This window comes from Lissotriton helveticus, chromosome 1_1 (genome assembly GCF_964261635.1).
Source record: "Lissotriton helveticus chromosome 1_1, aLisHel1.1, whole genome shotgun sequence".
Lineage (NCBI taxonomy): Eukaryota > Metazoa > Chordata > Amphibia > Caudata > Salamandridae > Lissotriton > Lissotriton helveticus.
The window spans coordinates 761,992,284-763,145,716 of NC_136057.1; the positions used below are offsets into that span (position 1 = coordinate 761,992,284).

Below are 1,153,433 nucleotides of genomic sequence, written 5' to 3' on the forward strand. Positions count from 1 at the left end.
CAGACACTCCTGCTGGTATTTTTAGCTTTTCTAAGAGTTTTATTTTATGACACTGCTGGCACTGGCCTATTCTGCGCACAGGAACGCCACATTTTAATTGGGAAAGGCAAGAAAGGCCCTGATTCGGAGGCCTGAGCTCAGTGTTCTGTCCTTCCCGCCCTGGTCCAACGCGGTAGCTAGTACAGTTGCGCGGAGGGCGGGGTAGTTAGAGCCAGGCACTTCCGCTTACGGCGGTTAGCGCTCTAGTTTGCAGGACGAGACCGGGCGTAAAGGTCACATGCTTCAGCAGTTGCGCAGCAGACAGGTGCAGTGGGCGCGCAGCCGGCACGCCAAAGGCTAGCCCGACTGCGCCTGTCCGCGGCCTTTGACTTAAGGAGGCAGTACGATCTCAGCATCTGACAATCATATCTTAAAGGGGTTTTTAGTGTACTGACCACCGGGATCAGGGGCGCGGTTTACTTCAAGTGTGATCGATTGCTTAATACAGGCAGCCCTCAGGTATGAGAGTTTTTTACTCCAGAGAGATTTGAATCTCCACTTCGATGAGGCCTATAATGCTGAGGTACAAGAGATTTGTCAGGAATTAGCAGTACTACAAATAACCTTAAAATCAGAGCTGCCTACACACTGCCATGGCCATCTACTTGACCTGATTTTTGCAAATTGAGAGACGCTGATAATCGAACCCCCGATACCCGTGGTCTGGTCTGATCATCATCTGATCTCTTTTAAGGTGGCGGTACCGGTAGCTAACATACAGGGGAAGGTGGAAATCAAGGAGAGATGAAGGAGGTGGGCAGGCTTCTCCTCAGAGATGTTCAACAAGGCTCTTGGCCAGGGTGGGCCTCCGGGTGATCTTGAGATAGAGTCAGATTTTGAGGCTCTAAATAGACGCATTACAAAGGCACTTGATAGCACTGCACCATGGTCGAGCAAAGGACCAAGGAGACAAACAAAATCTGCCCCTTGGTTCTGGGCCGAACTTCGGAAGGAGAAGGCGGCATGCAAGCGCTTTGAGAGATGCTGGAGGAGAGGTTTTTTAGTGATAAGACAGGACCGAATATAAAAACAGCCTTATGGGATACCATGCCCTAATTAGAAAGACTCGAGCGTCCTATTATAGAGGGAGGATAGAGGGAGCACATAACTCGGTGAAAGAGCTGTTCTCCGTCTTTAAAGAAATATCTGACCTATCCAGCACTGTAGCACCGTTGACAGGGTCTGAGGAATCCTGTAATCGGGTGGCAGAGTACTTTGGGGATAAGGTAGAGAGGATTTACTCCTCCTTCCCGGATGCGGCCAGAGAAGGATGCATGGTAGAGGAGGCTCCTATCAACTTGAAGGGGACGGAGTGTCTAATGACCTCCAGTGTCCTTCCTCGGGACTCTTTAGGCATAATAGCTGCTAAAATCAAATTGGGTTCTCCTAAAGATCGTGCATCGCCTAAAGTATTGAAAGGTAGTGTGGAGATCCTAGAGCCTTACATCAGACACCTATTAGAGCTACCATTTAGCTCAGGAAAGGTGCCAAAAACTTGGAAGGAGCCCGTGGTGCTCCCCTTGAAAAAAAAGCCTAATGTCAGCATGGAGCAATTAGACAACCTGCGCTCTATCTCGCTTCTACCTTACTTCGCTAAGATCGCGGAGAAGGTTGTTAATATCAGCTAACAGCCCATATTGATGCTCATAAGCTGCTCCATCACACCCAATCAAGCTTCCGTGCACTCCATTCGACAGAGTTAGCGCTGTCCCTGTCTACAGAGACCTTACGGAAATTTATGGACGAGGGTCAGACGGCGGCCCTAATTCTTTTGGATTTAAGTGCCGCATTTGACACTGTAGCTCACCACACGTTACTGCAGTGTCTAAAAAGGGGAGGAGTGGTGGGAAAAGCGTGGGAATGGCTGGAGTCCTTTCTGCAAGATCGCAGTTTTCAAGTGGCACAGGGACCATATCGGTCCAAAGACATCAGCTTGAAACAGGGGGTGCCACAAGGGTCCAGTCTCAGCCCAACTCTTTTTAATCTTTATGTAGCACCTGTGACGGAGATCACGGAACAATTCGGGGTGGAAGTTGTGTCCTATGCAGACGACACTTAACTGGCTGTGGCTTTGACACAACCAGAGGAGAAGGCAGGCAGCAATTTCACTATTTGTCTGCAGGAACTGGCGGTTTGGATGGTGAACAATTGCCTCAAAATAAATGGAAACAAAACTGAGGTACTGATTGTTGGGAAGGCTCCATCGGTGTGGACTTGGGCTTGGTGGCCTCAAGTGCTGGGCCCTCTATTCTCAGCTAGCAAACAAGTTAGGAATTTGGGGGTATGGCTCGATACTAAGATCTCTTTTGAGAACCACACAAGACGAGGGGCAGGCACATGTTTTGGCATTATGAGGGGTCTCAGGAAGACACTGGACCTATTGCCAATGACAGCCAGAAAAACAATGGTCCATGCTTTGGTAACATCAAGGCTGGACTATGGGAATGTCCTTTATTTGGGAGCAAATGTTAAGTGTATTCAGAGGCTGCAGCGTATACAGAATGCGGCGGCACGCTTGGTTCTGATGCTGCCTAAGAGAGCCTCTTCTAAGAGGGCGCTGAAAACACTACACTGGCTTCCGATCAGGGAACGGGTGTTGTTTAAAGCCTTATGTGTTAGTCACCGAATCGCACAGGGGAAAGGGCACATCTATCTCCATAACCTGCTAACCCTATACAAGCCAACCCGACAACTGAGATCTAGCGGGATGGGGCAGGTCAAGGTCCCAAAGTTCAGAAAAGCGAGGATGGGAGGGCGCTCCTTTCGCATTCTGGCAGCTCGACACTGGAACAGACTCCCTCCGAGACTCCGGCTGGGGACGTCAGATTTGGCGTTCCGCAAAGAGCTGAAAACTTACCTCTTTCCCAAAGAGTAGGCCTGGGCTAGGTAGCGGGCAGGTGCAATCAAATTTTAGTACTGAGGTGCTCTTGTTAAAGCCGTATTGCAGCGCGGGGACACACTAGCCTAGTGTAACCAGGCGCTTTATAAATTCAGTTATTATTATTATTATTAACTTCCTATCACTGGTGTAAATGTTTATATAATTCTGACTTCCAATGAAGTTGCCACCAATCCAATGTCATGTGATGTAACACCTGCAATATCTATAAACTTAGGGAACTGATACCTATCACCTCCCCTTGCATTGCAGAGTTCATGAAACTCATTTGGATTTGTCAGTTTGATATGGGTATAAAAGACGATGACTTTAGTTCATAATTTACTTTTCACTTATTGAGATGTTATGCAACTTCCAAATGAGCAAACTTATGAATGGAATATTACTTTTATCACATGCACTGTACAAATGTATGATTTTAATAAAGAAATCTAAGTTCAAAGTTTAAAACAACATTTATTTTTTTATACAAAATGTGTTGCACTTTTACAGAAGTGAGCCTGTATGTGTTCCCTTACATGCACAATGCATTTAGCATCTACAGTTACATAGGATTATATTAACTCTGGTTGTCACCAATATATTTTTCAAAATCTCCTTGTGCTTTGTAGTTTATCACATGTCTTTTGTTGTTGAATTAATCAGGTCTTGTTAAATAAAGAATGGCACAATAAAAAGCTTTAATAGCAGTATTGAATGGTGCTTTTTCAATTCCACATTGTGCTTTACTGACAATTGCTATAGGATGTAAAATGGTTTGCTGTATTGACACAAGCTCTGTAAATCTGCAGTACAATTGTTCACTATATCAATTCACAGCAAAATAAACATTTCTAGGTAGATGCCTTTACAACACCACACAATCCATTGTCCATTGTACATCTTAAACAGTACAACATAAGCTTTTTTTTCCTTTCTTGGTTTATACCACATATAATCATATAGCATCTACATTTTAGGTGTATTTACAAATTCAACAAAATATCTACATATAAAAAGGTAACTTAAAATCAAACTTGATGCAAGTTATGAACAACCAATTTATTGGCAAATGAAATCGAGCATTCCTTCAACCATAGGCTGTTATATCACTTCATATATGGAGGCAAATATTGTGTGTGGAAACGTAGATATATAAGTATCTGCTCTATTTTAATTTATGTTTGTTTACTTTTAATCCATGGAAAAATTTGTCAGAATATCTAATGGTGAAGAAATTTAGATTAGCAAAGTTAGCAACAGCTATGAATGGTTGTTTATTTTCAAAGAAGGCTACAGCGTTGAGTGTTCACTTGAAGGCATATCAGCCACTGTGGCAGATGATCTTTCTTGCAAACACAGTTGAAACTATGCTTCTGTAGCTTGCATGCTCCTGGAGTGCTGAAATATAACCAGCCATTTCAATGTATAAACGGCATAAGGCAATGACAGCATTTTATATCCTGTCTATAAAGCTTTTTATTTATAGATTTACCTAAGTTTTATACCATAATACAAGTCAATACAAAAATGTACAATTTACTCCTATTTTTGCAGCACTGTGTTTCCATAGCTTTTCTACCTTTTCAACAAGTTTTTTGGCAAAGGCTCCAGCCCACCAATCAAAGTTCACTGTACCAACTGTTTTTAACAGTGCAGTACACCATGGAATGCATATTGTAGAAAGGCACTGAATATTCTTTGCCCATTGTTGAATGGAATTGGTGTCTGTTGGTAATTTAGTACAATGGTGACACAATTCCAAAAACACACTGTGATACATGTAGTTGTATGTATTTTTAGCAACACAATGTAAATACAGTGTAGAAATGGAGCACTGTAGTGCAGTAATACTTGATGAAGTCAGAACGCTTTGAAATGAAAGGAGCAAAGAGCAAATAACTATCTCTGTAAGCCTCAGCAAATGCAATTGTATCATATTTAAATTATTCAGCAATTATATACATACATGTCCTAAAACTCTTGCAAAAGGACATATGATAACTATACATTGAAGTCACCGATTTCAAAACAATGTCCACAAAGACATTGAGATCTATATACTGTAATACAACTATTATAATACTCTGACAAGGAAAACGCACTTAATATCCAGGAACTCAGCTGTGGACTCTGTGACAACATATCAAACCATACCTTTAGAACCTACAGATGTGTGTACATGAAATATTTAGCATTTTTCATGCATTATCTTTTTAAAGACATGTAGTAGTTTTAGATGATACATTTCGATGACTAATTCTTTCCTTTAAAAAGCAGAGAGGCCTAAATCCACAACATCCAGTACATTTGTGGTGTTCACTCTTGAAACAATGTTATTTCCATACAACCCAGTAACCTCACACATTTTAACATTATGAATGTATTGATCTGAGTCTGTCTCCAGCAGGTTCTGGGTACCAGCAGAGAGATGTACAAGTGCTTTGAACATAACGGAGAATGGCATTGGATGTAAGCTAATAGATCACACAAAAGAATTCATGGCGTTAACAGGAGAAGGTGCTTCTGAGCTTTCATTTCCTTCAACAGGTTCTTTCTCTTTTTTACCACTATATTGTCCAATAAAGGAGCCATCCTCATTGAATTGGCCATTGACGCCTTCTCCGTAGTCAACTAAGCTATCATCACTGTCCTCTTTTTTCACAGTCCTGTCTGATGGTGTCCGGCTTCCCTTCTTTAGTGGTTTATGGTCCTCTGCATCACTGCAAATGTAAAAAAACACAGATATACAACTGCATAAACAGCAATTCACTATAAATACAATCCTTTCAGCTTACCACTAAAACATGCGGATGAAACCATCATTTGTTCATTCATTTTACAGCCCACAAAAATAAAAGCTACAGTAAAAGCTCCAAATGGAGACAACATATGTTATGCCGTTAATGTGAAAATAGTGTGAAGTAATGATAAAAATGCCTTTGCAACTTAAGCAGCATGTTTTTCATCATGCGTGGGTGTAATACTCGTGAATCTGTTTCTGACATTTTCTTAAATGTCACACTTGAAAAAAATTATGGCTAGTTCTAGATAATACAATTATGTTTATAGCATTAGTATTCATTTATGGTCTGTTCTTGATTCTTTGAAGATGCAGCCCACTATTACAATGGTTAAATGTAGACAATGGATGGATTTGTTTTAATGGAATCTGGTTTCATTCATTAAAAGACAGTCAAATTTTAATTTGGAAGAGTCCTATTTAGAAGGAAAGGTTTTCAGCATGCCTGACCTTTCTAGCGATCTACAAACTCCATTTAAAGAATGAGGAAGTATCAAATGTAAATCAGCAAAACAAAACACATTGTTAAGACCCACATATATGCCCATTGCTAATAGGCTGTAGATTTCAATTTATGCAAAGAAGCCTCTATAAAATGTATTGCCTAAAAGATGGTGTCAAAGGTTTTTGAAGTAAATGCAAACAAAAAATTATCAATGAGCCAAACAAAGGTATGCATTGCGTCCTTTCACTGGTTAGCTTTTTCCTCCTGTTAATAATATGTATATGGAACTTTTATTGTTCAAACTGGAATAAAAATACGTAAAATGTTAAGTAGGAAAATAAAGATAAATATTTATACAAAGCAAAAAGCAGTGCGATGCACATTTGAGGACACCAAAAATGTTTAATTTGGTAGTTTGTCTTCACCAGAGAATTACTGTTGTAAAATGTAAGCCCACTTGTCTATAGGATTTTCTATCTGTAACCAAGTACCTATCATTGGTATTTACAAAAGAAATTTGAGAATGGAGCTCGACACTTAGGGGTTCAAAATTTAGATTGGGAGATAATGTCAAACAAGAGGGCTTTGAATCGCAATATATTCTGTAGCGGTTTGTGCTTTTATGTTGCATATCTTGGGCAGTTAGTATTTGCTAATGTGATTTGTATCCTGTCCAAACTGTGATAGATGTGGACTATTACAGTTGCTCCACTCTGAAACTGCACACTGTGGATTTCTTTGTCACAGGGACTAGAGAATAAAAATGGAGCTATAGTAGAACGCATGGCTAAATGCAGATAAATACTTTATAAAGGCTTAGCTACAGAATTTAAAAGGATTTTATTTCCACTAATTCTAGTGCAAAGTATTTTGGTAAGTTAATAAGTAGTTGTCTTTAAAAATGCAGAGTATATAATCAGGCACGGCCCGTGTAGGGCGTTACACCGGGCGGTGATGTCAGGTGGGGGAGGGGCAGGGTGGGGGGTTGTAAAATGCAGGATATGGACGATTTCAGGTAAGTACCGGAAAAAATAAATGAAACGAATTTCGTTCCGTGCGCTGCATCGCCAAAAGTGATGCAGCGTGCGCAGCAAAATTCGTTTTTTTTTCCGGTACTTACCTGAAATCATCCATATCCCGCATTTTACAACCCCCATCCCTGCCCCTCCCCCGCCTGACATCACCGCCCGGTGTAACGCCCTATACGGGCCGTGCCTGTATATAATGTCTGACACAAATCAAGTTTGGAAACATCTGACTGCTGTTAAAATGTTTAATGCTACGACAACGAAAAAATTAACGCTATATGAGCTGCATTAAAGTGTCTGTACGATTTGCCAACCTAATGCAATTAACTAAATCACCTCCAATTAAATTGTATGTACAGTCATCCGTAACTATTAACCCCATTGTCAGAGGCATATCATGCTTCCGTCATTGTTTGACTACACACAAAGATTCACTGATGTTAAAGAAAAATTCCTTAAAGAATACTATCTGGAATTTCTACCACTGAATGAATGTGAAGATTTTTATCGAATTTATTTAAACTGAGGTTTCGGTTGAAAAAAACATAGTTTGCTATGTATTCCAAATCGTATTTGAATTAAAGTTCGCATTAACCTCGCACACAAAGGTGGCAACTTTTCTAAGCTAGGACAAAAACACCTGTCAGAATCAACACATTCAAGGGCAACACTGCACCTTTCCAAACAAAGATGAAATACAGTTAGTCTGATTGGCATTATTTAATGTGACACGGTATGGCTATTGGCATCGCTCATACATGGGTTCTAAGAGAAATGTATTGTTTGTAATAAGATATTATCTATTTTGCTATTTTAAAGGTTGCTACTATTCACCTGCTGTTCTTTTTCATTCCATATTTTTCAGTAAATCTTTCACTGGAAGGGGGTCTTATACAATGCCTTGTGCTGAAGCATCAGGTAATGCCATTCTGACTAAAATATAATGTTTAACTTTAGCTGGAGCTTGCTCTATTTGATCATGCAGAGTGAAACGTTTTATGCACACAGTTTGGCATCCGTACAGATCCCATAGTTTAAATGCCTGTGTCTTGATTTCTGCTCTAAAATATTGTTTATTAGAACATTTGAATGTTGAGATCTCCTTTGAAAACAATGGAGTGTTCTGGGCTTCTAATGGTTGCTGTGTACAAAGGCCTCAGGGAGCCCAAGGGGATTTAAATCCGCTCAGGCTCCATGAGGCCTTTGTTTTATTTGTTAGAACATTCTGCCCTCTAGTGGGTGAATGTTCTAATAGCCTTATAGCCCTCCGTAGCTGGGCTATACAGGCATTAAAGTCCAGCTCCCTTGTTAAAGGCCCTTGAACGCTAGAGGGCGCCTTTAATGGCCAGTATATCCCACTACGGTGGCCTATAAGGCTATATTATAAAACTGGAATGTTGGGAGCTCCATTGCAGATAAGGGAGTTGCTCAGTGCTAATAATGGCTGGTATAACCCCACTGCTCTACCATTACAATGTTTGTCTTTCTGTTTCTCCCTTTTTAATTTAGAGCCTTCTACCTTCTTTAGTGAGGGAATTGTTCTAATAGCCTTCTAGCCCTTCTGCCTTGGGCTACACTGGTTGTTAAAGGCCCTCTACCTCATTATAGGCCCTTGTCTGCTGCCCGGGCCTAAAACTCTAGTTCTGGGCCTTTAAAAACCAGTATAACCCTCAGCAGTGCAATGTTTGAATCCCCACACACCTCAGGACTGAGTTACTTGAAACAATCAAATTATCTTTATTATTAATTGAATACATGGACTGCTAATGCTGCCCTCATGTGCATTTACAATCTTTGAAAGAATATATTGAATATTGTGAAAAGAAACATATTTTGGTTCCTCGAACTGATATCATTAACAATATATATTTCACTCAATATTATACATGCAAAGGTATATCTAGAAACATGCCATACAGCACAAGCAGCAGTGAATTGAGATACCTATATTCAAGCTCTGTTTGTACAACTCAAACAGCAATGAATAAAGTAAAGGATTCCTTAACACCCTACTTTAATGTCATAACAGTGTTTTCATCAGGCCAGCTATGAAACACTTGAAAGCAGCATGAGCTATTCCCTACTAGTGTTTTACACATACAACATCTTTGTCTTTCTGGTAGTCGGAAAGACAAATGTGCAATGTGAACATTAAGTTCCTTTCCTTGCAGCTTTGGTCTATATGTTCAGATAGTCTATGAAGTACAATGGTACTCACACATTGCACTTTCCCCTACTTCATCAATTGTGCGCTGCTCTGTTTGGATAGAGCTGCTACATTCACCATGTCGTTACCACATTCACCGCATTTGTGGTTGTTGGTCATTGACGCTGCTGCTGGTGTCAGTGGCCTTTTAGATTCTCTGTTGAAATGGAGGTGGGGAGGGCGATTGCAGCCCTTCAGTCTGTCATCATTCCTTGGCTGTGGATTGCCTGGCTGCCAGCCCCTTGTGCCAATTGCTGACAGCTACTATTGCAACTGCCGTTGGATGTTCTGAACAGCATAGAATCTCAGGCACGCAGCAGGTGGTGGCTGTATGTTGTGCATAAGCCATGAGCTTGTAAATCAGCAAGCAAGCAGAGAGAGTAAAGAGCAGCACCAGCCAACTGGATTTATCTGGCACCAGGAAAAGACCATCAAAGCGCCTAAGCCCTACGCAGCAGGAGGCTTGTGGGAGATCTCGAATGCTCATGGTATTGGAAAGTGGATTTGGACTACTCGCGAACATCTCCAGTGGCTCTGGTACTGATAATATTTTGGCCACAATAGGACGTGAGCTACAGCGCGTCAGGGCGGTATGCCATATTGTGTGCTGGGGTCTGTGAATCACAGTGTACAGAGGCAACTTGGCGCCAATCTAGCTCAGTTACTACTTCGTCATTGTGACATCTATCCTTTCCTGCTTTTAACTTCCAGTTGACTTCAGCTTTCTTGTAATCCCCCTAATCCACGCTGAGCTAATAACCATTATTTAAACTACCTGTCTAAAAAATACAGAGCAATAACAACTCAACAAGGCTGTGACTTGGCTCCACTTCTATTCTCCTTGCATATGGCCGATTTGCAAAACTTCCTGAACCAATATCAAGCATTAGCCCCAAAACTGGGAATGCATAGGATCTCACATTTGGCATATGCAGATGGCTTAGTGATACTTTCTCAAACACAGAACAGATTACACCATCTTTACGGGCAATTAAACAAGTTCAGTTTCAAGAATGGATTAACAACTAATCACTCCAAAACCAAAATAATGATGTTTGGAAAGTAAACAAGATAGCCTGGGAACTTGGCTGGGCCATTATTGAAACTGTTAACCAATACAATTATCTCGGGCCTTGATTGACAGTAGGCTATCATGGTCAAGTATTTACACAATTAGGAAGTCAAACTCTATCGTCATCACTAAATCAATCATGAGATTCACCAAAGCATTTGGTGGTAGAGCTTTAGACTACTATCTAAAAGCCTTAGGAAAGAAACTCATTCCATTTCTACTTTGTGCTTCACCCGTTCGAATGGGAAGACGGTTCTCAAACTTGAGAAATTCTGTATGCAGAGTATCCATCAATTTTTACATCTCCAATCTGCCGCCCTTCATTGCGCCATCAGGCTGGAGATGAATTTAAAATTACTCTCTTCACTCAATACTGGAGCTACTATAAATTATTTGCGTGGCTGTGTAAACGCAGCTCCCGCCTCCCTAAAATCCTTAATTCATTTGAACTTGTGATATGGAACTGAATATTTTTTGTTTTCAAGGTCATTAAAGTATAACATTTATGAGAGTTTGAGAATTTAATTTAACTGAGTTGATCTGTACGAAAGAGTGTTGTTAGTAAGACCGTAACTCATGTTCAAAAGAAGAAAGATATAATCTTGCCAAAAAAATGCAAGTACATGGATCTGGTTTGCAAATCTTATTTACTGTTTCACCAGGATTATATCAATTTTAACTTGAAAGATGTGATAAAAAGGAAGTATTGAAGATTCTGATTGCTATATATATCCCTAAACATCATGGCGTCAGTCTCTGCAAGGAAAGAAGTCATGTTGACTCTGTGGCTATAATGAGGAAACCCTTAACCATCTATTATGCATATGCAAGACACATCTGCGTGTATGGAGATGCTATCTGCGGACCCTTTTCTAGGACGCTAATATGAGATCAATCTCAGAAGAAGGTAAATACTGTTTCAATTTTACAAATCTTGATTGCATTATCAAGTTATTGAAATTGTTTGATTAAACTGAAAATGTTAAGTAATCATATTTAAATATGTTTAACTAATGCAGCTTTATAATCCTGTTTTAAAAGTTCACTCTGGAATTCTCTTTCGGCTGCTGTCTCCCCCTTATTTGGATTAAAGTTTTGAATTAAAGTTTTGTCTTGAGGAACACAAGGGTGAAGTGGCAATAATAAAAACACGCTCTTCTAGAAACTGTACTAAGCCTACTCGCAATCAGGATTTAGTAGCATTATCTGGGAACAAAGCTTCTCCAGATGAGTCTATATCACATCTATCACTATGTTTAGCCAAGGTGGCTCAGATGGACCCCCACCAGATATGCACCTGCAGGGTAGGATACATATGGAAGGAAACAAGGGTGCAACTTTAAAGTCCATGGACAGGTTTAAACTCTGGTACAAGCAGCAATTGGTCCAAGAATGTTTAAAGAAGGTAGACAGAATAGACAAACGCATTGCTGTGTAATATCACTTCAGGCCACACCATAGGAACCCCGGGGAGACTTCCATGATACACAAATGTGAGCTGGGAGTTCCCAATAAAAATCAATGTGTAATAACTACTGTAGCACAAATAGTGATACTTCATGCTAACATCAACATAGGAGATTGTATTATCCCTGATGCCCTTGATTCCCCTGCAAATTCTCCTGGAAACTCAGGGAATCTGGACTCAGACTCTGTTTATGGGTATGATGGTTTAAGATATGGAGGCATTCTAGGATCAGACCAAACTGAAAAGTCAGCTAATTCTTTGATGATTCATTACCCTTGTATCAATTGGAAACTTTACAGCACTTAAGGGGTTATGAATCAATCCATTCTATTGTTAAATAATGTGGAAGTAAATAATAAATCTGCATTCATAAACAGGATAAACACATAGTCTAAATATCTGACACGTGAGTGTACTCCCCCACCTATCCAGTATTAGCCACAATGGCGGCTATTAGTAACACCCTGTAGCAAATGTCACAAATACTACCAAATCAATCAGCATTATTATCAGAACAGGTGTCACTACTAAATCAAATTAATACTAAGTTAACTTTGATTAAAATTAATGCAATTCAGATATCTGCAATTAAACACGACCTTAATGATCTGGTATCTGCTTCAACTTCTAGATGATATAGTAGACCTACTGCAGTTACTCCCTCTGACGATCCAGAATCTAATAACATGCACATCCTCTTCATTCAACTACACCAACCATAGGAATCTCAGTCAAGACATTAGCAGGGACTGAATGCAACCATGAAAACTTTGTCCCATATGTAAGCAAGCATTGAATGAAGAAATTTAAAGACTTAAGAAACACACATGTATGACTAAGGATACCGCAAAACAAAACTATGAAACTACATTTGACAATTATTCTATTTTCAGGAACCCAACATCTAATACTGCTTCACATTCTTCTATGTCACCAACTTTACCATCGCCTGTTAAAAACATAGATGTTGCAATTTCGACGGATATTCCAGTTTCTACCTTAATCATCTCTAATGCCATATAAACTAAAAGCAACAGTCTCTAAAGGAGCAGATGAAAAGGTAGAAGTCTCTCTCTCATCACTTCAGTCAGTGGATTCAGTAGTATTAAAAATACATAATGGATGGGGTCACTGTAATAGCAATAACCCTAGCAATTCCCCACCCAGTCTCAGAAGGCGCAATCAATTTAAATCAGATCCACCAAGAGGTCAAACAGGCAGGTAGTACGTTTTTCCCTAACACAACTGGTGCCTAGAGCAACACCGATTTACGGACTCATAACAATATGGCAATTCAAAGTTTAGAGTGTCCTTAGCATGTAGATGTGATGCAAGGGCCTACCTTGGAAGAGTCATGCAATACATGGAATTTCCCTCTACCTCCGTTCATAAGAGCCAGTGTGATTTAGCTCCAAATAACTCTAAAGGAAATATATTGGAATACAAAAGTTGATGGGCTATTCAAACTATGGGTTATCCGATACCAAGCTTTGATATCCCTTTATTATTTTGCTACTTTTAATAATAAAGAAAAAGTCCCAAAAAAGTTAACCAAACTTTCAATATTTCCAAAAATGTACTAAATGTTAGCCAAAAGAATGTATTTGTGAGATTAATTAAAATCATAACAAATGAACATTTGTACTTTAAGTAAATTACAGTTGTACTGAGTATACCATATTGACACCAGTTGAATGAACAATAAAGGTAAATAAAAAATGTGTTAATATCCCAAAAAACATTGTGCTAAGGTGCCAATTCCCACTTAAAACCAGGATTTAAGATACATGTACACACTGCGTGAAATATATAAATATCCATAACATTCTATGGCTAAAAACACATTTCATAATATGCTCCAAAATATGGCTAAGGTAATTCAGTGGAGGATCATTAAAAAGGGTGTGATAATCATGTGCAGCAGCATTCATTAATCATATATGCTTCCCTCCTTACAATCTTGAGCATGGATTCTGTTTGTTACTTTTTACAGTTCTCCGATAACAACCTCAAAATATTTAAGCACTCTACAGATTAGCTGTACACCTTGACCCAGCACACAAGATTTAGTCACCTTCTTAATCGTTCCAAATTCCTTTCTTAAATATAAGGAAAAGAGCAGCACACCATTATCTGTTGTTAGGACATTACTTTATTGCTGAGGCACGATCAATGTGTTTCAGCTCCAGCAAGCCTTGTTCACCTCCTTAACAGTATGTGCTCCCAATTGTAAAAAAAACAGGACCTTAATAGTTTAATCCTAAGCACAAATACAAGGGAACACACAAACAAAATATGAGAAAATGTTTAACACCTGTAGCTACAACCTCTATAACACTTACAGGGCATTGCACTTTGTGAATTCCAGCTCACTTGTAATATGAGAAGTTGCAATCTACATTGCATGAATTTTATACATATCACTTGTCTCAAATTAATCTGACATAAATCTCAGCCTTAAACAAGTTGAATGTGGGCAACAGCAAGATGATTTCTTTTAGCTTTGAAAATTCCTCCATGTTCTCCACAAATGTCATACTTAGAGTGGACTCTTTGACTATTATATTGAGGAAGATATAACCCAGAATGCTGATCCAATCTTCAGTGTGACCCAAACCATCTATAATCCTAGTAAGGTTCTTAGTGCCTTTTCTGTTTTGTATGTTTCAGTTAGTACAAAGCTCCTTTCATAGCACATTCTTGAGTGTGCCTGCTGCACTTACCTAGTGCCTGACTAGATAGCCATGAAAATAGTAACAGTGAAACAATTTGAGAGAGAGAAGGGGATGTTTGTCTGTCTTCTCTATTCTGATTATTTCAAAACATAATAAATGAACCCACTGCCAACTCAATGTTAGGTGTTTTCAGTCTCTTAAACCTTCTGAAAAAAAGGAACCCTTAAGTTTTTAAAAGAACTCTCACTCACCAAACTAGTTGGTGACATGCTTCATCATTGGGTTGCCACCCTGGGTGCCAAATGACCCCAGGGTGTCCTTTACACCAGATTTACTGTAGAGCTGGTTCTTTGGAGGTGCGTGAGCTGGGGAATTTGGAGGTGCATGAAGTGCAAGTGATTTAAAATTGTCTAATGATCTACCACCTGATCTTGAGCTATATTTAACTATGACTTTGGGCAAGTTTAAAAATGTGGGGAATCTTTTTTGGGTCCTCAATGGGCCTTTTATATCCTGTGATGTGTGGTCAACAAGTATCAGTAATTTACGATATGTCCAAAAGGCTCAATACGGCTTTCAACAGGACACAAAAAAAATGTGCGATGTGCAAACACCCTATTCCTTACAGTGTAGAAATGCAGGCGTCTCATCCTTTCAAATTCCTATGTTGTCTCCTCTGGCCCCGTAACTCAATGGGAGTATTTGCTATTCCATGTTAAATACTTCCTTTTTGCAGCATCACAGCATGTGAGGGACGTGCTCAGCAAGAAATTTATTGGTCTTCCCACGGAATGTCCTGTTTCTTCTTCTAATTTGTTCTGTACAATGCCCAGAACATTCCATAGCAGCATTCCATTCACCATCTACGGGACGTGCTATCCTCCCTTCTTACTGGCTGCCTTTCCCTGGAGGAAGGAGTTCTATCGGCTAACTAGGGCAGCTTGTTCTCTTTTCCTATTTGTTGAACCACCGTACCCCAGAAGGCAAAGTTCTGTGATGTTAGTAGTTGCTTATAGTAGGGAATCCTTCAGATTGGTTCCTACTCATTCTACATAATGGCCCAGTCTTTCAGATTGGGTTTTGTAACCTTTATTATTAGCGCTACAGGATGAACGTTTATGAACATATCTGCATTACATTGCATTGCATCGACTACTTTACAGCACTACATGATGTATGTTTAAAAGCAAATACCTTGGCTGAAACATTTATTCTTGATATTGCTTAAGTTGAATTACAGGACTGTCAGCCACTGCCAACTCAATGTTAGGTGTTTTCAGTCTCTTAAACCTTCTGAAAAAAAGGAACCCTTAAGTTTTTAAAAGAACTCTCACTCACCAAACTAGTTGGTGATATGCTTCATCATTGGGTTGCCACCCTGGGTGCCACATGACCCCAGGGTGTGCTTTGACACCAGATTTACTGCAGAGCTGGTTCTTTGGAGGTGCGTGAGCTGGTGAATTTGGAGGTGCATGAAGTGCAAGTGATTTAAAATTGTCTGATGGTCTACCACCTGATCTGGAGCTATATTTAACTGTGACTTTGGGCAAGTTTAAAAATGTGGGGAATCTTTTTGGGACCTCAATGGGCCTTTTATATCCTTTGATGTGTGGTCAACAAGTATCAGTAATTTACGATATGCCCAAAAGGCTCAATATGGCTTTCATCAGGACACAAAAAAAATTGCCATGTGCAAACACCCTATTCCTTACAGTCTAAAAATGCTCCCCCCTTTAGCAACATTTACTTTGTCAAGGCGTCTCATCCTTTCAAATTCCTATGTTGTCTCTTCTGGCCTGTAATTCAATGTGAGTATTTGATTTTCCATGTTAAATACTTCCTTTTTGCAGCATCACAGCATGTGAGGGACCTGCTCAGCAATAAATTAATTGGTCTTCCCACGGAATGTCCTGTTTCTTCTTCTAATTCGTTCTGTACGATGCCCAGAACATTCCATAGCAGCATTCCATTCACCATCTACGGGACGTGCTATCCTCCCTTCTCATTGGCTGCCTTTCCCTGGAGGAAGGAGTTCTATCAGCTAACTAGGGCGGCTTGCTCTCTTTTCCTATTTGTTGAACCACCGTACCCCGGAAGGCAAAGTTCTGCGATGTTATTAGTTGCTTATAGTAGGGAATCCTTCAGATTGGTTCCTACTCTTTCTACATAATGGCCCAGTCTTTCAGATTCGGTTTTGTAACCTTCATTATTAGCGCTTCAGAATGAACGTTTATGAACATATCTGCATTACATTGCTTTGCATTGACTCCTTTACAGCACTACATGATGTATGTTTAAAAACAAATACCTTGGCTGAAACATTTATTCTTGATATTGCTTTAGTTGAATTACAGGACTTTCGCCACTGTGATTAACGTTGGTATACTATATTTGGTCAGGGTTATATGAAACTATTGCATGTATTCCCATAATGAAATGCTTGTTGAAATAATGCAGTGGGCAGCCACTCGCTTGGTGCCAGTGGTAAGGGCCCTCCCTCCAAGTTATGGTCAACCCTGGGTCATTAAGGGACAAGATAATGTTTATACATGTGAGTGGTGGTACTAGACCCCCCTCCTGTGGGATGGGTGAGAATGTTTACGCAATGTCATCAAGAAGTATCTCCATTAGCTTATGTATATTTGTAAATTACTGTATAGTATTGAACAGAGTGTGGTTAATAAATGTACTTTTTCCTTTTTTAACAGAAAAAGCAAAGACTGGACAATCCTTTATTGAGTGTTATTATTATGTATCTGTGAATGGTGATTACTCGCCTACACCACCTCCCTTAGACTGCTCTGCAACTCTACCCTATGAGAGTCAAGCGCTACAATGGGGTGTTTGGTTCCCAGTGGAGGACAAATGTAGACCCATTACTTGTGCAGGCCACATAAATAATGCCTAGTTTTCCCACAACTAGGAACAAAAACATACCAGAAACCAACTGATCGGAACGCACTACTAGAATTTGACTGTTTCCATCCAACACAACTGAGGGAAAATCTGCCACATGGGCATATTTTAAGCCTAAGAAGGAATTGCACAAAGAAATCGGATAACAAGGTTCAGGTGCATGCTGTCAAAGAAAAATTAAGACAAAGAAAATATCCATAGAACATAATAAAAGAAGATTAAGCGTAAGTAAACATTATTTTTCAGCTAATTAAAACTTAGAATTTATCACAATATAATTGCCAAATAAAACATCATCACTAAATAAATTCATGAAATGCGCCTTCAATCAATTTGAACTCCCAAGATTTACTTCATTTGGCCTCAAGTAAAAAATCGTTAACCTAAGTCATGTGTTCTGTAAAACTGATCCACAACTGTAGACCACCAACTATGAAATAAATGTGTTACATGCCTTTAATAACTCACCTATTTCATTTTTTAAATATCTTATGACGAAAGTAAAAAAACAACCTGGTTTAGCATAGTTAATCATACGCAACTATAATGTTCATGGTTCGGAATAAAACCTTTAAAATTCATACTAATTAAGACCACTTCATATCATAATTTTTTCCTTATTTTCCCTTTTTCCTAAATCAATTTAAATAGACCACCTGTGCACTACTTATGCCACTGACAATAACAATTACAGCTCATTCTTGGACGCAGAAATAGACATGAATTTCAGGACTTTTTCCACAAAATATCAAATTGTCTGCTTGGAGACAGGCTTGCTGACATGTTCGTATAGTATTTCTAATAAAAAACTGTCACAACAGCCTTTTTTGCTCTGCCATTAAGGCTGGGCATCAACAGATAATATGATAACATAATAAAGAAGACATACAAACAAGAAGAAAACCAGAATGGGGAAGCCCTACTGGATCCAACAACCAGGAAAGACGCAACGATCCCACAAACCTGCGTACCAACATATAACACAATTTCAAACCGGATGAAGAAAATAATAATTAACATTGGAAAATACTACAAACGGAAAAGCTGAAATTGGAAAAAACATTATTCTCTTTTAAAACAAGCTTTTTCAATGTAATTGGTCTCGCCTTCTGGGACCTTATAAGTCTTTAGCGATGCAGCACATTATTGCACATTACTGCAACAAGGCTGGTTTTCTTCATGCTTGCCAACCCCTATCAAGGACTATTAATGACTTGCAGCAGCTTGCAGCAGCGTTCCTCCAACAAGCAGAAGAAAAACCTTAGTCCTGTGTGCTGTCTTAGGGCAAAAGTGCGCAGCCCATCAGCAGCAGCTTGCAGCAGCTCCCCAGCTCCTCTGTCCTGTCTTAGGGCAAAGGTTTTCTTTATTTACTTTCAGTTTTCGAGTTTAAAGTTAAGGGCCAGGCATTTTTTTTAACTCAATGGCGGTTTCTATATTAATAAAAATAAAAAATAAAAGAGGAGAGCAGAATTTTTTTAAAGTGCTACTAGCGAGGAAGATTAAGTATGATTGTGCAAGGGATGAGCAGCACCTGGTGTCAGTGAGTGGAAAAATGCCTACAGCACCTGGTATTCCCAGGCGGTCTCCCATCCACGTACTAACCAGGCCCGACACTGCTTAGCTTCCGAGATCGTACGAAATCGGGCGCATTCAGGGTGGTATGGCCGTAGGCATCGGGGATGCTAGTTCAGGCCTCTTGTGCTGACGCAGACCGCGTGTCGTCACTAGGCTACCCTCAAGTACCTTTGCACATTTCCCTTTAACATCTTCCCTCCATTTCAAACTTCCTGCACATAGCCAAGCACAGCCCTGTCTTGCACTTTCTTATTTTACACTTTGGCACATGCTAGGACCTCCCTTCTTTAGGGATCGGCACTAGCCGCAACAGACAAGCAGCGTGGCATTTTTAACAAGCGCCTAGCTTTGCTTCGCACTGGCCTCTTGGCACTTGCTTCGTACTGGCCTCTAAGGCACACTGCTCGGGACACTTCTCTATGTGCCGGGGGTTGCAGAGACTACCGCTCAGCAGCTGATGCTCACACGCCCTCCTGCTCCCGCCGGAACTCTGGGGAGGGAAGTTCTTTTACGAATCGGTGCTGAGAACGCAGCCCGCCTGCTCAGCACTGTAATCGCGGGAAACCACGAGGAATGGCAGAGCTCCAAAACTGCCACAACAGTCCAGCTTCAGCGGCTCTCCTGGCTCGGTGTCCCTGCTCCGCGCCTCCCGGTGGGTGAGCAGGGCTAGCGGTGGCGCCTGTTATCTGTCCAGGGTGAAGTATCTGAAGTATCCCAGTGCCTATGCACGTTCCGGTGACGACTCAACACGAAGTATATAGTGTCATTAACTGCTGGGGTTTGTCCAGTACCTGCATGCGCGGTGTGGTGGATCCATGTACGTTTGCCGGTGTGAAACGTTGCTTGGAGCCCTAAATGCGCCCACAGTGCTGACAAAGATATTGGCCATGCCTGGGGCTCTAACAGCACAGCCTTGATTCAAGCCTTTGTATGAAAGCAGAATATATTGCACCGTCACCATCTCTTAAATGGGCATGGCTTGAGAAAGAGCCATAGCAGGAATAAGCATGCATTGGCTAAATGTGATAAGCTCGCTGGAGGGTCCAGCACGTATTGAACTAGTGGATGCCTGCTGTTTTGCCCCAAAAGGGCTTATGCCAGGTTTCCAGGTCTGCAAACATATAATATACTGCCAACGTGACTAAAAGCTTTCTCTCTCCGGAGTATTTGAATCGTTTCATCCCAACAGGTAGAGTCTCAAGAGGCGATTCTTGATATGCAAGTTCAACAACAGAATCTTGCAGCATGTGCCTTAGGGTGCATGCGCATTACACATTTGTTGGTCCTGCGAAAGCCATGTTGACTCTTATGGGCACATGGTAAGTGGCTGAAACATGCTGACCACACAACAAGGGATATAAAAGGACCATTAAAATCCAAAAAAATCCCCCACGTTTTTTTAACTAGCCCAAGGTCACCACTAAATACAGCTCCAGATCATATGGTAGACCTTGAGACAATTTTAAATCACTTGCACTTCACGTACCTCCAAAATCCCCAGCTCTGCAGTAAATCTGGCATCAAAGCACACCCTGGGAGCATTTGGCACCCAGGGTGGGAATCCAGTGATGAACCACGTCACTAACTAGTTTGGTGAGTGAGGGCTCTTTTAAAATACCCTAAGGAATCCTTCTTTCAGATGGATGAAGAGACTGAAAACAACCAACGCTGAGTTGGTAGTGGGTTCGTTCTTTATGTTTTGACATGAAAATTGTAACTCATCTGTATTATATTTTGGCACTCAATAAACAAATCTCTGTGCTTAAGCAACATTACTAAAGCTAATTCAAAATCTAACTTTATTTGGCAGGAGAAAATTTACTGTTCGGCTGAGTATTGAGAATCTTGAGCAGTATTCCATGTAGAGGACTTCTCCTTTTCTTTTTTTATTACTTCTGAGATTCAAGGATTTATTTAGAGTTTGGCTCATAGGGTACTCCACTGCAAACATGGCGGATGTCCCTTCCACTGTATTACATTATTATCAATGGCACTCGTAATACAGCAGAAATGTCACATTTATGATGGAGTCTGTGTCTGCCAAACTCTAATTGGGGCTCAAAGTTTGAACGTAGTTAAGTTCTATAAGTGAAACCTCCAACGCAAAAGAAGCAAAGGATGTGTTTTGTCCAAGCTAACCACAGACACTTCTTCCATTGATCTTCATAAATTCAGAGAAACTAGTCCCTTATCACTAAAACATTTATTGAGCACATTGCACTCTATTCCAATATCATTCTTCATGTATTATGGTTGGTGAATTTTGACAACTTTCTGTATTCCATCTACTTTATTTTAAAGCAGTCCTGTTATTTTTGTATCTCTGTGCTATTGTATTGTGGCATTTGATTATGTGGAGTCCTTTAATCAGTTTTTAGGAGACACTTTTGCTCAGCCTGCTAGTCTCAATGTGAACTGGGAATCCTAAGAGAAATTGTTAGTCTCTTAGTTAGTAGTTTATCTTAGCCTAAGTGTGGTGGGCAGTGCTTAATTTGAGCCAGTGTTTTCTGGTGCTCTAGTGACAGCCCACCACATGGTGGCGCTGTCTGTTTAATATTGAAATTAGCACAACAACCGTACTGATGAAATCAAAAGGTATTGAAAATAAATAATATCAGCCTCTCACACCTTTGTTATAGGTGTGTGTGGCCTAAAATAATCTGAATTGTCACACTGTTAGGAGTGTGATGGTTAGGTGTTAGGTTGGTACTGTCATTGACGGCACTGGCAGGGGCAAAGCGTGGTGCAGGCTGAGGTGGAATTCCGAGAAAGTCCCTGGCCTAATCTTTTTACAAATCAAGCGCTGGTGGTGGGAGGCCTGGGCAAGGGTTAAAGCACTGTATATGAAAATAAGTCAACCCAGTAAGTCAATATCTTTTCTAAACTTCTCACTTGTGTCTTTAGTTTTATTGAAATTAATATGCCTTTTGGTTGCTTGACAAAGTGTAACATGCCTCTACCATGCCTATACAGTATGTTAGCAGTTATTCAAACTAAAAATATTTTTCAACATATTCTTTATTATTTTGTTCTAAATGTGCAAATGGTTAACTTTTATTTATTCAGAATCGTTACCGATGATTAGAAGCACACACAAGAACGAAAATATGAGGTAAGCTTTGAGTTCCAATAACTACTGACAACAAATAAATGTCTTGTTGATCAGAGCTGGTTCTGGGAATTGCAAAGCGTGAGGGTTTAATGCATGTTACAGTGATGACTACTGTAACATGGAAGAAGATTAGCTTCTTGCAAACTCAAATTGAAAATGGAATTTGTATGTATGATTTGCATTTGCTAAGTGGGATACAAATTATAGATCATAAAAATGGAAGCTTTGACTGCCTCTCAAATTGTGATCTTTATGCATGCTAGAAAAATCACACAGAGGGCATATTTTGTCACCATTTTGATTTAATTCAAACGTGACAGATTTGAATTTGAGATTCTTGTATGGCAATGGAAATTGAATTGATAGTATTGGAGTGATAAAAATGATGAGGTCAATATATAGGTGTATGAGATATTCTGCTGTAGTGCAGATAATAGTATAAGGCACTGTGTTACCCAGGAACCTTCCAGCTGCAAGAAAGTAGAATTTATTGACCTTGACTTTGATATGTGTCCTTAGTTCTGAATGCAATCGTTTTCTGTTACACAGATAACTGGCCGTGTCAAAACAGATTCCTTCTTTCTATTGTACACACTGCAATGGAAGATTCAAAACACACACTTTCAAAGTTCAGCAAACACTTCATAAAATTTATTGTTAAAACAATACAGAAAACAGTGGTTTCATTACAAGTCTCAGAGATTGTGCAAATAAGAATGTATGTACTATAACCCCTTCCAAATGTCCTATTATGTTAGTCTGATGTGAAATAGTGCAGTGGTCATCAAACTGAGCATCTTTAGGAGTTGTATTACAACCATGAAGGTCACTGATGATGGCACTATATTCCCACAACGGTCACAATATTACATAGTGGCAAAATAGAGCAAGCACGTGAGACAAGCTCAGTAGAAGCAGTTGTTGCCATTTTGATGGTGGAAACGTTCCAATGGAGAGTCAGGCTATTTGCTGTGAATAAAGGGCTCTTAACATGTCGGAATTGTTGGGATGGGGAAGAAGCAAAACAGTCCTGCAGGGACTTTCACGTGGCATGACCTAACCAGCGTGTGAGTGATTAAAATTCAGGACAGTCACCATCCAAAGCATGCATGTCTTATTAGTCATGAATTATAATGTATAGACTTTATTTTTTCTACAAAACAGTTGCTTAAGCTATTGCAGAGACTGAGATGCAAATGCAAAACTTGCAAAGGCAATTGGACGTATAATGTCCTTTATAATCTTAGCTAGTTCCTACCAAAGGCATAAGGCTTCTAAAGTTCATTATACATACATTTGTTTCTTCTTTTACCTAAAGAGGAGTTTGTATTGAATGTCTAAGGACTGATTTTTGTATTTCTTAGAATATGTTTATATCCCCTCAAGGTCATCTAATATAGTCTTCCTTAGATCCACTTTCAAAGCTGCCCTATTCTCTTTAGCTGAATATTGTGTTAATTGATGAGTTTTACAAATTTATTTTTATAATAGTTCCAACAGAGGTTCCATAAACTTTTTGGTCAGCTAACTTTCACAAATCAGTCCACTACATTTAATCATGTAAATCTTCTATGGACAAGTTTTTTTGCATTCCTCCACAGCTATTGTTTCTGGCATCTGGTAGTGTAATCAATGAGCAAACTGGTGAATTATCTGGCAAAATGAATGCTGGGACTTCTGACTCTTGGACCATAGGTTCTGTGAAATATCCATGTATGTAGCTTATGAGGATACAAGAGTTGGGGCCTGGTGTAGAGTTTAGCGGATGGGTATGCCATCTCAAACGTGACAGATATCCTGACTGCCCTACTACAAGTGCATTATATCCTATGGCACTTGTAATAAGGCGGCTAGGATATCTGGCAGGTTGTGATGAATTAATTCGTCCACCAAATTTTAAATGTGGCTCTTGGTCAAAGTTCAATGAGATTGTGTAGATTTATGTAATGGCACTAGGCATAATCAAAACATACTTTAAAATCAATACAGAGAGTAAGACCTTTGTAATTTATTGTTAATGGCATCATAACAGCAAACAGGTCTTCAATTAACAGAACCGCAGACTTTGATGTTATAAATGAACAAATTAGGTATTTTGATGAGGTGGAGGTAAGCGGATATGGTACGCAGTTCCTTGGAGAGAGAAGAAGAGGAAGAGGCTTGGTCGGTCCAACACCCTAACCCTCTGGTGGAGGCAGGGTGTCTCCACTTTGGGATTTGGAGCCTTCACATGGAGCCCTGGGTGTCATGCTTCATCATAGGACATGCTCCTTGTCAAGCCGGCGCTGCAATGCCTGACGGGCACCCTATGAGGGGATCTTTTCATCCCAAGCTTTTGGGTGCAGTCTGGGTATAGGGCCTCGTAGTGTAGATGTGGGTGCAAGGTGTGCAGGGAATTGTGCAAAAAGAGCTAAAATGAGGCACAGTGGTACTAAAAATCCAATTTATTCAGCGAGCCCATTGGTCTCAATTAAAATCAGAAAAGGTGTGCCACCACTGAGATTATGGAAAGTGGTGGCGACGGAATGGTGGTCGACATGTTTCTTGCCTAATGTGTCTTGAGGATCACGTGGCAATTCATCAGGACCAAGTTAATACTATTTACGCAGTGGTTGGATCCAGTATTAGTGTCAGATGTGAATCAAGCACTTAAAGCAACCTAACAATGAGGTACCGTATTGGTAGACCATCCCAATTTGGAGGGCTTACTAGCTCCTTCGAGGAACAGGCGGAGGGTATGTTAACACTATTAACGTCAGTACAGCCATGGCTGCCTTGCCATAACATAAGACCTACTCATTACTCGGCCAGCTCGAGAGATATGGTGGGGATGCCATAACGTAGGTAAGTGCTAACATTTTAAATGAAATGATGAGGTCTATGGACGTGGAGGTGCTATTTAAAGTTTCAATGAACCCACAGAAATAGCCAGCCGCTTTTTTCTATGATTATCAAAGATATTTTCATATCTGAAAGATTTAAGAGTCACAGCAAAACCAAGTCTCAATTAGATCTAGCAGATCTAGACTGTTCATCTCTAGCAAATAAAAAAATAATGTGCCTATATTTAAATCATATCAAGAACTGAATAACAGAACTTTTCCTGGAAGGGGATATTACAAAATAACTTGATTGATTAATCCAAATGAAGAGCTAAGGAGAAGCAAAACTCACAGAACCAGAGCAAAGAATATTTAGGACAAAGTCCTTCATGAGTGTTATTAGGCAAGCATGTCTCACAAGGCAATGAGTTTAAATTAGGTTTATGGCGCGGATGCAGCAGGAAGTGACATTATTTTCAAAGAGGAATGCTTCCCACTGACTATGTCCATGTTGGCCACTGTCTTTTGATTTATCTAAGCACTCAATTCCACTGATACAAATACGCAATGGAATTATGGGAATTTGAACAGAGTGCAAAAAGCAATGTCATACAGTTGTTCTGAAACAGTAGTGTTATGTGAGATGTCGAGTTAAAAATATATATACTTCTGCTTCTTTTGAGACGCAGCAAGACTGCTGGGATCCGTTGAACGTTAGTCTTACTCATCCACAACACCATCTTATATTAGGCTGGTAAAAAATAAATAGGTTTGTTTTCCGACATGCCAAGAGGCACTTCATAACTAACACGTTGGTCTCTGGGACTGGTCAAGGACCAGTCACATGGAAGATCAATAAATAAGGAACATTTAAATGATGATTTGTGAGATAAAAGAGTACACGATTGTTGCAAATCAGATTGAGATGGTGGTAGAGTAAAATAATTTATTGAATTAAAATGTTGTTTTTATTAAGACATTTGAATAAATATTTTTATATTATAATGTGTGTAACTATATGTCACCCTAATGATTGCAGGTGATTTGTAGCATCCATATGTTACTTGAGTGATGTTCATATTTCATTTCACCATAAGAGGTTCATTCAACGATGGAATTTGCAAGTAGCATAGGAAACGTACCCCAGGTGCTATTTTTCTGGTTTCATGCCGATGCTGTTGGATTTATATTTATTTAAAAAGGTCTCTAGATAATATTTACAGCAACAGTAGAGCTACATTTTGTGTGTACTATATCCATTGTGCAATATGTGTATTATGTGTTTGCTTCTAGTGGTTGTTGAATTTTAGCAAAACTAGAACATCACTGGAATCTAGTAAGTCAAAAATGACACACATAGCAAGCATGTTCATGCTGTTTTGCCAGGCATGTGTGTACAATTTACTTTTTGGATTCTGTTGTCCTGCCACTGGATGCGAAAACATTCGAAGTAAGGAGCTGTGGAATATAAGGTAAGCAAACTCCTCAATTTGAGGTTTTAAAGAGGTATGCCACACAAGACAATTGGAACAGCTCAAATGTACATGGTTCCAGTGCATGATGTGAAGGAGGAAATTGCTGATGATCTTCTACATCAGTGTTTCCCAAACTGTGGTCCGCGGACCCCCAGGGGTCCGTGACACATTCCCAGGGGGTCCGTAGGCAACAGTTTTAAAAGCACAGAAACGTTTCTTGTATAATTAGCAGCTTTCCAGCAACAATAAAAGTGTCAAGAGAATGCCAGTGATTAATGTACCTGCTGGAGAGCGAGGAGAGTTTTGTTCAGTGGCAGCTTTGATTTAACTAATGTAGCACAGAGGGTTAATGTGCCTACTGCAAAGAACGTGTAACATGCATCTTAAAAAGCAGTATTTTATGTGCCTAGGTTTGTGGTTACTGCTTTTGTCACAGAGTTTCTTTTGTTACTGTGCACTTCATATGTGACAATCGTAATCTAGCAGAGGGACCTATAAACTGTCATCAAATAGCTGCTTGCAAACTGCATGGTACCAGTTAGTAACTTATATTTTGTCCCAGTTATTCATTACCCTGATGCTGCTAAAATGATATATTTGGGTGGAAATACATTTTTAATGTTAAAGTTAATGCTAGCCACTGTTATGTTCTGAATCCTGAATTTGTGCTTTTCCAGACCAAGCACTCTTTAAACATTTTATATACACACTGATTTACATGTATGATTCAATGTCTCCATATGTGTGTGATGTAAAAGTGCTCTGACATCCTACAATGATATGAGAGATGCTATAAAACAAATGAAATACATGTGACAGTGGGGCTATTACTTCAATATAAAATACTAAGGGCCAGATGTACGATCTGTTTTTATATGCGCGAACGGGTTCGCGAACCCGTTTGCGCATGCAAAAACCTATTGGGCCATGTACATAGCCTATTTCGCGAGTCACAATTTGTTTGCGACTTTCAAATAGGTTTTGCAACTTGCTATTTGGAAGGGGCATTCCCTTCCAAATAGCGAGTCTCAAAACCATGTACAAATGTTTTGCGGTCGCAAAACAGTCACAATTACCACCTACTTCAAGTAGATGGTAATGCATTCACAAATGGGAAGGGGTCCCCAGGGGGCCCCTTCCCCATTGCAAATGCATGCAAAATAATTTTTTACGGGCAGGCAGTGGCCCCAGCGACCTCTGTCCTGCCCTTAGAAAATGAAACGAAAACGTTTCATTTTCTTTTTTTTTTAAATGCATGGTAAACAGGCTGCATTTTTTTCAAAAAAACTGCTTTATTTAAAAGCAGTCCGAGACATGGTGGCCTGCAGAGCCCAGCAGGCCACCATCTCTGGGAGGGCAGGCATTCCCAATGGGCTCGCAAATTGCGAGAGGCTCCTTAATATTAATGAACCTCGTAATTTGCGACCCCATTGGGAATCCCAAACAGTGTTAAACACACTGTTGTACATTTCATTTAGCGACTCGCAATTTGCCACTCGCAATGTGTCGCCAATTGCGAGGCACTAAATGAAATGGTCGTACATCTGGCCCCAAAACCCTTAGTACTTTGAGTATTTGTTTTGTGAGCACACGTGTGTATTTTTTCGAATTATTGTTTTAATGTTTGAAATTTAACTCATACAAATTGCTTGGGGTCCCCGGCTTCCAGTGGTGACTCAATGGGGGTCCTCAGGAGTCAAAAGTTTGGGAACCACTGTTCTACATCATGCTGTTCCTGCTTCCTAATGAGAAGTGTAAATAGCCTTTAAATACGCTTTTACTAATAAGAGGTGATATACGTTTTTTTAAAATAAGAGTTTCAGACAGCTGGAGCCTGTCTGTTCCTGCAACTGTCAAGCACTGCTTTATTTTATATTAAGCAGTAAGATGTTGTAGGAGGCCACTTTCCTCACTGTACACAATGCAAGATATATTGGCTCTGTTGTGTCATCAACAGCTCAACTGCAAAACTTTGTAACAGCTGAATGATGTCAAAGGAAACTAAGAAGAGATCATTCTGTTTTAGTAATGATGGAGAAACCCCGTTGTTCAGTGGTGATCAATTTGTGATATTTTCTTTAAATAATTTAATACAAAGGATGACCCAATAGGCTTAGGGAATCTATATTTTCTTACTCCTTCACATTTTGTATTATTTTCAGAAAGTTGTGAAGAAATACAAATGATTCTGAGGTATATTTGTTGCCAGGGATCAACATGCGCAATAAATAACGTGTTTAAGGAATCCTCTCGAGAACATTTGGAACCTCTGTTGCTGTGCTCCAGAATTGCCTTATGTCAATGTTTCATTGATAAATCCTACACGTACAAAACATGCAGCAAAGCCTTCAACATAGAAAAAATGGGAAGCATTCACCCTGGAAGACATCATCTAAAAATGTGATTTTATGTTATTACAAACCATCAGCATTTGTTATTAAAACAATGACTTTGAGCCTAGTTTATAATACTGAATACCTGAATGAGCTTAGTACCATGTGACAGTTTGACTTCTAAATGATCATGCCTTCTTGATTTTTTGTGATTTGTGAGAGTTGTGGTTATTGTGTCACTTATGTGTTTTCCTCATCCATAATACATATTTGTAAAATAGATCATATTCATATGTAAGTTTAGAAAACCCTATTTTTGTTAGTTTTCCCTCTAAGAGCAAATAGGTTTTACAAATTCTTATATTATACAATCACTGTAAGAAGAAAACAGAAAGAGCTGGTGTTATAATGTTCTCACCTGTATTCACCAAAAGTTCCATCATCTTCCTTCATGGGCTGAATTTCTGGATCTGCATGTGCATCTTCCTTTTCTTTCACTACGAAAAAGAAACCTAATTTAAAATAAACCCTCTCTTTTCCATGACCTCACATATCTGGGTCCTGAATATTCTCTACAAGACGATTCATTACTACCACCAGAGCCCACTGATGATCCTACAGGGCAGATCTACATGCATATGCATTCCACCGACAGATATTGATCATCATTAGTGGACTTTGTTGGTAACAAAATTACACAAAATCCCAAAAATCCAAGAATGGGAACTGGGTATATGCAATCTTAAAGTTCTATCAGAAAATAGTGCCAAAAGGTGCAAAGATTCAACTGCACAATTAGTCACACTAGACCGGACAGGGGTATTTACCAGTTTGAAGATTTACCTTCTTAGTTAGTCTCTGAATGGAAGTTAAAAATCCTCAGTGGGACAAGGCAGCACGCTGCGGAGAAGGGTTCCTGGGGGACAGATTGTCACTGTTAAAAGACATCCTGGTGAAACTGGTTGGTGGGAAACCTCAGAGAGGGAGAAATTCAAAATTCTAAATTCTCACCCAAGGAAGGCCTCTCATGAGTCGGATACTTTTGGTGCCTTCGGCCAAAGAAGATTTCTATGTTCAGACTTAGTCACTTTTATGACTGGCACTAAACTGTGGGTGGTAGTGCCTCCGGACTACTCCCTAATAAGTAGGGAAAAAGTTCCCAGGGTTAACCCTATCCACATTTGCAGCAGTTCACATCGCAGAACCTTACTTTTCCTGTGAAGAGCTTCTGTGCTCACCCTAGAGATGTAGCCAGGGAAATTAGAAACCCCTCCTTTGTGGTAATTCAAAACCAGGTGGGGTAGCAGCACCAATCCCACCGGGATTTGTGCCTGGCTTACTAGAGGGAAAAAGTAGAGGGTAGGCACAGGTGTTAACTACAACTACGTGTGACAAGGTAGGTCACTTTGAGGTTAATTAAGTTCCTGGGCAGTGCCCAGATGGTCATCCTGTCAAAGGAACAGAACACCTCGATACACCCAAGGCCTTTGTCTTGTCTCAGCTCTGGAAGCAAGTTCATACCTGATCAAAGGAGCGATTCAGCTTCTGAATGATAGTTGGGCACTCACACAAATTAGTTTCCAGAGGCTTTAGGTAGGTAAAAGGTGACTGGTAAAAAGTATCCTATGTGAAATATCTATTACAAATCTAACTTTACGAATGACTTGGGCTCGTAATACATACTTTATAGGGCTCAAGAATTAACTGCGTATCTGTTTCCTAAGAAGATATAACCTTATTTAACTTTAATTAAGCTAACCATCTACAGTGAAAATAGTGCTTGATGCCTTTTCATTGTATGGACATATTTAACATTAAGCGTATTTATTTCCTACTTTAAATACCATACACCCTACCTTATGGATATTTAAGGTTTAGTTATGGGTAACTTATTATTAATATTAAAGAAGAGGCTTGGAACATTTACTTAACAGAACCTGGGTATACTTTGTATAATCTACAAGGGATTTAAAGGTAAAGTAAATATGCCAATTATAGGTGTAGCCAATTCCTACATGTTGTAAGGGTCACAGCACTTGCACTGGGGACTGCTAGCAAAGCTCAAGTACACAGAGTCAAAAAAGAAACAGTTGCATCAGTCAAAAAAATGGGGGTGATCGTGCACAAAGAGGCATTGCCCTACAAAAAGAATTCTGATATTTTGGGTTTTTAATTGTAAAGTTATAATGTACAGAAAAGGCATTCAGAGCTAAATACAAAAAATATAGACTACAGTGAGGGACTTCAAGCATTTCAAATGGTTTAATTAATCGGGGTCCACATTAAAGAAAACTACAAGAGTGTGTTTCGTCAACAGTATATATACAAACTTATCATTGTGCTTATGTTTCAGAAATGTAGAGTTGATTTTTAAGCAATATTTGCATACTTATTAATAATTTGCATTTCCTATCCAACCTCTTACCCCTGGATTTTATTGCAATGTCTTATCAAAATGTAATGTTATATTTGGCTCCCATTGAGAACCATCAGCTTGCATAGCTAGAACTGAAATCTGATTATATAGAAATGTGATGTAGAAATAGTGGGGAAAACATGTTTTCCCCACTATTGCTATATCAGAAGGTCTTGGGAGAGACCTGAATATAAAAACCCAATTGCAGCTGGTAGTCTCACCCACCTTCTCCTCCTCTCATGGGGTTCCAAAAACCCAAAGAAGGCTGGAGAACGTAAGTGGTACACTGCTTGCACCAATTGCTAGCTGTCACCCACAATAACAGCGATTTTAAATGTGTGTTGACCTAGTAGCACAGTGCAAGTCACTGCTCCAGGGAGAGCAGAATGTGGGTACTCGGGGAAGTGAAGGCGCAGAAGTGTGATGGGAATATATATTTATGTTTTGGTGTGGGAGGGGTAGATTTGAGCGGATCATGTGGCTGCATGGCAGGAATCCATTTGTTTTGCGTTTGGGTGGGTAATGCAGGTGTTTCAGGGCTGGATTGCTGGACACCAGGACTTGAGGTATTAAAGGGAGAGTAATGATTATGGTAGTTTGGGTGGGTGGCAGGATACCAGGCCATTTCATTTATCATATGGCAGTGGAGGGAAAGGTAATGCAAAGGGTGGTGGTGGGCCTAGTACTGCAGGTAATTTTTCATATTTGTGGGAGGGAAGGTTAGCACAAAGCATTTTGGGGGCAGCAGGTGGGCTACGTCTCCCCCCATTAGTCCTCTACTACTGTACTACTCTTCTTATCAGGGGATGAAAGTGTGGAGGGCGCATATATGAAAGTAAATTGTAGACGGGGTAATTGTGGATAAAGGGAATGTTTTACCCGGGGGTCCTGAGTGATATCAGAGACAACTTGAGCTTCATTCTCATTGCCAACATAATTTCACTCAGAACCCCACAGTAAAAAATATCCCCATTCTCTACAGTTACCCAGCTGTAGTACAATAAATGCAGGACTAAATCTGCTATTATAGATAAGTCGGTATTTTAATGAGACTCAAAAAGACAATTGTTCAAATATTTACTCTCCAAATATTCGCTTTGCGGTATTTAAAACAGATGCAGCCTTTTTAAATTAAATTTCCCAAACCAAGACTTTAAACCAATAGTTTTTGTTCACAAGTTTAGTTCTGCTCCAAGCTCTGGCAAACGGTCAATTATATTCCAAGGGCTGTGACCTTTGTGGTATTTGTCTTAGCACAGATTTCCCTCTTGTCGCATTCTCAATATCAGAAAGCAAGCCCACAAATGTATTCAAGAATATTATTATCTCAGATGAAACAACGTTTAATTTTGTTGCGTTCTTTCGTTTAGAATACATTCTGAGACTTGTGGTCCACAGGGTATTTTCCGATATATATTTGTTTATATTATCATTGCACGGTGTATCATCAGTGACATTATATTAATATTAGATACTGATTGGAACTTTTTAGTTTATTTCAGCGACTTTAACATATTCCATCAGATGCTATGGGATAGGTGCTATAATCTCCCACATAAGTGTTTTTATATATTTATTAGTTTCTTGTTTAATTAAGCAAGAACAAGCCATGAATGCATGCGAGCACCGTGCAGTTTGAAAGAGTATACCTAAAACACACTAAAATGAGAAACACAAAAATTCAGCATACACCTAATCCATGGCAACCGATAAACACAACTGGCAGCCACTGTCCTTTTAACAATCAAAAATCTGCCCATAGAAAGACACCCAAAACCAAATTTTAAGATGCTTTCTGAAAAGCAGAAAATCGTGTAACAGGAGGTAAGATTAGAGTTCCACAAATGTGTTTTTAAAAAATGGGAGACAAGACATTTCCTCTGCGGTTTGCTGCATGCTGCAGACTCTCAAGTGTGTGTAGAGTACCACACAACCGCATCCGCAAGTCCACACCATACTGTACCGGGGCATTTATCACAAATCGGCATCTGAGCTGCGTACAAATACAGACAATGCTACAATTTGTCACAACCTTTCTTAGTTGCAGTTTTGCCTTGATTCTGAGTAAAACAATTATATTGGTTGCACTTTAATGTGACAAGTGGAATATTCGATTTCTTAACAAGAATGATGTCCAATATGGGTTATCTTCTATATCTTAAACCACCAGTCAAAGCTATACCCCTATCATTTGTTTATTAGTGTTTTTCCCTCTTAACCTATTTCTGATTCAGATGCAACAATGAGGTTAAAAACCTTATGAACTTTCTAGGGTCTTTGTGATTCCATTTTGCCAATGTTATACCATGACTGCTATCTCCAGACTCTCTGCTATCTAGCCCTGGACTGGCTGACGTCATTTTTGACCAATAGGACTCAGCAGGTTTGGATGCCACCACATGCATCTCAGCCCAGGATGCTCTCCACGGGAGTACCGCAGGGGTCTACACTCAGCCCCCTGCTGTTTAATGTTTATCTGACCCCTTTGATTTATTTGGCGGAACATTTTGGGGCAAAAATGATGGCCTACGCCGACGACACCCAACTTTTGTTTACCTGGCCAGGTGACAATCTGGATACGTCGGCTGTTCATGATTGCCTCTCTTCTGTCTTCCGTTGGCTCGCACTAGCTCAATTAAAGTGTAGCGAGGACAAATCGGAGGTCCTTTTTTATGGAACCTTCCCCGGTAACTTCAGAGATCTTCTATGGCCACATGACATTCCCTGTCCTAAATCTATGGGTGGCCCAGCTAAGAACTTGGGGGTGTGGTTCGGAGATAATTTAAAGTTCGACGACCACATCAAAAAACTCACAGGCGTCTGTTTTGGAACCCTCAAAGCCCTGCGTAGATTTTTTCCCCTACTGCCAAGAGATGCCAAAGAGACAGTGTCGCGGGCCCTTATTCTCTCTAGGCTGGATTACGCGAATGCCCTATTTACCGGTATACCATCTTATTTGATCAAACGGCTTCAGGTGGTTCAGAACGCGGTAGCTAGACTCCTGTTTAATATCCCTAGGAGGTCTAGCGTCCGCTCCCACCTGCGTAGTCTCCATTGGCTTCCGGTGGCACAGCGAATCCTTTTTAAAGCGCTGGTTCTCTCGTTCAGAGCGACGCATGAGCTCGGACCAGACTACTTGAGGAAACGTTTTGCTCTTTATGTTCCCAACCGCTGCCTCAGATCTGCCAACCAATGTAGAATGGTGCTGCCTAGATTTAAGTTTGCCAGGTTGGGTGGTCAATCTCTATCTGTTTTGGTAGCTAGAGCCTGGAATGCTCTTCCTCTCCACCTCCGCATAATGCAGAATATAGTCCACTTCAAGAAAGGCCTAAAAACCCATCTGTTTAACCTAATTATCTAAACGCTCCCATCGCCCTCCTCTTTGCTCCTCGCACATTCACCCCTCGCGCCAGGATACTCGTGAGTAATAGAGCGCGCTACAAAATATTCAATAACAATAACAATAACGACTGGGCAGATAGCTCATCAAAACCCTTGGCGTCCTTTCTCAACATCTCACTAACAAAGGGATCCTCACATTACTTCTGAAACATGTCTGAGCAATTACTGCATCGTCCCCTGCGTCAACAATTTAATTCATCCAACAAATATGTTTAAGAAGTTGTAATTTCTCCAAATCAATCCAAGTGCAGGTAGTGTGCCAACAGTGTATCTACTCAAAACGCCAATCAAATGAGAAGGCATTCTGCCAATTACTGCTTCTCAACATTATGTTGGCAGCTTGATCACTACCAGAAAGTGAAATAGGCTACAATTCCACACGAGGCAGTTCATGTTCGCAATTGAAGTCTCAAAATCTCTTAGACTCTCTAGGATGCCTAGGAAGGTATGCCCACCTAATAATTGTTATATTGTATGGTCTTTATGCTAGTGACTACTCAGCCACCTAATTACGTTGCTTTCTGTCCTCCTCCTCTAGATAGCACAGTGGATCATCCAAATACATGTGGTAAACCATGTTCTGCACTTTTAGGATGCGAGTCAGAAGTGTCAAGTAGGCTTGAAGAGGACAGATTAACGAGCTGCTGCTTCAAGGATGCTACTGCTGTTGGTGGAACTGGCTATAGACATAGAAGTGCCGTATTTAATTTGGTGAGTTCTTTAGGGTTGAGAGCAACTTCCTTTTATTTAGATATTCTGGACTTTGGTAAAACCTATTTAGCATCAGGAAAGCTATCATGTATTAGATCCACCACTCAACTGGTATCCAAGAAAGCTGTCCGAGTCCTTCTCTAATGTAACTCAATCTAGGAAGCTCTAAAACATGTCACATTGCATTTTGTTAAGCTTTTGAGAGTTGTCAAAGATTTGTTTTATTAGTCAAATGTACAAACTATAATCATATTCACGCCTGTGTTGTTTGTGCATCCAACAGCCACAAATCTATATGTTGATGGAATAATGAATTAGTTCATCTTCAGTATGTTGAAGAGAGCACTCCTGCAGACGTGTGGGGAGCTCAGCTATTATATTCTCAGTCAATTTGTAAGGCGTTTCAGCCCTACTTTAATCTGCTCTATATGGTATCCTGTAGGAAAATGCCTCTTTTTGTATGAACACCACCCTTTTGTATGGATTGATGCTGCTGTTTTTTTGACTCCATGCTCTGGGGCTCTGCTAACCAGCCACGTGCATGCGCTCTGACCCCCCTAAAACATGTTGAAGCTGCTTATTCTCCGACTTGCCATATTTAACTTACCAAAAAGTCCTAGTATATGACACAAAGTGTGCCCAGGGCCTGTAACTTACTTATGGGCTAAAGCATCCATTGTGGAACCCACTACAGTGAAATTGCAAACATGACTGCAGGCCTGCTATTGTGGGCAGTTTGAAACTGAACATTTCAGTTTGGTCATTGTAACCCCTTTGCAGAGCCATAAATCTTCATTTTATATATTAATATGTCTCCCCTAAGTGAGCCATATTACCCATATGGAAGGGTGCATGATAATTTAAAGCAGAACATTTAAATATTCAATGTTAAACATATCCTTACAGTGAAATAAAACCCAAAAGCTTTGTTCACTGTAGCAGAGCTTGCTGTTCCATAAGGAAAACATTCAGCTACATTATTCCATTTAATAATGCAAATTTCGGTCAGGAAACCCCTAGAAATAGAACTCAAAGACTATCATTAACAGTATTCAAATTTCAATTTAGCAGTAAAATCCATATATACTAACTATTAAGGAAAAGGTACTTTTAGAAGGTTACTTGTTCCCTGACAAAGGCACCTGGAGGCCATTTGCATAAGGTTTCAACTGTCACCTGGCAGCTGAATAGCCCCCTTGAAGAGGTGTGACACTGCTCCCAGAGCAGTACATAAACCTCTGGGTGTGGCAAGATGTTTCTCCTCTAGCAGGATTACCATCTGGGCTAGGACCATGAACTTTGATTAACTTCAAAGAGGACAACCATGCCATAGGGCAATGTTAACTGACACTTGGACAGGGCCCTTCTTTGCTTCCCCATTCAGGTAAGCACCAATTCTAGTGGAAAAGAAGCTGCCTCCAGAACTGGTTTGAAGAGACTACAGATGAGTAATTGTCCAATTCTCTGACCACATCAATGGGGTGGGCACAAAGGCTCTTCCCAAATGGAGATTGGTACTGCCATGTTGGATTCAGGAAGAGAGGTGCAGTGTGGGATCGTTTACTGTCAAGCAATAGGAACTGCTCCAGAAGTGGGTAGGACTACCCCCTGGAACTATTTGAATATTGTTCAGGGAGGGGGCATGAACATAACTCACCCAGAAGCTTGCTCCTGGCAAAACTACTGTGGCATAGCAAGGGTCAGTTGGCTGACCTCCTGTTAAGTTACAGGGCTACACACATATGTAAGAAGCCCCTTTTTCTGAAGAGCCCAGATGAACAATTCCAACTGGACTTGTCCTTCACCCTCCTGGTGGCTTCTGCTGGAGTGAGTCATGATCCCCAAAGTGATGTTCCTGAGGTCTTGGTACCCTTGGCTTGTCAAAGTGTACTCCTCCTAAGCTTCTTAAAAACCTGAAACTTAGAAACCTTTGGCTGCTAAGACTTCTGTAGGATGAGGACAAACCTGCCAAGTCAATCTGATGAATGTAAGTTGCTGTTAGGCCAGAGATTCAGGTTGTTCCTGCTCTGAGCTTTTGCACAGTAGCAAATCCATATCAATGGGATGTCGCGGTGAGGCTATCTGGCCTCCTGGAGCCCTGTTGGGCTACAGCTTACAATCTTGCCCACTTGAGGAATCTAGGCCCCCTCAAAAGTGATTACATTCGAACATGGAAATCTACACCGGGCTAAGGCGCCAAAAGTGTCTGAGCGGATGAACATTCCTTGGGCACACATTTTCTACCACTTTGAGCTTTCCCGTCCCAGTCAACTGCTTTGTCAGGACCGCATCTGACAGCTATTCAGCCTTGTGAAGCCTTTCTAGGCCACAGCCTCCTGCCTACCCCATTCAGTATTTTTGACTTCCATTTCAGAGACTAAGTCCAAAGATAGAACTTCAAGCTCGGTCAAACAAGGTTTTGGTATCTGCCTCGCACTGCATCGTGGTCAGTCTTAAATCATGCCTGGGTACCAGTTACGCAAAAACCGATGACCGAGGTAGGAGCTTAATGCTTTTTGGTGCTATTTTTATTTACAACTTCAAAAATTCATAACTCAGGTTCACCTTAATGGGGTTTTGTTATTTGGCTATCATTTTGTTCAGTTATTATCGATTTTTATAAATTAGAGTGGGGGTTTTATTGTGTTGTGTTTTTGACTTTTTAACTGTTTTGGTACTTCTAAATTCTTTACCCATTTTCTTAAATTTAGTCTGCTCGGTGCCATATCTACCAGGGGTTGAGTTCAGATTAAAATTATTAGAAATTTTACTGGACCTAACAGGAATAGTGCCCTTTTACTTGAGGTGGACTACCAGGCACCCCAACTAAGGAACAATCAATTTGGGACCAGCCACAACAAAAGCAGTTGCACTGATCAAAATTACAGTACTGATGAAGATTTTGAACAGTTGAATAAAGAAATCCTTCTGCATTACACACTGGCTGAGACATTTGAGGAATAACATACCTGGATACTTCCCTCCTTTATTTCTTTTGATAAAGCAGACTATCAGCAGTATCAAGATAAGAAGTGCGACTGCACACATCAGACCGATAAACCATCCTTGAGTAGCAATGTCAACCTGCCGACTTGCCATTGCTGGAGGATAAAAAGGAAACATGAATTAACATTTCAATTATTCATAGCAGACATCAAAAGAGTTATCAACCCTAAAGCCCTGATTACCAGTTGGGCGGTTAAATCTGACCCATGCATAAGCCTCTGTTTACACACAGTTGGAATTACGAGTTGTTAGGTATTTAACTAATCCGATAATCATCGTATGCATTAAATATCTTGCCAAATTGTTAAATTTCAGCAGTTCAAACCTACTAAAATGTAATGGAGAAAACCATACAGTATTTACTGTAACTTGGCACATTAAATGCCACAATCCTCAAATTCTATCCCAACAACAACTCGTAAAAGGTGTAGTTCAACTCTTAAAATGTGTAGTTATTGCACTCAATAAATAAAGCACCCTGTGGTATCATTATTTATTATGTGCTATAAATATCACCTATTCTTGTAATAAGGGCCTACGTGTTAACTAGTTGACAAAGTTTGTTTTTTAACAACCATATTGTGACAGAACATCTGATGCACTGCTCGGTGAGCATCCGTATACAAACCCAAAGCTTTTGTTCTGATTTGATAAAAAGAAAACAGATGTTATTCTGTGGCCCTACAATTGTATAAGTCACAAAATGAAAAATGACCACAGGATGGTAGTGCAACCCATGTGTAAAGTTGCCCTTGTGTATAATGAAAAATGCTTTTGTAGTGTCACACCAACCCTTGTGTTTCTCATCACTACTCACTCATGAGGTTGTGGATAACTGTAGTTTTTTTTGCTGTTTATTATAAGGGTGTTAAGTCGGACTGGGACAGAAAATAGGCACTAAAATAAAAGTGACCCCCATTATTGAATTACAAAGCTAAAAAAGTTGCCCACGGTTGCAAATTGGGGCAGATACACTGTATGAGTGTTTTGCAAGGTATGAAAGACTGCATGGATTTGAGTTTGCAGCAAGCTATATTTGGTTTAATATCGGGAAATCAACAGTAAAAACTGACTCAGCAGAGATTAAAACAGGCCCACATGTGTTCCAAAAAACCGGCCTATACATTGCCTTGTCAGTCCAGCCCATTGGGCACTGCCAGCTCGACCCTGCCAGTCAATAAGGCTCACTTCACACGTTTGTTTGCAACTTGGAAATATAATTTTGTGTGGATACTGCAATATATAAAAGGTTGGTTCAAATGTACAATGCGTTTAGTTCCACACGTTTCCAATAGTTACAAAGTGAGTTTCCTAGTATACTAGCCAATTAATGTGCTGTTACAATGACTGGAAGTAGCCAAGGATAAATGCGCAACGCTTTGTGGAGAACAGTACATCGTGTTTTCCATGTACTCCTTGAGGCAAGACAGAATTATATACAAATCCCGACCACTTTCCTTAAACATGACCGGCTTTTTTTCACAATTTTTGAAGCGCATGGTTGAGCCCATCTGCCCATTACATGGCCTTTTTAGTAGAAATGTGTGCAGATAGTTTGTAACTATTTCACTATTTATGTGCTCTGCTGTGAAGCTGGTGTTACAAAAATGTGCTAAAAAACTGACTTCTTTCTGTCATATTTGCAAGTACATGTGAATTCTGCTTGGCTATAAAAATGCTAGTCTTTGGTTTTAAAACTGCCATCTTCTAGTCAAAACCTTATAAATATGGACAACTAAAACATATACTTCACCTCTGTCAACCAGAATTCCAATAGTGTAAGCAGGACAACTGAAATTCTGGGCAGTGGAGTGGCAAATAAGCAGAGGGATTGATTAAATGATGTGGCTAGAGAAGACAAACTATGCAGTAATTATGATAGACCTGTTTTTATTGAAAAACAGCTCTGCGGACAAGTATAGTACATTTGATCTTTATTATGCATATACCTCACTATGAGGTACTTTCATATGGAACTATAAAAACTAATGTAAACTAAGACTCAGTACTTCCATTTTCTCAGTTATATAGTTCTGCTACATGTCATACTAGTATCATTGTTCTAGCATATGTCTTTTTGCAATTCCAGCATCACATCCTTTCAATGTTGAATTGTAATTATTGTATACTCCTTGATGCTAATTGTAGTCCAGATGCTTGTGTGGCCCCTTTTGTAATACAGATAGCGCTGGCACACACACAAAGCGAGAGCTATCATTAGAGGGTGTTCCCTCATTTGCATGGGGATGTGGCCCTGTGCAAATCAGGTAATCACTTTGCCTTTGCGCCTGTGGCCTATTACAGAAGTGGGAGCAGAGGCAAACATTCCTTAAGAAGGCACACTGAAAGTGCACCACAAAAAAGTTGTGTACTTTCAGTGCACCTTGTAAATGCAGCTCTCTAAAGGGATGAAAGGGGGTCCCATGGATTCCCCCATACATCCCCTTGTAGGTCGGTGCAGCCACTCACTGCACCCGCCTGCAAAGGGATTTCTAATCTCTTTTAAAGTTCAGGTGGGTTGCCGCCTGCACAGAGAAACATGGAGCAACTGTTACAGAGTTGCTCTGGATTTCTCTTGAGTGCGATGCCCTGGGGGTATTGCAAGTTCTCGGCTATCCTGAGAGTAGTGCAGTCTTCCTGATAGTATGCACTTTCCATGTTTGCATCCGGCACACCTGCTTTAAGGTGCCCCATTGTGCAAGCATGGCAAGTGCAACCTATCTGTTATATCTTTCTTTATCATCTTTATTTCCACAAGAATGTCATAAAAGAATCTGTTATATGGCCCTTGGCTTTTAAGCTGTGGTGCATTTCAAACACCACCTCTCCTGCTGCAGGCATCCTATCTGCCTAACCACCATAGGCAGGTTGCAAGGCAACTTTATTTCGATACACTTCCACCTCTGCTGGTGTTCATTTGAATGTATCTTGCTCCTGACTGTTTTGATAGCGATAATAGGAACGGGTAATTCAGCAATATAATAAGATGTGATTTATGAACATTTAGCATCCTGCTGTAAGACATGCAATTTAATATTCATGCAAACAAATTGTGCAAAAACATGTAGAAGTGCAAGAGTTATAGGAAAGCATAGCCCAGTCTCACTCACCCCCTTAACAACACAGCCTTTAAAGCAACAGATAAATCTCACAATTTAGTGTGAATTTCACACATGATTTCGCAATTACTCCACATAAATCGAACTTTCTCTATGCCTGGATATATTTAAATTCATTTGAACGCAGCAGCTGCTAATAAAGTGAAAACCAATGACATTAAATGCAGCTTTGATGCCTAAATGCGAGAAACTACAAATTAGAAGGCGATTGTGTAGGAATGTTTTTATATGCAAATACAGTTTAATGCACTTCGTAATCGCTCGTGCAGGTCCTGGCTTTTACAATTTGCTGTGTAGACGCGTAGGATAAAATTATAGCTGTACATTTTTAATCAGAGCCACCAAGTCATTATCGTAAAACCCCAGTCCCATTCATTAGGGCCCTAATGCAGCTTTTCATTGTAGAACACGTATGTGGTAGTTTACAAAGTGACAAACTTTTATTGATGACTAATAACTAGTCATTTATGAATCAGTGGTGTTTATGTTCCATCAAATCACCTTAGAAATACAAGCAAAAGTTACAGTTTTTACAGTCAGATGGGAAATTATAACTACTAGATGGGCACAATATCCACCCGACTTCAGTCTGCACTGAAGCAGGAACACTGTTAACATGTCTGCATGGAACAGAAGTGATTGTGTGCATACTAATATTTTGTGACAGATTTACATTTCTATAGGAATTCTTTAAACAAATAAAAGAGACGGTAAGATTATAATTTATTTGAAGACTGTGCTTGTAATTTGCAGCGTGGTATTGCAGACATATAGGCGAAAAACAGAAAAAAGTTTGCCCCGCACGGATGCGTTGTTGGAATCAAATTGAGCTTAGAATCTGAAGAAACCAAGAATGATTTAGTCCTATGCCCTCTCGCGGGCAGTCTGCTTCAATATTACTAAAGAAAAGAGCTTAGCGTAAAGTTAAGAGACAGGGTGCTGAATGTGAAGCACGACATACGTGGGCAGAGAAAGAGTGCTTTAAAGAGGATCTGGAGATGCTCTAAATAGCTGCAGCATTGGGAAACTACTAGGCCAAAGTCAGACTCACCTGGCATGGAATGCCCACCTACCTCTGCGAATCGCAACACAAACAGTAGTATACAATAAACAAGACCACATGGTCTCCTCTTTAGAGCTCTGCTCCCCAGCTATTGAGCTTGAATGCATCTGCCTATCATTGGGAAGGCGACTGACTGACCGACTGAGTTATTTATTAAGCGCACTATTGCCGAGGCGTGTTGGCGCTGAGGGAGGATAAGGAGTGGCTGCACCTGAACTAGGATTTTATGAAAAGCCATGTTTTTAATGCCTTTCTGAACAGGATCTTGTTGCCTTGCAAGCATAGCTCTGTAGGGAGGGAGTTCCATCGCTTTGCCACTTGAAATGAAAAACCCTTGCCTCTCCATCGGGCTCTTCTTATCTTAGGGAGGCAGACCAGCCCCAGACTACCAGACCTTAATGCGCGGGTCGGTACATACCGCGGAAAAAGAGATTTGATATCCACTGCACCTCCTCCATATACAGCTTTGTGGACTAGGCATAACGCCTTAAAGTCCACTCGTCTTCGGACTGGGAGCCAATGTAGCTGCCTTATGCCACTCGACGTCAGGTGATGTTTAGGGACATCCAACAGTATTCTTACGGCAGCATTCTGCAATAACTGAAGTTTGGAAAGCTATCTTTCCCCAGCTCCAACATACAGCGCATTGCAATAGTCAATTCGCAATAGAACCAAGGCTCCTACTACCATTTTTCTTAAAGAAAAAGGTATAAACTGCAGTATTTTTCGCAGAACCTTAACCATAAAAAAGCAGGCAGAGGTAACTTGATTGATTTGTGAGGTAAGTGTTAAGTCCTTGTCAATCAGAAAACCTAGATTCTTTGCCTTTGGCACAGGGATGGGACAGGTGCCAGCTTCTGGGGCCACCATAGGTGATTTCAGATTGAGGGTTTTTGGCCAAATTCTACTACCTCAGTTTTCTCTGTATTGAGCTTTAGAAAGTTTGTATTCATCCAGCCCATCACACTAGTGAGGCAATTTCGAAACCGTTATGCAGTAGCTTCGACACTCTGTGTAAGTGATACCACTAACTGGGTGTCATCTGCATACGATACTAGTGTTAAACCTTGATCTTTTATCAATTTGGCCAGTGGGGTGACATACAGATTGAACAATGTGGGGGATAATGCTGATCCTTGAGGGACTCCGCATGGGAGAAAGAATTCTCCGGTCTGAATTCCGTCCCAGTAGATTTGTTGTACCCTGGAGCCCAGGAAGGACATGAGCAATGTTAAGGCTGTATCCTTGACACCAACGGCTCTAAGCGGCTGCACTAGGCCCACATGATTTACGGTGTCAAAAGTGGCAGTTAAATCAAGTAGGATTAAAACAGCTCTACCACCTTCATCCATGACCTTATGAATCTCCTCAGTTGCCATTATCAGAGCAGATTATGTAGAGTGTTGTGACCTGGAATCTTGCTGAGAGGAGTCCAGGATATTGTTAGAATCCACGTACTCCATCAGCTCCTGTTTCATGGCTTTCTCTAATATTTTTGAAGGCGAGAGCCATAACTGAGTTTTTACACCACATACATTCCACCAACCAAATATTAAAATGCTGAAAAAAACGTTTTGCCATCATTGTTTTTAAGTGTTAAGCTAAAGATGGCATTGTATAGGATTTACTAGTCAATGCATAAATATATTCTTCCTGCTATTAAGCCTATACAATACGATTCATCACTCTTTTCCAATGTCTACCAAAGCAAAGTTTTACTTCAGGCGGTAGTGACATTTTTGGGTCTGGGTTACAGACAGTATAATCTGTCTATTGAAGACCACTAGTTTCCAATTCAACACATACACTTAGAGTGGACTTTTAATCGGTGCCTTGTTCATGCTTGGTTGCTGTTGCTGTCTATCTCAGGTCTCTTCTCTAATGCTTAAACATTTATGTGTGTAACAGGAATCTATTTAATGCAGGTGCATTTAGAATGATATCTTCATAATTCTTTACAATTTATACATGTATTATGGAGCTGCTTTTCTTGTGTGTGTAGAAATGTGCATATATTCTGTAACCCTCAAACGGGCCATTGTGAGTGAAGTTGCATGCACAGCAGGATGTAAGGGGCAGTTTCACCCAACCCACTGGGGGAACACTGTATTTTAATTTTGGCGTACCATGGCATTCACTGGGATAACACACGGAAGGGAACATCAAGTACCAGCAGGCCTTTTGGCACACGCCCACCAGGGCGGGACTTGAGACGCTTATCAAAGGCTCCCTCTGACTGCCGTTGTTTTTGCCTTCATTCTGCCCGTGATCAAGAGCACAGGAGTGCTCGAAACGCATCGGGCTTTGCATTGTGGAGTGAGAATTGTCTTTTCAACTGACTGTGTTTCCTCGCATTAAAGGCAGTTCACCGTCTGTTTAGTGGCGTCTCCTCATTAGGCCAAATGAATTATTTCATGTTTTGCGGCCTGGCCTAGGTCGCGGAGACGCCCTGCCGTATGTGGTGCAGACCGGGCGCTTTGAAGATTCGAAGCACTGAGGAACAGACGGGCCATTGTGAGTGAAGCTGCATGCACAGCAGGATGTAAGGGGCAGTTTCACCCGACCCACTGGGAGAAATCTGTATTTTAATTTTGGTGTACCACGGCATCCACTGGGATAACACACGGAAGGGAACATCAAGTACCAGTAGGCCTTTTGGCACACGCCCACCAGGGCGGGACTTGAGACACTTATCTAAGGCTCCCTCTGACTGCCGTTGTTTTTGCCTTCATTCCGCCCGTGATCAAGAGCACAGGAGTGCTCCAAAGGCGTTGGGCTTTGCATTGTGGAGTGAGAATTGTCTTTTCAACTCACTGTGTTTCTTCGCATTAAAGGCCGTTCACCGTCTGTTTAGTGGTGTCTCCTCATTAGGCCAAATGAATTGTTGGATTTTCTGTAACCCTGTGCACTACTAAATTGACTAGAATGGGCCTCGAGAATCAGTTGTGTCCATGCTCACGTTTAGAGTTTAACTCGTAATTTGTATTTAACCTTCAATGTAGAATGTGTGTATTTGTATTTTGTTTCCACTACATGTATGGAGAAAGAAAGCCTCATTAGTTAGCATAGAGGGTTTTATTTTCTTAAGATAGCAAGGTATGAGAAGATAAAGTTGGAAAGCAGAAGCACAGTAACAAGCAAGGAAGCAAGTTCTCATGGAAAAGGAGAGGAATGACCAAGGACGAACAAAGTTGTAACTTATCAATGTAGGAAAGGTGGTGAAAGAATCCAGTTGTACTCAAGCTATGGAAATTCACTGGCAAATATCACGTGGAATTGTCTACTCTGACTGCAATCAATATTTTATGCTGAACAAAGTGAGGGACAGAAGAGTCATCTTAGGTTTTCAAAGGGAGCAATAAATGCTTCTGCTTGTGTGGCTTTATGCTACTTGACCCATGGTTGGAGTGCCTTCTATTGAAGACTCCGACATCTTTCTGATTTCACCCTTACCGAATGCTTCTTAGCTTAGGGTTGCCCCTTTTAAGGTTGTGTAGGGAGAGATAGCTTGCTCATGCTAACTTTGAAAAATCATCTGATGCAATTTAATCCTCAGTTCATTTTCCTGATTGCTTGCATCATCATGGAGCTAGTCTTCTACATTGTATTATATAGGGTAAATCTCTTCAGGAGATTTTGTCTTATCTTGGTCTTTCTGTAATTTTATATGATTATGTTGAAATCGATTTATGTTGATTTGTTTCTAAATTTATTTAAATTAAACCCTACTGAACTCAGATTAAGTTGTCAAGTACACTAAAATTAGATGTTAACAAGTGATTGTTTTCTCCCTTACCTTTCGTGCTTCTAGAAAGGTCACCCCTCTGTAGATAACTGTTTGACTAGACCCAAGCTTCAACAGCCTCTCACATGAAACAGAAACACCACATTTGTTTGGCTTAGCCTTATATGAAAAGGCTTCCTACATTGACAGAGATACCCATATTTGTACGGAATCTTTAAGTTTATCATGACTATTCTTGTGATGGACAGATGCTCTTGATGTTAGCTATACTCCTCAATGTGCCACCGACAGCTGTTTGCCCTCCCACTTCTCTTCCTATGTCAGGTCACAATGCTGGTAGCATGAGGGTTCCCAGAGGTGTAAGGGAGCTCTCATAATCCCCCTTCCAGCAGCAAAGTCTTACTCTCTCACTCAGCAGCTGCCTTTCTGGTGCCTGTCGACTGCTCTACTTATCTGCTGCCCCAATACCAGGAGGGCCTCACTGTGCTTTAGCAGTATCTGCACTTGATCTGACAGAATATATAGTACAGCCAGTATAATGATGTGCCTGGTCCTAAAGCTGTAAGTAAACATAGAACAAGGGAACCCTGTAAGTCATAAAGGACCAAGGATGAGCAGTATGTTATTAGAGACAGTGGTCTCTATAAAGGAAACATAAAGGCTTACACACAGAGCTACATCGAAGCTGTGTAGGTCTATATCCAAATGGAAAAAACATTCTTTATTTAAACATTCAATAAACACGGACAACATTTAGTATAATGCAGTGTGCAGACAGTGACGGGGTTTGGAAATCTACAGATTTCAAGACCTCAGACATTTGTTTTCAAAGTGACTTTCAGTGATACACTGTTTACAGCAGTCAAAATGAGGAGAACATCTAATGCTCCACATCAAGCATAAGCAGAGGTTTTCGACGACGTTTTGATCCCCAACAGCGGTTGGGGGATCATTATCAGGACAGAAAAATCTGAATGCCTGAGAGGGAGCTGCCAATTCAAGATGTGGACCGTAAGGCCGGAGGGGTAGTGGATCAATATCCTACCCTTTGCGTCCTGGTGCAGTGATAAAAGGAATCATATTTAAAGCAGGATCAGAGGGGTTAGGGATTAATAACTCCCTGGTGAAGTCCTGCTGACATGGCTCGAATTCAAGCAGAAAATGAGGAGAATCCGCAGAGTGCTTGAGATTCGTCAGGATAGGAGCCGGTAATCCGGGAGCTGGAATCCAGGAGCGGAATCCAGCTATAGCAAGAGCTATGACTGCCTCAAAGAGAACCAGTGCACATTTTTAAAGAGTCCATGTCTTTTCTGTGGCAAGAGTTTTGAGGCTGGTGAGCACAGATAGGAGCTGCAACCCTGAACCTGATAGCCTTCAGTTTTTCCACATAAGCAAATACCCATGTTCCACCTTAGATATGCTTAAACTGATTGAAATTACACTTCAGATTAAATGTATGTAAGGGCAAGGAGGTGGGCCTTAATCAATAGGGGAAACTGGGATTTTCCTAGTGAATCTGATTTCATGCTATGCCCTAAACCAGACTCAACCGCACATTGGCTTCATATGTGGAATTGCTAACGGGAAGGTGCATCGATTAAGAGCTTTGTCTCATTTCTATTCTATTAAATTAACTTGATTACAATAGGACTATAGAATACTCTTTTGCAATGATTACGCACTCCTAACAACAGGAATAACATGTTTGCTTAAGAGTGACAAATGTTCTCCAATAGGAAAAATACATTTAACCGATTCTTCGAGGAGCATGAACGGAAAGGCTGACACATTTAGAAAGCTCCCACTAAACAACCAATTAAACATTTTAATGAAATATAAGATCATAAATAGCAAACTTGAAGAATTCAACACTAGATTTAAACAACCATCTCCCCAAAAAGCAAAACAGCCACATTATGCAAATTAAGTAAGACATGATCAAGCTGTAGTTCCTACAGTGAATCATATCAGCCAGCAAGTAGACAAGAGAATAAAAGATTGGGCACCGCATTTCAACATTTTGTGCTATTCTACGTACACTTGACAAGGTAGATAGCATTGACAATACATGATATGTTATGTTAGTAGTTAGTTATCTTTTTGTTTACTAAATAGTCATTTAAAATTGACCTGCTGATCAGTGTATTTAATGAATCTTGTATCTTCCAACAAAAATCCATAATGGCAGTCCTGCCTATCTCATCACTATTATAAGTAACCTAGTAATCTCAGGTAATTATACCATCTTTTCCTACCTGCATAATAGACATGCATCATACCTTATCACTGCCATCAATCTACTTACTATACAGGCTGCAGTCAAAATATCAAAGTCTGCCTATTTTCAGGGCTTAGTTGCAAAATGCCATTTTGCATTGGCTCTCACAGCACTATGCTAACCCACAGCTGAAAAAAAATAAAACATGGCTGCTTAAGGGAGGAATTAGAAGCAGCTGTAGGCACATTGGGGAAAGGTTATTTCAATCCTAATGAGATTTTGAGAAGCATAAGCCCTTGAAAAGGAATGTTGTCTGTACTTTCCTGAAGGAGAGGAGTTTTGCCAGTTTTTAGATTATCTGGGAGGGGGGTATGGCTTTCAATCAAATGTTGATATAAAAATACCAGACAAACTGGAAATGAACGAGTTGGCAAAGACGACAGTATCATTTTCGGGACAAATGGAATATACATCACTCTATTAGAACGTTGCTAAGAATGTCTACAATTGAAGCACATAGGAAGGGAGAGTGGCATCCAATTGCAAATTCTATTTTAGCAGTTGTTAAGTAAGTCAACAACGAGACACTTTTGGGTAAAGAAAATTATGTAAAAACCAAAAGCATGTTTTTAAAAAACGTGAGTTTTATATCAAAACAAGAGGGATTTTCTCAATTGATAGGAGGGCACACAGCATTAAAGAACTGATTAAATATGTATGTTTCATAAAGTTGGATCAGATACATAAAATGCATCAGAAAATCAATTTGCTGTAAGAGATCAAAGTGAGCAAAAATTAAAGGAATCTCTGAGGGGTTTCTCAGATTTAAAAGTGAGGTGAAAGCTACGGCTCCATGTTTGTGACAAGTTTGAAACAATCCATACTGGAGTATTAATACCTATGACAAATGCTAACAACACATGTACAAGAGACAAACAACCAACATATCAGATTACACAAGGCATATACTGAAAAACTAAAAGCATCTTTGGTGAAGGTTCTACTGTATATTGTCCAGAAACAAAGAAGACTCACTTTCTAGATCCTAGTTTCCACGTTCATAGTTCTTATCCACCGAGCACTCTGGAATGTAATCTATGCAGCACATTTGGAGTTATACAGTCAGACTTTCCAATTGTTCCCTTACTTCCTATGCCCTCACATCTGTACTCAGTCTTCTTGAAGAAAGTAAAGCAAAATCTAAGGAAATTGACATACAGACTGAGGGTGATTGAAACTTTAGATTTTTGTTTTAAATGCTAAACATTTTAGCAAAATTAGGCTTATTATGTGATATATATTGCACCAATATCTGCATTAACTTTTCTCGGTGATGGCAGACCTTGCACATAATAAGTCACACAAGACAAAGACAGGAGATTAGTTCATCGAGAAAATGTCTAGATTGAAGAGAAAATGCCTTTTGGTGAGAGATTGTTTCATTGAACCAGTCTTGTAAGGGCAAAATTCACCCAAACTTTTGCTTTACCAGAAGTAGTTAATATATTTCATGTATTGAGAAAGTTGCAAATTATGCAAGATTATGCCAGTGTAACAAAGATTACACAGTAGACTACTACAGAGTAATAACTTCCTTTTATAGTGTAGTGGTAACAGGAAATATAGAACATTGGACTCAGTTTTCTAACCATTTTAGAAAGTAGTCTTTGAAAAACCTGAGAAGAATTACAGAAGCATAACTTAATTAAATACATATCGGGTGGCTCAATTAAGAAATGATTAGTAGATCTCAATATGTTAAAATGTTCAAACATGAGATGCAGAGAGAGAACATTGTGCTACTATCATTATTTTAAGAGAAGGAATCAACATTGAGTGAAGATAAGTTTCTAAAATGAGTCTTTGAGTAAGAGTTTGGGAATATAGAATAATCATAACTCAGTTCTCATATCTGTTGGTGACATGTCAGCATTCAAGGAACATCAGTACCTAAATACCACTCTTGAAAAAAACCTCTAACACAGAACACTTGTTGGCTAAGTGTATTTCATGAATGATATATATGAATTCACTGAAAAGTAGGGAGGAAACATTGGAAAAAGCTGTTAACAAATGTAGAAGGACTGTATCTTTGAAGGCAAGAGCCTAGGTTCCCAACTTCATTAGAAAAACTGGCAGTTCAATGAGCTTTAATATAGCTGATGAGGAGACTTAGTGAGGGTAATTTCAGTTTCATATCCATTCATCCCATTGCCTATGGGCTGACTCCAGTGAGAAACCTGTTTTAGTAGTGTGGAAGCCTGCTGACTGCAACTGCATTGAAATCAAAGGATAATTTTCCCCTGATGAGTGAAGTCAATAAAATAAAGTTTTCCTGTTCTACTGCAGGAAACTAAAAGCTTTCTGTCTAATGCAATAAAATAACAGCTTCCTGTTCTACTGCAGTGAGCAGAACACTGTTCAGGTACTAGGTGCTGTTATAAGCTCTAATACGGAAGCGTCTCTAACAGGGTTCTTTCTGAAACAAAGTGATTTCTCAGCATTGGAAAACGAGTTTTATTCCATGCATCACATTTTGAAAGTGAAGTTGTGTATAATCATTGCTTACTGTATGTCAAATCTTTGAGCATGTCTCACTATTGTTTTGGAAGGAAGAATACGCCAGCGAAGGAACACCAAGGTCACAACATGCTACTTCAATCCTCATGCATTGACTTGACTCTCGGATACACAGTCATGCAGTCAGTTACAGCCAATTACATTTCAAAGGAGTTGTCCATCCTGATGCTGTTGCTGACATGTAATAATGCCTTGTGTGGTACTCCTGACAATTCATATCCTCTGACATTCCGCAATAGGGAAGGCACATGAATGGTGCATGATTATTAATCTATGTCATAAGACTGTAATTATGAAATGTGATCAACTGTGTAATTCAAGACATGAGACGCACACTACACTGCAGGCATGGCAACCCCCACCTACTATTTAAGGTTTATTCCATTTAGCAGCAATCTTGAATACTAATTCCCCATACTTGACTCAAAAAGGCTACAGTAATCTATTGTTTCCATGTATTAATAATAAGTATATTTTATTGTGCAAGTTTGCTGCTTGTCTCCCAGTATAATTTCCCTTTAGTATGTGCTTATTTTATTTTTTCCTGTTGTACGTAAGCAAAGAAGTGTACACAGGAGAAATAAAAGACGTAAGTAAAAAATGAGAGAAATTGGTCTGACACTCACTCCTACTTGCTCTAACAAAAACGTATTAATATTAAAGAGCAATTGTTAAAGTCACTCTAGTACCAGTAGACACAAGCAATGGTCTGCAAATTTGGGCAACAGAATGTACAACTCCATGCTAACATCGAACGTGCCTGTGGACACAAGCAACAAGCAATCATCTCACTAAGAAAAGAAACCAATAATAAAGGTACAACACGGTTTCAATTGCATGCTTTCAACATGCTTGCACACAGTACTTCTCAGAGTGAGGCAGAAGTGAACATACTACATAGTGGTGCCTCACCTGGACCTGTCTGAAACATTTCCTCTGAACTCACACAATCAGAGAGACCCTCAGCACCAATGCGGACTTTATATGCGGCTCCGGGTGTCAAACCCTTTAACACAAAGAAGCTCCAAGTTTCATTTACACATTCTTTTTTCCAATCTTCTTTACCTGAAAAGAATTTTAGGAAAACAACACATTGGAGTAGTCCATGCTTAAATTCATCACCCAAGATGACCAAACCCTTAGCAATTCTACATTACTATAAAGGAAACTAGTTTTGCTTCCAGGACAGTTTGGCCTTCGTACCACATGCAACAACCCTTTTCGGTGACACATGCATAGCTCATTAGAGTGAATGCCAAGAAATTGTAAATACACTTCTAAATATCAATAACCTCGAATCAATGAGATCAAAGCTTGTTTTATTATTTTTCTTTTTCATTTAGCTTTACTTTAATTGTGATCCTTGTGCTGTAATCCTAGTACAAAAACTGTACAAATTGAAATCATGCAGAAAATTTTAAAGTGAAAGTAGTCTTTCATCTCTCATGAAATGATTCAAATGAAATTATTCATTGGGTTGGATATTTCTAAATCTATCAGCGGCTTTTGAACCGATGAGTATAAGTGCAAAAAGTAATCAACTTCTTGGTCAATAAACTATGTAATCCGATTTTAAAGTAGAAGGACAAATTAGATATTCTAGATGAAATCTGGCTCAACTTTCTCATTCAAGGCAATGCAAGAAAAGAAAAATATTATTTTCCAAGCACATTGTGGAACACAAAGAGACAGACCTGATAGTTTATGAACACATCACCAGAGAATAGTTTATGACCACACGCGATGAAATACACTATGGAACACACAATATCATGCACAAGGTAGCCGAATGTTCATGGTTCCAAGCACAATAAAACGAAATACAAGTTGTGCTAAAATATATTTACAGTGAATGTGATCTGCACCAGATTACATTGAAAAAAGTATTTTGTAGTAAGATTGCAAATAACTGAACAACTTCTTACTGAATGCTTCACCAGATTCAACATATTCAACAAATAACTTCGTGGTGGGACCCTCATATTCCCAAATGACTGTTGCGTACGTCGCAGCCGCAGTAACATTCCTGATCCTTGGATAAACTGGGCAGACTGAATACATAACAGAGAAACAGAAACAGGTTCATTTGTGTCTCTAAGTACTCTGATGAACATAATCTTATTTGCCGAATAAGTGCCTGGCAGCTCACACCTTTCCTTAGAACATTTGTAACATGGCTATCCTACTGCAAGACAATCATGCCAAGAAACAAGCGTTGTGGTGCCAAAGGTCTTGCACAGACATAGACTGAATGACTACAAGCTATGATATTTGAAACTGAAGTAGGAGTATGCATTAATCGATGTAATAAACAATGACTTTTTAACAAGTTGTATAATGAGAAAAAATGACAACAGTACCCTTGGAGAATGTTGAATGGACAGATGAAGTTGCAAAAAGAGTTTCTGAATACCCTGCAACACCAGAAAGAGGAAAGATAACAGAGAAGAAAGACAGGGTATCATTTCAAAGAGTGAAAGTGGTTGAATTGAATTTATACCATCAAGATCATGCAAAATTGTGGTCTTTTTGACAGCAATGATGAAGAAGTGAAGGTGAAGTAAAGCGGTGGATTCATGCACTTGAATACACGGCAGGATTGGTGTGTTTCTTTAAGGAGAATAGCATCTAAACAACAGCACTTGTTTCCGTAGGAGGATTCTGGATCTCTATTCAGATCATGTTGGAATATTACAGAATTGTCTATATACTGGAAACATACAATTTGATAATAATAATAAACTGTTTATGTTCAACCCCACTTGTTCAGCATCCTATGTATACATTTATGTGTGCAGGAGATACAACTCCCCATATAAATGTACCCAAGTTATTTGTTTGTCTGTACCCACTGTGCGTCATCCACTAAGAATTTATTTTGCCATCTTTTGTCAGTCTTTGGTGCATTTGTTGAACTGGACGAAACTTATATTGTAATCACTCTGTTAATATTAGTGATTCCTTGCCTGCCCTGGACTGCGAGAGAAAGAGCATGTTATTGAGTGATCTTTCAATATTTTTACTTTCATTTGAAACAACTTTGGGCACCAGCCAACTGCTAAACGGTCCCTGGTGCCAGTTCTCTGAAACCTAAACTTGGAAACAAATTGACTAACCCCAGTTGACTTGTCCACCCTTAAGTAAGACCACAGTATAAGGGATTGGAAAAGGAAGCAGTGGTATAATATTTAGCTGCTACATGTCTGCTACAGGATAGTAGGTCTTCAGGGCTGCTATTACAGTTCTGAAATGCTGAAAAGCTACACCTGGCAAAACAGAAACAATTTTAACATGTATTACAGTTGATATGTTAGATTAACTAAGTTACCTATAAGAAGAACCCTGATTACCCCAAGATCTAGGTGCAAAATGTCCAAAGGTAAGCCATGCCTACCATTTGGATTAGTATCTCCTTGCAGTGAAAGGATACAAAAAGATTATTTTTCACTGCATTGGCCATTATAGCCTTTTCCGAAGGTGAAAATCTACTAAGGAAAAAGAGTTCACAGAAGTCAGGCTTGGAAAAAGTTATAGTGACCAGCCATTCACTGTTTTAATATATACCCAAACTCTAATGTGGTGAACATAGATTTTTTGTAATATATATTACAAATATGATTTCATAAAAACAACAGCTTTATCTCGGCTAAGAGTTTATATTTATGTTTTGTGAAGCGCATGGCTACCCGAAGGCTACCCCGCGCTGGTGATTACTGTGCTAAGAGTAGGTCCTCTAGTACATTAACGGGGAAATAGCCATTAACTTTCTTACTGATGAAAGTTCATTTCCCAGTGCTCTGAGACTGGTTGGAAGATTGTTCCACAACTTCGGTACTACGTGTGCAAACGATCTTTCTCCCTATCCCATCCTTTTTACCCTGGTGGGACTGAGGAAATGAAGATCTGAGAATCTCAGGTGTCTAGTTGCAACATAAGTGGTTACCAACTCTCTAAGCTTTACTGGGCCCTAGTTATTTATGGCCCTTTGAGCAATACAGAGGATTCAAACGTAATCCTTGCCTCAATTGGGAGCCAATGCAGCTGTCTGAGTTTGCACATTAATTCTGCCATGGTGGGCTTTCTATTCTCTCTTATTGCAACAGTGAGCTGTGTGATGAGGTGTAATAAACGTTTTCTGGGAGAATAGCATGGTAGGTCTGTGCCTGCTAGCAGAATGGAAGGGGAAATTCATCGCTGGCTACTTATATAGGAAAATGAGAGAGGGGAATGGAAGATAACATCAGCGAATCTTGACAAAACAATGCGGGAAACTTTAGAGTAGCATGTCTATAATAAACGCTGCTATCCTGTCAGGGGCTTTGGAATTTGCTCTGCTCACAACAAACTGACCTCTGCGGCCTGCAAGGGAGGGGTTTGCTTCAGAATAGGATAGAATTGGTTTTGAGCAGAATACCCCTCATCTGATTAGGACAACCCCGGGAGAAAATTCAGAGCTTCACAAATGAGCTGAGAAGTTTAAAGACCCACACAGACGTTTTTTATCATAATTTACCAGAGAGGAGAAACCGGAAGTGCTGAAAGAGTAGGATAGTTTGGGTAGGGAATTGTCTTTTAGATTAGACCAATGTTGTCACAATCTACCGAAAGGTTACCCTATAAATGTTTTCCAAACACCAGCTTATCAGAACACACATGAATTTGGAAGAAACCAAAAGAAGAAGTAGTCCTCTGATTGCTGTCTGCCTAGAGGAGTGAGGGAATCCTGCTGCTCTTTTTACTCTTGCTTAGAAGGTATTCTGTTATAGACAGAAACAGAGACAGAAAAAGCTGAAGAAGGAGTACCTCTAGGAACAAACCAATTGACCAGTCAGAAATGGACTGGATTTTTCTGGAGCCCTTCCTGGATGGGGAGGTTCTTTGCACACTGCTAACCTGTAGGCTGGGCCCTATAAGCCTTGCTAAATGGGCGATTATCGGCCAATTTAGGAGCCTATGCATAGTACTCAAAGCAATTACAAACAATGGAGTGACCCAAGCATAGTCCGAAGGACCTGTATATTAATTGATACAAATAAACAGTGGTCCGATTGGAGAGAGGCGAACACAACAAAGACGGGTGAAACAATCACCCGTTCGCCTCCCCAATTAGTACACAAAGCAGCCCATGGGCATAAACCGAGTTATTGTTCCACAGTTTACCATCCAAACTAGACAGCCGAAGCCTGAGATAACTAGTCATCACAGGACCAGCTGCTATAGGGCTAGGTACAAATGACCTAGGGAGGGAGCTCCATGCCATGGGCTCCTCATTTTGGACTGCCATTCCCACCATATCAGATTGGGGGGGTGATGTAGTCACATTCTGCAGAGGAGTGTGCTCCCCTTTTGTGCATAACATATGTCTAGAGTCATCCTTGACATTAGGGCACAAGTCGGGGGTACATGCAGGTACACTGTATCCACCCACTCCTTTCAGAGGGTGGACACCATCCCCCCTTCCAAGAAGTCGGACCCACAGAAATTTGCTGAACGAGTCCCAGAGTAATTTTCAGACACCGGGACGTGTTCAGCAGCACCTGCACGCTGTCTACTTTCGATTCCAAGCAGCAACGTGCAGGCAGCGAGGGAGCTTTTTTTAGCACTTCCAGCTGGGACAAAGTTAAGGGGCCTTCAGGCCTACTTTTTTTTTAAATATCCTAACTGGAGGTGGCCTGGAACTTCACACTTAAATGTAAATGCCACGGAGGGGAAACAAAGGCACACAGCTTGTTATCTCTTAACAAGTACTTAGGAGAGGCAGCTTTTGCCTTTGTTTTGTCCCTGTATATAATAGATGCATGCACCGTAAGAATGTCAGGTGTGTTTGTCTGTCCCGGTATTTACACAAATAACACTTTCAATAGCACTGTTTTATTTCTTTTATAGTGCTATGCAATCCAATGCAGGGTGTCAGAGCTCTTTATGTAACATAAACATTATACATTGACAATAAATCATGCACATTTGTAAATCATTGTACAAGATGAGTTACACAAGACAGTGAGAGTTACAAGGTGTAGGAGTCACATGTCCTTTATACTTCACTATGGTCTTTTACAAGGAATACAATTTATAAACTGCAGGTAACAAAAGGATCTCTGTTTTAAAAGCCGTAACCCACTTTACTATCTACATAAAAAAAATCTGTCATCAGCGTGTTAGATGATGTGCTTCGCAGGAGACACATTTACCTTCTCTACTACTTCAAATCTGGGACTTCACAAAACACAGATCTCTCCAGCAAGCGCGTTAACTACTAGAAATATCTCACCCTTATTAGGATTCCCTGAGATTTACTGGGCACCGTCACAGCAGATGCCTTAACCCAATCAAATATTTTAAAATGTAGACTTTGCAACCAATTAAGCATAATATCTAAAACCATGCTTCTCCTTGTTGCCAATTTCTTTGTGGCAGGGGTTAAAAAAATAAATGTATTAGTTGAGGCCCAAATTTTGCGTCAGGATTGCACCACTTTTTTGGTACAACCCCAACGCCAAATCTCATTTGTTAAATCTCATAATGTGCTTAAATGTACTCATGATATACTTGATAAACATATGTGTGAGCTCTTAATATCCAATGTCGCTTCTTGTGATGTCACTTCCAGTGAGGCAACATCCTGTGATGTGACGTGCAAGGTCACGCATCGTGACATCATGCGCTGTGATGGCACGGCACGTGTCATGATTTCCCTTGGATACTGCCTAACCTGGTTAGTCCCCCCACTTCTGTTTTTTAGGACGTCTGCCCTGACTGATGCTCTCTCCTTTTGAGAATCTGCATCCATAAATTAGGCCTCAAATCTCGTGACCTTATCCTGCACACCATGCACCCATGACAGGTCTCTTTCCTGTCGACCAGCAGCTACCACTGATCTTACATTTCCTCAAATAAGATTTGTTCATGACTACACGTGGTGCTTGTGCAGGATATCGTCACAATGGCAGCATGGAACAGTGGCACAGCTTCTCCCCATCTGAAGTGGACTATCTGTTACATTTCACAACTGTGCTTTGGTGCCCTGAGCAAACTACTTCGATTGACCTCTATAGAGGTGTACGATGATGCACTTGATGTATGCATGTGGATTTAACTATACAGTATTTCTATAGCGCGTACCCAGCCAAGGGCAGCTGTCCCGGTCAGCGACAACATGACGTCAACGAGTGATAGGAGAGGTAGAGGGGTTGTGCTGTGGACGCTTAATGCATTGTTGTGATACATAACAGTTGTGGTATAAAACAATGAAAACAATAAACATGGCGGGTGCAGGCATTTCGTATACAGATTTTACTGTCTGATCATCAATGTGTTACAGGTAGTTGAACATTTACATTTACTATACTTTCGAGCACTTGCAAACTAGCGTATTTTGCAATATATTTACCATATTAGAATGAATAAACGGTCTCGAAATCTTTGGAAAACATTTGTACACGTTTAGAAAGAAAATATTATGCCACTAGGTGGCAGCACTACCTAAGAATTCTAAATTGATCTACTTGCTTTTTACATGAAAATTAATAGAAAATACCACAAAGCATACTTCCGCCGCTCGGTCTAATTTGCAAGACAAAGCCCAAATCTGCCCCAAAAAAAATGCGTGAAATTTTTCAATTTTTTTTCACGTTACTTTGGAAATATTAGAGCAAATCTTCCGAAACGGTGGTGAATTAACGGGGCCATCCAGTGAATGATGGACCACACGCGCGCGACGCCCATAGTGTTTTAAGATATTAACGCTTGAATCGACCTTTGCATGTGCAATTGAGATACCATTCTAAAAGAGAAACATGTTCTAGGTATATAGAAATGGGATAAATAGGCCGTAAAATCAGACCATATTAATATGCTTACGTCAAAAGACTGCCATCGTGCTCCCAGGATGGAAAAATGTGTGCTGTGCATCATATGGACGACTAAGATCTGATAAATGGCCGCCAAATTGCAGACAAATTTAGACATACGAATCGTCCAGCATATCTCCTGCGTGAGCGTCACTCGTAGTGGAGAGGTGTGGCGCCGCGGCCAGGGCGACTGACGCTGGAATCTGGGGATCAGGGTTCGATCCCCGGCTCTGGCGGCAGGTTAGCCCAGCACCATGCGACTCTGGGCAATAGCTTGCTTAATCTTCCCGACGGCCCCCCAGCGCCTAGAGACCCTAACGGGTGATTGTGCGCTATACAAATGTGGATTATTATTATTATTCAATGCAAAGAGACAATGCAGCATCTCTACCTAACTCCTGGGCAAACACGTCCCTACAGAACTATGTATCATCATGGTATTACTAATAACTACACCAATGGTTGTTCTAACCCACACTCGGGCCCAGACTATCACATATGCATATTAGCTCCTAGTATTTCCTGACCTTTGGCAACAGAGCTCAGCATTGCCAACCCTTAAACTCGGGTTAAGTAGGCAAGCATTCGGTGTACTCAGGAAGGGCCTCTTGGAAATTCAAACCAGTTGTTCACTCTCCTCGGACAGAGAAAGCGCTGAAATAACTTCAAGGAACTTTGCATCGATGACACCTCTAAATAAAGGGCTTGGCGTGCCAATGACTATATAGACTTCTTTAAAGTAACAGTAATCTCAAAAGACAATTCAAGTGGTAGACTATCAACAACCAGTGGAGGAATTCTTGCGTGATACACCTAGAAATAATCCTCCCCCAAATGTCTTAGACTTGTGCTCCGCTCACAAATTCCAGGCTACTTATTAACAATCTACAGTTTGTCAATATACAAAGAAACAGATAAAACTATGAGGGCACTGCATTGCACATGTGGGTTCTATGTTTACAATCTCATATACAATTTTGGTATCTTAGATCCAGAAAAAATGACTTTCTGCTGGAATAAAGAGTTTCACTTAGAGAGAAATCCATCTTAAGGTTCATCAGAATGTATTTAAAAAATATTTTGCATTGTTCATTTAATGTGCCATTCTATGGCTCTAAGAGGCAGATATACAAGGACTGGCGCATCCCTGCATATCAGCAGGGATGCGCCAGGTAAGATGCATCAAGTAGGTTACCCTTGCGCCAACACAGATGCGCCGCATTTACAGATGTGTGACGCAGCTGATGGCGCAAGGGCGGCGCATTGCTGGAATCGTGTCGCACACAACTCCAGCAATGCTCAGGGGCTGCCCATACACATGCTGTGTCACGCCTTAAGCCTGCTTCAAGCAGGCACAGGGTTTTGACGCAGGGGCTTCAGAAAAGTGACTCCGTGAAATCTTGTAGATTTCACTGCGTCACTATTCCGAGGCTTTTTCTGACGAAACGCCCACCCTGCATACATTAAACCTGACGCAGGTTTAATGTGGGGCAGGGCTTTACAAAGTGACGCATCTCCCTAGATGCATCACGTTGTAAATCTGTCACAGCATGGCGCTAGTTTTACGCCGCTCCTGCGTCACAGAAGTGACGCAACGGCGGTGCAAAAGTGGCGCACAGGGCTTGTAAATCTGCCCCTCAGTGTTTGGTGGTACTGGATGTTTGTTCATGTCTGGACAAGTTTATGTTTTTCTGATTAGCAACATTCAGGTCAAAACAGGTGCTTAGAGATGCTTTGACCTAATCTAGATGGCTCTCTCCACCTGAAGCTGGGACCCTCTGTCCTGACTGCGTCCCTTGCCCCATGTCGTCTAAATGTGCCGAGCTGTGAGGAAAGTTCATTCTCATTGTTGACAATGCTGTGTGTCATTCCAATAATTCTCGAGTACAGAAGTCATGCACAGGTTCATTTTAGCTTTACCTGCACATACGTCAGGTGGGAGATAATCAGCTTAAAGTACTACACGTAGTTAGAGACAAACCAAAAGACAGCGGTTGGTGCTAAATACGAAGGCATGCAGCAAACGACGTGCTGTAAAGTCATGAGACAGGTTAGACATGCTGAAGACAAAAGTTAAAGGTTATTCGCAAAACAGAAAACAAAATAGTAAATTAACAGCTTGTTTATGTATTTTACGAGTTTTGTGTTACAACTGTACATATTTTGGTTCATGGTTAATTAAAACGCAGAATCTCTTTCTAATAGTACTAGGTTTACTCGCACTCGAACTTCACCACTTAATTAGAGAATAACTTGTGTGAACCAGACACAAGTTATTTATGCACCTAAGCATATTACTGTTAACATTTACAAAAAGAACTACAAAGTCTTCATTTTGTTTAATTGAGCATGTGGATTTCCTTGCCAGGGTGATATAACAATATTTATTATAGCATTAAATACATCGGAACATCGCAGTGCTGTCTGCCACCAGTCACGTGAAAAATCAATGTCACGTGTTGAGTGGAAGCAGGCTAGAACCTCTATTTTTCCTCTTGCGTGTAACGCTGCGCACAGCAGATCAATTAAAGCTCCGGGGTACAGTTTGGGAACTGCTAGACACAAATCACACACCATCGTCGTTCGTAGTGTACTCAAGAAGAAGAGGGCTTGCAGAGCAGTTGGCACACATGCAACACAGCATTTCAGAATACCATGCATGATCTGGAGAGTTGTGACACATTCTATTGCACAAGGTAAATAACCTGTAACTCCCCTCACCTCAAGAAGCTCCCCTGGCTCCCCATCCACAGAGATGTCAATTCAAGATGCTAACCCATGCCTACAAAGCCCTCCACAATCAAGGACCAGCATACATCAACCACTGCCTGAGCTTCCACCAACCCTCCAGACACCTGCACTCCAATTCCCTCTACCTCGCTCACACCCCTGCATCTGCAGAAGCAGCAGTGGAGGGCGCTGCTTCTCCTACCTCGCCGCAAAGCCATGGAACAGCCTCCCCTTCCACCTCCCAACCTCACCCTCTCTTCACGAATTTACGAAGGGACTCAAGACCTGGCTGTTTCAACCGATTCCACCCGAGCAGCAGGGCTCTCAGCTCCTGGATACTCTTGTGGGTCATTAGGAGCGCTATATAAATCCTGTTTGATAGACTAATTGACCCAACGTCATTAAAATTGTAAGAATACATATTTACACAGACTATCGTTTAAACTCAATCAAGAATAATAAGTGACATAAACTTAAAGGCAGGGAAATGGCATGTCACCTACACTCCCCCTACATTTAAAGCATGTGACTGCTGCACAATGGTGGGAAGAGGCAAGGAGCGACAGCTCTGTGGATCCGGGTTCTGACTCCTGCCTCACCCCTAAGCCAAGTCAGTGCTTCGAGTAACCATGCTTTGTAGCGCCACATTTACCACATAACATAACTCTTAATAAATGGCCAGAGAACACGTCTGAAGGATGACGTACTTGCAATTGTGCAACACTTTGTTGCATCATCACAGAGTCCTGTGTGATGTTACTGCCCTCTGACGCAACTTAGTACAACCTTATATTAAATGCTTTTTGGCAGGTTATCTGTTACAATACCAGAACTCAGGGGACTCTAAGGTTTTCTGTGGCAGCCACAATTGTGCATCTGGTAATGGTACAGAATACAATGCGGTATGCATTTAAAAATGCGTACTTTATGTGCCACCCTTCCACAACCCAAATGATTTATTTCTCACATTTGTCTAACCGTTTTATCATACACTCTGGACTAAATTACGCTACACCCTATAGTAAACAGTTTTAGCAATTAAGGCGTGGTAGGGAAAGAACCATGATGTCATGGCAGCATCATGTTGGACAACATTGTAACTATTATTTGATTATTGCGAATAATGTAATGTCGAGGCTGTACTGTGGCCAAGCAGACACCAGGATACATAACACTTTCTTATTACAAGTCAGTAAAAACATGGCGGTGCTTCTTCGAACTCTTTGTACATACCAGTCTTACCTTCATCCATCAATGTCATTGCTTCCTCTGTGATTTGATTTCCTGGTCCCATAGAAGTGTGTGCATAAAAGTAAAATTTGTATCGCGTGCTGTAAGTTAAATTTCTTAGCACCAGGTTGGTCTCGTTGGCCGGAATTCGGATCACTACTTGCGGGCCTAACTCATGTGTGCTGTTAACTGTTTTGGGAAAGAAACAGACTTGGTTATTGAATTCAAAATCTTACACTCGTTTATTCTATCAAGACCTACCAAAACTCTCATTTTGATAACAACTATCCACCGACCTAAAAGTGGCTGTGACTCAGATCTGTGGTGTTTAACCTAACATCAGAAAATGTAATCTTTCCTCTTATTGACCCCACCGAACACATATACTTGAGTTAAACACCAAAACTTTGAAAGAGGATTAGAATGAAACAAATAAACTGAAATATATGATTCATAATTATGTTTAACTTTTGCACTATACGCTGTGAAAACCCATAAAATGTTGGAGAATATGTTACAGTATTGCTACATCAGTACTAACAACAGCTCAGGTCTGTCTTGTAGGTGATCCATCTACGAATCATTATTTCATGTTGCAACAAATGCGGCCATTGTTTGTGGGTGCGGCGTGGGGTATTCACACAAGATTTAATTTAGATTCCCATTTTATTCCCCTGATCCTCAGAGTTTAGAGACCCACTGATATTTTTTGCACGGAGTCTCTGTAATGACAGTTATTATCATACCTCTGGATATAAGCAACAGGATTCCTTCAACTGATTACCAAAGGAGTTTTTTTGCCTATCTTAGCTGGAAGATAGATCAGTGAGTCAACACCCATGACCATAAGAAGTGGTCTGAAGGTCACAAGTTCAAATCTCAGCAGGGCAGACTCTGCCATCCATCCTTCTGAGGTTGGTAAAGTGAGTACCATAAGCTGGATAACAACAAGTTTGTTATTTTAGTGCTTAGAAATGACAGAAAAGCGTCATGAAACACCATAAGAACTAAGCTCCAAGCAGAAAGCACCGAGACCTGATGATAGCAGACACCCAGTTTAGGCATAGAAGAAACAGACTATAGAAAACAATTTTGTCACATTTCGAACTTCTTTGGAAGATAGAATCCTGAGAAAAAAGTTTATAATCTGAATCTACTGTGAAAAATGTGCAAATGCTTTCTACTTTTATTTGATGCATTCTACTATTCTACTGGGTTTTACTTGCTTTCATTACAGATCTAAATCATTTGAAAGGAGTTCAGGAAGATGGTGGTAGGCCTGGGTTTATACCTTGATTTAATGAGCTACAGATGCTGAGCAATATGTGTATACATACATAGGCGGAAGCGATTTTGGAAGGGTTTGAGTAGCCATTACACACTAAGAGCTTTAAATGCAGAAATGATGAAGAACTTACATGGCAACAGTTACAGGGGTTTAGATGTACTCAAAGGCGGTTAATCTCTACAAAGAGCCTCTTGGTCAAATGCTACACGTAAAGGGAATCCTAAAACATCAATAGGTTGGTAAAACATTGCTATGTTTGCAAATATTAAATCCATCTGATGCTACGACCTTGAAATATTTATTTGATGAGTTCCTTCTCCTTGATATGAAACTTAGTAAAAAGTGAATTTGTACTACTGTAATCAGTGGAAATGCCCGCTCCAGTTCAAACACAGCCTTTACACCTTAGCATCACTTCTAATGCGTTCCAATTTGGAAATTGCTTGACATCACTATCGGCCAAAACTTCTTAATGGTTTCTCACATAGAGAAACTTGCAAAACATGATTCAATCCATCTATTCCTACTTAAGAACCTAAAACCACAAATCCCTCATACTGACGTCACAACATCAATGCAGACTCTAGTTCTCTCTCATATTGACTGCCCAACTTTCAGGTCTTCTGAAAACCTCTCTGGTGCACTGCACATCCATTATCTAAGCCTCAGCTTCTGAATCAGAACACACAACCCCCAAAACTCAAAGAAATGTACAGGCTCCCCCTTGAAGCCAGATTTGACTTTTTGATGGCTTGATCACTCATAAAGCACCACATCCTGGTCTCCCAAACTACTTGAAACAAGCATTTGCAATGCAATAGGTCTCACATTTAGTTGAGTTTGAGCTATTGGCATTGTAAATGACGATGCATTTTATGTATGATTTGGTTTTTAAAAAATAAATAGAAAGGCATTGTCATTTACAATGCCAATAGCTTAAACTTGCGTAAAGGCAAGACCTATTGCATTGCAAATGCTTTAGACATATGCCCTGGTGCCATTGAATGTGCCTTGGTGCTGGCCAGGATAAAGACCGCGCATTTCACTGGAGCTCGCAAGATCCCTGATCTGGCTATATAATACCTGCCAGTTCTGGATCCCGAGGGATCCCCTGTATTTTGAGCACTACTTGCAGTTACGTACGTGCTATGCCCCCGAGCAATTTATAAGGAGGAGTTCATGATTAGTACACAATAATGTGACCAGATTTTGATTTAAAAAAATGGACTTTACATTAACATAGAAGTAGGACTACATCGACTGAGGGACACCGAAGGACTTAATTGACAGCGCTACAATGTAGAGTTGAAGTTTTTTCATGACTGAGCAGTGTTTATAACTAAGCCTCCCGCTTTTGAATTTTTTCTGATTCTTTCATTTAGATACAGACAGAAATAATATTTTGACCTATCTGTATTTATTTTTAAAAATGGAAGAATACAGGAGGTAGGTCTTCCTTCGAGTCACTGTCTTGGCTGTCTGCCATAACTGTGATGCCAATAGCTATGCAAATTGAAATCACGGGGAGTTTAAAATGCGAGTCTCCCTAAATAGATGCAGATGTGCACATTTCCATCGTAATGCTAATATTATAACGAATGCGTTCATGTATTACACATGGCTGCTTTTGCCGATAAAATCCCAAGAGACGTCTAAGTGTTAATACACATTTATCGGTTAAATAAATGTGGAAATATACTGAACAGAGGTATATTTTGTCAGAGGACGCTAAAATAAAAATGGATCCGTGCCTAAAAGAAAAAGCAGATAATAAATACATATAAATATAGACGGAATTGATCAAAAATAAACGCCATAAAAACATAAACCTTATTTATAACCTAAGTCTGTGTTTACCCAGGGTCACAGCACTGCACATCAAGGTAAGCCTGGTCCCCTCTGACGTTCTCTGCACGTGCGGTCAACCAGCATGGCGTGAGGTCTGGTTGGTTGGTGAGGAGAGGAGCAACAGCTTCATTCATGTCATCGGGGACAACTAAATGGATACCAGAGCAGGTGGGTGGCAGATGCATAAGCTGTCAGTATGCGAACATGCGGGGGCAGTTCGTCTCTCCGAGGCCCTCGAAGTCAGAGCTGTTTTGCATCAAAGGTTCTGGGTTTGGACACAAAAGCAGACTTAAATGCAAGTTTGGCTACCTACAATCAGCTGTGTTCTTGTCTCCGCCCCTCAGTTGTTTCTGGGGAGTGTAAAACAAATGAGATTTCCCAGTGGAGTGCACCAGTTTATTACAGCATCAAGATCAACAACCGCTGAAAGACAAGCGCGGCCCCGCGGCGGCAAAAGTTAAAGCCCATCTACAGCGTTTACCTTGCGGGAGCGAGCAGCGGCGGGCGCAATAATTGCAAACAGATGGCGCTGCTGCTTGCTCCCACAAGGTAAACGCTGTACATGCACGAGGAATCATTAGAAACAGTGCAATACATGCACGAGTTTCCAATAAAGTACGGAGTGATTCCAAGAGGTTACTCCAAGGCAGCGCTTCCAGGCTGTGTAGGTGAAACCTGAAAAAAGCTATGGAGCGCAGACCAATACTAGAAGTAAATCCAGCTTTCTACTGGAGATTCCAAAAACAAAAAGACAAAGACACTGAAACAGGCGTTTTCATGACTAGCCACAAAAATTTAGAATCAACTTCCAGAAAACATGCGTAATCCCCCATCTGCTCTGATTTTAAAAGGATCTAAAATCAAACTTGTTCAAATTAACCCTAGCAACATAGATACTGCCATATCTGTAAATATTGTTACTGTACCTGAACTCCCTCAACAACCATCGTTTAAGTAATTTCTATATGTTTCTAATGAAGGTCTATTATCCTTTTGGCTAGATCCGTTCTATATAAATATTGAAACACTCTATGGTTAGGTGTGTGCTACTAAGATAGTCCACAGTCATAAAAGAGCAGTGTCATATTTTAAGAGATGTCCGTGCTTCAAAAGGAGTAAAATAACATAAAATAGAGCACGGTTTGTGTGGGTGGTGATAGATACCAGGGTGGTGGAACTGTGAAACAATTAGTACAATGGCAGTCACCATATGGAATCTGTAAAATACATACATGTAAAAAGACAGACGATTTAAGACAGGTAAAATATATTTCTTGAAAAGTAACAGTGCTGTAGCAGATGTAGCCAGTGCGTGACATACATTCATAAGCACATTTCGTTTTTCCAAAAGTCCAAAATATGCTTGCAATAATTGTCACTGAGTAACTTGTTCCCATCATCATGTCCTTCAATTAAACAATCATACACCAAAGGGACATGATGCGTGAGTTAGAGCATCAGTAGGAAAACATCCACACTTCTGTCACACTGACAGACAGCAACACTTGTAGTTCTTTAAAACTGGGTCATTATTAGCTCATTAAGTGCCAAAGGATCATGGCTTAATGAATATAGTGCTGTATTTCACCCAACGTGCTGTTTAAACTTCTTTGGTGCAGAAAAGCTAATGTGTTTTGAGATTGGGTGGGTTTGGTCACCAAGGATGAGAAGTCACTCCACATGCCCCTAACCATAGTGCTAGATTTCCGAAAATGAAATCCACTTTAATCTACGTCAAATAGAATTAGATGTGGATGAAAGCAAGTCATGTCTGCCCTTTGTAGATAGTACGGTGGAAAGAGCAGTACAGCTCAGGGGCAGTAATTTGTAGAAGCGAACTCTTTACTCCACTTCTTGTAGGCTGATTTGCAAACTATGGCTATAGCGACCTCAGTCCTGTGTGACCTGCGATCCATAGCAGATGAGAATCACTAGCGTGCACTTATGTTATTATGTTTATTAGTGACATTTACACTGTCTTCCATCTGAAGTGCAGGCAGAGAGTCCTTGATCGTCATGCTCTGGCGCTGGAGTGAACTGGTCCTCCCTGGTGGAGAGACTTCAGATGATTCAGCTGGGTAAGTTCTCCTCAATGTCCGCACCAGTGGCATGGAGAGGTCAATCTTGACACGTCCTTAGCTCATCTTTTATTTAATCCATCCCTCCCCTCTCTGGTTTATCTGCTGCATGGACAAAGTTTTTCCTTTTGTGTGCAGTCAGATGGAATAGACATAATTTTGAATAAGAGTGAGGTGGGTGTCTGCTCCTTGTCACTACCCTTGGCACTGGATGAAGTATGCTGGTGGATGAATGTGAAATGGTTAACACTAAGCACAACAAAATCTGAGATTCGCAGCATCGGAAATGTGTCAAACCTGTAGGCTTCCAGTTTTTTGCCCCATGTATGGAACTTTGTCCTTTGCGTGCAGATGTTGTCATAAATCTCTGGGCCCTAATGGACTCACTCCACCCAAAATTGTGGAGCTGTTGAACACTTGCATCTTTCACCTTAGAATGCAACAGCACAACCTTTCTTTTTTACCATTCCTCGACGGCTCATGGTTGTGAAAAACCTTTGCATCAGGGCCGGACTGGCTATTGGGCATTTTGGCATGCTGCCGAGCTGGGGGCTGATTTCATTGATGGGGACTTGTGTGTGCTGAACGAAATTCATTTTGCTTTGTTTTTTTCGAAGCACACGCAGGCCTCCATCAACAAAATTATCCCCACCGCAGTGACATCAGCCCCCAGCTCGGCAGCATGCCAAAACGCCCGGTAGCCAGTCCGGCCCTGCTTTGCATTCTGGTTATTTAGATCTTCCTAAAAAAAGTTATTTGGAGGCTTCAATGTATTCAAAATACGATAGCAAGTATCGTTGGCTAGCAACAATTTAATCTAGTTTGTGTCATTATTAGAGAGCTGCACTGGCTTCTGGTGCCGAAATGGACCTCCGTGAAATCTGCTTGCATTTCGCATTACATTTTGTATGCTGCCTCTCCCTCTCTTTGTCCTAGCAACATTTTCTTCATCGAGGTTGCTACTCAAGTTAGGTGTTCAAATTAGGCTGTTAATATTAGGTGGTCTATATTAGGTGCATGAATTACACTAAACTTTAGAACTCTGTGTTCTGTATCTAATGAATACATTTGCTCAAATTAAGAAACAACATGACTAGTCAACATTTAGCCTGTTAGCATTTTTCCTTGTAGTGGCAATAGACCACTACTCTGATAGTTTGCACTTTATAAGTGTCCTTTAATTAGATAGACAAGTTTACATGCAGCAGCTGGATCGGCTTCATTAGAGCTTGAGTAGTCCATATTTATGCCGGTAAATTCTTTCTAAAAATTGCATTCAGCTTCTTTCAAAGTATTCAATAGTAGCAGTGTTTTATTTGTATTTTCACAGTACTGGATTGAATAACATAGCTGAATCACAATGGTGTTAATACATTGAGACATACATCTGCTAGTCAATACAATTTAATGGTATGAGGAGTTTATATCTTTGTCCCTTTATAAGGTAGATGAACTCTTACATATTTCAGGTAACGATTAGGGATTTATTTAAAGGGCTAAGTAATTTCTGATGCTGTGGAAAACACTTTTTCCTGCTGAATTAGGAATGACAGATTCCTGGTATCCGCGTTCCTGATATCCCACCATTCCTAAACCATCCCTAAGTTTTTAGAGGCCCACATGGAAGTGCCGCAAATACAGTAGTATTTCTGCATCCTGGAATTACTTATAACTATAGCATTGGGAATTCCCGGTTTGGTAATACTGAAGCAATATCCCCAGCCTCCTTAACCGCATGCGTGCGGCCGCTATTTTCGCGCTGTGCGGCTTTTTGCGAAAAGCCGCGTTACATGACGAGCTGATTAGGGCCTTAATCAATACAAGAGATTGCAGGACATTGGGCCAAAATACACACCAAGTTCTTGAAGGGCTAGTGAAAGGCCATGGGATTGGCCTGTCCGGACGGGGGGAAATATTGACAAACATATCTACAATAAAGCCATTGATATATGCTTTGTTTCACGTTATCGATAGACGAGGTGGTGTAAAACATAACTTGTGTTGCTAGGAGTATAGATTTGTAGTTGACCCTCAATCAACAGTTTTATACTAAGTAAAATGTATTTCCTTCTCTGAACAACGGACAAACCCCTATTGGCTTAGTTTTCACACATGAGGTAAAATTGCAGCACTCAGTGAAAAGGGACACTGGACAGAAGGTGCAGACATTTTCGGTCAAGAAGGAGTAAGCGTCCTACTGTCTGGCTTTACTACTTTATAATGCATGGATGGTGTCAGAAGCCGCTCCTTTCAGAGAGGCGCGTGCGCACAAATCAAATTTCAAAGAGATCTAAGGAGCATGACATCTTCACTGAGAGCATATGATGTATAAGGAACTAGAAGGCTGAACTTTCGGCACTGCTGGTAAAAGCATACAAGTGACAGGAGTAACTGTGAACCCAATGGTGAACTCTGCAGGTAACTGCATTGCAGCGTTTATATGGCTGCAATCAGGATTACTCCCTCCACCAATGAAGAAAATATTGGAGAGCGCTGGTAAATATATGAGTTTTTGTTTACAATATTCCCACATGCGCACCACTCGTAATGAAGTACTTGAAACAGACAGCTAAAACTATAGTTTAGTCCTGCCATCCACCATTGAAGTAACTCTCCTGTGAATGGTCTATCCAAAAGATCTGTTTTTCCAAGCACCAATGTCTTTTTGCACTGTTAGCTTGCCCTGGGGCCAAATGTTCTCTTTGAAATGTACTGAGGATTTTGGTTTGTGCGATTCTTGAAAAACTCAACTATTGCAACACAGAGAATTTTCTACATTTCATTCATTATATTTTTTTATTATTACCACAAAATCTGCTAGTGATGCATGGAGTAGAATATATTCCATACATTTTTACTTGACTAAACTTGAGTAAGCTTTACAGTATTTCAAATGCTGTTAAGATTTTTTTTTTAACTTACTTGGTTGATACTTCAAAGTGTATTCGGTCAGGATGCCGTTGGGAGGGACAGGTGGACCCCATTCCAGTGTCAGCGAGTCAAGCATTGGGTCAGTAATCCTCAAGTATGATGGCTTATTTGGAACTTGACAGAAGAAACAATTGACATGGTTACATTTCTTTCTACCCCGGGACCTATTCCCACAATAATGAATCATATGTAATAGGTCTGACGAGCATGGCTTTAAATACTTTGCAACAAATGGAAAGAGGCAGAGAGGGAAAGAACGAGGGAGAGAAAGAGATTGAGAGAGAAAGTGACAGAATGATACAGAGAAAAAAGAGCTGTTGCATCTGTCGCTGGTAAAGGCGCTAGCTCACTGGAAAATATAGGTTTCTTCCATTCTCATTTTTCTCTCTTTCTACTCCCCCTCTCTTTATCTTTCTTTCTCCGTCTCTTTCTCGCTCTCTCTGCTGTCCACTTTTCGCTGTGGACTCTTGATTTTATGTTGGTATTAATTAGCCTATCTAACAAATCCTTCAATTTTTTCAATATCCGAAGTAGTCAACGATTCCCACCTATTCCCTATATATCAGCAGCAAATATACATCACAGCATGTCCTGCCGGAATTTCAACATAATCACCAAAAAGAATTTACACTGACCGTATTGCCATCTCTAATCTGAGTAAATTTATACTGCACTGCCTTTGTTTGGAGAGTCGTTGTCATCTCAAATGTCTTTGCTCTCATCTACCCAAATTGGGAAAACATTTACTATCTGTGTGAGCCTTGCAGGTGGTGCTCTTCATTAACCCATATGTAAAATGTTAGATGACCCCTTCGCTTTCAGAATTCCAGTCTCTTCTATGATCACTAAACAAAACATTGGCAATATAGTACACTATTGGAATGTTGGGAGCTCCACTGAAAACAATAGAGTGCTGTGGGCTTCTAATGGCTGGTAGAAGCCCGGAACTCCAACATTCCAGTGTTGTCCTTCACAGCTGTTGCTGTGAACAAACGGCCTCATGGAGCCTGGGGGGATTTCAGTCTGTTTGGGCTCTGTGAGGCCTTTAATTTATCGGTCCTCTAGGGGTGGAATGTTGTATAGCCTTATAGCCTTCCTTAACTGGTATATTCCGGCATTAAAGGCCCGCTCCATTGTTAAAGGCTCTCGCCTTTGGCTCAGGCCTTTAGTGCTGAAGTGTGCCTTTAATGGGAGATTTAGCTCGCTACAGTGGGCAATAAGGCTGTATTAGAACATTGGAATGTTGGGACCTCTATTAAAGACATGGCTGGTAAAAGCCCAAAGCTCCAACATTCAAATGTTGGTCATTCACAGCTATTGTTGTGAACAAAAGCCTCATGGAGCCCGAGGGGATTTAAATATCTTCGGGCCCTGTAAGGCCTTTGTTTAATTTGTTAGAACATTCTGCTCTCTAGTGGCGGAATGTTCTAAAAGCCTTATAGCCTGCCGTAGCTGGACTATACCGGCCATTAACAGTCTGCTCCCTTTTTAAAGGCCTTCAGCTGGGACCTTTAATGCTGGTGCGGGCCTTTAATGGCAGGTATTGCACCCTACTGCAGTCTATAAGGCTATATTTGAACATAACATCACATAATAATAACAATCCATAGTGTAGCACAAAAACACATCCCATACTAGCAGAAAATAGCATTTGTTTCATGAGATTAAGGGTAGCCCTGCTCGTCTTTCTAGCATAAGCCTAGTCTCATGAAATTAGGTTGAGGCTGGAAATGGAGACATTATGTATTGCTGACTTGATAGGAAATGTAGATGTTTTCTGTCATTGATCTAAATCTTTGACCACAATCATTCAATCCCTTTAAAACAAATGCTACTCAGCACAAGGTTTTAGACAAATCATAATGGAGGATAGAAGAAGCTAGTAAAAACACAAGAAAGGAAGTATTGAGAGAAGGTATTTTTTATGATATGATTCTAAAATTGAGGATGGCGGCCCCAATGCTCCTAATAGAAAACGCACATTGTTCCACTTGAGTGCAAATTACACCTCTACAATCGCCTCAATATAGTTTCATTCAAACAAGGGCCACAGAAGGACTGAGCTTTTTGAGGCATTACAAATATATAGGTAATCATTTTGAAATAAGTGTTATCTTATCACTGGAAATAGTGTGAGTTGAGCTCTTGATAAAGAACATGTTGCTAACAAGAAGGTCTCTGCAAAATGGCCTAACAATGTTCAGTGTTCCTGCTGGCAGACACTCACCACATGCATGTTATAAGTATCTCATTTGTGAATTTATCTTCGAAATAGCCATGCTCTAAACTGCCTGTCTGATCTGAGGGACCATGTTGTTGGCACGATAAGGAAGGACAGGACCTCCTTTGGAGGATTAATCCCTTCTTGTAATATGGGGAGGTCGGTGGAGTGGCAACGTAATAGAATGGCTTTCCTGATTCTGTTACTAAAGAATCTTATTTCGCCTTCTGTCTGTCTGGGATCTTCTGTGCTGTCCTTACATAATTTCCAAACAAAGATGATTCAAGCATACTTTAAATTTTACTTTAAAATGTGATTTAAAATTGAATACCTCCTTCAGGAGTCTGAAAAAACTCATCGCGGCTTGCAGGTCCCTCTCCTTTGCCGTTTACAACTCTAACGTTAAGTGCGTAGTCGCTAAATGGCTCAAGTCCGGGCAGCATTCCATGGGTTCTGTTCCCTTTGAAAGTCAAGATTTTTTTCTCCATATGCCGTTTACTTCGTTTTGATAAATTGTGAACTTTCCAGTAATAGATCTGTAATTCAGAAGACAAAATTAGTAATGCCTGAGTAGAAAACTGTGTACTTCTTTCTCGATGCTCAGATTTTTTTTTTCACATTTCTAAGGTATTTGACAGAAAACATTACATAATTTTTATATTTACTGTGCATTTTTTCATATCTGCATGACACTTGAAATAGAGGCACAGAAAGGACCACTCACAATAAATCAGGAGTAGAAACAAAATGGATCCAGCCATTGGAATATTTTGTTCAATTCAATTAAAAAAATCTTTATTTGGCCAATCATGGCAATAAAAAACAAGAGAAACATCAAAACTACAGTAAAACATGCAAAAAAAGCAATCATGATATACGTAGGGTAAAATCATACATAGAATGGTAAATTGTGTTAAGCAACAATAGCAATAATGTGGAAAAATGGCCTAAGTTAATTTCTCAGCAAATAGCAGCAATCATATAAAGTGCACAGTGAGAAGACAGGGGTGTATATAAAGAATTTCTAAACCAGAATCTAATACGTCTGATTAAATAGCCAATAAAACACTAAGAGGAAAGAGCAGCATACATACACTTCAAAATACACTTAGATTGTAAGGCAAATCTTTATTGTCGTACGAAACCTTTATTTTGGAAGTGACCTCCTTTATTAACGAGTTTTTTCAACTTAATCATTCTAAGGACATATCTGTTTATAATAACTGGTAAGCTTCTAAAACTTCCTTTAGGGCCTTTACTATTGCTTATTTGGCTAAAAAGAAAATAATGTTTCATTCCAAATACATTTCAGCTCTTCAACACATTAAAGCTCTTTAACATTCTTATTTCTCTTCCAAATACTCCTCTATTTTGCAGGAACTAATTAAAGCTAAGTCTGCTTTTAATAAACTTGCTACTGTTGAAGTATCCAACATCCTACTTAAAATCAAGAAAAAAGTGTCATGGAGGTCATAATAAAGCAAGCCAAATGTTGGCCAATTATTTAAAAATTAAATCAGAACAGAAAAACATTGTCCTATTTGTGATGAATTTACCAATACAATGTTATCTTCTGACCCTGATATCATTAACGCCTTTCAAGTTTATTATGAATCAGTATATACTGAGGAAACACGTCCCTCTGAATGTGATATTCAAACTTTTTTCATGGCCTTCCTAATCCTCTTTCCATTCCTGACATTTTCAATGCTCTTGAAAAAGACATAGCTCTTCAGGAGATCATTGATTCTATTAAATGTTTGAACAAGCCCAGGTCCAGAGGGTTTTTATATTGAACCTGATCTATTTAGAGCCTTCCAGGAGTCCATTTTGCGGGAGGGGCTAATGCTGATTAATAACTCTCTTCAGTCAGCAGCCGTCCCCAAATCCTGGAAACATGCCAAGGTAGTTCCCCTCCTAAAGAAGCCAACGCTAGACCCCGCTAGGCCGGAGAGCTACCGACCGATTTCCCTACTTCCATATCTTGCTAAGATCATGGAAGCTCATGTGAACTCCATTCTGACCACTCATCTGGAATCCAATGGAATTCTGGATGAGTCTCAGAATGGTTTCCGTGCCAAACACAGTACGGAATCGGCTCTACTGTCGGTCACGGAACATCTAAGGGAGGTGCAGGACCAGAGGGAGACCTCTTTTGTGATTCTGCTGGACTTGAGTGCGGCCTTTGACACGGTCTCCCACAGGATCTTGTTAGAGCGACTGTGGGAGATCGGAGTCAGAGGGAGTGCCTTGGACTGGTTCGCGTCTTTTCTATCAGACCGTTCCTTCCAGGTGCATGCCCCGCCGTTCTCGTCCAGTAGGCACTCTGTGGAGTGTGGGGTCCCGCAGGGCTCTGCGCTCAGCCCCACATTGTTTAATGTGTATGTCCGCCCCCTGGCAGTGTTGGCACGAGATCGTGAAATTAGGCTAGTATCGTATGCTGACGATACTCAGCTTGTTTTCACTATCTCTAAGGACATTGAGCTAGACCAAATCAAATTCCAGGAAGACATCTTGGCCATCTCTAACTGGCTGTCCCAGAACTGTCTCCAGTTAAACTCCTCCAAAACAGAGGTACTTGTCATAGGCAAGGAAACCCAGAGTTGGAACCATCATTGGTGGCCCTCCATATTAGGACCTCCACCTATTCCTAAGGAGGTAGTAAAAAATCTGGGTGTGATGTTGGACAGCTCGCTCTCTTTAGAGTCACATGCCAAAAAAGTGGCGGGCACCTGCTATGGCCGCGTGCGTGCTCTTAAACCCATTATTGGCTTCTTCGAGCCTCCCACTCGTCAGGTCATAGTCCAGGCGGTAGTCTTATTCCATCTAGACTACTGCAATGTTCTCATGCTGGGCTCTAACCTGACAATGATTAATAGACTACAGAGAGCTCAGAATGCGGCTGCCCGTACTCTGTTTGCCTTGCCTAAAACCTACCATATCTCCCCGATTCTTAGACGCTTGCACTGGTTGCCTATAAAACAACGCATCCAATTTAAAACTCTATGCATTACTCACAGAATCATGTATGGCTCCGGTCCACGAATTCTGCACGGACTTTGTACCCTCTATGCCCCCACGTGCACTCTCCGCTCAGTGGATCTATCCCTTGCTGGAACAATCAAAATCTGGAGAAGTAGAGCCGGTGGCCGCTCTTTCAGGTACCTAGCCCCGAAGCTATGGAATTCGATCCCCCTAAAAGCTCGGGCCACCACGAATCACATGCTTTTCAGAAAACAGATTAAAACTTGGCTGTTCTCCTCTATCTAGTTTTTTCTCACTGGCCGCGTTCTTGCACTTCTTGTTAAGTCCATAAGCGCTGGGACGCCCGGTTACTGGGGTAGCCATGCGCTATACAAGCAAAATTAACATAACATAACATAACTCATATCCTCTTTTTCCTCTTTTCTTGCTCCTAAAAAACTTGAACTTTTGAATTCTTTTTTATTTAATTCTAAAGCTAATGGCTACTTTTTAGACGCCCTTATTGTTCTTTTTCCTAAACCAGATAAGGATCCTACCCTCTGTAAAAATTATCGTCCAATTTCATTTAATTAACTATGATTGTAAAATGTTTGCTAAAATGTTAGCCTCTCGGTTGGAAGATGTTATACCCCTTCTTGTTAAACCTGACCAAGCTGGTTTTATTGAGGGCAGACTTGCTTCCGATAATGCTAGGATGTTCTCCTTTTGGGAAAACATACCCCTCTCCTCTTGCTGCCCTATCCCTTGATGCTGAAAAACTTGTGAGTATATAAATTGGCAATTTATGTTTAATTCTCTCCATTGGTTTGGGTTTGTCCAAAATTTATTTTCATTCATCAAATTACTATCCTCTGGACTACGGACCTGTGTTTTTGTTAATGGGTGTTCCTCTCCTTATTTTAATTTACATAGGTGTACTAGACTAGACAAGGTTGTTCCCTTTCACCCTCTTATTTCTGGTTCTAAACATAACTGTCTTGAAATTAAACTTTCAGCTTATGCTGATGGTATCCTGGTTTATATGTCTAATTCCCTTGCCTCCTTGCATCCCTTTTTGCAAGAAATTGATTTGTATTCTAATGTTTCTGGTTACATGTCACATTTTTCTAAAATCGGGATTTTACCCTTAAATTCCTCATGCTACCCCTATATGTGTCATAGCACAAATTTACGGTGCCCCTCTAAGATTAAATATTTGGGTGTCTGATTTTACCCCACTATTACTACAAATCTTTTTCACAATTTTACTGTGCTAAAACTTAAAGTTCAAAACGTACTCTCAACCTGGTCCCCTCTTCACTTATCCTGGTGGGCAGATTAGAGACCATTAAAATGACGATTGTACCACATGTTCTTTTTATACTCCCAGATTCCGTGCAGGACTCATAGCCGTGGCAAATTGGATGCGAACCAATTGTCTGCAGTTAAATGCTAAAAAACTGAGGTCCTGATTTTAGGAAAGCAGGCGGAGCTTTGGGGAGACCAGTGGTGGCCTCCAGAATTGGGGGTGACTCCCATCCCAGCTGCCGAAGTTAAGAACTTGGGGGTCTGGCTGGATCCTACACTCTCCTTTACCAGCCATACGAAGAAGGTCTCAGCTACATGCTATGGCATTCTGCGTGGGCTGAGACCGGTCCTCAAATTCTTCGACCCCCCTACTCGGCAACTGGTGGTCCAAGCCTCCATTCTTTCTCGGCTGGACTATGGGAGTGCGCTGCTGCTCGGAGTGAATCAGGCGGAGGCTACTAGACTGCAAAGGGTGCAGAATGCTGCGGCGCGTGCTATCGTGGGCCTCCCTAGACAGTGTTCTGGCTCTGCAATTCTGACCTCGCTCCACTGGCTGCCGGTCAGACAGAGAATTAAATTTAAAGCTCTCTGCCTGACATTTAAAATCTTGAAGCTCTATTCTCCCCCAGCCCTTGCTAAGCTCGTTTCCTCCTATGTTCCTACGCGGTCTCTTAGATCAGAATCTCTCCATCTGGCGGTTGGTACACGGTTTAGACTAAGTAGGATGGGAGGTCGCTCCTTTCGAGTATTAGGGGCTGGATTATGGAATTCTCTTCCTGTCCATATCCGAGCCTTGAACAGCCTTACTTCCTTCAGGCGCGCCATAAAAACCTTCTTGTTCCCCACTGCTGACTGAGTTCTCTTCCTTTCCCAGTATCGACTTGTTGTGTTGTGGTACTTGATCAGGCGCCGGGACGCCCCTTGGCTGGGGCAGCTGCGCGCCATATAAATACTACTAACATAACATAACATAACATAACATACTTTATATGTTAACCTTTAAAATCCCTAATTAATATGTCTCCCAAATTAACTTTATTTGCACCAATTTTTTCTGGAACAATAAACCTGTTGATATTGCCCTATCTAGATTAATTTGTCCAAAGAATGAGGGTGGTGTACGTTTCCCTAATTTTAAGTTGTATCACACTGCTTTTTTAATTAGACAATTTTATGCTTTGACTAAGGACTATTATGACTCACCGATACCATAATTTGTTACTTTTGAGCGATCTACATGATTTTTCATTTTTATGATATTGTTTAATGTCCCAACATTTTCTGCATACAATATTTACCCAAAGTTCTGATTTCTAATAATCTTTTCTTGCTTTTTCTAATATGTGGGATAATAAATTAATTGTGATTCGCCATAAATCATTTTACTCCAAACACTGGAAAGAAAAGGGTATCTTATTTGTCCACCATTTGGTTTCCCAAATACCATTATACCTTTTGCTCAATTATAAGAATGCTATGACTTATCTAACTCAAGTTTACAACAGTACAACCAATTATTATGTGTAATCCAATCCTTTTTATTCAATAATAACTTTACTCCTGATTTCCCTCTGTTCACTCCCCTGACAGCATTATATAATATTACTTTTAATTCCAACCCCTAAAGCATCCCTAATTTATAGATTTTTATCCTACTCTATTACTGCGAGACTTAAATCCTCTATTGAATCATTATGGGAGAGGGATCTTTCAATGTCGCTCTCTGTTCATCAGTGGGATAAACAATGCCGTACATACGGTATCGCTGCAGCCGCTGCGTGAAGTGTGGGAGAGGGATGCAGGCCGAGCGTTTCGAGATAAAGAGTGGGAGCGTGTTCTTAAATTCCCTAAGAAAGTTTCGAGGAACCCAAAGTTTAAATTCATTCAACTTATGATCCTACACCGCGCATACCTCACGCCTCACCGAATACATGTAATGTTCCCCGCCACGCCAGACTCCTGCCCTCGGTGTGGAATGCGAGGTTGATACACATGCTATGGGATTGCCCGAAATTGGGATATTTTTGGGCTACAATACACGCCGCAATACACAGAGTGTCCCCCAACAGACAATACGACACCATACCCTCTAGCTTGTTGGGCCTGGGACCCACTGAACGTAAGAAAAGCGTGGCCAAGAGGTTTATTGACCTCGCACTGCTAATGGCCAAGCGTACTATTACCATGAGGTGGAAGTCGAACAGGCCACCTGACCCAGATGTGTGGAAAGCGGAAGTAGTGAGGTGGGGTAAGGCCGAAGGTATGACATTACAGACTGAAGAGAGGAAAGGCTTGAGAAGGGTGCCTATATCACTTGAATGGAACACTATAATGATATCCTTTGAAATGGCGGATGTGGACACTACCACTGGGAGCTCGTGTGTGGATGACTGAGGGGTAGAATGCCTTGGGAATACTTCTTACTTTGACTTCCTAGTACACCCGAATGACAAGGGATAGTTGCCCATGCGCAGACACAGGTACACTAAATAGGATAACATTAAGCCAAAGCTGGCTTATGTCTTATAGGGCCCTAAAGAGAATTGTGACAGTGATTTGGAGAAACTAGGAGAAAGAGCCAGAGTTTATCACCATGTGTAGATGACGTATTATGCCTTTATAGAAGTGCCTGGGAGGGATGTTGGGTGGGGGAAGTTGGGCGGGAGGAGATGGGGGTTGTGTAAAAGTATAAAAATAAGAAAAGGAAATTTGAGCCTATGCAGTACGGATACCATGTACCGCTGAAGCATATGCTACATGAAACTGAATTGTACTGTAATGTATGAGACATGTAATCCTGCAAATACATTTTTTTTTTTTAAAACAATGCCGTACATTTTTCAATACTTCCAAAGCTGCAAATATTACTCAATCTTTATTTTTTTCATATATCTTAGGGGTGTTATTACTCCCTCTTTTATCCATAAAATTGATTCCTCTGCCTCTTCTTTATGTTGCTCATGTCTTTCTTCCAATGGTAATTTAACTCACCTACAAAACTACAGTCCCAGAGTGTTTGATTATTGGAAAATCTATTTGGTCAAACTGTTTAAGAATATTTTCATGTAATGTTCCATTATCTATACAAATGTCACCAGATTTTACTAATCTTTCTTCAAAGTCCGTATTGTTTGATCTTTCCATCGCACTTGCATTTACAGCTATTCTTATCTTTTTGAAAAACAATTCTAAAATATGTATATAAACATGGTGGAATCTTATTTGTGATAAGCATAGAATATCTACTATCTCTTCATCTTCACTTTCTCCAAAACATAAATCTGATTTATTCTGGTTACCTTTTACTACTTTACAATTCTCACACTCTACTTAAATCTAGATCCTATGGCCCTTTTGTATTTATTTTCGTATTTATTTTTCTCTCTGCTCTCTCTTCTCCTCTTTTCTATCTTTTGTAGAAAAAAACAAAAAAACAAAAAAACGAGAAACGATATATATTGAAGAAATTGTACATGTCTGTTTAAGATATTCCACTATTTGACTATTTCTTAATTTCTTAATTAAATTTTTTAAGGTTATTGCCAATCTAAATATTTATTCAGCATTGTATATAGCTAATTGTTATATTCTTTCTGACGGTTGTATTATTTACTATTCTAAATCTCCATAAAAAGTTTTCATATGAAAGATGATAAGGTACAATACAATCAGTGAATTTTAAATGAAAAACACGGTGAGAGTGATTACCCCTCCATAGATTTTCTCGCTTTGACAGTGGCCTTAAGAATAGAGCTCACCTTTAAACAAACAGTGGGGGTGTTTAGCAGCTGTAGATGGTACAGGTCTTCATTAAACCGATGGTGACCCAATGTGTTTAAAAGAGGTCTGAGGAAGTGCCCCCGTTGGTAACTAAAATAGTCGCACAAAAACATAAGATTTAACAGCGACTGCTCGGCAATACCATTGCAGGGGAATGGGGAGACTGAGCCCCTTGAAAAATAGGTGTGTCTGCCCAAAACACAAAAGCCTCCAGACTAATCCAGCTCTAAAACGGAAAACGAGGAACCCCTCCCAGTGTGTACGTTCCAGAGAAATGTAGAAAACTGGCTCAACAGTGCCAAAAAATCCTGTAGATGGTCCGCACAGTACCTATCGTTAACTCAGTTTGCAGCATTCTTTCTTCACTGAACTGAAGACAACTGTTTGACTTGCAATTTATCTTCCCTCTTAATGCTCAAAGGGGGCATAAATTAAACATCCAAACCCAATGCTTGTAATGTTTTAGAAATATAACTCAGCCACGGAATGGTGCATACCTTGTCCAGGCTGAGACAATCATTATTGATGTCTCCACAAAGGCTTGCTTAGGGTTTAACCCAGACACTAATCCACAACAACACTGGTGCCAAATGCACCCTATCCTCAATATATTGCTGGTGTAGCTCTGCATGAAAATGTAGCTTCAGGCGGTGGAGGAAGATGGGACAACCTCTGGCATGTACGATTTTCCTCAAGTTGGAGAGGGGAGCTATTGAAACAACCCCACATTCCTACCTCATACCTGGCTGCAGGACACACTGGGCATTGAACACATTTAGAAAGGGTGAAATGGTCCCTTTCCCCATGGATCTGGGGAGATTAAAAAGTGTTACCACAGATCTACCGAGCTGAAGGCAGGAACTAGTTAGCTAGGAATGTCAGGATCCAGAATAGCTAAAAATGACTCTCAGATAGCTAAAATCGCTTACTATACACAAAGGCTGGCCCTCACTAAGAAACCTAAAGGTGTTTTATTTTCAAGTCAACAATACTTTATCGGTTATTTAAAACCATGTTAAGTTTCGAGTGCATAAATAGCAGCAAAAACCATGTAAAATCAGAGACAATATTTGACCACATATCCTATTAAAAAATCCATTCATAGAAATAAACATTTTTATTTTGCCAGGCCATGATCTTAGATTTCACATAATTAGCGATGAGCTTGAGATTGTTCATAAAGCAGACAAAGTGGTCCACAAGCATCTGCAAAACATTTGGGGTTCTTGCCAGTAGGACCGCATTATCTGCATGGAGCAAAGCTGCACCCGATTGCCAGCAATTCTAGGATTTTCTACCTGGGTAACGGTCAAATGGGGACAAAGGCCAGTTATGCAACAAAAAAAAAGTAGAGGGGTCAAAATACAGCCTTGCTGCACTCTTCACCAGAGACAGAATTCTGGGGACATTTCCCCGCTTGTACTCAGGTGCACTTTGGCTGTTAAGCCAGTATTCAAGCTATGGAGAAAATGTGCCTGGGGTAACTCCACACCCAGGTCCAACAACATTGGCCATAACTTTGACTTGTTCATGGAGTCAAATGCTGTAGAAAGATCCATAAAGGCAAGGCATAAAGGGCAGCATTTAACAAATACATATTTATTTACTACAAAACTCAAATTCAGACTCTGCTCTGCCGTGGCCAGACCAGAACAGAACCCACATTGTACGGCGGAAACAATACTATTCTGCCCATATGGCTAAGTGATTATAAATCACTCCACCTACAAATTTAACTGAACTATCCATAAGGGTGATAGGCCTGTAGCACTTCAGGGGTCATACAATCTCCCATTTCAAATATAGGTACAACAGAAGATAGACTCCAAGAGCTTGGGACACGCGTTTTCAAGGAGGAATTACAAACATTTGTAATCAAGGGGCCCCCTAGGTCAATATAACAGTTTATAAACTCCATTTGGATCCCATCTGGGTCTGGTGCTTTCCCCTCTAAATTCTGGCGTATAGCCAGTTTTTCTACAGCCAAAGTTGCAGTGAGAGGCAATGAATTGTTTAGCCTGGTTTGTAGACATTTAGTCACTGCTGCATTCTCCTCTTGATGGTAACTGACGAAAAAATGTGTAACTCAGTCAAACCTAAAAATATTGCATTGCCGCAAGGGACCTTCAGGAACAATCCTAAGCCTGATTCCCTTAACTGTGTCCCAAAAAAATCTTAGTATCATTCCTCATTGCTGTTAATTCCAATACTTCCCAGTCCTTCTCATGTCAGGCCTCCTTCCTAAATTTGAGAGTGGTCTTATATACTAAGTGAGCAGACTGAACCTCAGTTTGCATTCTCAAGATGGCAAACATTGCCTGCCTCAGTTTCCAGTTTGCAGTAGAGCAACCCTCATTAAATCATCGTGGGTCCTCCTTTTCAGCCGCTAATGGTTTAAGAAGGAACTGTTTGATGGCCCTGGTCAGACTGTCATAACACTTTGAAATAACGTCTCCAGAAACTTCTGCCAAGCAATTTAAAAATAGCTCCTCATGCTGATTCAATAGTATAGCCAGTGCACCTGTTGGATCTTTAAGCTGCCAGATGAGCTAAAGACCATCAGTGGAGAGTTGTGTTGGAAAAATAGCATTAGCCGGGGATTTAAGCCTCCCCAAAGGCAAATGCTCTAAAGTAAGTAGGGAGTTATGATTCCCCCACTCGATCTGCATGACCTCCTGTCTAATAAACCTATGGAAGAGTTTCCTGGTAACAAACATGTAGTCAATAATTGAAACCCGACTGTGTCCTCTAAAGGTTGGTAACCATCGCTTCTCCCATCCAAAGGTATCGACTAAATTACCTAAATCGTGTTCAGCTAGATTTCTGGTAAATTCGTCCCCCAAATTGCCACTAAGTTCCCTCTCCGAAAACCCTCCCTCCTTTGGATTGACAACCAACTTGGCATTAAAACCTCCACATACAGATAGAGAGGTCACGAATTTGAACCACCCTCAGAAATTAGCAATTTGGAGAGAAAATTAAACAACTGCACGGAATGAACACATACAGGATCAATAAAATCGTTATAAAATGTTTAAATTCGGTGGGAACCCGAAGTGAGCTTCTTGATTGCTGGCCCCACTAAGATCGAATGCTGGAGCCAAAGAGGATTCTAGATTGAGAACTTTGAGGGGCCAACAGATGGTTATTTCTGGGCATGATGAAACAAGGATTTGTAGCAAAATCCTAATCGAACAAAAGTAATGTTACTCCTCGGGGCAGAATGCATACAAGATTCAAACAATAGCTGATGAACTAGAAATAAAAACCTAAAGCTCATGACTTTAGAGTTGTGTACATAATGTGGCTATGAAAGGCCATTGCAACAGGGTCACATTCTAGAGTGCACTAAACATTCTAATGGAACAAAGTGAGTACTCATTTCTAAGGCAATCCGAACTCCACAGCATCAACAGAGCACAAGTGACAGCAAGACATTGAACTACCCGCACCCATCTGGTATGACTGACAAAACACAGGTGAATAACTTGAGAAGGAAGCACTTCGATTTGTCCATCATCTTGAAGGATTCATGGGGACTCAGATACATTCATTTCCAGGGAGATGTGACTTGGTTATCATACTGTAGTCGAATACTTTACTTTGACTTTTCCCCAGTGGGGTAACAAAGGTCCCCTGACTGAGATCCAGTCCCCCACCCCCCCAGCGCACTAACTTGGCTTGAGAGCTCCCGAGTAAGTCTGGAAGATGGGCCCTCCATGCATTTTGCAGGGGGCCCTCTCAAGTTTTGTTACACTGCTTATAAATGTATGTGTGTATAAATAAAACTCTTGTCCAGTGCTTAATTTGAGCAATGGTTGGAGGTGGAGCCCACCAGCACTCATTTTTGGTGACTGGCACTTATTTTTCTCTAACAGATTTTGATCAAAAGCATGAGAGAGTAAAAACATAAAAAGAGGGAAAAAAGAAGGGAAAGAAAAATGGAAAAACATTGACAAAGGGAGAAAACATGGAGAAAAAGAATCTGAATGAGCTTGATAAAGGGGGAGGAAGTGTACAGAGGTGGATTAAAGAGGCATCGCGTGGAATCAAGACTGGGCCACCTGATATTCGTGGTGCCAGCCGTTGCCTTCTGAGAAAACCTCTGGTCACTGCACTTGCTATTTTACAAATTAAGCTCTGCCTAACGCCTACTTCACGGATGCCCGCCTTGCTTCCACGGAACAGCGACTGCCTGCAATTTATTCTTTTACAACATTTGTATTTGCAGCAGGGCAACAGTGCCTTTTTAAATCAGAAACCGTTTATAGCTAGATTGTTTCAAAAATGCTGTATAGGTTACATATTTATCCCTTGTGCAGAAACTGTGTCAGAAAACATAACGTTTGTACGTTTTAGAACAATTGTATCTGCCTCAAGCTTGCTAAATTCTATGATTCTTTAGCTGGCGCCCTTAATTTTACTCTGCTTGGCAGTTTTTAGACTTGTTATTTTTGTAACCAAGATAAATTATTCACGCATTATAATTCACTCTAAATACATAGAATGCAGTTTTAATTTAAATGAATAATAAATAGGAAAATACATGCAGATGGCTCATGAAAATGTGAGCACTGTGCGTGTACAGTCTTTCCAGAAAAGCCAGGTGCAATTTGTTTCATTTAACCGCATTTTTTAATACAAAATAGTTGTAATTTAAAATGCTAATCTAAAAAAAGACAATGGTGACTAACGATGCATTTCTGGTAGGATACATTAGCATTCTGCGATGGTTGTATCATGTCTGCCTTTCTGGGGTTTATGAGTGGATAATTGTGAGGAAAGCATTGTGGAAAGCTATTATTACTTAAAGCAACGAACATCGCCATTCACTCTAAATGTGAATTATCAGAGATTGTGTGATTTTATAAATAAAACAAAGTCCATTAAATGTAATATAGAGTGGCAGAACAGACCAGAAACCTATCCCTTTTGAAGGTCGATACAATCTGGGAGGTTTGACACTTACATACATTAAAATGTAGATCTTCTCTATCATATAGACATGACTTTTTCAAGATGCAGTCGAAACCTCAATTTGCCGATAACCTTGATCCAAAAGATCCTGCCCTTACCCCACTTCAGCCACAATGTGGTGCAGACACCTTCTTGGTGATGGCACAGCTGGACTACAGTAATATGGTACATACATTCCCCTTATAAAACACATTTGTTGACAAAATATAACAAATCCAGAATTGTGTACCTAGGCTGTGCTTGGATCTCTGAAAGCATCAAAACACTTCAACAATGATGGAAGAAAAGTTAATCAAGTCTAAAAGTCTCTGAATGGCACATAAAGCATATAGAAGAAAAGATCAGGGTATATATGCGAAATTTAGACTCTCATTTTGTTCCAACCAGGAATCTACAAAAAGGTAAATTACATCACCAGATCATTGCAAAAGAATGCAAGAGACTAACACGTGGAGGTAGATCCTTAGGAATTGAAGGTCCACAGTTGTTTATATTCTTTTAAACCCAACCCTCAGGACAGAACCTGATGATTTGTGCTGCAAGAAACTTCTAAAAACTAAGTTACTCAGGGGACCTGTGATTACACCCCAGAAATGGTGGTAGAAAGTGAGGAAATATAAGTCAGGGGATGACTCTCATTTAAAATTCTGTGTACAAATCTCTGAAACAAAAAAATATTAATATGCATTACTGTAGAAAAAGCTAGACTAAATAAATAATCTACATTAAGGCAAGGCACTAAAGGTGAGCCTTTTTTTATTTTTGGGTGGAGCCGTTATCAAAGAGGTCAAAGTACATTTTTACTATATTCAACATGGGTGGATGACTGTGACCACAAAGACTGTAGAGAAGGACAGCTAAACGTCAACATCTATTGTAGGAAAGTGCCTTTCCATAGTTTGACCTAAATATCTCTACCTGGCCCCTCCCAGATGTCCAAAGGGCCACAGGTGAACCAGGGAAATGCTACCTCTCTCCCTAATTCCATGGAGAAATAAAATCTCAATTAAAGAAAACTTCTTTCACACAGTAGGATTATAAAAATCCAAGAATTTTTTTTTTCTCTTTATTGGAAACTGCAGTTTCAAATAATTACAGAACACAACAAATTGAGTGCTCTGCTGCGCTAACTTTGTGCTGAGGATAACAACAACATATTATTCCTTTGTTTAAGCAGTTCTTTTGCGAAAATAGCACATAATGAATCTTTTTGACCTTTGTCCCCTTTCATGATAGAATCACACTTGAATTGCTTAACTTGTAGTAGAAATATTTCTTTAATACTGTCAGGTTTATCTATTTAGACATAGTTCATTCCCTATAGACCTTACAGTGGTTTGGCATCGGTCTTTGCCTCAGATGCCTTATTCCTTTTAGGATCTCTGCTAGCTTTTTGCTGTGTTTTTTCCTGTTCCTATAGGGTAGCAATCCTAGTGTGGGGACGCTCCAGCTGGAGTAATCTGAGCGCTTTAAAAAACTGCTAATGTAACTTAACATATTAGATTGTATGTACATTTTGCTTGTCAATATTATTAAACGTGTGCATTATTGTAGCTCTTCAAAGACAATTATGCACATATCAGGGACCAGAGTATAATACCAGGCATAGGAGGTAGTAATGTCTCTGGTTTACTTGCAGATCTGGTACCTTGACATTAAGATTCAAGCTTCTGTATTTGACTGAGATGTGTCATCCATTAGAAGACTTTTTTCCTCAGTGCTACTGACGTTTTGAAACAGGAACATTTGGAAAAACCTAGCTTATTCAGTTCAATGTGCTGTCTGAAGCATGTGGTTAAATCCATCGTATGTTAATCAGTATAGGTAATACTATTATTGTTCAAATTGTACACCACAATTGTAATTGTCCATTGTATCGCTCATAGTATTGGATTAAAAGAACTCTTCAGTAAAACGTTTTAAATTTGTCTTTAGAGATTACAAATTTTATTAACTGCCATTCAATGCAGCCAAGTTATGTTAGGTACTACATTGAAACTGCTATAAAGGTCAAGAAATTATTAGCTTATGTTTTTTTATTTACATTTTTATTTTTTATTTTGCTACGTCATCTGTTTCACCCCTCACATGGGTGAGTCCTTCAGTGACTCGGTTGATATTATGACTCTAGAACACTGGCTCATCTCTCCTAATGAACTTGTGTCTTGCCCACCTTTACTGATGAGGGAGTCAAAATTCCTTATTAGTGTTAAATAGCTCTGGTTTACAACCGTTCCTCCTCTCATGCATCAAACTAGGCAAATGCAATTCCTGCTACAATATTAGCCATGGTGAACAGTGGCACAGGCAGCGGTCTCACCCATTCCCACAGGCATGCTTTCCTTGCTGTAATGTAGTCTGTCTTCTAAAGACAGCGGATGCCACATGCAAGAGGCACGAGGATCAGAATGTTCAGAAGACTAATGGACCTGCTTCAAACCTTCAGGGAGCATGCATTTCCACGCTGGCTTAGCTCCTATACTGGGGAATTAAGTGTGCTGCATCGGAGCCCTAATAGGTATTTATCATCGTTCGAAGAACCGCACTTATCAGCAGAATAATTGCTCTGGGGAGGCCAGTGACCAGAATTGTGATTCGGTAGTGGGCCTTTCAGAGTCATTTCTTGGCGCATTAACAGCGCTCAGCGGAGACCAATGGATTGAATTTTCAAGAAGGGAATGGCTCAGATAGGACTGTTGAAAACTCTTGATATCAAACCTGAAAAAAAGGTTATAGTGTTCAATCTCAATACATTGTCATTAAAAGGAAACCCTTAAAACATACAGGAGCCAGAAGCATGTTTTCCAGCAAACTTGACTTATGCCTGTGGGGTCATGCTGCATGTTAATGTCTACCAAAACACTAGTACTGGAGTTTCAGGCGAAGACAACAAACACCACACAGGGAATAGTATGTAACGTCTTATTTTATCAATTTATGACCAAAACACTATTTCAAGCAATGCACTTATCTGGCATGTGAATGTTTTTCTGTGACTTACTCTGTATCCTTGAAGGTGCCCTCGTACGCTTGACTGTGCAACCGGTTCCCAGTGGACTTTCACTAATGTAGTATTTACAACATCCACGTGCACTTTGCTTGGAGCCACCATTGGTACTGAGTGGAAAAAGCACAAGAACTTTCATTATTCTTCCAATTGGTTTGATTCTTATACAACTTCACTAAGCTACGTTTGTGAAAAAAACTTCATATACAATGTCGTAACTCTTCATTCACAAAATCTTCAGTTTTCGCAATTTAGAAGTGCAGAAGGTTTCCGACCAACATCGTAATTAGGCCCTTAGCTGTAGTCTAGAACCTTCAATGATGGTTATTACACGTAATCCTTTCTTCTCACTCAGGAGATTCTGCTTCAAAATAGTTGGGTGTTCAAAATTCTGGGCTATTTTCATAAAGATGGCTGAAGGTCCCCTATCGCTGAATTAACTGCAGCACTATATATTGGTAATTTAGCATTGGTGAGACAAGATGTAGAGGGGGACCTGACAGAGTTTTTCCAATTATCAGTGGATTGCTCTAGAGCTATATTCCTGGCATTTCTTTTTTATTTATCTTCTAGATGGAAAGAATACTTTTTCTTACAAAACAAAACACAAAATCTGATACTCTTATGCAATGTCAAAATTTCAAATGTGATGTTTGGAAATGAGGTGGTGTTATTGGCCACCAGAGTTAAATCGTTATCACTGCTAGGGAATTACTCAAAGCAGTGGTGTTGGAACAGTGTTCAGAGTGAAGATGCTGACATCAGTGTTACATCAATGAAGTCATGGGGATTGTGAAAAAAGTACTATATAAAGCGCATGTGTAGAAAATGAGCCACGTCTATTCAACAGGAGTATGGTGGGGGTTGTAGGATATGTTAGGTGGTGCATTTTGAAACACATTGTCCCAAATATATGTGTAAAGCATGAAGTGGTAGGGCACTGCAAAGTACAGAGAGCACATTTTTCATTAACATATCGTCTTGAAATAACCATTCAATTCCCATCAGAATACTGCTTTAACGTTAAACGTATATTACGCACAAACTATAACTTGTGAAAATTTAATTTGTGTGTATTTATCACACCAGTACAGTGTTTCCGTGGGTTTGTTCCTATTAAAATCTTTGCAATCCATTGCAAATCAGATTTAGAAAAAATATGCCTTATTTGTTCTTTACATGCTGCTAATATATTATGGGAGCATTTCTAAAATTAGAAACGCCCCTGAAACCTATGGTTTTTTCAGTGAATTTTTAAGGTTTTTTAAATGCTAATTCCTAACTATAACGTGCCTTAAACCTATGGTTTTTTCAGTGAATTTCAAAGGTTTTTTAAATGATAGTTTCTAACTATGCCCACAGAGGTAGGACATGTGAAGAAAGAAGAAAAAACGCACAAAAAGAAAAAAAAGAAATGCAGAAAGGAGCAACAGAAATCCTCAAAGATGAAGAAAATTGCAGGAAGAAGCAAGATGTGCAGAAAGAACAAACAGAGGAGCGGAAAGAAGCCTTGTTGCAAAATCATCCTGTACCCTCAACTTTTTCAGACGGGTACTGGTGGGAACTGAGTCTGACTAACCAGTACTAGAGCCAGTGATATGTGAAAAGACACTTAGAATACCGTGAAACACCTACATACACTAGGGAACACTATGCGTTGGGGTCTCCCTGTGATTAGCATGACCTCCTCTGTAAGCCCCTAGCATATAATAGGAAAGGGGGATTAAAACAACCTCTTAAAACGCGCCTCAGGGCGTGTTAGCACACGTCACCTCAGGCCTCGTCCCCTCCCTTCCCCACTGTGTAAACACGCCCTGTGGGCGTTTTAAGTTGAGATATTAAGTCCCCTTAAATCCTAAGGGTTCCTAGGGTCCAACAAGCCCACTAGGTACCTCCAGTAAGCGGCACATAGCTGCGTTGCAGAGAGGTGTAAAAAGGGGCACAGCCTAGACCACCTCTCTGCAACGCAGCACAGTGGTGCTTACTGGAAGCACCTGGTGGGCTTGTTAGCCCCCCGGAGCACTCAGGATTGAAATGGAATTATTTCCCCAATTTAAAACTCGCCACAGGACGAGTTTGCACACGTCACCGCAGGCCCGTCCCCTCCGTTCTCCACTAAGTAAACACGTCCTGTGGGCATTTTAACTTGGGAGATTAAGTTCATTTGAATCCTGAGGGTCCCTAGGGTCCAACTAGCCCACAAGGTAACTCATGTAAGTGCCACTGCGCTGCATTGCAGAGAGATGTGAAAAGGGGCACAGCATAGACCACCCCTCTGCGACGCAGCGTAGTGGCGCTTACTGGAAGCCCCTGGTGGACTAGTTGGCCCCCAGGGTCCCTCAGGATTGAAGGGGAATTGTTTCCCCAACTTAAAATGCGCCACAGGGCGTGTTTACAAACGTCACCTCAGGCCCCGTCCCCTCCCTTCACCACTGTGTAAACGATCCCTGTGAACGTTCTAAGTTGAGAGATTAAGTCCCCTTGAATCCTACGGGTCCCTAGGGTCAAACTAGCCCACTAGGTACCTCTAGTAAGCACCACAGAGCTGCGTTGCAGAAAGGTGTAAAAGGGGGCGTGGCCTCTGGAAACCTGTCTGCAACGCACCTCCCTGGCGCATAATGAAGATACCTCTTTGGCTAGTTGGCCCTCAGGGACCCTCAGTATTGAAAGAGAATTAATTCCCCAACTTCAACTCGCCACAGGGTACATTTGCACAATGGTGAAGGAAGGGGGAGCGTCCTGAGGTGACATGTCTGCAAACACTCCCCGTGTTGCTTTTTAAGTTGGAGAATGAATTCCTCCTCGATCCTGAGAGTCCCTGGGAGCCAAGTAGCCCGCCAGGTACCTCCAGTATGCGCCAGAGAGCTGCATTGCAGAGAGGTATTCAGAGGCCACGCCCCTTTTACAACACTCTGCAACCCAGCTCTGTGGCGCTTACTGGAGGTACTTGGTGGGCTAGTTGGCCTCCAGGGACCACCAGGATTGAAGAGGAATTAATTCCCCAACTTATACCATGCCACAGGGTGTGTTTGCACACATGTCAACTCAGGCCCAGCCCCCTCTCTTCACCACTGTGCAAACACACCCCGTGGCGCGTTTTAAGTTAGGGATTAACTCCCCTTGAATACTTAAGATCCCTGGGGTGCAACTAACCCACCAGCTACCTCCACTAAGCACCACAGAGGGCGTTGCAGAGAGGTGCAAAAAGGTGCGTGGCCTCAGAACACCTCTCTGCAACCCAGCCCCCTGGCGTATACTGAATATTCCTGGTGGGCTAGTTGGCCCCCAGGAATCCCCAGTATTCAAGGGGAATTAGTTCCCCATCTTTAAAAGCACGAGGGGGCCCGTTTGCAGAGTGCTGAAAGGAGGGGGCGTGGCCTCCGGCGCGATGCCGGTCTTATTTTTTAAGGTCGGGGGCTGTGTAGCCCCCCTTCTTTTTTTAATTTTTTGGCCCTGGGGACCCCATCCCCCAGGGCCTGCCCCCTAATTTTTTTCATAAAATAAAAAAAAATGGAAGTGGGCTGCATGGCCCCCCTCCAGAGGCTTTAATCTGTCCCGGGGACCCCATCCCCCGGGGCATGGCTTATTTTTTTTTTCATTCTTTTGCAGGGGAGCTGCGTTGCCCCCCTCCTCAGGCCACTTATGGCCACGGGGATCCCATCCCCCGGGGCTGGCCTTTCAATTTTTGTAATGTTTAAATTTTGGGGCCCCCTCCCGGGCACTTGTAGCCACAGGGACCCCATCCCCTGGGGCTGGCGCTCTCCGTTGGGGACCGAGGGGGGTCCCCAATCCCCCCATGGGGAGCCGGGAGCCGGAATTGCTTTTCCACATGGGGAGCTGCTAAGATGCAGCTCCCCGTGTGGAAAAGCAATTTGGTTTGCATTTTGAAAGAGAGAGCAGGTTTCCCGAAACGCGTTATGCCTTAAGAAGTACTGATTGATTTTACCTGCACACTGCCCGCTGAGTCCCTCGTTGTCTCCTGTTGGAGGCGACCTTTCTTTGATATTTTTTGCGAGGCCACAGCGCAATGGAGGTGACCCGCCCTTACGAGCCAAGCACCAGTGTGGCACAACAGAGGAGAATTGCGGTAGCGATGTTGTGCTTGGAGCGCTGCGAGCCACGGGAGGGTGAATATCGGGCCTTGACGGGACCGCGATCCTGCGGTGAAGCCCGGAGTATTGCCACGGTGCTTCCCCTTTTCACCCACTACGGAGGCTGCAGAAGGCGTTGGGCATTGAGGGACATTTTCATCCAGCCCCAAGAGGGAAATCTTTCTGAGTCCTGGCAGCCTGTTGAGACATCCCACAACAAGGGATGCTGGTATTTGCAGTCCACCATCTTTCCACCAATGAGGAGGGGTTATACTACATTCAAAAAGGGACTGTCAAAATGAGTCAGGAGGGGAGCACAGGCATCTGAAGAGGGACGAATCCCGAAATGCGTCATGCCTTAAGAAATACTGAGCGATTTTACCTGCACACTGCCCGCTGAGTCCCTCGTTGTCTTCTGTTGGAGGCGACGTTTCTTTGATATTTTTTGCGAGGCCACAGCGCAATGGAGGTGACCCGCCCTTACGAGCCAAGCACCACTGTGGCACAACGGAGGAGAATTGCGGTAGCGATGGTGTGCTTGGAGCGCTGCGAGCCACGGGAGGGTGAATATCGGGCCTTGACGGGACCACGATCCCGCGGTGAAGCCCGGAGTATTGCCACGGTGCTTCCCCTTTTCACCCACTGCGGAGGCTGCAGTAGGCGTTGGGCAGTGAGGGACATTTTCATCCAGCCCCAAGAGGGAAATCTTTCCGAGTCCTGGCAGCCTGTTCAGACATCCCACCACAAGGGATGCTGGTATTTGCAGTCCACCATCTTTCCACCAATGAGGAGGGGGTATACTACATTCAAAAAGGGACTGTCAAAAGGAGTCAGGAGGGGAGCACAGGCGTCTGAAGAGGGACGAATCCTGAAACGCATCATGCCTTAAGAAGTACTGAGTGATTTTACCTGCACACTGCCCGCTGAGTCCCTCGTTGTCTTCTGTTGGAGGCGACGTTTCTTTGATATAATATATATATATATATATATATATATATATATATATATATATATATATATATATATATATATATATTCGGTATGTAGACGTCTTCCAACAAAGGAACAGCTCGCAAAGTAGACGATGCCAGACCCATAGATAGTGCAAAATATTTTTATTTAGAAACCCAACACCAGTCCGCCATATATATATAGCGTTTATACTTACCTGTAAAATACATATATTTTCAAACTTAACTTTAATCACACATATGCCTTAATAACACATATGCCTTTACCAATCATGCTATTACAATGAAATTCGTTGTAAAGGCATGTGTTGTAAAGGCATATGCATGGTAAAAGTTTGCTATGTAATGGTAACGCATGGTAACAGCTCTTGCATTGCTACAACCGCGTTGTAATGGCATGTGTTGTGCTGTCATTTATTCTGAAAGAGACCTTCCTAGAAAGCTCCTCAGGTGGATACTAAACAGCACTCATGACATACACTGTAAACAGCCAGCAATCAGAAATGGTCTAAAGAAAGAGCCCAGAAGCAGGCATGTGTTACCTGAAGGATCCACTGGTGAAATGCAGCTCTATTTAATGCTCTTTACTGTTCACCTGGAAACAAAGAAGGGGCACCCTGCAGGCATGCTCTGGCTACAGGTAGCCAGGACCCCAAAGTCACAAATATGTGTGCAGATCCAAAAAGGATCAAGACAAAATGAGATATACCAACATGCAAGTAAATCATCAATGATACATGGGGGCCCGAGGTGTTTTCAAATAACATTTAACTGCATGTCACTAAGTAATTTGTAGCGTCGGCCAGAATTCAAACTATGATTTTAGGGCAACTGAAGAGCATCACGCAGCATGCATGGACTTTAGAGGGCCTGGATAAATGCTTTCTATCGCCCACCTAGGAGTGTTAGAAGAGCAGCCAACAGCATGCTCTCATTACTGGTACCCAGGAGTGTCAGAGGAGCAACCTATACATTGCACTGATTACTAGTACTCAGGAGTGCCAGAGGAGAAACCTATACATTGCACTGAGAATTAGTACTCAGGAGTGCTAGAGGAGAAACCTATACATTGCACTGATTACTAGTACTCAGGCGTGTCAGAGGAGCAACCTATACATTGCACTGATTACTAGTACTCAGGAGTGCCAGAGGAGAAACCTATACATTGCACTGATTACTAGTACTCAGGAGTGCTAGAGGAGAAACCTGCAGTGTGCACTGCTTACTGGCAGCCAGGATAAATGCTTTACAGGATCTGCCCAGGAGCGACAGAAGAGCAGCTCAACAGAATGTACTGGGCACAGGCAGGCTTTCTACATCCTGTGTAGAGGTCATCTAAGAGCCACAAAAGTATGTTATGTTATGTTATGTTACTTTGGTTTATATAGCGCCAACTCACCAACAGGTCTCAAGGTGCTCCAGACCAAAGAAAACACACCGTATTCTTACTCACAGAAAAGATAAAAGCAAAATACAGGTTAACCTGTATATCCAAAAGCCTCCCTAAACAAGATCGTTTTCAACTGTTTTCTGAAGCAAAGAAGATTTGACTCCTTGCGCAAGGAAACTGGTAACTTGTTCCATAACAGTGGAGTAAGTATGGAAAAGGACCTTCCACCTTTTGTGGCCATATTAAAGCGGGGACAAGTCAACAGCAGGGCGTCGGATGATCTTAAGGTTCGTTTCGGGTTGTAAGGCATTAAACGATCCTTAATATAAACAGGGGCTTGCCCATGGATTGCCTTATGTGCAATACACAGGCTCTTGAATTCTACCCTCTGCTTCATAGGAAGCCAATGAAGCTTAGACAGTAAGGGGGATGCATGTGATCTTCTCGGAAGTTTGAAGATTAGACGTGCAGCGTCGTTGAAAACAACCTGCAGTCTACTGATCAAATTCTTTGGTAGACCTAAATAAAGGACATTGCCATAGTCCAGTTTTGATAATATGGTGGCCGAAACCACCGTCCGAAGCATAGATTCGGATAAAAGGGGGACTAGTCTGCGCAATTGCCTAATTAGGCCAGTACAGGTACCTACGACAGTAGAAATCTGGGTAACCATCGACAAATCCTTGTCAATTTTTATACCCAGACTTTTCACATTGGCCACTGGTGTTGGGGTGGGCCCAAGTTCTTTTGGCCAAAACAAGTCTCCCCATGGTGAAATGCCAGTTGACACCACCAAAACCTCCGTCTTCTCGGGATTAATTTTCAGCAGATTGTCACTCATCCAGCTGACTGTATACCTAAGGACCTCCTGTATATGTAGCTGTGCTGCTTTAGAGTTCTCAATGCTAAAAAGCAGTTGGGTGTCGTCTGCGTAATTAAACACCCGACAACCCATCTGCGCTAAGGACTCAAGAAGGGGTTGCAGGTAGAGATTAAAAAGTAACGGTGATAGCGCGGATCCCTGCGGAACCCCACAGTTCATCCTGCCCAACTCAGAAATCTCCTCTCCCAATTGAATCCTCTGCTGCCTCCCTGTCAAAAAGGACTCTAGCCATTTGTAGGCTGTGTCCTTTATTCCAAAACTCGCCAGTCTGTCCAAGAGCAGATCATGGCTGACAGTGTCGAATGCCGCCGACAGATCTAAAAGTATCAGGGCACTCGGTTTCCTACTGTCAGCATGTCCCTGAGCTCATCCAACACCGAGAGCATCACCAACTCGGTGCTGTGATGTGCCCGAAAGCCTGCTTGGCGTCCCTGGAGAAGATTGTGTGATTCCAGGAAAGCAGACATCGACTGTAGCACATGCTGTTCCAAAATTTTGGACATAAACGGCAGCTGAGAGATTGGTCGATAATTTTTCAGATTTGTTGGTTCAGCTCCCGGTTTTTTCAGCAAGGGTCGTACCCGAGCTTCTTTAAGCCTTATTGGGAGATAGCCCATCTGTAGTGAGCTATTTAAAAAGGAGACAATATAGTCTGACAGTACAACTCAAGGGCATTCTTTGGTGTACAACAGTTGTAGTAAAGGATGTATATGTTTCACCCATGAGCAACAGAGGAGTAGCTAATAGACATGTGCGGGAGACAGCCCGCCTTGGCAAGTTCTCTGCAATCCAAACTAGGAGGCACATGCGTCCAGTGCCTGGATAGTACCCAACAAGTTTAGTCTGTTAGGAAGCTGGTGGCAGCATCTGGGTTAGAGCTGGCAGAGAGGTGATGCTGTGGAAGGAACATTATGAGTATTTCAGATGAAATAAAGAGAAGGGGCTAAGTTGTGGATTTATGTGAGAAGGAGGTCAAGGAACAAGGGTCAATGCCTTCATCCCTTTCCAGACTTTAACAAGACACACAGGGAAGATGTGACTGGAAGATGCCTCTCACTCCTCTTCCACCACTACACACCCAGACGCTGCAATCGAAGACAACTTTGATCACTCACGCACAACATCAATTACATTACACAAGGATGACACATGAAATTAAATAAATAGACATCTTTGAAATACATGCATGGAAGTGTCCCTGCCTCTTGAACTGGCAAATTGTGTCTTCATGTACCACTCTGGTCTACTGCACCCACACTCATTTTAAGTCACTGCTCAGAGGCACATTTATTCTACAGTAGCTGAACTCGTATTGCATGTCTCTCTTACAAGAAATACCGCGCAGTGGTCAATGAAGCAGAGGCAAAGGCATAAATGAGCTACATGCTCACTGTAATAAAGAATTATGCCAAGCAGAAAGGTAATTTCAAAACGTGGAAGACAGTAGCCCTCGAGGACTGTTTGTAAAATTGGCCCTTTGGAGCCCCCTCGATGTCAGTGATGCATCTCCAGATTCTAATTTGCAAAGCCCGGATCTCCAGGTCTTCAAGGCAGTGCTTTGCATGGGTATAGTCAAGAAAGCGTGGCCTGCCACAGCGCTCTAGCAAAGTGATGAACCGCAGAAGGTGCCCGCAGTGGGGCCATGATCTCTGCCAGGGCACAGAATGAACCTGTGTCTCTTCTGCGCACCTCTGTCCAGGTGTTGTCGTACTCTGCTGCATTTCTGTCCTCTCTGGTGCCAATCAGAGAAAGAGCAGAAACCTCCACATCCATTGCCGCATATACCACAGGATTTTTCCTTCTGTATAAGCTTTTTTAAACTTGTGTGGTTCAGTTATACAAATCTCATCTAGAGAGAGAGCAATCGTAGTTTTCAGCTGTGAATTTCGGCAAAGTAAATCTGTCCAGAGCACTAGAGACTGTTAGCAAGGAACCTGACATGTTGGAAGCATTTCAATATTATCAAATCAGAAAGGGTTTCTGCATCTGAGGTCACGCTCGTTTTTCCTGGATGGAAGTGGAAGCTGAGAGCGAGTTGAGTTATATATATATATATATATATATATATATATATATATATATATATATATATATATATATATATATATATATATATATATATATATATACATATACTTTGATTGGCGTTCCCAATGTCTTAGTTTTGTGTTTTTCAAAAGCGGACAGACCCCTTTAGCTTTCCTGTTCTTTGAACATCAGCTTCTGAATGTTAAACCAATATTTGCAAAGACGCTCATTCTTTTGATAAGGTGCTTTGAATAGAGAAAATCATCGGATGAGAGTACTGCAACAACAGTTCTCATGAAAATGTAAACACAAATATAAACTCAATCATTGTTTACAAAAAATATATATATATAAAATATATATTTGCAAACAAATTAATTAAACATTGGCCCAAATAAAATACTCTTGTGTAGGTTGTTTTGCCCCACTATTCTCCCCCTATGCGTGGACAGCAACAATTTAAAAAACTTTGAAAGCTTATTGTCTATTTAGCTAATGAGTTCCCACCAAACCTAGACAATTTGTAGAGCTATCCTGTTAAGGAGAATGTATACCCGCCAGCTTTATCCTTAAAAGTCGATAGTCTGAAGTTTCAAAAAAGGGATTGTTATGTTTACACAAGACGCATGATACATGTAAAAGTTGAATATATTATGGCGTCTTGTGAAAGAAATGGGGTTCTAGAGTGTGTATAAATGCATAGTACTAGCGTGGACATTAGCATTATCCAATAATGTTGCTGGTTATTTGTGACTGATTTATAAACAAGGCCTTTGTCATGATACTCGGGCACTAGTTTGTTACATGTTACCATTTTTGTGTTAGTACTTGAAGCAATAAGCCATTCTTACAGTCTTCTCCAGAATGTCCAATGATCACTTCAGGATTAGGACCGGGGCCAAGTTCATTCACAGCCTGGACTTTGATCTCATAGGGAACAAAGGTCGGCGTGCCGGACATGATATACTTGGAAACGTTTGCAACAGTGACCGATGTCCACTCATCATCAAAATCTTTCTGCCGCCAGCTGACTTTGTACCGGAGGCCAGGACCATTGGACAGGAATCCTGTCAGAGGCTGCCAAGAAAAGTCAAAAGTTATATTTATGACAAACAAATATAAGCACAGAAGCATCACGGAGAAAAAATGTCAACGAAATATTTAGCATGTAAACACATGAAACAGAACACAAAACAAGCTAACTTTGCTTATTTCTATTTTGTGGTTTTGACTAACTTTCTACAATTCATGTTCATTCAATGGGCCTGATTCACAAAGGTACACTTGCGTAAGTTTATTCTTTTTCTGTATTCAATACCAAATAATTTAATAGTAACTTTACCACTGCGGGGACTCGGCAGCTGGGTGGAGAGTTCCCCACATAAAAAGATTGGGATGGCCTTTTTTTTACTATTAAATCATGTGTTTGCTAATACTGAAAAAGAGTAAGCTTACGCTTACACAAAACTGTAACTTTACCTTTCTGAGTCAGGCAAGAAGTATGACATTAGAACAGAAATTTACTTCAGAGGTACCTACAGCTTGATGACCGCCATTATAAAAAAGAGCTTTCTGACGAATTATAATATGCATGTTGAGGAACATAAAAGAAAACATTGTATTCAACAAATCTGTGTATGACTATGAAAATACAATTCATAACTTCGTGTAAACTGTGAAGCTAAATAATTGATGATGGCAGTGAACACTGCAGAAGTATGAAAAGAACTACAAAAGATCTAGAGATATGAAGGAGTTATTAACTAAGATGACTGTCACATTCAAAATAATATGACTAATCGAAGATATAAACATTAAATGGGTCATGGCTGGTTTAACAATAAATGTGTAGTTGTAGAAAAAGGGAAGTGAAACAATCAGTGTGTAAGCATAATGTCCTTCACTACAAGTGTGGTTGCAATCATGATTCAGCCTGTACCACAGAAATTACAAGCCAAATCGGGATTCGGACTACTGAGAGGAAAACACATTTCCCCTGTTTCCAAAAGGCCAACCATTTTGTCAGGTTAATCCTAGTAATATTTCTGTGTGAAAGATAGATCGAAATGGGGAATTACCTAGGGAATTAGTTGCAGTAATCCTGAACTTTGCAATAATTACCTCCTCATCTTCTTCTTAACCTCGCCCCTTTCCTTACTAATGGAGTGATTGAGCCCCTTCACTCCCTTATCACCCTTGTAAAGTTGTCTTCTCTTTTTATGAAAAAAAGAGTCACAAGCCTCCTTTTCCTTCAACTCTGTTTAGGTCGAGCCTAGGCAGTGTGCATGCGCTGTCTGCAAGGCCTGGTGTAAGCAGCATACGGAGTGTAATCCCGCCTGCAGCTAAACATTGGTTAACACCTCCATCGCTCTTCTTTCCTAGCTCCATATTGGTTCATGCTCCAAATACATCATTTCTGTTGTATCGCAAGGAGCACTGGCCAACTACAGTTTTTTTACGCTTTAAGTGCTTACGTGTTTCTTTTAGGGACTACTTCATTTGTTTTGAGCTAGTCAGATTCTATCACCAAGGCACCTAGGACGGCGCCTGGTTTTATTTTTTTTTATCATTGTAGCACCTTCTTCATGGGCCGCCATGCACATAACATAAATATGCATGGGCGCAATGCTTTATATTTTAGCACAGCGCCCTCTTTTATGTTTAAAAAGCAATAGCTTTAAGTCTTGCAAATGCGAGATCTATTACATTGCAAATATTTGTTCTTTTTCGTGCCTTCTCTTATAGGTTTTATTGAGGTGTTGAGGAGGTCCCTAACATGAGAAACATAAAAGGTATGGCAATTTATTTATTTCTTTATGATTACTATCAGCTGTTGCAAGGCCACATGTTGGAAAGTGGATCATTAGTAGTGGTAAATATGCATCTACCACTGGCAATAATGTCCCTAACTCAATATAGGGCTCAGAACAGGTCTCCAGAAATTAACCTTTGTTAGCTTGGCTGCCAGCAGGCAGGCTTACCTTCAAAGACAGGTATGTAAAGCATTTAAAAACACCAATTCAGTAAATAATTACGACACAACACAACAAAAATCCAACACCAATTTATAACAATAGGAAATATTTTTATCTTCAAAATGACAACAAAACATAAAAAATCCATGTAGTGAATTTTTACAGCTTTAGCACTCTAAAGCACATAGAAACCTATGGCCCCTATTGGGACATCTGGTCGTACTAGACAGGACAACATCAAAGTTTCAGGCCGACCGCAATGAAGCCCGGCGCGGGTACCCCTCGCAGTAGGTCTCAAAGTTTTTACCTTTCTACCTTTCCAACAGCACCACATTAATTTTTGCGGCAACGTTGTTGTTTGGGTGTGTTTGTGGCTGCTGGTGAACCACTTTCCAGCTTTTGTGGTTGCCAAGGTATTGTAGTATTGGTGGCCTTCCCTGAGGTAACTTTGTGGAAGTTACTCTCAGGTAAGAGCAGCGGTACAGGGTTTGCAACTTCTGCATTCTCCTCTGCCACTTTTTTAGCAGTGGCTGCTTCTGAAAGCAGTTTTTGCCGTTTGGGAGTATTTTGGCTGCTGAGTCACTGCAGCCCTGCTTCTGTGGTTGCTGGGGCACCCTTACTTCCCACGTGCCATGTTTGCTATGGCCATTTCTTTAAAACGTTCTCTTCTGAGAACACCTGAGGTGCTCGGATGCTTTATTTCTATTGCCACGTGTGCAAGCCAGTTTTCCTGGCCCGCCTTTCCTGCAGCCGAGTTGGGAGGTTTCCTGTATTGTAAAAGGGACTACCTCTGTGTTCAGGGGTAGTTGATCAGTCTCCCAGGATACCACGCAATTGTAGCTGGTAATACAGAAGGGGATGTATAATTATATAAACAAAGTATGTTAGCAGGATCCTACTTATAGCCTTTCTTGCACAGTCAGGCCACTGGATTCTAGTAGGGTTTTTGTATTAAACATTGACCTGATGTTAAACCTTCATTAAGAAAACTGTGCAGTGCTTCTGCATTTCATTGCCTGTTCCTGTTTAAAGTTACAAAGGCTCCTGCTCTCTACCTTTTCTTTTTATTTTCTCCTGAGGTGTCCCTGCCTGAATTCAGCCTGATTTTTGTTCAGGCATTAAGTTGTCCTCCCTCTCAGGACCCCTGGGATACTCACAGGGACGTCAGTTAGGGGTTACGGGGGGTTGCAGCTGCGACCCCTGGCTTGCACCATGAGACCCCTGGTACTTCCTTTGCAACCCATGGCCTCAGAGGTGGCAAACTCAGTGACAGGAACACAGGGGCTCGGTTGGGATTCCACTTTCCTTACTTTCTGCTGCTTTGCACTACAGTAATAGTGAATAATATATTATACACAGATTAAGAAGCAGCCAATGGATTTGTGGTTGCACCGCCTGGTGAAGTCACAAATGTTTTTTGTTAAATATTACAGAAAACGTTACCTGCCTCAAAGGTTCGCTGCTTATGGACCATGCAAAGAAATAATACACATATGAATAGAGAGGCAACAAAATTTGAACAGAGTATTCAAAGAATGGTTCTTGGGCCTTCAACCTTGAAGTTGAATCTTGCTTTATTGTTTCAATTCATACAAGTGCAGCCACAGCGTTTCACCTTCAAAAAGGCTTCATCAGGGCTAAGAGGTACCAGAAGGGTTTTACCGCAGAGAGTCTATTAAGCTGTACCTCTGATTGTTACAAAGTCATACAGACAAAGTCCTTTAACGTTGACTAACCACACCTTATGTCCCGGTATTAAAATAAGTAAATGCATAGCGAGTTTTCGTGGCTCAATCTAAAGGCGTTGGCAGGTTTGCCTCATCAAGTTGCCTCAGTGAAACCTCCATAATAGGAGGGTTGGGCGCACAAAGCAGGACGTATAATGGCACGGAGACCCCCTTTCATCTGCACCTCGTTTGTCCTGCCACCCGGACTTTTAATAGTAAAAGATGAACGAGTCTACGTAGCAGGACGAACAAGGTACAGCTCAATAGGCTCTCGGTGGTGAAACACTTCTGGTACCTCTTAGCCCTGATTAAGCCTTTTTGAAGGTAAAACGCGTTGACTGCAATTGTATTAAATTGAAACAATAAAGTAAGATTCAACTTCAAGATTGAAGGCCCAAGAACCATTCTTTCTATACTCTGTTCAAATTTTGCCGACTCTATATTCATGTGTGAATAATATATTATTCACTTTTACTGTAATAAAAAATAAAGTACAGTTAGCTGGAATATGACTCTCCCTATAGCTGAGATAAGCAAAACATGATTTTAAATGTATATTGTGTGCATGCTAGCAGGTGAGAGTGTATGTATGTGTGAGACAGTGTGTGAATGTATGTGTGTGTGTGTATGTGTTAGCATGGTTGTGGGAGTGAAAGTAAACATCAAATGGCATGTGATGTTGTGATCACTACCCCATGCATTTTGATGAATTGACATCCATGGATATATGTAGCTGCCTCTTTATCCGTTTGCTAGGATCACCATGGGAAGCACTCACAAAAGACACGGCACGTCTCTTCTGATAAACGCCTTCATAATGTCGTGGAGATGATCATGGTCCCTCTATGTCTGAGGCGCTTCTTCCGAAATTATCAGATGTCTACAACAGACAGCATGACAAGATCGCCTTATCTATTTCTCAGAAATCTCCAGAGGACTCATTTTTTGTTAGTGTCTCACCCCTCATCTGTTTCGTCTTGGGCTTTCCCTGATTATGATGAGGAGTAGGTTGTTTGTCCCACAGATTCTACTTCCAGATGGAAATATATTCTGAAAGAAGACTTGGAACCTGTCATCTTGTAGTATGGTCTAAGGACTGCTTTGCACGCATTTTATGTTAGCATGGCTTGTTAGAAGTTTAAATGCCATTTTACCTTGTGCTGCTTTTGCACACGACACTACATAGCTGTTTTTGTAAGTTAGCCTTCACGAATTTCTACACATGAGAAAAGGTTTTGTTTTCGACATCTCTAGACTTACATTGTGCCCTTAGTCTGCACATTGAGTGCTGAAGCTGTCAAGGTTATCAAAACAGGTTATCTGTTTTGTGACATGTTCGAGTAACGCTTTCTAGACACAACAATTTGGCAGCTGTGAGCCAACTACGATTCTGGCGTCCTTATTATCATACACTTGCCATGATTTCAGACACTTGGAAGATTTTCAGTTTCCAGGGATGCAGAGAGCTTTGGCTGATCCTCTTACTGAGCGGAAAGGTAATGGGGTCCTCCAAGCAAGCTTAAGAAACTTTCTTTAGTTTATAATACATAGTTCCTATATAGGGAGGGTGTTGAACTAGGCACTATAGGACCTGTTTTCACCATCATTGTAATATGATTTCTCCTTTTGTATTTTATGGCATTGTAACCATGCTGACCATATCATTTCTAATCATATGTCTGCTTATGTAGGCTAAGATACTGCATATGAGAACACTATAAATCTTTTAACATTACTGTGTCTCTTATTTACTCCTGTTGTGGACTGGTATGAGAGTATAACGAAAGAGTGTTCTCACTTCGCACCATTCCTGAGTTCGTACTAAGTTGCATGTTCTAGGTTGTCTAATCATTGGTTACTTTGCTATAGGACGAAGAGCTAATGTGACACTGATGCCAGCTGGTTGGGGTTTTTCTAGGTACTGAGGTGAGTTTCTTGTACACCACAATTCACTGATGTCCTAGGTCTCTGTGCACAGTTCTGTGTTTGAGCAGGATCCTTGCAACAATCTCCTACCTGTCATCTAATCTCCAACTTCCCAGGATGTAGATCAACCCTATACGAGTAGAGTCTGGTCAAGTGATTCCAATGACCTTCAGTCCGTAAGGTGGCAGTAATTCCTGATATCCAGAATCTTTTGAAATGTGAATGGAGAGTTCTGGAAAGGGGTTGGTACCTACTTAGGACTCTTGCACAGGAAGAGACTGAGTTGCCACAAGTTCTAAAACTTGACCCTCTCTTCTCGAATCTGACTGGGATACCTTTTTTACTTACTGAAAATGTCACCTTGGCTAATCCTGTAGATAAGAAGGTAGAGGGGGCTCTTAGAAGGGCTCATGCAAGTCTCAGCCTCTGTTTACAATCTGAAATGTATGCGTTGTACACTTCCCCGGTCATTAGGTAATGATTTCCAATCTCTCTCCTCAGCAATCCAAGAAGGTGAGGATTGTTCAAAGTTATTGGGCTGCATGTAAGTCCAGGCAAAGACCCTTTCGGACCTCTATTTGTGACAACTGAATAGTCCAAACAGTGCCACAAAGTTTTAAGTGTTTAAAGAGTCTCATTTTTTCCAGACCCAGCGGCCTCGGAGCTGGTTAAGAAAAGGGCCCCAATTGCCTCCTTGCAAGAGAAAGGGGCCCTAATCAAGGTTCCTTCTCAGGAGAGGGCTTTATTTGCTACTCCTGGGGAGTCTTGGTCACGTAAGTCATCGGCGACTTTCGTATGATAGTAGACCTTTGTTTCCTGAACCAGTACATATGGATTATTAGCTTCAAAACAAAATAAAATGCACAGCAGGTGATTCTTTTGGTCTCTCCAGGTTTTTGTTTAAAGAAAGATCGATGTCCATGGATGGGGTTTCTCAGAAGCTCCTCAGATTTGCGGTTGGCCCACGCCACTGGCAGTTCTGAGTACTTTCCTTTGGCCTTAAGTCTTCTCCTCTGATTTTTGGGCACTATTCTGTGAAGCTCGAAGAAGTTCCTCAGCCCACAATAGATTGTAGAGAATGGATGTTATCTCACTAGACTGTATGTTTCCTAGTTACTTTAGGATGAAGAGTGAAAGGCACAGAGTGCATGTTTATGTGTACCCTTAATGAATGATTGTGCCCAATGTTACAGGGGGACTTTGGTGTTTCTCGTTTCACATTTTCCTCTGCAAGTTTTGTTCATGTGATCCTTAATGGAAGGATGAGTTAGGGTTTTTGTTGAGCCCATAATTAAAATCAAGGCACCATGACTGGCGCATTAAATAAGGGTTGAGCATCTACAGGACTGGTGCATCTATTCCACTACACATTCTATCATGTCTATGTTTATAGCTAGGTGCAGTGGAATTTCTGGTTCCCTATTCAGAGTGAGATCTTTATTCGAAATTCAGTATTCTAGTGACTCTATTGAGTCTTTATAGTTTCAGCTGCAATATGTCTGGCGTTCCATCAATTTAGCACTGATTAGACCTATATGGATTGGGCAAAGGTAGCACAATGGTGTGAGCAGCCCATTTGCATCTGGACAATTTCCATTTTAAGGTTTTGAACACAGGTAACGGCTATTTTTTTTTTTTTTACAAAGGCAATAGTTTTTCCTGTCATCTAAAGGCTAACTATGAGGTAGCAGTTCTGGTCTATCTTCATCTTTTATTAACATAATAAAGTGCAATAGTTATACTTTATTTCATGCTTTGAACTAAATTATTAAACATTTCACCCTTTATGTTAATCTCTCTTTGTTATGTGCAAGTGTGAATGGGCATAGCGACAGGTGTAGATGGCCACATATCCTTAGCAACACCTTGTACAATACTCTGTTTTTGTGTGATCTGGATAAAGCGGGAACCTTGAGTGGATTGAATATTCGTAAAAACCACTTCCCACTCTTACTAACAGCTTTATATTTATTAAATATGTAGTCAAATGTATTAAACATTACGTGTTTAATACTTTGAAATACTTTTTAATTCTTTTAAATAAAAGTTGAAGTATATTTTTCATTTAGGATCATTATCAACTATATATATATATATTTTTTTTAATTATCAAAATAAAATACATATAGATAATATTTTAGTTCCCTGCCTCCATTATTTTCTAGGTGAGTGAGATCTAGTTACTGCTAGTGGCATTGTGTAGTGCTTGACTTGCTCCAAGGCTAAGCTGGATTACATTTACACCTGTTTTAACACCTTTAGGGCTGAAGTAACGTTAGAAGTACTGTTTGTGAATAGCAATGGTATTACAACATTTTTCGTGTATGTTTATATTGCCCCTAAATACCTACCAGTTAGTAGTAAGGATTTCCAATTTTCCAGCCTCTACCCACTGTCCCTCTCGTAATTACTACTGAAAAGTACATCTATGTGTCTGGAGATCTTCACCACCATGGCGTTGCTCTCTGCTTCGAAAAGATAAGAGATGCAGAGGCAGAGGGCTCCGGGCAAAGGTTTGTAAATAAAAGTTTTAGTTCTGTTATGTTATGTTATATTAGTAGTGTTTTGTAAAGAGCTCATTCACCGGATAGGCTTCTTGCCGCTCGATCTAGGAAATGCCAGAGAGATGGATAGTTCAATTGTAAGCCTGACAGTACAATCAGGTTTTAAGCAGCTTTCTGAATTTAAGTAGGTCAGTAGTGGTAAACACACATTACAACGCATTTTTTACAACGCACTACCATTACAACGGAACTTTTACAACGCAAATACCATTACCACGCATTTATTTACAACGCATGTTTTTACAACGCAGGTACTTTTACAACGCATACCATTACAACGTAAGTATTGGTAAGTATATAATTATATTTAAAATGTTATATGTTAGGTTTTTTTTAAAGGGGTATTTTTAGGGTTTAGGGTCAGTTTTGGGTTTTTGGGTAAAGGGGTATTTTTAGGGTTTAGGGTCAGTTTTGGGTTTTTGGGTAAAGGGGTATTTTTAGGGTTCAGGGTCAGTTTTAGGTTTTTGGGTAAAGGGGTATTTTTAGGGTTCAGGGTCAGTTTTGGGTTTTTGGGTAATGGGGTATTTTTAGGGTTCAGGGTCAGTTTTGGGTTTTTGGGTAAAGGGGTATTTTTAGGGTTCAGGGTCAGTTTTCAGTTTTTGGGTAAAGGGGTATTTTTAGGGTTCAGGGTCAGTTTTCAGTTTTTGGGTAAAGGGGTATTTTTAGGGTTCAGGGTCAGTTTTCAGTTTTTTGGTAAAGGGGTATTTTTAGGGTTCAGGGTAAGTTTTCAGTTTTTGGGTAAAGGGGTATTTTTAGGGTTTAGGGTCAGTTTTGGGTTTTTGGGTAAAGGGGTATTTTTAGGGTTCAGGGTCAGTTTTGGGTTTTTGGGTAAAGGGTTATTTTTAGGGTTCAGGGTCAGTTTTCAGTTTTTGGGTAAAGGGTTATTTTTAGGGTTCAGGGTCAGTTTTCAGTTTTTGGGTAAAGGGTTATTTTTAGGGTTCAGGGTCAGTTTTCAGTTTTTGGGTAAAGGGGTATTTTTAGGGTTCAGGGTCAGTTTTCAGTTTTTGGGTAAAGGGGTATTTTTAGGGTTTAGGGTCAGTTTTCAGTTTTTGGGTAAAGGGGTATTTTTAGGGTTTAGGGTCAGTTTTGGGTTTTTGGGTAAAGGGGTATTTTTAGGGTTCAGGGTCAGTTTTGGGTTTTTGGGTAAAGGGGTATTTTTAGGGTTCAGGGTCAGTTTTGGGTTTTTGGGTAAAGGGGTACAGGGTAAAAATAAAATAAAATTAAATTTAAATTAAATTAATTAAATGAAATTAAATTAAATTAAATTAAATTAAATACAATTACATTACATTATATTAATTTTAAATAATATACAATTAAAAAAAATATATATACTTACCAATACTTACGTTGTAATGGTATGCGTTGTAAAGGTACCTGCGTTGTAAAAAAATGCGTTGTAAATACATGCGTGGTAATAGTATTGGCGTTGTAAAAGTCCCGTTGTAACGGTATGCGTTGTAAAAACATGCGTTTTAACGTCATATATCCGTCAGTAGTAGACCTAATTTTCAGAGGGATGGAATTCCATAGCTTAGGGGTCAGGGTAGCAATCCTGGCACCTCCTTGTTGCTTTAAGTGGGGATTGATAGTAGCTGAAGGTGAACTGATTGAAGATTTGTGAGTGGGTGTATCTAGAAGTAAGACTATTTATGAATCCAGGGCCCTGACCATGCAGTGACTTGAATACTAAGCAACAAATCTTAAAAGCACAGCGTTGGGGCATAGGAAGCCAGTGCAATTCCCTCAAAAGGGAGGAAGCATGATGCCAGCTAGGTTGTCGTTATATAAGTCTGGCTGCCTGGTTCTGGACTATCTGCAGCCGTTTCATAAGACCAGCTGGTAATCCAAGGTCAATTGCATTAGAATAGTCAAGCCGCGAAAGAACCATGGCCATTACAACCTGTACCAGCACGGCTTGGGTCAGCAGTCTGCTTATCTTTCTGATTTTACGTAGCTGGTGAGCACACGAAGATATAACAGAACCCACTTGCCCTTTTAGGGACTAGGGAAGTACTACTCTAGTACTACATTAAGTGTTACACAATTCAGTTTTTGAATAGGCCCGTTGTTTAGAGTTTCCCTTTATACAGAAAAGTGGTCAACACTCATTCAAATTAACATTTCCTCCTCTGGAATAAGAATCTTTTTCAAATAGTATATATAAAAATAAAGTTAATTGATAATTTACCTAGAATAATATTATTATGTGAGGTGCAATGTGTAATATGGCAATCATTGAGTTTATAAAGTTGGTCCTCTATTACACATGACATGAATGTTTTATTTTTAGATAACATGTAGTCAGCCAAATAGTGGATAACTCAAACTGGTGTGAAGTCACTGTCCCACAGAAGCATAGTGCATCAATAACAGTCAAGTACTACAATATAAAGAAAAGTCACACATATTGCTCTAACGTAGATGATTTCTGTGAATAAACTGAAAGCAAGAAAAGCCTGTGGGCAATAGTTTATACAGTGTCCCATGTGTACAAAGGGCGACCATTTTTTGTTCCCCTGGGGCTCCTTATAATTACAGAAGGGGTCTCAAATGCTTGCATGTCCCCTACTGCAATATGGATCATTTTAAAGCTACATGTGTGCCGGTATGATCCCATGAAGGCCTTCTTTTGTTTCCATGGGAGGTTGCCCCATGCAAATGAGGAAATCCTTTGCCTTTGTACCCTCACCATATTGTAGATGAGGGTGCAGAGGCAAAGAGGTCATCAGAAGGTGAACAGACTGTTCACCAGCTGGAGGTTGAGAACATTCTACGCACCCCACAAGGACGTCCTTTAGACGGGGGTCTCAGTGACACAAAAAATCCCCTCCTGCAGGAAGGTACAGTCACTAAACCTGCCATCACAAGGATCCATATTCCCACTTTGAAAGTGAGACTGGATAACTACAGACAGTGAAAGGCAGACCGAGGACTTAAAATAACCAGTAAGTCTTTCACTAAAATGCCAAACAGCACATTTGCTGTGATAGGGTGCACTGTCCAGGTCTTAGCCTAGTGCAGCATATCTGTATTTCAACCCCTCAAGACATCATTAAGCAAGGAAATATCTTAGAAGATGCAGTGGATTGGGGTGGCAATATTTTGGGTGGCTGAATACATAGAGATACCGATTCTTCGAATATATTTGAGTAGCAGTAATGTGTGTACAATTGTGTATGTGTGGTTTGCAGCAAAATAGTTTATCTGTACAAACATAGGTAAATGACAAGGTAATCCCCTGTTATGAAGTTGCACAGCATACAATAGCAACATTTATTCCAGGCTCTGTTAGTTTCACTTGACCTTTTTTTCAAAGTTACTGTATATGACAAACTGAAAATAATATTTTTGACTGTGGAGTAAAATGAAATCATAAGTGAACTGTGAACATGTAACGTTTAACCCATTCCGTGCGTTTGTCAGTCAACGGCCGTCGCAAGCACTACCTCTGTAGTGCTGCGCACGTCCGTTGGCCGACACGGCCCCGCCCACTCCACTAAACTGCCGCACCGCAGCGGAATTGCTGCCGCGGCTAAGCGGTTAAAGGAACCCATAAAACATTGTGATCAATGAATCCTTAAGGTGCAGGGTTCTCAAAATATAGCCCTGCTTGCCTCCTGCCCCTGCTTGTCTCCTGGACAACAATCACCACATCATGACCCTTCCTTTAGAAGATACATTTATTTTGAAAGGGCCTCAAATCTTTCCCCCCTAGAAACTATATTCTCAGTGGTTGCATGCTGCATGGATGCTTCTATATCATGAAGAGAATGTCAAAAGTATTGCTGGCTGTTCACAATAATGCAACTCCTGCATACTTTCATGACTGTGGGGAACATACCATAAAATATTCCCTTCACAACACAAACCCCTGCTTGCGCAGTTGTTCTAAGTTACTCTATGAAATCTGACAGTTAGGTCTTACCCCTGATAATTTTGCCAAGTCAAGCTTGCCAAAATGTACGGGGAGGAAAAGAATGGTAAATACCTGTAAAAGCAGATTTTTGTGTGGTAGGCACAGAAATCTCAATTTTATGCCCTATTTTCATACGGAAACTCATGCCTGCCATTTTTATTCTATAAAATAAATTATGATTGTGATACCGTGTTATCTTTTTGTTATTGGATGGGATAGATAATGCACCCATAACAAAGGAATCGTTAACATGGCCTTAATATCATGTGGGTAGCTACTGCATTTGGGCTTGGACTTGCCTGGCACCCAGGAAAATCTACCAAACCTAGACATTTATGAAAACTAGACACCCAAAGAAGGTCAGGGATGTGTGACTTGTGTGAATACCACTACGTGTTAATACTCAGAATGCCCTGTAGACGTCAAACTTTGACTAGAATCACAGACTTTACTCACATTCCAGAGAGAGAAAGACTTACAATCTGTAGGGATAGACAAAATCCCAACCGCCAAACGTTCCCACATCTTCTAAGAACAACATTACCCCATCTGAGTAGTTGGACATATTGTCCTCAACAAGAATTGCCCCAAAATGCGAAACAAGAAAACATCAAGATGTTAGCTTATACATTGACCCATTCTGTTGATGTAGGTAGCTGAGGAATCTGAGCCCAAACTTGACTGACACCCAGGGAAACCCAAACACCTAGGTAGTCTATGGTGGTGTGACATGAATGTTTAGCACTACATTTTCTTATCAATGAGGCATCGCAAACATTAAACTTTGGCCACAACCACAGATTTTCCTCAATGTTCTGTGAATGAAAGTTCCAGAATCTGTAGGGATCTACAAAATTCCTACCACCCTGCATCCCAACAGCATCCCAGTTGTGAGGCTGACACTATCGCTGGCAACAGGTAAGGGTTCAAAACCAACAAGGAAGCATCAAGAATTTACCTTCCAAATTGATTCACTCTGGTTATGTGGGTAGCTGCAGTATTTGGGCCTGAACTTGGCTGTCGCTCAGGGAGCCTACCAAGCCTAGGCCTTACTGAATCCTAGATATCTAGGTGAGTCCAGGGTGGTGTGATTGCATGGATTCCACTATGCAATCTAACACAGAATGACCAGCACACTTCAAACATTGGCTAGAATCACAGATTCTGGAACGTGCAGGGATTCACAACATTCCTACTACCGAGGGTTCTCTCCACAGAGGGGCAGAAAGACTGTCAGGACATAAGAGGTGGGGAAATGGACAGCCTCCACCATATTTAAAAAGATATCCTTGGCATCCAATGGACTTTCTGCTGTGGGGGCTGATTGGGGTACAGACCGATGGGACCTTTAATAGTGGGGATCATGCCAAATGCCTGGAGGGACACTCCTACCTCATTCCTCTTTATAAATGTAATCCTCAGTGTTGTATAGTAGGCTTTTTGCCCCCTTCCTCCAGGGAGTGGGGGCAGACATACTGCTGCGGCAATTGGTAGGTGGAGACACAGCCCACAGCCTGAGCAAACCACCCCAATTTAATTTGTTTAAAAATAAATACAGTTCCTCATGGCTAGTGGCCGTTTTGCCCCAATGTGAGGACAGATGCGGGGTAGTGTCCTAAATCGGCTCCTAAGTGGTGCAGAAAGACTGTTTATTTAGCGGTGGGAGTCTGGCCTAATGCAAGGGCAGGCTTTCCGCACTCCATTCTTTGTTTTGTAAACAAATCCCTGGTGTCTAGTGAGTTTTCGTATACCCCTAGTAACCCCCAATATGTTCCCTGGAGGTACATAAAGTCTGTTGGGGCATCGGCTGAGAGGGCATTCCCCAATACCAAGGTGGTCCATGGCCATCACATTATAAAAAAGATATATATATACATTTGTTGGTGGCTAGTGGGCATTTTACTCCTCAATAGTTAGAGCAGATTGGCGGCAAGCCCAATCATTTAGCCTTCTGATAATTGTAGTTTTACTGAATTATATGCAAGGATCTGGTAAACACTTCTAACATTAACCTTGTTTCTCTGCAAGTATAGGGAAGTTCAAAAGCTACAATACTAGAGATGAAATGGGGAAAATAAACATTTCCTTACCTCCCAGGTAATGACCAAATTATCAGGTTCTGATCCAACCCCTTTGACACCGGATGGATTTTTATCTGGTTCTAAAATGGAAATATCATCAACATTAATGGAATTACATTTAGAATAGCAAATACTAAGTGGGATATAAACTTCACGTATTCTCACAGTGGTGGGCTCTCAGGGAAAGTTCGAACTACCCTTACTTACGATAAAAACTGTATTTGACCTACTGGGCACTTGTAATGCCCATGAGAAGTAAGTCAGTGATAAGATTGCAATTTAACGACATATGAAAACAAATTTTATGTCACCAAACATCACATCTGTCACTATTACACTTGTCACTCATTTTCCAATGTCCTTTGGTGAAGTGTTGGTTTTTATATCCAATTTTATTAGACTTGATTTACTTTTGAGTATTTATATAAATGTCATTGTGAATTGCTATACCCACTAAAATGTGATGGTAGTGGGGTTGTTTATGTCAAAAATAAACAGGCAATGCATAAACAGTAGCAAGACTGGTCAGATTTGTTCTGATCTTCTAGGTCTTTGAATCAATGATGCCTAGCCTCAGCATGATCTACTTCCCATGCACTGAGTGGTACAGTAAGTGTGTGTCCCAGTGGAGCTCAATTAGAACAGACCAATCAGTACATTGTATTAATCAATAGTATCTAATCAAAGTCAGACACCACCATATAGTCTTTCCAACAATGGATGTGCTTTAATTGCATCATAGTATTTGAATTCATCAATTTATAAAGTGCAAAACAAATCCTAAGTGGATATATTCTGTAAGAAACAGGTGCACAGAGGAGTGAGATGATAGGTGCATGGGGAGGATTGTGGAAAAGGACAGTGGCGCGTACATATATACATCAATAAAATAATTGCAAACTATTCTGACAGTATTACTGTCCAATCATTAAATGGCAAGTCATAACACAGTTATAAACATTCCCTGCTGTATATGTCTGACAAAAATATAAACAGAAGTGTTGAAGTTTCGACACCAAAACGGAACAGTCAGTTTCGCGCATTGTGGGCGGGATCTTCATCAGGACAAAGGTCAGGGTAGGGGAGTGGGCACCAGTAGAAACATCTATATTGCTTCAGGCTGTAATTGAGAAAGTCTGGGCTTGTAGGCTCTCAGACTTCTTAGAGATGATCGAAGTACTAAAAAAGGAAAAGGGCCCAGGTTGATGAGTAACCTGTGTCTTCTGGCTGTTGGCAATAATGGTGAACAGCTAACCATGCATTGAGCAGCAGGAAGTATAGAAGAAATATGAGGGTGTGATCAATCAGCATAAACCAATGATTGAATGTCAATAAGTGTTAAGTGCACCAATAACACTACTGAACATGTGTCAAGTGAGACTGGTATGCCATGCAGTATCGTTAAGGGATTCCTGGTGTGCCTCCGAAGAAGGCCCGTTCATGGCAATGCTTATTGCATATTACTAGCTGGTTGGTCCTATTGGTGCTGTACAATAATCCCCACAATATCCTGTGCGAAATGATATAGTATGCATGATAGATGTTATTATCTAACTCAATGCCATCTATTCATCACCCTTAGAAGGATAAAGACTGAGCACTGCAAGACTTTGCATCTATCGCTTACCAGCTCCTGTGCACTCAGTAATGTTACTGTGATTGCTATTTAGCTAAAACTGTTCAACCTAATGAATCATGAAGCTAAATTCCCTTCAGTTAAAGAGTAGATTCCCGGTTTATACCATAAAACACGTATAGCTAATCAAACCTGGTAGAAGGTCGGCCTATAGAACACAGATAAAGAAATCTATAGAATAACAGTATCTGCTAGAACACAGATGTTTTTACATACCTGCTGATTTTGTAACATATGTTTCTGATAGTTCACTGGCTTGACTTCTTCCAATCTCATTAACAGCGATGACGCGGAAACTGTAGCTGACGAATGGGGACAATTTTAATACAGCTGTTGTCTGGGTTCCTGGGACTTCAGTCTGGTAATGCCAAATACCAGGTTCATGTAAACCATCTTCATACTCAATGATAAAACCTACCAAAGATATTATGTTTGGTACAATTTAATGGCTGGAAACTCTGACAGCTCCACAGACGGTTTACATTACAATGAGAGAAATAGAAATTATACAATCAGCTATAATTATTTGTAGGCATCAAAAAGCTTAATTGAAATTAAGTTTATAGTTAATGGATAGGTGTCCGTTGCAAACATGTAATTTATCAATTTAGCTGCAGGAAACAAAACAAGACAGCTGTTTTCCTTTCTGGATCTCATTCACCCTCATGTTTTGAGATAGATGGACGTTCAAGAGAGAGAATTAGCTTCCCCCAGTCACCTGTTAGTATTCGCAGATCGTGCACCCGGGCTCCTATTTGCTTTCCCAGGCTTCCTTCAATTTTGAGTACAGAGCACAGAGACAGGTATCAGCTGTTCTTGACCGCCATCATCTTTTTTAAGCTGAGTACGAAGGAGGCCCTGAACAGCGAAAAAATGTACCAGTAAGTTGTTTGCAAAATCTGGATGGAAGAAGCTGTCAGTTGTCCAGAGTCTCAGTCTCCATCCAAAAGAAGGAGGGTGTTGGGCTGTTTATGTACAGCATGCATGAGTTGGTAGAGTTTTGTGAAGAGAGAGACATCGCAGTGAATGAGTCAGACACCCAGTCCAAGCTTAGGGATAACTTAATCCAATGGCAGAAGGAGGACTGGGAACGTGAGCGCAGTGAGGAAGAGAGGGCCCGGGCTGCACGCCATGAGGGTGGTGGGTCTGAGGGGAGCCCTGAAGAGTCTGAAGAGGAGGAAGAGGATGACAGTGCATGGACGTCAGTAGACAGTGAAGACCCCATAGATAGGGAGTCCCTTGATGGGTCCAGTGTCCGGTGCAGCACCCCATCCCTTTCCTGTCCCCAGAGGAGGGGGTAGATAGGAGGGAAGAAAGGGAGCACCAGTGGCTTTGGAGAAGCTCAGGTTAGAGCATGCCAAGGAGATAGCGCAGCTGGGTGTGCAGGAGAAAATAGCTCTGGAGGGTAGATTATCCCCTGAGCGCAGTTATAGTTTTCTGGATTCCCCAGGGAGGCTTGAGTCCAGTAGTGGCAGCAATATAGAGTTCAGTGCAGGAAGTTCCATTCCCAGTTCCCAAAGAATAGTACCTTGTTCCCGAGAGGACCTCTACAGGTTGAAGTTCAGGGGCAGTAGGACACTGCCTCACCAGGATTGGGGGGATTTTGCGGATGATTGTCGTGATACACTGCTTGATTTGATAGAGGTTCATGAGGAACCTGATTTTGATGCACTGCTTAACCTAGTTATCAGAGAGCACATGCTCAATTGTTTTGTGCCGGAGTTGCGCCAACGCCTGTTGAGGTGTGACTACTTTTGACCTTGGGACATTGCAAAGGAAGCAGACCGCTGGGAAAGTGCCAGAGGTTCTGAAGAGTCATTGGTGAGTGATCTCAAAAGTAGTGGTTCAGGTATCTTCCAGCCCACAGTGGTGGAAGAGGTTCAGAGTAGCCCAGCTAGGTCCCAGTGTAGCGAGAGGGGTGTAGGGGCTCACGTCTTGTCTCAGTGGAGTAGGAGGGAGTGTGGGACTGAGGGTTCCCAGGTGCCCGAAACCCAGTCTCGGAACTTGGATGGTTTCTTAAAGGAACACCAGGTTGGGGGCCTAGGCTGTCATGTTAGCCCATTTGAGGAGGATCTCCTAGTGTCTAGAGAACCTGGAGCGTCTGTAAATAGTGCTCCCGTAGTTCTAGTGTCCGGCAGTGCCACTCCAGTTGGGAGGGCACAGAAGTCCGAAGTGAGGAGTGAATGGGGGATGGGTTCCCCAGTGGAAGAACCAGTGGGTCAGGGACTAGCCAGTTGGGCTACGTTCCCTTGGAGTGACCATGGTGACACCACTTCTGTTCTGGGGGATCTTCGCGCACTGTCAGATGGACAGTGGACGGGAGATCTGCGCCAGACAGACATTCACACAACATATGAGTCATGTGTTAGCCTCAGGGGGATGGTGTGTGAGTCCCCAGAAGTCCTGGAGTGCCAGGCAAGTATTCCGCCAAAGGTTTTAGACCAGAGGTTGGGAGTCCAGGTTCATGATCTGCCTGACCTAGAGGGAAGGACGTCTGTAACCAGTGTCCTGACCGGTTCATCTTCCAGGGGTACCACTCCAGTTGGGAGGGTGCAGAACTCTGGTAGGGGGTGTAGAGGGTGGGAGAGCCTGCCTCTGACCCCGGTGCAACCTGAGGGGTTAAACCCTAGGTTGGGAGACTGGTGTTCTAAGGGTACCTCTCAAAGGAAGAGGAACCCTAGAAGGAGAGGTAGAGGGAGGAGAGCCTCCCCGGTGACTTTTGGTCCGCCTGAGGGTGTAGACCCTAGGCTTGAGAATCAGTGGCAGTCTAGCCCTGTCCTGCAGAGAGGAAGAGTGGAGAATGGCTACTATGTGCAAGGGGTTACTACCCGCGGGCCTGCGAATTGGCAAGGACCAGTGGCACCTGGGTGGCCCAGGTCCTGGTCCTGGCCGTGGACAGCTTGGGAGTACCAGTGGGGTCGCCCAGTTGTTCCAGACAGTGTTTTTAGAAGGAACCACATGGGTTCACCGTGGCCTAGAACCGAAGGGTGTCCCAGCAGTTGCGGGCCCGCGTCCGTGTTCTATCGCCCAAAGCAGGGAAGCCCATCACGGTGGTGATTGGTCTGCCCTGCGTTTTGCCTGGAAGGGGGTTGTGTTGGACTTGGCCCTTCTGGCAGGTTCACCCATAAACTTTTTGCTTTTAGAAGTGACTTGGTGTTGGTTGTTTTTGGCTTCTGCGCACTTTTACTGTGACCCAGTGTAAAGTGCGCGCTCTCTCTGAGTGCATGTTGTGAGATTGGCCTACCCTCCCATAGGAATGCATGGGGAATATGTGTGTCCATGGTAGTTCCTGATGCGTGGGGAGTGCAGGCTCGAGTTTGGTATGTGCGGACTTGTGAGATTAAATGCTGCACGATGATGTGTGCGGCTTTAATGTGTCTAGTGTGGAAGTGCCACTTCCTGAAGTTGGCATGTCTGTCTAGTAAATGTGAATTCCCTGTCTGGCTTGCGATTGGCTGAGACTGGCTGGTGTGCCTGGCTCTATGAGTCAGGATGGGTCTTCCCCGGTGGTGAGTGGAAAGATCTGCATATTAATGTGAGGGAGGGGTGCACCTGGGACCTGAATAGGGCTGGGCTGTCCCCTCACAATGCTGACAATGACTGATGACCCTAGCCTGACTAGTGAATAGGAAGAGTGGCTGAGCACAACAGAGTGCTCCAGAACTAGCTGCGACTGGTTTTTAACTTCACCCTGAAGCCTAAACAAAGGGATTTGGTGTATAAAAGAGGGGCGGTGACCCCATGTAAATGTTCTTTCCCTGGATCCTATCTTGAGGGGGGGCCTGCTGCTGCTGGGCGCCAGGAGGAACGCCACTGGGACAGCCTCCCTGCCTGGAGGGCCCTGTGAGCTGGACCCTGGGCACCAGCCTTTGCCCCCCCTGCCTACCTTCCTAAAGGACTTGCCCTGGACTTGGGTCTTTGGTTCCTGTAGCGCCTGGGGGCGCTGTGCTGATTTCCCTGGGTGGCCCTGAAAGAGAGAATCTCCTGTTGAGGGATTCCCCCATGAGGGTAGTTGTTTGCAACGCGGGTGCCTACCCCGCCTATTTGCCACTTTTGGGCTCCTTGATTTTCGCGGGTGCCTATGTAAGTCGGGCAGGGCATAACATACCCTTTGCCAGGTGTCATGAGGCTGGCAGTAAATACCCACCTTCAGGCAAGGCACATGGCAAAAAATACAGCCTCAACATTGGACAAGACGGGGGATGTGGCACAACATACCTTTCAATTTATGTACAATTTAAGAGGGTGGGGGGGTTGACAAAACCCTGGACCCTTGGGCAGGGCAGAGACCACAAATTACACTTCACTCTTGGGTAAAGCAAGGGAGCTATCACAGATGAGCCTTAAATCCAGCCATGGGCAAGTGTGAAAGGGAGCTGAAGAACCGGGTTATTTAATACCCAGCGGCGCCAGGGGCACGGCCAAAGTCTTCGGGTTCCACCTGTCTTAGAATACAGAGACACGGAAACTTCTTGGTGGCGTCAAAGATCACATTTATTGGCTGCAGCCAGTAACAGAAGTCCTAGAAATCATCACGGTATGAGTTCTCAGGAGACTGCTCAATTTTACACAGCAAGTCATCCCTTTTTATGCCAAAAATCACATTCCAGACAAATACCTAACATTTACAAACTGTCCAATCACATGTATCCACACCAGAGGTATCGCATGACGGTAAAACACACTTTTCAGTTGCCCAGCCCATGATCAATCATCGGTCAAGCCCAACATTCTTCTTTAGACAGGTCGAACGAACCCATAATAAAAAAGGCCACAACCCAATCATAAATAGACCATAAAGAAAGGAGCAGAAACAGGTGAGAGTAGGATAAGGCATATTTGTGTGCAATAAAACTTTATGATTTCCTGTGCTCTGATCCTTAATCTTGATCAGCTAAAGGGCAGGAACTGGTTTAACAAGGTAAGCTTCAGGCAACAGGGTCAGTTCACTCAGGTCAAACAGGAGTCAGCACGAACTGGAGCTAAGGTGTACATAGTTCAGCCACAGTCATCGGCCTATGTGAGGGCAACCACAAAATGGCTGCCATACACAAAATGGAACCCAAGGGTTCAGAACGAAATCCCTAAATACGTAGTGAATCCATCGGTCTAATGTGATGAAAACACTCATACTTGCCGCACTAACTAGTTACGGTTCGCTAATACCAAATTCGTAACGAAACCATGACCTTTATGAAACGGGTTCAGGATTCACAGAACCTCAGAGCATTACAACATGGTTGCCTAACTATATACTATAACTAAATATGTCATATTTCACCAGTTGACATAATAAAGGAAATGCTTTATTGAACCCTTTTTATCAGGCTTGGTGACTTCTCCCACAGAAACAAATTAAAAAAAAATGGAGAAATTAAGTTTGGTATGGACGTCAATATTGGCTAGAAAACAAAAACCTAAAAACATGTGAAATTCTAAAGTTCAGTTGTTAATGTAACCATAATACTACCATACACGTTTTACAACTCCAGATATTTCCCACATAAAACACCACACAACATAACTCTAGAATACCACTAATCAGATCAGTAATAATTACACTTAGAACCCCACTTTTAAAAAGAAAAGAAATGTGGAACGTCATCATACAATAACTAAAGTGCACTCACACAGTAGCATGTAAGGAACATTGTTTAAAGTAGCATTACAACACCTTATTATAACACAAAACCAAATGTTTAAGTCTTTAAAAAAAGAAAATGAAATGTTCAAGCCCTCAATGTCAGACACTTTTATAGTAATACAAACATTTAACACCAACACATACATACATACATGCAGACTCTTTTTATTTTTACATCTCATTGCCACAGTTCACCCATGATGGAAGGGGTGGTACTTAAGGGTGCAGTAGTACTTTAGATTTTGAATTTTGCATCTTTTTAGGTTTTGTGTTGTAGCAGTATTGGTGTTAACTATAACAGCTCCGTTCTTTAATTTTTCCACTGAATTAAAGCTTGAACTTCGCATTACTCTTTGAACTTAGAAGAACATGATATTTTGAAATGCGGCAAAGATTAACACATTATTCTTAGAGTTATTTGGTTCATGGATTGTCCTGAAACAACCATAGATAATTTCTAATAGTTTTCATTGGAGGCAGTGGGCAGATTTCATTTACAGCCTGACATAGTACATTAATTCTACCAAAGAATTATATTTTGACAGACCCCTTGGATTGTAGTCGAACATGTAAGACACCACTTTATTTATTCTATTTAGCAGATAAATACACACTTGTAATTGGGCTGTTGTTGTCGGCTCCAGGTATCCATGAAAGCTGCACACTTCTTTCTTCATGTCCTGTCAACTCTAAGTCAAAAGGCTGGTTTGGACGATCTGCAAGTGACACATACATATAGTAAACAAATAATTAAACATTCAAGTAGATTGCACCATAAAATAAGGCACCTTTGCATATTTTTCTGCAAAACAAAATCTGAAGCATAGTAAGAAAAAAAAATACAATAAGTCTTATGAATATTGTACAGTTTGAATGTGCATGCAAATAAAAAATGAATGCATAGTATGATAATGCAGGGAATTCACTGCATCCATGCATATGTCAATGAAAATGAAGCTTCCATAATTCATGAAAAAGGAAATTATAAAGTGTTGTTTACCTCTACAAAAGTGTATTACTAAGGATCTTGAGTGACTAACTAACTCAAACTTAGCTTCCTATAAGAAATCAAAAACATAGTGGAAACATGCTGAAACTGTTTCAGAATTCAATGGGTATAAGGCAATTGGAGTCTGATTTCTTTGTTCCACATTACTGTAGAGCGTGATGGCATGGTATATTCTGTTCCAAGTATTTTCTAAAACTATAGAGTCATACATGCGTTTTGTAACTAGGGAACCTTACATACTTGCTTAAAGTATTTTGAGATGTCCTTAATGAATTAGGAATTATGTTGTGTACGAACAACGAGCTAAAAGACATTTACCAAGATTGACCATAAGATCAGTATTTTTGAAAAAAGTAATTACAGGAAAATGTCAGTGCCCAAGAAGATGTGCTTAGATCAATTAAGCAAACAACTGAATGAGAGTTGTGTGTGCCTTTCTGACCAACTCTAATAGCTTTATTATAGAATTTGTGAAAGCATGTTTCACTTTTGTTTATAATGAGACTACTGTAAATTCTCAGAACACAATGGTGGCCGTTTTATCACTCCTTAAACATCACAGTAGTTTATTAAAAACAACTGCTTTATGATAAGTGAAATGAATCCTTTACATGGTTGTGGCATGTTGCGGAAAATGTACAAAAGCTGCATGTGAATTTTCAACATGTTTTGAAACTGTGCTTTTTGGACGGTATAACTTAGTATTAGGTGATGTTGCAGAAAAGGAATACTGAACTAAAAGTGTGAACACTCTTCAATGAAAGTTTGCAAATTAGTTCTTAGGTGAAAATTACTGAGAATGACTAAATAATAAGCTATGGGATATAAGTAATCATATTATTAGAGAAATACTATGTGTATACTATTTCACTTACTAGCAGTTTATTATGGAAAACTTGCAAATCTTATGTAATCTCATGTTCCAAGATGCTGATTCTGGGATTTCAAAATACAAAACTCCAGTTCATAATAAGATTTTAAGCAGGATCATTTGTTCCTATCCTGTCCCTGGTTATTATGCATTTATTTTACTGACCAATTCATTATTGATGGTCATGCATGGAAAAACGTGATGTGCCTCATACCAGTGCAATCTGGGTTTTTATATGGAAACATGTGCTAAAAAATAAATTCGATCGACTTCAATTAAAATGGTTGGTTAAAAAAACATAGCAGTGGCCCGTTACACATTATTAGATGAAGAGAATTTTGTGACGTTTTCCCTCATACTTGTGCTATTGAAAAGCGAATTATAAAATTGGGTTTCTATTTCAGGTAGGACTCTTTTGTAAGATTTTATTAATTTATGAGGTTAGGGCTGTGAAAATGTTATTTTTTTATTATTATTTTTTTTATAGGGCGTTGCAATGCATGTCATCAAGTAACAACTGTAAGAATTACTAGCAGTGTAAAATGAAGTCCTGAATATGAATTCAGTGATTTTATAAAACTGTATTCTTCAAAAGAAAATTCCTTTTTAAAAGAATGTCCTGAAGAAGGTTGTTGATGAAACATAATTCACAAACCATTTTATTAATGTTTTTATTTGTAAAGTTTTACTGTTATAAAACTGATTTTTATTGTAGCATTTATAATGCTGCAACCTAGGTGATAACAGGTATTGTCTTTGTATAAATGTTAAGGTGTTGGATGAACGAGATACAAATGTTGGAGGGAAAATTTAAATAGAGAAATGATACTATAGTAGTATGTGTAACACACTTCAAATGTGGCTATTATGGATGAATACATATGGCATCCATGTTAATTCCAAACTTGCTGTATGATATAAAGTGACAATATGAAACCTCCTTCAATGTGAAATAATTTGTTTCAAACTAAAGTATTACTTTAGTAAGGGGTAAATAGAGTTTTCTAGTGTTTAGTATGTAACCCCTACCCATAACTGTAATTCGGGGTTAGCATTGCAATATTGTGTGATGTTTCCTTTGTCCTGTGTGTCCCTTAAATAATAAGCATAGTGGTCAGATTGGAAAATTTTGAACCAAAAAATGTCTTCAAAGATGAAATTCCTGGATGACCGTGGAATAAACTGAAACAGTTTACGTCAAATAAATTGGAGCAAAATGGCAAAATCTCTACAGCATAGGCAAAAATAAATATAACAAGCAAAAGACACACTGTATAGCTGCTCTGAAAAAAAAGAAGAGATGCTGCAAACTTTAATTGGTGAAAGTTACAAATGCACAGAGCAAACACACAAGTAGGCTTGGCAATTGTTTACCGTAAACCATAGGTGGAGTTGGGGTAGGAGCTGGAAAGGATATGAACACGAAGCATTTAGTAAATGTTAGTAGACAATTTAAATAGTGAATTATGATTAGACATGTTAAGTGATTATACTTGTTTCAGGCAACAGATAAAGTTAAAGTAGCTCCACCACTGCAGAGTATAGCTATTCATTCTCATCCTGCTCTCCCAAATAAATAAATATGGAAATTAGTACTGACTACACTAAATTCACACTATTTTTGACTATATGCATCTCTGAAAATGTCAGTGTTTGTAAATATTGCCTTTCCAGTCCTCCTAGAGCTGCATGTGGTACTCGACACTTCCAATGTCTGAAGCAAGGGAACTGGGATCTTGATGAGACACTATCTGCCTGCAGAAATGAGATATTTTCAAGTTTTTGTTGTACTAAAACTTGAGACCCACGGTCCACTAGACACATTAAGCCAAAGAGTTAGGATAATGATTGTTAAATGTATTATACTCAGTGGTCAAACATACTGTGACTGTAATTATCCAAAAAGTGTCCTAGGTGGTATAGGTGATGAGATGATTACACTCTCCCTAATCCCACCAATTTACTTCTTCAGACTAAAAATTATCTTGGACTATTATGATGATGTAATAAGCCTTTGGTCAGGGCATGGATGCTAGCAAAGATAACTTGAAAATGTATCTCCTTCCAAACATTAGTCAGAACCATATGTCATCACAGAATATTTTGCATTTATTGGCAGCAGCAAACATTGAATATATTGTATTTGTTATCAAAAAGATGTTGATTCTGATTTGCATTACCTTCCTGTAATGTTTCCCTACCACTAACTGCTTATGGATATCTCGGGAACCCAATACTTGCCCGAGATCTTTACATTGAGACTTCTCACTATATAATTTGCATTAAGAAGTAGTCTAAAATGTTGCTTACTATCATCTTTTGTTCACACAGGTATTACTTTATCCTGATTATGAGGAAAAGTATGAGCTACACAATGCTAAAGTTATGTATGGAAGTGCTAGATTTGCACAATTCACTTTTTTGTTAGTACATGAAATTTCGCAAATTTACATGAAATGGAAAGCTGTTATTTCGCACAATATATGAAATGTGTCAGTGTCATTTTATGACCTTAGGACACTCTTTGCATAAAAAGTGCAGTAAAAGTCAGCAAGAACAACAGTTGCCAGTGTTCTGTTGTTCCCACTCAGTCGCGGTGAGAAAGTGAATAGCAAATTTTGATAGCAAATGGTGCATACTTGTGTGAAGGGGCGTTAAAGTGTATTCGGGAATTTCACTTACTAGGTGCAACTCGAAATTTCCCACATTACTCAAATTATGCTAGGGTAATTAAAATATTGCCCAGGCCTAAAGTTATGCTGCTTTCATATTCACAATAAAGTGAGGGACATTTCTATAGTTGTTGAGGAGGGCATCAAAATAGCCATTTTGATGAAACAGAATGAATAGTTTAAAATATTCTAAAGTCACAGTTTTGCTCATTTATTTGTTGAAATGATTACAGAGAAAATGCCCTCAGAGTTCCTTTGTATACATATGCATTTCACATACAGGCCGAAGTATTCTTTTTTCGTGTTATTTCTGATGGCTTAATGGATCAGCCTTCTGGAAAACGGGCTTTATGTGTTTTAAAAAAACGGCAAAATCTGCTTATATGTTTTACATGCAAGAAGCAGTTATATGTTATGTTACTTTATTTCTTTTATAGCGCACCGCAACTCCAAAGGAGCATCCCGGACCTTTGGCAAAGAAAGGAACAGCAAAGAAAGCAACCACACAACAGATAAAAGAAATAAAAGGACTATTTCCTAAAAAGCCATGTCTTCAAGTCCTTTCTAAAAGCAAGAAGACAGGAGGCCGATCTCAGGGACAATGGTAGTTCGTTCCATGCCTTAGGTGTCAAATAGCGGAAAGATCGACCTCCCAAACGTGCACGACGAATTGCAGGGACAGTCAGCAAAGACAGACCCGATGATCTGAGAGTCCTGCTTGGCACATACCGGGAAAATCGTTTCCCAAGATATTTGGGGCCAATACCATGTATGGCCTTAAAGGCCACAGTCAGGCATTTAAAAAGGACTCGCTTGGAGATAGGTAGCCAATGAAGGGTGTTCAATAAGGCCGTGGCGCCAGCTCTCCTCGGGAGTCCAAAGATGGCACGGGCTGCCGAGTTTTGGACCACTTGCAAACGGGTCATGAGATATTTCGGTAGACCCAAAAAAAGAGCGTTTGCGTAGTCCAGTCGCGACCCGATTAGTGCCTGAACGACTGTCTTCCTGTGGTTGAGTGATAGTAGAGGAAGAAATTTCCTCAGCATCCGTAAGATGCCGAAGCATTTCCCAACAATGGACGAGATGTGAGGTCCAAAGGATAAGTCACAATCTACTATCACTCCCAAATTCTTGGCCTTGACAGCAACCTTATCAGGAGGAAACATATCCTGTGGCCACCAGGATTTCCAGTCTTGTTCCGGTGCGCAACCGAAAAAGAGCAACTCTGACTTATTTCTCTATACTATGGCCATCATTACGAGCTGAAAGGTATCCAAGTGAGTTAATTGGATACCATTACCATGTGAAAAATCGGACCATGGGTCCATTGATTATGACTTTCTTGTGGGTATCAAATTTACTATATGGATGTTAACCATATGCAAATCTTGGGTAAAAATCCCATGGGCTAAAACATGTAATCAAACTGAGCAAACTTTCCACATAAGACTGTGCTGTAATTTCATTTCACCTAACTTTTAATCAAGGCCTAAGTTCATTTAATTCACATTGCCAAAATTGCTTTAGAAATGATTTGTTTTTAAACTTGCTGCAAAGAATAGATGAGAAAAATGTTGTATCAATCCCCTTGATGGCCAAGGAAGATAAAGATTTGCTTCAATCTCAGTACTATATTTAAACATATACATTCATGAAGAAGCACAGAGGGTCTTAGTGTCAAGCCTCTACTGGGACTATTCTGTTTGAATGTCATTTACACTCTGTTTCCGTACATGACAGCATTTCGCTTACAGCATGGAGCAAGGATTCAGCCCACTTCACCATTTAACTCTTTTGTTCTGTGAGTGATGCCATTTTGTATAATCGCATGTGCATATCCACCTCAAACTGAGTGTGCTTCAGTGCCAGAGCTGGTGAGCCAGTCCTTTAGTTTTCCATTTTCTTCTTTTAGAGCTTCCTTATCAAGTATTTTTTTTTTAAAGTATACTACCATACCACAGACAGTGCTAATGGTCTGCTCACTTGCTTCTCGTTTAAGCAGCAGTGCGCTGCATCCCACGCACCCACTGCTTCTAAACCAGGCAGACATCTTGGAGCGGTATAGCCCAGAGTGTATCAATGTTTTTTGTTTTGTTTTTGATAACAGACTTTATTGGGTCTTACAAATTAAGTAATAGCAAATAATTGTATATGTATATTGCATAAAAGGCACCATTACATAATGCTTGATGATAACACACATTGCAGTTACATTCGTCACAGTATGCAGGTATAAGTCACCATTAGGTACGGCAGTAACATGACTTTGCAGATAACATGTCTGTTCATTGTTAATCGACCCTGTTGTGAACAATGAATACAATCCCTCCTCCATCCATCTGATGGGTGCAGCATTTAATCACGGAATTGAGAAAAGACCTGTTCTAACATTATAATTCACTTCCAGGCGTTTTGCGTGGATATACATTAGTAAACATTGTTTTACAATTCCAAGCTAGCCAATGCATTGCTTCTACACATGACAGACATGTTGGAACTGTATATCATACTTTGGTGTTATACATACTGTCAGCTAAAGTCCATGCAGGAGGGGCTGTGTGCAAAACGAAGTACAATATTAACAAGGCTACATACCAAGAACGCATCAAGCTATGAATATATGAAACCCTGCTTTTAAAGCTCTCTTGCTCAGTTGCAGAAACAATGAACACATTAATAAACATTCTACCTTGCCCTTTTTAAAACATATGCTTCCATCTTTTTAAAGCCATTTTAATAAATATATATATTTTTCAAATACCTGAAGTGTCTACACATTTTAGTACACTTTCTATCTTTCGTCATTTCTGAGGTTCACACAGAAAAGCAAAGAGTGATTACAGAAACTCGAACAAACATATTTCCAAACATGTGCATAAATACTTACCAACAACTGTAAGCACCGCACTGGCAGAGACAGCATCTAGGGTTGTGTTTGCTATGCATGTATAGGTCCCTTCGTCATCCTCTGTTACATTCATGATTGTCAAGTGGTTCTTTCCCACAATAAACCTATCAATAAATGTGAAGTAAACCCAAATGGCTCAGCAATACCAACATACAATGTAATTGTCCAAAGCACACATTTACTGTAAATCATGCTTTGCACATTAAGAAGATAGAGCACACTCATTAGATGCGTCTTAGTGACATATTTGCAAGCTCTATGTTCATATTAAAAAATGCATATTCGAAACAGGCCTAAAGATTTATATCAAAAGATATCCACCCCCAAAAATCTCAGAGGTTTGTATGTGAGAGGAGGGATAGATGTATGCACAGAAATCAGTAGTTATTCAAGGTATGGTGTGAAAATGTTTTCCATGGCATAGCAAGGCTATTAGGGCCCTAAACCAAGCAAGGAAAATTCTTCTACCCTTGGCTAGGCAGTAAAGGGCAGCCATAAATGGGTTGCTGGGCTCTGATGTCAAGGTGAATTCACTTATGGTTCTCGTGAAGAACTTGTAGTACTTGGAGCAACAGGGTCGAAACGTTGTGTTGGGACTGTCATCTGACTGTGAAATACCAAATACACCACAACGTAGTCACAAACCATGTGGCACCACACTTTCTGCATCACACTTACAAACACTCTTACTGATTTATGTAGTGCTCATTAATATTTGTATACGTGTATGTGTTTGTGAAGTTTGATATCTCTGCCACTGTGCAAAGCCAGCATAACTAGGTTTCCTTATACGTTGGTGCTAAGCATTGCTAGCCCTTAATTATGCGGATTGTTCTGATAAGTGATCCCACTGTAACCAATTTTATTTATATATTATTAAATACATATGTTCAACTGGGATAGCTCTGGTCTACTTAGGCTTTTCTAGAAGAATGTCATGTGACATTTTAAAATAAATGCTAGAGTTCACAAAAGGGTCATGTATGTTAGTTCAAAACGTGCAGAGTCAGAAGATTTACACAGAAGAAGTGGAGATTCCTGGAGTGGCACTGGGGGTGCACAGGTTACAGTGTGTTCTTACGTGGTGGGTGTGTTGGGCAGTTCAAAGATGATATGCAAGACGTCGAATTGAATTGAATTGTGGCAGCTGAACGACAATATAAAATGCTGTGCTAGGTTCATATATTTGTGCATTGCTTATGAACATATTATATTTTATTACATACTAAAAATCATATTGCATCAAACAGTCAGAATGCACAGAATGCCTGATGCACAATAACAAAATGGCCGTTAGAAAGAGCGAATTTCCGTCAAGCTATTGAAAATAGAGGAAGCCCAATATACCGTATTAATGGGGACAATGATGCTAAGTTTACAAATTCACATAGTTCAATGTTCAAAATCCACATTTTCACACGAGTATTGCCTAACTAGGGTAGTCATGACTTATTAGAATACAGATTCCATGTTACAATCATTTTACAAAGGAATATAACTGATGCGATACTGACCAAGTCAGCATATATTACATTTAAGCTCACTGCATTCATTTCACCACTTGTATTTGAATTTGGTTAAAACGCCTTTATTTATCATTTCTAGTAATGAAGAAAATTGCATGACACGAACAAAAACATACTGGTGCGCTGTAAGTTATGAGTTATTTCATATCATTACTGAGGGCAGGGAGTTTATTTGACACAACTGTGTCTCGTGAGCCCTGCTCCCTCCCAACCTGAACAATGATAATAATTAGTATAGCGCGCTTGGCATATTTGCATAGGATTTGTGTGGGCCCATCTCGAAACCTTAAACATGCACATAATTGGGCTGAGATACAAAAGAAAACAAAGTTCTGTACGGCGAGATATGGACCCGTGAAATAGCCCTAGAGACACAATGTGACGTGGAGAAACTGGAAATTAGACACATACCTCTCATCAGCTGGTAGCTCGTTGTTGTCCTTAAGCCATAGCACTGTCGGAGTTAATGTGGGATCATGCTTAACTTTGCACTCAAATACAACTCTGTCAAATCTTTGAATGACTCTGTACTCTGGTTGCTTGATAATCATTGTTGGATCTGAAATGTGAATTGTTCAGTTGACACCATTAGATATCTTTGTATAACTAAAACACTGCAAGAAGAATCAGCTTAAAATTGATAGTAAAGAAAGCTGAGGGGAAAGCTGTGAAGAACTGGCTTAGATTGGGCTCATCAGGACACTATGGTATAACAAACATCTTTCTCACACCGCCCCTCAGTCTGTGGGGAAGCCGGTGACTGGATGGGTCTGTAACTGCTGCTATGTTTCCAGCCACTGTCTCAGTCTCCACTCCCCGAGGCTGATTTCCTTGCTGACACACACATTGGTAGTCATTTTTGCTCAGGTTATCAGTGACATAAAACAAGGTAAATGGGATATGCCCACATGTGCCACTAAGCCACACTAGGCTAACCTGGCATAGTTGTAAAGTACATGGAGAATGTGAACCGAGGCTGGAGCAGACCTGGATCAAGCTGAGGGGGGAGGGGGGGGGAGCTAAGGCGTTGCAAAATAGCGGTGCTCTTGGATAAAACATCCATTCCACAGGAATAGTTGGTAAAGTTGTGCAGTCCTAAAAAACCTATGAGCCAAAGCTTTTTTTACAAAAATGAAAAAGGGAGTCACTTCAGCCATTCCCAGCATGTGAATGGGGCTTTTCATTTCATTCCTTCTTGTATAATATATAGAATTACCTAGCACAAAGAGAAACAGATATTGGATAAGAATAGAGGATCTAAAGAAAGATCCTCACAAACAAACATGAGCTATCACTTGTTTCTGCCTCTTTTTAATGTAGATATCCTGAAACCCACATGAACTCCCTCGGAATCATCAAACAACCAACCACAAACCTCAGATGAAAGCACCTAAAAAGCACTCCACTGAAGTCAAGGTCAGTTCCAATGAAGATTTTACAAAAATAATTGCTCTAATAAAAGTGATGGTAAGGGGAAACTTTGTTCTATGCTATACTCTAGTGGAAAAGTAACTATAAATATATATTTGTGTGTATATATATATATATATATATATATATATGAAGAGTTGACATTGTTCAGATGCCCTTCCTCTCAGATCGGAGCTCGTAAGAGGGCGTCACCGCTACATATTACACCAGAAAAAACACTCAACGTTCCTGCAGTGAGAAAACGAACCCATCAACCGGTACTTGGGTCAACATCTTTTATTTGCAAAGACACATGACGCGTTTCGACCTGCTGCTCATCAGTCTAAATCATATGTGAATGAAAAGCAATCAGGTGTTTGCCTTTTAAACATGCAGCGCATAAACACTGTGAAGAGACTTTGGTCAAAATAAAGTCTGCCTAATAATTGTTAACTTCGCATTGTTCCAACATAAATATCTTTGTGCTCCATCAAAGTTTTTTAATTCACATTCTTTGATGATATTGAATCCAGAAGTATCCCCATCCTCTTGGCATTCAGCAAATTGTAATTACTTGGTGTTTCACATAAATTTCCATGGACCACGATGTCCATAATGCATTGTGTTTCCTGGACCCGTTCAATTAATCAAATCGTGCAGTGTCATTTATATTACAGAGTCTTGTACCTACAAAGTATTGTTCAAATACATGACTCGTCATGCCTCATAGAATTCAATACACTATAAACTATAAAACAAAATAACACACTCATTGGATGGATCATCAGTGATGTCATCAGTGATATCATCATTGATTTCATTTGAGATGCCATCAGTGATATCATAAATGATGCCATGAGTGATGTAATATGTGAGGTCATGAGCAGTGCATAACGGAGGTATAAGCTATAACTGGTGAATTTCTGTGTTTATTTTAGTTCAAGGTTTTTTTCTTTAAACAAAAACAGATCTTTTTATCACATCTAACTTAATTTAATCTTTGTTTTGTTTCTTACTAGGCCCTTGGAACCCCATCCACCAGGGTACCTTAAAAGAAAATTAAGGTAGAGGAGGCTGCATGGACCCCTTCTCCAAGCCTTTTATGGCACTTGGGATCCCATTCCTCAAATTCAATTTTCCAAATTAAAGGGGAGGAATGCCATGCAGCCCCCTCCCTTAGCATTCTTAGGCCCTGGACACCCCATCCCCAAGGACCACTACTATAATGAAAGGGTGGGAGCTACGAGGACCCATTCCCCGGGCCTTTTCAGTCCCCAGGGACCTCATTTGCCAGGGCATGCATCATTGAAGGTGGGTGCCCTGGTGCCCACCCACCCAGGGCACACACCATACATTCATTTGGCTTTGCTCCTGCCTTCAAGGAGCAGTTACTAATGCTGCTATGAGCAAAACAAAAAATATGCGCCCATGGAAACTAGGTCCTATATAACTACCTACTGGCGAGCACCAATAGGTTATTTATATATATATTCACTGAAAAAACCATAGGTTACAGGGACGTTCTAGTTAGGCTCATATTTCACATGCACAAACTAAAGAAATTTAGCAGTTATAGTTAAGTGAGCTAACTATAACTTACACCCCTGCAATGCACTGCTTATGACCTCACATATTACATCACTCATGACATGGTCAGTTACATCACTGATGACTTCTCTGATGACATCGTCCACAGAACCACTCACGCACCCACTGACATAACCACACAACCACTTACACATCCACTCACACACCCATACAACCACTCACACACCCATACATCCACTTAACCACCCACTTACAGTCCCATTCAACCACTCTCACAACCACTCACAAACCCATACAACTACTCACACACCCACACAGCTACTCAGACATCTACTCACACATCAATATAACCACTCACACACCTATACATCCCTATATATATCCAATTGATCACTGGCTGTATGCTCAAAGTCCCAGCATCTGTGTGTACTAAATACCATTCAGCCCCACCCTCATGGGACTTCATGCAACTACACAAAGCCCCATAAAGCACCCACTTTGGAAACGTTACAGACTACCTGACCCAGAAAGCACTGTTGCATGAAGGCCCTGAGCCCCGCATCATTTAACCTTTGCGTCTCCCCATTGGCTAAACTTGCCTGCTCCTTTGGTTTGAAGACAGTGTCTCTTATGCTGATGACACTCAGATTATTGTGTCAATCTCTAAAGACTCTCAGGGCATTGAACACAACTTCAATATCTATATGAAGGCTGTTGCACTTTGGATGGACAGGAACTACCTTACGCTGAATGGAGAGAAGACTGCGATACTTATTTTTGGCGGCCAACCTCAATCTGGAATGGTAACTGGTGGCTGGATATGTTGGACAACCCACCAATCCCTGTGAACAATGCAAACGATCTAGGTGACCTCTCACTGGATCACCAGGTTAACCACACATTCTCAACGTGTTTCTGGATCATTAAAAAATGCTTAGGAAGATATTTCCTTTTCTAGCCTTTCTAGCTCATAAGCATATTGCTCTTGTTTTGGTGTCTCCAAGGATAGATTACTGAAATGCAATCTACCTTGAGACTAACAAGTTAACCTTAGCAAAGCTGAAACTTGTGCAGAATGCACAGGTGCAACTTATGCTGGACATCCCTAAGTGGCAGTCTGTTTCAAAAGGACACTGGCTACCAGTAGAGAAACGTGTATGGTTTAAGTTTATATGTACGGTGCACTAAGCTCTCTACACAGTAAGATAAGTAGATATTAAAACCATGTTTAAATGGTATGTGTCTCCAGAACTCTATGCTTCGGCACATCAAAATTGGGTGCCTGAGCCTAGAATTCGGAGGAAGACATGGGGAGGCAGATCCTTCTCAGTTGCAGCGGCAAGGCTCTGGAACACTATCTTTTGTATTTTACTAGTCTTCTGCATTTGGTGCTATACTACACCGCCTTGATGCCCATGGGCCTTTGTGCGCTTTTTAAATCCTGGAGAATTTTATATATATTGTCCACCAAACTGTCCTAAATTCGAAATGCGCTCTTTGCACAGCTGGTGCGCGTGTTGATGCAGGACAAGCCTTGTGATTATTTATTTCACCAAAAACGCCAAAAATAACACGCGGACTCTCACAGATCTCAGATTAACGATTTATTTCGTTTGTAGCAGTGCCATTATCCCCCTTCACCAACGGGTGAAGGGGGATAATGGCACTGCTACAAACAAAATAAATCGTTAATTTGAGATCTGTGAGAGTCCGTGTGTTATTTTTGGCGTTTATGGTGAAAGATATATATATATATATATATATATATATATATATATATATATATATATATATATATATATATATATATATCCAAGCTTCCAACTTCTTGTTTACAAAAGAAGAAACAGCACTCTCGGGAGGAGGATCAAATCAAGAGTTTTATTAGACCCTCTGAGCACCAGAGGTTCCCTACTCCATTGAGTTGTGTTGATGATTGGATCATTGGGAATCCTCGGAAAATTGTGAGGTTTTAGAAAGAATTTTAAAGATTTTTGTTTTGGTGAAGGTTTTATGATTTACACTGTGTGGGTTTTGTATAAATAAGTCTGGAGAAGTAGAGGTCATAGGTTATGCCCATCCAGGGCGAAATAATGGATACAATATAGGCACAATCACCCATACAGGGTATAATAATGGGAAAATAATTTTATACATTGTGTAATTTATAAAAAGCCCATATAGGGCGTAATGAAAGAAGTGTATTGTGACAAGGTTCAATGTTGGAAATATGTTGAAAACCATTCCAACATGTCGCGCTATAAATGTATCAGTCTTGTTTCTACTTCCATGACAAATTAACACGTGAGAGGTATTTAAAAAAGTAAAAAAATGGCGCGCCACTGTACTATTGACAAAGGCAGTAGCCGAAACGCGTCTGGTGCTCAGAGGGTCTAATAAAACTCTTGATCCTCCTCCCGAGAGTGCTGTTTCTTCTTTTATAAACAAGAAGTTGGAAGCTTGGATAGATTGCGGGGCACGCCCTCCGCGAACAAGCACCCGTGCTGGAGTGCATGGTTTGGCGTGAGAAGGAAGCAGAAATTTAAAACGCCATGCACCGCCGCTGCCACTGACCAAAAAGCAAAGGGAATAAACGGACTCAGTGAGAAGCCCGCAGCCCTACACTACGAATGGCAGAGGCGCACGAGGGAGTATGAGAAGGAGTGAAGGTGGGAGAAATACGCCACATTCCGCTTAAAGGAAGATTTATAACGACATCGGCAAACCATGTACAGCGATACAGACCGCCAGGAGGCGGCTGTAAATGCCTTTAAAAAACGCACGCAAACGAGTGAAACAAAGAGAAAACAAGAGGAACCAAAAGGATCCACTTTGACGTCAAAATATAGCAGATTGGAAAGGCTATTTGAACGAGAGATCAGGAAGTGGTGGGAAGCCACCTCCTTACAGAATTATGTTTAGGTGAAAAGGGTACCAAGGGGACTGCGAATTTACACGGTCCCAGCTTACGAAAATCCAGACCCCCAACTATTAGAGGAATGGTCAGAGTACACAGCGGATTTTTGCCAAGGGCTACTAAAATTACTGATAAAATTCGCATGGAGTGACCATGGGAAAGCACGGAATGAAATAACCGAGCTGGAAAAAGAAATAGAGAGTATGGGCGAGGATAAAAAGAAACTTGACGAGTTGAAAAATACCATGACAAAAAGACTCAAAGCATACGAAGACAAAATAAGAAAACGGAAACAGGAAAATTTCGAACGCGCCGAACGAGACTATGAGGCTGGGAGAGTACTAACGTTTGCAAAACGGTATGATGCACAGGTGAAAGCCATGACGTCTAAAACAAACAAAGCCGCCATGGAGAGAAGAGAGGAATCGGATGAAACTACAGAATCCGAAGTCCCTGAGAATGAGGAGGCGAGGAGGGATGTAGATGCGGTGGGGAGAACAGAAACACGGAAACTCCCTTTTCGGGACGAGTTCCAAATACTAAGACAGATGCGACAACAAGGAGGCAGGGGCAATCCCCCAGACAGACAAAAAAGCGCCCCACAAGGAGGGGCGGGGAATGGCGGAAGAAGCAATTACTCACCGCCAACGACACGCAGTGCCAGGAGCAACAAAAGACGGTAGGAGAAGAAAACAATCAAGATAACAACCTGACTATTGTGAAACCTCAGTCAGCGTGTCTTAACGAGAGAAGAAGAACAGGTTCTCAATTGGGACTCTCTTTCTGTCCTTCGAAACCTTTGGAATACACACAAACGAAAATAGACCTTTATAAATTCTCAAGAAAATTGAAACTTCAGAAATTTTACAAATTACGCCCCAAAAAAGGAGGAAAACAACCGAACAAAGATGGTGCACAAGGAATACTAGTGAAGGATTTACCCGCCTTAAAGGCTATGCAAGAACTCAGAATAGAGGGAGCAAGCCAACTGGAGAATTTGTCCCAAACAGAAATAACACAGAAAGGCGGTGAGACGAATTTTAAACCAGCATCAACGTTTGTACCACAAATGCTCAGTGATAACATAGACTTATTTGTAGAATCCGTTTCGAAAGATCTAAGAAAATTGAAAAAGAAGGGGCATACGAACAAACAATGGAATCTAACACCTAAACATTGGCAGGCAATAAAAAATCTACAAAGTGATAAAAAACTGATTGTGAAACCTTCTGATAAAGGAGGCAACGTTGTCCTGCAAACCTATGAGACTTACAATAAGGAGGCTATAAGACAATTACATGATACTAAGTGTTACCTAAAAGTGGGGAGAAAAGAATATCAAAATAGCATTATGGAATGTCACGAAATGCTAAGGAAATGGTATGGCAAAGGAATACTCGAAACAGAAGAGTATTTATATTTGAGACGTTTGAATCCAACAACACCATGCTTTTATCACCTACCCAAGGTACACAAGAACGTGGGGGCACATGCATCATTCTTACATTTTGCATTTCTTAATTTGCGAAAATTACAGATTCGCAAATTAAGAATTGCAAAATGCTATGCATCAATTTTTTCGGTATTTATGTGTGATTCGGTAAAAATCGCAATTTTTACCGAATTGCAAATAAATACCGAATTCCTAACTGCTTGTTCGCAAATCCCATTGATTCCTATGGGCCGAAAGGCCCATAGGAATCAAGTGGAAGGCATTTACGAATTTGCAATTTGTTGATGCATTCCAAGGGTGCGGGGGGGTCCAAAGGACGCCCCCCCTGCACCCCTGAAATTTATTTGAAAGTGCATGTTTCAAACACACATGTCCTAAGGACATGTGTGTCTGTAACATGACAGTGTAAAAAATGCATTTTTTTGCATTTTGAAAGAATTAACACGAGGGTCAACCTCGTGTTAATTTGCACTTCCAATTTCAAAATTCGCATTTTTTTTAAAATTGATGCGATGCATTTAAGGAATCGCACAAATGCGATTCCTTAACTGCATTTGCATTTTTAAGAAATGCAAAAAATGCGAATATTGAAATAGAGTTTGATGCATTCCAAAAACGTATTTAGGAAGTGCAAACGGCCGAATTTACCGATTCGCACCGTTTGCACTTCCTAAATAGGTTGATGCATGTGGGCCAAAATGAGACCACCAGGACGACCAATTGTAAGTGCTCAGGGCAGCCTTTTGGAACATTTATCAATTTACATTGATTATTTTCTGATTGACTATGTGAAGATTCTGCGAAGTTATATAAGGGACACTAAAGACCTATTATGCAAGCTAGAACAGCTAACGCCTAGAGAAGGAGATCTATTAATAGTGATGGACATCACGAGCCTTTACACAAGTATAGGTCATGAGGATGGGATGAAGGCAATAGAAGATGTCCTATCAACTAGAGAGGCAAACTTCGCAGAACACAATGTTATGCTTTTAGAATTTTTGAACTTCAGCCTGAGCAATAACATCTTTCTATATCAGGATCAGTATTACAAACAACTAGTTGGGGTGGCAATGGGCACGAGTTATTCCCCCAGTTTCGCAAATATCTTTGTGGAATGGTGGGAGGAAAATGTGGCATGGAACACGTGCCTTGCAGATTGGACCCAACATATACTGACCTGGTATAGATATATAGACGATCTGCTAATTGTATGGCGAGGATCAGAAAGTAAAGCTATAGAGTATATTGACAAATTAAACACCAACACACACAATTTACATTTCACAGCGGAAATAAGTAGTCACAAAGTAAATTTCCTCGATCTAGAGATTAGAATAGAACAAAGGAAAATACAAACACAACTATTCAGAAAACCAACAGCTGGTAACTCAATCCTACACTCTAGCAGCAGTCATCCATCAAAGTTAATCCATAGTATTCCTTATGGGGAACTATTACGTATTAAACGTAACTGTACAACAGAGGAAGATTATAATAAAAATGCTAAAGAAAGTGTAGAAAGATTTAGAGTACGAGGCTATGGAGAAAAGTGTCTGGAAGAAGCACAGAAGAAAGTGAAAAACATCTCACGACCAGAGATGCTGAGAAACAAGGAAAAGGATACAGAAAAAGAGAGCAAGTGCAGATTCATTACTACCTTTTCAGAAGGGGCGGGAGAGTTGAGGAAAGTTCTGAGAAAAAACTGGAAACTTTTAACAACAGATCCAGTGATAGGAAAGGACATCCCAAGCCAACCGATGGTAACATATAGAAGGGCGAGAGCGCTAAAAAATACCTTGACGAGTAGTTACCTAACACGCCCGGCAATACAACCATTTGGGGATCCAAAACCAGGATTTTACCCATGTGGGCGATGTAAAGCCTGCAAACACAGCAAGAAGGTACTGGCTTATGAAGTGAGAGGGAAACAGAGAAAAATCAAAAGGTTTTTAACATGTTCTACCCCATATACAGTTTACTGCCTTGTATGCCCATGCGGACTGCGCTATATAGGAAGCACAGTAAATCCCACCAAGATGCGTATCCTAGAGCATCTCAGGGCAATTACAAACTGCGATCCCTCATACCCAGTAGCTAGGCAATACAAGCAAGAACATAAGAGCAATAGTGACCAACTGGCATATTTTGCACTGGATCATGTACCAGCTAGTGCACGAGGAGGTGACAGATTATTAAAACTAAGGAGGCTAGAATCCAGACACATAATAGACATAGGGACCAAGGTACCAGGAGGTCTGAATAGTCACGAGGAAATGACAGTACACCTGGGGTAGGGGGCTGCCTACTCCATTGAGTTGTGTTGATGATTGGATCATTGGGAATCCTCGGAAAGTTGTGAGGTTTTAGAAAGAATTTTAAAGATTTTTGTTTTGGTGAAGGTTTTATGATTTACACTGTGTGGGTTTTGTATAAATAAGTCTGGAGAAGTAGAGGTCATAGGTTATGCCCATCCAGGGCGAAATAATGGATAAAATATAAGCGCAATCACCCATACAGGGTATAATAATGGGAAAATAATTTTATACATTGTGTAATTTATAAAAAGCCCATACAGGGCGTAATGAAAGAAGTGTATTGTGACAAGGTTCAATGTTGGAAATATGTTGAAAACCATTCCAACATGTCGCGCTATAAATGTATCAGTCTTGTTTCTACTTCCATGACAAATTAACACGTGAGAGGTATTTAAAAAAGTTAAAAAAATGGCGCGCCAATGTACTATTGACAAAGGCAGTAGCCGAAACGCATCTGGTGCTCAGAGGGTCTAATAAAACTCTTGATCCTCCTCCCGAGAGTGCTGTTTCTTCTTTTATAAACAAGAAGTTGGAATGGAAGCTTGGATAGATTGCGGGGTACGCCCTCCGCGAACAAGCACCCGTGCTGGAGTGCATGGTTTGGCGTGAGAAGGAAGCAGAAATATATATATATATATATATATATATGAATACAGCAAAGTTTTCTTCAAAGGAAGACGCCGCACACCACCTCAGTTGTAAGATTTAGTTGTTTATTTCATGTAGGTTCCCCACCTACGCGTTTCAGACAGATACACTGTCCTTGATCACGGTTACAAAAAGTTTTTGTAACCGTGATCAAGGACAGTGTATCTGTCTGAAACGCGTAGGTGGGGAACCTACATGAAATAAACAACTAAATCTTACAACTGAGGTGGTGTGCGGCGTCTTCCTTTGAAGAAAACTTTGCTGTATTCACAAATTTGCGAGGGTGTCCTGAACCTCGCCGCCTGCACCAGCTTTTTGCCGCTCCTCTCATATTGGGACGTTTGCTGAATAAATATATATATATATATATATATATATATATATATATATATATATATATATATATATTCACCACAGCGTTGAGACCACAGTAATCCTCCTTGCCCCACAAACAATGGACACGGACCAATATGTACTGCAAATTAGTTTATTCCAAGTATGTTGCCATAACGTTTCGGCTCATCCGAGCCTTGCTCACATGACAATGTACCACTGTTATGATCGCAATTTAAAGTGCCAGTGCATGATTAAGACGATCACATGAGAGGCATGCTCATAGACATTACAAAAAAATCTTGTCCTACATTGTAGTTCTTCATTGCAATAAATGTGCAAAAATGACATCGCATATGCTCGGCATAACAATCCATGTAATATAACAATTAATCAATCAAAAATTAAAATTCATTAATTAATATATATATATATATATATATTTATATATATATATACATATATATATATATATATATATTTACTTTAAATATGGTAATTTAGCAGGGATTGTCCATCTGCTGGCTTTATACTAACTCCTTTGACTTGGAGGTGTCCAATAGGGTTAATAGGATCTGCTCCCATTTATTCCCAGGGCCCTCCTAAAGTCTCTCTTTCTAGTCCCAACAAGGGGAAGACCAGTTCTTTACTCTGGAAGAAGGATGAGAGAGACCTCATCTAAACAGGCAACTTATATAAGGAAAATGAGAGGAAAAACAAGGCACCCACCTTGGATTTAGGGCTTTTAAGAACTTTTACAGTAAATTGTAAAAGTCCTCCAAAGGGAAGTGGACATAGGCTATGGAAGTAGACATGACTGAGTGGGAACATTTTTCCAATTACTGGCTAGTGAGGAGTCCAAGACTGGCACTCACCGCCACAGAACCTTTGTGGAATGGGAAAACTACTTATAAAGAAGAAGACACTGCAGAAAGAAAGACGGCTCACAGACTGCTAAGTCCTGCTAGAACATTGTGACTGGAACTAGTTTCTAATGGTCCGGTGGATGAGCTTGTCAGCATGCTCTAAGGACACAAAAAGATAAAGAATGCCTCACTCCAAGAAGACTCAGATGAACACAGAGGACTGGCCCAGTAGAGACATAGTGCTTGATTTAGAGTTTAGCGGATGGCTTACTCCATCACAAATGTGGTGGATATCACGTCCCTAGTATTACAAGTTCCAGTGGATATAATTTCCAGCAGATGGAGGAAAAGGGATCATAGACATGTCTCCGCCTCTGGAGGGCCAACACAAGGTTCTGAGGTTCTGTGGCTTGCTCAGGGAGGGTGCACCCTCGGTGTTTAAGAGGTTCCCACCCCCTGGGTCCAGTACCAAGTTATCCAGGCACACAGAACCCTGCCTGGCTACAACTTCGAGTTTTGCCCCACTAAAGAGTTTTGAGAAATATTTTTACTTAAGGCCTGATTTAGAGATTGGTGGATGGAATACTCAGTCACAAATGTGCCAGATATCCCCTCCACCAAATTACAAGTCCCACAGGATATAATGCACATGTAATGTGACAGACAGACATCCGTCATGTTTGTGATGTAGTATCCCATTAGTCAACATTTAAATCAAACCCATCATGTGAAGGAAAAATATTGGAGGCAAATCTGTTCCAGGAGCAGAGCGACTTTTCAGCTCCAAAATGCTGTTCTGTCCCAGTTAGAGCATTGGCACCACAATCAATGGCTTCATTGGGAGTTTGACAGTGATATATCGGACTTAGAGGGAACCTCAATGGGTTCAACTTAGGATCTTGTCCCACTGGAAGACTTTGAATTCCAAAAAGTAAACAAAGATTTGTTCGAAATGTCCTGCAGTCAAACGTAGATCCTGTCAACTGTGAAGAGAAACTTATATTGGTGCTGTATTTAGGCAAGATACTTTCTGCTTTTTATAAATTCATTTTTCTGGTTCGAATAATCTGGGTTTAATCATGTTGTCCTTCTGCTTCTTAAAGTTTTCTTTAGTTTTAAGTTTGTTTGGGGCATATACGTTGTTGCTTTATTAACTTTGAAGTTGTTGGTACTTGTTAAAATTAACATGCATTTCTCTGGAGATTGTCTATTGCTATGCCATAGCTACTGGAGGTTGAACAGAGATTCTGTTGGAACTTTGCTTTGGTCTAGCCAGATTAAGCTTGAAAATGCTCATACCAAATTTAAAACCCAATTACAGATGGTGCCATTACCTCACACGAAAGCAATGGAAATGTGGAAAGGAATCTACTTATACATGTGCCCATGGAGGAACGGAACAATACTTGTGATGAATACAGCCAGACTTTTACCTAAAATAAATGTAACATTAGGTAACAATAGGGTGACCCTGTGTTCCTCAGAATCTGAGGATCAGTATAAATTTAAAGCATAGACAGAGAGAGAGGGTGGGTACACCGAGATGTAGTATGTGTGCACAGAATATATGGAAACATTTAAATAGGCCAGCACACTGACCACTGTATTACTACTTACCTTTAACTTCCAGGGTAACAATGTTCTGTGCTACACCCAATGTATTTGTTGCTATACATGTATATGTTCCACTGCTGTCTTTTTGTGCCACGGGTACTTCCAGCGTTCCATTTTCATGCATAACGTAAGGATCTCCAGCAATGTTGTTTCCTTGGGCGCCTTTAAACCTGAACACGGTACAACGGTGCAATTTTAAAACAAAATAGAAAATTAGCAAAATATATCTTGGCCTCCATATGTCATTCCTCAAGAGTACTTCAAACAAACATGTCTCCAATTTGTGAAGTTAATGTTCTTGTAATAGGAAAGCTACAGTGGTGGCCACACAAATGTGATACATTTTCAAAGAATGCAGCCCACGTGATTTCACACTGAGTGCCATTCACTACAGCAGATTGAGACACTCTAAGGCTAAATATGTGAGATCATATTCCTATTCAAATTTGCTTCTCTGCTGAGTGGTAAAGGGTAACAATCTGGACCAATTGGGACTGTTTTATGTTGAAGGGTGATGTAAAACAGCGATCACTCTCTTTCATAGCATAGTCTATGAAGGCCATTCTTTTGCTTTTACTTAGTAAATAGAAAGTGCTGTCTCTCTGTATATTTGATAAAGATTCTCAGTCTTAGGCCAGTATATCTTTAAAAGGATCTTAAGAATGACTCTGTCCACGGTTCACGTCCAAGGCTGAAAATAGTTGGGTGAAGTCACGTTGCGTGAATGCGCTGCTCTAAACATCAATTGGTTTCAACGGACAAATAAGAGCTATCATTTGCTATTGACTTTCAGAACGAATTGTCTTTCTTTAAATTGCTGTCATAACACAAAGTACAGTCATTGTCTAGAGTGCATACTGCCGTTGCAAAAAGATTCAAAAAGTGACCACTTTCGTGCATTTAGCTCACGCTTCCAGAGACAGTTAGCATTGCACTTACCACATTTCTAACCATTGCCATTAATACGTCCATACAAAAATATTATAAAAGTGTTACTATACTAGCACACAGGTTTCCTTGTTTTGGAGGGTTGAAAATACAACGTTCACCCTTGTCATATTCTCAATCCCATACCAGACTCCTGATATTAAGTAGGTGTTGCCTTCTCATACTCATAATAGAAGCACAGCAATTCTCACCAGCCTGTTGCCTGTAGTACAGAACCAGATCTGCTCTGCTAATGTTTTCTGTGCCACTGGGCCAATCTGTAGAAGTTCCAATGCAAGCTGCAACACAGGCCACGCGAGTAGAATGGGGGACTCCCCCAGCTATGACTGTAAAAACACAGTATTGACCGCGTCCTGCATTTTCTGCACAAATTCCCATCAACAGAATTTTGATAGTCAGGGTGTTAGGAAGATGCAAACTGTAGGCCAAAGAGTTGGCACAATGGGAGTAGTGTGGATTTGTTTCACCAAGCAGTTCCCGTTCAGCCAGATACCAGTTTTCCTACCCAAAAATCCCAGTTGCTCCGTGTCGGCCTGCCTTAACTCAGACTCCAAGAGGAGGATGGAAAGATAATATATCTGGATTGGGTATTTGGGGTGACACGTGTCCTAAACAGAGGAGTATCTTTTCCATACATTGCTAGAATGCCTTTGATACTGAAGGACCCACAACTGTAAAACCTCTTATGTGAGGAGTACTCCTCACAAGGCTTGCTATGGGGCTGAAAAGTTCAGTTTGGAGTTTCGCAGAGGGCAGCACTTATGTGGCACAAAAGATGAATTCATTAAAGTAGAAACAATAAACAATACACATAATATAACAAATTTGTTTTACTACATATTTCGAAACCTACTTACAAAATATTACATAGTTTGAAAAAGAGCTTTATCCCTAGAATATTTTTGGGTGATCCAGATGCTATATATAAATATATATAGGACGTTGATGAATCATGAAGAAACTATGTACAAATGTAGGAACTCTACCTCTAACGTAGAGGGAGTTGTCAGCACCCAATATATAAAGGGCAACAATGAGAAAATATACTTTTTTGTAAATTAATTTCATGTCACTATTTCGCCATATTCTTTCCGCGAACTCCTCCATGTACACCTTTTCATGCAGGGCGGTAGCCTGCACTCCAAGAAGTCACGGCAAGCCTTGTAAGGAGTCAGCACAGTGAACCCCATGGACCTGTATGAATAATTCTACCTCCACCTCCCTGTGAAATGTTTGACTACAACATTTAATGGATCCCTCCTAGTTCTTTGTGTAGAAGCTCCTCTTCAATGAGGCTTAATGTCAGCCAGCAGCCTAGTCATAAATACAGATATGCCTGAATTTGCTGGAAAGAGCTTGGCACAGACATCCGAGGCAGAAATAAAGGGGGGGGGGTCTGAAAAAGGACTAAGGAGAACTCCAGCCTTGAGCTACGGAGAGAATAAGCCCCACAATGTAGGGCCCCAGAGACGTATCAGCACCCTTCTCCATACAAAACCTTACTCACTGCTTCAAGGATTGATGCAGTTACATTTCCCTGTACCACTAAACACATTCTCTCAGGAACATCCTTTGACACTACTTCACATAGAGCGAGTGCATGAACCTTGGATATGCTCCCCAGGGGCTGCATCATGATGGGCTTTTCTGGTGCAGTGCAGAGCTGGGTGCCTGTTTTATGTGCCTGCAGGGCGTAAACAGATCCAGGCCAGGGAGTAAAGAGTGGAAAAGCAGGGCAAAATAAGCTGGTGGAGGATGCGTACCGACCTTCACTGACCGGCCTGCTCGCTTATATCATGCTTAACAATGAGTCAGGAGGAATGTGTGTGCAATTACCACCAGTATGATATGTCCTACTAACTAAAAAGGCTTTAGTGTGCCAGCTATCTCCTCCAGCCTGACTCATGCGGTACCAAGAAACACCACACCTATTCCTTCTCCCACTCTGTCACTGTAGTGAATGTCAGGCAGCTACATCAGACTGCTGCGTGTGAGACCCGAACAGCACTTGCTGAGGCTCTGCTGAGTTTTAGTGTAACCTTGACCAGAGTGAACCTACGCAGACATGAGCATCGGCCAGTGCAGGTATAAAGAGATGCAAAATGCAGGGTGTGGCTGCAAGGCAGTGAGCCACAGAGAAGAAGGGGATCAGGCTCGGAAAGAAAAGAGGGACTGGTCGTTCCAGAGTCTCAGGTGCAGATAACACCCTCAAATCACCCAGTGGTGTGAATTGTATGAAATTAAACATATCGAGGCGTGAGTAAATGTTCATTTCCCCCCGACCCTATACACGAAGATGAGAGATACAATACGAGGTAACCACAGAGCCACTTTTGCAGAAAAAACAGCTGTAGTCCATCTTTCAATTCTCCTCCGGTGTCACAGTCCCCCGGGTTGAAGGCCAACACTGTGGCACTTTCCAATGACCTGTGCTGCTCGCCACTACATCATGATATTGTTTGAGGAAAGAATAAGAGGAATGAAAATAGGTCTTAGACATGTTTGAAGAACAAACACTTCATATCGCTAAGAAAAGAACGGCCCGTCACAGATAACTCCACAATAAATAAGAGAACTGGAACTGTGTTATTAACAAATAGAAAATCGTGTCATCCAAACCAAAGAAGGGACGGATTATAGCTCAGATACTACTAAGAGTGAAATCTAAGGTGCAAGACTAGGGGTGACCTTTAGTTTCTGCGTGAACTTTCAGTGATGTGGGCAGTAACCTTTGTCTATCTCCTTATAAACCCGAGACTTAATTGATATCTCCCCTCCTGACGTCTTGACGTCTCCCCCCGCCCAACTGCTGATTACATCTGAAACCTCCTTCGCATGTGTAATCTTCTTCCCTACTAAAAATGTAGGCACGTTCGGCTTGGTTTAAAAACTGGTGCACATGCTCACATTAACTTCTACTGAAAACAATCACGGTAGGGTTTGCACAAACGCCAAGGCACAGAGACTGTTGCAAACGTCTGACTACACTAGGAAAGGACAACTGCTGCTCTGATACAGCACACTAACAGTAAAGCAGTGCAAACTGGCAGGGGGCTCATAACAAGACCCTTACCAGGGGTGTCTATGAAAAAGGAGTGATCGCTTCAAGTATACACCTGTGTACTGTTAACCGTGTGCCTGTGCATTATAATGTATTGATTCATGCTGGAAGAGACTCCTGATCAAGTAAAAGTGTCAGCATTGTACTTTTATTTCCCTGTGGTTTCATACTTAATGTTCTGAGTCACTTTGCTAGCTGTTGCATGTTAGCATGGTGCAGATTACTGACTTCGTTGAGTGGTTCATGATATATAACATGCAATGGTGATGCCAATATGTCTGGTTCATAAATGAAAGAGCCCGTCAAACACTGATAAATTAGGCATTCTTGCCTGCACTCTTGCACCCCTGTCATCCACCCGCTGACTCATTCTTGTATTCACCCACTTAAACAATCACAATAAAACACACACGAAAACTAAATACCGTATTCATGCTGGGCATATATTTGCAATCGCAAATAAAATAAACACATAAATGAAACTAAACATTGCAGCAGGTGGCCATCTACCAATGGTATTGCCCATAGTGTATTGTTGTTTTAAAGATTCAACATGCCCTCCAGGTTTACACCAACATGTTGGTCATCTGGAAATAGTAAACCAATTATAAAGTATGGACCATCCATTCCTTGACAGTCACCTGTTTTAGAGGCAGTGATCACATGTGTAATGTTGTGATGCATTCTAGTAGTTGGGAGTGGGCGGAGCTAGGGGGCCAGAGGAAGAGGAGGAGCGGCGACAGGAAAGGGGCAGTTAGAGTAGGGACAGGGACGAGTGAGGAGTAAGATAATAAAGCTCCTTGAAACATAAAGTAAGTGTCTGTCAATATTGCAAGCACAACACTACAAAATGGTATGTGGAGCACTGCAGATAAAATGAGCTACAAACAGGCTGCCTGTTGAGCCATTGTATGTTCTAGAAAATGTGATTAACAGAGAAAAAAGAAATGAAAGGGGACCTATTAAAAGAGAAAATGGAAAACTAAAGTACTGTCCCACCAGCCTTGGTATTGAAGCACACTCCGTTTCATTCAGATGTGCACATGAGATCATACAAATGCTATCACTCACAGGTCACGAGAACCAATGGCTGAATTGGGCCGACCCAATGGCCCATTGTGTAGGCTGACAGGATAAAAACTGAGTTTAAACTACACTCATAGAGGCTAATTGCAGAACGGCTTCTTTAGGTATTTATATGTGTGTGTATTTTTGTAATGATTTTAAGATAACAAGATTTTGGCAGACAACAACAGAGTCTGTCTGGGCTTCAAAAGAGATTCTAGCAAGAATTATTACAGTGCAAATCTTTTACACCTAAAGTTTGTAAACGTGGTTAATCAGTGCCAACTCCTTACTACAAAGATAATCTGTGAGATTTCAGGTAACAAAATACATGTCTGCAGGATTTAACAGTGTAATATTAATCCACCCTCAAAAGCCAATTGGCTTTAACATACACACTTAATTATAAGTAAGTCATGCCTAATACTTTTGCTGTCACTTGTCCTAATAAACAGATCAACCATTGGCATTTGTAATAACTTTTAACAATGCCTTTATCCTTTATAACCTGAAATGTCATTAAGCAAAGTACTTGTCTACAGCCTGTAACACAGTGTGATAGCAATCCACTGTTAAAAGTCTATAAACTTTAACAAATACATTTCACAATAAATAAGCCAGGCCTACTGCACTCAACAGAACTTTTCATGATAAACAGATCAGACATATGGCACTGGTCATAAGTTTTCACAGTGTACCAATTAGGTATTTGGCATTTATTATGTGATTGTCGCCATAACCAACTCAGGCATACTGTAGTGAGTGTAAATGTTACACAAGGCAATCATCAGGTATAAAATGATAAAATTACAAATGTATACAGATTTACAAGAGGTCTTAAACCAAAAAAAAAAGTATCTCAATGCACATTTTTCATTCCCACGTTTTGTCAGATGGGGTAACGAACCAACAACAAAACCTCTCTTCAGGCTTTAATACAGATTAATAACTATCATCTTTAAATGCCTATTGACATGCTTTTCACAATACATATGTCAGGCCTACTGCCTTAATCATAATTGCCTATACTAAGAATATCAGGCCTACATCCTTTATCATTGTCTTGCCACCAGAAACAACACAGTCCGAAACAAGCACTCTTTCTAAGTGGATGCACATAATATCTTCCCAATCAAATGTACTCCAGGAAACCAATGTGTAGGAGAAGCCTAAGTCCCTTTCAGGGATACTTTTGAAACATATTTTACTTTTGCTCTCATAAGGTCAAGCAACAGCTGAACAGGCATGCTGGACCTAAAAATCATACAATTGCTGGAGTCCACATTCAAGCTGAGAATTTTAAGTTGTTATTATTTTTTTATTTAAATAGCATGTGTTAATCACTTCTCACCTATTGAAATTCCTGAGAGATGGGTTTAATTCAAACAATCAGATCACATAACATGTCCTCGTTCAAGTAAAGCAGAAGAGGTTACATGTGACAAATCACATTTCACAGATGCAGATTATTTCCTCTTGCTAGATTGCTAAGTGAATATAAACCTTCTTCTCAGAACTGCCCTTGTCTGGATTTCTAGCAGAAAATAAATGGCTGTCTACAGGGAATAGATATTACTGGGACTGATGTTGCTCAAGCTTTAAAGTTAATACTCCATAACAATTTGCTATCCATTTTATTCAATGAGAGTCAGGTAAGGAGACAGGTAAACACTAGCAATGCCCCCTGTGTGTTTGATGATTGTGCACCATTTTCAAATGTGTAAGGAACATGTATGCTTCTGGAGGATAACAAATAGGTATTTTAATGTTATTTCCTATAGATTTGTAAATATTTTTATATGGAAAGTACAATGTGAGATGCCTATTGACAACAGCGAAACCCCAGGAAGTTGTATCTGACCCCACTTTCCTGGTTGATCTTTTTTACCTGGTGGGAGCTCAGTTACGTTATGTGTAGGCTTTTCTGTTTTAAGTTTTTATTTGTTGAAGATAGATTTCAGTGGGTTTTTTTCTCAGTGTTTTCCAAACTTTTTGAAACTGGGGTCTATCAGTTTATATTACTGCCTAATCCCCAAAATACACAAAAATTATGACTTCCCAGATTTTTACAGAACATGTTTTGCAGTGATTGTTAGAACATACATATTTAATTGAAAGGATAGGTATTGCATTATATGTTGTGCCTTCCCCCTGGCATGTGTCTTATAAACCTATGGTACATTGTGCTACGCACAGAAGTCTTTGTATTGCAGTCTCACTCACACTGACTCACTCACATCTCGCTACCTCTCGTACTCGCTGTCTCCAACCTCGGTCTGGTTTATATGACTGCTAGTGGATAAACAAATTCATGCACAGTTGGGGAGGCGCCATTCACCTACTCCTTATTAAATATTATGACATTTCAAGGGTGGTCAACCCTGCCATTCTCATAGTGTGTTGTAGCACAACATCAGATTAATATGTAGATCGGTAGTTTACAACAGCTGAAACTTGATGCAGCCAGCATGCTCGATAATACTTTTCTGCTCTCTTTTCTTGACTCTATGAAAGTAGTGCTACTGTTGCTGAATGGTGATTCATAGCTGCACTAGGTTACATGGCACTCTTTATGTGAGGTTGATGTTTTAATCAACATCAAATTGTATTCTGGGACCTAACTGTTTGCATTTAACATTCTAAGAATAGGCTCAACCCCCTACCTGTAAAGTGAAGCATTAAATGAAGATGTCACAAAAGACAATGAGACACTTTGCAACTATGAATGTTTGTGGATATCCTCTTTTGGTATGTGGAAGGTCTTGTCATACTAATATTTGACGGCTGAATGGTCAAATATAATTGTAATGTGCCCAGATTCTCGGCAATGCATAATTTAATTTGATCAGGCATGAAAACTAACTTCTAAACCCTGCACCATTATTCCACGCAAACAAAACCAGAAGAAACAAAAGAAAACTGAAACAAAATTTTTGTGACATCCATAAACAACAAAATGAAAGCAGGTTCATCTTATACCAGGCTTTTTTTGCCACAACCTTGTATAAAAAAGTCACACTCAGAAGGACTCTTCAAGAAGAAATAAAAAAATAACACGTTCCCTATCACTTTATTTTCCTTGAATGTTATTTTGGTTTGTGAACATGTATGTGTCTATTGGAGTCAATATATTCAATCCGATCGGGTCTACTTCTTTTTGGTGGAGTTTTATCAGTTATTTTAGGTACAAAGCAAAAAGAGAGACTTATGAGGTGTACATCCACCAATAAAGTGGCCCCTTTGTGCTTTTCTTCTGAGACATAGGTGTATGCAACTCAGGCTTTACCATACATGGTTATCCATAGGGGTGTCTGTGACCAGGCCATGTCTGGCATAGTAAGAGTGGTGTTGGGTAATATTTTGAGTTTGACCTGTAGTCGGCATCAGACTCTAATTGTGTTTGCTCTTAAGTAAGTATGATGGAAGAGTTTGTTCCTAATAGCTCATCCTATGGAGGAATCTACAACTTTACCAAATGCAAATCTGCGAGTGGAATCTCACAGTGGAGATACATTTGATAAAATCACCATAAATAAACATCAGTCTGGCTTGCATTTTCACATACATTCCAGCCCTACTGGCTTAGCCAACGCTGACAGGAATGCTTATTTTGTGTTTCAGCAGCAGTCCACTAACAGCAGAGAGGGTGCTGTGCACACTGAATCTTATCTGTGGCATAGTCATTGAAAATTTTTGATAGGAACACAAAATTGTAAAGAAACCCATTAGAGGAAAGGTGTTTTCGCATCCCTGCCAATTTATATGTTTTCTTCAAAGTAGACTGAAGTGTCTTGCAGTGAAAAAGAAATAACAGAAATGGATTGATGTTTATATACAATGCATATACAGGTTAACGAATTGAATGTGACAAAAAGAGTGAGGATAAAGTGTAATTTCCAGATGTAAATAATCCCTTATGCATTCCAATGGAAGCACTTCTTAGGAGGTAGAAGGAGGAACACAAACAGCCAAAGGCATGGCATCCAGACTAAAATACTACTCTGAGCTCATCCAAAATGCGATTGGCTATGTCTCAATGAAATGGCCAGTGGATTCCCCGAAGCAGCCAGGGTCGCACTACAGCCTGCTGCCTCCTTTACTTTTTTCTAAAGCGTCATTTAGAGAAATGTAAGGTTTAGTTTAGGCAGAGAATGGTGGGTGACTCTTTTAATGAAAAACAACTCCACAGCTGTCTTTGGATATTACCCTTTCCTTACTACTACATATGACTGCCTTATTACCAACTTGTTGGAATACATGGCCAAGCAGAGAACGTTGAACCAAGGAAAGGATTCCTGTTGTTCTTAAAGCTAACTTAAAGTATGAAGCACTGTCTCTTTCAGAGTTCATACCTGATGGACTCCTTAAGGCAGCAAAGAAACTTTAAACAACTCATCTATGTTTCTGTAATCAGTATAATCCAGTATTGATTCCAGGCTCCAGGGGGGTTGGGCATGGGAACCTATTGTTCTTGGCAGAAAAGACCAAATACAGCAAACAAGCAGATTGGTTTATGAAAGATTCTTAAGAACTTATAAGCAGGCAAACAGCAGTTTCAGTTCTGAAGAGGACCTCGAAAATTTAAAAACGCACTACACTTATTTAAGAATAAGTTCAATGTTTTTGAATACCTGATTTCAGGATAGTAGACCGGCATACAGTGAATCACGTCTTAGCATATAGTCTTAGCATATATATTAGAAGAAATATGTTGTATTGGCCTGCAGTCTTCACCAGAAATTAAATGCCTAATTGCAGATTGTAAACACATGAGTTTACATATCTTGATGTCCCAACTGAGGGGAGATTGTGGGGAAAGAGGCAGGCAAACAACGGTTGTGATTTACTGCTGTCGAGAATGGCCTGCCCAGCTAAATAATGTAAAATATATCCTACTTTAATATTGCTATTTACAGTGTGCTTTTTAATATCTTTCAGTCATCACAAAAACAGAGACCTGTATGGAGAGAGCATATAGGCTATGTTGGGAGTTTAAAGTGATTTGGAGCCTCCATAAGCAAGGGATGCCTTTGCAGATCTGAGGACAAAAACATGTTTGCATGATGCATAAAAGAGTACAATGATAAAGAGTGGCCATTGCAGGGTTGATGTTTGGTAGTGGTTTGTAAATGATAAAAAGCGCAACTAGAGGTTGGAGATGCCAGCACCACCTGACTGGCCACCATTGTTGACTCTGAGGAGGAAAATGGCGAGTACAGAGTGTGAGGCAGAGTAGTAGTTTGAGATAACACCTTTGGGGAAACAACCATCACAATGTAGTCACTACAAAGCACTACCTTTACAACGCAGCTATGACAACCCAACTGCCTTTACATTCCATGCTATTACAACGCCTACCATTACAACGCATGCCATCACAACGCATTATAAGGTAATTAATGTAGTTTTTTGTTTTGTTTTAGGGTGGGTATGGTTTTGGGATACATGTGAATAGTATTTTTAACCCCTACACTACCCAACACTTACCCTACTGTTGCACTCACTGGAGTGGGAATAGTAATTTTTACCACTACACTATCCAACACTTACCCCGCTGTTGCCCTAAAAGTATTATGCGTTATAATGATATGGGTTTTAATGGTATGCGTTGTAATGGTAGTTTTTAAAAATGCGTTGTAATGGCATGCATTGTAAAATCATGCAATATAATGGTAGTTGCGATGTAAAACCGCATTGTAAAGTCATGCGTTGTAATTGTTTGCGTTGTAACGTCATATATACCATCTGTGCAACCATGTTCAGAAATACAACCCTCACATTGCAAATAATTTACAGATTTGGCACTAGCACGTGTGAGACACTTTGAAATAAAATTCAAATCAGGAATAAATATACTAGATGAATAACATTGGTTGTGACTATCTACTATCATCTATCTTTACAGAGTTCTGCTACTGGAAGCACCCCTCTCTCCCCAAGACAGCAAGGTGCAACACCGTTGCATGGTAGGTGCAGAAATCCAGGCCAGCACATGCCACCCAACAAGGCTGTGACAAGCTTCAGTGGAGATCATCTCAGGCGGGGCGTCTTTCGACTTTCAATCATATGCAGCATGGGAAAAGCGGCCGGTGGAGAAGGGTGGGGGCAATCCTGTGACGGGCGTTTGTGAATAAAAAGAACAGCCCAGTGGAGGAAGGGGGGGGGGAGTAACCGGGCAACGTGATGGCTCCACTGGTTGCTCCTGGGTTCAAACAGCGTCCTGGCAGATGAAACGAGGGGAGGGGCAGTGGCAGCAGTATGACAATTCCGCTGAACACTCGTGGGTGTGAAAATCACCCTGGCAGATGAAGTAGCAGAAACACCCAGAAGAATAAACCATCCCACAATGAAAAAAACGAACAAAAAGGTACTACTTGTTTATTTCCATCACTGCTTCAAGCTCTTAGGTGCAGAAAATTCTACACATCCGCACAATGCCGGGCAAAATCCAAAGGCTGCAGAGGAATGCCTCAAAGCCTCTTTCTGTATGTTTATACTGTGCTATGTGTAGTGGAGACATCAGGGTCTTTCCAGACAGCTAAACCTCTCTGTAACATAACCACAAGAATTGCAGAAGGGCTGAAAAATAAGAACAAACATGCTGAATTAAACCTTACCTAAATAGCATTTCAGGCTCCTTAAAAGCCGTTATAGAAGCTTTAATTTTATCTCATAAAAAGTGTCATGGGCACAAGAAAGATGTCAAAAGTCAAAACAGGTTATCCACTGGAGTCACAAAGATTATTTGAACCTCTAGCAAAATAAAATCTTTTCCAAAGTCTACATATAAGCAACTGGCATATTGTTCTTTCTGTAGGCAGGGGCGGCTCTAGGCTCATGGTGGCCCTGGGCAGGGAGCATAGGTAGGGGGCCCCAGAAGAGGGGCCAGTGAAGAGGGAGGAGTCAGGGTGTTTGGAAGTGGAACAGAGCCGGAGTCCGCCAAATCCCTGCCAGGGGCCGCCACGCAAATATGTATCCATCCTCAGAGGATTATTATATTAAGGATATATATTGGCGTGGTGGCCCCTGGGAATTGGTGGCCCTGTGCAGGTGCACAGCTTGCAGATGCCTAAGGCTGCCCCTGCTTTAGGGACCACTGTCCTGGATGGATGGGTGTTATTGTTAACCACGTGCTAGGGACACCTCTCTTCGTACTATTTGTAACCACTTTGTTCCCAAAGGAACCACAGGCACAACAACTAGGCTGGGTATCTAAGTCCTTAAGAGACTGGGTCTGGATTATTAGGGTGGTTGAATTTAGACACAATTGTGTATGTGTGTAATATGTAATACTAGGGTGTTTCCCTGAGTGAAAATTTAATGTGAGGTATTCCCTTGTCTACTGTAGGGACGCGAGACACTATCTCAATCTATTGTTGAAACAGTTTCTAAAATTATAAGACATATGGCCTTGTGCAGCACATGCAGCCATAGAGCTCATCAAGTTTCACAGTTTCTGGAAGATATTTTCTGCGCGGTCCAAGTCTACATTGAACTAAAGTGATGCGGATCGAGTAAGCGTAAGAAATGCAGGAATGACGTAGCATAGTAGAAGCACAATAATCAGTATTGCCACAAGATTGCGCTCTCGCTGTAAAAAATGCACACACCATCTAAAATGGATATTCATTTCTAATGCAAATGTCAAATTTAAATACTGAGACATCAAATTATCATCCCCTGTAAAAAGACTGCCTAGTTCACTATTTAAAGTCTTTTTCAACTGGTGTAGTATTTCTTATTTTACTGCTGATTTTAAGTTTTGTAAAAAATGTTTTGCACCTCTACCCTAACTTAATATCATGGGATAGAGTTGTCAAAACGTTATTTTAATATTCATGATGAACCTTCGGCCGTTAAAGGCCATGTAGCTTTTCACTGGTACACAGATGAGTTAACATAACTCGAATCAATCAAGGTAAGACGGTGGGAATTTATGTAAAGGAAAGTTATAAAAGAGGAAACAGAAGAGGGCAAATACTTTCTTTTTACCTCTCACAATTTAAAACCAAACAGTAACAGAGATACATTTAAACATAAGGAAATACTGGTGTTAAACTACTTTAGGTCCACAGACACTATTTTAAACAATACATATGTACTATACCATGTAATAGTTGGTTTAGGCGAGCCGAAGTATTTACAATCCAGCAAAGCCGGACTGTTTGCAATGACCTGGTACACCATGCGGGGAGCAGTAAGAATCCGGGGCGGCTCCGCTAAATAGAAAAAACAAAGAACCGTTGCTTAACATCTAGCATGTTCAAAACTCTATTGTTTCTTAATTTGATTAAAACTTGGTTGAAGTATATCTACAGGACCATGGAGGGAAGAATCAACAGAAAGAAATTAAGTTAACTTCAAAGGGAAATACATCATTCGGGGAGAAAATATGCCATAGATCTCACCTAAAACATTCACAAAGGCATTGGCTAACAAATATCCAAATTCATTGGAGGCGTTGCACTGGAAAACAGCACTAGATTGCTCCTGTATGTTTGTAAACATAATTGTATCCCCATCTACACTCCGACTGGGATCTGCAGGTGCAACTGAAAATGTAAAATTGAAAAAATTATTAATGGTATTTGAACATAATCATATCTACAAATGCAAAATAAATTTGTTTTCAACACTACTTGACTTTATGCCAGTGAATACAATCTCTGGTGAATATAATCTTCTACCTGACCAGCAATGCACTAGTAGGGAGACCTTTTTCTGTAACTTCTACAATTCCAGAATGTGTTTTGATGAATTGCTCTGGGGGTCCAATATTATACCTGGTGCCAACCTTTGTGTGTGGGGACTCCCTGTCCTATCCCCACGTCTGGTTCTAAACTGCCTGGGGTGACAAAAGACATGGCGGGTCTGGTGTCCACGTCCTTTGTGCATACAGGAGGCAAAGCCTTTTGAAGAGTAAGTGGGGCTGAGAAGAGCTCCTCCTAATTATCCTGCCAGGATGGCCCATACTGCCCACACCTAATCCCCCTTAGTGTCACTGTCAGAAAGGAATACACAAATCCCAAACACAAAGCCATTCATGGTCATGTCACTCAGCATATTGGCAGAAGGCATAAATGGTTGGGGCAAAAAAATACCAACTTTCTAATCAATCAATTAATCAGGACACTTCTAAAGCGCACTACATTCCCGTGAGGGTCTCAAGGCGTTGGGGGGAGGGTGCTGCTACTGATCCAAGAACCAGGTCTTGAGGAGTCTTCTGAAGGCCTAGAGGTCTTGGGTCTGCCGTAGGTTGGTGGGGAGGGTGTTCCAGGTCTTGGCGGCGAGGTGGGCGAAGGATCTGCCACCGGCGGTCGTTCTTCGGATGCGAGGGACTCTGGAGAGGGCAGTGCTGACGGAGCGGAGGTGGCGAGATGGGGTGTAGAAGTTGAGTCGTCTGTTGAGGTATGCTGGGCCGGTGTTGTGCAGAGCTTTGTGTGCATGGATGAGGAGCTTGAAGGTTATCCTCTTGCTGATGGGGAGCCAGTGCAGGTTTCTCAGGTGGGGTGTGATGTGACTGCGGTGGGGGATGTCGGGGATCAGATGTGCCGAGGCGTTCAGGATGCGTTGCAGTCGTCTGAGGAGTTTGGCCGATGTTCCTGCGTAGAGGGCGTTTCCATAGTCCAATCTGCTGGTGACGAGGGCCTGGGTGACTGTTTTTCTAGTTTCAATGGGGATCCATTTGAAGAGCAAGAGGAGGGTGTTGAAGCAGGATGAGGAGACGGCATTGACCTGCTTAGTCATGGAGATGGTGGAGTCGAGGATGGTCCCTAGGTTGCGTGCGAGGTCGGTGGGTGTTGGAGCTGTTCCCAGTGCGTTCGGCCACCAGAAGTCGTCCCAGGCCGAAGGGGTGGGTCCGAGGATGAGGACCTCCGTCTTGTCTGATTTCAGTTTCAGCCGGCTGTTCTTCATCCATTCGGCGGCAGCCTTCATTCCTTCGTGGCGGTTGGTCTTTGCGGTGGGAGGGTCTTTGGTGAGGGAGAGGATCTGCTGGGTGTCGTCGGCATAGGAGATGATGTTGAGGTCGTGCTATCTGGCGACGTGGGCGAGGGGTGCCATGTAAATGTTGAAAAACGTTGGGCTGAGGGAAGAGCCTGGGGTACGCCGCAGATGATCTCGGTGGCTTAAGAGTGGAAGGGGGGGAGGCGGATGCTCTGAGTTCTGCCAGGGAGGAAGGAGGTGGTCCAGTCCAGGGTCTTCTCTTGGATCCCGGCGTCGTGGAGGCGTGTTCGTAGTGTGTGGTGGCAGACCTTGTTGAAGGCGGCTGACAGGTCCAAGAAGATGAGGGCCGCTGTTTCTCCGTTGTCAAGCAGGGTCCTGATGCAATCGGTGGCGGCAATGAGGGCGGTTTCGGTGCTGTGATTGCTGCGGATCCCGGACTGGGATGGGTCCAGGATGCCGTTTTCCTCGAGGTAACGGGTCAGTTGTTTGTTGACGATTTTCTTGGTGATCTTCGCCACGAACGGAAGCAGGGAGATGGGTGGGAAGTTTTTCAGGTCCTTGGGGTCCGCCTTGGGTTTCTTGAGTAAGGCGTTGATTTCGGCGTGCTTCCAGCTTTCCGGGAAGGTTGCTGTCTTGAAGGAGATGTTGATTATTTTCCGGAGTTGAGGTGCGATGGCTGTGCCGACCCTGTTGAAGATGTGGTGAGGGCATGGGTCTAGCGGGGATTCAGAGAGGATGGTGTTCATGATCTCGCTGGTGTCTTTGTCGCTGATCTTGGTCCAGGAGAGCAGGCGGTTGGTGCGGGTGGTGGACGTGGGGGCGGTAGGTGTTGGGGGCATCGCGTGTTGAAGCTGTCGTGGATGTCGGCGATCTTGCGGTGGAAGAAGGTGGCCAGTGAGTCGCACAGGTCTTGTGAACGCAGGATGTCGTTATTGTTGGAGCTGGGGTTGGAGAGTGCCTTCACGATGTTGAAGAGCTTTTTGCTGTTGTGTACGTAACTGCCCTCTTGGCAGTTCTGATGAGTTGATGGTGTCTGTGAGTGGCGTTCTTGAGGGCTGCGCGGCTGTCCGGAGTACGTTTGCGGAGCCAGTTCTTATTCAATTTTCGGCATGTTTGTTTGGAGGCTTGGAGGTCTTCGGTGAACCAGGTAGCCTTCTTGCTGGTGTGGCTGTTGGAGGGTGCCTTGAGTGGGGCGAGGTTGTCGCCGCAGTTATTGATCCATTGACTGAAGATGCGGGCGGCGGTGTCTGGATCGGTGGGCTCAGCGGGTAGGCTCCGGGCGAGGGTGGTGGTTAGCTGGTCTTTGGTGACCTTGCGCCAGCGGCGTCGAGGCATCTGTTGGGTACGGTGGTGCCTAGTGGGCTTCCTGAAGGTGAAGTGGATGCAGTGGTGGTCGGTCCAGTGGGGTTCCATGGTGTGGGTGAAGGCGACGTGGGGGCTTGCTGTGAAGATGGGGTCAAGCGTGTGGCCGGCGGCGTGGGTGGGTGTTGTCACGAGCTGTCTGAGTCCGAGGTTGGCTAGGTTGTCGATCAGGGTGGTGGAGTTGATGTCGTTGTTGTTCTCGAGGTGGAAGTTCAGGTCCCCGAGGAGGATGTAGTCCGTGGAGGCGAGGGCGTGTGTGCTGATGAGGTCGGCGATGGAGTCGCTGAACTGTGGTCGTGGTTCGGGGGGGTCTTTAGACAAGGGTTCCTCTGAGGGTAGTGTTCGTGTCGGTGTAATTCTGGAAGTGCATGTGTTCAGCAGTGCTGAGGGTGTCATCTGTGTTGGTCGAGACTCTGAGGGTGTTCCTGTGGACGATGGCGATTCCTCCTCCAGTGCCTTTGGTGCGGTCCTTGCGGGTGATCTTGTAGCCTTCCGGGATGGCTATGGCGATGTCAGGTGCCAAGGAGGGGTTCAGCCAGGTCTCTGTCAGGAAGGCGATGTCTGGGGAGGTAGAGTCGAGGAGGTCCCAGAGTTTGACGGTGTGTTTGCAGGTAGATCGCGTGTTGAGGAGGATGCATCTGAGGTAGTTGGCTTCTTTTGTTGGTGGTTTGGTGGGCCGAATGCTGGTGAAGCAGCACGTCCGGCAGGTGAAGGGTCCGTGGGTGCACTTCAGGGTGGCTTGGTAGCATGTGTGTTCTCGTCTGGGGTTGAGTACGTGGAGGGTGCTGGCATCATAGCGGAGTCGGGCAATGTGGGGGCCAGGGGTTCTGGCGCTGGGCGCAGTCCTGGCCCGGACGGCGCAGACGGGCTTGCCTTCAGCATGCCCGTGGCACGCCCACTGCCCACGTCCGCTGCGCACCTCCGCTGCGTGGCCGCCATATATGGGGTTGGTGGGGGGGAGGAGCAGCTGGGAGCCGGGGAGGCCAATGGAGGGCAACGGGGGCGGGGCCACAGGTGACGCAGCGGCGGGAGCTGGGGACGGGAGGGGGTGGCGAGGGAGTACAGAAGGCAAGAAGGGGGGGCAGTGGGGGCCAAAACGGGGTCAGCTGAGGGCACAATAGCAGTAAGAGTCCAAATGACGACTACAGCAAAAATAACGAGAAGCAATAGCACAGAGAAAAAGCAGAAATGAAAGAGACCAGGTGACGAGTACAGCAAAAATAACGAGAAGCAATAGCACGGAGCAAAAGGAGAAATGAAAGAGACCAGGTGACGGGTACAGCAAAAATAGCGAGAAGCAATAGCACAGAGCAAAAGCAGAAATGAAAGACCAAATGACGAGCAGGTCCTACAGCGGGTCTCGAACCCTGGCAACAGCGGCAGAGGCAGGCTGGGAGCACTGGCGCGATCAGGTGGAGCTGCGCGGGGAGTGGAGCAACCTGCTTGGAGGCAGGGTTAGGTCCCGCAGGGAGTGGAGGAACCTGCCTGGAGGCAGGGTTAGGTTAGGTTAGGTTCTAAAAATATTTATGTAAAAATGGGTGACACAATATACCCTTGTGGGCTTGGGTGAATACGTTTCGGGTAATAATGCCTACAAGCGATGTGTTTAGACGTATATTTAGGTAAAGATCTCTGATTACTCACTAGACGTCTAATCCTGACATCAAGACGCCAATTTAAGGCACAATTGTCTACATTATTTAAAGAAGATAAATAAATCAATGAAACCGGGTGCATTTCTTAATTCATTATATTTCACTCATAGAAAGATGATTTCTTTAGGGGGTCTGAATAAAAAGGTACTTCAACAGCATTGATAACAGAACTGAAAAAATCTTTAACAGCTAAGCTTTGCTAGTTATCAATGCACGAAAATCCGCTTCCAATAGTATACAGTTTGGAGACTGTCCTAGACATAGGAACAAAATCTCACAGACAACCTTAACAAACTAAAAGGAAAATGAGTTAGGGCATCGACATTTCGGTCTCTTCTGAGGCAAGTCTAAGAGACCATCATCAGGACAAGATGCTTCATGTGAAGATCCAAGACCTCTTGAGACAAGAGTCAAATCAAGTCTAAAGAGGGAAATCTAGCAGTTAAGTAGCGGAATATTTACGCTGGGTGATTGTGGCGTCTTGCAGCAAAACCTCCTCACTCCAGGCAGGTCTTCTTCTGTGACGGGCAGAAAAATGTTGGCATCAACTGCTGTAATGGGGTGGTGAATTCTAAGACGTTTTTGACACCCCTTTTAGGATGCTCCAGAGATTGGAGCAACTGGTTTTAGTCCTACACTGTGCAATACAATTAATAAAGGATATACCCAGAGGCAGTTTTAATCTTTTTAAACTTGGGTCCTTTCATTCACCAGGACCTATATTATTCTGAGCTCCCTTTCCCAATGAAGGTTGTTTTGGGTTAAGGTTGAGACCATCAGGTTAGTATCATCTTAACCTGGCAGGGAAGACTGGCCAATGATGATGCATCTATGAAATAGGGGGAGAAGGAGGAATAAGAGACTAGGTCGTCCTCCGAAGTCTTAGTACATGCGTAGGAGTCCAAATTATTGGATTCCGAGACCTAGCTCAGGTGTAGGAAACTGAACTAGTAGATCAGTGTAACCTTACAAGAAAGAAACATTTCTTTCTAGTGTCCCCTCACTCACCGGGGTTGCCCCACGGTGACATGCTTCATCATTGGGGCCATCCCAGTTCTCTACGAAAAGGGGCGTGCTACGACTCACGAACTACGCAGGAGCACTTACAAATGAAAGACTGTGGTGCGAAAAAGGTGGTGGAGTGGATGTGGGTGAATTAAAAATACCGTGCTTAGTGGGCCTCAACAAATTTATTATGCTCCTAGGCAGGTATATTAAAAGTGGGGTGAATATCACTGTAGACCAACCTTTAATGAGGATAGGTTCAGTGAAAATGAAATGGTCAACATGTTTCATGCTACCCCTAGCATTTCTTCAGGACCATGCCGGGACCAGCCCTGCATTTGCCACTCCTATGTCCCCGGTTAGGGAGTAATACATTAAGATAATACACTTATTAAAGGCATGCATTCACAATGGAGATACATACGTTTGTAACGAATTTCGATGTTAGTATTGTGCTAAAAAATACTTCATGGTCTCTCAGGGGGATCGATTCCACCTATTGGACTCACTGTTCCGAAATGGTGAAAGTGCTCGGTAATACCTAATAGTCGCCTCCGCGGGAAGATGCGGTCCCGGACGGTGCACTCGGGCACCGCAGAAGGACGACAGGTCCAAGGAGGATCCAGACCGGCAATTCCGATCTTTTTCTCTGCCAAGTGACCCAAGGAGGCTTTACAGACCACTAGCCTGTTAAAGCAAGAGGGAATTCCCCTCTAACATATAACGCACCTTAGGGAGTGCGACACATTTATAAATAAACAACACAATCACCTTAATTTAGTATTTTATTATTTACTTGCACCTTTTTCACATACTCTATGGTCCTGAGGAAAGCCAGTGTCAAAGGCCTGGCTGAAACATGCAGACCACACAGGAAGCAGGAGGTCATAATCCGCACTCCAGCACGTCCGACTGCCTTTTAGTTGCTAACAGGGGCCCAGTGATTAAAGTTTATCTATTTACCCTCGGGTTCTGGGACCCACTGTATAGCTTTTAAACCTTCACTTACTCACTCATCACACCGCACACTCAGCAATTATACCAGCTCCGCAGTATTTCTGGCGTTGAAGCACACCCGGGACACATTCGGTGTCACTGTGGTGGGCCCGATGATGAAGCATGCCACCAACTAGGTTGGTGGGTGAGGGCTTCATGAACAAACCAAATGGTTTACTAGCACACGTACCTAATTGAGTCTTCCTCTCACTACCTAGCTAGTCCTTATTGATATCTACATATAATCCTGGGGATCCGGACTAGCTTACCTAGTCCTCTCTCTCTCCTTTGATTTGGCGTATATATAATTTAAACAGGCAGTTAATGAAGAACCAAAATGGAAGCACCCGCATCAATACAGGTGAAAAATTGTGAGGTCCAGCAATTACTACACAATCTCCAATCCAGCCTCAACACGATTGATAAAAAAACGGACACTTTAAGCACTAGAATGGATACTATTGCCACTAAGATAGATAAACATGAAGGCTGCATCACAGAAGTGGAACTCGCATATCAGCAGTGGAAGACACACAGCAGGCCGAAAATGAGAAACTGCTACACATGGACCAAGTCTTGAAAATAATTAAAGCTAAAAATAAAGACCTAGAAGCCAGGTCAAGGTGCAATAACTTGCACATATTAGGAGTGGCTGAGTCGACAAATACTACACTGTTTCCTACTCATCCTTTGCAAGGGGAGTATCCATCCACATCAAACGTGGAACACCATTCAATCCTGTTCACACGCTAGCTGACTCTGAAGGGAGATTATTAATTCTGGGGGGGGGTTGCTGGGACTGCAGCCCTTGATACTAGTGAACACATACAGCCCCACTACGGATAACCCTGACTTCTAAAATACACTCTTGGGACATATTCAAACAGACAACACTGGTCCAGTAATATGAGGCAGGGATTTTAACACAACAATGGACCCACAACAATATAGATAGCACTATTTAGCTAGATGACATATTAACTCTGCAACGGTTCCTAAAAACATTTTAGTTGAAGGTCAGTTGAATGATATCTGGTGACAAAGAAATCTGGGCCTCCAACAAGGCACATATTACTTAGGGACACACCATGTTGTAAAGGCTGGACTTCTGGCTTGTCTCAAACGATGTTAGTACGTTGACAGAGGAGATGATGCACTTTGCCCGACATTATCTGGTCACTCGCCAGTATTGCTCCAATTCCAGCCTCCGTGGCACCCCTGGTACACCCAGATATGGCATCTCTCACCTAGGATACTTCTGGAGCAAATGTTGTGTGAGGATATCCACACAATGATTGGGCATTATTTCCTGGTAAATGTGGGGTCAGTGCACACATGCACCCCTATGGCAGACTTTTAAGGCAGTGTTGAGGGGTGAATGCAGCTTGAAGCAACACAGAGTACTTTAAACACTGCATGTTTACCTAACAAAATTGGAATCTGAAATCAAACAGCTAGACGGTAGGGTTATTAGCGCTGAAGCCCAGGAAGTCAGGGAAGACTTACATAAAAAGGTCCCAAAACATAACAAGACTGCAGAGAGAAGCTAACTGTTGTGGTTCCGTCCACTCAGCCCATGCACCGCAGGAACAAAGTGAAGTATGCACCAATCCCCTCTTCCTGCCCATATGACACCTCACAGACACACACAACTATAAGGATGCCAATGAACCTGAAAAGAGGGTGGTATTAAGGTGACACCAAGTCTTCCACCCTTGTTGTAGATAAAAAGACACTGCTCCCATCTCCTCGCCTCCGCACCTATGTACACAGACAGAAGGGAATACAATTCACCAAAAGCATGATAATCAAAGTACTCCCTGACCCCCACTAGCAATGAACATGTCCTGCCACCACAATCACCACAGCCAGCTTACCTATGGAAAATGCAGGCTTTGCCTCGATGAGACACCGGACAGCAGCTGATATTGAGTCCAATTCAACTCCAGGGACTCAGTAAAAAGACTTGAAATATTGTATTGTGTCACCCATTCAAAAGACGATAATATAAGGGGAAAAAGGAAAAAATGCCCGTAAAAGCAGGAGCACACCAGAAAAAACCCCTTTAGAAGTGGTTTATGTAAGGGCAGATGAACGAACCCCAGCCAAGGAAAAGGATAAATAATCGGCTCTCGGCACTCGCGGAATGACCCGAAAAAGGGTCACTTCCGCATAAGGAGGTGGTGCGGTACAAAATAGAGGACACGTCACGAAGCCGAAGCCCCGCGATGACTCACGTGACCTCCGGATTCACCGCAAGCACAACAACCCACTCCCGAGTGCGGAGGTCGTTAGGAGCCCCTAACCGAATTGACCTCCGGCAACGAGTGCCGAAAAACGGACTGGGACAACGGAACAAGGGACAAGGGAAAACTCCCTAACTAACTAAGAGGGGCAAAAAGCAAGAAGGGAAGGGGAGGAAAACGGGACTAAGAAAAGGGGCAAAAATACTCCAAGGGGAGTCACTAAATCCAGTCCTCACGAGCCCGTGAGGACAACTTGCCAAACAGCCAAGGAGTAAGCAAATTCTGCACACAACAGCCAGGAACCAGGAACCTACACAGGAAGCAATTACTAGCAGGGAAATAAAGGTAGGACAGGCTTTTAACCACTTCCTAGACAATCATGTGATGGCAGGCCATGAACACCAAAAAAGGACTACCCCGGCCCCGCATCCTAACACTAACTACCTGGTTGATTATGCTAGAGCACGAATATACTGTGAGTGAAAGGGACATGGGAAAGCATTAGCCACTGCTGTAAGAAATCCATGGGCTGCTTCTGCAGTGACTCAAATGCACAACTTGGCAGACGGGCTACGATAAGCTCTCAATGACGATGAAGGGTTTTCATGGACTACTTAATGGCACTGTACACTTCCCACAAGCACTATGCCCCAAGTAGGATAGCAACATACTTTGATAATGTCACACTGGCCTGGCTAAGTGACACCCAGAGACAATTCCTGGCATGCCACAAAACGTTGGGAGAAATCACTGAGGCTATTTAAGAACTGTCAAAAAATTAAAGCTCCATGCTCCGATGGCCTCCCTGGTAAAATATATCAAATGTACATTGATCTGTTAGCACCTTCACTACACTCAGTTTATGAGGAAGCCATGGAGAAGGATGAACTATTCCACTCAATGCACGAAGCCATAATTATAACTTGCTTAAACCTAATATACCTGATACTGACTGCAAATCTTATAGAGTGCTGTCGCTGATAATGTGCAACACAAAATACTAGCTTAAATGCTCACAAACCGCCTTTTACCCTTGCTACCACACCTGGCCCTTCTCAGCCAGTCAGGATTTGAGCTGAGAAGATAAACCAAGCATAACCTGGGAACACTGTTTTCCCTATGTTGCCAAAAAGTTACAGAAACAGATGCTGCTGCAATTTTCCTTGATGCTACTACAGCATTTGATTCCCTTGAATGGGATTCTTACTGACAACCCTAGTATGTATGGGACTACCCTGCTCCGTCCTACAACTGATTAAAGTACTTTGTACTAAACCAATAGTGAGACTATACTTGAATGGACAAGTTTTTGGTGCGTATTATGAGTAACATGGGCACCCGACAGGGCTGTCCATTGTCATCCATACTTATTAGGTCTCGCTGAGCCAGCGCATGCGCTGTCCTGCAAGAAATTTAGTGAGTGGCTTTTAAAAGTGCCACCACAGGCTTTTCCTGGCCTCAAGCTTGCGTGCACGTGCACGTGCACGTGCGCAGCCGCCATGTGGGTTTCTGTCAAGGCTCATTAAGCCTTGCGTGTCTCTCTCCGTGCTCCAATTCCCTACCACTCCCCCACCACAGATCACATCACTCTGCTGGCCTCCACTCCCCCTGCCTCTCTACAATAAAATGTTCGCTCGAGCAGAACCGGCTTAGGAAGCAAAACTTGAATAAAAATTTGACAGGAACTAGGCACAACAGGCAAATGTGCGCTCCTTCATAAGAAGCCAGCTCTATCACAATCACCAAAGACAATACAATACCCCTTTGGCACACATTAATACACCAGGCCTCGGCAGAGGGTGGGTCTCTCCGATCTTCCAATTACTTTAAAATACTGCCTTCATCTTACAGCTATGTTTTCTGAACATGTTTCATTAAGGTCCTCCAAAAGAAATAGGCAGGACCCTACAGACAAAATGAATTGCATAGTGCATGAATTATTACTGGTGTGGACCATGCCTCCCTCTCTCTCGCTCACTCTCACTCACTTCATCACCACCTCAATTGGACCTGAAAAAAATCTGTGTGTGCCTACAGAAAGGCTCTAACCATGAACTAACAGCCTTTGCCTATTATAGAAATAATTAATTAATTAATAATGGGAAGCATAGTACTTCTATTTAGTCCTGTACAACAACTTCACTAAAACACATTTTTACAGTAAAAGATCTCTTATTAGAGTTAAGTAAAAAGCGTTAGCTATGAAATTGTGCACCATGTTTTCAGATTCTCATAGAGACATTGGAAAGCATATAAAAACTGCACATGACCACCTGAACGAATAATTCTCACTGGTAAATACATGCTGGGTTCGTGTATGCATTTTCCATGTCAGTATCACTCTCGGAATGGTGGTGTGAATTTTTTTCTTTTAAAGCGTACTCCGTGTTTATTTGTATTCAGAGCGCTGATACGCAATGCTGTATGAGTGGAGGTGGGCATTTAAGATGACCTCAGAGGACTGTAACAGAGTGCTGGTTTTGGCGTTCCAAACAACTGAAAGGTTCAGAGTTGCACATTATTGACACTGCAGAACCAAATCGAGCCCGGCGTTGCTAATCACCTGACATTTGTCACTTGGGGCTTCAAAATACCAGGAAATTCACAGAGAGGAAATGTGGGCCCGATATTCAATAACACAGCTTTGACAGCATTAACAGTGCAGCATTTACAGAGCATTAACAGTGCTCATCCACACCTCAATCTTCGAGAGAATGTTTAGTGATTCCCAGGATTTACCAATTGCATTGGGAGCGTCCATATCTGTAGTACACACTAACTGTCCCTTTAAGAGGGATTTAAAGACTGAGATATTAGGTCAAGACTTAGTGGGTTCAATCATTCTACTATTCTGCCCACTGTGCTTAATTTGTAAAAAAACAAAAACAGTTGCAGAATCTTTTTCTATGAGCTGGTCGACCAAGCTATAAATAACGTCAAGTTATATTCTGTTAGCTCCACTTATCCCAAATTGTGTTTCTGTCTGGGTTCCTTAGGTCCCACTGTGGCAAGACTAATGTTAACAGGCATTGGCATAGCCAATAGGTCTCGCTTTTGGGACCTTATAAGTATTTAGTTATGCAGCATAATATCCTTGGTGCAACACCATCAACTGTTGCATGGCTAAACACTTATAAGGTCCCGAAGGCGAGACCTATTGGCTATGCCAATGCTTGTTGCTATAGTGTTGTCACTCCTTGAAAATACCCTTCACCAAAAATCTAGCTAATACTCTCTGAGATTTGGTAACAGACCTCTATTGATCTCGCTATACAAAAATGATATAACTTTGTATGAAAGGAATCCACAATAATGACTCCCTCTACTTCTAAGAAAATTCCTCCACTTAGGAGAGTGGTCAGGTCTTTCCATCAATTGGGAGAAGTCAATTATACTTCCCCTTACACCTTGCACAGGCAAATTTGAGCTGGAGTATCCGCTAACTTACACGTACTGTCCCATTAAACATTTGGGCATATAGATTAGTCTAGAAAATGAGGAAATCCGACTACTAAATTTTGGAAGAGCCATTTCTAAGCTGGATGACAAATAACTGGTTGGCTAAAATTGCCTCTATCGCGGGACGAATTGGCTTATTAAAAATGGTAGTACTGCTGAGGTCCTCTTCTACTTTGTAAATATACCCATCACACTGGCCAACCACTTTTATAAAACTCTCACCTCATTAATAGTTCACCTCACTTCGAGGGGCAAACAACCACAAACAGCCTGGGCCACCCTAACACTGCCATATGATAGAGGATGATTTGCTATACCAGATATGGACATTTATTTATGTAATGCTCAAGCTCACTATTACTGGCTAAAAACCCCTAAATACTTGGCCCACATTGCCGCTGAAATGGATGCAGCTTACACAACACCTCTGAACATAATATTATGGAAACAAATAAATCACCACACGAGTGAGAGAAACACAGTGCAGAATGCATGCATAGGATAAAAAAAGGAAAAAGACAACCTTCCCTCTCCTCTATTCCCCATCTGCCCCTTTCATTGTTTAGTGTAACAATGGAACCCAAAGAGTGTACCCAACTTTGCTAGCTTAATGTAATAAAATGGGGATACCTCTACAAAGATAAACAATTTATTGCAATGGATACATTTGCCTCACAACATCCTACGCTATAGGAATATTATCCACTCAATAGACTTAAAATAACTAGTAAGAAACTCACCCCAGAATTTCCAGACTAACCCGATTAATCTGGCCCACTTGCGCTGTTAGCTGCTGCCAACAGTCCGAAAAAACAAATTTCATCAATATATAGTGCTATACAGAAATCCCGTCCTAGGAGCTCATGCCCTGCTAGATCTGCTGGGAAAAAGACCTGAACCAACAGATATCGGCAGAGGTGTGGGTGTAATGTTGTGCGCATATGGGAAAAATCCTCCCGGGTAGCAGACTGCACCTAATACATTTCCGATGTCTCCACCGTCTCTACTATACTCTTTTAAATTACACAATTGGCACCTGAGGGACACAACCAACTGCAAAAGTTGTGGGAGGCAGACTTTATTCACCGTGCGTGACAATTTTTGATGATCCACAATTTCTGGACTCAGACCATGCGCTCTTTGCAGGATATGATTGGAACTAGGATTCAACCGTCCTCACTCATCGTATTATTGGGATGGGTTTAGAGAATTCCCCACACAGACTTCAAATTTGGAGCTCTTGCCTTAACAATGGCTAAGAGATTAGTGGCTAAACATTGTGGCAGCGGAAGAGCTCTGACTAAAGAACTCATGGATGCAAGAACTCAGGTATTGCAGTGAGCAGACGGAACTATATAACACGTTGATGCCTAAGCCTTCTAGGCCACGTGACATGTGGATACTATTTCAGAACATTTTGATTACATCCAGAAATAAATCTGTATACTAAACAACTAAGTGAGGTTAGAGTGGGAGAAGTGTGGCTCACTGGTTAGAGGAGGTAGACCTGGAAGCAGAGGTCAGCCCGGGACCAGGGTTCAATTCCCGGCTCGGCGGGGTCTTGAGTCCTAAAAGGTCCATGGACTCGACAATTCTCGCTCCGGTGCCTACTCGATTCACGGGTTCACACTCTGCGACTCTGGGCAATAGCTTGCTTAATCTCCACAACGGCCCCTCGCGGCGGGATGCCTGGCTTTCACCTTGCGGATACCCTGCCGGGGTTATCTCACAGGGGAATACCAGGACGGGTTCCCTAAGCAAGCGCTTAGAAACCGCTTGGTGATTTGCGCTATATAAATTCCTGTACATTTACATTTACATTTACATAAGTGACCACAGATAATGTCAATATTGATTCGACTCATACTGGGGAGTGGGGTAATGCTAATCCTTGTGCTATTCAGTAGCAAGTACAATGAAGTGGTTGGGACGATTTGTTGTAATGCTACTGCCTATCTGTATTGTGCTGAACCGTATCGATGATGTATTTTGTAGCACTGTTAAGTAAATCAAAATTCTAATAAAAAATATATATGTATATCAGTTCTGTGCTTAAGACTCTCATCTGATAGCACCACTGAGCATAAGCACAGACGCTCATCACTGAAGCTGGGATGTCAAAGTTCTTAAATATGGGCCTCCAGAAGCAGAGATCATCTATATCACCAATCGCAATAGGTTAGCGCAAGTACAATAACGGCCTACAGCAGTTCTGAGAATTGTGTGACTTGCATGAATGCCACTCTGTTTTTGTACCCAGAATGCCATGCAAACCTCAACGTTTGACTAAACAAACACACTTCTTATAAAATTGTGTGACTGAAAGTTCTAAATTTGTAGGTTTAACAAAATTCCAATTAACCAGTGTTCCACCCTTTCCTTCAATAAAAATGGAGCCCACTTGTATGGCTGGGCCTATCACACATGACATGATAGACCCCAAAGCACAATGTTTAGACATCACATTTTCACCACGGAAATTGATCCATTTTGGTGATGTGATTAGTGGCTGTATTTTTGCTTGGTCAACACCCTAGTAAACCTTCTAAACCTAGACATTTCTGAAAACTAGACACTTGTGAGAGTCTAGACTGGTGTGACTTGGGTGGATCCTATGATGATTTCACCTACAATGGCCAGCTACACTCCAACCTTGACAAAACTCAGAATTTTCCTCTAATTTTTTTTAATGGAAAGTTCCAGATTCTGTGGCGATCCACACAACTTCCTACTATCCAGCATTCCAATAATTATCCTCATAAAATGGATCTACACTTGTGTCACTGGGCCTATCACCCACAGCAGGAATAGCGGGAAATGTGGAGATATGAAGTCAATGTGGTCTCCTTCACATGGTCCCTTATTTAGTCCGTTACTGACACAGGCAGTAGGATCTAATGACAGTTGATGCAGTGCAGGAAGTGTAGTGATCAGATAATTAGGCAATGCAGTGAGGGTTTAGCTTCAGATGTAATGTATTTTTGAAGGAAAATCTGAGCCAACAATACAAGTATCAAAACCATTTCCAATGCAGATAAGTCTGGGTCTGATAATATGGGGAAAAATAGCAGACATCATTGTTTCTAGTAGCAATTCTGGAGTCTGGAGATGAAAGGATGCTAAGACAATATTTTAAATAGGGAAGATATTTGTTACTCATATTACTCATACTCATATTAACGCTACATCTTCCCATAACATTAGAGGGTGAATATTATAATGTGGAGCGGAAAACATGTTCATATACTGATTAAACTCCTATCTTGCCCATTAATGTCGCAAACGTAATCAGTGCCTTTATCTTTTTTATGTTTTTCATTTTTATGTTGCAAAAGGATTGACAGAGATTCTTCATTTCTATGACAGGGTTTTTCCTTAGCAGGTCTCTAGTCATTATTCTGACTTACATTTTATTGGGACTCCATTTGTGGACCAGGTAATTGTAGGTTTTGGAATTCCATCAGCTCTACATATAAGTGTCCCAGTATCGCCAGGTGACAGTACAAGATTTCGTGGTGCTGTTAACCAATACGGTGCCGCTATACATTAGAAATGGAAAACAATCAAAATATATATTATGAGAATATATTCAAACCACACCAGAACAGCATTTAGAAATACAATGAATCAAATATTTGTGGATGTTATGTTATACATTTCATAATTTATTCTGTGTGAAAATGGAGCAGCCCACTATGTGAAACACAGTCTAGAGTACAGAAGAGTCAATTAAGGAGGGTATAATTATTGATTTTCCATGAGGATGAGGAATATTTTCCATTAATTTAAGACAAATGTATAGGTTTATTACCCAATTTATTTACAACAATGGCCTTTCATTGCCATGATGATATCTACTGTCAGATGACTTTGGCAAAACAGGATGCAGGATGAGGTATTCATCGCAGACATGTCTACTTCCCTATGTAGTAGGTTAACCAACATTTATACATACTCATACCAGTATCAGCAATAGCAATAAAAACTCATCTGATTGGACTCTGAATTGGAAGCAGCTGTTAATGTCCACAACTATCAGGGTTGGCGCTGTAGATTAACACATTTATCTTAATGCAGCAGACGGTTTGACTTTTGGCACTTCACATTAGTATACTAAAGTTGTACCACCACTCTCTAAGGAGAAGTGGTGAGCATTACCACGAAGAGCTTCTGCTGCTTTCTTTCCCTTGTTTCACAGTAAATTCTACTGCTGAAATGAGAAATGTAAATGCCTCCTGCAGAAAGTGCCCACATGATGGCTTCCTCAAACCGCTGATATGAAGAAATCCATCAATTTTGTTTCTTTCGCCGTTTCTGCTGTTTATTCGAACTTCTGGATTTTTTTTACTCTGCAGTGGGCTGAAGTGTTCAGAGCAGTCCCTCCCAAAAGTGTTCTGTGTTATTTTTGGGTCCTCACAGTTTTTCTCCTCCTTTAGCCTATCCTGACCCTGCAAGGGTACTGGGCTGAGAGTCATTTTAAATTATTATTAACTTACACCTTAGAGATCAGTACTATTAGTATAGGGAAAACTGTCCTAGGGCAGGGGTAAGTTATCCCTTTCAGCAGCTTGAATAGTCTTGAGACAATATGCCAGTCTTTGCTGCATGTCTATTATAGAAAATGTTACGTTACTTAATAATTCCATTCAATCAATCATTCAGATTTGTAGGCGTAACACCCCAAGTGGTATCTGGGCACTGAGGATGCTGTGTCTCAGTCGAACAGCCATGTGTTGAGTCTCTTTCTGAAGTTCGAAAGGTAGGGTGTTGTTCAGAGGTGCTGGGGCAGGCCGTTCCAAGTATTGGCGGCAATGTAGGAGAAGGAACGGCCCCCACTACGGCTGCAATGGGAAATAGCATTTAGAGCGCTGTTGTTAAAACACAGGTAGGTAACAACGCGGTCGTTACAATGACTGCGTTATCACACATGGCTTTACATCGCAAGCCATTTCTACGACTTGCGCTAGGTGGTATGCAACACCAGTGAATGCGTTGGATTTTAAGTCCAACACATTCCCTGGAGTAGGAATAGTAATTTATACTATTCCTAAATCCAGCGTGCCATCTAGTGCAAGTCGTAAAAACGAATTGCGATGTAAAGAAACGCGTTGTAACAACGCGGTCATGGCAACAACCGCGTTCTAACCTACTGCGTGGTATTTGCTGGCGTAGTAACGTCATACATTCCGCTGCAACAAATGTGGGGGGTGGGCGAATGAGGAGGAACGCAAGAGGGTTGATGGAAATTCAGTTGATGGTTGATGTAGGATGGTCCTTGATTGTGGAGGGATTTGCAGGCATGTGTGAGGATCTTGAACTGACATTTCTTCTGCATGGGGAGCCAGTGGGGTTGGGGGTGATGTGGGATTGTTTGGGAAGGTCCAAGATGAGTTTGTCTGTCGTGTTCTGTATGGTCTGAAGTTATCTGAGGAGCCGGGTGGAGATGCCAGAATGAAGGGTGTTGCCATAGTCGAGGCGACTGGTAACGGACTGACTTTCTGGTGTTGATTGGGACCCATCTGAAGATTCTGGGGAGCATAATAGAGTGTGGAATCAGGAGAAGGAGGCGAATGCATTGACTTGTTATTTTATGGTCAGTTGACTGTTGAGGATGATCCCTATGATGCATGCATGATCTGTAGGTGTGGGGGTTGATCCAAGTTTAACTGGCCACCAGCTGTGGTCCCGGGCAGAGGTGTTGTTCTTGTAGATCAGTACTTATGTCTTGGAGTTCAGTCTGAGACAGTTTCTCATCCAGTTGGCTACGCTGGTCATGGCACTGGAGAAGTCGGTTTTGGCGTTGGTGGGGTCATCAAGAAGCGAGAGGATGAGTTGAGTGTCGTCTGCGTAGGAGATTATATTGAGGCTGTGGTCATGATGTCTTTTGCAAGGCGAGTCATGTAGGTGTTGAATAGGGTGGTGGGGCTGAGTGATGATCCTTGGGGTACGTCGCTGATGATACCCTTTGGTGCGGAGGTGAAGGGAGGCAGCCGGATTCTCTGACTGCGTCCTGTAAGGAAGGAGGTGATCCACTTGAGGTCATCTTGCTGTATGCCAATGTTGTAGAACCTGTTGATGAGGGTGTTGTGGGAGACGGTGTTGAATGCTGCAGAGAGGCCGAGGAGGATAAGGGCAACAGTTTCTCTGCGGTCCAGGAGAGTTCTGATGTCGTCTGTGGCAGCAAACAGTATGGTCCCAATGCTGTGGTCGGCATTGAATTGTGAGGTGTCCAGTAGGTGGTTTTGTTTCAGGAAAACGTAAGATGTTGGTTGATGGCTTTTTCAAGAACTTTGGCTGAAGCGGCGAGCATGTAGATCAGTCGGTCGGTGGAGAGTTTCTTGAGGAGGGTCTGACTTCCGTGTGTTTCCATCTGTCTGGAAAGGTTGCTGTGTTGCTAGAGGTGTTGAGGGTGCTAGTGAGTTCTGTGTTGGTTGTGTTCATTGCTGAGATTGAAGTGGTGGTGGGGGCTGGGGTCCTTGGGTGCCCCAAAGTGGATGGAAGACATGATGGCTGTGGTGGTCTGGGTAGTAAGTGGAGACCAGTTGGAGACCATTTGGCTTGAGTTTGCTGGTCGGTTGAGGCTGTTGAGGCTGAGGGTGGTAGGTTGGGGGTTGAAATTTTTGTAAATGGTGGCAATCTTGCTGTGGGAGTAGTCTGAGAGGGTGTCTCGGAGTTCTTGAGAGGGGTGGATGGGGTTTTCTATGGCTGTAAGGGTAGAGAATTTCTTGACTATAGTGCAAGGGTGCCTGTGTTGGCACTATGCAGCTAAATTTAACGCCAACACAGGGGGAAACGCAGGGCTGCACCATACTCTTGTGAATGTGGTGCAGCCCTCTGTTTCTAAAGTGACGGACCGTGTTGTTAGACTTCTTGGCTAAACGACGTACTTTGCCACTTTCTTTGTGAATATGCCCCCTAGACTAAAACGGATCAAACCATTTTGTCAAAGTCTGGGAGTTAGGCACTTTTGGGAAGCACTGAGGATATGTAACACAGATGCTACTCCTTTCGTCGTAGATGCTGTGTCTACATTTCTTCAAGTATCTTGATCTATAAGAATGAATTTGCTTAAAACTTTGAATGCTCTGCACCCTTTGCACTAATGTTTGCACAAGTAATATCCATTTTTCTTATTTTCGTTACATGATGGCCTGTCCAGGCAGTATTTTAATAATGTTTTACTAATTTCAACATACTCTGTTCGAAAGGTTGTATTTTATCTCAGTATGTAAATCTGTTGTTTATGTGTGCAGTGTTGATGGATTTCTAAGTATCCGAAGTAACAATAAATTAAATGAGATTTAAATGAAGTAAAAGTAGGATTGTTGGAATAGGAACATTTTTCACTGGGTTTTTACCATTCAATAAAGGTATGCCTTATTCCTTTACAACCCACGTGTTGGCCCCCTGGCCTCACTTTACTTCAGGCTTTGCTTGGAACAACAGAAGGAAGAGGACTCTCCTTGTATGTTTTCAAAATGATTTCTACTATCTTCCCGGGGTGCATTAGAAGAATATGTTCATCCATTCAAGTTAGATCGAACAGGAATTTGTCAGTTCGATCATTCGACTCAACATAAACACGTGGCAGTAAAAAGCCTTCTTTGCCTAGTCAGAGATTTCCCATAAGATAGTCACCATGACAAATCCAAGCAATAGGTTTGACATCTTCAAGCTGGAGTTCCTGATCATGATGGTATGGACTCCATTTGGGTTCGAACCATGAGTGACATGGAATGCATGCAGTTTGACCAGTAGGGTTAGCAATATTGCCTAAGAACTTGGATCACCATGACCTTGAGCCACCCACACCTTGGATTTGGCACTGCCTCAATGTCAATATATGATGGTACAACCCATTGAAATGTAATTAAAATTAAAAGTCATTGCAGGTTGGTAGTAAAAACCAAACCTTGAACCCTAAAAAATGAGACTTAGAGCATACACTGTTTCTAGATCCTTTTAAAACCTTTTTTTGAACATTCAGCTCTTGAAGCTGCATTTACATTTTTGCGACTTTTTAAATTATTCCATTGCAATCTTTTGTCTAACTACATTTGTACCTTTTTAAGTTAACTTCAGTGCAGACGTTTGTTTCAGGCCTTTATCTTTTGACTCCATTATCTGGTTGTATTTCTATACATGTTGTGCTTATGTTATATTGAACAACTCATCCAATGTCATTGGATACAGCCTTGCTGTTCTAGCTCACCGACCTGTAGTTAGGACTGAGAAACACAGCTGATTCCTCAGATTTGACATGGAAGGATGTAACATTTCCTGCAGGCTGCTATTCCAACATATACAACTGCATCTCCAATTTAGCAGCATTTTTCAAGGCAATCTAATCTCCACCTAATTTGGTTTGGCTGCTAGCTTGTTGTCAGCGATATATTGTTTATAAAGTTATGATGGTACGATAGCAGTATCATTGTATTATGTGTGACGTAAGTGACCTGCACTGACTTTCGGAAGAGAAGCAAATTGCATTCAGGGCTCTCCGCATTGTTCATAAAGTCCTTTACTCAGCAAGCCCAGCATATATTAAAGCCATGTTCCAATGTTATTTATCAGCTAGAAATCTCTACTGTGCAGCGCGAAATCAGGTAAATGTTCCCAGTGTCCGTAGGAAGAAATGGGGAGGCAGAGCCTTCTCAGTTACGGCGGCAAGACTCTGGAACAGTCTGCCCCTGTATCATTAGTGAATAAAGCTACATCTCCCTTTTAGAAAGGTGCTGAAAACATGTAGTTATACTTAACAAGGCATAGGAGAACTGGGAATAATTTTTTCCTTCTTTCTGTTCCTGCCGAGTGGCCTAGAAAGACTATAGCCACTAGACGCCTACGGGCATTTGCTGCACTTGAGGAATCCCGGTCATATCATATCATTTCATGATTAGAGGTCCAAGAGATTGCAGTGTATATGGAAAACAAATAATTGAGATGAATTGTACTAGGCTAAGATATAGAATACCTTTGCACCAACTTCACAGGAAAGATATGCACATATTTACTGCACTTCACCCTCAAAAATGATATCAAATTTAGATTAGCTCCTCCACTGGAGGACCACAGTGGGTTGTTTACTCACAGCCCAGTCCAGCCCAGTCTACTATGAGATTATCAGGTGGCAGCTGCCCATCTGTATTGAATCAGAAATCAAATTCCTTGTTCTAGACTTGTCTTGGACTTAGAGAAGTTCATAGTCCTAGAACAAAGCACTTTCACAATTCAACAATTACCCCTGAAAAATAAAATGGAGATAGATATCATGCACATATCTCCCATAGTTTCACGGAAGTTTCCTGTTTAGAAAATGCAATTGCGAAATATCTTCTGGCACTAAACTATTGTTGGTTTAAACAGTGTGTGGTGTGCTTATTAGATTTTTCAATGGGTATTTGTGGGTCTTGGTCTGCCTTTGAGTGCACCTGGCGCCTCTATGACAGAGGAAAAAGTATAGGTAGGGTTGTGCGATGATTTACAGAACCCTCAGCTAACCCACCAACCAATCTAACAAGCCACTAATAGGTGGCTAGCCTCCAGCTGTAGCTGAAGCTTCTTTCAGCCAGTCAGGTCTTTTCCCATCTGAACTACATTTGCCTAACAGGCAGAAATTATGCAAAACCAAACAGTTGTGTAACTGAATTCATATTGTACCTGTAGATAGTGTTGTCTGATTAATTCATGTCTCTGGTTTGCTTCTATTCCTGTCCTGGGCTGCCTTTTAAAAAACTGCTACAGACTTCGCGAGGAGTTGTCCTGTTTGCTTTCGGTTGAATAAAGTGGACAAACTGTCTTGTATACAATGTATGGTCATAGCAAACAAATTGACTAGAAAAGTTGAGTGCCAATGACATAGAACGACTTGGTACAACTGCTTCTGGATTATCAGTTTATCCCTTATATCTCCAGCATCATACAACACCCTGCCACCCCTATCTAATAACCAGAATGAAAGGATTCTATACAACTACCACAAAAAGCCCATTGCAGTGCACAGGTGCTGTATTTCATGAAGCATTTGGTTCAGGTTGTGTGAGATGTAGTAAGGGTTGCTGGTAGAGGAGATGCTAGATGAAAAGGAGGATTCATAGTGCTGGAGATTGAGTTTAGCCAGATGAGAGGAAGAGGGTAGCTGCTGCAAAAAGATGGGTAGTAAAAAGAGACTGTACAGTGACATCAGAGGGAGACAGGCCGAAGATGTATTATATATACTCTTTTATGTGATGCACGTAGGCACTAGCTCAGGATAGAGAAATTCAAAACTCTTGTGGTCACAAAGCTTTCATTTTGCATAATAACAGGCTTAGTGACTGCAATAGAGTAGTTTGAAATGTATAAATTTTACTTTGCAATTTGGGGAAAGTGTTTCCGAAGCACCAAGTAGCTTTTGCAGCCCCTTGCAAAATGCAAATAGGAGGCACGAAAGATGTGTTCCCCTCCTCTTCGTGAATGGAAAGGAATGTATCAGTGCTTCATGGCCGCAAACCATTGATCTGTTACTGACCCCCGAGTTGTGTGGTCATAAGTTTACAAAGGGTAAACAGTTCCAGGAGGGGCACTTTCGCCTTTGGGAATCATTGTGGGCAGCCTTGGGTAGAACAGTGTTTTCCAGGGGCCACTAGATGCTCCTCCCGATGTCTTACCTGAATGAAAGCATTTTATTTTCAAACAGCACATGTCCCTTAGACACACGCTGCATTAAAAAATATATTTTTCTTTAAAGAATGCAAACACTTTTTAGGCTTTTTGAGGGTCACAGAAAGTTTCTTCCTAATTAATATTGATTAGGTAGGAGTTTTTGTGGGCTACAAATTCATAATTTGCAATGGGATTGCTTTGGGCATCAGTCACAGAGTTAAAAAAAAAAGTCCAGGTTGCAATGAACCCTGCAGTAGCAAACAGACTAGCGACATCACAGTTTAACAGGAGATAAACATGCGTACACATTTGGAGTAACACAAACGTTTTAGGGCAAAGTGGACATCCGAATAAGAAAACAATGTATTTTAGCCTTGCGTAAGAACTGGGTTGCAAATGTGACCTGATGATATTCTACCATTATATGTTTAAAACAAGCCAATTAAAACAAATTGTACCTTTAACAACGACAGTAAAAATGTGATGTGTGGATCCCAGGGAATTCTTTGCTGTGCACTTGTAATTTCCTGCGTCTGCCTGCGAGGCATCAATTATTTTGAGCGTTTTGCCAAAATTTTCGTAGAATGTCCTTTTGTTGGGCAATTCTCCAGCTTCTTTACTCCAGAGGATCTCTGGGGTCGGTCTATAAACATAAGAAAATACACGGCTGAATTACACGAACGATAACCAAAGAAAATATCAAAAAGATGAAATGCTGCACAAATTGATCTCGTGCGAGCACAAAGAAGACTCTAATGAGCCAGCTGCACGTTGTGTTTGCTGCAGGCATTTACTAACTAAAAGTCTGTCTCTAGCAGATGACAGTTCCTTTTAGAGTATTACCCTTTTTTAAAAAAAAAGAATTAAGCAGCTCATGTAAAAATGCTCACTACAGTGCCACAGAAATGTACTTCACAAAACCGATGAATTATATTATATGCCCCAATATGAAGGGCTAAACTTCCACTTGGATGTAATCAATGCACTAAATTAATTCCTAAGTCTAGGGTATCGGATTCCACTGGATGCTATAATTCAACGCCAGAGCACCTGCAACCAGGGCCGTAGGATATAAAATGGAACACAATTGTTTGTACGGGGAAGGTAAATTGTGGCATTGTTCAGACTGTATCACCTGCACCCATCGCAAAGAATACACCTACAGTGTTTCATGCTGCTGTCTAAAGGTGGCAGTCACATGATTGTAATAACATTTTAATAGGATTCCCAAAGGGTTCCTTTGGCGCCCAACACTTAAGTCAAGGGGCCAGAAGATACACGGTTATGGCTCGTTTAATTTTCAAAGTGCTTCAGGTCCGCAAACCCAACCAAAAATCTCCAACCAATCAGACTTGAATATTTCTCAAATGTTGGGCCTGTGGAAAGTTTGCAAACACAAATCCAAAGACCTCCACGAATTAACAGTCCAGATATCTCTTTAGTTTTACTCTTTCCAGCCCACCAAATTTGTTTTATGCTAATTTCTTGAAAAATACTGGACAGATTTTTGGTATGTCAACCTGTAAATTTAGAGTTGTACTTTATTGCTTTTAACTGGGAGACTGGCCCCTGCAGCCTGTAGCTAGAGGTTTCTCAATTCCATTTAGAGTCTCAGGTTTTTAACAATGAGCAAAAAAATCCCAGTAACTCACAATCCCTCCGCTATGCACTCCAAAAGGAGCACTTGCTTCCTCAGCACCGTTCTTTCTCTGCTGGTACGCGGTGGTGTTAAGAGAGTTGGGCGTCTTTCTCCTGCTGGACTATCTGTAAAAAAAGCACAGAAATATTTGTTAAGCAATTGTTATATTCACCCCACAACCCTCCATTTTTTAAAAAGAAGTAAAAGAAAAATGATCCTAAAAAGATGTAATGCTGATGGTTCTATTTGAAATGTAGAAAAATCTATATATCAATGAAGGCATGCAGAGAAAGTATTCCAAGTTGTACTGTGCTACTGTACCCAAGCTATTGTCAGAACACTTCTATCTCTGTAAGGTATCAGAACTTCATCAGCGGTGTAATGCAAGCCCCTGCAGCCCCTGTAGCGCAGGGGGCCCGCAGCCCTTCGCGGGCCCCCTAACGCTTGAGGGGTCCACCATTCAGTCCAAAACCAATTGATATCTTTGAGATAGCGATACTTAGGGACTGCTCATCACATTCTGCAGAAGTGCCCCATCATTTTGCATTACGCCACTGAATTTCATTCATGATATATCACATCTATAATGACAAACCTATTTGCCAATCAAAACTAGTAGAAGAGTAGAATGGAGAGGACTGGGACTCAAAGCTATGTTTCCAATGGACATCAAGTCAGTCAATTTGTAGAGACACATGGAAGTTCTTGAAGTCACTTGTAACATATCAAAACATTTTGGAATGATGAACGACTTTCAATTCTTTCTATGTTCCAGCTTAAGGGATTTTATTTTCATGTTCATAATAACATAAGCACCCGAGAGCAGAGTGTTAATGTTAAAGTTCGATCTTCATGTTCTAGAGGGAGCTTTGTACTCGTTGATTTCTAAATAAAAGAGCAAGCCAACTTATTTATGCATCAGTTCAATACATTCAAGTTGGTATCTTGACTAAGATGTGATCAAAATGGTAAATTAGGCATGTATCTGAATTTAATTTAGTCCCACTTTCCTCCACTACTTTTATTCTTCAACTTAGATTCCACAAAACTGGTACACCACAAGTCTATGAAGTCCTGATGCAACAGAAATGAGAGCCAGTATAAGAGCTATCCTGTGTAGGTTCTCAATGTTTATACTGCCATCCACAACCATCATTAGTGAATCAAGTGTACCCCTTTCTTCCTTCATGTGTGTTAGTGAAGGTGCTGACTTGGGAAGCAAGCTGTCTGCTTCCTTATTTTTATCAGTGTCATGGGGAATATTTCCATAACCTGACCTTCATTAGAGTCAAAACTGAGTAAGGCCTTTAGCCACCGATAGTACTGGAATCAAGACTGAGGTCGAGGAATAAAGTCTTATACGTAATGACTGGCTGAGTTTCGTAATCTCATATTGCACCCTAAGCCTGTTGAGGGCTGACACTGGTTCAGGTTCAGATACGAGGCATGGGAGTTGGATCCAGTAGAGTCAGAATCTGCGCTGGCACAGAAAGGACTTGATATACCCAGGTCAACTGAAGCCTGAATGCACACCAGAAGGAGCTGGGAGTATCTGAGTCGCCACATGACCTTCTTGAAGGCTGCTGTTTATATTGATTAATGATTGCCCGGGGAATTTGGAGTTTGGGACCAGTTGCATGCCAAAATCAGAATCCAAAGACATTTGTGGGGTATGATCTTTCGATTGATGTCCTTGTGCCTTCTCACTTGGGTTGAGCCTCACTTAGCTTTCGGGCTCTTTTGGCTAATTTTCTATTTCAGCTTACTGGAAAACTTTGAGAGGGAACAGAACTTCGCATTGACCTGCCTCCTGAAAGAGATTGTGAGTGGCCTCATGCTTACGAATGGTAGCTGGACTTCCAACCACAACCTACTCTTCTGTTTGGCAATGTAAAGTTTTGTCTCCTGTTTCCAGATTGGCTTCAGGTGCATAAAGGGACACTAATAGCACAATTTCAAGTTGTGACTGGAGGCCCAGTACTAGAGACACATGTCATGTGGGTCGGTGACCAAAAACTGCTTCCAGCAGTCTTAGCATTTCTTGAATATGGTCATAATTGGGGGAGACACCTTCCTGATACAATGTAGAAGAAATCTGGAAGTCATCAGAAGATTTAAAGTTGAGACCACAACTACAGATCCAAACTGAAGGTCATGGAAAAAAAGGAACTGACTTCAGCGAGCAGGGTGGATCTTAGATGCATCTCAGCTCCATAGCTTCAATGGCAGTAGACTGCAGAGCCAGATGGCACCACCTATTGGCATGCAGTAGCAAGGCTGTAAAATTCTACAGATCAACCCTGGCTCCTAGGGATAGCCGAAGTGTGAGGAATCCGAAGTTAGTATACATCAGAAAGATACAATGTGCCCAAAATGTAATTCAGGCATGTTCTTGTTGCTACTAACTCAGTCTAGCACCTGGTCTACAACTTATCTCAAATACCGAGCTCCTCTTGACTTAAATCTATTTATTTGTCTCTACAGTAAGCTACACCATGTATATCAACCCAATGAGAAACATATCTAAACAAACGACACTAGTTTGCATTGGTATTAGATCGTGGTCCCACTACTACAACTACTATTGATTGCATTTATAAAACATGCTCAACTGCACCTGAATTTCTGAAAAACCTTTCCTTCAAATTCTGCTTAAAAACAGAGAGAGCATTGCTAGATCCAAGGGAAGGGAATGCATAAGGCATATTTTGATCCTGTTTAAAAGGGGCATGAACCTACACATGCTTTTGATTTGCACTTGCAATAGAGTATGTAGGACCATAGAGAATGGAATACTAAGTTAGATACAATGATGAAGTTTCCTGCATATAGATAAAAGCTAGGTCGTTTAGTCTATGTTGTATTCAATCTTCTGGTATTTCCACAGCTCAGATGGACCACTGCATTCTTTATTAATTGCAATTCATGAATCATAAATGTTTCTGATCCTGCATGCATCATACTGCAGCAGTCTATGCATGAACAGCTAGCAATTGCTTAGAAAAAGGCTTTATTTGTTCTGGGTGAAAGAAGAGTGGTGTCCATCAGTTTATGACAGTGAAAAAATAACTTTTAAACACCACCCTAAATAAGAGCTTATGCTAAATAAAGGCACTCACAATGTTTCAAGTTCTTCACTTCTCCAAGGTCAGAAGCAATTGATCCAATACGTAGAATGGCTGCCAACTGTCACTAGCCTTCCGTCCTTATTGAAAAAGGTTACTTTAGTGTTACCATCATGTATGTCAACCAGCTAGAAACTTCTGATCATAGAGAACTAACAGGGCAGCAGTGTAACCAAAAAGATATTGTATTCTTAATAAAATGTGAATATTATAAGAATAGGATTCTTTACCAACTTCTGATCATAGAGAACTAACAGGGCAGCAGTGTAACCAAAAAGATATTGTATTCTTAATAAAATGTGAATATTATAAGAATAGGATTCTTTACCAGTCATGTCTAAAGTATGTCCAGTAGAGCCTGGTCAATGTCTGATTTTCACGACAATCAATAACTATGTAGGTGAATTCCCTTTAGATTCACAGAATGTATATTCATCATACAGCTATGCTGTATATATGGTCCCATTATTGACCTGCATTGTGCATTCTTCATTGATGCTATCATAAAGTGACCCAATAATGGCGCTCGGAGAAGTAGCTTACTGAAAAGTCACTCCATTAGTATCTTGTTATTCTGTGTAAAAGGCCATATTGAGGTCCAATAACACCAAGAGGAGAACTTGGCCCTCATCCTTCCATTAAAGAGCTTTCTGATAAAATCTAGCTACAGAGATGAGAAAGGGATTTAAATAATAGATTTACTGAATTGATCAGTTGAGCAAACTTGCTATTTTTCATGATCTACTACTCATGTATTAATCATTTATGAAGAGAATTTATGTAGACATAGTGCTGTGCTTCTAACCATTTCACATAGCCGAGTATTTTAGTAATTAGCTCTTAAAGGAATATACCACTCTACCCTGTGCTGCATATGTAACGGTGGGAAGGGCGATGGGATATCTCTGGGATAGGTTGCACATGTCCAGACTGCACAGGCTGTCAAGTCAGACGTTTGACACTTGTACTTCTATGTTATGAAGAATTACCCTTTGCTGAGACAAGAGCAATCCTGTTCAACTTTACTGAGATTTGCGAGTGTTGACAATGGTTATTTCATAAACTTCTACCGGAGTCAAAATGGAGATACATAAATGTGCACCCAGAAGTTTACACCCTCATCTATGTGCAGATTTACAAATGCCCCACACAATTTACAATGGTGTTTAAATATAATACATAGAAACCTAGGGCAGTCACAGGCTTTCAATCATACTACTGGAAAATGTGTGTGAATTCAAAGTGTGACTAGGCATTTCTGCATGTGCAAGTGCACTCTTTGTAAAACTATCGTGATTGTGCATGGAGGCATGGCATCACATTAAGAAATACAACTGTGCAATAATGTTCTTTTCTTTTTGTTATATTCATAGAAAAATATTTTTCTACAACAAGGAATTTACGTGTTTTACCCCACCACCAATTTCAGGGCGTTCTTCTGAGACAGTTCAAAAACAGAAAAAGGATTTACTTCTGATTTTAACAACAGACCTTGACCTGTAAGTTGAGCTTCCCAACTCTAAAGAGGAGTTTACTCATGTGCAGTATTAAGCCTATTATGACTAAGTCATTTTCCTATATTTTTCCTGTACAAAATTACAATGTACTGAAGCAAAAGGCAATTGTTAACACAAACTATTATTTTGAAATACTAGTTTCTACATTTCACATGTAGCATCGCCTATTAAATAATCCTAGACTTTGGGGTCTGACACCTGACTGCAGAAAGCGGAAGAGAGAAATTAAAAGTGTAGTCAAAGAAATTGAAATCTTATGTTATCATTTACAAATATTCACTTTTCTCTTAATGTTTGTAGACCATGACATGACTCTATTATATAGTAAAAGAGTGATCACTTGAAAGAACTCCAGAAAAAGAGGTAATGGAATTAAACACAGACAAAGGTTGATTGGGAAGCATAATTTAGAATAATTTGCATTCTCCAGCTAAAATAACAATTTCACTACAAATTCTAAGAGGTTTTTAACAGTACTTGATTGATTTCCATTTACTTACTATTTAGGCAACATTTAGAGCTCTATAAAACTAATTTCTGAGGAATATCTTTAGATATCTGCACATGCCATGGGGCACCAAATGACAGCCTTCGTACCTGAAAGATACATTGCCTCACAACAGTAGCAAAGTTATACATTCTTGCACCCTTGAAAAGGGTAGTTAATACTAGTGTGGATGATGCCAGCATTTCGAAGCATAGAGAGTTACTATTGAAGAATGTTAAGCAGCAATGAGACGGATGAAGTTAGTGGACTACGTTCTAGTGTTAAGGGGAATGTTGTTAGGGATCACCGCAACTCACCACCAAAAAACTCAGTGTCACTCAAATTAGCTGCAATTGTTTCATTCAATGCATCCACTGAAATAAACAGAATATTGTGAAGGTTGTGCAACACAAAGTAAGGAAAATTATTCAATATTTTTAAATTATAACAACCACACTAATAACACTCCAGAAGTGCCATTATTGTTTCAAATTTCAATTTTGTTTCAGTAACCATGAAAGTGGATTCATGTATAAGACAGAACTATTTCGGTCCACTGTGCTTTATTGTCATTGAATAGATAAGACATTTTATCATCCTTAAAATCACAGGAATATTCTAGAATGTATTCTGACTTTTGTTATTACACAATGTAATGGATATTGCTTCCTATCTTGCTTAATTCAACCTACTCAAATTATTTCACTATCTTCCTCCACTAACCCCACACCTGCTAACGCAAATGAATTATGGAACCACAATAAAACCTTGTTGGATCCACTTAATGTTATTTTAATATTGGTTTCACTATTTAAACATAACAGAAAATGAAGGTGGCTTTTGGCCTGACATAAGTTTATACTAATAGTAGAAATCAGTAGCAATATACATTTTTTAATGCATTTCTGGAATACTCCTATCATAACAATTCTGTATAACACATCAAACAGCATCATTTTAGGTACATTGCACGTTGTGATTAATTAATGTTGATTTCAAGTATGTCCCACACTCCCACTCGTAAACATGTGCTGAACAGTGTTCGAATCTTCAAAACCCTTTTTCCCATTATCTGCTAGAGAAGATTTGAAATGCCAATATTTTAAAGCAAAGAAATGCATAGAAATCTGTTGTATCACCCAATATGGAAGCAATTAGCAAAGGCACCCTTACTTTACAATAGTTATATTGTTCCCAACTGAAATGATGCTGAATATATATGTGCATCTTTTTATATAGCTCATAGGAGAAGAATCACTACGGCGCTGTTACATGAGTACTGCATTGATCTTAAAAACCAGCACTATTGCATTAAGTTGACCTAAGGTAAAGGAAAGAAACCACAAAACAATGTATACCTACTTGATAACACTTTAACAGCAATGGGCTGTTTTTGTTGTATGGTCTGTGTATGATTAAATCTCGCAAAGCAAATGTAGTCATCACGGGTGTCACCGGGCTGTACATTCGAAAAATAAAGATCGCCATTTAGGCCTTGAGAAACTCTCTCATTCTGGGATAACCTTTGGAAAGCTAAATTACAAAATCAGAGAAAAAAACATTCACAAGGTGAGAGGGCATAACATATATATAGATGTGTCATTAGATATATCATTCCCAGCATGACCAATCACCCACAGGTAATGACAGTATTTCATTTTGAGTCTCATGCAACCAGCTCACAAGGTTAACTTTCCTTCTGCAATGGTGTTGTAAAATCTGTTTCGCAATGTGGGCCCCCCAACTCCATTATGTACTAAGTGGTTCTCTACACTGACTTCTTATTTCTATGTTCTGTAATAGTTATGACCAATCCTGCACATTTCAGATCCTTTGCTGATAAGCTGGTAAGATGGCATATTTGACCACTGAAGTTTGCTTGTTCTACTCATTTACTTTCTCTTCTAGATACCCCTCTTCTCAAATTATATATGCAATTTATTTAGGAATAGTGTTGGAATATAAATGAACATGTGTGCTACTCATTGCAACATGTTAATTAAATCTGCTAGAATACATTCATGTTCTTTATGACTGACTTTTGTTTTCCAGTGATTGCTTTGATATAATGAATAAGCTTTCATTAAAGCTAACAATATCACTTCTGGCTTATTACTTTTTAACAATAGATACGTTTCACAGAATGTAAATAAGCGAAAGGCTTTGAGGGCATTACTGCTACTTTTCTATTCTGAAAATGTTCAACAATGTTCAGATACAATATTTGAACTAAGCATAAAGTGTCATGAAATAGAGAGGAACTTTGTACCAGATACAGGTGATAGAAATTACAAAATATAACATCACTTTTATCTTTACTTTTTTAGTGAATTTCTAGTAAGGTCTTAGCATACCTAACTATATTGCCACTTTAAGTTTAGTTTCGGTCAATATTTGGGTTTTTAATCAAATTCGACCTCTGGCCGTGTGGGTGGCCAATTCCCCACAGGTAGTGTGGGGTTGTTTGCAGTGCCAACCCCCCTTGGGAAAGCCCAACCCCTTGCAGGTGGCATGGACTTGGCTGCAAGGCATGACCTCTGGCTATGCCCTGCGCCCTAATTGGCCGGTGGGTGCCCAACTCCCCATGGGTAGCATGGGGTTGGTTGCAGGGCCTGGTCTGGGGCTAGACCTATGCCCAACCCCAACAGTTGTGCCCAGTCCCCTATAGGTGGCATGCTGTTGGCTGCATGGCACAACCACCGGGGGAAGCCAAGCCCAAGCCACACTCACCCTTCAGAAGTGCCGGTGAAGGTTGAACACAGTCCAAACCCCCACCATGCACGGCTGTTGACCGTGCACAGTGGAAGCTTGGCCTCAGGCCTCAGTCCTATGCTTAACCTGCAAGCAGCCAACACCATGGACCCCACCTCAAAGTTTTCCCATTATTTATTGTTTTTTAAATTGGAGTAATGAGATACTCATGGGGTATCACCAGAAAAGCTACAGCAACATGGTATTGCAGGACAATGTAAGCTTCAATTATTGAAGCTTGTGCTATCCCTGCAGTGCCATAGGGGGCCATTGTACTGTGGTATTCGAGAGGGCCGCAGTAAGTGCTGTGGTAGGATTTTGGTACTCTCAGCACAATTTTTAGGGGCTTCCTCTGGGTCCCACCCAGAAGTGCCCGGTGGTCATGGTTTCCCTACCCTAGCCCCTTATATGTTTTATTAAACTGAAGATGACCGACAGGGAAAAAAGCTCTCTCGGCAAATGAGCTCATTCTATTTTTTAATTTATGGTATTGCAGGAGTCTCCACGGGACCAACCATCCAGATATACCAATGTTATTAATCCTTCCAAGCCTACCTCACACACCTTCTTAATCACACATTTTTCAAAAACAGCTGAACAGATTTACACTAAATCAGGACAAGCACACTTTCTGAGTAATGTTTTATCTTTCTGCCAAATTTGGTGCAATTACTTCAGGCTTTATTTCTATATTGCTATACAATTTTGGGAACCCCCTTTTCTCTCATTCAGCTTGACAGATCACCACAAAATGCTTCAGGAAGTAGCTGAGGTGGAGGACCCAGACCATGTATTGCACCTCTGAGCACAATAGAAGGCCTGCCCAAAGGGCTCCAAAACCAGCGGGATGGGGTGTGAGGCTTGGCTGAAGACCACAGGCGTAGATGGATGGGAGAGGATACAGGGCAAACCAAATTGTTTTTGGTTTGCCCAAAAACAATGGGCTGGAAAGAGCAGAACATACCTGATGATCCTGTCCTATCAACAGAGCTCACTTCTCAGGACAAAGCATAAGGTGTATGCGTTTTGGGTCTAGATTAAAAGGGTGAAGGATATAAGTGAAGGCCACACCCTATGTTAGGAATTTCTATATCACTCATTGCTCTAAAAAAAAAAACAGTTGCATTAGGAAAAGTAAGGTCAGTAGATTGCCTTTACTTGTGAAATATTCACTAATCATTCATAAGAAGACACATCATTGGACAAGAAATAGACAGGCATGGAAACTATAGAAAACTGGGAAGTTGAAACTAGGAAGGACTCGTTGTAGCTGGGGCAAAGAGATCTTAATACTTCTGAATCATAAGGGCCGAATACACTCGTACAACTATCACTTCCAGGGCTGAAGTGGCTGCATCAGTTAAAAAAGGGCCATTCAGATAGTGTCAAGTGCTTTGCACCAGCAAATAATGAGCCTACTGCTTTCAGACCAGTGTGCACCCTTTTGGACCTGCACTGCACTTCGCTGCTTTTTCCATTCCTCAGTTACCCCAGGAGTTCGGTCCCATTTGAAGAACATCCTCCGCAGATAATACACAACTCATATTCTCCCTCTCAGACAAGACCCACAACACAAGAAACATGTATGCATAACCAGATTCACTAACTGGATGAAAGCATACTGTCTCAAACTCAACACCAACAAGACAAAAGTAGTGATCTTCTGAATACCTTGCAATGGGATTCCAACTGGAGGTCGTCTGAACTCTGACCAACACCCAAAACCAGGACACACGCCAAAAACTTCTGAATCATCATCAACAGCAAACCGAACATGACAGCACCAAGTCAATGGGGTTACTGCATTTGCTTCCCTGATTTGCTTCAAATGTCTCCCAAGCAATACCAGAAAAACCTCCACTCACACCCTAGTAACAAGTATGTTGGACAACAGAACATCTTTACGCCGAGCAACTCACAAGAAGACTGTAAACCATCCAGAACTTGGCAGTCAGACTCATCCTCAACCTCCCACACAGAATTCAGATCACATCACATCTCAAGGACCTCCACTGGTACTTAGACCGGATGGAAGATTGCTGTCGTAGGGATAAATAGCAGACCATCTTCACCCTGATAAACAATGACCAATCTGTTGTTCTGATATCCTGCATCCAGAGCCCAACTGGCAAAGACAAAGACTGTACCCCATGGGCTCTCAAGTAATGAATGTGATGTGTGTATCACATAACAAATTATAATTAATCTCATAAATGAAGTGGGTCAACATTCCTATGCCTCCGAGCAACAGGCACTGTATGAAGGGACTGGTTTTCATTCTGATTTTCATGCAGGTCCCCTAGAGCCTACATTGCCAAAGCCTATTATGCCAAACACTGCTCCTCTTTACCCTATCTTCACTGTATGGCTGTGCTCAAAAGTTGTGCTCAAAATGACAGAACTAAGACCTTGGCTTTCAGCTATGCACAGTAGTTACCCCTCAATGACCTAACACTCTTGTACAGTATTTGACCAGTCCACATTGGGCCCACAGCAAACTGGGCCTGGGCTTGAGATTTACCTTTCATGTCCAGGGCACATATGCAAAAGAGAGTAGCTCTCAACCATGACCCGCACCAAGTCCACCTCTCCAAGTATAAAAATATGAAACTTGAATTGAAGAATTTGATCTCTGTGCAGATACCACATTAAGATTAATATATCTAGATATATTTTCTGCAGTTTGTCCTGAAAATTGATATGAGAATTAATATGGAGAAATCCCGTTTGTGACCCCCTGTAACTTTGCTCTCCTGCATCACTTAATCGACAAAAAACTTTCAAGGAATGACCAAAAGAGAATTCCATTTTTCTTAATTGTATTAAGATGCCTTAGGGCACAAAAAAAAATGTTTTTCTACATCAGGCATTCCAGCACCAGGGCCTATATACGCATTATTTGGGCTGTCTACATTTTTACTGAGATTGAGAAATATATTGAAATCTCCATCCAATGTCCATAGGAATTTAAGACGACAGCGATCGGTAAGAAAAGCCCCCCCGTATAATTTTCTATGTCTGCTGAAAAACTAGCATTATAGGAAATAATTGTACTTTACAATACACTAGTTATTTTTGTACTATGATTAATAATGTAATTTCACGAGTCGTTCAGAAAATTCATGTGGTTCATCAATAATTCGATAAACAATAAAATCATAAAGATATGTAAATGCTGGATTATATGCTATTATTCTCTGTTTCTCACTAGCATGCCTTGGTCTATTTCAGTACTTTGGATTCATTGTGCACTGTCCTCTTCCTTGCAACACCAATCGTTTTATTTGATTATGTGCGTGATAGCACTGAACTGATGTAATAAATACCTGAACCATAGGTCACAACCCCGAGATTATCTGATGTAAGTTCCACGGTATGCTTTGTGCTAATGCTAATTAAAGATTTTAAACTCTATGTTTTAGCAGGTTTATTAAAGATTGTATCACACCTGATTTGATGGTCATAAAGTGATAGGATCTTTAATACATAAAGCAAAACCAACCCTAACAGAGTTTTTTATTAACAAGTGAAAGCTCTTCCGAAATACAGTTCCACAAGGAGGACATACCATTTATTCTGGATAATTAAGAATTCATACATATTTAGAATTCTAAGGTCGCAGGAATTGCAGTGCCCTTAAAGTTTTGAAGCTGATTGTTTACAATGCATACTTAAACAGATGGTTATTGGATAACTGCGTTGGAGTTTTGTTAAAAGGCTAAATTATTTGATTAGCACTACATAATTTCACAATGTATGCATACAACACAGATGTACATTTTCAAGTGGAATGCTAGTGCTGTGATACTAAAATAGATAGAATAATATTACTACTGCTTCCCAAAGCATCATGGAAACCATTTCTGGATTCCATTAGGTCAGTTCCCAATTCAAGATTGAGGCAGTGGTTTGCTAATGCAACTTCCTGTTCAGGAAATATATAGGGATGGGTTTCTTCTTTTCCTGTGCCTTGCAACCCTTATCGCTCCTGCTGGTGTATTTCTGTGCTCCTGTTGATTCTTCACCCTTGCTGGTGTTTTTCCTCGCTCCAGTTGATTCTTTGCTCCTGCTAGTGTGATTCTTCACTCCTGATGGTGCCTGCTCTTCTGCTAGTTCCTTGTTCCTGACTGGTTCTTCTTCCCTGTTGGTGTCTTCCCTCTCGTCTGTGTTCCTGGTGGAACTTCTGGGTCTAGTTCCTGTCATCTGGGCTCGATATCTCAAGTCTTCATCATCTGTAGCTTTATCATCGTCTCCAGAGGTGTTTTCCCTTCAGGGTTTTTCCTCTTAAGGCTTCTTCTGGAAGGCACTATCTGCTTAGACACTAAACAAGCAGGCATCATCATGGCTACCAGAAGTGGTCGCCCATATCTCTGGCAGACAATAATGGCTAAGATTTGTACTTGAAGATCATCATGTCATCCAAAGTCTCAGGCCAGAAGCTCCTTAAATGAATATTTACCAAAACACATAAAGTTACTTGGGGAAAAAAAACAACTTTAGCTGCTGGATAAACTGAGAAGGTTTAGCACATAGGGGCATAGGTGGAGCATACTGCAAGCGTGCTTCAGTTACTGAAAAGGAAGTGTCAATGAATGAAACTGTTGTAGTTCTAAGCATAATTGAAGGAAGTAAATCATTAAATCTTAAGTTAGGGTAGGCATTATGCAGGTGAATTTGGAAGCCATGAAATAAGGGAACTCTTGGTGCAAAGAGTGAAATAAAGCCTTTATGGCTTTAAATGACTCTTTGGTGTACGGGGAGCCAATGCAATTGTTTCAAAACTGGAGTAATATATTGGCACCTAGATACATTACATACTAGCCGTGAGGCTGCAATTTAAACTAGACGTTGAGGATGTAGTGATTTTGTGCAAACAGCAAAGCAAGTACCATTCCAGTAATTAATTTGAGACTGAATAAGAGTGTTTATCACTGTTGATTTGTGACAACCGTCTATTACAAATGTTTTTAATTGAGAGAAGCAATTTTCTTTATATGAGGATTAAGTGATTGGTTAGAACCTAGAAAGATCCCAAACTTAACTACAATATATGAGATAAATAGAGGAGAATCCATTATGAGTGGCAAAATGAGCGCACTAAAAGTCACTGCTCCTTAAGACACAATGACAGGTTCAGTATTAGAAGAATTCAATCTAAAAACAATCTGTGCTATCCACCAGCGGGGGCAGGCCAGAATGGAAGTCGGGCTGTATTCAAAGACAAAGATCAGTTAGGTGTCATCTATATACATATAAAAATGTACCCAGTCTTAGATAACAGTTGGGTCAAAGGATGCATATCATAACAATAGAACCCTGAGGGGACACTACAATTGAGACCTCTAGGCTTGTACTCACAGGGTGGAGTTACTACAATTTTGTACCAGTCAGAGAGTGTGAAATTCCTATTTCTTCAAGCTTGTAATTAAAGCTGGATGGATTATAGTGGTGAATGCAGTTGACAGGCCCGATACAAGGGGTGCTGCCTCCCCATTGTCCGCAGGTTGAAGGATATCATTAACCACCAATACACCTATACCTCAATACTCCTGGCTAGTTGAAAACTGGCTTGATTAGGTTCTAGAAGAGCATATGATTGCCATTGTTGCAATTGGTTGAACACAAATTGTTCCATCAATTTTGACCAATAAGGGAGAAGATATATTGATGATCTGCTCCAGGTGTTTAAGAGTGGCTTCGCCTTAGCCATTTTCCACACAACAGGAAAAACACTTTAATGTTAGTGACTGGTTAAAAAGTCTACATAACTCTCCAATTCAGCAAAGACTGTGGCCAGGCCAAGATCAAGAGGAGAACCAGATTGTCTTCATTGTCGAATAATAGTAAAGAGATCATCATTTGTGATACAAACTGTAGAAACTTAGCCCTATATTTTACCTGTCACATCAACTTTTCTTTCATTTTGTTTGTTTCACTGTACCTCTGAACGGACCTAATTATGCCCCACATAGAGATCATATACAGTACATACCCCAAATACTTCAAGCTACCTACCAAAACCTATCCTTCCCAATGTTAGGTACCATTCCTGCAGCAATGATCCCCCGTTTGAAAGCTACATATTCTACAGATGTGATCTCAAAAACTGGGCATCCAACTTGCCTGAGACCATCCCAAAGCTTTTTTCACACCATGAAATGTACCAACTTGCCTGAGACCATCCCAAAGCTTTTTTCACACCATGAAATGTACCAACTTGCCTGAGACCATCCCAAAGCTTTTTTCACACCATTAAATGTACCAACTTGCCTGAGACTATCCCAAAGCTTTTTTCACACCATGAAATGTATCAATGGTGAAGGTGTATAACCCTAATGCTTCCTGAGCAACTACAGCCATTCAGTAAGCACGGTGGTGTGGGTTTCTATAAGCCTATGGTAGTTGTTCATAATGCATATAGAGATGTATTAATTTTATTAGGGTTTTTGCAAAAACACTACTGTCACTAGCAAGTGGTCATAAAGAGTTTTGAGATATTGGGACATATAAGTAGGAGCGATATAGTGCATTTGCACAATGCTGGTAGTGGAAAGTCTGCCATTCCACTGGCAGAGAGGGAGTATACTGGCAGGGATCCATGGTTGAATTTGTACCAAATTAATTACAAAGCCTTGAAGAAGAGCAAACGTAACAAGGATTCTGAGTGAAGAAGGCAACACCAATCTTCGATGTCTGACCAAGGAGCGTATAGGATCAAATTTCGGAGGACTGTACACATGGTATAGAATATATGGAATTATGGATAATACAAATACACTTGTATCTTTACATTCAAAAATAAAAATACATACATACATACATTGCACCTAAAATGTAATGTTGGTCAGAGATTTATCTAACTAATTTAAAAATTAAATCATACAATTATATGCTATAGTTAAAAAACATAGATGTTAATGCAGGTCCGAGGGGGCAAACCCATGGAAATATTTAGGATATCCATGGTCGAAAAAATTTCATACTATGAATACAAAAAGAAAACTATTAGGGCCTCATCACGAGTACTCTGATTACTTCTGAAGTGTAGCAATCCCTGTTACTGTAAGTATCAATTTTGTGTTTTTATCACACTGGTGGATTCTAGGGGCTGAAGAAAACAACATCCCAGGGATACGTTTCGGCCGATAAATCTTATCAATATTTAGCATGGGAAAAGTACCGGGGCACACACATTTTAGTGCTGCAAGTCACTAAATCTGCATGTTTTGCCCCAATTTGGGGGCAAAAGTCGTAATAGGATATAATTGTCACATACAATATATCCCATACATTTCAGTGTGAGCTTCTATCATGCGCTGTAGTTATGAGAAATAAAACCGAGCCGCTTGTAATGAGACTTTTTGGTTATACTAAAAAACGAGCATGGATCCAGACATCCTAACCTATATTGGAGACCCCAGTCTAAAGGTATATTTTTGATGACAAAGGTGACTGACATAATTGATTGCTACTTGTCTGCATCTGAACTGTTTCTAGCATTACAAGTATGACAAAATGTGTCTATAATGCACACTTAAAATATTGCATACTGTTTTTAATTTTTTTATGGGTATATGCAACGGTTTCTTGTGCCAAATGCCATCACTATCAGCAGAAAATAATTGCTGATAATGTATACTCAGACATCCAATCCTTAGCACCAGGACATTCCATTTCAGGGGAGCAGAGCACTTTTGTTTACATTCATTCATTCCTTTAGAAGGAAGCCAGGTCAGCTGAAATGGCTTATTGGTGCTTGGTACTGGTAAACAGACATTTGGAATGCATATGGGTCTGAGTTAGGGAGGGTTGTGATGGGAGAGTGTTTGTTTTCAATTGTGTTTGCGATCATTTGCAGATGTCCTTGGTTTTGTGCCTCAGGAGGTCATTCACTTTGATGCACATCTGTTGGAAACGCACCATCCTAGGAAGTGAACCTAAGGGTGCTTGATGGGACATATCCATTTGAACCAAGTGCCTGTGTTGGTTGTTCCCTCTGGATATTTTACTGTGCAATCCTAAGAAAATGTGAATGTGTTTGGAAGTGATGCCTTTCACCACCCTGCAAGATGTTTTTTAAAAATTTTATTTAGCTTTCATAATGGTTGTCCTGAAATTGTTAACCGAAGTTATCTTAATGTGAATTAGCTAAATCAAGATGGTTTCACACAATAGATGCTGCAAAAGAATTCAGACCGTACACTAAGCAGAAAAGGTAAGTTTATAGCTAAGATAGTGGACCAGCTAGGGTAGTTTTGAGTTTCAAACTGCTATAAAATGGTAATATTCACACCCAGCCGAACTCATAGTTATCCAATCCCATTTGGAGGTGGAGACATCACTGGGTTTCTGTCAGTAAAATCTGAGCCTATGTGTCAAGATTCTTGCGCTTTCGCTAGGGAACATGTCAACCGAAGGCAGATTAGATAAGCCTGCCTTATGCAAGCCAGGAACTGTGGCCTCTTAGTGAGTAAAGGAATGTCAGTATTCAGAAAGCATGCAATATAGCATGAAAGTGGTTGAATATCTAGTTTTTTTACAAGCTGAATCAAGTTTAAGAATAGTATTGGTCTAAATCTTATGAGATCACATAGAACCGTGAAATTTAATTAATAAGAGTAAATCTTGGGGGCCGTTGTAGATCCCAGACTATTTAATGGGACTGCACACATGGTGCAAGTGTTTGTTACTAAGATTGCTGAAGGGGAGCTGTAGCCTGTATTAGAAGAGAGACGTTTTGAGCACAGTTAAAGAAGATTCCAGAATGTGGTAAGATTGCCTTTTGAAGACTTCTAGGGTGGCACTTTAAGAGGATTGCTGAATGGGTGTCTCTAAAGGTATTAAACTACTAAGCTACAAATAACTTTTAGTAAGGTGTCAGTGGCGCAGCTAAAGATTTCTTAGATAAATGTCTGAATATTGTTATCATTGCAAGGATATTTGTAAAAAGAATCACATTCTTTTGAATACCGCTGAGTGGAACTGAGCAGCAACTTTATGTGCTGGTATATTTTCAAAAGTTGTGAGGAATAATCTTGGTAATTTTGAATTCTACAACAACAAAAAAGGCAACAGTATTTGAAGAAAAGATCTAAAATTCAGGAAAATGTTATCTTGAAAGAAACTTGAAATCACTGATGTAATCTCACCTAGAGTAGACAGTAAGTGTGGGTTATTTTATAATGAGTGACGCCACGTTAATAATATGATCAAAGCGACAACAGTAGTCTAGAAGGGTATCCCTATCACTTTACATTTTTTCAGAGGTTTCACTGTGAAATAACAGTAGGAGAATCTTGTACAGTAGAGAGAATGCACACTGTTAAAACTCTAAGATAAAGGTTTTTCCTTTCAGGTAACAAATTATACTACTTTGTATTAAAGTTTTGGATGCAGGTCCCATTGAAGAGCCTATCACTGAAAATCCTTCTTCACCTTGTGTTCTAGATCTCCCTCCTCTAGTACCCTCCCTACATCCTTCCCATCATTTAGCCACACAAACTCTGGAGTACTTCACACTGCAGAGTCAGTGCTGCTTAAAGGTGGGCTTTGAAAAGTACTGTTCCTGAGAACTGACAGTGCTGCTGGATGTAAACCCTTGAGCTGAAAGTTCATCGACCGCTGGAATTCTGGGTCAGAATGGCAGTTCCTCTGCCCTATTAAGGGCAAGGCATACATCACTGTTTCTTCTGCACTAGGGCCGCCATGCGAGTATTAGCAGTCGAACAAAGGAACGTTTTTAAATGCCTCTTACATGAAGGGGACAAACCGCCCACGCATTGGTGACATTTGGCTTTTTGACTTGCAGCAGCAGAACGGTATTTGAGGTTTGTGCTGCAAAGTAGCAGAGAATGCCCAATGAGCTACTTTAACACTCATCATGCAACAATAATGAAAGTGCATCCACAGCACCGGCAGATGCACTTTCATTACAAGAAGATGGGAATTTCAAAATAGGCTAGGGATTCTCCACCAGAGGGTGGAAGTCAGGCCCTCTCCCGACCTGTGGATAGGCTGCTTACTTAAAATTGGCTCCTTAACTCAAAAGACCTTCAATTGCATAGAACTTAAACCACGTCATTTTAATATTCTTTACATTTCATCAGGTGCTTCTATTTTTATGAATGGGGATGCTTATAGAGTGGTTCATGCCTGGCACATATCAAATTATTCCTCCATTTGGCAGTTGGGTAATAAATCAGCCTTCACTCCATCTTCCACTACTTGAGGCCCATTAACTGTGCGTTCCTGCCAACCAGGGTTTAGCAGGCCAACAGACTTAGCATGCAAAACCTTTTGAATCTGACACACAAACTATCTTCCTGTAATTTATTTAAGATTTAATCTATGTGGTCTCTATATTTTTATAGTACTAAGCCTTTTGTGAGAATGGAAACATGTCTCCATGAGGCTCGAGCAACATCTCATTATCTAGAAGGACTATTCAGTATGAATGAAGTGATGCAGGTGAGGCAAAAGTGCCTTAATACTATTTAGAACATTGGAATGTTGCGCACTCCATTGAAGACAATGGAGCGCTCTGGGCTTCTAATCGATCGTAGAAGCCAGGTGCTCCAACCTTCCAGTGTTTGTTCACAGCTGTTGGTGTGAACAAAGGCCTCTTGGAGCCAGAGGGGATTTAAACCTCCTCGGGCTCCAAAACACCTTTGTTTCTACAAATTAGAACATTCTGCCCTCTAGGGGCAGAATGTTCTAATAGTCTCAGATAGTTCTAATAGTCTCAGAGCCATCTGTAGCAGGCTCTACTGGCCATTAAAGGCCTGCTCCCTTGTTTAAAGCTGGCCTTTAATGGCCGATTGAGCCCGCTAAATTGGGCTCTAAGGCATAGGTAAGTCAACTGTTGAAGTGTCCAACATGCACATTTTGGAATGAGCACATTTTTATTAGGTCATGTTCCCACAAACTTCAGTGCATACCCATCAGACCGGCACAAATTTCTATTAAGTAATGTGTATGGGACACATACACTAAAATTTCCGGGATTTTTTGTGAAATTGGAAAGATAGAACCTCAGACCATGAATGTGGGATGTGGTTCTGGACTACTCTCTTCCCTCATACCAGGAATTCTAAGATGCATAGGCAGGGATCCCTTATGTAACCCCTTTACAAGGTTCTTCAAGCTTCCAACATGGATGGGTGAAGTCAGTTACTCTAGCTCCCTCAAAGGCAGAGGACCCTAGATGCCCTCACAGAGTAGCCACTGAGACTGCCATATTGTGAGGTGGTGCAAGAAACTCCACTGTCCAGCATTACCTTATTACAGTGAGACTTGTGTAACAGTCTTAATGATTACTAGTTTAATACAACACGCTATGGTGCTGTGCAGTGGTAAAATGTCCAGGAAAACCATCTAAATCCCTTTTATGTATTGGGCATTAATTACTTCTTGACTTACATAACAACGTTAACTATTTTTGATGGGATTTTAATCGGTAAGTATGTAGCTAAGTCAAAGCAGGATCATGATTGTCAGTCTTACATTGGAGTGCATACAAGAACTTAACATAATCTTTTAAAAGTCAAATAATTCAGAAGACCTTACAAATGAATACTCACAATTATCCATCCAGAATATGATTGGAGGTGGTAATCCAACTGGTGGTCGGCACGGTAAGATAAGTGATGCACCATCTTGTATTATTATTGGCTCTAGTTTCTCTTTAGTCCACAAAGGAGATCCTATTTTAGATATTGAGCAAAATGAATAGTTAAATAGTTAGTTAGTAACTCATTATTATGAATTAACAATCAGAGATGTTCAACCGTTATTTACCAACCCAGGATCATTATTTTGCTTGTGGTGAGAGAGATAATGTTTGTTCTGATCGGGGGAAGGGAGGGAGGGGAGGGAAGGGTAGTTTGGGTTTAGCAGATTATATAAGTTCCATATATGACAGTTGAACGCTGTACTTGAGAGATATCCGGAGAACTGTCCGACGTGATGAAAGTTAATTTGAAAGAAATGCTACCATAAGTTAAAGTTTAAAGAAAAAGGAAAAGACTGATACAATGTGTAATGATTGAATGTAATGTGAAATAACTGCTTCAGTCACGAATAAAGAGTTTTAAAAAAAAAAAATGTTTGTTCTGATCCCGGGTTTGTTCACTGTTGTAGGTCGGGTATTTTCCACATTTACAGAGTAGCTATGAAGTCTGTTTTACTGTTCTATAACCCAAAATGTACAGAAAATCTCTTTGTATGACATGTGAGGAGTGGAACTGTTTAACCATGACTGTTTTGTCTGTACAGCTCTTTTCGTACCACTCCTACAACCTACCTTATTCACCTTAATTTGTAATTTAGTATTTCTAACTCATCGTCTCTGTATATACTTTTTGCTTACTGCTACTTGTTGTCATCTCGTAGGTTTCTTTTATTATCTCTAAAACAGTGCAGTTGCTTGTGTCCCTAACATTTGCTTAGTGCTTCTCGAGTCAGCTATCATCTAAAAGAGTTTATCTCCCTGGATCAACTTTCTAAAACTGGATGATGGTTTTAAAATGTCCAATTACAATTTAATATAGTGTAATTGTAAATTTATATTTAATAATCGTATAAACAAGTTTCTTACTGGTAATACTTCCACCAAACTGTATTCTTAAATGCTTATTTAGAGGATATGCATTACCCTGCTTTCGTAATAAATACAACAACGTAATAGTAGTAGTGAGTGCATTTAGCAATCCTGAGTTTCATTTTGCTTTCTGAATGATGGACTTATAATATTTTTGTCTTTACATTGACAATATATTTATGCTTATACACAGATATGTTTAAAGTTACTGCTAATTGAAATGGAGGATGAAGCAGAATGTCCTTGCTCCAGGGTTGTATGTCGGTATATTGAGATACAAAATATCGATCTGCAATATTGACTCCAGAATATTAACTACCATATATCATCATAGTAAGAATGTATAGGTAAGTGTTGATTTACTATTTCTAGTTCACATCCACTTTGTTTGAGACTACATATAACTTCAAGGCAAGTACCTGTGACGTTAAGAATAGTAAATTCACTCTTACCATCTATACGTATCTTGGCCGTACAGTGGTAGTCAACGTTTTGCAGTCTATTTTGTTGAAGGTCGAGATTAAAAACTCAATATTGACGTAAAACACCAACTCCAATCTGTACAGGTATGGTACAGGAAAAATATATCTGGGTAATGTAGAAAATCAGTGCTCACAGTGTGACAACTAAGAGAGAGCCATGTAAAAATAATTTCCTGGACAACAGCATGAAGCCGCTAGAATCTCTTAATATTGTTCAATGATTTTTAGTGTGCTTTTGTGAGAGACATTACAGTGATTATTAGGAGTAGATAATCACTCCAGATAATCGTGTTATTGTTAACTATAATACAACCTATATTATGAAGAGTGATACTTCATTTATTCCCTTTGCATTCTAACTTTCCTCAGTAGAGTCTGTTGACAGGAACTACATTTAGTGAATGTTAGATCAAGAGAGTTGATAGTATTCAAAGTCATCAAAACCAAATTTGGCACCAGCCAGTATAGCAGGTATCATCACTGTGTCAATGTTTACCAAAATATATAAATTGTTGCAATGTTTTTTTACACTACCCATGAATTCGGTATTTGGGTAAATCAAACAAAGTACGGAACTGGATTAGGAAAAATATTTGTGGTCATCATTTTGATGGAATAGATGGGAAAAGGTGCATTCATGCAGCCCGGACATTGGTGACATATAGTTACCTTCTAACAAGATCTCTTTGATGATTAAAAAGATGTCTTTTACCAAAGAAAGAAAAAAGAGAATAATTAAACAGAAAGTTTCATGGAATAACATAAATTAAGTGGACATCTTAATTATTCCCGCCTAACAGCATATGCCTCTCAGGGAAAAAATCCTTCTATAACTATTTTTCATATGGTGCAATTAAAACAAAATTGAACTAGAACCAAATGAAGACTACACCTGCCTAGCCCCTCTGACAGGAGTCCTTACTTTTTCAAACTTTCTAATGCAGTCACATTGTTGCTGCTGATATAAATCTGGAAGATGAAAACTACAGCAATCCACTGAAGGCAATTATAAATGGTTATGCTTCAAAAATATATAAGACCGGCTGGAGGAGTCCAGTTCTGCATTTGAGCCTAGTGACTACTATGAGTTTCTTCTCACTTGAGTGAAGAATTTTAGGTACCTTGTCCAAATATAGTGCACTTCAACTGAATCGACGCCTAAGACGCGTCATAGGAGGCAACATTCTGAGTAGCACTTACTGGATTGACGAATCACGATATTGTTTGAAACTGCTGTGCCACGTTCATTTCTGGCAATGCACTGGTATTCGCCTTCATACGCTTCTGCTTTGCTGCCATTCATAATGTTAATTACAATAGTTCCAGAGTTGGGCTTCATAGTTACGAGAGGGTCCTTGTCTATATCGAAATGTGTCCCATTTCGTGTCCAAGAAAAGCTACCAAAAAAGGAAAAAAATTGTAGAATTAGGAGCACTAAGCAAACATGCAAAACGTGGTCCACTCTTTGGAATTGGATTGATCCACCTGCATAATTATATTTAGGTTTGATTCACAATCATTTTAAACACAAACAGAGGCACTGCAGAAAATTAGGTGCTCTCATTACCTACAACTGACTGCGCTAGCATATGCTTGTCTTAAGATCATTATTAATATGTCTGTAAAAATGTTTATTCAAATGAGTCCAGAAGTTCACAATAACTCATGTTCCGTTTGTCTGTTCAGTTCTAACCCAAGGCCTTCAAACCTTGGAACCCAACCCCTGTAGGCTTACTCTGATATTTAGAGTGATTGCCGAATTGTATGCAATACATACAGAAAGTTAGGAGTTCTCTTGGAAATCTATCACTTTCTTGGATTTCCGGGAATATTCTAAATCATGAAGTGTACCAGGTGAAAAAGCCACAAGAATAAATCATGGGAAAAAGTTGTAATTGTACAATAAACCCTTGCATTATGTCCATAGGGAAAAATGTGTTCCTGTAGAGCACGGGTACTCATAGTACGGCCCGCGGGCCGCCAGACGCCCGGCAAGCCTTCCTTGACAGCCCGCTGACCTTGCAGACATATGACCTGTGTTTTAAAAAAAAAAATTAAATAGTGTTAGCAAACATTTGCAGCAGCCCGACTCTGAGATACTCTGCTCTGTGGGGGCCGGCCGATTCCAGGGATAGTCAGAGTGGAGATGCAGGGGCACTAAGAGGTGATTACAACAAAGCTTTATTAACATGTAAATGGTCTTTTAAAGACCTGTGAAGTACTCAGGTGCGGCTGTGTGAAGCTGTCTCAGCCCGGGCTGAGGGCTGACACACACACACACACACACACGGGGTGAGATGACAGAGGGTGACAGAGGGAGGGAGAGGAAGATGGAGGGAGAGGTAGGGAGGGAGACAGAGGTTGACAGAGGGTGACAGAGGGAGGGTGACAGAGGGAGGGAGACAGAGGGAGGGAGAGGAAGGGAGACAGAGAGAGGGAGGCAGAGAGGGAGGGAGACAGATGGAGATGGAGGGAGGGAGAGGGAAAAGACAGAGAGAGGGATACAGAGAGAGGAAGTCAGGGGGAGGGAAACAGAGGGAGGGAGACAGAGGAAGGCAGGGAGAGGGAGAGTAGGTGACAGAGGGTGACATAGGGAGGGAAAGGAAGGGAGACAGAGAGAGGCAGTCGGGGAGGGAGACAGTGGGAGGGGGAGAGTGGGTGACAGAGGGAGGGAAAGGAAGGGAGAAAGAGAGGGAGGCAGAGAGGAAGGCAGAGAGGGAGGGAGAGGGAGGCAGAGAGAGAGGGAGATGGAGAGAGACAGAGGGAGGGAGACAGAGGGAGGGAGAGGGAGGGAGACTGGGGGAGGGAGACTGAGGGAGGGAGACTGAGGGAGGGAGAGAGACAGAGGTGACAGTGAGAGGGAGATAGAGAGAGGCAGTCAAGGGGAGACAGAGGGAGGGAGCAGAGGGAGGGAGACAGAGGGAGGGAGACAGAGGGAGGCAGAGGGTGACAGAGGGAGGGAGAGGAAGGGAGACAGAGAGAGGGAGGCAGAGAGGGAGGCAGATATGAAGGGAGGGAAAGGGGGTAGGGAGGGAGAGGGAGACAGGGGAAGGGAGAGGGAGAGAGACAGGGAGAGAGACAGAGGGAGGGAGAGAGAGTGAGAGACAGAGTGGGAGACAGAGAGGGATGCAGACAGAGGGAGGCAGACAGAGGGAGGCAGAGGGAGATAGAAGGAGACAGAGGGAGACAGAGGGAGGGAGTCAGAGGGGGACGGAGATAGAGGGAGACAGAGAGACAAGGGGGACAGAGGGAGACAGACAGAGGGAGGAGGGCTACAGAGGGAGGAGGGTGACAGAGGAGGGAGGGAGACAGAGGGAGGGAGACAGAGGGAGGGAGACAGAGAGGGAGGGAGACAGAGAGGGAGGGAGACAGAGGGAGGGAGACAGAGGGCGACAGACAGAGGGCGACAGACAGAGGGAGACAGAAAGAGGGAGCCAGACTGAGGGAGAGCGAGGAGAGAGAGGGAGGGAGGGAGGGAGACAGAGCGAGGGAGGGATAGGGAGACAGAGAGAGGGAGGGAGAAAGAGAGAAAGATCTATATATATATATATATATGTGTGTGTATGTATGTATGTCAGGTCTGGTGGCTCAATGGACGAAGGCGTCTGCTGCAGGGACCTGTGTTCAACCTCATGGTCACAAATTTTTCTTTTGCTTTAGCCCCGCCCCCTTCCCCTCTGACCCCACCCCACCGGTGCAGCCCTCGGCCGCAAACCCAATGTACATATTGCCCCCGAGAGAAAGTTTGCGAGTACCCATGCTGTAGAGAGACCACTTACTCTAGGCCATTACTAAATAATAATTTATCTCTTTCTAACTCATAAAAAGACAGTTATTACTACATTTCACCAGAGAAAATATCTAATTTGTTTCCAGATGTATCAACTGTGAAAAAGTGCCTGCAAGAAGTATGTATTTGCGGGTATTCAGCTTCTGGTGCCGGGTGTTCCTGCCTGAAACAACCCCCACACTAGCAGTACATTTATGACAGAGGACATTAGTAATAATACAAATAATAACGTTTTCAATATAGCATTTATTACTGCACTTCGGTGGCTTCCCCACTGGTAAATAACAGGTGTTATTATTACCTGGTATCATTAATTTAATGACCCTAGAAGGACGGACGGCTGGATTAGTTTTGACAATATTCAAAACTATGTCAGCAGTGGGTGTTAACTCAGGGAACCAGTGGTACAAAATCAATATGCCAAGGAAGGTGTGATTCAGGCCCCAAATATCTTAAATATCTCAATGTGAATGGCCACCTTTGTGATTATTTGAATTGCTGTTATGTTACTTCATATTTAAACAGCTCCATACATTTGGAAGAAAACATCAGCTGGTTGGTTATTCATCAATAAACCCACTAAATTATCTTTTAGGATGTGGCCAGCATCAGCCTGATTCACAGAATATAATCAGCTACAACCCCGCTAAACTGCACGCTTACATTAAAGGTGGAGGGCACCGCTGGGTAGCCGGGCACTGCACAAGAACTCAATATAATAATAATAATAAAGGGACTGTCGGTGGGCTTCTGGTGACTGGACTGGACTGGAAGGTGAGAACCAGCACAACTGGCCACTGATTTTTTTAATTTAATGGCAGGGTAAAATATACACACGGATTGAACCCCACAATTCCTTAATAACCCTGCCTGATAATCAGATCAATCGTCATCACAAATATTGTCAAAACAACATTATGAATGTAATTTTCTGCCTTGGCGAACGAGACATTTACACTTCAGAAGGTGTGCAATTTCCGCTAATACCAGTCAGACTATATTGTGTGTGATGTACAAATATTAGTTTGGACTTCTTGCTCTATGGCAATCAGTATTATCAGAAACACAAAAATAAAGTACAGACGTGATAAAATAGGGAAATGCAAAGAATAAAAACAGAAAGTTGGATAAAAAGCAAGGCGAGATAGCTGCTGCTGTTCCGTTCCAGTTCTGTTGAGTCCATGCAGGTTTTGGTGTTATGAAATGGGCGTCACTCAGGGCTAGCTCGGGAAATACTTGCAAGCTCTATATTATTGGTTGGTGTGGAGGGTTTTTCAGCCAGGTTTGAGATTAATCGCCTCTCATCGCGGACTGTTGGTTTCTGTGCCTCCTATCGATCACTGATGAGGTTGCAACAACCTCAAGTTTTAAATTAAGATCTCTTACGAATGTCACTTCCTGTAGCATCATGCCGGGTGTGTCAAAGGTTAAAGGAAGTCACTTCAGCCACTATTATGATTTTGGTAAAAAAAAAGTGATTTTCGGGGAGAATCGTGTATGCTTACAGTAATACCAGTGATGTGAATTAGGGACCATTGATTAAAGTTTAACATTGGCTTTGACCAAGGACATGCATTCTTGAACACAAACAATACCAATACTGACCTCGGGGGAGGCTTGCCCTTGGCTTCACACTGAATCACGATATTCTCTCTCGGATCCACGACATGATACTTTGGCGACTGGTGCGTAATGGTCGGAGGCTGCGGCACTTCATTGTGGAACATATTGAACAAACAAATATAGTCTTAAAATGCATGCGTATGCTATTGTCAATTTATCATTCCTGAGGTCAACACTTTTCTCAGTAAAAAAAACACAGGAAGGGTTCAACTCAGCTCTAAAATGACAAGACGGTCTTTTTGCCAGTAGTTTTAATAAATATGACAAAAGTATATTTACATTTTTTAAACAAGATTTACAAATATATTAAAGAAATCGTCTATAATAGTAACAAGTAGGGTCGTGGCTTACAAGATATTTCAAGGTAATGTACACATTTATGCCACACATACATTAGAACTACATTTACTGAGCTATTCAATCACTTAAATACACCAGAACACTTTTAGAAAAAAGGAAAAAAAGATTGTAACATTAGGAAAAACACTTCAATTTAACCAAGAACATGGCAAAAGCAAGCTGAAGGCATGAATGTCTATGGAGATGTGGTGGTGTTGATATGACCCCCTCAACCAGATAAAATCGGATAAAAGATCACTTTGCACAAACAGGAATGTGATCCCCAATCATGAACCTTCTGAAAGTAAGTCTAAGGACTCACACCACAACCATAAAATGACCTATAAGAAGTAAAAGTTTGAGTCTGTGATGCAAGCTTCAGGCGGTGTAACCCAGATCCCCTTAGAATTATGTCAACTAATGCCACTAAAGACAACATGCAGCCTCAAAGAAACCTAGGTATTCAATGGGACCTTTTAGTGTGATTCTTGGCCATATATTCACCTCCAAAAACGTGTTGTGCGCTAATTTGAGTGGATAACAATTTGTCCATATTATTTTTCCAAAATTCTTCATTTATTTCTTCCCACATTTAGAGGCCGATTATGATGGCGGACGGACCGGAGTCCGTCCGCCACCATAGAGGAGGAGGGACTGTCCGCAGGGGCAGCGGCGGTCCCTCCGTGCTAATTAGGATGTGACCGCCACGCTGGCGGTCACATCCTGTATCTTTATCATTGCGGCGGGTGCTGCTTGAAGCAGCACCCGCCGCAATGATAAAAATGTATGTTGTGCATTTGCATGCACAAAGCGGCAGGCACCTCGCGGTGCCTGCCGCTTTGTGCAGGCAAATGCAGGGGGGTACCATAGGTACCCCCCATGTGCACCCCCCCTTCACCCCTGGGGGCCCGCAACGGGCCCCCAAACACAAATCCGTATGCCTTTACACGGCGGGAATGCCGCCGTGTAAAGGCATCTTTCTGCAGGAATCCTAATATGGCTGGCGGTGTCTGATAGACACCGCCAGCCATGTTGAAGCTTTTCCGCCGCGGACGGAAGGCGTCCGTGGCGGAAAAGCTGCGGACTGAAAAACGATCCCCCAGCCATCCTAATCTGGCGGGGGTCTTTTTCAGTCCGCAGCGGTTTTCCCGCATCCTCCGGGCCGGCGGTGGCTTCCGCCGGCCCGGAGGATGCGGGAAATCCGCAATCGTAATCAGGCCCTATGTTCCGGCTCCATTCCTAGTATTTTTTCTTTTAGTTTATAATGATATTGCTACATCTCTGCATGATGATATTTAAATCTCAGAACTTGTGAATTGAAGGCATCTGGTATGTTGTGAGGACTACAACACAGCACAGCATCAACAATACGGAGGTAGAGGCAAAAAGAAAGGGGGAAACCACGCCAAGGATGTCAGGTCTAACCACTTATATATCAAATTATATATCAAATTATATGTTAGATCATATGTTTAAAACTCGTTTCTTTCCAGGATTTTCAAGCATCATGATGGCTGACTTTTTATCCTATTGTTAAGAATAGATGGTTGTGCAGATTATGGCTAGGAGCAACAGTATCTCCAGGCCTCCTGGTAAAACACTGATCGATGATCCTACATCTTGAAAATTGGGCCTACATCCAAACCATCTATTATATGTATTTATAGCACGCAACCTAAACTAGTCCTAAAGTATCACCCCATGCAAACCCAATCTCTCAATCGGTTTTCTTAACATCCTTTCTAGAGTGAGAAAGCCATAGCTGCACACCTCTATGTCATCACACATTTCATTTTTCCGAGGTAGGCTTTATTTTAGTTCAGGACACTACTATCAACTCTAAATCGTACAAATCGTATAAAATAATATTTCTGACGGTTTCTTTCATGTGTAGGGATCCACCAATAACACAAGGAGATGATGGACGGAGCGCTGAAACATTTCAGACACTTACCCACAGTCACAGATCTGGGTTGAATGCATCATCATTCTTTAGCTCACTTGGCCACCTCAGTTCAGACCCAGCTATATGCAAATCAGTCTTGACCCTGTGCCTCATGGGAACAGTCCAGTCCTAAGTCCAAGCCAGGTCTCAGCACCCCGTCCATCATCTCCTTGTGTTTGTTTTGTTCACCCAAAGTTGGCAGGGTATGCCCAGACGTGGGTCCCTTGCTCACTTTGCCACTGGTTTCAAGCTGCCCTGGCTGATGAAAGGTGTTACCCCCGAAACCGGTCCCAGAATCCTTGTTCACAGTTCAGGGAAGACCTGGCTTGGCAGTTCGGGCTGGACTGTTCCCATCAGGCACGGGGTCAAGACTGATTTGCATATAGCTGGCTCTGAACTGAGGTGGCGAAGTGAGCTAAGGAACGATGATGGATTCAACCCAGATCTGTGACTGGGGGTGAGTGCCTGAAAAGTTTCAGTGCTCCATCCATCATCCCCATGTGTTTGCGACATTACTTTCAGCACTTCAATCAAGAGGTGAATGAGTGTAAGTACTACGGACCCACTTCAAGTGAGCCAGAAGGAAGCACTAATGATTATTAATAAAAATGTGCACAAAAAGTACAATCGAATTAAGATATGTTTAGACTATACTTTTGCATAATCGAACAGTATGTTATGGTGGCAGCAGGTGAGTATTTAAGTAGCTCATTGCTTAAGCAGCCATCCGTTTTACAAGTGGTTGTGTGTGGTGTGTCTGGAGATTAACAGATAAATACACACAATGCCCTCACAGAAGCACTTGTATGGGAAGGCTGACAGTGCTTAATGTGTGCAGGTAGTTGCAAGTGGTGAAGACCAGGACATATTTCCCATCATCAGTCTTTGACCCAGAGCAAGATACAGAAAGGCTGAAAGGGGAAACAATAGGAAAACTCTGACAAAGGGCAAAAGCAATGACAGGAAAGAACCTGCAAGATTAAGGTAAAGTGGCAGGAAGCATAGGAAGGTGGAAGAAAGAGACATTAGCAAAATTCAAAACTGGTCAATTTTAGCACTGGCGAATCAAGATTTTTACACCACGGCAGTGGAGACCTTAAAAACACTGAGGATCTGCACTCGTTAAAGTACGCTTTGGATAGACAGCATCCTATCCTGAATCTTTTCCCTCTCTGCTAGTCTGCTTAGCATGTGAGATGCCAACATAGGGGTTCATTACCATGTTGGTCGGAAATCAAAGCATTCCGACTGACTAGGTGTCGGAATGGTTTCTGACCAAATCAGATTCATGAGTCCAACCGACCGATTACGATGTTTCCGAACATCGTTATGTCGGACTCCCATTGATTTCAATGTGAGCCTGTGTTCTGACCGACACAGAGGCTCCCATTGAAGAAAGGGAAGGCTGCGGAAAACCTTTCACCCTGTGACGGGCACCACATGGTGCCTGCCACACAGTGCACGGTTGGAAAGAGGGGAACCATGGGTACCCCCATAGGTCCCAATGAGAGGCCCCTGGGTAAAGGGGGGCCTGATACGGGCCCCCGAAGTCAGTTTCTGACAGTCGAACCATGTTGGAAAAAGAGATTTGGAATGGCTGTCCAAATCAGACATCGTAATGCACTTGGTTTCTCCAAATACCGTTTGGTGACGAGTCAGAAAATCCGAACGGTGTCCGACCTTTGTTGTTTCCGAGTCGGTCGGAAACAAGGGTTCCAACACAGATTCGGACTAACTGAATACCGTTTGCAGCCTTTCCGACCGACATCGTAATGAGGCCCATAGTGTCAAAGTTCCTCTTGGTTTTCAGACGTATGTGTAATTGTTGCTGTTGAGTGTATGCTTGCCTAAAAGTATGTACACACTGAAATTTTATCAGCATGAATTCTCTGTAGACTGGTTCAGCAACAACTCTTTGCCAACCAGCAATAGTCATTTAAAAACATTCTGCACTCAAGCTAGTTAATACATTCAGACTAGTAAATATTTTTCGATTAATCTTATCATACGTTTCATTTCACAGTATAGAAACATTGCAGGGAGCATTTATGTAGCAGCAACTAGCAATTGTATTGGGTTGCATGATGTAAACAGTGCATTGGTAAAATCGTACAGAATATTGCATGCAGTGTTGCGATTAATGTAATCTCTATTTAAAAATGTTTGTAAATCTATTTTTTAACACCACCCGTATTCTGTTTGCCACCACTAGGTTGAAAAAAAGGAAAACAAAAATAATCTGACCCACACTGCATGCAATAGGGTATAGCCACAGCAAACACACGTGTGTAATAGTAAAAGCCACTCCCACAGCACTTGGATGCTTAGCATAAGCACAGCAACGAAACAGCATAACACAGCAAAAGCCTGGGCTTTACTGACTGCTTGGAACAGACAGAAACTTACGTTCTTCTAGAAGTTTTGCTATTTATCCCCACCAGAATCCGCATGAGAACGGGTAGATAAAGATTAAAGAAAATCACTTGTTAGCAAGAAGAAAGCCGGAAGCAAAGATATCAGGTAAATTTGTCTCATGAATATACATGTAACATTGACCTAAAAAAGACACAACTCATGGGAAGCGAGCGATTGAGTGGGAGTGCATTGAAGTAATCGAATGCATTGCCTGCGTGCTGAGGCGCACATCCATCCATCCATCCTCCATGAGAGGACTGGAACAACAAAAGAACGGCTTGAGGGCAAAATGGCTCTCACAAAGGGGAGCCTCGGATTCTATGGCAGGCATTGCATTGGACAAGCAATTACTTTGGGTTCGAATAAGCGAGAATTACAATTAATCATCATTTGCATGTGCATTTTGTCCATGATCTTATTACAAATAAAGCCCCTTTATACATACTCCACAGTCATTACAGAAGCCAGAGAGGACAAGGGTTCTGAACTCATCATGTATTTAAATGTTTACCATGCAGCATATGCCTCGCATCCAGTCTTCTCCTATGTCTAAAGCTCTTGGAGGCAAAGGTACAGTTGTTACTATATATTTGTGGTTCATTGTGGCAAATTGCAATCCAGTGTTAACCTTTCTCCTATACCGATGACACTCCCTACACACGGTTTAATTTAAGATATTGCTTTGCCTTTGGACAAAATGCTAAACACAACATTTGTCAAGTGGTGTAATGATGTATTTAAAATTATTCAAATATTTCACATTCTGTGTTGCTTTGTCAGATTATATTCTAAAATGTATTTTTCTTCTTGTTAGGAAATGTTACCTTCAGTGTTTATTACTGCCCTTTGGCTAACAAACTGTGTTGTAGTTATAGTCTGTAAATGATTGAATTTTGTTATATGAAATGTAAAAAAGGGAACTTAATATTTTAACAACAACAAATAGGTTTTGAGAGTTTAACTACTAAATTACATCTCATGCTAACATGATCTACTAAGCTGTGATTTCAAACATCTGGAAAAAGATTAAATCATAGGCATTTCCTCTGCCTTAATGGGGTAAAAACATTTTACTGCCTAGGCCCACCCATACATTACAATAGTAAATGGGAAGGTTTTTTTCGGAAGGTTAGTATACCTATCAAAGTAAAAATACAGATTGAGGTAATATAATACAAGTACAATGGTGACTTCTTGAGGAAATATACATAGTAGATTCAGGAACATCAACCATCAGATGTAATAGTTTTCGCACACTGTAGAGAGTGGTAAATATTCAGCTTGCTCTATAAATGAACTTCTTTGCTAAATCATGACACAGTTCAAGGAGATTATGTTGAAGGCCTGAAAATTTCAGAGAAGGGCAGAGCACTCATGTAAGGATTAACATAAGACTCTGAGTGAGAGTAAGGATCAAGAGAAACAGTAAGAGTAGGGGCTAGCGTGAGGGTGAAAATTAGGTTAAAAGGGCGATTTAATGTTAGGGTTAGGATGAGGTGTAAGAACAGAGCCATAAGTAACATTAAGGTTAGCCTAGGATCAAGGAAAGAGATAGCATTAGAGTTAAGGCCGTTGTAGAGATTTAGTTAAAGATTACATACAGAGAATAGGTTTAAGCATGAGAAAACATGAGCGTAAGAATACAAAAAGGAAGATGTAAGGTTAAACATAATCAGTAAGGAAAAAGTGATGGTTCACGTATGGGACGAGAATGAAGGGGTACAGGAGGTCTCTTGCTGTTGTAAAAAAGAAAAAATATTCAGAAAAAAATATGGATGTCCTGAAATTAATGGTCTGAGTTTTTTTGTAATAAATTACGGGATAGAAACCTAGCCTTGGAGAGATATTACACACCACTCAGTGTTTTTGCATGCTGACTGATTTGCATCCTCGCCTTTATTTTGTGCACCAACTGATGTGGTAACCTGATGCAGCATTAAATGCCGATTACATGAGGTCAAAAAAAGTCATGCTTCAGAATGTCTATTTGTGACTTTTGGCGAATGTCTTTAATGCCAGAACGGAGGCATGAGAGGAACAGCTAACTTCTATCCCTTCATTTGCATTCATTTATCACCTAAATATTTTATTAAAGTAAACCCGGCCTTTTAAGAGGTAGGCGATGTTTTCACAAATAATGCTGCCATTCAGAGAATGTAATTAGAGCAGTGGGCAGAGGTCTCCTGGACCAGTATATGCTGCCCCAATGCAGAAAGCAACAATTTACAAGAAACAGAGTCCACTTTGCAATTGTGTTACCACCCTCTTTGGGTCATGATAAAAGATCAATGGTTATGATCACAAATCATTCTTATACTGTATATTGATTCGCAATGAAGTGGTGGATGCCAAAAACAAGTCCCCTGTCCATACAAATAAATACGTGTGTCAAAGTGTAATCTGGGAGTGAGGAAGCCATTTCTGACTAACTAAAATGTTTTGCATCTGCAAAATAGTTTTGTACATCTGGCCCTCTGTGATCAATCCCCAAGAGAATAATGATTAATAATCACAAGAAAATGAGGTGAGACCTTAAATATGTAGGTTTTTCTATCAAGTATTATCTTTTTATGGATAAACAATTCAATTAAATGGTTAAAACATACAATTGCTATTTGGAAACTGGCTAAAAGTATCTTCCTGTTCTTTACACATCGCAAAATATATCCCTATTGAGGTTGTCATGTTTAGCTATATAAACCACAGTGTGATATATATATATATATATATATATATATGAACTGATATGTGTAAATTTAATAGGCCACAGCAAGTACAGTATAAAGTGATTAGAGCTAGATTGACAATGAAAAGGAATGAGCATAGTCCTCTGGCACTCCACAGCTTACACTGGTGTCCTGAGCAACTGACAGTGGATATTATATATATATATATATATTTATTTATTTATATATATATATATATATATATAGGGCCTGGCACTCTGAAAGGTGGCAAAATCCAATTTTAATGAGGCAATACCGGAACGTGTTTCGGCTGGTAGCCCAGCCTTTGTCAAACTGGGCTGCCAGCCGAAACGTGTACCTGTTGTTCCAGTGTTACCTTAATAAAATTGAATTTAGCCACTTTAACAGAGTGCCGGCCACCCCCTCCTTTATTTAGAGTGCGGATATATATATGGCCCCAGCACAATGTGATGTTGGTGAACATGATACATTTTTGCTTGCATAATAACATATTTATGTTTGATAAGACCTACTACCAGCAGACGTGAGGTGTGGCGATGGGGGCCAGCTTCTCTCCCAACTATGCCGGTTTATTCATGGGCTGGTGGGAGGAGCTGGTCCTCCATGGCACTCACAAGCACTATATGGACAAAAATGTAAAAATATTTTACCAATACATTTATGATTTGTTCATTGTGTGGGAGGGCTTGGAAAGTGAAGCCATGGTCTTCATATCGGACATAAATAAAAATGACATCAATTTAAGCTTCACAGCTGTCATGAGTGATACTAGTATCAATTTTTTGGATGTGAAAGTATACTCCAATGCAAATAAACTAGAGACACAGGTATACAGAAAGCAAACAGCTGGAAATTCAGTTCACCACTCCACTAGTTTTCACCCCAGACACCTAATTCAAAGTATCCCATATGGAGAGAAGCTACGTTTGAAGAGAATTTATAGTAACACGTCTGACCTGTTCAATGCCCAACTAGAAAGTAAGAGAAGATTTTTATCCAGAGGGAACCCTAAACGAACTATTGAGGCAGCAATTTGCAAAACCCAGTCCCTAGACAGGGAGCAGCTCCTGATTATTAAAAAGAGAAGAGCAGAACCAACAGCTCTAATCAAAGGCCTAATGAACTAAGACTTATCATAGCTTTCAGTGCCCAGGAGAAAGCCAACAAAAAAATAATACAACTCCCCTGGCCTGCTTATTGGGACAGATCTATCCCCCAGACCAAACCAAACTTACAGGAGGGCCCCGTAATAATAGCCTGGTCTCTAGTAGCCCACATACAATAGAAACAGTTAAATGGTGGGCACAACCACATAGGTTCACAAAGTGTAGGAATTGTAAGTCCTGTAAATATGGCATAAACAAAAAAACCTATTCCACTGCTTTCAGTGACAAGGGAACTGACATAAAAAAAAACGCTTCACTGTAAAACAGAATATGCCGTTTACATCTTGGAGTGTTCCTGCAAGCTCAAATATGTAGGGAGTATAAAACTCCCAGTTAACAAAAGTATCTTGCAACATATTAGAGCTATAAATAACTGTGATCCCACCAACCCTGTTGCCAGAAATTTTCGGGTAGTACATGATAACAACTTGAAAGACTTCTCCTACTATGTAATAGACTCCATGCCCATTTCCAAAAGGGAGCCGATAGGGAGGGACAGCTCAGAAAACTAGAGACCAGATTCATTTTGAATTTAGACTGTAAGACCCCTGGGGGCCAGACAATACAGTAGACCTTTATACTTGCTTAAACTAAGATATACACTTCTCTGAATCATTTTACCCCCGCTGGCACAGTCTTACCATTTAAATTGCGACCTCGTGTATTTCAAAAGAACATTGGTAATTTTAACTTTAGAGGTATAAACTGCAACAAATTAAAGGGAACACAATAATGGGAGCCATTATGGCACAGTAATGAAGGAGGCTGCTGCCCAACCTTAACTATAAACCATCATGTTTTTTTAATATAAATTGCAGGTTATTGGTAAATTATGTATCTTGAGGCACTATGGTGCACTTCGGGTTTGTTTAAAAAAAAAATAGAAAGAATAAGGAAAAATAATGTTTATTTATTTGCACTTGCACTTTACAAAAAATAATTTAATAAGCGACAGATCCAAAAAACGATTAAGAACGAACTAGGGGATGAGCAAACTGCTGCATATATGCAGGGATTTTTTGCAATTTGATGTTCTTATTAAATGCCTTTATACATGAGCATTGGGTGATAAACAAATTAAACAATCCAAGGTTATTCTACAAAACAAATGCATGGCATGGTTCACGGACTTACCCGTGTTACACCTGGACAGAAATCGATGTGTTTTTTTAAAAACATACATGTTTTTCCATCATTTGGAATAATTATATATTTATATATTAATTTGCAATATTTGTATGGATAACATGTATTTATTGAACTGTTTTTACCTAATGGGTTTTAGCTTTGCCTGTGTATCACACTCAATAATGTATATTTATTACTGCTGAAGTATTTAACTATCAACTTAGGCACTCTATGCCAAATGGGTCTTTTATGTCTATTACCTTTCACCATTCACAGTTAACGTAATGCACTTTAAAAAGGTCAAAGGAACATAGCAGCGTTGTCATGTGATCAAGGCCTGGCTGGACCGAAACGCGTTATGGCTGACATTAAAGCATCTTAAAGCACTTACTCTGTGGTCAGCTTCTGCTTGCTGAAAGAATTCAAAGTGTTGAGCCGCTTTTGGAGATATATATATATATATACACATACACCGGGTAGTTATAGTTAGGTCAGCTGTTCCAGAAGAAAAAAGGTTTTGGGTTGCTAATACCTTTGGCCCCGTTTGAAGTATCTCCACAAAACATTTCAAAAAGGTGCTATGTTTTGACTAGTTTGTACATGCAATGTTATGGGGTGATCCGTCAAGCGGGAGCAAAGAAAAGAATTTTTAAAATGCAAAATCCCCTTGCATTTTTATAGACTCTTTATTGAAGAGGGAACAGTCAATGTATCTAGTAATAATCTTATAGTGAGAATTCAAAACAGTTCATGAAGTCTTGAACCATATACAAGGAGGGAGCCATAATGTGATTTTCAAAAAGAGTGCCTTTATTTGTATTTAATCAACATTTCGCACTTCCGGCCAGCTCAACCAACGTTACATTCTGTGAAGGACTTCATCAGAGTTTGCAAAAATATGTGTGGTAATCAGGAATAGGCTAATCCTCAAGTGACTCAAAATGATTAGTATTTCCCTAGTAGGATCTGCAGAGTAACGCCGTAAAGCGTTTTATTGCGCTGATACAGGGTAGAAGTCTCTCACATTTTAAATCACTGGAGGACTAGCTTATTCCTGATTACCTCACATAGTAAGATCATTCCAACATACATTGAGTGTTGCCTCTTCAATATTGCTTTGTTTATGTTTAGCAGTTCCCGAATAGTGGAACTGCCAGGGATGGAGCACTACTGTTTGCTAATATGCCAACTAGCACCAGTGCGGTTGTCCTAGGGCCAACACTGTTCCGTTCTTTTGGGTTTGTTTTTCTTTATGAAGGGCTACAGCAAAAACTGCTGAATGGAATTACACCAATGTTGGTATAAAGCTAGATCTAGGTACACAGATTGTGCTTCTTGTGATTTGGTGTAAATCCATTCAGTATTTTTTGCGACATTAAGGTTAAAATATAATTGTATATCTGGACGTTTAGGTCTGCAAGACGTTCGAGTGACAATCACAGGAGTGCCAATTTACAAATAGAGTGTTCTGATTTTCACAAGGAGCTTTATTTACTTTGGACCATTACTGATTGACTCAGAGCTTTTACAGGACTCAGCGACTTAGGGGCACATGCATCAAACTTTTTACTGGTTGCAAACACCGATTCTAAGGATCAGCCTGTTTGCGACTGGTAAAAAGCCATTTCTGATGCTAGGTAATCGCAATTTTTGCGATTACCTATTTTGCAAATGCATTTAGGGAGTCGCAATTTGTAATTCCCGAAATTTTATGCAAGAAGCATTTTCAAAATGCGACTATGCATTAAGGAATCGCAAATTAGCCTAAATTTAAAGTTGATGTTAATTTGCAAATCCTTAGAAAAATGCACCAAATTGCATTTTTTCAAGTGCCATGTGGCACATACACATGCCCTTAGGCCCTGTGTGTGTGCCACATGTGCACACTTACCTGTTTTGGGGGTGCATCAGGGGGAGGCCTTAGTCCCCCTACCACCCTAGCAATTGCATATGCAATTTGTGATTACCTCTTTGGTAATCGCAAATTACGAATGTTTTCCCATTCATTCCTATGGGCTTCTAGGCCCATAGGAATGAATGGCAGCGCATTCCCTAATAGCTAATCGTAATTTGTGATTCGCTATTAGGGAATGTGTAGGAATCGCTATTCTTTTTGAGATTCCTACATGCATAAGGAATTCCAACTCCTAAATAGCAATTCCTTAAAAATGTATATTAAGGAATCACAATTCCTTATCTTGATGCATCCACCCCCAATCCCATATATTTAATAATCCATTAAAGTCCACATGACCCCCCTCGAGAGTTATTAAAGGCCCCAGGGAGCCCAACTTATGCCCAAAATTTTAACATAAGGGGAGGGGAGCAGCGTGGCACCCGAGGCCATGACAGGCCCTCGGAAGCCCACCCAGGGTGCCAGAATTAGTGTATATGGGAGGGGGCCATGTACCCCACTCCCTGATCTATGATAGTCCCTATGGAGCCCACACCCAAGCTGAAATATTTCAAAATGGGGATGAGGGCCACGCTCCCCTCTTCCCCGGGTCTCTAAAGGACTCAGGGACCCCATGCCTGGGGCCAATGTTACTGAAAAAGGGGAAGGGAATATGCAGCCCCCCTCCCTGATGCCATGACAGGACCTTGGAAGCCCATCCCAGATGCTAGAATTAGTGTCCCAGAGCCATCAGAGGCCCTGAGTAGCCCACCCCCTGGGCCAACATTTCTGAAAATGGGGAGGGGGACTTGCGGCCTGCCTCCCTGAGCCATGACAGGCCCTGGGGAGCTCATCCTGTCTTTGAAAATGTGGAGGGGGACATGCGGACAACTCCCCAAACCTCTAAAGGCCATTGAGGAGCCCACCTCTGGGTCCACAATTACTGGAAATAGGCATGGTATGTGGCCCCTCTCCCTGAACCATTAATGACCCCATACCTCGAGCTGCCTTACATGCTATGTGCCATGGAGTAAACCCCCAGGACATAGAGGTTGTGTGGCCCGCACTGGCGTGGGCAGGAAAACCTGTGCTTGCTCCCGCTTGGCCGGATTTTTTTTAAATCCTCCGCCAAGCGGGAGAAAAAACACAAAGTGTGCTCCTAGCTGGTAGGAGCTTTAAAAATGCTCCCACCAGCTGGGAGCAGATTTTTATCTGTTTCCCTGCTCTCAATGAAGCGGGCAGGGAAACAGATAAAATTAATACTCCCACCCCCAAGGAGAAGCATTAGTAGCTGCTCCCTGCAGATGGGAGCAATGCCAGCCCCTGCTGCATGAGGGGAGACGGCTGAGGCCACAAGGGCCCTGGGTGGGAACCAGGTCACCCACCTTTAATAATGTGGGCCCGGGACGTGGAATCTCAGGGGACGGAAAGGGCTTGGGGAGGGGGGCGAAGAGGTGTAGTGGTCCTTGGGGGGGCCCACGGCCCCTTTCTTCTTTAATTGTAGTAGTGGTTATGGGGGATGGGTTCCCCAATCCAAATAAGGCACCGGGAGCGGGCGGAATCGGCCTCCTCCACATTTCAGAAAAAATGCCTTGTGAGATGGGGTCCCTAGGACCTAATAAGGCTCGGGGAGGGGGCTGTGTGCACTTATTTGCATCTTGCGCTCTCATAATTGTGCAGATCGCAGAGTGACCTAACATACAGTTTTTATTCAGCTGTTGCCTCGATACCACCTTCTCTCTACAACAAAAGCTGAGAGAAAGTGGGTATGAAGAAGGTAAGCAGATCCAACTGAAATAGAATTCGGTACTATGTTCAAAGAAGTACAATTAAATTCCTAGAAGTGTACTACTTCTATTAAAGACTGCAAAGTGCTCCTTGAGAGCCTTAGTGCGATTGATGACCACCTCACAACCCACGTAAAAACACTTTTTACTATAAAACTCTTCCACTGAGGACTAGTGTAAAACCACTCTAGGAGGACAATACCTTTCTTTCTTGTTACCATGTTTATGATCTAGACTGTTTATTCGTCCATGTTTGTCGTGCCAGCTGATGCCCATTTACATATCAGGCTTTGAAGCAGATTAGATTTTTTTGCCAGGGGCAACGCACATCTGCCCAACACATATTGCATTCAATTTTAAATTACACAGTTTGATAGATTCTTTATATTTACATCTGCCCTCCTTGTCCTTAAACAAACCCATTTGATGATTTTATGGATAATGTATTCCCGATGAAAGTGGAGATGAGGAGGAAAAATAGCTGCAAATTGCTCGACACTGGGGGCAAATCCTACACAACTCACACGGGGATAAATGTGGGCTTACCTAAAATAGTTTCAAAGTAGAATATATTTTTTATAATAATATTTCCCACAAAAACAAGAATGCCAGAGATAGCATGCATCTGCTTAACGTGTAGGTAAACCCACGCTTCCCACACTCAGAGTTGTGCAGGACTTTGTCTCAATGTCCAGTCACTGCAGGCCCTCGGAGGCAGCCTGACTGTCCTGAAGATTTATTACATGATTTCCACTCACCCACATAAACCTTGAGGGGCACCAGCCAATATAACAGGTCAAGGTTCATGGCAGTACAAACATGATAGCCCAAAATAATTCGAGAAAAAAGAGGCCCAGATTAGAGAATAAACTTCAATATTTCATAAATAGTCGTCAAATGCAACAGAAAAATAACACAAATAGAGAAAAAACAATCAGCTACAAAAATACCATTGTGATAGCTACAGAATGAAGATCAAAGCATGTTGATTGCCACTGGTCAGACGTCCCTAGAGATTTATACGTGGCTGATTATATTGAGCCCTGGGTCCTGACTCCAGGCACGTAGCTACCATTGATGCAGCAGGTGCAGTGGCACTGGGGCCCTGAGCGGGCCAGTGAACCCTGGTAAGTGCTGTACTTTACTACCCAAGTAGCAAAGGGGGCATTTTCCTTGCTTGCACAATTGTCCAAGGCATTCTTGCTACACTAGTGCCAGACACTCCTAGCGGTGACATCACATTATTTTAGAAACCCTGGCTCTGTATTTTTATAAGTTAGTGACAAACCATGCATCGATCTTAAGTTACTACCATCAATGCAGGTACTATTTTTTAAATAAATGTTTTTGTCCTCCAAAGTCCTAGAGTGTAACTCTTCTCCACTGTCCCTAAACAACATTATGGACTTCTCAATGGCCTGCATGATGAACACTGAAGGTATGGAGTGTCTGATAGGCCCCTCTCCCTCAAATCGTCTGCAACGAGCTTACTCAAGTAATTCATCCTTTTCCAATTCTTTTAGTAACATATTTCACTTTTTCTTTCACCCAAGATGGTCTTTGTCAGGACTTCTGACTGCTAACCATCCTGAACAGGGACAACCAAGATACTCTCCAACAGTCAGCAGTACCCACTCAGGTGGGATATACCCCGCGTGGCAGTATGTACAAGAGGCATATGATACTTAAATCTACAGATGGATATGAGTTCATTTCAGCCGGTGCTCACATTTTCTCAGGCTTTGTAGACGTTTATACTTCTTGTGTTAGTTACCATGCAGTCAATCAAAAATGCACAAAGGATTCCTCGCTACAGCAGTGGTTCGGGCGCTGAGAACACTGCCATTGAAGTTGCTTTTAGCGTAAAATTAGCAGTAATGGGTACATCTCACCTGCAAAAGAAAACGATTTAACAAAGCACATGAATGTCACACAGCAATACTTACGGTCAAGTGGCACTTCCAGTGCATTAATCACTTGGCAAAGGAGGAGAATCAAGGGACCACCTGAAAGGCACGCTCGCCTCCTCTTCAGCATCATCTGAGGTCCTGCGAGCTGACCGGCAGCTGCGAAACGCAAGCCCAATCTGCCTCTCCTCTGGCTTCAAGATGATGTGCTGCAAAGAGGTGGTCTTCGGCTAGCTAGAAGGAACAGATATCTTAATTTTAATGTGGTTGTTAAATCTCTGAGTAGAGTTATTTAGTACTTGGTTCACAATAATACTGGCCATCACATTCAAAACATCAACTACATAATGAGGTCAGAACTTGACCCAATACCGGATCACAGTTTGCCTTTTCGACTGTTCTGATGATGGTGATGACCATGATAACTGCACCGTTTAGGGTGAGAATCACGCTCTGTGTTCAGGTTCCCTTTCTGCGTGTACACTACAGCGATGTAACAATACGCTTGAGGGGAAGCCTGTTCAGTCTAAACTCTTTGGATAGTGGTGAGATGGGGGAGTCTGGGCGCCCCATACCTTTTTCATGACCCCTGCCGTTTTGTATTACCTCGCTGATGATGCATAGAGGACAAGTGAGAGGCTTCCCTGGCTGCAGCCTATATCTTACTCTACTCTTTCCTAGAAAAGCCACCACACAGGGGGCCCCTTTAAAGAAAAGGCACCAGCTAAAAGTTGCACCATGTCTATCATGTTAAATGGGACACAAAGGGAATTCCCGCATTTTAACCCTTTCCAATGCCTTTGCAGCATTTGGTGATTGACAAATGTGTGTGAGAATTCCTTAGCAGACTTCTCTAAGTCACTCTCACCTGGTATTCACCGAAAAACATTCCGAGATTTCAAACATGTCGGAATACACATATCCTCTCTCTCCAGGGAAGTAAATGTTTTCAGCATTGCTCTCTCTCCCTCTCTTGTTACTTGATCCCTGCATTTACATGTAACCGCTCCAGAGAGTGGGATTAACAGATGAATGGTAATGCCACCTGGGCCACAGATGCCAGGCTAGGGGGGTGCTACTCAGTCAGACGCAGCCACTGGAGCGCAAGGGACATCACCTGCCATTCATCCCACGCTAGGTCTCAGGATTATTTAACAGGACTCCGCAGACAGGTTAGGTCCTCAGTACATAAAATATACCACCGCGTTAGGGCCCAAATCAATGCGGAAACGAACCAGTGCACTTGGTTCAATTTGTAGCTAGCACAACAAGCAAAGCCCTTTATCCCTTAGAGAGGGAAAAATAAATGCGATTTGATGCAACCTACTTTCACTAAACAACATTAATCAATGCAACAGGCTATCCATTTCTGCATGACCTTTATAGACACAGTGCTGTATCATATCATGCACGGCTGTCGACACAACATCACTGATGAATGAGGACCAATATATGTTGTGACACAAATCCAGGCACCAGGGGAGCGTTTCAGCGGCACACCAGACAGGTCAATGGATGATGTGTCGATATGGTACAAATGAACTGCGGAACAGGATGGAATTGATCGAAGCGGTCTCTTTACGATCGCACACATCCTATCTCTGCACTAGCCACAGCTGGACGTGGCATCTTGTTTCCCAGTCGGTGTCTGCAAACAAAGCAAGGGGTTCACAGCTCTCAGGGTAACCTGTGTGAGTACCCGTGAAGATGGCTGGTGTCCACTTTCCTCAGGACCCAGCCAGATTATCACTGTGCCTCCTGCTGGCCTGTTATCTTGTGGGTTTGTGTGGGTCAGAATCAATGGAACTTGTTACAGGCCAGTAACCGTGATCATGGGCGATTCTCATCAAAGAACCTTACCCAGTTGACAGTTGTGTGTATACAATATATATATATCACCTTTTTACTCGCATAAGGTGAAAGATTCCCTGACCTCAGATTGCATATGTTGTCTCAAAAGTTGTCAAAAGATCCTAAAAAGCATAGCCTGGTATAAAACAGTGTATTTATTGTTCTATCCCCTTTTCAAGCGCACTCTCAGCCCTAGCTACCTTGCAGGACATGAGTAAGGAACCTGTCCACTTTCGGCATTGTCAACACAAATAAACATAAAAATGTGCCTGGGGTTGAAATCTTCTGTGTGATTTGTAAGCACATGGGTTTTAAAACCGTAGGTAAAGGCTTTCCTAAACATGTTTTACTTCATAAGACCTGGGGCCTCATTATGAGTCTGACGGTCCACGGACTACCATACTCGCAGGGGCGTGGTTGAGGCAGTCTTCCAATCGCCATATTCTGAGCAGGGTAGTCGGGCCGCCCTGGGACCCCCCGCAACCGCCAGGGACCAGAGATCCAGGGCAGTGGTGCGGTGGTCTTGCGGCCACAATATGCTTGGTGATCCCGCCATGAAAACCGTGGTGGAGAGGAAACAAGGAGGCCCTAGAGGACCCCCTGTTGCCTCGGGCCAAGAGGTGCATGCAGGGGGGCACATGTTGTGCCCCCTGTGTGCCTGTACCCCAGTACCTGCACGGCACTGACCACAGCAGTCCATGCCATGCAGGTACGGATTTTGACATTTCCATTGCGGTGCCTATTTTCTAGGCACCACTGTGGGAACGCCAAAGAACACTCTGCCAGACAGGAGAGAACTCCTAATCTGGTGGGAGGTTCAACCATGGGTTTGACGGTGATGGAGTGGGGCGAACCCACACCGCCAAACTCGCAATGAATACCTAAGTGCAAAACCATGTAAATGTAGGTGTGCATTTATAAACAGGGGTTCATCATGTCAATGCTTTGTGAGGACATGGATTGCTACAGTTTTCAGGTAGGGTCTTAGTATTCACATTTTGTTTGTGTCAACACCTAGTGCAGTAATATTACAAATGACAAACGGAAACACACGAGAGAGAAAACATAGGATAGAGAATAACCTGATTACCATATCAACTTTCCACAAAAGGAAAGTCAGTTTCAAGTCTGGGGTTTGCATTCTGAAGTATGTAAAGACCTAAACTTAATTAAGGGAGAGGAGTTGGCCTAACGGCTAGGACGCTCGACCTCGGGCGCTCGACCTCGGACCTGGAGACCTGGGTTCGAGTCTCGGTAACGACGCCAAAACCTCCAGTGATTCTGGGCAAATCACTTAATCTCCCCATGCCTAAAATGAATGTGTGTCTGTCCTCATGTAACGTAACTGGTGCTATGTAAAGCGCTCTGATACCCGATTCGGTTTGGGTCTAGTTCGCGCAATATAAAACTCTGCAACAAAAAAAAGGGGGAATTAAAGGGGAAAACATCATTTATTTATGACTGTTTTTAACATGCATTAGCAAATCTAATAGGTCTTGACTCTAAAATGTCACGGCAACGGCTTTGCCAATGTTTTTGCAATTGCATGTGAGTATGGGGTGGTGTAGCAATATGCAGAATTCCAATGGGAATTTTGCAATAGGTTTAAGAGTGAAGGGAACACATTTCAAGATGGCTTCCAGCATCACAAGGCAGGTGCGTTCATGTGTCATGACGCATGCAATGTGCTGCTGCATGTGTATGTATCGTGATGCTAACAGCCATTTTGAATTAACCATTTTAACATGGCAGAGGCCCATGTTGGATCAATAAATTTAAATATTTAAAAAAAGAACACAAGAGATTACGAGCAGGAAAACAATCAAGAAAACATATGCACTCCCTTGTAGTGCTTAGAGAAAAAGAAAGAAAAAGGAGTTCTCTGACTGCAAACAAGGTCAGCAATAGAAATACACTAGACAATCAATCAGAAGAATGTGTGACCAAAATGCTGCTGGGTGGGACAATCACATGAATAGGGACTAATGTAATCAAACCAAGAGGAGGGTAAGGAGATAAAACAACATCCAATCATGAGCAAGGCCCTCTATACAAACAGTGGTCTAGCCAACAGACACTTAACTGTCTGTAGCCAAGACCTAAAAATGGCAGATGAAGAAAGGGTGCTTATAGCTGCAATGTCTAACAAACTACTACTGAGATGAATGCCATATGAAATGTACGCAGTAGAGCATTACAAGGGAAACGTGCGGGCATGTTCAAATCTGAAAGGGGAAATAAGCATCTGGGATGAACAGCCACCTGAACACCTGAGCAAGAGAATGTTATGTTTTGCTTTTGGTTAAAATGTCTGTTACATTCTAAATGTAGGAATTCACTTAAGTAACTGGGCAGTCGGGAAGTCGCTGTGTCATTTATGTGACAGTTAAAGCCAACAGGAATAATAGTAAATGTTTCAAAGTACACATATTCGGTAGGCAAGACTTTGGTCTTGGAAATGCCTGTGGTATTAGGAGTACTCAGAAGCCGGCTGTTCCCCCTGGTATCTTTCTCACAACCACATTTTAAAGAAGCCGAGAGTATGGCAGGCATGTACAAAAATGTAATTTCAAGAACTTGCATTTAGTATTGTTTTGCTTATAGCAAATTCGCTTTGAATATTGTTAATGTGGACTGCTTGAAACTCCAATGGATAAGCAGGGCTGGACTTTGGGTTAACAGGGACCCAGACAGACAAAAAATTCTCAGCAGAGCTGCTATTGAGTTACTGAAGAAACAACGCTGCTAGAGGCTTAAGCAGGGCGCTTATACAATTTTTGGAACTATGATTACCTGTTAGCAGAGCTGGTGTGTTTGAGTGCCTCTCAGCAGAGTTTCTATGCATAATACCTGCACTTTACAGTAGCAAAGCTATACTCTTTACTGGACAGTCCCTGCTAAAAGCAATAGAAACATGGTCAGGAATTGGGTTATTAATTTAGGAGGAGAGGACCCCTACCACCTTAATTAACACACTCTTGTTAGTCCTAAACACAGTTCATATAGAATCCCTTTGTAACCCTTGGTACCTATGGTAAAAGCTGCAGATAATCCCCGTAGAAGTGTGTCAAATTCAAGCATGAGCAATAAATTTAAAGTTAAAAACCACGGGGGGCGTGGCTTGAACGCCGTACAAGATGGCGGACTGATCTCGGAGCTCCGTCAGCCGTCCACCGGACCCGGCGATTTTCTCCGCGTTTCCTGAGCAAATGCGAGCGCTGTCGCTGGAATCCGCCGCCGGAACATGAGGTGAGCAGGGGGAACTAATCTGCTCTCCTCGCATCCGGCGGTGTCAGATTATAACATCTGTGACGCGCTTCACTCGTCAGCGGCCGCCATTTTCGCCAGTCTAGGTGCGCAACGCTCCTTTCTTCAGAACGCCGCTTTTTCAATGCCACATATGCAACGCGGATGTTACAAGCACTGGACTCTTGCTCTTCTTACCTCCTCTTCACCACTTTACCACCTCATTTGTAAAGTGTATTTAATAGCTCTGTGACAGAAAACGATGAGGTATTTTCTTATCTCATTACTAAACGCTAGTTCCTCATGTATGTGAACATCCTTTCTACAATATTCTGTCACATTGCTCTACATTAACTCTGCAGTTACGTCATCGCTTCAATATGTGCTTTCCTTGACATGAGGTGATATTTTTCCTATATAATCTTCCTGATTTCTTTGAAAAGGCAGTATAAAATTTTGTGGACGGACATTGTGCTTATTCTCTGCACTCCTACACAAGTTGTGGTCTTAATACACTTCTTTTTCCCGTTATTTATGGGGAAGCCTCGACAACTCAACCCTACAGCCCCCAAAGCTACACCACAGCTTTCCTCAGACTCTGACTCTGCGTCTCACGCCATGGATGATTCTGTTCCTGTCAAACCGTCCACAGCTCAAGGCGCAATTCCTAAATCGAATACACCTAATAAGCCTCTTCAACCTGCTTCAATCAAACGTCTGAAAAAAGACCCTCCATCTCCGGATTCCTCGGCGCATTCTGCGTCGATGGATCTTATTCTGGAGGAGCTTCGTGCACTCAAACCCTTCATGGCTGAAACGACTAAAACTTTACAATTCCTTCACGACAAATGGTCTACTCTGGAATCAAGGGTTTTACTGGTGGAACAATCTACAGAATCTCTTCAATCCTCCTGTGCAAAAATTACACACTTGGAAAAGGATATTTCTCTCTTGAAACGGCAGTCGGAAGAGTTGGAAAATCGTAACAGAAGGAATAACCTTCGCCTTTATAATCTTCCGGAACTTACAGAAGGATCCGATCCGACAGCTTTCTTCCAAACATTTTTGCCAAAAATTTTGGACCTTCCTTCTTCCACCTCTCTTAATATTCAACGTGCGCACCGTCTTGGCCCTAAAGTCTCCACCAAGCCCAGAGGAGTCATCATGCTGTTCCTCCAATACACCGATCTTCTCCAAGTATTATCAGCAGCAAAGTCTAAAAAACAAATTATGTGGGAGGGCCGCAGGCTATACCTATCTCAGGACGTTGCTAAAGTCACAGCTGATCGTCGAAAGCAATTCCTTGATTTAAGACCGCGTTTGAGAGATCTTGGCGCTCGTTATGGACTGCTTCATCCATGCCTCTTCAAGGTGACCTACAAGGACAGAACAACCACTTTCGAAGATCCACTCGTCCTGGAGGAATTTCTTCGTCGTCATGAAACTGTTAACATGGACACTGCAAGACCTGTTTAACCATCTTTGTTTTATCTTGCTCTCTAGACTTGTCTCCCTCACAGTCCCTTGTCGTCTCTTGTTTCTAATGTTTATATTTTACTGAATACCTCCTATATTTCTACATCCTACCCTCGTTGTTCCATTTCTCTGGTACTCTTCTTCTTTTATTCTTCATATGTTCGCCTAATGTTCTTTCCAATTTTTATCTCTCCACAGATCCCAACCTTATGTCTCTCCATCCCGGTGTATCCGTGCTTCCATTCATTTGTTCCTTCGCTGGTTCCTACGGTGTTCGACGATGTGAGTTTCCGTTGTTGATGTCGTCCTCTTCTGGCGTCGTCATCCCTCAACTCTCTTGATTTATTTGTTGTTAGTTACGATGTTGCTTCTCTCTGTCCTCCTCATCGCTATCTCTTTTCTATCACTTCTTTCTTCCCTTTCCGTACTCAATTCTTTCTCTTTTATTCCTTTACTTTATCATCTATATTCTCACTTGCTCTTTTTCTCTTATATCTCATATTTTTCGCATTTTTACTCTACCTTACTTCACATTTTCGCTTATCTCTTACTATATCTTACCTCATATCATTTTACTAATCTTATAAATTCCGAGTAGTTACTTGGAATGTTAAAGGGTTAAATAACCCCATTAAGCGTCAGCGCGTCCTCACCCACTTGGCTCGGCTCAAGGCCGATGTAGCTCTAATACAAGAATCCCACCTTTCTGATGCAGAAGCTACTAAACTTAAAAGATGCTGGGTAGGACATGTTTTCCACTCTCCTGCTTTAGGTAAGAAAAATGGTACTGTTATTTGATGTCATAAGAAGTTAAATGTTTCTGTTGTAACTCAAGAAAATGATGATAGTGGCCGTTGGGTTATTACTAAGCTCCTTATTGATAAAATACCTATTGTTATCTTTAATGTTTACGCTCCTACAGGTGTTGATAATTTGTTTTGGCCTGCTATTTCTGATAAATTAGTTACTCTTAATGAACAATATGTTATTTTCGGTGGTGATTGCAACCAAGTCCTAGACCCTTTCCTTGATAGAAATTCCAAAGTTAAATTTATCCCTTCCAAGATGCACTCTCAATTTAGTACCTCGATTCAAAACTATGCTCTAGTTGACATTTGGAGATTATGTAACCCTGACCTTAAAGAATACACGTTTTATTCCCCCACCCATCATTCTCAATCTCGTATAGATTATTTGTTTCTCAGTAAATCCCTAGCACAACTAGTCACTCATTCAGAAATAGGTTCCATTCTAATTTCAGACCATGCCCCCGTTTTTGTTGATATTGACCTTATTCCCTTCTCCCCTAATTCGGGACGTTGGAGATTCAATAATTCTCTACTTTTGGACCCTATTTTCACCACTAAATTTATAGAGTTTGCCTCTGAATTTTTTACACTAAATCACCTCCCTGAGTCTTCCTTTGTCAATGTTTGGGACTCTTTCAAAGCAGCCGCTAGAGGATTTATCATTAATTTTGTCTCTCAAAAGAAAAAACAGTCGATTCTCAAGTCAACTCAAATTTTGGATAAAATAAAGAAACTAGAATATACATATTATAAATCTACCTCTGAATCTTCACTTCGTGAACTCATCTCTGCCAAAATTGAATTTAATAGGTTTACTACTAACGCAGCTTCCAACTCTCTTCTTAAATGTAACTCCCGCTATTATGGAGGTCAAAACAAAATGGGCAAACTTCTAGCTAACTACCTAAAAATACGCAAAGAAAGAACAAAGATTGAGTCCTTGCTGGATTCAGCCGGTGTTTCTCTGTTCAAAGACAAAGATATATTAGCTCAGTTTGTCTCATTTTACAAAAATTTATACACTCCTGAGTCTAGCCCTGATCCTGATGACCTTTTATCATATTTCCAAGATATCCCCTCCCCTCAATCTTCTCATGTAGATTTTCAATCCTTGGATCTGGACATTTCCCCCTCTGAAATCTCACATGCGGTTTCCATTCTCCGTAAAGGCAAAGCCCCAGGACCAGACGGTTTTACTATTGAGTTTTACAATCACTTCTCCTCCATTCTCCTCCCTAAGCTTTTACTATTATTTCAGTCCTTTGTCCAATCTGGATCGTCTCAGGGATCTTTTCAGGAAGCGTTAATTTGTCTCATACCCAAGCCAGATAAAGATCATACGTTATGTAAAAATTATCGCCCAATCTCTCTGGTAAACACTGATTATAAAATTTTCGCCAAAATTATAGCCCTTAGACTCGACCCTCTACTACCAGAACTTATCGGCCCGGAACAATCCGGTTTCGTTAAAGGTCGCTTGTCGTCCGATAATTCTCGTGTTTTCTTTAACATTTTAAGTAAAGCGTCCTCTCTTCCATCTCCTCTAGCTGCCATTTCTCTCGATGCCGAAAAGGCCTTTGATAGAATAGGATGGGATTTTATGTTTCAAGCTCTTCGTTGGTTTGGCTTTCCACCTAAATTCATTTCTCTCATTTCTTTACTTTATTCCAGCCCCCATGCCTCCATCTTTGCCAACGGTATCACTTCTGATTATTTTCCTCTTCGAAGAGGAGTCCGTCAAGGATGCCCTCTATCTCCTCTTTTATTTATCCTAGCTTTAGAGCCCTTCTTAACTAAAATTAGACGAGATGAGCACATTTCTGGTTTTCAATTTGGCCCCCAACAACAGATTAAGTTATCGGTCTACGCGGATGATATTTTATTTTACTGCTCCGACCCTCAAACAACTCTACCTTCCTTCCTCAATCAAGTATCTGCTTTCTCTATCGTATCTGGATATAAACTAAATACGGACAAATGTGAAATACTCCCCCTGAACCCATTATGCCTCAAACATCTATTTGACACCTCTGGTTTCTCCTGGCAACCTTCTAAGATTAAATATTTGGGTGTCTGGTTCGCCCCTCGCCTTTCGGATACCCTCAAATTTAACTTTGATTCTCTTTCTACTAAGATCACCACTTCTACCACACGTTGGAATCCTCTCTTTCTTTCTTGGTGGGGACGATTGGACTCCATAAAAATGATGCTGGCGCCTTTGGTTTTATACACCATTTCTATGACTCCTATTCATATCCCAAATCATTATTTCAAGTCCATAGATTCTATTTTGCTGAAATTTTTATGGAAAGGAAAAAGATCTCGAATAGCTCTTTCTGTTTTGAAGAGAGACAAATCTATGGGCGGGGTCAAATTCCCCAATTTTAAAGCATATCATAATGCCTTTTCTTTAAAACAAGCTCTACGCTGGATCGCTTCAGATCTTCCGTATTATCCTCCACTATGGCTTACGCTAGAATCATCCTTCCTCCATCCCTATGACTTCAGTGAAGTTCTTTCCTTTTCCTCTAATGTCTCCTCTCTTCGGTCCCCTATAATTTCCCGCACTCGCTCCCTTCTTCAGCCCTACTTATTATCTTCTTATCCTTCTACTTCTTCTCTTCACACTCAACCTATTTGGCATAACAAACATCTTCAAATTCGCAATCGCTCTCTCTATTGGAAATCTTGGCACTCTCGTGGTTTAAAATGGGTTTCTCAACTTCTTTCTGATGCTGATCCTCTCCCCTTTCACCTTCTTCGAGAACGATTTTCGCTACCTTCCTCTTCTCGTAAACAATATTTATCGCTGATTCCTTCCCTTCTCCATTATCTCTCCGATCTTCCCTCTACCAATTCTATTCCTATACCTCATCTTTCCATCTCTAATGCCCTTGATCAATCTCCCTCTGCTTCTTTTCTATATAACACTCTACAATCGTCGACTGAACGCTCTAAATCTAAGGTTGAGCTGGCTTGGGAAGAAGACTTGTCTCAAGAATGGCTCCCTATTTTTTGGGATAAGATTTGGTCTAAAATTCACAAAACATCTAGAGCTGCTAATACTACCCAAACCTTATTTTTTATTTACAACCGTACATTATACACTCCCTCTATTTTGTCATCTTTCTCATCAGACACTCCCTCCACCTGTTGGTCATGTTCTTGTCCTATAGCTGATTTGAAACACATGCTCTTTGAATGCCCTCCCATTCTCCATTTCTGGCATTTAGTTTGGTCTCAATTCCAAAAACTTTTCAATATCACTCATCCCTTTTCCATCCTTCATATTTTTCTAGGTTCCCTTTCCCCTGATCTTCCTGGCTCTCACTTTAAACTCAAACTACTGGACCTCCTGATTGCCATAGCCTTTCATCATATTACAACACATTGGAAACAGGCTAATGATGTTTCTTTCACTGCATGGTGGAACGCAGTGTGTTTTAATCATCGTCTAGACACAAATTTTGTATCCCCTATTTCCCTAGCAATTCAACGTGACCTACTATGGCTCCCCCTTACCGAATACCTATCCCAGATCTCCAGACCACCCCCCAGCTCTACAGTGCGCAATGTCGAAGTTCAAAAACCACCATGAATGTTTAGTCTTAATATATATGAATTTATCGATGCACATTATGTTTTTCTTATTGTTATTTCTACGATTTTTACTTCTAATGATTTTCCCTTCTCCTCAATATTCTTGCATCTCTTCAATATATATTGTTCTCTTTACGTTATTTTTCATGACTAATTCCACTATAATGTAAGAGAAAAAGTTGTGTTTTTATAACTCATGATTGTTTCTTCCTGTACTGCTTTGCTATTCTCATTCCTTAATAAACTTCAAACTTAAAAAAAAAAAAAAAAAAAGTTAAAAACCACAACAAAATACAATTCGTAAATCAAGTTAGGGAAAAAAGACAAGTTTAATGAGCAAAAAAACGCCAAGTTCTTCGAAATAGGATATGGGGCACGTTTTAAGGTAAAAGCTTGCAGTTGATCAGGACATAGATATAATTTCAGATGACTATGATGGAGCGGAGAGTGGAAACCCTAAGCGCATCTTCCAGTCAAAAGTTTTACGTTTGAACTTAGCCTCTGAAATAGAATTCAAAATCCTTCAGAGGGATAAGGTCCAAAAACTGAGACCAGCAAGGATCCCTCAGATTCGGGTATGTCGTCAATGAGCTCCTGCTGAAGCTGTTGGTTCTAATGCCAAAGGTTCAGAATGGGACATAACTGGATTAAGTAGCTCCAGATGTTGCTTTGCAGGTTGAAGAGAGATCTGTAACATCACCCTGGTTCAAGATTTTCCTTCAGACTTAGTCATCTTTTCTTTCAATTTCTCCAGTGGGTCAAATATAGAAGATGTAGCTAGGCAGGGCTCCACAAGGCCAAATCTCTACCTGCAAAGTCTAACGGAACCCATTTCCAGCGTAGCAATAAACGTCCAGTGTGACAAACCTAGTTTTCTTGCCCGCCTTGGGTACTACCTTCCTGTGCAAGCCTCCGAAGAATGTCACAGTCCTTGGGAAGGGAAAAAATTATTGGGTGCCTCTTTTCACCAACTTCTGTTCAGTCCTTCAAATCCTTCTGCCTCAGGGCAGGCTTTTGTGCATCAAACATCTCTCCAGACAGGTCTCGTGCAGGGCCCACTCTTCTGTGGTCAGCTGGGCTATCTTATAGTGAAGAGTTTTTCCAGCTGTTTGTGTCCCTGAAACAGGTGAACAGGAGGACAACCAGTTGACCCTAGCAGAGCAATTGAAGTCTTTGAGTGAATCCTCTTCTTTCAGTAAGAATCAGAAGTCTTCTTTGCTCCAACAGGGTCTTCTTTTTCAGGTGGGGTCTTCCCAGGTCCAGGAATGATCTGAGGAGATAGTGGAGAGATGCCAGACATATATTGTGCACTAGCCAGTAATTGGAGAATTTACCTTACCTAATTCTACCTACCATCTTTTTCTATGTCCAATTCCTTTTGCTAGCTTCCTCTTTAGCCTACTGTACAGTTACCCAGAATCCCTAATTACGAAATGTCAGAACCTTTCTGCTACCAGGTAGGCCGCTCTCTTCAGCTCAGTAGCAATTTTCCTATTTATGAGCTCTCCTCTTACAGGGTCCAAACTGGTTCCCACTGTAAATGGAGCCTGGGCGGGCTCAGAGTGCCCTGTAGGAGATGCACTGCTGGGTGGAAGAACCAGCTTCAGGCCAGTTCTGGCTCAGGCAACTTAAAGTGTATTTTTACATAGTTTCTTCTTCACTAAAGTGTTCCAAAATCTGATTTTACCATTAAGTCAGATTTTGAAAATTAAGTGAAAAATAACTTTAAATGACTTTTCTAGCATTTACCTAGGAAAAGATGGGATTTTTTTCTCACACCTTGGCCTGCCATATAGAAAATGTAGCTGAACCTACACAGTGAAAATATATTTTTAGGCCTTCAGTCACTGTGAGAACACAGTGTATATTTAAAAGTTTTTAAATACACAGAGTGGCACTTTGTTATGTATTGCTCACCCTGTTGTGTGGGCTTACAATGTATAATTTATGGGGGAATAATTAATATATAAAATAGGTTTTCTGACATGACAATCGTACTTTTCCTTGCCATGTGTTCCTGCAGTCCCTTTAAACTGCAGCCCAGCCTGAGCACATCAGTGTTTCTGGCAGCCATATTTTCACATCATATATATGGGTGTACATCCTCCAACACTTATATGACACTTAACTTTCATGTCATTGGTGCATGTTCTGCATCATCTATTCTCTAATATGATCTTTCATAAAATGCCAATTGGGTGCAAACTATTTTACTAATAGGATTAACTGAACAGTGCAACACCCTCATAGCTGGGCTGTTATGTTTCTAATAGTGCGGCAATGATTGATGTTTGCACTCTCAGCAAAGAGACAATTTTGGAAAGAGTGTAGACTCTCATACTGTACAATCTTGAGTAGGTTTGATTGTAAAATGAACTGAGTAAAAAGGTGAGATGGTGATTAGCAGTGGGCCATGGTTAATAGTGTTTGTCAGACTCATGTCAGAAGGCTCCAAACACTTCGCAGAGGCAGTATCGAAGCAAGTCCCAATCGCCCTCTCTCAAGTGTCCCCGCTACTGAGAGCAAGAACACCCGATGAAGGGAAAAGGGGAAGTGGAAGAAAGAAGAGACACCTTGAATTTCTGTGACCACCTGCTCGGCTGTTTGACTTCTTATTGCGTCAGCCGTCTCGTTTCAGGTAGGGCCTAATGCACAGAGGGGAGGAAAGAAATAAACATACAACCCACCTTATCAGGAAATCACTTTATAAAATAAATGAAACTTATTCTACCAGTGACTTTCAAGGGAATTGCTACTCTTCTGTGTTTTGTAGATACTTGCTGAAGCCTTCACTATCTGTAAGATAAGGTACTAGTTACTACTTTAACTTTCTGTAGAATCTCTAGAACTACTTTCACGATCTGCTCAGTAATACCTGAAAGGCCTCGCGCAATTGCTTCATGTGGGGGTTCTGACTGGATGCAGGTACTGTTCTCTGCAGTTGAAACGCAGTCTAATATTAGGATCAAGTTCTTTTGGCCAATGGACTCCTTAGCGCGCAAAAAGGATACAAGGAAGGAAAAAAGGGGAGGAAAAGATAGGGCAAGCGCAAGGAGGAATAGGAAGGCCAATTCGCTGCTTTTAAACTCAATACTGCAGTCTTACTGTCTTTTCCTTGAAGGCTGAAGCTGGTGCTGAATTCGAACCGGTGACGCAGAGAAAATCTTCTTCCTCTGTCCTCTGAAAAATTCCGCTTCTGGTTGCTGCTTACTGACGCTAATTGTCTCTCCAAGGCCAACCCCTGTGGTGCTGACTTTCTCCTCTGAACTACTATGACGGACTTCCTCAGGGAATTTGCTCCCTTACTATTTGCGGACTAAGATATAAGACACTCACTGTCTCTTTAGCTGACTATGAACGAATTTCGGAATTCCAGGCCCCTGACGAGAAAGTTCAATACGGAGCCTCGGAACCCGCCTGCTTCCTCAGAAACGAACTCGTTGAAGTGCGCAGTTTGTAACGCTCGGTCTTCCCTTGCACACTAGACCGGTTACTCTGGAGAGAGCGCACTGAATGTCCCATGCGTCGGCCATCTTAGGTGAAGTACTAGCTATATAATGTACATGCTATTAATTACAATATTTACAACAGATTGAACACAGTCTTTTTACACTGAAATTGGAAACCAAACATTTACCAGGTTTGGTTTGATCTTGACACAGGACTTAACTCTAACAGGTGGAATACAAGTTGCCGCAATCTGAAGATTCCTGACAGTACCCCCTCTCAACGACCGATTTATCGGTCCAGGCTTGAGTGGTTTTCTTGCATGAAATCTCTTGATTAGTTGTGGAGCATGAACATGAGATTCTGGTTCCCAGGATCTTTCTTCTGGACCATAACCCCGCCAGTCCACCAAATAATGAAGCCTTCCTCTCTTGAATTTAGAATCTAAAATGTCTTTAACTTCATACTCTGAATGGCCTTGAATCTTTAAAGGTCCTGGAGGTTTACTTAATCTCATTTGAGGCTTAGTCTTTTTCAACAAGGACACATGAAAGACGGGATGAATGCCTATCTTAGCTGGTAGTTTTAATTTTACAGTCACTGGACCCAAAACCCTCTCCACTGGATAAGGACCTACAAACCTAGGTTGGAACTTCCTATTCCCTTTTAAATGAAGATTCTTAGTAGAAAGCCAAACCTGATCTCCCTCCTGATACTGTGGAGCAGCCTGTCTATGCTTATCTGCGTATCTCTTATAGGATGTCTTAGCTTTTATTAGATTTTGTGTAGCAGACTTATGTAAAGCGTGAATATCAGTCATCAAATTCTTTACTGCTGGGACCTTCAAATCTTCTTGGGTGACAAAAGGATTAGGGTGACGGCCAAAATTCAAGAAAAATGGAGAATAACCAGTGGAGGCACTCTTAGCATTGTTACAGGCAAACTCTGCCATCCACAGCCAATCTGACCAATCCCCTCCCCGGTCTATAAGAAACAATCGGAGGTATTGTTCTAATTCTTGATTGATTCTTTCCGTCTGACCGTCAGACTCAGGATGATAACTAGTTGACAGCCTACTCTCAATTGCAACCAACAGTTTTGTACAGAGTTCCCCAGGGGAGAATCAAGAAAAAACTTTTTTTCTTTTTTTCTCAGCCTCTCTTTTCTCTCACTCAAATAAAAAATGGGGGTTTAGTGCATGAGTGTAGACCCTCTTCAGAATGTAAGGATACCTCACACAGGCTCACGGCAGGACCACAACTGTTGTCCCAGCCGATGACCGTCCAGCGTCATCATTGGTATCCTGCTCCTACGGCAGGCTGGCGGTGCAATGCCCGTCGGGCAGCGAGTGAAGCTGCACTTTAGCGGAGATCTTCTATTCCGAGGCCAACGGGTGTGTGGGTGTGAGGGGCCTATAAGGAGTGCAATAGTGAGCGTAGTGGGGTGTTCTTAAAAAAAGTCAGTGGAGTCCTAAGTGGAGAAAGTTTTAATGGTCCGGCTCACTGCTTTATTAAAAAAGGTTAAGGGGAATTAAGGAGTGGAGAACAATGAGACCAAACCTTTATTCAACCCTTATTGTGACAACGGTCAACGTGTTTCACGCCCTAAGGGCGATTCATCAGGACCTAGTGCTCATATGATTGCTAGCGTCCCCCGGTTTGGGAGGACACTGGTATACGACCTGTGTTTTGTCGTTCTCAAATGATTCCTTCAGAGGGACCTCCCGTTAGGAGACCTCTTTCAAGCCTCACGAGCTGTCCAGGTGGGGCCAGCACCGATAAGGGATTACCTTAAGAGTCGGCGGTGGCAGGCTTCTCTACACCTACCCCTCCCACTGGAACTCTGGTACTGGACAGCCGGCGCTGGCTGTCCAGTACCAGAGTTCCAGTGGGAGGGGTAGGTGTAGAGAAGCCTGCCACCGCCGACTCTTAAGGTAATCCCTTATCGGTGCTGGCCCCACCTGGACAGCTCGTGAGGCTTGAAAGAGGTCTCCTAACGGGAGGTCCCTCTGAAGGAATCATTTGAGAACGACAAAACACAGGTCGTATACCAGTGTCCTCCCAAACCGGGGGACGCTAGCAATCATATGAGCACTAGGTCCTGATGAATCGCCCTTAGGGCGTGAAACATGTTGACCGTTGTCACAATAAGGGTTGAATAAAGGTTTGGTCTCATTGTTCTCCACTCCTTAATTCCCCTTAACCTTTTTTAATAAAGCAGTGAGCCTGACCATTAAAACTTTCTCCACTTAGGACTCCACTGACTTTTTTTAAGAACACCCCACTACGCTCACTATTGCACTCCTTATAGGCCCCTCACACCCACACACCCGTTGGCCTCGGAATAGAAGATCTCCGCTAAAGTGCAGCTTCACTCGCTGCCCGACGGGCATTGCACCGCCAGCCTGCCGTAGGAGCAGGATACCAATGATGACGCTGGACGGTCATCGGCTGGGACAACAGTTGTGGTCCTGCCGTGAGCCTGTGTGAGGTATCCTTACATTCTGAAGAGGGTCTACACTCATGCACTAAACCCCCATTTTTTATTTGAGTGAGAGAAAAGAGAGGCTGAGAAAAAAAGAAAAAAAGTTTTTTCTTGATTCTCCCCTGGGGAACTCTGTACAAAACTGTTGGTTGCTGCTGTTCAGGACGAGTACATTGGACCCCCCCCACAAATCGTCCACCCCTCTTCCCCCTGTTTGATATCAGCCTACTCTCAATTCCCAAACCCTTTAGGTAAGCCTGCCAGAAGTGAGAGATAAATTGAGATCCACGGTCAGACACCACAATCTTAGGAACCCCATGCAGCCTGACTATTCTTTCACTGAAAACTCGAGCTAACTCTGGAGCAGTAGGGGAGCCAGTCAAAGGAATAAAATGACTCATCTTAGTGAAGGTATCCACGATAACCAAAATGGTATCGTATCCCCGACTCACAGGCAGATCTACGATGAGATCCATAGAGATGGTATGCCAGGGATGAGGAGGGATGGGAAGAGGTTGCAACAATCCCTGTGGAGTCTGCCGACTAGGTTTACTACGTGCACATAACTCGCAAGACTGCACATATTGTTTGACATGAGCGGACAACCCAGGCCACCAGAAATATCGTTGCACCAAGTCCAAGGTCTTCGAAATCCCTTTATGCCCAGCTAATGGGTGATCATGACAACTTTGTAACGCCTTCTGCTGGAGATCTGACGTGGGAAGATATAATGTTTCTTTAAAATAAGGCAATTGCTGATGGCATCGTCTGTCACTTCCTAACGAGACCCACTCCTGAATTTCTTCTGGAGTCAAACTTTTCCGGACCTCTTCTTGAAAGTTATCTAAAGAGAGAGTACAAATAATCTTAGCTTCTGGAATGATGGATTGAGGTTCCACTGGATGTTCTGATTCCTCTGTATTCAAACGGGACAAAGCATCTGCCTTCCCATTCTTGGGACCTGGACGATACGTAATTACAAAATCAAAATCTGCAAAGTAAAGAGACCAGCGAAGTTGTCGTGGTGTCAAGGTCTTTGCCGTCTTGAGAAATTGAAGATTCTTATGATCTGAGAAAACTGTAACCGTGTGTTTGGCTCCCAACAAATAATGCCTCCAATCTTCAAAAGCATCCTTCACCGCCAATAACTCTTTTTCGGTAATGGTGTAGTTTAGCTCTGCCGGGTTCAATTTTCTGGAACGATAAGCCACCGGGTGAAGTTGTCCAGTACTCCGATGCCGTTGCGAAAGAACTCCTCCAATGGCTTGATCAGAAGCATCAGCTTCAACAAAAAAAGGTTCAGCAGGATCAGCATGTTGCAAAATAGGAGCTGACACAAATTTCTTCTTCAATTCTTGAAATGCTTCTTCTGCCGCAGAGGTCCATTCAAACTTGACTCCTTTCTTCAACAACCGCGTGATAGGAGCAAGTAGCTGAGAAAATCCTTGAATAAATCGTCTGTAAAAATTTGCGAATCCTAAAAATCTCTGAATCTCTTTGATGTTATGTGGAGTAGGCCAATTTTCCACGGCTTGAACCTTCCCAGGATCCATAGTTATTCCCTGAGAAGAGATGACAAATCCCAAAAACTCCACTTGATTCACATGAAAAACGCATTTCTCCAGTTTCACGAACAAATGATGAGCTCGGAGCCTTTCCAAAACCAATCGAACATGTTTAGGATGATCCTGCAAATTTGGGGAGTAGATGAGAATATCATCCAAATAGATGATGGCGATGTTATCAATCAAATCACTCATGATGTCATTTATGAAATGTTGAAAAACGGCAGGAGCATTACACAGCCCAAAAGGCATCACACAATATTCAAAAAGACCGAATTTTGTGCGGAAGGCCGTCTTCCATTCATGTCCCTCCTTCATTCGTATGAGGTGATAAGCACCACGCAGATCAAGCTTAGTAAATACTTGGGCCTCTTTAATTTGATCCAGTAAGACAGAAATCAAGGGTAATGGATACCTATTCTTGATAGTCACTTGGTTCAGAGCACGGTAGTCAATACATGTTCTCAAACTTCCTTCTTGCTTCTTTGGAATGAAAAACAAAGGGGAAGAGACTGGGGACTGCGAAGGTCTGATAAATCCATTAGCAAGGTATTTGTCCAAATACTCCTTGAGGTGTTCATTCTCTGCTTCTGTTAATGCATAAATTCTACTGCAAGGAAGGACGGCACCAGGTACTAAATCTATAGTACAATCATATGAACGATGAGGAGGCAAACTTTCCGCTTCTTGTTCACTGAAGACTGCTTCCAAATCTCGATATTCCCTGGGAATTTCTCCAGACGTAATGACTCCAATTGACTGGCCTCCGAAAGAAAGTAGGGATGCCTGTGAAGGTTCTTCTTGAGCATCTTGTGGACCATAACAGTGTTCCGAGCAAAATTTAGATTGCATACTGACTGTTCTGTTCTCCCAGTCGATTGTAGGATTGTGAGTGGTTAACCATGGCAACCCTAAAATTAATTGAAATTGGGGTGCGTCAATTAAATTCAATTGCAAAATCTCCCAGTGTCCATCGGATTGAATTAGCGTTAATTCTTCTGCGTGACTGGTGATGGGACCTGAAGTCAAATTTGTTCCGTCCACTGCCCGAACAGGTTCTAATCTTTCTTTACGAATAGCTCGGATTCCCATTCTTTGAGCATATTTAATGTCGCAGAAATTGCCCGTAGCTCCTGAATCCAACATAATGGCCACTCCGGGGAACTGAAATTCACGAAACTTCAAGGTCATATGAAGGATTACATGAGGCGTCATGGATTGTAGAGTATTCAAAATCTGATGAGGTTCTGGAGCCGATTTATCCACCTTCACCACCAGAGCGACCCCGCCTACTGATGGCTCATCTCGTTTCCCTTAAACGGAGTCTTGGGTCTCTTAGGGCATTCCTTCACAAAATGACCTGAGCCACCGCAATATAAACATAATTTTTTCTGACGTCTCTGATCTTTTTCTTCTTTACTCAAAGGTCCTCTGGTTGCCCCAATCTGCATCGGTTCTACATCAGAACTACTTCCAGATCCTTTCTCAGATCGAGACCGATCAAATCGAGGAAAACTGCCCCTCCAGTCCTTCCTTTTCTCACCCTTACGCTCGGAATTGCGAAAATCCAATTCTAATACCAAATCGACCAACGCAGAAAGTTCCGTTGGACGATTAGGTACTTGAGCTAATGTGTCCTTGATTTCGTCTCGTAATCCTCTGTAAAATAAGGCTGCTCTCTTCTCTTCAGGCCAATTGGTCTCCAAAATGAGTTTATTGAATTGAGTGAGATACGTGATTAAATCTTTTGTGCCCTGGCGCAACTCCAACAACTCATTATCTGTGGCCTGGGAAATCCTTCTCCTGTCAAAAATTCTAAGGAATTCACCTTTAAACTTATCAAAATCGCAAAGAAGGGGATCGTCTTCACTAATCAAAGGCATAGCCCAATTTGCAGCATCCCCACCTAAATATGAAAGAATAAAGGCCACCCGTGACTGGGCATCAGGGAAGAGTGTAGGACGACACATAAAATGTAGGGAACATTGAGTTAGGAAAAGTTGGGCCTTTTGTGGATCTCCTGTAAACCTTTCTGGGGCTGCTAGTGGAATTAACGGAGAGACTGAATGAATGACCTGTGCTACAGACTTAGGATCAGAAATGGAACTACTACTAGTACTTGGAGCTGGTGTCACTTGGACGGGATTCCCCATAGCCAACCCCTCAACCTTTTGAGTCAACACTCTAGTCTCCTGGCGAGATGCTACCAGTTCTAGTTTCAAATTTTTATTTTCCTCACGAACTGCTACAATCTCTCTTTGGATGTCTCCTAATATCTCCCCCAGGGCCTTCAAATTCATTCCCTCAACCATACTGCCCGGGCGAAGTAAATTACGTGGGCACTTCAAACTGTCAGACTCATGTCAGAAGGCTCCAAACACTTCGCAGAGGCAGTATCGAAGCAAGTCCCAATCGCCCTCTCTCAAGTGTCCCCGCTACTGAGAGCAAGAACACCCGATGAAGGGAAAAGGGGAAGTGGAAGAAAGAAGAGACACCTTGAATTTCTGTGACCACCTGCTCGGCTGTTTGACTTCTTATTGCGTCAGCCGTCTCGTTTCAGGTAGGGCCTAATGCACAGAGGGGAGGAAAGAAATAAACATACAACCCACCTTATCAGGAAATCACTTTATAAAATAAATGAAACTTATCCTACCAGTGACTTTCAAGGGAATTGCTACTCTTCTGTGTTTTGTAGATACTTGCTGAAGCCTTCACTATCTGTAAGATAAGGTACTAGTTACTACTTTAACTTTCTGTAGAATCTCTAGAACTACTTTCACGATCTGCTCAGTAATACCTGAAAGGCCTCGCGCAATTGCTTCATGTGGGGGTTCTGACTGGATGCAGGTACTGTTCTCTGCAGTTGAAACGCAGTCTAATATTAGGATCAAGTTCTTTTGGCCAATGGACTCCTTAGCGCGCAAAAAGGATACAAGGAAGGAAAAAAGGGGAGGAAAAGATAGGGCAAGCGCAAGGAGGAATAGGAAGGCCAATTCGCTGCTTTTAAACTCAATACTGCAGTCTTACTGTCTTTTCCTTGAAGGCTGAAGCTGGTGCTGAATTCGAACCGGTGACGCAGAGAAAATCTTCTTCCTCTGTCCTCTGAAAAATTCCGCTTCTGGTTGCTGCTTACTGACGCTAATTGTCTCTCCAAGGCCAACCCCTGTGGTGCTGACTTTCTCCTCTGAACTACTATGACGGACTTCCTCAGGGAATTTGCTCCCTTACTATTTGCGGACTAAGATATAAGACACTCACTGTCTCTTTAGCTGACTATGAACGAATTTCGGAATTCCAGGCCCCTGACGAGAAAGTTCAATACGGAGCCTCGGAACCCGCCTGCTTCCTCAGAAACGAACTCGTTGAAGTGCGCAGTTTGTAACGCTCGGTCTTCCCTTGCACACTAGACCGGTTACTCTGGAGAGAGCGCACTGAATGTCCCATGCGTCGGCCATCTTAGGTGAAGTACTAGCTATATAATGTACATGCTATTAATTACAATATTTACAACAGATTGAACACAGTCTTTTTACACTGAAATTGGAAACCAAACATTTACCAGGTTTGGTTTGATCTTGACACAGGACTTAACTCTAACAGGTGGAATACAAGTTGCCGCAATCTGAAGATTCCTGACAGTGTTAAACACTGCTTAAAGATCTAATAGTACCAGCAGACATGTATGTCCATCATCGTTGTTTTTTATGATATTATAAAGAATATGTACGGATGCTATCTTAGTGCAATGTTTCGGTCTGAAACTAAATTGAAGTTTGCTCAGGATGTTGTTATTCCATATATGGTTCACATGTTGATTAGCGACAACTTTTTCAATAATTTATGTTTGCAATGGTAGCTTGGTAATATTCTAAAACTTCGAGGTAATTTGGGTTAAGGACTGCCTTTTTGAGCTGGGGGTATATTTGGCCAGGCTTCAGTGCTGCTGAGAAGACGATTTCTTCTTGTGAGGAATTGATTATTTTGAAGAAAAAGAGAAGTTATCCTCGGAGCAGGATTTGATTGCCGAATATCATTGGGTCCTTTGAGTAAGTGAAATGGTTAGTGGATAAGATAGTCTTGATTAGTAAGTTTATATCCAGGGAAAGGAACGTTGACCATTGCTCCGATCTCAATGTTATTTACAGAAACATTCATTGAAATGTCTGTTCACTGCAGCCCACCCATTCCCGAAGACTGCTCAAGCAAACATTATGCAAAAGCAAAGCAACATAATAAAATATGTAGTCGCTTGACTAACTTGTCCATATTGTTCTACCTTCTAACAACCTTGGCTATTACAGCATAATGGAATGGAGAGGGGTTGAGGAGGATTATGAGAAGGGTGATCATTGCAGACAACAGAGAAGCAAAAGGAAACAAAAGCATTTCTCTCTGGTGGTTGATGTATGAGAGAAACTGTTGTGTCTGCAGCTCTGAGTGTCCCTATTTGCATGTCTCCTCGGGCTGCCATCCAGCTCACTCATGCCTAAGGCTTACAGAGGCCATGAGACATTAGCTTAGATAATGTTGACCTTATGTATTATTTATTTGTTATTACAAATATTCATTTTGCATGGACCTAGCCACCTGGGAAATTAAGGTCTTAAAAAGGGAAGAGAAAATGGGACCATTATTCTTTCATCTGCAGGTGTTTTTTGAAATGGTGAATTTGTAGACCCTTTCTGAAGACTAGGAAGTGTGAATTCTATCTGTGTTCTTCTGGGAGGAGGTATTAGGTACTGGCAGTGCTGCAAGAACATGCCTTGCTGAAAGTTCTGGACATTTATATGGACTTTTGGACTTCCATTTGGAGGCAGGATTTGTCTCTGAAGAAATCTATTGGGAAATGTCAGTAAATAATTCAATGCATTCAAGAGACGTTACTGTCCTTGTTTGATCAATAAGTTCATAAATATGCTTCTCCTTACCGTTTTGTGAAAGAGTACGTTTATATGCTAGAGTTCTCAAGGAAAGAAGAAAATATATATTACAGCATAAAAGGGGTAACATAGAATTGAAGTCAGGAGGAAGTAATACATATGTTACAGATTGTGTGTACTTAAAAAATGTATTTGGTTTTACACAGCGAGCAAGATATGTCCTGAACTGTGTTGGTATAATTTGAAATGGCATACTATGTTGAATGGTAAATTGATGGTGCAGAATAACGGGAGTTTGTAAAAATGTAAGGAGTAATATTATATTTTAAGTATATAATTAATTAAATTATCAATAGGGCTTTCAGAAATATTCAGAGTTCATATACTCTATAGGCTATTTTAGTCCAGAATTGAAGCGTTTTAAAAACATCCCAATGAAGGAAATCAAACTTTCAAATAACTTATTTTACTGTAATGCATTAACCAGAGAATGTTGCTTCAGATGCACTTTGTGGTTAGTTCAAGAATCCGCTTGAGTATTTAGAAAGAATGCTCTGTTCAATGATTTAAACGGTATATTTTGCTAAAAACCTGCACAAACACTGCGTTTTCCAATCTGTACTCAGGCTCCGAAATAATGTGAACAGTGCAAAAATGTAATGTACAGCCATATCTCCTACTGCATTACGGGTCACGCACTGTATATTGGCACTTGACTCATTTGTATTGATCTGGAGGAACCATTTAATGAAAAGCTAGTAAACAAGGTTCACTTCTTTCCGGTAATGAACAGGTTTAGGATGCTCCTGACTCTGTTTACCTGCCTATAATAAATGGACATTCTGTAGGACACAGCAATATTTTTGTCTTGGTGAACTGTCTGGGGATGGGGAGCATTAAGGCTACCAACCTCTTCAAATTATCATGTGACACCCCCCTTCAGATTATCATGTTATTTTTATCTCTTAGCTACATAATTCTTTGACAATTCAACCCTGATTCTCCTTTCTTCTTGTCCTAAAAAAATATTTTTCATATACAAAATAAGAATATAAGGCACACTAGTCCTTGACACGAGGTGTGTTTTTTGGGTTGCATTGCATCAAAAAGTTACAATATATGATTGCATTTTAGAAAAGAATAAAAAAAGGGATGAAAGAAACAGTTATTGGAAACAGAAGAGGATATATATATATATATATATATATATATATATATATATATATATATATATATAGTATATATATATATATATTATATATATATAATATCTATATACACACACATACATATATATTTATTTATTTTTCTTTTTTTATTTTTCTTGGGGACTACCCAGATATCTCTGGGTTTTTTTGCAAAATGTATGTGCCACTCAAGCTATTGTTCTGAGATATATCTCGAAACAATACACTTTCAGGCATAGAGTGCTGCATACATTTAGAGTGTTGGGTGTTGCATACACCTAAACCTGGGAACTACCCAGAGTTCTCTGCTTCTTTTTGCATTATTTATGCGGCAAACTATGCCTGAAAGTGTTGGGTGTTGCATACACCCAAACTTGTGAACTACCCAGAGTTCTCTGCTTCTTTTTGCATTATTTATGCGGCACTCTATGCCTGAAAGGTTTTTTGTGATTCCTGAAATGATAACCATACTGAAAACCTTTATCTAGATTTTAGCCAATGACTTACCTACCTCTAACGTAACCTAACCCTTGTCCCTGACTTTATCCTAACCATAACCCTGCCCCTAATCTTGATGCTAACTCTCATCCTTAGCCTCATTTATCACAATACTGACACTAGCCATGACTATAATTCTCACTGTAATCTAACCTGTACCCTAACATTGTACCTAACATTGACCTTAATCTATCTCTAAACCCAACACGAGTCTATCAATAATGTTTGGTTGACTCCAACGTTTACCCATAGCCCGCTTTTGCCCCTAACCATGCCCCTTAACAAGGGTCAGAATAGCCTACAGGGCAATCAGGCAGTGCCAGAAAAGCTGATATGACAGGTCAGTGTGTGTGTTTGTGCTGGTTTTTGGCTGGGGGGGGGGGGGGGGGGGGGGTTCGCTGATATTACCAATAACATTGACTTGTGCAAGGACAAATGCACGTAGTCTCCCATACCAAGCAAAACAGCTATACAGCATGTCTTTACAAATTCAAAAATGTCCCAATTTGCAAATGTGTACCAATTTTTTAGATATGTGATTCGATAATCTTAACCCGTATATTATTTCCCTGAAACCTTTTGGGAGGGAAGAATTGGATGAAATGACAGGACACCTAAGGGCCAAGTAGAAATATGTACAATCATATATACTTCAATAAAAGTACACTTCGCCTAAAATGAGGCAAAGATGAGAGGGAAATGATGGCTCAGTCTGTCAATGCACGTGTAGCTTAGTCCACCAATGACCTTGTGAATGTAATGTTGAACAAACAAGCGTTCATTGGACACATTTATTGGTGAGAGAATTCATTAGATTCATGCACTAATAAAAGTGCATTGAGTAAATGGACCGCACATTGTACACGTTGGTAACAACGATCAGTGTGTTAATAATGTACTGCTGGATAGCCCAGGAAATTAATGCATTCACACATTTTCACTATGATTTAATATATGCGTGGATAAGTGGATGGTTGAAATATGACGCTGGTACTATAGATTGTTGTGCCAGCACAGCGATTGTAGTGCACTGGTAAAGTAGTGGTGTGTAGTAATTGACTTGTGAGACAGCTCAGTTGAGTACAGTGCAGAATAAATTCTGTGTCGGATTAGACACAGCAAAGAGAAGTGAGTGAGTTCGTGCAGGGGTGAAACAATACAATAGGTTCTTAAACAGCTCAGTGCATTGGTGCCGAGCTCAGTGCATTGGTGCCGATGTGACATCGCACTGAGAATGAATGTACTGGTGAGAAAGCACACAGGGTTGATGAACTGCTTGCATTCACGGTGGGAGACCCTTCAAACTGCAGGAGCGTGGCAGAGAGGTCTGCAGAGATGTCATTCAACCCGAAAACTGCAGAGCCGCACTCTGTACAGCAGGCAGAGGCAGCGCCCGAGCATCCAGCGGGCTTGCGTCAAACACGGCTTTATGTTGGTATAAACAGACAGAATGACAGACAGAATGAGAACGATATGGAGAAAGAGAGCGGGGAGGCGGTGGTGAGAGGCACTGAGAGATATGTAGAATGATGAACAAGGGATCCATTCGAGACAGATGTGATTTGTTCTGATCATTGGAGACAAGAATGCCAATAATCCCCACTCCGATGCAATGCATACATTCTCTATGCACAACACCACTACTGTATTCGTAGCACACCTTTCTCTAATAGAAAAAAAAATGAAATTTATACACATGAAGTAATCCCTGCTCCTTTAAAAACACATCTGCCTGTTTTGGTCTAACAAGTAATGCATGGAAATAGTTACACAAAAAACGCAAGGCATCATTTTGACAGAATGTCAACATGGAGCTTACCTCATTATGCAGCGCGATGGAGAAATCCTTTTTGGACGAGGGGAGCCGCTTTCATCTACTGTGCTGAGAGCAGCATTTCTGCCTTTGTTGCGCATCACTCAGTGCGAACTGACAATGCGCCCTGCACAATGCAATGTAAGCCACTCTCCCAGCCTCTAAACAAATGTGCTTATGTGACTGCGTGCACTCTGCCAGGCTAATTACTCTGGCGCTGGCCCATCAGCAGACAGCGTGATCGATCGGATCTCAGCCCGACGTTCTGCCGGAGGAAGGCAGAAACTTCTATCGCTGAGCATCATCAACAGCACAGCCTCGGCTCTGAGATTCTGGCCACTGTCATTGTGCTAAAATGGGTTTACTTGGAAAGCAATGTTGCAAAATAATATTGGGCACTGTAATCGAGAACACTCCTAACTACTAAACCTTCTAATTATAAACAACATTATTCATTAGGGTCATAGTTTCTGGAGACCCATGTGTGATAAAAGTTCCATAAATATTTAGATTGCATGAGAATACAATGCAGCACTCATTTCTGGTGGACACAATGTGACTCCCTAATCCAATGACCTATTGTGCAATCACAATCTGGCCCTATGGCGAGTTGGAGGTGTGGGCAGTAAGCAGAGATGGTACAATCACATTGTCAGTCCTGCCCTCCAAGTGCACAAAAGTAGGGGGCATAGCCCGGTGATCAACTATACATTGGTCTCCCTGATGCACCTGGGCTTGGTGAGAAGGACCTGCTAAAGTCAGCGGGCCCGCCCTCCTGTAACACCAAAAGGTGCTGCATCCAAAAGGCATGGGCCTTGCAAGGTTTGTACATTTCAATGCATAGCTGTACCTTCCCACCCCTACCAGTTCAGAATAGCCATAGAAATGGGTCTTTTTAAAGAATCCTAATATTACTAACATGTCAGTCACAAAGTAACACCCCACGCTCTTCCTCAAGGTGGGAGTGGAACGTGTGTTCCTGCTTGAGACTAGATGCAGCATTCTGCAAGATCCTTTCCTATGGGAGGGCACTGGACCAAGCTTTATTGGAATTCACTCAGGGTTCAAATGCCAGCATCACATTGGGGAGCAACAAGCTTCACCTCAGCACTAATGGCAGATGCCATGTCTGCTGCTCTGCGTATGCCCCAACAGCAGCTTGGCCTACCAACTGCAATGAAGTTACTGAAGCCCAGTACATGATGACAGAGAATGTATTACCAGGTACATTTAATATATTCAGCCTGGAAGGTTTATCTCTTTTTAATGCTGTAAATTATTTAGTGTTTTAAGCAGAAGAATTAAAATACTGCTCATGTTCAAAGTCCCATTTCACCATTACCGTATACCACATTTGTTTTAAACCACATTCAAGGAAGAGGGAGAAGATGTCGCTTGCAAATTGTGAATGCGGAATCCCTACTTTTGAGATTCAATGATACAAAACAAAGGTCTGGAAAATGTCATGAAATAAACCGTGTAAAATTACTCACTAGAAGGTAGATTACAGTCAGAGCTGCATTTAAGGGAAAGGTTATTGCTTTCATAGAGATATATGTATGTATGTTTATGATATTTGTGTAGCAAGGGAGTGCTGCACAGACTAGTCAAATGCATGGATACAGTCAAGAAGTGATGGAGAACTCAGCAAGGTTTTTGGAGCAGAACATCTGCACATACATAGCCATGGACTACGCTCTCCATGCTGCCTTTCCCACCTTTCCTAATAGAGTATTGGGCTGCAAATGAGTCTTGCTATTAGTAGGAGCATATTTGTTAATGGCCGTAGCACACAGGCGATATACAAAAATCTTCGTTTAATCACTCAGAATATCTACTACTCTAAAACAGCTATTTTTTCCTTCTTGCCAGTTAAGACTCATTCATCAAAAAAGGCACTTATAAATGATTTCTGTCCTCAAGCCCTATCGGCAGAGTGGGTGAGGGATGTATGCAGGCAGGGATAACTCGATAAATATACACTTTAACTTATAGCTCCACATAGATGCTCTTCGATATTACCTGAGCTCACCTACTTCATACTGTTTTCTATGCATCACCAGAAGAAAGGTTGTGCACCAGTCTATAGTGACAAATGCCCAAAACAGGATAATTAATTATGTTATTTCCCCTCTTAGCATGAAGTCTTGGTGCTACCACCATTTCCGTGAAAGAAGAGGAAGCTGTACTTTCCAATGTAGAGAGAATTTGGTCCTTAACCAGAATGACATGTAGAAGTCATGGGGATCTTGCAGCCAGGGCTCACCCAGGGACGTCAAAATCATCAAAACATCATAGATTCTTCTAGGAGTGCAAATGCGGTGAGTCTGCAGTCCTTCAGTACCAACCTGTGCACCACTGGCACTTTCAGTCCGCTCCATTTTCTGCCAAGAGGAAAACAATAGCTTCCTTGTCACTTTTGGACTCAGGCTAGCAACCTCCTGATTTTCACCACTTTCCATGAATCATTCACATAGGCCCTTTGATAATGGAGACATTGGAGTTAGGAGGCACAGTTCAACCCTAACACTAAATCTATACTTCCAAATTGTAACTGTTGAACTAGTGGGTCTAGTAGGTGCCCTCGACCCCGTTGTGTCCCCACCTTAGTGTTACAGATAGATGCTGCCGAGGTTTAACTCATCCTGGAGCATTCTTTTGAGTACTAGCCAAACTCCACGACCATTAATTCCACAACACTGAACACTGGATGTGAGGTCGGTTTGCTCTGTTACCTCATCTCCCATGGATTGTCTAAACCCGGTATGGTCAGACATAGAGTACCGCATGCCCAATAGCCCCAGTAACTCCCGACTTGAGTATCTTGACATTGGATTCTAGCCCTTTTGCACATGGATAACATCACAGTTTTTTGGTTGGAATTCCTTGTTCATTCGGGACAGTAGGGTTTTAAGTGACGGTTTCAGACGATTCTAGACCATATGGGCTCCAACCAACTGAGCTGTGTCTCTTTGAACCCAGAGTTACAGAGTGCTGCTGAGAAACTTGGACGAAGATAAGCAAACTCAATACATTGCTGCTTTTATGCCTGGCAACCTTGCCCGCTGTCTGCGGATTCTGAAAAGAGTCCATTCTAAAAGACTCAAGACCCTAGTGTTCCTGATATTAGGTGTGGACACCCAAGGGGTTCTCCTTGAGTACATTTTGCCATAGGCCCCGGGTTATTTAAGATGTGTTATCTTGTCAGGAGTATCATTGCGTTTGAGGTTACATACCTGAATCAGATTGTTCTTGGATCCTCTGTGTTATGTAGTGATTTACTTCACCTACTCTTCCTTACTGCATAATAACATGTAATAACAGACCTATTATTTTCAATAACTTGCTATGTAGTAGAGCTTTCACAGGAAGATCACCAACCCTGCTTTTCTCTGAACAGGATGCACTAATAGAAAAATTAAAAACAAAAAGAGGACTAGCATACTGAACCACACTAGTATCCAAAATGCTGATAAATATTTTCAAAAAATGGTAATGTTCCTAAAATATAACAATAAAAGCGTTCTACATCCAGTTCAATTAAGATATATATATACATATTATTTTTTTTAAGCGTCTCATATTGATCTAAGTAATGCATTGAGAAAATCCTGCAGGTAATGAGGTAGTGAGGCATCTTTTCCGCTGAGTGGTCTAGTATTCCTGGCTTCATAAAACGTTCACTAAACACGTCTCCTGAGGAAGACACTAGCACTAACATGTACTGTGAAACGTGTAAAGACCGACACTGCTGGCACATCTATTTGGAATTCGACTGTGAAAAGGAGTCCTATGTTTTGTGCTGGTGCTTCAACATGATAATACCTATACTTTGTAACACATTTTTGCAGGAATATGTTCCTGGACCTGTACTCTCCTAAAATAACCTGCCTTTAGATCTCATTATGAGAAATGGAAGCAATATGTTAGCTACCTCTGAATCCACTGTGGTAAACATGGACAAAGAACATTTTTAATGCACTTATTCCTCCTCTTAATGCATCAATTTCGATTCAATTAGAACAATTGGGTACGTCATGCTTTCAGTTTCAGCTCTATTTAGAAAACCTGAGTTCGTTCAATGATAACCATAAGGGAGAGATCATTTCAAGTTTACTGTAATGAAGATGCTCTGCAAATTGTAAAATGCCAATTACCACAATCTGCCGGCATAGATCTACATTCACAAGTCATTAAATGGAAGCCCCAGGGTAAATGCAATACTCATTAATGTATTAACAGATAGCCGAGATGCTTTGCTGACTTTATATTATAAATTCCCAGGAGTAGGTAAATTCCAAATAAGCTAACATTATTTCAGCAAAAAGAAAAGTGTTCCTTTACCAAAACTAGCAGCCAGGTGTACAGAGTATGCTTTCTGCATTTCGGTGTCAAAATTCAGGACAAGGTCTTCCTCATAAAGCATACAAAAATTGACAGTGTGACAATGGGCGTGTTTTTAAGGTATTTCATCAGCAACAATCGCACGCCATGCTCTCACAGAATAAGAGATTTGTGAATGGAAGGAGCACATACCAGGAAGATTTTACTTGCCTCTTGGCTGAGGAAGAGGTGGCTGCTGGGGCATGTACAACATGGGTGACGTTTGTTGGTGGTTGCTAACCTATAGTTTGCTTAGGCACCATTAAGCCTAAATGTTTACAGTGACAGATTTTTGCACACTTGAAGAAATGTGTGAAAGATAGTCTTAGAGGGTACATGATGGGGGTTATTTACTAAGGGTTGTGCAGGTGTTTGTGTGGTGCTCTGAAAATTTACACTGTGCCTTCAGGCTTTTATAATGGTAAGTAGATTGACACAAATATTATGTTGCCTTGCACCATTTTGCATTCCATCAGTGTTAGGCCAGACATTCTTGGGGTGGTGTACCCACAAACTGTATGCCTTCACTACTCCTGTTTTGCTGAATTCATATTTGTTGGAATTACAACTCTGTGTCCTTTACCACTGCTAACCAATACTAAAGTGCTTGTTTTCTCTTGTTCAAACATGGCAAAATTGGCTTACACCTAATTGGCTCATTTAATTCACTTGTAAGTACTAGTAAATGGTACTAGATGTGCCCAGGGCTTGTAACTTAGATGCTACTAGTGAGCCTGCAGCACTCATTGTGCCACCCACTAAAGTAGCATTTTAAAAGATGTCTCAGGCCTGCAACTGCAACCGGTAGTGCAGTTTTAAACTGCCTTTACATGGCAAAGTAAACTTTTTTCCAGATTGAAACATTTCTTTTTAGGTTTTGTATGCAAGGCAAGCAAAATCTATTGTAAATTTAAAAAAAACGAAAAAAGGGCTTCAGCCCGCCCATTATTTACCTATACTTAACATTGGTTTAGTCAGACATCAATCTCTTTTCCTTGCTTCTGATTGGTCAGCATCTTGTTTGCTTTCTCTTTACCTGTCTACCTGCCCAGCTTTGCCTGTCCATGCTGTGGTATGGAGCTTAGCCCAAGTACAGCTTCTGATCACTGCCCAGTGACTAGCAGCCAATGTCCTTCCACTAGCTACACACTCTGAAGTTACTTTTTTTTTATTTGCCATCTAGCACTCCAAAGATTGCATCAGCTATTGGTGGCTTGGCCAATGCTTGTCATTTTATTGTTTCAATACATGTTTACAACAGGTCTCGTGCCATACACAATGACACAACATTGACTTCTCACCTCCTGTTTGTCACAAGTGGTGTATAATGAGTGCCTGTAACCTTGTTATTTAGTAAACAGAGGATGTGGCATAGCAGCTGGAGCGGCTGACTTTGAAGCCTGGAAAACTGGGGTTGACTCTCTGAGGGAGGCTCAACATCCCGTAATTCTGGGCAAATCACTTAATCTCTCCATGCCTAAAAAATTTATAATTAATCTGTCTGTTATATAACTGGTGCTCATGTACAGCCTTCAGAGTTTTCTCTATGTAAAACTGCAAAAATAAAAGCCTTCCAAGAATAGACTGCAGTGGAATGAGGCTTATACATCAGCCACTAACAAAAGGGTTCAAATATCAGAAACGTTTAAAACAATCCCCACAGCTCTTTAAAATAGTCTTGTGTTGGTATAATCCATTTACCTGTGCATCAGTTCTCATGTAGGCTATACAATGTTAGTAAGGGTCTGTTCACTAAGGTGCTTCGGAGGCTGTCCTGGAGCGGACGCGTCTTATCGGGCTCCTGGGGTTTTTTAATCATCGATCTTCTTTTTAAGATTTGTGCACGAGGAAAACAATTTCCCTCGTCACACTGCTTTCAGCCTGGCACAGTTTACCTTGGCAGCGACACAGCACTATCTCTACCGGGGTTAGAAACCCATAAGGCTTTCTCCATTATCTCAAGCTATTGACTTATTGATTACATACACAGATGAAGCTATTGATTTATTGATTACATACACAGACGCACTGTAGACGTAAAACAACAATTTCAGCACATTTTGCATTTTAGAGCAAGATCTTTTTTCAGCTGGCAGTACAACCTGGTTCTTGCTCCAAGTATTACAAGACCCAGTGGCATTAGGCTGCTTTAGTTCACTGGGTGGTCTATCCACATGAATCGAATTTTCTTTTATTTTCGCTGTGCTGAGTACAGTTGTCATTTTTAGGGTTTACAGAGACAAAGCATTCAGGTAGGACAGCACAGATACAGTCCAAATGCACGTTTAGAACAGAACATTCGTATCTCTCTTCCCCTCCCACTCTCTAGCCACATTTATTTGCTTTGCCGCTCTATCCCTCCCTTCACCGTCCTTGCTGCTTTGTCTTTCCTCCCATATCTCTTCATCCCGTTCCCTCCCTCTTCTGCTTTATGACTTATCTCCTCCTCTTCCTTTATCACCTCTTTCCCCCTAGCATAACAAGCTAGGCTTGGGTAAAATTGTAATTATGCCGAAGTAATCAGAGCAAAATTACTGAAAAAATACGCGATTATGCCAGCTTGAGCAATTAACAGTTCTTTGGGTGCAATGAACTAAGAGAGACAGAGCAACTGCAGGCTACTGCTGTTCGTGTCCTGTAGCATTTAGTGCTATTTTCTTAGCATAAAATGCATCCTTAGACCCATTCTGGATGCGAGGGTGCATTTGGACTAAGAAAGTAGCACTAAATGTTGGATTACACTTCTCACATAATTACACATTATTAGAAGTAATTTTGTGGTAATTACGCTAGAGAGAATTATCCCAGTTATGCCTACCCCAACAGAGATTTAGGTTTTGACATTTTAAATTCATTTTGTATGGTGATTCCCAAAGTCCAGAAGGCTAGAAGTGAAGGCCACTACTTTGCCTATCATGCTTTGAAACCTTTGACCTCCTTGCCAATTAGGATGCACAAGACTGAAAATGAACAAAGTTTCAGTAAGATGTTGAAATCCTGACTATTTGTCTAACTCTGGTGGAGCTAGGGTCTGAACTGTTGTCTCAGTGTTGGGGGAGGCCCTTAGGGTAGCCATGCACTATACAAATGCCTAAAATAGAATAGAACTCAGTGTTCTTTGGAGACCTCCTGCAGTTTCTCCTTGAATCCCAGTTTTTAACCTCCATGTTTCAACTGTTTACCTTTTATATATGGTAGTGTGAGAAATTCTTGCTCTGCCTGCACTGTGTGTTATATCAAAGGATAGCAGTTTTTAGTCAGCTAGGAATATGCCTCCTAAATGGTGCATAGGATGTTTAATTTGAGCTTCGCCTCTACTGGAAACAACTGTAGTGCTTTTTGGGCCAGTTTAATATGTTCCAGTCTCTGAACATTTAAGCTTAGCTGCGAGCCCGATTCTGAACCCCAAAAATGATTTAAAGACTTTTTTAAAGGACGTCTGTGTATATTATGTTGAGGAAATCCAACCGACCCATCATCAAGTCTCATCAGCTTTATGCAGTATGTATTTGCAGGAGAGATAGGCCTTCCCTCAATAGTGACCGTGGCAAGTTGAATATTTTGACCCCATCTTTAATTCGAGGTTTGAAGAATAATTCTGTGGCAAAGATGATGTTCAGTTTATATTTGATGTGCTGGATTTAGAGTAAGGCTCAATGTTTTGTGGTCATAAGAAGGGCAGAGTTCCATCCTTGGTACCCATCACTGACAACCTGTCTGTTTTAACAGTGTTTAGACAGAGGAAGAGTTCCTAACTGTGATTAAGGCAATCAGTAATGTTGTATTTGTTCCTTGAACCCTTTTCCAATCATATGTAAATCTGTTTATTATCTATATACATTTGTAATTTGAGATTAGGATTCTCAATAGCCTCCACCAATAGACACAGTAATTTAATGAGCAAAAGCAGAGACAGAGATGATACGTGTGATACGACACAAAAGACATTATCTATGGATAACTCTGTTGACCCTATTCAAATTTGTTCCCTGCAATCATGGAAGGATTACTTAATCAACTATATGTTCCTAGGAACCTAAGCCTTTCCATTACCACACTGATTAGCAATTTAGTCCTTATATTTTTAGCTTTAAGGTTATGCTTTTAGTTTCAACGTGGCATTAACACATGGCAAAATAAACCTTTTGCCACGCCTAAGCCTTCCTTTTGAATACATATAAGTCATCTTTAGGGTAGGCCCTGAACAGTCACAGGGCATGGTACAGTGTATGTAAAAAATTGGACATGTACTTTTAGCCCTGCTGATAAAAAATTCATAAACTCCATTTTCACTACTGCAAGGCCTGCCTCTCCCTTGGATAACATTGCGTTAACTTAGTACATTTAATTACATTTAATAAGTGATAACTTCAAAATTAGGAGCAGTTAGGAATATCGAGTTTGGTGTCTATAGAATTGTAATTTAAAACCATCTTAAATGGCAAAGTTGGATTTTTTCATAATTCAGAAAATGTCAATTTTGGCATTTTCTTGCCCCAATCATTTGTTGTCTGCTATCTGTATCCTGGGTCACATGACTAGTGGTAGCTGACAGTTGGTCTTCATGTATTTCTCCCAAACAGTGAGACAAAGAAGTGTAGATGTTGGCAGGATGGGCCATCTCTGACCTGATGAGGGGGAGGAGCTGTCATTTACCACACTTGCACATCAGATAGCTCTGACTGAGCACATTCACAAAGGGTTTGGCACTAGTCAATTGTGATTCCCGACAATCTTGGGCAAGGGCATGGAGCCAGAAAATTCCAAGCACCTCTGGAGGTGGAAACCTTCAGAACCCTCATCTAATTCAAAGTGGGCACCCGGTATAAATACTGTACCCTCAGACCCAACCCTTCAGTGCACCTCTAGAACTATTGAAGACTCTGAAGGACTGCTGTGCTGCTCTGCAAGAATGACTGTGTTAGAAGCCAGAGTCCCAGTCCCGCACTACTGTTACCAAGTGCAAGGGCCGGGGCTCCCCACTCAACATAAGGCCAAGTAAGGACACCGTTTGAGATAGCCCTGCTCACCCCCTTAGTAGCTTGGCACGAGCAGCCAGGCCTATCTCCAAAGCACAAGTGTTCTGCATGTTCAACCACGCCCACAGCAACCCCCTGGTGACACCACAAAAGGACTCCACACAAGTTTGATAAAAACGAGTATAAGCTTTATACAAAAAGATTTATGATCAGACCACACAATACATAAGCCAACACAGAATAAAGGGTAATATTCGTTTCGGCTGGCTGGTAAGTTCAAATCCCAACCACCGCTTTCAAAATGCTACGCTGGTCGCAATGCTAGAAGCACACACGTTTCAATGCACAAAGAAGAGTGCACTGCATAATGATACAATCTTGTGCTGGGCAAAGGAGAAATAATACCATGTGTAAAGATACACCCCGGTACCTGCAATGGGAGAAATAATGCAATGCTTACCGCTACATTCATGTACTGCGCAATTAAGGAATAATGCAATGCGTCACACCCCAATCACATACTTTGCAAGGAAGAAATAATGCAATGCGGGCCGCTACAATCCTGTACTTGGAAAGGGAGAAATAATGCAATGTGTAGCGCTACTATTGTGTACTTCGATATGCAATAATAATGTCAGGCATTATAAGACAGTCCAGCAGTTCGTTAGCAGCAATATTGGCAATGTGTATTATGACAATCAGCCTCTTCGATAACAGTTGCCCCCCACACATTTCAACGACGACACAGAGTGCAGCTTCTTACTCTGGCCCCTGTACTGCCACTCCTTTCATCAGTACGGGCCCCACTCGGAGCCGAGATCAAAGGCTCACGTCATCAGAAGGACTGAGAGGCCGAGAGAATGTCCATCCGAGCCCGCACCCTGCCCAGGTAGTAATCCACGTTACCTGGGGCGCGACCCCACTCTCCTCTCCTCCTTCCATGACTGGGCCTTCCATGCAGAACTCTCTCAACGGGCCTCAGTGGCTCGGCCTGGCAGCTCAGCTCCTCTGGGGCTGCCGGTCCGGGCCTTGACTGTTAGGAAGGTCTTAGGCAGCCACAGGGCACACATACCCCACACCACGGAGATTACTTTTACTCCCGGTGCACGTTCACCACTGCATCCTCCGGGTCTCTTCTGGAACGAATCCAGACACACAACGCTGATGGGACTCCACGTCGACTCCGAGTGCAGGCTCACCAGGCACTCCTTCCTGCAGTCTCAGTTGGCACCAAGACATGCACAACGCGCTGCAGATACTCGCTTCCTTCCTTTGCACATGATGATCAGCCGATCACCTCGACAGTCCCAGGTTCCACCAAAGCATGCACACTGCTTCACTGAGGCTTACTCCAACTCCGGTGCCCCGATATCCAGGCGCTCTTCATGAACGCCTTCGTCTGCACCATGACACGCTCACCGTGTCTGAGCCTCACTTCTCCTCCGGTGCACTTGATGACCAGGCGCTCTTCACCAACACCTTTCTTGCACCCCGACACGCATCCTGCGCATCCGAGTCTCACTCCACTTCCGATGCACACATTGGTCAGGCGCTCCTCACCAATGCCTCCTGTGCGTCACGACAGGCACCCTGCACGTTTGAAACTCACTCTACCTCCGGTGCACACGCCGACCAGGCTCTCCTCACCAGCTCCTGCAGTGCACCACAACACGCACCCTGTGCGTCAGAGTCTCACATCAGCTTCGGTGCACACGCTGACCAGGCGCTCTTCACTAATGGCTGCGGTGCACCACGACACGCACCCAGCGCGTCCGAGACTCACTTCACCTGCGATGCTCAAGTTGGCCAGACGCTCTTCAACTATGCTTCCTGTGCACCACGACACTCACCCAGCACGTCCGAGTCTCACTCCTCCTTCGTGTGTCCAAGATCACAGGGCACACCTTCGGAGGGTCTCAAGCTGCCACAACATGTGCCCACCACATCGCTTGAAACTTCTTCAGAAACTTATGTTCCTGTGTTTCCAAACAGGGAGCCAGCTCACCTCGGGACCTTGGGGTTACAAGACACAGCACAAAAGTACAGTTTCTCCCTTGGTTAGAACAGCAAACTGCAGGCCAGCCCCAGATCATGAAGCAAGGATTGGTCTTTCCCCAGCAGTCTCTTCAGTTGCTCCTTCCTTAGCAGAAGATCCTCTTGACCAGGAAATGGAGCCAAGCCTTTTCAGTCTCAATCCATTTCTGTTTCATTCCCAAGTTCATGGGTGTCAGCTCTCATAGTTATACCCCTTAATGTTTTGGAAGTTTGTTGTGCTCAGGGTACCTGACCCCTCCCTAAATCAGTTCTGGGTTCCTCTATCCCAGTGTCACCTTTCTCCCTTTGATACTGGGGGTCTGGATCCTTAATCACTCAGCAGGAGATGGGTGAATTGGTTTATAGCACCAACCCAGGCCTTTTCCCCTCCTGGGCGTTTCCTCCCCCTACTCTCCAGTTGCAGGGCAGCCTGGTGCCATCTCAACCCCTCCCTGGGTCAAGACCTCTTCCAGCTCCTCTCACCTCTCAGATCCAGTCAGTCAATCCACATTCAACAGAGACACACAGAAATGCTTAAAGCACAAAACTCAGCCACTTTATAAAAGAGTGGTTTCTGAACTCACAGTGACAAAATCACTTTCATAGAAAGATGTGTTATGACACTGTGAGTCCATAAATACTAAACTTCACCTCTCTATTATAAATGTCCAGGAAACTAGGCTACCAAAACACAATACCCAGCCTCCCCCATTCTGTCCAATGGGCTGAATGGACTTTCAGCAGTGAAAAACGAAATGGAGTGTTATTCACTGTCAGGCCATAACACATACCTTAGTTTATGTCCTGCCTTTTACTTACACTGCACCCTGCCCAGGGGGTACCCAATGTGTATGAAAAAGGGGAAGTAAGTCCTGACAAGTGGTTACACTTGTCAGGACAACATGCTAACTTAGCAAACTGTGAGCAGGCCCTACACTGCAGGCCTGAGTTCCCTTCTCCACGAGCCTTTGCATTTACTAGCCCTGGCACACACAGTGCACATCACTAGGGACTTTACTGTTAGGGCGAACATACCAATCATGGCCAACCATTTACCATTACACTTTACATAGGGAACACTTGTACTTTGGCACTGATCAGCAGTGGCAAAGTACCCAACGCATGTAAATTGGCAACTCTTGGCTGTGCAACACATCTCCATGCAGCACATTGCATCACCATGGCAGCTCCTCTGAACAGTTGCTGCGTGACACATCTCCCCAAATGGACCTCACATCACCACTGCAGCTCCTCAGAGCTGCCGAACAATGCATCTCCATGCATGGACCTCGCATTGCCCTGCAGTTCCTCAGAACCAAGCTGTGCAATGCATCTCCTCACAAAGACCATACATCACCTCTGCTGCCGGACACATCCTTGATGCTCGACAACTAGGATTTAGGGTCCTTTTGTTCAGCTGGCCTAAATTGGCTCCTGTAGCTGGCACACACTCCCTAGTAGTCTGCCTGAACCTTGACTTTATCCCAGTAGGGCACGACTAAATAACCACAGTTGGAGCATTGTGCTTCCAGGCACTATTTTTACTTATTACTTCCAAATTCTATATCTTCTATTCTACTGATTGGATTTTAGTAATTGTGTCTCAAATAATGTACTTACTTTTACTCTATTTATCAAAAATGGTGTGGGGTTATACTTCTGTGTTGTATTTTCAGTTTATTACTGTTTGAAATGATGTATAAATACTTTCCACACTGCCTCTAAGTTAAGCCTGACTGCTTTTGTGGCAAGCTACCAGAGGGGTAAACACAGGTTAATTTGGGGTTTGCTTGTGTTTCACCCTGACAGAGATTGGGGTTGCTGCTGGAGTAGGATTTCACTCCTCCTCTCAACCAGTTACCAGATTTCCTACACACAGGAAAACCAAAGACTCTTACACATCTGGTGTCCCAGGCACCAGACTGAAAAAAGGTACATATTCTTATGAAGCATACACAATATGCAATTGAGAAAATATTATTTTCTCATAGCCCATAGACTAGCCCCTCTCAAAGCTAACTGTGGCATAATGGAAGCTCTTTTACAGAATACACACCCAGCCAAGAGTTGCTTGAATGTTGCCTCAAAATGGCATTAAAAACATCTTGGAGAATGAACATATCCAGATGTAAACTACCCGTGGAAAGCTAACCCTACTGAGATTTGTAATAGAGTGAATTATTAATTGGTGTGGATGGTAGTCTACCACAAGCATTACAATCTCTAATCTTTTGGGTCTAGTCAAAGGTTTCGATAACTTAAATGTGAACCCACCCCTGGTAGCTATGTCACAAAGCAGACAGGCACAACTTTAAGAGGACATGTAAAGCATTTAGAAAAATCAAAATAATAAAATAAAAAAATCTGAGAAACAATACAATAATAATACCACTTCAATTCCCAAAACTAAAGAAAGATTTAATAAGCAAAATGACACCACAATGACAATAATCCAACAAAGAGAGCTATGGTTTAAAAAAAATGGAAGTAGAAAAAGCAGTAAGAAAAATAAAGTGCATGATGTTATATCAATGGTCCCCGCAGACTGGGAGCAAGTTGCAATTACAGGCCCACTGCGATGGAGTCCAGATCGGATATGCCAAGTGGATGTCCCAGTTAAAGTCTGGGAGTCAATAAAAGTCCCACATTAGAAAGGGAGTTTGTAACTTTCTGGGAGAAAAACAATGCAATTTCTTCTACGTCCCAGTGCAGAACTGGTCTTTGTCTCTTTTTGAAAAGAAATATCCTTCCCATTTGGGTCGTCACTGAAACTGTAGCCATCACTATAGAAATACAGGCTGGGTACCTGAAACAACTTGTTCCCGCTGGCGCTCTGGCGATTTCCAGCTGAAACCTTACTAAGTCCCAATGCAGAATGGGATTACTTTGCTTTTCAGAGGTGTTGAAATAGCTGAGTGTGATGATGTTGAAGTCCAGTCCAATGCTGTGGGACCTACTGGTCAGATAAGTTTTCGAAAGTTTCCAAACTTTCTTCCGGCACCCAACCAACCACATGAGTTCACTTCTAAGGCCACCAGGGCCTCAGGCTAGGCACACAGAGACTCTCAAGCTATCAGGCAGGGGCCAACTTCAGGGTCCAATCGCTGCAGGTTAGCTGGGCACTTCACGACTAAGGCCTCTTATAGCTTGTTGTGCCCCTGTAGCATACAGGAGGTAAGTCAACTAACAATTGGAGTCCGATTTTGCGTCCTGGGTAAAAGTGGGAGCAGGTCAGCTCACACAACTCATTATGTTCTTCCAAAGGTCCATGAAATGTTCGGAAGATGGTGACTTGGGGTATTACATTTATATCTGGCACCCGCTAGTGGGTGAGGTTGACTTCTTGCTCTTCCCTAACCAATGTAGTAAAAGTTGCCAAGAACAATTATACACATTGTTGCAGCAGTTTGTTTGCCAACTGTAACCAATCCCACAGTGTGCCTTTTCCCCAAAATCTACGATGGAGAAACTCTTCTACTCTAGCCTAGAGCCAGTGAGCCCATCCAGAGATATGGTCAGGCTAATGAGCAGTCCCCTCCCGTGTTTAATTCCAAATTGGTTCTGGGAGTAGCTTTCCTCGCCATGGGTATGATGACAGGTAGACTAGTGTAGAAATGCTAGGCCTCTCCAGGTGTTTCCTAACATTTACTTGTGACAAGGCAGGCCCTTTTGAAGTTAATTAGGTTCCTGGGACTCACACCAACTAGTCTTCGTGCAAGGGGAAGAAAAACACCTCCCCACTCTCATGCTATTGTCCTTGCTCCGGGAGCAGTTTTCTGACCTTATTAAGGTCAAGCACTTTATTGAGAATACTGGATCACTCATGTATATTAAAGCTTTAGGCAGCGAAAAGGTAACTTTCTACACCTTTTTGTCTCCAAAATACATACTAAAAATCCAGTGATCACCATTGAATTGACCCTCTGGCAGACAAGACCTTGGGTCATGCGTTTTCCACCTCTAAATAAGGGGCTCCCATCAGACAACCCCTAAATTAGGGCTCACGTTGATTAACTGATTACCTTTATTCTGTTATAAGCATACAATCATAAAAGAGCAAACAAATATTAAAAGCATAGAAGTTTGGTAATTACCTAAAAAAGTCAAATAAAAACCGCGCTATATGATCATACACTTGTGAATATATCATCTACCACTTATGCGGCTGAAAGGAAGTCGGTGTTCCGGGTAAATACAGTGCTAGAGTACAACACAAACAAAAAATATAAAAAAGAAACTTGAAGAATAAAATTCACAACCTACATAATTGTCTATCTAGTGCAAATTCGTCGTCATCATATAGGAATCAATATATACTCAGGCATAAAAAAGGACTAAACACCAATAGATTTATGCCAGCGTAAAGCATTTTTTAGAAATGCTCCCACAGAATAACATATAGGAGTGTCAAGTAGCATGTGAAGAAAATAAAGAGTAGGCTTATGTTGATAAAATCTGAGTTTTTTAAATTGGTACCAAGCAATTGTGTCTAAATGGTTGGTAAAATTTGCAAAAAAAAATAAGAAATGAGCCAATGTTTGGGGGAGGATTCATGGCACGAACAAAGCAAACTAGATTCTGAATTAAATTAGCCTATAGGGAAACAGGAATAGTCCTCATGCGAAATGTAGTCAAGAGTGCTCTTTTTCAAACATTATTCAAAGACAAGGGAACCCAAAGGCAATATGGTAGGCACCTTGGGTGTATTGAATGTTATTAAAAGACAAGGTTCCCTAGACAATCAAATTTAAAGAACAACTAGTCCACATATGCTAAATGTTACATTTTGAGTATGGTCTGCCCGCATATGTTTTTAAATGTGAATTTCTTTCTCTCCCTTTTTTCCCCTTGCATTTTTCTTCCCATTATGTAATATACAAACATGTACCTTAATGTTTGCACACAGGCATGTTTAATTTTACTGTCCTGAGGATGATCCCATGATTCTCTTGTAAGGGATCGAAACATCGTCGACACCACTTGTACCATATGTTTCTAAATGTTTTGGATCTCAATTCGCAATGGTACTCTCTTGTAAATTAAGTCTGGAAAGCAATACTGAACACAGACTTTATGTTCTTGCCTGAATTTTTTCCCTCCCTTTCTTCCTTTTTTCCCCCTCACCTGTGTATGTTTTTGAGTTGAATGCAGGTTGCGTCCCACTTGTATGTGTTGGTTATTGTTTCGCTAAAATATCCATTGCTGAATAAATACTGTCCGGCTGGACAAAGAACATAGTGCCTATTTAGCATATGTTGACTAGTTGTTCCTTAAATTTGATTGTCTAGGGACCCTTGTCTTTAATAACTTTCCCAGAGGCTCAGCACTATCCTGGCTGGAGAGCTTCCTTTCCGGGAGGTCGCAATCTATTAGCCTGGGCCCCTACCGCTCCACCTCGAGGGTGCTCACGAAGGGGGTGCCACAGGGCTCATGCCTTAGCCCTACATTGTTTAATGTATATGTGGCCCCCCTTGCTGAGATTGTGCGGAAGTATGGGTTCACACCGGTCTCCTACGCTGATGACACCCAGCTCCTCTACCCTTTCAGCTCCCTTGGCCCTAAAGTCAAGGAAAACTTTGCTGAGGGTATGAGGGCAGGGTCACATTGGATGGCCGCAAATTGCCTCCAATGTAATGTTGCAAAAACAGAGGTTATGTTCTTCGGCAAAGCAAGTCTTCTGTGGTCTCCAGACTGGTGGCCGCTGGATTTGGGTCCAGTTCCAACATCAAAGCCACACGTTAAAAATCTAGGGGTAAAAATCGACCAAAAACGGACCCTTAAGGAACATACCAACCACATTGCAGGACTGTGCTTCCATACCATTGGCCTTCTAAGACGAGTCTTCCCGTATCTCCCTGACATCTACAGGAGGACACTCGTACAGGCCCTGGTTACCAGCCGTCTGGACTACTGCAACGGCCTGCTGACATTAGCAAACGCAGATGCAGTAGGCCGTTTGCAGGTAGTCCAGAATACTGCGGCTAGACTGGTCATGAGTGCACCGGCTAGGACTCCCTCTAAGCCCTTGTTGGATGAACTGCATTGGCTCCCTATACGGCAGCGCATCAGTTTTAAGATATGCTGTACGGTCCACAAGTGCTTATATGGGGATAGTCCTAAATATCTTTCTCAATCATTGGAGCTGTATCAACCTAGCCGGTCACTCCGCTCAAGCAACCAAGCTCTTCTGAAACCCCCTGCAACAAAAAAAGCCAGACAAGGAGACCGAACATTCTCCTCAGTCGGCCCTGCCTTATGGAATAAGCTTCCAACAGATTTGAGAATGACCACCAACCATCTCTCCTTTAGAAAAACATTAAAAACTTTCCTCTTCCGGGAAGCATTCCAGCTCCATTAATCTCTCTCACTGACTCTGCTAAATGTTCAGGGCTGGCAAAGCGGCAAAGCGCGGAGATACCCTTACGGGATTGATTCCGGCGCGATATAAGAAATTAAATAAAAAATAAAAATAAAATATTATTCACGTAGGAGAGCCACGGTTCTGCATCCATGACAGTTTGAAGAGAGAATAGATCAATCAGGTTAGGCTTCATTAGCACCCTAGCCTCTCTGTTGGCAGCTACTCACCTAAAATAGAGTTCCTTCACCATGCCGGCCCCTCCACTTAAGATGGTAAGAGATGAAGTGAATAAATCTGACCTTCATAGAGCTTCCATTGTTTTCTTTATATAGTTCAGCCACGGGATTCAGAGACCAAAGTCGCATGCAAGTCAATGGGTTGTAACTTTTTGATTAATGTTGCTTACTGGTTGTTCCATAATGATATCCAGAGGAGGAGTGGGTCTCGCCCCACATAATCATTAATGTAGGTGAGGCCAAACTCCTCTTAGAGAAAGTGATAAGGACTGCTTGAACCTAGTCCTAACAGGTGCCTGCAGAAAAGTTTCTTCTCTATACCAGCCCCATATGTTAACACAGGTAGGCATTTCAGCTTGCAAATTTCCAGTAGGGGCAATATAGGTTTCTTGACGCCTTTTGATAACCCACCAAACCAAGGCCCAATGGCAAGGTTAAAGCAAAGGCTGGGAATAGAGAGATAGGGCAAAAAGCAGTTTTGGAAGTCAAAGGTCACCCCTTAGGTAAGAAAATGCATTAGTCCCTCGAGCTGTTTTTGCCCTGAACATAGATTGGCCTTATTTTACAGCTCTGTGAACCATACACCATACAATGGGTTTTAGTTGTATTTATTTTGAGGTTCAAATTATCCATAAAAAGCCGAATTCCACCACAGAATTATAAAAAGTAATAGGAAAAGAGTTAAACCTATTTCGAAGAACAATCTATAGTATTTGGATTCCAAGATGGTTGCAAGCAATCAAGGTTACCTTAAACAACTTGGAGACTTGGATCATAGTAGCCAGGCCCCGCCAGCTCTGCCCCCAACAGAGCGAAAGACTAGAATAAGAAATGCCTTACAACCATCCCAAACAATGTCCCCCATATACCATGTTTCCTGCAGCATCACAATATCAAAGTTTGTCATATATTTAATATGCCTATAGCTGCAGGAGCTCAAAGGAAATCTGCTTATGGGCGATTGTGTCTGGGTTATGGATAACCGCAGCAGTGCTTTCTGCTTCTACAGGAGAGGCACAATATTTGGGCAGTCAGTCAATATCATCTAGACCCATTAGGGTACTGATCTTGTTGAGTGTAGAGATACAAGGGCAGGAAGTGGGTTCAGGATACTATGGGAGCAAACCGTTCCTGACGACCCATGTACCAGAAAAATGTTGATAAAAGTAGGCCAGTGGCCAGTTTGCAATGCACTTATTCTGAAGGTCCCAGTAAGCATGCTGAGCACTATGAAAGCTCAACCAGCCAGCTTGGGTCGAATTTCTGCAGTTTATAACCACACAGCCCCCTCTAAAATGTTTACTTGATGGCCCAATCAACTCTTCTGACAAAGATGATATATTTGTATTCCAAACAATTAACATCAGAGTTCTTAGTTAGCCTGTGGCACACCTTGTTCTAAGATCGTCATGGGGTTCCTCCCAACCTGGAGCAAACATGGAACATTAGTTAATACTAATACACTACTACGGCACTCAGGAGGAAGGTTAACATGTGGGTAGTTGATACCACTCTCTCGTAAAGACGGCCTTCCTTGTTTGGGTATAGGGTCGAAATTCCTGTTTAAGGTCCATACAATGATGTTCCTCATCCCCATTGGATAAGATTTCCCCAGTGAGATAAGGGCTGAGGTAGCCACTGTAATGGCTGCCAAGCCCTTTATGTGAACCCTTTCAGAGTCTTCCACTATGGGGACAATATTTATAGTACTGTCATCACCTCCGCTGCCCTAGTAATCACAGAGCTGAACTTTTGCGGTGATTACAGTTAGATAGCATTTAGTTCGCATGCTCCAGACTTGCAATTGTCTCTGCTAAAAGAGTAACACAAGTATGAAGCAAATTTTTTATCTTTTTTTCCACATGGTCTAGATGCAAAACTGATTCTGGATGACTGCAAGCATGGGCAGCTTGATTTTTGGCTTTGTCTCTGCCCAAATTCCCCTTGGCCACTGTCTTGTGATGCATACCCTTACTCTGTCACTACCTCTTTGCAGACATAACTCCGATGCCAGTATGTGTGGAATCACAGTCGGATACATCCTGGAAAGAGGTCTCATGTTAACATTCCCCTCTACTAGTGCAGAATGGTTGCTATTGAATCACTTAGGGTGCCTGGATAATGGAGAGGAGAAATAACAGATGGGGCTGCTAAAATATTGCCTCATCTTGGTCCAGAGAAAACCACAAATGATAAAGGACTTTTATATTGCCTCTTTTGAAAAACTCTAACTTTGATTCCTCTGATACCAACAATTATCACTCTATAGCTAGGCTGCATTCCCAGCTAAACTGGTAGAAAAAGCTATGAATGAACAGTTAACACCTTTTATTGAACAAAACAACCTTCTAGACGCATCTCAATTCGGGTTCCGCAGTGGACATGGCACTGAGACTGCACTTATAGCTGCCACTCTGGGTAGTGGTGGAAGAGCTGCCATGGTTTTACTTGACTGTCATTTTTGATACGGTTGACCACATTCGTGTAGTTGACTGACCAAGTGCACTGGGTGCGAAGGGTCAGGCGATTCCTCTATTTAAATCATTCCTGACTTCTAGAGTTCAGTCAGTAACTCTAGAAGGATACACCTCGGAATCCTATGTCTTACCATGTGGTGTTCCCCAGGGTTCATCTTTGAGTCCATCCTTATTCAATGTTTACGTCACCCTCTTGGCAGTACTCATTAGATCGTTTGGGTTGTTGTTGGTATCATATGCAGATGACACCCAGATCGTGGTGTCCCTCTCCAATTCTAATCATAATATCGACAAACATTTTGGTAATTGTATATCAGCAGTGAGTGACTGGATGGGCAACACCTGCCTCAAGCTAAATTCGGCTAAAACAGAGGTGATGCTGTTCGGCCATAATATATCCTTTTGCACCCCTTCATGATGACCTGACGATATGGGGGTTCTCCCCACACCTAAGAATAAAGGCAAGAACTCAGTAGTTTTGCGGGAAAATGGACTAATTTATTAATTCTAGGTTAATGCAGTAACCTCTTCCTCCTTTTTCAGCTTAAAAGCCTTGAAGTAAATCAGATAACTGATTCCTCATACCTTTTGAAAACAGTAGTCACTGCACTGGTTTTCTCATGTATTGACTACTGCAATGCCTTTATCTTACCCTTCGAGTCAAAATTAAAACTCGTACAAAACTCTGCAGCTAGAATGCTTCTTAACCTGCCCAAATTCCATTCTGGTGCCCCAGCCCTTAATAAACTTCAATGGCTCCCAGTGAAAAAGCAAGTTGCTGTCAAATCTCTCTGTATTGCCTATAAAGCCTTGGCCGGAACTGGTCCTGAGCACTCCCAACAGATCCATCCGGAAAGGTGTTGCACCTCGACACCGATTGACCACCTGGGGTGGTAAAGGCTTTGTGAAAAACACTGAACTCATCTGGAAAGAACTTCCTCAGATTTTAAAATAGCACCCACTCTTCTCATCCTTGGAAACAAAAATACTAGGCTGTATAGTAAATAGTACTTCCATGATCAGACATTGGTCGCCAATGTTCTGCATATCCTCTTGCTTCAGATCAGCGCCAAGACACCTCCGGGCAAAAGAGCGCTTTATTAAACCCAGAATCAAATCAAATCTTTTAGCCAAATCAATTTCCTTCAAGATGACCTCAACTGCCCTGGCCAAAAAAAAGGTGTCCAGTGTAGAGCATTCTGGCACAGTTTGTATGTTACACTTTTCTCCGTCCAACATTTTCTGCTTAACCATGATAAAATTATCACAAAGGGACCTTTCCAACAGAAAACAAATGACAGTACCTTTAAAGAGGGCTTCTGTACTTCAGTCCGTGCCTTCAGGTTTTTAGGCAATTTTAGGCTTCAGTCAAGAGTGTTGGCCCATCCCAGCCTCCTCTGGTTAAAGACAGGCCCACTCTAGGCCAGGTCTTTGCCCGGGTTACGCCCGGGTGTGTTCCGTCTGCATCCCATGCTGCAGGAATGAACAGTGTGCTAAAAGGCACTCATAGGCACTACTCCTCCTTCACAAAATATGGGCTTGTGGGTAATGAAGTTATGGGTGCCCAGACAAAATAATTTGAAAATTCCCATTTGAACTGAATTGCTTCAATAGTGGCTCACGTTGCCCAATTTCTTGACCACGAAGCTACACCAAAAACAACAACATGAAATGTAAATTATGTGTTTGTATTTCATTTGTTAATAATTTCTATCTTGTCTCATTTTTCAACATAATTTTTGGTTAGCCAAACAAATGTTATTAAAAAGTGGGAAACATCCTTTACAACGCAACTTTTACCACGCAGTGCCTTTACGACACAACTATTACAACGCAAACCATTACAACGCATTGCGCTGGGGGGCGCTCTAGGATAGGGAATAGATTTAATTTACTATCCAACACCTTCCCTACTATCCACGGGGACTGGAGTTGGAATAGTAAATTAAACTATTCACTATCCAGCACCCCTCAACAATATGCGTTGTAATGGCTTGCGTTGTAAAAGTTGCGATGTAAAGGCATGCGTGGTAAAAGCATGCGTTGTAATGTCATACATCCTTAAAAGGTTCTGGGTCCCCAGCCCAAAGCAGCAGTAGCAAACAGCAAAGCACAGAGTCTCACGCTGCTAGAGTGAATATCAATCAATCAATGAGGGGTTTATAGAGCGTGGCTACTTACCTCTGAGGGTCTCAAGACGCTGAGGGGGTTGCTTATCTATCTGGGTGCAGGGGTTCAGTTGAAGAGCCAGGTCTTGAGATCCTTCCTGAATTGGGTCAGTGACTGGGATTGCCTGAGGTGGAGAGGCAAGGTGTTCCAGGTCTTAGCGGCGAGGTAGGTAGCGTGCTAAATAGCACTCCGGGGTACTCCTCCTCTATCCCCTTCTTCACACAACGTGGGATTGTGGACAATAAAGTCCTGGGTGCCCAGCCCACAGCAGCATCAGCAAACAGCAAAGCATAGCGTCCCGCACTGTGGGAGTGAACAGCGTGCTAAATAGTGCTTGGGGGCACTACTCCTTTCCCTCCTTCACACAGCATGGGCTTGGGGGTAATGAAGTCCTTGGTGCCAAGCCCACAGCACCAGCATCAAACAGCAAAGAATGGCTTCCCGCTCAACGGGAGTGAATAGTGTGCTAAATAGTGCTCAGGGACACTACTCCTGCATGCCCTTCTTCATGGCTTGTGGGTGGAGCAGCGTAATTTTGGCTCCACCCTTACAAGTCATAAATACACATATATCTATGGGATCACTGAAATTATATCGACTACCAAAATATCGAGTACCTAAAATATCGAGGAAAAAATATCGATGGACATAATATCGAGTTCCTATCTTTACAAAGGTAAGTACAAAAATATCGAGTTTAAAATATCGAGTATTAAAAATATAGACTGTCAAAATATCGGTTTTTTTATGTCTTTAAAATATTTTGAAAAGTATTATAATAATAAATATATTTAATATAAACATTATTAAAATTATTAAAGAAATGTAACATTATTAAATATTTAATGTAACTTTAAAAAAATATAAAAAATATAATACATATATATATATAAATACATATTTATATGCCTTTAAATTAAATTAGAACTAATATATTAATAAATATATTTAATATAAACATTATTAACATTATTAAATACATGTAACATTATTAAATAATTAATGTAACTTTAAAAAATATATATAAAAAAATTAATACATATATATATAAATACATATTAATTAATATAACATATATAATAAATTTACTGTAGCATAGCAAAAGGTTTAAATTTAATGTAACCACTCCAGTGGGTGCTAAATTAGGGAGATCGTTGGATAGCGTAGGGGTAAAAATTACTATTCCCACTCCAGTGGGTGCAAGAGTAGGGAAAGCGTTGGATAGCGTAGGGGTAAAAATTACTATTCCCACTCCAGTGGGTGCAACAGTAGGGAAAGCGTTGGACAGCGTAGGGGTAAAAAATACTATTCCCACTCCAGTGGGTGCAAGAGTAGGGAAAGCGTTGGGTAGCGTAGGGGTAAAAATTACTATTCCCACTCCAGTGGGTGCAAGAGTAGGGAAAGCGTTGGATAGCGTAGGGGTAAAAATGACTATTCCCACTCCAGTGGGTGCAACAGTAGGGAAAGCGTTGGACAGCGTAGGGGTAAAAATTACTATTCCCACTCCAGTGGGTGCAAGAGTAGGGAAAGCGTTGGATAGCGTAGGGGTAAAAATTACTATTCCCACTCCAGTGGGTGCAACAGTAGGGAAAGCGTTGGATAGCGTAGGGGTAAAAATTACTATTCCCACTCCAGTGGGTGCAACAGTAGGGAAAGCGCTGGATAGCGTAGGGGTAAAAATTACTATTCCCACTCCAGTGGGTGCAACAGTAGGGAAAGCGCTGGATAGCGTAGGGGTTAAAATTACTATTCCCACTCCAAAGAGTGCAACAGTAGGGAAAGCACTGGATAGCGTAGGGGTAAAAATTACTATTCCCACTCCAGTGGGTGCAACAGTAGTGAAAGCGCTGGATAGCGTAGGGGTAAAAATTACTATTCCCACTCCAGTGGGTGCAACAGTAGGGAAAGTGCTGGATAGCGTAGGGGTTAAAATTACTATTCCCACTCCAAAGAGTGCAACAGTAGGGAAAGCACTGGATAGCGTAGGGGTAAAAATTACTATTCCCACTCCAGTGGGTGCAACAGTAGGGAAAGCGCTGGATAGCGAAGGGGTAAAAATTACTATTCCCACTCCAGTGGATGCAACGGTAGGGAAAGCGTTGGATAGCGTAGGGGTAAAAATTACTATTCCCACTCCAGTGGGTGCAACAGTAGGGAAAGCGTTGGATAGCGTAAGGTTAAAAATTACTATTCCCACTCCAGTGGGTGCAACAGTAGGGAAAGTAAATACTTCATATATATATATAATTAATAGAAATATAAATAGCAATTAAAATTAATTACCAATACCAATTAATTTGTATTACCAATTATATTTTATTTAATTAACAATTAATAATTAATTAACAGTTATAATTAATTTACATATTTAATTAATTATAATTAAATTACTTCCCACCCTATTCCCCTAAAAACCCACAACCCACTACAGAAAATTATTTACTAAAAATTAATTTTTAATCAATTATTCAATTATAATTAATTACCAATTATATTTTATTTAATTAGCAATTATTAATTATTTAACAATTATAATTAATTTACATAATTAATTATTTTTAATTAAATTACCTCCCACCCTATTCCCCTATAAACCCACAACCCGCTATAGAAAATAATGCACTAAAAATTATTTATTTATCAATTATTCTATTATAATTAATTACCAATTAGATTTTAATTAATTAACATTTATTAATCAATTAACAATTAAAATTACATTACATGATTAATTAATTATAATTAAATTACTTCCCACCCTATTCCCCTATAAACCCACAACCCGCTACAGATTTATATTACACAATTATTAAAAAATATTAAAAACTTACCTTATTTTCTATCTAGTCGATATTATGTCTAGTCTATATTTTTGAATCAATATTTTGGCTATTATTATCGATATTACTCAATATTTTTGTAGTCTATATTATGTCTGGTCGATATTTTGGCTAGTCTATATTTTTTACTCGATATTTTGTCCAAACGATATTTTGGAATCGATATTATGTCTGTTTACCATATCTATGCACTTAGCACTACTTTTTTTGTGTCCTTAAGTTATTAATGTAAAAGTGTTGCACTTGAACTCAGTACTGAAGTGCATTTACTGTAGCACTAGGAATCAAATATACTGTGTGCCTTAACATTATTAAACGACATATATACTTATAGATTCAATAAAAACTATCCTCACTCTGTAAAAATTTATTTACTTTGGAAACAAGAATGATACAAATAAACGTAAGCACTAATGTTTTTGCATTGGTATTCATAACATAGGGACTGATTATGATGGCCGTGGGACCTCCACCGTCAGCCTGTCAGTGGCGGTCCCAATGCTATCGGACCATGTAAGACCGCCTGCCACATAAGGATGGCGGGGGGATGTCGGGGGCAGAAAGACCGTCCCACAATAATCCGACAGTCTCCGGTCTGTAATGCCTACAATGGTGGTGGTACCTGGTGCAGCACAGCTGTAGGCATTACAATGTCAGTTTCCATCGGCCGTTTCATGGCAGTTAATCCGCCACAAGAAGGTTGGCGGAAAGTTACCTTGTGGGCCCCTGGCGGGCCCCCCTTCCACCCTGGGCCTCCAGTATGTGCCATGGTGCGGTCCCTGCACCGTGAGGCAGGCACCGCATGGTGCCCACCACATACTACAGGGGTATGCAGAATGTGTATTTTTTGTACTGAGGCATGTGCTGCATCGTGATTCCAATGACGGGAGCGCTGAAAGATAGTCGGGTGGTCCTGTTTCCGAAGGGATGGCGGTCAGACAAAAGTCCGACTGCCATCCTAATGGGGCCCATAGTTCTTAGTCACACTTTTAATTCATGCATTCAAAGTTATTTCATATATTTACTGAAATGTAACATGGATCTAGTTCCAAAATCTAGGGTTCTAACATTTCTTATTCATTTGTAAGTTGTATGAGCACACGCATATTAAATGTGCACCATTGAGTTAACATGTTAAGTTTCCATGATTAGGCCTGTATTTCTTTCTGCATAAAGTACTGTTTTCCATTTTCTGCTAGTGTGACTTTATCTTTGCAGGTATGTTCACATGGTGTTAGTTGGAGAATAGATGAAACTCTGTACTAGCAATAAATAGTCTCAGAGGAAAACCTTGACAAAGAACATGGAGAGCCAGAGCTCTAATTGTAGTAATGTATCAAAGTATCACAGGCTCAGGAAGATTACAGATGGGAAATTGCGTTCTCGAGGTTGTCTATCATTCAAATAGAAAACTCTTAGACATCCGAGAAATGAAATGGACAAGCTGCTAACCGAAGTCTATGAAGTGAGATATTTTCATCTGACAGACAGACCTGCTGGAGCAAGGCCTGGGAGCTTTCTGATTGCAGTGTCATTTGTGTCCATCACACGTCTAGAGTTTCAAACATCTTCTAAACGGAGTGTTTGGCTTTGCAGCACTGTCCAGCTGCAAGAAATTCTTGCTCATTAGCACAATTTCAAGCACGATAAAATATTCTTAGGAAATAAAGTTGATATACCACAAATTACTAGATATTTCAGGGTACATGATATGTACATGTTCTGCCTTAGGGGCAGCCTCAACCGAACCAGGAAGACTCTATGAGAGGTGTTATTAATGTTTGTTTGATCTTTGCGTGTCCTTTAGTTACATTCGCACCATAGAAACGACATCCTCTTTATTGAGATAGTTAAAATCATACACACAATTATTAAGGAGAAAAGGTCTGGTTTTCGTTTAGCCTTCCCTGGGATGACTGCAGAGCACCTATTTAGTCTTACAAATAGAAAGCATAGTACAATGCACCAGACATCCTTTCCAAGCTCACTTCTGAAGTGTCGGAGGTTCCAGGGAGTTCATCCTCACCTATTCAGTAGTTAGTCACTGCTGGCTTCCTGGTGTGCAGTTTGCTGCCCAGGATCTACAGCCTGTTCTTTAATGTTGTAGGTTGAGAGGCCCACATAATTTTGCGACATGGTGGAAGGTCAGTTCATGGGGCAGGCTACACTCTGGGATACAAGGTATTTTAATACAACTCTTGGTTAGGTCGTGAAATTCACACACTTTTGACTTGGTGGTAGGGGGCGGCACACTTTATATGTCACACTTAGATTACGGCGTATGATGCTGCATGGGGAACACACTTTCTTTTAAGGATTATAATCACACCCATAGGAACTATGTGCCCGTTAAAAACAACTACAGATCTTTAAGATACTGAAAAGGAGTTTGGTGTTTTTAAAACAGTATTTTTGATGAACTGACCTCTCCAATTCAACTTTCTAAAGTACCTGAAGGACAACAAGGACTCGCTCGCTGTGAACCGGTGGTACTCGGGAAGTATTCTATATTATAAAGCAGCAAATACTCACTAAATCTTTCTCAGGAGGCCCCCACAGAATGTATTTGCGTCAGACCTGCATTTTTCAGCATTCCTTAATTTTACACTGAGAGAAAAGCTCCCGGTTAACATGCACCTTAAATGTGCACCCTAATGTAGATGGACCCGACTTGACAGCACACACTCCTGCCCTTCCACACACAGACAACCAAATGGCGCATATTGCTCTCTCCCATACTCTCCTCACCGGCGCTTTTCTCATCTCCTTGTTTAGTGCTCTGATGCCACTTAGGTGTTTCTTTCTGATGAGCCAAACTATTTTTTGAACTCTAGAGGAATTTAGCAATCCTGATGTTTCAATGCCTGTTGTCCCAGAATCTGATGGCATCGATGAAGAAGGCTAGCGACTAGGTTTGTATTTTTTTTCATTTCTTGAATTTCAGTCTGCCAGTGTCTTGGTTTTTTGTGTGGCACTGGCCCGCACAAATGTTCAGTGTTTTCTCCAGGTGACCTGATCAATGTTTTCTGACTGCCTTGTATGTGATACAACGGGTCTTGTAGATGATACAGGCCAGTGGGGCAGCCAGTGAAGTTCCTCCACAATGAAGTGTGGTGTAATAATAACGCTATTGTGGATAGCTCATGGACAGTTTTGCTGCCTATTGCCTCAGACTGTGCAAAAATGCAGAATAAAGTAGTGCTTGCCACTGGACATTGCTTATGGGGTACCCTGTAACTATAAAAAACATAGATGTCTTTACAAAACTTTCCAAGAAACCGTGAAATTGATTTTGGTCTTATTGCACCCATAAATTTACGACTTTTTCAAACGATACATTCGTGTAAAAAAGGGACGCATATTTGATTACGCTCAGAGGTAAAATGATTGCTAGTGTGCTGTACCCGAAATCTGAGATGTTCACACAAAAATCTCCACAAAGGAGAGTGGGGTGAAGACTACACCTTGTGGCAGCAGGCACAGTTGGATGAAAGTTTTTTTACAGCATTTGCACCAGGCAGAAATCCCCAGTATTTTTGCATCGGTATTGAATCTCTTTCCTTCAGCTGTACAACCAGCGGAAAGGAACTCTAAGGACTTACACATAGGCATGGCGGGCAACGTCTGGAGAGAAGCAATGGTTAGGATTCGACTCAGCATACTCTGTACTTGACCTTTTTGCAGTAAGGCATGTAGAACAAATTCAGAAAGGGATAGACCGGTATATATAGAGCTGGAAATGGGATGGAAACACACACTGGACAACATAGCACATCGGAAGCAAAGTATCAGAGAATAAATACCTACTGTAGGATGAAACAATACTCTAGGAAAGACAGAACACGTGCAATATGGCTAAGAAAGGGGCAGGGACCGGAGAACAGAGCCAAATAATATAGTGACATTGTCTTGAATAATATTTAAAGAAAAATAATGGGGACAGTTGGAAATAGATTCATATTGAGATGATATTCTGATATTTTGATTTGATTGACATAAAAGTTAATATTTTGTCGGATCATCACTGAGATGGAAATGAATGCTTATTTTAACTGGCTGGTTTTGTTGGGATGATTTGATAATGAGTATTCTTATGCGCGTGTGTGTGTGGCACCTGCGTTACCAAAACAGGTGTTTGTAAATATTTCTAATACTAACCTATTTAGTCAATCAGAGTCTGTAAACAAGTGCCTGGCAAACAACCTGAAACAAAGCAATGCAGACAAGACTATTTCCTCTAAAAAATTCAGATCTTTACTCAAGATACAATAATAACTTCACTGCACAAAAATAAATTCAATGGGGCCTCAGTGTAGTCCTTCCTTCCCACACTAAAATCGAAAACATCATTTTTCATTAAGATCTATAAGTGTATTTTGGAGCCATCTCATGGGCCAAGAATGTAGCGGAGAGGCTGCCCACCCCATAAACTGCATGACTGTATGGCCATGTCTTTGGCCAACACAGACAGAAATACCCTAATCTGGATATCTAATCAGGGTGCTGTCCAGCTGAATTAGTGAAAGGTTTCTTCCTGAAGAAATTATGACTGTACTCATTGACTGGTAGCATTTTGCGAATTTGGCGGACCAGACTGAACAGAGGACTGGACTTTGCAGGTCTTGACTGGGTAATTGAGAGGTGGATGCCCAACATGCTATGGCTTTTGTAGTAGCCTTGACAGCCACTGAATGGACTACTAAAGTAAAGTAGAGATGTGTAAAAACTGCAAGAGAGGCTGAAAGGCTCCTGGACGGAAGACCTAACCTGATTATCAGAGGATCTTGCTGTCACAGAGCAGAAGAGTTGAGGGTCGGCGAGAGAGGGAACGGGCTGTGCTGACATCTTGACGCTGAGCTTGAGGGAGTCTAGCCCTTGTAGTACGTTAAAGAGAAGCCTGGAAGAAGCTCAAAAGCTGCCTTAGAGGTGCCAAAGAACTGCCACGGCCAAATTCCCAACCTACTTTCCAATGTCACTTTACCCACTGGGGGAGGTAAGCAGAGGAGACACCCTCTTGCTGTTGAAACTTAAGCTGAATACTGCCCTGGTGAAAGCCCCATCCTATCCCCCTGCAAGTATCTCTCCTGTCTGGAAAAACCCACCAACGCTTCTGCAAGTCCTCTACTCCACACTAATGGCAAACACGCCCAGAAGGGTGCTCCATACAGAAAGAGAATCAACAAAGATAGCTGACGGTGTGCTCATTTTTGGGGAATGCTAATATCAAAACACCAATATTTCATGTTTGAACTGTATTAGTGTTAAATTTAGGAGCCAAATCAGGTATCAAATAATAATAAAAATTGAGCAGAGGTCCTTAGTTATTGCAACACAAGACGTCACAACAGAAGAAATCGATAATCTAATGGCAAAGACTATGGGGGATTCAGCAGACAACTCTATCACTTCCAATAGAAATGTATCAGAGTCTGCATCCAGTTCTATTTCCTTGAACCAATCGATAGCATAAACAATGACTACACACGCACATGGGCAAACAGAAAAGCACAGCAGACTAGCCATTCAAGCCAACCTACATCCAATCATCCTTGCAAGATGCACTTCCGGTTCCATACAGAAAGTAAAGACAGAACAAGTGGTGTTGGGGTGGGGGGGGGGGGGCAGCAGCAATTTAATCCAGTCAGTCACAATCGCTATGTGAGCAAATGCAGCAGTTTACTCCAGCTAATTAGTCCAATAACAGCCACTGTTAAACTCCCCTAATCAAAGCAGGAATCCAGTACGGATGAGGTAGCATGCCCAATAATTTAGAAGACCAGGTTGGGGAAGTCAGGGCAAGTAAACCTACTGAAATCACAGATAGATCTGGACAGAGGAAATAAAAGGGGCAGCACAGCATAAGCCTTTTCCTGACACAATACAGAAGGCAAAACTGCAGTTCACAGAACTTTATGTACAACCTGGAGAACTCTGCCACCCTTCAACCACCAAACACAATAATCTAGAGAAAAAAAGGTACCATGTGTTTGAAGTTATCAAAGGCATAATCCATTGTTTAACAACAGCAACAAAGAAGACTGAGAGACTTCCGAAGGCAATAAGGAGATAAGTGCTTATATAGATGGAGAAAACTTTGGCATGAGGAACAGACATCAAACCACTGGGTCCCATGTAGAATGGAGGCCTTATAACTGTAGACATGACTAGCAAATGTCAGAATAGGCTGAAGTACAAACAGATAATACAGTACCCATCTCTGTCCAACTTGCCTCAAAAAGGTCTCTGTTGAAGCTTCAACATGAAGAAACATGAAAGAATGTCAGAAGTTATTTTCAGCTAATATGGGCTTCCAAATGGCACTCGCACAAATCTAACACCAAATGCTTGATTCATCCACCAGGTAACAAAACTATAAGAATAACTCAATGAAAACAAAACAGTAGTATCTCAACCCAACATGCAAGCAGATAGAATGAATGGAAGACATGCAACAACAAAAATCAATGATTTGGAGAATAGATTGAAGGAATAACATACAGGTATTCAGCATAAAAGAAGGAGCTGAAAAGTCGGAGCAAAAATGCTTAGTGAGAAAGTTACCCACTAATACAATTTACAAGCTGAAAAAAGATAATTTGAGAGGAAAAGCCAGACGGGATACTTTTAATGATTCCACAAGATCTACACCACATTAGACTTATTATTATTATCATTCAAGACTTAGCACTAAGAGATACATTATATTTCATGGCAACATCTAAGATTATGGCATTGCAAAGAGATAACATTTTCTTTCAATCTGACTTCTTCTGTGGTTCCATGGGAAAACACTGGTGAGGAAAAAACTTAACAAGTTCAAGGCAGTACAGGTTCAAGTAATTCTACAAAAACTAGTCAGAATAAAAATAACATACAAAGCCCAAATGACGTACTGCCTTACTAAAAAAAGATACAGAAACCTAACTGTAGAGGATCGCAAAAAAAAGAAAAGAGGGTTGTGGGGGGCTGAGCATCTGTACAAAATAAGACATTCATTAGAAGTACTTCTTTACAACAACAACGGTCCCAAGAATTGGGAATAGGTTTTCAATAAATATAGACTCAATAGTTACTATACTCAGAGGACATGTCCAGCTGGACAAAGGTCTAATATTTACTTAGTAAACAATAAACATGGAATTTCAACAAAACAATACATAAAATGGGACATAAGCCTATATTTATTGAAAACCTATTCCCCATTCTAGGGACCGTTATTGTTGTAAAGAATTGATTCCCATGGTCCCTGGTCGACCTTCTTTGGGTTCCCTTGTTGTCCTAAAACATTAATTAGAAGTACAGCACACAAGTGGAGAAATCTCACCACAGTTCATTGATGTTTCAATACTGTCAATTTAGTTAGTAATTAAAATATGCAGCAAATATTTAGGAAATCTATATGAAAGGGATCAATCAGTTTAACCTCTCTGTTAACAGCCTAAAAAGTGACTGCAAATTCAGTTTTAAGGAAATAAAAGCCGGGAAACGCAGCCAAAAAGTGTCTGACATCTTTTTTATTTATTTTCTCCCCTTTTCTTATGTTGGTCTGAAGTATGGAAACAGCTAGCCTTACAGATCGTAAGGGTCATCAAAAGCTTTCGGATTGAGGCCTGTGGAGGGCAATACTATGAGGGTGAAGGTGGTAAAGAATGGCAAGGGAGGAGATGTGACAGGGTAATAAAACACAAAACTATGTTGACTGGCATCTCATTAAGATTTATAACTAGGTTAAAATACAACTTTCATTTTTAAATACCAGCAGAAGGAGACAGATTAAGACGAGGAAAGTGACCTGAAATGTATCATAAACAAGTCTGCCTCTCGATTTTCCCAAATGAAGAACGTGCTAAAGGCTTCCAGACACAAGTTAATGATTTTGTTTGCAAAATAATTAATGCTCAGCTTATTATTATGATATGGGAGACAAAGAAACATACATTAGAGGGGGTTCTCGAACATTTGACATCTTGGTTACTAAAGCGGTATAAGAACAAGAGTATATAAAGGCTATCACAGCAAAGAGCTTTGGCGCTTAACAAGCGAAATAAATAATTCACAGAATAAAAGATCAGATAACAGGCAGCCAGAAAAGCTAAAGTTATTTCCCTAATCATAAGATTTGAAACCAACATATTTGAAACTATCAAAACTCTGGTATGCTTCTCCCAGTCACGATTGAGGTACAAGTAATCAATAGAAATAATATAAGATCTATTCAAAATAGAAAGTGTGCAGCCTGTATTCAAACTAGTGAGATTACAGAGATATACAGGCAATATTATATGAATTTATGTAACTAAACACCAAATGACACTTTAACAGACAAAAAATCAATACAAAACTGAGTAGCTGTGACCTCTCAACACCATCCACATCCCAAACTCATCTCATTAAGGAAATACCAACAGAAGATGTAATAATAGCCATAATGAGCCTCGCATCTTCCAAAGCCTCTGGGCATGATATGTTCCCAGTAAATATTGGACAAAGGTCAATGCTCACACTCATTGTAAACTTTGGCCATCTCATTAAAAAAAACATGGAATGTGAAACATATTACCCTATTTCTCTATTACATGCAGATTTTAAAGTCTACACTAAAATCATTCACAGATAGACTATCTAGGGACATACCACATTGGCACCAAAATAGGATCATTAAAGAATGTAACTCAACATCCCACACTAACCTGGCAACATGTTTGTTAAATATGACTACTAAGTAGATCAGCTGTACTTGTGGTATTAGAAGCAGAAAAAGCCTTCGATCAAACCTTTTGGCAGTGTTTATGTGAGAGACTGTGGTGAATGAACATTGGCACAAATGTTATTAGGAAGGGTCAATCTGCCTGGAGGGGTTAATCTGTCTATAAGGATCCCTGTGCAAAAGTATTAGTTAACAGCACACTTTGTGCTTGTAACGCAGTAAGGAGAGTGACATCTCGTGGATGCCCACTATCTCCCTTACTTTTCACACCATATATATGGCTGCCTTTATAAGAAAACTAGCTTCTGAAATAACATCAATAAAAGGCTCTTTTCATTAAACAAATATTACAGTATATTCTAATAATGTGGCATGATACACGGTTGAGGATAGCTATCTAATCAACTGTAAAATCGGCTACTGTATTTGGCTAAGAAGTTGTATGCAAACTGCATGAAGCCAAAATGCACATATTATTCAGTGGACAAACTTCAGAGGAACAGAGTTGTGAAGAAGAATAGGTAACACTAACCAATAACCCATAATGTATGGGATTCCCCAACACACTGTAGAATTACATTTTTTTTCTGATCAAAAGGTGGAATCAATTACCAGTATCTCTTCCAGGGAGAATTAACAATATTAGAATGGCAGTGCTACCCAAATATCTATACTTATTTCAGACTCTTTTTCCCATTAAAATTAATTTATGAATTACATGTCGTGGTCTCCGCCTTTATCTGTCAAAATAAAAAAATGAAGATTACAAAATGCTACAAAGCCCATACCAAAGTGTTAGTGGGACTTTGGCACTGATACTGTTGGGCTGTGATGGACAGAAAGATACACCAGCTTTCAGAAAATGTTGTGACAACTCCATTCTTTTTTTATTTCTTTCTACCAACTGGACAACATTATATCCCATTTAAATTTGGTAAGGAGAAATAATTTATACAGGTGAAACTGAAGACTTGTATGTACCATTTTATCAAGTATAAGATTTTTTTTATTCCACTTTTGCAACCTTCAAGTATCCCATGAGCACATTCAGACAACTCATGATTTTTGCATAATTAAGTCTGTAATATAGGAATAAAACCCCACACCTGGTCTATCAGTGACTTTCTTAATAACCAAAGGTTCAAACCATTTGAACAAGTTAAGCAAGAGTTAGATATCCCAAATGCCTCATGTGAAAAAGTGTATTAGTTTGGGGTGGATGGTAGTCCACCACAAGTAACAATGGCACTATCATTGTTATGGCCAGAAATAATTTCAGTAATTTAAAACGGAGTTCAACCCTGGTAGCTATGGCACAGAGCATAAATCCTCAACTTGACAAAATGTGTAAAGCATTTAAATGTACCAAAACAGTGAAAACACAATAGAATAAAAATCCCACTCTATTTAGAGGGTATTTTAATTAACAAAATGAGACAAACATTATAAAAATCCAACAATGGGAACTAGAGATATGATTTTTTTTAGATTTAGATCAAAATAGCACCAAAAAACACAGAGTGCAAACTGAGAACAACTGGCAGTTGCAGATTGGGACTAGAGTATTATTTAGGGGGGGCCGACTATGATAGAATGTGGTTCTGATACCGAGATCAGTTTTACCTTCAGACATAGCCTTAAGGTAATGGAAGTCATAAATGCTCAGCAGAGCAAGGTTGAGAAGGGTTACATGAGGCCAAATAGCCATCAGACAAAGGTACTACTTCATAGCTACGTTTTATAATACATCACCGGGTGAAAGAGCTTATGACCTATCTAGGTGGTCAAATAATTGACTCACATGAGTTGGAGCCCCTCGGCATGAGGTATATATTCAACAGGCGATATTAGAAATGCACTTTATATGAACACCTACATGTCTGAAATTCTTACAATTTCGAACTATTTATGATATCTATATCAGTCAAGCCAAAATTGAGGAAGGCAGGACCTGAACGGTGAACATGTTCCTAACGCATAAATACAGCATCTCTATTGGTCCCGAATTTTTTAGATTTCCTAACTCTATGACTTAGGGCATCTACCAACCAGATCATAAGGTCATTGTTTTTCAGTACATATAGGCACCCCATAACACTATAAACATTTGCTGTCGCATTCACCCTACTAGCAAAACACTGGAAACACAAGTCGTCATCTTAATTTCGCGAGTGGGACAACTTCAACGACGACTGTACACTTGACATCTGTATTGAGCAATCCAGAGCTGGTATGAGGAAAACCCAGAAAATCGTGCAAAGTTTAAAAAACCAACAATATTCTGTTACAGTAAAAAGGTTGCATTCAGTTTAAAGAGAGGGTCTGATACTGGAGATAGCTAGAACGTTCATTGCGTGATGAAACGTATCTATATAAGCACGTATACATATGTCCTTTTTAAATCTCTATTTTTCTGCATAAACCCCTTCTTATTTTTTTTATTTTTTTGCTATCTCTCGTTTTTCCTAGGGCATGTAATTTATTCTTGTCATTGATCTTTTCATGATTTTGTATTTTCCCACTTTAAGATATCAACTGTAAAAAAAAGAAATAAAAATGAATTTGATGTCAATCAGCAACAGTTCAATTTCATTACACAGCATTATGTGTTCTCCCCGAATCCATATACATAGAACAATCCTTTTTGTCAAACTTGGCATCTGCTGGAGACAGTAAAAAAAAAAAATCACAATCCATTAATTTCATCTTCCCCAGACAAGCGGATAGTCTGAGCGCCGAACTGTGTGACCTAATTTGATCAACTCCTTCCCATTGTCTGTTGCCACACTGAGTCCTTTCTGCCTAATCGCTGGATACAACAAGTACTTAAAATGCGAAATACAGCGACGCATTAATTTAGAGTCCCATGCTAACGCCAGGGGTTAATACGCAGATGCAGTGATAACATTGCCACACAGCATAAACCCTGGATTTAGTGTTTAACGCAAACAAATGAGAAATAACTTTCAGTTACGCTGCAACTGCAAGTTATTACATATTTATTTACTTTTGTTTCCCACATCCTTTTGCCACCAGAAACAGTCCGTCGCAGAAGGCGTTATTTTAATACATTTAAATGTGTATGAATTCTAGAAAAGTGTGGCAATCTGAGCACCGTGCTCTAAATGAGCATGCATCTGCCAGCGTGCTGTAGTCCATAGAAGAAAGGGTGCATTTTTTGCTTGTCTTGTTTACGCAGCTGTTCCACTCTCTAGACATACCCAGGCGAATCTTCTTAAATCTCATAGTCCGCAGAGTAAGGTACACTAGGTGCCTTTTGAGACGCAGAGCATGTGCACCAGCCAGCCACTCAAAACTAGTGAGTCAAGGGCGCTGGACACATTCCTCTTCCATGCTCATGACGGCTCCCGGCCCTCATGAGTCACGGTGGCCGTGTGCTGATGACGGCCGGGAGCCGTCATGACCACGCCCGCGATAGGAATGTTCAGCACTGCGGCGTAATTCGTGCTGAAGCGATGAGGTTAAAAAGGTAAAGACCAAATGTAAATGTATGAATCTGAATATTAAGAACATGTGGGGGAAGTACATTAAATGTCAGCTTTACTGAAGACACGTATTTGTGAACGCTGAGGGGCTTCTTATAAGGGGTTGTAGTTGACACTCTGGTGCCCTATCTTAGCAGTGCCAGCCATGAGCTAAGTTGACATCCTTCTTAGAGCTCCAACCCAGCAATTGCTCCAAGTGAGTCACAAGTCGCAGTCACACGTAAAACACTATAATTTAATTTACTTAATATGTCACGGTGATTATGCAGCGAAGTATAAGATAGAATTTAGGCTAAAATAAAGCCACAGCCTGAACCAAGAAAGGCTAGAAACTTCAAATAAATACCTTTATGGCCTAGACTAGAGCTTTGGAAATGTTGGTTCCAAAGATCACAGTGCAGATATTGCCACTGGTCATGTATGAACACCAGCTACCTGGAGCAGATAAGGCCCCAGGACAGGGCCATATGCACTAGGGGTTAGCAGAAAGAGATGATTTGTTCCCTGGTCTCAGGAAGACAATGACATTTTTAGGGCATATCTACAGTCAGCTTTAGTTGTCTGGGGATAAAATATTACTTTATGTTAAAAATCCCAAAAAATTAAACAAAAAACAAATGTTAAAGTGACGTTATAGTTAGGTGAAAATGCTAGTTTAAAAGTAAGGGTTTCATCTAAAAAAAACTAACTGAAATTCAACAGTTATAGTTATTTCAAGTAACTATAACTTGCGCTATCCTCACCAACACTGCTTATGACCTCCAATATTAAAACACTCATGACTGTTTTGTGACATGTCTATCACTGGAGGGTAACTGTTCCTAATAAAGTAGCTTGCCCATTTGTCTGGCTAAAATGTAGGTGAAAGGAGACCTGACTCCTTTATGGGTTAATGGTTGGATATGAAGAGAAGAGGGGGGAATTCCTCCTGATTAGAGAAGTGCCCTCACACACCCATAAGAGTGTCATGCTTCATCATTGGGCATTGCTCCTCCTCATGGGGGTGGCGCTGCTGTCCCCCACAGGCCCCGCAAGAGAGCTCTTTGGCGGAGATCTTTTCAGAGGAACGCCGCTGTGGTGAGTGTGGGTGTGTGGGTGTGTGGGGAATGGTGTGGGTGACTTAAAAATATCGTACTGGTACCCAAAGGGAATTTTATTCTGGGGTCCATGCGATATGGTTAAAATAAGGCAAATAGGGGTATTCGTGACTTGGTTGTCAGAGTTAGGAGTATTTTCTTCTGTAAATCTCAGTACAATTGGTTATAATATACAAACAGGTTGTTAAGTGGTGAAAATGGTAATTTCAGGTTGACATGTTTCATGTCTATTGTGGTCACTAATGGATCCAATGGCGATTCTTCAGGACCGTGCAAATATTAAAAAGAGACAAATAATGGTACAGCAACACTAAATACTCCCTGTAGTTATAACCAGATTTGAGTGTGTGGTCAAGGCGGCTCTGCACCTATACGAAATCGACCACCTTACTATCAGTATCCAACCTGAGAAAAGAAGAAATAGGCACAATGTATTGGTCTGAATAAGTGTTGTTAATCCTGTAACAATAGTTCTAAACACTGTAAATACGAAGATAAGACATGCCTGAACAAACATGGCATACATGCCAGAATCCAGCTTTAAGGTGATAGACACACTGCGCATCTGTGCACATATGTAACGTAATGGCAACAAGTGGATCAAACACATCAGAGCACACAAGGTGTAGACATGTCTGAAAAAGCATGGCTTTCAAGCCGTGGTCTGGCTGTGAAGTAATAAATACACTGCTCATCTGAGTGCAATCGTGACAAAAAGGCAGCGAATCCATGAAACACATGATAACATACAACACAGAAATATATATGCACTGCCCCAAAAAATTGTTCAGGGAAACCTCAACAGCGAGGGAAGCGGCTCAAGAGGTTACCTAGAGATGACATATTGGGAATGAAATGCTAGCCACAAATGCTCCTAAAAATGGAGTCTAAACTCTAATGGTGCAGACAACAGATGGAAAATACTCACATTTACCTCTTCGAATGACAGAACTGGTACCTGCACTCAGCCGCTCGCTCGCCGGTGGGAAGGCAGTCGGCGGCACTTGTTTTAAATATGTGCGGCCCGCCCCCTCGTTATCATCTCACTACGGAATGACGTAGGGGCATAGAGCGGTGCTCGTATTTTGCGAGTGGTATTTTCGGGCACCATGTTGGCAGTAGGGTGGCAGGGGGTAAGAACTACATGTATATGGTGCATGTCTCTATGGGGATGTCTGTTTTTCGCGAGAGGTTTATATGAGCGCCATGTTGGAAGTAGGGTGGGAGAGGGAGAGCACCACAAGTGTGTGGTGTACGTCTCTTGGGGAGGCATTTTTTCAGAGGCCAGGTTGGGAATGGGGAGACAAAGAAGCATCATCCTGGGGCCACAGGGCCAGATGTGAGTACTGCCTAAGTCAAAACGCATTGGGTAGAACAAGGTAAATAGTCTGTGCTAGGGAGGAAGGGGCCATAGTATTATGCTGCTCTGGGTGTCAGAAGGTGTAAAGGACTTGATTACACAATATGTCACTGTGGGTCATACTATGAATGACCAGACACGGTGGCTTCATAGCATAAGTGGTGTATGTGGGGACAACCCTCAAAGAGATAGGGAAAGGTCTTGGTGGGAGACGGGTAGCAAAAATGATGATGAGTTTGGGGACAGTCCCTTGTAATCTGTCAGAAATCCATCTAGAGTGGGCGATACTGGACAGAAACCAAAAAGAAGTCAGTATGGTCGCGTTGTTAAGAGTGGTAATGGACCGTGTCACTGCCATGGATACAAAGTATCCTAGAGGGTAGTTGCTGGAAATGTCCCTTTTTGCAGGGTTATCCCCAAACTTTTTGCTTCTTCCTCCCTTGTTTTTCCTGACCTGTGGTTGTTGGCAATAGGACTCTGGGCACTTTACCACTGCTGATCAGTGCTAAAGTGCATATGCTCTCTGTATAAATTGTTATTAGGATTGGTTATCCGTGATTGGCAGATTTGTTTCATCAATAGGTCCCTAGTAAAGTACACTGAGTGTGCCAGGGCTGGTGATTCAAATGCTACTAGTGGGCCTGCAGCACTGGTTGTGCCACCCACATGAGTAGCCCTAAAATGGTCTGCCGTCGCAGTGCCTGTGTGCAGTTGCTAACTGCCATACTGACTTGGCCAGTGTCCCCACTGGCCAGGCCTAACCCTTCCCTTTCTATGCACATTGGACATCCCTCTGGAAGGCCCCAGATACTCCCTTGGGCACGTTGCAGTGTATGTGAAAGGTAGAGCATGTACTAGTGTGGGTGACATGCTCTGATAGTGAAATACTGCCAATTTCTGGTTTTTTTTCACTATTGAAAGGCTATCCTGCCCATAGGCTAGAATGGGGAATGCTGTGTATAATGTTTCCCTGCATATCTTCCCATAGGAGCAAGATAGGAAATTGAAGTCTGGTATCCCTGAACTCAGAATTTAATAACTCATTTTTTAAGAAGGAGGGTTTTCAAATCCTGTGTTTGAAAACAGCACGTTTAGAAAGTGGATGTTTTCTTGTCTGACCTTTCTGTGTGCCTCTACCTGTTTGTGAATTGACTGTCTGGTTTGTGAGTGACAGGGGCTGGGGTGGCTCCAGGAGGCTGGGTGAGTCAGCACTAGGCTGAAACGCTCCATCCGCACTTAGGAGCTGATCAAGAGAAAAGAAGCCAAAGAACTTCATTTCCGACGCCGTCGATGCCGCCTCTGTGACGCCGCGCCCTGCACCAAGGCCGAGAGCCGCTTGAGAAGTCAACGACTCAGCGCCTGCCCTGCTCCGCAGCTCTGACGCCCTATGACATCCGCAGATGCCGGCAGTGATCGGCCGTGATCTACACCAGCGCCTCGTATCGACTCCGGGTCCTTGCTGGAGGCCAACCTCCCATTATCGTGACGCCGAAAACCACAGAGGGTGAAGCAAGAAGCTCACTGACGTCGCATCGACACCGAGGCCGACGCCGCTCATCGATGCCGTCGCATCCTGAAGATCTACACATCATACCTGTGCATCACCTGTGCATCGGACCCAGCACAAACACTCGACGCCGCTCTCCACCTACAGACTGTACTCAACGCCACTCAACGCCCCAAGATCTCAGGAGTGCTGCACCTCTTCTTTTTCGTCGCTGCAGCTGTTTTTGTAACTCTTACTACAGATACAGGTACTTTGGGCAACATGTGACGCCTCTCTGGATTATTTTGGTACAAGTTCTGGAACTCTTTTTAAAATTATGTATTCTTAAACTGTGCATGTGGGATTTTTGTCATTTTGGTCTTGGGTAGTTTAGATAAAAATACTTTCTTTTTCTAAACTGGTGTGGAGTCCATTTGTGGTGTTTTCACTGTGTTACTGTGAGTGTTGGTACAAATACTTTACACATTGCCTTTGATAAGCCTGTCTGCTCGAGCCAAGCTACCAAGTGGCTGAGCAGGTGTTAGCCAAAGAGTGTATCCCCCCTTACCCTGACTAGAAGCAAGGGTCCCTATTTGGACATTGGTACCTACCTCTGCCAACTTGAGACCCCCAGATCTAACAGTAGTATAACAGTTGTGTTGTCTGATAAGACAGTCATTTAGCTAATGAATTCGGCTGGGGATGTCATCATTAAGTCCCTCAGTATTGGACCGTAAATGGAACACCCAGTGTTGTTCCTGAGTGAATAGGGTTCTCTCAGGCCAGTTTGGATTAGAATCGATGATTGTCCATCGTAAATTGTCCGGTGTATGGTGTGCCTCAAGAAATCTGGTGTTAGTTTTCTTGCAGCAGATCATGCTTTTATGCTTGCTGATCCGTACCTTAACAGGTCTTGTGGTCATACCTACGTAACAGAGGTTGCAAGGACATGTGATTAGATAGACACTGTTTTTTGTATTGCAGTTAGTGTGTTGTTTCTGTTGCCAAGGCCTCTGTGATCCCAGATCCATTCTTTTTGTTGCTGTAGTTAGGTGACACACAGAACAGGATCCACAGGGGAAATGACCCACAACTGGTGGTAAGGCCCAAAGAGTGGGTGGTCTTGTTTGTTGGGTACATGGGCGGGTATGCACCAATAAGTCCTTCATGTTTTGTGTGCGTTTGAATACAACTAAAGGGGTAGGTCCGGGAGTGAAGTTACCCATGTTAAGGATAGCCCAATGTTTCGTGATGACCTTCTATATTCTATTGGAGGAGGGAGTGAACGTTGTGACACGCATTAGGGTGTCAGTGGGGGTTCTCTCCCTACTCTCCAACAAGCTCTCCCTTAGATTATTTTTCACTCTCATGTAGGCCTTTGTATCACTCTGTGTGGGTAGTGGCATCCACTAAGTTGGATCTCAGAGTGGAGGCCTGCCTTTCGTATTCAGTGATGTTATTACAGTTCCGGCGAAAACGGAGGAACTTGCCAACTAGGAGGCTATCCCTAAGGGATTTGGGATGGTGGCTATCATAGAGCAGAAGACTGTTTCTGTCTGTTGGTTTCCTATAATTTGTGGTGAATAGGCTACCGTCTTGGGGCGAGATCAACAGATCGAGAAAAGGTATAGAGCTCTGTGACCTGGTGTTGGTGAACTTCAGAAAAGGGTCCAAGGTGTTAACCCAATCGCAGAATGATACACATGTTTCTGAGTCACCACTCCAAAACACTAAGATGTTGTCAATGTAACAACGCCTTAGGAGTATGTTGTTGCGATATGGGTTTTCTCGTGTTCAATATACTTGCTTTCAAATGCGTCCGTGTAGATACAGGCCAAGCCTGGAGCAAAGGTGCTTCCCAAGCTGGTACCTTGTACCTGATGGTAGAGTTGGTCTTGAAAAGCAAAGAAAGTCTCTTTTAGGGCTATAGACGCACATTCGACAATGAAGGTAATTGGGGTCTTGAATGGCTATGGGTCCTCCTGGTGAAGGATGGTCTCCAGGACTTCAAGGGTGGTGTCCTGGAGGATGTTAGTGTACAGGGCTTCGATGTCCAACGTCACCAGGATATCGATCTTTTCAGGTGTCAGAAATGACTGTATCAAATTGAGGACATCAGTCATATCTCTGAGATGTATGGGGGTCTTCATTATGATGGGTCTCAGAAAGAAGTCGCATAATTTGCTAAGGGGTTCGAGGAGTGACTCAATACACGAGACAATCAGAGAGCCTGGAGGGGGGTTGACTCCTTTATGAATTTTAGGAAGGGTGTAGAAATATGGAATCAGGGGTTCATCACTATTCAGGAATTCTGTCTCTTGTGTGGTGATCTAGCCATCTGTCACAGCCTCTAGAGACAAGTCTTGTGATCTTGATGGTTAAGCTCTCTGTAGGGTCATTCTCAATGGGAAGGTAGTGTCGGGTGTTGGCCAATTGTCATCGGCATTTGTCGTTCTAGGTGGTAACATCCTGGATGACAATGGCGCCGCCTTTATCGGCAGGTTTAATCACAATAGTCGCGTTGTCTGTAATCCCCTTGAGCAGGTTCCTCTCCAATTTGGACATGCTGTTGAATTATTTGTTACCATTCATTGATGAAACCTCTTTAAAGATAGCCTATTCGAAGGTGAGTATCTCATGTGGAGTCATTGCTTAAGGAGGCATGATCTGTGACTTCTTCCGTAATTCTGGGCCTTCTCCCGGGGTGTAGGGTTTTAGCCTGAAAGTAAGCCCGTAATCTGATCTTACGGAAAAATTGGTGCAGTTTCTGATGGAGACAGAACGTGTCTTCTCGCAGAGTAGGGACAAATCCTAGGCCCTTTTCCGAAAGGGTGGTTTCCATTTCATAAAGTGGATCGGAGGAGAGGTTCACTACTAGTGGTTTTGACCCATTGTCTAGCTCCTCAATGTCATCTGGGCATCTGGCTCTTGTCAGTCAATGCACATTCTTCTTCGCGCCTCTTCTTCTTCTGCTTCCTCTGCCCCTTCCTCTGTTGAAAAAAGGGGGGTTTGGAAATTTTTAGTACATTGGGAATTGTTGTTGATGGCCGGGGGTATGTTCCACATTGGTGGTGGTCCCAACCATTGCCTAGGAAACATGTTTGGCTGGTACACTGCTTATGACCTCACATATTAAAACACTCATGACCTGTTTTCTGACATCACTGATTTTACTGATGACAACTAAACTGGCATCATTAATGGGAAGACTGTGTTGGGCCTCTGCGGGAGTATAGTTATTTAATTCTTATTTGAGGTCATTCTTTCCACTTCTTGTGTTCGTCCATCCCCTATGCCAGATTTTCTTTACCATCCATTTGACTGAATGACTTGCACCCTTCCATGGCCCTTCCACCAGACAACTACTTCTTTTTTTTCAGCCCTCCTTCAGAGTGCATGTTTTTTTTGTGCTTTCTCACCTGTGCAGTTTCACCCCACATCACTGCCTGCAAGCTCTCATGTTGATTTCCACAAGCTTGTTCGTTGCTTCCACTGGCCCTAACCCATGATACAGTAAATCCATTGCTCCCCCCTCCCTCCTCCTCCTCCTTCTGTTTCTCCTGCTGCTTAGGCATGTTTACCTTTGATTTTGCCCCTGCTTGTTCCACCGTAGCTCCCCCACCAATGTCTATCCCTTTTTTTTTTAAGGGAATGGCAGATGCAAGTTACTGCTGAGCTGCTCCTTTCTAAATAGTGTCTTTTTGTGCACACTTTATACTTTAATGTACCGCTCCAATATGGGCATCTCCCATCTTAGAATGGTAAAAAAAAGATGGCTGCAACTTCATCACTATGAATGAATCAATGAAATAGCACTTCTAAAGTGCGTAGCTACCCGGAGGCATCCCAGGGCTGAGTCAGTTCATAGAGGCAGAAGGGAGCACCTAGGAAAAAAAACTTGTCTTTAGCTGTTAGCGGAAGGCCAAATGATTGTGTTCCTTCCGCAAGAGCAGAGGGAGCAAGTTCCACAGTCCGGCAGCATTGTAAGAAAAAAGCCGCCCACCACTTCTGGCCTTTTGATCCTGGGAACGGATCACTGAAACAATATCGATGACACAAATATAGAACTACCTAAACATCGAGTAAAAAGTATAGAATACAAAAATATCGACTTCCTATCTCCAAACAGGTAAGTACAAAAATATTGAATCAAAAATATCGTTGTAAAAAATATAGATAGTCAAAATATCGAATTTTTTCAAATGCTTTAAAGTAATTTAAAATTAATGAAATAATAAATATAATTAACTTAAACATACTTAAAATACTTAAATAACCTTAACATTAATAAATATTTAATGCAAGTTAAAAAAAACATACAAATTGATGTATTAATACATATATATATATATATGAACGTAATATTAATAAAAAATATACAATATTTTTACCTTAGGATAGCGGAAAGGGTAAAATTTACTATTACCACTCCAGTAAGTGCAACAGTAGAGAAAACGTTGGATAGCGTAGGGGTAAAAATTACTATTCCCACTCCAGAGAGTGCAACAGTAGGGAAAGCGTTGGATAGCGTAGGGGTAAAAATTACTATTCCCACTCCAGAGAGTGCAACAGTAGGGAAAGCGTTGGATAGCGTAGGGGTAAAAATTACTATTCCCACTCCAGAGAGTGTAACAGTAGGGAAAGCGTTGGATAGCGGGAGGGTAAAAAGTTACTATTCCCACTCCAGTGAGTACAACAGTAGAGAAAGCGTTGGATATCGTAGGGGTAAAAATTACTATTCCCACTCCAGACAGTGCAACCGTAGGGAAAGCGTTGGATGGTGTAGGGGTACAAATTACTATTCCAACTCCAGAGAGTACAACAGTAGATAAAGCGTTGGATAGCGTAGGGGAAAAAATTACTATTCCCACTCCAGAGAGTGCAACAGTAGAGAAAGCGTAGGATAGATTAGGGGTAAAAATTACTATTCCCACTCCAGTGAGTGCAACAGTAGGGAAAGTCAATACTTCATATATTAATTTAAAAAAATTAAATATTAATACCAATTAAAAATTAATTAAAAATAATTACAAATTTAATATAATATAATTATTAATCAAATAAAAATACAAATACAATTTATTTATTAATAATCATTACCTAATAATACAAATGAATTACCAATTTAATTAAATAATTAGCAAATTAAAAATATTTAACAATTAATTAAAAATAAATACCAATAAATACATTAAAAAAATAATTAATAACAATTAAATTACTTCCTACCCTATTCCCCTATAAACCCACAACCCGCTACAGTAAATAAATTAATAAAATTAACATAATTATCAATTAATCAATTAATAAAAATTAATTACCAATTATAATTTAATTAATTACCAATTAAAAATTCTTTTACAATTAATTCAAGATAAATACCAATAAATAAATTAAAACATTTAATCAATTATAATTAAATGACTTCCCACCCTATTCCCCTATAAACCCACAACCCGCTACAGGAAAAAATTAAATTAAATTAACATAATTATCAATTAATCAATTAATAAAAATTCACTACCAATTATAATTTAATTAATTACCAATTAAAAATAATTAACTATTAATTCAAGATAAATACAAATAAATAAATTAAAACATGTAATCAATTATAATGAAATTACTTCCCACCCTATTCCCATATAAACCCACAACCCGCTACAGAATTAAACTACGCAAAAATTAAATACCATAAAATTCATTACTTAAAATAAATATACACTTTTCACACATATACTCACATAAAAAACACTTTAAAAAATTTGATATTATTAAAAAATCGATATATTTAACATCTATATTATATACTTCGATATTTATGTAAATTGATATTAACTTACTTACCTCAAATTCGATATTTTTGTTGTCTATATTCTGTCCATTCGATATTTTGTCCATTACATTCGATATTTTTGTTGTCTATAGTCTGTCCATTTGTTATTCTTTCCATTCTATATTTTTAACTCGATATTAATGTCATTCTATATTTGTTATTCGATATTTTGACTGTATACCCCTGGGAACAACTTCTAGAAAAAGCGCATCTGAACGCAGTTGCCTATTAACCCGATAGGGCCGGACCAAGGAGAGATTAATTGGAGGACCATTCCCTCCAAGTGACCTGTGAGCAATGCACAGGGCCTTGAAGCGGATTCTCTCCTGAATAGGAAGCCAGTGGGGAGGCCGTAAAGCTGGCCTCGCAGAGTGACGACACCGGATCCCCATGAGCATTCTTGCTGCACAGTTATGCACAATCTGAAGTTTTATGATTGCAGAGCTAGGCGCGCCTAAATATAAGGCGTTTCTATAGTTAATCCGAGACAAAATGAGTGCCTGAATCATCAGCTTTCTAGCCAGGAAGGGAAGAAGGGAGAGCACTTTACAGAGCATCCCGTGGACGCCGTAACAAGAGGCTGCAACAAACCCGACCTGAACTTTAAAACTGAGGTCCTGGTCCAGCCAGACTCCCAGATTCATTATCTCTGTCTTTGGAACAGGGGCCGGGCCCATACAGACTGGCCACATAGTGCATGCTTTAAAATTGATAGGATCTCCAAGAACCATAAGCTCAGTCTTGTCGCCATTCATTTTCAAATGCGACAGGTTCATCCACTTGGCGACTTCCTCGAGGCAGGGGCGAAGACCCATAGACATCTGGTCGGATGATTGAGTGCCACAACCAATTGAGTGCATCAGCATATGTGACTATGTAAACTCCAAAAGGAAGCACATATCTGCCAGTGGAGCCATGTAAGCATTAAAAAGAGTGGGGCTGACGGACGATCCCTGAGGAACTCCACAATGAAGAGGCAGAACTTTTGAGATAGCCTCACCCTCAAACACCTGGAAAGATCTTTCCTCCAAGAAAGACTGCAGCCACAATAAGGCTGTACCAGTTACCCCCAGACCTCTATGTCGGTGAACCAAGATTTTGTGGTTAACCCTATCGAAAGCTGCGCTCAAGTCTAAGAGAATCACAGCAGAGGATCCTCCTGCATCAAGGCTCTTTCTGGAATCCTCGAATACTGATTATAACACAGTTTCTGTGCCTTGGCGCAGTCGAAAGCCAGTTTGAGAAGAGTGGAATAAATTATGAGATTCCAGGTAAGTAGAGAGTGTGAGGTTAACATATTTCTCCGCTATCTTGCTGATCCCCGGAAGAAGCGAGATGGGACGATAGTTGCTCAAGGAGCCTGGATCCAAATTAGGTTTCTTCAGGAGAGATTGTACCATAGCCCTTTCCCTGGGGAGGGACAATACCCCTGGAGAGCGAGGCATTGATCATGTCAATTATGGTTGGGGCAACTATATTAGCTACATGCTTCAGAATATTGGGTGGAGCCAGATCCCTTGGCGATCCACTCTTAACCAGTGTTGAAATAGCCTGGAATGATTCCTGGTTAATAGGAGGAAAGACCTCTAAAGAATGTCCCAAATCCAGCAGACCTATATCCTCCTGATGGAGATTGGAGTAGTTATCAACCGGGGGGAAGGAGGAGTATATGGATTGGATTTTATGATAAAAATAGTCTGCGTGTTCATTGCAGCGATGGCCTGACAAATCCGGAAAGTCTCGAGGGAGGGGGGCTTTAAGTAATTTTTTTGCAATGCAAAAGGTTTCCTGTGGAGAGTTGGAAGCCGGGGAAATCCTCTTCTCATAGTACAAAGCCTGAGCCCTTTTGATTTCTGCCTTATAGGTTCTAACTCCCTCCCTATAATCCAATTTCTTGCTGGGGGAGACATCTTTCCTCCATGCTCTTTCAAATTTTTACAATTCTCCTTTCATCGGAATCAGCTTTTTCGGAAGGACACGGTCGAGAGTGTCCTCTATCCAGCTACTGAAACTTTCATTGGTGACAGCTGGATTGATATTCAGGGTTGGCTTTGACCTTTCCAGTTTCCGGACCCACTTGTCTAAGGGGAGTTTAGTCCAGAGACGGGACAAATCTCGCATAGGTCGGGTATGGAGTCTCATACTTATAGGGTTCCATGAGAACGGAATCAAGGAGTGGTCAGACCAGGGTAGGGGAATGGGCTCTTTCCCAGATATATCCTCCCAATTGGAAAATATAGGGTCAAGGTGGTGTCCTTTAACGTGAGTCGTGGGCAGAACCTCCTGAGTGAGCCGATATCCTGCAAGATCCTGGGACAGTACTGGGCTAGGGAGGTGGGGACATCAAAATGCATATTAAAATCCCCTAACAGAGTAAGATTAGCAGCAGTACTGGCAAGGTTTGCAGCTGCTTCCAATAGTGAATTGCAGTATTGGCCATTAGGTCGGGGCGGACGGTAGATAAAAAGACCTGAAAGGGAGAGGGTGGAGGTGAACCCAATTGAAAAATGGAGGTTCTCACAGTCTTCTACCAGACTGCCGAACAAGCGGCATAGACGACGAGGCATATTCATCATCGTACTGGGGTGTCTTTTTGGGGGAGGTAAGTTTTTTATACACGTATGTACGCACATACCCACACACATACACATCACGAACATATATAAATGTAGTCAAGGCATTTCCTAGAGTCATTGTGAAGGAACCCCCGGAAGAAAACTCTCTCGGGTGAAAACTAACAAAGAAGACCCAGGCCTCCACTGTTTGCGTTTCTGTATTAGTTTCCATCCTTCTGCAGAAAATCGAAAGACCTTAAGTTGTGCAGAGACTGCACAGGCGTGCAATATTAGAATAATAAACGGAACCACTTGATATAAGGATTGAACAAATAGTTAAACTTTAGAATAAAAATACGGATTAAACAAAAATGTGAGATTCTGAGTTAGTTCATTTTACCTATTAATAATAGCTACATCAGTCTGGCCGGAGGAATTCGCGTCAACAAAATGAAACCCTGGTTAAAGTTCAAACAATGGAAGCTCTCGTGGTGTGACAGCTGGCGTCAACGTGAAAGCTTGAAGATCCTCTTTGAGTGACGTCCGCAGTGAGTGCTTCGACAGCAGCAAGAAGCAGCGGTTCCTTGGTCGTCAAATCCCGGATCGCTGTGTCGCTTTCCAGATTAGAATCCACATGGGAGGGCGAGGCCGCACAATCGCATCTCGAAATTGGCACTCGCTGCTGTGGCGCCACAAGCTGAGGTTCAAAGTTAAGGGGAGGGGTGCACGTGAGCTGGAGGTAATCAGCAAGAAATAGGAACGGGGGTGACTCGGCAGTCGCAGAGACCCCCTCGGACAACTTCAAATGATCCTACCTAAGAGGTTTACTGGGTAATCACTGTGACCAAGAGGTGTCCTCCTCCCCCGACCCGCAGGACACCGGGAGCAGTGTGAGCACGTCCACTTGAAAGCATTCTCATGTCTGAAAAATAGCACCAGGCTCACAGACTTCTGCTCGGCTCCTCCGAAAGATTCCGGCTCAGCGAACAGAGCCTTACTATTCGTGCCTTAGGTTTGTCAGTGTTTTAGTGAAGGAAGATCCCCAACATTTTTTCTAAAGTCTGGTATCCAGCAAATCGAGGAATAACAGTGCACAGTGATGCAGCTGTAGCACTTTTTCAGAGTTTGAGTCAACAAAAATAACAATAATTGTCTTGAGTTCACTTCGGTGTATCGAAAACACAGGCAACATCTGCGTCTCTAGAAATAAGTTCTATCAATAAAGGCCAATATTGCATGTTTTCCCCTCTCAGATCTATGAAATAAATATAAGTATTTTAGTAAATAAAGCGACAGCTGCAGTGCCTAATTTAACATTTTTAAAAATAAGTACAGAGAGAGGTCCAAAGATTTTCTTAGACCCTCTAAGCACGAGCCACCAAACCGCACCAACGCAGAATAATGCTGTGCCTTGATTGCACCTCAGACCTTTTCTTCCACCAGGCTACACTTCCCATTCCCTTATCTCACTCTAGCAGGTGCTTTCTCCCTTTGCTGATTATTTCTTATCTTTTTCTTCCTCGTTCTCTTCTCCCTTTTGTGTTTTTTTTCCTGTTGTTTTGAGTCGAAGTCTGTTGATGAAAAATAAGTCCTAGCCTCCCACAAAATAGAGTTGGGGCCCACCACCTAAACCACTTGCATAAATTAAGGACTGGCCTGCTGCTTAGCACTCTGTTTATGTTTCTCTTGCGTAATGTCAGTGCACGTGCTTTCTCTGAGTTATAACAGGTCCAGTAGCTTTGAGCATTCTCAATTTTAGAATATCACGAACATCTGCCTAAAATTATTACATTTGCCAAGTTTGACAAACACCAAATTGTATAAATCTTTAGTGAATTTTCGTGAATCGATTTGCCCAGAACTCAAACGCTAAAGGAAATACTTGTAGTGCTAAATGTGAGAAGTTGGCCTGGTATATGATGTTCACTATTCTAGTGAGCACCCTGCACCAGTCCAAACAACCCTTATGGTGATGGTTGTAAAGTCAACCTTATAGACCAGCTATCCTAGTGGTAGCATGGACAAAAGCAGTCTTAGGCTAAACTCAAGAGGGCATGTGAAGCCAGCTGTTTTACCATATGCAATCCTTTTAATAACAAATGAAAGGACACCACACAGGTTATATATTCAAAATATATATGTATTTATTTCTAAAACAATACTCTGTACTCTTTATGAGAACAGAAGCACAAGCGCATAACAAGTTACTTAATATAACATACAAAAGTTGCACAAATAAGGATAGGCCCTGGTGGCCCGCTAAACCATATACTAAAATAGTGGTATAAGAACCATGTCACGAACAATGGTAAGGCCTAGGGCCTTGGGAATCGCTGGGGCTACACTGGACTAACAGTTGTTAGGGAGCAGGAGGCCCACGGGATGCGTGTGCAGTGTCTAATTGCGCACGCGTGCACACATAGAAGTCAATGGGTGCGTAAAGTTACAAAGTTAAAGAATTAGGAGTCTTCCGACTGGACTAGAAGCTAACCACTTGAAACTAGGACACTAGGAGAGTTAATCTTTACAGGAGCACGACAGTACTCGCGTTACCTCACCTACAGGAAGCGGGTGCATAGGTGTCAAAGTGTGTCGGGTTTCGTCGTGGAGTTCTAAGGAGCCTTGGAGAAAAGATGCTGCAGGCGACCAGGAGAGAAGAGTCCGGTTGGATCCAAGGGTAGATCGAGGATGAAGAGTACCTGAAAGCAGAGGGGACAGAGTCTGGGTCACTAGCCAGTGACCAGGAAGGAACCAGGAAGGAACCGGGCGATGTCGGGAAGCAATCATGTGATGTCGTGAAGCTTTTCTCTGCAGCCACGGGGACCAGGAGGTGTCGACGGCGACCAGGAGCTGGATACGGACTGTCCCACAAAGGCTCTCGCTGTTGGCGGTGTCGGATCTCGATTCGGAGTCAACAGGCCTTGGCAAATGCAACCCACGCAGGAATCGAAGATGGCTTCTTACTCAGGCGGATGTATGTTGTTACAACGCATGCTTTTACAATGCATGCCATTACGACGCAACTTTTACGACGCAAGTCATTACAACGCATTGGGTTGGCGGGCGCTGGATAGTGAATAGTTTAATTTACTATTCCAACTCCAGTCCCCATGGATAGTAGGGAAGGTGTTGGATAGTAATTAAACTATTCCCTTACCTAGCGCGCCCTCCAGTGCAATGCGTTGTAATAACTGCGTTGTAAAAGTTGCGTCAAAATGGTAGTGCGTTGTAAAAGTTGCGTTGTAAAGGATGTTTCCCACTCAGGCCAGCAAAGACTGAGGGGCTTCTCCTTCGCAGGGAAGCAAGGGCCAGCCTAGAGCAACCAGACCAGCAGTGTAGATTTTCGGTGCAGTTGGTGCTCGGGCTGGGGCTTCTCAATCCCCAATGCACAACATCGAGGGTGCCTCAGAAGTTGCACGGAAAGCAATTCGCTGGCTTTCCAAGATGGCCGGTCCCACATCTCTCGTCGCCTCCACGGGTCTCAGCTTTGCTGTGGCTGTGGATCGGGCTGTTGGATGTCTGGAAGTCCGGGTCTTGTCAGGCTCTGTGTTCGAGCTCCGGCGGGAGCAATGACAGAGCAAACCGTTGAGCGCTTGATGGTGCCTGCTTGCACAGGATGGTCACTCCTTGACCATAAGGGAGATTCTTTAGTCTTCTACGTCGATTAGGATGTCGAAGGTCCAGCGTTTCGTATCAGAGTTTCAGTCAGGATATATCTAAAGTCTAAGGACACAGCTCCTACCTGTATACCAAATCTAGGGGCTGGATTACCTGCTAGGTCCCTCCTATAGGTGGGACCCAGTAAGGGGGTGGTTACACCTCTTTTCCTTTGTCCAGTTTCACACCAGAGCTGGGGCTGGAGTGCCCCAACACCGGTTTAAACTGGCCTATGCATGGGACAACTTGTGTGCCCCAGGCAGTGTCTCATTTCATTCAACCCTCCCTGCACCAATACACTATAGCCTGTCTGGGGTGGTGCTAGCACCTCCCTGTGACAGGAAACCTATTGTCCAGGCCTCCCTCACTGGAAGGACTCCCAGCAGCAGGAGGTCAGACTTGTGTCTGTGGCAGCAGCATCCATTTTGTGATGCTGAGGCTCTGGTTAACTTTAACCGAGACGAGTTGCCAGCCCCCTTATAGGCGGTCATCACCGGAACTCGCCACCAGCTGCTCCGCACCCTGACCAGGTGCTGCGAGCGTGAGGGGTAGGTGTCCTCACCATCCCAGCGCACGGACTGAGGTATATCCATCAGACAGCGCTGGCCTCACGGGAGCATACTGCGAGGCCTGGTTACTCCTCCTTAGGGTCGCCTAACTAGAGCAGGATCCCAGGCCCTCTCTTTACCAGACCCAGTGAGGTTGTATGTTCTCATTACCCTGTGTTTGAACTTTCTTACCACTTCTTTTTCACGTGTAGTACTTTGTTTTGGTCCTGACGAATCGCCAGATGGCGAGAAACATGTTGACCACACTAGGGGGTTGAGTTAGAGTCTGAACCTCACTACAGTCTCCAGCTCCCCTCTCACCCCCTTTTAATCAGGGAAGCAGCCACGCCAATAAAACCTATTGTGGACTATTTACCCCTTTTTAATACTCACTCACCTTGCACTGACTACACTATCTCCTATTGACTCACACACACCATCGGCAAGGAACAAAAGAACTCCGTCAAAAGGGTGCCTTTCGGCACCCCGTCAGACATTGCAGCGCCGGTCTGACGAGGAGCAGTGAGCCGATGATGACACTGGACACCCTACAGTCAGGGTGTGTTCCACACCTAACGCTCTGGGTGTGTGAGGCTCTCTAGTTCCGACAGAGGAACCCCCCAGTTCCTTGACTGGATTTCCTTTTCACCTTCCCACAACCCGTTTCCCTGGGGAACTTTGTATCCTTCTGTGTGCTCTTAACTTTAACCGGGAGTAATGGAAGTAACATGTATTTTCTCTCTAGAACGGTGGAATGCTACCCCCGTCATCAGAACTGGCGAGGGTGTAGTATTCCAAAGCGTATGACACCTTACATGACATGTTTTAATAAAGCCAAACCAAAGTTAGCAATAACCGCGAGGATATAATGCACTTAAGAGTATATGGTATGGCTAGATCATAGAGCAGCTATAAGGACATGGTACGAAAGCTGCAGACAGGCTCAGCTCATGCTAGAGCCTCATCTCACATAAAACCAAGCACTCTGCCTTCAGGATTGTTAAGGCCCTCCATAGGAGTGACTTATAGGTGTATATGTGTCTATATATGAGGGTAGGTATAGGAATACTACACCTAAGCAAAGGGTGATTACACCACCTTGCCCCAGCTGAGTGATCAGCCAGTTGTGTCAGGTTGGATGGCCAGCCAGGGGTGGCATAATGCATGCTGCAGCCCCTGGTAGGCCTTGGGTGCACCTATGCCCTGGGTACCTATAGTACACTGTACAGGGACTCATAAGAGTGACCCAAATCCCAATTGGTGATGTACTTAAAGTACATGGTGTGAAATTTAGAGAGAGAACAGCAGGGATGTGGGTCTGATTAGCAGGCCCACAGCCAAATTAAGTCAAAAACCAGTAAAGCAAAAAGCAAAAAAATGGGGTGACCATAGGAAAGCAGACCCTACTCTCCTACACTAAAGTCATAGCAAATGGTTAATTTAGAGCAGAATCGAAAAGCTGGAAATGCTGTGTAAAAGATATGCATTAAATACCAGGAAATTCTTTTTTGGCCACAAATCTTATATTCCAGTCAAGACTCCTGTCAGTGAGGCAGTTAGTTAAAAGTTGAGATAATATTTAAAAAAAAAAAACTGACCACCTTCCTTGCTTGAAGAAAAAATAGAAGTTCAAGGTGTAAGGTTTGAAACGATGTGCAGTGGCCTGCAGATGTATACAGAATATATTAAATTCCTCTTACGCCAGGGACCAAATTGAAGCCAGGTACTGGGCACAGTACTCTGCAAATATCTGAATATGTAGAATCACATAAGTATAAGGATAAGCCATATTCCAACTGCGACAAGATATCAGCATTTACCATGGTCGTCTTTGCATCCACAAGAAGAAAAGGTGACTCTACTCAACATATTAAGATTGAAGCAGGACGCAGTCACAATCCAATATTGGAAAAAAGCCGGTTTCATTTCATTTTAATCTTTTATTCTGAGCAGATGTGAATGTTCCTACAAGAAAATATTTCAGTGGGAAATTCCACTGCAATCCTTTTTTGAAAGATACTTCTGAAGCACATAAAATTGCAAAAGTCCACAAAATTCAAAACTGCTGCTGAGGTATGTGAAATTCATTACAGATGGATTATTCTTAGAACATGCCTGTTTCTATAAAATGGCGATACATGGAGGGTTCATTCCACTACTCTTTCCCTCTGTTCCTTGAAGTCAACCTTTCAAAGGCTTGCTTCAACAATATGAATTTCAAGAACTTTTAAAAGTGAGGCAAGCTCCAGTTTGTCACTAGCTTTTGGTTTAGCTCGTTCCATAGTTTGAACTTTAGACTCCAAAGGACCTGCCAACATGTTTTGTCACTTACATGTTTGTTGGAAGTTCTTATACAAGTTTGATGATTTAAGGACTACACTGTGTATTCCATTGTATTCCTTCTTTTCTTGGTATGCTGGGCCTAATTCCAATCAGCATTGGGTTAGGATGCAGACTACTTTGAAGATCATTTATGGCACTCTTTGAAGCCAATAGAGGGTTTAACAGTGATTTTTAACAACCAAACCTTTCACATGCAGGCTCAGTGTGGACAATTTATGTTCTACTCATATTACATAAATTCGTTTTTCTAAGAAACGGGTATGGATGATATATATATTTATGAAAAGTATGTTTGACATTCCAGAACATAACAGCAGAATCAGGGGGGACCCTGAATCTAGAGTATAAGCCAAAATATATAACATGAGTAAAATAGCAGAAATTAAATGTATCATCTGTAAAAAAGAATTTGAGTTCCTTACAGCATCTAATACCCATGTTCCAGTTATCTGTGGGGTCCTGAAGACACATATAAACACACTTGATCCACCGTTGCGTCCTATTGTATCCATGATAGGCGCAGCCACTGAACCACTGTCTAAATATATTGACGTGTTTCTCAAACCCATAGTGAGTCATCTATCTTCATATAGCAAGGATACAGGCCATCTAATCTCTAAAATGGAAGGGGATCCATTGAATGACAAAAGAGAAATACTTGTGACTATGGACATTGATGCCCTCTACACCAACGTGTCTGAGATAGCCTATTAAGGACAGAAGATCATCATAATCCTGAGTTTAAAACACAATGTCTGGAGATTGTCCTCAACGAAAATTTCTTTGAATTTGATGGTGTGCTGTATATGCAAACAAAAGGAGTTAGCATGGGAACAGCCTGTGCCCAAAGTATAGCCAATCTTCATATGGGGAATTTTGAGACATTATTCATCTACAACGAGATTGCTCCTTTCTTTGAAAACATACTATTGTAGTATCATTTTATAGATGATATCTTTTTTATCTGGTAGGGAGAAAAGGAAGATCTCAATCAGTCTTTTCAATGGATCAACTTATGCAACCTCAAATTTACCCCAAAAATGACCATGGGAATGGTGGAATTCCTGGATATCTGGATTGAACATGAAAATCAACAACTTACAGTATCTCTTTAGACTAAATCTACTGCAAAGAATAACCTTCTTTTTTACTGATGCTTCCATCCACGCTGCCAAAAACAAGGGATCCCCTTTAGCCAATTTCCATGGCTTTGTAGGAATTGTACGTGCCTCATGGAGTTTATAAAACATGCAGAAATACTCAAACATAAATTGTTGGCTAGGGGCTTCCCCAAAAGATTAGTCTGTGACTGCTTCAAAATGGCCTAATATTTCAATACACACACCATGTTTGAGGCCAGGGAGAAACAGGTGGAGAATAAACTGGTCTGTGTTATACGCCATTCAAACCTTGACCAGAAAAATTAGGCAGGCAGTTAACTCTCAATGGCATTTATTAAACATCAATGAGGATGAACTCAAGCTACCTAAACCAATATTTGCAGTAATGCGGAACTGGATCCTGAGGAATCTGTTAGTAAAAGTTAGATTTAAGACCCATGACCAAATTTTCCAAAAAACCTGTCACCGGCTCCAGCCCAGTTAAGGGCTACCATAGATGTGGCACCTGTCAGGCATGCGACAATGCCATTGAAGCAGACCAAGTGAAAGTTGGCAAACTGCAGGACCTCAAATGTAGTTTATCTCATTCTATGCCCATGTGGCTGTGGTTACGTGGAAGAAACAGGGAGTGAAATAATTCCGAGAATAACACACAAGTCTAATATTCATAATCAGAAGACATCAGCACCCGTAATTCAGCACTGGCTTGATCAGGGGCATACAGATAAGGAACTTAGATGGACATCACACCCTCCCAAGATCTCTGCGACAAGCTCAGCACCTTCTTCCACCAGAAGATCATGACCCTTTACGACAATTTCAACGAACCAACGAGTGTCTTCCCCCTTACGACCACTACCTCCACCATGCCAACCATCACCACATGTGCCCCCGCCTCCGTCGAACTCATCACCACCACTATGAAGAACACTCACTCAGGAGCCCCCATGGGCCCCTGCCCCTCACACATCTTCTACAGAGCCTCCACGGCCATCGCTCCAGAACTAGCCCTCACTGTCAACTCCTCCCTGGCATCGGGCACCTGCCCCATGGACTGGAAACGCACAGAAGTGAAGCCCCTCCTCAAAAAACCCTTGGCCGACCGTACTGACCTAAAGAACTACTGACCCATCTCCCTCCTCCCCTTCGCTGCCTTCGCTGCCAAAGTAACTGAAAAGCTTGTTAATGCCCAGCTGACTACTTTCATCGAGGACAACGGCATCCTGGACACATCCTAATCTAGCTTCCGTAGAAGCCTCCGCACCGAGACAGCCCTGATCGCCGCCACCGACGACATCCGCATGCTGCTCGACCAGGACCACACCGTGGCCCTCATCCTCCTGGACCTCTCCGCTGTCTTCGACACCATCTCACACCGCACACTGACCACCAGACTCTACAATGCAGGGATCCAGGGATACGCCCTCAACTGGATCCGCTTCTTCCTCTCCCACCGAACATAGAGAGTCAGGCTCCCCTTTTCTCTCCGAACCCACCAACATCATCTGCGGAGTTCCCCAAGGTACCTCTCTGAGCCCTACCCTGTTCAAGATCTACATGGTCCCCATCGCCACCATCATCAGACAGCACGGATTCAGCATCGTGTCCTACGTTGACGTCACCCAACTCATCCTCTCCCTCACCAGTAACCCAGAAGACAGCAGACTCAGCTTTCAGGAAGGATTGAGGAACGTGGTCAGCTGGATGAAGGACCCCGCCCCTAACCATGGAGCAACTTATGGTGGCCTCCCACACTCGGCCAACTGCCTACCCCTACGGACCATGCCCGGAACCTCGGCATAATCTTGGACTCCTCTTCCAAGAATCGCCAAATTACGCTATCTCATCCACCTGTTTTCAACTGCCTCCATATCCTGCATAAGACGTTCAAGTGAATCCCCCCTGACTGCAGAAAGACCGTCACATAAGCACTCATCACCAGCAGGCTCGACTACGGCAACGCCCTCTAAGCAGGAATCAACAAATTTATACTTCGCAAACGCCAAACCATACAAAACACGGCCACTAGTTCCCCGTCGAGAAGAGAGTCACCTACAAGCTACTCAGGCACGCCTACAAATCTCTCAACAACATCGGACCCAAGTACCTCAACAGCAGAATGAGCTTCCATGCACCCAATAGGAACCTCCGTTCAGCCGACCTCGCCCTGGCAGAAATCCCCCTCGTCCGCCGAAGCAGATCCGGAGGGAAAGCATTCTTCTACACCGCAGCCACAGCATGGAACGCTCTCTCAGTAGAAATAAGACGCTCCCCAACCCTGCACTCCTTCAGACGGGCTCTAAAGACCTGGCTCTTCGACTGACCGGTGCTGCTCTACCTTTCCCCTCAGCACCTTGAGACCAACTCCTGATTGATTGACTGTAATGGAAAGAATTGTGTCTTTGAGGAGGATAGATGACAAGAAGTGTCGCAAAAACAAGAGAGGTGTTCTGGATCTTTCTATTGGACACACAAAAGAAAGGACACCTTGGGAAAATGTACTGTAGGATGACAGTGGCTGTTTTCATTATAGGATTTATTCCATATTGCTCCCTTCATTGGAAGAGAATTCTTATCTACTCTGATCTAGGACTGCATGCCTATGTTCAGAGAGAGCCCCACTAGATCTTTAGTCTGGCGTTTTTCCTCTTTGAGCCCCCATTTGAATCGGGCTGTTATACACTACTTTTTCTGGACGGTGGCTGATTATCTATACATTTATCCATCTAGTCTCCTTTTGCATATCCTTTTTATGAGTTTTCTCAGTTCCTTGGGATTTTATCCATGCTGATTTTGATACTCTCTCCAGCTCCCGGATTGAGAAGGATTGTCGAATTTTATGTAACAAAAGAGAAGACATCAGGGGTAGACTGGCTGCTTTTTTTAATTGTCGATAGCCACTTTTTTGTGTATATATAACTGGCCCACATTCTTGTTCCACCTTCCTAAGATGGCGGTGTTATTGCAGTGCTTTTTTAGTGATCCTTGATCGATACGTGTCTGCAACATTGTCGCTTCAGCCTATTAAGGAGACTGCAGGGTAAACTCGGGTCATGTGAGCCAAACTAGACATGGGACTTCTCGGCCTCCATCGAAGCCTAGCCTGTTCCGCGCCCCGCCCATTTTGTGATAAGCGAGACTGCCAGGATTGGCGTCGCCATGGCTGACCGAGGGAGAAATCGGCTCACTCGAGCCATGAACTGAGGGAGGATTTCAAATACCCACGCTACTTTTTGATCAAGATTCCACATAGGTAAGCAGAATTTACTATGATCTAAACGTTAAGCCTCTTGCCTCCCTGCTTCTGTGTTGCCACTTTGGCTAGACATGGTGCATCATGTAGGACGCTATTTACTATGCCCCATTGTGACAAAGTTTGGGAATTAACGAAGCCTGCGAAACTGGATAAGAGTGGCCTATATCATCCATTGAGTAACTATAAGCATGTTCTGATCTTACTTTCACAAGCATAAGTCGCATTATGGGCATGAGTCTCATATTTAGCATTGCCTCCTTTAACGTAACATACTGGTGAATTTTGGCCCACAGCATTAGCTTTCCAGATACATTTATGACTATGGTGTAATTGGTACCATTTCTGGATTCTAGATTCAATTTCATACTTTCATTGGGATATTCAAAACACTCCTGGACCATGGCCATTTAACCTCCAATGGACTTGGGATAAACAAATCAAGATACAGTACCCTCTCTTGAGGTTGGGCCCAGAGTGACAGCTGTTATATGCTCAGCTTTTTGTATGTTCGAGCTGTTTTTCTCATTCCTTTATGTCTATCCTATTGTCTTGTTTAGAACCAGGACAGTCATATGCTGCTCATTATATATGGGCTGTGACCGTAGAATCAGTGTCTCCTTCTACTGATACCCTTGTTCGGAATAGAGACATGAGTATTAGGCACTATACTCTTTATGTCTCTTTCAGTTCTATTTCTTCACACATTGCGGTACCGGGGTCTGTTTTTCTTGTGTGTGGTGTTTGGACCTGGGTAGCTCTTTACGAAATGGCCTCTACAAGACTCTTGTTTGAGAGGCTATCCCTCACAGTTAACTAACCTGAGCACCACATCACGGTCCTTATGGGTTGTCATTGTCGTATCTCATGTGCATTCTATTGAGCACACCTATTGGCTTTCAAATTTTTCTGGCGAATCAAGTACACTCTCCCACCTATGAAACATGTAAATGTTGTTAGCTGGTTATGGACAAAGCCAATAATTATATCATCGTCATCTCTCTCTCTCTCTCTATATATATATATATATATATATATATATATATATATATATATATATATATATATATTCACTGAAAAAACCATAGGTTTCAGGAGTTATATAGTTAGGAATTAGTTTTTAAAAAACCTTTGAAATTCACTCAAAAAACTATACGTTTTAGTGGTGTTATAGTTAGCTGGACATTTTACTCATACAAAACCAATGAAATTGCTCCTATATAGTTAGTTGTACTAACTATATTTCGCGCACCCGCAATCCACTGCTGATGATGTCACATATTAGATCATTCATGACATGGTCAGTGACATCACTGATGACATCTCAAATGACATCACTGATGACATCACTGATGACATCATCCAGTGAATGTGGTTTGCTTCGTTATTTAAATATGCATTATATATATAGCAATTTACATTGAAGAATGAGTGGATATATATAAATAAATATTTGGATGGAGGATTTTGTAGCAGTGTAATTGACTGTTTACTTGACCAATTTATAATGTCTCACTAAATATAGTGGATAGTGACTAAACTGTGTGAATATCTGTATCACTTTGTCAGTTGTTGTGTAAACTGATTCTACAGTTGGTTACTAGCTATGTGAAAGTCTATATTAGTTATTGATTAGTTAACTGAGTATTTGTATGGGAGTGTGAAAGTGTGTGTGGTTCGGTGGGGGATGTGTGACTGTCCAAAGATGTGTGAATAGTTGATTCAGTAGATATATGAAGTTAAAACTACATGTTCTAACAGTTTGGGTGAGGGAATCTCTTTATGGGTGTGGTGATGAGCAAATATATTTCTCAAAGGTACAGGTCCAACAAACTAGAAAAATAAAAGGCAGTGTATGTGTCAGTTGTTGTATATAAATAAGTATACATAAGACACAATGATTGTGTGAGTGACTGTATGGATAACTGTATACTTGTAATAATGATTTTATAATTCACTAAGTATGACTTACTATCTAAATGAATAGAAGAAGTGGTGTTTGTATAAGTGTTTTGCTAAATAAATATGTAAGTATGATCCATTGTTTGCATAAGTGAGTAGGATGACTTCATATGTGAATAGGATGCGTGCTGTTGTTTAATGTCGATATAGATGTATAAGTATTTTTGATAGTGTTCTATTGTTCATTGACAGCATGTATGAGTGAATCCATAGGTAAGTGATTAGATGTGGGTATACATCTATGAATCACTGAGTGGATTTTTAGATATTTGTATTGCTGTGGCAATGGATTTAAATATGATACTCTGTATTTTACAAACAGTGATGAAAAATTGTAATAGTGTATGAAAAGGTGTATGTGATTGTCACGTGGATGATGTCATCAGTGATGTCATCAGTGATGTCATTTGAGATGTCATCAGTGATGTCACTGACCATGTCATGAATGATCTAATATGTGACATCATCAGCAGTGGATTGCGGGTGCGCGAAATATAGTTAGTACAACTAACTATATAGGAGCAATTTCATTGGTTTTGTATGAGTAAAATGTCCAGCTAACTAGAACAACACTAAAACGTATAGTTTTTTTGAGTGAATTTCAAAGGTTTTTTAAAAACGAATTCCTAACTATATAACTCCTGAAACCTATGGTTTTTTCTGTGAATTTCAAAGGTTTTTTTAAATGCTAATTCCTAACTACATAAGGCCTGAAACCTATGGTTCTTTCAGTGAATTTCAAAGGTTTTTTAAATGCTGATTCCTAACTATATAAGGCCTGAAACCTATGGTTTTTTCAGTGAATTTCAAAGGTTTTTTAAATGCTAATTTCTAACTATATAAGGCCTGAAACCTATGGTTTTTTTCAGTGAATTTCAAAGGTTTTTTAAATGCTAATTCCTAACTATATAAGGCCTGAAACCTATGGTTTTTTCAGTGTTTTAAAAAAAAAAATTGATTGGTTAACTGGCTTATTAAGTGTATCTTAGTGAATACATATATTAGCGAGTAATGTTTAAATATTTAAATATATGCATGAGTGATGTAATATGTGACGTCATCAGCAGTGCATTGCAGACGTGCAAGTTATAGTGAGTCCAACTAACTATAACGTGGGAATTTCAATGGTTTTATGCGAGTAAAATTTCCAGCTAACTATAACTGGTGTGAAACCTATGGTTTTTTCAGTGAATTTCAAAGGTTTTTTAAATGCTAATTCCTAACTATAACTGGTGTGTAACCTATGGTTTTTTCAGTGAATATATATATATATATAAAATTTCTATGGCAAAATGAAACCCTTCATTTTGTTCCTTTTCAAATTAAATGTATTAAGTGTTACCACTTTATTCCAATCAAGATGACTTCAGGTGTGCCATACTTTTGTCATAAGTAAGACTGTTAGCGTTCTAGTTGTTCTTTAGAACACTCTGGGACATTCTGTCATTGGGCTATAGTTGGGCTACATCTGGCTGATATTTGGGCTACATTTGGGCTCTTTTGTCTCTGGTGGCCATCTTGGGAGACTGCATATCAGAATTTTTTTAATAAAATATAAGAGGATTTGAGAAGTCACTCAAAATGTGCCCTAATTTTTCTTTCTTCAGCACTAATCATAATTTCTATGGCAAAATGAACCCCCTCATTTTGTTCCTTTGCAAATTAAATGTTTTAAGTGTTAACACTTTATTCCAATCAAGATGACTTCAGGTGTGCCATACTTTTGTCATAAGTAAGACTGTTAGCGCTCTAGTTGTTCTTTAGAACACTCTGGGACATTCTGTTATTGGGCTATAGTTGGGCTACATCTGGCTGACATTTGGGCTACATTTGTTTTTTTTGTCTCTGGTGGCCATCTTTGGGCTACATTGGGCTACATTGGGCTACATTTGGGCTCTAACATATATATATATAGCCCAATGTAGCCCAATATATATTTTTTCAAAGTTAATTTTCGTAAAAACCACGGGAGCACATATCTGGAGACATAGCAAAGGTACATCGGGCTACCAGTCCCTACAATTTTGCCAAGTTTGGTGAAAAACCATTCAGCCGTCCGGGCTAAAAGTGAGTCCAACCGCCCTATGGAAATTAACATGGGGAAAACACGTTTTGGGACCCCCTTTTATCTCAGCCCCCGCTTGACGAAGCCTCCCCAAACTTTCAGGGAAGGAGCGGAGAACCGCGAGGCAAAGTTAAGGAAGATTTCAGGAAGATTCCTCAACCGGCGGCAAAGTTATTCCCAATAGAATGTTGCGATTTCCCTATGGAAAACAATCCTAACTATATATACCTACTGGCTATCGCCAGTAGGTAATATATATATATATATATATATTCATACACAAAAGGTTGCCCTTGAGGAGCCGCCGCATACAGAGGGGTTACAGCGCAAATCGCCACAGGTAGCTCCGTTGACAGCATGCCCCACAGCTCTCCATGATGCCATACGCGTTTCGAGCGTGTTTACCGCTCTTGTTCACTGGCTGACAATGACGAAGGAAGCAGGCTCATTGAAACCAATTAATTTATTTGGATAACGAGTCCCGCCCATGTGGGCGTTTTACAGGCATTCTGGTCGTGGTAGTCCCAAAATAATGCCATGACTCCCGGTTTCTTACAAAACAAGTGTGCTGCTGCCTTTCGTCATTAAAATATAACTGTCCTTGTTAGGTGAGGAGCGATGATTGCACCACTGTCCACAGCGCCAATATCTGCCTGTGGCTGAGGCCCCCTCTGTTCCAAAAAGAGTCCATGAATCACAGCTCTCAGGATCCGCAAACAGCGGCAGGGCAGCTCCGCGACCGAGCCAGCCGCTCATAAATTCATACACAAAAGGTTGCCCTTGAGGAGCCGCCGCATACAGAGGGGTTACAGCGCAAATCGCCACAGGTAGCTCCGTTGACAGCATGCCCCACAGCTCTCCATGATGCCATACGTGTTTCGAGCGTGTTTACCACTCTTGTTCACTGGCTGACAATGACGAAGGAAGCAGGCTCATTGAAACCAATTAATTTATTTGGATAACGAGTCCCGCCCATGTGGGCGTTTTACAGGCATTCTGGTCGTGATAGTCCCAAAATAATGCCATGACTCCCGGTTTCTTACGAAACAAGTGTGCTGCTGCCTTTCGTCATTAAAATATAACTGTCCTCGTTAGGTGAGGAGCGATGATTGCACCACTGTCCACAGCGCCAATATCTGCCTGTGGCTGAGGCCCCCTCTGTTCCAAAAAAGAGTCCATGAATCACAGCTCTCAGGATCCGCAAAAAGCGGCAGGGCAGCTCCGCGACCGAGCCAGCCGCTCATAAATTCATACACAAAAGGTTGCCCTTGAGGAGCCGCCGCATACAGAGGGGTTACAGCGCAAATCGCCACAGGTAGCTCCGTTGACAGCATGCCCCACAGCTCTCCATGATGCCATACGTGTTTCGAGCGTGTTTACCGCTCTTGTTCACTGGCTGACAATGACGAAGGAAGCAGGCTCATTGAAACCAATTAATTTATTTGGATAACGAGTCCCGCCCATGTGGGCGTTTTACAGGCATTCTGGTCGTGATAGTCCCAAAATAATGCCATGACTCCCGGTTTCTTACGAAACAAGTGTGCTGCTGCCTTTCGTCATTAAAATATAACTGTCCTCGTTAGGTGAGGAGCGATGATTGCACCACTGTCCACAGCGCCAATATCTGCCTGTGGCTGAGGCCCCCTCTGTTCCAAAAAAGAGTCCATGAATCACAGCTCTCAGGATCCGCAAAAAGCGGCAGGGCAGCTCCGCGACCGAGCCAGCCGCTCATAAATTCATACACAAAAGATTGCCCTTGAGGAGCCGCCGCATACAGAGGGGTTACAGCGCAAATCGCCACAGGTAGCTCCGTTGACAGCATGCCCTACAGCTCTCCATGATGCCATACGCGTTTCGAGCATGTTTACCGCTCTTGTTCACTGGCTGACAATGACGAAGGAAGCAGGCTCATTGAAACCAATTAATTTATTTGGATAACGAGTCCCGCCCATGTGGGCGTTTTACAGGCATTCTGGTCGTGGTAGTCCCAAAATAATGCCATGACTCCCGGTTTCTTACAAAACAAGTGTGCTGCTGCCTTTCGACATTAAAATATAACTGTCCTGGTTAGGTGAGGAGCGATGATTGCACCACTGTCCACAGCGCCAATATCTGCCTGTGGCTGAGGCCCCCTCTGTTCCAAAAAGAGTCCATGAATCACAGCTCTCAGGATCCGCTGGCTTTCCTTTTAAACCTGCTGAGCACGGCGCTGAATATGCTAATTAAGCCTGCCTGAATGAAAAACAACCTACTAAGGTAATAATATGAACTAAAAAGGTGAAAAAAACGTTGAATTACTATCTGACTCTCGCACTGAGAACTAAATGTCCCATCATGCACCATAATGCCTTGAACTGTGCCATACATCATTGGAGGGAGGTGCAAGAATGAAATAAAACCGGAAATGGTATGCGAGACTCAGATATTTTTCATTCACAGCCCCAGGCCCCAGAAGAAGAGGTTTCTACCTTGAAACGCGTTGGGCAAAAACAAAAAATTATGTGAAGTAAGGAAGGAGGCTGCATCACACATGAGCGCCGTCGAGTGTTCTCCCAAGCTGCAAGGCCTTTGGTTACAATATTTTATACGGTGCCTGACCGTGGGGAGATGCACCATCGTTAGCTGGCAGAGACAAGGAAAGCCAGCTAAGTGAGGCTTCAGGATTAAACCTTTTAAACCTGCTGAGCACGGCGCTGAATATGCTACTTAAGCCTGCCTGAATGAAAAACAACCTACTAAGGTAATAATATGAACTAAAAAGGTGAAAAAAACATTGAATTACCATCTGACTCTCGCACTGAGAACTAAATGTCCCATCATGCACCATAATGCCTTGAACTGTGCCATACATCATTGGAGGGAGGTGCAAGAATGAAATAAAACCGGAAATGGTATGCGAGACTCAGATGTTTTTTCATTCACAGCCCCAGGCCCCAGAAGAAGAGGTTTCTACCTTGAAACGCATTGGGCAAAAACGAAAAATTATGTGAAGTAAGGAAGGAGGCTGCATCACACATGAGCGCCGTCGAGTGTTCTCCCAAGCTGCAAGGCCTTTGGTTACAATATTTTATACGGTGCCTGACCGTGGGGAGATGCACCATCGTTAGCTGGCAGAGACAAGGAAAGCCAGCTAAGTGAGGCTTCAGGATTAAACCTTTTAAACCTGCTGAGCACGGCGCTGAATATGCTAATTAAGCCTGCCTGAATGAAAAACAACCTACTAAGGTAATAATATGAACTAAAAAGGTGAAAAAAACATTGAATTACTATCTGACTCTCGCACTGAGAACTAAATGTCCCATCATGCACCATAATGCCTTGAACTGTGCCATACATCATTGGAGGGAGGTGCAAGAATGAAATAAAACCGGAAATGGTATGCGAGACTCAGATGTTTTTTCATTCACAGCCCCAGGCCCCAGAAGAAGAGGTTTCTACCTTGAAACGCGTTGGGAAAAAACGAAAAATATTGTGAAGTAAGGAAGGAGGCTGCATCACACATGAGCGCCGTCGAGTGTTCTCCCAAGCTGCAAGGCCTTTGGTTACAATATTTTATACGGTGCCTGACCGTGGGGAGATGCACCATTGTTAGCTGGCAGAGACAAGGAAAGCCAGCTAAGTGAGGCTTCAGGATTAAACCTTTTAAACCTGCTGAGCACGGCGCTGAATATGCTAATTAAGCCTGCCTGAATGAAAAACAACCTACTAAGGTAATAATATGAACTAAAAAGGTGAAAAAAACATTGAATTACTATCTGACTCTCGCACTGAGAACTAAATGTCCCATCATGCACCATAATCCCTTGAACTGTGCTATACATCATTGGAGGGAGGTGCAAGAATGAAATAAAACCGGAAATGGTATGCGAGACTCAGATGTTTTTTCATTCACAGCCCCAGGCCCCAGAAGAAGAGGTTTCTACCTTGAAACGCGTTGGGCAAAAACGAAAAATTATGTGAAGTAAGGAAGGAGGCTGCATCACACATGAGCGCCGTCGAGTGTTCTCCCAAGCCGCAAGGCCTTTGGTTACAATATTTTATACGGTGCCTGACCGTGGGGAGATGCACCATCGTTAGCTGGCAGAGACAAGGAAAGCCAGCTAAGTGAGGCTTCAGGATTAAACCTTTTAAACCTGCAGAGCACGGCGCTGAATATGCTAATTAAGCCTGCCTGAATGAAAAACAACCTACTAAGGTAATAATATGAACTAAAAAGGTGAAAAAAACATTGAATTACTATCTGACTCTCGCACTGAGAACTAAATGTCCCATCATGCACCATAATGCCTTGAACTGTGCCATACATCATTGGAGGGAGGTGCAAGAATGAAATAAAACCGGAAATGGTATGCGAGACTCAGATGTTTTTCCATTCACAGCCCCAGGCCCCAGAAGAAGAGGTTTCTACCTTGAAACGCGTTGGGAAAAAACGAAAAATTATGTGAAGTAAGGAAGGAGGCTGCATCACACATGAGCGCCGTCGAGTGTTCTCCCAAGTTCAAGGCCTTTGGTTACAATATTTTATACGGTGCCTGACCGTGGGGAGATGCACCATCGTTAGCTGGCAGAGACAAGGAAAGCCAGCTAAGTGAGGCTTCAGGATTAAACCTTTTAAACCTGCTGAGCACGGCGCTGAATATGCTAATCAAGCCTGCCTGAATGAAAAACAACCTACTAAGGTAATAATATGAACTAAAAAGGTGAAAAAAACATTGAATTACTATCTGACTCTCGCACTGAGAACTAAATGTCCCATCATGCACCATAATGCCTTGAACTGTGCCATACATCATTGGAGGGAGGTGCAAGAATGAAATAAAACCGGAAATGGTATGCGAGACTCAGATGTTTTTTCATTCACAGCCCCAGGCCCCAGAAGAAGAGGTTTCTACCTTGAAACGCGTTGGGCAAAAACGAAAAATTATGTGAAGTAAGGAAGGAGGCTGCATCACACATGAGCGCCGTCGAGTGTTCTACCAAGCTGCAAGGCCTTTGGTTAAAATATTTTATACGGTGCCTGACCGTGGGGAGATGCACCATCGTTAGCTGGCAGAGACAAGGAAAGCCAGCTAAGTGAGACTTCAGGATTAAACCTTTTAAACCTGCTGAGCACGGCGCTGAATATGCTAATTAAGCCTGCCTGAATGAAAAACAACCTACTAAGGTAATAATATGAACTAAAAAGGTGAAAAAACCATTGAATTACTATCTGACTCTCGCACTGAGAACTAAATGTCCCATCATGCACCATAATGCCTTGAACTGTGCCATACATCATTGGAGGGAGGTGCAAGAATGAAATAAAACCGGAAATGGTATGCGAGACTCAGATGTTTTTTCATTCACAGCCCCAGGCCCCAGAAGAAGAGGTTTCTACCTTGAAACGCGTTGGGCAAAAACGAAAAATTATGTGAAGTAAGGAAGGAGGCTGCATCACACATGAGCGCCGTTGAGTGTTCTCCCAAGCTGCAAGGCCTTTGGTTACAATATTTTATACGGTGCCTTACCGTGGGGAGATGCACCATCGTTAGCTGGCAGAGACAAGGAAAGCCAGCTAAGTGAGGCTTCAGGATTAAACCTTTTAAACCTGCTGAGCACGGCGCTGAATATGCTAATTAAGCCTGCCTGAATGAAAAACAACCTACTAAGGTAATAATATGAACTAAAAAGGTGAAAAAAACATTGAAATACTATCTGACTCTCGCACTGAGAACTAAATGTCCCATCATGCACCATAATGCCTTGAACTGTGCCATACATCATTGGAGGGAGGTGCAAGAATGAAATAAAACCGGAAATGGTATGCGAGACTCAGATGTTTTTTCATTCACAGCCCCAGGCCCCAGAAGAAGAGGTTTCTACCTTGAAACGCGTTGGGCAAAAACGAAAAATTATGTGAAGTAAGGAAGGAGGCTGCATCACACATGAGCGCCGTCGAGTGTTCTCCCAAGCTGCAAGGCCTTTGGTTACAATATATATATATATATATGTTTTGATCCTTAGGATCTTTTGTTGGGACCTGCAACTCTTTTTCTCCCACCCCCCCCCCATCTTTTCTACGCCACATCAAGTTATGGAATATTACATCTGAGTGCCCAGAGGGAGATGTGGCCACTTCTGTGTCATCATCGAAACGCGGGCTGGCGCATGAGTGAACAGAAATATCAAAACCATAACATTGGACATTGTTTATACTTTATTTTTTTTTTCAAACGAATATATAAAACTGAATGCTTTATCTATATGATTGGATTTATGTTTTGCATCACAAGAGCGATTAAAATGTTCCTCAACGCATTAATTGAATACAAACTTTCTAAATGAAGAGAGCTCTATGTGATTGATCCTTCTGCAATGTGTCTATTCCTGTGCTCTTTGTAAAGATGTATCTATATTTAATGCATGTTAGTGGGAAAAGTCTGTATGTGGTATGTGTGACGTGTGTAGGTGAGACTGAGCAGATTGAGTGTATGTAGGGGATGGAAAAAGCAAAAACTATACTTCTTGCAATTTATTGGAGTGCAGTTTTATAAGTTTTGATAATATGTGCATTTAATTTGTTGATACCCACTGTGATTTATTTTGTATTAAATATTGCAAATTCTTGAAACTAAATTAAGAACGTGGTAGCTTATCATTCAAGGCATGTTGAAAATCTAGGCTCGATCCGCATGGTGAGTTGTCCACTAGTTATTGCGAGTTATTCTGCTTATTTTGATCAGAGGCAGGTTCTTTACTTTTTTGCTTTCTTTTTTTTGCTTTTTGTATGGATTATATCGGATAACGCACTGGGAAGCTATTGGGATAAGAAACCTCCAACTTCATGCAAAAAGTGCCTAAGCCCCAGCACAGGTAAACTGTTGTTTTACCTGCACTAAACACTTACTTCTCTGAAGATTCCAGAAAGCCCTAATCGCCCTTACTGGTAATTAGCACGTTATACAAATCGACATAAACATAACACAACAAATATGGTAGTTCGGGCAGGACTGTTCCCACAAGGAACAGGGTCAAGACTGATTTGCATATGGCTGGGTCCAAACTGGGGAGGTGTGGTGAGCAAAAAAATTATGGATTTAACCCATATCCTTGTGACAGGGGGTGAATATTCGCATTGCCCAGCATTCCGTCCATCAATTATTTCTTTTGCATATGGCGCCCTAAGTCGGAAGAGTATGCCCAGTATGCCTGTGATCACTACACCACTAGATTCAGGCTAGCCTGGCTGATAAAGGGTAATGCCCTGAAACTGGTCCCAAGATGCTTGTTTCCGGTCCAGGGAGGACCTGCCTTGACAGTTCGGGCTGGACTGTTCCCACAAGGAAAAGGGTCAAGGGACTGATGTGCATATGGCCGGGTCCAAAACTGGGATGGTGTGTTGATGCAAAAGAATGATGCATTTAACCCAGATCCTTGTGACTGGGGTTGAATGTTTGCATTGTCCAGCATTCCGTCCATCAATTGTTTTGTTTGCATATGTCACCGTAAGTGGGAAGGGTATGCCCAGACGGGCGTCCCGTGCTCACTACACCCCTGGATTCAAACTAGCCTGGCTGATGAAGGGTGATGCCCTGTAACCGGTCCCAGGATGCTTGTTTCCGGTCCAGGGAAGACCTGGCTTGGCAATACGGGCTGTGGAACAGGGTCAAGACTGATTTGCATATGGCTGGGTCCAAACTGGGGTGGTGTGGTGAGTAAAAGAATGATGGATTTAGCCCAGAGCCTTGTGACTGGAGTGAATGTTTGCATTGTCTAGCATACCGTCCATCAATTGTTTTTTTTGCGTATGTGAACAAAGGCATCAAAACCAAAATTAAAGTAAAGAAACAAATAGGTTATAATTCCCAAACAAGTTTAGCCACAAAGGCACAATGTAATGATTAAACAAGCATTGGCATAGCCAGTAGATCTAGCTTTCGAGACCTTGTAAGTGTTTCACCAGAGCGATTGGCTTTGCCAATGTCTTTAAGCTATGTTGTAGAGCAGCGTGGCTGCTGTGCAGTATGCTGGAAAGGTATTTTTAAAAAGTGTTATAAACATTTTTGTTAACTTATATATAAGCAAGAAGACATTATGTACAACTGAACGACTTTATTAAAAAAGAATTAACATAAAAAATGCCTTCTACTGGTTCTTTAGGTCTCGCCAACGCAGCGCGCATGCTCTGCATAGGAAAAAGACCTTTACCAATTGAGTCGGTTTTGAGGCCAAAAACGTGCACTTGTTACATTGCTTTTAATGGCAATGTGTGCACGTTTGGCGATTCCCTTGCGGGAGCGAGCAGCGGCGTCATATGTTATCAATTATCACCCCTTGCTGATCGCTCCCACAAGGGAATCGCGCAGGTCCCCCTCCTCTCTCCCCTCCCCCTGCTGCCGCGCGAGGTGCGTGCGCTTGTGCTTGTTTCAATTGTCGACGTTTTTTACTTTTTTTAGACCTGACACATTAAGAGATGAGACAAACTACTGGGTCTACTATGGTCAACGGTTACACTACACCTGTAACGATGCATGTAATGGTTTGCACAGTTCTGCTTGTATGGGGCCCGCCTACCCAAGAACTAACAAAGTACAGGTGTTTACAAACAAGAAGTGCCCACTTATGAGACCACCAGTATTCTTCTGAGATGGGGGAATTCTACATTGCATTCAGCGTGGGTGACTTCAGTTGGACAGCCGACCAGTCTCTGCACGTATCGGCTGACTCCTTGACTGTGCTGTTGTAATTCGCCTGTCTCGAGAGGGCTGCTTTACGTTCCGTACAATGTCGGATCACAGGCGCACGCGTACACCCTCACAGGTACTTGTGAAGCCTTTGAGGTTTTTATTTAAGTGTTCTATTGTCTTATCACTGTCTTGTTGCACTTCATGTAATGTTGCCAGTATTCAGAGACGTGGAAACATCTCTTGAACCCTGATGCAAGCTCAGCTGGATTTTTCCAAGTTTTCCACAAACCTATTGGCACTGTCAGCCTTCTAGTAGGTGTCCCACTTTAGAAAGTAGTCACTCTTACATACTTTCACGACTGCTCTAAAGGGAATATGATGCAGGTAACAGAAGGTTGAAGTGACATACTGGTATTTGATCACAATGTTGGTTAGGAATTAAGCGACCCCCGGTGTGTCAGTGCAGACCACATGCAAAGAGCGTCCTTGTGAGCCTGCTCACACGGGAGGGGGAGGGGGCATTGAGTGCATGTCTCACGTGCACGGTGGTGACTGACCAGGCTGCGGAGTGGTGGTAACCGCTTCTTTTCGTCCCTCTCTCGCAGACCGTGTGTGTGAAGGACGTTGCCCCCAATCTGCAGAGCTGTGAGCTGCTCCAGGACAGCAGCAACACCTTCCACTGCAAGGCCGAGGTCTTCCTGTCGCTCGACTCTTCGGACTGCGTCAGCGCCTGAGGGCCCCGCCGCGAGGGATCCGCCATGACGGGGGAGCCTTCACCCTGTCAGGACAAAGAAGGGACCCAAACTACCTCCCCCAAAAAATGATAACACTCCAGCCGCTGGCGCAGCAGCCTGGGCTCCGCGTGGCCCAGAGCCGTGCACCAGAGAGACTGTACGTCGCTTTTCTCCACCACCCAGCTCTTAGTTAGCAGGCATTGTACTTTCATTGTATAGAAAATAATATGTCATGAATAAAATCAGCCTTACACCAGCTGCTAAGTTTCCTACGCTCCTTGTGTTCGGAAGGCGGGAGAACTTTCAGGGATTAGATACAGATTGCAACCAGACATAATCCTGCTAACACAACATTGCATTTTAAAGGAATAAAAAACATTTAATACTATCTGTAGAAAAATACAAACTCTTTTTATCCTATGCACAAAGCAATAGCAAATGTTGTCAGACATTAAATCTTTTCACAATTTATAAGGAACTTAACATATTCAATAAACTTTCATTGCATGAAATATTTGTTCGTTATACAATCTGACTGATGGTACTCAGACCCATCTCACTAACAAGCATTTGTATAGCCAATAGGTCTCGCCTTTGGGACCTTATAAGTATTTAATTATGCAGCACAATATCCTTGGTGCAACATCAACTGTTGAAAGCTAATCACTTATAAGGTCCCAAAGGCGAGACCTATTGGCTATGCCAATGTTTGTTTGTCCTTGCAATGGTGGGAACTTCTTCCTGCCTGTTCTAAAGCTTGTTTCTCTTGGCTTTGAAACTTGACCACAATTGTCTGAAGCTGGCCACACACATCACCTGCTTGTGCCAGTGTGGAGGGCTACAGACAAACGTCACTTTTACATGTTTGTGGCTGAGTCCGTCATGGCTCTGCAAGGAGCTGTCTGTCCATTGTCGGTGCTGAAGGACTATTTTAGAAACACGTGTGCTGGGGCAGCGGATTACGTTAAACACCTCCAGGGCTCCCAGCAGAACCCCCAACAGTGTCAGGAAGGCCCAGAGATCTCTAATGTGCTTTAATGACCTGCGTTTTAATATACTGGCGGAGAGGCAGCTGAAAGGCTGAAAGGTGCATTCAATGTCAGACTTAAAAATACTGGCACAAAGGAACGAAAACAGGGAGTTCATCGTGTAACGAATATTCTACACCCCAAATCTGACCAGACGAGACTGTGCCCGCGGAGAATCATCAACAGAAATGAACTCAAAGATCTGCACACATTTTCATGCCCAATTAAACTGTTTTATTTCTAGAATAACTCAGCCTTAAAAATAATAACAAAAACAGAAAACGTAGTACACTAGTAATAAATTGGGCAGTAAAATAATTTAAAAAAATGTAAATGTCTTTGATATTCTGAGTGTGGGAATTTGTTTCTACTAAAACGCATCAACCGCCAGAAAGGTCCAAAATAAATAATTTAATTTGCATTAGTTTCGGCAAGCGCTCCATGTTCCTATTTGGAATGTTTATATACATTAAATCACATAAAGGTCCCAATTTCCCAAGTCTTGGCAGAGAAGGTTAGGTTCATCAACTTTCTGCTTTTTATTTATTATATATTTAATTTGTTTTACCATTTGGTGAGACCTCTTCCCTGTTAGTGCAATGTTCCGAAGCCTCTGAGGAAGAACGAGGGCATTTGTCCTCGCCGCAAAATGGGGCCAAACTTTGCTAATGTTGTTCCCTGTTCCCAGACTTATTCAGAAACATCGAGGCGTTCGAAGTCTTGGCGCATGTCAAGTTTTCAAGAAAATATCTAAGATTGGGTCACTTTCTGACCACAAAAAAAGTATTTTGTTCTGTTAAAAAGATGCATCCCTGAGCTAGGAAAAAGTCAATATTTCATTCCCTAAATAAAAAAAAAAGTTGAGCTGTTGCCTAATACACCCTTAAAGGCATCAATGCTGCACTGCAGGCGGAGTAAAAAGCGCAGAAACTTCACAGAAGGAAAGCAGGTTGTATCACTGTTCCCCCTTCCGCGCCACAGTTCTGAAGGTTTCTATGCCCAAGCCTCAGTTCTGTCCCACTGCTTGGAACAGCAACCAGCCCTGGCAAACAGCTGCTGGACCAGCCGTGGAATGGGGAGTGGCACCGGGAATCCAGCGGAGCTTCAAGGTCCAGTACCTGGTGCAATTTCAAGCAATTTAACCAGAATATTATCTTTAATATATTACCTGACAAACAAATTAAAGTAATCTTAATCTGTAATTTGATGTTGGGTAAAATAATCCATGTAATATTCTTCATTTATCTAATATATTGTGCAGTAATGAGTAGTCATATGTCAACTAAAAGAGCATAAAACAAGATATGTGATCTTGTTCTAAAACGAGATGGAGTTTGTACCGCCACAGATCTTATCCTACATGTCTTTGTATGACTTGATTGACAGCTACACCTGCTCTATAAGGTATATGAGCATAATTGTAATTACACTGTAATTACACTTTTGCTGATGCGTGACAGGCGCTTTCCTTGGTGACCACTAGCTCTACATGTTTTGTCTGTGAAGATAACTTTCAGTGCTGCTATACTGTCCTGTTTTAGTAAAACTTGAGTAAATATAAATTACACAAAAGCCAAAACAATTGGCTACGGCAGTTCATGTTTTTAATTTGATTTTATAACTGTGGAATCGGCTCTTCTTGCTTCTGGCTCTGGGGCACAGACTTCCAGCCTGCCCTGAGGCCAATCCTGAAGCTGCTCACACAAAAGAGCAGCTTCAGGATTGGCCTGAGCTTCGGCAACTTGCACTCCCAGGCAAGCTGGGAGCCTGTGCCTGCTCTCTCCAGCCCCAGGAACAGCAGCTGAGGCTGGAGAGAGCTTCACTGCGCATGAGGGGTTTGGCCGGCCTGACAAACACCTCTTGCACAAAGAAGGGAGTGCCCACCACTCCCCCACCAGCAGTGTCATCCCCAGGACCCGCCCCCAAGACTAGTCAGATTCCTGGGGACGTGTCCAGGAGATTAAAATAAAACTATAATCAAAAGGATTTAAGACCCGTTTGATTATCGTTTTATTTACTGGTGGGAGGGGTTGCTCCTCCACTCTTATGACTGCTTGTACGCAGATGCTTCTTGCTGCATTAGGAAAACACAACTTTAAAACCTAGCAGTGACCAAAGGGGAAAGGCAAACAGATTTTTCATTATTTAAAAGCCAAGCATTCAGCTCACCTCTGAAAGAGAATGCTTTCTTTTAGACACCTCAAAGAGAGTGTTCCACAGTTTGACTGCTGCTGTGGAGATAGCAGGGTCTTCCTAAGTGATAGTTGTATTCTCAGTGGTGGCAATCAATAATTGGTTTGCCAACCTAGTGGAGCCTGATGGTTGATTGAAAGAAAAATTACTGTACAGAAAGGAGGGTGATTTGAGGTATGAGGCTTTATGCAAAAATGTTTGGGCCTTAAAGGCTACCTAAAATCGTATGTGAATCGTGTGTAGAGATTGTAATACTGGGGACATATGCAGTCTTCTGGCAGTTTTTGTGAGCACCTGTGCCATAGTATTCTGTGAAAGGTGCAGTCAACATGAGATTTTGTCTGGAGGTTCAAGGTAAAGAAATTAGACTAGTCAAGATGTTCACTACTGGCGCATGCAAAGAGGGACCAATAAGGGGAGACGCTTATTAAGGGTGGGTCTTAGCTTTTTTAGCAACACTTTGGACTATCCTATTCATTTAACCTCTAAAGCAGAAAATACAAAAAAATCAAAGAATGAATCGCCATTTCTTCACCATTTAAAATGTCTAATCCCCAACTTCAAAAGTATGCCAATGTATTCTTAACTGCATCCGTCAGCTAAAATGGCATGTATAGTTGCAGTAATGTTGACTGTCACACTAATGTCAAGCAATTTAATGTTGTGGCAAGTAAGTAAATATGGGAAAGACTGCAAAGGGCAACAGAAAGTTAACAGTATATAAGTTCCGCTGAGCATACCGTCATTAACAGCTGTAATTAAGGGTGACTTCCTTCTGTGACTGTCAGAAATCTTTCAGAGACCTGGCTATAAAAAAATCATAATCTTGATTTTTTTTTACAACAGCTTAATAAAGTTAAAAGTAGTTGATCTCCAGTGAAAATCTGCATAGCTGTTTAGTAACTTAAATCGTGATTGTTTGTCTAAGCCCCTGCATCAATGTCTGGGAGAGAGATGCAGATAATTGCTACCGTTATTGTTACTGTTAATATTACTTCACATTTGTAGTTTCAAATCTTGGCATGCAGGTGTACTGTGAATCATTGATTGTGAACTAAATGAGAAGCTTTTGGTGTTGTGTATGAGGCTCAAAGACGTTTGGAATTGTGTATATAGATGCTACAACTAAGAATACTGATGTAAATAAGAGGTTGCGAAGGACAGAGGCAATCACATGATCAGCTGTTTTAACTTTGAGTTGATCAAGCATCCCAGGAAGGGGAAAACTCATTTCTTTAATTGGATGGGGACCCTGGTAATCATGAGCTAGATGAGCATGAGCAAGGTGCGAATCACCAGGAATAACATGCAATGGCCTCTGATGTAGGTCAACTATGACTATGTAGCAGCATTAGTTCAGTAGTATCCAGTTGATAAAAAAGGTCATAGTACCTCACAGGAATGGAGTGGGCTCTGGACCAAAAGAGGGGCAATTACATCCTTAGTCAGTAGCATTCATGCATCTCCATGGCAGGCAGCAGCCCGGACTCATTACTTGAAAGAAGATATTTATCAAGGACTGATGTGAAGAATGTTCTTTCTTTCTGTATTTAACGGACATTTGGTCCAGAGTGCTTTCTTGCTGAGTAAGGGATCCTTTTGAGCTTGCAGTGTTTCTCAATAACACCACAATCCGGCAATTGCAGTAATGCAATTAATAATAATGATGTTACTGCAGATTCATCGGTTTCAGCATTTGTATTATCAATTGTTTAACTGAATATACAACCAAACACATCGCACACAATTACAAACTCTTTACAAGACAACAAAATTCTTATGACTTAATAATGTAAAATTTAAAGTACTAATTGAGTAATCTTAGCAAGTAAAGTGAGGACTCTGAATACTAGAAATAATAAATACCTAATCATGCCTCAAATTCAACTAAAGAGCAATACACTTTTTTGAATTTACCACCACAGTCTCATAAAAACAATGTTAAATGTATTCACCTTTAGTGCTTTAATGGTTTCAAACTTTTGTTATAATAAAGAATGAGCTCGCACGATGAGGTCTTTCTTGATTGACTCTGATTTTTATTATCTTACAGAGTCATTTATTTAGCCTACTGTGTGTATTCAAATGTAACGGTCTTCAAGTTGCAATCTTAATAGCAGAGAAATACAGGGTGACAAGAACTATGCAAGATGCAATTAAATATAAATTGGGACAAAAAAAACTCAAAGTAAACTAGGAAGCGAGATTAGACTGACACACCAATGACCAAGAAATGTAGAGGTTCAGAAGTATACATCATCACAGACAGAGCCACTTGAAGAAACAAGCCACAATTAAAATGCCAGATACCCCGACATAGAAATCAAAACAACAGACAGCCTCAATCTCTTAAAACACTAAAAACTAAACTAATTGAGAGGAAAAAATATACATTGAAAGGATATAGATTAATTCTACAATCCACAAGAAGAGAGAAATAACATTGGCACTACCATAGGCTTCACTGTCGCCAGTTACAACAATCTCACTGATAAATTACCAGCATTTTAAATACAGAAAACCACACGCATAGAGCCAAATTTCAGTATATATTTATCAGGAGAAGCAAACATAAATATTCCATTATGTGCCTGAAGCATCAGTAACATGTATCATTGTTGACGGTGTCTTGAAACACTGCAAGTAATGCAGTGTAGATAAATAAAAAAGGTCACGCCCTCTTGAAGTCAATCCGTAATGAGGCTGTATAGGGAACCAATGTCTATGACTTCTAGCATAGTTTTGTGGGAAACATCCTTTACAACGCAACTTTTACCACGCAGTGCCTTTATGACGCAACTTTTACAACGCAAACCATTACAATGCATTGCGCTGGGGGGCGCTCTAGGATAGGGAATACGTTTAATTTACTGTCCAACACCTTCCCTAGTGTCCACGGGGACTGGAGTTGGAATAGTAAATTAAACTATTCACTATCCAGCACCACAAAGCGCTATGCGTTGTAAGGGTATGCGATGTAAAAAACGCGTTGTAAAGGCATGCGATGTAAAAGTATGCGTTGTAACGTCATACATCCTAGTTTTGTTGTCTAAAACTTGCCCTTGTTGATCACTTTGATGCATCGTGTCCATGCATCTCGGGGACGTTTGAGCTACCTCAAGTGCATATTGCACTAGTGGACTCTTAAGCATTGTGAATAGTGCTCCATTTCCCATATTAAACAGTTAAAGCAAAATGTTATGCACTTTACAATAATTAAACCAAGGTCCCAGACTTATGCACTATCAAAAGTTTGAAATCAGTTCACACTCCATGAACGAATAATACAAGGCAACAATGGAAAAGCAGTACAAATAAGGAAACAACAAGAATTGCAATTAGCAATTGTTGCAAAATTGTAAAGCAATATTAGAGTTACGGTTGAGAACATCAATCTCCCCAATAAAATGTGCAATTCTGTATAAAAGACAATTGCTAAGATTTTTAAGCCTTGAAGTTCATGAACATCTAAAACAACATAAATCAATGCACGACTCAATGGCAACTACAATATCAAATGTTCCCGCAAAGTAAATGTCTTGGAGTTTGAGTTTGATGATAGTTAGAACACCAGTGATGGATGCTTAATTTTGTCAGCTTATGTCAAAAGCTTTGGAACAGACAGGCTTCAGATATGACTGATCACAAATGGCACTAAAAATGGCTAGCTGGGTAGCTAACCTGATACTGGATTGCCATCCTCAGCAACGTCAAGGGAGTGATAGAGAAATGGATAAAATGAGAAAAGTTGATCCTCTGAGAGTTGTGCTCACCAGCCTGATCCACTGTCTTCTCAGCTGCACTTGCTCACTGTATATCACAAGCAGACCATCTCCCCCATGTGCCAAGTATGATGGGCTTTGGAGATGTTCATGAATATCTGATGATGGTGACATGAGTTATCACCAGACTGCCTCCATTGTATGGACAGGGGCAGCACAACAGAGAGTTTCTTCAACAATGCAGGAATCTTTGGGCTGGTGTGGTGATGTGTGTCTGGAATGCTTCTCTGTCATGGAACCCCAGTACCTTTGGGATTCCAGGACGGACAGTTATCTCTGGGCCCCTGTCAGGATAGATGTATTACTATGTTGTTGCCACCAATAAATCCTTCTACCTACTGAAGATGTTTAAATGTCTACTTCAGTAATTTGGCGACGAGGGGGCAACCCTAAAGAAGCGTCTTCTCTTCATCTAAGGACAAGAAAGACAAGAAAATCAAGATCAATAACTCAAAAGGTCACGGAGGCGTGAAAACAGGGGCCAGAAAATCGGTGATGTTTTAAACTTGTGCCGCTGTTGTCGAGTATTTGAGAAGTGCGCTTTGAGGTGAGATCTCTTATTTTGTCTATTTATCGCTTTTACCGACCCAAACAAATTTATTTGAAAAGGTCTGGTCTGCGCGGGACCTCACGCATGAGCTCTGTGACACGAGGTAAAGTCGTAGGACACGAGTCCTGCTGCAAGTGGCAGAAGCCGGTGAAGCGAGGCTGCGCGAGGCAGAAACTGAGACAGAGGCCGGTGAAATGAGTCACGCTGTTAAACAATGATGCTGTGTTAAAAGACGTTGTACAAATGGTCACTTCTGGTTGTCCAAAAGAAAGAAGTTTACCTGATACGTTACAAGCATTCTGGATAGTATCTGATGAATTATCATTAGAGAGAGGTAAGCTAATGCGTGCTGATAAATTAATTCCTCCCATTTGTTTTCACAAACGCATGGTTGAGTTGGCACATTCGAGCCATTTAGGTTCCACCTCCACCAAAAGAAAAAAAGAGAAAAATGTGGGTGGCCTAAAATGGAGCATGAAATAGACACTTATGTACACGATTGTGAAAAGTGTAAAGTCAGTTTGAAAACTGAAGGGGTGGTTGAATCTCCTACTACTTGTCCAGGAAGAGCATGGCAACGTTTAGGAGTTTATTTTGTAGGACCTTATCATATTCTTCCTAACTATATGAGATACTTCATTGTTATGATTGACCACTTGTCTAGATGGGTAGAGGTTAAAGGTGAAATGGAACCTACCACAAAAAATGTAATTAACTTCTTTCAAGATGTGTTTGAAAGGGAAATAATAATGGATAACGGTGTTCAATTTACTTCTCTCAAAATTACGTTTTTTTTCAGAAAAGTGTAACATCAAACATATTAACCCCTCCCATGCTCATGGCATGCTCAGCTCGTCATGAGCCACGGTGGCAGTGTGCTCATGACGAGCTGAGTGGTCAGAATGCTCGCACGCGGGGCTAATTCCCCTGCTGTGCTGAATGTTCTGAAGAAACGGGTGTGGCCGTGACAAGCTCAGCTCGTCATGAGCACACAGCCACCGTGGCTCATGACGAGCTGAGCTCGTCATGAGCACCGGGGCGCTGTGCGCGCCCCCCCGCCCCCCAGCACAACGGGGGTATTAGCCCCGCAGGCAAGGGGTTAAAACACCATTATATAATCTCCAAAGCAATGGTAAAGTAGAACGTTTCAACAGAATTTTAGTTGAATGTATAAAATCTACACTGAGATGTAACATGAATATTGAAATGGCATTAAATGAATTGATTTGGAGCTATAGAATAACTCCTCACAGTTTTACAACTAAAACTCAATTTGAAATTATGTGAGGCAGAAAAGCAACAACTGACTTATGTCCTTTTTGGATGACCAAAACTTTTAACAAAGATCTGAATGTGAATGAAACATGGAGTAAAGCAAAATCTAACTCTGATTTCTCTAGTGCAAAAAGAGTAAATATTGACAACAACAAAATTAACAGATTGAAAATAGGTGACTGGGTTCGTGTCAAGAATCCAATTCTTGTTGAGAAAGGTTTTTCAAAATTCAAAGATCCATTACAAATTTCTGAACTCAGGAAAAATGCTGCTAAACTTTCTGATGGCAATTGGTGGAATGTTTCTCGCCTGGCACTTGATCCCAGTGTTTTTAAGGATGTCAAAGAACAAAACACTTACAACCAACCATTCAAACAAGTTGATGAGGGAGATTCACATGGAACTTTAAGAAGGAGTGTTCGCACTAAGTTTATACCAAGCAAGTGGCAAGATTTTATTTGTGATTAGTTTCTCTTTCTCCTTTGAGGAGAAGGAAAGTATATTCTGCCTCACGTTTACACTGTTATTTGTTTATCATTGTTTTGTATTGCTTTATCTCTAGATGTTTTCTAGTTATATGTTCTTTATTGTTTCTTTATTTAATTTGTTCTTTATTTGGAAAAAGGGAGACGTGTGGTGATGTGTGTCTAGAATGCTGCTCTGTCATGGAACCTCAGTACCTTTGGGATTCCAGGACGGACAGTTATCTCTGGGCCCCTGTTCGGATTGACTCATTACTATGTTGTTGCCACCAATGAATCCTTCTGCCTACTGAAGATGTTTAAGTGTCTACTTAAGCTGGCTAGGGGGATTCATGCAGGGATAGTCGGGACCAGTAGAGCAACAGGTAAGAAGAGATTCAACAGGGCCACAGGTTTAGTCCCAGTCAGAAAGAAGTGAATAGCCTGCTGGACACACTTTTGGAGTTATTCTTCTACAAAGGGTGTCCATGCATGTCCTAAGTCTAAAAGATGGTCAGTAAGTTACTGAACAGCTCCAGTTTATATTCCTAAAGCGGGACAGTTGGGCAGATACCTACTGCCAATCACAGTTCAGTGCACTTTTAGTGATCCAGCCTATCAGGCTGGGTCACGGTTTTGCTCCCCAGAGAAGAATCTGGGACAGGAGGCCCCTCTGGTAATGTGCCAGGGGTCTCTTGAACCATCCTGTGACTCCTCAGTTGGGAAACCTTTTCTAATCACTCATGAGAGGTAAAAACAAAAGGGAACAGAGGCCCATGAAATAAGAGACTGTTTGTGGGCACACTTACCCCCCCCCATCTAGCAAACTTTATTGTAAAATACAAGTTCACATGCAGCTATGGGTAAGTTTAAACAAAAGTGCATCAGTAAAATTCTTAAAGCCATTTGTTTTACTTCCTTTGTTCCAATGTTCATGATTTGGGAAGTCTTCATGTGCATTACATTTACTCTAGCCATACACAAAATCCAGACAGGCCTCCATCAGCACCGAGTCTCTGGAGTTAACGTTACACAGGGAGACCAGATGGCTAATTCCCTGGGTTCACCCAGGCACCTCAAAAAGTTCAAAACAACAGCCACCAATAGGAACTGAGTCCAAGGGGAAAGAGGCTAAACCCTTAGGACTAAGAGAAGGAGACAAAAGGCAAGCACCAATCTACAGTTCATGGGCCTTTTGAGATCATCCAACACAAAATGGTGACAAAAAGCAAATATCACAGGGAGGAAATGGTGAGGGCATCAGCTGCAACGTTTAGTAGGGACTGTTATCCTGAAATAAACCATTTAATTACCAGTTCCTAGAAATATTTTCTTTTTTTAACTTCTATCTGGCAATCCCAACAGCCAACATTATTTTTGGTGAAGCGCATAGAACATGTAAATTCCGTAGTTAGCTTCTTTCACTCATTTCAAGTGTTTTAGTAGGGGTTCAATGAAAATATATTTCTAAATACTGCTCAGGCTATGGTGCCTCTGCCACTGCACAATGTCTGATCCTTTGAAAATGTAGGTAAGATTATTAATTATGTTTATGACATGCTAACAACCATCACTACAATTCCTAATTTCGTGCTGCCAACAGGGTAATGTAAGACTTTAGAGACTGGGTTTAAATCCCAAGTAGAGAATAATTACTCCTGAATCACCATGTAACTATCTCTGGCTTAGTTTGTAAATGCTGGATTTTTTCACATACCAATTAATTTGCCACATACCAGACCATAGTGATCATTAGGTAGTACTTGTATCATTAAAAGATCCCGGCTCTGTAGACAGTGAAGCTGTAGGTTTAACTGTCTTCTCCTGATATAGTGAATTGATTGCACTTGGTGACATCCTGGCAAACAAGGAAACAGAGGCTGGAATCTTTCATGAAGGAAAAGAAGAAGGGGATAATGTGTATCCAACAAAAAACAAAACAATATCCTCTGACATAAAAGTAAAACGAAGAAAGCCTGTGCATGTCTTGTGGAGTGAGGATTAGAGGTTCACTATTGCCTGTTCAGTTCCATATGACGTTGTAGATTTAAAGACATGACGCCTACACTCATGCACAAAAGAATTGGCCTAAAAAGACAAGGAAAATTAATCAGAGGCTGGCGAAAAATGACAGAATACTAGGTTTAAAGAAACCAGGTATTGCTTCTGTAACTTCTGCTACTGACCTTGCCTCTTAATCTTGCTTTTGATGATTATGTTTTTAAGGTCTGTGATCCCTATTGGTGATGCCCAACATCCACTAATGGTATTTATATTCTAAGCAGGGTGGCCAGCACAGATAAGAGCACTGGGGAAGGTGGGCATGGCAGGGGGGACCTCAACAGAGGATAGGTAAAATTAAATAAAACAAATTTAAAAAAACACTTACCTTGTGCTCGCCACATCGCTGACTCGGCCAGTTTAAACAAGCATGGGAAATTCATAGGCATAGAAAGCACTGCCAATAAACATCTTAAGTCCATATTGTAGGCAGACAACAGGGACTTGACTTGATTACTTGTACAATAGATTTCGTATAACATACAGGATATAGACATTTGCTAATCATGGGACAGAAGAAGGGATATGGGATTAGAAAACCCTGGCCTGCGTACTTGGCAACTTTGACATACAGATTTGAATATGTCTCTGCGGTCCTAAAGACGTAAACAAAATTGCATCCAAAATAACTTCTAAGCATTCTCAACTTGTCGGCTGAAAGATTACGAGGCATATTTTTATTTCCACCCTAAACTGTACAAAGTGAGTCTCTTTCTAATAAGACAAGGTGGGATGCCTACTCTTCATAGCGTGACCAGTGAATTGGGTCATGTATGCAGGAATTCAAGATTCTAAAATGGAAAAAGTGAACTGAAGATAGCAGAGATCACAGCAGAAACGGGCCATAAATTACCACAAAGGTGTGTCTAAAGACTGCATGGCAGGAATAACGCTTTAATACAACAGCAACCTAGAAGTAATAAAGCAACCAACGACGTTGAAAGGACTCAGAAACACTATTACTGTAATTTAAACATATATGTTCATCTGTTGACAAGGGCTCAGAGGCTTTAACATAAATAACATTACAGTAACTTCGGCGGTTTTCTCGCAGTACCTTCATGATGTAATGTACCTACTTATCTATAGGTATTTCTGCAACTGTCTTCTTTTTACTAAAAATATGTGACGTGTACCCAGTATATACCTAAAGTGGAAATGTGGCCTATGTGCCTCTTGCTATCAACAGATTGGTACATTCAGTTTCCTATGCCCGAGTGTCAGAAATTAGTAACACGCATAACGTCTAATCGCCCTTTGTAGTCCTGTCGTCATTTTTCGATGAGCAGAACAAATGCGTTTTCCTTTTTTTGTCAGAATTTGGGACCTTTGGGGTTGCCGTATACAAAGCGAACTGCAGTGAGCTTTATGAAGATTTTGAGAGCAGAATAAATAGAACTCAACTGCTTTTGTTCTGGAAAACAAAATGCCCAGACTCATTCACTTCCTTCCAAAAAGCATGCCTTTTGTGATTCCCTTCTAAGCCTGCCTCCTACTTTCAAGGCGTGAGGCTGGCATGGCCTTTACTCCCACGAGCAGGCTTTGTGAATGAGCAGAATATATAAATGAATCATTCAAAAACAAATTTAAAGAGAACGCAGCCTCTTGCAAAGTTGAAATCAGCAGGTTTTTACTAGCTGCTGTTTTCTGCTTCTTTCTTTATTGCACAGATGGCAATCTCAAACATTCGCTTTCAAAAAGAACGCTTTTGGGGACTCTCTTTTTTACTTTGACAACTTTATGTTCTAGACTGGGCTACATTCCTCTGAATTGTAGTATTAAAAAATGACAGGAACCACAGAATGAGGCCTTTGGGTATGTTGTTTTTAATAACCCGCTGATAGTAAGTGTTAGTGTTGACAGCAGGAGCTTGAGTCTTGCCACATTAAGGGCACTTACTGGAGACTCATTCCTCATCTGCCACTCTTTGAGAGGGCTAAATACATTATTAATGTACCAAACATGGTATTAGTTCATGGTATTTCTAAGTGACCCTAGTGAAACTGCAGCATTTGCCCATTCAATGGCCTACACATCATTTTCTTACACATTACAGGCAAGGAGCCTGAGGCACAATCTGACACAGGCCGCCCACAGTTGAATTGCCTGGGCAATTCTTCCAGACCACGTTTTTTTCATTTGAAAGGAAGAGGAAATTGCTTGCTTTTTACCAACAAGGTAGCTGAACATGTGAATCCACTCTCTTCTGCCCGGCACCAGTCCTATGAGTTTTGAATGAAAGAGGTGATATATTTCAGACAAATATTTTCAATCTAAAATGTAAGTATGCCAACACACACCTTGGAAAGTTGTGTTATGTTATGTATCCGTTGTCAGTTTGCCTTTTGGTTAACATATTCAAATTAGCTTTTGAAAATCTTCAGATCCTTGAAAAGACTTCTCCATCAATGGCCTAATGAATGAACTTATCCCGAACTACCATCTCCATGTCCATCTCCCAAACTCTTCTAAATGACTACAACATTTTTGGAAATATATGGGAACATCCACGCTGAAATAAAAACATGTAGTAGAGGTTAAAACTTTCTATATCATAATAATCTAAAAAACATGCTGAGAAATAAACATTACATCCGCAGACAGAAAAGAAAAATGGAATCACAATGACCTCATGATACTGTAGTCCTTCTACGCAACTAGCAGACAGCTCATCTTATCAGCCAAAGCAAAGCACTATACTAACACAATCAATTAAACCACCAACAGAAATGGAACGCTTTTCAAGACAATCAAGCACTGCATCAAGCTCCTGTCTGACCCACATATCCCACACTCCACAAGGCAAGTGTAATGCCATCAACCTCTTCTTCAGTGAGAATAAAGAAGATCCAACAGGAGAATCCCATAATGGTCATCCTTCAAAGTCCTGCCTCTCACAGATTTCGCCAGCATATTCAACTCCCTTACAGCCACTTCCTATTAAGATGAGGTTTATTCTCCTCCCTCATCATAACTCTCTCCGGGGAAGTCCCCCCACACCTACTCACAATTCTCAATGCCCCTCGCTCAAAGCATCGTCCAAGAAACTCTCAATGCATGGCAGATACTCCCACTCCAAAAAAAAAAAATATCAGACCCTGAAGAACCCACCAATTACAGACCCAGCACTCACCTACTCTTCATTGGCAAGATCATTGAAAAAGTAGCCTACTCCAAGATCACATCAACTTCAAGATCACAACAGTGCTAACTATCTTCTGCATAGCAATCAATCTAGCTTCAGACCACACTGTAATATGACGACTGCTATCTTACAAGACGCCCTTCGTACCACAGATAAAGATGATCCCTGTCTCTGGTCAAGGCTGCACTTCTACACTGCCTCCTACACAGTCGGCCATTTTACATTCATACACATCGTGGAGTCTGAAATGGGATTCACGGGCAATGTCCTCCACTGGTTTTCCTCCTACCTTTCATATCAACAATAGTTTGTTTACATGGGTTCTTCCAGGTCCTGAGAGATCCCCCATCACTGCAGATTTTCCTGAATGGATTCTATACTGTCTCCTGTCATCTTCAACGTCTACATGGAGTTGCTTGGGGCTCTACCCACAGATACCAGCATTCTTATGTACCAATATGCCGATGACACACAATTTAACATGAAAATATCTTTTTCTCCAGGCTTATAATACCTTAAGCACTTTCTACACCTCATCCAGATCTAGATGTGAAGCGCCTACCTGAGGCACAACCCGTCCAAGACAGAATTTGTGTTATTTGTCCAGGACAACAAGCAAGGAATACCACAGACCGCGCTCCATGACATGAACCTTGACTGCTTCAAACTCCAAAATTCACTGAAAGCCAAGTCACTTATATTCACCTCGAATACCAACCACGCCCTCAAGGAACACATTGGCAAAAAAAGACGGCCTGGTACCAGCTCTATTTTCTAATGAAAATGAAGACATTCCTTCTGGAAAGTGACATCTGAACAGCTGTTCAAGCCCTCACGTCTCTTGCATCTGGATGTTGGTAATACCCTGCGTTTTGGCCTCTTAGCCTCTACGCTGGTACCGCTTAAGGGCAAACTACTAGCCACAGCATGATGGAAGAAATATGATCACATCACCGCCATTCTGATGGAACTCCATTGTTCTCCTCACCGGCGTGTACATCTTCAAAATAAGCTGCATCGTTTAAAAAGCAATCAGGACTAGTACCCACTTGTTATCTTGCAAACAAGCTCACCATCTTCACTAGCTTTTGTAACACCCACAGATAGGCCACCACTAGACTGGAAACTAAGAAGTGTAAAAAAACAAATAAAAACAAGGTAGCAAGCCTTCTTCATTTATGCACCAAGGAACTGGAACAACATCCTCGGATCCATAAGGACCTACACAAAGCTACTTCAATTTGGAAAGTGAATTTTTATTTGGGGTGGATGCTGGTCCAGCACAAGTAGTAAGGCAAGTATCTTATTAGGTCCAGTTAACAGTTTCAGTAACTTAAACCTAAGCTGAACCCCTGGTAGGCATGGCACAGAGTGGACAGGCTTAACTCAGAGAATATGTGCAGAGCATTTAGAAGTACCAAAACAGTTAAAATGTCAAACAAGCAAAAAAATAAAAACGCCATTTCAATTTATAAAAACAGAGAATAATTTATTAAACATCATGACACCAAAATGACAAAAACCCAATAAGGGGAATCAGAAATATGATTTTTTTTTAAAAAATGTTTTAAATGAAAATAGTGCCAACTGGTTGTGGTAGACTGGGACTTCAGGCAGTCTTAGATGGAGCGCGGGTCAGATACTCCAACAAGATTCGACCTTGTTGGATGTTTTAACTTGGAACTGATTTTTTCTGGAAGTCAAAATTCTTCAGTGGGGCAAGGCAGCAGGCAATATCAGAGAAGGGCTTCATGAAGTTGGGCAGGCATTTGATGATGTCCCAGTGAAGCCACTGGCTTTACAGGAAAAAGCTCAGGGTGGAAAGATTTGAATTTCCTCTCATCCTAGCACAGTTCCCCCATTGCGTTTAAAAGGCTCCCTTGAGTCAACGATCTGACGAGCTCACCTGGGATGCACCTATGTGCCAGTGAAGTGGTATTGTGACCTGTGAAGATTTGGACAACATTTCAGCAACCCCAGATGATGTTTCTCTGCTCTCTACTACTTTTGCTCTGTGCTGATGAAAGGCCAAACCCAGAAACACGTATCTAGAGATAACCGCACTACCTGCACCAAAAAACGACAGCACCTTTGAAGTAAACCTACTGCATTCACAGAGCAGAAGCAGAGCAATACATTGCAGTTCTTAATAACATTGTTTACAGCACTGAAGTGGCATTTTTCGACCAGCTAGTGTATGTTGAAAATATTCATTTACTTACAAGGCTCTTTAGAAACCCAACAGCTGGAAATGTATTATTACATTCCAAGAGTCAGCACCTGTGTAGCCTTGTGAATAGCTTCCCATACGGGGAACTCTTGTGTAGTAAACACAATTGTTCCACGTCTCAAGGTTACGAGCAAGCAGAGCGTAATGCCATTAGTAAATTTGAAAGGAGGGGGGTACTCTAAGAAAATTCTGAAAACGGCAGCTAGCAAGGTCTGAGAGGTGAGCAGAACAAACGTACTGATTGCTAAATCAAGAGAAATGAAACAGGCGTCCATGACAAGGTTGATTCTTAATTTCTAGGCTGAGACTAGGGAGATTAGCCAAGTAGTGAGAAGGCATTGTGATATTTTGCAGCCTGATCCTACCATTTGCTCTACATTACCTCCAGTACCTAGTATAACACACAGAAGAAGCACCTCACTGAATGATCTTGTGGTGCACAGTTATTTTATGGAAAAGGCACCGGAAAAGCCCAAGGTGACAGGTTTCTATCCGCATTCTAGATGCAGTGCATGATGGAACAGTAGGAAGATCAAATAATATGATGTGCCAGGAACTACAAAATCGAAAAAGATCACAACGTTCTTAAATTGTAACTCAAACTTTGTGGTATATTGCCTGGTGTGCCCGTGAGAAAAAGTCCATAGGAAGCACGGTGCGCCCGGCTAAAAAAGAGAGTACTGGAGCACACCAGGGCAATAACAAACAAAGAAGAGTCTTACCCTGTAGCAAATCATTTTGCCACGAACATAGGAGCTATAGTAGTCTCCTGTGCCTCTTATGTGTGGATCAGGTACCATGAAAAGCGAAAGGGGGAGATAGAGTGCGGAATCTGAGAAGTCTTGAATCACGATATAGAGAACCCGTACTCCAGAACTGTGTACCCACATTGGTTGAGTTAATGTAACTAATTATCAGTACTGTCATTCCATTTGCACTATGTAAGTTATTAGCTCTGTGTGCATCTAGCACATAGTCACTTTAGTGAAGCAATGGCTCTTTTTATATTGGCTGGTAGTACAAAATTATAGCCCAAATTAGGGCATTATAGAGGCTCAATTATAGGCTGGATGGAACTGAAATGGAGAAAAAGGAGTGGAGTTTAGAACATAAATTGCACAGTAAATCCATTTTGGATTGATCAAAGGACGATATATAATATTAATTTCATCTGATTCTACCACTTTGAATTGAAAGACAGAAACGATTTCAATGTCTTTAAATATGTCTATATTTTATCTGATTAATTGTTTTTGTTAACGTAGACAATGTGATATAATATTACATACTTATGTTCCTATTTATTGTATATTAATTGATTGTTGTGTTTTTATCAATTGTGGATATATTACTACAAAAGTGTCTAGAGTTATACACATAAAAGTGCAAATGGTGAAACGAGAAGCACAATCTCAAATATACGATTAGTGGTATTTGAAGTCCTTCACAATGGCTGCCATGTGAATAGGAATCCAACCAATGTAAAGCATAAGTCAATTTTCTGTTTTCATAGTGCTGCTGCCTACCAGTGAGACAATGTATGTATTTAACATGTAAGTTGTGGGATTGTAATTGACATTGACCAAGGCCAGTGGGCTGGAACCCGTCTATAAATTGTTGGTGATGGTTGGGCCATTCGAAATAAAATATACAAAACACAAGCTTGGAGTGTGCAGCATTCCTGTTTAAGGCTGAAATTTCACTCATACAAAACCAGAGAAATTCAGCGATTATAGTCACCTGAGTTAACTATAACGAGCGCCACCACAATGCACTGTTTATGACCTCACATATTACATCACTCGTGACATGGTCAGTGACATCACCAATGACATCACTAATGACATCAGTGATTACATCATTCACATATTCTCTGACACACCCACTCAAACCTGTATAGAATCTTTTAAACACCCACTGACACACACACACAACCATTTGAAAACCCACTGACAGAGCCATACCAGTACTTACACAGCCACTCACTCATTCATAGCTCTTCACACATATTCACTTGCTCACACACACTCCGACTCTTACACCCTCTCAGTCACCAATACAGCCATTGACATATCCACTCATATACACATACAGATACTCACACACTGAGTGAGTCACCCATAGAACTTCTCACACACCTACACTCCCCCATACAGGTAGGTACTAACCCAAACAGTTACATACACATACACGTACTTGCTCATACAAGTAGTAACACATACCAATTCACCTATACAGCTACTGATAAAAGCATTCACTTATCCATTTAGCTACTCTCACATTCACTCACTAATGCACACAGTCACTCATATACCCAGTCACTCAGCTATACTGCCTTTCACATACACAGTTACTGACCCATACTGACACAAGCACTCAATCGCCGACACAGCCATACAGACACTCACTCACCCATACAGCTTCTCACACATGCACTCACTACCCTATAAATGCACTGATTCACCCACTCACTCATCCATACAGGCAGTCACACACCTCCTCATCCACACACACAGACACCCAGACAACCATAGAGATAGTCAAACAATCAATCACCCATAAGGCCATTCACATACCAACTAACACACTAATACACCCACTTAGACATCAACTGACAGATCCATTCACGCAACCAGTCACTCATCAATACATTCACCGAGACACCTAATCACTTACTTAGACAGTCAGTTATGCACCCACTCAGTTATCCATCCAAACAGCCACTCATACACCCACTGATTCACCTATACACCTAGGTATATATATTTAACACTCATAAACTTTTAAAAACATTGATAGTCACTGGATGATATAGTCTCTGATTGCAGCAATTAAATAATTTTCACTGAGTGGTGAAAAGGCCATTACAGAAACATACCAAAACTTTGGGCCTGATTCACAAAGAGTTTGTTGTGACACATTCTTGGAGTAACCCTGAGTTACTCCGGAATTCCAAGAGTAATAATTCAGGAGTAAGTCAGTAGACCTTAAGATTAAGTCACAAGTGCACACAGCAATGTTTTTATCAATTGAGTCCTAGGAATATTTGTAAACTATTGAAAAGACTTATTCCTGTGTACTTTCTAAATGTAACATCAACATAAATGCGATATCATACCTGGGTTTGGGGTGTTGGATAAGTGGTGAACTCGGAAAAAATGGAACATGACTAAAGCATGCAAAATTCCAAGCCAATGCATCTTTATACATGATTATTTGTGCATATGGCAACCTTCTTGGACTATTACAGATATCATGTGGTAACTTCTGAAAAAACTCACAATTATTTTATTTAAAGACTGCACTAAAAAAGAATAATTCTATATCATTAATCTATGCAACGAATATTAGAAAATCAGTGTACACTAAAAATATTAAGTATAGATAAATTAGTATCCAGGTCCCTAATCTGTCAATTATAATTTCACAGTCTTTGTTCAACAAAAGGATTTTGACTGGGCATGGCCTGAGTACGCTAATGTACTGTGCGATGCAGGACAAATATATAGAGTGGGCGAATCTTGTCTTTTGTGTAGATGGAAAGATTGAGATTTTAAAGTGCATAAAATAAAGAAACCACCATAACAGTTTTTCTTCCCTGTAAACAAAACACTCCTCTGAAATTCACCATGTAGATTGCTATGTATTTTATAGACAAAAAAGCCGTGGAGGTTTGCGCCCCACCCTCATTACAGACTTAAGTAGCAAGCATTCTACTTGTAAATATAATGGATCTAAAAATACCGCGGTGTAGCTGCAGCTGAAATCTATTTTGCCTTTTTTAATCCCCACTTCGGTCCTTTGAGCAATAGTGAAAGAAGAAATATACTTAGCCGAATTAAGCCAAAACATTGTTTAAAGGAGTAAAAAGGAAAAGTTTCTTAGAACACATACTACAGCATATTATTGGATGAAAGGGAGCAGACCTCCTTTTAGAACATGCTTAACTTTCAGGGACGTGACTAAACAAAGGAAATGCATGCTAATGTAAATAAGAAATGTTGCACAACGCTTTACCTATGGCATCAGAGTTTATTAAATTTTTAGTTATGTTACAGCAAAAACACACCAACGAATATGAGAATAAAAGTCTAAGAAAACATTAAAAAGAAGGCAAAATATGGAATAAGTATTACCCAGTGTGAAATGGTGACCGACCGTATGGTGATAGGGCAGTATAATCTGGAATTTTAACACATGCGGATCAATGTACACTCACCGGGGTGCGTAAGGCATGTAAAGCTATAGTACGCATGAATTGGCATCAATGCTAAGAAAGTCCACTGGGATGTTTGATGAGGTTCAGCAGTCATCTCACAGACAGTTGCTTGTCTGACTCTCCATTCAGAATCTGTAAGTGGTCTTTATGTGAAACACAGGGGCATTTACCAACCATGAGAAGGCCCATTGACCCTGGAAGCCTGCCCTCAATTAACCCCGGAGAGCTAGTGTCATGATGACCAAATGTATCTTTCCCAGGGTTAAAAGAAATTCTCCAGTTTTTCAACATTTTCATAAATAGCCATTCTGTGTTGTGTCTGTGTCAATATTTACACAGACAACCGTCTGTGCTGGCAAATTGTACCAGCTGCCACACAAACACCCCTTTTTATTCTATCACTTTATATCAACATCTATGAAGATACACTTGAAAGAAATGCGACTTTGGGTGCACATTCTACCCAGCCAACACTTCTATACTTACCCTATGAATCGACATCTCCACAGGCATTCCTGTACTACCATCTTCACAGACAAGCCTTACGTCTAACACTTCAGGATGAAAATCTTCATATGACTTGCTTATGTGCTGTGTCAACATAGACGGCCATTGACTAATTGTGGCCTTTACCATAACCTTCACTGAACATCCTTTTGTGGTATCAACGTATGCTAAATAATCTTACTTTAAAGCAATTCCTTATAAATATATTCATAAACAACTGTTTTGTGGAGTATTTTTGTACTAGCCTAAACACAGATAATCCTCCTGTGTTGAAAATCTGTATGAACCTAGATAACCTCTCTTTATTGACATTGAGATTAAGCAACTGGTCTGTACTACCATTTACATTATTATGCTATACCAACAATTTGGTAGTGTTGTTTTCTATCACCATGCACAAAGACCTGCCTGCCTTATGTACTACGATTTTGTGTCAAACTGTTAAAAATAACTTGCTGGAGAATTCCCTTTTAGGGTGAATATGGCGGGGGTCCTGTTGAGAGTCTTGGGATGGAGCTTAACTCTCTTCTCCATGACAGCCCTGCTGGGCCTGTTGGAAGACCTTACAGGATCAAGGTACAGCACATAGTGTAGAAACCATAGGGCAGTCATAGCAAAGAGAGACATTGAGTGATGCTGGAGCGCCCAGCAGCCACTGGATATTGAAGAAAGAAGATAGGAGAACTGGGTAAAAGCACAATTCTGTACACACCCGTTTACAATGCAATGGGTCATCCTGGGAAACATGACAACTTTCGAGGGCAAATTATGTCCCTTTTCAACTTTAGCAATGCTACCTAGTTAAGAGATACCAAAGATTGGTATGAGGCTGTCAACTGAGGTTTCAGGGGATGCTAACAGGGGGCTATGTGGAATTAGAATGGTATCTGCACTCTCTGTCTTAGGGTACATTTGACCATCTATATGCTCCTTATGGACATTCATTGCTGGTAGAGAGACTGTATTTTTTCAAATGCCAACAAACTTGGTTCTGAAAAGCCATTACAAAGCGGGGCTCATGTGCAGTGATTATCTACCAACAGCTCCATCTTCATAGACAATCCTTCCAGAAATGTAACTGGATCACCCCTACACAGATGAGTACAGTGATGCTCTGTCAACATCTGCACAGACAGCCACCCATAACTGTGATTTAGAATGATCCTTTCCCGCCAGTGAATATGCATTCACATTATTTATAAAAGGATACGCATTCTTGATTCTTCTTGCCTAAGGACATTTTGTTCTAGCATAAACCTCTCTTTGTGCGAAGAAATTCTTCGACCTTTGCACAGGACGGGCTCCTCCCCAGTGGCGCACGAGCGACCTTTAAGATGAGCAGTCCAGCATCTCTAACTTATGCATTGTATGGTAAACTGAAAGCTCAATACAAACAAATTAAAACTGAAAGCTGTCAATAGCACGACTGGGGAGATAAGCACCGAGAGAACTTCTGGGAGCCAGCATTTCTGAAGAAGTGTAGCATAATATTTCTAAAATTCAGATAAACAGCCAGTCTTCTCTCTCATGACCTAGTTAAACAGGCACAGAAACATGCAGATTCCAACATCCAGGCATAATGTGATCCCTGTAAACGTATTTGTTAATGTTGCTTAAACAGAGTAAATTACGTATAATGTCTCTTGGAAGTTCAAAAGTAAATAACATTTCTCAAAAATCTGTTTCAGATAGTAATGCCTAGAGCCAGATAACAAAACATTTTTGACAGGTGCTATTTGATGTCCTTGTTAGTAGGAAAGGTAATGCTTGGTGCAAACACCGTTTTACATGTAGGTTTCTGGCGGTGGTAATTTGTGACAAGACTTTGCTCATTCTCAATTTGTTGTTGTGGTGATGTGTTTTGTGTTTTTTTTTTGTGCTATCTGCTTTTCTGCTGCATTATCGAACTGTGATGTTGCATTGTACTGTGGTTCTTGTGTTGCATTCATGTGTTAACTGTTTTGTTATTGTATTGTATTGTAATTGCATTTATATAGAGCTTACTACCCCTGACGAGGCATCTAAGCGCCTTTTCGGCGAGTAGCACGCTACTCCGGAACCCACAGAGGATTAGTGTTGAATTAGTATAGTGAAACATGCAAGTACATTTTAAGTGGTGAATAGGTTAGTCAATTGTTTGGATTTGGAATGATAGCAGAAGGATAGAGGAGGACTAAGGTTTTTATGTATACAGCGCTTGTTGACAAACACTAAATTACCACTCCCAGTGCTCACTTTGCAAAACAGCCCCAAGCCTTCCTCAACACTAGAGAATCTAATTCTTGGCTACTAAATATTAACTCTATCTTGGATCGAGCACAGACAACCAACAGACCTGGCTTACAGTTAACTTTGTTACATGAATTGTTAGAAATGTAGATAAAGTTAGTGAAACATAATAATATTTTTCTGTACATTTTGATGGCATACACAATATGGGGATAAAATGGTAGCGAGCTCCTATGAAAAACTTCTAAAACACACACATAGAGCACTTGTGTGTGAGTGTGTGTGTACATATATATATGTATATATGTATGTATATAGGTACACACACACACACAAGTGCTCTTTTGTGCCTTGTTTAAACATGGAAAGTTTTGGGATGACTTGTCAAGTGGGGGCTGAGGAAAAAGGGGGGGTCCCAAAAAACCTTTTCCCCATTCGTTTTACCAAAGGGATTTTAAGCACCGCTACAGCCTAAAATGCTGTACAGATTTACACCAAATGTGGCATAAAGCTAGAGCCATCTCCAGAGAGAGTACTTATTAAGCTGGTAATGAAAAAAGAACGTAGTCTATATAGGTAAGTGGAGTCTCCACAGATCCCGACAGATCTCAAACTGAGATCTGATTTTCCTGCCACCACCTCAACCAGGAACTAGTGCTAACCATCTTAGGACTCAGTTCCCGAAAAAAAAAGAGACAGGCGAGCAAGGTAGGAATACCATGAACCCATAGGCCTGGTAGTGGGGGCCAAAGGCTGTGCAAAGATGCACGAGTTATAGGGTCTCAAGATAACTCTAACTATAAGTGGTGAATTTGTAGTGGTTTTTAGAGTTTAAAACTGAACATTTCACTTAACTATAACGTTACTTTAACCAGGGAGGGGGGTGGGTGCGTTGTGTTTGTGTGTGTTTTATAAAAAAAATTCTTTGGAGCTAGTTGCAAGTGCTACTGAATGTCAAGCATGTCAAATACTATGGTGGCCTGTTCTTGATTCCACCTCATGCTCCTTTCTTCCATCACCCTACGCTTCCAGTCTCGCAGAATTGTTTTTATCCCTGCTTTTTTTCGTCCGTTATCAATTCAGTTCCTCCTCCTTCAGATTCCTTCTCCCTATCCTGCCTCACTCTCTGTCAAAGCCTGACGATGGAAAGTGAGTGTAGGTCTCCAAAAATGCACCACCTGCAAACACCTTCACACATTAATGGATTTACAGCCGAGTCTACACGCATCCAGTAGCCAGTTTCCTTTGAATGCCCTTTATTTGGGGTTATCTGCCCTGATTTACAAACAAAAGCCACAATGTAACCTTGTTTGCAATTGCTGCAGGTTTTACACGCATCCATCGAGTACAGTGTATTTCAGAAGAAAATAGAGACGTTGTTGTAACATCATAAAGTAGCGTTATCTTCTGCTTTTTTGTTTTTTTTTCTGTCTGCGCATTGCACAGGAGCTGGTGCCAGTCTCACTACCCACTCCATGACAGCTGGAAGACAGGAGTCGCCTTTCCTAACAGACCGAGTACAGTTCTTTGACGGCACTTGAGATTTCCACACTAGATTTTTCCCGGCATAAATCATGTATTGTCTCCCAGACGGTTTGGCTTCTCGGAAGCCTTTGTGGGCTGGAAGCAGGATTACATCTCCGCTCTGCGGCGGTCAGACGCGAGGGGCAGTCAAAAAAGATAGAATGTAAATCAAAGCAAAGCTGAGACCATGCAAGAGGCTTTTTAAAACGGGGGTGGCGTCTCAATGATTCCCAGCCCAGGGCTTCATTTATTAAGAAATGTAAGTGCAGGGGTCCAAAGCAAGGGAGTGGTCGGAAAAATTAACTACCCCTCACTTTGAACCATGTCCAAAATAGCTCTCAGCAAGTAGATGAGTAAAGTGAACTCGAGCTAGCAGACGAGTCAAGCGAACCCTGTAATTGGTTTAAGATTGCTCTCAAGCGGAAATTTTGACATTCTTAAATTCCTTCCTTCCTTCTCTCTATCCTTCTAGGAGTCTTTCATCTTTCTTTCTCTCCATCCTTCTTTCAGTCTTTTTCCATCTTCCATCAAACTTTGTTTCTCTTTTCCACGTCTTTTGTATTTTTCCATATTTCTATCTTTTATCTATTCTTTCTTCTCTCCATCTTTCTTAGTGTTTTCCTTCCTTTCTTTTGATCTATCATCCATCCGTCTTTCATCCATTCTTCTTTCTCTCCTCCACTCACCTAAAGACCCATCATTCTTTCTTTCCATTCAGAACGCTATCTTTCCTCTTCATCCATCCTTTTCTCAATTGAACTATAATCCATCCTTCTCTCTATCCACCCTTTTTTCCATCGATCCCTTCACCCTCGTTCCCATTCTGCATTCACTGCATCCATTTCCCCATCCATCCCCCTCATCCTTCTCTCCAGACATCATTTCATCCAAGCTGCTAAAGTGAAAAGTGAAGGGTTCACCCCTTCGCAGTGGTGCGAATCCCGCCGTGGTGCGGAGGGAGGGGGGGGGTTGGGTGGCGCTGCAGTGCTCATGGCGGCTCCTGGCCGTCATAAATCACGGTGGGCGTGTGCTTATGACGGCCGGGAGCCGTCCGAACTCCGCCCACTGATTAATTCTCCCGCACAGGCAGGGAATTAACAGCGCGTGGGCGTTGTGGCAATGTTCGAACGGCTCCTGGCCGTGAGGAGCACACGCATACCGTGGCTCATGACGGCCGGGAGCCGTCATGAGCACCAAAGAGGTTAATGATGCCCCTGGCCCATCATTTTTCTTAGGAGTCTGCAGCCAGTGTTGCTGAACACTGGGTTTGCAAAAGAAGACTGCCTATTCTTGCTTCCATCTCAGCTTCTTACAGCACTTCCTGTCTCTTTTTCTCACTCTTCCGGGTTTTTTTCATCTCTGCTTTCTCTCTTGTTCATTTTTTCTGGATTTCTCTTTCTCCTCCTTTCAATCCCTGTTGCCTTTCTCCTTCTGTGGGGCGTACTCTAGTGAAGAAAAATAACTCCAGTCCTCAAAGATCAGTGGCAGGGTCTGCAACCTACTGCTACTTGCACAATTTAAGCTCTGCCCCAACCTAAGTTTATTTATACTAGTTATTTGTATGTTGCTTGTCATTAATTTCCGTATTTTGCTACCACATTTAACTGTACATTAACATAAAACATTTCCTAGTATGAATGCTGAATCTTACACCTGTTGCCACTAGAAACACAACACTCCCAAAAAATTCCCATGTAATCACATGCAGTCTCTATCTTTAGTGTCCCTTCATCGTGAGTCATCTTTGGAAAGTTATTGGGTAATATTGACCCCTCATGTGAATAACAGGTGCACGCACACTTCTACGCAAATGACACCAGTGCTGCGTATCTGGTGTGCTTATGCACATTACGACTTTGGAAAGTAAGTATTAGGGAAAACCTAAATAAATTGTTTGCACCTATTTTCTCTATTTTAGTATCCCTCTAAACCAATGTTTTGCAGGGGCAATTAACTATGCATGGAAATATCGGAGTGCAATTTGTGATCAATTCATAATGGGACAAGTGCTTAAAGAGATGCAAATGTTATTTGTAAACATGTGAGCATATATTTTCACATCTAAAAGACCATATTAATCAGGGGTGGGCGAAATGTTTTATTCCATCCATAGAATTGGTAGAATTTTGCAACTCCATGTCTCTCTTGTAATGCGGAGCTCCGGCCAAATTCTGCCAATCGCCGCATGGCAAAATTCTTTTCCTGTGAGGCTCCAGAAAATGCAAGCTGGACAGCGTGAGCAAGAGTTAGCATTCCCCAGCATGATCTTCTAACGAGGGCTGTCACCAGCTAATAGAGGGCTGCTTCGAGTAGATTTCTGTCGCTCGAGTAGATTTTCTACTCGAGCAGCACCAAAATCAACTTGAATGACCCCGCGCTCTTGCATGATGCCACACCTGCTGATTTTTCAGTGCTGCTCACGCTACAGGTGCTAAATTTCAGCGAGTTTTTGTTTAGTTCCGTGTCATTTAGCAAAACAGAGTGAAATTCCCCAAGTTCCACCCACCCCTAATATTGATCTAAGAGATCTGTTCAGTCCCTGGGCCCTTCCAGTGTCCCCCATCAACGGAGTCAAGAAACCATTTTAGAATCCACTGTTAATAGACTGAGCCAGCAAAGAATGTCGCACAAGCAGACGTACAATAAGTTGGCGTTCGTGACTTTTGGATTCCTGACACACTGGCATGACATAGAGCTGTAAAGCCAATGGCCTTCATCATCCTGTTGAGTATTGCAGCGCCCTGAATCTTTCAAATTTGATAACACGGCCCGGTAAGATTCACACATTTTGCAGAAACTTGAAAGCAGTGGCCGCAGCATCCCTGAATTTCAATTTTACTGCTATAAGCCTAGTTCAGTAATTTGACGACAACTAAAGGTGACATGTTCAAATTCACAATCTTGCTTTTGCCTTCATGCCTGAATGTACTACCAGCTATGTGGCACAAATGATTCATCATGGTATTACTACAACACGGATCTGACATGGCATGTTGCGCTTGTCATGAAATCACATCTTCTCTAAAATGCGGCGCGCTGATTAGAAAAAAGAAGCTCCTACCTTTGTGAAATTTCCAGCAGAGAACTGCTTTTTTCCCCCTCTATCGTTGCAGTCCTTTATTCCGTGAGTCTTGTTGTCATAACTGTTTCAGGTAAGCTAAACAAAAGGATAAAGATGGTCACTCAAAAGAAGCTCTCCAGGAAGAAATAGCGAGAATGTTTTATATCATCTTCACACAGGCATTTAGTATGCAATCCAACATGCTGTGAGAAATGGTCAATTGTAGCTAAAAAGGAAAATATGTGTCAGGGTCACTTATGCTTCAGCAGACTTGTGCAGTCGAAATCCATGCAGATTGGCGTAAACAGCACAGAGTATGCAGGATTTGTATTCACAAATGGGACCTGGCCACTTATGCAACCGTTTGAGCAATGCATCTCTGGCCCATAACAAAGGAGGCAGTAACTGTGGTTGATGTCTGGCCACGCAATAATTATAAACATGGTCATTAAAGGTGCATATCGATCATTTTCAAACAAAGCCAGTCTTTTTTTCAGTCCTTGTTGCTGGGGCCGTGCAAGCCGCTCTTTAGTGTGGTCAATGTACACGACTGACGCAGTTCTGTGCGTGCTTTCACTTGCGCCCCATCGACCTTACCACCAAGTGAGTGACAGGGAGCTGCGATGATAAGCATTAACATACACCAAAGTGTGAAATTGAGGCATTTTTGCAGGTGTAGCCCACTCCCACGGCCATTCTCTGTGTTTACGCAGATAACAATTTGTGCACGTTTTGGGAAGCACCCACTGCCTTTGAGAAATCATTGATATTTGGCCAAAATACTTATATGTAACATTCTAAATTCTGCAGCAACCTAGTCAGTGCTTAATATGTAAATATATAAATGCCGGTCCAAAAATATTCCTGAGTTGGTGGTGTGAGCTGGACGGCAAGCTAACATTACCTGCAGCAAAAAAATGCCATCCTTCCCAGAGCATCCAACAACCTCGGCATCCTGCTCCCCTGATCGTTAGAGAGAGAGACATAGTCTTACTTTTCTTTTCCATGTGGTACATGTAAATAAATGATGGGCTGTCAATACCCTGAAACGGTGAAAGATCACTTTATTGGCTGTCCTTTTTCTATTTCCGTTGGTAATAAAAGAGGGACTAATCTGCCATTTTCTCTGTTTGACCCTAAGCTCAAATTGACTACTGAGGGTTTATCCACAAACTTTGTTTTGTATTATGTTTAGTAGTACTACAATCATATGACTAATGTGCTACAATGTACTACAAAATGCCTTTCAGTATCCTACAAGCGGAGGTGTATGCTTTGCCTCTGCTATCTTTTATGTTCAGGGATTGCCACCCCGATTGCAGAGATCTCTGCACATGCAGGTATATGTTTTAGTGAATATGGAAGGGACAGGGAGAGTGGTGGAAATTGGGGAACACTTTCTGCTAAATGGGAGGGAGTTGGGATTCAGCCCTGGGTGATGGGACGTGGAAGGTGCCCAGGGATTCTGGTGAGGGAAGGTGCAATGTGCTGGTGGTTACTCACTGTGACTTTCACTAATAAACTAGTCACTTACCTCTACAAATGCTATCCTCAGTTCCTTTAATTTTTAGAACAGATCACAAACCCTTAGTTGATTTGTTCAGTTTGAAGGATGGTGTCAAGGCTACACCCAGGATCACTAAATGGCCGCATCGCCTTCAAGAATATAACTACAAAATTGAGTATATCCTGGGTAGATAGAATGTAATTGCAGATTTTTTTTTTATCTAGAATGACTTTGGATATTTAGGATAAGAAAATTGTAAAAGATGAGAAGGTTTGCATGGCTGAGCAAATCACCAAACAATGGAGCTCTGAAAGAGAGTGAATGGAGACATGAGTTACAAAATGATGCCCTGCTCAGGTAAGTCATGTCTTGTGTTGTGCAAGGTTGGCCCAACTCCAAGAAGTTAGGCATGGATTTTGCACTATATGCTCAGCCCTTGGAGTCACTCTAGAGTCCTGGGTTCATTGATACAGGTCCAGTCTTTCTCACCCAGGCAAGAGGACGGCAGGTCTGCACAGCAGGACAGCAGTCCCTCACAGCAGCAGTCCAGCAGAGCAGCAGTCCTTTTGGCAGCACAGCAGTACTTCTTCCTGGCACAGTCCGCAGGTCCAGAAGTGTCCTGAAGACGTGGGGTTTTAGGTCCAAAACTTATACCTGGTGCCCACTTTAAAGTGGAGGAAGCTTCTAGAGGTTTCCACTCCCCTGAGATGTCAGGCATACCCTTCCTTCCTGTCACCACGTTATCTGGCATCACAAAAGACTAGTGAGGTTAATTTTAAGGGCAATAATTACTTTTTTGAAACACATGAGGCTGTGTGGGACTGGGTTGAGGATAGAAAAACTCTGAAATGCCCTACTGATTGACCTGGGCTAACTTTCCATGCGGTATTAAGGTACGCATGACCCGGGAGGAACAGTACACAACAACAACAGGGGAAGGTGCAGGGGGCTTATCTCAGCACAGTAATAGCAAGGAGGCGAGCAATTCTGGGGAACACAACCCTGGGGAGGATGTTGCGCCCGCAATGAAAGAAGACTCTGGTCAGTGAACTCAGTGCACTGTACCAGATCGAATCAGTTCGCTCTTAAGGTCACTACTTTCTACATACTGTCACCTTTCCACAGTATCCAGAATCCAGTGTTCACTGGATTGGAGAGGAAGTATTTGAGTGGGATCAAGGCCATGGTAATGCAGAAGTTCTCCTTGGCTATACCCCTATGTACATCTCAGCTTAAACTTAAATATTTTATGCGGGAGAAACTTGCTTCATAGGAGGAAGGATGGGGGATTTGGGGGGTTTCATGGCCTTTTGAAAGGTTATGTTTTAGTTTGGTGGTTCACTTGGTTTCATGACATCGCTGCCGGCTTTTTTTTGGAATGCTGTAGACGTGCAGAGTGGAGTACAGCACTTCAGTTGAAACCTAATGGGTGAATAGATGGTAACAAGAGGATCCTACTATAGGGCCTCCACATAATAGAGCTGTGGTGGAGTGTAACTATATGCTCTCTGTCTCGTGTTTTGCTCAAAGGTCAGTTATGCGCAGTTTGGGCTCCCCAAATATCATGATGCACAATGTAACTCCTGGGAAGTACTATATTTTTTCTTGTGATAGATTAAACAATAAAATGAAGTCAGAGACAGTGATATAATATGTTTAAAAGTATGCTCCCAAAACCCTCAGGAGACCCATCTTTTGAGCACTAAATGCAAAGTTTGGGCTGGCAGGAGTGCACAGGAGTGTATCATTCGTGATTTATTAGTTCTCCTGGGTCTGGCCTTGGGCACCCTTGCCTATATTTCTGTTGTTCTGACTCCACACAGGGCTGACAATCATGGGCGGTAACTTCAACTTGATGATGAACCCACAGCTTGACGTGCATACTTCAGCCTCCTGCGGCAGACCAAGGACCCACTCTGAGAGGGTGCTACCAGAGAGCACTCTGATATCCCAGTTAATGTACTACTCTGGTTCCACATGATGAGAACACCATGGCAAATCTAACGTTTAGCCTCAGAAACTTCGGCCACTGGCGCCAAGAAAGAGCATTATCAGGGGATTCCTGCTTAGAACCAGAAAAGTTATAAAATGATCTATGTGGGCTTCAGATTCTTAAACTTCCAAGATCCATAACACCTAACATCCACTGTCACACTTCATCTCTCCAGCAGCTTACACAGTACGTCTGACCTTTGTCTAATTGTCATTCCCAGATTTTGCATTGCCTCCAAGGTAGACATATGGTTCACTGCCCAAATAGTAAAAACTTGGGATGCTCTATTTGTGAAACTTTGTCTGACCCCAATATAGTGTTATTTTGGTGTGTTTCAAAGAAGCACATGTTCATGCACTCGTAAATAGTCTCTCAAGTACTAGACACTGCATAACAGTAAATGTGCTTTCATTCACTCTGTCGCTCCATTGTTCTTTGTCAATCTCTGATTGTCTTACAATTTCTTCTGTGACCCCTTAAATTAAATTATGAGATATCACAATTTCTTTCAGCCTGATTGGGATATATTAAACCACTCATCTATTTGCACTAAATAAAGCCACACACCCCTTTAATATTTATGTTTTCCAAATCAAATTTTCTGTCTTTTAAAGCTCTCCCAGCATGACAACATACTCGTGCTATTTTATTTCAAGGTAGGCACGCTTACATTCTATGATAATTCCCAAGATGTCCAAATAGCCAGCGGTCTGAGGGAGCATTAGACCACTACACATTTTAAACAGACTCAGCAAATCCATGATTACAGACACAGCTGCCACCAAGAAGTCCGTGGCCAATAGGGTAAAGGGAATCAAAGGTTTGAAAAGGACAACGTGAGCACCAAAATACAATTATTCCGCTCTGCTACATGACACCCTTCCCCCTTCCTCTATTCATCTCATTTGGTTCAACTCCTTTCTCCTTTTCCTCTGTCTTCACCTTTGACTCATGTTCATTTCCTCAGTCCACACCACGGTTGTGGCTGTCTTATTTACATTATTGATTATCCGTGCAAGTTCTCATGGATTGCTGGATTCATGTTCTTGCCTCTGGTCCAGGTTTGCATAGGGCTCTCAGCAGGTCTCACGTGCAGGGGTCCCCCTTTAGTCCTGTGTCTGTCGAGACCTTGAGTGGGTATACAATCACCCAGGCATGCTCTCGAGTTCTGAATACTTCAATCTGAGTGCAGGGTTTTAGTAATAATCAGTTAATGCCCATCAAATGTAAAAGATCCAGAGGTGTCAGTTTTATCTCTTTTATCTCCATTTTAGCAAGCAACATTTCCTTGCCGTTCGATCAGAAAGAAGAGGGTATTAACATTGGCTGAAAATAAACGCACTGAGGTAGGGAGGCGAGACGTGGACCAAGAGATGTTTGCTGTTTGTCTCGGTTCTGCTCTTTAAAAGGGTCATTTAATGAGCATGCCTTTTAAAAACGTGACAACACCCTTCATGGTATAAGGAAAATAATTTGAAATCAGCCTAAATGCTACAACTATTATACCTAATCCATACTGCAAAACGTCATGTATGAACGTGCAACTGGTTGCACCTTCTTGCTTATTTATATTCAAGCCACATTCATGGATACAACTAGGCTGTGTTAGTATATAGTTGAAATACTGCTCCTTTCAGAGAATAACAACCCGAAAGCTTTGTATATCAGCATTCTCTGCTCACGGTATCATTTAATAATCCCCCGTTTTCATCGCTGATACATATCCTGTGCCGTGGAAAGGCAGCTAACACGTCAATAGCCAGCGGGAAACACTGAAACAATAAAGCAATGATGTGCTGACAGAGGGCAATTGAATGCGGCCACAGAGCAAACACAGTAGAAAGTCAGAGGGAATGTGAAACGCTCTTGGTGTCTTTTGTGCAGCCCGTGCGTGCTAACTGTTATCATCGGTGCACGAACTGGGCTCTGACTGAGCTGAACAATATCACCACACTATAAACCCAATTCACATCAAGGATGGACAAAGTGAACCCGTATGCCCAAGAAGGTTGGAATGGTTGGAGAACCTTGTCCATCCTCAAGAAATGTGGAGTTCCATCACAGTTCTACTTTATCCAATCTCAAAGCAAAAAGTCCCCCATATTGGGATGGGGCATCAGGATGAAGGGAATTGAGTGTTGCTGCTTTCACTGTGGCCTCCCTACCTATTAGTGGAAAGAGGAAAACAAAAAGGCTATGCAACAGATGTAATCATCCCCTAGACTATTTAGCCAATGTGCTCTCCTCTTTCCATTGGGGAAGACAGGAAAATTGTGTGGTTATGTCCAACAGGCATTCCTGATCATTACTATATATGCCCAATTAGCGCGTTCTCAAATGTGTCTAATATGATACACTGGAGAATGTCAAATTAGTTCTTCCACTGAATGGGGTGCTATACAGACTGGGGACACCATTCAAATTGCAAGGTCTATTTGAAATTGTGATTTCTTCTAAGCCCATTTTATTGCGTGGCAACTTAAACATTTTAAATGAATACTAACATGTGGCATAAGCATTGTGTCCTAAATATCATTAAAAAGAATATCACCCCAATGAAGTTATTCACAGAAACTTACACTCAATCCAATAATTGTTTCTAAATTATATTTAGGAAACTATGGCCTTGATAACAAGTTGGTCAAATCCCGGGGTAAATTATTGGAATTTCGAGTTGGTGAAATTCCAATCATTTGCTCAGGAATAATTAGTGGGTGCATAAAATGTCTCATTCTTTGTTACATTTTAGCAGGTTAAGCCTGCTGGAATTTAATTGGGGAAAGTGTGGTAAGCACCAAAATTCACATGTTATTCCCCAGAAACTCGTAATAGGTCATGTTTAACACACCTGATCAATAACGTACCTTAAGATATTATCTGTTGCATTAAAAGCACCTGGATTCTGAAAAAAGGCCTATATTTATTTATGACGATATTTCGATGTATAATATTCTGACATTCCAGCTAAGTGAAGCATGAATGAATTTGCAACAAACAGTTCTGAATTTGTAAAAAAAAAAAATAAGTGCCTAGGCCCAAAGTTTTACTCAGAAACCTGTGGCCGGCATTATCGAAGATCAGGGTGCTGAATTCTAAGTCTGCATAGTCTTTTTTCACTCAATCGGGAGTTTCTATAGTAAGACTACTCCCTGTGAGGGTCTCAAGGAGCTGGGGTGGGCTGCTGATCCCTCCGGGTGCCAGTGCTTGATTTGAAAAATATTAAGTGCCAGGGCTCTGACCAGGAGGCCACTGCAGCTTTCACCCCCCATCACTCCTGTAATCGCTGGCAAAACAACTACTAACCATCTGTCTTGCATATAAATGCGACAGTTCAGATTATTCTAGGTCCGAAAAGCTAAAGGAATGGCTGGGGTGGCAGGTATTAGCAATTTTTTTAATGTATATTGTTTTCATAAACAACTGTTCTACTGCTCATCTCTAAATTACATGAGCAATGCCACCTTGTGGCAGACTGCCCTAAAGTGGTGTTGAAAATTAGATTGTGGTGCCGAGCACCGGAAACCAAATAGATGCCAGTGCTCAGCACCGGAAAGCGCTAGCTCAAATTAAGCACTGCCGGGCGTGGAGGTTCAGTCGAAGTGCCAGGCTTCCACCTCATGCCTTTTAATCCACTGATCGACACTTCCTGCTGCTTTAGCTCACACTTGCAGGCTCCTTTTCATCCTTGCGTTTACTCTTTATGACTGTTTTTACATCTTTCTCTTCCTCCTTCTTTCCCTCTTTTGTATTTTTCTTTCTCTTGTCTACATCAGAGTCTTTAGAGGAAAAATAAGTGTTGGTCACCAAAATGTGTACTGATGGGCCCCACTTGCAACCACCAGCTCAAATTAAGTACTTCTTGTATAGAAAACTGATTACTCTGCACTGTCTATAAAGTCTACTATCCCATCCAATAAACAGTGGCTAAACTTGCACTCTCTAAGTCAGTCAGATACTGAGATAAACAAAAAGAGACAGAGATAAAGGACGTGTTAATAAAGAAAATGGTTACAAGAGAATGTAAGATCAAATATGTTGTGTGTAGGTTTTTTTTAATTCACAAATGAGCAGGATAGGGAGACAATTATTGATTATATTTCCTGATAACTTGCTATTCAGCAAAGCAATGGAAACACCAGTGGCGTAACATAGGCACCCGTGGCACAGTACCCTGGCCTGAGAGCTCTTGGTTGAGTCCAGGAGGTGGGCCTCCATGTACCTTGTAGGGGGGTGCCCTCAAGTTTCGTTACACCACTCAGAAACACACAAATATTGCTTATGTTCAGGTATAAAGAGAGCATGCAAGAGCGACATTCTAAGAAGGGAGGGTGGGACAGTGGCTAAGAGCTATTAGAGAGAGAGAGATAGAGGAGGGAGAGGAGGAACAAAGAGAAAAGAAAGGAGATAAAGAAGGAGAAGAACAATAATAAAAGAGAAAAAGAAAGTCATTAGAAGAGTGAAAATGTAAATGAGGAGGAGAGGGGGTGAGAAAGAGGGAGCGAAAAAGAAAGATGAACAAAATAGGAGAAAACTAAGCACAAGAGTAGCAACGAGTGTGTGTAATAGAGAAGAAGAGAGATTGGTGGCATGGAGGGTGTAGAAAGTTGTGTAACCAATTACAGCAACAATAAAGTTAAAAGAGAAAATAATTGCAGCATTGTTTATGCGATTATCATTTTGGAACTGGCAATTTATAGGAAACAGGAATAAAATACGTTAGACTTCCTGAAAAATTTATATTCTGCAGTAAGTAGAAGCTGGGAGGAAAGATAATACTATCCCGAGGAATTCAGCTATGGTCTGCCCCAGACTGTCAAAGAGGCACATTAATCATCAATTAGTTAAGGCGACATGAAAGAACACTTCTGGGATGTACATTCCTTGTACATAATCACCCAATGTCATACAGTGCTGTGACATTAGGCACACAAAAGGCTAACCCATTCCTCTGCCCCTGCTCTGATTCATAGGAGTAAACATTACACACAGGACTCAATGTCACTAATGAGATTAGTTCCAGTTCTTACTTTCCTGAGCTCGACTACCTCTCAGGAACCACGGATTGGCCTGGCCCTGGACTCTGGCACGAGATCAGCCGGGCTCATCAATATTCCAGCCCTCTAATGTGCCAGCAGAGGCGCTGAAACTAATGGGGATGTTATAACCCCAGACAGCAGGTTTTGGGATTCCTTCACGCCCATCAGAGACCTACGAAAAGACACAGTTAAGTGCCCAAATTTCAAGAAAATTGAGTATGAATTATCCAACTGTCCAATTTTCCATAAGCAAACAGGAGGATTCTTTAGCAGGAGAGGAGAGAGTTAGGGCCTGATGTAGATTCTGGGGAGGGATACTCCGTCACAACGTGATGGATTTTCCGTCCACTCTATTATAAGTGCATTACATTATATGGCACTTGTAATAAGGCGGGCGGGATGTGTAATCCGTTCCCACACTATAAATAAGGCCCTCCGTTCAGGATGAGAGAATGAAGTTTGTGCATACTTTACGGTCAGAATGTTTAGAAGGGTCTGTACCAACTCTGTGTATTTTTCATGTTATTACCGCATGTGGACCACACATATGCCATTTTCCAGGCTTCTTGACACTAAGAAAAACAGAGAAACGACCGCAGAAACAGATTTCCTGAAGGTGTGCAAATACTCCAGTATCCAGTAAATATTGACAGAGTACTTCAAGGTAAAGCTGCTATAAATCGAGAAGGCATGCAGCATTGCATTGACATGGAAAAAGGTGATCCTTGCAGTTGACAAAGTAAAGGCCACCAACTCTGTGCAAGAGAAGTTGGCCCACGCATAAGGCCTCAAACTAGACAGGCTATTTGTATATTTCAAAAGAGGCAAATTTTCTGATTAGAGCCTATGTGAAAATGTCAAGTTTGAAAATACCTACTCCATAATTCAAAGGTGAAAGAATCAGGCTTGGGACGACGCAACGCAGAGCCCAGAATAGCTCACACTTTTAGACAGAGGACACTGGTGCATGGCTGACGAATGAGTCTTTTTACCTAACTGCAGTCTTGGAATTCACACTTTCAAATATTGTGCCACCACATGGCTCAATCGTTTTGTATCCTTCTTCCTCTATTATGCATTCTGTCTGTTTTCTACATCAGGTTCCTTTGCCAAAAACAACCGCCTCCTTTATTTCAATCAAGTATCCACTGCCCCAGTTCTTGTGATTCACTTCTGCCCTCATCTTTGTTATCTTCTGCCCCGAAAGCCCACAGTCCACAGTGCCAGGGCAGTAGTACTAACACATGTGGGAACATAGAAAACGTTTGGTAACAACAATACATACAGTGTTACTGGTTTACCGAAGTGTCTGTTGGCTTCCTCCACTTGGAGAAAATGTATGCAAAAAAAAATGTATAGACTAAATGCCAAAATATAAACAGGTCATGCAAGAAAGGAACACGTGATTATGCCAAAGAAAAAATCAGCTAAATTCTGCATTAACGTATTAATGAGATGAATCATTTAGCAGGGGCTGCTCCTCCGTAATGGCTGAGGAGCGTCGCACCACTTGTCAGAGTCAGTAACAGAAAAATAAAATGATAATAAAACAATATTATTTTATTTTTCAGTGACTGGCTCTGACATCCGTGCAAGGTGAGGCGGGACGGGTCATGACAGGCAGGTGGAGGGAACTTAGAAGTGCACATGTATGTTTGGCCAGCTGTCCTATGCCGGCCAAACATACATGCACACTTCTATTTCTCCACCCAGCTGTGTTCAGAGCAAGGATGGAGAAAAGTCGCAGTCTACACAGCAATGTCTGAGCGGCAGGGCAGGCTGCTCAGACCAATCCTGGCACTGCTCTCCCATCAGGAGAGCACTGCCAAGATTGGCTGAGCAGCCTCTGCCTTTTAAGAGATTGTTGGGAGAGCTCTGCGGTGGCCGTCGGAGGCTGTGGAGAAAGATAAGTTAAAAATATATATATTTTCTCCAGTGGGGCAGCAGACAAGGGTATACAATATGCAAGGCGGGATTGCCGCAGTCCACCAAGCATATTACGAGTTTCCCCACCGCCAGCCTTTTCATGGCAGTGCGCCCACCATGAAAACGCTGCTGGTGGTAAAACAAAGGGGGTCCTTCAGGGCCCCCATGCCCCCGCCACAATGAGGATGCATTTAGGGGAGCACATGTGCCCCCCTGTTTGCATGCAGCCCAAGTTCCAGCACAACATGGACTTCACAGTCCATGTCATGCTTGAACTTGTTTTGGTGTCCCATTGTGGTGCCCGTTTTCAGTGCACCGCGATGGAAACAGCAAAAGAAAAGCCTGCCAGACACAAGTTGAACTCGTAATCTGGCGAGTGGACCATGCACAGCTTTGCCGGTACTGTGTTGACACTAAGTAGAAATTTTTTATTATGCTTCCAAATAAAGCATTTTTTCGCTACATATTTTGTCTGAATTAATTCACAGCAAAAATGTATGTTGCAGTCTCTTTCACCATAAAAAAGTATTTCTCTTCCTCTTTAGTTATTTCTTTTGAAAACGGTATGAAAATAGAGTCTTCTTCCAAATTCTTCACTATTTTTTTCTTCTTCATTTGTTGATCAACTGGTTGTGCATTTAGAGCAAAATGTGGCATACAAAATTCGGTCAAGCTTAAGAATTACCCTAGTTTATCCTTGTTTGGTTAATGTATAAAATGTATGGAAACCATCAATTCACTTTTACACTTGGGAAACTTAACTCTGACCCAGAGAGTCTTCTTCTGTCTCTGTCTTCTTCTCTATCCACTTCTAGAAGTACTATAATGCCCAGGAAGGATTTCATTCCATCATTTTTCTTATGCAAAATACATTGGTCATTGGAATACTGCTGTAGCCAAGGCAAGACCAACAAAGGCATATTTGTACTTAAAGTTACCAAAATGTCTAATAAAAGGTGTTAGCATCAGAACTGTTTCTGAAGTGGACTTTGATGATAACAAATTGGCCAATCACACTGAACACAAAGGCTGCTTTATTTGGAACAATAGTTTGTTAGCCTTCAACAAAGGCAATCTATGCAACCATTATTTAAACACCTAAGGTTCATGCATAAACTAACCTTGGCACAGGATTTCCTGTTAAATCACAAAAGAAAGCATCCATCAGCATGATTGTATTTTTCGGATTAGTCCCTTTTTCATGCCTCTCTAGCTCTTCTTCAACTTCCTTCCGTGCAGATTTTTTAACATCCCGCGGTTTACTGTGTCACAATTTATACCATTCAAACAGTCCTCCTCCATACATTTCACACTGCCCTTAAATCCACTACAATTAGGATTACAGAAATGTAACACTCATGACATTTCTTCCAGTCCAGAGCAACCCCCCCACATTTCCAGAAATTGGTCACATAGCTACAACTCTCATAATGATAACACCTTAAATTTTCAACCCTATTTGGCTTATACTTAGCATGATTGATTACAAGTTTCCTCTTCTGGTTCTTTCTCTTTCATGTCAATTTTACTTATTATCTATTCTATTTCACAGTTCATTTTTAATTTATTTTCTGCCTGCTATTAATCACCCCGATGCTTCAGCTCTGAGTGTGACCGCCATTGACTCCTATAAAGTTGGATTAAAATGAATGAATCAATGTTCTGGTACAGCCACTCTATATAAATGCGATATAATTGGATCTGTAATAGAAATCTGTATAATTCCCCTGATTTGCTTTTGGGTAGTTACCTAAAATTTTGGGGAAATGATGTGAAATTATGCTTACTTACGAAAAATGCACATCTGTGAAATAGGACTATATTTTTGTGTGAAATGCATCCACACATTGGGTTTTGATGCAAGGACACATTTGGTGCTAAAAAATAGCATGAAAACCACAACTGCCACAAACAGCTGCTGTTCCTGTTCCATTTGTTTGTGTTTTATTCTTGCGCTCCCACAATATAATTTTAGAGGGAACTGCGCCATATTTGCACAATATGGCGTAATGGTGTAGTTTCAGTAATTTTGCCGTAAAAGCATAACATGCTAGTGTAATTTAAATTTTGCCTAGACCTAATCAATAATAATCTTTTACTGTAGGAATGATAACTAAAACTGACAGAAGAATATATTAAACTAAACAAATACTCATCTTTTCTATCATCCGTGCACTACCTTCTGTCAATAGAGTTAAATCTGTCAATGGAAATGTTCATTCAAAGTTGGAATAGGAGATTTACATACAACTCTACTCTCCTCGTCCATATTGAAAACGCTTTCTGTAAATATGCTGCCTTTTGGACCTAGAGAATACAGCAATATAGTGCTCTCCTGCTCTGCAGAGAGACTTCTACCAAGTGCTGGGTATTTCAGACAGTTCCCCCACTCCTTCCTTTTGAGTGCTGCCAATACAAGCTTCGCTTGACACAGCCGCAGAAAAAGCAACGGTGGTGCGAAGTTTAAGACTTGAGAACACATTGTGCTCAACAGAACCGTAAAAAGACTTTCTCATCATTTTTCAAATAAATAACTTTCATTAGCAGGTACAAGCACACAGTTATTCAGAACCCGTAGCTACCGTCTGTAGAAACCATAAAGAAAGGAATCCTGCAAACACTGGTCTCTTGGACCTAGTGGAAGACAAACATACTGCCCATAAGAAGGAAGAGGTTCCACTAATGGAGTCTGCTGCCCATTTAGCATTTCCTACTGACATAAGATGATTTTCCATTACTGCTCAACTTGTAAATATGTTCTGAGACCTTGACTCCATTGTTGTATTTCGGAACGTTTCTCTAAAGCCACAGGTGCTGTGGACGAAAGTTCCATAATTATGAATGTTGCAAATATATGTGCTGTTAGAACTGACAGCCTGAGGGTGGTCTTTCCCCAACTTTTTGCCAGCCTCCCTCCATTTTTAAGGTTTTACCTGCACATTGCTTGTGCTGTGCTTGTGAAATCTCTTGTTTTTAATCTATCTTAAAAGAAGGCTCTTATCAGTTCACATAGCCGAATTACTGTGTTCATTTGCTTTTGTGTGGAACTTTTTTTTTGTTAACTTCCCCAGGCTGCACACATTTACGATAATTCTACTAAAGCTGTTCACACTGTTTAAGCCCCATTCACTGTCAAGATAAGATCTCTTTACAAGGAAAAGGCAGACAGCTTCTAACAGTATGCTGGAATGCTTGCTTTTTAATACTTAGTAGCGTAAAGCGGATGCTTTAGCCTTAGAATGTTTGTTGCATTTCAGATTAATCTATTTGGTCATTATGATCAAATTCTAAATGTTGTAATAAACATTGCACGTTAAAAATAAAGCAAATATACAAGAGCTATGCTATATTTTACTACTAAACAGGCAGCCACAAGTGCAGTTACCTTGCAGACAACAGGGTCATGATTTGAATGGTGCAGCAGGTGGAGTACCACCGGGCCCAAAAGTTGTCAGAACTCCGCTAAATACCTAATATTGCTATATTTGACTACTAAACAGGCAGTCACAATTGCAGATACCTTGCAGTTAGAAGGGGCTTGATTTAAATAGCGCAGTGGGTGCAGTGGCACTGGGGCCAAAATCTCTAGGGACTCCACTAAACATCAAATATTGCTATATTTAACTACTGAATAAGAAGTCACAAGTGCAGTTACATTGCAGGAACTAGGGTCATGATTTAGATGGTGCAGCAGGTGTAGGGCCACTGGGGCCCAAAGCTCTGGGAACCCCTTGAAACACTAAATATTGCAATATTTTACTACTAACCAGGTATTAACAAGTGCAGTTGTCTTACAGGCAATAGGGTCATGATTTGAATGGTGCAGTTGGTGTCAAAAGTTGTCATAACTCCTCTAAACACCAAATATTAGGCGATGTAGTAGAGTAGGCACCTTTTTTCACACATTGTGGGACTGTCCCATGCTGCAGCGATACTGGCGCAAGATAATACAGGTGATGTCTGAGGTGTTGGGGCAGGCGGTCCCACTAGATGCCCGATGGCACATATTATGTGTGGCAGGGGAAACCACATGGCCGAAATATATAAAACTGTGGCTAATGATAGCAGATATAGTAGCAACAAGGAATATAGCTAGGGGATGGGGGCGGTGCAACCCCCAAGGGTCAGGGAATGGGAAATAGGCCTTGGCTGGTGCTGTGCATATGACAAAGTGGTCTATAAAAGCCGTGGATGCCCTGGGAACTGGGGTAAAGTATGGGGTAGGTGGGTGGAATAAAGAGGGATTTGAAATGTTATAATGATGTAATGGACAGAAGGCTTTGCTAAGAGGAGTAGCTATGTACAAGCTAAATATTCTAAAGGCCTTGAGACCCTGATGATTTTGATTACCTGAAGAGAACCTAGTGATACATAAGGGATGAATCCATCATTAAGACTGAGCATGAGATTAGGTGTTTTGCATATCTATGACGTGTTGCTGAGCATCCGTTTGCTTGTTAAAAAAATAATTAAAAAATAAATAACACCAAATATTGATCTTTTACTACTAAACAGGCAGTCACAAATGCACTTATCTTGCAGGTACTAGTGGCATGATTTGAATGGTGCAGCAGGTGCAGTGGCACTGGGCCCAAAAGCTGTCAGAACTCCTCTAAACACATTATATTGCTATTACATCAATTAATTCAATTATTTCCCTCTTTCATTTTATTTTCAAAATGTAGCTATTATTTAACCCCACCATACCACTAGTAAAAGCACAATATATTGCCTTTTTGTACAACTACTCAGCAATCTGCAACATACAACAAAAACAGCTTATTATTCATCACATAGGCTAAACTTAATGCATTTACCAATGCTTGTCTGTACTAGTTTTTTGCTCTCTTTAGGAATCTGTCCAATTTACCAGTGTTAACCAGTGATAAAGTGCATGTGCTCTCTCCCAAAAACATTTATCTGCTCTTATTCCTCTGTGCGCTTTGCAGCCTGTCTCCAATGCACGTCTGGTCTGGGTGATAGTTACATTTTGTTCATTCCCTCCAGACAGCGACAAGCACAGGAAGGCTAGATGTGACTGAGTACCCATCTATATTCATCTGCATTCTGATGGCCCATCCTGGGCAGCAAGTTAGGAAGGGGCTCACACTTACACTTCAAAAGGTAGTGGCCTGACCCCACACAAAGGAATAATTACTTCCCACAGATAGCCTGGCAGACAGTACTGGGATGAATGGGATACTGGGGCACTTAGGAGGCGTAATATAAAGTCACCCACACTTCAAAGACATATTTGAGTATATATACTGGGTCTCTGACCCCAGCAAATCAGACACTTCTGGACCTACACCTGTTCTCTGTCAGAACGACTGCTCGGCTGTTCAAAGTACTCAACTGGACTGCTAATCTGGAAGGCCTGCATTTTTATTTGTTGCCCTTCTGCCTGCTGTTCGCTAACTCTGCTGAAGGAGAGCTGGACTCGGCCTTTTTCAAAGTGATCTCCAAGGGCTTGTTAGCTAACCATCTGTTGCTTGAGACTGAGAGAAATCAAAGTCTCAACCCCTTGCTCCTGTGCCTGGCTCACTGGAAGTGGACCAGGTACATACAACATGGATTTCAACGCATCTCCTGTCTGCATGTAGCAGAACCGGCACATTGACCCAGTTGTGGGAGTAAAAGCGGCACATCGCTTCAGAACCAGCATTTTGCCTCCAGAGACTGCAGCATCGGACACATTATCGCAGCCGTAGCTTGGTGAGATCAGCACACTCCGTTGACTGCGTGGTGACCCGTCTTTGGAACTGACGCATCACCCTCTCTGCATGGGAAAGATTTATGCATCTCGCTGCTTGCAACCAGGAAAGGGACTTTATTCACCAGGGCCTGAATGGGTCTGTAGCCTGCCGATGCTCCATCGCGGTCAGCCTGAACTTTGTCTACGCCATGGTCCAGTGTGACCTACAGTAACCTTTTTTACGTCTAAATGCTTCTAAGTGCTTTACTGCATTTATTTATTTTAAATGTAATATTCCAAATTCTACAAAATGGATTTTTGTCATTTTGTCTTGTTTTATTTATAATGTCATACTTTATTATTGTAAATTGTCATGGAGTCTTTTTGTGGTCTTTTCACTGTTTTACTGTATGAGTCATTGCACAAATACTTTACACATTACCTTCTAAGTTAAGCCTGCATGCTCTGTGCCAAGCTACCAGAGGGTGAGCACAGGATAATTTAGGTTGCACTGTGACTAGGATTATGGTCCTTTTTGGGGCAGGGTGCATACCTCTGCAAACTAGAGACCCAATTTCTAACATCCGTGGCAGCGATGGGAAAAGTCTTACGTTTGTGCAGTGCTTAGCAGTTATTTGCTGCACATTACCATTCACATCAAAGACCATTTTGAATGTTCCTTCATTTTTACCTTTTTTGCCTCTTTGATCTATCCTACACATGTCTCTGTATGGTTCTGCAAGTGGAGCCATGGAGCTGGAGCTAGCCAAGCTGGAGGATTATGTGTTAACCAGTTGGAAAGCTTCTGCAAAGCTTCTGCAAAGAGATGGGTTCCTGCCTGAGGAGCCCCCAAAAAGTGGAGCTTTAAATGGCACTGAGGGCCTGGGAAGAAGCCCACTCTAAGGAGAATGATGGATTGGGAGAGTCTGAGAATGGCTCTTTTTCCCACCTGTATTTCTGCTCCCTGCGAGAGCAGGAAACAGTGTCTCTTCCCAGAGCCTATCTCCAGAGGAACTGGCTGAGAGGCGGGAGGAGGGGGAATTCAAACTGCAGTTGGCAAAATTAAAGATATAAGTGAGGCAAGGAAGGCTGAGGCTAAAAGAGCATAAACTGAGAAGAAACTCTTATTGGCTCATGAACTGAGTCTAACTGAGCTGGAGATCAAAGCCAGACAGTCTGCCTCCAGCAATGATTGTGGCAGCATACATACAGTAACTGATGAAGACAGGAAGGTTCTTATACGCAAAGACTTGGTGCCCAGTTATGTGGTGGATGATGACATTGATAAGTGGTTTTCTGCTTAAGAAGTTGACCTGAACGTACACAGGATTCCTGACGAGCACTGGGGTGTAGGTCTGTGGAAATAAATGCCTACACTGAGGAGGGACACACTTCTAACCTTAGAGGTTGGGGGCCAAAACAGGTACACTACCTTAAAAGCCATTTTAATTGCTGTAGGAAAGTGCCCATTCTTTGCATGGTTACCCCGCATTTTTGCCTGACATCTGATTCAAGCCGACTTGATGTGCCCTGGGTCCCTGCCAATCTGGTTCCCAGAGCCTGTGTTCTTTCCCAAAATTGTACCTTTGTATCCACAACTTGCACACCCCTGTCTACAGACCTTGTAAAAGGTACCAAGGGTACCTAGGGCACTGTGATCAAGGAAGGCCTCTGAGAGTTGCAGCACCCATTGTGCCACCTCTAGAAGCCCCGCACCTTAACCTATATACCCTACTTGTTTTGGTGCAGAGAAAAGTGAAGAGTCGACAAGACACACACCCCTGCGCATGCCTGCAATCCACTACCTAAGGTCTAGGTAAGTCACCCCTATAGCAGGGTGCACTAGTCCTAAGGTGAGGGTACAGAGGCATGAAACCTGTACCCCTACAGTGCCTTAATCCATCAGTAGATATTGTAAGTGTAGTAAAGCCATAAAGATTATATGGTCTGGGAGTTGGTCACTACAAACTCCACAGTTCCATAATGTCTTTACTAAAAACTGGGAGGTTTGGTAGCAAACATTTCAGCACAATAACTCAACACTGATGCCAGTGTGAGATTTAATGTAAAATACACTCAGAGGCCATTTTAGAGATGCCCCCTGAAATCTGACCAGCCCTGGTGTTGTTCCTGAATGGCTGCCTGCCATTGCCACCACCAGATGCTATCCCTTCCTTTGCTGTCCACAGCAACTGACTGGTTCTGACCCCCACTTGAACAGGGGAGAGTGGGCGGAAAATTCAAGTTAGGAAGAGAGGTGTGCCCACCGTTGCTAACCCCACCCATCAGGTAAGGAAAGCGAGGTGAAGCACACATCTTAGTCACCTCCATCTTGAAAATTAAGGGACTCAGCCAATTAGGAAGAGGCTTATGCACCCTCACACTGGAGGGTGGCATAATAGGAGGAATACAGAACCTACACACCTTTTTAATGCCCATAAATTTAGTAATTAGGGGAGACCCCAAACCTTGCCTCCTCAGATTCAAGGAAGAAAGAAGAAGGACCGAAGAGCCGTGCTGACAACGGAAGAAACCGAGGACACCAACTGACATGGCCCCAGCCCTACCAGTCTGTCCCAAGAACAATCTTTCTAAAGCAAAGAAACCGGGTTGTCGCGCACCAGCAGATGCCCAGAGCATGGAGGACATGCCCTGCAATCCACTAACAGACTCTGTCCCCTGTGAGCTTCGGATTTGCTCAAACCAAAGACTAACCATCAGAGTCCGGACTCCGCAATGCTACACCACTCTGTACCCAGCCACCACAGCCTGAGGACGAGTGGCCCATACTCCATAGAGGTCCCAGCCTTTACTTGACGGATCTTCTTAACCACAACCAAAAGTGGCAAGACAACTGCTCCCTTGACTGAAGCGGTCTAGGAAGTCTGGCCGTGCCTGTCTGACTGACACCGACCGATCGCAGCCTAAGGAAACTGATGTCTAACACACCTCAGACCTTGATGCCTTCCTGGCCTTGGGTGGCCCAACCGACAGGGTCTAAGCATCCTCCCAGATCTCCAGTCACCTTCCCAGTCGTTGGTCACCTTCAAGAAGTCCTCCCAACTGAGCCTGCAGCTTTCCGAAACAGACGGTCTCCACAGAGAAGCTCTGGAAGCACTGCATCTGCTTTACCTCCTGCGCCGGGCTGCATCGGTGCCGCTGGCAGTGCAGTTCTTGTGTTAGTTGTTGTCCCCTGCAGTGCCGACTGTGACCTTGGCAGCTTTGCTCCCACACTAAAGTGACCTGCTTGCCAGCAGACCCCACCCAAAGGCCCCCTTAGCCTGTTGGCTAATGTTGGGCCCCGGTACTCTGCACCCGGCCACCCTCGTGCCGCTGGTTGTGTAACTAGAGTATCCACTTGGACCTTGGGGAACCTTGGTCCTACCCCCAAAACTTCAACCTCGTAAGTCCAATACTTACCTCCAAGTTTTTCCTCCCATAGGGTCTCATAGAATGAGATTTTGGATATAGAAAGTGTTCTATGTAGAACTGCTAATGTATGGGGGAAAGTGAGCACTATTGTAGCGTAATCCGAAAGTAATCAAAGTGTATTTACTGCGTAAAGCCAAGTATTCTGAAAAATGATATCAACCTGTAACTGTTACAATTACAAGAACAACTTCATTTCCTTGAACAGTCGAGCATTTGAAAGTATATATTACCGACTTGTACAAAGTCCTGCTTGGTTCTATAAATAAACCATAAGTATACCTTTTCTTATACTTACCTAATTTGTCAGGATTCTGTCTCTGAGTGTGTGACGTCAGCCTTGATTGAATAAATACAATAAATGCCTAACACACCCTCCTGATAAGCATAACTGCTCAACCACACTACCACAAATAGAGCTGTTAGTGATTATCTGATTTTGCCACTGCTATTTATTTATTTATTTATTTGCTTATATAGCGCAGGAATTCGACCCCGAAGGGGTATCTCCACACTTGTGTTCTTACCAGAGGCCAAGACCAAATCATGAATAATGCAGGGTTTAAGCTGTCGAAAACAGGAATGTCTTTAAGGATTTCCTAAAGGCTGGATGGTTGGTGTTTTGCCTAAGGGTAAGGGGCAGAGTGTTCCACAAAGTAGGGCCCCTTTAGGACAATGCTCGACCACCCTGCCTTTCCCTTGTGCTACGGGGAACCTGGAGCAACAATTGGTTCCTAGAACGCAAGGAACGACCTGGCTCATAAAGTGTGAATTTTTCAGTCAGGTATTTAGGGCCTATGCTATACAGACATTTATGAATTACGCAGCATACTTTGAAATTAACCCGCTGGCGGATAGGTAGCCAGTGAAGTTTGTCCAAAAGAGGATGAGAAGGGGATCTGGCTGGGGCATTAAGGACCAGTCTAGCTGCCATGTTCTGGGCTACCTGTAATCTGCCAAGCTGCTCTTCATTGGCCGATATAAGAAGCCCATTACAGTAATCTAATCTGCTGATTACAAGCGTTTGAACCAAGGTTTTCCTATGGCTGTCTGCCAGATACGGGAACACACGCCTCAGGAGTCCAATGACCCTAAGACAGGATCCCGTTACCTGAATATTATGGTCTTTTAGTAGCAGTGCCTGGTCAAGCCGTACCCCTAAGTTCTTTACTACCTGCTTAGGGCAGGGAGCTGATCCTAAGTCCAACGGCCACCATTCAGGTGACCAGAGGAGGGGGGCCTCCCCAAAAAGCATGACCTCCGTCTTGCCCACATTACATTGTAGACAATTAGAGGCCATCCAGTTGGAGACTGCTCGCATACCCGCAGCAAAAGCATTTTTAACTGCTAGCGTAAGAGCCTTGAAAGGAAACAGAAGCTGGGTGTCGTCAGCGTATGACACTGGCGTGAACCCATATTCTCTCACAATGTCAGCCAAGGGGGCCACATACACATTGAAAAGTGTGGGGCTCAAGCATGAGCCCTGAGGAACCCCCTTGGTGCGCTCCCTAAAGGTGGAATAGTGGGAGCCCAATCTGACACTTTGTGAGCGGCCTGAGAGAAAACTCTCAAGCCAGGACAGAGCAGATCCGCCTATCCCCACCCTTTGCAGACGACCGAGAAGAATATCATGTGACACAGTGTCAAAGGCAGCGGATAAATCCAACAGCACCAGAATCATAGAACCCCCCTATCCTGTGCCATCCTGATGGTATCGGTCACGGAGAGAAGGGCTGATTCGGTGCTGTGATTAGGTCTGAACCCAGATTGTGAATGGTCCAGACCACCCGCTGCCTCGATGAAATTAGACAGGTGGGTGTTCACATGCTTCTCGGTCATCTTGCTAAGGTAGGGTAAAAGGGAGATAGGACGGAGATTGGAAAGGTCTGACCATGGCAACACTGCATTCTTCCGAATAGGGTTCACTATCGCTTTTTTCCATTCTCAGGCACCTGCCCTTCCTTAAGGGAAAGGTTAATGACAGTTTGGATACCTGGTAAGAGTAAATTACCTAAAAGAGCAATCATTTTGGCTGGCATAAGATCCGTTGGGGACCCTGTCTTAATTTGGCTGTACAAGGACATTACATCTGATAGGCTGACTTCTGGAAACATAGAGAGTCGAGTACTTTCACACATGGGTGGCAAAAGAGGCGGGCTATGAGCATTGCTCCTGGAATTAGCGGCCTTTGTAATTTTTTCATATATTAACTCTATCTTATTCTCAAAGAACAGAGAGATATCATCACACAAAGCTTGGGAGAAGTCATCAGGGCTTTCACAGGCCGCAGGTTTTACAAAAGATTGTAAGATTTTGTAAAGTTCTCTGGAAGAGTTGCCAGCTTCAATCAACTGTAAAGTAAGACAATTCTTCCTGGCCAATTTTATGTTTTTATGATAAATGGCCAAAGCCTCTGAGTACGACTTCCTGCTGTGTAATGTGTGTGATTTCCTCCAATTTTTTTCAAGCTTTCTACACCCCTGCTTCTCCACTCTGAGCTCTTCAGTGTACCACACCTCTTGTTTGGATCTAGGGTACTGTTTGTGTAGTTTCAAGGGCGCTAGTAGATCAACCTAAAAGTGTCTTGTTGAACTTAGTGAGGCCAATCTCTACATTATCATTCCCTAGAATAATGGGTTCCTTCCATACCTTCTGTAGCCCATCTAGTGTCACTTTATGCCACTGTCTTCGCCAAACTGCTGGGAGAGATTTTTGGTGTGGCAGATGGAGGCCTAGAAGGGCAAATTCGACCATAGAATGGTCAGACCAACTTACTTGAGTTGGAGGTTGGCATTTTATTTTAGGGCAGTTGGTAAAAATTAAATCCAGTGTATGCCCACCTATATGTGTTGGACCACTATTCTGAATTTCTAGTCCTAATATAGAGAGATCGGAAAGCAAGGATATTGTATCTGGATGACTAGGGAGATCTGCATGAATGTTAATGTCTCCAAGCAGGATAAAATCTTCCTTGGCTTTGAGGTATGGAGCTAAGAAGTCCATTAAGGAGAGCGAAAAGCCCGCACTCGGTCCCGGGGGGTGATAGACTAATGCTCCCTCCCAGTGTGTTTTCGAGGTGGAGCTGATCTTAAAGATCATGACCTCCATCATGGAACAGCTTCTCTGATCCAATAGGGAGACCTTCAAACCCTCTTTATAAACCACAGCGATGCCGCCACCGGTTTTAATGGGGCGATCTAATTTAAGAACCTTATATCCAATAGGAACCCCCAGAGTAATGGTGGGCACTGTATGAGGCTTCAACCAGGTTTCCGTAAGAAAACAAATATCTGGTGTAGCTGAGTTTACCAGGTCCCATAATTCCTGGTGGTGTTTAGGTAGGGAGCAAATGTTTAAAAGGAAACTTGTTAGCCCAATTTGAGGTGAGGATTCTCCGATGTTACTAGAAGTAGGGAGATTAGATAATAATTTCGAAGAGCATGGCCCTTTAGGTGCTGGGGTGTAGCTACCAGTGGGGGGATAAGTGAGGGATGCCTGATAGCGGCAATTAATACAGGAGACAGGGCCTTCAGGGGATGGCCAGGAGTCTCGCATACAGTCTGCTAACATAACTGGTTGTAGATCTTTCAATACCTGGGCTGAATAGCGGGTGATACTATTTCCATTGAAGTCCAAGGACTTAGGAATATAGGCCATGGCCCCTAGCCCCGTTCGGTCGCGGACGGGCGCAGACGGGATTCTCTTCGGCTTGTCTTAGGCGCGTCCTTAGGCGAACCCCTGCGCGCGGTCGCTGTGTGCTCAAGCCGAAGGTAGGGCTAAATAGCCCTTTCTGAGGGAAGACTAGAGCGCTAACCGCTGATACAAGCGGAAGTGACTGGCTCTTACCTGTCCGCCCTCCGCTCAACTGCTCTAATTGCCGAGTCGGACCGGGGCGGGCAGGCTGTATTATCGAGCGCAGCCTTCCCTGTGCAACAATGGACCCCTGTTATCCCCCGTAGCACATAGCTATATCTCTGTGGATCCACTGGACTCTGTGCACGCTATACCTTATTTTGGTATAGTATATGCAGAGCCAGCTTCCTACAATTGCCAGATTTGGGCTGACTGCCGAGAAGTATCGCCAAAGATTCAAGGAAAGACAGAGGCTCCTTAATCAGTCCTGGGTAGATTTGTTGATTACTCAACTAAGGAACTGAATGGTTGGGTGAGGGGCAGCAAAGTAAATTATTATGTTGGGGTTTACAATTTGATCATGAGAGAGCACATGCTCAGTATTTGCTTTACAGAGTTGCACCAGCACCTAACAACTGTACACTGACTTACCCAAAAGGCTTGCTGAGGAGGCGGGCCTCTGGTCTAGCACCAGTGTCCAAAAAGGTATCTGGGGAAGGTAGGAGGGAACACCTACAAAGGTGGTCAGGGTTCCCAACAGAAGCATGAGGGTTGAGAAAATATAAATATAATGAGTTCTCTAAACGCCCCCAAAATAATTCCCAAGGGAGTAATGGTAACCAGTCCCAATCTCAACCAAATAAGAGGGGGTTCTTTGACCATAAGACAGGGAGGTTTGTACCCCATGTACAGAGTGCTACAAGTATGGTCACTCTAAGGGTAACTCCAAATGTCTCAAGAGGGCACAGCCCTTATTGGTGGGCAGACTCCTGGGTTGGCGAGCATAGCACTTGGGAAGGAGGCAGTCCCAGCTAGTTTAGGGGAACAAAGAAAGGTCACCCTGGGTTCCATGGGTGATATAGAGAAATGGTACAAAAACATGCCTGAAAATACTGCCGAGTATAGGCAGCAAGTCACCATTAATGGTCAACAGGTGGAGGCTCTTTGTCACACAGGACCCAGCGTGACAAATATCAAGTGTCAGCTGGTGTCAGCAGAGTAGGTCCTGCCGAACATATTCCACCAAGTCATAGTCGCCGACAATCGTGAGAGCCATCTACTGGCGGCACTGGATCCCTCTGAGTGGAGGCGGGGGGTTCTGAGGTACTCTGAAAGTTCCAATGAGCCCTGCCATGCCTGTAGACTGTCTGTTAGGCAAAGACCTGGAGCACACTACCTGAAGGGAGCTCAGGCCTGACTTGGAGATGATGGGGGTTGGCTGGGTGGGTCTACATGACCACACAAGCAATGGCTGCCAGACAAAGGAGTCAATGGAATATGAAGCCTGGAAGAATGGCGAAGACAGATGCCAAGGAAAGGGGGAACGGGCACAGGAAACTGGTCTCTGACGTTTTCACAGTAGAGGTTGAGAGGGTCCCTGAGGAGAAGGCCCCCAAGCCAACTGAGAAAGACATTGTCGAACTAGGTGATCTGCCTGAACTCACCAGCTTTCAGGCTGAGGGGGGCCACCAGGGAGGAATTCCGCCAAGCACAGAAGGATTGTCCCATTCTTGAGGGCCTGAGGCACCAGGCCCCAGCCCATGCAGTAGGGGAAACCTCTGCGGATCACCTAATCTACGGGGAGAACAATCTCCTTTTCAGTGAGCCTAAGATTCCTGGTGTTGGGGCAGCCCGTGTGTTGGTGGCCTACCAATGCTACCAGACCTTCCTTCTGGGCCTAGCTAATAACATTCACCTAGCACAACATTTGGGGCATGACAAGACCTTTGCCAGGCTTGTCTCCCCTTTGTATTGGTCCCGAAGGAAGACCGACTCAGATGCAATCTGCAGGTTCTGTAACTTCTGTTGCACCTGCCAGACCAATAGGAAGGCAGGGGAAAAGCACAAAGCTCCCCTGATCTCATTACTCATTGTTCGCACCCCTTTTGAAAGGATGGGAATCGCCATCATTGGAACATTGGATCCCAAGACCACCATGGCCAACAGCTTTGTCCTGGTCTTGGTGGACCATGCTACCAGGCACCCAGAGGCAATCCCTCTGTGGACAGTGACTTCACCCATGGTGGCGTGAACTCTGATGGGGATTTTTACACATGTTGGGTTCCCCAATTAGGTAGTGTCTGACAGATACACATGAAGTACATGTGGAAAGAGTGTGGTGCAACATACAAGTTCACCACACCCTATCTCCCTCAATCCAATGATCTTGTTGAGAGATTCAACAAGAATTTGAAGGGCATGATCATGGGCCTGCCTGAGCCCATGAGGCGTAAGTGGGACGTCCTCTTGCCATGCCTTCTCTCAAGATACATGGAGGTGCCACAGAAAGGAGCAGGCTTCTGACCCTTTCAACTCCTCTATGGACACCCTGTTAGGAGATCTCTTAGCCTGGTCATGGAGGGGTGGGCAGAGGCGTAGCTAGAGCTTGTGGTGCCTTGGGGCCATCCCTCAAATTGCCGCCCATGGCATCCACAGTCTTGTGATCGTGTGAAGTTAAGTCTCTGACTCGAATTTTTAATCTCACCTCACTGTCGAAATATGGGCACAAATATTTCTCACATGTATTATTGGACTGCTAGTTTTACATTGGTCTATTAACTAGTGCAAGTAAGTGTTAACTATCTGAACTCGCAGTTGTACAGAGCTGCTGACAGCACCCTGGGGCCACTTGCTTAATTATTACTGGTGTGATATTTTCAGCCTGCCTGATTGTGACCGATATGTGTCTCTCACAGGCTCTCCCGAGGCTTTCCCAGCAATCATGCTATCACGCACATGCTCATTGCTGGCGGGCAAAGTCTGTGAGTCAGCTGACTCTAATAAATTTTTTATGGTATAGCCCTGAGGCAATTGAGATTTGTGTTAGGGCCTCTCACACACTGGTGTAGTCTGGGCCCAGGTCCCATGTGGGACAGAGAGAGCAGCATGGAGTTTAGTGATTCTTCTCTCCTGGTTTATTATTTGGGCATTTGGGCTCTTTCCAAAAAGCTGCAATGCCACATGTTCACAGACAGGAACTCTCATCAGCGTGCTTTGTGACTGCCACTCGAGACAGACTACTTTTGCTGCTACCTGCGTGTATCTGGATCTGAAGGTGGGGTGTTGGATTTAGGGGTCTTAAAACACTTGCTATGCTGCAGGCTTTAAACAGCAATGCAGGGTGGACTGAATGCACGACTGAAGACCAAGCCGCTTCTGTGCCATGGGCAGAAAAATACATGTCAATCTTTGCCTGAAGTGTCGTCTGGTGTATTGACACTTGGTGTGTAACTTGTCACTCGCTGTGTGACACTAAAGATATTTATGCCAGGACATCAGGGCAGGCTCTGGTGATGATCATGCCACTACAACTCTGAATGATTCATGTGCACCCAGCAATACCCCCTCTACGTTGGTGGGGTCCAGTAAAGATCTGTGTTCTCTACTAAACTGTCTTGTATTGTCAGTGGCTCTTATTGCACAGCTTCGCCCCAGTGGTTCAACAGCCTAACCGCAGGTCCTTGCTCTTTTTGGTGTTAATTGTTAGTGTTGTCCATCGCTGTCATTTTAATTATAGTCAGCTGCAGCAGGCGTTTGCAGCAGTTTTAGATCTTCTAAGAGTTTCTCGTTGCACAAATGGGTCTAATTTCTGATATGTATGTTTCCTCATTTTCATTGATTGATTTTTGGTTGCAAGAAAGTGACAAATGTCACTCATAACCACACTGAAATTATGAACATGTCACACATACCAATCTGAAACCTTCAGCTATGGATGGTATGTGTCATGATGTAATTTGCTGACTGCCTAACTTGGTTAGTCCCCCCACTTCTTTTTATGGGACCAGTCCTGCCAAGTATCACGCAGTAGGCGTTAGACTAATGCAGTTCAGTGTGGTGCTCTGCATCACAGCACTGAAATGCAATTTTACGTACCATGCATGTCTCAGCTGTCACTGTCACAAACAGTAGCGCACCACTGCAAACAGTGTGGCAGGTGGCAGTGCGCCTCTGTGGCCAGCGTGGGCTGCTACAGAGTCCCATAGGCTTGGGATGCTCCCAGAAGCTGAGAAGGCTCACAGTCAGATACAATTTGTGTCTATTGTTGATCAATTTCCCGTGGCTGTTTGTAAGTCAGACAGCCTGACGTCATGGCCCAGTCAGTGGTAGGGCCCAATTAGCTACTACAGAGACAGCCTGTCGGCCTGCCCCAGTCAGGTTGTGCAACACACTTTGTGGCCCTAACGCAGCGAGTGAAAGTGACATCACGTCCTGCTGCAGAAGTGTGCGAGCAGGGCAGTTAGCTGACTGCTGAGTGCTTGGCGGCATTAATCATGATCCTCGGGGGCCCGGGGCTGGCTTGCACCTGGCCTTCCCCAACCAGACCACCTGCACCGAGGAGCTTAATACTATCTATAATGGCCACCCGCACCTGACCTGGCTGACTGGACCGCCAGCACTGTGGGGCGTAATAATATCTACAATGGCCTGCAGCCGGCAGCAAATTGTCAAAGTCTGGTGGCTGGGAGAGTGACAGGCACGGGAGTCACGACAAGTCAGGTCCGGTTTTGCAGCGGCAGAAATAGATGACAGAAAGCAGAAATTTCCAGGGGGGGGGGGGTCGGGGGAGGGGTCACTGGCTTAAACGGCCAGCTAGAGTTGCCTTGTTGTCGCCAATGACCCAGTCACATTGCCCAGCCTGGCTCAGGCTGAAAGAACAGAAAGAGTAAGTAAAAATAACAACAAGCCACTTCAAGTTGTCAGTGAGTGTCACAATGTGAAACTCAATCAAATTAAGTTAATCTCTAGAACGTATAAAATGGGTGTAATTGCTGGTATTTATATTTCTCTTGACTTCGTTGCTTTATTTTACTGAAGAGAAAGTTTCACTCACAGTCATTGAAATGTCACTCCTAACAACACTGAAGTAATGAAAATGTCACACATAGGAATCTGAAAACTTGGCAGCTATGTAGGACTTGTCTTGTGCCCACTGCCCTGCCACTCACCAAAGATCCTTTCCTCCCCTCGTATCTCTTACCGTCCTCAGGCTCCAATACTCCAGGGTCTCTACCATAGGGGTGGTTGGTTCTGCCGCACCCTGCAGCAAATCGGCCAGCCACTGCCCCAGACTCAACTCCTCACGTCACAAGAGCGCGTGGTGGTGGAGGTGGAGGGCGTGCCGCGTCATTGCTGCGTTACTTGCCAGCGCGAGGGCTGGCCAAACATTATGCCCAGGACCGTCATTGGTAGCGCTTTCATGCGCTACAAGATTGACGGCCCTGGGATGGGACCCACAGCCACAAATGCGGTAGGGCGCACACCGCACCACCACCACTATGTGGTGTGGTGCGGTGCGCTGCAGGCAGCATTTTCAAGCGCAGGTGCGCGTCAGTGGCGGCCCATTGGGGCATCCTTTATAATTTATTTGGGGACACTGACACTACTGTAGTGACTGACAGTAGAGTCAGTGAGTGTCCAAATAAATGATAAAGCCTGCCGCAACAGGCCACCAGTGCCGTGCGGCCGCCGCCCACAAAATAGTGCCGCCTGGGGCGGACCGCAGCTACGCCACTGGGGTTGGGAGAAGGCTCCCATGAACCTTCCCCCAGAATGTGCTCAGCTACATGCTGGCCCTCCGCAACCAGATGTATCGCTTCTGGAAGAACGGCGAAGAGTAACCTAGAGGTGATGAAACTCTGGTATGACCAGAAGTCCATGCTGGTGGAGTTTCATCCTGGCACAAACGTATGGGTCATTGAGCCAGTAGAGCCCAGAGCTCTCCAGGACTGCTGGACTGGCTCATATGAAGTTAAGGAGCATATTGGGGAGGTCACCTACTTGGTGGGCCTTCGGACCCCTAGAAACCCTGTATGGGTGCTCCATGTCAACAGGTTGAAGCCTTACTTTGAGAGGTCTGAAGTGAACATGCTCCTTGTGACAGATAAGTGTGTGGAAGAGAGGAGTGAACCTCTACCCGACCTTCTCACTGCACAGGAACACGACGCGTCAGAGGAGGGTTTCAACTTCTCTGCCACACTTACCACAGAACAGCAAGGTGACTTATATGTTTTTGGAACAGTTCCCTTAACTCTCTTCAATCATCCCTGGGCTCACACATCTGCATGTCGATGGTATCTACACAGAAGACGGCTCCCCTGTAAAGATCAAAATATATAGGTTGTCAGACAGGGTGAGAGCATACATCAAGGTGGAAGTCTGCTGGCCTTAGAGGATAACTGTCCCAGGTCCAGCACAGAGGTGCTGGTACCAAAGGCTGTACCACCGGGAACCAAACCAGAACTGCACAGACTACAGAGGACTCAACTTAGTCACCAGAATTTATGCAATCCCCATCCCCAGAGATGATGAGCTCATTGACAGCTTGGGCGCTGCCAAATTCCTCAGTACTTTTGATTTGGCATCAGGGCACTGGCAGATCGCGTTGACTGAGGGGGCAACGGAGAGGTTAGCATTCTCCAACCCAAAATATCATTACCAATTCCGGGGGATGCCTTTTGGATTAAGGAATGCCCCTGCTACCTTTCAACGGTTGCTTAACAGGGTCCTGGCTGGTAAGGAGGCTTTCTGTACAATTTACTTAGATGATATTGCTGGCTATGGTTCCAGTTTGGAGGAAAACCTGGTTCAGGCCCTGCAACAGCCAGGCCTGAAAATCAAGGCCAGCAAGTGCTAGATTGGGCAGGGTTCAGTGGTGTATTTGGGATGTCCGGTATGTAGAACAAGGTGAAGTCCTTCCAGGCCAAGATTGAAACCATCATGGCCTGGGACCCACCTAACACCCAAACAGAAGAGTCTTTCTAGGCCTCACAGGCTATTACTGAGGATTTGTTAAGTGCTCTGGCACCGCTGTTGCCCCCTTTAATGACCTCATATCCAAGAAGCAGCGCAGATTTGTGATCTGGACAGAGGCTTGACAGAAAGCCTTTAAGTCTCTAAAGAAAGCCAAAAAACCAACTACAAATTCACTGAAAAAAACAAAGGTTATAGTTGTGCTATAGTTAGCTATAGAATGATACTTTGCATTTTTTTAATATAGAAATTCAGAGAAAAAAACAAAAGTTAAAAGGACATCATAGTGAGGTAAAAATGTCAGTTAAAGCATACCATTTTAAGCAAACAAAATCACTGAAGGCTCTCAGTTTCCTCTCAAATGCACCAGTAATAGTTATCTTAAATACCTATAACACTGACTACTTATAACCTGCCATATTACATCACTAATGACATGCTCTGTAACATCTTTGATAAAATCACTGCAACATCTGAAATTACATTAATGATGACAACACTGTGCATGGTGGGGAAGCGAGTTATAGTTACTTTAGGGAAATAGTTATAGTTAATTGAGATAACTAGAACTGGTGAATTTGAGTGGGTTTGTTAATTTAAAATGGTATGTTTTAACTGACATTTTCGCCTAACCATTAAGTCCCTTTACCCTTACTTTTTTCAATGAATATATATATTTGTATTCCTTTTTCATTTTTATTTTTTTTATTTTTTATTATGGGGACCTCTCAACCCACCCCTTATTTTCAATTACACTCAACACACTTTACCTCTACCCCTGCCTACCCCTAAAGGCTAAAATTACACTTACCACCCTATATCCCCACAAACAACTAAACCCTACAATTATCTTTACCACCCTATACCCTGATCTACCTCTACTTCCTAAAATTACCCGTATCATCCTATACTCCTACCCACCCCAGACCCTAGCTTATACATATTTTTTCAATATATATATATATATATATATATATATATATACAGAGCTCCGCGTAACAAACAGGTGACGACGCTGTGTTCTGGTCAACGAGAATTTTATTGAATTCTTGTTGGCCAGAACATGGCGTTGTCACCCGTTTGTTACGAGGAGCTCTGCATATTTCACGGACCTTGCTGGGGTGGTCCGCCCACAACGATGCACCCTCTGTTCAGGAGTGCGGTGGCAGTTACCCGAGCCACGAGGAAGAATATATATATTATATATTATATATATATATATATATATATATATATATATATATATATATATATCCGCTCAGCAGTCCCTCCCCGCAATTCCGGGAATTAGGTAGCAGCACTCCGGGGTAAAGTCACAGTTAGGTTTTATTAATCAAAACGCGCTTTCGGCACTCGGCCTTCGTCAGTGTTCAATGTAACGGTGCCGTGCAAGGTCTCAAATGCTTTACAATCAACACGTGATATTTCCTAGACACAAAGATAGGACCCGAAAGTAAACATGGTCGCCATCTTAGAATGGGTAAAATCAATTCAATGTTGCTTACCGCTCTCTATTACCAGCAGTGTACAGCAACACATACACAAATAAATCAATAATGAAGCATATAAAGAGTCAAAATTCATCACTCAATATCTGCCATTGACATAATGCCCACAAATGGGCTATATACATTCGATGTTCATTACACACCCCATTCGCATCCAATGAAATCACGCCTAAGATGGGCTATACAAAGTTCTAAGTGTAAATAAAATAACGTGTTAAAAAGCATTCCATCAAGGCAATACATTATTAGCGCAGAAAAACAAATTGAAGCAATTACAGGACAACCAAGCAATATTTACAACTGTACAGATAAGCCCTATTTCTGCTTTTTCAAATCAGATGGACTGCCAAGTCCTCATGTACATTCAATCCTGTTGGCATCTTACTTTGTAGGTCGATAATATAGCGCGACTCTAGTCGTCTAAGTTTATGTAACCTGTCACCTCCTCTTACATGGGCAGAGACGGAATCCAGACAAAAGTACGTCAACAGGTCCCTGTTGCGTTTATGTTCTTTATCAAAATGTCTGGCCACAGGGTAATTCACGTCTGCATTTTGTATTGCCCTCTGATGCTCTAAAATCCTTAGTTTGACAGGATTCGTTGTACTGCCAACATACCTTCTGCCACAAGGACATGTTAGACAGTACACGACATAGGGTGTAGAACAGGTGAGGAATTTTCCTATTTTTTTAGGTTGTTTAACCCCGGGTACAGTGTACTGTGTCACGCGCCTACTGCCTTTGCAGGCCTTGCATTTCCCACATGGGAAAAACCCTTTCAAAGGTTCTGACTTGGATTTGGATGCAGTGCCTTCATGATGACTATGCACTAGATAGTCCTTAAGTGCTCGTGCCTTTCTAAAAGTTACTAGAGGGTAAGATGGTAAGTCTTGCTTAATTATGTTATCAGTGAGCAAAATGCTCCAATGCTTCCGCATGATGCGTTTTAATTCAGAGGCATTGCGTGAAAAGGTGGTGATCATTCTAAACGTACCCCCACCAGACTTGGTACTCCCAGCGTTTACAATTTTTTCTTTTTTTAGTAGTTCGCTACGGTCCAGGTCACAAACTTTCTTCATGGCCTGTGTGAGTACTCCCTCTTTGTAGCCTCTAGTCCTGAATCTCTGGATGCTACTCTTGGCTGCCCTTTTGAAATCTTGTTCCTTTGTGTTGTTTCTTCGTATCCTTAATAGTTCCCCGTAGGGTATACTATTCACTAGGCTTTTTGGGTGACTGCTGGTCGCGTACAAAGTCGAGTTCCCAGCAGTCTCCTTACGATAAAGCTTCGTGTGTAGTCTGCCTCCCTCCACAAAGACTGTCAAGTCCAAGTAGTTGACCTCAGTTTGGCTACAAGTCCCGGAGAACTTCAGGTTGTTACTGTTGTCATTGAGCACCGCAATATAATCTTTCGCTAAATCGACAGACCCCCTTATGATAATAAAGAGGTCGTCAATGTAGCGGTGCCAACATTTGACGAGTTCATTCCACTTCCTATTGACTGGAGACCAGGCCACCTGCTCCTCCCACCACCCCACGAATAAATTCGCGAAGCTGGGGGCGGAGCAGGTACCCATCGCCACGCCAGTGAGCTGTTTATATAAATCCTGGCCAAAGAGGAAAATGTTGTTGTTTAGGCAGAAACCTAGGAAATCAAGTAACATTTTATTGTGTTCAAAGAATTTGACCGGTCGTGTTTCCAGGAACCAAGAGATGGCCAAAAGACCCTCCTCGTGCCCTATGCACGTGTATAGGCTGGTGATATCTATCACCAACATTGTGTCTCCATCATTCCAGCATACATCTTCAATTAGATTCAAAAAGTGCTTGGTGTCCTTCAAATACGATCTCAGCCCCATAACATGGGTTGAAAGGAAAGAGTCAACATAAATAGATAAGTGTTCTGTCAGACTGCCCTGAGAGGCCACAATTGGCCTGCCAGGGGGATTCAATGGGTCCTTGTGGATTTTGGGTAAATAATAAAATGTCGGGGTAACTGGGTTGGGGCATCTCAAGAATAGATTTTCATCACTGTTCAGCATACCCTTATTGTACCACCTTAAGATCATATCGTGGTAGTCGATAATGCTGGTGTTGTATACCGATATACTCACTTTTGTGTAAGTGCTTTGGTCATTTAATTGGCGTAAGGCCTCCTGCTCATATTGTACCTTAGTGAGTAAAACGATGTTCCCCCCCTTATCCTCGGATAAGGGGGGGAACATCGTTTTACTCACTAAGGTACAATATGAGCAGGAGGCCTTACGCCAATTAAATGACCAAAGCACTTACACAAAAGTGAGTATATCGGTATACAACACCAGCATTATCGACTACCACGATATGATCTTAAGGTGGTACAATAAGGGTATACAAAAGTGAGTATATCGGTGGCGTGGCGATGGGTACCTGCTCCGCCCCCAGCTTCGCGAATTTATTCGTGGGGTGGTGGGAGGAGCAGGTGGCCTGGTCTCCAGTCAATAGTAAGTGGAATGAACTCGTCAAATGTTGGCACCGCTACATTGACGACCTCTTTATTATCATAAGGGGGTCTGTCGATTTAGCGAAAGATTATATTGCGGTGCTCAATGACAACAGTAACAACCTGAAGTTCTCCGGGACTTGTAGCCAAACTGAGGTCAACTACTTGGACTTGACAGTCTTTGTGGAGGGAGGCAGACTACACACGAAGCTTTATCGTAAGGAGACTGCTGGGAACTCGACTTTGTACGCGACCAGCAGTCACCCAAAAAGCCTAGTGAATAGTATACCCTACGGGGAACTATTAAGGATACGAAGAAACAACACAAAGGAACAAGATTTCAAAAGGGCAGCCAAGAGTAGCATCCAGAGATTCAGGACTAGAGGCTACAAAGAGGGAGTACTCACACAGGCCATGAAGAAAGTTTGTGACCTGGACCGTAGCGAACTACTAAAAAAAGAAAAAATTGTAAACGCTGGGAGTACCAAGTCTGGTGGGGGTACGTTTAGAATGATCACCACCTTTTCACGCAATGCCTCTGAATTAAAACGCATCATGCGGAAGCATTGGAGCATTTTGCTCACTGATAACATAATTAAGCAAGACTTACCATCTTACCCTCTAGTAACTTTTAGAAAGGCACGAGCACTTAAGGACTATCTAGTGCATAGTCATCATGAAGGCACTGCATCCAAATCCAAGTCAGAACCTTTGAAAGGGTTTTTCCCATGTGGGAAATGCAAGGCCTGCAAAGGCAGTAGGCGCGTGACACAGTACACTGTACCCGGGGTTAAACAACCTAAAAAAATAGGAAAATTCCTCACCTGTTCTACACCCTATGTCGTGTACTGTCTAACATGTCCTTGTGGCAGAAGGTATGTTGGCAGTACAACGAATCCTGTCAAACTAAGGATTTTAGAGCATCAGAGGGCAATACAAAATGCAGACGTGAATTACCCTGTGGCCAGACGTTTTGATAAAGAACATAAACGCAGCAGGGACCTGTTGACGTACTTTTGTCTGGATTCCGTCTCTGCCCATGTAAGAGGAGGTGACAGGTTACATAAACTTAGACGACTAGAGTCGCGCTATATTATCGACCTACAAAGTAAGATGCCAACAGGATTGAATGTACATGAGGACTTGGCAGTCCATCTGATTTGAAAAAGCAGAAATAGGGCTTATCTGTACAGTTGTAAATATTGCTTGGTTGTCCTGTAATTGCTTCAATTTGTTTTTCTGCGCTAATAATGTATTGCCTTGATGGAATGCTTTTTAACACGTTATTTTATTTACACTTAGAACTTTGTATAGCCCATCTTAGGCGTGATTTCATTGGATGCGAATGGGGTGTGTAATGAACATCGAATGTATATAGCCCATTTGTGGGCATTATGTCAATGGCAGATATTGAGTGATGAATTTTGACTCTTTATATGCTTCATTATTGATTTATTTGTGTATGTGTTGCTGTACACTGCTGGTAATAGAGAGCGGTAAGCAACATTGAATTGATTTTACCCATTCTAAGATGGCGACCATGTTTACTTTCGGGTCCTATCTTTGTGTCTAGGAAATATCACGTGTTGATTGTAAAGCATTTGAGACCTTGCACGGCACCGTTACATTGAACACTGACGAAGGCCGAGTGCCGAAAGCGCGTTTTGATTAATAAAACCTAACTGTGACTTTACCCCGGAGTGCTGCTACCTAATTCCCGGAATTGCGGGGAGGGACTGCTGAGCGGATATTATGGTCGGGTGCACCCCCGACGAGCAGGCACCAGCCGGAGAGTGCGTCGGGCAGGTGCAAGTGGAGCTTTGATATATATATATATATATATATATATATAGAGAGAGAGAGAGAGAGAGAGAGAGAGAGAGAGAGAGAGTTACCTTAAATATACTTCATTTGCGTGATACAGAAAGGCATGCGTGGTTAAGGATGCATGTTAAAGACTTTGCGTGGTACAAAGTAGCGGCGCCTGGAGGGAGTGCTGCTGGGTGGTGACGCAGGGTGGGGTTGGGGCAGGGTGGGGGGTAGTAAACTCTGGATTATGGCCTAACGAAGGTAAGTATACAAATAAATAAATAAAACAAATTTTGTTGCGCGTACTGCATCGCCAAATAGGATGCTGCGCGCGCAACGAAATCTGTTTTATTTATTTATATGTTTACTTACCTCTAATCGGCCGTAATCCGTAGTTTACTACCCCCGCCCCCACCCTGTCCATCCCCCGCCCTGCGTCACCACCCGGCAGCACTCCCTCCTGGAGCCGCTACTGGTGGTACATACTGTGTGGTAAAGGCTGTACTTTGTTACCCTTTTACTGCTGCCAACGGAACACTTGGATATCCTCTTCGGGTTTTAGCACAGTTGATAAAATAGGATACATAAATTAACCTCAAGCACACGTTCATTGCAAACATTCTAGTAGAGGTACACCATGCAGTCTAGAACCTATTAGGGGGCAGGACGCAGTGTATGCTCATCTTATTTTCAGCAAAAGCTATAATCATGTTTTCTTACAACATATTCATAACCCACTGTTTTGGAAAGCAAACATACCCAGATTGATGCATGGCATCGAGGCCACACCCCAAGTAATCCCCACCATTGTAATGGAAAAGAGGCTCGTGTAGTGGAGCAGAGCTTAACATTGTTCTGAGAAAGGTTAACAAATGTCAAAATGATATTTTGAATATTTGGAAATTGCATACTCCTTTTTTTAAAATATCCATGTACATTGGTTGCCCTGGCCCTTATATCGAGGGCCACATGGGGATACCTTTATGGGCAATTACAGGTTTTGCCATTGCTACACATAGGGAGAAAAAAAAACAATTCTACTTTGAATCATATTTCCCCTTTTTCAATTAATGTGAAAATAGAGTTTGCTGAGCAGTGGCATTATTGACATCCAAGACCAGCTCTCAAAAAAGGTTCCTCTAGATTGGAAAAACATCCACAGACATTTGAGCAATGAAGTAGAAAGCAGACATATTTCAGCTCATTTATTTTCTGTTCCTAGGGCTAAAATCAACTCAATTAAAATTGTTTATTGTAAAATTGCCTTATACAAGACTTTAGGCAGACAATAAAGGCGATGAGCAGAAAAAATTAGCACAGTGTCCGTCTACTGCATCACTACCGTCTGATGCTACCACTTTGCTTTTTCCAGTCTTCAAGAGCCCCAGGAGGGGCAGTCATACATTTTACTGGCGAAAATGCATAAATATCAGTAAGAGCTATGGGCAAAAACGCAAGCATCTCATGCACTGATTACAGATTTTGGAAGCTTCAACTGAGCGGCCAGGGAAATTCATTGTAAATGAGATGATCACACAAAGTTATAACTTTGTACATTGCCAAAAACATTTGCCACTTCATTTGTCGCATTCATCTGCTCATTTAAGATATGCCCACGTGCTCCAGCGCTAATTGGTGCTAAAAGTGTGGGAATGGGAAAATTAACCAAAGTATTCAATTTTCAAACGTGTTGGAGTAAGGTAAGTGATTCTATGTAAAAGTACATTCGGTGTAGTGAAATGTTATAGTTGTAACAATAACTAGCAATCCGTAATATTCATATCCCGTGGCATGTGAAAAATAGATGAATAGCCCTTATTACCAGCTCAGAAATGTGGGTGTGGGCGTAAAGGGTGAGAAGTCAGAATCAGAAAATCTGGCTGGTAGCCCTCCATCAAAATATGGGCTTTTTAGTTATTTTCTATGGAACGGGGAATATCATGCAGACCTGGAAAGAGTGAGTCCATTTTTATGTTTTCCCCAGTCCTGAAGCATAACAAGCCCAAATCCACATCCTCTACCAGGGGCTTTGTATTGACACGTGGCCTGGTGGTGTGGACGCTGGTGGGTGAGGGCCAGGAGTAGAGCAGGATTAAAGGGAGGAGTTGAGGGGAGCTGTAGGAGAAGGGTGGGTGAGGGTCAGGCACAGTAGCTGCCCGCAGACCCAGCAGCTCCTCTACCAGGTCCAGGTCCGGTGTTTACAGGCTTTTTATTAATTGGCCAGTTATTTTTGGGTGCGGTAGTCCCGGGCCTGGTGACATCAGAAAACATGTAATTGCCCATTATGGAAACCCCATGTGGACCTCGATGTAAGGGCCTGGGCCATCAATGTACACAGATATTCACACAATCATCATATGATGGTAAAGGGCGTAAAAATCAACCTTTCCATCAATGATGTTTCAGGTTTTCATCCTTTCCAATATTTGCTGGCATTTGCAGTTTAAATTCATCTTTGGAAAGTGTTTCTGTGCATTGTGCGATAAAAAGTTCATTGCACCGAGGAATAATTTTCCCTCTGATCGATCCCAGACAAGATGGAAAATGTATATAGACAGTACTAAGCATTGTTTACCTTTTGTAGTTTTTATTTGGACACTCCACATGTATGCAGGATGTGTCTCTTCATTTTAGCTATTGCAGCATAATTGGTGGCAAAAGTCAAGTATAAAATGTTGCAACCTTTAAGAAAGGCCTGTCCGGTGCTTTTGTGGCGCATGTTGAAAAAGCTTCTGAGGGCGGGCACTATTTAATAAACCACAAAACATTCAATTATTAAAAATATCGGCTGATGTTCGTCCCCAAAGTTCAACAGCCCTACCCTCATGGTGGCTCTGCTCCAAGAAGCTGCAATGTTTCCATAGATATTCAATAAAGTTGCAAAAAAAATTGCAACTTTGCACTCATCTGGCGATGAGGAGTTCACATATGTATAAGAGCTCAACGTACACAGATATTGAGAACACTTGCAAGTCACAATCCCCTTTACACACAGTCAGTGCTTGCATGCAACTGACCTTCCTTTCTCGTACAGAACGTGCACAGCCACAGAGAAAGAAGCCACTGAGGTTAGCTCACAATTGTGAAGCTATGACCAACCCAGACCCACAACATCGAATCTTTACTCAAAAGCAATAACTTTACAATGATCAGAAGCAAGCTAAAACCTTTCAAACCAAATCCTTATAGTATTGTGCATCCTATCCTGTTTCTATATTGCCTGCCAATGACATTAGCAATATTTCAGGCTATATGAGGTTTATTAGCTAAGGTGAAGACGTTGGAATCAAGAGGGCCAGGCTATATCTAGACTTGTCACTTTACCAACCCTGTGATCCTTGGCAAAAGTTACATAGGCTCCTAGTTCCTAGATTCTCATGTCAAAAATGGAGCATGCACAGAAACGAGTATTTTCTAGATATATGTTGTACACTAAAATTAATATGTTCTCAATCACAATAATGCTTGTAGTTAATGTGAACTGGTCAATTAGTCCAATAAATAAGCCAAAATCCCTCAGAAAATCGGTTCTGTAAGTACACCAAACTATAAACACTTCTGCATTGGCAGGGAAAGCAAAGCTCAGTATTTAGTAGCAAATATGTCTCAATTTGTCATTCAAACACGTCAAATAAATGCACATCAACAAAGACAACACGTTTAAAAACGCATCCAGGGTTGTACGTTCAAAAGCGGCCCCAATACTGGTCGAGACAAACCACATATGAGCATCTGTGTGAATTATCGAAGAGATGAGCAAAGTCCATGTACACAGCTCCAGCAGAGCACAAGCACAGATGTCCACGCACAGCCAATGGGCACACCCTAAACTTTCAGTCGATGGTTTCAGATTAAAAGGCTTTTATTAATCCTGCTGCTGTTCTGTTCCTTTACAACCGTTAAGTGCTGCTCCGTGCAGCTATGGAGGGGGGGGGGGGGGGGGGTCACAGAGGGAGGGGGGAGCACAGGCTGGGGCTTCAGCAGCACATCACTGCTCAGAGTGGGGCAGGCAAACAGTCAGCACCAGGGGTTGGTGACATTGTGACTTCTTGCATCCCCTTTTCTAAACATATTATCATTATTGATTAATTTCGGGTACGTTTTCTTCTTTGCACAACATAGGAAAGTCTCCTACTCAAGAAAGCTGAAAATCCAGGGAGACAAAGATTTTCAATTGCACAAAAACAGTTCTGTGAAAAAATAAAACAAATTAACATGCTTTTGTGTCGCAATACGGCTGCAGGTATCAAATCTGTTTGTACGTGGCCACACGTTCGTTCATTCTTAGAATGAAAGCAACTCATGCACCGGCTCAAAACTAGAAACAACTTCTGTAGCGCTTGTCGCCGGAGCTTTGCAGCCCCGTAAATAACAGGAGTGGTTACTGTCCAGTTCAATTGCAATCATGTAAGGCTGTGAGAGGGCAAGATAAGACCGACACTCTGACGCACAGCACAGCGGCTCGCGCTCCACTCTGAAGCCCCTCGCGCTCCGAGCAGGTGCGCACATGCGTGTGCACGCACCAGTTCCACCTCACCGTAACGAAGGCAAGAGCTCAGTACTCTCCACACACTGTAAACACGCTTTCCACTCACAATGACGCATTTAAATGCGTTTTGTAATGAGTAGGTTTTGTTCATATAAGTACGTCATCCTAGTTCTACCATCATCTTAATAAATATTGAAACGGCTTTAAACTTTGGTGCGCAGTTCTACTGAGGCGGATATAACATTGTTATAATAACAATGAGACCAAGAAAACACCGTTAGCTCACCTCCCTCAGACGCTGCAGCAAGGATACCTTGCAGAAGATGTTTTTCCGGTCCTCGGGAAGGTAACAAAAAGTGGGAGGCTGCCAGGGAGACCGGCGTGTAATCCTGCCGTCAAAACGGTCTGCTGCTCAGCCGCGCTGCTCCCTGGCTCTGCGCGATAACATGTCGAAAAGGGTTTGTTTGCAGCAGCCAATCACAGGCACGCTGGACCTCCCAGGCGTCAGGATGTGATCAGCACGGGCTTTGTGCCCTTACAAAGGGGTTAAACATTCCCCCGCACATGTCTGTGGAGTGTGGACGCGGCGCAGCCTGCTTAGCTGCTGCAACCTCTCCTCCTAGCAAACGGCTCATCTCTAAAATAAACAATATTTGAAAATTCCAAATTATCCTTAGAACGGAATATATTTTCTGGGGCGCATACGGCAAAACCCCGAAACAAATTAAACTGACAGGGAATTATCCGCCAGCCTATTCTATATAGCTCTTTCCCTCAAGCAAAATGACTCCGCGGCGTGACCTGGTTTTCTCAATTAATCGCCCTGCTTTCGTTTTTCGCCACACTGTCTCTGATGGAAATTGCAAGCTAACGTCCAAGCCCTCAGCTAAACGTGCCTGGAAATCCCATAGGAAAACAGTGTTTTCATTTATTATTTTAGAACACTTTCAATAGACCAGAATTACTTTCTGCGGTTTGCAAAACAAGCATAGAGAACATTTGCACCAACATGAATTATTAGTTCAAGCTTGCACCATACTGTAATACAATACATTGTAAACCAATAATGCTTTTCAAAATCCATCGTATTTTGTAAACCCCTTACTAACAAATCTTAATGTACCAGAATTACCAGTTTTTGAAAGAAAATCAGAAAACAAGTTTCAGTGTGATAAGAGGAAAGCTGCATTTTACATCCTGAGTCGAGGCAGGCTGAATGCTCAGAGGCCACTGGAAATAAAACATGTTTGACCGACCAGCCAGTGTTCTGGGGGAGGGCACAGAGAATACAATACGCACCATAAAGATGAATGCGTTCTCCCACACAGTACATCCACAGGGGGGGCACTTCATGTGATGGCGGGAAGGAGTGCTTCCCAGTTCCCAAAGAGTGCCAAGGCAGGTCAGGACACACTTAGAGACAAAAGAAACCAGTTCTTGATGGAAACAAGAGCTTCATGTGTGCATTCCAGTACTGCTGATAAAACACTGTAAAGAAGAATGCGATTTTTTTCATCAAGTCACTGTTTACCTTGTCAATCCTCTTTTTCTGAGACAGCTGCTTCAGAGCGCGGGCTGGGGAGATGCAGTCAGACCAATGAGGGCCTTGCGACAAACCCCTACCGGGGGCAGAACCGAAAGTGGGCAGCAGCTGAGTCTGGGAAAACACTGGGCACAGATCTGTCAACTTGGTTTGAAGTGACCAGTCAGCAAGGGTCACCCCTGGTGCCCCACAGGCTTATAAGGGCATGGGGCCCCATAGGAGAACATGTTGGCTAAAACTTGGTCAGTCAGGGACATTCCGGAAAAAAAGTAGACAAGGAGGCCTATCTGGGGTGGGTCACTGACACCCTTTGCAGAACCCCGTGCAGCAAATTTGTGGTGTCAACGCTGGGGTTGGTACCCAAGAAGGAGCCCGGTCAGTTTAGACTCATTCACCACCTGTCACAGCCAGCCAGGTAGTCGGTCAATGACAGCTATTTGGTATCCTATGCCACCATAGATGATGTCTTAGATCCGATCAGGACAAGTGGGAAAGGGTCCATGCTATCTAAGGCTGACATCGAATTGGCATTCCACTTGCTACCTGTGCACCCAGAAAGCTACCATTTGCTAGGTTTCAAACTGTGGGAAGAGTAATACCACAATAGGTGCCTGCCGATGGGATGTGCAATCTCCTCTGCATACTTCAAGGTCTTTTGCAGAATAGGCCCAGGGGGAACGTCACTCAGCTGAGGGATAGTTTTATTACCTGTATGACTTTTTGTTCATAGGCAAACCAGACTCTGATGAGTGTGTGGGTTTGTTGGGGCAGTTTGTGGCTTTGGCTGAAAAGCTAGGGGTGCCCCATTATAGGAAAAGACAGAAGGCCCTACAACACAACTGTCCTTCCTGGGAATTGAGTTAGGCACCATGCAAGGCCAGTGCAAACAGCCATCAACAAAGGTGGAGGACCTGAAACACACAATAAGGGTGGTGCTAGGGAAGAAGAAAGCTACGCTAGGTGAAATTCAACAGCTTCTAGGCAAGCTTAACTTCGCCAACCGGGGGATACCAGCAGGGTGGCTGTTTGCCAGGTGAGTGGCATGGTTAACAAGAGAGCTGACAAAGAGGCACCACAGGGTCAGACTGACACAGGGGTAAAGGAGGATCTGCTGCAATGAGCAGCTTTGCTAGCCATTTACAATGGGGCCCTGATCTGCAGGTACCCTGGATGACGTCAGAGCATCTGAAACGGTTTACTGATGCAGCTGGGAGTGACAGTTTTGGGCGGTCTTAGGCCTGGCATGGGCAGCAGCCCACTGGATGGCAAATTGGCATGAGAAAGGGATCGCCAAGAAGTTGACGGTACTAGAACTTTTCCCAATCATTGGCACCTTTTCTATATGGTAAGAAAGTCTCACCAACAAGCAGATTACATTATGGGTAGACAATCACGCGGTGGTTCAAGCTTTGAATTTATGGACAGTGCATTGCCCAATAGTGTTCCACTTGCTGAGGCATTTGGTAGGCTCCCAGCTTTGGGTGAATATTGCGGTCTGGGCCAGGCATATTCCCTCCATTGAAAATGCGGTAGCTGACGTAGTGTCTCTTTTTCAGTGGCAGAGATTCAGGGAGTTGGTGCCGCACGCGTACCTCGATGGGGCAGTGATACCACAAGAACTGTGGAACCTAGTAGACCTGACCTAAGCATGCTGGTGAACAGTGCACTAGGTCCCAAGACAGAGACCGTGTACCGTAAGTGCTTGGAGACTTTTAAGGCTATAACCAGTGCCAGTGGTGGCTGGTGAGATTTGAAAGTGGTGGCGCATAAAAAACTGTTCCGCAGTTGAAAAAGCAAGCAGTCATTACTATTTGTGTATATATGTTGCAAACTTGGCCCAATGAAGTTGGAGTGGAGCACTCTTAAAGAGCACCAGTTAAATTACACAAATTCGGAGTCCTTTTTAGGCATGAAGAGATTAATGATTTGTCGAGAATTACAGGATGTTCAGCCAACGCTGGGACTTGACCACAGGTCCTCAGTTACAAAAGTTGGCGCAACAGCACATTATCAAAAAGAAATGTAAACACTTTTCTCTCACCCTCCTTTCAAGAGAAAATATATGTTTACTGTGCTGACCCTTAAGCTAGGTTTCCAAACTCTGTGTTTATATCCAAGCACTGTTCAAGAGCCGAACAGACCTGCGCAGTTCTTCATTCTTTGTGAGATTATCCGCTCAGAAGACTCTCCTTTCCACTGACCTGCACTGCCAATCCCAATTCTGCTCTTTAAAATAAAGAGCGCAAAGTTCTTTCAACAGTGTATGGGAACAGCCTCGGGATTGGCCTGGGCAGGGCACCTCACCGCTCCTTCAGAGAATGGGGGCTGCCATCACTGTGCACCTGGCTCTCTAATACAGAGCCTATTCAGAGACTTCAAAGTGCCCATGTCTATTTGGCGAAGTCCAAGTACTTGCCCAGCCTGACATGCGAAGTGATAGGGACTTACAGCAGTCCCTATCACTCTCTTGAGCTGTGTGAGCAGGAAGGAAATATTTCCTGTTCCACTTGATGGCAAAGTTGCAGTGCTGATTTGGCCTGAATAAATATGGGTTAATTAATGTTGGTATTTGAAAGTGTTTGTTCAGGTCTCAGGTGGCAGGGCAATGCTCAAGATCTCCTGAAGTGGAACTGCCGCTGGCTGGTGCCCGAGTAATTGGCAAAGTGTGCAATAGGGACGTGGAGAAATGTATACTGTGGGCCTTTTCCAAAAACAAAATTAGATCTTAGGGGCAAAACCAGATTAGCGTGTTTTCTTACTATGCAAAATTAGGGGCATCCGCTACCCAGCCTGTACTTTTTACTGTAGGGCAGCCGTGAAGGGTGTGGGGTGCCTCCAACCAAGACAACAGGACAGGAGACGCCCCATATGTTTCAGCTCCTCACAAAAGGTGTTCAAGGAGCTTCAATGAATCTGCACACATAGGCATAAACTACTGCTGTTTTGAGCGGTTTTCTCCCTTGCATTCTTTGGGGCACACAGGGTCAGTGAACTGGTGCCCCCGGCCAGATTCAACACAGGGTCGGCCTGCTTAAGAAGGAGTGACCTGCACATGGAGGACAGCGCCATGACCATAAATTTAGGTAGATCAAAAACAGACCAAGAGGGTAGAGGCAAGCACACATGCCTGTATTGCCTAGGCAGAAAATGCTGCGTCGTTTGCTGCATGCACGATTACTGCAAGAACCCAGCCCAGGCAGAGCAGCCATTTTTTTCTGCCATGAGGACAACTCACACCTTAGCGGCTTTCAATTAAAAGATGGTTTTAGAATGGCCATCAGCACAGTAGGGCTTCCACTGAAAACATTCGCGCCACATTCCTTTCACATAGGAGCTGCAGTCAGAGGCCTGGATGCAGACCGCATCAAACAGATAAGCCGGTGGGCATTGGGGGCCTTTCAGGGCTATATCCAACCTAACTTAATCTAAGTTTTCTATCACAACAGATTCCCTCAGTTAGGCACCCAGGTTGTGGATCCTGGGATACTTTTTTGTCACCAGGGCACAGTAGTGGGTGGTTGCGCGAAGGAATAATCAAGGAATGTAGCTGCTCACCACAAAGGTCTCATGGATTGGCAAACCGGGATTGCGGTGGGAACACCTGCTGCCTACTGCTCAAGAAACAATAAAGCATGGAGGGAAGCCTGACACATTAGTGGTGCATCTAGGAGGGAATGACTTGTCCGAACTGCGTAGTAGGGATTTAATCAGGACCGTGATAGTGCGGCTGGCAGCTGTTGCCAGACTCATCAGACCAGCAGAGCTAGTATGGTCTGATATCATACAACGAGTCGTATGGAGGGGAGCTTTGGATAACGTAGTGGTAGAAAGGTCAAGAAAGAAATTGAATTTCACCATGTCTAGGGTGTGCAAGGCTAACGGGTTTGGTTTCGGGAGACATGGCCTCATAACCTTAGAACGCAAGGATACTACAAACCAGACGGGGTAAACTTGTCGTACATGGGTATGTGCCTGTTCCTCCTCAACATTGGGGGGGGGGGGATTCTCGAGTTACTAGGCTTCAGCTAGAAACAATCAGGAGGCATGTAGGTGGGGGAGCTGCCTCAGGTCATTAAACCACAGACAGCATGGTGGGGACAGCACAAAACGAGAGTAGAAGGAGAGCAATAGCCAAAGGTGGAGCCGCTCAAGTGGTTGCTCTTGAGATGCCTTTTGTCAGGGTATGGGGAGCAGGCTATGGGTCAGCATTGTGTCAGCAGATGGAAGACACCACACTTGCAGCCCGTGTCAGGCACGAGGGCCACCCTCAGCACTTGGCAGCAAAGTGTAGCCTAGAGGCCACAGAGTGGGGTGCTAGACCCTTGCTGAGAAGGCGCATTTACTTAGGACATTGTCGCAGGGTCCTGTTATGGACCAAGGACTGGACGTGAGCTACAGACAATTTGGGCAATGAGGCGTTATGCTTGGTTAAACCTGAACTGTGTGTTTTGTTAATTCAATATGTGAATAAAGAGAAGCTGTGGCCATTTTGCATCATCAAAGGCTTGTTTAATCTGTTACCTCAAGGGAAGGTGGGCTGCATGTATCGGCCAGGGAGCTCAAGGACACTCGCCCTTCTGGGAGGGGTTTGCATCTCAGCATAACTGAATCAAAACACGCCGCCTCCTGCTGATTTGTCGCTGGCTAGAACTATGCGCCCGATTCATAAGCACTGCAAATGAGTGTATATTACACTTGGAAATTCAGGAGTAAATCACGTCTTTGGCAGGAGTAAGGCAAAAATAACCACAGAAAAGGCACTGAACATAAAGCTCAATATGAGATGAGTTCACCCGCATGGGCTAGGCCACCCACTGCCAAATACTAATTTCTGAAACGAAAATACTAAATTGTCTCCATGATGGAGCATAAATGGCCATCATCCAAATTTCTATCTATTTTGTCTGCCTTGTAAGCCATTGGCCACTGCAATGATGTTTCCAGTTCTAGGCAAAAGGTCACCATTGTATGTGGCTGCAACCATACCTTTCTGTTGTATTATATTTTCTTTACTCTGACATAATTAAAAAAACACACAATGCGAGTACACTCATAGATAAAAACCACTAGCCTCATTTAGGCTTTGGAGGACTGGTGGAGACACCACCTCCAACCAATGGCAGCTGCTGTCAATGAAAACTTTTGCGGCAGCACCGGGGAAAATAAGGAAAGAAAAAGAAAAGAGCACTTACCTGCAGCTGCCGGCTGCTGCCGGTTGACGCCTCAGTGCTCTTCTGCTCCTGGGCTGGTGGGCACTGCAAAGACTCCCATACTCCCCTACGCCAATCCAGACGCTCCTCTTATGCTTGTAATACCATTACCAAGCAGGAGAGAAGCGCCGGGATTGGTCTGAGCAGGCTGATTTGGTGCTCGCTCAGGGAGCTGGTGCTTGTTTTCCACTCAGCTGTGCAACACAGCTTGGGTTGGAGAAATCTAAGTGAGCATGTTGGTTTAGCCATCCTAAGAGTGCCAGCCAATCCGACATGTACACTTGCAGTGCTCACCACTCCTCTTCCCTGCTGCTGTCCATCAGGATGGTCCTGCCCTGCCCCACGACTCAGTGAAAAATACTATTATGATAACATTGTTTTATTCTTATTATTTTCCCCTTCATTAAATCTGCTAGCTCTCAGCAGAGGGGCGACACTTCTCCGACCTAATGGAAGAGCCGCCACTGCCTCCCCCACCTCAACTGTTGCTGTCCCACTATACTTAAACTTATCCATGGTGTCATTCAGGACAAAAATAGGCCCAGGCACCAAAATAAAAGTGGTCAATTTACAGAACCACATAAATAAAAATGTGGCCCACATTTGCAAATCAGGCCAGTTTTGAACTTATAAAGACATGCTGTTTGGGTATTTTGCAGAGACTGCATGTATTTGTGTTAGCTGTAGACAAACTTTGTTTTAATATCAGCTAAATTACCAGTAAAAACTGGGCTAACTGGCCATAAAACAGGCCCACAAATGACTAAAATACTGTCCCACACACTGATCTGTGAGACCGGCCCATCTGTCATTAATTGCCCAGTAGGCCAGTCCGGCCCTGGTGTCATCAAGCATTTTTCACCAACCTGCTCCCAGTGCCATAACAGTCAGAGACTGCCATCCAGATGGGAATACATGTTGGACATAGGGTCAGAAGGCCTGCTCTAAATAGTTGGGCAACCAACACAATGTCAGCAGACCACTGAGTGCTGGTCAGTGCTTCTAAAAGCAGAGAGAGCTGTGCCTCAGCTGTTGTAAACTCAGCCCTTAATCCTGCCTCGATATGATATTGGAATAACTAAGAGGTCAGCCCATGAGCACAGGCCAAATTATGGTGGATGCCTTATTACCACCACCCTCTAAATGAGGCTGTACCTCTAGCACTCATTAGATGTAATAATATTGACGGTAACAGCTAAATTTGACAATGACAACCATATTTCCATGCTTAGAAATCGTTATGGCAAACAACAGACTTTGAGAGAAAACGATGATATCAAGAAGGATAAGCAGCAATAATGTTATCAATGGGGAGTACCAAGAGTAATTCATTATCGAGATTGATCAGATGTGTTTTAATATAATGAGTGTATAAATAAGAATTATCCATATTGATTGCATCATGCGTGCTTAGAAACAATTACCATATCAAGCATCCTATGACATAAGTGTATGAGAAGGATTTAGAAAAATTACCAAAGGGGGCAGGGTTGGCAAAAACTACCATCAGACAATATTAACAACATTGACCAAGAAAACCATTACTACCACACACCTCCACAAAAACATACACTCAGTTACATATCTTCACATTCACAGACCTCCACCATCACTAATATCCCGAGTTGCTGATTAAGACCATGTGCACTCTCTCTCTTCAGGCACATACTCCTCTCACACTCACAAGCGCACACAAAAAGGCCCGAACATACACATAAATATAATCCTCAAACAGACAGCACCTAAAACTCAGACACCTCACACAAATAACCTCACACACAAACAGAATGTCAGACATATGTATGTACAGATTTTTTTCTCTCTCTCTCACATACATACACTCATATGCAGACATCCCAAACACACAAAATCCATTGCATGTACTACCCCCAATCAGACTCCGCCCTCACGTAAGAATCCATCCACCTACATGCATGCAGATACACAAACCCTATCTCACTCACACATATTCATGCATCCAACACACACACTTAGATTCTTCACGTACAAATGAATGCCGCAAACCAACCAATTCAATACACAGGCAAAAAAACATAGCTACTGCCACCACTTTCTCCACTTCCCCTTAACACCAGCAAAGATGTATGCTCACAGTTGCACTGTCTTCTGAAAGTAGGCAAACAACCATCTGTCTTTAGCTCCAGTTCGTTGACTGACTGCTCATGAAAAGGGGAAGGCAGAACAGAGGTTAAAAAAGCTCCAGAGGTAAGTTCTATTCCTAGCTTCTCAAAGGTGTAGAGAGGTATGTACTGGCACACTAGACTAGTGGTGGGGGAATTCTGGGTATCAAGGAGTGTGGCAAACGAGCCAGAAATTTCAAGAAGTGAGTAAGTGGCTTATGTGTTATTGCTGAGGAATGGGGGTTAGTGAAGAGGGTTGAACTTTGATGCACAGGAATGAAGGCTAAAATGGGACTGAAATTGAAAGGAAAAGAACAAGGGGCGGGATATAGCCACACGCCTTGCAGCAGCACAGTCCGATGATCAAGGCTTCCACTGAAAGTACAGAAGCGCAGTCTTGGAAATCATAACACTAACAGTAGTCCTGACACATTAACTAGAGACCCTGTGCTGCTTTCTGATGCTTTAATGCTTATAAAACAACCAGGACCAATGAGGAAACAACAAATGGACAATAATGCTGTAGTGTCAGCGGAGGAGAGGGCACAGAACCTCTTATGTTAAGGCAGACTAATTCTAACTGCCAATACTAGCCTATGTTACAGCCTTTACATTTATTCCCTGTCACTGACCCAGGGATTGCAGAAAGAGAAACTGGAAGCCATGGAATTATCTCAGGCAATGGGATTATGATGTATACAGATGAGAGAAAATGTATGCTTATTGTTGCCAGCAACCACCTGAAGGGGTGTAGCGACCACTCAGCTGTTGAGAGAAACTCTAATGAAACATACAGATGTTGTAGTAGGCGTGTGATGGGGAACAATTTACATGGGTTCATAATATACTTAGTGGTTTTTTATTTATCCCAGTCCATCACTGGTTGGTAGGACAGCAGGAGCATTTGGTTTGGAATGGGTTTATACAAAGTATTATCCAGGTCGTTTTTGGAGCTGATGAGGAGTGTGTGCCAGCAGATGTCGAAGACCCGCTGCTCTAGGGTGAGGAGGTGGGATGGGGAGTATTGTGTCAGATCTTCCTAAGTCTCGTGTTTGAGGGTGACAAGGGTTAGATCTGTTCTATATTGTATTGGCCAATGATGTTTACAGTGCATAATCATGCGTTTGACGTAGGTACTTCAGCATGCCTCCAGCATGAAATAAGCCATTGGAATATTGCCAATCCTAATTCCTTTTACAGGTCTTCAGAAGCTCCACTGTTGCAAAATTGCAGACATGGCATGAAATGGTCCCCAGCTTTTCTGAATTGGGTAGAATGTACTTCTTAAATATATTAAAATACGGTTTGGCAAAGCCAATAGGTCCTGAAATGGTATGCTAAAAAGCACAATGCTTGTGCAAATGCTGTTTACCACTGTAAAAAAACAACAAAGCTTGCATAGGAGTTTCTTTACATTTTATTGACCGATTAGGATTGCAGGTGTCACTTAGATTGGTCATTAACCCCTTGCGTGCTTATGACGAGCTCAGCTCATCATGAGGCACAGTGGAGCTGTGCCTCATGACGAGCTGAGCTCGTCATAACGGCCGCGGACGGCCCATGCAGGGCTAATTCCCCGCCTGTGCGGGCGTTCTACGGGAGTGGGCGGAGTCGTGACGAGCTCAGCTCGTCATGAGCACAGCTCCACTGTGCAGCATGATGAGCTGGGCTCGTCACGAGCAAGGGACCACTCCCCCCCCTCCCACACCGCGGGCGAATTAGCCCCGCGTGGAAGGGGTTAAAAAAATACATTTAAAGTGAACAAACGCACTTCTGTTGAGGGCAGGCAAGGCACTTTTGCTGCCTGGCCCTTCCCTCACAAACAATGTAGTAACAAAAAATAACCATGGTGGTGGACAAGAAATGGAGAGGAAGAAAACACAGAAACAGGTAATGAGCATTAAAAATGAATCTGGGGAAGGAGAGAACAACGGGGGAGGGGGAGAGGGAAGAAGCACACGGTGCATGGGCAGTATCACACCAGAGAGGAGAGTTCAACATATAATGCACGGTGGTGAGTGAAAAATCAAAATAGAAATAGAGATCTGCAAAACACATACATTCTGGTGGAGTGCTTAACCAAAAATAAAAAATGTACTCCGAAAGCGAGAAGTGGAACGACGCAAGTCAGCCAGTCATGAGGATGGTAAATAGGCTGTGCCGGGGAGGGGGGGCAATCACAAGGTGGTCAATGACAGCCATTGAATTGAATAAGAAGCAAGGAAAAACTAGTAAGTTCGTAGTAAGCCTAAGATAGGTCTTTTGGAACTAGCCTGCTTGTGCTGTCGGTCGGCATGACCTAAAAAGGCCAAGAACATTTCCTAACATAATAAACTCTTCCAAATTTATTGTTTTGCCTGTACCTCTGTGTGTTAACAGAAAAAGACCTTGTTGTAACTTTCATTTAAGGAACTCAATTTCTAACTACTAGGATCACCCTGGTTCTTCAAATAAGCAGTGTGTGCTATTCCTAGTGCAAAAGTAATACTTGGCCCTAAGGTGCTGGGGACAGTTCTGTGTGGCAACAACCAATTATTTGTTCCCTTTTAGAAGTCAGTAAACATTCGGTAGGTTTGGCCTTACATAATTTTTCAAATCACAGTAGTAGAATTTACGTGACATAAAAAGCATTGTCAAAACCAACTGTTCTGCCTTGGCAAGCTGTCCTGACAGTTACATTTATCTGTATTGAAAAATATGCTGTAAAAACATTAATATAACATTCTGCTGCCTAAAAGTGACAGCTATGTGCTTGAAATACAAATTGTTTTAATAGTAGTTTAACAATAACATATAAATCACATATAAATTTAATGGAATAGAACAAATGCTCTTTAGCAGGCAGGTGTTTTAGAGTGGTACAGAAACTCTTTCTTAGTTTTAATGCCCATCACAGGAACATGTCATTCTTACTGGAAAAAAACAAAAGACACTGTAACCTGAAGACATACTTTAAAAACATGTAAGAAAGGCACAAAAAATTAAAGAATGAGTAGTAAAAAAAGAGTTTGCAAAGTATTGGCCCATAACTGAATTACGCTTTTCCCTTGGTTGATCTGCACGAGTGATCGGACAAAATGCCATCACTCACAGTGGAGGAGAGCCAATCACCGAAACGGGCGGACCCTGTGCCGCATGATGTCTGAGGAGGTGGGAGGAAAACAAAATGTGAATGACAGCAAAGCAGACCAATGGATGAAGAGAGTGGAGCTAAAGTTCCTATATTGCATATTTTTGCTTCATGACTTTTTTTATTACATGAGTCTGATACATCAAGAAGCTGCCTCTGGGCCAGAAAGGCTCTGGTATGAATTATTGTACATAGGTGTAAATGAAACATTACCGAACCGTCTACAGGTTATGCAAAATCAAGCTGCTGGGCTCCCTATTGTCGCACCTCTGTTTGCGGAGTCCATCCTCGAACTGGCTTCCTATTCGGGCCAGATTCGTTGTTTCCTCTCTGCAAACCTGCACAGTTACTACCCCCTACACAACCTTAGCGCAGATCAACTCGACCCTTTACAGCTCCAGGCTTTCCCTGATCCTCAGCGGAGGGTCCTGTTTTGTCAGGGGCTCGAATAGTCGTCGCGCATAAAATTGACATATTCTCATCTCCATTTCAGAAAACTATTTTTTTCTTGCCTGACTGCACATTTACGTCTTGTTGTGCCAAGAGACCCAGGGGTGTGAAAGTGCTTTATACTTGTATTTAACATAAGGGCACGATGAGTTCTCTTCACACCAGGCACTGATTATGAGTGATTTGATAACTCTAACAGGGCCGGTAACAAAATCCGGGGCAACTCGACACTGAAGAAACGATCTCCTTGGTAATTCCTCATTCCACGGGGGATTTTTAGGGTCCAGCTCAGAATCCCTGTTGATTCTGTTACACCAGCGTTAATAATACACCCAGTATTGCTAACTCCTGTGTTGCAGATTTAACAACCCCTCATCTGGGACACCTGTAATGAGATATTTTACAACAGCTAATTCAGTCAGTATTCATTGGTGCCTTAAATTGCTCTCACTTAATTGTAAAATAATTATACATTGTATTCTGTGGTTGAGGCCTTACTATGCCTCAAGCTAGTTTTTAACCCTCAGTTAAAGACTGAAATAAACGGTTGTGCCATTCATTCTACTATATCTTTCATTTCGTGGGGTCCAATGTTTGAGGAGGGTAATCCAAAAATCTCGTGAACATCTGTTAGCTCTAAAGGCTGCTGGCAGCAATTGTTGGATGTGCGCCTTTAACTCTCATGCGGAGGTTCCAGGGACCGGCTCAGAATATAGTGTTTCTTTTGAAAAGCACATCCCGCATGTAAGATAATCTCTGTCAAAGCATATTGTCTGTGAGGAACAATGGCCGCATTCACATGACCCCTTAAACTTTAACAAAGTAGAGTCGTCATTCTGGTATTGTAAGCGTCTTACTAGCTACAGCCCATGCCGTGGTTACCAGGGATGAAAGATTGACCACAGGCAAGCGAGCGAGCGATAGATTAGATAGATAGATAGATTAGATAGATAGATTAGATAGATAGATTAGATAGATAGATAGATTAGATAGATAGATAGATAGATAGATAGATAGATAGATAGATAGATAGATAGATAGATAGATAGATAGATAGATAGATAGATAGATAGATAGATAGATAGATAGATAGATAGATAGATAGATAGATAGATAGATAGATAGATAGATAGATAGATAGATAGATAAGCAGTGGATGGAGGGAAATACAGAAGACACACAGACAGACGGCAAAAAGTCAAACAGCAGACAAGCAGTGGACGGACGGGCGGGCGGATAGATTAGATAGATAGATAGATAGATAGATAGATAGATAGATAGATAGATAGATAGATAGATAGATAGATAGATAGATAGATAGATAGATAGATAGATAGATAGATAGATAGATAGATAGATAGATAGATAGATAGATAGATAGATAGATAGATAGATAGATACCCAGTGGATGGAGGGAAAGACAGAAGACACACAGACAGACAGGCAAAAAGTCAAACAGCAGACAAGCAGTGGATGGATGGACGGACGGACAGACAGACAGACAGACAGGCAGGCAGGCAGGCAGGCAGGCAGGCAGACAGACAGGCAGGCAGACAGACAGACAGGCAAACAGCAAACAGTGGACGGACGGAAAGACAGACACGTGATAGACAGACAGACACGTGATAGACACGTGAAAGACAGACAGACAGATAGATAGGACAGCTACACTGCTTACGCAGGCATACAAAGAAGCAGCTAAAATCAAATCTACGAGTACTTAAAAATGCTCTAAAACGTCACCGTAGCACATGGAGAGGTTTGTATTGGGTGTGTGACATGAATCTATATTTATCACAGGTCAGGCCAGTGTGGAGCGGGTCTTCTAGGACACGCCTCAGGCCCACAGCGGGAGACACCAGAACATAGATAACAGCTTGGCCTAAAAGCACAGAGGCTACTTACAGTTTTGTTAGGCACAATGTTATTGTTCGCGACTTGAAAGCTGAATGAGGAAGAGACAGTTCTGATTATGCAGACTGATTGACCAGACCTAATCAGAATTATTTCTGCACACTGCCTCACTACAGCTCTCGGCCTATTAAGAACTAAAGGCTTCTCGCGGCCCCTTCCTCCCCCCGCCCCCGCGGCGATCAGCTACGTCTGGAACAGTAGCTGCTCAGCAGGCATCTCAAAACAACAGAAAACGAGGCCTAAACTTAACGGACATGTCAGAGCCCCGCGGTCCAATGTGTCACCTCAGCTCTCATAATAAAGCACGCTCCTAGCGGCGCTGCGGCCCGACCACGGGATCCTTTGAAGTGATTCGTTCACCTGACGGTGCCGAGGTGACCCCGTGTTTTGTCACCTCAGTTCTGGCGCAGAGCCTGTGGTGTTCCCAACTCCAGCCAGCACTGGAAGAAGTTTAGGCGTGAAATCAGACGCCCGTGATACACGACTGGCCCCGTCTACAGCGTGATTTCTCGCTGTACCTTTCAAAGGCGCACACCTATACCCAGGGGCGCAACTAGACCCACATTTAGGGGGGTGGGGGACTAACACCCCTCAATCCTGGGGTGGTGGGGTGTTGTGGAACAGAGCCACCTTCAGAACTAGAATGAAAATCACTTGTAGAAGCTCCTTTCACTCTTGTGGCACTCTGCAAAACAAGGGTGGAATTTTTCACGGCAATATTTGGACAATGATGGACCAAGGACCACTAACAATGGTGTGAGTTATACATTCTTTACCGAGGGTAAGAGTTTTCCTGAAGGAGCTGTAAACAAATGGATGAAAAATGCTGCATTTTATACACATGGGGCCAGCAGACTGAACAGGATTTGAAATGTGAGGTTCTTGGGTCGGGGACAATCATTGGTGCATTCTTAAATACACTGAGTAAGTTGCTTTCGTTTCAACCTTCAAATACTACTTTTATAAGATATTTAGGCATCTACCCCACAAGAACATTTAGGAAAAACGATAGCAAATAATGCAGTACACACATTTCCTTCAAGTATTGTTTTGATCACACTGCATTTGGCAGCAGAGAATACCTTTCAGTTGTTTGCACAATAGGATGTTAGGAGCAAGACCACTGACTCATTGTCAGTGAAATTGCTCTCCCACCCTCGCAGCTCCACCATTAAGTGAGGTGCCCCTGCACTCTTGAGTGTTGGTGATCGAGGCCCTCCTCCACCCGCAGGTTTCCCTGCGCCTCATCCCTGGTGGTCCAGTGGACCTCTGTCTCCTTTCTTTCTTTCTGCTCCTTCACTCCTTTTTCTCCCCTTTCTATCTTTCACCTTTCTGCACCTCTGCTCTTTTGCGCCTTATTTCTGCCCATTTCCCTTTCTCTCCCTCTGCTCCTTCACTCGTTTTTTTTCCCTTTCTATCTTTCACCTTTCTGCACCTCTGCTCTTTTGTGCCTTATTTTTGCCCATTTTCCCTTTCTCTCCCTCTGCTCCTTCACCCGTTTTCACTCGTTTTTTTACCCTTTCTATCTTTCTCCTTTCTGCTCTTTTCTGCATCTCTGCTCTTTTGTGCCTTATTTCTGCTTATTCTCCCTTTTTTCTTTATCCCTTCTTTCCTCCCTTTACCTTTCCCCGCCGCTGCTGCCCCCGCGGCCCCTCCCCCCCCAGCACGACCGGCCCAATCCAGCTCCCCTCCCCGCTCCCGCCTCCCAGCTGTCCAGCCCTCCCCGACCCCTACTTAATGGCGGCCACTGCGGGGACAGGCGAGCAAGACCACTGACTCATTGTCAGTGAAATTGCTCTCCCACCCTCGCAGCTCCACCATTAAGTGAGGTGCCCCTGCCCCTGCACCCTTGAGTGTTGGTGATCGAGGCCCTCCTCCACCCGCAGGTTTTCCTGCGCCTCATCCCTGGTGGTCCAGTGGACCTCTGTCTCCTTTCTTTCTTTCTGCTCCCTCACTCCTTTTTCTCCCCTTTCTATCTTTCACCTTTCTGCACCTCTGCTCTTTTGCGCCTTATTTCTGCCCATTTCCCTTTCTCTCCCTCTGCTCCTTCACTCGTTTTTTTTCCCTTTCTATCTTTCACCTTTCTGCACCTCTGCTCTTTTGTGCCTTATTTTTGCCCATTTTCCCTTTCTCTCCCTCTGCTCCTTCACCCGTTTTCACTCGTTTTTTTACCCTTTCTATCTTTCTCCTTTCTGCTCTTTTCTGCATCTCTGCTCTTTTGGGCCTTATTTCTGCTTATTCTCCCTTTTTTCTTTATCCCTTCTTTCCTCCCTTTACCTTTCCCCGCCGCTGCTGCCCCGCGGCCCCTCCCCCCCCAGCACGACCGGCCCAATCCAGCTCCCCTCCCCGCTCCCGCCTCCCAACTGTCCAGCCCTCCCTGACCCCTACTTAACCGCGGCCACTGCGCGGCCGCGCAGCGGCCGCGGGCTGCGGGCGCGCCGCTGGTGCACCGAAGGTGCGTCAAAGGCAAGCACGTCTGCGCTCGTCTGCGACCCGTCCGCGACCAGCACCAGGAACCCTGGACCTCCGCCCGCCAACGCTACGACCCAGCAGCACTCCACGCACTCAACCCAGGCTGCAACAACAACTGCAAGCTAGCATCACCAGCCGACACCCATGGACCCTTCAGCTGTCACCACTGCCGGCACACCTGCAGCACCGCCAAGAACACGGATCCAGCACAACCCGCCCACAAGAACACAACCGAACCGAAGACCCTGCAATGCATCCTCCTCAACGTCCGATCCCTCCACAAACACGCCACAGAAATCTGGGACCTCCTCGACAGCACAACCCCAGACGTAGCATTCTTCACCGAAACCTGGACCAACACCACCTCGGGACCGGACATCGCCATCGCCATCCCCCAAGGATACAAGATCTCCAGGAAGGACCGCCCCATCCACCCAGGAGGAGGAATCGCCATCATCCACAAATCCAGCCTCCGCCTGAGCACACTCTCTGACGAGTCCACAGAACTGATGGAACACCTTCACTTCAAGATACTGGCCAGCCCCACCGCCGCCCTCCGAGGAACCCTCATCTACCGACCTCCTGGACCCCGCGGACCCTTCGCCAACTCCATTACGGACATTATCTCCCTTCAGGCCATCGCATCCACCAACTACACCCTGCTGGGAGACCTCAACTTCCACCTCGACAATCAACTGGACCCCAACACCACATCCCTCCTGGACAACCTCCACAACATTGGACTCCGCCAGATCGTGACCGAGCCCACGCACTCAGCAGGACACACCCTCGACCCCCTCTTCACTACAGGAAACTCCATCACCTTCAGCCACACCACCGAACTCCCATGGACCGACCATCGTTGCGTCCACTTCACCTTCAGAACACCCACCATCCACAGACACCAGCACCTGCTTCCACAAAGAAACTGGACCAAAATCACCGATGACCAGCTCACCTCCTCACTCAACAACTCCACCCCAACCATCGCGGAAAACGACGACCCCAACACCGCAGCCCGAACCCTGCATAGATGGATCTCGGACAGCACCAACACCATAGCCCCCCTCAAGAAAAACAACAATACCCGTGCCAAGAAAGCCAGATGGTTTACCACCGAACTTCGAGAGTCCAGGCGCACATGCCGCCGCCTCGAAAAGGCCTGGAGAAACACCAAATCCACAGAAGCCCACAACAACTTCAGAGCCGCCACCAACGCCCACCATCAACTCATCAGAGAAACGAGGAAAAAAGCGATTGAAGACAGAATCTCCACCCACGCACACAACAGCAAAGAACTCTTCAGCATCATCAAGGAGTTCGCCCAACCCACCAGCGAGTCTACCGACATCCCTCCCTCACAAGACCTCTGCGACAAACTCAGCATCTTTTTCCACCACAAAATCAAGAGCATCTACGACAACTTCGACGAAGACAACCAACACACTGAACCCTCACCAACCACCCCCGACACCCGGAAACCAGCGATTGATGACTGGACAGCACTCACCACCAAAGACACACTGAAGACAATGAAGTCAATCCACTCAGGGGCCCCCACGGACCCCTGCCCCCACCACATCTTCAACAGAGCCGCCAACACCATCGCACCCATGCTCCGCCAAACCATCAACCGCTCCCTGGCGACCGCCTCATTCCCCGACGACTGGAAACACGCCGAGGTCAACCCCCTCCTAAAGAAACCCTCAGCGGACCCCACCGACCTCAAAAACTACAGACCCATCTCCCTGCTCCCGTTCCCAGCGAAAGTCATCGAGAAAGCCATCAACAGCCAACTCGCCACATTCATTGAAGAACACAACATCCTCGACTCCTCCCAATCCGGCTTCAGAAAAAACCACAGTACGGAAACTGCCCTCCTCGCCGCAACAGACGACATCCGCACCTTACTGGACAAAGGAGAAACAGTAGCCCTCATCCTCCTCGACCTATCAGCGGCGTTCGACACAGTCTCCCACCGCACCCTAATACGCAGACTCTACGATGCAGGAATCCAGGACAAGGCCCTCGACTGGATCTGCTCCTTCCTCTCCAGCAGGACGCAGCGGGTCAGACTCCCCCCTTTCCTCTCGGACCCCACACCTATCACCTGCGGAGTCCCCCAGGGCTCCTCCCTCAGCCCGACGCTCTTCAACGTCTACATGGCTCCACTTGCCCCCATCGTCAGAACCTACGGACTCAACATCGTGTCATATGCAGACGACACCCAGCTCATCCTCTCCCTATCCAACGAGCCCAACACTGCCAGACGCAACTTTCGAGAAGGCATGGAAGCCGTCGCCAAATGGATGAAAAACAGCTGCCTACAACTAAACACCAACAAAACAGAAGTACTCATCATGGGCCCAAACCCCGACGCCTGGAGTGACACCTGGTGGCCCACCGCCCTCGGAAACCCGCCAACCCCCACAGACCACGCACGCAACCTGGGAATCATCCTGGACTCCGAGCTCAAAATGGACCGCCAGATCAACTCTGTCTCATCTTCCTGCTTCCACACCCTCCGCCTCCTTCGTAAGACCTTCAAATGGATCCCCCTCGAACACCGAAAGACAGTCACTCACGCCCTGGTCACCAGCAGACTCGACTACGGCAACGCACTCTACGCCGGAATAAACAAAAACCTCATCCGCAAGCTACAGAACATCCAGAACGCCGCCGCAAGACTGGTCCTCAACCTGCCAAAACACTGCCACATCTCCCAGCACCTGCGCACACTCCACTGGCTCCCCGTCGAGGCAAGAATCACCTTTAAGATGCTCACCCACGCACACAAGGCCCTCCACGGCACCGGACCAGCATACCTGAACAGCCGACTCAAATTCCACGCACCCCAAAGGACCCTACGATCAGCCCAGCTTTCCTACGCTGTGGTCCCCCGCACCAGAAAGACCAGATCGGGAGGCCGCTCCTTCTCCTTCCTCGCGGCCAAAGCATGGAACGCCCTTCCGCTCCACCTCAGACAGACAACATCGCTCCCCATCTTCGCAAGAAACCTCAAAACCTGGCTCTTCGAGAGACCCCCTCCTTGATGGAATGGAACCTGCACCCCCCAACACCCCCCACCCCTAGCGCCTTGAGACCCTTACGGGTGAGTAGTCGCGCTTTAACAAACTCCTGATTGATTGATTGATGTTATTACAGGAGAAATCTCTCTTTCTGTCAAGAGGAAGGATGCTTCATGTCCATGCTCTATAACACACAGACTGCTGAATCCGTGCTCTATGGTGCTACACGAAGACCCTTATATCGATCTCCCATCGAATATTCATGGTTTTCACTTGCTTGGTCACTAACCCTCATTTGGAATTTTTTTGTACTAGTAACAAAAGAATCAGATATTGACCAAATGTAAATATCCTTGCGTCCTCATAGCACACATTGAAATTGTTCAGAGGCAACCAGTAGCAGAAGCTGCTACAATTGGCTCACCATTTGATACCCACTGCACTGGCATTGCTACTACTGATTTCAAGGTTAGTAATGGAATTGGCAGGATAGGATCGTAAACACAGCTCTAAAAGTCAGGATTTCTTTCTTTATATACACACATTGTTGTCTCCAGCTAGCCTTTGGGTAGTGAATAGGAGGGTTAAAATGGTTATGGGTGGATCATGCAGTCATTCGTATGATGAAATCGATGGTCAAATAGTGTGTGGTGTCACTTCTGGTCAAACAGGGAGACAGGGAAATTTAATCAGCACCATGGTTTTCTGAGGCACTCAAACTAGAAAAACAAAACTGGAGAAGACAGGAAAGGCACTGGCGGGACCAATACAATAAAAGAGAATGTCTGGTGTTACAGACGTTTCTATCCAAATATAAAACCCTCATCAGTAAGGAAAAGAGTAAGTACAATCAGCAAATTGATGGAGCCAAAAACTCTACTAAAGAGCTCTTTCAAGTGACATCCAAGCTCTCCTCTCTACCCAGCAACACAATGAGTTATCATTCTCAAGCCTTCTGTGATACATTAGCTTCTACCTTTCAGGACAAGGTGGAACAAATCTATTCTAATTTTAAAGACCCCTCCCATAATGTCACTCCTGCAGCCGGTCACCAGATTCAAGTTTTCCTTCTTTCTCTGAATTCATCCCGGTCACTAGAGATCAGATTATCACCATGACTACATTCCTGAATTTTGGCTCCCCCCAGGACCCATGTCCTCTGTCGGTTCTCAAACTGGTCCCAGAAATCATAAGCATCATTCTTTCACCCAGCTTTAACGCTATGCTTAACATTGGGATTTTCCTGGTTATCTGGAAAAAGGCCTCAGTTTTTCCTCCTTAAGAAACATAATTTTGATCAAACAGATCCAAATAGCCACCAGCCAATCTCCTGCATCCCTTTTCCAGCCTAGATCTTAGAGAAGGTGATGAGAACTGAGCTAACCAAATATCTCCAGGATAAGCAACTTCTCAATGAATCTCAGGTCGGCCTCTGATTAGGGCACAGAACAGAAACAGCCTTGATCAAAGCCACAGAGGAAATCAAAACAGTTCTAGATAGTAGGGACAGGGGGCAGTGGTGCTCATTCTTCTTGATCTGTCAGCGGCATTTGACACCATCGTCCACATGGTATTGATTAGCTGCCTAAGCTCTTTGTGTATTAAAGGGAAAGCCCTAACACTGATCACATCCTTCTTTTATGGAAGACTACAATGCGTGGCCTTGGGCCGTTATGAATCCTCTCCCATCTCACTTTCTTGTGGAGTACCACAGGGCCCCTCTATCAGCCCCACACTAATTAATATATATGTTACAGAACTGGCCAATCTTATCAGATCCTTTGGTCTTTCTCTGACATCTTATGCGGTTGATACCCAGATCGTTCTGACAGCCTTCAGACATTGCAACAATATGGCTCCCCAACTCCATGATTGCATGCTAGCAATTAGATCTTGGATGAGCACACACTGCCTAAAACTGAACTCTGGTAAGACAGAGGTAATCCTGTTTGGAAACATCTCTCCAAATTGGTCCCCAGTCTGGTGGCTGGTAAAGCTTGGCTCTCTGCCATCACCAGTGACCAAAAGCTAAAAACCTTGCTGTGATTATTGATGAAGAACTTAACTTTGGGCGCAGGTCAACACCATCATTTCCTCCAGTTTATATTTACTTAAATCCCTAAAGAAAATCTTGCCTTTTATCCCAGCCCAGACCAAAAAGACAGTAACTACCACCTTAATCTTATCAAAGTTAGACTACTGCAATGGCCTCTACCTGAACATGCAGGAAAAACATATCAATAAACTTCAGACGGTGCAGAACGCGGAGGCCAGACTTATCCTAGGCATCCCCAAGTTCCGCTCAGTGGCCAAGGATAATAAAAACAACCTTCATTGGCTTCCCATAAGAAGTTGGATTCAATTCAAGGCCCTATGCATCACCTAGAAGGCGCTTCTCAATATAGGACCACAGTTCCTTAGTCAGTCGTTGAAATGGTTCTCTCCCAACAGACTCCTTCGCTCTTCTGGGGCCAATCTTCTGATGCTTCCCAGAATCCAAAAGACTAATTGAAGGGTAGAAGCTTCATCAAAGGATCAGGATAGCCAGCGCCAAGACACCTTTTGGTATTCGTGCACTTAATAAATTGCTAAAAAATAACATAACAAATGGTGTGATGTCACTTCCACACATGTTGACAGATAGAACACAGTGAGTCTAACTTGGTCCATTTTCTTAGTATCCCTGCCCATCACATTTGGCATTCCTCAAGATTCGTTGTGTTTCTCCTTTTCTTTAATGTATATTTAACGTCTTTGATAGGACTCATTAACCCCAAGGGTTTCATTAAACTTCCCATGTTGATAACTTTGAATTTAATTTTTGAGTCAATGGCCCAAGTGTAAATATAATAAAATTGTATCAAGTGACACAATGGAGTTTTTTGTGTGTTCTTAACATATACATTCCTCTTCACTCTGTGTACAAATGTCAGCTGTTTTGGGAGTCCCACCAAACACAAGGACAGTGTTAATTAATTAATTTCTGTTTGGAACTAAGGCTTGAGTCATATTCCCAAAACACTTCACTTCCAATTGAGAGGACTCATGTGGGATGGGGTGGAGACATGACAGTGATTTGTATAGATTTATGGCAACAAACTTTATGGATGTTCCAAATAAATCAGCTGGAGCCTGACCAAAGCTCTGCTTTTCAATTCATTTTCGCACTGAAAGAGGGGCAAATTATGATGGATAAAAACCCAGGATGACTATTGGTAGACTGGATGGTACACAGTCAAGGTGTTAAAAACAGCCATCGGCCAAAGACAGAAGGTCTCAGAGTGAGAAATAAGAGGAGCAGAAGCTCTCTGGTGGTAGCAGATGGTAGGTGCTCTACAATCAGTACAAGGAGTGGAACTAGATACCAGAAGACGTAAAAGACTTGGAAGTCACTGCAGTCCCCAATTTATAAGGAAGTCAACTGACCAATACTCCAGCAGCAAGCAAACACTTAGAACCACACCGTCACAATGAACTCCATAAAGACTCAACAATGTCTCAGGTACAATTACAGTAACACTAAAAACAAAATGCATCAGGAAGACTATAAAAGTAAGATGATGAAAATTTGGTGTCAGCAAACAGGTTGGCACAGAGACCCCACAAAGGTGGTGCAGTCTGGTAAGATGTTGCCCCTGGATTGCCAAACACGTACTGAGGATCAGCTGCTCCAGGTGGATTAGCAGGTGGTGCTTCCAGAGATGCTGAAGATGTAGGGCCCCACAATACAGCTAGGATTTGGGCTTATGAGGAAGGTGTATGTTGAGGCGTCACCTGTACATCGCATAATACCGCTACCAAGCCCTGATTCTGAGGCAAAATATGCCTCTAGCAATATTCCAGCAGCCAGATGTGGGATAGTGTAGCATAAAGGTCTCCAACTTTTTCTCCAGTGAGAGCTACTTCTGATCAATGAAAAGCATTTTGAGCTACAACCTAATGTGGATTAGATAAGGGTCTGTAAAGGACGCGCAATTAAGACCTCTCCCCTTTTAGAGTACTCAGTCCTGATTTAATTGGCACAGGGCACCAATGCTGTACGAGCAGTCTCTGGAAAATTGACCTGCGAGTAAAACAGTTTTGTCCTTTTGTTCTTATTTATTTGTGGCCTCTCTCGTGCAATACATTGGATGGCACTGCTCTGATTATGTAAACTAGGACCCAAAGGACTCCACTTATCTAACTATCCGTGCTGAAGCACATTGGTTGTTGAGCTGAAAAACAGCCAGGTTTAAGGAGTAAGAATTACTGGTGGCAGGGACAGTATAAGTTTTATAAGCATGGGCGTTATAGGCCCTACGGTAAAATGCCCAAGTGCTACCCTGTACACTTACAACTAAAGCACAATTTTTTTTAACATATACTTTTCAATTTTAACTAGGACCATTAAATGTCATACACTTTTAATGATTAATGCTAATGATAGAAGCAATAAAGGATGTAAAGGAGGGATGGGTGGTGTGCAGGAATGTAAGGAGAGGAAGGAATGAAAGAAGGAGAGGAAAGAAGGAATGAAAGAAATCATAAGGTAACGAAATAAATAAAATGCAAAGTGAAGAAAAAAACAAATTTGCTAAAAGAAAGAAAGAAGCAAAGAAAAAAGTGAAAGTGAGACTTAAGCAAAAAAGATACATAGGAAAGAAAGAAAAAAGAGAAGGATTGAAGGAGAGAATTAAAGACAGAACCATAGAAACAAATAAGGAAAAGTGCAGAAGAGACAGAAAGGAGACCAATAAAGGAGTAGCTAGAAATAACGAAAGAAAGGAAATGAAGGAGAAAGAAAACCGGGACACAAAGAAAAAAGAAAAAAAATGAAAGAAAGGGGCACAAAGGGACACAAAAGGAAGGAAGGGATAGAAAGAGGAAGAAAGAATGAAAATGTAGGCAAAGAAAGAATACATAAACACATCAAAGAGTATGCTAGGAAGTATTTATATATTTTCAGGCTTTTGTACCAGGCAGCAGCAGACATTGTTGTTTTAACTAGAGGGTGTGCTGCATGCTGCTCCTGCGCTGTGCCTTTTGGAAGCCCCATCTAATCGGCTGCAGGTTTTTAAAAGTTTCTCATTGGAGGGAGAGCAGACGCATACTCCTGAACTCCACTGACAAGCAACCTCCTTCAAGACAGCCTGAGAGCTAATGGTGCAGAGATATCCGTCACTGAAATCTCTTTACAGAGGAGACAGGATATAAATTTGGAAATAACATCATTTTCCAAGGACTGCCTATGCAAACCTGCTCCAGGTGCTCCTTTGTATGTGGATTCCATGCAGAATTTCTGTATTTCAGAAAGTAGTATCTCTACACTTGGAAGTAGATGTAAACCTCTGAGTGTAGATTTACTACTATCATTGTGAATCGGCCTCAATGTTGCATGCACATGCACTTTTCTAGACAAACATGGGAAGCATTCATACTCTACTGTGTGATACATGATTGCACTTGATCACTGTCATTCAGGAAACACAAGTTTTCAAGAAGCGTGAAAGGATGCAATAGGTATAGACTTCAACACTTTAAACATATATTGCAAGCGTACTTAAATACATCATTACAACTACTAAATCATTAATTCTGACTGCCTACCATTAATTCACAGCCCAATCGTGCATTATTCTTTTCTAGTGCTATTCATTTTTTGGTTAAATGAAATCACCTTCTATTTATGGTACTTTAGGGACTTTTTTCGGTGTTTTAGTAAATGGCCATTGGAGCCATACCTATATTGAAATATTTCTGTTTTTATTTAATGAATATATACTTTTTAGTTACTTAAACAATGTGGACATTGGGGGGCATTCGGCCCCCCGGTTCGGACCCCGATGATAAAGCCTAACACCAACCAGGTTGGTGTGTGAGGGTCTTTTAAACACCCAATGGGTCTCAACTCATGCCACAAACAGTGACAACAAGTATTCACATACACATAGTGGGCTCGTCCACATTGTTTAAGTATCAGCGTATGATAAATCTGGTAAAGTTCCCTTGGCTGCTGAGGGTTGCCCGGCTGCTCACGAGCGCTTGTCAAATCACCTCGCCACTCTCCGCGCATGTGAAGTGATGTGATGAGTGCGCCAATAGAAAAAAAAATCAGTTTTGTTGTAGAGTGCGGAGTTTATCAATAACTCCACATTCTCTGCAGCACGTGGAGTTGCAGACTTCAGTAAATTCCATGACTGGAGCGCAATTTTACACCCAGGCCTAATAGAAACACAATGAATGCAAACTTCCAGTCAAATATTGCAATGTAAAATTTGTAGAAACAAAAACATGTAGAGAAAATTAGCTCACATGTATTGTTTTTCTTATTGTTTACTAGAAAGCACTGTAGTTTCTAAACACTAGAAACAGCAGGTGTTACTAATACATATCTCCTCATCTCTTGTTCTATTGGACCTCCATGCAGCATTCAATACTGTTTCTAATTGTAGAATGTTGCTAAGATTGCAGGAGGTAGACAGGGGTGCCCACTTCTTAAGACAGGGGTGCCCACTGTCTCCACTTCTTTTTAATCTCTATATTGAACCACTCGCATGCCTCCTGAGAAGTCATACGCAAATATCGCCTTTTAAACATCAAAACTGGGTAAAAAAAAATCGCACTATATGCAGATGATCTGATGGTGTTCACAGATAACTTCCAAAATTCTAAAGAGGCAATAGAAGATACAATACTAGATTTTGCTAAAGTGTCAGGTTACTTAACAAACCAAACAAAAACGGAAGCCATGAGTTGGAACTCACATCCTATTACTCCATATAATAGGGATAAAATAAAATATCTAGGAATTAATCTTGTTAAAGAACTGGAGAAAGTCCCCCAACTAAATTTGGACAGAGTCCTTAAAGACTCAAGGAGACTACTCAAAGTATGGAATGGGCTACCATTGACTTTCCTGGGAAAATCCAACATTATAAAAATGCTAATTTTACCGAAATTCACATACCTATTCAACACCATACCGTTAGAATTCAAGAAAAACGAGCTAAAGAAAATCCAAGGGGAAATACCCAGTTTTATATGGTCATCCAAGAGCATAAGAATCTCTGGGAATAAACTAAGGAGGAAAAAAGAACATGGAGGTATTGCCAGCCCAGATCTATTCGAATATTACAGGGCTTTTCAATTTAAAAACATGAGACCTCTATTAGGAAAATACACTTCCTATCCGGTCTTTCTACAGAATATGACAGGCAAACTTGATCACCTCCTGTTTAAATTTGGCCACCCAAAATTTTTCAAAAAAATAAAACTAAAGCTTATACTCAATGCTGTAAAATGATGGTACCAAATTAGGAACACAGTAAAGATACCATACTACAGCTCCTCGGCTCCGATTTGGAACTCTCCAGGCACACCAGATTGTTTTAACGACTCCCTGGTCACACCACTAAAAACTGCAAAAATTGAATACTGGGGACAACTGCTGGTAGAGAATTGTATAATTACATGGGACCAAATATCCTTAAATACAAACTATTCTCTATCAAAATTTAAATACTACCAGTTGACCAGCTGGGCTAAATCCCTAACAGAAACAAAAACAGGCAATGAAGATCTAGAGAGGGAAATGATCAAACCCACACCAATAAAAAAAGAAATATCCAGTTGGTATTGGGCTTTCATAACGGCCGGCGAAGAAGAGTGCACGGTCCCTGAAACAATATGGAAGAAGGAAATGCCGGGAATCGACTTACAACTTATTTGGCAAAAATCTTTAGAAAATTGTTGGTCTACAATAAAACCAACAAACCTGAAAAGAAATCACTTGTTCACAGTCCACAGGTCATACTGGACTCCAAAAAAATTATCAAAATTCAAAGGAGCAACTACAAAATCGTGTCCAAAGTGTGGAATGGAGAAAGCAGATGATATACACATGTTTCAAAAATGTCCCTCACTCTCCTCCTTCTGGCAGGAAGCTGGTAAGACGATTAACATGGTACTGGGAACCCAAATCCAAGTAAGTACTATTTTAATTATTTTCGGGATTCATCTTACTAATGATATAGGATTGAGAAAACTGTCCAAAAAACAGGAAAAACTCTTGTTTATGTTAATATTGCTAGCTAGGAGAGAGATCTGCTTAAATTGGATCAAATCAATCCCTCCCACACATACAAATTGGCTAAATTCTATTATAAAAACTAACAAACTAGACAGGAAAGGGAAAGCAAGTAAGAAATTAGAATTCTGGGCAATATGGGAACATTACATCCAAACAACTAACTAACACCCTCAGCATGGTCTCCGAATCCAAAATCCAATGATTAAAGCGATAACAATAATTCGAGCGGAAATCATTCCCGCCGAGTAGCCGAGTAGGCTAGCTCCTCGATTACCGAAACAGAATTATTGGAAATGACAAAGGAAAAGGAGAAACCTGTTTGGAAAGGAAACCCAAAGGGATACTCCACAACCAGATAAGGATTATGGGGCAGTGATGGTACAAAACGTTGAAACAAAGGTCTCACGAAACTCCTTATACATAAGCTTCGCAAAATGAGGATTAAAAAAAAAAAAAAAATGATTGCAGGAAGTAGGAATTCGTTGGATGGCATGATCATGGTTCAAGCACTATTTAACCGACTGCAATAATAATATTACTTTTGAAGCTTATAAATAGCATAGCATGAAATTGGATAGAAAGGTGCCTCAGGGCTCATGTCCGAGCCCCATGCTTTTCTACATATATAGGGGGGGCCAACCTTGCCAAACGGTTGGTGTTTCTTCCTCTGTCATATGCTGATGACAGGCAGCTGATACGTACTCATTTACTCCTTTTAGTTGAAAGTCCTTTCTAAGACACATTTCACACACAAATTCCAGGAGCGCCAGGATATATATGAAGCAAAAGTTACCACTCTGTTCATATTTCATAATAGAACGACAATTTCATTGATTGCTAGTAAAACTACGATATACCGATAATAATGTGTTAAGAAGGATATGCACGCCTGAAGCTTTTACAATAATCATCAAAGTTCCGTCCCCACAACACACCTTCCATCCTCATAACACATCTAAAGTGTTGGCCGGTGTGGGCGCTTCTCACAGGTCTGGGCGTTCGCGTCCCTCGAGTGACGGAAGCACTGGTTAGACCACAGAACCTTCCATTTCCTCTGGCATCAATTAAAATGCGGTGTGCCACAGAGATCCAGCCTCTCACCCCTGAGAGCGCGTGACTTACTTCATGACACACCTGGGAGGACTTTATTACAAATGCTGCTGGTTACTTTAGCAGATGGCAAAACCACTCAGCAGGGCCCCCGCGTCTCAGACAGTGCAATCAAAGCAAACAAGGCACTTGCACAACAGAACTGTGGCATGGACACTGCACAATACACCTCACATTAGTTTTCAAGGAAGGGGTGAGACTGTTTGCAAAGCCTGCTTTGCAATGTCTGAATACAGAGTTCTGCATCATTAAAGCAGCAATAATCCTGTTTTCTTATATAGTTTTCAAGCGAAATTATCCCCAAAGAGGTAACAAAAACTGTGCCTAAAATGTAAAGGAAAATAACTAGCACCGACAAAGGCAATAGGTTTGACTTGTGTGCAATGCATGCACACGTCCAGACAGCCGCACATCACGAACTCCGGCATTGACACAGATGAAACGTAAGTGGAAACATTGCTTACACAACATTCCCTCCGGACATCTGCACACACTTTTGGCCAAGCCGCCCACGCACAAAGACCAGCAGACAATGGGGATCCGTGCACTCAGATCTAGAGACACTCATGAGCACAGACAGACAACCTGACGAACAGTCAGACAGACAGAGACCAAAAGACGGGTTATGTTCTATCGCTCGCATCTCAAAGCACTCTGTGCTGCTCTACGGCAGTATGAAATCGCTAGATGTGTAAGACAGTGTATCTCTCTGCGGCCTTTCAGCTTGGATCACAGAGTACAAATACCACATACATTCGTAAAATAAAAATCGCTTGAGGGATAGTTCTGCCGTTTAAGGCCTGAGACTGAAAGATCAGTATAACATTTCATTTTCCCTAATTTTTCTGAAAATGTTCTGAAGTGTTCACTTTTCTTCTAAAAGGGGAGAAGGGAAGGCAGGCAACGGGCTGATTTTGCTGTTTAGTGTTAATGTCCAACAGGTCGAAGTGCATCAGTGGCCTCGGCGGTTTATTTGCTGCTGGATTGAGTTTTAAAGGTCGCCTTCTCCGCATCCAGCGCTATCATGACTGCCTGCTCGTTGCTGTTTGCTGTGTGGTTGATCAGGTGGCACAGTAGCCTTGTGTTGTCCTGCGACAGTCTGTTCTTTATGTATCCCACTTGTGAGGGATGGATGATGCTCGGCAGGATCCTGTTTAGTCTGTTTGCTAAGACTTTTGCATAGACCTTGCAGTCGACGTTTATCAGCGATATTGGTCTGTAAAAAAAAAAAAAAAAAAAAAAAAAGGTAGCAAGTCCGATGCTCTTCATTGTTGTGTTGTTCATTTCAAACCTTCTCCATGAGAAACGCTAACAGTCCATTGAGAAAATTCTTCTTGAGTTTTGCTCAATACATTTAGACATTAGAATATATTTTCTTTACAACAAGAGACTCAATCACGACGGAGATCCCATTGGTCTGTTCATGACTGTATGGAGTTTCCCGAACTTTGAAGAACTTCCTCGAGTGCACACTCACACAGAGATCACTCCGAAGCTAGTGAAGAAGAAATAAACAGAGGCCGCTTCACTGCAGAGGAACGTTGACATTTTAGAAACAATGAAAATAATGTGTGTGTTCAAACTGAAGTGAAAGACTGGGCAGCAGCAGACTTGAACATCACCAACAGGTTGCAATTGTGGCCTCCGGCGGTGATTTTCCCAGGTGACGTTTATCATGCCTTCCTTTGGGATCACTGAGTCAGTCAGGGAGCACACTGCAAAAAAGGAGGCCAAACTCTGCTGCTAAAAATATCTCTCGACTCTACACTGTCCACAGGGACAGTCTGAGAAGAGAATGAATGGTCAATGGAAAAAAATCCTTCATCGCAGGCCCTGCAGCTTAACTAAAGTAAGTGCTCTTCGATAAAGAAATAGGCTTCCTTTCCACGGCTACTAGAGAGTTCTTTATCACTCACTCCTGTCACAAAGACATGTTTGCTATCTTCCTTTTAAAAGTCTAGAGTTTCTAATTTGTATGACTGGGAGCTAAAGCCTCTGCCCGTGCACACACAAAAGTTTCCACTCTGCAAGGTGGGCACTGCCTTGTAAAGACTCCAAAATCAGTACGCTAACTCAAGGCGTGAAAGTGAAGTTAATTTGAAGTGAGAAAGTATTAAGCATTCTTTTTACCATATGATCATTCATACAGCTGTGGCTGCTCCGCTAAGTCGGAGTAGCGCCACCTCACTAATTTTGAGCAGTGTCAAAAAGGGAAAAATAAAATGATGACACAATGTTATTATCATTTCATTTCTCTGTGCTGAAGCCAGTTTTGGGGCGGGTGGGGCTTGGCTGTCTTCACAGGCAGCAGAGGGAGGATTGGTGGGCACTCTTTAGTGCGCATGACAGTTTGGCCGGCCGTCTTGGGAAGGCCAAACAGTCATGCGCAATTAGCATGTTCTCCTCCCGGCTGTATTGCACAGCCTTGTGGAGAACATGCACATGCTCCCAACCCCTGTCTGAGTGCCGAACCATGGCGCTCAGGCTAATCACATAGCTGCTGTCATAATGGTGACAGCAGCGTTGTGATTGGCTTAGGGGGGTCTCTGTGCTTCTGGGAGTCATATGGAAGAGAAGCTAAGGAGAGACGACAGAGGAGAGACAGCGCTGTGAAGAAGTAAGTGTATTATATATTTTTTCAACCCCAGCCGCCACTGCATTCATAGCCACATGTATGTGCCTTCAAAGGGGGATATTGTACTGCAGTACACAAAATAGTGATGGATGGAATGCTTGAATTGATCTCAGACAATGGTAACTACTCAGGGCCGCATCTCAAGCTATCATTATTTTGCAAACCGTGCCACTTCATTTTGAACCCAGCCATATGCAGTCAAGACCCTGCTCCAATAGGAACAGTCCAGCCCGAACTGCCAGGCCAGGTCTTCTCTGAACCAGAACAAAGGGGAACGTCAACACAAATCAAACAACTCTGTCCCTGCACACTCTAAAGCAGGTTTTTTTTTCTTCATGTCAGAGATTTCATAATTGCTCTATGCTCTATGTGAGCCACAGCTATTTTAAAACCTTTTGGCATAAGAGACACCTCTTCTTGGTCTAGATAAGGTGTCCCACAAGTTTCCTGTAATATGCCTGATATCGTCAGAGCTGCATGGATTACTAAAATATAAAGTCTTAACAACTCCATTTGGTTATGCCATAACCTTTCAAGGTTGAGTGTTGCAAGTTAGCTCTAGGGACTGGCCCAATATACATTTTAGACTACAAGCCTCTGACAACACTTGAGGGCTGATTCACTAAATCATTTCTGGGTATGGGTATTAGTACTACAGGAGTACTCTTTTACATATGCTTACACATCTTTGTGAATGGGCAGAGAACGTGGAACCCGTTATTAGTTAAAGTGTACACAAAGCATAGTCTTTTCTATTGATACTAATTTCAAATGAATATTCCCATTTTATTCTCCTTTTAGATGCTTGGTGGCCAAGACAGAAAAGCGTGTAAGAATAAGTGCAAGAGTACTCATGTAATATTGCCTGCCATACTCATAAATGATTTTGACAATCAACACTAGAGTTTTTAAAGAAAAGAACAAAAAATAATAAGCATTGCAACCTTTATTATGACAATGAAGACATGATATGGGTTAGAATATTAAAGTAATAAATCTTCAAACTTGTTTTTTTTTCTTTATAAATATTGGAATGGTTAGCTGGCTCAGATGATATTTTACTATCGCTGATAAATAATAATCAAAATACTATTAGTATTCTTATTTTTAGCCAAGTCTTTGATGGCCAGTTTAAAATGTAAGCAGATTTCTGAACTTTCACTTGTCTGCAGCTCCCTTTAAACCATGCCTGAAAGTTAAACACTGGCTGGGGAAAGTAAAGTAAAGTAAAGTCCACATTTGTAAAGCGCACAATCACCCGTAAGGGTCTCTAGGCGCTGGGGGCCGTCGGGAAGATTAAGCGAGCTATTGCCCAGAGTCACATGGTGCTGGGCTAACCTGCCACCGGAGCCGGGGATCGAACCGTGGTTCCCAGATTCCAGCGTCCGTCGCCCTGGCCGCGGCGCCACACCTCTCCCACTATCTCATATCTTTCTACACACCTAGAGATGGAATACTAAAAGTGTCTTGGAAGTACAATAGATGTATGCTAGTGTATCAGTGCTCCCATCAGTGCTCCCAGGCAACTTTGGGATTACAGAAGGGCATAGAATGGTTTGTGAAGTCCTTTTGAAACATCAATTGTGTGAACACAAAGTAAGCACACAAACAACGGCTATGGGCTTTCTCTCATTTGAACGCAGGCATGGTGCCATGAAAGTGAGGCAATCCATGTGCATGTATACAAATTACTTAATATTTAAACCTGTGCAGGTGTAAAAGCACCCCAGAAGGATAAGCTGAATGTGTGCTACATGGATAGTGGTCCTAGAGACCTTCAGGGAATCAGAACAGCCCATCATTAGGAGGACGGTTGAGGGGCGTTGGTCACGGACCTCCTTCCACCGGCCCCCTTCCACTGGGTTCCATGCACAGACATTACCAGAGTAGTCAGAACCTCACTGTGAAACAACACCCGCTACATGAGTCACCGACGAGGGCCCAATAGACAGCAAGATGGGTGGGGGAAGCAGTCTGTACCTGCAGATACCATTGAGGAGGGTTCCCAGCTTCCCTCAAGGGCACACAAGGGCAATGTGCACAGAAATACAGAGCAGTAGCACCACGCTTTGGTGCTTTTGTTTTTTCAATGAATGCACAAACTTTAACTTATTATTAGAGGTCACAGCCAGGGGTGTAGCTGCAGGGGTGTTACACCCCTTAACAGATTCTGATGTAAATAGTTGGGTGCAAGTGCTTTAAGTGTCATATGGTGAGCAGCCGCAGTCGGTAGTGGGAGTACCTGCCGGGCGGTGACGTGGGGAGGAGGAGGGGCAGAGTGGGGGATAGTAAACTATGGATTACAGAGGTTTACAGGTAATTAAACATATAAATAAATAAAACGAATTCCGTTGCGCGCACTGCATAGCATTTGGGGATGCAGTGCACGCGACGAATTTGTTTTATTTATTTATAGGCTTACTTACCTGTAAACCTCTGTAATCCATAGATTACTACCCCCCACCCTGCCCCTCCTCCCCACAGCACCGCCAGGCAGGTACTCCCACTACCGACCGCGGCGGATGGTGAGGTGTTTGTCAGATTTCACTTGTAATTCTAACATACACACCAACACAAATACACACACACATTTGTCTGTTTTAAAGGTCTTAAAAATTGTTATTTTTTTACAAAATATTGAGTTTTAATTATCTCTCACAATCCACACTCCTCTCCCTTTCTACTGACCCTTAAGCCCGCTCCTGCCCTGTTTCTCAAAATATTTATTTTAACCATCTCTATTGTTGGGCGATCTGAAGCTCACATCCTCCAATCTTACCTGACCCAGCTACGCCCCTGGGGACAGCCATGTCTGTGCTGGGCACACCCAGGGTTGCGTGTGCCAGTGTAAACTGAGGTCATGCAACACGATTCTAAAAGCGCTTTCAAGCCAAACTAATGCCAGTTAATCCAGCTCATGAGGCTCCAAACAGCTGCATCTGCCGTGCACTAATTCTCAGCAGAGAACTTGGTCAGGATAGCACCAACCTCCGGGTCCACACAGCCATACGCAAACTCTTCATTAGGAGGACAAGATGAAAGGTGAAGCAGTCTTCTCACTTTCCCAGCAAGATTAAAATGTCGCTGCCTCGTTAGCAACTGTGCTCAGATCCTTCCTAATGCTAAACAAAACAAGCCCCATCCAGAGGCTCTGATATTAGGGGGCGGCCGGCAGGCAGCATCCCCAGATTACCTAGTCAGTCAGTAAGGACCAAATCGCCGACTCACACACGAGTCAACTGGATCACCCATACGCTGGTGTAAATTCCCATTCACTGAGAATTATCTACACTAATTTTACTCTTAAAACATTCCAATTCTTTGCCAGTGTACACCACTCTATTCTATATTTTCCGTTGTTGTGTTAGGCTATGTTAAGTTACTACATCACACATTTATCTGCATTCTGCGTGAAGTACAGTTGGAACATTCAGCCGACTAATTCTATCTAGAGCACATTGCCAAATAAAATGTCTCCATCACACCAATATTTCGAGTCGCATTACTCCATTGCACAGAATTCAGAAGGGACTGATTTTCCTGCTCAACACGCTGCAGTAGCGTTAGATTTACCCAACACACAGCATTTTTGATGGCCCTATGATTCCCGCCATTGTATTTTCTGTGTGTTTTGAATCATATTAACCCATCATGACTGATCCTTACTTTCCCTGGCATTATGTTTGTGGGAACCATTTCATCTGCTTTGGCTCATAGTTTCAGGTAGTCACAATTTGACCTGTTAAAGACACATCTTCTTGCAATACAATCGAGGCTTTCAAGTGGTCAAATGTTTCTGATGGGAATGTAAGTATTTATGTATTTTCAGCGGAAAAATGCATACAGGACACTGTGGTTGACACTTGTGTAATGGACAAGAGGTTTATGAGTTTCCAATCACTTTCCAGCCTTGAAAAGCAACACAAGCTTGGCTCTTTCCCAGTTACACTCTAACCACTTTCTAGTGGTTTATTTTAAGTCCTGAGCTGTCGTTTACACAGAGAATGTGCCCAGCATGAACGGAACTTCGTCACCACACTATATGTATACCAAATTATACTGCATATTGAGAAATATATATCTTTTAAAAAATAACCATCGTGCCCAATTTTAACAAAAATGCTAGAAACTTTTCTTCCATCATTTTCCTGCTTATCGAGTTTGCCTCGTGCTGTACTCACTTGTTTTGCAGCATTAGAAGTTGCCAACACCCCCCCACCTCCACATTTAGTGAGCAGACCACTCGCCAGTCCCCCCGGCCCCACTCCGAAAATGACCCCAGCGCCACTGACTCGGTCCTTCTGTTTGTTCGCTGAGAGCACAGCTGAGCTCCATTTCGTAAATCCACGTTCGGGAAGAGGATTATATCTCTCCTCAGTCAGTACAAAACTTTGTAGGTGACTTCCCTTGAAATGGCCACCCTGCTTCCATCCTGCAGCTGGTGACAGAGGGCGGACAGCCGAAAGTAGGGTACGTCCTGCAGACGGGCATCTTTCCAGCCTGGGGCGGAGTGGATGATACCGCTCCCGAGGCTGCTTGGCAACTAGACACAGTTTGATCAAATGCAGTATCTTGCAGAAAGGCTGCTCGAGTCCCCGCTGCATTGTTTTCGGCAGGACGCGGTGGACCCCGGTAATGGAGGGGCTGCACGAGCAGCATCGGCCCTGAGACATCCTGAGGATGTCACATTGGCAGCAGGCCCACGATGGGCTTAGCATTGCGTCTCGCGCCTGCATTAGGCCACAGTTTATTTTTATTCACCCCCGGGGACCATTAGTAAGAACAGTTTATGCAAAGAGCATCACCCCAATCTTTAAGGCAGCAAATTATGATTGCCTGCTAATGGGAGAGTTCTATTTTTATAGGAAAAACATAAGATCGGGGGCTCCGAGGTCAGGAGAGAATGAAGTGGTACATTAGTCGTGCAGCTGTGAGGGGTGAGCGCTAGATTTCTCCAAGATTATACTCTTAAAACAGAGAACGAAGAAATACAGCCCCATGGCCGTTGCAGCGATAAAATCAACGGAGGAAAAAAGAGCCTATGTGAGTGCAGTTTGTTAAAATACTGATTATTTATTTTTTGTTGTGTTTGATGTTTTTGTCATTGTCAATCAAATAGTTGCAAAATAAAAAATTACATACCAGTTCTGCATATTGATAACGTGTCCATTATGTTTCTTTATGAGCTGTCAGGGGTCTGATTACACAACCATGTGAATTTAATCCAATTACTATGTCACTGTCTTGTTTGCTACAGGAGAGCCAGGGAACAATCACTGTCCTTATTGCAGTTTTCAAAAACGTCAATTCTTACACCAATGTGTCTTTAACATTCAATCTGGTTTAATATGATGTTAAAAGTGGGTTCAGCCTCAACTCTGAGGCAGATTTAATCCTCTGAGTCTCAGCTAATGAAATACGTGGCCATATGCGTCACTTTTTAGGAAGCCTCTTAACTCAGCATGCTCTCCAAAGCATATCATTTTTCAGCTTTGTGTTGCTACTTTTTGTCTTGTGTTGACTCATGGTTTGTGGTGTAGTTCCTACTAATCTGTCAGATCTGGGCATTTGTTTGGACAACATAAACTAGGGACTTGGTGCCAAGACTGATTACGGACACACCAGCAGGATATGTTGGCCTATCAGCTAGCTCACTTTGCCACTGTAAGCCCCACTAATCTACTGTAGTGAGGGCCGGGCCTTGTTTGTGCACATTCCTATGTTAGCATAAGCTTATTAGAAGTTTAAACGCCATTTTACCTTTTGCTTCTTTTGCACACAACACTAAATATAACTGTTGTTGTAAGTTAGGCTGAGTGAATTATTTCACAGGAGAAGGGCTTGTTTTCGCCATCCCTAGACTTACATCGCGACCCTAGTCTGTACAGTGAGTGCTAAAGCCTCCAAGGTTATCATAACAAGGTAGCTGTTGTTCGGGCTGATCGGCTCACGTTTTAGACATAACATACATGCAGCTGCAGTCTACTGAGTTTCTGGCGCCTTTAATATTGCACTGTAGGCATGATTTTGGGCAATTGGTAGAATTCCGTTTTCCAGAGAGTGAGAGAGAGAGGTTTTGCAGATCCTGATGTGATTCACTCCTGCTGATCTTGGAGGTATGAGATCCCCCACCCTAGCCTAAGAGACCTTCTATATTTTATAAAACATGGTTCCTAGCTAGGGAGGGTGATACACTCGGCACTATAAGACCTGTTTTCACCATCATTGTAATATGATTTCTTCTTTTGTGTTTTATGGAGTTGTAACAATGCTGAACATATTATTTCTAATAATATGTCTGCTTATGTTAGCAAAGATACTGCATCTTAAAGCACGTTGTTAAAATAAACATTTAAACTTTCCCGTGTCTCTTTTTACTCCTGTTGTGGACTGGTATGAGAATAACAAACAAAAGAGTGTTCTTGATTCCCACCATTCCTGAGTATAATCTAAGTCGCATGTTCTGGGTTGTCTAATCATTGGTTCATTTGCTATAGGACGAAGAGCTAATGTGACACTGATGCTAGTCGGTTAGGGTTTCTAGGTACTGAGGTGAGTTTTTTGGTCCACCACAATTACCTGAGGCCCTAGGTCTTTGTGCACAGTTCTGTGTCTGAGCAGAATCACTGCAACACTACCAGAGAGTGAATTGTTTCTGGCAACCAATAACCATGACAAACCTGACCCCTCAGGGATTGTGGAAACAGTACAGGACCTTTCACTCAATCAATCGTGCTCACTTATTCTCAGAGAAGTATACAGTGAATACACTATGGGACGTTTTCAATAACTGTATTGAGTCAACGTTATTCTTGTATAAAATAAGTGTGCTGCAATGATTAATAGACAGAAGCAGATAAATGTGATTACAAGAACCAAAAGTGTAAATAGTAGATATAGTTCTACCATGGTGCTAAAACAATGTATATATGCAGACATATAAAACAAGGAAGTAATCTAGGGTACTACTACAATGAGAACCATACTCTAAGTGTACCTAGTATGTGTGTGTAGAGACAAGAATCCCCAAAGGGACAATCCAACCTCATAACCTGATGGGATAGAATGAAGGACCTCGTCTTGGTCACAAGCTGGACACCCCTCACGAGATGTCAGACTGCCTTGTGGTGAGTTTTCAGCATGCAAGGACGCTCAGTGTCAGCGGAAGTGCCTCCTCTGCTAATCCATCGGGATTCTCATCTTTTATAATAGAAAGCAGCCTTGAAATGTGCATATAGATTAGTGATGTTATGGCTATGTAGATAGCCCTGTCCCCCCGTGGATGGAGATAGAGATGACATTTGTACATAGTGAGAAACGAGGCCTTGTACATGATGTTCAGGGCGATGTGATAATGTTGTGCGAAGCTGGATGTATAAACAAGTTTAGTTTCAGGGAAACTAATCCACCATTGTCAAACTAGCAAATGTGTGCAAAAGGTCACAGCTGAAATGTTACTGTGAGGCCAATGTAAGAAATAGGCTGCATGGGCCTAGCCCGGGAATATAATAGGCCAATGTATGTAATCATTAAAACTCCTTCTAGTAACTGTTTGCAAGTAAAAGGACTTTGCCATCATGACTTTCCCCATTGATGCCTCACAGATATCCAGACAACCTCTATTTTAGATGGCCCACAAATTCAAATCCAGGATTTCAGAAATGTTTACAAAATTGCTTTCTCATCTTTTTCCTACCCTGGGCATAATTACATTGTGAGCTAAGGATCTTTCATTAGAGCACCTACACTAGGTTCGTAATCTATTTGTGACAAATATGGACATTTACCAGGGCAAAATATGAATTATAATTGATAATGAGACTTATTCAGATTTTCACTATTATGTTGTGCACCCAAAAGGAATTAATGTGCCATTTTCTACTTCACTGCTAGCTGGCCTTGCCCCACACACTGAAAAAGGTCTTTCAACATAAAATTTGAATTTTGAGACGTCTTATAAAAGTGATCACAGATCTGCCTATCTTCTACAATGAATGATCCATGTTCACATTCTTACATTCACCCTATAATGGACAGACACATTTGCCTACCTGAAATCAAATGGCGGCAATTGATTGTGAGTTTGCTTAAAGCTGACTAGTTACCATTGCCCATCAAATACCCCAACTACTCTGCACCTCATATTTTGGGATTCTTTATCCATCTATCATCAAATACGGACGCTAGTTCCTTTGTGTACATCAAAGGAGTAAAATGATGAACATCAGGTGAAGTATTTCATGACAATGTATGCTACCAGAGAGTGAAAGTAAAATCTACGCCCACAAATCAAGCACATTCAGAAAGTTCTCAGTAGCGAAGCCTTGCAAGGATTTCTGACTTCAACAACGCATGTTTCAGTCCTTAAAGGGCTGCACAGCCGAGTAGTATTCCAGATATCAGATGTTCTACTCATGAAAGGTAGGACATTTTGCGACTTGAAATTGGCAGGGAGATATCGCGGGGGATGGGTCTGGGGACAGCATGAGGACCGGAGTATTGACAGATGAGCTTTTGCTCCTTGGAAGGCATGCAAGAGGAGGTCTTGCCACAGAGACCATGTTAGGGGTAGTGCAGAGACAACAAATATGCAGGGAATGAAGCAAAGGGGAAGTATTTGATGTGTAAGGGGTGTGAACCCTCATGCAGGATGGACACCATGTTCCACCTGCCCCCGCCTCTTGCAGGATTTCATGGACATTGAGCTCCTGCTGCTGAGAAGCGCTGCTGAAGATGCCCCTTGTTTTGTCCCAAAACTTTGGAAGCTTCACTAAAGCCAAAGCTGGTAGCATTTTTAGGAAATCCATCATAATGCTAGTCGCATTATATGTTTAAGGGATCGGCCAGTAAGAGGAAGCAACATGACAATTACACAATCTTACATCATTAACAGTTATCATTACCAACCATTCCGGTCCTGGAATGTCGCTATCTTTGATGATGATGGGTTGAGTTGTAAAAACATATTGTGACGTAATTCATTAGAAGACACCTGTAACACTGTACACAGATATAGTACATATCACTGTCCCTGAAGCCGCTTCGGCCTTCCTTTTTCAAATAAAGCGAGGAACCAAATGGAGGTAAGTTGTAACACCCTTCCTGTGGTTTTACCATCTATTGGCATAAAATCATGCAAGACCCTGTTTGAGAAAGAGCATCAACCAGAATGTATACTTATCTTAAAAGGGGGCCCAGTAATACTTTGCAAAACGAGACAGCATCAAGCCCCCTTTTACTCAGCGTCATGCTAATTTCTGTCAGTGAATAATTGGGAATTTACACCTAATAGCGAAAAAAAGTGGATCCCATTTCTTTTTACCCGGTGTCTCGGATTCAGAGAATAAACCCAAACAAACAAGTATTGAAAGCAAGCAGACAAGTGAAAACAAGACAACCCTTTTGTAACAGGAGGATAGGCAATACATACATACAGGGCAACCAAAAGGGGTAAGAGAGACACATTGAAGACCCACTACAGATAGGCATGAAAGGTCTCACAATTTCCTAGTGCCAGTAGAACAGAATACGGACTACTAACAGCAACTACAAAGCTGTCAACAAATAGGACCTAAGAGACCAAGTAGAAAGACACGACGACGAAGGAAGAGTCAGAGGTTGCCAATTAGAGAAACCAACAGCCAACCTCTGAATAAAAATGCATACATATATAATGAGAGGTAATAAGATATAAATACCAAACATATATAGGAAATCACAGGAAATTAATGAGGAAGACTGAAGCAATTGAAGGTTCAAGAAAGAGTAACGGCCATGAGAATGGGTCAAAGGACAAAAACAGAAGTACACGAACGGAAAGAAAGGGGGAGTACAGCAGAGACAAAAAAACACGGAAGAGGCATTTAAAGATCAATTGTGTTAAACAAATGCAACCTGGGGTGCTAAGGATTCCAGATTAGAATATGAAGGACACTGTGGATTGAAGTAGCAAGGACAATATAAACCGTCACCCTAAGGAAAATGATGGCTCGATGACTAAGCGCCCTGCAGACTCAAAAGAAAAGGTGTGGTATGGTGGGGCACACCGGCCCCCACCCGGTAGCCGTTAGCCGTTAGCGCTGTTGGGGCGTGCCCCCATCACGTCACCATGATGCGGCGCGCGCACCTCAGCGTAGATTGGATCCCGGGTCCCGGAGTGACCCGGAAGTGATTGAATCACTTCCGGGTCAACATGGAACAAAGGCCAGGCCGGTTAGATCCGGCCTGGCCAAAGAGGGCTTAAAAGGCCGTGGAGTGCGGGAGTTTGCCTCTTTGACTCCACGCGCCGCAGCCTGCCCCTCCAGCCTCTAGGAGGCTGTAATTCTTTTTTCGTTTTTTTTTTCGCCCTTTGCAGGTCTTCGGGGGGCTACAGCATCGAACAAGTCGGTCGAGCTTAGGCTTTCACGACGGAGCAAGCGAACTTCACTGCGGGCGCTCTCTGGGCTGGGACTTACGGAGGCACAAAGAGAAAGGGACCAGCGGTGCCACTTCAGTCTCGCTAGGAGGCTGTTCTTAAATTTTGTTCTTGTTTTTACAGGACGAAGGGAACGAGTTTGGAGGACCGAGCCTGAGGTGCGGTGTTGGTGGTGGTGAAGGACTCGCAATCGGCAGAGGGAGCAGTGGTTAAAGACTCGCAATCGGCGGAGGGAGCAGCCATGACCGGCGTGGCAAACAGGGCGGCGAGAGGGAACCTGTTCGTATCAGGGAGAGCTCCGGATCACGGGACGGATCGCGGCTCACAAGGGCACTCCCGCACGCAGCTGCAATTTGAATTACAAAAGTTAAGTAGGGGAAGCAAATCAGCTGTTCTGGCTGGGCGAGCGCTCTGTTGTAGCTCAGCTGGTTGAGAATGAAGCGACCGTGTCACGGGCTGCCGCATTGTGTTTTGCATGCTTGCGTGATCATCGGACCGGACAGGTCTCACAATGCTGGTAGGTCGGTGTGGGCGGCGGTGCCCCCATACTGGTTGAGGCGCATGGAGTGGGTCAAACAAAGTTAGGGGGTCTTAGGCGGTAGTTCAGTGGAATGTGCTCCCCATAACAGTATAGCAGGTCAAGGATTCGAATCTTCCTCAGTGGACAGGCCCTACTGGGCATGCTTCCAGCTCTGAAAAATAATTTACTGTGACCCAGCGTGTTGTTGCAGCGCAGGTGACGTACTCTGTTTAAAACACAGACAGACAGGAAGGGGGGTGCGCTGTATAACTTTAAACTAATGGCGCTTCATACGGAGCATAAGCAGTCTGGCGTAGGGTGGGTGATAGCACGCAAAAGCATGGCATAGGCTGGTGCAGGTTACAAGGAACACTGCCATAACATGGGCACAGTAAGGGTTGAAACCTATGCTACATATTATGTATGGCATCCCCATCTGTTCAATCGCCAATTTGTAATGCACAACAGCCCACTCAAACTACTTTGGGTGACTACATTTTTAATAAAAACAAGTTCGGTGGGGTGCAAGAATAATAAGTAGGGTTCCCCTCTTTTCCGGTGACATTAGGACAATATGTTTAGTAAAAAAATGTCCTAGGAGAGGCTACATCGGTTCCACTCCTTTCTTTGCTAGTGGCAGAATCGGTTGTTTATTACGATTAGCATGGTCTGCAAAGTACACAGTTATCAGTTTCAGGATCGTGACACCCGGCAGTATAAAGCAAGTTATGCCATGTGATGTGGGCAGGTCTTTGTTTAATTCTCCGCTAAATTTAACCGCCCATGGCAATGGCGCAGGTATGCCTTCAACCGTTGGGGTTGCTACGCGCTGCGGTAGCAGACATGTTTTATTAAGGGGTTGATTACCTGTTGAAGTGTGCAGCTCGGATCAGCATTTCCTCCTTCAGGGTCACAACATTTTGCCACATACAGAAAGTATATCATGGGGTAGGGGCGGGGGTTCTGGGTAACACACCCACAATAGTGAACAGTTCCTGACGGTGTCTCCTCGCTGATGATTAGCAGAGCAGCACAGGCTTTCACCCTGCAGGGATCGCTATACTTTGCCCGACAAGCACTTTAGGAGCATGTATTTGGGGTGAGGGAAGGGTCTGGCATGCTCCCACAGGGTGTAAACGCTCCGCAGTAGGTAACATGGTTAGGGTCCAGGGTGTTTTACGAGCATGTTTTCACTTGTGTGCACAAGCCCGGCTCGGGTTCGATTACTGCACAGGGTAGCTCAGCCGTGTTTTACAGGGGTTGTGTGGTATCTATGGTTTGTAGTGTTAAGCCTTCTTTCCTCTCCACTTGTCTCTAATGCCTAGAATGTTTATTGAGTTCTAGACTGGAGGTTCTATCTCTTGGCAGTTGCTGACTGACTCCTGTTTATAGCTGACGTGCTTTGTGTTTGCTGTGAAGGATCTTCAATAAAGAACCTTTAATCTACACTAGCATTCTCTCCGCTTTTCATTGAAGACTGGATGTAACATTTGGCGACGTTTGGGATTTTTCCTTCACCTTCCCAGCATTCGTCGAAGCACTGGGAGAACTCTTCATCTATTGGACTGCGTTTGGACTGCGTTTGAACTTTATCTTGGAGAAGCACACTTCCGCCACTCAAGGTCGTATAAATTTTTTTTTTTATAAGCTCCTACCTGTCCAGCGCTGCTTAAAATACGTTGCGCATTTCAGTTTCCCGAGCGAGCTACCGCTCGAGCGCTTCAAAGACTCTGCGTTCTGCTGCTCGAGCGATTCACGGCTCGAGCGTCCATCAGAACGTACCCATCTGAGTCTTCCGTCCCTCGTCTCTTCCTCCCAGTCAGCTGACGTCACAACCATCAATACAAACCACGAAGGAGTGACGCTCTGCACGTATGATACTTACTACGTGCCTCCATCTTGGTAAAGTTCACGCTCCTAACCAATTGGCATGCGCAATCAGTTTCTTACACTCGTTCTGTCAAAACGTGTCATCGCATAAAGAATATTGTCATTGACAACGACTTTCATCATTTTTACCACGTTTTTGCCGGATTATTCACTGCGCTGTTCTGGACTCCAGACAATTTAATCGCCTTCAGGTTTGGACGTGATTCATTCTCAAAATCTCAACGTTATTACAGCACATCTATTGAATTCCACTCGATGATGTGCACATCTTACAAACTAAATTTTCCAAAAATTAATTAAGAGAGACAAATAACTTTGTGTTGTTTTTACAATTGACTTTCATTTTATTATTGTTTACACAGTATTCAAATATGTCACAAAGTATTGTCACTCCTCCTTATTTCCTTACTGATCCTGGTGTACCTAAGACCAAATGGAAGCAATGGTTCAAAGGCTTTGGTAGTTATATTATTGCTTTAGATGGTCAAAAATTTGAACCAGACAGGAAATTAGCATTGTTATATAACAGTCTTGGAGCTGAAGGTCAATGCATATTTGATCATTTACCTGTTTCTCCCCAACCTCATGAAACTGATTGGGATGTTTTTCAAGAAGCAGTTTCCAGACTAGCTAAATATTTTATTGATGAGACCAGTGTAGTTGTTGAACGTCACAAGTTTTATACCAGGCATCAGTTTGAATTTGAGTCAATTGACACTTTCTTGACTGAACTTAGAGTTTTGATCGCTACGTGCGAATTTGATGGCAACATTGATTCTTACCTCAGAGATCAAATAATTGTCAATTGTTATAATAAAAAGGTCCAAGAGAGATTATTATGTTGCAGAGATCCATCTCTCAAAGAAACTCTTGAACTTGCTAGAGGAATTGAGAGATCTGTCTCTTCTCAAAGAGTTTTGAACAAAAATAAAAGTGAAACATTGGCTGAAACTGTCAATGCTTTAAGCATTAAACCAAAATCTTTTCAATTTAAACACAAAGACTCCAGAGAGCCTAGGAAAAATTTTGCGTGTTTCAGATGTGGTTCTTCTTCACATCTAGCCAATTCTAAAAGTTGTCCAGCTCTTAGTAAAACTTGTCTCAATTGTAAACGGACTGGTCATTTCACCAGAGCGTGTAACAGAAATCCTATAAAAGTCAATACGATTGAAAATGTTGAGTATTCTGAACCTGAAAGTATATGTACAGTTGTTCCCTCCAATAAGATTGTTTTATATATTGATGCTGAATTGGATGATGGTGGTCCTATCTGCAATATCACCATTGGTGATATTGTTATTCAGGTGACAGTGGATTCTGGATCTCCAATCACCTTTGTTACTGACATTTTATTTAATTTGCATTGGAAATCTTCCCAACTATTTCCTCCTGATATTCACACCATTTCATTTGGTGGTCATTCCATTGACATGTTGGGATTTTTCAATGACACCATTAAATTTGAAGACAGGTGCATTGCTACTAAAATATACATAGCTAAAAATGGTTACAACATATTAGGATGGAAAGATCAGGGCAAATTCGGCATGGTTCTCAGACCAGGCACTTCTTGTCCGATCTCTCTGGTTGATGTTTGTTCTTCCACTAATCTTACCTTACATCAACTTCTTGCCAAACATAGTGCCCTCTTCAAGGACAAGCTGGGTCTTGTTCATGACTTTGAACATCGTATTATCCTCAAAAAAGAAGCCATTCCTGTTATCCATAAAGTAAGGAATGTCCCTTTATCTGTCAGGTCTCAACTCAAGTTACACTTAGAACAGCTTTGTCTTGATAAAGTTATTGAACCTATAAATTCATCAGAATGGATTGCCCCCATTGTTATCGCGAAGAAAAAGGGTAGCAAAGACATAAGATTATGCATTGATTTGAGATCATTAAATTATAATATTTTAATTGATTGCTTTCCCCTTCCCAAGATCCAAGACATGTTAGCTCAACTTGGTGATTCTAAAGTTTTTTCATGTTTGGACTTAAGATCTGCATATCACCAAGTTGAACTATGTGAAGATTCCCGGGACTTAACATCTTTTAATACACCTTTTGGTCCCTACAGGTTCTTACGCATGCCTTTTGGGCTTGCGTCCGCTGCCTCAGTCTTCCAGAAGCTTATGTACAAAATGTTTGGTAATTGTAGCAATGTGTTAGCATACCAGGATGACATTTTGATTTATTCTAAATGTGATGATGATCATCTGAAGAAGCTTTCTGAAGTCTTGAACATTCTTGAAACCAATGGGTTCACTGTAAAAAAAGAGAAATGTAAGTTTATGGTTAACAGCATCGATTACCTTGGTCATCACATTTCCAGCAGTGGCATTTCTCCTAAACACGATCTTATTAAAGCCATTGTAGATAGTCCTAGTCCGGAGAACAAAGACCAGCTTAGGTCTTTCCTCGGTCTATGTGAGTATTATTCGAGATTTGTGGATTGTTTTGCTTTACAAACAGAACCTTTAAGGAAAATACTCAGGAAAGGTGAAAAGTTCATGTGGGATGATTCTCTCAACAAAACTTTTGTGTACCTAAAGAAACTCATTGTACAAGCCCCCTCCCTTCATTCTTTTAGAGATGACATTCAATCAGTAGTCACGGTGGATGCAAGCGGCATCGGTTTAGGGGCTGTTTTGTCTCAATTAATTGATGGTGTGGAACAAACTGTTGGTTTTGCTTCCAGGTCCCTTTCTCCTGCAGAACGCAGATATAGCACCATTGAGAGGGAGGCTCTGGCTTGTCTTTGGGCTACCAAGCATTTCGAAACTTATCTTTGGGGTCGAAGATTTATTTTGGTAACTGACCATAAACCTTTGGTTTTCCTTTTGTCAAACAAAGATCACAATAGTCTCAGTCCTCGCTTAGTTAGATTACTTTCAAGGATGTATGAATTTAACTTTTCTATTACACATATCCCTGGAGGTAAAAATACTCGCGCTGACTTCCTTTCTAGGTGTCCCCTTAGAGATTCTGAAGGTTCTTTTTTCCCTTGGTGTGGACTCTGAGTGTGTTGTGGGATTAGTTGATGGTTTGTTGTTTTCTGAGAGTATTATCAGTAAGGATGAGTGGTTGGATTGTGTTAAATTGGACAAGGTCCAAGACATGGTCAAGGTTCATATATTCAAAGGCTGGCCCGATGAAAGGAATCTTGATCCTGGGTTGCGGCTGTTTTCTAAAGTCAAAGATGAACTTACTGTAGAAGATGACTTTTTGATGAGAGGTTCATTGCTAATTCCTCCTAACAAACTCAAAGTGAAATTGTTGAACTTAGCTCATCTTGGTCATTTAGGGATCACTGGCACCAAGAAAAGATTAAGACTATACTACTGGTGGCCAAATTTAGATGTCGATGTGGAAAATTTTGTTGGTAGATGTTCTTGTTGTTTTGAAGCTGACAAATCTCTCAAACTACGGAATACTCCTCTTAATCCTGTTCCTTATCCTCAAAGCCCCTGGGAGAAACTAGGTATTGACTTTATTGGTCCCATGTATAATTTGAAGCCTCAATTAAGATATGCCTTAGTCCTTGTGGATTATTTTTCCAAGTGGGTTGAGTGCAGGTTCATGTCTGATCCCTCCACTGTCGGTGTTATTGATTTTTTGGATGACCTTTTTCATAGGGAAGGGATTCCCAAATATCTAGTTTCTGACAATGGTGTCCAATTCAAGTCCCATGTCACTCAAAAATTTCTATCTAATCTTGACATCAAACATTTGACTGTTGCCCTGTACAGCCCTCAAGGGAACGGTATGGTTGAAAGGGTCAACAAGATGTTAAAGGACACCATCCAATTGGCTTGCATGCAGAATTTGGATGTTGCAAAAGCTGTCAAAGAAAGGTTGTGGAGTTATCATAATACGCCTCATTCCACAACTGGTGTTAACCCTTTTGTTTTGTTAAAGAAACGTTTTGGTTCTTCCAAACTTAGTCCCCTCTGTGTCCTTGACAAAACAAAAGTTGATGGTAAGTTACCCAATGTTGATCAGGTTCGTGATAAAGTTGTTTCTAAGCAAAACAAAATGAAAGTTACTTATGATGATAAATTTAAAACCATAATTGTTCCTTTCAAGGTGGGTGACTCTGTCAAAGTCAAAAGACCTTTGAAAAACAGGAGTCAGACTTCTAAGTTTTATCCTGCATCAAAAATTATCGGAGTTTCTAAGAATGCTGTGCTACTTTCTAATGGGAAATGGTGGAGCAAAAGAAATGTAGTGGTGGTCAATCCTCCTATCTTCAAGGATTGCAGGAGCTTGAAGGACAGCAACTTTTCGGTCTGCTTATCTCCAGATTTGCAGCCCTCCACATCTTCATCTCAGGGAGATTGTTCCCTTACTTCTGAAGCTGATGGTTTGGAACGTACTGGTCCTGCTTCCTTACGGTCGGACCTATGTTCGCCTCCTGATGTCACTGATGAAGTATGTGTCTTTAACGAAGTACCTGATTATTCTGCCTCTGCATCAAATGTCATGCCTGATTGTTCTGCTTCTGTTCCAAAAGTCATTTCTGCTCAAATGAATCTTCCACCTGTTCCCAGGCGGAGTACTCGCAACACCTGTGCTCCTGCTTATCTTAAGGACTTTTATCGTTAATGTTTTTAGTTATCTTTCTGTTTTTGTTTTGGGGAAGGGAGATGTGTGGTATCTATGGTTTGTAGTGTTAAGCCTTCTTTCCTCTCCACTTGTCTCTAATGCCTAGAATGTTTATTGAGTTCTAGACTGGAGGTTCTATCTCTTGGCAGTTGCTGACTGACTCCTGTTTATAGCTGACGTGCTTTGTGTTTGCTGTGAAGGATCTTCAATAAAGAACCTTTAATCTACACTAGCCTTCTCTCCGCTTTTCATTGAAGACTGGATGTAACAGGTTGATACACCATGACATATGAAACAAGTTATTATCATGGGTTTTGTAGGCAGACGTCTGTACATGCATTCACATACCTGCAGCGGAGGGAGTAAGGAAAAGGTCACAACAATATATTCACACATTAACAAAGGCCTCTGGAAAAAGGAATCTGGGCAATGTGAAATTTAATTTCTAATTATGTCCAGAGATTATCTTTGACGAGAGGAGTGCCTTTTATCTGCCTTCAACAGAAGACACAGTCGGAACACATAACATTGGAAATAAGTTGCACCACCCCAGAGTCAAAGTTAAGGAAAGGACATGGATGCCTCAACATGTGCACTGGGCTAGGAACAGTTTATAGAGTTCGGGGGAATGTGCGCGAAGTACCTGCAATTTATAAAGCGCCTAATGAGGAAGGGAGGACAGTAGGTAGTAACCAACCACCCTGACTCGTGTGGATCTGTACCTGAACTTAGGGCTCCATATCCTTCTCATGTTATAGGATGTAGAGCTATGGCCAGAGCTACCGATTCTTGGAACAAGAAAGATGGTAACAATATTCGCAAGGGCTCAACTGGCATTATTTTGGGCAATTATGCCACCCATCCACGCTGTGCTCGGCGGTGGTACTCTAATTTCTCGGGTACACACAGAGTGGAAATCTGTGGACGGTACCGTGGGAAGATAGACCACAAGAGCAGTGGGAGTGTAGGGGTGTTTGTGATAAAGACGTGCTGGGAGGTTTGTGACTTGAGGGGGGGAGGGCATCAGCTGGAATGGGTCTTGTTCGGGCATTTATACCTTTCCACTTTCAATGCTGTCTGATGGCGCGTGTACGGCAGTAATCAATTCACACCTTTCAGTTTGTAGTATTCCTATACTGATTTTAAGCCAGGAACACAGCACAATGACCATGGCATAATCTGGCAGGGATTCAGTGTCATGCTCCCGTCATCCAGTTCACGCATTCCCACAAGCGCTAGGGGGAGTAGCTCCGAGGCAGAATATCGTTCCTTTGCCCTTTGGGGGTCACATGCTCAGCCAACGCAAGGGTTTGAGTCCCATCACTGATGGTAAGTGTCAGAAGGGCGTGGTTGTGGGTAAAGGGCTTCAATACCTGCTGGACAAGTGTTTATAAACAACCTAATCAATGCAGAATTAGCCTCCAATGTACATTATACCAGTGAAATAGTATCTCACATGTGTGAGCACCCCAGACAGGGCTCGTACTAATGCGTCCACTACTGAACCGTATTCGTGTATAGTAATCTTGATGTCTTCCCGGTGGGCCCATCCTTTCCCGGTGGATTATCGCTCTTCATTTCTCTAATAAGCAGGTCACGGGAGATGCGGTTGAGAGGCAAATAATAGGAATTGCTAAAGGGGGCTAAATTTGATAAATCAGAGCGTCTCTGTAATGCCAGTGACTTTCCATCAGCGGTATTGTAAACAGACAGCCCCGTTCTGCTTGCGGGCACAGGTCTCAAAGTTTCATGACCTTTTTGTGGCGCTGTGATGAACAATATTCCCAGGAGTACCTCCTAGGGAAGTTGTTTTCCCCTTAAATGTAGCCCTTTACTCTTTGGTTCTAGCGGTCTGCAAACAATGGGACTAGCATGTGAAATGTTTTTTCTGTTTGGCCAAAAAATGCCATGAGCATTGATTCGTATGTGTTTGTGTATTTAACTATGGCAGGGATACGAATGACGACTGGGAGACACATCAAGAGGACGGCATGATGCCTGCAGGAAGTGGGAACAGAGGTTCCGGGACCGACACAGCCAGCAGAAACAACACAGGTGGTGTGTGCACTGGAAGAAGCACCAAGGACCCAGTCGGCATGGAGAAAATTCTGCAGCCCACGTGCTACGTTGGGGAAATATAGCTCAATGGTAAGCCTTGAGCCTCCAGTGGGAAGGAATCTTACAGGACAATGGTTCAACCCTTGTGATGCTGGCATGTTGTCCTCAGATGGCAAATGTCCAGATATTGCTAACAAAATTTAGTGGCAGATATCGAAACACTGCTGTAAATAGAGTTTGTCAGCAGGGGGTACTTAAGTGTGCTGTCAATAGAATTTGTCGTCTGCAGGGGGTACTTAAGAGTCCACTGCGAACAAGGGAACATGGGTGGGGGGCTGGTATAGCTAGGGATACATCAGGAAACATAGTTCATGGGTAAGTCAGAGTACTCATGTGTGCTGTCAATAGAATTTGTCGTCAGCGAGGGGTACTTCAGAGCCTGCTGCGAACCAGGGTACATATGTGGGGTCTGGTATGGATAAGATACACCAAGAAATATAGCTCAAGAGTAAGTCTGGTGTTTCTAGGCACAAGTTCCTCGCAGGACAGGAGTCGTCCCCCTATTATGCTGTCATATTGTCCTAAAGGTGGCAAAGGTCCAGATACTGCTTGTAACAGAATTCAGTGGCAAATATTCTTAGACTGAGATTAATAGAATTTGTCATCAGCAAAGGGTACTTCAGAGTCCCCAGTTACCCGGGGTACATGTCCTGCCACCAGAACCAAACTCAGGGGTCGCATATGTCGGCAGCACTCCGGCGGCTTACGGAAAGTGTATGCCATTAGGCAGAATGTTTGGGGATGCAGGTGCCATCAGCAGTCCTCTGCGATCCAGAGGACAGGTCTAGCCAGCAAGGCAAATTAAGTGGGCCAATTACAGCTTCTGCACCTCGACAGCTGGTGGAACGGGTACCTGCCATATGACAGTATCTTACTGCACTCGTGCACGCAAGTGCCATTAGCAGTCCCCTGCGACCCAGAGGATAGGTCTTGCCAGCGTGCCCGATACGGAAGACAGGCCTGGCTAACAGGGTGGGGAGAGGATGTGGTTCATTGGCTACACTGCCAACTTTGGTGCTGGAAACAAAGGTTTTGAGCCTCGGGGTCGCGTCCTCATCCTGTGATTCTGGGCAAATCCCTTAATCTCACTGTGCCTGGATCTGTAATGTAAATACGGTGCTCATGTAAAGCGCTTCAATACTTTTAAAAGAAATCCCAGAGGAGGGGTCTTGCCAGTGGGGTCCCTGACAGAGACAGCACCTTGGCAGCTTGTGGATCGGGTCTCCATTGTCAGGTAGTTTTTTGCATTTCACTTGGGTGTGCAGGTGCCATATGCAGGGGTGAGACACTGCACAGCTCTGCAATACTTTCAGGCAGCAGACATTCCAGAGCTTCCAATACGAGGAAGCGAGTTTGTGAGGCCAATGGGCCTCTGGAAACAAATACCTAGTGACAAAGATGGGGAGGCTAGCTAGGGCTGGATATTTACAGACTATAGCCCAGAGGTGCATCGGGGGGGGGGGGGTTGTGCTTCTTAAAAGACGGCGTCCTTTAGTCCGCAATGGGGGATGAAACCATCGCAGGGAATCTTCTTGCCTAGTTAGTGGCGTATAGGGACAAGGCATGACCTCCCAGTGGGTTGGTAGGGCCTGATAGTCGGGCTACAAAAAATATGATGTTTAGGTTTATGAATTTTAAGAATAGGGCATGACCTTTCAGTGTAGGAGGGTAGCGGGGCCATATAGTCGGTCAACTACGCTGGCCTGTGGCGGTAAGGTCATGATTGGTGAGCAGTAATTTAAGGTCCTTAGGGGGCGGCGCCATTCTGGAATGGGGTCGCCCAAACGGAGGGACAAGTGGTCTCTCCTAGAACTCCAGGGGCAGCTACAGCCTGTTGGCTACATGGGTGCGGGGGAGGGGAGAGTCACGCTTTCGCTAGGCTGGTTGACCACCCAGCGGGTGCACAATGACGCCAGTAACGGCACAGAGATGCAAGGGCCCCCTTTTAATGGAGTTAATAGGGCGTACGGGGGTAACCGAGGGGCGGAAGTACCCTCACGGTAAGCGGGCCCTCTGCGCATGTGCACTTCGACAGAAGGGTGTGGTTAATCGGGCGTATGGGGGTAACCGGGGGGAGAAGTACCCTCACGGTAAACGGGCCCTATGCGTATGCGCACTCCTTCAGGAGGGCGTGGTTTAGGGATAAGAATCTGACACCAGTTATTGACCTTGCAGTAGGCCCAAATAGGTACGCAGAAAATAAATATTTTATAATGTGATTGATATGTTAGTTTCCGATAGGAAATACCTTGTACTAGAAGTATGTTAAGGTTAGCCCTCTGATATCTGTATATATCAATTGTAACGTTTTCTGCGTAATTGTGTAAATATTGTTTATTTAATTTTTTTATTTATTTTGTATGTTTTAATAAATACGTCCGGGGGTTCGTAAGACCCGCTGCCTTCCAAAGAAATCCCTCTCATGTCCTGGTTATTAATGTTTGTTAACAGAAGTGGGGGAGTCCTCCGGCAGTCCCTGACCATACGGCCGGCTGCTGGTAACAGGACGATTAGACACAAGAGAAGGCTGGAAAATGAAAGTGTACAGATTGCAACAGCCTCTTCTGGCTGAAGTACTCTAGAAGAGATAAAGACATGGAAGGATAACAGAGGGCCTGGCGTGGCTTCAGCCACTGGAGGTACAAAGCCACAGGCCCCTGAATGAGAAGCACAGGCAACATAGATCTGCTAAAGAAGCACCGCACACAGGAAGCTGCATCCGGAGCATAGAAAACGTGAAGCTGCAAAAGGAGCACTGAAGACCGGAAGCAGGGAGAGTACGAGCAAGCACAATGAAGACCCAAAGCAGGGACAGTACGAGCTAACACACGGAAGACTGGAAGCAGGGAGAGCATGAGCTAGTACACTGAAAACGGGAAACAGGGAGAGCATGAGCTAGCAAACTGAAGACTAGAAGCAGGGAGAGTATGAGCTAGCACATGGAAGGCTGGAAGCAGGGTGAGTGTGAGCTAGCACAATGAAGATTGGAAGCAGGGAGAGTACGAGCTAACACACGGAAGACTGGAAGCAGGGAGAGCATGAGCTAGCACACTGAAGACTGGAAGCAGTGAGAGTACGAGCTAACACACAGAAGACTGGAAGCAGGGAGAGCATGAGCTAGCACACTAAAGACTGGAAGCAGTGAGAGTATGAGCTAGCAAACTGAAGACTAGAAGCAGGGAGAGCATGAGCTAGCAAACTGAAGACTAGAAGCAGGGAGAGTATGAGCTAGCACATGGAAGGCCAGAAGCAGGGTGAGTGTGAGCTAGCACACTGAAGACTGGAAGCAGGGAGAGTACGAGCTAACACACGGAAGACTGGAAGCAGGGAGAGCATGAGCTAGCACACTGAAGACTGGAAGCAGTGAGAGTATGAGCTAGCACATGGAAGGCCGGAAGCAGGGCGAGTCTGAGCTAGCACACTGTGGACTGGAAGCAGGAAGAGCATCAGCTAGCACACTGAAGACCGGAAACAGGGTGAGCATGAGCTAGCAAACTGAAGACTGGAAGCAGGGAGAGTATTAGCTAGCACACGGAAGGCCGGAAGAAGGGTGAGCTAGCACACTGAAGACTGGCAGCAGGGAGAGTACGAGCTAGCACACGGAAGACTGGAAGCAGGGAGAGCATGAGCTAGCACACTTAAGACCGGAAACAGGGAGAGCATGAGCTAGCAAACTGAAGACTGGAAGCAGGGAGAGTATGAGCTAGCACATGGAAGGCCGGAAGCAGGGTGAGTGTGAGCTAGCACATGGAAGGCCAGAAGCAGGGAGAGTATGAGCTAGCACACTGAAGACCGGAAGCAGGTAGAGTATGACCTAGCAAACTGAATACTGGAAGGAGGGAGAGTATGAGCTAGCACACTGAAGACTGGAAGGAGGGAGTGTATGAGCTAGCACACTGAAGACCAGAAGCAGGTAGAGTATGAGCTAGCACACGGAATACCGGAAACAGGGAGAGCATGAGCTAGCACACTGAAGACCGGAAGCAGGGAGAGTATGAGCTAGCACACTGAAGACCAGAATCAGGGAGAGCATGAGCTAGCACACTGAAGACCGGAAGCACGGAGAGTATGAGCTAGCACATAGAATACTGGAAGCAGGGAGAGTATCAGCTAGCACACTGAAGACTGGAAGCTTCAACACGGCCCAATGAAAACAGAGGAAAACAACTGGTGGGATCAGGAACATGGAGCCAGTACAGTTTACACCGCATTTTGTGGCACCTCTTCTTACATGGTGGTGATCCTACCTCTTTTTCTCTCTGGCTACTTTATTAATTGAATTGGCTGGTATGGCTTCTGGCGATTGGTCTTCAGGAGATGTGGCATCCGAGCCAGGCATCATTAGCAGATGTAGCCTCCAGCGAGGGTGTCCATGGCAGAGGCAGCCTCCAGGCCACAGCGAACCTTCCACTTCAGTGGCAACAGGTCCCTCATGGTTGTATGGCATGCTGCTGATAGTAGTAGGCCAAGCATGCTTACTGTAGAAGTGCCCATTGGCAAGGAGTTATGCATTTGCAATTCCTCACGCAGTTTTAACTAAAACTGCACTTAAAGAGATTGGAACATTGCTAGTAGCTTTCATTGATCCCAGTGCTACTCCCACTCAATAATCATCTCCACTATATCTATTTATTGTCCAAGGACCTGGAAACGGTATAAGGTGGTTTGCTTTCAAATGCAAATTGCTGGCTGCAGAATAGACTCCGGCTTTGTGCATGATGATGCTCTCACTAGAGGTAATGATGATGCTGACACCAAGAAGAGGTATGCAGAAAATGGACACAATGACATGCGAAGGCTCTACACCTGGTTATCATCTTGAAATACCAACAGGAACAGACAAGATGACAGGATTCTGTGTCTACGTCTCCTTACTTTGTAGGCAATATACTTCCATTGTCTGAGGTGAGGTAAAGCCATTCTTCTGCCATGCTAAACCAGGAGTCAACCAAAATGGATCCTTCTAGTCCCAGTGAAAATATTCACATTGCACACAGTCTCACTGTTATGTATGCACCACACACGCCCATATACACCCTCAACATAGAGTTAATGTTAGCGCAAGAGTCTGGGTGCTACACTGAAGCAGAATCTTTGAGTGTGGACAATAGGCCACATTCCTTTCCAACACAGTAAAAGGGCATGAGTGACGGTCTTTCTGATGTTGGTTGGGATCCATCTGAACATTCTGTGGGGCATGCAAAGTGTGTGGAAGCAGGAGAAGGCCACTGCATTGACTTGTTATTTCATGGTCAGTTGGCTGTCGAGCATGATGCCAAGGTTGCGTGCATGGTTGGTCGGTGTGGGCGTCGGTCTGAGTTCTGCAGGTCACCAGCTGTGGTCCCATCCGGAGGTGTTCTTTCTAAAGATCAGTACTTCAGTTTTGTCGGAGTTCAGTTGGAAGCAGTTGTCTCTCATCCATTTGGCTACGTTGGTCATGGCATTGCAGGAGGTGGTTTTGGCATTGGAGGGGTCCTCGGTGAGAAAGAGGATTAGTTGAGTGTTGTCTGTATAGAAGACTATGTTGAGTCTGTGGGATCTGACGACGTCTGCGACAGGGGGTCATGCAGATGTTGAACAGGGTGAGGCTGAAGGAGGATATTTTGGGCACGCCGCATATGATGTCTTTGGGTGCAGAGGTGAAGGGAGGCAGTCAGATGCTCTGCATGCATCCTGTAAGAAATGAGGCGATCCACTTGCGGGTGTCCTGCTGTTGCCTATGTAGTAGAGTCCATTGATGAGGATGTCAAGGAGAATCAGGGCCATGGTTTCTCCATGGTAGAGGAGAGTTCTGCTGTCACCTGTGGAGGCAATCAGTGCGGTCTCAGTGCTGTGGTTGGCACAGAATCCTGATTGAGAAGCATCCAGTAGGTGGTTTTGTTCCAGGACATGGACAGTAATCCCATGTCATTGAAAAGAGGATAACCTTGGTGCGCCACTTCAGGTCTAAGAACAATTTCTTGACCTTTCCATTATCAGAGCAGACCTAGTCCTCAGTACATACACATACATACACTAGATTAACATATTAGCCACACCATTAAAAATCTGAAAACAAGATTCACATACAGTTGGGTCACTCAGAGCATGCCAAGCCATGTCTTCCCTGGACCGGAATCAAGCATCCTAGGATCGTTTTCTGGCTATCAGCTGTCTTCAGCCCCTTATAGCTTGACTTCAGTGGCTTAGTGAGCATGGGACCCATGTCTGGGCATACCCTTCCCACATAGGGTGAACAGCAAAATACACAAGATGATGGACGGAATGTTGCACAATGGCAAAACATTCACCCCCAGTCACAGATCTGGGTTTAATCCATCATTATTTTTCTCACCAAGCCACCCCAGTTCAGACATGGCCATACGCAAATCAATCTTGACCGGAATCAAGCATTCTAGGACCGGTCCTAGGATGCTTCATTCCGGTCCAGGAAAGCCATGGCTTGGTAGTTCGGGCTGGACTGTTCCCATGAGGCACAGGGTCAAGACTGATTTGCATATGGCCATGTCTGAACTGGAGTGGCTTGGTGAGCAAAATAACGATGGATTAAACCCAGATCTGTGACTGGAGGTGAATGTTTTGCCATTGTGCAACATTCCGTCCATCATCTTGTGTATTTTGCTGTTCACCCTATGTGGGAAGGGTATGCCCAGACATGGGTCCCGTGCTCACTAAGCCACTGAAGTCAAGCTATAAGGGGCTGAAGACAGCTGATAGCCAGAAAACGATCCTAGGATGCTTGATTCCGGTCCAGGGAAGACATGGCTTGGCAGTTCTGGCTAGACTGTTCCCATGAGGCACAGGGTCAGACTGATTTGCATATGGCCATGTCTGAACGGGGGTGGCTTGGCGAGCAAAATAACAATGGATTAAACCCAGACCTGTGACTGGGGGTGAATGTTTTGCCATTGTGCAACATTCCGTCCATCATCTTGTGTGTTTTGATCTTATAGGCTGACGCAGTATTAAAATTGCTTTAGTCATGCGTTTAGGAAGTCTACTGATTTGTACGACAATTTGCAGATGAGGCCCATGAATGTTAGGAAAGTCCTGCAAAAGTGCTTTCAACAGCGATTTCAGTTTTTTGATTGGACCACCTAAGGTGGGCTCCATTCCCTTGAAGTAGTAGTCGACAGCTGTTTGTCTTGCTGTATGAGCCATTTATGCTTGCTGGCCAGGTTTAGTGGCGACAACATGGAAAATGCACATAGAAATCACCTAATGCCACTCTCCACATCCGGAAAGTTAGATTGGCAAAAACACATGAAGAACAAAGTGTTTGCTTTAGAAGGTTGACAAATACAAAAGGCATTCACTTGCGGCTCTGGCCTTTGTGCATGGCTGAGTAGACTGGAATGGGTTAGTGTAGTTTGACAAAAATGAATGGTACACACTGGTGACAGTGGACTGGCAGATACAGTGACTTACAGCAGCAGTGAGGACTCGGCGGTATGCCTGACATTTGTCAACTGGAGCAACCCGCAAGTGCCATCTATAGGTGGCTGGCCAGGTTTGTAAATGTAGATGATAAAGTATTTCCCTCCATTCTACGTCTAGCTGACTGGATCGGTATATTGTCAAATGAGGACAGCGGAGGCTTGACTTTCTAGTCTATGTTTACTTAGTTGGTAAATGGCATAAGTGACACAGGCATATACATATTTGAGTGTACACACATATCACAGCTGCTTTCACTTTCAGTTCCAATCAATGTTGCGAAACATGCAGACGTAGTCTGAGGGCAAGGGGGGAAAAATAGCCCCTGCCATAAAACATTATACTCAAATAAAGTGCTAGAAACACTCAAGAGTTGATGAACTTAAAAACTATCAGAGGTTCTTTTGCCTCTGCATTGTTCTAATTTTGCAAATTTCATTTGGGCATTTAGATTTTTACCAAAGCTCCTTTACAGATGTTTTCTTTAAACAATTAACAAGCAGTATCCATGTTTCCAGTGAAATCCCTTCCTATGCTTTTGTGCAGAGATTGGCAAAGATAATAACATTGTTTAACAGATAGTGGCATGTACTGCAATCCCTTGACAAGTGATGTAAAGGAACATTTTCCCAGACATGCTACAAACAGACCAAGAAGCTTTTAGACTGGAATGGGAATGGGAGCCAGGGAATGAATTTCTATCTATAGAGAAATTACCCATTCTGCTTCTAAACACCTTTTCAACCATGTTTTCATGTCACTGAGCTATGTTCTGACAGGGCATGCCAAGGGACAAGAGCACACTAGCACAATGTAGCAAATCTGTCTTTTCTGCTTGGTCATCACAGACTTTCCATCTTTTCTGGACCCTATTTTTCTGGCTTCAGGACACTGTGCACTTTACCATTGCTAAACAGTAGTAAAATGTGTGTGTCTTCTCTAAAACCTGCACTGAACATTGGAATCCCTATTTGGCATATTTAACTTCTCTGTAAGTCTACTGTAAATCGTGTCTAATGTGCCCTTAAGCTGCACACATTATGAGTGGAATGCTGAACAAATCAAGCCTTTCACCCTCAATCAAGAGATCTGGGTTAAATCCATTGTTCTGTTGCTCACCAAGCTACCCCAGTTTGGACCCAGCCATATGAAAACCAATCTTGACCCTGGTCCTCATGGGACCAGTCCAGCCTGAACTGCCAAGCCAGGTCCTTCCTGGACCGGAAACAAGCATCCTAGGGCCAGTTTTGGGATGTCACCCCTCAAAAGCCAGGCTAGCTTTAATCCAGTGGTACAACGAGCAAAGAACCCGCATTTGGGCATACACATCCCACTTAGTGAGAAAAACATTGTGCAAACAAACTATGGATGAAATACTTAACAAGTCAAACATTAACCCCCAGTAAAGAGATCTCACTTAAATCCATCGTTGTTTTGCTCATCATGTCACCCTCGTTTTGACACAGACATATGCAAATCAGTTTTGTCCCTGCTCCTCATGGGAACAGTCCAGCGCGAACTGCCAAGCTAGGTCCTCCCTGGATCAGAAACAAGCATCCTGGGACCGGTTTCGGGGTTTCACCCGATATCAGCCAGGCTAGCCAGAACCAGTCTCCAGTTACATTGACCATTTCCTTGCTCCCCTGGTTCAAGACCTAAGTTCATACCTGCGGGACACCACAGACCTTCAAAAACTAGAAGGGATCTCATGGCAGCCAAATTTTAAACTGGTCACCATGGACGTGATTTCCTTAAATACTAACATCAAACACTCAATAGGAATCCAAGCATGCAAATATTTGTTAGGAAAAAGGAATATCCAGTATCAATATCATAACAACATGTTAATCGAAATGATTAAACTCTGCTTGCACAACAACATATTTTTGTTTAACAAACACATTTTCAAACAAACGAAAGGTTGTGCCATGGGCTTTTCTTTTTTCCCTAATTATGCCAACTTAGTAATGGGATTGCTTGAACAAAAAATAGCATGGGCACCTGAGCATAATTATTTTATGTAGAAAATGATTGTATGGCTCCGATTCATAGACGATCTCCTAAACATATGGGATGGCACGGAGACAGACTGTGCAACATACTTTGAAAAACTCAACAACACCGACGTTAAGCTGAAATTCACCAATGAGATCAGTTCCAAGAAAGTGGCATTGTTGGATACTAGCATGTATGTAGAAAATAATTTGTTACAAACAACTCTACACAGAAAGAAAACGGCAACCAATGCCATTCTTCATGGTGAAAGCTTTCATAAAGAAACCCTAAAGTGGAGCATCCCATATAGGGAATTTTTAAGATTAAAGAGAAATTGTTCCTCAGACACAGAATTCACTAAACACAGTGAAGCTGAGCAACTGCGATTTCAAAGAAGACAATACCCCAAAAAAGTTATTGAGAACTGTTAGACCTGACATCATTGGCGTGTGTCTCCCTTCCATTTTTGACGGATTGCCTCCTGTGTTTTGACATATTGTTTGCTGGTTGTATGTTTTGGGGCCTGTGCCACTGCTAATCAGTGCCACAGTGCAAGTGCTCCCTATGTTAAATTGATATACTGATTGGATTCCATGATTGGCTTATTTGATCTACTGTCAGCCCCTAGTACAGTGCACCATGTGTGCCCAGGGCTTGTAGAGCAAATGCTGCTGGTGGCCTTGCAGCACTGGTTGTGCCACCCACAGAAGCAGCTTGTAAAGTGTGTCTCAAGCCTGCCATTGCAAGGCCTGTGGGTAGTCTGTGACTACCATGTCGACTTGGCCAAGTGCACCCACTTGCCAGTCCCTACACCTTCCCTTTGCTTCATATTAGACACCCCTATGGTAGGCCCAAGGGCAAGGTGCTTTGTAAGTATAAGGTAGGACATGCTCTGATGTGTGTAGCATGTCCTAGTAGTGAATGACAGCCATTGTCGTGTTTCACTATTGAAGGCTACCTGTTCTCATAGACTAGAATGGCAGTGAAGATTGTTACATCCCTACAATCCTAACTGACTCAGGGAACATGGTAGAAATTCGAGTTTAGTATGCCTGAACTCAGAATAATAAAATACATCTTTTAGTAAAGTTTATGTTAATATTCTGTGTTTGCAAATACCACTTTTTACAAAGTAGTTATTTGCTTGCCTAACCATTTGAGCCCGCCTCTGCTGACTTGTGCATTCCTTGTCTGGGTTTGTGTGTGACAGGGCTGGGGAAATTCCAGGAGACAGTCTGGGACAGCCCAGTGGTGATTAAAGAGATTTACTTTCAGATGGGAGGGGGAGAGTGTACCTGGGACCTGAATAGGGCTGGGCCTTCCCTCCACAATGCTGGCTCCACCCCCTGTGGCTTGTCTGATGTCTCTGCCCTGCACAGTGAAAGGAAGAGAAGAGTCATGTAAACACAGTGCTCAGGAACTGGTTTAAACTAGGCAGAGGCCTCTCTGCCTTCAGAGAACAAAGGATTTTTTTGGCATAAATATTGGAACCCAGTCCCACAGACTTTAGATCACTTCTGGAACAAGAAACCTTTCTGCCAAGGAGAAGAACCAAGGAAGCTGCAGGAGTTTGGACTGCCCCTCTGCCAGTGTGCTGTGTGCTGGGTTGGCCTGCAGTGGTTGCTTCATTGCCAAGGGAAAGGCGAAGGAACTTTGTAGGGACTCATCTACAGAATATTCTCCAAGGGATTGAACTGAGCTTGCCTCCTGCTGAAGTCTCAGGGCCAAAAGACTTCACCTCCAGCTCCCTCCTGAATTTCCTTGCTGGGAATTCTGACTCCAGTCACTTGCGTGCCGCTGGGAGCTGGAAGCGCGATGCATCGAGAAGAAGCGTGTCGCGGCCGCAGCTGAAATCATCGCAACGCCGGAGAAGCGAGAGTTCGTTGCATCTCCCTGGAAGCGTGTGTTCATCGAAGCTGTCTGCTGTCGCATCACCGGAGAAGCGCGACGCATCGAGAGAGCTGTCATCGCATCACCAGAGAACCGCATCGCAGGGCCTGTCGCGGCTCCAAAGTACAGAGTCGTCGCAAGGCTGCCAGGGCGTCATCGCATCGCCGCATCAAGGGCGCCATCTTCTCGCATCGCAACTGGATCTTCGGCATCGCATCAAGGCGCCATCTTGCGCACCGCAACAGGTCAAGAATCTATGCATCACCTCCGCACCGGTAAGGCTCACGACGAGTCCCCTACTCTGCGCAAGCATTGAGAAAGGACGCAACCATTCTCCCGGGTCACGGAACCGACACATCTCCCCTTTTGCGAGCCTTTTGTTCACTTTGCGTGCCGCATCCAAGAACTTTATTGAGAACTTTGTCGCATTTACCATCAACTTGAATTAAGAGACTTTCATCATCTTTTAAGTAACCTTTAGTATAGTATTGTGGATTTTTGTCGCTTGTGGTCTTGTGTTTAAGTCTATATAAAGAATACTTATTTTTATAAAACCTGTGTTGTGTCCATCTGTAGTGTTATCACTGTATTACTGTGCATATTCACAAATGCTTAACACACTGCCTCTGAGATAAGCCTGTCTGCTCGTGCCAAGCTACCAGGGGGGGGAGCAGGGGTTATTAAGGAGAGTAATCCCCTTGTCCTGACTTAGAAGTAAGGGTCCCTATTTGGACAAAGGTGATAACCATTGCCAACTAGAGACCCCCAGATCTAACAAGAACAGTCTGCAGAAAGTGGCAAAACAAAACTGCAGTGAAATCTTGAAAACCCCAAAGAAATCAAAAACAAATGAAGAGAACGATCCCCAGAAAATAAGGGGAATAACAACATATAGTGCTGAAACCAAGAATCTTATGAAAATATTAAAAAAGCACTTGGGAATTTTACAATTTTATCCTGTGTTATCTGGAATAATAGGTGACCACCCCAACATTACATACAAACAAGCCACAAATATAGGGGATACATTAACACACAGTCACTTTAAGGAGTCACAAGTGTCGACATAGATGAAAAGGGAAGGATTCTGGCCATGCAAACAATGCAAGGCATGTAAGATTGTGATACAACGACAGGATATTGATATCAAGAAGGGAACAAAGTAGAATATCCAGCAACACATCACCTGCAGGAGTAAATTTGTCGTTTATATTATGGAATGTCCCTGCGAACTAAAATATATCGTCAGCACGACTTGTGAAGTTTGGAAAAGAATCTTAGAACACATACGAGCGACAAAAAACAACGACCGCTCGAATGCCATAGCCAAACATATGGAAATGACCCATAACAGTAAATGGGAGGACTTGAGATTCTACGCCATTGAACAAGTTCCACAATCAGAAAGAGGTGGAAACCGGGAAAGGCTCCTGCTACAAAAAGAATCAAAGCATATAGTAACATTCAGGACTCTGAATCTGAGAGGTCTTAACCAGGACGAACAGCTTTATGTACATCTATACTACTATTATAAAGAGAGAACTGTGTCCTTTGAGCCAGGTAAACTCGGAAAGTACACCACCAATCAAAACACCCAAGACATCTTTGAAAACCTCAGGGCAAGCAGATTGACATAGGCTATTAAAAATAAAAAATATACGTTGTTTAAAAAATTTCGAAATAAAAATAAAGTAGTCCCTTGCAAGTACCGCCGGCCGCGACGTCTGCGTGATGACATCATTTGCGTTTGCGCTCCCTGGCAACACGTCCTGAAATGGCGCTGAAGATCGCGACCTGCTGGGAGGACTGCCGCGGCCCTGCTTGCTGCTAGGCGCCTGGAGCGGGACCGGCGGCTGAGGTAAGGATCAGGCTCTCCGGGATACGGGCGGGAGGGGGCCGGGCGGGGCCAGGGCAGGAGGGGGCCGGGCTGGGCCGGGGCAGGAGGGGGCAGGAGGGGACGGGAGGGGCCTGGGGGCAGGAGTGCATGCAAGCCTCAAATGCTGCCCCCAGCCCCTTTCTGCCCCAAGCAACGCTGGGGCGGGCTGCTAGTTTATGATATAAATCATTAAAGAAGTCATAGCAAACCTTCGCAAATAATGTCATATCTCATCCTCAGTATCTTGAAAAAATGGCAAAAAATGCTCACTGGAGTGCAAAACATAAAAGGATGAGGAGACTAATCTCAATAAAATGATAAGGCAGACTTATGAAAGAGCCAAATAACAGTCAACCAAAAGATAAAAAGAGAAGAAGCGTATGACATGATCCAAAAGCAAAACCAGAAGTTACTGAAAATGTTCCTAAAATTTTTTGTTATAACCATAAAAAGAAGCGAAAGTAAAATTGGATTATCAAATGAAGAGTTAAATTTGACCTTCATTCCGCATGAAAGAGTATCCACCAATTGATATTCCAAATCTTGTATCAAAAAGAAACACCATCCTAATGAACTCCCTAGAGAGACTTAAAAGGACTTATTAAATTGATCACAACCAATATGGTTATAAAAGTTATTTGCCTCATAAAAAAGAAAGCAATTTGTTTTTTAAAAATCACAGTACAAGGGCACTTACAATCCATTCACCTTCTTTTTATATAAAGCACTATGCACTTTAAAAATTGATACTACACGTACCACAATGCATTGTGAAAATAACAGAAAGTAATGGTGGGTCATGGAAATAAATAATGCCTCTAACGATTGTAACATCATCCCGTGATCAAGGTCCGAGTAGGGGGACCGAAACGAGTTCGGCATGGCAGAATCTTGTTTGCTTGAATAAACCACCATAAAAACTGAAATACGAGCGTGTGCGACCGTTATTGCCAACATTTGAAAACTGTTTTATATTTACATGCGTGGCCCTGCTGGAGGGTAAAGCACCGCCCCTGAAAGGAGCGCCAGTGTCCACATTGAGGGCAGCAACTTGGAATTTATATATATATATCTATATATATATATATATAAAGCAGTGCATATTTATTCAAGTCACATATGTGACAACAATATATTTCTGCCAGTTTCACCACTGTGCCCTGGCTAGGCTGCAGTTTATTAAATGCATTGCAGTAAATGCATGGCAGAGACAAGTATCGACAATGCAATAGGTCTAGATTAAAAGCAATCGTATATGATAATATGAAGCATTACTAGTAAATAGCATGTGAATGGATATGTATTTGTGTGGAAGCAAAGAACTACAGACTTATGTTGGAGCAGGTTAAGAGGTCAAATGACAGTTGTACTATAAAGCCACACCTAAAAATCTGTGTAGATGAATAACTGCAAAAACAACAGTTGATGGACAGAATGCAGAACAATGTCATACATTCACCCCAGTACAGAGATCTGGGCCTAAATCCATCATATTTTTGCTCACCATGCCATTCCAGTTTGAACCCAGCCATATGCAAATCAGTCTTGACCCTGTGCCCCATGGGAACAGTCCAGCCCGAACTGCCAAGCCAGGTCCTCCCTGGACTGGAAACAAGCCTCCAAGGACCGGTTTCGGGCTTTCAGCCCTCATCGGCCTAGATAGCTTGATTCCAGTGGCATGGAGAGCGTGGGACTAAATAACTGCCCTCATTCCATCAGTGCTGCTGACCGAGAAAAATAACATAATGTATCTAGTCATCTAAGACACTTTAATAGCATTACAATGACCTGTGTGTGTTTCTGAAAGTTCAACCTCAGGCATCTGGATAATAAACAAAATGATCACAGCTGTGTGGAGGGCAGGCACTTTTTTGTGGAAGCAATCAAAACATATAATCCTGGCTCCCAAAATGTGGGCCGAGACAAAGACCCTCTCCTGCTGATCCTCACAGAATTGTCTGGCAATAGCTGTGATGTCACACCAGAATATTTAAAATTGCATGTGCTATGTGGTTTTAAAAATCTGACTTAATGATGATTCGATAATTTAAGTACAACTGTACATTTGTAAAAATGTAGTGCAGTCTGCCTGAGCCAGAACTGGCTTAAACAAATTCTGCCACTCATCACACCTCCACACCTGGAATATACATCCCTGGCTGAGATAGGTAACATCAATGGCTCAGTAAAAATGACCTGTCCAAGCTCAGGAAAGGCCAAAGGGTGTTATCTGCTGACCACTTAGCTGGGAGTAGCTATTTGAGATTGGACAGGACCAGTTTGCAGAAAAAGGGTCAGCTTTAGCACCACCTCTTTAGACTGGAATATTCCAAGAATGGCCTCTCCTATTCATTCCCAGGACCCTCAAAGACAGACAGTCCCTAGTCACTGAAGGAGATAAAAACAGTTTTGCGACCTATCACACCACTATGGCTGGAAGAATTAGGAACCATGGCTTAGGGAACAATGACCTTCCTCGAAGTCCAGGAAAGGCCAAAGGGAGTTAACTCCTGACCACGTAGCACGGAGTAGAGAGGAACACTTGGGAGATCAAAAAGCAGCTTTAGCAGCACTTCTTTTTTTTTTTTTTCACAACAACTTTTTATTTTTATTTGAGGTAAAGCAGAGCAAAAAGGCGTGGTTCTCCACAATCAGGAGAGCGCCACCAAACATTGCAGCATAGTGTACACACATCATAAGAGAACCAAGGAAAAGAAGAAGAAGTCAAAGTAAGGATCCCTCTCCCCTACCCCTGTCCCCCCCAACACCCAACACCCCCATCACCCACCCCTTATCCCACCCTAACCCCATGCACGTGCAGTAGACACTCAGTAACATTGGTCGTAAGGCATGACACAGCAAGGAGGCACCAGGCACCATTGTCTACAACTCTTCCTCTTGCACCTCCGGGGGATCAAGAAGCAGCCCCCTGTACTCCGCCCATCTCTTCCAGATCTTAAAATGCTTATTGGGACAGCCCCTCGCCTCAAACACAGGTCGTTCCAATCCCATATAAAAATCTAAGCCGGCCTTCCATGCACACAGGGGGGGGGCCCGGACACTCTTCCACGCCCTGGCTAGGTCCCGCTTACCCACTATTAAGCCCAGCAACAACAAGTGGCGCTTGTAGATGTTCCCACCCACGCCCTCGAGTACATGGAGTAGGCCCAACCGATGGGTGCGTGGGAGGTCCCACCCCAAAACCTCAGACAAACAGTTCCATACGCCCCTCCAGAATCCAATCAATCTAGGGCATGACCACACTGTATGCAGCAGCGTACCCACCGTCGCGCCACACCGCAAACAATCCGACGAGCCAATTAGTCCAGCCTTCCAGAGCCTCTCTCGTGTATAATAAGCCCTATGGAGATACTTGAATTGAATGAGGCGAAGCCTCATCGCTATCGCGGTTCCACGTGGGGACTCCAGGGCTTCCCTCCAGTCGTCTTCGTCTAGGGGGCCTACGTCAGCCTCCCATGCGGCTTTCAAAGGCAGTAGGGTGGAGGAGCAGTGGGTCACCAACGTTTGATAAATACGAGAGATTTTCTTGTCACCCAGGTCCCCCATGAATATCTTAGCTTCGATGGGGCTAAACTCAGGGAGCGAGTCAAGGTCCGCGATACTGGGTGTAAGTGCATGTCGGAGTTGCAAGTAACGGAAGAACTGGGTCTGGGGCATTTCGAACTCAGCACTAAGGTCCTGGAAGGACTTAAGAGTAGTCCCGGACATGACCTGTCCCAATGTCGATATCCCAACAGCATCCCAGCCGTCGAACCCAGAGAGAGTCATCAGGCTGGGGAGTTGACCGTTATGCCACAACGGTGTCTCAGCAGTTAGCCTGCCCCACCAACCCATACGACGTAACGCCTGCCGCCACACCGTGAAGACCACCCTCGTGACGCATGGCAATATTCGCCGCAGCCGAGCCGAGTAGAGCACCGTGTGCAAGGTATGGTCGCCCATCAATGAGCGCTCCAGGGCGTAGGCCGGGTCCCCTCTATCACCATACCACCATTCATTAAGTACGAGCAACTGTGAAGCCTGATAATATGACATCAGATCTGGGGTGGCTAAACCTCCACAATACGTGGAGAGGAAGCACGTCTTCAGGGCAACTCTGACTGCGCCCCCGGCCCACAGATAGTGACACAGGGCGGAATTAACTTGCCGAAACCACTGGGGAGGGATGGGGTGAGGGTAGTTCTGCAACTGATACAATAGACGGGGAAGAGCCACCATCTTAAATATCGCCGATTTGCCAAAAATGGTTAATGGCATCCGGGACCAAGTTTTAAGATCGTTTTGAACTTTGCCCCATACAGGCACAATATTACGTTCCCACGTAACACTGGCGGATTCAGATAGGAACACCCCCAAATACTTCAGACCATCAGTTGCCTGCCGTAAGCCTGACGCCCAGAGGCCCACCTCCGCCCTGCCTCCCAGCACCCAGAGGGTAGACTTGCCTACACTCAAGCTGAGACCCGAGACCTCTCCGAAAATCCTCATCATCTCCAACACTCGGGGCCCCGAGCGGTCCAAGTCAGTAAGAAAGAAGAGGACGTCGTCCGCATATAAGGCAATTCTATCGATAAGGGTTTCAGACCAAACAAAACCCCGCAGCTGTGCATCTATGCGAACCCACGACGCTAGCGGCTCCATGACCAGCGCAAACAAGTACGGGGACAACGGGCACCCCTGACGGGTCCCCCGTCCGATGGGAAACATCCCCGACGTGGCCCCAGCGACTCTAACGGACGCCGTGACATCTGTATAAAGCAGTGAGATGTACGACAGAAGCACCGGGCCCAGATTAAGGCGGGAGAGGAGCGCGAAAAGGTACGTCCAACTGACGGAATCGAACGCCTTATGTATGCCTGCCAATAATAAAGCCGCCTCCTCTCCCAGGACCCCCATCGCGTCCACCGCCGCCTGCGCGCGCCTAATGTTGTGCCGCGTCGCCCGGTGGGGCATAAAGCCTGCCTGGTCTGGGTGGACCAAGTCCACCATATAGGGAAGTAAACGATTCGCTATCGCCTTGGCTAGAATCTTGGCTTCTATATTTAGTAACGATATGGGGCGATACGAGTCATGTCGGTCAGGGGGTCTACCAGGTTTTTGAAAAACAACAATTTCGGCGTGGCACCAGTCAGGCGGCAGTCCGCCCCGCTCTCGTGCCGCCTCTAGAGCAGCCCGGTAATGGGTCCCGAGGAGAAGCTGGAACTTCTTAAAAAATTCACACGGGTAGCCATTCGGGCCCGGAGTTTTACCGACATTCAGTTGACCCAGCGCCTCCCCTAGTTCCTCCGCCGTAAGCGGAGCATCTAGGTCCCGTCTAGCCTCGTCGGAAACCGCCCGAGGGGGCAAGTCGTCGATAAATTTAGCTACGTCTTCAGCGCTGAGACTATCTTGTGGGGCATATTGTGACCTAAAATAATCGGCGAAGCTCGCTGCAAGATCAGCCGGTTCCGTCATCGTCACCCCGTCCTCACCAGTGAGGCCCGGCAGCTCGATCGGCTGGAGACGCTGCTGACACAACCTATGGAGCATGGTACCGGACTTGTCTCCCCACTGGTATATCCTGCTCCGCGTGGCGAGCCACGCCTGTTTAGCCTCGTCCATTAGGAGAGTGGCATAGGACGGCTGCGCCTGGAGAAGCAGCCGCACCGCTACCTCGTCCCCTCCACCCCGACTCCGCTGCTCTAGCTCCTCTACAAGTTTGGCAGCCGTAGTGGTCGACTCCCGACGAGCACGGCGGGCTTCAGCGCACCAAGCAATATCCACCCCCCTTATAGTAGGTTTCATGGCTTCCCAGACTACCACTACATCCATATCCTCTACTAGGTTCTCACGCCAATAGTGCGCAACAGCTTCCCGCAGGTGTTGGACATAAGAGGGCTGTTGGAGATGCCACGAGGACATCCTCCACCGGAAAGGTTGTTTCTTCGTCAGAAGGTCTATTGTGACCGAGACAGGGGAGTGGTCCGAGAGGCCCCTTGGAAGCATCGCCGCACTGCGCACTCTACTCAGACAGACGGCAGGCATAAACACATAATCCAGCCTCGAGAACGAGCCATGCACTGCAGAGACATATGTGTATTCTCGCGCTGTCGGATGCAAATGCCGCCACACATCCATCCATCCCAATCCCTCAGCCATAGCCTGCAACCGGGTTGGGGAACTCGCAGAAGGACCAGCAAGCATTCCCTGCCGCCTCTGACGGTCTACATGCACATCCATTACCTCATTCCAATCGCCGCCAATCACCGCCAAGGACTCCGGAATATCATCCCACACCGCAAACAGCCTCTCGGATAGGGCCCACTGCAGAGGGGGGGGGCATACACACTACCCAACACTACTGGCTCCCCGCCCACCATGCCCTTGATGAATATAAAACGGCCTTGTGGGTCCGCCCACTGCTTCTCGTGAACGTATGCAACTCTACGATGCACCAGTATAGCAACACCCCTAGATCCCCTGACAAAACCGGCATGAAAGACCTGATGATATCCAAATCTCTGTAGGCTAAGAACCTTAGAGCCCATCATGTGAGTTTCTTGGAGCAGGAGTACATCAGCAGCCTCCCTTTTTCCCCACCGCAGGACCGCTCCCCTTTTAATTACATCCAGCATCCCCCTGACATTCCATGTGATTATCCGAAGGGACTCCCGGGGGAGTCCGCGAGGCGAGTCAACCATAGTCAATTGAAGTCCAACATGACGGCCCCCGGTGCCATCGCCACTCCCCATGTACTCTTTCCATGTCTTCAAAATACAGCACGTGCATTCCCCCACCCCTCCCGTCCCCGACCCACCCAACAACAACAGACCCCTCAGTCCCACAGCCCCAAACGGTCCCCAGCCCCAACTCAGCGGCCACAACCCTGACCACCCGCAACCCGCCTCCCCCCACCCCATACCTCAATGAACCATGAAGTACCTGTCGCGGCATGGGCGGTCTCGAGACCAGAACAGAGGGCCCGGGCCCACCCATACCAATGGATCCCAACATCCCCGAACAAGGAACCGTAAAGTCACCCCCCCTCCCTCAGTGTCCCTCTCTCTAATTGGAGAGTGGTAGCCCCTATCACATAGTCCCCGAACCCCCACCCCACAACTCCATCCACGTTCAGGAGACAGAAGCAGTACTGCCCCAGGGCAGCAGCACAGCCAGGCAAGCAATAGGGCTCAGGCAGCCCGATGAGTCCCACCAGAATTCACAGCATCAATAGTAGAATAGGGGAGCCAAGGCCCCGGAGATCTCAATGATCCGTGCCAGAGTGTTCCGAATCTTCGGTTCTACCACTGTTCTGAGTGCCATCTACCGAGGCCGCACGCCTACGCGAGTTGGAGCGTTTGTTCCGACCATTCTTCATCGTCCGGTGTCGCTGTGCCCGTGGTGATCCCTCAGGAGAGCCTGGATTGAGTCCTGGTTGAGAATTAGGTCTGATCCGCACCGTTTCATCCGTCCATTTGAACAGGTCCTCCGGCGTATCGAAGAACAGTGTCTGTGATTGGAAGATCACCCTCAGGCGCGCCGGGTACAGCAGGGAGTATTGGAGCTTAAGGCCTCTCAACTTTGCCTTGGCAGCTAGGAAGGAATGACGCTGTTGTTGCACAAGTTTAGTGTAATCAGGAAAAATCATGATCTTACTGTTTTCGTACAGGAGGGCTTCCTTGGCTCTAGCTTCCCTCAGTATGGCGTCCCTGTCGTGATAATTCAGCAGTCTAGCGATCACCGCCCTAGGCCGCTCGCCCTCAGGTGGTCTTTGCGTCAAGGCTCGGTGCGCTCTTTCAATAATGAAGCAGGCAGATAGCGTCCCCGGGGGCATCCAGGACTCCAGCCATTGTGCGAGGAATTGTTCCATGTTGCCCTTGCCACAGCGCTCCGGAAAGCCAATAAAGCGGAGGTTATTGCGGCGTGCCCGCCCTTCGGCATCTTCCACACGGAGCGCAGTGGTCCGTTGCGCAGATTCCATCGCCGCCATTTTCTTTTTAAGGGTAGTCACATCTTCTTCCACCACCGATACCCTGGATTCGGTCTCGGTGATACGCGCCACGGCATTTCTCAGGTCCTGGCGCAACAGGGTCACATCCGCGCCAACTGCCCCTATCTTGGCGTCCAGCATGTCTCTCGACTGGGTGATGGCCGCCATGAGGGCTGCATTGTCCGGCCCCCCTCCAGGCGGAGCGCCCCCCGACGGTCCAGGGCCCCCCCCGGGCCCCGTAAATTTATCGATGGTCACTTGCTTGGTGGAGCCACCGCCTCCTCTGGTCATGACTGCCGAGATTATGAGGGCCCCCAAGATGTAGCCGAATGGGTGGGAGTCTGACCGCCCCCGTTGGAGCCTATCCAATATAGTGGGAGGGGGGAGGGGGGAAAGCAATGTCCAGACGCTGGCCCCCCGGTGGGTCCTGGAGGGGCCGTTCTGGTATGGCCCAATGTCTAGTCCAGAGCGGGACAGGCCTCAATGACCGCAAATGAGCAGGGTCTCACACGACCAGCAACCCCCCCCTTGAAGGGTAGATAGGCCAAGAGTGTCTCGCGCCACAGCGCCTGTGTCTCCTCCGGTCCGGGGGGGGCATGGGGAGGGCCACTACTCACTGTTGTTGCCAGCCGCCCCGCCGGTCATCTGTGTCCCGGGCCATTCACCGCCGGGCAGGATCACCAGGGCGTCCGATCCCCTCCAAGTCCGCAGGCCCCAGGTGGACGCGGGGCCGCGAAAATCCAGGTCCCGGCTGCGCCCAGGTCTCCAGGCCGTCTCGGCCGCCTCCTATCCTCTGCTGCCCCCGGGTCTCCTCACGAAGCAGCTGGGCGAGGAGATCCGCGCAAGTCTTCTGCGCCCTCGATGCCCCGGATTGCCAATCGTCGCGGCCGCCACCAGGCCAAGCGGCGCACTGCACGGCTCCCCGGCCGGGGAGCTCCAAAATTGAGGCCCCGGCTGCTCCACAGCCCCCTAGGCCGCACCACTCGCCTCGCTGCCCAGGCTGGTTCCGGAACGCAGGACCCCCGCTGAGTGTACCGGAGGGTCCGCGGCACTCCTGGCCACAATCGCCCTGCTTTGGTGTGGGTATTTGGGGTCAGGGACCAGGATAAACTGTCGGATTAATGGCGGGCAGGCGGGAGCTCTAGTAAGCTGCGACCGCCATCTCCGCTTGCGTAGCCACGCCCCCAGCAGCACTTCTTTTGACTTGGAGAAGCCAGTGAGGTATTCTCCTATTCGTTTAAAGGTATGAAGGAAAGCCAGTTTTAACCCTGTCAAGCACACAAGTGGCCAGGAAGCTGAAGACAGGCCAACCTGGTGGCAGCTGGGTCCAGACATGTAGAAACAGGGGACTCTGGGTCAGGTAAAAGAGGGTATGCTGCAAAAGGAGGAAGGGGAACTGTGAGAAAAGAGTTAGGATTGGATAGTAGTTTTTCCCCAAGCACTGGCTCGGGCACAGAACAAATCTTGCAGCTCAACCACCACTTCCATAGAACATTCCTTGACCAGGGAAGACTCCATATGATGACGAAGGACCTGCTGGAAGAAGAATCCTCACTTCTGACTCCTTCTGAAAGAATAGGTCTCACACAAGGAGGAGTCCTGAATCCTACTGGCACCCATGGACTGAAACTGCTCTACATAGGGCAAGTGATTGGCCTATTGTTTAGCTGCTTCAGGGACACAAAAAGCAGAACTCCTGGCTACAATAGGTCCCAGCTGAAATAAGAGGACTAGACCCTGGAGGAGATCTGGCTGAGGAGCTAATGGCTGCAGGACTGAGTAAAAGAAATTTCCTAGCACTTGGAAGTTACGTATGATGGTAAAATATCAGTTAAGGACAACCTGCTTGGTGTATCTAAGCTCTGCTCCATCGTGTTCGGCCTAGAATTGTGCCTAGTTCTTTGTCCATCACAAACAGCTGTTTTTCTTTAGTGCTTGACATTTTCTAGATGAAAACTGCAATAATTCATATCTCCTGTTCAATTAACCTATTTTGAGGATCATGGTGACTATTTGCTCATTACATTTTTTTCTATTTTTCTAACTTGATTTGGGAACTTTATTGTGTTGTGTTCTTTACATTAAAATTGTTGGTGCGTCTCTGGGGATTGCCTACTGCTTGTGCCATAGTTACTAAGGGTAAGCAAAGATTCTCTCAGAGTTTTGCTTTAGCCTACACATGATGAGCTTATTGAGTTGGTCATTAATAACCCCATTTCAGACACACATACAAGTGTAGACTGTAGAAAATATTGCTAGCAGAGGAATTCTCCTTATCCACAGTAAATGTGGCTGATAACTCTGCACCCAAAAAACCCTAAGCATTGAAAGGACACCCAAGCACAGCATAGAGGCCTTCTTCATAATATGTGCATGAGACCAATTGCTTGGTTATTAATAAGGGGTGGGGGAATGTATCGGGTAGTCACACGCATTTGGCTCGTAGTTTAAACTGTTATATGTTGTCACAAATTATGTATCACCATCTATGATTGTTAATGCTAACACAACAGATTAAACATAGAATTATTGTAAGAATGAACAATGATTATAATGCTCAACGCCTGCACTGGAATCCCACCAAAGAAAGCACAGGTGTTAGTTAGTATGGTTCAATAACAGAATTGCAATGTTTGCTACTAAACCTGCTGTTGCTCATTATAGAGACACAGAAATATATCCCAAAAAAAGAAGGGACAGGGGAGTAGCTCCTTACTACACCTAAGTGGATTATATTGTTGTTCTGTGACTGAGTATTGATGAGGCCTGTGAAGTAGAAGACGATGGGTGGTGGCTGCAAGTAAAGAATGCAGGACACGTCACAACCCCCATTTGCCAATACAGAAAATGAAAGTGGCAATCTGTATCAAATAGAGGGGAATCTAGCCTGGGGCCTATTACTACTATTATTATTCAAGGCTATTCATATCCATAAATTCAGTAGGCATAGCATGCTTACAACACTGTGACCAGTTTCAATTTCATGGATAGCCTCACATTTGGCACCAGATAGCAATAATATATATGTATATATATATCGATATATTTGAAAGGCAACAACCTAGGCAACTAATGTCTAGAACACTTTAATGGTGAATTAAATAATTCACCATTAAAGTGTTCTAGACATTAGTTGCCTAGGTTGTTGCCTTTCAAATGTATTAATTTCCCTGACCTAGGAACTATAAGATCCATATACTCAGGGGGTCCTTGTTAAATACACGTCTATATATATCGATATGACATGAAGATAATGGAATATTCAGCTACCACAACAAGAATACATCTTGAGTACACATTTAAGCTTTAAACTGTATTTGGTATAACTAAAACTTAATTCGAAGCTGCAACCACAAAAAAACAATTCATTATAACGTGTAAAACTGGAAAGTGGAATTTAGCAATCATAACTTGAAGGAGGATGTTTGTATATATGCATGTATTTTATGTGTGTATTATTTAACTATACAAGTCTGGCAAGACAGCTAAAGCTGTCTCTATCGCAGACGTAGAATGGCAGCTGAAGGCAAAGTTAGGAGGTGACTACAGAAACAATAGAGACAAAAGGTTACGGTATTAATAATACTAATAATAAAGAGTTTTTTAAGTGCATAGAGCGAGGATCAGGTCCCTAGCAAGAGCACCAAGAGACAGAGCAACCAGTGAAATGATTTAAAAAGCCAGGTTTTTACATTCTTTACACGAGAGGAAGTTCTAAGCACAGAAAAGAGGTAGCTGCAATGACAGGAAAGAGACTGATGAATGTATATTCAGACACAACTGCTCCCAGAAATGAGACTATAGAAACAGATATTTAACTCGCAGTGGAAAAGGTGCTGCAAACACAATATAGAACTGTGTGAATGCAAAATAGCTATGAGCATACAGGCACAGTTGAGAGGTCACTACTGGCATTGTGGAGGGCTTGCAGAGATAACTACGAAGAAAAACCTTCTATAGACACTAGCAAAAGTGCTGGTGGCATTGTATGTCAAAACAATACATAGACAATTAGAAAACAGAGATGTGGTGGTTACACAAGACGAACCCCTAGTAGACATACTTATTGTTGTTGGGCAAAATGTCTCAGTTGAGAACGATTTGAACAAATGTCATTGAGTTGTTTAAAGCGACCTAACATATAATATATACTTCTCTACGAGCTCTAATACTAGTGAAATACATGAGTTAGGGGTTGCTTTAATTCACTCCAGGTTGCCTTGAATGGTATTTTACCAATCGAAAGCTGTGCCTGGAGTGGGAAAAGGCTTTTATCATTTTTCAGCTCTGTATGGGTGGTACTAACTAAATCTTATGCTTAAAAACCTTGCTGTAAAAATGACAAAAGGCTTTGCCACTTTCTAGCTCAGTGCGGATGGAACTGTGCTCATTCTATGCTAAAAAACCTTGCTAGAAACACAGACATTGATGTGAGCAGATTAGTGGTATTACAGGGTGCTGCATATAAAGGAGCTGCTCTCCACCTAAACTTGGAAACTACCCAGAGCTCTTTCCTTGCTTTTTTGCTTAATTATTTGCAACATTTGACACCTGATGGGTTAATTGTTAGAAACGTTGTCAACCTGTCCAATTAGTGACCCACACTCTAGTCAGGGTATGTGGACTACACACTAATTTCACCTGTGCTCATTCTCTGGTAGCTTGGCTCAGAGCAGTCAGACTAAACTAGAGGCAATTTGTAAATTATTTGTACACACACACACACATGCACACACGTGTGCATGTGCACGCACACAAATGTGCACATGCGCACACACACACACACACACACACACACTGTGAAAACACCACACCCAGTTAGAAAAAAGGCCAATATTTATCTGAGTAAAACAAGACCAAAATGACAAAAAGCAACCATACACAAGTCAAGATATTAATTTTTCAATATTAACCCCTTCCGTGCTGCCGTCGGCCATTGGCCGCCGGCAGCAGCACTACCTCACCAGTGCTGCCGTCGGCCAATGGCCGACGCGGCCCCGTCTGTTTTTTGGAACTGCTGCACTGCCGCGAAATCGCAGCTGCGGCAAACGGGTTAAATACAATTATAGTGCTTGGAAATGCATCCGGTTGGTGCTATCATGACATGCTTGACTGAGTCGAATCCACAAGCCCGGGCCAACCTCAATGGAGCAGGGGCTGGCTATGGAGTCATATAGACTCTGGTTTCTGTACATTGAAAACATTGACAAATAAAGATGTTGCAAGGTGACGAGGAGATAAAGCATCGCTGAGGCCGATGCAGCATCAGTTCCTTACTGCTAAGCAGGTTGTTGGCACTGAGGACGGTGCGTTGCACAATGGAGGTGAGGCATCACTGATACAAGTGAGGCATTGGTTCCTGGAGGCGGTGGAGGGCGATGGATAAGGGGGGTTTTAGGAGTTGATTTTATAACACACTGTGTAAATGTTTTGCATCAAGGGACAAGAGAAATTGTGTTGATAGTGTATGTTCACATTGAGTGAAATAACAAATGGTGGTTTTAATTTAATTTTGTATTTTCCCCTGACGAAGGGCTATCGAGCCCGAAATGCATTGTGTTTAATGCAAAGATGACTATTGAGGATGAATGATATATTCCATATGTGCTGGAGAAAAAGGCGTGGATAGGCATATCTTTAGCATTTGAAGCTACAGGAAATAATGAAGCCTTGCATGTGGATTGACAAAGTCATGAATAAACGTTTCAGAGAAAGATGTGGTAAAACTGAATAAAATGGATGGTTAAAATTCTAAATGGAGTCTGTTGAGTGTAATATCGCTGCAGATTCAACATTTTAATTCAAGGCTTGCATTAAACCTTTCCAAGTCTGTAGATATGAACCCTAGGAGGCAGCTCCATTTCTGAATCATGGTCACTCCCATTTTTATATCATTGTTCACTCATTTGCAAAGAAGTGACAATCTACTGTGCATGTAATGTGTCGGTAGCGAATGTAGCGTGTTATCAAAAGGGAACACCGGCCCTGCAATAATGTCCTGTTTCCTCTATGGAAGGAGTCATAGATAGCTCATTGTGGCCTTCCATTCCAACTTTGAAGGCAGATTTCAACAAGCTAAGCAGGCTCAAAGCATTTTTGTTTCAAAAAGCACTAACACCTGCTCGGGAAACTTTTGAATTACAATTTGCAAGGACATCAAGTGAGATAGAGACCATGTTGAAATCAAACCTCCTATTACATTTTGGCAAATTGGTACACCATATTTTTAATACGCCCGGCTTTGGACATTTTTTTAAAAAAGTTGTCTGTTCTAGCTTAGTCAGTTCATTCCAAACCACCTTTGGAATAAGACCGGCTTTTATCTATTCTCTTGTCTCCAGCATGATCGGAGGAGTCCAGCTGCTCTTATTCCACATTTGCGGCATTTTGGTCCTATTTTTATTCCTTCTTAATGGATGTTCCATTTGCAAGCCCACTGGAGCTGCCAACGCTTCATTTGTGTTGCAAGCGCATTCTACAATTCTTAGTAATCCACATGCTACGGGATCTGGACCTTGATTGGTCATTATCATTCTGACCTGCCTGGTTTACCACTGCGCAGCCTGTGTTTCACTACCTCTGGTGAATAGGCACTGGATATTTGCCTGGCTCTGCCGACACCGGCTCCTGTTGACATAGACCTGTTGAATCCATTATCAACCCACTATTAAAGATGTGCCTTGGGCCTACAGCTTCTTCAGAGATGAGTGCAATGGTACATAGAATACTGAATTCTGGCTCTAATATCATGGATGATAGATGCCCAACTGTTTTCTCAGCATCGGCTGAGACTGAGCATCATGTCTATTCTCTGAAACTTGTGAAGTGAGCTTTGAACCTATCATCGTCTGCGGAGAGGGAATCTGTTCTTGATTCACCTCCTTTGGAATTTGCGAGTAACACTGAGGCTACCTCTGACACTTTTTAAATTCTGCAAATATATTTCAGAAATTGACTTAATAAGTGACTTCTTTTCGCATTTATATGCATTCTTTTTTAAATGAAGCTTTGAGTCTGCTTATCTTATGTCTTTTAGTATTTACTAATTCATCGTAATATTATTGCCCAGACCGAAGGGAGGCTGTCATGAGTCCCCTACATAGGCCCTCTGTAGTTTTTTAGGTCTCGCCTGTCGATGCGCATGCGCATCGAGCAAGCGAGACTATAGGGGCTCATCCACTCTTTATCCAACTTGCAAGGAATCGTGGCGATTCCTTGCAGTGCCCGTGACTTTTAAGCTCAATGCGCATGCGCATTGAGCTTAAAAGCGCGTGCACATGCCCCCAGCCGCCTGCCTTGCCTACTCTCCCGCCCCCTCACTTCTTGATTGCACGGCCGCTAGGCCGTGCCTCCCCTACTCTCCTCCTCCTACTCTGTCTGTTCCCGCACTCCTCCCACACCCCCGCTCCGCCCCCTCCCCTGCCTGCCATGTCGCGTTGCATTTCTCCTCCCCCCTCCCCCCAGCCGCCTGCCTTGCCTACTCTCCCGCTCGCCGTCTGTTCGATAGCCATTGTTTTGTATTTCCTATTTGACATTTTTTTTTTCAGCCATGCAAATCGTTAGCATTCCCTTATCTGTTACAAATATAAGTGTTACTGTAATTGAATTTGCTTATGTCACGTCTTATTTCCGTCACGTCCTCGAAGCATAGTCAGAGATAGAGGCGCACTCGGACGTGCAAGCATACTCAGACATAGAAGCAGAGTCAGAGATAGAAGCACACTCAGACGTGCAAGCATACTCAGACATAGAAGCATACCGCGTGCACATGCCCCCAGCCGCCTGCCTTGCCTACTCTCCCGCCCCCTCACTTCTTGATTGCACGGCCGCTAGGCCGTGCCTCCCCTACTCTCCTCCTCCTACTCTGTCTGTTCCCGCACTCCTCCCACACCCCCGCTCCGCCCCCTCCCCTGCCTGCCATGTCGCGTCGCATTTCTCCTCCCCCCTCCCCCCAGCCGCCTGCCTTGCCTACTCTCCCGCTCGCCGTCTGTTCGATAGCCATTGTTTTGTATTTCCTATTTGACATTTTTTTTTTCAGCCATGCAAATCGTTAGCATTCCCTTATCTGTTACAAATATAAGTGTTACTGTAATTGAATTTGCTTATGTCACGTCTTATTTCCGTCACGTCCTCGGAAGGCTGAAGATGGGAGGGAGCCAACATTTTTGGTGTGATTTCTGGTCTCTTCATTTGCAAGGCAGCTCGGCTGGTTTAAGGCCGCCTGCAGAGATCTGTGTGAGGCTTATGGGTCACAGCTTGCATTATTATCAGGGAGACTTTCACCACCATAAGGCTCAAGCTGATGTTGTGAATGCTGTGGGTGAGGCAGCCTGTTAGTAATACGTGCGCACAAGAAGTTTTCAGTGGGCATTTATCAGAAGTTGAAGTGAGCAGGGATTAACAGGATCTGTGTTCCACTGCTTTTGATTTTACTGTCAAATTTTCAGAGTTCTGGTTCTCTCAGTTTTCGAGTTAAAAGCATAAATCTTTTTAACTTACAAAACAGTTCACGTGAACACTAGCACTCGCTTGCCATTTGCTCCCGCCCGCCTCCGAGAGCTTCACTTGAAAGGCATCCAGTCCCCCGCCCCCTGCTTCACACTTTTCACGGCCGCCAGGCCCTGTCTCGCATTTCTCATCCCCGCCCTAATTATCTACCCCTGCTGTTGCTGCCCACGGCCTCCCCACAGCAATGCCAAGAGCTTGTTTTTGCCAGCCGCTTTCCTTTCGGACGATGCTTTTTAGGTCGTCGTTGTCGTCGTTGTTGATTTTTTTTTACTTGTTGAAAGCGACCCGTTATTCTTTTGGGCAGGTGATTGTTTGCGGGCCACTGGTTGATGTTTCACACTAAGCCTTCTTTGAATGTCACATTATAAATTTCCCATTGCACCTGGAGTGTGCATAGTTCATTCAGTGGGGACCTTTAGTGCAGAGTGCAAGTCGGTAGCATTGGCTACAAAAAATAAAAATGCAAAAGATTTACAACAAAAAACCCATAAACAATTCTAAATGCACTAACTCTAATGCTGCGAGACCTATTGCATTTCCAATGCTTGTTTCTTAAGTTAGCCTAATTACACATAGAATAGTCAACTTTTTCTTTGCACATGTTAGGCACACACTTATTTTTGTGCTACACTAATATTTTCGAAATAAGCATATGTTTTATTATTCTTTTCTTCTGCTGGGTTTCAGTCTGTACATCGTGCAAGGACAGATAACATTGTCCCTGTTTTTCTCTGTGTTCAGATACTAGGAACTAGACATAACAAAGAAATCCATCTTCTGTTTTTCGAACAGAGAAAGTCTTGTCATATAGAGCGCAAGGAGGCATGGAAAGTGGAAAGAAAAGGTCAGGAGACGAATGAACTACAAGCCTGAAATGTAGACCAACTGATAATGTCTCTCAGGTATGGGGTCTGACACTATCCCAGAGATCTTTAGTATAATATTACATTTACCTAGTAAGGGTAGGTTTAGGCTAATTTGTCATATACTTTGACATGGCTTTTCATTGCGTACAGTTTATTAATTGTGCTAATGACATTATTGACTTGTTGTATGTCTCCTAATTGTAGCACAGTTTTTGCACGATAGAGTGCATTAATTCCAATAAATATTGTAAGCTTTCTACATATCTAATTGTGGACGTGTGAGAGTGAGAGAACGAAAGGTGATGACCTGTTACCGTGACTCGAGAGAATTAAGAGACTCTCTGGAAGGTTAGGAGGGCAGGTAAAGCTCTCTGAGTTAGTCTGGATTTTGGACAATAGGTACTGTTGTGGTAACGTGAATGAGTCCCTAAATGCTGACGTCCTATGATCCCAGGCATAGTTCTGTTTCTGAGCAGAATCCCTGCAACATTAACATTACATTAATCTTTATTTCAGTAAATCTCTAGACTTTTTTTCACATAAAGTAATATTTTATTACCATATGAAAAGCCAAACCCCTCCTCCCCCCGAGCAGGCAGCCAGCCCCGTGCTGCATTGGATCTCCAGCTGAAATTAAATTAAATTAAATTAAATTAAATGCAGTATTTATAAAGCGCTGACTGCCACTCCGAAAGGAGCAGCCTGGCGCTGGTATGAGTTGAGAAGAAGTTCTGATGATCTTAAAGGAAAGAGAGACAGAGTTCATCTGAAGATCCAAAAATCCAAGTTTTTAGAGGTTTCCTATATTGTGTTTCGATTTTAACGTTCTCAGATGCATTGGCAATAGGTTCCACGCTCCGGTACCTAATACGGCCATTGTTTTTGCTCCCCTTGTTTTGCATCTAAAATTGGGAGGTTTAAGAAGGTTGGCTAATGTGGACCTGAGGGATCTGATTGTGACGTAGGGGTGAATCTAGATGAGAGGTATTTTGGCCCCTAAAGGTGATTAGGCTCTAAAGGTGATTAGGAGAACCTTAAAGAGTATTCTCTTATGTAGCTGCAGATACGAAGGACCATCATGGTAGTTTTAATCCCAAACGAGCCGCTGCATGTTGGACTACTTGGAGTCTTTTTAATGTTTGTTTATTGGCTCCTGCCAGGAGGCTGTTGCAGTAGACTAGTAGCGAGAGGATCAAGGTGATTTCTACTGATATCCTTGCTGCGAGTGGAAGTAGATTGAAAAAAAATTAAATGATTTTAAAAGGCTGAAGCAGGTCCCTGCTACCGTCACTGCATGTGGTTGGAAGGTGAGGGCGGAGTCGATCTGTCCTCCTAGCTTTCTTGCAACCTTCACTGTGTCAGGCGGAGGTGATGTACCCTCTGGCCACCACTCATCTGGCAAGAATGAGATCTCATTTCCTATTGGTAAGATCTCAGTTTTATCGGTGTTGCACCTAAGGTGGTTGTCCTTCATCCACTGGATGACCCTGGTTAGGCCTCTTTTGAAGTTGAGTTCGGCTTCCGTGGAGTTGTGGTCTAGGGATAAAATCATTTGGGTATCATCTGCATAGGAAGTAACTTCAATCCCAATTGATGCTATCAGCGAGATAAGTGGGGTCATATAAATGTTGAATAACAGTGGGCTTAGCGAAGAGCCCTGTGGCACTCCTGTTATGGTACGCTGAACAGATAGAAAGGTTCCAAGTGACACAGTTTGTCTACGCTTGGAGACGAAGGATTTTAGCCATTTCAATGCGGTGTTCGAGATACCGCTGGAATCGAGCCTTGACAGGAGAATACTGTGTGATTTAGTATTGAATGCGACTGAAAGGTCGAGTAGGATCAACACAGCCTTCCTGCTGCTGTCAGCTATCATTTTTAGAGTATCCGTAATTTCCAGGAGTGCAGAATCAGGAGAGTATTTCGGGTGGAAACCGGATTGTTGAGGATGGAGGATGTTGGCGTCCTCAATGAATTTAATTAGTTCTTTCTGAACACATTTTCTGTAATTTTTCCCAATAGGGGAAGCAGTGATATGGGGCGACATTTGGCTTCTTTTTCACAGGTTTTACTATCGCTAACTTCCAATCATCTGGCACTGTACCTAAGCTTAAGGAGGAGTTAACAATCTGGTTTATTATTTGGTTACCCCTGTCTACAATTTGGTGGAGAATCACGGGGGGACAGGCATCCAGGGGAGTGTGCGGACTGGGGCTGGCCTTGGCCCTGATTCCAACCCATTAACGCAGCCTACCTACCCAATCCACTTTAGCCCTTGGGGACCCATCACCTGGGGCCTTTTTTTTTTAATTAGGGGGGGAGCGAGGTGCACAGCCCCTCTCCCCGAACTAGTACTGACCCTGGTGCCTTGCAAGGCTTGGGAAGGGGTTTGTGTGACACGCTTCTCTTATTTATGGATTTTGGCCACATAGATGGAGTCCACAGGCCGATTAAGGTGCATGGAACACGTTTTTTTTCATGAAATTTCGCCCCTAGGGATGTGATACCTGGGCTAATTAAGGCTCAGGAAGGGGGCACTCACCAACTCCCCTTATTTTACACATTGACCCTGGTCCCCATGGCCTCACAGAGACTCTGGGAGGGAACCACATGCGCCCTGAAATAAATACATTGTACCTCCTCCCAGACTCTAGCCCACCCCGGGGCAATGTTTTAAGAGCAGCTTTTTTAAAATTGTATTCAAATTTGCAGATCCTCTGAGAATTCTTGGCAAAGTTTTTTTTAAAAAGCACGTTAAAAAACAAATTTGGGGACACCACCACCAGGTCTAAGGGTATTTTTTTAAACCTTTTTTTCTAGGAATTGGTACTGAGTTCCAAGTCCTAAGATGGCTGCCGCCACATCCATGTTGAAATTATGGTAGCCAATCAGAACTCACCATGAGATCTGTCGATCTGCAGATCCTTCAAAGCAGGTTATATGCAAATCTTTTAAACATTAACTGCTCAAAAACTACTGAACAGATTTACATCAAATCACAAAAAAACCACTCCTTCTGACCAGGATCTAGCTTCCCACCAGCCGTTTGGGCTGTAGCCGTGTCTAACGTTCCTATGGAAAAATGAATAGGAAAATACGTTATGAGACCTCCCGTTTTTCTCAGCCCCTGCATGATGAATCATGACAAAACTTGACATGAAGGAGCTGAGGTGATAAAAAAAAACTTAGCAGCACCAAAGATAAAAGCAAATCAATAAACGCATTTACTATGGACACACAATATTAACTATAACTACCGACTGGGTAGTTTTTTTCTAGGACTTGGTACTCTGAGTCCTAAGTCCTAAGATGGCTGCAACCACATCCTTGTTGAAATTATTGCAGCTAATCAGAACTCACCATGAGAACTATCAGCCCGCAGATTCTCCACAGTGAGGTATATGCAAACCTTTTGAACATTAATTGCTCCAAAACTACTGAACAGATTTACTCCAAATCACAAAACAACACACTATCTAGACCAGGATCCAGCTTACTGCCAAATTTGTTGTAAAAACGTTAGCCATTTGGGCTGTAGCAGTGTCTAAAGTTCTTATGAAGAAATTAGTGGGGAAAATGCATTATGAGACCTCCCCTTTTTCTCAGCCGGTGCCTGATGAATCATGCCAAAACTTGCCAAGAAGGAGCTGAGGTGATAAAAATCTTCTTTTGGAAAGGTTAGCAAAGATTCGTCAACCAGCACCAAAGATACAAGCAAACCAGTAAATGCATTTCCTATGGAAATGTAATATTTACTATAGCTACCCAGAGGTGCCTTAGCCAGATGAACATTCGCAAATGGGCCGATTTGCAGAATCAGGCCATTTGTGAAAGCAAAAAGGCATTTTTAAAAGTACAAAACCTAATTTACCAGTTACTTAATTGCAATTTGGGATTGTGAATCAGTGTTTGGAAGTGGCGAGTTTAGGGTGACCATTCCAAATAGTGATTTGTATTGCTGTGTACAAATGTTTTGCGACCGAAATGCGGTGGCAAAACATGCACATTTTTTACACCAACTCGAAGCTGGTGGTAAGCCATTCCCAATAGGGAACGGGTCCCTGTAGGGCCCCTTCTCATTTGAGAAGGAAAAAAATATATTTTTGAAGAGCAGGAAGTGGTCCCACAGACCACTGCCTACTCTTAAAAAATGAAACAGAAAACTTTTCATTTTTTAAACGCATCCAGTTTTTCTTTCAGGAAAACAGGCTGCATTTCAATAAAAAAAGATTGCTTTATTTAAAAAAAGTCCAAGACATGGTGGTCTGCTGACCCCAGCAGGTCACCATCCCGTGATTTTTTGCGATTCCCAATGGGTCGCAAACTGAGACCTACCTTATTAATATTCAAGAGGTAGGTCTATTCGCGACCCACCAGGAATCGCAGAATTTGTAAAACACACTTTTGTACATTAGTGTTTCAATTACCAAATAACAATTCACAAAAATTCGCAATTTGGTAATCGAAAACACTAAGCTTTGTGCATCTAGCCACATGTGCATTGTTCAACCACGTAGCTCCATAATTCTGCAATCCAACATTCTATCTCTTAACACCAATCACAAATTCCATGAAATAAGACCTTTATAAGAAAAATATGACAAAAACTAAAAAGTACTGACTTTTCTCAATCAAAACAAAACTATAAATATATGTGTGTGTAAAGTTTCTCTTAAAAAGAAAACCGAGATTTTAAGATAGGAGCTACTCATAACCACACCCATCAAACTTCATAGTAATTAAAGCTGGAGTCCATTCAAGAATCTGAGAACAAATAACATAATTTACATATCCCTCGGACACAGTGATATAAATTTCTTTAGAGGTCATCCTCTGGTTACAGGCAAGTTCAGTTGAGGTCTCACACCAAAAGTGTCTTAACTCAAGAGTCCTGTTACCACCTCTGACGCAATGTCTGAATAACAGAAGCAGATAAAGACAGCCTTAACACAATGAAGCAAGAAATCATGAAACAGTTAATGCCGAAAAAATAGAAGTTCTTAATATATTTCAATATTTTTTGTAGACTATTATTTAATGATAGGTTTTTAGGTGCTGGTTTATAAAACCAAACCGAACATATTTTGCTTTCTGAAATGAAAGTGAAGAAATGACCTCCAATAGCTAACAGAAATAAATCCCCAGGTCAAGATGAATGTCACATAACAGTTCTTCGGGCACTAGCTCATGGGTTCCTTTTTTTGGAACGTGGGTAACCGACTATGTTCCTGCCCTATGAACCCTGTGGTTTCTCCTTCCCACATAGAGGTGGGGGAACTGCTCGACTTCCACCAGTGAAGCCTCGTCTCTCTAGTAGGAAAGAAGTGCATAATACTCCCCAGGGTGGAGCCAAAGTCCATTCTCTGACTATTTTAACCCCTTGGGGTTAAAAGAGCTCAGCTCGTCATGAGCTACGGCGCTCCGGTGCTCATGACGAGCTCAGCTCGTCATGACCGCGCCCGTCCCGTGGAACGCTCGCACGCTGGGCTGATTCCCCTGCTGTGCTGAACGTTCCATGGGAACGGGTGTGACCATGACGAGCTCAGCTCGTCATGAGCACCGGAGCGCCGTAGCTCATGACGAGCTGACCTCGTCATGAGCACCGGGGCGCTGTATGCGCCCCCACACCCCCCCGCACAGCGGTGGAATGTGCCCCGCAGACAAGGGGTTAAAGCATCAACAACAATAGGTCATGTATGTTATGTTATGTTAAGGCCGTACTTTTAGAGCGCACGGCTACCCAAAGGGGTGTCCCGGCGCTTTGGCAAAGAGACCTGAAACCTGAAAACACAAAGGCAGCAGCACCACAGTCGCAGTGATTACGCGGAAAAGAGCATGGTCTTCAGCTCTTTCCTAAAAGCCAGGAGACTCTTGGCTTTGCGTAGGGAGAGAGGGAGCTCGTTCCAACAGCGAGCTGCCACAAATTGAAAGGACCGTTCTCCCATCCGGACACGTTTGGCCGTGGGCACCTCCAATTTAGCCAAATCGGCAGATCGCAACACCCTCCGCGGCACATAGAAAGCGATCCGCTTTCTAATGTAATTAGGACCGATAGAATGAAGGGCTTTGAAGGCCAGCGTAAGAATTTTAAACCTGATTCTTTTAGAAATAGGCAACCAATGCAACCTATTCAGAAGCAGTTGGGCGCTGGCTCTCCTAGGCAGGCCGAAGATGGCTCTGGCCGCCGAATTTTGGACAATTTGCAGTCTGGCTAGGAGATACCTAGGCAGACCCGCAAAAAGCGCATTAGCGTAATCTAACCTAGATCCCACTAGCGCCTGGACTACTGTCTTCCGGTATTGTAGGGAGAGCAAAGGAAGAAACTTCCTCAACATCTTGAGGATGCCAAAACATTTCCCGGATATCCCCATAATGTGGGGGCGGAAGGAGAGATCATCATCAAACACCACTCCCAGATTTTTCACTTGGTAAGATGATTTCTCAGGGGGGAACATATCCTTGGGCCACCAGGACTTCCAGCCCGGGTCAGGGGCACACCCCTACACTGTCAAGCCAGACATAAAAAGGAGGACGAAGCCCAGTTTCTGTTCCATTTTGGAAAATTGACAGGTGCATTTATTGAGGATGCAGAGGCATGTTACTGCAGTAAGAACTTTTACAAATAGGCGGGACAGGACACTAATGAATCTTTTCTGCAGGAACTTGTGGCAGGAACTGCGTACGTATGCCAAGTTTACCATGTTCTGTAGGTCCAGTCCAAGCACCTGTTTTGGTCTCACATTCTCCGGCCCTTCATAACGCTCTGTTCTGAATAAATTGGTGATTACAAAAAGCATGCAGTATTTGTAGTAAAGCTTTTATTGTTCCATAGGTAAACTATGCGTGTCCGTTTCTTTCACGCAAGGTGATTTGACATGAAACTTGATAAAGGTTACAAATTCAATTGCACTGAGCCGCCGATCCCTGCTTCCTTTTTCCTTTGTTGTGCGGCTCTTCTCTGCTTTAACAACTTCCACCATTCTCTCGCCTTAATTTCCTGTCATGACTCACTGGGTGTCTTTCCAAAATAAGAAGAATGGAATGGAAGACTAAAGTAACTTGAAACCACTCATTGCCACCTAGCTGCAGTTCTAATATTGGATAAGAGAAACACTCTGCCAATGGGGCAGAAAGGCCACCTAACTATAAGCACAAACTTCTAAAAAATAAAGTGTCAAAAAAGGGATTTGCCTAAATCACGATTATTACCGATATCTCTCAGTTAGGGATTAGGAAAACATCTCACTCTGCCATCTGTGAACAAAATGACATTCAGATTTTCCACAACTCCAGGTCTTTTAAAGTTTATGATACTTATGTAAACAAAACCTGTGCTCTAGTTCAAATGACATTTTCCTCTTGATAGCAATATTGGCAACATTCATTCGCCTAGCTTCTTTCCTAAATTAAATAGCATACCTTCCTTTCTTCCAAACTGTTTCTGGTTGGCTGCAGCAAATGGCTTTTTGTTGCTGTTTCACAGGGAGAAAAGAAACCAACATGTTTCTGTGCAGGATTCCAAAACTATTATTTTGTATTTTTTCAGCTCGATATGCAAACAGGCTGTGACAGGTTTTGGTTCATTAAACAGTGAAACCAAAATTATTTTCATGATCATAAGAAATGTCATCTGAATGGTTGGACATGGCCAATTTTGCAGGGTTATCCCCAAACGTATTGCCTCCGTCCTATTTTTCTGACCCTCTTTTTGTTGGCTTTAGGACCCTTGGAACTTTACCACTGCTAAACAGTGTTAAAGTGCATATGCTCTCTCCTCTAAACCATGGTGTGTTTGGTTCCCATGATTGGCACATTTGATTTGCAAACAAGTCCCTAGTACAGTGCACTACATGTGCCTAGGGCCTATACATCAAATGAAACTAGTGGGCCTGCAGCACTGATGGTGCCACCCACATGATTAGCCCTTCAGACCTTTCTCAGGCCTCCCACTGCAGAGCCTGTCTGTGCAGTTTGAAACTGCCATGTCCACCTGGCAAGTTCACCTACTTGCCAGGCCCAAACCTTCCCTTTAATTACATGTAAGGCACCCTTAAGGTAGGCCCAAGGTAGCCCCATGGACAAGGTGTGTTGTATTTAAAATGTAGGACATGTGTTTTAACTGTTATATGTCCTGGTAGTGAAAAACTGCTAAATTTGTTTTTCACTACAGCAAGGCCTATCTCTCCCATAGGTTAGAATTGGAGATGCCTAGCAACATCTTACAAGTGTATATTCCAATTTGGAGCAGATAGCAAATTTGAGTTTGATGTCTGAGGTCAACAATTTAAAACACATCTTTTATTGCAGTTGGTTTTTAAATTGCAGGTCTGAAAATGCCACTTTTAGAAATTTGCCATTTTCTTAGTTTAACCATCCTGTGCCACTGCCTGTCCCTAGAATACATGTCTGGGTTGGATGACAGTTCGGCTTTGTTGATTCACTCTAGACAGTCACACCCAGAGGGAGTTGCGGTGTGCCCTGGATATCCTAATGGCCCCTCACCAGGCTGATGGGTCTTCCCGAGCTAGAGTGTTGGGAAGAGTTGACACCTGCACCTGAATATGACTGTGCCTTTCCCCACACAACCAGCTGCATACCCCACCCCCCATAGTGTGCGGGAGCCAGGGCTAGTAATGGTAAGGTCTTGTGCACTACAAAGACCTTTCTTTGAAGTCTCCCTACTTTAAAGGCTATGCTGGGTACGAGTACTGGACGCCTGACAACATAAACTCGGAACACTTATGGACTGAGGACATTCTGCCAGGAAGAAGAGCTGTTGTGCTTGCAGAAGGGACTGCCGCTTTGCTGCGTGCTTTGCTGTGTTGGCCCACTGCCTGCTGTTTCTTTCGGAATCTATAAACAAGTCAAACAACCATATTATCCAGCATTTACAGAATGCCAATCAGTGATTCTGGAAGCCTAAGCCAAAGGGCGTTGCCATAGTAAAGACATGGTAGAATTTTAGTACCAGTCATTATAGCATGATTCTCGAGGGGAAAGACAGGTTGTGTCTCCCACAAAAACAGACACAGTTGTAGGAAAGAGGCTGACTACATGTTATGAACCTGGGCTTTGAAGGACAGATCTTTATCAAATAGTACACCAGCTTTTATTCTTTATGATTGAGAAGGCAAGAAGTCTAGATGTTCTGGCCAGAGCCTGTTCGACCACCAGGAGAGTTCCTCCTATAATCTAGATCTTGGTGTTTTCGCTGCTCATTTTTGGATAGTGCATGGAATTCTGACTGCAAATGATGGGAAGATGATTGAGTCTCTAGACAGGTGGTCAAAATTCAGAAAAAGCTATGCATCATCTATATAAGAGCGAGCCTTATAATCAACTGAATAAGTGATATCCCAGGTTAAGTAAAATGGAGGAGACTACTGAGCCCTACAAGATTCCAGAGGAGGAAGTTCAGCAGAGCAAAAAGGGTCATACTGCCTGCATTCACTCACTAAGGAAAGAGCTACACTATTCAATTGCAGGACGTATCAATCCAGGTACACTGCAATGTCTGATGAGCTTAGCACGACTGACCATATGAAACGCTGTGGTTAGATCCAGTAGCAGATGACTTGGCTTGCTCACCCTTACCCCTTGATGTCCGTACCTGATCCAGTGTGGCCAAGAGGACCAACTCTCTGTCATACTTTGAGCAATACATTCTTGGAACCAGGCAAGAAGCTTGTAAAAATTGAGAAATTGGAAACAACGTTTAACCTAATGTTTTTCAAGTATCTTGGAGATGGAAGGCTTGGGTGATTAGGGCGTGTATCTCTTCATGTCAAGCCAAGTTTCTCAATCAGAGATATAATCCCTTTCTTTAAGACCTCTGAAACCCGTTGTAACAGGCCATCAGAACAGATCACAACATAAGCAAAGAATGTGCCTATGATTTTATTAGGCACCTGGTAATATATCTTACAAAGGTTTGTCTGCAAAAAAGAAGGGAAGTGATGAACTAAGAAAAGTAATCATGTCTGACGGGCAGCCTGAAGCTACATCACTCCCTTCTTTAGTCCCCGCGCTCTGTGTTTCTTTTTAGGCCAGTTTTTCCTCTGTATGCCCCTGTTAGGTAAAGCAGACCCTCGGGAAAACAAAAGAGTATCTGATTATAATAGTAGAAACTCACTACTATTCACTGGCAAAGGCAAGCTTTTTGTAGCATGCTTGAGTGACTTCCTCGGGCTTACCCTTTCCCAAGTGCACAATAGTAGAGGTCTCTGGGCCCTCACTTAACTCATCTCTGTTGCTCCTGTTATCCCATCTTCGTGACCCTATTGCCACTTAGACATCATGCACCACAACACCTGCCTTGGTCTCCTGAGCCGTAGCGGTCTGGACCTCAATGTCCTCTTCCTTGGGGTTGCCGGGTGTGAACAGGAATGCAGGAAACGAAGCTCTTTCTCCTCTTTCATGGCACTACAATACCTCTGTGTCTTCAGCACACCAGTCAGGTCCGTGAATTTCCCTTAAGCTTCTTCTCCTTGCTTCGTGCATGGCTCCAGGTCTCCGCTACTTTTCTTCTATGTAGTCTTGGTGTCCTCTATCCTGTTGTAGGCCTCCATCTTCACTTTATTGCCTGAAGGGGCCGGGCCTCCTGGCCTTGCGCAGGTGAGCGTGTCTGATGGACTATGCTGTGCTGGCGTAGAATGGCGGCAGTCTTGGAATTCTCAGCATTCCACCCCCCGGCCCGTCGACATCAGGCTTTGAGGAAGCCTGGGAAATAATTCTTGGCCATGGCCAATTCTTCCTTCTTGGAGCAACTTTAGTATGGAAGGGTGGGCACTGGCAAGCTCTAATAATCAGCACGGAGCCTAAATGAATGTATTAGATATGATGATCGCTATCCTCACAGATGCAGCCATTCCATGGCCGTCTCACTCTCAGTTTCTGCAGCCTGACGACAGGAACTTTAGCCTATTGCTTCCATGATTTATGAGAGCATGCGACCAGTTGCAGCTTTCATAAACTCTATTGTGCATCAGCAGCGGCCTTTCCGGAAAAAAAACGATATAAATAAATCATAAAAAATTACCAACCAATAACTTTGATTTTCCCTTCATGTCCCATCATGCTGTACACTAAATGGGAAAATGAACATTATTCCGGGGGAAAGAAGGTGGCGTGTTTTTAGGTGAGGAAGGACTGTAAATGCCTGGATTGACAACATCCAGCTCCCTTAGTTTGCAGTATATGTTGGTGTTTGTAGCCCAGACCTAATCTCTGAGCAGAAGGGCACATCCCAGCAGAACACGTGTTCCTGCAAACTTCCACATGCAAGTAACCCAAGCCCCTGGTTTAGCTTTTAAACCCTGGTAGCTTTTGTGAACACGATTTGGTTGGTGTGACCTTGACTTCCACTTCAAAGAAACACGCTGGGACAAATTCCACTGCTAGCAGGGAGTGGGCAACCAGCAACAATGTAACACTGCGTGCTCTGTGCTCCTGGCGGTCTGACTCCTTTTAAATTAGACGTGGAGACTCCTTGAACCCCGGCGGATAAGAAACGCGCGCTCCGGAGCTTGTTTTGATGTTTTAGGCCTAGATAACAACGCTGTGAAGCCTATCCTTGACTTTTTGGATGTGCACAAAAATACACCGCCTATATTTAGGCGTCTTTGTTTATAAAGATACTGTAACATGGCTCGGGTAATCACTCAGGATTATATCAGATTAATGAAGCATTACTAAAGAAATGTTTCGGTCTGTAATTGTCAGCGCTCATCTTAAACATAACAAACATTAAGTGGCAAACTACATATGCAAGAAAACTAACGCATACTGTAGTGCTAAAGAAAAAATACAGACACCACGTATCACAACGTGTTGCCACTCCCTGACTTTTTAGGTCGGACTCAATTACTGTTGTTTGCTGACCTACTGTTACCAATTATTCAACATGTACTTACAGTAGGCTTTGATGTAATCTCACAAGAGTATTAACCTCACACCTCATGCTATTAGAAGGTCTTTTTTTTGTCATTCCACATCCTACGAAGCGTTTGCATTGCACTTCACAAGAGAATACTTTACATCTCAAAAGTAAACTAAATCATCACAAATTAAATTCATAAATCCGTTATATACAGAGAGCAATAATATTCTTTCACAGCAGAAGGCTTCTTTTTAATGTTTTCAGCCAGTACTCAAAATGAAAAGCAGACTATTGGCTTTGTGAACATTGGTTAGTTTTGGATGTAATGTGAAAAATATTCAGAGCACTTGATAGATAAGCCCTTATGGATAAGGATATGTTTGGAGGGAGGTACGAACGATACATCGCTGGCTATTAATTACGTGGAAAGTTTCATTACGACGAATGGTGAATAAGAGCATTAATGGAAGAAAATCGTGTCTGTATATCACACAATGTAGAGCATACTAGACCACACTACTATCATTTATTATTGACACACTAATATTACATTATAAGTTTATATTTGAATAATAACTAATAATAGTAATTAAGAACTAATAATCAGATTAATTATTAGTTAATAAGCATTAAATACGTTTGTCTTTTTATTTGTGATTTTAGGGGTTCAGGAACACTGGGCTCCTTCAAAAGTGGTTTCCACACTTATTGTGCTATAAAGAGAAGTCACATGGACCACCACCTCTCTTTAAAGGTGCCTGGATATATGTCTGGTTAACGGTCACATATCGAACTGTAAGGAAGATGAGGATCAGATCAATGGCTCTCTTTATTCCTTGATATGGACTCCTTTGTGCTGCTGTCTGGAGTGGGGTTACTGGGTACGGTCACGTTCACTCACCATTTATGGAGGTATTTGTTTCACATCATTATTTTGAAGGAGAGTTCTGAAAATGTGGCCTTGGTGGACAGCAGCTCATTGCAAGAGATGGATGTCCCTTGTGTGATGGAAGAGGAGAATCAAACCGTTTGTTCCCACTCACTGGCCTCCAATGGCTGGCACACGGTAGGAATCTTCATAGTATCATAAGCACAGTATTAATGTGTCATGTATTAGGGGAGAATTTCGGCTGTACAAAAAGTAATACATCTATCGAGGGCTTCGTAAAGCATGGGATACCACTGGACATCTCTAGGGTCGGGATTTGCATCCTTTGAACAATCCCTTTGTAAAATCTGGATTAATATGTTTCGGTTTCTAGGGTGGTGCACAGTCCTTGATAAGTGCAAGTAAAAATAGGTTTCGTTACGCAATCATACCCTACTTAGTTTACACATTTTTTTATTATTTCAACTACATATAAGTAGGTTGTTTTCTTGCACACTCTAGACTAATATTGTCTTCATGTCGTAGAATAGCATTTTCTGAAGAGTAGCTTGTTTGGGTACATGAGGCCTGGACTAAAATGGAGAACCGTATGGTGGAAATCCCATATTTTAACAGTGATGCAGTGTGGTCACCTGAAGGCTAATAGGAGGTTGCATTCAAGAGAATGTTACGGAAGCTGGCTCAGCTAGGGGGTGGCTTCTATGTAGCACCTGATTGCGGATTGTTCGACTGGATGATGAGACTGCAATATTGGGAGAATATAGCTGCTAAATTAGTTGCCTGAAGGCAGGAAGAAAAAAGCTGGGTGGAAAATCAGATGCTGGTAGGAGAAGGTGTAACTGACAGTACCAGGCTCGCTATAGCTCACGAGACATGATTTTTGAGAGGTAGGTTCTAAAGTAAATGTATATTAGGTGGACTTAATACAGTTTCTGGCACCATGCAAAAGATCGAGTTCACAATTCAGATACTGCATAATAAGGTTGAGCACAGCAGGAATGGGACAAAGGCTTTTGTGATCCCAGAATAAGACTTGTAATCAGGAAGATGTGGAGGCACTAGGGATATGAGTGCATAATCTGTGTACCATCATTCAAAGGACAGATGATCATTTCCCTGGAAGGACAGCAAGGTCTCACAGAGTGAGATAAATGGCACCGACAATTATATGTGAAAAGAAAAATCCACTAATGGGGTATGTCACATAAAGTGCCCTTATTTACCATCAACTTCCATGGTAGGGGCAGTGATACGAGATGCACCCACAGCGTATGTAGTAAAAGGTGGAACAAAGACTTGTATTCAAATTATCCCTGTTTATGTTGCAGAAATCACACCAGTTGAGTTTCACCAACTGGTAGAAGGTTTAAAAGTAATGATCATGAGCCTCAAGAAAAGGTAAGGTAACAATTAATCTCAAATGTCCGAAGAACCGTTCTAAAGCTTTCAGCATGTCAGGGGGTGCACATGATGTTTAAACCCGTATAGATAAATTCATGAATTAAATGTTTGAGTTAGATCAAGATGAAGCAACAACGGATGTTGTAATGTTGCGAAAGACATGTTGCCGTTTTTCTTTTTTGATTGATTGAATTTAAAACTTGGAATTAAAACAAGGGTCCTTGGCCTTTATGACAAGAGTTTCAAGTCTAAATTGTTTTTATTTTTTATATATACAACAATTCATTTCATAACTGAAGACCTCATAACTTGTCTTCTGTGAAATATTGTACTATGGTTCAAGGCAATCTCAATACAAATTATAGTGTATGTAATATTGACTTGAACCTGCAGTTTTAGCCTAGTACATGCACTACATTTGAAGATTTTAGTTTCTGTGCTCCAATGTCACAGAAAGCCACAGTCTACAGAATAATTCTACTTTTCAGATATTCCATTCAGTTGTCTTTCTTACCACAGAGTGAATTATTTTGCCGATTAAACAATCATTCACCCGGGAATCCTCGAAGGCGAAGAAAATTGGTTGTATTCCTATTGTTATTCAAAACATACTAATGAAACAGTTTTTTATCACATTCATTATTCTGCTGTGACAGCCGCGCTGCAAGTTACACTTGGAAATAGAGGTTTTTAATATATCAATATGGATCAGGAGCTGTGTTTCAAACCAATGACAAAATCAGTCATAATTCAGAACTGATAGGGAAGCTGTGTATGTGCTTCTAAACCCCGCGAATATCCCAAATAAACTCCAGAAATACGCGGAAATCCGTTGTAGTGTCACCAAAATGTTTGCCATTTTCGTTACTGGAATAAAACAAGGCAGGCGCAACTTGTTCCTGCTGATAATGCTTTTGGTACATTATCACATTTTTGTGAAATGTTACTGCCCCAGATTCAGCATCAGAAATAAATGCCTCCTGCTGATGCTATTCTATTTTCCAGAGCTAAATATGATGCCACACACCAAATTCCTCAATTTAGCAAAGCAGTCTGGCAGACAAAAAGAAAGGGAGCTGGTTACCGAAACAGAACCATGGACAATGAATGTGGCATGTGGAAAGTTACTGAGGCTGGTTACCCTGAATATTCATAAGTAAGGTGCTAAGTATTTCAAAACAGTATTGCTTTTTTCAATAGTCTCTGAATTCTCTCTTTAATTCTTTCAGTTTTAGACAGAATGTTACTGATTGTTAGAGATTATGGTCAATGCTGTTTTTTTTGTGCTAAGCAGTTCAAGTTTAGAAAGACTTTGAACTGCACACATCAGAGAGGCTTTCCAAAGGGCCAGCGCTTTAGAAGCTGTTGTCAGAGTAGATGGGTAAATATCATATCAACAATGATGCTTCTGACAGAGGTGTTGCCATGGAATCCTTCTAAAAGCTCATCTCAGATTCTCGCACTGGTTACCATGGAGTTTGCAATGGCAGAGGTGACAAGGACAAATGCACAGTTTTCGGATTTACAATCTCTGGTGGAAATTGACTTTACAGCCCCCAAGTTAAACACTGCAGAAGTTTAATATATTCAAAAGACCGGCTCCTGGGTAGACTCTGAGACAAACGTTGCCTGAAACTGCAATACATAATATTTTGTAACTGGAACAAGTTGTATTGCCCTTTACCCACTGAAATAAATTCTAGGTGAAGTTTAGAGATATAACTAGGTCCAGGATGCCGCTATCCAAATTTTATTTTTAATCATCATTTTGATCCCTTTGTCCTCTTGTATTAACCTGTTGCGTTCAATCATTCTTCGAGCGAAATTGGTTTGTAATAATCTGCAATACGTAGTTATCTTCTGAATCAAAATTGCGTTGAGATCTTTAACACAGTTTGAAGATGGAACAGTAGGTTTGCAGCAGCTTTTACACCAAAAGTACAAATATAATTAAAAAATAGACATACACAAAATGATTATAAATTCTGTCAAAATGAACTAACCAAATGTAAGAGTTAAATATATTTTTTCCCTGAGGTCTGTGTTTAAGAGAGAAAGAGAATGAGAGTGTGGGAGCTCCAGAGAGTGATGATAATAATGGAGAGTTGGTATGTCTCAGATTGGAATAATAATGCACTCAAGACACTTTAGGGGTCTAATATGCAGTCAGTCACAAAGCCCTCTTATATCCAAGACCTGGAAATACAAGTTTATACACACCCAAGCTCGCCAATAGAACAGCACTCCTGGAACCAAAGCGGTTCCAGTGGCTCAGTGTGGAGCACATGCCATCACTAGAGCTGCAAAGCCCTGAACACAACCTGAAGATTGGGGAGATGATGAGGCGTGCACCAGCTCCTGTTGGGTAAGCCGCGGGAGTCAGCGTTCAATTGAGGTAAAGGGGCCTGACACCTCTCCGGCTGAGGGGGACTGTTCCACGGAAGGGTAGGTTTGGGGAAAGAAAGGAAATATCCTGAGGATCCAATGCATTTTTGTGATCTGGAACCATAACTGCCTAGAAAAAAAATTGCTGCCATGTACAAGGAGACATGGAGCTACTAGCAGGGGCGGGACTTAGTCGGTGAGAGTCGGTGGGGGGGTTGGAAGTAAAATTCCTCAACTAAAAAACAGTGAGCTGCAGGATAAATGGATGAGAAGACAATGGTTCAAGAAGGACAGCTCCCATGAAGAGCAGGGTTAGTGCTAATTTTCATTGCGCGGGCATCTGGTTCTAATTTGGAGTTTGGCAGATGGGTACTCCATTCCAATCCCAACGGATTAGCTGTCTGCCAAACTCAATGTCCACATGCCCAATTTTAAGTTGGGTGGAACTCTATTTTTACACCGGTGTAATACCATTTATTCTACAAAATCGAGGTAAAGCTTCATCTGATAGCCCAACAGATCGATAGTGTCAGAAGTAAGCCATTCAACCAGCCACCTTTAGAGTGCAGAGTCAGAGGTTTTTTTTTTAAAAGTTTTTTTTTTTAATTCTGTTACCGCAAGGTATATCCTGAGGGACAGTACAAAAAATGACCTCCACACCTTGAGAGAAGACTCCCATGGATTGGGGGTAGAGGGGGTCTTAATATTTTTTTTCTCAAAAAACAACCTCCCTCTTTGGGAGTTTGTTTTTGAAAAAAACAAAACTCTGGACAAGTTTGATGGCTCCTGCCACCATATAGAGATGGTCACGGTGTTCGTGGACATCTCTAAATTTAACTGGCAGAGTTTGTAACGTCTGTACTCTGTCTGCCAAACCCTAAATCAGGCTCATTGTCTAGAGTGGCCTAGTGGGTGAAAAATTATTGTTTAGTATACTACCCTCGGGGACTGCCATTGGTTAGACTATTTGCAAGCATTCATCCCATCTCCTTTTGGGTGTTCGATTGCCAGTAGCATGCCTAGAAACCTGAGACGGGTGTAGCTTTCCATTCTACTACTACCAATGTATGTGAATTCTAAAAAGCAGAGCATTTACATCCATTCGAGGAGTACTTCTATGAGTGCACATTTGCTACATTTTCGGTAATCTGGCCACCATATATATTTAAGCCCAGAGACAAAAAATGAACAACACAAAACCCCTTAGTGAAAACCAGGATGATGAGAAAAACCAACACAGACATAGCATACCCAACTCAAGGCCCTAGAACTAACTACCAAGAATAGATTTATTTGTGAAGGTGGTGTCACACACCAACTACCTCCCCTGAATCTATGCCCCTGGCTACTAGGGTAGGCGATCACCTTTGCCTCCTATATAAAGCTCTCAGTATGGACAGGCAGCACAATAGGTTGAAGCAGCAGACATTTCCACAGACTGATGCCTTCAACATTCTTTTTGCAGAAGGGATAGCTCCTAGACACTGACTGGATTCCTGAATATTTTTCTTATGGAAGAAAGGGCTTTTGAGAGAAAATAACCCCACTGTGTGTTAGAGGGAGAAACATTTTTGTTGGGAGGATTTAAGGAACTTGGAAGATATGATTAAATATCTGCCAATAGACTGAATTAATTAATTAATTAATTAAATAATAATGAATAAAAAGAGTAATTGTATGGAACTTCATCACAGCCCTATTGTCCGTTCATTACGAAGTAAAATTAAAGAACAGAGAGAGAGAGAGCATGCATGAGATAGAGAGAGGGCGATGAAAGAGAGTGTGAGTGTTCCTGTGTATGAGTTAGAAAGGGGTGTGAAAGAGGGAGAGAAAGAAGAACAGCGGGTGACAAAGATAGTGAATAAAGCAGACAGGGCTATAGTGGGAGCTAGTGAGTGAGCTAAATAGAGAGAGAGAGAGAGAGAAATGAAGAAAGAGAAAGCTTTACTGAGAACACACAGGTTTTCAGTCAGTCAGTAGAAATGTATATTCAACTTTGTGTAACTCTACATTTCTGAAAGAGTTGGAGATCAGTACCATTGCTTGGCAATGATTTCCTTCTTCAGTCACTGTTGAATCACATGACTGACAAGGCTCCTGGGGTGGAGGTTGCTAAACAAAAACTGAATATTGTACAAAAGTTTTTCAACTACCCTCTCTAAGCAAAATGGTCTACAAGGCACAATAACACAGAAAACCCTTAATTCTTGCTTAGGAATCTCAACATTTTATGTGAACAGAAATACATGATGTCATGTTACTGTAACAAAACTATAAGCTGTGTTGTTGACGACGTGGATGTAATCATGATTGCACAAAGTAACTGCTGCGTTGCCACTAAAACTTCCTTCGTCGTCACAATACAACGCAGAGCAGTGCATACAGCGCAGAGCAGAGAATACAACGCAGAGAAGTCTATAATACCTAACAATTAGCCACACAAAGACTCAATAGTGGTGCAATATAACTGTGGACCATGGGAAATAGTGTTAAAGGCGAAATACAAATGTAGGAACTTAAACTAGCAGGATATAAAAGAGAAATGTTACTTTCTTGTTGAGAGATGTGCTTCAGCTCCCACACTACAAAGTGGAGGATTATATATACACTTAAAATAGATTCAATAAGGAAATCCTCTGCCCTTGTTTAGTAGCTTTGCCTGAGGTTTAAAGCAATACTCAGAAAAAATATGTGAGATGTTGTTTAAAAATAAACCAAACAATACATTCAAATAAAATAAAGAACAATACTGTCCATGTTAGGAATAAATAAAAGTAGAAAATGTAAAACCAAAAATAAACCAAACATGGAGAAAATTGGACAAGGGTTGATAACTATATGAAGGAAAGTGAAACAATGTGACATATGTAGTCGATGGAGAAAGTCATTTCAGACTTAACTCATGAGAGCCTGCACTTGAATGTAATGTGGGGTTGAGGGCTGCAACAGCTGGCAACAGGTGCCCGTCAAGCCCACAATTCGCTGAGCTCTCCTCAGACATGAGTTTATCTAACACAAGGGCAGTGTATGTGATTCTTTAAACCCTTAAATGTCCAGCTCAAAGGCTTCACAACAACCAACACGTTGAACCATGATGCAATTCTAAGCAAGGCAAGGTGAAAGCAGCTGCTCCCGTTTTCAAATGTCAGAAGGCCAGGTTCTGCTGTGGGGGTAGGCGCCAATCAGGGGAGGCTATAGCCTGATGTGGGTCGCATTTTGAGTTGGTGTCCAGTTTGATGCAGACGAAGTTTCATTTTTGAAGATTCACAAAGAATAGCAGTATTTTTTTTTAATATATATATATAAAACCCAGTTGGCATTATTGAACTCAATACTACTTTTAAAAGCTACCACTGGTCAGCAGTTTCCGCTGGTTCCAGTTTCAAAGTTACATCTCAACACCAGGCTTCTAAGAGCAACTTCAGTAGCATGAATGTTTCATAGCAGATTTAGCCAAAAAGTCCTTGTAATTTAAGGCAGGACATTAGCTTCGCCAGTTTTTGGAAATAAATCTTGGAACCAGAGTTTCAAGTCAGAGGGAGGAGCAGCTCTTTCGAAGTTCCTCTGACAGAAATGAATCCTGCTTCATTTCTTCCAAGTTGGTTCTGATATGCCAGTGTGCCCAATATGGCTTTTAAGTGGACCATCATGATACTGGTTGGGCATCCAATTCAAATCCCTATAAGGATCCCACATTCTATATTCCCAATTTTATTTGCAGGTGCTGTAGTTCCTGTTCAGAAATTAAGCCTAGCTGTATACAAATCTTGATATAATTGGTAGTAGTTAATACAGAAAAAAGTCTTGTGTTCAAGCAGTTAGCACGTCAACTAGCTGTTCTGCTATGTTAATGTGCATGTTTGCTTTCTACTTAATAGATCTGAGCATCCTAAAGATACAGAAGATTAGCCTCCACCCATGCCCATGGCAGTAAGATACTACCCTTTATCATTGTAACCCTTTCCAGATGATATCAGTGACTGAAATTGTTTGAAACATTAATGTGGCATATGAACCACGGCCAATGGCTGATAATTGCCTGCAAACCTAAGGACATTTCCAGCACTTCCCTTCAGTCCACATGGCCACTCCTCAGCTGGTCAGAGTGGCATCTGTAGTGGAGGTAAGTCGAGCTGAGGACGTTTATATAGATTATTCAGATAAGCAGGTCTCTAGATATTTTTCAACGTTTTACTAGCCAAAGGATAACATTTCACTTGTAAAGTCGGGAACTTTTGCAAACATAGGCAATGTTTAACCAGAACAGCACCATTAATTTGGCTAATTCCCGCCGTAGAACGTCTTACTCATGACGTGTGGGACATGCAGTGACTGAAACAGTTCGGTGAGGTATGGCAAGGTAAGGGATGCTGCAGGGGGTATACCTGGTGTGGGGGAGCTCAGAGAAAGGGACTTTGGGCCGTGTTTAGAGTTTGGTGGAGTGGGATATCGGCTACAGTGAGGCAGATAATAACAGCAGCAATATTTAGAGTACCATCGGCACCACAGCACTTTTAATGTTGATAGTTGACTAACTTGACAAGTTGGCGCACCTCTACTAAATACATGCAAGCCAAAGAAACAAAGCAAGAATCATGAAAAAAGACCAGTCTTTACAGTGACATTCAGTCGTTTGGGAGAGGGTTACAGTCCAGAACCACTAGCAGAGTGCACTGTAGGACTACAGTAGACTATGGGTCCTAAGGCAGATAATTAAAACCAAGCTCTGTGCAAACAACAATTGGATTCGCAGAAAATGAATTTTTAAGCAGGAATGAAGAGGCTGAACCATGAATGCAATGACTGAGGAGACACAGACATTTGAACTCGCCCAATGTTTAACACAGAGCCAAATTGTCCTTGCTTTGACAGGCCGTAGAATGCTTTCAGTCCTTTGGCCACCCTCACATTTTGAAATACAAGTAATGCAGAATGTATTTACTGAGACACAAAACAAAGAGTTCACAAAGTCCAGTGTTGGGAGACACTAGCACTCCAATCACTGCGGCCCTTTGAGTTGGTGAGGGGTCGTGAATTAACTTACTACTGAAGCATGTAAGAAAGATGTTGTTCGCATTGCTTAATGAGTGTTTAAATCAACCGAGGGTCTTTCACTGACACACAAGGTTGCAAAAAAGTGAGTAAACAAATGTGAAAGTGTATATTAAATGATCTGTGAGGTTTTAATGACTGTGGGTGACTAAAGAAATAATTTCAGTTTTATCACTACTATTAGGCAGAAACCTACCGTTGACCAGCCACTTTCTGACGTCTCACGAAATGACCCCCTTTTAAATTACAACCCCTATTGCTGAATGATGCATATAGTTGGAGGAACAAAGTCTTTATCCGTGATCTATGCTATATGATATTGTCAGTGACATCTGGGAAGATGGCATCCATAACATGCGAGAGTCAGAAATCTGATTTATGGACATCCAACAGATTATGAGTGAGGCAGCAGCTGGGAGATTAACGGTGATTAATAGCCCTGTGAATTTGCACATGATGCTCAGCTGTGTCAGTTACAGGTTGCTTTGATTGTACAAGAGCGTCTAGATGCATTTTGCAGGGAACCCGGTACCTGAACTTGTTGCAGGGACCCATTAAGAATGTTTTTCATTTTTATTGTGACAATAGACACAATCTATCCCAGGGCGGCATCGTAAAGGCATCCGGTCTGCCTACCTATCTTTAGCAATGCTATAAAGCCATTTAGAGAAACAAGTTTAAATGCACGGCATGCCAACATGTGATGTATTATATGATGAAAATGCCACATTTGAAAAACCATGCAGTTTAGCAGTATTCATCATACATTTCTTACTGGGGACCAAATTATCCTTGAGTAATCAGGCTTTATTGTCACATAAAAATTGTGAACAAGAAATAGTAACAGGGCTCTGGCAGAAGGGATATCATATAATTGCTCACTAAATCGCATTAGTACTCGACTCAGTTTAGTACTTTCGATTTGGAGTGTGTTACACTTCAAAATGCTCTTTGATCATTTCGGTTGCCTCTTACCCATAAGCTACCTAGCACTTTGCTTGAGACCATTTAATTGTACATTAAACAAAAAGAATCCAATTTCTTTGTAGTCGTTTATTGAATGTCAGGGTTCAAATATCCAGATGTCTCTTACAAAGATGCACAAACACTTTAATTGCTTATTCATAAGCCATTCTAACATTCAGTTAGAGATTTTTTTTTCCATCAATGGTACCGCGCGTTACCCAGTGGTATTTTGCAACTTGTTTATCCAGAAAACATTGATTCATGAGCTGAAAGGGTCGTGACAGATAATAAAATATTATGTGCGATTGGTCGAAACAAGAGGAGGACTATTCGAGAGTATTTCCCCAAATCAGATGCAATATTTGTCCTTTATTACGCACTGAGGTGAATTGTATCTAGTCCACATAGAACATGAATTCAACTCTGCCGTCAAACTTTAGTTTTTTTTCGAAGATGACTCTTAAAAGTACAAATTAATACTCCAATATACCCATAAGTAGCACCCAATTTGTTTGTGGAAGAGTTTGTTAGGAACTCTACTACTTCGTGCTCAAACACGTCTGTCAAAATCATTTGCCATGTGGATTATGACTGTTTTCAGGCTGATCGGGGGAGTATGTGAGTTGTGATATGGGGAGTAGCAAAAATAAAAATATAGCTGCTTTGAACCCATATCCTAGGATAGAGGTCTTTCTTGATTGTAACTCCGCCACTGAAACCATCATTATATTTGTCAATGGCGATCACGTAGCTGTGAGGCACTAGTGTGTCGTTTATGGGCTCCAAATTGGTATGCAGTCAATAGTTTATCAATCAATTGATTGTTTTTTTAATTTATAATGCGCAATGTATTTTGCTCTAGGTTTGATCTGTGATTAAAACCTGCATTTCTTGGCTATATACCATCACATAGAGAACATTACTGCATCCACCTTTTAGAGATTATTTAAGAGTACTTTCAATCTAGGATCTTTTAAAATACCAGTTGTGTGTGGCAGCTTTAGCAGTAGGGTCCAGTAAATAGCAGTGGCAGCTCATCCAGAAAGGCAGAGGAGCGTTGTCCCACTGCTGCAAAGCAGTGAAAGAAAGAACAAATACAATGATAATAACTTGTGGTTATTATTATTGTATCTATTCCTGCTGTGTAGCTTTGCGGGACGGGCGGGGCTACACTCTTCTCAGAGCAGGGGAGGAGTTGTTTGCCCACTCCTAAGTTTATATGACTGTTTGGCAGGCCCTCGCGGGCCGTACAAACAGTCATGCACACTTTGCATGTTCTCCATGCAGACTGCATTACAGCCTGCGTGGAGAACATGCACAGGCCCCCATTCCCTGGCTGAGCGCTGAACCACGATGCTCAGACCAATCACAAAGCTATGTTGCAGAGCAGTGATTGGCTTAGGGGAAGGAGCCTGGCTGCTTTCTGTTCCGACCCTGGAGAGGAGAGTCTGAGACGACGTACGAGAAAGTGGGAGAGCAGCGAGGAGGTAATTTTTTTTTTTTACATCCCCACACACTCCACCACACCCGACCCGAGCCAGCCACTGCTGGTAAATAGATCCAGTTATTTTACATAATTTTGGCTTTACAGGGCGAAAATGAAGCTGGAAATATGGAATTTAGCCCAACATGCTGAGAGGATCAGTAATATGAGAATATTCAGACTTAAAATCGAAGTTTCATAATATCAGAATTGACCTTTATAATTTAATAAATAATCTGGCATTTTCCATCACTGTACCATGAGAACTTAAGTTGGAAGATCCTCTCTACCATGACAACTAAGGCTGGGAGGGCCTCTTGCGATATTATTTTAGGAATCTCAAATGATCACCCTTCAACAGAGGAATACATTGTTGATGCAACAAAAAACGATGAGCAAGATGTAGCAATCAAGGTTGCAGTGAAGGCATGTAAGGGATAACTAAAACATTCTATTAACCATATGTTTGTGGGTATGTTTGTGGTCTGGGGTTCAGAAAAAGTAGACAAATATGAGCAGCTACTGCACAATATATTAATTTGTCCTCAAATTTAAGACATCTTGTGGGAAATTGGGTTGTTGGTCAACTAGAGTGTGAGCCCTGGACAAGCATCAACCACAAATGAACATTTGCTCAATCCCCATGTGGCTTGGCACAGAGCAGCCATGCTTAGCTTCAAGGCAATTTGTAAAGTATTTGTGCAACCCTTCAAATAGTAGCACAGTGAAAACATGCGACAATAGGATCCCACAACAGTGTTATACCTGCTGAACAGAGTACCTTTTAAATCTTGGTTTATGGAGTTGTGCATGGATCTGCATCGAAGATGCATCATGCAGCTGAAGCAATGCATCGCTTCTGGATAGTGATGAGGCAGCGGTGTAAGGTCCTGTAGGCCGTTGTCGAGGATCCCATTGACGAAGGCTTGTGATGGAAGTCTAAAGTCTGGAATGTGTTGCAGCCATGCATCCATTCTGAGGAGTTGCAAGGCTACGATGCAGAATCAGTCATCATCGTCAAGGCTGCAATAGATGAGCAATGCAAGTGTCTGTGCTGAGGATGTGTCACGCAGCTGCTGCTTCGAAGGTGTGGAGGCTGTGGCGGTGCTGTGAGTCTTAGAGACGGGTCCAATCCACGCAGAATTGGTGATGCACCTGTTGTGCTCGGTGTTGAGCCACGCAGCAGAGCAGATGCATTGGTTCTGCTAATCCACAGAGGATGGTTAAACACCTTAAACCTACTGCCAAGGGTCCAGGACTGGAGTGGAACAACTTGCTAGGGTAGCCTCAAAGAGGGCAGAGTCCAGTGTAGGTGCAAGGTTATTTGAAGCCTGTTATGTCCCTGAGGCTAGAGATCAGAAGGCCAGCCAACCAGTACTTGGAGTCACTCTGGGTTCTGGGTAAAGCTGGGAGAAATATTCAGTTCCACCCAAGAAAATTGGCAGAATGTTCGCAGGTGTAACTCAGAGTTCCGGCCAAATTTCGCCAATCACCTAATGGTAGAATTATTTTTTGCGTGCTGCTCCAGAAAGGTATGTCGGCAAGCACAAGCAAGATTTGGCATCCCCTAGAATGCCTCTGGTCGCTAGGTGGACACCTGGCCAGATTTTTCCAATGTGGGGGGTAGCAACCATTTGCAATCAGAAGGCTGCTGCTTGAGTAGAAAATGTACTTGAGCGGTAAAAAAATCAACTTTAGTTAGTGTGCCCTGTGGTGCACCGCCTGGTTCCCTGTCCTGGCTCCAGGCTAACTACAGACAGTATGCAGCCCTTTGTGTGGAGGCAGGACACAGCCTATTCTGGTGTAAGTGGTTCTGTGCCCAGCTCCTCCCTCTCATCCTGCCATTGATGGCCCATCCAGGCACAACTAAGCGCCCTTTTGTGTGTGGCTGTCTAGCAAGAACGCACAAAGTCCAACTGTCGGCTACACCCAGTCAGGTGGCCAGACACAGGCTACAGGCAGTAAATGGATAAGGCAGGAAAATGCTTACTTTCTAATATGCGGCATTTTCAGAATGGTAATTTAAAATCTGACTTTACCATAAATTAGGATTTTAAATTGTGATCCCAGAGACAACAAACATGAGCTGGTCCTTTCTTCCCATTTGAAAAGGACACACATATAATGTAATAAAGCAACTCCACTGTTATCCTATGGGAGATAGCAGTAGTGAAAAAAATGAATTTAAGAGCTTTTCACTATTAGGACATGTACAACTTAAAAGTATATGTCCTACATTTTATTAAATACATTGCACCCTGACCTCTGGGCTGTCCAGGGCCTACCCTAGGGGTGATGTATAGGTCAGTCTAAAACAGCAATCACAGGCCCCTCAATGGTAGACCTGAGATATGTTTAAAGGGCTACTTCAGTGAGTTGCACCGCCAGTGCTGCAGGTTCACTAGTAGAATCTAATTTATGGGTCCTAGGTACATGAAGTACCACTTTATAAGGGACTTATAAGTAAATTTAATATGCCAATTGGGGATAAGCCAATATTAACATGTTTAGAGGAGGGAGCACAAGCAATTTAGAACTGGTTAGCAGTGACAAAGTTGGCAGAATCCTAATTCCAGCAAAAACGATATCATAACAAATGGAGGAGGAAGGCAAAAAGTTGGGGGGGTGGGAGACCAACCTAAGGCTGACAGGTCTAACACATCTATTTCTTAAGACTGATATGTGAGAAGAGAATGTATGGAGAGGAGACCCGAGCAGATTAAGGTTGAGGAGAAAAAAGGAGACTAACATTATGAAAGCAAGTGTAAATGTAGTCTACATTCTTTGCTTGATAAATTGGGATTTACATATTCTGAAGCAAAAATCCATGTAAGCACAGAACGAGACAAACATGTGATGGCTTTATTGATAATAAGTTTTATTTTTCAATAGCTCTTCTTACTACACTTCTGCCATTTCTAAGCACTCTATATAAAATAGGTTATTAAATAATGTATTGGTATTCTATTTGCCATTCTCAAAAAGATGGAATTCTGAGTCAGCCTTGCTCGCACTTAATCTCGTGACTTGCCATAAACCACTTTCACAAGAGTGTTCAACTGAGACATCCTGCTGGACGACTAAGTTGTTTAAATAATGGTTACCTTACGCCCTGACAATAGATCAACTGGTATAAACCAAAAGTATTTTTGTGAAAGAAAACATGGTGCAATAAATACTGAAGCGATAGAGAAGGACGTGTGAAAACTGGTGCTGAAACAAAAATATGTATCTTAATGAAGAGCATGTAGAATAGGAGAGTAAAAATAGACGCCCCTCCATTGGGGAAATCATATAATCTCCCAGTAGAACTACTCAATGGTGAGCTGTAGTATTTAACAGGAAAGAACATTTGTCTCTTTACTCAGTAACACCGTACAAATTCAGGATAATTGTGATGTGTTAGGAGGATGACCTTCAATAGGGGGTCATTAGAGCGCTCCTCAGAGAATCTCATAGCGGCCCCTAGGACTGCTCTCTTCAAGTCTGCTTTTCCCCCTCATACCGGCAATGAGCAGAGACAGGCCATTACAGACATTAATGTGCAGCTAGAATATCAGATGTAGGTATTATGGGCGGAATTAAACTCTCATCATCATGACAACCAAATGATCGGATTATGGTTTGTGTCAAGGAAGAAATGGCAGCTGACAGCTTCTCACTTTATAGTCTTTCACGCTTGCTCAGGTATGTTTATTTGATGTCCCTCTCCAGTATTTGGAACAGGCCCCTGTACTACATGTTATTTGAGATGTTTTCAGTGCAAGTGTAGAACACGGGAGCCTTCAACTGATGTATCATAGTAACCTTTTCAACTTGAGAGCACAATGAAAAAAGACAATGACGTAGGACACACGATTCTTTAATACTTCCATATTCTTTATGGGAGATGCTGTCCCATCCAGAGTCACGTGAGGGGGTGATGGTCACTTCCTATCACATTACTGACTGAGCCTCAATAGGATAGTAGCAACTTCTGTGTGTGAGGGGGGCTAACATGGGCAAATAAGGAGGAGGAATCAAAATCCATGCTTCAACCCTAGCCACCAGAGTATTTCTTGAAGGAAACTAACCAAAGCTAAACAATCAATGCAGCAAAGAGATAGTGGTGCAAAGCAAACAATTGTGTCTTTAAGAAATGGCTTTGGAAAAAGGGAGCATTTGGAAGATCCACTCTGCCACTCAGCCACTCAATGTCCATCTTCCTGCTCCTGCTCTTGCTCTCTCGATTTTATTAACAGAGCATTGGTAAAAGCACCACATCAGGACCTCGTGCGTATCCAACAAGTATACCAGAAAGCGGAGGGCATGCAGTCGGTTTTCGAGATCCAGTCCACAACTGTGTACCAGGGTTGCCAGATTACATCTTTTTCACATCTCCCGCCTTAGTCCAGGCAGGTAGTTTTTTTCCGTAGATGAGATGTACTGGATTGGTTTACTCGACATAGAGCCCTTTAGCATAAGTTTAGTATTTTAATATCTATTAGTAACAATTATACTTTGTCTTTAGAGGCTATTCCAAGGTTTTACTAATGAACACATCTAATATTCCTTCACTATCTTGCTGTTTGGCGTCAGGGCGCCCCTTGCCAGTGTCCGTGTCAGTGCTGGTGGATCATTCTATTCTACTTCTACCTTTATGGAGAGCTCAGAGTTTTGATTTTAATGTAATTACTATTATGTGTAGTAAATTATACCAAAGCATATGCAACCGATGATATTTCTTTAAATTGTAAAATGTTTTATCTCTTATGCCCACACAAACCAAATAGATCACCACGTGTTTCCGGTCTCCATTCTGAAGGATTTACACCTGGTTGTGAATAATACTTTATGATCTATGTGGGAGGCTAGGGGTGTGAATTAATGCCCTTGCGTTATCTAGTTATGGTTCACTGCAAGAACAACCTATGACTGCGTATTTATTTATAGACTCGCAACAGTGTCAGTTTTTGGTGTTCTCCCGTGGGATATTGTATTCTGTTGACATGTGTTATCAAAGCAGGTTAAGAATGAATGACCTATTTTTTCTTTGGCTTAACAATTTACTACGTTCACCCATTATGTTTATGAAAAAGGCTGCTTTACATCATTCCATGGTAACTAGTTTTTCGGCACATATATTTTTCAAACCTGTTTGTAGACATTAATCTTTTGCATAATGTTTTTATTGCATCGGCCGGACGTCCAGTAATGCTTCAACCCTTACCAGTGTAACAAAAGGGAGTTTAAACACAAGTATATTATTGATAAAATAGTTCCACAATGTAAAAGTAATCTTGTATCTCTTGACAAGCTTAGTTGGCAGCACATATTGCATGTACAAGGTATAGTTGGGGCTCACTTTTTTGTTGTTTTTAAAATTCCATTCCTCTCATGACTCGTTTTTTTGTATTAGATTTCCTTTCGATATCCAGTTCTTCAAGACGAGTTTTCTGCTTCGGAGATACGTTTTAGACACTTTACACGCGTGTTTGTTTGAATGCCCGTACCTGCCTGACCTTACTGTCACTGCTCCAGCCCGTGTCTACCTCGGGCCGCTGCCACCAATGAATGGCTTCATGGGGGACCTGGTGCAGGGAGGTCTGTGCCACGGTCCTATGTGCGAGAAAGAGCTCCACCGTCGCGTTACGAGGCCATGATTTAAACATACAAAGAGTTTCAAAGACGGAATGAGGTCACACAAGAGATGCTATTTTCTTGAACAATATTCGTGTTATAATTTTGCATGGGAAGTCATTGTATAATATATGCATGCCTAAGAGAATATGATAAATAGGAGGTGCATTCCGTCAGCAAAATGACTATCGCCCTCCCTTCTGGAGGAAAGCCACAGTAGCTGAGCTGGGTCTTCATTGAAGGTAGAAAGGACAGAAATGGTCTGTACCTTTGGGAGGGCAGACAGGGAAGCACAGCAGAACCCTTCGTGCTGTCAATAAGGCAGTCTAAGTGTGTATCGTAGCAGATCAGTGCCTGAGAGATGTCACCTGCTCATCCACCTGTGTCTTGGGACCACTGTACCGCACCCACCAGTGGGCGTCGACCTCCATCATTTAACGATGAGCTGCAGAATTCTGTTTGGCGAGTTCTGAACAGTTTTAATATTTTGTAACTAGGTACTAACGTGCTATGGCCTCATTGTGGAATACAAGTAAGTGTTGTGCATTCATAGATGTGTAACCTAGTGTTATGTCACAATACTTTTGCTGCCTGTGTGATGCATGGCACAGAGAAGGCGGCCGGTGGATATTACAGTTTCATGGAAGTAGGTCTCTCAGGTGTGAGCGTTGAGAAGGCCTTCTGAGAACTATTACCAGATATCCTCACCACGTTCAAAACTTGTATTCAGGCTGAGGAAAATGTGACCCATTGAAGAATGGGAAAAACTGGTTTATGGCATTGATAATTTTCCCTCCCAGTCTCCTTATCAAATGCCAGTGCCAGCATCCTGTTATCAGCCATATCGTACAAGTTTCATCATCCTGCTCATAACAGTGATGCACCACAATGCATTTCACTTTCACAATTCTCATGTTGATGTGAATAACAGAGTGAAGGATCCCTTTCACAGGCAATCCCTGGACTGTTAGCAGGCCAATAAAATGTCATTCGAGGTACAGCGTAAAATGCCGCTATATTGTTAAGTGTCCTTTCCATGAAGAGAATGGTAGCTGTGGATGCTGACCCTATAGTCTTCCCAAGGACCGATTAATGCAAGATCTGTGTGCAGAATGGAGGAAAACCTCATTGTATAATAAAGACTGTACGCATCAATGGTTCTGGAAATCCTGACAGTTCCATAATCCTCCTTTACCAGAAGCACTTTGGCAAGAAGACAAACCACCACAATACAATGCTGAACTGTGCTATGAATTTCTGTACCAAGATCACTGCACAGCTGTTTGTAATGCATTCAGCACCCAGCTTCCCATGACACTGGGTCTCTCTCAGGTACAACTAACGAGTACATACGTTGGATATTTCTGCAAACATATATCTTTTGTTATGTGTCATGGCATTGACTGACCAATCAAAGTACAAAGCACACGAGATTTCCACAATGGGGAACAGCCAGTTACCTCTCCACTCTATCTTTACCTAACTTTACACCCTCAGCAACATCTGTTGCTGTGCTCTGTCCGTGTTGTCATGATGAATCACATTAGAGCCCTCATAGGCGACAGCATTTATCCTGTTGACTGGGTCCTTTGTCAGCCTCTTAGGTCTTTGTTCTGAATGATCTTGGAGTTATCTTCAGAATGGTGAAGTGGATGATGACCTAAAGTGGCGGTTGCAGCAACAGGAATTCGTGCTTATACCTTAGAAAGTGCTGGTCTCATTTTGCCCAAAGCATAAGTTTAAAATATGCTTTTGAGATCAATGATAAAGATTAATTGGTGATTATGTAATGTGAATTTTGATATGCTAGCCAAGAACCGTCTGCTGTACCAATGACTCTCAATGGACCCGTTTTTATGAAGTGGAACATTGTCTTTAGCAAGTGGAAACTCTGATAACGCGCTCTGGATGAAAGACCAAGCACAGGACCAAAACCACTTTGGTATCAGAGAGAAATGATCTACCCTTGCCTCTCTCGGTCATGATAGTTTTCTGGGACATCACTGATTGTGCGTTGATGTTTTGTCACCTCTTACATCTTCCAGGGACTGTCCTTCAGTTTAGCTTTCCATTTTGGAAAGCTATAGCAGTTAGCAAGCATTTACTCTATCTTACAGGCCGCCGTTCACATGTATTACATTGCTTCTAGCATGTGTTCATGTGCACAGTGGTCTCCACTGGGATCATTTTATTGACTACTCCCTAAATGAGCCTAAATGAGCCTGAGTCAATAGTTATAAACTCTGAGAAACAAATGGAAACGAAATATTAGTCGGTCCTTTTGAGAACTGGATTCCACGCAGGACAACTGATAATGCAATTTGGTTAGACCTAAACATATAGGCACAACCTATAGCTAAAGCCGGAACATATTATTTTTGTCTCTGAATGCCCCACTGGTTGTGTCTGCTCTTATTTACTGTAGCACCACAACATTCCACAACTTTATCTTATTATAACTTCATAAAATATAACCTCAGATATCATTTTATAGCATAGTTCATATAATCCAGCAAACTACTGAAAATATTCAACCCTCCTCTACAATCTAGACTGCCTTCTCTGAAATTATGAGTCAGATCGTGATTACCCTAAGTGTCCTTAACGCATTGTAGAGCTGTGGAACTACAAATCTACAGAAATGTCCTCTCCCATTAAGCTTTGATACATATGGTCAGAAGACATGACTATGAGAAAAATTATCTCCTAAAAAGTAAGTGATTTAGTTTTGGGGTTTTTTAATACGTTACTCTTAAGGCAGACTTTCTCAAGAAATTCCAAAACACCCCAGGCGTCCAATGTTTAGTTTTTAATCCTTGGAATTAAGGAAGGGCCCTCACAGGGCAGTGCAGAATATTGTTTGAATTGAGTACACTCTCCTGTGGACAAAACATAATTTTCACCAATCTCCCTGACATACATTATAGTCTGCTTATTATGTGTATGGTGGGAGGCTGCCTGGCATATCTGCCAAAGGCTTATTTTCACCACAGCCATAGTAGACAAATGTGAGAAACTACATTATTTATTTGGGAGACAGTATTCCATCACATTGTCTTCTTTCCAGAATGGAGATAAGTCCGAACCCCAATGGCCTAGATGCCTTCATCATTAATTAACCAACTGACCTCTCCAAGAACCCGGCAAAGAAATACAAACATCGCTTACTCAAAGCGAGACCTGAAACTTGAATCTCTGACCACTATTTCTGCACCAACATAGGTTCTGTGGTTAACAACCTCATCTTCTATACTAGAAAGTGGGCCTGCTGGTGGGTTGTGCTCTACACCATGCTTCGAATAACTGGATAAAAAAAAACGCACATGGCCTCAAACTAGCAACGTCCCCTTCCTCCTTTCTCAAAGCCACCACAACTATCACCCTTTACAATAATGATATCATCCTAATCCAAGGCTCTAACATAAATCTAGCAAAGATAGCGAATATTTACCCAACTCTCAGGAAAGTGGTCTACGGTGACTCCCCTGACCCCATTTCAACCATCATGTTCCCACCAGACCTGAATACTACTCTTCCTTTAACATCATTGAGTACCCCACTCTCCCTTAACCCCTCACCTCCTTCTACTGAGTCCATAGCCTCCATGTCCCCAGTCGGATTACCTCAACTCACTAGAATACCCCCTTTAACTGTTAGGAGTACCCCACTCTCCCTACACCCCACACCTCAGCTAGATAAGCACATAGCCACTGTGTCCCAAGTCGGATCCCATCATCTCATTGTGTCACCTCCTCAACTGGATGACAAATCTATGGCCTCTATCTCCTCTCTGACTGTCAGCTCAACACACGATGACTTCCGAGTGGTGATACTTCCCCAAGTCATACAGTCCTCCCATGTAACAGACACTATACCTCTCACCAACCCTATAACTCTGCCTCATACTAGACTCGAGTCGGGACATCAATCCCCCTCATAAGCCCCAATGGCCTCATCTTCCTCACCTTCTGTCAGCTTACCACTTGTTGACTATAGAGCGGAGTTGCTCCCTTGAGTCCCAATGGCCTCAATATCTTCTCCTACTGTCAATTCGACACAGGAAGACTCTAGAGCCGAGCTGTTCCCTCTAGTTGTACAGTCCTCTCTTATTTCAGATGATGTCCCCCTCCCCTACCCTATAACACTGCCTCACACTAGACTTGAGTCTGGACTTCGATCGCCCCCACTAGACCTATAGGCCCTCCCCAAGGTTCCCCGTTGTCGATTGTTCCCCCACTCCTGCCTCCCCTCACCCAACACTCTGGCCTGACTACGCGCCTTGATGATATATCTCTACAGCTACATCTTCTCTCCTATGAACTACATGAGCTGAAAGCCCTTTCAACTGATCGCTTGCCTATGATCATTTCTCTCCTCTCTTCTGCAAACGGGCCTAGAGAGGCTTCTAAGACTACTGATCACATGATACAGCGTTTAGTTCCCTCCACCCCCCAAATCTATCCCACTACTCAACGCCAATGCCTGTCATAGGGGATCTGAGTCCCAACCTCCACTGGACTCTCACAACGCTAACACAACCCTTTCATACTTACCCTACTACCCAACGCCTGTCACTATGGAGCTGAGTTCCATCCTTCGACTACTGATCCACATGACTCTCACAACTCTAGCGTGACCTTGTCAGAACCTAACCTAGATCCTCCAAGACAAATTCTTTCCATCCCTTCTATCCTGTGCAGAGAACCCCGTCACAATTTTAGTTGCAGTAACAACCTCACCTGCGTGAACATTAACCAGTCTTCTCCCCCCCAAATACATCCCATCTAAAATGTATATTACTTGACTGCAGGTCAGCCACTAAACAAGCCACCATTAACTTCGACCTCATCCAACATAATGATTTAGACATTATCATCCTCGCTAAAACCTGGCTAAATCCAGCTTCCACTCCTATATTAGGCCTCCTAGTACCCCCTACTCATCACATCATATGGCTCGACAGAGCTCTGAAACTGGGTGGGGGACTAGCATGTATTCACAGAAACACACTTTCGGTTTCCCAATCAGACTCCTCGACGCCTACCTCCTGTGAATACCTCTGTCTCACTATATCAAGTATAAACCTACCGGTTTGCCAATTTCACACCTTTTACCACCTCCCGGGTGGCAATCTCTCTTTCACTGAGCAACTAATGGAAATCATCTCTAGTGATGTCGATTCAGCGGTGTCACAAATCTTCCTTGGCGATTTCAGCCTTCATTGGTCTAACCCCAACGACACCGGTGCATCCTGTAATAAATCTTTCTTAATTGATCAAGATCTGATTCAGCACTGTGTCCAACCAACTCATAACAAAGGAGAAATGTTAGACCTTGTTATTTCTAAAGAGCAGTCTATCGCCATAGATTCCATCACCCCTTGTGACTAGTCCGACCACCATTGCATCCTTTATATCAACAGGGAGGTATTGATGAGAAAGGCTCAACCACTAAAATCTAAGATCTGGAAAAGGGACATAAGAGCTATAAACTCTGACGAACTAGCTGCCCACTGCAAATCTGCCCTCTCCTTCCAAGCTAATATAGTAGACGTACGATCACTCACCAACGCCTACAATTCAACCAATCACCAACATCATGGAGAATATTGCTCCACTCCAACAAAAAAATGCCTCAACAAAAATATCCAAGCCTTGGTATAATTTATTATTTACTTATTTATTTATGCGTTTTTACATAGCGCGGACTTTACCCGAAGGTGTCAGAGCGCTTCACAATAAGAACAGAACTGAAACATGAGAACATTACAAGTGAACAAATTACAAAAGCAAACGTTACATTACATGAGGCAAAAGTAACAATCGTGAGCAAACAAAATACAAGAGGTAGCAAACGGTGCATTACAGGAGGAAAAAGTGACATGTGTGCAGGTTACAAAAGCGTACAAAGTACAAGTAGAGGTATAATACTGCAATCAATGGAGGACACTCAAACACAAGAACAAACGTTACGTAGGCAATGGTGGCACTTGTGCAAGTATCGAAAGCAAACAAAATGTAAGAGGTAGCAAACAGTGTGTTACAAGAGAAAAGTGACGTGTGCATGTTACAAAAGAGTACCAAACACAGGTAAAAGGGTAATACTGCAATAAATGGCAGACTCTCAAACCACAAGAACACACTGGGAAGGCACTTCCATAGTCATAGAGAATAGAACTTTTCTATACTAAAAGGTCTTCCTTCAGATAATAGAGAGGGCATGAATTAACTTTGGAAGTGTCTTTGAAGGAGGAGAATTTTGAGGTCAGTTTTGAAGGCCTGGGAGGAGGTGGTGGTCCGGAGCTGAGGCGAAAGTGAGTTCCAGATTCTCACTGCGTTGCCTGAAAAGGATTGGGCCATCAATCTTTCCTTCTTGAAAGTGGGAGGTTCAAGCAGTAGATTTTCCGCATTTCGTGATGGTCTAGAGCCTCCAGAGAGTTTCAGTTTATTCACCAAGTAGCGAGGAGAGGAGGAGTGCAAGGCTTTGTGAACGGTCATGGCAAGTCAATCCCTCCTTGGACCAACTAAAACTCCTTAGAAAAGCCAGGAGCCGATACAACAAACAAATCAAGAGTGCTAAGTCGACTTACTTCAGACACCAACTGGATCAAGCAGCAAACCATCCCAAGAAACTCTTCGAATTGGTCAAACAACAATCAGTCGTTGGGTCTAACCAATCTGATCATGGCGGCAACCCACCCTCCTGTGATGATCTTGCCGCCTTCTTTGCAGAGAAATCAAGAATCATCTCCATTGACCTCGCCTCTAGGAAGGCTCTACTACCTTCTCCCATTGCTGCCTCATCCATTGACTCCTCTGTTAGGTGTAAATCGACCCCCTTGAAACCCAAGAACAATGCAGCATGGGGCACCTTTACCACTTTTAGTGAATATGATATCTGACAAATCTGATCTTAATAATTTCCACCCCATATCCAACATCTCCACTTTAGTGAAACTACTAGAAAAATGTGTGCAATCCCAACTCTGTGCCCACATCTATCAACTCTAAACCAGCATCAATCGGGCTTTAGGAAGTGGCACAGCACCGAATCTGCTCTCGCTCACGTTTTTGATGACATTTCAATTATGCTCAACCGAAATGAATCCTGCCTCTTGTACCTCCTCAACTTTTCCTCCTCATTTGACACGGTGAATCATGACAACCTCCTATCCATCCTGCAAAATAGAATGGGTTTTTCTGATCAGGTGTTACTATGGTTCTCATCCTTCCTTCATCACAGAACTCAAAGAGTCAAGGCAAACCACTCTCGCTCACAGCCCTCTCCCATACTCATGGGGGTCCCCCAAACATCCGCTCTATCTCCTATCCTCTTCATACTTTTCGTGGAACCTCTTGCACATTCTCTAAATTCCTTGAACATTTTCTTCCACATGTATGCAGACAACACGCAATTATATCTGAAAATCTCATCCCCAGAAAACATCATCTCACTCAATACTACCCTAATGTTTACTCAAAACTGGCTAACAGAGAATCATCTACTGCTCAACATCTCAAAAACGGAATCCCTGCTCATCTCCCCTCCAAATCTCATCCCCAAGCTAGACCTCTGGCTGAGTCACCTCACTGCTTTCAACTGTACGCCTCTCATCGTAGACGCAGCCAAGTCTCTCGGAATCACTATGGACAAGCACCTGAACATGAAAGGTCATATCAGCAATTCATGCAAAGGAGCTAACCACTTGATGAGATCTCTCAGAAATATCAAACCTTTCCTTCCTCTAAATGATTTCAAGCAAGTGGTCCAAGCGCTTGTCCTGCTGAGGTTAGACTATGGCAGTGCTACACTCTGTGGCCTTCCCAAATACGCTCTGGCTCCACTAAGGGCTGCACTTAACTTGGCTGCTAGACTGGTTACTGATACCAAGCGAAAAGATCATATATCCCCAGTCCTAAAATCCCTCAATTGGTTGCCCTTCGAAGCATGAATTCAATTAAAGATTGCTGTTCTTACACAGAAAGCCCTTCACCTTAATACTCCTACGTACCTTGCAAAAAAACTTAAACTATCCTGTGGCGTAAGAGCTTCAAGAAGTGCCTCTACTCTCCCCCTGAAACCACTAATCCTTAAGAAAAAGAGGAGTTGTCACCGAGCTTTCTCCGGAGCTGCCCCTAAGATTTGGAACTCTCTCCCATCGGAAGTTTACAGAATCTCCTCATTTACGGCGTTCAAAGTGGAAGCTAAAAGATTCCTAATGAACAAATTTATTCCCTAATAGGGTTAGACTCACAGGCCCGTTGACATTGCACCTGCTGACTTTGTTCTTACTTTTGATACAGCTCCCCCTTGTACACTGTGTTTCACCCTGCCTACCCGCCTACACTTGTTTGTATTACCATCCTAGTTGTATTTTGCACTGTATTTTCTTTCTCTCCCTTACTCTTATGATATTGTTAAAGATATTGCTTTTGTCCTTCCTCCCATCATATTGTGAAGCGCTCTGTTATCCCTCGGGATCTTGTTCGTGCTATAAAAAACTTTATAAATAAATAGGTCACAACATAATCAATAATAAAGTTTTGCTTAACCTCCGATAGCAATGTCACATGCAGGACTTTTTTTTACAGAGAAATGTGTGACGGATATAAACAACATTAAACCCATGAAAAGTCAATAGCCAAACCACTACAAAAAAAAAAAAACATTGAATATGCAGTGGAGATCGAGTTACTCTTATTGGTTGCACCTGACAAATGTTTTACCGTGGTTGTGACATACAAAATCTTCTGTAGGATGAAGTTAGACAGGTGAATTTGCTGCGCTATAGAATGGTTCCTTATGAGTTTTGATTCAGAAGGTACAATCAAGAGGACTCGTTTAGCCACACTATACAGACATACCCTAAGAGTCAGGCATTTTGGGATCTGATAATGACCATCTGCAGAGAGTTAGCAGTGTTACCTGTGTTCCTGTGCCCCAGATCTCAAGGTGATGGTTCTACAGATTTGGGATGACCAAATCATGTGGGATGTTACCACAGAAAGACATAGCTAGACTATGGGCCAGTCAGGAAGCACCCAGGGTGAGCTAGGATTGAAGCTTGGCTCCAGATCGCGTGCTCTACTTTAGTGGGCATGTCTTAAGAAATGTGAAAAATGTGGGAGTAGTGGAAGCAGTGTTAAGGATTGAATTAGACTGTAAGCGATGTATGTTAAACACTAGTCACACATGTATAATGACTGTCTTTGGAACTGCTCTCTAAATCCATGTAATATTTTCCATGTGCATTATGTATTTGATCAAACTACATTCTGCAAACGGATGACATATGTTGTAACCGATTTAATTGCCCAATGATGACCAATACTTTTTTCCATTAATATTTTCTATCAACACAGGATGCTGAAGTTGGTGAGGGTCCTGTCAAAGCCAGGCTCCCACTGAAACTGTACCGTTTTGGCACTAAAAGCTGCAAACAGAACAAAGCTGGAGTCTGTAGTCTCCAAGGCCACTTTGTCACTGGGATGACATTTCTGCTTTGTCCCATCCCCAAGACCTACGTTCTAACTTAATATCCTTTTTTGTTCTCAGGAATATTCAGCGGGGAAGGCATGAGACTGTAGCTGATCAGGGCTCCATGGGCTGGATACTTTTTTTTTAGCGTATTCCAATAGCTCAGACTTTGTTAGAAAAAGTGCTGGGTGGGACAAACTCTCAGTTTGTGGCTTTCTAGGTTACTTCTTTCTCAGGGAACATTGATGTCTTGATACCTTGTCCCCATCCTCAAAGGCACAGTGGCAGCTCCTCTGTTTTGGCGGAGGAGCGTCACACCACTGCTTTTGAGCAGTACAAAGTAAAGGAAATATAAAATGCTTCCTTTGCGGGCGGGGCTGCTCTTCTCTCAGAGCAGGGCAGGGGAGAAGTGGTTTGCCCACTCCTAAGTGGCAATGTCTGTTTGGTCCGCCCGCTCAGGCTGCCGAAAATAGTCAGGAGCACTTTCCGTGTTCTCGATGCAGGCTGCATTACAGCCTGCTTGGAGAACATGCCTAGTCCCCATTACCTGGGTGAGCGTCGAACTGGGACGCTCAAAACCAATCACAATGCTGCATTGCAGTGTTGCAATTGGTCAGGGGAGCCTGGGTGCCTACCAATCACAACACTGCATTGCAGCATTGTGATTGGTCAGAGAAGCCTGGCTGTTCTTCCTGGCTTCCTATCCAACAAGGAGAGCAGGAGCAGAGACGCAGGACTCAGCGGCAAGGTAAGTAGATATATATAAAAAAATAATTGCGTAACCCCGCAAACCCTCTTACTCCCCACCCCCTCCCCCTAGCACCCGTCGTCCATCTCCCGCGAGTCATGCCGGCCGCCACTGCAAAGGCCAAGAAATGTCAAAGTCCCACTTAGTTCAAGTAGCTGGAAAAGTCGCTCCCCGTCTCTTCCACAGCTCCTAGTCCTCCAGGGAAGGCTCTTACAGTTGAGTAGTGCTTGATATGTCTCAGTGTTCTTCACCCGCAAGTCCGGACAAAATCTGTATTCTTCTGAGACTTTAAAAGTTCCAGGTGTGTTCTGAGGAGCTGATGGAGTGTTCACATGTATTCCGTACATTCACCAGTGATTGATGACATTCTTGCTCCAATGTCTGTAGAATTCCTGCCACTCAGCCAGCCTACTTTGGCAAGCGTTCCTCTTCTTCTGCTTGCAAATTATCCCAAAAGCCTTTCCTCAAGATTGCTGGACCCAGGCACCAGTGTTCACAGCTTGTAATCTACCCCCACATGAGACCCCAGGGAAATCAGGATCCGCATAGTCAGATTGTGCTGGAGCCAATGTTCCCCCTCAACTAAGAGAAGATATGCAGTTCTGAGAGGGGTCCCTTTTTCGAAATCTTTTTCATACTAGCTCCTTCCTGACAGAGATTATTCCTTAGCTTTGGTCTTTTATTTGACCATCTATTTCTATCTGCTCCTAACTGCCACGTTCCAAGTTAAGCAATGACCCCCTCCTAGCCTTCCTGCTCTAAGAAGCATTCCTACTGCATTCCTACTGTCTACTCTCAGAAAGGCTTTTCACATCCCATCAACCATGACTATAATTGGGAGGAAGGTCCAGCAAAACACATTAAATTACAGTAAAGTTGTGGAGTTTTGCCCAGGTCATTCACAGGCATCAAAGAACACAAGCTGACAGATAGGTGGCTATGCATATGCTGGAGCGGGAATCAGTGCACACATTTAATATATCATGGTCCACCATAAAACAAGCTAATTCCTGATTTGTTTAATAATCAGCTTCTGATCGCATGAAACGCTGTTTTAGAGAAGAAAGCAATGCATCATATGAATGATCATCACAGTCATTAGTCTAGTTTTAGCCAATAGTGAGTTGGTATATGTTTAAAAGGTTTTAATCTTTTAGTAGATCATCTTTATTACAAATCACAAGTTACATTCAAATTAATCTCAATAATCAATATATGACAGAAATATAGAATCAATATTGGTTAATCAAACCATATAATCAATGCATTAAAGCATGTTCTAGAAAGGAAAGAATCCTTATTTTAAGAATGAGGTGAAAATGGAGTTAGTCAGAACCCATAAAGAGTTCTGGTCCAAGAGAGTGAGAGAAAAGCCTAAAGCTTCAGAGTTTAAATCAGCTCAAATAGATCAAAATATCAAACTACAACTTCCCATAAAGAGAGGTTTGAGAAACTCAGTAGAGTCTCAAAGCAATATTAAATAAAGTCTGGGTTTGGAAAGTGGGTAAAATGAAGTGTTGAAAAGTGTGGTCAAAAGAAAGTGTTAACCTACTCTAGGAACACACACTATTATAGTCATCTTATTTTGCGAAGTTTTTGAAACATGTTGCTCTTCTCGTCTCCCAACAGCCAATCAGCATCTGATGCTCTCCTGGGTACGGAATCACTCCTCATCCTCTCACACGACTACAATAGTCCTCCGACAGAAATGTTACGTTTGCAACAAAATTATAACAACTATGTCTCATGTGGTGTTTGCCTCATTCAGGATTACCTTCCTACATATACACTACATTCTTAACCCAATATCTAGTTTCTAAACAATAGTCCATGTAGAAGTCGAAACATCTGTACTAATGATAAAGAAAACAATATACAGAATCACCATTAATGGGGGAAACAAATAGGTTAGAAAGTCAAGTTCACATCTTAAACGCCTTGTGAAGACGTTTGCTTAATACCCTCTCGTTTCCCTCGTAGGCGCAACAGTGCCATTTTAAGAGTTGCCTGGCTCTGAGTAGGTTGGGCACCATATTTTAGCAGGGTTTACATCCTTTTTATTATTTTTTTTATTATTTGGTTTTCACACATTTTATTTAACTACTGTTCTTTATTGCCAGGCTTGGGGGATTGCTGCACCCAGATTTCTTGATTTTATTTTCCCCACCTGTTTCCCATTTGGATCACGCTCTAGCAACAGACTTTGGCCACACCCCATTGGACAACCCCCATCACTTGGTGGGCTATTTCATGATTCAGTGTGTCCACGCCACTCGCGCTTCAAAGGCAAGCCATCTGCGCTCGTCAGTGGCTGGACTGCGTCCTGCACCTCGAACCCTGGCCTTTTACGTAAGTACTCCAGGGAGTCTTTACTTTATTTTAAAAACTAGAGTATGCATACAGTGTGCAATCACTTTAGTCTGAGCCTCCTGCAGGGGAGGCTGCAAGGCTATGATACTAGCCAGTTCACCTTTCATCTTGATAAAATTGTTGCTAGAACACCTCCTTTAATACTCTCTCAAAAACTAAGTTGAACTTTATTGAATTCTCGCTCAATGATTAAGCACAAATATGAGCTCTTTGAATATTTTGACTCTTACAGCCCCAATATATCTTTCCTTACGAAAACCTCGGCCAATAAATCAGCTGCCCCTGACTTAGCTGCTGCATTACCGGCCAGCTATTTAATTAACAAACTGAATAGAGAAGAGAAACCTGTTGGTGGGTTAAAACTAATCTATAAGGATTCCTTGGAGATTTCCTGCCACCCGGTAAGGATTACTGACTATGAAGCCCTTAGTTTAAGCAGTAAAGTAAATCACAATGCCATGTTTCATGGACTTTTGGTCTGCAAACCCCCAGGTCCAAGAATTAAGTTTTTCGACGCCCTCATTGACTTCCTTGAAGAGGGTGTGCATTTCAACAATCGTACCGTGCTAGGAGATTTCAATTTCCAATTTATATGATTTAAAAAACATTGATTCAAAAACACTAATTGTAATCTTTTGGGCTTCACATTTTTACACCAGGTGAATGCACCAACGCACAGTGCAGGGCATATAAAAATGGCATTTTTATGAACTGCACTGACCTACATTTAATAGACATTTTTCCGTTCCTGTGATCAGACCACATGGCAGTGCAGTTTAGTATTAATCCTAATCTCTCTAAAGCTATAGCTGCCCTAACAAGTCAGTCCAAATTGGTTAGGCCCTGGAGTAAAGTCAATAGAAGGGAGCTAGTAAGGAACCTAGAGGTTTCTCAAACCACTTTCTCCGATGACACTAGCATGCCAGCTTCCAGTTATGCTGATTAGATTCAGGATGCAGCAAATAAACTGGCCCGTTTAAGAAGGTTACTAACCATAGATCTTCTCCTTTAGCCCCTTGGTACTCCCCAAAGCTTAGGGACTTAAGAGTTGTTGCCAACAAGAAAGGGTCTGGAGGAGTAATTATGCCTCTGATGAAAAAAGGAAATATAAACTACTGATTCAAGATTACAAAAACGTAATAATCGCAGAGAAAACCAGGTTCTTCAGAAAACATTGTCTCCTACAAATTCATCTTGTGAACTGTTTCAAACAGTACCGTTTAACCACACCCCCTGCTGCAGCCGAACTATTACACACACAACAATTGTGCAACAATATAGCTAATTTTTATTGAAATTAAGTAGAGGCAGTGGTGAATTCAACCTGTGCGAGGTTACCGAATAATCATCTCAAGGGGCCTCTCTGTTAGACCCCAGCATCCCAGCTCGTTGCAAGTTTCCCAACATCCCAACAGAATGCATGATTGAGTGGATACGCTTAACTAAGTCCAGAGCCCCAACATACCCTTGCCCAGCTAAGGTGTTGCAGGAGATAGCTGAATTCATTACGCCCCCACTAGCTCTTTAGCATAACAATGTATTGAAGTCTGGTTGTTTTCTCACAGAATGGAAAAAGGCCTCCATTCTGCCTTTACTGAAAATTCCTACCCTAAATTCTTCAGAGGAAAAGAACTACCGGCCAATTGCTCGGCTCCTTATGTTTGCTAAAGTTTTAAGAAGACACTTAAACATATCTCTCTCTGAATTTTTTGACCATAATGGCATCCTGGATAGAGCCCAGTTCGGTTTTAGGAAAGCTCATACTACTGAAACTGCGCTGGTAGCAGTCACTGAGAAAATTACAGACATAATGGACAAAAACGGCAAAGCTGCAGTGGTCCTTTTTGGTTTATCCGCAGCCTTTGACACAGTGAGTCACGTGTTATTGAAGCACGGGCAAACCGAGATCGGTATTCAAGGCACAGCTCTTAAGCTGCTCTGCCCCTTTCTAGGTGGAAGGGAGCAAACAGTTAATATGGGAGAGTTCCGATCCATGCCATTCCGCCTACCTCACCATGTGGCATCCCGCAAGGGTCCTCATTAGGTTCCATGTTATTTAATATATATGTGGCTCCCCTTTGAATTTGAATAGATCGCATGGCTTCTCCATTGTTTCTTACGCTGACGATACCCAAATTGTGGCATCTATGGACAACAACTTAGACTAGGCGGCCTTCCTATTGTGTGCATGAGTGCAATAGTGAACTGGATGAGTTTTCACCAGTGGTTAATTTGCAAAAATATTCGTGCTTGGGCTCTTGTCAGGAGGCTGCTTGCACTAGCTCAATTTTCCTGTTAGTGCCACCTAAAACATAACCAACTACTAACCAAGAAAGTGGGGAAAAGATGTGGTGTAATTGCCAGAACTGCTGACTTTGGCGCTGGGTAACTAGGTTAGAGTCTCCAGGTCGGCTCAACATTCTGTGATTCCAAGCAAATCACTTAATCTCCCCATACCTACCATGAAATAATGTGTCCTTTGCTGGTGCTCATGAAAAGCGGTGGTGTTGATGATTAAGTGCCAGTGCTAAGTACTGGAAACCACTGACTCAAATTAAGCACTGGTTCCCACTATCTTGAACTAAATTCTGAGAAGATTGAGTTGCCCCTCTTTGGAAGAGATACCTCCTTTTGAAATGATGCTTGGTGGCAGCAGGTCCTTGGTTCTCTCACATACCAGTATAAAAAACTAGGAACTTGGGAATCATTATTGACTACAATCTCTCTTTTAGAGATCAGACCAACCAACGCACTTCCTCATGTTTCCTTGTTTTAAAAGTCTTAAGGAAAATCCTTCCCTTTTTACCTTCTGACCTACAGAAAACAGTGGTCACTTCTCTTGCATTATCAAAGTTGAACTACTGTAATGCCCTTTATGCTGGTGCCCAGCAGGGCATTTAAAGAAATAACTCAAAAGATTGCAAATGCTGCAGTAAGACTTCTCAAAAATATCAAGAAATTTGAACCAGTCTCTAAGGCCATGGAATAAATACACTGGTCCCCCATAAAAAAGAGTAGCTTTTAAATGCACTTTGTATAAGACCCAACATGCTCAGTCACTCTAGACCTGCTTTTCTTAAAAATAAAATCTCCTGGCACGCCACAAACAAATTGCTGCACCCAACCACAGCTAGGAAAGTGTATGTGTCTTTAATTCACAGAGCCTCTTGGGACGGAAGAAGCTTCTCTAATGTCACTTCTCGTCTTTGGAATCAGATGCCATGGCATCTGAGGAATCATTCCAATTTCCTTATTTTCATAAAATTGCTAAAAACCTGTCTGTTTACTTTTCCCTGGTGAATTCGACTTTAGGCAGACTTTGGGCAGCTCTTTCCTTCAAGCAAATGGCAGGGCCGAGACAACCACGGGCAGACTCTGCGCTTTACAAAACCTACATCAAATCTAACTCTGCACTTCAATGTATGAATTCTTCATTACCCCATGAAACGACAAATAGTCATATATAACAGTGGTCTTTGTGCAAGTAGAAACTTTCTGCTGAAATATGTGAGAATATATAAGCAACTAGTTAGTTATATAACAAAACATGTTCATGGAGATGTCAAACTTTATGTGTATTTTCAGTTTTTTCTATTCATGCTTGTTTTTTTCAAGCAGTATTACTTTAGTTATTTTGAGGCCTAGTATGAGTAAGTGGGACAGCTTACAGTTTTATGTATCTTAATCACATTATTTTCATCAAAGCTTGCATAATAAATCTGCACGTTTAATTAAAACCAGTGTTATTTTCTTGTTAATTTTAAAATCTCTTCCCCATATACAATTCTGTGCACTAGAGGCCACTTGGTGTTGTTAATCAGGATAGGACTTTAAGGCATATAAGGGAATAATGTGCAAATGGGAACATAGGCTAATAAGCAGCAGAGGCACAGAGTAAGGTGCCACTTGTCAGCACAAGGTGGTGTGCATCAGGGGATATTTAAGTGGTGTTTCCCAGTAGAGCAATGGCTGCTCTGCCGCGCAGGAGCAACACAAAATGTGCCTAATGGGACCACTGGGTGCTGGGTGAGTACTTCAGGAGGTTACGTGGATCAGGAAAGCACTTGGTGTTGTGATTTAGGGTGGCACAGATTCAGGGCACAAGTCCTAAAAAAAGAAGTAATTGGACTAACCTAGTTAGGCAGTATGTAGTTGATATCACGGTGTGTGACATCACAGTGCATAATATCGCACGTGGCATCACAGGAATTGCCATCACAGGAATTGACACCACGGAAGTGGCATCACAAGAAGTGACATCAGATCTTAAACCCTCACATATATGTTAAACAGGTCTATCATGAGTACATTTGAGCACATTTTGAGTATTTATGCAAACCCTCCGGATTTAGGTAGAAGATTCACACTTTTGTAAGCTACATATTAAAACAATGTTGCCTTTTGTCAGCGTTAAGCTTCCTTTTCCCAAGGATGGAACAAACAAACTCAACCACCAGCCTACTCAACCAGGCATAATATTCCATATGAAGCATATTTCCATGTAAATGTGATTGCTTTAGCTGCCTGAACTGTCCAGAGGTGGAACCACTCTTCTATGCAAAGTATTCTTACTCAGTCGTACCCACCGGCATTCATTTTAGGAGATTGGGGCTCATTTTTCACCAACAGACCATGACCCAAAGCAAGAGAGAAAAAATACAGTAGGGAGAGAGATCAGGAAATGATGAAGGCAGGAAAGGGGATGAAAAAATAACTTGTAAGAATAAGCAATTATAGGGTAGCAAAAGAAAAATGTTATGGCAATTTTGTATATAGCAACAGGACCCAAAGAAAAGGTTCGGTGCTCTGCATTTATATTTTTACAAATTACACACTACTCCCAAAATGTCACCTCCACATTTAGCAGCAGATATCTCTCACTGGGCTGAATTGCACCAAGTGAATGTAGAACACCTGTGTGCTGCCCATGACCTCCATATGACAGGTGGGGGCTGCAGCAATGATTAAGGGCTGTCATCTCTGTGAATTGCTCTATTGAGAAGAGGGCCATCGCACAGTGCAATGCTGTGACCCGAAGGGGACATTTTCCTCTGTGCGCTGTCACAAACTCCGTATGCCAGGAGGGGCCGTGGTGAAATGAGAGGGCTGTTGCCCTGGAGCAGTGTGCAGCTTTGAAAAAGTAGCAAACCATAACTCAGGGAGGAAGAGCAATTATTCAACTACCCAACAATCCAGCAGGACCTAAGACTCGACGCCGGATTCAGGGAAGGGTACTACACCGGGGGAGGAGCGCGTGGATGCCGACTGCCACTACCGTAGCATCGTCTTTCTCTCACCACCGGACCTCATACGCGAGACAAGGCACTCCAACACTCCAATCCCGCAAAAGCGGGTAAGACTGCATACTTGACCACTAATACTGGGCTTGCTCTGACTGAAACACTACAGCACGGAGGCACTTTGACTTTCTCAAAGTCATCATGGAGCTTCTAAGACTTGCACTCACTATTAGGGCCTAGCTGAAATGCCACCTCTTATAAATAGGGAATAACCTTTAACCTTTTACCATGAATTGGCACTCTAGAGTTGATCCAGGGAAAGCTAGTGTACCTACCTTTGGAAGACTGTGTATATTTATTTATACACATGAACGGATGTACAGGAACATATGTAAAACCCATCTGACACGTAGTAACGCAAGGCAGCTCAATGGGCTGTCTTGCACATTTTTTTGTTAGGCTTTTTTCCCAAAGCCACGCAAAAACTATCCAATGAGGCTATTTCCTCTTTGTATGGGTACTGCAAAATGCATCTATGCAAAGAGGAAATAACGAAGAGAAATGGATATATTTTTCTTTGTTACAGAAGCCTCAAGTAGATTTACCAGTTTGCTGCAAACCTATGTTTACAAGTCTTTGTAAATATGGGTTTGCATCAGAAATCATGGGTGGATGCCCAGGAATGTCCCAGCACCACCTATATAACGCCTACCTGATGTAGGGTAACACAAGTCAGGGCAATGTGCTGCCTTGCATTATGTTTTTTTTTTTACAAACCCACACAAACGGGATCTGTTTAGTACTGTAAATCCCAAAATAGATTTTATGGCAGGGTTGTTCCAGAAAAGTTACTCAACCCTGATGCAAAATCTTGGCCTTAACTTATACATTTCTTTTGTTAACTCTAAGAAATCATGGATGCACTACTCATGCCTGACCATTAAAAACCTGGGCACACTATATAAGTCAAAGAAGGTTCTTTTCTGCCTTTCTATGCAATTCACCTTTTATAAGGGGCATGTATATATTTTTGAATAGACATTAGAGATCATTTAAATTATGGGAGAGGTTGCATTTCGGACATAGGCTCTGCTTGACATATGCCTAGGCTATTTCCTATTGTCAAGCCAACAGAGATAGAATATAGTTTAGGCCTGGGCATAATTTCAATTACACTGGAGTTATTTTTTGAATTCCGTGTTACTGTTTGATGTGGAATTACCTATAATTACTCAATTACTACACAAGGGTGCATTTTGCCCTACGAAAATAGTGCTAAATGTTGGAAGTAAGTAGGAGAAAATTCTACTCCAGGGGCACATTTAGTGAGTGCTAGTAGCCTTTTCTGTTGTATTTCGCGCTATTTCTTAGTGCAAAATGAATCCTCAAATCCATTTTGAATGCAAAGAAGCATTTTTGCACTAAGAAATAGCGCTAAATGTAGAAGTACTCTTGTGTAATTCAAGCACAATCATGCTAAATTTCTAGTTCATTCTGTGTCAATGCGCTATACTGAATTACTCCAGTTATGCAAAATTCATAATGTAGTTCACTTTATAGGCCTGAGTACAGTACAGCTATTTACAACAAGGGGTGGTGAGGGACAGAGTCTCTGAATTAAGCAGAATACTCTCACCCAGTCAAGAGATCAGGGCTAGATCCAACACCGTTTTTTAGCTCATTGCACCATCCCAGTTTCAGAACCTGGCTGTATGCAAATTAGTCTGTTCCTGTCCCAGTGCATGATGGGAACAAGGCAGACCAGACTACAAAAGCCAATTCTTACACTGGGAAGGAAACAAGCTTCCGGGGACGGGTTTCTGGCATTACAGCCGTCTTCGGCCCGGCTTGCTTGAATCCTGATGGTGCAATGAGCAAGGGACTCATGTCTGAGTATACCCTTCCACGCTTAGGGTGGACAAAATTATTTACAACAAGGGGTGGTGAGGGACAGAGTTTCTGAATTAAGCAGAATACTCTCACCCAGTCAAGAGATCAGGGCTAGATCCAACACCGTTTTTTAGCTCATTGCACCATCCCAGTTTCAGAACCTGGCTGTATGCAAATTAGTCTGTTCCTGTCCCTGTGCATGATGGGAACAGGGCAGACCAGACTACAAAAGCCAATTCTTACACTGGGAAGGAAACAAGCTTCCGGGGACCGGTTTCTGGCATTACAGCCGTCTTCGGCCCGGCTTGCTTGAATCCTGATGGTGCAATGAGCAAGGGACTCATGTCTGAGTATACCCTTCCACGCTTAGGGTGGACAAAATTATTTACAACAAGGGGTGGTGAGGGACAGAGTCTCTGAATTAAGCAGAATACTCTCACCCAGTCAAGAGATCAGGGCTAGATCCAACACCGTTTTTTAGCTCATTGCACCATCCCAGTTTCAGAACCTGGCTGTATGCAAATTAGTCTGTTCCTGTCCCAGTGCATGATGGGAACAGGGCAGACCAGACTACAAAAGCCAATTCTTACACTGGGAAGGAAACAAGCTTCCGGGGACCGGTTTCTGGCATTACAGCCGTCTTCGGCCCGGCTTGCTTGAATCCTGATGGTGCAATAGGCAAGGGACTCATGTCTGAGTATACCCTTCCACGCTTAGGGTGGACAAAATTATTTACAACAAGGGGTGGTGAGGGACAGAGTCTCTGAATTAAGCAGAATACTCTCACCCAGTCAAGAGATCAGGGCTAGATCCAACACCGTTTTTTAGCTCATTGCACCATCCCAGTTTCAGAACCTGGCTGTATGCAAATTAGTCTGTTCCTGTCCCAGTGCATGATGGGAACAGGGCCACCAGACTACAAAAGCCAATTCTTACACTGGGAAGGAAACAAGCTTCCGGGGACCGGTTTCTGGCATTACAGCCGTCTTCGGCCCGGCTTGCTTGAATCCTGATGGTGCAATGAGCAAGGGACTCATGTCTGAGTATACCCTTCCACGCTTAGGGTGGACAAAATTATTTACAACAAGGGGTGGTGAGGGACAAAGTCTCTGAATTAAGCAGAATACTCTCACCCAGTCAAGAGATCAGGGCTAGATCCAACACCGTTTTTTAGCTCATTGCACCATCCCAGTTTCAGAACCTGGCTGTATGCAAATTAGTCTGTTCCTGTCCCAGTGCATGATGGGAACAGGGCAGACCAGACTACAAAAGCCAATTCTTACACTGGGAAGGAAACAAGCTTCATCAGGATTCAAGCAAGCCGGGCCGAAGATGGCTGAAATGCCAGAAACCGGTCCCCGGAAGCTTGTTTCCTTCCCAGTGTAAGAATTGGCTTTTGTAGTCTGGTCTGCCCTCTTCCCATGATGCACTGGGCCAGGGACAGACTAATTTGCATACAGCCAGGTTCTGAAACTGGGATGGTGCAATGAGCTAAAAAACGGTGTTGGATCTAGCCCTGATCTCTTGACTGGGTGAGAGTATTCTGCTTAATTCAGAGACTCTGTCCATCACCACCCCTTGTTGTAAATATTTTTGTCCACCCTAAGCGTGGAAGGGTATACTCAGATGTGAGTCCCTTGCTCATTGCACCATCAGGATTCAAGCAAGCCGGGCCGAAGACGGCTGAAATGCCAGAAACCGGTCCCCGGAAGCTTGTTTCCTTCCCAGTGTAAGAATTGGCTTTTGTAGTCTGGTCTGCCCTGTTCCCATGATGCACTGGGCCAGGGACAGACTAATTTGCATACAGCCAGGTTCTGAAACTGGGATGGTGCAATGAGCTAAAAAACGGTGTTGGATCTAGCCCTGATCTCTTGACTGGGTGAGAGTATTCTGCTTAATTCAGAGACTCTGTCCATCACCACCCCTTGTTGTAAATATTTTTGTCCACCCTAAGCGTGGAAGGGTATACTCAGATGTGAGTCCCTTGCTCATTGCACCATCAGGATTCAAGCAAGCCGGGCTGAAGACGGCTGAAATGCCAGAAACCGGTCCCCGGAAGCTTGTTTCCTTCCCAGTGTAAGAATTGGCTTTTGTAGTCTGGTCTGCCCTGTTCCCATGATGCACTGGGCCAGGGACAGACTAATTTGCATACAGCCAGGTTCTGAAACTGGGATGGTGCAATGAGCTAAAAAACGGTGTTGGATCTAGCCCTGATCTCCTGACTGGGTGAGAGTATTCTGCTTAATTCAGAGACTCTGTCCATCACCACCCCTTGTTGTAAATATTTTTGTCCACCCTAAGCGTGGAAGGGTATACTCAGATGTGAGTCCCTTGCTCATTGCACCATCAGGATTCAAGCAAGCCGGGCCGAAGACGGCTGAAATGCCAGAAACCGGTCCCCGGAAGCTTGTTTCCTTCCCAGTGTAAGAATTGGCTTTTGTAGTCTGGTCTGCCCTGTTCCCATGATGCACTGGGCCAGGGACAGACTAATTTGCATACAGCCAGGTTCTGAAACTGGGATGGTGCAATGAGCTAAAAAACGGTGTTGGATCTAGCCCTGATCTCTTGACTGGGTGAGAGTATTCTGCTTAATTCGGAGACTCTGTCCATCACCACATCTTGTTGTAAATATTTTTGTCCACCCTAAGCGTGGAAGGGTATACTCAGATGTGAGTCCCTTGCTCATTGCACCATCAGGATTCAAGCAAGCCGGGCCGAAGACGGCTGAAATGCCAGAAACCGGTCCCCGGAAGCTTGTTTCCTTCCCAGTGTAAGAATTGGCTTTTGTAGTCTGGTCTGCCCTGTTCCCATGATGCACTGGGCCAGGGACAGACTAATTTGCATACAGCCAGGTTCTGAAACTGGGATGGTGCAATGAGCTAAAAAACGGTGTTGGATCTAGCCCTGATCTCTTGACTGGGTGAGAGTATTCTGCTTAATTCAGAGACTCTGTCCATCACCACCCCTTGTTGTAAATATTTTTGTCCACCCTAAGCGTGGAAGGGTATACTCAGATGTGAGTCCCTTGCTCATTGCACCATCAGGATTCAAGCAAGCCGGGCCGAAGACGGCTGAAATGCCAGAAACCGGTCCCCGGAAGCTTGTTTCCTTCCCAGTGTAAGAATTGGCTTTTGTAGTCTGGTCTGCCCTGTTCCCATGATGCACTGGGCCAGGGACAGACTAATTTGCATACAGCCAGGTTCTGAAACTGGGATGGTGCAATGAGCTAAAAAACGGTGTTGGATCTAGCCCTGATCTCTTGACTGGGTGAGAGTATTCTGCTTAATTCAGAGACTCTGTCCATCACCACCCCTTGTTGTAAATATTTTTGTCCACCCTAAGCGTGGAAGGGTATACTCAGATGTGAGTCCCTTGCTCATTGCACCATCAGGATTAAGGCAAGCCGGGCCGAAGACGGCTGAAATGCCAGAAACCGGTCCCCGGAAGCTTGTTTCCTTCCCAGTGTAAGAATTGGCTTTTGTAGTCTGGTCTGCCCTGTTCCCATGATGCACTGGGCCAGGGACAGACTAATTTGCATACAGCCAGTTTCTGAAACTGGGATGGTGCAATGAGCTAAAAAACGGTGTTGGATCTAGCCCTGATCTCTTGACTGGGTGAGAGTATTCTGCTTAATTCAGAGACTCTGTCCATCACCACCCCTTGTTGTAAATATTTTTGTCCACCCTAAGCGTGGAAGGGTATACTCAGATGTGAGTCCCTTGCTCATTGCACCATCAGGATTCAAGCAAGCCGGGCCGAAGACGGCTGAAATGCCAGAAACCGGTCCCCGGAAGCTGGTTTCCTACCCAGTGCAAGAATTGGCTTTTGTAGTCTGGTCTGCCCTGTTCCCATGATGCACTGGGCCAGGGACAGACTAATTTGCATACAGCCAGGTTCTGAAACTGGGATGGTGCAATGAGCTAAAAAACGGTGTTGGATCTAGCCCTGATCTCTTGACTGGGTGAGAGTATTCTGCTTAATTCAGAGACTCTGTCCATCACCACCCCTTGTTGTAAATATTTTTGTCCACCCTAAGCGTGGAAGGGTATACTCAGATGTGAGTCCCTTGCTCATTGCACCATCAGGATTCAAGCAAGCCGGGCCGAAGACGGCTGAAATGCCAGAAACCGGTCCCCGGAAGCTTGTTTCCTTCCCAGTGTAAGAATTGGCTTTTGTAGTCTGGTCTGCCCTGTTCCCATGATGCACTGGGCCAGGGACAGACTAATTTGCATACAGCCAGGTTCTGAAACTGGGATGGTGCAATGAGCTAAAAAACGGTGTTGGATCTAGCCCTGATCTCTTGACTGGGTGAGAGTACTCTGCTTAATTCAGAGACTCTGTCCATCACCACCCCTTGTTGTAAATATTTTTGTCCACCCTAAGCGTGGAAGGGTATACTCAGATGTGAGTCCCTTGCTCATTGCACCATCAGGATTCAAGCAAGCCGGGCCGAAGACGGCTGAAATGCCAGAAACTGGTCCCCGGAAGCTTGTTTCCTTCCCAGTGTAAGAATTGGCTTTTGTAGTCTGGTCTGCCCTGTTCCCATGATGCACTGGGCCAGGGACAGACTAATTTGCATACAGCCAGGTTCTGAAACTGGGATGGTGCAATGAGCTAAAAAACGGTGTTGGATGTAGCCCTGATCTCTTGACTGGGTGAGAGTATTCTGCTTAATTCAGAGACTCTGTCCATCACCACCCCTTGTTGTAAATGAGTACAGTACAGCTGCATGCATTTAAGCAACATAAAATCCAGTATATGCTTGCTTTGGTTGTTCTATAGAAACAACATTTCCACTTTGCTATCATTGCAAGTTCACTTCAGACAGTTTTCTGAGTGCTTTCAATAGCATTGAAAATGAATTATTGCCAGAAGAAACTGGGGTGCACAGAAAAGAGCCACACGTTTTTAGGTCTTGGCTAGCGTAGGCTGCGCACATGCGCAGTCTCGCTGGCGAGAATTAATGACTCTTAGTAGCGAGGGTAAACCCCGCCCCTCTTCTCCATTGGCTGGCCTCCTAAAGGGCGGCCAGCCAATGGAGAAGAGTTCTCAGTGACGTCATTCTCTCGCTCTAAGCCCCGTCTTTTTCGGATTGGGGGGCGTGTTTTTTTAGTTTCTTTCTCTCCTCTTTCCATTGGCTGGAATGTAAACAACAAGTCAAAAACAATAAGGGTGGGCGGCCAGCTACGCTCCGTGCATTTTGCGTAGCGGGCATAGCCAGGCGGCACTACGCGCGCTCCGCAGACGGAGCGTAGCCGGCCGCCACCCGCCTCCCTCCCGCCCTCCCTAAATACAGCAATAAAAGTATAAAAAGCTATTAAAAACACTTACCTTGTCTGCCGCGTCCCCGGGGCTCCCTCTCGCCGTCCCGCGATTCTCGCCGCCATTTCGGGTCCTAATGCGCATGCGCGGGCGGCCGCGCATGCGCATTTCTCATGAGGAATGCGCATGCGTGGCCGCCCGCGCATGCGCATTAGTATCCGGGTCGGTGGCGGCGCGAATCGCGGGACGGCGAGAGGGAGCCCCGGGGACGTGGCAGACAAGGTAAGTGTTTTTAATAGCTTTTTATACTTCTATTGATGTATTTAGGGAGGGCGGGAGGGAGGCGGGCGGCGCGGAGTGGGGCTACGCGGAGTGCGCGGGTGGGCGTAGTTGTGTGCCCACTTCGCGTAGCTCCGCGGAGCCCCACTCCGCACACTACGCCCAGGGTTAAAAAACAAGCCCGTTGTTTACATTCCAGCCAATGGAGAAGAGGGGAGAAAGAAAAACACGCCCCCCCAGTCTGCAAAGGATGGGGCTTAGAGAAACTTCCATCTATATCTGCTACCTCGCTGTAACACATGCCCACTTGCAATTTTCTCCTCATGTAACAGTACTGTTCCTATTGTGAAGCGCTCTGACATCTGTCACTATTTTAAATAAAGATATACATAACCACACGTTTTTAACCACAGTGCGTAAATGTTCTCCTACTGCCTCGCCCGCGCTAGGTTTATGGGAGATGGGCAGGATAGTGGCTGATTAAATTCTAAAATGGCAAAAAAGCATTACAGAGGCGCGATGCAAACAGCCCAGAGCAATGACCGAGGGAGCTGCTCCTCCTGCAGGACACCAAGCAGTGCCCCTTCCTTCAATGGCTGCATGGAAACCGGGCTCTAGGATGGGAGCGTGTGGGATGGGGGTATAGGAGGAGGTACTTTACGACTAAAGCAGTGAGGGGGATAGAGAGAAGGGGGAGGGGCGGCGAGGAGACAAACAGCATACTGCATACGGTAAATTGTTGGGGGGGCACCGCCGTCGGGCAGTTTATTTATTTTATGCTATGCATTTTTATATAGCGCGGTCTTTACCCGAAGGTGTCAGAGCGCTTCACAAAAAGCAATGGCACAGTATGAGAGAAGGGCAGGGACCAGTTTGCCTCTTTTATTAATGTACAGCTCACTAAGGAGAACAGGGGGCATTCCAGCAACACAAGACTAGAAGAGGCATCCTTGAGGTAAACAAACTCTTCCAAAGTCAATTTGGCGGAAATGTGAGCAGACCGAGCCCAAGGAGGGGTACAGGGGCTTCACAGGTGACGTTAAGAAACACCGGGATCGGAGGGCAAAGCAAAGTATTCACCATTTGCCGCCAATAGAAACGCAATTGTTGTGTTTGAGGCTATAGATTCAACTGGCATGCAGTACTTTTGTGTGCATGCAAGAAATGTAAACTTAAAACCATTATTACAAGTATTATTGCAGCATTCCATATTATTCTGCCATATATTTAATGCCTTTCCTGTAAATAAAAAGAGAAACGGAGAGTTTTATAACATGCACATTACAGCAGCGGGTGGCTCGGAAGGCTGTGCTGCACACAGATAGCACCCCCTATGAGTCGCAGATGTCTTGAAGGTGCACCCCAGGTACTGTAAGGGGATATTGGCATGTCCGTGTCTGATCAAAAAGCAGGAAAATGCAAACAGATGATTGATGCGAAGGAGGTATGTTATCTCGGCTGGGCCGCTGCTCCCCTGCTGTCCCCCACCAGTATCACCAGAAAGGGGGCAAGGGTGACTGCGGTCTGCCTGAGCAAGGATTCAGGGGGCCCTGGGACAAACATATTTTGGAGGCCTTATTCGGAACAGCTTTGAATTTATGACTCTTCAGTTTTTAATGCCCTCTTTGGCCAGGTCACTGACAGTGCACAGCAAACTCAATACCCTTGACATGTTATCATCTTTTTAAATGTTTGACCATAAAGGTGATTCCTATCGTCTAAGTATAAAGAGGCCAAAATGGGGGAGGGGGGAGCGTTGGGTGGACGTGATGGACGCCCCGCCGTGCGTATTACTGGTGCTCTCCCTTGTGTGCTACACACACCCCTCTGCGCGCATTACTAGTGGGCTCCCCTATATTCTTGTGGTGAATTCCCGCCTGTCCCAGATGTGCTGCTCGGTGGCGTGTCCCGCCGCCACACTACTGTACTGGATGGATGTAGGTCCACCCCTAAGCAGATGTGCTGCTTGCGTCAGAGCCTCAGCTGTGCCGCGTCCCGGGGAGCCTCTATGTGTGTGTGTGTGGCTCTGTGTGTGTGTGTGTGTGTATGTGTGTGTGTAGTGGCTCTGTGCGTGTGTGTTTGTGTTTGTGTGTGTCTGTGTGTGTGTGTGTGTGTGTGTGTATGTGGCTGTGTGTGTGTGTGTGTGTGTGTGTGTGTGGCTCTGTGTGTGTGTGTGGCTCTGTGTGTGTGTGTGGCTCTGTGTGTGTGTGTGTGGTTCTGTGTGTGTGTGTGGTTCTGTGTGTGTGTGGCTCTGTGTGTGTGTGGCTCTGTGTGTGTGTGTGTGGCTCTGTGTGTGTGTGGCGGTGTGTGTGGCTGTGTGTGTTTGTGGCTGTGTGTGTGGCTCTCTGTGTGTGTGTGTGGGTGCAAATGCAATAGGTCTCGCATTTGCGAGAGATTAAGCTATTGGCATTGTAAATGACAATGCCATTTATTTATCTGTTTTCAAAACCAACACATACATAAAAATGTTGTCATTTACAATGCCAATAGCTCTACCTTTTGCAAAGGCGAGACCGTTGCATTGTAAATGCTTGTTATTTATGATGCTGAAAATGTCACATCTTTCCATTTCTTGCTTTTAAAGGGAATCATTTTATTAGCTGTCCTTGTATAGCTATACGCATCTCCTAATGAGACCTGAGAAATATAAGATATTGATGGCTGATCTTAGTCAGAAAGATGCAGTGTTATTCAGAGGCTGCCACAGAAACATGGTGCCACAAATCGGTTATGTGTGAAAACATAATTAATTTTTCTAATGCACCATCAAAGAATAGAGCAGCTGTCATGTTAGTATGGGGAAACAGCTACACTCCACACGTCGTGAATGAAACCAGCACTCCAATTACAATTCCTCCAACTCCACTGAATACATCAATGCCTAATCTGATATTCTTACATCTTTGAGAGTTTTGGCATGAATGACTGCTGCAAGGGCATTCATAAGTTAATGACAAGAAAAATTAGTGATAAGAAGACTCGAACTACATGCTAATAGGTTGAGAAATATTGTGCTAATGTTGTGTCTTTGCAGACTGGACTCTTGTCTGTTTGCAAGGCAGGTATCAATTATCTGTATGCACGTAAGAGTGTTTCTAAAGAGCAACCTTTTTCATAAGGCAATAGAACACCATACAAGAAAAAGTGATCGAGGGAAACAGTAGAGTAGGCGCAAGTGCAATGGAGAGGGAATTCTCTTCATATGAAATCTGTGTGAAGTGTAAAACATATGCTAAAGCATGCACCAGTATCTGCTCTCGATTTAACTCAAGTGGACGTATCATGGAGCCGGGACGTCATTAGGTTTTTAATTAGGTTTTTGGGAAATCGTCTACTTTGATCTGAAGTGCATTTAAAGTAACCCTGGGTGAGGTACTACGCTACACTCACGTAGGTTGCAAAGTTTGTGCTACTTTGCACTACGCGAATTGCACCTATCACAGTGGAAACACGTGTAGCGGTCATTTTTTGCTTGCTCGCGGTCCTCAACATCAAGTTGGCGACCACGAGCAAGCAAAATTACATCCCGGCGAGACTTTTTGCTTGTTCTTTATCAGCAACATCAAGTTGGCGATCGCGAGCATGGAAAATAAACCTCCCGGCGAGATTCTTAACGCGGGGAGGTCAGGTTTCTCATTGCGAGTGGTCGCGTATGCTCACAACCGCTCGCGATGAGAAACTACCAGTCCGCGTTGAGAAAGCTGCCGCTCGAGTAGATATGTACTCGAGCGGCAGAAAATGACCGCTTGCACTGTGCAAGATGCGGTTTGCACTGATTGCACAGTGCAGACACGCATCCGGCACTGTGCAATCAGTGCGACCAACATTTTGCACAGTGCACTACGCAGTTAGCGTAGCTCGCGTAGTGCGAAGTGCACTTCGCTTAGCTATGCGTAGCACTACTACACGAACTATGCCCAGGGTTAATTTAAAGGATGACCAAAGCGGATATAAAACTTCAATTATCGGCTTGCTTACTTTGGCACTTGAATAACAGGTGAAAAATTACCATTTTTCAGTTTTATTAGTGAAAATTTTTCAGTTTAGTTCATCGATTTAAATGTTGGAAGTCGTTATTTTTAAAAGCTTTATCAGTCCGTCCTGAAACATCCTTTTTAGCATTTGGTGATATTTATTTCAAAACATGGACGATATCCGTAGAAGCACAGAGGGTTTTAAAGATGCACTTATGTAGTGGTGTGCTTAAGTGCTTCTTACAGAGGCGCTGGGCAGCTCGAAGGAGAAGCGTGCATCACTTCAAGCCTTCTTCAGGGCAAACCTTTGCAAGAACAGCTCCAAGTTACCACCAGTTCCTCAGGTATAAGCGTGTTATCCTCAGTGATGTAACAAAACTTGAGGGAACCCTCTGCAAAGTACATATAGCCTTCCCCCTTTCTCTGGACCCAATCTGGAGCTCTCAGCCACGGTCCGTGCACAGTGCGAGTGGGGGCCCACTGGAGCTCAGGGCCCACCGAACCGCAGGGGCTACTGTTACGCCACTGGTTATGTCTTGCATTTTACCCGGCATTTATAAAAGTGGTGCTATTGTTCTTGCACCATGAACCAGTTTAAGGGATCACACATTTGGGTGCAGCAAATACACATGCTGCTTCAGCAGGCAAAGGATGTCTTTACTATAATGATTACATTAACTCAATTAACGAGACATGTGGACAATGACTAATGAAGGCAGCACTCACATTGTGTGGAAGCGTTACATACTATTATTAACTATTATTACTATTTCTTAGTATTCCCTTTTGTAGTAACTATTGTTGCAAATCGCAAGCAGTCTATAAAGCATACATATCTTGTTTCTTGTGGTCATAGTGATAATTACGTTCTTATAGCACTGCAGCAAACTTATTCACTCTACTCATCCTCCCTATCATATTACAAACGGTAATCAGCGTTTATGTATTTAATGTGCATGCGCCTACAGTATCGCCAATGAGCGTGCTTGATCACATGAGCGTCTAGTAGGAAGCAGTGTGAAGGCAGAAACGTGTCTATGGTTGCTGGGCCTGCTACATAGTAGGGCCACACCCAAAAACCTTGTCAGGACTAACAGTGGGGCTCCCATCAGTGTGTTGCACCAGTACTGGAACAAAGATGGAAAATACAAGGCAAAATGAGCAAGGGTCGTGTCATTAATTACAAAAAGTGTTAAGGATTAATTAATTAGTTTATAGTTTTTTATATCTGTTGAATATTGTATTAAAAATGCATGAAAAAGAAAAATAATAGCAAGAAACTGAACATCAATGAAATGGAACACAGCTAGTTAGGTTTACTGGACACCAAAGTCCTAGTAAAGGAGCATGACATGACATGCCTTCTCTGCACAGTTCAGCATCACTGAACTGTTGATATTGGTTTTGGTGAGGGAACATGAACTTACAAAGAGGGCCAGTTGAAAACGTAAATGTTCTATATCTCAGATTTTTATTTTATGCATACATGTATTTTCCAGGTTGTGTCATGCAGATAAGTCCTTAGAAACAGTATAGATTCCCAAAGTAATGAATAAATATCCAGACGCTTGAATCCTTTCATCGTTACGTTTATCAAAACAAGGTCAATAAATTAAGAATAGCAAATGCTTTTATAAACAGCATGGCTCTGCGAATAGCAGCCTCACTTATCCAGAGAATCTATCGACATTGGAAGGATGAAAAGCAGAGTCAGAACTGTAGGGAAAAAAACCTGTAACGTGTGGTGTATGGTCAGCTATCAAAGGTCAGTAATTATTCCCCTCAGCTCTTACACAAGTGATTTTACCATAAAATATGAGATTGGAACATACAAATCTCATAAAAGTTCTTCTTGGCAGATGGTTAATTTTCCATGGTTAGACAGTATTATCAGCTGAAATATAGCACTGAATATTCTCCCTCCATTCTGCAAAACATGAAGATGTGGAAAGTGCGTTGGTGAAACTCAAGCTCCCTGTGCAGATGTAGTGTATGCAAATTCATTGAATGCCTTCAAGTCATCACCTGAAATGTGTCTCTCAAGGGTGTGATTCCAAATCACTTTAGCACAGTAGGTGTGTTTGGTCCCATTTAAACTCATGTTGGTAGATATTTAGTCTGTATTTTATGTGCAAGGGGCTGAAACAGCACCTATCTTGCTTCGCGAATGCTTCACAGCAGTGCCTTTTATGCTGCTTTCCATTTGCTTAAACAGCCTTTGAGCACTACAAAATTTAAATTGTCTTTTTGCTCCTCCAGAACAAAATATTGTGAAAAATTGCCTTGTGCCAGAAAGCACTCATCAAGATGAAATGTCAGTTCTTCCTGCTTGTTTTTGATTGTTTCTAGCTCACTGTGACACCTTGCTTCATACAGCACTCACTTCTGTTTCTAGGTAAACGCAGAGCAGCACCACAATGTATTGTGAATTGTGCTGCATCCAGTTTTATAGCTGTCTGTTCTGTATACTTTATGCTATGATACATGCACTTCTTTAGTGCTCAACTCCCACAGCAAGAAAGTTTATGTTTTTCGGGGTAGCACAAAAAAATGTTCCCTTGTTTTCCTACAACAATATAGTGGTAGGCAGAGAATCCCCAAGTACTGTCCCAGCAAAGAGTAAGCCCATGCTCCTTTCGTGGCTTTGAGCAAGGCTGGTACAAGGGATGCATAATTCCATTGATTTGTTGTTTCATCCAAGTAATGTAACCAATTACTCATAGGTAAGTGCTTCAATCTAACCTGCAAATATGAGTTATGTAACACCTATGGAATGGATAGAAATAGTTATCCTGGGGTGTTATAGCTGTGGTAACCACAGGCATGCGGGTCTATAGAGGTCTCAACATCAATTTGGGCGGCCAGCGTCTTTACTGAGAACATTCTGCTGAATATGTGGAATTTCAGTTCATGGAGATTGAAATAATAATGCGTGTGGTTGGCATGAAATATTGATGCTTGCGGGATAAATGAAATGAATATGGTAGCAACTGAGAGTGAGCTAAATAATTAATTTCTGCCTGTTAGCAACTGACTGCATAAAAGCCGTTCCCGCCATGAATTGCTTTGTTGTTCTACACGCACAGGTACATGTCAAAGACTGTATCTGCTGCTCGTTTAGAATTCGAAGTCACTGACTGGCAGGAAGTCCTTGAACAGGTCCTCCAGGGAAGCAGGTTGCTCATTACATGTCTCATTGTTCTGCAATTGAAGGAGACTTACGGTCCCACCGTCTGTTCTCAATAATAATGAAGTTGAAGGAAAGACTAAATTGAAGTCAATGCCACTCTCAGCGATAGCTACAATGAGATGCCTATGCCGAGGCACATGGAAGCATACCCCACGGATGGCAAATGAGACCACAAACTCGATGTCGCCATTCATTTTGTTCAATCTCTACAAGGCACTGATGCACATAAGCATTGCCGCGCCGGCCCAACAAGAGGCACGCCCAGATGATGAAGCAAGACACCTCTCAGGTGTGTGAGGGCACTTACTCCAATTGGAGGATATTCCACTGACCTGATAGATTTTCCTCCTCCTAGGAACTGCACACCCTTGCATCTTAATTATTGACGAAGAGAGCACATGTGCTGGACCTAACCAATAGCTCCTGGTACCTCTTGTTTGAATGATCTATACAAAAATTAACCATAGTCAATAATAGATGATGAATCTAGCCTATCAACCAGGACTGCATGTTATATTGAACAGAATTAATTAAAGGAGAGGCTTTATAAAGGTTTACTTTACAACACTGCACAACTTGGAAATTGCAAATTTTAACCATAATACATCAGGCTTTCTCAACTTGGAAGTCTCCAGAAGCAAACTTCTACATATGTGGAGAGAGAGAGCTGTTAAGCAGATTTCTAAACATGAACCACATGTTCCTTTAGTAAACCCAGACTTTGAGATATCGAATGACAGATATGTAAGAAAACAGAAAATTATCATTTAATAACCTGCCCATATACTTTTGCTGTAAAATTATACTGCTAACACACATGCATGGATTCACCCACCCACACATCCACTTTTATTCCATCTGCAAAGCAAAAATCTGGAAACACGCATTCAGGGTACATATTCATTCCAACGTGAAGAGAATTAGTCACACTAATCTTGCTATTGCCAGCGGAAGTGGCAGAGCTAATTGCTCATGTAGCATGTCAAAAATGTCCTCCTAAAGGCTTCTTACATCAACGGAGAAAAGCACTGAGGCAAAGCAAGCGCCAACGCTAATAGAAACTACTAGCATCAATGACGATGCTGTGTAAAGCAGGCGGAGGGATGCCAGCAGATGTCAGAGGGCGGCTACCATGTGCTAATCATGCAAACAGATTGTCTGTTGGGTAAAGAGAGGACGCAGCTTCCTCGGAAGGAAACGCAGAGGCCCCGAAAGCCACTGTGACTTTTTTATGCAAGATTAAAATGGTCTCTTGTAGATCAGGGCAAGCTCCAAAGAGTTTGTAATAAAGGGCGAAGGGATTACAAGCATTCACAAGTGACTGAAAAACAGGGTTACAGTGTTTGAGTAAAAAGAATACAGTGCCAAAACGTCTAAAGTCCAATGTAAAAGAAGCAAGTGGACAATATTAGGAGGTCAGTGAAGGTTTTCTTCTTTGGACAGTGACCAGTGATGGAGCGTACAAGTTAGGAAACTGTTGCCTAATAGTATGATTTTAACAAAATGTGCAAAATAGAAAGATGACGAAAACATGAGATCTTTTACTGCATCGTACAAGCATGCAGAAATGTTCTGAAAAATAAAAACGTAAAAAATAAAGAATGAAGAGAAATAGTTATATGCTCACAAAATGTAGACACGTGTTTAAGAAATAAAATGTGGTTGAATGAAATATAATGAAAAGAAAGCTTACATAGTAAGTCAAAATGAAATACAATTAAAAAGTTTAGTTTAAAGATGCTTAACAATAAAAGATTTTTTTCTACATTACATTGAATATTTGAAAATGAGAATTAATAACAAAGATGAGGTATATTAATATGTTCGAAAAATAAAACGTGTGAAGTGTTTCTTTTAGTAGTGTCTAATATTGACATGTAACCTTTGAAGAAAAGAAGAATGAGTGAAATTACTAAGAGAACTGTATTATTTATGTTAATGCTTGTTTATATTCAATTTTAATGTGCTAATGGTTTTAAAATGTTTTCATGTAGGCTTGAAATGCTTCTTTTTCCTCATTTAGAAAGGCAGAAGTAGCTGAAGTAGTCATTTTAGATGCTTTGAGAACTTTCCAGAGTGTCCATTTCATGCTTATGAACAATTGGTCCTTTACACATACAGCAACACGTCTGACAGAAATGTATCAATACAATTGCAAACCCAGAGATAGCTTCTGGTAACAGACAGTCAGCAAACACAATGGATTTTTCTTACTTCTGAGGAAAGGATGCTAATTATAAAGTTGTTAAAATTGATGATTTGACAAAAGGATTACTTAAAGTTTCCGCATTTCTTAGTGAGGTATTGGTTACACCATGAGCAGCCCACTGTGGCCAACCAATAGAAACCATAACATATGACTGAACTGATACTTTATGGGTGTAAACTGAGAACTTCTGGAAGTATAATTGTCCCTATGGAAGAGAAGTCGAGGCGAACTACCATTTTCAATTTCCTTGCCTGGCATGCTGTCGGACTGAACTTGGATTTCCTATCCATATCACATTTTGAACTGAATCTTCCGAACTGACTCAACTTGCACCTTACAGGTTGGTAAAGTGTGTAGGTATAACTCCTCGACTAGAGAGTTAAGGACTCAATCCTGTGGCTCCTTACCATTCTTCACTGCATATTTGGTTTGTATAACCTAAATGCTGAACTTAATATTTGCCATGTTCTTTCTCTCACTTATTCCCTAGGTAATCAGCATATATTTTATTCACCGGTATTGAATGTAGTGTGTCTACTTGTACTAAATGATTTCTATGACTAAAACATTACATGTGATTTGTGTTTGTTGACCATTCAAAATGAGGTTTAGATAAATTATATACGTGAGTAATATTATCAATTTGAGTCATTCATGGTGTGACATTTCTAGTCGTTAGTTTATCTATGTGGGTTGAAGGTATAATAGTTTATGTGTCTACATGAATTTGGCATCTTCTTTTTCCCAGGTCCTCAAAAGAATTTGCCCCATGTTCTCTTAATATCCAAGTCCCTGTTAGCTCACATAAAAGATTCATCGGAGGATCTATGGTTTGTAAGTGTATTAAAGTTAATGGGCCCAGTGAGAAAATAGGTTGAGTATTACGTGATAAAAGTAAAAATATGTGTATAAAAATTGTTACCCTTCACACTGCATCACCAGTCAGCTGTGTACTATCCTGTACCGAGCTAAGCAGGTGTCAATATTTTTGGCACCTTCTATTTGTGTGATGCTTCTTCACGACACTCTGTTTACAGCTGAAAATAACACTTTCAGGGAAGCGATGCTTAGATTGGGCATAAAAAAAGGTTGCAAAGCCCTGCAACCAATCGTCCTTTAGATCCCTTCAGTATAAGGGAAGTGAGCGCAATTAGTACAAAGTGATAAATGCAGATGACACAAAGATAGCAGGGGTGAAAAGAGTTTCCAGTTTCTTCAAAACCTTCAAAGTAGCTTCTCTCACATGTTCATATTCGGGGGCTGAGATCATGGCATTCTCTGGCCACAGAAACAATGGCTCAGTTTAATGTTAATGTTACTGGGTTTTTGATAGAGCGCACAGCTACCCGAAGGCATCCCCTGTGCTAGCTCCCAGTACCAGAGCATGGCCGGCCTAATGGGAAAAAAGTCAAGTCTTCAAGGCCTTCCTGAATGGCAGGAGACTAGAGGAGAATGACGGAAAGAAGTAACTCTTTCCTTGTTTTGACAGTGCCCAGGATGAGACTTCGGCCTCCCCTGTTATTTTTTTTTAAGAATCTTGTGTCTGTCAGGAGGTTTGCCATGGAGGATCGGAGAGTTCTGCTAGGAAGATACTAGGCCAGTTTTTGTCTGAGGAAAGCAGGGCCAGAATTTTGGGAAGCCTTATAGGCTATACAGAGTGCTTTGTATTTAAATCACTGTGTGACTGTGAGCCAATGGAGGTCCACGATCACCGGATTGATGGGACTGAATGTAGGGGTTCCAGAAGGAAGTCTGGCAGCCGCATTCTGAAGAACTTGAAGCCTATGAAGATGTTGCTGCTGCATGTTCATGTACAGACTGTTATAGTAGTCTAGTCTTACAGAATAAGCGAGGACAATGCAGTTTTTCAGGCATCTAATGGTTTGAAATGCAAGATTTTTTTTAACATTCGTAGAAAGGCATACCGTGACTTATTACTTGCCATCTCCTTGTGTTTGCTTTATTCGACCTAAGTTGGCTGGGTATGCCCAGACGTGGGTCCCTTGGTCACTTTGCCACTGGATTCAAGACAGTCTGGCTGATGGGGCTGTTAGCCCGAAGCCAGGCCCAGGATGCCTATTTCCGGTCAACGGAAGACATGACTTCGCAGTTTAGGCTGGACTGTTCCCATCAGGCACGGGGTCAAGACTGATTTGAATATAGCTGTGTCTGAACTGGGGTGGTGGAGCGAGCTAAAGAGCGATGATGGATTCAACCCAGATCTGTGTCTAAAAAGTTTCAGCGCTCTGTGCATCATCCCCTTGTGTTTGCTCAGCTACAGAGCAAACACGCTGGCACAGAAAATACGACAGGCTCGCATTTTGTGTCCCGAGTAAAACATTTAAAAAGCACAGGTGGCACAATCAAGCATAAACTGCTTTGGGAAGAAATAGTTCAGTTACGACAAGGACTACAAAACACTCATATTATACATACGCTGAGTCATCAACGTGATGTCGTTCACATTGAAGAAAATTCGTTGGCTGAAGAAGCTGCGAAGGCAGCTGTGCAAACAACTTCCGTAGCTGCAATCACTCATTCAAAAACGAAAATAGACGGCGAAATAATGCCAGCTGTCAATGTTTCAAGCAAAGACAGTGGAAAAACATTACCTAAAGGGTTTCCACTCAAATACTCATATATAAATGATGCGAACAATGTTCCGTTTACTCAAATCCCTGGAGTGGGGGATAGGGTAATTCCAACCATGGAACATAGATTAGGATTAATCCCAGCAGCACATATAGGGCTTGCCTATGCACATGCAGGTGTTTCCGCCACAGTGTCATTATTAAAACAGAGATACTGGTAGCCACGCATGAGGAAACAGACCATAAACTACGTCTTGGAATGTGAAATATGCCAAAAGATGAAAGTCTCTACTGTGAAACGTCCTGTGCAGATGCCCTTGTTAATCTCAGATAAACCATTAGCTTGCGTTTACCTGAATCACTGCGGTCCCTTACAGGGGGATGGTAACTATAAATATATCATGGTCGCAGTGGATTTGTGTTCAAGTTTCATTTGGATGTGGCCTCGGCGCAAGGCTGACGCTTGAACTGTTATAAAAGATTTGCTAGTCTTTATCGGCACATACGCAGTTGGCAAGCTACATTCGGACCAGGATCCTGCATTTAGCTCTCGAGCTTACAAGGAGGCCATGGCCAGTTTGGGTGTTGCATTGCGGTACTCTAGTCCATTCCACCCTGAGGGAAATTCGGTTGTGGAGAGAAAAAACCGGGACATAAAGCAATCTATATCATCTAGGGTATTAGGCTCGGGTGATGGGTGGGTCAAACATCTAATAAGTGTCCAACGTAGTCTTAACAATCTGCCAAGAAGTTCTCTAGGGGGAATCACTCCATATGAAGTCCTTTTTGGGACCAGAATGTTAGTAGCGGACCTAGATTGTCAGACTTCAGTGGTAGACCAAAAACAATTTGATATCAAAGATCGTTTGGCTGTTTTACAGGACTTAAATGAACTAAGAAAAAAACAAAGTAACGTGTTCTTGGAGCCAACCACCACTGAAGAAAAACCGACCGTCCCAGCAAGGCCTGTCTGGATTCTTAAACTTGGGGACCTATTCAGAGAGAAGATCACGGACAAGAAGGAATTTGGGCCTTCTTACAGACAACCAGTACCTGTCCTAGCAATCCACGGATCAAGAACAGTATTACTACCACCCCTTGCTGGTAAAAAGGAGAACAGGTTTGTGTCCATCGACCTGGTCAAACTACATCATGTGGCCGGTCATAAGCAGTAGGCCAAGTGGACTCCGCCAATGTAGCAGACGCCCTAATCTAGCTACTATCAAAGAGGTTCAAACTGAGAGACTCATCACCTTTGAGGAATCTGCAGTGAAAGGAAACGAAGGACTATGCAACAAAGCTATGGAACTTGTACCTCTTGAGACCCAAATAACAGTTCGTCGAGAAACACCTGTCTACAATGAAGTAACAAGTGATCAAGGGGTTCCAGCCATTTCAACGAATCCTGATGCAATCCCAACAATTCACAGAACTGCCTCTGGCTATTTCATTAACTTTGATACGTTTTCTGAGGATCCCAGCGAACCAACAACGACGCCAGCAAAAAGAACTTTCAAAGAACAAGCAACAGACCTTTTTCATCACCTGGAAAGGACTTATCTGGTTTCACCACGGATTGAACTTTGCATTGTGTTGGGTGTGCTTTTTCTTTTAATTTGGTTGACTCTGGTAATAACTGGGAATGCTGATAAATGGAAGGAAGTTATGTCAAAATGGACACAGCAAGTAAGAACATCAACTTACTACTCAAGCCACACAAATCATCTCATCGTGAAAAAAAAAGACTTGTCATCAGTGAACATCACAGCCGTTCCTATACCTGCGGGTATAGCTTGGGATAGACTTGACTATGACATTTTTGGCCCGCGGAGCTGTTGAAGGTTCCACACCAATTCAAGATTGCATTATGTGACTTTGTTTCATCTAGTACTTTTTCTGATGATTGGGACTTCAAGACTGTAAATAATATGATGTCGGACTTAGAAATGTCTGCAGTATTCACTAATCATGAATATTTAGAAGGTTCATCAGACTTTGAACAAATGTACTGTTATAATCACTATGATCATAATTTCTTGCACAAATCTGCAAATCCTAGAAATGTATTAATGTATAACCAATGGGGACATTGTCCAACGCCACCAAAGGGTAGCTCAAAAACATTTACTAGAACATTTCCATATTTTTCAGGATTCAATGTATCCAATGCTGAATCATTTTACTTTAGAAATGTAAACAAAACAGGCATGAAAAGTATGTTGACTAATACCAAACAAATTTATTCTGCAGCCTTTTATGCTCAATTGTCTAAACTAGGTTTCGCTTTTGGAAAGACAACATTGACACGAAAACTGTCTGGGGCACAAAAGATTGGCAGGTACAGGGGACAGAAGCTATGTTTAGAGCCTGTATCATCCCTGAGAAAGTTATATTTTTGAATGACACTGTCCAACAAATGTCTTGCCTTGGGTTAGCCAAGATCAAGGACATGAACAATCCGTCCATACCTACACCTACACCTGATAGTAACACTTCAGAGGGGGATATCGATGTACACACTATTTTGCATCACAACAGAACAGATCCAGATTGGAATAAATGGTTGATCTGACCCACAGACACAAACAACTGTCAAGATAAATTCCTGAACAAAACACAAGGTTTCACATTCACTAGGCCAGACCCAAGATATGTTCAAAGACAGCATCAAGGAATAGTAACAACATACAGTGTAAGGAAACTGTGCCTTGAATGGTTACATATATCTACACTCAAGGATGTAGAACAACACTTATCTTTACTTAAAGATGGCGCTGATCTTAGGGAATTCTTGCTAGGACCAAGAACACCGCGTCATAAACGTTTAATATATGCCGGTATCTATGCTGCTTATAATGAAGCATGGAAGATTACGCAAGCAGATACTGCAGAAAGAATACGAAAAATTGATTGTATTAATTTGGAGAAATCTCTCTCTGTGGTTGACAATGGGTTAATGACTATGTCATCCAAGATATATTCTTTGGACAGCATAGTGTCTTCTGCCATAGACATAATGGAACAGGACTTGGTCATGTTGCAACATGGTCAGTCACAATTACGTTCTATCATGCTATTAGGCTTCGACGTTGCAAAACCTTCATTCAGGCTAAGTGCCTTGGCCTTTAATCAATACTGCGTCACTGTTTTCAGAATTCAATCTCACTGATATACAGATCAAATTGGCACAAAGGGGAGCAGACTATACGGTGCTGAGCATTGAAAAACTGGAAATATTACCATTTACAGTCGCTAAAAAGCCAGCTACTGAATGGATTTTATATGGAACAATCATTCTGCCTGTTACAATTTTCCATTTTCAGTATTGCCTAAAACATATACCAGCAGGCACATATGAAAGGTTGGGTAAAGAATACATCAAGACATCCCGGGAATTACCATACACACACAGATGTTGGAGTGAGGGAAGAGAAGTGTTTCATAGTGGTAAAAACTGTGAAAACGCACTAAGTGGTTCTCTCCTTCGTCAGGGTATAAACTTACATGGGGCCTGCGATGATTCATCTAACAATTTATCCTGTCAGCTGCAAGGTTCACCAGCTGCAGTGATTGATCCAATTTTTGGACAACTTTCCAATGGAAGTTACCTCATGTTGAACGATCACAGCTGCTGTGGCATGTTGCCAGGCATACCATATCTAGTAACTGTGTCAGCCACGGTCACTTGCTGTATGCAAGTATTGTTTCCAAAGATCAAGACAGACTGGGAGTCGCCTTTCTGGACTTCACTGAACATCTCTTCTATACGAATTGATACTTTAAGCAGAATGAAAGCCATTCTTTTTTTTAAAACTGTGCCACGGACCTTGGCCAAAGAGACCTATTATCTACAAGTTTCAAGGACTTCTGCTGAGATACATGCCCTATTAACTACAAACTGCCCTGTACATTTCTCAGAAATGTTAAATCGTACCTTAAACATGTCTGACACGAGTGGTTTTGTTCATGTATTTCAGACCGTATTTTCTGGATTGTTAGCACCTTTTGAAGCAGTCCTAGGAATATTTCCAAACTTCGTGCACTCAGAGTTTGGCGGACTGCCTCTAATTTTGGGACCCGCTGCAGGGAAACAATTTTTGCTCTTACTGCTGCGATATGGCAAGCCAATTCACCAGCGACACCCAGTTCTCCATGGAGACAACTCTACTGGCGATGAAGTGTCGTGAGCGCATCGTCCACATTTTGGGATTGACTAATTTACGAGAATTAAATACCACATGGTTTCTGTCATTCAGACCAATTTGGCAAGATTGCATAGAAGAATGTGTGCTAGACATCTGTCTAGCACTCCCATCAGTCATGCCAACGGATGTTGATACTTTGTTTGAACCAGTAACGGCCCTACAAATTCTGATGAAGGCCTTCATTGAGATCTCACAGACACAAAATGCTGACAGTGAGGTACGAGACGAAACAGGTGCACAGGTACCATCCACTACGAACATTGCTAATGCGCCCAATGCTGATGGCGATGCTTCACATCTATGTGCAGTTAATCTTCTAAACGAGGTAATCCAACTTTCACCTACAATGGTAGACAACTGTTTTACGCACTTACAAGATTTGATGTTTTCCCCAAACAAAAACACTGACTTTTGATTTGGCACACCGTGTTCTGAGAGACTTTGAATTCTACCGTCATTTTTCAAAAACAAAGTTCTGACTTTGGGACTCTTTTTCCTATGATTAAATTTTTTTTCAAAATTTGTATTTTTTCCTTTTTGGTAAAAGTAATCTGCTTATAGTAGAACTATTCATAGAGAACACGAATTCTTTGAAAAATTTCCAGAAGACAATATATGACCTTTTCCACATACACAAACAGTTTTATGTATTCTGAAATGAAATGGTTTCTCCCCTTTTTTTCTGTATTTACGAGCCATTTCATAAAAGTATATTTTCATGATTCATTCATTTGGCATCGAAATTTCAACATATATGCTTAGAATGAAACATTGCTTTAAATGCGTACAGCACAAATGCATCTTTTATGTGTACAACCATTTCAAATGCATTTTTATGTGTGTTTGGGTGGGTTTTAACACTTCATTTTTAGATATGTTTTACGTGTTTAGAACTTAGTAATGTCGTACATAAGAAAGTCGAGTGGGTGTTGTATCGCGTTTTAGATTCCTAATGAATTTTCCTGATTCATGCCCTTATATAGGTAGAATCCAGGTTGCCCTTATATAGGCATAGAAATCAAGCCCTTATTTAGGCATAGCCCATGCTACCCAAATACAGGCATGGATACTTCTATCTGTTCATCAACGTCACAACGATTTCTTGGAAAACCAGACTCTTAAGCAGAAGGGACTTCCCCTAGCCTGGATATTGATTTCTCCAAGAAACTCATTATTATGCATAAACAACTATTCCTTACGGGTTCATCCATGACATTCATATGCCCGACTTTACGTCAAAGCTGGCATTCCTAAACACCTTCAAGGTATAAATATACCTTCACTTGCTATAGCAAAGCATGGTGTGGTTCGGTGCAGTTCGACTACCTACTTGCCCGACTCAGCTCGCTACAGCAAGTGCCGAAGGAAACCGACTCTCCAGTTGACGCGCTGACAAGAAGCTGACATCCTCTTGCCGAGAATCCAGCTCCAGTGTTTCTGACTCCCATTGCGGGGTGTTGGGAAATTGAGTCCCGAGACAGAGATACCAACCTCTTTCATTCTAAGGTATGTAGCTGATTAGAACCTGAAGAAACCTTTGGCAATTCTTGGCAGAACTAAAACTTATGCTTTGCAGCACTTACTTCTTCTCTGGTACTAGACTTAGGTTAGGTACATTGGGGTAGGCGTATTTGAAAAGCACCAGTTGAGTATTTTAGCCTATGTTATGTATGTATGTATTTTTATATGTCATAGTACGAGACAATGCCATTACAGTATTACTTTATAATACTATTCTTGCTGTACGCATTATACTTTGCATTCTGTCTAACAATTGTAGCAATTCACCTCTCTTGCATGAGAAAGAAGACTGTTCAATAAATCTTTTTATTGAAAACGCCCGTCTCACTATTTCTCTGCAACTGTGTAGAAACGAAGCATGCACGATTGACTGAGTGAACTAGTTATCTATTGTGTCCACGACTCTTTAGATATTTGTTCCAGTCCTAGGGAAACAAAGTTGTCATTTTTATGCGGTTGTCAGAAACTAATCCCTTCTTGTGAATTTGAGAAAGTTTCTAGTGACCTCTGAGCTAGCTGGCACTCACAATTAAGTTTAGTATATTTGATAGAGACATAATGATCTCAGTCCTATGTCACATCTATACGATATATTATTCCAATGCGCAGAGCCTATTGGGAATATAGAAACACCACTACAATGCAATTCAATGAAGATCTCTGAAGCCCAAACATTTTTGTCAACCTCCTGTATGAGATATTTATTTGCTGAGCGTTTTATTTAAGATGTGCCAAGAAACATGTTCTATTCCTGAAATGGCCATAACAACACATTAGGAAGGGATCACATAGTGTGTGAGTGAGTAGTGCTAATTGAAGGTTTGTCTATGGTAAGGTTTTGGGTTAATCTGTATCTTAAAATGTAAAAATGCTGAGGAGGTGGTATGGTGCCACTTTTCTAAGTTAGCAAATGGTTTTCCGTAGAATGTTAATAAAATGTGTTGCATTTGGCTGGAAACCTACCCTAGTTTGTTGATATATGTAAACGAGCTATATAACACAAAAGAATAAAATAACAGCACATACAAATAATATAACACTGCCAGACAACACAACATAAGAAAAACATAACATGATATAACACACAACAACCACAACAAAATGCAACACCAAAAGACAGTTAAAGAACATAACTACAAATTAACACATCACAGCTCAGAAACAGTAGCACAACAAAATGCAACAGAACACAAAATTTGAAACAGCAGTGCAACACAAGCCAACTCGACACAAAAAAATAATAGGTTCTGAGAGTAATGGTTCAGGGGTTGCTGCAGAACCCCCACAATAACAATGTATGAGTTCAAAATATGGATGAGCAATTAAGATGCCTTTCCTTTAAATTTGGATTATATCTTGTCACATTTGCTGTCTGTTCACAAGCAGAGGTTAAATGTTAGGCTATATCTACTAACAAATTGTTGCTTACTCTTTTAACATGGAGAATGGTGTTTCATTTTCTTTTTTCTGATTTCAAATTGAGAGGACTTTATAAACTGAACTAAATGGCAATCCTGAAGCGGTACAGGGAGTGTAAAAGGAAAGGCTGTAGGATATCATTTTCTTTCTAACACAAAACAAAATGTAAATGTCTATAAATAAACTCTACCAATATTTCAAATTTTATCAGCACTTGAGAAAGCACAAACGAAGCACATTTTTGGTAATTCTGAAGTATGATGGAAACAAATATTTTAATACAATCAAAAAAAGTCAAGGCACTTTACTTGGTGATGTGAAGGTGATAGATATTCACTGAAACCACACACATTATGTATCGTTTGTATCTAATATAGTTTTAGCAGTAAAACTGCACCTCTGCACATTTAGTAACCATTTCAATGGAAAATGTGCTGCATGCAAATGATGGTGCACTATCACATCATGATATAGGAATATATATGCAACAGTGTGGTTCAAAGTGCACAACTGCCAACATGCCACCCCCTTCCTACTCTTGTGCTTAATGACCATGGCTCAATTGCTACACTTGTCCTCTGTTTGACACTTGGATTTATCAAATCCCTGTGATTTATGTGATGTAACATTCATGGCAGCACCCTTTGGAAATGGTTCTACCACAGCAACACAAAAAGAGGCTACAAGAAAACACATTACAACAACACAAAACATTTTTTTCACAATACAACACAGCAACATGATAACTCATCAAAATGAAAACACACGACAACAAAAACACAACACAATAACAAAATAAAACAGCAATGCACCACAACAATACAACACATTACCACATACAAATGGCAGAAACAATCACAACAGCCCTGTGGTATTTTTTGTTATTGTATCTTGTTGGATTGTTCTATGTTGGCATGTTATTCCTCTGTGTTCTTTTGCAATGAAATTTTGTTTATGTGTTGCGTCATTTATTTAATTTTTGTTGTTGTTTTGTGGTTGTTGTATTGGTGTGATGTTTTATTTTTCTGATGTGTCCTTGCCTTTTGATTGATGTATTCTGTTAGTATGTTGTTCTATTTTGTTGATTGCTGTAAAATTGTGCAGTTATGTTGATGCAGCCCATTACGTTTAATAGTGATGTAAAGGAGGCGATTCAGCATTGCCCCAGCCGTATTAAACCTGTATAGACCGCTGCTGAGGGCTATAAGGGTTGTTAAAAGCCCTGGGCCAGACTTATAGGCCCGAGCCACAGCCGAGGCCCTATAAAGAGGGAGAGGGCATTTAACAAACGGTACAGCTTGAAGCAGAAAGGCTATAAGGCTATTAGAACATTCCACCCAATAAGGGTAGAATGTTTTAAATTAAAAAAAGGGAGAAACAGCAAGACAAACATTGGAACGTTGGAGCAGATGGTTTTAACCAGCCATTATTAGCCCTGAGCCACTTAAGTGTCTTCAGTGGAGCTCACAACTTTCCAGGGCTCTAATTTACATTACATTGCTGATTAGCAATAATATGTCACGCACATACAAATAACGTTCAGTGACTACAAATATACTATATACCTCATTCTGATGATATGCAAGTTAACCGATGTGAGGGTGCATGGTAAATTAGCTGGTTATGTACATACAGCAGCATTTTTTTTGTCGGAAATTAGAATATTACATTCAACCTGAAATGGTAAAATCCCTACAGGAAGATGAGCTAATACGATCTGCAATTGTACATGTGATATCGGAGGCATCAAAGCAATAGAACCACAGTCTTCTCCTTAAAGAGGACAATGGATTTATCAAATTGTTCCTACCTATAGTAAGCCAAATATAGACTACTCTCGAGCACAAATCTGAAAGTATGCAAGAGTCTCAGGAATCTTCACTGCTAATGATTTAACACAGTGTAATTTGTGATTTAAGTCAGAGTACCTTGGTGTGTGCAATGTGCACACGAGCATAATTGCACTAACAGTAGAAAACGTTTCTAGAGAGCAGTTGTGCTCAAGGTGCTTGATTACAGGATGTGTGATCCCCTCGGGGGAATAATTATGCCCAATGTGCATGTCTGCAAAACGTGAAAACTGCTAGTTTGCCCTTACACACCCTTGCACAACACTGATCATGTGAAAGCAGTGGCAGGGCACATCTTCGCTCAGACAATGTGTGCTGCAACGCTCCTTTCCTCTTTGCATACAGTTCAAAAGTCCCTGTGTGGAGGTTCAGACCCAATCAGCTAGACCCAGTCGATAATGCCTTGAAAAAGCTAATACTCATATTTATACCTGACTTTGGAACTTGAAGGCATCCAAATTGTCCTTGGGAGTCTTTTAATTTCCATCCAAATATTACCCTGAAACCCAATATTTACAGAGTAGTGAAAACGTTGCTGTCTATGGCGCTGATACCCATTTATTTGGTATGGGAATCCATTTAGCCAGACATACCTAAACTATCAACGTTGGTTTCATAAGTTCCTAAATGCCCTGTTTTCCACTTCCAACAGCTTTTCAGTTACAGAGATGGGGAAAGTGTGCAGTATGCTTTGACCCCATCGCCTGCTGCCCCTCAGCAAATGTAATGCCTCTCCTGAAGGAGCTCATATCATTTACTACTGTCATAGTTTGTGATTTAATAGTCAACAGACGTGCTGTTCTAACTAATTACCCAGAAGAAATCATGTTGGTGATCAGCAACACAAGAGAGTCAAAATAAGCAGCAAAGCAACAAGAACCCTTAATGTCTGCAAAGTTAGCTTGGTAAGTGTCCACTGACTCTTTAGGGTGTAGACCTGACAAATACATGCTTCAAATGCAGTGATTGGGGCCCAACAACTGATTTGTGTTCTGTGTGTCACACGTTCTCGTCTAAAATTCTTGTGAGCAGATTACAAATAATGTGAACCTTTACATACGAGTAGTGATCAGGGGCGCCATTAACTCTCCACTCTAGCGGCTTGAGTGTGTGGTAGGTGCCACTGGCCAGATTTGATTAAAAGGAATTGTTTAACTTTTTATTATAACTTTTAACTTTGATCAGAGACTGCTAGCCTGGGAACAGTAGTTCATAAATACCACTCTTAGAGGATGGGGAGAAGAGAGGAAGAGAAGGCAGGACCAGAGAAGGATGAGTGGAAGAATGGATTAGGAAATGGATAGAGAGGTGGATGGATGCAGATATTCTGGATAATCAGAAGATGAAAGATGGATGGAGAGAAGGATGGGGGGACGATGAGAAATGAAGAGAAGGGTGGGTGGAAGGAGAGAAGAGTGAATGGATGGATAGAAAGTTAGCGGATGAAGAGACTGACAGGTGGAAGGATTTAAGAAAGATGGATGGATGAGTTGTTTGGATGGATGTTTGGATGGGTGGCTATAAGAAGGAAGGGCAGAAGCAAGTATGTATAGAAGGATGGATAAAAAGAAAATTATAGAAATATGGATGGAGAGTAGGAAGGACGCAGCGGGTCAGACTCCCCCCTTTCCTCTCGGACCCCACACCTACCACCTGCGGAGTCCCCCAGGGCTCCTCCCTCAGCCCGACGCTCTTCAACGTCTACATGGCTCCACTTGCCCCCATCATCCGAACCTACGGACTCAACATCGTGTCATACGCAGACGACACCCAGCTCATCCTCTCCCTATCCAACGAGCCCAACACCGCCAGACGCAACTTTCGAGAAGGCATGGAAGCCGTCGCCAAATGGATGAAAAACAGCTGCCTACAACTAAACACCAACAAAACAGAAGTACTCATCATGGGCCCAAACCCCGACGCCTGGAGCGACACCTAGTGGCCCAGCACCCTCGGAAACCCGCCAACCCCCACAGACCACGCACGCAACCTGGGAATCATCCTGGACTCCGAGCTCAAAATGGACCGCCAGATCAACTCTGTCTCATCTTCCTGCTTCCACACCCTTCGCCTCCTTCGTAAGACCTTCAAATGGACTCCCCAAGAACACCGAAAGACAGTCACTCACGCCCTGGTCACCAGCAGACTCGACTACGACAACGCACTCTACGCCGGAATAAACAAAAACCTCATCCGCAAGCTACAGAACATCCAGAACGCCGCCGCAAGACTGGTCCTCAACCTGCCAAAACACTGCCACATCTCCCAGCACCTGCGCACACTCCACTGGCTCCCCGTCGAGGCGAGAATCACCTTTAAGATGCTCACCCACGCACACAAGGCCCTCCACGGCACCGGACCAGCATACCTGAACAGCTGACTCAAATTCCACGCACCCCAAAGGACCCTACGATCAGCCCAGCTCTCCTACGCCGTGGTCCCCCGCACCAGAAAGACCAGATCGGGAGGCCGCTCCTTCTCCTTCCTCGCTGCCAAAGCATGGAACGCCCTTCCGCTCCACCTCAGACAGACAACATCGCTCCCCATCTTCGCAAGAAACCTCAAAACCTGGCTCTTCGACAGACCCCCTCCTTGATGGAATGGAACCTGCACCCCCCCCACCCCTTACGGGTGAGTAGTCGCGCTTTAACAAACCCCTGATTGATTGCTTGATTGAAGAATAGATGGATGGAAAAAGGATATTCAAAAAGAAGGCTGAATGATCGATGGAAAAAGGTCAAAAGAAAGATCGAGAAAAGGAAGGAAGGATAGAAAGACAGAAAAAAGACGGAACTAAGGATCGCACGGAGGAATGGAAAGAAGGAAAAACTACTGAATAAATGCTAGAAGTCAGGTAGTACATTTAGGAATTCTCCTAAGTGGTGTCCTCCCTTATATGTCTGCAGCCTCTCTCACCTCACTTCCTTCTTGAGATTTGGGATAAGGTTCAGAGTGGGGAGAGTTTTATTTTATGACCTACTTCCCAGTTAGTGCTATATCCATGCACAGAATCAAAATATCAAACAGCTGGCTGCAGAACATTTGAGCTCTTTTATAACCCAGTAGAGCCAGGAAAGATTGGTATAAAGAGAGTATCTCTACTTGACAGCATCTTAAGAAAGCCAGCCTCCCACAGTCTTCTGGATTTAGTAAGTGTCTCAGATGACATACGGATAAGTTAATAAACGACTCAAAATATGTTTTTAAAAAAAGCTCAGTTGACAACAATCAGTCCTCTAACCTGAAGACTAGAAGCCATTTCAGTGACTGAGACCCGCTACTTCCGCCCAACATAGATCCAACAGTGATATCTGGAGGCCACTAAAGTGGATTCTTCTTCTCATCAAAAATCAAACTGCGAATCGAGCCTCTTCATGTTATGTGGATGCTGGAGGATATGGTGGCCATCCCTTCACATCTGTCTGCATAGATCTGTGCACCCGCCATCTGGGCAAAATATGTGGTAGATAAGTAATGGTCTGATTTTCATGTTATTCCATCAGAAGAGAGAGCTGTTTTTAGCCATAAGTTTATAAGGAACTAAAAAGCAAAATATTTAAGTAAAATGGCTGACCTTCGCAAAAATACAAACATTTTAATTGTAGTCACTTCCCATTCTTGTTTAGTCTCAGCTATGAGTCAAGACAGTGTTAGAATTCTAACAATTCTTGCCTGGGTGGAAGGTAATCTAGTGGTAACTTGTCTCCTGCAAAAAAATACAGAAAACTAGATTTGTGAATGTGTTTGACGATCAAAAGTCTAAAGGCAGGACAGTTCATGACATTTCAACACCATCGGTAGGAGTACATACCTCAGTTCTAGGTGTGGCAATGCCTACAGATGGCCCCCTACACCTCCAGCCAAGGCTGATGAATCTGTCAACGTGTGGGTTGCTTCGCAGTAGAAGTGAGACCTGTCACAAGAACAGTAGTAAACAATCATGAGTCGCTTTGCAGTGCGAAGGTCCTTGCAGCTAGAGCAGTTGAGGCAAAACACCATTATTATCGACAGTTTGTCACAACCACTTAAAGAAATACAAAAATATGAACATTAGCAAGTGCAGGTGCAAATATATTAACTATTTATAATAAATACCTCGAATAATGCTATGATATGAAAGCATGAGTGATATTTCACAACAACTGATGTGGAACAGAGATCTCGTACGCTTAGACCTGAGAGGTGTCAGTATTATTTAAAAAAAAGAAAATCTGCATCTGCGCCTCATAATGACACCACCGCCTGTGAGGAGGAACGTCAGACTAAGCATCCATCACAATAAAGCCTATGAGGAAAAAAGAAGGAGTAAATGTGGGAAAGAAGGAGTAAATGTGGGAGCAGGCACCGGTTCACACTGACTTTGCATCGCCGCATAAACGCCCAAGTCTCAAGGGAAGCTGAGCCACCTGCACTCAGCAGATTGTCTGGCCCTAATTAATAATCACAAATACATGAGCTGGCTCATTAAATCTTTGTTTTAATCCATTATCCATAGCTGGAAAAGTGGCGATAAAATGCATCATTTAAACACCATTAGAGCAGAAAAGGAGAGCAGGTACAATGTTGCAAGTGTTTATGAAACGGAGAAGATAGCGCTGTGTTCACATATATTCCGAAAGAGCCGGCCGGATTGGGAACTCAAAGCAGCTCTGGCCAGTTTTGTCAGACCATCGCCGTAGGGTGCGTAGCGAGCGCAGCAAGTGAGCCTGACCACTGCAAACAGGGATGTTGGGGGAAAAAAAATCAAAAATGGGGCATTCTAGAGCACATTTTCATTATATATTCAATTCTATCAGCTTTTGGAGCACAGGCAAATGATAACCCTACATTGAACTAGGATGCAACAATTGTGTTGGGGCCCTTAAATGATTCCCTCACAATCACCCTCCAACAGTGCCCCTCATCTCTCAGTAGCCCTGCTCAAATGTATTTCATTTGTTTTACAGCACTTCTCATACCAGTGTAGGGAGTCAGATCACTTTACATCACACACACACATACAGAGACAATGAATCATATGTGTGTAAATGAGTGTTTCGAAAATGTTAAATAAGGAAAAAGGGAATCCAAGGTGTAGGATTTACATGTCATCCATACAGGTGGACATTTTTTAATAATACTTGGTCTGGAGAAGCACAAACTCAGGGTTCAAAATATAACACAGTGTTTGGATTTAGTAATAAGAATGATCTGTTACCCAAACAAACCCATTTCAGCAACATTAGGATAATAAAAGACTGGGGAGAAAACATAACTTTCGAACCTGCCCTTGCAGTTTGCATGCAGCTCTTTGATTGCAGTTCATAGCTCACTGTGCTGGATTTTTTACGATTGTAAGTTAGGAACTGCAAGTAACAAAAAGGATTTGTGTGACAAAAGCAGTAACCCACTGAGCTATGCACATTCAAAAACATTGTTCAAAAACAATTCTGTGATCTGTATGGTACCCGTTCGTTGCAGCAGGTATATTAACCCTCTGCACTACATTACATGAGTCAAAACTATTAATCAACAAAACTCTGATCTCTCTCCAGCAGGAAGTTAAACTACCAGAGATATCACTCTTGACACTTTTATTGTTGCCTGAACACTGCTGGGTATACAAGGAACTCTGCAGTGAGAGTGAAAAGCGAGTCATTGTGCTGGACAGTGCTGCTAATTGTGTTACTTGGGGTCGATAATGCAGCACTGCTCCAAAATGGGCTCCCAGTAACAAAACCAGCCTCCCACCCATCCAGCCTCCCAGGAAAATGCCCAGTGCCAGGTACAACCAGTCCGCCTTGCTAAAGAACTTTTTTTTTTTTATAAAGCGTTTTACCTTTTGCAGTTACCTTTCTAATTTGAGACAAAGACGGTTTGTCTCTTTGGAAATATTATTACAGCATAAAGAAAATGCAACAACTGCCTCAAACATGCAATTCACATTCAAATTCAGTTCAGTGGCTGAAAGAAATGCCTGCAGCTTCGAAATCTAATTTTCAGCCGAAGGCGAAAAACCTTTTTATTTTTGAGCGTTCCATGAATCACATTTGACAGCCTAAAATTACCTTGTTGGTAGATCACTGAAAATTGTCTTCTAATGACAAAAACACTGCAATTAGATGGGGTTATGTAAGCTCTACTTTGGAATGTAGACCAATGTAAGTGAATGTACACCAGTGGCATTGAATCTATGTGTTGTGTATGAAAAAACAAGGGACACCATATTCACACGGAACCAGGGTACATTGCAGTTTATCAGACAACAACGGTTCCTGTGGACAGTCAACAAATGGTACTTAATATATAATAGCACAATCACAATAATCGAAGGTAAAGAGATGTCTGAAAGAGAAAAGACATGTAACACAAATGTTGTATGAAAAAATGCTGTTTTATATTATGTAATCACATTATTTTAAATCCAGTTAATGGTGTTCCAAGTGATTGTGAAACCTATATTTCAAGATGGTGACTCTTTGTGACATAAAAACAAGGTTTCATAATTTTTTTTACAAAAGCGACCATTAAATCAATACATAATATGTGCTTGCAGCCTACTAATACAGTAATAGTGGCTGACAAATGGTTCACTTCTCTTAGTGGACAACGTTTCGACCCACTTAACCATGTGGGGTCTCATCAGGACATAGCATTGAAGGGGCACCTGGGGATGACTGTCAGCTAATGTGGTGTGCACTCTGTGGGGGTGAAAAGGAAGAACAGTACTCGCATAGGGCCACCTATAGTGGGGAAGGTACTGACAGTTAGGAAGGCTCAAGGTTGAAAGCCTTAATAATTTCAAAAGGGGTGATAAGCTGCTGTCAGGAATTTCCTTGGTAAAGGGCTGAACTCTAAATTAGCCTCAAAAGAAAATAACAAAATCGGTCTTTTGGTTACCCGGTAATGGAATGAAAGAAGCCGCCAAGGTCAGCTGTGGTAATTAATCACGCTCGCCTTGTGGAGAGAACTGCACCTCTCTGTCTCTCCTTGTGCAATGAAAAAATATTTGTGTGATATGTCTTTTCTCTTTCAGACATCTCTTTGCCTTCAATTATTGTGATTGTGCTATTATATAATAAGTATCATTTGTTGATTGTCCACAGGAACTGTTGTCCTCTGTTAAAAGTGAATCTATGTGTGGCACATAAGTAGTAAATATACCACTGTGCTCTGCAAGTGAAAGTGCTCTTGCCACCACTGCCTGAGGAAGTTACTACTGAATAGACACATATAAAGATAGCTCAGGGATCGTACGGGCACACACTGTATGGCAAACTTATATGAGGTTTGTGACAAGCCATAATGACAGCATGAAGTTGGACCAAGTGGAGAAGCATGTGTCCTTGAGCTTCAACACTCCAAAGAGACGTTCCATGTTTCATGCTCCTGTAGATTTTCCTGACAGTATATGATCAAATCTGAGAAAAACAAAGATGATATATACACACAGTGTGCAGAGGTTTGTTTTGACACTTGTCATTAATGTTGGTGAATATATAATGGGCAGTGATAACAACAGAAATAGTCCCAAAGTGATGGTAGTCTAAGGCACATATGGGGGTTCACAGAACTGAAAGGGTTCTAAGCTATTCTTTATTTAAGCAAAGTGAACGTCAGTGGGTGACACATATTGAAGCAGTATATACCAATATATTGGTATAACTATAGAAAAATGTGTGCTATAGGACACTGCCAACCGTATTGACCAATATGTACCATTACAATGGTATCAGTGTGTACCAGTAAACCTGTGACAGTACTGAGCACTATGCAAGGGTTTTGGTACTATGTAGACACATAATAGTACTGAAGGAACAGTATACTCATAACAGCAAGAGTCCATATGGACAAGTAGGGCCACAAATTATCATGTATACTAGTTTCAGTGTGTTCCAGTTATCCATTACCTATAAATACAGATATATTCCAGTAGGCGCCACTGTACTGCAGATATCTATCCATAATTCATGATAGATACATACTAGTACAAGCATGCTGCTACAGATAGATCTATAGTAGCACACACTCGTCCAGACTGTTACCATTATAGAGAGATATATCTATAATTCTTGATATATATATATATATATGTATTTGTATTTGTAGAAACTAGTATATTCCTCAGGGCTTAATTTGTATAAGAACAAGTGCCAGGGCTCTCCTCAAGAGTCCACTGCAGCTTGCACCACACATTGCCCCATCATGCTACCAATGATAGTAACAACACCGCTACTGAACATCACACTCCTACGAGTGTGACAATTCGGACTATTTCGGGCCTCCAAAGCTATAAGAATGGTTTGGGCGGCAAGTAATTGTCATTTTAATTTATATTGAATTAATAATTACCTGTTGTTGTTGTCATCCCTAAATTGGCCAGACAGCGACACCTTGTGCCAGACTTTAACAAGCGCCAGTGTTGACAATTAGGTGCCGAGCACCGGAACCCACAGCCTCAGATTAAGCACTAGTGTACATATACTAGCACCAGTATAGAACAGGATGAAGCAGTATGCTTGTGGTGGTATGTGTAGGAGAGTAGGATCGGCTTCCTATGGTTACCCCCACTTTTTGCTGTTTTTCACTGATTTTTCGACTTTAGTCTGGCTGTGGCCCTGCTAATCAGGACCACAGCCTAGCTGTTCTCTCTCTAAATTGATTCCATGTACATTAGGTACATACCAGATTCGTTACTGAGTTACCTTATGAGTCCCTAGTATATGGTACCTTAGGTACCAAGGGCATAGGTACCCCAGAGGCCTACCAGGGGCTGAAGCAGGTATTATACCATCCCTGTGAAGCCTTCCAAAATTGCACCACAGGTCTGCACTTGCAGCCTGGGTAAGGTGGTGTAAGCACCCCTTACTGGAATATAATATACCTATATCCATCATTTAAAACAGACACATATTAACCTATAAGTCAATCCTATGGCAGGCCTTGACAATCCTGGAGGCAGAGTGCTTGGTTTTATGTGAGAGGGTGCCCTAGCATGAGCTGAGCCCCTCTGCAGCTTTCGGAATACCTTCCTTATAGCTGTTCTGTGATATGGCCATACCACAAGTGCATTATAATCCTTGCGGTTAATGCTAACCTTGGTTTGGCTTTATCTAAACATGTCATGTTTGGTATCAAACACTTTGGAATACTACCCCCTCCCACCAGTTCTGGTGGCGGGGGTAGCATTCCACCCTTCTAGAGGGAGAAGACATATACACACTGGGATACCCGGCAATATTTTTAAAGAGCCTCAGCATCACAAAATGGATGCTGCTGCCACAGACACAAGTCTGACCTCCTGCTGCTGGATGAAACTCCGGCAGAGGAGGCCTGCACAATAGGTTTCCTGTCACCTCCCCAGACAGGCTTTAGTGTATTGGGCAGGCTGAGTTGCATTCAGGGAATGCTTTTCAGACACTGCCTGGGGCACACAAGGTGCTCCATGCATTTCCCAGTTCAAACTGGTTGCTGGGGCACTCAGCCCCAGCTCTGGCGCGAAACTGGACAAAGGGGAAGGGGTGTAACCGCCCCCTCCCCAAGTCCTCCCATAGGTGGGACCCTAGAGTTAGTTCAACCCCTAAACTTAGTATAAGTATAGGAACCCAGTCACTAGGACTTTAGATTACCCTGGACGGAACTCTGAAGACAAAATCTTGGACCTTCGACATTCCATATCGACTGGAAGACGGAAGAAATCTCCCCTGGGGTCAAGGAGTGACCTCCCTGTTCAAACAGGAACCAAAGAGCATCTTGCCGGTCTGAATTTTCGAGGCTCCCACCGGATCCCGTAAAACCTGTGACACAGGACATGGACTTCCAGACATCTTTGAGGCCGAAACGAGATCCCAGCAAAGCTGAGACCTGCAGCCGACACGAGAGACGTGGGACCGGAACTCCTGTACATCCTGCAATTTTGCAACTGCACCTACTTCCTGAAGTTTCCCAAAACTGTGCATTGGGCTATTTGTTGCCCTTGCCCCGAGCACCTTTTGCACCGAAGCTGAGAGGCCTACACTCCACGAGTGTTCCGTGGGCCCGCTTTCTTCACCGCAGCTTGATGCTCCTGAGCAATCCCTAGTCCGTTGGCTATTGGGTCCACACGAAGGACAATCCTTTGTTTCTTGAGCTTTCCTGATTGTTCTAGACGTGCTCTGACTTCCCTCCAAAGGGTGAGTGCCCCAGATCTTGCTGGTCTGCACCAAAGCCAAGGCTTGTTGGGTCCAATCTGGATACCGACGCTGCAGCACTCGACATCCTTTTTGGGACAGCTTGTATCCAGGTCCTGGTCATCATTGATGCCTCCTGGACCTCGTGGCTGAAGAGTCAAGCTTCACCTACTTCACCTTAAAGCACCCGACATCGGCTGGCATCTTCTTGTTGTCATCCTGGTAACTGGCTAGTGACCCAGACTCTGTCCCCTCTGCTTTCAGGTTCTTCTGATCTCTGATCCACCCTTGGATCCATCCAGACATTTTGCTCCTGGTCGCCTGCAGCACTTCTTTGCAGTCTCCATAGGAATCGACGGCGAAAACCGACATGAAAAGACACCTATGTACCCAACTTCACTGGAAGACTTCGTGGAAGAGGTGTGGCGCCGCGGCTAGGGCGACTGACTCCAGAATCTGGGGATCACGGTTCAATCCCCAGCAGCAGATTAGCCCAGCACCATGTGACTCTGGGCAATAGCTTGCTTAATCTTCCCGACGGCCCACAGCGCCTAGAGACCCTTACGGGTGATTGTGCGCTTTACAAATGTGGATTATTATTATTATTATTCACTGGGTGAGGTTGCACGAGTACTTCGGTGCTCCCGTGGGTCTTGACTCTTGAAGTGTCCAGTACTGAAGGGGTTCCCTCGCATTCCACTCCTAAGTGTCCTAAATCTTTAACTTTGTAACTTAAACTTTCCTCATAGAAGTCTATGGTGATTCGCGGCTGTGTTTAGACACTGCACGCGTCCCCCGTGGGTCTCCTGCGTCCCTACCTTGGGTGGTTCCTGAGTGCCCCAGCGGTTCTACAGGCCCTAGGCCTCACTTCTATCCCTCACGTGGTTCTTATACCACTATTTTAGTATATGGTTTGTGAGACCCCTAGAGCAAAACGTATACTGTGCTATTTACTGTGTGCTATTTAAGCTCTTGTGTTGTACTTTGACCTCTAGCCTCATAAGGGGACTAGAGGGGTTGTGTTTAGAATAAATACATATATTTTATATATATACCTTGTGTGGTGTACTTTCATTTGATCATTTAAGAGATTATAGACTGGTAAAACAAGCTGCTTTACATTCCTTAAAGACTTAGCCTGAAGGCTGCTCTCCAAAGCTACCACTAGGATAGCTTTCTATAAAGGTTGTCTTAAACCTACCATCAATAAGGGTCGTTTGGACTGGTGCAAGGTGCTCACTAGAATAGTGGACATCATATGCCAGGCCAACTTCTCACATTGTATGAACCAATATGAATCAGTATTTGTGAGAAGTTGGCCTGGCATATGCTATCCACTATCCTAGTGGGCACCTTGCACCAGTCCAAACAACCCTTATTGATGGTAGGTTTAAAGACAACCTATATAGAAAGCTATCCTAGTGGAACATTTGAAACTATTACTGGTTAGGTAAGTGTGTACTTGTCTTCTCCCTCTAGAAGGGAAGAATTCTACCCCCGCCGCCAGAACTGGTGGGTGAGGGGTAGGTTTCCTAAGTGTTTGACACCAAACACAACATGTGTCCATGCAGCCATTCCAAAGTTAGCATTGACCGCGAGGTTATAATGCACTTAAGAGTATAGGGTCTGGCTGCATCACAGAACAGCTACAGAGGAGTGATTCCGAAAGCTGCAAAGGGGTCCTGCTCATGTATGGGCACCCTCTCACACAAAACCAAGCACTCTGCCTTCAGGATTGATAAGGCCTGCCATAGGAGTGACTTATAGATTTATATGTGTCAGTGATTAAGGTAGATATAGGTAACCTATATCTTAGTAAGGGGTGCATGCACCACCTTACCCAGGCTGCAGTAGCAGACCTGTGGTGCCATTTTGGAAGGCTTCCCAGGGGTGGCATAATACATGCTTCAGCCCCTGGTAGGCCTCTGGGGTACCTATGCCCTTAGTACCTAAGGTACCATATACTAGGGACTCACAAGGGTAACCCAGTAAGCAATCTGGAGTGTACCTAAAGTACATGCAATCAATTTAAAGAGGAAATCAGATAGGCTGGGGCCCTGATTAGCAGAGATCCCAGCCAAACTAAGTCAAAAACCATCAAAACACCAGGAAAAAAGTGGGAACAACCATGCAGTAAGATTCCACCTTCCTACAGTATTTACCATTGGGTACTAGTAAACCAGTGCCAGTAATGGCCCTTGTACAATACTATAGGCCAACATTTATCAGGATACTGATAGACGTATACATCATTATGTGCTAACAAACATGGACCAACATTTATCAGGACCCGATACAAGCGAGCACTGTTATGTGCCAACAGAAACTAGTACTTGAACATATTGGAAAACACATAACCATATGAATCTCTATACTGGTACAAGTATTTACCAGTATGCGCCAATAAATGCATTACCAGTATTTAAGCACCAATATGTACCTTGAAATTTAACACCTTCCTCTCATAAACTTTAAATAGATTTAAACTTATCAGTCCTATACTGCTCTTACTAAACTTTACCTCAACAAATGAAAAACACATTGTGTAGGAAAGTGGGCATGTGAACTGGAAGAGCACACACCCCATGTCCACCAGCAGCTGCCCATGCTCTGAGTGCAGGTGAAAGTGGCTAGCAGCTCTCACCGTGTGGTGTTTGATCGCATTTTCCCTGCTTTTACTTCTGCATTCATCTAATACAGCTTTGGATGGAAAGAACATTAGCTGAGATAATGTCAGTAATCAATCTCTTGAGTTTTTTGACATGTTATGCAGGTTCTGGGTCATTTATTTCTCTTTTCATGGTATGTATACGTTTGTGAGAGGAGAAAAGCCCCAGGCAGATTCTAAATTTTACATGCTGATGATGGGGAAGCGTTACATGCTTTAATACCATGTTAGACCTAGCATCCGAGGCGTAGTTTTCCCATAACATTTTGCCTTCATACCTCCTGTTTTTGCTGACCTCATTTTTGCTGGCCTTAGGACTCCCCGCACTATATCACTGCAAACCAGTGCTAAAGTGCTTGAGATATCTCCTTAAAACATGGCATCATTGGCTTATACCAGCTGTTCCGCGCTACTACGTGAGCGCCTAGCGTGCGGGTAGGTTCGCAAGCTTTGGGCTGCAACTAGGAGAGGTTATTATACCTTTACTGTGCTGCCCCACGGGAACAGACTGCGAGGCCCTTTAGGGATTCCTTTAGGGTCAACCCTCTACCGCAGAACCACTAGACCTGCACCCTTACAGACCCAGAGAGGTTGTATTGATTCTTTTTATCTTTACTTTTTATCTTCACTTTTGGTTTTTCACCGTGTAGTACTGTTCACTTGAGGTCCTGAGGAATTGAAGAATTAAGCAAGAAACATGTCGACCTGATCAGAGGGTTGAGGTAGTTCCACTGTGCCCCTTACAGCCTCTATCCCCCTCCCACCTTTTAACCAAGGGAATCAGTCACGCGAATAAAAGTCCTTGTGAATTGATTCACCTTTTTTATCATCACTATCCCCACATGACTACACCCCCATTTCCCCCTCACACGCACACAACCATTGGCTTGAACAAAAGAACTCTGACAAAGAGCGCCTTTAAGGCGCCCGTCAGACATTGCAGCGCCAGTCTGACGAGGAGCAAGAGGCCAATGATGAAGCTTGACATCTAGCTCGCTGGGTGTGTGAGGCTTCTCAGTTACAACAAGGGAGCCTGCTGCTCCCTGCCTCCACTCTCTTAGTCATTATTTACACACTCCTTCCCTCTCTAAAACGTTCTCGGGGAACTTTGTACCTTTTGTATTTCATCATTGGCTTATACCCAATTAGCATATTTAATTTACTAGTAAGTCCCTAGTTAAGTGGCACTATATGTGCCCAGAGCCTGTAAATTAAATGATACTAGTGGGTCTGCAAAAAGAATAATTGATGGACGTAATGCTGAACAATGTCAAACACTCACCCTCGGTAAGAGATCTGGGCCTAAATCCATAGTTCTTTTGTTCACCAAGTTATTCCAGTTTGGACCCAGCCATATGCAAATTAGTCTTGACACTGCTCCCTATGGGAACAGTCCAGCCTGAATTTCCAAGCCAGGTACTCCCTGGACCGGAAGCAAGCATCCAAGGCCTTGATTCAGGGTATCACTCCCTCATCAGCCAAGACAGCCTGAATCCAGTGGCATGGCGATCACAGGACCCACATCTGTGTGTGCAATTTTAAACTGTCATTTTGACTTGGCCAAATAAACCTTTCACCTTCTTTTAATTCATATAAGTTAACCCTGTGGTAGGCCCTGAACAGCCCAGAGGGCTGTGTGCACTGTGTTTAAAAAGTAGAACATGTACTTTAAAGCAAACTGGCACCAGTATCTATAAACTTATTTGTACTGTATTTAAGAAGTAGGACATGTACTTTTAAGTTTTACATGTCATAGTAGTGGAAAACTCATATTTGGTTTTCACTACTGCAAGGTTCATCTCTCCCATAGGATAACACTGGAGTTGCCTTAGCACATTTTATAAGTATAATTTCCAAATGGGAAGCGATGGACAGTTCCTGTTTGGTGTCTCTATAATCACATTTTAAAATACTAACATATGGCAAAGTCAGATTTTATATTGCAATTCTGAAAATGCAACATTTAGAAAGTTGGCGTTTTGTTGCCTGAGCCATTTGATGACTGAAGCCTGTCTTTGGGTCACATGACTGGGCGTAGCTGACAGGTGGGCTTTGTGTATTCCTCCTGAATAGCCACACACAATGGGGAGCTTAGCTGTTACTGAATGGGCCATCACTGGCAGGATAGCAGGGAGATGCTGGGCATTCACACTTGAATAGGTTGTGTCCTGCCTCCACACAAAGGGCTGCACACCCGCTGTAGTTAGTCTGGAGCAAGGGTGGAAGATGCAGGGCATCTGTGCACTTCAAAGGCCTGACTCTAGAAGCTTCGCCTTACTTTAATGGCACAATTGTGAATACATACTGGACCTCAGACACCACTATTTCGGTACACTTCTGACCTGTGAATACTCTGCCAGGAATGACTGTTGTGCTGCTATAATTACTGCCACTCTTCTGGACTGCTGCTCTAAAGGAACTGCTGCCTTGCTGTGCTGACCAGATGCCCTCTTGCCTGGGGAAGAAGAACCGTACCTGCGACTCAATTGAACCCAGGACCCCAGAGTGACTCCAAGGGCTAGTCTGCTGGCCTCCTGATCTAAGCCTCAATGAAATAAAAGGCTCACCAACCAGGACTGGACCCAGCTGCAGCGAGATCCTGGCACCCCAAGTGGTGGCCCTCAGGTCTTGGACCTTTGGTGTGACTCAGCACGCTCAAATCAAGCTTTTGAGCTCTTGTGGACCGTAAACATGACAGTTTGCACCAGGACCATGCCATTTGCACCGGAAATCAATGCAAGCCACCAGAGCCTGACTCTTCAAATAGCAGCTTCGGTTGCTTGTCGGTGACCGCCACCAGCCCGCCCATGTTGCTCTTCACGCCACGCCGACAACCACCCGCGATGCTCTCCTTGCTCCCCACCACGTTCTACAACACAAGCGGGATTCTTGGCACAAAACTTGAGAAGGTAAACCTTCAGCTGGGCTAATCTGGGACTGTATCTGACCCGCGCTCTACCATGGACAGCCTGAACTTTTGACTCTGACCAAGTCCAGCGTGACCAGATTGCCGCAGTTGGTGCTTTATACTTTGAGGAGTTACATTCACTTTTCACTTTACTCTATGTTTGAGGTGCTACACAAATACTTTACACATTGCCTCTAAGTTAAGCCTGACATGCTCAATCCCAAGCTACTAGGGGGTTGAGCACAGGTTACATTGGGGGTTTGCTTGTGCCTTACCCTGACAAGGATTGTGGATGCTGCTTGACTACGGCTCATACTCCAGTCAAGCAGTAGCCCAATTTCTCACACAGTACTCCCCAACAAACTCAACTTCAAATTGGAATGTACAGTCACACTGATAAAATACTAGTTTCAATAACAGTTTTTTGGGGTAATTTTACCACCCCTAAGTGGTGCCCCTCAGGTCCTGGACCTTTGGTGTAACTCAGCACGCTCAAATCAAGCTTTTGAGCTAATCGTGAAAGCGATATTCCCGTTCGTACCGGGACCCTGCCATTCTCACCTCTGTAATACCATGGAATGCGGCTTATATCAGATGCTGCCACAATCCACTTGCCACTCCTGATAGCCACCCAAGAATGCTACATCATGTCTCTGCCCTTACTACAGCCATAACTTGTCAACTGCATCAGACCACAGTCCTATGCTTCTGCACTCCATCACTCAAACGGAAGCTCCCTGAAGAGAGAGAGCTGGTGGCACGAGTGCTACACCAAACTGTTTTGCCCCTGTGAGAGAAGGCCTTTTCTATTTACTCCAAGAACATTCAACCATCTAGAGGCACATTCAGTCTGTTTGTGAAAAAGGTGCACAACCCGACCATCTAGAAGAAAGAGAAGGGAGAGACCGGCCTTTTCACACTGGTGAACATGAAGACCATTCCTGCACAGTAGGGATAAAGAATCTTGAAGAAGCTTTTGATCATGCCATAACACTACCACAATACCGAACTCATACTACTGACTCTGAGTGCAACCAGAAATCTATGACAGTCAGATCATCGATGTGCTGCAACAATGACTTGGGGAAGTCCCAGCGGGAGAACCAAAAGTAAGCCACACACCCACCCCTACAAAGTCTCTACTGCTAGCGTCATAGCATAACCGTCGAGACACCATTCGGGCAGCCTTGCAAATAACGAAAACCACCCAAGAATCACCAATTACTTGCACAAGTTGAAAACATTCAGCACCAGCAGCCCAGATTCACTGGAATATGAAGCACACCTGGTTACCGGTAAACTAACTGGAATAACCTCAGCAAAGCTGTGGGTGAGCCATCGATGATCATCAGCATGTTTAACCAACTAGCAACATCATCCTGCCAGTTCCTTTAAAAGTGCTTCACAAATACCACCCATAGGGTGTCTTACACTCTGACTGGAGTCAGACATCATCAGACAAGAGTCCAAGAAGTAAAAATGGCATTCTGCAGCGACAACAGATGAGTGACTACCTGCTCACTCCATCCGTATTCTGATCTTGTCTTCAGCATGCCTTGGCAATGACCCAATTGCCACTAAATGTCTCATGAGCGACTAGGCAGTGGCTCATCAGTGGCTTTGCAGCAACCCACGCCTGGCACACATGGTAACCTAACACAACCAAAAACGAGGTTAGAGGAGCACTCAAAATGTAATCTACAAATGAATGTTTAAACCTAACTCATCAAAGGGTGCATCACCACGGTATTGTGTTGGCTACACAATGGTGAAAGGCAATAATTAAGTAGAAAAAACCTACTTGTGGTGAGCACAGTTCCTACTGGGAAAGGACTTCCTTTTCCAACAATCTAGAGACAACTACTCATAACTTAATTCAAACAATGATGACCAAATTGAAAATTCACTTTCTAGTATTTAATTCTCATACATGAAAAAAATATGTAAGACATAGATGCATTGTTACATTGTGATCATGTATCCTATGTATACATCTGTTCTAACTGCTAGGCAAAGAATTAAGTTTGTCCAAATCGCTATTTACATGTAACAAAAGCTTTTTGAATAACCACAATACAGTAGTAGAGTTTGATTCTGTCTGGAGTTATTTTCTGAAGACACAATGCCCAATGCATTTCGGGACCAAAAGGTACCCTTCTTCAGGGGCGAAATCCTTATGTCTTAATGTGATGCACCGTGGGTAAACTCCTAATGAGATGCAACTGGCGTCAGCTAAACTGGTCTGGACAAAATGGACCCCCGAATATTCGTTCTCTGAAACACTCGTCGTTGCTTCAAAGCAATAGTCCAACTCTTACACAGATGTCAAAATTGCGTGAGGATATTTCTATCTGGACTGGATTTGACTAAATCTAAAACTATATCATGTGGTTCCAAAAGACGAAGTCTATCGTTACTTTATGATGATGAAAAAAGAAATTCTTGCGCACAACTGCGCGGTTGTCTGTGGAGATGTCCTTTGTGTGATCGTTAAACTATCGGTAATGTATCCTGAGTCTTCCGTCTCAAATCGCATACGAGGGTATTTCAAGTCAGATCTCCGCAACTCGGTTATAAACTACTCCTATGAACACCAGTCCTTCTGCAAGTTTTCAAGTGAAGATAGAAATATCCTCACGCAATTTTGACATCTGTGTAAGAGTTGGACTATTGCTTTGAAGCAACGACGAGTGTTTCAGAGAACGAATATTCGGGGGTCCATTTTGTCCAGACCAGTTTAGCTGACGCCAGTTGCATCTCATTAGGAGTTTACCCACGGTGCATCACATTAAGACATAAGGATTTCGCCCCTGAAGAAGGGTACCTTTTGGTCCCAAAATGCATTGGGCATCGTGTCTTCAGAAAATATCTCCAGACAGAATCAAACTCTACTACTGTATTGTGGTTATTCAAAAAGTTTTTGTTACATGTAAATAGCGATTTGGACAAACTTAATTCTTTGCCTAGCAGTTAGAACAGATGTATACAAAGGATACATGATCACAATGTAACAATGCATCTATGTCTTAATTTTTTTTTTCATGTATGAGAATTAAATACTAGAAAGTGAATTTTCAATTTGGTCAACTTAATTATAACCTAACACAATCACCCACAATCCCATTGGCCACAAGCCTACAGAGCCTTCACATGCAAGATATGAACTGCTCAACCGAAGGATTCTAGTGTCAGAGGTGGCTAAGAGGAAGACATCAGAAGTTCATCAACAGTATTCCACATCCCTGTAAGAGATGTCTTTGAAGAGACAAGCAAAAAAAACTAAAACAACCTTCACAATGGGCTCCACATGACTCCAGCAACAGATGCACAAATTAAATGTTTGACAGTAACAATGAACTATCACTAGCATCAGCAAAGTGGACCAAGTCTGTAGTCTCTGGACGTGAGACACCAGAGATGCTATCAGAAGATCCCGGACTTCTCAGCATCAGTGTTTGTGTCCTTACCAACATCTTGTTCAAATAACTTTAATCGGTTTAAAACAAGTTAAAACTGGAAATGTCAATAAATACAGTTCACCACTCTAAAAACATAGTATTCCTTAGTTCAACTGCACCACTTGAAAAGGATGTATGACAGTACGACGCGTACCGTTACAACGTGTCCCTTTACCACGCAGTTTTAACAACGCAAGTCGTTACAACGACTTGCATTGTGGGGCACTGATAGTGAATAGTTTAATTTACTATTCCAACACCAGTCCCCGTGGATAGTAGGGAAGGTGTTGGATAGTAAATTAAACTATCCCCTATCCTAGAGCGCCCTCCAGCGAAAGTCGTTGTAACGACTTTCGTTGTTAAAGCTGCGTCGTAACGCAACCGCGTTGTAGCGGTTGCGTTGTAAAGGATGTTCCCCCTTGAAAAACAAGCAATAGTAAAACAAATATTAGGATTGTTTAATATCTGCAGAAACAATAATGTTGGTCTGACTTGTTTAAAGTTCTTACCCACCAATATGAGTTGCAAAAGACACCTACACAAATGTCTGTAGAGGAAAAATCAAAACAAAATGCAAAGTATCCTGTAAGGGCAGATCACATTAACAGGGGCACACTTAATTCGGTGAGTGTTGGACATATGAAGTAAGAAATAGTGTTCAATTCATGTGGTGGTCTGTAGCATACCATATGACCTAACAAATGGTTTCAGCAAGGCAAAAGTTTCTCGTTCATCTCTCTTTTATGACAAAGGTGTTTTTGACCCAGACTTTATCTGCTTTTACTATACCATCAGTACTATAAAACAGATCAGGATGAAAAAGCTTATGAAAGCCAGCCATCACATGTCTGATCCAGGGTATTCGAGAAACATGATTGAGTTCCAAACAATCCTTACTGACCATCCAGTTAACTTTTAGCTCCGGGACATGGACCACGGGAAATGTCCGAGCCAGATGGTCTTCTGGTTGAAGATTTTCAAGCATACTCAGCTTCCCTATTTCCTAGGTTGTTGGAAACCCTCTGTGAGGAGGCACCAGTCCACATGCAAGAAGCCTGACTAAACATGCTCCCAAAGCCTGGCTGGGACCAGGCTGACCCTTGTTTATACCGACCACTGTGCATGCTTAAAGTGGACATTAAAATACTTGCGAAAGAGCTCGCTTTGAGTTTTGGCCGTGTGGTCACCCACCTGTGACCAATGTGGCTTTATGCCAGGGAAAGGTACTAATATGAACTTACAGTGGCTCTCCCATATAATGCATGAACCCCAGGACATGGGGGAGCTAGTGGCATGGGTCACCTTGGCTATTAAGAAGGTCTTTGATACCTTGTCCTGGGATTTCCTCTGGAAAGTGTTGCGCCGGATGGGCCTGGGTCTGGGATTCCTGTCATGGGTATGCCTTTTATACGTAGCTCCCAGTGTATGGGTGCGTCCTGGACAGGTGGGTGCTGGCATGTTAAATATTGAAAGGTGTACCAGGTAGGGCTGCCTGCTGTCCCTGCTCCTCTCTGCGCTCATCATGGAGCCACTGACAATAAATCTGAAGGCTGAGCTTATGCACTGTGGTGTACGAGTGGAAGCCGTGACCCATGTTGTGTCAATGTATGGCGATGACACTCTGGTGTACTTAACTGACCCGTAGAGTGCGGTACCTTGCGTCCTGTGACTTATGGCTGATTTCAGGAGGGAGTTGGGCCTTCATTTCAACCATCACAAGACTGTATTTTTCCTACTGGCATCTTGGCTGGAATTGATGCGTCTGGCTTTCCTACAGATGGGTCTACCCTGAAAGACTGGCCAGTTCTGATACTTGGGCATGCAGATAACGCGCAAATAAAACCAACAATATGAGTCAAATGTGAGGAGGATGATGGATTACCTCACTGCCTCTATGTACCCTACTGTTGAAGGTAATAGGTGGAGTAACACTGAGTAAGATGGTTCTGTTGTCCTGGTGCCTCTACACCATGCATAATTTGTTCTGCGTGCAGCCACTGCCCTTGTTTCCGCAGCTGGATGGGTTGTTGGTTTCCTTGGTGTGGGCGGGGAGGAGGAGGAGGAGGAGGGTCCGTCTCGTGGCCTTAAAATTGGACATTGCCAAGGGCAGTTTGGGCCTTCCAGACCATCAGCTATACTATTTAGCAGGCATGTTCCAGTATGCTGCTCTGTGGTGCGAGGACAGTCCCAATTGGGAAAATATGCTATTGGACGATTCAGTCACCATGGACGACCTCCACAGACTACTCAAGCATGGCCGTGGACTCCTGGCTGGCACTCCCTCTATTATCCCTCACGTTGCTCAAGCAAGGTAGAGGGCTGTGACTCTTATAAGGCGAGCACCCTATGCTATGCTTCTCTGTATCTGGTGGCTGCGCCCAAATCCTCCACGTATGTGGTTTCATGAATGTCTCAGGATTGGTGGAGGGTGGTTGTCAGTGGGCAGGGGATCTAGTTCTGAATGACACTTTCATGTCCCTGGAGGAGGTTGGGATCCACTTTTTGAAAGGACCGGGGCAACTTCTGCACTATGCAAGCATGCCCTGTACATCCTGGGAACTGTGAGGGTCCTTTCCGGATGAACCTAGTGAATGGCCCATTTTTGCAGGTGATGATGGACCCCGGTTCCACCAGGGGTCTCGCCTCCCGCCTAGATTCTGCCCTCAAGAATGATAGGCAGACAGATGTAACGTCTATGCCAGACAATTGGGATGGGGATCTGTAGGATGGAGGCATACTCTGGCACAGGCGCAGGAGGTGGCGAGCAATGCCAGGTTTAAGTTGACACAATTTTACTACTTGCATAGCGCATACCTGACTCTGCAGTGTCTGCATAGGGTTTACCCAATGCACTCTGATGAGTACTTGGGGTGTGGAGAGTCTCCAGTTGTGTTTGACCATGTTACGTGGGCCTGGAGGGTGGTGCGGCCCTTTTGGGAGGAGGTATTGCAGGAGGTGTGAAGAGTGATGGCAGTGAAAGCTGAGTTACACTATGACACTGTCTATTGCGACTTGCCCCTTCCACTAGGAAACGTCTTTGATATGTGTATAGTGAGCATTTACATGCTTTACATGTAAATAAACAGATTCTTTTTTTTCTTTAAATTAGCTCTGGTTTTAGCCATACTGACAACCATAACAACCGTCTCAGCTGAATAATATATGAGACGTAATCTTCCCCCAGGTCCTCGTGAATTATGAACATTGCCATACTTTGAGGGTGCAAGAGTAAGCATTTATATAATAGATACTCTACAATATGTGGGTCATTGGAATTACCATACACCAACAAGTCACTACCATACACAGCTATGAAAACACACTTTACATTCTAGATTTCCATCATAGCTGTCACTCCTTAACCCCCCAGTGTCATAGCAAAATCGAACACTGAGGTGAAAATTCTAGAAAAAAAAATTCTCTGATGTCTAACCAAAGGCAACTAGTTTAGGGATGTGTCAAATAGGATACCTAGATATGGGTGGCCCCCGGTGATAAACACTACCCTCAACCCAATGGGTCCGACTTTTAGTAGATCTAGGATCTATTACCATAGTGTGTGACTTTTTTAAGTTAGTATGCACATCCGACCTGTTCATGTAATTGATAAAGTTATCTATTAGCAGTTGTAGTCCCTGTGCTGTTCTTGAGGCATCATCTGCATAGAAGTGGACTGGCTCAGGTCGTCCACCTATGGTGGGCATATCACATTCCACCACCTATCAAGACCTGCTCCAATTTATTAACATATAATATAAACAAGAAGGGGGCCAGGATGCAACCCTGTCTGACCCTCCCTCTTTAACAGAAAGTGCTTAGAACATTCACCTGTCTCCCAATATCTTACAGAGGCTGATAAATTGGTGTATAGGTCCCCCAGAAAGAGAACAATGTTGTTACCTTTTCCATTTCCAGCATGAGGGACCACAACTTGTCCCTATTTACCCTGTTGAAAGCAGAGATTAGGTCCATAAAAGATAAATGTATTGCTGCTTCTTTTGCCATAATGTATTTTTTGGGCCGAAGGTACACATTTACATATTTTTCCACCATCCCTCCACCACTTTGGAACCTTTACTGTTTCTCTGACAAAACTCGGTGTTCCCAAGAATTCAGCATTTGAAGGCTTGCACTCCCTACTATGCTTACAACTGAGTTTATGAGACAAATGGGGGGATAGCAATGAGGATATTCCTGAGACCCCTTTTTAAAGACCAGAATAATATATGAGTTACCCCACTCTGCCAGCAGTTTGCATCTGATGGCCGCATTGATGTAGTTAGTAACAATTGAAGCCTATAAATGAGTGTCGGACATTTAAACAAGTAAGTGGAACCCGCATCCGGACCATGGGCTTTATTTTTAGAGAACCTATCTATTGCATTGCACACCTCCCCCAATGTAAAACTAATGTATAATTGCAAGAAGGTGGTGTTACGGGAGAGCCGTCATGTTCAGAAGTGTCTTTGCTAGGAGCTTCATAGAAAGCTTTGAAGCGTCTAACCCAAACATTTGGCAAACTGTGCTGTGATGCAGAGAGCCTGAATCAGGCTTAAAAATGGCTGTTTAACTATTTCCCAAAACCTATAGTTATCACTACTTCGGCTTGCCACAAAAAGATCTTCGCAAACCTCCTCCCTAAATAAGCTTTTCCTTTGATTCATGGCCAACTTGTAGGTGGTCTGGCATAATCATATTTTTACCTGATCCTTGGGAATCTCTCTTGCCCGCAGTCTTAAGATCTCAATTGGCCTTCGAACAAGAATGATCAAACCACCTGTGTGGTACAGAAAGTGATGTCCCCTTAGAGGTTAATAAAGTCCCAACTTACTCGCTAATCTCCTTAAAGGCACTGACTATGTTGCCATCTACCTGGCTGTCATCAAAGCAAAACATTACTGCATCAAAACAAATATCAATCAACTTTGTGTGGAAGGTTTCGGGTAGATGTTTTTCCATTTAAGTCTGCGTCTCTAATCACTAGTAATCGCCAAATCTCTAATCGGATACACCACAAATGCCAATTTATATGCATAGAAAATAAAGCAGTCAGTGGATTGCGGTCACTTCAGGAGTCCCAGAGACTTCATCCTTTAAAAGTTGAGAGACCAAGGCAGTAGACACCAATATAAAGTCATTAACTGGAAACGTCCCCCTGCCTGAAAATGTAGGTGTGCTCCATTTGATAGGAGGGTCAATGTCAGCTTCTTATGGTAATATTAAATTACTGATAATCATTTTCATCAATTTTCCCTGAGCAGAATGAATGAAATGAGTTAAGGTGCAGGTAGAAACTAAGTTCAAACCATTATCTAAGTCATGACAGTTGTGACAGATGTGTATATTAAGATCACCCTGCAGAATTACAAGAGTATGGCGCTCATTCGTGTTATTATTACTTTCCAACAATCCGTTTACACAATTACCATGGTCTGCAGTGTATTTTAAGCTGTTTGCATTATAAAAGTTAACAATTAAAAGTCAATGTCATTTGGGAAAAGTCAGACAAACTGCAGCTAAATTGGGCAACCCAGTATTTATCTGTTTGGGTATTAAGGCCGAGACTTGAAAAAAAGTTTCCCTTAGATCTATCAAAAGATGAGCTAATTACTGGAAGTGAAAAACTGCAATTGTGATCCAAAAATAAACTGTTGCTGACCTCCCAAGTTTCTTATAGGTATGTTGTATTATATAAAGTACTGTACCCAAATTGAAGTTGCACATATAAGAGCAATAACAAACAAGGATTTCTCATATGTCATGGCAAAACACATTTGGAGAGGCCATGGAGGGAATCTGAACAACTTTTCTTTCTTCGGTATCGAGCATATCCCTTGGAGAATTAGAGGAGGGGATCATGAACTCACTTTGAGAAAAGCTGATTCCAAATGGAGTATAACAGTGTGGACTGAGATCCCATGGGGTCTTAACACGAATGCTGAGCTGCATACATACTCGTGATCCAGTCGACTTTGTTTTAGGTTCTCCTTTTCCATAATTTTATCTGAACAGAATCCCTTTCTTTGATGAGGCAACAATCCAGGGAAAGGGAATCATTTGGGCAGTCATTAAGAATTAGTTGGATAACAGTGATTGAACCTTTGTCATGTATTGGTCGTATGGTGAGTAATTTTTTGAATCATGATTAATTTGTTGTGGCCGAGTTGTTTGCAATTATGACTAGCAACTAGTGAGCGTGGCCACATCCGTAGATAATTTATCGAGATTGGGAATGTGTGCTTTGACCACGCATTAATGATTTTGTTCGACACCAATATCCCAGGTTGCAATAGGATATGAGAGCATTTTACACTAGCACTTTAAGGTCCAGAGGTGGACAATTAAATAGAATCTGGTAAACTTGTCCCATGTGGATTGCATATATCCTGAAGGATAGCATTCTGAACTTGCACTTTAAGGTCCAGAAGTGGACAACTACAAGCGTACAATCATGCCCCATATTTCAGAATTGTAGTAATCCCTGTGGTTTGCACATATATTTGTGGACAGTACTTTGCACTAATACTTCATTATTCTTTTGATAGGATCTTTAGATGTTTAACAATATAAGTATTGGCCCTTTATATTTATTAGAACATCTCAAGTAAAGCAGTGGCATTTTATATTTATTAGAACATCTTAGATATTTTCCATAAGAAATTCGGTTGTTATTGATCTTTCCACAGAATTGGTCAGAAGACTGTAGATGATTGAATATGGTGCGTTATGTAGAACAGAAAAGGATCTATATAAAATGGTAATATATGACACCACTGGATACAGTAGTGGAAACAGGTACTTTACCTGGACTTTGAAAACGTTATCTTGTTGCTAGTCACAGAGAAAACCTTTTACTTTCACTCAATAGAGGAATAATCATATGTTCTACGGGTCAACACAGTAAAAATATATGTGAAATGTTCCTTACATTTCTTTTAAATGGGTGATGAGGGACTAGTGAAGACATTTATATGACACTTGGCACTTTGGACTCTATGACCCGGATGAAGGCCTCTGGCCGAAACGCGTAGGTCTGTTTACCCCCATGTACGTGCACTTTACTGTTTGCAATGAAAAAAAATTAAGAAAAGCAAAATTACAAATGTAGGATAACTACCTGCCTGTCTGGTGCCGTCTTTCTGTGTCTGCCCTCTTGTACCGTGGATGTGATCGAGGAGGGAAAAATTAAAATCTGTGTATCATATATATTATATATATTTATTTTTTTAAGTCAACCACCTATGATTTCTTTTGATTGTGCTGCCGATTGTTCTTCAGAGGATGTTATTGATGCCAAATGGGAGTAACTGGAAAGAAAATATTTGGAAAAGAGCATTTTCTATTTTGGTAAGACTCTCATTAACCCCTTCGACGCTCATGACGAGCTGGGCTCGTCATGCAGTAGCCTCCTGCTACGCTCATGACGAGCCCAGCTCGTCATGTAAAGTGCATCTGCTGCTTTTCCAGCACAGGGGAAAAATCCCCATAGCGTTCAAGGTGTTAAATGCAGAAAAAGATTTAGCGACAAGGGATTCTAGTTTTCTAATTATGGTCTCGAGGTCTTTGTCTGCCACATCGCCTCTGCCTTGGCCCCCGTATCACTGATCTATCTCGGGGCCCTCCATTTCCTTATTTTTGTACCCACATTGGAGGGTACACTGAACCCCTAAGGTTGGGAATGCTAAACAATTGCCTCTACAGTATAAGTAGTATTTATTAATGATGTGGTTGTGCCAGAATCAGTAGGATTAGTTGCAAGTAGAGACATAGGTCTCACAAAGTTACCATTCTTGGGGGCACTTGGGCCGCTTCTGCCTAAACCAATGTCCACTTCCACTATTATGATCTCAGTGGTAATAGTGCACATTGCAGATGTCAAAAATGACATTATGCTACAGTCCTTAACTATGCGCTTCTGATTACTCTGCGGAGGTGAACTTTTGCTCTTACCCATCTTAGTTTGTTTATAAAGCATAACCACGAGGGATGGCCTGTCGCAGGCACTTTAATGGACATTTTAGTGCATGAGCCCCTCCTCTTCCTGGACTCTGGTAAGTTGTGTTGTGGGCAAGAGAGTCCACACACCTCTACACACCAGAGTCAGCGTTCCACGCTGAGGGAGATCGCAGGCACTTTAGTGTGTGACGTTCTGCAGGAGCCCCTCCTCCTGTACTCATGGAAAGGTGTGTTGTGGGCAAAACAGCTCCATTTACCTCCAGTGCTCCTGACTCTGTGACGTTACTTCACTAACACATTGCCTAGGACCCATGACATCACAGCACCATTGCGCAGAACCTTGTGTGCATCGATACAGGACATTAAAAGTTAGCTGTGTTGCACAAAAATTTATGGGATGTCCAGCATTCGAAGTAAAAGCAAGATTCTATACATACAAAAAACTGCAGAAGTCAAAGCCACTATACAGACCTCCTCACACTCCCTGTAGAAACATAGGCCAGCATCACCGACATGTACATGCCAGGGTGCTAGTCATGGGTAGCTCCTGCCTTCATTGTTAACCTACATGCAGATTTCAGATGTGAGACAGACACAGCCCCCCAGCAGCAGATTGAGAGGACTAGTCTGCCTAAAGGAAGGTGATCAGGAAACAGAGGCAAAATCTATAACAAGCTTCTCGTGTTTTACCAACAACTTTAGGAAGTGGTTGCAGAAGATGTATTATGAAATTCAATTCAAAAATCTTTATTCGATTCAAAGAATCATCAAAGCATTTCTTAAAATATTTTTTACACACATAACACGTCATTTCCACAGGTATGTCATTAAGAACTATCCTCGTCAATGTGTAAAATGCAGTATAATATACAGATTGAGGTTTTCAATTTATTTTAGTTCTAAAAATTATTTGTCCGTTTATAATATTTGTAGGGAAATACATATAAAGTGCAAGTGCATACTCAATTGACCCTTGCCGACAATACGCAAGTGTTAAAAATGATGCCAAAATAATTCATTGATGTCAGTATAACACATTCTTAGTAAAACTAATCTGCTTAAATTAAGTCAAACCACTCATAATATATATTTAGATATGAATAGTACGGGGCGTGGCTTGCGTGCCATCGAGACAGGATGGCTTCTCCGTGAGCTCCGCTGTGGACAATCAGCGCGGATGCCGTGAGAGCCTCTTTTGCCGTTTTTTGAACGGCTGTCTGGGCTGCAGTGTCGGCGGAAGGTGCGTGGACCAAGAGGATGCAGCTCTACATGCGGCGGACCGGCAAATATATGCTCCGGTAATTTCAACCTCTCCCGTAACACGGGCGGCCGCCATTTTGTATGCCGAGCTCACGCATGCGATTCTGCACCAATTCTAACACGCTGCTTCGCTTCATGAACACTATCTAACTCTGAAGGTGACGCCTGGCCATACTGTTCTCTTTTTCTGCAAGTCTCCTGAAGCTTTCTGCCACATGCCTCTTACCTCTCTGCTCTTACTGCCCTACATTTGATCTCCGTGAGGAAATCCGGCCGCCATTTTAAAATTGCCGATTTTGAAGTGCTCTCTTTTCCTCCTTTACTGATGTTTCTCCTCAGTCGCATCTTATGTGGAGGTCATGCCTGACAATATTTTTTGCTTGTGCGCAGCTCTCTTGTTGTTCCTATGCTCTGACCCATTGCTCCTGCATTGGTAATGTCCTACCTTTCTTCTGTGAGGATCCAACGGCCGCCATTTTAGCCATATTGGATTTGGATTTGGAATATCGTCTCCCCTCTTCTTGCTTTTTCATTGCGCAAAGAACGTTAAAGTGATAACGCTTCCACATTGTATTACAACATATCTGTGCTGGCTTTTGCGGATGTTTCCTATATGTTTTGTGGTTTTTTACAGTATAGCAGGTCTTTTTGCCATTCTCACCAATGTGAGTGACTAAGCTCTTAGTGACGTGCATTCCTTTGCCTGCTCTTTTTTGTTGCCGCATCTCACCACTTTTGTATGCCTCTATTACTACTTGAACATCTCTGAGCCAGTGTAGTTTCCTCACCTACATAGGTTCCTGCTGTTCTCTGTAGTGCTCTCCTTTTTCCTATTTTCTGTGGAGCGCTCTTTGCAGGGTTTCATCATCATGGCGAATGACTCTATTCCTCCAAAATTCTCACAGACTGGAACCAAAACCTAAGAGGCCTAAGAACGACCCACCTTCTCCCATCAAGTCATCCTCTAACCCTGTCTTGGATACTATCCTTGAGGAAGTGCGCGGCCTCCAACCTTTCATGATTGCCACTAATGCGAAGCTTCAGCAGATTGAGGAGCGCTGGGTTATCATGGAAGGCAAGGTTTCAAGTCTGGAACAGCTTGTGAGCGATATTCAAGACGCCTCATCTAAAATCCCATTATTGGAGCAGGAGATCCACAAGCTAAAACTCCACACAGAGGATTTGGAAAATCGCAATCGTAGGAACAATCTACGCGTTTATGGTGTTCCGGAAAATGTGGAAGGTTCTGACATGGTGTCTTTCATACGGAAATCTCTACAGGAACTCTTGGATCTTCAACCAACGTTACATCCTCTAAATATACAGAGAGCCCATCGTCTTGGTCGTATTAATTCCAACTCTACCAAACCTCGTGGCATCATTCTGCTTTTCCTGGAATTTACAGAGTTAATGTCTGTTCTAAAGGCTGCCAGGATTAAACGACGTCTCCAATGGTCTGGGCATAACATTTTTATCTCGCAAGATCTTTCATCTGCTACGAATGCCCGACGCAAAGAATTTTTGAATCTTCGTCCTCTAATGAGACAACTAAACATTCAATATGGAATCCTACATCCATGTTTTTGCAAGATCACACATAATGGCCGTACCAGATCCTTTGATGACCCGCAGAAGCTCCATGCTTATCTTCAGAGTGTTTCTCCTTCCAATAGTGACACTAATATATAATGTCGTTCCTCTTTTGTATTCTTCGCTGTAACTCTTCTTACTTTCTTTTTTTACCTCTTTTGATCCTTTCCTTTATCTTGCTCCTCTTCTTGAGGTTTTGCTCTCACCCTCCTATTTCTGTTTGTTCTGTATTTATCCTTTTTTTTGGTAGCTCATGGGGTATGTCCTTTCTCTGGTGTATCCTCGCCTTGAATGTTTTGGTCGCTCTCTTTTTCTCCGATCAGGCCTTTGTGCCTTGATCTGTCTACTCTTTTTCTTTTTTTACTTGTCTCTTTTTCCTTTTCCTTCCTCTTCTTTTTTCCTCCTTTTTTTCATTGTCTAGAGGCACGAGACAAGGTTGTCCCCTTTCCCCCTTATTATTCATTCTCTGTCTTGAGCCTTTTTTAGAATGCATTCGCTCTAATCCTAATATTACTGGCCTTAAACTTTCTTCTACTGAAACTAAACTCTCTGCTTATGCAGATGATGTCCTGATATACATGTCCAATCCTGAATCTTGCCTCCCACACTTTTTGAATGAGGTGCGTTTGTATTCCTCTATATCTGGCTATAAACTAAATTGATCTAAAACGGAAGTTCTGCCCCTCAATTCGATCTGTTTCCAGTATATGTTTAACAATACGGATTTTACATGGTGTCCTTCCAAAATCAAATATCTGGGTATATGGTTTTCTTCATCCTTAACGAACACCCTTAAATTAACTTGTGACTCACTTATTAAGAAAATTCAATCCCTTCTTCAAATTTGGTCCCCTTTATTCCTTTCTTGGTGGGGTAGACTTGATACAATTAAAATGATGATTACTCCACATGTTCTTTATACTGTTTCCATGCTCCCTTTTAAAATTCCCAAATCCTATTTTTCACGTATTAATACTATTTGTACTAAATTTTTGTGGAACAACAAACACCCTCGAATTGCATTGCACAAGTTAATTCGACCTAAACCTGATGGTGGCGTTCGATTTCCTGATTTTAAAACATACCACTCTGCGTTTTTGATTAAACAGTCCTTTTCCTTGGCTTATGACTTCACAGATAACCCTGCACCTAAATGGGTTCTCCTGGAGCGCTCCCTTTTGAAAGACTTCTCATTCCAACATACTGTTTTCATGTCAAATTGTTCTTTTCTATCCAAATATCCCATTTTGAAATATTCCCAATTATTATTACATACTGTTTTCTCTTCTACTTTATCTCCTCTTCAATGTTTTTTATCCTCTATTGTGTGGTACAACAATTTCCTTAGCTATAAAGGCAAATCATTTTACTTTAAACACTGGAAGGAGAAGGATATTTGCTTTGTACATCAGTTTTTTGACGGTTCAGCTCTCCTTTCCTTTTCAGTTATGCAGAATTTATTCCATTTGACTTTATCGTTTCTTACTGAACATACCATTATAACGTCTGCCATTCAGTCACATTTGTCTTTCCTCTCCCTACCTGATGCTTTTCCTTCTTTCATCCCTACCACTCCATTATATTCCTTATTTTCTACTCAACAACCAAAAGCTGCCCTTGTTTATTCAATTTTGTTATCTAATGTTTCAAAACGTTTTAAATCAAATGTTGAGACTGCTTGGGAGACTGACCTTGATGTCTCCCTGCCTGTTGTGTTGTGGGATCGTATATGGTCCAAACTTTTTAAAGTATCTATTGCTGCACGTATTACTCAATCTTTATTCTTTATTTATCATAGAGTTGTTCTTACCCCGGTTAGTATCCATAAGTTTTCCCAAACTTCCTCATCCTTATGTTGGTCATGCTCCAAGGCAACTGGGACTCTTAAACATCAATTATATGAATGTTCATGTGTTTTATCATTTTGGAATGAAGTATGGAATATCTGCATGCCAATGTTTTCTTGTTCCGCCCCATTATCCTTATTGAATGTTTTTTTAGGTACCTTATCCGATGATATCACTATTTTATCTTCTTCTGCTAAGTTATTGGACCGGTTTATTGCTATTGCATTTAAAGTTATTTTATTGCGTTGGAAAGATAATTCTAAGCTCTCTATACATACCTGGTGGAATTTTATTTGTGATGAACACAGAATTTCTATCGCATCTTCCACCTCTGTCCCCCTGAAAATTAAATCTGATCTACTTTGGCTTCCTTTCTCCACTTATCTTTCTTCCAAATCTCCCACTTCATTTCTTGCTACTAGTCCCACGTAGTATATTTCTATCTTCTCTTTCTTTTATTCTTTTCCTTCTTTCTTTCCTTTTCTCTTTCCCTTTTCTTTTCCCTTCCCTTTACCTATCCTCTCTCTCTTTTTCCCTCTTACTTATGCATTTCTTTATGATTCCACATGTCTTGTTATACTTATGCTTATGTACTTTTTCCCAATATTTACGACATGTCTTTTGTATTATCTTTCAAATGATAAATAAAAATGTCCTAAACAAAAAAAAAAGATATGAATAGTACAAAAATACAGAAATCAGGCCTAAACCTATAATTTAAAATGTTTGCCCTCTCTTTTGCCGTCTTTAATTAGTGGCCAATAAAAATCTGCTGACGCCAAATACAATGAGTTGTGAGTTATCTGTTTTTAGCATTCGCAACATCTCATTGCATTTCCTACCATTCAAACTTCTACCTAGCAGTTTTATCCATTTTCTTCTAGCCACAACATACGCTGGGCAAAAAAACAGAAACGTGTGCAATATCCTCCTTTACTCTCAATTGACAGAGATTGCACTTAGGATCCCTATCCTTAGATTGTGGCATGGCCCATTTGGATGTAAATGCATTTATCTGGAGTATTTCATATCTAAATTTCAGATATGTCTTTGCTAGTTGGGGTTCGATTTCATCCACAATTGGCTCAAAGCCAATAGTCGTTTAGAACAATAAGAATTGTGTAGTAAGCCTTCCTGATGTGATTATGAAATTCTATCAGTAACATGATTCGGCATCACTTCCGTGGCAAAAGTCAAAGCAAGCTTCAGGTCAGATGGCTGGCTTGACCAAACAACCCCGACCCCAACGCTCTAGCATCCATTTAGATATTCAACTGATTATGTACCATTGTATCTGATAAGTAAAACTAGTGATAACGAAAACACTAGAACGCACCATATATAAAGCCACCAAACTTAAAACAATATATTGCAATTTGCACAGTCTATAGAGAAGAAGAAAGCAGGAATGGAAAGTCACTAGCCGGAAGAATGACAGGAAATAATATCAGCACACTCGGTTGTCCCAAATGTAATGATCAAACCAGAGATATACTTTATAGCAACGCAATATAACCAAAACAAAACGACCTCGAAAAACACCTGGCAAGTGAGTTCAGCAGAGTAGAGCGCATAAACTTAAGGGTAACTGGCAGATGCATCAAAGTTATGTTTTGCGAGTCCTTAATAGCGAATTTTAAGGAATCGCTATTAAAGACTAGCAAAACGGGATGCATGTAGGAATCGCAATGTTAATAGCGATTCCTACAGATTCCTTATTAGCGATTCAGTAATAGTTAATCGCTAATAAGGAATGGCTTACCCATTCCTTCCTAAAGGCCCATAGGAATGAATGGGAAAGTCATGCCTTATTAGCGATTAGCTATTACCGAATCGCTAATGTTCCGCTATTTCAAGGGTGTCAGGGTGTCCAAGAGACACCCTGTTGTACCCCTGAAATGGACCTGTGCACCAATGTTACACACACACATGCCCTAAGAGCATGTGTGTACACAACATGTAACTTTGAAAAATGCACAAAAGTGAATTTTTCAAAGTTTTAGCAAATTACCACGAAGTTCAACTTCATGGTAATTTGCTCCCCCTATTAGCGAATTCGCTATTTTTTGGGGTTTCATGCATTGCATTTAAGGAATCTCATTTTGGGATTCCTTAAATGCAAGAGCAATTTAAGGAATCGTTATTTAGAGATTCCTTAAATTGCGATTTCTGCATTTGGGATGATGCATCCCAAATGCAAAAATACCGGGAGCAAACGGCCAGATTCTGAGAATCTTGCCGTTTGCTCCCGGTATTTTCTTTGATGCATCTGCCTGTAAGTGCTTTACAAAATGTTATTATAAGCCATTGAAGTGCAAGTAGCACATTTTAAACACTTGAGGGCCAGATGTAGGTAGCCCAATACCGGTCGGAAACGGCCAAAAATACCGTTTCCGATCGGTATTGGGCTATGGAGATGTAGGGGCTTAAAAAACATACAGATTCGGTAATTTTACCGAATCGGTAATTTTACCGAATCGGTAAAATTACAGAATCGGTAAATTTACCGAATCTGTAAATTTTACAGATTCGGTAAAATTACCAACCGGTAAAATTACCGAATCTGTATTTAAGATGTAGATAGCACTTTGAACAGTGCTACAGGCCTTTCAGGATTCTGTATTTACCATGTAATACAATTGCATGGTAAATAACGAATCCCTGTGTACATGCACATCTGTGCATGTACACCTGTGCCATGTGGCACACAGACATGCCCTAAGGGCATGTCTGTGTGCCACATGGCGCACAAGCCAGTTACAGGGGTGCAACAGGGTGTCAAAGTGACACCCTGTCCCCCTTTGCAATTTGGTATTTTTACCGATTCGGTAAATACCGAATCAGTATTTGCTATTGAATCCTATGGGCTTCAAGGCCCATAGGATTCAATAGCAAATACCGATTCGGTATTTACCGAATCGGTAAATACCGAATCTTACTGATTCGGTAAAAATGACTGAATATTTACCTACATCTTATTTACCGATTCATAAATACCGAATCGGTAAAATTCGGTATTTATGAATCTGTAAATAAGATTTACCTACATCTAGCCCTGGGTCCCCCAAATAAAAATGAATTGACCACCATTCACATTTCTTTTTTCATCCAGTTAGCAGCAAACATCCTAAAACCAACAGATCTTGTACTAAAGTGACCATTATTGAAACGACGACATATATAAGGTTTTCTCTCATGGGATGAAGTGATATTAATAGGCAACACTGGTTTGGAAAAATAGCATCATTTATGACTTCCTTCTCTCAATGTAATTGTGCACATGCATAACATTCCGTCACCCGTGGCTAAGTCCATAAATTACTTAAACTCCTGAAAGTGTTATTAAACTGTAACATTACCTAAGGCAGTACAGGACTCTGACACCAGTGCACATGGCGAGTACAGCAAGAGAGTCACATTCAGCAGAAGCAGTTTAACACGACCCAAAGAGCACATATTTCACCCATGAAACAGAAAAGTGGATCCGAGTATGTGAACTACAAAAGCAAAACATCCTTATGGAAATATGTTCATACCAAGGGCCATACTACCACGCTGTTGGATACTTGTACAAACAAGATACCTCTCATCCTCATATCCTTGACACTAGTTCTTGGCCAGCCACCTCACAAGCCCCAAGCCATGGGCGCAATTTGTAAATGCAAACACGAAATAACTTGGCTGAGCCAAGTTCAGGTTCAGAAGAATGCTGGCAGAGACAAGAGAGCAGCTGGACTCCTGTAGAGGAAACACTGTGAGCTGCCATATCTCATCATTCAGCAATACTTGGGTCATGTAAAACCACCAGGTAGGAGATGCCAAGGAGGGAAATGCAGTCATCTGGTCGCCACGTGAAGCTTACTTACTACGAGGCTATTTGGGACAAGGAAGATCTCCCAGGTATAGATTAGGGGTGACAGAAAGAAAGGGGTCCCCGATCAAAGAGTTGGATGAATTATGTAGCATAAAATACTGTTCATGTCGCTATTTAAGCACATTGTTAAAATCGGATTATAGTTAAAATGGTTCACTATATACCACAAAAAAATTATTTTCTTATTAGGTATAGTATACAAGGGACCTATGAAATTTTTAAAGAGACCCTTCGGTCTGGAGGGCGTTGAGTTAATATTTCTCCACAGACAAAAAAATGGAGCAGGTACGGACATATGAAAGGAATCATTTTCTCTGATGAGAGGCAAGAACCATGAAAAAAGTATGTAAGGAGATTTCCTGCATTGGCTAATCAAGTACTTGACTCTTAAATTTAACAAAATGTGATTAAAATTATTGAACTGGATTTACCATAATGCCTTGGAAGGACATGTGTGACATGTTCGGTGTGTGAACGACACCTTTGAAAGTTTTCCAAGTATAACTGGTGCAAAATCATTTCCAAGTATGGCCAATTCTCTAGTATTGTAAAACACCAATAATATTCTTATAGAGATGATAAAAATAGTAACCACCCAATGAATATTGGAACATTTGGATAAGGTCACAGAAAACCAAAAGTTTCTGGACAATGTTCCAAAATATCCTGGTCAGAACATTGAAATTCCTGAAGAACTGATTGTTTGATTTCTTCAAACATGATGGGGTGAGTGGCAAGAAACATTGGGTGGGGATGGGGTTGGGTGGGAGATGATGGTGGCTGTCCCGGGGCAAGCAATGACAATGAGGTGGGGGAAGGAACAACAAGCAAGAAAGGTAGGGGCAATGACGCAGGAGGGGGCATGGTGCTGGCAAACACAAAGGTCAAGCAATGGCACAATAGGGTTGAGGGGTAAGCAACAACAGAGCATGCAATGATGGTGGCAAGCAACAACGGGCAAGCAGTGACAAGGGATTCAGGGGAACAGGCAAGAACAACGGCAAGAAGAAAAAAATGCATCTCAATCTCAGCTTAAGCAGGGGAATGACACTATTTAAAAAGAAGCAATCAGTACTTGGTCCATGCTCCACAAAAAGGAGAAACGAACAAAGAGACAGTGAAAGCGGCAGGGCTGGAAAGCCTTGTATTTGACCAGGCATTCTGCCAGGGGCTGGAGCTCTTGGAGTCCAGTGTTGAAGTCCCAGTGCTGCTCCTGATGTCTCTGTCACTCTCCATAGTTCCCCAATGTTAATTGCAGCAGGCAACTTGAGACTTTAAAGACAGCTATATGGGGGAGAGGGAATGTAGAGACAAACTGATCGTAGATGGAGGAGAGAAGCAGAGAGAGACTAGATGGATGAAAAGAGGGAGATAAATTGAAGAGACGAGGGGGAGAGGGTGGCTTTTGAGCATTTTTTCCAGGACAGCTTTTGGTTCACCAGTTAGGCACTGGAAACTGGCACTCATTGATTAATCATGAACCATTAAGTAAGAGTGACAAAGGACGAATGATAAGAAATGGGCAGACTCCAAGCTCTTTTTAGTTAACAAAATGCCTCGCAAGGCACACCACTATCTCAGGCAAGACCTTAACCCGTTTACCGCGGCAGACATTCCGCCGAGGTGCGGGCGTTCTAATGGGTGGGCGGGGCTGCGTCTGCCAACGGAGGGAGGGAGGGAGTGCTCCCGTCGGCCCAGAACGGGTTAAAAGCGCTTGCAGTGAATCCAATTGACCAGTAAAGAAGGGCACAAGCCTTAAGGAAAAAACACACAATCTTGAAACCATCTCCATTTTCAATTAAAATGCACATGCCTAAGAAATGTGTTCTTTGACCATATACTGTGTTCCGCTGCTGTTTGACTAGGAACGTCCTATAGAAATATAATATACATAAATACATCAGAGATAATTCAGATTAGAAAGCATCAAACATTTCAGTCTCCCATTCTTGAACAAATGGGACGTCTGAGTTTGTAAAGATCTAACAAATTACCAATCTCATGAGCACCAGAAGCACAGTTTTTAGTTGGTAACTATATATGTAGGTGACCACTTTTGAGTATGGAAAATGGACTAAAACCAAAGTTATGCCCTTAGGGTTTTCAAATGCCATGTCAGGTGGTGTGTCTTTTTTAAAGTCTTGCTCTGGAGACATGATGTATCTTTTCTGAGTGGCTTGTAGTACACCCCTCACTTGTCATTTGTTCCTGTGTGTGCCTTTTAGATTAAGCATTTGAGACCTCTTGTATAGACTTTAGTATATACTTAAAGGGCCGGACTGGCTACCGGGCAGTTAGGAATGCTGCCGAGCTGCTGTCTGATTTTACTGCAGTGGGGGCTGATTTCGTCCATGGAGACCTGCGTGTGCTGCGAAATACTGAAAGCAAAACGAATTTCGTTTAGCTCACGCAGGTCCCCATTAACGAAATCACCCCCCAGCTCAGCAGCATTCCTATCTGCCCGGTAGCCAGTCCGGCCCTGTATACTTATATGTGTATGTACTTTGTGGGCTCTGGAGACCCGCCCTAGGACTTGTCCGCTTAGGGACTTTTTTTTCTGTTCAACTGCCTCTATTTAACTGTCGATAGCAAACGACCCATAGAGATCGGTAAAATACCAGAATTGCTTTCTCCTGAGGGACTTTCTATTTTTATTTTTTTTTAAACATTTTTATTGGCATTTTGCATCATAATAACATACATCAAGCCTGTCAATGTCGAGCTATACACCCATCCCCCCTTATCCATTTTTCCCTTTTTTTGATCAAGAACAAAGTCCACAGAGTCCAATGGTGGGACTTTCTATTTTTAATTTTTCTGGCAACTGCCTCTATTTAACTTTCTTGATAGAAAACGACCAGCACAAGTCAGTAAAATACCAGAATCACTTTAGCATTCTCTAGATTCCAGTCCATAGAAAGTGTCTTCCATGAGCACTCATAGACAATAATATTTTTTTCAAATCTTGTATTTTCAGTGATATGACCACCGAAGACCCTGATTTTTAATTAAAAACAGAGCTTTGGACTATACCATTTCCCGCTGAAAGGCAATATTTCTCTCCATGTGTTCCCATAGGCATGTCACGCAGTTTGGTGCTTACTTTCCCTCCATGTTAAAGAACATGTTTCAGCACCCAGGCTAATGTGCTACATAGCTAAATACATATAGGCCCCCAAAGGCGAGACCGATTGCATTGCAAATGCTTGTTAAAATTCCTTGCCTTTCTGTGGCTAATTGCTCACATTTGTCCCTCCTTCTCGTGGGTGGTTCTTACCGCTGGCAACTGGGCCTGTTACTTATATTATTGCTTGTTTGCTTATTTCTCTTTGTTTCCTTACACTCCTTGCACTCCTTTTTCAGTCTGCTTTGGTTCGCTTTTTTGGTAGGGACGATGGAGAGACTCCAACCCGGTGTCCCTGTTCCAAAGTCAGCCGCTACACATGTTAATCAACATCCTCTCTGCTGCTTTTCTTTCTAAATGCCTCCTCTGGAAACTGGAGTGCTTTCGTAGGCACAGGGACAAACGACTCGCTTACTCGAATCCGGTTCCCAAGTGATCAAATGAAATGATGGATGCGTAATCAAAATATCTTGATATTTTTTCTATTTGGTTTTACATTGGCAAAGTTGATTGGTTGCTGGTTAATTTTTTCCACTCTTCTGGTTTTTAACTTGTTCATATTTTATTTTACATCTGTGTCCCAAGATCTTGTTCTAGACCAAGCCTCCCTCCACCCTGGTTAGACGCACTTTTGGTTACTGTATTGCCCTGGCGTGGCAACGGATACTGTTCCCCACCCCCAAACACACCCAAGCACAATACTACCCTCCCTTCATACAAATTATGCAATCCGAATATTAGCTTTGTGCTCCTTCGGACTATTCCCGGATGACAGGGGAATCATGAGCCCAGTTTACATAAAATTTCAAAGTTTATCCTAGAGCCTCAAGTATGCCTACCCCTTACCCCAGCAACCCGTTCTGTCAGCACCCTACTCTAATGTATATTTCACCAGTTAAAGCAAGAATCTTAAACTCCTCCAGCCCTTAAAACAAATTTAATCTACATTTCAAGTGGGGCTTCTGAGAGTTCTTGATGTTGTCAGATAATGGCAATTTCCAATATGGAGAAACTGGATGTTTACAGGACCACAAAGTGCAGTGAACTTGGGGAGCAGGGATTCAAAGTGTGGTGTTGTGCTGAGGTGCGTCTTTCATTACTGCAGCAGGAGCAGTGGGAGCAGGGCTTATATACCTGAGAAACCCACTAACCGTTCATTATGCTGTATCTTATAATTCATATAGCAGCCAGAAGGGTTGTGGGGTGGGGCATTTTCTTCCTCATGCACTGGCTTGCTAGCCACCTCTAACTGTGTGTCTAAAACTTAGCACACTTTATAATGCCTCTGAACTAACGGTCAGCCACTTATATCTGTCGGGAGCCTGACTGGATGCTCAAAGTAGAGCAGAACCTCCCGCCTCTAGGCGCTACCACCAAGTGTTACGTTCCGGTGGCAATTCTATTCCTCACAGTTTTTTGTCCTCTGAGAAGGATGAGGTGGAATAGTGTTAACACAGTTACTTTTAGCGCTGTGAATCTGTGCTTGTGTCCGTGAGTGCTATGTTACTGCCGAGACAAGCTTGCATCTGAAAAGAGTTTTGCTCCCGTGTTTTACTCAGTAGTGGCCCTTGGTGGGAGTGCTGCTGGGTGCTGATGTGGGGCGGGGGAGGAGCAGTGTGGGTGTGGTAGTAATCTATGGATTACGGCCTATTAGAGCTAAGTAAACATGAAAATAAATTAAACGAATTTTGTTGCGCGCGCTGGATCGCCAAATGCGAGACCGATTGCATTGCAAATGCTTGTCCTATTAAGTGATTAGCAAATATAAGTGATTATATTGTATGCTGTGCTCTTTTAAGGCACAGGCATTCCTTTTTTGGCATTTATTGGCAAGACCGTACTCACCGTGAACTGCACAGTCTTGACTGGTTTTGCTTTTTTCATGCTATTTCGCTCTAAGTGTGTTTTATCATTCAAGTAGAGCTGTGGGTGACAAAGTGCAATGAAGGTGTGTAGTATGTCTTCTGTTTAACAATAATGAAGCACGAGGGTGATACGTTATGTCTCCATTTCACTCCGGTGTGGTTTATTAAATATGTATTAAAAATATATATATTCATAAGAGATGTCCACGCTTGTAACAGCACGCAACATATCCGCCAACAAGTAAGGTATTTTCATCCTTTGGGCACAGATGTGGTCGGTTGTCTGTAGAAGAATGCTTAATGGGAATTCACATCTATGTGCATTCTCAAGTGCCTTTTCCTGGAATCCTGGATAAACACCGTCTCTTTTCTTTTCCTACATGTAACTTTCACAATGCCACCATTGTCCTTCAATTGCTTCTCTCTTCTGAATCAATTTCTTGCCTGGGGTGGTCTGCTGTAATTGTGGTCATTAGCTGAAAAAACAAAACTAACTCTGCCCTGCCGCTTGCCTTTGCAATTGTTGTTGCAACAGATTATCGAGTTTAGCTGCTCTGAAACTCATAAAACACAACCACAACACAAACATAACCACAACACACATACTGGTGACAGGAAAGTGACTCTTGCTCGACTACTTTGCTTGGAAGGTGTGTAGGGCAGTGCTCCGTCACCCGATGCCAGGCTCAGCACAGACAGTAAGGAATGCTGGAGTTCTGCATTTGAACATGAAGCTTACACCACACAGGAACCTACGAGACTGACTCTGAACGCCCTATAATGTCCCTTTTCGGCGTTGTACTGAGAGTCAGGCTGCCTAGATTCCTATTTCACCCCCTTCATTTGACCCCTCTAGATGGGTCACATGATCGATGTCTCCTCTCATTGGTTTCAAACGCACGAGCATACTTGTGCAGCCAGTGGCGGCTGGTGACTTTTGAAAGTGGTGCGGCGTAAAATGATAATCATACTGCACCGTAGCTACCACGTCCCCCAACTCTTTGCCCTAACAATCCAACACACCCATGTACCCCAACTGCAGCTCCCTGCTCCAATCTTCCCCCTTTTCCAATACATTCATCACCCCAGCTCCCCTCTACCCGGTACATTCTACCTGGCCTGTAGTCAGTCCCACGACGTTCCCCTGCACCCGAGTCCCCAATGCTTCACTGTGTGTTTTTTTTTTTATCCCTTTCGGTGCACAAAGTCGTTATACCTAGCAGCGCGCAGGTGCGTGTTGCACTGGGGGATGCCCCCTTCAGCCTGAGTGTGCTCATGTCTAGTGCCTACCGGCCTGCGGGCACCTCAGGGCGATGGCTCACTATCCGACTGGGTGGATGAGTGACCGGAGTGCGGGCAGTCAGAAGATAACTTAAGATATTGAATTTTCAGCTTGGGAATGGGGATGCAAAGCGCAGCGCTGCCGCTTAGGAGAAAAAACGGGGCGCTGGTCAGGTCTGTGACCGAATCAGGGAGGGTGCAGGGCTGGAGAGACACTCGTGAGAAGGGGGGTGCGCACTCGCAGTCCTTCAGGAAGAAGGACCGTCAGGAGAGAAGAGGGTGCGAATGCATGGGGGAAACTGAGAATTCAATGCAGGTCTCTTAATGAGACCGATTGCTTTTCTACAGGTTTAACGGTAACCTTCCTTCCCGATGCCCCGCAGTTAAAAGGCTGTGTGCAGTAAAAAGTAAGAAAATATTTTAGCTATTAATTATTCATCCAAGGTTCAGGACAATCCCCAGTTGGCAGCATAGGCACAATTTCAAATAAATATCTAGCCAACACTCAATACACTGCAGACTTCTAGCCTAGCGAAAAGCAACAGACATGCAGGTTGTTACGTAGGTAGTGTTTTCAAGTAGGCACACTACTCAGCAAATTCCCAACCTAAAGCGCAGGAACGAAACTGTTTGCAAGATTTCCTGTCCCATCTAGCATAGATGGACAAGATACAGAGATTAAAGGCCAGCTCTTGTAAACCGTTCAAAAAACATTTCTAAAGACTCGGATAAGCAAAAAAAACTAGAAACAAATCTTAATACCAACTCTGCATATTAACCCTATACACGTTAACAGTCCCTTCCAGACTTAAATCTAGCCAGGATGGGCGTTTGGGAAAAGGAGGAGCTGGGCAGATAAATCTGCAACCTTCTAAGTGTAAAAATCACTCAGTCTTCGGGCCCTGAAGTGAAACCAGTTTTAGTGCAGACCTCAACATTGCCCAGTGCTACAAGTGCTACAAGTTGCCTTTTTAAGATTGGAAAAATCCTTTGAACTCAATGATAACCAGTCCAGCACCCGGCCTCACCATCACAAACAACCAGAGAAATCTAGTCTCCCTATTTCAATACTTCAAAACCAACCCAGGCCCAACGCTGTTACGCCAAACCTAAATATCCACCTCATGCAGAGCACGCAGTCAGGATGTTCACTTACAAATTCCTAAAGCCGCTTTTAGGTAAAGCTGCTTGGAACCAGAAGAAACTTAAGAGTGAAAAAACTTACGTGGACGCGAAACCACCAGGCGGTCCGGATCGTCCATAGTAGGCACAGTCAGCACACAAGACACACACAACGACGACGAACTGGTCACGCTTCTTCGTGACTCTCTCAGACTCATACTTAGTTCCACTTTCACTTTACTTGTTGTTATGTTCTGGCAGCAGTGCGCCACGCGCGGTGACGTCCCGACAGCGTAGGAAATGGCCAATCACCTCGACATGGCTGGATATAGCCATATGGTGATTGACCATACAGTGCGGCCCCTCAGCAGAGCAGAGCAGCCAACACCCACGCACGGCACCATCCTGCTGCAGCAGCCAATCCTGGCGCAGCGTTAACAGCAACACTGCGCCAGGATTGGCTACGAGGAGGATACTAACTGCCCATTATGAGACCGGGGCCCGGGTCCATGCCTGAAAGTGCCTGTTCTCTGAGTGCTATAGGGGGAGGAGGGAAGGTCTACCCCACTGTACGCATGCGCGGGCCAGTCTAAATGTTGACTACTCCTGGATTCCACATGCACATTGCGCAGTCTACTAGTACTCCGCTATTCTGCTCTGCCTGTCACTCTCTGCTGCAGCCCCGCCCCCCCACGGCCCACTTCCTATGCGATGCCCGATTCTGTCGGGCTTGTCCCGGGGCCGGTAGCGCGCAGTGCGCTCAGATTTATTTTTAATCATCAGATTTATTTTAAAACCCTTTAAATGAATGTGACAGTGCTGGCAGACAGTGCGGTCGTCCATGGCTAGTGGGGCGACGCCCCCAATGGACGCACCGCCACTGTGTGCAGCTAAGCAGACTTTAAGTGCACAATAACAAGTATTTCCTGATTCTAAGAGTAGGATTGGTTGATTTTTTACTGCGTAATTACACTTACAAATATGGAAACACTGCGAGTATGGTGGAAGTGATGCTGTCACAGGTTCGGTTGGAGAATGTGGGCATTTCAGGGAAGGTGGCCTTGCAAATTGCAGTTAACACTCACACACTAGTAAGTGTGCGTGATCCATTTGCAGGTTTCACAGCCTCGAAACTCATGAACATGTACTCCTGTAAAAAGCAGGAGTAAATGCATTTTCAAAGAGGAGGATGCACCTCATACATAATGTGTGTGTAGGGAAAGGATTTTCTTCAAAGATAAAAAATATTTTCTATGTGAAAAAAAATTACATATACGAATGAACATATGTATAATTTAGACAGGCAAAGGTTTTCATGTGGTGGAAACTTCATAGGCATACACGTTGTGCAATGAGTGTTTCGGGTAGCTAACAATTTAATTGCTTCTGGGATTTTTTTCGGAACCCCTAAAAGGTGGAAATCTCTAAAACAGGAGGAGCCTTACCGGAACGGATTCCCGACCAATTTAACATAAAAACATACACCAAAGAACTAAAACTTGCATAAGACTTTTTATACAATAAAAAGGTTACATGAACATAGGTCAAACATCAAAACAAATTAGCACCATGATCCAAGAACAGTTGTTTACCTTATACGAAACTGTTACCTCTTATTGTAACAAGAGCTTTCTTAGTCATAAGTGTGGACAGTCACACAAAGGGAGTCTGTATCTGACCCTGAAAACCGTAAAAGTTCTGTGTCACAACAAACAGAGGAGTAAGACTTCTTTCCAAGAGGTACCTTGCTTTTCATGCAACCCACAAATGTTTCATCGCTGCCGGCATTTCCGTCTTGTGTTTTCCCTTTTTCTACTATTGCTATTTCTTCTAAAGATATGTATCGATTTCAACGTGAAAGTATTTAGTGATTCTACAGTTTCTTCCTTCAGGGCTGGGTCGTTTACACCATGTCCTTCCGAGTCCATGGCTACATGTTTTAGTGAGCTCCAGGTTCTTACAAAGTCACACTTAGAGGCCTGATTCACAAACTCACTTAGACTTATAACTATAACTTACATTAGTAAAGGCCTTGATTTAGGATTGCAGATTGACTTTTGCAACTCATAAGAACTGCAATAAGGAAACCTTTCAATTATTGTAGGTTCTTCTGTCCAGGCAGGACTGGATGGAGGACATTTTCCTGAAATTGAACGGGCTAAAAATCCTAACCAAAACTATTAACGTTACAAACATACTTCCTCCACTACTACTCGGTGATATAATTTATGAAAATACAATCACTAGAAACACAGGGCCTTGCTAGGAGTTTGGTGGAGTTGAAGCCCAACTGTAAAGCATCTAGCGGTGGGTGCACAACTTTTCTGACAGCACAGCCTTAGTAGGCTTCATCATGAGAAGCCCTGGGGCAGGTGGGCGTCCACCGCATGGCCATAGAATCAATGTCCGAGACAGCCTGCTCAATTTAGGGCAAGCCTTCCAACTCATAAGTTTCTTTCCGAAATTGCCAGGAGGCACCTGGCGAACAAGGAATTAAAAACCATCACAGGGGGGAAAAAAGACCCAGGACTTCAGGGCACTCATGTGCTAGTGTTTCAGAAAAACATTCTCTTTATTTTTTCATTTTTTTAAAGTAATTACACCATGATATGGTGGCCCAATGGCATTACAGTTTATAAAAAATTGCTCCCAATCTGTCAACAAAGCAGTTTTGCTAAAATGATCCCTGCCAAACTGGCAGTGATCTCTAGATGTGTTGAGACAAGAAGAGGCACACGCCTCTGCTGCAGCAACAGGTTTCACACCAAGTCTTAGAGCTGGATTCCTTCACTTTAGATAAGCAGACCAACAAAGTGGCAATATCATGTAATTTATGGATCTGTACATTCATAAATAACACTCCATTCATCTCTGCTCGAAACAGGAAATGTATTTCCTTATCAGCAGTCATCTGGAGTATCACAACTTTGTCTATGTTGACTTGATCTGTAATTACATTTACCAGGAGAAACAAATGCATATCACCATCAGGTGTCCTGTGGCAAAACTAATTACAAGCAAACATTTTGAATCATTTCAATTCAGCATGTGTTTTTGCAAGGAGGCATAGACAAGTCTTAAAATCTGCCCTTTCCAAAATGGTGGTGTATGGAAACCAATCCGAGAACCCCAATCCAAGATGACCGAAAAGTTTTTCCTGAGATGTCATTTCCTGGTTAAATCGTATTAAAATGCATTTAGAAGTGATTAAAGCATCACAACACATTTGTTTAGTTATTTTTGATTATGTTCATTGCCATTTGCTACATTTTTATCACTAATTTTTCATCCTTTGAAGTAGGAGACTGCTAGATTTTTTTTTTTTTTTTTGCTTGGCTCATTCTCCTTTCTGTTGTCAGGGGGAGGTTGGTCCTTGCATTTTTCGAAATAATAATCTCATGTACAATCACGAGCTACAAGATTGTCAAGTAGATTTCCTCCTACTTTACAACCCTCTTAAGGCCACACTTAAAACATCATATGGCATGGTGGTCTCTGAAAGGTATCACCCTTCCTTTACGCCAGGGTTCTCCACAGTTAGTCCCAGAGGGCCAGATTTTTAGCATATTCCTTTTTAGATAAATTTAATTATCTTAAAAATGTGGCCAAGACTGACTTTGGAGAACCCTGCGTTAGGCAATCGAGAATGTAATTCAACAGACTTTCAGGTATTCACATAAAATGAATGTTGAAGGTGACTGCTAGTTCTATCTCTTTATTTGTATTCATGATCAGGAGGTTATTAAATGCCACAGACAACATGTGACTTGACTGAAAATACCAACCTGCACACAATCATGTATCATCAACACTTTGAGGTTCAGATAGTTGTCCACAAAATGGCTACGAGAAGAATGCTGGGTACAGCATGTGCCTCTATTGCGGTGCGTTGGAGTGGCTTTGGGTCATCACCGTTTCCGCACTACAGTGCCATTGGTGGACGTCAATGAAAAACCACACAGTGACTGGGAGCTACAAATGATGTACTCACTCACATTCACAGATTGATGGAAAGAACAAGCAAACAATGTCTCCTCTATTTCCTATTTAGATAACACAACACTATAATCAAGGATGACCCACCTGCAGTGTGAGTGACTATTGAAATGGCGATAACCATAGATACATATGCCTAGATGTAACTTAGAACTGGGCCGTAGGTTGCAGTATTCTACAATAAATCTGCCATCCCCCTGATCGTGGGCTTCTGAAACAAGCCATACTAATGGGGTGAGGTGTTTAAGCACATGCAGAATGGCTGCAAGATTATCAGTGGGAGGCGCTTATGCTACAAATGCCGAGCTGCATATACAAATAAATGGACCAACAATCATCTTCTTCCTGATGATGAAGGGCATTCCTTGGTAATTCTCCTGAGCTGGGTGTCTTGTTTGGGACACCAGCACCAAAGGAATTTATGTCTTGCCCGGACACATATGAACATTTTGCTAACTGTGCTGAGCACAGCAATGTTGAGCAGATTGGAAGGTCCTGGATACTGGTGTTGCAGGGATATTAAAATTAGATTCCCATTCTGCTGGAACAGATCTGTTGTTCTCTACTGTAGAGCATTGGTTTTCTTTTCAGCCTGGCTTCTGTCAGGTGCACATTCACCCTGGGTATCTTAGCGCTGAATGACAGACCTTTATTACCACCTTTCGCAGAGGTTCCCACTTTATCGATCTCTGGAAGATGAAAGGCTGAGTGGGCCATGCAAAGATTCTAATCTGTGACCCTAAAATCAAACCCAGATCGCTCCAGTGGATGCAACAGCCCATTGCACCACCACATGTGTCATATGTGCTTCATCCATGTTGAATACACATGATGTGCCATCTATCTTTCAGGATTTCCGGTAGCAGAGGTCCAATTTATTTATCACCTGAACATCTTTTTACTAATAGATTTTTGGGAAATGTTACGTTCAGTATAGGCTAGTGATAAGTTATTTATTCTTCGAAAAAGAAATGAAATTCCATGCCTATTCCATACACACCGTTCTTAACACAAACATTCTTAAATGCAGTGATGCCAGCTCTTCATTGTGTGACATGTAGTTTTTGTATCACACCGCATTCACTGCAGCACGGTGTTAATACCATTAATCTTCTGCCATTGCTTTGGCCTCGTTTTCTAGGGCTCCTGAATGCATGCCATCGCACCACAATGGCACAATCGCGTTCTGCATCCTGGCACTCATGCCATAGGGACCCCCATGAGTGAACACTCTAGGTACGCCTTGCTTTCTTTCTCTCAGTCAGCCCAAAACCCGGACTTCCTTAACGCCTTCTCCGTGAAGTGACTTGGGGACAGTCACTCTTAGGAAATATATTCGAAATTTAAGAATTAAAAAATGCAGCAGAGTCAATTGAAGGAAATAGAGCTTCGACCACATTGAAGTCCAGTTTCACCCATCATTGCCCACGGCCTGCAGCCTTCATTCACACACTCTGCATCTAAACACTGGTGCACAATTGCGTCCCCGAGAATATCTTAGTGAACAAGACAAGACGGTGCACGGCTCATCCCCGAGGTACTAATGCTCCCAACTGCAATGTAATTCTAACAACACACACACGACTGTAAGGTCCAGACCCAAGGCCACTGTCAAACAGAAATGTATTGGCTGGGTACGTGGATCAATGGAATTTCCATCTCTTGCGAGGCAATTATTTTCTGAGTGACATTACTTTATCGAATTCATCTCCATCTTCTACAAAAATGCTGCTGTTTATTTTGAAAATGAGCTGTTATTATGATCTATTTCCGTGCTTCACTTGGAAGCCATCACAAAGCATTTGCTTCTTGGAAAGGTTCCTCCTTTCAATATATTTTAACGCTCCGGATGTTTTCTTTTAAAAGCCGATCATATTGATCAAATACTATTAGCCAGAGCAACAAACAACATCTCCAAGGGCCTACCTTAGCAAAAGAGCTTACCTCAGCAGGAGCAAATGGGCTTAACGCTTCCTCGGCCTGCCTAGGCTGCTGAGCCCTGCAAACAATTTTCCTGAGAGCATCAGGATAGGATCTGAGGGAAGGAAGAGATTCGGAGAAATACCGCACATGGCCATCTCTCAAATGTGTACTAAACCCTCAGGTTCACCCTAACCTCATGTAGAGTTACTTAATCCAACAATAAGGCAACATATTGTGCCTCCAACACTGACGTGTTCAAAAAAGATTTACCACCTGGACAACACAAATGTAAGTTACTGTACTTACTGAGGTAACCTCAAACTTTGAGGTTAACCATTTCACTTGGTTCTGATGAAAGCCTTAGACCCATTAGGGCTGCATATGGCTGAAACATGTCGACCGGGCCTTATCACCAGCTGTGTAAGATTAATAATTCGTCCTTACACCATGATCTTTTCTTTTAACCTTATCCCCCATCCATTTCTATCTATTTTCTAATAAAAGCTTTCTCTGGGATTGGAGATAATATTAGTATACTCACATGTCAACACTGTCTTCATATGGGCAGTTCACAGGAAGGAGGATGGTTTTTCACATGGCGAACAGGACACTCAAGTGAAAGAGACCCCATAATGATAATATCCACGACATCCCTCCGGAGGAGAGAACATTCCACGTTAGGGTTGATATTTGGACAAGGGTCTTCAAGAAAGTCCTCTATGAACCTGTGGAGCACTAAACATTGCAGTTGAACTTTTTTTGATGATTGGAGAAGATCTGAGTAGGCCATGCCCTGTCTGTCGGGTGAGTCCTTCTTTGCTAAGAAGCAGCATCATTCTTACCTCTAACCAGCAGTACATGGGAAGGTTTTACTGTGCTCTCGTCTGTAGCCTGGCCTTGTGTCAAATCCACCATACTGAAAGTGGAACCGTAAAAAGCATATCTGATCCTATGTCCAACATTTAATATATATACAAACACCTTTATCATCACCAGGTGGGCTTCCACAGCTGCTTGACTGAAATGTTTCGAAGCAGTATTACGAATATGTATTTTAGACACCTATAACATGCCGTTTTCAGTGCCAGTCACGCAAAATGACAAACGGCGATTCCTAATTTAGTTTGGAAAACCTGTAAACAGTTATGGACTTGCACATGCACTCATAAACATTATTTGGATATGGTTACATTGTTTGTCTTTTAAATAATTTCTGAGTATGTGCCCCAAGGATTCAACCTATTGCTTTTCAGTGACAGGCCTAACTATCAAGACTCCTCGCCGACACTGTAGAATGCCAAATTATTCTTAGTAGGCTATTTTATTGAAAGAGTAAATATGCATTTGGATCACTTGTGAATAGATGAAGCAGTATAATCTTACCCACACTTAAAAGTGAATATGAATCAACCTAGAAACCTAGACTGACAACCAACAACCATTCTGCAGCACCCAAGAATCCTAGGATAGGCATAAAACGATTCTTAATTTGTATCTCGTACAGGGTGATAGATATTTTCCCAAAATGTATTTTCAATAAGCAATTTGGACAAAATAGATCATATCTGCTAACATGTCTGAGATGCCTATCTTAATACCAGCACTTCAGAAATATAAGAAATTGTATTCCAGAATCAGCTTAAGTGAATTAATGCGTATCCATACACCTGAACATCTACTTTCTTATCAGTTGCATGTACATAGCATATTTAAAAAGTGCATTAGCAGACAGATGGCATCCTACACCACCAGCTGTGTTGCCTGCAAGGACTTTGAAATCTATGTTGGCCTACGTGGGAAGTGGGTTGGTGTTGCGAGTGATAACCAGAGTGGTGCTCTTGTCTTGTCATCTACCACTGCACTTAAGCCAGTGGTGGAGTGAAGAGGAGTGCAGGGAAGAAATATTGAACTTTATATTATTATAATGCCAGGATGGAGGGTGTGAGTTGTTGGGGTGGTCCATGTGCATAGTGGTTGGGTGTCATGATTGATGAATAGTGGATTGCTCTTCTCATGTTGCTGCGATCATGTAATTGCACGTATGCATGCCTACCATCCATGTTGAGAACAGGTTAAGGTTCCTGCATGGGTGTGGTCCCAAATCTGTCTTTGGTTAAACATTTGGTTTGGAGTCGATAAATATGCCTATGAAAATCTCAGCTTCATTCACATAAAATGTTTTCAACGAGTATGTAATGTTATTGTATACAAGTTATATTATGTTATAGAATATATATTGTCAGTTATGTACATCACATAATCAAGATATGTGACCAATATAATTGAATTATGGTTTCTACCAAACAAAAAAGGTTTCCTATTTGGTAAATACCATGCAATCTGACAAACATCCTAATTTTAGGAATCAATACATACCAGACATGCTAATTTTTTAAGGGATTTCTGTCCACCAAAGTGAGGCAAAAGGCACACAATCACTGAAATCTGTGGATAAACCATTTCAAGATTCTTATACCCCAGCCTTCCGCTTGTCTCTGTTCCCTCTCTTTCTGTATTATTCTCTCTATCTCACACCCTCTGTCTCTCTTTTTTTAATTTTCTGTCTGTGTGTCTGTCTGTCTCCGTGTCTGTCTGTCTCTCTCCCACCCAGCACGTTCTCTCTCTGACTGCAAGTTTGATAAAGTGAATGCATTCTTATCAACTCTTACTATTTCTGGGACCAGATAGATGTCAAAATCGAAGGAGTACAAGCATCGTGGGGTACCCGACTTACACGCACGAATGTCATGTTCATATTGTTCCAACATGATAAGGGAAAACTCGAGCTGGTCACAAGCCCTTGTCTTACTGATAGCCCCCGTCCTCCTCTCTATACTCAATGTCACATGGTTAGACTTCAAGTCAGAAACAATTTGAAGAACCTCGGCATCAAAACAGTAAGATAGCTTATTACACAAATCTAAGGTAGAAAAAAACAGCTCTGCACAAGTCGCAGGGTGAAGGAAGTTCCTGACAATTTTAAACAATTTTCAAGGACTGTTAGCAGCTGTGGATGCCTTTTTGCTCATCGCAGATGGGCGCTCATTACCTCCGTTTAGCACCAGGCAGAGGTGTCACTCCATTTGTCTCTCGGGCCGGCCCATTAATGTCTGCACATACTGAGCGGGGGCAGGGGGCCTGAGTAGAAGTGGCCTCACTTGTTTCACCAGTCTAAACTAACGCGTGCATTTTTTTACCCCCCCCCCTAACGTTTTTTTTATAAGATTACACCAACGCAGTGATATGAGGAGTGTTTATGCAAATGTGGGCCGATTTTTTTTTGTGTGTGTGCCCGGGCCGATTTTCATTCCCAATCCAACCCTGTTTATCCTCCAGATCCTCTCCAGTTTCTTGCAGTGCTTTGCCTCTTCCCCTGATGCAGCTGAGAAGCAGGGTGCGGAGGGACTACATCTCAGATTTGTAGATGTTTAGTGGGCCACCTTATTCACCATATCCTGTAGCCATGTGTCGGTGGATTCAACATCTTTCACAGTGTCTCCACTGAGTGCAGGAACTGAACTGTCCAATTAGTGCTCCATCTCAGAAGGCTCAACTTTCTTCTTAAAAGTTGGGATACTTGTCTTTGTAAAAAATGTACGTGTTAAATCCATCTTCTTCAGCTACATTATATGAGGAAGTCTCAATGTGTGCTCCTTAAACACGACTTTAAAGGTGGTTGAATAATAGGTACCAAACTATTTTATAGCTATAGTGTAACAGCAAAAAAGACGGGCTCCCAATAACTGCCAGTGAATATAGTAAGTTATTTTAAAAATGTGTATCCCATTAAATCTAATTTGCTTGCTTCTCACATAGTTACCTCTACTGGGACGGCTATAACGAGGACTTCTCCCAAATATGCGTTGAATTATTAAGATAAAAATTGTTTTCAGATTGGAATGTGAATTATTTATGTAGCAATGCTTTGATAAAACAAGCTAGAAACAGTCAAAGTCCGTTCTGTGCACCCCCTCAAAGGATCAAATTACAGTCAGGCCTTGGAGGCAGCCAGGATTATCACCTTGTAGAATTCTGCATCTGTGAAAGTAGGTCAAAGCAAACCAGCGGTGATCTGAATGTGTGGAAATACATACTGAATGTAGTGAGTGGAGCGTTCAATAGCACTTGCTTCAAACTGATTACATGTCTTTTTAAAAACTTTATAATTTGCTTCTGTACACTTAATAAAATGGCACCGCGCTTTTCTTTTGGGGATGTTTCTAACAAAACGCCAGCACGTTCTTCCATTGAACACCATTATCGGGACAGACATCTGTTGACATCATTGTCCCGGACAGAAAGAGCTGAAAACTGCTGATGGCGGGGATTGCGGTCCAAGGCCAGGTCTGCTCTCTGTAGGAAAGCCTGCCTCAGCGGTTTCCGGTTCCAGGCCCTTTTAAAGCCGAGCAGCGCGGGGGCGACATGGGCACACAAAAGGTCAAAGTGTTCTGCTGATGGTGATGAAAGGGCCGATGAAGAGGAGGTGGGCATGAAAGTCTATTAAAATGCTACATCTGAGCCATTCACCCGCCACTGCAGGTTCCCAAACACAGAGCCTTTCTTGCCTCTCGGCGTCTGATGTGCGCGGAGGCTTCTCTGAGACCAGGGTACCCCCTTGCTTTATGGGCCGGACGCTCCATTGTATGCGCGCTTGCACTGATTTAGTGCCAACAACTATGTATGGGGCAAAACATGGCCGACATGAAGGGCGGGGCAGTTATAGTCGCCATGGCTTTCAAGAAGAGGGACATATTTCAACAAACACCCCTAGGACAATGAGCGTCTGTCCTGCTCCTATAAAGCAGCGGTCACAGAAGCAAGTGACCCCCATATATCCAGGAAGTGATCAGCAGGGAAGCCTTTGATATTGGCCGCTTTTTGTGCACGTGAGTCACGTGATGTGCAAGTAGGAAACTTATGGCCCAAGTGGCTTTAGAACAGTGACATGGCTATCAGATCACTTGAAAAGAAGCCGTCTCTGCGCATAGGACCACCCGCGGCCTCTTGTATATCACGCGGAAGTCCACTTTCACGCAAGGAACGCTGTGCACTGCACGTGAGGGGCACGAGAACTGCTACAACTTTTGGAAGACTGGTACATTTATTTGGGTCACGGTTGTAGTGAAACAAGTGCTAAGCCGCATATTAGCAGTCAGGTGCAATTCAGCCAAAGACGTTGAGCAAATCTCTCCAGGGTGTCAGCCAACACGTTCACTTTATGTGTCAGTAGGAAATGCGATTCCACAACAAGCACAAACAACCCTTTTATAAACTGGGGGATTCAGTTACTTGAAACCTTCCCTGAACACAAGCAATATTGTCAAAGAGTCAACTCTACAAATAAACAGGTCTCTGATGTGGATACAAAGGCTGCTTAGCAGACACTCTTGCTTGAATGTTAAGTACCCCACTCAAAAAGCAGGCACTGGCAACACTAAGGCACTGTGCCGTGTGGCAGACATCCAGCACACCCCGCTGACTGCAAAAACAAATCCAACAAAGTCAGAACACTCCCGCCCAAAATGTGAGGTGCTTTTAGAAATGTATAAACCACAGCTGTTATATATGTAGCGAGAGTTTAGGGGCCTTTATAACTGTAACGCAAACACATGAATGGATGCCTGTTGATGCACTAATGAAGGACTAGGCTTACACTGCTGACAGTGACAGTATGGATGGCACAACAGATCTCCATGACTTCAGGGGAATTTTAACTCCCATAACACTGTAAAGTGTGAATTCGCCACTTGGAGCTGAATATATATATATATATTTATTGTTATCCGAGTCATTGGTACTCATTTATTTTAAATGCAGACGGATGCAAGGCTGAGTAGACCTGCTGGGATGTGAAGGTGTGGCACAGACTCTGGAAGTAGATGTTAGTACACTGATCCACCAGACGTGTCACAGAAGTTCCTGGTAAGAACCTAGAAGGAGTGTTCAGTAACCTGTGTGCTGCCTGCAGATACAGGTGTCCTCAATCTGAGTGTTGCCTCAGCCTTCATCTATTTAGTGTCTGCATATGGCTATATGATGAGGACCCCTTGTAGCCATAAGACACAAGCCTCAGTTCCTTTATAAGAAGGCCAAATACACCACTTGCATCACAACGAAAATAAAACAACTCAAACAACAACAGCAAAACTGAAATCACAACATTGAAAGATGTAAAATAAACAATCCTCTTAACTAAGAATTGAAAGATTGAAAATCTCCCGTTACTCTTCGCCCCTGTATTTCCTGACCCCTTCCTTACCTGTACAGTAGCATTTTCTTGCCCCAAAGCCAATGAATATGCTGCCACACCTACCAAATGTATCCATTTTGGTGCCCTATGCCCAAATACAAAGAATGAAGCGATACCAAAGATGGCATGGTGAGCAAAAAAACAATGGATTTGGCCCAGAGCTCTGTTCTGGGTGAATGTATGACATTGTTCTGCATTCTGTCCATCAACTGTTGTTCTTGCATTTGTCACCCCGAGTGGGACGGGTATGCTCAGACGTGAGTCCCGTGCTCTCCATGCCACTGGAATCAAGCTATCCTGGCTGATGAGGGCTGAAAGCTCGAAACCGGTCCTAGGATGCTTGTTTCCAGTCAAGGGAGGACCTGGCTTGGCAGTTCGGGCTGGGCTGTTCCCATGGGGCACAGAGTCAAGACTGATTTGCATATGGCTAGCTTCAAACTGAAATGGCATTTCTGGTAGAGTCTTGGTCAGGCCGCGCGCCACTAATGGAAGCACAGGCGTGTCAGCATCAGGTAGGCGTGGCGAGGCAGGACAGTGGTGGGCGTGTGGGCGTGCGTGAGCTGCTTGAGAGCCGGAGGTGTGCACAGAGGGCGGAGAGCCGGGGGACCCGCGGAGGTCGTGATACCCAAGGCCGCTGATGGTCGGAGGCAGGAAACAGAGGAAACGGAGGTAGAGCAGGCGTTTATCGGTGAGTCAGCCGACGGCAACACACAGTGCGCTCGAGCCTGTGCTGAGGGTACGGGGTGCGGGCTGTGTGTTGCGGGTTGAGAGGCGGGTTGAGAGGCCTGCTGCCTCCCTTCTTGTCGTTCCGCCCCAGTTAACCCCCCCACAGCAGTACACTACCGCAAGTTGCCTGCTCCCTCCTATCGCCTCTAGCGCTGCTTAAGTGCTGCAAGTGCTGCAAGTGCCGCTAGTGCTGCTGCTTAAGTGCTGCTTAAGTGCTGCTCTCTCGCGGTCCTCTTGTTGTTCTCTGGTCCTCCTGCTCTGGTTGCTACCTTGCTACCTCGCTAAGTCCGGCTCCCACTGGCTCCCACTGGCTCGCGTGCCGCGCTCTCCCTGTGGACCTTGCTCGCCAGCCAGCCCAGCTGTCGGGCCGTCGCCTCCAACTCTGGGGCTGCTCCCCCTGCCCTTCATACCTTGCGCCCCACCCAGGCCCAGTTCGGCGGCGGCCAGCTCCGCTGCCCCCTCTGCCCATCCTGTGAGTCAGCCTGGTCGTGCCACTTAATTGTGCGATCGTTGGTTGACTCCGGATAGGGCGTGAGGGGAGCGGTGTGTGAGGGCCGCTGCGGGTCAGTGCTTTGGGTGGGGGAGGTATTGCTGAGCGGGGGGGTGCCTTCATACCTAGCACTAGCATTGGTACCCACAGTGGCACGGGTGGGCTATAAGATACTGAACCCTCCAGCTTGCCAAGCGACTTCGCCTACTACCCTGTTAATCAGCCTACTGGGGACTGGACGATCTAAAACTAAAAACTCTATCCCCTGGCAGTGCTCTGTGCCACGCATTCGGAACCCGGAATTCGAAATTTGGAACCAGGCACTCCTTTCAACCAGGAACCATGAGATCAGGGAAAGTAAGGAAGGCCGCAGCAGTCCCTAAACGGAGAAGACCCAAACAGCCTGTTTTGGCAGAGGAACCCCACCCGGACAGTCAAAAAACGCCTAGAACCCCGCAAGAAACAGCAAAAGCGACAAAACCACCATCGACCGATGGTACAGACCTATACAAAGACAGCACCACGGATAGGCCAAAAGTCTTAAAATCCTCGACCCTGTTGAATTATTTTAAAAAAGACCAATCAACCAGCACCTCATCCCTTCAGAGGCAGTCCCAACCTTCGGAGGGAAGGAGGCCTGGAGCCCGGTCCGAGCCAGCTGAATTAAGCGCACCCTTCCAGCATTCGTCTCCCTCCCAACCTTGGTCTTTTGAAAGCAAAAAGATGGTCCAACCCCCTGGAGTCTATATCTTTGGATCCTCACCCAGCGCTCAGTCCAGGGATTATGGGGGAGATGTAACTCTTAACCATAACCATAACCTTAACATAAATTGTCAAGCCCAGTCGTCACTGGGTCAGCTGTCTATGCCCTCCGTGGTGGACACAGAAGTATTAGGCCACTTGGTACCCCAGCTGGCGGGCCCACAACCTGCCTCGACCCTACACAGCCATCGGAACCCCAACAATCACACACCAATCAAAATTTGGTGCTGCCAATGCCTCCCTCAAAGACCTTTCCCAGTCAACTAACCTACGTGCAAATCCACGGCCAAAGCACCAATGAATGCATGAATAATATTCAATCGCCGGTCAACTTGCAAAATATAACAAGCCTAACGGAGCAGACAGCCGCACAACCCTCCAAGCATATTTCACTACTCTCACCTGGAGCCATTATGTTATCACCACAAAAACAGTTAAAAACGACCGACCCAAGTGAGCAGCTTCTAGCAGATTTGTCAATCTTTTTCAAGAATACCAAAAATTCTCCCAATTCAACCCCAAACTCAGCGCTTAATAAAAACCCTCACAAAGAAGAGTATGTAGCAAGCAGTGTCTGGCCACAACTTCTTCAGACTTTCGAACATACAGTCACCGCTTTAAATTACCATTCAGAAAAACTGGAGGTCCAGGTTGACCTTTTAAACACTTTAGCACTTTTTACGTCTGGGATCGACAACAAACTCGATAAATTAAATAACTTAATATTAGGGGCGCAAGCATCCTCGAAGCTTGTTCAATCAGTTTGTTGTTGCTCCCCAATCATCGATTCTCTCTCTTCACTTCCAGAACTTCTATCTAGCATCATAAAGGAAGTCAAATGCACGAAGGGAGGCAATTCATCCACAAACCTTAGCCAGCATCATCAAAATCAGCCTGCACCGCTCCCACACCCTGAAAACTCTAGGTCCACCATAAACGAAGAAACAGAGTTACCGGATGGAACAGTCCCATGCACAACCCAACACAAAGGGCAGGGGATTAACGGGCAATCAGAATCCTTACCAACAAGTGTCAAACCGAAGATCGAAAAAGGCGGGGCTTCGTGCGGGCACCCAATCAATCCGGCCCATTTAGCCACAGTGATTCAGAAAAGGGGGTGGTGATGAACAGAGTGCCTGAATTAAGCAGACCACTCTTACCCAGTCCAAAGATCAGGGCTTGATCCATCACCGTTTTTTAGCTCACTGCACCATCCCAGCTCAGAACTTGGCTATATGCAAATTAGTCTGTTCCTGTCCCAGTGCATGATGGGAACAGGGCAAACCAAACTACCAAGCCAATTCTTGTACTGGGAAGGAAACAAGCTTCCGGGGACCGGTTTCTGCCATTTCAGGCGTCGTCGGCCCGGCTTGCTTGAATCCTGATGGTGCAATGAGCAAGGGACTCACATCTGAGTATACCCTTCCACGCTTATGGTGGACAAAATGATTCAGAAAAGGGGGTGGTGATGAACAGAGTGCCTGAATTAAGCAGACCACTCTTACCCAGTCCAAAGATCAGGGCTTGATCCATCACCGTTTTTTAGCTCACTGCACCATCCCAGCTCAGAACTTGGCTATATGCATATTAGTCTGTTCCTGTCCCAGTGCATGATGGGAACAGGGCAAACCAAACTGCCAAGCCAATTCTTGTACTGGGAAGGAAACAAGCTTCCGGGGACCGGTTTCTGCCATTTCAGGCGTCGTCGGCCCGGCTTGCTTGAATCCTGATGGTGCAATGAGCAAGGGACTCACATCTGAGTATACCCTTCCAAGCTTATGGTGGACAAAATGATTCAGAAAAGGGGGTGGTGATGAACAGAGTGCCTGAATTAAGCAGACCACTCTTACCCAGTCCAAAGATCAGGGCTTGATCCATCACCGTTTTTTAGCTCACTGCACCATCCCAGCTCAGAACTTGGCTATATGCAAATTAGTCTGTTCCTGTCCCAGTGCATGATGGGGTCAGGGCAAACCAAACTACCAAGCCAATTCTTGTACTGGGAAGGAAACAAGCTTCCGGGGACCGGTTTCTGCCATTTCAGGCGTCGTCGGCCCGGCTTGCTTGAATCCTGATGGTGCAATGAGCAAGGGACTCACATCTGAGTATACCCTTCCACGCTTATGGTGGACAAAATGATTCAGAAAAGGGGGTGGTGATGAACAGAGTGCCTGAATTAAGCAGACCACTCTTACCCAGTCCAAAGATCAGGGCTTGATCCATCACCGTTTTTTAGCTCACTGCACCATCCCAGCTCAGAACTTGGCTATATGCAAATTAGTCTGTTCCTGTCCCAGTGCATGATGGGAACAGGGCAAACCAAACTACCAAGCCAATTCTTGTACTGGGAAGGAAACAAGCTTCCGGGGACCGGTTTTTGCCATTTCAGGCGTCGTCGGCCCGGCTTGCTTGAATCCTGATGGTGCAATGAGCAAAGGACTCACATCTGAGTATACCCTTCCACGCTTATGGTGGACAAAATGATTCAGAAACTCTGTTCATCACCACCCCCTTTTCTGAATCGTTTTTGGCCACTATAGGTGTGGCAGGGTATACTCAGACATGAGTCCCTTGCTCACTGCTCCATCAGGATTCAAGCAAGCCGGGCCGACGAGGCTGAAATGCCAGAAACCGGTCCCCGGTAGCTTGTATCCTTTCTGGTGAAGAATTGGCTTGGTAGTTTGGTCTGCCCTGTTCCCATGATGCACTGGGCCAGGGACAGACTAATTTGCATATAGCCAGGTTCTGAGCTGGGATGGGGCAGTGAGCTAAATAACGGTGATGGATCAAGCCCTGATCTTTGGACTGGGTAAGAGTGGTCTGCTTAATTCAGACACTCTGTTCATCACCACCCCCTTTTCTGAATCGTTTTTGGCCACTATAGGTGTGGCAGGGTATACTCAGACATGAGTCCCTTGCTCACTGCTCCATCAGGATTCAAGCAAGCCGGGCCGACGAGGCTGAAATGCCAGAAACCGGTCCCCGGTAGCTTGTATCCTTTATGGTGAAGAATTGGCTTGGTAGTTTGGTCTGCCCTGTTCCCATGATGCACTGGGCCAGGGACAGACTAATTTGCATATAGCCAGGTTCTGAGCTGAGATGGGGCAGTGAGCTAAATAAGGGTGATGGATCAAGCCCTGATCTTTGGACTGGGTAAGAGTGGTCTGCTTAATTCAGACACTCTGTTCATCACCACCCCCTTTTCTGAATCGTTTTTGGCCACTATAGGTGTGGCAGGGTATACTCAGACATGAGTCCCTTGCTCACTGCTCCATCAGGATTCAAGCAAGCCGGGCCGACGAGGCTGAAATGCCAGAAACCGGTCCCCGGTAGCTTGTATCCTTTCTGGTGAAGAATTGGCTTGGTAGTTTGGTCTGCCCTGTTCCCATGATGCACTGGGCCAGGGACAGACTAATTTGCATATAGCCAGGTTCTGAGCTGGGATGGGGCAGTGAGCTAAATAACGGTGATGGATCAAGCCCTGATCTTTGGACTGGGTAAGAGTGGTCTGCTTAATTCAGACACTCTGTTCATCACCACCCCCTTTTCTGAATCGTTTTTGGCCACTATAGGTGTGGCAGGGTATACTCAGACATGAGTCCCTTGCTCACTGCTCCATCAGGATTCAAGCAAGCCGGGCCGACGAGGCTGAAATGCCAGAAACCGGTCCCCGGTAGCTTGTATCCTTTATGGTGAAGAATTGGCTTGGTAGTTTGGTCTGCCCTGTTCCCATGATGCACTGGGCCAGGGACAGACTAATTTGCATATAGCCAGGTTCTGAGCTGGGATGGGGCAGTGAGCTAAATAACGGTGATGGATCAAGCCCTGATCTTTGGACTGGGTAAGAGTGGTCTGCTTAATACAGACACTCTGTTCATCACCACCCCCTTTTCTGAACCATTTAGCCACAGGGCCGAAGAATAGTCCAGGTTGTTTGAATGGGTCTACACGGGAAGAAGTATCAGTCCCCCCACCACCGCACAGCAAGAGAGAGCGCAAACGCCTAAGAAAAAATAGAAATAAAACCAGGGCCCCCACCCACACTGCACATCGGCAGTTTTTCCCTATCTTTGAGAAAATGTCAAACAACAGGACCCCAAGTGAGTCGGGTGCCTCGTCACCCCCGACGAATCGTCAAAAAGAAATGACTGGGCCCGCCACCGAACAGGGCATGGCGCGTGCCCCTGCTCCAAGCAAACCAGCTACGGAGATAGTAATAGATGAGCATAGTACAGCCACAGAAACCTTAAGGTTGAAAATCAACAAAACCAACGAGGCTAAGCCAATGAGGCTGATGACCAAACAAGAAAAAACCAACCAACCGCTGGCCCCAACCCCTGCCGGAGTGGATAATGCCACATCACGAATGACCTACAAAAAAACAATTCACAACGATCATGTGAAGCAGCCTAGTTCTGCACAACAACCATGGAGGACCCCCTATCGGCAGACTGGCCCGAAGCACGAAATAGATGTAGGGCAGCATCCCAATGAAATAATCACGTCTGAGCACGTGACAAAAAACGACACGCCACACTACCAGCTCCTGCTGGCCCCGGAATACAAATCAAAGGGCCGCCAAGATATTCTCAATAGATCAAATATATTAAAACTAGTGGTAGGCATCCCGGGGCTTGAAGGGCTGACCTCGGAGGACATTGATTCCATAGAGTTCCTCCCCCCCAGAGGCACTAAACCATCCGAGGTAACCTTGGTGTCATTTAAGATGGCCAGATGGGTGGGAGCCTTTCTGGAACACAAGTGCACACTGCGAAATTGGGGTATCAGAGTCTACCCATACTCCACCCCTGGCTATCCCACCTCCTTGCTTCCTCAATCGCCGTCGCTGCAGCAAGGCACCAGCACTGGACAGGCTGCAAAAGTTAGACCATATTCGATTTTAAAAAATGCATCTGGGCCACTAGTTCATTGTAAGACTTTGCAAACAGAGGTCCACGAGGTCGATCCTAGTCAGGGTTGGTGGTGGCTTCCAGGCATCTTGTCATCCAAAGGCACAGAATGAATCCCAGTGGCAGGGCACCCGCCCACGACAAACAAACCTCTGGGCGCACCAACACGGCCCGTAGTCTTTCCCATCATAGATGAACGTCATGGATATGCTACATTCTCAATGTGCTCCTGGAACATCAGTGGGTTTCACCAAAAAATCGAGAACCAGGAAACTTCATCTTTCCTATGCGAGCACACAGCAATAGCCCTGCAGGAAACCTGGGCAACTGATGGCCACCCTATCATTGGATTTATCGAATTCTGGAACCCAGCTCTTAGGGATAGCCCCTATGGTCACGCAAAAGGTGGCCTATCAATCTACATATCCACCAACCTAAAAGGTACAATTAAACAACTACCCATTAAAGAAGATTGGGTACTAGGGGTCAAAATCGATCGGTGGCGACATCTGCGTTCCCTAATCTTTTTAAATGTGTACATCAATCCAAACTCTCGCACCAAAAAAGTCCATCTGGCCCGCCTAATAGAAATTATGAGTAACATTGTGGTTGAGCATCCAAATTCTGACTGCATCGCCACGGGGGACTTCAACACCTACCTATTTCAGGGAATAACAGCAGAAACCAATGAGCACCTTCTTTTCAACATCATAGAGGCCGTAACCCAAACCAGACCACCTAACCAAGCGTACAGTCAACTGGGAGAACTCTGTGTGTCGAGACTCTACAGTGCAGGCTTCCTGGTAATGAACGGCAGGTCCGCAGGCGATACTCCGCCAAATTGGTCTTGGTCAAATGGCAGCAAACATTCCCATCTAGACTATACTATCTGCAACGCTGACCTGCTTCATTACCTAGACACTTTTAGCATCCTCCCACGCACCGAAAGCGACCACAGACCCGAGGTCATCTCCCTCAATACAAGGCCAGAGTTTCACAAACCAGCGCCCCTAACTTGCAAGGGAACATATACTGAAAATCTAAAGCGACTGAAGTGGAGCGAAGACATCAGCCCTGAAATTCTACAAGTGAGTATGGATTTTATAAAAGGCGGCAAAAATGTTGACGCCTCACCGACCGTTACATGGACGAGGCTCTGTTCCCATCTGACCAGCAGTTTTTCATCTAAAACGCAGGGGCACAGCCGAACTCAGTCTTGTAAGTTTAAAGTGTCCTTAAATACAAAATCGCTTAAAAAGGCAAGAAACAACGCGCTACGGCTACTCATTAAATCCCCTGGGAATAGAGAGATCCTAAAAACTTAAAACAGAACCCAAAAGGCCTTTAGGATGGCGATCACTGAAGACAAGCGGACCCACGAAAATCAATTTTGGTGAAAACTGGTGTGGGAGAGCAAGAGAAAAAACTCAAGGAGATTCTGGGCCTTAATCAACAACTCAAATTTGAGTTCCTCGAGCCTGGGATCTGCAAACATTGAAGAAGCAGAACGGGTTAATTACCTTACGGATCACTTCAAGTCTCAAGTCCAACCAGACCCCGCAGGACATGGACTGCAAGGAGAAACGGGCACGGGTCTCGGCCCCTCAGGGTGCACTCCTACCGCGCCAAAACATCTGTCTGACGAGACTTACCAGGTGACCGAAGACAGGGTTATCATTGCAGTGACAAAGGCCAGACAAGACGAAGCTCCAGGGCCTAATGGCATACCACAAAAACTCTTCAAATCAGACACAACCTTTTGGTCCGGACTGTTAACAAACCTTTTTAACTACGCACTGAGAACTGCAACAATCCCAGACTCATGGCAGGGTGCAATAATACACCCCATTTACAAATCCGGTTCGCATGCTGTCCCTAATAATTACAGACTTATAGCCCTCCTAGATATTGAGGCAAAACACTACGCAGGGCTCATCTTGGAGGACCTGAGGCATTGGGTAAAATATCATAACCGGGTGCCAATGAACCAAACCGGGTTCACTGCCAACTCGGGGACCATGACCAATTTACTAGCGGTGTCTTCCATTGTCGACAAAGCCCTATCTACATCTAGGTTTGTGTTTTGTTGCTTTGTCGACTTCAAAGCCGCCTGCGATAGGGTCCCCAGGGAGGCCCTTTGGGAAAAGCTGAGGAAGTGGGGAATCCCAGACAAATTATTGAATGCAATCATCGAACTGCACACACGCACCTGGGTTCGAGTAAAGTTAAGGAACGGCACGCATCTCTTGTGAAAAATTTCAACAACCAGAGGCGTTCAGCAGGGATGCGTGCTGGCCCCTCTCCTTTTCAACCTATTCCTGGCCGACCTATCCAGCACCGTGGATGACATTAACAGTCACCCGCCAAAGGTAGGGGGTACGGCATTAAGTAATCTCTTATATGCCGATGACCTGGTGCTGTTCAGCCTCACAAGGGTGGGGTTGCAAAGGCTCCTTGACACACTGCTGCAATACACGATTAAGAACAAACTAGAAGTAAACATGAAGAAAACCCAGGTAGTTCCGTTTGGGAAGAAGCGATATGTCGGAGGCGGATGGTCACTTAATAACAATGGCCTCGTCACTGGCAAGTCGTATAAATATCTGGGGTTCATCTAGATTCTAGGGGCAACCTTAAAAAACAGAGCAACGAGATCGCAGTCAAGGCAACGACGCTCGCGGTGTCATTGACTAAGCTCTCGAAAAATCTGTCAGGTCCCATTCTGTCACCCCTTCTGGAAGTCTTGAAAGCGAAAACATGTCGTATGGCATAGGGATATTTAAGGGCAAATTGAACACCGTTCTAAACCAGCACACGACCAAAATTTATAAAAAGGTCCTTCGGTTGCCATACTCTGCTTCCCCCCCACAGATTAGACTTGAGATGGGGTTACTGAACTATGATGCCTCCAGTATTGGGGTATTTCTTAACCTTTGCCACAAACTAAGACAATCTAAACCAGGCACACTAGAGTCCCTAGTCTGGCTAGAAATAAGTGCGAAAAATCCAGGAGGAACATTTGGCCGTCTTTTTAAGGACTACATTCAACAAATGTCAGCAGACGGTCTCTGGGCCCTTAACCCCAGTAAGTCAGCGTTCAAGCTTGCAATTAAAAAATGTGTAAGAACGCTACCACTTACTAGTGACAAAGCACTGTTTGCAAAACGAAGTCACGCATGGGCAGTTATTAATTCTTATAATCGCCTAACCCCTGCCTCCTACCTCTCCTGCCCTTACACATTGTATCTAAAACGTAGTTTCACAGCAATTAGAATGGGCGATTGGCGATTTTTGCAAAACCTGGCGTCGTACGGAGGAGGATACAACATGTAGAGGGTGCGGCGAAGCAGCAGAAACGCTACTGCACATGGTCAGCATCTGTCCAGCATTTGATTTTCAACGTAGGTTTAAGTTGAGGGGGGAATGGAATCGGCTGGGTGTTCGGTCCTGCAGGCAAGCTATCATTGCGGCTTTGAACCCAGACAACACAGACCTAAACATAAGGCTGACAAACTTGATCCAGCAGGCATATCGCAATTTTAAACAAAAGTGACCAGCTACAGCTTTCCCCTAACCTTTTTTTAAATTAATCAACGTTCTTAAAACAAATAATCTCAAACCATCAGGTAATCAGAGACAAGAACAGCTAAATAGCTTTTTAGGACCATGGTTTGTTTTATGTAATCACAGATCAGGGGATCAGTTTTAATAATATTTGTAATTAAGAGACCAAGGAAGATGATTATGAATGCATCTGTTGTGTATTTGACTGTCTGTATTGTTTTTAATACTTGTAAACAACATGAATCTGGAATTTCTCTTTTAAAGATATTTGTTTATATCTAAATAAAGATTATTTTACTTACTTACTTGTGAAATGGCATACAAAGAATGAGCATAAAGGGTACTTCATCAATCTATTCAGTGACCCACGGGTCTGCCCAGCTTCGGCCACGCCACATTCGTGATGCAGGGTGCTGAACAAGTACCATCAAGCACCTGCCACAAAAGTCAGTGATATTGATAAGAGTGCAGTGAAATTCTGGAAATTGTAGGGGTACATTATATTCACGAATAGTCCGTACCCGCATATATTCTTATTTGTGTTAATTTTAGTTAGTAAATTGTGTTGTAATAACCAATGGTAAATGAAGTGTTAGAATGAGTAGTGCCATTTAAGACAGTAAAATGGCATTTAGAGGGAATTATGCAATTCTCGATGTTCATTGTATATGCCTAAAAAAGTAGCTCATGTGTAATGTAATTCAGTAGATTTAAACGTGATCTAAAATCGGCTCTATTCTCTCTCCGTCTCTTTTCAACCGCTTTATGGAACCCCTCACCCTCATTCTTAAGCAGGCGGAAATCAAGTATCACCTTTACGCTGATGACACTCAACTTTATCATAAGATTCAACCCCGCTCTGACGTGCTACACCTCAATGACGCCTTGACTAAGATTCAATCCTGGTTCCACTACAACCACCTCAAACTCAACCCAAAAAAACCTGAAGTCATTCTTTTCTCCCCTAAAAACAGCTCGCTCCCCATCCAATCCTGGATCTTAGACCTTACAGCTCTCAACTGCTCTCTCACCATATCCAATTCAGTTAAATCCCTCGGACTTAACATTGACCAGAACCTTTCTCTTATCTCCCACATAAAAAAACTCGGGCAAAAGCGCTCTCTTCACTCTCTCTCACCTCAAGAAACTAAAACCCTTCATTCCTGCTGATGACTTTAGATCAGCTGTCCAATCACTGGTCCTATCTAAAATCGACTATGGTAACCCCATTGTCTCTGGAACACCTAAAGTCCACTTAGCCCCAATCAAAAGTTTCTAAACCTCGCTGCTAGGCCCATTACCGACCTCAAACGGTTCGATCACATCTCCCCTACCCGTAAAGCCCTCAATTGGCTTCCCATTGAAGGTAGATCTACCTATAAGGCTGCCTGCATTACGCACAAAGCCCTGCATCAACACACCTGCTGTACCGCGCAGATAAACTCCTCAAAGAGGGCTACTCTCGAACACTGAGGAGCTCAAACATACTCGTTCTTGTCCCTCCTCTGTTAAACAAGAAATCCACTCATTCACGCTCCTTCTCCGGAAATGCACCTATCATCTGGAATGCACTCTCTAAAGAACTTCGTTGCAACCCCTCCTACTTCAGCTTCAAAAAAGAACTCAAACTATACCTTCTCGGCAAATTCTGGGGTCCTTAACCCTTTCTCTGGGCTCATATCCCAACCTGGTTTCCTATTGTTTAGGATCCCCCCCTTCTGATCTCCCGACACCCTTTGTCCACCCCCTTTTTCACTTTTTTCTTTTCCTCTCCCTCTATCTCACTAATCCCTTTCATAGGCTGATACACTTAATTTTTCCTTACCCCCCACAGCCTCTCACCATTCTTACATCCTGCTCTCCTCTTCTCTATCCCCCCTTCTCCACAACAACCTCTCTTCTCTTGACTTGCTGTTGAATATCGCAATTTGTTGTAACTAGAACGTGTAAATTGAGCTGTTACCTATAGTTTTAATGGGACTTGACTGCTACCTCATTTTATTTTTTTGCTATTTTTATATCTACTCATGTGACCCTTGTAAAGCCCTCTGATACCCTTGGGTCCAGCCAGCGCTATATAAAACCTTTAAAATAAAATTAAAATAAATAAATAAACGTGCACCATATTAAAGTCTGCACACGTAGAGATGATCAATTGTGCCTTAAACATGATGAAATGTAGTGCTTGCAGATGCAACGTTTATAAATGCATGTTTGATTTGATATCAAAGGCCTAGATGGAGTATTTGCTCTTTCGTGCTATGAAAGGCCTATTCATATTTATTATCACCTTCAGCGCGGCACGAATTTTCGCGCTGTGCTGAAGGTTCTAAAAAACGGGTGTGGTCATGACAGAACGGTTCCGTCATCAGCACAGCTCAACCGACGCTGATGACGGAACCGTTCTGTCATAAGCATCGAAGGGGTTAAGTTACATGGTTTGTGTAGGCCAGAAATGCATTTTCCCTGGTCAAGCTCTCATTTGGAGGCAGTCAGTGAAATTCATGCGTGTGCAAGGTTGTTCTGTTCTCATGATTCTGTTGCAGGTGTAGGGACACCATTCTTGTTAGTTAGACTAACGCCTTTTGTTTTAGGAGTTAGACATGGAGGAGACCTGTTACAAAGTATTCAGGAATGCTGATAATTGGGAGACGATATTCTTTCTTGCTGAAGAAGCCTGACACCCAAGGACACACCAACCGTTGCTGGATTGAGTACATGTTTTGGTGGAAAATTACCTACAAGAGGTGCCTGGTCAGAGGAGGTGTTTCAGGGGCGTGGTCTATCAATTGTGCATTTTGTATTAGGGACAGTGCCTCGAGGGATGAGCTATGTGGGTGTCATCGAACCCTTACAGCCCCAGCAAGGGAGATGCGTAGCGGCTGCACGTGTTTTTCTACATATTAACTCTGAAGAAAACCAAGAGCCAGGAAACATTCTGTTCCCGGTTTTAAAGCATTGTCTCTGCAAAACTGCCAAGCATTTGAAGACCCTGCACGGATATCACCTCCGTCACTGTACAGCAGACGCTAGCATCTGCCCTGTCTCATCCACTATTGCCAGCCCTTCTCTCTCCCGCTTCCCTCACACTGAGTACCCGACTGGGTCCAGTGTGAGTATCCTTACCTTTATTCTTCTGCACTTGACCGGTGTTTTCACTCCATTCACGTGGCTGTGCATACAATTTATCTTTTGTTTAAGATGTCCCTATATCATTAGGGCCTGAAGAGACCCTGTATTTATGGAAGGGTCAAAACGCCGTAGACAGTAAAAGAAATGAATCATTATCCCAACATTGACTATTGTTTACAGTGTTGTAGAAAATTGTTGAAAGCTTGAAAATGGTAGTTTCTTCAAAGTAATAGAAAACATACTACAATTGTCACTAGATGCCACTTAATTTCCCTTTCTTTAGTTCCAATTTTGCACTGGGGACACAAAGCAACATTTGTTATGTATATTTGAAACTTGTCTGAATATTTATTATAAACTACAAATACACAACTACAGTGTACTCGGCTACTTTTTGTCTGATATCCACTTGACCCTTGTACATTGCCATTGTGCATTCTTATTACCTGTATTACACACTATTGTCTCCACAAGAACCACTGTTTCTTGCTATACCGAGGGATGAGCTAGCAGAGAGCCGTTAAAGGGGCAGAAGGAAGGGGCCGATTCTTAGAAGGGAGACTTAGAACGAACTCTTTAGTTTTGGCTACTGACCCTTATAATGTGAGTGTACTTCTTAGGAAGTCTTCATGAGGTGACACCTTTTCTTGATCTTGCCTGGGAAATGCTAAGTTAGGATGCCGCGTTGCTGATAGTGTAGGGATAGATTAACGGATTTCTTTTACAGCCACTAATGAAGACTAATATAGATGTTGGGGCAGTTATTGCTGGTTTAGTATTTTTGGAGTTGTTCATTCTTTTTATGCTGCACCGGATTAGACTGATTCGTAGGATGAACTTTGTATTAGTGCCTATGTATTTTTAGAACCTAATCATGAGGTGTTTGTATGTTCAGTTATTTTTGGCTTTGTAATAAAAACCCTAAATTTGGATTCGGAATCAGTGATCCTTTCAGAGTTTTACTTAATTGGTCCATTTTTTCTCCCCTTTACACTTTTCATTAGGTAATAAAGGTCCAGTCGACTGAGGATTCTCAGTAAACTTTTATGGTGGAATCTGGCTGCATCAGTTGGTAGAGAGAGGATGGTTACCTATGTAGTAAGGGTAGAAGTAGAGAAGGTTAGTCATTGAGTCCCCATAGAGCCCAAGTGATGGTCATCCAGTGGATTGTGATTGGAGGATGACAGCGTTTGATGGAAACTGATGGAGAGTGGCGGAGGAACCAGCTGTTCGTGGTAGAGTGAGTATGAACAGGGATGTGTGTCTTTTAGATTGTGGTGTTGTTTTGATTGTGTGATGTCTTGCAGAGTTGGAATGAGAGTTGAGTGATTGTGGTTTCGGGCCGAACGCATGTGGTCAATGAGATTTGATCTATTGATATCCCAGGATAAGAGCTTGTAGTGTAGAAGACACCCAGGAGTTGAAATTGTCTGACCAATGATTGTGGGAGTCGTGAGACGTCGTTGACTGACACACAGTTGATAGGGAAATGTGTGCGTGAGTGCGTAAGTAATCGATGCAGGTAGTGGGTTACTGCATGTGGAACATTGAGTGATTGGATCCTATTGATTAAGTAGATGACTGTCTGGCCGTTCATGGGCAGATAGTCTGAGGCAGTTGTCCGGCCATATCGTGGACAGGCGGTCGCCAGAGTTGAGGTCAACAATTACGTGAGACTGTCCGTTCGTTTCGTGGACAAACAGTCAGAGAAGCGACTGCTCGGTCGTTTGGTGGACAAACAGTTATTTCATTGTATGAGTGAGACGCGTGAGTGTGCGAGAGACTAATTGTAAAGGAGGGGAATTGCTGCATGAGGAGGAAGTGTCATGGCAGTGAGTGCAGCGCTGCGATAGGTTGGTTGGTGTGAAGCCGCGCTGGTTTTGGTGGATTGTCATCAGGAAGCAGAACAAAAACAATTAAAGAAAAAAGGTTGATTTCATCATGAAATGTTTTAAAGTTTTACGAGATATGTGTAGAGGAGATAGAAGAGTGGTTACTCGAGGAGGAGAAGAAGCTCCACCCAAGGATACCCCAAACCATTACATGGCTATAAATGTGGAATTGCATACTATAATTTGGCTAGAAAATTGGCATAAAATGACTGAAAAAGAGGGAGAGTTGGCTTTTCCACATTATGGCACTTTCAGGTTAGAAGTGTTGTACCAAGCGAAAACAGTGATGTCTTCATTACGACAATTACCCAGACCAACACAGTTTGAGGCGCTGCATGAATGGATGAGAGCAGCACATGACAGGAAAAGAGACCTTAGCCAGGAAATGGTGAAAAAGTTGATCAGGGCATTTCGAGATGTGCGATTGGATGCATTGGAGAAGAGATGGAGGGTGGAAACTATTGAAGGGGATAGACTATTCCCGTTGATGGTAAAAGTGGGAGATACCCCGAGGAAGTGTGGTGAGGAAGACAATAGTGACGCAGATGACAGCTTGTTAGATAGATTACTATAAGAACGACCACCTCCAAATAATCTAGATTCAGTAGAGGGAAAGGCAGCAGCAACAGATTTAATTGGGGAATTGCAGACTCAACCTAGTGTGAAAGTAGTGGGAAGAATCTCAACAGGAATGGAAGTGATGGGAATACAGACACCAGCAAGTACCGAAGCTAACCGAGTTACAGTTGCTGCAAGGCTACCGGATGCTCTTACAGTGTCGGTTACCATTGGCCCCATAGTGTCAGTATATAACCCAGATCAGGCAGGAAATGGAAGTCTAGCATGATCAGTAGCAGGAGAGGGGACTGGTTCTGGAGGGAATGGCATAGTGAGTGGAATAGGTCACCTTCCGAGATCCATAGAATGAAGTACGCCATTGCCAGACACTGCGGACTCCTCTAGAGGACAGGTAGATGTAAGAACGGGGAGACCAAGGTGGGAACCACCAGTGACAGGCCCTAAGGATAGGATGACAGGAGACTGGTATAACAGGAATTCAGGAGGCCGACCACTCCTAGGGAATATAGTGGAAGGGAACCGATGTGGAGATCAGAGCAGTGAGAATGGAGAGTCGAGTGATTCATCAAGTCGAGGAACCCTAAAAGCCACTATAAGAGCAAATATGTTGAATGTGAGGAGGTTAAAAGCTGAGGTAGATGAGATAATTAGCGGGAACATGCCTTTGGAAAGAGTGGAGCTTTATGAACCAGACGAGTTGCTATTTGTAGCAAAGGATGTAACTCACATGGCAAGGTCAGCACATGAAAGACTGACAGACCTGGCAAGAAGATATGAGGTGGATCTTTCCAAAACAAAGATGTTGCAGGGAAGTTACATATTGCAGTACTGTGATCAGGAACTGGAAGAGAAGAGAGTACTAGGGTTGAAAACTTATATTTGAGAATTGATTGTAGGGATACGTGCATGGAGCATGCTTGACAAGTGGGAGGAAAGATGGTCCAAAAAGAAGAGCACCAAAAAGAGCATAGGAGAGACACTGCTTCCAGGAGGGAGTATAATAGGAGTGGAGAATAACCCTTTGCGAGAGGTACAAAACCTAAGGTATGTGCATGTGCCTTGGAGTAGAGGTGATTTGGCAGCATTTACGAACAAATATCCTTGGCTGAGGGAGAAGCCTGTCGAGTGGTACAAGCAGGTTTGTTAAAGTCTCAAAGGTGTTGTGGGTTGAACTGAACACATTGTTTGACATCGTAGACACCAAAACAGGGATGGTCGTGGCAACACTGAAAAAGACCACTGCGTGTCACCTTTGTCACAAGATCGGGCATTGGAAGCGAGAGTGTAGATTGAATCCAGTGAACAAGGTGCAACAACAGGAAGAGATGGTGCAGGTATCTGAGGCCGTCATTACAGTGACAAGACCATTATCCATGCAAGGGGGGACATTTTGCCAGCTGGTGCAAGTTCCGCAACCTCAGAGAATTCCACAGGGAAATCGAACGTACCAACAGATGCCCCTTTTCGAGGAGTGTGACGAGTATAGCTCAGACCCGTTGAAATGATGGTGCCTGAGGGGGGAGGAAGACTGCACTCTTGGGGCAGCCTTAGAAGTAGACCAGAGGGGACCGTTTGTAGAGGCAGATGTTGACAGTCATCCCACCACCTTTTTGGTTGATACTGGTGCTACCCGTTCTACTGTAAGATCTACAGTAGCTTCCAACCTACCCCTCTCGAGACAATCAATCCAAGTAGTAGGAGTGACAAATAAGAAGATGACTAACCCATTGACCGAGCCGATTCCTGTGAGAATAGGAACTTATCGAGATCGACACTAGTTTGTGGTGTGCGACTCAAGTCAAGCCTGTTTGCTAGGATGTGATCTTTGTGCAAGCTGAATTGTACCATCTATTGCAAGACATACTTGCCGTGGAGAATGTTACTCTGAAAAGGTGTTCTGTTTTATATCCTGCCACACTGATGCCATTGCCAAATGTAGATGACGAAGATTGTGAATACCATAACTGTCTTGATGTGACTGAACTTTGCACTAAACTGAGACCTGACATTGTTGATGAATCTCTGTCTGACCCTGATTACATTTTCTTTGTCGATGGTTCATGTTTAAGAGACAATGTTGGTCATTTGAGAGCAGCGTTTGCTGTATGTGCCATTACTGGAGTGGTTGAAGCTGCTTGCTTAGAAGGAGTTTCCTCTGCACAAGTGGCCAAAATCATTGCCTTGACTCGCGCATGTTTGGCAGCTGATCAGATCCAAATCACCATCTACACCGACAGCCAGTATGGGTTTGATGTGGTTCATGATTTCGGACAGCTATGGTCGCAGAGGGGTTTCCTGACATCGTCTGGATCTCCCATCAGTCATGGAGAATATGTGAGACAACTGTTGGAAGAGTTGCAACGTCCCAGGGAAATAGCAGTGGTAAATACACGTTTTTGAGCTGAACAAGGGTTTATATTTACTGGAGATTACATTGGAGAGAGCCAAGAGAGAACCGAGCTCAGCATGATGTTAGCCATGGCAGACATTGCTTGTTTAGTATTTTTGGAGTTGCTCATTCTTTTTATGCTGCACCGGATTAGACTGATTTGTAGGATGAACTTTGTATTAGTGCCTATGTATTTTTAGAACCTCATGAGTTGCTTGTATATTCAGTTATTTTTGGCTTTGTAATAAAACCCCTAAATTTGAATTCGGAGTCAGTGATCCTTTCCGAGTTTTACTTAATTGGTCCCGGCTAGATTGTCAGGAATGCAATATTTCTCAAAGAAAAACCAAAGGTGGTGATGGACGGAGCGTTGACAATACAAACACTCACCCCCAGTCAACTGATCTGGGTTTAATCCATCACCGTTCTTTAGCTCACTCCGCCACCCCAGTTCAGACATGGCCATATGCAATATTTCTCCCCTTTACATATTTCAGGAGGTAATAAAGGTCCAGTCGACCGAGGATTCTTAGTAAACTTTTATAGTGGAATCCGGCGGCATCAATATCAACTCCAAAATGTAAAACACAGCACAGAGCTTTGCTACACAATACTTTGACACTGATGGCAGTAGGGAGTTTAAAGCATTGTTTGTAGTGTTTTTTTTTTATAAATGGGTTTATTTTGCTTGTATTGATCCAACTGCCAAAACTCAATTGCTTTTAGGCGCTGGAGTGTGAAATAAGTATATATAGTGAAAGAAGTAAACTTGATTAGTTCCAAACAGTTTAGATTACATTGGCCGTGTCCACTCAGCATTCATGAGTATATGTGATGATGGCTCAAGCTTGATGTTGCAGTTGTTGACAACATGTCCATCCATGGCCATGGCTCGATTATTGAAGTTGCAGTGGCCACGTCTAGTCGGAACCATACGGCGACCAAGGGAGAGGAAGGATTCACTGAGTTAGTACAGATATTTTTTAGATTTGGTTCTAAACTGCATCAATGATTGGCTTTGGCAGATAAACCTTTGGCAGGTGGATTCATGGTTGAGGGTCTGTCTCTGAGAGTAACAGTACCCCTGTTTCTGGTTCTGGTAGAAACTACAAGGCACCCTTCTATTGAATGTATGTTGGCTGTAGGGATAGAATGACCCATCTTTACCTGTTGTTATTCGGATTCTGTACCTTTGTACATGTGGCAGAGATTGCGAAATGTGAGTCTGTCTTTTATTGGAAGCCAAGTAGGACTTCAGAGAAGGGCTGCTCCCGAGTCACTACTTTTATTCCCCAAATCAGTCTTCCTGTAGTATTTTACCTCATCTGTAAACTTTTGATTTGGTGTGATGGTAATCTGTGTACAAAGCATTACTATTGTCTATGGTGGAGTTGACCATTGATTATTTACTATGAGGAAATGTTAAGTATGACTGGACATTTTTTATGCCCCCGAAATTCACAAAATGTATGAATTTCAAATTTGAATTTTGTGAAATTTTCCAAGTTTCACAGGTATGAAATTTCACATAATTTTTGCCGACTCAAGCAGAAAATGTCTTGTAGCAGATGTTTTCTCCTTGAACCTGTCTCCTGCCAGTTTCTCACATGACGTCTGAACATAAGGTATGTCTGTGTATTCAATTTTAATGCAAGATACGGGCAAATTAGCTTTGTGTACTTTTACTTGATTTTTACAAAATGTCATGAAAAATGAAATTTGACACATTCCTAGTGTTGAGGGGGGAGGAAAAGTAGGGTTTTTCTCAAGAGTTTGGTTTTGGTGGAAGGATGCTTTGTCTTCTGCTTACACTTGTGAATTCACGCAGAGACCTACACACCTTAGCGCTCCTAGGATTAGTCCTTTGATTCGAATCGCAACACACTCTCCAGAGGTCATAATACTAATCAACCAGGGAACCCCTAAACAGATATACGGGGAATTTTGAAGGAACTAAATTAGTGAACTAAGGAAGCCAATATTTTTAATCAAGTTTCTCTTAGAATCGAATAATGTAGGCAACACACCACTCTTGCATCAATATTTTCCATGCACCTTTTCTTCTTTTGTTCCTGATGAACATTTTATTTTGATGGGACACTGGGCCCTACTTCTGCATCTCCCACCATTTACTACTCTGATTTTTTGATTACGTGAGGATGCTTCTCCCTCTCCCCCATAAAGGGGAACATTCCAAATATTTTTAAAGATCAGTTATTTAAAACGTGAGCCTGGGGTGGTGGTAGCACACGGATCTAGTAAAGCACCTGTCCTGTGCACAGGTGAGAGCTTATTGGTGCTCGAGGAGAAAATCGATGTAATACTATTAGAAGTGCAAACACAAGCTTTTAGGAACTTACAAAAGCAGAAAATGTCAGACGACAGTCTGAGAGTGTAAGAAAGAGTAACATGAAAAAACCTCCAAAAGGTGGATCTGAATACAGAGAAATGTCTGCTGCACAATCTGCCCCACTCAAAAGTCTGTAATGCGTAAAAACACTACCTCGAAATTGTAGGGGTCGGATGATACAGGCATTTGTTAATGAAACAGAGAGTATTAAAGACTACTCTCTCGTTGGATGGGAAACCAACAAAGCTGTCTGAGCAGATATTTGGAATGGCTCTATCTGAGGGCACAGGGGCATGACCCTGATGTGACGAATAAGAAACCAGGGATATAAAAAAGAAAGGGAATAGTAGAACCTGCAGAGCATCAGATAGTGACTCCTCAGTATAGGCCCAGGGAAGGATATGACGCAGTCTTGTGATAGAGCTAAAGGCTGAAAGTGGCGGGGTTTTGCATGGAAATGCTGGTCCATATTTTGTCAATTTTAGCAGAAAAAAGAAGCTGACGATTTTCAAAGCTCTTGGTTAGGTGTAATTCAAGGCTCCAATGAAGGAGGATCAACTTTATCATTACTGTTCGAAAAATTCAGTTCTTGTTCAACATTCAATTTTTGTAGGCAAGAGCAACAAACATTTTCTCAGCCCGGTTTTGACTGTTAGGATATAGCAAGGGTGTTCTGATAGAGGGAACACAAATGCAGTCTCCAGATACATTCATCTTGGCATCCGGCCAACTTTGAAGGGCAGCAGAACAGAACTGAACCAGGGCTCTGGATTTGGAGAATCGTTTTGGTTTTATGCTCTTAGGAGGGTGGTGGCATCATTTAACTCCTCAGTCCATCTGTCACATCTAATTCCAGCTAAGAGCACATAGGGGAAATCAGGCTTGAATGAAGCACTGATTGGAGGCAGCAACACTACGCTTTCACCAGCATAAGATACTTCTTTTTGGTAAGAGTGAGATAACTATAATTAAGGGTGGTAGCAAAGCTGAAGAAAAAGCGGCCAATCTAAGTGTCTTGCAGGGTGGCCACCCTTTCAATTAGATATTTAGATAAAAACTTAGAGCAGAAAATATGCCAGTCTTCTTTGTGGGCTCTGTGGCCATTTGAACCAGAACAAAAGATAACACAAATCTTGATGGTGGAAGCAGAATCATAAAACAGAATAAAATCGAGGTGTCCTGTGGTGACATCATCCTTTTACATTCCACAATGAAACTATAGGTCCATTGATAAACACAGAAATATCACTGTGATCCCATCCTTAGGAGACAGAGGAAAGTAAGGGATACAGGAATTTCAGCAGAGAGAACGGAATGGAATAGTAGTGTCTTAAAGAAGTGTTGATGGAGAAGTGGGCTCTGGTATCAACCCCCAACCTCTTTTGTTAATGGGTCTATTTAACCTTCTGACCGTTAATTCAAGATGACTGATTTCTGAAATAATGACTACTGAGCTTAGATTGAGGTAAGTCTCAGAAAACAGTACATTTTTTCCTACTAAGGTTTATTTCATTTTGTATAGGCAATATTTTACAAAAATATATTTTCTCTATGTTCATCTTGAGCAGCAGGACAAGCATTTGGAATTCGGGAAGTGAGGTGATGGTCTGGAGTTGTGTGGGGAGGCTGTTCCAGATATTTGCTGGGATGTGGGAGAAGGAACGTCCTCCACTTTGCTTCGATAGATGCGGGGAGCATGGGCAAGTGAGAGGGAGGTGGAGCGTAGTCTTTGATGGTTGGTGGAAGTTCAGGCAGTGGTTAATGTAGGCGGGTCCTTGGTTGTGTAGAGCCCTGTGTGATTGGGTAAGCAGCTCGAACTGGCATCTCTTCTGTCCAGGGAGCCAGTGGAGTTGCCTGAGGTGGGGTGTGATGTGGGTTCATCAGGGAAGGCAGAGGATGAGTCTGGCCCATGTTTTCCCAGTTATTTCCAATGGTCTTTCCACCCTTTGTGTAAAACTACTAAGCTTGCCATTACTGCACTAGACAGGTGGCAACCCCACTAATCGTCAGTTATGTTTGCCCTTATTTCCTCAAGCAAGGACTGCAGTTAATGCTTTGATGAATTACTGCTAGTATCCAGTATTCTGAATCCATTCTGCCCCATTACAGTCATTACTACTCAAGGGGAGTCTTCATTATCAAGACAAGCAGCCTGTTGACCTACATATTTCACTAAGTTGAGCAAACATAAATAGCCTTCCCTTCTCCAGTCACTTCCTCTTTGGTCTAACTAAGCAGATGCCCTTGTGGTTCTGGCAATTAATTGTGCTAGGCATTATGATCAGGGCCTACAGGACAGAGCCTGAGGCTTCATCTCTAAAGAAAGGTAAGTGACTAATGAGGAGTTCCTGAAAGGCGGCGGGGAAGCATGCTGGGCCACTGAAGCTCAGTGAGTGCAGGCCACCCCACAACAGAAGGAAACAGTGGGTAGATAGCACAGTGTCCAAGCAGCTCTGCGTCGTGTGTCTGTTCCCCAGCGCATGTGAAGAATCTGGTGAATAAGTCAAAGGCTAAACATCAGGAAGCAGAAAAGTCAGAGTGATGGAAGACTAAAGAGGACTATGCAAAATAAGGGGACACCCTCTGCACAAAAACTTCTGAGGTCAGGGAGAAGAGGGGAAAGCAACAATCCCATCAGAGAAAGCTCCCACGTGACCTATATTTCTTTTATCTGATTGAAAATGAATTCCACATGTGCTGAAATAGATTTAGGCAATAACAAATTTCAAGAACATAGATATAAATCTTCACATCATTTATGATTTTTTTTGTTTTATCAAAACTATTTTTATAATTTCTTTGACATATAAAATCCATTTCATCAACATATACGCACAAATTTGCAGTATAATGACATGACATTTTCATGTGTCAACATCTTGAACCCCTGGGTAGAGAGACAAAATAAGAGGAGAAACTGCTGTTCAGATCCTGCTTTATGCAGTTGCTCTGAATGGTCGTGGAGACTTAAAACAATTTTCTGCCTCCCACCATCCAGATATATGTCTTATTGAATGTGGTATTAGTGGTATGAGTGTAGTTGAGGAGGTATGTATGTGAGATAGTTTGATTGAATGGTTTCTCCACCTATTTTGTCTCTCTACCCGGGGGTTTAAGATGTTGACACATGAAAATGTCATGTCATTATACTGCAAATTTGTGTGTATATGTTGATGAAATGGATTTTATATGTAAAAAGTAAAGGAAATTAAAACAAATATTTTTGATAAAACAAAGAAAATTAATAAATGATGTGAAGATTTATAAATATGTCTATGTTCTTGAAATTTGTTATTGCCTAAATCTATTTCAGCCCATGTGGAATTAATTTTCAATCAGATAAAAGAAATATGGGAGCTTTCTCTGATAAGACTAAAGAGGACTTCCTGTAGAATAAGCCGCTGCATACTGATCAGAAAGGTCACAAGTTTAAGTTTAAGGGGAAATGCATACATAAACAGGGAATGATGGCGATCCTGAATTACGTCCACAGGAATCTGGGGTTTACCAGGTCAGAGACAGTGCTTGTAACTAGCCAGAACCTTTTCTCCCAATACCATAATTCCTACCTGGCTCTTCCTTTACTTTATGCAGTACCAACCTTATCTAGGCGGTGGTGTGTAGAGGTGGGTGAATCAAGGTCCTACCATATATACATTAAGGGTGTACTCAGTGGTTTTCAAGTGTGTTTGAACGAACGACTATGGAATTGGAGGATGTGGTTATATCCGATGTGGTGGACACAAAGTTTGGATTGTGCCTTCAAGTAGGTACATGCATATATGAATTTTGCAACGACAGGAGGAACATATTCCACATAACAGTGATACCTTTTTTTTTCTTCACTTAAACTAGTCTGGCTTCCCCTCATTTCTATTTTCAGATTGAATTTAATTGCACTGCTGTATGAATGTATCTCCTCTCTTCGAAAGAGAAATTGGGCCTTGGCATAATACCGTCAAACGAGCAGCTGAGAGACTTTTAAAAGGTCCCCTTCTACACCAATTCAGAGCAACATTGTCCTGCAAAAATATTGACTCAGGATACACACTACACCTATATCACAAATGGAAGTACTTAGAAGTAAGTACAGATTTACAATTCTTAACTCCACATCTGTGTATTTTAACTATATAACTTTGGGGTACGTAGGTGTGACGTTAAGAATAGTACATCTATTCCATCCATTGTGTACTTACCTTGAGGATACAGTGGTAGTCGATACCCTGAACTGAATAGTTTTTTTACCTGCTGGCGTGACATACAACAGAGTGAGCTATTTGAACATACTTTGTAATTGGGATGTCGCAGAAGCTGAATATGAAAAGCTTGCATCATTTAAGGGTAAGACATCATCAAAAACAGTTTTCATGATGGTGTTTTTTCTCCTTTCCTAGTATGACTGATGAGTAACACTTTTGTTCTGACACAGACATTGCCTCTAAAGGGCTTAACACTTCTTAGAATTTTTCAAATGACAATGTCATGATGATCTTTTTCTTTGTACTAGCACCAGGTTTCTGCTGTGCAACTCGATTTTAATGGAACGAATATAATCTGACAGCTGAAAACATTTCTTAAAATGAAATCTGTTTGCTGCACGCATTTTTCTGCTTGGACTCACAGATATCTTTCCAGGGGCCTAAAAGTATGATATTGTCTCTCTGGGAGAAAACGTATCTTGGAAGCAATTTTTAACTTAGAAAAATAATAGGCTAATAGGGACAGATGCCTCAAAGGGTTTTGCCCATTCTGTGTCTATGGGAAAATGTGTTCATGCATATGGCCCTTAGTCCCTTAAATGCAGACTGTGGCTACAAATTTCTTGCTGAGAAGATACCTCTTAGAATCAGCAAGTATACAAAGAGGCGATAATTCTAGCTGCTGAATCTGAAACATTGGTGTCCCTCACTGTAATTATGTATTCCACCTCCTGATCCTTCCACACTTCTGGGCTAGAGGCATTTACTAAAGGTATGCAAGGAGAGGGCTGTTGTGTAAATTATCAAACAGAATGTTTATTTTCTACTGCACCAGTCCAAGAATTTTTTTTCACATTTTACATCAATCAATCAATCAGGGGCCTTGTAGAGTACGGCAAGTCGCCCATAAGGGTCTCAAGGCGCTGGGGGAGGGTAGATGCTAGACAGACTGGGTAGAGGATCATTCAAAGAGCCAGGTCTTGAGGTCCTTCCTAAATTAGGTCAGTGACGCTGATTGCCTGAGATGCAGGGGCTTGGTGGAGAGGTAGGAGAACGATCTTCCTCCCATTACCGTCTTTTGGATCCTGGGGATGGAAGAAAGGGATAGTTGGGAGGATAGGAGTTGTCTAGTGGGTACGTGGAAGGTGAGGAGGGGGTTCAGGTACGCGGGTCCTTTGTTGTTTAGGGCCTGTAGGCGTGAGTGAGGAGCTTAACATTGAAGTTCTGTGCTATTTTATTTTGTTCAAACACACCCCTTTAACATGGGTTTCAAAATTGGTACTTTGTGCTTTGTGTAATAAATTATATTCTGTTACCTCAGTGGGAAGGTGATTGGACACAGACAGCTTCATTATTTTACTCCTCAACTTATATACGAACAGCAGAAATTTCCAGTTCATGAATAGGTTCTTTACCAAACATTCAGTGATGCAGAGGCGCCATTTAGGGCCCCTCTGCCCCTGTCACCACTAACACCCCTCAACCCTTCAGCCAGCTTCGCCCCTGGTCTTTGTATGTTTGTTTAATGCTTGATTTTAAACCATAATTAGGGCTCTGGCTTTATGGTTAATTAGCTTTTTGAAAACTACATGTGTATTTTAAATACTCAGTTTTGTATCATTTTGTATTGAGTTTGCGCACCCCTCCTCCTTTGGTAAATGTCTTCGCCCGTGGGAGATGGTGGTCTCCGGGGCAATTTAAAAGTAAGGAGGGGGGTCTCCTATTTTACAGGCAGGCCCCAAAGAGGTGGCGGTTCCCAGGGGCCCCCCTCCATGGTTTTACATTCACCCGGCCCCAGGAAGTGGTAGACTCCTGGGTCTATATCAATAATGGGCAGGGGGGACAAATGCGTACTCCTCCCCATAATACATATCAAAATAAGCCTCCAGGACCTGGCCCACCCAGGGACTCAAATTCAAACCAGCACGGGAGACTGTAATTGTATTTATTTTTTGCTGAGATATGCGAATATTGGTAATTGTCACTGTGAACATTTAAAAAAAAATGCTTTTTGGCCCAGGCGAGGTCTCGGGGGGGACCCCATTACCAGGCCTAGGAGTCAGGGTATCACAACCCTGCCTCCTTCCCTTTTTATTTGTTTTATGTATGAAACTCGGCTGAGTCTAAGTCCCAAAATGGCAGCCAACACGTCCTGGTTGAAGTGTTGGCAGCCAATCAGATCTCAGCATGAGCTCTGTTGGATTCGCGAAGGGTCTGCTCCTCTAGATATCTATGTTTGTTTTCTTTAATAACTGCAAAACTACTCAACGGATTTACACTAAATCACAAAAAAGGCTCTTTCTGGAACAAGAGATACCTCCCAGCCAAATTTGGTGTAATTCCGTCCAGCAGTTCTGGTTGTAGTCGTGTCTAAAATCTCTATGGGAATTAACATGGAAAATGCCCTTTTTTAGACCACCCCTTGTTCTTGGACCCCACTTGACAGATCACACCGAAACTTTCCATGCACAACCAAAAACAGGAGGTCACTTTTTTGGGGAGCATTTCTTGAAGAAAATGCTTTTCCAATGGAAACTAGCTGCTAACTATAACTACCGACCGCTAATGGGTAAAAAATTATATATATATAAAATTAACTTATCTGGAAACATTAGCAATGCAGCACAATCATCTACAAAGCTACAACTATGAAGAATCCTTTTTGAAGACACCTTATCCCTTGTTTAAGACTTTGTGCAGTAACAATCTGCACAGCCACTGGTCTGCTGGTCTGACAGCCATAGGTGACAGAATTGATACTCTCAAATGAAGATTAATTTTCTTTTTTCTGCATTTCTAAATAAATAGTTTTCTTTTACATATAGGGTGGTAAATGAATGGAAACACCTTTCAGTAGGAGCTGTGGGTATACACACGGACATGCACAGAAGAGTAAATCATGGTGTTAGAGCAAAGGCAAACCTGAGAGCAGGATGAGCCTATTAAACTGTAGCATTCAGGCAAGTTGGCAGGTGGGCAGGTCAGATCCAACCGAAGGCCTTGATCTGTTGTCATTACAGAAGAACCTCCTTATTTGTATTAACTCTGTGATAAAGGCAGCTTCATATGCAAATCAGGTATATCACTCTCAAGGGCATGTAATGCACATTGCCCTATTGAGACCATATCTTTTTAGCAGTATTCATTTTTGGATGGATAGATGGATGATGAGTGCAGAAGTTGCAATGAATGACAAGGAGGCCCATGGTTGAAGGAGCCCACTGCATGATAATTATGGCTCTTTTACCAGCGAACAGGGGAACAGAGGTCCCATTTTCCTTCCTTGCATTAGGGCGCATACTACTAGCACCTTTATTATGCAATCGGGAAAATAGAAGACATTTTCCAGGTAATGCAAAGTTTAAAATAACATTAAATAATTGATGACATAGAAAGCAAGGATAGAACAAAAGAATTGTGACTAAAAAAGGACGAGAGCAACATATACATCCAGGACAAAGCAGTAAATTCAGTCTCAGCAAGTGTGGTTCATTAACACTAAACTCAGAGATTGTGTTTGATTGAGATTAAATCACCTGTTTGCTCAAATCTTGGTGAACATTCACAGAGCACTGAAAATACATTGGAAGGTCTGGAAAGCATTTTGAAAAATCTGGAGTTCCAGAAGTTGCTAAGTATTCACCCTGGTCATCAAAAAATCATTCTATGATATGCCTGTTATAATTTCATTTCATGCATCTTGGGTGGATTCATTTGTAATACATATTTAATATTCCTACTTACATCTTTATTTATGAGTATGCACAGTATTTCTCCTACAGAGTGCTCTTCTACGCATTCTTCTATGCCTTTCTGAATTGGGCCCGAAAGATCCGACTCCCTATTAGTAAAACTGCAAAGAGGGAACAGCCCTTTTGTTTTTGTACTCACTGAACATGAATATTCCCTGAAAATTCCGACTTCATTCCCATTTCAGATGTTTGATATGAAGAATGTTGTAATATGAAGAGTTTGGTTTGGGTTTGTAAACAAAAAAATAAAAATGGCATGTTTGCTTACAGGATGCATTGCAGTATTTATTTCTCGAAGATACTGCTTTGATGTGCTTTATGTTTTATGGATGAAGCAAATGTTGACTGCTACAGTAGGCGCATGTTGTTAGAAACCAGTCTTTAATTTATCACTCTGCACATCTTTTGAATTATATACTTATAGCGCTTCTTAGTGGTAAAATAGCTTAAGAGCTGCTAATGCGTTTCTGCATAAAGTGTAGTCCATCATCTCCGCTAAGTGTGCGTCATCATCTCATCTAAGTACATCCCCTAGGTGTATTTTACTCTCTTTCGGCTCCGATTGATGTAAGTTATTTGGGGCAGGGAACTTCCTTCCACTTAAGAGTCTTTATGCGCTGGGATAATGATGCATTCCTGCATTAACCTGTCTGCTATGTCTTTGTCAGGAAGGCACAGAACTAAAGTAGTAATGCACAGGCTTTTACTTAAAAAAACGCATTATTAGGACATAAAGAACTTTAAACGAACAAACATGCTAATGGAAATATCTTAAGAAATGAAGCCATGTGACCATTAAAAGAGATGAGAACCTCGAACTTCCATGGTGTAACTAACTGTAATCCCTTGGTCCAGTGAATGTATCATGATCCTGAGGGAATGGAAGAATCCCCTCTTTATTTGATGGTATGAGATTACTTCACACACAAATTTCCTAACACTCAAAGTTGTATGCCTATTGTGTTCGCATCTACCTTACCTCGTACCTATTTTTTATTTTGCCAAGCTGGGTTAAGTTATCTTCTAATTGTGTGGGGCCCACAGGAAATATATACATGTCCTGCAGTTTCATATTTAAAGGAAAGGCAGGCTGGATGCAATATGGAATTATTACATTTCACTTCTCTGGCACAAAGACGGATGCTGTTCTTGAAGCAGGATCTCTTACACTTTTTCATCTAAATTTCTTTGGAAACGCACCACTTTTTCATGCTTGTACAATTCTAAGAGTTGAAATATTTTCAAATGTAAAACTTTATAACACTTTCTCAGTGTATGAAATGACAAATTATGAGTTACACACCTACAGTTCATAGGGGAGTTGCACGCTGTGACAATCCTTCGCTTCTGTCTGCACCAGTGCCTATAAAACAATGTCTTCAGTCCTTTGATTCACAGCAACATCGTCTAGAGGATTCAACTAATTTCAATGAATCCAATCTATCCAAACTATCAGCTTCTCAACCAAGAAATATTTAAAGTAGTTTTGCACTCATTAAACTCCCACATCAAGGACTTGGCAAACTGAGATCCATTCTTTAATAAAAAATTAATTTTGTCGTACCCCTCCTCTACCTGAAGGGCCAAACCTCTTTCAAAACCCTGGTTGAGGATTTAGTTAAATGTGTAGACAAAATGGTCCACCTGACATCCTCTTACTAACTGAATTTCTAATCCATACACAATACCCTATGCAAGCGAGCATAAGATCCAGCATTATAAAATGATTTTCAAATATACACCGGTTCCTAGGGTGGGGAACTTTCGGCGCCATCTTAGAGTGGTGTGCACTTTCAGTGGGCGCCATTTGCGAGCGGTCTAGCGCTCCGGATGACCAGAGGGACGCTTATTTAAAGCTCCCTTTACCGCGTAGCCTTCGCTGTGCCTGAGTCGTGCCAGAGTCCTGCCCGTCTGCGCCCGTCAGCGCTAAGGAAGCGCAGGTCGCGGCAGGACTCTGGGACACGACACCATGACTCTGCCTATTATTAGGTATCAAAGAGATGATCTGCTGGCCATCTGGGATCGGATTATACATTGTGGTCTCCCGCCTGTGGACCCGTTATGTGGCCATTATCGTTGTAGTTGTGGCTGTTGGACATTAGACACCCCTTCCCTTATTAGATCGTTGGAGTTTCCATCTCCACATAAAAGAAAGGCAGGACTGCGTGATTTGAACATCTGGAGTCTAAATGTCAGATCACTGGTAAAGCACTATCAGGAGATATATGATCTTCTCACAGATGACTCTCCTGATGTGCTTTTCTTGACCGAAACCTGGCTGCAGGATTCGGATTCTTCTATTCTTAATTTGGCCTTCCCTCCTGACTACTCCATCTTCACCCTTAATCGTGTCACTAGGGGGGGGAATTGCCATGTCCATTAAGCGGTGCTATCCGTGTGAGTGGAAGGCCGTTAAACTCCCTGGATGTGAAAGTGCTCTTTTTAAAATCTCGTTCAGCCATCACTTTACCTGCTAATTTATCGCCCTCCGGGTTGCGATTCTGCTCTCAGGGCTGCTCTCCCGGATGTTATTAGCACGGAGGCACTAGGATGTGCTAACTTCAATGTTATCGGAGACCTTAATCTTTATCTTGACTGCCCATCCTCGCCCTCTATTAGAAGCTTTTTGGCTGATCTAGAGGCCTTGCAGCTCTCCCAGCTTCTCACCTCTCCCACTCATAGCGATGGTCACATACTTGACCCTTTTTTTATGAACTTAGAGGGAGCCAGGGCTCTTTGTCCTACCCAGATGGTTTGGACAGACCATATGTTGGTGAAAATGATATGCCCCATGTCTGAACCTCCTTTTATACCTCGAGACAGATTAGTTCTCAGACGACACTGGAATAAACTAAGACTGGAGGATTTTTACCAACTGTTGGGGGAGGCATCACCAGGCACTTTCACTGATGTTGCCCGCGGATATGATTCCTTTTGTGAGTGGATCTCCCGTGCCCTTGATTCCCTGATCCCCTTGGTATGGTCCAAATGCCGTCTGAAAGAGCCTAGCCCATGGTATGATAGTGCTTTAGCGTCCCTCAAAAGAGCCTGTAGACAGGCTGAGAGATTATGGAGGAAATCGTTCGATCCTGAATTGAAGGCTTGCTACCTTGCTAAAACTAAAATCTACCATAGGGCGGTGTGTAGAACACGAGCAGCCTTTTATGCCCATGAGTTTCAGACCAGTTCGAACCCTTCGAAACTCATTTTCAAGGTGCTAAAGGATCTGATGGCTAAGAGGACAGCGGCGGCGGAAATCTGTTCGGACTCCCATTGTGAGGGTCTGGCCTCCTTTTTCCGCGAGAAAGTACAAGCCATCTATCGTACCTTCTCGACGGGCTCTCCTATTCCAGAGCGGGTGAGCTGCATTTTAGGAGGCAGTGAGTGTCTTACTTTCCTGCCCTCCCTATCTATGGAGGCCTTCGACTCTCTTAGCCTCAAAATCAAGTCAGGATCTCCTGCAGACCCGTTGAAACCGGCTCTTTAATCAATCTGTCTCTTTCTTCTGGGGTAGTTCCCATCAGACGGAAGCAGGCTGTAGTCACACCTATTTTGAAGAAGGCTACCCTTGACCCCCTTAAACCTGAGAACTACCGCCCTATCTCCTTGGGCTACGAAAGTCGCTGAGGCCCATGTGAACGCCATTCTTGCAGACCATCTAACTAGGGCTAACATTCTTGACCCTACTCAGAATGGGTTCCGTGCGGGCCATAGTACGGAGACGGCCCTACTTTCCATGGCCGAACATCTGCGTTCTGTGCTTGATGCGGGTCGGACGGCGGCACTACTGTTATTAGATCTTAGTGCCGCGTTCGACACGGTCTCGCACAGGATCTTGCTTCAGCGACTTATGGAAGTGGGTGTTACGGGCTCCGCCCTATGCTGGTTTCGATCTTTTCTTGCTGATAGATCATTCCAGGTTGCGATTCCGCCCGGTAGGTCTAAATCTTATCCGTTAGATCTGGGGGTCCCTCAAGGCTCATCGTTGAGTCCCACTCTATTTAATCTTTACGTGAGGCCGCTGGCTGCGGTCGTCAAGCAATGGGGCTTGACGATGGTTTCATATGCAGATGACACGCAGCTGGCGGTCATGTTGAGTGGGGACTCAGACATGGAGGCTCCCAGATTTCGGGACGGTTTATGGGTAGTGGCTAACTGGATGAATTCCAACTGTCTCCAGTTAAATACCAAGAAGACTGAGATTATGGTGGTTGGCAAGCAGGCGGCACTGTGGGGTGACAAGTGGTGGCCTTCTGAACTAGATGTGACCCCCTCTCCAGCATCGGAGATAAAAAATCTAGGGGTTTGGCTTGACCCGACCCTCGGCTTCATCTGTCATACCAAGAAGGTGGCGGCTTCTTGCTATGGCATTATTAGAGGACTTAGGCCTATCCTTAAATTCTTGGATGCATCCACCCGGCAACTGGTGGTTCAAGCATCAGTGCTGTCTCGGCTGGATTATGCCAGCTCGCTGCTGGCTGGGGTTAATCAGTCAGAACTCACCCGGCTGCAGCGAGTTCAAAATGCTGCAGCCAGAGTGGTGATAGGTCTGCCAAGGCGATGCTCGGTTTCCAAATCTTTGCACTCTCTCCATTGGCTCCCCGTACACCAGAGGATCAAATTCAAGGTTCTCTGCCTTGCTTTTAAAATCCTCAAGGGGAGATCTCCCCAAATTTTGGAGAATCTGCTGACACCGTATGTTCCTCTGCGAACCCTCAGATCCTTGGGTCAGAATCTGGCAGTGGTTCCGCGTTTCAGACTAAGTAGAGCTGGTGGCTGCTCATTTCGAGTGCTAGCGGCAAATTGGTGGAATTCTCTTCCTCCCCATATCCGGGCTATTGCTGACCTTCTTCAGTTTAGACGGGCCATCAAGACCATTTTATTTGTTTAGCTCTCATGCTGTGTCCTATGGCCGTCTTGATTTTCTTTGGTGTTGTGTTGTGTCTGCCTTGTCAAAGCGCCAGGACGCCCCTTCGCTGGGGCAGCTGTGCGCGGTATAAGTAAAATTAACATAACATAACATAACACTTCAGTGGATGTCTGGGAGCTGGTTTAGGAGGACTCTGGAGCTGATGTATTTTCCCTGACATGGGCTTCAGTAGACAGGTTGCATATGTATTCTAAATGACTGCAAGTACTGAGGTGACATTTTTGCAGTCATGTCACAGTGGCTCAATTATTTCTCCATCATTATGATATTAGGACTTTGGATATCTTCAATGATTTACTTTTTGTGCTATGCTTTTTCCTTTTCTGGATGTTGCCTGACACCGGAAAGACGGACCAGCACTGGATCTTACACTACGGAGGAATAACATGATGGACATTTATTTTACCAACTCAAATGATACATTCTACCCCTTCCTCCAGTAATCCCAATGAGTGTGGTTTCAATTTAACTGCAATAGTTTCTTCTCAGATATTTGAAGCCTAATGTTTGTTGCAGCTGATTTCCAACTAGCGACTTTGACAATATTTGATATGTTTTCGTCTGCACTGGATGCCAAAAGTTTGCTCTATACAACTGTTGACATATTCATTTTATGCTACATGTCATCTAACCTTTTAGCAGTGAATAACTAAAAATGCAACCCATATGGGATGTCACATCTACGTGATAGTTTTCTGGCCCAGATGGACTCAGGAATGAAAAAGAAAGAACATGGGTGCAGCCTCTGAAAAGCACTGCTTGAGTACAATCCGTGAACATGGGAACACTTCAGCTGAGGGGCAGCTGGCATGTCTCGAGGGTGGTGAGGCGGGGCACATTAGAAAAGAAAAAATAATATACACTTACCATTTCGATGAGTGCGACGTCCTGGTTGAACCTTCTCTCCTTGAGGCAGGCAGGATGCAGACTCCGGACTCCCAAGCCAATCCTGGTGCTGCTCTCATGCAGCATGAGAGTGGTGCTATGATTGGTGGGAGTGTCCTCTATCAGCGCTCAAAAGCACACTTGACGCCTTTGCTTTCTCTAACCCAGTTATCTTAAGACAGCTAGGTCAGAGAGGTTTAAAATGCACATGTCTGTCTGGCCGTCGCAAAACGGCCGACCAAAGAGACGTGCACGTTCAAAACTCAGGAGCACAAACTTCCCAGCTGCCACTCACCAGCACTGGCCCTGCCCCATCCTGACACCCAGTTCAGGACGGGTCAGCGGCGAAAAATAAAATGGTAATAAATAAATGTTATTACCATTTTATTTTTCAGCTCTGGCCCGGGGGGTTTGTTTGTGATGCAACGTTTCTCCTCCGCTCAAATGGAATAGCCACCCCTGCTTCAGCTCTCATCTGACAAGGAGCCTGTGTCCCGTTAGTCATGTGTGGCTACATGCGCCAAGGAGCTGTGAGTGTCCGCATGCACCCATAAAGGAATTATAAATATTCAACTACCAAAATGCGTGCTGCTATACCAACTGATGCACCACTGACCAATTGCTGGCCTATCTCCAACCTCACCTCGTCTAAGGTAAATTAAACTAATTAGTTAATACATGCCTTAAAATGACTCATAAAATAACTATTTTGGGGATCTGCAAGGGTCGGTCTCAGTTAGGATGAGACACATCTCACATTAATCTCAAATCCTGGATCTTCTCATGGCAGACGTTTGTCCAGTGCCCCGTGGAAACAGCAGTTTACCATAGCACCTACAGATGGACTTTTCCTGCATAGCATAATCTATAGGTCAAGTTATCTATTTAACCATCAACTACAGTCTAAGCTGTGCTCAGATATGCTTCTGAACACCACCCAATTTTGTTTCGAAATGACCACGGGCACAATATTCCCCCTGACAAGTGTACGGATACATTTTAGGAAGGGTCATTTTGTAATCTTCAAACTCCCTGCCTCGTTCCAGTTTTTCAAAAAATCAGCAAGAACGCCCTCTAAGAATGCACTACGAGTGCCTTCTATTTCCCTGCCACAGCCATATCAGAGCCATAGAAACACTTATCTACCCTGATACTTTTAAATAGCTGCATAAGACCCCGGCTGGTCTTTATCAGAGCCCAGCAGACCAGCTCTTCTTTTTATGCTGGTGGCAAGGAACTGTAATTCTTGCAGGTCGCATGAATAGTTTTAATAGACTTGATAGATGTCTGGGAACACTGACACATCAAAACAACACAAATGTCATTAAACCAGTTTAAGATTAACACCTCAAAAAGAAGTTTACAAATCTTTTAATCTCATACACTACGCTTTGCAAAGTGTAATGCAAAATCTGATTTAATTTAAACCTCATTCAATAGGCAGAAGCATCACAATGTGGCCAAACAGTGGCTTCATCTTTGAACCACAAGAGAATATGGAAGTTATTGTTTCAACAGCTCAGATACGTGCCAGTCTTTCCTCTTTGGTCCACTCTCCACTCTTTTTGTTAAGAATATATCAAAGAAAAAGCAGTACCTACTGTAGAGACATATGAAAAACCACATGACCCCCAGTAAGGTAACTGACAGGCTCCAAGTGACTTACTGTGCTACACAGTGCATTCCATTAGATCGAATTATCCTTCCAATCGAGCAGGTTTCCATATATTACTTTCATATTTCTTATACTAGTTCAACACTAATCCTTTATGGGTTCCGGAGTAGCGTGCTACTTGCTAAAAAAGAGCCTCAATACCCAATTAGCTCTATATGAATACAAACCTTTTTCCCTCTTCAATCCCTCCGCTATCTATCAGGGGTAGTAAGCGCTATATAAATACAATTACAATACAATACAATATATACACCCAATAACCACTTCCAATCTGCCAGCCATATATTATCCCAAAAGACATCAGGTTAGGCTGGAGGTGTCGTCGCTGCTGGACATAAACTATGGTGCCCATTAAAAGAGTGCTGTGAAAGATGGAGAGCCAGTTCACATTATTTTAGGACTAAATAACTTCCTCTTCTCTCGGAAGAGCAAAATACGATGGGCTTTCCCCCTGGTTGCCCACTGCACTCGAAAGTGTGCTCCCACTTCACAAGGTGAGCCATTTCACTGATGGTTTATGAGGATGTTGGTTCTGACTCCGATAGATTACTGAAGCTAAGAGGCTCAAGTCAGAAACAAGCAGTGAAAGTCGGTTTCAACATAAAAAGTTGTCAGAGTTCCATTAGCCCCAGGTAGATCGAAGGACTATATTCAAAATACTGCATATGGACTACAAAACAGAACTGAAAAGGGTCAGAAACCCTGCACAAGCTTGCCCCCCACAACCTAAACTCAGGCTCAGAAAAATGTATGCCTCAAAGCAGGTTTAACTGAAGGAAGCACAGCTTTAGGAAAATGGAAGCACTGGGCTTGCGACACTGAGATAACGTGTACCCACTTTTAAAGACAAAATAAACCTAGCAACCTTGAGAAAGCTCAAAAACATACCTCCTCGTCTTGTCATTCTCCTGCCAGCAAGTCAGTTCTAGGTAGAACTGTTGCCATACATGATAGCACAGGGTTCCTACAAGTATGATCCATTATGTGACATGTTACCCACCAGTCATAAAACATGGAGTTCTGCCTTCCTGACTAGCTATGTTGGGCAGCCAGTCTCCATCAAACGACAACACCATGTGCTGTTTTACATTCAGACTCTATACTGCAGTACAAAGAAGCAATATGGACCAAGCTTGCACTCCATAAAACTAAAATATATAGAAGTGATTGAGTGTGTGCAGTGCTTGTTCGGACATACAGCTATAAGGCAATCAAACTAGAGATTGGCTTTTGGCGCCATTGGTTTCCCCAGCAATGAAGAGTAAAGTAGCCTGGAGAAGATAGAGTGCATTCCTAAACATGTCCCAATGAGCCCTCTCCCACTGATTGAAATCTCTCCTGAAGGCGAAGCATGTGATGTTAAACTTTCCTAATGCCTTTGTCCATGTGTTCTGAGGACGATCACCTTGCCTTACTATTCCTACAAAAGGACTGGACTGGGGAACCAAAAGCAGCCATGGCAAAAATGCTCAAACGAGCTCCCTCTCTCTCTTCCATTCCATTCATCCATTCCATCTCTTACTTCTCACCTCTCGAACCACTTTCTCTCTACCTTCCCCTTGCCCCTTCCTTTCTTTCTTGCTCTCTTGAAGCCTCAATGTGCCTGCCAAACCCTGCATAAAACTGTCTTTATGTGGAACATGACCAGTAGTCTCCTTGCAGCAGGGGGTTAAATCTATGTATTTTCCAAAATGTAAATGAACACAATTAAAATCTTACTACATAAAGACTTCATAATAGCTCAGATACACCCTTCCATTTATACATTGCCCCGAAAAAGAAATGTTTAAAATGTTAGATAAGGTGAAAGATGGCAGAGGCAGTCGACTAAGCCAGTGAGATACCACGATGTGAAGTGAGTCTACTTCTGAAGCTATATTATAACAAGCATTTACAATGCAACAGTTTCACCTTTGAAAAAGTTAGAGCTATTGGCATTGTAAATGACAACATTTTTATTTATGTGTTGGTTTTCAAAACAGGTAAATAAATGGCACTGTCATTTACAATGCCAATAGCTTAATCTCTCGCAAATGCCACACACAAACACACAGGCCCACAGAGTCCCACACACATACATACCTGCAGAGCCACACGCAGAGCCACACACACATTGCCACACACACACATACACAGAGCCACAGACACACACAGCCACCACCTCCCCCCCGTTGGGACGCACCCTCCAGGGCCAGCATGGACGGGAAGTCCTTGCAGTTTGCATAAAATGGAAAAACGGTGATGTTTCAATTTTGCTAAAAGCAGTGCAATTACCACTCTTTCACCCACACACTGTATTCCTCAGGCTGGAATTATGCCCGAAAAGCATATTATCGATCAGTTATCTTACAATCACTTTTCATTTGTAGGGATCGTTTTAAGCATGTTCTTATGTGAGGGTGTTGGTTATAGCGAACATCATACTTTGAAGCCTTTAATTTGCATCACAAATATTGCAGAGACCCCAGTTTCATTTGTACAAATAAAAGTCCTAGGGCCATAGGTCTGCCACTGCAGCTGGCATTATCCACAGCTCCTCCAAATGCCAGTGTCTGTATTACTGTGGCAGCATTACTTACAGAAGCTGACATTTTGCACAATTCCAGGTCGCCCGAGCTTTAGGAAATGCCCCAAAGTGCCATTTCTATTTATGTTTTATAGTACATAGCATTGGTTTGCTAAAAAATAGAGAGACAGCGTCGCCTTGTGGTTTACTGTTCTAAATAATTGTCGGTGTTTAGAAATAAGCAACGGTGCCGATCATTGGCAAACACTGGCACTATTTAACCAATGGCAGTGGCTCAAAACATGTCAGAGGATCCTAGAGCAACCTGTTGCATCCACCGCCACCAGTCGCTACTACCTCCAGTCTAAAGGACTGCTGCTGCTGGAGCAACTCCCTGCTGCTGCCATCCCCAGCCAAATGCTACAGGTGGAGCTACCCACAGAGATCAACAGCAGTGTCATAGCGTCATAGTAATCAGACGAAGATGTGAACCCGTTACACACAAATAAATCATGCACATATCATCAACCAATAAACAACAAAAGACACAAATGAATTTGCTATTGGCTTGGAAAGTGTTTTTTAGCCATATGAAGCAGTGTGGGTGCTGTGCAGCATGTGTGAAAATTTGGAGACAGAAATGTCATGACACAGCCAGCACTGGCTGCATCATATTGTTTTGTTTCTGGTGGGAAGGGAGGGGGCAAATAACAGAGCAGCACAAGCAACAATGCTATAGGGAGCATGAGGGACGAGGGCTAGTAACAAGGTGAGTAATGTAATGAGGGGCGTGGGAACGCAACAGGGTGTCTGTGGGGAAGATGGACAGGTAAGCCACAACAAGAGGGGAGGGGTCGAAGTTACAAGGCAAGCAACAATAACGAACAGGGAGGCGGGAGGAGTAGGGAAAAGCAGCAACAATAGCAAAATGGAAAGGGAGAGGGACGGGAGCAAGCAATAACAAGCATTGGCAAAGCTAATAGGCTTTAAAAAATAAATATATATTTTGGCCGTGAGACGTGAAAGAAGGACAGGAGGGGTAAAATAATCAGAACAGAAGGACAGGTAGGGGAAATAGCATGGAGGGCAGGTGGGGGAGAAGCGGACTTGAAAAAAAAAAGCACACTGGAAACCGAGGAAAGCAGTGGGGAGAAAAGTACACGACAGACAACAGGTGGACACACATGCACTCTCGTGGAGTGCATCGCAAAAAGGAAAAAATAAAACCTGAAAAGCAGACACTGGTGCACGCATAGAAACAGCCAATCAGAAGGGTCCAGAAGAGGGACAATTACAGGCTGGCCCAGCTAATACATTGCGCCAGCGAACAGATAGTAAGGAAAAGTGAATGACAAAACAAAAAGGCAGTGTTTAGCAATGGGAAAAGTGCACTCCTAGATCCGTTTTCAGCATGTCCACAAGAAGCCAGCACACGGGTCTGGTGGTCTCCGACCTAAAAAACTGTCTTTATTTTATTTATCCAGCTATGTTGCACTCAGACTTGCTTTAGTCCTCCGTGTAGGCAAGAGGTGGGAAAGCAGCTTTTACTTAACCAGAGAGAGAAGGAAAGAAGCTAGAGCTACTCTGCCTCTAGGAGATGCTATTTCCATTACAGATAACAGGACCATTGCTCCAAGTGAGGCACTGGAGCACGGGTGCAGCTTAGCCTCATAGCTCCCTTTCATTTTAGAAGTCTAGTGTACCAATATTTTTTATTGTCTTTACCAACAGAGCAATAACAATTGCTAAAAATTCTCCCCTTTTAGGCCTGTCAAGTAAGTTACAGAAGGTACACATGATGGAATTTACACACTAAGAATTTACGTATACAGTCGGGATTATAAACAAGGTGAAGATAAAATCTTGCATGAATCGGTGGAGCAGACCGGAAAATATTGGTGAAAATGAAAGCAGGAACAAGAAGGTGGGGGCACAGTGAAAAGGAGAATGGGATATACACAAACGGAATGTCAAACTAGATTCACAAAATGCCCACTTCCCGCGAGCTGAACAAAGTGTGAAGATACAGACGCAGTGTTTAGTTCCGCGAACAAAAGGTGCATGTTGCAACTCTACGATCTCTATCTCCACCACCCCTCACCTTATCATCAAAACACCTCCACCTTGAACCCTGTTCCATTTCCCGGGCATCGGTGACGTCACACATAAAACCAGGCGAAACCTAAAAACGGAATCATGGGAGGTGTAGTCTCTGCAGGGTTCAGAAACGCTTCCGGGATATGCGGCCATTTCCGGACTTTGGAGTGTAAGATACAGAAAGTGGACTGTATAACCGCTTGCTGCTACTCCCTTGCCCTAGAAAGCTGTGGTTCGTGACATCTATCATCCAACGCAGCACCCAGGGTCGAGCAGAACAACATGCGTTGTATGGATTTACGTTTCACATATAATATTTGTATGTCCCGTGGATGTGGCTTAACGGCCGGAGCTGCCACTTTCTATGTAATTCATTTTTTTAATGCAGTTTTATAAAGTGCAAACTTAACCCAAATGTGTCAGAGCGCTTTACAATAGTACCAAGTAAGTTACAGAAGGTACACATGATGGAATTTACACACTAAGAATTTACGTATACAGTCGGGATTATAAACAAGGTGAAGATAAAATCTCGCATGAATCGGTGGAGCAGACCGGAAAATATTGGTAAAAATGAAAGCAGAAACAAGAAGGTGGGGGCACAGTGAAAAGGAGAATGGGATAATGGGGAGGAAAGAGAGAGAAACACAGGAATGGATGGAGGGAAGAGAGCAAGAACAGAAGGGCTAAAGGAACAAGTGAGTGCGAGGTTAAATACATCACAAGCATGCAGCACGGCAAAGAATACATGGGTAGAGGGAAGGGGGGGCTAGAGTGGGACAAAGGAGAGCTGCGGGCGGAGGGAAGGGGTGCACAAACAGGGAGTCAGAGGAAAGAAACAACGGCACAAACAGGGGGGCAGGAAAAACGGCACAAACAGGGGGGCAGGGGCACGAAGAATGGCACAAACAGGGGGGCAGAGGCTTACCTCATGTCCTCGGTAGACGCTGCTCGGAAAGCACAGCGCCCTGTAGGGATTCGGGGGCGTGTTTTTCGTGCTTCCCATTGGCTGGAAGGTAAAATTCCAGCCAATGGGAAGAGGAGAGGGCGGGACTTAAAAAAAGACCCAGAAAGGCCCCAGAATCGCGTCGTGACGGGGGAAAGAGTAATTGACAACGATGTCTTCCAAGGGCTAGCCTTCATTTATGGAGCTAGCCAATGGAAGACAGAGGCGGGACAAAGCCCCATACTGTAGATCAAAAGATTTCTCCTGCGTGAACGCTGCTGCGCAGCGGACGCCAGGCGAAACCTAAAAAGTGCCCCATGTGTGTCCACTTTGTGTGCTCGGAGCGTTTTGGTATTACGGAAAGACCACTGCTTGTGTGGCCTCTTCTGTAATACAGATAGCACAGGCACACATGTAGCCGGGGCTATCTCAAGAGTGCATTCCCTCATTTGTGTGACCGCAGAAAAATTAAGTCAATCTCTGCGCCTAGCTGTATTATGGACGCAGGCATAAAGACAAAGAGGCTGTCAGGAGACGCACTGAAAGTGTGCTACAAAAAGGTGGTGCACTGTCAGTGCGCCCCGATGGAAAACCTCTGGAGAGGGGAAAGGGGATCCATTGGACCTCCCAGTCATCCCCTTGCAGGTGGCTGCAGTCACTCACTGCCTGCAAAGGGATCTCTAGTCCCTTTTTAAAGTGCAGGGGGTTGCCGCATGCACAGTGAAACACGGAGCGGCTTTGAAGCAGCCACTCCCTATTTCACTTGGATGTACTGCCCCCAGGGCTGCACAAGTTCTCACACTCCCTGTAATAGGGTGCACTTTGCCTGTTTGTGCACAGCGCACGTATTTAAATGCGTGCCATGGGTGCAAACAGGAAATGTGCACCCAATGTGTAGTAAGGGACAAGCTGCCTTTCTGTACAAGTAGCAAGTAACAGAATTGCATCCTGCTGTATTAATTCTGTCTTTAACACTTCCGAGGTTTTTTAAGTAGAAATTATTGAGTAGAATGTGATAATTATTTCGTGCCCGAGTTTTTCATAACAAGCTGAAATTTGATTCGTGCATAATTTGTTAAAAATCCGATGGTGTTTCATAAAAATAACACGCTTTTGTCCCTACGAAATACAGAGAGAAGTGCTACTTTGTAAAGACAAAATAGAAAAGGTAACAAGATAAAAAATAGGTGCCGCAATGATTAAAGAAATATTGAACATTTATTATTTTAGTGGTGATTTTCTGTAGTGCAGCCCCAGCAAATAGTGGAGTGCTTATAATAATAACAGGGATAAGAGCTAGGCATCTGGGGTTCCACAGTGCACAAATGTATTTAAATGGAGCCATGGAATGGATGAAACAATGTTTATGGAGGTGGGCGAGGACGGATGGGCAGGAGGCATGCATTAGACGAAGGGTGAAGGGAGAACTGGGTTAAATGAGTTGGCGGGAAGAATAAGGCACGGGCTGAGTGGTCGTTATTTCCTTGACTGATGCACAGAAGTTACAGACTCCCTCCCTCTTCTCACTGACAGCTTATGTATTTCCTTTGACAACGTACTTCCTTCCTTCTCGCGTTTTTTTCTAGTGTTATTGTTGTATCAGAGTATTGCCGTTTAGTGGTGTTCCTACATGGTGCTAGATTCCGTTCTGGCAAATGGTGTTGTATAAATATACTGAGGTAGCTCGTCTGTAGTTCTAAGTACTGCCAGAGAAGGCTCTTTTTAGTTTTTTTTATTTGTTTTTCCCGGTTCTCTAGCATCGACAATAGATGTGGTGTATATGTTGTGCCGCCTTTTGGTATGCAATGGTTTTCTCAGGGCACTGGGGCGGTTTCTTTGACTTCATGTCTTTATAGATGATGCTGTTCTGTTGGAATTGGTAGCAGGCTGATAGAGGGAGGCAGCGTAGCTGCTCATTAAGAGGTGATGCAGCTCAATTCCTTTGGAATTGGGACATTGTAATAGAAGCCTATAAAATGGCTTCTCGTGTGCCAGGGTGGGGTAGAAGGCCGCTGAGGCGGGCACTCCACAGTGCAGTGGTAGCTAAGAGGGACGCGAGGGTTGGTCTTGTAGAGGACACTTATTTAGAAGCATGTTCTCCAGGACTTCTCGAGCACACACTCTTTTGGAGGGACAAATGTAGGCTCCATGTGGAAAAGGTAGAAGTTGGTGTGGGAAGCGAGGGCGGGAAGAAAGCCATTGAAGTTCATCTGAGGGAGCCAAGGGTAAATAGGCACTGTTGTTTGCGAGTATGAACTCAGACCTTGTTCGAATGCTCCATTGCTCAATGCTTGGCTGACTTTCTTGCAGGCTCGGAGGTGTTTAGTGCCTTTGGCTATCGACACATTACGTAGTCTGAATTACGAATGACATCATCAAGACAGGCTTTGAACCCGTTCCACTCACTCTACTCTATTGCAACAGAATCAAAATAGAGGCATCCACTAAAAAGGATATGGACCATTCTGACATTAATACTGCAGCTGTGCTGTGTGTTTCTGATTTAAAACACTGTATGTGCCCAGCGCATCTGTACTTGTGCAATTAAATTCTAAACACTTTTAGCCAAGTACAAAATATAATGGATACATACATGCTAGGCCGCATGAGCCTACAATATGCGAAAAGTAAACATTTAGGTGGGCAATTTTAAAATTGCACTGCGTGGATGGTGTTCAAAAGGTTCAGAAAGACGACAGTAAGTTAGCTTAATTATTTTACATAAGCGGCACCTGCTTTGTTTGCGAGAATGCTAAGAAATCGCTTAGGGCTATGGGACCACAAAGGAAGCTGTCACTGCCTTTAACGAGAGCTCACATTATCCCGCAAAGAGCCTCACTTCCAACTCTATATTGTCTGTTAATTTATTACCATTACATTATGTAGAGGTTTTCATTTACTTATGGTAATAGTTTTGCTAAACTAATGCAATTTGAACCAATTTACAAATGCTTGCATTTAATTAATTTTAATTAGATGTGGAAAGGCATACAGATCTGAAAGCATTATTGTTCGTGACATTTCAAGCATAGTAGATAGCATCAGCGTCTCTCTGTAAAAGTTATCACCAGCATTAAAAAAAACCTTTGTGGCAGCTTAATTGAGGCAAGTATAGTTTTATAATCTATACATATTTATATTTTGCTTCTTATTGAGGATTTTGGGAGAGTCGCACACATTTTTATTAGAAACTGAGTCTGGCTCAAATGGCCAAGACCACTGAAAGTTGCCAGTTATAGTTCACAGCACAAACCATTGATGACATCACTTAAGACATCATAAATGCCAACCCCCCACATGCAGCAAACTTGCACGCTGCATCTGCTTCTAGCCGTGAGCAGTGGGGGATTTGCCACATGGCCTGGACTGTGGCCAGGCCCTGCAGCCAACTCCCGCAGCCAACTCCCCCCATATACAGCCATGCACACGCCGAGCAAGGCCTTCGCATGTGCACGGTGGGGAGTTGGCCACAGGGCCAACTTCCCCCAAAGCAGCCAACCCCACACTTCGTACGGCCTTGGGCCGTGCACGGTGGGAGGTTGACTATAGGGCCTAGCCCTGATGACGCCACCCCACAGAGCATTTTTTTTTTTATTAAAGTGGAAGCCCTGGAGATCCCATGTCATAAGGCTGTACATATCTTTTAAAAGGGGATTGGGTAGGCCTTAAAAGGCCCTGGGGGCCCTTCCCCAAGGTAATTTATTTGTTAATGAAAGGGGAAGGGGGCCACACAGCCCCCCTCCCTAAGCCTTGTTAGGCCCTGGGGACCCCATTCCCCAGAGTCAAGTCTAAAAATATAGGGGAGAGAGACCGCATGACCCACTCCACAAGCTGTTATTGACCTGGGGGACCCCATCCCCAGGGCCAATTATTTAAATAAAGGGAACGAGGCCACGCAGCCCCCCCTTCCCGAGCAGTTATCGGCCACCATGTATCCCCATCCCCTGGGGCCCTGAACACTTAAAAGATGGGTGCCCTGGTGCCGACTCATGGCACCCACCATACAGTTGTTGGGGGCTGTGAGAGAGCCCAAAGCCACCTCGGCCTCAGCCAGCTCTCTGCATGCACTGGGAGCCAGCATTGCTCCCAACCCGGAGGGTGAAGCTCCTAATGCAATCTGTTGCCTAGAGTTTTTAGCACATCCTTCCTTGCCCCTTCTATATGGGTTTCCTGTAAACAAGTAATGACACATGTAATAATTGATGCCCTAGAGAAACTCTGTGCCTCTTCCTGGCATCATTCAGTCCACATATATTGAGGGTAGCAATCCACAGTTTCCCCTTTCCCAAGTTCTGCGTTCCACTCCTTTATCTCATTTGCAGGCCACTAGGCCTGTCTTTTAAGAGAACAAAATAAAGGACTCTTTCCTCCTCTCAAATACCCTTCAACGTGTTAGGCCCCCCTTCCCCACCCACCCCAAAAACCTCAACTCCACACCCTGCCCTCCGCCCCCACTCCCACCAAAAAACAAGCAATCAGGCTGCGCCTGAATGATGAACACCTAACCAACAAACCCACCGCTCAGCCCTCCCCCACCAATAAGAAGATAGATCCTTACCAGATGCCGCTACAACACGCCATTTTACACCTTGCAGCCACTTATTAGATCCCCAATCAGAGCACCCGTACACCCCCACCTGGAGATACCTCATTTCATTTGCCAGCTGCTGTAGAACCGACCTTTGAGCTCCTTTAAATATTCCTGGGCTTGAATTTTTTAGATAAAACTGCGAGTTTGCCCATTAAAAATAACTTTCAATACCTGTCATTTTGTGGTCTCACAAAATTGTGATAAATGGAACACTACATTGCCTGTTGTAAGGGTAAGTATTATTTATTTCTTTTTCAGCATTCTTATATAGCACGCCTAGATCACAAGCTATTAGGGCGTTCCCTATGTGATAGGTTTTCAGAAATACATTTAACTGTGGAGATAGGGGCAATAAGCAGAAGAACAATGCTAGAGGGAGAATTGCAAGGCAATTCTAACAAAGATAGAAGCACAAAATGCAGTCAATCAAGTTCAGGTACACTGATTTAGGAACCTTGGGAAGAGGCAGGTTTGAAGAGTAACTCTGAAGGTAAGTAGGAAAGGCAACTTCCTTAATCAAGGGGTATGGAGTGTCAGGCATTGGGAGCAGCAACTGTGAAGCAACGCTTCAGGCCAGGTAGTTCTCTGAATATAGTTCCCTCACGCTGGAGTTCTGCTACTGAGGCCCCTCAGACTACCCAAAATGAAGATAAAGTCTGATGTTAAGGTGGATTTTGTGGTGAATGGTTCGGTAAATGGGCCACCAAAGTCTGAATTGGACCCCAGCCATGATAAGTAGCCAGTGAAACTTTCACAATTTTTTGTGGATTTGGTAAAAACTGTGCTGTAAAGTTTGCCTGCTGAACGGAGTACGGTTTTCAATGGAAGGGAAACCAACTTAGACAACATGCCCAAAGCCTAGTCTAGAAATACCGGGGTATGGACAACTGTTTATAAACAATTTTGTAGGAGAATGAGAATTGTATGATATGATCAATATGTAGCCATAACCTCTAAGATTAAAGCTGCTGAAGGTATAATACAAATCTACAAATATATAAGCATTTATTTAGGTAATCAAGATAAGTCTATAACAAAGGAAAGCAAGAAAACTTGCTATTAACATCATTTGGCAGAAATCTACAAGTGTATATTTTACATACAGGAGGGATGTTGCCTGCTTTTTAGGAGATGAAATTCACGTGCCCTTTTTGACAGGAAGAAGCAATTGTCTCCCTTAGTGAAATTATGTATTTGGATATTTGCTGCTTTTGAATGCCCCAGGCCATGTTTGATTAGATGAATTATACCCCTCTCATGGGCACAAGTCAAGGCCTCACATTCATTCTTCTCGGACCGGAGACACCACAAAAGGAGGAGGACTCCTCAAAAGAACGGCTTATGCAGATGATAATGTCTGCGAGTAAAGACAGAAACTCAAGCTCCATCTTAAACATGTGCTTCAAGGTGCAAATTACTTAAGCATGAATGCTTAGGAATTTAATGCAATCACTGTAAGGTCATTAATCTAAGGCCATTCATCAGCACCTTCCACACTTATTAACGCCTGTTATTCCCCAGATACTACTTGCATGCTCACAATGATTGCCGGTGGACACTTGGTTCACATGGAGACCGTTTGCGCTGGCATTTCTCTTGGTGTGTCAATGGAAGAAGGAGGCTATTGTGAATCCTTGCTAGCCGTTTGTGGCTGCTACGAATGCAAAAAAGGCTCCTTCTCCCTACCTGCCACAGATTTCCTTCTGATATTTTCTACGTCCAAATTTGATGTGCTTCTTTTTACAATTTGTCCCCCACGCATGCTTCATGTGTGGTGCAGCCCAAAGACCCCCCTTCCCTTCCCTCTCATCTCAATCTCTTCTTATTGAACACAGACTTGTGCATGTAAACGAATGAATAACAGAAGAGACTTTACACGTCTTTCCAGGCCTGAGAGAAACTATTGTGGGGCTCATGTCAAACGCTTTGTAAAGAGCCTTTCCCAGTATTCCGTAATGTTTTAGGAACGATGTTGGCAAATGGTGCATTTTAAAGGGAATTATGTTATGTTACATGTTTTGTATTCAAAGCTCAGCACTTGTCAAACAATTGACAAGTGGGTTGTGCACTGGTCATTATCACTGATAGCAACTATAAAGCATTCGAAGACAATCCTGCAATGGCCTGGCTGTTCTCCCTGGAGGAAAACCTTTTAGGCAATAAATGGCACAACTTGCATTTAAATGAATATTGGGGCAAGAGCATTGCTCACACCAGTAATTCGATCCTTTAAAAGCACATCTGGGACCGTATTACGGAAGGTGCACCAGAGGCACAACAAGCGTTTGCGCCCGCTTTACATGCCCCTGGGGCACTTTGGTATTATAGAAGGGGATACAGACACTTGTGGGTCCCCTTCTATAATACCGATAGCGCTGGTGCTCTGAAAGGGCCAGCGATATCAACAGAGGGGGTTCCCTCATTTGCATAGGGGTGTGCCTTATGCAAATGAGGGAATTCCTTTGACTCTGTGCCCGCGCCATATTACAGACGTGGGCGCAGAGTCAAAGAAGCCCTCAGGAGGCGCACTAACAGTGCACCATTTAAAAGGTGGCGCACTGTCAGTGTGCCTCCTGACAGCAGCCCTCTAGAGGGGGTAAAGGGGGTCCCATGGACCTTCTCAGACAGGCCCTTTGCACAGGCGGGTGCAGTCACTGACTGCACCCGCCTGCAAGGGGATCTCTAATCCCTTTGAAAGTGCAGGCGGTACCGCCTGCACTGTGAAAACATGGAGCATAAGTTCGCGGCTGCCCTAGGGGCAGCGCAGACAACATAATGGGGCACAAACAGTGATAATGTGTAATACAGCCCTAGTTTGTAACGTTTTCAATCCTTGAAAGATTTGAAGACCAAATTACCGAACGATTGGAGGATTTCAAAACCAAACATCCCAGATGAAAGTATGACAACTATGCAGTTTTTTAAGGAATGTGATCAAAAATATCGATGAAAACTGAATTTGCTCAAAGAAAATCCTAAAGGGCATACGCTTAATACACAATGTTTGTAATTGATGCACATACCAGCTCCTCGCACATTGCCTCATGATCAGCATTTCACCGGCCCCACATATTTTTTTGAGAAAACCATAGACAAAGGGCTCAGTGAACATCAATGGTCTCGTTACAAATGCTCTAAGTGGAACAGGAGGACAGCGGGACCTAGCAAGGCCCGCACCAAGATCAGGTGTGAAAACGCAGTTGGTCATGGCAAGAGAGTCTGAACTGGGACTCACAGGCTTTGTTTTTAGATGATAACATGGTCAAAGGAAGTCTTGCAGGAGGACTGGCTAACACAGGGATCTTGCAGGATAGCTCAGGGAATAGTGAAATACAGAAGCTCAGAGTTTCCCTTTGTTGTTTCAAACGTTATCCTGTGGATGCTGCTTGTACATTGCAGTCAGCTCCAGTACCTTCTGAGTTGCACTCTTAGGTATTTTAGCAGTGTTTACCTATCTTATCACCACAAGTTTTTTACATCCTTGTCTTTTTCAACATCTTTGACATTTCCCCAAGAGGCACATGAACATCCAAATAGCTTATGTCGTCTGCTGGTACAGAATATCAGCTGGTTGTACTTAAGAAGATAAAGGAGTAGTGACACCAGCAACCGTTCCTTGACAACTGCTCAAAAGCTTGTAGAAGTTGGTGGGTTTACCAGTTTACTACAAGCATTGCTCTTAAAGTGCAAACATTTATTTATTTATTTATTTTGAACGTTTTATAGAGCGCGAACCAGATCCTTGCGGATATCAGAGCGCTTTACAGGCAGTGAAACGTATGCAGCAAACAATATAAAATAGCAATGTATAGCAAGCGGTGAGCGTTATACAACACATTACAAAATATAAATAGGTGAGTACAAGGAGTGCGTAAATACAACAAATTAGAGAGGTAGTACTTATTTATTTTATTTTATTTATTTAAAACACTTGTAAAGCGCAACTGTCACCTGGCAGGTATCCTGGCGCTAGGAAGCTTACTCCTGAATTAGAAGCGGTGGGAGTTGATTTGGGGCGTGGTGGTAGAAGGGGATCTAGGGGAAAAGCCAAGTCTTTATTAGTTTCCGAAAAGGCAGAAGCTGAGAAGTTTGACATATGTCGGCGGGCAGACTGTTCCAGAGCTTTGCAGCCGCCACTCTGAACGATCTTCCCCCGATCCTGGCTCTCTTAAATCTGGGTACTATTACAAGGCGGGCGGTCGCGGATCGCAAAGCTCTGGTTGGTGTGTACCAGGTAAACATTCGTTGTAGAGGTCTAGGTCCTAATCCGTGTAATGCCTTGAAGACCAAGCAGAGAGACTTGAAGGCAATTCGTTGCTTCAAGGGAAGCCAGTGTAGTTCGGCTAAGGCAGCAGTGGTCGAGGATCTCCTGGTCCATCCGATGGCCAATTTGGCTGCTGCTGACTGGATACGTTGGAGTCTGTCCAGCAGTACCATGGGGGAGTCGAGCAGGAGGGCATTGCAATAGTCAAGGCGACTAAGAATAGTGCACCTGACTATCAGTGCTCTGGCGGGAGGAGGTAGTAGTGGCAGGATTTTACGCAATGAGCGCATAAGGGCCGAGCAGGTGGCGACTGTTCTTGAAACCTGTGTTTCCATGCTCAGTTTGTTATTCAGCATGACGCCCAAGTTGCGAACACTGGTCACAGGTGGCGGATTGTCTGGATTTTCCGGGGGCCAGAACTCAGCAGGCAGAAGGCGAGGTATGCGGCTCGCCGGACAGAACAGGACCTCGGTTTTAGAGGAGTTGAATTGGAGGGAGTTTTGGTGTAACCAGCCAGCAGTATCTCTCAGGCAGTCGTGGAAGGCTTCTAAGGTAATAGAGTCTTCACCCTCCCAGGAAAAAATGAGCTGGGTATCGTCCGCATAGTTTACTGTAGTCATATTGTGGGATTTGATAAGAGTGACCAGTGGTATTAAGTAAACATTAAAAAGAATCGGACTGATAGAAGAACCCTGGGGTACACCGTGGGGGACTGGGGAGAAGGCAGATTGAAAAGGGGGGAGGGATACGGCCTGTTTCCTATCTCTGAGAAATGAGTGGAACCAGAGCAGGGCTGTGCCATCAACCCCAGCCTCTCTCAATCTCTCAAGCAGGATCACGTGGTTGACAGTATCGAATGCGGCAGACAGGTCCAATAGGATCAAGGCCACCGCTTGGCCCCTGTCTGCCCGCACTCGAAGTTCCTCCATGGCCGTAAATACTGCTGTTTCAGTGCCATGGACTGGACGAAATCCGAATTGGAAATCGTCCAGAATGTGACTCTGTTCGAGGTGGGTTGAGAGGCAGGTGCTGGCCCATCGCTCCACCACTTTCGCCGGAAAGGGCAGAAGTGATATGGGTCGGAAATTGGAAAGGCATTCTGGATTCAGGGATGGTTTTTTCAGAAGCGGGGTGATTAGAGCTTGCTTCCAAGGGTTGGGAACCAATCCACTGCGGAGAGATTGGTTGCAAATCCTCCGAAGGGTATAGAATAGCTCCTGCCCGCATGCTTTCCAGATTTTTGGGGGCAATGGGTCAAGAGGGGACCCGGAGGTGATGCCCAGTGCCAGTCTTTCAAATTCTGCTTCGGGAATCTGGGGAAAAGCCAGAAGACTTTCCCTGGGCAGACAGACTAAACTGGGATACAGATTGGTGGGACAGGCTGCCGGGGAGGTAGGCGTGTATTGGGAAGATGAGATTGCCAGGTTATTGATGATGGTCATGATTTTATCCAGAAAGAACTGTGCGAGATTGTCACAGAGGGTCTGAGATGGGGGGATAGTTTTCTTAGCACAGTCAGGGTGTAAGAGATTCTCTAGGATCTGGAATATGCTTTTAGAGCTATTAGCTGCATTAACTATTGTGGAGCAATAGTAGGCCGATTTGCTTTCTCTAATAGCCGCTTTGTATTCCAGAAGCTTACTTTTCCAGAGGGTTTTATTGCAGTCACAATAGCCATGTCTCCACTTCCTCTCAGCCTGCTTACAAGCTGACTTGAGGGTTTTCAGGGAGTCAGTAAACCAGGGAGCAGACACTCTTCCTTTAGGATTACCGTGTTTTAGAGGGACAATGGAATCCGTGACGGATGTTATCCTGCTACTGAAGGTTCTGTAGTTGTTTTCCACCGAGCTAGTGGGAGAAAAACTATCTTCCGTATCGAAGACTGTGGTGACAGAGCTGAGCTTTTCTAGGGCTTTCCAGTTCCGGTACGTAAATTCTGCTGGACGACTATTTTTGGGCTTGTTTGTGGTGGTACTGGTGATATAAAGTTTGATGAGTGAATGGTCCGTCCAGCTCATAGGCAAAATGTCGCCAACTTGTGTTAGGTCTGGGCTCGAAAAAATAAGGTCGAGTCGATTGCCTGCAGAGTGGGTGGGTTGCCTAATCAGTTGGTTAAGCCCCACACTATCACAGGAAAGCAGGAGGTTGTGTAGTGCTGTATCGAGGCTGCCATTTGGCCAAAGATTAAAATCTCCCAGAATAACTAATTTATTATGGGAAGTTGCCATGTTTGTGAAAATAGTGAGAAGTGCTTGTTGTTGCGGAATGGAGAAAGCTCCTGGGGGCCGGTAGCAAATAATCACCGTGAAGATATCTCCTAGGTGGCGATTTATGGCCAGACCGAAGAGCTCGACCCCAGGCACTGGGTCTATGTCTATAGTACTTATAGTCCAGGAGGCTCCGAAGATAATACCAACTCCGCCGCCTCGGCCTTTTGGTCTGGGGAGGTGCAGGATATTGAAGTTGAGTGGGCATGCGGATGCTAGATCGATATCACTGTCGGCCTGTGTCCAGGTCTCGGTTAGGAACAGGACATCGAGATGGTGTGTTTCTATAAGGAGGTTGATTTCAGTGGCGTGCTTAGGTAATGATCTGACTGAATCCTTCTTTGTGCCTAGTAGGAGACAGAGAAAGGTGCAAGCTGAGAGAGCCTGATTGTCATGTAGACTGTCTGATTGCATCTATATAAAACATGGCCTTCAGTGAGCCTCATGTGAATTTTTGCATGAGAATCGACTTTACTTCCTTTTTGAACAGTGCAGTTGAAGTGGTTAGTCTGATTTCTGGGGGTAGTGCGTTCCAAATCCTAGGAGCCATCCCTGAGAAGGAGCGTTTATAAGTTTTTGCCTTATTAAATCTGTGGGGTTTCAGTAATAGGCTTCCTGCACTTCTTGTGGATCTCTTGCCTCCAGAGATAGACAGTTTCCAGGAGAGATAGCTGGGTGCTTTATGGTGAATGGCTTTGTGGGTCAAACATGCTATTTTTAGGTGAATTCTGGCTTCCCAGGGTAGCCAGTTCAGAGCTTTTAGGTCCGGGGAGATGTGGGACCTTTTTTTTGAGCCCGTTATGAGCCTGGCTGCCGCGTTGATGGTGGCTCTTAGTGGTGCTGTTGTAGCTTTGGGGAGACCACAAAGAGAGACACTTCCGTATTCGATCCTGGGGATAACTAGAGCTTGAACCGCCGTTTTAAAGTCGTTTTTTGGTAGGAAGGGTTTAAGTTTCCTTAGGATATTAATCTGGTAATTAGCTCCTTTTGTTGCGTTGGCAATGTGTTTATGCATGTTGAGGTTGCCATCAAGGGCTATACCCAGAGACTTAGCTGAGTCAATGATTGTAGGTTGCACGTTGAATGCTGTTAGGTGTTTGAACCAGTCTTGGAGGAGGGGAATTTTGGAAGGTGGAGCTATCAGTAGGAATTCAGTTTTGAGTGAGTTAAGCTTGAGGTGGTTCTCAGCTAGCCATACTTGGGTGTTCAGCAGCGTTTGATTGAGTAGTTTGACATCTTCAGGGGTATGAATCTTCAGATAGAGTTGTGTATCATCTGCGTACACGTGAAATTGGACATTGGATGATTGCAGCAGGAGAGTGAGAGGTTCCATGAAAAGATTGAATAGTGTGGGGGATAGTGCGGACCCTTGTGGGACTCCAAGAGTTACAGGTACAGGTTTGAAGAGGGAGTTATTGACCTTGTATTTTTGGGTCCGGTTATGAAGAAAGGAGGTAAACCAATTGAGCACTGAGCCTGATAGACCCATTCTGAGGTTCAGCAGTTCAATCAGGTTGTCGTGTTTGACCGTATCGAAGGCAGAGGAGAGATCTAGCAAGATGAGTAGGCATGATCCATTCTGGTCTAGAATTTGTAGCGCATCGTCTATAATGTGAGTCATGGCAGTTTCAGTGCTATGCCTTGCTCTAAAGCCAGATTGGTGATTGTCAAGGAGGTCGAAGAGGTCAATGTGTTTTGTCAGTTGTTGGAGAACGCATTTTTCCAAGAATTTGGCTAGGGTAGGGCTGTTTGAAATAGGGCGATAGTTGTTAAGGTCCATCGGGTCAGCCGTGTTTTTTTTTAGGATGGGTGTGACTTAACCAATTTTGAGGATGTCAGGGATGATGCCTTGATGCAGAGAGCTGTTGATGATCCTGGTCCAGAGCGGCAGGATCAGAGGGATTAGATCTTTAACTGCGTTAGCCGGGAGAGGATCGGTGGTATGGTTGGCTGGCTTGAGGGTGCTCAGAATCTTGCCTACAGCTTCTTCGGTGTATGGGTCGAAAGCGGACCAGGTTGCCTCATTTTTTTGTTGAAGTTTAGAGGGTGTTTGTTGTGTAGGATTTGGAGGGGAGGGCGGGATTGTTCCGAGAGGGGAAGACTGTAGGATTGTGAGGTCATTGAGGAGATCCTCTTTGATGTTTTCTGTTTTTAGGTTGAAGAAAGCAGAAAATTCGTCACAAGTGGGTTGGGTGCCTGAGGTATCATGTAGTTGTTTAGGTTCAGCTCTCGATTGTGATTTGATTAGTTCAAACAATTTTTGGGGTCGATTTCTTGCTTGATCTAGTTGGTGAGAGAAAAATTCGGCTTTAGTGCGTTTGATCTTTCTGTAGTAGTCTTTTCTCTTACTCCTTAGAATTTTCAGGTGTTTGGCAGATGGGCTGATCTCCAACTACGTTCTGAGGTTCTGAGAGCGCGTCTGTCCTCGTTCAGAAGGTCATTGAACCAGGGTTTGGAGTTTTTATGAGGAACTCTCTTTAGTTGTAGAGTAGCGGCATCATTGATGGTGAGATTAGTTTGTAGTATCAAAAAGGCAATATACAAAAGTCACTTTTCTCACTACTGATCTGAAAGCTAAGTCAGAAGTAGAAAACTGCAAAGACCATTTTCTTTCTCAGACTATTAGACTTTTCTGCATTTAGAGCAGCACCTGGATACAGAGAGCCTGGCTCCTTCAGCCAGCTCATGCGCCTTAAAGAAATTGAAATGAAGCAGGCAAGAGGCAGGCAGGAGTGTCCATCTCTACATCTGAGCTTAGTGACAGTCAAGCACCCCAGTGCTGGAGGGCAAATTGAAGCCCCCTACAGTCACAACCACGTTTCCCATTTAGCTGCTGGCAGATAAGTTTGAAAATGTATGTTCTGGTTGCAAATGTGGACTCTTGCTTGAACTTCCCCTTGAAGCCTGGAACCAGGGAGAAGCACAAATGGTTAAAACTGCCTACCCCCCAACCTTGCCACAGCAGACAGCAAAATTTCTTGGTCATGAATTGGAGATAGAATAGCTGGGATGATTAACAAACTGGCCGTAAATTCCCATAAATATGTAGACCATAGGTTCATATCTCAGTATAGCGAATGTCAGACATTCCTCTCTGAAGTAGACTGGATACATGCTAAGACCTCTAAACTGTAGTAATCCTGTAAAGGAACAAGATGGGACACTGCATAAATGCAGCTCTTACTGCTATTTGTGGATGCTACAGTTCTGCTTTGATGCATGGAAGCCTTTCAAGAATGTCATTAGTGATGACATTGCCTCCATCATGAACTAGGTCCACTGAGGGACCCCAACCGCCCATGCCCTCACCACTTCTTCAACCTAGGCAAAGCCAGAATCAGGCACATACTCGCCACCTTGTTCAACACCTCATTTGCCATAGCAACCTAATCACAAGACTGCACAGCATAGGCATCCAAGGAGCCACTCTCTGATGGATTGCATTTTTCCTCACATGAAGAATGCAAAAATTCTGCCTTCCCCCCTTCATCTCCAAACCCAAGAAAATGATCTGAGGAGTTCCCTAAGGATCCTCGTTCAGTCCCACCCTCTTCAACACTTATATGACACCTCTGGCCAGCATCGTCAAAACCCATGAACTCAACAGCATTGTCCTACACTAATGACACACAACTCATCCTCTCCCTCTCCGAAAACACCACAAACATCAAGACCAATTACAACAACTGCATGACAGACATTGCCTACTGGATGAAGGACAACTGCATGAAGATCAACACAAGCAAGATAGAGGTATTGATTTCGGGAAGCAAATGTTCGCCATGGGATGCATCCTGGTGGCTCTCAGAACTCAATTTGTAAAGAAGGGGGACCCCTACTAATGATGCATTCACTACTTGTAGGGAAACATGTAAGAACTTTCTTGCAAAACCATAAGTAGTGAGAATAATTCTAAAGCCAAAAACCCAAGAAGGAAACTGAGTGACTACAAGGTAATTATGACCTGTAGTAAAGAACTGATAAGAACACAAAACATTTCTATATTATAAATTGATATTTTTGTTTTATTTCCAAAATATTTTTTATATATCATTTTTGTAGAACATATTCAGTTTATAAAAATATACATTATCAAGTTAAAAAGTATGTGGTATACATATTAATTTGTCAAATGAAAAAATACAAAAACGAAAATTACAAAGTGAACAACAAAGATGACTCCGATGTTAAATGGGGCTTGAGTGTAATAAGCAAAGCGGTAGATGGGACTCTACGCGCGTTTCGGCATAAGCCTTCTTCAGGAGTCCGTCATTTGCAGTGAAAACATATAAGCACAACAATTAGATATTTAAAGTACAATATTCTTCTGTTGATATTAGTTGAGGACACCTCTCAAGATGGTTGTCTGGTTCTTAATTATACACACTATTTGATCTATAATCAACTTTATTGTGGTTTTCAGGGCACTGGCTTACATCTCCATCTTGTTAAAAAGGATATTGAGCAGTGGAGCCGGTGGCAAACTGGTTTTACCTTATCTAAATATTCTGTTTTGGCAGAAAAAGAGAGGTTCACTTAAAAAGAGAGACTGATCCCGTCGTACCGATAGATGGTCGGTATGATGTAGCCTGCTATTGAAACTCCAATTGGATAATGTTGCGTGTATTTGGCGTTCCGAAGATGTACTGCTATCTAGATAGCTACAGAGACAAAGTCCATGTCCATGTCCAAAATGAGGATATGTGGATGGATAGATCACGGACGTCGGCAGTCTTGTTATTAGCGGGATGCCTCGTCTTGGTGGGAGTCAGAGCTGGACCATCGTGGTGGCTCTCAGAACTCAGACCTACTCCTGCCCACACTGACCAAGCTAGGAACTTAAGCATCATTCTGGAAAATGAGCTAACCATGATGACTCAGGTCAACTCAGTCTCCTCCTCCTGCTTCTTCATCCTCTGCATGCTTCCTAAGAGATTCAAATGGCTAGCCGAAAACTCAATACACACCATCACCTAGGCCCTCATCTCAAGCCGACTGAACTACCTGGACACCCTCACAGTTGACAAGAAGTATTCGACAAATCTATGGATCGATTGATGCACACAGGTATTAAACACCTATTACTGGAGTAAACCTTAAGTCTAAATTCCAAGATCTCTTGTGAAGCACAGAACATAATACGATTACGAAGTTAAAAACATAAATTCAAGGATCGACAGCTACATTTGTAGGATACTGTGTCCACTGTAGTAACAAGTAAAATGAATTAAGGCAGCTGTAGTTTAACTAAAAGATTAGTTGTGGTAGAAAGATATGTAGCTCAGATCTAGGTCCTTGCCAAATGTATCCCCAGGTCTCAATGCGAAAGCCAAGTGAGACAGCATCTAGTCATTGGGAGCAGGGTCAGCCTAGGCCGATTGCAATGGAAGTCTTGCTCCCTAGCTGATTATCCATCATATTTGAATGTACTTGTCAGAAATACCTTGGCAGGTTATGTCAGATATGTCTAGATGGTGGCACCAGCTTAGTTACTCTGTGCATCCTGTAGAGATTCCGTTTTTTTGCACATTTATTGGAAATAAAGCATTTAGGACAGAACCGCTGTGCTCAGCTAAATGATAGAACTTAATAACAACCCCTCTAATGATGAGGAAATAGTGAGAAAACCTGGTTGATGCAGAAAGAGACATAAACAGTGACAAAGAGACGTAGACAGTGGCAAAATTCACATGACAAATTACTATTTATAGTACAAATATATATATTAGGAGGCGATCTGCCCACTTTTTGTGTGTGTTGTGCATGGCGAATAAGAGCCACATAGCAGAGGATCCGGCGAAGTGTATATACAAATAAAATTCAGCATGTGCACGATGTATATGGATGTTAATCGGTATGCCAAGGACGATACACCAGGAGAAAAACTGGATCACCTAATCTTTTCACTGCAAGGAGCTCCCCATTGATTACTATATTTATTATAATTAAATTGTAGTCATGAGTATACTAAATGACATTGCCCACGTAGTCATAATCCTGCAGGAAATTACTATTAAGTTAAGTACCCTGATTTATAACTACCATTTTAGCTTGATTGCATTTTAATTTAGCAGTACTAAGTGATGTATGCAGTGATTTAATTGTACCATCTTGCAGGTTAAAATTCGTGAACGGGTCTGATTCTTACTCTACCCTTGTTCTTTAATGGTATTTTATTAAAAGAAATAAGTTTAAAAAAAATATTTTGATATCATTTTAAACACTAGAATATCAATAGTCAGTGGCAGTCTACAAATACTAAAGGTCGGTTCAGGAAATGCTGACATATATACACCCATGTGCCCTTCCCTAAAAAGGAAAAAAAACAGGTTTGAGGCCAAAATGTCCTTCAACACTTCCAGCTACCATCGTTAGAAAAATCCTGGAAAATGCAAGTGTGCTTTCCGTATATTAGCCTTTGGAAAAGGGTCCTGACAGCATGGTTCGAACATTGCTTAATTTGATTTGGTGGTTGCTGGTGAAGGGCACTGGCACTTATGTTTTGGGAACCGGGGACTGACAATTATTTTTCCCGTATCAGATATTAACTGAGTGCATGAGAAGGAAAAACACACATATAGGAAACACCGAGGAAGCAAAAGACAGCAAAACAAACAAAAATAGAAAAGCTGAAACCTGCAAGCACTGGTCTGGCCGCCACCTTCAGAGCAGAAGTTCGGGCATTGGTAACCTGTCTTTCACAAATTGAGCCCTGGGTTTGTCATGGGTCACAGAACATTCGACTACGGACCATGTTCAGAGTTGGACGGTTGTGCAGCACCCCACCTCTTGGTTCCACTCCCTCATTTAGAGGTCAGATCCAGCTGTGTTCTCATTAGTCGAGCTGCAGTCAGCTCTGCCGTTGACAGCCCTCAGGGCATGCCAGTGCATGGCAGAGATGTCGTCGGTTAGCCCTGCCGAATTAGGGCAGGCCACATTTTGCCCTGTCTACTGTGTTTTTGCTTGCCCACGACAACATAGCAGTGTCAGGCAGATAAAAACACACACAAGTAATATCGCCCTTGCATCGGGGAAAGCTCCCAGGGTATCAATCACTGATTTTTGGGTGTTTATGCTGCCCAGCCCTGACTGGCATGGCTGCACAGGCAGCACTGCAGCTTTTTCACTGAAACTGTCCCCGCCATCACAGCAGAAACTTTTGGTGAAACTTCCTGACCATATGTAATGTAAAGTATAGGTATTGCAGATTATCTGTGGTTGAGACAGCCATGGCACACCCCCCACCACCCCTACAGCTGGCGATCTGCCCCCTGAGCTCTAAGCAAACTTCTAAAAGCCAGCAGAGAGAGATCTATCTCTCTCTCTCTCTCTCTCTCTCTCTCTCTCTCTCTCTCTTCTCTCTCTCTCTCTCTCTCTCTCTCTCTCTCTCTCTCTCTCTCTCTCCCCCCCTCCCCCCCCCACTTACGACCTTACTTTCCCCGTACATATCAGGGTGTGATGTCATAACCATGTGGTATTAGAACAAGACCGACTTTTCAGGTGGGAAAAATTAGGGCTGACGTGCTAACATCAAGCTTGATTGTGCACGTTTCCCACGTTGCTACAACATATCTTTTTGTGGTAATATGGGAATACCATAGTATAGTGGCAGCACTTCCACATAAAAGTAGATCTGCCTTTTAGCGGAAATATGCAGTAATCAAGTGGTCGCCCGCCATATATACAGCAAAATACATGATCGTCTATGTCTAGAAGGGTAAGATACCTCCATGTATTCTTAGATTAATATCTATCCTTTTACCCCTTTTGTGCTCACATGTTTTGTTTAATTCTTTGTCTGTGTACGTAACTAACTATTCTGGTCTTCCTTCGCTTTGCCAGTCTACTTTTTTTCTGCTGTGCACTTTGTCCATCTCTTTCTATTTCAGAATGTCCATTTCTATTTTTCTTCTATCTCTTCATTCCAAATGCTCTCTCTCTACTTTGTTTACTTCCTGATGACATTGATATTATCGGGTTCGATAGATGGTGAGTAAAGTAAATTATTTATAAAAGTATATGATTTTTTTAAGGAATTCTCATGTTTGGATCCTGGTTCAAGGATTTCTAACATTAAACTTTTTGTGGGGGATGAATTGAGAGTATGTTTTCGGCAAGAATATTGTTTCCACTCTCTTCTTTTGATTCCTTCTTCACTTACATTAAGTGTAACACAAAATGTACATAAAACAGGCATTCTGAATGAGGCTATCAGATGATTCTGAATTCATTTTATTTTATACAGCTGAATTTATGTTGACATAATATAATGTTTCTCACCAACTGATTATTGTTTATACAATTACTTTTCTATTAACAAAATATTAAATTATAGATAGGTGGGCACCCATAACGACTTTGATTTCCACCAATGATCTTCCGGTGTTTCACTGGTATGACGCCATTGTAGTAAATAATAGCAATTCAAATCCGTAAAATGCAATAACGGCTTCCATTGGAACAGAACAGTAGCTATACAAAAAAAATGAGTATCGAACACTAGGAGAACAGTAAGGACTGCTGTTCACAGCACTGTGCAACCACAGCACTGTTATATAAATCTATTATTGTGCATATTCTCTCCTTCTTCCCTTCAACCTGTCTTTTTCCAAATAACATTGTTGTCTTTCTGTTGGTACTCTTTGGGCTTGGTTTTCTTTATCTCTCTCTACTGCTTTTTTCTTGTTGATTCACCCTTTCTCCTCAGTGTCACTGCAGACTCTATGTCAGTTGTCACACAGTCTGTCTGCTTATTTGCTTGCTCCATCTTACTCTCTACCCATCTCCATGCTTGCTTCTTGGCATGTCTTCTTTCTTCTCAGAAATCTCTGTTAAGTAGGCAACCCAAAACAGCTCATTTCACAGCTTCTTCAACAGACACTAAGGTGTCTGCTCATTTCGTTCATGAATACCAGTAGCTTGGACGAATTATTCCCCTGCAAGGCCTGATGCTACAATTTCTTTTCAGTCTTTCATATAATCTGTTTTTGTTGTCTTGCAAATCATTCTCCTTTAAATGGCACAGTGTATCTACGGTCTTCAACTTTGACACAATCCTGCTGCAAGTTCCTTTGCATTAAGTCGTGAAAATTAGTAACCAGGGTGCATTTTCAGTATAGTCAGATTTGTGTTTGGACTTTCCAAGCCAATATCACCACATTCATTATCATGCAGTCAGTCATGCAACTGTTTCTCCAGCATGTTGGGATCACTGCAAGCCAGTCCCACTTTGGCACTATTATCTGCTCACTCTTCAGCTTATGGTGCTTTTGTCAGTGGTGCAGTGATAACATAGGACAGATTAGTGATGGACTTAAGTCTTGGTACTATGTGTGCCATTTTAAAGCATGTGTGGGGCTAGTGTCTTGCTGTGACATTGCAGTTTTTTAGATTGAGCCTGGGCAGCGCATGCGCTGCTCTGCGAGGCATGCTGTATTTGAGTATGGACTAGAAGCTCCGCCCACTCTCTGCCCATATTTTCATTGGCTTGTGTCATTGTCCCTTGTAAATGCTGGCTTTTGATTCGTTATTAGGCTTGTTAGTCCCTCCTTAGTACCTCCTTGTCTTCATTTGTAACCTACCATGAAGACCAACCCTTTTTCTTCTGTTGTTACACAGTATGTCTTATTTAGTCTGTAAGCACTATTTCCTTTAATGAGTTTCTCCTACTACAGGCACGACATGCTTTTCTGCACCATTCAGCGCGCCATGCATGCTTTCCCTTTCCAAGCAGCCTGGTACAATGGAGCCCACTTCTTTGAAATGAAATAGGTCTCGCATTTGCAAGAGTTTGAGCTATTGGCATTGTAAATGACAATGCCTTTTATTTATGTTTGTGTTCATTATCAAAACAGATAAATAAAAGGCATTGTCATTTACAATGCCAATAGTGTAAACCCTCGCAAATGTCAGGCCTATTGCATTGCCAATGCTTGTTTGTCCACCTGCAAGTGCATTTGATGAGGGGCTGATACCACCACTTTTAAGAGAAATCTCGGAGGACCAGTTATTATCAGTTGTCTCCTACATATCAATTAGTAGAATCGCCATGTGTGTTTTACTGCGATTTAAGTGTGTGCCCCGGGCATCCGCCATGTCTTACCTTTTGTTGCCGTCACCGTATATTCCTATTGATGGAAATTAATGCTAGGCATAAGCGTTTGAGCCAGATGTGGCAAAACAGAACTCTGCCACTCTATTAAAGTGTGGTGTAACCTTCATTGCAAAAGGTCAAGTTGCAAGAATAGCATTCATTAGGGTTTTTGCAACTCTCAAGTGTACATTCTTGTGTGTAAGACATGGAAAACAGACTATTGGTTTATAGCTTCACAAAATTTTATTGTATTCTGGGTCCCTCCAATTGAGTAGTGGAGTCTGCATCCACGACATTGGTATTAGAGCCCTGAGTGTTTGTGCACGTGTAGACTGAACCACACAGTGTATGTGCAGTTTCCCGCTCCTTTTAATTTGAAACAGCTAAGAATCTTCATCTCACTGTAATGTTGCAATAAAGAAATTACTAGGCTATAAACAACCAGATGCGACAACCGGCCCAGGTAAAATGCACAGTATAGCACAATTGAGATTACATCGAAGACCAATATCCTGTCCCATTGTCATTGAATATGCAATACCTAAGACACAGCCTTCCTGCAAACAGATTCCTGAGCTCAGTAATTCTCCTTAGTACAACTCATATTTGGGCGTTTGAAACTGACACGCTTTGTCATTACAAATCCTCACCTTGCTTATTTATACATTGTGTTCAAGCTTTGACCTATTTTTTACCATGCACTTGAGTCCCAGTTTTCACAACTCTCTACCATTTGAGACAGACCAGCTAAAATGGTTTCTATGTTATCAATGCCTGTAACCAGGATGAATCCACGCATGGCATGGCAACGATGACAATCGATTTAATGGAAAACCCATATATTCCTAATGTTTTCAGAATACCACCTCTGCCACTGAGTTAAGTGTTCATCCCGGCACTGTTCAATTGCTGGGGCTAGGTGGTACTTTCGGTAGACTGAAATCCATCAATCAATCTGCCTTTGTATAGCGCAGCACTGTCACTCTAGGGGTATCTGGGCGCTGTGTTTGCAACGTCTCAGTCGAAGAGTCAGGTCAGAAACTAGCAGAAACAGGAAAAAAACAGGTAAAAAACGATCGGAAAGAGGAACAATAACGGGCAGAAATTAGTAGAAAGAGCAAAAATAAAGGTCAGAAAAGAGCAGAAAGAGGCAAAATAACGAGCAGAAAGAGCAGAGAAGGGCAAAAAAGAGGGCAGAAGTGGACAGAAAAAGGCAGAATAATAAGCAGAAAACAAGCAGATGAGGCACAAACTTAAGGCAGCATAGGGTAGCGTACTGCGGGCAAGATGGACAGGAGAACTGTTGCAGGGGGAGCTGGCACGTGGACCTGCCACTGTGATGAATTATCACAGTAAGAGGAGGACTGATGGTCAACTCCAGACACCAATATTCAAAGAATTTCTAAGCACCTGTACAAGTAGGATTAAATGCATTTCATAGAAAGTCATGTAATTTACATATTTGTGAGCATGTAAATGGCCACTAATATATATATCAACACCTAGCTTTGTATATAATGGGCTATGTCTGTGGTAGCCTATCGCAATCTCAGGGCATTCTCTATTGACAGCCGGTTGCACTGCAACTGTGTACTCACAAAGTACACTTTGGAGTCTAGCAAATCAGGCCAGAGCAAATGGAGGGCGAGCACAGACTGACCACCCAAAAGTAAGTGGATGGGTGTGGCTACAGATTCTGCCTGTACATTAGGGTGCACACTGGGAAGTCCATAAAGACCTCATACCCCTTTGTGAAGTGGTGACATTCATATTCCGCTAAAATTGTACAAATCTGTGCAGTGTGTATTTGGCCTCTGATAATCAGTGCAATAATTTGCTAAATGGACTTCTAGGTGCTTCTGGCCATTTCCACCTCTGCCTGTTCATTGACTCAAGAAGACAAATGATTATAACTATTGGAAACTAGTACACAGTATGGCATACTGTCTGCTTAGTAGGCAAAATCAGTCCTTATGTCTATTGCACATAGCCTTTCAGTTGTTAACTAAAGGATATTAAGGCACGTGAAAAATAGAAGGGGAAGTTTTATGGGTTAATATGACAGCTTTCCTTGAAATAACTGGTGTCCAAGACGAGATGTATGCATAGACAAGGAGAAAATAACTTCGATTCCAGGGGTGAAAAATATGTCAGGGCTGTATGTTTGATTTTTCTTTTTTTTTATGCATATACAAACTCGAAAAAATGTCTGGTCTCATGATAGCAACCGTTACCCAAATGGTCCTTATGATATACCCTTGGCACTCGTGATGGAGCAGGAGTTTCGTAAATAAAACTTGCTCAGATTAAACCTCTGTTTGTGTGAAATATTTAAGTCGAGTTGTGAAATTATTAGAGAAAATATTATTAACATTGGGTATTTGGGAAGAGAATTGAGAAACGTGCAGGAAAATGAGAAATGGTTCTTGTAGGCTGCAAATGATTTCTGCATGCGAGACAGCAGAGACAAATTGTTAAAGAGGTTTTGTTTTTTATGTGCAACATGAGTGAAACTCATTGGCAAAAAGAGTTTAAAGCGAGTAACATTAATTACATAGAATAAAAGTCAAAATGATTGCATTATTAGAATGATATGAAGACTAAAATGGATTAATGAAAAGGGGGGGCCCTCGGCCCCCCCGCACGCATGGCGGCGCGGCGACCGTCTCCCCCCCATTCTCCTTTGTTGTCTCTCGGTGGTGGGGGCGGGCCCTGGGGGGCGCGACACACCACCGATTGGCCGGCGGCCTCCCTGACCCGGATACTAGGTAAAAGGTCCGGGTCAGGGGGGGCGGGCTACAGGAGGGGCGGGCCCTGGAGAATAAAGAGGGGGGAGCGCCCAGGAGACCCCCTTGTCCCTGGACGCTCTCCCACAGCACCGTGTGCCCCGCGCTCGGGGCTTCTTTGTTTATTAACAATTTGGCTTTTATTTTTACAGGCACTCGATTACAGGCGGGAGAGAGCGGTTTTCTGGGATCCTGTTGGCGGATCAAGACTCAGCGCCGGAACTTTTGAAATTTTGCTCTCTGTTGCAGGCTTTGGACGTCCGGGGCCGAGCTGAGCCAGCCGCGTGGGGCCCGCCGCATCGTTGGAGCTGAGAGTCGGGCGCATTGGTTTATTTCCCCTTCCAGGTTCCAAGCACGTCGGGATCGGTCCAGCGGGAAAAGGAGGATGTCCCTGGTCGGTCGTGGACCCGCAAGGGACAAAGAATGGCGAAACGGCGGTGCTCCACGTGGGCAGGATGACCGGGGGGACCAGTGTTTCCGAGAGAGGTTTCGGGTGGGTCGATGGCTCGCGGAGAAGTGCGCCTTGGACACAAGTTAAGTAGGGGGAAAGCAGGGGTGTTATGGGGGGGGGGGGCTCAGCAGGGACCTATACGAATGGTCTACTTCCAGTAGAATGGGCTATGGAAAGCTCTTGCCGTCGTGAGCGCACGGGTGTACAAATAGCATGTATGTCTGCGGGGTAATGGCAGTGTTTCCAGTGCGGAGTAGAGGGGGAGAGCAGAAAGGAACCTCAGTTCATGCTTACACACGTTTGGTAGTTTCCTGCAGACTACATGTAAATATGGAAGCCTTCTATTTATCTATGTGCATGGCCCTCTTCTGGAAACTTGTCTTTTATGTGGGTACAGGTTAGGTTGTCCCTTTTTTCTTTGGTCACTTTAGTATTTCCCCCACGTCAGTGAAAATTCTTACTTGGCGGGTTGACATTTCCCCTCCGTAAAGCTGACCTCCTGTTTGTTTGGCTTTTGTGCCGTAAGACATATACACCTTTTTATTTTATTTCATAGCGAGATAAGCAGCTACCGCGGACAGGTAGAGCCATTTTTGTACAGCAAGCTGTTCGTTTGCTTCCACCGCTTGGAGAGTAAGGTGCCCTTGGTGTAATACCCTGTAGGGTTAGCTCCTCTGAAACAATGTCTTATCTGTCTTCAGCACAGAGGCCCATCATCAAATCACAGTTTGTGTGAGGTCACTTGCTGTGATGTTGTTGCTGGCTAAAGAGCATGTGAGGTCCATGTGTTACCCTTGACTTTTGGTGACTTTTCACTGGTGCCCTTGGATTAATGAAACTGATGAAAACCCATGTGTTTATGTACCACCGCCTACCTACTTCTAGGCACTGCGTGGCAAACTGATCACCGGGAGGAGAATTAAACAAATTGTACACTACTCTTAACCCTTCCCGAGACTGCTCCCCATGTCTCTAGCACCGGCTATAGGCACCGACACTGTAAAGGTCGGTCTACATATGTGAACGGGTGTGTGATAATCAAGCAAATACCGTATTGTGGGAGATGCCCGCCTTTTTGTGGGAATTTGCCCCTCGCTCGAATGAGGCGTTTGCAAGAGTATTGTAGGACTCTGCCTACAGTGTGTGATAGAGACGGATCCTAACATAGTGTGTAATTTCATTTGTACAACCCTTCATTCTCCAACTGAGGCGCTAGAGCGCGTTCAGTGAGCTGGGAACACGCTTCATCACACTTTTTTGGACCATCAAAGAGAGTTCCGCAGGGTACTCCGTTCCATTCGCATAAATAATGCCAATCCATGCACCTCCGTGCCCACAGACATGCCGGGAGATAACGGGGGGCACGCTGAGACCGACATTTATGAATGAGTTGGAGGGTTACAGAGCAGTGCCACTCTACCCTTCTTTCAGCTGTTCCAGCTGCCCGCTTTTACTCTTTAACCAGCCCAGGCGCCCTCCAGGCATCCATCAATGTCGCCCCTTCCTTTCAGGACCACGGCGACCCGTTTACTCAGATGCATGGGCGCTGCCACGGAGGCAGCTGCGTCCAGAATAAATAGTTGTTATAGCTTACACACGGTATGTGGCGCACTCGGGGCGTTATCTCTGGGCGCGCTCTGTCAACACCCTACTCGCACCTCTATGTAAGCCCCGCGCGGCATCTTGGGCAACAGGTCGACGAGACAGTTGCACACGCGTCACCCTTAACTGAAGTTAAAACAAAGAGAAATGCCAGAATTAATGCACCGTGCCGAAGAACGCACCCGCATTATTACAACGCGCGCAATATGATATTCTTGGAATTTTTTTTTTTTTTTTTCCTGCCATAGATTGAGGAGATGGTATTGTTGACCATATAACGGAGAAGCTATTTCTACTGGATTATAGTACTAGATTGTGTTTTTGAGTTATGTGCCAAGCTGACTTGTAAAGCGCAAACAAACGTCATAGATATGAGCCACATCACCCGGCCATTTTATGCCAGCCTGGACCATCGTCTCTGGGGGCTTGTCTCCCATGTTGTGTCCCATGTTGTGTCTTTCAGCTGACTTTAAATCAGTGATGGTTGGGAGCCCTGAAAACCATCACCTATCCACGGTGTTACACGAGGTTTTGATAAATGAATTCTGCAGAATATTTGTCTTCCAGCATATGAGACAGAGAACACAGGCCTGATATGAGCTGTGCCTAAACTCGTACAACTGCTCCGAGGTCAACAGGTTTGCAGAGGTGACTTGTCATTACGGGCGCCGGGGCTCCCTCTCCTTTTCCAATGCATGATGAGTGTCTGTTAGGCTCAGCCATGGTTATTATGACCAGGCGGGCAACTAGAGCAAAAATTTCGAGGGGGGGGGCTTAAAATTATTTCGTGAGGGGCTAATTCTTCCAACCACAGACAAAGTGGCTGTAACGGCTAGGGTGGTTGCTCTCAATTCTGGGGAACTGGGTTCGAGACTCTGCAATGACGCTCAACATCCTGTAATTCTGGACAAATCACGTAATCTCCCCGTGCCTAACAAAACAGAATGTCCCAGATCACAGAACATTGTTATGTCCTTCGTAGTAAATTGAGACATTCGGGTGTGTGTTAAAAATTACTTCAGGGTTTGTTGTTACCAAATTGTGTGACATTTTAAGGTGAAGGTGATGTGTTATGCTAATTTTGTGTTGCAGTGTTTGTACTTCATTATTGCAAAATACTGCGCTGGGCTATAGCTGTTGGGTTGGATGCAGTTTTGACTATTTCGTGATGTTGTGCCCTGAAAAATTTTAATTTTCTTGTTATATTACTTTGTGTATATTATTGTGTTATATTGTTACATTAAGGTTATTGGGGGGCATGCTGCTGCCTTTCTAGCCGAAATTAGACTTGTACCTTAAAAGTTTCTTTCATCAGTAACCAGTTTAACACAAATGGGTAAAGTAACACTTCCCCAGCTTTTCAAGCATTTAAGAGTCCAGTCAGCCCAAAACGGTGGCACTTACTCTATCTTAAATTAGCACTGGCAGTATTCACTGTATTCAATGGGACCCGATGTACACAAAGTCACCGATGCCCATCAACTGGATCGCATCCACGTGCTGGGGGGGACTCAGCAATATGGAGCTTGGGCGTTTTAAAATGCTCGGGTTGTACTTGGGTAGAATTCACAAGGCAGACGCAGCTCCCTGATGGGACGGGTCCCCACCATGGGTTGTGAGTTACCCAAAAGATGCTCTGTCGGCATTCAGTTGATGAGTTCAGGTCTGGAAAACTCATTGTCTAAATCAGAGCCCACGCTACATGGGTGACATTAAATTTCACCTGGAGAATCAGATGGATGTTGACATTCCGGGGCTGCTTTATTGATGTCCTCTAAGCACTTGCAATACTTTATCCAAGCCATGGTTGCTGCTTATTTCTCTTACGCAAGGAACAGCCATTGACATAAGTCAAATTTTGACACTATAGAACGACTATCATTGGTGTCTGCTAGGTGATAGTTAGAACAATCATGGAACCATTCACGAATAGGGTATACCACCTTCTATTGGGGTCAACCTGGGGATTAACGACATCTAAGGGTAGGGCTTGACGAGACTGAGAAAGCCAGTTTCCCAGGTCCCACTTTCCTTTGCAAGCCAAAGCAGAAAGCCAAACAATGGACTTATTTCATTGTGGAGGTAATCACCATATGAGGTGCTGTTCACTAATCTAGGGGGGACATTGCACCAGTCCAAACATTGCACCTGTCCAAACGACCCTTCATGGATGATAGGTTAAAGTCAACATTATTAGTAAGCTATCCTAGGGTTAGCTGTATTGCGTGCAGCCTTCAGGCTAAGTCTTGAGGGAATATAGAGCTGCTTGTTTTACCAGTCTTTAATCTCATGAATGAGTAAATGAAAAAAGAACAGGTGTATAACAACAAATATATGTATTTGTACTAAACACACCCCTTTAGTTCAGTCAGTAAACTTATTTAACACACAAGTAAATTGGCCAATATACGTTGAGCCTATGATGAGATTTGAGGCGAATAATTACGGTGTGAAGACTTATATAGCACACAGTAATTTAGCACCATATACGTTGAGCTCTAGGGGTGCACCAAAGCCATATATTAATAATATGGTGGGGGAACCACGAATGGCATAGAGACAGGGCCTAGAGCCTTTAGAACGACTACTTGGGGTCCTGATAATGATACACACCCTGATGTCACACCTAAAAGGTGCCCAAGAGCCTAGTTGCGGCATCACATAGTTCTGGGGATGCATGTGATCATGTCCGGGTGGCTGGGATGATATTTCCCAGAAGCCAAAGTGGCGAGCGGAAAAGGTCCTTGGGGCCAGCTTATGGCCTGGCGGAGTTAGGGCTGTGCTAATTCTTTTAGCTAAAGACTGTGATGCTGCACTGCTAAGTAGGCTGTCTTGTTTTACACATAGATCCTATGCATGAAGACGTGGGTAGAAAACAGACAAACTGAGGCTATGCTTAACATTTACTGTCGACGTGTTAATGTGTAGTGATCTGGCACTAAGATTATCTAAAACTTAGCGACTGATGGTAATGTAAGTCTGACGCGTGTACAGCAGTTATTGCCGGAAACACTAATTCTGTGTGTCTATCTTTCCAATTTATGTATGACCGGGTCCATGGTGGATACCTGGAGTGCTCCACATCACAACAGCTGCAACAGGTGGACAGCCCAAGGGATGCTTACGTCAGTCACGGCTGGGTCCATGGCGGATATCTGAGGAGTGCTCCACACCGCAACATCAGCAGCTGGTGGACGTCAAAAGTGAAGCATACGTCGAGAAAGAGGACACCAAGGGCCCAGGTATTGCTGGCAGGTGTAAGTGCTACCCATTCCCTAAGGTGGAAGTGGGAATTTGTCACCCAGGTTTTCTTGGTCTTTCCTGGTTCTTGCAGTTTCTCAAACCTGTCACGCAGGGGAGGAACTCATCACCAGAAGTTGTGGAGCTACAATGTGCCAGCACAAGCAACAGGCTGGACGCAGGACAGGGAAGAGTTGGTTTGAGGGTCTGTGCCATGGTCAGTTCAGGAACTTCTTTCAGGGACTTTTAGCTCAGCAGCCCGACCTCCTGTCAGTGGTGATACTTCACCTAGGGGGGACTGAATTGGCCAAACTGGGGAGGCGAATACTCATTGATGAGTTCATCTCCACTGTGGGTGGGTCTTCAGGACTTACCCGGGTGGCACAGTAGTAGGGTCTCAACTTATCCCGTGGTGGCAGGGACTCGGTCAGGGCGTTGAATCACTCGATAAAGATGATCAACACACAGTGGGACAAATTATTTCAAGCCCCCCCTCGGTTGCAGATGATCCAACATGGGTGTATTTGTTCTACCTGGTGAGGGGAGTCCATTTGACGGAGGAAGGAAGGGTCCTGTGGTCTGATGATGTCAGGGCCTGGTTGGAAGGTGTTGCTACAGTGAGAACTTTGTAGGGTAGGTCTAGGCAGGGGGAGGCCAGATCGTCGGTTAACAATGCTGGCCTGTGGCGGTAAGGTCATTATCGGTGAGCACATATTTGAGGTCTGAGGGGGCGGGCATCATCCTATGGAGGTTCCCGCCCAGGGGGAGGGGCCTGCGGGCCACTCCTAGAACTCCAGGGGCAAGGTAATGGATGCTGCAAAGCAAAGGAGCGCGGGTAGGAGTAGTTCACGCTTTCCTTAGGCTGGTAGCCACCCCGCGCGCGTGGACTCATGACGTCACCGGATGGCGCAGAGTAAGGGCCCTCCTTTAGTGGGTAAATGGAGTTCAGGGCGTAGACCGGGCAATTCCCGGGGTAACACTGCGCATGCGCACGTCTCTAGGGGAGGCGCAGCTTGTAGGACCTGACACCGGTAGTGACCTTGCCATATGGCCAGAAATGTACAAAAATCAAGATGAGGATGTTAGTCTCGGTTAGGAAACAACATGTATTAGAGTTTTGTTAAGGTCAGGCTCTCAAACTTGTTGACAATAATTTTGTATCTAATGTCCTGCTGATTTTTGTATAAATTGTTGATCATGCAATTAAAACCTTTTTGAATTTCATATCTTAATAAATACGGCCGGGCGACTAGCGCCCGCCTTCCAAAAAGTAAAGAAGTCTCGTGTCCACGTTTCTGGGTGTTGGGTGCCGGTTTGGGGGGGAGGCGGCAGCTAGTCGCTGACCATGTGAAAAGGGGGGGCCCTCGGCCCCCCCGCACGCATGGCGGCGCGGCGACCGTCTCCCCCCCATTCTCCTTTGTTGTCTCTCGGTGGTGGGGGCGGGCCCTGGGGGGCGCGACCCACCACCGATTGGCCGGCGGCCTCCCTGACCCGGATACCAGGTAAAAGGTCCGGGTCAGGGGGGGCGGGCTACAGGAGGGGCGGGCCGGGGGGGGCGTGCCCCCCCCGCCTGGCCCCTGGAGAATAAAGAGGTGGGGAGCGCCCAGGAGACCCCCTTGTCCCTGGACGCTCTCCCACAGCACCGTGTGCCCCGCGCTCGGGGCTTCTTTGTTTTCCCACCCACCATCCCTTGGAACAAAGTTTTGTGGCATTCATTATGTCCGGTTTAATGGTAAGTTTGCGAAGGTACTGTCCACATGTATTACATGGTAATAGTAATGGATCTGTCGGGATATTTTGATGATGCTGTATGTTTAGGAATTTTTCCCCTTTTTCGCGAATTATGTGTGAAGTACTTTTTCTTGGATGCCAAGTGTCTTTAGGCCTTTTTTCCCTTTGTAGCTGTACGGTAATGCTGTTATTTATTAGCCAGTGTAGCTGTCCTTTAGAATTTTTCCCATAGGTCGTCGTATTTATTAGGTATGGGGCATGCGGTAAGGTCATTATCGGTGAGCACATATTTGAGGTCTGAGGGGGCGGGCATCATCCTATGGAGGTTCCCGCCCAGGGGGAGGGGCCTGCGGGCCACTCCTAGAACTCCAGGGGCAAGGTAATGGATGCTGCAAAGCAAAGGAGTGCGGGTAGGAGTAGTTCACGCTTTCCTTAGGCTGGTAGCCACCCCGCGCGCGTGGACTCATGACGTCACCGGATGGCGCAGAGTAAGGGCCCTCCTTTAGTGGGTAAATGGAGTTCAGGGCGTAGACCGGGCAATTCCCGGGGTAACACTGCGCATGCGCACGTCTCTAGGGGAGGCGCAGCTTGTAGGACCTGACACCGGTAGTGACCTTGCCATATGGCCAGAAATGTACAAAAATCAAGATGAGGATGTTAGTCTCGGTTAGGAAACAACATGTATTAGAGTTTTGTTAAGGTCAGGCTCTCAAACTTGTTGACAATAATTTTGTATCTAATGTCCTGCTGATTTTTGTATAAATTGTTGATCATGCAATTAAAACCTTTTTTAATTTCATATCTTAATAAATACGGCCGGGCGACTAGCGCCCGCCTTCCAAAAAGTAAAGAAGTCTCGTGTCCACGTTTCTGGGTGTTGGGTGCCGGTTTGGGGGGGAGGCGGCAGCTAGTCGCTGACCATGTGTAATGGAGCTTTACATGCGAACAAATAACGGTATCTGTTTATTTGTCCTAGAGAAACTGCACGCTTTACAGAGAAGGTCTCAAACCACTGTTAGGATTTCATTTGCTTTTTAACGTAGGCTGCTGCAGAAAAATTTATTTGCCCTTCATTATGATTATTGTGTTCTTTTCTTGTAGACGGCTACATGGTTGGGGTATCGTACGGAACTTCCTATTGCCCAGTGAAATGTTTGGTTTTATGGATAACCGCTCTAGTAAATGTTGCATCTTGTCTAAAAATGTGCGTGAGGCAAGGAAGAGGAATATCGTGGTTTCCTCTGCTGAAGGACAAAGATGACTGCATCGCTCTTAACAAAGAACTTTTGAGAGTAAGGTGCGGCGGAAGTAGTGTGACTGAACACCCTATGCTCCTGAACCAATGAAAACTGTGAATTGCTTGGACTTCACTCCTAATTTAGGGATGGACTTCAACATTTAGGGTATAATTATTTGGATTAGAATCCTCTCTGCGCGGCGTGGCTTAGACAGACGTATGAGCTGAGAGCTGTTTCCTTGAGCTCTATTGGCTGAAGTTGACTGTACATGACTCTTTAACTTTGCTCCTCATACCTTTGTGAGGTTGCCCCAGCTTTCCCTTCCTGCCGGAAAGTTAGCTCTTCAGACTATTATCACACTTGTGCTATAGTATTTCCTTAGGTTCATATGATAATCTGTTGCATTGATTTTGCTACAATGCTCTTTTGTCTTTCTTCCTATACACTCACTCATGCTGGCCTAAATGAGATGTTTTTGTGAATTACTTTCTTGTATGATGGTCTATATTTCGAAACTTTGATTTTGTATGACCTTTTCATTTGGTTACAAAAGAATCAGATAAAGCTAAGCGATTAGTAAAACTGAGTGTCATTTATTAATGATCATGATTAATGTGATTTGCACATATAATGTATAGATTGTTTTTAGAATTTTCCCTTTGTTGTAGGTCCTCATAAGGGGGGTATAATCCGTTTTAACAGTTGTCAGTCCTTGTCAACTCTCAAAAGGCTAATCGGAGGACCAGTTATTGATATGAGCAAAATCTTAGTTACATGAGTGAAATGACTAGCAGTTATTAATTTGGTTACGTATGGTGAATGTATGTTTTCCCCACGTTTCCGCTGCATCACTCGTGAATGCGATTTCACACAGGAAAGAGTCAAAGACTGAAAATCTACTCTCCATCAGCAATTTTCGTGTGATTGTATTTTAAAATTGTGAGCAAAGACCAAAGTTGTATCTGATAGTAGAATGGAGACAAATGAAACATTTTCAGTGCAATTTCCATAAATCAGGTAGAAAAAGGTCATGGGTTCAACAGTAGACTAAAGAAACAGCAGAGTATGGATTATGACGTTCTGCTATAATTTTTCCAAATGTGCATAACATCTTGCTTTACTTCTATATTACCTTGCTGTCTCTTTAACTGACCTGCCCTTTCTAAGTACCTTTTCAGGCATATAAAGTGAGTGAGGGCCAATTAAAAAAGAGAAGGATGGGAGAATGAAAAGTTGCACTACTCACATAACCAAATGGTATATAGAGCACAGCTATCCCTTAGGTTTGAGAGGTCTCACATGCACAGACAGCAGAGCTACCTCAGACAGCAGATATATCCCTTAGGTTATATTTTTCATGAATCTTTTCCTACAGCAGTCACGAGTATTATGCATTAAAAAGCTGAAATGGCTCCTCATAAAATAGCATCTAAAGCCCAATGTCTATAATGTAAATAACATAACAGCAGCAATACCTGTCTGCAATTGAGCATAAAATATATAATGTGTTAATGCACTAATTTTCGCACCAAGCCTCATCTATTCATTCTGAATAAATGCACTACGCCTTCTACAAAAAAAAAAAGTTTCTCATTGATCCTCGAACATCAGCCTTCAGGTTTCTGAAAAAGCGCACAATTTGCTCTAACACATACATTTTTGTATTTGGTCAATAAACTTAATTTTTCCCTAAAAAATGAGCTTGCTATTTGGAAATAGGCATCAATTTGCCTCAAAAAACAGTTTTTCGCTTTTGATAAATCAAGAACAATGTCCTCCAAATATCTTGCCATTGACTGAATATTATCTAAAGTTGCTGCCAATTCTGAATTGTCAATTATGGTCAAGAATGTAGAACTTTGAGCAAAATGAAATGTTGCTGTATTCTGAAAATATTTTAATTTGGTCCTCAACTGCCAGTTTTATTAAATAAACTATTTGGAACCCACATATCAGCCTATCATGTCTATCAAGTAGTCCTGCATCTACACATGGTTCCACATATACAGATATCGCCTCAACTGCCCCATGATCACCATCCTATTTTTGGGATGCATACTGTAAACTGGTAAAGTCATCATCCAAAACCCCTATTGAGATGATGCCCACCAAATTGCAGGGAAAAGAAAACAAGTCACAAGTGGGCAGATGCTAGGAGTTTCCACATTGAGATAAGATGTCCACCAAATATCAGGTATGGCCACCATGTGCCATGGTTATCATTCAGCGGTACGGTAAGGATGTGATATATCAAAGATACCTATCAGATGTAAGGAACAGGGCTGGCCACTTGAGGCTAAGGCAGCCCTTATATGTAACCAGTACCCATATTACACCAGGATACTCTTCCTTATGCCGGAGATGCACACTTTAAAGAAGGGAATTGTGGAGGGTTGTCTAGGGAATTAATTACATGTGTATTATTACTACATGTATTTTTTCTACTAGTTCCCAGATCTACTGCTGACTTAAAATATAAATGACATTAGTAAGACACAGTAGTAGATTTATGGTTAACATCTTGGTGATAAAGTAATACTTGTACATCTATGACACTTCCTGCACATACACATGGCCTGCCTGATGTGTCAACTCTCTGATTACAATAGACACGCCAATCCAGTTTCAGGTACAAGCTACCATTTGCACCTGAATCAAGGACATTAATTGTGCATCCCAAGCTTTTCGCCCACGAGATTTTATTTGGTAACTGTGCCAGTTTGCCCACTTCAAAAGGTCTCAAGACATGTGCAATTTGCATGTTATTCTCCATTCTGAGGTCTGAAACTCCGAATGTTGGGAAATTGTGCACCCAGCAATAACCACTGTCAAACAGCAATTACTGTTGCGTGTTTTCAGAGAATTGCTACAAGAGTCATTTGTTCACTATAGGTAAAACGTCCCCTTGACATAGTATAGGGAAATTGTGAATCATTTTGAATCAGTGTAACTCAGAAATATATAAAACAACTTCAGAATCCAATATTATGTTTGTTCAGCATACTAAAAGTGTTGATTTAAGAAACACTTTTCAATTTCTGTGTCTTTTTGAAAATCTTTAGGTAAGACTACACATCAACGCTCATTCAACATGCATTGTGAAACTCTGCAATGGTTCACGATGAGCTACCATATGGGATTTTACCACCATCGTATAATATGTCATGTCACGGAGATTCTTAATGTGTGTATTGCATTCACAAGTGGCATATAAGACATTTTGGACTGTGGTTGTCAACTTGAAAATCATACATGTTGCAAGCTAGTACCTGCATTTCAAGTGCCTCTCAAAGCTTCAATCCATGACACAATGTCCAAGTCAAATACTTGCTTAATATCAATGCCACATTTTAGGGTTTCTATGTGCTATCACAATACTTTTCTCCATATCAATAGAGAACTGTATATTTACCATGTATAGGCAAGCTACTCAAAAAATAAACACGGTAAACTCACTAGTGTTATCAGCAAAATGCAGAACTAAGCCAGAGTATTTCCACAGAGCAGAAGCTTAGGGGTGTTTGCTTTAGTCTGAAGTAAATGTAAACAAGTTAAGCACTTGGCTACCTTCCCTAGAGATTGTATGCTCATATGTGTATCTGAATGTTGTAGCAGAAAGAACAATGATATCGCCATAAATGTAATCATCGATTCTTATTTTATTTAATATGATGACACCATGGTTTTGCTTTTTAAATCATATTCAACAGATTATCGTAAAATGTATTTTTGAGAACATTTTGAGAAAGGTGCATTGCATAAACTAAGACTCTGGTTTACCTCTACAAAGTTTGACAGCCTTACCCACCCATACCTGAACTTAATTTAACACACCAACACTCCAACACACGTTCTGTACTAAGAGGACTGTCACTGTACGATTACAAGTATTTTAATTCAACAGTCTCACCCTGTTGCCTGGCATAAGTAACAAAAAAAACACACACAGAATATTATCAAAACAGTACTGATGCTTGTTCCTAGGAATGAGAATAATATGAACGTTTCTACAAAAGTCAAAATATAATTTGGCAACCTAGCACCTTAAAGCCTACATAACAGGTATTCTTTAATAGAAATGCCTTTGAGGGGAATGGACATTTTTTATGTGAGATAATTACAATTATTTTCAAACCTGTACTAATAGGTCCAAAATCATAAAAATAGATGCAGTAATAAATAAAGTTGGAAGTGCTTAACTCTGATCAACTAATGTCCGTATAACCTTTGAATTCTTTCTATCCTCTCAGCTTTGAAGTTACTTGGAGATTTTCAACTGTTAATTCCAAGGATATTCACATCAGAGAATGAAAACGGGAGGCATTTCCAAAATACTGCATGTGTAAACAGAGATTTAGGGCAATCGGAAATGTATTAACATTGAACTGAAAAAATATAAGGAATAGTCAAACATGGCCACAGCTGGTTTGGGGATTTTAGATTATACAAATTCAAAGAGAGCCACAGATGGTTTAGAAGATTTTGGCGAATGCTCATTTAAACATTCTACTGTAAAGTTGTATGTATATACCAGGCACATTCAAACCCAGGTCTACAATCAGCGAACCTACACGGTCCTTTGAAGATTTTACCTTTTGCCTGGCTAAGAGTAAGGATGCAAATGGCACAGCATTCTCTCTCTCTAAGGAGCAATGCATAACAGTTCTGCCTGCAGAGAGTGTAATACTGGTAATATATTCTAGCTGGAGGAAACAACAACACACTTGGAAGACAAAAAAAAACAAATTCAATCTTACTAAATGATCCAAATATGTGATGCTGTGGTCAAGCATTTAAAATGCTAATTTTAAATGGTAAAAGCGATGCAGTGTTGTTATCCAAAACTAAAATAAAGTATATGATTATCAATTTTGACTGTCTTTACATTTGTTGTTCATTTCTGCATCTTGATTAAATGCACTCTTCTAATTCTTATTTGATTTAATGTTTTAAAAGCTCTGGTATAAGATGTATTTAACCCACTCCCCAGGTGCCTGATCTTTTTAGAGTCATAGTTATATCTGGAATTCTTTCACAGAGTATACATGTTATAAATTAATCATTATAATTACATCACATACTCATCATCAAAGCCAAATGATTAATTTACTGAAACCAACAATCAGAATTTCTAAGAAAGAGGTCTGCATTGGTCCGAAGGGATGGATGGGGGGAACATTTATGGATGGTTAATGAAGGCTTGTGGGAATTAAAGCAGTCGATGAACAATATGTATGTTAGCATTCTGGACACAACCCTATTGTTTTTACTTCAGAATAAAGAGTGAGACGTTTGCAAATGATTTAGGTGTATGAACAAGTTATTGCAGTTTTATACGGTTAGTTTAGCATGTACTGTGATATTGCTGTTTGCATTAAGTGTCAGACCATGATAATCTTTTATGTAATGGGAATATAATCTTAACAGAAGTAAAGAAATGCCACTAAATCTTTTTCTCGTTATGAATGTCAGTTCATAGTGTCTTTCTAAGGGAATTTATTGAACATGAAGAGCATGATTATGATGTGGGTCGAAGTTGCCTCTGTCCGACACCGTTTCGGTGGAGGAACCACCCAACCATAGATCAGCGGTTTCGCCCACTGAATTACGATCCTCCCATTTCTTAACAGGATCTTGTGCAGCGTGCGGAAACCGCCCGCAGTACTTGCTATCATTCAGAAATGAGAGTTTGTGAACATCCCTGCACATTGTGGCAAGCACCTCTTGGTGCCTGCCAAACTGTGCAAGGATGTTCAGGGGGCTAGATGCAGAGGGCCAGGAGGGAAGGGGGCCCTGCTATGGGTCCCCAATGTCGCTTTTCGTCAGCCTTTCCATGTCGGAAAAACCCATATGGAAAGGCTGTCAGAAACCAACATCATAATCCCGATGGAGCAAACAATGTCCTTAACGGATTACGAAAAATTTCAGACTAACCGCCGGGCTCCATGAACCTGTCAGAAAGTGTTGGTCGGTCCCTCCGACTGTGCCTCCAACTGCACCCATCCTAATGCGTTAGTCGGACCGCAGCAGTAGATGCAGTTCAGACCGCAACTGACAAGCTGTTAGTTGCGGTCTGAACTGCATCGTAATGAGGCCCAAAATGTGTTAAGGGAGAATGTTAGTGAATCAGAGTCCTTCACAGAGTACCAAATACCTTTGAATCACTTAGTCTCCATAGTACACTGTTACATGTTTGCGCAACTAGTGGAATGTCGCTAATAGAATGGTCGAGAAAGAAAAACAAAAGCCATTAAAGCTAGGAAAACTTTCAGGAAGTTATTTTTTTTCTGAGGCATCTTAAATTTACTTCGAATGAAAAGATAAAATATTAAGAAGCAAAAAAACAATATGGGTGACATTACCAGGCTTCACCTGAACAAACGACTTAAACTGACTTTCAAACTTTGGCTCTGTTTTTGTTTTATATACAAGCAAACATGCTTTTGGAATATTTGTAACTCCCTACAGAGATGATTTGCAAATAGCAGGCACCAAGTTACTCAAAAGTGCTTCTGTAGCAACAGTTTTTTATGGAATGATCCTCTGGCTGATTTGGAAGGGGCAGTCAAATAATATTATGTTGGTTGTGTCTAAAGGGCATGCCCTTTCACAATATTAGCTAAAGCCAACTTGGCATAAAGAAGATGAAGAATAAAAAGGTGACTCTTTAATGAGTTGCCTCACTGTAAACAAAATACTATCCAATCAAAACATCTTTTATTACAGCATCTGGATAGGTAATGTAGACATATTTCCAAATTATATAATTACATATAATTACATATGTCTTGTTCAATGGCTAGAACACAAAGCTCACAAACTGGTCTTGCTAAGGTTATAGCAAAAATCAATGAACCTTCTAAGTAATGGATCTTAAATCACATCAAGGAATGGGCAAATTAGCACTATAGTTTCAGGGGTGAACTGCAGAGGTCGCTGGTAAGCAGTGGTATTTGCCATCTTTGACATGGTCTTGCAAGAGCAATCTTGAACTGGAAACAATGATGTTTTGTCAGGCTAACACACTGACCTGTATGAATGTAATTAATTTAACCCCTGCTATGCTGATGACGGCCCCCGTCCATCATGCAGCACGGTGGGCGTGTGCTGATGACAGCTGAGGGCCATCATGATCCCGCCCACTCTTAAAAACGGCCGCAGAGGCGCAGAATCGCGGCCACGCCCAAGGGGTTAAAATTATAAAAGTCACTAATGGAAGTGGATCTGAACTCCTTAAGAGCAAGGGAAAGGTTGAAATATCAAATTTGAAGACTTCTGCAGCCATACTGCCAAAGTTTGTCAGTTGTTGTTTAGTACTTCACATTTCATTTAAGCAGCCAATTTGGTTTAGTGTCCACCTTATTTACTAGGTAATGATTTTTAAGCCTATTTAAAGTTTGTACTTCAACGCCAAAATCATGTAAAAGGGCAAAATAAACACATGTGCACTCTTATTTAAATATCAGCATTTCAGCTAGAGATTATTGCAAGTTGCGTACATTCTTACAAGAGTGACTCTTAATCGAGAAGGCTTGGAAGTTGTGATCATCTAAAGTGTAAGAAAGTGCCCTTTTTGCACGGTCACCACCATGTTTTTTGCTGAATTTCATTGTTGGTTTTTAAACTCTTCTCACTGGGATACTGCTGTTCAGTGCCCAATGCATGTGCTCTGAGCCCTAAAACACGAGAAATTGTCCAATCTCTGATGGGTATATTTAACTCTCCTATGAGGCCATAATATATCAAGCCTCGAAAAATCATACAAATTTTACTAGACCTGCAAGTCTAGTGACTTAAATAATCTAAACAACATCATTATAATGCTCTTGAACGGTAAATTGTTTTCAAATTATGTAATCCTGAGCAAATGTTTTAATTCACTAAGCCACCATTTTCTTCATTATCACATCTGAGAACCCCTTCAAATATGCAAGTTTAGCATGTCAACTGTACAAAAAACCTATTTTGTTTGATTTAAAATACTAAACTTTTGCTTCATAAATAATACAAATCTAGCTACATATGGGATACACATGACCTCTGAATTGCCTCTTAGCTCATTATTAGCTTTCACGTCGGGGGGGGCAGGAATATTTCTCAAATCATATATAAAAACTTTGCCTTTTAATAAATACATAACTGAAGCATGAAGTGGTAGCACACTGTCATTTGCAATCAGCAAATTATCCATTGAAATGGCCACAAAATTTCCCCCCGTTTACTGAATAATGTATATAGCGTACAAACAATAATTTTGGAAATCGAGTTTCTGCAAATATTTGACATTTGCATATCACCAAGTAAAGTGTTCTGATTTGTTTTGCTCCTATTTAAGTCTTTACTTGCATCATACTTCTGAATTACAAAGATAAAGGTGCTTCTGTAATTCTTGATATATTTTAAAACGTTTGTATTAGTTATTTACACGTTATTTAAATGCCATGTGTTTGAAAAAAAACATGACAACTTAGAGTCTTTTGTTTTATTATGATTGTCAGACAGATCACTTGACAAAAATCTCTAACTGTAGTAAGAAAAAGAAAAGTTAACACCATTCCTAAGCGAATATAATCAGCATACATTAGTACAAATACAAACTGAAATTTTGACCTCTGTCCTTGAACAGACAGCAAATGCGTCAAGAAAAAAACTAAGATTGAAGGCCATCTTTATTGGACCAGTAGGACCCAAAAATAGCTCAACCGGGTTCACTATAGTGAGTGGGCGAGTAGATTCTTATGAGGCCTGTACATGGTGTAGAAACTGCACACATGGCAAGAAAATTAAATATCACCTGTGGACTGCAGCACTAATAATGCCATCCACAAGTCTGACAAGACAAACATGGTTTCAGACTCACCATTGTAGCCTGACTGCTTTAGTTGAAACTTGCAGTGCGACCTCATAAAATACCCCTTTTTGTCTGATAAAAAACTCCCTTTTAAATATTAAAAAGTCACCGCAATGTAGGCCTTCAAGCCCACAAGGTATAGTGCATGGTATTTAAAAGGGGGACATGTAGAAAATTAATGTTAACATGTCCCTAAAATGACAAGGCCCATAAATCTATTTTACTGAGGCAGGCGGAACTGTTCTACATAGAAAACAAGAGAGCAGATTAAAATAATAATACGGCTAACTCGGGAAAGGGACAAGCTAGAAAAATATAATTAAACCACCATTTATAATAGCTATTGAAACCCAATTCAATGGTGAAGTCAGATTTCTAATAAATATTGAGGAAAATTAACCTATAGAAAGTATCCCCCGAAACCTTCTAGATCTTTCAGGGACTTAATTTGCAGAAACTCAATGCACCTCCCAGTCAGTGATCAGCATGGAATGAGGTGTGAAATAGCTCCCTAGAGCACACAATAGTCTGACCTGACAGAGCAGAGATGACTCCTCAGAGCTCAATTGAATATGCCGGATGGGGGCTGTACCCCTCCTGTTGATTCCCCAGTGTCAAATTCTGCATGACAGGTCTGTCTGGAACACATGTAAAGGTTTTGTGCCCTTCCAAGGGAGCAAAGAGGATTCTAGGACAATTCTTATGTTTTGCTTGTGTGGTTACTGAAGGAGTCCACTTTTGTTCTACCAGATTTCTGCCTCTGGGTTTATTGTCGGCATACTGCCTGCTTCAAACTGGAATTTAGTGTTAGATATGGGAGGATATTAAGATGGCCATAGTGCACTCCCCCACATAAACCTCCAGCCCTCAGAGCCCAAGTTTAGTGTGGCTAAAGACTTTTATCATCTTGAAAATGCCCTTACACATGGCATTTTGGCTCTGTGTGCAGTACAACCACTGCAAACATAAGTAGGTCAGGGCCTGGTAACCTGTATTCCATTAATTAGCGAGGGAATAGGAGTGTCTTAAAGGATTCCCCACCAACACACTGGAGAATCCAATGAAGCTGGCCCCTCTCCCAGTCTTGCTCAGAATACTACTGGACTTGTGAAAGGATACCAAGTTTTTAATTACTCCTCGGATGTCTTTTTCACTTGCTCTGTTCTGTTCTGTTCTTTCTGTACTCCCCGGTCCACTAAGGGTTTGTTCCCAATTGGGCGGAGAGAGTTTCCTTTGGCTTCTTGGTTTGCTCCTCAGCTGGCCGCCATCTTTGCGGCTGATGGTGCAGCTTTTTCTGACTTTCGGGCTCTTAGCGTATATGAAGAGGAAAACCAGGGCGGGCAGCAGACATGCGCAGTGGGGGTGCAGCCGACGTGCGCAGCGGGCGCACCACTGGCGTGCCGAAGGCATGCCAAAGGCAACCCCATCTGCATCCATCTGCACCTGAACAGCACCAGGGGCCCTGAATTCTGCCCGTTTTAACTCAGCGGTGAGAACTTACTCAAGGGTCCAACTCTTACAGTGGCATCTGGAGAAATAGCATGAGGCATGTGTGGACAAGCTCAATTATTGACAGGGGAGGCTGAGTACTGTCAGCACTGTTAACTTCACCGCATAAACGGGATGGCCATTGCCTCGCGCACTTTCAGTGGGGCCTTGGGGCCAGGTAAGGAGAGCTCTGCAAGGCCTGAGTGTAAGGATGGGCCCAAGGCTAGCTACATCGGGGGGGGGCATTAATTAACGCTCGATCCATTCCTAAGCATAAATCTGAAATTGCCTTGACTATTCAAACACTTAATCTGGACTGCTTTTTCATCACTGAGACGTGGGCTAGGGATGACTCTGGCCTGATCTGGTAGATGCTGTTCCTCCAGGCTACACTGTTCTTAGATGTGATTGTGTAGGTTGGAGAGGAGGTGGCCTGGTCCCGGTAGTACATGAGAGCTTCAGCTGCAGTCACAGTCCCGTGGAGAAAGGCCATGGTATGTCATTGGAGGCAGCCTCTTTTGGGATTACGGTATATTAGAACTACACTTTTGCAGGCCTTCTGATATACCGCCCGCCTGGTCCGCCATCTAAGTTTGGGGAAACTTGGTGTATAATCTTGGAACCTTTTCTTACCATCGCTCAGTATACCATCCGAGGGGACTTCAATTTCCACTTTGATAACAGTCAGGACAATGACTCTCTGTTTGGATCCCATGACAAACCTGGGGTACTGGCAGTTGGTTCAAACTCCGACCCAAACAGCAGGTAACACCCTGGATGGTATTTTTGCTAATCACAATAATTTGGTTATTGAGGCAGTTGGGTCAATCATTGTCTGATTGGTTTCAACGTACTTCTGCCACGCACTAGCATGGGCAGAAAAGACCCCTCTCCTAGGCATATACGCTGCAGGGGCATGAAGCTGGAAACTGGGAGACAATGCTAGAAACGGTATCTGATGCTAGAAATAGCTCATACCCTTTCACAGCAGAGGGTTTCCATGAGTGATTTGATGCAGCCTTAGATATTGTCACTCCTTATAAGAACTGTGTGATTAAAAGAATGAAACCCTCAGCCCCTTGGTTTTCGGCAGAGCTTATGTCTCTTAGGCAGGAATGCCGCAGACAAGAGTGGAAATGGCGGGCTTACCCTTGCCCCACTGAAAAAGGAAAGCAGAAAATTCTTCTTCGGATATATAAATGAGCTATCTTCCAGGCTAAGTCTTGCTTTTTTACAGATAAGATACATTTGGCAGACAATTCCTCCAGTATGCTGTTTAAAGTCATAAAGGAGATATCTGAGCCGCCGATCTCACAATTTTCGAACCCTTCTCAAGAATTCTGTGATACGGTGGCAGTCTATTGTCAAGATAAGGTAAGGTCCTTAAGACTGATAGAAATCTTGTCCACTCGATAAGGGAGGAACCATCTTTGTTGACTCAACCCAAGTCAAGGCAGAATCTTCTTCCTTCCTTTCCTCAGATAACGATTCAGCAAAGGAAGGGATTATTGCTGGGCTTGAAAACAGATGCTCCATCAGCCCCCCACACAGAACCAAGCTTTGGACCCAGTGGCCACATTCCTGTGCAAAGTGTTTAACAACACGCTTCAATCCGGTAGTTATCCGGCCATTTGGAAGGAAGCTATTGTTTTGCCGCTTCTTAAAAAACCTAATGCGGAACCCTTGGATTTGAAGAATCTCTACCCAATCCCTCTTCTTTCCGCCCGGCTAAGATCCTGGAGAAATTCCTCGATAAAGAACTGATGAAATTCATATATTACCAGGAGCTCTTGGATCCCTCTCAGAACAGGTTCCGCGCAAGTCACAGCATGGAGCCGGCCCTTATTGTGGCCACTGACTGTTTTGTGCACAGGTTGATCAGGACGGGTGGCGGTTCTGATAATGCTCGATTTATCTGTCCGGGGCGGATGGTTCAGAGCTTGCGCAAGTAGGAATCTCGGGAAAAGCCTTACAGCTTTTACATTTGTTGATGTCAAATAGGGCCCACATTGTTAGTTGTGGAGGTTTTAGAGCTAAGGCCTTCAGTCTTCCCTGTGGGGTGCCCCAGAGCTCGTTTTTGAGTCCTACCCTTTTCAATCTTTATCTGACTCCCTTAGCCGATCTGGTTCAGTCCTTTGGCTTTCATGTGCTATCCTATGCTGATGATACACAAATTATTGTCTCCATCTCAAATGATCTGCAACGGGTGGCTGAGAGGTTCCACCAGTGCATGTCCAGCATCATCTGCTGGATGAAAGCTAATTCACTGAATATCAATGCAGACAAAACTGCAGTGCTGGCGTTTGGTTCACAGAATTCCAACTGGTCAAACTCCTGGTGGCCGGCGGACTGTGGTCCCCTCCTGGTCCTGGTTAGGACAGCAAAAAATCTGGGGGTCATCTTCGATGATGGCCTGAGCTTCGAAGCACAGGTCAGCTGCACGGGTAGAACTTGTTTTCACATCTTGAGGATCCCGAGAAAGTTCCTGCCATTTATTCCGTCCGACCTGCACTAGACGATCATTATCGCTCAGGTCACCTCTCGGCTGGACTATTGCAATGCTTTGTACCTGAACATCAATGGCGTTTCCCTCAATAAGCTCCAGGTGGTACAGAACGCGGCAGGCCGACTTATCTTGAAGATTCCCAAGCGTCTGTCAGCCAGGGAGGGGATTTGTTCCCTTCATTGGCTCCCCATCAGAAAACGTATCTGCTTTAAGGCTCTGAGCATGGTCCATAATGCCATGCATAACAAGGGTACACTACAGGTGAAATCTCTTTTTCAATGGTATACCCCTGGGAGGCTTTTGAGGTCCTCATCACAGAAAACAATTGTGATCCCTAGATTTCGGAATACTAGATGGGGTGGCCGCTCCTTCTCTGTAGCGGCCACCAAATTATGGAATTCCCTACCCACGTATATTTCCAACATTGACTTCTTCCTGGCGTTTAAAAAATACCTTAAAACCTGGCTTTTTCCGTCCTAGGCTGTGGCCTTTGCACCTCTATTCTGTCTCCCCTTTGTCTGCTTTAGCGCCTTGGCACCTTTGGGTATCAGTACGCTCTACAAGTGCTTTCCTATACTCTATACCAGGTACATTGAATCTGATGCACATGGTATCTAGGACTTGGGATAAGAACCTGAGGGAGTTAGACCCCTTTCCACTTCCAAGGACAGAAAGATCTCATAGGATAATAAAGTTGATCTGATTGGCTCCAGAAACACAAAAAAGCTGAAGAAGACATTCCTGTGAAGTATCCCAGCTCACCAGTGCTAGCTGGACCAGTACTGAACTTTGTTGTTACCCTCTGACTAATACCCTGAGAGCCTCTAAGTGCTCCCCTTAGGTCATGGACGTCTTGGATGGGTACCCCTGTGGTTGTTTTGTCAGCAAAGGATATTTAGGAACGTTTCTAAACTTTTGCTCCAGAGTTTCATGGGGACCAAATGCAAAAGCAATCCAACCGGCGGTTCTGTGCCATCGGAATGAATTTCAGGTTTCTCCCACGCAGAGAATAGATTTTCTTCAGAAAAATGACAAAGTCCCTTTTCCCGATGGGGACTTAGAACCTTTTTGAAACTTCCATTCTTTGAGGCCTTCAGCGGGAGCAATCTCTGTAGATCCTTTAGTGATAACTATGTGATGATCTCAACGGTCCCCTCCAACTCTTCACTTGCATTGTTTTTCCTATTGTCTCTTACAATCTTTCTACCTTTGTAGTGAAGCACCTTATTTGCCTGAAAAATCTTTAGCAAAGAGCAGTGGGCTTTATACAGAAAGTTAAAATATTTGTCGTTTTGGGTTCTTCTGAATATCCATTTATTTATTGTGTTTTTTGATCACTCATTTTTTGCAGAAAGAGAGGTTTTGTTAACAGACAATAATCTCATCTGCCCTGTTCCTTCTCCAAATTTTCTACACAAGTACAGGGAACATAACACTTATAAAAAACAATGGGTGCCCCCTCATTTGCAGAAAGAACTATTTTTCTCAGAAGGTAAAATATTAGTTTCCCATATCTAGCCTTCTTGAAGCACATTACAAAAGTGACTGAATACATTCAATCCAAACCTCAGTTGTAAGAACAGAGTATGTTTCACTGGTTCGTTTCCATGGTACTGCTCTGCATTTGTGCCCATCTTCTGACAGTCAGTTCATCTTAACCTGGGAAGGACATTACGGCCTGATTCACAAAGGGCTTCCGCACTCGTGGTGGAGGCCCCGCAGTCGTGGGGGAGTCTCCACACCTGGGGAGGAATCTCCCAATGAGAATTTTCATTGTGAAGATTCTGCCCCGAGTGCAGAGACTTCCCCACTCCTGCAGGGCCTCTGCCACGAGTGCGGCGACTCCGCAAGGACTGCGGAGCCTCGCCATGAGTGCAGAGGCCCTTTGTGAATCAGGCCATGTGTGTTTAACAATTGTTTATGCTAAAGCATTTGTGAAATGAATATAGAGGCATGCATGTACCCTGAGAACATGGATTTGAATCTGCAAGTCCCTAGACCGTATTCATATATATACCTATTTCAAAGTATCACAATCCCTACTTTCTGCCCCACTTATCATTTTTCAAGAAACTCTAATTATCTTTAACAGAAACACACAGTAAATTTTAAAGATTGTTTTTAATGATTCAAACTCCCCTTGAAATAGACATTTTGTGAATTTGAATGGAATTGTGGGCCACATGAATTATGCAAAGTAGATAAAAACCCTCTTCGAGTACTCAGTGAGATCACTTTTTTAAAAGTGGGTTGTCTGTGTGCCTGTTAAAATTAATATAATATTGAATGTGCAAAACAAATATGTCAAGAGGCCCTCGCCTGGATGACGTGACCCTGATTTTACTTTCAGTTTTTAAATAAAATGTGACCAGCATTCTAATGTAACTCGCTGGAGCTCTGTTCTTATTCAATCCACTCCAGAGAAAGAGAAGAAGTGGCCCGCATTTAAACATCAGAGCTTCGAAAAGTGGTCATCCATGCAGAAAAGCTCAATAATGCAATTAACATGTAATTTCCATAGCTATATACACAAGAAGAATGTTTTTATATGTATTCGTATCAGGAAGCACAGAAAAGGAATAGTAATGAATATATGGCCAGAAAGAAGGAACAGAAGAGACTAACTCATAACTCTTGTCATACAACCGCTTTGCGTATTATTTATGTGAATGGGCAGAGTGTAATACATATGCTGTTTATTATCATTGTTGAGTGTGGGGAGAGGCCATAATGCACAACAGTTAAAGGACAAAAATTGTAAAACAAGACTTGCTTGAAATGGAAAATGATGGGACGTCACATTTTTTCCAGTAGTCACCATTTTTCATCACTACAAAGGATGGCAGTTTGACGCCAATGTTCATAGAAATTCGTGTAAACAATGAAATAACAGGCATTTTAAGATGCGGATTCGAAAAAAAACAGTAAAAATAATGACATAGTCCTTAATTTGGTTGATTAATTGTATATTGCTGTTTATTGCCGTTTTGAACACAGGATTACATTTTATTGCCAGTCCTGACAGAATATTGATTAAATACACACGCTAAGACAAATGCCCAACGCCTTCACCGGGCTCTTGCGTTTGAAATGTGCTCGCATGGTTCAAAAACAGGATATTTTTTTTCTGCATCTGGGCAGGACACTTCATGATACATATATTTTCTGTCACACCTAGCCCTCTACTTAGCGTTTTGTAAATGAAGACAGAAAAACATTCAGACATACACTGTTGTCAGTTGGTAAACTGTATATTACCTTGAATAAAACAACGATACCACTGACCCCTACCCATGGAGATGAGAACACGCCTACAATGGTAAATAACCGACAGGGAAATCAGCTGACACTGGCTGCCCTATTAGCTGTCAAAAAGTGGCCAAACAGAGCACCACCCCAGTGACTCCTGACCTCCTGTGCAATCGATGAAACACATGCAGACAGCTGCTGCCCCATTCAAGGGAGTCCTCCCAGGCCACTTTATCGAACGAATACGTCTAGTTCAGTCAGCTATCACATGTTCCATAGGATGGGCTGGCGGCGATCGGCGTTGCTTAACTGTAAATTGCAGGTGCGGCATTAAACAGCTGATCTCTATAATGGTATTACATTTAAAGTATATCTTCCAATCAGAGTTGGAGTTTCCTATTGGGAAATCTGGCAATGGCCAAAGTGCTAGTCTGACAGGTCACTGGGTGGGATGCTTTTCTGATGCTTAATGGGCCTATTTTATGATTGTGTTGGGCCGGTTTTTAGGTCTCGTCCTTTACCATTCCGAAGGAATGGGAAATGGCGAGAATTCAAGTGCTCGAGCTGATTGTCAAACCACCGCTTTTTTTCGTGGCGTTTTCTTCAAGTGCACGTGGCCACAGGCACGCGCTTTTGGCCCATACACTTTCATGGCCATCTGTTCCTCAATGTCCCTCCCACCCTTCGTTTGATCTTGCCGCGAGTTCAGGCTAATGGCCCTCTCCCCTCCCCCAGCACAGAGCGCGCATCGCGGCCGCACAGCACATCAAAGGGCTTCTCCCAGCGTGTGCTGTGCGGCTTCTCCTCCCCTAATTATGTGGCCGGCCGTACTTGTGTTTCCCGGCCGCTTCCCGGCCGCTCTTGTATTTAATTAGCAGCAGCAGCATTTCTCCTGCGCCAGGCCACATCAAAGGCTCTGTGCCACTTTCACCCACACAGCAACACTTACAGACACGCAACGCCACTCACACCCACGCAAGCCCACTATCATCCACGCAACACCACACTCACCCACGCAACACCACACTCACCCACGCAACGCCACTCACACACGCAACGCCACTCACACACGCAACGCCACTCACACACGCAACGCCACTCACACACGCAACACCACTCACACACGCAACGCCACTCACACACGCAACGCCACTCACACACGCAACGCCACTCACACACGCAACGCCACTCACACATTGTGGGTGCAGATTGTGGGTGCAGATTGTGGGTGCAGATTGTGGGTGCAGATTCAGAGTGCAGATTCAGAGTGCAGATTCAGAGTGCAGATTGTGGGTGCAGATTGTGGGTGCAGATTGTGGGTGCAGATTGTGGGTGCAGATTCAGGGTGCAGATTCAGGGTGCAGATTCAGGGTGCAGATTGTGGGTGCAGATTGTGGGTGCAGATTCAGAGTGCAGATTCAGAGTGCAGATTCAGAGTGCAGATTCAGAGTGCAGATTCAGAGAAAACTCAGCAGCACCACCACCATTGCAATGCAATAGGTCTCGTTTTAATGCAAATTTAAGCTATAGGCCTTGTAAATGACAAAGCCTTTTATTTATGTTCCAAAAACCAGAACGCAAATATAAAGGGCATTATCATTTACAATGCTAATAGTTCAGACTCGCGTTATTGCGAGACCTATTGCATTTCCAATGCTTGTTACTGTTGATTTCCCTATTACTACAAACAGTGTCTGTAGCAAGCTCTAGTGCAAGCAGTTTCCCATACCTTGTAAATTACCTACAGCGCGTGTCTTTAAATGTTCAAAACTTCCCCGATTTACAAATTTGGTCCACTTTTGTAATTATTTGATTTGCTAATGCGGCTGTTAGAAACGTAGGCTAGGGCACGCGCCAGAGCCAGGCAAAAACCTAGTCAGGGCGAGGGAAGTACACCCTGAGGATAACCCCTGCCCACCCCCTTGGTAGCTTGGCACAAGCAGTCAGGCCTATCCCAGAGGCAATGTGTAAAGCGTTTGCACAACACACGCACATACCGGCGACACACTAGGCACACTACATAAGAGACTCCACACAAGGTTATATAAAAATAGCCTTTGTATTATAAAAACACATTAGAACCACAGACACATACACTGTGCCTACAGGCACCAGGACATTATTTACAGGGGATTATGTACAAGGCAGCGCCAATCGGGTCGCTGCCAGCACCATCGCAGAAATACAAGTAATCAATATAAAACCCACAGTACCTACTGGCAAGATCATAAACTTAGCATCATATCAACCTGAGGCATAAATCCTGTTAGCATTAGTCAGACCCCCACTAGGCATAAGTCACATTATGCATAATCATATTAGCATAGGGCATGATCACATGAGGCCATTCCTTAGGCATAAAACCATTAGGGATAGAATGAGGCAACTCATTAGCATAAAAGCATTACGCGTAAAAACATACCATGTATTGTAATTAGGCCTCAGGCACAAATTAGGCATAATATTAGCAATGCAAAACATGAACCAGGCATGAACCCAGAACAACACCGCATGAAATTAGGCACCATCATTCTAGCAAAATCACCCTATGCAAAAGATAGCGTCAACAGTAAGTAGGAACCACATGATGTCACCAATCAGTAGTATGAGCATTAGAAAATTAGATGAGGCAACATTATTGGCAAAAAGGCATTCAATAGTGCCCCCAAGGGGCATAAAACATAATCAGGAGGGAACGCACCTAAAATAATTGCCCACTATGTTGCAGCTGCCCACTGTCCGGCGGGGCAGCTGGATGGAGTAAAGCCAGTACAGTCACATTGGAGCCCCTCCCTGGGACTCTGAAGGTAAAGAAAATGCCCAAAAGTTGCAGCGGCCCGCTCCTGTGGTGCCGCTATGTGTCCCTAAGGCACTGCCCAAGTCAGAGCCCCCCTCTGGGGCTCGAAAGTACAAAAGTGCTCAAACCGTGGCAGCGGTCCGCTCCTGCAGTGCCGATGTGGAGTGTCCCCTCTGGGACTCTGAGGTCCAGGAGTGCCCCAAAAAGTTGCAGCGGCCCGCAACTGTGGCGCCGCTGTTACCACTGTGAGCCCACCCTAGGATTCAAAAGAAATGCGTTGCAGCCCACAAAAAACACTTGCCCAGCTGGAGCCCCTCCTGTGGGACTCGGGAACCACACCAATGCCCCCTCGGTGCAGCTGCCCTCTGTCAGGCGGGGCAGCTGTGCAGAGCATCTCCACAGGCCCTCCCAGCACCCGCGATACTCCCCAGAGCTCCTCACTCATCGGGGATTCTTCCTGCCTCTGGACTCCGCTATGCACTGGGGCTCACACTGCGGGCCTCTCTCTCCAAACCACCGGAGCCCCGCACACCAGCAGGCAGCCTCCAGGTTTCCCCTTTCTTCACCCGGGCCCCTCCTGGGACCAGGGACTACGATGGGGAACCCGCGAAGCTCTGGACGGCTTCCCCCAAGGCAGGGGGAGGTGGAAATGGAGCCCGCGCAGTCTTGTTCCAGCCGGGCCCCGCCCACAACCAGGCGCAGGCGCCGGCTTCTGTCCCCGGTATTCTCGGGCCACGGTGCTACTTCCGCTCGTGATCTAGCACGCAGGAGAAACGCGACGCACAGGCGGGTGGGCACCCTTGAACAACGTACCTATGAAGGCGGCAATAACGAGGATACAAATGCGAGGTGAGCTCTCGTTAGACGGCTGGCAGCGCAGGTGGAATCCCACACGTCGGGATTCCCTTGTAGGACTCTGGCAGCACAGCGCTGCAGGATATCAGCTTCTCTCTTCGCCTGGGCAAATTAAAATATAGCGCTCACTCGGCGCTAGAAGGCAGGGAAGAAGGGCAATGCGGGGCAAGATCTACAGGCAGCAGAGCAGAACAGACATACAGAGTAGCCGTCCCGGAGAACAATCAAACTCAGCAAGGTGGCAATCCTCCTAACGCAGCAGCCTTTCCTCCAGCATAGTCTCTTTCAAGCCCAGAAGAAACAAAGAGTCCTTGGCACAGCCAGGCAAGCCAGCACGCAGGCACCCTCAGAAGCAGCAGCTGGGTCCCACGGCGGTTCCTCCTGGCAGGGTCTCCCATCCACGTCAGCACCAGCACAATACCATGGGCTCACAGCCCCTGTATTTATACACCTCCCTGCCCTGCGTCTGGAAGGAGGTAGAAGTTTCTGGAAGGGTCTGAGGGTAGGGGCTTCTGGAAGGGTCTTGGAGGTTCCAGTCCCAACTGGCGCTGGGAGGGGTGTTAGTAGGAGGCGGAGCTAGCCTTGCACAGGGCAGGCACTGACCAAGTCAGGAACAGGGATTCCTCCGCCCACTACTCTAGTTGCAGACCTCCCACTCAGCTTGACCCTACCTCCCTGGCACCACCCACTCCTTACCAGCCCCGGTCACTTCTAGAGACAGACATGCAGGCAGGCACACAGCACACAGAAATGCCAACTTCTAAATGTGGCACTTCTAAAATAGTAAAAGTAAATCTGCGCACACCATTGCGCAGCATTTATTATTCCCATTCCACACATACCAAACATGACATACTTATTTTGTGTTATTTAGGAATTATCCCATAAGGGAGGGGTTCCCAATGTTAGCCTATGGAGGGCAGAGAGCGCACCCACTCTGCACTGCTAACCAATGCTAAAGTGCCTAGAGTCCTAAACCACCAACACCAAGTCAGCAAAAAAGGGTAGGAGGAAGGCAAAAAGTTTAGGGATGACCCTGCAAAAAGGGCCAAGTCCAACAGCGGCCCATTTTTATATTGGTGCCTTGGCCTGCTTTCTGTCCCAGTCCGACCCTACTTCCAATATGTTATAAAGACATGGCAAGTCACCAAGGAGTTCCATGATCACACAGAAGAAGGATGCGAGTTAAGACAGGGTTAGTATGCCGTGATACAATCACCCTTCTCCAAATTCTCATAAAAATTCTTGTCTGTTTTCTCAAATATTTACCGATATATGTAGTATAAATGTGCCACATGCATTTTGAAAATATTAAACCAGTCAGCAGTTTTCATGTATTCGTTTGTTTTTGCAAAAACACAATGCCAGCACTTGATATCAGACCGCTTAAATTCATTTGAATTGTGTGGTACGTTGCAGATAGCTCTGTTCGGTGTAATTCAGTTTGGTTGTGCATTAAATCAACATATCACCATGAAGGCCTCCTTATCTGCTAATGAAAATAGTTAGCTGCCCCTTTAATAAAATAAGCAGCAGTTGTAACTCTCCTAAGGGGCCTACCTTTTGCACTGTCACTGGCAAGAGGCATTGATGTGTCATAAATGTACTACAATAAAATATTTCTCGATAATAATACTTTTTATTTCCTTCTATAAAAACCTCAGGTAAATTATCGCTATGTGGCATATTTTGAAGAAAAAACCTGCAACGTTCAATATGAGTTTAGTTCTACTCCTCTCTGAAATACTGACTTAAAAGAAAACCTTTGTCCAACAGGAGCTTCCCTCCAAGCTTTGCAGAGGTTTAGCTTAGCTCAGTCCTGACAAGCTAATTTGTCCCGTAAATCAAGATTTCCCTTGGATACTTGTCCACCAAACATCCTTCATACAGTGGTAGACATTGTGAATCCATTGATGAACAATATTTTAAACTCTTTATTGTCCACTGCAAACATCCCAACAGATTGGAAACTTGCTGCCAGTAAACCCCTTCAGAAAAAACATTTGGCAGACCCTTCAACTTAATCTAATCTTCGACCCATCTCATTACTTCCCTTCCTTGGTACAATCATTAAAAAATTGGTAAATAGCCAAGTAATTACATTCTTGGAAGAAGCCAACATTCTCCATCCTCGGCAGTCAGGCTTCCGCCCTAAGTACTCTAGGGAGTCAGCTCTTCTCGAGGTTGCATATACTCAAAAGTTAACTTTAGATGCTAGAAAGAATGCTGTGCTGATCTTATAAGATCTATCAGCTGCATTTGATACTACCTCCCATGACATCCTTTTACAACAGATTAAAAAGTGTGGCATCTCGCTTCCGGCCTTAGCCTGGTTGGAATCTTTCCTTACTGATTGTAGGCAAACAGTAGTACAAGGACCTTACCTATCCCTTAAGAAAACAGTTACTTTGGTAGTCCTACAGGGCTCATCGCTTAGCCCTGCATCGTTTCAGATATATTTGGCCCCTCTTATCTGACTGATCTCCTCCTTTGGAATTTAAACAATTTCATATACTGACGATACACAACTTATCCTGACCCTCGATAAAACGTTCATTGACTCTGAGATTAATTTTAAACTCTGTTTAACTGAAGTTATGTGGTGGATGCAATCTAACCACTTAAAATGAGACACCGATAAGATGGAGATCATTCGTTTAAGTAAGGACAACACATTTGATCCTATGTTATGGTGGCCTAATTCTGAATCCTGTCGGCCTAATACCGCTGAGGTAGTAAAAAAAACCTGGTTGTTAAATTTGATTCATCCTTATCATCCCGCCCACAAGCTTTGGCAGTGGCAGGATGTGTTTTAACTTAATGAAATCCTTTTTACAAACTATTTGACTACCTTCCTCTTTCAGCAAGAAAAACAGTGTCATTTGCACTGATCACGTCCAGATTGGACTACTGTTTTTGTCTATACGCAGGAAACACCAAACAAATTCTTCACAAGCTGCCGGGAGTACATCATGCAGCCATTAGGCTGGTGCTAAAACTGCCATGTCGTTTACTGGCCTCAGCAGCTCTTAACACCCTCCATTGGCTGCCAATGCACAAGTGAGTCTTATTTAAAATCCTTCTGCTCACCTTTAGAGTCTACAGAGCAGTAAGACCAAAATACCTAACTCCAGATTTACTCATTACACTACCTCTCAGATTCTGAGATCTTCATCTGCTAACCTTCTTAAACCTCTGACTTCTAGGCTCAAGACTAAAGGTGGCAGATCATTCGCTTTCTTAGGGACTAAGGCCTGGAACCATCTTCCCATTCAGTTGAGACACATTGATTCTGAATCGCTTTTCAGGAAATTACTGAAGACCTGGTTCTTCACGGCCTCTGACTCTTTGTGTCATTCACTAATCCGATGGCTCTACTGAAGGCCATGTCCTGTTGATATGATTCCTAGTCTGTTTTTACTAAATGATACGACTTCTGATTTTTCTCTACCAACTAGCACCAGGATGCTCCCCTGCGAGTGACTATTGCACTTTATAAATATTGGATTAATTCACAATGCATTATTAGTCTATAATAGTAATGTCTTTTTCAGATTATAGGTGACCAGTGATGCCACAACTACACTGTAATAAAGTTGAAAGATACAATTTTTAAATACTTATTTCATGCTTCCACATGAAACACATGGAGGAAATTAACATATGTTATACCTACGACGCTATTGAACTTACACTACATGTGGGCGAGCTGACAAGAGCCTGCCTATACCAGAGTATGTTGGCAGGATGGCAATTTTGATACAGCTCTTGACATTAAGGATTCACAAAGAACGTGTTAATATTACCTTTACATTTTAATACTAAACATACTATTGAAAGTTTACCTCTAGTCAGCTAATGTGCCTTAGAAAAGTGTGGACAGTACAGCCTTTTCTCTGTGATAAACGGAGATCTGTAAAAAATGTAATAAACGTGGTTGTTGTTCTAGCATTGTAACAGAAGCTCTGGAGTGTTTCTCTACAGTGTTATGAGAGGAACTATTTGGAAGGCTGAAGTATACTAACCTCTTTAATCATAATGATTTTGGCATAGACAAAACAGAGCAACAAAATGAAATAGATCATGTTATTACATTTACATTTACAGAAGAAAAGGACTTCTTAATATCCTGCCTGAGAACAAATCTTGATGCCTAATTACGAGTTTGGCAGTCCATGGGACCACAAACTAGTGGTAGAGGTGCGATGGCAGTCAGGGACCACTGCACCAGCGATCGGACCTTCAAAGAACCACCACAACTGCCGGGGATCCATGATCCCTAGTGGTGGCACGGTCATCTTGAGGACGTAATATGCTTGGTGGTGATGCTGTGGTAGCACCAAGCATATTACGAGTTTCCTCACTTTCAGCAGTCTCATATCAGGACTCATGCAATGAAACTGCTGGCAGTGAGGAAACAAAGGAGGCTCTACAGGGCCTCCTCTTTCCCCTGTCCATGGGAGTGCATGCAGGGGGGAACATGCTGTGCCCTCCTATGTGCATGCACCCATATTCCTGCACAGCATGGCATGCACTGGGATATTTTCACCTTCGTGTTCTGAGTGACATCACAGACAATTAAAGCTTCAATCTTGTTGTCTCAGAACCCCTTGGTGAAAAGCATCTCTGTAATTCACTGTTACCCATCTATAATTCTGTATGTTATGTATGGCTCTCATCAAGAGCCTCTGTTTATTTTTATTTTTGAATTTCATAACCCACTACTATGACATAGCAACAGTTGATAACAAAACTGGTTGCCCACTGTTGTGATGTCGTATAGGTCTTCCAGGCCAGGCTGACAGCCTTTCAGAGAGCCTGTCAGCACAGCTCTGCTTGTCTACTTTGAATGAAAGCAGAAAGCACAGCTGAGGGATCGGGAAGAAAGGCAGAGAAGGTGGCGAGGTTTGGTCAACGCTGCGGGTAAGGATGTTTTTTTACCTTTCGTACAGGGATACATAACAGAGACCATTTTGTGTGGCTCTCCCATTACTCCTCTGCCACTGTGTAGCAGTTAAAAATAGGGGCTGATGATTTTTGGGGCGATACATAACATAAAATTATAGATGGGTAAAAAGTGAATTATGGGCATGTTTTTCACCTCTGGGTTCTGAGTGATATCATAGACAACTCAAATGATGCTTTTATTGTCTATTTGATGCCACTCAGAACCACTCGGTGAAAAACATCCCCGTCATTCACGGTGTGTCAATTCAACATGATTGTTGCTGAAATTGATTACTTCTAAGTTTCGGAGTTATGACACAACTTGAAATCAAATCAAGTTTCATCAGAGCAGGGATGTGACTATGTATACAAACTCCTGTAAAGAAAAGTTGGTGGATTCCTCACCTTAAAGATTCTAGTTTCATTGGGTACATCATTCTCAGTACAGACTGCCAAGATTTGGAACACCCTCTCAGCAAGTATACAGGATCTCCACAACCACCTTGATTTCCGAAAAGCCGGGATGACCTGGCTTTTCCCGAACACCTGACCCACTAGTCAGGCTTATCCTCAAAATAAAACTGATTTCCCGTTTGACTGACAATAGGATGATCTGCAAGCATTACACTACCCTTTTCACACCTTTGTGTTTCATTTTAAGTTTGCAGCCCACATGATACCGGATACTATATAGACCACAATATAAACATACACTATCCATAGCATACACAAGAGATGGAGTAGCATTTTAATTAACCATTCAGAAGATTTCTTTGGAACCTCAACACTGGTATGAACGTTATAAAAATGCAAAAATAAAAAACACAGAGCAGTTTTTATTACTTAAGAGATGCTCAGTTTGAGTAAGGCTGTTCGATCTTGGTGCCTTTGATATCATGAGTAGAAGTATATTTTTCCTTTTGGTACAGATGTACTCCAGGTGAGGTAAGATCTAGCATTACTTCCTAAAGTAATATCCCTTAATGTTCTCTTGCATAGTGAATACGTTGTTTTAGATCTTGAGTGCTCAGGGTATTTCATGACGGAGATTTCTCGATGTGGGGAACGGTAGGTACAGCTCTTGCCTTTGTAGCCTTTTCGATGCCTCTGACTGCTCTTCCGATGCAGTAACATCAGCTCCAAAGCATTAGGGCACATGAAAGCAATGAAAGCGAAGTGAAAACTTCAAAAACTGGTGATCTGATTCACAGAAAACAAGAGGAAACCTGTACTAGGAGGTTTACGGCCTTGCCTCGGTGTAGCTTTACCGGAAGGTTTACGACCTCGCATCGGTGTAGAGTTACTAATTTTGTGAATTCACAATGGGGTAGCAGGTTACACATGGAAACCTGTGAATGCTGCTGATTTCCAGGCATAATCATGGAAAACATTTGTGAATATGCATTTGCGAACACACAGATTCATTTCCACACGCACGTGTGTACGTGGTGCATAGGAAAAAGCAAACAGACTTGTATATCAGCATGTTTTTTTTCTCTGTGAAGGAAGCCCACAGATCGTTTTAAGTGTGTCCCATTCACAATTCCACCCTAGAAATTAGCTCACTCGTGCACTTGGCTGTACTAAAATATCTGCCCACTTGTATCGCGAAAATGGGTCAGGGAAAAAGTTTGAAAATTCCCATATTCTCCAGCATGTGCATTTTATGAAACTATCCTAGGAAACGCTGTCATAATACATTCAATCCCACCTTAGTGCTGGATTTACTCACGAGCACCCTATTTTGAGGAACGAGTAAAATAATTTACGTCTGCAAAGTCACTTCTTGAAATACCTTGCACATGTAAATTGAGCCATTTGCACAAGTAAGTTGGTCTTAGATATGCAAATAGCATTGTGAACCAGGCCCTGAGCTCCTAGTTTCCGCATGAAATACCGGCAAGAATATTGCCAAGCTTTATGTAATATTATAATATCTTTCTGCTTTTTTGGAATAAGTGAACCTGAACCTGGAAATGGGCTAAAATATGGCATTGTAAAAGAAGCAAGAAGTATTTGCAGAACTCTTACATAATGACCCGTCTTTTGAGCTGCACGAATAAGCCTGCTTTCTCTTTTTATCTTCAAATATTCCATTTGAAGGATAGTACTAAATTAACCTGAGTATTATACAATTTTTTGAAGTATACAAAGACACTTGTTTTATATAAAACCCGCAAGTTTTTACGTGATTATGGACATAAGCTAAACTCATTTTTTTTTTAAATCTGTTTGACTGTGGCTTTTAGTCGCAGTGTGGGTTACTCTTGCAGCTGCGCTGAGTTCTTGCAGATCTTCATTCTGATTACTTTATTCATCCAGCATTCAAAAAACATCTCAGCAAGCACTTTACAATTTTTTTTTTAGACATGCTGAATTTTTTAAGTCATGCTTGATGCATGTGCACGTACATTTTTGTTGGTATGCTGTTTACTTACTGTGACTTCCGGAGGTTACTCATTTTGCCAGCATGTAATGCAGTGGCTTCCTAATGAAACTATTAGTGATTGATAGTTCGTTTTAGGGCTCGCATTGTAGATTAAAACTACGGGCATCTGACACTAGAAATGCTGGGAAGACTTGGTGCACCATACTGTGCATACCTCCGAAACTCAGTACCGGACCTGCTAATTTGGGAATGATATCCACTTGTAATAAGTCGGGCAGGAGAAGAAGTGCTAGGTTGTGAGGGGTGTGTGGCCGTACAGAGTTGAGTGGTCTTCAGCCACCTAGGGCCATCTCCATGTCCTGGGGAGTTGAACATTATGAAATGGACTCAGATGATTCTGTACAAATCATCCAGAAACCTACAGGACTGTGTAAGGGTTTCCCGCACATCTTATGGTTCACCTTGTGATTATGCCTCTTTGCCAGGAGACCATGTGAAGAGTGCTGAGACCGTGCGACACTTGGCTTCGGCAGGACGTGGTATTGACCATGAGCCCTCGTTGTGGAAGGCCTTCATTGCTTAATTAAAGAAAGTGTAATGATGGGTAATTGTGCAGCCGTCACGGCCTTAGTGCTTCAGATGGAGGGGACCTGGATTACCATAGATGGAAGCAGAGGTAGGTCGCTTTCTCTGACAATTACTTTAATCTGGTAGTTTTTAAGTAGTTTCACGATGAATTCTTGAAAAATGTTATAAAGCATTACCTTAAAATAATTGTATTGAAGCCGATTTAGAACAGGCTGCTTGCATACTTCATTTTTGGATGAGCGCTTACATGTTGATGATGTAATTGGTCCTTCAAAGATTAATGGGATTGAGGGCCTTCTTTTAGAGACTAATAATAACTGTGGCAAATTAGTTCCGCTCATTTAGTATGTCCAGATGTTTTGCTTTTTAATCACACAGTTTTGGACCTTTACTGTGGATAGGGTTCCCTACTAGAGTCTATCTCCCAGCAAGTTCATGGTAAGTTGGACTGTGCGTGTTTACAACCAGCATCCATCTTTTGAAATAAGGCTACTGTGATGCTGCTAGGGTAAGGGGCACTAGGGTCATTACACGTGAACATGTATGGACATGTGTGTGCGCACAGGTGGAGGTTGCACGTAAGAGATTATAGTCTTGCTCAGGATGGAAGCAGTTTTAAACCGCACACTTGACCTGTCAAAATACCTCTTATGACAGGCCTAAACTTTTCTTTAAAACATGAATAAGTCACCCGTTTGTAGGCATTTTGCCCATTAAGGCAAGGAGCAGATATTTGAAAGTAGGACATGTAGAAATTAATGTTGAATATGTCTTATTGTGAGTTATCCCCCAAAATGATTTTCTTTGTTGCAAGGTTGGCTTCTGGCAAAGAGAATCATTGGGCTGCATTGTTACATTTATTTAGATTGGTAGAAATTAGAAAAGTAATTCTTCCACTCTTTAGAATTGTAATTTAAAGTCCTCTTAAATGGCGAGGTTGGATTTTAAATTATTTTAATATTGCCACATTTAGAAAGTTGTCATTGTCTGCTTAATGTTTCTGGTCATTTCCAGCTGTCTGGACTAGTGATGGCTCTCCTACTGGGATTAATCAAAGAGAGAAACCCGTCCCCCTGTCAGTTGGACTGGGCATAAAAGGAGAACACCAGAATATGTAAGAGTGTTTTATTTTTTTTCTCATAGGTTGGTGTGCATGGAGCCCCCTCCATTGTGGTTCTGAAAATCTGGATTCATATATTAGTTCTGGACTCAAGAATTTAAACTTCGTCGAAACATGACGAATTTGGTATCAAAAGACCGAGAATGACGAGTACATCATGTACATGTATTTTCAGCCTATTCGAGTGACGATTTCACCTCGAAATCGTCACTTACATTCTGAACCCTTGGCTTCCATTTATGTGTTGCCCTTTACATAGGCCTTAATCCAGCTGAATTCGATTCCACAAGGACACATACTCCTTAATCGACTTTTCCATGACCTGTACAAGTTGGAACCATTGCCCCAGGCCGAACTCGTTAGGTCAGTTCCCCTCCCAGTGGCCGAGCAAGATAGCATCTAGGTTCAACAAACCATAAAACCATTTCAGCGCGCACACCTGCCATATCTTGCTCACATCTATCTCCACTCCTTTGCTTCACTTACTTTATGGTGGGGAGGTGCCCGTTTTTATTAGGGGTCCAGTGATATCTGATGAAATGTTGGGCCTTGCCAAATGATTTGTTGTAGGCAGCACGAAGTGAAATATGGACATGTCATCATGACTCTGCTTTTTCTTTGTACTAAAAGTATGTTAACGATTTACTTTACAACCAAGAATGTTTCACCTGAAGCCAAAAATTGTGTATAAGAAGAGAAGCCTGACTTTGTAAAAGTGTGCAGTCTCCTGAGAACATACCTGTATTGTACTTCTAGGACACTTGTTACCTTGGTTGCAGCCAATAAACTAATCTTTGACTTCACCTAGAAGACTCTGAGTTTCTGTGGTCTGGATCAGGAAGAACCCGAGGTCTCTGGGTGTTGATTCCCTGGCACCGCTGGGTTACCGGTTCTGTGCCGGTTCTTAAAAACCCAGTACCTCAGTTGGCGCCCAACGTAGGGCGATTCCAGTGGTACCTGTCAGCCTGAAGATCGTGAGGAGCTTTGTGTGAAAATTCCGGAGGACGGCCAACCACCTCATCGACCCCTGCATGTCGACGTGGTCCGAAGGTCTTTGCTGCGAGGTTCCCCGCTTCCCGACGGCTACAAGGACTGCTGCCCTGGCTATCGCCCTGATTTGGACCCTTGAAGTTTGGTAGAGCGAAACACTAAGACGAGTCTTCTGGTGACGTCATCGATATTTCAGTTAAGTATAAGTGGAGCGTCTCCCAGTCCTTAGTTGGACTTAGTTTTGGGATACAAAGTTTTGTATTGGTACTTGCAAGCACCAAAACCGAAGGACTCGTGTATTCACGAGAAATATCGTAATCGATAATCCTTTGAAGTTTGGAACTAGACTAGAGAGCGAAGATGCCTAGTCTTAGACTTGGTAATTTGTTTTGTCTTGGTGGAAATAATAGGGACTCCCGATTGGAGGACTCATGTCCGGTTCCTCCAGTTGGAACTCCGACTTATGAGCTATATGTAAAACATGGGGTAGGCCCCATCACCTACAACGAAGTATGGATTAAATACACCAGGAAAGATGGTGTTTTAAAATGGCCCCAATATGGTAGCTTTGATTCCGAAATCTTAGACAACCTTGAAGTAAAACTCTTTAAAAAGAAAGGCCGGCCGGCGATGTTTGACTCTTTCCGCTTATGGCGTAAAGAAGCCAAACAAAAAGAAATTAAATTAGCTAAGAAAAATAAGGGAGAAGGGGGACTTTCAGTAATGCAAGCTGCTGTGCAGTTTAAAGATAATGAAGAAGAGCAGATGAATGAGCAGTTGCACAGGCAACGTAAAATGGCAATAGATAAGTGTTATCCAGTTTTGCCGTCTCTTCAGAAAGAGGCAGCAAAAGAGCATGAAAAAGACCCATTAATGTCGCATTTACTAAATTCACCACCCCCCTATGCGCAGAATGCCACAGCACCCCCGCAACCTTTAGTTGCGCAAACTACGCCTCCTGCTCCTCCACAGCACCCACCAGCTGTTCTTCAGCTGGCTCCTACTTCTTCGGTGCAGCCTCCTTCAGGCCCACCGACCACCTCTGTTTCACCTGTGTTTTCTACGATTTTGCCTACTGTACTTTTCACGTCTCCTAATGCCCCCTCTACGATTTTGCCTAGTGCCCCCTCTATTTCCCCTGATACCTCTTCTGCTATCTCTACCCCTGCCTTATCTCACCCCGTTTTCCCATCCGTTTGTCCTTCAGTTTCATCTTCCATTCGGCAGAAAATGGCCAGCACTGTTACTAATCTTCTTTTACCTCTTTTCGGGTCGCCTACTACGACCCCTAACATGGGAAGAAGACAGTTGCGAAGTCAACTACCCGATTATCAAGAGAGAGATTCACTGAATAGTTTAGCACGGAAATGGGTCATGGACACTGTAAAATATGATGTACAGTCTGTCATGGAAGTCTTCCATCAATGGGAAGCAGCCACACAGAGATATGTTTTCGAACAGATGTGTGTTTTCCTTTGCGAGGATTTAGAAGACAATGATCAGGAATGCATCCCACGAGAAATGTGTCGTGTACGGTTTAGGTTCGGAGAGGGTATGATTGTAGGTCCAGATGTGGAGAAAGCAGTTGAAATGTTGTTATCATATCGGAGTAAGGGAAGCAGTTCTGGGTCACCATCTGAATCTAATACATCCAGTAGGAAAAAAGCGCGACAATACCCTATGAGAGAAGTTCCCCCACAATGGAGAGAGGGTGACACGACTGCTGTCCCACCTATTCTGCCACACTTTCAGCGTGTATGGGTACATGTCCCATGGAAGCGAGCTGAAGTTTTAGCACTCAAACAAACATTACCATATCCGCGTAAAAATCCTGCAGGGTACTATAAAGAGTTGTCGCAAACTGCTGGGTCATGTATAATGAATTTAGCCGACATCGATATGTTATTTGGGAATGTTGTTCCACAGCCCTTATGGGGTAAAATTCGTCATATAGATCATGACCAGGAATTAGGTGACACATGGGCTAATATTACTGCTGCAGATGCCCGCCAAGTTGGTGGTGCCAAGCCTGAGCCTTTGATAGCAGAACTCCCTGGTAAAATAGTAGATTACATGAAAACGATAATGCCTGCAGTACGCGTAAATGGGGATAAGTTGTCTGCATGCAAACAGAAGAAAGAAGAAACAGTCTCAGATTTCTTCACCAGATTTGAAGAAACATTTGTTGACCACAGCGGTCAAGATATGACCACAGAAGGTGGTCAGAGATTATTTGTCGATAAATTCGTGCACAATCTGCTTCCAGAATTTTGTAAAAAATTAAAAGATTCAGAAAGTTCTTGGGCAGTCTCATCTTCAGCCCAGATATTGGCTACTGCACAATACTACGAGAATAGAGACAAAGATGAGAAAGATAAAGTGGAAAAGAAAACTAGAGAACTAAAAACGAACGTTTTGCTACAGCAAGCCTATCCGCCACGTGGTGGTGGTAATCAAAATCATAATGGTCAAAATCACTACCAAAATACTTTTCAGCAGCCTCAACAGTATCAGAGAAACTCGCAAAGATTCGAGTATACTCAACCCCGTGTACCTGTAGGCCCCAACCAGTGTTTATATTGCAAACAAGAGGGTCATTGCAAGTATAATTGTCCTATTCTATTACAACGTGCAAATGGAGTTCCTGGTGTTAGAGGTCGTGGAAGTCAGCAAGCACCTAGAGGTAGAGGGAGTGGAAACGCCCCTCAGGACACACGTCCCCTTCCACCGCAAAACTCTATGAACAGGTTTGATCAACAAAATAACGTATCTGACAGGACAGCTCAATACTACGTTGATGATTATTACACAGAAAATGAGCAGTGGGAAGATAATGATTGCTAGGACAGCCATAGACAAAGAGAGGGAGTTGTTTCAGTTCCAGTAGATCAGAATGGACCTTACGTTGAGGTGATTACATCAGGTGTGTCAGAACCTTTTCTGTTGGATACTGGTGCTACAAAGAGTTCTATTATGCACTCCAAACTCCCTGGCGCACCTTTGTCTGGTGAAATGAACGTTTCTGTAGGTTTTTCCGGCGCCCCAGTTAGAAATCCAATTTCTGACCCTTTATCTCTTTCTGTTGGTCCTTGTGAATTCGAAGCACCCCTTATTCTGACGACAGGTTGTGGTGAAAATTTGCTAGGATTGGATTTGTTAAAAAGATTGTATGCGACTTTGTACTGTTCTCCTTCAGGAGTACAACTTACTTTAGGCAAGAAAGTGGTTTCTCCCATGTATTTGTCGAGAGATGCACTTCCAGCAGAATTGTCACTTCTCCCAGATATTCTTTGGGCCACTGGTCCTAATGATGTAGGTCTTTTAGAAATTCCACCATATGTCGTAACATTGAAGTCCAATGTCAAAATGCCACGAATTCCCCAATACAAAATATCTAATGAGGGTGAAAAAGCTTTGCTAGCGATCGTTTACGAATTGATTAAAAAGGATGTGATTGAGGAAACACAAGGCAACGTTTGCAATAGTCCTGTTCTGCCTGTTTTAAAACGAACGGACCCTTCTCAGCCACCTGTGTACAGATTCGTGATTGATCTTCGAGAAGTAAATAAGATAGTTGTGCCACAATTCCCAGTTGTCCCCGACATTACCACATTATTGACTATGATTCCAGCTTCTGCTTCATGGTTTTCGGTGATTGACCTAAAGAATGCTTTCTTCAGCATCCCAATTGCTGAGGAGAGCAGGGATATTTTTTCCTTCAGTTTAGGAGGTCGAAGCTTCCGCTTTAAACGCGCTCCTCAAGGCTACTGTGAAAGCCCCTCAATATACAGTCAAGCTTTGAAAGCACAGCTTGACACGATTGTTTTACCAAAAGGTGCTACTCTTGTACAATATGTGGATGATCTGCTCATTGCTGCAGACACTGAGAAAATTTGTAAAAAGGCCACATTGACATTATTGCGTCATCTGTGTGATCTGCATCACAAGGTGTCACTTTCCAAGCTTCAATATTGCCGACAAGAAGTGACCTACTTAGGTCACCTCTTATCGAAGGAGGGAAGGAAACTGACCCCAAAGAATTCAGGCAATAGCGAAATTGAATGTGCCAAGAACACAGAGAGAAGTGCGTGCTTTCTTGGGCATTACATCGTACTGTAGACAGTGGGTTCCAAATTTTTCGTTATTGGCCAAACCCTTGGTGGCATTAACGTGTAAAAATACACCCAATCCCATTCCTTGGTCTGAAGAGTGTCAGAAAATTTTTCTCGAATTACGCACAGCATTACGTTCGGCTCCTGTGTTAGGTACCCCCAACTACAGTAAGCCTTTCACATTGTATGTCCACGAGAAGGAAGGCTGTGCATTGTCTGTGTTGACTCAGTTATTTGGAGGTAGACAGCAGCCATGCACCTATTTTTCGTCAACTTTGGATCCGGTAGCACAAGCATTGCCAAGTTGTTTAAGGGCCACAGCAGCAGCAGCTGTTTCTATTCGACAGTCTGCTGGTCTAGTAATGAATAATACACTAATTGTGATGGTTCCACATGCAGTAGACACATTGTTAAATAGGACCAAGACACAGCACTTAACTAGTGCCCGACTGTCCAGTTACGAATTGACGCTGCTAGCGAGCCATGTGCACATAAAAAGGTGCAGTACCTTGAATCTAGCCACGTTGTTACCAATTGCAGAGGAATCAGATGCTTTAGAACAGCACGATTGTTTTCTCGCAACAGAGGAAGAAACAAAAGGGAGAGTAGATTTATTTGACACTCCTCTTGCTGAATGTGATGGTACATTATGGGTGGATGGTTCATGCTTTAAGCTCCCAAATGGGAACGTGACTGCAGCATATGCTGTCACGACTTTACACACAGTTGTTGAAACTGCACGAATACCACATGGTTCAGCTCAAGCCGCAGAATTAGTTGCACTAACGAGAGCATGTATATTGTCTAAAGGAATGAGAGTGACTATCTACACTGATAGTCAGTATGCTTTTGGCGTGGCTCACAGCTTTGGACGATTGTGGAGAGAACGTGGGTTCCTGACTTCGCATGGAGCTAAGATTCAGCATGGTCAGTTGGTGAATGAGCTTCTTGAATCACTGACCTTACCTCTGCAAATGGCGATTGTGAAATGTAGTGCTCACAAGAAGGTGACTGATGATGTTGGTCGTGGAAACGCCTTTGCTGATGAGATCGCTAAAGAAACGGCAAAGAATGTGATGAGCCGAATGTATGTTGCAGGCCCTGAAAGATGGAATGGTGATGTTGGAATATGTGAGGACACGATAGAGAGTGTGAAATCCATCCAAGCTGAGGCCACAGAGAAAGAGTTGAGCACGTGGAGAGAGAGTACAGGTAGAATGGATGCAAATGGTTGTTGGATTGAATTGACAGAGCATCAGAGATGGTTGTTACCCGATGCATATGTGCTTGCAGTGGTTACAATGGCTCATGGAATGGCTCATATCAGCGTGAAAGGGATTTGCGAGTTGTTGGCCCCAGTATGGAAGAATTCAGGGATTCCCAAGTGTGCAGAGAATGTTGTCAAGAATTGCATGGTATGTCTGAAGCACAATCCTGGTAGGGGAACCCCAACTCCAGCTGGTCATTTTGCACCTCCTACGTATCCGTTCGAGGTTTTGCAGCTAGATTTCATACACATGGAGAGGTGCAACAACTTAAAATACGTGCTCGTTGTTGTTTGTGCCTTCTTAAGATGGGTAGAAGCCTATCCCCTAAAAGACAATACTGCCTTGTCCACAGCAAAAGCCCTTGTAAAAGAGTACTTCCCCAGGTTTGGAATGCCTAGAATGGTCTGGTCTGACAACGGAAGTGAATTTGTGGGTCGTGTGATGAAAAGAGTGTGTGAAGGGCTAGGCATTAGGCAGAAGTTCCACGCTGCAAATCACCCCCAATCAGCTGGATTAGTAGAATGTTACAATGGCACTTTAAAACTTAAATTGGCCAAAATCCAAGCGAGCACAGGTCTTAAATGGCCTGACGCTCTACTCTTAGCACTCCTATCCACCAGAATGACTGTGCATTCGCGAGTGAAACTCAGCCCTTACGAAATTGTCTTTGGCCGGCCAGCCAACATATGGGGAGTGCCTAGACCCACGAAGTTCAGCGAGCTGCAACACCCTATTTTGCTTGATTACTTGTATGAATTGACGGCTAAATTGCGTGTTTTACATCAACAGGTCCACAACACCCTGCCTCCGGTCTCTGAGACTCCAGGTCACTCCATTGTCCATGGATCCTGGATTCTCGTGAAAAACTTTCAAAGGACAAAGAACGACCAGCCCAGGTGGACCGGGCCGCACCTCGTCCTTCTTTCCACGAGGTCAGCTGTTCGAGTGGAGGGGAAGGCCAACTGTATCCACGGGGTCCATTGCAAAAGAATCCCTTCACCTCCGCCACATGACCAGTGGGTCCAGAAGGGTGTCACTGACTCAGAGCTTACAACTGTGCCACGTATCATACCTTTCAGCAATGACCGTGTAAAAGAAACTAACCCTGAATGTGAAAACGAGGGCACTTTTCAAGAGACTGTGCCACCATCAGAACAATTGAACTTTTTGGAGCCTGAACTCCTGTTTCAGGACCAGACAGTACCAGGAAAAAGACGTTACAATCTGAGACCGAGAAAAACGAACTGATAAGAGTGATTCCTTTTTATGATTTGAGACCAAGACCTATGGACAAATAAAATCTTTTTTTCCTCCCAAATACTCTTTTTGAAAGTGCAGCTCTCCCATTTAGGAAACTTGCTTATTTTTGTTTTTCGAACCGCCATCCGGGTTCCGCTGCTAGGGCCGCGGTTGATTAAAGTCTTTTGGGTGCAGCTGACGACGTTAGGTCGGTAGTTCTGGTCAGTCCAAGGGAGTTGCCCTAGACTGACGGAAGCATCCTTTAGCAGAGGCAACCTCCCACCGCGGGCAGCACTTTAGAGAGGATGGAGTTTCCTGATGTGGAGAGACCTGCCAAACAAATGAACTTTAAGCAGAGACTGTGTAACACGATGACAAAGAAAAGTTTTATAATATTGTGTATTTTTATGCTATCCAGCGTAATGATCTTTTTGATAAGTTATGTTTTATTCTCTTTCCATGTAACATTTGCGCCCACTGCATCACCCATACCTCCTCCTACTGTTTCCTCTCATTCTTTCCACCCTCTGCCTGACCACGAATCAAATAGGAGATTAGAGTTCGTTAATAACTCCTTTGTTCAGTTATTACACCAACACCAACTTGTGATGAACACAACTAACTGTTGGGTGTGCGGTCTCATGCCTCACACAACGGATAAAGGGATCCCCTATTTGGTCCTGCCATTTAGTCACAATGGTTCAGTATGGGCATATAGGACAATGTTGCACGAGAAGTCCAACCCCTACGTTCTGTAAAAGACAACCTCAAGACTAGCGCCTTAGTCAAAGGTATAGTTGACATGATCAAGGAAGTAACTTCCTATAAAGATACTCCGGATGATGAGATACTTGCATATGTAGGTTGGAACGTGACCGGATATGGCACTACTTTAAGTGAGAAACAGCAAGCCAAAAGATCGTCCCCTATCTGGATCGTACCCCATCAAGGTCACCTGTGTCTGCAAGGTATTGGCAAGAATCCCAGAGCTCAGCTAGGGAAGAGTATCTGTACAGAAACGTACGTTTTTGGATCTCAGACTTCCCCTGCGTTTTTAGCCGCTAAGGGTACTTATTTCATCTGCCATGATAGAGCCTACACATGGTTGCCCCCTGACTTCTCGGGCTCATGTTTTGTTTCATTCCTGTTGCCTCCCACCTACACAGCAGCGGCGGATTACCACCGGACAAGGGTAGTTAGAGGTGTTTTGAGTAAAGAAGACACTGCAGGTCAAGAATTTGGAGACTTTCTGGACTCAGACTAACATGAGGATAGATTAATTGCCTATGTAAGGGCAAAAGGAGGGTTTGTGGTTCTGAAAATCTGGATTCATATAATAGTTCTGGACTCGAGAATTTAAACTTCGTCGAAACATGACGAATTTGGTATCAAAAGACCGAGAATGACGAGTACATCATGTACATGTATTTTCAGCCTATTCGAGTGACGATTTCACCTCGAAATCGTCACTTACATTCTGAACCCTTGGCTTCCATTTATGTGTTGCCCTTTACATAGGCCTTAATCCAGCTGAATTCGATTCCACAAGGACACATACTCCTTAATCGACTTTTCCATGACCTGTACAAGTTGGAACCATTGCCCCAGGCCGAACTCGTTAGGTCAGTTCCCCTCCCAGTGGCCGAGCAAGATAGCATCTAGGCTCAACAAACCATAAAACCATTTCAGAGCGCACACCTGCCATATCTCGCTCACATCTATCTCCACTCCTTTGCTTCACTTACTTTATGGTGGGGAGGTGCCCGTTTTCATTAGGGGTCCAGTGATATCTGATGAAATGTTGGGCCTTGCCAAATGATTTGTTGTAGGCAGCACAAAGTGAAATATGGACATGTCATCATGACTCTGCTTTTTCTTTGTACTAAAAGTATGTTAACGATTTACTTTACAACCAAGAATGTTTTGCCTGAAGCCTAAAATTGTGTATAAGAAGAGAAGCCTGACTTTGTAAAAGTGTGCAGTCTCCTGAGAACATACCCGTATTGTACTTCTAGGACACTTGTTACCTTGGTTGCAGCCAATAAACTAATCTTTGACTTCACCTAGAAGACTCTGAGTTTCTGTGGTCTGGATCAGGAAGAACCCGAGGTCTCTGGGTGTTGATTCCCTGGCACCGCTGGGTTACCGGTTCTGTGCCGGTTCTTAAAAACCCAGTACCTCACCATAGACTTGCTTTGGGGCCTAGGGGTCCCCGTTTCCCCAGCTGATGCAACATTTAACGCATACCCTGGGCCCACGAAGGCAGAGACAGGTCTCTGGGAATCCCATCCTAGGACCCAAGGGAGCAGTAGAGAGCTGTTACCCCCATTGAGGTACAGCTGAAAAAAATTACTTCCTTGTGATAGGAGCAGAAAGCAGAAGTGCCGGTTCCAGCACACAGCATGTGATATTCACATGCTAGTTGGTGCCAGCGGGCAACCAGGAGTGGGCTCCACTGTCCAGACGTGCCCCTTTGTGCCCAGTGGGCAGGGCACCCAGGATTAAAAAAAGCAAAGGAAGACACGGGGTTCTCCCAAACAGCAGGAGAGCCACTACTAAAATATTCACTGCTCCACGAGGGAGTCTCCCATAATGCCAGGCAGGACTTCGTTTGCCTAAGGTTTTCTCTGCTTGTAGTGGCCCTGTGATGGCAGGGGCACCAGCAATATTCTTTAAAAGTACTCTAGGGGCTGCAGGAAGTGCAGCAGCCCTCACCTCTAACTTTTAAAACATTAACCCTATGTCTCCTGGGACCTAAAATACATTCCTTTGGCAGACTGTTACTCAATATTTGAAACACTTCTGAGGCTGTACCTTTTGTTCTACAAGCAGGATGTGCAGTAACTTCTAGTGGTTGGTTATATGGCTGCATGGTTTGTGGTTCCAGGGTGTTTAAGAAAGACACAGACATGTTATGTTACATTTAAATGCTTTATTGACCACATGTTGCTAATAGTGATACACTGGTTGTTTATACCATGTGGATTATTGGCCTTTTAATGTGGTAGCTCTTAACAAAGCCAAAAAGCTTGCCAGATATGTAAATGTGGTAAACCTTTGGCAAAGCCGTATACATTAATGTGGTGACATTTGAAAAATCCAATAGGCCTCCTTTTTTTAAAGTGATACTCCCCTATATTGTGATGTTCTATCTGGTATAGGTGGGAGGAAACTGTAATTTTGGGTGTCATGATCCTTTAGGAGTCAAATATGACTTCAGAATGTCACCAAAGACATTTACCATGTGCCAGATGTATATCAGTGTAAATAAATGTGTAATATTTAGTAGTTGTATGTGTACCAAAGAAAAAGCACTGACAGGACAATCATTTATTGAGTGTTTATTACGTGTCAGCGATTGGTGATTATTTGCCCAAATCAAACTTTCCCTGAGTAGGCCTTGAACTGTACTACTTCGCTACCCTGAGAGAATTATGTGCTACATTGGAGTGTTTTGTTCCCAGTAGGGAGAAATTGTGAAACTATTACTTGCACAGGCAAACATCCTGCAAAACTAATAACACATTTTTTATAATAACTATGATTTAGCATGGAAAGTGATTATAGCTCATCTCTGTGTGCATCATACAAGTCTAGCTATACTTCAAATAAAAACACCCATTTACCTGAAAGAAGCTGTGGTATCATTTATCTGAACCTGCATAGGTTTCTTTAGTTTCTATCCCTCTAACCAACAACTGAATTAGTGAATATGTCTTTTATCCCGTGCCTTTCTCAAGAACTTGTCCCTCTTTTCTTTCAAATCCTTGAGAAACCGCATTTCATTATGAACAGAACAGGGGTTGTATAATAGATGTAGTGACATGCCACTGAACTATTGACATGTCCCCTGCACCCGCACTGCCACAGAGCCAGTGCAAGCAAGCGAGCAAAAGAGTTACCACAAGGCCACACTCAAACTGCAAAGACTATCCTGAAAGCCAAAGCTGTTAATTATAGTTGTGACAACATGCAAAACAGCTTGAGCTAACCAACAAAAATCTGTCAAACCAAGATCATGTGGCATTCCACCGAATATTGGCTTTTTGTTGCAGCATCCTAACTTTATTTTACCCCAATACTACCTATTTCTTTCTTCCCCTTTTCTTGTTCTGCTCTTTTACTGCAGGATTGCTTTTGTCTGCCTTTTTGTGCTATTGTTTGTTTATTTCACAAGCAAGCAATAAATGCAGAATCAAGGGAAAATGAGAGAGGGAGGGAATTCCATGCAAAAAACACGACGTTTTAGAACACACTTTTGAAAGAGGACCAAAAGGATAAAAAGAACCATTGGTATCACATTCCATACCCTATGTATGTATGGGCAGGCAGCAAATAATAAGACACTTGTTCCAATGGCTGGGGGGCGCCATTCAGGGATAGTTTCCCATTCAAAGTCAAGTCAGCAGAGCAGAAGACTCCCAGATTGAAATGAAGAAATTCCCTAATGAACCGCCACTTTCAAGCAGGGGCGGTCTTAGGCATGTGCAAGTTGTGCACCTGCACAGGGCCACCAAACCCCAGGGGCCACCACGCCAATATATATCCTTAATATAATAATCCTCCGAGGATAGATACATAGGATTTGGCGGCCTCCGGCTCTGTTCCACTTCCAAACACCCTGACCCCCCCCACTCCCCCTCTTCACTGGCCTCCGTGCTCCGCCCCGCCCGGACCCCCTCTTCAGCGGCCCCCTACCTACGCTCCGTGTCCAGGGCCACCATGAGCCTAGAGCCGCCCCTGTTTCAAGAGACCAGCAAGCCATGGATTTCACTCTTCCCCTCCACGGTTTTGTCAGCTTCTCAGAGACCTGCGTGTGTTAAGGACAACAAGGGGCCCCAAGTGAATTAGCATCGGACCTCGGGGAGCATATTTTGTGAAACAACAACGGTCCATGCAAAAGAATTATATGCAAAGCAATGAATATAGACTGAATCAGTTCTATATTTGGGGCGACATGTCCAGCCGGACAGAGGTCTTCAATTTTTTACTCAATTAAAATATTTCATACACAGGAATACCTTCAACAAATCACCAGTGTGGGGCACAAGCCTGTACCCAAACACAGTCAGATCAGTACAAAAGGTAAACAGAGGAAAAGAGCAGGGCTTTTCAAGGCAAAAGCAGCGATTTCTGTAAAGTATTGAGTGTACAGAAATATCAGTTAAACACCATTACATATAACATATAAATCAAGCATTTGTATATGGTGTACAATGAGTCGACGGCGTTTCGGTCCCACTACTTAGTCATGGGGACCATCATCAGGACATTTATATTTGCCTTTAACATTATAAGCCTCTAATGCATAGAGAAGGGAGGGAAAGAGAAAGTATATATACATTTAATTTATGAACATTTAAAGCATATTATTGGCATATTTCCAAGTGACTTGAGTGAATGGTGAACCTGTTTTCTGTGAAGTTGCAGATCGGGGTGTAGACCGCGTATTCTAGTGATAGGGTGGGAGAGTGAAAAATAAGTGGGGGAGCTGGCCAGGCAGTGTACATCTGTGTTTGAGATAGCTCTTTAGTTTAAAAACCGGCAGTTTTGGCGGCGCATTCATGACATAGTTTAAAAAGCAAACCGTGCAGAAGGTGAATCATTCGGATTTAGCGGAGTGGTGTGTACAGCGGGTTCACGTTGGTCAAGTCCGAGTATGAGGTGATAATTACACTAGACTGCATGCGGCATGGAGATTCAAGGAGCAGTGGAGGAGTACGCATACGGTGTGACAAGGAACATTTATACTAAACATTCGGCGGGATTCCGAAATATACGTGCTAGTAGACACGGCGCAGTGGGGGAAGAGTGAGGGATTGCTTACCGGGGGGGGGGGGGAAGGAAAAAGGTTACCCCGATCGGCACGGGAAAGGGCTAAGAAATTGATAGCCTGGGGAATCAGCCCTGTAAGTCAAGGAGGACAAAATTAGAGCAAACGGGGAACAAAAAAGGGTTCACAAGGGTGAGAACCGGGCGCAGTGGGGCTCTTACCAGAATCGGGCGCTATTGAGGTGGGCCGCGCTTCATTGATTAAAATCCGCGGTACCAGGAGAAGACCTGCAGGGAAAACAGGTCATTTAGGGATTACAGCGTGGTGGAGGGTCGGGAGGGAGAGAGCCACACATCGCTAGACTTACCGGTTCAGTCGGTAGTGGAATCTGTTTCCTGGTTTCCTCGAGGGGAGTGCTGGGGGAGGGAAGGATTCTGATTGGCTGGTAGAAACATGGGTGTCACAGAATCCCGGGGCATAGAAATAGACAAGGGTTTCAGTGCGACGGCCATATTGGAGTGGTAGGGTTCTGATTGGCTGGTAGAAACATGGGTGTTACAGAATCCTGGGGCATAGAAATAGACAAGGGTTTCAGAGACCTGCAGCATAACGCCAGGAAGTCACCCACTCTTGTGAAAATGCGTCGATCTTGGTCAAGCCAGGCACATTTCTAACTTTGTATCCATAGGGTGAAGAGTTTACAAATGAGCGAATATTTACATTTTGAAGCTGCTGAAATGAGTCACTTCCGGTTTCGAGAAGGCAGCTTGTCAGGAAAGAACCTTGACTTGACAGGGGATTCCCCAAGACAATTCATTGGGGATCCCGGGGTTGTAGAGGCCAGATGGATTCAAAAGCTCAGCATGTGTGTGTTTTTTACAGGGGCTGCATTACACATAAGGCACTCTGCACCACTCTGCCCTATGGACACCGTTATGGGTGTGTGTCATGCACACTCTGGGACACTGTAACCTATCAGAAAATGGTTTTCGTAGCGCAGGTGCAAATGTGTGCCTGCTTTGTTAACAATGCGTTAGTGAACGGGAGGTACTGGTGTGCCGTTTACTGTAGACGGCGACCTGGCCTCTCATTTTAAAGGGGGGGGCAGGGACCCCCCCTTGCAGGTGGGCTGAGTGAGCGACTGAACCCTGCTGCAGGATGGTGCCTGTGTCTTGCCCAGATGGCCTCCCTGCCTCTGAGTTCATGTCTGTAATAAGGCATATTCACAAAGGCAAAGAATTCCCTCTTTGTATCAGGGCATGCCCAAAAATGAGGGAATGTCCCCTTGAGACCATACAAGTACACAATTAATGCAGCCGTGATTAATAGTACAGAAGGGCTGTCACTCCTTTCTGTCATACCAAATTGCTCAGGGGACCCAGAGGCAGACACAAGAACACAGTATGCCCGTGGCACTTTGTATAATCAGGCCATAAAAGGTAAGGTAACACTCTTATACCCTACCACAAGAGAATTACACTCTTTAACTTTTGGGCCCTCTACATAGCAGAACAATCAAACTACAAATGACCACATTTTCATGGAGGTACAAAAGGGGGTGGTGATGGACGGAGCATCCGAACCAATCAAACACTCACACCCAGTCAAAAGATCTGGGTTTGATCCATCACCGTTCTTTAGCCCACTCTGCCACACCAGTTCAGACATGGCTATATGCAAATCAGTCTGACCCTGTGCCTCATGGGAACAGTCCAGTCCGAACTGCCAAGCCATGCCTTCCCTGGACCGGAAACAAGCTTCCGAGGACCGGTTTCTGGCTTTCCAGCCGTCTTCAGCCCAGCTTGCTTGAATCCAGTGGCAAAGTGAGCAAGGGACTCACGTCTGAGCATACCCTGCCACACTTATGGCGGCCAAAGCGGTACAAAAGGGAGTGCACCGTAGAGGGTTAGACAGTTGTTTTCAAGGACAGCACAAGCAAAGTCTTCCACAGAGTAAAACCCAGAGGTGTGGTACTGTTAGGAACAAAGTAGAAGGCTTTCCACCATAAATGGTGAAAATCATTGTGAATAATACATGTAATATCCAGTTTACATTTTCAAATAGGAGTCTAACACATGTCCAGTAAGCACAGAGCCATGCCAGAGTTTGAAGATAACTACTGATAATTTAAATTAAGTACATTTATTTTATCTGAGACTCTAAAGTACTCTAAAGTACGCGATAAAGCATCATGTGGTCATTTCACAAACATGTGAAAGTCAATATAGATGTAATCTTATAATTTGCAGTTTCTTGAGTTTTTTATGTATCCATAAACATCTCAGGTGTACTGATGGAAAGCAATGCTTTTGTTACGATATATTATGTAAGAGTGTATTCGTACAACCCAAAGTGTTTTTGGCAATGTCCTTAACAATCTTTTATCATGCTTGTCAAATTATTAGGGCTGTGAGAAATTTGTGAAATTGCATTTGCGTGATTACACAAAACGCTGGGAAAATAACACAATATTAAGCATAATTAAGCAAAATGTCAAAATGTCAAAATGCCATTTGGTGCTATATTTTAGTGTGAACGGATCCTTGTATCCATTTAGATTCAAGGACTCAGTTACAGCAAAACAAGTGTACAAGCGTCACAAACAGCAGCTGCTCGCATTCTGGTCATTGACATTGTTCCCATACACTTGTGCTAACTTTTTGCAGAAAATAACACAAAAAAATGCCACGCAATTCTCAATGAGGCATAACAGTGTCATTTGGAGAATTTGCAATAGCAAGTGTAATGCTAAATTATTGTAATTATATAAGACTGTAAAGTTGCAACGGAAATTCCGACCAGATATATGAATTTTTGGGGAAAGCTGCCCGTCATCCTGTAAGTGGGTCAACACCAGGCCCGGACTGGCTGTTGCAGGCACCGGGCAATCCCCCGGTCGGCCGCATGGGTGGGGGCCGGTTTAGGGCCCCAGGGGGCCGTTTTTGTTACAGGGCCGTTTTTTGCAGCATAGCTGCAAAAACGGCCCTGTAACAAAATCGGCCGAAAACCGGCCCTGGCAAAGAGTGCGGTCGCACCTCCAGGGTAGAGGGTGGGCCGGCTGAGCACTTTGCCAGGGCCGATTTCGGTTCCCAGTCCGGCCCTGGTCAACACGAGAACAGGATTTTCTTCAAGGATGTAGTTGATGAACGCAGATTAGGTACTTTTCATAGTTCCAGAGGGTCAAATGCATAGAAGGCCTCCCCATTTTTCCTCTCCCCCTTTAAACTGGGTGTAACCAGGATATGCTGCATAACCAATTATAGAGACACGTGGCAATGGCAGGGAAAGAAAATAAGCTATTAACACACTCTTAAAAAATCACCCAAATAAAGGTATTTAATCTAAACTACACAAGACCAAAACGACAAAAATCTAACATAGACAGTTCAAGAATATGGTTTCAAATGAGTTCTTAAGGTTGCGTTAAAATAATCCACAGTTGCGTCATTTTTAGCCAACAGTACCTTTAGATGCAACAAAAGTTCCAAGTGAAAGCTGTAGCGTTGAAAAGCAAGCAATGCGTCACTCCTGAGACCCTGGGGAGGTGATTCGACAACCCCGCTGGACATAGCGGGCGTGTTACGGTGACTCCGGTCTGTATGTGGAGGGATGCGATACCTTGCGTGGATTTCGGTGCACAGGTTTCGGTGGAAGCGGATCGCAAAAGGTTCGATGCGACGATCTTCGGGGCGGCGACGATCTCCGGTGCGGCGACAATGCACGTCTCAGCGATGATCTTCTACTCTCGCGGCCCCTCCATGTGATGGCTCTGCGACGACTCTCGCAGCGACGGGATGCAGTCCGCAAGCAAGCGGTGCGACGATCTCACCCAGTGACGACAGGCTCTGCGACAATACTCGCAGCAATGGTAATTTTCCCGCACCGGACTGGTGCGTCCCGCAAACGAAGGATGCGACGACTCTGGCAGCGGCACCAGGCGCTGTGATGATCTCGACCCTCAAGGTGACGGGAATTTCCTCACACTGACGGAGATGCGCTCCGCGAGCGAGCGATGCGTGAAAACTTGCAGAAGTCTTTAAAATCTTGGTTTCCGGTTTCCCAACACAAGTACAACTTCACCACCACTGGCCCAAGCACTCTACGAAGGACAGAACTCTCTCAGCAGAGTTCAGGGAAGCTGGGGGTGAAGTCCTTTTGTTACTGGAACTTCTTAACAGGGTGCCAGTTCTTCTCAGGCCCTTGAAGATTCCTTCAAGCAAGGGGACACAACACAAAGCAAGATCCTTCCCTCTCCTTGGCAGCAAAGCAACATCAGGTCAGTCCAGCAGAGCAACAGCTGGACAGTCTTCCTTCTTCAGTTGCAGCTTTCTCCTTGGCAGAGGTTCCTTCTTGATTCCAGGATGATCTAAAGTTCAGTGGTCTGGGGTCCTGTACTTATACCCCAAAAAGTCTTTGTTCCCTTTGTGCAGGAGGGCTCTGAGCCCGGTACAAACCAGTTCTGGAGCACTCTGTTTACATGACTCCTTCTTTCCTTTCACAGTGCAGAGCAGAAACATCAGACGCCCCACAGGAAGTGGAGCCAGCATTGTGGAGGGAAAGCACAGCCCTGGAGCACTTTGTTGACATGATTCCGTCTCTCCTTTCACAGTGCAGGGCAGAGACATCATACGCACCACAGGGGGTGGAGCCAGCACTGTGGGGGGCAGGCACAGTCCTATTCAGGTCCCAGGTGCAACTCCTCCCTCCTATCTAGATGCAGATCTCTCTATTCACCACTGGGTGGACTCATTCTGTCTCCTGGAATCCCTCAGCCCTGTCACTCACAAACCAGACAGTCAATTCACAAACAGCCAAAGGCACACAGAAAGGTTAGACAAGAAAGCAGCCACTTTCTAAAAGTGTCGCTTTCAAACACAGGATTTAAAAACCATCCTTTCTAAAGGATGTGTTAATAAATTCTGAGTTCAGGGATACCAGACTTCAATTTTCCATCTTGCCCCTATGGGAAGATATGCAGGTAAACATTATACACAGCATTCCCCATTATAGCCTATGAGCAAGATAGCCTTTCAATAGTGAAAAACGAAAATGGCTGCAATTCACTACCAGAGCATGTCACCCACACTAGTACATGCTCTACCTTTCACATACACTGCACCCTGCCCAGGGGGGTACCTTGGATCTTCTACAGGAGTGTCCAATCTGTTCAGAAAGCGAAGGGTTAGGCCTGGTCAGTGGGGACACTGGCCAGGTTGACATGGCAGTTCAAAGACTGCACACAGGCATTGCGGTGGCAGTCCTGAGACACCATTTTAGGGCTACTCATGTGGGTAGCACAATTAGCGCTGCAGGCCCACTAGTAGCATTTGTATCACCAGCCCTGGCACACTCAGTGCACTTTACTAGGGACTTCTTGGTGATCAAATATGCCAATCATGGATAACCAATTACAATAACAATTTACAAAGAGAGCATATGCACTTTAGCACTGATCAGCAGTGGTAAAGTGCCCAGAGTCCTATTGCCAACAACCATAGGTCAGGAAAAATAAAGGAGGAAGAAGCAAAATGTTTGGGGATAACCCTGCAATAAGGGCCATTTCCAACACACAGAAATAGACAAGACATTTTTGGAAAGTTTAAGCAAGCATGGATGAAATCAGTTATGTGATAGCAGTGACCCTACCTAAGAGTGCTGGAGATGGCAGGAGGCTTCTCAACATCTTCAGACCTTGTTATCAATAGGGAGGGGAATCATCAAGACAGAAACAACGATCCTTAACATAAGACATCAAGCAATAACACAGGCATTGCCGCATAATATCTGCATCTTCCCCAACAACTAAGGATTATGTCTTGAATGAATTCAGCTTAAGACAATTGGTGTTCATCCAGTCCTTAAGTGTCTGAGATCTAAGGGGGTCCACTCAGACTGTTCATACCTAATCATCCAGAGCTGAATATAGGTTTCTGAGTGTCATCTGCATACATTTGACAAGTACTTGCAAAGTGAATAGGACCTACTATTTTAGGAATGGTCACAGTTTATTTAAGGAACTAACAACTTTATACCAGTGCAGCCCTTCCAATAAGAATGCAGAAGTGGATGTTTATGTATTGCTACTTTGCACAGACACATGCTCCTATCTGCACAGAGCACTTTAGGCAATTTTTAAATCTGCTCTAAGCTGTTTTAGCATATTTTAACATGGACCCAAAGGGGCTGTCAATTTTAAAGGCTTTTACTCACTTTTCAGTAAACAGTCCGTTTCACGCTGTTCGCGCCAATCCCTGGTCCACAACGGAAAGATCCGGTTGTATGGAGGGAGACAGCGAGAGGAGGCGGGGCCCAGGTCAGGCAGGTAGAGTCACTGACTACTTCAGTCTTCAGTCGCATGGCAGCGCGGATGCGCAGCGACAAGCAAGCAAGTTGAGTGAACAGTCCCGCTGCTACTTTGCACAGAATACACACTCCTATCTGCACAGAGCACTTTCGGCAATTTTTTAAAATCTGCTGTGAACTGTTTTAGCATATTTTAATGTGGACCTAAAGGGGCTGTTACTTTTAAAGGTTTTTACTCACTTTTCAGTAAACACTCCATTTCACGCCGTTCGTGCCAATCCCTGGTCCACCACGGAATGTTCCGGTTGTGTAAAGGAAGACGGCGAGAGGAGGCGGGCACAGTCTGGCAGGCAGAGCCACTGACTACTTCAGTCGCATGGCAGCGCATACGCGCAGCAGATGCACGCAGCAGGCGCACCAAAGGTATGCCTTAGGCAAGCCCGTCTGCGCCCGTCCGCTCCCATCCAGGACAAGGGACCAGGACGGCTGGCCCAACAAAAGATTTTTTAAGATACTCAGCGTCCCAGTTGTATGGATTATGCACACCCCACAAAGACATATACAGGCGCACTACTAATTTCCGAAGGGTGCCCAGATCTTGCTCCAACTGCCCTTTTAATTTAGGTTAAGCCCCGCAGCGGTATGCCATAACACAGAATGCGACGGAGCTCAAACTGTTCCTCCTCAACTGTAGGTCCTTGCCAAAACATGTCCCAGAAATCAACTTACTCCTGAGCGGAGAACAGCCGGATGCTCTGTTACGGACATAAACGTGGCTGCATAAAGATGCCAAACCTGATGAGGGAAAAAGACAACCTCCAGGCTATCACATTCTAAGGAACGATAGGGTATTACGGAAGGGCAGTGGGATTGCCGTTATTTTTAAATACCATGTGAAGGGGCACATTGAGGACCACATCATACAGGACTGCGAAAGCATGGCATTCACACTCACCTTTTCTCCTACCTGTTTATTATCAGGAATTCTGTTCTATCGCCCCCGGGCCCTGGTGGGATGTTTGTAGAACCTGTTACAGACACTGCACAAGACTTGCAAGTACCGCACCTAACTTCACTATTCTAGGCGACCTTAACCTGCATTTAGAGCACCCTAGCAAATCTGAGGCTCTGAGCCTTGCCAAACATTTAAAGGCCATGCAACTAATACAAAAAGTCACAAGCCCAACGCATGATAAGGGCCACATCCTATATCCGGTCTTCTCTCATGATGATCAGTGCGCAGTAGACAGTCCAACTCCAGTGCCATGGTCTGACCATTTTGTAATCCCGATGCACTGGAAGTCGCCAACTCTAATTACTAACAGGCAACCTTCTAAGAGCTGGGACAGAGCGTGGGTGAAACTTTTGCCTGCGGGTTGGTCCACAACTTTACTGAATTCTAGACCTTTAGGAGACACCGACCCTAGAATAGCTTCTGACAATTTTAACCAATGTATTGAATCTTCCCTGGACTCCATTATACCACACAAATGGAGTAAAAAAAGTCCTAAGGACAAGCGATCACCGCAGTACACCCCTAAAGTACGAGAACCTAAACAAAAATGCAAAAAACTAGAGAGAGCCTGGAGGAAAGAATACAGCTTAGAAAAAAAATAGAAGTACAGGGAAGCTATCAAAATGTATTAGGCAGAAACAAAGAGAGCACAGGCACAATAGTTTGAGGAGAAAATCACTGCGGCAGCCAACGCTCCAAGGGAAATCTTCCTAATAGCGCAAAAACTGACAAACTGCCCCTCACCAACCATGATTAGCTTTTAGATCACGATTATGACACAATTATTTAATGTTACACAACACAAGTTTTTACTATTTGTTTCTCTAATTTTATTTCCATTAAAAGCATTTTCTTTTGCAGTTAAAAACACAAACTCATAGGGCGTTCATTTTATATTGTGATCAAGATCATGTGCTCTGGTACATATAAAAAAAAAAAGGCTATCTAACAATTCCGATTTACGGTTTACCGTAAATCAGAATTGTTAGATAGCTTTTTTTTAAATGAATGCCCTATGAGTTTGTGTTTTTAACTGCAAAAGAAAATGTTTTTAATGGAAATAAAATTAGAGAAACAAATAGTAAAAACTTGTGTTGTGTAACATTAAATAATTGTGTCATAATCGTGATCTAAAAGCTAATCATGGTTTATGTGTAGGCCTTTTGGTCACCTATTAGAAGTACAATAGCACGGAAAGGAAATGTTCTTGTTTATATTCTGACCTAACCACGGCACAGACATTGCCTTGTTAGCAGTAGTGGAGGAATCACGGAAAATCCTTGATCAGGGAGGCACAGTGGCGATCATCCTGCTTGACCTAAGCTCCGCATTCGACACAGTCAATTTCCGCATCCTTTTTGACAGACTCAGAATGGTGGGAGTGTCAGGCAAAGTCCCCACCTGGATCAAATCCTTTTAAAAGACAGATCATATCAGGTCTTTGAGGGCAACCACACCTCAAGAAGGGTACCCCTCACATGTGGAGTCCCACAGGGCTCCTCATTGAGCCCCTCCCTTTTTAATGTTTATTTAAGGCCCCTTGCTGAGCTAGTCCTGCCATATGGGATCCAGATTGTGACCTATGCAGATGACACACAGCTAGTGGTAGCTTTAAGACACCCAAAGAAGGCACCAGCCAACTTGGAATTTTTCTTGGGAATGGTGGTCACCTGGATGGATCAGCCCCAAGCTCAATGGAGACAAGCCAGAGTTAATGATCCTTGGTACCTACTCCATCCCTACTCCTGTACTGAGTTGGCCCAAATTTCTTGGCCTGTCTCCAAAACCCAAAGAAAGGATCAAAAGCCTGGGAGTATGGCTGGCCAGGTCACTTAAATCTGATCACCAAGCAGTACAATTAGCAGCCTCTTGTTACGGCATCATCAGACAGATGCGGAAAATTCTCCCGCTGCTTCCTGAAACTGCACGAAGGATCATGGTACATATACTGGTGTTGTCCCAGGTAGATTATGGAAACTCTCTCTACCTGGGAACCCCAAAGGCCACAACAAGAAACCTGAAGGTTGTGCAGAACTGTGCAGCCAGGCTGCTGCACAACATCACAATGCAATAGGAGCTACAGGGGGGAGAAAGGCCAGGCCGCCCCCCACTCAGTGCATTATAAACAACAATTAGCCTGACCCACAGTACACCTAATACTGAGAATGCGACACTTAAAGGGTTTCCAATACTTTCCAATTCCCTAGAGTGTGTTCCCTACCACTACTCAGAGTGTTGTGGTGTATCAAATTTAAAAACGTCATAAAACCATCATAACGCAAATCCCACCCAGCAGTGAATAGAAAAAGTGTGGGAAAGAGAGTGGGAAAGGAGTGAGAGCACCTCACGGTTGTAAAACCAAGGGGGTGGCTGGCTGGTACTCGCCGGCATACCCACTTATCATCATAGGTTGCTCCTTCTCCATACAGAAAAAGAAAGTGTGTGTATTCTTTTAAAGAAATCTCAAACCCAGTGAAGTAAAAAAAGATAGTAGAACTCAAGTGTAAATGAACTATCAGTGCCTAATGTCTTTGCAAGTGCCCATTGAACCCATGTGAGAATATAGAAGTATAATTCTCATTGTTAAAAAGCGGTGAAGCTTACTGGCTCAACTTAGCTTTATTAGGTGCTGTAAGCTTCCCCAATTAAACATGGTTCCAATGATTATGGTTTGATTGAAACCATTTTTAATTGGGGAAGCTTACAGCACCTAATAAAGCTAAGTTGAGGCAGTAAGCTTCACCGATTTTTAACAGTGAGAATAATACATCTATATTCTCACGTGGGTCCAATGGGCACTTGCAAAGACATTATGCACTGATAGTTCATTTACACTTGAGTTCTACTATCTTTTTTTACTTTACTGGGTTTGAGATTTTCTTTTTCTGCATGGAGAGAGAGTAACCTATGATGATAAGTGGGTATGCCGGCGAGTACCAGCCAGCAACCCCCTTGGTGTTACTACCGTGAGGTGCTCTCTCTCCTTTCCCACACTCTTTCTAACCACTTCTGGGTGAGATTTGCGTTATAATGGTTTTATGACATTTTTAAATTTGATACACCACAACACTCTGAGTAGTGGTAGGCAACACACTCTAGGGAATTCGAGAGTATTGGAAACCCTTTAAGTGTCCCATTCTCAGTATTAGTTGTACTGTGGGTCAGGCTAATTGTTGTTTATGCTGCACAACATCCCCAGATCACAAAGGAACGCATAATGCTCAAATCTTTATGCATGGCGCACAAAACCCTGTGGGGGATTGGCCCTAAAATTAATTTCCCCCTTATGACCTTTCACCCTCCCTCAAGATGCCTGCGATCAGCTAATTTGCTCTAGGCAACAGTACCTAAAATCAAAAGAGCATGAGCCTGAGGCCGTATGTTCGCCTACAATGCGACGAGACTATGGAACACGCTCCCGACCTATCTTCATTTCATTGACCCATCATCTCTCATTTCGGAAGCAACTAAAAACATGGCTCTTTCAGAACCTGCCTTGAGACTGTTCTCCTTAACTTGCTGCCGCGAGCGCTGGAATGCCAAGGGTAGATAAGCGCTTTATCAAATGTGAATTAATAATAATAATAATATTAATGATATTGCAAGGGTGCCAATCTGTTGGTCAGTAAGTGTGCATGGCTGGCTGTATGTCTGGTGGCCTCTGTGCCAGCAGGTTACATAAGTAGGTAAGTATGGTACCAGGTATGGTATTTTAGGTATGATAATTTAGGATGGGTAAGTAGGTATAAGACCTTATGTATAGACTACGGTACAGTTATTAAAGTGTGGTAGAGTAGGCATGGTAGACATTTATATAGGCAGATTTGTGTGGCAGACATCGTAGGTGAAGTAGGTATGACCTTGACAAAAAAATTCTGAAAAAGACTTGCTGATGTGGTAAAACAAATAGAAAAATGAGGCGTTTGCAGGTGTAACAACAGTGCATATTTAGAGCATGTATATAGGTGATATTTTTCCCACCAATGAAAGAAAGACAAGCACTAAAAGGCCCTACATCCTACCTTCATGCCACTCAGTTTCATAACTGCAAGAAAATTCACTTGCACTACATGAACCCAAATTCCTCGACAGTTTATTTGTAGCTTCGAAAAAGAGGTTTAAGATTATATTCATTAAACCAAAGGATTCTATACAACTAACGTGTATTTCTCACAACTCCTATTATACACCTCCAGCTGATAAAGCTGTATAATCTTTTATTATCGTTTCACAAAATCTATCATTAGGCGCTTCTCACTAAATATCTAATTGATCCCCCTTTCGAACATGCTTGGCCAAGCTTTCAGTCTACTCGAGTTCTCCTGACCTTTCCAGATAATTAAAAGAAGACACATTCATTCCTATTAGCGCATTCTTTTGCAAAATAAAAAAACGAAATAATTTTCTCGTATCTTAAGTCAACTCTATTTATCTAATTTTAAGTAAGGTTCGCATAAGTGTAATGTAGAATTTATGTAGTGTGACTTGCACACAGAATGAGTTTCTAGCAGCTAAGCGAACCCCAGAACTAACAGAGAAAAGCAGAGGTACATGGGGGCATATTATCTAGGGACAGCGATAAATAACACAAAGTGCGCTTAGCGCTTTTATATTTATTGCCGTCCATCGCTGGAATTTATCGCCTTGCTAACCCGTTATTAACAACGCGTTACTCCAGGGCGATAAAAATTCCAGCGATAGCGGGCTAATCGCCGTTCTGCAGGGAACATCGCTGGTTTTCCAACGATGTTCCCTGCAAAACAGTGATAACCTTGCAATCCACCCCAATGTTAGGCATAGGTTAGTCTGCAAATCTTAGTTTTTCCAGAAAACAGCGGTTTTCTCCAAAAACTAACTTCTGCTAAAATGCTGGGGCAGCCTTGTAATATCGCGATGTGCACATTAGCGATATTTGGAAGGTTGTACTGCCCAGTGACGCCCACTTTGCATCTCATTAGAGATACAAAGCGAGGCGTCGGTAACAAGGCGGCTAACATGCATGCCTTGTTAATAGGGCGAAAACATTATCTCCGCTTTTTTGGCTTTTAAAGCCAAAAAAGAGGAGATAAGGCCCTTGATAATATGCCCCCAAGTCATTAAGCAGCTGAAAAAGTGCTAAGTTTTACCATCTTCCAAAAATCAAAGAGATTTGATGTGTCTCGCAGTACCAATGAAAGTTGGCTCCATAGCTTTGCTACCAAAATGGTAGCAGAGCTTTGTTCTCTATGGGTTAGATGAAATTTTACGGGGAGTAATAGGTAAGAATTGGAAGATCTCAACTATCTAAAAGGGTATAGACCTTAAATAGTTTCCACAGACTGAATTTTGAACAATCGGTAGACCGGATCTAGGATGTGGTATTTATCATACGTTGGGCTTGTGACTTTTTGTATTAGTTGTATGGCCTTAAAACAGCCGGTAGTTTGTGGATGGACCTACTGGGAAGACCCAAATAAAGATAACTTGAATAGCCCATTCTACATGATAAGGATGTGGACCACGGTTTGTCTGGCAGCCTGAGTAAGCTACCCGATGATCTTATGCTAAATTGTGTTATTTTATCATATATTATTGTACGGTATATGCTATATTATTTTTATAACTCCTCTGAAGATCCAAAGCCTTTGTATCCCAAACAAAATCAGGAATTGACAGAAAAACTATACACTTTAAACCATGCTATATTGTGTGTCCTTGGTTAGGTTTGATTTAATTAATGACTGAATAAGTTAATGTTAGACCTGTCAGCTGTAGGGTGGTCGTTCTCAAAAAGTTTTGCTTTCCTCTTCCATTTTGCTGATCTCTTTTTTGCTGGCCATAGGACACTGCACACTTTACCATTGCTAATCAGTGCTAAAGTGGATGTGTTCCCACTATAAACATGGTAACACTGGCTTATACCCAATTGGCATATTTGATTTACTTATAAGCCTCGTAAAGTGGTACTACATGTACCCAGGGCCTGTAAATTTAAGGCTACCAATGGCCTGTAGCACTGATTGTGCAACTCACTTAAGTAGCCTTGCAAAAACGTCTCAGACCTGGCACTGCAGCCTGTGTGCGCAGATTGTAAACTGCCATTCCGACCTGGCAAAATAAACCTCTCTCTAGGGCCAAAACACCTTTTCAATACATATAAGTCACCCACTGGGATGGCCCTAAACAGCTCATGGAGCAGGGTGCAATGTATTTAAAAAGTAGGACACAAAATGATAAGTTTTGCATGTCCTGGTAGTGAAAAACTTAAAAATATGTTTTTCACTACTGCAAGGCCTACCTCCCCCATAGGAAAAACAGTAACCTTATCTTACTAACCAGTAACTTACAAATGGGAGCATGGGACCAGGTCATGTTTGGTGTGTTTGGAATTGTACCGAAAAATACTCTTTCATGTTAAATTCCGATTTTAAATTACAGTTTTGAAAATGACACTTTTAGAAAGTTGGCATTTTCCTGCCTTAGCCATTTAGTGCCTATAACCTGTTCCGGGGTCACATGACTGGGTGAAGCTGACAGCTGGGCTTTGTGTATGCCTCCTAGACAGTCACCCATAATAGAAAGCGTAGGTGTTCTGAATGGGGGGGTATCTGGGCATAGCCCTACATACATGTGAATAGGATGTGTACTTCCTCTACACACAGGGATGCAGTGAGTCTTGAGCCAAGGCAAAAAGCCTGTGCACTTCAAAGAGAAGTTCTAGATGCTTCTCCCACCTTCAGGCTGAAGGACACAGGTATAAATAATGGACCTCAGATACCACCTCTTCAGTACGCCTCTAAACCTGTGGATACTCTGCTAGGAAGAAGGACTGCCATGCAGATGAAAGGACTGCCATTCCTTTGTACTGATGCCCTGCTGGACTACTGCTTTGCTGTACTGACTTCCCATCTGTTGCCTTATGCATGGGTGAGAAGGACTGGACCTACATCTGATGAACCCAGGACTCCAAAGTAACTCCAAGGGCTAGTTGTCAGACCTCCTAACTAGAACATCAGGGGCACCTCAGGGATAGACACCTCTTACAACCTTGAATCCAGCACCTAGACTCTGCCAGAAGTGACCCCTACTCTGCCAAGTGGTGCCAACCCAGTCCTGGACCCTCTAAAGTGGGCCTTAAGGTGCTTCACTAGCCCATCTGTGGATCCAGTAGAATGGACACATCTCTTCTGCTATATGACGCAAACCTGAGCAGTACCGATATATCACCTCTGCTGCAAGGGTTCTCCTTATGCAAAGGACTCTGCATTGACCCCGCAGCCACATCAGAACCACCGCCTGTGTGAAGATTTCCCAATGCATGCTCTTGCATCCCTCGTAACCGGCAGCCTCAATGATGATGCAGATTCCCGCATTACAATCTCACAGCTTCTCGCAACTGACGCATCGCCTCGACTGCACAACCCATCTTCGATGCCAGACTTTGGATCACAAGCACTTGTCAATGGGATACTCAATAATGTTGCTAGACTTTGCAGCACCTTGGAACTGACGCATTGGCTTGGATGCGCAACAGATCCTCTGTGAGGAACGTCGCAGTACTAAGTAGCCATGACCTAAGGTCCTTTGTTCAATGGACCTAACTGGGTCTTGGTAGCCGCCATGCTCCATTGCGGTACTGACTGAACTTGTGGCTTTGTCCCAGTCAAGCGCAATAAGATATCCACAGTTGGCCCTTTGTGCTTTTTGACTCATTTTCTTTGAAAACTTTAAACATGCATATCTCTGGTTATACTGATTTTTGTCATTTTGGTCATGGTATTTATAAAAAAAATCACTCCATTTTTCAATATGTTGTGGGAGACTTTTGTGGTATGTTTTCACTGTACTACGGTTTGATGTGTTACACAAATGCTTTACGCATTACTTCAGAGTTAAGCCTGATTGCTCTTTGACAGGCCACTTGAGGGCTGAGCACAGGTTAATTTAGGGTTTCTCTTGTGACTTCACCCTGACAATGATTTTGGTTCCTGCTTGAGTAGGGTTCCACAGTGAACATCTGTTGGACAAGATAAAGGGACTTACTTAACAAGCACACTCTTCAAATGTGGTTATCAACAATTTCTTAATAGGTCTAGCGAATTATCTATCTCCTGCAGCAAAAGGAAAATGTATTTGTTTTATTGTGCAGTGTATTTGTTCTTCTATGATGGTACGATTTACATAAAAGGAAATATATTTATTCTGGTAAGTTTGCTTCTACAGAGTATTTTCTTTCATTCTTAAATAATTCCAGGAGTACTTCTGGGAACTTTTGAGGTTATTTTATATATAGGGCTTGGTATAGGGCGCATTGTTCTACTCTGTGACATGGCACACCATTAAATGGGTCGACCGAGTGCAGATCAAAGGAGGGTGCCCTATTACCATGAAAGCACAGTTCACAAGTGCTAGACCCTAGTGGGTCGCACTGACTATGCACCACCTCTGTCCAGTGCACAATCATTGTCTCTCAACAGCTTATTTGCCTATGTACGCAAGTCATAATAATATCAATATTCTACTAAGTTCATAATATACCTGTCAGCCTTAGGGTGGTCTTTACCCAAACTTTTTGCCTTCTCCCCTCATGGTTTACTGAATTTGTTTTTGTTGGCCGTAGGACGATGTGCACCTTACCACTGCTAACCAGTGCTAATGTGCTTGTGCTCACTCCCTAAAACATGATAAAATGTGCCTGAACCTGATTGGCATATTTAATTTACTTATTCGCCACTAGTAAAGTGATATACCACGTACCCAGGGTTGGCAAATTAAATGCTACTAGTTGCCTTGCAGCACTCATTGTGTCATTCACTTGAGTAGCTCCTTAAAACATGTCTCAAGCCTGCCATTGCAGCCTGCATGCAGTGTTAAACTGCCAATTCGACTTGGCAAAATAAACCCCTTGCCGGGCCTAAAACTCCCTTTTTGTTACATATAAGACAACTCTAAGGTAGGTCCTAAACAGCCTATAGGGCAAGGTGTATTGTATTTAAAAAGGTGGACATGTACTTTCAAATTTTGTATATCCTGGTAGTGAAAAACTCAGAATTCGTTTTTTACCACTGTGATGCCTACCTCTCCCATAGGATAACAATTGGTTGCCTTATTACATTTAATAAGTGATAACCAGACGCGGCCCATGAAGGGAAGAGCAGTGGGGCGGTGGGGCCAGGTGGGGGGTATTTCGAGGGACAATGTTGAGGGGAAATTAAATAAATAATTAATTTTCCCATGTCGAAATCCACCCCCGCCCCAACCCACACCACCCCAATGCTCTTACTTGCACAGGCCGCGGCTGGTGATAACTTTTGTTTGGGAATAGGTAGAAATATCATGTTTAATGTCTAAGGAATAGTAATTTAAAACCCTCTTTATTGATGGAGTTGGATTTTAAATTACAGTTCTGAAAATGCCACATTTAGAAAGTTGGCAGTTTGGTACTAGCAGCCTGTTTCACATGAGTAGGTGTAGTTAGCAGTTGGCCTTTGTGTATTCCTCCCAGACAGCCACACAAAAGAGGGACTGGGCAGAGGCTGGACGGGCCATCCGGGTCAGGTAGCTTAGTGGACTAATGGGTCTGCCTGTGTTTGACCTTATGGTCACTGGTCCAAATCCCAGCAGGTCCACTCAGTCTTATATCCTTCTGAGGGTGATAAAATGAGCACGATTTAGCGGGGTAACAAACATCTGTTATTCAGCACCAAAATACCCTGCTGGGTGAATGTGCGCTTTACAAATACACGTTATGATGCGGGGTGGAGTTGTGCACAGCCCAACTTGCACTGCAAAGATCCTGCCTCAGCTCATACACAAATAACTTCAAATAACTATTGTGACTGCAGACAGACTGGGACCAGGGCTGAAAGACAGAAAATCTGAGACACTTCTACAGGGAGAAAACCCCAGACATTTCTTCCACTTCAAAGCTGGCACCAGGTATCGAAGTAGGACCCTCAGACCCACACTTCAGTTTACTTTGGGACCGGAAGAAGGACTCTCAGAAGACTGTTCTGCTGACTGTGGACTTCAGAGGACTGCCCTGCTGCACCAAGATGACTGCCCTGCTCCCTGAAGCCTGCCATTTGTCATCAGAGGACCACATTGCTGGTTGAGACCTGCTTCTCTGCTTGAACCCAAGACTTCCAGAGTGACTCGAAGGGTTAGTTGGCTAGCCTCCTGATCAGAGCCTCAGGGACAGAAAAGGCTCCAACCTTCTTGAACTCGCACCTGGACTCAGCCTGAGTCCTGACTCTCCAAGCGGTGCTGCTTCAGTACTGGACCATTGGAAGTGGTGCTTAAGGTGCCCTGTCAGACTAAATTCATAATCCAAAACTTGGGTCATAAAACAATTTCAGCCAAAAAGTCCCCTCAAAACCAAGAGAAGACCGGGACCTACCTGTTCACTGATATGCCCATGGGTACCACCGGTCGGCCAACGTTCTTCTCCACAGTAGCAAATCCTGTTCAGTGACTCCTGTCCAGAAGGGTATCCGTGTATCTTGGTATTGTGGAGCGCTGTTTGGCTATATCATGTAGCTACATCCAACTGGAGAATTTCGAATTCCCAAAAATATTCAAAGTCCGAATGTAGGAATCTTCACCACAACTTCATCCAGCGACTCCCCAACGACAACACCTCCTCCTTGGATACTGCTGGATGCCTTACCCCGTGAAACCTGACATTTTTAGAATTTTTTTCAGGAAATGAGACCCAACTCCATCATAGTCAGCCATAATCTTCGACTTTTCACAGTCTCGCACGACTAAAGGTCCGCGGATAGTGCTTTGATCTTTTAGGTACTATTTTTCACTTTAACCTTTAAAAATTCATAACTGATTGGATTTTGGTTGTTTTGGTGCAAAAGTATTTTATAAAATAGACTCTATTTTTCTAAATTGGTGTGGAATTGGTCTTGTGTTGTGTTTTTACTTTTTACTGTTTAAGTGCTGCATAAGTACTATTCAATTTTTCTTCAAATTTAAGCCTGACTGTTTTAGTGTCAAGCTACATGAGGGTTAAGCACAGGTGAATTTAGTAAAAATGTTATGGTTCACCCTGCCAAGGATTTTGGCTGTTGCTTGTGGACGGCTTATACCCACATCAACCTGACAACTCAATTTCTTACAGTTCCTCTTCCAGTTTCAACACATTTAGAGCCTGAATATGATCTTGACAGACAGGGTTACTCCATCACAAATGTGACGGATATCCTGTCCATCAAATTACAATTTCATTATATCCTATAGAATTTGTAATACGGCAGACGAAATATCGGTCACGTTTGTGGTGGAGTATCCCTTCCGCCAAGATGGCAATCAGATCCTTAGAGACTTACAGTGGCAAATTGCCGAATGGCTACAGTGCTAGAAATAAAACAGCCTAAAAAGCAATGTGTCCTTGTTTGGGCTCTAGCACGGATTAGCAGATGAGCATTCACTCCAGTTTCTGCGTGGGACCTTGGCATTAGAGCCTTCTGAGAATGCCTAAATAGCATAACGTCCCATTCCTAAATAGCATAATGTCCCTATTTTAAGCAGACCGTTTTTTTGGAGGGGAGGGGGTAGCGGCAGTAATACCAACAGGAAAAAGCTGAAGTCATGGAGTTCAGTTTATCCCTCAGTGTACCCCCATTTGGAGTTTCGCAGGTCGGAATCTAGAAATGTAAACCAATACAGCATGTTTCACTTATTCTGATCTGCAAAATTAGAAATATTGATGTTTTAGGCTGCATAGCTTTCAAAAGCGATAACTTGTAATGTGACTTTGCATTATTTAGACGATGCATATTTAGAAAGAGTGTGAAAAACTATTTGCATTGAAAAGTTGCATAGGAGGAATAACATTAGCCTTTATTTCATATTTCAGCTAGCCGGAATTAAACCGAAACAGTTTTCTTGTTGAGAAACCAACAGATAATCAGTTTTGGTGGGGTTATATATTAAATATGCAATGGTCATTCAGGCTTCACATATAAGTCTCATGTTTGCTGTCAGGTTGTCAGATAGTTTTTTCAAATCAGTGGCACACAGTGACTTTCTGTCCTTCACAGCCAGACTATTTTGAATGGTCTGATGGTATGACTGCCACTGGGCTCCAAATACCACTTATCTCTCTGAAATAGGATTTTCCCTTTCGGTTTCCACGTGAGCTTAGCCAGTGTAGTGTTTTCCGCAACCCAGGTGTGTGCAAATGAACGTACTCTATAACAGATGTCTTTATTCTTCAGCATACAACCACACGCTGCAGGCATTGCATCACAATGTTTATAACCACATCTTAACACCTCCGAGCAGGTTACATAATCCCTGTTTTAGAATTCACCCAGAAACACAAGGATCCTAGCACGCATAATCTCAAGACACTCATGTCCCCGTTGGTTGAATAAAAAATGCAAACAACTTTAACATCATATTTCCTCAATGAGGCGCTCACACTAGTCGGCCAGATTGGGTGGCAAAAATAAGTTGTGTGGCTCCTTCATTCTGCACCGATGACATAGGCTCAGAGGGTTGATCAGGACATTTAGATGGGGTCACCTCACTCATGATCTCAGGAGCTGACGAACACTGAAGAAGATATTTGATGTGTGACAAGTCCCATTTGATGAACTTTCCAGGACGATGAGCTGCCACCACGTGCCATTTGCAAGTCACAACCTTCAAAGGGTCGACAGCAAATTACATAACTGTTTTCCGCTTCCATTTCTATTTGACCAGTACCCAGTCCCCCTTTGTTGATGACGGTTTCCTGGGTTTGCCAGCACTGATTGGCATTTATCTTCATTTTGTGCTTTTGAGAAGTGTCTGTGACAAGAACCTTATCTGCATTCATCGATCAGTCTTTTGTCCACTGTAGTAGTTTGGGTCTTATGGCTCTCCCAAATAGCAAGGTGGCAGGACTCTCACCAGTTGTGGAGTGAGGAGTTGAGCAATAGGCACGAAGGGCTTGACAGTTGGCTTGTTTTAAATTGATTGCCTTCATCGATGCTCGCTGAATTACCCTCTTGAGGGTGCTCATAAATCGTTCCACACCATTTGCTTGGTTCCAAAGAGGTGTACTCTTTTGATGCTTGACATTGAGTTGAGCAAGAAACTCCTTGAATTCTTTGCTACTGAAAGGCAGGCCATTGTCAAATGTGAGAATAGCAGGGATGCCCTACGTTGCAAAGATGTCATCAAGCCACCCAATGACTTTGTCATCGGTTGTTGATAAGTCTTCCACCAAAGGAAAACGCAAATATTCATCAATGACTATCATGAGATGATGTCCATTTCCTAGAGACCGTTAATAAATCAACTGCAACTCTCTCCCAAGCATGCGTAAAAGATCAGATATTGTGAAAGGGTGCTGCATTATCTTAGGGGGATAAACAGTTACAAAGATGGCACACTTTCAGTACTTTCTCAACTCGTTCCTCTAGGTGAGGGAACACCACTCCATCTCTAAGGGCTCTTTAGGTGGCTACAATGCCACAATGTCCCTTAAAGGCCAGCTCAATGACTTGCTATCTCAAGCTTTCAGGTATGACGATTCTTGAGCCTCAAAATATGATACCCTCTTGGGTGATGGATAGCTCATCAATTACATTTATAAAAAATGGAATTCAACATCATCAGCAAAGGGTTGAATACTTTTCTTCCACGATTGCGTTGTAATGAGGTCTTTGAGGATGACCATGTATTGACTGCTTTGGGCGCAGGCACATTCCATTCAATATATAGAGCAGCTGGTGTGCTGGACCTCACAATGAAGTTGAGATACTCTTCAGCCTCTTTGGATGTTGAAATGTGGCATTGTAGCGGAACTCATGAAAAGTAATCTGTGGGGCTCTGATCTTTACCCGGCTTATGTACAATCACATAGTTATACTCTTGCAGTCGCAACCTCAATCTCTCGAAGCAAGGGGGCATCTTGGCTTTCGTTCTTCAAAGGATAGTAAGCCAAGCCTGGTGATCCGTAATGACAGTGACGTGTTTTCCGTAAAGAAACCCATGAAAATGTTTGCAGGCCCACACCACAGTCATACTCTCTTTTTATGGCAGAGAATAAGCATGTTCAGTTTCAGACATGTTTTTACTGGCGTAGGCCACAATGTGACTCTGAGCATTTGGATGGCTACTGTGTTGGGCAAGAATTACTCCTAGCCTTAACGGGCTCGTAACTACTGTGATCTCAGTGTGCAACTTAGGATCAAAAGAGCCCATTTTTGTTGCATTCTAAATTGCGTGTTTTATGTCCTTAATACTTTAAACGCATTCTGTAGACCACTGGAATGGGGCATTCTGCTTTGTTAAGTCTCTCAATGGGGCACTCACTGTAGCAAGGTGACAAATGCATCTTGAGCAATAACTGGCCATGCCTAAGAAGGATCGCAGCATGGTTACATTTTAGGAATCGGGCAAGTAGATGACAGTGCCTGCACCTTATCCAGGTCAAGAGTCATTCCCTCATCAGATAATTTGGGCCCCAAAAACTTAAGTTTGGTCTTGTGAAACTCACACTTTGCTGTATTTAATGTGAGACCTGCATCAACAAGTAAATGGCACACTTGTATAAGAGCCTTATCATGCTCTTTTTGTGTTGTCCCAAATACCAGGAGGTTGCCGTATTTAAAAACATGTGTAACAAATTGAATTGCTCAGCGAATGGCATCCTGAAATATCTCCACAGCCGAAGATACTTCAAAAGTCAGTCAGAACAAAACAACAAGAGTCGAAAAAGTAGTAATGTACATGCAGCTCTCTTCCAGCTTGAGTTGATGGTATCCTTTGTTCAGGTCAAGACGGGGGAATACTTTGGCTCAGTTCAGCTGCATGATCATATCTGCTACGTGAGGAGTAGGATGTCTTTCTCTCTCTATTGCTTTATTGGCAAGGCGCATAACACAAATGTGCACTGCAGCGCACATCCTTTTTCGGCACCACAACTAAGCCCACAGCGTAGGACCAGTGGAGGGTTCAATGATGTCATGCTACAGCAGCGTTTCTAGTTTTTTCTCAACAACTTCTTGTAGGTGAAAAGTGACCCTGTGGTACCATTGGGCAACCAGGTGAATGTCCTCATTGATATGAAGTTGCACCTTCATTTTCTTGAGTCTTCCTAGAATATGAAAGAACAACGGGAACTGACTCATGATTCCAGACAGGGCACCAAGATTGTAGTTGAGAGATATCAGTCCCATGTCAGCAACAGGGCCATGCTAAGTAGGCATGCACTTAATGACGTTCCCTGAAGAATATGAATCGGCACTTGCACTGATGTTATTTTGTGTTTCATGGTAGCTGTAAACGGCCCATGACTCTGTAGTGGTTTAATAGCAGCCCATATGCATTCCTTCATGTTTAAGGGGATAAGGTGGGATGTATGACGTTACAACGCATACTTTTACAACGCATACCTTTACAACGCATTTTTTACAACCCAACATCCATTACAACGCATTCCATTACAACGCATGCCATTACAACGAATTTTTAAAAACTACCTTTACAACGCATTCCATTACGACGCATACTACCTTTACAACGCATACCATTACAACGCATAACTTTACATTGCATGTATGGTAAGTATTGGATAGTGTAGGGGTAAAAATTACTATTCTAACTCTAGGGGGGTGCAACAGTAGGGTAAGTGTTGGATAGTGTAGGGGTAAAAATTACTATTCTAACTCCAGATGGGAGCAACAGTAGGGTAAGTGTTGGATAGTGTAGGGGTAAAAATTACTATTCTAACTCCAGGGGGTGCAACAGTAGGGTAAGTGTTGGAAAGTGTAAGGGTACTATGCGTTGTAATGTTATGCGTTGTAATGGTATGCGTTGTAATGACATGCGTTGTAGTGGTATGCGTTGTAGTGTCATGCGTTGTAATGGTTGCGTTGTAATGACATGCGATGTAATGGATGTTGCGTTGTAAAAGTTTCGTTGTAATGGTAGTGCGTTGTAAAAGTTGCGTTGTAAAGGTTGTTTCCCATATGGTGTGGCACATGAGATAACCTGTTAAACATTTATACTGGCATGAAATTAATCAATGCACCACTCTCAAAAATGAAAGTCATGGGTCAACCGTTTACCTTTAATGTAATTTTAAACCAGCATCCATTTGAATTTTGCCACTCTGTTAGGTGATTCTTCTTTGACTTTTGATCTTTGCAAGCAGCTAGTCCTACATGTGCATGTCATTCTTTAGTCAACATTATCAACCCTCATCCGTCTTCTTCGCTGGGAGTTGATATTGACATAGACAAGCCTTTGTATGATAAACTAGACGGCAATCAACATTGTTTTATTTCTAGTTGTCATATCTGATGTTGCCTTTTGGCCTTGTGGGCATGGCGGGAATGCTACTGCAACCTTCTGTTGTCCATTGTCTCTTCTCTCTGTGACGCATTTAGCTTCTTTTTCACTTTGCAGACCTGTCTTTCCCACAGCCTTTGCATATCTCTCCTGTGGCTGGACATCTAACCTCGTGGGGGAATGAAAACTCACATCGGAAGCATAACCTTTTCTTCTTCAGAGACGTCACCTTGTGTGCATCTATGTTGTGCTTGTATTTGCTTTTCATGATCAAAGCTGATTCGTAATGCACTGATCCTGCTTCCATCTCAGCATCAGGTTACCATTTTCTCTAAACTGAGTGTCTCTCTCAACATGTGTCTCCTGAAGGAATCTCAAAGACAACCATCAATGACTGCGGGGCATGGCTTCTTCATCATTAAAGTCACAGAACTTACAGTGTTTCATAAGTGCATCATGTCTTTCAACAAATTATTCCATTATTTCACCAGCCTGTTGTGGTGCTTGGTTGAAGATGTGCCTTTCATAGTAGACATTCAGCATCAGATTAAACTTGGTTTCCAACACTCCCATTATCTTTCAGTTTGTGATACTTTCTTTAGCACCTCTTTTACTCCATCAGCTGTGATATTTTTCTACTATTTCATTATTTTCTTGTCGTCTTTTTCTTCTAGTACGTCTATGAAATCATCAAATGCCTCAATCCATGCAGCCCACCTGGCACCTGTTTCTTTGCTTTGGAATGGAGTAAACAAGGTGGCAGCTTCAAGACTTTAGCCGCACCATACCTTACGGTCCCTTGGGAGCATGTGCTGTAAAGGCAGCGTTCTTAACGCACAGTTGGACTGGCAGCTTCATTAGTCAACACCCTTGTTGTCTGGGCCTGGTCGTCTCGTCCAATTTTGAGGTCTTATCGCACTTCACTTCCTTGTACCAGTGAGTATGTTTCTGATTTCAAACCTGGTTGTCACAGCCTTTAGGGTCTGCTCCGCACTGATGATGGCTCTGTGTTATGGCATGTTGCAGTATGTCTTCATTCAGCTTTACAATCAGGTTCTTGTGGGCTTTTTTAATCTGCTCCTCTGCAGGGCCTTCAACTTCTTTGATGTATCGACTGGATCAAGGCTTTGACTCCACATGTGCCAACTTAGACTGCTGTGCATTGACTTGGGGTGCACATGGCATGCACGAGCAGTTTGCTGTACGTTGCAAACTCTCAGGGAGAGCAGCCTTTTGCCTTCAGGGCACATATCTCATCAACATCTCTAGTTGTAGTGTCTTCCCCAGCCCAGGAGCATGTGAATGAACACATGGAGGTTTGTAACAGATATCTTTATTCATCAGAATCACAAGGGTCGTAGGACACATAAACTAAAGACACCACAGCCAGGAACAGCATGAGTATCGTACTACCTGGCAAAAAATAAAACTTTTTAAAAAGCCACTTGAGAATTAGAAGAAAACACAAGTTTCAGTTAGGAAACAACCCAAAAACATCAAAAAGTATGTGATGATGAGGAAAAGGCTGTTTACTTAGAGTGTATATTGCTCTAACTCAAACTCTCATGTATTAAAACTGAATGAGTAAGAAGATTTTTATTTCCGATCTAAAGATATGAAGTGTTAAAGAAATTCAGGTACAACACAAAGTAAATAATAAATGCAATGTCTCTAAAAAGCAGGCCCATTCAATTTTGTCCTTCTAAAAGGAGTCCTTAGGTTTCTCAGTATAAGTATTCACTTATTTCAACAAGCTAATGACACTGTATGTGAAAGGGACTCACCAAGGGTGTGCTATGACTCATGACTATAGCTTGCCACCCGGCACACTGCCATGATGCAATAGGATAGCACCCCCCCCCCAGATCAGGCACTGCTGGTGGAGGAATTAAAAGTTGGTGCCAGGCGTTCGTAACCCATTCTGAAATATATCTGAAGTTAACAGCATTAGCATCTTCCTTGCAGTCTACTTAAGTATGACCCTGCCTGTGAGGCTAAGAAAACTGTTGAAAAGAATTGACCATCACTCTACGTGCAACCGCTACACTGACAGACTACAAGAAGAACAGTAGCACCGGCTTTGTGGTGCCACAACGAAGAATGACCAGACAGCGCCCAAACATGTAGTAGGAAAAGCCAGAAGTCAAGGGCCAGTAATGGGATAAACAAGTAGATTATTGGCAGACTGCAGCAGTAAATTAAGTCACAACTCTTACCACTCAAAGCACCCCATCCTCATTGCAGGCCAAAACACCACTTTGCTAGGCAGCAGTGAAGGCGTCTGATTCAAAGCCTGGGGGCCTTCACACACATACACAGACTGCATGCCAGTAACCTCAAGCACCGCTGAGGCAAAAGCATGCATGACCACCAACAATTGTCTGGAGCCTTCAAATATTCAGCGGATACGAAGACTTAGGCAATCCAGCTGAAAACAAGAAGCAAAGTTCAAATTCTGATAAGGGCTGGAATCAGCAAAATGCAAAGAAAGTCACAGGTCCCAAACTATACCACTATGTAATTAGCACTTACCTGCTGAAACAAACAGTGGTCAAGAGGCAAATAGGACAATAAAACAAGAGGACAAAAGAAAGCACATGGGAAACCATACATCATGAGTACACCTGGCCACCAACCACTGGCAAAGCCTCACCTATGTGAGAGCTATTGGCTTTGCCATTGCCTTTTAGCCATGTTGTACAGTAGTGTGGTAGCTACTGACATAGAGTAGAGAGGCAAAGAGGAAAGTAGCATAGGGGAGAGTGGTGTAGAGGTGCATAAAGTGGAGTGGCGTAGAGCAGTGTGCAGTGCCGTGGAGTAGTGTAAAGTGGGGTGGAGTAGAATAGAGTGGCATAGAGTTGCATTGTGTGGACTGGAATAGAGTAGAGTAGAGCAGAGCAGAGTGGCATAGAGCAGGGTGGCATAGAGTAGGGTGCGGTGGCAAAGACTATGGCAGACTGGAGTAGAGTGGTGTGGTGTGGTGTGGAGTAGAGCGGCATAGAGTGGCATGCATATAGTAGAGTAGCGTAGTGTACAGTGAAAAAACGCAGAGTGCTGTCGAGTAGAGTGGCATAGTGTGGAGTGTCCGTAGACTGGCATTGTGTTGAGTGGCGTAGACTAGAGCGCCATGGTGTGGTGCAGAGTGGAGTAGCAGGGAGGGGAGTGGAGAGAAATGACGTAGAGTAGAGTATGCATAATGTAGAGTGGCATAGAGTAGAGTGGAGTGCACAGACTACAGCGTTCTGATGTAGAGTTCAGTGGCACTGAGGTGAGTGGGTTAGAGTAGGGGTGAAGTAGAGCGGTGTGGTGTAGAGTGGCATGGAGTGACTTAGATTAGAATGGCACAGAGTGGCTAACAGCAGAGTGGTATAGAGTGAAGTGGAGTGGCAGAGAATGGCATAGAGTCGAGTGACAGAGTGGAGTGCTGTAGTGTAGAGTGAGACAGAGTAGACTGACGTAGAGTACCATACAGTAGCACTGTGTAGTAGAGTGGAGTGGCGTAGGGAAGAATGGCATAGAGTAGAGTGGAGTGGCATAGAGTGGCTTAGAGAGTTGTAGAGTGAAGTAACATGGAATGAGTGGCATACAGTGGAATTGAATGGCGTAGAGTGGACTGAAGTGGCATAGAGTGGAATTAAGTAAACTGGTACAGAGAAGAGTGGCACAGAGTGGGGTGGAGTAAGGTGGTGTGGAGTGGTGTAGAGTATAGTAGAGTAGCATTGGGCAGCGTGCCGTAGACTGGCGAGTGGAGTAGACTATAGTGGAGTGGCATGGAGTAGAGTAAAGTGGTGTAGAGTAGTGTAGAGTGGAGTTACATTGAATACATTGTAATCTATATGACAAATAGGAGGGGGAGAACCTTTCATTTCAAGCCCCTACTATATCGCAATTTGAAATGGGTCCCAAAAGCGCTTTGCAAGTCAGACTTTTCTGACTCAAATAATGACATATGCACATTGCCTAAAGCTTATTTATGATTGCAAACCCTGTGATTTTGAGAATCACAGCCTTTCGGGCTGTAAGTAACCTTTGTGCATCTGGCCCAGAGTAAAGTAGAAAGAATAAAACCTATCAAAAAGCATGCTGTTTTAAGATTGCTTGCTTGATTTTACAACTTGGTTAAAAGGGAGGGAAGTTTATAAAAATCACTGAATGAGACGTAAAAACAAAGGAGAAAACAGAAAAGAGAGAGCTATAAATTAAATGTTCTGAATTTTTTAAAGAAGGACAGTTAAACAGTACAAGTCATAGGACAGATTTGGAAAATAAATGTATGTTAAAATGCTAACTTTCAGCATAATCTGTAGCAAATTCAAAGGTGTTCCTACAAATATATTTAAAAATAGAAGTCTTAAATCCAAAATAACATTCTAAGTTCAGAATGTCTTTATTTTATATTTGCTGAGCATCTCATTACACAACCACAGCTGAACAGTTTAATGCTTTTTGGGATATAAATGCTTCAGCTCTAAAACATAAATTTGTCTTGTTGAGCCAATCCAGGTTCATTCTGTGATCTCTGCAAAGTAGCATTCTTACTATTATTCTCAATTAGTAGGTCCATAAAGATGTTTTTGAACTTTCTATACCCTAGAATGTGCAAATGCTTGATCTGTAGAAGGTAACACATTGACTCAGTAAAGAGAGGAGTCTACTGATTTTTATTATGAGACAATCACTAGATTCAAGATTGTTCTTCATCATATAAGTGTAGAGGGAGAATGGGCATGGCCTTAGCGAGGAGCCGGGGCAATAAGGAGTGGGGCTGTTGACCTCCTCCTAGGAGGGTTTTAAATGGAGCCCAAGTATGTAGAGCATTCACGCCTGAGCTAGAACCCCCTTCCGTACAATGGTTTCCAGCTCCATGCCTGGGGGTGCCTCTTCACTGTGTGCCCAGGTGGGGAGGCCTGAATCCATGTGTCACACAGCTGCACTGCATGAGTGGGCCGCCCTCACCGACCTGGAGCAAACTCCCCTGCCACAATACAAAGTTATCAAGACCGTAATAAATGCTATAATATAAGAACTATACAAGAAATAAACGACAATACCAGCCCCAACTATCCAACTCACAACTGTACTGTTCACACTTCCTTATTACAAAAATGAATAGCAAACTGCTTTCAGATACATGGAATAATAAAAAAACAACCCTACCTTTATAGTCTGACGCTCTTCAAACGTCCTGGGCACGTGGTGACCTACAAATATAAACCATGTTGTTACTTTATGTTGTGCAGATCACGACTGTTTAATGGTCACGATTTACCTGACATGTTCTCTCAAAGTCTCATTTTAGAAATGTGACCTAAACACAAAATATGGAGGGAGAATGCAGAGGAAAACGGTGATACAGTTCTGAGCCTTTAATATATGCACTACGTTAACATTCATCGTTCTAGCACCCTCACTCCCGTCCTATACATTTTCATGTGCAGGCACATTTGAGAACTATGCATATTTTTCATAATTTTTTTACATTTAATTTTCTTTGAAAACCAATGAATATATTGTATGCACCCCATGAATACCCCCTGTCATCAGAGAGCTATGCATTTGAGGGTAGAATTTAATGTGCATGCTAATTCAAAGTGCTTAAAATGTAGACAAAAATGACTTTTTGGGAAACACTGCCTTTGTGTCAGAGTTCGCAAGAATTTCAGTTTCTTCCATATTGTTTATAGTCTGGTCCACATCAAACGTTACAGACTGACTTTACCTAATGTAAACCATGGTTCTCCAACATAGGCCAACATGGTTCTAGCTCATTCGATATTTTCAAGATAAACCACCTTGTAAGTTGATAGCATTTAATTGAATGGTGCCTAAATGTATTTGATGTAGAAATTTAAAAATCTGGCACAGGCTGGGCAACCATAATGTAGGCCTCTTGGTGGAAAGATTTAAAAGAGCATTACTGTGCCTGGGAAAACTGACTCCAAATGGCAGATTCAACACCATTGAAGAGACGATGAGCCATATGCATGAGAACATTTTAAGAGAATGAGCAAAACCCTTTGATACATCTGGTCCTGTAAGCATAAGCTAGTCTCGCACGATTTTTAACCTGCTCTGGCAAGTGTTTATGAAATTATAAAATTAATTGACAGTTGACAATAGGTGTCATCCACAGAAAAAATGTAAGGGAGATTGGAAACTGACAAGATTTATAGCAATAGGAGAGAGGATGTGGTCAAACAGCCAGAGTTGCCGACTTTGGAACAGTGGAACCAGGTTCGTGCATCGGCTCAACATCCTGTGCTTCTGGGCATCACTTAATCTCCCCACATCTACAAAAAATGAATATGTCCTTGTGTAAAGTAACTGGTGCGCATGTAAAGTGCTCCAATACCTTTGGATACATAAAACTGCTTAAAAAAAGTATGTATATATATATATATATATATATATATTCACACACACATTTTTAATCAATTTAAATTACGATTCACATGAGAAACATGTTAGTAGACTCAAGAGGAATGAAGTGAACTCAGGTACAATAGGAACTGCTCGAAGATAAAAATGTTCAAGGCAAATGAGGAGGGAAGAAGATTAGAATGGGAGGGCTAGAGGGGCAATATGGAGAGACAGAGTTATGAAACGTTACAGTGTTGTTTCAGTCCTTTTTAGTTTTTCAAATGTCCCCTAGTGAGCTTAGTTGTCTATTAAAACAAAATAAGTGATTAAGAAATCCCTAAAGGAACGTGTCATTATCCACTCCTTACACACTTCAATGCATCAAGGGCTGAATAATTGAAAGAATATACTATATAGAGCTAAAACTCTGAAACAGATATTCCTCGAGGCAGTATTTCCAGCCTATAGCTGGGTTAGCGGCAGAATGTTCCTAGGAGAAAACATTCCAGTTTCGATAAGTAGTTGAAAAAATCAAATCTTTTCTTACTAACTTAAAGGTCCTTTTATTGAATTATGCGATCGTTCATTTCATATCATCAGATCTATCTGGATATGTATAGATTTTTAAAATATTTATTTATAATTGTTTGAAATTTTAGCACATGTTTAAAAGTCAAGAAATCTACTTTTTAATACATTTGTACATTTTTTAAGAGTTTCAAGGCTTGGTAAAGAGTGTTTTATATGTTTTGTGCAGGTATCGTGTGAAAAAAGATCAAAGAAATATGAAAAGACCACGCTGGATTCAAGATTGTTGGACAAGTTCAAAATTGCTTTCCAGTCCAGTTTAGGTCCAAGCAAGCTCTCATAAAATATCTTGGCATAAAACAAGTCAGCATCTCTTCCTTCATTTACAAACAAGCAAACAACATAAGATATTTCGACTACAATAGATTTAAAACTGGTGTGCCACCCAATCAGAATACGGTGAGTTTCACAATGGTTCTATAGGATACGTAGTTTTATGACCATACGATGATTTTAATAATGTGCTGAAAAGGTAAGCCTAGCTATTGTTAAGCCCCAGGGTTTGAGCACCTTTCCTTGCTCCTGGGAGAAAATCTAACTTCACAAAAAGGATGTACGAGTAAACCATTTAAAGAGTTTCAGTTCATATTTTGAGAACAATTGTACATTTATACTCCTAAACTAAGTTCATTTTGCAACTAAATTGAACATAGGAGCACAAAAAAGGCTTTATGACTCAAGCCCTCAGTATTGTCTTATGTACAAAACCTTGAGTTTGAAATGCTTCTGATTCAATGTTTTTTTAAGAATCGTTGGTTGCTCTTAGAGCTAGAAATCTGTGAAATACCTAACATAACAATAATATCATTAGTCAATTTGAGTAGTACATTTTGAAGCTAAAGGGACACCGGTTTGTTCAACTTAACATCCATGGCTAGCAAATATGTGACGTTACAACGTGATCATTTAGGTACAGTACGTTACATCGCGGTGATTACAATTCAAGTCGTTACAACGACTTGCGCTTGGGGTGCTGGATTTAGGAATAGTATAATTTACTATTCCAACTCCAGTGTTTGTAACAGTAGGGAAGGTGTTGGAATAGTAAATCATACTATTCCTTAGTGTAGAGCGCCATCCAGTGCAAGTTGTTGTAACAACTTGCGTTGATATGACCGTGATGTAAATGTATCGCGGTGTAACAACCGCGTTGTAAAGGTCGTTCGCCATCGCTAGCATATGATGCCCCCACCTTTCTTTTGGTTATGGGCATTGCTGTGGCAACCCTGTTTTTATATTTTAAATAGAAAAAGGATCTGAAATATGTCAGACGGATGTACGATGGAACAATGCATGCCTTTGCCACGCATCCTTTAGCACGCAATGCATTGATCATGCATTGCCTTTGCCACGCAGGTTTTTACCATGCTTAGGCCGTTACAACAAAATGTTAAGTGAAACCTATACGTACATATATGTATACATATCCCACTGTTGATGGCCAGTGGCTAGTTATAGTTAGAACCAGCTTTTATCAGACAAATAGTTTTTTGTTTTGCTAATAACTTTGGTGCCATTTGACCAATTTACATGACATTTTAAAAACTAGTGTCCCAGTTACTTTAGCTGCTGTTTGGGAAATTTGAGTGTTTGGTCAAGCAGGACCACGAAAAAGGGGAGGGGTCCCAAAAAGGTATTCCCCTATGCAATGTCCATGGGGTTTTTGCATTTTTTTAATACGACTACAGCCCAAACCGCTGAACGGAAAATACACCATATTTGTCAGAAAGCTTGATATTGGTCCAGAAAAAGTGCTTTTTTGTAATTTGGTGTAAATATGTTTGACAGTTTTGGAGTAATTAAAGAAAGAATTACATAGCAATTCACAGGGGATTCACGGGAAACCCGCGGAAATCCACTGATCCGGGGAAAAAGCAAAGCCCTGATTGGCTGGCCACAGCCTGAAAGGAAAGTTGTGCCCCCATTTTGTTTGTCGCTTGTCCCGGGGAGAGAAAAATAAAGTGTGAAAACTGAAGGACCTCCGAAGGGGAAGAAATTTCACAAACATCTTTCTTTGGACCGGATCGAGGATCCGTGGGTTCCCGTGGCAGTTCCACAGATCCAAGAAAAAAATGAAAGGTTACAGGGATGTTATAGTTAGGTACACGTTTTACTCAAACAAAATCATAGAAATTCATCAGTTATAGTTATACTTATAGTTATACTTATCTGAAGAAACTATCATCCATGCCATTAAGTAACTTCACGCCACAAGTTATTCTTTCTTATCATAAGTATAACTAGAAATATAACCATAACTGCTGAATTTCTATGGCTTTGTGTGGGTAAAACGTGAACTTACCTATAATTTCTTCAGTCTCTCTCTCTCTCTCCCTATATATATATATATATATATATATATATATATATATATATATATATGTGTATATATATATATATATATATATATACATATATATATATATATATATATATATATATATATATAGTATTTTTTTTAAATTATTATTTTCTTTTCAGCAAAAAACCCAACACGGTCCCAAACAGATGAACCAGAGTCTCTACGGCACAGAGGGAGTCCACGATCAGATTTCTTAGAGGGACTTTATTTTTTTCTTTTCAACACCATTAGTGCAAACGTGAAAGGACGGTCAACACGTTTCGGCGAATGCCTTCAACTGGACCATATATATATACATCTCCAGAGCAACTGCTTAACAGTAGAGAAAAAGCACATAAACTCAAGGCAACTACACAGAATCCTTTATTGTAAGAAAAGACACCACTTCATGCGATGTATTTCAGTCTCACGCTAGCATGTCCAAAATGTGAGCCACTATTTAAAATTGTAACAATTGTGCATGAAAGAGGACTGCGTTGACTACGTCATCAAAGTAGTACATACATGGTGGCCATCTTACAAGGTATAACTGAGCATACTGAGAATATCACCAACATGGTGCCTGCAAGACTCAGCACTGCAAATCATGTGAAAGTCATTCAGTAAAAGTGACTTCTGCCGCATTACAGGTGCCACTGGATGCCTTTACCTAGTAATACGGCAGACAGGATATCCATAACGGTTGTGATGGAGCAACCCACCCACCAAACTCTAAATCACGTGCCTTATTTCCTCAAGACTGTCCAGAGATATTGAACACAATTTCATTACTTAAGAACAAGGCTGCTTTCATGTATTGAGTAGGAAATGAGAGGTGGCTACCTTTCCCTCAAATTATTTAGAGGAAGCTGTCAAAACAAAGCATGCTCTTTTGTAAAGCATTTCATTCTAAAGAGAGTAATTTAAATCAAATTCGATTTCTTGTGTTGATTTACTGCTCGTCTACTCATTTTATGTGTTTTTAGCAAACTTTCAGTAGCAATGTTAGGATTTCAGTCAGTGGCAACTTGTTGGGATTTCGACATTCATTTAGTTAAGCAGATTTTGACATTTCTAAAAGTTATTGTTATTTGATGGCTGAATTTGGGAATAAACATCAACGGGTGGCCCCACTCCTAATTGGCGACATTTGGTGGACCACATTTCAGATTTCAGTGTTAATTTGTCAGATCTACTTATCGCTCCTTTATTCTGGTCCCACAAAATGTTGACTATTTCAATGTCTGTTTACCTGAAATGGCTATTGGATGTCATTAAGGGGCAGTGTCAGTAGTGTCAACTGAAAATTTTAAAAACACTTAGGGCCCGATGTAGGAAGGCAAATACCGATCGGTAAAATACAGAATCGGTAAAGTTACTGATTCTGTATGTTGACATGTAGGTAGCACTGCAATCAGTGCTACAGGGGTCTAAGAATTCGTTATTTACCACCAACTAGAAGTTGATGGTAAATAATGAAAACCCTTTAAAAAGCATTTGTTTTGCTTTTTAAACAGTGCCATGTTGCAGACATACATGCCCTAAGGGCCTGTATGTCTGCAACATGTGCACCCATGCACAATTGAGGGGTGCAACAGGGTGTCAAAGTGACACCCTGCCACCCTTCAATGTTTCCCCCAATTACCGAATCGGTAATTACCGAATCATACAGATTCTGTAATGAAATCGGTAAAATTAACTAAATCCCGATTGCCAGTTCTTAAATACCGAATCGGTATGATTCGGTATTTAAGAATCGGTAATCTGGGATTACCTACATTGGGCCCTTGTTCTTTAAAAAGATCTGTCAAATGAGCATTTTGGTTTCTTTCATTCTGATGATCCAGAAGACTAGCTAAAGTCAGATTTTTTTTCTTGAAAATGTTATCAAAATGTGATAGATTGCACCCTTGGTTATGGAGTCTAGGGCTGGGATAGTCCAACATAAAACATTTGGCACTAGTGTAAACTTGAATTACATGAAACAACGTGTGAGTGATGAAGGCAAAATGTGGTTTCGATGCCCTAGCATTGATAAATCTGCAAACTGAAATGTACAAATGAAAGATAAATTTTTTCGCATTAAAAACTATTTTGGAGCTAGAATGTGATATGGAAGCAAATCCTTGCAAATAATGACTCAAAAATAACAAATGTTAGTTCGTGGAAAGTGAAATAAGATCATAAATTGTCCTATATGAAAGGCTTGAGAAGACTATCTGCTTCAAAGAAATGTTAGGACTGGTGCAATGTTTATCGCCTGTCAATTATGTAATCAACCCTGATTAATTGATAGCAGTCTCTCTGATTACATTTTAGTTCAGATTTTTTTTAATACACCGTGTAACAAAATTTGCCTTTTCTGAACGGCCTCTTTTTCACCGTTTTCTTAACCCTATTTTTGCTAGTTTTAAGACTCTGTGCATTTTACCACTGCTGAACAGAAGAAGCAGAAATGAAGTGCATGTGCTTCATCTCTAATTTAGTGCTCTACACTAGAACTCCGAGTTTGACCTATTTAACTTCCCCATATGTCTAACGTAAATGTTGCCTTAAGTGAGTTTGCAGTGGGTATTTACACCACACACATATATGACAACAAGCATTGGCATAGCCAATAGTTCTTGCTTTTGGGACCTTATATGTATTTAGTTATGCAGCACAATATCCTTGGTGCAACAACATCAACTGTTGCATGGCTAAACACTTATAAGGTCACAAAGGTGAAACCTATTGGCTATGCTAATGCTTGTTCACTCTTGCCAAGAAGTACCTTTGATATGGATGGTGTATTATTTTGACTGTTAAAGCGTTAAAAATCTAACCCCATTGTTGGTACATTCACACACCAGCTATATGCCTCTGGAGTATCCTTGAAGAAGATTGGCGTCTAACATGAAGCGACTATGCTTGTTTATACATGCTCTCTGCAGATTTTAATTGTACTGTGATTTTGCAAGATAAAGGGTTTTAGTTCGAAGACTATGTCCACTCTTGTTTCCCTGTGGCTACATTTTTAATTGTCTTCAGTCAGGCTGGAAAGCAAAATCAAGACCCTAGAGGAACCGCAGAAGGCAGAAGTCACCTTAACAACATGTAGATTTGCTTCCCTATCAGGAAAATGGTTTTACAAAAACATATATGGTCTTATAAAAGGTGCAGAGTTCTACAAAAACTCTACATTCAGTATCTGCGACAGAAAGTTGAAGCCCTCCTCAAGACCTCCGCTGATGGAGCATCTTCCTTTGCCGAGAACCCTCCAGGGAGATGGCATCTTCTTGCGGGTCAATGCCGGCAGGACATCTGGGTTCACAGCGGCATTCCTAAGGCAAAGGGCCCACCCTTCGCCTACACCACTTGGCATCTCACTCTCGAGGAAAGGGCGCTTCAGTTGACACAGAGTCCACAGTCTACTCGTGATCATAAGAAACCCTGACCAGGCTGTACTGCAGCGGTGGAAGATCTGAGTTGTTGGGTAACCAAAAGGAAAAAAGAAGGTGGAAGACCGAGTGCCTACTCACTGACGTACCTAGCAGCATGTAGGTGATGTACAGTGAGCCTTGGGAGAAATCCATTAGATCATCCACGCCGAAGAGCTTAATTTCTTTTGAGTGCCAACAGGAGCAAGCAAGAATGTGGGGTGAGAGTTAATCTTGAGAGGAGGCAAAAGCTACCCTTACTTACACGTGTGTCGACTCAAGACTCCAAAGAATACCAGGTCAAAATCTTAGTGTAGAGAGACCAGAAGGGCCAACATGGTCCAAATCGTCATCTTGCAGACTTTTTATCAACCGGGCAACATGCACCACCAAAAAGTACTTGCATGCAAATTTGAGCATCTGAATTTAATTTGGAAAAATATAAATGGATTTATTATGTGTAAAACAATGGGTGTTCCCTCTGGGGACTTGCTTCACAACCGGAAAGGTTGGCCGGTCAAATAGCAAAGCGCTGCTGAACGCCAACCTTTTGTCATCGTTACTGTCCGTTCCTTTTAACTATGACGTAAGACAACAACAAGCTTCCGCGGCCAGAGTGCAGTCTGTGAAATGTTACTGCTTCACAAGCTAAGTTACATTGGAAGGCTTAAATTGATGGGGAAAACGGCCAATGCCTGCGATAGCTTTCGATACCTGGAAGCTTCTTAGCAAAGGAGAGGTTAAGGGTACTGGTGGAAAGATGGTTAAACATTCATATGTTGGAGAAAGCCACTCAAAACCCTCCTGAGCAGAATTTCCAAAATAAAGGCCACAGTCATGAAAGCCTAAGGGTTGAGGGTGGGGAGGGGGTGTCAAAGGATTCTTCTCTTTCACTGCTAGGAGGAAAGTTGCACAATTTGTTTCCCAGCTCTGCAGGGCAGAGAAAATACTGAAAGGCTGGGTCAATGGGTGATCATGGCTGTCCCTGATTTTGTGAGGTTTTATATTGCTCGAACTCGACATGAACGTTTTGCCTTCCATCATCAAGTAGGTGTTTCAACACATTTGTAGAGATTATATATTTGTGCACAAAAAGAGATGAAGTACTCACACTTGTTTGAGGGCGGTCTCAGAGTTGCACAGCTTGCTGAGGCTGCACTTGCCTCCGGGTTCTTTCAGTTGCTGCCCCCTCCAAAAACAGCCCTGTATCAAAGGCAGAGAAGCAGTAGGCAAGACCCAGCTCCGGCCATCCTGAGGGCACCGAGAGTTGCATTGGCATAAAAAAACTTAAGCACCCATACACAAAACAGAGTCAGGCAAGAGGGAGTGGAAGAACCCCAACGTGAGACACATCATATACATGGCGTGCGCCCACCTCGCCAGCATAACTAGGGGACAGCAGAGGCGATACTAGCAGCAAGGGGCGTGGTCAAGCAAAGAATCTGCAGGAAGACAAGCTAAATAATGGGCGCTGCTCAAGAGGAAAGTAATAGGCTGCTTATTGAGGCTAGGGATGGCCAGTGGGAGAAGAAGGCTGAGCAATGATTTGAGGAGAGGAATGGGACCCTGAAATGGATGTTTCCGACAGAAGCTATGTAAGTGTGAGCAGAAGGGTACCGTTTACCGCGGCGTGGTTGTTTCAGGTAGTGAGCCGATAGCAGAGCTGTGGCTAATAAGTGTTGCCAAATCAATAGAAGTGTGCACAACGCATAAGGCTCGAGGTCATGAAAAGTGACGCGGCCGCGCTGAAAGAAAATGAAAGTGAGCGGCCGGTCGCGCGGCCGTAAAAGTGATTGCGGGGACGGGGAGGGAATTTAAAGTGATCGCGGGAGAGGGAAAAAGTGACGTGGCCCGCACACTCTGTGGTGGGGGAGGGCCATTCAAAAGGAAAGCCTTGATCCAGCCATGTGTGGAAAGCAGAAAGCCATATGCGGCTGCGCGCGCTACCGCAAGCTGGTGGCCAAGCAAAGCTGGTAGCACTTTGAAATGCCACTAACTAAATGTCTTGCAGCGCAAGCGCTGGCTCAGCGAGACCTAAAAATATGTTTCTGCCAGGGATACAACTGTGCTATGGTTAGGCTGCTAAGACTCTGTTCAGGCAGAGGATGTGAAATAGATGGATATCTAGAAGGGACAGGTTTTCAATTATTTATTGAAAGCAACCGCAAAGGGACTTCGGCGACTATTCATAGAGGTAGGCTGTTCCAAAGTTTGAGAGTGATGTAACTGAAAGAGGGGCCTCTTCGGCTTGCAAGCTTAAACTGGTCAGTTACAGCATGGTAGAGATTGCTAGAACAAAGGGTGTGGGCCGGTATACAGGAGTGAACCAATTGTTGGATGTAGTGAGGCCCTGTATTGGTGAGAGCACCATATGTGATACAGACAGCCTTAAAATTAGTCCTGCTGGTTAATGGAAGCCTCATTAACAAGGAAATGGAGTTGCGCATGGAAATGTGGAGGTGCGAGATGAGCTGCAGAGTTCTGAATAAAGTGCCCGAGGGGAGTCTTAGTAGTGTGTAAGTAGAGAACATTTCCACAGTCCTGACGACAGATGACTCCCTGGACAGCAGTTTTCTGGGTAGCTGGGGTAGGAACGAAGTATTTTCTCCAGGTACCACAGGACGCCAAAACAGCAGAGTGATAATTGTCTGTTTATTTGTTTCACCAGGATTTTCATTGGGAATGAGAGAAAAGAAATAGGGCGATAATTTCTTAGTACAGAGGGATCTAATGAAGGATTCTTCAGAAGTGGAATTACTACTGCATGTTTCCAGCTGAGAGAAGCTGAGGCAGTTTAAGTAGAAAGATTAAGAAGCTTCGGCAAGATATGAAACGTTGTAAGCCTCCAGGGGAGAGTGCTAATATATTAAAATGGGGCACAGCATATATTGAATTTAGTGTACGCTAGAGTGAAATATTGCCCAAATGTTAGTTCACTATATAGACCGTGCTAGACTTTTAGTCCTAGGATGGATTAAAATCTAAGTTTCTACCTCTGCTTAGAAAAGGTCTACAAAAATGCTGTAAAGTTATTTCCTGCTTAATTTTCAAATCTTATGAATGAGGATAGAATTTTGATAACTTTAGCAGAAAATTAACTTTTTTTAAAATGTACTATTAGCTGTCTGGGCCAGCATGCCTTAAAGTCAGTTCTCCTATACATGTGGAAGAATGTACAACTTGTACTCCCATTTTTCATTTTCAATGATAAGGACGCTCCAGACTCAAGTGTTGCGTGAAAGACTTGTATTGTGCCATACCCCAAAGCACGAATGCATAATTCCAAAACATATGGAGCGTCATGCCGCTCCAATGCAAGTCGCACAGCTAAATTATGTAATATTCCAGAGACTCAATCATTTAGCAACAATAATCCATTTTAATCATGTTTAAATCCGTTCATTTTCGCCAAAATTCATATATTTCCATTCACATCAACGGCTGAACGATTCCTAATTTTTTCAAATGCAAAAGAATTGCCCATCCATGGCTATATTCAAAAGTACATAGGAATCCTCAATTCAGTCAGGGTGGCCTCATTCATATATGAATGGAACTATATAAATGTTGGCAAAAATTAACGGATTTAAATATGACAAAAAATGGATTGTTGTTGATAAATAATTGATTCTCTGGAATAGTAAAGTCAGTCCTGCCACTCATCACAGCCCCAAAGCTGAATACACAAGAGTTGATGACTCTGACTCAGATGGAATGGCATACCTCTGGGCCCAGGAAAGAAAAATGGGTGTTACCTGGTGACTACTCAGCAGGGATAAACTATCTTGAAGTGGGGAGGAACAGTTGCTAGAGTGGAGAGCAGCTTTAGTACCACCTCTTTTGACTTGCCAGGAAGGGCTTATTGTATTAATCCACATGACTCTCTTAGACAGCTCATCAATCAGTTTTGCCATCTGTTTCGCTTCCAGAGCTGTAATACACATCTTTGGCTGGGAGTGGTAACAACTTTGACTCAGAAGACAATGGCTTGAATCTGAGCCTAGGAAAGACCAACAGCTGTCAACTGCTAACCACTTACATGAGAATAACCATGTGGGAGGTGAGGGAATAAACCCCTAGCTAGATGGGAGGCAACATTGGGCATAAGCATTCCCAAAGAAGACTGGGATTTCGGGTGTATGCAACTACAGCTGCTCACGTCTAAATGCAACCTGAAAATCATACATTTCAAGTTCATACATCAGGTATACTATACACCCAAGCAGTTGCATGCATATGGACGGGCCGATGTCCACTGCGACAGATGTCAGGCCCCCAATGCAGACTTCCTACATATGGCGTGGGTGTGTACAAACTCCAATCTTACTGGCAGGACGTCCTTGACACTCGCACACATATGCTGGGCGAGTATATCCCAAATGCACCCCTAATATGCCTACTGGGCATCTACAAGATTAAACTGGTGCGTAGACGTAAGCTACTGGCGGTAGCACTACTACTGGCAAAAAGAAGAATAGCACTGAAATGGGACAGTAAACTGACACCGAACACACACAGACTGGGTTAAGGATATGTTGTATTGTATTGTAAAACACAGTTGGACACTTATGCAGCAGACATACCCCAGTCCTCTAGACCACGAGAATTCTGGGACCCACTAGTGCAATACCTTCTCTCTATGCAAACAGAGGACTGATTGAGAACGTTGTTCGGCTCTTAGGCATGTTGCGACGTCGAGGGGGTGAGATTCATCCAAACCTATCGGTGGGTGGGTGGAAAGACCTATATGCATGTATATATACCAGCTGCTGGACCTATGGCCTTTGATCATCTCTTTCCTGTGCATATGGTGTAGTAGTCCTCTGTTAAGTGTGTAAACAATTAGAACTGCAAATTCAGTGTCACTCAAGGCGGTACGTCATCGCATGTTAATGTACAAACTTACTGTATGCATTACCATCAAAATTATGAGCATATAAAATGTGTAAAATTGCACTGTTTGACTAACAATGAAAACAAAAACCAAAAAACTATGTGGGAGGTGACAAGAACAGTTGACATGACAAAGGGCGGCTTTATAACTAGCTCTTTCGACTTGGAAAGGCCAAGGAGTGCTTTTTCTACTTATTTCCAGGGTTTTCCTAGACAGCTAGGCTGCAAGCCCAGTAGGAGGGAAGTGGATAATGGCCAAGAAGATGAAACAAGCCTGCCTTGCATTTACCTGTCCTTAATAACTTGAAACATGAGCTCTTGGGTAATTTTATAGTAAGGCAAAGGTTGCACAGACAGAATATCGAGTTTTAAAAGTCGACATCCACAAATATCGAGCTGGAAATATATCGTAGTACAGAAATATCGTCAGCAAAAATATTGTGGTCAAGAATATCGACTTGCAGGTAAGGAATATTATTTTGGGAAATATCAAAGTTATTAATATTGTTTCCAAAAATATAGATGTTTACAATATTGATGTTTTAAATAGTGTTATGTATTTTAAAAGTATGTGATCCATTTTTTTGTGAAAGAATTGCTTTTGTTTTTTAATATATGTGTTCAGTTTTTAGTAATTAATTTTATTTTAATAAAATTTTGCATTTTGAGTTCTGTAGCAGGTTGTGGTTTTATAGGGGAATAGGGTGGGAAGTAATTTAATTATATTAAATGAATTCTTATTTTTTAAGCATTATTATTTATTTATTTTAGATTTTATAGTGTTAATTGTGGGAATTCATTTATTATTATTTAATTATTACTTGGTTGTCAATTATTATCAATTAATTAATTGGTAATTATGTTAATTGTGTCATTTTTAGTAGCGGGTTGTGAGTTTATAGGGGTATAGGGTGGGAAGTAATTTAATTATAATAAATGTATTCATATTTTTTTATTATTATTTATTTTATTTAAATTTTATAGTGTTTATTTGGGGAATTAATTTATTATTAATTCTTTATTAATTGGTTGCTAATTAATTAATTATTTTAAATGTGTAATTTTTTTAGGAGCGGGTGGTGGGGTTTATAGGGGAATAGGGTGAGGAGGAATTTATTTATAATTAATTACTAATTTTTGCTAATTAATGCTAATTCATTAAATAAAATTTAAATATGGTGATTGTGCAATTAATTTTAGGTGTAAGTTGTGAGGTTTATATGGGTAAAGGGTGGGAAGTAAATTATTGTAAATTAATTAACAAGTTGTTAATTGATATGAATGTAAACAATGTAACATTATTTATAAAAATTGTGTAATGATTTTTAGGTATGGGTTGTGGTGTTTATTGGGGTAGAGGGTGGAAAGTAATTTATGATTGAATAATTAATAATTAGTTGATTATTAATATTTATTCAGCAATTGATATATATTGATGGTAATTGTTTATTTTTATTTTGTGTGTAGGTTTTGGTTTTATAGGTGTAACGTTTGGGGAGTAAATTTATTTTTATCTGTTTTAATTTGTTTTTTAATTAATAATATTTCTTTAATTGATAATTATGTTAATTATTGAGGTACATTTTTTTATTTAGATGTGTGTTGTGAATTGTTTGGTGTTATAGGGTTATACATTTATGTAATAATTAATGTTTCTGTTTGTAAATAATTTATATTAAAAATATTTTTTTGTTTGAAAATTATTTTTACATTTTATTAAATAATTTTTCTAGGTTTTTGTTAGATCTTTTTAACATTATAATCTGTTTCTATCTTTTGTAATATTTAATTCTTTTGTATTGGTTTTATTTTTTTGTTTTTTAAAATCTTTTGTATTGTTGTTGATATTTTGTTAGGTTTTTAATTTTGAACTGACTCCAGTGGAAATATTATTTTTTAACACACTGCTATTCAACACTTTCCCTATTGTTGCACTAACTGGAGTGGGAATAGTAATTTTTATCCCTGTGCTATCCAACACTTTCCCTACTTTTGCACTCACTGGAGTGGGAATAGTAATTTTTACTACTTTGCTATCCAACACTTTCCCTACTGTTGTAATCACTGGAGTGGGAATATTAAGATGTACCCCTTTGCTATCCAACACTTTCCCTACTGTTGCACTTACTGGATTGGGAATAGTAAGTATTACCCCTCCGCTATGAAAACCTTCCCCCACTGTTGCACGCACTGGAGTGGGAATAGTAATTTTTACTCCTTAGCTTTCCAACACTTTCCCTACTGTTGCAGTCACTGGAGTGGGAATAGTATTTTTTACCTCTCCGTTATCCAACATTTCCCTAATGTTGCACTCACTGGAGTGGGAATATTAAGATTTGCCCCTCTGCTATCCAACACTTTCCCTACTGTTGCACTCACTGGAGTAGGAATATTAAGTTTTACTCCTCCGCTATCCAACATTTTCCCTACTGTTGCACTCACTGGAGAGGGAATAGTAAGTATTACCCCTCCACTATGAAAACCTTCCCCTACTGTTGCACGCACTGGAGTGGGAATAGTAATTTTTACCCCTCCGCTATCCAACGATTTCCCTACTGTTGCACTCAATAGAGTGGGAATAGCAATTTTTACCCTTCTGCTATCCAACACTTTCCCTACTGCTGCACTCACTGGAGTGCTATTAGTCATTTGTACTAGTCCGCTATCCAACATTTTCCATACTGTTGCACTAACTGGAGTGGCAATAGTAAATGTTACTGCTCCAGTATCCAACACCTTCCCTACTGTTACACTCAGGGGCCGATTCTGATGTCGGACGTACTCAGGTCCGTCCAACATTGGTCTGGAGCCGTGACTCACCGACCTGCTGTGGTCGGTTACGGCCCTGCTAGTACGATGCGACCGAACCCGGTTTGGACGTATTCGTATGGTTCACAATGCAAGCATGCATTCTAACCGGAAAGCATGCTTGCAATGTGAAATGCAGGGGTGCAGTTCAACCCTGCACCCTGTGGCCGGCATCCCAAGTTGCCTGTCACCAGGTGCAGGGATCAACAGAGCCTCACAGCCAGAAACCGGTCCTTGGATGCTTGATTCCGGTCTGGGAAAGACATGGCTTGGTAGTTCGGACTGGACTGTTCCCATGGGGCACAGGGCCAGAGCTGATTTGCATATAGCCAGTGTCTAACCCAGGGTGTTGTGGAGTGCAAAAAAACGATGGATTTAGGCCCAGATCCTTGTACTGGGGTAAATGTATGACATTGTTCTACATTCTGTCCATCAACTGTGTTTTTTGCAATTTTCACCCCGAGTGGGCTGGGTATGCTCAGACGTGAGTCCCAGGCTCTCCACACCACTGGAGTCAAGCTATCCAGGCTGAATGAAGGCTGATAGCCAGAAACCGGTCCTTGGATGCTTGATTCCGGTCTGGGAAAGACAAGGCTTGGTAGTTCGGACTGGACTGTTCCCATGGGGCACAGGGTCAGAGCTGATTTGCATATAGCCAATGTCTAACCCAGGGTGTTGTGGAGTGCAAAAAAACGATGGATTTAGGCCCAGATTATTGTACTGGGGTAAATGTATGACATTGTTCTACATTCTGTCCATCAACTGTGTTTTTTTGCAATTTTCACCCCGAGTGGGCTGGGTATGCTCAGACGTGAGTCCCAGGCTCTCCACACCACTGGAGTCAAGCTATCCAGGCTGAATGAAGGCTGATAGCCAGAAACCGGCCCTTGGATGCTTGATTCCGGTCTGGGAAAGACATGGCTTGGTAGTTCGGACTGGACTGTTCCCATGGGGCACAGGGTCAGAGCTGATTTGCATATAGCCAGTGTCTAACCCAGGGTGTTGTGGAGTGCAAAAAAACGATGGATTTAGGCCCAGATCCTTGTACTGGGGTAAATGTATGACATTGTTCTACATTCTGTCCATCAACTGTGTTTTTTGCAATTTTCACCCCGAGTGGGCTGGGTATGCTCAGACGTGAGTCCCAGGCTCTCCACACCACTGGAGTCAAGCTATCCAGGCTGAATGAAGGCTGATAGCCAGAAACCGGTCCTTGGATGCTTGATTCCGGTCTGGGAAAGACATGGCTTGGTAGTTCGGACTGGACTGTTCCCATGGGGCACAGGGTCAGAGCTGATTTGCATAGAGCCAGTGTCTAACCCAGGGTGTTGTGGAGTGCAAAAAAACGATGGATTTAGGCCCAGATCCTTGTACTGGGGTAAATGTATGACATTGTTCTACATTCTGTCCATCAACTGTGTTTTTTGCAATTTTCCCCCCGAGTGGGCTGGGTATGCTCAGACGTGAGTCCCAGGCTCTCCACACCACTGGAGTCAAGCTATCCAGGCTGAATGAAGGCTGATAGCCAGAAACCGGTCCTTGGATGCTTGATTCCGGTCTGGGAAAGACATGGCTTGGTAGTTCGGACTGGACAGTTCCCATGGGGCACAGGGTCAGAGCTGATTTGCATATAGCCAGTGTCTAACCCAGGGTGTTGTGGAGTGCAACAAAACGATGGATTTAGGCCCAGATCCTTGTACTGGGGTAAATGTATGACATTGTTCTACATTCTGTCCATCAACTGTGTTTTTTGCAATATTCACACCCAGGGGGGGCCTGCTGGGGGGCCCCGAAAAAAAACAGTTTCCGACTGCCTTTTCATGCCGTCGGAATGGCTCGGTCGAAAGGAATCCGTCCGACATGTACCGATTCGGTCGGAAGGGCTCCAAACATGGTTCTGAGCCCTTCCGACCCGAATCGGAACCGGCCACTTAATGGAATGCAAAAGGTAAGTTTAAAGGCTATTAAATATTTTAATGTTTTAATTTATAATATAATGTTTTTTTTATTAGATTTGATGTTATAAGTGTATGTAAATATATATATATATATATATATATATATATATATATATATATATATATATATTCTCGCTCCTTGTTGCGCCAAGTCGTGCACTCTTGCACGGGTGCGTGTCGCGAGCGGCGCTGCTCGCTATAATCTCCGCTACTTTTCCTTCTCCTTACGTAAAGAAAACAGCACTCGCGGGAGTAGGATCTAGATTTTTATTTTTGGATCCTTTGAGCACCAGACGCGTTTCGGCTCCTGCCTTTGTCAGTGGTACACTGACGCACCATTTTTTTAACTTTTTTATACACCTCATGTGACACACATTTAGAACAATAGAAACAGGACTACATTGAGCGCCATGTTTAAATGTCTACATTGTCCGAATTCATGTAATGACATTCTCACCCTTATATAAGGTTAACAATTGACATTGCGCCCTGGATGGGCTTTCATTTGTTCCTATATTCTGTACACCTTTACAGTTCAAGTTATATATTGCGTTCTCTCATTTCGCCCTGAATGGGCATTCTGGCTCTTCTATCAGTCCTGCTTCCAAAATATTTACACACTGTACGACTTCTCCCCATCACCATATTAAAACCATAAAATTTCCTTTGACATATCTCATTTGCAAAAATTTTTCAAAATGTTTTCATCGTCTTAACCATTTCTCCCTCTATACACTAAATCCTCATTTTCATTGCTGCATTCATCCCAAATGTACTGTCATTTCTTCGTGACTATTAAGACCTCCTGGGGTCTTCGTGCCGATGTCTATAATATGCCTAGACTCTAGTCTTCTCAATTTTTTCAATCTGTCACCTCCACGGGGATTATTCATTACTTGGTCCAAGGCAAAATACACTAAATGGTCACTATTGCTGTTGTGGTATTGTTTGTAATGCCTAGCCACTGGGTATGTGGGATCGCAGTTTGTGATTGCTCTAGAATGTTCTAGAATTCGCATTTTCGTTGGATTTACTGTGCTCCCTATATACCTCAGTCCGCACGGGCATATCAAACAATAGACAGTATAGGGTGTGGTGCATGTTAGGAAAGACTTAATTTGCCGTTGTTTCCCTCGAACCTGGTAAGAAAGCACCTTCTTACTGTTTCTACACGCTTTGCAGCGTCCACAGGGGTAGAAGCCTGGCATAGATTTCCCAAAGGGTTCTATTGTTAGACGGGGGAGATAACTGCTCGTAAGAGCATTTCTCAATGCCCTCGCTCTCCTATAGGTTATCATAGGTTGTATGGGGATGTCTGGACCTATAATTGGATCCGTGGTGAGCAGATTCCAATTCTTTTTCATTACTTTTCGTAACACCCCTGCCCCTTCCGAGAATACCGTGATTAACCTGAGGTTCCCCTCTTGTTCTAGTTCCCTTTCTTTTGCCTGTAGTGTATCTTTACGTGGGATGGTCTCCACTTTATTAAGGGCTTCTCTTAGACATTCCTCCCCATAGCCTCGCAGCTTAAATCTTTCTATGCTTTGCCTGGCATTGACCTTGAAGTCTTCCTCTGATGTACAGTTTCGTTTAATACGTAAGAGTTCTCCGTACGGTATACTCCGTATCAAACTCGTGGGGTGGCTGCTCATAGAGTGTAGGGTAGAATTCCCCGCTGTGGGTTTTCTATACAGTTGTGTGCTTATTTTACCCTGCTCAAGTCTTATTTTTAGGTCTAGGAAGCTCACTTCAGTTTCACTTATTTCATGTGTAAAGCGTAAGTTATAACAGTTATCGTTCAACCTCTCTATGTATTCTTCAGCTTTGCTTACTGGTCCCCTCCATATGATCAACAGATCATCTATATATCTGTACCAAACCAGTATATGTTGTGTCCATTCTTTATATTTGGGATCCCATGCTTCATTCTCTTCCCACCATCCTACGAAGATATTTGCAAAGCTGGGAGAATAACTCGTGCCCATGGCCACTCCCACCAATTGTCTATAATACTGGTCTTGGTATAAGAAGATGTTATTCTTTAGACTGAATCTGAGAAAGTCCAGAAGCATAGCATTGTGCTCTATATAGTTGGCCGCTCGTGTTTGTAGGGTTTTTTCCACTGCTTCCATACCTTGTTCGTGACCTATGCTTGTATATAAACTAGCAATGTCCATTGTTATCAATAGGTCTCCTTCTCTACAATCGAGCTGTTCCAATCTGCACAACAGGTCTTTCGTGTCTCTTATATAACTCCGCAAAGTTTTGACATGATTAATCAAAAAATAATCAACATAAATGGAAATATGTTCTAAGAGGCTGCCTTGGGCACTTACAATTGGACGTCCGGGTGGTTTTCTTTTGTCCTTATGGACCTTCGGGAGGTGATAGAAACAAGGTGTGGTTGGATTTAGGCATCGCAGGTACAGGAACTCCTCGGTCTCAATTATTCCTTTCCCATGCCATTCCTTCAGCATTTCGTGGCATTTACTGATGCTCTCCTGATAATCTTTCTTCCCCACTTTACAGTAACAAGTTGTATCCTGTAGTTGCCTTAATGCTTCCTCGTTATAGGACTCGTATGTTTGCAGGACAACGTTCCCTCCCTTGTCAGAGGGTTTTATAATTAATTTCCTATCACTTTGTAAGTTCTTGATGGCCTCTTGATGTTTACGGGTTAGGTTCCACTGTTTATTCGTTGGTCCCTTCTTTTCGATTTTCCTTAATTCTTTCGAGACTGTGTCTATGAAAAGATCTATATTGTCAGCGGGCATCTGTGGTACAAATGTTGACGCCGGCTTGAAGTTGGTTTCCCCTCCTTTTTGGGGTATGTTTGCTTGTGATAAATCTTCAGGTTGACTCGCCCCTTCCGCTCTTAATTCATGCAAGGCTTCAAGAGCCGGAATGTCCTTTACACAAATTTCTTGTTCCTTTGTCGTTGGGTTTTGTATTGTAGCTCTCTTAGGTCTTAGTTTATAGAATTTATGTAGTTTTAATTTTCTTGAAAATTTATACAAGTCTATTTTTGTTTGTGTGTATTCTAGCGGTTTGGATGGGCAAAAGGAGAGTCCCAATTTTAGCACTTGTTCTTCTTCTTTGGTCAGAATCCGGTCACTCAAGTTAACAATGGTCAGATTGGTAGATTCTTCTTGTTCGTTATCTACATTCGTCTTCTGTTGAATCTCGCACTGCGTGTTGTTGGTGGTGAGTAGTTGCTTTTTCCTCCACTCGCCGCTCCTCCTTGTGGGGCGCTTCTTTGTTGCTCTGGGGGTTTCCCCCTTCCCCCTCTTTGTCGTGATTGTCTGAGGATTTGGAACTCGTCGTGAAAAGGGAGTTTTTTGGTCATGCCAGCTCCTCCCATTGCTTCTTTGCCCCCTCGTGCTTCTTCATTCTCGGACACTTCTGACTCAGTTGTGTCTCCTGATTCTTCCACTTGTGTTGCGTCTCCCTTTTTGGCTCTTACTCTCATTGCTTTCACCTGTGCATCGTATTTTTTGGCGAAGGTTAGTACCCTGCCCATTTCGTAGTCTCCTTCGTCTCTTTCGAATTTCTCTTGTTTTCTTTTTCTGATTTTATCTTCGTATGTTTTCAGTCGTTTTGTCATCATACTCTTTAATTCATCCAGCTTTTTCTTATCTTCACCCAGAGCCTCTATTTCTTTTTCCAGCTTTGATATCTCATCACGAGTTTTCGCATGATCGCTCCATGCGAATTTGATCAACAATTTCAGTAGTCCTTATATAAGGGTGAGAATGTCATTACATGAATTCGGACAATGTAGACATTTAAACATGGCGCTCAATGTAGTCCTGTTTCTATTGTTCTAAATGTGTGTCACATGAGGTGTATAAAAAAGTTTAAAAAATGGCGCGTCAGTGTACCACTGACAAAGGCAGGAGCCGAAACGCGTCTGGTGCTCAAAGGATCCAAAAATAAAAATCTAGATCCTACTCCCGCGAGTGCTGTTTTCTTTACGTAAGGAGAAGGAAAAGTAGCGGAGATATATATATATATATATATATATATATATATATATTTATTTGTACATTTTTATATATTTATAAAATTAAAAAATAAATTAAAATGAATACTTTATTAATTGTTTTAAAGTAAATAGATAGATATATATTACATTTTATATGTATGTTTAATTATTTTTTTAATACATTTATTTCTTATATTCGTTCAAATGTATATTAAATCTAAATAATTTTTTTAAGTTCATTTTATTATTTAATATATTGAACAATAATTTTTAGAAAAATAACAATATCGATATTTAGTACATCTATATTTATTACATCAATATTTTTTCCCCTATATTTTTATATATTTTTTTTCAAACACATTTTATTTATCAAATGACACATATGGAGCAGTGCTCTGTAACCCAGAGACGTCTGCACAATCAAGATTCAGCATTATGACTTTGACTTTTTACTAATGAATGCAAGGAGAAAATAAGAGCAATACAAACGAAATATGTCCAATAAAAGTCCCCCCCAACTCCCCCTCCCCCTGTCGCACTAACAGCCTCGTAAATAGCAGCCTAGCTGTAAATTACGCTCCATTACCACTTGCTCCAGAATCTTATATACGAAAGAACAACCTCCTGCACCAGCGAGAAATCATCAATCCGGATGGAGGTGTCCCGGTTCAGCGACCGGCTCAAGCAGCAGGCCCCGATAGTCTGCCCAACGCTTCCATACTTTAAAGTGCTTCTGCAGGCACCCTCTTGCAATGAAAATGAGAAGTTCCAGGCCCATGCAGAAGCCCAGTCCCTTCTTCCACGTCAACACCAAAGGTGGCGCTGACGCCTTCCATGCCCTAGCAATGCCCCTTTTAGCTAAGGTAGCCCCCAACAGCATAAGATGACGTTTATAGATATTGTCCCCAATTCCATCCATAACATGTAAAAGCACCAGTTTTGGCGAATGGGGCAAGTCCCAGCCCAGCACTTCAGAAAGACAGGTCACCACCCCTCTCCAGAACCGTGACAAAGAGAGACAGTTCCAAACCGTTTGGATCAGGGTCCCCTCCTCCCGACTGCATCTAAGACATATAGGGGAGGCCAAAAAATCCCGCCCTCCACAGCTGGACCCGCATAAAGGAGACCAGGTACAGATATTTAAGCTGAACTAGGCACAGCCGCACCGCTATGGCCGCCCCCCCCAGGGGAGGCCAGGGCCTCGGTCCAGTCCTCTTCATCAAGAGTACCCACATCTTCCTCCCAGGCCCTTCTGAGCTTCAGTAGTGTGGGGGAGCTGTGAGTCACCAGGGTTTGGTAGATCTTAGATATACCCAATAAACACCTTCGCTTCTATTGGGCTAAACTCCGCCAATGACTCCAGGCCCTCTAGGCTGCCGAAACTGTAAGTATTTGTAGAATTAGGTTTTTGGCATCTGAAAATCCCTTTGTAGGTCTTGAAAGGACCTCAGAGTCAACCCATGCAATACCTCGCCCAGAATAGAGATACCAATGTTGTCCCATCTACAGAACCCTGACAGAGTAGCCAATTGTGGCAGGTGGCCATTGTTCCGTAGGGGAGTCTCCCGTGTCAGTGTATTCCACCACCCCATCCACCGTAAGGCTTGTCGCCAGAGCTGAAAGACCACCTGTGTTGCCGGCGGCAGGGATCTACGCACCGGTGCTGAATACAAATTCGTATGAAGGGAGAGATCCCCCATAAGGCACATTTTATCAGTGAATCAAGGCAAAGAGGAAGTTCTGCCAAAGAAGGTGGGGACTGTGAAAACATTGATAGGATTGAACAGTTCTCGTCATTAGATAGTGCCCAGGATAAATCTGACAACTCCACCAATGCCTCCTCAGAACATGCCTGGACCTTGGCAGACTCCACCTGAAGATGAAGGCTGTGATGGAAAAATAATCATGGTTTCTCTCTCCTGGCTCCTCGTGGAAAAAAGAGGACTGGCACAAGATCTTAAGGACTTCTGAATCTTGCTGGCACCCAGGGACTGGAATAGATCTCCAAAGGTCCAAGGTGTGGCCTCCTGTTTACCTGCTTTAAGGACATAAAAAGCAAAAGGACTTCTGGCTCCATGGGACCCGATGACTACAGAGGACTAGACCCCGTAGGAAACTTGGCTGGAGAGAGATCAGGGTTCCTGAAGCCTGCTCTGAGGAGCAAGGGGCTCCAGGACTGACCAAAAAAAGCTTTCTCAGCAGTTGAAGACTATGTCTGAATGTAAAACCTTTGACCAGGACAACCCGTTTGATCTAACCAACCTTCGCTCCATCACGTCGGCCTGAAATTGCACCTAGGTCCATGTGCACGGCAAACTGTTGATTTTCCATATTGCTGGACTATTGTTTTAGGTGCTTATTGCCCTAAAGCATTAAAAAATCCATAACTCCAGTTCCATTTAACCTATTCTAATGATCTTGGTGTCTCTTTTTTTAACTCACTTTATTATCGACTGCAAGGAATGATAATGGCATTGACAGGGACATGATAAAATGTACAGTCTTTTCCCATTATACCCCTCCCTTGTATGCAAAACGAATAATAGACATAATCATAGCACAGGTATAAGACAATATATCTTGTCGGAGGTAACCCCAGCGTTGCCATCAATACCCAACATATCATTTATAAAGTATATTCAATACATCCCCAACATCAATACAATATCTTGTAAGTGTATAGGTAAACATGAACTTAATAAAAACTTTCAATCTAAACCAATCCCCACCCACCCCCACCACTCCTGGTCTAGTTGCTCCAAATAGTGCCAAGACCCACGAGGAATATCCTATATGTCTCAAACCATAGAGTTTGGGAAACAAATATAATTGCCTGTGTCCGATGGAGGGGCCTATATCACAGGAAGTGTCTGGGAAGATAAGTACTTTATTGAGACCCTGCTATTTGTGATGGGACTAAATCAAGGGCTTCTAGTTCGAGCAGTATGATTTCCCATTCCAAAGCTAAAGGGTGCTTTCGTAGCCCCTTCTCTCTTCCTTCCTAAGAGCAGCTCCTTCCGCCCGACCCCATTGTACTAAGTCCGTCTGCCATACAGTAACCACTGGGTGACTTCCACCGCATTGTTATGGCCCTACTGGTCACAATAAGTGCAAGGTCTAGACCCACAAGGCAGGGTAAAACCTCATCTGGGACAGGTAGGTGGGTCACCGTATGAAGGGCATGGTGAATCGTTGTTCACTAAATTACACAATCGGGGACAAGACCACATCATATGGATGAGTCCGCATCGTCACCTCCACAATGAGGGCCACTGTGAGGGGAGTCCGGAAACATACGATGTATTGTCTTGGGGGTAAGATAGGATCGATGGAGAACCATAGTTTGAATAAATTTAAGTCTGGCATTGCGTGAGACTCTTTTGGGATGTTCTACCATGGTCCGCCAAGCCTTGTCCGTAATTTCCGTATCAGAGTCCTCTGCCCAGCGTGTTCTAAGGGTCAGGAGTGGAATTGCTGCGTGTGTCCCGATCCCAGTAAAACCCAGCGGACTAGGTGGCCTCCCGGTCCCATTTAATATAAGAGGTGTACCAATTCATGCTGTGCGGGTATGGTTCTTTGCGGCGCCTATGTGGTTCTAATGTAGTGTGACACCGTGGCATATAGCAAATACAGGAGTTGAGGGGCCCCAGTGATCCGTACAAAGGATTTGTGATCCAACAAAGTATCGTCACCGAAAAAGGAATCCACTTCCTCAACCCTACTATTCGTCCATCCCTGTAGTCTAGTGCGTGTGAGTCTACCTTGTGGTGTGGGGATGCCCAATAAAGGAATATTTGCCGCATAAGGTGGCACCGCCGACGTACAGGCGAGAGCTTTCCATCAGCAATGTAATGCTATTTTGAGCAGGGGAGCAGGGGAGGACATGGTGGGGGAATCCGGGCCTTGGGCAATAACAAAGAGTGAAGCTCCCTGCGATCCAATCTCTCCGGCGTAAAGCCAATTTCATGGAGATTCCTACCCACCGTCCAATAAGAGAGCCACTGTAGCTGACTAGCATAATATTATCCCCGAAAATCCGGGGCTCCCATGCCACCTTCTGTCGTCCCCAGCTGGAGTTTCTGAAGACTAACCCGTCTCCGGCCATTGCCCCAGATCAAAGTAATCAAGATAGTATTCAGCGTATTAAAGATAGACTGAGGGAGAGTCACCGGTAGATTCACAAAATAATATAGAAGTCGTGGGAGCATAACCATTTTTGAGATGGCGAGTCTGCCCATCACCGACAGGGGCAGAGAAGTCCAGAACCCCACACTACTTCGGAGCTTCGTTGTTGCACTCAAAATATTACCATCTATCTGATCCTCTGGTGTCCTATACACTTGTATACCCAGGTACGTAAAAGTGGTGGGGGCGACAGGGATAGAGTAAGTGCCAAATCGTATGTGAGTGAATTGCAGCGGTTCTCGGAAGAAGAAGCAGGTCGATTTCATGGTTTATTGCTAAGCCTGACAGTTTCTCAAATGTGTCAAATATATCACATCTTGGTGTCTTTTGCTCACTACGTTTCTATCTGTTTTTCTAAATTGGTTTGGAGATTTTATACAGAGGTCACACTACAAATGCAATCATATTTAGAAAAATGTGCCCCAATAGGAATAAGTAGTCTATAGTGGTTACTTTGTGAGAGTTACTGTATGACCTGGCAGTCAACATACACCCAGCTCCCCTCATTCTCCTAGATCTATATAACACTTTATACTTTACCCTTACAACTCCGCTTTGAACCCCATGTCCTACCTTTTCGTAAACTCCTAAAAACCTGGCTATTCCAACAAATAGCTCCATAACTTTAATTGTTTTCTGCCCAGTCCCTAGCGCTGGGATGCCCGAGGGTAGCTATGCGCTCTACAAGTGTTCAATAATAATAATTTAGCATGACAGAGCACAAGATTATACTGACTCACCAGACCTTTACATAAGCATTCTTGGGACCCACTCAACTGACTCAGAACATTGCAGTCAAAGACTAAAACACAGAAACAACATTTCTGCTTCTATGTCCCATACACGTGGGGTTCATTGTTGCCCATCTCTATTACAATATTTAATACATCATATTTCCTGTGGTATGGGCAGCGGGTGGGTCTGGTCTGCAGTGTAAGACGTATACCCAACCAGATTCTTCTTGACTTCCGAGGATGGTGGATAGGAGGGCCACTGATCAAAGCCCATTGATGGATGCAGGGCGTCTGGATCAGTTTAATGGCATGGCAGTAAGACTGAAGACTTTTTTTGTGAGCTACGCCTCCATAGGCAGCCCTGATTCCAAAACAGTAGGACCTTCCCAAACTTAATTCAAGAAGATTGGGAACCTGGGTTGTGTTTTTGGAAACCAATTCTCCTTCAAGACCTAAATTGACAGTGTTGTGTAAATATCACTGTGCCCTTTATATCACATTATAAAACATACCTGCTATTACATGCAGATCCGAACATTATGAGGCAAGGTTTTGCCATGGCTGCATGTCGGTCTACATGGGCATTTCAGTTTAGCTAATTTAAAAAGTTCATTTTAAATGGAGCATTCAGACTGACTCCTGACCGCAAGAAATTCAAACATAAATTAAAGATGAGACAAGACCTTCCTTGGTCTTGGTCGGTTCTCAAGACTAGCACGAATATAGGGAAGATGGTTCATTATAATGACCCTGAGTGCCCAAGATTTGTTAATATTATATGTAAACCTGCTCTGGTCTTAAGATGGCGCACTGATAGGTTAACCTGGGGAAAGAAAAAGAGTGCATTGGTGGAAATTTGCTCTACGTCCTCTGGTCCAAACTTGAGGATTACCACTCAAAGACTTGTCGGGAATAGTACACTTTATAACGTTTAAACATAACTTTTATGAAATAGTTTGTATTTGTACTGCATTACACTCTTAAATGACCATGCAAGAGCATGCCATTTGGAGGCCTTTCATGTATACCTTGCTTAATTGTGAAAATTATTGATATATTGCTTGACTTTGTAAATTATTCAAGTGCTTTTTGGTACTGTTATTTGCATTGCTCATATTATCTAATTCAAATATTAAAATGGTAATTGCATTGTTTCTAGAAGCATTCTGGTGCTATATCTTCCATTATCCAACTATTTTCGGAATACATTTTTTCGGGCCTTCCAAAAATCAAGTATGTTTGGAAAAAACAATCAATCTCCGCCCTCGTGTTGGAACACACTGCACTGGGAAAACGTGGCCATACACCGATATAGAGAGATTTTATAAAGTAAAAATGTAAAAGCACCGCCTCTTTTTCTAAAAGGTTCATGTGTTGTAGTTCAAATTACTTGTAATTAAACTGGTAAAAAAAAAAAATATGCTGAATTTCACATCACATTATGAAACCCTCCAAATCCATATCACCCGCACTATACCCATGTATCAAGGATTACCTCTTTCTTCACAACTGATTTTGGAAACTATACTTTCTTTTTTCGTTTTTTTTTAACTCCACATATAAAACGTCACCTTCCTTTCAAACAATTGCATCCTGTACGGGTATGGCAGAAGCCTGGAGATGAAACATCTGTTTTTCTGATCTTTACACGAGTTCCTTACTTACAACACATGATTTCAGTTACTTCTCTTTCTCAGCACTGCTTACAGTCATACATAAAGGGAGCATGTACTTTTGAACATGCCATAATATAAATGTGGTGTCATTTACATATTTGCAGGTCTCGTTCGTTTGTGACAGAGTTATGCTCAATGAGCCCAAAATGTGAAAGCACGTACTTTATGTGTGCATATCATGCAAAAAATAAGCATATGCAAACGTGTGATGCACGAATTCTAATAAAAAAACATTTTTAAATAAATTATGCAAAATTCTGACCGAGTGGATATTGTTTCTGTCACCATGTTTGTCACACAATACTTATATTTTACAAATGACAGTCAATCAAAACATCTGCGTGCTTAACCGAAAGTCGTTGCACAAACCCCAAATATTTGAGGCCATTAGTACTCTTTGACACATTAAAAAGCATCTACCTTTTAGGAGCATGTTTCAAATAAAACACTGCTCTGCAAAAGAGAAGAAAAGGGCTGCCTGTGATCGCCGACATTCCGATGCCCACCCATCACCCAAGCCCCGCTTCAGCAAGAGCGACCGTTCTGCAGCTGGCCTGGGTCTGCAGAATCAACCCTGGAACGACGGGAACTGGGATTATAGTAGTCATATGGTAGTTTAGGTTCCCATTCATATCATATTCGTTTCTTGTGTTTTTTCCTCGCTATATCAATTATATTTTCCAATCGAAACTCATGCACGAGGTCACAGCGAGCAGGGGGAGGTCAGTGAACAGTGAAGGTTAGGAAACACGATAACCTATCATCTGCAGGCCAGCCTGCTCCCCTCTGGGTGAAGGGCCACTGCAAGATTCCCACAGTGCACTTAAGTATAGCACTGGCAGCCCCTTGGCAGAGAGGCCTTTGTTTTTGTCAATCTTCCCTGAAAGCCTGCAATAACATTTTAACGCAAACAAAGGAAGTGGAGAGAACACATGCAGTGTGCTGGGGCAGAGCGTTCTGAGGGCCGTAAAAAGAAATTAGGCCAGTCAAGCAAGCATTTGGCATTTTGAGACTGACAATTACTGAACTTCAACCAATCACACAAACAAAGGGATGTGTAATCAGTCAATGCTGGAACAAAGGGCAACAGAAGCAGGAAAAGGGGTTTCTGCTCATTGTTAGTACACAAGCCTCGCATTGCCCTCAGTAAAGCCGCTCTGGCCTCTGGTGTTTGCTCTCAGCCAATCGAAGTCAAGGGTTGTTCACCGTTCAACCACGTGCACGTGGTTTAATTGACAGTCAAATCAGAATATGCCAGTGCTTTTTGCAGTGCCACGTCAGTACACCTCTAGGCAGCCTCGAACTGCCCTTCAAGTTGATAGGTAGCCGCATTTCCACATACTCACTCCCAATTCTGTATTTGACATATCTATTAATATGCCACTAAGCAAATGCAAATTGTCTTTTTACTCGAAATAAATGTGAATACATTGGTACACCGCACAAACGAACAGCAAACTCAGTGACCAAAAACACACAAGATAAGCTCTTTAAAGCACTGCCTATTTGTTTTTAATTTAAAAAAAAAAAACTTGGCCTTGAAGCAAAACTGTTGCAGGTGGTCAATTTAAGAGTACATCAATACTCCCTAAGCATCCTATTGTAAATTTATGCAAGGTTTATACAACATATGCTGTCGTTATGGAAACGCATTTGCAATAACATGTTTAGAAGCAGTTTTCTGCGAGGTGTGGCTCACTGGTTAGAGGCGGCAGACCTGTAAGCAGAGAACGGCCCGGGACCAGGGTTCAATTCCCGACGCGGCAGGGTCTTGGACCAGGGTCAACGGACTCGATAATTCTCGCCTCAGTGCCTACTTTAACCAGGGAACACACTCGGTAACTCTGGGCATTAAGCTTGCCTCATCTCTACAACAGCCCCTCACAGACGCCAGGGATGCCTGGTTTCACCCTGGAGATACCCAGAAAGGGACCATCTCACAGGGAAAACCAGGACGGGTTCCCCAGCGGTCTACAGCGCCAGGACACTCGGGTAGAGTAACAGTGCGCTTTACAAGTATCCAACATCAACATTTACATTAACATTTTCTGTGATTCAACTAGATTTTATAGCTGTACACACACACACACACACACACATATATATATATAGATATATATACAGAGAGAGAGAGAGATATTTAAATAATTATTCACTTATAACGGTTAAAAATGAAGTTACAGTTTGCTTTGTTAAGAAGATTTTAATGTAAGTTATAAAAAAAACTCAGAAATTCACTGAAAAAAGTAGTACAGTCACAAAAAACAGTGAAATTCGCCACTTCTATTTGGGTAAACTTACCATAACTCGCACCCCTGTCATGCACCTTACATGTGACATCATTGATGACATGTTAAAAGGCATTAATGATAACATCGAGTGGCATAACTGATGAAAGCACCCAGCGGTACCAATGCTCTTCTTTGGCAGGGGGCAGCAGAGGTTAGTGTAGGGCCTTCGGGTGGGCGCAGTAGGCGTTGGCCTAAGGGCCTGGCAAATATGGCCTTCAGCTGTACGAAACAGGCCTGGCTGCAGAGCCTAACACACATCCAGCACTCAACAGGTAACCAATACCTACAGCACACATCCTTTAGCGAAGAGGACCAAAGGTTGGCACAGAGTATGGCCTACTGCCAAGCCCTACACCCAATACTCTGGGGGAGACCAATGCCCACTACACACATTCTTTGGATATGCACAGTTGGGGTTGACCACAGGGCCTGACTTATGACCATGCCAAAAACCAAACCCTTCACGTGGGCAATACCCATTGCATTCATCCCTACTACACTCTACATTAGACTGTATGCAATGGTGGTCTCCTGGTGTGCCTGAACTTTAGCCAGGACTTGCATCAAAACATTCATAAGAAGTAACCCCCTCGGCACATCATGACTAGCCACAGGGCCTGCACCCAACATTTGAAGGTAAACAACACCCACTGCATACAACCTTACACAACGCAAGGCTGCAAAGAATGGATTGGCCACAGGTCCTGGCAGTATGTTTGGCCCTATATCCATTATTCCACAGACAGTCAATCCCTACTGCATAAAGCCATATGTGCCTTGTTTTCAAATAAAAAGAAAATACAGTTCACAATCTACTGACAACAGCACGACAGCACTATCATGGGTCATTTAATCGATGATACTATCAATTATGTAATTTAACGTGTCATAAATGATTCCATATGTAAGGTAATAAGCAGGGCATGATGGGGGTGTGGGTTATCATAACTGGTCGATTTCAGTTGTTTTTAGGTTTTGTTCTTGACCACTACTGCACTTTAACTGTAATCAGGTCAGTGAATAGCTAAGGGTTCAAATGTTAGTTAAGATCGCACCACTAAAGTTAACTTCACTTTAACTCCCATTAACCTTATTTTATCATGAGAACCCTGCTGTGCAAGGCCTTTGCGCATCGGAGGTGACCGCAGGCCCTGCGCCGAGCTCCCACAGACTTTGTGTTTTATTTGGGGGCTCAGAATTCACAGATCCTTCAATGGGATTCACAAACCTTCAACTTGTGTAACTATGCTAAATCAGCAGCAGGAGGGTTATGAACCTGTTTCCGGTTTTGCAGAACATGCATATTGATCCATGAAGCTTGAAGCACAGGCATGCTAGACCAGGGCTAACTACAGGAAGTGATTGCCAGAAGTGTGTCAGATCCATCCATGAGGTCAGAAGTTGTGGACAATTCAAAAAAATGCCTTCAATGGAAAGCGCATAACTAAATACAGAGATATTGTGCACAACTGCAATCTTGAATAATTCTGTGCACCTTATGAAAAACTGAAAAACATCGCCCACCTCATTGTATATGTGAATAGGAACAGTGTGCTATAGTAGTGGACTTGGCATTTATTGTGTGACAAGTAAAGAAAGACAGTGTATGAAACAATGCTTTTAATGGATGTCAAGAAAAGATTTTTACCGAATGTATTTGTTGTTTTATCTTTGCATAGTTCAGTTTAGCACATTAGTCATATTTTGTACGACTTCAATCCATGTTAAGATGAATAGGCAGTGGTGGCAGTCAAAGGCTTTGAATTGCCAAAAGGAATAATGTTACCTCAGAACAAGGAAGTGGACGTCTCTGGTTTCCCTTCCGGGGGAGTGGCGCACATTGTACATTCACAAGACCCAGGCCCCAAACAGAGCCCAGTCACACGAAGCTGCTCTTACGAGACAGCTGCACGTCACCTGAAATTTCACTCTTTTAAAGGTCATACGTGGACAACCTGAAGATGTTCAGGAAAACTTTTTAAATTAATGTTAAAGTTCAGTTTTATCATGTGAATTTCGTGAACGAGTCTAGGTTAGAGCATACTTTGTAGCATTGTGCATGAAATCATGGCTGGTGTGTCCTGTCACTGCCATGTGGTATCAGCGGGCACTAACACTGGACGGTGCCACTAGAGAAATGCAACTGAAGAGAGTGAATTCATGATTACTTTGAAAGCGAAGTTTTCTTTCAGTGAGGCTTCGCCGCTCTGGCAGCCTATAGAACCAAGCACATCTGACCTAAGGAAATGTTATGTTTGGGAAAGTAGTTGGGAGCTAAAGGCTGCAGATGCTTTACAAGATTGAATTGACACAGTGTATATCTGTGAAGCACATATGCTGTGATGACTGTCCCATCATTCTCATGTTGTTGCATTTTTAAAAAAAGATATTGTTTGCAACACTCTCACCTGTTAATGTTTAAAACGTTACCAGGTTTTAAAAATGAAACTGGACAACGGAAATAACTAATTCGACTGCCCAGCAATCTATTAAAGGTGGAGCAAATATAGTAAGATAAAAAATAAAGTCCAGCTGTGGTTACGAATCGTCTAGTTTTCCTGAGCAGTAAGATATCAACGCATCACACACACTCAGCGGCGGCCGGCACAAGTAAGCGTGGTAGGGAGAGGAAGCCGGAGGGAAGCCAACGGATGACAGAATAGGTTTTATTTATTTATTTAACTATACCTGTTCCGTCGTCTGCTTATATCTGGCTGTCACAAAATGAGGATGGGTACCAAGAGCTCAAACGTTAATGGCATTCACAAAGCAGAATAAGTGGAATACCTGTTCACAATGAAAAAACAAGTATGTATAGTATGGGGAGTGATCTCAGGTGGGGGCTTGAATCTTTGAATTACACACATTTACACTAGCCCACATATTTAAACTTTAAGCGCTGTGGGCTCGATTCACAGAACCAGTCTGAGACAAAATCCTAAACGTACTACTCATGGTATTCACAGAATGCACGTACGACTGTCCTATGTTTATGTCCGCACTTGGGCCGAAATTTCCGCACCTGGAGCGGAAGCTCTGCAACCAGAGCGGAATTTCCTTCCGGGCCGGAATACCTACAATCTGGTGTTAATTGACTATATCTGATGCACTGTGGGTATTCCGGCCCGATGGTGGAAATTCGGCTCCGGGTATGGAGCTTCCACTCTGGGTGCGGATCTTCTGCTCCGGGTGCGGAAATTCCGCCCGAGTGCGGACGTAAACTTAGGACAGTCGTAAGTGCATTCTGTGAATACCATGAGTAGTAAGTTTAGGATTTTGACTCGGACTGGGTCTGTGAATCAGGCCCAATGAGATGAAGTAATGTGCCCAGAACTGCACAATTTACATTTAAGTGCTAAGCTGGAATCAAGCCCAGGTGCCCAGCTGTCAAGGTGCCGGTGTTCAAATTGTTACATTGGAGATTGGCACTTCTGGCATCCACTGCCAGGATTGGCATCACTTACTGGCAAGGTGACATCTAGACTTCTGGTGAAGAAGGGAGCAGTAGTAAATTGAAGAAATGTGCTGTACACTTTGCCTTAGCACCATTGTTATGCTGCTTGTTCACAAATCACTCACTCGGCCATCTCTCATTTCACACTCCTCTCTTCTTTACTGTCTAAGTCACATTTTCCTCTTATTTCTTTCTCTTCTTTCCCCTCCATATTCTCTCACACTTTGGCTTTCTTCTTTTCGATCTCTTCTCTATCTTGATCCACAATTTCTTCTGTCAATCTCTTCTCTCTCACTCTCATCCTCCTCCCCTCTCCTCCTCATCTCTTATAATAGACAGGCCATGTTGGAGACTAACCTGGGAGAGAGGTCTGTGGTACTTCTACGGAATATGAGATGGTGCCAAGTATCTCAATCCTCACAGAGATCACCTTTTTCTTTGTTGGAATGAGTATTGCAACAGCTCAACTCAGCCTGTGAACTGGCTATCTATGTATAAAGGGAATCAGCTCTAGTTCAGTGCAAGAGATCAACTGTCTGTAAATTAGCTTAAATATATATGTATATGGCCTCTGCTCCATCTGTGCTTGGGCTATGCTCTAGCTGTACAGTGGTGAAGCATTATGTATGCAGGGACTCAGCAGCATCTATGTTGCAGCTCAGTTCTCCAAGAAGATGGGACCTGTTTGTGACAGTTTCCCACTCTTCCAAATGTGCAGCAACTAATTTGATCAACAAAGGAATTCATTTATGTCTACTAGATATTCATCCCTAACTCGAGATGACTAATCAATTTTAGTTTTAAGTTCCTCTCCTTAACAAAACAGGCTCTGAAATGTGCTTCTCAATCACAAGCAGTCCTAACCCTTCCATTGGTACGCTGTGCAGCAACACACTAGACACATGATGCTTTGCACTCAGTTGAACTTCTCCTCTATATTTACCTCATATTCTATTCTACTCTTTATTGCACAACTCTCTTCCTCCCCAATCTTCCTCACCATCTACACTTTGTTGTGAATGATGTCTTGACAGGTATTGCTTTTAGGTCAATTTGATATTCTTTTTGGTCTTAATTTGTAGTAAGGAAATTTAGAAAGAGAAGGGAAGTCGAGGCAAGGGATGGAGACAACGGTAAATAAAAAAGAATACAACATTGAAATGTAAGGAGTGGGAAGTGGCAGATGGAGGACAAATGGAAAGGGAGGATAACAGTGAGCAGGAGGAGTGGCAGCTGCATGAGAAGAGAGGACAGGAAAAAGGGCAGGATGAATAGTGCGAAGGCCCAGGTGACGGCCTATGCATGATGCAATAGTAGTTGCAATGCACTTCAGCAAACACAAGGATAAAGCAAGCTTGGTCAGAAAAGCAAATGGCAACTTATAAATGAGTTAAATTTCAAGTTTTTCTGCACACCAAGCTTGAGCTTTAAAACCCACTCTTCATGCAGATATTTAAAAAAGGCACGGTACCTCGACTGGTTCACAGCAGCAAGTGTGTTAACCCACAGGACAACACTTGCTCGTTTGAAATTTGCATAGAGTTGTTGAAGGTGAACCAGGAACCAGCTGACTGTAAAAACGGATCAGCTTGAAGAACATCACAAAGGCCCAGCAACTGCACAGCCACTATGCATTTCAAGTGAGCCTTTGAAATGTATGTGTTTCTCAGATCTAGCACATGGGCACATGGCATCCTCCTTCTCCCTTCATCTCAAGGTTTTCCAAGCACCAGCTGTCACTTGCAGAGATGGGAAAGATGACCAAGAGGTAGACCCCTTGATTGCTGAGCTGTCTGGGGCATACCATGCTGCTGCAGCAGAAAGCTTCAGTAGGTGCAGTGCCAGGTCCAGTCCATGCACAGTGCCAAGCGGATCCACCTCTTCGGCCAATTACGTGTCTGTCCAACAACCACAGTGGAACAGGCACACCAGAGCCTTTTGTGAAGTGGACTATGAGAGGTTAGCACTCAATAGTTCTTGACTAAGCATACATGAATTTTGCACCTCCTGTATTTCCCTTATGTAGTGCAAATGTCCTGCTTTAGCCAAACTTTGTCAAAGAGCATATATAAGGCAGAGGAGTACAGTGACGGATTGCTCTGCACCACTGCTTGTGTATTGACTGTTAGAGTAACTGTGTGACATGATTCTTGTCAAGCCATCACCCTGAAGCCATTACTTAGGGCTGGACTGGCCATAGTGGGTACAGGGCGTTTGCCCGAGAGCCTGGAAGGGTGGGGGCCGATTTTGCTGTGGTGGGAGCCGTTTTTGTCAATGGGGGCTGGTTTTGCAGTGCTACTGCTATATCGGGCCCGAGAACAAAAGCAGAAGGGGGGCAGTAAATCAACATTGCCAGGGCTGCTTTGGGTTCCCATTACTGCATGGCAGTCTCTTAAGCAGCATCAGTGTATTGGCCTACCTGGCTTTGCTACTGAGACAGAACAGAAAGCCATGGATATTTTAATCAGAGGATCTGGACTGTGGTCTGCTGGACCATTTGTAAAAAGACCCTGTCCCCACTAATAAATAGTGCCACTGGAAGTATGTAATTCTGCAGCTTTAGCCTTTTTATAGCATTACTATACATTTGCATTTGCCACATATCGCAGATTTTGGCAATATAAAGTGTTTCAAATAGGGCAGCATTCAGGGTGGGGAGGGGCATATATCCCCTTTTACGTTCAGATGGTGTCTCTATTCCCAGTGCTAATAGGCAGTCATTAGCTCTCCTTTAAAAAAAATAGTAAAGGCTAAAATCATTGCCAACGCATAGCCAGAGCCCCCACTATGAGATCTGCACCACAGGATATTGTGAATCACCAGTAACCTCCAACACTTCCAGAGAAAACATTTGATAGCAGCAGGAGATGCCTCCTTCAAAGGTCATTGTTTTGTCTTTCATTCTTGGCTGAGGTTAAGAACCAGGCACACAGAGATAGCAACCCCGACTCAGGGCCCCCAGACCTAATTACCAAGCCAAGTATGCATTCAACGGGGGGTTACACTCCAAACAGCCCCCCTGAAGCTACGCCCCTGATTGCCAATAGGAGTTGTATCATTCTATATGACAATGCCCGCAAACGTTTATAAATTAGGTGCCCCCAGGTGGACTGGAACTGTTGGCCTGAATGTTTCATGGACAAGATAGGTTAGCAGCAGAGTGCTCCTTATGATTGTAGCGGTTTATAGGCTCCCTGTTTCTTCCTGATAATCTGACCATAAGTGCAGACCACAGAAGTAATTCATAAGTATGAATAATTGTGTGGCTCTTTTATGACTGTTAGGTGTCAAGGGACCCACACCCAAGGTATGCTTGATGATTGTTGGGACGTTTTATTCCACTAACATCAGCAGTATTAGTGATTATGGTGATGCAGAACAGGTGTGTTTGTATGTTTTCTCTATTAGTTTTGGTGTTTTTAATAGTACTAACATGCTACAATGTAGCTGCCTCAGAGCACCCTGAAATGTTGCAGGAAATGACATTTAAACAAAGCATTATTTAGACAATGTGAGAGAAAAGTGAGTCTCAGAAAAAGTGTAGACACTGGGAGGTGATTCTCTCCTAGCAGAGTCCTGCATGTCTCATCGTAGGGCCCTGCATCCCTCCTAACAGGGCCCTGTGTCTCTCCTGGCAGGGCCCTGCTTTCTCCTGGCAGAGCCCTGCATCCCTCCTGGCTGGGCCCTGCATCCCTCCTGGCTGGTCTCTGCATTACTCCTGGTAGGGTCCTGCGTCCCTCCTGGCAGGGCACTGCATCCCTTCTAAAAGGGCCCTGCACCTCTTCTGGCAGGGCCCTGCATCCCTCTTAACAGGGCCCTGTGTCCCTCCTGGCAGTGCCCTGCATCCCTTCTGACAGGGCCCTGCGTCCCTCCTGGCAGCGCCCTGCGTCCCTCCTGGCAGCGCCCTGCATCCCTTCTGACAGGGCCCTGCGTCCCTCCTGGATGGGCCCTGCGTCCCTCCTGGTATCCCTACCTAACAGGGCCCTGCGTCTCTCCTGGCAGGGCCCTAAATTCTTCCTAGGAGAGCCATGCAACTGGCAGGGCCCTGCAACTCTCGTGATAGAGCCCTGCATCCCTCCTAGCAGGGCCCTGCATCCCTCCTCGCAGGGGCTGTGCGTCCCTCGTGGCAGGGCTCTGCATCCCTCCTGGCAGGGCTCTGCATCCCTCCTGGCAGGGCTTTGCATCAATCAATCAATCATAGCATTTGTAAAGCACGCTGCTTACCAGTGAGGGTCTCAAGGCGCTGGGGGGTGGGGGATGCTGCTACTGCTTGAAGAGCCAGGTCTTGAGGAGTCTTCTGAAGGACAGCAGGTCTAGGGTCTGCCGTAGGTGGATGGGGAGGGTGTTCCAGGTCTTGGCGGCGAGGTGGGAGAACGATCTGCCACCGGAGATCGCTCTTCGGGTGCGGGGGACTGTGGCCAGGGTGAGGTCGGCAGAGCGGAGCTGGCGGGTGGAGGTGTAGAAGCTCAGTCGGCTGTTGAGGTACGCTGGTCCAATGTTGTGGAGTGCCTTGTGTGCGTGGGTGAGGAGCTTGAAGTTTATTCTCTTGTTGACGGGGAGCCAGTGCAGGTCTCTCAGGTGAGGTGTGATGTTGCTGCGGCGAGGGATGTCGAGGATCAGGTGTGCAGAGGCGTTCTGGATGCGTTGAAGCCGTTTCAGGAGTTTGGCCGAGGCTCCTGCGTAGAGGGCGTTTCCATAGTCCAACCTGCTGCTGACGAGGGCCTGGGTGACCGTTCTTCTTGTTTCGGTGGGGATCCACCAGTAGATTTTGCGGAGCATGCGGAGGGTGTTGAAGCAGGAGGAAGAGAGGGCGTTGACCTGCTTGGTCATGGAGAGGGTGGAGTCGAGGATGACCCCTAGGTTGCGTGCGTGGTCCGTGGGTGTGGAGCTGTTTCCAGTGCAGTCAGCCACCAGGAGCCGTTCCAGGCCGAAGGAGTGGATCTGAGGTTGAGGACCTCCGTCTTGTCCAAGTTCAGCTTCAGTCGGCTGTTCCTCATCTATTCGGCGACGGCCTTCTTTCCTTCGTCGAGGTTGGTTTTGGTGGTGTTGGGGTCCTCGGTGAGGGAGTGGATCAGCTGGGTGTCGTCGGCGTAGGAGATAATGTTGAGGTCGTGCAGTCGGGTGACCTGAACGAGCGGTGCCATGTAGATGTTGAACAGCGTTGGTCTGAGGGATGAGCCCTGGGGTACGCCGCAGATGATCTTGGTGGCTTCGGAGCGGAAAGGGGGAGGAGGATGCTCTGTGTTCTGCCTGTGAGGAAGGAGGTGGTCCAGTCCAGGGCCTTCTCTTGGATCCCGGCGTAGTGGAGGTGTGTTCGTAGTGTGTGGTGTATCCCTCCTGTCAGAGCCCTGTATCTGGCAGGGCCCTACGTCCCTCCTGGCAGGGCCCTGAGTATCACCTAGCAGGGCCCTGCGTCCCTCCTGGGAGGCCCAGTATTTACTCCTGGCAGGGCCCTGCATCCTGGTAGGGCCCTGCATCCCCTCCTGGGGCGGCCCGGCAGCCACTCCTGGTAGGGCCCCACATCCCCTCGTGGTAGGACCCTGCATTTCTCCTGGCAGTGCCCTGCATCCCTCCAGGCAGAGCCCTGAATCCCTCCTGGCAGGGCCTGGCATCCCTCCTAGTAGGGCCCTTCATCCCTCCTGGTAGGGCCATGCATCCCTCTTGGCAAGGCCCTGCATCCACTCCTGGTATTATTATTATTATTATTATTATGTTTCTTATATAGCGCCTGAATCGACCCCCGAAGGGGTATCTCCGCGCTTGCCTTGGGAACCCGTCCTGGCTTTTCCCTGTGAGATAGCCCCTACAGGGCATCCCCAAGGTGAAAGCCAGGCATCCCGCCGCAGGGGGGCCGTTGTGGAGATTAAGCAAGCTTAATGCCCAGAGTTGCAGAGTGTGAACCCATGATTGGGTCAGGCACCGAAGCGAGAATTATCGAGTCCATGGACATTTGAGCTCAAGACCCTGCCGCGTCGGGAATTGAACCCTGGTCCCGGGTCTGACCTCTGCTTCAGGGTCTGCCTGCTCTAACCAGTGAGCCACACTTCTCCACAGCCCGGCATTCACTCCTGACAGGGCCCTTCACCCTCCTGGCAGGGCTCTGCATCCCTCCTGGTAGAGCCCTGCATTCACTCCTGACAGGGCCCTTCACCCTCCTGGTAGGGCCCTGCATCCAGCCTGACAGGGCCCTACATCCCTCCTGGCAGAGCCCTGCGTCCCTCCTGGCAAGGCTCTGCGTCCCTCCTGGCAAGGCCCTGTATCCCTCCTGGCAGAGCCCTGCATACCTCGTGGCAGGGCCCTGCATCCCTCCTAACCAGACCCTACGTCCCTCCGAGCAGGGCCCTGCATTCCCTCCTGGCAGGGCCCTGCATCTCTACTGGCAGGGCCCTGCTTCCCTCCTGGTAGGGCCTGGCATCCTTCCTGATAGGGCCCTGCATCCCTCATGGCAAGGCCCTGCATCCCTCGTGGCAAGGCCCTGCATCCTTCGTGGCAAGGCCCTGCATCCCCTGCTGGTAGAGCCCTGCATTTACTCCTGACAGGGCCCTGCATCCCTCCTGGTTGGGCCTTGCATCCCTCCTGGGGACACTCCAAATGGGTCAAATTGCCTGAATGTTTATGTTTATGAGCTGCATGGGATAAGAATACATTCAGATCATGGCAAGCCTTGTTTCTGAGCGATACATGGATGGAAAAGCCCTGAACTGCAGTCAGATCTCTGCTCTAGTGCTGAAAGAAGCATTTGGGGCAAATTTGGTACCTTTTGTGGGCCAGTCTCCCCTTAGACTGTTGTTATGCTTCAATGGGAGTTTACATAAGCCAACCCTTCGCCAGTCCCCTCTCAGCTTGTGCTACAGTTGCCACTCTCTGTTACTCCCCTATCAGCTTGTGCTACAGTTGCCACTCTCTGTTAACAGCGGCCTCTGAGTGATTTCTAAGGTAAGGAAGTGATAGATCAGTTAACTGAGAAACCGGATCACTGTAAGAGTCTCTGTTTGAATGAGAGTAACATTGCCTGCAGGAGACTCAAGCAGCAGCGAGTGAGTGTGATTACATCAGAAAGTGAGAGCAATATGTTTGTCTGTATCAGGGAGAAAGCATGCTGTATTGGACAACATTAGTCAAAAATGCAACCCTTTAAAATGACCAGCCTTCACTGATCTGTATTTAACGGCTAAACACAATGAAATGTGCGAGGGAACATTGAATCTCTTAACTTGTGGTCTTCGTTTCACCATCCCCAGATTACCAGCTCCAAGCCGAGGTCTGCTCCTTGCTGACTGAATGATTTAGAGGTGGCAAACTGGTCACATATGAAGACCTATCCCACTCCCTAACCCTTCCTCAATGCACCAGCAATTATCTAGTTCCTGCCATCCCAGGTCCTGAATCCTGAAATTAAGAAAAGAAGTGTGAAATACAAATCTGCACTTGGAGATGAGGACAGCCTGTTCGACTGATTAAATATTTTGGTGCTTTATATAGTGCTAAGCTGCCGTATTACAGATGCTTCAGAATGCTCTGATGCACCACAATTATGCAGAAACACCAAAACACTGCAGCATTCAGAGAACCATTAGCGCCGGGACGCCCCGTTGGGGCAGCTGTGCGCTTTACATACACAAATAAATAAAATAAATAAGTCACTGTTAGCGGAGTGAGCAATGTGAGTTAAAGGTACAAGCTTAGAGGTGATTTTCTCTCTCTCTCTCTGTCGTGTCCAAATTCTCCCTTCGTCACCTAATTGGTCAATATATTTAGGTAACCTGTGGTCAATCATCTAAGTGGTTTACCACACATGAGCGATAAATACTGAAGACCGGTACTAGTACTTTGCAGTATGCATAATTATCACATATACATTTGCACGTCTGAATTAAGAATCACTTCAACTTCTTTTGTTCGTAGTGTCATATCTCAACGCTAATGAGGTCACAAGGCAGGCCTTGGGATGGAAATGTCCTCTTCATAGTAATGGATGTGCACCTATGCCCTGAGCGCCCAGCTGTACTGATGTCTGGGTCCCCTATGCTGATTTTTATTGTCAAGGGCAAATACGGATCATGCGTGTGCACCAGGACATAGGTCTGTCTCACGGATTGCGTTTCTATTAGACCAGGATGGGTGCCCAAAGAGCGACCCTCATAGTGGCAGAAAGTTACTGCCTTTGCCAGGAGTTAAGGACCACAAGCGTGGTGGTAGCAGTCTACCGTGTAGTGATCAGTTGGATTGAACAGGTCCTTTTTAGACTGTGTCAATGGAGTGAGGCCTAAAGGTTAACCCTCTTTGTAAAGATCCACCGCGGTGTGCTTAACTCACCTTTGGCCTACATCAGGTTGGTGTGAAGTGCTGCGCAGCACATAAGTGGTATACCTGCACTGGGTACATGTATGCCTGGGTAAGGGTGCAATTAAAGGGAAAATGTAGTACTGAGCAGTGTGTGTATGCAGATACTGGAGGTCCATGTGCCTATGAGTAGTGCAGTACCTGAAGGATGTAGTGCTGTGCAGTGCGTCCGGAATAAGTGCGAGTGCTGCTTGTAAGTGTACCTGCGGGTGATACAATACATAAAGGATACAGTGTGTGCATGTTAGATACACATTCTGGATTTGTGTGTACCTGAGTGGTGCAGTACAAGAAGGGTGCTGTGTGTGCATGTTAAATGCACAAGGTTGATGTATGGGTTGTGCCCGTGTGCAGGACTGAGTCGACATCCCCAAATGCTAGAAGAGAGTCATTGTAAAGACAACCATGTAAAAGACTGCAGCACAGTAAGTGCTGTAGACTTGCATGCTAAAGCTGCAACAACACCATATGCCAGGAGGGGTCGCTGTGGAAAAGACTGCCATGTGGTAATGGTTGTTGGAGAGGAAAATTGCATTCAAACTTTTAAACCAAATTATGACCTCTTTGGAGAGAAAAATAAACGTGTACCAACTGCACATTAAAGAAAATATGGTAAAATAAGGGAAATGTTGTTATTGCATCATAAAAGCATGCAGACTAAGGTTCTGACAAGATGATTTCATTCATACAAGTAACCTAGAATGCGATTTATTAATTTACAAAAGTAATATTTCTATTAACCTGTGTTAGAAACGTGTGAATGATTAACTTTCACGCTATGGAGTTTACTTCTAATCATCTTTATTTTCGTTTATATATAAGTATAACTAATATGAATTTATCAGATGTTATGATTAATCATAGTTATGAGGGTGAATTTTACCAAAGATTGCCATTTATGTGTGTAAAAGTGTGCACCAAAATGACAAAAGAAAAAAAGGTGTTACACATTCTTGAATATTGATTCTTCTGCAAAACTTTCTTAGGATGTATTTAAAATATATACTAAGGTTACGCACCTTTGGTGAAGACTAGGGAATGTAATTTGAAATATGTTTGCGCGTTAATACTTGCAATGCAGTAATGTATCATACCGACAAATATTATTTGTAACCACACTAAATGATTTTAAGTGCATCTGAGTTATACTAGAATCATGACGTCCTTATATTTCCTTTGAATGTATCCTTAATAATGCCTGGGAATCAAGCTGGATGTTATGCTTACAATGAAAGATAATGTAAAAAACATCGCAGGGACCTGCTACTATAACCTGCGTCTACCACGTAGAATTATTCCCTATCTTTCCTTAGAACACTGTAGAACTGTAGTGTAGGCTATGGCAGTGAGCAGGCTAGATTACGGCAATGCCCTATTGGCTGAAATAGGCGTTACCTCACTGGCAAAACTGCAGGTAATACAGAATACCGCCGCCAGAATGGTTCTGAATGTGCCTTCTGGATCCCCTTCCCTCCCTCTGCTCAGACAATTACACTGGCTTCCAGTTCAAAAGAGATCCATCGTCAAGGTATGCTGCCTCTCCTTTAAAGCACTCAGAGGCGAGGGGCCAGCATATCTTTATAATAAACTTTCCAAACAATCACATGAATGCAACTTAAGATCTAATGCCTTAGTTCTTTTGAAGATCCCGCGTATTCGGCTAACCCGTACAGGTGGCAGAGCTTTTTCATACATAGCCCCCAAATACTGGAACTCGCTACCGTTGGCCCTGCGAAAATCCAGCACCTATATGCTTTTCAGGAAACAACTAAAAACATTCTTATTTTAAGCTGGTCATGTCATAATTTTCTTCTCTGTTTCCGTGTTCTGGATTCCCATTGGTAAAGCGCTGAGATGCCCTTGGGTGAGTCATGCACTATATAAGAATCCATAACATAACATAACATAATTATTCAAATATATATTTTATGTTATATTAGCACAATTTAATTTAGGCCAAAATTACATACGTGAACCTTCTTGACATGCTGAATCAATTGCTTGTGAGAGAATTTCTCAATATAACAAATAACGTGAAAAAGTGTTTTCTTTCCTGAAGTTCCCATGTACTGAATAAGATACTTTGCAACATTTTCTGAGACAATCCAAACAGCTGCCTGGGAAACTGTCCTCTTGAACTTGCTCACTTGCTTGGAGCATTGTTCCAACGTTTCACTTATTGTATTGCTTAAGGACTGCGTGATTGAGCTTGCGGCTTGGAGGCGGAGCTTCCGGCTCGGAGGTGGGGATTTTAGCCATGGCTGAAATCTCCACCTCTGGGCCGCAAGCTCCGACTCCGGGCTGGAAGCTCCGCCTCAAGGCCGCAAACTCCGCCCCCAAGCCGGAAGCTCCGCCTCCGGGCCGGAATTTCCGCCCCGAGTTCAGACTTAGAGTTAGTAGTCTTAAATCAATTCTGTGAATACCGAAAGTAGTAAGTTTATTCTGTGAATCCCGAAAGTAGTAAGTTCACTCTGTGAATCCCAAAAGTAGTAAGTGCATTCTGTGAATACCAAATAGTAGTAAGTTTAGGATTTAGTCTTAAGTTCATTCTGTGAATCGGGCCCTATGACACAATAACGCTAACATCACAAATTCACGAAGGCTCTGAGTTTTTTTAAACTGCAAAAAGGAGCAAAAGCACACAGGCATGCACAGGTAGTAATTTAACAACTTCGGTGACACTTCTCTAGTGTAGCATGTATCCCCTATAAATAAAACAGACTGGGCAATAGCTAGAAATTCTGGCTACCTACACACATTGTAATCTTGCACACAGAGCTTCTGTGGGCAAGTATGCTTGGTGACAGAAACCTACAGTTGAAATGGAAGTCCCTGTGAATAAATTAGCTAGAATCTAATACCTACATTTAAACACCACAACAGCTTGCCACGTCCATGTACAAAATATCATCGCCATGAATGGTGCTTTGCTTAAAGCACTGGCTGGGTTTAAAATAAGAAAAAGTGTGCACCCTGCAGCATCGTAACAAGATAGTGCTTGTCAGCCTTATCTTTAGAGCCTAATATAGAAGAATTGTGCCTTCAAGGATCACTAGCAGTCTACCATCTCAGATAGAAAACAGGGGAAGCAAGAATGCTGGAGGTTGATGCGAGGTGAGTGGGGCACAAACATCAACAGGGCAAACAACGATGGGACAACAATGACACGGGAAGCAACGATTGGGAACCAACAACGGGCAAGAGCAACTTGCAGAGTGAGAAAGGAAACAGCCTATAAAAACATGCACTCTTAAGGAGCGTATAACTAAATTTGAAAAAATTTGCAGTGGAGTTGGAGCACCACTGAAGCTGTTGGAGTTTGGGGTGCAGAGTCTTACACGGGGTGAGGAGAAGAAGGGTGTACAGAGGCTGAAAGTCAAGATACTTACAGACCCAGCAGCCGCAAAGTTCAAATTAAACTCTGCCCTGTATGTCTGAAGTAGCCAAAGGGAAACAGAGTTATGAACACAGAAGGAGGATTCTTCCTTAAGTTATGAAAGTGATGATTCCAAGATGCCAGCGGGCTGGGCTGAAATGGATTTCTCTTCCGTGGCGGGCATCTTGGAAAGGTGCAGGTCACAGAGAGAGAAGAGGCCACCACAGCAAATTGTGTCTGAACACGAAAGCACTTCAAGGAGGATCCAAAAATGTTTTAAGAAAGTATTATTAGGAGGCCAGACATATAAATTAAAGAGTAAGTACCTTTGCAAATGTAACTTGTGTGATTTGTAATAAAGGGTTTATAACAAAATCTGTGAACAGCACTATGTGAAGGTCACACAAGTGGGCAATGCCTGCGTTCACAATTAGAATATTTAAAGTGTTATAGAACTTACTCAGTAGGAATAGTCCTCCATGAAGATGCAGTGAGTAAGATTTGTTAAAAGCGGTATTTTCCATCTGCCATTGCACGTATTACTCATATTGTAATTGAAATTGTAAGTGTCATATACAAAGGATGTGTGTGGTGCTTTGCTATACAAAACTATTTACAACAAGGGGTGGTGAGGGACAGAGTCTCTGAATTAAGCAGAATACTCTCACCCAGTCAAAAGATCAGGGCTAGATCCAACACCGTTTTTTAGCTCATTGCACCATCCCAGTTTCAGAACCTGGCTGTATGCAAATTAGTCTGTTCCTGTCCCAGTGCATGATGGGAACAGGGCAAACCAAACTACAAAAGCCAATTCTTACACTGGGAAGGAAACAAGCTTCCGGGGACCGGTTTCTGGCATTACAGCCGTCTTCGGCCCGGCTTGCTTGAATCCCGATGGTGCAATGAGCAAGGGACTCATGTCTGAGTATACCCTTCCACGCTTAGGGTGGACAAAAATATTTACAACAAGGGGTGGTGAGGGACAGAGTCTCTGAATTAAGCAGAATACTCTCACCCAGTCAAAAGATCAGGGCTAGATCCAACACCGTTTTTTAGCTCATTGCACCATCCCAGTTTCAGAACCTGGCTGTATGCAAATTAGTCTGTTCCTGTCCCAGTGCATGATGGGAACAGGGCAAACCAAACTACAAAAGCCAATTCTTACACTGGGAAGGAAACAAGCTTCCGGGGACCGGTTTCTGGCATTACAGCCGTCTTCGGCCCGGCTTGCTTGAATCCTGATGGTGCAATGAGCAAGGGACTCATGTCTGAGTATACCCTTCCACGCTTAGGGTGGACAAAAATATTTACAACAAGGGGTGGTGAGGGACAGAGTCTCTGAATTAAGCAGAATACTCTCACCCAGTCAAAAGATCAGGGCTAGATCCAACACCGTTTTTTAGCTCATTGCACCATCCCAGTTTCAGAACCTGGCTGTATGCAAATTAGTCTGTTCCTGTCCCAGTGCATGATGGGAACAGGGCAAACCAAACTACAAAAGCCAATTCTTACACTGGGAAGGAAACAAGCTTCCGGGGACCGGTTTCTGGCATTACAGCCGTCTTCGGCCCGGCTTGCTTGAATCCTGATGGTGCAATGAGCAAGGGACTCATGTCTGAGTATACCCTTCCACGCTTAGGGTGGACAAAACTATTTACAACAAGGGGTGGTGAGGGACAGAGTCTCTGAATTAAGCAGAATACTCTCACCCAGTCAAAAGATCAGGGCTAGATCCAACACCGTTTTTTAGCTCATTGCACCATCCCAGTTTCAGAACCTGGCTGTATGCAAATTAGTCTGTTCCTGTCCCAGTGCATGATGGGAACAGGGCAAACCAAACTACAAAAGCCAATTCTTACACTGGGAAGGAAACAAGCTTCCGGGGACCGGTTTCTGGCATTACAGCCGTCTTCGGCCCGGCTTGCTTGAATCCTGATGGTGCAATGAGCAAGGGACTCATGTCTGAGTATACCCTTCCACGCTTAGGGTGGACAAAAATATTTACAACAAGGGGTGGTGAGGGACAGAGTCTCTGAATTAAGCAGAATACTCTCACCCAGTCAAAAGATCAGGGCTAGATCCAACACCGTTTTTTAGCTCATTGCACCATCCCAGTTTCAGAACCTGGCTGTATGCAAATTAGTCTGTTCCTGTCCCAGTGCATGATGGGAACAGGGCAAACCAAACTACAAAAGCCAATTCTTACACTGGGAAGGAAACAAGCTTCCGGGGACCGGTTTCTGGCATTACAGCCGTCTTCGGCCCGGCTTGCTTGAATCCTGATGGTGCAATGAGCAAGGGACTCATGTCTGAGTATACCCTTCCACGCCTAGGGTGGACAAAAATATTTACAACAAGGGGTGGTGAGGGACAGAGTCTCTGAATTAAGCAGAATACTCTCACCCAGTCAAAAGATCAGGGCTAGATCCAACACCGTTTTTTAGCTCATTGCACCATCCCAGTTTCAGAACCTGGCTGTATGCAAATTAGTCTGTTCCTGTCCCAGTGCATGATGGGAACAGGGCAAACCAAACTACAAAAGCCAATTCTTACAATGGGAAGGAAACAAGCTTCCGGGGACCGGTTTCGGGCCGAAGACGGCTGTAATGTTAATGTTAATGTTCAAGGTAGGACTCTCAGCTTTCACACTATCCCCAATCCCAACCACTGAGGTCGCTATATCATTCAATGTCGAGAGGCAGCACCAAATCCCCTTTCCTGTGTCTGTAATTTTTAGATTTCCTAGTAGTGCTTGATATTTCGTTTTTATTGAAAAACTGGGACAAGGAGTAGATCACTTAATCACACAATAACCAAGAAGGACTATGATGCAATGATCTCCCAACTTCTCCAGTCAACATCTGATTTTTAAAGGTACATTGTAGGATAGTAAGCAGATCAAATCTGCTATAAAACTGACCCACCTCAATGCGTTTAGGTGAATAACATAGCCTTCAACTCGGTAGGACAAGCCGAAAACAATATGATACTCAGCCTGTCATACTCAGTTCCTCCATTGACTTCCCTCATGTTGTCCTGAATGCTTCATCCTCTGTCAATTTCAAAGCAAAATGCCATTTTCTACTTTATAATCTTCATGGTGTCCAATAGTCATCCTTCATTTTTTTGTGTGACTCTGTTTTTATTGAGTTTTGTACAATCGCAATATGACAATTACATATATATGCAGTCGGGCTTACAGTTGGTACAGTTCGCGCCACGTGTAAATGCTTGTTCAAGGTCAGTACATTTCACAATGCAATGTAAAGAAACAAAAAGTGCACGGGAGGATAGTACCCATATGTGCATTACCAATGCTCCTCCAATACTCAGATAAGGGAAGGAGAAGGGAGGTGGGAACACAATAGTATGATATCCCGTCCAGAACTCACAATCTTAAATGTTCATTGAGTTGTGAGCATTGGCACCTAGTTATCACAGCGTACATATGCACACGCAGACATGCAGTTATTAGTTGTACTATCGCTCATGTATCAGGTAGACATCAATAAAAGGACTCACCAGTAAACAAAAAAGGGTGGGGGAACATTGTATATACTGATTGTAGGAGGGGAGAGGGGTGAAGGAAGGGAAATGTGAAATAAGAAGAAAACTGTGCGTAACAAACCATATAACACGCAATCCCTCCCACTTACATAGACCATGGTCCATACATATCGCAGCTACCAGCTGCCTCCCCAATTCCAAGATGTCTATATATGTGTTGTTTCAACCAGCATATACTTGACTTAAAGAGAGTGTTGTGGTGTGTACGCTGCTACATAGTGGGCGTGCTAGTGGTCTTTGGCTGGGTCGGCGGGCGAATCAGCAGGCAGTGTGTCTGTGCTACATCGCAGTTCAGTGCATATGGCTTCCCAGGACATAGCAATAGGGATCTTACGTAGTCCCAGGGTTTCCTCGCACTTAATAGCAAAGCCTTCCGCTGTGGCCCACGCAAGCATGGAGTTATGCCATGAGTGTCTGTGAGGGGGATCTGATGCTTTTCATTTTTAGGTCTCGCGCTTAGCGTTGCAGTGCGCAACGCTGAGCGCGCAGTGCAAGACCTATTGTATGGGGTGCCGAAAGCTGACCATGCGTGTCTGTGAGGGGGATCTGATGCTTTCCATTTTTAGGTCTCACGCCTAGCATTGCAGTCCGCAGCACTGATCGCACAGTGCAAGTGGGATGCTGAAAGCTGACCACACGCTCGTGCGTGTGGTTTTGCTTTCAGAGGCAGGCATTGGTTTATGCGTGGTTTTAAAAAAAAAAAAGGCAAGCAATTGGGCAAAGGCGGGCGCATGTCCTGCCTTTGCAACGCCCATTCCCGTCCGTGTCTAGCACGTGCAGCAGCGCGCGTTTACCTCGCTGCCACGCTCCCTCCCCTCGCTGCCGCGCTCCCTCGCCTCGCTGCCGCGCTCCCTCACCCCTGCTGCTCTGTGGTGCGCGCGCACCATTGGTTTGTATTGCTTGTTGTCATGGTCTCGAGGATTCCGTTGCATTCTTGAGTCTGGCATTTTTTGGAAATTGTCAAATGCAACGGGCAATGAAAGGAAATTAGATTTTTTCCATTTCATTTAATTTTAATTTTTTTGTTAATTAGATGTCTTATAAGTTTATTGGATGTGGCTGAAGGTTTACCCAAGATTAATAATCTGGATTGCAAATTGCCCAGTGGGATTGTACGTATATGAATTAACTGGAAGCATCAGATGGTGCTGTTGGTTCCTGATATCCATCTGGTGGCTTATCCGCATGGTGTTGGGTGTGTTTTATCAGTTCTATTTCAATTATCTTTGTTATAAATTGGTGGATGTTGACGGCATTGTTGAATACAGTTATGGGTGAATTGATATCCACCTTAATGGACTCATTCACAACACACACGAGATTAAGAAATTACATCTACACACATTTCTCCGTAAATCGTTAAAATGTCGTCCACTGCGGCCACGAGACCAGGGGGATCTCGTGTCAGAGCAAATGAAAATGCAATCCAATTCTGAGGTCTGTCACTTGCCTCGGTTTCGGTGCCCCACCAACCACCACAAACCCACAAGTTTACTCTGCAGAGAGCCGGACGCATTTGGGAGGTTTACATTCCATGCAGAACGGGAGAGGGAGAGCACGAGCGGCTGTTCTTAGTGGAGCATGAAACGGGTCAACACAGGGTCAGCTGGAGTTGGCTTTGGTAAATCCACGACTGAATTCCTTGGGACTTAAAGATTTCCGGCTCAGTTCCACAGAGTGTATTTAACAACAGGGTAAGAGAGGCTGATTCTCCACAGAGCGCGCACCGCGTCCACACCCTGTGCAGGCAGCAAATGGCGAGCTCATCTGCATTCATTGATAGAGTCTTCTCTTTCTTCACTTTAGTTCGGGCTTCTGGTCCATGATGGCAACACTAACATTAATTATTAAACTGAATTAATGAATGTCCTCGGACCGACTGCCTCAGAGGATTGTGGTAACTCCCCTGCTGTGCATTATCACGAATTGTCACTGAATCACTCCAAGGGTATTGAGCCCTCACTGTCACTCTCTGGCTGCCTATTGGTGACTGCAACAGTCTTTCTTTACTTGATTGGTCCATACACCCGTCAGTCTTTTGTTGTCCCCACCTGGCCGGAAACAGGGGTTTCAGGGCGAAATTCTCCAAGTTGGCTTTTGTTCTTGTTTATATGCAATGACTGAAGGATTCAGCTTTCCTTAAAGGGTATTTATGCTGGACCATTCGAAGTATACAATAGTGGAGAACCAACATATGCAGCATGGCTAGCACAATTATATTCCAATGAAAAACACATTATGACACAAGGAAAGGCAAACTATGCAGCGTATTATGTGATAACATGCAAATAATGCAACACATTTAGTGGCATGTTGTCTTGCTATTATTTATTTATCACACAAGATTCTTGTGATATAAAACTACATAGGGTTTCTAAAGCAAGACATTTGCACACGTTCAGCAGATGCTATTCATAATGCTATTCACTATAGTTTTCTCTACCGGCCATTAAAGGCACACTCCATTAACAAGGGAGCGGGCCTTTAATGGCCTGTAGAGCCTGCTACGGAGAGATACAAGGCTATTAGAACATTCGCCCATAGACAACAGAATGTTCTAATTTGTAAAACAAAGGCCTCACGGAGCCTGAGGGGGTTGGCAACCCCTTCGCACTATGTGAGGCTTTTGTTCAAAGCAACCACTGTGAAACAAACATTGGACTGTTGATGCTCAGAGAAGCCCGGATCACTCCATTGTCTTTAATGGAGTGCTCAACATTCCGATGTTCTAATAGCAATTAATAACTTTGTATTGCATGAACGCATAGGGAGTACATTTTATATACAACCTTGTACTTGCCGAGTGCTCTAGCCGTAAGGCTACATCCTCTCCCCGCTTACATCAAGCTTACAGCTATACCCGTCGCGAAATAAAAAGGTCCGCTTCATCATTCTGTGCATCCCACTACCATTTTTTGGTTTCTGGTTTACCCTCTGTTCACACCATGGACCCTCAGGAGGAACCCTTTCACCGTTAAGAAACACATCTGCAATGAACACCATACTGTATTTCATATTTACTATGTGCATGTCGCACTAGCAGGAATGTTAGCATTCCAGAAAGATACCCTTAACAAAAGAAATTCAATTTTTTTGTGATTCTTATGATATCTGAGTACCTTGTTGAAACGAGCATCTGCAATGCAATAGGTTTCACATTTGCGAGAGATTAAGCTATTGGCATTGTAAATGACAATTACTTTTATTTATGTTTTAAAAACCAACACGTAAATAAAAGGCATTGCCATTTCCAATGCCAATAGCTCAAACTCTCTCAACTGCGAAACCTATTGCATTGCACATGCTTGTTTACTGATCAGTCTCTTGGCCATTATCAATCCCAGATCTAGAAAACTGGATGTAACTTTCGTGGCGGGTGTCCTGCGGAACGTATGCAATAGATACACAGGTCATTCGAACGGCAACTCCTGACCAGTGCAATCATGTAATGATGCGGCTACTTCCCTCCAATATGCGCCCACCCTATGGCAGCACCAGAACATATGGATTAGGTCAGCTCCGGGTTCCCCGCATCTTGGGCACATGGCATCTACACCATTGAAGTATTGGTTAATTTTCGCAAGGTGTGAGGTATGCCCTAGGTATGATGTATAACTGTATCTGGTGGAAGTGCATGTTCCTGGGGATGCGTATCGGGCTCTCGAGTACTTGGACCCATTCTTTGTCAGTGAACAGGCGACTCGCTGCATGGGCCCGGAGCGAGGCTGCCAACCAGTGTATCAGATGCCTACCCTGTCCCATAATGTGTAAGTACTGCATGGTAAGATGTGTCTGCGGGTCTGTAGTGATGTCTCCCCATTTTGCCGTAAGAGAGGCCACCAGTGCACGGTGAGTGAGAAACTGCCAAGGTGGGGAACCCCCCTCGTCTTCATGTTTTGTGTAGGGAATGAGTGCCCCCTCATGATACAGATCTCCGAGAGTGCGAACGTCCTTTTCATGCCATTCCCGGAGTGCAAGTGTTGTCAGTACCGCTCGCCTAGTGGGAGTTCCCTCTAATGGTATCACCGGTGCACATGGGATCACGCTGCACATTATGTATAGACTCCTGCGGAATCGGCATGTATATCGCACTTTGTAACCAAAAGTTGTCCCGTGTGTAGGCTCAATGCTCCAATCGGAGCACAGGTGCAGTCTTGGCAGATCAGCCAAGCTAGTAATCTGCCAGCTCTGTCTGCCGCAGAGTGTGTGCGGGCTGTGTGTGTGACATAATTGTGGCAGTGAAGTGGCTCTATGTATTCCGGGTGTTCGGAACACAGTGACGCCTGGTGCCGCGAGTCTCTGCCTGTCCCCTCCCCTTCGCGCTCAAATCGCAGTTGTTGAACCTCAATATGTGCTAGGGAATCAGAGAGTTGTTTGCGAACATTCCATGTGGCCCCCATACAGTGGCGTCTGATAGATACTTTAAAGGCTTCCCATTCAATGAGTGCATCACTGGCCATGCCCTCATTTAGTTTGAAATACGCTAAGATCGCAGACCCCAGTGACGACCGGAACACTGGGTCTTCAAGGGTATTGGGTTGGAGACGCCACACGGGGGACTGGAGGTCAATATGGCTCCCATCTGAGGTGCAGTAATACAGTGTTATGATTGGAGTGGGTCCACCCTAGGTAAACCACATGAGTAAGGCTTGCAAGGCCACCAGCCTGTCCAGGCATACATGCAACCCGTGTACAGCCGAATAATGAGAGTAAATGCGGGCGTTGGGATTGAGAATGCGCCACACATTGTGGTGGGCCCAGTGTGTCAGCCAGTCAGAGAGGGCCTGTGCATTAGATGCAGAGAGGTTCCTGTGGAGGGGCGGGAATGACCTGTCTAGGTCCACATTTAAAACAGAATTGAAGTCTCCCCCAAGAAGCCAGGAGGTCCCGCTCCAGCGGGCAACCACCTCAGATACGCATGCGAGGAAAGGGGTCTAATCTGTATTTGGGGCATACAGGGGGCCTAACAATATCTCTTGGCCATTCAAGCGCCCTTTCACAAAAGTGTATCTGCCGTCCGTGTCATTGATGTCTTACTCACAAACAAACGGAGTTCCTGCTCTGACCCATAGCATTGTGCCTCTTGCATGCACCGAAAATCTGGTGCCGAAAATCTGCCCCCTCCACCTTTTACGCAAGCGCTCCAACTCTATTTTGGACATGTGCGTTTTCTGAAGGAGGGCTATTCCCCCTTTATGGCATTGCAAATACGAATACATGGAATAGCGACGTGTGGGTGTGTGCATGCCGCGTATATTCTATGTAGCTATTTGAGACTGTCATGTCTGGTTACTAAGTAGGACCTAGAGGTGCAGGGTGGACCATGTATCTATGCAGGTGTAGTATGCGTGGGGGTTATGGGTCGATCTTAAGAAACTAAAACGGAGAACGTGAACTCGAACCAGTGTAACACTGAGGGCAAGCGCCATGGTGAGGCTTGTCCAAACTAGTATAGTGCCCAACAGTGGCAATAACTACACCAATGAAGAGTTTGTAGGGGAGTGGGCAGTGAGTGCCTAGCTAGGTGTGTTGCTTTTCCCCCCTCTATGATGCAGAGTTGTCATCCGCACCCTCTGTCCAAGCGCTGGCATATGTAAGTGTTAGATATATATGTAGACAGCCATAGTCAAACAACAGTAGATGTATGTGCAAGACAATGCGACAATATCAATAGTGGCATAACTACAAAAGGTAGACAGTGATACAGACAATGCACGCAGGAGAGGCACTACTCATGTGTACAACAGACTTGTAATGTTAAAGAGAAACATCAGAACCTAGCATCGCAACATTAGTCTACACTTGAGTGTGGAGCTCACTTCACTGCACCCAGCGATGGAAGACTCTGACACGATGTCATCAGCAGTCTGCGAGGTTACATTAGGTGGTCTCACCCATCAAAGTTCTCAGGCCTAGGGGTGGACGAACCTCTGGCAGTTGCTGATTTAGAGGAATTGAGTTCTGGAGCCTCCCGATACACTTGGATTCCCAGTGTCGCAACTGCATTCAGGGCATTGCGGTGCTCTACTTCACTCTGTTCGGGTCGTGGTGCCGCTGCCTTCGAAGGCATGTCTCCTGGCCTTCTTCGCTTCCCATGGCGCCAGGACCTCTTATTGACTGGCCTGATTGCTTCATCATTAGAGGTGCTCGTCCCCGCCTACAAGCCTGTTTCCTCCAGCCAGTCCCACACCTCATGAGGTGAATAGAAGAAGCAGGTAGTACCCTTGGCTTTTACTATAAATTTGTCAGGGAACAGTAAGGAGTAGGGGAGTTCCAGCTAGCGTAACTGGGGCTTCCTTTTATAGTCATCCTTCGTGATGTAGTGTGCACTACTCCAATTGAAGGTTTTTATTTAAATTTAAAAAATCCATAATACTGGGTTCCTGCCATTGCCATTCTGAAAGCCCATTGTACTGTCTTGAAACAATGCCCAATGTGAAAAGGGTACCTTCGTTATTGGACTCAACAGCTATAAAAAAGTAAATGATAAAATGCCATGTTAGTGTGATCTGGCACATATCACCAACCAAATGAGATCAACATAGTAATTATTCCATTATCTCATGGCTAGATAATAGGTAAGTTAGTTTAATAGCTCCCATGTGCCCCTTTTGACTCTAATGCAAGCGCTTAGAGACCTGTAGGTGATTAGCGCTATATAAATATCAGTTAACATAACATAACATAATGTATGAAGCAATAAAATGCTTCCGATATACAGGAGTCCCTAGCCAAACTATTGCTTAGGAAGACCATTGTCTCTCCACATTGCCCAACATGAGAGGCGCGTGCAACTCCAGCAAAGCAGGTTTGGAAGTGTTACCTCGGCAAATGCAGGATTGAAGTTGTTTAGAGTGGGTTAGAAGAAATTCTCAAAGTAATGCAAATACCTAGAAAACCGTAAGTCTCACCAATTCATTTTTTGCTGAATTTCTTGTCCTCAGCTCAAGAGACAAAGGCAACATTTGTCACATACATTAAAATTAAAATGCTTGCACTTGGTGACCAAAGGGTATGGTGAAAGTGTAATTGTATGGAAACGTCGACCCCAGAGTTTTTAGCCTCATTCTTTGCCCAGCTAGGCTGCTGAAATACAATACAGAGCATGCTGATTCTCTGTCCTGTTAGGAAAGAAGCAGGATTACACTGAAGTGTTCAAGGAGACTTTTCAGTATGCAGCTTGATATCGAAAATACATATCCAAGGTTTCGATAGCACCAAAGGAGCCTCCCCAGCCAAACGAGCGGAGGCATATCATTTCAAACAGAAGCTGCACTTTTGCCTCACACTGAAAAAGCATCCATTCAATGCACCACGTCCCGACACTGCTTCAGTAAAATGGGGATTTGGAATGGATATAGCAATAACAAATATTCTTTTATTATCGCATTTGTAAACAGCGCTGTAGACTTTTACAATTGTCTAGATTGGCATTTAGTTCCCTTCCACTTCATTATACGTGCTACAGCCTTTCACTGGCAACACAACATCTGGTGGGTAGTCATTAACCACAAATGCAGATCTCTAGATTGCTTGTAATGCATAATTAGCTATGCCAGGCTTACAAACTACACAGAAAGGGGCAAGTCCCCAGAGGAAAGTGGATGACATTATCTTATTCAATATGTGGCTGTTGCAAACATTTGTTGCAATTGGGGGGTAAAATTTAATGACCCCAATACCCTAGAAATCGAGGTGTTGATTTTTCCCAGAGTTGTGACTCACTGTGGCTGTTTGGTCATTTTCATTTGTTAATGTCCAGATTCAACTGACAAAGATTCAAGTTTATGCTCTGATTTAAAATCTTAAAACGATGTTTAGCTTGGGATTAAATGTTGAGTATGTCTACAGGTTTGTGGGAATAATTGGGGGCACTGCTTTCTAGAGGATTTGGTTCCAGAGTTTGCAAGCCCCTGCTGTCTTTCCAAGACAACCTCTTTACAGTACCTAATGTAAAAGGGCCGCCTGCACACTACGTAGTACTATTGTTCCAAACCATAACAGCATGAGGGAAGTGGTGGTTTTGAGGTACCGCTGCGTCCTGAGGAGTGTTGAGCTTGTGCCCGTCACGTTAGCGAGGAGGCCAGCTGGGGCTCAAGGTGACTGCCCGACACGGAGGCTGAGTGGAGAACACTGGGGGCCCGCTGCACGAAAGACAAAAGAGGCGCGAAAATTAATTAAGGACTCGAAGTCCCAGGAATCCTTTTTGCTGCACACAACTGCCCCTGGGCTAGAGCAACACCTACTCTACTGACGCTATACATTTCATCACCAATTCCGCTGCGCTGGAGAAGCACGGGACAAGGGCGGGACCGTCTGTGGCCGTCCAGGGTCGGACAAGGCCGGGCTGGGCCATTACTCTTTCGTTTTCTCCAGAACTACACTGGTACTTATATTGACTTAACACGCCACATGGGCACCCATTTTTAATGTTTTTAATTTCTCTTTTTGTACTACTTCTGTATTTAGCCTGTGGTCAAAGTTTGCTTCTATTTCTATTTGGTTTAGTAACTAAGGTCTTAACATTATCGTGCTAGTTATCATAGTGACTGTTTGTTTTTCTTTTTATATTTCTTTCTTTTTAGTAGACCTCATCATCACTGCCCTAACCAGTTTTTATCTTCATTAGTGCTCTTTCCCACTATTAATACATGAGCATTATGGGTAAATCTAGCAAGGCCACTGTAGCACGGCCAATGACCAGACAGTTAGCAGCAGCCAACCAACCTATTCCAACGCTCACAGCAATCGATAAGATGCTTCAACAAACGATTGGAGTTGTTGCTACAGCTATAGAAAACACGGAGAGACGATTCTCTCTAACCCCTGCGTTCGCCCCAACTCAGGACTTAGGGGACACCTCAGAAGCCCTTATAAATCCCTCTGATTCTGTTTCATTCCTTATGTCCTTTGCTGACCTACCCTGCGCCCAACCCGCCCCTGAAGACCCCATCCCTTTACTAGATGCACCACCTCACATATCCCCAGGCGTGAAAAAGGTCCCCAAATCCTGAACCAGGCGAAGTAAGATGCAATCTGCATATAACTTAGGGAAAAAATCTACTCCAGCCAGTGTTGCTCCACACGAGGAGTTCAGTCCTTCCGGACCTCCACTGTGGGCAACACACTTGCTTACTGATCTTCAGGCTCACCTGGAACAGTGTATAGCCTCTCACTTTAAAACACTTTCCTCTAGGATAGATAGACTGGCTTCCTTTATCAACTATAAAAACACGGGGAGTGCCAAGGCATCCAATGTCCCAGGTAACCCTGACATAAGTGTAGGCCATGGCTCATGTCCGTCTACTACTATCTTAACTACCGCCATTGCTTCGGCTATCCCACCCCAACCTTCGATCACCACCCAGACAAAGAACTCTACCATACCAGTAGATACCTCCGTCAAGGCTAGGAGCACTAGCACACTTTCTATTGCCCCGGGGAGGACAGATGTTTGTATGCAACCCCTGCTGACATCCACCGCGCTCCTGCACTCAGCAGGGCACCCTCATAATCCCATTTTTTCCCCTAAAATTACAGACACTAGCAATTGCTTGCAGCTCCCCCCTGAGGCAGCACCGTAAGTGGTGGTGCTGACAGGTGTTCCACCATTGACCAGTGCACGGGGTGAAACCCATTCTGAGCTCAAGAACAAGGTAATTCATTGGCTATCTAGGTATCGCCCCCTTAAGGGAAGTGCTCAGGGGGAGATTCTCCTTTCACGCAGAGTTAACTGGTTGGGGAAAAGACCAAATGACATTCAGGGTGACTGTATTGTGGTAAATTTTAGGGATCCCTCTGCTGTTAGGTTTCTCTTGGGGTTTAGTGGGCCAGCTCTCCCAGGTACCATTAATACCCACCACCTGGGATACTTCTACTGTCAAAGTTTGGCCTCTGCAACTCTGTACCAACCTCCCCTGCCCCATTGCGACACCTTCCTTGAGTACAATATTCCAGTGGCAAACAGATTTAGGGCTCTGAGTTCTGTGGATTGACTACCTTCTGTTGCCCCCACAACGGACTCACCTAATGCTCTTTCTCCTGCGCAGGGCACATCCATCAAAGTTGGGCAGGAGCTAGTTATCCTGACAAAGTTAACATCTACCCCCTCTGGCGTTGTCCCAGGACCATCGGAACACCGTCCCACTTTGATAGCGTCTTGGAACGTAGCCGGTTTGGGGTCAAAGCTTCAAAACCCTGAGTGGGGGAAGTTGTGGACAATTACGATCTCTGTTTATTCCAGGAGACCTGGCTCCTGTCTGCTCCAACTAGGGCGGGGTATGCATCTTATCACCAAGCAGCTATACAGGGACCTCGTGGAAGACCCTCGGGTGGGTTGTGTACTTGGGTGGCAGTCCATCTGGGGTGTGTAGTCAAAGTATTAGACACCAAGTGTTTGGATATCTTGTGCCTCTTACTGTCATTTGACGGTGGCATGGTATTGGCAGTGATCAATATCTATTTACGAATTACGCCCCAAGAAAAAGGTCTATCCATTCTTGAGGCATTGGAAGTTCTCTTATCTTCCTTCCAATCATCGTACAACATAATAATTGGGGCGGATTTAAACTGTCATTTTGAGCCGCTTATGGGGATTCACAACGTTACCTCGGACGAGTGCGAGATTCATTTAGTACCGGAGTGTTCTATGTATCCTGCTAAACTTCTCTCACCGATGTCACTTGCAATCAATAAGATGGTAGTGGCATTCTCTCTTAGGGCCTGCAATGGCGGGCTCTCCCCAGATATACCTGGGTTGCATACGTTTAATAGAACAGGGAAGTCCACGACTATCGATTACATCCTGGTGAACCTAGGACTTTGGCCCCAACTTAAATCATTTACCGTTATCCCAAGAGTGGACAGTGATCACAATCTACTGTCTCTTGAATTAGTTAAACCTCTTGGGAAACCAACATCACAGGATGGCCCCAGCACTCCCACTTATCGTAATCTTCTACTTACAGCAGGTGGTAGGCGGGTAAGATGGGATAGGGTGGCACAGGATCCGGTCAAGCTGGCCTACCTATATAACCAGGTAGTAGGGGCCCTAATGAAGGTCAGTGACTTGAGGAGTTGTAATCCTGAGCCCTCATACTTCATTGCCCTCCAGTCTATCCATAATTCATTTTTTTCTTCACTGGCTGATCTTTTTTCAGTCACAGTACCTGGATATGGGGCCCAGGCCAAGGTCTGAGCACTGGTTCAATAAAAGCTGCAGGGAGGCGAAATCATCCCTGTTAAAGGAGGTGAAATCGGGCTCTCAGCAGACAATCAGGAAAGCAGGGCAGACCTATAAAACCTTGATCAACGCGGCCAAGGCCGAGTGTGAGGCTGCCAGATGGGAGCATCTGAAAGCAGCCCTTGAAGTCCGGGACTTTAGGGCTTTTTGGAATCTGGTACGCGGAGGCCTGGCTACAGGGCTCCCCGCTGTTACTCCTAACCTTAGTGAGAAGGTTTGGCTCTCTCACTTTAAGCCACTCTACTCCTTAGGGGGTGAGGCTTCCTTGGTCGATCCAAACAAACTTGTAACCATTTACGATCAAGTGCCCCCGAAGGTCGATGACCCCAGCGCCCAACCTTTTCCGTTGTTGGAAGTTAAAGCAGCCATAAGGAGTCTGATTACGGGGAAGGCGCCAGGCATTGACAGGATACCAGGTGATCTATTCAGGTCCGAGCCAAGGGTCTGGACGCCATATATATGCACCTTTTTCAATGCCATTTTGCAGGGCTTGGCCATTCCATCGACTTGGCTGGGTGCCGAAATTATACCCATCCACAAAAAGGCTTCCCCTCTGGACCCGGCCAACTACCGCCCCATTAGTTTGATTGACGTCCTTCAGAAGCTCTTTGCCCGAGTCCTCCTTTCCAGGTTGCAGTGTTGGATGGATGACCACCACATCCTAACCTCCCTGCAGGCAGTTTTCCGGGCAGGGGTTTCAACGATTGATCAGCTGTTCAGGCTCCAGCTGGTCTTCTGGAGGACTGTCACTATTGGGGAGGGTAGCCTGTTCCTGATTTTTGTGGACCTCCGGTCTGCATTTGACCTGGTTCAGAGGGATAAGCTATGGATTGTACTTAAGGAGATGGGGGCCCCAGTTTATCTGTGTGACCTTTTTAAGCGCCTGCATCAGGGTACTACGCCAGGGTTAGGTATGGGAGGGGAGGTGAGCTGTCTACCCCGTTTCCTGTCAAAAGGGGCGTGAGGCAGGGGTGTGTTTTAGCCCCCACCCTATTTTCCCTCTTTATTAATGGTTTGATTGCTTTTTTGTTGGGTGCTAAAGATCTCAACTCCCCGAGCCTAGCTGGTCGGAAAATACCGGCTCTGATGTTTGCTGACGATACCCTCCTACTGTCTAAAACAGTGGGGGGTATCCAGCGAACTCTAGAGGCTTTTTCTGGGTTTTGTAAGTTGAGGAATCTAGAAATCAACCTTTCCAAAACTAAGTATATGGCTTTTAATATGAAATACCCTAATTGTCCCCATCCGCACTTGGGGGGCAAGCCTCTGGACCGGGTGTCCACCTTTGAGTATTTAGGGGTCTCTATAAACGAAAGAATGGACTGGGCCCCGCATATTACTAAAGCCAATCTTAAGCTCACACAATCCACGGGTGGCATCCTAAAAGTCTTTAATGAATCATCTTTTAAATTGGTGGGTCCCCCAGTTGAAATTTATAAAGTCCAGGCGAGAGCCGGCGCGCTATATGGTGCGGACATAAGGGGGCATGTTAATGTTGCACCCCTTATTCACACCGAGAACATCTTTCGGAGGCGCCTCTTAAGACTCCCCCAGAGCACTCCCCTTATCCCACTTAGGTTAGATCTGGGTTTGGCCTTTTTACAGGACGTCGTTTCGAACCGTCCGCTGTTATATTGGAGACGCCTCTGGGCCACCCCGGAACTAGAGAGTTATAGGGAAGATTTACGGAATTTGTTGGATAGTGGGGGAGCTGAGAAAATTCCCTGGCTTAATTACGTCCGGAAGCTTTCTCGGGCCATAGGTAGGGGAGATCTTTGCTCCTCACCCGAGGAGTCCAGTGCCTTGCTTCCTAGGAAAAATCTGAATGCGGCACTGAGAGAGTACGGTTTATCCCTTTTAATATCCAACTCTTCCTCAGGTAGGCTAACCAAAACCTTCCTAGAAATTAAGGCCCATCCTAAATTTGAGAGCTGGCTGGACGATATAAAGCCCCCTCTAGCCAGGAAATTATATGTCCAGTTTAGGCATGGTTCACTTCCCCTACGGGACTTAACAGACAAATGGCTAAAACCTGCGTCCCCGATGTCTGGCATCTGCCCGGGGTGCTCGGGAGGTAAGGAGACAGCCCAGCACGTTTTACTCTTCTGCCCCTCCTACCATCGGCCGAGAGCCAGATGGATAGTACTACTCTGTCGGTCTAGGGGAATCAGGGATTACAGGGAGGTGTTTAAAATCTTTAAGACCGACACTGAATTTCTGACTGTACTTGCTACATCTAAATTTCTTTTATCTTTGTGGATCATAAGGTGTGCTATTTTAAAACAGGCATCCTCACCAACCCCGCCCTAATTGGGCTGGTCGATTGGTAACCCTGTAGTCTTGAGATGCTTAGACTTTTGTACTTTTTAATTAAGATTTTAACCTGTATTTACTAAGCTGCTATTCCTTCTTATGTGTTTTAAACGTTAATCTGAAGATTAACATTTTTTTGCTAAAAAATAAAAAAATAAAAATAAAAAAAAATAAAAAAGGTTTTGAGGTACATAAATACCCTCATCTACCTCTTAATGATCTTTACACTATTGCGAGCTATTGAATGCTTCTCATAGATTTCACTGGATACCCCTTTTCCCACAAAGGAGCTAACCTGAGCATGCAGCATACCACACAGCATGGGTTATGGTTCACATCCTTCTAGCATCAATCACAGTCTTCAAATCCATTGTATGTGGGATATCAAATGAGGCTCTGTTAAAGTGTGCAAGTAGAAGAGATAGATAGTACTGCTTGGTAGGCTTCAGTATCACAACAGGGAGAGCGTTCTAGTCTTGAAAAATGTACCTCTCTCTTCTCCGTTAGTGCATTTTGCCATTACGGACACCAAGGCAAAGGGCTCTGGTGACCCTTGAAAACTAAATGGCGCAGGAATGATGATCTCTAGATGAAGTGTGACATTATTCAATTGAATGGAGCTTTCAGTACTGTGACAGCCCCTTCAGACTTTCGTACCCTCTTTTGAGGTCATGTTCTTCTGGTCAACAAAGTGCGAGATTCTATGTCAATCAGCAAGTTGGGTAAGATATTGAGGTCTGGTGAATGTGGCACAGTGCCTGAGCTCAATGGCAGAGGCCAATCTGATCTCCATGGCAGTTTGCTGACTGGAAAGGTCAGAGAATATATTTGTGGATCACTAACTAGAACAGGGGTGTTGCCAAAATCTCTGGAGTTTCATGTTTGTGTCCAGCCTTTTTTCATTGCTCTTTGTTTAATTATGACCTGGCGGCTGAGTCAAATTGGTTTCTGGTGGTTCTCAAAGACTGGGTGATCCTGAGTCCTGGTTTATTAAGTTGTGCGGCTGCTCGCTCCACTTCAGTCACAGTGATTGCAGTTTGGGTATTTTATTGCCCGAGCCAGATTGCTTTTAGGTTGAGCCCACCAAACAGTGCAGCTGTCTGATTGCGAAAGACATTGTAGGCTTACCAAGAACATAGATGGGCTTGCAGCCCACCCAATGTTTACCATTGGTTGGCTTTACTGTAACTTACATTTTTATACTATGACTTCTCTTGTCGATCGTTTGTATATCTCTCCCCTGAAGCATTGTGTTATAATAAATACGTAGGATACACCAAGAAATATCTTGAAGTAGATTTATTCATAGAGGAAGAACCTAAACAGCCTCTTGCCAGACACAGCTGGATCAACAAAACTATCTTCCTCAATTAAATTTTTCAAAGCTAGCCTAATACGTTTAATGCAAAACAAAAAAAGACATTTGTCTCTAGATCTGTTTAAATAGTTATTAATACTATCCAACTCAGCTGTAATGGTTTTATCCACATCTGGGTCGACAGGTTTATCTTTACAATATCCTTATAGTATCCTCATGATGTACGAAACACCTACAAAAATATCTTCATGTTTTTACTGACAAGATGTAGTTTGGGGAACTTTGGGACGTATACCTAGCTCATGTGTTGCAAGAAGGTATTTGAAAAGGCTTCAGCTGAAGGGGCATTATTGGCATTACAGTGTAAAAGAAAAAAAGAAGTGAAAAAAGGCCCACAGTGAGGTAATTGCCACGTGCCTAGTGCACGACCGCGCCCATGATACCACAGACTTAATCAAAACGGTCATCTCTGATGATGACGCATCCTCACATGTTGGGGACAGATTTCTTGTTGTTTGGCATTACTACCTATCAAGATGTGTGAAAAGTGTTCGTCATTGTAAATGGTCGGGGGGAGAGGCCATGAACATGTACACCTGCTTCACAATCTTTTGAAATCATTGGCAAAGTGCAGGGTCCGTAGAAGTCTGCAGACCTCTAAATGCAATGCCAAAAATGAAATATCACATTGTCCAGAAGTATGAAAAAAACAGAGTACTCCATAAAAGATACCCAGTTAATATGACACACCACAGTTAATCAGGTCAGTCTCCAGAGCCTGTAATAGGTGTGCTGCTAGACTTGTTACCGGATTGCATAAAAAAGGAACAAAAGGACGCTCTGCCTCCCAGACAAAAGCTGACATTCATGGGTCAAATGCTGCTCGGGTCCCCTTTAGGTCTTACTTTGGCGAACTGATCCCAAACTACTGAAGAGAAAGAGTCCCGCGGGGCCTCCATGTCATTAAAGCGGTGCAGACTTTCAAAGGCAGCTGCAGATTGCGCTGCCATTTTGTACACAGTGAGCCCCAGTGCCCAGCTCACTGTAGAAGTAGTCACACATGGGTCGATCTGGGATTTCATCCAGGCCTGCGTGTAGGTTTCCATCACACGGCGGTGTTTTCTTGGGCAGGAATGGCGCTAACGTCGGCACTGCCTTGCCTAGAAGGCCAGCGATGCAGCGTAAAAATGCAGAGTATATGAGCTTGGAAGAATATGAACCATTTCCAAAAAAATAACTATTTCTATGGTGTGATTGTACAGGTAAAAAAACACTGTTCTAAAAACGCACCACTCCAGCGTAAAGAACGTGTGATTAATTTTTCATAATTATCAAATCACCATCAGCTGAGGTACTTCAATTTACATAAATCCAAGGTTTCTGGAAAATAAACTACAACAGCCAAAAATCCTGTTAGCAGAGATTTACCCAATTTCCATCTAAATTACAGTTTAGTTTGATGAAACGCTGATTAAAATACCCCTCAGCAAAGCCACTCGCGGGGGATAATCCTTGGCCATAGCTGACAAAACAAATTATGTGTTCGGCAAAACATCAGTGCGGGATCACTGTTTTGGAAATTGACCATGATGTATTACTCAGTAGACTGTATTCAAATGAGCACTGGCACAACCTCTGATTGACAACGTCAAAGTACTGGGTGAATGAATTAACACTCACTCGCCCCCAGAGATAATCAGCTGTCTGCAGCCTCTGCGTCCTGCAAGAGGCGCCGCACACAAGACTTGGATTTAAGACTTATGTGTCCAGTAGGAAGAAAAATTAATGTTACAGCGCAGACCTTCCGAAATGTCATCTCCTCGACGGCGTCAGCTTCTCTAATGTTCTTCCGAATTCTTACACGGTGCTTTCTTTCCTACTAGACGAGCATGTAAATGTTATATTTAATGTTTTTCTTTTGGACACAAAAAAATCAAATATAAAAATACTACTGGGGGTGGGTGAAAATCTACACGCACATACGAGTGTCTCTTAACCAATATATGTGTAACACATATTTCTGCTGTGAAAAAAAGTGGATTTTATTTTTTATATCCATTAAAACTAGAGTTTGGCTCGCCCAGTTACCAAATACTGGAATCCAGTGAGACTTTCATGATATGCACGATAAATAGCTGGTAGTCAAATTTAAAAATGTAAGTAAATTCAGTTGAGATCATTTGCATATTTTATCTTTCCTAAAAGCAGAAGAGATTTTAATATTTCCTGGCTTAATAAAAACAAGCCCTATTTCATAATTGTTACAGCAAACAAATGCTGGAATGAATGCTGACAATGCAAACATTCTCCCCCCAGTCAAAATATCTGGGTTAAATCCATCGTTCTTTTGCCCACTACGCCACCACAGTTTGGACCCAGCCATATTCAAATCAGTCCTGACCCTGCGCCCCATGGTACAGTCCAGACCGAACTGCCATGCCAGGTCCTCCCTGGACCATAAACAAGCATCCTGGGACCGGTTTCAGGGTATGTCACCCTTCTTCAGCCAGGCTAGCATGAATCCAGTGGCACAGTGATCAAGGGACCTAAGTCTGGGCATACCCATACGACTTAGGTGCGAAACGTGTTACAGCAAACAAATCATGGACAGAATGCTGACAATGCAAACGTTCTCCCCCCAGTCAAAAGATCTGGGTTAAATCCATCGTTCTTTTGCCCACAACGCCACCCTAGTTTGGACCCAGTCATGTGCAAATCAGTCCTGACCCTGATCTCTGTGATGGGGTGAATGTATGACATTGTTCTGCATTCTGTCCATCAATTGTTCTTTTTGCATTTTTCACCCTGAGTGGCATGGGTAGACGTGGGTCCCGTGCTCTCCATGCCACGGGAGTCAAGCTATCCTGGCTGGTGAGGGCTGAAAGCCTGAAACCAGTCCTAGGATGCTTGTTTCCAGTCCAGGGAGGACCTGGCCTGGCAGTTCGGGCTGGACTGTTCCCATTGGGTGCATGGTCAAGACTGATTTGCTTATGGCTGGGTCCAAACTGGGATGGCATGCTGAGCAACAAACCAATGGATTTAGACCCAGATCTCTGCGCTGGGGTGAATGTATGACATTGTTCTGCATTCTGTCCATCAATTGTTCTTTTTGAATTTGTCACCCTGAGTGGGACGGGTATGCCCAGACGTGGGTCCCGTGCTCTCCATGCCACTGGAGTCAAGCTATCCTGGCTGATGAGGACTGAAAGCCCGAAACTGGTCCTAGGATGCTTGTTTCCAGTCCAGGGAGGACCTGGCCTGGCAGTACGGGCTGGATTGTTCCCATTGGGCACAGGGTCAAGACTGATTTGCATATGGCTGGGTCCAAACAGGAATGGCATGGTGAGCAAAAAAATGATGGATTTAGGCCCAGATCTCTGTGCTGGGGTGAATGTATGACATCGTTCTGCATTCTGTCCATCAATTGTTCTTTTTGCTATTTCATAATTGGGCAACTCTGCTCTTTGTGCATTTTCAATTTTATTGTTTCAGGTTAGGGGGAAAAACATCAAAATTGGCCCCTCTTCTACACACAGGGCCAGCTTTATTGCAGTGTGACCCCCACAGCACTGAGCACTGACCTCGGTGTGGGGGGAGTTCAGGGGGTGCTGTGTTTTCAGCTTAAAAGTACCTGTTGCAGATCTCCTTTTATGCACAGCAATTTTCATCAGCAATGAAAATGCCAAGATAAACCTGGTGATTAATGTACCCTTTAAAGAGGTACTAGAGTTTTGTCTAGTGGTGGTTCTGACTCATCATAAAATAGCGCAGAGGGTTTCTATGCCTGCTGCAATGTCGCTTTTGTAGCAGAGATGCTTTTGTTACTTGCAGTTTATAGCACACTCCTAATATAGCACAGTGAGCTATGAACTGTCATCAAAGAGCTGCATGCAAACTTCAAGGTGTATCGGGTAGAGTGTTATGATTTTTTTCAGACTTTCATTATCTAATGTTGCTAAAAAGGGTTAATTTGGTTACAAATACATTCTAATTAATAAACCCCAACTACTGTACGAAGCTTTAAATCCTGAGTTTGTGCTTTTCCAGAAAAAGCCTGCTTAAAACATACTACCATCTAGTATGGATGACATGTGACTCCTACACCTTGTAGTCCTCCTTTTCTTATTAAACATTTTCTATACTCTGATTTACACACAATACGTTGTCTCGGTGTAATGTGAGTGTGATGTAAAGTGTTCCAACGCCTTACAACAGATATGAGTAGCGCTTTAAAACAAAAGAAATACACATGAGAGAGGGACTATGGAGATATGAGGGGCACTGATGGAGGGTGGCAGTGAGGGAATCCATGGAGAAGGAGGGCATTGGGTGCACCAACAAGAATTGTTGCATCCTGCACCACCAGCACTAAAGCTGGCACCGTCTACACACACAGACATGGAGCAATTTCTTGACTTTTAACAGAGTGAAAGCAAATGGGCAACATTTATTAAAAATAAACATTTGTTAACATTGATCTACCAGTGTCAGGTTTTCAACCAAGGCAAAAGACGACACAAGTATCGGGAGTTAAACCTGCTGTGGCTTGGATAGACCGGTTCAATAACCTTTTCTTCACTCCCTGCTTAATTCTCTGTTCCTCTCTTTCGGGAACCTTTGGATTAATTTTATCAGCTAAATGCAGCTTTTCATCCTTATGACCTTGACCATTCAGTCTTCCTGCTTAACAGAGGCAGAAGGTCTGTTTCAGCTGGTTCTCTGCCAGGACCCAATTAAAAGTCAATTTGTTAAAACGCTGGCCGAGTGTAACATTCTTGTTGTGATCTCTCACATTAGTACTTGTAGCTCTTGAAACATTACTACCCTTTTTCAACCATATCTTGTTAAATTTCCCAATTTTCAATATAGTGTTCTAATCTAACCATGGCTTCCCCTCCTCCGTTTTGTGCTAACACCCTTTAACTCCCCCAATCTTTCTTCCTACAAATCTAACACCAGGTTTACCAGGTAACATTTCACATATTTTCTCAATTTCCAGCATTGAGCACAGCAACTCAGCAGGTTTAACAAGGTGCATTTCTGAACCTAGTAATGTGGCAAAGCGGTACCCTGAGTGACACCACTCCTTCTGGCTCAAAATAGGGCTCGAAGTGGTCATCAGTGTGTCTGAAACCAGTTGACACCTTGTACTCACGAACGTGACAGACACACTCTGGATATTAGCACAGGCTGATACAAGCTGCTGAAAATAGGAGGCCCCAATAGTTCCAACTGCTCACTTAAGTCATTTCTTGAAGAACTGCACGCTGCTAGATGCTGATGCCGGAATAAAGGAAGCGCATACACTCAATCTGTCTGCATCAGCCACTGCTCTATAAACTAAATGGTGTACCAATGAGATTGATAGAAAATGGCAGTCTCTGAAGGGTCACCCCAAACTTTTTGCCTTCCTCCTCCCATTTTTCTGACCACCTTTTTGCTGGTTTTAGGACTCTGAGCACTTTACCACTGCTGACCAGAGCTAAATTGCACGTGCTTCCTCCTAAACATAGTGACATAGGTTGAATTAACCAACTAGCATATTTAGTTTACCTCTAAGTTCCTTGTAAAGTGGTATAGCATATACCCAGGGCCTGTAATCTAAATGCTCCAAGTGGGCTTGCAGCTCTGTTTGTGGCACATACACAATTAGTCTTTCAAACCTGCCTCAGGCCTGCCACTGCAAGGTCTGTGTGCAGTTTACTACTGCCACTTCGACTTGGCATTTAAAACCACTTATAAAGCCTTAAACTTTCCTTTTTTTACACATAAGTCACCCTCATGGCAGGCTCTTAGGTAGCCATAATGGCAGTGTGCTGTGTAACTAAAAGGTAGGACAAGTACTTCTAAGTTTGACATGTTCTGGTAGTACAAAACAGCAAAATGAGTTTATCATTGGTGAGGAAACAACCTACAAAGAAGGGGAAGGGGAACACACGCTCCAGGTCCAGACAAGGGTCTAAGTCATGTGGCACCTCAACCTGAGCTGCATCTGCCCAGCGACTGCCTACCTCATCAGACTAATTTTGGGGGGGGCTTTAGATCAATAGTTCTTTGATATGTTTGCCTTGACTGTGGAAGCACACTTGAGGACACATCAGTTGACAAGGAAAGCTCCAGCTGACAATGGGTTGTAAGTTGGGGATGCATTGGCGGGTGGGGAGGACCTCCCGTTGGGGTCTGCCACTCACCCTCGCCGCGACAGATACTTCAATATTTTTGAGCTGCAGGGTGGGGGGAGGGGTGGGTTTGTGATGAATTCCTATAGGTTCTGTATCGATTCCCCTATTCCTGACCCTGTTCTGGTTAATACTTAACTAGCAGCCGACCCACGGTGCAAAAAACCGTTATCTGATTAAGCCACATCACGGCACAGAAACGTGTTATCTGATTAGGTAATAACGCATGCCATCTAATTAGACAAGCACTATTCCTCCAGCCCCTGATAAGGCATACGGAGTTCTCAAAACAAATCAAACCTATGACAACCTGGGAAAATCCCTGCGGCCATTGTTTTGATTTCACCAAGAACTTCAGCAAAAGAATGTGTGAAAAGCCCGTTCGTATGACATCCTTATTGACGTATCCATGTCCATCCTTACGTCAATCTCGGCACCTTACAGGTATAAATATTACCGACATTGCTTTAAGCAAACACACGCGGTGGTGACGAGATCGGAGCAGCGAGACGCGCTGAGGAGCCCAGCAGAGAGCGAAGCCCACACGCGCTGCCCCGCCTTCCTGACGCGCTGAGAACGAGACGCTGTTTTCTCCTGCCGAGAAATCCAGCTCCGGCGCTTCCAAGCAGCCCTCGCAGGCAGCTGGAATATCAAGACCAGAGACGAGAGATACCAGCCCTCAACCATTCTAGATCTCAGGTACAGAACTGAACAACCCCTTGCAGAGAATTCTTGAGTCAGTCACTTGGCAAAACAAACTTAACTTAAACTGCTACTTATCTACTCCCGCCCACGTATTAGGCTTAGGTCAGGTACACTGGGGTAGGCGTGGTTAGAAGCACCAGTTGAGTACGATTAGTCAATGTATATATGTATATATCTATTTTATCGATTTTAAATATCATATGGCTTAGAAACCATATCAATGCTTCTGCAGTATTATTTTATACTTCTGCTTTTATTGTATGCACTTTACTTAACCATAAGTATCGCAATAATATCGATTCATTTCTCTTGTACGAGAAAAGAGACTGATCAATAAATACCATCTTTTATTGAACACGCCCGTCTCTTTCTTTTCTCTACAAACTGGTGAAACTAAGAATGCACGTACTGACTGAGTAAAATAAGTTGTCTTTTGTTTTCACACGACTCTAGAGATACACTCTTGATTGGGGGAGAGCAAAGTTGTCATGTTCTATGGTTGTCAGAAACTAAATCCCTTCTTGTCTATCCAGGGAAGTTAAACTCCTCCTTGTCTATTCGAGAAAGTTTCTAGTGAACTCTGAGCTAGCTGGCAAAACCAAAAACTTTAAGTCTAATATCGTCAGTAGAAGACCTAGTTAACCTCTGCCCTAGGTCTATACTATTGAAGATATTATTCCAATGCGCAGAGCCTATTGGGATAATAGGAACTACACTACATAGCGCCCAACGTTTGGATAGGCGATAAAACTAACGCAAGACATTAGAGTAACTCAGTCGTGCTTTTTTCACACAGAACCCCTTTTTTCCCATAATACTCCAAAGACGTCTGGAGTGGGTGAAAGGTCATATCCGCCAAACCTCGCAGGAGGAGACTCCTATGTATGGTTCTTGGTTTAGTCAACGTTGAAGGATACACTGTTCCAAAATATTGTGCATCTAATCTTTGTTTCCATAGAAACCTGATCTGCAAACAAACAGAATAACCTTCCTGTCGGTAAAATGATAGACAGTGATGAAGAAAGGGAGACAGCTAGAATAGCAGCTGAACTCCTAGTAGCAGACAATACTCTTGTTTGATGGCGCCCTAAAACATAATAATCACATCACCAGGCTCGGTCCACTAGGTAGACCAGGAGCAACGTGGCCGGTCCTAGCCGGATATACACCACATCCAGACATTGAAGAAATGTCTGCAGCAGAGCTTCTAATACAGCTAAAACAACTAATCAAAATACATAGACAATTAGTCCAATATGTAATGCGGACTTCAACAATCCAACCAGCAAGTAAAATTCCACAGCTGACCCCTCATCAGGGTAACACAAATAAAATTACACCACAGAACATACAGTCCTGTCTAGGTAAAGTACCCGCAAAACGGGAACAAATACCTTTCTGGCTAGCACAAAAAATCACTCAAATAGAGGCGGTGTTTCCAGACACCACCCCTGTAGATAAACACAGGATTCTGACTATCTGTCTTCCAATGGGAATCGCACCACACGTGGAGGACTGTGACACTTGGGGTACAGTCTTTGCTTCCATATACACGAAAACACATGGTGTACCATCCATGTCAGTAATACCAGATGTGCTAAAACAAATTCAAGATGAATATGGTCCAGAACCCGCTTTAACTCTTGGTATGAAATTACTGAAAGACTTCAAGCAGGTCTCGGCTATATTATTAGCCAACATAAAGGGAGAAGCAGCAAACGTGGCGATCCGCCAAAGGTTAAAAGAGACAGACATAGCGGACCAACCAACTGAAATTGCCAGAATCATAGAGAAATCCTATGAAGAACTAGGAAGGGATAGTCTGGGTGGAATACCGGTAAAACCTCAACTGATTGAAAGTCCTGAAAAGATATTTATTAAAAATAATTTAAACACTCAAAAAAACAGCTGGGATGGAAACAAACAATCCAATCCTAAAGAAAAAAGATTCCAGTCCAGAGGAAGGTCTCCTCGGCGGAGAGAAAGATCTCCGAACCAAGGACGCAGGTCTCCCCAAAGTGAGCCCTCTGGGAAAAAATACAACCTTAGAAATAGGGATAATATAAAGAAACCTGATAGATATCAAGATAATGATACACGTCCCTCTCAATCTTTTCAGACTTCCTCGCAGAAATCGGAAAGAAGAGGACGATCAGAACACAGGGAAGAGCACGCCAAGTCCAAAGACAAGGAACCTGCTCATCCAAATAAAAAGTTACAATTTCCAAAAAAGAAGGTAGCCAGTATTAAAGTAGTCAAAGATGCCGAGAATACTGAGGACACAGCTGAAAAACGGAGAATGGGCTCAGACAATGCTAGACAGCGCAGCAGAAGTGAGCATAGCTCGCAAAGTCCTTATGAATCATCTGGAGACAGTGGACACGAATGAATATATTCAAGTGGAAACTGCAGACACCAGAGTTAGCAAACCTCACAAAATATATGAAATAACATTACGTATAGAGGGGGATAAGACTAAAAAAATAAGGGGTCTCTTTTGGGATAATCTCTCCCAGGGCTATGACATCCTTCTAGCTGAACGAGACTGGCCACCCGAGTTTGTCAGAGAGTGCCCTCATGGCGAAGAAATAATTATGCCTGCCTTCTCAAATCATATTCCAATTCATAAAAAATATACACTTGCTAGAAAGTGGGCAGTAGCTCAAGCTCCTGCTTTATATAAAAATCATGTAGGATGGGATGAGGACTCTCCTCCTCACAAAATCCAGTTAAAATCACAACCTACTGCACAGAGGCAGTACCCAATTAAGCAAGAAGCTAAAAAACAGGTAAAAGAGATCCTGTGATGTATTCCTATAGGTTCTGTATCGATCCCCCTATTCCTGACCCTATTCTGGTTAACAAGTTAACTAGCAGCCATCCCATGAGGCAGAAAACCCCCATGATGCAGGAACCGTTATCTGATTAAGCCACACTACGGCACAGGAACGTGTTATCTGATTAGGTCATAACGCTTGCCATCTAATTAGACAAGCGATATTCCTCCAGCCCCTGATAAGGCATACGGAGTTCTCAAAACAAATCAAACCTATTACAGACCTGGGAAAAACCCTGCGGCCATTGTTTTGATTTCACCGAGAACTTCAGCAAAAGAATGTGCTAACGACCAGGTCGTATGACATCCTTATTGACGTATCTATGTCCATCCTTACGTCAATCTCGGCACCTTAAAGGTATAAATATTACCGATATTGCCCTATGCAAACACACGCGGTGGTGACGAGATCGGAGCAGCCAGACTTGCCGAAGCCCAGAGCAGAGCAGACCCCGCTGGCGCAGCCCCGCCTTCCTGACGCGCTGAGAACAAGACGCTGCTTTCTCCTGCCGAGAAATCCAGCTCCGGCGCTTCCGGGTAGCCCTCGCAGGCAGCCTGGAATATCGAGACCAGAGACGAGAGATACCATCCCTCATTCATCCTAGATTCCAGGTACAGAACTGAATAACCCCTTGCAGAGAATTCTTTAGTCAGTCACTTGGCAAAACAAACTTACCTTAAACTGCTACTTTCTATTCCCGCCCACGTATTAGGCTTAGGTCAGGTACATCTGGGGTAGGCGTAGTTAGAAACACCAGTTGAGTACGATTAGTCAAATGTATATGTGCATGTATCTATTTTATCCATTTTAAACCATCATATGGCTTAAAAACCATATCAATGTTTTTACAGTATTATTTTATACTTCTGCTTTTAATGTATGCACTTTACTTAACCATAAGTATTGCAATAATATCGATCCATTTCTCTTGTATGAGAAAAGAGACTGATCAATAAATACCATCTTTTATTGAACACGCCCGTCTCTTCCTTTTCTCTACAATCTGGTGAGACTAAGAATGCACGAACTGACTGAGTAAAATAAGTCGTCTTTTGTTTTCACACGACTCTAGAGATACACTCTTGATTAGGGGAGAGCAAAGTTATCATGTTCTATGGTTGTCAGAAACTAAATCCCTTCTTGTCTATCCAGGGAGGTTCAACTCCTCCTTGCCTATTCGAGAAAGTTTCTAGTGAACTCTGAGCTAGCTGGCAAACCCAAAACTTTAAGTCTAATATCGACAGTAGTAGACCTAGTTAACGTCTGGTCTAGGCCTATACTATTGAAGGTATTATTCCAATGCGCAGAGCCTATTGGGATAATAGGAACTACACTACATGGCGCCCAACGTGTTTGGATAGGCGATAAAACTAACGTAAGACATTTAGAGTAACTCAGTCGTGCTTTTTCACTCAGACCCCTTTTTTCCCCATAATACTCCAAAGACGTCTGGAGTGGGTGAAAGGTAATATCCGCCAGACCTCGCAGGAGGAAACTCCTATGTATGGTCCTTGGTTTAGTCAACGTTGAAGGATACACTGTTCCAAAATATTGTGCATCTAATCTTTGTTTCCATAAGAACCTGATCTGCAAACAAACAAAATAACCTTCTGGACAGTACAATGTCAGACAGTGAAGGAGACAGAGAGGCAGTTAGAATAGCAACTGAACTCGCAGCAGCTGATACTGCTATGCAAGAAGCAGACCCGGGTATAATAATCATCCCGGTCAACACAAGAAAATCTATAACTTTAAAACTTATAGAAAATGGACTGACACCTAGAGGTGGCACAGTCATATTCGTAATTGAGGCACACGAATATCGGCAGACAGAGGTATTCTACACATGGATAAACTTTCCAGCAGCTAATGCTGTAACAAAGGTCTTCCACTATTACAAAACAGAGGAACCTCCTAATGAGTACACTCCTTTCGAGGAGGTGGAAGTACCACTTAAATTTCAAGAGCATCTGCTCTTATTTAATGGTGCCCTAAAACATAATAATCACATCACCAGGCTCGGTCCATTAGGTAGACCAGGAGCAACGTGGCCGGTTCTAGCCGGATACACACCACATCCAGACATCGATGGGATGTCTGCAGCAGAGCTTTTAACACAGCTAAAACAATTAATAAAATTACATAGACAATTAGTCCAATATGTGATGCGGACTTTAACAATTCAACCAGCAATTAAAATTCCACAGCTGACCCCTCATCAGGGAAACACAAATAAAATTACACCACAGAACATACAATCCTGCCTAGGTAAGGTACCAGCTAAACGGGAACAAATACCATTCTGGTTAGAACAAAAAATCACCCAAATAGAGGCGGTGTTTCCAGACACCACCCCGTTAGAAAAACACAGGATTCTGACTATCTGTCTTCCAATGGGAATCGCACCGCACGTGGAGCACTGTGACACTTGGGGTACAGTCTTTGCTTCCATCTACACAAAAACGCACGGTGTTCCATCCATTTCGGTAATACCAGATGTGCTAAAACAAATTCAAGACGAATACGGTCCAGAACCCGCTTTAACTCTTGGTATGAAATTACTAAAAGACTTCAAGCAGGTCTCGGCTGTATTATTAGCCAACATAAAGGGAGAAGCAGCAAACGTGGCGATCCGCCAGAGGTTAAAGGAGACAGATATAGCAGACCAACCAGCTGAAATTGCCAGAATTATAGAAAAATCCTATGAGGAACTAGGTATTTTATATATATATATATATATATATATATATATATATATATAAGGAACGCAATTTGCTAACCTTCAGGAAAAAGCTAAAAACTGTTTTGTTTAAACAAGCATGGAGCAGCCACTAGGTGCACTGCCAAGATCAAGTAATATGCTGAGCCCCACTAGGTAATTTGGACAATCAGCGCTTAGAGACCCCGGTGGTTATAACGCGCTATACAAATTAAATAAATAAATAAATAAAAATAAGTAGAGATAGTTTAGGTGGAATACCAGTAAAACCACAACTGATTGAAAGTCCTGGAAAAATATTTTTTAATAATAATTCAACATCACAAAAAAAGAGCTGGGATGGAAACAAACAATCCAATCCTAAAGAAAAGAAACTCCAGTCCAGAGGAAGGTCTCCTCGGCGGAGAGAAAAATCTCCGAACCAAAGACACAGGTCACCCCAAAGTGACCCCTCTGGGAAAAGATATAACCTTAGAAATAGGGATAATATAAAGAAGCCTGATAGATATCAAGACATTGATACACGTCCCTCTCAATCTTTTCAGACTTCCTCGCAGAAATCGGAAAGAAGAGGACGATCAGAACAAAGAGAAGAGCACGCCAAGTCCAAAGACAAGGAATCTGCTCATCTAAAAAAGAAACTACAATTTCCAAAAAAGAAGGTAGCCAGTATCAAGGTAGTAAACAATGCCGAGAATACTGAGGACACAACTGAAAAACGGAGAATGGGCTCAGACAATGCTAGACAGCGCAGCAGAAGTGAGCATAGCTCGCAAAGTCCTTATGAATCTTCTGGAGACAGTGGACACGAATGAATATCTTCAAGTGGAAACTGCAGACACCAGAGTTAGCAAACCTCACAAAATATATGAAATAACTTTACGTATAGAAGGGGACTATTTTGGGATAATCTCTCCAAGGGCTATGACATCCTTCTAGCTGAAAAAGACTGGCCACCAGAGTTTGTCAGGGAGTGCCCTCATGGCGAAGAAATAATTATGCCTGCCTTCTCAAATCATATCCCAATTCATAAAAAATACACACTTGCCAGAAAGTGGGCAGTAGCTCAAGCTCCTGCTTTATATAAAAATCATGTAGGATGGGATGAGGACTCTCCTCCTCACAAAATCCAGTTAAAATCACAACCTACTGCACAAAGGCAGTATCCAATCAAGCAAGAAGCTAAAAAACAGGTAAAAGAAATTCTAGATCAATTAGAATACCAGGGGGTGATTGAAACTTGCACCTCACAAATGAACAACCCTTTGTTTCCTGTCTCCAAACCAGACAATTCATATTGTCTAGTTTTGGATTACAGACACCTTAACTCATGTTGCAAAACTTTTGCAGTGCAAAATTCGCATAGTGCTGCACTAATGAATAACATAGTGCGCAAAAAATACAAAACAACATTAGACATCTCTAATGGATTCTTTTGTCAAAACATAGCACCAGAGAGCAGATATTTGTCTGCGTTCTCAATAAATGGCACTCAAAAACAATTCTGTTGGTTAGCCCAGGGGTACAAGAATAGCCCAGGGGTATTCTCAGCGAGAGTAACAGAGTTACTACAAACATATGATGACGAAGCATTATCTTATGTCGATGACATATACCTAACAGATGATGACTTGGATACTCACTTGAAGAGAGTGAACACCATAATACTTGGGTTCGCAGCAGAGGGTTACAAATTCAACTTTAACAAATCGAGAATTGCCCATCTAACAGTCCTGTTCTTAGGATATGAATTATCAAGTGAAGGCAAAAGCCTGGCTGACAATTTCCTAGAGAAATGTGCCGTACTCCAAGCACCTAGAACACTAAAAAACCTACAGTCAATTCTAGGCTTCCTAAATTTCGGAAGAACATACATTGCAAATTACGCAGAAAGGGTCAAACCCCTTTATGATCTAATAAAACCAGATTTTAAAAGAACCAATTGGACTCAAATACACACAGAAATTCTGAGATCCTTACAAACAGACATGTTAATTAAAACAAAATTAGAAACACGTGATAACACACGCAATCTTGTGATTCGAGTCATCCCAGGAAGATGCAGATTCACATACCTGACCTCTAATGAGGGAGAAAAGGTACCAATTGCATTCAAATCACACTTGTACACTAAGGCTGAAATGAAATTTAGCCCAACGGAAAAAATTCTTGCTGCAACAGACGTGGCATACGAATTTGATCCTAACTTAAAAACACAAGAATTTCTCCAATATGAATTTGAATGTCCTCCGCCGACCGAAATTCTGCCTCTAGAACATTACGGCAGTATAATATATACAGACGGATCAGCACAACCCGCAGTAGGGGGTAAACAAGCTTACAGTGCTGCGTGTGCGATTGTTAAAGGTCGCTGGCACGAAGGAAAATTCAAACCAGCTATCACTAAGACACAATCTCTAGGAGATTGTACAGCTCAGCGAGCTGAACTACTGGCGTTCAAGATGGCGCTTGAAAATACCGATCGAGAATTCCCCACACTCATAGTGTGCGATTCGTATTACTGCGTTCAGTCTTACAATGAATACTTGCAGATCTGGCTTCAGAATGGCTATAAGGATGCAAAAGGAGGCACAATCAAGCATAAGATGCTCTGGGAACAAGTAGTTCTATTACAAAAAGAACTACCAAAGACTCACGTGATACATACACTGAGTCATCAACGTGATGGCGTTCACGTTGCAGGGAATTCATTGGCTGATGAGGCCGCGAAGGCAGCTGTGCAAACGGCTTCCGTAGCTGCCATCACACGGTCAAAAACAAAAATAGACAGCGAAATATTACAGGCTGTCAGCGCTACAGAAAAGGATTCGATAGAAACACTCCCGAAAGGCTTTCCAGTAAAATACTCATACATAACTGATGCAAACAATGTTCCTTTTGCTCGAATCCCAGGAGTGGGGGATAGGGCAATTCCAAACATGGAACATAGGTTAGGACTGATAATAGCGGCACACGAAGGGCTTGCTTCTATACATGCTGGCGTCTCAGCCACAGTATCATTATTAAAACAGAGATACTGGTGGCCACAAATGAGAAGACAAACAAGGAACTATTTTTTAGAATGTGAAATATGTCAAAGAATGAAAGTATCAACGGTGAGACGTCCAGCGCAGACGCCCCTTCTAATCTCACTTCTAAGTGGAGAAGTGTGGCTCAATGGTTAGAGCAGGCAGACCTTGATGCAGAGCTCTGGCCAGGGACCAGGGTTCGATTCCCGCCTCGGCGGGTCTCCGGCTCATTAATTCCCCTGACTGGATATTCTCGCCTCAGTGCCTGTTCTGATCATGGGTCCCACGCTGCAACTCTGGGCAATAGCTTGCTTAGTCTCCACAACGGCCCCGAAAGCGCTGGGATGCCTGGCTGCACCTGGGTGGTGCCCAGGAGTGGACATTTCCCAGGAAAACCAGGAAGGGTTCCTAAGCGGTATACGGACAGCGCCGGGACACCTCCGGTGGAGGTAGCTGTGCGCTTTACAAATTCCGACATTTTACATTTACAATCTCGGATAAACCATTAGCCTGTGTTTACCTAGATCACTGTGGTCCCTTACAAAGGGATGGTAACTATAAATATATCTTGGTTGCAGTGGACTCATGCACGAGATTCATATGGATGTGGCCCCAGCGAACGGCTGACGCCAGAACTGTTATAAAAGATTTGCGAGTCTTTATCGGCACATACGCAATTGGCATGCTGCATTCGGACCATGGTCCTGCTTTTAGCTCTAGAGCTTATAAGGAGGCCATGGTCAGCATGGGCGTTACATTGCGGTACTCTTGTCCATTTCACCCTGAGGGGAACGGAATTGTTGAAAGAAAAAACCGTGACATAAAGCAATCTATTACAGAAAGGATATTAGGTCCAACGTAGTCTAAATAACCTGCCAAGAAATTCTCTGAAGGGATTCAGTCCGTACGAATTATTGTTTGGAACTAGGATGTTAGTCTTAGACCTCGACAGTCAGACTTCAGTGGTGAAGGAAAAAAGCTTTGATATCAAAGATCGTTTGGCTATTTTGCAGGACTTAAACGAAACAAGAAAAGACCTGAGCAACATAAAGTTGAAACAGCAGCCAATAACCACTGAAGAACCACCACCTGTCCCAGCAAGACCTGTCTGGATTCCAAAAGTCGGGGATCTAGTCAGAGAAAAGATCGCGGTAAAGAAGGAATTTGGGCCTTCTTACAGAAAAGCAGTTCCTGTCTTGTCTATCAACGGGACAAGATCAGTTGTACTACCGCCGCTTGCTGGTAAAAAGGAGAACCGAGTTGTATCCATCGACCTGGTAAAACCACAATCATGTGGCCGATAACAAATAGTAGGCCAAGTGGACTCCCGAAAAGTAGTAGAACACCAAGATTTGCTACAAACACAGAGGTTCAATCTAAGAGGCTAATCACATTCGAAACGCCTACAGAACTACAACAAGGACTATGCAACAATGCAATGGAACTTAGACCTCTGAAAACCCAAATAAAAACATTTAGCAGAGACACACCAATCTATAATGAAGTAACAAACGACTACGCAAGAAACAGTAATCCTGAAGCAATTGGAACAATTGACAGAACTGCATCCGGCTACTTCATAAACTTCGATGATTCCTCTGGAGGCTTCACTGAATCAAAAACACAGCCATCAACAAAAACCTTTAAAGATAAAGTTAAAGTACTTTTGAAACAACTGAAAGAAACATATCTGATTTCTCCATGGATTGAATTTTGGGTGGGTTTTGGTGCATTTATCCTCATACTTTGGCTCATCATGGTACTAACTTTGGGACGCTTCATTGAGGGAAAATATACTAAAATGGACACAGCAAGTCAGAAAATCAACTTGATCCTCAAACCACACACATCTTCACACGTCGAGAAAAGAGAACTTTCTTCAGTCAACTTCACAGCCAATCCTATACCGGGTGGGGTAGCATGGGACAACACTGACTACGAAATTTATGGTCCGGTTGAAATCCTGAAATATCCACACCAAATTAAGAACTCGTTGAGTGACTTTGTAAAAGCAAGCTCATTTGCTGATGATTGGGACTTTGAAAGTATAAATAATATGATGTCTGACTTAGTGATGTCTGCTAAATTTACAAAACATGATTATTTGCAGGGTTCGACAAATTATGATAGTATGTACTGTTATAACCACTATGGTAACCATTTTCTACATAGATCTGCACAACCTAGAAATGTTTTAAATTATAATCAATGGGAACATTGTGCAACCCCTCCAAAAGGAAGCTCAAGAACCGTTTATGACAAATATTCATACTTTTCAGGTTTTAACACAAGTAATGCTGAAACATTTTATTTCAAATTGTCAAATAAGACAGGGACAAAGACCATGATAACAAACACGAAATTGATATATTCAGACTCATTCTTTGAACAAATGAATACTTTTGGTTTTGATTATTGGGACAAAAATGTTGAAGTAAAGAGTGTTTGGGGTACAAAAGAATGGCAAGTACAGGGTATAGAATCTTTGTTTAGAGCCTGCATGATCCCAGAACAAATTATATTTTTAAATGACACTGTTCAACAAACTACCTGTCTTGGCCTAGCCAAAATCAAAGACTTAAATAAACCGTCTATTCCAAAACCAACAATGAACAGCAATAGCTCTACAGATGAAGAGATAGACGTAAATTATGTATTAAACCAAAACAGAACACATCCTGATTGGAAAAAAGTGGTTGATCTGGCACACAGATACTAATAACTGTCAAGACAGATTCCTGAACAAAACACAGGAGTTCAAAATGACCAGGCCAGACCCTAGATATTCCCAAAGACAACACCCAGGGATAATAACCACCTACAGTGTGGGCAAATTATGCCTTCAGTGGCTACAAACTTCCACACTGGCAGAAATTAAGCAACACCTAACTTTACTTACTGATGGTGCTGACTTGCGTGATTTCATTATGGGACCGCGCAAACAGCGTCAGAAACGTTTCATAGCAGCCTCTGTATATGCAGCATACAACGAGGCCTGGAAGGTGACTCAAATTGAGACAGCAGAAAGTATACGGGAAATTGACCGTATTAATTTGGAAAAATCACTTTCTGTAGTGGACAATGGGTTAATGACTCTGTCCTCCAGAATTTTTTCTTTGGACAGCATTGTGTCTTCAGCAATCGACATATTATCGCAAGATTTACTGTTGTTACAACACGGTCAGTCCCAATTGCGTTCTATTGTACAGCTTGGCTGGACGTTACAAAATCTGCGTTCAGGCTATGTGCCTTGGCGTTTAATCAACACAACGTCACTATTCAATATCTTTAACCTTACTGATAAACAAATCAGTATGGCACAAAAGGGTGCTGATTATACAATCCTGAGCATTGAGAAACTCGAGAGATTACCAGTGACAATGTCAGAACGACCTGTCAGTGAATGGATAATACATGGGATAATTAATATTCCAATATCGACCTTCAGGTTTCAATACTGCCAAAAATATATACAGGCTGGCATGTACGAAAAATTGGGAAAAGGGTACATTAAAACAACATGGAACTTGCCCTATTCACATGCATGTGTCAGTAATAAAGGACAGAAAGTGTTTCTTAGTGGCAATAATTGTGCGATGTCACTGAGCGGTACACTTCTGTGTAATGGAATTAGTTTGCATGGAGCCTGTGAAGGGAACTCAAATAACCTTTCATGTCACCAGCTAGGCGCACCTGCAACAGAGATAGAACCATTCTTTCAAAGACTCTATAATGGGAGTTACGTTCTAATTGTGGACCGCAGATGCTGTAGTCTTATGCCCGGGACTCCTTATCTCGTAACTACGACTGCGAAGGTCAAGTGCTGTGGACGCTTATTGTTCCCCAGCTCCCTTCCAGACAGGGAGGCAAGGGCATGGCCCAACTTGAAAATTACTTCTATTCGAATAGATACTTTAAGCAGAATGAAAACAGTGCTTCTTCAGACGCCGACCAGGCTCACGTCATCAAAAGAAACGTATGATCTCCTAGTCGCAAGGACGACTGCAGAGATTCACTTATTGTTATCAACTAATTCCCCCATACATTTTGCAGAAATCCTGAATGAAATCTTAAATATTTCTGATACCAGTGGAGTCTCAAAAGTATTTAAGACAGTATTTTCGATGGCATTAACACCATTCAAAGCCATACTGGGTATTTTTCCAGATTTCGTCCATTCGATTTTTGGCGGACTTCCCCTCATTTTGGGACTAATTGCAGGAATCCTATTCCTAGTCCTTATATTTCGTTATGGCAAACCATGTCACAGACAAAACACCTGCGACAAGGGAAGAAACAATCCTAGCCATTGGATACCGGGACCGGATATCAAAAATCCTGGGACTATCCTGGCTTAGAGACCTGAACATGACTTGGTTTCTTTCATTTCGACCAATGTGGCAACGATGTGTTTTACCTGTATTAAGGTGCTTGCTATGCGGAGAAGAATGCGTGTTAGACACCTGTCTGACGCTACAATCGGATGTGCCAATGGATGCAGAAACATTGTTGAGTCCAATAAAGGCTCATGCTTTGTGCTGCCCTCAACGGCTACCAATCCTGATGACGGCATTCGTGGAAGCTTCACCACTACGATTAAGGGGTAGTGAAGTTCAAGATGAAAGCAGCATTGATCAGGTACGACCTTCTGTCAGCAATACTGATCAAAACGTCAATGGAGACAATCATGCGCACGAATGCATGGTTACATCCTTTTCCGAGTTAGTGGAACTCTCCCAGGAAGCTGTTGACAGCTTTTTCGACAGTCTAAATGATATGATGTTCTCACCAGAGCAGAAATAGAGACTTTTGAGCAAGCTCGCACACGGCGTTCCCTGAATTTGGCCTTCAGCTAGAATAGCAAAATACCATGAGCAATTTTCCTTCCAGTTCACGGACAGCAATTTTTTTTCAGCAGCCCCAAAATATTTTTACGAATTTTTCGGGACACTTTTTTTCTTCTTTAAGTAAGAACTATTCTTAGAGAACTAAAATTTCTATTTTTAGATACTTTATAGACATTAGCTGCCCGCTGGTATGTTCATAATTATTTTATTCTGTGATGGAATGGTCTCGAACCTTTTTTCTGTATTAAGAGCCATTTCATGTGTAAATTCTCATATACAAATTAGTGATAATGTATAGATATGCGTGATTACTTTAGCATTATTCTACAGCTTTAGTGCATATAATACATGTGACTGTTTTTTCCGTATATTTGATAATTTCAAAATGCATTTATGTATTTTGGGGTGGTAAGGTATACACGATACTCTACAGTATGTTTTACTATGCATAGATTCGTAAATATGTCCATAGTTAGCGTGGAGTGGGTGTGATTTATTCCTATAGGTTCTGTATCGATCCCCCTATTCCTGACCCTATTCTGGTTAACAAGTTAACTAGCAGCCATCCCATGAGGCAGAAAACCCCCATGATGCAGGAACCGTTATCTGATTAAGCCACACTACGGCACAGGAACGTGTTATCTGATTAGGTCATAACGCTTGCCATCTAATTAGACAAGCGATATTCCTCCAGCCCCTGATAAGGCATACGGAGTTCTCAAAACAAATCAAACCTATGACAGACCTGGGAAAAACCCTGCGGCCATTGTTTTGATTTCACCGAGAACTTCAGCAAAAGAATGTGCTAACGACCAGGTCGTATGACATCCTTATTGACGTATCTATGTCCATCCTTACGTCAATCTCGGCACCTTAAAGGTATAAATATTACCGATATTGCCCTATGCAAACACACGCGGTGGTGACGAGATCGGAGCAGCCAGACTTGCCGAAGCCCAGAGCAGAGCAGACCCCGCTGGCGCAGCCCCGCCTTCCTGACGCGCTGAGAACGAGACGCTGCTTTCTCCTGCCGAGAAATCCAGCTCCGGCGCTTCCGGGTAGCCCTCGCAGGCAGCCTGGAATATCGAGACCAGAGACGAGAGATACCATCCCTCATTCATCCTAGATTCCAGGTACAGAACTGAATAACCCCTTGCAGAGAATTCTTTAGTCAGTCACTTGGCAAAACAAACTTAACTTAAACTGCTACTTTCTATTCCCGCCCACGTATTAGGCTTAGGTCAGGTACATCTGGGGTAGGCGTAGTTAGAAACACCAGTTGAGTACGATTAGTCAAATGTATATGTGTATGTATCTATTTTATCCATTTTAAACCATCATATGGCTTAAAAACCATATCAATGTTTTTACAGTATTATTTTATACTTCTGCTTTTAATGTATGCACTTTACTTAACCATAAGTATTGCAATAATATCGATCCATTTCTCTTGTATGAGAAAAGAGACTGATCAATAAATACCATCTTTTATTGAACACGCCCGTCTCTTCCTTTTCTCTACAATCTGGTGAGACTAAGAATGCACGTACTGACTGAGTAAAATAAGTCGTCTTTTGTTTTCACACGACTCTAGAGATACACTCTTGATTAGGGGAGAGCAAAGTTGTCATGTTCTATGGTTGTCAGAAACTAAATCCCTTCTTGTCTATCCAGGGAGGTTCAACTCCTCCTTGCCTATTCGAGAAAGTTTCTAGTGAACTCTGAGCTAGCTGGCAAACCCAAAACTTTAAGTCTAATATCGACAGTAGTAGACCTAGTTAACGTCTGGTCTAGGCCTATACTATTGAAGGTATTATTCCAATGCGCAGAGCCTATTGGGATAATAGGAACTACACTACAATCCTAGATCAACTTGAATACCAGGGGGTGATTGAAACTTGCACCTCACAAATGAACAATCCTTTGTTTCCTGTCTCCAAACCAGATAACTCATATCGTCTAGTTTTGGATTACAGACACCTTAACTCATGTTGCAAAACCTTTGCAGTACAAAACTCACATAGTGCTGCACTAATGAATAACATAGTACGCAAAAAATACAAAACAACATTAGACATCTCTAATGGCTTCTTTTGTCAAAATATAGCACAAGAGAGCAGATATTTGACTGCATTCTCGGTAAATGGCTCGCAAAAAAGTTTCTGCCGTTTACCCCAGGGGCACAAGAATAGCCCAGGATTATTCTCAAAGAGAGTAACAGAATTACTACAAACATACGATGACGAGGCATTATCATATGTCGACGACATTTACCTAACAGATGATGACTTGGATACTCACTTGAAGAGAGTGAACACCATAATACTTGGGTTCGCAGCAGAGGGTTACAAATTCAACTTAAAAAAATCAAGAATTGCCCATCTAAAAGTCCTGTTTTTAGGATATGAATTATCAAGTGAAGGCAAAAGCCTGGCTGACAATTTCCTAGAGAAATGTGCTGTACTCCAAGCTCCTAGAACACTAAAAAACTTACAATCAATTCTAGGCTTCCTAAATTTCGGAAGAACATACATTGCAAATTATGCAGAAAGGGTCAAACCCCTTTATGATCTAATAAAACCAGATTTTAAAAGAATCAATTGGACTCAAAAACACACAGAAATTTTGAGATCTTTACAAACAGACATGCTAATTAAAACAAAATTAGAAACACGTGATAACACACGTAATCTTGTGATTCGAGTCATCACAGGAAGATGCGGATTCACATACCTGACCTCTAATGAGGGAGAAAAGGTACCAATTGCATACAAATCACACTTGTACACAGAAGCTGAAAAAAAGTTCAGTATTAAAGAAAACATTGTTCATGCAGTTCAAACGGCTATAGCAAGAGAAAAAGACAACGCTGACGGTAGACGTATCACAGTCAGAACAGCGGAGTCAGCCTTTGAGGCATTAACAACCCCATGTAATTTACCAACAACAGCGTTGAATCCAGAATGGATACAATGGGTGAATTCGATTACAATGGACAGAGTAAAATACTACTTTGATCCAGAATTAAAGGAATTAAAATATCTAGAATATGAAATAATATACCCTCTGCCAATCGACATTCTGCCTTTACGACAATACGCCTGTGTAATAGATACAGACGGGCATGCTCAACCCTCAGTTTGGGGAGAGCTGGCTTACAAGGCAACATGCGAAATTGTAAAGGAAGTGTGGCGCGGAGGTAAATTAAGACCTCTACTTACAAAAACACACTCAGTGGAAAATAATTCAGAACAACAAACTGAAATTATAGCGTTAAAAATGGCGCTAGATAATGCCGATCGCGAATTCCCGACACTTATAGTGTGCGATTCGTATTACTGCGTCAAATCATACAATAATGATTTACAGAAATGGATTCAAAACGGTTACAAAGATGACACAGGTGCAACAATAAAGCAAAAAGTGCTTTGGGAACAAGTAGCTCTTTTACAGAAAGAACTACCAAAAACTCACGTGATACATTCAGTGAGTCATCAGCGTGATGGCGTTCACGTTGCAGGGAATTCATTGGCTGAGAAAGCCACAACGGCAGCAACTAAATCGGCTTCCGTAGTCAAGAAAAAGCGTACAGTAAAACACATTGACGGTGAAACTATGCTGGCGGTGAAAACGTCATCAAAAGGCGACTGCTCAGCACTACCGATCAATTATCCACTCAATTATACATACATAATCGACGCAAACTCCGTTCCTTTTGCTCGAATCCCTGGAGTGGGGGATAGAGTGATTCCAAACACGGACAGGAGAGGCTTGTTAATAGCTGACGCACATATGGGTGAGGGTCTCAGACACCTTAAACAAAAAGGTTCTCTGGAAGAATTACAATCAGTGTACTGGTGGCCAGGCATGAGCCTGCATCATCAGATTTATGTAAAAAACTGCCCAGACTGCAATAGAGATCGCAGTGGCGAGCGAGGAGGACTATTACCATGGCACTTCGCTCCAGAAACACAACAAGAATAAAAGTACCCATCACAAAAAAAGCGTTATATTAACACATAAAGACTAATTTACACTCATGATGTAGGACCCCAGCGCTCGGCTGACGTCTGGACTGTTATAAAAAGATTTGCGAGTCTATAATGGCATATACGCTAGGAGCATGCTACGTTTTGACTAATGTATTCCCTTTAGCCTTCAAGCTTATGGGGAAGCAAGGCCAGATGAGCATAGCATAGCGGGACTTTTCTCACTTCCTTCCTGAGGGATACGGGATGGTGTAAAGAAAAAACCAAGGGCATAAAGCAATCTATAACAGCGAAGGTATTAGGTTCGGGTGCTGGGTGGGTCAAACATCTAATAAGTGTCCAACGTAGTCTAAATAACCTGCCAAGAAATTCTCTGAGGGGATTCAGTCCGTACGAACTATTGTTTGGAACTAGAATGATGGTCTTAGATCTTGACAGTCAGACTTCAGTGGTTAAAGAAAAAAGCTTTGATATCAAAGATCGTTTGGCTATTTTACAGGACTTAAACGAAACAAGGAAAGACCTGAGCAACATAAAGTTGAAACAACAGCCAACGACCACTGAAGAAAAACCACCTGTCCCAGCAAGACCTGTCTGGATTCCAAAAGTCGGGGATCTAGTCAGAGAAAAGATCGCGGTAAAGAAGGAATTTGGGCCTTCTTACAGAAAAGCAGTTCCTGTCTTGTCTATCAACGGGACAAGATCAGTAGTACTACCGCCCCTTGCTGGTAAAAAGGAGAATAGGGTTGTATCAATCGACCTGATAAAACCACAATCATGTGGCCGATAACAAACAGTAGGCCAAGTGGACTCCCTATAAGTAGCAGAACACCAAGGTTTGCTACAAACACAGAGGTTCAATCTAAGAGGCTACTCACATTTGAAATGCCAAAAGAACAACAACAAGGACTATGCAACAATGCTATGGAACTTAAACCTCTAAAAACCCAAATAAAAACATTTAGCAGAGACACACCAATCTACAATGAAGTAATAAATGACTATGCTGCTGCAACAAAACACACTGATAAAGCAAATATCAATCCTGAAGCAATTGGAACAATAGACAGAACGGCATCCGGTTACTTCATCAACTTCAGCGATTCATCTGAAAACCTGAGTGAATCAAAGGAACAAAAATCAACAAAAACCTTTAAAAATAAAGCTAAGGAACTTTTTCAACATCTGAAAGAAACCTATCTGATTTTTCCATGGATTGAATTCTGGGTGGCCTTAGGTGCACTTATCCTCATACTTTGGCTCATCATGGTACTATGTTTGAGACACTTCATTGAGGGAAAATATGCTAAAATGGACACAGCAAGCCAGAAAATCAACTTGGTCCTCAAACCACACACGTCTTCACACATCGAGAAAAGGGAACTTTCTTCAGTCAACTTCACAGCCAATCCTATACCCGGTGGGGTAGCATGGGACAATACTGATTATGAAATCTATGGTCCGGTTGAAATCCTGAAGTATCCACATCAAATCAAGATCTCATTGAGTGACTTTGTAAAACCAAGCTCAGTTGCTGATGATTGGGACGTTGAAAGCATTAATAATATGATGTCTGACCTAGTGATGTCTGCTAAATTTACAAAACATGATTATTTGCAGGGTTCGTCTAATTATGATAAAATGTTCTTCTATAATCACTATAGTAATCATTATCTGCATAAATCTGCACAACCTAGAAATGTTTTAAATTACAATCAATGGGAACACTGTGCAACCCCTCCAAAAGGTAGCTCAAGAACTTTTTATGACAAATATTCATATTTTTCAGGGTTCAACACAAGTAATGCAGAAACATTTTATTTCAAATTATCAAATAAGACAGGTACGAAGACCATGCTTACAAACACTAAATTGATATATTCAGACTCGTTTTTTGAACAAATGAGTGCATTTGGTTTTGATTACTGGGACAAAAATGTTGAAGTAAAAAGTGTTTGGGGTACAAAGGAATGGCAAGTACAAGGTATAGAATCATTGTTTAGAGCCTGCATGATCCCAGAACAAATTATATTTTTGAATGACACTCTTCAACAAACTACCTGTCTTGGCCTAGCCAAAATCAAAGATTTAAACAAACCGTCTATTCCAAAGCCAACAATGAACAGTAATAGCTCTACAGATGAGGAGATAGACGTAAACCATATATTAAGCTAAAACAGAACACATCCAGATTGGAAAAAGTGGTTGATCTGGCCCACAGATACTAATAACTGTCAAGACAGATTCCTGAACAAAATCCAGGGGTTCAAATTGACCAGGCCAGACCCTAGATATTCCCAAAGACAACACCCAGGGATAATTACCACATACAGTGTGGGCAAACTCTGCCTTCAATGGCTACAAACATCCACACTGTCTGAAATTAAGCAACACCTAACTTTACTTACTGATGGTGCTGACTTGCGTGATTTCATTATGGGACCACGCAAACAGCGTCAAAAACGCTTCATAGCAGCCTCTGTATATGCAGCTTATAACGAAGCCTGGAAAATAACTCAAATTGAAACATCAGAGAGAATACGGGAAATTGACCGTATTAATTTGGAAAAATCACTTTCTGTGGTGGACAATGGGTTAATGACTCTGTCCTCCAGAATATACTCTTTGGACAGCATTGTGTCTTCAGCAATCGACATAATATCGCAAGACTTACTGTTATTACAACACGGTCAGTCCCAATTGCGTTCTATTGTACAACTTGGCTGGACGTTACAAAATCTGCGTTCAGGCTATGTGCCTTGGCGTTTAATCAACACAACGTCACTATTCAATATCTTTAACCTTACTGATAAACAAATCAGTATGGCACAGAAGGGTGCTGATTATACAATCCTGAGCATTGAGAAACTCGAGAGATTACCATTGACAATGTCAGAACGACCTGTCAGTGAGTGGATAATACATGGAATAATTAATATTCCAATATCTACTTTCAGGTTTCAATACTGCCAAAAATATATACAGGCTGGCATGTACGAAAAATTGGGTAAAGGGTACATTAAGTCAACATGGAACTTGCCCTATTCACATGCATGTGTCAGTAATAAAGGCCGGAAAGTGTTTCTTAGTGGCGATAATTGTGCCATGTCACTAAGCGGTACACTTCTGTGTAATGGTATTAGTTTACACGGAGCCTGTGAAGGGTCCTCAAATAACCTTTCATGTCACCAGCTAGGCACACCTGCGACACAAATAGAACCATTCTTTAGGAGACTATCGAACGGGAGTTACATTATAATTGTAGACCGCAGATGTTGTAGCTTGGTGCCCGGAATAGCTTATCTCATAACTACGAATGCGAAGGTCATGTGCTGTGAACGAGTATTGTTCCCCAGCGCAATGCCAGACAGGGAGGCAAGGTTATGGCCGAATTTGAAAATTTCTTCCATTAGAGTTGATACTTTAAGCAGAATGAAAACTGTGCTCCTTCAGACGCCGACCAGGCTCACGTCATCAAAAGAAACGTATGATCTCCAAGTTGCAAGGACAACGGCAGAGATTCATTCATTGTTATCGACTAATTCCCCCATACATTTCGCAGAAATCCTGAACGAAATCTTAAATATTTCTGATACCAGTGGAGTCTCAAATGTATTTAAGACAGTGTTTTCAGGGGCTCTAACACCATTTAAAGCCATTCTGGGTATTTTTCCAGACTTTGTCCATACCGTCTTTGGTGGACTTCCTTTCCTTTTGGGACTAGTGGCAGGAATCCTATTTTTGAACCTGTTATTTCGCTATGTCAAACCGTGTCACAAACAAAACACCTGCGACAAGGGAAGAAACAATCCTAGCCATTGGATACCGGGACCGGATATCTAAAATCCTTGGACTGTCCCGGCTTAGAGACCTGAACATGACTTGGTTTCTTTCATTTAGACCAATGTGGCAAAGCTGTGTTTTACCTGTATTAAGGTGCTTGCTATGCGGAGAAGAATGCGTGTTGGACACCTGTCTGACGCTACAATCGGATGCGCCAATGGATGCAGAAACTTTGTTGGGTCCGGTTACGGCTCATGCATTGTGCTGTCCCCAGCGGCTACCAATCCTGATGACGGCGATCGTGGAGACTTCACCACTACGATTAAGGGGTAGTGAGGTTCAAGATGAAAGCAGCATCGATCAGGTACGACCTTCTGTCAGCTATGCTGATCCAAACATCAATGAAGGCAATCATGCTCACGAATGCATGGTAACATCTTTTTCCGAGTTAATGGAACTTTCACAGGAAGCTGTTGACAGTTTTTTCGAGAGTCTAAATGATATGATGTTCTCACCAGAGCAGAAATAATGACTTTTGAACAAGCTAGCACAAGGCGTTCCCAACACCCTGAATTTGGCCTTCAACTTTGATAATAAAGTATCATGAACAATTTTCTCCAGTTTACGGACAGCGGAACATAATTTTTCAGCGGCCCCAAAAATATTTTACAATTTTTCGGGACACTTATCTTCTGCTTAAATTAGAAACTATTCTTAGAGAACTATATTTCTATTTTAGGAACTTTAGAGTCATTAGCTGCCCTCTGGCCTGTTCATAAATATTTTATTTTGTGATGAAATGGTCTCGCATTTTTTTTTCTGTATTAAGAGCCATTTCATGTGTAATTTTCATATTTTATTAATAATGATGTATGAATATGCGTGATTTATTTAGCATTAATATACTGCTTGAGTGCATATAATGTATATATATATCTTTTCGTATATTTCATGTTTCAAAATGCATATGGATGTATTTTGGGGTGGTACGGTATACACATGCTCTACTAGTATATTTACTATGCCTAGATCTTGTAAATATGGACATAGTCAGCGTGGAGTGGGTGTGATGTATTCCTATAGGTTCTGTATCGATTCCCCTATTCCTGACCCTGTTCTGGTTAATACTTAACTAGCAGCCGACCCACGGTGCAACAAACCATTATCTGATTAAGCCACACCACGGCACAGAAACGTGTTATCTGATTAGGTAATAACGCATGCCATCTAATTAGACAAGCACTATTCCTCCAGCCCCTGATAAGGCATACGGAGTTCTCAAAACAAATCAAACCTATGACAACCTGGGAAAATCCCTGCGGCCATTGTTTTGATTTCACCGAGAACTTCAGCAAAAGAATGTGCGAACAAGCCCGTTCGTATGACATCCTTAGTGACGTATCCATGTCCATCCTTACGTCAATCTCGGCACCTTACAGGTATAAATATTACCGACATTGCTTTAAGCAAACACACGCGGTGGTGACGAGATCGGAGCAGCGAGACGCGCTGAGGAGCCCAGCAGAGAGCGAAGCCCACACGCGCTGCCCCGCCTTCCTGACGCGCTGAGAACGAGACGCTGTTTTCTCCTGCCGAGAAATCCAGCTCCGGCGCTTCCAAGCAGCCCTCGCAGGCAGCTGGAATATCAAGACCATAGACGAGAGATACCAGCCCTCAACCATTCTAGATCTCAGGTACAGAACTGAACAACCCCTTGCAGAGAATTCTTGAGTCAGTCACTTGGCAAAACAAACTTAACTTAAACTGCTACTTATCTACTCCCGCCCACGTATTAGGCTTAGGTCAGGTACACTGGGGTAGGCATGGTTAGAAGCACCAGTTGAGTACGATTAGTCAATGTATATATGTATATATCTATTTTAAATATCATATGGCTTAGAAACCATATCAATGCTTCTGCAGTATTATTTTATACTTCTGCTTTTATTGTATGCACTTTACTTAACCATAAGTATCGCAATAATATCGATTCATTTCTCTTGTACGAGAAAAGAGACTGATCAATAAATACCATCTTTTATTGAACACGCCCGTCTCTTCCTTTTCTCTACAAACTGGTGAAACTAAGAATGCACGTACTGACTGAGTAAAATAAGTTGTCTTTTGTTTTCACACGACTCTAGAGATACACTCTTGATTGGGGGAGAGCAAAGTTGTCATGTTCTATGGTTGTCAGAAACTAAATCCCTTCTTGTCTATCCAGGGAAGTTAAACTCCTCCTTGTCTATTCGAGAAAGTTTCTAGTGAACTCTGAGCTAGCTGGCAAAACCAAAAACTTTAAGTCTAATATCGTCAGTAGAAGACCTAGTTAACCTCTGCCCTAGGTCTATACTATTGAAGATATTATTCCAATGCGCAGAGCCTATTGGGATAATAGGAACTACACTACCGGTTGTTGGGATGTTTGGGGGAAGTGGGTTTTGTTGTTTGATCACACCGACCTACATTGCTTTCACAGTCACCTTATCCAGACCACATATTCTTGTCTAGACCACAATCGTACTCTGAACCTTCACATGGCTGGTGATCAGCGGGATTCCTCTGGGACCCTTCAAATAATGAGTTGGAATGTCAGGGGGGCGCTAGACAAAATCAAGTGAGGCGCTATACTCAAACAGGCAAAGCGAACGCACGCAGACGTTCTCATGTTGCAAGAAACACATCTTATGGGAACTAAGGCGCAGTGTTTTCAACGCTTTAGGTTACATTCATGTATTTCACTACGGGTTTGTGAGGGGTTCCCGGGGAGTTGTGATCCTGATCCATAGGCGGGTTCCATACACACACATGAAGACATGGAGGGACACGCAGTGAGGAAAAACAGCCCAAATTACAACCGATGCCCAGGCTGCTGGCACAAGACGCCTCTTAGTTCCCATTTTGATCAGTTACCATATAAAGAGACGGGCGCTGGAAGCGGGAGTGCAAGAACAGATTTTTATTTCTCATGAGGAGAGCCTGTCATTTCGGACACGCGCACAATGTCTTCAAGAGGTGCTCTAACAAGTTTCTCTGAGGCTTCGTCTTTTATACACAGGTTTATGATGCACAAACATTCCTTATTGCAATAAAGAAACTTTGAAGTACGAAAAGGCACGTTTGGAATCCCAGCTTCAGGCCTATTCCCAGACCTGCCGCTCGGATGTCGTTTCCCCTCCCAAATGTAACATGTCATTGTAATCTTGCAGCCGGACATTCCAACAGGACACGAGGGCAAGAGGGGGTGGTCAGATCTAAGGTTGGGCAGGCGATAAGATTCGGCACTTCGGTTGGTGTATCACGTTTTGCTATGCGGGGCCGGGGGGGGGTACATCCATGAGGCTTTGTTTTATGACTTGGGACCGGGTCGAGAGGCCAGGTGTAGCTGGGGGGGGTCATCAGAAGAGGGGAAGGGTGTTCTTGGGAGGAATGCAGGGGGTGTCGGTCAGGCAGGGGTGTCATTTTTAGAGCAGGGTCGCGCAGAGGGAGAGGGTTTTATGGCCTATGCATGAGAGACCGGGGGCTGTCGGGGATGCTTGCGAGGCTGGGTAGTGAGGGGGAGAGAGAGACGCTGGCTATCGGGAGTGGGCAGAGAGGCCATGGCAATCAAAATGGTTGCTGCTTACGCGCACGTATGGATCTGAAAAGGACAAGATGGGGCCGATAATGTTTACGCCACAATCCAGATTTTAACAGTCCTCCCTTTTCAACATATCTAGCCAGCATGTCGATTTATGTCTATCCCCATTATATTACGTATTTCGATATCATACAAAGCTTTCGTACGTTCAGCTTCGAAATTCGGAGTCTTAGGGCACATGCAGTTGGTAATGAGTGAACACAAATGAACGCCGCTTATGTACATATACATTGTCATTTTCCACAGTCGCCGCTTTTTAACATAAGTTAGTTCATTTTCCGTGTTTATCATAACTGACGGGGTGTACATATAGCCATGTGTGGTCAATGAAATAGCGTTTGTCAATACTGGCGGATTGCATATAACCATGTGCAGTCGATGCGATAGACGAGGTGCAATACAGATGAATTTACATTTGTCGTGTTATATATACGAGTCTGGAGATTGGTATACTACTCAGTCGGAGTCAATCAAGGAAATGTTCCGACACATTATGGAACCATGTTCTGACTCTCTCTCCGGCGGTATCAATGTACAGTCAAGAGTGACCGATGAAACATTTTGAAAGCAATACAGAGTGGTTGAGGGAGGAATTCAGTTCAATACAAGCAAGTAGTCAGCGGGGGGTAGAAAGTTCAGAAATGGGAGGGGGGGGTCTTCACCACAGTGTCTTTTTAGCAGCGAGCCATCACTGGTAGGCTCTAGTAGTTCGTTTTCTTCCGTTAGCGCTGTTGAGCACCGGCGGTGGAGCTATAGGTCCAGCTCGGATCCATCCTTACACGTCGCAGGGTGCGATCTGTCCTCTGCTGTTAGACCACAGTCCTGTTTCCTAACTAATCTTTTTAAGGGTACCTCATGCTGGGCACCTGCATTTCTTTCTCCTTCCGTGGCAAACCCTATTCTACCTAAATGCTGTTCTTCTTCTCTGAGTCAAAATCCATGTGAAAAAAAGGGGGGGTTGTCGGATAATCGAGGGAAGAGAGGGCGGAGTGGGATCAGATCTTTGAGACAAACCAAGGGAGCAAAGGATAACGAGCAGGCAGGCCCATCAATCGGGCTAAAAGGGGCGGGGACTTCTGGCACGCGTGGGTCAGCAAGCAGAGGGCTTCAAGGCAGCCCTCCATCCTTTCATTTTCCGTGTTTGAGAGAGGTGCCTCGTCCCGCGCCTCGTTGCTCTGCGGCTCCACCTTTGGTCGAGGTCACATGTGCTTCATGATCTGCGGCTAGGCTGTGCATCACGTCCGGCCCCTCTCCTCCGGTGACTGTGTATCTTTGAATGGGTACAAAACAAGCTTTAGAGAACTGGCAGGAGAAGACATTTATACATTTCAATTCCGCCCACAATCTTAAGTAGTTGGGGATACGTTCATCGGTCACGGTCAGAAGTTATCACTATGGGGTATGTATGCGGGCATTTCTACTGAGTTTGTACTAAGTCTATTTGGCGTTCATTCATGACGTATATGGAGAGAAGTCAGACTCCTATCAACTGCGTATTCCATCAAACTCGAAATCGGATCCTTCGGTAGAGACTCGTCTTTCTAACCCAAGCCCTGGCAGTCTTCTATCATCATGAGAGAGGGACAGAGGCTAAACATTCTTTTCTCGGGGAGCAACAGTTAATCAGGGTCATCAGTTATACTTCGGGGTATGGAGCTGGGGTCAATCGGAAGAAACGAGGACGCTTTGGACATCCGTACTTGGGTGCAGAGAGGGGGGGGGCAATCTGGGCATTGGAGATTGTGTTTCCAACGAACTGAGAACAGAAGGCCACTGACATATAGTCCCCCTATAAAAAGGCCAGATTAGGGGACATCAGTCGTCTTACCTGTCCTTTCCTTCTTAGCCAATTCAAGTTCCATCATTTTACAGAAAGGAGAGGTAGTAATATGGCAAATTACAATTGTTTTAGTTTCTGTCAATTTTGCCGAACACCTTTGTGTTAAAAAACCAATTAGGCTTGTGCCGGCGGGGCACAACGTTACCACAAAAAGGAAGAGGGAACAGGGGGACCCTCAGAGAGAGAGAGTCGTCCGCATTTTAAACGAACTATTCGGTACACGTACGACATGGAGAGAGAGAGAAAGAGAGAGAGAGAAACGTGTACAATAATAGGCCATTTAGTGCGCACACAACACAGAACAGCAGGGGTCAAGTTATATAGAAACACAGGCTGAGGGACGACGTAGATCCATACATTACGTACACATGAATTCAGGCGGGGGGGAATAGTACATGTATTATATACAAAAATCCAAGACAAAACATAGAACAGTACTTGGCCAAAAAGATTTCTTCCTGCATGCTGCGCATCCTTAGTATCCTACTTAATTCATCTGGCTGCCTTTGCTGGTGGCCTCGGTTGCAAATACTTACACCTTTGTCAATTGTTCGGGAACTAACCTGGTCGGGCTAATACTCACGGTGGGATCTTCGAATCATTTTTAGCGAATGGGTAGCCAGGCTGAGGCAACGGAGCGTGTCAGTCGGGAGAACAATGGGGCAGCTTTGAGTTTCATGTCTATGAGGGTGCAAGAAGGAGGTGGTAAATCTTAAACATTGACAATATTCCTAGTCTTCCAGGAGGAGGGTACTTGGGTAAACCTCACCCCGGAATATTCCTGAACCTTTCCCTATTTAGTTACCGTATGAATTTACTCATGGGTGCGCGTCATTCTTGGTTGCATTATTTGGGGTGCCGGTTGGAGTCATATTTTGTCATACTGCAATAACCCGCCAAGTTTCTGCTTCAGGCCACCCTCCCAGTCGCTGGGTTCAAAGAGAGAGACAGTTGTTTCTAAGTAAGGGAGTGCTATATCTTTGTTTGTTCGTCGTGTATAGGCACCATGTTCAGACCCCTTTTTCCCCATTCCATCGGCCGTTCGATCATCACTTAAGTCATACATAAAACATTTCTCTTATCAATCCAAACGTGTGCAACGTGTATTCAGTCGAGCTATACACATCAGGGCATACACGCGTGCATTCATATCACACAAATTCATCACGTTCTCAGGGGCAGTCCCCATAGACAATATACAATTTTTCCGTGCGGAACCATGGCGTGTTGCTTAGGTCTTCTCCATACTTTAGTCGACGTCCCGATGTGACCTGCAGAAAAGAAGGGAAAAAGAAGGGGTGGGGGCAGCGTTTTAAAACACATCAGCGCGTATAAACCCGAAAATGCTTTTACTTACCACATACTCGACCTATCTCCGCGGGATGCAGTCCCTTTCATCTCGGCGTTTAAGCCCAGAGGGACCGGTAGTGCGGGAGAGATAATCATTGATGGACTGTGTATTGCATAGATCGCCCAAGTGTGGTATTACGGATCGTGTGTAGGGAAGGGTCAAAACAAAGGGCAGTCAGTGTAAAGTGGGGGGGTGAACTCATGCTCTCCTTCGAGGAGGAGGGATGGTCTACAGTTGTACCGGGTCGTTTTTTTTTTTTCATCAGGCACGGAAACTAGAGGGGCTAGGTGGCATTCCTTCGGAGTGGCTTAGGGGCATCTGAAACAACTTCCCTTATACATGTAGCACATAAAGTAAAGGCTAAATACCGGGACCTTTATCGATTGCTTTTACGCTGCGCAAAAATAAAAAATATATATATAAAAAAAAAAAACACACACACAACAAACCTGGACCATTCACATTTGCAATATTTCTGTGTACTTTGCTTTTTAACCTTTAAGTAATCGAGTTGCTTCATTTCACCTGTATTTTACTTATATCGGAAACAGTGGCCATTTATTCTAAACTTACCAATCTAAGCTCTACAACTATGTTTGCTTTTCAGAAAAACCTTTATTTAAAAATGTTGGCGCACAAATACGGGCCTACAACCACGTGGGCCGGCCACGGGGCAGACTGGAACTGTACATGAGGGGATATTTATTTGAGGAAAACGTAACGGAGTCGGTGATTTCATAAAGGTGCGACAAGTGCAATAAAATCATATCGAAAATTCATTGTGGGCAAGTACCATAAGTGTCGATAATTCGAACTTTCAATAATACGGTAATCAATGACGCGTCAGAACTTAATATCAATTCATTGTACGAATGTTCAATCAGTACCCATCCCCTCCCGCCATGCGCTTCAAAAACTGCATGCATATCTCATGATATCAAGGCTGAGCAACCGGAACACAACAGGGAGTTGCGAGTTTCATTTGTACCGGCGCCATTTTGGGTGAGGTCAGGCAGGTCCAAGTATAGTCAAAATGTCTCCACCAACTCGTGGTTGGGCCAGAGCCTCCTTCGGCAGTCCAAAAGTTTCGTTAAAGGGCAACAGAAGGGGCCGTCGATATGAACCATCAGTCAAAGGGGGGAGGGAGGCAACAATCTTTCCTACCGGGTCATACTGGTGCTCCACCGGAACTGATCAAATTGGTAGTCTGCAGGATTTTGGTCATTCAAACTGAGGCTGGCGCCAGCATGAGAGCGCCAACGTCTCGTGGCTACGTCTTGGTCGTTCCGCGGGCAATCATGGCAGTCATTCCCCATCGGGGGGCCCGCGGGGGTCGGGGGCCCCTGTAGTTCTCGTAGAATCTTCAAAGTTGAGGAGAACGCTTCTGGACGGGGGACTCATTTTCTAGCTGACAAGCGACCAGGCCATCTTTGCACGCCAGGACCAATCCTGCAGAGTCGACCGTTATTTTATGAGTTCCGCGGCAACCGGCAGTCGCTGGATCGCAAGAGCAGATGGACGCCAGCCTGTCGGGCGTGGCGTTGCACCGCAAGAGTGGACGAACCCTTGTCGGGTGAGTGGAGCGTTGGTGCACCGCAAGAGTGGACGAACCCTTGTCGGGTGAGTGGAGCGTTGGGGGTGCAGCTGAGGGGCCTCCACCTGGGGAGGTGGGAGAGGCTCGTCCGCGCCGCCTCTCCCTCCCAGTGCACCCCACGCCGTCTCCTGGTGCTGACATTCGTGATGGCCGGACCAGGCGATGAGAGAGGGGGGGGTCGGAGGCATAAGCAAGACATCCCACCCCCGTGGCCTGCAAGGCGCCAGAAGAGGAGGATGGGAAGACCAGTACATTCCGGGCCATCCACCCCACGACCTCTCCGGCCGATGGCGGTCAGCCGGGCCCCGCCCTGCACGTGTCGAGGCCTCGTCTTCCGGATGGGCGTAACCGTGGACCTGTTGCACTTCGGGAGCTTCCAGAATGGGGGTAGGTATCTGCTGACTTGTATCTATCTTATGTTACTGTTATTGGGCGTGGCGGGCGGTGGGACAGACATGTTTGGAGCAGTGAGGGGTGGCGGAGCCTAGCTACCTCGTGGCTGCCGTGATGTCAAGCTTGGCTTCTCTCACCACTTTCATGTTTCTTATTGTGGGCTATTTCTAACGTTTCTTATTTCTAGCGAAGTCAAAAAAAAAAACTCATCAGTGGCCTACTGATTTTGCTCGATTTCTTTTTCCTTCCTTTTCTAGTGTGTTTCGTGCTAAAGTTTCTGTTAACAGGATACGGTGATTACTTCGTTTTTTTACATATGTCCATTTTATTAGGGGCGCCCTCCGGTTGAGGCAGATGATCTACCTCTAATAAATGGTCCGGGTGGAACTAGTTTACCAATCAGTGGGGAGTAGATAGGCATGACAGATTACAACGGGGGACAAAGGTCCGCATTACCTACCCTTCACTACTTGCAAAGACTAGACAGAACATTTCTATTCCACGTTATTTGCAAACAGAGAATACCTCAAAAGAACTATTCCTTGAACAATAAATGTCCAGACAATCAATCAATCAGTGGGGAGAAAAACAGGCATGACGGATTACAACGGGGGACAAAAGTCCGCATTACCTATCCTTCGCTATCTGCAAAGGGAGACAGAATATTCCTATTCTTCTCTGTTTGTAGACAGGGAATATCTCAAAAGAGCGATAATCGATAAAAATCGATAACAAACAATCAGTGGGGAGAAAGATAGGCATGACGGATTACAATGGGGGACAAAAGTCTGCATTACCTACCCTTCACTATCTGCAAAGGGAGACAGAATATTCCTATTCTTCCCCGTTTGTAGACAGCGAATGTCTCAAAGAGCAACAGAGCAACCAATCAATCAGTGGGGAGAAAAACAGGCATGACGGATTACAATGGGGGACAAAAGTCCGCATTACCTATCCTTCACTATTTGCAAAGAGAGAGGAACGTTCCTATTCGTCGCTGTTTGCAAACAGAGAATGTCTCAAAGATAACCAATACTTCAAGTAGCAACCAAGGCTAAATGAACTAATCAATGAACAATACCAGTATTTAAATACCGATTCCAATATAAACAATCAATTACTCAATCAATCAGATGGATAAAGTCATCCTATCAATCAGACGTAAAGACGTCCTACTTAACCTTACCCGGACCGGACCGGACCGTGTGGACAGTTCTTCGCCTTCCCTTTCCAGTGCCCAATCGTTCTCTTACTCCATGTTTTTACCGCAGCATTCCTGTGGGATCCCAGTCAGGACAGTAGGTCGCTTGAGAGAGGTCCGTTCGGAATCGGTGAAGTTCATTCAATCGGCAGCCGGACGAGGGCCCTCTCAAGGCAGGTATACTCCAATCGTTCAGATGTTCACCCCATCGTCTGGACCTCTCTTACCGGACCTTATGTCGCTGATGGGCCCCGCGTTGGGACGCCAATTGAGGAAAAACTGCCCAAATTACAACCGATGCCCAGGCTGCTGGCACAAGACGCCTCTTAGTTCCCATTTTGATCAGTTACCATATAAAGAGACGGGCGCTGGAAGCGGGAGTGCAAGAACAGATTTTTATTTCTCATGAGGAGAGCCTGTCATTTCGGACACGCGCACAATGTCTTCAAGAGGTGCTCTAACAAGTTTCTCTGAGGCTCCGTCTTTTATACACAGGTTTATGATGCACAAACATTCCTTATTGCAATAAAGAAACTTTGAAGTACGAAAAGGCACGTTTGGAATCCCAGCTTCAGGCCTATTCCCAGACCTGCCGCTCGGATGTCGTTTCCCCTCCCAAATGTAACATGTGATTGTAATCTTGCAGCCGGACATTCCAACAGGACACGAGGGCAAGAGGGGGTGGTCAGATCTAAGGTTGGGCAGGCGGTAAGATCGGGCACTTCGGTTGGTGTATCACGTTTTGCTATGCGGGGCCGGGGGGGGGGGGGGGGGGGTACATCCATGAGGCTTTGTTTTATGACTTGGGACCGGGTCGAGAGGCCAGGTGTAGCCGGGGGGGTCATCAGAAGAGGGGAAGGGTGTTCTTGGGAGGAATGCAGGGGGTGTCGGTCAGGCAGGGGTGTCATTTTTAGAGCAGGGTCGCGCAGAGGGAGAGGGTTTTATGGCCTATGCATGAGAGACCGGGGGCTGTCGGGGATGCTTGCGATGCTGGGGAGTGAGGGGGAGAGAGAGACGCTGGCTATCGGGAGTGGGCAGAGAGGCCATGGCAATCAAAATGGTTGCTGCTTACGCACACGTATGGATCTGAAAAGGACAAGATGGCGCCGATAATGTTTACGCCACAATCCAGATTTTAACAGTCCTCCCTTTTCAACATATCTAGCCAGCATGTCGATTTATGTCTATCCCCATTATATTACGCATTTCGATATCATACAAAGCTTTCGTACGTTCAGCTTCGAAATTCGGAGTCTTAGGGCACATGCAGTTGGTAATGAGTGAACACAAATGAACGCCGCTTATGTACATATACATTGTCATTTTCCACAGCAGGGTAGATATCTATTCAGGGGAATTGACTCCATAGTACTGGGATGTATATATGCCCCCTGCCCCTTTCTTGGGGCATGGTGGAAAAACTCATGACCCTGTGGACAGACATGCCTGATGGGTTGGCTGTTGTGGGGGGATTGGAATGATGTGCTGGACCTGGTCAGGGATCGCTGGTGATCTGGGGGCCTGTTGGACGCAGGTCGGCATACTAAGTTACGTTTCCTAGTGGTGGGTCTGGATTGGGTGGACCCTTGGCGACGCCTAAATGGGACGGGGCAGGGCTATACATACCTGTTGGCCGTCCATGACTCCTTCTCCCACCTTGATTATATCTTTGTCCCCCGAGCAATAGATAGCAATAGATAACAGAGTGATTACACCCGATATTCTTCTGCGCGGACTCTCGGACCACTTGCCAATCACTCTCACTTTACGTGTAGGACGGACACATCAGCCGTTTTGGTGGCGTCTATCGGCATGGAACCTCCAGTGGGACAATTTAAAAAGATCATTTGGAAGGTGCTATTGACCACTACTTGAAATCTAATTTAGGGACGGTAGAGGGGGCTGACTGCCTTTGGGAGGCTATGAAGCCCATGCCCTGGGGTGTAGACATTTCTTTTTGCGCGGCAGCCCGCAGGTTGCGTAGGAAGTCCCTCGTCCAGGCGGAGGCGAAGCAATTTGAATTGGAATCTCGCAGTAGAGATAGTGCGGACCGGCAGGCTCGCCTCCAACTCCTATTGATGCAGCAGGAATATGACCATCTTCTTTTAGACGAAGCCCAGCAGGTGTGGCTGGCGACCCGCAGTAGGATCTACCAGTGGGGAGATAAGTCCAGCAAGTTACTGCATAGGTTATGTCAGATATCGCAATACTCCTAGGCCCTGCCGGGCATTTCAGGCCCGGATGGGTTCTCTCTCATGGACCCCTCTGCTATTGCAGAAAGTTTTGCCATGTACTATGCAGACCTTTATGCCCCCAGGGAATGCCTCCCCGCAGTTGTAGTTGGTCGCTTCCTCGATGATTTGACTCCTAAGGCCCTTTCTGACGAAGTGAGTGCGGAGCTGGATCTCCCGCTCATGGAGGAGGAACTGGGTGTGGCGCTGGGTGAGATGCAACCTAGAGAGGCCCCGGGACTGAATGGCTTCCATTGTGAATTTTTTAAACAATATTTTCTGCAGCTGGGGACCCACTTTTGTAGAGTGATGGAGGAGGCCAGGGAGCAGGGTCGTCTGCCTCGCGATTGGAGACACATGGAGATTGTGGTTTTCCACAAGCCTGGCAGACCTCCAGATCAGCATGCATTGTATCACCCTATATCTCTTCTTAATGTAGAGGCCAAGGTTCTGGCTACGGCACTGGCCAATCGCCTCCATTCCCATATTACATCATTGGTTTATCCCGATTAGGGCGGGTTGATGCCCCAGCGGATGACCCGCCACAATATTCGGCATGCACATGGTGCAGTGGCGACTGTCCAGGGGCTGGGGGAACGGGCTGCACTACTACTTGTGGACATGGATAGGGCTTTTGACTCCATTAGTTGGGTATACCTATTCGCACTTCTCCGTAGATTGAATTTTGGTCCACACTTGTTGTCATACGTGACCCTACTCTATACAGACCTGACTGCATCTGTACGGGTGACGGGCTCTATCTCATCCTCGTTCTATATTAGACGGGGCACCAGCTAGGGTTGCCCACTGTCCCCCTACCTATTTGCATTAGCAATGGAACCCTAAGCCTCCTGGGTACGAATATAGATAAGACAGGGCCGCGTTTGCTGCACATCATGCAGATCTTCGGGGAGACCTTGGGTCTATACATGAACACTCGTAAATCCACGCTGTGGGTCCTTGGGGGAGGGGCGGGCCCTGGTTCCTGGGCCTTCTCCGTTCAGGTGGCCTCTGGGGGTTTGAAGTATCTGGGAGTGTTTTTATCGGATTCACCAGTCACCTCTTGGGAAAGGAATTTAGACCCTGTACGGGATCATGTGCGGTAGGATCTCAAAGCCTGTTCCCACATGCCCCTGTCTATATATAACTGATCAGCCATCTTCAAGATGGAATCGCTTCCCCGCCTCCTTTATCAACTACAAAACCATCCCTATCTGATTTCTCCCGGATGGTTCCGACAGGTTAATACGGCCTTGGGACAGTTTCTATGGGCTGGTCGAATGGCGAGGGTGGCCCTGCGGACTTGCTTCCAAACCACATTTTGTGGGGGACTGGCAAACTCTGATATCCGGTCTTATTACATAGCCTCACATCTGCTGGTTCTCAATGGCGAAGTCAGATTACTAACACTTGAGGAGGCAAAATATAGGTTTGTGCTGCAGCTAGGACAATTCCAGATACAGGCTCGTCTGGCAGCGAGGAGGAGTTGAGGAGGCTTCCCAGGTTGGCCACACTTAAAGAATTATGGGCCACATATACAAAACATTTTTACAGTGGCAAACCCTTCAATTTGCTAAATCAGAGTTTGTGACCACTAAAAAGCTTAGATTTATTAAACCATTAAACCCATTTACCATTTCAGACGTTTTTCTGAACTGATAAATGGGTTTCGAATTGGATAATGAATCACCATTTGTGAGGAAAGTGGAATGTTGTGGGCGTCACTTTCAAACTGCAATTCGTACCCTGATAGATCAATGGTTTGCAATCATAATTCCGGTTAAAAGCCAATTAAAAGTTACTGACTCCCAATTTGGAGTGGTAAATTATTCACAAAATTGAACGTGTTCTGTTTGGACCCCTTCTCGTTTGCAAATTAGGGTGCATGTTTCAGGGGGAGTATGGAGTGGTCAGGTGGGCAGATGCCAAGTCACAGTGCAACTTTTCAAAACTGAAAACTTTATGAAAATGTAGCCACATTTTATTTAAGGAAATCTGACTATTTTTAAAAAAACTTTTTTTTTCTATTTGGAAACATAATTATACAGATGGTGGTCTTCAAATCCCTATATGCCACCATCCCTATGAATGCGACCAATTGTAGTGATTAGAAAAATTGCAAATTGTGACCTGCCTCATAAATTTCCAATATGTATAGCTGTCTGTGACTCACTATATATAATAAATTGTTTTGTGAATCAACTGATTGATACGTGGGACAATTCTCAAAATCTGAATTGATTTGCAAAAAGTCAGTGTGCATTAGATTCTTAATATATCCGACACCACATGTACAAGTGGCTATGCTGTTCAGGCACTGTGTTAAGAACAGACAAGGTACAGAGTTGTAGATCAAGGAACGAAGGGGGGCAGGAAATGGGCGAAGAACTGATTGGTACAGAGTGGAGTAGAACAGTAGCATACAGTAGGCAGGTGACGAGCACTACTCACTTCCAATATTTGCACTATAAATACATGCATACACACTGGGTACAAACTAGAGTGCTGTCATTTGAGGGGAGATGTCAGGATATGACTGAATGGTGTATGAAGAAATATGTATGCAAAGTGCCAGAATGGACAATGGAGTATTAGATGATCTCAGAGATTGGAGGGATGCACAGATGTTTGATAGGTAGTGAGTCGAATATGGTGCTCTTGGGAGGCTAAAGAAAGGACAGGGTAGACATAGAATGAATTGAATTGAATTACACATTTCTAAAGCACACAGCTACTCGCAAAGTGTGTCCCGGCGCTATTCGGTATGCCCAAAAGAGAGAGGCCAGGGATAGAAGCCACTGATCCCTGCTAACATTTAGACAGAAATGTCTTCAGTACATTTTAAAATGTTGCTTCTTCAGGTATCCGTTGGAAGTAATCCCGGAATTTATTCAACTAATTCTCTGCTATAACTGTGAAGAAAGCATCTCCCCTCCGCTGTTTTAAAAAAGCATGGGGAGAATATAAAACCAGCGGAGCAGCAATCTCCCTGGGCAGTAAGCCGTAATGCGATCCTTTAAATACTTAGGTCCCTTATTGTGTAGGGCTTGAGGAGTTAGGGTCAGAGCTGTATACCCAATTCACTGAAGAATTGGCACCTAGTGTAGTTTAGCTCAGTATGCTGATACCGAAGTGCATTTTGGAAGTTTGTATATTAAATGAACTGCTCTGTTCTGCATGACCTGTATGCGCTGGATCAAATATTCCAGGAGACTAGGATACAGGACATGAACATAGTCCAACCTGGATAGAATTAGTGATCTAACCACTGTAATTTGGGCCTCATGAGGAAGCAAATAGAGAAACTTCCTCAACATGCGGAAGATCCAAAAACAGGATTTCACCTCACCTGACACCTGTCCTCCAAATGCAATCTGGGTATTGAACAGTACACCCACATTTCTTGTCAACACCGTTGGTGGGGGCAGCTGGGGAACACTTTCAGACCAGGCCCCAACCCAGCCAGGAATTGGATCCCGTCCAAATAATAAGACTTCTGGATTCTTATGATTTTCTCCTCAAAAAAGTCACTCCACTTTTAGAATCAGTAAAATTAGATACAATTTTGAAGATCTTTTTCCCATCATTATTGCCCTCTTTAATGCAATGTGAGTAGAAAATGCCACAGGTCCTCTTGATATTTTTATGATAGGAATTCAGTGACCGTTTATAAATGGCTTTGTCCGAGTCCAGATACGCCTGCCACCACACTCAGTTTCCAAGCGAAAGGCAAAAGGAAGTTGTCTGGCCAAGGCACTGGCCGACGGAATCCCCCTATTAGAGTTGTATTAGAAAATATAAAGTCAATCGTATGACCAGCAGCATGGGTAGGCCCTGTAATAGTTTTCACTAAATTGAAAGAGGCTAGAGATTCCATTAAAAGCTTTGATACCAGCTTCTCTACCAACTCTAAGTGGATGTTAAAGTCTCCAAGTAAAGTAAAATTGGCGTATGAAATGCATTTAGGGGCTAGTTCTTGATCCAGGAAGGAGGTAAAGACTCCTGCATAGCCTGGGGGTGATAGACTAAAATCCCAGACAGGCAATGCTGTCCGTCAATGGAAAAGCTAAAGCCCAAGGATTCATCTCCTGTAATACCATCAGGCTCAAAACTTACTTGTATGTTCTTTTAAAGCTATCGCCACCCCCCTCCTCTACCTCCCACCCTGTCTGAATGCACACAGACATAGGCCTCAGGTATAGCCAAGTGGAGATCAGGACATGCATCCTCTTTCACCCAGGTTTCTGTCATAAAAATTATGTCCAGCGTTTCCTCCTTTAACAAATCATACACATCTAAGGCATGTTTATGGAGGGAGCGGATATTTATTAATGCTGCCTTAACATCTCTTAGCTCCCTACCAGGGGCTCCACAGTTAGAAACCGGCTAGTTCAAGGGCGGGACAACAAACCACAGTTCCCACATGAGACCGGGCCCCTCCCATTCACCAACACTGGCCTACAACCCTGCTGAGCCCCCCATTTCATGCCAGCAAGCTACCTTGCCATGTAAGTCCAGTCATGCCAGTCCTCCACCATACAATTGGCATAGTGGCTGGTGCTGGCCACGATCAGGATGCGGGCGGGCGCAGACGGGCTTGCCTGATAATAAAGGGGACGGAGATGTTCAGACGTCAGATTACTGTGATACTGAAGGTGTATCAGGGATGCATCAGATTGTAATAAGTATACTATATTGCCAACTTTCTTGGAAATTTGTGATAAGGCACATCTTTACTGCAAGAGTGTGCAGTGTGTCAGGAGAAGAAACAGTTTGAAAAGAGTAATGGGAGACAGAGAGCATCAGTTACAAGCTAAGATGGTAAGATCAGATATAATGTATGGAATGCTAAGACACTGAATGGATTGTGATTAGAGTACACACTGTTAATGAAAGTGTATAGGGTTTGATGAGGTGGTAGCATAGGAATGCAGAGAGAAATTGTTGAGTGTGTAAGGGGAGACTGGGTGTACTGGAACAACTTAGAGTGTGTAGGAGAGCATAGGGTACTGATGATCACTAGGAGGGAGAGCACAAAGACGGCTGGAAGCACATAGCATTTGATGAGAGCATTCCAAAGGTGGTGTGAGGTGGAGGTGCAATGGGAAAGTATCAGCATATAGTGTGGAGACACAAGAAGTTTAGTTGTGCTGCTATCTTACACAGTTATGTAATGTGATAAGTGTAATGTGATGTGAAGTGGCATGGTAACATGAAGTTTGGACAGCGATATGCTGCAGTCTGGTAAAGAGTGGAATGATGCCAGGACTGTGGTGTATGTAAGACGAGCATATGAAGGAATTATGGTTTGAATGCTTTGAGGTGAAGTTATATGGAAAGTGCTGGGCCTGTGTGATTTTGATTTTTATGCAGTAGAAGTAATGGTGAATTATGAATCTACCTAGTGTGATGAGAAAATGAGGGCTGTAATGAGAGGATAATGAATGGTGTAGTAAGTAAATTAGAAAAAATTAAGGAGTTCTGGGTCATTAGAACAAATTAAATATGATGAGAGCATGGTTTGTGTTGAACAGCTAGAGTGTGATCAAAGAGAGCGGAGAGTAATAATAGAATGAAGTGTGATGCCTGAAGATAGGTTGAGATCAGTGGGTTGAGTGAGATTGACAAACCTGAAGCGTGCTTAATGTTCATTGGGCATCATTAAACAACCTGAGGTGTGGGGGCTGTCAGTGAGTCGTCAAACTGCTGCCTTGGATCTAGATGATCTGGGACTGAACTCTGATCTTTCCATGCCTGTTTGATCCATTCTATCCTTGCTTCGCCCCACTGAAAGGGTGAGCTGACTCCTTGTCTGAGGTGCTCTACAGGTACAATTATGGCAGACTGTGTGATGACCAATGTACGATGACAAGTGTGGGATGTAATTATTTTATTGTTTCATATTGAAAATGTATAAAACATTTCTATGATGACATGACAACTCAATTCAATTTCATTAGTTAACGTTAAAGAGTTTATCAATAGTGCAGTAACAGGGATTAAAGAAAAAAGCTTTTAATTTGTAGGGACATATTTGGGGTTTTGTCTGCTTTCACACAGAGGTTGATTTAGATCTCATCACAAATTTGTCTGGGATTGACTTTATGAGTAATAAATTGAACGAGGAAGAACAAGTCAGTGCCACAGTGAAGAAGGTGAAATAAGGAGGAAAAGAGAGGAGCTGAAAGTAGGGAGGGAGAAGGAGGCCATGATGAGGAGAGAGAAGCAGAGGGAAAATGAAGCGGAAGGAGTCTGGAGAACGGGTTTTCCTGGAAGCCAAAGTGGAGTTTTTGTCATTATGAGTTTGGTGAGGGTATATTACAGTGATAGCACATGGGTTTTCTGAAGGCCCATTCATGAAGGATGAGGACTTATATGATGTGGATGCCCCATTTCAGAGGTGAAAATGCAAACAACAAATTGAGACGGTCTGACCGCTTCCCTTTTGTTATTTATGTATGTTGAGTGCCGTCATTATGTGTGCAATCTTTTCTGGCTGCTGTATTAGGGGGGGAGTGGGAGGGAAGTGTGAATGGATTAGCAAGAATGGAAACTGTTGATTCTTTTCCTGCCAAAGTGCCAGGTGGAATGTAATTTCCAGAGGTTGCAGTGTAGATAATTGATGTTGAGGTAATGACTGTAGGAAGGCCTTTCGACGTGATCTTAGAATCTGTTCTCTTAAGATATCTACATACAATCAAGATATTATTTGGACAGTCTTCTGCACTTGACACAGGAAGCATAGCAACAATTCCATACTAAATAAAGATAGGTGAAAATCAGTACTGGAGACTGGAGTGCTAGAATTGTAACTTCAAGCTCGCCTGTGGGCTTCTGTTGCTGCTATAGAATAAATGTCCGAAGCACAGAAGAAAGTGAAGTCAAGGCATTTCATAGGCACAGCATCACAATCAAGCACACGGACACAGCATCCTACATAACTGCACTGAACCATGGAAAATAATCCTCAACACAGGCAAACAAACAGAGCTGCAAAGGTACATTGCTTCTTGAAGGGATATGGATTTGTTAGACATAGACACCCAAGAGCATAATTTGCAGGCACACCAAAGAATTAAACCCTAAGAAAGAACAACATATGCTCCTGAGTTCTTCCATGAAGACTGGTCTGCCTGAGCCGGACTTGGAGTTTCCAAATGGATCAGCACACAGTGAGGTCCCTCTTCACATTGCACAAGGATGAGCCTGCCACATGATTTTGTGGACCTCGGGCAAAAAACTTCAAGCAGAGCTTTCTGGTGATTTCTTCCATTCCTGCCAGATGCAGTAACCACCTCATTCAAATTATAACATAAAAGGCCCACCTACAAAGAGAAATATGGCAGCTGAGGCATCTGGTCCCATACGCGCTGAAAGGCCCCAGTAGGTGGTGAGCGGTGTGTTATAAATCCCATAAACATCTAGTGATATAGACATCTAGTGGTATAGGGATGTAACCTGCCTATAATTCATACGGAAAGTCAAGCTTGTTTTAATTTACGATTCTATATGTAAATTATTACAATAACGCCGGCCCTGAAAAGCATGAAGCTCCAATCATAATGCCCACTCTGTTCTCTGTGGGAATTGCTTAAGTTCCTATCTGGAGGGAACCTGCCCTGACAGTTTGGCTGGTTTGTTCTAACTGAAGCAGATCAAGGCTGCTTTGCACATGACTGGTTCCTGTCTAGAGTGGCATAGTGGGCAAAATAAATTATGGACTAGGATGTGGTCCGAGTAATTACCAGTGGCTGTATTAATACAAGCATTCCACCCATAACCACTTTGATTTGTTCATTGCAGTGCCCTAAGTGCAACAACGTGCCCTGATGTGAGTCCTGTGTTCACTCTGCCACGGAAATCAAGCTATGTATCTCTGATTAGGCCTAAATAGGTTGAAACCAGTCTGGAGTTGCTTGTGTTCCCATATCGAGAGAACCCATCATGGCAGCTCTGGTGGGACTGTTCTCATTGGAGCAGAACTAAGGCTGATTGCCATATAGCTAGAGTGACATAGTGGGCAAAACAAAATACAATGTATGGGATGTAACAAGTAATTAACAGGGGCTGAATGTATTAATTCAAGCAATTCAGCCATCTCCTTTTTGTTTTTAGCACAACACTATCCTTGTGGCAGCAATGCACATGGCCAACATGTCTGTCTCAGCACACCAGGATGAGAGGCAACATCCTCTGCAGCAGACTCAGCCTCAAACAATCCATTGTAAGGGTCCCCAGTAATGAGAGTCAAGATAGAGAGATATGAGAATATCATGAACCACAAGTGCTAACCCAGAGTAGAGAGGTAGGATCCAGATCTTCACTGACACTGGAGTAATGTTCCCTTTGTTTTGGAGTCAGGCTGAGTGATCTGCAGAGTCTTCTTAGGATCCCACCATGGGACATTGGAACTAGATAGTGCATCAGGACTAAGACTGAGGAAGCCACGATCAGGGCCGGACTGGCTACCCGGCAGTTTGGAATGCTGCTGTGCTGGGGGGTGATTTCGTTCATGGAGACCTGCGTGTGCTAAACGAAATTCATTTTGCATTAATTATTTTGAAGCACACGCAGGTCTCCATGAACGAAATCAGCAGTGACATCAGCCCCCAGCTCAGCAGCATTTCAAACTGCACGATAGTCAGTCCGGCCCTGGCCACGATCACACACACATGCATCTAAACACTGCCAGTCTGCACCAGGGTGTGAAAGACAGCACAATTATGCAGATCATCCTCAGCTATCCACAGCACAGCAGCATCAGCAGCTCTATGCCCACAGGGCTGTGTAAAAATACCACCAGCTTCCTATGTGCCAGAGAAGACCCATTCAGCTCTACCGCTATGCACCCAACACCCATCCTCTAAGCTGAATTGCAAGTGGCACGCAAAACAAAATCTGTTCATTATGTATGTATCATCATTGTTTTCGACACTCTGGATAACCAGAAAAACACAAAGCAGGAGAGCAAGCAAACAGCATTGCCCTCAAGTATGTTCTTGCAACAGTGCATACCAGTCCCTATGGACCCTCGATCATCAGCTTTGAACATGTAACTCTCAGCTATGATACATCACATAAGAGCAAATGTCATATGATATGGGGGTCAGTCATAAGTGTCAGACTCTATAGAAGTTAAAATTTCAACTTCAACTAATCATGCACATTTATTTTGGTAAAGAGCAGGACTAAGTATCTCTCCAGCATACGAACGTGAAGAGAATCTCCCTATAATATATCTATCTATATATATATGCTTTTAGGCTCCAAAAGCGCCACTTCCAAATCCACCCAGGACCGGCGAAGCAAGCAAGGTAGGAGACGGACCACTGAAGTTCACAGGTTCTTTATTGCAGTGTCAGCTGGTAAAACAGGAGGGCAATACGCGTTCCACAGGACCACACAGGTGCGCTCAATAATTACAGGGGGCGGAGCAAAGCATTCACATCTTCCTCGAGGCAGGGGTCGCCTACGCCACAGCACATGAAGAGGTCGGAGAGGAGCGCAGACAAAGGCTCACACGCCGAAATGCATTCGCTCAAGACTTTTTCTGAATAAAGTGCACTTTTGAATCCTCTGCATGGGTTACTGCTCTTTTTTGCGAAGGAGGTTACTAGGATATATATATATATATATATATATATATATATATATATATATATATATATATATATATATATATATATATATATTCAAAAACTATGCAGAACACCCTTTTGAGAAATCGGAGCCACACGAAGGTTGAAGTACAGTCCCTTTAATGATGAAAGACAGCCTGCCAGCAGGCTCATTCAGGAAAGCAAAATGTCCATAAGTAATAACGCCAGACGCGTTTCAGGAAACATCCTTTCTTCAGTGGCGTGTCGTGGCACAGAAAGGCTGTAGGCGCTGCTGAAGAGCACTCAGTGGCTGATCACCTGCTCCAAGTGGGCGTGGCCTAATGCAAGGCCTGCTGGGCGATGTAGTGTTCTTCCCAATAATCCCCAGTGGGCGCGCCTGCACCCTTTCTTTTGATCAAGCCTTAGTGAACTGCTGAAATCCATGATAGAACCTGCCCTGCTTTATGCGCTGTCAAATCTGGAACTTGGAGCTGGTCTCCCTGCACGATTCCAGCTCCCCTTCGTTTCATGGCAGGCAGCACCAGAGAGTGCCGCCTTGAACTCGTTGTTGCGAGGGGCTCCTTCTCGCGACCGGGACGGACGCTTAATATTCAAAAACTATGCAGAACACCCTTTTGAGAAATCGGAGCCACACGAAGGTTGAAGTACAGTCCCTTTAATTATGAAAGACAGCCTGCCAGCAGGCTCATTCAGGAAAGCAAAATGTCCATAAGTAATAACGCCAGACGCGTTTCAGGAAACATCCTTTCTTCAGTGGCGTGTCGTGGCACAGAAAGGCTGTAGGCGCTGCTGAAGAGCACTCAGTGGCTGATCACCTGCTCCAAGTGGGCGTGGCCTAATGCAAGGACTGCTGGGCGATGTAGTGTTCTTCCAAATAATCCCCAGTGGGCGCGCCTACACCCTTTCTTTTGATCAAGCCTTAGTGAACTGCTGAAATCCATGACAGAACCTGCCCTGCTTTATGCGCTGTCAAATCTGGAACTTGGAGCTGGTCTCCCTGCACGATTCCAGCTCCCCTTCGTTTCATGGCAGGCAGCACCAGAGAGTGCCGCCTTGAACTCCTTGTTGCGAGGGGCTCCTTCTCGCGACCGGGACGGCCGCTTAATATTCAAAAACTATGCAGAACACCCTTTTGAGAAATCGGAGCCACACGAAGGTTGAAGTACAGTCCCTTTAATGATGAAAGACAGCCTGCCAGCAGGCTCATTCAGGAAAGCAAAATGTCCATAAGTAATAACGCCAGACGCGTTTCAGGAAACATCCTTTCTTCAGTGGCGTGTCGTGGCACAGAAAGGCTGTAGGCGCTGCTGAAGAGCACTCAGTGGCTGATCACCTGCTCCAAGTGGGCGTGGCCTAATGCAAGGCCTGCTGGGCGATGTAGTGTTCTTCCAAATAATCCCCAGTGGGCGCGCCTGCACCCTTTCTTTTGATCAAGTCCCGGTCGCGAGAAGGAGCCCCTCGCAACAACGAGTTCAAGGCGGCACTCTTTGGTGCTGCCTGCCATGAAACGAAGGGGAGCTGGAATCGTGCAGGGAGACCAGCTCCAAGTTCCAGATTTGACAGCGCATAAAGCAGGGCAGGTTCTATCATGGATTTTAGCATTTCACTAAGGCTTGATCAAAAGAAAGGGTGCAGGCGCGCCCACTGGGGATTATTTGGAAGAACACTACATCGCCCAGCAGGCCTTGCATTAGGCCACGCCCACTTGGAGCAGGTGATCAGCCACTGAGTGCTCTTCAGCAGCGCCTACAGCCTTTCTGTGCCACGATACGCCACTGAAGAAAGGATGTTTCCTGAAACGCGTCTGGCGTTATTACTTATGGACATTTTGCTTTCCTGAATGAGCCTGCTGGCAGGCTGTCTTTCATCATTAAAGGGACTGTACTTCAACCTTCGTGTGGCTCCGATTTCTCAAAAGGGTGTTCTGCATAGTTTTTGAATATATATATATATATATATATATATATATATATATATATATATGCTTTTAAGCTCCAAAAGCGCCACTTCCAAATCCACCCAGGACCGGCGAAGCAAGCAAGGTAGGAGACGGACCACTGAAGTTCACAGGTTCTTTATTGCAGTGTCAGCTGGTAAAACAGGAGGGCAATACGCGTTTCGGGCTCCACGAGCCCTTGTTCACATGCAAAGATCTAGTAAAACTTTTTAGTTTTTATAATGCTCAGTGACTTGCTTAAGCCCCACCTTCAGTATGGTCACATGACTATAGACATAGAAAACATATCATGTTTCCTTGAAATGTTTTGTGTGCAAATACGCAAAATAAGTTATACATATATATATATATGTTTGTTAAAAATACCTTAACATGACAGTCATAATTTGATAATTTAAAAAAAAAAATGTTTAAAGAAATCGGAGTACCCAGAGAAATCTAGGATTGATTTGATGCAGATTTCCAGAAGCAGTGCAGCAATTATTTTCAGATCCCATAAACGTCTCAACACAACTAGTGCTACTTGAGATCATTTTCCTCTTCAGCATCAAAGTCTTCACAAGTCCCTATCCCACGTTTTAGCTTTTTATGTCAAATAAGGTGTAAGTGTCTCTGGGAAACAAAATAACACAATAAAACACTGAGACGGGACATGATGGGCCAAATTCTGCTTGGTACATTTTCACATCAATCAAAATATCCTGCTTATGCTGGAAGCAGACAAGTAGAATATGCACAGTGCTAAAGAGTGCAAGCCTTCATTAATCTTTTACATTTCAGTAATCACCGCAAGCTGATGTCCCACATTGGTAAAAATGTCTTTGAAATGTCCATGTTCCTCATTCAAAATATGAGCTAACTTTATCAGTGCTCTTTATGTGCCAGGACAATAACAATTGCTTGTAGTTTGCCCTCGTCATACGATTCACTTATTTTTCGTTTGGCCTCGGCTGCTATGCAAGATATGAGTCTGCAGTAGCCTAGCTCATACTATTCAGTTCCCCCTACTGTGGGGCTGACAAGGGCATGTTACCCTCTTCAGACACACAGCATTCCCTTCTGTCTCATTTCAATAGACATGTGAGATCTTACTGGGCATGCTGACAGAAACAACGCGACAACCAACAATGTCAAGTAGGAGGCATAACTGCATGCTGGAATGCTATGAGAATTACATCATGTTGACATAATTTCAGGGAAACTACAATGACCAGCACAGTTCTTAGCAATTGAGAGATGCATGCTTGGCAGAACTTCATCCCAACAGATGATGGCAATGTCTAAAGGATCACCTGTTTTTTACTTACCTGAATGCCAAAGCCCACAACCCCCAAAGCCGGAATCCATTCCACTGCCAACTACTATCTTCTAACACTACTGATGGTTGTACTAAGTTAACCCTCATCCACTGGTTCTATTGTTTAATGAGCTCTATAGTTACAACTTCCTTCCTAGCTTTCAGTAAAGCTCACTTATACCTTTCAGTACAGGAACTCTAAATAAAACCTAAATAAAAGCAGTAAATATAAAATAAATAAACATAGTACACTAAACAGCACTTGTATAAACGATTGATCTATATAGTAACCTGATACACTTAGCTATTTGGGTCAAGATGTAGTTGCCATTGAAGAGAAGACCTGCTTAATGAAATATTCATGTTTATCACACTCCAACCGGTAATATATAGGCATGCTTGGATATCAACGAGGACCTCTGACTTAAAGTTAGCACCAGAGGGAACTTCCTTAGGGAGGGGAGACTCCGCCCTGCCATGACACTAGTTCTGATTCTCTGTAGTCACTAACACTGTGAAGTCATTGTCAGCAGCAACAAAGCACGTGGTATTGTCAGGGGTCTAGCAGGGTGAGACTCGGACAAGACTGGAATATAGGCAGTGTAAGCTCTTTGCAGGAAAAAGGGATTTACAGTGGTGGGGTAAAACATATAAGTGAGTACCTGACGGCTGGGAATGAAGGGCACACAGAGGCTGAGGACTGGAGTTGGCTGGGACAGGCTTTGATTAGGAAACAGAAAAGATGTATAGGGAAACTATAGGATAACACAAGTTCTACAACAAAGGGAAACAAGGGAGATGATGGACAAACTACCATAAATTATAGATTGTATGCTTCCTGGATAGGGATCTCTCTGTGGGATGAAAAGATCTTGTACGAAAGCACGAAGCACATTAATCTCCCAGAGTTCGGGGAAAACTCCCAGCAGCTCCCATGGAAAAGGAGCACTGGGTCGTTCTCTGTGCCAATGGTACAAGCCTTAAAGTCTAACTGGCACCCTTGGAAGCTAGGACAATCATAATTACAATATAACCACAAGACAGATCCGGGAAGAGAACAAGGAGCACCAAAACAGAGACTGGGCTCAGTGAATAGTAGTACTGGAATAAGGGTCCGGAACAGTGCTGGAATACACAGAGCTGAAATACGGAAACGAGGCTAGGAAAGATTTACACTCAAACAAGGCAAGACAGAAATATGCAGATAAACAGGAACACAGAACACAAGGTAAGGAGTCTGCATTTAATAGGGCAGCTCAAGAAAAGTGCAAATAGGAGACAATGCTCAATGGCTAACACAGGAACAGAGATGCAGGAAAACAAGGGAAACAGAATCAAAGACTAGGGGCCAGATGTAGGTAGAACTTATTTACCGATTCTTAATTACCGAATTTTACCGATTCGGTAATTAAGAATCGGTAAATAAGAAGGGGGGGTATGTAGGAACATCCAGATGTTCCATTTACCGAATCGGTAAATATCTGTATTTACCGATTCGGTAAATACCGACCGGTAATGCTCCATTCATGCCTATGGGCTTTGAAGCCCATAGGAATGAATGGGGCATTACTGGTCGGTATTTACCGAATCGGTAAATACCGATTTTGACAAGGGTGCAGGGGGTGTCACTTTGACACCAACTAGCACCCCCAAAAAAGGTTCGGGGGCCATGTGGCAGGCATACCTGCCCTAAGGGCAGGTCTGCCTGTCATATGGCACAGGTGTGCATGCACACATGTGCATGCACACCTGAATCGGTATTTTACCATCAAATTGAATTTGATGGTAAAATACCGAATTTGTAGGGCTTGTGGGACTCAGAAGAGTCCCACCTACATCTCAATTTTACCGATTCTGTAAAAATACTGGTCGGTAAATTTACCGACCGGTATATTTACCGAATCGGTAAAATTACCGAAATGGCCTGTTGCAATCCCCCTACATCTCAAAAGCCAAATACCGGTCGGTAACGGCCGAAATCGGCCGTTACCGACCGGTATTTGGCTACCTACATCTGGCCCTTAGTCTTTAATAACAGCAGCCGGAACACAGAGAGACTCAACAGATGTCAGTTGGAAACCGCTGCACTCTGCACTCACAGTGTTGAACTAGCTGGAAACTCTAGGGAGGAGCACAGGCACAGGGATAAAGCCAGGTGCAATGATTTAACCAGGTGCAGGGAATCAGGGAACCACCAATGAAAGAAAGGCTGAACTGGGACCTGGAGAAGGGATGTTCAGGGAGACCAGGAGAAACAAGAAAGGATATAGGAAAGCCTGGAACAATATATGGATCAGAGCAAATATAGAGAAGGGTCCAGAATACAAGGTAATAATAACTATAGTGTCCAGGAACCAATCTAGTGAACAGGAAACCACCACTAAGATGTGATCTAGGAAGGGTCTGAAGACAGAGGGAAGGGCCATAATGTATCAGGGAAGTGAGAAGAAACATGGACTGTAATGTGAGGATAACCTAAGTATGCTAAAGTGGAAATGTGCATATTGACCTATACTGATGTAAAGGCAGGTTTGTAAAGCGCCCTCGTGTGTGACATCTAGTGGCAGGATGGCAGAATCCTGATAGGCATGGCCGGATCTAAACATTTAGCATGAAAAGCTCCACGAGGTCTTCTACGTAGGAAACAGACTTCTTGAATACCCATTCAGGATCATGATGACATTGCATCAGAGTCAAATGAAAAAGCCCAGGGAACAATTGGAAAACAAAGTGATGGGGCCCAATTCATTCACCAATTGTGTGAAGTAATGTAACTTCAAAACACTGCACAGATGTGACAATTCACCTGTCTTTACACATGGGAGATTTGGATTCTCCAAGGCTGATGGTGCTTGCTTAGTACCAAAAAATCAAAGAAGTGGGATGGACACTGGTAACCGCGTTACCTTGGTTTCTTACTTAAAAAACCCTCCTAAACACGGTGAGTTCGATTTTATGGGCGGTATATCTTTTTCTCCGCCCTACACTTGTGTTACGGCATAGTCATAGGGTTTGATAAGTTGTAATGTATGCCCACCTCAAGCCTGAGGTAACCTCTGGTCCAGCGCGGTAGCGTCCAGAGATAAATTCGGTGCCCACAAAAAACTAAAATTAAAAATTAAAAAACAAAAAACAAAAATTAAAAATTAAAAAACTGTATCTTGGCCCTGTGTCAACCATGGGTGCAACTTCATGACCAATCAATGAGGAATTACGCTTTGGGTCTGGTCTCTGGTTTTGAACTTTGTGCTACAGCATTGCAATCATTAACAACTAAAAGTCGCACTTTCTCTCTCTTGGAATCTAAACTAGATTCTTCTATGACTGCAACTTTTGAATGAGGTTTAGTCTTGCACATTTTTGAGAAATGGCCGAGGCGACCACACTTTAGACATTCTTTATTAGAAGCAAAACAACATTTTGACTCAGATGTATGTCTATTGCTACCACACCTTGAGAAAATTTGTTCGGGCCTCTAGTAAAATTACTTCTTCAGTTGAAGGGTCTATTTCTACTTCTAAACAAGGCTACAAAATTATCTTTGCTCTGATCACAACCCTCACACACATTGTTCTCTGAAATTTCAGATACATCTTGCTGAGAACTACTTTTTTGTAACTTTCATCCATTTCTCCGAATGTTCAATTACTTTAGCTAGATCAATAGCCACCTTTAATGTGGGGTTCTTTGCTGCCCACAGTCTCTCCTGGATTTTCCTATTAATACACTGTACAATTAGCTGGTCTCGAATTAGTTTGTCAGTCATTGTTCCGAACTTTCATTTTACAGAAAGTTCTTGTAGTCTAGCAACAAATTCATCTATTGACTCTTCAAGTGGGTTGTTAGTGGGTGTAGAACTTGTAACGGTTCATCACAAAATTCTCTTCTTTGGCTACCTTACCTCTAGTCTGCATATAGCCTCTTTATACTCGTCTGGCATGGTTTGGCCATGACCTTGTAAAGCTTGTGAAAGATATCTGAACACACGTTGGCCCTCTTTTCCCAAAGCACTAGTAGTATTGCTTTCTTGTGTTTTCCACCTGGCCATCTAGCGCATCTAGATCGTTATCAAAAATCACAATCCAGTCTTCCGATCGAATAGAAGGAGTACCTGGATCATTCAAAAATTGAGGTGGTAAGACTACAGAAATATACTGTGCAGACATCACCAAAACAATGTTGATAATTAATTAACTTACACTAAAAGAAAAGACAAGGATCAAAATTGGTCATTCAAATATACCCCACTGAAAGGTGTGCGCATCACCGTAGAATGTGCACTTGTAATAAATCCCTGGGTGCGAGCAGTGAGCACTTTGTGCGCGTAGAGACACAGTTAATTGGAGTTTAATGAAAGAAATACCACTGTTTCTATAACTGAAAGTTGGTATGTATAACGTTGCGCCCTTTACCCCAATGACAGCCGGAGTCGTGGTAGCTTTTCTGAGTATTTATTACCCCGGAGCGCCGGGACGTGCGTGCTCTTGCTAAGCCTGCCAGCGCTCTCTCAACATGGCCGACTTCCGGTTCCGGCTACGGACTTCCGGATCCGACGCTCATACAACCACTAGACCGTTACCACATATCTCCCCCCTTTATGCAATTTACCAAACAAACTCAAACATCTTACTTAATGTCCATATCAAAGTTCTTGAACTTCTTGGGAGTTCTCACGATTCTTCCTGCCCTCGTTCTCACCACTCTTTCCACCTTCTTGCCTCCTGGTGTGTCTGACTTGGCTATCGCTCCTCGGGCTTCTGTTCCTTCACTGTCCCCATTGTCTCTCTATTCACCGTCTCCTTCCCAGTTATTTCCGCTGCCATCCTCTCTCTCTCTGTTGCTCCCACCGTACGTGTTCTCCTTCTCCTTTACATGCTGTGCCTCTCTGTCTACTTGCTCTTCTCTCCTTCCTCTACGTTCCTCGCTCTTTCCTTCTACTTCTCCCCTTTCCTCTTCGTCCTCTTCTGCCGACCACTTTAGGATTTTGCTGCATTTGGCCTTTCTGTCCTGTGACCACACCTTGCCGTCGCTTAGTAACGCTGATCGAACATATGGTTCCACTACCCGCAAGGGCGGTGTGAACTTGCTTTCTCCTTTCCTCTTCATGGTCGCCACTTTCACTCTCACCCAGTCCCCCTTTTCCAGGGACACTCCTTGCACGTTTCGTCTCTTGTTGAACTGTTCTGTGTACGTCTCCTGTGCCTTCTCCAGGTTTCTCCTTTCTATCGCTGGAGACCATTTGCTCTGCACAACCATTTGCCTCCAAGCAACATTGTCCTTAGTGAAGGGTTCTCTTCCCCCTCAAGACCTTAAAGGGGCTGTAGCCTGTGCTGCCTGGTGTGATGCGGTAGGCCCACAACATCTTGGGTATCTCCTTCTCCCAATCTTGTCCATCATTTATGGCTGCTTGGATTGTTCCCATAATCACTCGATTGAAGCGTTCCACCAGCCCATTTCCGGCTGGATGATAGGTGGGAGTATGTTTCACCTCAATCCCATTCCTAGACATGAAGGCTTCCCATTTGGCCGAGGTGAACTGTGGCCCATTGTCACACGTTATGACCTTCGGGATACCTTCCTTCGTGAAGACTGCGTTCAAGAATGAGATCACCGCATCGGTGTCTACGGTGTCCCTCACTTCAACCTCCGGCCATTTAGAATACCTGTCCATTAGCACTGTGGCGTGCTTCTGTACTCCTTCAATGTTCAGGATCGGTCCAATGATATCGATGGATACCATTTCCCATAGTCCTCCCGGCATGGGGAACTTTCCTAACTGTGGTCTCAGCATAACTTGGGATTTGTCTGCTTTGGAGCAGGAGTCACATTGCCTCACGTACCTTTCCACCTGAGCGTCAATTGCAGGCCACCAGTACGCCTGCTTGGCCAAGGCCTTGGTCTTCGTGATCCCCTGGTGTCCTTCATGCAACAATGCCATTAGGTGTTCAATGAGTCCCCGGGGGGGGCCACTTTGTCTCCTCTGAGCAGGAACACGGGGTCCTCCCCAAGAGACAGCTCATCCCTCACTTCCCAGTATCTCCTCAAGTCCTCTTTTAGGTGTCTTTTCTCCGGCCATCCATGAGTGACGTACCCCTTGATTGCCTCCAAGTCTTCGTCTAGTTTGTAGGCCTCTGCCCACTCCTGCGCACTGATCACCTGCTCCATGTCCTGTACGATCGCCACCATGTAATCTTCCCATTTCGGCTTCTCTTGTTCCTCCGCTCCTTCCTTGGCTACTGCCCTACTTAGGAAGTCTGCTACTTTCTTCTGAGGCCCTGGTATGTACTCCACCTCGTACACGAAATCTAAGAGCCTTAGTGTCATTTTTGCTATTCTCGGGGTGGCATGTGCGTGTCCACTCGACGTCAAGACCTTTATCATGGGCTTATGGTCCCTGCGGACCAAGAACTTGGCTCCCCACAGGTATTGTCGGAAGCGTTCCATCGCCCACACCACGGCCAGCATCTTCTTTTCTATGACACTAAACTTCTCCTCGTTAGGTGCCAAGGATCTGGATGCAAAGCTGACCGTCGACAGTTCTCCCTTGTTGGACTTTTGCATTAACACTGCCCCCAGGCCTCGATCGCTGGCGTCGGTGGTAAGTATGGAATCCGCAGCAGGATCAAATCCTTCAAGTGGTATGGCCTCACTCATTTCTCGCTTTAAAGTTGCGAACTCTTCCTGCTCTTCTTCAGTCCACTTGAACCCATTTCTCTCCTTCAGGAATTGCCGAAATTGGGGATGAATTTTCCATCGAATTCGGCCATGCCCAGGAATGACCTGACATCTTCCTTTTTGCTCGGGCCGGCGCGTTCTGTATGGCTTCCATATGTTGGCTCTCTTCGGCTCGATCCCCTTCTCGCTTACCTCATGACCTAGGTAGGTAACTGAGGGGACTCCAAACTTGCACTTAGACCATTCAGCCGTGAGTCCATGTTCTTGTAAGGTGCGTAGTACTGTGTGTAGTTTCTCATTGTGCTCCCTCTTGGTTTTCCCCACTACAAGGATATCATTTTGGAAAAACTGAACTCCGTCCACCTTTTGAAAGAGTCTGTACATCAGTTTTTGGAATACTGCGGCCGCGGATGCCAGGCTGAACGGCATTCTAACAAATTTGTAACATCCAAAAGGTGTTATGAAGTATGTTAGGTGGTTGCTGGATGGATGGAGTTTTACCTGATGGTAGTCCGATGACAAGTCTACTGTCGAGAACCACTTGGCCCCTTTTGTCATCGCCAGCATTTCATTTATGCGTTGGAGCGGAAATCTGTCTATCAAAATGTTTTTGTTAAGCTCTCTGAGGTCTACACATAGCCTCGCTTTCCCATTGGGCTTCTGGGTCACTACTAAGGGCGAAAGCCACTCCGCACTCTCTATGGCCTGTATCACCCTGCTTTTCTCCAATCTGTCCAGCTCTCCTTGCACTGCCTCTCTGCATCGGAATGGTATGTTCCGGACTTTGTGGATGATCGGTTTTGCTCCTTTTTTCAACCGTATCATGTGCTTAAACTTAGCCAGTTCTCCTATCCGCCCGCTGAACACCTTTGGGTATTCTCTGCGCCACGCTTCCTCTCCTTGTCCATCCTCCATGTTCATGAGCAACACCGTTTCTATGCCTCCTGGATTGAGCTGGATACCCAGGGCACCTTGATCCCTCCAGCTGAGGACTGATGGGCCCTTCTCCGCAATGTACAGTTTACAGTTGGCTTGTCGTCCCTTGAATTCAAACAGTAATGGGCAATACCCCAGCATGGGTATTCTCTGTCCAGTGTAAGTGACGGGCCTCACATCCATGGGGCACAGTTCTTCCTTTACTTTAGACCTGAATTTCTCTTCCCACACTTGTCTCTGCACAATTGTGATGGGGGCTCCTGAGTCTGCTATTATTTCAATTGGTATTCCTCCCATGTGCATGTTGAGCCTAGGTTTGTCCATCTCTTTGCATCCCACATCCAGGACCTGCACATCTATGTAGAGGAGTTCCTCAAGGTCCGCTTCTTCCTCTGGCGGTTCTTCTTGTTCCGGGCTCCCTTGGCCTATGTATTTGACGGTGGCTCCTTTGGTTTTCCGACGACATACCTTGTCATAGTGTCCGAACACGCCACAGAACGCACATTTCGCCCTGAACGCCGGGCACACCTTATCGTTGCCCAGGTGCGATGTGCTCCCGCACCGGTAGCAGTTTGGTCTTCCTCCTCTGCCTGTCTTCAGGTTTGCCCCTCCAGCCTGTTGGCTTCTCCTGGTGTCTGGACCCTTGCGCGGATCTCTTTGCCTGGTATTGTCTCCCTTGTTGTGCATCATGACTCTGCATACTGTCTGAGTGCCTCCGCTGTCCTTCCTGGCTGCCTGTGCGCACCGTTTGGACATCTCCGCCTTCTTCACCAAGGCCCATACCTCCTTCAGGGGCGCGTCACCATTGACCCACAGTTTTTCCTGAACGTGCGTGCTCGTCGTGTGCATTATGATTTGGTCCCTTACCAACTCGTCATGGAGGGTACCAAATTTACATGTGAGTGCTAACTTCTGCAGCGCCGCCACATATTCGTCCACCGTCTCTCCATTACCTTGTTTCCTCTGGAAGAAGTTGTGTCTGTCGATAGCCACGCACACCACCGGTCTGTAGTGTGCATCCAAGTCCTCTATGGCATGTCTGAACACGTCCGTATCAGTCGCGTCCCTCGGACCCTTGACTATGGTGTCGAACACCCTCAGCCCCTCCGGACCTAGATTGTGGAGTAGTATCTTCCTTCTCCTCGGGCTCGAGTATTCGGCTTCGCTTTCGTCCTCTAAGGCTTCCAAGTAGTTAAGGAAGTATCGCTTCCAATCCTCCCACGGCATCGTGGGTTCTCCCCTTTTTAGAAGGAAGGGCACCATGTGGGTGAGGGAAGTGGACGGTGTCGCCATCTTGCCGTTTCCTCTCGGGACCTCTTGGGTGGGAACCGCACGGCCCGGTGGGCTGCCCGGCGCCTGTCTGGTAGCTTCGTCCTCCTCGTCGGTCTCCCTGTTGCTTGCGTCTCCCGTGGCACTTCCTGAGGTTGGGTTTCCTCGTGGCCAACCTCTGTCTTCTGTGTTTGGCTCTTCCCCACGCTTCTGCTGATCCGCCAGCGTGCCTTGGTGCGGGTATCACGTGCTAGCTGTGCTCTCCTCCCTTGGCCGTGTCTATGGGTTGACCTGTGGCGTGGTCCTCGTCCTGCGCGCTGTGGGCCCTTTACCAGCGCATGCACTAGCCTGCCGCCAACCGGATCGGTCGAGCCTCAGTGCCTTTGGTGGCGTGGGGTGTGCTCCTGTGCGGTGGGTCGACGTAGATGCTGACTTGTGGTAGGGCTAGCGCCTTCTCCGCCCTCTGCCGTGCTCCGGGAACGACTGGTGGGGCGTAGTGTTGGGGGGGGGGGGGGCAAACGTTGGGTCCGGTGCGTTGTCTCGCGCCTTCCTCATTTTTTTTTCCCTTCTTTTTTTTTTCGGAAGTGGTGGGACTGACGTTCTCACTTTCTGCTCCGATCCCGCCTCATCGCCATTATAACGTTGCGCCCTTTACCCCAATGACAGCCGGAGTCGTGGTAGGTTTTCTGAGTATTTATTACCCCGGAGCGCCGGGACGTGCGTGCGCTTGCTAAGCCTGCCAGCGCTCTCTCAACATGGCCGACTTCCGGTTCCAGCTACGGACTTCCGGATCCGACGCTCATACAACCACTAGACCATTACCACAGTATGCCTGCGGTGTGCATGCCACCGATGTCCTAAAGCGATGAAAACTAAGTGCGGCACAGCAGCTGATAATAGAGATGCAGGCGCTGGTGAAAGATAACTTAACTTGACAATTAACGTCGCGCCGCGTTGCACTTACGATGTCGAATGTGTTGAAATTACATACTCTAAGATGGCCACCTGACGTTATGCGGTGACGCAATGAAGTCAAGACAACAACTACACCGCTGACTTGCGCTTGCTTTGAGAAAGTTCCTACGCGTGACGTTTTCGCAGACATGCTTATGTTGCTTAGCAACAGACTCATGCTTTTATTTTGAACTTTGGGGAGACGTCACCGTGCTTGTCGGAAACACTAATTCGATGGCCAGTTGGCTTCACTTTGATGGGTGTCGGTGGGATCTTGTCCCTAAGTGTTCCTCAAAGCTGTTCCCTTCACAAGCTGGACTCTTGAAGAATTCCTAGGTCGTCATCAACAGCTTGTTTCACTATCTGGTCAGCGCTGCTACATGAAATCGTCGCCAAAAATTGTCGTAAAGAAGATGCAGGCTGGAGACTTCAGTATGTAAGAACTACAGGTTTTTTTCAGGTGAACAAACACCTCGCCTGCTGACCTGAGGAGCAACTGACAAAAATGAAATCTACAGACTGACATGCTGGAATACTCGCAGGTATTCTGGAATGGTAGGGAAGGGAAGAAACACAAAGAAAGGCTAGAACATGGCAGAGAGCCATGTTGAGAGAAGAGAGAATGTACAATATTTAGCAAAAATATGCATTGCACAATATAGCCTATACAAATCCTAATATCACCATACTTTATAAAAGTGCATGATTATGTAATTTGGTGTCGCTCGAATCGGAGATTTTGGCTGCCTATGTTTTGAAGTCCTTCATATGCAAAATATATGACTTTTGGCTAAACTTTCTATAAAGATGACGGAACACTGATATTCCAAATATTACACAGGAGGAAGCAACCAGTAAAAAACTGTAGGCGCATATGCTTGGATGTGGGCGGGAGGCATAAATGATAAACCATACATATGTTTTTGAACAAATTATTTGTTTTGAAGACTATAAATGTAAAATTTGGATAAAACAGCTGATCTTATCTTTATGATTAAGAATACAAAAGAAAGTGATGAATGGACTACTTGAATCAATCTTAGACACCGGTAAATAATAGCACTGCATCCCAGTCCATTGTTTTTTTGCCCACCGTGCCATATGAGAATAGAACTGACATACGCAAATAAGCCTTTTGTCCTGCTTCACAGGAGCAGTCCAGTCCAAACAGCCAAACTAGGTCCTCTCTGAACCTGAACACAAACAATCTAAAGACCTTTTTTTTGTGGTTGGTGCATATTCCACCTGCGTTTGTTTTCTAGCAAAAATGTAAGAGAAGCCTGGAAAATGGCATTATTTTGAAACATCTGCAAAACATAAATTAACTCTGTTGAAAACAAATATAAAGGTTTTATCCATATAAGTGACGAATATTTCCTAATATCTGAGAGAAGAAAACAAACTAGAGAAAACCATTACAAAGTACAACAAGCTAGATTATAAAAAACACGCAAGATGAGTGTGCCTGTTAATAACTGGAACTAATTAAAGCCTTTTGGCAATGAATCAAACATTCAAACGGAGGTTGGAGAAAGTTAATTGCCTCACCTAGGATCATTAACAAATCAAGCAACCAATTACTCCAATGACTAGTAGTTTTTTTTTTAGTTCAAAAATAAGTTTATTAAAAGTAATACAAGGTAATAATACAAATGCAAGTGAGGTATTATGAGGGAAAATAATAAGGGGATGGGAAGGAAGGGGAATCAGAACAATGGTAAACAGAAAACAATGCAAAGTGAAATAAAATGAAATAAGCAATTCGAAACATAATAAACTAACCATGGGTATCAGGAAATAAAAAGAAAGTATGCAGTAAATATACAATGAAAATAAATGCAAACATAACTATGCAGTTAAACCGTTTAGCAGAACGCGAGGAAAGAGAAAGCGCTGGGATACCTACGGGTGACTACGCGCTTTATAAAAATTTTTAATAATAATAATAGTTTCAAGGGGGTTTAGAAACCTCCTGCTGAGCAGGTCTTGGACGAAAAGAGCGAGTTGTACACTTATCTAAATACAACTAAATAGGAAGCCATAACTCAGCACGCTTAGCTGCCAACCGGGCAGGAAAAACAAAAGCAGTATCAAGTCTATGATTGTGACAAACATTGTACCACCATGCTTTGAAAGTAATAGTGGATGCAGACTTCCAATTAATAGTAATTTGTTGAAATGCAACAGCTAATAATAAATCAACAATACGAACATTGAGATCGATCTTGTCCCAACAAGGGGATAAACTGCCCAAAAAGATCTGGATAGGGGAAAATGGGATACTAGTAGAAAAAATAACATTAATTTGAGCCCAAACTTGTAACCAGAAGGCGCGTACATCCTTGCAAATGAACAACATGTGAAACAAAGTAGCATTAGGTGAAGTGCAAGACCAACATGTATCTGGTGTGGTAGGGAAGCGTTTGTGAAGAATAGAAGGGCTGTGTAATAAACGATTGTAAATAAAAAATATAGATTGTGTTAGAGACGCAGCCCTAGAAGTTTTACGAATCTTTGTCCAAATCTTGTCCCAGAGAGAAATTGGCCATGACATGAAAAATCATTCTCCCAAAGCTCTTCCACCTTGGATTTGGGTCTGGGAAGAGTATGTGCATGAAGGTGTTTATATATGACAGAGGCTTTAGGAAGAGTACGTAAAGTAACGTGAAGTGGAGTAACAGGATCAGGTAAAATGGAAGAGGGGTTATACTTGGAAAGCTTGTTATAAACTTCCATAACTGACGCCAATGACTAGTAGTTAAACCGAGAAATCTTAATGGAATTTCTTATGGAAAGATGTGTCAGTTTAAAAAAAAAAACGCTGACTCATGTAGAAACGTTACCTTCCTCCCTTTTATCCCGGATCTGTTTGACAGAAGTAAAGTTCCAGAAATTTCGCCTAACTTTCTACTAAACATCTTATTTGACTGGCGAACTGCGAATATATGGATGAAACCCTGCTTTATATTTTTCATTTCATGACCTCACTTACTTAAGGCGAGAGGTCATTAAATTCAGAAGAGAGAGATACCATTAATCTCACATGTTCTGCAACAGGTAAATCCGAAAAAAGCAAAGACAAGGCAAGCCATTTCAACGTGTTAAGATTTGCATTTACCTTTAGAGGGTCGCCCGTTGTGGGTATAAGAAGCCTTCTAAAGCAATTTCAGTTACGTAACCCATTCATCCCTGTTGGTTAAAAGAGAGCGATGTACCTCACGTGTTGCCAAAAGATACTTAAATGATTGCCGTGTTACTGCCCTTTAAACTACAAGAGGTCATTTTGTGGGACCACTATGTTTGGGGATATGGTATATATTTAGTTATGATTTTGAAAAACACCACTGATGCCTTGGAACAGGGTATCCTAGTGCTGAACCTAAAAAGAAAGCATCATCGAAGAGAATGAAAGGTGGAGAAAAACAAAAAACCAACAAAGATTCACTTCATGATAGTGGAGACAAAACGTATAGAAACTCCAACGGAATATGTCAGCGACGAACTCAGGTTCCTATTGTTTGTAGCTGGGATCAAAATTCTTCTGTTTTCTAAACCTGTATTTGCTGATTTTTCACTTTCCAAAAGATTTCTTTAGAATGGCATTCCCAAACCTCTAAGGGCCACATGTATTATACATTTTACTCACAAACGGCCCAATTACAGAATCGGCCATTTGTGATCGGTAAAATGCATTTTGGTATCTATGAGTTCCAGTTTGCGATTCAGTAACATGTTACCGAAACGCAATTTGGAATTAAGAATACATACCGATTCGGTATTAGGAAGGGGCGTGCTTAGGGGATCCCTTCCTAATACCGAATCACTGCGGTATGTATGAATGTTTTGAGACCGAAATGCGGTAGCAAAGAATTAGCATTTTACCACCTACTTCAAGTAGGTGGTAACCCATTTGCAAACAGAAAGGTGGGTGCACTTTATGCAGATGGCAAGGAGTTTGTCCTCTCTGCAGGGCAGTTCCTTTTGTATGGTACCCTAACAGTGGTGGCACGTAAATTATTAGGGTGGCGCGAGGAAGAACTGCAACTGCTCCATAGTTGCCGATTTCTTTGCGATACTACGAAAGCTGTCTAATTTCAGTATGTTGTTTCTATCCTTGGGTTTCTGAAATATGTCAGTGTACAGAACTCCCGAATCAGGGAAGATTTTCATTTCCAAGAATGGGAGTACCTCCTTGCTGACTGTGTAAATACATTTTAAAAATGTATCTTGGTTGTTTAAAGAAACCAACAGTGGGTAAGAGTCCTTAAAAAAATATTTGTTTTTGCTTGGGTGGGCACACTTTTGCAGATACCACTCATATGAGTGCATTCACTCCCCTTTGATGTATTTACAGGCAGAATCTGGGTGAGCGTTTTAAATCTGTCCTTCCACAAGGAGGCATTCAGAGGACAAAGATCTAAGATGGGTTGAAGGCTTCCATCCTTCTTCTACCAAACACCCTGGGGTACAGTGAAGGCATCATGTACCTGGGAACTCGTAATGATGAGTGTCCAGCCCATGTACTCGTATGGCTTCACTCTGCACTGGTAACACCTAAGGGTGAACTTAAACATCACTGGGACATATCCACTTTCCCAGATATGCTCTAACAAGGGTATAGTATACCCTACCATAGGGCTGTAAAGCATGTCGTAGGGGTGATTTACCTATTTCACATGTAGTGCTGGCAAGCATGGCACACCGTGATGTGTGCCATGCTGGCTCTTCTGTTTTCACTGCACCAAGATACGCAGGATGCAATGGCAGTTTGCTTGAGCTTGATGAGGGGTCCCTAGGGTGGCACAATTGGTGTTGCAGCCCTTAGGGACTCTCTTTAGGTCTAATGCCCTAGGTAACAGAACATATTAGCGGCCCTTCCCCATAATTAATACATCCTTCAAACCAATCGGAACTTGGGGAAGAAGGGCAGGGGTGGTAGCCATTATTAAGAAAGAGCACCGCTCTGTTAAAGGGACTTCTTTAGCGCTTCCCCTGGTGCAGAATTTAGTTATCCACTGGGAATCCTCATCCTCGTCTTTCACTTATGTGTTGTTATATAGACCCCTAAATACATGCCAAACTTCCCCTTGGCCCTTCCCAAATCCTTGGCGCCGCTAATTGTGGATCATGCAAACGTTCTTATAGTTGGAGAGTTAAACTATTGGACGAATGAGGCAGAAGGGTGACAGCAAGCTAAGGTCTTGACGTTCTGACTGATTTGAATCTGGAATGATTAGTCAATGGTCCAACTCACATCAAAGGACACACCTTGGACCAGATTTGGACCACCAAGGTCCCTGTGAGGAATTTGAGTATAACCCCCTGTGGCTGGTCTGATCATCATGTGTTGTCCTTTGTAGTGTATTTGCCGAAGCAGTACAATCCCCCTATCAGCCCCAATACCTGCTCAAGGAACTGGGCACAAGTTAACCTTACAGCCTTCCATGAGGACCTTAGGAATTCTCCTCCTAATCCAAGGAGGATATGGAAGTCTATGAGCATGACATTAGGAGCTGGCTGAGGATGGCCAGCAATGATCATGCTCCTTTCCGTAGAACAAAAGCACCTACGCGACATGAGGCTAACAAATGGTTCTCGGATTACCTGAAAACTGCCAAACTCAACCTCCGGCAAGCAGAAAGGAAATGGCAGTCTATGTATTTGCCAGAACTGAAAATAGGGTTCGTTCAACAACTCAGATAATACAAACATCTCTTGCGGTAAGCTTCTTCACAGGCAGACTCATGAATGCCCCCAATAAATCTAAAGAGATATTCCAGACTGTCTCCGACCTCTCAAACCCAGGCTGAGTTATGCTGCCAGTCTTACCAACTCAAGATCTATGCGATTCTCTTAACATCTTCTTTGTGGACAAGATTAAGTCTATGAAGAACAGTATTCCTCCCTGCTTACCGCTTATTAATCCACCTGGGGACGGGGTGAACAGTCAAAGGCTCATTTGCTGTCCCAATATAACACATGAGGACCTAGCCCTCCTACTGACAAAAGTAAAGTCAGGTTCACCAAGTGACATCTGTCCCCCGAAGATCATAAAAGCAGTATGTACCTGGTTTCCTGATGGTATATTGTAATTTCTTAATCAATCTATTAACTCAGGGGTGGTCTCCAGGTCCTTTAAAAAAGCAATAATTGCGCCAATCATAAAGAAAGTTGGTGCTGATCACACTAACATGAAAAACGGCTGGCCTATTTTGCGGTTACCCTATTTTTCAAAACTATTAGAGGCCCATATAGCCTGAAATCTATGTTCATTGATTGAAGAGGCAGGCTTTTTGGACCCAGCCCAAGCCGGATTTCGACCAGCACACTCTACAGAAGCAGTGATCATGTCTGTAGTTGATAACATGCGTAAAGAGGTAGACAATGGTAACACCCAAGTCTTGGTGCTATTGGACCGGTCTGTGGCCCTTGACATGGTCGACCATACTTTTCTGGCCGACCGGGTCAGGGCCGCAGGTTTTTGGGACTTAGCACTGAACTGGCTTATTTCCTTTTTGAGGGAGAGATCCCAGTTAGTCAGGCTTCCCCCTTTCTCTTCTACAGAGGTACCACTGAACTGTGGGGCACCTCAAGGCTCTTCCCTATCCCCCCACCTATTTAACATCTATATTCGCCCCTTAGTCAATGCCCTAAAAAACAAAGAAATCAACATTTTTAACTATGCGGATGATATGCAACTGCTATTTACGATCAATGACAACCGCTCGTCTCGACAGCTGTTTCAGGATATTTTGCTGTTCATCCAAGAATGGATGAACAGCAATCATCTGAAGCTGAATCCCGATAAAACAGAGATATTGTCACAAACAGTAAAACAAATTATTGGTCCCCCATTGTTTTGGCCTAACGAGATGAGCTCTCCTCCGACACCCAAAAAAGCTGTTTAGAGCTTGGGTGTAATAATAGATGCAGAACTATCCTTTAAGCAGCAGGTAGGAGCCGTGACCTCAGCTAGTTTTTTCCAGCTGGGTTGTATAAAAAGATTTTTTTAAATCCTCACTAAGGAGGCTCTGATCCAGGTAATCATAGCTCTAGTCATGTCTAGAATAGATTACTCTGATTCAATTTACCTGGGTCTTCCAAAAATCCTTCTGTGCAGGCTCCAGTTAATTCAAAACCAGGATGCTCAACTGATATACAGCTTGCCCAGACATTGCCACATCTCCCAGGTGACAAAGACCTCCATTGGCTGCCTGTCGTGCAGAGATTAGTGTTTAAAGCAAGTTTCATGGTTTTTAAGTCTCTCTACTTGAACTACCGCGAATTTGTGAAGTCCTGGATTACAAAATACTGCCCTACTAGAGAACTAAGATCCAGCCACTTGCATTTTTTGGCTATTCCTCCTTTGAAAAAACAAAGGATCGGAGGGCATAGGTTTACCGTTATTGCTCCTCGAATATGGAATAGCCTGCCTTTGGACCTCAGGACCATCCTGGATCTTGTTACTTTTAGGAAACTCCAGAAAATGTGCTTTCCAGACAGGGATACAAGTAAATCATTTTGTGGTTGAAGTCTGATTAACTACCTAGCGCCAAGAGACTGTCTGGTGTATGTGCGCTTTACAAATAGACATTAACATAACATAAGAGGAGTGGCATTCACTAGGAACTTACAAGGGATCCAAACTGCTTGCAAACTATAGAACAATTGTACGATTTAGGGAAAGAAAACTGGTGCTGGGGACCTGGTTGGTAGGAACCCAGCACACTTTCAGTGAAAATTGCACCAGATATCAGGCACAAAGTGGGGGCTAACCATGTCAAAAGGGGCACTTTCCTACACCAACATTACAGGGTAGCAAATGGATGTGCAACCTCAGAACACGACAACCCTGACTCCTCCGGGAAATTGTGGTAACAGTTCTAGAACCCTTTTGTTTAGTTACTTATGCATACCCAAAAAGATACACAAGATATACACAGTAAAGCGTTTTTTTTATTGATTCCTTTTGCCGCATTTTCATTTGTAAAAAAACTGGTTGCCCCTGCCATGCAATGGGGTACCTGACATGTGCAATTTGGTGGGGCAGGTGGAAAGACCACCCGGCATGTCTCAGCTGTCACTGTCCAGTGTCAATGCAGAAGCCAGTATTTTCATTCTCCTGCCCAGTTCAGCATGGGTGGAGTAATGTTGGTGGTGTCTCCCCATCCCACAGACACAGGCACGGGGGAGGGCGGCAGAGGCACACTCCTAAGGTTCTCACCTCACCGGGAGCAGTTTGCCCAGAGTGCAGCGGCGCTCATCTATCACTGTTCTACGCATCCGGGAAAATGGAGGTCCTTGGCTGTCTGCCCAAGAGCAGGGTGGCACTCAGGTTTCTAATGTCCCTGGGAGATGGAGACCCCTGGGACAGTTAGTTTGTACAATAAAATAAAGTCTGCCCTTGGGAAATCACCATATTGCACATGTATACTCTACACTTTTTTTTACAAACCACACTTCAAGAAATATCAATCCACCCCTCTTTCAGACAGAACCAGTACTACACTGATATGAAGGAGCGTACAACTTTTAATGATGTGTTCACAGACACCTTTTTCAATATTACAAGTAGTTACAATGTAAGTGTCATCAATAATACAGTGATCATATCACTGCTTTACAGATTAAAAGCAATATTGCACAATAAACCCCCCCACAATTCTTGAGAAAAGAAAATAGATAGAAGCAAAATGATAAAGGGAGAGACACATAAGGCAGCAAGAAATAATTGTTTATTTAAAAAGTACCAATCCATTTGATCATGATACAGGATACATGATATGACCTATAAATCACCAACTATTGTATCAAGATATTATACAGATTCAGCCCTTCCGGATACATCAACACATTTCATTGGACTTCATAGGTTATTTCCACCTTCTTCAGGACAAAACATGTATTCTCCCACACACATAAGATAAAATGTATAAAACCAATAGTACTGATTTTAAGTTCCTGTACATGGGTATTAGTGTCTCAGAAGAGCTTTTTCTCTTTAAAGTTCACAGTTTTCGAAGACCAATCGGTATTCCAAGGAAGAACTTGACACTTGGACAATATTACGTCAATGTGTCACCATTCAGTGAGACTTTCTCTCAATTGGGCAGTCACATAAGGGAAAAGATCCCCCTCAGTACCTCAATATCCATCGCTCTGTTCATGCAGATAATATATAAGACAGTTTGGCTCCTTCGGTCTTCGTGTGTGCGGAGGCTAATGTGCATTTGGTTTGTGTCAGCCCCTGGGGGATGGAGTCTCATAGGACAAAAAGCTTCTCTGGAGGGGGGTTCTATGCATGCTCCCGCTCACCCACAATTAATCATGCTGACCACCCAGGCCATGGCCCTCCCTGAGGGTAGAGTACAAATTGTAGCTGGGTGCTACTCACTTCCTTTCCTGGCCAGTGGCCAGAGAGGACTAAACTTCACTGGTCATTTCTCTGGCCCCATTGGGTGATTTTAATGATCTTGGTGTCATTTTACCTCTCATGGCCAGTTCTATCCAACAGGAGGGAGCTCTTCAGGCCCCTGGCCTCTAAGGATTTACATTTATGGTAGAGCTTTCCTCTGTTTTGGCACCTTGAACCTCTGCTGGGCCTGGTGTTTTCCTCAGCAGCACCCAGAAGACCCCATGGCAAAATACTCTCCCTGCCACATTCCCCAGGTCCCATGGCTTTGGCCATCTTGCAGGGCACATGTGTGTCAACAGCTGAGTCAGTAGCCCTCTCCTGATGAAGGTCGCACACCTGCAGGACCAGTTTGCAGAAGTTCCAGAGGAGCCTTCCAGGTTCCAACTCCACGCAGGTCTACCCCCTCTACTCTCCCTTAGTGGGCTGAAGGGGGCCAGCACCACTGGCCTTGGAGAAATGCTCCTAGTTCCAGGATGCCAGCTGGAGTCCAAATCTCCTTAAGTAAATCCCTGGAGTAGAGTTAGGTCGCTTTCCCTGACATCTGTGTATTCCTTTGGGGGGGGGCTTCCAAATCCAGAAAGTGCTCAACAGTCTTTCACTTGTGCAGGTTTTTTTTAGTGGCAGTGGAATATTCTAGGAGGTAGGCACCTCTGCCAGATCCTAGGGTGAAACATCAGCACTCCACCCCTACCCCAATCTTGCTGCCCAGCATGCTAGAAATATCAACACGGCAACTCGAAGTAGTCAGTTGGAAGACCTTCCCTGAGAGCCTCATCCTGACACCATCTGTCACATGTGCCCAAACCCAACCCCCCAAAACTTCAAAGAAGAGCCCCATCTCTGTTCGACTCCAACAATCTTGCTGTCCTTCTTTGCTTCTGTGGGAGTGAACCTTCTCAAGTCAGGTCCAGAGTGAAACATAATTAGCACATGCAGATTCCGTCCCTGCACATTCTTTTCGCAGGAACAAGTCCAAACACTGATAAAGGCCCAATTGTGTGGGGAAGATATTGATCCTCCTACTGGCTACCAGTGTAATTAACTTGGCCCAATTGGGGACAGGGGAGCAAAGCCTGGAATGTAATTATGACATGAGCCGGCGAATTATGACAAATCCTAAAATGCCATAAGGAATACAGATCTCATGACAGTGATTTTGGATCTGGACTTGGAGTACATTTTTACTCTAGGATTGGTACCTTGTCTGTATCTCTAGGGCGACGGAGTATTACATGGTGCTATGCTACAGATTTCACACATAAGGCATCATTTAGTAAAGTACCCACTCTTTTCATTTGAGCACTATTGACTTACAATGTGAATCCCCACTCACATTATAAGGCCTACACCAGGGCAGCATCATACCCATGTACGCGTCCTTCGCGGTGACAAGCATCCAAGTTGAAGCCCTATGTGCTGGACAAGAATTATATATCCAATTACAAAAAAGCAAATGCTTGAATTAATCTGAAGTATTAGTAATTACTCCTTGTAAACAGAATTCCATTCCATAATCGTTTTGCTCTCGGTTACATTAAGAAAAGACCAATCACATTTGTCTTGTAGCTCTACTTTACAACTGCACTTGACTGATAAGCATTCATGAACAAAAACTATCATCAACCTTTTTAGTTTGCACCTCACGGGTGAACAATCATTCACAAAAAGTAACATCAAACGTCCAAGGCACTGATTCCGAGTTGGGGGATGCATCTCCGATCCCGGCACAAATGCGAGCTTGTGTAGGGATTGGAATTTCGTGTTTTGCACATTTCCTCTGACAAATTCCTGTAGGTCAAACCTTTCAAAATGTAACAGAGGAAAATGTTGGGAACATTACCGACACACTCTAAAGTAGGTGACGTAAGCACCGACCTCTGTGTGTTATTCCTCATTTCCTAGAGAAAAATGTATACTCCTAGGTCTGTATTGTAGTCAGTAATTACCGCACACCAAGGAATCAGCACTTGCTAAGTTGGTAAAGTAAATACTAATGAGTTTCAACAAACTAGGAATCTGAGCCTAAGTGTGAATAAACAGCTCTCCGTGAAAGTGGCACAGAAAAACAGCACCTTGTGGAGTGCAGCAAGCACAGATGCAGTTCTGCTGGCCTGCTTGGGTAGTGGAGGCCGCCACTCTGCCAGCCCGGCCGGGAACAATCTGCCCTTCAAATTGACAGTCAGCATAACACTGTGTCAGAAGGGAAATTTTGCAGAAAGTGGTCCTGCTAACATGGCAGAAGCAGTTTCAGCGAAATTGCAATATCAGGTAAGCTGCCATGGCATGAAGGCCATTTTGCAAGGTAGTGGGTTGACTTTAAAAAACAAAAAAAGAATGACACTGATGAACCGGGAGTATTCTCCTAAAATCAGGGACGTTTGTGCATCCAGGGCTGTTTTCAGCAAAGAGTACCTGAGACTCCCCATGCCCTGTCCCTAAAGGTCCTTTGGAGTCAAACTCTGAATGTCCACAATGTTTTGGGTGGATCAGTGTGTCTTCTCCCTCTGCAGGGTCTTTTGCAACAAACATCTGCAATTAGAGGTTATGTATGGACAGACCCACATTTCATTGCCATGTGTCTGAAAGAGATGGAGCTCTCTTGTGGCTCATCTGTGAAATGAATCTATATTCCGACTTGTTCGATCACACAACTCAGAAGGGCCCGGCAGGGAGCACATAATATTTAATCCGGCCTTGGAGGAAACTGGGAGCTCGGGACAGGAACTATACCTGTTCAACACTTCTAGCATTTACAAAATGTTGCAGCATGAATGCCCTGCTGTTTTAGAAAGTTTAATAACTCACTGATTCTCCAAACCTTGTACTGGCTATGGGTTTCACTCACATATACGTTACTGGAGCACATGGCTTCATTTAATACTATTAAGTTTCAGAAGTTGTCCCACAGCCCACAGTGCTCCCTAATTTTCTGCAAAGCATGTTTCTTCTTTCACATAAAACATTAATCTATTATTAGTGCTGAAAAGGTATTTAGCAAGCAGATTTCTCGGCTTGGGAAAAGCTTTAGGATAATCCGTTCACTTCATCAACAATCTGCTCTGCTGTAGAGTTGTGAACATGTAATTATGCCCTCCACCACTTCAAACCATGTAGCCTCCTGACAAGATCATTTCATCCTCAGCTTTAACTAAACTTAGCTATTCTTCTATTAAGAGTAACACTCTTCACCTTCTCTCATGTTTAAAAGGGAATGGTGTTGCTGAGGTTAAAGCCGCCACAGGTGCATGCAGCATTAGAATACCCTCTACCATAACAATAGATTTTTTCGTGAATTACAAACAGAAATGCTTATTTAGCATAGCATTTCAAAAACTTCAATTGTTATGAATTATTTTTTCAGAGTATGGTGTACTTCACTGCCTTGGCACACTAAAGCCAACCATATTAAGAGATAGCCACTTGCCTAGCAGAGATCTCTATGCCTTCAGAGGAACTACTGCAACTGCGACTCCTGTAAAGATGTTTCTTGCATTCGCTCAGAAAACTTTTTTGTTTTTCAAAAACAAACTCACAAAGTGAGACTTCGTTTTCGAAAAACAAAAAAAACGAATGTCTTACCAAACAGTACCAAACAGTACGATATATGTTTTTTCCTTGCCCACTTGCACCTCATGGTCAACAACACATTTATTTGTAAACAAACCAGTTCTCCCAGAAGGGTTGTAAATACTAACATGCTCCTGCATCGATCAAAGGCATCAGATGTTTGCATCGATCAAAGGCATCAGATGTTTACATAGATCATAGGTCGAGATTGGTAACAGATTGGATTATAATTGTTTCAGAAAGCACAAAGCTTTGAAGCGCTATAGGATAATTCCGTGGAAACTCATGCAGCTTTTGGTAACACACACTGCCACTCTACACTACACACTGCCACTCCACTCCACATGCACAATGCACCTCCACACCACACAAAGCCACTTCACTCCACATAATCCCACTGCACATCAGGCCACACAATGCCACTTCACTCCAGGCCACATATTGCCACTCCACTCAATGCCACTTCACTTTAGTCCATGACACAATGCCATTTCACTCCACACAACTCCACTTCACTCTACACAATTGTAACTATAATGCTTACTACTACTGTCAAAGTGTTGCAGCACTTTGCAGCATGCCACTCCACTCCACTCAATGCCACACCATACAATGCCACTCAACCCCACTCCACCCCAAACAATATCACTCCACACCACACAGTGTCACCCTACGCCACACAATCCCACCATGCCACACAAAGCCACTCCACTCCACTCCACTCCATGACGAACAATGCCACTCCAATCCACTCAACACCTCCTCACCACACGCCACACATTGCCATTCCATGCACACAATGGCTCTCCACTCTACTCCACACAATTTCACTACACGCCACACAATGCTACTCCACTCAATGCTAAACAATGCCACTTCATGCCACACAATGCTACTCCACTCCACATAAAGCCACTCCACTCCATGCATCTCAACTCCATGTGATTCTGCCACACTCCACACTACAAAATGCTACTCCAAAGATCCAGTTTGGATCCAGCCATATTCAAATCAGACTTGACCCTGCTCCCGAGGGTAACAGTCTAGTCCAAACTGCCAGGCGAGATCCTCCCTGGACCAGAAACAAGCATCCTGGGACTGGTTTTGGGGTATCACCCCCCATCAGCCAGGCTATCTTGTATCGGGTGGCATAGCTATCACGGGACCCACATTTGGGTATACAATTCCCACTTAGGGCAACAATTGCAAAAAGAACAGATAAAAGACGAAATGCTGAACAAATTAAACATTCACCCACAGTCAAAGATCTAGGTTAAATCAGTTGTGTTTTTTACTCGCCACAACATTCCAGCTTTTGTTGCCATAAGTGGGAAGGGTATGCCCAGACATGGGTCCCATGCTCACTGTGCCACTGGATTCAAGCTAGCCTGGCTGATGAGGCGTGATACCCCAAAACTGGTCCCAGGATGATTTTGGCCGGTCCATGGAGGATATGGCCTTGCTATACAGGCTGGACTGTTCCCTTGGCGAGCAGGGTCCAGACTGATTTGCATATGGCTGTGTTGAAACTCGGGTGGCGTGGTGAGCAAAAACATGATGGATTGAACCCAGATCTGCGACTGGAGATTAATGTTTGGTTTGTACAGCATTCTGTCTATCATTTGTTCTTTTTGCTTTTGTCACCCTAAGTGGGAAGGGTATGCCCAGATGTGTGTCCCGTGCTCCCTCTGTCACTGGATTCAAGCTAACCTGGCTGATATGGGGTGATACCCCGAAACTGGTCCCAGGAAGCATGTTTCCGGTCCAGGGAAGAACTGACCTGGCAGTTCGGGCCGCACTGTTCCCATGGGGAGCTGGATCAAGACTGATTTGCAAATGGCTGGGTCCAAACTGGAGTGGTGTGGTGAGTAGGGTGACCAGGCGTCCCGGATTTGCCAGGACGGTCCCCGTTTTTCACCAGCTGTCCGGGCAGATTTTGAGAAATTTAGCTCATGTCCCGGTTTTTGGAGAAGGTCAACTAAAAACAGGGGGAGGTTTTTTTAGCTTTTACAAAGCGGGGATAGTTAGCAGCTGTTCCAAGAAAGCAATTTAATTCACAGGCAAGCTACTGGGTTTATGAATAGCATCTTATGTATGTTCTTACTGCTTGTTTTGTAATTCTCTGCTGAGGAGCGCTGTCATTTTGAGCACTCTCTTGATGTACAATTAAAGTCCTTCTTCTATTTTTGTGAGATGTCACGTTTTTTTGCTTTAAAACTCTGGTCACTCTAGTGGTGAGCAAAAAACAATGGATTAAACCCAGATCTGTGACTAGGGTGAATGTTTGATTTGTTCAGCATTCGGTCCATCATTTGTTGTTTTAAATTTCAAAAAGTGGCATTTTCAAAACTGTAATGAAAAATCTGGCTATACCACTAAAGAGGGTTTGTTATTACAAATTCATAGGTACCAAACATGACATATCTATGTGCTCCCAATTGAGAATTTCAGCTTTTTAAATCTAATAAGAAATCCACACTGTTATCCTATGGAAAGGGTACGCCTCACAATAGTGCGAATTTAGGAGTTTTTTACTGCCACGACATGTAAAACTTAAAAACACATATCCAACCTTTTAACTACATGGTACCCTGCCCTATGGACTACTTATGGCCTATCTTATGGGTAACTTATATGTAATAAAATGAGAGTTTAAGGCATGGCAACGGGGTTTAAATGTCCAGTCAATATGGGAGTGTAACACTGTATTCAGGCTGTAATGGCAGGCCTGGGACATATTTTAGAGTGCCACCTAGGTGGGTGTAATAACAACTGCTGCAGGCCCATTGGTAGCATTTAAATAACCCTATGTATGTGTTATAGCACTCTACAAGGGACTTATAAGTAAATTAAATATACCGATTAGGTATATGCCAATCAAACCATGTTTAGGGGAGTGAGCACAAGCACTTTAGCACTGGTTAGCAGTGGTAAAATGCTCAGAGTTCTAAGGCCAAGAAAATCAGATTTCAGCAAAAATTGGAGATAAGTAGGAAAACGATTTGGGAGAAGACTACCCTAAGGCTGACAGATCTTAAATATAGTGTATTACTTATTTGGCATGTCACACAAGTAATAGGTAAAGTACACATTTGCATGCCCTGTATTCAAGTACATTGGATGACTTGCACATATTACGCCACCCTTTCACCACAATGGCGTGTGATAAGGAAAAATGTGGATTTCCAAATGTTATCGACAATACTATTTTCACGTTACTTTTTGTCTTGTGAGCATTTTGAACTTTCGTTCTATGTCACTGTTCTACTAGTGCGTTGAGCCTCTTCAAAGGAAACGCGGGTACAATCTGTGAGCTTCCCACCAAGCAGCCCCAAAAAAAATGGCGCTGTAACACCATCACTGGGCGCTACTGCTAAACCAATAGCAGCCCAATACAAGTTTTAAACCCAAAATGTGGAGTAACATGCTGGTGACTGTAATACCACACCCTTACCCACATTTTTTAAAGATTTGTTTACAGATTATCGCGCCTCTTTCAGGATCATACAATACCATACCACCTGATTGTAGCAAGTGCATAGCAGCCTAGAGACACAGGGTCACTTGTAATCTTGTTTCGTTTTAAAACAGTAGATGTGGGGCTCAACGGGATTACCAGCCCATATAATGAGGGCGTCTGCATGGAGAGAGCAGTGACTTCAATACAATTGGATTGAAATAAGGAAGCGTCCATGCATCCATGTGGTGGTTGCTCTGAACAGCGTTCAATCTTATTACCCACAAACTCGCTCGTAGGGCGATTTCAGCCTTTCAGTAAACACTGGACACAGTCCCACACTTCCGCTCCTCTCTGTGGGTTGCAAGCCCGCCATCTGTCACAGCAACAAAACACGCGGCACAAACATTTCCAGTTCTGAAGAACCAACCTGGCTTCCACTTAAACCCTACAATTCGACTCTGAGCATCAGGCTTGAATCCTGCCCAGTGTTCTCCAACTTTGACCCAGCTCGGCCTGCTCCTTCGCTGAAAAGGGGACGGACAACAGCCCAGCGAGTGGGACAGGCAAAACAGACGGGCTTTGTCCGCTCTTTTTCTTTCGGTTTTCTATTGAGGTAAATAGCTGGAAAGCCCTGCCGGCCTCCAGTACATCTGAAGAAAGCAATGTTACTCGCTTGCAACTTGGCGGCATTGGGCGCGCAGAACGCCCCGGTGTGCACTCACGGATTCCGAGGCCCGGTTTAAAGTGCCGACGGCTGGCACGTAGGCGCATGCGAAGGCAGTGATGATGACAACTTTCCACTTCCAATGACGACAGACTGGCCTTTGTTAGCTGGCTTTAAACTTCATGAATGAGCATTTGATGGGCAGCACGCTGAATTTTTTGAATACTATGAGCCCACAGGCAGAGGACAAATCAAATTCATTACATACTGCACAGCAGACTAACTCCCACGGTATTCCCATAGCCCGCCCGGCCGCCTTTGGTGCCCTTAACCATGTCTAAGACTTACAAGGGAATTTAGATATGCGAAACACAAACCTAATATGATCCCTACACCCCAGTACCTTACAGAAAAATCACACGGGTGTTATTCATGAAATACAAAAAAATGTTTTTGTTTGGCTAACCTTATGTGCGGAGATTTTAATGGTCAGGTACTGTCTGGTACTGAGTGCCTGCACCTTTTTACAGTTGAAAGGGTGAGACAGTACCTCCCGTTTTCAGCACTGCTGCAAAGCATTTTATGGGAGGGCACAGGAACGTCGCAGGAGCAGGGCTTAATTTGTACTGGTGTGTGCCGGTGTTCGAAGCTGTGCTTAGAAGCCCTGCGGCTTGTTCTATTAAATCTCAGTGAGTCGAATGCCTCAGCTGCCAAGCCTTCAATCCATCTCAAGCCCCCTTGGTCCACTATCAGACACTCCCTTCCTCATTACCTCGCTAATGCAGGCTACAGCTTCCTCTCATTATGAGGGGTTTTCCGACTTTCACTTACTCTTCTTTCCCCTTTGAGTGTGCTTCTCTTTCTTGTCCTTGGTAAATGTCCGATCAGGAAAAAAAAGTGGCAGTCCCAAAAATAAGGGAAGTTGGCCCCATCGACAACCGCAGCCTCAAATTAAGCATTGCGCAGAAGCAAACCGGTGCTCTAAAGAGTGAGTACCTGCACTTTCTATTTAAAGCACTGCTTATGTACAAACTAGTACTTCTGTTTCTTTAGAATGATTGACACTGTTGACATTAACGATATTAAAGCACAGGTACAGCTGCGTTGCTACAGATCAGCACTCGGGTCACAGTGCAAACCACACAAGGCAGAGAAGAGAAATCGGCTGATTAAACAGATGCAGCTTTGGGGGGAAAGGAGCCACCTCCTCAGGTGTTTATGTGGTTGCTAAGCTAAACACTGATGAACTGAGAGTTCACTCACCGGAAGTGTATCCTCACTCATAGAGGAGGGTGGCTGCTTCCGCTCACCAGGTCCCTCATCAATCAGTGAATGGGTAGGCTGGTGGTTGGTGGCAGCAGACTAGGCTGTAGGGACAAACAACTCCTTTGTCTGTGCTTGAGGTGAGGTGTATCTATCCAACCAGGTCTCTTCTGTAGTTTCCTTTCATTTTTGATACCTCAAAACGTTTTGGAAACTACTTTATTTTTTAATAAGTGATGGAAAGAAATCTTTAGTTGTAGCAACGACTGGCTTCAAAACAGATCACACCAAGTCACTCTACTTTGGCTTACCTACCACATTTCTTAACAGACTTCAAATGGTTCAAAATGCGGCAGCGAGGCAGATATTGTATGCTCCCCAATTTGCAAAAGCTCGTACACTACTACAGAAGTAGCTCTGCTTACCTAATAAACAGAATTTACAGTTTGTTTCTCTCCATTACTGGCAAAGTAATTCATGGAACTGCTAAAGTTTTTATTACCCCTCGCTTGGCCAAGTACACCAAAAGTGGCATGTCTAGCTTCTCCCCCTGTGCCCTGCCCTAACAGAATCTTATTTTCGACAATATTCGCTCAGGACCTAATATGATTTCATTAAGACGATATTTAAAGACATAAGGGCATATTTACAAGAAAATGGTGCAGCATGGTGCTGCAAGCAATTTTGCTGCGCTGCGTAATTCTTTAAGTGTGGGAATGCACCATATATACAGTAATACAGTGCATTCCTATACTCACCCCAGCACCGGCGCAATAAAGGTAGCCTCGTGCCGGCGCTGGCACCCTTGCACCATAGTGCAAGGGTGTCTGTGTTGAAGGGATGATTGTGGTTGAGCAGGATTGGACACCTTCCTGCACAAACAATCATCTACGGGGTTTTGCTCCTCACATAGACAGAGCAAAAAATGAGGAGAAATACAAGAATTTCTCCTCGTTGCACCATTCTTAGGCCTCTCCTGGGGAGGCAACGTTTTTGGCATTGCCTCAGATTTACAGATCCTTGACCAGTGCCAAAAAGCAATAGGTTTGCTGAAAAGGCACACAGCAACACCCCTTGCATGCCACTTTGCCTTAGAAAACTGCGTCGATTAGGACCATATTTACAAGATGGCGTTAAGCCACACAAAGTGGCTTAGCGTTGCATTGTAAATATGGAGTAGGGAACAGCGCCACTGGAGCATCACAAAAAAGTGACACTCCGGTGGCACTACGCCCTTTCGAATATGCCCCATGATTTTTTTAACCGGCATTTCTCACTTAACAGATTGTACATCAGCTTAGCACCAAAAAACATTTGGTGTATGTGCACTCTACAAATTAGCTTAACATAACACAACTAAACGTTTGGGTAAAAATGGTATAAGTGCCCTTAACAAAGATGTCTAGTGTCACCAAGACTGAATCCTGTGTACACATTCATATATGTGATATGCATGGAAACACTATGCTACATTAATATTGTCCCTTTGCATGTCACACAAGTGGTGAGTTACCTGCTGGCGGGCATAAAAGTCCTCTGCATGGTAGCAGATTTGCACCCGTGGCCCGAGTGCCCAACAGTATTGTTGTCTGGATCCTTAATGCTAATTCTTTTTTCACAGGTAAACACGGATCAAAGGCGTACGCCATGAGATAGGCCTGTCTCAGAGATTGCAAACTTGTTGAACCAGAAGGAGCACCCAAAGTGCTACCCTCATAGCGGTAAAAGGTTATTGCCTTCACCAACAGCTAAGCAGCACAAGGGCAGTGGTGGCAGCATACAGTGTAGTTATCAGTAGATGTGAACAGGACCTTTATACCATGTGTCACTGGAGACAGGCCTACAGGCTCACTTACCTTCTTAAAGTTCAGCCTATGTGTGCTTAACTCGCCCCATGTCTACATGAGGTAGATATAGAGTGCTTTGTAGCGCAGAAGTTTTTACTCTGCGCTGGATGTGTGTGTGCCTGGAAAGGCACAGTACAGAGGTAGAGCAGTATTGTGCAGTACATGAATGGATAGTGCATGTACTCAGTGTATGTATGCCTGCAAGGAACACATTACATAAGTGATATAGTGCCGTGCAGTGTGTGTGCAATCCAAGCATGTGCTAGGTGTATGCATGCTTGAGAGAATTACAATACATGAAGGGTGAACTGTTATGCACTGCACACATAGTGAGTGTGTGTGTTGGCCGTGTGTGCATTTGCAAATAGCACACCATGGCACAATACAGAAAGGATACAGTACTTTGCAGTGTGCACACATTTATTGTATGTGCTGGATATATGTGCACTTGGGGTGGCACCATTCATGGAGGTGACAGTACTGGACAGTACATGTGCTGTGTAGGTCACTGTGTTTAAGCATGTCTGCAATAGTACAATATATGGAGGACCCTGGGTTCCATTTTGGGAAGCTCAGACCTGCCTGGTGAAGACATGAGGAGTAGAGTATGCCCCCTAACAGACTTGTGTATTGATGCATTCCTGTGAGCTGGGTGGGACACAGGAGAACGGAGAGATAGATTCTCCCTTTACACTTTAAAAGGATGCTCTTTGATTCAATGATAGATCACAAGGAAGGGGACTGGACACACCTCAGGATGGAGGTGGGGCTGATAAGGGAATCAAAATAGTCGGTCTGGGAGTCCTAGATTAACCTTTTGTTGCACATTTCACTATCGTTGACATTCAGGTGTGAACTCTAGTCACTCCCATGGTCTGTGTTTTGGGACAATCATCTTCGAAGTCTTTCCTGCTGTGATAGGCAGCCTTTCAAGAGGAAAGAAGAGACAGAAAAGTGTACAATTCAAATGAAACAGACCCCAACCTAAAACGTCAAAGTCTCATACCCCAAATTACATTTGGTGTGTAGAAATGGAGTATAAGAAGGGGAGGTTGAGAACCCCAGGATTTGTCATCTGCCAAAGAGCCAGACAGGCTGTGTGAGAAGATGAAGCTCTACAAGACTTCTGCCTGATCAGGATTGGGGCAAAGGTATGCTGGCCTCCCTGCTCGGTGAGGGGACGTCACCCAAAGAAACCAAGATCACCTGTACTGGAGCCTAATGCGCCAACGCCTGTCTGTTTGCCAAGATCAGTGTGCCCTATGAGGAAGTGGGAATCCGTGGAGGGCGCGAGGTCCAGTGGGGAGCGCTACAGAGAGGACTCCCTGAGCGAGGTGTGAGGAAACGTCTGGGCACTGATCGGGTCGATGTTCATTTACAGGAGCGATCTGGCAACCCCAATTTGTCAGGGGAAGGCAGCCTGAGCCATGGTGAGCACAGCTCAGGAAGTGCTAGGCCTGCAACGGCTCATTGCAGTGACCCTGAATTCTTGAGGGGGCCTTCATTAAACTGTTGCCAGACCTTTGACACTTGTTTCCGTAGTCGATGAACCCGTATGCCACAAGGAACTGCGGTGATGTGGCGTTCACACCTGAGGAGTCTGCGCCTAGGCGGGTAAGTACAGCAGCAACCCGGTATGCCAGAAGGGCCTGCCAGTAATAACATTGTCAGAATTTCAGGTCGATGCCCGGAAAGAAGATTGTGGGTGTTAAGAGAGGGTCGAGCACGCACACCAAGACCTGTTCCTGACTTATTTCCCCGAGGACCATGAAGGACACCACAGGACACACTGCCCCCTCGCTGTTCTTTGGTCAGGAGGTGGAGGTTCAACCCCCCCCCCCCCCATGTGCGGAAGTGTCAGTTACCTAGTCTTTGTGGATTCAGAGCATCTCTGTTAGCTGGAAAATGCTGCCAGCACCGCTCGAGGGAGTGAGCCTGTGCCTGCTGGGTGCTGCCATGTGTACTGAGAGCAGCCTGACCTCTTGAGACAGGATTTGTGAGCGCCCGTGGAGAGGGCACCTGCTGCACCTCTGCACCTCTGAATGCTACTATATATATATATATATATATATATATATATATATATATATATATATATATATATATATATATATATATATATATATATATATATATATATATATATATATATATATATGAATGAAGCAAGGTTCTCTTCAACAGAAGACGCCGCACACCACCTCAGATATCAGATTTGATTGTTTATTTCATGTAGGTTCCCCACCTACGCGTTTCAGACAGATACACTGTCCTTGATCACGGTACCGTGATCAAGGACAGTGTATCTGTCTGAAACGCGTAGGTGGGGAACCTACATGAAATAAACAATCAAATCTGATATCTGAGGTGGTGTGCGGCGTCTTCTGTTGAAGAGAACCTTGCTTCATTCACAAATTTGCGAGGGTGTCCTGAACCTCGCCGCCAGCACCAGCTTGTTGCCGCTCCTCTCATCTTGGGACGCTTGCTAAACATATATATATATATATATATATATATATATATAAGAAAGAAGTGACTCAAACAGATAGATTCACCAAAGAACAAAAATATATTTCCACTACAACGTTTCAACTTCCGCCTTCCTCAGGTAGTTTCAAGATGGTAAGCTCAGTGGCTGCACAGATGACACAGCTGAATTTTCAAAAAGCATCATGAGTGAAGATTCCATTTGGAATGTGGAATCCATGCAGCCTTGAGAGTTCTTGAGATATGCATTAATCAGGTTGTATTGTCAGTAATGTTCAGTCCATCTGGATGCAATGATTTTAAACGGTACATCCAGAAGTTTTCCCTGGAGTCCAGTAGTTCTTCCTTTGAGACATGTTCTACGGGGAAAATCTTCAAATCTGATAGTGAATGATCCACAAGGTTAAAATGATTGGCTACAGGCTGATCAATTTTCTTATTAATTATTGCTGATTTGTGGTTCCTGAATCGTGTGCGGAGGTCATTCACTGTTTGGCCTACATATTGTTTTTTACAGCTTTGTCGTTGGCACTGAATCACATAAATAATGCATGTTGAGCGACATGTTAGATGCTGCCTTATTGCATAGGTTCTTCTGGTAACATAACTAGTAACTGATGATGTTTGTAAAAGGTATTCACACGTGATGCATCTTTTAGAGTCACAGCAATGAACCCCTGCATTTGTTACAGGTTGCTTGATTTCAGCTCTAACAATAAGAGATCGTAAATTTGGAGCTCTGCGGTAAGCAATGACTGGCGGTTTTGGAAAAACCTTTTGCAATTTTTCACAAGTGGACAGTAAGGGAAATGTTTTTTGCATTATATTTCTGTAGTTGGGAGCTGATGGATGATAGTCAACTATAAATGGAGTTCTGTCACTTTTGTTTCTGGCGTTGGTATTCCAAATAAGTGCTTCTCTGGGTAACTGCAAAGACTTGTCAATTTGTTGCTGTATGATATGCAGAGGATAGCCTCGCCTTCTAAATAATGTAGCAAGCTCCTGTAGATGGTCTTTACAGGGTTCCTCATTGCTGCAGATGCGTCTTATTCTGAGTGCTTGGCTGTAGATGATGCTCAGTTTAGTGTGATGAGGGTGACATGAAGTCCAGTTTAGATACAAATGAGCATCTGTGGGCTTGTGGTACAGATCAGTTATAATTTTGTCTTCATAAATGGTGACTAGCACATCTAGAAAAGGGAGATGATGCTTCTGTTTGGTATTGCTGCTGGTAAATTTGATGGTAGGATGGATATTGTTGATATTAGCTGTAAATTGTTCCAATGTTCTACTTCCTGCATTCCATATTATAAATATGTCATCAATGTATCTTAGCCATACCAGTGGTTTGATGCTAGAAGTAGCAAGTATACTGTTCTCTAGTTTGCCCATGAAGATATTTGCATAGGATGGAGCCATCCGAGTACCCATGGAAGTACCTTGTATCTGCAGATAGTGTTTTCCATTGAATGTAACATTTTTGGATTTAAGGATGACTCTAGCAAAGTTGGTGAGTACATTTGTTGATGGTTTTTTCACAGTTCTTTTATTAAGAGCTTCAGATAACGCCATAAGCCCATCCTCATGTGGTATATTGGTGTATAATGATGTAACATCAAATGTAGCCAGAAGAGTATCATCATCAAATGTGTAGGTTTGGTTTAATTTTTCAATAATCTGAAGGAAGTGACTGGTATCTTTAACAAATGATGGAAGTTCCTGTACAATGGGCTGGAGGTGCAGGTCAACAAATAAAGATAGTCTCTCAGTGGCGGTGTCATTGCCAGAGATGATGGGACGGCCAGGATTGTTCATTTTGTGAATTTTGGGAAGCATATAAAATCTCCCAGGTCTTGGTTGGGGATGAACAAGTATATCTGCTGTTGTTTCATCAATGAGGTTTAAGCACCTGTACCTTATAATCATGTTTTTAATTTCTTTGTTCAAATCTTCAGTGGGATCCGTTTCTAAAGGTTTGTAAGTGTTGGTATCCATTAGTTGTCTCATTCCTTCCTTAATATAATCACTTACTTTCATGGCAACCACTGCACCACCTTTGTCTGCCGGTTTTATAATGACATCCATTCTCTGTTGAAGGAGGTGGAGAGCTTTTCTTTCTTCTTTGCTAATGTTATCAAAAATCCTTTTAGGTGTTGATTCCTTGATGTGTTTGTTGATGGATAAAATATATGTATCAAGGACAGGATTTCTACCACATTGAGGAGTCCATGAATTGGGATGACGGAACTTCTTAAATGGATCTGGAAGGTAGCTTGGCTGACCAACATTAGTATTATTGTAAAAGTATTTTGCGAGTCTGCATCTTCTCTCGAAGGTTTTTAGGTCTCTCATCATGTTGGCTGCATTATGGTCCTTCGGTACAGGACAGAAATAGAGGCCTTTGCTCAAGAGGTTCAATTCACCTGGTGATAGGAGTCCTCCAGTAAAGTCAATAACTGAGTCAGATGTCTGGAAGGGTTGAAGTTGGGTGATGCTTTGCAGTCTTTTTTGTCTTATAAATCTTCTGTTCTTTTTATGCTGTTTATTCACAGGGCTTACACTTACAAGAAAATCTCCAAAAACAGAATGATTTACGAAGTGGTTAGTTGGAAGAGGAGGTATATGAAATCTTAACATATCTCTTTTTAGTTTTTCAGATTTAATTTTAATAGAATTCCTGGCAGTCATCTTTTTTACTACTGCAATCCTCTGTAGTAGGTGTGCCACTTCAGAGTCACTTTTTGTGTTCTTTAAAAGTTCCAGTTCTTTTTGTAGCTTGGCTTTAAGCATCTGCATTTTTTGAATGGTTACTTTAATAGATACCAATAGTAGGGCCATTGATGAGTTATGGAGTACAATATTCCATGTAGTGGACAATTCACAACTAGTTAGTTTAAAAGGTGGCTTAGACTTAATCTCCAACTCCATAGGATAGATGTTAAGTTTTTTATAGATTTGTAAATGTGCTATTGTAAATTGGCACTTACTGATTTTCTCCTGGATGAACAGCGCATATCTAGGATATAGATTTGTTCTTGACATGGTGGTTGCTTCTGGCTTGAGAGTCGGATCCAGGGAGGATACAGGTTTGTTATCCCAAAAATAGTATACTTGAAGATGAAGGATCACAAGAAAACAACAGCCAGCCAGGGCAAAAATCTGGATCCCAAAGGATACAATGAGTCACAAAGAAATAAAATATATAAGAAAGAAGTGACTCAAACAGATAGATTCACCAAAGAACAAAAATATATTTCCACTACAACGTTTCAGCTTCCACCTTCCTCAGGTAGTTTCAAGATGGTAAGCTCAGTGGCTGCACAGATGACACAGCTGAATTTTCAAAAAGCATCATGAGTGAAGATTCCATTTGGAATGTGGAATCCATGCAGCCTTGAGAGTTCTTGAGATATGCATTAATCAGGTTGTATTGTCAGTAATGTTCAGTCCATCTGGATGCAATGATTTTAAACGATACATCCAGAAGTTTTCCCTGGAGTCCAGTAGTTCTTCCTTTGAGACATGTTCTACGGGGAAAATCTTCAAATCTGATAGTGAATGATCCACAAGGTTAAAATGATTGGCTACAGGCTGATCAATTTTCTTATTAATTATTGCTGATTTGTGGTTCCTGAATCGTGTGCGGAGGTCATTCACTGTTTGGCCTACATATTGTTTTTCACAGCTTTGTCGTTGGCACTGAATCACATAAATAATGCAGGTTGAGCGACATGTTAGATGCTGCCTTATTGCATAGGTTCTTCTGGTAACATAACTAGTAACTGATGATGTTTGTAAAAGGTATTCACACGTGATGCATCTTTTAGAGTCACAGCAATGAACCCCTGCATTTGTTACAGGTTGCTTGATTTCAGCTCTAACAATAAGAGATCGTAAATTTGGAGCTCTGCGGTAAGCAATGACTGGCGGTTTTGGAAAAACCTTTTGCAATTTTTCACAAGTGGACAGTAAGGGAAATGTTTTTTGCATTATATTTCTGTAGTTGGGAGCTGATGGATGATAGTCAACTACAAATGGAGTTCTGTCACTTTTGTTTCTGGCGTTGGTATTCCAAATAAGTGCTTCTCTGGGTAACTGCAAAGACTTGTCAATTTGTTGCTGTATGATATGCAGAGGATAGCCTCGCCTTCTAAATAATGTAGCAAGCTCCTGTAGATGGTCTTTACAGGTTTCCTCATTGCTGCAGATGCGTCTTATTCTGAGTGCTTGGCTGTAGATGATGCTCAGTTTAGTGTGATGAGGGTGACATGAAGTCCAGTTTAGATACAAATGAGCATCTGTAGGCTTGTGGTACAGATCAGTTGTAATTTTGTCTTCATGAATGGTGACTAGCACATCCAGAAAAGGGAGATGATGCTTCTGTTTGGTATTGCTGCTGGTAAATTTGATGGTAGGATGGATATTGTTGATATTAGCTGTAAATTGTTCCAATGTTCTACTTCCTGCATTCCATATTATAAATATGTCATCAATGTATCTTAGCCATACCAGTGGTTTGATGCTAGAAGTAGCAAGTATGCTGTTCTCTAGTTTGCCCATGAAGATATTTGCATAGGATGGAGCCATCCGAGTACCCATGGAAGTACCTTGTATCTGCAGATAGTGTTTTCCATTGAATGTAAAATTGTTGGATTTAAGGATGACTCTAGCAAAGTTGGTGAGTACATTTGTTGATGGTTTTTTCACAGTTCTTTTATTAAGAGCTTCAGATAACGCCATAAGCCCATCCTCATGTGGTATATTGGTGTATAATGATGTAACATCAAATGTAGCCAGAAGAGTATCATCATCAAATGTGTAGGTTTGGTTCAATTTTTCAATAATCTGAAGGAAGTGACTGGTATCTTTAACAAATGATGGAAGTTCCTGTACAATGGGCTGGAGGTGCAGGTCAACAAATAAAGATAGTCTCTCAGTGGCGGTGTCATTGCCAGAGATGATGGGACGGCCAGGATTGTTCATTTTGTGAATTTTGGGAAGCATATAAAATCTCCCAGGTCTTGGTTGGGGATGAACAAGTATATCTGCTGTTGTTTCATCAATGAGGTTTAAGCACCTGTACCTTATAATCATGTTTTTAATTTCTTTGTTCAAATCTTCAGTGGGATCCATTTCTAAAGGTTTGTAAGTGTTGGTATCCATTAGTTGTCTCATTCCTTCCTCAATATAATCACTTACTTTCATGGCAACCACTGCACCACCTTTGTCTGCCGGTTTTATAATGACATCCATTCTCTGTTGAAGGAGGTGGAGAGCTTTTCTTTCTTCTTTGCAAATGTTATCAAAAATCCTTTTAGGTGTTGATTCCTTGATGTGTTTGTTGATGGATAAAATATATGTATCAAGGACAGGATTTCTACCACATTGAGGAGTCCATGATTTGGGATGACGGAACTTCTTAAATGGATCTGGAAGGTAGCTTGGCTGACCAACATTAGAATTATTGTAAAAGTATTCTGCGAGTATATATATATATATATATATATATATATATATATATATATATATATATATATATATATATATATATATATATATATATATATATATATATATATATATATATATATATATATATATATATATATATATATATATATATATATATATATATATATATATATATATATATATATATATAATATATATATATTTTAAGCATTAAAAGAGTACAGAAAATCTCAAATGCAGAGAAAGGATATGTATCTCACCTATCCAGAGAAAAGTAATGTTTTCAGACCTTTTCTAAAAACCAACAAATTTGGATTTGCTCACAAAGAATTCGAGAGTCTATTCCATGTTTGTACAGCCTTGACTTGGAAGGATCTGCCAAATCTAGACTAGACTAGATCTAGAAAACTGGGTACAGAAACCAGGTTTGCAGTGGAAGAGCTTAAAGATCTTGAGGGTCTATAATAGAGTGTTTCCTCTAGAAGCTTGGGTCCATGCCCATTGAGAGCTTTGTGAATTAGGCACATGGTCTTAAAAATGCATCTCTGCCTAACCGGTTACCAGTGAAGTTCTTTCAGGTTTTCAGTCACATAGTCGAACTTGGTTTTATTCAAGGCTAATTTGGCAGCAAGCACTTGTTGCCTTTGAAGTCATTTGAACAGGTAGTCTGGTGCTCCCATCAAAAGGGGGTTGCAGTAGTCTAACCTGCTCAAGATTGTGCCATGTACCACCAGTTTCCTGGCAGGCTGAGGTAACAAGGGGACAATTTTCCTCAAGTTCCTCAACAGCCCCTGACATGTAGACACTGTTCTGTTGACATGCGCCTCCATAGAGCGTCTGTCATCAATCAGCACTTCAAAATTGTGAACCAATTTTGCAGAACTTGGGCTAGTGTACTTTGGCCATGGCCACAGCCAAAAATAACACAGCAGTGGATACTGTATTTTATCAGAGGAGCAGCACAGAAATTCAGTTTTACTGCAAATAAATTTGAGACTGTTCGTGCTGAGCCATTGGACCGGCTCTACCAGGCAGGAATGACATTTTTCAAACTGAGCTGGATCCTTGTTTTCAATGAACACTATTAGTTAGGTGTCACTAGCGTAGTTTACAAATGACACCCCAAAAGATTTGATCATTGTCAGAAGTGGCAGAAGATAAATGTAAAGCCAAATGGGGCTCAAAGTGGACCCCTGAGGAACACCAGGAAGAATTGTTTCAAATTCAGACACATATGGGGGAAGAGATATTGCCTGAAATCTGCCAGTAAGGTAGGATTTAAACCAGTCAAGAAGGACACCACCTATCCCTATCTCCTTGAGTCTGGTAAGTAGAATTTGATGGTTGACGGAGTCAAAGGCAGCCGATACGTCCAGCAGAACCAAGACTGCTGCCTGACCACTGTCAACCGTCATTCTTAGCTCGTTTGTAGCTACTACCAGGGCTTCCTCAGTGCCATGGGCTGGTCTAAAGTCCATTTGCTCTGGCTCCAATAGTTCATTTTGCTCTAAGTAGCTAGCCAGTATTTTATTGACATATTTTTCAAGGATCTTAGTAGGGTATGGGAGCAAAGAAATTAGACAATAGTTGTAGAGGGCCTTGATCGCAGTCCTAGGTTTCTTTAACAACCGTGCCATCATGGCTTTCTGCCACGTGGATAGTACAATTCCTGTTGAAATGTTGGAAAAAGTTCAAATGCTATATCTTTCCAGATTCTTGGAAGGATAGGATCCAACGGGGAGCCAGAAGATATTGATAAAGCTAGCCTTTAAAATACTTCCTCATCCAGCAATTTTACCTTTTCTAAAACCCCAGGAATCTCCTTCCACAGAAAGATATCACTATTTGAACCAAGAGTTCAGCTCGAGAGTTGATCTCTGTTCACATGATTCCTCTTTGCTCCAGATCATCAGCTTTAAAAAAAATCTTTTTATTGATTTCAAACAAGTAAGTCACATTTCTTGGTTTGTATACAGTGATATAGTTACATTCATCATACATTCAATAGGAATCAGTAGTAAATCAGTTGTCAAGTCCCATTGTTGTTCGGGTATTGTCCCTCATCTCCAATCAGCTTTTTTTTATATCGTCTATAATCAGACTGATTTTATTATGGAAAACTAAGAAAAGACTATCACAAAGATCGTGTGAGGGTTCCACCTTTAGTTTTAAGCAGTCTGGAGCGGCATGGTCCTATTATGTCAAATGCCTTTTTAGACTTATTGGCTGCTTCGGTAATAGTTTTAGTAAAATAGATTTCCTACGCCTTTAATCTCTTTTTTATAATCATGAAGCACCATTTTAAGAAGTGTTCTATCTTGCTCTACATAAAATCTGTGCCAATGCCATTCCTGTGATCTAACTTTTAGTTTTAACTTCTTTACGACATCAGTAAACCAAGGCACTGAAGGTTTGGCATTCACTTTAATTGGTTTTAAAGGGATTATTTACCAAGAGTGCCAACAATTGACTTCTCTAGCCGATAGTAATTAGCTTCTAATGTATCTGTTTCAAGGTGGCAGAGTGTGGTATCAAATAACTTCTGACCATCCAGTTTTTCAAATTTATACCAAGATTTGCCCTGCACTTTATTCCCTCTCACATACTCTGTGTTTGATAGGTTAAGTCTAATTAGTTGAAAAGGAACTAAAAGAATATTATCCGACCAGCTCACTGGGAACAAATCGTCTACTATCACTATATTGGACGGTGCAAATCTTAGCTCGAGTGTGTGTTCAATATTATGTGCAGGGCCTCTCACTTGTTGCTGTGTGCCATAGGCTTCAGAGGACCTCAAAAAGTCATTGGTATGGTGCTGCGGAGTATCTTCTGCCCAGATGTTAAAATCGCCTAAAACCAGCAAATTGCAATGTGTCATGGCCAAGTTAGCGATGGTGTTTAAGAGAGATCGAGACACCGTATGCAAAGATACTGGAGGTCTGTAACAGAGCAGTCCTGACAGAGCAGCCCCACCTTTTCCTTTGAAGAAATAGCAAGCAATTCAATCCCTGGGGGTATCTCTACTTGTAAGACTTTCACACACCATTTATCCCTAAAGATGAACGCTACCTGCCAACTCTTTTGTTAATCCTAGATGGTGGGTAATAATTAGAGAGAGACCCCGTTCAACCCAGGGGATTAGCGTACTAGTAAATAGTAAGAAAGAAAAGATCCTTTGGTGACATAAACTACAAATTGGTGTGATATTTACACCAATTTAGCCCATATATTAGAAGTGAATATTTAAAAACCAATCAGTAAATTCTATGATTCCTCTTAATTTTTTGTAAAAATTTAATATTTGCAAAAGTTAAAAACAGTACATTACAAATGCATTCAAATACATGTACATTAACACCTCATTACATTAAAAATGAACAATAAAAAACAAAATTTTTTTGCTAAAAAAGATTACTAATACATATATAATCATCAAGAAAGGAGAAAGGAGAGAACAAAAACAGACAATCGTATTTGTCATATATGTACATAACAGGGAACCCGATTATAAGAGACTAATCCAGGACACACTCTAATTTTAGTATCTATGGAAGAAGCTCTATCCCTTGATTATGTGAATCTGGGCATCAACGCGTTTCGATGGTTTAATTACAATTGACCATCTTTTTCAAGACAGAATAGATACGTCTCTCCTAAAACGGACACTGGATGGTTGTCACTTCCGAAGAAATCCTTATATCATGTTCGCTTTATACTTCTTCCACTTTTCATAGCTTATATTTTTATTTTTTTATTTTTCCGGTCATCCGGGTGGGATCTTCTGTTTGTGATTTTTCCGTCTATTCCTGGATGTTCGTCTCTTCTAAAAAAAATTGTTTTGTGATTTAATCTTATGTTTTCGGGTGTTATCTGTGCAGTAGTCTTCCCTTCTTGCTAGAATTATGGTGAGCAGCATTTAAGGTAGTGCAATCATTTGCTGCTTGTTTCCTGACTCTCCTTTAGTTTACGCTACTGTTTCCAAAAATCCTTCTTCCTGCCGGATTATAAACCCTGCTGATAAGCGGTTCTAAAAAATGTAGTCCTTCTTATTACCTCGAATAAAAAGGTAGGTAAGATCCTCCCTTATAGTTGCAATCCCCGGGGTGGTTGATCTATGTACCTCCTGGTCTGCCTTTGAAATGCTCTCCAAAATTTTGAGCGCTAACTCCCAGGTCTGGTCATTTGTCCTCCCTCAGGTTGTGTATACGAAGAAAACGGCTGGAAGTGGCAACCATCCAGTGCCCGTTTTAGGAGAGACGTATCTATTCTGTCTTGAAAAAGATGGTCAATTGTAATTAAACCATCGAAACGCTTCGACGCCCAGATTCACATAATCAAGGGATAGAGCTTCTTCCATAGTTACTAAAATTAGAGTGTGTCCTGGATTAGTCTCTTATAATCGGGTTTCCTGATATGTACATATATGACAAATAGGATTGTCTGTTTTTGTTCTCTCCTTTCTCCTTTCTTGATGATTATATATGTATTAGTAATCTTTTTTAGCAAAGAAATTTTGTTTTTTATTGTTCATTTTTAATGTAATGAGTTGTTAATGTACATGTATTTGAATGCATTTGTAATGTACTGTTTTTAACTTTTGCAAATATTCAATTTTTACAAAAAATAAAGAGGAATCATAGAATTTACTGATTGGTTTTTAAATATTCACTTCTAATATATGGGCTAAATTGGTGTAAATATCACACCAATTTGTAGTTTATGTCACCAAGGGATCTTTTCTTTCTTACAATCCTAGATGGTGTGCAGGGTTTTATAGCCAGTCAGGCAAGCGAATCCTAGATCAATCCCTGGCTCCTGAGGAATCCAAGTTTTGGTTATAAAAAGGATATCTCACTCCTTGGATTCTAACAGGAGATTCAATTCAGGTGCATACTTTACAAGTGAACGAGCATTAATGAGTCCACATGTAAGCGCACTGGTGGCTGACCATCCCTCTTTAAGATTCACGTTCAAAAAGGAGACCACCACCCCATCTCATCATGAGATTGCTGCTTGGTACTAGAATAGGAAGTAGTTGACCTCAGGTTACGAAGTTTCTTACCGGAGTAAATAAGTCTTGTTCCCTTTTTAAGTGTAGCTGGCTCTAAACTGGCAGCCTGGCTGGCCGCTTCATGGACCCTGACGGACGCAGATGGGCTTGCCTTTGGCGTGCCACAGTGTGCTTATATCCCTTCCTGTTCTGGGGAGAGAACGACTAGACCGTTCACTTTACGGCCAAAATAGCGGCCGTTAAGCGGTTCTGCCGAAGAGATTGACAGTGAAGTACGATAAAGTGCAAGCGCAGCAATATTTTACACAATGTTTAGATCAAAGCATTCTAAACCTTTGTTTTTCAGAGCATCACAATTAGCCTCCCAGTTCTAGGTTAAAAGAAAGAAAGAATTTCTCAATTCCCTTAAAAAATTTAAAACAATACCCCCAAAACTAAAGTGCAATGTAATCAAGATTTACTGTTGTTTTATCAATAATTAATGCACAGTTCAGCCAGGGTACTCCTTAAATCTCTTCCTGTTCCAAAATCGTGGTCGTCAAGTGGTTCTGTCGAAGAGATTGGCAGTGAAGTATACTGGCCTTGTGAATGGGGAATGACCCCAACCATATTACAAGGAAGAGGGTAGTACAGAGATTTTGCCTAACAATCGCTAGAGCCCCATACCTGTTCTGTTGCTTACAAATGTGGTTATTGCTTTGAATGTGTAGAGCTAGAAATAAAATAATTATTTTTCTTATAAGAGTAAGTATTTGACTGGAAATTGATTAATTGATAGTACTGTGTGCACTTCGCTTTGAGTTATGTATCATATTCACTCACCTTTATCTACAACCCCTGCTCCTCTCCTCTCCTCCCAAGATGAAGACATTGACTGCTTGTCCAAGGCTATCACTGAGAGTCAAATGCAGAAGGGGTACGTGTGCCAGTTGCTCAGAATCCATAGTAGATCGGGCCCCAGGATATCGGGAGTAAAAGTCTCAAGCACCACAGGTGGGCCCAGTAGCCCCTACTTGCCCTCTGAAAGGGGTTCTGACACCTGTCTTGAAACAATAGCTGGCAGCAGGTTGTTGTTCCTACCCTCAAGGCTCATAGTAAGCAAAGAGTCAGAAAGACCAACTGAAGCTCTTATCCAGAATTGGAAGTTGAGTATATGAGGTATTGAAAGGAGAAGCTCTTACGAAGAGACAAAGACCTAAATTGCAGCTATTTATGACCGGCATGAAAGATGACTTGAAAAGACAGTCTGTACAGGAAACAAGAAGATCTGCAGTCCAGCTATTCTGGACTAAGTGTGAGGACCTCAAGTATCACCTTCATGACGTGAGAAACAAGGATATGCAAGGGACACGGAAGGACTACTGGAGAGCCTGCACTGTCCTCGTGACCTGTTGCCATGGATTCCCACTCTGTAGTTTAATAGAGAAGACATGGGACTGAGAACAAATGGTATCATCGAATGTGGTCTCAAGAAACCCTACCTTTGATGCAAGGCACTGCCCATTTCTGAACACAAGCTAAACTTAGTGTGCCCCTTCTTCTTTCCAAGGGCACATCTGTATGTTAGGGTATGGATAAGGGTAGGGTATACTGAAGTTGAAATTGTTGTATCCATTCTTCTATGGCATGGGGTTCCTGGGTTATTTTGCTCTGTATTTCTGGTACCCCCCTAAGATAAAGTTCTGACTGGACATTGATCTTCACTGAGTAATATACGTTTTTGTCATATTGAATGTGAATTCCATATCTACTCTACTCCTAAGCAAGATTTGAATGTTTGACCACTGGACACTTGGAGAGGCAAGACCCAAATACAAACATTTGGCATCTAATGAGCAGTGTAATGGTACTGAAGGCCCTTGTACACCAGTGATAAAAATGTTATTCACCAGAGAGCTTAGCTGTCATCATCCTAACATACCTGTGGTAGGAAACCATAAGCCAATGCTCAGTTGACACAGCTACTTAAAACATTTATCTATCCTTCCTGATTAGACAGCAGAGTACCTCAGAATGAACTGAGACTTTGCACTGTGGAAAGAGATAAAAATAATTGAAATTCAGAAAAAGGTGGAAATGGTAAAATCAGGCATGAAGCACATCAAGCGTCATACATTAAATTGGTGTCTGAAAAACCAAGAGGAGGATTTGGGGATTTGGGGTGGGAGTAGGACATTAACTTCTTCATTGGTATAGAATGTACTGGAATGCCATAATATGTGGCCCAAATATAGCTATGTATGCCACACGGCACTATAAGGTGTAATAGTGAAGATGGCAACCGAGTCACAAGTGGGTCAGAGAAGTTCTGTCTTATTTGGCATAATAAGTGGCATTGTTTGTAGCTGTATGCGAACATTGGTTTGTTGATCAGCTCCAAGTGCTCTTTGGATGGTAGGGAGTTGGTGCCCACGCAAGAGTTTATGCATATGGGTGTGTTACTAGAATCTACTTATGCTATGTTATTTTATACTGTTTTGTTGAGCACAGGAGCCCTCCTAAGTCTCCTGACACTGAGACATGAATGTAAATATACAGAAAAGCTAGACTACATATTGGTTATCATTTAGACAAAAGACTAAAAGCCATTTTTCCAAATGTGTCTTAAAAGACAGTGGCATCCTATTTGTCTTAGGTTCAGAGAGAATATATTCCAGAGTCTTGCCCTTTGACCCGAATAGTTAGATAATCTATTTGTTTCGTTTTTGTAACAGTAACTGTAAGAAAGGATGATGTTGTCAACCTTTGAGTTATGGAGGAAGTATAATATGGTATATTTTGCATAAGAAGGTATTGTCTCCGACATAGAATGCATGTGGGCTAGGAAGGGGGCCAAAGTCACTAGCACACAGAAAGAGATCTCAGTGTTAGAGAGACAAGGCCTTATCCAGAGGCGTAACAAAAGTCCCCACAGCCCCCATGGTGCGGGATCCCTCCGGTACTGGCAAGCCTCTAGCCAGAGAGCTTAGAACTGGGCCCGGATCGTTTTGGGGGAGGGGGGGGGGGGGGACCTGCATGTACTTTGCAGGGGCCCCCCTCAAGTTTTGTTACTCCACTGGCCTTATCACCTCTAGCCCAAGAGAACCCTTGCACTATCATTCTGCAATCTGAATATTGGATTCTTCGGAAGACCAGGATGAACGACTCTGGTGTATATCAAGTGAAAAAGGACCGGCGCAATTGTGGCTACCATGTGGGAAACAATAAGGTGAAAAAACTGTTTCAAGGACTGCAGTTGGAAAAAACCATCTTCGAAGTGGCTGCCACCTGAAGACCTCTGGAGAGCTTAGCACCAAAGAAGGACAGACAGGCAGGTTCTTTAACAAATTGTGCATTTTGTGGACTCTCCCAGTACAGAAGTGCTGCAATCTGCAGGCCTGGCTTCACTTAGGGATACCACCAGCAGAATTCCCACTTTTTGTGGATTAATCTACATAGAATTGGAAGCATGTCAGTTATCGATTGTGGAAAGACACAAAGTAACTCTCAGAATAGATATCAATTTCTGGGTCTGTCTGAACACCCAGTGAGTGGCATTGGCATAGTTAGACATTCACACATCAAGATTTCTTACGGAATTCCCCGTTTTGGATTCACAGAGAATTCTGTAAAAAATGTTTTTAAAAAGTGATAGTTTCGCACAGTAATGGTTAAGGGAGACCACCTGGGCTAGAGATGCCATAAAGAGCAAGATCCATTTTAGGACTTAACTTTTAGTCCAAATTTCGGGAGATGGGTGGAAATATTATCAAGGTCGAAAGTGTTAAAGGTCACCAATACATCCAAATAGATGAGGGCTTTAAGTCACTCTCATTCATCGTCCATCTCAGATCATTAAAATGGGCAACCACAATATTCCTCACGCACGATGGGTGGCTGCATGTGAGTGATATAGAGTGCTGTGGGACTCAAAGAAAGCATCAATGTAAGTGAAAACAATCCTTTCCAATAGGATCTCAGGATTTTTAAGTTTTGAAATAAGCTGGCATTTTTATGTATATGGGATCAGCCAAATCGTTAAGAATAGCAGAGGAATGATATGGCTATTGGTACAGGAATATAATCAAAATGCACTGCTAGCATCAAAAAGTAAGGAGAAAAAGAATACACCCGTTAAGAAGAATGTATCACACACTTAGAAAAAAATGAAGAGTCAATTACATTTGGAACCACTATAGGTGGCTATATTCTAAGTGGAAATACACAGCAAATTCCAGCACAGTGGAGTAACAGAGAAACAGCTTACGTTCCAGTTCTAATTAACACGATCATTTAGCAAAGAGGCCATATGGATAAAACCAATGAACCCCGGATTCACTGTGTTGCTATATGTGATCCAGTACAAAAGCAGATATTGACTAATGCCATGGTTAATCAGTGTGCAAATGAAAGTTGCTTTTGGTCTCTAGGCAACAGAGGATGCTGTAGTGTGTGTGAGAGGGAGTGGGGGAGGGAGGGTAATGACCTGTCAAAAAGACACATCCTGGCCTTTGTGCAGTCTGCACATTACGGTGGAGCAGATCCTGAAATGACTGCATAAATGAAGACAGCTAGGCTGACAGCTAAGGTCTGGATCATATGGGGACGGAATCTGAATGCCAAGCAGTTATTTGTGCATTGTAACTACCCTAGGACAAAATATATTGTGTGCTAAGAATACAAGCAAAATGTACTAGTTTTCTGCAAGGCTAAATGACCGCCCCATGTTGGTAGGCATTGCAGGTACGAACACTGTCATTGTCGTACATATACAGGTATTTACAGCTCATTCTTCGTCAGTGCAGACCTCAAATGTACTTCCTTAATGCAAGCAAAACACGCTGTAACTTGTATGGTTTGAAATACAGCTAACTTTGAATAGAATATGTAGGTACAATCGACTACACAGTATTACAAAGATGCTTCTCTAGCCAGCATCTGCTTTATTAACTTTTGTGGTATCAATTCTCATTTATCAGTTGAGGTAAATTCAATCAAGATGATCAGAAACCATATACCCATTAACACAGTCTTTATTTACAATCTGTGCTCACAGTTTAAATGCAGCACTGGAAATAGACCAGTCTCCATTTTTGTGAATGACTTGTGTGCCAGACTTCTTCATAGGCGTGAAGTGACATTGGAGTCTCACTCGAATGACTACGTCTTGTGTCAGTTCCCACGTGACTGAAGCAATCCTATCTGCAATGGCGCCTACTGAGCATCGGAGTGACAGGGCCTATGTCTTCTCATTACAAATCAATTCGCCTCTTGGCACTTTTACAAGTCAGCATACAGACAGGAAAGCTGGCACACAACACTCGCATCATTCTTTCTGGTCATGCACAAATATTGTGTAATACTTCCTCACACAGAATGCACACTGATGTACACATACAAATAGGGGGTCTAGGATTGCATTTTGAGTGAGAAAGGGCTCCCGATCACTCCCATATTTCATGCAGGTGGACGGGAAAACATTTCCTCAAGGATGAACCCGGCAGGAATCTAAATCACAGAGCAGCATTGGGCGCTGCTGTACTACCATTGTGACTGAATATGAAAAAGTCTGTATCTTACTCGTTGTTTTAGCTGTAAAATGAGATCAACAACTTTTAAACTATTTCCGCACTTGGCCAAATTAAAGGACAGTCTCAGAATAGGATCAACCACTTTACCTATGGGGAGAGAAGTTGGCTTAGGGCTGTCACCCTCGAATCTGGGGATCTGGGTTCGAGTCTCGGCAATGGCAGCTGAACATCCTGTGATTCTGGGCAAATCACTTAATCTCCCCAGCCTAACAAAAATGAATGTGTCCTCGTGTAATCAATTGGCGCTATCTAAAGCGCTCTGATACCTGATTCGGCTCAAGTTCGCGCTATATAAAACTCTGTAAAAAAACAAAAAATTAAGTGATGTGCTTCACCTGGATATTTGCATATGTTTAAAAGTATGAAGATCTCAAACACGGCTGCTCTAGTGAACAGTAAAAACCTCAAAGGTACCGACCCATATACAAAATATTGTCAAAACAGGAGCATGACATTTAGCATTACAACACATTTCTTTCGAGTCTCTCAACAGTTTTAGAACATATACAATGGGAACATATGTTTGCACTATAACTCTAGCATAACACAGGTATATCGGAAATGTAGCGGGAAAGCAGCGACCTGGAACCACTTTAAAGCAGCCTACAATGATGGAACATGAGTCCACTGAGGAGGTTATATAACTGGAATGTTTGTTATATATGTAATATTCCTGTAAGGTTACCAGATGTTGACTTTGCAGCAGAGAGACTCTTCAGCTCTATGTGTTCATGGTTGATTTCAGCTGATGCTATTGGACTAACACAACTGAAAGTGTTGATTTATAAAAGGGAAGCCCACGTCTGGAACCTTCTGTCCATGACGACAGTGTGGATCCGGAAGATCAAATAGGAAATATTGTGGGCACTTAATGAAGTGGAAAAATATAGAGGACCAAAATATTGAGGCCCAAAGTATCAAAAAGGTATGTTCAGAATTTCTATACCTAACTCTCATATGTACCTTGATGATATATATTGCCATGGTACTTAGATTTAGTACTTAGATTTAGAGGTAGGAATAGTAAATGTTTACTTCCTCCATATACACTTATTTTTCGATATCTTGGGCCTCAATATTTTGTCCATGATATTGAAGTATCAATATATTCCTGCTCTGCATACTTAGTAGTACAACCCCCCCTTGACAGAGAGTGCTAAATTAAATTGTTCACACTGAAAAGTGGATTGATCCCAGGCGCTTCTTTCCATGTTGATAATCGTTATTAAGCGATAATAGTTTTTTCCTCCAACAGAGGTGTGTGTTTGACCAGGTGTAAAGAGACAGTAATTAGGACAGTCTCAGAAAATTGGAACAAATGGTTCCTTCACCTGTAGGATTAACACACACGCACACATTTCATCTCAAGAACGAACACCTCGCCTGGCACCATAAGCCTCCCTTCACATGGTTTCAGGTTTCCAGAGCCAGTGTACAACCACACAATATGCACTCTATCGGATTACCCCACCTTACACCGCGTCCAATCAAGTTAGAAAGCCGTTCGATGGCCTGTGGCCAAACAGCAGTATCTGTAAATTCAGGTTTGGCACTCCAGGGGCTCTCCAGCCCAGCAGCGCCTGCAGGTTTGGGATCAATTATTGTGCTGGGAAATTACTGGAGCGCGTCGGATCGATGTGCAAAGTGTGAAACATATCTACACACATGCACAGGGATACATGTCATTATCACCTCCCTCCGGGTTGTGAATGCATTTGCATTGACCGCCGCTTCGCCGGGAGCCCCGGTTGTTTTATTTCACTCAGGTCCGCCCTTGCAGCCCCGTAATAGTATGCTAACACTGGCAGGACTCGGGGATACCCCCAAGCACATTTCAGGGGCACTCCCGGCAACGTAGGCGTGCTGCTGAAGTGCAATAACTTACGGTCGAGGGTGACGAGAGATTCCATATTACTCTCAGGAAGAGAGCGCATAGAAAGGCAGGAAGATGCTACTCGCGCCGCAGATAAGGGATAGGTGCATAAATAAGAGGCGAGGGGCTGGGAGCCACCTCTCAGTACCAGGGATGGAGAGCACCACCTACCCGCTCCCCTCACACACCTATGCCCGGCTGCCGCAGAGAGGATGCGTCTTTCTCAGGGATGCTATCTCAGGATGAGAAAATGCCCACAAGGGAGACGGGGACCGCAATAGCAGCCGGTGCACCATCTCCGGCAGAGAAACGCCGGCAGAACTGTACTCACTGTGTCGAGTGGATGTTGGCAGCCTCCCTGCTCTGGAGATGCTCCGCGCTCTCCTGCTTCGACGCTCTGCGAAAGGAAGGATGCTGACCCGCTGCTTGCCCCAGGGCTCGCCCGCCGCCTCTCCTCAAAGCGCCTGGCCTCGGCGGCGGTGACAGCTGCTGTCTCGGTGCTTGGGGGAGTGCGCTGATCCTTGCGCGCCCCAGCGGCTTGTCTGAGTCGGGGCCGGCACTGCACGCTCCCGCGCACGCGCCGCGTATGTGGGCGCGCGCCTCCGCCGACACAGAGCGCGTGGCTGCGGCTGGAGCGCGCGTGCCTGGTCCTCAGGGTGCACTGCCTCCCACGGGGAGGCGGATGCTCGTCAGGGCAGACTAACTCTCAATGGACGTCGTCTGGTATAGTCAGTTCATGTGCGGCAGGTGGCCGCGCTCTCAGGCATCGAGGCGGCGACACTACTAGTCTAAGAAAGTTCAAGTAGGAGGCGAGCAGAGGTCTGCCCAGCAAGAGTAATTTATTTTTCAAAACAAGACGTTGTTTTCAAATGACTCTTTTCGCTTGGTTAATTGAAATTGTTTTCTTAAATGTACAACATTTATAAACATCCAAGGGTAACTTCCATACTTGTCTCTTCTATTAAGGTCCCGTCCATGTATAGCTATGGTTGATAGAGCTCTAACCTACAAAGCAACATCACATCTATGCATATGAGAGGTGATACCATGAGTTTAGGACACAACCACCCCTGCCCCGCCCATCCCCCTCTCACCGCCCTCTCGCAACGAACTGTGTAAAGGCCCACAGTTCAGATTCACCCTATCTATTAAAACATATTGACTTGATTTGTAGGTGAAACATGGACTTGTTCCCACACCAGGAATGACATTACACTTCAGCTCCAAGGCTCAACAATTACCAAGGTGATCAAGGCCACATTTAAAAGTTGGCTGAATTGGGTGACGTTCGAGAGAGGAGCAGACACCACAACACTTCGTTACACACCATGGAGAAAACCCAACAGAGGACTATGGTCCGCGCTGGACAGATTCTTGAACTCATCTGACCCACCGTGATAGAGCGCAACAAACTACAGGTTATGTGTACATGGCTCCCCTAACCAAACAAGCAGCCCTACACCCCACCCCCCCCGTATCCTCCCCCCCCAGCTTTACCTCACAGTCAACCAATACGCACCACAGAGTAGCCTAAAAGATAGAGGCCGACCAGGACGCATAAACCATTTCAACCAGCAGCGTTTGCCAGGCACCCACCAACGTTTAAAGCCTCAGGTAATATGTTCTATGTTACATGTTAAATGTTGCACAATGTCAAACAACGGGAAGCCAAGCCTCTGTAACCCAGGCTATCAGTAACACACCCTGTACAACCAGCGAGTCAAGTATTTCTGTTCTGTATTTTATTATATGTTTGTTTAAAAATACCAATAAAAAAATTATAAAAAAAAGAAAATGTATTGCTGTTTTGCGACCAAATTCTTGTCGCAAAATAGTAATACTGTACCGGCTTTTAAAAAGTGGTTGTAACCCATTCGCAAATGGAAGTCCCCTTTGAGAAGGTTGAAAAAATATTTTTTAAGAGCAGGCAGTGGTCCATGGGATTACGGTATGTTGCCATTTTCAAACCCAACTAGGAGCGCCACGCTTGCAGGCTTGCCCCTCACCAATAGTATCAAAATTTTCCCTCATCGACCAAATTATTTACATAAAGGAAATACTTCACATCATTACACTATTCAATTAAAAAAAGTACACTTTATGAACACAACATTTTATCTCAAAAATTCATTTTTATTTGTATCAAAAAGTTCTTGATTATTTTTTATTTTTTTGTATTTCATTTCTTTTTTTCTAAATTCAGTTCATTTAACACGTGTCAAGCAGTAGACATCAGTTCTACAATGCATATGTTCATTGATATAGGTGTGTTTTTTATGTAATTGTTTTTAGTAAATATATGAAGTAGCAGAGGAATATATGATTGAATAGTGTAATGATGTGAAGCATTTCCTTTATGTAAATAATTTGGTCGATGAGGGAAAATTTTGATACTACTGTATACCTTTTCTCCTCTTTTTCCCTGACCCCACGGTCTCATAGAGGAGGTCCCTTAATATTGCATTTGCCCCTCACCAATCGCACTGTTGGATGAGAGGCGGATCTTTTCCCCTCTTCTACCATATCTCTAAGGTGATAAGCACTTCCAGGTAGTTAAATGAGACATAGTGCTCTCAAAACGTATCCTAATAACCAGGGGACCTCGAAATTCTTATGATTGTCTCTCAAGCTTTAGGCTTATTGGATGGATCCCCCTTTCTAAGAGTTGACACTATATTCCCAACAACCTTAGATGAATGGAAAAAAAAATGTCCTTCTCTGAAATCTCTTATTCTCTTTGTGCCCAGAAGAAGTCCACTTGCAGGTTGCCGAAACGCGCTGGCTGACTTTTTTGATACACAATGATGATGCAACAATAAAGAGAAGAATCTAAAACAAAAAAAAGAAAGAATATTTAGGGAGTGTTAGTACATAATGTCACCCTCTTTACCCACTATTTGAGCAAAAAGGAACACCAGAAATTCATCTGATGGAATCAATGATCTAGTTGTCATATTCTCCAGTTTTATTTTCACAGTTCATCAACCTAACACATGCAGAAGCTGTTTTTATTTTTAACTGATAAGCAAGAAGAAATTCACTATGCACCAATAGGATGTTTTCATTGGCTAGCACCATGAAAGAAACTCCCAAGCGTGAAATTTTATATCCCATCTAACAAGAAAGATTTAGTAAGTGACATAAAACAAATGAAGAATACACAAAGGAAATAGAAAGAGCTCACGTTAAATGTATACATGCTATTAAAATATGAGAAATGGAATATGAACTGGTGAGCACTAAGACAATTACATATTCACAATTTGAAGCCATTTCCAAAAGGTTCCCAACTCGTGCACGGAGAGTAAATGCAGTGGGTTGGTATGCCATACGATGGAGGTGCTAATTGCACACAACAGAACCAAGAGACTAGGCTGAAATCTCAACATACACATTTGATTACATTGTGTGACATTGGGAAAAGGACATGTGCCATTGCCCATCTCTGTTCTCATATTTTCCAATAAAACTAACAGTGCCTAGGAGCATTTCACTTTGCAATCAATGAGAACATGCATTCATTCACAATGAAGCAATGTAATGAGGCTACTTCTTAAGTTGCCCCATTCCCAGTGTGAGTATTTACTTCATCCCATCCTATCTTTGTTTAGTTTGCTGTTTGATACTTTTTGTTTTGAATTCTACCTGTGGAAATGCACAATCCAGGTGCCGCATTGCAAAGAAAAATCCATGACTGCGTAAGCTACTTAGGTCTAGCAAGGAATAATCTAAGAGCTGTACATTTTCAACTCCACATGACTCCGAGGATGTCTGTCATCTCCCTTGCAATGACTTGGAATATTATATACTAAAATAATAAAACCATTTATAAAGCTCCTAGTTACACCAACTGGTGTGTCCCCGCGCTAAGGAACCACTACGTAAAAGGCTGGAGGGGCAAGAAGCAGTGAAACAGGGGAAATACGAACATAAAACCTCAGAGCTGGAAGAGCCAGGGTTTTAATCTTTTTCGAAACATATTCATCCAATGGCTCTACTCGAAGAAAAAAAGGTAATGCATCCCAGTTTTTGAGTGCCAAATAGCCAAATGAATGTGCACCCATTCTGTAGTGTAGTTCCTATTTTCCCAATAGGCTCTGCGCATTGGAATAATATACACTATAGATTTGACATAGGACTTAGGTCAGTATGTCTCTATCGAGTATATTAAACTTTATTGTGTGTGCCAGCTAACTCAGAGGTCACTGTAAACTTTCTCAAATAAACAAGAAGGTATTAGTCTCTGACAACCGCATAAACATGACAACTTTGTTTCCCCTAGAATCAAAACGATATCCTCAGAGTCGTGGAAACAATAGATAACGAGTTCACTCAATCGGGCATGCTTAGTTTCTACAGAGTTGCATAGAAATAGAGAGACGGGCGTTTCAATAAAAGGGTTTATTGAACAGTCTTATTTCTCATACAATCGATATGAACTGCTACAATCGTTAGGCAGAATGCAAAGTATAATGCGTACAACGAAAACAGTAGTATAAAATAATACTGTAATAGCATTGTCTGTTGCTATGACATTTATAAAAATACATACATAAATAACACAGGCTAAAATATTCAACTGGTGCTTCTAAAATATGCCTACCCCAGTGTACCTAACCTAGGTCTAGTACGAGGGAAGAAATAGGTGTTTTCTTTAGCATAGGTTTAGTTTTGCCAAGAATTGCCAAAGGTTTCTCTAGGTTTTAATCAGCTCCATACCTTTAGAATGAGAGTGGTTGGTATCTCTTTCTTAGGACTCGATTTCCCAACACCTCGCATGGGGAGTAAGAAACACTGGAGCTGGATTCTCGGCAGGATGATGACAGCTTCTGGTCAGTGCGTCAGCTGGAGAGTTGGCTTCCTTCGGCATTTGCTGTTGCAAGCAGTTTCGTGCAAGTAGGTAGTCGAACTGCACCGAATCCCACCATGCTTTGCCATAGCAAGTTATTATTATTATTATTATTAAAACTTATATAGCGCACAGCTACCCTAAGGCATCCCGGCGCTATGAACAGTGCATCAACCGTAAGACCATGAGATAGTCGTATCGACTCACACGGGGAACAGATGTGTTTTCAAACCCCTGCGAAAGCGCAGGGTGCAGGTCTCAGCACGAAGTTTTAGGGGCAGAGAGTTCCAGAGCGTTGCTGTGTGCACAGAGAATCGTCTCCCGCCCGTGCGTGATCTTTTTACTCTCGGGACATGGAGCAAACACCTCTGGTCAGACCTCAGCGCTCTGTTAGCTTTGTAAGGCACAACCAAATTCCTCAGGATAGGAGGTCCACTGCCCTGAAGAATTTTGTGTGCGATGGATAGTGCCTTAAACTTCACTCTCTCCCGCACTGGTAACCAGTGCAGGGCCTTGAGAGCAGGTCTGGCAGATTCTGTTCTGGGGATGCCCATAAGAAGTCTGGCCGCCGCGTTTTGCACCTGCTGAAGTTTGTTAAAAGTAGATTCAGGGGCGCCCAGAAACAGACCATTGCTGTAGTCTAGGCGAGATGTTATCAAACCCTGAATCAACAACTTCCTCGATGGAAAGGGAAGGAGCGGGAGAATTTTGCGCGCGGCCCGCAGCAGGGCAAAACAGACTCCCGCAGTTTTTTTAGCATGAGTTCTGAGGGAAAGATCTTGCTCCAGCCAGACTCCCAGGCTCTTAATCTCCTCTTTCATGGTTGGGAGATCACCCATACAACTTGACCAGCATGTTAATGGCAGTGGAGGAGCTTTGTTTCCAAGCAGCATAATCTCTGTTTTAGAGCCGTTCAGCTTCAAAGCTGAGCTGCTCATCCAGGCGTAAACATCCACAAAGCATGAGTGCAGCAAGTCAGGGTTCTCCACCAGTTGAGGAAGGGCGACCACCAGCTGAGTATCATCAGCATAGCTGATGATTTTGATGTTATATGGGGTCACCACATCCTCCAGGGGGGCCATGTAGACATTAAATAATGTCGGGCTCAAGGACGAGCCCTGCGGCACCCCCCACTGGAGAGAGATGGATGGAGACTTGTTGCTTCCTTTCCAGACCTGGTAAGACCGGTCTTCAAGAAATGAGCAAAGCCATTTCAACGCGGCTCCTGCCACACCCACCCCTGACAGTCGCCGAGTCAACACCTGATGGTTCACGGTGTCGAACGCAGCACTCAGATCCAGGAGGATCACTGCCACTGATCCTCCCGAATCTAAGATGCGTCTCGATTCTTCAACGACTGCCAGGAGGGCCGTGTCGGTGCCCTGGCCGGGACGGAAGCCGGTCTGCGAGTCTCGGAGCAGACCGTTCGACTCTAGAAAGTTGGACAGTCGATGGTTTGCAAGCTTCTCAGCAATTTTGCTGAGACCTGGCAACAGAGAGATAGGCCTATAGTTGGCCAACTCCGCCGTGTCAAGGTTAGATTTTTTTAACAGTGCCTTGACCACGGCTTTTTTCCAGGTGGGTGGCACCAAACCACGAGAGAAAGAGGCGTTTATAAGGTCCGTAATGGGCCCTACCACAGCGGTTGCTGCTTGCTTTAACATTTTAAAAGGAACTGGGTCCGTAGGGGAGCCGCTTTTTATGGAGGCTATGGCTTTTAACGTTTCAGTTTCTGAAACTGGGCCGAACGTGTCCAAAGAAATAGGACACTCTTTCCCCTGAATTGGGGGGAGCTCTTCTTGGGTCCCATGAGGTTTAGCGACCTGGGGTAGAGAGTTCAATATATTTACAATTTTAATGTGAAAAAAGTCGGCCAACTCCTTGCACCTCTGAGGATCATGGGTGGCTGCAGGTTCGGGAACTTTGAGGAGTTCTTGCACCACCTTAAAGGTTTCCCTGGAGGAATTTGAGGCAAGTTGTATTCGCTCCTCAAAGAATTGTGCTTTCGCCAAGCGGAGGGCTGCTTTATAGGCTCTAATCGCTGTCCAGTAGTCCTTACGCTTGGCAGCATCAAATTTCTTCCTCCAAGCCCTTTCCAGTTTCTTGCATCCTTTCTTAAGCAGGCGGAGCTCAACCGTGAACCAAGGAGCAGAACCAATTCTTTTCTCCCTCTTCTGTAAGGTTTTCACCGGAATGAGGACATCAAGCGAGGCGTTCAACCATCTGTTAAAGTCAGCATCTCCTTTAATCGGGTCCGACTCAGGTGGGGGTTGTGAGTTTGCCAGGTTGTGGGTCCAATCGCAGATCGATAGTCTGGACCATATGCGGTCCACCACAACCGCTTGATATGTCGGTGTTGAGGGCAGATTGACTTGCCATTCCACCGAAACTAAGGAGTGGTCTGACCATGGAAGAGGAAGGGCTGGTCTGGCCTTAAGCCGAGGGATGTTCGAAAAGACAGGGTCCAATAAATGGCCCTTCACGTGGGTGGCTCCTGTATTGACTAACCGGAGCTCACAAGCAGTCAGATCTCCTTTAAGATCTGCAGCAATCGTATCTGCGGTGTCCTCAAAATGCAGATTCAAATCCCCTAAAACAATAAAGGTATATTTATAAATTTAAGGTGTTTAGGAATGCCAATATTGACGTAAAGTCGGGCATATGAACGTCATGAATGAACCCCTAAGGAACAGATATTCATGCATAATGAATGAGTTCTTGGAGAAATCAATATCCAAGCAAGGGGAAGTCCCTAACGGCTTAAAAATCTGGTTTTCCAAGAAATCGTTGGGACGTAGATCAACGGATGGAAGTAGCCATGCCTGTATTTGGGTAGCATGGACTATGCCTAAATAAGGAATGGATTTCTATGCCTATATAATTGCAATACGAATTGAACCTATATAAGGGCATGAATCGAGAAATTCATTCGGAATCTAAAATCGAACACAACACCCACTCCACTTTCTTATGTACGACGTTACTAGATTCTAAACATGTTTAACATATCTAAAACATATCTACACGGAGTGTGAAAACCCACCTGAAACACATAAAAATGCATTAGAAAATGGATGTACATATAATGGATGCATAGGTGCTGTACACATTAAAGCAATGTTTCATTTTAAGCATATATTCGACATTGGAATGCTAACTGAATGAATCACGAAAAAATATACATTTTATGAAATGGCTCGGTAAATACAGAAGAAAAAAGGCCTAAACCATTTCATGTTAGATTACATAAAACTGTTTGTATGTGGACAAGATCAAATATTGTCTTTGGAAGTATTCAAAGAATTCTTGTTCTCTATGAATAGTTCTACTTTAAGCAGATTACTGGAGCCAAGAAATGAAAAATACAAATGTGGAAAAAAATTAATCATAGGAAAAAGAGTTCCAAGTTAGTACCTTGTTTTGAAAAATGAAGGTCAAATTCAAAGTCTCTCAGAACACTGTGCGCCAAACTCAATGTCAGTGCTAGTGCTTGGAGAAAACATGAAATCTTCTAAGTCTGTAAAGAAATTGTCTATCATTGTAGGTGATAGTTGGATTACCTCGTCCAGAAGATTACCCGCACATAGATGTGAAGCATCGCCGTCAGCATTGGTCGCATTAGCAATCTTCGTGATGGATAGAACCTGCGCGCCTGTTTCCTCTCGTACCTCAGCAGTTGCAATTTGTGTCTGTGAGATCTCAATGAATGCTGTCATCAGAATTGGTAGCCACTGGGAACAACACTGCCCATGGGCCGTTACCGGGTCCAGCAAAGTATCAACATCCTTTGGCATGACTGATGGAAGTGTCAGTCAGATGTCTAGCACGCATTCTTCTCCTCATAGCAGGCAGCGTAGAACAGGTAAGATGCAATCTTGCCAAATTGGTCTGAATGACAGAAACCATGTGGTATTTAATTCTCATAGACGAGGTAGTCCTTGAATTTGGACTATGCGCTCACGACACTTCATCACCAGTATAGTTGTCTCCATGGAGAACTGGGTGTCGCTGGTGAATTGGCTTGCCATATCGCAGCAGTAGGAGCAAAAATAGTATCCCTGCAATGAGTCCCAAAAGGAGGGGCAGTCCGCCAAACACAGAGTGCACGAAGTTTGGAAATATTCCTAGGACTGCTTGAAAAGGTGCTAACAGTCCGGAAAATAGGGTCTTAAATACATTTACAATACCGCTCGTATCAGACATGTTTAAGATACGACTTAACATTTCTTTGAAATGTATAGTGTAGTTTGTAGTTAAAAGGGCATGTATCTTGGCAGAAGTCCTTACGACTTGTAGATCATAGGTCTCTTTGGCCGAGGACAGTGGCACATTTTTTTGCTAAAGAATGGCTTTCATTCTGCTTAGAGTATCAATTTGTATAGAAGAGATGTTCAGTGAATCCCAAAGTGGCGACTCCCTGACTAACTTGGTTTTCGGAAACAATACTTGCTTACAGCAAGTGACCCTGGATGACCCGTGTAAGTTTACACCCTGACAAAGGAGAGAACCGCTTAGTGCATTGTCACAGTTTGAACCGCTACGAAACACTTCACGTCCCCCACTCCAACATCTGTGTGTGTATGGTAATTCCCAGGATGTCTTGATGTATTCTTTACCCAACCTTTCATATATGCCTGCTGGTATGTGTTTTAGGCAATACTGAAATTGGAAAATTGTAACAGGCAGAGTGATTGTTCCATGTATAATCCATTCAGTAGCTGGTTTCTCTGTTACCGTAAATGGCAATCTTTCCAGTTTTTCAATGCTCAGCACCCTATAGTCTGCTCCCCTTTGTGCCAATTTGATCTGTTTATCAATGAGATTGAATTCTGAAAACAGTGACGTAGTATTGATTAAACGCCAAGGCACATAGCCTGAACGAAGGTTTTGCAACGTCCAGCCCAGTAGCATGACAGAACGTAGTTGCGACTGACCATGTTGCAGCATGACCAAGTCCTGTTCCATGATGTCTATGGCAGAAGACACTATGCTGTCCAATGAATATATCCTGGACGACAGAGTAGTTAACCCATTTTCAACCACAGAGAGAGTTTTCTCTAAATGAATACAATCACTTTCTCCTATTCGTTCTGCAGTCTCTGCTTGCGTTATCTTCCATGTTTCATTATAAGCAGCATAGATACCAGCATATATAAAATGTTTTTGACGCGGTTTTCTTGGTAATAACAAGAATTACCTAGGATCAGCTCCATCATTAAGTAAAGATAAGTGTTGCTTTACATCCTTAAGTGTAGATCTTTGTAGCCAATCAAGGTAGAGCTTCCCTACACTGTATGTTGTTACTATTCCTGGAGGCTGTCTCTGAACGTATCTTGGGTTTGGCCTATTGAATGAGAAACCCCGTGTTTTGTTCAGTAATCTATTTTGTCAGTTGTTTGTGTCTGTGGGCCAGATCAACCATTTATTCCAATCTGGATCCGTTCTGTTGTGATGCAAAATAGTATGTACGTCGACCTCCCCCTCTGAAATGTTACTACTGTCAGGTGTAGGTGTAGGTATGGACGGATTGTTCGCGTCTTTGATCTTTGCTAATCCAAGGCAAAACGTTTGTTGGACAGTGTCATTCAAAAACATAATTTGCTCAGGGAAGATGCAGGCTCTAAACATAGCTTCTACACTCTGTACCTGCCAATCTTTTGTACCCCAGACAGGTTTTGTCTCAATATTGTCTTTCCAAAAGTCGAAACCTAGTTTAGACAGTAAGGCATCTGTTTGGTATTCGTCAAGATACTTTTCAGTCCTGTTTTGTTAATTTTTCTAAAGTAAAATGATTCTGCTTTTGATACATTGAATCCTGAAAAGTATGGAAATTAGAGTGCACATGTTTTTGAGCTAGCCTTTGGTGGCGTAGGACAATGTTCCCATTGATTATACATTAATACATTTCTAGGATTTGCAGATTTGTACAAGAAATGATGACCATAATGATCATAACAATACATTTGTTCATAGTCTGATGAACCTTCTAAATATTCATGATTTGTAAATACTGCAGACATTTCTAGGTCTGACATCATATTATTAATAGTCTTGAAGTCCCAATCATCAGAAAAGGTACTAGTTGAAACAAAGTCTCTTAATGAAATCTTGAATAAGTGTGGAATCTTCAACAGCTCTGAAGGGGCAAAAATGTCATAATCCGCTTTGTCCCAAGCTATACCATCTGGTATGGGAACGGCTGTGATGTTCACTGATGACAAGTCTCTTTGTTCACGATGGGATGATTTGTGTGGCTTGAGGAGTAAGTTTACGTTCTTACTTGCTGTGTCCATTTTGACATATTTTCCATTTATCAGCATACCCAGAGTTATTACCAGAGTCAACCAAAGTAAAAGAAAAAATATTCCCAACACAATCCAAAGTTCAATCCATGGTGAAACCAGATAAGTCTTTTCCAGGTGATGAAAAAGGTCTGTTGCTTGTTCTTTGAAAGTTCTTTTTGCTGGGGTTGTTTCAGGTTCACTGGGATCCTCAGACAAGGTATCAAAGTTAATGAAATAGCCAGAGGCAGTTCTGTCAATTGTTGGGATTGCATCAGGATTCCTTGAAATAGCTGGAACCACTTGATCACTTGTTACTTCATTGTAGACAGGTGGTACTTTGTTATAGACAGGTGTTTCTTGACAAACTGTTATTTGGTTCTCAAGAAGTACAAGTTCCATAGTCCTTCTTTTCGCACTGCAGATTCCTCATAGGTGATGAGTCTCTTAGTTTGAACCTCTTGGATTGTAGCTAGAGCTGGGCGTCTGCTACTTGGTCGGAGTCCACTCGGCCTACTGTTTAGTATTGGCCACATAGTGTGGTTTTATCAAGTCGATGGACACAAACCTGTTCTCCTTTTTACCAGCAAGGGGCAGCAGTAAAACTGTTCTTGATCCGTGGATTGCTAGGACAGGTAGTGGTTGTCTGTATGAAGGCCCAAATTCCTTCTTAACCACGATCTTTTCTCTGACTAGATCACCAAGCTTTGGGACCCAGACAGGCCTTGCTGGGAGGGTTGGTTTTTCCCCAGTGGTGGTTGGCTTCAGGAACATGTTGGTTTGTTTCGTTCTTAGTTTATTTAAGTCCTGTAAAACAGCCAAACGATCTTTGATATCAATTGTTTTTTGTTCCACCACTGACGTCTGACAATCAAGGTCCGAGACCAACATTCTTGTCCAAAAAAGGACCTCATATGGAGTGATATCCCCTAGAGAATACTTGGCAAGTTGTTAGGACTACGTTGGACACTTATTAGATGTTTGACCCACCCATCACCCAAACCTAATACCATAGCTGTTATAGATTGCTTTGTGTCCCGTTTTTTTCTGTCCACAACCGAATTTCCCTCAGGATGGAATGGACTAGAATACCGCAATGCAACGCCTAAATTGGCCATGGCCTCCGTGTAAGCTCGAGGGATAAACGCAGGACCCTGGTCAGAATGTCAAAAAACACAACTGGGTCTTGACTCTTTACTCAGCTAGGCTGAGCCAATTAAACTGACAAAACAACACAAAGGCCAATGCTGAGGACTAATTTAAACCATTTTAACTGGGAGTGTTGAATTTAAACAATCACAACCTGCTGATATTAGCATAGTAAACAGATTTATTTTTGTAACAATTTTTGTTTCGAATTTGGACAAAAGTTTTAGTGCAAGGAGAAAACAGTTAAATTCTATATATACAATATGTACAACAATATCAAGGAAAGAAAAACATTTTCAAACTTCCAACATACATGGCCGTCCAGTCATACAAAGACACATTCACACAAGCAGTTGTATAACAACCATTAAACAAAAAAACAGGTGAATCCACGTTTGGGTCATGAATCGAAATAAAAAAATTATACTCGAATGTGCAATTTTAAAGTCTTTTTTTGATAAATCAACAATCAACATGTATTATTCTGATATTGGTGGAGAGACTTTGTTATTGTCACAAAGCATGTAGACCCAAAAACGGGGATGAGGTGGTCGACGCGTTTCAAACCCCACTTGTTAAGGGGGTTCTCCTCAGGACCAATAGATTCTAAAACAAAACAATGAAAATGTGCTTTAAGCAAGGATCCATACTAGGTAAAATCAGAGACACAAGCCCCGTGCTCACACCAGCCTACCTTAACCTGCAAACCACAGCGTATTGAATTTTCAAAACCGGCGGCTGATTTAATTGCGCAACAGGGACGCGTGGCGACTGTGATCTAGACAAAAAAACGTGATGGTTTCAATCACACGAACTCGTTCCCACTCATACACTCTATCCTAAAGTGATGCTATGTGGGGCTCTTACCTGGACTGCGCCCGGCTAACGACTTGCCGTCGGGTCCATACTTCTCCTTCTTCCGTGAGGTAGCTGTTGTTACTGTAAAACGAAGGATAAACGTGAGCGGTTCATACGCATGCTGGACCTGGGTTCTGCTAGCGGTTGCTAGTTGTTTCAGCATACCTGTCAGGCGGATGGCATCACTCCTAGCTTCCACAATTAGTTTGGGAGTCACTTAGGAATCCTGAGCTTCCACTTCCTGGTTTATGAACCCAGAGGGAATTCTGGGACTTGTAGTTCCGCTGCCAAAACAGGAGTTTTGGGGGATTGGTTGGTGCCAACAGATTAATTCTTATAAATCTCAGAGATCTCATTTAATCCTTTAACGGCTGTGTTGAATTTCATGATAAGTAGCGCCTCGCGTTGAGACAGTTTAGCGTCCACATCTCCTCCCCTTGGGTCTTTTTCAATTTTCGAGAGAACAGTCCATTTCAACGTATTCTGTTCATGTTTCATTCTAGTCCAGTGATTGACTAGTGGTGCATTTTCCACTCCTCTTTTAATTCTGGATTTGTGCTGGATGATCCTGCTTCTAACCTCTTGCGTAGGTTTCCCAATGTATACCAATGGGCACGGGCAAATGATGGCATAAACGAAGTTTCTACTTTTACAGTTAGTAAAGGTGTCATGCTTCCAATGGATGTTATCATTACTGAACACAGAGTCCTCAATTGTGTCGTTACAGCATGTACAAGTTCCGCACTTATGGTGACCTTTGGTAGGGGGAAGTCCAAACAGGCTTTTCAGAGTGGGTGCTTTTGCTTTAGGGAGGGCAGCTCTAACAATATGGTTGGCTACACTTTTTTCTTTTTTGTACGCGAATAATGGAGGTGACAGAAAGTCTTCATGGAGGTCTTTCAACAAATGCCAGTTCGACAAGATCAATTTCTTGTATGGATTAGCTGCTGGGCAGAATGTGGTAACACAAACCAATCTTTTCAGATCTTGTTTGACTCTCTTTTCCAAAAGAGTTTCCCTCGGGGTCCACCAAGCTCTTTTAATGGAATTCTTCAACAATTTTTTAGGGTAACCCCTTTGTATGAGACGCTCTTTAAGGTAGGCAGCATGTTTGAAGTATTCCTCCTTTTCTGAGCAATTCCGGCGTATCCTTAGGAATTGGCCGTAAGGAAGGTTTTGTTTCAAGTTGCGAGGATGGTTACTCGTGAAGTGTAATGCCTTGTTCCTGTCAGATGGTTTTCGGTGCAAGGTCGTCATTAGTCCCTGTACGGTGGATTCTATTTTTACGTCCAAGAACGTGATAGATTCGTTAGATGATGTGATGGAAAATTGAATATCAATAGTTCTAGAATTAAGCCATGCCACGAATTGGTTTAGTTCCTCCTGGTTCCCTGTCCAAATCAGGAACACGTCATCAATATAACGCATGTAATGTGAAATATGAGAACTGTATGGATTGTCATTATATATGAATTTCCCTTCGTATAGTCCCATAAACATTATGGCCAGCTCTGGAGCAAAGGGGCAACCCATCGCTACCCCTTTTATTTGAAAAAAGAACTCAGAGTCAAAAATAAAGAAATTCTTCTGTAATGCAAACCGGGATAGTTCAAGGATAAACTCAGTGGGGACTCGAACTGGTCTCTCCCGCCCGTCCAAAAACCAAGCTAGTGTTTCCAAAGCTTGTTCTTGGGGGATTTGCGTGTACAAAGACACGACGTCAAGGGTAACCAATAGTTGTGTATTACTGTCAAAAGTGACGTTAGCCAAACGATTCAAAAAAGCCGTGGTGTCTCGCAAGTGGGCTGGAATGTTATCAATAAATGGCTTCAAAAAGAAGTCGATGTATTTAGCGACTGGCTCAAATAGGGAATCACACCCAGAAATTATAGGGCGGCCCGGGGGGTTCGTCTCATCCTTGTGCATTTTCGGTAGCACATAAAAAACTGGGGTTCTGGGGTTCTTATTTTGCAGAAATGATAATTCCTTAGGTCCAATTATACCTTGATCAAACCCTTTTTGAATAACATCAAATAGTTGATTTTTGATTTCTACGGTAGGGTCCTTACCAATGCGTCTATAGCATTCCTGATTGTCTAATTGGCGGTGGACCTCATGTTTATATTTATTTACGTCCCAAATCACTATTGCTCCGCCTTTATCGGCCTGCTTGACCACAATGGTATCATCGTTTTTTATGGCCAGGAGGGCATCTCTCTCAGTTTTAGACACATTGTATTTAACAAAGGTTTTGGTTTTTTCCAAAGCAGAGATTCCGGATAAAATGGTATTCTCAAAAGTAACAACTTCTTTGGGAATTTTAGGACCTTTGGGACAGAATGTCGATTTCCTTTTTAAACCTGTTACCTCCTCTTGATGTTCTTCTACCAAGTCTTGAAAAAATGTTTTCAGGCGAATTTTCCGACAAAATTCAAGCGTCTCTAATTTCATTTTCACATAATCAGTAGGTCGTGATGGCACAAAATTAAGTCCTTTCGTAAGTATAGACGTTTCAGCAGGTGACAAGGTTCTGTCAGAAAGGTTGAAGATCGGAGACATAGTTAGGTCTTGTAGAATTTCTGACGTGTTCGCATTTCCCATGGTTGGGGAGTTCGAATTCGGCCTCGAGGTTTCGGTTGGCCTCGTCCTAAAAAAGGCTGTTGGTTTTGCTGTTGTTGTTGGTATTGACCTGGGCGATTCTCTGACCTATTTTGGAATTGTCGGTTGGTATTGTCTTGTTCACTCCCAGATGATGAAGATGTGTCAGAGAAGGTCAGATATTTTTGACGTGATCTTCCCTGATTGTCCTGTAAATAACGACGTGAGTCCGGTCGTGTATAAAAATCCTTACTCAAATATGGATAAATATATTCCAGCGAAAAGTTCTTTTTATCGGCTTCAAATTTATTGTTTTTTTGGGTCACTGTATAATCCTTGAACTCAAGAATATCCTTTTCGATTTTCTCCAGCAGTGTTTTGGAATCAGAAATAAGCTGATTGTTTTCAATTTCACTCTGTAGAGTGGCAATTTCTTCCAATTCTTTCTGGGAAATTCTATGTGCAGTCTCGATGGTTAGGACCATAAGGTCCCTGCTGCATTTCGTTTCGATTCCGCTGAATCCCTTTTTATACTCCGGATCGTCCGTAAACACGACGGGGATGTTTCGAATGACTAATCCTGCTGGTATAGTACCTGATCGGAGATGTTGGAGTAAAAAATGACCGTGAAGGTCTGTGCGAATCTGTTTTTTTCGTAGACGAGTTAATTTGTCCGACTCGTTCTGAGTGCTGGCGGTGAGGCTTAAGGATGCCGAGGCAAACACTGGGGGGTCTCTTATTAGATTTCGTATGTGTTCTTCGCTAAAAGCAAGCGTATCTTTTTCAGCCATACCAAAGTAAATAAATTAAAGTGAAAAAAGAAGGAAATAAAACACCAACACCAAGTGTATTAAACAGTGATTATGACCAAGCACAAATGCCCCACAACTGGGCAGACGACACCAGATCATACAAGGAGCTAAACACCCTGTGGCAGGATTTTCCCTGCCTATCAGGACCTCGCGGGCACCTGCCCGCTACAAAGTCAAAAAACACAACTGGGTCTTGACTCTTTACTCAGCTAGGCTGAGCCAATTAAACTGACAAAACAACACAAAGGCCAATGCTGAGGACTAATTTAAACCATTTTAACTGGGAGTGTTGAATTTAAACAATCACAACCTGCTGATATTAGCATAGAAAACAGATTTATTTTTGTAACAATTTTTGTTTCGAATTTGGACAAAAGTTTTAGTGCAAGGAGAAAACAGTTAAATTCTATATATACAATATGTACAACAATATCAAGGAAAGAAAAACATTTTCAAACTTCCAACATACATGGCCGTCCAGTCATACAAAGACACATTCACACAAGCAGTTGTATAACAACCATTAAACAAAAAAACAGGTGAATCCACGTTTGGGTCATGAATCGAAATAAAAAAATTATACTCGAATGTTTTCTCCTTGCACTAAAACTTTTGTCCAAATTCGAAACAAAAATTGTTACAAAAATAAATCTGTTTTCTATGCTAATATCAGCAGGTTGTGATTGTTTAAATTCAACACTCCCAGTTAAAATGGTTTAAATTAGTCCTCAGCATTGGCCTTTGTGTTGTTTTGCCTGGTCAGAATGTAGCGTGCCAATTGCGTATGTCCCAATAAAGACTCGCAAATCTTTTATAACAGTTTGAGCGTCAGCCTAGCGCTGAGGCCGCATCCAAATGAACCTTGAACACGAATCCACTGCGACCATGATATATTTATAGTTACCATAACCTTTGTAAGGGACCGCAGTGGTCCAGGTAAACACATGCTAATGGTTTATCTGAAATTAACAGGGGCATCTGCGCAGGACGTTTCACAGTAGAGAATTTCATCTTTTGGCATATTTCACAGTCCAAGATGTAGTTTCTGGTCTGTATCCTCATGCATTGCCACCAGTATCTTTGTTTTAATAACAATACTGTGGCGGGAAACACCTGCATGAGCAGAGGCGAGCCCTTCATGCGCTGCTGGGATTAGTTCTAATCTATGTTCCATGTTTGGAATTACCCTATCCCCCACTCCAGGGATTCGAGCAACCGGTACATTGTTTGCATCAGTTATATACGAGTATTTGAGTGGAAACCCTTTCGGTAATGTTTTACCACTGTCTTTGCGTGAAGCATTGAAAGCTAGCATTATTTCGCTGTCTATTTTCATTTTTGAACAAGTGATTGCAGCTACGGAAGCCGTTTAAACAGCTGCCTTCGCGGCCTAATCAGCCAATGAATTCCCTTCAACGTGAACGCCATCACGTTGATGTCTCAGCGTATGTATCACATGAGTGTTTTGTAGTCCTACTCGTAACTGAACTACTTGTTCCCAAAGCGTTTTATTCTTGATTGTGACACCTTTTGCATCTTTGAAACCGTTTTCAAGCCTGTTTTGCAAGTATTCATTGTAATGTTGAACACAATAAAACGAATCGCATACTATGAGTGTGGGCAATTTGTGATCCGTATTCTCAAGTGTCATCTTGAATGCTTGTAGTTCAGCTCGCTGAGCTGTACAATCTCCTAAGGATTGAGTTTTAGTGACCATTGGTCTAAATTTGCCATCAGGCCAACGACCTTTAATGATCACGCACGCCGCATTATAGGCTTGTTTACCGCCCCCCTGTAGCGGGTTGAGCTGATCCATCAGTGTAAATTATACATTCATACTGATCAAGAGGCAGAATTTCAGTAGGCAGAGGACATTCTTGTTCGTATTGCAGGAATGCTTGTGTTTTCAAATAAGGATCAAAAACATATTCAACATCTGTTGCAGTAAGATATTTAACACATTTTATCCATCTCGTATGTAAAGCTTTAGCATTTGGAATGCTCGCTTTTGTCACTGCCTCTAAGGAAGGTACAGGAGTTACGACCATAATGTGTTTCCCCTGTGCGAGGGCTCTTTCTTTTGCTTCAGCAGTTTGAACAGCTGTCAGAATTTTTTCTGTAGAAGTGAACTTTATTTCTGCTTGTGTGTACAAGTGTGATTTGTAAGCTTTTGGTACTTTTTCACCATCGTTAAAAGTTAAGTATGTGAATCCGCATTGTCCTGGAATGATCCGGATCACTAAGTTGCGTACATTTATGCGTGTTTGCAAATGTTTTGTTGCTAACTTGTCTGTTTGGAGTGAACGCAAAAGTTCTGTGTGTTTTTGTGTCCAATTTACTTTTTTTAAATCAAGTTTTATTAATTCGTAGAGAGGTTTAACCCTTTCTGCATAATTTAGAATGTAAGTTCTTCCGAAATTCAGGAAACCTACAATCGACTGTAAGTTTTTCAGCATTTTTAGTAGTTGGCGCAGAGCACACTTTTCTAAAAAGTTGGCTGCCAGGCTTTTGCCTTCACTTTATAACTCATATCCTAGGAAAAGGACGTTGAGATGGGCAATTCTTGATTTCTTAAAATTTTATTTGTACCCTTCAGAGGCGAAGCCCAGTATAATGGTGTTTACCCTGTTCAAGTGCCTATCCAAGTCATCGTCTGTCAGATAGATGTCATCGACATATGACAATGCCTCGTCATCATAAGTTTGTAGTAACTCTGTTACCCTTGCTGAAAATAACCCAATACTATTCTTGAATCCCGGAGGGAGACAACAGAAGTGACGCTGTGTCCCCATAATTGAGAAAGCGGTCAAATACCTACTTTCTGGTGCAATGTTTTGACAAAAGAAACCGTTAGAAATATCTAATATGGTTTTATATTTTTTACGAACAATGTTATTCATTAATGATGTACTGTGTGCATTTTGCAATGCAAATGTTTTGCAACAAGAGTTTAGATGTCTGTAATCCAACAATAGACGATATGTATTGTCCGGTTTGGATACAGGAAACAAAGGATTGTTCATTGATGAGGTGCATGTTTCAATCCCCCCATTGTAATTCAAGTTGATCTAAGATCTCCCTGACCTGTTTTTAGCTTCTTGCTTAACTGGGTACTGCCTTTGTGCAGTTGGTTGATTTTTTAACTGGATTTTATGGTGAGGAGAATCCTAATCCCATCCTACATGATTTTTTTATAATGCAGAATGCAGGAGCTTGGGCTACTACCCATTTCCTGGCATAAGTATATTTTAAATGAATTGGAATATGATTAGAGAAGGCTGGCATAATGATGTCTTCGCCATATGGGCACTCCCTGACAAATTCTGGTGGCCAGTCTTGTTCAGCTAGAAGAATGTCACAACCCTTAGAAAGTCGCTCCCAAAAGAGTGCTTTTATTTTTCTTGGTATGTCTCCCTCCATCCGGAGTGTTATATCATATAACCTATGTGGAGAACTAACCCTGGTATCTGCAGTTTCAACTTGAATGAATTCATTCAAGCCCACTGTCTCCAGAAGACCCTTCAGGTTCTGGCGAGCTATTGTGACTTCTGCTGCGCTGTCCAACATTGTCTGAGCCCATTCTCCGTTCTTGAGTTGTGTCCTCAAGATCTTTGGCATGTCTAATTTTTAGACCTGCTACCTTCTTTTCTGGTGAATTGAGGTTTCTTGTTTTTCTGAACGTGTTGATCGTCTTTGGACTTCACGCGTTCTTCTTTGTTTTCTGACCGTCCTTGTTTTTTCGATTTCTGTGAGGAAGTCTGAAAGGTACGAGAGGAACGTGTATCAGTATCTTGATATCTATCAGGTTTTCTCAAATTATCCCTATTCCTGAGGTTATACCTCCTTTCAGAGGGCTCCTTTTGAGGAGACCTACCTCTGGAATGAGAACGCTTCTCTTTATACGTTTCTTTGCTATTTTCCCACTTCTTTTTAGAAGGAGTAGGAATGTTTTTAGTAAAGACTTTTAACTGTATAATTCTATTAAATTGTGTATGTTACTAAGTAAGTCCTTGTCCGACATTGATTCAATGTCAGGGTCAGGTGTGTAGCCGGCTAAGGCCGACCATGTTACTCTTGGTCTACCTAGTGGATCGAGCCTGGTAATGGGATTTAAATGTTTTAGGGGGCCTTTAAACCAGAGCTCATGCTCCTGGTATGTGAGTGGAATTTCAATATCCTCGAAAGGAATGTATTCCTCTGGTGGATCATCTTCTTTGTAGAAGTGAAAAATGTCTGTTACTGGATTTGCTTCTGGGAAGATAATCCATGAATAGAATACCTCTGTCTGGTGATATTCATGTGCCTCTATCACAAAAACTGTCCTACCACCTCTTGATGCTAGGCCATGTTTTATAAGTTTTATAGTGATGGCTTTCCTTGAATTTTGAGGAATGATTACAGCATTCTCATCTGTTTCTTGGAAGCCTGTTAGGTTAAAAGCTGCTGGATCAGCCGCAGCTCCACTGGTTTCGGTGTTAGGGACATTTTTGTTTAAAGAAAACTGCTGAGCAAGTTTCAAGGGAACAAACCAAAAACTAATACATAGGAGTTTTTCGTCCTATTCAGCTATGGCAGATATTATCCTTTACCCACTCCAGACGTCTATTGGAGTACTACGGGAAAAGGGGTCTCTGAGAAAAGCACGACTGAGTTACTTCAGTATCTAGCATTAAATGTGTGCCTTACCAAACCGTTGGACGCCATGTAGTGTAGTTCCTATATTCCCAATAGGCTCTGCGCATTGGAATAATATACACTATAGATTTGACATAGAACTGAGGTCAGTACGTCTCTATCGAGTATATTAAACTTAATTGTGTGTGGCAGCTAACTCAGAGGTCACTAGAAACTTTCTCGAATAAAGAAGAAGGGATTAGTCTCTGACAACCGCATAAACATGACAACTTTGTTTCCCCTAGAATCGAAACGATATCTTCAGTGTCGTGGAAACAATAGATAACTAGTTCACTCAGTCAATCGGGCATGCTTCGTTTCTACAGAGTTGCATAGAAATAGAGAGATGGGCGTTTCAATAAAAGGGTTTATTGAACAGTCTTATTTCTCACGCAAGAGATATGAACTGCTACAATCTTTAGACATAATGCAAAGTATAATGCGTACACAGTAATATAAAATAGTACTGCAATAGCATTGTCTGTTGCTATGACATATATAAAAATACATACATAAACAACACAGGCTAAAATACTCAACTGGTGCTTCTAAAATACGCCTACCCCAGTGTACCTAACCTAGGTCTAGTACGAGGGAAGAAGTAGGTGTTGTCTTTAGTATAGGTTTAGTTTTGCCAAGAATTGCCAAAGGTTTCTCTAGGTTCTAATCAGCTCCATACCTTTAGAATGAGAGAGGTTGGTATCTGTTTCCCAGGACTCGATTTCCCAACACCCCGCAAGGGGAGTCAGAAACACTGGAGCTGGATTCTCTGCAGGACGATGAAAGCTTCTGGTCAGTGCGTCAGCTGGAGAGTTGGCTTCCTTCGGCACTTGCTGTAGCGCGCTGCGTCGTGCAAGTAGGTAGTCGAACTGCACCGAACCACACAGTGCTTTGCCATAGCAAGTGAAGGTATATTTATAGGTGTTTATGAATGCCAATATTGACGTAAAGTCGGGCATATGAACGTCATGAATTAACCCCTAAGGAATGGATGTTCATGCATAATTAATGAGTTCTTGGAGAAATCAATATCCAAGCAAGGAGAAGTCCCTAACGGCTTAAGAGTCTGGTTTTCTAAGAAATCATTGTGACGTAGTTGAACGGATGGAAGTAGCTATGCCTGTATTTGGGTAGCATGGACTATGCCTAAATAAGGACTGGATATCTATGCCTATATAAGGGCAATACTAATTGAACCTATATAAGGGCATGAATCGGGACAATTCATTCGGAATCTAAAATTGAACACAACAATTCTTGCTCTACGGATTTTAGGGCTTTAAAAATAATTCTTTTATTAATGGGCAGCCAGTGCAAGGAGTCAAGGGCTTTCACAGAGGAAGCTCTCCTAGGTAAGTTAGATGGCATTTCCATAGTCCAACTGGGACGTTACAAGAGCGTGGACCAGGTTTTCCTGGCTGAGATGAGGAGACTATCCAGAGTTTTTCTCGACATTTTGAGGATTCCGAAACATTTCCCTGTAACCTTCCTAGTTTGAGTTTCAAAGGAGAGTTTGGAGTCCAACTCCTAGATTTTTGACCTCCTCCTTAGAAATGGGTGTGGGACCCAAAGTCTGGAACCACCACGCTGAGGACCAGAAGGAAGGGGGCTTCCCTATGACCAGGATCTCAGTTTTACTGCCATTCAGCTTGAGGCTGTGGGATTGCTCCCACATTTTCAAATTATTGAACAGGGCTTTAACTGTGAAAATTCTTAAACGGCTTTGTACATTAGGGTGAAAGTATGGTGTGTTTACAGCTATAAGCATATCTAAAAAATAACACATTTGGTCTAAATTCTTAATATTGGCCATCCTCAAAATATTTGACTTAACCCTACTAATGGTGGAGTAACGCCAAACAATCTAACCATTTTACAAAACATCTGCCTGTGTGGCATCTGATATTGACATCAACAGTGACTTCGGGACAGATTCAAAGCACACATTCCTCCTTCCCAACACCCCCCCCAAATATTTCAATCTCGAGACCAAGAGGCCCTGCAAAGGATGCACTTCCTACTATTTGTGGAGTTTACATTTTTGAATCTTGATAAAGCAACTCAGACTTTCATCCCTGGTGAGTCAAAACATCTATTCAAATAAATATATATATATATCCAGTTACCACTCAAAGGTGTATCCAGGCACCGCAAAGAGAGACGGACTCCTTTCTTTTTTCTACTACTGCCCAGCCGCAGTAACGTCTTTATTCAGCCATATGGTAAACAGTCAAAATATCGAGTAGAAAATATCGAATGGACATAATATCGAGTCCAAAATATAGAATGGACAAAATATCGAATGGACAGAAAATATACATAAAAAATATAGTTTTTAAGGTAAGTAATGTAATATCGAATGTTAGAAATATAGAAAGTTAAAATATCGAAGTATATAATATAGGTTATTAAAATTATCGAATTTTTAATAATATCGAATTTTTTATAGTGTTTTTTATGTTATTATATGTGTGAAAAGTGTGTATTTATGTTCTAATTTATTTTAATTAATGAATTTTGTTTTTTTATTTTTTGCGTAATTTAATTCTGTAGCGGGTTGTGGGTTTATAGGGGAATAGGGTGGGAAGTAATTTAATTATAATTGATTAAATATGTAAATTTATTTATTGGTATTCATTTTTAATTAATTGTTAATTAATGTATATTTGGTAATTAATTAAAATTTAATTGGCAATTAATTTTAATTAATTGATTAATTGCTAATTATGTTAATTTTACTAATTTATTTTCTGTAGCGGGTTGTGGGTTTATAGGGGAATTGGGTGGGAAGTAATTTATTTATAATTAATTAAATATGTAAAATTATTTAATGTTTTTTTTTAGAATTAATTGTTAATTAATTTGTTTGGGTAATTAATTACATTTTAATTGCCAATTAATTTTATTTAATTTTTTAATTGCTAATTATGTTAATTTAACTAATTTATTATCTGTTGTGGGTTGTGAGTTTATAGGGGAATAGGGTGGGAAGTAATTTATTTATAATTAATTAAATAATTCAATTTAATTAATTGTATTTAATTTGAATTAATTGGTAATTAATTTTTAATTGTTAATTAATTAATTGGTAATTTGTAATTAATTTGTATTAATAGGTAACTAATTGTAATAATTAATTTTAATTTGTAATTTTAATTGATTAATTATTCTATTATATTAAATTGGTAATTACTTTAAATTAATTTTTCATAGATATTAATTTATATTATTTTCAATAATATATGAAGTATTTACTTTCCCTACTGTTGCTCTCTCTGGAGTGGGAATAGTAATTTTTACCCCTACGCTATCCAACGCTGTCCCTACTGTTGCACTCTTTGGAGTGGGAATAGTAATTTTAACCCGTACGCTATCCAATGCTTTCCCTACTGTTGCACTCTTTGGAGTGGGAATAGTAATTTTTACCCCTACGCTATCCAACGCTTTCCCTACTGTTGCACTCACTGGAGTGGGAATAGTAATTTTTACCCCTACGCTATCACACGCTTTTCCTACTGTTGCACTCACTGGAGTGGGAATAGTAATTTTAAACCCTACGCTATCCAACGCTTTCCCTACTGTTGCACCCACTGGAGTGGGAATAGTAATTTTTACCTCTACGCTATCCAACGTTACCCCTACTGTTGCACTCTTTGGAGTGGGAATAGTAATTTTAACCCCTACGCTATCCAACGCTTTCCCTACTGTTACACTCACTGGAGTGGGAATAGTAATTTTTACCCCTACGCTATCCAACGCTTTCCCTACTGTTGCACCCACTGGAGTGGGAATAGTAATTTTTACCTCTACGCTATCCAACGCTTTCCCTACTGTTGCACTCACTGGAGTGGGAATAGGAATTATTACCCCTACGCTATCCAACGCTTTCCCTACTGTTGCACTCACTGGAGTGGGAATAGTAATTTTTACCCCTACGCTATCCAACGCTTTCCCTACTGTTGCACTCACTGGAGTGGGAATAGTAATTTTAACCAATGTGCTATCCAACGCTTTCTCTACTGTTGCACTCTTTGGAGTGGGAATAGTAATTTTAACCCCTACGCTATCCAACGCTTTCCCTACTGTTGCACTCACTGGAGTGGGAATAGTAATTTTTACCCCCACGCTATCCAACGCTTTCCCTACTGTTGCACTCACTGGAGTGGGAATAGTAATTTTTACCCCTAAGCTATCCAACGCTTTCCCTACTGTTGCACTCACTGGAGTGGGAATAGTAATTTTTACCCCTACGTTATCCAACGCTTTCCCTACTGTTGAACTCTTTGGAGTGGGAATAGTAATTTTTACCCCTACGCTATCCAACGCTTTCCCTACTGTTGCACTCACTGGAGTGGGAATAGTAATTTTTACCCCTACGTTATCGAACGCTTTCTCTACTGTTGCATCCTTTGGAGTGGGAATAGTAATTTTGACCCCTATGCTATCCAACGCTGTCCCTACTGTTGCACTCTTTGGAGTGGGAATAGTAATTTTAACCCCTACGCTATCCAATGCTTTCTCTACTGTTGCACTCTTTGGAGTGGGAATAGTAATTTTTACCCCTACGCTATCCAACGCTTTCCCTACTGTTGCACTCACTGGAGTGGGAATAGTAATTTTTACCCCTACGCTATCCAACGCTTTCCCTACTGTTGCACTCACTGGAGTGGGAATAGTAATTTTAACCCCTACGCTATCCAACGCTTTCCCTACTGTTGCACCCACTGGAGTGGGAATAGTAATGTTTACCCCTACGCTATCCAACGTTACCCCTACTGTTGCACTCTTTGGAGTGGGAATAGTAATTTTAACCCCTACGCTATCCAACGCTTTCCCTACTGTTACACTCACTGGAGTGGGAATAGTAATTTTTACCCCTACGCTATCCAACGCTTTCCCTACTGTTGCACCCACTGGAGTGGGAATAGTAATTTTTAACTCTACGCTATCCAACGCTTTCCCTTCTGTTGCACTCACTGGAGTGGGAATAGTAATTTTTACCCCTACGCTATCCAACGCTTTCCCTACTGTTGCACTCACTGGAGTGGGAATAGTAATTTTAACCAATGCGCTATCCAACGCTTTCTCTACTGTTGCACTCTTTGGAGTGGGAATAGTAATTTTAACCCCTACGCTATCCAACGATTTCCCTACTGTTGCACTCACTGGAGTGGGAATAGTAATTTTTACCCCCACGCTATCCAACGCTTTCCCTACTGTTGCACTCACTGGAGTGGGAATAGTAATTTTTACCCCTACGCTATCCTACGCTTTCCCTACTGTTGCACTCACTGGAGTGGGAATAGTAATTTTTACCCCTACGCTATCCAACGCTTTCCCTACTGTTGAACTCTTTGGAGTGGGAATAGTAATTTTTACCCCTACGCTATCTAACGCTTTCCCTACTGTTGCACTCACTGGAGTGGGAATAGAAATTTTTACCCCTACGCTATCGAACGCTTTCTCTACTGTTGCATCCTTTGGAGTGGGAATAGTAATTTTTACCCCTACGCTATCCAACGCTTTCCTTACTGTTGCACTCACTGGAGTGGGAATAGTAATTTTTACCCCTACGCTATCGGACGCTTTCTCTACTGTTGCACTCTTTGGAGTGGGAATAGTAATTTTTACCGCTATGCTATCCAACGCTTTCCATACTGTTGCACTCACTGGAGTGCGAATTGTAAGTTTTACCCCTACGCTATCCAACGCTTTCCCTACTGTTGCACTCACTGGAGTGGGAATAGTAATTTTAACCCCTACGCTATCCAACGCTTTTCTACTGTTGCACCCACTGGAGTGGGAATAGTCATTTTTACCCCTACGCTATCCAACGTTTTCCCTACTGCTGCACTCTTTGGAGTGGGAATAGTAATTTTAACCCCTACGCTATCCAACGCTTTCCCTACTGTTACACTCACTGGAGTGGGAATAGTAATTTTTACCCCTACGCTATCCAACGCTTTTCTACTGTTGCACCCACTGGAGTGGGAATAGTCATTTTTACCTCTACGCTATCCAACGCTTTCCGTACTGTTGCACTCACTGGAGTGGGAATAGGAATTTTTACCCCTACGCTATCCAACGCTTACCCTACTGTTGCACTCTTTGGAGTGGGAATAGTAATTTTTACCAATGCGCTATCCAACGCTTTCTCTACTGTTGCACTCTTTGGAGTGGAAATAGTAATTTTAACCCCTATGCTATGCAATGCTTTCTCTACTGCTGCACTCTTTGGAGTGGGAATAGTAATTTTATCCCCTACGCTATCCAACGCTTTCCCTACTGTTGCACTCACTGGAGTGGGAATAGTAATTTTTACCCCTACGCTATCCAATGCTTTCCCTACTGTTGCACTCACTGGAGTGGGAATAGTAATTTTAACCAATGTGCTATCCAACGCTTTCTCTACTTTTGCACTCTTTGGAGTGGGAATAGTAATTTTAACCCCTACGCTATCCAACGCTTTCCCTACTGTTGCACTCACTGGAGTGGGAATAGTAATTTTTACCCCCACGCTATCCAACGCTTTCCCTACTGTTGCACTCACTGGAGTGGGAATAGTAATTTTTACCCCTACGCTATCCTACGCATTCCCTACTGTTGCACTCACTGGAGTGGGAATAGTAATTTTTACCCCTACGCTATCCAGCGCTTTCCCTACTGTTGCACTCACTGGAGTGGGAATAGAAATTTTTACCCCTACGCTATCGAACGCTTTCTCTACTGTTGCATCCTTTGGAGTGGGAATAGTAATTTTTACCCCTACGCTATCCAACGCTTTCCTTACTGTTGCACTCACTGGAGTGGGAATAGTAATTTTTACCCCTACGCTATCGAACGCTTTCTCTACTGTTGCACTCTTTGGAGTGGGAATAGTAATTTTTACCGCTATGCTATCCAACGCTTTCCATACTGTTTCACTCACTGGAGTGCGAATAGTAAGTTTTACCCCTACGCTATCCAACGCTTTCCCTACTGTTGCACTCACTGGAGTGGGAATAGTAATTTTAACCCCTACGCTATCCAACGCTTTTCTACTGTTGCACCCACTGGAGTGGGAATAGTCATTTTTACCCCTACGCTATCCAACGTTTTCCCTACTGTTGCACTCTTTGGAGTGGGAATAGTAATTTTAACCCCTACGCTATCCAACGCTTTCCCTACTGTTACACTCACTGGAGTGGGAATAGTAATTTTTACCCCTACGCTATCCAACGCTTTCGCTACTGTTGCACCCACTGGAGTGGGAATAGTAATTTTTACCTCTACGCTATCCAACGCTTTCCGTACTGTTGCACTCACTGGAGTGGGAATAGGAATTTTTACCCCTACGCTATCCAACGCTTACCCTACTGTTGCACTCTTTGGAGTGGGAATAGTAATTTTTACCAATGCGCTATCCAACGCTTTCTCTACTGTTGCACTCTTTGGAGTGGAAATAGTAATTTTAACCCCTATGCTATGCAATGCTTTCTCTACTGCTGCACTCTTTGGAGTGGGAATAGTAATTTTATCCCCTACGCTATCCAACGCTTTCCCTACTGTTGCACTCACTGGAGTGGGAATAGTAATTTTTACCCCTACGCTATCCAACGCTTTCCCTACTGTTGCACTCACTGGAGTGGGAATAGTAATTTTAACCAATGCGCTATCCAACGCTTTCTCTACTTTTGCACTCTTTGGAGTGGGAATAGTAATTTTAACCCCTACGCTATCCAACGCTTTCCCTACTGTTGCACTCACTGGAGTGGGAATAGTAATTTTTACCCCCACGCTATCCAACGCTTTCCCTACTGTTGCACTCACTGGAGTGGGAATAGTAATTTTTACCCCTACGCTATCCTACGCTTTCCCTACTGTTGCACTCACTGGAGTGGGAATAGTAATTTTTACCCCTACGCTATCCAGCGCTTTCCCTACTGTTGAACTCTTTGGAGTGGGAATAGTAATTTTTACCCCTACGCTATCCAACGCTTTCCCTACTGTTGCACTCACTGGAGTGGGAATAGAAATTTTTACCCCTACGCTATCGAACGCTTTCTCTACTGTTGCATCCTTTGGAGTGGGAATAGTAATTTTTACCCCTACGCTATCCAACGCTTTCCTTACTGTTGCACTCACTGGAGTGGGAATAGTAATTTTTACCCATACGCTATCGAACGCTTTCTCTACTGTTGCATTCTTTGGAGTGGGAATAGTAATTTTTACCGCTATGCTATCCAACGCTTTCCATACTGTTGCACTCACTGGAGTGCGAATAGTAAGTTTTACCCCTACGCTATCCAATGCTTTCCCTACTGTTGCACTCACTGGAGTGGGAATAGTAATTTTAACCCCTACGCTATCCAATGCTTTTCTACTGTTGCACCCACTGGAGTGGGAATAGTCATTTTTACCCCTACGCTATCCAACGTTTTCCCTACTGTTGCACTCTTTGGAGTGGGAATAGTAATTTTAACCCCTACGCTATCCAACGCTTTCCCTACTGTTACACTCACTGGAGTGGGAATAGTAATTTTTACCCCTACGCTATCCAACGCTTTCGCTACTGTTGCACCCACTGGAGTGGGAATAGTAATTTTTACCTCTACGCTATCCAACGCTTTCCCTACTGTTGCACTCACTGGAGTGGGAATAGGAATTTTTACCCCTACGCTATCCAACGCTTACCCTACTGTTGCACTCTTTGGAGTGGGAATAGTAATTTTTACCAATGCGCTATCCAACGCTTTCTCTACTGTTGCACTCTTTGGAGTGGGAATAGTAATTTTAACCCCTATGCTATCCAATGCTTTCTCTACTGCTGCACTCTTTGGAGTGGGAATAGTAATTTTAACCCCTACGCTATCCAACGCTTTCCCTACTGTTGCACTCACTGGAGTGGGAATAGTAATTTTTACCCCTACGCTATCCAACGCTTTCCCTACTGTTGAACTCTTTGGAGTCGGAATAGTAATTTTTACCGCTACGCTATCCAACGCTTTCCCTACTGTTGCACTCACTGGAGTGGGAATAGTAATTTTTACCCCTATGCTATCCAATGCTTTCTCTACTGCTGCACTCTTTGGAGTGGGAATAGTAATTTTAACCCCTACGCTATCCAACGCTTTCCCTACTGTTGCACTCACTGGAGTGGGAATAGTAAATTTTACCCCTACGCTATCCGACGCTTTCCCTACTGTTGAACTCTTTGGAGTCGGAATAGTAATTTTTACCGCTACGCTATCCAACGCTTTCCCTACTGTTGCACTCACTGGAGTGGGAATAGTAATTTTTACCCCTATGCTATCCAACGCTTTCCCTACTGTTGCACTCACTGGAGTGGGAATAGTAATTTTAACCCCTACGCTATCCAACGCTTTCCCTACTGTTGCACCCACTGGAGTGGGAATAGTAATTTTTACCCTTACGCTATCCAACGCTTTCCCTACTTTTGCATCCACTGGAGTGGGAATAGTAATTTGTACCTCTACGCTATCCAACGCTTTCCCTACTGTTGCACTCACTGGAGTGGGAATAGGAATTGTTACCCCTACGCTATCCAACGCTTTCCCTACTGTTGCACTCTTTGGAGTGGGAATAGTAATTTTAACCAATGCGCTATCCAACGCTTTCTCTACTGTTGCACTCTTTGGAGTGGGAATAGTAATTTTAACCCCTACACTATCCAGTGCTTTCTCTACTGCTGCACTCTTTGGAGTGGGAATAGTAATTTTTACCCCTACTCTATCCAACGCTTTCCCTACTGTTGCACTCACTGGAGTGGGAATAGTAATTTTTACCCCTACGCTATCCAACGCTTTCCCTACTGTTACAATCACTGGAGTGGGAATAGTAATTTTTACCCCTACGCTATCCAACGCGTACCCTACTGTTGCACTCACTGGAGTGGGAATAGTAATTTTTACCCCTACGCTATCTAACGCTTTCCCTACTGTTGCACTCTTTGGAGTGGGAATAGTAATTTTTACCCCTACGCTATCGAACGCTTTCTCTACTGTTGCACTCTTTGGAGTGGGAATAGTAATTTTTACCCCTACACTATCCAACGCTTTCCCTACTGTTGAACTCTTTGGAGTCGGAATAGTAATTTTTACCGCTACGCTATCCAACGCTTTCCCTACTGTTGCACTCACTGGAGTGGGAATAGTAATTTTTGCCCCTACACTATCCAACGCTTTCCCTACTGTTGCACTCACTGGAGTGGGAATAGTAATTTTAACCCCTATGCTATCCAACGCTTTCCCTACTGTTACACTCACTGGAGTGTGAATAGTAATTTTTACCCCTACGCTATCCAACTCTTTCCCTACTGTTGCACCCACTGGAGTGGGAATAGTAATTTTTACCCCTACGCTATCCAACGCTTTCCCTACTGTTGCACTCTTTGGAGTGGGAATAGTAATTTTAACCAATGCCAAAATTCTTGTTTATTTAGCTGTTGTTCTGTCGGCCATTACGCGTTTCGGTATACAACGTACCTTGATCACATCATATATATATATATATATATCCACATAATTCCAAGTTAACCTTGCATGGAGACGCCAAACTCAGGTGGAAATATAGCCATCTTTTATTGCAGGTGATGTGCACTGCGCATTCTAGCCCCACAAACAAAACGCCAAACATGTTTCGGGCTCCATGCCCTTGTTCACTGGCTGCATGTGCAAAGTTCCGGCAGCTGTGTGGACTATTGGGCACATGCATCATTGAAAGAATTTGCGATTCTTTATTTGCGAAAAATAGCGAATCGCAAATAAAGAATCGCAAAACGCTATGCATCATTTTTTTTGCATTTTTTTGCGATTCGGTAAAAATCGCAATTTTTACCGAATCGCAAGAAAAATGCGAATTTAGAAGTGCGAATTCGCAATTCGCATTTTCATGCATTTCAATGAGGACACACCCAGGAAGCCAGGAGACTGATTACACACACCTGCAGCCTACTTCAAACTGCAGGAGTGGCTTGTGGCAGTTGGAGCTCTGCTTGCAGCAAGAGGTGGAGTGTTTTTGGTGTGCTCTTGCAGGAGAAATGGCTACTGAAAGTGCTGTAGAAGACCTGCATGCCAGAAAAAGGAAAATAAAGTTTAGTGACCAGGAGCTGGAGATTTTAATAGAAGAGGTCACTTTGAGGCATGATCAGATTTTTGGGAAAGATTCCGTTAAGGTCCCTGAAGGAGTGAAGAGAAGACTGTGGCTGGCTATACAATCAAAAGTCAATGCTGTGGGGGTTGCCCACAGAGACATCACCAATCTCCAAAAACGCTGGTATGATTTACGCAGTTGTGCCAAAGAAAAAATTGCTACCAGTATTAAAAGTGCAAAAAAAACTGGTGGTGGCACCCCAAAGGACAAACCAAATACCCCCCTGGAGGACATGGTTGAGGGGACCCTGGTCACTGAAGCAGTCATTGGAGTGATTGACATAGACACCTCTGAGCATGCTGGCACATCGCAAGGTAAGTGTGTAATATTCATCATTTGTTCTAGTACATTTGTGTTAGAGTGTAGCTGCCTTTTTAATCTTCAATGAAGGATTTAAACATTCCCCAGCATGTAACCTTAAGTACATATAAAGCGGGTGGTTAAATACTCATTATATGGCAAGGAAGCAATGCATTATGGGAGATGTAGTTTTTCCAACATGTGAATAGGTACATCCTGCGAAACATGTTTTTCAAAAGCAAAATCAAACAACACAATTGTCAGTGTACGATTGGAAGCATAATGGAGGTTTATTTGAAAAGAAATGTAAATTTTCATAATAGACCAAAATTTGCTAAAATTGGAAAGTAAACATTACTTACATTTTTTTATTCATAGAAAAAGAAAATGTGGGTGAAACAATTGATCTTGACAACACTATCAATAATGATTTGGAGAACACAACAGCACAAAATGATATGCCTTCATCATCCACTGTTCCAATAAAAAAACAAGGAAAAGAGTGCAGCAACTGCAAGACTCAGACACTGAAGAAGAGCCCAATGCACATAAGCAGCAAACTGTTGAAATAACTGCAAATGAAAAGACACAGAGAAGTCGTCGTTCTAGACTGCAACAATTTTATAGAAGAAGGGCACGTTCTGCAAACCAGAGGTCATCCTCACAAGATGAGTGCCATGCCAGTGTAGTAGAAATGAAGCTCCTCAAAGTCCAAAGGCTGCAAGGGAAAGATGCAAGGGTAATGAAGGGCAAACTCAATTGTATCAGTCAAGACATCAGTACCATGAGTAACAGTCTAACTAAATTGGCAAATGTGATTGAAAGTGCACATATGGCGTCAACTAATAAACTGGACCGCATGGCAACAGCCATGGAAACCATGTGTGAAGCTATACAGGCACAGAACATTGCCAATTGCAATAGGCACTTGAGATTAATGTCTACCATGCACACTTACATCAGGGCAATAAATCGTTTGTGCAATAGCAATGCTAAAATAATGAAACATACATGTGCATGCAGAAGGAATTAAGTAATTGTTGTACTAAGCTTTCTGAGGGGATGATGTCCCTCAAAAATACTGAGGATGTCATGCAACCACACAGAGGTGTGATTCCGTCAGTACAAGGGGGCAATAGTGATGACAGTGCTAAACCCAGTTGTAATTCAAAACCTACTCCATTAGTTGAACGCCGCAGCTCTAGACATCTTGAACAAAAAACAAAAACATCTACAGTTGTGAGCAATGTAATAAGCAAAGCTTTAGGTGTGAGCAGAAGAAAATAAGGTTTTTGAAAATGAATGGAGTGCCTTTTGAAGGATTGACAAAATGAAAATGCTGCACAGAGACTGCAGAAAGTCAAAGCAACATATTTCTATCATTTAAACTCATGCATTAATGTGTCCTGTGTTTCTCATTAATTCAATGTATGTTATAAAATAAAATTAACTGAAATTTGCTCTAAATTGACATGCTTCTTACCTCTTTTAAAAATAATGTTCAGTGATTTCAGCCCTCCTTCTCCTTCCTTCAGTTGCATCTGGTCCATGAAGTCTTGCATGTGGTTGTTGTGGCTGGTTGTCAAGGTTTGGTAGCATATCCTCAGAATCCAGTTCTAAGCCTCTCCTGGTGGCTATGTTGTGCAGAATGGCACATGTTGCAACTATTTTACAGCACACCTCAGGACGATATTGCAATGCTCCACCAGTTTTGTGCAGTATGCGAAACCTAGACTTCATGACACCAAAGGTCCTCTCTATCACATTGCGGGTGGATATATGGGCATGGTTGTAGTGCTGTTCTTTGCGGGCTGCTGGAGTAAGATATGGTGTGAGTATATATGATCTCACAGCATATGCACTATCACCTATGGGGTGGGAAAATGGTAGACATATCATGCCACTGCATGGTACAAAATGAAAAGTTTTGAAAAAATAACAGTATTTACCAAGTATCCATCTCCAAATACTCCTGACAGCAGTCGAGCATGGATGGCACTATGTTTGAAAATGTAGGAGTCATGGGCACTCCCAGGGTAACTTGCTACTAAATCTGTGAAGAGTGATTTTGAGTTACAAATTGCTTGGATGTTTAAAGAATGATAACTCTTTCTGTTGCGAAAAATTTACTCATTCCCAGATGGGGACAAATGGGAACATGTGTGCCATCTACACAGCCTATGACATGCAGAAAATTAGCCATGTTATAGAAGTCTAACTTTGTTTCCAGCAATTCCTGTTGTGTTTTTGGAAAAAAAATGTGATGCCGTATCCTTTGCAGCATTGCATTTAGGAAATCATTAAAAAATCTAGATAGTGCACTCTGTGAAACCCCCCCAGCAATAGCTATGACTCCCTGGAAGGACCCTGAGGCTAGAAGGTGTAGAGAACATAACACCTGCACATGGGTGGGTATGGCTAGGGTCCTACGTGTTTGCCTATGCAAAATAGGGTCTAATTAAGCAATGAGATCTAAAATGGAGTCAGCATTAAGCCTATACTTATCATATATTTCAGCCTGTGTCTGACCAAACAAAGTGATGCGCAATCTGAATATTCTTTCAGTAAGCATCCTCCTCCTCCTTCCTGCTGCTCTCAACCTCCACCTACGTGCCAGGACAATGACTGCTGCCTTCCTCAAAGAGTTCATGCTCAACTGTGGAACCCCTTAAGTACTCTCCAAATTGGTTTCACATGTTTTTGAAAGAAAAAAATTTTTTTTTACCACCTGCTCTCAGTACTTCTACATTTAAGAATTCTTAAATGTGATTTCTTAGAGAATCGCAATTTGAGATTTTTGATGCATTCACTGTTTTTGATAAAATATAGCGATTCCTTAAATTTGCGAATTTTTAAGAAATCGCTAATCCAATTGCGAATTCTAAAATTGCGAAAAATGTATTTTTACATGATGCATCTCAAAAACGGAAATTGCATTCGCAAACGGACGAATTTTGCGATTCGCACCGTTTGCGAATGCAATTCTGTTTGATGCATGTGCCCATATACCTTTATCCCCGCCCAAATGGGAGTTCCTTCAGCACAGTGGCATTATGGGATAAGTAGTCCGTAACTGAGCCATATTGGTTGCTGTCAGGGCTGTGCACATACATAAAATAAAATCCCAAGTGGGTGCTGTGCAGAAAGAATGTCACAGTGTAAATCAATGTTCATCCTGACAATACCGGCATTTCCAACTCCTCATGATGCAAACAATCTTCAAGCATCGGAGGTACCGCTGACTGCGCGGTGGGGCGTCTCTGCGGCGAGGCACGCCACTTTTTAAAATCAACATAATTCCAAGTTTACCTTGCATGGAGACGCCAAACTCAGGTGGAAATATAGCCATCTTTTATTGCAGGTGATGTGCACCGTGCATTCCAGCCCCACAAACAAAACGCCAAACATGTTTCGGGCTCCATGCCCTTGTTCACTGGCTGCATGTGCAAAGTTCCGGCAGCTGTGTGGACTATACCTTTATCCCCGCCCAAATGGGAGTTCCTTCAGCACAGTGGCATTATGGGGTAAGTAGTCCATAACTGAGCCATATTGGTTGCTGTCAGGGCTGTGCACATACATAAAATAAAACCCCAAGTGGGTGCTGTGAAGAAAGAATGTCACAGTGTAAATCAATGTTCATCCTGATAATACCGGCATTTCCAACTCCTCATGATGCAAACAAACTTTAAGCATCGGAGGTACTGCTGACTGCACAGCGGGGCGTCTCTGCGATGAGGCACGCCGCTTTTTAACGTCCACATAATTCCAAGTTTACCTTGCATGGAGACGCCAAACTCAGGTGGAAATATAGCCATCTTTTAGTGCAGGTGATGTGCACCGCGCATTCCAGCCCCACAAACAAAACGCCAAACATGTTTCGGGCTCCATGCCCTTGTTCACTAGCTGCATGTGCAAAGTTTCGGCAGCTGTGTGGACTATACCTTTATCCCCGCCCAAGTGGGAGCTCCTTCAGCACAGTGGCATTATGGGGTAAGTAGTCCGTAACTGAGCCATATTGGTTGCTGTCAGGGCTGTGCACATACATAAAATAAAATCCCAAGTGGGTGTTCTGAAGAAAGAATGTCACAGTGTAAATCAATGTTAATCCTGACAATACCGGCATTCCAACTCCTCATGATGCTAACAATGTTCAAGCATCGGAGGTACTGCTGACTGCGTGGCGGGGCGTCTCTGCGACGAGGCACGCTGCTTTTTGACATCCACATAATTCCAAGTTTACCTTGCATGGAGACGCCAAACTCACGTGGAAATATAGCCATCTTTTATTGCAGGTGATGTGCACCGCGCATTCCAGCCCCACAAACAAAACGCCAAACATGTTTCGGGCTCCATGCCCTTGTTCACTGGCTGCATGTGCAAAGTACCTCTTTCTGCTCACTGCTGACCTTTATTTAGCCTCTATCTGCTCCTTTCTCATCTTTAGTGTGCCTCATTCTGCTCGTTTCTGACCTTTGTTCACCTCTTTCTGCTAGTTTCTGACTTTCATTCGGACTTTTTCCTCTTGTATCTCACCTTTATTCTGCCTCTTTCTGCTAATTCCTGCACGTTATTCTGCTTCTTTCTGCTGATTTCTCACCTTTATCTTGCATCTTTCTGTCCATTGCTGACCTTTATTCTGGCTCTTTCTGCTCATTTCAGACCTTTATTCTGCTTTTTTGCTAATTTCTGACCTTTAGTATGCTTCTTTCTGCTCACATCTCACCTTTATCTTGCCTCTTTCTTACCATTGCTGACCTTTATTCTGCCTCTTTCTGCTAGTTTATGACCTTTATTCTGCCTTTTCTGCTTGTTTCTGACCTTATTTTTGCCTCTTTCTGTTCTTTTGTCACCTTTATCTTGCCTCTTTCTACTTGTTGCTGATCTTTATTTTGCCTCTTTCTGCTTGTTTCTGACCTTCATTCTTCCTCTTTCTGTTCGTTTATATCCTTTATTTTGCCTCATTCTGCTCTTTTCCCCCACACCTACAGGGGAGCCTTAAGGTTCCAATGGTCCTAGTCAGCTCCCTGCCTCTGGCGGGTGCCGGTATTGGTCTTTCATGAAGGGAGCTGCTGGAAATGCAGCTTCCTGTGTGCGAGAACAATACTTTCATTTCCTTTCCTACCAATATGTCTGTGGGCATGGAAAGAGAGGAAACCTCTGGCTTCCAGCGGTCAGGGGCACTTTGCAGCTCCCACTTGCGGAAGCGGGAGCTGTCAGCCAACAGCTGTGTCCCAGGGTGGGCACCCCGGGACATAGCAAGAGCCGACCCGGGGGGGGGGGGGGTGTGGCAGTCCCCAGAGCCATTATTTTCTCTAGTAGGGGGGCTGCATGGCCACCCCTCCTGTGATTTTCAAGAGCCTGCCCTGTGGAGGTGGTGGTCCCTGCGGCTGAGAGCAGCCCGGGGAGAGGGGCTGTGTGGCCCCATTTTTCTGAAAAAAGAAATCCCTGGGAAGTTGGTGGTCCCTGGGACGTACATGTGCCACCCCACATGTTATTTTATTGCCCCGGGAAGTGGTGGTCCTCTGGGCTCGTGGGATCTGTTTGCCACTCCTTTTTTTTTACTATAGCCCCGGGTAGGTAGAGGCCCCCAGGGTCTGGGGGGTCCATGACGTCCCCCTCATTATAATGTTCATAAGCCCCGGGGAGGTGGTGGTCCCGGAAGCAAAGTAAGCCCTTGGAGGGGGGCCCATGCGCTCCCTCTATTTTTAATGAAGTCGCTGCATGCTCCTAGGACCTGGCCCATCCGGGGTCCCTTTTCAAAACAGGCATGGGAACCTGCGTTTGTTTTTTTTTTGTTTACCACAAATGTGTACATTTTGTGAATTCATAAAATATGCCCTGCCAGAATAACAAAAAGCACAATCTGCTCACCAAAAGCTAGTTTTTTGCCAAATTTGGTGTAATTCCGTTCTGCAATTTGGGCTGTAGTCGTGTTCAAAACTCCTATAGGAATTAACATGGGAAACAAACTTTTTTTGATCCCCCACTTGACGGATCACCCCAAAACTTTCTATGCACAACTAGAATCACTGGCATACTTTTTGGGGATTTATTTTTAAAGAATTGTTGAACGGCGTCAAACATATAGGAAAGTCAAAAAACACTTTTCCTTTACAAACATGGTCCTAACTGGAACTACCTATTGGCGACCACTAGTAGGATAGATGCAGGACATCTAACCTGGGCTTCTATTGGAATTCTATAACGCATATTAGCAAGCCCATTATCGGCCTTTTAGCAGCAGTTTTCTGCAGCTAAAACAGCGATAATTTTAACGAGGTTCTTGCTAATATGCCTCTTAGTATGTTGTATGTAGAATCTTTGTCCTGTTGAAAACTTTTTCTGCAGAGCCTAAAAAGGAACATAATGGACGGACACAAGTTGGCAACTGTCACCTGCACATAGGGTTACTCTTCAATGCAAACATTTATAACACGTTCAATACCTCTATACACCTATGGTGCATTAGGCGCACATGCGTTTTGTAAACACTTACACCCATTAGCAAAACCTAGAGTGTACAAAATTAGGTAGAAAAGTAATATGGTAGTTATCTGACACTCTGTAACAGATTAGCACACTCATTGGATGATGTCATCAGGGATGTGATCAAAGATGTCATTTGAGATGCCTTCAGTGATGTCAGAAATTATGTCAAAGAACATGTCATGAGTGACGTAATATGTGAGGTCATAAGCAGTGCATGGCAGAGACATAAGGTATAGTTAGCAGCGCTGCTAACTATAACTGGTGAATTTCTGTGTTTTTTTAATTCAAAACTTAATGTTGTCACTGAAACATTCACCTAATTATAACGTTACTTTGTTTTGTTCCGTGAATTTAGAAGCAAAAAAAAATGTTACTTTAACCTTTGGTTTTTCACTGTATTTTTTTTTTTTAACGTAAGGTAATCTTTCATTATCATGCCATATGGCCCCCCTCCCAGAGCCTTATTAGGCCCTGGGAGCCCCATCCCGCAGGGCCTTTTATTTTTTAAAGGGATGGGGGGCTGTGTGGTCCCTCTCCCCAAGCCTTATTAAGCCCCCATTGCCGTTTTCTTTTTTTACTTAAAGGGGAGGAGGCCACGTGGCCCCCTCCCCATGCCTTATAAGACCCTTAGGACTTCATACCCCAGGGCATTACTAAAAGTAAAGGAAAGGGAGGCCAGACGGACCCCCTCCCCAAGCCTGGTAAGACCCCAGTGCCCGCAGTTTTTTAAAGGTTGGTGCCTTGGTACCCACCCAAGGCACCCACAATATACTTGTTGGGGACCATGGGGGGAGCCCCAAGGCCCCCCAACCCCAGCCAGCTCTACACATGCAGCAGGAGCCAGTATTGCTCCCCTCTGAAGGGGGTAGCTACTAATGCTCCTCCCTCTGGGTGTGAGCAGCATTTTGATCTGTTTCCCTGCCACTTCAGTGTGGGCAGGGAAACAGATCAAAGTCTGTCCCAAGCAGGAAGTCGCATTTTCAAAGCTCCCGCTCACTGCGAACATACTTTGTTTTTGCTTTCGCTTGGCAGGAGTTTTGAAAATGCTCCCACAAAGCAAGAGCAAACACAAGTCTTTCTGCTCCTCCAATGTAAGCAGGGAAAACTCTATGTCCTGGGGATGTGTGTCCTGTACAGAGATTCTGAGCAGCACTTAGGGGTGAGCTCCCTAATATATGGATGTATATATATATACACAAACATATATATAAATGCATATATATGCATATATATATGTGCATATGTGTCCATGTAGGGAGAGGTAGATTGGCTAGAGGTGTAGAGGTAGAGGTGTAGCTGTACAGAGGGAGAGGTAGAGAGGTAGAGGTAGGGAGGTAGAGGTAGAGAGGTAGAGAGAGAGGTAGAGAGAGGTAGAGAGTGAGTAATAGAGAGTAGAGAGTGAATAGTAGAGAGTAGTAGAGAGAGTAGCAGAGAGTGAGTAGTAGAGAGTAGTAGAGAGTGAGTATTAGAGAGTAGTAGAGAGTGAGTAGTGGAGAGTGAGTAGTAGAGAGTGGTAGAGAGTAGTAGAGAGTGAGTAGTAGAGAGTAGTAGCGAGTGAGTAGTAGAGAGATAGTAGTAGAAAGTCGTAGAGTGTCAGTAGTAGAGAGTGAGTAGTAGAGAGTAGTGGAGTAGTAGAGAGTGAGTAGTAGAGAGTAATAGAGAGTGAGTAGTAGAGTGAGTAGTAGAGAGTAGTAGAGCATGTGTAGTAGAGTGAGTAGTGGAGAGTAGAAGAGAGGGAGTAGTAGAGAGTGTGTAGTAGAGAGTGAGTAGTAGAGAGTAGTAGAGAGTGAATAGAAGAGAGAGTAGTAGAGACTGAGTAATAGAGAGAGTAGTAGGGAGTCATAGAGTAGTAGAGAGTGAGTAGTAGAGTGAGTAGTAGAGAGCGAGTAGTAGAGAGCGAGTAGTAGAGAGTGAGTAGTGGAGAGTAAGTAGTAGAGAGTAGTAAGAGCGAGTAGTAGAGAGTGAGTAGTAGAGAGTAGTAGAGAGTGAGTAGTAGAGAGAGAGAGAAGTAGAGAGTGAGTAGTATAGAGTAGTAGAGAGTAGTAGAAAGTGAGTAGTAGAGAATGAGTGGTAGAGAGTAGTAGAGTGAGTAGTAGAGAGTAGTAGAGAGCAGTAGAGTAGTAGAGAGCGAGTAGTAGAGAGTGAGTAGTAGAGAGTGAGTAGTAGAGAGTGGTAGAGAGCGAGTGGTAGAGTGAGTAGTAGAGTAGTAGAGAGTGAGTAGTACAGAGTGAGTAGTAGAGTGAGTAGTAGAGAGTGAATAGTAGAGAGTGAAAAGTAGAGAGAGAGAGAGTAGTAGAGAGTAGTAGAGTGAGTAGTAGGGAGTGAGTAGTAGAGAGAGAGAGAGTAGTAGAGAGTGAGTAGTAGAGTAGTTGAGAGTGAGTGGTAGAGAGTAGTAGAGAGTAGTAGAGTGAGTAGAAGAGAGTAGTAGAGAGAGTAGTAGTGAGTGAGCAGTAGAGAGTAGTAGTAGAGAGTAGTAGAGAGTGAGTAGTAGAGAGTAGTAGCGAGTGAGTAGTAGAGAGATAGTAGTAGAAAGTAGTAGAGAGTGAGTAGTACAGAGTGAGTAGTAGAGTGAGTAGTAGAGAGTGAATAGTAGAGAGTGAAAAGTAGAGAGAGAGAGTAGTAGAGAGTAGTAGAGTGAGTAGTAGGGAGTGAGTAGTAGAGAGAGAGAGTAGTAGAGAGTGAGTAGTAGAGTAGTTGAGAGTGAGTGGTAGAGAGTAGTAGAGAGTAGTATAGTGAGTAGAAGAGAGTAGTAGAGAGAGTAGTAGTGAGTGAGCAGTAGAGAGTAGTAGTAGAGAGTAGTAGAGAGTGAGTAGTAGAGAGTAGTAGCGAGTGAGTAGTAGAGAGATAGTAGTAGAAAGTAGTAGAGAGTAGTAGAGTAGCAGAGAGTGAGTAGTAGATTGCGAATAGTAGAGAGCGAATAGTAGAGAGTGAGTAGTGGAGAGTAAGTAGTACAGAGTAGTAAGAGCGAGTAGTAGAGAGTGAGTAGTAGAGAGTGAGTAATAGAGAGAAATAGAGAGTGAGTAGTAGAGTGAGTAGTAGAGAGTAGTAGAGCGTGAGTAGTAGAGTGAGTAGTAGAGAGTAGAAGAGAGGGAGTAGTAGAGAGTGTGTAGTAGAGAGTGAGTAGTAGAGAGTAGTAGACAGTGAGTAGAAGAGAGAGTAGTAGAGACTGAGTAATAGAGAGAGTAGTAGAGTCATAGAGTAGTGTAGAGTGAGTAGTAGAGAGCGAGTAGTAGAGAGTAAGTAGTGGAGAGTGAGTAGTAGAGAGTAGTAAGAGCGAGTAGTAGAGAGTAGTAGAGAGTGAGTAGTAGAGAGTGAGTAGTATAGAGTAGTAGAGAGAGAGTAGTAGAGCGTGGGAGAACGTGAGTAGTAGAGAGTGAGTGGTAGAGGGTAGTAGAGTGAGTAGTAGAGAGTAGTAGAGAGCAGTAGAGTAGTAGAGAGTGAGTAGTAGAGAGTAGTAGAGAGCGAGTAGTAGAGAGTGAGTAGTAGAGTAGTAGAGAGTGAGTAGTAGAGTGAGTAGTAGAGAGTGAATAGTAGAGAGTGAAAAGTAGAGAGAGAGCAGTAGAGAGTAGTAGAGTGAGTAGTAGGGAGTGAGTAGTCGAGAGAGAGTAGTAGAGAGTGAGTAGTAGAGTAGTTGAGAGTGAGTGGTAGAGAGTAGTAGAGAGTAGTAGAGTGAGTTGGAGAGAGTAGTAGAGAGAATAGTAGTGAGTGAGCAGTAGAGAGTAGTAGTAGAGAGTAGTAGAGAGTGAGTAGTAGCGAGTGAATAGTAGAGAGTAGTAGCGAGTGAGTAGTAGAGAGATAGTAGTAGAAAGTAGTCGAGAGTGAGTAGTAGAGAGTGAGTAGTAGAGAGAGTAGTAGAGAGTGAGCAGTAGAGGGAGTAGTAGAGAGTAGTAGAGTAGCAGAGAGTGAGTAGTAGAGAGCGAATAGTAGAGAGTGAGTAGTAAAGAGTAAGTAGTAGAGAGTAGTAAGAGCGAGTAGTAGAGAGTGAGTAGTAGAGAGAAGTAGAGAGTGAGTAGTAGAGAGAGAGTAGTAGAGAGTGAGTAGTAGAGAGTGAGTGGTAGAGAGTAGTAGAGTGAGTAGTAGAGAGTAGTAGAGAGTAGTTGAGTAGTAGAGAGTGAGTAGTAGAGTAGTAGAGAGTGAGTAGTAGAGAGTGAGTAGTAGAGAGTAGTAGAGAGCTGGTAGTAGAGAGTGAGTAGTAGAGTAGTAGAGAGTGAGTAGAGTGAGTAGAGTGAGTAGTAGAGAGTAGTAGAGAGTAGTTGAGTAGTAGAGAGTGAGTAGTAGAGAGTGAGTAGTAGAGAGAGCAGTAGAGTAGTAGAGAGTGAGTAGTAGAGAGTGAATAGTACAGAGTGAGTGGTAGAGAGTGAATAGTAGAGATTGAGTAGTAGAGAGTAGTAGAGAGTGATTAGTAGAGAGTAGTAGAGTGAGTAGTACACAGAGAGTAGTAGAGAGTGAGTAGTAGAGTAGTAGAGAGTGAGTGGTAGGGAGTAGTAGAGATATAGTAGTAGAGAGTAGTAGAGAGTGAGTAGTAGAGTAGTAGAGAGTGAGTGGTAGAGAGTAGTAGAGATATAGTAGTAGAAAGTAGTAGAGAGTGGGTAGTACCTTTTCTACCTACCTCATCTTGCTCCTTGTCCCCGTTCCACCGCGGCTTGTGCCGTTTGTAGCGGAGGGACTTCTTGGGCATTTACACTCCTCACTTCCGGTTTCACCGGTGTGTGGAGGACGGTTGGTGGTCTATCTGCTCGCCCTGCCAGCAGCTTTTTAAACACGGCTGGGGTGCGGACGCGCAGCGGATCCTTGACCACTCGTTACCAGCTAGGGGCCATCTCTCTCATTGGTCGTTGTTTTTAGAAGTCTGGATTAGAAGTATATTAGTTATATTGTTTGTTTTTAAACATTGTATGCGGGAGTACGTTTGACTCTCTACTTGTGCTATTGCCGGCTCTCTGCCACGTGCCAACATTCTTGCTCTGCTGCCGGGGCTTTCGAACTTTCTTTTCTACCCACCTCATCTTGCTCCTTGTCCCCGTTCCGCCGCAGCTTGTGCCGTTTGTAGCCGAGGGACTTCTTGGGCATTTACACTCCTCACTTCCGGTTTCACCGGCGTGTGGAGGACGGTCTGCTGAAACATGAGCTTGTATAAACGTATCCTGCTGTCAACTACTAGCACTCTAGGAACATAGTCACTCTCTATGAACTTGTAGAATGACTCAGGCATTGAGACAAGCAGTGGTACAGTCAAATGTGCACAATATATGCGGTCCCTTCACTCCTTGCAGACTACTGAGTCAGTCCTGCAAAAGTCCAGGTAATAGTCATGCTTGTCTGGAATCACACTGTGAGTCTGTGTCCACTCCTACAATCATCCTGACAGAAGCATGTCCTTATCTAATCACTCTGCTGAAACATAAGCACTTATAAACTTATCCTGCTGTCAACTACTAGCACTCTAGGAATCCAGTCACTGTCTATGCACGTGCAGAATGACTCAGGCATTGAGACAAGCAGTGGTACAGTCAAATGTGCACAATATATGCTGTCCCTTCACTCCTTGCAGACTACTGAATCAGTCCTGCAAAAGTCCAGGTAATAGTCATGCTTGTCTGGAATTACACTGTGAGTCTGTGTCCACTCCTACAATCATCCTGACAGAAGCATGTCCTTATCTAATCACTCTGCTGAAACATAAGCACTTATAAACTTATCCTGCTGTCAATTACTAGCACTCTAGGAACCCAGTCACTGTCTAGGCACTTGCAGAATGACTCAGGCATTGAGACAATACCTAAGCACTTATAAATTAACTGAGTAGTCTGTTTGCAGCACTCTCATCCTTCGGGTGTTCTTATGTTCTTATAGAATGACCTAGGCACCAACACAAGTACACGTACAATATTCTGTGCTCAATCCCTACAAACCTCTAAGCAGATACATACTTTTGGTACACTCCACTAAATACTGAAGTAGTACTCATGCAGCCTAGGATACCTCCTGTCAGTCTCATGCAGTTCGTCAATCACCCATCCAGCACTATGTTCTTATTTTATCACTCTGGCAATACCTAAGCACTTATAGGGCAGATTTACATGCCCCCTGCGCCACCAGTACGTCACTTTTTGTAACGTAGTGATGGCGCTGGGGACTCCTCTATATTTTACAAGGAGAGGAAAAGCCACCATGCGTGGCTTTTTCTCTCCTTGAAAATACGGGCCATTCAAACACAGCACTTTGCATTGAAAGGGCATTCCATGAGTGTTGCTGTGTCTGTTCCCATACAACACCCATGGAATAACACATCCCAAGATTTACGAGAAAGTGTAAATCTGTAGATACGTGTGAATGGTGCACCACCCTAGAGGTGGTGTAGCGAGGCACAACAAGGAGAAATGTTTTCATTTCTCCTCGTTTTTCCTCTTTCAATGCATGCTGCATTCCACAGTAAACATTGAAGGAGGAAAATGCCTTTAGTGATTCTTTTTGTGCAGGAAGTAATCCCTTCCTGCACAAAAACAATCTCCCCATGACACAGATATCCTTGCACCATAGTGCAAGGTTGCCTGTGTCACTGCATGGCTGTAGTTTGTGTGCTAGTGCAGAGGGAGCACAGAATTATGACATATTCCTGTAAATATGTCACATTCCTGTGCTTCAGAAGTGCCGCAGCACGGTGCAGCTAAAGGGCTTGCAGTGTCACGTTGCAGCACTTCCTCATAGATCTGCCCCTATAAATTCACCATACAGTACTAATGCATTCTTTCAGTTAATCATGCTGCACACATACATTCAACCAAACGTTCAGACATTACCATGCAATTATAGTTCTTTTTTAAACCAGATAAGGTAGTTCTGAACTTTTTTTTTCCTTCTGTTTTTTGTTTTCTATTTTTTTTTTTTTAGTTTTTTAGCAGTTAGCTTTTGGAATTCAACATCATTCCAAAAACAAAAAAATAAAACAAAATGTGCATGTGTGGTTTCGTTGAGCTGCACAAATAGCGTCCACTGATTGTTCACACATAACAGATGGTGGTTTTCCACTTAGTGCAGTGCTGCTGCAGAAAAGCAAATTCTGGGTGAATGTCTACTGGTGGTGCTGAAGTGGATGCTCAGGAGGTGCTAGCAATGCCTGGTGGTGGATTTTTTGCTGCACGCCAAATTTCTTCTTGTGCCAGATTCTTCGGGTGAATGGTCCGCAGATGTTTATACATACTCGGTGTTCCACAAGAGTATTTCTTGTCACTGCCTTGCGACAGGACCCTCTCACACAGCAAGCATGTGACTTTTCTTGCGTTGACCTTTTTATCTCCGGTAGGAAAGGTGAAAAATTTCCATCTCACTGATTCAGGCCTCTGCTTGGGTGGATCTTCCTCCAAGATATCTTCATCTGAAGAATAATGAGGAGCTTGCAAACCAGATGGCGTTTCTCTAATGCAATTTTTTAAAAACACCAAAAATATTCCAAAACCAACTCTGGAAGAAGAGCTGTCTCTCATCAACTGCTCGAAACAGAATAATTAAAATGGGTGAGGTCCTTCAATAGTTACAGTGGGAAATGTTATGAACCAATCAAATCTTTTTTTTATAGGTCAGATGGGATCTGCGCACTGTGAGCTCACGAAGCGCGCACCCGACGTGACTTTGCGAAAATATATTTAAAAATAATATAAGTTTATTACAAGTAGAAATATATTATTTTTATGAATACCTTAGATCATCTTTTGCCCTAATATGTACATTAAAGACACGTACATATAATTTTAGAACATAAAAAATTTAGCGGGAGTCGCGCATTCCAGCGCGCCCCAGCACGTATATGACGTCACGTGAGGCCCGCCACAACGCAAGCGTCGCGTACCGTAATACGCATGTGTCACGAATATGCGGGAGCAGGAGTGGGGGACCGGTCGCATACTGGTAGCGCACACCACGTAACATTGTACATATATGACGTAACTGAAAATAAACACGCACCATACGCGGATCCTTCACGACTTTTCCAAAATGGCCACTAGAATACGCGTACCCACTGCAGTAGGTACGCTTTGGGTGCGTGACTCCCAAAGAAATTTTGAAAAGAAAATTATATCAATATATTAAAATACAAAAAAAAGAAATAATTAAAAATATTTCAGTTTTACATTTTTTGTGTGCAATTTTCAGAAAAATATATAATCTTGTTTACTAAATAAAATATTTATGAATAAACAGTTAAAAAACTAGAAATTCAGTACAAAAAATAGGTATAACTACTATTGCACTTAAAAATTAGCATTTAAAAAACCTTTGAAATTCACTGAAAAAACCATAAGTTTCAGAGATGTTATAGTTAGGAATTAGCATTTAAAAAAACCTTTGACATTCACTGAAAAAAAAATAGGTTTCATGAGTGTTATAGTTAGCTGGACATTTCACTCGTACAAAACCATAGAAATTCCTCCTTTATAGTTAGTTGTGCTAACTATAACTTGCGCCCCGCAATGCACTGCTGATGATGTCACATATTACATCATTCATGACATGGTCAGTGACATCACTGATGACATCTCAAATGACAACTCCTTATTCCTGCTTCAAGCATGCGCAAGGTTTTGACGCAGCGCCGTCGGAAAAGTGACTGAGTGAAATCTTGTAGATTTCACTGCGTCACTTTTCAGAAGCTTTCCTCTGACGGAACGCCCACACTGCAACGGAATGCCCACATGAAACTTGGAGTGCATACCTCCTCTATTTTTGTATTATACATTTTTTGCCCCATGTTGGTTTTTGCACCCTGGATAAACGAGATATTTTCAGAATAAACAAAGTATAAATGACTTAAAAAACCACATCTAGCAAGTTTTCAGCAGCTTTCTCGCTGACAATGGGAAAACATGTGATTAATGTTAACTAAAGCAGGATTTTGTATATGCTTCGGATTATGTGCACAATAGTTTCTTTAATTTTAATGTTGTAAATGTATGCTGGGTATTGTAGTTCATAGAAAGACTACAAGGTGACCACTCGGGTTCACGCAAGAAGGGGAGGGGCACGCAGGTTTTAAAAGTGGAATGCAATGAAGGGCTTGACACACGAGGATTCTTTGGCTGTTAAAGGCGGACGCCGAGCGGCTTGTAGAAATCATAATGAGCAGGTAAATTCACAGTATGAGCTAAAGTCTGCGGAATTGACCGTGTTAAAAATGTGAATGTTTTACAACAGTCGGGACGACTAGGAAAGAACGTGACTCAAGCGGAGGGGTGTTTAAGAACTAATGAGAGTGTGCTGCGTGTTATGAGGGTAGTGTTATTTTGGGAGAGGTTAAAGGGTGAACAAACGAAACGGGCAACTGGGAGATGATTACGTGAATGGAACATTCTTTCACTTGATCATTTGATGAATAATATTTAAAAAAGAAACTACCGAACTAAAAATTTTGTGCATTAATGTGACTAACTGTACAAATCACTGATGGGTTTTCCTTGATTGATTAATTTACAGTGACCCCTGACGAAGGGCTGGTGACACAGCCCGAAATGCATTGGGCTTTCAATAAAGAAATGCTGCTTGAAACTATTGGTTGTATTTGGATCATATTTCAGTGAAGGTCTGGATGGGCACACCGAAATACTTGAAGCTTCCTAAAATGCAAAATGTGAATGATGTGGATTTGAGAAAATGAACAATTATAGCTAAAATATGGACTAAATTTGAGATAAGAGAAATATGGACTAAAAAATGGTGGGATCTAGTATCCAATTAAGCTGTGCATCCGGGTGTGGAGCGTAGGTTCTGCGTTCCCCACTGTAGTGATGTTGATTCAGTGCATTAGGGCAAGCACAAACCTGGATTGCACGCAAAACGCAGAAGGATGATTGTATCGGAATGAACTTTTAAAATTTGGAGTGCATACCTTCTCTATTTTTGTATTATACATTTTTTGCCCCATGTTGGTTTTTGCACCCTGGATAAACGAGATATTTTCAGAATAAACAAAGTATAAATGACTTAAAAAACCACATCTAGCAAGTTTTCAGCAGCTTTCTCGCTGACAATGGGAAAACATGTGATTAATGTTAACTAAAGCAGGATTTTGTATATGCTTCGGATTATGTGCACAATAGTTTCTTTAATTTTAATGTTGTAAATGTATGCTGGGTATTGTAGTTCATAGAAAGACTACAAGGTGACCACTCGGGTTCACGCAAGAAGGGGAGGGGCACGCAGGTTTTAAAAGTGGAATGCAATGAAGGGCTTGACACACGAGGATTCTTTGGCTGTTAAAGGCGGACGCCGAGCGGCTTGTAGAAATCATAATGAGCAGGTAAATTCACAGTATGAGCTAAAGTCTGCGGAATTGACCGTGTTAAAAATGTGAATGTTTTACAACAGTCGGGATGACTAGGAAAGAACGTGACTCAAGCGGAGGGGTGTTTAAGAACTAATGAGAGTGTGCTGCGTGTTATGAGGGTGGTGTTATTTTGGGAGAGGTTAAAGGGTGAACAAACGAAACGGGCAACTGGGAGATGATTACGTGAATGGAACATTCTTTCACTTGATCATTTGATGAATAATATTTAAAAAAGAAACTACCGAACTAAAAATTTTGTGCATTAATGTGACTAACTGTACAAATCACTGATGGGTTTTCCTTGATTGATTAATTTACAGTGACCCCTGCCGAAGGGCTGGTGACACAGCCCGAAATGCATTGGGCTTTCAATAAAGAAATGCTGCTTGAAACTATTGGTTGTATTTGGATCATATTTCAGTGAAGGTCTGGATGGGCACACCGAAATACTTGAAGCTTCCTAAAATGCAAAATGTGAATGATGTGGATTTGAGAAAACGAACAATTATAGCTAAAATATGGACTAAATTTGAGATAAGAGAAATATGGACTAAAAAATGGTGGGATCTAGTATCCAATTACGCTGTGCATCCGGGTGTGGAGCGTAGGTTCTGCGTTCCCCACTGTAGTGATGTTGATTCAGTGCATTAGGGCAAGCACAAACCTGGATTGCACGCAAAACGCAGAAGGATGATTGTATCGGAATGAACTTTTAAAATTTGGAGTGCATACCTCCTCTATTTTTGTATTATACATTTTTTGCCCCATGTTGGTTTTTGCACCCTGGATAAACGAGATATTTTCAGAATAAACAAAGTATAAATGACTTAAAAAACCACATCTAGCAAGTTTTCAGCAGCTTTCTCGCTGACAATGGGAAAACATGTGATTAATGTTAACTAAAGCAGGATTTTGTATATGCTTCGGATTATGTGCACAATAGTTTCTTTAATTTTAATGTTGTAAATGTATGCTGGGTATTGTAGTTCATAGAAAGACTACAAGGTGACCACTCGGGTTCACGCAAGAAGGGGAGGGGCACGCAGGTTTTAAAAGTGGAATGCAATGAAGGGCTTGACACACGAGGATTCTTTGGCTGTTAAAGGCGGACGCCGAGCGGCTTGTAGAAATCATAATGAGCAGGTAAATTCACAGTATGAGCTAAAGTCTGCGGAATTGACCGTGTTAAAAATTTGAATGTTTTACAACAGTCGGGATGACTAGGAAAGAACGTGACTCAAGCGGAGGGGTGTTTAAGAACTAATGAGAGTGTGCTGCGTGTTATGAGGGTGGTGTTATTTTGGGAGAGGTTAAAGGGTGAACAAACGAAACGGGCAACTGGGAGATGATTACGTGAATGGAACATTCTTTCACTTGATCATTTGATGAATAATATTTAAAAAAGAAACTACCGAACTAAAAATTTTGTGCATTAATGTGACTAACTGTACAAATCACTGATGGGTTTTCCTTGATTGATTAATTTACAGTGACCCCTGACGAAGGGCTGGTGACACAGCCCGAAATGCATTGGGCTTTCAATAAAGAAATGCTGCTTGAAACTATTGGTTGTATTTGGATCATATTTCAGTGAAGGTCTGGATGGGCACACCGAAATACTTGAAGCTTCCTAAAATGCAAAATGTGAATGATGTGGATTTGAGAAAACGAACAATTATAGCTAAAATATGGACTAAATTTGAGATAAGAGAAATATGGACTAAAAAATGGTGGGATCTAGTATCCAATTACGCTGTGCATCCGGGTGTGGAGCGTAGGTTCTGCGTTCCCCACTGTAGTGATGCACATGAAACCTGATGCAGGTTTCATGTGGCGCAGTGCTTTACAACGTGACACATCTGCCTAGATGCATCACGTTGTAACTAAGTCGCAACGTGGCGCATGGTTTACGCCGCCGCTGCGTCACAAAAGTGACACAACGGCGGCGTAAAAATGTCGTAAGGGGCTTGTAAATCTGCCCCCAAGTATATATATATATAGGAAGAAGGCACGTACATAAGGCTGTCAGGATACAGTTTTTTTATTTTCTTGGGTCTCCCTCGACCCCGAGATTAGAGAGACATGTATATATATATAGCATATATAGCATATATCGTTATTATTAATAGTGAAATTCTGGCTCGTGACAGTGCTTGTTGTCTGATATTTAATGACAGTTGTATTTTGGATTATTATTGGTGTTTGGACCTCTGTCTTGTAATGATGGTGGACTTCTAGTCTGGTGCTATTCTTAGGAGCCATTAGTTATTTTGACCAGCGGGTTTCCTGCCTTACAATTTAGCAATCCCAGGTCAATTGAGTGTTGAGGACCTCAGGTCATTGTCGCTGGCTTAGAATCTATATGCCCTCATCTACAGCTGACCTAGTGTCCCAAGGGAGTCATGTCAGCAAGAACAGTTTGAGCCCCAGCTTGGTCACAGCACTACCAAACATCAGGCTATTCTGGTCAAGGGAAACTTCAGTAACTCTCCCAGCACACCGAAACCAGCAAACATTCACCCAGGATTGCCCTAACCCTTCACAGAGTTTCCAGGCTGGGAAGCTGCAAAAGCATGCAAGCCATACCAAATGCTTGGCATGTGAAGCAGTATACCAAAGCAGAGGATTCGGACTTATAACCCTACAAAATCAGGGCTATAAACATATAAAATTCAGATACGCTACTAAGTGGGGATAAATTTAACAAAAAACTGTTATTTGTGGCGAAATCGGTCTACATCTAATGTAAACATGTGAATGTATCTCATTTAGTTATTCAAACATATTTCTTGATACCAAACACACCTCTCTCTGTACGATTACTTGTGTGAATATTCTAATGACGTTTCATGCCAGCATAAATACAACAATAACAACTATATATGTTCAACACAACAATTGAGCAATTTCTACAAATATACAATGCAAAAATAGATACATATACACAGACAAACAAATATATAAATCACTGCTGAGTTATTCAAAATGTTCTTGTCTCTCTAACATTTGTTTTGTATAATGAGGTGGTTCAAAAATTAGTTGAGTCCTTGATCAACCTAGAGGTAGAGATGGGAGTGGTAAGACCATAAAGGAGTCTGTTGATCGGTTCAGACCATTTCCAAACCTCTTTACACCATAGTAAATCTTACAACTCTGCCATTGCAAGGGGTCAGTAGAGAAACAGACAAACAGATAAAGTAGCATGGCTCTTTGACTTTTAGCAGCTTGAAAGGTGAGGCCTATATTGTCTAATTATCAGGGAACTAGAGCAACATGACCTTCTTCCAACATTGACTTCTTAGTTTTAGGACATAGAGAATAGTGTGTTTTGTGCAGCAACACCTTCTGAATGCTAAAGGCCTTCATCAGTTGGAGGCACGTCCAAAAATGCCTTCCGATTTTTAGAAGGTATAACCATTCTTAGTTTGCATAAATCTATTTTTCTATCTAATTGTTTTACTTCCAAACCATGTAATTGTTTGTGCTTCTTCGTGTTAATGGGGTTTCACGGGCTTCATTACTAAAGTGACTGGCAATATTGGTTGGGTCCTTATTTCAGGAAGCGTGCTTATGGATTACATTTAATCTCTGTAGTGAGAAATTGGGTTACTGGTTGACAGGGATGTGTGCCCTGGTCAACCGGCAACCACAATCCTAGTCAGGGTAATGCACAAACTAACCCCAAATTAACCTGCGCTCTACCCTCTGGCAGCTTGGCACAGAACAGTCAGGCTTAACTCAGAGGCAATGTGTAAAGTATTTGTGCAACAATTAAAACAGTTACACAGTGAAAAAACACACAAAAAGGATCCCACACCAGGTTAGACGAAGAAAGTGATTTTTTATAAATAAAACAAGACCAAAATGACAGAAATCCAATCAGTAGAACCAGAGATATAGATTTTTAATGAATTTATTGAAAATAGTGCCAACAAGAACAAAGCGCCAACTCGGGAAATCTGGTCATGGTGGACCTGGTCAAACTCACATTTTCAGGCTGACCACAATGGAGCACAGGTTGGATACAGTCACCAGGTTAGGCCCGCTGATGTTTGCCTTCTCAAGCTCATGCCAAGAGTCCTGTTCACATTGAAGAGGGCCTCGAAGAGCAAAGAGAGTATCTGGGCAGGCTGTCAGCAAACCGCGAAGATCCGGCCGGCGTCACAGGCGGGCGTTGCGGGAACTTTGTGCTGGCTGTCCCCGCGAATGGTCGATGCTGCAGTGCAAAGAGTCAGGCTGAAAGAGCTTTGCGTTTATTTGCAGTGCAAGTGAAGTGGTATTTTTGGAATTGCAATTTAAAATCCGATTTCACCATAAGTTAGTACTTTGAACTGTCATTCCAGAGACACCAAACATGAACCGAGTACCTATTCCCATATGGAAATTACACTTATTAAAGGTAATAAGGAAACTTCAATTGTATGTTATGGGGGAGGTGGACCTTGCAGTAGTAAACAACAAATTTAAGAGTTTTTCACTACCAGGGCAATTAAACCTTAAAAGTACATGTCTTGCTTTTTAAATACATTGTACCCTGCCCTCTGGGCTTTTCGGTGCCCACCATAGGGATGACTCATATGCATTTAAAAGTAAGGTTTGGGCCTGGAAAAGGTTTACTTTACTAGGTCAAAATGGCAGTTTAAAACTGCACACACAAACAGGCTGCATTGGCAGTCCTGAGACATATTTAAAGTCTACTTAAGTGGGTGGCACAATCAGTGCTGCAGGCCCACTAGTAGCATTTGATTTGAAGGCTCTAGGCACATGCAATGGCACTTTACTAGGGACTTATAGGTAAATTAAATATGTGATTGGGTATAAGCCAATTTTACTATATTTTAAGGAGTGAGTACAAGCACTTTAGCATTGGTTTGCAACGGTAAAGTGTGCAGAGTCCTAAGGCCAGCAAAACCATAGTTAGCAAAACAGTAAGTCTGAAGGCAAAAAATTAGGGGGAAAACCACGCCAAGGACACCAGTTCTAATAGCACGTGTCCTCCATCTGAAAGTGGGGAGAACTACCCAACCCCTTGAGAGCTTTCTTCAGTAAGGCGGAAGAACCTGAAGAGACCATCAGCATTGGTGTGGTCAGTTCCACGGCAGTGTTCCACCATAAAGTCATTCCCTGTAGGGAGATTGACTTCCTCAACAGTCTGGGATTCTCACTCCTCATCTTCATTAACCATCTAAGCAGTCTGTGGTCTGTCTGAACCCAGAAGTGAACACCAAACAGGTATGGTCTCAGCTTCTATCAGTGCCGAGAACAATGCGAAGGCGTCCCTCGCTATTGCACTCCACCTCTGTTTCCAGAGAAGTAACCTCCTACTGATGAAGGCTACAAGTTGACCCAGGCCCACTTCATTTAGCTGTGAGAGCATGACCCCTATGCCATGCTCTGAGGCATACATCTGGACAATGAATACTTTGGAGAAGTCAGAGGCTATGAGGACAGGTGCTGTGCACATGGCCGCCTTCAGGTTGTCAAAAGCGTTCTGGCCTACATCTGTTTAGAACTCCTGATGTGGTGTCAGAGTACCTTGATCAAATTCCACAGGAGTCGTAGATGTTCCCAAAGCCCCTCCACCAATACTTCCACCAACAGCTAATTCTCCTGGTGAGAGCAACAATGGGGGGAAAGGGGAAGTGGATAAAAGAGATACTGCCTTGTCACAGAGGTATCAGAAGTGTTCTATTTTGCCTCCGTCTATTCTGCTTTTGGTTGGTATCTCTGTATCTGCATACGGGAAAGAAACAATTCACACATGCATTTCTAATTACATTTTCCCAATTGAAATACAATTAACTAGGAATCATTGACAGTCTAATTACCCCAAAAGCTACAAGCAATTGCTTCTCTCTTGAGTGAAGTAATGGTTAATCTCTTGTGAAAAATGAAATTGTGCAGATATAAATGTTCATAGCAGTGAAGTCAAAAATACTTGTGAGAAAACTGTTCATTGTGGTTCTCATTACTGAGATGTCTTGCAACAGTCACTTGTAGTCTTTTTAAAAACAAATTCGAAATTTCTTCTTACCCAGAAGCAAGGAACTGGAAGGTAAATTAGGAAGGCTGAAACACTACATGACTCTTCATGCAGATATTCTGCTGCTGTACTGCTCACCGGAGGAATAGGTTGAATACACAATGAATTTCCTCAAAGAATTTCTTTCAGTTGACTTGCTTAAGCTCAAATAGTTCTTACACTCTCTACTACTTAGCACTAAGGAAAAGTTTGTTAGTTAAATAAAGTTTTTGTTCTCAAGTTCGTTGCACATGCGTTTGAAGAGACCCTATTGTATTGCGAATACCTTTCGATTCAATACGGAAACCAGTGTAGAATCAAATACGAACACTAGACTCGAACTCCAATAGTATTCTCTTCAGAACTCTTGCGCTGAGGTGAGACGCTTCACAGACTTAATTTGAAGTGTGCCATTCCTAGTTGGAGCATGCGCAATGCTCTCTTCATTCCTCACATGTTGAGAAACTCTAGACCGCTGACCCCGTACCTTGGAAAGAGTTTCCGTTCCTGGATTCTTTCTGACCGAATGTTGCAACATTTTCAGACAATGATTTAATGCTTTCCTAGAAGCGAAATTATGTCTTCTCCAGTGCGGATATTTAACTGCTTTTTTAATACGATCACCCATCCTAATCCAAACCTTAAAAATGCTAACACTGGCCACAGTTTTCTTGACACGTGGCTGCTTCTTAGAAGTCAGTTCTGTCAAGAGAGCAACAATGGTGCCATAACCTTTGACAAATCTCCTGCAATAACCAGTGAGGTCTAAGAGGGCTCTCACTTCTGTCTGGATCTGGGGGGTTCCCAAGGCAGAATGGTTTCAATATAGGCGCGGAGGGGCTGCACCAAGCAAACCCCAAATTCACCTGTGCTCAACCCCCTGGTAGCATGGCACACAGTAGTAAGGCTTCACTTAGAGGCAATGTGTAAAGTATTTGCGCAACACAGTAACACAGTGAAAACACCACACAAAAAGGGTACCACACCAGGTTAGAAAAATAGAGCAAAATGTAATAAATAAAAAAAGGACAAAATGACAAAAATCGAATCAGTGGAACGGGAGGCATACATTTTTAAAGAATTTAGTGAAGATAGCTCCAAAAAGCACAAAGTACCAAATCAGGATATCTGGTCATGCTGGACTGACTCAAAGTCACACTTTCATGCTGACTGTGATGAAGCACATATCGGATACAGTCACCAGATTAGGCCTGCTGAAGTTTAGCTTCTCAAGTTCATGCCAAGAGTTTTGTTCACATGGAAGAGGGCCGCAAGGAGCAGGGAGAGCTTCGCTGGAGGCTGGAGGCTGGAGGCGAAGTGCGAAGAACCAGCCAGGATCGCGTGTGGGCACAGCTGGAGCTTAGCATTGGCAGTTCCTACGAGCAGGATGCTGAAGTGCTACGAATCAGGCTGGCAGAGCTTCAGGCGGATTTCCGGTGCGGGCGATGAGGTCTCAGTGCAAATGGGCCTGTTAGTGGTTGAAAGAGCCCAAAAGCTTGTTTCAGCACCCTTGATCCACACCAATTGTCCAGGACCTGAGAGGAACCACATGGGGGTCAGGAACCCACTGCAGCTGGGTCCAGGGGCAGTTGCAGGATGTTGGGGAGACTTTTATGTCCCTGAGGCGAATGTATGTCATTACATCGCATACTAATACCACGCATGCCATTACAACGCGGGTATTACTACGCGATGTCAATGACAACAACATGCCATTACAGCGCAAACTATTATCACAACTATGCCTTTACCACGCATGCCATAACAACGCAAAGGCATGCGGGGTAAAGCTACACTCGTGGTTAAAGTTTGCAAGGTAAGTGACAACCCTACACCTACACAACCCTCCCCCGGCCCCCAGTCCTCTCACTACAATAACACTACACTACCCTGCATGACCCCCGACACTACCCTAAAACACTACACTACAACACTACCCTAAACCCTAAAACACTACACTACACAAACACTACAACACTTCCCTAAACCCTAAAACACTACACTACACAAACACTACAACACTACCCTAAACTCTAATGCACTACACTACTCAAATACTACAACACTATCCTAAACCCTAAAACACTACACTACACTAACACTACAACACTACCTTAAACCACTACACTACACAAACACTACAACACTACCCTAAACCCTAAAACTCTACACTACACAAACACTACAACACTACCCTAAATCCTAAAACACTACGGCACTACAACACTACCCACACTACTCCCACCCCTACACTACCCTTAACCCTAAAACTCTACGACACTACCCTACCCTAAACCACTACCCATACTACTCCACCCCTACACTACCATAACCCTAAAACACTACGACACTACAATACTACCCACACTACTCCCACCCCTACACTACCCCTAACCCTAAAACACTACAACACTACCCAACCCTAAACCACTATCCACACTACTCCCACCCCTACACTACCCTAAACCCTAAAACACTACAATACTACCCACACTACTCCCACCCCTACACTACCCCTAACCTTAAAACACTACAACACTACCCTACCCTAAACCACTACCCACACTACTCCCACCCCTACACTACCCTAAACCCTAAAAAACTACGACACTACAACACTGCCCACACTACTCCCACCCCTACACTACCCCTAAACCCTAAAACACTACAACACTACCCTAAGCCACTACCCCCGCCCCAAACACAATCAGCCTCAGCTCTTTCCTTGTGGTTCCTCTCCAGCGCCGCTGTCCCTGCTCCCGATTCCTGCTTCCAGGGGCGGTGCTGGTCGTTGTGAGGAAACAGCCTCAGTTTCCTCACAACGACGTGGATAGCCATTACATTGCATGCGTTGTAAAAGCACGTGATGTAAGGGTAAGCGCAGGTTTTACCATGCGTTGTAACATTTCATGCTTTGTAATGCATGTGATGTAATAGCAACGCGTAGTAAAAGTTGCGTTGTGATGGCTGTTCCCCCCCTGAGGCTCAGATCAGGAGGTCAGCAGACTAGCCCTTGGAGTAATTCTGGGGTCCTTGGTTCAAGATGAAGTTTCAGGCCCAGTTCTTCTTCCCCAAGCAAGAGGGGAGAAAACCTAAGGACAGCACGGTATGGCAGCAACTCCCTCAGAGCAGCAGTTCTTTCAGAACAGCAGAGTACGCCCTCCTACCTACCTGACAGAGTATCCACAGGTACAGATGAGTGCTGAAAAGTTGGTGTATGAGGTCCAGTACATATACACAGTTGTCACAATAAGAAAGAAGTTCCCTCAACGGCCACAATTATTCAAAATCTGTATATATCATATTCTTCACATTAACAGTGATAAATGTACAACAACCATATTTTTTCAAAAAATATATATCATTTATTTTTATTTTTTTGATTATTAGCATTGCCCTCAAGGATATGTTTTTATATTCATTACAGAAAAACATTAAATCACAAAATCAATACATCGAAGAGAATTGCATAGTTCATAGAAAAAAAGAACAGTATTTTTATAACATTACATAGAAAACATTAATCTGAAAGAAGAGAGAATATATGTAAAAATAAAAATTCATATGTCCCTGGAGGTTCTCACCCAAAAACAACATCCACACTCATACATACATACACATACACATGCACTACATAAGCAAAAAGGAATCTGGGTAATAGTGGACAGGGAGCCCCCTGCCACTAGGGTGGTCTCAATGCAAAGTATGAGACCCCGCACACTGGTAGTCAATACACAGTTGTGCCTTTGAAATTGGGAGACGCCTTTAGAGGCTTGCCTTTGAAGTGCACAGTTGCCCTGTCTTCCTATCCCTGGCTCTACACTAACTACATGGGATATGCAGCCTTTTGTGCGGAGACAGGACACAGCCTATTCAAGTGTAAATGAAGCTGTTCCCAGCTCCTCCTTCCCATCCTGCCAGTAGTGGCCCATCCAGTCACACCTAAGCTCCCCATTGTATGTGGATGTCTTGGAGGAATACACAAAGCCTGTCAGCTACACCCAATCATGTGACCCAGAGAAAGGCTGCAGGCACCAAATGGCTAAAGTAAGAAAATGCCAACGTTCCTAACATATTAAACACAAAAGGGCAAACCAATCAATATTCCCTTTTGGGCTTGGGTAACTAAAGTAAGGGAGGTAAGAATGCCAACAAGGGATGCACTCAAGAACAATGTTACAAATAAAGTTCTTTATTTTTCAAGATGTCTGAACATGACATCAGAACTAAATTGAAAGTTATTTAACTTGGCACAATAATATAAACTAACAAAATAAATCTCAGATGCAGGTGTATATATTATAAAATTTGTATTGAAATCTCATCATACATTGACAATGTTCATTGCAGTACAGTCACCTTCTCTGGATTACCACACAAGGTAGAATGTATGTATCATCTATGTACAAATGAAGAACACAATTGGTTTTGTAATACTTGTAATGAAAGCGCTACAATTACAGCGGGAGGGCGGGGCACTGATGTGAGGAGTGAGAACAAAGGTTAGAGATCAGGAAGGGCATTAGCATTAGTACGTATCCTGGGTTCAGTATAATAAGGAGTATGCAGGAGTGCATTCTGGGGGTTGTAGGATTGGTGTTTACGGGAGCTCAAACTATTGGTCAACCTAGAGGGGAGGTCTCTGGGGATTATGGGAGATAAGAACAGGCTCATTGCGGGATACTCGTATCAACCTGTTAGAGACGGAGAGAGTCAGATGTGCAAAATCGTGTCATGATGAATCGAGGTAGGCGTTGAGAAATTGTGATAACTCCGTGAGTGGGAAGCGTGAGATGCGTGTAGGGAAATGAGCGACAGGGATTTCTGGGTTGACGTATGGTTGTGGAGGGAACGAGGGGTGTTTGAACTGGAGCAAGATACATAGGTGATGCAGATAGGGAGATTGGGAGGGGCAGGGTTTATGAAGGTTAAAAGCACATTAGGCAAGAAAGTGTGCGTTACAAAATTACCACACAAGTTGGAATGTATGTATATTTGAAATGTGATTGTGGGGTCGCATAGGGTTTAATATTGTCCTTTTTAAATATTCACAGTGAAATCCCTGATGAAGGGCGAAAAAGGGAGCCCAAAATGCATTGGATATATGATTTATTGTTTCTATGGAGGAAGTTCGTGCATATTTTCGTGTGCAGCAAAAAAGCCTGGATTGGCATAGCCGTCATAATTAGAAATTTACTATGCATGAAACGTTGGCCTTGTGACAATAGATATAAAACAACATGCAAAATGAGGAATACAAGGAATACAATTAAAAAACCATGACGAATTTAACGAAGTACTGGTATTGCTTTTCGAGCAACGCAGGCTGTGCATTTGGTGCAGGAGTGAGATGTCGCTCCTTTGGAAATCTACTCAACATTGATCTGACATCTGAAAACCTAGAAGACTATGTCTCTAACACAACAGGCTGAGGGTTATCTCAAACACTTATTTAGGGCACATTAGAAGTTGCTCCAAAGGTAAACTAATTTCTGAGAAGTTGTGCTCATTAGAGGGACACTCAAGCAGTGTGCCCGGCGTTGGCTACCACCCAGAATGAACGCTTGGGGTAAACAAGGTTTATGTGTACATATTATGACAACAAAGGGAACCAAACAGGACAATATTTAATGGGGTCCAGTGTACGTGTCCGAGAGACTAGTTACAAAGTAATGTACAAAGTTCCCCAGGTGGGGTGGTGGAGAGCTAGAGTATGTCGAGTGGAGCGTGAAAAGAGAAGGATAGGAAAAGCCAAAGAGGGGAATACCCTTGTTGGGACTAAAACCCTCACACACCTAGCAAGCTAGATGTCATGCTTCATCATATGGGTTTGCTCCTCGTCGGGCTGGCGCTGCAATATCCGACGGGAACCCATAAAGGGGCTCTTTAACGGAGATCTTTTGTCCCAGCCATATGATGCATGCGGGTGTGCGGGGAGGAAAAAGGGGTGTAGTCGTAAGATGTGTGGTGAAAAGTAAAAAAGGTGGGTCAGTCCACAATGAAATTTATTAACGTGGCTGGCGCCCTTGGTTAAAATGGTGGGAGGGGAGATAAATGCTACAGGTAGTATTGAGCAATATACCTACAACCCCCTGATCAGGTCAACATGTTTCATGCCCGGATAGCAATTCGTCAGGGCCTTAGTGGGACGTACTACACAGTGAAAAAAAAATATATATAGGGTGTTCATACAACCTTACGCCTTGAGGTCATATAGGGGCAGGCAAGGAAGTCCTGCTGAGTAGGGGTGACCTAGAGAAGGTACACAACAAAAAACATGGTGGTAGTTCTGTATATGTAATGTTGCAAGGTCACGCACACAACTCGCTTCAAAGACATACTCTTGGTTGAAAAAAGAACAATGACTGCAAAGATACTCGCAAGTGCCTACTCAACGGAGACAACAATGGTTTACCATGCAGGAATAAAATAGTTAAAAAATTACGCTGGACATAAGACAAGTGAGGAGAGGCACATAATTGCCGATCTTACCCTAAGGGAGATCATAAGATGCCCCGCAGTCTGCTCCAGTGGGACCTGCACGTGAAGGTCAGGAAACTGGGAGAAGAGGGAGAGTGCGTCGATGTGAAGCAATTAATCGTGCCCAGCCATAATGGAGTGGTAGCATATCGGGGGTCAGGACTCACAGAATGGAAATTGCCGATGAGAAGGGAATACAGCAGAACAACCATTGGGGCGCCTCATTTGGCCAAAGTGAATCAAGTGAGCCAGAGGCAACCCTTGAGCCCATGAACACCGAATCAGCACAGACTGTCCCCGCGGACCCAAGCAGGAATCGCTGGGGGGCAGGAGCCAGCCAACGCCAAAACCGCGCACAGGACACAACAGAGGCACCCGATAATAAGGCGCCAAACAAAGGCAGCACTCGTGTCCAACTGGCGGCGGCGAGCAATCGGAAGTATAGGATAAACTCCCATCCCATCAACAAAACCGTCCCCGGCATGTATTAGAGCCGGCAGAGTGCACACGGCCGAGGCCGTTACAGCGGATTGAAGCAAACTTACCCGGCTAGCGTGCGGTCAGCGCCGCTAACACCTACCCCCACCGTCTGGTCAGGACAGAGCAGCTGGTCACCGTACCAGCGTACGTATGGAGATAAGTAGTTCGTGTCTCGCCGAGTCCGCGTGGGGACGAGGCTTCAACGGGGAGCTGCGCATGCGTCAGAGTGAAAGGCTTCAGACCACTACAACGGAATCGTCAGTGTTGACAGACGCCCAAAAGGAGCGGCCATCTTAGGGGTGAAAAATCAGAAGGTCCGCTAAGTAGGGACAAATGTAGGGCCAGCTTGGGAGAAGACAGAATTTAATACTATCGACCATGGTGATGGGTATTAACGTGACAATGCCGACCATGGTACAGAATCATTGAGGCCACATATGTCAAGTCGAAGGCGATGTACCCATCTCTGTTCGATTTTGAACAGTGTCCACTGTCTGCCTGATGGCCCTGCTGTGTGTAATGCTCATATAGCCTGGTATGTGTCTTAAGACATCTGATGTTACTCCTATGTTCCATGATGCGTAGTTTTACTGGTCTCATGGTCATCCCCAGGTAGTGTTTATTGCAGGGGCAAGTGATGAGATAAATGCATCTGGTACTATTGCAATTGGTATGTTTGCGTAACTGCCACTTGAAGGTCTCTGTGAGCATAATCTCCTTGATGGGTCGTGTTTGGGGACAAACAACACAACCCCCGCAAGGGAAGTGCCCTGTCACTGGAGGGTGGCCCCATAAAGTACTTTGACTATTGGTGTTATGTTTCTAAGTCATGTGTGTTTGAGAGAATCCTTAAGGTTGGCCGTTCGTTTGAACGCAAACCGAGGTGGTGGGATATTGAGATCACTAGAGTTTAGGATGTGCCAGTGTTTGTTTATGGTTTTCTTGATATAGCCAGAGTTTTTCGTGAAGCAGGTGACACAAGTGATCACATTATCAGGTTCTTTAGGACTAGGCTCCAACAATGTCTCCCCATGGTTGTTAAGGGTTCGTTTGCGAGAATTATATACCAGCCGAGCTGGGTAACCTCTATCCTGTAGTTTATGCTGTAGGAGATTTGCTTCATGGTTGAAGTCAGTTCTCTCTGTGCAATTTCTGCATACCCGGAGGAACTGTCCGAAAGGCAGGTTGTCCCTCAGGGCTCTCGAATGATGGCTCCCATAGAGAAGGAGACTATTCCTATCGGTACTTTTACGGTACAGAGTGGTCTTCAACCCGTCCGGGTTGAGACTGATATTGAGATCAAGAAAAGGGATGGTGGAGTCTGATATGGTACCCGTGAACTTGAGGAAGGGATTCTGCAGGTTGATCCATGTGCAGAAGGATTCACAGGTAGTGCGGTTGCCTCTCCATAGTATGAGAATATTGTCTATGTACCATCGCCACAACGTCAAATTATCTTTGAAGGAATTATTAGGGGAGCTGATTATATTCTCTTCGAAGGTAGACATGTAGATACATGCTAGGCTAGGAGCAAATGTAGAACCCATCGAAGTACCACTGACTTGGTGATAAAGCTGGGTACCGTACTGAAAGAAGTTTTCAGTTAAGGCTATGGTGGCACATGCCAGTACGAAAGAGATAGGTGTGGGCAAATACCATTCTTCCTGTAGTAGAGTGGTCTCAACAGCTTCTAGGGTAGCTTGTTGGGGGATGCTGGTGTACAATGCTTCGATGTCTAATGTGAGTAGGAGATCAACACCCTCCCTCCCCTCGATGTTATCTATTAGACGGAGCACATCCCTGGTGTCCTGGAGAAAAGAAGGTATCTTTCTCACCACTGGTTGTAAAAAGGAGTCACAGAATTTAGACAGTGGCTCTAGGAGAGAGCCAATCCCTGAGACGATAGGCCTACCAGGGACTGGACTTTGCCCTTTATGGATCTTTGGAAGGGTGTAGAAATACGGGATCACAGGGTCGGTGGTTATCAAAAAGTCTGCTTCGTTTTTGGTGATCCAACCGTTAGTTTCACCTTCCATGACAAGGCTGGTGATCGATGTGACAATCCTTTTCGTGGGATCTGTATTGAGAGGTCTGTAGTGGGTGGTATTAGCCAACTGGCATTTGCATTCTGTGTCGTAATCACTACTGTTTTGAATCACAGTGGCCCCACCTTTGTCAGCCTGTTTAATGATGATGGAGGTGTCATTAGATAGATCCTGGATGGCTTGTCTTTCAGCTTTGCTCAAATTGTTGAAATTGTTAGTCGCAGGTATGGTTTCGAAACCTTTGAGTACAGCCTTTTCAAAGGCTAGGACCTCAGGAGGAACCATGTTGTCAGTGGGGGTGAAAGTAGATGGTTTACGTAAACCAGTATCAGTACTTTCTACGGTGGGTTTATCATGAAAGAAAGCTCGTAAGCGTATCTTCCTGAACAGTTGTTTCAGTTCACACATCTCCGTAAAGCTGTCAGGGATTGGTGTTGGTACAAAACCTAAGCCCTTCTCCAGGACCTTGGTTTCGATTGGGGTGAGCGACCTTTCGGAAAGATTAACGATCAGACTCTCCTTCCCCTGGTCGTGCTCCTTGTCTCCATTGAGGGGGTTGTGGTTTGTTGGTCCTGCCACTGCACTCCTTTCTGTGTTCCTCTTCTGTTGTGCCCACTTCCTCTGCCCCAACCTCTGTCTAAAAAAGGAGGGTTCATGGGATAGAATTGCGGTGGTGCCTGGGGATAGAAGGGGTATTGCCATGGAGGCAACATCTGTGATGGACCATGGAACTGTGGTGCATTCTGGAACCCACTCTAGGCTACCTACAGTATACCCATTACTGTTAGGACCACTGGATCCCCTGTGCTACTACTGAGCATCGGCTGGACCCCCTACCTTCTCCACATCTATAGCTCATATAATTTTCCCGACAGCTCCTACCAATCATGAGACGTTCCGGGTTTGAGCTTTGATTAAGACGCTATCGCTGAAGCACTGAGACTGGCTCCCCCACCCTTTGGGGCGGGTGGAGCTTCTGCCTCAAGTACAACTAATAATGACGATTGGACAAACCTGACTTCCTTAAAAAAAGAATGGCTCAGGATCACTGTCCATGGGTCGATGATGAACGAATACTTAAGAGCAAACATCGCTCCACAGGGACTCATAGTCAACATCATGCCCAGACTCTTTCTAGAGGATGGGCAATTCAAAATAGATTGGTGCCATGTTTCATGGAAATGCACCAAGGACCTCCTCTTCCTAATAGTCAAAACAGCCAAGAGACTGGCAGATGCCTTACTGGTTAAAATTACAGCTATGGAGGTAGCTATTAGGGGTACTCTCACCAAAACCCCCTTTACCACCAAATTAGCGAAGATAAATCAAGAAATTGCAGACAGTCAAGAGTTTCTGCTCAAGCAGAAAATGACCAAACTTCAAAAAGAGGTGGATAGATTCGATAAAGAAAAAGTTTACCCGTACCTCAAAGACGGATACTCTAATAAAAGATCTACCTACTCCTCTGATGAGAACTCAGATACTGGTAGTCGCAGGGGTTCTTCCAGTAGTGACTCAAGTGGGGGTTTCCCCACCAAGAATAACTGTAACCAACGACGGGGCAATTGGAATCAAGGCTACTAGAATGCACCACAGTTCCATGGTCCATCACAGATGTTGCCTCCATGGCAATACCCCTTCTATCCCCAGGCACCACCGCAATTCTATCCCATGAACCCTCCTTTTTTAGACAGAGGTTGGGGCAGAGGAAGAGGGCGCAACAGAAGAGGAACACAGAAAGGAGTGCAGTGGCAGGACCAACAAACCACAACCCCCTCAATGGAGACAAGGAGCACGACCAGGGAAGGAGAGTCTGATCGTTAATCTTTCCGAAAGGTCGCTCACCCCAATCGAAACCAAGGTCCTGGAGAAGGGCTTAGGTTTTGTACCAACACCAATCCCTGACAGCTTTACGGAGATGTGTGAACTGAAACAACTGTCAGGAAGATACGCTTACGAGCTTTCTTTCATGATAAACTCACCGTAGAAAGTACTGATACTGGTTTACGTAAACCATCTACTTTCACCCCCACTGACAACATGGTTCCTCCTGAGGTTCTTGCCTTTGAAAAGGCTGTGCTCAAAGGTTTCGAAACCATACCTGCGACTAACAATTTCAACAATTTGAGCAAAGCTGAAAGACAAGTGATCCAGGATCTATCTAATGACACCTCCATCATCATTAAACAGGCTGACAAAGGTGGGGCCACTGTGATTCAAAACAGTAGTGATTATGACACAGAATGCAAACGCCAGTTGGCTAATACCACCCACTACAGACCTCTCAATACAGATCCCACGAAAAGGCTCGTCACATCGATCACCAGCCTTGTCATGGAAGGTGAAACTAACGGTTGGATCACCAAAAACGAAGCAGACTTTTTGATAACCACCGACCCTGTGATCCCGTATTTCTACACCCTTCCAAAGATCCATAAAGGGCAAAGTCCAGTCCCTGGTAGGCCTATCGTCTCAGGGATTGGCTCTCTCCTAGAGCCACTGTCTAAATTCTGTGACTCCTTTTTACAACCAGTGGTGAGAAAGATACCTTCTTTTCTCCAGGACACCAGGGATGTGCTCTGTCTAATAGATAACATCGAGGGGAGGGAGGGTGTTGATCTCCCACTCACATTAGACGTCGAAGCATTGTACACCAGCATCCCCCAACAAGCTACCTTTGAAGCTGTTAAGACTACTCTACTACAGGAAGAATGGTATTCGCCCACACCTATCTCTTTCATACTGGCATGTGCCACCATAGCCTTAACTGAAAACTTATTTCAGTACGGTACCCAGCTTTATCACCAAGTCAGTGGTACTTCGATGGGTTCTACATTTGCTCCTAGCCTAGCATGTATCTACATGTCTACCTTCGAAGAGAATATAATCAGCTCCCCTAATAATCCCTTCAAAGATAATTTGACTTTGTGGCGAAGGTACATACACGATATTCTCATACTATGGAGAGGCAACCGCACTACCTGTGAATCCTTCTGCACATGGATCAACCTGCAGAATCCCTTCCTCAAGTTCACGGGTACCATATCAGACTCCACCATCCCTTTTCTTGATCTCAATATCAGTCTCAACCCGGAAGGGTTGAAGACCACTCTGTACCGTACAAGTACCGATAGGAAAGGTCTCCTTCTCTATGGGAGCCATCATCCGAGAGCCCTGAGGGACAACCTGTCTTTCGGACAGTTCCTCCGGGTACGCAGAAATTGCACAAAGAGAACTGACTTCAACCATGAAGCAAATCTCCTACAGCATAAACTACAGGATAGAGGTTACCCAGCTCGGCTGGTATATAATTCTCGCAAACGAGCCCTTAACAACCATAGGGAGACATTGTTGGAGCCTAGTCCTAAAGAACCTGATAATGTGATCACTTGTGTCACCTGCTTCACCAAAAATTCTGGCTATATCAAGAAAACCATAAAAAAACACTGGCACATCCTAAACTCTAGTGATCTCAATATCCCACCACCTCGGTTTGCGTTCAAACGAACGGCCAACCTTAAGGATTCTCTCATACACACACGACCCAAGAGACATAACACCAATAGTCAAAGTACTTTATGGGGCCACCCTCCAGTGACAGGGCACTTCCCTTGCGGGGGTTGCGTTGTTTGTCCCCAAACACGACCCATCAAGGAGATTATGCTCACAGAGACCTTCAAGTGGCAGTTACGCAAACATACCAATTGCAATAGTACCAGATGCATTTATCTCATCACTTGCCCCTGCAATAAACACTACCCGGGATGACCATGAGACCAGTAAAACTACGCATCATGGAACATAAGAGTAACATCAGGTGTCTTAAGACACATACCAGGCTATATGAGCATTACACACAGCAGGGCCATCAGGCAGACAGTATACGATGGTTAGTCTTAGAGTCCCATCCTCACATCTCACAGCGGGCACTGTTCAAAATCAAACAGAGATGGGTACATCGCCTTCGACTTGACATATGTGGCCTCAATGATTCTGTACCATGGTCGGCATTGTCACGTTAATACCCATCACCATGGTCGATAGTATTAAATTCTGTCTTCTCCCAAGCTGGCCCTACATTCGTCCCTACTTAGCGGACCTTCTGATTTTTCACCCCTAAGATGGCCGCTCCTTTCGGGCGTCTGTCAACACTGACGATTCCGTTGTAGTGGTCTGAAGCCTTTCACTCTGACGCATGCGCAGCTCCCCGTTGAAGCCCCGCCCCCACGCGGACTCGGCGAGACACGAACTACTTATACTCCATACGTACGCTGGTACGGTGACCAGCTGCTCTGTCCTGACCAGACGGTGGGGGTAGGTGTTAGCGGCGCTGACCGCACGCTATCCGGGTAAGTTTGCCTTGATCCGCTGTAACGGCCTCCGCCGTGTGTACTCTGCCGGCTCTAATACATGCCGGGGACGGTTTTGTTGATGGGATGGGAGTTTATCCTATACTTCCGATTGCTCGACGCCGCCAGTTGGACGCGAGTGCTGCCTTTGTTTGGCGCCTTATTATCGGGTGCCTCTGTTGTGTCCTGTGCGTGGTTTTGGCGTTGGCTGGCTCCTGCCCCCCAGCGATTCCTGCTTGGGTCCGCGGGGACAGTCTGTGCTGATTCGGTGTTCATGTGCTCACTTTGGCTCAAGGGTTGCCTCTGGCTCACTTTGGCCAAATTAGGCGCCCCAATGGTTGTATTCCCTTCTCATCGGCAATTTCCATTCTGTGAGTCTTGACCCCCGATATGCTACCACTCCATTATGGCTGGGCACGATTAATTGCTCCACATCGACGCACTCTCCCTCTTCTCCCAGGTTCCTGACCTTCACGTGCAGGTCCCACTGGAGCAGACTGCGGGGCATCTTATGATCTCCCTTAGGGTAAGATCGGCAATTATGTGCCTCTCCTCACTTGTCTTATGTCCAGCGTCATTTTTTAACTATTTTATTCCTGCATGGTAAACCATTGTTGTCTCCGTTGAGTAGGCAATTGCGAGTATCTTTGCGGTCATTGTTCTTTTTTCAACCAAGAGTATGTCTTTGAAGCGAGTTGTGTGCGTGACCTTGCAACATTACATATACAGAACTACCACCATGTTTTTTGTTGTGTACCTTCTCTAGGTCACCTCTACTCAGCAGGACTTCCTTGCCTGCCCCTATATGACCTCAAGGCGTAAGGTTGTATGAACACCCTATATATTTTTTTTTTTCACTGTGTAGTACGTCCCACTAAGGTCCTGACGAATTGCCATCAGGGCATGAAACATGTTGACCTGATCAGGGGGTTGTAGGTATATTGCTCAATACTACCTGTAGCATTTATCTCCCCTCCCACCATTTTAACCAAGGGCGCCAGCCACGTTAATAAATTTCATTGTGGACTGACCCACCTTTTTTACTTTTCACCACACTTCTTACGACTACACCCCTTTTTCCTCCCCGCACACCCGCATGCATCATATGGCTGGGACAAAAGATCTCTGTTAAAGAGCCCCTTTATGGGTGCCCGTCAGACATTGCAGCGCCAGCCCGACGAGAAGCAAACCCATATGATGAAGCATGACATCTAGCTTGCTAGGTGTGTGAGGGTTTTAGTCCCAACAAGGGTATTCCCCTCTTTGGCTTTTCCTATCCTTCTCTTTTCACGCTCCACTCGACATACTCTAGCTCTCCACCACCCCACCTGGGGAACTTTGTACATTACTTTGTAACTTATGTGTACATATACCATGATTCTTACAGGAAGTAATCATGTTGGAGATATTTCTTCAAGCATGTGAATCCAAATTACCATGATTCTTACAGGAAGGCACCAGTTTGGAGATTTTTCTTAAAGCACCTTCATCTAAAGGACACATATCTAACCAAAAGCCATCCCTGAATCTCAAGTGGCAAACTCTCTAACAGAACCGTGCCATGTATGGAATCTGGTGTAAAGTTCATTTCTCTTTGATTGACACTGCACCCACGTTGGTACCACTTGTCTACATACCGGTCGTCAGCAGAAGACATCAGCCCCAAGCGACATGAAGGGACTTGCCAAGCTCTTGTGCTACCTTTTCACACAGTTGCTTCATTGGGGTGTAGGAGAAATTGCATCCATTCTAAATCTTCTAAAGAGATGGCGAAGTCGCCAATCATTTTTTAAATAAAAAGAAACATAGAGTAGCTCCAATACTAAAATTAAACACATTTGTCTCACATGCCTTCTGATGTCTGTACATGATTACCAAACATTAGGGTTACATTGCTCACTGGAGCAAATTCAAGAGACTACTTTTCATTTTCATTGCAACAAAACAATACTATTAATCTAGGGAAAGCAGGTTTCGGCCATGACATCCACCTAGGAATAAATACCACCCTGACTTGAATCTATTCGGAAGAAGTAACCTTTGAACGTGGTGCAAAAAGGTTAAGCGCATAGGAACAACTTACCATATGTTTACGTGCTAACGAGTAAAGTAGCTTATTACGCTTGAGGCGGTAAAGCCATCATCTGCCAATGCCCCTTGGTTACCCCCACTCCACTTACTGGTTGGACAAAACTAATAGATATTGGTGAATGCGCCATGTACTCATTTGAATTTCGTATTAATCTCACTGGAAAATCAATACAACCTGCCATGGAAAAATAGCAAAAACAACTGCAGTGCTTTGTTCTGTGTGTAAACAGTGCCTTGTGAGGAGGTGCGAAGAGGATTGGTTGGTTGTAACCGGCTTCTACTCCCAGCCATGATGCCAGGCTCTCCGGGTTTGTGGCGTTTTGGATAAAGGGGTGCAGTGCGTGGCGAGGGCCTTTGTACTTAAGAAAGCAAAAAAGAAGACTCTGGTGGGTGCGACAGTGCACGATGACGTCACTGCGTGCAGGCGCTCGTGCCCTACCATCTGTTGGTTGCTAAGCAGGCGAGCAGCTCGAGTGTCCATGACGGGAACCACAGAAAACTAAAACAAGCCATGAATACTGATAGTCATCCAAAACAAAAATAAATGTACAGCATTATTAACGCAGGCGAAATGAGCACGGACGAGTAATAATATGATGCGATTTTTACACAGTGCTTTGACCTACCAGGAGAGTTCAAGACGCCTCCTATCCTGAGAATTAGGGAACTGCTGCACGTGCAGATGTAAGTCAATGTCATTTGGGGGAATTCTATGACAGGAGGCTCCGATTATGCTAGTCTCATTTCTTTATTTAGAAATGCCCAGCAGCCATGTAAAACTACATTACCCAGAAACACTTAGGTCAAAACCATAGAGTCTGTACTATAAATAGCCATGTAGACAATCCCACTTCCTCTTTCTTTGCTGCTCCGCAGCCAGTTAAGTGCTCTCATTCTATAATCTTTACTTACATATTGTATTTGCATTGTTGTTGTTAGCGCTTTGCTCGCGCTGTCTGCCGCTTTGTTGTGCGCTTCTATCGCGCTGGTTCCGCCTTTTCGTCGCAACTCTGTGCTCGTTGGGCGTTGCGGCAGGGAGCGTGTTTCACCTCCCAGGGTCTGGGCGCGTGCCGCCTGTGTCCTGTATTCTTGTGGAGTGGAGCTTTGGGGACGGGCAGCCTCGCGCGAGTTGCTTCCGTGTTGGAAGGCTTGCCGGTTCACCGCGCACGCGCGGTCTGCATTCCTCACGCATCTGGAATTCTGTTTCCAGGGAGGCGCCGGCTCTGACAGTTCGTCGACAAGACGCACACGCCCACGCCTCCAAGCTCTTCCCTTGACACCGGAGCTTCAGAAAGAGTCCCGGTTGGCTAATTTGCATAGGCTTTGCTGAGAGTGAGCATTTTTATCGACAGCAAGCCCTCCCTCCACCCTCTAACGATTTTTGCTGCAGTTTTTTCTGCTTGTCTTGCTTGCTGTGAGGTTTTTTCACTCTCTCAGACTCTGCCATTGGCATACCATAACTTTGAGTCACCTTGTGGGCTCTTTGACTTTTCACTACCTGTGTACCATGAGTGATAACTATTATTATGAGGATGATGGTGACTATGAGGAAGAAGGGACGGAGTTCCTTGAGCAGGACCTGGTTGAGGCCCTTGACAAAGGGGTTCAGCATTCTATGAATAAGGCGCTTGTACGCACTATCATGCCCCTTAAGCGCCATTTGACTCAATATGCTCGGCAACAAGGTTGGGTGCCTTCGTCGAAAAAGTCAACTTCATCTCCTGGTAATCCGCATTTTTCAGATTTTCGCAGATTGGCGCAGTCCTTATCCTCTTCCAAGTCTAAGGCTCTTCCAGTTGAGGCGGACAGTGATGACCAGAACTCCTCATCATCCTCTGAGGTTCTTCCTCCGCCACCAAAAAAGAAGAAATGTAAAGAACATTTTGTGGATGCGCCCAGTCATCCTCCTGTTTTGACCTTTGAGCCTGCAGACATTGTGCATCCTCATTCCACTGCGTGGCTTCCTTCCCCGGCTGTGGCGGAGTATGTTCAGCAACATATCCGTCAACCATTTGCTAATGACGTTCGTGCGCGTCTCCGCTCAGAATGTCCTCGGCCTGATTTGGCGGATAACCTAGCGGACACGCCTGAGGTCGATCCTTCCATGCTGACCTACTTGAAGAAGTTTTCCAAGGCCCCAAAGAAGGGTTTGGATCGGTCCTGGCGGGCTTGTCAGGACAAGGTCTTGGATCTCCTGGGGCCTCTTACTAAGATCTTAGATTTAGGTTTCATGGCCAAGGCATCCTCATCCACAGTTGACCCTGATGAGTTGATCGAATGGAGGCAGCGGGCGATTTGTCAGCTGGGTAATGCCAACTGTGCGCTCTCAAGTGAGCGTCGACGGTCCATTCTCCTCAAGTTGGACCCAAAATTGGCAGAACTTTCGGCTTCCGAGGCAGGGGCTGCAGCTCAGGGCCTCCTTTTCGGGCAACCCTTTCTGAAGGAGCTCACTCATTTTGTTAGTACTTTCAGCAGCATTGACAAAGCCCAGGCATCTTTGAAGCGGGCCATGCGTCCGGTTTTCAGCAGGGCCGGACGAAACAGGGGACGCTCGTCCGGCCGTGGTCAACCACAACCCACGCAGCGTGGGTATCAGTCCCATAGGGGAGGCCAACAAGATTCGGGCTACGCCCAGCGTTCCAATTTCTACCCATCCAGAAAAGGACGTGGTCAATATAAGAAGGGACGTTCCGGTGGTGCTTCCGGCGGATATCAGGATTCCGCCACTTCAGGTGAGACATCTTCCTGCTTTCAGTGTTGTTCTGGGGGGCAGGATTCGCCTTTTTCTTCACAATTGGCGCTCAATCTCCAGCGATGCATGGGTGCTGGAGACGGTTCAGGGATACAAAATTGAGTTCTATCATCCCTTGCGTCAGTCCCATCCTCCTTTTCCCCTTCATTTCTCAAAGCAAAATCAAGAGTTCATCACAGAGGAACTCAAGTCTCTGGAGTTGAAAGGGGCAATTGTGCCGACCGTACGTCACCCTCAGGGTTTTGCCAGCTCGGTCTTCCTGGTGGAGAAGAAGGGAGGGGGATCGAGGTTAGTTCTCAACCTGAAGGAGTTCAATGCGGGAGTGGTTTACCGCCACTTCAAGATGGAGGGCATCCATCTGTTGAGGGATCTCCTGCGAGAACGGGATTGGATGGTTCGTCTAGACCTCAAAGACGCTTACCTCTCGGTTCCGATCTGCAGTCCCCATCGCCGCTTTTTGCAATTCCAGTGGCTGGGGACTTGGTATCAGTATCAGGTTCTACCCTTCGGCCTTTCGTCAGCACCTTGGTGCTTCACGAAACTGTTACGTCCGGTTGTGGAGTCTCTCCGCTCTCGCGGGGTTCACTTGATCATCTATTTGGACGACATCCTCCTTCTGGCGGACTGTCTGGTCAAGCTCATGTCCCATCTGGAGTGGACTATCGACCTTCTCCAGTCCCTCGGTTTTCTAGTGAATGTTCTCAAGTCTGTGCTACGTCCTACTCAAGTGATAGATTTCTTGGGGTTCAGGGTCAACTCCCTCACTTGCCAGCTTCTGTTACCCCATCAGAAGATTCGTTACATCAAACGGGAATTGACTTCAGTTATTTCGAGTCAGACGGTGTCATTGAGATCGTTAGCACGAGTTGTCGGTCTCTTAGCATCTTCCCTGCAAGCGATCTTCCCGGCTCCGCTGCACTACCGTGCGTTGCAGCGTCTCAAGATTCAGCATCTTCAACGGGGCCTCCGTTATTCCGATCAGATTCCTCTATCGGAGGAGGCGAGGTCGGAAATGCAATGGTGGCTGGATCATATGGAAGCCTGGAACGGTCGGGCTCTTTTTGGATCCTCTCCGGAAATTGTGATCGAGTCGGATGCCAGTCGTTGGGGCTGGGGGGCCCGCTGCGGCCCAATCTCGACGGGGGGACGATGGTCTCCCCAGGAACTTTCACTCCACATAAACTGTTTGGAGTTGCTAGCGGGTCATTCGCGATCAAGTGCCTGTCACCTCTTCAGTTCCACTGCTGCATTCTTCTCCGGATGGACAATGTATCAGCAGTACGTTACATCAACAAACTGGGAGGGACGCAGTTGAGATTGTTGGCGGAGATTGCCAAGGAGTTTTGGCATTATTGTCTTCAGCACAAGATCACAGTTATTGCGGAGTACCTTCCGGGTTGTCGCAATCTTGTGGCGGATTGAAACTCCAGGTATCTGAAGGACTTCAGCGACTGGAGGCTCCATCTTAGTGTGTTCCGCCAGCTTCTTCGGACTTGGGGCCCTTGTCTGATCGATCTCTTTGCATCCCGTCTCAACACCCAACTTCCCCAATTCTTCAGTTGGAGACCGGATCCGGAGGCTCTTGCCACGGATGCTTTCCTTCAACCGTGGCCGACGTTCATTTGTTATGCGTTTCCCCCATTCATGATGATCCCCAGGGTTCTGGCTTATGCGACACGCTTTCGGGCGGAGTTGATTCTGATCGCCCCTCTGTGGAGGGCTCAGCCGTGGTTCCCAGTTCTCCTGGAGATGGCATGTGCATTGCCATTACTTCTTCCTCAGAAGTGGAATCTCCTGTTAGATCCGCTTCAGAATCCGCATCCCCTGGTTCAGTCAGGCTCCCTCCTTCTCCTGGCGTGGCGGATTTCGGGGAACATTGGGCGGTCTCAGGCCTTTCTGCGGACGCTACCAGATTTCTCAGCAACGCCTGGGCTCCAGGTACTCACAAGCGTTACAGAGGGTCATGGAAACGTTGGAGTGATTGGTGTGCTCAACGGCAAGCTGATCCAACATCAGCAGATGTCTCTTTGATGGTCAATTTTTTGGCTTCTCTATCTTCTTCTGGTTTGGCGTACCGCACGGTCAACAATTTCCGTTCCGCTATTTCTGCGGGTCATCTTCCAGTGGATGGAAAACCTGTTGGAGAACATCCTCTAGTGGCTAAGGTTCTCAAAGGTATTCGTCTGGCTACTCCTCCACGTCCCAAATATGTTTCTTTGTGGGACGTCTCGGTTGTCTTACGCTTTTTGGAAGCCTGGCCGATCAATTCTTTGTTATCTCGGAAGCAACTTTCGGCCAAACTTACTATGTTGTTGTGTTTGCTTTCCTGCAAACGGGTGTCGGATGTCCGTGCTTTGAATTTAGCCGGACGTAGCTTCACTCCTGAGGGGGTTACATTTCGCCTTTCCAGGCGCACTAAGACCAATACTGAGGTAATTTCTTACCCTTCTTTTCCTGCTCGTCCTAATCTGTGTGTGGTTCAATGCCTTAAGGATTATGAGGTGAGTACTTCTCTTCTTCGCTCTGATATGCAAGGCCAATTATTGATTGCATTGCAACAGCCCTTTCGCCCCGTTACCCTGGCCACCTTGGCTCGTTGGGTATGGTGGCTTATGGGGGAGGCTGGCATTGATGTTTCTGTGTTTGGTGCTCATTCTGCCCGGGGGGCCATGGCGTCTAAAGCCTTCTCTTTGGGAGTCACCTTGTGGGACATTATGAAGGCTGCTGACTGGTCAACGGATTCTGTTTTCAAGACTTTTTACTTTAAGCCTATTACCAATGTTGCTTCTGTTGTGGTGGACCAGCTTTAAACAAGCATAATCGGAGCCTCCTGTCCTGTCATAGAATTAAAATTTTGCAAACATTTGTGACAAGAATTTTCAATTCTATTAAGGACTAGGAGGCGAGGATTATCCCACCCATTGTTTGTACATTGTACTTTCTGATGAATGTGCCAGTATTACTCTGTGTTCAAATGTTACCATTGACTTGTTTTTTCTCTACCCACCCTTCTTAACATGTTCCTTTATATTATGGACGTGTATTACGGCTTTATGTCTCTGTTCAGGATCTGATCCCAAATTGTCGTGTATTTCTATAGGTTCTGAATCATTCCCCTATTCCTGACCCTATTCTGGTTAAACTAACTATCAAGTTAACTAACAGTCAGCCCATGAGGCAAGAAATCCCCCATGATGCAGATACCGTTATCTGACGCAGTCACACTACGGCACAGGAACGTGTTATCTGATTAGGTCATAACGCTTGAGATCTAATTAGACAAGCGACATTCCTCCAGCCCCTGATAAGGCATACGACGTTCTCATAACAAATCAAACCTATGACAACCTGGATAATCCGTGCGGCCATTGTTTTGATTTCACAGAGAACTTTTGCAAAAGAATGTGCTAACGAGCAAGTCGTATGACATCTTTATTGACGTACCTATGTCCATCCTTACGTCAATCTCGGCACCTTTAAGGTATAAATATTGCCGACCTTGCCCTATGCAAACACACGCGTGGTGACAAGACGGAGCAGCCATACTTGCCGAAGCCGAGAGCAGAAGCAGACCCCGCTGGCAGCAGCCCCGCCTTCCTGACGCGCTGAGAGACGCGCTGCTATCTCAAGCCGAGAGACCCAGCACCGGCGCTTCTGGGCAGCCCTCGCAGGCAGCCTGGAATATCGAGAGCAGAGAAAGAGATACCATTCCTCATCCATCCTAAATTCCAGGTACAGAACTGAATAACCCCTCACAGAGAATTCTCTAGTTATTCACTTGGCAAAAACAAACTTAACTTAAACTGTAACTTTCTATTCCCGCCCACGCATTAGACTTAGGTCAGGTACACGGGGTAGGCGTATTTAGAAACACCAGTTGAGTACGTTTAGTCAAATGTATATGTGTATGTAAATATATTTTAATCATTTTAAACATCATATGGCTCAGAAACCATATCAATGTTTTTACAGTATTATTTTATACTATTGCTTTTAATGTATGCACTTTACTTAACTATAAGTATTGCAATAATATCAATCCATTTCTCTTGTACGAGAAAAGAGACTGATCAATAAATAACATCTTTTATTGAACACGCCCGTCTCTTCCTTTTCTCTACATTCTGATGAGACTAAGAATGCACGTACTGACTGAGTAAAATAATTGCCTTGTGCTCACACGACTCTCGAGATTGACTCTTGATTAGGGGAGAGCAAAGTTGTCATGTTCTATGGTTGTCAGAAACTAAATCCCTTCTTGTCTAATCAGGGGAGTTAATTCCTTCCTTGAACATTCGAGAAAGTTTCTAGCGAACTCTGAGCTTAGCTGGCAAACCCAAAAATTAAGTCTAGCATCGACAGTAGTAGACCTAGTTAACGTCTGGCCTAGGCCTTTACTGCTGTAGGTACTATTCCAATGCGCAGAGCCTATTGGGAAAATAGGAGCTACACTACATGGCGCCCAACGCGTTTGGAAAGGGCGATAAAACTAACGTAAGACATTTAGAGTAACTCAGTCGTGCTCTCTCACTCAGACCCCTTTTCCCAAATACTCCAAAGACGTCTGGAGTGGGTGAAAGGTTATATCCTCCAAAACCTCGCAGGAGGGAACTCCGATGTATGGTTCTTGGTCAAGTCAACGTTGAAGGATAAAAACAGTTCCATAATATTGTGCATCTAATCTTTGTTCCATAAAGAAACCTGATCTGCAAATAGACATAATATCATCCTGTCTGTAAAATGGGAGACAGTGATGAAGAAAGAGAGGCAGTTAGATTAGCAGCTGAAATAGCAGCAGCAGATACTGCACTAAAGGATGCAGACGCGGATATAATACTCATTCCGGTCAGCAAAAGAAGATCTATAACCTTAAAACTTATAGAAAATGGACTGACACCTAGAGGTGGCACAGTTATATTCGTAATTGAGGCACATGAATATCGGCAGACAGAGGTATACTATACATGGATACATTTTCCAGCAGCAAATGCTGTAACAAAGTACTTCCACTATTACAAAATAGAGGTTCCACCCGACATTTACACTCCTTTCGAGGAGGTGGAAGTACCACTCAAATTCCAAGAGCATTTGCTCTTATTTGATGGCGCCCTAATACATAACAATCACATTACAAGGCTCGGTCCTTTAGGAAGACCAGGAGCAACGTGGCCGGTCTTAGCCGGATACACACCACATCCAGACATCGAAAGAATGCCTGCAGCAGAGCTATTAATACAGCTAAAACAACTACTAAAAATTCATAGACAATTAGTTCAGTATGTAATGCGGACTTCAACAATTCAGCCAGCGATTAAACTTCCACAGCTGACCCCTCACCAGGGGAACACAAATAAAATTACACCACAGAACATCCAATCCTGCCTAGGTAAAGTTCCAGCTAAACGGGAACAAATACCATTCTGGTTGGCACAGAAAATCACCCAAATAGAGGCGGTGTTTCCTGACACCACCCCGCTGGAAAAACACAGGATTCTGACTATATGTCTCCCAATGGGAATCGCACCACACATTGAGGACTGTGACACTTGGGGTACAGTCTTTGCTTCCATCTACACAAAAACGCACGGTGTCCCATCCATTTCGGTGATACCAGATGTGCTAAAACAAATTCAAGATGAATACGGTCCAGAACCTGCTTTAACTCTTGGTATGAAATTACTAAAAGACTTCAAACAGGTTTCGGCTATATTACTAGCCAACATAAAAGGTGAAGCAGCAAACGTGGCGATCCGCCAGAGGTTAAAAGAGACAGATATAGCAGACCAACCAGCTGAAATAGCCAGAATCATAGAAAAATCCTATGAAGAACTAGGCAGAGATAGTCTAGGTGGAATACCAGTAAAACCGCAACTGACTACAAGTCCAGAAAAAATATTTTTTAATAATAATAATTCACCAAAAAAGAACTGGGATGGAAACAAACAATCCAATCCTAAAGAAAAGAAATTCCAGTCCCGAGGAAGGTCTCCTAGGCGAAGAGAGAAATCTCCAAACCAAAGACAGAGGTCACCGCAGAGTGACCCCTCTGGGAATAGATATAACCTTAGAAATAGGGATAATATTAAAAAACCTGATAGATATCAAGACATTGATACACGTCCCTCTCAATCTTTTTAGACTTCCTCGCAGAAATCGGAAAGAAGAGGACGATCAGAAGAGCACGCCAAGTCCAAAGACAAGGAACCTGCTCAACTTAAAAAGAAATTACAATTTCCAAAAAAGAAGGTAGCCAGTATCAAGGTAGTTAAAAATGCCGAGAATACTGAGGACACAACTGAAAAACGGAGAATGGGCTCAGACAATGCTAGACAGCGCAGCAGAGGTGAGCATAGCTCGCAAAGTCCTTATGAATCATCTGGAGACAGTGGACACGAATGAATACCTTCAAGTGGAAACTGCAGACACCAGAGTTAGCAAGCCCCACAAGATATACGAGATAACATTACGTATAGAGGGAGATAAGACTAGGAAAATAAGGGGACTATTTTGGGATAACCTCTCCAAAGGCTATGACATCCTTCTAGCTGAAAAAGACTGGCCACCAGAGTTTGTCAGGGAGTGCCCTCATGGCGAAGAAGTAATTATGCCTGCCTTCTCGAATCAAATACCGATTCATAAAAAATACACACTTGCTAGAAAGTGGGCAGTGGCCTTAGCACCTGCTTTATATAAAAATCATGTAGGATGGGATGAGGATTCTCCTCCTCACAAAATCCAGTTAAAATCACAACCAACTGCACAAAGGCAGTACCCAATTAAGCAAGAAGCTAAAAAACAAGTAAATGAAATACTAGATCAGCTAGAATACCAGGGGGTGATTGAAAGTTGCACCTCACAAATGAACAATCCTTTGTTTCCGGTCTCCAAACCAGACAATTCGTACCGTCTAGTTTTGGATTACCGACACCTTAACACATGTTGCAAAACCTTTGCAGTGCAAAACTCACACAGTGCTGCACTAATGAATAACATAGTGCGCAAAAAATACAAAACAACCTTGGACATCTCCAATGGATTCTTTTGTCAAAACATAGCACCAGAGAGCAGATCTTTAACTGCATTCTCAGTAAATGGCACTCAAAAACAATTCTGTCGGTTAGCCCAGGGGTACAAGAACAGCCCAGGGGTATTCTCAGCGAGAGTAACAGAATTACTACAACTATATGATGATGAAGCATTATCTTATGTCGATGACATTTACTTAACAGATGATGACTTGGAGACTCACTTGAAAAGGGTGAACACCATAATACTTGGGTTCGCTGCAGAGGGTTACAAATTCAACTTCAAAAAGTCCAGAATTGCCCATCTGACGGTCCTATTCTTAGGATATGAGTTATCAAGTGAAGGTAAAAGCCTGGCAGACAATTTCCTAGAGAAATGTGCCGTAATCCAAGCTCCTAAAACACTAAAAAACCTACAGTCAATTCTAGGCTTCCTAAATTTCGGAAGAACATACATTGCAAATTACGCAGAAAGGGTCAAACCTCTTTATGATCTAATTAAACCAGACTTTAAAAGATCCAGTTGGACTCAAAAACACACAGAAATTTTGAGATCCTTACAAACAGACATGCTAATTAAAACAAAATTAGAAACCCGTGATAATACACGCAACCTTGTGATCCGAGTCATCCCAGGGAGATGCGGATTCACATACCTAACCTCTAATGAGGGAGAAAAGGTACCAATTGCATTCAAATCACACTTGTACACAAAAGCTGAACAGAGATTCAGCAACAAAGGAAAAATTGTTCAAGCAGTTCAAACCGCAATAGCTAGAGAAAAAGACATAGCTGACGGTAGACATATCACAGTCAGAACAGCTGAATCAGCCTTTGAGGCATTAACAACACCGTGTAATTTACCATCAACAACATTGGATCCAGAATGGATACAATGGGTGAATTCAATCACAACGGACAAAGTATACTACTACTTTGATCCAGAACTAGAAGAATTAAAAAATCTAAAATATGAAAAGACGTATCCTCTGCCAATCGACATTCTGCCTCTACGACATTACGCCTGTGTAATCTATACAGACGGACATGCTCAACCCTCCGTTTGGGGAGAACATGCATACAACCCCACATGTGAGATTACAAAAGAAGTGTGGCGCGGAGGTAAACTAAAACCTCTATTAACAAAATCACACTCAGTAGAAACTAATTCAGAACTACAAACTGAAATAATAGCTTTGAAAATGGCGCTAGATAATGCGGATCGCGAATTCCCGACACTTATAGTGTCAGATTCATATTACTGCGTCAAAGCATATAACAAGGATTTGCAGACATGGATTCAGAACGGTTACAAAGATGACACAGATGCACCAATAAAGCAGAGACTACTCTGGGAACAAGTAGCTCTTTTGAAAAAAGAACTACCAAAGACTCACGTGACACACTCACTGAGTCATCAGCGTGATGGCGTTCACGTTGTAGGGAATTCATTGGTTGAAACAGCCGCAGCGGCAGCCACTAAATCGGCTCCCGTAGATCGAAAAAAGCGTACATTAAAATACATTGACGGTGAAACATTGCTGGCAGTGAAAACGTCATCAAACGGCGACTGCTCAGCACTACCGATCAACTATCCACTCAATTATACATACATAATCGATGCAAACTCCGTCCCTTTTGCTCGAATCCCTGGAGTGGGGGATAGAGTGATTCCAAACATGGACAGGAGAAACTTGTTAATCGCAGACGCACACATGGGCGAGGGTTACAGACACCTTAAATTAAAAGATTCTCTGGAAGAATTACAATCACGGTACTGGTGGCCAGGCATGAGCCTGCACTACACCATGTTTGTAAAAAACTGCCCAAACTGCAACAGAGATCGCAGTGGGGAGAGAAGCAGTTTAATACCTCGTCGAATCAAGGCAGATAATATTACCAGCAAAAAGAATGGCTTGCGATTAACATATACAGGCTAGTTTCCACTTATAATGTAGATCCACAGCACTCGGCTGACGTCCGGACTGTTATACAAGATTTGCGAGTCTAAATGGCATATACGCTAAGAGCATGCTACGTTCGACCATTTCTTTCACTCAGGCAAACCAGCCTGGGGGGGAAACATGGCCAAATGAGCACAGCCCAGCGGGAATCTTCTCACTTCCTTCCTGAGGGTATGGGATGGTGTAAAGAAAAAACCAAGGCAGAAAGCAATCTATAATAGAAAGGATATTAGGTTCGGGAGCTGGGTGGGTCAAACATCTAATAAGTGTCCAACGTAGTCTAAATAACTTGGCAAGAAATTCTCTGAAGGGATTCAGTCCGTACGAATTATTATTCGGAACTAGGATGTTGATCTCTGACCTTGATAGTCAGACTTCAGTGGTGATAGAAAAAACCTTTGATGTCAAAGACCGTTTGGCTATTTTGCAGGACTTAAACAAAACAAGAAAAGACCTGAGCAACATACAGTTGAAACAACAGCCAACAACCACTGAAGAATCACCACCTGTCCCAGCAAGACCTGTCTGGATTCCAAAAGTCGGGGATCTAGTCAGGGAGAAGATCGCGGTAAAGAAGGAATTTGGGCCTTCTTACAGAAAAGCAGTTCCTGTCTTGTCTGTCAACGGGACAAGATCAGTTGTACTACCGCCACTTGCTGGAAAAAAGGAGAACCAAGTTGTATCCATCGACCTGGTAAAACCACAACATGTGGCCGATAACAAACAGTAGGCCAAGTGGACTCCCAATAAGTAGCAGAACACCAAGGTTTGCTACCAGTACAGAGGTCCTATCAAAGAGGCTCATCACATTCGAAACGCCTACAGAAGAACAACAAGGACTATGCAACAATGCAATAGAACTAAGACCTCTGAAAACCCAAATAAAAACATTTAGCAGAGACACACCTATCTATACTGAAGTACCAAGTGACAATGCAAAAAACAAAAATCCTGAACCAATTGGAACAATTGACAGAACTGCATCTGGTTACTTCATCAACTTCGATGATTCCTCTGAAGGCTTCAGTGAACCAAAGACACAGCCATCATCAAAATCCTTTAAAGACAAAGCTAAGGAACTTTTGAAACAACTGAAAGAAACATATCTGGTTTCTCCATGGATTGAATTTTGGGTGGGTTTTGGTGCATTTATCCTCATACTTTGGCTCATCATGGTATTTACTTTGGGACGCTTCATTGAGGGAAAATATGCTAAAATGGACACAGCAAGTCAGAACATCAACTTGGTCCTCAAACCACACACATCTTCACACGTCGAGAAAAGAGAACTTTCTCCAGAACTTTCTTCAGCCAACTTCACAGCCAATCCGATACCTGGTGGGGTAGCCTGGGACAACACTGACTATGAAATTTATGGTCCGGTCGAGATCCTGAAATATCCACACCAAATCAAGATCTCTTTGAGTGACTTTGCAAAACCAAACTCATTTGCTGATGATTGGGACTTTGAAAGTATTTAACAATATGATGTCTGACTTAGTAATGTCTGCTAAATTTACAAAACATGATTATTTGCAAGGTTCTACAAATTATGATAGTATGTATTGCTATAACCATTATGGTAACCATTTCTTGCATAAATCTGCACAACCTAGAAATGTTTTAAATTATAATCAATGGGAACATTGTGCTACACCTCCAAAAGGGAGCTCTAGAACCGTTTATGACAAATATTCATATTTTTCAGGTTTTAACATAACTAATGCTGAAACATTTTATTACAAATTGTCAAACAAGACAGGGATGAAAACCATGATAACCAACACAAAATTGATATATTCAGATTCATTCTTTGAAAAAATGAATACTTTTGGATTTGATTATTGGGACAAAAATGTTGATTTGAAAAGTGTTTGGGGTACAAAAGAATGGCAAGTACAGGGTTTAGAAGCTTTGTTTAGAGCCTGCATGATCCCAGAACAAATGATATTTTTAAATGACACTGTTCAACAAACCACCTGTCTTGGCTTAGCCAAAATCAAAGATTTAAATAACCCGTCTATTCCAAAGCCAACAATGTTTAGCAATAGCTCTGATACAGATGAAGGTATAGACATAAACCATATACTTAACCAAAACAGAACACATCCTGATTGGAAACAATGGTTGATCTGGCCCACAGATACAAATAACTGTCAAGATAGATTCCTGAATAAAACACAGGGTTTCAAAATGACCAGGCCAGACCCTAGATATCCCCAAAGACATCACCCAGGGATAATAACAACCTACAGTGTGGGCAAATTATGCCTTCAATGGCTACAGACTTCCACACTGCCTGAAATTAAGCAACACCTAACTTTACTTACTGATGGTGCTGACTTGCGTGATTTCATACTGGGACCACGCAAACAGCGTCAAAAGCGTTTCATAGCAGCCTCTGTATATGCAGCATACAATGAGGCCTGGAAGGTTACTCAAATTGAGACAGCAGAAAGAATACGGGAAATTGACCGTATCAATTTGGAAAAATCACTTTCTGTAGTGGACAATGGGTTAATGACTCTGTCCTCCAGAATTTTTTCATTGGACAGCATTGTGTCTTCAGCAATCAATATACTATCGCAAGACTTACTGTTATTACAACATGGTCAGTCACAATTGCGTTCCATTGTACAGCTTGGCTGGACGTTACAAAATCTGCGTTCAGGCTATGTGCCTTGGCGTTTAATCAACACAACGTCACTATTCCAAATCTTTAACCTTACTGATAGACAAATCGGTATGGCGCAAAAGGGTGCTGATTATACAATCTTGAGCATTGAAAAACTAGAAAGATTACCAATGACAATGTCAGAATGACCTGTCAGTGAATGGATAATCCACGGAATAATAAATATTCCAATCTCAACCTTCAGGTTTCAATACTGCCAAAAATATATACAGGCTGGCATGTACGAGAAATTGGGAAAGGGGTACCTTAAAACAACTTGGAACCTGCCCTATTCACATGCATGTGTCAGTAATAAAGGACAGAAAGTGTTTCTTAGTGGCAACAATTGTGCTATGTCACTAAGCGGCACGCTTCTGTGTAACGGAATTAGTTTGCATGGAGCCTGTGAAGGGAATTCTTACAACCTTTCATGTCACCAGCAAGGCGCACCTGCAACTGAAATAGAACCATTCTTTCAAAGACTCTATAATGGGAGTTACATTCTTATTGTAGACCGCAGATGTTGCAGTCTTATGCCCGGGACTCCTTATCTAGTAACTACAACAGCGAAGGTCAAGTGCTGTGGACGTTCTTTATTCCCCAGCTCCTTTCCAGACAGGGAGGCAAGGGCATGGCCCAGTTTGAAAATTACTTCTATTCGAATAGACACTTTAAGCAGAATGAAAACAGTGCTTCTTCAGACGCCTACAAGGCTCACGTCATCAAAAGAAACGTATGATCTACAAGTCGCAAGGACGACTGCAGAGATACATACATTATTATCAACTAATTCCCCCGTACATTTCGCGGAAATCCTGAGCGAAATCTTAAATATTTCTGATACCACTGGGGTCTCAAAGGTATTTAAGACAGTATTTTCGATGGCATTAACACCATTCAAAGCCATACTGGGTATTTTTCCAGATTTCGTCCATTCGATTTTTGGCGGACTTCCCCTGATCCTAGGACTAATTGCCGGAATCCTATTCCTAGTCCTTATTTTTCGTTATGGCAACCCATGTCACAGATCAAACTCTCGCGACAATGGAAGATACGATCCTAGCCATTGGATACCGGGACCGGATATCAAAAATCCTGGGACTTTCCCGGCTTAGAGACCTAAACATGACTTGGTTTCTATCTTTTCGACCAATGTGGCAAAGGTGTGTTTTACCTGTACTAAGGTGTCTGCTATGCGGAGAAGAATGCGTGTTAGACACCTGTCTGACGCTACAATCGGATGCGCCAGTGGATGCAGATACACTGTTGGTTCCTACCAAGGTTCACGCTTTGTGCTGCCCTCAAAGGCTGCCAATCCTGATGACGGCATTCCTGGAATCTTCACCACTACGATTGAAGAGTAGTGAAGTTCAAGATGAAAGCAGCATCGAACAGGTACGACCTTCTGTCAGCAATGCAAATCAGAATGTCAATGGAGACAATCATGCGCACGAATGCATGGTTACCCCTATTTCCGACTTAGTGGAACTTTCCCATGAAGCTGTTGACAGTTTTTTCGAAAGCCTGAATGATATGATGTTCTCTCCAGAACAGAAATAGAGACTTTTGATTAAACTCGCACACGGCGTTCCCTGAATTCGGCCTTCAACTTTAAAAATAAAGTCACATGAACAATTACCATCCAGTTCACGGACAGCAATTTTTTCAGCATGCCCCTTAAAATATTTTTCTACATATTTTTTCCCGGGACACTGATCTTCTGCTTAAAGTAAGAAACTATTCCTAGAGAAATAAGATTTCTATTTTTAGATACTTTATATAGACTTTAGCTGCCCGCTGGTAGGTTCACAAATATTTTATTATGTGATGAAATGGTCTCGGACTTCCTTTCTGTATAGCCATATTAAGAGCCATTTCATGTGTATTTCTCATATACCAAAAAGAAATAATGCATAACAATGCGTGTTTACTTTTGCATTTAATTCATAGCTTAAGTGCATACAATATATATGACTGCAATTTTTCAGTATATTTGAAAATTTCGAAATGCATTTATGTATTTTGGGGTGGTAAGGTATACACTATACTCTATAGTATGTTGTACTATGTTATACTATGCATAGATTAGTAGATATGACCATAGTTAGCGTGGAGTGGGTGTCGTGTATTTCTATAGGTTCTGAATCAGTCCCCCTATTCCTGACCCTATTCTGGTTAAACTAACTATCAAGTTAACTAACAGTCAGCACATGAGGCAAGAAATCCCCCATGATGCAGATACCGTTATCTGACGCAGTCACACTACGGCACAGGAACGTGTTATCTGATTAGGTCATAACGCTTGAGATCTAATTAGACAAGCGACATTCCTCCAGCCCCTGATAAGGCATACGACGTTCTCATAACAAATCAAACCTATGACAACCTGGATAATCCATGCGGCCATTGTTTTGATTTCACAGAGAACTTTTGCAAAAGAATATGCTAACGAGCAAGTCGTATGACATCTTTATTGACGTACCTATGTCCATCCTTACGTCAATCTCGGCACCTTTAAGGTATAAATATTGCCGACCTTGCCCTATGCAAACACACGCGTGGTGACAAGACGGAGCAGCCATACTTGCCGAAGCCGAGAGCAGAAGCAGACCCCGCTGGCAGCAGCCCCGCCTTCCTGACGCGCTGAGAGACGCGCTGCTATCTCAAGCCGAGAGACCCAGCACCGGCGCTTCTGGGCAGCCCTCGCAGGCAGCCTGGAATATCGAGAGCAGAGAAAGAGATACCATTCCTCATCCATCCTAAATTCCAGGTACAGAACTGAATAACCCCTCACAGAGAATTCTCTAGTTATTCACTTGGCAAAAACAAACTTAACTTAAACTGTAACTTTCTATTCCCGCCCACGCATTAGACTTAGGTCAGGTACACGGGGTAGGCGTATTTAGAAACACCAGTTGAGTACGTCTAGTCAAATGTATATGTGTATGTAAATATATTTTAATCATTTTAAACATCATATGGCTCAGAAACCATATCAATGTTTTTACAGTATTATTTTATACTATTGCTTTTAATGTATGCACTTTACTTAACTATAAGTATTGCAATAATATCAATCCATTTCTCTTGTACGAGAAAAGAGACTGATCAATAAATAACATCTTTTATTGAACACGCCCGTCTCTTCCTTTTCTCTACATTCTGATGAGACTAAGAATGCACGTACTGACTGAGTAAAATAATTGCCTTGTGCTCACACGACTCTCGAGATTGACTCTTGATTAGGGGAGAGCAAAGTTGTCATGTTCTATGGTTGTCAGAAACTAAATCCCTTCTTGTCTAATCAGGGGAGTTAATTCCTTCCTTGAACATTCGAGAAAGTTTCTAGCGAACTCTGAGCTTAGCTGGCAAACCCAAAAATTAAGTCTAGCATCGACAGTAGTAGACCTAGTTAACGTCTGGCCTAGGCCTTTACTGCTGTAGGTACTATTCCAATGCGCAGAGCCTATTGGGAAAATAGGAGCTACACTACAAAATGACGTCCCTACGGTGCGGCGTGGATGTTCCCGTTTTCTTCTTTGAAGATGGTTTTTCCTGTTTCTCTCTTCGGCTGTTGCTGTGCTGAACTTTCCTTCGTTGCCCTGGACTGGGTTTGCTTTTTGCATTGCCTTTCATGTACTGTTTTCTGCACTCCTGGAATTCCTTCTCACCAAAGAAAGAGGAAGTGGGATTGTCTACATGGCTATTTATAGTACAGACTCTATGGTTTTGACCCAAGTGTTTCTGGGTAATGTAGTTTTACATGGCTGCTGGGCATTTCTAAATAAAGAAATGAGACTAGCATAATCCTCGCCTCCTAGTCCTTAATAGAATTGAAAATTCTTGTCACGAATGTTTGCAAATTTTTAATTGTAACCACAGCTCGCTGACCGAGGTGACTGCCAAACAAATTGAAGGAACAATGCATGGGAAACGTGACCATTGATCAACTGCTAGAATGGAGGAAAAGTCGTGTCTGAACCTGTGAGGGATCACCTTTCTTTACATATGTGACTCTCCAGACACCATGGCGTTTCAGAAGAGCAGACTCTTCAAGGGTCCAGAGGTTGGTGCAGGCTGGGAAGAAGTACGGCAGTACGAGGGATTGTATTGATGTGAACGTCAAGCTAAGCCACGCCCATAAACTAAGTATTTCTATTTCAGAGTACAGAAGTGTGGGGCTTGTCAAAACATTTAGAGAAGACTCTGAACATGTCATTTTCCATTCCAACTATCTGGCTTAACTGTGTCTCAAGCCCAATTGTGCTTTTTTATGCAAAAAGAATATAGAAACATAACAATATCTTTCAGTGTGCTCTTTTTATCCACTTTGGCTTTGGTTTTTAATTTGTAGATTAAAGTGCTGTGTAGAACCACACATTATATAGGAGCGAGTCATGTTCCTGGAAGAACCCCATCATTGATTGCTGTGTAGTGCCCCACTGGACCCCTCCTGATGCCACAAAACAAGGTCGCCTCCAGCCTCTCTGCCTTCTTTATTTTCTTCTCATCATTATCCTTGAAAGTGCAGCTTCAATCTTCTTCCTTCCAACTTTGCCAAGACTGTCATCCAATGCAGCACCCAGCTCATCCACCAAATTCTTCACACAGCTTTTGCAACAGCTACCATTGCCCTTTTGCATGCTCATATCATGGCTTCTTACGACCTACTGTCCCTTTCAAAGCACTCTCAGTGACATATTGCTGTACTTGAAACAGAGGCAGAAACAATTTGTGCCAGTGCCACCACTTAAAACATTTCCCCTGCAGCAAAGTTGTTCCTCGTGCACACAGCAGTTACTTTAATTGTTGGCAGAATCAGAAGTGCAATTTTCAGCAGCAACACAGTTCATTGTTCACATTGTTCATCCTGGTCTAACCCCCACAGCAGCTCTGAACTGCTCTCCTCATCACACTGACTGCCTTCTACAATGGCAGTTTCACCTCTAGTTCTGCAGAAACACTTCACGTGCTGGAAATAACGTCCCTTTAAAAAGATTACTGCTTCACCAATGAACCCCCCCCAGACCCTGCCGATATTACAGCTGTATGCAGAGATAGATCTCCACAGTGACCTTTCAGGGAAGAGGTGTGGTGCAGCGGCCAGGGCGGCTGACTCCGGAACATGGGTGCTCACGGTTTGATCCCCGGGGCCGGCGGCAGGTCAGCCCAGCACCTTGTGACGCTGGGCAATAGCTCGCTTAATCTTCCCCATGGCCCCCAGTGCCGGGACACCTCTCTGGAGGTAGCTGTGTGCTTTACAAATGCTGGTATTCCATGTGTTCTGCACACAAGCATGCATGTGATTCAGAACTATCAGACCTTCTCTATGCCACTGCTGTTCTCCAAAGCCAAGCACCGGCCACAAAATGAGCACATACTGCCATGCTACTCTATGTCTAGTGTCATCTATAAAAAAAAATCAGCATTTGTGACCATTCCAACAAATCCAGCGGGGCAGAAAAGCTGAGTAATTTGAAGTTTTCTCAGGTAATCGTAACATTGCATTGACCTACACAAGTGATTTGGCTCTGCACGACTAGGGAGTGGGGGGGATCGCTTCTTCTCGATGCATCGCGCTTCCAGCTCCCAGCGGCACGCAAGTGTCTGGAGTCAGAATTCCCAGCAAGGAAATTCAGTGGGGAGCTGGAGGTGAAGTCTTTTGTCCCTGAGACTTCAGCAGGAGGCTAGCACAGTTCGAGCCCTTGGAGAATATTCTGTAGATGAAAGTCCTTACAAAGTTTGTTCTTCTTTCCCTTGGCAATGAAGCAACCACTGCAGGCCAACCCAGCAAACAACACACTGGCAGAGGGGCAGTCCAAAACTCCTGCAGCTTCCTTGGTTCTTCTCCTTGGCAGAAAGGTTTCCTGTCCAGAAGTGATCTAATTTCTTGGGATCAGGGTCCCAATATATATACCCCAAAATCCTTTGATCTCTGAAGGCAGAGAGGCCTCTGCCTAGTCCAAACCAGTTCCTGAGCACATTGTTTACATGACTCTCTTCTTCCTTTCACTGTGCAGGGCAGAGACATCAGCCGCCCCACAGGAGGTGGAGCCAGCACAGGGGAGGGAAGATACAGCTCTGGAGCACTCTGTTCACATGATTCCTCCTCTCCTTTCACAGTGCAGGGCGGAGACATCAGACAAGCCACATGGGATGGAGCGAGCGTTGTAGAGGGGAGGCCCAGCCCTATTCTGGTCCAAGGTGTAACTCCTCTCTCCCATCTAGATGCAGATCTCTCTATTCACCACTGGGCTGCCCCAGCCTGTCTCCTGGAATCCCACAGCCCTGTCACTCACAAACCCAGACAGGAAATACACAACCCAGCAGAGGCAGGCCTGGATAGTTAGGCAAGGAAGTACCTACTTTCTAAAAGTGGTATTTTCAAACACAGAATATTAAAACCAACTTTACTAAAATATATATTTTATTATTCTGAGTTCAGGCATACTAAATTCGAATTTCTACCATGTTCCCTGAGTTAGTTAGGATTATAAGAATGTAATAATCTAACTGCCCATTCTGGCCTATGAGAACAGGTAGCCTTCAATACTGAAAAACGAAAATGGCTCTAATTCACTATTAGAACATGCTACCCACATCAGAGCATGTCCTACCTTACACTTACAATGCACCCTCAAGGGGACTTTATCCCCCAACTAGTAGTGCACCAGAAGGTGCACCTGCAGAGTGGCGGTAAAAGGGGGTGGGTCTCCAGCAACTTGCCTGGCCAGCCTTTTTTGTTTTGTTTTATTTATCAACGGGGGGACGGGTGTCCCCCATCTTCCCAGGGCTGATTTTGGTACTGGGTACCCTATCCCACAGGGCCAGACCTTTTTAGAATGGTGGAAAGTAGTTGGCCTTTTAACATTTTTTTTCTTTATTTAGAGGAGGGGGCCAATTTCAGCCCCAGGCATCCCATCCCCCGGGCCCCGGTATACTTATAATATGGGAGGGGGGCCGCAGGACCCACCTCCCTCAGCCGAGTTCAGCCCCAGGGACCACATTACCCAGGGTCTGGCCTTTTAATTTTTTTTTTAAATACTACTAAGGGAACCCATCCCCCGGGTACGGCCATTTATAGATGTGGAAGGGGGCTGCACGGCCCCCCTCCCCTGGCAAAATTAAGCCCCAGTGACCTCATCCCCCCGGGGTCTAGCCATCTTAAAGTGGGTGTCTCCAGGGCACTTACTCTCTCCACTGAGGCTGCAGGGGGAGCATGAAGCCTGCCACAGTCCCTGCCAGCTACCCACTTCCTGTGGGAGCCAGAATTCCACTTACAGTAAGCAAAAGCATTTTGTATGCCCTCGCTTGCTGGAAGCAAAATGTTTGCTTTGGCTTAGTGGGAGCGATAAAGCTTCTGCCAAGACACAGCAAACAGCAATATGGGCACCCTGGAACATAGCAGGAGCTAGCCCTAGGGAGTGGCGGTCCCCAAGGCCATCTATGGCTCCAGGCGGGGGGCACATGGCCTGCTCCTTTCTTATTGTAGGGCCTGTCCCCAGGGCTGAGAAAAGCACAGGAGGAGGGCCACACGGCTCCCCTCCCATTTAAAAAAAAATAACTGGACCCCAGGGAAGTGGTAGTCCCTGGGGTCCAGGGGCAGTCCCTGAGAACCCCACTACAACTTGTTTATGGCCCTGGGGAGGTGGTGGTCACTGGGGCCAGGGGGGGGGTCCGAAAGGGCTCCCCATAGAATGCATAAGCCCTGGGGAGGTGATGGTCCTTGGGGCATGGGGGGTACGAGAGGTCGCCTCTATTTATCAATAAGCAAGCCCCGGGGAGGTGATGGTCGCTAAGACATTAATAAGCCCCAGGATGGGGGCCAATGCGCCCCCTCCTTTATTTGGAAAATGCTTTGGGACCTGGCCCACCTGGGGGCCGATAATTACAGATGTGTGGGATCCAGCACTTTAATTTATTTAACTTTTCAGCTGGAGCCACAGCTTCTGTCAAAAATCTACCAATAAAAATGATTTTGGGCCCTTCAGTGTCCTTGTGGAACTTACCCAAGAGACCTAGGGGGTCAACGTATTTCTACTCTAACACCTTTATTTTAATGTTTTCTCTGGGACTTGGCTCAAGCCAAGTTCAAAGATGACCACCAACACATCCTGGTTTGAAGTGTTGGCAGCCAATGAGATCGCAGCATGAGATCGGGAGAGGTCGTGGATCATCCCCGTCCCTATAAATACAATTGGTCACTTCTTTGAATAATTCCACAACTACTGAATGGATTTACACCAAATCTCAAAAAGCACTTCCCTGAACCAACCTCTACTTTTCTGCCAAATTTGGTGTAATTACGTTCAGGCTGTAGCTGTGTCTAAAGTTCCTATGTAAATTAACATGAGGAAAACGTGTTTAGGGACCCCTTTCTTTTTTATCTGCACCTGCTTGACTCCTCACCCCAAAACGTTCAAGACAGCAGCTGAAGTGAAAATATCTCCCCCAGGGGTGGTTGGACAGGGTAGTTATAGTTAGGATTGCTTTTATGTATACATGGTGTATTTTGCTTTGCTAATTGCTTTGGTAACATTTGACAAATCTTTAGGAAACTATCCAAAAATAATCAAATTTGCTCAAGCACTTACCTGGAGAGTTTCTGGGTGAGCAATTGAGCAGGGGCTGAGAAAAAAGGGGGTCAATTTTCATATGCATTTTGGATTAACTTCTTTAGGCAGCACTACTGCAAAAACAGCTGAACGGAATAACACCAAATTTGGCAGGAAGCTAGATCATTATGCACAGATTAGACTTTTTGTAATTTGGTGTAAATCTGTTTGTAGTCGTTTAAAAATCAAGGAACAAAAATATTTGGATATCTTGATGGTTGGGGCAGATGGACTCCTGCAGAGTCTTGTGGGCACACAATTAAAAAATAGAGTGCTCTAATTGGCCCGGGGAGTATTTTGTTTCCCTTAGGCCAATTTGATTCCACGGAAGTCAGACTTCAGCAGGAGCGAGCGCTCCGATTAGCTGCCAGCAACATGAGAAAATGTTGCTGGCAGCCATTACAGTACTAGGGGACTTAGTCCCCTATCATGAAGTTAAAAAAAAGATAATAATATAAGGGGCAGGGTAGAGATACACTGCTCCATTAGGTCATGTGGGGAGGACCCAGAGGAACCCTCCCCAGGGCCAAAATTAAAATTGGTGTTTTTTGCTTCAATTCTTGTAAGGAGGGGCCCCTCAAGCCCATTTTGGGCCCAGGGAACTTCATCCTCTGAGGCCAGGTATATTCCATAAGGAAAGGGGGGTGAGCAGTTCCCCTCCCAAAGCCTAAAAATTGCCACAGGGATGGGGATGGCATCCCCTAGAATTGATTACTTTAAAAAAAGGGAGGGCATTGAAAGAGTCAGGGACCCAATGCCCCGTGGCCAAATAGGAAGATAAAAAAAGGATGGTAGGCACGCGGCCCCCCTCCCTGTGCCTCCAGAGGCCCAGGGGACCCCATCCCCCAAGCAGGGAGCCAAAGCCTTTGACAGAGTTGTTTCCCTACCCGCACTACCACGGGCAGGGACACATGTGTTTGCTCCTATCTGGTGAGGGCATTTTCAAATCTCGTGCCAAATGGGAGCAAACACGTAAGTCTGCTCCAGATGGTGGGAGATTTAAAAATGCTCCTGCTGGCTGGGAGCAGGCTTGTTTTCTGTTTCCCTGTCCGCGCTGATGCCGACAGGGAAGTAGAAGATATATTGCTTCCTCCTGAAGGGAGCAAGCACAAAAAGCTGCTATCTCTGGGCGGGAGCAACGCTGGCTCCTGCCCGATGCAAAGCCAGCTGGGGCTGCAAGTGCCCTGGGGCTCCCCACGCGGCCCCCATGTGCTCTGTGGGAGCCACCTCTCACCCTGGGGGATGAGGTTCCTGGGGCCCAGCAGGCTTGGGGAAGGGGAAGCCCCTCCTCTTCAAAACAAGAAACATCCCTGGGAGATGGGGGTCCAAGGGGACTGTTAAGGCTTGGGGAGGGGGATTAAATTTGGCTCCAAGGATGGGGTCTCGGGCCTATGAAGACTCTGGGAGGGGGCAACATGGCCCCACTTTCCTTTGTTTAATTATATTTAGCCCTAAGCTATGGGGTCCCTAGGGACAAAACACTCAGAGAGGGGGGCCACCAACCCCCTTACCCTGTTTTTTGTATTTGGCCCCAGAGGATGGGGTAGCTGGGGCCTATTGAGGATTGGGGATGGGCCCTTCCTCATTTGCACTTGAATTTGCCCCGGCATTGGATCTTAGCAACCTAAGTAGGTTCAGGGAGGGAGGCTGCATTGTCCCCTCCCCTTTTTTATTGGCTTTGGCCCCTGGAAATGTGGTCACTGAGGCTTGATAAGGCTCAGGAAGGGAGCCAAAGGCCCACCCCACTTAGAATTTGGCTGTGGGGGATGGGGTGCCTTGGGGCCAGGGAGGAGATCACGAGGCCCACACCCGTTTTTTAATTTGGCCCCAGAGAATGTGTTCCCCAGAGCATATTAAGGTTGAGGAGGGAAGCTGCACGCACCCCTCTCCATAGTATATACATTTTGTGCCAGAGGGATGGGGTCCTCGGGCCTGAATACCAACTCTACACTGTGTCATCAAAGGCTGTGTGTGGTGTGGAGTTGGCAGCGTGCGGGGGCCAGGGCCTGTGGCCAAGCCATGCTGGCACAGCCTTTGGCCAAACTCACGCTGCACATGACAAAAGGTAATTGGGAACATTCAGTTGGCTGCCTGGGGGAGGGTTGGCTGCTTGTGGGAGGTGGTTGGCCAGAGAGTCTGATTGCAGGCCACCCTGTGGCCAACCGGACTCTGTGTCTGGCCGAAGGCCAAGCGCAGTGTGGGGTTGGTGGCTTGCGGCGGATGGAAGCTCGGCATGGCAGCAGGCCGTGCATGGAAGAGGGTTGGCTTTAAGCTATAAAACCCCTGAAATTAACTGAAAAAAACAAAGGTTAAAGTAATGTTTTAAACTTAAAAACAGCAGAAATTCACTAGTTACAGTTATAGTTATCTCAAGTAACTATAACTCATGCCCTAAGGTAACTATATCTTGCACCTTCGCCATGCACTGCTAATTTCCCTATTATATCACTCATGACATTTCCTTATTATATCACTCATGACATCTTGTCTTACATTATTGATAACAACACTGCATCATTTGCAATTAAATTAATGATGAGAAAACTGCGCATGGTGGGTGCACAATTTATAGTTAACTTAGGCCACTAGTTATAGGCCCTTGAGATAGCTATATTTAGTAAATGTCTATGGTTTTCTGAGTTTAAAGCATTACATTGCTAATAAACATTTCACCTAACTATAACGTAACTTCACCCCTTGGGTTATATATCGATGAAATAGGCAAGGAGTAGACCTTTGTTATAGCTAGGGAAACTTTCATTATTATTTTAATACCAGCAAAAATTTAAATTCACAAACATTAGAAATTCTTCATTGATAGTTAAATTTATAATCTACACATCACCCTTAAATTAATATATTTGTATTTATTCCTTAGCTGCAAACAAAAGTTAAAGTACAGAACATTTTTAATTCCTAGCATTATACTTTTAATTTATAGTTCACGCAACACCTTCAAATTATTATAACTGGCTAACCTGGGGAACATCCTTTACAACGTGGTAATGACACCGCAGTGCCATTACAACACGGGTTTCACAACGAAAGTCGTTACCACGACTTGCGCTGGAGGGCGCTCTAGGCTAAGGAATAGTAGATTTACTATTCCAGCACCTTCCCTACTGTACGTAGGCTGGTGTTGGAATAGTAAATCTTACTATTCCTAAGTCCAGCACCCTACAGCGTAAGTCGGGGTAATGACTTGCGTTGTAAAACCTGCGTTGTGATGGTATGCGGTGTTTTATACCGCGTTGTACCATCACATACATCCGCTAACCTCCATGCACAGTGTATTCAACTCGGAGTCACACTACATTAACTATAAATCACCTCTCGACCCTTGCACTATTTTCTGACAAAAGATTTGATTTGTGATGTAATAACTGTTCTTGTAAATAGCATTATTTTACATGGTATAAGTGTGATAATATAAAACTCTAATCAGTGCATGGTGAAGGCGGAACTTATAGCTAATGTAGTCTGCCTACTGAGTTGAATACACTGCATGTATGGAGCACTCTACAGCACCACCGACACTCTGAAACTGCTCACTTCAAATGTCTATTTTTCTAGCAGAGTTTTTAAGGATTAGCACTGTGCCACCCACACTGAACTGGAAAAGTGACCAAGTCTTTTGCTATTAAGCATAGGATTAGTTGGATCTATCCACACCAAGCGGAAAGAAAACCTTTACCAATCCAGTACTTTAGACAAGGGCAGTCGAAATAAACCTGGAACAAGAGGCACATAAAGGGGCATATAAAACACATAAAGAACAGTTTCTGAGTTTAATAATCAATTACACCCACATCATTACATAATCAGTCGAAAAGTAGAATAAATCACTTAAGATAATGTGAATATTTCCCATAATACATAACCCACAAAGATTAAGAATATAGGTAGCACCCCATGTCACTCTCTTCCGGATAAGAGTTCCCATTTGTGACAACTGATGTAAGATTTAAATATTGATGTTTAGTTCCCACCGTGGCTTCCCTATTCCCCAGTTTTTATCTGGGCTCGTATCTTGTACATTCTTTTTGATTTATAATGTTTTTATGATGGTATTGTATGAATATGTAGCACATGCACTTTATCAGGTCAATTTTGGCCAAGGGTAGCACTTTAAGCGCGTAGCACTTTACTTTTGACCTCATATTTTGTACATTGTTGAGAATCTTTGACAACATCATGAGGGGTTAATTCTGTGGAAAATGGGTTAACTCATACATATCTGCTTTTAAGCAGTCAGAGCATAATCTTGAGTTCTCTACCTGTTGGCATGTGATTTGCACATTTTGAAGGTTTACATTGTTTCATGCGATTGTTTGCACATGTTGATACAACATTAAGGTTAGAAAGTGATTATATAAGTAATTAATTATATAGGATTTCCTATGTTAGGAAATGCAACTCATTGTGAGATTTTAACCATAAATATGAATTTTTCGGGTTTTTTGGTTTTTATCCGCTTAAACAAAAATGTCTTGACTATTTATCTATGGACTATTATGCACTATGGCTATTTAAAATTATGATGCATTTACAATGATTATTAACAATTTTTAAGGACATTATTTATTACTCCGATGATTGCCAGAAATTTTGAAAAATTAAGTATAACGTGCACCTTATGCCATCAATTGTTACAGGAATTAATTATGTGGCTCAAGAGAAAGCATGTGACAAAATAGGAAAATAGAGATTTTTATGCAGAACAGTGTGCTAGTGTGTTTACAGTGTTTATAGTACACAGCATATTTAAAAAAAGATGGCAAACTGTATTCTCTGATGTGTGATCAAGGACAAGTGGTGTCCGAAACGCGTAATTCTGAGGAGCAATAAAGAATAAGTGCCAGCATTTCCAGTGGTTCGTGGTTCTCTGTTCTCCTAACGTGAGTGCGGAAGTGCGGAGAATTTGTGTGGTCTTTATATATATATATATATATATATATATATATATATATATATATAGATATAGAGATATAGATATATTAATCACCTACTGGCGGTCGCCTGTAGGTAGTTCTAGTTAGGACCTAGTTTCCATAGGAAAAGCATTTTTTGTTTTCCAAATAACTTTGGCGCCGGTTAACGAATCTTCATGACATTTTCAAAAGTAGTGGCCCGCTCCGGTCAGCTCCTGTCTTGAAAGTTTCAGAGTGATTCGCCAAGCGGGGGCTGAGAAAAAAGGGGGTCCTAAAATGTGTTTTCTCCATGTAATTTTCCATAGGAAACTTTAGACAAAGCCACAGCCCGAACGGCTGAACGGAATTACACCAAAGTGGCAAAAAGGTAGCCCTTGGTTCAGAAAGAGCTCTTTTTGTCAAATGGTGTAAATCCATCCAGTAGTTCCTGAGAAATTTGAAAAATAAAAAGTTTCGATATCTACTGACGCGGTGGAGTCACGACCCCCCCTGAGCACGAGCTTCACTGTGATTGGCTGCCAACACTCCAAACCAGGAAGTGTTGGCAGCCATCTTGTGACTCGGTAGATCCGAGTCACAAGAAAACAGTAAAACAAAGGCGAATAAAAAGAAAAGGGGGAAGGGTAGAAACACCCTGACCCCCTAGGCCTGCTCAGGGGGTCCCACAAGGACCCCCAGGGCTCACAAAAACATTATATTTTTAAAGAATAATCTGTAAAATTCGTGCTGGGGTCGCAAATTCTGCTGAATATGTTTTATATATATTCCAAGGTGTATTGAAGAATGAGTGGGTGTATAAGTGTCTGGAGGAAGTATTTATTAGGTGCGTGGCTGACTGTATAAGTGAGTGATTAAATGTATCTTACTGTATGCATGGGATGTGACTAAACTGTCTGAATGTGTGTATCAGATTGTCTGTTGTTGTGCAAGCTGCTGCATGTGTTGGTCAGTAGCTACATGAGGATGTATATGGGTTATTGATTGGTTGCCTGAGTATTTGTATGGGAGACTGAGTGTGTGTGTGTGGGTAGGAGTTGTGTGACTGTGCATAGATGTGTGAGTGGTTGATTCACTGGGTGTATGGGTTCATGAGTGCATGTGGAAACAGCTGTATGGGTGGGTGAGTGTGTGCATGGGTGTGTTGGTGAGAGATTGGATGTCTCAGTGCTACATGTCCAAGTAACTACATATGTAAAGGCAGTGTACATAAGCATTAGAGTATATAAATGACTATACATGAGAGTCAGTGGTTGTGAGAGTGGCTGTATGGATGAGTGTGTACTTGTATCAGTGATTGTATAAGAGAGTAAGTATGTGTTAGTATATGTTTGAATAAGTGAGGTGGTGTGTGTATAACTGTATAGGTGAGGAAATGGGAGTGTGATTGATTCTTTGCATGACTGACTAGGTGTGTGAGTAACTCCATGGATGAGTGGTGGTGTGTGAGTGTCTGTTTAGGTGTATGAGTGCATATGATAGTGTTGTATTGATGAGTGACTGTATGTATGAGTGATTGTATGGGTGAATGAGTGGATGTGTGTGTAGAACTAGGAATCAGTGAGTGCATATGTAGTAACTGGTATTGGTGTGTCAATGCTTTCGAAAATGGTAGTCTGTATTTTACAGTAGGTGCATCAAATATTATATTAGAGTGTGAGGAGGTACATGAAATTTTGACGTGGATGATGTCATCAGTGATGTAATTTGAGATGTCATCAGTGATGTCATCAGTGATGTCACTGACCATGTCATGAATGATGTAATATGTGACGTCATCAGCAGTGCATTGCGGGGGCGCAAGTTATAGTTAGCTGAACTAACTATAACTGGGAATTTCTATGGATTTATCCGAGTGAAATGTCCAACTATAACGTCCTTGAAAACCTATGTTTTTTTCTGTGAATTTCTAAAGTTTTTTTTTATTTTTATTTTTTTATTTGTTTATTTTTGATCAAAGGAAACAGTTAATTGTACAGTTTCACTCGCCTACATCCCCTCTCGGGCCGGCTGCATCATCCTTCTATGTCGGATCAGTAATCACCTTACAGTAATAACAGAGGTAAAATAGAAACTTTCTCCCGCAGTGGAACAGATATCAGGCGGCCACACTAAGACATTTCTGTACTGTATAACATATTACATTCAATCAAGAACAAGGAAATTTTGTTTTTACCCCCCCCTGTTGGTTCAAACTTCCCCTCCCCTGTCAAACCCCCCCCTTAACTGACCCAAACTAGATGCGCTTAACAGAATCTTGAGTCCTAATGTGATGTGTACCCCGTTCTCTGTGGACATGTGGACTGATCAGGAGTGTAGGGCGTGTATGGCGGCCCTGTCCCGCCCACCGCCCCTCCGGTTAGGTACGGTGCCATCCGGGTCAAGGAACTTGCCCCCCACCCAGAGCCCCTCAGTGCTGTCATAGAAGAAGTAGCGTGGAGTCCCTCCCCTGCAGTCTCTATCTATTGTCGAGCGTCAGCGCCCAGCCCCTCTCCTCCCTCCTGTGTAGGTGCCAGTGTGTCGCTCTCCGCATCCTTCGCTATTAAATAAGCCTGGTACAATCCCCAGAAGTTCTTAGGGCGGCTTCTAGGCGGGAGCAGTTCTCCAAAAGCCTCCGATTGCGTGTTGCAGTAAAGCATCTCCCTGGACCATCTCTTCAGGGTCGGCAGCGGCCCCCGCATCCAGCAGGTTGCCACAACTTTCCGAGCCACTAAGAGACCCATGTCTACCAGCCTACGTAATGGAGCAGGGATCATTCTGGAGTATCCCAGCAAAGCCAGGACCGGGTCAGCCGGGAGCTCCTCCTCAATCACAGTACTCATTTCGCCAAAAACTGCCTTCCAGAACCTTTGTATTCCCGGACATTCCCATGCCATATGCATGAAGCCGGCAGTCAGCGCATGACATCTCTCACACTCCGCAGATTGCCTCAGTCTGTAGCTGTGAAGCCTTTCCGGCGTGTAATACACGCGTTGCAGATATTTAAAATGTATCAGCCGGTGCCTGGCGTTAAGGGAGACCCTCCCAGTGCTGGAACAGCAGTAGGCCCACATAGCGTCATCTATCTGCACGCCCAGGTCCGTCTGCCACGACAGTCTCGCCCTGGTGTAGTTCACTTGGGAGTGTTGATGTCCAATTTTGTACAAGTTAGTGATTAACTTGTGTTGGGACTTCGTTTTTATCACGTAGGTGAACTCCGGGATCCCTGGGGGCTCCGCTAGGTCCGGGCCGAGCAATTCTAGGAAGGCTCTGCGCACTCTATAGTATTGAAATTTTTCTAGGAGCGTGGGACGCTCCCTGCCCCGCGAGACCTGTGCCCAAGTCTTGACTTTCCCAGCCTCAAATAGATCTCCCATAGCTTGAATACCCAGTGTGTGTAAGGCCTTGACGACCCCGGGTCCCACGACCGTGGGGAGCCATCTCGCCCATTCTATCGGCATCTGCGGGGAATACAAGAGCTCACAGGCCTGTGGGCGTAGTAGCGAGTGCCAGGCGTGGTTGGTGGCCATTACCGAGTCCAGTGTTCCCACTCTGCGGACCGTGGGGTCGCACACTGTGGCGGGCAGAGGAGTGGGGGCCGCAAACAGACGTTCCAGTATCACATGTGGAGTGTCTGGTCGTCCGTGTATCCAGGTGTGCAAGTGTGTGGCTTGTGCGACGCGGTAGTACCTCTCGAGGTTAGGTGCACCCAAGCCTCCCTGCTCATACGGGAGCATCAGGACCTCCCACTTCACTCTGGGCTGTCCACCACCCCATGCTAGACGAATGAGAAGCCGCGTAAGAGTACGGAAAAATGATATCGGCATTACTATGGGGAGGTTGTAGAATAAAAAGAGGAATCGGGGAAGTACCACCATCTTGATGATTGCGATTTGTCCCATGAGGGAAAGTGGGAGTTTACTCCACACCTCCACGTCATCAGCCAATTTGCTGCAGGCCACTCCATAATTTTCGCGGGCTAAAATGTCCGGGTCAGTGTGTATCTTGATGCCGAGGTATCTGATCGGGTCTGTCGACCACTTTAGAGGGTACTCCATGTCAAAACGGTCAGTGCTTGCTGTTAACGGGAACGCGACCGACTTCGTCCAGTTCACACGGAGTCTGGAAAGTGCCCCAAAGTGCACTACCTCCCGTAAGACTACAGACAGGTTGTTTACAGGGTCCCTAACATATAGCAGCGTGTCGTCAGCATACGTGGATATCCCTATCTTGTATGTCGGGAAGCTGATAGCTCTGTGTCTATGATATTCCCTGAAGGCACATGCCAATGGTTCCGCGATCAGTGCATAGAGCAGCGGCGAAAGGGGGCAGCCCTGCCTGGTCCCTCTGCTAATAGGGAAGGGATCTGAAACCATGTCTCCCAGTCGCACCCTGGCCGTAGGACCGTGGTAGAGCGCGCCCAGCATTTGAATGAAGGGTTCACCCACTCCTAGCTTCCGCAGCACCCTGATCATGAAGGGCCACTCCACAGAATCGAAGGCCTTCTCCATGTCCAAGAAGACTGCGATGGCTTGCGTGTCTTGCCGGGTGTGTTGGATCGCGCCCAGCACCGTGCGAATGTTATAATTCAGGTTGCGTTCAGGGATAAACCCGGCTTGCTCCGGCGCCACCAGACCCGGGGCCACCAGGGCCAAACGTGTGGCCAAGACTTTAGCGAAGATCTTGGCGTCAACGTTTATCATCGACAATGGCCTATACGACCCACACTGCTCAGGGGGCTTACCTGGTTTGAGTATCGTGACTATGATGGCTTCTCTCATAGAAGGGGGCATCAACCCTGACTCGCATATTTCATCAAATAAGGTGGAGAGATGTGGTATCAGCGTATCTTTGAAAGCTTTGTAAAAGCCCACAGTCAGACCGTCAGCCCCAGGGGCGCTACCAGCCCTCATACCAGCCAGAGCGTCCGCAATTTCGTCTTTTTGTATCGGGTCCATGAGGAATTCCCTCTGCCAGTTTTCCAGAAAGGGCATTTTGATGTAGCTCAAGTAACTGTCCATTTCAACCTCAACATCAGTCAGCCTGGCAGAGTAAAGACGCGAATAGAATTCTTTGAATTCCGTAAGCATGTCTCCCTCGTCCCGCAGGATCTCACCCGTCTCGGCATGGAGTTCCGTGAGCGGGGTGTCTCGCCTTCTGCCCTTCATGATTTTGGCGAGGAGTGAGCTCGGGCGCTCCCCCTCGCCGTATATTCGCGCCGAGGCATATTTGCCCAGGTGTCGCACCTCCCTGTCTGCTTCATCATTGAATTCTTGAAGTAGTCCCTGCAGTTCAGTCATGTCGGCCCTACCGCAGCTATCTTGGTGTGTGCTCTCTATCGCTGCTATACGCTGCTCCAAGTATGTTAGACGTTGCCGTATTGCCTTAAGTACACTAGAGTGTTTGGCCATTACCTGTCCCCTCACAAAAACCTTAAAAGTCTCCCACACCGTGGAAAAATCCTCAACAGACCCGATGTTAGTATCAAAGAATGAGTCTATCTCCTCGGCCAGCTCTGACCGAAAAGTCTCATCCAGCAGTGAGTAAGGAGGGAACCGCCAAGTGAAAGGGGGTATTCTCCTCACTGGTGTGTCGAGTACCATCAGGACAGGTGAGTGGTCTGACAGCGTGCGGGGGAGGACCTCACATCTCTTTACATGTTTCAACATGACTCGTGACATTAACCAGTAGTCTATTCTAGTATGTATGTTATGGAATGATGAGTAGTGTGTATATCCCCCTGAGTCCGGATACTTGTCTCTCCAAACATCGGCCAAATCTAGTGTGATCATGTCGGCTTGCAGCTGTTGGGCCGCAGCCGCCGGGCGTCATGGAGGCCCCGCCGATCTGTCTAGCTCCGGGTTGAACACTAAGTTAAGGTCTCCCCCCAAAGTATCCTAGAAGCCGCGTGAGGAGCACACCATCTGGTCAGCGCGGAGTAGAAGGCTGGGGAGTCATAGTTCGGACCATAAACGTTAACAGCTATAAAGTCATGTCCTTTGCCCACGCATCTCGAGATGACAAATCTACCCTCCGGGTCTGCGCTCAGAAGCGTAAGCTGAAGTCTGGACTTTGGGTTAACCCAGGTGAGAACTCCCCTGGAATGTGAGGTAAAACCCGCCTGCGTGATACAACCCGCTAGGCCTCTAGCTGTCAACATTTTACTAGTAGGAACCAAGTGTGTTTCCTGAATGAGGGCCAGATCAATGTGTTGTCTCTGTAGATAGTTCATCACCTTTCTAAGCTTACGATAGTCGTTAAGGCCTCTCACGTTCCACGTTAGAGCTCTGATACATACCATATCTCCAGTTAAACTGGGGGTGGTCGCTTCAGCCATAGACATAGTAATTCAGTCTGTACAGCATGAGGTGATCAAGTAGTGAGTGTTGCAGTATGCATAGGGGGAACAAATAGCAAAACCTGCATCCCCTCACTAGAGTACCAAAAGAAACATTGCGGGACCGTACTGAGGTGGGCGAACTCCTGCAAGTGGCCACATTCTGAACATTCAGCACCTGTTTGTCATAGACACTATTTTCAAATTCCATTCCATCACACAGAGCAGTTTCGAGTACTTTTGTAGGCAGCAGCATCTTGAAATACAATCCCCGTCCCCCATCCCCCCTCCCACAGCAGACCACCCCCAACTCGGCCCGACAGAATACCCCCTCCCACACCCCAAACATACCCACCCCTTCCCCAACTTTGCTCCAGATTGCCCCATGTGGGACCAAAGTAGCCAAAGGTGCTAGGGCAGAGGTCACCAGATTGGTCAACTGTCGCAATCTCAACATATCTCTGTGCAATCTGGCCCCTGCACCAAAACACCCAAATCGTCAACCATTGTGTGTAGAAGTCTCGGCATTCTTAGAACACCCTAGTATCCCTCTCTCGTGTGGAGTGCAAGCGGCTCACGAGCCGTCTTCCCTTGGCGCCGGATCCACGCATTCCGCGGCACACAGAACAGAAATGATGCAGAGCCACACCATCCCCCCCCCACAATCATAGCTGCCTCCCCCAGGCCCCTACAGACGTTACTGCTCTCGGACATGGGGGAAGCACGCTGTATAGGACCATCCCCTGGGCTACTATCCAATTATCAACAGTACGTGTAGACAGTGCTGTGGGCATCTGCCAGTATTCAAGCAATGGAAAGGTCTCACCCAGTCGGCTCTGCATCACTCCCCCATGGGCAACTGCTCCGCAATCTTGTCTGTCCGCCCCCATTGTTCCGGAGTCACAATGCGTTGTAAGCAGCCCCTCGCTCATTCAGGGAAGTATTACACCATGTCCGTCTCCCGCTTAGTCCTGCTCGTCCAGGGGCGCAGGCTCCGTCTTGACTCCGCGGACTGTTCCTTCGTTCCTTCGACCATTCTTTCAGAGTTTTTTGTAGTTCCCTCGGGTCTGTAAAGAAGTGCGACCGGCCTTGTCTATTAATGCGGAGTTTAGCAGGGTACAGCATCGCATAGTCCAGGCCTAGCTCCCTTAGTTGCTTCTTATGTGGGGCAAAATGACGTCGCTCCTCTTGAACCTTCGCAGTGAAGTCCGGGTATAAGGATATGTCCATTCCCTCAAACTGTAGCTTCCCCTTCTCTCTGGCAACACGCAACGCCGCGTCCCTGTCTCTGTAGTTGAGGAGTTTGGCAATAATGGGCCTCGCCGTGGCGCCCGATTTCGGCCGGGGCCCCAGGGTGCGGTGCGCCCTTTCCACAATAAACATAGGAGAGAACGTTTCTTCGCCCAGTAGGGTGGTCAAGAGTTTCTCAACAAATAGCTCCATTCTGCCAGTGTTCGTCGTCTCTGCCACCCCCGTTATTCGTATATTCGAACACCTGGAGCGCGCCTCCAAATCTTCCGACTTGTCCTGGATGACCTGTAGTAGTTTGCTGAGTTGTTTGCGGTCCTTGTCGCACTCCAATTGCGCTTCTTCGACCTCCGTAATTCTCCTTTCCGACATGTCGTGGCGTTCCGAGTGTCTGTCCACCCTCTCTGACATGCGATCCATGCGGTAGGAGAGGGCATCAAGTTTGGTGCCGATTGACGCCATGCTATCCTGCAGACCCTTCTCCATGACTGTCAGCATTTCCTTGATTTCCGAGCACATCCCGCTTTCTGGGGCTGTAGCTCGCGGCGAGGACCCCGAGGCCTGAGTGTCCGGGAGCTTCGCGCGCTTTTGTTCGAATGCCAGCTTGGTCTGGGTCCTATCGCCTTTTCCCATGATGTGCCTGTCAGTCATCAAAGTCAAGCAACGGCTTATCCAGAGTGTAGCACTGTGATCGGCCAATTTTCACCACCTCCAGCAGCAAGCACACTTCGTAGCGCTATCCCAGCAGCAGGTCTCCACAGTTCATATCCTAGGGATCCACTAGAGGCTTTCGAGCTTGCCGCTGTCTTCCGTTTTATGCAGCCCACGAGGCCCTTGTTCCAGTGTCAATACGGGAGGCGGGCCCCCCCGCCGCGCGTGCCCTACCACCCGCGAGTGCCGAGTTGGAACAATCGGATCCGGGGGTATCGTGTCCTCGCTGCAGGGCCTCTCTCGTGGGCTCTCCAGGCGGCTGGCCGAGCTCCGACGCTCAGGGGTCACTGCGTCACCATCCCCACTGGAAGGCGGAAGGGGGGAAGGGGCCCGATGCACAATGGGTACTATGTGCGAGGGACTGCGGGCGCCCCTCCGAAGCCTCTCACCCGCCCGCAGTGCACTGGTATCGCCACAAGTGCCAGGGCAAGCACACCGCCGCGTGCGCCGGCACACCTCTCAGGAAAGGCCAGGGATCAGGGCCTATCGTTCGGTCCAAGCACTCAGGCCCGCAGCACGCATACGCCGTCCGCACACCAGTGTTGTAGGGCTCCCGCCTCACCTGGTTCGGCGTCACGCTGGTGGGTCCAACGTCGGGCCCCTATGATGAGTGTCCAGCGGGGCCCGAGCTTCCTCCTGGGGGGGGGCCGAGGGATCGCACTCGTCCCAAGGGCCCTCCGGCCTCCAATCATGCGCGGGTGACTGCTTCCCACCGCCGTCCGCGGGGCGTTCACCAAAGTGTGGACATGGCACCGGGAAAGCAGCGCTGTGTCATCCGATCTTGGGGAATGGGGTCAGGAGCCGTGCAACGCCAGCTCGGCCAAAGCACGGCACCCCGGGGTGCAGTCAGATCTCACGCCGCACGCACTGCGACGTACGGCGGGTGCCTCTCCAGGCAAGGCCGGTGATTCGGGCCTGGTCCGCCGCCCCGCGGAGCCTCAAAGTCCGACCAGCTCGGCACCTCCCAGGAGCGCGAGCGTCTCACCGGAGCCGCGGGATGGCACTCCAGATCAGATTCCGCTGCCGTGGCATCGAAAACACACCATTGGAAGGAGTAATTAGCAGGATAATGTGGGTATTGGTGAGGAGCTCAGCTCTCACGCGTCCTCCATCGACGCCGGCAAGCTCCGCCCCCATTTCTAAAGTTTTTTAAATGCTAATTTCTAACTATAACGTGCCTGAAACCTATGTTTTTTTCAGTGACTTTCAATGGTTTTTCTAGATGCTAATTTCTAACTATAACGTGCCTGAAACCTACGTTTTTTTCAGTGAATTTCAATGGTGTTTTAAATGCTAATTTCTAACTATGCCTACAAAGTTAGGGCATGTGAAGAAAGAGGAAGAAACGTACAGAAAGAAGCAAGACAAATGCAGAAAGAGGCAACAGAAGTCCAGAAAAACGAAGAAAAGTACAGGAAGAAGCAAGAGATGTGCAGAAAGAACTAACAGCGCCTCCTCAGATCAACCAACCACGCCCTCGCCGCCGTCCCCCGCATCCGAAGAGCGACAACAGGAGGAAGATCCTTCTCCTACCTGGCCGCCAAGACCTGGAACTCACTTCCGACCAATCTGCGCCTGACCCAAGACCACCTCTCCTTCAGGAAGAAGCTCAAGACCCGGCTGTTCGAGCAGTAGCGGCACCCCCCCCCTCCCAGCGCCTTGAGACCCTACGGGTGAGTAGTGCGCTCTACAAATGACCTGATTGATTGATTGATTGAACAGAGGATCAAAAAGTCTTCCTGTGCCCCAACTTTTTACTGACGGGTACTGGTAGTAACTGACTCCGAATAACCAGGACCGGAGCCAGTGCTAGGCTAAAAGACACTTAGAATACAGTGAAAATGCCTACATACACTAGGGAACACTATCCCTTGAGGTACCTCTCTGATTAGAATGACATCCTCTGTATTTGCCATGAGTTAGTTCCTGGGTCATTGCATGAGTACATGAGTAGTGACTGGATGATTAGAGTACTGCAAGGACAGTACATGGTGAATTTATAAGGGCCTGGACTTTGTCGGAGTGATTGGATAAGTACATGGTGCTAGCTGGGTAATTGAAAGAGTGCATGGGTACTGACAGGCCCATGGCTGAACTGCATGGGTGGTGCTCAGAGGATTGTAGCAGTGCATGTGTTAGTGCCTGGGTCATTGCATAAGTATATGGGTACTGATTGGATGATTAGAGTACTTGCAAGGACAGTGCATGGTGAATTTATAAGTGCCTGGGTTTTGGAGGAGTGATTGGATAAGTACATGATGCTCGCTGGGTGATTGGAGGAGTACATGGGTAGTGACAGGGCGGTGCATGGACTGTATGGGTACTGCTCAGGGTATTGTAGCAGTGCATGAGTTAGTGCATGGGTCATTGCATGACTGCATGGGTAGTGACTGGATGATTAGAGTGTTGCAAGGAGAGTGCATGGTGAATTTAAAAGTGCTTGGGTTTTGGCGGAGTGATTGCATAAGTACACACATGTCACATCAGGCCCCGCCTCCTCTCTTCACCACTGTGCAAAGGCACCCCCTGGCGGGTTTTAATTTGGAGGATTAATTACCCTTGAATCCTGAGGGTCCCTGGGGGCCAACTAGCACACCAGGTACCTCCAGTAAGTGCCACAGATCTGCGTTGCAGAGAGGTGGGCCGAGCCCATGCCCCTTTTTACACCTCTCTGCAGTGCAACTCTGTGGCGCCTAATGGACGTACCTGGTGGGCTAGCTGGCCCCAAGGAACCCTCAGGATTCAAGGGGACTTAATTCCCCAACATAAAACGTGCGACAGGGTGCATTTTTTCACTTGTCACATCAGGCCATACCCCTCCCTGCACCACTGTGCAAACGTGCCCCCTGGCGTACTTAGGGTCCCCCATGTACCCTCAGTATTCAAGGGGAATTAATTCCCCAACTTACAACACACCAGGGGGCGCATTTGATGAGTGCTGCAGGGAGGGGCTGGACCTATCTATGATGCCAGCTTTTTTTAAATTATTTTTTTAAGTAGGGGGGGGCATGCAGCTTCCCTTGTGGAAAAGCTATCTGGTTTGGATTTTGCAAGCAAGAGCAGGAAATCTGCTCTCGCTTACAAAATCCAAACCAGTGTTTGCTATTACAGGGAGGGAGCCATGCTCCCGCCCTGTCATAGCAAACAGCAGTGTCCCAGGGGTGGGCACCCCGGGACACTGCAGGAGCCGGCCCTGGTGGGTGGCGGTCCCCAGGGCCATAAAGGGCCCCACGAGGGAGCCCTTTATGGCATTTTATGTGGCGGAAATTCACGCTGGGTGCGCGAATCTCGCCGTTTAAAAAAAATGTTTTTTTGGGCCCCTGAGCAGGCCCTTTTGTTATTTTTCACCTTTTTTTGTTCTGTTTTCTTGTGCCTCGGCTGCCAACACTTCCTGGTTTGGAGTGTTGACAGCCAACTAGAATTAAGCTTGTGGTCAGAAGGGTCTGTGGATCTACCTCGCCTCTAGATATCAAAACTTTTATTTTTTGATTTTCTCAGGAACTACTGAACGGATTTACACCATTAAAAAAAGGATGCTTTCTGAACCGAGCACTACCTTTTTGCAAAATTTGGTGTAATACCGTTCAGCAGTTTGAGCTGTAGCCATGCCTAAAGTTTCCTATGGGAAATTGATTTTATTTCTCAGGAACTACTGGACGGATTTACACCATTTAACAAAAAGGGCTCTTTCTGAACCAAGGTCTACCTTTTTGCCAAATTTGGTGTAATTCCGTTCAGCAGTTCGGGCTGTAGCTGGAAAATAACATGGAGAAAAAACGTTTTGGGACACCCCTTTTTTCTCGCCCCCCCCCTTGGCAAATCACCCTGAAACTTTCAAGACAGGAGTTGACCGGAGCGCCCCACTAGTTTTAAAAATTTCGCGAAGACTCGTCAACCGGCACCAAAATTATTGGGAAAAGAAAAAACGCTTTTCCCATGGAAACTAGGTCCTAACTATAACTATCTACTGGCGACCGGCAGTAGATAATATTTATTTATTTATTTATTTTGACAGTGGCACTCACCACTGTTTAGATATAGTTAGGTCGTAGTTTCTACAAAAAGATTTGTTTTGCTAATAACTAAAAATATTTACAAAATCTTCCCCCAAAAAAGTTCATCCACCCCAGATACTTCCTGGAAATGTTTGGGGTGATCCATCAAGTGGCAGCCGGGAAAAAGGAGTGGGCTTAAAATGCAGTTTTCCCATGCAGTTTTCATGGGGAATTTTGAACAGTGCCACAGCCAATACGGCTGAAAAGAATTACACCAAATTCGGCAGGAAAGTAGATCCTTACCCAGAAAGATTGCTTTTTGGGACTGGATGTAAATATGTTTAGTAGTTTGTGAGAAATTAAGGTTCAAATTGTATTGATTAGAGGACAATTGGGTACACCGGACCCCAGTGGATATGCAACTCTAAATAATTGAGCAATCTCATTGGCCAAAGGGGCTGCTTTTCCAGTGAGAAGCTCCTGTGAGTCCAGCAGAAGCTCGTACTCTGATTAGCTGGTTGCAACATGAAATGAAATGTAGTCACCATTAGAGGACTCAGGGACTCAGTCTCCATGTCCTTAAAATAAAACAAATAAAGTATAAGGTATAAGGTAAGGGGGTAGGTAAGGGGTATCCTGACCATCACCTATATCATGTGACGTGGGGTCCCAGAGGGTCACCCTGGCTGAAATAAAAAGTTGACATTTTTTGGGATGCTATGATCCCGTGGTACTCACCTAAGAGCTAGTGCATCCTCCTGGACTCCATTGGGAGTCCCATGGAATCAGGAAAACAACTAAATAAGGAAAGAAATGTGGGACTGTCCACCCACGGTGGGGTGGGAGCAGGGCTGGGCCACCAATGCTGCCATGCCCTGTGCTCAACACCCCACAGCCAACCAAATGATATATTCACCTAACTATAATGTCATCTCAACCCAGGCGATGATGGAGTGAGCCTTACCCCAGTGGTCTTCCTGGGATCCTTGCCTGTTTCTAACTCAGCTTCTCCTATTACCTCTGAAAAGCTTGGACTTAAAAATATTTTTGGGACTTCAAGACCTCCAGAGGACCGGGACAAACCTGTCAATCTGATCCGGCCAAGGCATGAGCTTGCTGGACTTAAGAAACAGGTTTCCCCCGTTGACCCCTACACGGATATAGCTTGAAGTCTTGCCCTACTGGTGGATTGCAAGCACTGAAAAAAGAGACTAAATCAAAAGATAAAAATCTTGAATGGGTGAAGGCACAAAAAGTACCCAATCAGAAAGAACACTCCCATAGGTGCAAAATTTTGATTTTTTCACTCTGAGCCTTTCCCACAAAATCGGACATCATAGAGCCCTCCTCAGATACACTCTGCTGCCTTCCCCCACCGAAGAATTTTGACTTTCAATTTTAAGACTAAGTCCCAAGGTAAAGCCTCTGACTAGGTTGAACTCGTTGGTGTAACTAACCCACACTCCATTACATGTTGCCTGAAATTGAACCCAGGTCCCAGTCTACCGTGACCAGTTGATCCACATTGGCGAATAGTGCTTTACAGCACCATATTGACTTAAATCTTATAAAATTCATATCTCTGGGTCTGCTTATTGTAGTTTTGTCATTTTGTGTTATTCTGTTCTTTGAAGTATTCTCTCTTTTTATAAATTGAAGTGGGATTTCTATTTTGTGGTATTTTTAAGTTTGTTGTGAACTGTTTTGGTACTTCAAAATGCTTAATGGGTTTCTGGAACAAGGAATGTCAGTTATAGCAACTATGCTCTGTTACCTTTGGAATAGCTCATTTAAGACAGGTAAGGTCCCTCAAAACTGGAAGCAGGCCACTGTGGTGCCTCTTCTTAAAACCCTTGTCTGGATTCATCTAAGCCAGAAAATTTCAGACCAATATCTTTTTTCCCTTTTGCCTCTAAGGTGGCTGAAAAATGGGTAAAACAGCAGATTTCCATCTTTATTGAAACAAACGAGCTTCTTCTTAGGACTCAGTCAGGCTTTCGCCCCCTTACAGCACAGAACCAGCACTGCTTCTAGAGTCAGAGTCTATCGGACACGTCATGGATAAGTGTGATGAAACAGCGGTGCTGATGTTAGACCTAGTGTAGCTTTTGACACCATGTCCCACAACCCTCTGCTTGAACGATTGTGGTGAAGTGGTGTCGGGGATACTGCCTTACAGTGGTTAGCTTCCTGTATGTAGGATGGATCCTTTCAGGTTTCATTAAAGCATTTTCTATTTGCAGGTGTTCGCACTACAACAGGGGGTGCCTGAGGGCTCTTCAATCTGTATTTGCGGCCCCTGGCTAATATTGTACAGCGGTACAGATTCAATATCATTTTTATATAACAATACACAATTGGTGATTACTTTGTCACAAAGTGCAGCTGACACTGCAGCACTGCCCAGGCCCTGTTTGACGGAGCTGGCTCAATGGATGTGCCTCAATTGTCTTTAATTAAATGCTGGGAAAACGGAGGTCCTCAGTCATCCATTTGCTCCTCTGCCTGGTGGCCAGATGTGCTTGGCTCTTTGCCCTCTCCTGACCCAAAAGTCAAGAATCTTGGCATATCGTTTGAATACAAGCTTTCCTTCGACAGTTGTTGCAGGGATTCTGCTCAGTCACAGAACTGTGCACTAAGACTCAGGACCTCAGTGAATTAGGGTGTACCAAAACTCACCTTAGTACCCAAAATCCCCTACCAGACTAGCATCAGTGTCACATTAGCTCTTCGTTCATATAGAAAAGTCACCAATGATTAGACAACCCAGAACATGCGACTTAGGATACCTCAGATAAGGTGGGAAACATGAGCACTCTTCTGTTACACTTTCATACCAGTCCAGAACAGGGAGTAAGTTTAAAATATTTATTTCAACGCCGTGATCTCTGGTGCAGCATCTTAGCTAATACAAGCAGACGTATGACAAGAAATAAGATCAGCATAGTTACTATTCCATAAAATACAAAGGGAGAAAGCATGTTATAATGCTAAATGGAAACAGGTTAAATATATACCTATATTTCACGCTTCCTTGCTAGTAGAATATTTAATAACTACAGAAGGTCTCTTAGGCTTGCATAGGCGACCCCATACCTCAGAGTTTAGCAGGAGTGAATCACATCGAGTTCAGCACAAGCTCTCAGCATATGAATCTTCTCCAAGAGTGTTCAATCATGCCTATACAGTATATTATTAAAGGCGCCAGTATCTGAGCTGTCAGCACCTGCATATATGTTATGTCTAGAACGTGCGCTGATCAGTTCGAACAAAAGCAACAGTGTTGATAACCTTGAAGGCCTCAGCACTCACTGTTCAGACTATGCTTACGAAGCAAGTCTAGCAATGTGGAAAAACAAGTTATTCTCATGTGAAGCAAAACTCTCAGCCTAACGTGTGTGCCGTGTGCAAAAGAAAGCAAAGAGTAAAATGGCGTTTAAACTTCTAATAAGCTCATGCTAACTTAACACTGTATAAATACAAGGCTCAGATCCACTACACAGTCAGATCACATCCCTTGAATGCTTTGGGATTTTAAAAACACTTAGCAAGATTCTGGTATTTCTCCCAGAGGCTGCCAGAAAAACTGTATTCCAGGCCTTGGTTATTTCAAGGCAGGACTATTGTAAAGTTAATATTCTGGGAGTTAAGCATGTCTCGGTTGAGGAGACTTCAGTGTATACAAAATGCGGCATGGCGTCTGCTATTGAACCTCCCCAGGCGGTCTTCTTTGGGATCCACCTTTTAAAAATTGCACTAGCTACAGCTTGAGAAATGACTTACCTTTAAAGCTATGTGTTATTGCCATTAGATCCTTAGGAATAAGGATCCCCGCTATTTGCGCCCTTTATTTAAGCTCTATGTCCCTACTAGAACATTAAGATCTGCTATGTCTCTGCTAGCATCAGTCCTGTTAAGGAAGAAACATTTGGTGCCTCTGTCTGGATTGTTAAAAGCCTGGGCACAAGAAGAGAGACTATTCAAAGAAACCTTCCCAAGCAGTCCCAAGATATTGCAGGGGCAGGAATTGGGATGCAATTTGGCTCATGGGAAACCAGGGGTTGAACAGAAGTCACCTTAGTCTCGATGGGTGAGATGCATGTTAAAGCTCTGACTGCCTGAAATCCCAGCATGGTGAAGTACAGCAACGGCAAATGATTAATGGGACCAAGGTAGAGGCTCTGAGAAATACAGGATCCAGCATGACCATTGTGATGAAAGGCTACTCTCCCCAGAACAGATTCCATATGTTCTCCGTAGGTTACTCAACAATGACAATGAGGTGAAATTCCACCCTATAGCAGTGATCATCATTGAATGAGAAGTAATTACCTGCCATAAGAAGGAGGTAGCTGTGAGCCCTGCCAGTGGAGTGTATGTTGGTAAACAACCTCAAAACCTCTGCTTGAGGGAGATGGAAAGGAGGACCCAGGTTGAAATGCTTGTTGTGCCTGAGTGGGGGTGCATGACCACAAGAGCCCAAAGAGCCAGCCAGGGAAGTCAAAGGAACTTGAAATCTGGAACCATATCCCAGGTTACAGCAACTATGAAAAAGGGCAAGGGGCAAGGGAAGACAATCTCAAATCTCCCCACTGGCCAGAGTAATTCTCCCCAAAGCATAGATCTAGAACCAAAAGGGGAAGATGAATGTGTTTTGAGAGCCTTTCCAGAATTGAGTTACAGCGGGGAGGAGGACCCTGCAGGGAGGAATTGCCCAATTCTTCTTGAAGGTCTTCATCACCGGGCTGAGAACAGGGAGACACAAGTGGAACCTACAGGGATTTATTTGCAGTTTTTTTATATAGCGCAAACTCGACATGAAGGTATTGGAGCACTTTACATCAGCATCAATTTAGTTACACAAGAACACATTAATTTTTGGTAGGCACAGGGAGATGAAGTGATTTGCCCAGAATCACAGGATGTTGAGGCCACGCAGAAGCTCTAACCTGGTTCCCCACCTCCACAGTCGGCAGCGTCAGTGTTTTGACTGGCCCTACTTTCTAGATGCAAGGTATATGGGGGACCAGTCTTAAACAGGGGTTTTCTGGGTCCAGGAAGTGGACATTAGAAGTTGATTTGGACGGGATGGAAAACAGTTCCAGAAATATTACTATTCAGAACATTGTAATATAGGAGTTTTTCCAATGTGCAAGGCACTATTATATGCACTGTGATAAAGATATCGCTGATTACTTTTACAGGTTTACTGCTAAACTGTAAAAGATCTGCTAAGCATATTAACCAAAGCAGTACGAGACTATAATACAACATGAAACTGGAAAGTAACTGCCCCACGGGAAGGTTTGCACACTGATTAGTGGATAAATTCATGTGTGTTGGTGCCTATAGAGTAATAGAGTGAGTGTGCAAATATTTATAAGATCAGGCACAACATCTACACTACAAGGATAAATCAAACCTCATCTCTGCAAAATGCTGATGGCATAAACTAAATTCGACAGCAATATGCAACCTGGCACACATAAAACACTGCATAACACAGCCCGATAGCCTGCGCCTGCAGCATTTTTCATAAGCAAGAAACAACTGCCAAAAATGCCATTGCAGACACAAGGCACAAAGACAGTCCCATGTAACATTTGACTCCCGGGGTGCATCGTCAGAATTCAGCTTTTAGTGGGTAAAGGTGATACTCATAGGTCACTTGAGGCTCTGGATGATTGTTGCTGGCAGTAGCCAGGGCTGTAAGTCTTGAAAGGGGACGAGGTGGGCCACAGTTTTGTTTGCTGGAAGATGACAGATTGATTGGGCTGGGACCAAAGATGGTGAGTATCATAGGTATGTCAAGCTGCCAACCTGACCAAATTTCTTCTTTGAGGCTGCCTTTCTGGCACTAAAGCACACGGAGACCCAACTGTAGCAAATTGGCACAGTGATCCCTCCGAATATTAGTTTATCAGCAACAGTTCTTCAAGACTTGATGGATCAGGGGGTTCCACTTGGTCACTGAGAGAGGTGGAGTCCCTGCAAAGATGGATGGACCCGATGGACAGGAACATGGCTTGGCTCTCCCTACCATTGATGGGGAAGGTGCTGGTAGAGTTTTTATTGGTAGCAGGATTCAGCAGGCTGATAAAACAGGGGAGAAATACTGGCAGAGTAAGTTATGTCAGATGCAGAAACTCTCCAGGCTGAAGGAAGTCTGCTGACAGACAGATCGCAGCAGGTAAAGCCAAGGAAGATTAGTTTCTCTCCTGGCTCTCTTCAAGATCCTGGCAGCAGATTGTGAGTAGGTGTCAAACCCCAAGTGGAAAAACTCTGTGACATAGTCTCTACATGTGTATCTTCCTTTAGAATAAGCATGAACCTCTTTTCATATGAGTTTTGTATGCCTTACAATTTCAAAGTTGACAGTCAGTGGAAAGGATACATTATGAAAGAACACAGGGCCCTTTCATCGCTGGATGCAAAGCTCCTTCCAGGAACACCCAGATGTCTTTTGGAGCATCTGAATGATGTAAGGGTGATCATCTGGCCGGAAAAGACCAACAAAGCCTAGTACCTGCTTTCTATCATGAATTAGTGGGGCAACGCAATCAGCACATTTGCCATGGATATCTGCATGTTACCTTGTAGCTGGAAGGTAATCATAGCTATGATTCCATCTCACCAGCACTTCCTGTGCCGGAGAGATGTTTATAACTGCTTTGCTGAGTCTGGATTTTCCTTGACAGGAGTCAAGAGGTTTATCAAGGGCAATGGCGGGTAAGGCTGAAAACATCATTAAAGTTTGTGGTCCTTCCTTCTGAAATGTGTAGAGTAAGGTACTGAAAACATTGAGTGCTACTTGGTCGCACCTGTGAATGGCAAAGTGATAGTCTCCAGTGGGATACCAACTTTCTGGTGCCACCCAAGGGCCCAACACTTCAATGGGGCAGAACGGAATGAGATTAGTTCCACTGCGTTCTTTTTGAAGAATACATTGAAAGGCCAATGTCAGAAATTTTTACTAGATATTGGCACTGGTTCAATCTGTATGGGACCAGCGTTGCCACGTTTGTTATGAAGAGGATTAGTACAGGTTCTTAAACAATACACTGCAGCACTGAAACATTTGACCGCGGTAGGCTTGGTAGTCAGATGAATACATCCTGAAGAGACCCTAACTGTCACACAGGGTCGAAACTGCACCAAACCCTCCTTCATGTTTGTCATATGTAATTTAACTTCAAGGGATCCACTATGACGTATGCAAACCCTGTTTTTAATGTTATCAATCAATAAATACAACCATTGGGAATTATATAGTGTCTTTTATCTATTGTTCTTTGTATATAATCACCACTGGAGTAGTGCATCATTTTTATGATGATCACTTATTTTGTTGATTATTACTATTATTATTATTAATATTATTATTATTATTATTATTATTATTATAACGTTCAGCAGTTACTAAAACGTGCATCACCACAGGTGGGATTGGGATTCCGAGCATTTCATCACACTGCGTGTGTATGAGAATGAATGAATGAAAAACATAACAAGATGCAAACTACATCAGTCCTGTGTTTTGTCTTCTTTGTAATTAACGTTGGCTGATGAATACGTCTGAGTAACTCTGTGTTCCTTCTTAGACCCATAAGAAGGTACCTCTTTTGCATGAGTCCCACAGGATGACTGTTCTATAAATACATACCTACCCTGGTTTACGTGGACAGATAGGGTTGTCCTTGTCATTTAGGCACCCACACACCCAAACAAAAGGTAGCACTTTTGAATTGTAATGCGATAACTCAATGTTATCCTATGGAAGAGGTCGGGCCACTGGCGTAACAAACCTTGAGGGGGTCTCCCTGCAAGGCAATAGGGGGGGGCCCTCTGGGCTCAATCAGGAGCTCTGCAGCCAGAGTGCTATGCTGAGGGGGCCCCCTGGGGCTTATGGCCCCGCACTGCAGGGGCTGCGGGGCCTGTGTTACGCCCCTGGGTCGGGCTCACAGTATTGAAAAACGAAGTTGTGAGGTTTTCACTAACAGAGAATGTAAAACTTAAAAGTACATGTCCAACTTTTTAAATACAATGAACCCATACTATGGGCTATTTAGGACCTACCCTAGGGGTGACATATATGTAATAAAAGGGAAGTATTAGGTTCGGCAAAAGGTTTATATTGCCATGTCGACTCAACAGTTTAAAACTGCACACAGGTCGCAATGGCAGGCCTGAGACATGTTTTATAAGGATACTTAAGTGGGTGACATAATAAGTGCTGCAGTGCTACTAGTAGCATTTAATTTACAGACCCTAGGTGCTTGTAGTACCACTTTACTAGGGACGTATAAGTAAATTATATGTGCCAATTGTGTGTCAGACAGTTTTACAATGTTTTAGGGAAAGAGTACTGGCACTTTAGCACTGGTTAGCACAGCGTCCTAAAAACCTATGGGTACAAAACAGGTACAGAAACCGGGAGAGGTGAAGGCAAAAGGTTTGGGAGTGAGCCTGCAGAGAGGGCAACGTTCAACAGTTACTAAAACGTGCATCACCACGGGTGGGATTGGGATTCCCAGCATTTCATCACACTGCGTGTGTATGAGAATGAATGAATGAAAAAATAAAAATGGATTTTCAGAAGGTTCTAGAAACAGCAATGATTTTGCTGATAGGCATTCAAGCGCTGTACATAGCCAAAGTTTGTTCAGCCTTGCCAGATACAACTGCAAATGCACGGCTGTCAGAATATTATCATTTGATTCTCTGCACACAGAGAAAATGGACCTTAGCTAATCAAAGAAGACAAACAGGATTATAAAAGGCAATAAGCCACTGCTTAGCCACAGATTGCTGTCCAGCAGACGCAATGAGCCTTAAAGTGGGAAGGGTTTGGTACAGCTTGGCACCTGTTGAAGACGGCTGCCCATTGACAGAGCTTCATGGCAGCCACAGGGAGAATTCAGCCGCGCAGCAGTTTCCCAACCGCTGGACAGCTTTTCAAGACATAAAATTGCAGTGGAACATTTACTGAACACAACACCATATCCTGGTGTTACTTTGTCCCAGTATTTACTGACATTGCCGAAATGAACGTTTGTACACTGATGGCCCGGTCGCGCCCACCATTTTGACTTCATACGTGATGGTAATTATCGTCTTTCTCCTCTTCCACACCACAGCGTTATTGACCTGCATATCTCCTACATAAATTCTATTACTACAGTTTTTACCTATTTGGGTAATTGAGAACACACTTTTCTACCACTATTTTGCTTTCTTTATCTTCTCATATTTTGTCAATGACTGCCTTGAGAGACTACATTGTACCACATTGAAGATACTACGCTTGAACTTATATTTTATATCCATAATATAAAATGTGAGATCAATCTTCATCTTCTTTCGTTTGGGGAAATCTAGGAATTTGAAGCGGAACACCTGTTATGACCAGTTTCATTATACAGTTGATGCCAAATACTTTTTTTCCATGTTAGAATCTACTATAAAGCAACCTAATATCTTATCTCAGGAACCACTTCTGTCATGCTCCTCCTTTATTTCTACCAGCACCTCTAAACAGCTCTTTAAAATCCCAACAACAACTCTGCTCCCAACCAAACAATAAAAGACCTAAGAAAGACCATCCATCACCTGTCTAACCTATTACCTCAATCTATATGGAACTTATCCTAGATGAGATACAGGCTCTGAAACCTTATATGTTAGATCCTAATACAAAGCTCGACAACAAGTGGCCTCTGATGGAAATTAGAGTTACTAATATGAAACAACATATAAGGGATATACAGGACACTGCTTGGGATGGTAAACAATTCCAAATAGAGTAGCATATCTCAAAAAGATGACTGACGATTTAAAAAAATGCAATTGGCGCAACAATCTCCACATTTATAGTCTTGCTAAAGATAAGGCGGATTCTCAACCTATTCAATTTTTCAATCGTTTAGCCCTAAAATCCTAGAAATGCCCGAATCCACACATTTGAGCATAAAAAGAGCCCAGAGACTTCAACATTGCTCCCAGCATGCCTCATCATTGCAAAAACCTCAGGGTGTTATCATCATCTTTCTAGAATACCAAGATCTCCTCACAGTGATTAAAGCAGCTAAAAAACAAAGGTCATATTACTTGGTCTGGAAGGTCACAATTTTTTACTCAGGATCTGGTCAAACCTACAGCGACTAGAAGAAAGAGATTTAGGGGCATATGTATTAATTGATTTTGAGGTCGCAAACACTGCGAATCGCAAAAAAACAGTGTTTGCGATCGCTAAATAGCCACCTCCGATGTATAACTGACAATTGCAGTGCAAAATAGGTGTTAGAAAAATTAGCGAATACCTATTTTGCGATTGTCCCAATCTGCAAATGATTTTTGCAAATTGGCAAATAGCGACACACTACTTGCGATAATCGCAAATAGCGTTATCGCAAATTGCGAATTCGCTAAGATATGTGTGAAAAATTCACAAATTGCAAATTTACAATTTTGCACATTCATTTTGCCACCAACTCAAAGCAGGTGGTAACCAAAGGCAACATATTTAAACTTGCCCACAACGTAACATGAACTTGCACAATGGCAGCACTGTATGTGATAGCCATGAGGATGCGAATTGAAGCTGCAGCACAGAGAAGGAAGCATCAGGAACGGATATTCAGAGTGCGCAACACTCTGTTCCAGCAGACAGAGGAAGAGATCCATGAGAAGTATAGGCTGGACTCAGCTACCATTATGGACTTGATTGCTGAGCTAAAACCCATGCTTGAACACCCAACCCGCAGGACCCAAACCATTCCACCACATGTGCAGGTCCTATGTTCACTGCACTTACTGGCATCAGGGAGTTTCCAGGGGGTAATAGCATCAGCAGGAGGGGTCTACCAGAGTTGCCTGTCACGCTTCTTCCATGCATTCTTGGATGCAATGGTACAGAGGCTACATCATCATATCCAATTCCCAACAACACAACAGGCAGTACAGCAAACAAAACAGGACTTCTACCAGAATGCCCAATTTCCCCATGTCATTGGCTGTATAGAAGGAACCAATGTTGCCCTCTCACCCCCCTCAAACAATGAGTATGTATTCACGAACCGCAAATCATATAATTCCATCAGTATACAGGTCATCTGCCTTGCTAAATATAAACGGATATAGTTGCAAAATACCCTGGCAATACACAAAACTCATTTATATTTAGACACAGTGGGATATACATATGTCTCACTGGTGGCGAAATACCTGCTAGGTAAAAGCATATCTCACTCTCTAACATACAGTGAAGACCTTAAGTGAGAGGACAGTGATTAACTGCATGTCTTTCATCCTGTAGGTGACAGTGCATATGCAGTGCGAGATTTTATCTTCACACCGTACCTCAATCCAGCTAATCGAAGGGAGCGAAGATACAATCACACACACAAATGAACGCAGTGTGTAATTGAGTGGACATTTGGGGTACTGAAGAGCATGTTCCGCTATCTGCATAAAAGTGGAGGAGCACTACAATACAGCCCAGAGACCTGCTGCAAGATTGTGGCTACTTGTGCCATACTCCACAACATTGCAACTAGAAAAGGCATACCAGTTGAACTTACTGATACAGATTCATCTGAGGATGAGGGCCCAGGTCCACGTTGCAGACCAGCAGGTGGTTTAGGGTCAGCTACGGTCCGACAGATATGTGATTAGATAACACAAAACTATTTCTATGTGAGTAATGATGACACCATGCAAAATATGATTTGTGCATGACTGTTTTATTTCTCTTTAGCTGCAGGTAAATATCAGTCACACAGCCTAAAAACACACTTTATAGGTGGCACAATCTGTATCACATGTCATGTCTACAGTGCATGGACGAAGGCTAAACAAAAGTCCACATGCCATGGGTTACTTCACCCATTGGCATTCTGCTGTGGTGACAGTTTATCTCTTGAGTGCAAGTCCTGCTGTTGCACACTCAGGGTGCTGACTGCCCTCCCTTGAGGCATCCGATGGTGTTCCCTGCCTCACACTGCACCGTCTCTGTTTGGCAATTGGTGGGGTGATGCTGCTTTGACTTGAGAGCTTCTCACTATCTCCTGTGCCCAGGAAATCTGTGTCACCTATGGCAGCTGTCTGAAGCTGTTCTACTGCATTTGTCACCTGCATCAACTCTTTGGCTACATCCTGGCTGCAGTGTGCCATTTCGACCTGCATGCTAACTGAGCGGCTGGTCAGCACGGAAGTGGCATTAGACAGGCAGTTGACCACCTTGCTATAAGTACCCAGACTGGTGTAGAGACGTTGTCTCCCCCAGTGTCTGACTGCCTGGTCTCCTTTCATGGTGGCACAGAGTTGTTTTAGTGCGCCCGTCATCTCTCTGATGCCCTCCTTCATGCCCGTCAGTTTGTGGTTAACAGACACAAGCTGCCTCTGTATTGACCTCATTGATTGTGTTTGCAGGCGCTGTACCTTACCCATGGTGCCTCCCAGGCCAGAAAACACCGTAAGATCCTCTACAGCATCTGCGCTGGTGGTTGCCCTTGGCCTGCATCTCCTACATGTTTCTTCCCTATGGTGCACATGGGGCTGATCGTGGACCTGTTGTGCACGCTGTTCCTGGTCTGTCTGGGCCTCCTTCTCTATGGACTCTGGTTCTCTCTCTAACAGTGGAAGTGGAGGCACTATCTGATGGTGTCTCCGTGGGACAGATGTTGGCAGTGTTGTCTGCTCTGTGTCCTCTTGCCCTGCCTGGTCTTCTGTTTGTGCTGCCTCCTCAGCTCTTGAATTGTCATCCTGTGTTTCAGGTTGAACTGTAAATGAAAAGGCACCATTTAATTGTGTTCTGCTTCACATTGTTCACTGAATAAAGTTTTCTGAATTTAGGTTGGCTAAGTACTGTCTGGCGTTTTTTTCCTTTACTAATTTACTTCTACATTGCTGTGTCTCATTGCTCCACTGTATAATGTGTGTGATTACATCTCCCATGCTGCATTGTTGGGTGTGCTGGAAAAAGTGGAATGGAGTTGGATTGTTACTTTGTAGTTGGTGCATGATTGAGTTGGTAATGTGTCAGGGCTGATTTGGCATGCATCTTACCGTTTATGGTGTTGGGAGTGTCGGAGCTGTCGATGTCAGTCATACCACTGATACTCTCAATCAATCAATCAATCCATCACTTATAAAGCGCACTACTTACCCGCGAGGGTCCCAAGGCGCTGAGGGGAAGGGGTGCCGCTACTACTCGAAGAGCTAGGTTTTGAGGAGTCTTCTGAAGGTGAGCAGGTCCTGGGTCTGCCGCGGCTGGGTCAGGAGGGTGTTCCAAGTTTTCGCAGCTAGGAAGGAGAAGGATCTGCCACCGGAGGACGTTCTTTGGATGCGAGGGACGACGGCGAGGGCGTGGCTTGCAGAGCAGAGTTGGCGGGTGGGGGTGTAGAAGCTGAGTCTGCTGTTCAGGTAGGCTGGGCCGGTGTTGTGGAGTGCTTTGTGTGCGTGGGAGAGGAGCTTGAAGGTGATCCTCTTGTTGACGGGGAGCCAGTGCAGGTTTCTTAGGTGGGCGGTGATGTGGCTGCGACGAGGGATGTTGAGGATCAGGCGTGCGGAGGCGTTTTGGATGCGTTGCAGTCGTCGTAGGTGTTTGGCCTGGATTCCTGCGTAGAGTGTGTTGCCGTAGTACATCCTGCTGCTGATGAGGGCTTGGGTCACTGTTCTTCTGGTTTCGGTCGGGAATCGGGATCCACTTGCAGATCCTGCGGAGCATGCAGAGGGTGTTCATCGTAGCAGGAAGAGGAGACGGCGTTGACCTGTTTTGACATGGAGAGGGAGTCTCCTAGGTTGCGTGCGTGGTCCGTGGGTGTCGTTGCTGTTCCCAGTGTGGTCGGCAACTAGGAGTCGTCCCAGGCAGAGGGGGTGGACTCCACTAAGTCCTCAAGGGGCGTGGATTCAGTCTCATTGGATGGTCCCCCGCCAGTCTTCTTCAGCCACGCAAGCCTTGTTGCTACTTTGTCCTTGGAACTGGAGTGCATATCATAACAGCGCTTGCGTAGGTCAGCAACGAAGCGATGGGTTACACCAATGGCATTGAGCGCTGCCTGGATGTCCAGCCATATTTTTCATTTTTGTGATTCTGGGACATGAAGGGATTTTTCCCCAAACAGCAACTCATGGCTAAGGACCACTTCTTCAATGAGAACCTCCTGCTCCCTGTCACTGAACTTATGTGTCCTTTTCCTCCCAGCCTCCTCCTTATTCTTCTCCTGGGGATCCATTTGGTTTTGGTGGTGTTGCTTCTCCTCCCAGCCTCTCACACAGTTTCAGGCAATCATGAACAGCATGGGCAGTCACACTTCCTGGGTGTAATGTCATCAAGCTGCACCTGAATGGCAGATTCGCTAATTTTGCGATTTCTTAATTGCAAATTCGCAATTAAGGAATCGCTATTATGGACTTTGCAAATGTATTCTGGAAATTTTTGAGAATTGCTAATATTTTGCGATTTTTTTATTTACATCACATTTTGCGATTCTCAAATTGCGATTCGCTAAAAATCGCAAATTGAGAATCGCAAAATTCATTTTTGATACATATGCCCCTTATTGACATGATTCCTGCATTGGGTTCCCTTGGTGCCAGGTTTGGCCTCTTTTACCCACGCTTCTTTAAAGTTACTTACAATAGCAAAACAATGGTGTAGAAGGATCCGTCCATGTTGCAGACATTTATAGACAACTGTAAAATAGAAATAATGGGCGCTTCTGAAAGTTCATATACTTGAATATAGTATTTTGTATCTACTTCATGTCTCAACATATATATGTTATGCCTTTATATCCTTGTTAACCCACCATATGGTTTTATGGTTTTCACGGTCTTGACTTGTATGTTTCACATGAGACCATAATGTACTTCTCTTTCTTCCACCCAATAGGCAATTCCCTTTTCCTTTGTCCAATTGTTTTTATATATATTCGCATATCCGTGGTCTGGATTTCATCCCTCCAGGATGCCTCTGGATCCCGGTCATGTCACCTTCCCTTTCATCTTGCTATTTGGTGTGTTTCTTGGCTTATTTTGTACCTTTTATTGTAACTATATATTTATTTTTGCCTATGTTATTATCCCACTATTGTTGTTTCTTTTTCTTCTCTTGTATTTCTATTCTCATTTCTATCTCTCATCTTTTCTTGACTCATTTTATGCTATTTGGCAGTTTTTCAATTTCCTTATTGTTTTCTTTATCTTTAATCTCCCTACTAAAAAATTCATAGTTACAACTTTTTGTTATATAGGAAAAATACTTTCTTGTGATTGTTTATATGTAGAGTACAAAACCTTCACTATAATTTAGTATTTATGATTCTACGTATTGTTGCTTGGAATATTAAAGGCCTGGGTTCACCCAACACACGACAAAGGGTGCTCACTCATTTAGTCAATTTAAATGCTAACATTGCTTTATTTCAGAAAACTCATGTTGTTGAACTGGAAGATAAGAAACTTGCTTGTAATGGGTGGGACATACATTTTCTTCACCAGGATCTGGGAAATATAATGGTGTTGTAATTCCTTGTAAGAAAACTTTAGCTGTTGTGTTAATATCACAAGAATTAGATCTGGAGGGCCATTGGATTCTATTGAAGTTAACAGTGAATACGATACCACTAACTATTCTCCATACATATACACCCACAAATTTTGATAAATCATTTTGGCCTTTCATTACACACAAACTAACGTCTATAACTGATGACTATATAATTTATGGTGGTGATTGCAATTTCGAATCGATCCATTTTTGGACCGTTCCTCCTAATCTTCTCTTGTGCTTTCCTCCATTCACAAGCAATTTACTACAGCCATCAAACAAAGATCTTTCACTGACTCAAGGGGAATTTGCATCCCCAACTTACAAGAATATACATATTTTGCACCTGTACACCTCTCTCAGGCAAGGATTGATCACCTTTTTGTTTCTAAAGCTTTATCTCAGAATATTTTCCAAGCTGAAATAGGCACCTCTTCTCCAAATGTGAGACTTTAGTACTTCAATACTTCCCTTTTACTAGATAATACTTTTACACAATGTTTTAAAGCTGCCTCTAGAGACTTTGTAATTACTTATGTCTCCAACAAAAAGAAAGCAAATTCAAAAAAAGCATTAGGTATCATAAAACACATCAAATCCTAAGAACTTTCCTATTTTATGTACGAATCTTGATCAAGGGCCAATTTGACTTTAATACATTTTCAAAGTAAGAGGCTGCCTCTTATCTCCTTAAATCAAGTGCTAAATACAATGGAGACCAAAACAAGGCAGGCAAACTTTAAGCAAACAACCTTAAAGTAAAAAGAGAACGGTCCAAAATAGAAACTATTTTACGTGATAATTAAATTCCTATATTGAAGGACAAAGACATATTAGCCGAATTTACCAACTATTATCAAACTCTTTATACACCAGAAAAGAATCCTCTACAAACTGACATAAATGTATACCTCTCTTCCATACATAAAGCATTCTGTTAAACCACAGATTTCTCTTCTCTTGAAATCAATATCTCACTACAGGACATCTGTACTGCAGTCAATTCTATTAAAAAATGCAAAGCCTCTGGACCTGATGGATTTCCTATCCAATTTTACCTTCATTTCTCTAAAGTACTATTTACTAAATTACACCAACTGTTTACTTTCTTTGCAATTTCCAAATTCACTACAGGTAACTTTTAGATAGCTCTAATATGCCTTATTCTTAAAGAAAACGAAGAACCTCAGTTATGTAAAGAATATAGACCAATTTCCCTTGCTAATTCTGATCATGAAATAGTTGCTAAAATTCTTGCCTTACGGATAGCTCTTCTTCTCCCAAATGTAGTTGGCAGAGAACAGCCTGGATTCATTAAAGGTAGATATCTTGCCAATAATACTAGACTCTTCTTTGACATTTTGAGCAAATCCAAAACTTATCAACATATGGTTATAAGCTATTTCCTGAGGAAGCTTTTGACCGAATGCATTGAAGTTTTATATTTGCTATGATTTCAGGGGTTAACTCATTAAAAATGAATTAATCTTGTCTCTCTTTCATACTCTTCACCAAAAGCTTCCATATTTGCTAAAGGCCTGATTTCTCCCTTTTACCCTTTACCCAGAGGTTGTTCCCCTATCCACTCTTCTTTTAATTCTGGCACTTGAACCCTTCTTATCTAAAATCTGACAATACAATACTATACATGGCTTTAAATAAGGGGATAATCAGATCGAATTCTCTATGCTGATGATATTCTTTTATATATGGCCTCTCCTGATTCCTCCCAACAACCATTTCTAGATACTGTTTCCTCTTTTCACTCCCTTTCAGTTTAAAAACTTCATTCTGACAAGTGTAAGATTCTTCCTTTTAATAAATGGTGCTTTAAACACAACTTCCTATCGTCAGGCTTCTTTGGAAACAAAAAAGAAAATTCTCTGGTTTATCAACTCCTTATCACTTAACTCTACTACTCTCCTTTCAACTTTATCTACCCTTACTTCTAAATAGAATCCATTGTTTCTCTGATGGTGAGGTAGGTTAGACTCTAATAAAATTATGTTAGTTTTAATAATTATTTTCTATCCCTCAGAAATTCCCATCAACATTCCATCTTCTGTTTTGGAAAAACTATATACGTTTGTGACTGCTTTTTTATGGAACAATAATAACCTTGTATATATCTGACCAGACTACAAGGTTATAAACAACAAGGGGAGTACACATCCAAATTTTCAATCTTATCACACTTCTTACTTTTTTAAACAATCGGTCCTTCATCAGGTTAACCAAAATATAATTAATCCCCCCTTATGCACAGAATTAGAGTTCTTTTTTATTCAACCTTTTTCTTTTATAGAATTCTTGTTATTCACCCAACGTCCTTCTTCTATGTCGCTTACCATCCTTAAAAATGCTTGTAGATTATTACATCCAATTTATACTTCTCCTCTTTCAGTCATTGACTAATTTCTTCAATTTTCAATCTGGTACAATACAAATATTAAAATCAATAATAGAACTATCTTTAAGAAATCCTGGTGAGAAAAAGGTTTATTATGTAGCCATCAATTAGTTCACAATCAGTCATTATTTTTCAGTCTTCCTCTCAATTTCCTAACCCATATAAAAACAAATTTCAATCCCTAATCTCATCAATTTCTACAACATACTCTTCCCATAGCCTAAGCACCACTTCCCAGTCCTCCATTTCCTCTGTAAAACCATTGTTTTTACCTGGCTTTACAGCTTCCTACGTCTGGTCAAGCCTCGCTTCCCCCGGTGTTAGACAGAAAACAATACTGGAGTTACAATGAGAAGCGGACTTACACACTTCTTTTCCCCCTTCCCTATGGAATAAAATATGGCTCAAAATCTGCAAAACATCTTGTGCTGCCAACAAAACTCAAATTTTATTTTTCATTTCTAACCGACTTATGATTGATTACCTCAGCTTCCTTACATACGTTTAATCCCACTGCCCCCATCATCTTCTTGGTCCGCTAATGTGTGTTTCAAATACTAAACATATGTTATTTGAATGTCTCACCAATTATCAATTCTGGTTAAAAATGTGGACACAAATCAATTCTATTTTTCATACACACATACAGTTTTCCTATATCAACCGGTTTTTAGGTAGCCTTTCATACAATTGGCAAGGTTATACTTTCAGTGCACACATTTTTGATTTACTAACCGCTGTTGCATTTCAACAAATAACAAAGCATTGGAAAAATGCTCTTAATATATATTTTAAAGCATGGTGGTATGATGTTTGTTACAATCATAGACTAGACAGAGCATGCGCTATCCCAATGTCTATTACTATCAAAGGAAACATACTTCGGTCAGCAGTAATAATTTTCTTAACTGCCTCTGCTTTAAGGACTACCTTACATCAACCCTTAACTGAGGAAGTATCTACAACCCCATGATTTCACTATTTATCTGATTTGTATACCAATGGTACATTGTTATTTAGCAGTTTTCTTGTTAAATATACTCTACAGTGTTGCTATTTTGTCATTCTTAGATCAAATCTTTCCTTTAAATGCATAAAATGCTCTTGTTTTTCTCTCTTTGACTAGTCTCTCCTTGCTCTCCTTTTCTGTGTTCTCACATATGTATAGATTTTATTTTATTCTATTTTATCATTTGTAATTGTGTTTATTACATTGTTGATTCATTATATTGTGTGGAATATTTTTGCTAATTCTTGTTTTCTTTTCAATAAACTTTACCTGTAAACTAAAAGAAAAAAAGAAAAAGAGGCTGAGATTGTGAATGGACAGCCAATAAAGTGCTTTTGGTATTGGTTGTTCAGATTGTGCAGTTTTCAACATGCCTTTTCTTTTTTTAAGAAACATATGATAAATGCAACCTAAAATTGCACTTACATTTAGGAGTGATGACGCCATTGGTCTTCAGCTGGACAGTCTGATCGCCTTGATGCAATTTATGCCCTAGAATTAATTCCTGCTCCAGGTTAATGACTATCCCTTTTTTGAAAAGTATACTGAAATCTTCATAATGATTTGATTTACCTGGTATGCATTTAAAATATCGGTAAGAGAATGATTAGCATTTTTAGCACAAAAATTAATACGGTATTGCCTTCTGAAATAGGACATCATATTCTCATGAAAGACAAAAATAGAAAAAGTAGATTATTCACAGTTGATTGCTATTTGCCATTTGAATGCAGAATATTTTAATACAGGATCGCAAGAACAGGTTTGTTTGAATGAGCTGGATCTAAATCCAGAATACTGTGTGCAGTAAAAAATCATGAATGAGCACAAAATATAAAGCCTACCAAGCATCCAGAGCTTGCAAAATTACAACTATAAGAGAAACGAGCTCTTGGTTTTGTGAGTTAATAAAATATGCAATCTAAGTGTCATTCAGACAGTTTGGGGCCTATTCACAAACTTTATTTTGTAGTATGTTTTGTAGCACTACCAGAGCAGTACTAACATACTACAAAATGCTATTCACAAACCTACATGAGGAGAATACGCCTTTGTAGCTCCTATTTTTATCTGTGCAGAGATTTCAGCTCCAAATACTCGGCTTGTGTAAGTATAAATTCTAGTAGTTAATATGGGAGGGACAGAAGGGAGTAGGTGCTACGGTGATCAAAGACACGGGTAAAGTGTACATAAGATTAAATAAGTGTGCAGCAGTGTCCCAGCTGTGTGGGAGGAATGACCCTGGAAGGACCCCCCAAAAGAAATAAATCTAATTAGGGTAGGAACCTGTAGGAGATTGACTGTTGAAGCGCTGAAGGATTATCTATGTGAGCCCACCCCAGGTAATACTTGTGTAAAGCAGAGGCTTACTAAAATTGGTCCCTGAACTTAGGGCCACTTCAGGGGATGATACACAATCGACTGAAGCAATCTCTAGGAGTGGAGCATTTTGCTTGACAGGTAATATAAGAGGGGCACTGTTGCTTACCTGACCAGACAGACAGGTGCTGAGATAAGGACCCTTAAGAACCGAGTGTGGGGTGGCCAGCGGAAGAGTGCCTCTTTTGCGAGAAAACCACGGGACAATATATAAGCTCTAATGTCGTAACGAGGAAAAGGCAGTGAGACTCCCTGTGGGTGAAGCAAGTATCCTATGGAGGTGGGGCTAGCTAAGATGAAGCAAAGTCCGTCCACTAGAGAACAGATCAGGGAGAACATAACTGAGTCGGCTCTGCTATCCCACGTGAGTCTGAAACAAATTATTTTTAAGGGAAACAGGGTAATCACACAGAAATTGGACAGTGTCACCATTACAGTGGCTTTACTCAGGGCAAATATATACAAGATAGGAGAACACACACAAGAAGTGGAAAACAGGCTAAGCACCCTAGAGGACTCAGTAAGTGAACATGCTAATCAGCTGACTGACCATGGAGCATGACTGAAATGGCGTGACAACGCGCTGGTCGACTTGGAGAACACGTCCTGCCAGAATAATGTGTGAATCCTAGGGCTAATAGACAAAACAGAGACACAACCAATGGAAACATATAGAAATACTCCTTCAGGCTTTGGAAGAAACAAAGGAGCTAAAGATTGACAAGGCTCATAGAACACAAGGACAGAAAACACCAACTGGTGCAACACCCAGGATGATAATATCAGAAGTACAGAGTTACCGAGATAAGATTTGTATCCTTATGGCAGCAGTGAGATATGAAGTACAATGGCAACAGAATCTCTATAAATCCCAACTCTGGAGTCATGACACAGAGGAAGAGAAAGACATTAGAGGAGGGGAACGCAAACTAACACAATTGAATATACTGTATGGTTAACTGCCTGCTGTCCATCTGCGAATCAATGTACAAGAGAAGGCACAATCTTTTGACCACCCGGAAGAATCTTTGAAATATGTAGAGACCCTTGGCTCAGCTGAGTAATGTATAATATATCATTGTGTGTCAAATTGCTCTGATTGTATATAGGATATGATGCCCCAACATACAATAATGTTTGCTGAAGTGATGCAGTTCACGGGATCACAGAATAGATTTTAGATGAGGGGTGGTTCTGCACTCAAGACAACTAAGACATTCATATGATAGTTACTGATAGTGACTAGGACTGGTAGCATTGGCTAACCTAGGTAGCCCCTTGATTAGGGGTGCCATTGTGAACTTCTCTACAGTGGTAATAGTTAGATGTGTGTTTCTATTGTTGATGGTGGGGGAAGCACAAATTGTGCCGCTAGTCAGGTCTAACTTGGGGTGGGCTCAAAGGGTGGGGCAATAGTTGGGGTCATGGGATAATGGATGAGCTCCCCAACACAAAAGTGTTTCTGTCAGATCACTACATTTGTTTGTCAAGTATATTAGCAAATGTAACACTTGATGGGGCTCATGATTATATCTTGGAGTCTCAAAGGTTTACATATTACTGTCAAACAACAGAGAATATGATCATATTTAACACCTTGCATGCTCATGACGAGGTCAGCTCGTCATGAGCCACGGTGCTCGTGTTCTCATGACGAGCTGAGCTCGTCATGACCATTGGAACGCTCACATGCTGGGCTAATTCCCCTGCTGTGCGAGCGTTCCACACAAACGGGTGTGGTCATGACGAGCTCAGCTCGTCATGAGCACACGATCACTGTGCCTCATGACGATCTGACCTCGTCATGAGCATGGGGGCGCTGTGCGCGCCACCCAGCACAGCAGGGGGATATGCCCCGCACTGAAGGGGTTAAAAAACACACATGCCCAAATAGTAATGCTTCCGGAAACATTTTTAATAACAGAAGAACATGGGAAACTATGGGCCAAATGGCAGGAACGATGTGGCATGCTTGGTTTACCTCATCCGCCTGGGTTGGGGAGAGGTAGAGGGGGCTGTATAGTTGGCACCTTTGGTTCCCCTCAAAGTGGAGATCACTTTCAGGGACATAAACAACCGATATTTGGAAGCAGCAAAGAAGATGTTTGGGAGATCCACGGTTTTACTAACCTCGATTTTACTAACCACATACTCTCCAAATAAAGACACTTTTTAAAAGGGAAATAACAGAGTTGCTGGCTCCCTATACACACTAGGAAATGTTTTGAATGGGAGACTTTAACTGCATGGTTGATGGCTATCTTGGAAGCTCCAGGGTCACAGTGCGACCACTGAGCAAATTCTCTCAGGTGTTATATAATGCAAAAGAAACTTTAAATCTTATTGAAATACGAAGATCACAGCATGCAGACATGAGGGGATACTCATTTATTTGCCTCCACACAACACCATTTCTCAGAAAATGGCCTAATACACCCAGAGCACATAGTGGACTCTGGGAAGGTGGAGGAGTTGAACCGTACACTGTCGGATCATGCACAAAGCTTTTGGTGTCAACCTACTGAGCAGATATACAGGGTACCAATACCACAATGGCACTTCCAGACTAGAGCATTACAGGATCATCAATTCTGTTCGATAATTAGGGACACCATAAGGGAAAATTTTACTACACACAAATGTACAGTAGACTCAACAAGGACACTATGGGAAGCTTTTAAAGTAACAATCAGTGAAATGTATAAGTGCCACACATGGCGTGAGGAAATTGCGTGTGACAACAATTGACATATTAGTAAGTAAGATTCAGGGGGGGAAGATGGCGGCCGAGTAGGAAGCTCGGTCGGAGAGCTCCCGGTGCACCCGTGATCATCGCAACAGTGGTTGGCAAAAGCTCAGGCAAGCAGCGGGGCAAGATGCGGTAAATATATCATGGCATAATATATCCCAAACGAGTCTGTTTATAGACCAGAGAAGAGAATAACATGATGCGCGTTTGAATTAGGAAACACCTACCTACAAACCACCCCTGGCATGGTGCCTCTTGACGGATTTGATGGATTGCTCCCCCTCTCTTTGAGCGGTGAGACTGGGTGTTCCGCCGTTGGTGTTCCGAGGTTGTGCGGCGGCTTCCTGTGTTCGGACCTGGTTCCTCGGGGGGCTGTTGGCGGAGGGGAGCAGAGGAGCGAGAGGACCCGGCTTGTTGCCAGTGTGGACCGAGGGCTCGGGTTAAGCTACGGAGCGAGTGGGGCGGCGGAGGGTCCTGGAGCTCGCCCCAGGGCAGATACAGGTGCAGGGACAGGGAAGTGGTGTAACGCGAGAAGAGCAAACTTGCGCTGCCGCCGTGCCTCCGGAAGACTGAGTTTTCGGTTCCGGGGCACGAGCGACAGAGTCAGGGAACAGGCGCAGCAGCAGCAGCTCGGGGAGAAACAACGAAGGAGTCCTTGGGTTGAAAGCGGTGGCTCCAATAACGCAGCGAAACACACAACGGAGCAAGAGAGTGACTGGAGGTGTACTGGAGAAAGTAAGAAGGCAGAGCTGAAAACTCAACTGATAAAATTAAAGTGTAAACGCGAGGGAAGAGAAACAAACAATATTTTAAGAACTGAAAGAGTCCTGAAATTGGATGATCTGTACTGTATATCTCATCAAGCCACCTCATGTCTCGATTGTAAAACGCTACAAACAAACCCATGTTGCAATACAGACTATAGCTTCATTAACACCAGTAGCCAATCATATCAGTATCTCCTGCTTTGCCAAACATACAAACATCTTCAACCCTGCCAAGATCTAAAAATAAATACAAATATAAAGATAAACCTAAAAGAAAAAAAATTAAATAATTGGCACATGAGTAAGGCCATAGAATCAATACAGGAGGATACAGAGGAGAAAACACCTCAAGAGTTAAAAAAAAATCAACCTAAAATCAAAATCGAACCCTCGCAGTCAGAAACTCAGCCCAACATAGCAAAATCTTTCTATAGTTTGCGAAATAGAAAGTTCTTGAGTCAGGAGCAGTTTCCGAAAGGCATAACTCCAAGAGTGAGCAGGAAAAGACAAAAAACATCGACCAGAGGCCGCCCAAAGAATAATCTAGAAAAAGAGGAAGACAGTTTGGAGTTCATTCAGAAATCCAAAGTTAAAATAAAAGTCACTCCCTCTCTTAGGTCCTATTTTAAAATCCAACAGCGAGACCAGCAGCGAGACCTGAATTCGTCTAACTCTACAGAAGTACAAAAAACTTTGGAAATCTTGGAAAGTGAGGAAGAGGTTACTACCAAATCATTGGATACCCGCTTCCTAAGAAAAGAGAAAAAGCGAGTAGCCCCTATTATAATTGGAAAACAGAATACAGGCAGCGGAAAGAAAGGGAGAAAACCTCAAAATAAGAAAAAGAACTTGGGAGAAAACATAAGTTTGGATGAGATTTGGAAAATCAAAGAAAACACCTCAGAAAGAGTGACACGTAATATGGCGGAGGGAGGCGCTGACCCTTTTGCCGCTGCGGCAAACACAACTGAAGAGGTTGAGGACGGGGGAGACGTCGACTTTAGGTCTGTAGAACCTAACAAAGACATAATAAAAACGCACACAGACGAACTTCTTGAAAAAATATGGGTGGAAATGAAAGAGAAATTCTCCATATCTGAAGCAAAACAAAATAAAATACAGGAGGTTTGCGAAAAACTGGATAGCAAACTAAACGCACTAGGTGACAGAGTCACAGCAGTAGAAAATGAAGTTACCAGTTTGGATAAAAAGGTGGAGATAAACAAAAAAGAGTTAAACTCCCTGAGACTGGAAAATAAGATCATGAATGAAAAACTGGAATCCTTAGAAAATCAAGCAAGGAAAAACAACATAAGGATTCTAAATGTGCCAGAAAATCAAGAAGGCAAGGATGTTAAAGCATTTGTAGTGGCACTACTGATGGAACATTTCCCATGGGCAGACAAAGAGACTCTCGACGATGATATACAGAGGGCTCATAGGGATCCCTATGGAAAAAACAAGGAACGGAAAAACCCTAGAAAGATCCTAGTAAACTTCAAAACTTACACGCTGAAGGATAGGATTCTGGGAGAAGCATTGAAAAAAGGGACATACAACAAAGACAGTTGGAACTTTAAAATAAGATCTGATATGTCAAATGCCTCTCAGACCAGACAATGGGAACTGGGTAATCTAATGTCTGAACTGCATCAATTAGGTGCCACGGTACAAATGAAATTTCCACCCTCCTTACGTATTATGTGGAGAAACAAAATGCGCAATATAAGAGATCCTGAGGAAGTAAAAAATTTGATAGAGTTAATTAAAGACCAGAAGCGTGCAGAAGAGCCTCAGAGCTAAATGTAGCTAAATATAACCACAGCGTATATAATCTTATATAATTGGATTAATAAATGCCATAAACTAAACTAAACTAAACATATAAACGTAAAAAAGAAAAGGAAAAAAAAAAAAAAAAAAAAAACATATAATGCATATCATAATGTAACTATGTAAATATAAAGCAGAGTAAGAGATAAATAGATCTAAGCCAACCAAAATCATAATTTTTAACTGTACATAAAAAATCACGGGGGAAGAATCGGGAAGCCAAAAGGGTTACGAAGATAACCGAAAGAGAAGAAGATGGAGGCTTCCCCGGGGAGGGTAACTTTAAAGCACGACTTATCAAGTACAAAATCACACGTAAAAGGGTGGGGAGCAAAATAGGGAAAAAAAATAAAAAATGTCCTCATCTGCGAAAATGCGAAAAATCAGAACAACTGGGAGTGAAACATAATCCACAAAAAGAGAACAGAATAAATGGGAAGTGTAGGTAAAGATGTAACTATTCTATCCTGGAATGTTAATGGCCTGAGAACTAAAAGCAGAAGGAATAAAATCCTAGAGTATATCAGAACAGGGAAAAGCGAAATAATAATACTGCAAGAAACCCACCTGCTAAAAGAAGAATGGGATCAAATAGTCAAGAATTTATGGTGGGTAGACACGCTAATATGCACAACGCAACAATGCAATATAAAAGGAATAGCAATAATTTTTAAAAAGTCGTTAAAAGCAACTATAATCAACACAGAAGTTGATAACAAAGGACGTTGGGCCATAGCTAATGTAAAAATAGGAAATTCTCCCATTACTATCACAGGGTACTATGGTCCGAACTTGGATGATGCTGATCCCTTGCGAAAATTGTATTCACACCTTCTTTTAGCCACCTCTCCCATAATACTGGGAGGTGACTTTAACCTAGTTATGGATCTAAAACTAGATAGATCACCACCAGGTAGATATACCAACTTAAAGAAAATGAGACAATGGATTGGGAATTACAAAAGAGATCTAAACCTAGTAGACATCTGGAAAAACAAAGGAGAGAAATCCCAACCATTCACCTTATATAACAAAAAACTGGGACACAAATCTAGAATTGATTTCTTTTTGGTTGGTAACGATTTGTCAAAGAAAGTGAGAAGAGTATCTCATTTACCTGCCCACCTCTCAGATCACTCAGCAGTCCAGCTAGAATTACAAATTACAGACAATAGATCGGAAAGAAGATTCACGGTCGAAAGAGTTTTGCTGGAAGATGAAGAGATCATAAAGGAGTTGGAATCTGAAACAAACATCTTCTTTGAGCTCAACGCGCTAGGTACCACAGAACAAATAACTTGGGACACTTATAAAGCGGTTATAAGGGGTAAACTTTTAAGCTTAGGGGCTCACAAAAACAAACAAGTAAAACAAGAGATTTTGGATTTAGAATCAGAAATCAGACTCTTAGATATCAATATTTCAGCAGAACAAGATGAGGGAAGAAAACAAGATCTTCTAAACAAAAGACGGACTCAAAAAGAAAAAATAGAACAAATATTGGAAAATAGGTTGCAGAAAAAATGGGACGCTAGCAAACTGGCGAAACATGAGTTCGGAGAAGGCTGCGGAAAATGGCTAGCGTGGAAGCTTAAATCGGATTTAGCTAAAAACAAAGTAGAAAGCATAATTCCGGAAGATCAAACAATCCCTTCCTCTGATGAAGAGACTATCAAATTTGAATTTTGGAAATTTTTTAAAGAACTATATACTGAAGACATAAATCCCTCAGCTCAAATAATAGATTCTTATTTGAAAGACGCAGCACTTCTAAAACTTGAAGAGAACGAAAAAGAAGCTCTAGATAAGGAAGTTCAAGAAGAAGAAGTAGCAGAAGCCATTAAAAGTTTGAAAAGAGGAAAAGCCGCAGGACCAGATGCACTACCGAATGAATTATACATAAAATTGAAAAACTCTATACTTCCGTATTTAACGAGATTAATCAACTCAATCCTGACCCAACAGAAAACCCTACCAGACTCCTGGAATGATGCCATCATTACAATCATTTTGAAACCTGGCAAGAACCCTCTTAAATGTGAGTCATACCGCCCAATTTCGTTACTAAACACAGACTATAAAATATTCACAAAAATTATGGCAGCAAGACTAGGGAGAGTACTATCAAAAGTACTACACCAAGATCAAAAAGGTTTCATAAAAGGAAGATATCTTCATGAAGTAACTCAAGAACTTCTAACCTCAATAGATATCGCAACAAACGAGAAATTTCCGCTAACTATACTTACCGTTGATGCCGCAAAAGCTTTTGATAGGGTCAACTGGGCCTTTCTTGAGAACGTTTTGGTCAAGAACAACCTTGGACCCCTCTTTATAAACATGGTAAAACAGATCTACAATAACCCAAGATCAAAGGTCTTAATAAACGGGAGCCTAACAGAAAATATAAAGATAACTAGAGGAACGAGACAGGGATGTCCACTCTCGCCCTTATTGTTCAATTTATATATTGAACCACTAGCGAACAAGCTAAGAAGCGATCATAACATCAGTCCATTTAAGTATGGTTCTTGGGAGAAAAAAATCGCTCTTTATGCGGACGACCTAATGATTTTTACTGCAGATTATCCTAAAGCCAAGTTAAGCATTGAGAAAACTTTAAAGGCATTCGGGAAAATATCAGGATACATGGTAAATCAAACTAAGACAGAACTCATGACATGGAACACGAACTTTCAAAGCAACTTCATCAAAAACGAAATAAGATACCTAGGAATTTTAGTAAATCACGATTTAGCCAAGATAGCCAATAGAAACCTAAACAAAGTTGCCGGAGAAGTAAAGAAATTGCTTGAGATTTGGACCTCTCTACCTTTGAGCCTGATTGGAAGATCAAACATAATCAAAATGACCGTCCTCCCAAAGTTTACATTCCTATTTAACACGATCCCCATGGAATTTGGAAAGACTGAATTAGTTCGAGCACAAAGAAACATAACAAGTTTCATATGGGCAACAAAAGGATCAAGAATCGCATGGAAAAAGATCAGGAGAAGTAAGAAAGACGGCGGACTAGCTAGCCCAGACCTGATGGAATATTGTAGGGCCTTTCAATTTAAAAATATCAAAGTATTATTAAAAAGTCACATACATTACCCCGACCATTTTAAAGCAATTACAAAAGCAGAAGACCATGTGTTGTTTAAATTTGGACACCCCAAATTTTTCAAAAAAATAAAGTTAAAGATACTAAGGGATGCAGCAAACATGTGGACACAAATCAGAGGCATTCTAAAAATACCGTATTATAGCAAATGGGCCCCAATCTGGGAATCGCCAGGAACCCCAGAATGCTTAAAAGACACTCTTGCTTTGGCATTGAAAAATACCAACATCAAAAATTGGGGGCAATTACTAAATGGCTTTAACTTAAAGACATGGCCAGAATTGCAAAAACTAACAAATAACACTATATCCAGATTCAAATATTATCAAATGTCAAGCTGGTCTAAAACCTTGCCCAATATAAGCGGTAACGAAAAACTGGAAGATGACATGATAAAAGCAATACGACAACCTAAGGAAGTGGCGAAGTGGTACTGTGCTCTGATTATGGCAAAAAATACCGACGCCAATATGGAAAATCAAATATGGGGCAAAGACATCATAACAACGGATCTGGATTTAATTTGGGAAAAATCAGTGGACAAATGCTGGTCCAACTTGAAATCCGCGGCGCTGAAGAGAAATCATTTATATACTATTCATAGGGCATATTGGACACCAAAAAAACTCTCCAAATTCAAAAATGCTGGAATAAAAAAATGCCCCAAATGCGGAGAGGAAAAATCAGATGATGTCCACATGTTTAAAAGCTGCCCTCATTTGAAAGAATATTGGGATCAAGTCGGTAAGACCTTGTGCACCATCTTGTCAAAACAACTAACTGTGAGTATTACTCTTGTTCTTTTTGGGATATTAGATTCAAGTTATGTAGAGGGGCTTAACAAGGAACAGGAGAATCTCCTCTTTGTTTTAATAGTTCTCGCAAGGAGAGAGATCTGTATTAAGTGGATAGAATCTACCTGTCCGACACATGCAGAATGGCTGAACTCAGCAATAAGAATCAGTAAATTGGATAAATTAAGTAATGTAAGTAAGAGATTTAAGTTCTGGGACAGTTTTGAAAATTTCTTAAACTCCACATAATTACCACACTTATGTCCTATGATTAAAGCGATATATTCTCTGGTTGACAAGTATGGTACTTGCTGAGTAGTCAAGTTGGCTAGCTCCTCCCGATCCAAACCAGAAACATTGTTATGTAACGAGTAAAGGAAACTGCTCAAACTAAAAAGAGGTCATAACTCCCCAGCCAAGTGAGACCAAGGGGCAGTGTTGGAAAACGATCAAAGATGCAGACACCTGACACTCCGTAAGCATACAATTATCGCAAGATGAGGATACAAAAAAAAAAAAAAAAAAAAAAATATTAGTAAGTAAGATTTGGGAACAAGTTAGGCAACTAGTGATAGGGCAAGGGAGCTAGGAACCCCGTGGTGATCTTATGGACAATCTGACACAGGCCATGGACCATCTTCGTAAACATGATTATCATCCTTACAAGTAATTAGCACATGAGCAGGGAAACAAAGCAGGTCGATTACTGGCGTGGTTAGCAAAAAGAGAAAAAAGGTACTAAGAAGGTAGCAGTGATTTATAGTGAACACGGGCAGATTCTAATAGAGCAGGCCTTAATCACTGATAGATTAAGAAGGCTATAGCATAATATATCCATTTAAAGCTAATAAATTTGAAAACAAAATTGCTTTATCAACTGACAATATAGTAGTATACAGTGATGAGCCTGCATGAACAATCATCCCAAATAAAATCAGGTAAAAGCTTACCTTAATTCTTGCTCCAAATACCTATGACACTGGCTCACTTACATTATTCCAGTCCTGCTCCAATGCCGGGCAAGTGACAAAAATATGTACACCATTTGCAGCTTACTCTCCACAGCTTTTGAACCATGCTCTGCCAGGCTTCTTAAATTCTTGGCCTTTACTGAAACGTATATAAATTCAGTAGAGAGTGTAAAAATGTTGTTCTTTAAGGTAGCTGATTTAACTGTGTTGTATAAAATAGTAAGGGATAGTTGCCATATAGTTTGCTGGTCTGCAGATGGTAGATGTCCTTCCCATGGGTGTTCCGGTATCTTTCGGTTCCTGTCTTCTCAGTGAGCTCCAATGCCAAGTGATACTTCCTTTTTCAGCTGCCGTACGTCTTGTATTCGATCTTCATATTGCCAACTAACCTCCACACCCCATTTTGTAATCTCCACCTGATGCTAATTGCATGTACACAATCCCCGACAAATAGCCCTTGGTATTAAAATTTAGTTCTTGCCAAATAATTAAGTCCGGTCCCCTTCTTAAGTCTTCCCAGTACTTCAGTCCTGCTTCAAAGTGGAAAGGGTAGTAATACAATGTCACATTGAAGAGAAGAGCATTCCAGTGAAATTAATACTGTTCTATTATTCTCTCCTCCTTTTAATCAAGGGTGTTTTAGAAAACGAAGGTTTTTCCTTCAGGAAACAAACATGTTTAAGATAAAGAACCAAACATACATTTGTACTTCAGCACGAATGACAAAATAGTGCCAACAGCTCTCTGCTGTTAATGGCGCTTACATTAGCTCCTGATTGAGACAACTTTGGGTCTTTCCTTACTACCCAAGTTCAGCTCTGAGGGTTTTTTTATTTGCCTGCTAAAAGTTGTCGAGGGGAAGAAACACATCAATATTATACATACAATGGAGTCATGCTGTAAAGACCACAGTCTTCGAATTCCGATTATGGATTTTATTATAAGGCCAAAAATAATTGGATGTATATACACCTCAAAATCAGCGAATATAGGTACCGGAAGATCAATACAGAGCCAAATCTACGCATATAATTGATTAGGCAAAAGAGACACAAAACAATAAACTCCAAGACTAATACATAACCCAAGATGGAGGCGGAGTCCAAATCCCTATTCATTAGGAAAGAAAGCATGATATATCTTTCCCTACACTACTCTCATGAATGATGGTTCTGATGGATTCCCCTATCTTAGTTCTCAAAGGTGTCAGCACGTGTAGACTTCCTTAGAAGTACTCACGTCAAAATGGGTCAAAATAGATTAAAGCTATGGAGCTCGCTCTTAAGATGCTCCTTCACATCCGAAAATCTAGAAGTCTAACTTATTCCGTCCCTGCGCGCAATTCCCCTGAATATAGTGTCTTTCTGCACTTGTGTATATGATTATAATGGTGTCTTCTATGCGAGAATGCGAGTTCTATATAAAATACACATTACATTTCTTGTTAACGTGTAGAATAAATGCATTTAAAAGACGTGGTACATAGTGATACTGAAAACACATATGGGTGAGTTAAACTATGAGTATGATACACCCTTACAATGAGAGTGCAGTGTGCGCTCTATCATTCCCCTGCAGATACTTAGCCGACCTCGGGAACACTCACCGCTTGACTCCTCCGCTGCTCTCGCGAGGCAGATAATGTAAAAGCACAGCAATGCAGGGGTAGGCAGACTCTTTTTGCATCCTTTGCATCCTCCACAGGTGCTCCAAAGCCAGAGGCACACTGAAATCTTGCCTCCTTATCCAGCTGCGCTGCAAGCAGGAACAGGGGAGCATGACAGTGCAACATCTCCAGGCTCTCGAGAAAACTGTTCCCGGCCCACATGCTCTGCTATGCGAATGCTCAACCATGCGAATCTTGTAAAATCATCCATCTAGTAATAAATAAATAAATACAGATGGGAGTCACCAGTTATAGGCGACCAATATGATGTGCCTATTAGCCACATCTAAACCATGAAGTGGTGAGGGTGGAATGGGCTTTTACACGTTTTACTTTGGGAGGTGTGTGTCTAGGAAGCGCGGCAGTCTCAATATGTAATTAATTATGGGGGAAACCTTACAAGGAGATAGTGACTGTTTCTATTAAGCTATCTGAGTTAGAATCATACAATGTATTTTAGAATGAGGTTTGGGTTTGAATTCTTCATATTATGATGAAATGGTTGTTACCATCATTATGTACATCATTATTTACACAGAACTAGTACTCCACATGCTGTTTTTAATTAAATTTTAGAATTGTGACAGGCTTATGCCTTAAAGTATGTATCTTGTGAAAAATCTGAATACACAAGTCTAGTATTGCATTTCCAATATAGTGTTTCTGTATTTATTCATTGCCATAAATATAGTTGAGCAAAGGAACAGCTGACACGTGTTTCTCCCTTTTGGCCTTCAAGGCAGGGGCTTTCTCAAGGCAAATATTCTTAGCACGATAATATCGGTGAGTCCTTAAATAGTGAATGAAATTCAAAAGAGTTGCGTATGTACCAAGGTATTGGTAACAAGAAAAAGTCTCTGCAGTCACGTGTCAGGCCGCAGAAACTTTTTCTTGTTTTTAAATTTTTCAAGGACCCTAGATCAACTAATTCTTTCCAGTCTAATTACTGGTGCTGCTGGTGAGATAAGTATGCAATTTAATATTTAAACAGCGTCCATGCTGAAGTCAGTGAGATGTACAATTCCTATTGGTGTCATCATGGAACACTGCTATGAGCTAGAATTGAGATGTAGTTCCGTTGTCCCCAACCTGCATGCAGAGAAGGAAGATAGCCATGCACAAAAACAGGGGTGCATTTTGTTAATGCACTGAGTCTGGTTTACTGACATACAGTACCAAAGTATTGGGTAGGTCATTCGAATAGGCCTCGCAGATGGGTACTCCTCACATGTTCTCTTTAGCATAGAGAAATTAGTAATAGATAGGAGTAACTGTAGTAACAGTAGGTAAAATTATAATCAATTAACATGGTTGAATTGTTTGTGGTTTTTACCGTACTAGCAATGTTTTTTACCATGCTAGTAATGCTTATAACAATGATGTATCTCTTCTTTCTCATACCCGCAGTTCATGTTATATTTATAAAGATTAGAACTTTTGAATAAACGTTTAAAAATGCAATCTTGCATTTTTGTTTGTGACACTTTGGGCATGTAAAAGTGACAGACGAAAGGGTTAGATCTGGTTCAACAATTTCCTAGAGTATCGGATAGTCATGTTTAAGGTTACCAATTATTACTATAAATCTGTAAGGTTAGGAGTTTAGATATGGTACTGTGAGCTATCGAAATAAAACAACATTTACTGATTATATAAGAAGATTTAGCGGCAGATTTACAAGAATGTGACGCATCTGTACAGATGCATCACTTTGACTGCGCCACCCTTAGAAACCCTTGCACTACCATAGATAGGCCATATTTACAATATGGCGCACTATGACGCTAGGATTGAAAGAGGCGTCAGAAATTCATTTTTTTTTTTTTTTTTTTAATTTTGCAAGTCAAAGTAACAAAATGTAGGAGAAGTACATGCACAAAACCCTGAGAAAAAGGTTATATACTGGTTACCCCTGTTGTTCTAACCAGGAAGACAATTTTCCCCAGACCTCCTGGCCCTATTTCCGGCTTTTGCGGCCCTTTCTAGCATAGACAGATTTCTCCAGATGGTAAGTAGCAACTAACCTAGCCAGCCATTGAGAGAAAGAAGGGGGGTCAGCATCCAGCCAGCCGGAGGCAACACAAATCCTCCAAACTTTTTTGGGAATAAAACCATGTTGCTATTCTGACACCAATGACTCTACTACTTGGGAGATTCTAGAGGCCAGCACCTTTGAAAAGATTTTAGAATTACAGTTAATAAGTGTGATGGGCCTATAGGAACTCATCTCTAGAGGGGCTTTGTCTTTCTTCGGAAATATAGATTTTCTGGTACTTGCCCAAGAAGCCGGAGGGGGAACCCCATTAAAGATAGAGGTTACTACATCTGTACAAATTGTTTTGATTTGTGGGGCAAAGATCTTATAAAACTCCACTGGGATGCCGTCAAGGCCTGAGGCTTTTCCGTCCGGAAGACTTAGCAGGGATTCCAGGATTTCCTCCCAAGTTGGAGTAAGATCTATTAGCTTGCTATCCTCTGGGCTGAGCAGCTTAATTTCGATCTCATTAAGGTAGTTAGTAATCTCACTGTCGATTATCTCACTGGCCAGGTAGTTTAGTTTTCTTCTGTGTATAGCTTGGCATAGAAGTCCTGAAATCCCCTCCGTATGGAGCTAGGATCTTTAGTCTCCATCCGGAAGGTAGTTTTATTGCGTGTATTTCACTACAGGTAACCTCTAGTCTAATCCTGACGGCCAGATGGTGCCCAATGCTGTCACTACATTCATAGTTTTTTTCCCTTGTAGCTGCTCATTTTGCTGCGATTTTATCAGCGAAAACGGCCCATATCTCCGCCTTTGCAAGGACTACTTCCTTTAGGACAGATTGAATGTCTTGTCCTGATTGAATCAATTGGGCTAGTTTGATTTCTACTGTCCTTAATTTCTCCTGCAAATCCCTAATTATGAGTTTTTCTTTTTTCTTTTTACAAACAGAGAACCTTAGAGTTTCACCTTTGACCCCCGCCTTTAAGGTGTCCCATACAGTCATTAGAGAGGCAGAGCCAATGTTTATTTCCAGGAACTCCTGGATCCATCCCTGCATGTGTGTTTGGTAGTTAGTGTCGTATAGTAGTGCTTTCTCAAAACGCCATTTGGTTGCCTCCTTCCATTGCCCAAGACCCTTGATGTTAACAATAAGGGGATTATGGTCAGACATAAAACGGGGTGCAATGTCAAAGGAGAAACTATTGGCAAGTGAAGCTGAAATGAAGAAGTAATCCAGTCTGACTAGTGATTGGTGTGGTGCCGAAAAAAACGTGTACCCAGGCTGAGTGGGGTTTTTACTGGCCCAGCCGTCCCTCAGTCCATGAGCCTGAGCGAGATTGGCTAGAGCCTGGAAAACCAGAGGTTTCCTGCCTTTATACCTCCATTTCTTATCGACCTCCCAGTTACAGGGTAAATGAATATTAAGGTCGCCGCACAAAATAATGGGGGTGGCCCAGTGTGCTAGTTCACCAGAAAGCTGGTTAAAGACCCCTGGGTCGTCAGCGTTGCTCCCGTATATTGAACAGAGGGTAAAAGAAGAATTGTTGGGGAGCTGGAGTTCAGTAATAACCCATCTCCCCTATGGGTCAGATTTAGTCCGGGGGTTATTAAGAGGGAATCTTCTTTCAACCATGATTCCGACCTCCTTTGTTTTAGCACCCTGTGTGGTGGCCCCAACTACTTTGAACCCTAAAGTGTCTAATACATTTTTTTGTGAACCTTCTATGTGGGTTTCTTGTAGACAAATGATGTTCCCCCCAAGAGATCGTAGTCCTTGGGCCACTTTTTGCCTTTTAGAAGACTCGTTCAGGCCACAAATGTTAGCAGAAACAATTCGCAGTGAATCTACGTTAGCCATCTAAAAAAAGGTTTGAAGGAAGTAGTAGGAAGTACAGATCTTTTGGTTTTGCTCTACACATTGCTTGGTACTTGTAAGTATGCTTAAGTGTGTGAATATGCTTTTTAAAGGTTTTGCGCCTGAATGACTTCTTTGTGCACCCATCCCACCCACCCCGCCAAACCCCCCATCCACCCCACCCACCCCTTACTTGAGCAATCAGGAAAAGCCTGAGTGATGGTGATCAGACATGAGCCTCGGTGCCGGCCACGCCAATAGGAAAAAGAAACAGTAAAATCTAAGATCGGCCAGTGACCCTACTAGAAAAAAATACTGCCTAGGGTAAATACTACTTTAAAGTATAAGGAGAAGCTGGAAAGAAAGGAACATCCCCTTAGTAAGCATTACATTTAGCTGTATAAAGACATATCACAGAGTTCAAGTAAGTCTGGTGTCTGTGTCCATTAGCTCAATCTGTGAAATTATAGTAATCTGATGAGAGGATGGTAGATGAATTGATCATTTGTTGCGTTTCTTGTTCTTGACCTCCTCCAAGTACTCGCTGGCTTTTATTTCAGAAAGGAAGACCTTGGTTACACCATCGAGGATTGTTTTCAGCCTGGCAGGGTTCATTAGGTAGACTTCGGCGCCTTATTGCTGAAAGGGAGATATCAGTTGCCTTAAACGCCATCTCCGTTCCACTGTCTGGTGGCAGAAGTCTGGTTTGGCAAAAAAATGTATCCAGTTGGCCCCTTTCTTTGAATTAGGGCGGGCCTGGTCATATACTAGTTGCCTAAGGAGAAAGTTGCCAAAGTATACAAGAAATACCCTTGGTTGGCCTCCAGTTGTGTTACCATTGTTATACTGCCGTTTCTGAAAAAATGGGAAGCGATGTGCCCGCTGAACTTCTCGATCCCAGTCCTTGCCCGGGTGTTCCGGAAAGGAGTCTTGCCATAGCTTGACAATAAATCGTCTAGGATCGTCCCTCTCTTTCCCCTCCGGGATACCAAGGAGGCGGAGGTTGTTCCTACGTTGACGATTTTCCTGCTCCTCCATTTTGGCCATCAGGTCTGTAAGGCAGGCGGTGTTGGACTCGGTCTGCTGTTTGTAAGCCCCAGCTTCGGTTTCCAGGTGCTCGGTTCGGGCTTCCATCATGCTGACCCGATCGTTGATGTCCGTGCAAGTTTTGTTCAGCTTCCTCAGGCCGCCCTGCAGTTTTTTGGCTGCATTCTTGGCAGTGCGATTATCAGCCCTTACCTCCTCCTGAAATTCCTTGATCGAGGCTAATATGGAGGCTAGAGAGGGTTCGGTTGTTTCAGTCTGTAGGCTTTTTGAGCTCTCCCACTAAGTTAGGCTGGGAACGTCTTCTTCCAGGGGGTAGGACAGTTGCGAGTCGGAGTAATCCCACTCCAGTTGACTACGCCGCTTGCTCTTACTCCTAGGTTTTTAGGGCGCAGAACATTGCCAGTATTACTACATGAGACCACGCTGTCACCTTCACTAGCGTCATCGTCGTCGTCGTCAGATCCCCCCTCGCCAGATGAGCTGGGTGTACTGTCTGAGACTGAATAGAAGTGTGCGGGTCCAGCTTCAGGGGTCCAGGGGTTCTGTGCACCAGGAGGGACCACTAAGCCTTGAATGACGAAGTCTGCTCCTGCTATTTGTGTCTCTGAGGTGGCGAGAGGAGTACAAGAACTATAATTTCCTAGTCCCTTATTTAGCTCTTGTTGTTGGGTGACGGGTAGAGCCTGAGATGAAATGTCTAGTTGGGCAGAAATCCCAGCGTTCCCACTGGGCTGGTCATGGCTAGGAGTTGAATTAGCCGCAGGCTGTGAGCTTGGTGCGGGGGCTGGTGTCTTTGGTAAGGCCTGCGGGGTAGCCACGGTGGTAGACTCGGGGAGAGATGAGGGCGCAGGGAGCTGGAGTGTCTGAACTTTGGTGCCAAGGAACAGTTTGGCAAGGGGCGGCTGCGTGATAGAGTCTTTAGCATCTTTGGGGTTTCTGGGATTTTCTAAGTCTTTGGGCGTTCCGCCCCCCCTAATTTACCCAGCATTTTTTGCAGGTACTAACCTCAGGCTTGGGTTTGCATGCCCCCTCCATAGCTGATACTGTGGCATCTTCGGGCTCGGCAGATGTCTTGGTCTTGGCGCCTCTCCTGGTCCCCCTGCTGCTCATACTGCAAATGTCCGAGCCCCCGAGGTGCCACCGCCGTCGTCGCGACCCCGCAGGCCTGCAAGTGGATGCAGAGACCAAGGGATGAAGTTCCAGGTGGAAATCCAAGCACAGGTCGAGTAGATGAGCTCCGTAGACTCTTTGTGCTTTCCTCGCGAAATTCAAGAGAATAGTCTGCCCCCGGATGAGCAATCCGCTGAGGTCCACCAAGGAGTGGCAGGGAGGAAAAACCGCTGAAATTGATGCTGTGTGGTGCAGAGGATCACAGCCTCGCCTCAACAACCGCAGAGAAGAGCCGCGCGCCTGACTCAGCATCCCGGGCGCAGGGCGGCTAGCCGATCAAGGACGCATCTGGTGTGGCGTGGTCAGCCGAGCTGACTCCATCTTGCTCTCACCCCTTGCGTCAGAAATTCTGACGCATCTGTAGGCGGAAAAGTCGCTCATTGCTGGAGTCGTGTCGCAAGCACGACGCAAATCCAGCAATGCGTGTTGATGCCTATTTCCACTACACTGCGTCACTACTTACGCCTGCTTCAAAGCAGGCGTAAGGTTTTGACGCAGTGGCGTCCTAAAAATGGCACCGTGAAATCTTGTAGATTTCACTGAGTCACTTTTACGAGGCCTTTCTGCATGGGAATGCCCACCCTGTATACATTATACCTGATGCAGGTATAATGTTACGTAGGGCTTTACAATGTGACGCATCTAGGGAGATGCGTCACATTGTAAATATGCTGCATTGTTTGCGCCGCTGTTGCATTAAAAAAGTGATGCAACTGTAGCGCAAAGGTCACGCAGGGGACTTGTAAATCTGCCCCTTTGTCTCTGTATTATGAAGTTTGGTTATTCTAAATACAGTCCTATTAGATTTGTGGAAACCGTGGAACAAGGAGCTCAGTAAAAATGGAGGAAAAAGGTCAAAGTTTGTAGGAACACCACTCTAAGGCTGACAGGTCTAACACTGTTGCTGCTCTCCAGGTGGCCAGACCCAACTGGATCCATTATGGTACCCTCTGCTGGCCTGAATTGGAGTGAGTCCCGACCTCCTCAAGTCTTGTTTCTAAGGTCCTGGACCCTTGGGCCGGAGTCAGAGTGCACTCCTCCCTGCCTGTCTGCCTGAGTTTTTCACTTGATTCTATGCAGGTGACACAGAGCCCCGCAGAACCACACTGCTCCTCACCAAAGACGTCACTGGATTTGATGCAGTGTGATGGCGAGTGACACAGAGCCACGCCATGCAGCTTCTTATTGAAAAACTTAACTGGATTCAACCCAGTGCAATGCTGAGCAATGCAAAGCCCCACAGAGAAGTGCAGCTTCTAACTGAAAAGCCTCACCGAATCTGAGGACAAGTGGCCCAAAGCTCCCCAGGGAAGCGCCACGCAGTCCCCGCACCAAAGTCAGAAGGTGAAACTTCCAGCGGTACAAACCTGGTTCTGTTTACAGCCCATGCTCCATCGTGGCTAACCTGAACTTGTGACTTTGTTCTGGTCTGGTGCAGCCACATATCCACAGTTGGTGCTTTGATCCTTTTGGCACTATTTTTAAATAAGACCTCATAACTCTGGTTCTACTGACTGGATTTTTGTCCGTTTGGTGTCATTTTATTTATTAAACTGTACTCTCTTTTTCGACAAAAGGCTTGGGACTTTCCTTTTGTTATATATCACAAAAAAGGAACCCTCAGGTCTGGGACTGGAAAGAAATGTCACAAGGGGTGACCTAGCTATAGTGTAGTTTCCCTTTAAAAGGACAAAAACCCTCAGCCACCAAAGGTGGCATGCTTTATCATTGGGATTCTCCTGGTGCTGTGATGCCTAGTCATCAAAAGACAAACAATTGATGGACGGAATGCAGAACCACTCAAAACATTCACTTCCAGTCAAGAGATCTGGGTTAAATCCATCATTCTTTTGCTCACCAATGCCACCCCAGTTTAGACCTGGCCATATGCAAATGAGTCTTGGCCCTGTGCCTCATGGGAACAGTCCAGCCCGAACTGCCAGGCCAGGACTTCCCTGGATCGGAAACAAGCATCATAGGACCGGTTTCGGGGTTTCACCCCTCTTCAGCCAGGATAGCTTGAATCCAGTGGCACAGTGAGCCCGGGACCCACGTTTGGGCATACCAGGCGCACTTAGGGTGCAAAAGCAAAAGACAAACAATTGATGGAAGGAATGCAGAACCAATCAAAACATTCACCCCCAGTCAAGAGATCTGAGTTAAATCTATCATTATTTTGCTCACCATGCCAATCTAGTTTAGACCTGGCCATATGAAAATCAGTCTTGGCCCTGTGCCTCATGGGAACAGTCCATCCTAAACTGCCAATCCAGGTCCTCCCTGTTCTGGAAACAAGCATCCTGGGACCGGTTTTGGGGTTTCACCCCTCTTCAGCCAGGATAGCTTGAATCCAGTGGCATAGTGATCCCGGGACCCACATCTGGGCATACCCGGCGCACTTAGGGCGAGAAAGCAAAAGACACACAATTGATGGACGCAATGCAGAGCCAATCAAAACATTCACCCCCAGTCAAAAGATCTGGGTTAAATCCATCATTATTTTGCCCTCCATGCCACCCCAGTTTAGACCTGGCCATATGCAAATCAGTCTTGGTCCTGTGCCTCATGGGAACAGTCGAGCCCGAACTGCCAAGCCAGGTCCTCCCTGTTCTGGAAACAAGCATCCTATGACCGGTTTTGGGGTTTCACCCCTCTTCAGCCAGGATAGCTTGAATCCAGTGGCACAGTGAGCCAGAGACCCATGTCTGGGCATAGCCAGAGCACTTAGGGCGAAAAAGCAAAAGACACACAATTGATGGACGCAATGCAGAATCAATCAAAACATTCACCCCCAGTCAAAATATCTGGGTTCAATCCATCATTCTTTTGCACACCATGCCATCTCAGTTTAGACCTGGCCATATGCAAATCAGTCTTGGCCCTGTGCCTCATGGGAACAGTCCAGCCCGAACTGCCAAGCCAGGTCCTCCCTGGACCGGAAACAAGTATCCTAGGACCAGTTTCGGGGTTTCACCCCTCATTCGCCAGGATAGCTTGAATCCAGTGGCACAGTGAGCCCGGGACCCACATCTGGGCACACCCAGCACACTTAGGGCGAGAAAGCAAAAGACACACAATTGATGGACAGAATGCAGAACCAATCAATACATTCACCCCGAGTCAAGCGATCTGGGTTAAATCCATCATTATTTTGCTCACCATGCCACCCCAGTTTAGACCTGGCCATATGCAAATCAGTCTTGGCCCTGTGCCTCGTGGGAACAGTCCAGCCTGAACTGCCAAGTCAGGTCCACCCTGGACCGGAAACAAGCATCCTAGGACCGGTTTCAAGCCTGTCACGGCACGGGAAACACCCCCTCACTGATAGGGAGGAGCGCAGGGATGTTTTTATGGACAAGGAGGTATACTAAATACCGCAACGATAAGCTCAAGATCAGTGGGGAAAGCAGCGCAAAGAAAAAATATGTGGAATTAAAACCAGCTCCAGGGTACGTAATGTCCCTTATTTGAACGTCCCTGGGCCAGGATTGAAAACAGGGCACTGGTGGGAAGAGCGTGTACCCGCAGTTAGTGACAAGAAATGATCGCCATGTTTCAGCCCTATAACCCTCACTTGGAGGTATAGCGGCTTTCTTTAGGACTAACTAGTGGTGCTGCTTACCAACCTAAGTGCTCGTGAGTATATCAGAAAATATGTGACAAACAAAAATTCTTCGTCTTACAAAACAATCCAGTGATCCTTAGTCCATCTTCGTTTTTTGGGAGGTATTCACTGGTGGTACCCCTTAGTGTCTCACAAGCCTCACCTCAACCTGCCATGCAGCTCAGGAAAAATTCACCACCCTGTTTACAGGTGATCGGGGCCCTGTAGCCACATCCAGGGTTGTCTTTTCACTGTATTACTGTATGAGAGCTTAATCAATGCTTTGCACATTGCATCTAAGTTAAGCCACACTGCTTTGTGCCATGCTAACAGAGGGTTAATAACAGGTATGATTGATGTCTTTTGTGGTTCACCGTGACAAAAATTGTGATTATTATTTATAGTAGATTCTAACTCCTTAAATCAATAATTAAATTACTTACAATTACACTTGGTGGAATACTTTGCTATGGCCCCAGCTCCTTGCCCTGCCTTCTGGCTTTGGTTGGCTGATTTCTTAGCTACTTTCAGTCCAAGCTCTTTCTCCTTGATAGTTTGGATTTTGTTTATGTGTAGGCCGAATCAGCCATTATTTATGAGGATTATGAGTTTACTCATTCGAATACCCCGCATTAAATACAGTACTTCCGGGTCCTGTTTTTCTCTTTCACTTTCTCCGTCCATCCACCCAGTGGTACGTTGTATTTTGAAAGAGACCACATTGAAATGTAAAAGATTGCGAAGGAAGTGGAGTGTTACTTACCTTGTGATATCAAAGTCAAAAAGAAAGGCCACTCATAAGGATTATAAAAACCTGTTCATACCTCTAAGGCAAACCAATATGCTGACAGGATCCTTAGTGCTCGTAATGCAGCAAAAGGCGTTTTCAAACTAGTAAGCTCTTTGCAGCTTCCACGCCAGAACACTCAATTGCTTTGTGCTTGTAATAGTCTGTCTGACTTTTTTGCAGATCGGATCAATACCATCTGTAATTCCTTTCCTAAATCCATCCGCGGTTTATTAAGCAAGTCGGAGTATCTATTGCATGCTTTATCTTATTATCCTCGATTTTGCAATTTTGGATTATTATCTCTTGAGGACGTGGTGAAGCTGGCATCCTCCATCTCTTCAGGCTCTCCATTTGACCCCTTCTCAGGTAATGGTTTCAAAGCACCTGGATGGCTGATCAATTTCTTGAAAAAAGACAACAGCCAAAATGTCTATTTTCAGTGAATATTTACACTATTTTGCTGCTTTCATGTTCAGTTAAAATACTGGAAAAGGGTGTTAACAAGCAGCTGTCTTAGAGACTAATCACATCTTGGAGTATGCATAATCAAACTTTAGGCTGTTTTAGAGTACGGAATCCACCTTGCTTTCCATTCTTGGTGATCCCTAGTCATCAGCAGACCTAGGCCTTTACTTCGGCCTTGGTACCGCTAGATTTGTGGCGGTGTTTGATTCAGGTTATTGGGAACCCCTGCTGCTTCACTTCAAGGTAATAGGGATTCAGGACCAGGCTTTGTTCTAGATTGAATCATATCTGTCCTGCAGAGCTCAAGCGGTTTTCCTTACTCGTTATTGCTCACAACTTTAAACTCTTACTCATGGAGTGCGATAGACATCTTTGCAAGCTATCTTATTCCCTATCTATCAATCAATCAGGGATTTTTTAGAGCTCACTACTCACTCTTGAGGGTCTCAAGATGCCGGGGGGGGGGGGAGATTTGGGCAGCTTGGTCATTCGAAGAGCCAGGTCTTGAGGCTCTTTCTGAATGTTTGCAATGTGGGGCTTCGTCTGATGGTGAGGGGGAGTTTGTTCCAGGTCTTGTCCACGGTGTAGGAGAAGGATATGCCTCCCGTTCTGGCTTTAATGGATGCGGGGGATTTCGACCAAGGCTAGCTCAGCAGAGCAGAGGATTCTCTTGGGTACGTAGAAGGAGATTCATTCGTTGAGGCATTGGGGTCCGGTGTTGTGGAGGGCTTTGTAGGCATCAGTGAGCAGCTTGAAGGTCACTCTTTTTTTGACGGGGAGCCAGTGGAGGTCTCGTAGGTGTTGGGTGATGTGGTCTTGTCGTGCGATGCTGAGGATGAGTCTGGCTGTGGCGTTCTGGATGGTCTGGAGTTTGTGGAGTAGAGATTAATTGATTCCGATGTAGAGGGCATTCCTGTAGTCCAGTCTGCTAGTGATGAGTGCGTGGGTGATGGTCTTCCTGGATTCGGGTGGGATGCATTTGAAGGTCTTGCAGAGTATGCGGAGGGTGTTGAAGCATGTGGAGGATACAGCATTGATCTGTCGGTTTATGGTGAGGGAGGAGTCGAATATGATGCCGAGGTTGCAGGCATGGTCCCTGGAAGGGTTGCCGAGGGTAGGGGGCCACCAAGTGTTGTCCCACATGGAGGGAGTGGATCCGAGGATGAGGACTTCCATTTTCTCAGAGTTGAGCTTTAGGCAGCTGCTGCTCATCCAGGTTGCTACGTCCTTCATTCCTTCCTGGAAGTTGTGCCTGGTGATGTCGGGTTCCTTGATGAGGGAGAGGATGAGCTGGGTGTTGTCGGCGTAGAATACTATGCTGAGTCTCTGTTTTCTGGTGATGGTTGCTGGGGGGGCCATGTAGATGTTGAAGAGTGTGGTACTGAGGGAGCATACTTGGGGTACTCTGCATCCGATCTCTGTGGGTTCAGAGAGGAAGGGTGGGAGTCTAATTCTTTGAGTTCGGCTGGCGAGGAAGGAGCGGATCCAGTCTAGAGCAGTTCCGTGTATGCCGGCGTCGTGGAGTATGGCAGCTAGTGTTTGGTAGGAGATGGTGTTGAAGGCTGCTAAGAGTCTAGTAGAATGAGGACTGCAGTGTGGCCTTGGTCAAGGACTGTTCAGATGTCATCTGTGGCGACTTGGAGGGCGGTCTGGGTGCTATGGTTTCTGCTAAAGTTGGATTGAGATGTGTTGAGGATGTTGTTGGATTCTATGAAGTTTGTTAGCTGGATGTTAACGATCTTCTCTGTGACTTTGGTGGTGAAGGGGAGGAGGGCAATGGGCCTATAGTTCTTGAGGTCCGTCAGGTCTGCAGAGGTCGTCTTAAGGAGGCATTTGACTTCTACGTGTTTCTAGTCATCGTGGAACGTGCCTGTTTCGAGGGTGCAGTTGACTGTCTGTCGTAGTTCTAGTGCGATGCCGGAAGCGGCCCTGTGGAAGTTGTGCGGCTGGCAGGGGTCAGTGGATGCTACGGAGTCTATGCTCCTCATGGTCTTTGCGGTGTCGTCTATGGTGTCTAGGGTCCAGGCGTGGATGGTCGGCTGAGTGGAGTTGCTGGTGATAGGTTTTGGGTCGGTGCCTAAGTTCTGTTTGTCGAAGTTGCCTTACATATGCGTCCTCTTGCCAAGCTCATACATTCTTTTGGCTTTGATTCATGAGACACACATTTTTTTTTCTCTTGTAGATAATAATTATTATCTTTAAATTTAGTTTTCACAACTGCTTGCTGGCCTTGGCTGGATGGATAGCTAATAACTCACTTAGGGCCAGATGTATGAAGCATTATACTGGTCGCAAATAGCCCATTGGGATGTTTGAGACCAGTGAAATGCATTTTGCCATGTACAAAAGGCAAAATGTGACTGCAACTTGTTACTGAATTGCATTTTGCTTTTGAGATTCGGTATTAGGAAGGGGCGTGTCTAGGGTGTCCCTTCCTAAAACCGAATAGCACTGGTATGTATAAATGTTTTGCGACTGGAATGCGGTCACTAAACATCCCTAATTTGCTGACTCCGTAGAGGAGGCGATAACCTATTTGCAAACAGGAAGGGGTCTCCAAGGGACCCCTTTCCCTATGTGAATGTGGGTGAAAAAATGTTTTAAGAGCAGGCAGTGGTCCTACATTTAAAAATGAAAAGAAAACTTTTCATTTTATTTTTGTAATGCAACCCGTTTTCCTTTAAGGAACATGAGCTGTATTGCAAAACACAAACATTGCTTTATTTAAAAAGCAATCCCAGACATGCTAGTCTGCTGACCACAGCAGGCCACCGTCCCTGTGATTGTAGCATTTCCCTAAAGGCCACTAATTGCGACCCGCCTCATGAATATTAAGGAGACAGGCCCATTTGCGACCCATGTCTGAGACATTGTTGTACATAGTTATTTGCGATTTCCTACTTGCGAATTGCAAAAGTTCGCAATTAGGAAATCGCAAACTGACTTTTTTTTTTTTTGAAAGACCTTTATTGCATTGTTTTACATTACACAGCTTCCAGCCTACAACCCATCGGGCCGGCCGCAACACCACTTCAAGTTATGCATTAAGTCCTAGAGAGCACAGCCCCCTTGCCGTCAACCTGGGGGTACGGTGGCATTATAAAGTGCATGTGCATGTAGTTCACATTTAGAAGGCATATAAGTGAAGGTCTGAGTTTTACTTTATATCTGTAAACATACTATACGTTTCAGTCTTTTTTAGGTAACAATAGAAACAAAACAAAAGAACAGACGGGGGTCTAACACGGTCATCAAGTTACAGCACAATCGAGTCTACTGCTGTCCCGGTGATACATTGACAGCTCAGCGTGTTCCAAGAGTCTAGCAATGTTCCTTTTTGCCACCATCTGTCCAAGCGTCACCCACGTTTTCCCTTTTGATGACAGGTCTGTAGGCTCCCAGATATTGAGGAGACACCTCTTGGCTTCTGGACGAATCTCCACCTCCCACACCTCCTGCATACACTGCACCACCCTTCTCCAGTACCTTTGCACCTTTGGGCAATCCCATAGTATATGGAAAAAGGTACCTGTTCCACCACAACCCCTCCTGCAGAGCCCCTCACCACCCCTCCCCATCAGTTGTAATCTAGTACATGAAATATATATTCTATGTAAGATCTTCAGTTGGAATAGTCGCAGTCGGGCTGATATCGCCACCTCCCGTGGGGAGGCAGGCGCATACATCCATTCTTCTTCATCTATTTCCAACCCGTTGGCGACCCATTTCTCTTTTAGGGGAAGGAGGATGTCTGGGGGGTTATTGATTAATTTTTTATATGTGAGAGAGATGGCGTGTTCTGTCATGTGCCCATCAAGTAATCTGTCTTCGAGCGGGGAGATTTGTGGTAGGTTAGTCTCTGGTGGACACGGTTGTGGTTTTTGTGTCTCATTTTAGCGCTAGGACGCTCTAGGGCAGCCATGCGCTCTATAAATACTTTTTTAATTTCATTTCATTTCATTTCAATATTCGCCTGTAGGGAGTGTCGCACCTGCATGTATCTAAAATATTCGGTTTGTGCCAGCTCATACGTGTCTTGTAAGTTGGCGAATGTGTGGATCCCTTTAGGGCCCCAGATATGTTTGATTTGGGAGATTCCGATCAGATCCCAGTTCCGGAACCCCTTAGTGTGTCCAAGGTTACCCAGTTTTTCGGAGGCCCAAAGTGGCGCGGCCATTGTGAGGACGTCCGACCATCCGAGTTTCCTCTGCGCTATATGCCATATCTGTACGGAGTGTTGTGTAGGCCCAGTGAGTCGGTGTGTGCCTGGTTTAGAGTAGAGTGCGATCTCATAGTTCCCCCCAGGGAGCAGCCATCTATCCATCCCGTAGGCGGGATCGTTACCGTCCCCGTACGTCCCTTGATTAATCGCTGAGAGGTGGGCTGCCCAATAATATTTACGGATGTCTGGGAGGGCTATTCCACCGTCATACCACCCCAGTGTGAGTTTTCTCAGTGCGATTCGAGGCGTTCCGGCCCACAGGAGGTCGCGCTGCGGCGCCTCAATTGCTGTAAAGTAAGTGTTGGGTACCAGGTCTGGATAATTCTGTAAGGCATAAAGAAACCGTGGCAGCGCTATCATTTTAAATAAGGCTGCTCGGCCCAGCAAAGATAATGGAAGGTGCTGCCAGGATTTGGCCTCGCTTTGAAGCCGGCTTAGTGGTGGTTTAAGGTTTCGTTCATACATCAGAGCCTTATTTGTGGTAATGAATACTGCCAGGTATTTGAACCCGTCCTCTGCCACTGTGATGGGGCACGTGGCGGGGAGCCTAGGGGGGTCCCCATGGAGGACGTACAGGTATGATTTGCTCCAATTGACTCGAACGCCGGAGTTACGTCCGAAGCTTGCGAAAATGTCAAGTGCCGCCAGTATCGACCTTCGCGGCTTGGAGAGGTACAGAAGGATGTCGTCGGCGTAGAGGGATAGTTTGTCTTCCCATCCTTCCGCCCATGCTATACCTTTCAAGTAAACATCCTGCCTGATCCAGGCGGCGAGCGGTTCAAGGGAAAGGGCGAATAGAAGGGGAGAGAGGGGGCAGCCCTGTCTAGTCCCTCTCCCTAAGGTAAAAACCTAAGATACCTTGTTGTTCACCAGAACCTGTGCCAGCGGTTCCGTATAAAGAATTTACGTAGGACTGCGAACATGTATGGCCATTCTAAGGTGTCGAATGCCATGGTGGCGTCCAGGGAAACCACCACCGCGTCTTCTTGTAGCCTATGGCGATGCCCCAGTACCCCATTTAATCGTCGAATGTTAAGTGCTGTATTGCGGTGGGGCATGAACCTTGATTGGTCAGGGTGGACCAGTGTAGTCAGTACCGATTGGAGCCTATTAGCGAGTGTTTTTGCTAGTATTTTTGGCTCCGCATTAAGTAGTGAAATTGGTCTATAGGAGCCGCAGGATTCTTTAGGTTTCCCCTCTTTAGGTATTGCCACTATGGTCGCTATGCGTTGGTCTCGCGACAGCACTCCCGTCTCCCTTCTGCTTTCGAACATGAGTTTAAGGTGTTTAATGATAACGTCTGGTTTTAGCTTGTAGAGCTCTATTGGGAGGCCATTGGGTCCTAGGGCTTTGCCCGGGAGTAGTTCTACTATAGCACGCTGTAGTTCGGCCTCCGTAAGCGGGCCATCAAGGGCTTCTCGATCGTCCTCTGATAGGCAAGGCAGTCAGATATCCATAAGGAGGGCTACCGAGTCCTCCTCTGGACGGTCCGACTCTCGGCTGTAAACTTGTTTGTAGTGTCTCGCAAATTCCTCCACTATCTCAAGGGGCTCAGTAACCACAGTCCCAGATGCCGTGCGTATTTCCGGCACCACCTTCCCGACCTGCTGCTTTTTATCGAGCCATGCTATGAGTTTTCCGGCTTTGTCGCCCTGATCGTATAGCCTACCCATCTTGTGCCTAGCCACAGTTTGTGCCTCCTGAGCAACCAGTCCTTTATACTCTACTACCTTAAGCTGCAGTTTGTGTCGCACCTCCTTGGCCCCCTTGTCCAGCGCCTCCCTCTCAAGTTCCTCGAGATCTGCCTCAACTGACATGACCTGGCTTTGTTTTTCTTTCCGTTTGCCTGAGATAGCTGCGAACGCTTCCCTTCTAACCACTGTTTTAAAGGCCTCCCACAGGGTGACAGGGGAGTCCACTGATCCAACGTTATTGTCGAAGTACTGGGTAATGGATTTGGACACCTTCCTATTAGTGTCTTCGTTTTTGAGATGCCAGGCGTTTATTGGCGCTATGCAGCCCTCACGTCTGGTGCCGAACGTTATGTGCGTAAAGACCGGCGAGTGGTCCGAAATGCCCAGAGTTAGGTGTGTTGCTTCTAGTACTGTAGTGTTGTGATGCAGGAAAGTAAGGATGTAGTCGAGGCGTGAGAATGAGTGGTGTGGCCCAGAGAAGAATGTGAATTGGGTATCTGTGGGATGGAGCAGGCGCCATACGTCTGTGAGCCCGAAGGCCTCAAGAAAGTCTGCCAGCCATTTCTGCCCCTGAGGCAACTCTCTGGGGGGCCATCTGTCAAGGGTCCCTGACACCACTGCGTTCAAGTCCCCTCCCAGAACCAACTGACCGTCGGGGAGGGAGAGTAATAATTTGCCCAGGTCTGTGTATGCCCGAGTTTGGAGGCCAGGCGGAACATAGACAGAGAGTAGGTTCAGTGTATATCCCTTCCATCTTCCAGATATCACTGCGGGTCAGATTCAGTTCGATCTATGTGGAGGGGCAGTGAGCGACGCAGCAGGATCCCCACCCCCCTCGAGCCGGAGGTGAAGCCGGAGTGAGCTGTAAGAGTGTAGCCCCATCTATTGAGGGCCTGACATGCGTTCCCCATAAGGTGCGTTTCTTGCAGCAGTACTGCGTCTGGCTGGTGCCGTTAAATGAACTGTAGGACTATGGTGCGTTTAAGTCTGTCCCCCAACCCGTTAACATTCCAGCTCAGAATTTTCAGACTCTTCTCCCATCTCTTAGCCGTATCCGTTGCTTTGCGAGGTGTCCTGTCTCTGCACCCCGGAACCACAGTCGACTCCATGAACGCGTGCTCTACATGACCGTAAAACCTTCCCAACTCCCCCTCCCTCCCTGGTTCCCCCCCAGCCGTTAAATTCAATGCAATCGTTCCTAGTTATTCCTAACATTTGGCACCCCCTACCCCCCTCAACTGTGTGCCTCATACCTCCCCTCCTCTGCAGAAACAAGTCCCCCCTCCCTGCTCCCTGCTCTGTGGGTTCCAAACTAACCACCACCCCAATTAGCAGAGCGCCTGTCGCCCACCCTACCCCGGGGAGTAAGACCCCCTCCGAGGAAACTCTACTTGGGAACAACGTGGGCCAGCCCTGTCCCTGGCCGCCCCGCCCATAGTGCCCCAATAAGTTAGACCCCTCAGGTCAACGGTGCAATTAATAAACAGTTAGCAAGTTCTCAGAGACCCTGGGCCGATATGTACGTTACCCCGCTGGAGCAGCTCAGATTTACATTAGGCGCAATGTATACATTACTGTTCGATGGCTTCTGATGCGAATGTTCGTGCCCTTAACGCGCTGTGTTGTCTCTGACTGAGTCCCAGCGGGGACTGTTCGACCTTGAACGCCAGGAACGTTGGCTTTGCTCATCTCCTTCCGTTCTTCCCATTGCCGACCCTGTGGAGGGGGCCTCGGTTTCCCGCCATTGTCCGCCATCTTGCGTCGCTTGGACCTCCAGCTCCATTGTGTCCAGCCATTCCTGTACGGCTGCTGGTGAAGTAAAGAAGTGGGATTTACCCCCAGAGATGACTTTCAGTTTCGCCGGGAAAAACATCATGTACCGAATTCCGCGTTCTCGGAGCGTCGCCTTAACCCCTTGAATGAGCATCTCTCCTGTTGGACCTGAAGCGTGAAGTCCGGGAAGAAGCGAACTGTAGCCCCCTCATATTGTAGATCGCCTTGTTGTCTAGCGGCCTGGAGGATTGCATCACGATCTCGATAGTTAAGTATTTTTGGATAATTGTTCTAGGGGGGGCCCCCTGTTTGGGTTTCGGGATCGGAGCTCTGTGAGCCCGTTCGATGGTGAAGATCTTTGATAGTCTCTTGGGCTTTAGGTGGCGGAGGATCAGATCTTCCAGGAAGAGCTCCATACAATCCCCTTCAAGTCCTTCCGATACACCTACCACGCATATGTTGCTCCTCCGGGCCCTTCCTTCCTGGTCCTCGAGCCGCAAGGCCATTTGCCTGTGTTGGTGGACGAGCTCGTTCACCCTGCCCTCAAGTCGCTTCTCAGATGCCTGCAGTGCCTTAATGTCCACTTCGTTGGATTTGGATCTGTCCGTGGTTTTCCCCAGGTCGGCGCGGAGTAGATTCACCTCAATCGTGATTTTGTCCATTTTCGTCTTGAGGCTGGTGCCAAGGGTCTGGATTGCAGCCATTATGGAGGTCAGGGAGGGTTCCGCCTGATCTTTGCCATCTTTTGCCGCACCACCGGGCTGCGGCTGTGTTCTGGGCACTGCGTAGTTGTCCAGTTTGTTGGTTTGGGTCACTAGTCCCTCTTTGGGGCGCATGGTGGATCGGGTGCTCCTAAGACCGGATGTTTCTCCGCCCGCACTTGTCTGTGAAAGTCCACGTGTCCGCGTCCACTCCGGCCTCCCCGTGCCGTCCGGCCCGCCGCAGCCAGCGCCAGCTGTCTTCCCAGGATCGCACTTGGGGCTGAGGCCCACCAGAGGAGTTCCTGCGGTGGTTGGCGTAGTGTACCAGCCGTATTTAGCGGCGGACTGGGGCCTGCGATCGCCACTCACGTCTGCTATTTTCCTTGCTTCAACAGCGGGTCTTTTTAATCCCAAACCGCCGCTGTCGCAGTGCCTGGGTGCCGTTTATAGGGCCGGCGCTCCGGGTCTCGCTCTCAAGGCCGCAGCAGCCAACCCACCTCAGGGGGACGCCGCTACGCAGCCCGTTCCTTCTTCGCGCTTACGCGACGGTTGCATGGGGAGATGTTCACTCACTCCTGCGGTCCCGCTGGGACGCCGTCAGGTCACGGCCGTTCAGGTGGGTCTGCAGGCCCTCCGCAGCTGTCCTCGCCAGTGGCCAGCACCGCTACATCTGCGTCCCGGCCGCTGTCCTTTCCAGCGTTGTGGGGGTGGCCACGCCCACCGCCGAGTTCGCGCCACACTGGCCGCGTTGTGTTGCAGGTCTCAGACCGGGGCCTCGAGTGGAGCGGACGGCGGCTCCGGGGCTCCAGGCGCCAGCTGCCGGTCAGCCGCCGAAAAACTGCGATCTCGGTGTGCCGTTTCCCGTAGGTCTCCGGACTCCGCTCCAACGCGCCGAGTGAGCACTTTGCCTGAGGGAGCAGGGGCATCTAGGGCAAAGCCTCCCAGCTAGGATATTTGGCCGGATTTACAGGGGACAGCAACGGTCCCGGCGGAGCTCGGGCACTAGGCGGCCATTTTCGACGGCGCCTGGCCACGCCCCCCCCCCCCCGCAAACTGACTTTTTTTGTACATCTGACCATAAATGTTAATTCTAACAAGAAGGAAACACTTATAGTCTCATGTCATAGTTCAAGAAAGTCTTTACCTGAGGGTTTCTGGCCTAATAAATTGTGTTCTGCTCTGGTATCGGTCTCGTCTCACGTTAATCAGTATCTCTCTGTTTCCTGTTTGCTTTTAGTCTCAGTGCCAGCACACCATTTAGGTCACCGAGTGATTTATATAACCTTTCATGTCACATCACTTCAAAAAAACATTGCTGTGGTTTTATGACTCTGGGCACTTTACCACTGTTGGTCAGTGCTAAAGTATATGTGTTCTCTCTTGTAAACTAAATATAACAAAGTAAATAAAGATAACTACAAAACAATTTCCATAAAATGACTTAAAAAATCTTAAGAAGTTCATACAAACTACTCAAACTTAACTATTTAAATACAGCGGCAGTTCCTCCGTTAAGGCAGAAGAGCGGCACCCCACTGCTTTCTCAGCAATGAAAAAAGGAAAAACAAAATGATAATAATTTTTTTTTCTTGCTAGGTCGATTCAAAGGCGGGGGTCAGCCATCCGGTTGACACTGCAGGAGGAGGAGTGGTGCGCACTGCTACAAATGGGCTTGTCGGTTTGGCCCACCGTCTTAGGATGGCCAATCCAACATGCGCACTTCCACAGCCAGGTGGAGAAACAGCACAGATTTCCTGTGCCTGAGCGAACGTGAAGCAAGCCCGCTCAGGCCAATACCAGCACTGCTCTCATGCTTGGATATAGCATGGGAGCAGCATCTGGATTGGATGGGGAGTCTTGGAGCCTTTGAATGGACTTCGGGAGTCAAGAGGAGCTGAGGACCATCGAGGCAGCTGCCACAGGTAAGCGCTATTTTTTTCTTATTATTTTTCTCCCCTGCGCTAACCCCCCTTCTCTTGCCCAGCAGTCACCAGCGTTTAAATATAGACATTTCGCCCTTAAACATGCATACTTAAACAAATTACTAATAACACATGTATTCAAAAATACACGACTTCTATAACAATTTATTATCATATGATTTATTCAAAACAATTGCTCCCAAAGATTGTCTAGTTGTGAACCAGCCCTGATTCACCCTGGGTGCAGCCAAACCAAACCTACAGAGGTACCAAGAACTTACAGGGCTACTCAGAGACGCCTAAACATGATTTACTTTACTATCAACCATTTCGATATCGAATCTCGAGTCGCATATGCTTCTACATCACTACTCCAACTCGCCCTATTTCTAGCTCTTTTTAATGTTACAGTATTAAAAGTCAAAGGGACATATTCTCAAGGAATTATCGCTGAGTTATCTGTACTTTAGCACAGCAAAAGGGTCGAAAGAATTATCACCCCATTCTCAAGCTGGAGCAAACTGCCGATATCGGCAGTTTTCCAGCGATAGCTTCCGCAAAAAACATCGCCACGGATAAGAGCGACAACTTACGCTAATGATATGCAGAGTAAGCGTTCCCGTGCAAAAACACACGAAAACACCACATCGCAATATTCTCAATGACCAGCCAGATCTGCGATGCGATCCAAAAACAGGAGATAAGGCGCGTTAGCAGCAGGGATTTAACACCTGCCTTTTACTGGTGTTAAGCAGGACGACTTTCTGTAGTATGAAAGAGAGCCCAGCCCAGAGCCACATCTGAAGACCATCATATGCCATGGAGCCAGTGATCATGCAGCTTGGAGACCCAAGACGGCCACTACACCCACCGCCACCACCCCCAGGATCCCCCCTGGACTAACACTGAGGCAGCGCATAACAAGACCGCGGACCGTTCGAAAACACACCAGCCTCAGAGACTAAACACTAGAGGATGTCATTGCCCACTACAGGCTCAAAAGGACAACCATCCTCCGCATCCTGACCCACACTGCCCACAGTCTGACGGTACCAACACAGCGGACAACCAACATCCATTCGCAGACAAACCTTCTGGCTGCTCTGCAGCTGTTGGCCTCTGGTACCTTCCAACCAACAACTGCCAAAGTTGGTGGAGTCTCACAGGCAGCCCTATCAAACTTCCTCACACATGTCTTGGATACATCTCCACAAAAGTAACAGTGGGCCCTAGGCCAAAAATTTAGGAGTCATCTTTGATGACAGCCTCACATTTCAATATCAAACCAATAAGGTTGCTTCTCAGGTACACCTAACTTTAAAGCTAATTCAGAAGGTAAAACCCTATATTCCGGCAGCTGCAGTAAAAATACTAGTAACAACTTTGACATTGGACAGACGGTAATGCCCTTTACCTGGGCCTTCAGAAACAACATCTGCTTAAAATTCAACGGGTCCAAAGTTCCGCTGCTAGGATGTTACTGAATATCCCTAAGTTCCAAACTGTGTCCCATGGCCTAAAACATCTACATTGGGTACCGGTGAGGAAGAGAGCGGAGTTTAAAGCCCTCTGTCTGGCTTTCAAGGCACTTCAGGGGACAGGACCCGAATACCTCAAACAGCACTTGTTATGGTATCATCCGAACAGGACACTTCATTCCGCGAAGACTAAACTCCTTCAAGTGCCCAAATTCAGGAGAGCACATTGGGGAGGAAGTAGTTTTCTCCTTCACACTGTTAAGCTGTGGAACACACTCCCGATATCTATAAAGAACTGCACAACTCTTCTTTCCTTCAGAAAAGCGCTAAAAACCTGTTTTTTCCAACCTAACCTATCTTCATTTCTGGCTCTTCCTCCGCTGCAACACCTAGACGCCCTAGTGCATTCGAGCCTTATATACATTTTAAATTCATTCATTCATTCAACCAACCTCAACCCCAACCGTTGCCTGGTGCCTCTGTTCTCCATATCCAAGATTGTGGTTTCCTAAATGGGTTTGCACCACGTCATGAAGCCCAGTAGTCAACAGAAGTGGAAAAACAGTACTTTTTTACTAAAACATAAATTAACATCATGAAAACATCAGCCAACACGTTCCATTCCCAACAGGGAACTTCATCAGGGCAACTTGTGGATACAATTAACTGCCTATCGTCCGGGAAATCCCAATACAATTCCATCTTACGACAGTCCCTATTCAGGAACCTGTTGGATAAATGGTGGCAATGGTCAAGCGTCCGTATGGTCACAAAAGTAATCTGGAACAGTGTATTGCACTTGGACAAACCGAAATGCTTACAGGTATGATGATCCTGCACAAAAACTCCGTAACAGAAGTTTGTGTGGTCGTAACCTTCGTAGGAAAGAAAAGGAAGGTTACGACCACACAAACTTCTGTTATGGTCTCATTAGGCAGAATTTATTATACCTGTAAGCATCACGGTTTGTATCAGCTTGATACCCCTACACCTTCACTTCCCCCACACTGCGCAGGAACAGCTGGAGACCAAGCAAGGGAACTACGCCATAGCAGGCTTCCCGCACGTGTTGGGGGAAATTGACTGCACACATGTACTACTTGTGCCCCCTGCCAACACTGCACACAATCACAGCAATAGAAACCACACACATTCCAACAATGTGCAGGCAAAACTGGACCACCGGGGCCTGTTCACCAATGTCGTCGCAAACTTCCCAGGCAGGGTGCATGATTCCTACTTCTTCCGCAAGCACCTCAGCCCTGGTCCCCAGACCGGTCCGCCGCCCAGTGATGACTGCCCGGCCCTGCGCACCTAGGCCTCAATGCTCACCAGCCGCCACTGGCGTGTGTCCAAGACGGCCTACCACGTGTCAGTGCAACCTCCTAAGCTGTCGCTGGATTCCGTTCCACAGGCCCCCAGCGCACCCTGCTGCACCACAATCGAACCTTGATTGCCAGGACGGCGTATCGAGGCCCACGCATCATCGCAGGTTGCACACCTGCTCAGCTCTGGTGCCACTAACTCAGTGCACCTCCAGTCATCGCCACATGGCGGGAGGCCCGTGCCGGCCAAAGTGCCTCGGCTGCCACCAACTCTGTGCACCGCAAATCATGGGTCCCTTATGATTGAGTATCGTGGTGCAGACGCCATCATGTCACCTCCGGCATTGGGGAATATGATGTGGTAGGGCCCTAGGACCTCATGCATAAATAAGAACCACACAGGCACACCCAGATAGATAGTGGAAATGGCCTCGAGCACGTGTGCCCGGTCAGTTTTATTAAACAGGGTCACATGTCCTGTGACGCCTGTGCTGGATGGGTGTGGTGTGGGTGTAAACCAGCCCTCAGGGAGTGGCTGTGGCATGCTGACAACTAGACACGTGACCAGCAGATCACTACAGGGAAGACCTGGAACATGCAGTGTTGTCGTCCTCCCCTATAATCGAAAGCGGAGTGGGCTGGCCTGGCATATGCCTGTCCAGCACACGGGTGTGTACAATGACCCTGGGGCTCTGGGCGCGGTTCCGTTCTGGGCTGGACAAGGAAGTAACTAATGTGTGTGTCTCTGTTGTAGTGTTGGCACCACCCGGACCGAAATATGCAATGTTGCACTCTGTGACTCACGTCCCACAACATGAGCAACATGGACGTAAGGGGGAATCACTGACCCTACATTCATCCATACTTCCACACTTGAATGATCATAGACATGACACATCTGTGTGAATTTGCATGTTTAATGCACATTCAGTGGAGTGGTGTAGCTGGAGCAGTACAGGGTCATGTAAAACCCACTTTACATTGTTGCCCCGTGGAGCGCCAGCCAGAGTTCTTTAGGGAATGACAAGTTCATCGGAAGAGAAACAGTTCAGTCCGCAGTCTGATTGCTGTGTCATTGGTAACCAAACAGAATATGGTAGTCCATGTCGAGGTCCAAGGTGAGTGCCGCAGAGTGTATCGGGGGACAGTGGAAGGTGATAATGCAGAGGGCAGAACTAAGCAAAAACAGGCCATATGGCGGAGATGAATGTTTCTGTGTCCCTCTTACCACTTAAGCAGAATCTTCCGCGTCTTTGTCCTCTGATGTATCATGTGCTTCACATGTGGGTGGTGTTATTTTGTCTGTATCACTGTGTGGCAGTGACACATCAGGGGCCGGAGGTGGAATGTCTGCTGCACTGTGTGGCACTGACCCTTCAGGGGGCGGTGACGTGGATGGAGTGGTAGCAGCAGCATTCATCTGCGCCAGGCCCTGTGGCAGCAATGCCATGAGTAGGGTCTGCAGGGTATCAAAGAACCCAGCTACCTCTCGCTGGTGTGCAGCCGTGGCAGCCGCTCTCTCCGCCTGCATCCGCTCCATGTTCTCCATGATCCTCCACATGTGTCCCAACTCCCAGCTGACATCACTGGAGCCACTCTGACTAGACAGTTGTTCTTGTCTCAGAGTCAGGACTCCAACGATATCAGCCATTGCTCATTGGAGAGCATGGAGAGGACTGTGGGTGTCCGTTAGGGCCTGTGAGTGGTCCCTAATGGGACTTAGACACCCATGTATGCCATCTAGTTCGGATGCCATGAGGTCGAATCCCACCACAACTGTTCAGCCGTCTTCTCCTGGCACCCCAACACACGGCGTTGGAAAGCCATGTGTTGTATGTGGGGTCCTGGGAGGCAGCCGTGTTGGTTGGTGCTTCCTGCTGTGTGGTCTGTGCAGAGGGTGGGGTCTCCTCAATGCGGCTAGGCTGCCCTGTCCTGGAGGTGGGGTGCCGAGGCTGTCCATGAGCTGTTGGAGGTGAAGAGTTGTTGGGTCTGCTCGGCAGGAGGTCTTGATTCTCCCTCTGCAAAGTGAAGGGGAGATGCAGTTTAACATTGGGTTCACATGTATGTTGACGCATTGTACATGTTTACATACAGACTGTATGACAGTGTACATTGTGACTGTTTGGAAGGAGCTGCCTATTTGATGCGGGACAGTGGACATTTCAACAACATCACAGATGTATTTGTGTACTTGTACATTATCAACTCATATTTCCCTGCTACAAATGTGATTGGTCAGTTTCTACACACAAGCGACACCAGTTGTGTCCTCTGTTCTGTTGTGAATGTGTTGCGGTTTGTACCACATTGTTGTCAATGTTGATGTGCTCTGAATGTTATGTGTGTGTACTGCATTATGGAAGAGTCGCCCCTGCAGCTCTGATTTTGCTGCCCCTTAGTCCTTTCATGAGGTGTGCCTTTGACTTCTGTGCTTATACAGTGTTGAGATGTTGCAGGCTTGGGTACATTGGGCTCTTGGTGGAAGTTGGGAGCTGGGGCATGGTTTGTCCGCAGATGTGTTGTTAACGTCAGGGGTTGTTTGTGCACGTGAATGTGTCAGAGTGTGACCTGCTCCTTTACGGATGTGGTCCACACTCAGCCACCTCAGTGTCATAGCGTGCAACATTTCATGATATATTGACTGCAGCAATGCTATTCGTCATGCAGTGTCACTTGCATTGTCAGTGTTGCTCACAGACACGACGCTTTGCTGGGTTTCGCGCATGGGTTAGTTGTGAGATTGGTGGTTTGTGGGAAGGGCCCCCTCTGGGCACATAGTCGACGGGGGCCTACTTGCTGTTTCTAGGTGTGCTGCTGTGTGCCAAGGGTGTCAGGGACGTGATCCAGAGTCATTAGGGGTGTGCACTGTGCTATACTTAATTGTGCATGTGTGCCATTGTGCCCATCTCCCCCTCGTAGCCCCAGTCCCTGGTCGTTACTCACCCTGTTGCTGTTATGTCAGGTCATGTTGAGCAGTGTCCGGTCCCCCAACTCCTGCCACTGTCTCCCCACTGATGACTGTGGACACTATTTCCTTCAGCTCATCCAGCTCCTCCTGTGGCGCTGGACTCCCACCTCCAGTCTGCATTGCTGCCGTCTGGTTGTTGCTGAGTTTCTGCTTGGTTTTGCGCTTCACATCATTCCAGCACCTCTTGACGTCTTCTTTTGTCCTCCTCAGCACTCCGACAGCATTCACCTTGGCCACGATTGACTGTCATATTCCACTTTTTGTTGCCAAAGACACAATGGAGTTGACGACCAGTAGTTGATGGTGTTCTATCACCTGCGTTATCAGGATCCTGTTTTCCTGCGGACTGAACCGCTTCTTCATCTTCTTCTTCTCCTTGCCCTTCCCTGACCCCGAGGTCCCAGGCTGGTCCTCCGTGGGGCTTGTGGGGTTCTGGTTGTCCTGTGTACATGCTCCGGCTACCTCCATTGTGCTTCGCAGTTGTTTTGGTTTTGTTTGAGGTTTTTTTCTACTTTTATAGTGATTTTTCCCACCTGAAGTGTGTGAATTGCAGGCCTGACGAAGATTATCGCAGATTTTTTTATCGCGGTTGGGCCAATCGCAATTTTTTTCACGTTCGGGTTTAGATTTTTATCGGCGTCCCAGTGACTTTATCGCGGACATTTGACGCGTTATCAGGAAACTATCGCATGTTACCGCCGTGTTGTGAATAGGACGTTATTTTACTGCAATAGATGGCGCTATGAAAGATTGCGTTAACCGATTTTGGCAATGATTATCGCACGTTCTTGAGAATATCCCCCAAAGATCAGTAAAAAGCAGACGATCTTCCCCACACAGAATCATGAGTAAACGGATTTCTAAGCAATTAAGGTATCAATCTTCAGCAATCGAGCAAATACATCAGAGTTTTACAGCAATGAAAATTACATCGTATTTCGTTGGTTTTCTATAACAATATAAAATATAAATCAAACATAAAATCACAGGGTTATTAAGCTGGCAGGGGTTTGCATTTCATGCTTTTTGGAAAGATACTTTCAGGAACGTGATATGGAACGCGTGCTGGGATATTATTTAAAATGTTAGGAAAGGAAGTGTCATGCAATTTTCAACCAAGGCCTCCACTTACAAATGACCACGAAGAGGACGAAATTGCTATATTTATGCAGAAAATGGCTTAACGTGATTGTTGTATCTAGAGGAAGTGACACTGGCACATGGAGACATTCAGTATTAGCACAAAAGGCCTGGACTTCTAAATGGGGGTCTTTGACAAATAGAACCTTACCCCGTCACATCCCACACATGATGTGATAGGGACACCTCAAATACATTGTGCGAGCCGCCTCTTAATGGGATAGGGGCATGAGAGGAGTAAGGAAAATACATGTTCATGCTTGCAAGCGCAGATGCATCGAATACATCAAAAAGATAATTCCATTTCTTTTGTACGAACATAAAAAGCAAATTGGGCGAATCTACTTTCTTTGTTAACTTATTTCCTGTTTATTTAACAGACAAAGCAGGGGACGAATACACTATTCGCTTTAGAGGGACTAAGTTGAATCGCCCTACCTGCAATTATCCACCAGCGCTGTTAGTCATTCGCCAAGCCATTCAGAAGAGTGAAAGGCGAAGCCTGCATAGCTGCTCACTGGCTGACGGGCAGGCTGGGACGAGTCTGGAGCTCAAAGGCTTCTGACAATCAATGACATCTCAGATAGGAACACCTGACATTTGTATGGAGTCTTGTAAGAGCCTGGCTTCTATAAAATGCTGCTGGTGAATAATAACAAAAAAAACACAATAAAATATATAGCAGAGCAATGCAGTAGTTTCAATTTCATCCATTCTCCGCAGAGTTTCAAACGTTTTCCAAGTACTGGTTTCTCACTTTTAATCTATTTAAAGGGAGAAAGGCTCCCTTGAACCAACGAGCTGACTAGCTCACCTTCGATGCACCTGTGTGCACCTGTGGAGTGGTCCTGGAACCTGTGAAGCCTTGGGCAGCATTTCAACAACCCAAATTACCCTTCTCTGCTCACTAATACTTCTGCTCTTTACTGATGAAGGGCTAAACCCAGAAACACGTGTCTAGAAATAACTGCCCTACCTGCACCAACTTTGGCGAAATGCGACAGCAATTTTGGATTAAGCATACTGCATGTACCAGAATGCGTAGGGGTGAACTGTGCTAGGATGAGAGGCAGTGTGCTCCCTCCCCCTTGTGTTAAAAATGCTCCCTTGACCAATAAGCTCACCTGGGATGCATCTGTGGAGTGGTACTGTGACCTGTGAAGACTTTGGCAGCATTTAATCACCCCAGATTACTTTTCTCTGCTCGCTACTACTGCTGCTCTTTACTTATGAAGGGCTAAACCCAGAAACACATGTCTAGAGATAGCAGCACTACCTACACCAACTTTGGTGAAAACCTACAGCAACTTTGAAGTAAGCGTATTGCATGTACCAGAATGCATTTGGACAACTGTGCTGGGATGAGAGGCAGTGTATGTTCCCCTTGTGTTTAAAAGGCTCAGTTTAGCTGACGAGCTCACCTGTGTGCCTGTGGAGTGATACTGTGATGTGTGAAGCCTTGGACAGCATTTCAGAAGCCCCAGATAACCTTTCTCTGTTCTCAGCTACTTTTGCTCTTTACTGATGAAGGGCTAACTCAGAAACACATGTCTAGAGATAGCAGCACCACCGGCACAAACTTTGGTAAAAAACAACAGCAACTTTGAAATAAGCGTATTGAATGTACCAGAATGCAATGGGGTGATCTTTGCTGGTATGAGAGGCAGTGTGCACTCTCCCCCCTTGTAACGCAAGGCAAATAACTGGGGGACCCAAACGTGCCTTCACCCATGATGTCATCAGGGTGCCTGTTAAGGACTCATTAAATGGTAACAGGGGATCCGCAGTAGCATGTCCAGGCTGTAACATCTTCATCAGTAGGGTGGCTTTTGGTGTAATAGTTGGAAGTTGTAAATATAATAGTTCTGCTGTTCTGTTGAAAGCAACCGCAAATGATGCACTTTGCTCTGTTGGTTGTCATGGTGCTTCTGTTTCCGGAGATGTGTCTATGCAAGTAGAATTTTGTAAATTCAGGTATAGCCCAGCATTTGTATAAGGAGGGGGGGCAAGCTGTTCACCTCCTCATTGTCTCCATCATCATGTATAACATTTTAGAATCCTTGAAGAAGAGGCAGGGGATCACTTAAGGTTGGAGGTTGTGATTTATTTGAATATGGCCCTTTACAATTTATGCTTTTACTGTGCATTCCATTACAAGGCGGTTGTTACAACGACTCCGTTATTTCTACATGATGCATTACATCGCAAGTCATTTCAACGACTTGCTGTAGGGGGCGTGCTGGACTTAGGAACATTATTAATTACTATTCCTACTCCAGTTTGCTCAACAGCAGGGAATGTGTTAGATTTAAAATCCAACACATTCCCAGGTGTTGCTCGCCCCCTACAGCAAGTAGTTAATGTGACTTGCGATGTAATGGATCGCGTAGAAATAACGCAGTCGTTGTAACAACTGCGTTGTAATGGAAGCATGTTGTGTTGACAGCGTTGTAAACGCTGTTTCACGATTTATTTATCTCATAGGGAGACAAGGTCCCAAGTGCTTTGCGAACAGGAGCTCTGGAATGGAAAAGGGCGTCAGAACCAGATGTGGTGCAAGTATAGCTGGAGTCTGGTTCAGCACCAGAGAAGTCCGGACTGTTGTACCCTCAGGGGCCATAATGAAAGCAGAGAGGTGGCCCAGTAGGGCCAGTCACTGCCATGATATTCCCTGCGAAGGGAAACACGACTCGGAGCCGCAGTGCCTCCATGGGCCGAAAGATGCTCCAGAGGAGGCCAGAACTGCCTTTAATACCTGCAGCATTGGCTCTTTGAAGGATTATAAAGCTTTTTAATTTCAAAGGTTTTGGCCAGCAGTGACACATACTCTTATGTACATTACACAAGGCATACCTCCATGGATGAGGGGTTAGCAGAAGGGAATTTATGAAAGAACATATGGACTAAGAGTAACAGGCTCGCCAGAAGGTTAATTCATCCTACTCGCCCTGGCTCTTTGACATTTTTCAAATTTAGTTGGATTCTAAAACAAAATGAGAAAGGAATAGAGAGACAAAATGCAGCCTCAGGCAGCTTGGGCTTAGCCAAAGAGATTTCCTGATACTTCCTTGCCAAATCTAGCATTGTTCCTGTGGAATCCTCAAGAGACAAGTATAGCGGATTGTGTGTGGTATAGCCCACATTGTCAATCTGCCATCTATTCCAGATAAGCATATTCCTAGAGCATGCTGTTTCTGCTGCTGCCCGAGTGCAGTGTGCCCTGACATTGAAAGGGGGCTGGACTCTATGCAGAATGTAGCAATTCATGATGCACGAAGGGAACCATATAGCAATTGTGGAATCAGCAGGTGATCACCAAGCATCTTTGTCCTTAAATGTCCCAAAAGATGATCTGTCAAGCATAGTGTCTTGTGCTCAAGATTAAAGCACAAGGAACAATTCATGCCCCATTTATGCAGGTTCTCCTTAGACAAGGGGGAACGGGGGTATGCTAAAAGAGCTTTCTCGGTCAAGCAGATATAAGTCAGCCATGACTTTCGAGATGAAGAAAGAGTGCGCCTGAAAAGACAACCTGCTGCTGTGAAACACTGTGAAAGGCTCCGAGATACAAACACGTGTTTGTACGCCTAGCTAATGTTATGGCCACCAAGAAGCATATACTGCTTACAAAAGTTTTAGGTTTCAGGAAACCAACTTCTTGAAGCCCTCGCAATATGGGAGAGTAGCAGGAAAAACTCTATTTGCAGTACACACTTCCACAGTCCAACATCCAGCCAGCAAAGCTGTGCCTGTGCAGAGTGTGTGCATCTTGTTTCCTTATGTATAAGAGGGTCATTTGTATATCTTTGGGGCCAGCTCCATCTTGGATCCCTAAACATGTAGGACAACTTTACACGGCAAATTGCGCTTAGCTCCAATACTTCCATGTGCAGTGTACAACTGATCTGTTAGTCCATGCAATACTGGAGGGATACTGCAGTGCTCACCCATACTTTGAGAAGTCAATGGTGACTGTGAGCTGCGGAGGACAAGCAGAAAGAGCAACCTATCACGAGATTGGGCACAAGGCCCACTATCCTAAGCTCTGAATCAAGGTTAAGAGAAAAGTGAGCTTCTATGGCTTTCCTTGAAGTGGTTTTAGTGCTTTGTCAGATTTAGCTGGAGAAAGAGCATGTAAGGTGTGATGTAGAGAACCAGCCCTATGAAGGCACTTATAGTTCCTAGAAGCATCTGTAACCATCAAGTTGTAACTGACCCACAAATTGGCCAATTGCTCGGTTGGCACTTTTAGATTAAATCAGAAAGGCCTTTGGGTAGATCACTGAGAATCCAAGCTTGAATGTTGACATTAGTCTGAGGGTCAATGAGGACTGCGCATCCACCCTGGATGCTTCTAGAATGCTACAACTTTATTGTATTTTAAAAACATTTATATATTCCTGTTTTACTCTCTTTAAAACTTCACTGATGCTTACACTGCTCCCCGCCAGCCGGTGGTTGTAGGTGGGCGCGTTGTTTATGCTTGCAAAAATTCAATAAAGTGATTTAAAGCGTAAAAACATTTATATAGCACCACTCCTTTGACAAGGAGCTGAAGTGCTTTATGGTGGGTACTACACTACTCACGAAACTCAAGGTTAGTAGTAAATCAAAGTCAAATGGTTGTTGGTTACTGGGATTTGTTTTGAATTCTCCCAAAAATGGTTCCATGTATTCACTACAGTTAGAGGAAGATTAATTTAATAAGAGTTAGGTGTGATCATCAGTGTGAGTTCATGCAAATGGTTGGTGGGATGAGTTGACAGTCTGCAGAAGATTAGTTATTGTGAGATTGCAAAAATATGGTTTCAAAGAAGAAAGGCTGTGATCAACATGGTGTGGTGTTGGCAGGTTGCTAAAATACAATAATAGAGAGTAAGGTTAAAAACGGCACGAAACAGGATAGGCTACAGTCAGGAAGAGAAAGGCATGTAGAGAATGAAGAAGGTACCATGATAGAAACTCCAGGCAACCCCTGACAGGTGTTGGCATTATTAGGTTTTGTCAGTGAGATGTACATAGGATCATCTGATGCAGCGAGCAAGGGACCTATGTCTGTACGTACCCATGGCCACTTAGGGTACTATATCCAATGCACAAAAGGTAATGGGCGAAAGGCTTGCAAATAGTGTATAGCACTGGGTATTGCACTGGTTAGCATTCCATTTCATCACCAATTCTGCTTACATTGGACAGAGACAAACATTATGCAAATCAACACTGACCAGTCTGGGGTTGCTTGAGATCATTTATGGAGCGGGACTCAACTGGCAGTTTCGGGTGGACTGTTCACAAGAGGATCAGGGCCATACTATTAAAGTCAATACAGTATTGTCTGGTGAAAGTATGGATAGATGCCCCCATGGTCTACAAGCAGCTTTCCAAGTCAAGGCTATTAACATTTTAATGCAAAGGGCAATCCATAGCATTAAGGTCCATTTTCTAATTGACTTTCCTTACTCCCCATCGCGTATTCAGTGAAGAGCTGGTCATCTACTCTGTACTTCTTCATCCTATCAATGTAGAAGCAAAGGGCCTGTTGTGGGTCCAAATGAGTGTAGCCTCTCATCCTTCTTAGAGGGATATAACTGAGAAGAATGCAGGGAGCTTGGCAGACTGTAACACATGAAAAGATTACACCACTTTAGGAAGAAAGCCATGAACAAGTGCTAAGCACCAGCTTGTCAGTTAAGGTGCACAGAGCCTGGACTGACCATGTCTGTAGCTTTCTGATCCTATGCATAAAATTGATTCCAATGAGGAGATTAAAGTCTCAGGGTACAAGAGACTGGAAATGAGCATGTACCAAGAATGTCAGAACTAAACTGAGGTCGCTCTGCAGCATAATGAATGGGCAGGGAAATATATGAAAAACCTTTGACTCTTCACAAAAGATGATCTGAATAAAGAGAGCTGATCAGGCACACAAAGGAAAACGAAAAGGACTAAAAAATAACTATTTGTCCACAGCACAGCACAGCCATGCGAAAGACAATGAGGTTCCGTGAATTCTGAACCTGGGTCATAAAGGTCGTGGTTCTGTTACGATTTTGGTAACAGCGAACCGTAAACAGTGAGCTCAACAAGTATGAGTGTTTTCATCATGTTACACCGATGGATTCACTGTGTATTTGAAGATTTCGTTCTGAATCCTTGGGTTCCATTTTATGCATGGCAGCCATTTTGTAGTTGCCCTCACATAGGCTGATGACTTTAGCTGACTCTTAGATGACCTGAGTGAACTGACCCTGTTGCCTGAAGCTGACCTTGCCAAACCAGTTCTTGCCCTTTAGCTGATCAAGATAGAGATCAAAGAGCAGGACATTGCTGAGTTTATGGTACATGCACACACCTTCTATCTCGCCTCTCATCTGTTTCTGTTCCTTCTTTATGGCCTATTTACGATGGGGATGTGCCCGCTTTTATTATGGGTCCGATCGACCTGTCTGATGAAAAATGTTAAGTTTAACCAATGATTGATTTTGGGCTGGACAAACTGAAAAATGGGCTTGTCATCATGATCCTGCTTTTGTCGTGGAAACATGTGAGTGGTCAAACTGTAAGGAAGGAATGTTGGATTTTTTGCATGCTTGCAAAAGCTAGGACTGCCCCTTACTTGTATGCTGAAGTTTGTAACCCTGAGAGCATATAAAAGGCCTCTGTTCTCTGTACTCGGGAGACTGCCTCATTCAGTTGCTAAGGCAGCTGGGTGACGTAGCCTCACTTATTGAAAGTTTAATAAAGATGTCTTTTCATATTTCAGCTTCTGTGCCAAGTTCTTTGTTATATTAGTAAGTATTCCCTGAGAATGAAGATTTTCATTTTCTTCAAATGGCGCAGCCAACGTGGGGCTCATCAGAGAAGTGGCTTTCTGTGGGAGTGATCTTGTCAGGAGACTGAAATCTACTGAGGAGGACAGAACAGGATTCTACTAAGAAGGTACTCTGTGCACAGGGATTCTGGAGATTCTTTGATTCTGCAGCCCAGTATATTTCTGATCTTCCTGATTTTGATCCTCCACATGATGTCACTCCTGACTGAGAATCTTTTAGGCGTGAGTATTCTTAAAAAGACCATTAGGTCATGTAGAACTTGACAGTTAGAATTTGGATAACCTTTTGATTAGTAAAAGTAAGAGTTAAGTATAAGTGGGTCGCTCCCAGTCCTTTGTTCTTTGGTTCCTTAGTCTGGTTCTTAGTTTGATTTGTCCTTAGTTTTTATTTGAAGATTGCAATTTTCAAAAACCGAGGGTCTTGTATATTTACGAGTGTATCAATAGAGATAGCCCCTTGAAGTTTGAAGCTAGATTAGTGAGCTATAAGATGCCTGATCTTAGCAAATTTGGAGCTTTGTGTTGGCCAACTTTGTATACGTTTGGATTAGCCGGCTTCCCCTAAAGGTAATATCTTAATAGGTTTAGATTTAAGAACATATTTCTTCCTTGGTGATTTTGTATCCCCAGGGAATTAAAATATGACATAATACAAAACAAGGATCCTTTGTTATGCGCAGTTTTGTGAATGAAGATATGCAGAACGATTTTTTGGTGTTCTGCTAGCCAAAGCTAGTGAATTTAGTGTATTTTCGCTTCTTGGACATACATCAGTCTGTTGGGCTGTTTTTGCAGTCTTTTGAAACCCAATTGAGAAGCATTTCTTGTAAATATGACTTACAAATAGTATTTGCAAATGGTTTGGTTTAAGTACAGTCTGTGGGCTGTCCTTTGTTTCTGTCCTAAGTATTGATATGTGGGTTAAATGTGTGTTTAAATGTCTATGTGGTTTTCTCATTAGTGCAACTTTTGTAAGTGAATAGCGATGGCGCTATTCACGAAATGCATGGCGCGCAAAATGTCTAAATGTTTCAAATAATAAAATTAAATATTCACATACACTAGGAATAAAGAAACCTCAAAAACGAAAATGGTGTGTTTTGTAGGAAAACAAGCTTATAGTATTTTTTGCTTACAAATGTTGCATCAGATATTAACAGGCAAACACTCTTCAGCTGAAGTAAAGTCTTGCTGAACTCAGAAGTATATTATAGAACATGCATTTATGTGTTTTCGTTTGAAAAAGACTGCCATTTGTGCTCATGTTACAATGCTGAGAGACAAGCTAAATAAACAGGAGTATTTACTTAGACACGGGTGAATACTTGCATTTCAGAATCAAAAGGTTCCAAAACTAAGGTTAAGGCATTCCAATTAAGGGTTTTTTCTCTTTAAGCATTTTTGTAAGCATATTCTGGGGTCTGTTGCTAAATAAAATTGCCCTTTAAAAAAAAAAAAAAGATAAAAGGTGGCGCAAACATTTTGTCATGTTTCAAGTTAGGCGTCTGTGCTTAAGCTTATAAATGAATGCGTCTAAAATGATAAGCAAGGGATGCAGCTCGCTTTTATATGTGGAATTATCAAAAAAAATTGGGCTTATTAAAAATAATTATTAAATTATGAAAAATAATTATTAAAAATAAGTGCTACAAAATTCGTTTTTTACTATTCATGAAGCTTAATGCTCATACTATGACATCCTAGCATTAAAATTTAATTTACGTTGTGCTATACCGCATAATGAGAACATTAGCATATTGAATTTCACTTAGCGCAGGCGTAAAAAAACTCATTTTTCTAAGGATTTACATGAGATATGACTAATGTCTAATCTCTGTAATGAACATTCTGAGGATGATTAATATGTAAAACTATTATAGGATATTTATTTTTAAGTGCCCCTAATATTAAAGTCGAATTTGGGTAAAATAGACCATTTAAAACAGCATTCTTGCCATTTACAATAGCTTTAAAGTGCTTTAGGCTTCAGTAAATGCATACATTTAGGTATAATACAAATTTGCAGGTTGTCCCCATTTGGGTTTACTTTTAAATGGCCCAGTGAGATCCAATTAAAGTTGCTGAAATGAGTACCATTGCAACAAGCATTTGTTCTAAAAACTGGTATGTGTGTTATTAGGTTCTGTGAATCATTCACAATAAATGCAGTAGGCCTTCTGTCTTTGTCAGCCTCAGAATGAGCAGAAACTGTGGGCTAGGAGAACAGGCTGCTCAAGTTGCGCTAAGATGCTATCTTTAGTTTTCCTGTAAACAATGGAGGAGGCTGTCATGTTGACATTTGTGACCTTTTAAATTCGAGCCTTGTCTCTGTGCAGAATGCAGAATGACCTTGCTAAACAGCCTCTGAAAGGTGGGATTTCTGGTTAATCAATAAGAACATCAATAAAAGTAAAGAACTTAATTCCAAAGGGAAATATAAAGAAGGTTTCTTTAAAAGTCCCAACATCATGACATTTGTATTTCTGCTCTAAAAAATAATGTCTGCTGGGCGCTTTTATTTGACAGAAAACGAAGTGTTGCATTAAGTCTTAGACAAAAAAAAATAAGATGCAGCCTTTTACTAAAATTTTGAAGCCTACATGAATAAGTAAGAACGATTTGCCAATTGAGAAGTATTTTTCAAAGTGAAAATTGTGGCACAAAGCTAACATGGAGTGTCAGTGAAACAATTGTACTTTTGGAAAGTTAAAAGGGCTTCATGTTGCAAGGTGACTGACAAGATGGTAACAGTTAAGTAATGGAAATTTATTTTTGTGTTTGTTAATGTGTATCATGTTTTGTCTTCTGCTTAAAAGTTATAATTGATGTCTGTTTATTATGAGAAATGTCTCTCTTTTGTGTGCTGTGTATTTTTTTATTTTTGCTTCTGCTCACAGATCATTCATGGATTGCTCTGGGGGATTTTAAGCCTAACAAGACACGTGAGTTTGGTTGGTTGAAATGAGATGGGTTTTTTTGCGCAACTCCTTTGGAAAGAAATGTCCATGCGTTTTCAATGTTTGTGTATTTGGTTCTATCATGAATTGTTCTTGCTGGTTCTGTGTGTCTGAAAGTTGTATTTGACAGCAGGTATCCACTAATTGGTGATCTACTGTCAAAAAGGAGGGTAAGGATTTTAAACCTGACACGGTATTATGCGTCACCGCTCATTTATATATGCTATTGTTTTACAGCGAGTATATCTGACGGCTTGACATGTCCGTTTTGTGCGTTTTTTGCATGTTTTATGTTGCTGCTAATGATACTATTACAAGTTTACCTGTGTTGTCAAGGGATATACATGACGATGTGTATCCTGCAAACATTTGGGTAGATTTGCTTTCACACTAAATTTCACAGAAAGACAGACAACACTTCATCAGTGTATGTCAAATTTGGCTTTAATGGTATTTGAAGGACAATAAAAAGATATACAGGAAACAAGGTTTCACCTACAGTCACATTACTGCCCCCTTTCCTGTAAGGAACAGGCAGCCCTAAAATTTTGTATCCTGATTGGACGTAAGGATAAATTATAGATTTGTGACTCTTGTACATGGTGACCTAATTTCTATATTACATTAGTCAGTTTTATTCTGCTTCCTAAGTAGTATATGGCTTTGTTCCGTAAAGGAAACCAGGTTTCATTTTTCCCTGAAGAAGGAACTGGAACATTAGATGAGATTACCGTATATGGTGTAGCGGCCAGCGGTAGAGTGAAATTTGTATACTATTGTGATTTTTTTGTGTATCACCCATACTCTTGATATTGTGTCACATGCCTGACTATCACCCAAGCGCATCGTGCCTAGTCATTGGGGATTTTAGCTGTGTCCTAGTCCCATTTCACTTTTCCGTATTCCTTTCACCAGTCAGCTTTTATTATTATTAGTGTATTGTTCAGGTTCACACTTTCAGATTGCAGTAATGTACCATGGACCCCCATTTTATGTAGAATTCCCTTTTGAATAACCAGACTGTTTTCCCCGATAATCTGCATTATGCGATTTTTCTTTTGAGATGTTCTAGATGAGGAATTTAGGAACACCTATATGTAATCATTGAGATAAAATGTGTTTGCTCCATTAGACGATGCCACTATGTGTGAGGACCACCATTCAGATAGAATTCCCATGTCGCTATCTACCCTTAGATGATGGTGGATATGCTCTCACACGGAAACCCAATTGAAAAGCCTAGAGGCACTGTTTTGCCTACTGCCTTTATATTTGTATTGCTTTTTGAGAATGACAGTGTATTCTAGACCACAATTGTCCCATGGCGTATGGCCACTCCTTTGAAGATTGCAGGCCACCTGTTTTCAGTCCTTTTGTTATACAATGAACTGTTTAAAGCATCGCACTTGCTTCATCAGAAGGCGTTCAACATCAGAAAAGAAGGAGGAGCTGGTTTTGCCACAGAACCAGAATTTCAGTGCAAAAGAGCGCCTGTCATGTGCTGGTTAACCTCTGACAGTGTGCAGTCCCTTGAGCCCCTTGGCCTGAGTTTTGGCCACACACCCCCTTTTTTTTCCTTTGCTCCAATGGAAGTGCAGTGCACCGGAGGATCCAAGATTGGCAAAAGGCACTACATTCTGGTGCCCATGAAAGAGCAGCCTGAGCGTCCTCTGACACTGAATGATGAGTGTTGGAGCCTGAGAATGGTCCCGGGTCTGCACGAGATGATCTGTGCCCATGACCAATGAAGAGCACAATATCTGTAGTGTCTGTCGCAGAGGAGAGATACTGATGCACTGCATTGAGACATTGAGACTTTTGAATGAGCTATGAGTGTTTGCCAGGAGGGCACTCCAAAGGATCATGAAAGGCCTGGATGAAGAGGCCCATGCAACAACAAAAGACGATTTGATGGACAATAGAAGCCTGCCAGAGAGGCTTTTTGAACGGACTCTGGGCATAGTTGGTTTCACAAGTGGTTTCCGTGCGATTGCATATAATAGGTGTTAGGAGACGAGTTTTTGATTGTTTTGCTGGCATTGTTTTAAAGTACTATTCTGTTTAGTAAAAGCAGAATAAAGTCCATTCTCTGTGGAAGAGTATCCCCTTTTCACCTCAGAGCATTAATGAGGGTCACCACTGTTTCACTTGAACATACAATAAATTACTGAAATGCATAGGAAGCCCTAAAAATGTTACTAGATAATTTTAGGATTTGCTTTTTTTTTGCTTAAGGTTGTGAAAAATTATAATTTAGTTTGTAATAGTGGTCACTACTTTCTCCTGTTGTCTATATGTTCTTAATAACGTGTTTTCTAGTGTTTTTTTAAACATGACGTTGTCTTTTATGGGTGGGATTGGTTTTTTCTACTCAATTGACATCTGTACCCACCTCCCAACCTATGTCTCTTCCTACTACTACTTCTTTGCATTCTTTCCATATTTTACCTGAACATGGACTAGTTAGGAGGTCAGAGTTTACTGATAATTCCTTTTGTATAGTTTCTACATCAACACCAGTTAGTAGTGAACATCACTAATTGTTGGGTGTGGTCTTATGCCACATACTACAGATAGAGGTATTCCCTATTTGGTCCTGCCATATATGGCCTTTGTGCTACTACGTGTGTAAGGAGACCTGTCCCGAGAGAGTTGCTAAGTAATAGGATTATGCTCCAGCAACATCTTGATGATCTGATCTGGATCCAGATTGATGTGAGTTTAGGTTATTGCCTATGTAAGGGCAAAAGGAGGGTCTGAGGTTCCGTGAATTCTGAACCTGAGTCATAAAGGTCGTGGTTCTGTTACGATTTTGGTAACATCGAACCGTAAACAGTGAGCTCAGCAAGTATAAGTGTTTTCATCATGTTACACCGATGGATTCAATGTGTATTTGAAGATTTCGTTCTGAATCCTTGGGTTCCATTTTATGCATGGCAGCCATTTTGTAGTTGCCCTCACATAGGCTGATGACTTTAGCTGACTCTTAGATGACCTGAGTGAACTGACCCTGTTGCCTGAAGCTGACCTTGCCAAACCAGTTCTTGCCCTTTAGCTGATCAAGATAGAGATCAAAGAGCAGGACATTGCTGAGTTTATGGTACATGCACACACCTTCTATCTCGCCTCTCATCTGTTTCTGTTCCTTCTTTATGGCCTATTTACGATGGGGATGTCCCCGTTTTTATTATGGGTCCGATCGACCTGTCTGATGAAAAATGTTAAGTTTAACCAATGATTGATTTTGGGCTGGACAAACTGAAAAATGGACTTGTCATCATGATCCTGATTTTGTCGTGGAAACATGTGAGTGGTCAAACTGTAAGGAAGGAATGTTGGATTTTTTGCATGCTTGCAAAAGCTAGGACTGCCCCTTACTTGTATGCTGAAGTTTGTAACCCTGAGAGCATATAAAAGGCCTCTGTTCTCTGTACTCGGGAGACTGCCTCATTCAGTTGCTAAGGCAGCTGGGTGACGTAGCCTCACTTATTGAAAGTTTAATAAAGATGTCTTTTCATATTTCAGCTTCTGTGCCAAGTTCTTTGTTATATTAGTAAGTATTCCCTGAGAATGAGAATACTTATTTTCATTTTCATTTTCTTCAACAATACAAACAGAATATCAGACAGCTCCGCCTATAGGGGCCTACTTGCTTTTCCTCTTGTCAGGCAACAACTTTTACCAAGCTGCTCACTGACCTTCTATCAAAATAGAGCAGTGAGCAGCCAAAAAGACATCTACCTCTTCCGGTGGAGGATCAAAACTTCATGCCTGGTTCCACACAATCTCTACACATGGAGGGGTAGAATGTGGAGGTTCTGCTTTAACATTCTGCCTTGTTGCTGAGACACCAGATTCTCCTGAAGAGGCAGACGAAGCGGAGGGTAGATGCCCAGGTTAATTAGATTGCACAAAACCCTCTGAACCAAGTCCAGCCCACCCAGAATGAGCTGTGCTTGTGTCCGTCTGACTTTCTTCAACACACATGGGATCAGCGGTGTGTGGGGGAGGCATAGTCCAACTGAAGAGGGAATGCATTTATCAAGGACTCTGACTAGTAAGTTCTAGGATGCACAAGACCACACAATGGGTATTTTTGGAGGTCCCGAACAAGGCCACTGAGTGTACATCCCACTGGGTGGACATAGCCATGTGATGCCTGATGAATTTGTCTATATTGAGGGTGAGGGAGCCTGCCAGTTGTCTGACCATCAAGTGTAGAAAAGTGCATGGTTACCCCCCACTTTTTGCCTGACACATGATGCACTTTGATTTTGTGTGCCCTGGGCCTGTGTTCTTTCCCAAAGCTGGAACTGTGTACCTACAATTGGGCCATCTTTGAGCCTAGGTAGGCCCCTTGGGTACCAAGGGCACTATGACCAGGGAAGTCCTTTAAGGGCTGCAGCACCTATTGCACCACGCTTAGATGCCCTATACCTTAACACCCACACCCTGCCATTTCAGGCTGCATGTTATGGCGCAGAGAAAAGTGAAGAGTCGACACAGCACACACCCTTGTATACCGTGCCTGCAACCTAATGTCTGGGGCCTAGGTATGTCACCCCTCTAGCAGGGTGCACTAGCCCCCAGCTGAGGGTACAGTGGCATGAGCCCTGTACCCCGACAGTGTCTACGTCCATTCTTAGACATTGTAAGTGTAGTGAAGCCATAAAGAGTATATGGTCTGGGAGTTCATCATTACGAACTCCACAGTTCCATAATGGCTTTACTAAAACCTGGGAAGTTTGGTAGCAAACGTCTCAGCACATAAGACCCACACTGATGCCAGTGTGGGATTTAATGGCAAATGCACAAAGAGGGCATCCTAGAGATGTCCCCTGAAAAATGACCAGCCCTGGTGTGGTTCCTGAATGGCTGTGTGACATTTCCCACCACCAGACAGGTTTCTGGACCCCTGGGTAGTGGACCTCCACACTCTGGGTCCAGAAACAAAGCCATCCTGGGCAGAGGTGTCAGACCTGCTACCCAGGATAGGCGGGGTCCATGAAGGGGAAGGTTTAAAGGCCTGCCTTCCTTGTAAGCTGTCCCTGCCTTTTGCTTCCCCCAGCAACTGGCTTCCACCTGCTCTGCCCCCCACTTTGGATAGGAGAATCGGGGGCAAAACCAGCTTAGAAGGCGATATGTACCCACCTTTGCCAACCCCACCCTTTAGGTGGTGTAGGGGAGGTGAAGCACACATCTCAGTTCCCTTCATCTTGAAGATGAGGGGACTCAGCCAATTAGGAAGGAGCTAATTCCCACCTCCCAATTTAGCATTTAGGGGGTTACCCTGAACATTGCCTCCTCAGATTCAAGGAAAAAAGAAGAAGTACCGAAGGGCCGTGCTGACCCAGGAACAACAGGACACCAACTGCTTTGGTCCCAGCTCTACCAGCTTGTCCCAACTCCGAACTGCCAACAGTGGAAACCCCAGCGTGTCCAGGAGCCAGGCCCCCCCCCCGAGGACCTACCCTGCACCCATCTTACAGCCTCTGTCTCCTGTGAGCACCAAATTTGCTCAACAAAGACTCACCCACAGAATCCGGATCCAGGTGGCTCAGTGATTTTGCCAATGGCCTGAGTTCAAGTGGCCCAACACCATGAGGAGGTCTCTCCAACGATTCCTGACATGGGATCTGGTGATCCCCGTCCTCACTCAAGCTTCAAGCAGATGCCTGCAGCCTCATACTGAAGGTTCCCCCGACCGTGACTGAAGCTGGTAAGAAGAACCCGATACCACAAGACACCCCTGCACCCGATGCGCCACTGCCTTGGATGGCCCAACCAATAGTGTCTTGGCATCCCAAGACCCAAATTAACTCTTCAGCCGGTGGTCGCCTTCAGGAAGGGACCCTGCCTGAACCAGCAGCATCTTCGAGTATCAGGAGATCTCCACTGGAATCCACAGGGTCTACAACAACGCCTTGGCACTGTGTACCCGGCCGTCCATGTGCCGCTGGAGGTGCTGCTCCTGTGCTGATTGTTGGCCCCTGCAGTGCTGCTCTTAACTCCAGGATCTTTGTTCCCCCAGCCAGGTGGCCTGCTCATAAGCAGTCCCTGACCGAAGGCTCCCATAGCCCCATTAGCTAAAATTGGACTCCTGCACTCTGCACCCAGCCGCCCCAGTGCCGCTGGTGGTGAAGTTTAAGGGCCTGCCTAAACCTTGGGAACGTGGTTCTAACTCCCCAAAACTATTCTTGCAGGTCGTTTACTTACCTGAAACCCAATAACCTTCTTTTGCCCATAGGAACCAATGTTGTGGTCTATTGTTCTTTACAATGTTCTGTGGTGAGCTACTGTTTGTATAAAAGAAAAGTACTATATTGCAAACCTTAAAGAGTCTTACTTACCTTGTATGGTAGGATCCATGGTCTGGCATCTAGGCATACCACCCTGAATAGTCTATGTAATCCAAAAGTAACACAAAAGTAATTTCTATGTAATTTCAACTGTTTGTAAAGCATATACAAACATGTAAAGATTGTAAATCCATTTCCAATTGCATTACCCTTAAAGTTTTACAATTGCAAGTACACTTACCTACCTGTATCAAGTCCTACTTGGTTCCAGACATTAAGCATATGTATAAATTTTTTATACTTACCCAATTGGTCTGGATTCTGTCTCTGAGTGTGTTAAATCAGTCCTTGATTGAGTGAATACAATAAACGCTTAACACATCCTCCTGATAGGGCTATCTGCTCGCCCACACTACCACAAAGAGAGCTGTTAGTAATTATCTAATTTAACCTCTGCTATACCTCTGGGGACTCACTGGACTCTGTGCACACTATACCTTACTTTGGTATAGTATATACAGAGCCAGTTTCCTACATCAGGCCGTTAATGGGAGGATCGAGCCACAACCACAGTCTTAGGGGCTCCAGACAGAGGGCACAGGACTTCACTCTGCTCTGCTTGTTGTAGTGTCACAAGGTGGTGGAGTTGCCTGTCAGGGCCTGGAATAAACTGCCCCTGTTGGATGGCAGAAAGACGTTTAAGGGCCAGGAAGAAAGCAGGCAACTCCAAAAGACTGATATGCTCCCTTGGAGATATCCACCTTTTCCTGGTGACCTCCTTATCCCACAAATCACATATCTGTCATCCTTGTGAGCTCTGGCTGAGGAAAGCAGTAAGGTCCGCCACATGTCACATTAGTATCTGCAATCCACCACTGAAGGTTCTGAGCTGTTTTGTACAATTTGCAGATTGTTGTCCGAGAGGCACCCCCTGCTCCCCCCCCCAAGAATATTGCCAATTTAGGAGGAAGATTTCACTGAGAGGCCTATACCAACAGGCATGAGACAGCCACAGCCAAGAGCCAAGAATCCTCAGAACCGTCAGGGCGGGAACAAATGTTCTCACCCGAAACATTAGAATCATAGCTTGAATGTCTTGGATTCACTGAGAGAGGGGAAAGGCCTTCAAAGATACTATTTCCAGGATAGGCCCTATAAAGGGAATCCTCTGCACATGCGGAAGATGTATTTTGCCTCACTTGCAGATAACCCCATGGGGAACAATAAGGAAACAAGGTCCATAGCGGTCTGGGTCTATCTGCAGTGAGATTCCATTAAACAGTCAGTCATGGTGGTACGTGAATACATATATACCCATCTGTCGAGTCACCTGTCCTTCTTAGAGACCAAGAAGCAAAGGGAGTAGCACCCCGTACTCCTTTCCACCTCAGGCATGAGTTTGATAGAACCATTACTAACAACATCAGTACTCCTTGAGGGAGAATATCTGTATGATCTGCTGTTGTCTGGCAAGAATGGCAGAACATGGGTAGGAGCAGACAAGACAGGGAGCCACAGCCAAACTGAAAAATCTGAAATACCCAATAAAGTTGAGCCCTGGCACCCACTGGCTTTGAAGGGCTGAAGGAGTGTAAACTAAAGAGTTCTGTCGGCAGGAATGCGAAGTGAGGAGGAAGAGGACCGCTGCATCTGCTGATGGCATCATTTTCAACCACCACCTCTGCACCTGAAGCCATGAAAGGGTTGCACTGGCTGCTGGTCAAGCTGGGGGCCCCTTCTCACAACAGACAAAGCCCCTCAGCTATCCTTTACATTTGTAATACTGCTGATAGAACTGGTGGGTGGAAGAAAGTAGCCCAAAAGAAGGAGCCATCTTTATGCAGTCTGTAAAATGCTATAAGTTGACTCTGCTTTCTCACCAAACAGTCTAGACCCATCAAAGGCGAGGTCCATGAGTGAAGCCTGGACATCCTCAGAAAACCTGGTGGCATGCATCCACGTGTTATGTCTAATATTGACAGTGCTGCTCTTCATTTGAGCAACTCAATTTGTAGTATCCAGGCCTTCCTCAAAATATACTTGTCTGCATCTTAGCCATATGAAGTAGTAGATAATCTTTGGGAAGAGAGAAGCACAGGTAAAGTAAGCTCGTCATGCTCTGAGGGCGGGAGTGTAGCACCCCCCAAGGGATACACAGCATTCACACAATGAAGCACAAGGCTAGCCAAATAGAATACTCTCTTGAACAGTGTGCATTAAAACTCTATCTGGTGATGCTGGATCAGGTAGGCTGAATCACCTGGCACAGGTTGGTGCCTATGAGTAGTAGGGCGACTCACTGGCCGGGCTTTAAGGTTGATCGCCCAAGCTGCAAACTCTCAGTTAAATAATCACCCTGTCTCCCATGCCCACAAATTCCAAGAGCAGAAAAGGGAAAAAAAAGAATTCTATCCATCACATCTCTATACTCGCATGGCATATCGATGGCCTCCATTCCAAATATGATGATCTAGAATGGCTATCATTTGTTAAATTACAAGACATTTGACACTTCTAGGAGACGTGGGTTACATAAACCAATGCTGCTGAGTCTGTACAAGATAATGTTCTCAAATTTAAAAACATAGCAACCAAACCTATCAGGGAGGCCAAATTGGAGTCCTAGCAATGTGGATATTAATGCAACTTAACTGTAAGTCCGAACACATTGTTTGCCACTAAAGCTCCTGTAAACACACTACATGTAAGATTGACAAGCCAGAACTAGTCTTTTCAAACTGTATACAACCTGAACGGCTACATTATGACCACCAGGAACCCAACTGGCTCTGACTGGAATTTCTTGAGGAAGTGCGATCTGGAATTAAATCTACTGTCAACCCCCCGCCCACCCTCCTCTTCCGCTAAAGATACATTGATAGTCAGGCAACTTTAATGGCTCCCTGCCCATAATAATCTGGGAAGAGCCTCCTACAGCAGAGGAAGAGAGTTGGGGTATTCCAGCACCTGATCTGTCCAAGGATACCAGAATTGATAAAACTAAGAGAGGGAAGCTTTTTGTAAATTTGGTGTTGAATTGCTCACTATGCTTTCTTATGGTCGAACCACCCAAAGCAGATAGTCCAGCTACACCAACATTCAGAAGGGGTAGAAGATCGAGTCTAATCGGCTACTTTTTATTAAATATTTAGTCTTGTGGTATCGTCCTGGATATGAAGGCTGGCAAAACCTGGACAGTGACCAGGGCCCATTATTTTTGTATATCAAGGTAAATTTTGAGTTCACGCATTGTGCTGCCTGCATCCCAGAAATCGTGCCCTCCAGCAACAGAAGAGCAATGAAAAAGGATCTGGAAAGATACTAAAGCAAGGACCTCCCACTGATTGATCAATAATCTGAGAAAATTATTTCATTAGAAGGTAAACATGGCCTAATGTCATGAAGAGTATTAGGGGGAAAAACATGGTGTGGAAAAACGTTAATAAACAACACTAAACAATGTGATAGAAGTCAGGAACTTTAGACTATATTAGACGTTATGTAGTTTCTGAAAATGTTTATATGATACAATTATTTAGAAAATGTGATAATGTGATAAATTGAGATAATGACAATTTTACAAAAATCGGGCATACATAAGCATAATAGTGCATTATATGTTATATTGATACATGAATACTGATGAAAAATTATGAAAGTTACGAGTTTATATAATTTTAAGATGCCTGCAAATGTTTTACGTGAAATGAATGCAAAGGTCAAGTTAAAGCTTTCTTGCTTGTACAGCACCAGTTTAATGTAGTCCACCATTCTAAAATAATGGGCTAGTCATGGCAAATAATGTTGCCTTTCTGCATTACAGTTGTGAGAATTGTGAAAGCTACGCTAATATCGTTTCCCAAGGGAATGCATGAACCACGAACTATACCTTTGTCATACCTTGTATTGTTAAAAAGTTTCATTTTACAGCTGATGGGGATATGTAAACTTTTCGGTTCTCATGAGGAGCATGAGAATTTTCAGTACGGTTTCTATTCATTGGATGACATGTTTAAGCGTTAGAATTTCAATGGTGGGGTGACACCACCTGACTTGAACTGTTTTCAATGAACTTTTATAAGAAGAAACCCCGGGAGAGAGGCGACGCACTTATTTTATTTCCTTTGAGAGATGAGCACTCACTTGATTTTTCTTTGAGGTGCTCGGGGCAGCCTAATATTCTTATGCTGACTGATCTCTGAGGATTACTGACTGATTTCTTTCGAATTAATGGATTAATGCTACTGATAGTAGCTGATGAACTGAGCCATTCCCTTGCCGAATCTGAACTTGAACCGGGTCAGATCTTTTTACTTAGATTTATGGACAATGCCCTTAAGAGACTTTACATTTCCCATTCTCAGATTAGAGTAGATTATCTCTGTGGGTAGCAGTACTCTGTAAATTTATTTTAGCACTCTTTGCATAAATGCTGAGTGCTTTGATAAAGATTGACATTTATTTGACTGAAATGCATAAAAGATTTCTTGTGTTTACAAGTTTGAATTCTTTAATGTAATAACATAAAACTTTACGAGGCGTGGCTTGCCGGCCGCGACAAGATGGCGGTTCGCGAGTAGCTACGGGGCATCTAAGACTGTCGGGACGATTTAGGATCCCTGTTGACGGTGCCTGCTTCCTGAAAATCAGCATTGCAGCTGTCGGAATATGCCGTGAGCGGATTGCAACATCTCTCTACTAGCGGAATTTACGGGAACCTGCTCTTTTATTAATTAGTAGCTCCGCTCCTTGGATTTCGCAAGTGGCCGCCATTTTGTTTTGGTGGCGCCGCTCGCGTTTTCTCTTCACTGGTTTGTGACAAGCCACTGAAACCTGCATGCGAAGCTGGATTAAGGTGATTTTTCAATATGTTTCTCGATTTCCATGCTCCAGGATACATCAGTTTGTCTCACAGGCAATTTTATGAGACATTTTAGTCTTTATGTCGTCATGACTGATACTTTTTGCCTCTCATCGATGTCTCCTCTAAAACTCTTGCCCAAGCAGGATTAATGAACTACTTTACTTGCTCCTTTCTTCAGTGGGGACAGGACCAATTATATTTTTCAATTTTTTTTTCAGCGCTCCTTCAGCATTTTATATGGCTTTATTCTCCCTACTTGTTAATGACCGCCGTTTTGTGCTCTACTGCTATTGCTGTTGACAGTGTCTTCCTTTTACAGGTTACCTACTGTCTTTATTGGGCCTTTGTACAATACTATTGATTTTTCTGTCATTTTTTGGTCCTTTTGGGTCAGATTGTATTCGCACAGGTTTTTTTTTATGTGGTGACATTATTGGACTTTTCTTGTGGTCATATCTTATGGCTGATAATATGAGTCCCCCTTCTAAAGCTAAAGACTCTAAAGGTGCTCTGAAGAGGTCCAAACAAACTTCTCCTACCCCGGAGTCATCTCAGAAGGATACTGGTACCACATTGGACACCATTTTGTCACGTTTAAATGCTGTACATGACATTGCGCAATCTACCAAGACCAATACTGATTTACTACAAGTTGAGGTAGCGGCAATCAGAAATGATTTTAAAGCATTATCTATTCGTGTTACGAATGCGTAGACACGTATTAGTGGTGTGGAGGACACTGCGCAACAACACTCTAAGTCTCTTGAGCAGATGGAGCGCTCAATGGCGGCGTTGCGGAGGGATCTCACGGAACAGGAGGATCGCAATCGTAGAAGCAATCTGCGGATTTTTGGATTGCCTAAAGATGCGGAAAAAACGGCTTCCTCGATGATAGACTTTCTATTCCAGTGGCTTCCATATACTCTACAAATTTCATTTCAGAAGGATTTTGAAATTGAAAGGGCTCATCTTGTACCAACTTTTAGACCCAAGTCCTCATTGCATCCAAGGGCGGTAATTTTTAAACCGCTGCGTCATCAACACTCGGAGCAAATTTTGGCTCACATGAGGAAGATCAAGGCGGTGACTTGGGAAGGACATCGGATTGCCATATCGCAAGACTTTGCCAGAGATACTGTCATTCGAAGGAAAGGTTTTCTTAACTTACGGAAACGTCTTTCAGATATGAATATCCCTTTTTCTTTTGCTGGCTCTTCGAAATTTCGTATCACCTTTAAGGGCCGGTTGAGAATCTTTGATGAACCGTCTGATCTCTCCTCCTTTCTGGATAATCAGTCTGAATTTCAGATGGATTCTTCTCCTTCTCCTGGTCCTTCGGGCCCTTGATTTCTAGTTGTCCCTATGAAGTTTTATTTTTGTCTCTTTATGCTTAGCTTGTGTAATAGATTTCAATTATGCATGTTAGGTTTTTGCTCTTACTAATTATAAGATGGTGTTCCCAGCTTTCTAGTTCACATGTTGTTTGCCGTAGTGGGGGTTCATATCTTTCCTTTGTTTATTTGTGTCTCTTGGTTCTCTTTCCTTTGATATTTTATTTTATATATTTTGATTATTATTTCTGACTTTCAGATATGTTTCCTCCCTTTATATTTTTCTTTTAATATATGGATGTATCTTCCGTTGTTGTCCTCATACTTCAGGTTTTCTGTTATTGTATTTCATTGTTCATAGTAGGTACTTTATGTTTTGTTTGATAGCGATTTTCAGTATATCTGTTTATTCCCTTTTACTATTTGGGTTCCTGGTGGTTGCTTTTCTGTGGATGTTTTGTTTTTCTTTGGATGTTTCTTTTAAGTGTACAATGCTTCTATTCATTTGGTGTTCTGTTTTGCTCTATTTTCGTTTTTTTCCCCTCCCTCTATTTGGTGTATAATTGTTCTGTTTTAATACATAATCTGTATTTTTTTTTCCGTTTGTTTGTGTTTGATTATACTGGTTGTGATGTTTGTATGTATTCATGCTCTATTAGATGTGTTCTTTTTTAAGTTGGTTCCTTATATATTAACATCTTTAACTTATTTCATCTCAATGATTATTGCTCTGTTTTTATAATTTTCTTGCTTATTGATGCTCATTAATTGGTTTGTCTATTCTTGATATTGTAATGAATTATATATAGGTGTTTTTTAGACCTAAGATATTTTTGTTTACGTTTATATGCATTTTTTCTGCTCATACAATCAATTCTGAATATTTATTATGATTGTTTAGAATACAGTTCTTACTTACTTACTGCATATATAGCTGTAGATTTTATTCTTTATTATGAACTATACTCGTTGTTATTTCTTGTTAGTATTTATTCATGATGCTTTTAATATACTATATATTGTGGTTTATTTTTCTTCTATCAAGCAGACTGATGGATTTTTGAGAGCTTCTTTTATCTGTTATAGCCTGTTTGATTAGCTTATGCTCTCTCTTCCAGTTCTCTCTTAAATATGAATTATAAGGGTCATTGCCACCTATTTTTTATCACTTTTTACGCCTCTATCTGTAGTTTTTCTAATATGGGATCGTTGGCTTCATTACTATGTATTTCCTGGTGGTCCCCTTGCTTGCCCCTCCATGTCCCCCCTGGTATGAATTTGGTCTTTCATAGACCTCCCCTGGTGGGTCTCTTTCCTTTTGTCTTTCTATTCCCTCTTTTGCTTTTCTCTTTCCTTTTCTTTTCTTCTACTCTTTCTTTTCCCTATCTCTTTTGTTTTTCCTGGATCTTCTGTTGGTGCTCCTTTTTTTGTGGTGTTTCTTGTGGGATGGTTGCCTTGGTTTTTGCATTGCTCCTTCTATCATCATTGTTGTTCGGATTTCATTTTGATGTAGGAATATGTCTGGGTTGAATGTTGTCTCCCTTAATGTTAGGGGGCTGAATCATCCGGTGAAGAGGGCTAAAATTCTGGATTATTGTAAATCTTTATCCTCAGACTTGGTATTTTTACAGGAAACAAAAGTATCTTATAAGGAGGCTCTGTTGTTGAGGAAAGAGTGGGTCCTTGATGTGGTGTGCTCTGATGCCCTGGAGAAAAAAATGGTGTGATTACACTCATTTCTAAAAATTCTGGTCTCTCGGTGATCTCTGCGGAGCATGATTCTGAGAGTCATTGGCTGTTATCTAGACTTTCTGATGGTGTTGTTGATCTTTATGTCTTAAATATTTATGCTCCAAACAGTGATGATTCTTCATTTTTGCGGGAGATCACTAAAAAATTAGCACACACACCTCATAAAGGAAATCTAATTGTGGGTGGTGATTTTAATTTACCAATGGACCCCTTGTTGGATAAGAATTCTGCTTTCCCCTTCCGCTCTTCCAGAGCTCATAAACAATTGTTAAATATGTAAAAAGGGAATCACATCAGTGCACATCATCAATAGTTTCTTTTATCCATGTGCAATTCGCACGTCAAGTACGATTTCTTAATCCAAAAGGAATCACGTAATGTAGACACAAATCAATTTTTATTTCTTTTTAAAACCAGGTTTTTCACAGCCGACGTGCGTTTCGCCCCATATGGGCTTTCTCGAGGCCGAAAAACAATTTACACAGCACTCTGTCTACCAACGCTATTTTCATTCACAATTTCTTCGCAAGTACTCTATGCAATAAAGTTCCAAGTGTTATTATATACTGTTAGAGGTGAACAGTCGTCCTTCTGTGTTGCAATTAAGGAGCCATGATAAGTTCCAGCATCGTCGTAAGCATTTCTTTAACCGACAAGTACGCGTGACCAGGTCATAGAGTACTTGCGAAGGAATTGTGAATGAAAATAGCGTTGGTAGACAGAGTGCTGTGTAAATTGTTTTTCGGCCTTGAGAAAGCCCATATGGGGCGAAACGCGCGTCGGCTGTGAAGAACCTGGTTTTAGAAAGAAATAAGAATTGATTTGTGTCTACACTACGTGATTCCTTTTGGATTAAGAAATCGTACTTGACGTGCAAATTGCACATGGATAAAAGAAACTATTGATGATATGCACTGATGTGATTCCCTTTTTTCATGGATGTGACATTCTAGAACACCTATGGTGGGCGGATTGTTCATGGTTAATGCTTGAGGAGGATAAGCATTTTCATATCATAGTTGCACTCAAAAATTGGTATATGTGTGTAAATACTGTTCTTGGATAACAAGGAGACAAATGTTGATGTGCAGATCGAATATAGCAAATCCTTCCCTCTTTTTGTAATTGTTAAATATGTGCTCCTCTGCTAATCTTCAAGATATTTGGCATCTTCATAATCCTACAGGCAGTGATTTTTCTTTCTTCTCCTCTCCTCATTCTAGCTTTTCTCGTATTGATTATCTCTTGGATCATTCGTCTATTCTGCAATCCTCATCTTCTCCACATATCCATCCTATTCTTGTTTCAGATCATGCGGCTGTTTCCTTTTCTTTCTTAAATCTTGCTCCTAAAACACAACCTCGTTCTTGGAAACTGAAAACAGAAATTTTACACGATGATTCTCTAGTTTTGGCTCTGCATGATGAAATTGAACATTTCTTTTCTGATAATGAAGGCTCAGTTAATTCGTCAATAGTTTTATGGGATGCATTTAAATGTACGCTAAGAGGGCAAATTATCAAAATAATGGCGAAAAGAAATGCTGGTATCAAGAAAGAAATTTCAGATTTGACTGATAGTATTAAACGACATGAGCTTCTTTTTCGACGTTCTAAAGATAAACAATTATTGCAAACCATTAAAAACTTAAAATATTCGTATAATACTATCGTTACCAAGAGAGCTCACATTGGGGTTCAGGCCCAGAAATCTAAACGATTACTACTGAAAAACCATGCTGGTAAAATTCTAGCAGCGACGTTAAAATTTCAAGAATCTAGCTTCAAGTCCTCTCAAATCTCTTCTATTAATGACAGGTCTGGTGTTAAAAAATTTCAGATTAGGGAAATCCTTGAGGTTTTTCGTGACTTCTATAGTAATCTTTATACCCCCATTAATCAATCGTCCTTTGAGAAATGCCAAGAATTTTTTAATACAATCCCTCTTCAGGCTGTCTCAGCGGAGGATGGTGAGAAATTGGAGGGCTCGATTAAGTCTGAGGAAATTATGCATGCCATTAAGGCCACACGATCGGGTAAAGCTCCGGGTCCGGACGGATTCCCCATTATGTTTTATAAAACCTTTCTTCCTTCGGTGGTTCCTCGCCTTAAGGCTATTTTTGATGCTTTTATTCGAGAAGGTTTGGTCTCGGGCACTGTGGCAGAAGCTACTATTGTGGTAATCCCAAAGGAAGGTAAAGATCACTCAGATCCTAAGAATTTTCGCCCTATTTCTTTACTTAACATGGAAGCTAAGATTTTTGCCAAGATCCTCGCTAAGAGATTGGAATCTTATATCCCTACTCTGGTTCATCCATCGCAGACGGGCTTTGTCAAAGGTAGACTTGCCAGAGACATTATCCGTACCTTTTGCCATATCTTGGGTACAGCCAAGCGGTCTACTCTTCCAGCGGCTGCGTTGGCCTTAGACACCGACAAGGCTTTTGATAAGGTCTCCTGGCCATTTCTACATGCTGTTCTTCGCGCACATAATCTTGTTGAATCTTTTGTCAACATGGGTATGTCTTTATATTCCCAGCCTAGAGCGAATATTAGAGTCAATGGGGCTACGTCGGAGTTTTTTAGTTTGTGTCAAGGTACTCGACAAGGTTGTCCTTTGTCTCCACTTTTGTTTTTATTATCTATTGATCCGCTCCTTCAACTAATTGATCTCCACCCAGATATTAAGGGGTTTACTTTCGGATCGCATTGCATAAAGACAGCTGCTTATGCAGATGATGTTCTCATCTTTTCTGATGATATTGTGTCGGCCATTCCCGCTATTACAGAAACTCTCACTCTTTTTTCTAGTGTCTCTGGATATACCCTTAACAGAGATAAGACAGAAATGTTCCCTCTAAATGCATATTGTTTCCCTGCACATATGGGTACAGCTGGTTTTAAATGGCAATCTAAACAATTTAAATATTTGGGGATTTGGTTTTGTAGCACTCTTTATGATATGGTGACTTACAACGAGGCTCAAATTTTAATTAAAGTACGTCATCTTTTGGATACCTGGTCCCCTAAGCATATTTCTTGGTGGGGTCAAACCTTAAAAATGCTAATTACTCCTATTATTAACTTTGTATCATCTATGCTTCCTGTAAAATTGTCTTCTTCCTTTTTTCATGAGATTGACTTCCTCACGTCTAATTTTCTCTGGAACGATGAGAGAGCTAGAATTGCGTATACATTTTTAAGGAAACCCTATGATATGGGTGGCTGTAATTTTCCTAACTGGGAGAAATACCAAGTCGCTTTTTTAGCTTCTCAAGGTGCTCTATGGTTTTCCTCTGCCCCTGGACATACGCCTTCTTGGTTGTTGATTGAGCAGGATCTTTCTTTTCCCTTGCCAACCTCTTCCTTTTTAACTACGTCCTCTTTATCTATTCCGTTTTCCCGTACAATCCTCTTAGACACCATTACAGCAGTTAGATTAATTGACAAGAAAGTGGCTTCCCCGATTCATAAATCGAGGTGGTCTTCATTGTGGCGTAATCCTAGAATTAAGCTCACTATTGATCCCAATTTGATAACTTACTGGGCTTCTAAGGGGATTATGCTATTTCGTCATCTATATGACTCTAACAATGATCCGTTACCCTTTTCCTCCTTAGCCCAACAATATTCTCTCACTAACTTTTATACCTTTCTAAAAATAAAGGTTTCTCTTGCTAAATTAGGTTTGGAGCCCAATTCTCCTACTATTGCATTGTTTCATTTATGGCTTCGATCTGGGCATGTCGCTTCAGGAATTTATAAATTTTTGTCTTCCACTCCCTCTGACTTACTTACTGTTACCCAACAAAAGTGGTTGCGTCACTTTGATCAGGAACTCATTGACCATATATCTCCAGAGACTTGGCAGTTGATTGGGAAGCTTTCGCTTCGCAATAAGATTGCCCCCTCTTTACTTCAATCTAAATTCTTCTCAATCAATCTTCTTCATTGGACTCCTGTACGTTTACATTCTCTAAACCTAAAGCATGATGATCTTTGCTGGAGTTTTGGTCTGACTGCTGGTGATTTTCCACATATGTTCTATGGGTGTTCCCTTTTACAACCCTACTGGACTTTAATACCTAAACACCTTATGTTAATCTTTCAATCCCAATTCCAGCTTTCCTTTCCCATGATTATGTTGGGCCCTTTGGCTTCCCGAGTGCCTTTACCGCTAGATACCTTAGAGTTACAATTGTTGGATCTTTTATTGACAGTAGCTGTTAAGGTGATTCTTATGGAATGGAAGTCTTTTTCTTCCATATCGTACAATACTTGGTGGGCATGGGTCTCTTTTTTAAGAAGTGCACACACTTCGGTGGATGGGGGTCATCTTACCCCTAATATCTCTAGTAATGTCTGGAGAGCTCTGGATTCATATATGGATTCGGCTTCGAAAGGGTTGGTCGATCAATATCCCTTTGTATCGTCTAGTTAAGTGTTGAATTGTTGTATACATGTAACACCACAGTAGAGCCTTCTTTCCTTCCCTTTTCTTCCCTCTCCTTTCCTTCCCCCTTCTTTTCTTTCTAATCTTCTTTCTCTCTTTCCTTGTTTCTTTTCTCTCTACACATTTTCCTTTTCTTTTATCATGGTGATACATTTGTTGGCCATTTTGGTTCATTGACATAATTCTTCATATCTTCATAGGATACTTTGTACTTTTTGAGATTACTAAATGATATATTGGTCTTCTTGATTCTCATCAATTGTATCACTTTGTAATGGCTTAACTATTTATATGCTTTTTAAAATGCAATAAAATTATTGAACAAAAAAAAATATATAACATAAAACTTTACACCGTCTGAGTCTATTAATTGTGTCTATGTTTCTTAGTTGACACTGGCGTCATCAAGGCCAGTATCAATGCCAAAGGAACCAAATTGGATTTTGGTGCCGGACTGGAAGTAAGCTCTGATGTCGCAGTGGAGCACAAGATGGGTACAGGAGGCACAGAATCGCAGGTGGCAATCCAATTGGGAGCCTCAGCAGATGGTTGGGGCTTGAAGGCACAGCAGAAGGATCCAGAAGAGTACCAAAGATTTGCAACATGTCCTCCTTAAAGGTCTCAATTTGTTGCAACATCACCAATGGCCCCAGAAACTCATAGTGCCTCAGGATCAGTTGCGGGATTCACATCTTGGTGGGGGATCAGGAACAAGATCAAGTGGAACCCTGACGTCCTTATGATTTTTCCAGCTGAAAGTGGTGGGACTGGGACGGTTCCTGGTTGGGATTCTTGTGCTCCTGCTTCAACATAGACTTATTGGAAGACTTGGACTGTGTCAGGGACCTGTCATGGTAACAGCCCTGAGAGCAGAAATAGGTTCCCACCCTCAACTTCAAGCAGAACGTCTGAGACTTTTTTCGGTGTTCGGCAACATACATCTTCGCTTTGTGTTCCCGGATTGCCTTTAGATTCATAGGGGCATACTCCTCACAGGACTTGGAGTCATGCCCTGAACCAAAAAACGAGAGGCACAGCTCATGGGGTCTATTACAAACATATATTTGTGACATTCCCAACAAGGCTTAAACCAGGTAGTTTTAGGATGGAACATATTTCCCTTGCTGACTGAAAATATAGCAGAATTTTGATAAAAAATCTTGCCAACTGGCAAGGAAAAAGTTGCTAGCGACCTCTGATTCCACATACGAAGGTGCAGAAAGAAAGAACATGATACTAATGCGCAGAGGTGAGTGATGCTTTTATGTGGCTCCCTCATCACTGCCTGGGAGGAATAAAGTCAACATGGAGCTGCACTGCGCCATCTACCAGCACTTGGGAGCAACATTTTAAATCTTCCAAATCCAGTCTGGCCCCTGGGGATATTTTGAAGGTGAGGAATCTGCAGTTAGAAATACTTATCATAATCAGGTGTACTACTTGAAATCTGGCCAGGTGTTTCTTAGGCACTGACAAAAAAGATGGAATATCCATAGTACAAACTAGATCAAAATGTGGAACAGATTTTTTAGCTCTGGTTTTTAATAAGATAATATTCTAAGAAACGGTTTCAGCTGGTAATAGCACGATTTTGTGGTCTTTGCAGCATGGTTACTGAAGCCAAGGTAAGAGTCTACTCTGATTTCAAGATTTCTGAAAGAAGAGGCCATGGAGGGAGGTGTTGTAGGAAATGTAAAATCCGAACACAGTAGAAAACGTGAAAAGTAAAAACATAGCGCAACAAGCCACTAGCAGGAAGCACACAGCTGTACGAGGTGAAACAACAGTTTAGGCCCAAATATTGTGCTGAAAAGAGAAAGGTAAAAAGTTCACTTGTGGACACAATGGAATAGGTAACCTGAAAGGGTTTCAGTTGAAGGCCAACTTGTGTTAAGCAAGCATGAAATATTTATGGTTTTAGCACACAGGATCGCACGGCACGCTGGTCATGCTTTCAAATAGTTTGCAACCTTATTAGACAATGGATGTAGGATATTAAATTAGCTTAGAACACACTGAGGTCTTAGGTGCACAATGGTAAATGCACACACTCCACTAAACTTATATTTAACACAAATACACATTCACTCACATTCACGAGTAAAGGAATGCATTGTTGGAAGCGCAATAAAGACTGTGTAGAGGATTAGGTCAGAGTTTGTGGTTTTGGGGTCTCAGTTCTGTGAGTGTTTTTCTGTCTTCAATCTGTAACCTGCAAGTCAATCATTATTTGCTGTTTTGTAAAAAATACATTGTTTCAATTGTGTATAAAAAGAGCTACCTGTGAAGCAGAAATTAGAGAGAGACTGGCAGACAGCCAGTGTGTGAAGAAGGTCTGTCTTTCACAACAGTAAATAGTTGTCTTTGCATTGCCAAGAGGAGTCTGTGCCATTCTTTATTTTGAAGGTTTAGTTACCCCCGCAACAGTTGGCGAACCAGCTTAAGTGATCCCTTTTGCCCCCAACTGACTGCTGACACCAGAAGTCCTCCTACCCCCCGCTGCATAGTTCATTGCATACCTTGTGAGAAGGGTAGCACACACCTTGTTTGCTAAGGTTCTGCCTGTGCACAGGGGTTGGGAAGGATTCAGGGACTGCCATCTTTCAAAGATGAAGACAGAGTGGACTACGATCCTTGTTTGTGTATTGACGTGTTTTTCTAGGCAATGCTAAATGCAGATATAAAAATAAGGTTGTAAGAGATATAAGGGTACTGCATGCGGGATTGTGTATTGTGCACATGCGTTGAACAATAGTTAAGGCACCTACATAGCTGGTTAACCTGATATTCCCAATATAATGTTGGAAGTGGTCAGTTTAGGTAATTTGAAATTGGAAGGAGCCAATAGGTTCAAATTACCATCCTGGACCTAATGTCCAGAAGTCTTCCATGGTATCAAAGATGGATGGGTTGAAAAGAATTCTCTCAAGCGTGGAGGGAAGTGGCCAGGGGTTGCCAGTTGAATTTACTGAGTAGAATACAAAATTATGATTAAGGGACCACATAATCAGTTATCTTGATATTCCCAAAATAACGCTGAAAGTGCTCAGGTTGGGTAATTTGATGTTGAAATGCACCAATATGTGTTCCAATGCCACAGAGGACAGCTGAAAAGCCGGTGTTGCTAAACTTTACCTTCAGATAAAATCTGAACACTCAAAAACTGCTCTGGACCTAATGTCCAGAAGTCATTCCATGGTCTCAAAGACGCATTGTTTGAAAGGAACCCTCTCTCAGCACAGAGGGAAGTGACCAGGAGTTACCGATTGTATTTACTGAGTAGAATAGGAGATATGTTCAAGGAGACTCCCTTAGTGCGTATGCAAAAGACTTTTTCACAAGATCAGAAAAAATTACAACAATATAACTAATGCTTTAAAGCCACCCAAAAGAGGGAAAGTTCAATGACAAAATAATTGAGCATATTACTACATATCATAGAAGGAAATATGCAGGGGCCAAACTACAGAAGAGAAATTTTATTTTAGCTTTATGGCAAGTTTTTTGCAATAAATCTAAAGACTCCTCAAAAGACCTCTAGTACCCTGCATGTTCTCCCACCCCCATACGTTATCATGAGCACTTCTCCCAAAGTATCTCATATCTACCTACTGGTGCAGCTACAAGAAGCTGCCACTGGATTTGAGAACCCTGAAATTGAGACCCTCCACAATTTCCAAAAGCCACACTTAATGCCCCCCCACAAACGACAAAGCCAAAACATGTAAGTACACCTAGGCAGTAAACATGGGTAGGTGACTCCCAGTTCTCAGGACAACTAGAAGTGCAGGTTTTGCTGTATCTCAATTCAGCCTCCCCCAGAAGGATGAAAGCAAAGAGCAAAGTGTAGGAGATAGTGATGACCAGTCACATACATCATTAGAAACATCACTCATGTTGTGAAGAAGGGACACCACAGGAAGGGTAGTTAGGGAGCGGGTGTCTACCCCACAGCAAAGAGATGATTCAAGATGGGGTGGACATGTGGCTAGGGCTGTAAGTATGGCACGCTGGTCATTATTTTACGTGAAAAGAAGAGGAGCGTAGAAGGACTAAAGACGGTTTACCACCTTGGCAGAAGGAGAAGGAGGTGTAATAGTCATACCAGAAAGTGTTCAAGAATAATTATATTTATTTTTATTTTATTTTCAAAGTTTTATATAGCGCTGGCTAGACCCGGAGGTATCAGAGCGCTTTACATGAGGATCAGCGAGTTACAGGATACATAGTTATATCAGTTGAATCAGCGAGTTACATGTTACATAGTTACATCAATTTGAATCAAAGAATCACAGGGGGAGGAGGAGGGGGAGGGAAGGAGACACGAACAGGGAGACGAGGAAAAACCATGTCGGATGACCGGCTGGGTAGGTGACGGCCAAGGGGTCAGACTCCTCTATTGCTTTATAGGACAGCTCCACCGGGCATCGGCCAAGGTTGCTCGGGCTCTGCGATAGGTAAAAACAGCTTAGGGGTCCGCTCAGGGGGCGTCGTCATAGTTCCATAAAAGGGGGAGGGAAAGAGACAAACGTGGAGACAAGAAAAAAACAATTTCAGATGACCGGCTAGGTAGGTGACGGCCAAGGGGCCAGACTCCTCTATAGCTGGATAGGACAGCTCCACCGGACATCGCCAAGGTTGCTCGGTCCCCGCGGAGGGCACAAACAGTTTTAGTATCCACCCAAGGGGCGTTGTCATCGTTCCATCGAAGGGGAAGAGAAGGAGACACAAATGGGGAGACGAGGAAAAATAATGTCAGATGACCGGCTGGGTAGGTGACGGCCAAGGGGCCAGACTCCTCTATAGCTGCATTGGACATCTCGACCGGGCATCGGCCAAGGTTGCTCAGGCTCCGTGGTAGATAAAAACAATTTTGGTATCTACATCAGTTGAATCAGCGAGTTACGGGTTACATAGTAATATCAGTATGAATCAAAGAATCACAGAGGGAGGCGGAGGGCGAGGGAAGGCGACACAAACGGGGAGACCAGAAAAACAATGACAGATGACCGGCTGGGTAGGTGATGGCCAAGGGGCCAGACTCCTCTATAGCTGTATAGGACAGCTTCACCGGGCATCGGCCTAGGTTGTTTCGGGGTCCGCAGTAGCTAAAAACAGTTTTGGGGTCCGTCCAGGGGGCGTCATACCAGGCCGTGCCAACTGGTCATGCATGGCCCCTCCACTGTGTGGCACAGTGTCCCACTACGTGTCCCGGCGCTCAGGGCTACCCACGGGGGCTCCCTAGGAATGTACAGTGTCTCTAGTGTCAAACCAGGGGGTGGGGGACCTCTGTGAGCAACCCACTCGACAATGAAGGCCCCCAGCATGGGGCAAGGTCCAAAAAGTCTGGGGCCCTGTTGAGGAACAGTATGTGTGGCAGGGAATGAGTCCTTTGTGCCGCTCAGCCTCCTTGACTGGCCAGCGGTCAATGCGTGAGGGGTGCGGTCTCAGTGACCAGAGCGGGATCTTCCTACTGCGCCCAGGGGTCCAGTCTGTGGGGAAGAGGGGGTGGGGGCCCCCCACTCTCCACCAGAGCACCGTTTCGACTCTCCTTGGCGGACCCCCTTACCTCCCTTTGTGCCAGCTCTTCTCCTCCACTATGCCAGGATACTCGTGTGTGCACCAGAGGCACCGGCCGGCTGCACACACACTCCCTGAGGCCGGTTATCGGCTGGGGCGGTCCTCCCCGCAGCACCGCGTTGCTCTTCGCACCTCCAGAGGGAGGGAGGGGGCAAGTGATCAAGTCTGCTGCAATCCCGGACCTCCGCAGTACAGCCTCCAGTCCCGCATGTGGACGGGGCCAGTCTGCCGCACAGCCAGCAGTCACGCAGCCAGGAGCCTGAATCTATAGGGGCGTGGTCCATTCCTCTGATTCCCGGTGTGCCCTCCCACTCTTCCTCCGCCGGCCACCTCCTCCGCAGACACCGCAAGGCACCCTCCTCCGCTGGCGCTCCTCTCACTGGCACCCTCGAGACAGGGCCACCACAGTGCAGTGAGCTGCCATTTTGTCCGTCGCCCAGCTCGTCAAACTTTCACTATTTAAAGGCGTCCCAGTCAGTTTTTCTCTCCGCACTTCAGACCAGAGTTTGCATCCCAGGTTCGGAAACCCGATCCGTGGTTTTGTGGTCCCGGATCACGGTATTAAGACAGGATTACTGCAGGTTCGATGATCGGCCAGCGGAGCTCTGGTAGCCATCTTGTAGAGTGTGTAATTTGCCGGGTGTGAGTAGGAGAGATGCCAGTGAACTAAGGAGAGAGGAATATAACAATGATTTGTCAGGATGGATGCAGAAAGATTTTGGGAGAATAACAAAAATGACAGAGTCTATGTACAAGTGGGTGGATAGTATGGGTGAAATGCTTCAAACCCCAAATATTAGGCACCTTATCTATGACATTGATATTTAAGAATGACCCCTTATTTATTTAGACAGCAGTGGGAGAGCAAGGAGATTGCCTAAACACATTGATACTAGAGAAAGAGAACAGGCTGTGCTTTTTAGAGGTAGAAAAATTGAGCAACAGAGCCTGAACAATTACGGTTTCAGGAAACACATGGACGGCCAGACACCATGATGCAATCCTGTGAGGCTATGGAAAGATTGACTCTACACAATAGACCAGTGCAGCAACTGAGTGTTCAGTCAATGTTGCCCAGCGCAGATTTCACTAGATATTCGTTGAAGGAGATAATAGCTGGTACAATGTTTTGCCATATGTAGATAATTTGGTCGATTGAACTGAATGGTTAGGTTCACAAATGAGTTCATGGGCAAATGAAGGATTCTTTGATCCATACGATATGGCAAGTGCAGAGGAATGCATCCTGGATGGAGCAGGAGATCCAGACTGGGATTACTCCTACAATCGTTAAACGTTTGTGTTAATGTCAGAAATATGTCAGAAAGTACAATTACCAGCGTTTAACCACTCCCTTCCTTAAACCAAATGCCCCTGATACGCAAGGGTCTTGGGGCATCACATTATGTTGCTTGTCGAAGGGACCTTGGACATCACATTATGTTTCTCGGCAACAGATGGACAAGGAAAATCTCAGAAAACTGCTGCCGCTGGTTACAGTTCCCTATTAGGAGATGAAACATACACTGTGTTTCAAAAGGATGGTGTAGGAAATGTTACCCCCACTGAGACTAGATGTGATGGGTCTCCATTTAATATGCTTAGAACCGTAGTTTGGGGTCAGCTGAGGAAAATGTATACTGATAGGCCAGACATTGGATCTCTCATGGCTCAGTCAATGCCAGTGGTTAATATGTGAAAAAATAAGTGCCAGGGCTCTCGTCAGGAGGCCGCTTGCACCAGCCCAGCCCATTCTGGGGAGAGGATGTGGCATAACGGCCAGAGCTTCTGACCTTGGAGCTGGGAAACCAGCTTTGAGTCTGTATGTAGGCTGAACATCCTGTGATTCAGGGCAAATCACTTAATATCCCCGTGCTTGCAAAAAATGAGTGTCAGCGCTCCAATACCTTTGAGTCATGTTTGTACTTTAAGCGCCGTTGTTGATGATTAAGTGCTGGTGCCAAGTACTGGATACCACTGGCTCAAATTAAGCACTGGGCAATGCAGCCAAGTGGCAATGCCATGTTATTTTATGATGCAGTTAAAAAAGGATTGTCAGTGCAGGTCAGCCTAGATAACATAGTGGCACTAGAAGTCAAGCTCTGGGCAGAAATACAAGTGCAAAAAATACATTTTTGCAAGAAGAAGCAGGAGAAAGAAAGGACCAAACAGGAGGAGACAGAGAAAGCAGCAACCAAGTTAGTGCTGCAGAAGTTGCAAAGAAAGGAGCAGGTGGAGGAGCTGTCGTGGCTACCACACAGATGACTACATCTTCTGGAGGACTGGTCCCAGGGACCATTCAACCACAGTACCTACATCATCAAGATAATGTAAGGATGCAGAGAAGTAGTGGAGGAGGACAAGGGGAATATGAAGAGATAAGATGGGTCCTATAAAGAGGGATCAGGTAGGTCATTATTGTCAGAGGTTTGGCTATTTTATTAGCGACTGCAAAACTAAAAGATGGGATGAGCAAACTGGAAGAGCAGGGATTTATAATCAGCCAGAGAGTGCAACAGTGCAGCCACCACCAAATCTGTAAATAATATATGTGCAGCAGACACCATCCCAAAATCCTGAGCTATCAGTACTGCATCAGGCAGAGCAGGTGCCACCTAAGCAAGGCTACCAAGCACCCCTAAAGATGACTCCACTTCAAAGTGAACGAGGAGGTGTAGTTGTGAGGGGACGGAATCCTTTCCAGATTAATATTGTGGGAGGATATATGCAATGAAGGTGCCTGCAGAGTATTTCTGTGTCCAGTCTTGTCAGTGACTCTCAGGCCAGATGAGGAGCCTACTGTGACAGTAGCTATCAATGACAAAAGATATGCATTGCTCATAGACACAGGAGAAACTAGGTCCTGTATTAGAGAGGGGGGCCTTCCAATTTCCTTCAGATCAATGGACACACAAGGATTCTTTGGAGAAGTAATAAGTGTTCCTTTTACCAATCAGTGCAGCTGGAAGTAGGAGGGAAGCATATTGATGGCTGTTTACTCTTTTCGCCTGCTGTCCCAGCTAATCTATTAGGAAGAGATCTGATGACCTCATTAAATATGACTATTCATTTTGAATCTAATGGCACCATGATTTGCTCCCCCCTGGAGTTTCACCTTCCAGGATCATGGCAGCAACAGTACATTCCTCTGCTGGAGATCAGATCAGAGCACGACCTTGTGATATGGAAGCATTCACTACAGCGGTGTATACCATTTTAGCAAAGGTACCAGAGTTACTGGGAAGGGAGGTTCAGTTACCCATATAATTTCTCTTTTGCAACAAGGGCTGGACTCTTGGATGTCTTTTGCTGAATTAATATTGCAAATAGAGGGCTTTAGAAGTAACATCAACCTATGGCTCTCTGATAGCCAGTGACCATAATCTTGTTTTCTGGGCATGTGTTATCTTCATTTGGCCGAGAAAAATAGCTAGGGAGATATTGGATGAGCAACTGTTTGATGTTGATCCCAAGAAAACAGTAATATTCCAAGATGACATACCATTGAGAACAGTGTTAGAGGTAAGGACGCCCACCCCAACCTTTGATTCTGTTAGGGCAACAGATCTGTCCCAAGTCGTCAAGACAATGTTTATGCATATCACAACAAAATTAGGGAGTAAACATAAATTATCCTCTGTACACCATCCTCAAATTAATAGTATTGTTGAGCGCCTAAATGGCCTCTTGAAGAGTAAAATCAATAAGTTATGTGCTACATTGCATAAGAAATTGTTGTACTGCCTAACAATAGCACTCTTTTCCCTTAGAAATACACCTAGTTCAGACCATCACTTGACGCCCCATCAAATAGTGACAGGGAGATCCAAGAATACTCGAGTCATGCCGCTAGAAGTAATGTGCAGGGGGAGAGCTCTGCAGGGATCTTAAATGATGAGATGCATATGTATTTTTGTGAACTAATGAAATGTGCAAGATGAATCTCTTCAGGTAACTAAGGAGAGGGAGAAGCGTGTCACCGGCGAGGTCGATCTCCCAGTTGTGCATGTAGGAGATACAGTTTTCATGAAACATTTTGTTCGAGAATGGAGGAAAGAACAATGTGACAGCCCATATACGGTGACCATGGTGGCATCCACCACCCTCAGGTTGGATAGCAGAAAATCCTAGTTTCAATGCAACCATGTTCGACTAAACTCAAAATCTCACAAAACATCATGAACAATGTAAATTATAGTACAAGAGGGGGGCGAAGATGGTCATCACAAAATCATCCCCTCCAAATCTACTTTTGGATTATTCTTTGAAAAAAACAACACAAAAGGTATGTATTTTTGTTTTCATGCTTCTTTATAGTAATTCTATTTTTTCTGCTATTTTATAGCAACATGCCCTTTAAGTCTAATGTTTTTCATTTTCAAAGAGAGCTCTCTAATACCCCCATACTCAGCTGTTAGATAATATTTGGTATCAGCATATGCGGGACATAAGTTCGGAAAACACCAATGAATCCTGTTTTGTATGTTCCCTAGTTCCTCATACTACTGGATCAGATAGGCTGCACTCAACAAAAGAAGTACCCAAGGTCAATGTTTATTACAGCTCTACTTGTGTAGGATTAAAGTCAAAATGCAGCTGACCCATGTTAAAGTAGAATGTTTCTTAGTTAACACCACAAAGTATTACTCATTAGCAGAAGTATTATATATTCTCATAATTAGACAGGACATCAGGGATGAAATATCACAGATGAAGAAGACAGGTCATCCTATCACTGTGGATTGGATCCAGATGGCCCTATAGTTAGGGTTTCTAGGAGTAACAGGCCTGCCCACTGAGTGTTACAGCTAGTTAGTTAACCCTTTACCCCCAGATTGTGTTTGTAGGCCAGGATTTAGAGCCACTGGGTCAGTCTTTGGCCATGATCAATAGCATCATAGTATTGAATTTTCCTGCAAGGCTATATCTTTATGTAATGGCACTAATATTAGTCAGGATGCACCATGGAAATATGTACATATCTGGAATGAAAACATTGCACGTTACGCTTGGGTAGATAGCACAATATGTCCTCAGACGGTCATGAGACTAACTTCTGTTTCTTTATGTTTCAGAAGAAATGGGACCGTTAATGTAGGCCAAAATATTTGTTGTAAGACTAATATTCACAACGCCGACATGCAGGGGGTCACCTCCAGCCTCATAGATTATTATTGGCAGTGCAGAGAATTGCTGTATGCCCAGTTAACGTAACTGGGGTGGAATCTGCTCCATTGTGACCTTGCATGCTCAGTTTTGGTACTTCCTGGAATAAACATGTCAGCTTTGCATGAAAACCTCATGAGCCATTTACAACCTTGCTACACCATAGTCGAAGGAAGAGAACTGCGGATTACTATGGACAAGCACTTGGAGTGAGGTTCCCCAAGAATACAGCCTGTTCAGTGATGCACAACTATTCTTTTGGAACATCCTGCCGTTTGTTCAGGCTAAAATAACTTCTCGCTGGCTTCAGATTACGCAGTGGGAATTTCTTGAGGTTATAAACACCACAAATGACAGATTCAATGCCATAAAGGAAGAGCTGCGTGCCATATGAATGATGGTCACGCAGCACCGTTATGTACTTGACCATATGACGGCCATGCAAGGAGGCGTATGTGAGAAAATTGGAACTGCATGCTGTACTTTTTTCCCAGGGAATGAGGTGAATAATAGAGCTTTATCAGAGGCCATACAGACACTGCATAATCTGTGGGTGATTTTCATTACTGCCATCTTGGATGTCAGGACTGTTGAAAGCCTTGTTGCCAACTATTGTGGTATTATTACTAATATATTGTGTTGCACAGTTAATCCTAGCATGTTTTAGGATAATAGTGGCAAAGGTGGGAGGAATGTTTCCAGTTAGGGAACTAACTGTCAGGTCCCACTAGCCCCTCCTGCCAGTTTTGGAACACTGACAGGACGAACAGCACAAAAATCAGAGTGAGCGTCTTAAAACTACAACTCCCAGACACTCGCTTCCGTCGTGGAGCTGACGCACGCAGGATTGCGTGTAGTCAGTTTCCGTCTCTATGTAAAGACGGCGATCGCGGAGAACGCGGCTGCTATTTATTGCTTCAGAAGTAAGCATTGTGCAGAATCTACCTCCCGCCTTATTTGTGTTTTATCCTTTACACAGGGGTATCAGCTTCTTGCTGTTTATGGTCGGTTCATCCCTGTGGAAGTCTCTGTCCCATTATAAAAAGATAGGTGAGGAATACATGTAGTATCTCATTCAAGAATAGGAAGTACTTCGGTTAGTACATGTACTTTACTTAGTCTGTTCTGTTGTTTCTTTTCCTTCCGGCCGCAAAACGCCCAGGTCAAACCGAGTAAATGTTGCCCAGGAGCAAAAATTAGTTTATCCCTAGCTCTTATTTTTATTTACAGGAATTACATTGGGGAAAACAGTAGTAGTACCATGTTGGGCTGTTCCCTCTGGACAAGAAGGTAAATGTTATTCTTTATAGCTACAGATCTCCCTCCCTGCTGTACCCATCCTTTCCTTTCCTCACCTGATCCCTTCATCAAGCTGTGCTATCATAGCTATCAGACTTTGAAATTGTCGGGAGGTGGACCAACTATAGCATCAATCCGAATCCGAGGATAACCAACCCTGACACTAACACACGTAGTAGATCCCAGGGCAACTTGTATCACCTAGTGCCAAGTGTAGATCTAGATCAGGTAGTTGAAATATCAACTAGAGGGGGTAATGTTGTAGATAATGTAAGATTTTAACACACAATAGAAATAGTGAAAAATTAAAACATTGTGTTGTATTGTAATTGCATTTATATAGCGCTTACTACCCCTGACGAGGTGTTGAAGCACTTTTTCGGCGAGTAGCACGCGACTCCGGAACCCAAAAAAGATTAGTGGTGAATTAGTACAGTGAAATATAAAAAAAAGTGATTTGAGTGGTGGGTATGTTAGTCAATTATTTGGATTAAGAAGGATAGTGGAGGGATAGAAGAGGGGAAAAAATTGCATTTATATAGCCCTTGCTACCCCTGATGGGGTGCTGAAGTGCTTTTTTGGCGAGTAGCACGCTACTTCGGAACCCATAAAGGATTAGTGGTGAATTAGTATAGTGAAATATAAAAGTATTTTGAGTGGTGGATATACATAGCACAACAACAGACACCAGCAGAAAGCACACAGCTGCACGTAGAGTAAAAATAGTTTAGAGAAAGGTGAAAAGTTCACTAGTGGACACAATGGAATAGGTAACTTGAAAAAGGTTTCAGTTAAAGGCCAACTAGTGTTTAGCAAGCATTAAAATATTTATAGTTTTAGCACACAGGAATAATATATCGCAACCTGATTAGACAATGAGTGCAGGAAATTAAATTAGCTTAAAACACACAGAGGTCTTAGGTGCAGAATGGTATAGGCACACACTCCAATAAAATTACATTTACCAAAAATACACATGCATTCACGAGTAAAAGAATACTTCGTTTGTTAAACATTGTTGGAAGCGCAATAAAGACTGTGTAGAGGATTTGGTCAGAGTTTGGGGTTATGGGGACACAGGGGCTTTGAGTATTTTTCCTTCTTCAATCTGTAACCTGCATTTCAATCATTATTTTGTTTTGTAATAAAGCATTGTGTAAATTGTGTTTAAAAAGAGCTGCCTGTAATGCAGTAATTTGAGAGAGACCGGCAGCCTGCATGTGTGTGAGGAAGGTCTATCTCCCTGTTGCGACAGTAACTAGCTGTCTTTGCCTTGCCAAGAGGAGTCCATGTCTTTCTTTATTTCGAAGGTTTTGGTTACCCCGCAACAGAGGGACAATACATAGAAGGAAACAGAGATCATACACTGAGAGTTTCAGAGAGGCAATTAATCTACCAGCATGTGACTGAATGTCTATCTGTGGTCAGAGAAGCTGTGTGTTAGTCCTCACTCCGATTATGGGGTATATTTCAAAGATAATTGAGTATCATTGGATTGGCGAACATATAAACGTTTGTGCATAGGTTATATGGGCCGCATATAAATATTGAAAAGTATGTCGAAAGAACAAAACCCTGAGGCATGCTTAACTAAACTTCTTCATGACTGAAAAGATTTGGAGCAAGAGATGCTCTAGAAATGCCAAAGCCAACTTTGAAATAGAACGTAATAAAGCAGCTTAGAAGACAGAAGAACAAGTCATATTTTTATAACCCTAGACAACACATTATGAAAATGCCCTTATGTGGAAGTAGTTTCTTGCTCCATTTGGTAATCCAGGGACTCTGTTTAAACATTTTGTTTATTTTGTCTGTACTAAAGGAAATACTGGTGCCTTTACTAAAGGGGAATTTCTGCAGTGGAAGGAGGATTGTTTGCACTGGAACTCAACTGATCCTAGGTTTAGGGAGTTATCTTTCCATCATTAGGTCAAGTCATCATGAATTTGATTAGAAAGTAGCCATTGTTAAGAGTTTAGTTCTCTTAACTGAACCATTGTGTCTTTTCTGATGAGGAATTGCCACTAAAGATGTAGCACTAAAGATTAGTGGACATTCCTCAACAGAAAAGACACAATTGTTCAGTTAATAGAACTAACATTTTCAGTCTATTTTCAGCATACCTTCCCACTGTAGGTGAAGCTGTGGCAACAAAAGGACAAAAGGCATGGCATTTTAAGTGTGTTGAAAAACATTAAACACCACCAGTTTGAGAACTGGACATTTGTCAAGAACAAATGATGTGCTCCAAAACCCAATAGAAGAGTCTAGGGGAAAAATTTGGTACCAGATGAGAAAAGTATAACTCTGGAAATAATTGCATGGGAAAATCCTTAGCCTCTCCATCTGGAGAGCTGAACAGGGGCGCAGGTAATGTAAAGAATCAAGATTCATCTAGTTCCACTTTAGAGTAAATGTGTATAGCCTTCGTAATAGCATGTGGAGGGGCCGGTTATTGACTTAGGCATGGCTATTTCAGAAAAGAAGCCATAGTAGAACATTATACCCCTGCTTCTGAAGAAACTGGTCCCATTCCAAGTATTAATTTACTCCCCTTCTCGCTTAGTACTTTTAAAAAAAATTCTTTGTATTGCCTTTTTGTGATGATGAGAAAGAGGAAGCTCCCGAGGGAACACTGTTGCCAATTCTTATCTGGAAGCCGTGTTCCCTGTACCTTTAACGTCTTCTTTAAGAAGTTCTAGGGTAGAAGAGAGCATGTGGGGTTGTCCAGTATCGGCACACAATTCAGAGTTAAACCAGGGACTGATGTGCTGGTACCAGGACCTGGATGGAGGGCTGCTCAATTTCCAACGTGAAGAATGTAATTAAAGTCCTAGTGACCCACTGGAATATTTGGTTCTAGTAACCTGATCAAACCCAGGAAGCACCTAAACGTTTTTGTTGGAGCTCGAGATGGGTGAGCCCTGTTGTTGTACATTTCAGTTCAGATCAAACGTGATCAGGTCAACCAGTACTATAGCACTTCATGCGATTCTGCCTCCAGAACAGTGAATGCAACCTTCTTACTAGTAATGACAGGTGTTGTCCACTTTGTCAGAGTGTTTGGTATCAAGTCCTTCTCATGTAGTGAGAGATCCTAGTTTCGTTATGAAACTCATGATCACCATTGGTATTTGTATCTTCGGGGACATCAAAAGAAGGTTTCTCAGTTTCATCAGATGAATCCACTGCAGAGAGCATAGGAACTGCCAAATGGTAATCACCCAGCTATGAGGCACAAGCCTAGTTAGGGTCAGCCATCAAGAACTTTCTGCTGCAGGTGATGTTCATAGAAGGAAGACTAGTTCTTTGAGGACCCATTGACAATGAAAACACATTAAAAACACTTAGTCTTCTGTGGAAAAGTAAATTTTGCCATGTTCTGTGTCCCTACGTGTTCCCCATCTCATGTTATGTGTGCATGATTAATATGCATATGTATTCCCCATGTTCGATTAAAGACGCAATTATAGTTGTGTCCATCTCTAGTATGCCAGTTTCCAGTTCTCGTGAATACTATGAATATCAGGCCTATGTAAAGTTATATTGCCACGTTTCTCAGTGTGCACGTTATTTCATTGAAAAGTCCCCGTTTCTAGGCCTCAAAAGGGCCTGGACACCAGATTCAGCTCCTGTCTCCTGAACCCTCGCTGAGGAGCGATACAGCCCCCACCTGTATCCTCGACCCTTCACTTACTTCCTGCCTCACAGTGCCCGGCTCAGCCTGGCTCTGCCTACGAGTCTGCCAAGAGTATGTTATGTTCTAGTTATCAGTCCAGCCCCCCTTCAATGCATTCCTAAACTACTGAATCGCATCAATAGTTTCCGTCATTGTCTAGCCCTTACGTCTCCATGCAAGAGAAATACTGTATTAATGGTCATTTAATATTCTTCATCACGCACTACATATAGAATAATGCATGCTCCAGTCTTAGAGTCTGTTAGCCTCTCCCCTCCTGACTCTTAGTTTATATCAACATGTTCTCTAAACATTAGATACTAGATAGGGTTTAGGTACATGTCGCCCTGACTCTCCAGACTTCAGTCTCTACTCCTAGCACAGAGTTCATAGCCCCCAGCTTCTCCTAGTAACACGTCATTGTCAGTTTGCGCGCACCACTAGGTTAGAGGTCCCGGCTCCTTAGGTAGCCCCCTCCATGTTTCCGCCCCATTTTATGACATATTCTGTTACGTTTACATCACATGTCTATGTACACGCCTCTTGTTACACCCACTTTCACCCTTATCTTTCGCGACTGCTATTGACCACACCCACTGCTCCGCCTACTGTATTCATTGTAATGCAACTGTTTTAGTATATATGCTTGTGTACTGTTATTAAATGTTAGCGCGCTCATCCCAGATCCAGCCCCGGCAGCTGCCGGGCCCTGCCATCCCATTCCTGTGCAGGGTGTCCTGTTCCTATCCTTATGCTGTATTAAACCTGCAAACTCCTACTACCTCGAATCTTGACTCTTATTTATTGAGCTATCTGTTATTGCTATGTCCAGTAAAACCTAGATCCGGTATTATTTATTTATATACCACATAATGGCGCCCGCCTAGGGACAGTCCAGGTAATTTTATGTATCAGAAGCATGGCATAAGTGCCATATTGTATCTAGATTTATGGGTAGAGTATACCAAACAGTTAGAAGAAAAGTATAGATGGCCCGTATCGGGTACATGGGATGCCGAGTGCATCATGCGAGTAGAAGAAGCATTATGGAAAAAGAAAGCCAGACAGTCACAGAAAGATGCCATCGAGTTATGGCGCAAAGAATCTCATAAAAGAACCGAAAAAGAAATCAGAAAGTCAGAATTAAGTAGAGAATCCTTAGAACGAGCCCACGAAAGGGAATTAATCGAGATAGGTGAACGAGTCAGAACCGAACAGTCAGACAGACAGAGGAATGCCCTCATTAAGGGTATGTATCCTCTTCTTGCCGAGGGCTTGCCAAAAGCAACCCCAGAGGCATCCAGTAATTTTCCGCCACCATTAGTTCCGACCAAGCTACGTCACAAACCGACCGCAGCTGATATTTTCATCTCGTCCTACTTGGACGACACAGTCCCAGAATATGCAAATCCTGTTCCGCCAGTCCCTGTAAATCATGCCATTCCTGCTCCTCCAGACACCGGAGTACCTGCCACGGTACCCCCGGTCCAGCCTACATTACAATTTCCCACTCTGCCAGCACGAAGAGTATCAGTCGATGATACCAGTTTAGGGGCCGCAGGAGGAGGTCCTCCTGGTACCCCGCCACCACACCAACGTTTAACATTAGTCGAGTTACATGAATGTGCGTTACAGCGTACGCCCAAATATAAGTCCGTTGCAGATATCCGACGAGCCCTTACTGAATGCCGCTATGATCCAGTTGCAGGTGATGATAGTACAGTTATATATTCCATCCGTGTAAGACGGGTGACCGGGTATTTGGACACCCTACCAGATATGAAAGAAGATCTAGACAGAATATATCGTTTCATCCGTACAGGGGATGATCCAGAAAGTATTGGTGAAGCCATGTCTCAAAGGAAAGCTGAGATCCAGCTCATGCTATTAAAGTTTCTGATTAATTGTTTAATAAGGGAACAAGATTATCCGACCAAAGATCCGGCCGAAATGAGAATCCTGACAAGGTGGAGTGATAATATAGCCGAGGGTAAGCACAGAACCGTCAGTAGTATAGAGAGTATGTACAAGAGAATTCGTAAAGAAATAATAAAGTTACATGAACAACGTAAAGCAGCACAAGTAAGCGAGAAAGAGAATGACTCTTCTACTGAAGAGGTAGAGGACGAGAATCCCGTCAGAATAGCGTATGTAGGAAAATCTAGATTTCCAGACCGACATTCACGTCTAGACTACAAGAAAACTGTTCCTCATCCAGCACCAGAACAAGGTTCTCTAGAACAAGTATTTCAAGCTACCGATCATGTTCTGAAATCACGAATCGGTTATAGTGAGTTAAGTTCTATGCATGAACAAGAACTAGCCCGATCAGCAGTCCGATGGATTACTGATTCTACCACTTTTCCAGACGAAATAGTGGCACAAATGTTTCTGAAATTGCCCCCAGCCGAGCAACGACTGGTGGGTATGTATATGATCCAGCACCTCATTACTCTGTATGAGGGTCAACATTCTGATCCAGGTCCGTTACACGATGTCCTGAACGAGTTGCTCCAGTATAGATGGAAAGGTTTAGGTACCGATTTAATTAGTGTCATTCTAGAACAGCGTCACAAATATAGAACGTTTCTGAACCCGCATTTTGTTCATGTCTCACCTCCGGAAAGTAAACCGTTTTACATAGATAGACAGAATCCGTTACGAGAAGTACACCCAGTCAGGACAACAGATGGTGAAATGCAACGAGTGTTTGTTTACACCCCGATTACAAAGATGGAACTCTTAGAGATGAAGAAATTAGTTCCTTGTCACGACAAAGATCCAGCAGGGTTCCACCGAGAGTTAAAAGATATGCTCCGTATGGGAGAATACACGTATCCAGATATTATTAAAATGCTAAAGGTCCTGTTGCCCCCAGGGGTATACGAAAAACTCAAGGAAAAAGAATGGGAGGTGGGAGAGAAAAAGATCGATTGGGCAGTTCTAGAAGCTGAAGATAAGATACGAGTACCAGGTACCGGTCTTGGAGAGAAATGTAAAGAATTACCAGAACTGTTAATACAAGTTTTGCCCAGATTATTAGCAACTAAAAAGGAAGACTGGGATGCAATCTCAGCCTGTAAACAGAAACAAGATGAAGACACTAGTGATTTTTATTCTAGATTTGAAAAATGTTTTATTATAAACAGTGGCCTCAAGACAAGTAGTGAGTCATACCCTCATCTTTTTGTTACTAAATTAGTCGAGAATTCAAGTCCACAAGTTAAGAATCGAGTTTTGAAAGTCGAAAGTACATGGCAAGCTAGTACCCCGTCCCAGATGTTACAGATGCTCCAGTATCATCAGAATAGAATCAGAGAAGAGCAAGAACACGAGAGAAAACGTATGAAAGACACGAAAATGAAAGTACTAGTTGCACAATCTGTTCCTCAAGACAGTCAGAAGAGGGGTACGAATCAAGCCAGTCATCCTACAGTTCCCGTTAAAGGGACCTGTAATTATTGTAAACAGCCAGGTCATTTTATAAACGAGTGTGCAGTTCTGAAACATAATATAGCCACTGGTAAAACTAAAGAAAGACCACGTCCGCCTAGACAAGAACAAGTTTCACAGACTTCTCAGCCACAGAATGCACAACAGACAGTTCCAGCACCGCAGCCTATTGCTGCAACACAGCATGTTACACAGCAGATGTACCAGTATGCACAATCTGAGTACCCAGAGTATCAGCCATATTCATGAAACAGCCTAGAGAGGGAGGTAGGCTTGCCTCTCATCGAGATTCCTGTAGATCAAGAAGGTCCCTATGTTCATAGTCAGGTACTAGGGAAAGACAGAAAGTTTCTGATTGATACAGGGGCAAGTTGGACCTCCATCAGTCACGCCGAAGTTCCAGGGGCTCCGCTCTCAGGCTCTAGAAATGTTTCCCTTGGATTTTCAGGAAAGCCTATTGTAAACGAGATATCTAAGCCAGTTACTCTAGAAGTAGGTCCATTGTCCCGCACTACTGATCTGTTACTTACGAAGTCATGTCCAGAAATTCTGTTAGGTATTAAAACACTGAAAGAATTAGGTGCAGTTATTTGCTGCTCCCCAGAGGGAATACGACTGTTCTTACGTGACTTCAAGGGTCACTATGTATTACGAGATTTTGATCCGAGATTGTCCAATGTTCCACAGCATTTATGGGCGCAAGGTCCAACTGATGTAGGTTATATGCAAATCACACCCCATCGTGTGACTCTCAAGCCAGGTGTAGTGTTACCACGAATCAGACAGTACAGATTGCCACCTGAGGCTGTAACAGCCTTATCCAAAATTATTGACGAGCTCATCGCTCAAGGAGTAGTTGTAGAAACTAACTCCAATGTATGTAATTCTCCGATCATTCCAGTCATGAAACGTACTGATCCAAATGCACCCCCAGTATATCGATTAGTGATTGACCTTCGAGAACTTAATAAATGTATTATTCCCCAGTACCCAGTTGTCCCAGATATCTCTTCCCTATTGACAGCCATTGATTCCGAAGCCTCATTTTTTACAGTCATAGACCTCAAGAACGCGTTTTTCAGTGTCCCCATTCATCCGGACAGCCAGTTTCTTTTCGGATTTTGTTTAACTGGAAAGGAGCTATATGTTCACACGAGCTCCTCAAGGTTTCACAGAAGGTCCTAGCATTTACAGTCAAGCACTTAAGAGACAACTAGACAACATTCACATGCCAACTGACACTGCCCTGCTCCAATATGTCGATGATCTACTGATCACAGCCCGTTCTGAACGTGCTTGCGAGCGAGCATCACTTACAGTCTTGTATTTCCTAGCCGAGATGGGGCACAAGGTGTCCCCTTCGAAGCTTCAATTCTGTGTCCAGCAAGTGATCTACTTGGGCCACTTACTGTCCAAGTGGGGTAGGCAGTTGATACCAGACCGTATCCAGTTAATAGCGAGTCTTCCTCAGCCCAAGACACAGAAGGAGGTACGTGCTTTTATCGGCCTTACTTCTTATTGCAGACAATGGATTCCTCAGTATGCATTTCTAGCTAAGCCACTGATACAGTTAACGACACAGGAGGCAGCCGTATCGACTGTCCTCCCTTGGACATCTGAACATACACTTAGTTTCAATGAGTTAAAGAAAGCTTTATGCCAAGCTCCAGTTCTAGCTACACCGAACTACAGTAAGCCTTTTACACTTTTCGTCACAGAACGCGAAGGTACAGCGTTATCTGTTCTCACACAAGATCAAGCAGGACAATACAAGCCCTGTGCTTATTTTTCGAGCACATTAGATCCTGTAGCCCAGGCTCTGCCTGCGTGCCTCAAGTCAGTTGCAGCCACAGCACTAGCTATCAGACAAAGTGATTCCATAGTATTAGGACATTCCTTGACAGTACAAGTTCCACACTCCGTGGAAGTTCTTTTAAACCGAACCCAGACTCAGCACTTGACAATTGCACGTTTAACAGGTTATGAACTGACACTGTTCCAGCCACACATAGAAATCAGACGCTGCAACGTTCTAAATCCTGCTACACTGTTACCGTCAGTTATTTCGAATCCTGCCACACACGACTGTGTGGAAGTAGTTAACACTATGACTAAGCCAAGACAAGATCTGACAGATATTCCATTACCAGATCTCGACCTGACACTTTATGTGGATGGTTCATGTATGAGAACAAGTACAGGAGAACTAGTAGCCGCGTATGCAGTGACTACTGACACTGACGTTATTGAAACACACCGTATTGACACCCTGTCTGCTCAAGCAGCAGAGCTAGTTGCTCTGACACAAGCCTGCATACACGCCAAGAACCTGAAAGTTAATGTTTATACAGATTCACGCTACGCATTCGGAGTTGTACACGACTTTGGAGTGCTCTGGCAGGAGAGAGGTTTCATGACTTCTCATGGAACCAAGATTCAGCATGGTCTCCTTATTCAAGCTCTGTTAGATGCCATACATTTACCAACATCTATTGCTATCATGAAGTGCAAGGCACATACGAAAGTTACTGATATCATTTCTCAAGGTAATGATCTAGCAGATCGCACAGCCAAGCTTACAGCACAGACTCCAGACATTCCAGTTAATCCGACACAGACACCTACTCCAGATCCGACTACATGCATGACAGTTAAGGACCCCACTCAAGATGTCATAGATATCCAGTTACATGCTACTCCCGATGAAATCAAGAAATGGTCCGAACAAGGAGGGGTCCAGACAGATCAGGGATGGGTAACGAAGGGTAGAGCCACATGGTTTCTCCCCGACTCTATGGTTCAAGTCATTATCAATACCGCACATAGTCCAGCACACCTAGGAGAAAAAGCTATGTTAGACAGTATCCAGAACATTTGGTTCAACAAGCATTTACGAGCTGCAGCCAAGCAGAAAGTCCGTACCTGTATGATATGTTGCCAGTTCAATCCAGGTAAAAGTGTCCCGGTGGAACAAGGTGGATTCCAGCCCCCTACCACCCTTTTGAAGTCCTCCAAATGGATTATATTCAAATGGAGCGATTTCGAGGTTTCAAGTATGTCCTTGTAGTTGTATGCGCTTTGTCCAGGTGGACAGAGGCATATCCAGTCCCAGATTACACAGCCGCGACCACTGCCAAGCAGCTGGTTCGTGAGTTCTTCCCCCGTTATGGACTCCCTAGAGTCGTATATTCTGACAACGGCCAGCCATTCTCATCTGAGCTTATGAAACATGTTTCCCTTTTGTTAGGGTACCAGTGGAAGTTCCATTGTGTACGCCATCCAGAAGCAGCTGGTCTCGTAGAGAGACATAATCAGACCCTGAAAATCCGTATTGCCAAGATTTGTAAAGAGAAAGGTGTAGACTGGCTAGTAGCTCTGCCAGTCGCTCTGTTTTACATGCGCATGGTCGCACATTCCAGATCAGGTCTGTCCCCGTATGAGGTCGTATTCGGCCGCCCCCCTAATATGTGGGGTACACCTAGACCTCGAAGTATTACCGATGTTTCAAGTAATATGCTGACAGATTACCTAGCTTCCTTGATGTCTGCCCTACACTCTTGTCGTTCACAGGTTGCCGCCGCATTTCCAGACAATACCGAGGTGGCACCGCATGAAATCGTTCCCGGATGCATGGTTCTTGTCAGGAACTTTGATCGTTCAAGTCCGCTGGAGCCCCGCTGGAAGGAACCCCGACAGGTCCTCCTGGCCACCCGTACTGCCGTCAAGCTGGAAGGCAGGAAGGGCTGGGTCCACCTGTCTCATGTGAAAAGATTTTACGGACTGAAGCCTGTTTCTAAGAACATTTCCCAGGATTTGAAAGACTGCCAAAGTACTATTCTTAAGGACTGTCCCGCAAAAGACAATGATACTAAACCCTCCCTGTTAGAGAAAACTCCGCCACAGGAGTATAAGAAAAAATTAAGGTCTAGTAAAATAAGTCAGCCAGTTTGATTGTCTAAGTCCTCCCCTAGGTGAAACGGTTAGACCGGTTTCTGACATGTATAAAATAGACCCCCATAGTGAGAGAGTTAGTCAAAACTCAATCCGATGTATCGTTTTTCTAAGTTTCATATTGTTTTTCAGCCTCATGACTACCTGCACAGGTTATGCATTTTATTTGTATTTTCCAGTTTCTCATGTAAATAAGTCTTCTATTGCTACAGTAGAGCACACGTTTAGTGATCTGCCTCCTCATGAACTCTCTTATCGTCTTGCTATGCGTAATAATTCCTTTATCCGTATGTTACATTATTCACACCAGACCAGCAATGCCACTAATTGTTGGGTGTGTGGTCGACTCCCCCCTTTCCAGACACCGAAGGGAGTTCTGCCACTCTTTCCTTATCCATTTTCACATAATGGTTCGTGTGGAGCAGGGTCCACGTTAACGTCATCCTCAACAGATATGTCTTTTCTTAACAGTACATGTTTCCCAGACAAGCAAGGTCTTCCCCACAGAACAGGGTTAGATCTAGAAAATGAAGTTTATAATTTAGGTAATTATTCTTCGAATTTCATGGTCCTGAATGTTCAGTCTGATACTACTCCAGACTTACCTGCTATGTCAGTATTACCAGTCAAAGGTGAATTATGTGTCCGAAAGAATGGTTCCGTACATGTAGGCCATAGTGATTGTACTACTATTGTCAAGTATAGTGACAGCAGGAAATCTATTTTCAGAGCTTCACGTCATTCTTATTTTGTTTGTGGCCAGACCGCATATGTTCGTCTGCCCCTCGATTGGGAGGGAACCTGTTACATTGCCTTCCTACTGCCACCAGTTTTTCTAGCCCCACCTGACTATCATAGGAATTCCCACCTAGTACATACTAGACACAAGAGAAACCTCCCGATTGTCGATTATACTGAAACTGCTCTAGAACAATACATAGATATCAATAAAGGTGTCTTCCCCTATTTAGGCACTGTTGTGAATAGTAAACTGATACGTAGATTAACCAGAACCCTTGAAGCAGTAGTGATTGAGACTACTTCTGCTCTAAGTAACTTAACCGAAGAGCAATCCTTTATGAGAATTGTCGTGCTCCAGAATCGTCTCGTCCTTGACGTCATACTGGCCGATAGGGGCGGGGCTTGTAGAGTCATCGGATCTAGTTGCTGCATTTTCATTCCTAATAACGCGCCGTCTGTTTATTCAGCTATAACCAGACTCCATAAAATTGCCTATATGTTACACCAAGATCCAGGCACCTGGACATGGTCCGGTTGGTTCTGGAATATAATTTCCGCCTGGGGATGGAAAGTATTGTCATTTCTGGGTATTGCAGTAGCGATCATATTCAGTTGCTGCCTCTGTTTACAATGTGGCCCTGCGATTTGTGGCATTTGTGCTACCTCTTGTATTCCTAGTTCCAAGTCCCGTTCTAAATCCCGTTCCAAGAAAATTCGAGACGAGCAAATGATACTGTATGAAATGATAGATGGTATCATGAATATTGATGTTTCCTGATGGAAACGTAGTGACAAGGAGGGAATGTGGAAAAGTAAATTTTGCCATGTTCTGTGTCCCTACGTGTTCCCCATCTCATGTTATGTGTGCATGATTAATATGCATATGTATTCCCCATGTTCGATTAAAGACGCAATTATAGTTGTGTCCATCTCTAGTATGCCAGTTTCCAGTTCTCGTGAATACTATGAATATCAGGCCTATGTAAAGTTACGTTGCCACGTTTCTCAGTGTGCACGTTATTTCATTGAAAAGTCCCCGTTTCTAGGCCTCAAAAGGGCCTGGACACCAGATTCAGCTCCTGTCTCCTGAACCCTCGCTGAGGAGCGATACAGCCCCCACCTGTATCCTCGACCCTTCACTTACTTCCTGCCTCACAGTGCCCGGCTCAGCCTGGCTCTGCCTACGAGTCTGCCAAGAGTATGTTATGATTCTAGTTATCAGTCCAGCCCTCCTTCACTGCATTCCTAAACTACTGAATCGCATCAATAGTTTCCGTCATTGTCTAGCCCTTACGTCTCCATGCAAGAGAAATACTGTATTAATGGTCATTTAATATTCTACATCACGCACTACATATAGAATAATGCATGCTCCAGTCTTAGAGTCTGTTAGCCTCTCCCCTCCTGACTCTTAGTTTATATCAACATGTTCTCTAAACATTAGATACTAGATAGGGTTTAGGTACATGTCGCCCTGACTCTCCAGACTTCAGTCTCTACTCCTAGCACAGAGTTCATAGCCCCCAGCTTCTCCTAGTAACACGTCATTGTCAGTTTGCGCGCACCACTAGGTTAGAGGTCCCGGCTCCTTAGGTAGCCCCCTCCATGTTTCCGCCCCATTTTATGACATATTCTGTTACGTTTACATCACATGTCTATGTACACGCCTCTTGTTACACCCACTTTCACCCTTATCTTTCGCGACTGCTATTGACCACACCCACTGCTCCGCCTACTGTATTCATTGTAATGCAACTGTTTTAGTATATATGCTTGTGTACTGTTATTAAATGTTAGCGGGCTCATCCCAGATCCAGCCCCGGCAGCTGCCGGGCCCTGCCATCCCATTCCTGTGCAGGTTGTCCTGTTCCTATCCTTATGCTGTATTAAACCTGCAAACTCCTACTACCTCGAATCTTGACTCTTATTTATTGAGCTATCTGTTATTGCTATGTCCAGTAAAACCTAGATCCGGTATTATTTATTTATATACCACACTTCCAGGAAGGAAAGTGTCTCAAAAATGAAATTGGCACTGCCCAAAAAGCAGCAGTACCAATGAAGCCAATACCTGCATTCTGATGGTGAGTGTAAAAAAACAGGAAATGGGTGGTGTGGATGGTGAAAAACAGGGAAGAGGTGAAACTTACCTATGAAGATTGACCCCTCTGCTTCAAAATGATTCATTTTTTTAGGAAGCTTTACTGGTTCTGATAATGGTGTGAGCCATGTCCCAAAACGTTGAGAAGAAAGAGGACGATGACATAACCGATAAGTGTTGTTTCTTTCTGCAATCTAGAGGATATGTTTTTGAGGCACAATGTTTACATTTCATGGAGGAATGTACTGATTTTGGACAAGATGACAGAATAAAGGAAATTATTCTAAAGGTGACTTAGACATTGACAGGAAGCAAAATAAAGTGTTCTCGACTACAGATTATCAATTACCAGAATATTTTGCCAGTTACATTTGTAGATACAGCCTTCGCGCCAAACTGAACATGGAAAATTTGGGATTTTTGTAGAGATTGCATAACCAAGTAGTTCATACTAGTTTGCCTTCTGTGGAATAATGGAGGTAGGTGAAAAGGGTCAGGTAAAGGAAAAGACAAGGGAAGTGATGTGCTGCGAAAATTCAGTTTGAGTATTAAGTAAGATAGTTAAGTCAAGGATGAGTCTTACTATTTCGACTTTAAAAATTGGGATGACAACTGGCCAACAAGGCAGATGCTATCAGAAGAGCTACGTGGCCCAATCCTCCATCCTAATCCATTATGCTGGTGGTGGACCCGGCCTCATTGTACTGAGCAAGACTGGAGTACCATGTATGCATGGGAGGATCACTGAGTCTCTGTTGCTCTCCTCTGTGACTACCAGAGTCCCCTCAGGGATCAATTCTAAGCCCTCTGCTCTTTAATATCTATGTTGGCCCCCTTGCAGATATTGCTGAGAAGTCGGGACTGACCATTCTTTAATATGCATCTCCCTGTGGATGACCACAAATGCCCTGAATCTGAACAGCACTAAAACTGAGGTTCTTGTTCTTGGTAACAACCCTGTACTTTGGGGAATCAACCACTGGCCTGATACTCTGGGACTACTACCTGTTCCGGTCCCTAAAATAAAGAATCTGTGTTTCATCATTGATAACAATCCCTCCCTCAAACCTCAGGTGTCTAGGGTCCTTGCGACTTGCTTTGCTGTTCTCAAATGGCTTAAAAAGATCCTCTGGCTAATTCCACCGGCATCCCAGAAATCAGTAATGCAGGCTTTAGTGACATCCAGACTGGACTATGGCAATGTTTTGTACTTAGGCGCAGTTAAAGCCTCAGTCCATCTCCTGCAGATCATACAGAATGGGGCTGAGCGCTTCCTCTTTCGGCTGCCTAGATATGCCTCAACTTCACTTCTACTTTATGAACTCCACTGGCTCAGGGTGAACATGCGCATCAAATTCAAGGCTCTATGCTACATGTTCAGGGCCAAACTTGGCTTGGCACCCTCTTACATCCAAAGCCATGTAAATTGTTACATGCCAGCCCAACAGCTGAGATCAACCAGCCTTTCTCTCTTCTGTGCCCAGGTTCCACCTGGCTCAAATGAGAGGTCGCTCGTTTTCTTATGTGTGCCATAAACTTTGGAACTCTCTCCCAATTAAACTCGGGAACGGTCACTCTCTGCTAGCCTTCTGTAAGAAAATGATGACTTTCCTTTATAGCCACCAAGTTTAAATCCTTATCTAGCTGCTTGCGGCTTGCCTGCTCTCTTGTCCAGCGCCTGTTGGATAGCTGCGTGCTCTATAAATCTTTAAATTAAATTTAAATTACCCTCATTGAGGAAGTGCCAGCAGCTGAGGCACCTCAAAATGGTGGCCAGGCAGCTGGAGTAGCGATCCCTGGTATGGCACTGGTGGACCCCATGCACTGGGAAGGGGCCTGCTCATGACGGTGACATTCTAGCTTCTATGCCCATTGAAGAAGCACAAAAAGGCACCGGAGCTCGAGAAAGTAAGCTGCTGGATCTGGATAATGATGGCTAGGTGAGCAGCGCAACTTACTGCGGAGCTGACGGAGCTATGTCCCAGAGCATCGGAAGATGTCCTGAACCAGGCCCTGACTGCATCACTGCCGTGACCTCCACAGGTGACTTTTATGGTGAAATAAAGTCTGTACCATCACAGGGGCATTTAAGGCAGGACCGTTGAAAAGAGGAGCACCAGTCCACTGAATTGCGTAGGGCTGTCCCCACCAGGACATTGCAGCATCTCGGCGGCCCTCCTGATGGGACTGTCCCATGCCCCCTGAGGTTGCGGGTCGCTTTAATAGACATGGTCCTGGGGCCATGCAGGGCCACGCCAGTGGAGGACCACCTTGATAAACATGTGCTGCTGGGCAGGTGGCTCTTCTAGGACTCGGCCTACACTCACCCCACATTGAGGCTTGCCAATGCTGGGCCTGAGCTCTAGAGGCAGAGAGCTCTCCCCTTTGTAAGCAGTCGCTGGTGCTTGGGGGCACCCCACTACAACATCATCATAATGCACCCCAGTAGCTTAAAGGGGCCCTGAGGGTGGTTCTATCAGTTTTTGATTTCTTTACCTTCTCCTGGAGACCGAAGTGACATCAACAACCTCCCCCGTATCAGGCAGGAAGGCCATCTGTGCTCCAACCCCTACACAGATTGTACACGCTTCTGGCCCTGAAGGAGACGACATGGCCCTTGCAGAACCTAATTGGATTGACTGATTAAAGGAATGTTTGTCAGCCCTCCCCTAACCCAGCGTACCCAACTGACTTGTTGCACCAGCACCACCGTGAGGGTACCACATGACCCCACTCCCACAACCATTTTGATAACTCCTCCTCAGGTGCCACCAAATCTGCCACAACCCTGCCCGTCACTGATCCCCATAGCACAGACTCCATCCTCCAGGCAATCCAGGAGTCACAAGATGCTCTTGAGACCAAGATTGGAGAGGTTGGGATGGATGTCGACTTTTTACGTCAGGACTTGTGAAACATCACTAATAGGGTGGTGGAGGCCGAAGGGCGAATTTCCACACTGGAAGACACCTCTGGAGACTTTAACGCGACAGTGTTCTACCTTTCGTCCTCTGTCAAAATGCTAGAGTAGCGGGTCGGATATGCATGGAACAGAGCCTGACGGAACAACCTACGGTTTGTGGGCTTCCCTGAGGGGGTGGAGGACACCTAACCAGAGATATTCGTCATATACTGGATTTCCTCTTGGTTCCAACCGATAGGCTCTCCCTGTGCTTCACTGTTGAGAGAGCTCACCGGGCCCTGGAACAGAAGTCCCCACCCAGGGCCTTGTCGCAAAAATCCTAAACCACAAGGAACGAGTAGGAATGTTCTAGAATTCTGTTTTTCATGCTTTTTCCTTGTTTATTACTCTCTGCCTGTTGTTACCATTACATCAACCTGACATTCAGTGCACAGACTCCTCAGGGCCACTGGACCCACAGAGATGACACCAATGATATTGTGAGGGAATTCTCTCTTCTTCGCCCAAAGCTTTCCCCATGGCTGACTTTGCAATAGTAACCTGGAATGTAAATTGTCTGAATGACTGCATTAAACGGAGTTCAGCCTTTCATTTTGTGGAACACAACTTGCAGATGGTTGTACTTCTATAGGAAACACATCTCTTTGGTACACGCTGTCCGGTCTTGCCCAGTGCGGGCTATGACTGGGTCTTCCACGTGGTCCACACCAGGGGCTCACAAGGGACAGAGATTCTCCTCCATCGTAGCCTCCCCCTCTCGGTTACCTACTCTTCCACAGACAGCTCCAGTAGATTTAAGGTCCTCAGGGGTCTCCTGGAGGGTGTCCATTAATGCATAATTTCTGCCTATGCCCTACCACATCTAACAAGTGCATTCCTGACAGACCTGCAAACAGTAATCCTCAAACTTCCACCAGGCCACACGATTATAGTAGGTGACTTTAACGCCATGCCCGATCCCCCGATGGAATGCACCGGGGCTAGCGCGATGTAACAATGCACGATGCAGACTCCTTTCGGCGGAGCGTGCCAGCGCTCTAGGTCTTTGAGACATGTGGTGGAGGTGGCCGCCTTCGAGAAACTGCATATACGCATTTTCGGAAGCTCATGGCTGCTTCTCTGGATTTGACTACCTCTATCATTACTGTCTGCACTAGCAATTGAACCACTGGCAACATGGATCCACTGTGATAACAACTTTGGGAGTTTCGCTGGCATAGTGGCTTAGTGGCATTGTGCTATATGCAAACGATGCCCTTATATTCTTGTATCCACCTCAACTCTCGAGTCCACGCATGCTTCACAAACTACACCAATATGAAGCAGGCTTTGGGTAAACTGGACAAGTTCTCTACTGGTTTCTCCCATGGGTGATGCCTCAACCATTGAGTGGCAGGCCTGACTTCTGGTTCACCGTCTTAATTTTCAATACCTTGGTGTCCATATAGCCCTGATGCCCACATGAATCCTCAACCGCCGCCTACAATAAACTTGGGCAGTGAAGGACATGAATAAGTGGGTGAACCTAACTCTTACTGTCCTGGGGAGCGTTTCCCTTTTCAAAATGATGATGATCCTACCTAGTCTTCTTTATGTACTACAAAATTTCCCTCTCTCCATTTCTCATGCCTGACTAAAACAGTTTACGGCCGGATGCAAGGCTTTCTTTGGGAAACAATACTCCCAGGATTGCCTTCCAGAAATGTGTACAATCCACCTACGATGGAGGAATGGGAATGGGGAACCCATGCCTCTACCACTGGGCTTCAAGTGAATAATAATCGGCTATTTGGAGGTTAGTCCGACCCCACCTTTCATCTTGAGGTGTCCCTACTTGGTCACCAAAACATACAAGGTTTGCTATATAGGGCCTCCATCCCAGAGGTGGTGCAGATCTCCCTCCTATACTGTACAGCCCTTCAGTGGACTGGCTGGGATGGTAGACCCACACAGGACACCTCCCTATGCAGGGCACAGGGCTTCAGCACACTACCCAGCTAGGTGGCTTTAGCTGATGGAACCATAAAAGCATGTCAAATTTAGAAAACATGATTGGTTTCCCACATAAAAAACTTTGCAGAGTTGCAGGCAGACTTCTTGCTCCACAAATCTCAATTTCACAAATGCCTCCAGTTACGGCATGCATTGATGACCTACCGACAAACACTAACTGATCTTCCAGAACACAACCCCCGAGAACCCAGAATCATTTTTGGCCCACTAGGCTTGGGAGCCATCGACAATCAAATCCCTTGTGCTAAACGAACCGGACTCCCTGCGGGCTCTCTGGTAACAGACAGAAGATCGTGTGGACCCTTTGGGTGAGTGCGATTGGGGGGACTTGAAGATGGCCCATAGAGAGCTAATTATCTCTTCCCACCTTCGCCTTATAGCACTGAAAAATCTACACATGGCCTACACCACCCCATACCTTGTAGCAATGGAGAGGTGGACAAAGGTTTTTTGTCCCCAATGCGGGGATGGAGATTGGGGTTTCTTCCACAGGGTCTGTAAATGCCCCATAATGTCACAATAGAGGGGAACATTGTCTCTACCCAATCTACAGTGTTCAGATGCCCGGTTGACTGCTCTGCACACATTGCTCTATTGGGGAACCTTGATGATGTGAGGGGTCTCAGGGGGTAACGCATTTTGGTGGGCATTGGGGTAACAATGGCAAAGCGAGATATTGTTAAAAACCACCCAGGCCTCATCAAAAGTGGCATGGAGAACAGCAATGGACTTGTGCGTCAAATTGGAGAAGCCAATGTACAAGGAGGAGGGATGACTGCAAAAACAAGAGAATATTTGGGAATGGTGATGGGCCTACCTTGATGGGAGTTTCTTTTTATTTCCTTTTCTTTGATCATGTTTTCCCCACTATCTGGCTGCAGGCATGCAACATGCTTTTGCATTTGTAAGAAAATCAAATCATAAAAAATTGGGATGACCGATTGCCACCGTAAGAATAAATGGGGGTTGTTTGTGGGGTGGGTACACATTTGGCATTAAAGAAGAGCAGTTTGGTTTTGAGCCATCAGCTGCTTCTTGAGAGCCTCATTTCTGGAGTGTTGTTTTGTTTATTATGTGTGCTATATGGTAATTGGTGTGTCTAAGAATGTAAGTACTGGTGTTAGGTTTCTTTGTACTGGTCTAAAGACTTTTTGAGGTATTAAGTGTTTTTAACAGTTGTTAGTCATTTTGTTTAGGGTTTCTGTTGGTGTTGTGTGAAACTTTTGGACAACCTCCGAGTGCCTTGACAAGGGAATGATAATACAAGATCATATTCTGCTTGGTGTGTTGACATCACACATCAGGTGCTTTGTAGAGCCAGGGTCGAATTGATGCTTCTTCTTCTATAGTCTTATCATGGGTGAATAAGAAAGACTGAAAAGCTTTGTACGGAATGAACCAGCTATGGTCTCAGCGGCACCCAGTGATTAGTCGGGTTGATCCTGGCTTTCAGGAACTGACCAGCAGAGGTTGGAAACAAGCAGTTAGTTTAACAAACATCAGCAGGCAGAAGTTGTAGTTGACTAATGGAGTTGAGCATATGTGCCCTACTTGGACACAGAGAGGAACAAGGTGCTTTTCAGTCTGCACCAAATCTTACGAGTGCTCCGTGGAGTCCGAGATGTGCAATTAGAAAATCCCAATGTGTCGGTCTTTAGCCGAAAGAGAACTGCTGCTAAGCATTTTGCATTGTGGATGAACGGAAATTACTAATGTAAAGGTGCAATAGAACGTCAGCGTCATTGTGGGAAAATGATACATACATTTGTTTACTGCATCAGGGTATGGAAATAAAGGTTTTGTTCATAGGGAAAACCATTGTGGACATATAGGTATCCAGTAGAAAATATGTGTGCAGTAGGGAGTGCATATTGATTATTTATTTTATATAAATGTGTTTCTTTAAAAAATAAACATACATATTTTTGGTTTATATATACAAGGAGCCGGTATCAGAGAGTTTTACACGAGCATCAGTTTCGTTACAAATGGACACATTCATTTTTGTTAGGCACAGGAGATTAAGTGATTTGCCCAGAATCACAGGATGTTGAGCATTGTTGCAGAGGCTCGAACCCGGTTCCCCAGCTTCAAGGTCGACCGCTCTAGCCGTAAGGCTACATCCTCTCCCCCATTTTGCATTTGTCGTGGAGTACAATGAGTAGACAGCAGGTGGGAAGACTAACTATCAGGAAGTTAACCTGAGACTAAACAATGTCCTTTGCACTAGGCAGAGTCTTGAACTGTGGTCGCTTCTTTATTTGGAGTGAGCTTGAACATCAGAGCTGGGATGATGTGGTTTTGAAATCTCAATCAGAATACCAGCAGTCGCAAGAGTCAAGCCAAGAGGTGACTCTAGCATGTACTAGTAGGCACAAAACCCCAGCATTTACATGGGGTATAACACCTTGGTCAGTATTGAGCAACAACCCATGGTTGCTATCCTTCTGCACTTTCACAAGGAGAATCCATTAATTATGGACTAACGAATGGGAAGGCTGTTAACACCATGCCACAAGCCAAATAAGGAGTTTTGGTCTAATTAGTTTGAGATGTGTGCTGTACTCTGCCTCGGATCTATATTCTATTCACTCTAATATTTGTTATTGTTGAGGTTTTCATCATTATGATGATCTTTCTTATTCACAAGATTTACAGATGATTAACACCTAATAAATACAAATTACTACTACACAATATTAAGGTTTGTGGGACTGATTAATGGTCTTAGGGGTTCAGGATAGGACCCTTTATCTGAGCCATGTAAAAGAAAGAGATTTTCTGACAGATATTTGAAATTCTAAACTTACCAATTTTTCAGCAACCTAGAGTAGGAAGTAGAAAATACCTGTCCATTTACCTTTTCTCTGCAGAGGGACGGAGACCACGGAAATCTAGCGGGGTGACCACCAAATAAGTGGTGGTTTCAAGATACTTGGGTGTGCAATAACTAAAGGAAAAATGACTTAATGTGATATTCTCCTGCAACTCATGTTTTGTTTATGTTGCCTTAGCTACGTAGAATTTTCATAGATGTTCTGTATTCTGACTTGCTCATGATTAGAATTTGTTTATTTGAAATGAGCGGTTGCATTGACCTGTTTGAGTTGGCACTTCGGAATGGGTATCACTCCAAAGTCAAGCCTAATTCAAACTATAACTCGGATGACACCTCCTACTTGCAAGGAAGAACTAGCCAAGTTTTTTGGTATGGTTGAATACTACAACAAGTTTGTTGAAGGGTTTGCACAGTTGTCCTCTACCATGAGAAGTTTGATAAAGAAGGGTCGTGAGTTCAAATGGGATTCTGTTTGTGATAAGGAATTTATTTCCATCAAGAAAAAACTCAAATTGGCGCCTGTGTTAACTAGTTTCAATCCTGGAAAAACTTCTGTTTTTACGACTGATGCAAGTCTTAAGGGGTTAGGGGCAGTACTCCAACAAGAAGGTGAGGATGGCATGTCAACCATTCATTATGTTTGCATCTCGTGGTCTAAGAGATCCTGAGTCTCGGTACTCTGTTATTGAGCGTGAGGCTCTCGCGTTTTTTTGGGCCATTAGAAAGTTTAAGAAATTTCTGTGGAGTAGCAAATTCATAGTAAAAACTGACCACAAACCTTTATGCAAGACATTTTCTAAAAAGTGTATTGATCTTATCTCATGCAGGATTACTAAATGGGTCATTGCTTTGAAAGAGTATGACATTCCTGGAGTTGACAATAATATTGCGGACACCCTCTCAAGGTTGGTAAATGATTGTCAAGATGAAGTTTCCCTGGATGAGTAGGATGATCCCGAGGTTCATGTTTGCCTTGTTGATGAAGAGATTATTAGTCAAGAGCAATGGAGGGTATTGTTAGCTTCGGATTCTGTCTTGTCAGAGGTTATTGGTCTAATTCACGGGGGTTGGCAGAATAAAATAAATTGTTTTAGTGAGGCTTCCAAGTTTTGGGGTGTCAAGGATGAGTAAGCAATCTATGATGGTATGTTATTACGAGGTACTAGGCTTGTGCCTCCCTCTGAGCTTCGTGGAAAATTGATTGACTTTGCACATAAGTCACACTCAGGAAATCTAACGCCTTCTTCACAAGATCCTGATTGGCGTTTGAAAGAGTAGCGTGAGTGTCAAAAGAGAAAAGAATCTTTCGATTTCAAAAGGTCAACTAAAAATACAATAGTGAGTGTTGGTGATTTTGTAGTTATCGAACTTCCTGGTTCTAGGGTTAAATTTTCGGAACCT

At 43.2% G+C, this 1,153,433-nt stretch overlaps 1 protein-coding gene, 1 long non-coding RNA gene and 1 other non-coding gene across 15 annotated transcripts; all 3 read right to left on the minus strand.

Moving 5' to 3' along the window:
• Positions 1-3,374: 3,374 nt before the first annotated feature.
• On the minus strand, positions 3,375-223,164 carry NRCAM (neuronal cell adhesion molecule). 13 transcript variants are annotated; one of them, XM_078674313.1, is made up of 31 exons: positions 222,974-223,164; positions 212,336-212,353; positions 207,628-207,733; positions 203,433-203,629; positions 200,732-200,854; positions 187,764-187,934; positions 186,719-186,775; positions 181,286-181,397; positions 180,092-180,276; positions 172,397-172,528; positions 156,730-156,873; positions 156,429-156,540; positions 143,251-143,417; positions 130,552-130,699; positions 128,594-128,718; positions 124,409-124,438; positions 121,769-121,870; positions 115,727-115,924; positions 113,884-113,954; positions 99,534-99,759; positions 89,314-89,429; positions 73,615-73,819; positions 71,054-71,176; positions 62,921-63,106; positions 53,468-53,521; positions 53,033-53,158; positions 52,020-52,172; positions 38,346-38,477; positions 29,266-29,344; positions 22,713-22,811; positions 5,510-5,640 (listed from the first exon to the last, which is right to left on the minus strand). In XM_078674313.1, exons 1-30 carry the CDS (start codon positions 223,065-223,067, stop codon positions 22,733-22,735), a joined length of 3,771 nt encoding a protein of 1,256 aa, XP_078530439.1. In that variant the 5' UTR covers positions 223,068-223,164; the 3' UTR covers positions 5,510-5,640; positions 22,713-22,732. The 13 variants fall into 13 exon arrangements, with proteins under 13 accessions (XP_078530430.1, XP_078530429.1, XP_078530431.1 ...); XM_078674304.1 differs by lacking the exon at positions 22,713-22,811 and having other exon boundaries at positions 3,375-5,640; positions 62,930-63,106; XM_078674303.1 differs by lacking the exon at positions 22,713-22,811 and having other exon boundaries at positions 3,375-5,640.
• LOC144781338 (5S ribosomal RNA) lies at positions 19,084-19,202 on the minus strand. The gene has a single exon (XR_013600958.1). It is a non-coding gene; the product is annotated as a 5S ribosomal RNA (ribosomal RNA).
• Positions 223,165-352,438: 129,274 nt separating the features above from the next.
• Positions 352,439-918,778, minus strand: LOC144770771 (uncharacterized). Its single transcript, XR_013599012.1, has 4 exons — positions 918,564-918,778; positions 750,861-750,904; positions 554,427-554,528; positions 352,439-352,526 (listed from the first exon to the last, which is right to left on the minus strand). It is a non-coding gene; the product is annotated as an uncharacterized LOC144770771 (long non-coding RNA).
• Between the last annotated feature and the right edge of the window lie 234,655 nt (positions 918,779-1,153,433).

What these genes read in the sequence shown, in the direction of transcription:
- NRCAM (XM_078674303.1), bottom strand. Translation starts at nt 223,067, where the DNA reads ATGATGCTGAAGAGGAGGCGAGCGTGCCTTTCAGGTGGTCCCTTGATT. An exon ending in CCTAAACCAACTATTACATG is followed by an intron (nt 143,418 to 156,428) that starts GTATAGTACATA and finishes TACCGTGTTCAG; the next exon opens with GTTTAAAGGCGCCCAAGGAA. An exon ending in TGGACATTCTGGAGAAGACT is followed by an intron (nt 89,430 to 99,533) that starts GTAAGAATGGCT and finishes TTTTCCACTCAG; the next exon opens with TACCAATGGTGGCTCCAAGC.